This window comes from Leucopleurus acutus (genome assembly GCF_964270905.1).
Source record: "Leucopleurus acutus genome assembly, chromosome: 17".
NCBI lineage: Eukaryota > Metazoa > Chordata > Mammalia > Artiodactyla > Delphinidae > Leucopleurus > Leucopleurus acutus.
Genome location: NC_139159.1, coordinates 50,254,111 through 51,158,282, shown reverse-complemented (window position 1 = coordinate 51,158,282; position 904,172 = coordinate 50,254,111). Strand labels below are relative to the sequence as shown.

Below are 904,172 nucleotides of genomic sequence, written 5' to 3'. Positions count from 1 at the left end.
AGTGCTGGGGCCTAAGGGACAGTGCCTGGCTTTGGGATCTCGAGTCATTTTTAAATGTCCTTTCAATGTCTGGGAATTCAAGAAGGTACCAAGGTAGGTTAAATATGTTTCTCCTGGTTTAGGTGTTCTTGGGTAACAACCTTTCAAAACATCCCTTTTCCTTATCAAATGTCTGATAAGAAAACTTCCAGATGGCTAAAAATCCCCTTTAAATAGGCAAAGGAAATGGGACCTGGGAGCATTTTTTATTCACTTTCTAACCAGGTCTGGTTACCCGCTCTGTCTGGTATAGATAAGCAAACATTTACTTGTTTGTAACTTAGAGCCAAGAGGGCAGAACTCTGTTGTGTATCTGGTGCTTTCACAGCTCGAGTAAGAGTATGTCGATCATAAATTGTCAATGGCTCCCCAACCCCAAGAGCTGCACCAAAGACCACCTGATCTAAAGCCATCCCTGATCAATTGCCATTTCATCTCCCCATCTTAATTCTCAGCACGACTCCCCCAAAGTTTTCTTGTTTGTTTGTTTATCTACGGTCTCCAGAGCACAAGAATGTAAACTCCTGACGTCAACCTTGACCACAGCTGTGTCCACGGAGCCCAGAACAGCGAGTTGTTCAACACTCAAGGCTCTTTACTGTGTTAACCCTTGTTATGCAGGAGAGGCCAGGAAACAAGTGGAGAACCAGAAGAGGAAGGAAAGACCCATGGGGTAGGGGAACATCTGGATATCCACCAAGTAAAGGAAGGAAAAATCCAGAGCCTGATGACAATGTGGGGGTAGAAGAGGCTAGAAGGGCTGGCTTCGTTCCTTCTGCATTGCTGGACCTACAGGAATAAACAAGAGTTTCAAGCCTCAACGGAGCTTTTCAGTCACGCTTCTCCTTCAGCAAGCTGCCTGATGTTCACGTGATCCTCTTTCACATCCTCTGAGCCCATAAATAGTCTCAAACCAGCTGCTGGAATCCCTCCTTCCGTCTGCTCCCATCGCCCCTCATCATAGCCACAGGGGCTGTGGCATCAAAGGTCACACTGGAGAGTGTTGGGAGCGTAACCCTGTGGGTGGCCATGCCACCTACCTAAGCTGAGAAGATGGCTGCATGGACTTCACACACTGAGATGTAAGTCAAGGAAGAGCCCACAGAGTGGGGGAGGGAGTTAGGCCTGGGGACAGTGCTCAGGAGCATTGCCAGATGCAGCCAGGAGGGGCTTTGAGCAGTGGATTGGTCAGCTCAGGCTGCAGAACAAAATACCGTAGACTCGGTGGCTTAAACAACAGAAATTTATTTCTCAGTTCTGGAGGAAGGAAGTCCAAGGTCAGGTGCCAACAGGTTTGGCTTCTTCTGAGACCTCTGTCCTTGGCTCACAGATGGCCACCTTCTCACTGTGTCCTCACAAGATCTTTCCTCTGTGCATCTCTCTGGTGTTTCTCTGTGTGTCCAAGTTTCCTCATTTTATAAGGACATCAGTCATATTGGATTATAGCCCATCCTATTGGCCTCATTTTAACTTAATCACCTCTCTAAAGGCTCTATCTCCAATCACACTCAGAAGTACTGAGGGTTAGGATTCAACATATGAATTTAGGGAGGACACAAATTAGCCCATAATAAGCAGTGTAGGAGCATGGAACCATGGGCACCACTGGCTTTGGAGGTTTGAAAGGATGGGAGGTGGAAAAGAAAGAGGCAGTAGCAATTAGAACCAAGGGTGAAGTCTGGAGTTTAAAACCACCAGTTAGAATTGGGATTGTGTTACGGGTTGACTTGTTCCCCCTCCCTCCCCCAAATATCTTGAAATCCTATCCTCTAGAACCCCAGAATGTGGCCTTATTGGGACGTAGCGTCTTTACACAGGTAATCAAGTTAAAATGAGGTTATTAGGGTGGGTCCTAATCAAATGTGACTGATGTCCTTATAAAAAGGGGAAATTTGGACACAGAGAGACACACAGAGAAGGAAGATGACGTGAACATGGAGGACTAGAAGGAGCAATCTATGAGCCAAGGAATGCCAGAAATTGCCAGCAAACTACCAGAAGCCGTGTAGACAAGGATTCCCCTACAGTTTTCAAGGGGAGCGTTGTTTTTTGACATCATAATCTAGATATTATTTTTTATAACATCATTGTAAGATTTTTCCAAATTCAGAATTTTAAAAAAATTTTACCTACCCTTCTTTCTTGTATCTCAGACCTATTGAGGATTCTTTTTTTTTCCCTCTCTTTCTCTTTCTGTCTCTCTTTATAGTATAGACTTTAGAATTTCAATTAGTAAGCGTTTGGAGGTCAACGTCCTCAGTGTTTATCTGAAAATGTCTTTATTTTGCCTTTGTTCTTGAGAAGTAGTTCTGCTAAGTATATCTGTCTAGCTTGACAACTATCTTATCTGAGCATACTGAAGATATTGTCTTACAATTTTCTGACTTCCATTGTTGCTGCTAAGTCAGCTGTCAGTCTAATTATCACTTGTTTGTGGTTATCTTTCCTTTCTCACTGGCTGTCTTAAAGATGTCATTGCCTCTGATTTCTGCAGTTTTGCTATGATGTGTCTAAGTACGTTCTTTTGTCTACCTTCCTCTTAGTTATTCTGCTTGGAAGTCATAGGGCTTCCTGACTGAAGATTTGTGTCTTTCATTGTATTTGGAAAATTTCTCACTCTCTCTCTCTCTCTCTGGGAGAGGAGATATGCTAATCAACTTTTTATTTTAAAACAATTTTAGGTTTACAGAAGCACAAAGACAGTGTAAAGATAGAAGGTAGTACATACACCCCACACCCAATTTCCCCTATTATTAACATTTTACATTAGTAAGGGGCAGTCTCATTTGCTTTAAAATTCTGCTTCTTACCAGTTCTCTTTGTCCTCTTCTTCTCTAACTCTCATTAGATGTATATTGGCATTTTTACTCTATCTTAAATGTTTGTTAACCATTCTTTCATATTTTCTATCTCTTTTGACACCTCTTCTTCCATGTAATTTATTTAGACCTATCTTCCAGTTCACCAATTCTCTCTTCAGCTGTGTCCAAACTGCTGTTTAACCCATTGATTAGTATTTTATATTTCATTTATGATAGTCTTTACTTCTATAAGTTCTACTTGGATATTTTTCAAATTTCATCTGAACATTATCACTTTGATACCTGCTGCTCCTTACTAGTGTCTTTAATTCCTACTTTGTTTCTTTAAACAGGTTGTATTCTATATTTCATAATCCCAATATCTGAAGTTTTTGTAGTTCTGGTCTTTATTTTTTATTCTGACTCTTATTCATGAAATACTGTTCCATTTTCTCTTTTGTGATTTTTTTTTTTTTTTTTTGTAAATGCATATTTGTTGCAACTCTATCAGTGAAAATTAAGGCCTGGGTTGAGAGCATGACTAGTGTTTGCTTATGCCAAATGGGGGAACAACAGCCAAGAGTCACCTAAGTGACAATTCTTGGGTTGGGAGAGAGGGGGTTACTTGTCTAAGGTCAAGACAGACGGTTGTCCCTGTTGTTTGTCTCTGAGTGCCATAATGGTTCCTGCGTTTCTAATTTCCCTTTCCTCTGTGGGTGTAACTCTTTTGAAAACCTATAAATACTTGTGGTGGCCTTTGATCTGCCTCCCCCCTTTGAATCCATCCCCCTGGGCACTAATGTTCTAGACCAGTGGGCTGCACACAATGCCCCCAGGGTTTACTTGCTTCTGTATTGTGCTGACTTACCTTCCTGGATTCCTGCAGCTGTTCTGCACCAGGTCACCACCACAGTGCTCTCTAAACCACACATAATGTGTATACTTTATATTACAAAACACACCCTCAAATATATAATCATGTACATATTTAAATAACATATATTATATATACATGTTTATGAATATAAACAACTGAGCAGTTATTATTATGCTGAAGAAGATATGGAAGGAGTAGGAAAGAAGGATGAGTTCATTCATACTAGGGCAGCAACAGCAAAATAAGACAGACAAGGATTTGCCCAATATATTTACGCTCATGAGGTAGGAGCACGAGTGGGATACCTGTTTTAGCATCTGACACCTTGTTAAGGTAAATAAGAAAAGTTTCATTAAGAATTCCAGGGCTTCCCTGGTGGCGCAGTGGTTGAGAGTCCGCCTGCCGATGCAGGGGGCACGCGTTCGTGCCCCGGTCCGTGAGGATCCCACATGCCACGGAGCGGCTGGGCCCGTGGGCCATGGCCACTGGGCCTGCACGTCCGGAGCCTGTGCTCCATGGTGGGAGAGGCCACAACAGTGAGAGGCCCACGAACTGCAAAAAAAAAAAGAAAAAGAAAGAAAGAAAAATAAGAATTCCAGACATGCCAGCAATAATTTTTGGATGCCATGGTTTCCACACAAGGGAGGGAAGAGGAAGGCTGGGAGGATGACAGGGCAGCTTCCCTGTGCTACTGACTTTGCCAGCACTTGAGCCCTGGCAGGGAGGTAGAAAAAGCTGATGTTAGCAACCTCAGGCATATGACTAACGAACATTCCCAACCCTTCCTGATCCACTTCTCAGTTCTCTTTCCCATCACACTCAGCGAAGTTGCACGTTTACCTTCATAGCTCATTATCTGAGTTACCATTGTTCCTGTTTCTCTCAAAGTCGGTTTCCAATTCTCAGAATCTCTCTTCTCAGCTCTCCTGACAGCCCTTTTCATAGATATATAAATATATTTCTCCTGGTTCTTCTTTAGCTCTGTGTGCCCGGGTGACCAAGGCAACACACGGCTATGGAAGTGACTATCCCCGAAATGGGGTCAGATGATGAGAAAGTGAGTGTGTTTAGGCCTCTGATGCCTGGGGATGCAATGGCATCCTATCTTTATGTGTGATTTGAAGTCAGCTTGCCTTTGAATGAGACAGGTCTGAACCATCACTGGTGCCAAAATAAACTCTTTTGTTTACTCCAAGCCACTAAGGAGCACACTTTTAGCTCAGCTCTGTTGAGAATGCTGGATCCCTGTGACAGTCAAAGAGGCTTCACTTCTGGCAATGAATAGGAGGCGCTGCCATGGTGATGATGCTCCCCGACTTTTATTTTCCATTTGTGGCTTCTCAAAGCTGAGGCCCCGGTGAACTTTTCCTCTCTTTTCTAGGTCATGAAGAGGAAACCTGGATCCTAGATGACTGCAAAGAGGTAAAATATCTCCAAAAGATAAAATTCTTTACTTCTTTCCAAAAGATCTTAATAACAGAATGGTGCTGTATTTTGTGAAATCATACTACAAAATGAATTTCGCTATGATGGAGACAAAAACAGACTAACAGCGATAAAAGCATAGCTTACCTTAAGAGACAAAAATAAAGGTATCCTGTATTGGCCATTTGTAAACTTTTATAAATTCTCTGTTTATGTCATTTTAAAATCCTTTTTTTCTTTTAGATTATCTTCTTTTAAAAAATTCACCTTTTTTACTGATCTCCATCTATGCAGATAATAGTCTCCAACTTGGTGGCTTAAAAAAAAAAAAAGACTTTTTTCTTTCTTTACTAGAGAAGTTTTAAATTTTATAAGCTCAAATCTGTCAATCTTTTTTTTTATGCCTCCTGAATTTTTTGGGTTTTGTTTTGTCTTGTTTAGGAAGGCCTTTCTTATCTCAAGATTACAAAGAGATATTCTAATTATCTAGGTTTTCTTTTTACATCTTGATCTTTAATCTACCTGGAATTTATTTTTGTGTATGATATGGGATAAGGATCCCACTTAATTTTTTTCCTTTTATGAGTATCCCTCATTGCTCCTTACTGGCCTGTTTGGCTGCCTTGAAAAGATAAGCCTGGAAATAATCAACCTGCAAGGTATTCCTGAGATCAGCAGCAGGATTCTGTTCTGTTCTAACTGCGTAAGTGGTAGGGTTATTTTCAAGCGGAAAAAGTGCAAGTGAAACCAACCATGAATGCTTAGTTGTAACAAACATGAATAACTTGCTGGTTTTCTTCCAGAAGATGCTCTGACCATAGGGCTCTACCACCTCAAATTCATTTCCTTTCAATTTTAAAAGGAATTATTATACATTTGCTTTATACCCTGAACACTGGGAATGATCATACAACATACATCCCCTATGCTCAAAATGCTTGGTCTTATGGGAAAACCAATTATATATCAGTATCTATATCTATGTAATATAAATATATACACATGCAGCTGAGTTGAATAAACACTCTAAGGCAGTATATATTAATGCACTATGATGCACTAATGAATTCCTATCTCCCCTCCAAGTCCCCGGGAGGGTAGGATGGTGTCACTGTCATTTTCATTTGCCTGGAACAAAGTAGGAGGTTGGTAAACGTAGGCTGAATGGAATTGAAATAGCAGGTAGCATCGGAACTGAGAGAAGAGAGAAATCTTCATAGTTAATAAAGGTCAGAGGATGTTTCCTAGAGGCGACACTGTGCTGGCCCTAAGGATCTGGAGAAATAGAAAAGAGGAGGGAGGGGCTGCCAGGGTCATCTGACCCTGAGTATTGTCTCCCTGGGAACCAATTTTCTCTGTTCTCACATATTAGTTCAGGTTGTCTAGGGGGGAATCGAAAAGGTGCAAACATGGTGTTGATCTCTCTCAATCATCAAATGCTCCCAGAGCCCCGTAGCTTTTCAAACCCGTGGAAATAGATTCTCTGGGACCAGCGTCCCTACTGACGCTCCTCTCTGCAGGAGCGACCAGCCGAGCGTGAGTCGCACGCGGGAATCCATCTGACACAGGGCTTTAGCGCTGTGAGTACACACCGTGCTCACAGAGCAGAAGATACAAAACACCCTTGGCCGTCTCGTCAGAAGCCCGAGTCTGACGTCTCCTCCCACAGCCAGTGCTAGTGTCAGTCACCAAACAGCAGCGGGTTTTCTGCCCAAGAACAGGAGCGACACAGCTGGCCCTGGAGATGCTGAGCCTTCAGGTCAGCCCTGAGGAGGACAAGGAAAAGAGACTGAAGACAAAAGAATGGACCTGGGCTTCCCTGGTGGCACAGTGGTTGAGAATCTGCCTGCTAATGCAGGGGACACGGGTTCGAGCCCTGGTCTGGGAAGATCCCACGTGCCGCGGAGCAACTGGGCCCGTTAGCCGCAGCTACTGAGCCTGCGCGTCTGGAGCCTGTGCTCCGCAACAAGAGAGGCCGCCATAGTGAGAGGCGCGCGCACCGCAGTGAAGAGTGGCCCCCGCTTGCCACAACTAGAGAAAGCCCTCGCACAGAAACGAAGACCCAACACAGCAAAAATTAATTAATTAATAAACTCCTACCCGCAACATCTTCAAAAAAAAAAAAAAAAATAGAATGGACCCAAGCCCACACCGTAAGTCAGAGCCCCCTGAATTTGCCTGGCACATTTCCTGGGACCTCAGGACACTGGGAGAAGGGGGCACGTGGCTGTGACCTAGGCCAGGAGAATACAGGTTCATGCAGACCAAGCTCCTCTGCACCCTTCTCTGCTAACGAGGAGCCTGTGCCCAGCCTGTTGGAGCAGAAAGGTGGAAAATCAGACACCCTCCTAGCCTCCCACGGGTGAGAGGATGCTTCACGGAAGGCCCGGGGAATGATGGGCTTTTCTCTCTCTTGAAGGGTGCTATTGACCCCGCCCAGCTCTGCAGGGAAAGGGTCTCATTTCCAAAATGACCATTGGTGACTTTTCTGTTTTAAATTAGATTTAGCAGAGTGGCTTTGGGCATTCACTTACCCTCTTCTGTTTTCCTTCTCTCCTACTGGAAATGTGGGACTGAACCGGGATTGTGAACACAGCATGGCTACACAGGGGCTGGGGTTCTCCAACCCGCACCTTTGCTGCCCTTGCTGAGCTCTGCTTGAAGCCAACTTCCCGCCATCAACGCATGTACTGAAAGCAGAATTTGTCTTCTGAAACCTCCTGGGCCAAGATTTCCCCAAATTGCTGGCATATTAAAATGAAGCCACCATGTGAAATACCGAGCAGGGATCCAAGGCCACAGTCAAGTTTACCTGCCCCACCTATCTCTAAGCCATGCCCCTGGCCTCCACACTCATCACTGGGGGCGACCTCCCTGTTCTGGGGTGAGTCTCCACAGCTCCGAGATCATGCTCACGACCCTTCTGTGAGTCCTTGACTATGGTGGCTCTAGCCCTTCCTCTCCAGGCCACACTAGCCACCACCAGCTCCAGGTTCAACCGTCCTCCAAACTGCAGTCCCCTTGCCTACAAAATGGAGATTGCACTTATACCTGCCTCCAGGGTGGTCTTGAGACGGGTGACAAAATGACTGGAAAGCCCTTACACTCTGCCCCATACCCAAAGCATGTGAGGAAAAAGTACATGTGGGCTGTGGCCACGTTCCCCACCCTCTCATCCCATTTTGGCCTTTAAGATATCTTTTAGAAGTTTTGAATTTATGTAAATCAGAAGAGTACATTCTAGCCCTCTCCCCTCAGAATGCAGTAGGGGCGCCTCCTTCTCCTTGGCAATCTACAAGAGACACCCTCTATCCCTGGTGCTCAAAGACTCAGGGAAGGTCTGATCCTGTCCTCATGACCCTGTCCTCACACCTCTGTCCCCCTTGATCTCCAGCCTGCTGTTCTGAGCAGAGGCTTTTCTCTGCATGTTGGGAGTAGGGCTTTCGAGGTGGACAGAACACCTCACTCAGGAACTTGGCTACCTTCTGGCACTAGCCCAAGAAAAACCTTCCTTCCTGCCAGGGTCCCACAACAAAGAGAAGAAACACGAATTCACCCAGTACTTACTGAGTATCTCCCCTGTGCCCGGCACTGTCTAGGAACTGAGGAAACATCAGTGCACAAAACACACAGATATTCCTGCCCTTGTAGAACTTACGTTATAGCAGGGGAGGGCAGTGGGGACAATAAACAAATACATCCCACCACACTGGCATACCCCAATTTAAAATATATGTACTTTTTTCCAGTGGTGGTTTAATTCAGATCATAATGGCCGTGATGACTGCCCTCCTAAGACCAGTGGGGCTGGTCATAGAGTTCAGCAGAGATTTGTTTAAGCTTCTCTTTTTAAAAAGTCCATGAGCAGGCCCAGGAAAACCTTCCCTATACCCACAGTCACATGTGAGAAAGGTCGACCTTATACAAACGTTTGACTAAAATTTGCAAGAGTGAAACTGGAGAGAATGCAAGTACCAATATAAAAGGCATTTTCATGAGAAGCCTGGTTCAAAAGCTTTAAAAAGAAACGTTCTGCACAATATAATACACCAAGCAAAAGAATCTGCCTCAGCAGATCTCTACCCTGCAGCAATTTTCCCCAAGCAACTGAAGCAGGTTCTGTGGTAGGTTGCCTGAAGGAGAAGGCGTGTCCTTCTAAACCAATGAATCCTGTGCATTGAGAGGCAAATTTCTTCTAGACCTTCATTTGCTGTAAGTATTTACATGCAAACACACACACACAACCAGCTAGCTAAAATGTTTCTTCTTCTTTTTTAATTTTTTTTAACAGATTTTTTTGATGTGGACCATTTTTAATGTCTTTATTGAATTTGTTACAATATTGCTTCTGTTTTATGTTTTGGGTTTTTGGCCAGGAGGCATGTGGGATCTTAGCTGCCCGACCGGGGATCGAATCCACACCCCCTGCATTGGAAGGCAACGTCTTAACCATTGGACCGCCAGGGAAGTCCCTTAAAATGTTTCTTCTAATCCCCATTTTTTATGAGAACTTGATCTTTCCTTCAGAGATGCTGCCTGCTGTGGAACACTGTTTCCAAATCTGTCCTTAGCTGATGTTTCTTGTCCTTTAGGAGGCAACATGCTAAAGGACGCTATCCTTTAGCATCCCCTCCTGAGATGCTATCCCCTCCTGAGATGCCTTTGCTGACTAGTCTAGGACATACCCTTGAGGCCATACTCCCCACCCACCCTGTGACTCCCTTCTAGAAGGGAAGGCAGAACTAAATATAATTTATTTAGTTCTATCAGAACTAAATATAATTGGAAATGATCTCTTTCACTCATTGATTCCTTTGCTCACTTGTTTATTGTATGTCTGCTTCCACTAGAAGATAAGCTTCATGGGAACAGAAAGCTTATCTTGCTCACTCCCCAGCTCCTAAAACAGTGTTTGGCAAGAGTAAATGTTCAATAAACATGTGCTGAATGAACACATAAAAAAACCTGCCAGACTTCATTTAGCAAAGAAGCTTGGATTTTGCTGCTACCTCAAGCGGACATCTTATTTCCCTTCCTTTTTTCAGCAGTCCAGTGTTCTGTCTCCACTTTCGATCACTCCTTCCTCAGTCTGGCTTCATATCTGACCCCATCGCCTCCATGAAGCAGATCTCTTGGAGGTCAGCCATGTCTCCTTCAAGGTCAGACTCAGTGGTCTTTCCTTGGCCTCGGATGTTGTTGACTCATCTCCAGATTTGGTAGTGAGGAACCTTCCCGAGATGCTTCTCGTGAATGTGGCCCTAGTAAACTGAGCCCTTTGCTTTTCTATGCGTTTTTATTTTGCCTCTGTAAGTATGTGTTCTTCCTATGTATTCCTCAAATTTCTGTCCTTAGAGTTTTGCTTTCCACTCTCTCTCCTCTTTACATCAAAGGCGGTATCTACTGCTCTGTCTTCATCAAGGGTCTCAGTCTTAGATGATACATATGGGAGTCAGAACAGCAGTTGCACAGATGGTAGTTCTTTTGCCCTAGGCACATATAGGATTATTTATCCACATTCTCCTGATCTCAAGGATGATACCATGACCTGCTTTTTCCAATTAAATGTGAGGGGAAAAGAGGCATGTGACACTTCCGGGCAGCAGTTTTTTGTTTTTTTTTTTTTGTATTGGTAATATTTGTATTTGAAAGTTCCCCATTGATACATGAGGTCTGGATTACAACTTATATACAATAAATGATTTCCAAAAAAGTAAAGAAAGAGGAGGGAAGGAAAGAAGGAAAGAAAGGAGGGAAGGAAGGAGGGAGGGAGGGTAGAAAAGGAAACCTATATTCATAGACATCATAATATGGGATGTTTATTTCCGAGAGAGATACTACTGCTGCTATCGTGCACAAGAAGCAGCACAAATTAACACTAGATTAAAATTTGCTCAGCTTTCTAACTGGCTTCTGGTTGTCCATGTTCCCCTTGCCCAGTCTCCATGATCACTGAGAATACACTGAAATGGAGCCTCCATGAAACTGCATCCCTGATGAGCAGGGTCTCCTTGCGGAATTGCAGTGGCCATGGTGTGTGAGTTATAAATAAGCACGACTGTTTCAAGTCACTAGGATTTTTAGTGCTGCTTGTTATGGCAGCATAAGCTGGCCTATTCTGACTTTCTTCTGAAGCTCAGTCCCCACTTCTCCAGCTGCTTTTAAGATTTCCATCTGGTTTTACTTACAGAAGTATAAGCCTAACATATCTATACCTACATTTATCATTTTCTTCCCCAACTCTGCAACATACCACTCCCCCTGACTTTTCTGTTTTGGTTAATGGTACCAACACTCTTCTCAAAACCTAAACTTTATACAATCGGTTACCATATTTTGTCTCTCCTTTATTTATACCCCACTTTTTTGTTCCCATGGGTGCCTCCTGGGTCTTGCCTGGATTAGTACACTCCTGGGTCAGTCCTATACTAATACACCTCTTGAGTCATCTCACTGCTTCCATTAACTCTTCTTCCTTTGTCATTGGCCATTCATGAATGTGATAAAGGTAAATTCCAGATCATATTATTCCTTTGTTCAAAAAAGTCAATGTGCTGCCGTTGTCTACTGAATCAACTCTCAATCCTTGATCTAGCATTTACACCCCCTTTTTTCTCACCTCTAATCTCCTCTCCCACTACTCCTTTGCATGGGTCTTACATGAACAATGAACTACTTAACTCACTATAAATGGGATATACTCTGAGCTAGTTTGCCTCTGGTGCACTTAGAATTGCTTAGAATTGCCCTGTCCTTGCTTTTCTTCCCATATGCCTGTCAAAACCCAAGTCCACCTTTGAAATCCTGCTGAGTTACCACTTTCTTCATAGAACCTTCTCTGATCACTCCAACCAAAAAGTGACTCCACTCTCTTCTGAGTCCTCAGCTACTTGCTCTGCTCCACTTCTTGCTGTCACAGTAATTTCTGCAGAAGTCTCATCTCCTCCACAGTAACCTTTTCTCCTTGAAGTCACCATATCCTGAACACCTTTGGCTTCCCCACAGAGCACAGGTCCTAACTTTTGTTGTTTTTCCATAAACATTAGTTGAGTGAAGAAGCACCAGGACGTGGACTCAATTCACAGAAAAGTTGTGTGACTAAGCAAAGTGAATGCATGTGGGAATTTCACAATTTGACAAAATGGAGAGCTATATCAAGTCTAGGCAATAATTAGTGTTATTGTTGTTTTTTGGTTTTGCATCTATTAAAAAATGGGCCATCACTGGGCTGTGAAATTTCATTTGATGTGAATTAGAGATGTACTGCTGGTGATAATGACCACCTAAATATTAGAAACATCTGTGGCCCACCATCATTAGCTTTTCCCAGTGTAGTTTATTAAAGAAATACTGTCAGATCCCAACTGTATACTTAAGGCTGTTTATTTATAGCACAGTAAGTACTGGAGAAGTAACTGGAAACCCTCAAATCTCCCTGCTATCATTTTTTTTTCCAGGAAAAATCCTTATTACTGAAATGGCTCCTTTATAACCTTCTCCTTGATCTTGGATATCAGCTTCTCATCATCTAACTCTGGGAATACAGATGACATAGTGTTGTAAAGTAATGAGTGACCACAGAGCTGATGACTCTCTAAAGATGAGAAACATAAATACAGACCACCATAAACATGAACTTGCTCTGAGAACTTTCCACATCAGTAGTTCTTAAAAGTGTAGTCCACAGACCAGCAGCACCAGTAGCACCTGGACCCTTTTTGGACATGCAAATTCTTGAGCCCTTTCTCAGACCTACCAAATCAGAAACTCTGGCAATAAGGCCTAGACATTTGCATTTTAACAAGGTCTTCTTGGTGATTCTGATGGGCACTGAAGTTTGAGAACCACTGCTCAATATCATCTGTTAAGACATAAGGTCAAGAGAACTGAGTAAATTCTATTGGGTGGGCCAAAAATTGCCTTCATTTTTAAAGTAAAAAAGCCAAAAGACACATTTTTCATTCTCACCAAGAAGTTTATTGAACAACGTATTCACTGTTTTGTTCCACTACTTTCTGCCATTTTTCAGGCAACTTCATAATTCCATCTTCCCAAAACTTTTTATCTTTTTCAGCAAAGAACTGTTCCAGGTGCCTTATACGGTCTTCCAGGGAATTGACATTTTTTCCATTAAGAGAATTTTGTAAAGACCAAAATAAATGGAAATCCGAAGGTGCAATGTCTGGTGAATATGTCAGATAAATTAGAACTTCCCAGCCAAGCTGTAACAGTTTTTGCCTGGTCATCAAAGAAACATGTGGTCTTGCGTTATCCTGATGGAAGATTATGCGTTTTCCGTTGACTAATTCGGGATGCTTTTCGTCGAGTGCTGCTTTCAGTTGGGCTAATTGGGAGCAGTACTTGTTGGAATTAATCGTTTGGTTTTCCAGAAGGAGCTTACAATAGAGGACTCCCTTCCAATTCCACCATATACACAACATCACCTTCTTTGGATGAAGACCAGCCTTTGGTGTGGTAAGTGGTTTTTCATTTCGCTTGCCCCACGATCTCTTCTGTTCCACATTATTGTACACTATCCACTTTTCATCACCTGTCACAATTTGTTTTAAAAATGGAACATTTTCATTACGTTTAAGTAGAAGATTGCATGCGGAAAGAAAGTGTTCTTCACTTAACTTAGGTGGAACCCAAACATCAAAGTAATTAACAAACCGAGCTGGTGCAAATGATTTTCAACACTTGATTTGGGTATTTTGAGTATGTCAGCCATCTCCTGCGTGGTATAACGTTGATTGCTCTCAATTAATGTCTTGATTTGATTGCTGTCAACTTCAACTGGTCTACCCGACCGTGGAGCATCGTCCAGTGAGAAATCTCCAGCACGAAACTTCACAAACCACTTTTGACACGTTCGATCAGTCACAGCACCTTCTCCATACACTGCACAAATTTTTTTTGCATTTCTGTTGCATTTTTACCTTTTTTAAAATCATAAAGCATAATATGCCAAAAATGTTGCTTTTTTCTCCCATCTTCAATATTAAAATGGCTACACAAAAATTCACCAATTTTTATGTTTTTTTAAAATGCACATGGATATGACAGCTGTCACATACAATCTAACAAAATTGTTTTGAATGATGTTAAAGAAAATTAAGTGCTACTAAAGCCATCTTATGGAAAAAACGTGTCTCTAGCTTTTAGATTGCTCATCTGTTCTTAATATATTAGGCCTATTCCTGCACTGATACAGAGTGTGTGTGTGTGTGTGTGTGTGTGTGTGTGTGTGTATTTAATGAAAATATTGATATGAACATTTTTGATAAAATATTGATGTCATGGCTTGACAAATATTCTGAATTATACATTATGTTACAGTTTTAGCTTTTCTCTTAGGTTAAATAGAGACTCATTCAAAGCAGCTTAAATTGGGGGGAGGGAGGTTAATGTGAGGAATCAGGTGAAGTGATTAGGAGACCCCTTGGATATGTAAGAAGAGGAGATCTCAAATAGGGTGGAGGCTCACACAGTCTGTAGCTGACAGATGGTTCTGAATTCAAGACTGGTCAAAGCATCCTGGCAAAGCTATAATGCTACACCATGATTGTGATGCAATTACAGTCTTATATGTCTGCTTTTTTAAAAATCCTACTATCAATTAACTTCCTCTATTTAATCATGCTTTTTGTGATCCACAATTTTGGGTTGTAGGGCTAATTCTTTCAATGTTTTTCTTTTGAGAGAGTATGATAAGTTCAACTTATCTTTTGGGTGCCACATTACTGGTTATTTTTGGTGAGAGTCAAATACTTAATAACTAATACAAGACAGACCTCAACCAATCAGAATGGAGAATCAACCTACTAGAAGAGGGTGCCAACCAATTAGAATGGGCCCTGACTGAACACACCTGGCATGGCCTTATGAATGCATACCTGCTGAATAACAGGCTGAAAAATAGCTGTTTAGATTTGTCCCTTTTGCACAGGCTCCGGACGCGCAGGCTCAGCGGCCATGGCTCACGGGCCCAGCCGCTCCGCGGCATGTGGGATCTTCCCGGACCGGGGCACGAACCGGTGTCCCCTGCATCGGCAGGTGGACTCTCAACCACTGCGCCACCAGGAAAGCCCTATTTTGATTTTTGTTTGGTTAGTTTCATTTACTGTATTACAAGCAACTTACATAAGCTTCATGGCTGTTAGCACACAGATCAAGAATGAACTAGGCAACATGCACCTTTCCCCACATTTTTTCAATAGTTCTCCAGCAAGAGCTTGAAATTTGTTCAGAAAAGCTTATGATTGCCTAACAGACAGTTTCTTGTTACCATGCTGTTCATCTTTCCCAGGTAGGGCCCGAGTCATCCATCAGTGGTTCAGGGTTTGTGTACCCCAGCATATTGTCAGGGCCGGGCCCTGCTGTCCTTGAGTGGAAACCCAAGAAGTGTGTTGTCCCTGGCAGCCTACCAGCCAGACCTATGACAGAAGGGAGCCCAGACTCTGGAGGTGAGACCCAGAAAAGAGCCTGACCTATTTCTTGCTTAGGAAACATCCAGAGAAGCTGCATGATCAGAATGCAAGGATCTGCCTACGAGGATTCTGAGGTCGCCCTGTTTCCATCTAGTGTTATCTTCCAGGAGACGGGACTTCCCCTCCCATTTCCAATGCTCCAGGACACACAGAGCCAGCCCATATGGAGTGAACTCTCCCAGGGTATTTTTAAAGTCCTAGGTTTTGGATAACTGCTCAGCTCTGTCTGCCCAGCTGCTCCCTTCTGAGAAGGCCTTGAGCTGCCTTCCTTCTTGAGATTCCTCACTGGGGTCTTTCTTGTATGCATCTCTGACTGTGGGCTGCTGAATCCATTGGGGGTGTCTTCATCTCCAGGGGAGATTAGGCGAAGTCTGCTATTAGGGAACTCAGCAGACCCACCTCCAAATCCAGCAGCTGGTGCCCTGAACGTACAGAGGAAACTATTTGTTTCCTTAGGAGTGCTTGTACCTTCGATGAGACAGACCAACAAAGAATGAAACTGTTTTCAGGACATTCTAATTAATAGCTTATGCTCATAATAGTTGGCATTTGCAAGCACTTATTTTATACCTTCATGATGCTGTGGGTTCTACATAATCTCATTTAATCCTCCTGAGAACCCAATGCATTGGATAGTTTTACTATTCCTATTTTGCTGCTGTGGGTAGTGAGACTCAGAATATAAATGATATTGTCAAGGCTGAACCCTAAGTGGCAGAGCCAGGGACCAGCCAATAGAGTGTAATTCTAAAACAAACAAACAAAAACCCCCAAACTGGTTTGTTAAGTAGAAGTTAGTCATTTACACTCTTGGGAGTAAGTCACTATTTCATTTTATATTTATCACAGTGAGGAAAGAAGATACTGGTCATCATCAGACATGTGTCCTAGAGCTTTTACTGGCGTGTTGAAAAATGCAGAGGATATAAGGATGATTCCCTGGCGGGAGTGGTAATGGCCAAAGAGGCATGCAAAAACCTAGGGAAAACAAATCATCCTAATATTCCAACAAGAGAAAAGGGAAAGGCAGACAAAACAGAAATACATAAAGCAAACATATAAATGAAAAGTCTAATTACAGAGAGGCTCCACTGATGAGCTCTGATGAGAAAAGGAGGATATCCTCACTTTATCCCATAAGTGAGGATAAATAGCACCTACGCATGTACCTGTCGGAAGAGTGTTATGATGGGGAAGAGTTTCCATGATAAGGAAAAGAACTGCCATTGGTGAGTACCCACTTTATGCCAAGACAATATCCACGTTCTAGTCAAATCCAAATAATAACTCAGAGAAGTAGGTATGATTATAACCAGCAACTGCTTCCTCCCTCCCCACCTCCCCCTCCCCCCCCCATGCTTTGTTGGCACCTTGCAGTAGGAGGAAAATATAATAAAGGTAGTAAATCTGTATTTCAGTAAGTCATTTGAGAAAGGTCCTCTGGATTGCCTAAGGATACAGAGGGAAAATGCATGGTGGATGACGTAAGGTGAAGTGGTCTCATAATTGATTGAACAACTCAGTTTGTTGTCAGAGGACCCTGGCTTGCATCTGGATATACCACTTCTCACGTTATGTAAACTCTCTGAACTACAGATTTCTTATATGTAAAATAAGGATAATAACACTATTCACTTCATAAGGATTAAGTTAGATTATGTATATTAAAGGCATCTTATAAACTATAATGGTATTACATGACAATAACTATTAATATCCAGCAATATTACCAGTAGAGGATTACAAAGCTTTGATCTTGACCCTATTTTAGTTAACATTTTATCAAAGACACGGATGAAGACAGGAAACACCAGAGCTGGCAATGGAAGCTGATACATTTGATGTCTTAATAATTCAGAGTTGATGCTAGAGTTAGGACAGTCATAGTGATTTTAGCAGGCTGGAATATTCGACAAACCCAATAAGAAAAAAATTTATCAAGAATGAACTTTTATATCTGTGCTTGGCCAGAAACAAAATTCCACAAGGACAGAATGAGGAAGCAGTTCACTGAAGGAGGGTCAGGGAGATTTGGTTAACCTTGAGCCCAGTCTGAAAGAGCTACGTGAGGTGGCTGCAGAAAAAAGCAACGGAATTTTAGGCTGTGTTTATAGAAGTAGGGGCCGTAGTCTAGTACTCTTCATGGGCCAGTACCCATCTGGGGTCCTTTGTTTAATTCTGGAGACGATATTAAAGTACAAGCAAGATGACCAGGTTTCTAGTAAATGACAAATGGTTGAAGGGATTAGAAGTGCAGGGGTGAGAGAAGAGTCAATAGTGGTAGTAATAAGTATAAAGCCAGCAGGTCCGGGGAAGGGCCCAGGGAGGCAGACTGAACCCCCGCCAAGGAGGCTGATGCAACCGACCGGTCTTCCCGCTCCGCGAGGGGCGGAACCTACGGCTCTGAGGCTGATGTAACCGACACCTGACATTGCCACAACACCCGAGAGATTACCAAAAAAGGGCTGCTTCACACAGCAAGCACCTCCCCTGCGTCCACCCCTATAAATTTTGGTCGCGGCCCGCACCCAGGCGCGACTTCTCTGGCCCCTTTCTCTCGGACCAGTGAACCTCGCCCGGGAGCGTTCCCAAATAAAGCTTGTTTAAGCTCTCCTCCGTTTTTGGTGTCGTTCCTTACAATAAGTACAATCACCATCACTACAGCAATGGTTAATACTTACTGAGTACTTACATGTCTAGGATTAATATCTGTTATCTCACTTAATCCTTTCAAAAACCTTGGGAGGTAGGTACCATTATCCCTGCTTCCCCATTTCATAGATGATAAAGCCGACTTAGAGAGGCTAGTGGCTCACTCAAGTTTATACAGCTAGTAAATGAAGGAGCATATTTTTGAACTCAAATATTCTTATCTAGAACTGGTACTTTTAGCTAACTTGCTCTGCTGCTTTCTTAAAGCTGGGGAAAGTAAACAGCTAACAAAATATTTGAAGGACTATCATGTGGAATAGAGATCAGCCCTTTTTTATACAGTTCTAGAAGGTAGTGCTAATGTAATAGGGGAGAACTTTTGTATTCCATTACAAGTTCATCACTAAAGGGATGTTGCCTATAAGCTAAATTATACACAATGGCCCATCTCTGGGAACCCTGCCTCCCAGGTAATGCGCATTAAGCTAAAACCCTCTGTTTAGCTCTTAGGAAACATCCTGGCCAGGCCCACCTGTGAATGACTGCGGGCAGGAAGAAATTAACACACCCCTCTGGAGGCGGGCCGGAACCCGGAAGTGTTTGACTTTACGCCCTCCCCTTTTAGTATAAAAGAAGCCCGAGTTCTAACTCAGGTAAGATGGTTCTTTGGGGTGTGAGTTCGCCGTCTTCTCAGTCCCCTGGCTTTCTGAATAAGGCCGCTATTCCTTTCCCCAGCAAGTTGGTGTGTCGTGTGATGAGCAGAATGAGCTTGGACTCGGTAACACTGAGTCTAGGAAATGTAAAACTCCAGAAGGGAGATTTAGGCTAGGCGTTAGCAAGGAGAGTCTGTTAGAGACTATGGCATGGGCTGCATTGCCCTGTTTCTCTCTCCAGCCTCCTGCCAGGCAGAGGTTGGATGGCCGGCCCCAGTTGGAAAATTTTCAGGTAAGGCCTTGGCATCTGCCGGGACCACTTGTACTGAGGATCTTCGCTTCAGAATTCTCTGAAGTAGCAGTGCCTACCCCAGCGCTTGGCAGTTGGAACAAGGGATCGGCATTCGGGAGCTGGCGAGCCCAATACAGTAGGGTAAGTCACTCCAGTGTGTGCAGCTGGGAACTTTAGTTTCTCTCCGTTTGGGGCTTTTTCTCTGGAATAAGCCAATTTGTTTTGCATTTGAGTGGGGTACACTGTTGGAGAGAGGAAAGAGTTGTTGGACTTCTCCCCGATTTGTGAACTGATTCATTTGTCTGTTTGGATGCTGGCATTTGTGTGTGAAGTTTGTGTTTTGTTTGTCTTGAATTTCTGTCTTTAAAAATGGGGAATGTTTCAACAATCCCTGAAGTCCTCTGAGGCACATTTTGGATAAGCGATCTGATTACAACTATGAACACATGGGTGAGAGGACCATGATATTTTATTGTAAAAATGTGTGGCCAGAGTACCTATTAGGATCTCCACAAGGTGTTTAGGCAGGGTTATCTTGGGACTCTGTGCACCATGTACTGCTATCCTTGCTGTGTTAATTACGCTGTTTATGGTCGCCTGTGTCATTGGTATATGTAAAGCCCCAAGACCAAACTTGAGGGTTTATTTAGGATTTTCTGTTTGTCCTTTGGGTTTTTCATTTTGTTTTGTTCGGTACTGTTTCTCCATTTACAGCCAAATCAGTTGTGATATTTAAAACTTTTGCTGATGTCAAATGTAGGAAAGGAACAGGAAAAATAAATAAGTAAATAAACCTGTCTGTTCTTCTCCAAGAGTGGGACATTCCCCGGAAGAAGAGAAAGGTTCCACTTGGTTCCTAAAATCACCAAAAGCTACGAACAGAAGTAGAAGTGCCTTTTCCATAAACATTAGTAAAAAGGGTTTAGTCATCTAGACAGGTGGCCTTGATTCGTCCCATCTGCCAGAAACCCAGTTTGAATCCAACCTCTTTTGTAACTGGTAGGCTTTACATTGTTGTACCTGATTCATGGCTGAAACTTTGGAATGGGAACTATGAGGTCCCTGTGCTTTTTTGTTTTTATTTGTTACTGTACTTCTTATGGTTCATAACATATAAACACAGACTAGTTCGTTGGCAAAAATAGATTAATACAACTCTTTGCGTCAATGTATCATGCCTTGCATTTCCCTTGACATTCACTGTCAAATCATAAATGAACTTCTTTTAAAAAAACTTTGCCCCCTTATATAACAAAATAACTTTTAAAATGTTTATATCTATTATGAAAATAACAATATATAGATGGCAAACAATAAAATATAGAAAAATAACAGACATGAATATATATTTATACGTTATAAAATATCTTCTATTTGGTATACAGTTAGTTGTGCTGTATTAAAAAATTGCTATTAATTTATATCAGTCATATATCTCACTTTTTACAATTTGAACTTTTCTTGAACTCCAATTTTTTTTTTTCCAGTAGAAATGGGGAAAATATTTTTCCTAACTAATGGACTATTCTTTAAAACATTGAAGTAATCTTTATATGTTCTTAATTACGAAAGCATATTTAGTATTTCCCCTTTGACCTCCTTCCCCAGCATATTGACTAAAGCATCATCAGAATACTAGTTTCCTATGGTGCATTTTGTGCACTGATGTTCCCCCAAGAGATTGCATTTCTGACCTCCTCATTCTAAGTCTCTCTTCACATCTAGAGGATACATTTTCTCAATGCAAACATGTTTAAAAAGAAAATAGTCAACGTTAGCCCATTTTATGAAGTCCAGATCCATTTGCTTTCATATTCATACAGAAATATTATGAGAACTGTCCAATACACAACTAACAAAAAGGGTAATCATAATATCAATGATCCTAGAGCACTAACAGAGCAGAAAACCTGAATTTCAACGATCGTCCTTGTCTCCATTTTGTCCTCTGTAAAATGAGAGGTTATAGATCTTTCTGTCTCTCTGCTTGTCTCTCTCCCTCTAATTCTTTCTCTCTCTCTGCAGCCAACATCTTTAGAGAAACCCTTCTCACATTAACAGGTGAGCATGCTCAAAGAGGATTCCATAAACTCACTCCAGACTCCTTTGCTGCTAGGAAAAGGCCTGTCTCATAGGCTCTGTCACATATGCATAAAAGAAAAATACAGGGAAGACCCTAATAAAATTTAGAAACTCGTCTTGTAGCACAACACTTGTGGCAATCAACTCACGTTTATATATTTACTACTGGTCTTACCACATTTCCAAAATGCCCAAATTTTGGTACCTTCTGGGAGGCAACCTGAAGGCCTTGGAATAAATGATCTACATCAATAAAAAGTCTATAGTGACATTTTTTCAAGAGTTAAAATGTGTGCATTTGGAAAAGAAAGTGAAGAAGTATAAATTGTACCTCTATTACAACTTCTGATCCATTCATAGAATTTTTGTTCTTCATTGCAGCAGTCTGGGCTCTACTTTTTGTAGGATTTTTTTTTCTTTCTTTTTTTACCTTGGCAGTAATTGCTGTTAGATTTTTTTTAATTTTTATTTTATATTGGAGTATATTTGATTTACAATGTTGTGTTAGTTTCAGGTGTAAAGCAAAGTGATTCAGTTATACATATATCTATTTTTCAGATTCTTTTCCCATATAGGTTATTACAGAGTATTGCGTAGAATTCCCTGTGCTATATGGTAGATCCTTGTTGATTATGTATTTTATATATAGTAATGTGAATATGTTAATTCCAAATTCCTAATTTATCCTTCCCCCCACCTTTCCCCTTTGGTAACCAAAAGTTTGTATTCTAAGTCTGTGAGTCTGTTTCTGTCTTGTAAATAAGTTCATCTGTATCTTTTTTTAGATTCCACATATAAGTGATAATCATACAATATTTGTCTTTGTCTGACTTACTTCACTTAGTATGATAATCTCGAGGTCCATCCATGTTGCTGCAAATGGCACTATTTCATTCTTTTTTACGGCTGAGTAGTATTCCATTGTGTATATGTACCACATCTACTTTCTCCATTCCTCTGTCAATGGACATTTAGGTTGCTTCCATGTCTTGGCTATTGTAAACAGTGCTGCAGTGAACATTGGGGTGCATGTATGTTTGCAAATTATGATTTTCTCTGAGCATATGCCCAGGAGTGGGATTGCTAGATCATATGGTAGCTTTTTTTTTAGTTTTTTAAGGAACCTTCATACTATTCTCCATAGTGGCTCTATCAATTTACATTCCCACATATATACATTCCCACATATATTGAGGGGCTATCAATAAAGGATGTGTCAGAGTGTTCCCTTTTCTCCACACCCTCTCCAGCATTTGTTATTTGTAGACTTTTTAATGATGGCCATTCTGACCAGTGTGAGGTGTTACCTCATCCTAGTTTTTTTTTTTTAATATTTATTTAATTTATTTATTTGGCTGCACTGGGTCTCAGTTGTGGCACATGGGATCTTTTAGTTGTGGCATGTGGGATCTAGCTCCCTGACCAGGGATCAAACCCAGGCCCCCTGCATTGGGAGTGCAGAGTCTTAGCCACTAGACCACCAGGGAAGTCCCCTTCATTGTAGTTTTGATTTGCATTTCTTTAATAATTAGTTGAGCATCTTTTCATGTGCCTATTGGCCATCTGTATGTCTTCTTTGGAGAAATGTCTATTTAAGTCTTCTGCCCATTTTTTTTATTGGATTATTTGGTTTTTTGTTGTTGAGTTGTATGAGATGTTTGTATATTTTAGAAATTAAGCCCTGGTCTGTTGCATCATTTACAAATATTTTTCCCATTCTGTAGGTCTTTTCAGTTTTATAAATGGTTTCCTTCGCTGTGCAAGAGCTTGTACGTTTGATGAGGCCTCATTTGTTTATTTTTGCTTTTATTTCTATTGCCTTGGGAGACTGACCTAAGAAACAATTGGTACGACTTATGTCAGAGAATGTTTTCCTTATGATCTCTTCTAGCTTTATGGTGTCTTGTTTTATATTTAAGTCTTTTAGCCATTTTGAGTTTATTTTTGTGCATGGTGTGAAGGCATGTTCTTCACTGATTTACATGCAGCTGTCCAGCTTCCCCAGCACCACTTGCAAAACAGACTGTCCTTTCCCATTTTATATTCTTGAGTCCTTTGTCTAATATTAATTGACCATAGTTGTGTGGGTTTATTTCTGGGCTCTCTGTTCTGTTGCATTGATCCATATGTCTTTTTTTGTGTGCCAATACCACACTGCTTTGATTACTGTAGCTTTGTAGTATTGTCTGAAGTCTGGGAGCGCTATGCCTCCTGCTTTGTTCTTTTTCCTCAGGATTGCTTTGGCAATTCTGGGTCTTTTATGATTCCATATAAATTTTAGGATTATTTGTTTTAGTTCTGTGAAAAATGTCATGGGTATTTTGATAGGGATTGCATTAAATCTGTGTATTGCTTTGGGTAGTATGGTCATTTTAACAATTTTATTTCTTCTAATCCAAGAGCATGGGATATCTTTCCATTTGTTTAAATCATCTTAAGTTTCTTTACTTAATGTTTTGTAGTTCTCAGCGTATAAGTCTTTCACCGTCTTGATCAGGTTTATTCCTAATTTTTCTTTTTTGGGTGCTTTATTAAAAAATACTTTTTTTTTTTTTTTTTTTTTTTTTTTTACTTTCTGCTATTGCATTGTTAGAGTAAAGAAATGCAACCAATTTCTGTATGTTAACCTTGTATTCTGCTACCTTGCTAAATTCATTTATCAGTTCTAGTAGTTTTTGTGTGCCAGTCTTTAGGATTTTCTGTATACAGTATCATGTCATCTGCATATAGAGACAATTTTACCTCTTCCCTTCCAATTTGGAAACACTTTATTTCTTGCCTGATTGCTGTGGCTAGGACTTCCAATACTATGTTGAATAGAAATTGAGAGTGGGCATCCTTGCCTTGTGCCAGATTTTAGTGGGAAGGCTTTCAGCTTTTCACTGTTGAGTATTATGTTGGCTGTGGGTTGTCATAAATAGCTTTTACTATGTTGAGATGTGTTTCCTCTATACCCACTTTGGTAAGAGTTTTTATCATTAATCGCTGTTGAATTTTGTCAAATGCTTTTTCTGCATCTATCGAGATGATCATGTGAGTTTTTTCCTTTCTTTTGTTGATATGGTGTATCACATTGATTTGCATATGTTGAACCATCCTTGTGAAGAATCCCAATTGGTTGTGGTGTATGATGTTTTTTGTGTGATGTTGGACTTGGTTTGCTAGTATTTTGTTAAGAATTTTTGCATCTATATTAATCAAAGATACTGGCCTATAATTTTCTTTTTTGGTGGTATCTTTATCTGGTTTTGGTATCAAGGTGATGGCAGCTTCATAGAACGTCTTTGCGAGTGTTCCCTCCTCTTCAAACTTTTGGAAGAGTTTGAGAAGGATCAGTAAAATTCTTCGTTGTATGTTGGTAGAAGTTGCCTCTGAAGCCATCTGGTCCTAGACATTTTTTGCAGGGAGTTGTTTTTTTTGTTGTTGGTTTTATTACAGATCCTATTTCACTTCTAGTGATCAGTCTGTTCAAATTATTTCTTCTTGATTCAGTTTTGGTGCACTGTATGTTTCTAGAAAGTTGTCCATTTCTTCTAGGTTGTTGAATTGGTTGGCATGTAATTGTTCATAGTATTCTTTTATGGTTTTGTGTATTTCTGTGGTATCAGTTGATATTTCTCCTTTTTCATTTCTTATTTTGTTTATTTGGGTTCGTTCTCTTTTCTTCTTGGTGAACCAGGCCTGAGGTTTCTCAGTTTAATTTATCTTTTCAAAGAACCAGCTCTTGTTTTTTTTGTTGTTGTTGTTGTTTGTTTTTTTATACTGCAGGTTCTTATTAGTCATCAATTTTATACACATCAGTGTATACATGTCAATCCCAATTGCCCAATTCAGCACATCACCATCCCCACCCCACCATGGTTTTCCCCATTTGGTGTCCATACGTTTGTTCTCTACATCTGTGTCTCAATTTCTGCCCTGCAAACCAGTCATCTGTACCATTTTTCTAGGTTCCACATACATGCGTTAATATACGATATTTGTTTTTCTCTTTCTGACTTACTTCACTCTGTATGACAGTCTCTAGATCCATCCATGTCTCAACAAATGACTCAGTTTCGTTCCTTTCTTGGCTGAGTGATATTCCATTGTATATATGTACCACATCTTCTTTATCCATTCGTCTGTCGATGGGCATTTAGGTTGCTTCCATGACCTGACTATTGTAAATAGTGCCGCAATGAACATTGGGGTGCATGTGCTTTTTGAATTATGGTTTTCTCTGGGTGTATGACGAGTGGTGGGATTGCTGGATCATATGGTAATTCTATTTTTAGTTTTTTAAGGAAGCTCCATACTGTTCTCCATTGGGGCTGTATCAATTTACATTCCCACCAACAGTGCAAGAGGGTTCCCTTTTCTCCACACTCTCTCAAGCATTTGTTGTTTGTAGATTTTCTGATGATGCCCATTCTAACTGGTGTGAGGTGATACCTCACTGTAGTTTTGATTTGCATTTCTCTAATAATTAGTGATGTTGAGCAGCTTTTCATGTGCTTCTGGCCATCTGTATGTCTTCTTGGAGAAATGTCTATTTAGGTCTTCTGCCCATTTTTGGATTCGGATGTTTGTTTCTTTAATATTGAGCTGCATGAGCTGTTTACATATTTTGGAGATGAATCCTTTGTCCGTTGATTCATTTGCAAACATTTTCTCCCATTCTGAGGGTTGTCTTTTCGTCTTCTTTATGGTTTCCTTTGCTGTGCAAAAGCTTTGAAGTTTCATTAGGTCCCATTTGTTTATTTTTGGTTTTATTTCCATTACTCTAGCAGGTGGACCAAAAAAGATATTGCTGTGATTTATGTCAAAGAGTGTTCTTCCTATGTTTCCTTCTAAGAGTTTTATAGTGTCTGGTGTTACATTTAGGTCTCGAATCCATTTTGAGTTTATTTTTGTATATGGTGTTATGGAGTGTTCTAATTTCATTCTTTTACATGTAGCTGTCCAGTTTTCCCAGCAGCACTTATTGAAGAGACTGTCTTTTCTCCATTGTATATCTTTGCCTACTTTGTCATAGATTAGTTGACCGTGGGTGTGTGGGTTTATCTGGGCTTTCTATCTAGAGGCTTTCTATCTTGTTGCATTGATCTATGTTTCTGTTTTTGTGCCAGTTCCATATCGTCTTGATTACTATAGCTTTGTAGTATAGTCTGAAGTCAGGGAGTCTGATTCCTCTGGCTCCATTTTTTTCCCTCAAGAGTACTTTGGCGATTTGGGGTCTTTTGTGTCTCCATACAAATTTTAAGTTGATTTGTTCTAGTTCTGTAAAAAATGCCATTGGTATATTTGATAGGGATTGCACTGAATCTGTACATTGCTTTGGGTACTATTGTCATTTTCACAATATTGATTCTTCCAATCAAAGAACATGGTATATCTCTCCATCTGTTGGTATCATCTTAAATTTCTTTCATCAGTGTCTTATAGTTTTCTGCATACGGGTCTTTTGTCTCCCTAGATAGGTTTATTCCTAGGTATTTTATTCTTATTGTTGCAATGGTAAATGGGAGTGTTTCCATAATTTCTCTTCAGATTTTTCACCATTAGTGTATAGGAATGCAAGAGATTTCTGTGCATTAATTTTGTATCCTGCCACTTTATCAAATTCATTGATTAGCTCTAGTAGTTTTCTGGTGGCATTTTTAGTACTCTCTATGTATACTATCATGTCAGCTGCAAACAGTGACAGTTTTACTTCTTCTTTTCCAATCTGTATTTCTTTTATTGCTTTTTCTTCTCTGATTGCCATGGATAGGACTTCCAAAACTATGTTGAATAATAGTGGTGAGAGTGGACATCCTGGTCTCCTTTCTGATCTTAGAGGAAATGCTTTCAGTTTTTCACCATTGAGAATGATGTTGGCTGTGGGTTTCTCCTATATGGCCTTTATTATGTTGAGGTAGGTTGCCTCTATGCCCCCTTTCTGGAGAGTTTTTATCATAAATGGGTGTTGAATTTTGTCAAAAGCTTTTTCTGCATCTATTGAGATGATCATATGGTTTTCACTCTTCAATTTGTTAATACGGTGTATCACATTGATTTGCATATATTGAAGAATACTTGCATCCCTGGGGTAAATCCCACTTGATCATGGTGTAGATCCTTTTAATGTGTTGTTGGATTCTGTTAGCTAGTATTTTGTTGAGGATTTTTGCATCTACATTGATCGGTGATATTGGTCTCTAATTTTCGTTTATTGTAGTATCTTTGGTTTTGGTATCAGGGTGATTGTGGCCTCATAGAATGAGTTTGGGAGTGTTCCTTCTTCTGCAATTGTTTGGAAGAGTTTGATAAGGATAGGTGTTAGTTCTTCGCTAAATGTTTGATAGAATTCACCTGTGAAGCCATCTGGTCCTGGACTTTTGTTTGTTGGAAGATATTTTTTATAACATTTTTATTGGCGCATAATTGCTTTACAATTGTGTGTTAGTTTCTGCTCTACAACACAGTGAATCAGTCATACACATACACATGTTCCCATATCTCTTCCCTCTACGTCTCCCTCCATCCCCCAATCCCTATCCCACCCCTCCAGGGGGTCACAAAGCACCGAGCTGATCTCCCTGTGCCATGCGGCTGCTTCCCACTAGCTATCTATTTTATATTTGGTAGTGTATATATGTCCATGCCACTCTCTCACTTTGTCACAACTTACCCTTCCCCCTCCCCATATCCTGAAGTCCATTCCCAAGTAGGTATGTGTCTTTATTCCCATCTTACCCCTAGGTACTTCATGACAATTTATTTTTTCTTAGATTCCATGTATATGTGGTAGCATACAGTATTTGTCTTTCTGTTTCTGACTTACTTCACTCTGTATGGCAGACATTAGGTCCATCCACCTCACTACAAATAACTCAATTTCGTTTCTTTTCCTGGCTGAGTAATATTCCATTGTATATATGTGCCACATCTTCTTTATCCATTCATCCGATGATGGACACTTAGGTTGCTTCCATCTCCGGGCTATTGTAAATAGAGCTGCAATGAACATTTTGGTACATGACTCTTTTTGAATTATGGTTTTCTCTGGGTATATGCCCAGTAGTGGGATTGCTGGGTCATATGGTAGTTCTATTTGTAGTTTTTAAGGAACCTCCATACTGTTCTCCATAGTGGCTGTACCAATTCACATTCCCACCAGCAGTGCAAGAGTGTTCCCTTTTCTCCACACCCTCTCCAGCATTTATGGTTTCTACATTTTTTGATGATGGCCATTCTGACTGGTGTGAGATGATATCTCATTGTAGCTTTGACTTGCATTTCTCTAATGATTAATGATATTGAGCATTCTTTCATGTGTTTGTTGGCAATCTGTATATCTTCTTTGGAGAAATGTCTATTAGGTCTTCTGCCCATTTTTGGATTGTGTTGTTTGTTTTTTTGTTGTTCAGCTGCATGAGCTGCTTGCAAATTTTGGAGATGAATCCTTTGTCAGTTGCTTCATTTGCAAATATTTTCTCACATTCTGGGGGATGTCTTTTTGTCTTGTTTATGGCTTCCTTTGCTGTGCAAAAGCTTTTAAATTTCATTAGGTCTCATTTGTTTACTTTTTTCTTTCCATTTCTCTAGGAGGTGGGTCAAAAAGTATCTTGCCGTGATTTATGTCATAGAGTATTCTGCCTATGTTTTCTGCTATGAGTTTGATAGTTTCTGGCTTTACATTTAGGTCTTTAATCCATTTTGATCTCATTTTTGTGTATGGTGTTAGGGACTGTTCTAAACTCATACTTTTACATGTACCTGTCCAGTTTTCCCAGTACCACTTATTGAAGAGGCTGTGCTTTCTCCACTGTACCTTCCTGCCTCCTTTATCAAAGATAAGGTGATCATATGTGTGTGGGTTTATCTCTGGGCTTTCTATCCTATTCCATTGATCTATATTTCTGTTTTTGTGTGAGTACCATACTGTCTTGATTACTGTAGCTTTGTAGTATAGTCTGAAGTCAGGGAGCCTGATTCCTCCAGCTGTGTTTTTCATTCTCAAGATTGCTTTGGCTATTCGGGGTCTTTTGTGTTTCCATACAAATTGTGAAATATTTTATTCTAGTTCTCTGAAAAATGCCAGTGGTAGTTTGCTTGGGATTGCATTGAATCTGTAGATTACTTTGGGTAGTACAGTCATTTTCACAATGTTGATTCTTCCAAGCCAAGAACATGGTCTATCTCTCCATCTATTTGTATCATCTTTAATTTCTTTCATCAGTGTCTTACAATTTTCTGCATACAGGTCTTTTGTCTCCTTAGGTAGGTTTATTCCTAGATATTTTATTTGTTTTGTTGCAATGGTAAATGGGAGTCTTTTCTTGATTTCACTTTTAGATTTTTCATCATTAGTGTATTGGAATGCCAGAGACTTCTGTGCATTAATTTTGTATCCTGATACTTTACCAAATTCATTGATTAGCTCTAGTAGTTTTCTGGTAACATCTTTAGCATTCTGTATGTATAGTATCATGTCAGCTGAAAGCAGTGACAGCTTTACTTCTACTTTTCTGATTTGGATTCCTTTTACTTAGTCTTCTTCTCTGGTTGCTGTGGGTAAAACGTCCAAAACTATGTTGAATAAGAGTGGTGACTGTGGGCAACCTTGCCTTGTTCCTGATCTTAGAGGAAATGCTTTCAGTTTTTCACCATTGAGGATGATGTTGTCTGTGGGTTTGTCATATATGGCGTTTATTATGTTGAGGAAAGTTCCCTCTATGCCTACTTTCTGAAGCGTTTTAACCATAAACGGTGTTGAATTTTGTCAAAAGCTTTCTCTGCATCTATTGAGATGATCATATGGTTTTTCCCCTTCAATGTGTTAATATGGTGTATCACGTTGATTGATTTGCGTATGTTGAAGAATCCTTGCATTCCTGGAATAAAGCCCACTTGATCATGGTGTATGATTCTTTTAATGTGCTGTTGGATTCTGTTTGCTAGTATTTTGTTGAGGATTTTTGCATCTATGTTCATCAGTGATATTGGCCTGTAGTTTTCTTTCTTTGTGACATCCTTGTCTGGTTTTGGTATCGGTGATGGTGGCCTCGTAGAATGAGTTTGGGAGTGTTCCTCCCTCTGCTACATTTTGGAAGAGTTTAAGAAGGTTAGGCGTTAGCGCTTCTCTAAATGTTTGATAGAATTCGCCTGTGAAGCCATGTGTTCCTGGGCTTTTGTTTGTTGGAAGATTTTGAATCACAGTTTCAATTTCAGTGCTTGTGATTGGTCTGTTCATATTTTCTATTTCTTCCTGATTCAGTCTTGGCAGGTTGTGCATTTCTAAGAATTTGTACATTTCTTCCAGGTTGTCCATTTAATTGGCATAGTGTTGCTTGTAGTAATCTCTCATGACCTTTTGTATTTCTGCAGTGTCAGTTGTTACTTCTCGTTTTTTATTTCTAATTCTATTGATTTGAGTCTTCTCTCTTTTTTTACTTGCTGAGTCTGGCTAATGGTTTTTCAATTTTGTTTATCTTCTCAAAGAACCAGCTTTTAGGTTTATTGATCTTTGCTATCGTTTCCTTCATTTCTTTTTCATTCATTTCTGACCTGATCTTTATGATTTCTTTCCTTCTGCTAACTTTGGGGTTTTTTTTCTTCTTTCTCTAATTGCTTTAGGTGCAAGTTTAAGTTGTTTATTCGATATGTTTCCTGTTTCTTAAGGTAGGATTGTATTGCTATAAACTTCCCTCTTAGAACTGCTTTTGCTGCATCCCATAGGTTTTGGGTCGTCGTGTCTCCATCGTCATTTGTTTCTAGGTATTTTTTGATTTCCTCTCTTTGATTTCTTCAGTGAATACTTCACTATTAAGTAGTGTATAGTTTAGCCTCCACGTGTTTGTATTTTTCACAGATCATTTCCTGTAATTGATATCTAGTCTCATAGCGTTGTGGTCAGAAAAGATACTTGATACAATTTCAATTTTCTTAAATTTACCAAGGCTTGATTTGTGACCCAAGGTATGATCTATCCTGGAGAATGTTCCATGAGCACTTGAGAAAAATGTGTATCCTGTTGTTTTTGGATGGAATGTCCTATAAATATCAATTAAGTTCATCTTGTTTAATGTATCATTTAAAGCTTGTGTTTCCTCATTTATTTTCATTTTGGATGTTCTGTCCATTGGTGAAAGTGGGGTGTTAATGTCCCCTACTATGAAAGTGTTACTGTCGATTTCCCCTTTTATGCCTGTTAGTATTTGCCTTATGTATTGTGGTGCTCCTATGTTGGGTGCATAAATATTTACAATTGTTATATCTTCTTCTTGGATCAATCCCTTGATCCTTATGTAGTGTCCTTTTTGTCTCTTGTAATAGTCTTTATTTTAAAGTCTGTTTTGTCTGGTAAGAGAATTGCTACTCCAGCTTTCTTTTGGTTTCCATTTGCATGAAATATCTTTTTCCATCGCCTTACTTTCAGTCTGTATGTGTCCCTGGGTCTGAAGTGGGTCTCTTCTAGACAGCATATATATGGGTCTTGGTTTTTTTTTTTTTTTTACACCTTTATTGGGAGTATAATTGCTTTGCAATGGTGTATTAGTTTCTGCTTTATAACAAAGTGATTCAGTTATACATATGTTCCCATATCTCTTTCCTCTGGCGTCTCCCTCCCTCCCCCCCTCCCTATCCCACCCATCCAGGTGGTCACAAAGCACCGAGCTGATCTCCCTGTGCTATGCGGCTTTTTCCCACTAGCTATCTATTTTATGTTTGGTAGTGTGTATATGTCCATGGCACTCTCTCACTTTGTCACAGCTTACCTTTCCCCCTCCCCATATCCTCAAGTCCATTCTCTAATTGGTCTAATAGATGGAGAGATACACCATGTTCGTAGTTTGGAGGAATCAACATTGTGAAAATGACTCTACTACCCAAAGCAATCTACAGATTCAATGCAATCCCTATCAAACTACCACTGGCATTTTTCACAGAACTAGAACAAAAAATTTCACAATTTGTATGGAAACACAAAAGACCCTGAATAGCCAGAGCAATCTTGAGAATGAAAAATGGAGCTGGAGGAATCAGGCTCCCTGACTTCAGACTATACTACAAAGGTACAGTAATCAAGACCGTATGGTACTGGTACAAAAACAGAAAGATAGATCAATGGAACAGGATAGAAAGCACAGAGATAGACCCAGGCTTATATGGTCACCTTATCTTTGATATAGAAGGCAGGAATATACAGTGGAGAAAGGACAGCCTCTTCAATAAGTGGTGCTGGGAAAACTGGACAGGTACATGTAAAAGTATGAGATAAGATCAGTCCCTAACACCATACAAAAAAAATAAACTCAAAATGGATTAAAGACCTAAATGTAAAGCCAGAAACTATCAAACTCTTAGAGGAAAACATAGGCAGAACACTCTATGACATAAATCAGAGCAAGGTCCTTTTTGACCCACCTCCTAGAGTAATGGAAATAAAAACCAAAATAAACAAATGGGACCTAATGAAACTTCAAAGCTTTTGCACAGCAAAGGAAACCATAAACAAGACCAAAAGACAACCCTCAGAATGGGAGAAAATATTTGCAAATGAAGCAACGGACAAAGGATTAATCTCCAAAATTTACAAGCAGCTCATGCAGCTCAATAACAAAAAAACAAACAACCCAATCCAAAAATGGCCAGAAAACCTAAATAGACATTTCTCCAAAGAAAATATAGAGACTGCCAACAAACACATGAAAGAATGCTCAACATCACTAATCATTAGAGAAATGCAAGTCAAAACTACTATGAGACATCATCTCACACCAGTCAGAATGGCCATCATCAAAAAATCTAGACACAATAAATGCTGGAGAGGGTGTGGAGAAAAGGGAACACTCTTGCACTGCTGGTGGGAATGTGAATTGGTACAGCCACTATGGAGAACAGTATGGAGGTTCCTTAATAACTAAAAATAGAACTACCATACGACCCAGCAATCCCACTACTGGGCATATACCTTGATAAAACCATAATTCAAAGGAGTCATGTACCAAAATGTTCATTGCAGCTCTGTTTACAATAGCCAGGAGATGGAAACAACCTAAGTGTCCATCATCGGATGAATGGATAAAGAAGATGTGGCACATATATACAATGGAATATTACTCAGCCATAAAAAGAAATGAAATTGAGCTATTTGTAATGAGGTGGATAGACCTAGAGCCTGTCATACAGAGTGAAGTAAGTCAGAAAGAGAAAGACAAATACCATATGCTAACACATATATATGGAATTTAAGAAAAAAAAATGTCATGAAGAACCTAGGGGTAACACAGGAATAAAGACACATACCTACTAGAGCATGGATTTGCGGATATGGGGAGGGGGAAGGGTAAGCTGTGACAAAGCGAGAGAGAGGCATAGACATATATACACTACTAAATGTAAGGTTGATAGCTAGTGGGAAGCAGCCGCATAGCACAGGGAGATCAGATCCCTCACCTAGAGGGGTGGGATAGGGAGGGTGGGAGGGAGGGAGACGCAAGAGGGAAGAGATATGGGAATATATGTATATGTATAACTGATTCACTTTGTTATAAAGCAGAAACTAACACACCATTGTTAAGCAGTTATACTCTAATAAAAATGTTTAAAAAAATAAAGAAAAACAAGAGACCTGGATCTGATTTAGCCTCCAGATACAACTGTTAAATTTTAGGCAATACAGTGGATAGATGAATATGTTAATTGACATATCAGGATTATAATGAGCAAATCAGGACTATGGGAAACTTGAAAGACAGCTGGATTTCTTCAACAATTATCCTGCAGCAAAAGAGAAAAAGGAAGACATGGATTAAAAGGTTTAATAGATATCAACTCTTTTCTGTGTTTGGACTTTATTTGGGTGATTGAGGTAGTTCAGGACATTTAAACATTGATAGATATTTGATATAAAATGATTTGGGGGTTTGGTGTGAAGTAGTATTGTGGTTATTTCAAAATAGCATTTATATTTTAGAGATACAGAAATATTCAAGATAAAGTGATAGATGCCTGGAATTTGCTTCAGAATAACCTGGAAAGGAAAAGTGGGTGAGAGGGGGTCTAGATGAAATCATGTTGAAGACAGGTAGAAGTTAACCAAGATGGGTAAAAATTGTGACAAGTGGGGACTGGGATTAAGGACATATTGAGTGGAGACCAGGACGTAGGTTAAGACCTCTTTGAATTGGCACAGACTGTGAAGGTATTTGTGTCCCATGTGATTGCCCACCAAAGGCCATCAGCTGCACAAGAGGCTCTTGATGATGAGGTGGACAAAGAACCCCGCTGTGGCTGTGAGTCAGCTTCTTTCCCCAGCGCTGCAGCGCTCGTTCAATAGACCCCTGAACAAAGAGGCTCAGGTGGCAGGGATGGAGGTTATGTATGGATTCGACAACATGTCATTTCCCTTACTAAGGCTGGCCCGGCCAGTGCTTCTGCTGAGTGCCTAATGGGCCAACAGAGAGTCCAGCCTGGAGTCTCTAATACGGCATCATTCCCAGGGGGACAAGCCAGTCACCTAGTGGCAGGCTGATTACCCTGGACTTCTATCATGGAGGGGCAGAGATCTGTTCTCATGGAAATAGACCTATATTCTGGATACAGATTTGTCTTCCCCGCCCTTAATGCTTCTGCTAGCACTACCATTCATGGACTCACAAGAATGCCTTATCCACCACCTTACATTCTAAACAGGATTGTTTCTTTTATATATGTATATATATATATATATATTTTTTTTGGCTGTGCTGGTTCTTAGTTGCAGCATGTGGGATCTTCATTGCCACATGCGGGATCTTTAGTTGCGACGTGCAGGATCTAGGTCCCTGACCAGGGATTGAACCCAGGCCCCCCTGCATTGGGATCGCGGAGTCTTAACTGCTGGACCACCAGGTAAGTCTCTAAACAGCATTGTTTCTGATCAAGAAACTGCATGTCACAGCGAAGAAGTGCAGCGATAGGGCTTGTCCCATGGAATTAACTTGTCTTTCCACATCCCCCATCACCTGGGAGTGACTGGCCTAAATGAGAGGGGAAATGGTTACTGAGGACTCATTGATGGTACCAGTTGGTAGACAACATCCTGAAAGAATGGGGTTCTGTCTTACAGGTGCAGTATATGCTTTGGATCAGAAAGCATTACATGGTGTTCTCGCTGCTATAGCCAGAATACAAGTGGCAGAAGTGCAAGTGGCTTCTCTCACTATTACATCTTATAACCCATTTGCAGATTTTTGCTTCCTGTCCTGACAACTTTGAGCTCTGCTGGTTTGGATATCTAAGTATCCAATAAGGGAATGCTTCTGCCAGGGGATACAACAATGTTTCCACCGAATTGGAAGATGAGACTATGTGTTTAAAATAACAGAAATGTCTTTATCCCCTGGTTTCTGTGGGTCAAGGATCTAGGCATAGGTGAGCTGAGTCCTCTGCTCAGGGTGTCACCGTGCTGAAATCAAAGTGTTGGCTGAAGCTGCAATCTCACCTGGGGCTCAGGGTCCTCTGCACAGGTCATGTGGTCGTTAGCAGAACTCGGTGCCTTGCAGCTGCATGATTAACGTCCCCGTTCTCTTGCTGTCAGCTGGGGATGGCTCTCAGCACCTGGAGGTCGTTCTCAGGGCCTTGCCACGCGGCCCCTCCTATCTCAACATGGCTGTTTTGCTTCCAGACTAGCAAGAGAACTCTTCTGCTTTTTTATTGTTCTGAAACATGTTTTTATCTTTCATTTAACATTAAGAACATCTTTTTTGTTGTTGTTGTTCTTGTTTTGGTGGGATTTTTTTTGTTTTTTTGGGTTTTTTTTGGCCGCTAGTGCAGCATGCAGGATCTTAGCTCCCCGACCAGGGATCGAACCCGTTCCCCTCTGCAGTGGAAGCACAGAGTCTTAACCACTGGATCACCAGGGAAGTCCCAAGAATGTCTTTTCATGTAGACAAATGTATGTTTACCTCATCCTCGTAAACAGCTGCACAGCATTCCATTGTAGTAATAGATCATCATTTATTTAGCTAGACCCTAGTGACTGACTGACTTTTAACATTGCTTTCTGTTCCCGCTGTTTCAAACAATGCTGCAGTGAAATTTCCTTGCACACACAGTATGTCCTGGGGCATTTCTGCAAGAGTGCCTGTTGGGCAAATTATCCCTGGGTCCAAGAGGAAGCATGTTTCAAATTTTGATATATCACTGACTTACCCTCAATTATTATGACAATTTTCACTCCTGCCAATAGTGTTGGAGAATTTCTGTTCTCCCTACCCTAGCCAGCATGGGATCTTATGAAACTTTTTTTTCCTTCCAGTTTCCTTGAGATATAACTGACATACAGCACTGTATAAGTTTAAGGTGCATGGCATAATGATTTGGCTTAAGTACATCTTGAAATGATTATCACAATAAGTTTAGTGAACCTCCATCATCTCATATAGATACGAAATAAAAGAAATAGAAAAAAAATTTTTCTCCTTCTGATGAGAACTTAGAACTTACTTTCTTAACAGCCTTCACAGATAACATACAGCAGTGTCAATTACATTTATCATGTACATTACATCCCTAGTACTTATTTCTATAACTGGAAGTTTGTACCTTTTGACTATTTTCATCCACTTCCCCCTCCCCTCAATCCCCACCTCTAGTAACCACAAATCTGATCTCTTTTTCCATAAGTTTGTCTGTTTCTTTTTGAAACCTCATTGACCTACAACGCTATGTTAGTTCCTTTTGTACAATATAGTGATTCGATATTTCTATACATTTCAAAATAATCGCCATGATAAGTCTGGTTGGCAACCAGCTGTTTGTTTTCTGAATCTATGACTCTGTTTCTGTTTTGTTGTGCTTGTTCATTTGTTTTGTTTTTTAGATTCCACATATAAGTGAAACCAAACAATATTTGTCTTTGTAAATATCTTCTTTCATTCAGTAGGTGGCCTTTTTTTTTTCGTGAATAGATGTTGAATTTTGTCAAAAGATTTTTCTTCATCTATTGAGCTGATCATATGATTTCTATTCTTCAGTTTGTTAATGTGTGTCACACTGATGGGTTGGTAGATATTGAATCTCTTTCATCCCTGGAATAAATCCCACTTGATCATGGTGTATGATCCTCTTAATGTGTTGTTGAATTCAGTTTGCTAATATTTTGTTGAGGATTTTTGCATCTGTGTTCATCAGTGATATTGGCCGTAATTTTGTTTTCTTGTGTTCTCTTTGTCTAGTTTTGGTATCAGGGTGATGCTGGCCTCGTAGAATAAGTTCGGAGGAGTTCCTTCCTCTGCAGTTTTTTGCACTAGTTTGAGAAGGGTAGATGCTAACTCTTCTTTAAATGTTTGGTAGAATTCACCTGTGAAGCCGTCTGGTCTGGGATGTTTTGTTTGTTGGGAGATTTTTTACTACAGACTCCATTTCATTCCTGGTCATTCATCTGTTCACATTTTCTACATCTTCCTGATTCAGTCAGGAGATTGTACCTTTATTGGAATTTGTCCTCTTCTTCTAGTTTGTCCACTTTGACATATAGTTGTTCATTGTAATCTCTTATGATCCTTTGTACTTCTGTAGTGTTTGTTGTAACTGCCCCTTTTAGTTTATGATTTTATTTTGGGGGGCCTTCTCTTTTTTTCTTGATGAGTCTGGCTAAAGGTTTATCAATTTTGTTTATCTTTTCAAAGAACCAGGTCTTAATTTCATTGATCTTTTCTATTTTTTTTTTTAGTCACTATTTCATTTATTTCTGCTCTGATCTTGATATCTTTCCTTAACTAACTTTGGGTGTTGTTTGTTCCTTTAGATGTAAGGTTAGATTGTTGATTTGATATTTTTCTTGCTTTCTGAGGTAGACTTGTATCGCTATAAAATTCTCTCTTAGAACAGCTTTTGCTGCATTCCATAGATTTTCGATTGTGTTTTCATTTTCATTTGTCTCCAGGTATTTTCTTATTTCCTCTTTGATGTCTTCAATGGCCGATTGGTTGTTTAGTAGCATATTGTTTAGCTTCCACGTGTTTGTGTTTTGGGTAGTTTTTTCCTTGTAGTTGATTTCTAGTCTCATAGCACTGGGTCAGAAAAGATGCTTGCTATGATGTATGGTCAGGCCCCCAAGATGGCTGTCCTCTTGCTCTCTGTGCCTCCCCTCATCAACCAGTCCCTGCTTTACTCACATGACTCTCTAATCCTCTTAATTATAGGGCTTAATTAGTAACTGCCTACCTCCTTGCCCCCTGCCGCAGCTGCTGGTTTCCCTGGTAATTGATGAGCTTATCTGGCATCAATTCACCTATAAATGGTAGCCGCCTTCTCTCGGGAGTGGTGGAGACTGCTGCCATGTCCTGCCTGCTGTCTGCCACGCACAGTGAGCTGTTGCTCCAGGACCTTGCTTCATGTGTAAGTTTCTCTTGTCCAATAAATCCCTGATGTCTCTGTTGCTGTCTCTGGGTGAGAAAACTCCTGGGAGCTGAGATGTCAGGACATAGGGACGGGAAACAGAAAGTTGTGGAGGTGATCGGGAGGAGGCCGTCTACTAGCATGTGGGGCCTTGTGGTAGCTGTGTACCATGAGAGATGTCTTTTTCTTCCATTATGTTGATGATATCCTGTTACCCTCAGTCTTTTCCCAGTTTAAAAGTAGCAGCCCAGGGCTCCTCATTCATCTGACTGCACGGGGGTGGCTGGTGAATAGAGACAAAACTCAAGGACCTGGATTATCTACAAAATACAAGCATACCCCTGACCTACCACCCCTAAACAATTAGAGACACAGGCTTTAGGGATATGAATTCAGAGACAGACTTGTGAATTAACATGGCCCGTTACCCGGGAGTGTTTGGTTGAGGTCTGTGGCAACAGCAAAATAACAAGAGTGCCCTTGGGCTTCTGGTCCCAACTATGGAAGGGGGCAGAGCAATGATAGAGTGTGATGGAACAACAGCTAATGCAGTCTACGATACATTACAACAGGTGGGAGACATTACAAAAAACCTACCCGATCCTTTGAGCATGCAAACAACCACTATTCATTTGTATGCAACATACAGGATCCCCGTGGACATTGATAGTGACCAAGGAATCTACTTTATTGGCCATGAAGTTCAGGAATGGTCCGATACAAAGGACGTACAGGGGCATTTCCACCTGCCTTACAACCCCACTGCTGCTGGGCTATGAAGAGACTACTTAAACAACAGTTGAGGTGGGAAACTCACTCTTAACACGTGGACACATCCCAGGAGCAGTTATCCCAGTGCCGAGGCCATGTTAACCCGGAGGTAACTAGTCAACACTGTTCGAGTTCAACTGCTGACCACCGAAGGACTGTTGCCAACTACAGGTCAGGACAGCAACTCATTTTTGCCCTTCACAGGATCTATCCCCAGGGGAACATACTATAAATAGCCCTGAGGACCAGCAGGTAAGTCCTCAGTGGTTTGGGTTTGCTGTCCCATTGGGGAATAGGATCAGAAAGGGATTTACAGATTTCACCTGTCTTCTACCCAGCCCCACCTCAGATTACTAAGGTAATTAATCTAGGCCTCTACTGTAGAAAGGCACCATTATACTAACCCTGTGTACTGTTACACCACCTCTCCAGTATTCGGCACTGGCTGTGGAGACCGAGGTGGGCAGGTGGTATGGTATTGCAGGCCAGGACAAAACGCGTAGACAGGGGTGGCATTACCTCAGAATGATGTTACTGCTTGTATTTTGCTTAATGGTCATGATCTTCCCTATATTGTGCCTGTTAGACATCTTGCAGCTTGCCCTACTCTGAGTGAAGGGAATCTGTTTGTGGACTGGGTGACAATGGTGGCCTCACTGAGAAATGAGTTTGATTGGTGGCTGTACAGCGAAATGCCATTGTCAACCTCTGAGAGTCCATGAAAAATTGACTTGATAAGCTCCTGGTTCCAAAGCCCACCTGTTGGACTGTCTGTATTGCATTTGTGGTGTTTGGTTGCAGTTGTACTTCTACCTACCTGTCCTCGGGGATATAGCAGAAGAAGTATGGGCCAAGATTATAGAGGTCGTACAGGGTATGTGAGGGTGGAGTGTTTGACCAGGCCATTCAAGATGACTGTCCTCTTGCTCTGTGTATCCCCTGTTCAGCCAGTACCTGCTTCACTCACATGACTATCCAATCTCCTTAATTATAGGGCTTAATTAGTAACTGCCTGTGTGCTTGCTTCCTGCCCCAGCTGCTGGTCTCTCTGGTGATTTATCAGCCAACCTGACCGTTAATTCCCCCTATAAATGGTAGCCTCCTCCTCCCCCGGGTAGCAAAGACTGCTGCCATGTCCTGCTTGCTGTCTGCCACAAACCGTGAGGTGTTGCTCCAGGACCTTGCTTCAGGTGTGTAAGATCCCTTGTCCAATAAGTCACTGATGTCTCTGTTGCTGTCTCTAGGCTCTTTCTTCAGTCTTGAGGCTGGCAACTACAAGCCTTGCAGGCCTGTGGGGTGCAGCCCAACATATGATTTTAATCTTCAATTTACTGTGACTTGTCTTGTGGCCTAGCATGTGATCTATCCTGGAGAATAGAACTTTTGCTTTTAAAAGACTTGCCTGATTAGATAGGTTGGACCCACCCAGGATAATCTCCTGTTGAATTATAGTCAGCTGATTAGGGACCCTAATTTCATCTGCAAAATTCCTTTTGCCATATTGTTGTATAATCATGAAGGTGATATCCAATGGTATTTACAGGTCCCTACAGTGCTCAAAGGAAATTACACTGGTGTTTACCCCAGGGGGCAGGAATTGTGGGATCCATCTTAGAATTCTGCCTACCACAGACTGCCCCCTGGCCATCTTACACTCCTTATACCACTGAACCAACAGGTGAAAAAGGTTAATCTACTGGTGTTATGATCTCAGTTACCACAGGAAATTGGTTGCCTTTATAATGGAAGCAAGGAGGATTTTTTTCTGGAACCCAGGAGACTTTCTGAGGTTCCCTTCAATACTTCCATGCCAACAGTAAAGATCAATGGAAAGCTACAGGAACTGGAAAAAGGCAGGACAGTTGAGGATTCAGACTATTCAGAAGGGAAGGATTGAATCATTCTACCAGTAAAGAATCTGGATGGAGCTGTGGGTTCTGGCTGTGGGCAAGGAAAACAGGGAATAAGTGGGTGAAGGTGGAAGCTATAGACATCAACTCTGACCTCGTGAATAACTACAGAAACCAGGGCTGGTAGCTTTGCATATTTTCTGCTATATGTATGTGTTTATTCTAACTTCTCCTTCCCATTTTAATTTTATATAACACTAGGTGGAGGTCAACTTTACAGCGTAGTCTTCAGTGGGACCTAAGACTGAAATTGAGGCCTAATTAATATAGGCAGCAATGGATTCAGTGACCGTTGGAGTTTGTGTTTTACCAGGGGGAAGGGCAAGAACTTCACTTATCAGAGGGTTAGCTGTTTCTTGCTAAAATGTAGTTTCTTTGCTGGGCAGGCGTTGAAATGTGTGTAGAATGGTGCATATGAAAGCTGAGAAGTCAAAGGGGTCGACTGAGCTGCTTATGAACTTATTGCTTCCCAGCTCCAAATTCATTCTCCAATTGCACACCCAGAGTGCTCAGTCCTTTGACTTGACCTTTGACCTTGTAGCTCCGGCCCAGGAGCCTTGGTGATCACCTTGCTGCGGTCTTAAGAGGCACACCGCGTGCTTCTGGCTTCATGCTGTAGCAGCCCACAGCCCTCACCACGCACACTCCCAAGCATGACCAGGCCTGACTTTCCTGCCCCCTGCAGGGCTGTTCCTGAGACCTTTCCAAGGTGGGCAATGTCCGCTCTGGCTTGGCACCTGCAGACACCTCCCAGCTTCCTCAGCAACCTGCTTAGATGCCTTGGCTTGCCTGTGTCCTAGGTGATTGTTTCCTGTTTATCAGATGACCCTAAACTAGTTCTGGCACAGGCAACCCAGCAAACGTTCTCACCAGCCAGTGGTTGTCTGCAACCGCACCTTCTCCAAAATTCAATTAACTATCAAGTTGAGAAAAACGGAATTCCATTGGAGCCAAACTGAGTATTATAACGTGGGAAGCAGATTCTCAGAAAGCACTGAGAACTCTTCCACCTGTTAGAAGTTGAAGGCATACACTTACCCTTTTTTTTCTTTAATTGATTCTATTTTTTACATAAAAAGTTCAGTAAAAATTGGATACAGTAAAAATTGGATAAAGTAAAGTGATTTTTGTTGTTGTTGTTGTTTTGTTTTGCGGTACGCGGGCCTCTCACTGCTGTGGCCTCTCCCGTTGTGGAGCAGAGGCTCTGGATGCGCAGGCTCAGCGGCCATGGCCCACGGGCCCAGCCGCTCCGCGGCATGTGGGATCTTCCCGGACCGGGGCACGAAACTGCGTCCCCTGCATCGGCAGGGGGACTCTCAACCACTGCACCACCAGGGAAGCCCAAGTAAAGTGATTTTAAGCAGTAAATCAATCTTATCAACATAGCACAAGGCTGGCCGAAACCACAAGGCAGCCTGCTCTGGAATATTTACATGATAACACATTAAACCTTGCAGGAGAACTTAAACCATCCTTACAAAGTCTTCTGTGATCCTAGCACACAGAGGCTTAAAAGCAAAACAAAAGCCAAAAACCAGGAAAGACAAATTATTTTCAATATATTCACATAGACATTAAAATATAATACAGATCGTCAGGGTAAGGGGTCGTGGGTGGGGATGCGCATGAGTCTGTGCGCTGACAGCACCACCAAGGAGGAGGCCCAGCCTTGAGAGTGGGGTCAGGCCTGGCGGGGGTCTCAGAAGGGAAGGTCTCAAGGGCCTAAACCCTTGCCTCAGATGGCGTCTACCAACAGCTCACAACCAGGGACCGCTTGTTGTAGATGGAGCTCATTTTTGTGAGCTTATTCTGCAGGTTTGAATTCCCCAGGGTGATGTGTCATCAGTAGCACAGCCCTGACAGTGGGGTGGGGAGAGAGGGCCCACGGGATTTCTTCTCCCCAGAGTCTCTCCTACCAGCTTGCCCGTCCTCCCACCCTGGCCCTGAAGGTCACTCTAATTCAGTGTCCCGTTGGGGTGTGTAAACAGCCCCAAACTTCTGCATGTACTTCTTAATGTACTCCTTGGTTTGTGTCTCACATTCTCATTGCACTCCAGGTCCTCGGGGTTCTTACAGTACTTCAGCTCCTTATTCATAACGCCGTGAGTCAGCTTGCGAGCTAGGTGTTTGAAATCTTCAGTTGTGGTAATTCTTCCCACTTTGCAGTCAGGTTTCCAGTAAGGGTTCAGGCACTGGACGATGAACTGGGACATCTCTTTTCTGAATACTTGTTTGCTTTTCTTAACCAACTCACTGGAGGCATCTGCTTCTGCTGTCTTAGGCTTTTTTGAGGTCTTCATGGGATTTTCATCATATGTTGGGGTTCCCAGGTCCATCTCAGCTTCATGCTCAAGGCTGGCATCATTTCCTGGGCTTTCCCAAGTAGGAGGATCCCACTGAGTCTGCCTTGTGATCACATGGGAGTAGTAAATCTTCCCTTCTGGGTCTCGGGCTGTCTTCCAGTTGGGAGTTAAGACAATGGTTTTGGGTTTGGGAGCAGATGGGGGTGGTAAGTCCAAGAGGTTATTTGTCACAACCATTTCAGGTGGCTGTAAGGGCTGAGGCTGCCCTGGTGCAACTATTGTAGTCACGGCTGTGGCTGGCTGTACCATCACTCCTTGTGGGTGAGCTGTGAAAATCTGTCCCTGGATGTACTGAAGACTTGGCTGGGCATAACTCTGTACAACTGGTGGAGTTGTCTGTGAATAGGGTGACGTCGCACCATAGACAGTTGGAGCAACCTGTCCTTGATAATGTAAGGTTGCTTGAGACTGTGCAGGAGAGTACTGCTGCTGTACACTCACAGACTGTTGGTTTGAATCCCAAACACCATAATTCTGTCCCTGGACTGGGCCTGGGGCTGGCAGTGGCAGGACGGTGACCCTGGAGTCTTGGTGTACCACACCATCACTTTGGGCCACATACTGTGAACTGGAAACTTCCACAGGGGCTGCCACATGTGGCACCATGGGCACAGGTGGAGGGGCAGCAAGGGGTTCTGTAGAATGTCCCACCAAGGGCTGAGAATAATCATAAGGAGAAAGAGAACACACAGGATCCATGCTGGGTGTGGGGAGGAGCACCTTACCAGCATTAGGATTACTGGGATCCACATAGGCCTGCCTGGGGTAACCTGGTGGGTAGCCAGCAAAGGGGTGATGAGGGGCATGGTAGCCAAGAGAGCCACAGGGCAGTGCAGACGCCATTCCCAGGTTCTGCATCTGCTGCTGTTGTTCTTGAGCCTCCCGCTGAGCTACCTCCTGCTCAAACAACTTTCGACGCTCCTCTGTAGAAAGTTGATTGCGATCTTGAATTCGTACTTTCTTTTTAGAAGTTGGTGTATCATATCTGCCACCTGGCCTTTTTGTTCCCCGCTCATAGGCAGAAGGTGGTGGTGAGAGGGAGCCCCTTCGTTTCCTTTTCTCTTTATTTTGAGTTTGTTTGTCTGGGTCTCTCTCTCTTGACCTGTTAGGAGTCTTTGGGGCAACTGTTTGATCTCTGAAGCCAACAGCATCCCTTCCTCGTTCGGTTATTGTGCTCTCCTTTTCAGTTTGCCTTTTCTTTGGAATTCGATATACCTCCTTTAGGTCTTTCCAACTGTCCAGGAGCTTGGTGGCCAAATCACTTATATCTACTGTTTTATGTGGCTGTTCCTGGCTCCTCTCACTCTCCACATCAGACACACCCTCCTCTTCATCTTGGGATGGTGTTTCCTCAGCAATAGGTTCGTCTAGTTTTGTGCCATTGCTCTCTTTAGGCTCTATTTCAGTGTCAGCCTCTGGTTCAGATGTGGGTAGCTTAATGGCCTCCACAGCAATGTCACTATCAACTTTAGATTCAGGCAGCTGTTGTGTGAGTAGCTGTTGTTCCTCTTCTTCTATAGGGACGTTTTCTAACTGGTCAAGGTCCTCTTTGCCATCCTTGCCTTCTAGCTCGCTGGTAGCATCAGAGATCGCACTGTCCATGCCATTTTCACTTATAATTTTAAGTCTTAACTTTAGCTTCTTGGGGGTGTCTGTGTCAGCTTCTATGCTCAGCTTGGTGGAAGGATCAGGTGTCTTGAGCGGTGTGTGAGCACGTGATGTATTCTCGCTAGAATACCCATCTCCTTCGCTCAGCTGAGGGACAGCAGTCTTGGTTTGAGACCAACGTTGAATAATAGGAAGCACTTTGCTTTCCTCCAACATATTTTTAGTAGGAATGGGTAGATGTTCCAAAGTCTTTATAATCTCTTCCTGAAGCTTCTGGTTACTTTCCTGGCCATCACGTAGTTCTGCCATCCAGATCCACAACAAAGGCAGCCCATGATGTTCCAGAAATGACTTCAGGCAAGACTGAATGTGTGTTCTGTATGAGCTTGAGACAGGTAAGTTTCTGTTCCAAAGTTTCAATTCTATCTGTTAGCCAGGATAAGCTGAGCACCTGGTTTTTATCAGAGAGACCCTCACCATTCTCCATCAGAGCTTCTAGCTCTCCATCCACCGAATCCTTCTTCCGAGATCGTTCTTTCTTCATTTTCCCTCCTGCTGCTCTGAGGCTGACTCTGTTCTCTCCTCCCAGGTAACCCTGGCAATTAGCCGACCCACAGAAACATCTCTGTGCTTCCTTGCCATATCTTTGGAACTGATAGTCAAATGTTAACTCTGAGCCTGAAGGAGCCAGTTTGGTGGTAAAAATCCCAACTCTCAGTTGTCCGTTCACAGTCCCTTTTTGAGCGTCACAGTTTGGTTCACAGCTGTGATTCATGAACCGGGAGCAATTTCCTTTCTGAGTGGCATCTATTATCTCATCACTCTTCAGGGCCATGAAATAGTAGTGGATGTTTCTGTTTCGTGCATACTCCTTTACCCGGGCCTTAAACTCTTTACGATCAAGTACCTCTCCACAATATTCCAGGACAAAGGTGTTCGAAGGAAGATCTTTAGCAGCTCTCAAGCCCCAGCCTTTCTTTTCTGTGAGTATGACTTCCACATCTGCATGCTGTTTTCTTTGGAACCGTCTATTGGAACAATAATCCCCATTTGGACAACGAGACAAACATTCAATCATGAGGAGACGATTAAGACAATCTTCCCCACATGCTATTTCACCTTGAGCTCTTTCATCTTTAGAAAGAGGTGTACACTCACACTGCATTCGCTTAAAATCCCGATGGGATTTATTCTTCTTTCTTTCTGTTAAATAAACATCTTCTTCAATCAGATCAAAGTAAGAAGGTATCTTCCCTTGTTTGGCACATTCCTTCCACCGCTCTGGGTCCCTGAAGTCCTCCATGACACACGAAGGCCCAACCAATGCTGAGCCTAGAGGCACTGCTGTCTCTCCCTGCTCTACCGCCACTCTAACTTTCTTTCTGTCCTGAAGCTCACCGTCACTTTCAGAATCACTCTCCAATTCCTGTCTCCTTTTTCTAAGAGGCCCTCTAACTTTCCTATCATTTTGTTCTAAGCTTTTCGAAAGATCTTTCTCCTCATTCACAGCTAAAGAGTCCTTATGGATTTGCTGCTTATTTCAGGTGCTTGCACTGACCCCTTGTCCTTCTGAAGGGACACAAAAAATTTATTGGACTGTCCTGAAAAGTGAGATCCTCCACGTTGATCCCAATTCTCCTCCTCTTCACGGTCATATGTTAAGGAATCTGGTACTTGCCCTTGAATTCGATCATACACAACCCCAGTTCCAGGCGGTCTACCTGCTGATCTTGGATCCCAGTAGCCATTGCCTTGCCAGTAATTATGTGTCCCACTATACTGTTCTGCACTTTGCTGATACTTGTGTCCACCACAGGCTCCATAGCTGCTGTCAGGTTGCTGATATATGGTAGTAGGCTTTTCTTGTTGAGAGAAGTCCCACCCTAGATTTCTGAGCTCTTCCGATGATGAACGGAAACCATCCACTCGGGAGATCTCCCAAGAAGAAAAATTTGACTCTGTTTTTCCCAGTCTACTATCTGGCCTGTTAGGGAAAGTGGTCTGTTGCCGAGACTTACTTGAGACATCTTCAGAATCATCAGAAGAATAAACTGGCAGCTCTTCTTGCTGCCTAGAAGTTATTTTGGCTTTCGCTGCTTCCTCAGAATTTGGATGACCTAGAGGGTCAGATTTTATGTCTGTATGACTTGTACTATCCACCCCATCTCTCTGAGGATGAGCAATTTCAGACAGGTGATTATCTATCTGTTTTTGTCTGGGCTGTGTAAGAGAGATTTCTGAATTCTTCTCTGTTGCTTTGTGAAAGAACTTCTCAGTTTGAGGACAGGCTTTACTTGCTATACTCTCAAATTTTTCCTCATATGAATGCCTCCTTGGCTCCAATCGCTCATCTTCCCAGTGGTCAGAACAGTGTCTGTAACTTTGCTCCGAGAAGAAGGACTTGTTTCTTCCATGGGCAAAGTAGAATTCTTTGGCACAACCACAACAGACTCAAGACGGTTTCTTGGAATACTGCTATCATCAAAATCTGTATCTTCTGAATCACTTTCATCACTTGAACTTTTGGAAGAACCAGAATAATCTTCATGGACAGTGGATACAATCTCTGAGGCATGACCACTACTGTCACATTTTAAGGTATATGTTACACCGTTACTGTCCTCCATGATTAAATTCAAATCACAAGAAGAAAACACCACTTCTGAGTCATCAGAAATATGTGTATGTCCTCTTCCACCTTCTTCACCTAAAGAGATTTCTGGTCTTCCTCTTCTATCAGGCAGTATGGAGATCCCTTCTTCTTGATCCTCTTGCACACATTTCCCAGATAGTCCATTATTATGCCTATTTTCCCAGGAAGCAAATCCTCTTCCTGAATCAGGAAGGCCACTAGCTACTTCTATTATTTCTTTCTCTGCATGCTTTAAAAACTCTGAGCTTTTCCTCTTCAGCACAGCATCCAAAACTGGAGATGTATTCTCTCCACATTGCAAGAGTTAAACTGTCTACGTTTGTCCCTGGTGGAAGACTCTGAAGAGATGAAGCAATACATGAGCTCCCTGTAGGTGGATATAAATCGACAAAATGATTAACAGAAGCTGAACTAGTACTACCAACACTCTGCTTATATTCTCCACATGCAAATTTTGAGTGCTGATCTGTCAGACTTCCATTATCACATACAACTGTTTTTGATTTCAAATGCACATTCATAAAGCTATTTGAAGAAATCTTCGTTACTAAAGGCTCAGTATTTTCAGCTCCGGAATGACACAAAGAAGGGCGGTTGTCGTTTGAAATACAATATATATCTGAATCTTTGGTTTTACAGCAAGAAACTCTCACATCAACTGGTTCTTTAACTATTGTTTTGGAATAATCTATAGTCATAACTGGCAAAGGTATGAGTTGATCCTGGTGTGGCGACACTGGAGGTTCTGTTTCTCTAAATGGGCTTTCTGACTTACTATGCTGCATGCGAGTATCATCCATGTCTTTTTCTTTACATCTATTAATGTTTTGAAATCCATTTGATGAAAGCATGCACGTTTTGACCAAAGGGGATACCTCTGATCCAGTCACACTATCATCAGAAGACATCAAAACAGTGTCACGTTTAGAAGTGCAAAATGTTGCCAAATCAGATTCTACCCCAGGAGATCCATTTATATTAAATTCGGTGGGACAATAACTTCTTAATTGATCATTCTTCACTTTACATAAAGAGTCTAATTCCTTAATACTATCGTGGCTATCATGTCCTATAAATTCAGACTTAAAAACAGGTGATTCATCTAAGCTTTTTAAAAGTAGGTGAATCATTTAATCGATTTGATGGAGATGGAGACCCAATCTTCTCTCTTTCAGGAACTTTACTAATCACTCTTAATTCACTACCTTTTGAACAAGGAGTCTGTAAACTAAAAGAATGAGGCTGTTTGATTTCCTCATTCAATTCTGTACAACAGAAAGAATTTTTAAATTTATCAGACTTGGGTGCAGGTTTTGAAGGGGCAGAATTATAACGGGAAGCACTCTTACCGTGCTTAGAATATGATGACCCGCGTTGGAATCCCTGTTCATTAGTGGGAGAATAACATCTTTTCATTGCTTCATTTTCTGAAGTCCTTTTGGATTCTCCTTCTAATTTTGAAGAATCCTTTCCTCTTTTTTCCATGTCTAAGTAAGAGGACTCAGTTTTACAGTCTCCATCAGATTTAGAATAGGAGGATGGCGTCCTTAGGTCTCTGTAAGAGGTAGAAGGAGACGAGGTGCGCCTTGAGTATCTCTTCTTATACTAACCGTCCGAGTCAGAACTTTGTGTTGCCCTGTTATCTGTATATGGCCGAGACTAGCGTGCCCTCTCTCGATAAGGAGAACTCCTATGGTAATGACCATCGTAATGAGAGTCATCATAATGGGACCGTTATGACCGAGAATAAGATGAACTAGTTCTAGATAAACGAGTTCTAGAACCTCTGTCAGATCTAAAATGAGACCTGCTCCGCCTTCGCGCTCTCTCTGATCTACAGCGAGAAGATATATAACGAGTATCGCTTTCAAGTTTTGAGTAGCTAAAATATTTATCATCTCTCTCTGTTTTAGATCGTGAAGATTTCAGGAGCTCTGCTTAATGTGTAATGCAGATTCACACTGGGCATTAGGGAGGGAGAAGGCCCGAACAGAATTCTGTGTTTAATTTTTTTTGTCCTGCCTTTAAATTTTATTCCATCAGAGGTATGAATGCCAGAGGGGGATCCTCTTCCAAGCTTGCCTTTCCTTGGGTACTCTCCCTCTGCCCTAGGGTACTGTTAAGAGTTCTCAACACGCAGTCATCCCTCAGCATGAGCAAGGAATTGGTCCTAAGGCTCCCCCTGCCCCGCCAGTCCCCTGCGATTGCTGAAGTCTCTTATATAAAATGGAGTAGTACAGTCTGCCCTCAGTACCCCGGGGCTCCACATTGGAGGATTCTGCATCTGAGGATTCAATCTACTGCAATTCAATTTATGGTTGGTTGAATCCGGGGTGCAGAACCCGTGGATACAGAGGGGTAATTGTATTTATTTCACTCTATTATAGCTTAACAATTCTGGTTAAATTTACCGTGTTCTGTCTCCTGGTTGGACCTAGATTGGTAGAGGTATGATGACTTGCTTGAGTTTGGGACAAAGAAGTGAGCATGAGTAGCACTTTCTCCCCTCTCTTTGGGAATAAGCTGCTCACAGAAAGCATGCATTGGGCCCCATTTCTCCATAAGTCTTACGAGGGCAGGCGGCAAAATAGTCTGGGTCCAGTGCTGTCTGTGGCTGGATGCGTATGTCTGTATCATTATGGGGTTCAGTGTAAGGAAGCCCTCTTTTACACAGATATAAGGCTGAAATTAGAGAATGAGCGTTATTAGTAATAAAGATAATACATCATGTTCCACATACCTCTTGTCTACTTATGAATTACTTTAGAACCTGGGTGGGGAAGAGGTTAACAAGCTTCACTTAAGGGAAGAAGCTTATTACTATTTCTTTTGACAAGTTGAGTGTGAATTGGTTTTATCACTTTCTAGGCTTGTTCTATTCATAATTAACATATATTGAAACTTACATTAATATAAACAATCCTGCAATATTTGCTGTCAGAAAATAGATAAGGGACAACCTTCAAATCCAACTTTTGTGTAGTTGGGCCTTCAACTATTAGCAGGTTTTAGTTATTTTTCTAAGTCTCTTATGCTTTTCATGGTGAGTTGAATATCTTTATTATAAAAAAAAAGTTTCTCTGTAAAACTAAACGTTTTAAAGAACCTATACAACATACATAAGGGTCCCAAAATGCTCACTTTTCATAAAAATGACATCTGTTTCCATAGACGAGTTCACCAACATCCTGACAGCTGATGGAAAAGTGACACATAGGCTTTAGGGTCTAGATCACAGATTCTGTCACCTAGGAAGCTTTCAAGTACAGCAACTAATAGAAAAACCCAACTGAGAATGGCTTACATAGAGTGAACCAATTAACTTCCTTTGAAACTACAGAGATACATGTTGCTAGGAGTGAGGCTAGAAGCTCACATAATGTGACTTAGAACCTAGTTTCTTTCAGTTTTTAACTGTCACTTCCCTGGTGTTGACTGTTTTTGGACAAACTCCTCCCGCCCACCCCCCATTTCATAATCCTAAACTGACTTTGAGGAACTCTAAGAATTACATGAATCCTTTTTGTGAAACAAAGAGAATCTATATCATATATTCAGCGAAAGTGTCTAAGAGTCACTGATTGGACCAACTTAGGTAATCGTGCCAGTTCCAAAACATTCAGAGATGGCACATTCAGATTGGCTCTATGAATCAGGGCCTTTCTCTGGGGCAGGTGAGGCCCATTTTCCAAATCACAATGGTGAGAATGGAGGGACAGGGTAGGTACTGAAAAGAAATTCAGGCTATTACTCCAAGAAGGAAGAAAAATAGATACTGGGCAGCCATATAACAGGTATTCATTATAGGTACTTCCAGAGTCTATTTCCTATTTACTCAAAGAAATTTAAGACTCTAGGTAACCCCGAAATTCACATATTTTCTACATGTTACCTAACACATTTTTAGAAAATAAAAAGGTAAAATAATATGAAATGATTTAATTTCTATAAGTGATGTTATAATCAAAGAGACCTTGCTACAAAAGTGAAACTTTATCCAGAGGATTTTATATTCAGTAAAGTGTTCACATTCAAGAGCAAATTCTCATTCTGATGATTCATGAAGTCACTTGTGATATTCCTTCTTTAGTGTGGTGTTTATATAAAAACATGAGTCTCTAAAATTGCCATGGCAAAAACACATATTGAAGCTTGATAGCCTTCTTTTCACAAAGCATGGTTTCCATCATTGCCTTGGATCACACCGTACCTTATGTTCATTCTCTGGTACAGAGCTCCAGCAGCTTTTCTTTTTGTTTTTTGTTTTTTCTCTTGCCCTGCATCTTAATCTTCAAGCATTCTCCTACAGTCATGTTCTGGTTTTCCCTTTGTCAGCCTCCGCCACTTCCACTCCCTCCTAGACTCCTAGTACTTTTTTCAAGCTAAAGTTCTTTACCTTTATCTGCTGAAATCCAAGAAAGAGCCTGTAGTGAAATGAACACTTGCAGTTTTCCCCACCTGCTTATTTGCTTGCAATCTGTCTTCAGCCACTACAATTTGAATCTGCCTCAAGTTATCAGTGGCATTAATCTTCATCCTACCAAAATGTTTACATGATAACCCCTTTTTCTTTGATCCTCTCGTCTGATTGGTCTTCCTCTGTCACTCCTAAGACATAGCCATGTCTTTCTATTCTATTAATTTCTCTCACTGCTCTTTTATGCATCAAATAGGTTAAGTAAGACTCTGAAAGTACTCATCTTTCGGGTCTCAACCTTTCAACTTCCTCTTCCATTTCTTGTTCCATTGCCGCATTGACTATTCACTGCTCAAGACATGTCATCTGGGCTTTTTTCCAAGGTTCCCTTGGAAATATCTTCCTTCAAGGCTCAGCTTAAATATTTTTCCTCCATGACCCCTGCTCTAGTTTCCTCCAAACTTGAACTACCTCCAACTCAGTTAACCAGGTCCATGCTCTATCACCAGCTCTTGACCGAATATTTGCGAAAGCTCTCTAGCTAGTATCCCTGCTTCTTGCCTGTCTTCTACTTGTTTCTCCATACTACCACTAGAACTGTCTCTCATACAATCTGAACCCCTCATCATGGCCTATAAGATCTGGCTCCTGCTAATGTCTATTGGCCCAGGAACTGTGCTAAGAACTTTACTTGAATTAATCCATTTAATCCTATGAGCTACATACACTTTTAAATTTTTACATCTTTATTGGAGTATAATCGCTTTACAATGTTGCTTTAGTTTCTGCTATATAACAAAGTGAATCAGCTATATGTATACATATATCCCCATATCCCTTCCCTCTTGAGCCTCCCTCCCCTCCCTATCCCACCCCTCCAGGTGGTCACAAAGCACCGAGCTGATCTCCCTGTGCTACGCGGCTGCGTCCCACTAGCTATTTTACATTTGGTAGTGTATTTATGTCCATGCCACTCTCTCACTTCGTCTCAGCTTCCCCTTCCCCCACCGCGTGTCCTCAAGTCCATTCTCTATGTCTGCGTATTTACTCCTGTCCTGCCCCTAGGTTCATCAGAACCTTTTTTTTTTTAAGATTCCATATATATGTGTTAGCATATGGTATTTGTTTTTCTCTTTCTGACTTACTTCGCTCTCTATGACAGACTCTAGGTCCATCCACCTCACTACAAATAACTCAATTTTGTTTCTTTTTATGGCTATAATATTCCATTCTATATATGTGCTACATTTTCTTTATCCATTCATCTGTCGATGGACACTTAGGTTGCTTCCATGTCCTGGCTATTGTAAATAGTGCGGCAGTGAACATTGTGATACATACCTGTTTTTGAATTATGGTTTCCTTAGGGTATATGCCCAGTAGTGGGATTGCTGGGTCGTATGATAGTTCTATTTTTAGATTTTTAAGGAACCTCCATACTCTTCTCCATAGTGGTTGTATCAATTTACATTGCCACCAACAGTGCAAGAGGGTTCCCTTTTCTCCACAACCTCTCCAGCATTTACTGTTTGTAGATTTTTTTGATGATGGCCATTCTGACCGGTGTGACGTGATACCTCATTGTGGTTTCGATTTGCCTTTCTCTAGTGATTAGTGATGTTGAGTATCTTTTCATGGGTTTGTTGACCATCTGTATGTCTTCCTTGGTGAACTGCCTATTTAGGTCTTCCACCAATTTTTGGATTGGGTTGTTTGTTTTTCTGATATTGAGCTGGATGAGCTGCTTGTATATATATTTTTAACATCTTTATTGGAGTATAATTGCTTTACAATGGTGTGTTAATTTCTGATTTATAACAAAGTGAATCAGTTATACATATACATATATTTCCATATCTCTTCCCTCTTGCGTCTCCCGTCCTCCCACCCTCCCTACCCCAGCCCTCTAGGTGGTCACAAAGCACCGAGCTGATATCCCTGTGCTATGGGGCTGCTTCCCACTAGCTATCTATTTTACATTTGGTAGTGTATATATGTCCATGCCACTCTCTCACTTTGTCACAGCTTAGCTTTCCCCCTCCCCATATCCGCAAGTCCATTCTCTAATAGGTCCGTGTCTTTATTTCCGTCTTACCCCTAGGTTCTTCATGACATTTTTTCCCCCTCGATTTCATATATATGTGTTAGCATACGGTATTTGTCTTTCTCTTTCTGACTTACTTCACTCTGTATGACAGACTCTAGGTCCATCCACCTCACTACAAATAACTCAATGTCATTTCTTTTTATGGCTGAGTAATATTCCATTGTATATATGTGCCACATCTTCTTTATCCATTCATCCGATGATGGACACTTAGGTTGTTTCCATGTCCTGGCTATTGTAAATAGAGCTGCAATGAATATTTTGGTACATGACTCTTTGTGAATTATGGTTTTCTGAGGGTATATGCCCAGTAGTGGGATTGCTGGGTCATATGGTAGTTCTATTTGTAGTTTTTAAGGAACCTCCATACTGTTCTCCATAGTGGCTGTACCAATTCACATTCCCACCAGCAGTGCAAAAGTGTTCCCTTTTCTCCACACCCTCTCCAGCATTTATTGTTTCTAGATTTTTTGATGATGACCATTCTGACCGGTGTGAGATGACATCTCATTGTAGTTTACATTTGCATTTCTCTAATGATTAATGATGTTGAGCATTCTTTCATGAGTTTGTTGGCAATCTGTATATCTTCTTTGGAGAAATGTCTATTTAGGTCTTCTGCCCATTTTTGGATTGGGTTGTTTGGTTTTTTTTTTGTTATTGAGCTGCATGAGCTGCTTGTAAATTTTGGAGATGAATCCTTTGTCAGTTGCTTCATTTGCAAATATTTTCTCCCATTCTGAGGGTTGTCTTTTGTTCTTGTTTAAGGTTTCCTTTGCTGTGCAAAAGCTTTGAAGTTTCATTAGGTCCCATTTGTTTATTTTTTGTTTTATATCCATTTCTCTAGCAGCTGGGTCAAAAAGGATCTTGCTGTGATTTATGTCATAGAGTGTTCTGCCTATGTTTTCCTCTAAGAGTTGATAGTTTCTGGCCTTAGATTTAGGTCTTTAATGCATTTTGATCTTATTTTTGTATGTGGTCTTAGGGAGTATTCTAATCTCCTACTTTTACATGCACCACTCCAGTTTTCCCAGTACCACTTACTGAAGAAGCTGTCCTTTCACCACTGTACATTCCTGCCTCCTTTATCAAAGATAAGGTGACTATATGTGGGTGGGTTTATCTCTGGGCTTTCTCTCCTGTTCCATTGATGTATATTCCATTTTTGTGCCTGTACCATACTGTCTTGATTACTGTAGCTTTGTAGTATAGTCTGAAGTCAGGAAGTCTGATTCCTCCAGCTCTGTTTTTCATTCTCAAGATTGCTTTGGCTATTTGGGGTCTTTTGAGTTTCCATACAAATTGTGAATTTTTTGTACTAGTTCTGTGAAAAATGCCAGTGGTAGTTTGACAGGGATTGCATTGAATCGGTAGATTGCTTTGGGTAGTAGGGTCATTTTCACAATGTTGATAACTCCAAGACAAGAACATGGTATATCTCTCCCTCTATTTGTATCTTCTTTTAATTTGTTTCAACAGTGTCTTATAATTTTCTGCATAGAGTACTTTTGTCTCCTTAGGTAGGTTTATTCCTAGATATTTTATGCTTATTGTTGCAATGGTAAATGGGAGTGTTTACTTGATTTCACTTTCAGATTTTTCATCATTAGTGTATAGGAATGCCAGAGATTTCTGTGCATTAAATTTGTATCCTGCTACTTTACCAAATTCATTGATTAGCTCCAGTAGTTGTCTGGTAGCATCTTTAGGATTCTCTCTGTATAGTATCATATCATTTGCGAACAGTGACATCTTTTTTTTTCCTTTCCGATTTGAATTCCTTTTATTTAGTCTTCTTCTCTGATTGCTGTGGCTAAAACTTCCAAAACTATGTTGAATAAGAGTGGGCAACCTTTTCTTGTTCCTGATCTTAGTGGAAATGCTTTCAGTTTTTTACCATTGAGGATGATGTTGGCTGTGGGTTTGTCATATATGGCCTTTATTATGTTGAGGAGAGTTCCCTCTATGCCTGCTTTCTGAAGCGTTTTTACCATAAGTGGGTGTTGAATTTTATCAGTTGCTTTGTCTGCATCAATTGAGATGATCATATGGTTTTTCCCCTTCAATGTGTTAATATGGTGTATCACGTTGATTGATTGTGTATGTTGAAGAGTCCTTGCATTCCAGGAATAAACCCCACTTGATCATGGTGTGCGATTCTTTTAATGTGCTGCTGGGTTCTGTTTGCTAGTATTTTGTTGAGGATTTTTGCAACTATGTACATCAGTGATATTGGCCTGTAGTTTTATTTGTGACATCCTTGTCTGGTTTTGGTATCAGGGTGATGGTGGCCTCATAGAATGAGTTTGGGAGTGTTCCTCCCTCTGCTATATTTTGGAAGAGTTTGAGAAGGATAGGCATTAGCGCTTCCCTAATTGTTTGATAGAATTCGCCTGTGAAGCCATGTGTTCCTGGGCTTTTGTTTGTTAGAAGATTTTTAATCACAGTTTCAATTTCAGTGCTTGTGATTGGTCTGTTCATATTTTCTATTTCTCCAGGTTTACATTTTATTGGCACAGAGTTGCTTGTAGTAATCTCTCATGATCTTTTGTATTTCTGCAGTGTCAATTGTTACTTCTCCTTTTTCATTTCTAATTCTATTGATTTGAGTCTTCTCTCTATTTTTCTTGATGAGTCTGGCTAATGGTTTTTCAATTTTGTTTATCTTGTCAAAGAACCAGCTTTTAGTTTTATTGATCTTTGTTATCATTTCCTTCATTTTTTTCTCATTTATTTCTGATCTGATCTTTATAATTTCTTTCCTTCTGCTAACTTTGGCGTTTTTTTGTTCTTCTTTCTCTAATTGCTTAAGGTGGGAGGTTAAGTTGTTTATTCAAGATGTTTCCTGTTTCTTAAGGTAGAATTGTATTGCTATAAACTTCCCTCTTAGAACTGCTTTTGCTGCATCCCATAGGTTTTGGGTTGTCTTGTCTCCATTGTCATTGGTTTCTAGGTATTTTTTGATTTCCTCTCTTTGATTTCTTCAGTGATCACTTCGTTATTATGTAGTGTATAGTTTAGCCTCCATGTGTGTGTATTTTTTACAGATCTTTTCCTGTAATTGATATCTAGTCTCATAGCGTTGTCGTCAGAAAAGATACTTGATACAATTTCAATTTTCTTAAATTTACCAAGGCTTGATTTGTGACCCAAGATATGATGTATCCTGGAGAATGTTCCATGAGCACTTGAGAAAAATGTGTATCCTGTTGTTTTTGGATGGAATGTCCTATAAATATCAGTTAAGTCCATCTTGTTTAATGTATCATTTAAAGCTTGTGTTTCCTCATTTATTTTCATTTTGGATGATCTGTCCATTGGTGAAGGTGGGGTGTTAATGTCCCCTACTATGAAAGTGTTACTGTCGATTTCCCCTCTTATGCTTGTTAGTATTTGCCTTATGTATTGAGGTGCTCCTATGTTGGGTGCATAAATATTTACAATTGTATATCTTCTTCTTGGATCAATCCCTTAATGCTATGTAGTGTCCTTCTTTGTCTCTTGTAATAGTCATTATTTTAAAGCATATTTTGTCTGATATGAGAATAGCTATTCCAGCTTTGTTTTGGTTTTCATTTGCATGGAATATCTTTTTCCATCCCCTCACTTTCAGTCTGTATGTGTCCTTAGGTCTGAAGTGTGTCTCCTGTAGACAGCATATGTATGGGTCTTGGGTTTTTTTGGTTGTTTTTTTTTCTGTTTCTTACATCTTTATTAGAGTATAATTGCTTTACAATGGTGTGTTAGTTTCTGCTTTATAACAAAGTGAAGCAGTTATACATATACATATGTTCCCATATCTCCTCCCTCTTGCATCTCCCTCCCTCCCCGCCTCCCTATCCCACCCATCCAGGTGGTCACAAAGCAGCGAGCTGATATCCCTGTGCTATGGGGTTGCTTCCCACTAGCTATCTATTTTACGTTTGGTAGTGTATATATGTCCATGCCACTCTCTCACTTTGTCACAGCTTAGCTATCCCCCTCCCCATATCTTCAAGTGCATCCTCTAATAGGTCCGTGTCTTTATTCCCGTCTTACCCCTAGGTTCTTCATGACATTTCCCCCCCTAGATTTCACATATATGTGTTAGCATACTGTATTTGTCTTTTTCTGACTTACTTCACTCTGTATGACAGACGCTAGGTCCATCCACCTCACTACAAATAACTCAATTTCGTTTCTTTTTATGGCTGAGTAATATTCCATTGTATATATGTGCCACATCTTCTTTATCCATTCATCCGATGATGGACACTTAGGTTGTTTCCATGTCCTGGCTATTGTAAATAGAGCTGCAATGAATATTTTGGTACATGACTCTTTGTGAATTATGGTTTTCTGAGGGTATATGCCCAGTAGTGGGATTGCTGGGTCATATGGTAGTTCTATTTGTAGTTTTTAAGGAACCTCCATACTGTTCTCCATAGTGGCTGTACCAATTCACATTCCCACCAGCAGTGCAAGAGTGTTCCCTTTTCTCCACTCTCTCTCCAGCATTTATTGTTTCTAGATTTTTTGATGATGGCCATTCTGACCGGTGTGAGATGACATCTCATTGTAGCTTACATTTGCATTTCTCTAATGATTAATGATGTTGAGCATTCTTTTGTGTGTTTGTTGGCAATCTGTATATCTTCTTTGGAGAAATGTCTATTTAGGTCTTCTGCCCATTTTTGGATTGGGTTGTTTGTTTTTTTGTTATTGAGCTGCATGAGCTGCTTGTAAATTTTGGAGATGAATCCTTTGTCAGTTGCTTCATTTGCAAATACTTTCTCCATTCTGAGGGTTGTCTTTTGTTCTTGTTTAAGGTTTCCTTTGCTGTGCAAAAGCTTTGAAGTTTCATTAGGTCCCATTTGTTTATTTTTGTTTTTATTTCCATTCCTCTAGCAGCTGGGTCAAAAAGGATCTTGCTGTGATTTATGTCATAGAGTGTTCTGCCTGTGTTTAACTCCAGGAGTTTGATAGTTTCTGGCCTTAGATTTAGGTCTTTAATGCATTTTGATCTTATTTTTGTGTATGGTTTTAGGGAGTGTTCTAATCTCATACTTTTACATGCACCGCTCCAGTTTTCCCATCACCACTTACTGAAGAGGCTGTCCTTTCATCACTCTACAGTCCTGCCTCCTTTATCAATGATAAGGTGACCATATGTGCGTGGGTTTATCTCTGGGCTTTCTTTCCTGTTCCATTGATGTATATTCCGTTTTTCTGCCAGTACCATACTGTCTTGATTACTGTAGCTTTGTAGTATAGTCTGAAGTCAGGAAGCCTGATTCCTCCAGCTCTGTTTTTCATTCTCAAGATTGCTTTGGCTATTTTGGGTCTTTTGAGTTTCCATACAAATTGTGAATTTTTTTGTACTAGTTCTGTGAAAAATGCCAGTGGTAGTTTGATAGGGATTGCATTGAATCGGTAGATTGCTTTGGGTAGTAGAGTCATTTTCACAATGTTGATTCTTCCAAGCCAAGAACATGGTATATCTCTCCATCTATTTGTATCATCTTTAATTTCTTTCAAGAGTGTCTTATAATTTTCTGCATACAGGTCTTTTGTCTCCTTAGGTAGGTTTATTCCTAGATATATTATTCTTTTTGTTGCAGTGGGAAATGGGAGTGTTTTCTTGATTTCACTTTCAGATTTTTCATCATTAGTATATAGGAATGCCAGAGATTTCTGTGCATTAAATTTGTATCCTGCTACTTTACCAAATTCATTGATTAGCTCCAGTAGTTTTCTGGTAGCATCTTTAGGATTCTCTATGTATAGTATCATGTCATCTGCAAACAGTGACAGCTTTACTTCTTTTTTTCCGATTTGGATTCCTTTTATTTCGTTTTCTTCTGATTGCTGTGTCTAAAACTTCCAAACCTATGTTGAATGAGAATGGTGAGAGTGGGCAACCTTGTTTTGTTTCTGATCTTAGTGGAAATGCTTTCAGTTTTTCACCATTGCGGATGATGTTGGCTGTGGGTTTGTCATATATGGCCTTTATTATGTTGAGGAGAGTTCCCTCTATGCCTACTTTCTGAAGCATTTTTACCATAAATGGGTGTTGAATTTTGTCGGTTGCTTGCTCTGCATCTATTGAGATGATCATATGGTTTTTCCCCTTCAATGTGTTAATATGGTGTATCACGTTGATTGATTTGCATATGTTGAAGAATCCTTGCATTCCAGGAATAAAGCCCACTTGATCATGGTGTATGATCCTTTTAATGTACTGTTGCTTTCTGTTTGCTAGTATTTTGTTGAGGATTTTTGCATCTATGTTCATCAGTGATATTGGTGTGTAGTTTTCTTTCTTTGTGACATCCTTGTCTGGTTTTGGTATCAGGGTGAAGTTGGCCTCGTAGAATGAGTTTGGGAGTGTTCCTCCCTCTGCTGTATTTTGGAAGAGTTTGAGAAGGATAGGCATTAGCGCTTCTCTAAATGTTTGATAGAATTCACCTGTGAAGCTATCTGGTCCTGGCCTTTTGTTTGTTGGAAGAATTTTAATCACAGTTTCAATTTCAGTGCTTGCGATTGGTCTGTTCATATTTTCTGTTTCTTCCTGGTTCAGCCTTGGAAGGTTATACCTTTCTAAGAATTTGTCCATTTTTCCCACGTTGTCCATTTTATTGGCATATAGTTGCTTGTAGTAATCCTTTAGGAAGCTTTGTATTTCTGCAGTGTCTGTTGTAACTTCTCCTTTTCCATTTCTAATCTTATTTATTGGAGTCCTCTCCCTCTTTTTCTTGATGCGTCTGGCTAATGGTTTTTCAATTTTGTTTATCTTCTCGAAGAACCAGCTTTAGTTTAATGATCTTTGTTATTGTTTTCTTTTTTTCTATTTCAGTTATTTCTGCTCTCATCTTTATGATTTCTTACCTTCTGCTAGTTTGGGTTTTGTTTGTTCTTCTTTCTCTAGTTCCTTTAGATGGAAGGTTAGATTGTTTATTTTCGATTTTCTTGTTTCTTGAGATAGGCTTGTATAGCTCTAAACTTCCCTCTTAGAACTGCTTTTGCTGCATCGCATAGGTTTTGGATCATCGTATTTTCATTGTCATTTTTCTCTAGGTATTTTTAATTTCCTCTTTGATAGCTTCAGTGATCTCTTGGTTATTTAGTAATGTATTGTTTAAGCGTCTATGTTTTTGTGTTTTTTATGTTTTTTCCCTGTAATTCATTTTTAATCTCATAGTATTGTTGTCATAAAAGATGCTTGATATGATTTCAGTTTTCTTAAATTTACTGAGGCTTGATTTGTGACCCAAAATACGATCTATCCTGGAGAATGTTCCATGCGCACTTGAGAAGAAAGTGTAATCTGTTGTTTTTGGATGGAATGTCCTATAAATGTCAATTAAGTCTATCTGGTATTGTGTCATTTAAAGCTTCTATTTCCTAATTAATGTTCCTTTTGGCTGATCTGTCCATTGGTGTAAATGAGGTGTTAAAGTCCCCCACTATTATTGTGTTACTGTCGATTTCCTCTTTTATAGCTGTTGGCAATTGCCTTATGTATTGAGGTGCTCCTATCTTGGGTGCATATATATTTATAATTGTTATATCTTCTTCTTGGATTGATCCCTTGATCATTATGTAGTGTCCTTCCTTGTCTCTTGTAACATTCTATAAAAGTCCATTTTATCTGATATGAGTATAGCTACTCCAGCTTTCTTTTGATTTCCATTGGCATGGAATATCTTTTTCCATCCCCTCACTTTCAGTTTGTATGTGTCCCTAGGTCTGAAGTGGGTCTCTTGTAGACAGCATATGTATGGGTCTTGTTTTTGTATCCATTCAGCAAGCCTGTGTCTTTTGGTTCGAGCATTTAATCCATTCACGTTTAAGGTAATTATCGATATGTATGTTCCTATGACCATTTTCTTAATTGTTTTGGGTTTGGTTTTGTAGGTCCTTTTCTTTTCCTGTGTTTCCCTCTTGGAGAAGTTCCTTTAGCATTTTTTGTAGAGCTGGTTTGGTGGTGCTGAGGTCTCTTAGCTTTTGCTTGTCTGTAAAGCTTTTGATTTCTCCATCGAATCTGAATGAGATCCTTGCCAGGTAGAGGCATCTTGGTTGTAGGTTCTTCCCTTTCATCACTTTAAGTATATCATGCCACTCCCTTCTGGCTTGTAGAGTTTCTGCTGAGAAATCAGCTGTTAACCTTATGGGAGGTCCCTTGTATGTTATTTGTCATTTTTCCCTTGCTGCTTTCAATAATTTTTCTTTGTCTTTAATTTTTGTCAATTTGATTATTATGTGTCTTGGTGTGTTTTTCCTTGGGTTTATCCTGTATGGGACTCACTGTGCTTCCTGGACTTGGGTGGATATTTCCTTTCACATGTTAGGGAAGTTTTCAACTTTAGTCTCTTCAAATATTTTCTCTGGTTCTTTCTCTCTGTCTTCTCCTTCTGGGACCCCTATAATGCAAATGTTGTTGCGTTTAATGTTGTCCCAGAAGTCTCTTAGGCTCTCTTCATTTCTTTTCATTCTTTTTTCTTTATTCTGTTTCGTAGCAGTGAATTACGCCATTCTGTCTTCCAGCTCACTTATCCATTCTTCTGCCTCAGTTATTCTGCTATCAATTCCTTCTATTGTATTTTTCATTTCAGTTATTGTATTGTTCATCTCTGTTTGTTTGTTCTTTAATTCTTCTAGGTCTTTGTTTAACATTTCTTGCATCTTTTCAGTCTTTGCCTCCATTGTTTTTCCGAGATCCTGGATCATCTTCACTATCATTATTCTGACTTCTTTTCTGGAAGGTTGCCTATCTCCACTTCATTTAGTTGTTTTTCTCGGGTTTTATTTTGTTCCTTCATCTGGTATATAGCCCTCTGCCTTTTCATGTTGTCTGTGTTTCTGTGTATGTGGTTTTTGTTCCACAGTCTGCAGGATTGTAGTTCTTCTTGCTTCTGCTGTCTACCCTCTGGTGGGTGAGGCTATCTAAGAGGCTTGATGGGAGGGACTGGTGGTGGGTAGAGCTGACTGTCACTCTGGTGGGCAGAGCTCAGTAAAACTTTAATCCACTTGACTGTTGATAGGTGGGGTTGGGTTCCCTCCCTGTTGGTTGTTTGGCCTGAGGCAACCCAACACTGGAGCCTACCTGGGCTCTTTTGTGGGGCTAATGAGAGACTCTTGGATGGCTCACGTCAAGGAGTACGTCCCAGAACTTCTGCTGCCAGTGTCCTTTTCCACATGGCGAAACAGAGCCACCCCCCACCTCTGCAGGAGACCCTCCAACACTAGCAGGTAAGTCTGGTTCAGTCTTTTTCAGGGTCACTGCTCCTTCCCCTGGGTCCAGACGCGCACACTACTTTGTGTGTGCCCTCCAAGAGTGGAGTCTCTGTTTCCCCCAGTCCTGTCAAAGTCCTGCAGTCAGTTCCCACTAGGCTTCAAAGTTTGATTCTCTAGGAATTCCTCCTCCCATTGCCAGACCCCCAGGTTGGGAAGCCTGACGTGGGGCTCAGAACGTTCACTCCAGTGGGTGGACTTCTGTGGTATAAGTGTTCACCAGTCTGTGAGTCACCCACCCACCAGTTATGGGCTTTGATTTTTACTGTGATTGCGCCCCTCGTACCGTCTCATTGTGGCTTGTCCTTTGTCTTTGGATGTGGGGTATCTTTTTTGGTGAGTTCCAGTGTCTTCCTTTCAATGATTGTCCATCAGCTAGTTGTGATTATGGTGTTCTCGCAAGAGGGCGTGAGAGCACATCCTTCTATTCTGCCATCTTGGTTCCTCCTCCCCAGCTCTTAGTTTTATTGATTTTTTTTCTATTTTTTTTTAACCTCTATTTTATTTATTTCCTTCCTTCAGCTGACTTTAGGGTTTGTTTGTTTGCTCTTCTTTTTGTAATTCTATTAGGTGGTAGGTTAAGATATTTATTTGAGATTTTTCTTGTTTTTTGAGGAAGGCCTGTATCACTATGAACTTCCCTCTAAGAACTGCTTTTGCTTCATCCCATAAATTTTATATGGTTGCATTTTCATTGTCATTTGCCTCAAGATATTTTAAAATTTCTTCTTTGATTTCATCGTTGATCTGTTTGTTTTTTAGTAGCATGTTGTTTAGTCTCCATGTGAGTGGGGTTTTTTTCTCGTTTCTTTTTCAGTGGTTGATTTCTTGTTTAATACCATTGTGATTAGAAAAGATGCTTGAAATAATTTCTACACTCTTAATTTTTTTGAGGCTTGTTTTGTGGCCTAGTATGTGGTCGATCCTAGAGAATGTTCCATGTGTACTTGAAAAGAATGTGTATTCTGCTTTTTTTGGATGTACTGTCCTGAAAATATAAAGTCTAACTGTTCTATTGTATCATTTAGGATCTCTGTTGCCTTACTGATTTTTTGCCTCAAAGATCTGTCCATTGATGTGAGTGGGGTGTTAAAGTCTCCTACTATTATTGTCTTCCCATCAGTTTCTCCCTTTATGTCTGTTAGTATTTGTTTTATGTATTTCAGTGCTCCTATATTAAGTGCAAATATGTTGTGTAAAATTCTCTTCTTGTATTGATCCTTTTAGCATTATATAGTGTCCTTCTTTATCTTTCTTTATGCCCTTTGTTTTAAAGTCTATTTTGTCTGATATGAATATTGCAACCCCTGCTTTCTCCTCATTTCTGTTTGCACGAAATATCTTTTTCCATTCCCTCACTTTCAATTGATGCGTGTCCTTTGCCCTAAAGTGGGTCTCATGGAGCAGCATATTGTCGGCTCTTGTTTTTTTAACCAATCTGTCACTGTGTGTCTTTGGATTGAGCATTTAGTTTATTAACATTTAAGGTAATTATTGATAGATATGTATTTATTGCCATTTTAAACCTTGTTTACCCATTGATTTTGTATTTCTTCTTTTATCCTTTTGTGGTTTGATGATTTTCTTTTGTATTATGCCTATGTTCTCTTCTTTTTGTTTTTTTGGAATCTATTATATGTTTTTGATTTATGGTTGCCTTGTTTTCTCAAGTATATTAACCCCTTTCTGTATCTACTTGCTTTAGACTGATAGTCATATAGGCTCAAACACATTATAGAAAAAAAAATTCTACAATTTTTTTTTTTTTTACTCTTCTTCCCCACATTTTATGACTTTGTCCCCTTTATATCTTCATGTTCATCCTTTTGCTGTTCATTGTGGTTATCATCTCTTTCACAGATTTTTAAAAAAATCTCTCTACTGGCTTATTTAAGTGATTTACTTTCCAATTGTGATTTTCTGTTTCCTATAGATTCTTACTTCTTTCCTTTTTAGAGAAGACCTTTAATATTTCCTTTAGGATATGTTTTTTATTGCTGTATTCTTTTAATTTTTGCTTGTCTGAGAAATTCTTTCTGTCTCCTTCTAAATGAAGATCTTGCTGGGTAGAATATTCTAGGTTGCAGATTTTTCCCTCAGGACTTTGAATATGTCTTGCTATTCCCTTCAGGCCTGCAACGTTTCTATAGAGAAATCAGCTGATTGCCTTATGAGGGTTCCCTTGTAATTAACTCTTTGTTTTTCCCTTGCTGCCTTTAGAATCCTCTCTTTAATATTTGCCAACTTAATTATACTATGTCTTGGTGTAGGTCTGTTTGAGTTTATCTTATGTGGAACCCTCTGTGCTTCCTGTACCTGCATATCTGTTTCCTTCTTTAGGTTTGGGATGTTTTAGCCATAATTTCTTCAAATACATTTTCAATCCCCTTTTGTCTTCTCCTTCTGGGATTCCTATTATGCATAGATTGGCATGCTTTGTATTATCCCATAGGTCTCTTATGTTCTTTCATTTTTTTTTCTTTTTCATTTGGGTATCTGTCTGCTGTTCTAATTGGGTGATTTTCATTATTCTATCTTCCAGATCATTTATTCGTCTGCATTATTCCTCATGCTATTCATTGCCTTTAGGTCAGCTTTTGTCTCTGCGAATGAATTTCCTAATTTTTCTTGCCTCCTCTTTATAGTTTCTAGTTTGTTTGTTTGTTTTTACAGTAATCTGCATTTCTGTCAATAGCCTTTCTTAATTCCTTCAGTATTTTCATTACCTCCTCTGTGAACTCGGTGTCTATTAGACTGAAGAGGTTTGTTTCACTGTTTGTTCCTTCAGGGAAATTCTCTGGATCTTTCCATTGAGAGTGGTTCCTCTGCTTCTTCATTTTTTCCCCTTATATTCCTCCTACTCAGTGAGTTTAGGAGAAATAATTAACTACTGTGGTCTTGGAGGGTTATTTTTACGTGGGAGCATCCCTGCGTAGCCTGCGTGAGTTTAATATTTTTTGGTGCGAGGGCTGTTTTTAGTATGGATGCCTGCTGCCCCTTTCCTCAGTGTATGCTGGCCATTATCCCCTTAATAGGAGGTGTGACTGGTATTTTGGTGACCAGAACCTGCACTGGGTATTGAGTGGGGCCTCCTCTTTGCTCTGTGGTTGTCAGTGCCCTGTCACTGTCACTGCCCTGTCAGGGGCAGGGTCTGCTCCCTAGTTGTTGGAGTAGAAGCCCCCAATCCATTTCTGAGCCGTGTTTCTGAGCTTCAGCGTGAGATAGGCAGGACTGGAGTGTACCCACTGGAAAGGAGCCCCTGGGTATTCCGCCGCTGGAGCTGGTGACCAGTGAGTGTGCGCTGTTGTGTCACCTTCTTATCTGTTGCGCAGGCTCACCAAGTACATTGTTGTTTGCACTGCCCTTGGCCCCACCCTCAACCTTGGGAATGCCAGCACTCGGCCCTAGTGTCCCTCAGGCATCGTTTTCACAAGGCCACCAGCACAGATCCACTGAAGTCAGGCTTTAGGACCACAGCAGTTGCGCGCCTGGACCCAATGTGGAAGGCTATGGAGGCAGCCCAGACCCTGACCAAGTCCCCATGTGCACGTGCCCGCACAGTCTAGCCCACGGCTGCTAAGGCCAGACCTGTCCCAGTGGCAGAAGCACCCGTTGTGCGTTTGGATGTCCCACAGGCGCTGAATTTACAAAGCTGCTGGCACAGGTGTAAAACTGTGGCTCACGCAGTCGCTGGGAGAGATTTCAGCCCTGCTTCCTAAGTCACGTGGCCCCTAGCACTCAGCTGTGGATGCTGCTTTTAAAGTGTTCAACAGGGAAAAACAAGAAAGATGATGCAAAACGAAATGCCATTTTTCGGCCGTGGCATTGGATTCCAGGAAAGCGAGTAACCCGAAGAGAGGTAAGCCACGACAGTAAGGAGCAATGTACTTACTGTAAGGAGGAAGAACATTGGAAAACAGATTGCCCTAGGCTGAATCATGAGAAGAAGCACAATAAGACGAGAGCCTCTCACATGGTAGAAAGAGAGGAACACTCTGATGAATGAAGAGGCCTGGGGCTCCCTTGGACTTGGTGCCTAATTCCCCACACCCGGAGCCCTGGGTAGAATTGACAGTGGGGAATGAGCTGCAAGTTTGCTGGGATGAAGGAGACGACTGATCATTATTCTGGGAAAAAGCTGGAAGATGGCCCCAAATTCTTGTGATATTGATATGGTTCCTGGCAAGTCCACTGTGTTGAGACCTTCTCTGACTACCCTGCTCTGGACCACTTTGCTGGTGGTGACATGAGACAGACGGTTGCTATAGGTGTTATCAAAGCAGTGGACAAGAAGGCAGTTGGAGCTGGCAAGGTCACCAAGTCTGCCCAGAAAGCTCAGAAGGTTAAATGAATATTATATCCGCCACCCCAGTCTTAATCAGTGGTCAAAGATGGTCTCAGAACAGTTGGTCTCGACTGGCCATTCAAGTTTCATAGTAAAAGACTAGTTAATAACAACAATTCATTGTAAAACCTTCAGAAAAAGGAGAATTTTTTGTGGACCATTTGTTTTGTGTGTGGCAGTTTTAAGTTATTAGTTTTTAAAATCAGTATCTTTTAATTGGTTAAAGCCCTCCTTAAGGAAATTGTCCCCTGATTTGGATTAAGGCATTGGAATTACATTCATCCTGGAGACCACAATAGGAAAAACTGAGAAAATGGATACTAATTTAACTTGAGATAAGGCCTTGCCAGTTGCCCTGCTATGAATCAGTGGCTCCCAGTAGCAGGCTTAAATTAAGTCCCTTTGAAACACTGAATGGTAGGCCATTCCAGGTGTCTGCCCAGGTGATAGAATGTATAGATGCTTTAAAAGACCTAGCAGTTGCCAATGATGTTGAAACTTTGGGCACTATACTAATCTCTGTTCATGAGTTTGCCTCCAACAGGTCTGCCTATCTAACTGAAGTAGATGGGAATTTCATTGTAGCTGGAGAAGGGTCAACCAAGTTGTTTATTTTTGTCTAAATAAATAGCACAGGAATTTAGTATATGTACTGAGAATTGGAACCAAAACACCCAAGTTCAATTACAAATGAGACAACAAAGTGCTAACGGGCTTCATCAGGTTCAGATAGTTGTAGATATATAAAAGGACAGACTAAATATTCTAAGGAATGTTTGTCACCTCCGAAGTAGCCAGAGCGGTCCTCGTCCTTTTCGCACAATTTGGTGGAGTGGACATTGGCAGTCAGGAATTGTAATAGGAAAGAACCTTTGTATTCTATTACAAGCTAATCACTAAAAGTATGTTGCCTATAAGCTTAAGTTATACATAGTGGCCCATCTCTGGGAACCCTGCCTCCCAGGTAATGCGCATTAAGCTAAAACCCTCTGTTTAGCTCTTAGGAAACATCCTGGCCAGGCCCACCTGTGAATGACTGCGGGCAGGAAGAAATTAACACACCCCTCTGGAGGCGGGCCGGAACCCGGAAGTGTTTGACTTTACGCCCTCCCCTTTTAGTATAAAAGAAGCCCGAGTTCTAACGCAGGCATGATGGTTCTTTGGGGCACAAGTTCACCATCTTCTTGGTCTGCCAGCTTTCCGAATATAGTCGCTCTTCCTTGCCCCAACAACTCATCTCTTGATTTCTTGGCCTGTTGTGTGGTGAGCAGTATGAGCTTGGACTTGGTAACACTGAGCCCAGGAAGTGCAAAATTCCAGAAGGGAGATTTAGGTTAGGTGCTAGAAAGGAGAGTCTGCTAGAGACCATGGAACGAGCTATATTCCCGAATTTCTCTCTCCAGCCACTTGCAAGCAGAGGTTTGATGGCCACCTTTTAGGGTTTCTCTTAATGCTATGAGATTGTCCTAGGTAACCTCAAAGGCTCCTTCAAGGTTCTACGATTCCATCAGCCTTGTCCTTGGCCAAATGTATTAATTAGGACTTGTGACTTCATATAGCAGGCACCCAACTAACCAGAGCTTGAATGTATGGGCTCTCTTGGAAGAGCAAAGATGCAGCCGATCCTCAGTCGTAACGGAACCGGGAACGTGAAACCTGCAGGACTCTTTTCAATTCATGCCTCCACTTTGGCTTTGCTGACTTTCTTCTCTTTCTTAATCCAATTTCCATCATGTATCAGAAAACATAGCCACTGACAGCTCCTGGCCTTTTTTTTTTTTTCCCCATCTAATAGTTTCTGTCACTGGAGATGAACTGCCTCTTTGGTATCAAGGCAAAAAATAACACATCTTCACAGGCCAGGGTACAGACTGACCCATTTTAGGAGTCTGCACCCCCTATACCACCATCAGTTGAAGCCAGAAGAATGGGACTAGTTAGAAAATGGCAGGTCTCTTGGGAACACTATGGATAGATCAGAAAAGGAAGCATACTAAACAAAATAGTCCCCAACCTCAAAGCAAAATGACAGGAAGCTGGTGCTCGGGCATTAAAAACACCACAGGTTTAAAGTCTTTCTAACTGCACTATATACAAACTATGAACATAAATTTTAGGACTCGGGAATCGTCCAAGTTGATAACCACAATCTTTCCGAGAATATCTGAAAGGGATATTCACTGTTAGTCTGTGTATTCGGCAACTGTAATGTGCTTAGTGCTGAGCTAGGTGCTATGCTGGGTACAGAGCTATAGACCATAGTTCCTATGTTCAAAGATCTAACAATTGAATGGGATTAGGACTGAGGAGCATTCTGAGAACCATTTTAAATATAATAGAGGATTATCCCTCACCAATGACTATTTATGAATAGTCCTCGCATCAAGTTTAAGTTAAAACTATCTTCTCAAGGAAAACCTCAATGGTTCAGAATAGCTTAGGCTACAGAAATCTGTATTGTTTATTCATTTGTTCACTCATAAACACTTCGTATGAACTCATTTTTGCTTTAGACACACTACTAAGTGGTAGAGTTACAGTTCCCTACCCTCAAATTTCTCAGCTGCTGTTCTCTCTGCCTGGAATATTCTTCACCTAACTCCCATCTCCCATTGACACCATCACCTTGTATTTAACTCCTGTTCATTTTTATAGATATTAGCCTTCCTCGACTCTCTTGACTGGGTTAAAACACTGCTGTATATTCCCATAGCTTTTATCCCCTTTGGAAAGTTATCTTACTTGTAATTTTTTACCCAATGTGTGTCTTCCTTAGTAGAATGAAAGTCCCATGGGGATAGGGCCATGCTTTTTCTGTTCACTACAATGCCTAAAATAGTGTCTCAAAATAGCAAGGACTAAATATTCATTAATTTGGCAGGTATTTATGGAACGTCTATGTGTCCAGCATTGTTCTTATCACTGAGGATACAAAAGAGGGGGGAAAAACCCATATATGGTCCCTTCCTTGAAGGAGCTTATCAGTTAGTCAAAGTGTTGATTTAATGATGGAAGAATGTTTAACTCATATTCCTTATTTCCCAGGTGAAGAAATGATTGCCAGAGAGACTAAGTGACTTAAGTCATATGAAGAATTTGAGTGCCGTAAGTTGTTTTTTTTGTTTTTTATTCCCTCTTACACACTGCTTCTCAATACACATTTCACAAACCAAAGGTGGATGTATGAACTTCTGTTCATTCAGTCCATGGATGCTAGAGGATATTGAGGCATCATGAGCTGTGTGAGTGGAGACAAACATTGCAGAGAATGTGATTTTTATGCCAAGAATGTTAAAGGTTAAGTCAGTACAGACAGCTCTGGTGATTTCTTGGCCAATTCTCCCACAGCCCCCATGATAGTGACCATGATGTCCTTCATCTTTGCTTGTGGACCCTCGGTGTCTGGAGTTCCTGGGAAGGTGAAGGTGTTGGCGTCGATGCAGCCATGTGGTTAGGGTTTAGTCAGGAACTGCTACAGGAGAGCTCAGTCCTGAGCCAGGAATTGCAGGAAGGGACTAACATGGATCGCTTCTGAGAAAGTAGAAGGGCTTTTCAGGAGAGGGCATATAAAAAAGGCAAGGAGATTTTTAGGAGTGTATGAACAGCAAATAGCTTGCTAGAGCAGAGAGTATATATTAAATAGTGAAAATATGGGATAGATATGGGGGACTGGGCTGGAATCGAGTCCTTGGAAATGAAAGAAATGGCTGGTTCAAGGAATGGAGAGAGAACTAGGTTTGGATTTCAAATTAATCAAACTCGCTCTTAAATTTAGAGCCGGGGAGGACTTCCACTGGAACTCTGCTGGGGGTCTTTCTCGCAGTTTGAGGAACCACCCTAGAAGGGTATGGAGAGACCCTCTCCTCCACTCATACTCACGCGACAGAAGCCAGTCTCTGGACAGGTTGTTATATATCAGTTGCTCCATGTCAGGTTACCACGTGTGTGTCCCCAACTGGAAATGCACCCCACCCCAGTTCCCCACAAAGTTGAACTGACACATCAGTGGAAACACATAGCATAGTGCCAACTGTCACCCTCGCCATCTCCAACCAGGGAATGGCAGAGCCTGTGCGTGATTCTCTTTGACTGCTGTCAGTGGAGGCCACATTGACTCAGAAATCTCACTCGTTTAAATCTGTGAGTTGCTGAGTCATTTCGTCAGAAAGCACCTCAATTCTGCAATAATCTTTTTTAAAAGCAACCAGTTTTAATGATGTGAGCCGAAATCCTTTGGCATTTTAAAGTGCTCTACTGAGGGCTATCTGCTAAGACTAGCGGTTTGCTTCTGTTATGGAGAGGCGGAAAAGATGATTTCATTGTCTTTAAATCATGTGCGGGCTCAGGGAATGAGCTGTAGCAGGCTTGGGAATGTGCGGGAAGAAGTCAGAAGGCCATGCATACAATGTCTGCAAAGAAAATGTTTTATTTAAAGTGTTAAATACCATCACGAGAATGAATTTGAGTTTTACATTAGTTGGTGTTCATTACAGGACTAACCTGCCCTTTTTTTTTTCCAGCTGGAATTCCCTTTACTTTTAAAACATACTATGTACAGGGCAGCAGTGGTCACTGGAATAGTGCTATTTACATGACTAAACCACAAGTCGAGGTGCAGACATGTGAAAATTAAAAAAAAAAATACACCAACATTAAAATAAATACTGCATAATGACAGGTATGTACAAATATTCCATACAGTCATGTCCTTCTTATTAAAATTAGAAATAATTTATATAGGAATATGCACAAAAGATTATGTGACTGCGTCTTAGTATCAGGAAAATGGTAAACGTTTATTCTAAGGGAGAGTATAGACACTATAGGTCTAGTAAGTCAATTGTTGCTGGTACACAAGTGTCTAAATTATTTCCGTAGAGTTTTATTCATTCTTTTCAACTTTACCTGGGTCCATCGTAGGTCTCAGAACGTCAAGACACAGTCCCGGTGTATTTCGTATTGCACCACATAAAGAGAAGGCATTTTTAGTGATACTCATTTTTAACTTTTGCACCGTATCAAGCATGATAGTTTTGAATGGTCAACACTGAACTTAAAAAGGAACACAAGAGAGCAATTTTCGTGCGTGGCCTTAAACAAATGGTATGTACGTGGATTTCAAAAGTTGTGGCAAGAAGTTAAAATCCATCTATAAGAATGTGTTATCAAAGTGCACAGAAAGAAACAAAGAAATATGGGTGGTTTCTTACATTACTCGGTGACTTTTCTCCTAAGTCGGGGAACTTAAGAGAAATTTGACCTTGCAGCACCACCCAATGGTAATAACTGTCTGTAAAACCAAAGGCAGGGGTTTGATTTTGGGGATTCGGGTGTAGACTTTTGGTGATGGCATCAAAGAACTGTAAATAGGCAGACTGACTTTCTTTGAGTCACCTAAAAATTGGAGCTTTAAAATTATCTGTTGCAAATTTACGTTTGCTATATTTCTTTAGAAATATCATTTGTGAAAAATTGAATTTTACTACGGATAAATGAATTAATACACAGTCTTGTGTTTCAGGGCTCCAAACTGTTAGCGTTTCTATTCACATAGTAAGTGGAAATTGGCTAAAGGAATTGCTTCATGCTTTAATTAATTAGAAAACAAAACACAAAACCGAAGACCTTCTAAAAATAATACTTTAACCCCTGTATGAATAATGCTGGTGCTAAAAACAAATTTATTAGACATTACAATGGCCACGATTTTAGGATTTTCCTGTAAACTGAACTTTGAAGATGAAAATAAAATTACCATGCACTGTACAATAAATTGCAAAAGTTCAAATATCTTCTTTATCAAATACATGCTGACTTGCTCTAATGTACTCCCAAGTCATGTTGCAAAATCCTTTTCAACATGCTTGAAATAAAGAAAGCTCTTAGTTTTTTCCCCGCCTTGAGAAATTCAGAGATTCAGAAGCATCTACAGCTCTGAATCAAACATGGGGTATAAGAGATTATCAGGTCAAAAACTTGTAATTTTTTAGCATAATGTTCACTCTGGTAGGGAGAAAGAAAATAAAAGCTTAAAAGAGAGAGAAGAAAAGTGAGATAGAGGAAGAAAGATGTGAACAATTTGCACATATTGAACTTTAATATTTGTATATTTAACATGGAAATAAATTGAATATGTTATACTTATTTGTCACATGAAGAGAATTTTAAGTATTTTCTAGAAAGTATTTTCTTCTGTAATGTCTGCCAAAACACAGACTATGATTACTTTAAAGAATAAACATGGTGTGTCTTTGTATCACCCTGTTGCATTCTCTCCCTTTTTTAAAACCATGCACTAGTGAAATTTATTTTTAAAAATAATATAAATTGTTGAAAATGGCTGATTTTTATTTTTATTTTTTGCAAGTTGCAGCCCCAAGAAAATAATTTAAGTATTCAGCTAATCTGTGTCCATGCAAACAAAAGTTTAATTTCATTCAGTACAGTGGAGCCACAGAATTTTGTTTTTCAGAGTCCAACTCATCTTGGCATTAGTGGGTACCATGCCTGCTGGAGCTCTGAAGTCTGCCACTGTTCACGCTGTCACACGACTGGCTGCTCCCGTCCAGAGGAGCACTGACGTTTTCGTCCTGGACCAAGTCTTTGGTCTCTTGCTTTTCACCTGGTGCTTCCTAGGACTTCATGCCTTGACTTGTAACATGGCTTAATGGCTGGATAGCTCCATTTCTGTGGCATCACAGGACTTTGGGGTCAGAGAAATGAAGAAAAAGGAATGATAATATAAAGGTGCCATTGAAAAGGGCTTTTGTTGCATGAAACTGACTCTTTGAGATTAATCCATGGCTTCAGATTGGACCAAAACGTGAGTGTTATTGAACTCCAAACCTGATAGTTCGTCATAGCTCCGCTCTTTCACCTGACGGCCTTCTTTAGGGCACAATGTGTGCAACTTCCTCTGAGAACACAGGATCGCTTTGTATCCCTAGAAACAGGCTCAGAAGACACAACATTAAGCATGCAGTGTTACCAGGGTTTGCGACCTGTGGGGTTTTTTCTTTTTTTTGTAACGCTGGTTGCTATGACAACAGTTTTACAGCTGCTATGAACGAGAGTAAGAAGGTCCAGTTGAACTTTCCAGAGATGATTGGGAAGCTCTTCTTGTCAGAGGGGCCAAGGTTGGATCTACTAGGGAGGAAGTGGGGAAAAGTTTGAACCAGCCAATCACCATATTGGACAGCTCCAGTTCATCTAAAAGTATCTGGGCCACTCCCATAAAGGATTTGTGATCCATGCGGCCATAGTCTCCCCAGACTATGATCTGTTGACAAAATTAAAAGAGCAATGTCAGTATAATCATGTATGTAAAAGCTTGTCAACTAAAATACATTCAGTTAGTGTGCCGACATCAAAACATCAAGTTATGTAGTTGTATTTAATTACTGGGATAGTTGTCTTTGCTAGAATCCGAAGGTACGTGAGGAAAACTTTACAGGAGTGTTAAGATCATGAGCAGTCAGGGAAGATGGGAGCTTATGTGTGATGGGGGTTTACGAGTCTATAGTCACTTTAAAGGAAACAACAGTGTGTATAGCTTTTTTTTTTCTTTCTCACATTCATTTCCCTTATGGTTTATTACAGGATATTGAATATATCGATAGTTCCCTAGTGTGTATAGCTTTATAGCACTGGCCACTACTTTGAAGTTTCCCAAGAATTTCAGCTGTGAGGAGTGGAAAAGGATGTGATAAGAAAAGATGTTGGATACAAAGTTTGACTCCATGAAGACACTTTCTTAGGTAAGGAATATATAATTCAGTAAATACCTGTAAAACCTTTCCTTGGGGACTTTCTTCAAAAGATAATAGTTGCTGGTAGAGGGGTTCCAGCGTCTTTCTTGCCACTTTTGTTTTCCTTTTGGCTATGCAGACTCCATTATCTAATAGATACACCTTTACATATGGTGCTTGGGAAAGAAAACACAGAGGAGAGTTAAGTGATGAGCTATGGTTACGGAACACCCAGCTTACAGGTGACATCTGCCACAGCTTAATCTTAGGCTGGAAGAGCCAGCGGTCAAAAATCACTGGCCTTTCCACATCACGTCAAAATCATTAGCTAAACAATAGGTAACTATCAGCCATTCAGGTAGTTTTAGGCAATGTTAACATAGCATCTGAGTTGATCACTATTTTGCCATCAACTGGTTATATGGATTTGAACAACCGTGTTAAAAAAAGGAGAAATGCTTCCAGTCCCTAACAATTTCAAGAAAGAGGTCTCGCTCAGTTTTTCATGTGTCAATACTTAAATCTAATTAATCATGTGTCAATACTTAAATCTAATTAAACGTGCTTGAAATTAGATTGTTTTACTCACCCATCCCCACAAATCATTGATCACTCAAAAGGGTTTATTTATTGATGGTGTGGGTACACAACAGGGGTGGGGTTTGATGTAATATGTTCAAATTAGCCAGGAAGAGGCAACTAATTATGAATACCATGGGTTCAAGTTTTTCTGACAGACTCTTCATAAAAACATTTTCGTGCTTGTACAAACTGCAGGATTCTTTCCAGCAGAGTCAGCTGACTAAGCGCCAAGACGTTTATGAACACAACCGTCTTAATCACCACTGCAAGGTTGTACAATAGGTAACAACATACGTTACAATTTGGAATTTCTGCAGGGACAGGGAAGCTAGAGATTCAAAATGACAGTTCAGTCAGTGGAGGTGCTGAGGTGAGAAACCAAGTTTCAGAATTGTTCTATACATCAGATCCAGTGTTCTCTACATCTCTGCATCAGACATCTGGAATCTGTGGCATTCCCCATGGCTCGAAGCACCTTAGATTATGACATTTCGGTATGAAATATGTGACATCACAATAAAAACTTATAATGGTGCCTCTCTATACATTACAGGAAGTAAGAATCTTAGAATGTCCTTCACATATGGGCTTATGCTACTTTGGGAACCTGTAACTATTTTTATTCTAATTCCAGGACTCTAAGGATTCTTAAGGAGAATTTAGAAGCTCCAGATAAACTGAAGAATAACACAAAACACTAACTAACAAGAACTTCTTATGTACATGTCATACAAAATGAATGTGATAGGTTTTGTTTTGCAGTGGTTTCTACCATATATGCGCTTATCTTAACGACCTGTCTTATCCCCATCTGGCCACTCTCACTGGGTGCTCACTCAGGACAAACACACAAACTACCACTTAACTGTCTCATTTATTAGTATCCTTGATCATTTAAGAGCAAAGCTTCTAGTATCTAATCAAAAACAAAGTCTCTGAATTGAAAAGTGTGGATTATGAACAATAATAGAAGAATCTCTTCTGTTCTTACCTGGCAGTGTCTTGGAACCTGGTTTTACAACAAGGCCACGGGCCCGAATGATTTCCACCTCCAGCTGTCCCTTTTTGTCCATCATTCCTACCTGAATGTCACCTAATGGCGTGTGAGGAAGAAACAAACAGTGAGAGAAATGTTTGTGCCAAAGACCTTGGTTTAACATTGTTTCATCATTTCCTACATCTTTTCCTAAATTCAAATATATTTAAAAATTTATCAATGATACTTTACTTTAAAAAGCATACAAATTAAAATGGAAAAATTTAGTCAAAGTTTTTTGTTTAAATCTAAGATACTCATTCCTGATAATACTGTTAAAGATCCTATGAAATTAAAGAACGTGATTTTCAATAATCTAAAAGAAAAACAATGAATCACGTGACAAATTCTTACCCATGGCAGGTGTGGCCAGAGTCTGGCGCCCCACTAGCTGGGCAGGGCCAAGGCCATCCAGAAAATCACTGAATTGGCTATCAGAGGCCAAGCGGACACCAGGGAAAATCAGACTAAAAGTAAAATAACACACAGGATTAAACCCTCCACTCCTGTTTCCATCTAGCCCCCTTTCCGTGGCAGGAGCAGCTGGTACCACTATTTTGCCACTTACATTAATTGGATCCCAACCTCCCCACTGCACCTCCATGGCTCTCCCTCCTTATCCTCTAGCAGCCCTCGTCCTGTATTGCAAGCCTCTGTTTGTTTATGTGCCTTTCTTTTCCTTGTCTGGAGGGCATGAACTGTGATTTCTATGTATAGCACTCAGTACACTTTGAGCACTTATTCCATGACAGGCATTAGCATACTGAATCTCTTAGCTGCACTATGACAGAGTTTCTATTATTTAACCCATTTTATCGATGAAGAAAGTCTTCAGATCAGATCATTCCCATCAACACCCAAACACACTGCTATTTCTTCCACCTTAAAAAAATCCCTTTCCTAACCTCCTTCCCTCCCCAGCTACCACCCCGTTTCTCTCCTTGAAACTTCGTAGAGCTGTCTCTATGTACCATCTTCAATTTCTTTCCTCTCATTCTCCTTTGAAAATCGAATCCGTTTTTCCTTGCTCTCTTCCTCAATTTTTCTCCACTCCACCAAAATTTCTCTGATCAAGGTTACCTAACAGCCACAGTGGTAAATCCGACCGTTAATACTCCAGACTTGTCTAACTGAACATATTAGCCTCATTTGACCCAACTGATCGCTCCCTCTTCCTTGAAATACTTTCTCCACTTTGCTTCCTGGACTCTCTAGCCTCCTGGTTTTCCTCTTTGGCTATTCTTCCTCAGTCTCCTTTGCTAATTTTGCCACTAAATGTAGGAGGCGCCATCTTTTGACTTCTTCTCTTCAAGCCATCATTTTCTCTTTCTGTATTGCTCCAACAGCCTTCTGAATGATCTCCCCATTGCCACCTTTCTCTCCACTCCCACAGCAATCAGAGTGATCTGTTAAAACTAAAGCCAGATAATGTCAGGCCTCTGCTCACAATCCTCCACTGGTTTCTCATCTCGATCTGGGTAAAAGCAAAGTCCTTGCAATGATGTATAAAGACAATACAGCCTGTCCACCCCTGCCCCCCATATCTTAATTCCTAGCTTTTTACTACTCCTGCCCTCATTCCCCGGTGCTGCCATTCCCGCTACTGATGCCAGGTAAGCTCCAGCCTCAGCGTTGCTTCAGCCTGAAATGTTCTTCCTTCAGACATTCATGTGTTCACTGACTTCCTTCAGATTTTAAATCAAATGTGCCCTTTTCCCTGTCTAACCTACATAAAACCCTACCCTTAACCTCTGCCATCTCTTCTCTCACCTTTTTCTCCTTAGCACTTATACCACCTAATCTATTATATATTAAATATTATATATTTTCCTAATTTTTCTTTTATTTGAACAATTTTTCAAGTTTATTGTCCATCTTATCTGTTAGACTGTAAGTTTGATGAGGGTAGGGTTTTTTTCTTATTTGTTCACTGATATATATCCAGCACTAGAACCATGCCTGAAATACTGTAAGTACTTGTTAAACTCAATCAATTAATTAAAATGAATCTTAAAAAAATTACATAACTTGCCCAAGTTTCTATAGCACCAAAAAACAGATTAGAATTTAAGCCTATATGATTCTAAAGCCTATGGTCTAACCACCAACTGATTTTTGCTTCCTCGTATGACATATATCCCCAACTCATAGCAAAGTGCCTAGAACACTAGAAGGTATGGAAATATCTGTTGAATGAATTTATGAGTATTCATCCCATTTCTCCAATAAGACTATAAACACCTGGAGCACAGGGGTCATAGTTTGAACATTTTTATATCCCTGACAGTGTCTAACGCAGTGCTTTGCAGTGATGAGTGCTCACTGCACATTTCTTTTTTACTTGATTCTCCATCTCTTTTAAGACTTCCTTGATTAACGTCAAATCTATTTCGTCCCCCAAGCTTAATTAATTCCCAAATATACAGTTAATCCGAACATTTTTAATGCTTCCATAAATATCCCATATAACCTTACTTATAAATGTATGGAAACCATATATATCTCGTATTCATATAATTGTGTTAGACAAATGATCCCTAGGGCAAATCATCAGCGCTCTGCCAGCTGCTCCTATGGCCTCACATCTGTGAACTGACGACACACATGTTTGCCTAAGCACCTGATGCTTCCATGGTGATGACAGATGAGGTCGGTAAACCCCACTTTCCTCTATAATGTCCTTTACGCACCCATCTATGATCTGCAGTTGCTAATTATTCTTAATTTGTTGGTGACAGGGCTGTACAATCTTGACAAATGCTTTAAAAATATCTCAGACACAGTGGAGTCAAGGGAAAGCTACATGATAACTACATAAAGGAAAGGCTCACCAACTTTGTGGCATTTCATTTTGGCTGTTACATTTATCTGAACTGTTTGTTACTGGATGGAACTAAGTGTGTATCGATATTCTATATTTTTTAGTAATAACTCTTAGAGCAAAGATTTAAAAAATTAGCATCGTACATGTGGCACAGGCACAAGTGCTTATTATTTCTGTGCTTTTATGTATTATTTCAAGGTAGGGCAAACTTCTATTTGTGACAGTCACATTTTAGCATCTTGCCCTTAAATTGAAACACTTTATCCCCAAACCTATTTCCATTGATATACAAAGCCAGATATGTCACATTTCTCAGGGGCGGGGAAGCAAAAGTTTTCTTCACAGCAAATCAGCCAGTGAAAGTTAAAATGGTTGCTATAGGGCATGTGAGTTAGCTTTGGTGAAAGCACAGAGAGTGAGGTAGAGAGGAAGGTCTCCAGCAAGGCATGGAGACCACGGCCCAGCCAGCCATCACTCACTTTCCTTCTGAGCTATAGCTGTTCATGCTGCCATCCGTAGATTCTCGGCTTGCCTGTCGAGTCATCCAGTTCCTCATTTCCACAGCCAAGCCTGTTTCTGTACTTCTCTGCACGGTGCTCCGTAGCTTTTTACCACTGGCTTCTGCACGGACAGAAAACAAAAGAGGTGATAGTTTTGTCATCATCATCTGGTAACAAAAAATAGCCGCCAATGCTTTGAGGTCCTCAGATGAAGAACCTGCATAAATACAAAATGCTTTTATGAAGGAGACAGAGAGAAAAGGTATTCCAAATCACGTCTTGTTGAGGGATGAAAACTTTCTAAAAAATCTTCAAGAAGCACAAAATACCATTGTTTATTTTCGTTTAAAACAGTGTTCAAATTGGTAACAAAAGGAACAAAAAGGTTCAAGCTATGTAAAATAAGCTCTGTTTTCATTGTAATATTTAAATCAAGATTAATTTACGCCTTTTTCTTTTTTCTTTCTTTTTGTCATAGTCAAAGAAGTGGGCCTTCACATTATTTCCAAAGAATAGGTGGTGAGTAATCCTCAATTCTAGCTTTAACTTTCACACAAAAACCTGTTTTTGCAGGGTGATCAGTATTAGAAAGCAAAGAAAGCTACACTAAGGAGATAGCCTCGCCGGATAACACGTTCACATCTGTTCGTCACTTTCAGAGAGGTTCTCATAAGGAACGCAAAACCCAGCAATGCCATGTGAAAAAAGAGCTTTTAAATTTTTGGTCATGGATAGTCATGTTCTTAAGGATCTTCAACAGTCTGAATAGGAGGTTTGCTTATGGAAGCCAATTAGAAGACCAAACAGGAGACTGAGTCAAGTACCACGGAGGTAACAGAGGTGCGAAGTGCCATCTGCAGAGGTCAGGGAGGAAGGAGCATCACAGAGGGAGCTGGGACGTGAGCTGGGCTTGAAAAATGGGCAGATGGGGATCCAAGAAACAGCCCCAGTTATCAAAGGCCTTGCATGTTGGAATGTGGAGCTGAGAGATGACTGAAGCTGCAGCAACAGGGGGATGGTTCAAATTACTTGTATTAATTTACTTCCTGTCAGGTCTAAATATTTATCCACATTGACTATTCATATCACTAGTATTCTGGGATATGGTAAGCTCTTTTAGTGCCTGGTATTAATAATTTCATTTTAGATCAATAAATATTTGGTGATATTGACAGTGACTTGTGGAAATCCTTTCCATCAAACCTCTTATAATATCTGCTCACCATTTTGAAACACTGCTTTAAATTTCATCTCTTCTCCACTTCCAACTTTAATGTACATCAAAATGCTTTAAAAAGTATATATAAAATGTTATCACTGATCTACAACTCAGTTCCCTAATCTGAGCCTATTTTAGATAATTGATAGTAAAACATGTTGTACTGATATGAACTACTGAGAGGAGCTAAAGCATCCCCCATTGATGACGGAAGGCTCTTCCTTCCAGAGAAATGGTTAGTTAATACATGTAAAAAGTGAGAAAACTTTAAAATTACCAATTGGCAACGTCCAGTGGAATAAGTGATTCAAATAAGGCATATCAATGGATGCTAATGCCATTAGATAAAAGGATATTCATATGAGCCAAAAAAATCATCCCACAAATTCTAATTGTTAAAGGAAAACAGGTACTTTACTACTGGGAAACCTGGCTATTGCCATCTTAATCAGGTGAGCAAACTTAGCACTAATAGTGGGGCAATCACTGTAGCACCTATCAAGTTGTTCTAGACAAAAGTACACAACCTGTTTCTAATCAGGTCTTTGCAACCAACTTCTAAGTTGGTTTCTAAAAACATTTCTAAAAAGTTTCTAAAACTTTTCTAAGGTTTCAAAAATAGAGAGGATAGAATAACAAGATAAAGGATACACACACACAAAATCAGACAAACCCAGAGTATGGGATTTTGTTCAAGAGAATTGGCCTAGTCTCTTAAAGTTAATATCATGAAAACAAACTAACAAGGTGGGGGAATTGTTTCAGCTTTAAAAATATCACAGGGATGTAACTATTAAACGCTTTAAGTATACTTTGACTGGTTTCTTTTCAAGAAAAAAAACAACAAAAAAAGAAACCCTAAAAGCAAAACACTAAAAGCAATGTTAGGACAAGTAGGGAAAATATGAATATGAATTGAGTATTAGATGGGATAAGAAAATTGTTAATTTCCTTAGGTAGATAGTGGCATATGTTATAAAAAATTTCCTTATCATTAGGAGATACATACGCTGAAGTATTTAGACAGGAAATGTTATATTGTTTGCAACTTACTTTCGAACAGTATAGCAAAAAATACACATATACTTAAAGAGGATGAAATAACAACAACAATAACAAAAAGGATGGGGATGAAGAGTAGACCTTGATAGCCATACATTCAATATTTATGATTTCATTTGACAGTGATCCCCAAATGGCCACATTAAACTGAATGAAGTAAGTCAGACAGAGAAAAACAAATATCATATGATATCGCTTATATGTGGAATCTAAAAAAATGGTACAAATGAACTTAGTTACAAAACAGAAATAGAGTCACTGATGTAGAAAACAAACTTATGGTTACCAGGGAATAAAGGGTGGGGGAGGGATAAATTGGGAGATTGAGAATGACATATAGACACTACTATGTATAAAATGGGTAACTAATAAGAACCTACTGTATAGCACAGGGTACTCTACTCAGTACTCTGTAATGATCTATATGGAAAAGAAATCTAAAAAAGAGTGGATATATGTATAACTGATTCACTTTGCTGTACAGCAGAAACTAACACAACATTGTAAATCAACTATACTCCAAAAAAAATTAATTAAAAAAAAGTAGTAAAATTTTGTCCAGGTGTGAACTGGAATCATGAAAGGTGCTGGGCTGGTGTGAGGGAGCCAGGCCAATGGCTGAGTCCTGGCCTCTCCGTGTAGCCTTACCGTTCGCTTCCTGTGAAGAGTGCCTATGAAGCATGAAAAACCACCACCAAGTGAGATATACAACTTCAGTAACGTTTGAAAATGCAGAATGAGGATAAGTACAGAAAACATGACTTCCTAAAGGTCTCAGGACATGGCCTTTGCAGTGTCAAAAATCTACTGGTTTTCATTTAATGCCTGACTCTTATCACAAAAAAAGTGACTTGAAAATCTGCTATTACAGGCTGAGAACTAGTGACCATTTGGCAAAGAATAACAATACAACGAGCATGTAATCCTTTTGTTTACAGATTGCTTTTTACACATGTCCTCTACAGAACAACTCTCCTAATCCCCATTTTACAGATCCAGTATCCAAGGGCCCCAGCGGGTTACACAATTCCCTGAAGCCAAACAAAAAATGACAGAACCAGAGTTTATACACAGTTCCCCGACTCCAAGTTCTCTGCTATTCACTATTTTGTTGTCAGAATATAACCAATGGGTAGCTTGGACAGCTGTCCATGGAGATGATACTAAGCTAACTCTATGAGTACATGTGGAAGGCCCTGCTGGAAGCAGCTGGTGGGGTGGAAAGAGCAGAGAATAGTGAAGAGGTCAGGGCCTGGTGTCCAACTGTTTCTCTTAGAATCCCTGCTCTATCATGTACTAGCTGGGTGACATGAAGCAAGTTACCTTCTCTGTGACTCAGCTTTCTCAAACTGTGAAATGGCAATGATAATAGTAATGCCTACCTGATATAATTTTTGTGACAATTAAGGAAAATAATATATTTAAAGTGCTTAGGATAGTGCCTGCTATATAGAAAATCTTCAATTAATGGTACTGTTATTTCTACCAGAAAGGAAATCAGAAAACATGTATTCTAGGCCAATCTTTATCACTGACTAGCTGGCTCTGTGGCCTTCTCTGAGTCATATCCCTCTCCGAGTTTCAGGTTCCTCATTTATGGAAAAAAAACAAAGGAGGGGGCTTCCCTGGTGACGCAGTGGTTGAGAGTCCGCCCGCCGATGCAGGGGACACGGGTTCGTGCCCCGCCGGGAAGATCCCACATGCCGCGGAGCGGCTGGGCCCGTGAGCCATGGCCGCTGAGCCTGCGCGTCCGGGGCCTGTGCTCCGCAACGGGAGAGGCCACAACAGTGAGAGGCCCGCATACCGCAAAAACAAACAAACAAAAGAACAAAGGAGGGGGAGGGTGCCAGAAGATCTCTGATCTCTTTTAGCTCTAAAGTCTATGAGTTTGTGTCATTAATGAATGACGAAGACCATGATTAATAGCATATATTGAGGAGATAAGGCTACTCCCTGTCATCTGATGGAATCAAAGAATTCTAGGCATATGCTGAGCATTTATAATAGATTTTTTTTTTTTCCCGGTACGCGGGCCTCTCACTGTTGTGGCCTCTCCTGTTGCGGAGCACAGGCTCCGGACGCGCAGGCCCAGCGGCCATGGCTCACGGGCCCAGCCGCTCCGCGGCATGTGGGATCTTCCCGGACCGGGCCACGAACCCGTGTCCCCTGCATCGGCAGGCGGACTCTCAACCACTGTGCCACCAGGGAAGCCCTATAATAGCTTTTTAAAATATGTCTTTTAAATGTACTTTTATCTGATATATTTATAGACTTATTTAAAAAGTATGTATTTTTCTTTTTTTTAACATCTTTATGGGAGTATAATTGCTTTACAATGGTGTGTTAGTTTCTGCTTTATAACAAAGTGAATCAGCTCTACATATACATACATCCCCATATCTCCTCCCTCTTGCATCTCCCTCCCACCCTCTCTATCCCACCCCTCTAGGTGGACACAAAGCACCGAGCTGATCTCCCTATGCTATGTGGCTGCTTCCCACTAGCTATCTATTTTAAAGTATGTATTTTTCAATACCACAAATCCTTTGCATCACATTCACAATAAAAGTAATTTAACCTAAATATAATTCATTATGGTGATTCACATTTAATGTTTTGAATGTTGTCATGTTATTCAACCTAAAAACTGAATCTATATAACAGAATGCCTATATAAAGTATAGTAGGCAGAATTCTAAGATGGCCCCCATGACTATGTTACTTTACATGGCAAGAGGGATTTTGCAAACATAATTAAGGTTACTAACCAGTTGACCTAAAGATAGAAAGATTATCTCGTTGGGCCTAACACATCCACATGAAAACTTTAAAAGCAGAGTGCTTTCTCTGGCTGGTTCCAGAAAAGTCAATCAGGGAGATCTGAAACACAAGAAGGATTTGGTGTACCTTTCCTGGCTTGAAGATGGAGGGGACCATGTGGGAAGGACCTGAGAGCAGCCGTCAGCAATGCCTAGCTGACAGGCAGCAAAAAACTGGATTCTTCCAACAGCCTGAATGATCCTGGAAGCTGACTTTCCCCCAGAGCCTCCGGACAAGAACTCAGCCCAGCCTACACCCTGATTTCAGCCATGCAATACCCTAAGCAGGATCCCAGTCATGGCCTGCCAGACATGTGTCCTACAGAACTGTGAACTAATAAATGGGTGTTGTTTTAAGCTGGTAAAAATTTGTGATAATTATCAAGCAACAACAGGTAATTCTTTAGATTATTTTTTTAATGGGAGAGCTATAAAAATAACCTGTTGTGACCACAGGAGTAGAACAACTGAAATTATCTGTAAGAACTCAACAGCGATGATAAGAAAAAGTATATATTTTAAAAAGTATATATACCTATATACACTACATACATATCATATATTTATATATATGATATGTGTGTGTGTATAAAGATGTTTAAAAATACTCAGGTAGGAAACGACAAAACTAAGGCCCAGATTATGTTGTTGCAGAGTTCTTAAACCACTCATTCTGGTGTGGTATTTTAAGCCGAAGTATATTTGGAGAAGGTGCCTGTAGGTAAAAATCAACTTTTGAATTACAAAAGGTCACAAGCATAAAGCAACACAGGAGGTGTCCTTGTTATTCTGCTCTACTTAGTCTGATGACTCATTTGCTTGGCACCCTCTAAATTCAAAGAAAGCCACTTGAGTAAATAAACAACCAAAGTGTCAGTTTCCCGTAACAATGCTGAAAACCACGAAACCCTTTGAGTGACTTGACAGCAAAAATCAAAAAGTCCTCCAAATGTAAAATAGATAGCTAGTGGGAAGCAGCTGCATAGCACAGGGAGATCAGCTCGGTGCTTTGTGACCACCTAGAGGGGTGGGATAGGGAGGGTGGGAGGGAGGGAGATGCAAGAGGGAAGAGATATGGGAACATATGTATACGTATAGCTGATTCACTTTGTTATAAAGCAGAAACTAACACACCATTGTAAAGCAATTATACTCCAATAAAGAGGTTAAAAAAAAAAAAGTCCTCTCTGCTACTGATTGCAAAACTCTCCTAAGCCCCAAGATGAGACTCACAATTAAATGCCTAACTTAATGTCAGGGCGACCTCTTTCCAAATCTTGGGTCCACAGAACCCATTCCCGCTTGCTCTCACCTGGAAAGTCTCATCCCCTTTTGCAGACAGACTCACTTTAGACTCAAGATTTTCTTGATGTTAATATGGGAAGTGATTTATGGAAACAGGCTGAAGACAGGTTGGTAAATTCTGAAAAATGACTTCCCATCAGCAGATATTACATCTGGAAATAAAGAGGTTGATTTATTTACCTATTTGGTCCTGCAAGACCTCAATATGGGGACACTCATGAGTAGATTACTGTAGTTGTGTATAAAAGCTTGTGCATTTATGTTTGTCGGGGCTTCTTACTATAATAAACATAATTCAAATCTCAGAAAGTTTAAACAAAATACGGACAAATATCTGACAGTTTCTTTTGGGCTAATCCAGGATTGGCATTTACAATTAAAATAAATAGAAATTAACAGTTGATTTCCAAAATTGTTTCAGAGTTTAACACAAATCCATTCATTCCAACAGCTTTGTCACAGCTATTATGAAGTAGTAAGTGAGCTACAAGTAGAGGTCACAATTATGGTAGACATTAGGGCTGTCTAAATATATTCACATTTCCCTCATTTATGAAGTTCAGTGCGGTCATGTAACTTGCTTGGCCAATGAAATGTGAGCAAAACTGGTCTGTGTAACTTTAGGGTAGAAGCTTCAAATCCAACAATGTATAAAAAGAATTACACACCATGATGAAATGGGATTTATCCCAGTTATGCAATGCTGTTTCAACTTTCAAAAGTCAACTAATGTAATGCAACCCATCAACAGGCTAGAAAAGAAAAATCACATGATGGTATCAACAGGTGCAGAAAAAGCATTCAACAAAATCCAACACCTATTCATCATATAAACTCTCAGTAAAGTAGGAATAGAGAAGGGCTTCCTCAACTTGATAAAGAATATCTACAAAAAACTTACAGCTAACATCCTACTTAATAGTGAGAAACTTGAAGCTTTCCCACCAAGATCAGATACAAAGCAAGAATTTTCCTTTTTACCACTCCTTTTAACATCAAAGTTCTAGCTAATGCAATAAAACAATAAAAGGAAATAAAAGGTATAGAGATTGAGAAGAAAGAATTGTTCACAGGAATTGTTCACAGGCAGCATGACTGTCTATGTAGCTAATGCAATAAAACAATAAAAGGAAATAAAAGGTATAGAGATTGAGAAGAAAGAATTGTTCACAGGAATTGTTCACAGGCAGCATGATTGTCTATGTAGAAAATCTGAAAGAATCGACATAAGAACTCCTGGAACTAGTAAGTGATTACAGCAAGGTTGCCAAATAGAAGGTTAATATACAAAAGTCAATTGCTTTCCTATATGCCAGCAGGAACAGGTGGAATTTGAAATTAAAAACACAATATCATTTACATTAGCATCCAAAATATGAACTACTTAGGTATAAATCTAACAAAATATGTACAAGACCTATATGAGGAAAACTACAAAACTCTGATGAATAAAATCAAAGAAGAACTAAATAAATGGAGAGCTATTCCATATTCATGGATAGGAAGACTCAATATTGTTGATATGTCAGGTCTTCCCAACTTGATCTATAGATTCAATGCAATCCCAATCAAAATGCCAGCAAGTTATTTTGTAGATATTGACAAACTGATTATAAAGTTTAAATGGAGAGGCAAAAGACTCAGAATCACCAACACAATATTAAAGGAGAAGAATAAAGTTGGAAGATTGATACTACCCAACTTCAAGAGTTACTATAAAGCTACAGTAATCAGGACAGTGGTACTGGTGAAAGAATAGACAAGTAGATCAATGGAACAGAAATATAAAACCCAGAAATAGACCCACATAAAAATAGTCAACTGATATTTGACAAAGGAGCAAAGGCAATACAATGGAGCAGAGACAGTCTCTTCAACAAATGGTGCTGGAACAACTGGATATTCACATGCAAAAAAAAAAAAAAGGAAGAAAGAAAAAAAAAATCTAGATACAGACCTTAAACCCTTCACAAAAATTAACTCAAAATGAATCACAGACCTAAATGTAAAATGTAAAACTATAACACTTCTGGAAAATCTAGATGACCTTGAGTATGGTGATGACTTTTTAGATACAACACCAACAGCAAGATCCATGAAATACAGAATCGATAAGCTGGGCTTCATTAAAATTAAGAAGTTCTGCCCTGCAAAAAATCCTGCCAGAAGAATGAGAAGATAAGCCACAGGTTGGAAGAAAATATTTGCAAAAGACATATCCAATAATGGACTGTTATCCAAAATATACAAAGAACTCTTAAAACTCAACAATAAGAAAACAGACAACCTGATTATAAGATGGGCCAAATACCCTAACAGATACCTCACCAAATAAGATAGTACATAGGTGGCAAATAATCATATGAAAAGGTGCTCTACATCATATGTCATCAGGGAAATGCAAATTAAAACAATGGGATACCAGTGCACACCTATGAGAATGGTCAAAATTTAGAACACTGACAACACCAAATGCCGGTGAGGATGTGGAGCAACAGGAACTCTCATTCAGTGCAAACTGGTACAGCCACTCTGGAAAACAATTCGGTGGCTCCTTACAAGAGAAAGAGACTACCCCAGAGAATCAGAACACTCTGCTCCTGTTGTTATTACTTGTTACTATTGTTAATAATTATTAATCCTTATTTTAGCAAGAAATAAAACCAAGCTTATGACTCTTTTGCAGTAAGACCATTCTAATATTTTTCCATAAAAGTTGAGGCTTATCATTGTGGTGTTTTTTTTTGTTTGTTTGTTTTTGTTTTTAATAACAAACCACCCCAAGCTTAGTGACTTTATTTATTTTTGGCCACACTGCATGGCATGCGGGATCTTAGTTCCCCGACCAGGGATTGAACCTACACCCCCTGCAGTGGAAGTGTGGAGTCTTAACCACTGGACCACCAGGGAAGTCCCTCATCTTGGTATTCTTAACACATTTAAATATAAGAAATTATAGCTCTCACTGTACTCTTTTGGGGGTTGTCTTTTTTATGGTACTTTTTTGTTCCTACTACCTGACGTTGCTATTATGGCAAATGAAATTATTTAGAAAATTGTTCCCCCTGCTTTTTGGCTTTTTTTTTTTTTAACTGACATCTGTCCTTGGTCACGCATCAGCCCACTGATATTTGTGCCTGTTTCTCTCTCAAAAATGGACATGAAATATCACGAACCTCTTCTTAACTCTCAAGTTAGCTATTTTGAGGCAGCATTTTTGTGGTGAGAAGAGCATGCCATTTTAGAATCAGATGATATGAGTTAAAGTCTTTATTCGATCATTAGCAAACTCTGGGCAGGTAACTCCCTTTCCAAAGCTCAGAGTTCTTTTGTGCAAACTTGAGGTCAGACTTAGCCTATGTCATAGAATATATGAAATGTAGTGGTATTTAATGAGTAGTGATAAATAAGGACGAGATACTGTAAGCTCTGTGAAAAAGTTTTGAAAACTGTAAAATGCTATACAAATCCTTCTTTGAAAAATGACTGGAATAATGTGAAATTATCCTAAACTTGCAGGAAGAAAACTATATATAAAAAAGTGAGGGGCTTCCCTGGTGGCACAGTGGTTGAGTCCGCCTGCCGATGCAGGGGACACGGGTTTGTGTCCCGGTCTGGGAGGATCCCACATGCCGCGGAGCGGCTGGGCCCGTGAGCCATGGCTGCTGAGCCTGCGCGTCCGGAGCCTGTGCTCCGCAATGGGAGAGGCCACAAAGTGAGAGGCCCGCGTACTGCAAAAAAAAAAAAGTGGGGCCTTGCCATAGAAATGGGGAGAGCCTGCTGGCCAAACTGGATTAAGGGGTTGCCTTCCCACACAAACCCACAGATTTCAGATGATATCAAGGTGGTTGCCATTGAGAACAAAGGGAGTAGGCAGGGCACAGAGGGTGGAAACTAAAAGAACAGAATCTCGAGGCTTAAAATCTTTGTCCAATGAGGTGTTTGGTTGGGGTCACTCACACTTGAAACTGGCTGGAATCAAACAGCCTCCTGAATTTTTGAACGATCTGTATAGAAAAAAATAATTACTAGCCCATTTACAAAAGCCTGTTTAGGAATTCCCTGGCTGTCCAGTGGTTAGAACTCCAGGCTTTCATTGCTGTGGGCCTGGGTTCAATCCCTGGTTGGGGAGCTGTGCAGCATGGCCAAAAAATAAAAAATTTAAAAAAAAGCCTGTTCAACCCCTCAGGTAACTCCTACTTTTTTCCTAATCTGCACTAGGAAGAAGTGGGCTATGAAAGCTATGAAACCCCCTCTTCTATGCAAACCTTTGTGGCCATAAAGAATAAAGGACAAAGAAACACTTTCCAGAAAACAGAACCCAGGGTCCCAGATGAGTAAACCAAGAGATGTATTCTACTCTCAATCTTCGCCATTCCCTCCAAGTGGGAAAATTCCTGTGGATGAAAATTTTTATTTTGGTTATCCTGCTGCTGCTTTACCAGTTAAATTGGATGTACTGGAGGCAGATACTGTGTCTTTAGGTTTACAGGTCACTATAACCTGAAAAGCCACATGTGGATATGAAGGAGAGGACCATACATCACTCAAAGATCCTAGATTTCAATCTGCATGGTATATGGATGACATTTTAAGGTTGTCTTTCTGGGGGAGGGATTGACTATGTTCTATATGCAAAATAAAAATGTCCACAGATATTTTGGGTGGCCAAATCTGCAGGAAAAGTTAAAATTAAGAGAGCCACATATACTTTACCTTATTGAGCAAAGACCAAATAGCAAGCCAGTATTTTTAAAGACTTAAAAATAGGTAATTAGGCTGAGCTTAACGTTTCCCCCCCGCAATGGTAATTATATATTAGATGGATATTTGTTAGGGTTTTTGGCTCACCAGCATTTGAACCCTCTTCCTATGTATGAGAAATAACCCATCCTTTAACAGTAGAAGCTAACATTGTCAGCTGTCATTTTTCCAATCTGCCTGGCAATTACGACGTGAGTAAATGGCTGAGGTTCTGCTGATCAGACACCACTGCCCCAAACTTTGAATCTGAAGCTACTGAATTTAGAGATAAAGAGCAAAAAAGCTTAGTTCTACTGATTCACTGGGCTCCTAAAGGGCTTTGGAAGGTAGGGAAGCTAAACTGAATGTAAGAACCAGATTGTGAAAGACTTTGAATGTTAGGCTAAAGGTTTTATTTAGTAGGAGATGGGAATCTACTGAAGTTTTTGGAGAGACAGTAGTGTCAAGATCAAGATGATGGGGACTTCCCTGGTGGCGCAGTGGTTAAGAATCTGCATGCCAATGCAGAGGACACATGTTTGATCCCTGGTCTGGGAAGATCCCACATGCTGTGGAGCAACTAAGCCCATATGGTACAACTACGGAGCCTGCGCTCTAGAGCCCACGAGCCACAACTACTGAGCCTGCGTGTTGCAACTACTGAAGCCCGCACGCCTAGATCCCATGTTCCTCAAGAAGAGAAGCCACAGCAATAAGAAGTCCACGCACTGCAACAAAGAGTAGCCCCCGCTCGCCGCAACTGCAGAAAGCCCGTGCACAGCAACGAAGACCGAACGCAGCCAAAAATAAAAAAATAACTAAATTTTTAAAAAATGATACTTTAAAAGTAGAACTGATAGTATCTTTTTTTTTTTTTTTTTTTTTTTTTTGCAGTACGCAGGCCTCTCACTGTTGTGGCCTCTCCCATTGCGGAGCATAGGCTCCGGACGCACAGGCTCAGCGGCCATGGCTGACGGGCCCAGCCGCTCCATGGCATGTGGGATCTTCCCAGACCGGGGCACGAACCTGTGTCCCCTGCATCAGCAGGCGGACTCTCAACCACTGCGCCACCTGGGTAGCCCTGATATTATCATTTTTGTGTTAGCTTTTTCTTCAACTGAAAATGATTTCAAAGATGGACTAATTCAGTCCTATATTATCAAGGACTAATGATATCAAGGTGATAATGAGGATGGGAAGGAAGAAAAAGAACTGAAAAAATCTGGGAAGGAACCATTTCCTTGGCAGAAGGTGCCAACTGATGGCACACATTTAAGCCACACTTGGTCAATAGGTATGTGGGTTCAATTAATAGTGTTTAAATTTTTTCCCTTAGGCACTAACATTTTAAAATTTAAAGGCTTTAAGTAAACATTCAGATTTATAGCTTCTCTTAGGGAAAAGAGAAGAATAAATTTGCCAGCCCTGGGCTGATATTCAATTTGGCATCAATTAGCTAGAACTGAGTATTCACCATTCCTTTTTGGATGGACAAGCTTTCTCCAGATTTTCAGAGTTCCTGCATTTTCCCTTTTGTATTATATCTGGCCTACTTCACTGATGTATGTTACTTTCCTGGCCCTCGACTTACAGGAATAATAAGAGAACAACTGATCACTGGAATAGCTAAAATAAATGACCCTTTCATTTCAGTCTCATTAGGCAAAATCTAAACCTTAAGAAATGATACTGCAGGGACTTCCCTGGTGGTGCAGTGGTTAAGAATCCGCCTGCCAATGCAGGGGACACAGGTTTGGGCCTTGGTCCGGGAAGATCCCACATGCTGTGGAGCCAGTAAGCCTGTGCGCCACAACTACTGAGCCTGCTCTCTAGAACCCGTGAGTGACAACTACTGAGCTCGCATGCTGCAACTGCTGAAGCCTGCATGCCTGGAGCCTGTGCTCCACAACAAGAGAAGCCACCGCAACGAGAAGCCCGCGCACGGCAACAAAGAGTAGCCCCCGCTCACCGCAACTAGAGAAAGCCTGCGCACAGCAACGAAGACCTAACGCAGCCAAAAATAAATAGATTAATTAATTTAAGAAAAAAAGAACTGATACTTTAAAAGTAGAACTTATCATTTTTGTGTTAGCTTTTCTTCAAGTGGTCAAATAGTATTGTATATACATGGCATTAGGTAAATCCCCTCCTCTCCAATCAAATACCATTACAATATGAGACAGAACAAATATACAGAACGATCTTTTCTGGTCAATAATAATGGTCTATGAAGACCAGCAGAGAGCACTTAACCATAGTCCTTGGCAGCAACTGGAAGCTGCTATTACAGCTAGTGAAACTTACTAGTGGGTTTCTTTTATGTCATTATACACAAGATGTCTTCATAGGAAAGTTTGTCCCCATTTCTAGTTTTTTGAATTTAGTGAACCTGCTGAAGGATGATAGCAAATTGGGGTTTAACTTGACTTTTGTATTAAATTTAAATTACTTTAAGGGTATATTTGGACACTTGGCAGTGAAAGACTCTGAATCTTAGATTAAAAATGTAATATCTGATAAGCATTCTGAGTGGAACTGTTCTTTGATTTATCCTTTTAAATTCCAAAATGTTTTGCTTTACTTTATCGACCTAGAATCTAATATAAAAATTGTGCTATTGTTGAATATGATGTGGACTCGTATAAGAAATGATTTATTATACATAACCAATCATAATCTAGGAAAAATAATATCCCCTAAGAAAAGACACGTATTTGGACTATTATTGTCCCCAATATTGGCATTGTGAAAATGTACAAAAACTATGATCACTGAATTTTAGTAAGTCTAGATCACATGTTATAATTTTAAAATAGTATAAATATGATGGCTAGCAGTCAGTTACATTGATATTCAGCTTGAAAAGAATGGTAGAACTATATACTGCTATTCTTTTACTGTTGTTATTAATAGACACTTACTGAATACCTACTGTGCTAGACATGATGTCTGTACTTAGGAGGATTATATTTAAGTGTATGGAGAATTTTTTATTCCAGTGGAGCATGGGCAAAGTGTTAAGCTCCATTTTAATCAAATGGGACTGTTTATTAAGAATTAAGGGCACAGGGAGCTATATTCAATATCCTGTGATAAACCATGATGGGAAAGAATATAACAAAGAATGTATATATGTATAACTGAACCACTTTGCTGTACAGCAGAAATTAACACAACATTGTAAATCAACTATACTTCAATAAAAAATAAAAATTAAATTAAAAGAGAATTAAGTGTATTATTTACAAAAGGATTAGAATAAGATAACGTAGTAGCCTCTTAAGGAGTGGGGGATAGTTAACTAGGTCTTCCAGTAACAGTCTGTTTAGTTCCTTTTATATTAATTCCTCATAGCTTCACTATCACCTGTAAAGATACTTTCCTCAGTTTTTCTGGTGATTTTTAAACAATTCTTGTTTCTTAGATGATTTTCCTGTAACTTAATTTTCAAGATAGTGGCATGTAAAAGAAATTAAATAAGTTAATTTATTCAGTTAAATAACCTTAAGATGATAGGATTTCTTCTGTATAATTGCCAAGCCATATTTTAAACAAAGAAGGAAGGCCATCAAATCAAGCAAATCAAATTCATCACATATTATATGTACATTACTGAACAAGAATCACTAGCCCAGAAACACAAGTCACTTTAAGATAGCTTGAGAAACCAGATCTACAAATATTAGGATGTGTGCAATTTCCCTACATTATATGCCCATACCATTCGCCCTTGGATCTGTCGGTGGGAGGCTTGCTCCTCCTAATAGGAATGGTAGCCATTTCAATGGTTCCTTCTCTCTTAGAATTATCTGTCATGTTTAAAAATTCTACATACAGTAATATTCTATATTAGGGAGGTGGATGCAATGTTGGGGCCAAGTACTTTATATAGTGAAGCTAATACTTATCTCAGAGGGCTCAATGATAAATAAACATAATTTATAAACAGTTAAAGAACATGTAGGTGCTACTATCCTTACTTTTACTTGAAAAAAAAAATTACCCAGAGATTTGGAGAACAGTTATCTGGAATATATCCCGAGATAAAGAACAAAAAGTAAAGTAAAATAAAAAAGAACCACAAGCAAACAAAAGAGATGCTACAAAGACCAGTCAACAATCTTAACTTATTTTGCTTATACGAATGTCTCTTTCCTCCTCACTTAAGTCAGCCCCACTGAGATTATAACCTGTGGCCAAGTTGTTTAATTTCTCTAAATCTCAGTTTTCGCATATATAAAATGAAAATGATAATCTCCTTGAAGAATCATCATGAAATCAAAGGTATATGGCACAGAGAAGGTGCTCAATAAATGGTAACTATTATTATTGTACTTGATTTGCAAAACACAGCCTATTACAAGAAAATGCAGTATAATAACGAAGAAACAATACACAGAGTAGTTGGGATTTTAAACTTCGGAGCCAGATTATGGGTTTTGATCTCAGCTCCCCCACTTACTGGCCGTGGACTCTGGGCAAATTGCTTTCAAAGGTGTGCAGGAGGCAATGAGAGCTATCACTGTTTAACCCTCCCTGTCTCAGGGTACCTACCCTTCTCTAACTCCTCAATTAGGTTTTTGTATCATCTCTTATTGCACTCTGTACTTCACCCTCCTAAGCCCTGTCACAGTTTTAATTACATAGTTATTCCTATTAATATCTATCTCCATTAGACTGTGAGCTCTAAGAAGGTAGGGAGCATATTCAGCTAATTCAGGGACTAGCATAGCGACTGACACATCTCAGAGCCTCAATAAATATTTCTGAATGAATGAATGAATGAATGAGTGAAAAGAATATGGTCTCTCAATAAATTTCTCAGCACTTCTTGTGTAGAATGGTAATGCCTGGATGTGCTGTCCAAGAATAAAATGAGAATATGGAACTGGAAGGCAGGGTACATTTGAGATTAGTTAGCTATTGCACTATATTTGAAAAGACAAAAAAAAAAGAGAGAGTGTGAGAGTGAGAGAGAGAAGCTGTAAAATGAGATTGACTTACTGATCAGTTACTTCAGTCAAATCACACTGGTTGGTAGACCACTGCTCTCTTTAGAAAAGCTGTTCTCAACCAGTGTGACAATCATCTGTTGTGATGGGTTTTCTTTATAAATTAGGATGGGTTTCACAGTTATGACTATAATTACATAGTCCTGAGTAAGCTTATGAGAGTATGTTATCCACATGAACTTTATGTGTCCTGTGTGGGTGTCTCAAGAGAAAATAATTGCAGAGAAGCACTGCTCCAGGCCAGTGATTTCTAACTTTTATAACTCTGCAGGGTATGTTGAAATACCCTCAAAAATCTCAGGATTTTCACGGGTGGTAGGAGTATAGCAAAATCAAGGAAGAAAGTTAGGATTTCTTCTCTTGGCTGTAAAATGACTACGCCCCAGTGGAAAGACCTCTATTTTATGGAGAATGCCTCCTCTCTAGTTACTTACTTTGGCTTCATTTTGTCTTGGCGACTCAAGAAACCATATTATAGGACAGAAATCTGTTCCAATTTCCCATGTGTAGATGTAGGAATTTCCTTTGGGATTAGTCTGTATGAGCCAAGGTTAAGTCAATGTACTTTAAATTTTGAAAAAATTTCACATTTACATAAGTTTTTCTTGTCTCAAAAAGGCTTTTAGGATGGCATTTTGTAAATCCAATTAACTCTAGCTACAACTTAAGAAAGAATGATGGTAGTTCAACTGAAGCAAAGTCAGGGCTGAAGACTTGGTGTAAAAACTAAAAATTGAGAAATGAGTGTATAATAATGTGTTTTATCTAAATATGTATTTTTAGGCACACCTGGCTTTGAGTTCTAGTTTCACCACTTACTAGGTATGTGACTGTGGCCAAGTGTATGCAAATAATAAACTAATATAGCTTGGGTTGGGTGCACAGATTGTGTTGTTGACTGCCTGGGTTCATATGCTAACTCTATTACCTAATATCTTGGGGACCTTGAGCAAATTTCTGAATTTCTCTGCCTCAGTTTCCTCCTTTGTTAACTGGAGATAATAAAAGCACTGTCTCGTAAGGTTGTTATGGGCCTAAAAGACTAAGTGCATGTCAGGTTCTTAGAATAGTGACTGGATAATAGCTGATACTGAAAGTTTTAGCTACAATTATGATCATTCATTTACCCAATTTGATTTTCTAATATCTTGACTTGCTTACATTTCCTGAAATGTTAAACATTTAATAGTAGAAAAGGAGCAAACTGTAAATGTACGAACAAGAACAGCAAAAGATTAGTATGAAAATTAAAAGTCACATTTATATAGAGAAGTACCCTACCATTAAACCTGTACTGATCTAGTGCAAACTGATATTGCAACAATAAGCTAGAAGAAACCTGGATAGCTCTAACTAGTGAATTATCTTAAAGAACACTTTTCAGACATATTATTAATCAGCCATCTTCCTCCTCCCTGCCTTCCACTGGGAAAAATAGGGAAAAAAAAATATTTCTACCTGTTCTCAGAGCAGGTAGTTAGTTTCTTCTAAATCAGGGGTCACTACAGATTTCCTAGTAAGAGGTCATTGATTGTCACAGAATAAAAGCAAAATAAATCCTATTCTATACAATGATATATACAATAATAGAGGTAACATGATGATGATAACCAACCCACTCTGGATATATGTGCGTGCAAAGATGAACACAGTTTGCAACTAGCTTATCAATAAATTAATAAACAGCATTTCAAACGTTGGGATGCTATTATTTAGCAGTCAATTCTTACTTTGATTTACAAATTATGTTTTTAGCATTAGTTGTTAAATCTTATAGGAAAGTTCTTCACAAAGAAAACGTATGTTTTGAAAACTTTATAAAGGACTTGAAGTCTCTTGGTGAAAAGTTTGAGTCCCCTTCGCCGTTTTTCTCATTAGCTTAATTATAATGACATCACTCAAACACCAGAGACAAACAACCAATGGTGAGATTCAAAGTGTGCCTGCCAACGAAGTTCCAAAGGCCCACAGCACAAACCAGCCTCCTTTAGTACTATCAACCTTTGACCTGCCCATTGTATCACCCTTTCCCCTCATTTGGACCTTAAGTGTTCACAGGCTGGGATTCCTGTTTCAAAGTTTTGCTGCTGCTTTTCCCTTTAAGTTTTGATTATTTCTGTCCTCGAAATCAAATGCGAATACCAAGACTGCGGGAGTAAACGAAAACAAAACAGTTGCGTGCACCCAACGGGGCCGCCTTGCCTCCCACCTGTCTCCATCCTCATCCAACTGCCAAGCACTGTTTAACTCAACTTCATTAGGAAAGCCTGTTCCCAGTCAGCGCCTGTGGAGCTCCCCAAATAACCAATCAACAGAACTTCTCCTAGGCTCAGCTGGCGCTCTGGGGGGTCTCCTGCTCCACAGTCCCCCAGAGAGGAGGGGGTAGGGACACTGCTACCTGGAGTTCTCCAACCCTGTCAACCCTCCAACCACCGACTTTCCGAGATGCGAGATGTACACAGACACAATAACTACAGGCTCACCTCCTTCTTCCTCTTCCAGGGAGTTCATGCAGGGAAAGTAGCCGGCCAGCGCCTCGAAGGAGGCGGAGAGGCTGCTCCGGCTCTGGGAGCGCTGCATGGAGCGCCCCGCGGCGCCGGCGCCCCCCAAGCCCTGCCGGCCCATCTTGGACGAAGACCCGCTTTTCCCGCGGTACAAGATACGAGGCGTCTTGGCGGCTGAGGCGCGGCGACCGCAGCGCTTCGGGGGCCGGGATGCTGCCGCGGGACCCTGGGGTACTGGCCCCTGCCTCCCTAACCCGGTCCGGACCAGTCGTGGCCTTCCTGGCTGCCGGGGCCTCCACTCTTCTGGGGAGGGGTACGAGGTGGGGATCCAGGCGGTGGCGAGCGGGGACGCGGCTGCTCGCTGTGGAAGTCCGAGGTCTCGCCAGGAGGGAGCTGAGGTGCCCGGAGGCTGCGGCTGCGAGTCGGCCGCCCTCCCCTCGCAGGGAGATGTTGCTGATGCTGAGGTCCCCGCCAATCAGCAGCCGGACGGGGAGGCGGGCTGGCAGCTCCGGAGCGCGCTCCTCCGGCTCTGGGCAACTCTGAGCCCCGAGGAGCTCCTGCTGTTTCCGTTTCTTCCCTTTCCTCGCGTGATTAACACCAGGGAATGGTCGTTAATGAGACGCAATACGTTAGGCATCACAGATGGGAACTATCTCAGGCAAATTTTGGTAGTCACTTAGTCTCGCTTAAAATTTGTTAGCGTTCCTCAAGCATAGATAGGAAATAATTTTCTCCAAATCATAAAACAAAGCCTCCCCAATTTTTAACAGGTCCCATGAAAGCCTAGAATTAAAGCGTTCTCGTTTACCTTCTTTCTTAAAAAGATTAAAACGTCAACGGAAGGTAAAAAAGATTTAAAAAATATCAAGAGCCTGAAAAAGAACCAACACTAAAAAAGTACTGTGATGTTTATCAATTTTGCTTTAATCTGGGGAATTTTTAATGCTTTTTTCCCCTCCCGATTAGATTAGATAATCTGCTACCTATTGTTGCTAAGAATGACAATGAACACTGTAAGGCTTTAGCATCTAAATAACAGGTAACATCCTCTTAACATAAATTTGGAAGCAACACAGACATACCACAAACAAAACAGTTTATAAGTGAAATAGCATCACATTCTGCAAACTGCAAATCTCTATCCCAGAACATAAAGCAACCGTAAGTCTATTTTAGCATAAGTCAGAAGACTGTCCTACTTTTTGTAACTTTAGACAAGTCACTAGACCTCTCAATTTCCCTATCTAGGCAGGTGGGAAGGTAGGGCACAATGATTCCAGTCCTAACCATGTCATAGCTTGATTGTTGGCTGTGTGTTTTAGGGGATTTCAAAAGTGTTCTGTAAAATGTAAATTATACAATCTAAAAGGGTTCTTTCATACAATAAATATTTACTGAGTACTATATATGAACAAGTTCTTTGCTTGATGTACTGGGAAATACAAATATTCATTCAATTAATAGTAATTGAGCTCCCAGTGTATGTCAGGTACCTTTGTAAACACCTAGGACATATAGTGATCAAAGCAGATAAAAATCTCTGCTCTCATGGAACTTATATTCTAGTAGGGGGAGAAAGACACAGTAAATCAGTAAACTATATAGTGTTAAAAGGGAGATAAAGGAAAATGGCAAAAAATAAAGTTAAGGGGTATGGGACAGTCTGCGATTTAAACAAGAGCTGTCAGGGTAGGTATCATTGACAAGGCAACATCTGAATAGATGTATGAAGAAGTTGAGGAAGTAAGCCATTCGGATATGTGAGGAAGAGAGTTAGTTTGAGGCAAAGAGAGCCTGCAGTGCAAAGGCCCTAAGATATGATGTCCTGGTGTGTCCCTGGAACAGCAAAGAGGCCAGGGTAGCTGGAGTGGAGTGAGTAGGAAGGAAAGGAGGTCAGAGAGATAAGAGGCAGAGAAGGGGACAGATCACACAGAGCCTTCTAGGTATGTTAACAGCTTTGGCCATAGCACATCACAAGTTAGGAAGTACAAAACAACGCACTCAAGTAATAATCCTCCCAAATCTTTCTAAAAATTAGGAAACTTTCAAATAAGAGTGCTCTAACATAATAACAACTTTGGTTGCTTAGACTTAGGATCATCCAGGTTTCTCGCTTCTGTTTTTCTGATAGGCTTTTGTCGTTTCTCATTAATATTCCTACAATTCTCTCTTAGTTCAATTTCCTATTCATTATTCACCTTCCTAAAATACCCGCATTTCAATAGACACTGATAAAACCAGGAACTCTATGAGTAATTTTTCATACCATATTGCTTTTATTCAGAGAATAGAAATGTTTTCATTAAATGAAACTTTCATTCTAAGAATAAAGAGAATCATAGAATTTTGGAAACTGAAAGGACTATTGTAAGTCATCTAAGTCATCTGATGTATTTTTTATAACTGTGGGTCACATATTTTTAGTGAGTCACGAAAATAACTTATCATTAGAATGATCAGCATTCTAAAAAATAAAATGAAATAAAATATTAGAGTGTAGCCCATGTAGTTATTGTATCAATTGCAGTATTGTTTCATGAATATGTATGCACCCCTGCGTGTTTGTGTGTGTTCACATGTGTGTACTAAGTTGTGATCAAGAGAAACGTTTCAAGGAAGAGGGACTAAGTGGGAAAATCCTAGGAAAATAAATTGGCCAAGGGTGGAAAAGTTTGATTTTGGCACCCAGGGACATCATAATGATAGTTGAAAGTCACTTAGGAAGGGAATTATCTTGGGTTTCTACTAGTGACTGCATGGGGACAGGGAATCTGAGAACTCAGTCCGTGGTCACACTCAAGTTGCTTGGGCCCTGCCTTCTCTATGTTAATAACCTGACTTTATGCACCAGGAAGAGGTTAGTCTGGAATAGCCCAGATGCATCTGTTTCTTCATGAGCATCACTTCTCTCTTGCAGTTTCAGAACAAAGTTGTCCTGGGAAGCATTTTGATATTTTTTCCTGTAGTTGGGATTTGAGAGATATAGATAAGTGATAAAAGAATGACACAAAGAGAAACAGGAAGTACTAAAGAGGAAAATCACCTTATTTCAGGGAAGAAAGCTTCAAAGAAAAAGAAGACTATTGGCACACAGGTATCAGAGAGACAGACCACAGTAATGGCCAAGAGATTTCTAGTCTTGAATGATAACCTGTGGAATATACTGAACTTACTGAGAAAACATACAATTCCACTTTTTTTTTTGTCCTATGCTCAACTGTTTTCCTATATAATAAATATTATATAAATAATATTTCTGGTTTACATATATTTTAAAAGTTGATTTACTATTCCTTATCCCATTCTGATATACGAACTACCAACGCTAAAGGAATTTAAAAATTTATATAAAAAAGAAACTACTGATAAAAGATAGGAAATGTCATTTCCTCCATACCAGAAAGTACATTCAAATGGCTTTGGATGTAGTTTTCAAATGATGGGCTACTATATAGTTTCATTATATAAAACAAAGTGTAATTCCAGAACAATTATAGTCTAGTATTCAAATTATTTATAATATATTTATAACTTTCTTACTCATCCAAAATAATCAGAAAAAGTGACTCACAAATATACATACTAATCGCTTTCTAAATGCAAATTCTGGCCTTGAAACAAGATTCCACTACTGTACAAGAAAATCATATTTTTGAAGAAAAGATATATAGATTGATATAACTTGCATAAAAAAATCATAGCATTCTATTTGATGAATATGAAACATATCACACCAATTATGCCACTTAATTCTTACATCAATCCTGAGAGTGTCATCATTATTTCTTCTTTACAGATGAGCTAATAAAGACTCAATAATATTGAATGACTTGTTTAATTGGAAAGTGGCAGAGCCACTGATTTTCTCATTTCAGGTTCAGTGCCCTATACACTGTATCACAGGTGTCTCATACCATATACATAAGCACAGATGAAACACATGCAAAACATAGATGATAGATATAATATGAACTATGTAGTAAATTATTTGGTTCAAAATAAAATAAATATTGAAAAAATATATTTAAAAGCCATAATGTTTATTCTAACTATATACCAATGTTAAATCCATATTTGCCCTTTTAATCAAAACATATTAATATTACATAGCCATATATGTATTTCAGTTCATCAATTCTTAACAGGGCTAGAAAGTTACATGTCATTTATGTATCAGTTTTTGTAATAGTTTCCTCGCCAAAGTAAATCACCAAAATTTTAAAGTATGTTAAATTAGTTTATTCTTGAAATAGAGGCTTGGTCACTGATGTGAATGCATAAAAAGGTTATTTTGTGAAGTAGTTACGTAGTGTCTAGACCATGGATTAGTTCAGCTGGGAACATACTCATGCCTTTGGCAGCCTTGCCCTTTTCTATGCTAGAAATGATGTAGGTGATGATGATGAGAATGCAAACTACTACTAATAAAGAGAAGGAAAGACGCAGTAAGTCCTTTTGGGAAGTATTGGAACAAACAAATAATAAGGCCTAGAAGTGGATATGCAAAAAAGAGATAGAAAAAGGACTCTTATTGCTACTCCACTGTCACTATTTAGTGTATCCAGTCAACCCAGAAATGGCTGGTTGCTAAAAGAGATAGGAATTGCTCAGGATAGGCTATAAAGCCACACTGCAGACTGAATTACCCTCTTTCTTCTTGATACACATTTGCTCTTGATAATATAGGAATTCATCTCTACCTCAGTCTTCACAATTGATGTCAATTACCTTTGCCACTTTGGATTATTCCGCCCTACAGCAAATAATTCTATACTAAATAGAAATATTTGTGGATATATTTTGGTTTGTTTTATTCAAAACCAACTCTCAAAATACTTGCAAACAATGTGACCAACAAGGGATTAATCTCTAAAATATACAAACAGCTCATGCAGTTCAATATCAAAAAACCAAACAACACAATCAAAAAATAGGCAGAAGATCTAAATAGACACTTCTCTAAAGAAGACATACAGATGGCCAAAAAGCACATGAAAAGATGATCAGCATTGCTAAATATGAGAGAAATGCAAATCAAAACTACAGTGAGGTATCACTACCTCACACCAGTCAGAATGGCCATCGTCAAAAAGTCTACAAGTAATAAATGCTGGAGAGGGTGTGGAGAAAGGGAACCCTCCAACACTGTTAGTGGCAATGTAAATTGGTGCAGCCACTATGGAGAACAGTCTGGAGGTTCCTTAAAAAACTAAAAATAGAGCTACCATATGACCCAGCAATCCCACTCCTGGGCATATATTTGGAGAAAACCATAATTCAAAGATATATGCACCCCAATGTTCATTGCAGCACTATTTACAATAGCCAAGACATAGGAGCGACCTAAATGTCCATTGACAGAGGAATGGATAGATGTATATACACAATGGAATATTGCTCAGCCATAAAAAAGAATGAAATAATGCCATTTGCAGCAGTATGGATGGACCTAGAGATTATCATACTAAGTGAAGTAAGTCAGACAGAGAAAGATAAATGTCATATGATATCAGTTATATGTGGAATCTAAAAAGTGATACAAATGAACTTATTTACAAAACAGAAACAGACTCATGGACTTAGAAAACCAATTCAGTGTTACCAAAGGGGAAAGGTTGGGGGAGGGATAAATTAGGAGGTTAGGATTAACCTATACATACTATTATATAAAATAGATAGTCAACAAGGACCTATTGTATAGCTCAGCGAACTCTAGTCAATACTCTGAAATAACCTATATGGGACAAGAATTTGAAAAGAATAGATATGTATGTATATGTATAACTGAATCACTTTGCTGTACACCTGAAACTAACACAACATTGTAAATCAACTAGGCTCCAATATAAAATAAAAATAAAATAAAAAATAATAATAATAAATAAAAATTAAATTAAAAAACCCAACTCTCAGAGTCCTTTAGGACAGTGATCATGGCAAGGATGGTTTCCAAGTTTGAGAAACTTCCGGCTCCAATATTCTCTTCTACTATTCCAGCCAGTGCTCTGGCTTTGTGATAAATTTACACAGTCTTCATAGTAACATTCTCAAACATTTGAGAGAAAAGAAGAAACATTTCTTCTATTTATAAATGCCTTGGGATTCTAGATGAACATCACCTAGCAACTTCTCATATCACTATGAGATCAATAGCATCACAATTTTGTGAGTGTAAACATTCTGCCCAAATACGCAGCAAGGTTTAAAAATTAGATATACATTTCAGGTACCAATGCCAGTAACTATACAATAGTTATAAAAAGTGCGTTCATTTAAACTGCTTTATTCATTCATTATTAATTTATTCATTCACTATTCATTTACTCATTACTCATTTATTCCTTACACCACAGTGTGATGAGAATAATATTAGGTTTGCATGGAAAATAGAGGGATTCTCTTAATTACAATTAGGTCTAATTCCTACTTGTCACTGTTCCTTCTTTTTCTTTACTGGCTAAAGCTTCATGTATTCACTTCAACATACACAGCATAAAAGACTTCTGATTACCATTTAGATTAACTGAATCATATGTTTGTTGTATATAAATGGTTATACACTGTTTAAACTGCTTGATACCATGCTGATATAAAAATAGAAAACTTAACATTTTTCACAGAAATTTGGCTTAATTGTCCGGCTGACTTTTAAATTGCAGGCACCTTAATTATTTTTCATTATATATCAAGGCATAAAATTTATAACGAAGTTATTTAAAGTTGTTAAAAATCAAAGGCAGTAAAAAAGAATGAGGATTCTCTCAAAGCATTAAAAATTGCAGGATTTTAAATAGTATATTGCAAAAATAAAAAGCCCAGGAAAAACATTCATGGTATACAGATCCAGGTCAAACATCACCTAGATTGGGCATAAGTGAATTGCTGACTGAAGGAAGTTCTATTCAGAGCTCAGTACCTTTGGTAAACAGTTAAGAATGTGTGCAAAGTGGCCAACTTAGAAACCAAACTAAGCAACTCATTATCAGCTGACACCCACTTAAGGTACTCTGTGTTAAAGACGCCTTTAAAGTAACAGTTCATCTGTCGTGTTGATATGAAACTTCATAATAGGAAACAGCAATACAGATTAAACATGTTTCCCTCCTAAAATTCAATTCAAAATGGTTCCATCTAATATGCTTTATTTATCCTCCCACAATAAGATGAGAAGCTCAGGTCTAAGAAGACAGAGGTTTATTTCCCAGAGAAAACAGTCTCAGTAAGAGGTAAATTTGTGGTGTCATACAAAAAATCTCTAAGAAACGCAAGTAATTATAAAAAGGCAAATCAGTATGTGTTCTAGTTATGGGGATATTCTGTAATGCTTCTCCCCGACCACTGCTTTATAACTTGGATTCTTCTGCTTGGCAACTCCTTCTGCAACTCAGCCTAACAGAGTAGTGTTTCAAATCCCAGCCTCCTTTCCCATACTTGACACCAAACTGGGAAAAGACATTTAGGGAGGAGCCAGAAGTCTCGATTCACAGCCTAAAAAATAACTAAATATGCAACTGTATATATATATATATATATATATATATATATATATATATATATATATATACACTTAAATTTGGCCACACCATTCAAAAAGCTTTTCCAGAAATGTTTATTTGCAGTGTAACCAGCATTTGGACAGAGAAAAACTGTGGTGTAGAATTTCTGAGTTCCTTTATTTTTGGTTCTGTTACTTATTTTTTTGTGATTATCTGGCATTTGATCTAACATCTAGAAGAAAGTCATTGCTTCACAACTCACTGTTATAAACTATTAATTTCATTTCAAATAATAGTGTATTTCACACTATGAAGGCAGCATTTCAGGGGTTCTCTGGGTGAGGCAAAAATACAAACTTTATATCTTAATAAATTTTGTACTGCAACTGAATAAACACTGAAAGACACTTTACAAGGACAGTGACCTTAAAAAATGTAATTGTTACATATTTTATCACAATTCAAGGTGACTGCAATTTTAAACCAATGTAACATTTTTGGTTCTATTTCTAATTTCATTTATTAAAATAATTCATTTTTATTCTCAACTTCAGATTATAGGCTAAGATCAGCTGACAAAGGGTATGTTTTCTGGTTTCTACAACCACTTAGAAGGTGCTTGTCAGAGAGCACTAGAGTTCAGGAGTCAATGAGAAGTCATAGCACGAGTGAACAAGCCCCTTGTCAACCTTGTAAGACACAGTTTGCCCCCATCCTTGCAGAACTAGAGCTCCACTCACCTCCTTACTCTTAGATCTGAGTCCCACCTCCATCCACAGTCTTATCCCAACTTTACTCTCAACCTCGTTCATTGTTACTCGGATCCCGTGATTACCCCGGATTTACCAAACCACCATGTCTCCTTTGCTTACACCACTCTGTGGTTGAACTTTTGACCTAGATGATGGGATGGAAATGTCCCCCTATAATTGAAGTTCCTCTTTGTGTCCATACATTACAGTACTCCTTTTAATACAAGTTTTTGTGAGGAAGATCATAGCTTTTTTCCATAGTGGAGTCCATTAAGAAAAATGTAAAACAGCACTGGAGACTAAATAACTCTATGAGAATCTATTATCAACATGTATTTCTCACTATAATGATCACAATAACTATAAGGAAAATTCTCCAAATTATATTTTCTATAATGTTCTGTGTGTGTGCCGGTTTAAAAAAAGTAATGCCAACGAAACAATTATTGACAGTTATGTCAACAATATTATAAGAATCTCTATAAAAACTTTTCCTGGGCTTCCCTGGTGGCGCAGTGGTTAGGAGTCCGCCTGCCAATGGAGGGGACACGGGTTCGTGCCCCGGTCCGGGAAGATCCCACATGCCGCGGAGCGGCTGGGCCCGTGAGCCACGGCCGCTGAGCCTGCGCGTCCGGAACCTGTGCTCCGCACCGGGAGAGGCCACAACAGTGGAAGGCCCGCGTACCGCAAAAAAAAAAAACTTCTCCTGTAAATTTCTTATCTGTACGGGCCTCCATTCATTGTTTGTCTTGCATTTGTGGACCACTGCTTAGAATTTTAATGTTTCACGTTAAACACCTATTAGAATTCATTCTTTCAGAGTCATTCTAGAGGGAGCAAGCCCTTACACACTCCTTGAGCTTACTAACATCTTCTACTACAATTGAAAATAATTTATTCCAATTTTAAGGGACAGTCCAAGAAACAGAAAACAATTACTCTGGTCTACTGAAAACTCCAAATACAGTTCCAAACGCTCAGCTTCTGACATTTATTTCCCGTGGTTTAGTTTTTCCCATGTTTTTAGATAGTATGTCAGTCTAATGCATAATACTTTTGTTTTATACAATGACTTTCTCTCAAGTATTTTTTCAAAATCTCTACATTCATGTCTAAAACATCTCTATGTAACCTGTCAGTGCTATTCCCCATTTCTTACGTGCTGAAGTATAAGGAAGATAAAAGGTTACACATCCATTAGTGATAGGATCTGATGAAGCCTAGACAGTTAAACTATGGGTTTAAACCTTTTTTACATTTCTGCACATTGAAAAATTGTTCACAAAAAATATATGTAAAGGGTCAATGAATATATTCCTATCAAAAGGTAATCTACTGAAAGTGTTTAACAAAGACAACTGATTGTTAGCCTAGTAGAACTAATTGACCATCCAAACATTTGTTATTGAACGATATTAAATAAATATTTACTGAATGCCACCATGTCCATGCACAGTGCTAAGCAGCAGAAGTAGTAAACTGTATCATTTACTAATTAACTGACCATCGATTAAATCTATTACTTTTACTCATTTATTACTATTTCAACTGATAAATAGAGAAAAGCTAAGGAAACAGATCACGTAATGCTATGTAATTAAAAATAAAGAGATAATGATGCACTAGCATGTATTTGGAACATGTGTATGCAGCTCAAAAGCATTTAAAATATGAGCACCAAAGCAAAACAAAGACAGCTTAAGTATTCCTCTTTGGATTATAATAATGCCACACTTTCAAATCATGAGACATTAATTTTAAAAATTATAGGACTAACATTTCTAAAATACAAGTTTGGAAAAGCACAGTATTCAACAGGAAAATAGAACTAAAGGGGAAATCTGAAGAAAAATTACTTTGGTTATTACACACACACTCAGAGAGGCATTAAATTGTAGAGGCATAAAATGACTCAGAAAGAATAAACCAACAAAAATATAATAAATTGAAAATAAATCTGCTCTTCAGAAGGTCCAAAATGACCACCATGTTGTCACGTCCAGTGGGACTTTCAAGTCCTCATCTTACTGGCTCCCTGAGCAGCATTCTACAGAGTTGACCACTCTCTGGTCTGAAAGCATTATCTTCTCTTGACTTCCATTGGATCACATTCTTAGAGTTTTCCTCCCATTTCTCTGGCATCTCTTCATCAACCCCTGTGGCTGACTTCATCTCTTCTAGCAAATTTCTACCTTTAACATCTTTAACACAACCTGGACCACCTTCTCTCATTATACTTTCCCCCTATATGATCAGCTCCATTTCCAGTTTTAAAAACCATTTGAATTCACTCAAATTTATTATTGAGTGCAGACCTCTTATTTGAGTTTCAGAGCTGATAACCATCTATTTGACATCACCACCAGAATATCTCACAGACCTCTCAAACTACACTCTTGATTTCTTTCCCACAGAAATCGACTTCTTTTCTTATCTTCTCTCTTAATAAATGACATCATCAGCCAAATGGCTGCTCAAACCAGAAATTTGAACAACCTCTTTTATTCCTTATTTTCCCATACTGTATGCCTCTCTCATCCAATCATCATCAGACTCTATTGATTCTACTTCTAAAATAGATCTCATATCTATCCATTTCTCTAATCCTATTCCAAGCCACTTTCACTCTTACCCTCAAGATATTATTCATAAAGCAGCCAGAATTATCTTTTAAAAATATATATGGGATCATGTTACTACCCTGCTATCACTGCAATTACATAAAACACAAACACGCAGCATGACCTCCCTCTAAGATTATATTTACTTCTTCATATTAAATGGTTTTCCTTATTACCCATTAAGACTTCTGTGTGGTGTCCAGTTTCTCTTATTTACTCTAAAAATCACTGAGCATCTTTCTCCATTGTGGTTTTTCTTGTTTTGCCATAGTGATATCCACTACAGAAAGTATTCTGCAATTTTAAATAGATCCTTTCCTCCTTGCTTCTCATATTGCAGTTTAAAGAGAACTATGTAAAGCTTAGTCAATTCCTACCAAATGTGTTTTTCCAGGTCTCATGAAAGGTACTGCATCTCTGGCCAGGAATCCTTCACAGCTGTATCTCAGCTTGGAGATTATTTAACACAACAATCACTTGCTACAAGAGGGCTTTGAAACTTAACACCTGCTTCCCTGAAGAACCTGTGACTCATTTATGCAGTGAGCTGCTATTACTGATGAGAAAGTATCACATTCTTACGATGAAAAACAGTGGTGGTAGGCTCAGAACCTCAGAACCATGATACAGGCTGTCAAGTATTGTATATTATTGTTAGTTAACATTTCATAATTTAATACTATTATTATATTATTTGATCCCATCTACATAACTATTTGCACAGTGGTTAATGGTGTGAACTCTGGAATTAGACAGGCTTGGATATATATCCTAGCTCTTCCACTCCCTAGCTGTATGACCTTGGGCAACTACTTAAACACTCTGTGCCTCAGTTTTCTCATCTGTAAATGGGACATAATAATAGTAATGACCTTGTAGGTTGTTGTGAGAATGATCTCATTTAACAGTGAGCGTGAAGCTCAGAAATTCCAAATCATCAGCTCCATATTTCTCCTCTTCCAATTAAGACTTCTACTCTTGAAGCACTGCTACCTTCAGGCCGGTTTTAAGATTAACATGAACTGGTGAAATGGATACAGCTTTCAGACATATTTTCATTTTCAAACAATATCCTTAACTAATTGGTGAAATTTCAGGCAGTGCTAAGTGATTTTTAAAAATACCTAGGCAAATTTAGGGAAGAACTGGTACATTTTCTCACATATAAACAAGGCTCTCCTGAGATTTTTCTCTGAGCTCAGTTCTCCTGAGAACCAGCTCTGTTACAGCTTTTCTCTGTCCTCTAAAAATGAACAAAGGCCAAATAATTTCTTTTAAAAATCAGGTGTTCTAGAGGTGTTCTACAGGTGGAGGTTGAGGGGTTGGGGCCCGCTTTTCAGACAGGCATTCGTATGTCAAAGAATTATCTGTGCATATATTTTTAACATATTCAAATTTCATTAATACTATATAAGAAATTTAACACCAGCCTCTGTGAAACACTCCTTTGAGGCAGAGGGAGAACACCACACACAAATATTACACATTAACCTAACAGCATTACGTTGGACAAGACAGGTTCTCGATTAAACCGAGCCTGACAAAGCAGCCACCTCAAGGTGATTCATTCCACTTTCAGGACATAAGTTTATCAGGTAGTTTGCATTACTTCATGACTATGATGTGAACATCACAAAGATTATTAAAGTGTCACATGCATTTACAGAAGTTCAGAATTTCCCCAAACATTGTATACGTACATAAACAGGTCCACAATGTGGAATACTGTACAGCACATTTATTTATATTTTAATGTAAGTCCATATGTGAATAACTGCTCACAGATTTTATTTTATTCAAGTGGCCAGATGGATTCAGGATAAATTTATGTCCCCAAATGATTTTGCTTGCTATGTTTTATCTAGCATTTTCACGTGGGTGGAGTGGAAGGCGGAGGGTCTTGCTGCATCGACTACTCCTGCCACATTGACTGTAGAACAACTTTGAAGATGTGGAAAGTGTCAATTTAAAATATTCAAACTATTGGTTTTGCCTCTTCCCTTACTCAGTGAGAAGTAGCTATAGCCATTCTCTACATAAATCATCAAAGCAAAAAGGCAAAGTTTGAACTGAATGCTTCAGAAGTAGTGCCTAGTGGATGAATTCTTTCAATCATTTCATATAGTGTAATTTTTAAAATAATAGCTTCTAGTTGCATGAAAAATAACTTTTAAAACTTGTGTTGAAAATTCAATTGGTTTTATATGGTCCTAAGTTGCTCTCTTAACTTAGAGCCCATCTGATCATTTATTTTATTTATTTTATTATTATTTTTTTTGACCACGCCTTGTGGCATGGTATCTTAGATCCCGGACCAGGGATTGAACCCGTGTCCCGTGCATTGGAAGTGCAGAGTCTTAACCACTGGACTGCCAGGGAAGTGCTGAGCCCACCTGATCATTTAAATAGGTTTCTGCATTTGGGTCATAATATATTTATGAGACATGATAACAGTTTAAGAAATTTACTATTTAAAAAAACCCTCTCACACATCTTTTCTAATGTAATTCTTTTTTGAATATAATAATAGACATACATTACATAATGAAATTTTGTGGTATTAAAAATTATATGTAACTTTCTATTCTCAAAATTAATTTGTTTCTGGTAAAAGAACTGGATAATTATATTGTGTGTTACTACCACAAATTTTTTGTAGTTTCTAGGCCTGATAAATCATTTTGTATTTGGGGGATTAGGAAGAATGACAATAACTTTAAGATCTGAAAATGTCTTGAGAATGTACTGGTATAATTTCTGTCTATAAGTACAACTTTACATGAAGTCAATCAATTATACTTCTCTTCTAAATATTTGGAAAGATGCTTCCTAACCTCCTGTACTTCCAGGGTCATGGAAGTCTTAGAGACACAACCCTTCACATTTCATTCCATCCTTGGTCCTAGTAAATTGAAGAAAATGTATCGTGATTCGTATCTCTTATATATAATGCCACTTCACAGGTGTTATGGCTGAATTGTGTTCTCTCAAAATTCATGTGTCGAAGTCCCAACCCCTAGCATGTCAGCATGTGATTGCATTTGGAGATAAGGTATTTAAAGAAGTGATTAAGTTAAAATGAAGCTGTATGAAGCGTTCAAACCTAATCCAATGTGACTGGTGTTCTCATAAGAAGAAATTTGGGCACACAAACTGACACCAGGGATGTGTGTGCACCAAGAAAAAACCATGTGAACAGGCAGCAAGAGGGTGCCCTCTACAAGTCAAGGAGAAAGGACTTCCAGCCTCCAGAACTGCGAGAAAATAATGTCTGTTGTTTAAGCCATGCAGTCGGTAGTATTTTATTATGGCAGCCCTAGCTGCCTATCCTTTGGGATAGATTAAGTCCCCTATAATCTTTCTCTTTACAGTGCTTTCAAAAGCTTTCATTTTTTTCCCTAAAAGTTTAAGAAGTTTACTTAGCATATTTAGATCTATTCTAATTTTTTTAAAACACCCTGTACAATTTTGATGTCCCAATAAACCAGGTCTTTTTGTATCATAAAAGTTTAGCTGTAAAGTGAATTTCCATAAATCAAATGGTATTTTCTAATTACTTTTGCTGTTTTAACAGCTGGTGTTTCTATGCCAATGGTGGATATTATGTTTCCAGTTTAAAAAAAGGTAAATTATTTACATAGTCTCTTAAAAAAACACACGTGCCAGAAAAACCCCAGACTTTTCACTACATTTTTATATACATAAGACTAAGTTTCTTAAGTGCAGAAATTGTACTTTATTGATGATATTATTTGCATTCCCAGAGCCTACCACCATGATCGGGGCCTAGTTCACTGATTTGCTTCTAAGGACACTATTTTACCTAAATAAATTCTGATAAAGGAGCTGTTCGTTACCAACAGGCATACTCAAATTCTCATTTCATTATTCTGTTAAAGAAAAGGGTTAAAATGAAAACTGCTCACACCAGCTTCTGTGGTGAATGTGAATGAATCATCTGACTACTATTATCGTGGATGTGGCTCTTGAAATTGATTTTTCTGCATTAGCATTCCAAATCATTACTTACAATTACATGTTTTTTGATATTTAAAAGGCTCTACCGAATGCAGTTCTAACTTACCCAATTCAGCAAAGTAAATGGATGCCCTGAACACATCTTTTATTACCTCCACTTATCAGGAAGCAAATCAAAAGTAAACATATGTTTCTTACTTTCATCATATGAAGTGTTCAGTACTAGAAGCCAAGCTAATTTTTTAAACACTGAATACATTAAAAATTAACTGTCATTTTCTACCTAATTAAATATAATAGAAATGTAAAATCTTGTATTTCTAGTTTGTCTTAATCCAATATCATCATTTAAACCTGTGATGCTGAATTCTTATACCCCTCAAATTGTTCATTTGCGTTCATGACCATCTCCTTCTCCTAGACATCATTAATGACACATATCAAACTGAAGTGAGTTAAAGTTTATTTTGTGAATATTTTGAAAATTTTGTGATAGTTCTGAAAGAATATAGAAAACTGAAGTGTTGTTACTAAATTAGTGTTGGAATGCACTGATCCACCTAGCAGTTTTAAATTCCCATAAATTTAAGTATGTATTTATGATCCTAAACCTATGTCATTCACACACACACAGACACACACACACACGGACAAAGCAAATATATCTAACTATGTTCTTGAAATTATTTCAAAGATCAATTCTTATGCTAGGATTAAAACTTCGTTTCAGTGCACACTGGCATAGTTTTAAGATAAAAATAACTACTGATGCTGGTACCAACCCAGATTTACAAACTGATATGATAAATATTTCTTCTTTTCAGCTTCCAGTCCCCATGCCCTGGCCCCAGACTTCCTTATTGGTGTCTGGATTCTTTCACAACCCACTCATTGGCATTCCTGCCTCCAGTCCCTCCCTTTTAATCTATTCTGGACATTTTTGCCAGGTACATTTTCGTAGAATAGATTTATTATCAAGTCTCTTTCTAAGAAAAACAACAAACAAACCTTCAGCGAGTTGAGAGCACAAAATCTATTCCACCCATCTTGGAATTCAGGGCTTCAGACAAAAAGAACTTTCCAATGTCACTCCTACTTTTCAAACACATACAGCTTTAATCAAACGTTGCTACTCTATTCACTGCCCCCCACACACCTTTTTGCTTCACATTTCTTATTTTCTTTCATGTGAGCCCATTATCAGGGTGGGGAATTCGTCTTCTTGTCCAAAGCCTCCTCTCTGCCAGAGCTAAGTGCAACCCTGACTCTTCCTTTATCCTGGAGCTGGAAGCTATTGGATCCCTCATACCCTCAGCCTCTAGACCATCAGCATCACTGATAGAGCTTCTAGTCTGACTCTGAATATTGCCATTTCTAGGCAGTTTCTCTTGTCACCTTTCATCAAGTGGGTCCCAGTTTCATCACATCTCTCTTTACAGCACACTTTAGACTGTGAGTCAGGATGCTAAGGAAGAGGGTCCTGCTCTATAGCATCTCCATCACCATCCAGTTCAACTTTCCTTCCTCCCAATCCTAGGCTTATGAATTCAAGGTCCCAGGGGCCTTGTAAATACAGAGCCTGTTAAAGACACGAATGTGTGCTGGTCAGAATGCTCTCCTGCGTCCCTGCTTATATACAGTGCCTGTCCTTCAAGATTCAGTTTCATTCCACCAGCTCTCTGAATCCCCTGGCCCATAGTGATGCCTTCCTACTCTGAAATCCCTTTATCTCGTTCACTCTTTGGGTACTTATCATAGTCTACCTGCATTATTACTGAACTTTTCTTTTTCAACTGCCTACTGTACATCTTTAGTTGAAAGTTCTAGAGATATAAACCTCTCAAAATATCCCCAAATGCCTCATCCTCTGCCAAATTTGCTCCTAATTCTGTACTCCCTCTCTTAGCACGTGACAGTACCATTCATTCACTCAGTCCCTCAGGCAGAAAACTGGGGTCATTTTTGACTTCTCCCTCTTCTTCACACCCCCATCCATATCTAATCAATCATCAAGTCCTAATTCACACCTTCTAAATATCTATGAAACTGATTCTTCTTCATCCCAAGTTCAAGGCCCCACAACCTCTCACTTCTGTTATATAAGACTCCTAATTTGTTGCTCTATCTTTAATCCAAGTACTTTTCAATCTATTTTTCATGAAGCCAGATGATCTTTTTTTTTTTTTTTTGCAGTACGCGGGCCTCTCACTGTTGTGGCCTCTCCCGTTGTGGAGCACAGGTTCCGGACGCGCAGGCTCAGCGGCCATGGCTCACGGGCCCAGCCGCTCCACAGCCTGTGGGATCTTCCTGGACCAGGGCACGAACCCGTGGCCCCTGCATCGGCAGGAGGACTCTCAACCACTGCGCCACCAGGGGAGCCCCAGATGATCTATTTAAATGGCAAGTTAGCCCATGTCACATTGCTTTGCTTAAAAATTTTGCAGTGGTTTTCCTTCTCTTGGCCTAAAAGGCATGCCTACTATCCTTCTTTCTCTCTTGCTTCTTCCTGCCTCTCACTCCCAGCTCTAGCAATACTGGATTGTGTGAGTTGCCATGCACCTTCCAGGCTACTACTTACCTCCCACATGTATTTGAAGGTGGGATACCTGGAATGCCTTCCTCCCTCCTTTTCTCTTTACCTAGACATTTTCTACTTATATGTTCAGGTATCTTCCAGGGAACAAGTTCTAATCTCCTGAGGAAGTAAATGCTCCTTCTCTGAGATTCCACAGTATCTGGAGTCTGTCTCTACTACACAGTATTAAAAGCTATGTCATAATTATGTTCATTCATTCATTCAAGTACTTATTGAATACCTATGACAGGGAACTTTTTGTGCCATGTAATAGACATTCAATAAATGATTTTTGCTAATGAATGAGTGAATATGCCCAACTGAACTTTAAGAGGAACACTGTTATATTTTATTTATTTGAATTTATTTCCATTCACCCTCATGTCCTTACTCTACGTCTAACATAGTATTTTATATGTAGTAATAGCTCAAAACACACTTTGTTTGATTTATTTTTACATTTAGTCTTGACATTAAGATGTTTTTGAGAAAAAAATTATCGTTGACTACAAAACACTATGAAAATTTAAAAATTATATGATCATACAGTATAAATAATGCACAATAATATTTGTAAACTCTGAAATCTTAAATGCTCATAATTCTGGTAAACTATTGGCAGAAAGCTTGCTTTCTCCAAAAGATGAATTTTGGAGTCACAGCATCTGAAGGTGACAGAGTAATCATATGCAACAAAGAATCAAATACAAAAGTGGAATATAGGAGCATTTTGGTAATATTGAAAAAAGAAAACTCTCATAATATTGATGTTTTCTATGGGAATTTACTCTAAGCAGTCTGGAAAATATTGCAGCTACTGTGAGGAAGACCATTTAAAGATCCTCACAGGGTCTAGGCACTATGCCTACACTACCTAATGGTTAAGAGTCTAGTTTGAGGGATTCTGGATTCTTCCAGATTTTACCCCACCACGTTCATAATGAAAAAGAAACCTTCCAGATGATAGATTTGGAAAAATTTTCTGTAATATCTCAAACCAAAGAATGAATTAATATCAGAAACTGTTGAAAACCAAAATGATGAAGATAGCAGGCCCAACCAAAAAAAAATGAGCAAGCTAGAAACAGGCAATTCACATAAGAGCAAATGAAAAGATTGATGGGTATAAAAAGATTTTCAAACTTATTAGTTATTAGAGAAAAGCAAGTTAATACAACAATGAGAAATCACTCATTGCTAATATCACTCATGCTAATTATTCCTCATATGATCAGAAATACTTGTATTAGATATTAAAAATTAGGAAGTAATGCCAATGGCTGGCATGGATGTTGGGATATAGAGACTCTTATGCACTGCTGTTTGGATAGGAGACTAGAGCAGGAGATCTGGTGAAAGGCTGACAGAACTTGGCCAAATTAATTAAACACACACTGAACAACTCGATAAATCTTGTTCTGGGTATATATAGATATATGTAAAAGAAATTCTCACCCAGGCTCATAAGGAGACATAAATGAGGATATTCATCTCAGTGTTATTTGTGGTGGCAGGAGTTGGAGTCTATCTGGATGTCCAGCATTGGAAGAACAGAGAGGAAAAATGTGGTAAATGCATACCATGGAGGATACTACACAGCAGTTAGAAATATAGGAATAAATGTACACACAGATGCTCTGAAAACAAAATGCTCAATGAGAAAAATAAAAAGGGAATGTAACTTTAAAATGCACAAACACATATATGTATACATAAAACAATAATGCACATTTTATAAGAGCACATAGATATACTGAAGGTACACATTAAACATATTAAAATAACTATCTTAACAGATGGAGGGAGGAAAATAGGGATTAAAGGGGATTCAGTAAAGAGGGAGACAGAAGCAGAGAGAAAGGAAGAGAGAGATGGAGCGAGAAACTCTTCTCTCAGTGTGGACCTGTGTGACCCCTCTTCACCCTGTTTCCCTAAGTGTTTCCTTGTGCTAACTCCTTTCAACCACTCCACAGTGTGATTATAGGTTAAATGTCTCTACAGCCAGGTCTTAATTCACATGATGATGGGTACCATGTGTCTGTCTCATTCACTGCTGTATCCTCAGTACCTGGTACTATGCTTGCACACAGTAGGTATCCAAGGAATATTTGTTGAAGAAATGAATGAATGCACAATTTTACATTGGCTGACCCATGCTAACAGAAAGAAAACCAAAAGCTGAACTTAAGGTCTTGAAAAAAAAATTTCACATGGATCTTTTCAGTGTTAAATTCCAGGTTTCATCTCAAGAAAGGTAAGTTCTTAGGTTTCATTCAAGTGAAGCAGATAGAGCAGCAATTCTGTTTTCAATGATACTCACATGTGGCACTGGCTGAACCCCTTTTGTATTAGGTTCTACATTTAAAATGGAGAGAATAAAGATTTTTATCTTCAGCTTTTTTTTGTTAGCAAGATAAAGAGATACTACTGTTCAAATGGCAAGAAATACTTTTCTCTTTTAAAATTTCAAGTGTGCATATTATAATTTTCCTATCGAAATAGGATTATTATGCTCCCTTATATTGGAATTTCTGAGTCACAAAAGCTCTCAGTGAGTTTTCCTTCAGCATGTAATGTAACATTACAACATGATTCAGAATAGCATGTGACCTACAGTTTCACAAAGTATGCATTTACAATGTATTTCACTTAGAACCAAATAATGTACTGCCAAAGAGATACATACAGTATGGAACTAATGACCCTATCTATCCTTTCAGTGCAGATACTGTTGATCCTTGACTTTTCCACCAGAATTCATAAATGCCCATTCACTACTGCCTGCAATTGAAAGAACCTTACCTATGAATAAACTTCCCAAACAAAGGATCTTTTAATTGCTTTAGCATCCTAGCTTCTCTTTTACAGTAAAACTACATTTTTTTGTTCATACATATTACAGTGAAAATTTTCATTAGACTTAATTCTTCTGGGAATGAACATTTTTCTAGGATAACTGCTCTTCTTGGGAAATGAACTTATTTTTCAGGACACAAGATAATTTACTTAAATAGAATTCTGCCATAGGGCTATGCTGATCAGCTCTAAACTAACAAGTCTGCATTGCACCATTTGATTGCTTATTATTAACAGATTAGAAATAGTCAAATATTTTAGGGTTAAATACTAATTAATGCAAGATAATTTGCACTTAGACAATAGTTTCTTTGGAACTGCTAAAGCTTCTAAATAATCTCTTCTGGCTTTTAATCATGTGTTACTTTCAATACATTTCCTTCCAAACCTCTTTCTATATTGGTCTTGAGCTCAATTATTCCTTGGAAAAGCACAGAAGTCACTCTAGTATGCACAGTGCCTCACTTTACTAAATCAGATCTTTACTGATCTGAAAAACCAGGGTCCTGAGACACACACACACACACACACACACACATATATACATAATAGGTAATTAGAAGTTTATTTCACCACAAAATACCTATTAGGTAGAGTGTGCTGATTCATAAAAATGGAAATTTACAAACAGCTATATTCTTTGCAGGACCCTATTCATTTCCTAGGCAGAAGCCATGGCACAATCTTTACAAAAATAAGGCTTGAAATGATAGGCTTGATTATCACTGTCTTGAGAAGCCCACCATAAATCCCACAGGAATACAGACTACGTTTCACTTCACAGATTAATTTTTTTTTAGTAGCCAATAATGAAAATTAGATCCTGCTAATAGAGAGACTCCAAAAAAGCAGAACACTTTAGGTAACAGACTCTTTGTCTCTTCTGGTTTTTAGAAATGATCATTAAGAACTGACTGGATATTTTTCCTTGATTCTATGTATTACCAAATTTCCCTACTCTTTCCCACCCCAGAAAAGAAGGAGATTAAAACACACTCACAAACAGAAAAGAGAAAGATTAAATGTAACATTCCTCAAATGTTTGAGAAAGCATTAAAAGCACAGGCTTTTAAAATAGTTGCAACCCCTCTACAACAACGCAAAACCTGACAGCAGTTAACTGCATCTTTCTTATTTTTGATGGTTTGAAATTATCTGTGAAATGGTAGTGCTGTTAACTAGTTTTCCCAAAAGTCAGGGTGCTCTTAGGCTGCCAAAATAGATGAATACTTTCAAATCTATAGGAAAGGAGGTGACAGTCCATTTTGCGTCAATGTAGTCACTGCACACTCAGAACCTTACTCACTTTTCAGTGCCAAACTTAAGGAGAAATACAGGCAAACTTGAATACATTTGGAAGAGTAGAATCAAAGCATTTGGAGACTTGGAGAGTAAAGACAAAAAGGGTAAATACTAAAAAGGAAACTCAGGCAGGACATCAGAACTGTCTTTGAAAATATGGAAAAATGTCATATGAGTTACACGAGTCCAACAAGTAGAACTAGACCAATGATTGGAAGTCACAGCAAGTTAGATACAAATCATAATCAAAGCTCTTGGAAAGATGAAGTAAGTATCCTTATCTTTAAGTAGTGAGTTCCCTGTCACTGGAGGTGGTTAGCATAGGACAATGACCCTGGAAGGTGATATGACAAGATTCAAGCAACAAATGGGTAGTTGGATTAGATGGTCCCTTCCAGTTCTGACATTCTATGATCTCTGAAGCAAAGTGATGAATGAGTCTTTATTTGTCTTCAGAGATTCATATTAAAATTGGCTTGTTTCATAAGTTAATAATGAATAAAAATATACCACCTCAAATTATAATTTTGCAGCCATTATTCAGCATTAATTGCATATATATAATATATATATATTTGAAATATATATACATGTGGAGCATATATTTCTTGCTTTCCATATTGACATTTAGCCAGGACTTTCCAGAGTTTATGCTAGATATCAAATAATGCTACTATTTCATTCTTTTGGACCTCTAGAGAAACAATAGGTTCAGTTCAACAGTAAGAGGGTATCAGAGGTAAAGGGAACACCTAAGGGAGTGCACAGTTCTGTGCCATCCCCAGGTCTGGAAGATGGACCAATGACCTCGCGACAAAAGCCTAACGATTTGTCCTCCATCAGAGACCTAAGCATGTACCTTCTGGAATGTTTCTCTATGCCAAGAGCTTTATACGTCTTAAGGAGATAGAAGATATTCTTTTCCAGTTCCTTCTCATTTCTTCTTTTGGAAACACACTGGAGGCTTCCTTTTCTTTCTCTGATTTTCATAGAAACAGCTATACTGTAGGATAACTTATGGAAAATTCTGGCTATTTACTGGTCTTAAAATGACTATTAAGAAGCTGACTCACAATTTATTTTTTAAAACACAAAAGTATAATTTTATTTATAAAGCAATTAAAGTTAAGGAAGATTGAGTAGACATGGGCAAACCAATAGAGGAATACTTAGGAAAGGTCAATATTTGTAATTCTCAAGACTAGTCATGCTCACTAGCAGTGCTATACAACTGCTATTTTTATTTCTTTTAAGAATATAAAAGCATGTATAATTTTTTTTTTTTTCGGTACGCGGGCCTCTCACTGTTGTGGCCTCTCCCGTTGTGGAGCACAGGCTGCGGACGCGCAGGCTCAGCGGCCATGGCTCACGGGCCCAGACGCTCCGCGGCATGTGGGATCTTCACAGACCGGGGCACGAACCTGCGTCCCCTGCATCGGCAGGCAGACACTCAACCACTGCGCCACCAGGGAAGCCCAAGAATGTATAATTTTAAAATATGATTGGTTTATTGTAGAAAACCTGGAAAATACTGAAAAGTCTAATGAAAAAAAATAAACTTTATACTTCCACTACCTGAATGAAGGAAACTATATTTTGGTGTATTTATTATCTGTAATTAAATTTAATGAAAACTGAATCATACCCTATAATTTTGTGTCCTTTTAAAAAATTTACTCATTGTGAGCCTTTTCCCATGCAAACATTGCAAATGTTCATTTGGATACCACAGTTCTCCACAATATCCACTAAAATGTTAATTATTTCACACCTCTCAGATGGGGCACACATTATATCTGACTTATTTGATAGATTTTGAGTGTTTCATGCATAGGAAATATATAAATTTTATTTATATTTGACTATCTAGGAGTTCTATAATGCCTCGCACATAATGGACACTAGATATGTTTATTATTTACTCTTTGTGAATTGAATACAAGATTATCCTGAAGTGAATACTGGGAATCTTGAGGAGTTTTTAGTTCAGGATAGCTCTAGGTAAAAAATTAGATAGATCAACTATATACTTTGATGATTTTATATATACACACAGACATATACCCTCTCTATTTAAACAACTTGAAGTCCTACTTCTTTCATAAAACCTTACGGTACCCAAGCTGAACTCCCCCTTCTGTAACTTTCATTACCAGCCAGTAAGCACTGTCCTATTGAACAGATGTGTTAGGCTCCATCAATTCCCATCTTATAAACTACCATTTTTTGATGACTCTTAGATTTCCTATTCTGTCTATGCAGCCCAACCCAATCCCCCAATTGGTGTATCAGCTGCCTCCTAGCTTTTTCCATAGGAATGTCAAAACTCATCATTCCTAAGATGGAAATAGTATTTCTCTCCTTGCCTTCATTCATTTTTTGATAAATGCTTCTACCATCACTATGGACTAAATTGTGTCCCTCTCTTAGATTCATATGTTGAAGCACCAACCCTCCAATGTGAAGGTATTTAGAGATGGGGACTTTGAGAGGTAATTAGGTTTAGATGAGAGTGGGGCCCTCATGATGGAATTAGTGCCCTCATAAGAAGAGACACCAGAAAGCTTGCTTTCTCTCTCTCTCCCAGGCATTAGAGGACATAGTGAGAAGGTAGCTGTCTGCAAGCCAGGAAGTGAGCCCTCACTGGAGAACCAAATTAGCTGGCACCTTGATCTTGGACTTCTCAGCCTCCAGAACTGTGAGAAACAAAGTCCTCTTGTTTAAGCTACCCAGTCTATGGTATTTTGTTATAGCAGCCTGAGCAAACTACAATAGCTACTAAATCAATCATATATCTCAAGTATGGAAAACTTTCTAGATTCCCTCTCACATTCATTTATCACATCTAATGTCTGTAGTTTAGTCAACATTATTGTACTGATTTAGATTTCCTGGTTTTGATATTATACTATATCTTTTGAAGATATTACCACCAGGGGAAGCTGGCTGAAGGATACACGAGACACTATGCATTATTTTTGAAACTTCCATAATTATTTCACAATAAAAAAGTTATTAAAGACCCCTTTCGTATTATTTCAACCTCTAGTAATAAGAATTTATGACAAAGAAGTGTGTGATGTTTGAAGATATTCACTGTTAAAAGCATGTTGGATTCAAGCCTGATAAATTTTATCAAAATTAAGACTTAAAGGGTCTGGCTGGTCTTACCCTCTACAGAATATCACGATTTCTAAGTAGTAGTAAATAATATACTTGTAAATAATATAGTAAATAATAGTAGTAAATAACATACTTGAAATATGATTATGATTTACTTCCTTAATTATTCATAAAATCATTGAAAATAATTCAATAAAAATATAAGAATAAAAGAAAAACCTTCAGCCAAACAAAATGGATTTCATGCCTTAAAATAAAACTTTAAGAAGCACACAATGTTTCGCTTTTCATGTTGAAAGCAAGAGATTTAGTTTTCAAGTAGGTACATAGCTAAATAAAAACAAAGTTACATTCCTATGGTAGATCTAAACATAGTGATAGAACAAAAGACTCTTGCTTTGAAATGTTTCAGTTTCACCTACAGATTTATTTTCTAAGGCTATTTTAACTCTGCATTGATATTTCATTAGCAGCAGGAAATTATTTGCCTGTCACATCACTATGTTCCTTGAGATTTATTCTTAAACACACTATAGATTATCATCATTACATTGTTCACATTAGAATCACTGAATAGAAATTCTCACAGTGAAGAGGAACGACAAACCACAGAACCATGTGCCTACATTTTGAATTGTTTTGGAATTTACAAGAACATATATTTTCCACACTTAAATTTCTGTGGAGTGGGCCTCATGAAATCTATGGAGGAAAAGCAAGAGTCATATAACGACTTTTGCATGGATTATCTTTGCTCCAAAGGCAACCATTTGACTTCTTGTAACAGAAAGCATATTAAAATCACATAACTTGAGACTTAAGACTAATTGTGGCTTTGTTCTACTTCTCAGTCTGTCAGTACTGTCTTCTCATCCTTTCTTTCTTTTTCTCAGACCTCCCTGCGGAAACAGGTTCTTCCCTCTATTTTCCTTTGAATCATATTCTTTCCCGCACTTTGGAAAAACCAGTTGATTACTAGAGTCAAGCAAGGGGTATGGCCTTTTTTAGGCCAGAAGAGCTTTGGTTTTTTTTGGATCCTGAGTTGGTCCTTGAATAAGTAAAAGGACAAGGAGATGGAATATCAAATATTCTCTAATACAGATGCTGGAAACTATCTGACTTTATGTGGAGAAGCTTTCTACACTGCAGCTCAGCAATCTATGAGCAGGTGAGGCCTAAAAGAACAAAAGGATGTAGCTGGTGGAAGGCATTAACACAGAAGGTCAGAGGCCTGACTATTAACATGAAGGGCCATTCTCAGCTCTTGGAGTTCTGAGAATGTAGTAACATTGGTAGTCAGCCCTACAGACAAAGAGAATTATTAATTCCCCAACTTCTTCTGCCTCCCCACTCTCTACCCTGGCAATGCTAGAAGTCAGAGCTCTGAGAGTAAAGAGTGGTAGAAATATAATTAAGGAGATCTTTAGTGAGGGAGAAAACCATGAATTTATGTTTAACCTTTAGATGTTGATTACATTTGGAGTTTTAATGATGAATCTTTTTAATGTCTATTTATATCTCTTAGCTGAAGGCTCTCTTTAAATATAATTTTACTATTTGCATTAGTGAATTTGGTCAGGATTTTGGGCTAGCGATAACACTGATCAGGCAAACCTAAAAAGAATGAATGGCCTTAGGCCTTTTGGAAATAACACCTATATATTATTTAGACATGTCGAATGACACTTCATTCTAATCAGAAAATAAAAGAACACTTAAAATGACATCTTTGAAAGGTTACAGAGATCAGGGATACTTAAAAATTTATGTATAACCTGCTATCACCAGGAAGGAAAAACACAAAAGTTTAATAAATCATTTTTGTTTGCAATGAAATATAATTAATTACTAGCTTAAGCAAGATCTTATGCTTTATTCTCAGGGGTTACTGAGCTGAAATTAAGTTACTGGGATAAAATGTAAATGTTAACTGCGGAAATTTAAACACATTTTCATTTATTCATATGCATAAAAATAAATAAATCTTCACTTATTCATATGTGTAAAAATAAATATTTAAGGCAATTATACTTCACACAAACCAGGGTTAATGCTGAAAATATTTTACAATTTACCAGTCGGAACAGATGCTAACTAGTACTATTGGTATATGCAAAACAGCAGAAGTGAAGCAAAAAACTATTCCATAGTCCATGAATTTTCTTTTTTTTCTTCTCTATTATAAACTTTTGCTAGAATCTTACTTTCTTACCATGGTATGTATGTACATATATCTAAACTAAAAGGTTTCCTAAACACAGTACTTTTCAAAGGAGGTAGATGAGTCTTAAATGACTTGTTCTTGATTACTTCCAAAATCAATCTTTGTTTTACTAACAATTTCTAGGAAGTACATCACTTTATTTTATCTTAAGTTTTTACTGAATATTTTAGGATTAACCAAAATAAAATAAAATAAAAAGTCATTCAATAGCAATTACAAGAACACTGAAAACTTCTTTGATCTATTTGGAAACAGTTCCAAACCCAGACATTGAAGAGAAATCATAGAGACTTAGGACCATAGTCAGTGAGCGCTTTTATCTTGATACTCTAAGAAAGAGTATTTATGACCAATCAAGAAAGTCATACCTGTCACACTATCCAATAAAAATACTGGTTTAGATATTACAAGATAGGTAAAAGAGTTAGGGTAAACGGCGTTTTCTCTCTAGTAGTTTTTTAATCTAGCTGGGTGACTAGTAACTCAAATTACATAAAAAATAAAACGCATAAGGTTGAGTGTAGATGCTTTAAGAATAATAGTTTCTAAAGAAGATAAAATCTTTGTGTTTGAGAAGCATATAATCTAATTCAGTATGAGCAATCTAAGGAGAGTGTAGACATGATAACCTTGAGAAAATAAATACAGGGCATCAGAAATAGCGTCTGTCTAAATTTCATGTCATAGAATTGCTACCTTTTTTGTCTCTGGTGCATAGATGACCTGTTTTTAAAAAATCATGTTATATACCATCTTCTACATAATGAGGTAGAGTACAAGTTATGACATAGACAGCTCACAGTTTCTTTATTTCTCTTTTTCCTTTCTCCCTCCTTTCCTTCCTTCCTTCCTTCCCTCCTCCCTTCCCTCCTTCCTTCCCTCCTTCCTTCCTTCCTTCCTCCCTTCCTTCCTTCCTTCCTCCCTTCCTTCCTTCCTTCTTTCCTTCCTTCTTCCCTTCCTTCCTTCCTCCCTTCCTCCTTTCCTTCCTTCCTCCCTTCCCCCTGTCCTTCCTCCCTCCCTCCCTTCCTTCCCTCCTTCCGGGAACCTTTCCATGTTTTCATAATCTTTATAGATGAACCCATACTAAAAGCAAGATTCTTCAATGTTAACTGAAAAAACAATAGTTTTCTCCTTGTAGATCCCCAAAACGTAAAACTACTATTGAGTGTTATAGGAAGTTTTACCCAAAGTATGTTGCTTTCATAGTTTTTAACTCTAGCGCAGAATTCAGAAGTTATCTATATCTGCAGAACTTAGACTACTTACTGCTTTCCCCAAAAGTCCTCTAATGATAAAAATATATATAATTAATGGGACTATCAAATATAGACTATAGATTTAATTCTATTACACATCATTAAACTTAGTTACGGTAAAAGCAGTGGCTCTCACCTCCAACAAAATCATATTCTTTTATATTCTGATGACTGTCCAGAATTTAATTTTTTAAAGGATTATCTATAGCATTTCCTAAATTTCAGTTCTATATTTTTTGATAACTTAGCTTTTTCTTTTTGTAAAAAAGTCAAAGTTTATTTTCAAAATAATGTTCTTTTTTTTTCATGGTATTCTGGAACTTTTGCATTCTGGTGTGAATAATATTTTAGTATTCAGAATTGTCTAATTAATGTCTATCCTGTTAACTTTAAAAATCTGTAAAATTTGTATTTATTTACATTTCTGGTTTTACAAAATATACGAGTTTACTTAAGAAGGATAAGTGGAAAAAATAATGGTAAAATAAAGTAGAAAAAAAGAATGAAAAATAGCAAAATGTAAATAAGTAGAAATATACTGCTATAAAGTCCCACTTAATTGTTATAATTAAACTTCATATTTAACTTTGAACTTCTTGGTAGACAAAGTAATAAGGAGTACAGAATTAAATATTTAGACAGAAAAAATATCCAATTCTTCCATAGAAAACCAACTTTTTCCTAATTAAATCTTTCGAAGACTAGTACGTGAAAGGGTTTATCTTGTTTAGCTGTACTCCATCAGAAAGAATAGAACACAGAGCAGCAATACAACTTTCAATATGGGGTGAAAGTTGTAGTTGCTTCTATATTTTCATGGATTCATTTTCAACACCTTTATTTATTTCATTTTTTCTGAGGCTTAAAGGAAGAATGTGCTTTTAGTTACATCTCTGGAACAACTGCAACTGCAACATGACATACTATAAAAATCATCAATATTAGTAAACAACTGACAAAATATCTTCACATACATTTTATAATTTGATTCTTATAGTAACCCATTGAAATGGATATTATTTCCATTGTACAGATGAGGAAGCCAAAGCTCAAGAATATGCACATCTACAAAGGGGAGGAGTCTGAACTTGCGCTGTCCAAGACAGCAGGCACAAGCCACACATGGCAAATGGGCACTTGAAATGTGTCTGGTCTGAATTGAGATGTGCTATAAATATAAAATGCATACCAGGTTTCAAATACATGATACCAAAAATTGAATGTAAAATATCTCATTAACAATTTTTATTGATTATACAATGAAACTATAGTGGGTTAAATAAAATATATTAAAATTAATGTCACTTGTTTCCTTTTACTTTTTCAATAGTGTTACTAGAAAATGTAAATTTATAGACGTAGCTGACATTCTATTTCTTTTCGACACACTTCTCTAAACTAAATCTCAGAGCCCTATTTGACACTTTCCCAATATACTCTGCCCTTAATATTCACATTAATAATTCTATTTTATAAATAAATAATCCTTTTTGTAAAAATTTCTCAATTGTTGCCTTTGGTAGTTGTAGCTTTCATCATTTGTGGTATAAATCTTACTCTATGTCCCTCAAGGTTATCCCCAGACTCTACATACACAACATTAAGGACATTTAAAAATAATTACAATATTCATAGTATGTTTTATCACCACAATGTATTTCAAAGCTACACGTCCCATTAATGCCAAAGGTACCACTTAAGATTAGACCAAATCATTTCCAGCTAGATCACTGTACCTTTATTTCACCTGATTCCTTTTCTCTATCATTGCATCTTTCTTCTTCCCACTACACCTCTCATCTCACTTATTACCAATGCTGCTCGTTCTGAGTGGTCTCTTTATGATTCAGTGAAAGAATGGGGCAGAGACACATAAATCAGCTAAGAAGGCCATTTTAGTCCTTAGTCAATCCATTTAATGTAAAATGTAACTAGAGATATGAAACTAGATAATCAAAGAAAAGTTTGTCATCTACTTCTAACTCTATGTTTTCTTAAAAACATATGCTGCAGGGCTTCCCTGGTGGCGCAGTGGTTGAGAGTCCGCCTGCCGATGCAGGGGACGCGGGTTCGTGCCCCGGTCCGGGAAGATCCCACATGCCGCGGAGCGGCTAGCCCCGTGAGCCATGGCCGCTGAGCCTGCCCGTCCGGAGCCTGTGCCCCGCAACGGGAGAGGCCACAACAGTGAGAGGCCCGCGTACCGCAAAAAAAAAAAAAAAAAAAACCCAAAAAACATATGCTGCAATTTAAATTTAAGGATGTTTAGGTGTTTTCCAAGGAGATTAATTCCAAGATATGCTTCACAGACAAAGGGTTGGTCAAAGTGAGTCAGAGAGAAGTTACATATTCTAACTTTCTTTCGAAAAGTCAAAAAGTACATAAACATAGCAAAGGACTTTATTATGATGTCCTGCAATTACAGAAAACACATGTTAAAACTGTTTAACCCACATTTTCTATACTTATTTGATCATGAGCCCTATTTTTCTGCTTAACATCTGTTGGCATCCAGAGACCTATTGTTCTGAGGTATACTTTTCAAGAAATGATACTTTAGGTGAAAACTTTTCCATTTTCACGCCTGATATTGTCCATTTTTAACAAGTAACACATTTAAGTGAGGAAAGTTAGAATGCCACAGGCATAGAAGCCTTTATTAAGCATGCTTCTTTCTGATTACTTTTGCCCTTGTTCCTGTCACTTTGTTAATTCATTTCTAAAATTTACTTTTCATGCCTTTGAAAACACTGATAGCTGGAAATAGATCTTATATTGGCAAAAGGCCCAATGTCATATCAATACATTAAATAGTGCAATGACTTTAAAAAGCAATAAATCACAGATAAAAGTTTATGCTTCAAAGAACTACACAGGATACACTACAAAGGAAAACAATTTTGCTTTCTTTTTTGACAACATGACATATAATGCAGATTTGGGGTTGGGAAGGAAAAAATATTGCTTTTTCTACTCCCTCCCTTTTTTAAAAAGCAGAGAGTCATATTGATCCATTTTCTAGAGTAGCAGGGAACAAATGCAAAATAATTTCTGAACATATCTCAAGTCAACGCTCCAATTAATCTGTGATAGACCTGGGCGGATGCACCTTGAAAGTACACTTGGAGGAAGAGAGAAAATTATTTTCAGAAGATCTGAGGTTGTATTTAGGAAATCTAAAGAAAAAACTAGTAGAATTAAATATTAACTAAGAATTAAGCATATGAGAAAAAAGTATTAACTAATCAGAGTTCAGTTAGGTGGTACAAGATTTAAAGCACTATTTAAATCAATAATTTTAACAGATGAATACCAAAAATAACCAGTTAGAAAATGTAATAGAAAAAAAAAACCATGGTATTTACAATAGTAGTATACATTACAAAATACCTGGGAATAATATTAACAAGTTATGTTTAGAAGATATATGATGAAAATTATGTAATGTTACTGAAGGACTTAAAAGAAGGCCTGAATCAATGGAAAGACATACTATGAGTCTAAATAGGAAGAATCAACATTATAAATATGCCAATTGTCCCCAAATTAGTCTAAATTTTAATGCAACTTTAACTCTACAGTTTACCAAGTAAAGAAAATATGGGAGTTTAGACGAGAGAATTTTGAAGATGAATAATAATGGTAGTCTTGCCCGCAAGTTGGTAAACTGAATTATAAAGATAGATTAGTATTGAAAACATTACGGTACTGCTTTAACTCCGAAAATTGATAGAACAGAATAGAAAATAATCCAGAACAATAAAAAATAAGGACAATTTGATACATATAAAGGATGGGATTTTATGAAAATAAAGTTTGGGTTATTCAATTAATTACCTAGGGCCAGCTATCTATATGGAAAAAATAAACTTAGATTTCTAATTTTCATCATCTATAAAAGAAATTCCAGCTGCATCAAAGATCTAAACTCATAAAAACTTTATAGAAGGCTTCCCTGGTGGCACAGTGGTTGAGAGTCTGCCTGCTGATGCAGGGAACACGGGCTCGTGCCCCGGTCTGGGAAGATCCCACATGCCGCCGAGCGTCTGGGCCCGTGAGCCATGGCCTCTGAGCCTGCGCGTCCGGAGCCTGTGCTCCACAACGGGAGAGGCCACAACAGTGAGAGGACCGCGTACCGCAAAAAACAAAACAAAAAAAACACAAACTTTATAGACACATCTGAGAATAAAATATAATAATATTTTTATAGCATTGGAGAGGAAAAGTGTTTACTAAATATGATGGCACAGAACTAAGAAAAACTATGAACTAGTATTTCACAGGAATAAAGAAATAAAAATGCTTAATAAACCAATAAGTACATTGAAATATTTGTTACCCCACCAATAATCAAAGAACGCATTGTTTGTTAAATACTGAATTAAATAAAAATTTGTGCTAAACTAGTAAAAACAGAAAAAATAAACACTAGTATGGCCAAGAGTGGGCAAAAATGAGTTCTCTCATATTCTCTTGGAGAGGATGTAAATAGTACAATGCTTCTGGACAGCAATTTGCAATATTTTTCAAAATTTAAAATGAGCACACCCTTTTACCTATTCTACTTGCAGGAATTACTCTACAAATAAGTCAGACATACACTAGGATCAGTATAAGGATGTTCACTGTAGCATTAAATAGAAAAGCCTAAATTTCATTCACCACCACACTGATCCTCCTCCAACGCTGTTTTAAGTATGTGTGGTTGAGTGTCCAACTTTTTCCTTAATTTCACTGAGACATAGTAGAGAGATGATTGGAACAGTTAAATATGACTTCACAAATGCTTGTAATATCAACAACAAATAAATGTTAATTTTTAACTGAAACTAGATAATCTCACTTATAAAATATAGCTTACTGTTTCTAGGGTCCTGTGGTAGGCAGAATTCCAAAGATGTCCCACTAAGATTCCTATCCTGTGGTTACTTAATCAAATACTAATCTAGATGCTGATGTTAAAATTAGGAGATTGTCCTGGATTATCCACATGAGCCCACTGTAATTAAGTGAGCCCTTGAAAGCAGAAGAGGAAGGCAGAAGAGTCATTTATAGAGTTGTATTAAAAGAGGAAACTGGATCCATCAGAGGGCAGACAGCAGAAGCAAGAAGAACTACAATCCTATAGCCTGTGGAACGAAAACCACATTCACAGGAAGACAGACAAACTGAAAAGGCAGAGGGCTATGTACCAGATGAAGGAACAAGATAAAACCCCAGAAAAACAATTAAATGAAGTGGAGATAGGCAACCTTCCAGAAAAAGAATTCACAATAATGATAGTGAAGATGAGCCAGGACTTCAGAAACAGAATGGAGGCAAATATCCATGCAATGTTGAACAAAGACCTAGAAGAATTAAAGGACAAACACCTAAAAGAATTAAAGAACAAACAAACAGAGATGAACAATACAATAACTGAAATGAAAAATACACTTGAAGGAATCAATAGCAGAATAACTGAGGCAGAAGAACGGATAAGTGACCTGGAAGACAGAATGGTGGAATTCACTGCTGCGGAACAGAAAAAAGAAAAAAGAATGAAAAGAAATGAAGACAGACTAGGAGACCTCTGGGACAACATTAAATGTAACAACATTCGCATTATAGGGGTCCCAGAAGGAGAAGAGAGAGAGAAAGGACCAGAGAAAATATCTGAGGAGATTATAGCGAAAACTTCCCTAACATGGGAAAGGAAATAGCCACTCAAGTCCAGGAAGCGCAGAGAGTCCAGGCAGGATAAACCCAAAGAGAAACACAATGAGACACATAGTAATCAAATTGACAATACTTAAAGACAAAGAAAAATTATTAAAAGCAACAAGGGAAAAATGACAAATAACACACAAGGGAACTCCCATAAGGTTAAGAGCTGATTTCTCAGCAGAAACTCTACAAACCAAAAGGGAGTGGCACGATATATTTAAAGTGATGAAAGGGAAGAACCTACAACCAAGATTACTCTACCCGGCAAGGATCTCATTCAGATTCGATGGAGAAATCAAAAGATTTATAGACAAGCAAAAGCTAAGAGAATTCAGCACCACCAAACCAGCTCTACAACAAATGCTAAAGGAACTTCTCCAAGAGGGAAACACAAGAGAAGAAAAGGATCTACAAAAACAAACCCAATAAAGATGTTAAAAAAACAAACAAACCCAAAACAATTAAGAAAATGGTCATAGGAACATACATATCGATAATTACCTTAAATGTAAATGGATTAAATGCTCCAACCAAAAGACACAGGCTTGCTGAATGGATACAAAAACAAGACCCATATATATGCTGTCTACAAGAGACTCACTTCAACCTAGGGACACATACAGACTGAAAGTGAGGGGATGGAAAAAGATATTCCATGCAAATGGAAATCAAAAGAAAGCTGGAGTAGCAATACTTATTTCAGATAAAATAAACTTTAAAATAAGAATGTTACAAGAGACAAGGAAGGACACTACATAATGATCAAGGGATCAATCCAAGCAGAAGATATAACAATTATAAATATATATTCACCCAACATAGGAGCACCTCAGTACATAAGGCAAATGCTAAAGCTATAAAAGAGGAAACTGATAGTAACACAAAAATAGTGGGGGACTTTAACACCTCACTTATATCAATGAAGAGATCATCCAGACAGAAAATTAATAAGGAAACACAAGCTTTAAATGACACAATAGACCAGCTAGATTTAATTGATATTTATAGGACACTCCATCTGAAAAGAGCAGATTACACTTTCTTCTCAAGTGCACATGGAACATTCTCTAGGATACATCACATCTTTGGTCACAAATCAAGCCTTGGTAAATTTAAGAAAACTGAAATCATATCAAGCTATTCTTCCGACCACAATGCTGAGATTAGAAATAAATTACAAGAAAAAAATATAAAAAACACAAACACATGCAGGCTAAACAATATGTTACTAAATAACCAAGAGATCACTGAAGAAATCAAAGAGGAAATCAAAAAATACCTAGAGACAAATGACAATGAAAACACGATGATCCAAAACCTATGGGATGCAGCAAAAACAGTTCTAAGAGGGAAGTTTATAGCAATACAATCCTACCTCAAGAAACAAGAAAAATCTCAAATAAACAATCTAACCTTATACCTAAAGGAACAAGAGAAAGAAGAACAAACAAAGCCCAAAGTTAGTAGAAGGAAAGAAATCATAAAGATCAGAGCAGAAATAAATGACATAGAAACAAAGAAAACAATAGCAAAGATCAATAAAACTAAAAGCTGGCTCTTTGAGAAGATAAACAAAATTGATACACCTTTAGCCAAACTCATCAAGAAAAATAGGGAGGACTTCCCAGGTGGTGCAGTGGTTAAGAATCCACCTGCCAATGCAGGGGAAATGGGTTCGAGCCCTGGTCTGGGAAGATCCCACATGCTGCGGAGCAGCTAAGCCCATGTGCCACAACTACTGAGACTGCATTCTAGAGCCTGCAAGCCACAACTACTGAAGCCCATGCACCTAGCACCAGTGCTCCACATAAGAAGCCACTGCAATGAGAAGCCTGTGTACCACAACAAAGAATAGCCCCCAACTAGAGAAAGCCTGGGCACAGCAACGAAGACCCAACACAGCCATAAATAAATAAATAAATAAATAAATAAATAAATAAAAGAAAAAGAGGTAGAGGACTCAAATCAATAAAATTAGAAATGAAAAAGGAGATGTTACAACGGACACCACAGAAACACAAAGCATCATAAGAGACTACTACAAGCAACTCTTGCCAATAAAATGGACAACCTGGAAGAAATGGACAAATTCTCAGAAAGGTATAACCTTCCAAGACTGAACAAGGAAGAAATAGAAAACATGAAAAGACCAATCACAAGTAATGAAACTGAAACTGTGATTAAAAATCTTCCAACAAACAAAAGTCCAGGACCAGATGGCTTCACAGGTGTATTCTATCAAACATTTAGACAAGAGCTAACATCCATCCTTCTAACTCTTCTAAAAAGTTGCACAGGAAGGAACACTCCCAACTCATTCTACGAGTTCACCATCACCCTGATACCAAAACCAGACAAAGATACTACAAAAATGAAAATTACAGACCAATATCACGGATGAATATAGATGCAAAAATCCTCAACAAAATACTAGCAAACAGAATCCAACAACACATTAAAAGGATCATACACCATGATCAAGTGGGATTTATCCCAGGATGCAAGGATTCTTCAATATACACAAATCAATCAATGTGATACCTACACCATATTAACAAATTAAAGAATAAAAACCATATGATCATCTCAATAGATGCAGAAAAAGCTTTTGACAAAATTCAATACCCATTTATGATAAAAACTTCCAGAAAGTGGGCATAGAGGGAAACTACCTCAACATAATAAAGGCCATATTTGACAAACCCACAGCAAACATCATTCTCAATGGTGAAAAACTGAAAGCATTTCCTCTAAGATCAGGAACAAGACAAGGGTGTCCACTCTTGCCACTATTATTCAACATAGTTTTGGAAGTTTTAGCCATGGCAATCAGAGAAGAAAAAGAAATAAAGTGAATACAAATTGGAAAAGAAGTAAAACTGTCACTGTTTGCAGATGATATGATACTATACAAAGAAAATCCTAAAGATGCCACCAGAAAGCTACTAGAGCTAATCAATGAATTTGGTAGAGTTACAGGATACAAAATTAATGCACAGAAATCTCTGGCATTCCTATACAGTAACAACAAAAGATCAGGAAGAGAAATGAAGGAAACAATCCCATTCACCACTGAAACAGAAAAAATAAAATACCTAGGAATAAACCTACCGAAGCAGGTAAAAGAGTTGTACTCAGAAAACTATAAGGCACTGATGAAAGAAATCAAAGATGACACAAACAGATGGAGAGATATACCACGTTCTTGGGTTGGAAGAATCAATATTGTGAAAATGACTGTACTACCTAAAGCAATCTACAGATTCAATGCAATCCCTATCAAAATACCAATGGTATTTTTCACAGAACTAAAATAAAAAATTTTAAAATTTGTATGGAGACACAAAAGACCCCGAACAGCCAAAGCAATCTTGAGGGAAAAAAACAGAGCTGGAAGAATCACACTCCCTGACTTCAGACTATACTACAGAGCTACAGTAATCAAGACAATATGGTACTGGCACAAAAACAAAAATATAGATCAGTGGAACAGGATAGAAAGCCCAGAGATAAACCCACACACCTACAGTCAACTAATCTATGACAAAGAAGGCAACAATATACAATGGAGAAAAGACAGTCTCTTCAATAAGTGGTGCTAGGCCACATGTAAAAGAATGAAATTAGACCATTCCCTAACACCATACACAAAAATAAACTCAAAATGGATTAGAGACCTAAATGTAAGACTGGACATTATAAAACTCTTAGAGGAAAACATAGGAAGAACGCTCTTTGACATAAATCACAGCAAGATCTTTTCTGACCCACCTCCTAGAGTAATGGAAAGAAAAACAAAAATAAACAAATGGGACCAAATGAAACTCAAAAACTTTTGCAAAGCAAAGGAAACTACAAACAAGATGAAAAGACAACCCTCAGAATGGGAGAAAATATTTGCAAATGAATCAATGGACAAAAGATTAATCTCCAAAATATATAAGCAACTCATGCAGCTCAATATTAAAAAACCAAACAACCCACTCCAGAAATGGGCAGAAGACCTAAATAGACATTTCTCCAAAGAAGACATACAGGTGTCCAAGAAGCACATGAAAAGGTACTCAGCATCACTAATTATTAGAGAAATGCAAATCAAAACTACAGTGAAGTATCACCTCACACCGGTTAGAATGGGCATCATCAGAAAATCTACAAACAACAAATGCTGGAGAGTATGTGGAGAAAAGGGAACCCTCATACACTGTTGGTAGGAATGTCAATTGATACAGCCACTATGGAGAACAGTATGCAGGTTCCTTAAAAAACTAAAAATAGAATTACCATATGACCCAGCAATCCCACTACTGGGCATATACCCAGAGAAAACCATAATTCAAAAAGGTACATGCACCCCAATGTTCATGGCAGTACTATTTACAATAGCCAGGTGATGGGAACAACCTAAATGCCCATCGACAGATGAATGGATAAAGAAGGTGTGGTAGATACATACAATGGAATATTACTCAGCCATAAAAAGGAATGAAATGGGGTCATCTGCAGAGATGTGGATGGACCCAGAGACTGTCAGACAGAGTGAAGTAAGTCAGAAAGAGAAAAACAGATACTGTATATTAACGCATATATGTGGAATATAGAAAAATGGTACAGATGAACTGGTTTGCAAGGCAGAAATAGAGACACAGATGTAGAGAACAAACATATGGACACCAAGGGGGGAAAGCCCGGGGCGGGTGGTGGTGGTGGTGGTGGTGGTGGGATGAACTGGCAGATTGGGATTGACATGTATACACTAATATGTAGAAAATAGATAACTAATAAGAACCTGGTGTATAAAAAAATAAACTAAAATACAAAAAATAAAAAAGTTTAAAAAAATAAGAGGAAAGTGAAGGAGAGATGAGGCAGAAGGAGAGGTCAAATAGATTGGGAGGCTGAGATGGACTTGACCAGCTGTTGCTGGCTTTGACAATGAAAGAAGGTACCCACCAACAAAGGAATGCTGGCTGCCTCTAGAAGCTGAGAATGACCCCCATCTGACAGCTAGCAAAGAAATGGGAACTTCGGTCCCACAACTGCACGGAATGAAATTCTGCCAACAACTAAATAAGCTTGAAAGAAACGAGGTTGAAAGAGGATTCATTCCCCAGAGTCACCAGAAAGGAACACAATCCTGCCAACACCTTGATTTTGGTCTTGTGAGAGTCTAAGCAGGGAATCAGCTGAGCCACACTGGACTTCTAGCTAAAGAAAGTGTTAGATAATAAATTTGTGCTGTCTTAAGCCTCTAAATTCATGGTAATTTGTTACAGTAGCAACAAAAAACTAATATAATCTCCCAGACTCTAGCTCATCTTAGCTTCTTGCCTGCTTGCGTGTGGTAGACCCAGTCCATCATTACTATTCCTTATCTGCAGCTTTAGTATCTTCCTTTAAGTCTAGAACCAAGAAAGCAAGAGCCAGAGAGAAACGCGTTGCGGAGACACTATTACCAAACACCACTTTGCCTCAGTCTGTTACAGCCTTACATATGTAGTCAATGTGTGGTTCTTCCTTCTTTGCCTGTGTAACTAATTTGAAGAAATCTCCTTTAAGCATTGTTATTTTAACTTTATAATCATTTATTATATGTCAGGAAAATTTTTCAGAAGCAGTTCATCTTGACTGACATGTAAAAGCTATAAATTGGGCATAAATTTGTGATATCAAATTTAGTTCTGAAAAAAGTAAAGATAGTACATATGTTATATAAATTTGCCATCCTGATGTACTCCTTCTGAAAATAGCTACTATATAGACAATAGCTATGAATTTACATAGAAACTTTCCTAGTACAAAGGCAGCACAATCACATTATTAAACAAAGAACTAGCTTTGATCTTTGCTATATTATTATTATTATGAGAACTCAAGAAAGTCACAACGTTTTTGGCTTTAGTTTCACATTCACAAATAATCTCACCAATATTTAAACATATTATAGTTGACTAACTCATATTATAAAATTGTTCTACGCACATGCGTATATTGGCCTTTCATATTTCAATATATACTCAGTTGTTGAATTTGTGACATTTCTCACGTATGTCAAATAACCATACTGCTTGTAGTTAAGTAAATATTTGTAAAGGTTGCTAATGATAAAATAAGAGTAATACGTAAAACCACGTGCTTTCTGCCCTTCCGTTATAAGTTCAAAAGTACACATAACACCTATATAGCTCAGAAATATTGAAAAACCTGGTGGAAGAAATATGACTATCATTTAATAATATCTGATAAATTTATTTGTTTAAAAAGAACGCTATCATATAATGTGTATGCATCTCTTCATTATGCCTCACCTTTCCTCTCCACAGCTATGGTGATACTATTACTTTTACTATGGAAATAGTTTCTATAAGTTAACATCAAAGAGGAGAGAATAAATAAACCAGTAGCTTAAAGCAGCAGAATTAAAGCCAGAATTAAATGCCCATTACGTTACGAAGCCAGGCCAGGACTGGTGTAAGGGAATAGACTGGCAAGAATGATGATGGTGGTGGTGGTACTAATGGTGGTGGTAGGTGGTCAATGTTATAGTCCAATCAGAGAAAGTTTCTAGATTTTTTTCCTGATTCAGCATCCTATTACAATCAGAAGAAAAATGCTTAAGAAATCCACCTATTACCTTAGTTCTTTGGATGAGTTTAGAATGGAAGACAGGAAAAGAAGCCAGAGCTGGAGAGCTGGAGATACAGGTAGAGCCATGAATCAGAACCAGCCAAGAAGCTAGAAGGGAGGGAGCACGTGTTGCCAGGGGGTCAATGCAAGACAGCACAGCTGTAAGAAAGTCAGAGTAACAGATATGAAACTGTAGGGCCAAGGGCTCCTGATATGGAGATATTTCCTGCCTTAGATAGAACTGTAGATAGAACAAGAGGAGAGAGAGAATGAATTTGCCATCCTGAGAAGCTGAACTGGTTTTGGAACATAGCTACGGACTTTATTCCTTTCCCAAGATAGAGAGGAATATGCAGCTTGGCTCAGTTCTTTTTCCTCTTTAGGGGAAAGAAGAGTGAAAGAAGAGAACATACATTCGTGACTGGTCATCTCCAGAAACTGTGCCACAACCTGGATCTATAGAGATTACTGGGTCTGCTCAGTGATGTTTCAGATGTTGGTACTTCTGCAAGCATTATGGAAAGAACTCCTCCAAGGTGTGAAAGCCGTACATGACTAATGATGGTACACTGTTCTCTACTTGTTCTTTGTCCTTGTATCTCTGTTCTTCAAAATCCATATTGAGGAATAGTAAGTTTATTGCACCTAGGAGGGATTTAACTTCCAATAATGTGAATAGGGAAGTCTCTGTGCTTGTTAGTGCAACTTACAAGTTCCTGAAAAGTCGTTATGCTAAAACCATAATATTTTAGCAGGTAACACATCACTTGACTTAACAAAAATGGCAGCTCTTCAAAAGTGGACTTGGGTATGGAAAAGAAAGATTATATAATCATCATAGGGGTGATTTTGGAGATACAGGGAGACTCTTTGCCTGTCCAAACTTTTCTCTCCATTTGTTGATGCCTGAAATCTCAACAATACAGCTTCAGTACTTTGGTTTAAGACTTTCCAATTCTGAATGTACAAATACTTGTAGAGGGCTTTTAAGCATTCCCAAGTATTATTTTATACCCTAATGGGAATGAGTAGCCAATTATCTCCTGAAAAAAGAAAAAGGTGAAAGAGTATGGAAATATTTAAGGGGGATCAGCTATAGAAAGGAAGGGAGTCCATTCAAAGAGAACAGAAAGTAGAGAGCATCAGAGAAAATTCTCCTGCTTCACAATTTTGAATAGGACTTGCTCAAGGCACTGTTCCTCTCCTTCCCCCGCTACCCTCACCACCATTCTTTCTATTTCTTCTTTCAGTTTCCTCATATAAAAAATGAAAGGTAGGGATTATAATCCCCACTTTGAAGAGCAAATATGGAGATCAAAAGAGTTAATAAGTTAGAACATAGCTGGTGCTCCAGTAAATGTCCATTACTCTTTTTCTGTGGCTCTTGGCTCTGTTTCATTTGGCTCAAGAGGGAAAGCATTTTCTCAATGAATTTGACGGTAAATAAACGGATCTCAAGAAGATGATATATTAACATTATTCCTAAACTTTTTTGTTTTTAGCCCTATGGGCCTTTTTAAGTTCAAATTTTTTCAACTTGCCATTTAACCTTCATCCCCAAGAAAAGATTTCAGGAACCTATTAACAACTCTCACAAGGGCCTGCTTTAAATTTCACTTATTCGATTCCTTTTTGTCAAACATTTTTAGTAATGGCTAAAATGTTCCCTTTGACGTTACGCATTATCTGTAACAGATAATGCATAACTTAAGAGTCCTAGAATCAGATTCAATTACGAAAAGTCACAAAAGCTACAGCAGTAAATATTTTAAGAAAGCAATAGCTTATACTTTTTTCTTCTGTATAAAACAGACTTTTGTTTCATAACAATATAGAAGCTCATGACTAAATTCATAGTAAAACACACTGACTATTACTTCAGTAACATAACCTGATGTTTATTAAAATAAATAGCATTCAACGTTAATTACACAATTATCCACAAAGAACAGAACTTGCTAAACTACACACATCTGTAAGAAGCATGGCTTAACTGCTATGATCGTGTCATTTTTCTCAAAGACTGCCAAAATCCAGAGATAAAAATTCTAGGTTACAGGGTAAGAAACAAGGATCTTCCAATACCATTCTGGACCAAGTGGAGAAATGATAAGGAACACTGCAAAGAATTTTTTCTTTTAACGTGTATTGAGTTTGTTATACTTGTTTTACAATCTTAAATGCTTATGCTATATTAATCCGAAAAACAAAATGAGAAGATCAAAAGTGAGAGGAAGCATTGTTCAGTGAACCAAAGGCAGAGGTGGTAAGCGGGACAGCTGTCGTTTTATGCAGAGCGTATGACAAATGTGCTAGATGGCAAATGTATGGACACTGATAAAATTTCGAGGTTATTTTAGTGGAAAACCCCACTCTCTCACAGCAAGGGAGCAACACTTCCTGACTGGATACTCCTGGGGTGATCAGCTTTGCCAGGGTAGAGAACTCCTTTTGGAGTTTGAAAGAACTAAAAATTAAGCAGGAGGTGGAAAGCTGGCTGGACTAAGTGACGTTTAAAGTCTTTTTATATTTGAGATTTTAAAATTATCCAATAAAAATGTTTGGGAGTCTCTTTCTACACTTAGTCATTTCCTCTCTTATCTTCAATTAATCCCTTCCCTATAAGTGCAATCATAAAAAGATTTTTCTCATCTTGGAGGATAAAATCATGTTTGGATCCCCACCTGCAACAAACTAGACAAGGGCTTGGCCAACTTTCCCTGTAAAGGGCCAGATGATAAATACTACAGGCTTTTTGGAGCACATTATTTTCTCTGGCAACCACTCAGCTGAGCTGCTATAGCACAAAAGTAACCATGGACAACATGTAAATAAATGGACTTGGTTGTGTTCCAATAAAACTTTATCAAATGAAAAAATTATTTATCAAGAAAAAAGCAGCATGGCCAAATTTGACCTTTGATCCATAGGTTGCCAGCCCCTGAACTAGAGCTTCTCTACAGCAGGGACCTCCAGATTCTACCACCCATTTCCTCCTTAAAGCCCTGATGATCTGGCTTTCTTCCATCTTAAAAGCTAATATTTATTCAGGATTAAATTAGGTAATACATTAAAGATAATTAATAGATAATGCATTGAAGACAGTGTATATGAAACTCTTAGCACAGTGCCTGGCAAATAGTAAGTACTAATACAGATTTATATTCATCAAAGTAACCTCAGTGGTTCTAATTGCCTATCTCAATAAATAGCAAAACAACTGTCTACCCAGTTGCTCAAGCTAGACTTTCAGAAATCGGCTTTGATTCCTCTCACTGCCTCACCTCTACCATCTACTCCTATTAATTCTTTCTAATCACACCCATTCACATCCTCCCTCCCCCCATTATTACCTGGTGGTCCAGGCCATTACCTCCCTTGAAAAGTCACTGCAAAGCTCTCCAGCAGCTTCTCCCTACCTCTAGTCTCCCTTTAGCAAAACTGTCAATAGTTTTAGTTAAAATTCAATTTCCTGAACATGACTTTTAAGATATTCCATGATCTGTCCTCTGCCCAGCTCTCCATCCTCACATCTCAACCCTATCTCTTGTACTCTATGCTTTGGGTACCCTGAACATAGCTTAGTTCCTTGAGCATGCCATACTCCCCTCTGAACACCCTTACAGATTATACTGTCTGCCTCTTCCAAATATTAAAAGGTCTCCAACTGCTTAGAAAAAAGTTTACAGATTATACTGTCTGCCTCTTCCAAATATTAAAAGGTCTCCAACTGCTTAGAAAAAAGTTAGAAAAAAGTTTGAGTCAAATTAGATCACTGATATTTCTCTGATGCATACTCTATGTTTTCCTAAACTTATAATACTAAAGTTTTCTATGCTTGACATGCACTCCTATATCATTTCATTAATCTTAAAATTCTGGCTACTTAATCTTCAAATTCTAGCTCAAATCATAAACCTTCCAAGAAGTCATCCAAAATTTCATTCCAGTCAGAAGTGATCTTTCTGAAATCTTACAGTATTTTCTGTTACTGAAATGCTATCTAACACATCTTCCCTAATAGATTTTAAGCTTTTTGAAGATGTGTCTGTGATTTGTAGAATTTTTGTATAATTTGTGTAATTTTTTAGTAGTCCATAGTACCTGCACAGCACTCTTACTTTATTAGAAACACAGTTAATCATATTGACTGAATATTTTAAATGTGTAATACTTTTAAAAAGTCAAAGTTCAGTGCTAGTTTAATAGTCTATTTAAAATTTTAAGCAATAGTTAAATGCAATGGAATTTTAACTGACCTTAGTATATTAAAATATCTCATTGGAAACAAAATGAAACTAATTGGGGACTCTTACAAGAACAAAAATCAAATTACACCAAGAATAGATAAAGAATTAGCAACCATAAAAGACCAAAAAGATAAAACAGATTAAAACTAAATGAACTCATACAGTTCTCTTATTCAAAATGAAGCAAAGAACTATCATAAGATTTTTCTGACATACAAATATTCCATGAAAAAATCAGTATGTTTATATAACATTTGTATAATATTTTCTAGTTCAAGTTTCTACTCATTAAGATAAATGCAGAATAAATACACATCCAGGGAATACTGAATATGATTGAAAGGATTAAAAAGAGGAATAGTCCATTATGCAGTCAGTGAGGAAATTTTACTGAAGTTGAGATTATGTAACTCAGAATAAGAAGGCTAATTCAGATCTAAATATGTGAAATATTATTCAGTTATATAGAGAATGTGAACCACTTGGTCTTCATCACTTAAAATATAAAACAAAAAACGATTTGATTGTAAGTTGGATTAAATTCTAGAATATGATTCAAAGAGAGGACCCTAAGTAGGCTTAAAATTGTGCATGTGCTGTATGATTTGGAAGAAGAAATATTATACTTCCTTGAGGAAGGAAATAAACTTCAGTTTTCCATTTCAGTTGGAAATAAGAAATGAACTTTCAAACATAGAGTTATAGGTATTTAGTTATATGGTATGCCATCTCTCTCATTGTTCAGTACATTTACTATTTTGTTTCTAAAACACAGGTATTTTCATTTGTGCAAAATAATTTTTAATGTCCTTATTTTGGGGGGAAAACTTTCAAAATGAAAGAAGTCAAATGAACGCAGATTCTTAAACAGAATTTGTATTTTATTTATTTTTTTTTTTGCGGTACACGGGCCTCTCACTTTGTGGCCTCTCCCGTTGCAGAGCACAGGCTCCGGATGCGCGGGCTCAGCGGCCATGGCTCACGGGCCCAGCTGCTCCACGGCACGTGGGATCTTCCCGGACCGGGGCACGAACCCGTGTCCCCTGCATCGGCAGGCGGACTCTCAACCACTACGCCACCAGGGAAGCCCTCATTTGTATTTTTTAAAGGAATCTATTTTAACATATTGAAGTAGAACTAACAAATTGTCGTTTCCTGAAAGATAATTTTACAACTGACTGGTTAAAAGAAGAATTCAGCCTGGTTGCGAGGAAGTAAGAAACCTCTGGTCACACATCTTCCCTTTGACACAGATAGCTCTAATTCAGGATAAATTAGCTCTGGCAGAGGAAGGAGGAAGACACAAGAGGAGGCTGGTGGCCATTGTTCTCCTACATTTTGCTACTATCTTTCCCTTAGAAAGGAGGGTTTGGATGAAAGGTGCTGAACTAGAAATGACTCAGTTATGAGCACATATCCCTGCAGGTTCTCTGCAATTATTTCCCTGTCTCTACACATTTCTATTTTTTCTTACTTCTGCATTCCATGCTGCCTCACCATCAATTGCCTCATCAGTATATTCCCCCACCTCATCTCATACTTCACTATCAGCTATTGTCCCAATCTCATTTTGTAAGCCATCATGAAGCTTCAAGTAAAAAGCAATGGATTCCTCACATACTAGAACAAAATAAAAACCCAAACCCAAACCAAACCAAACCATTCTTTGGACTAAAAGGTACAGAAATTACATTCTCATGTCAGTACCAAACTTTAATGTGTAAGAGAATTATACTGGATCCACTTTCTCACTGTTTCAACCAAGCATATATCTAGGTTAAACTGGTATCTATGGCCTCTCTCCCTCAGAACATACATAGTATACACATTCAGATCCTATACAGTTGAATTTAAATCCCTTTTCAAAAGGTCATTTGGCTTTCAACTGTTTTTAACAGAAACACACACAGATGCCACAGGGAGATTATTTGTGGACCATATTCATAAACGTGGAGATTGCTGAATAAACCATACATAAAGACAGAAGGGCACTGTACGTATGTGCATATCATTCAATAGGCATTTGTTGAAACCCAACTATGTGCAAGAGCCGGGGTGGACGTAAAGATGAGCCAGAATAAGTTAGCATCTCCTGTGATATGCTTTCATGCTACGTGGTACATTTCCATCAAGGCAAACTTTGTAATTTTGACTAATTATTACTTTATTTGTTAAGGCCTGTCTTTCCCACTGGAACATAAATACCATATGAAGAGGATCCCACTTAATATATACCATGGTGTCTGCCACAGAGTAGAATTTCAATAAATATTTATTAAATAACAATATGGGGACTTCCCTGGTGGCGAAGTGGTTAAGAGTCCACCTGCCAACCCGTGCAGTGGACACAGGTTCGAGCCCTGGTCCAGGAAGATCCCACATGCCGCGGAGCAACTAAGCCCGTGCGCCACAACTACTGAGCCGGTGCTCTAGAGCCTGCCAGCCACAACTACTGAGCCCACGTGCCACGGCTACTGAAGCCCACGTACCTAGAGCCCATGCTCCTCAACAAAGAGAAGCCACCACAATGAGAAGCCCATACACCACAACAAAGAGTAGCCCCTGTTTGCCGCAATTAGAGAAAGCCCATGCACAGCTACAAAGACCTAATACAACCAAAAATAAATAAATAAATTTAAAAAACCAATATGTTAAGATGTTATAAGGTAGTGAATAGGAACGTCAGTTTTTTTAAAAAGTCATACAATAAAAAGTTAGAAGGATTTGTCTACTTAGAGCAGCATCAGAGAGGAAAGATAGATTCTGCCTTAGTGTTTTTCATTCTATAAAGTCTGTGATACCAAAGAGGTTTCAAAGCCCAAGGGGCAATGAGCCAACACTCCTACCTTCTTCCATATGTTGAAAAAACAAATTATGATTACTCCTAGTAGAATTTTACACTGCTTAGGTAGGGCTTTATTACATTTCCAACAAATACCTGCAACTGTCTCTTTGGAAGTCTTCCTAGTGGGTAAGAGAAAAAGGACTCATTAAATAAAAAGCATCTAGTAGCTCCATATACCTATTCAGAGTATATGGGAATTTCATTAAAAATGGCCTTTAACTTAAAATTTGATTTTTATGCTCTGTTTATACTCTGTGCTCAAAAACCTTAAAGCACTTAATTTTAATAAAATTAAAAGACTTCTTTTCTTTAATATGTGCTGCTGAGCTTACAATTAAACTCATTATGGTTTAGTTATTTCTTGGGCCTTTACTGATAACTAGGATGTACAATCTAATCCTCTGGCTATTTACATCTTAAAATTATGTCCAATTACATTAAATAAAACCTACATTAAATTAAAAGTAGTTCCCTGAGAAACTTTTATTTTGAAGAGAATGTTTTTTTCCTCTTAATGATATGAAAAGAACTAATTATTAAAACATTCTGTTTGCAGCAGTGAGGTCACATAAAGAGTACCAGCTTTGAGTATATCTGCCCACCATACAAATTCTAAGTCTCAGTTTTCTAATATGTGAAATGAGGATGATAAATTATATATCTCAGTTTGTGAAAATTAAAATGAACAAACTCATGCTATTGCTAATTATGTCTTTTTAATGACTGACAAGTTATTTTCTTAATTTTATATTAGAAAAAAAGCTTGTATCTTAATAACTGGTATGTGCTCTTTGGTCAGATAGTGTAAATTGTGAAAGTTAACTTTTATTTCCATTTTGCATTGACTCCCAGGAAGCATACAGGATGTAAATAATACATTAAAAAATATATCTACAATATTTCTTGAATCTCCCCACTTTTCCATCTCTATCCACTATCATCATTTGTGATAGGCAGAATTGTCCCTAAAGATGTCCATGCACTATTCTCTGGAATCTATAAATACGTTACATTATATTGCAAAAGGCACTTTGCAGATGTAATTATGGTTAAGGAGCTTAAAACAGAGAGATATCCTGGATCATCTGAGTGGGCCCAATCTAATTACATGAGCCCTTAAAAGCAGAGAGCTTCCTCTGGCTAGAGAGATGCAGCCGAATGGGTACTCAGAGAGATGAGAAGCACAAGAAAGATTCAATGTGACATTGTCGGCTTGAGGATGAAGGGGGTCATGTGTCAAAGAAAATGGAAACCTTAGTCCTACGAAGGAAAGGAACAGAATTCTGCCAACAACCTGAATGAACTTAGAGAAAGAGTCTTCTCTTGAGCCTTCAAATAAAAGCCCAATACTGATGACACCTTGATTTTGGTCTTGTAAGACACAGAGAAGAGAAACCAGCCAAGATCACCTAGATTTCGGACAGAGTGGTAGATTTCCACTGTTTTAGGTAACTAAGTTTGTTTTTGGTAATTTCTTATGGCAGCAACAGAAAACTAATACACCATTGATGAGGCCTGCATCATCTCTGCTCTAAACTAATAAAACTGTCTCTTATTTTTGATCTCAAGTCTTTATTGACAAAATCTTTCCAGCTCTGATTGTCATGACCCTGCTCCAAATCCTGCAGTAGCTCCCTACTGCCAACTCTACGGTTTGAACTATTTGGCCTGACATTAAGTTTTTTGTAATCTTGCCCCAACCTATATTGCTCGTGTCATCTCCCACTAAGTGTCAACTACTCTTTGCTCTGCTCATACAAAAACTGCATTTCCATGTCTCTGGGTCTAATATTGCCCATGTCTGAAATATCCATGCCTATTCCCGGCATCTTCACAAGTTTAAACAACATTTAAAATTCAAGGCTCAGATCAACTGTCACCTTGGCATCAGTGTTGAAAGTAATCATTTCCACTGCTATACTAATGATAATATAATAATAATAATATTAACAATAACAGTTAAACTGTTAATGATATTAACAGTCGCAGCCACCATTTATTGAGAACTTGTTGGACAATGTTTTACGTGCTTTCATAAGTGCGCATAACAACCTCATGAGGTAGGAAGACAGATTCCATTATTTATACAGCTGAGAATGGAGGTTTAGAGAGGTTAAGTAACATGCCCATGTAGCAGAGATGGGCTCTAGTATCTAAAGCTCTAAAATCTCTTTTCTCCATTCTGTTACACTCCCTTATAGAATATTCTTTTTACCTCTTGCTTGTCCTCATCATGTTCCAATTTGCGTTATATTTACTCAAGCCTACAACTCATTTCTTCTAGTAGATTTTAAGATTGAGTATAACAGCTATGAGAGAGTGGGGACTCCATTTTGTTAAGTTTTGTCTTCCATAGCACCCACTAAGATGCCTTCCTTGCAAAGAGTGATAAAAATGTTTACTTAATGAGATGAATAAATGCATGGTAATGTCTGTGCTTTAGGGAAATTATTAAAATACCATAAGAATTCATTAGCAAATTTTTAATAATTTGATTAAGAGTATAATATTTAGGCTTGAAAAGGGAAAATGAAAGATAATTTGTAGATGTAAGTGGATACTTCCTTAACAATATCTTTCAAGAGCTCTGTTATTCTTTCCACAAAAAATAATAACAAAACACTAGAATATGAGATGAGAAATAAGAAATATTTGACATATATTTATATGATCATTTACAGCTTTTAAAACTCCAGTGTAGCAGTTTAACATCTGGAGGAATATAGTTTTTTTTCTTGTCTAGAACAAAGATGCACTGAATTGTTCATTCATTCATTCAAAAAAATATTGAGTATTTAGTAGATACCAGCTATCATCTTAGGTACCATAGATATAAAAATGAACGAGATATAGTTCTTTCCTTCAAGGATTTGAAGTCCAATGGGATTCAGACAAATTCAAATAAGTTATATATAAAATGTTATTAATACACAGATGACCCTTAAGAATCTAAAAAACAGGTTTCTATTTTTTTGCCATAAAAAATATTTTTCAACTCAACAACAACAACAAAATAAAGTCCAATTAGAAATTGGGTTTCTATACACTAATAATGAACTATCAGGAAGGAAAAATTAAGAAAGCAATCCCATTTACAATTGCATCAAAAAGAATAAATTACCTAAGAATATTTAACAAAAGAGGTTAAAGGCCTGTGCATTGAAAACTATTAGACGTTGGTGAAAGAAACTGAGGAAGACACAAATAGATGGAAAGATATTCTGTGCTCATTGATTGGAAGAATTAATATTGTTAAGATGTCCATACTACCCAAAGCAATCTACAGATTCAATGCAATCTCTATCAAAATTCCAATGGCATTTTTCACAGAAATAAACAATCCTAAAATTTGTATGGAACCACAAAAGACCCCGAATAGCCAAAGCAAACTTGAGAAAGAAGAACAAAGTTGGAGGCATCACACTCTCTGACTTCAAATTATATTACAAAGCAATAGTAATCAAAATAGTATAATACTGGCATAAAGACAGACACATAGATCAATGGCACAGAATAGAGAGCCAAGGAACAAACCCATGCATTTTTGTCAATTAATTTACAACAAAGGAGCCAAGAATATACAATGGGGAAAGCACAGTCTCTTCAATAAATAGTGTTGGGAAAACTGGACAGCCACATGCAAAAGAATGAAACTGACCACCATCTTACACCATACACAAAAATTAACTCAAAGTGGATTAAAGACTTGAAGGTAAGACCTGAAACCATAAAACTCTTAGAAGAAAACATAGTAAGCCCCTTGACATCCATATTAGCAATGATTTTTTGAATTTGATACCAAAAGCAAAGGCAATAAAAGCAAAAATAAACAAGTGGGACTACATAAAACTAAAAAGCTTCTGCACAGCAGAGGAACCGTCAACAAAATGAAAAAGCAACCTACTGAATGGGAGAAAATATTTGCAAATAATATATCTGATAAGGGGTTAATATCCAAAATACATAAAGAACTCTGAGAACTAGTAGTAAAAAACCCAAACAATTCAATTTAAAAATGGGTAAAGGATCCGAAGAGACATTTTTTCAAAAGGACATACAGATGGCCAACAGGTACATTAAAACATGCTCAACATCACTAATTGTCAGGGAAATGCAAATCAAACCCACAATGAGAATATCACCTCATACCTGGTAGAATGGCTATTATCAAAAAGACAAGAAATAACAAGTGCTGGTGAGGATGTGGAGGAAAGGAAACCTTTATACACTGCTGGTGGGAATGTAAATTGCTGCAGCACCTAAAGAAAACAGTATGGAGGTTGCTCAAACAATTAAAAAGTAGAGCTACCATATAATCCAGCAATTCTACCTCTGGGTGTTTATTTGAAGAAAATGAAAACCCTAACTTGAAAAGATATTTGTACTTCATGTTCACTGCAGCATTATTTATAATAGCCAAGATAGGGAAACAACCTAAGTATCAACTGATGGATGAATGGATAAAGAAAATGTGATACACACACACACACACACACACACACACACACACTATTCAACCATAGAAAAGAATGAAATCTTGTCATCTGTGAGAACGTGGATGGACCTTCAGGCTTATGCCAAGTAAAATAAGTCAGACAGAGAAAGACAAATATCATTCTGTTTGATATACATAGGGAATCTTAAAAAAAACCAGAAAGCACTAAGCTCATAGATACAGGGAACAGATTGGTGGTTGCTAGAGGCCAGGCGGGGGTATTGGTAAAATGGGTGAAGGGATTCAAAAGGTACAAACTCCCAGTTGTAAAATAAACAAGTCATGGGAATGTAATGTACAGCATGGTGACTAATAATAATGTCGTAATAATAATACTGTATTGCATATTTGAAAATTATTAAGAGATTAGATCTTAAAAGTTCTCATCCCAAGAAAAAAAATCCTGTAACTATATAAGGTGATAGTGTTAACTAGACTTATTGTAGTGATCATCTCACAACATATACAAATACTGAATCATCATGTTGTGCACCTGAAACTAATATAATGTTGTATGTCAGTTATACTTCAATTAAAAAAAAAGAAAATGGGCAAAGGACTCAAATATACATTTCTACAAAGAAGATACACAAACAGCCAATAAGCTCATGAAAAGATGCTCAATATCACTAATCATTAGGGAAATACAAATCTGAACTACACTGAGAGACCACCTCCATTTCAGTAAAAAGAAAATTATAAATTATGTATTTACTTTTAGAAAACATAAAATACATACAAATATTTTAAAAGATTAAAATGCAATAAATATTTGCAAATCATTATTTCAAGTGGTAAAATAAGGCTTTATGCTCTCAAGAAAAATGTTTGAAGTAATGTACGTTATAGTTTTTAAAAATATTGGTTTGCTTACAAAACTGCTTCCTCTTTTTCCTGAGCACTCCCTAGACTACATTTCCCAACCTCCCATTCTCTAGCATCAGCCTTGTGACTGAGTTGTAGCCAATGAACTAAAGGCAGAAGTGACTTCATTATTTCCAAATCTTGCCCATAAAAACTTCCCACGTGCTGGCTGAATACAGAGGGCCCCAAGGCCCTAGAAGACGGTAGAGCCACGAGATGAAAAGAGCCTCAAACTCTGAATGACCAGAGGGCAGGCCACCAGCCCACTGGGAATAACTGCATTGGACTGATATTTGCTCAATGAATGAACTTCTTTTGTACTAAGTTTTCAAGGTTTATATTTTATTTCAGCTGGTATTATGTCAGCTACTAAATAGAGCAACTCGAAGGTGTGCTTCCAAATTCAGTTTTCTCATACTTAGCTTTAATAATGTCATAGTTGAAAAAGAAACTTCATAACAAAACACCATAGATCATATAAAGTATAAATGTAGGGCAACGTTCACTGTTAATAATAGTGGATATAAATCTGTATTTTATTAATTTTCCTGAGAACTTAGGATTTTTTAGTGACTTCTTGTCAGATCTTAGAGTGTCACTTTGTTTATTTCATCAGTGGCTAACGAAAAGCCTGACTAGGAGTAGAAGTTTCAGGACTACATTTTTGTGTAGTTGCAGTATTAGTATCACACTTAATCCAGTTTCATTGCAGGAATCTCTGTGAGCCTCTTGCCCATTTTCTTGTGGTTAAGGAAACTAACACCTCCAGAAAGGCATGCAACACCTGACTGACATCCAGACCAACTGAGAAAACTAGGGTGAAGCCATATATTAAATATGGTAGTGCTTAATTTCTTTTTTGTCTTTTAGATTAAAAGGAAAAATAAGTTCTACCATTTTCGTTCCATCCTCCAGAGAACTTCATCATGAACCCCAAAGGAGTACATGGGCCTTTCATCGGAGATCACTATATTTGATACTATACCAGACACTGAGAAGGATGTACAAAATAAGAAAAAACAGTCTAGCCAAGAGATAGACAAATACATAAATGATTACAGTTACTCAGTATTATAATTAGAGGAAGTATAAAGTACTGGGTGAGCTTAGAAATTACTACAAGATGAAAAGAGAAGAGATTCCTGAGTGGCCACAGGTTATAACAGCTGATCTCTACTTAAGCTCTGGATCCGAAGCTCTCTCACCCACTCAGTTGTTCCCACAAGTATCCCCTCTCATTAAAAAACCAAAACTCCAGACCTCCTAGAGAACGGACTTGAGGTTATGGGGAGGGGGAAGGGTGAGCTGTGACAGGGCGAGAGAGAGTCATGGGCATATACACACTAACAAACGTAGTAAGGTAGATAGCTAGTGGGAAGCAGCCGCATGGCACAGGGATATTGGCTCGGTGCTTTGTGACAGCCCGGAGGGGTGGGATAGGGAGGGTGGGAGGGAGGGAGATGCAACAGGGAAGACATATGGGAACATATGTTTATGTATGACTGATTCACTTTGTTATAAAGCAGAAACTAACACACCATTGTAAAGCAATTATACCCCAATAAAGATGTTAAAAAAAAAAAAAAAAAAAAAAAAACCAAAACTCTTCTTTGATCTATTTCTTCCAAGCTATAGTCCTATTTTTTTTTCCCTTTTTATCAAAAATCCTAGAAATTGTTTTTATTTGCACACAGTAGTCACTAATCATATGTGCCTACTTAAAATTATATAAATTAAAAATGTAAAAAAATTTAAAATTCAGTTACTCAGTCACACAAGCCACATTTCAAGTGCTCAATAGCCACATGTTGGTTGTATGGTAGTCACATGTTGGCTACCATATTGTATTGGATAATGCAGATATAGAGCAATGCCAACACTGCTAAAAGTTCTATTGGACAGTGCTGGTCTAGACTATAACAGAATAATTAAGAACGAAGTCTCCAGATCTATACTGCCTGGATTTAAATCCCAACTTCGACCCTTAACTAGTTAAGTAAACTTGGGGAAGTTACTCCCCCCTTCTGCCTACTTTGATTCCCTCATCTATAAAATGAGGGTAATAGTAATTAATTCTTGCTCCATAACATTGTAAGATTTAAATGATTTACATGTAAAGTGCTTAAAACAGTGCCTAGCACATGAAAGTGCTCAATAAGTATTAGGTGTTCTAATTTTTATTCTTGAAATTATTCTCAGGGACTCTACTTCACCTCCCATTTTTGTTAACCTGCTCCAATCAGGCTTTGTCCACCATTGCAAGGTTTGTCAAGGTTTACCAGATTCCTCCATCTTGCGAAATCCAATGGTCAACTCCCAATCTTCATCTTATCTGAACTACCAGAAGCACTTGACAGAGATGATCAGCTTTCTTAAAATATTTTCTTCCTTTGGTTTCCAAGATACCATATTCTTCTTTTTCATTTTCTTTAATGGCTGCTCTCTCTTAAGTTTCCTTTAATGGACTCTTTTCCTGATATCTAAATGTTGGCATATACCAGGGCTCTGTCTTTAGTTTTCCTCTTGATTCAAGTTACACAAAGTAATATTATCTAGTGCCATGGCTCTAAATATTACCTGCTGATTACTCCCAAATTACATGCTTAGCCTTGACCTAATATGGATGCATATCCAACTAACCAGATAATGACTGTCCTTAGACGTCTCATGGGCATCTCAAAATTGACATGTCTAAAATAGAATTCCTGATTCCCCATGAGGCTGAATTTGCTATTTATAGCTTACATCTATAAAATGATTTTTAAGTTCTGAAAGCATTTTCTTATACATTTAAAGTATTATCTTTATAAAAACTCTGTTAGGACAGCAGGTGTTAAATACAACTGTCAGATGAACATTCTATGACTCAGATATGTTGGGCAGGTTTTTTGGTTTTTTTTTTGCAGTACGCGGGCCTCTCACTGTTGTGGCCTCTCCAGTTGCAGAGCACAGGCTCCGGACGCGCAGGCTCAGTGGCCATGGCTCACGGGCCCAGCCGCTCCGCGGCATGTGGGATCCTCCCGGATCGGGGCACGAGCCCGTGTCTCCTGCATCGGCAGGCGGACTCTCAACCACTGCGCCACCAGGGAAGCCCCTGGGCAGGTTTTCTTAAGAGGTCATATTTGATATCTTATATAACCCAGAGTAAGCAATAGCATCCAAGTCTCCTTATTCACCCTATGTGCTTTCTACAAGGTTGTGATGTTTAGCAAGATATATTTAACCTTCAAAAATGGTGAGTTTCCACTCAACAGTCAAAGGAGGATACAAAATAGCCTGGGAAAAGAAGAGAGCTATGACTTAGCTACTATGTGTATTAACCAACATATCTTTATAAATGGTTTCCCCTTCATCAATTATTGTTTATGTATGATTACTGATCCTACATAATCATACATAATCATAATCCAGAATAATTTCGACATTCTTTAGAAAGATACCATTTTGCTGAGTTTTCTACTCTTCAGAAGTCAAGTAAGCAGTCTTTATCTGGTCTTGAAATCCATACTGGTAAAATGATATTTACTTTTACAATGAGTATCATTTTAAGAAGTTGAAGATATTATGGTATATCATTAATTAAATAACTATAAATTAATTACATGCAGATCTCCAAGCAAAGGCCAGAAAAATCAAAACAAAGGATCTATTGTAAGATGCAACATCATAAATCCATTCATTGTTTTAGAGAATGTTATCATATGATCAAAGAGTTTAGGTATTAAATTTGAAGGTTTCAGTTTTAAACACTGTTAGAGCTTGTTACTGCATTTTTAAGAAAAGAAAACATGAAAACTTTACTTGAGACATATATACAGAAATACAGAATTTAGAAACCCACTGGAAGTTTGGAGTCCAGTAATTACAAAACAATCTCTGTTGGCTATTCTACAGTTAATCTCTGGCTTTAAAATGAGAGATATTCTGAATTCTATTGTCAATGTAGGTCGAAGCTATACGTTGTGTACGTAGGAATGCAACTGCACATTTTAAGAATGATAAACAATTTAACAATTATAATGTTACTGAATATAAATGTAGACAACAACAAAAAGGAACACGTTATTTTCTGCTATGCTATATACATAAGAAGGGGCTATATGATATAACAAAGAACTAAACTACATTTCTTAAATCTGCTAACATCACAGTGTTTTTGACAATAAAAATCAAATCAGTGTATGGTCAACAGATCTCTATTTTTAAATAAAAATATTGTCAAAGAAAGATATATGGGATATTAATGCCAAAACTATGAAGACATGAAATTGATCATTGAGAAATATTGACCATCTTCTTCAAACGTTCTATACTCTTAGCTTCTGTGACACTACTCTCTCAGAGTGTTTGTCCTTTCTTCATGATAATTTCTTCTTGGTCTTCATTGGCTCCTGTTCCTCTGTCCAATTCTAAAAGGTTAATCTTCCACAGAGCACTGCCTTCACCTACTGCTCTTTTATCTGCAGTGTTCTTCTTGGGCAGTCTCACTCATGTTCATGGTTTCAAGCAACCTCTAAACGTTATAACTCCCAGATTTATGTCTCTGGTTCTGACACGAGCTTTAGAAGAGTTTATTTAAATACGTTCTAGACATTTCTACTTGGATGTTCCACAGATATCTCAGATTCAAAGTATCCTAAATTGACACCTCTCCTTCTCCCAACCTATTCCTTCTTTTATACTTCCAATATCCATTACTAGCACCACAACCATCCATCCAGGGATGTTAAGCCAGAAATATGGGGATTACCTTAGAATCTTCTCTCCTTCACCTCCCCACATCCGACCCATGAATAAATCGGGTGACTGACTACTAATTTTGCTTGTTAACAATCCCCTGAGTTTATCAACCCCTCTCTATCTTTATTATAACTGACAACTCACTTAGTTCAGGATCTTATCTCTTATCTGAAATATTGTACTATTCTGCTAATTCATCCTAAAATCCTCTTTACCAGATGCTGACTTAGGTTTACTTCTTTATTGCAGCTCCACTAGATATAAGCTCCAAGAGAAGGCTCTCGTCTTGTCCATGTTTTCTTTAAAATACAGCATATGGTAGATGCTCAAAAAATATTTGTTAGATAAATAAATGGCTGCCTGAATGGCCTACAAAATATATATTATGCAAATCTATCCATATCAATTCTCTACTGAAAACCCTTTAAAACTTCCTATCACCTACAAATTAATATGATCTATGAGACTCTCCATGACCTATCGACCTTGCCTCTAGCCACATTCAGTCCAAAATTTTTTGTTAAAATCACATCTATTTCCTATCATTCCTGTATATGTAATACTTCCATTCCTTTGTCATTACGGTTTCTATCTGGAACACCTTTCTAATTGTCCTTTACCTGGTTAGCAATCACTCTTTTTTCAGGCCTTGGATCAGGCAACATCTCCTCCAGGTATTCACTCCTGGAATTCAAATAATCCTCCTCTGAGCACTCAGCACACTTTCTATGTAATTCTAGTTTTACCACTGACATAGGATCTTGAAGCAATCTGTTGAAGTATCTATCTTCTACTAGAGTATAAGCAACTCAGGTTATAAATGATTTCTTATTCATCTGTGTTCTCCATGTGCCTGGCACATAGTAAGTGCTCAAACCCCTGAATGAATAGAATTATTTATTTCATTTAATACCACATATTCTCTAACTTGTAGTTTTATCAGTGCCTATTTTAGGTTCTTCATTTTTTAGATTAATAGACTTTTTTTAGAGCAGTTTTGGGTTTACAAATGTTTGTAAGTTTTAAAGAGAAAAATGCAATAAATAAAGTTCTAACTGCGAGAGAAAAAAACCTCTCAATTTCAAAAGGCCAACATCTATCATTTTAGCACAACACAGTTAATTATGTGTAAATGCTAGCAATTTAAAAAATCCTTTAAATATGATCTCTATGTCCATAAATTAAATTTCTAATTCTACATTAAAATGCAAAGTAACATTTTAAAACACTAAGTGAAAAATTACTCTAACATAATCACATGAAATATAGTAAGTTACAACCAGGATATAAGGAATGCCATCAAATAATTATTTCAAAATAATACTATTATATAAGGCTCAAATTCCAGAATCACTGTTACAGTTTGTAAAACCAAGGTTAGCCGGGTCCAGGAATTAACATATCCTTAAATTCTTTTGTGCTGTAGATTTATGCCCTGGCTTCTCTGTACCAGAACCCTAGTATTCAGACACAAATGAGATTTAATCCATTTGCCTATAATTTATTTGCTGTAAAAGAAACACCATATTATATGCTTTTGTTTGTGTGTTAAGTAGAAGATACGCTATTATTTCCAAGATACCAGGGACTTAATGCTTAATTATCAACACCCATTTGAAAAAAGCCATTGCTTTGACTCACAAATTTCTTAATTACTAACAGTGGCTTTTCTGAGTAGGAGTGTGGTATCTAATTTATTTTTGCAGATGTGATTCGAGACTGAATTTTAAAGTAGCAAAGCTTTGAGTATCTTCCCTGTCAGCAGAAAATTCCTCCATCCCTGCTGCTGGAGAATATTGCTGCTTGAAGTGTTAACAGGGAAATAAAAACTGCATGAGAAAATTGATACAACTGGTAAATGCTGCTTACAAACTGAAAAAGAAGTTAGGCTGTCAGCAATAAATGAAGTATGTTATTCACACAAAATACGTGGCGTCATCTTCATCACGGTAACTTGCTGGGAGGGGAAATTAACTTGGCTGGTTCCAACTTGAGGAACCTAAAGAAAAGTAAATATCTCACAGATCAGAGTACCTTTACAGAGGACCAGCAACTAACAATCAGGAGGACCACAGCTTAACTCCTCTCTGAGGAGAAAAGACGTTAAGTGCATTTCAAGAACAGTAACCAAGGTTCACTGAGAAGCAGGTTCACCGATCACTGAAAAACAAAGTCATTGTTATATTTTCGGAAAAGTTAACTAGTTTAAAATATGCCCCTTTCCTTCTGGAACATGTCATCATCTACACATTACTGAGACAGAATAAATAAGAGAAAAGAATATGTATTTTAATTAACTACAACTCAATTAGGAAGTCAAAAGAGTAACATAAAAATGCCTACCCGTTTGGCTGAGCTGAGAAGCACTGCGGCTTTTCCGGGAGAGACCAACAATAGCTACCATTTTGGCCCCAATGCTAGAGCGCCGCTTTTTGCTGCTGGTGCCCAAGGCGCCCACTGCAGTGTCAGACTGGCTGCCATCATTCTTCTCCAGCGAGCACATGTCTCCGCTGATGCTGGTGCTTTTAGTCATGTTCTTCCCTGAGATGCCCATTTGTCTGCTTTGCATTTTGGATGTAAAGACACTGTAGGCCGATGGATCATTAAAAGTGAGGACAAGAGTAAAAAGGAAAAGACAGAAAAGGTATTTTAGATGAAATATCTGGAGTATAATTCAATTATATCATTAGTGGGACATATTTTTAGGACTCAAAAATTTTCAAATACCATGGTCTTGAATGGGTTTTACTATTCAGGGCCAACCTTAACGTAACTATCCAAGATCAGACATGATTTCCTTTCTGCTTTCAAAGAAGGCACAGGTTTGCGTGGTCACAGGAAAAAAATATTTGCGAAAAATCAGTGGGCTCATTTAAGAGAATATGCTGTCCTGCAAGAGCAATACACTTTGAGGCAGCCATATAACATATGAAAGAAGTTTCCAAAGCATTCTTCTCGAATTTGCTTTACTATAGCTTTCAAAGAGAAATTTGATGAGTGGGGAAATTTTACAAAAAATGGCAAAAATTACCACTTCTATTGCCAAGAGTGGCTCTTTCAGTTTTCTCATTTTATTAATAAGAGTTTTCTAATAGCTGTTAAATTTTCTAACAGGGATTGACGTTTTCATTAGTTTTGAATTAAAAATAATTTATTTCACTTTACACTTTCATATACTGATATGTTTATATTCCAAAAATGAAGAAAAGATTTTCCTCTTGCATTCATTTGAAAGAAAGAAACATTACCAGTTTTCTAGACAATATGGTCAGAAGGCAATAATCTTTTAAACATTTTAAAATGTTTAAAATATTTTTTCCCCTCTATCCTAGAGTAAAACCTACTGAAAGGTTAGGACCTGGGATCAAACCTGGGCCCCCAGCAGTGGAAGCATGGAGTCCTAACCACTGGACCACCAGGGAATTCTCAACACATGTTACCTTTATTAACCTATGTTCGTTTCCTCAGTATGAAATTTTTAAAAAAGACAGTAAATTGTACTATTCACATTACTTCACATTAGTTTTAAGAAGAAATGAGGCATAAATAAACAAGAGAGAAAGAGAGGAGACAGTGTATAACACTTCCACAACGCCCCAAATCAATCATTTCCAAGCTTGTTTAATTTTGCTATTCTTCAATAAGCAACTATAGAGTAAAGTAGAAAGAGTGTTGGAGGCAACAGATGGGGGCTTAAATCCCAGATTTGCTGCTACTTAACTGACTTCCTTTAGAAACGTTAATTGCTCTACTTGACTCTCAGGTTCCTCATTTATAAGAGAATATCTTATTGTACTTTCTTATATTAAACAATAGGGATAATATGTCTAAAGTAAAAATTCAGTAAATAAAAATTAATATTAGGGAATATAGACAACAGATAAAATAAGGTTAAAGCCCTTCAACATGTATTATATATGTAAATACTTAACAGCATCAATAGAAGTGATATTTATAATTATAAATTTTAAAACTTCTGAGATTCAAATGTCTAAACCGGTTTTTCATATAGCCAGCACTGTGTAATGGAGAGTGGACTATACTGGGAGCCAGGAAATCTGGGTTTGATCTTTGGCTTTACTGACTGATCTTGGGAGAGTTGTTTCCCTTTCTGGAACTTAACTTCCTCATTTAATAAATGAAAAACCTAAGTAAAGCACTAAGCGGAATGGGAAACACATAAGAGCTCCCAAAATTATTCTTTTCCTCCTTCTCATTATTATTATCACCACCACCAGCACCATCATCACCCATTAAGCATCCATTAAACATGCTGAACTGGAATATCTATAAGGTCCCTTTTAACTACGAAACATTTTGCTCCCCAAGTATCTCTTGTTTCATGGATTCTGGGCAAATGAACATAAAAATGCAACATATGACTTTTATGGTATGCTATCATCAGAAAAGGCATGGCATAGTCTAGGAAAGTCAAAGTTTAGTTGAGACTAAGACTTTCAAAATAATATGTTCCATAGTCTCAATAACTAGTACTCCTGTTATGCAGGAATTTTTACCCCAAACATACTTTTCTAAAAGAACCTCCTAATCTACTACCTACCAAGGAAGTCAAAGATAGACTCTCAAAATATTGTACCTTGTGATTTTTGCATTTTAATTCTCATGGTTGGATATAAGGGCATAAAGAACTTGGCCAAAATTAAGCAGGATATAATAAAATACTAACTGAATGGATAAATCAGATTATAGATAAGTATTTTAATGACCATTTGGTTTTAAAGAAGTATACTTCTCTTCAACCTAACAACTTTGATAATGCATTATCTACAAAAAAGGTTACTAAAAGTTTTGTAAAATGGTTCTACTTCTCATCTCCTTGAAGCTTAGAGATCACCAGGGATGAGTTTACAAGTAGTTGCTCTCCAGTGCTGTGTTTTGAAAGAGAGGGAGACTGAGGCTAGGCTATCACTACTGGTTTCCTTTACTTTCCTCACTTGGACATCACCTCAAACTATAAGCAAACAATACTGCAAGCAAACAAGCTATCAACCAACATTTTAATAGTTTTGTGACTCTTTATTTAAGGAATACTTTGTAGTAAAGAATCTGTAAACATGGGCGATCATGTATGCTTAGTGTAGTTAAGAAAGCACAGACCCATTCATTACATTATCAATTACTTTAAAAGAGAAATTTTGTAAGGGTCTGGTAATATGGTAACTTTCCAATACTGCTGGTGGTAGTACCAATGACAGATTTCTGAAGGGCAATATGGCAATATGTATCAAAAGCATTTAAAAAACATGCCTACCCTTTAACCTATCAATACTACTTTTAGGACTTATCCTAAGGGAAAACGGCAATGTTCATAGATTTAGCAAGAATGGTATTTACTGCAGAATTGATTACAATAGTAAAACACATACATACACATGGTAAAACTCCATAAATGTCCAACAGTATAGGGTGTTTAAATAAGTTATGTTCATCAATAAAATAGAATGTACCTTTGAAAATGCTGTTGTAAATAAATATTTATTGACGTAAATTATGTTCTTGATATGGGAGAAAGGGTAAGAGGAAGCAGGTATCTGCAACTTAGCTTTGGCTGGCACACATACCAAATAGGGATTTACCCTACTACTAGGGGACACAGGTAAATTCAAATCCCAGAGTGACACACTGTCACAAACAAACAAGCGAAAAGAAATTCATATACAAAGAAATGAACATCTCTTGATAAACTGGGTAGTTCAGGAAACCTGGATTCATAGATGATCTACTAGTTATCTGCACAAGAGGGGAATTAAGGGAATATAAAGAAAAATAAAATATGTTCAGGATGTTTATGTTCTTTGGGAAAAAAAGTGTCATAGCAAGAAATCTAAAGGATGTACTGTGAACAGCATGCTAAAAGTAAATAGTTTTAATTTTCTCTGGTTGGTAGTTATGCTTTTGTTTTCTATTTTGTTTTTTCCAAAATGAACATAAAAGGTATTGGTAACAAGAAAAAAATTAAAACAATCAGACAAATGAAAAGAGCAATCAAGGACGAAAACAGGCCAAATAATTCAATTTGCATAGTTCATTCCATGGGCTAAATGTGTACCATGGCTTTCAAGCTAATTCTAAGAGATTACTACACAATAATACTGGGCATTGATATAGGATGCTCAATTCCAGAAAGAAACACAGTGTTTCCACATTTCTAAATATTGTTTTATGCATGTTTTCTAATTTTTGGCATTAGAAAAATAATGAAGAACTTTATATATTTAGTATTCTTGAAATGTGTAAAATTGCCAATACAAGTGATTTATTTTATGACATGATTGTAGTTGTTGAAAGTTGTACCCCAAAATATTTTTTAAAGGGCAAATCTAGTATCACCTATCATTGGGAGAAAGGTAATGAAAGGCAGGTAAAATATTTGTAAATATTCTCCAAAGACTTAAATAGCATATTTACGGGATTATAGGAGCTATGTGATTAAGCTAAATGAAGTTTATAGGCCAAAAGTATTTTTAATAGGTTTGAATGAATAGAACTGAGTAGTCTAGCTGTTAAGATAAACAGCAAACACAGGACAAATTCTGAGTTTGTGAGAGTATGAGCTTAAGAGTAACACTGTAAATAAAATATACAGTCATGAAAAAATATTTCATCTTATTGAGAGCTGGGAAGGTGGTTACGAGAGAACCTGCCCAAGGAATTAGAGACTAGAGTGACGCAGAATTTTATGAATAAAGTATAGAGGGCCCAGCAGCTCATACAATGGAGTATGAGAACTGCAGCGCAGGGGCAGAAAAGACACTTGAGTGGGACTATTTACAACATCTTAGGCTAGTAAGTGGTGCTAGAGAGGGCTTAGAGGGCTTAAAAGTTAGAAGACAATAGGAATAATGATAGAGGAGGAAAAAACCCAGTGAGACTGGCCAAGTTCCCAAACATTATGCCACCTTGAAAGACTTAATTCCCTTTCCTTCCCATTCCTGTGTTTCTGGAGGCAGGTGCCAAGAGCTCACTGAATACCTATCACTATGATCACTCAGATTCGATTGCACCGGTTGCCAGTCATTGAGTGGAGGTCTGGATTTCGAGTGCCATTTCTTGAATTCTGGCATATTCCTTATGGGAGGGGGGAAGGGAGGGTAACAAACCCTGCTCCCATCTAAAGTTCACCTCACTAAACATTTTCTCTATATTAAATGTTATTTCTTTCCTAAAATGTGGAGTTTGAAATTATTATGATTCTATATTACAATTTAATAAGCTATATTTCATTTACTCAAATGACCATCTACAGGTTTCGGCTAGTAAAGTAGTAACCATTTATTCAAATGTTTATTGAATATATATCCCCACAAATATAGGGATACAAAAATGGTATGACACAGTCCCTTTTAATTAATATACTGGCAAATATATCAGCATGTAAAATGCAAAAATAGCTGCATAAGAATGTGGTTTTAGCTTATAACTGAAATTCCAATGACCAGCTCTAACGTCAAGAAACCCTAATTAAGTTAAACATTCAAGAAAACATCTCTCTCTGAAGAGTATATAAAAACTGAGTTTCTCATGCTAATTCTTTGATTGCCGGAGATGACATAAATTTAAAATTTAGTATTTTTAACATTACTGCAGGTACTGTATATAAATGCATTCTATTAACTTACTATAATGTATTATTATAGTATCTAAATGTGTTGGAGGGTATGTGCGTGTATGTCTATGTCACAAAGTTGATGTCCAGAGTTAGGGAAGAATATTTAGCTAATCAATAAATTATTTTTTGTCAAAAACATCTGCCTTGATTATAGTTATTAGTAATGAAACTGTTTAAATGTTCCTTAGTCTTGGGTCTCATGATAGGAAGCAGCGCTTTGCTGGTTACAGAGCAGGTCACTACACACTTAGGATAGTTTAAGGAGCACCAAGAAGGCCGGTCATCTCCAAAACTCCTTTCCCAACAGCTGGCTAATGCCTAAAATGCCACTATATTACAGATTTCTTTAAGAAAAAAAGTTATTTCTTATTTTTAGGTTTGCTCCCTTTAACGATCAACTCCCAGGATTTGATTGTTCATTTAAAAGATATTTGCTTTGTACCTACTATGTGGCAGGCACTGTTCTTGGAGTTAGATATACAACAGAGAAAAAAAGAGAATGTCCCTGCCTTCATGGAGCTTTCCTTCCTATTGTTGTAGGGAAGGCAATAATTAAGTAAATAAATGCCAACTTCAGATAGTGATAAGTGATCTGAAGAAAATAAGATAGAATACAGTGGTAACAAGGGACAGGAAGTTGGGGGAGGGACAACATTAAATGGGGTGGTCAAGGAAGGCCTCTGGGCAGAGGAGACAATTGAGCTGAGTATTGAATGATGAAGCCAGTCACGCTGAGAAGAGTATTCGAAACTGAAAGGTGGGCAACTGCACACACCAAGGGGTAGAAGGAAGTTTGGCTGTTGGAGGAAATTTATAAAACCAGTGTTAACTGAATGGGGTGAAGGTGAGGATACTAATATAAGGGGAGGTCAAGACAGGATAAGGCCTGAATGTGTTGGAATAAATACATGTCCAGTACTGCTTACCCTTATTTAACTGCCTATTCAGATACTATAGCAGAGCGGCCCTAAGTCTGAGAACATTGCATAGTTGGTTGCACCAAGAGCCCTGGAATCCAGCCCAATATTTTACCTCTAAATATATCATTAATGGACATTTTGGAGACAACATAATTACCTTCTTTAAACAGTGACAAATTTATAAAGGCTAGATCATTAAAGGAATAGGAAGATTGCTTTATTAATTGAGCATTCATAAATCCATTTAAACTCTTAGGTCTACCTATCTATCTATCTATCTACCTATCTATCTATCCATCTATCTACCTACCTACCTACCTATCTATCTATCTTTACTATCTCTTGAATTTATAAGTTCTCCATCAAATCATTGAATAACAGATCCCATCCCTGCCATGAGTTTGAAGAAACTTACTTTAAGGAAAAATTTTAAACTTTATAGATCAAAAGTGTATGTTTCTCTCTCTGCCTATCACACAGTGATTGGGTTTTTGACTTGTTGAGACAAATGAAATGTTAGCGGAAGTGAGTCCTAGCACTTCTGCGGAGAAGCATTTAATCGGTGGTGTTCAACTCCAACTTCTCTTTCCCTCTGCCCCTGGGACTGTGAAAGACAGGGCCTCTATCAGACTAAGCCCCTGAGTGACTATAATGGACAGAAATGAACTTTTGTTGATTAAGAATTAATTCTTAATTGATTGATTAGTTGATTAAGAATTAGTTGATTAGTTGAATCAATTAGTTGATTAAGAATTAATCAACTTTTGTTGATTAAGAATTCAGGGTTGTTTATCACAGCAGCACAATTTAATATGTCTTGAGTAACAAAGTCAGGAGAGACTGGCTATGGAAAAATCAATTAGGAGTTTATAGCAATAATACTGGGAAAGTAAATAAGAACTTAGGCTACTGTACTGCTATTACTAATAGAAAGCAAAGATTAGTGTAAAAGTTATCTGGAAGGAACCTTCTATACAGCTTAGTATCTGGACCTGGGAATAAGATATAATCATAGTTCAAATTAGTAAGCATTTACCATATTCCAGAGGCTATTTCAAGTGCTTTATATGAATTAACTCATGTAATCCTCACAACAACTCTTAAAGAAAACTGAGATCCTTAGAGAGTATAGTGTTTGCACAGGTGGTACTGATTTAGGAAATGACCAACACCGGAACCAGTGGAATTTCCTGATGGAAAGGCTGAGTGAGAGGAGGCTGTACACTCAGGCCAAGGGTTCAAGGGAATAGTCAGGGCTCAACAGATGGAGTCAATAAGTATTTGTTGAACAGGAGAGGACAGATGAAGCTAGGATGGCCTAAGTAGGCAAGCCAAGAGTGTAAAGAGAGAGAAATGAAAAAGGTTGAGAAGACAGTCCAAGAAATACTTATATTTTAAGATTAGGAAAAAGAAGAGTGACTGAGGTGAATAGAGATGCATTCTCAGAAATAAGAAAAATAGAATAGGGTTAAATTCCACAGAAGACAAGAGAAGAACGAGGTTCAAGAAAGTTGAACCTTTCAAATGATGCAGAGTTAATTAGCAGGAACATTTAAGACAAGCTATGGATTTAGAGGTTTAGAGGGCACAATTTACCTTTAAGAAAGCAGCTACTGAAATAGAGAAATTCGTATTGAAATAGAGAAATTCCTTCGAGATGGAGAAAATGTTTTTTAAAAACTCAAGTGAAAGAGTTTGATTTAAAACATTAAATTTTTATGCTGTGAGGAATTTTATTAAAGGGGAATAGAAGGAACCCATCTGTATATCTGTTTAATAAAACTGTCTTATCACAATTTCTAGATCCAAAACTACACGGGTAATGGTTTACCAGAAAAGCTTCTTTTACTCATTGGTCCTCCTTTTCCTAACTTAGCAAATGAGGAGGTTAAAGATCATTGTTAAGGTACTTTTAACCTCCAAATTTTTATGACTATAATACCCCTGTTAATGTGGTTTTTAAAATTAATCTCTTTGAAATTTTAAGGTTTCTCCCGTAGCGGAGCACAGGCTCCAGACGCGCAGGCTCAGCGGCCATGGCTCACGGGCCCAGCCGCTCCGCGGCATGTGGGATCTTCCCCGACAGGGGCACGAATCCGTGTCCCCTGCATCGGCAGGCGGACTCTCAACCACTGCGTCACCAGGGAAGCCCTCTTTTTCTTTTTAATTCAGCTTTGCCTATTGTTCCCCACGATTTCCCTTGATATATGTATTTTAAGCAATAACATATCTCCCTTCACAGGTTTCCAGAATTCCATAATTCTAACCCATCATTTCAATGTGTGTATAATCTCCTTAAATTTTTCTATTGTTTCACCTGTACTTTTCAACTAACCTCACTATTTCTATATGTAAATATTTTAGGCAGAAATAGACTTCCCTCTAATTCATTTTCATGTCAGCTTTTCTGATTTTACCACATGATTACATAGTACTTTCAATAACATGAAAAAGTACATGATAAATTATCAGAAGGTATGTTCACTGGCCTATTACTTCAAGGATCAGTTTACACTTTTCACCATTCTTACTAATATCAAAGGAACACTAATTGTTAAAATTTGGTGGGAAAAAAAACCCCCAAAACTGAGAACTTGATTTATTCTTGCTAATCATCCAGCTCTATAATCAGAGTACCAAGTTTTGTAGAGTATTTAACAAATAATGAATATTCTGCTCTATTGAAATGATTACACTACATAAAAATTCACATTATGCTGCTAAAAATAACACTGAAAGCTAAACTATGATACGAAAATATTATTGGACTGTAACTTTAACCTAAATAAAATCACTACATGTTGAGTTTCAAAATGTATAAATGGCTATAGATTAAGGATATTAATTCCTCAGACTCTAAAGTACAAAGTACATTAGTCCCATATTTTGAAAAATAGTGGATACTCAGATTTTTTTTCAAAAACTTGATTACAAATCAAATCCAAGTTAAAAAAAAATCTCTACTTTGTGTAATCACATTGCATCATTTGTAATCACATTGCATCAAACATACTTTAAACTTATAAATCTTGATTAAATTTAATTATTATCTATAAAACTCCCATATCTAATTAAAATCAATCTTTCAAATTCATATAGAAGGATCTACCAGAATTTCTGGAGTCCCAAAGGATTAACAAAACCAAACACTCATTCTAGAATTTTTTTCAAGAGGCCAAGTATATATTATCCATACATTATTCCTTTATATTTAGAAACAAGGTTGCTTTATTGAAGTTGTCTATGTTTTTCTTATACTTGCCTGACAATAACTGAGCAAAAAGAAGTTGTTTCTTGCCCTTTTATCTTTCTTAGCATGTGTGGGAGTCAGGTAAAATAATTTGTAGAGAACCAGAAATAACTTCCACTGTTCCAAGTTCTTAGAATTTGTGGCATCATGTCACCTGACACATTATTCTTTTAGTGAGCTTTGCATTATTGCTATAGTAAAGCCTTTGTTATCAGAAAAGATAGCCATTTTTACCATCTGTCCTCTTTAACAGATAGCAGGGCTCAGGAGACTGGGCCATAGGATGTGGAACTGTCAATGAAGAAGAGCACATTGTGCTTTCTGAGACAGTGTTGTTATCAGTTACCAGGTCCTTGCTTGCTTGGGAGAAAATGAGGGTTCTGGGCTTAGAGATAAAAAGCCAAGAAGGAGCTCTTTCATCAATAACACATACTGACAGGCCAATGATTACAGATATTTAAAAATATCTAAACAACAAAGCTCCAAGTGAAAATTTTTTGTATTTCTTATTTCAATTTTAGTGGGTATTAAAAAATTAATGTCTAAAAGTGTGTGTGTCAAAAATAAACTCAAAATGGATTAAAGACCTAAATGTAAGGCCAGACACTATCAAACTCTTAAGGAAAACATAGGCAGAACACTCTATGACATAAATCACAGCAAGATCCTTTTTGACCCACCTCCTAGAGAAATGGAAAGAAAAACAAAAATAAACAAATGGGACCTAATGAAACTTCAAAGCTTTTGCACAGCAAAAGAAACCATAAACAAGATGAAAAGACAACCCTCAGAATGAGAGAAAATACTTGCAAATGAAGCAACTGACCAAGGATTAACTTCCAAAATTTACAAGCAGCCCATGCAGGTCAATATCAAAAAAACAAACAACCCAATCCAAAAATGGGCAGAAGACCTAAATAGACATTTCTCCAAAGAAGATATACAGATTACCAAGAAACACATGAAAGAATGCTCCACATCATTAATCATTAGAGAAATGCAAATCAAAACTACAATGAGATATCATCTCACACCGGTCAGAATAGCCACCATCAAAAAATCTACAAACAATAAATGCTGGAGAGGGTGTGGAGAAAAGGGAACCCTCATACACTGTTGGTGGGAATGTAAATTGATACAGCCACTATGGAGAACAGTATGGAGGTTCCTTAAAAAACTAAAAATAGAACTACCATACCACCCAGCAATCCCACTACTGGGCATATACCCTGAGAAAACCATAATTCAAAAAGACTCATGTACCACAATGTTCATTGCAGCTCTATTTACAATAGCCAGGACATGGAAGTAACCTAAGTGTCCATCGACAGATGAATGGATAAAGAAGATGTGGCACATATATACAATGGAATATTACTCAGCCATAAAAGGGAATGAAATTGAGTTATTTGTAGTGAGGTGGATGGACCCAGAGTCTGTCATACCAAATGAAGTCAGAAAGAGAAAAACAAATACCGTATGCTAACACATATATATGGAATCTAAAAAAAAAAAAATCATGAAGAACCTAGGGGCAAGACGGGAATAAAGACACAGACCTACTAGAAAATGGACTTGAGGACACGGGGAGGGGGAAGGGTAAGCTGGGACGAAGTGAGAGAGTGGCACGGACATATATACACTACCAAATGTAAAATAGATAGCTAGTGGGAAGCATTCGCATAGCACAGGGATATCAGCTCCTTGCTTTGTGACCAGCTAGAAGGGTGGGATAGGGAGGGTGGGAGGGAGGGAGATGCAAGAGGGAAGAGATATGGGGATATATGTATATGTATAACTGAGTCCTTCGTTATAAAGCAGAAAGTAACACACCATTGTAAAGCAATTATACTCCAATAAAAACGTTTTAAAAAAAGTGTGCGTGTGTGTGCGTGCGTGTGCATGCACGTGTATGTGTACTGATTATATTTTTTATTTTCAAGATATTATGATGTTTTGCCAATTTAAAAACCTTCCTGGCTGGGGAGAGATCACCCCTTCAGGTGCAAGCCAATTCTTAGAGACAGTAAAGGGCTCAGCCTGGAGCATGCCTTTGATATGCAAATTAGCCAAATCCAGAGACAAACCTCTTCTATCTGGCCCATTTACACCAAAACAATATTTCCCTGCCCTAAATCATTCCAGGGCCTGGTACAAAGCAACTAGAGACCACCCCTATAACCCAAAGCCCAGCCTGCAGAAATTATTCAAACTAGCTAATCTTCAACTGTTTACTCTGCCCTAGCTTGTCTTTTTTTGCCCCCCCAATAAAGGTCTGTCCTTGACTTTTCTCTCACTCCTGCCCCTTCTGCCTCCTGACCTACCCTGCTGCTTTCCCACATGGCTCTGCTTGGAGTGGCATGCCTCCTGTTTCTTGGGACAAAGTTTATTATAAACTTTGTTTTCCTGAGCCCCTTCTGTGTCTCCTCTTGTGGCCATATCTGTCCGACCATCACGGGCCCAGTAAAATAAGAATACTTCTTGTCAAGAACCACGGTTACTGGTATTCAGCATTACTGAATACTGGTAATTTCTCTTTGATTAAATGCAGTGTTGATAAACCGAATGTCTTCAAATTCCCAACATTATCTCTTTGTTCACCCTAAGGAAAATGTTATTATTCTCTCATGTAAAAATGTGCAAATACATGATTTAATTTAGTATATTTGCTTAGCTTGTATTTATGCATGTAGATAATGTTCCAGTCATCATTAACCAAGTATAAGCTTGCTTTACATGTCATTCAGAAATCATCAAGAACAGAAAGATTATAATCTCCTTCACTGATTACAATGACAGTAATATGACAAGATGTCCTTGGTCATATATACTGAATCTTCCTTGGAACCATTTAGAGGAAAGCCTTCAGCTTCTTAGAAATCTAAACTTATTTTTTCCTTTTAGATTCCAAGTCAATCAGTTCTACAAAGATTGTGAATTTCTGTTCTGGAACCATGTCTCGGTACACACAATGCTAGTCTTTTAAGGTTAGAAAATCCACTGGAATTGGGGCTAACATAGAGAAGTTAGGTGGACATTTTTTAGTTTAGTGCATGGTTTTTGAAGTTTTTCTACAATTATTATAAAACTGGAAGACAAAGAATAACATGGTAAAACCATGCAGTGTAAAAAAAAAAGAAGCATTACTAAATTTTTCTGAGCTAAAGTATGCTTTCTTTAATATTTAGAATTTCTGATATAAATGTGAGGTATTAAGTATTGCATCTTTGCCCTCATTAAACAAACAAAGCAAAATATACAGTGTGAATGTTAAGAATAAATCTATGCTTCTCTAAGTGTCAGTATTTTATACACTTTCTTCGGTTGGAGTAATCAACAAAATGATTTTTAAGGTGTTTTACATTTTGCTTGCCAAAAATGAAGGTATTTTAAGAGAGTTACTGTTCAACATGCTTCAAAGAAAAGCAAATTAGATTTGAAATGGGCCTAATTCTTCATATTGGGGTAAGGAGGTAGTTCTTCTACTTTTCAGATTCTCTTAAGCTTAGGTCATGGTCCCTCGAAGGAAAAGTTTTATATTTGATTCTTAGGTAGATATGTACTTCAACAATATCAGTGATTTATTCAAGGCAACAAAATGTGGCAATTTCATTAAGAGGTGAAATGTAAGTTTAGGTTCACAGTCAGTCAGACATGGGTTTCTATCCTATTTCTATCATTTAATAGTTCATGACTTTGAGCATACTTCTTAACCTGTCCTGAACTTTAGTTTTCTCACCTTTTTATTTTATACCTTTCCACTTGAAGCTGTATGGGGCAAGAACTTTATCTCTTTTGTCCACTGCTAGAGTCCACGTTTTAAAATAATGCCCGGGGTCTCCACTGTAACCTGGGCACATTTGTGGCAAAAGTGCTCAAATGAAACACTAAAGTATTATTTTCTCAAGTGTGTGTTGAAAACTAACAACAAAAATGAATTCAAGGATATTATTACCTCCACTGCACTTAGCTACTTTATGAAACTAATACACTTTCATTTTCAAATGAACTTTGGGAAGCCAAAGCCTAGAAAATAACATAGATAATATCTATTCACCAAAATGAAATAATAAAGATAAATAGAATTTAAGCAATTTGTAAATGTCATGTTTCAAACATACTTCTGCAGTTTATTTATTGGCTACTTCTGCTTTCATGGATATTTATCTAGTATTAAGTTCTTTTCTTTAATGAACATAACCTGCCACTTCAACTCATGTTTGAATGAGTGAATAATGAATTGCACGCACAAATGAGAATACAAAGTATTTTTTTTCACCTTGACATTTCTTACAGTATTCAGTTATAAGCATATACATATATGTGTATATATATATATATATATATATATACATATACATATATATAATACATATATTTATATACACATATATAAAAAACAGATGTGTTTATATTTCATGTTACACTGAATATTTATTTTATAATAGGATTTTGAATTTATATGTTGAAACCAATAATGTTGCTAACTGTCATTAAGTGGAAACCCTAAATTTTAAATGTAAAAATGTAAATTTAAAATATAGCATTTATTACATTCTACAGGATTAAATCCTTATACTTAAAAATTCTTATGTTCCATAAATGGAAATTATAAATCCTTAGAACTTTTGAACGATTACATTATAGATTAATACACTATGAAACTATTAAATTGCCCAAGATTTATCATTAGTCATTTAGAGTCAAATTTATCTAAATAAACACAATTATGCCATATATACATATTTTTGCAAGTAGGCATATATAAAAAGTTTAATGAAAAAAATTATGGTAAAGAGGATTTACCAATAAAGTTGTTCTAAAAGGGACCAGAAATTTGTAGCAATTTGAAAGTCTATTTATTTAAAACAGAACTATTTTTCTTTCTTCTAACAAATATGTATCTTTCCTTACCAAGATTTCTTAAACCATGCTTTTGTCCGGAGAAATAGACACAGAGCTTGACTTTGTATTACTTTGCTTAATTATACTTTTTGAAGGCTCTAGATCTCACTGCCCAGTACTATGGGCACTAGCAACATGTGGCTTATGAACACTTGAAATGTGCCTCCTCCAAACTGAGGCGCGCTGTGTCATATACACACTGTTTAGATATATTATACACTGTAATATACACAAGGCTTAGAAGTGTTAGTACACCCCCCAAGAGAATAAAATGTGTTCATCTTTTTATATAAATTAAAATTTGAAATGAGAATATTTTGGATATTTTAGATTAAATAAAAAATATTATTAAATTCATTTCACCTGCTCGTTTTAATTTTTTTAATGTGTCTACTCAAATATTTGAACTTACAAATTTGGCTCACATTATATTTTTATTGGATGCTGCAGCTCTAGATAACTGGTTTAAAATGGCATAGATAGATTTCAGCAAAAATATTTGATATGAAGTGTAGTTTCCTATGTAAATTATCATTTCCCTTTGATATTAATTATGAAATTACTGTTGTGCTGTGAATAAACTGGACTAGTGCAAAAACCTTATAAAGGCAATCAAATGCTATCACTGACAAAATATTAAGCTTAATACTAAAATAACAACTATAATACGACACTCAAAAGGTAAAATAAATACATTGAAAGTGAAAATATAAAGCAGTAAAAGAATATTCAGCAAACAGTTATTACAAAGATGAGGCCGACACATGCACTAAAATGAACAATCTATTTTTCTATTTTGATACTTATTTAGACATATGTATTTCAACTCTATTAAGGGCAAGGATTCCTAGTCTTGAACAAAGAATATCTATGATTTGCATATCTAGGAAGAAAAATAGTTATCTACTGGGAAGCCAGTTGAATTTAACCAGGAGACTCACATTTAAGATGTAGTGTACTACTCACGCTATAACTGAGTAATCAAAGTAGTTTGTGTCTCAGCTGCCCTATTATGTAAAATGGGGAAAATAATATCCCAACTTTATTCAGAAATTTGCTATGAGGCTTTTCTATCTCCTTTCTTTCTAGCTCATTTCATCAAGTATTCTCACTTTTCAGTATTACGAGAGCTTTAATTTCTTCACTTTTTCGCCAATTATCAGCCCCCTCATCTTTACTTACATTTAACTAGCTTAGACTCTATAGCCTATCATTTCAATCACTCTTTTGCAAATTCCCTCAACTTTTTCAGTATCCCTCTTTATATGGCATCCAACCAGCAGAACCTTTTGATGAAGGCTACGATGTATTTCTTCTATGCCTACATCTCAACGCTTGAGCATTGCTGAGAAAACAAAATTCAGTAGGACACACTGGTTCCATTATAATTCACTGTCATCAGCCACAAAGGTTACTCTTCACACCTGCTCCCCACTCTCCACAATAACCACCGCACTCCTTCCTGCTACTCAAACCCTTTTGCTTTGCTCTTACCAGAAACCTTTTCCTAACACTTCATAGAGAAAATGAAACTATCAGAAGAAATTATCTTACCTTAAAAATAATATATATACACAAATATTTACACCTATATATATAAACACACATATATACACAAACATATATATGTATATATGCCAAACATCTCTAAGTTTAAGTTAGCTAACTAAGCTACTTTTCTGAACTCCAGCACTATCTACCCAATCACCTACTTGTCACACAGGATATCACAAATTTGATGTGTCCCAAACTGAACTTAATCTTTTTTATCAAATATATTCCTCCTTCAGTCTTTCCTGTTTCAGTAAAGAGTATAACTATTCACCAAGTTGCTTATGTTGGAAAGTCAAGGGTGCACATCATTTCATGAACCAACATTACATTTGACATCATGGACTTTCGGACGCCAATTATAGTATTTTCTCAGGGTTTTATTATATCTCCATTATATAAATTATATTGAAATTGTTTGCTCTAATGGAACTCAGATAGTTCATTTTTCAGTGTATTTCAGCAGCCCAGTACCTGATACTTGGCACGAAATAGATCTAAAGAAAGAATTCATTGAATAAGTGAATTCAATACATTCATTATATGAATGAATGCTCCTAGTAATGTAGGGATAATTAAATCCTAATGTAGGGATAATTAAATCCTAATCCTAGTAAGTTCCATAAATCATTTTGGTGCTCAGTAAATATTTGCTGATGATAAAGAAAACAAAACTTCCTAATAAATGTTTTAGAAATAGATAGATGTCAATTAATTTATTTTTATACACACTATGTACAAGACACTGGAGTCAATACTATGCCAATTATAAAGAAATATAAGACATGGCATTTGTTCTAAAACCACTTATAACTCAGTTTGCTAAATGAAGCATAAAGACAACATATAACCCTGGGCAAAACATGGTAAGTGTCAAGTAAATGCTAAAGACACCAAATAATAAAGAATTGCAGATAATACATTAAGAATGCTACTAATCTCCTCTGTCCATCTGTACGCTTCACAACAGTCCTCCATCCCATGCAGACCATGCTGTTACCGGACACTGCACTCATTTTTGCTTCTATGCTGATACTGAAAGCATTTCACTAATCTGGAGCAGATTCCTTCTTTCTTCCACTTAAACTAATCCTTTTATCTTCCATTATATTTAGCTTACATCTTCAACGATGTGCGGATAGTTAAAGCATACAGTGAGATGTCGGCAAATACTTTTATTTACTTGTTATACAATCTTGTTCTTAAGTCTCAGTTCTGTCTCTACATAAACCAGCCTAGTCTAGAATGTATCATTTTGTTGTTCAGTTGTTTTTTAAAGTAGGGATGTAAGACATAACTTAAGGAAGAAATTGTATTTGGATCTAGAATGGAGTAACATTCAGGAATTGCTACATCAGATCATATTTTAGCCCATGTAGCCTAAGATTTTATAAAAAAAAATACATTTTTTTCTTTTACAAATTGAAGACATTTAGCCATGCTATTTAAAACAGGTGAAAACACTCTATTTTAAGATGTTTTGCCACTCTAAATTTAGCCTAGCATATCAAATAAACAAAAATTTTAATGAAATAGGGCACAGCTGACTAAATAGTACCACTTATTCTGTCAGAGAAAGATTATTTTTATATCTTAATTCCTCAAAGATTAGAAGATAAAATGACCTATTACTTGACTATTTAAAATGTAGCATTTTGGTAACATTTTGAAAAGCGATTACCCTTGGAAATGCCCTTGGAAATTGTTTGATACTCAAATATCCAACTCACCAGCATAGAGGAACTTCTAAATACCCTCCTCAAAACTGGATAAACACATTCTTGCCCGGGTTAGCTGTATGTCCTTCTGGTCAGATGGTAACTGGGGAGAATGTAAATTTCGTGCTAGATCATTCCCACTCCTAAAACTGGCACATCTGGGCATCTTCCCAGGTACAACCAATGAGCTGTCATTTCATCAGACTCAGAAGACCCTCCCTGTTTCACCTGTTTTAACTAAGCTAAATACCTTTTCAATTTGTAAGAGAGAATATTTACTGTTGCTTATGGAATCTTGGGCTAGGTGGGCTATGTGATCTGATGTAGCAACGTGTGAGTGTTACTATAGACTGTATTCAGACACCCTCCCCCTTTTCCTAGGTCACCAACCTGTGAAGGAAAGGCCTGCATATGAGATATATGGGCAGAGTCAGTATCAGTTGGCTACAATTGAGTTACCAAGCTAGTCTTCATTCCTAGAAATTTTAAATTAGTAGTACATGACTTTAAAGTGTTGGCATTTCATGTAGAAGTTTTACCTTTAAAATTATAGTTAATATTTCTTTTTTATTCTATTTTAGCAAATAATTACCAGTGCTTACTATGTGTCACCGTTATAAATGGTTTGTTAATTTTCATTTACGTAATCCTCAAACAATCCAGTGAGGAAACCGTTAATATCATCACAATTTTACTGATGAGAACACTGGGCACTGAGAGGCTAAGTAACTTGTCCAAGGTCTGTGCACAGACAAGATAGTACGTAGAAGAGCCAGGATTCATACCCAACTGTCTGGTCCCAGAGCCTTCACTCTTAAAATAATGCTATATCCTACACACATTACTCTTTCATTCATTTACTCATTCATCCATTCTTTCTAACATTTAGTGAGCATTTACTATATATACCAGCATTGGGCATTGAGTAAGATACTCAGAAGATTTTTGTTGAATTAATGGTTTTACTTCAACTTTATTCCATTTTTGTAAATCCTTAGGTCACTTCTTAAGTAATTATAATTTAAATTAAAGCAAGTACAACCTTACGAGGCAATATTTTAGAATAGCCAAGAGTAGACATATTTATTGGAAATAATTAGCCTGAAAGAAGTGAATGTTCTAGACAGTTAACAGAACTGAAATTTAACATATATATGGTATATATTTTCCTACTTTTTACAAAAGCCACTGAAATCATTTAACTTTTTCTTGATGACTAGGATAATTATAAATATCATTTATTATTCTGAGTTTCAGATAATTTGGAACTTAGGGCTGAATGGGCACTAGCTTCACAGTGGCCATGATGGAAATAGGTTTGAAAACTTGTACTTTCTCTTTGACCCCTTATCTCTGGAGGCAAGTGTTGCTATATAAAATCAAAGACCAAAGCAACTTTATCAAAGGATATTTCTTGCCTTAAAAAAAATCTTATTTTCACTAGTGTCATCAACATGATTTGGATTTTCAGTTGCATTCAAAATATCTTTCTCATACTGCTTCAAAAACAACAGCTTCTAACGTTGTCAAACATATTGAATGCTCACTGCATGCTAGCCATTGTGTTAACCACCTCACATATATTTTATCTCGTTTCACATTCATAACAAACTTTAAGGTGCGTAATTATCTCCATTTTGCTGATAAAGAAACTTGACTATTTGGGAGGTAACTTGTTCACTCTGACAAGCTGACGAGTAGTTTTGATTTAAACCCAGGTTTACCTGGTTCTAGAGACCATTTGCTGAAGCACTGTACTCTACTGCACGTCTGATGCACCCACTAATAAAACCTCACGTTCTTTCTAAAATCAGTTTATACCCATCACTTGACTTCACTGACACTATTTGATATCTAGCCATCGAAGAGTTTTGATACCCTCAAGTGAGTTTGGAAATTATGTTTCACTGAAGTTGCAAAAAGGTAGAAGAACCAGTACAACATTATTTTCCATTTATGCATTAGCTTACCTTTTTTTGGTTGGGTCAATCTTTTATTTTGCTTTCTTTTTTTAAAGATTATTTTGATGTGGACCATTTTTCAAGTCTTTATTGAGTTTGTTACAATACCGCTTCTGTTTTATGTTTTGGTTTTATGGTGCCGAGGCATGTGGGATCTTAGCTCCCCAACCAGGGATCAAACACGCACCCCCTGCATTGGAAGGCGAAGTCTTAACCACTGGAGTGCCAGGGAAGTCCCTTATTTTGCATTTTGATAGTAATTTCTCAACTTCCATACTTCTATTACTTTTCAGTAAGTAAAGTTCGAGTGGACTTGCTTTTTACCAGTCATAGTTAAGACATAAGGAAAATAGTAAAAAATTGACCAAAATTCCGATTTCTCCCTACTAGGGAGGGAGGAGTCTCCGGATCTGGGGGGTTAGGAGGATACAGAAATTTTTTTTTTTTTTTTTGGTTGCGCCACATGGCTTGCAGGATCTTAGTTCCCCAACCAGGGATTGAACCTGGGCCACGGCAGTGAATGCACCGAGTCCTAACCACTGGACCGCCAGGGAACTCCCCACAAGTTGGTTTTTATTAGGAAAATACTAGTGTTACAGCACTGAAATAAATTTCACTAGTCTACTTCCTAATTTCAAGCACAGGAGCACTAAACCTTGCTTGTGAGGAGATGAAACTTTTCAATACAAAGAAAGACCAGCAAAGATGAGCCTATTACAACTTCATTTCTCACAAATTTGGAAGAGACCCTCAAGATCAACAGCCATTCATTTATTCATCAAATATTCTGGAGTTGTGAATGCTTTTCCCCACAGAAAAGATTTACCTTGCATTTTTAAGTGGTTAAATCTGTGACCTTTTGAAAGGTCTAGGATAATAATTTTCTGACACCAGATTAACATACATTTAAGAAAAGATGGTCAATTCTTATTTGTTTTCAAACTGGAGACACCTGATTTACTGACGTGTGACATGGTGGAAGCGGGCCGTCATTATATATTTTATTAGCTCGCTAAGATTCTTCAGGAGACTCCTGTGTCAATGGATGCCTTATTTGCAATGCCACGACATCCTTCCAGAGCTTTAGGATTGCTGTCATTTTACTCAAGTTACGTAATTTTGTCTCTTAGTTTGAATAATAATAATGATAACAGCAACCACTTATGTGCTAGGCACTGTTCTGTTTTATGTATATCAACTAATTTAAACCTCTTAAAGAATCTACGATGTTAAGTACTATTTTTATCTCAATGAAAGACAAGAAAACTTGAGGAAGGTGTAGAATCAGGGCTCAAACAAAGTCAGTATGACCCTAGAGCTCGTGCTGCCTCTCTTGAAGTGATGAAGCGCACCTTCTTAAAATACACATCTCTCAATCAATTGGCATTTAGAAGTATTTAGACTTTCAACTTGACCAGAAGTAGAGACGCTTACTTTCCTTTCAACGTCAATCACTCAGAGGTGATTGGTCGAGATGTCTTGATTTATATGTGTTCGTAACACGGTCCTGTATCACGGGGAGCACAACTCAATTATATGGATTGTTTGGATTTCAGTCTTTCCTCTGCTGCCGATGCTCTCCTCTGAGTGTCTGCTGCTGACCCCCTCCACTGCCTCTGCACTGCTCTTCCAACTGCTCACCACTAGCTATCTTTTAATACAATCTCTTTTCCTGTCACTTCTTCTTTTTCATATTCAGTGGCAAAACCTTTATAGACATGACCAGTAAGTCAAAGTGTGCCTTGTTCTCCATGGGGCAAATCACAGAATGCTGACTGTAATCTTTTCAGCTTCTCTTACTGCAGGTTGGACAAATCTGCTTCTCTATCGGCAAAGCTTTTGGGGATAATTCCAGAAACTCGAAGATTCCTCAAGTGAGCTGGGCAATGAGCCAAGCAGTAAATTTTGTTCTTGAATTATAAATATTGTGCAGTTGGAAGAGTATATGAAGTACACAGTTTCCGGATGAATTAGAAGAGTAGTTCTTAAGTTTTAGTGTTTGCCAGAATCACCCAAAGAGCTTTTCAAGCTTACAGTCTGCAGCCTAGTCTTGGAGATTCTAATATGCTATTTCTGGCATGAGAGCCAGAAATTTGCATTTTAAAGTTTCTCTGGTGATTCTAATGCAAGTGACCATACAAAAACCACTAAGAAACTCTGGTGTAGGAGAATAAGGAGTGACCTTATTAAAATATCTTAGTAAGTTTTGCCTTTTAGCTTAGATAGAATCTTATGGTTAAATTCCTAAGTCTATTAGCAAGCAGATATTACTGGATTTCTCCAGCCCCAGTTACACATATTTTTAGAACCATCTAACTAAAGGATGATCTGCATTATCTTTAATTAGTTCTTCATACACCTGGAGTCATGTTAGATGCTTCTTGATGTTATTCTAATTCGCATACACTTAAGAATGATTTTGATAAAAAGTGTTTGTTTTTCCCTCATGTATAGGTATGATTGTATATCATTAAATATTTTTACACTGGTTGATTTTAAATTTTGAGAAAAATAAAATAGTATTTTTGGTACAGCAGTTGGTATGATTTTACAGGTTCACTTTGGTTGATAATTCCACACATAAGAAAATCAACTTTGGAATTTTTTTCATGTATTTATATATAAAAATTTTATTTGGAAATTAGCTAATTTTACTTTATGTATTCTGTGTCTTATTAAATTTTTGACCTTACTAGTCTCTTATTTTCCTGGAGTTGAAATAATTTTTGACCACAGAAGGCTTTAAACATTTGACCATTTGTATTTTGAGCTTTGAAAATAATTTTAAATCACTATGAAGCAAACTTAGACCTATATATTAAAATTGGTTAAAAAAATACAAGTTAACCATCATTTGCAATTTTTTTTTGGTAATCTACCAATGTTTTACATTTGGCTATATCCTATTCCTACATGGAATGTACTTAAGAAATAACAGAAAGATCTAGTTTGCATATCAAATATGTTATTTAAAAAAAATCATCTACTATTATGCCTCAGCTTACTGTCCTCCTTTCATTCCCATAATAAGAAATTTAGTGTAAATAATACTTGTCATACTCTTCAATTCTTAAGTACTATTTTTATAACTAGTGTAAAACTTTATTCTTAGAGGTTTTTATTTTTTAAATGGGAGAAACGTTGCCTAAGTAGAATGACCTGGGGCATTCCATACTAAACTGAAGGATACAAATGATTTTTCTGTGACTCAGACTTTCCAGAATTATTGCTTATAATAATTAGAATAAAAACTTTTTAGAGTTGTAGAAACATCATAAGGCCTCTTCATTTCCTATGATCCTAGATTAAGTAAAATCAAGAAATATACAAATCGAATGAAGGTTAGCGTTATAAAATAAACGTATTCTATAAAAGGTAATTAAATATATTTTTTTCAGATGGCAAAAATAGTTACTCCCATATTCACATGCAATATTTTCTTTGCTTAAAAATGTCATTCCACTTCCCTCTCTAATTTATTGAACATTTTTTGTGAGATTACATTATACAAAAATAACATGACAACAATGCAAAGACCTTAGCAAACTGAAAATTAAGATATCAAAATATAGTGTCATTTGGTAAATCATATATTCTTTCCTTTATTCCGCAGCACAAGAAACTTTCTTTAGATTCATGTTTCTTGGCATTCTGAAAGGAAAAGAATAATTTTTTGATAGTCAAGCACTCTATTCAGGAAGTATATAGGGTAATAGGAAATTTAAATGTCTGCAGAGGAAACAGTTTAAAATAGTCTGAAAGTGGTATAATTAATGACTTATTTTTATTACCATAGCTTTAAAAACTAAAGTTAAACATGAAGTTAATATCTATTTCAGTAACAATAACATGGATGGTTTCTTGTTTCCTTTTAACAGATTATACGTGTGAATCTAAACAGAAATGATGCAAATCTACTCTCTGATTAGCTTCAGGCCAATTTCATGCCTTACTTTTAAAAATTCAAAAATTTGAAAATCTTTTACTCTTCATCTGCTCAAAATTACTAACCCTTTAAACTTCCCAACTTTTCTTTCAACAGTCATAGTTACCAAATATAGGAATACTGAGGTTTTCCACCTCTCCCTTTCCCTTTGCTCCCTACATTGAGGACAAGAGGGAACACCAAGCATCAGTGGCTACGTGTAAGATCACCCCTCCAACACCACAGGCTTGAGGGAAGTGGGCCCTGGAACTCTGTGTGCTCCTGCTGAGAAACCCCAACTCCAGCAAACAGCCTCACCCCTGCTATCAGGACTAATCTCACTATCTATTCCCTTCATCCCTGTTGATTTCAGTCACCACACAAAGCTCAGAATCCTCAAACCTGCACTAACTTTCCGGATTCAGATCTTCCCCTGTTCTCTGGGCAGTGAGGCAACGTTTCCATCTCCTTTACTCTAGCGCACTACTGTCCTCCTCGCCTCTCATCATCTCACATCCAGTATATTTACTTCTTTGTCAGTCTCCTCCATCAGAATACAAGCTCCATGATGGTGGGAATTTTGTCTGTTAGTTCATTACTGTATCCCAAGCATATAGGGCCTGGCACTTAATAAGCACTCAATAAATATTTGTTGAATAAATGAATGAAGTAATCCAATCAATCATCAAACCCTATTGACTAATTTTTTGTAATAGTCTTGGATTTTTCCCTTTCTTGGCCCTTCTTGCTATCTCTCCAGTCCAGCACCTTATTAAAACCAAACTAACTCCATTTTCAGATTAATTGGAATAGTAATACTCTGAGGTAATAAAGCAAATGCTGAAATATGGTAAAACTGGGAATGGGCATTTGCTCTTTAGAACTTGACTGGTGTGTCTTCCCTTTATACTTCCTTACATAAGGAAAAGGAGGAATCATTGATTATTTAATATGTGTAACTTTATAATATTTAATATATGTAACTATGAAATATTCAATTATTGAATATATCTTTATAATAGCAGTTATAATAGTGTGTTGTAGTTATTTAAGTGTTCACGTCCTCCACTAGCTTTGACTTCCTCAAATTAAGAACTGTTTTCATACATCTCAGTACCTCTCCAGGAATTATCACAGTTGCCAAAATGTAGCAACTGAAAAAATGGCTGGAGAAACAAAAGGAGGGAAAGAGAGAAAGAGAGGAGAGGATGTGGGAAGAAAGAAGGCAAGAAAGAAGGAAGTTAATTAGTCCATTCGCCTGTCAAATACTGCTAAGGAGAGGGACCACTTAGTTAATCTACATGTTCATTTCTTTCTACATTTCAGTGGTGACTAGAGGGAAAGGACTGGATCCTTCATGTACTTATATGCAGCGATATTTCCCCCACAACGCAATGGAATTCATTATGTCTGGACACTTTAAAATGTGATATTTTTTAGGTCTTTTCCTTTTTTCCTCCTCCTCCTTTCTGTATTTTAGTTTTACAGTACTGTTGCTGCCTATTGTAAGATTAATATCCCAATGTTTTTCCCTAGAAAACTTGTTTAAGAAGTTTTAAATAAAAATCAGTGCTTAATTTGATTATACATTCTGTGTTATAAAATGAACCAAAAGAGTGAATAAGAATAGCCTTTAACTTTTTTAGTTAATAAGTTATTTATTTAATCTAAGGCAATACACAGTTCTCAATGAGAATGAATTACTATTTTTGGTTGATGGATACAGTAATGACTAATACATTGTCTTCACTCTCATGAACAGCACAGTCTAGAAACACATCTCAAAATTATAAAATGGGGAAGAAAACACAGATGAAAAAGTTACTAGATACTTTTTCAAGAAATTATCAATAACTAATTGAGTTATTAAATGGCTCATTCAAATTATAATATAAATATGCTTTATATTGTTGGGCAAAAGCAAAAAATATTCATTTTTCAAAGTTATAAATTATGATCTAGCTCATATTCTTTGGAGTTTAGATTGTTAAATGCTTACATTGTTACTTAAAAGTTAAAATTATGATAAAAATCTGAGTTCAGTAGGTGAAAGAGACTTGAAGATCACCTGGTTGGCTCTCTATATGACTGCAAAAACTGAGAAATGAAAATACTTGTCCCAGGTCTCACAGAGTACCAATAGCCAGATGGAATTAGAATCTATCCAATTGAATGCTGTTTCTACTACAACATATGGAAATGTGCTAGGAAAATTATTGGACATTAACTCTGCTTATCACAATATGCTCCACATTTGTTAAAAATACAAGAGCTTTACTATGCTTAAGTAAAAATAGAGTTCCAAAATAATCTTTTATTAAACATGACAGAATATTAATCTCAATCAAAATTTCTGTCCATATATGCACTTGCTTTTGCTGTTCAATCAAAAGATAAGGGTGTGCCACTTTTGCGGGCTCTAGGTCACTGCAATTTTTCAGTCACCATTGGTTTTATTTTGAGTAAGACTGCAGCAATATGACAGGCAAGAATGATTAAATTGCCCTTATTCAGCTTCAACCTGGGAGCACTTGATTCAGACACCAGTCAAGTAGAAGCTGACGGCCAGAACAGACATGCTTTATTTGTGCTGTAAATTTTGTTTCAGAGAGAACACTGGGAAATGGAATTTAGAAGTCAGCAAAAATGAATAACATACCATAATTTTTTAATTTAAAAATATTTTTTTAAAATTAACATTTAGACAATCTTACCCTAATGAATAAGTGAACACTGGGGCATTTTGAACTTATTTGAAAATTTTACTCTTCAAACTTATGGGTAAAGTATATTTTGCCAAGCATTTTTCTTTAACTGCTATATATTTATATATATATATATATATATGTATGTATGTATATATACACACACAGCATGCCTAAAATACTATAAGCACAAAGTTCTGGTTCTATACAATAATTTTTAAAAATATGTTTTATGTACATTAACCATGAAACTTTAACCTAGGAATTTATAATTATCAACTGGAAATAGAGTGACTCTTCTTATCAAGTTTTTTCCTATGACATTCTCATAAACTTCTTCCTTATAAAGTTCTTTCTTCATAGTAACACGTATCTCTCATACTACATAAAGAATTCTAAAATTTAAAAATTTCTTATCTATCATAATAAACAGATAAAATAGAGTTAAGAAAAGGAAACTCCTCTATCATTGGGATAGGTTTCTTAGTCACTGGAAGTCTTTTTACTTTCTTCTCATAATTCATTTCTTCTACTGAAATCTTCAGTAGTCAATGCCAATAGAAGTTCATAGCATATTCTGTCCAGAACTGCAATCCATTTCTACTGTGCTCTTCACATGATTCTAAACAATCTGCGTAATCATAATATAAATGTCCCAGTAGGAAATCAATTCAAAAACTTAAGAATTCCCTTAAATTATACATTTAGATATTTAAGTGTGTACAGATATTGAGCAGCCTGAGTGGAACCAGAAATTTGATAAGGCTATGTAGAGATCTCAGAATTCAGTATAAGAGAGAAGACAAAATTTCCCAAATACTTAAGATATTGGGTTTTGTTGATTAAAGCAGAAGATAATACTCTGCATAACCAATCAATAGAAAATGTAAATATTATTTTGCGCATAGTTACATTCTCTGGAAATTCTCAAAGACAAGTTTTCTTTCAAAGGTATATATTCCTACAAAAATTTAGAGTTCCATTACCCTAAAACTGTAAACCTGTTTGAATGCATTAGATTATATCCATGAAATAAAGAAAATATGCCAATATACACACTGTATGCTCATATATATCATTTATATAATTTAAATATTAACATGTACAGTGTGATGAATTTTGGACAAAGCTGTATTAAACTTGCATAAATAAATTTCTGAGTTACTAGATCAAAAAAAAAAAAAAAGATGGCAAAGCTGTGAGCAGATTACCAAAGCACAGTTATTGATGTTATTCAGTTACTGAATTACTCCAAATTCATACAATATTTTATTATACTTAGAGTGATTAAGAAAAGGTCTTTATCATTTAAAAAATAAATCTGAGAAGTATATTATGAGAGATATACTGTTTATACTTGTTAGAACAATAGAAAAATTGGTCTTTTTTTTTAAAGGAATCTTATTTATCTTTATAAATAATAACAATTACTACGTTGTAATATGCCATGCCTATTTGGTTTTAGACACACATTTGATCAGAGTTAAAAACAAAATGGAAACCATTCTCTTTCATGGTAAATTAAATCGTATCTCCTAAATTCCAAAACTGCTAGCTAAAAGTATCAAATTCAGTTTATCTCATTGTATACCATATGAACCCTAAATCAATCAAGAATAGTTATTGAATTTTGCATTTTAAAGAGCTGCTTTTATTAAAACAATTTTTAGAATTTAACTGTTTTCATTTTCTAACAATCTCAATAAAGCTTAATTTAATTTCCCCTTAATCTAGGTAGTCATATTATAAAATATAGAAAACACAGTTTTTCACATGGGCAGCATCATTTATTTATACTTATTTAGCACTTCTATAATTAGCTCCATTCCTATACAGTTAAAATCCATTACAGAACTTCCTTTTGTATCTGTTAAGGACTTTACAGTATTATACACAATAATTCCATATAACATCCTATTATTTTGCTTGTTATCAGAGAAAAATGAGTTTAATTTGTTTATAACATCTCTCTCTCTACCTACTTACCTACCTATCAACTTACCTATCTAGATAATCATTAACATGAATATTTTAGAAATGCAATATTCTGATTAATCTGTATATACATTACTAAAGAATGTTCTAAAACACATGAGCAGTTTTCTTAGAACAATATGAAGAATGTAATTTATTCCTTTTTTGACCATTTGGAACTTTTAGTAACTCATGGTCCTTATTTTAACAATAATTACTATTTCAGCTGCAAACTCATGGCCCATCCAGCAGATGTGGCCCACTGATGTACACCTTCTTTGTCCAGAAGAGTGGTTTACAAAGTTAACGTAAGAATTAGGGGTCTTGGTTTCCTGAAACATGAGATCTGGCAATACCGCCTGCACGCCTGTGTGGTAACAACTGGCTGAAGCCGAGCAGCAATTTCCCCCTTCAAAGGGAGCATGCGCTTTCCAGTTGGCCAGAGTACCAACACTACCTCGTCCTTAAATCTGATTTTAATCACGCATATTACCTACTTGGTCCTGTTAAGCCTTTTGACTTTAAGATACCCAGACTAGTATTAGAACACTATAACTGTAGGAGTCACAGAAATTACACTTAATAAGTCTGCAGAAAATTCTGTGAAGGTTGCCTTTAGAAGAAATCGCAGTTATCCTGGTGTAGGTAGTTTTTATGGTACTTTCCTATTTCTGGTAAAGCATGAGAGTAAATTGTAACTAATTACAATTCTAGATAGTTTGTTTCTAGTTTGTCAATACCAGAAACACTGAGCAATTGTTTCTACATTGTCAGGAGGAAAAGTGAAAGATTTTGTCCTAATAAAAGTAATCTAAATTGGAAAGGAAGACGTAAAACTTGTCACTGTTTGCAGATGACATAATATTTTACACAGAAAATCCTAAAAATGCCACCAGAAAACTACTGGAGTTCATCAATGAATTTGGTAAAGTTGTAGGATAAAAAATTAATATACAGAAATCTGTTGCATTTCTATACACTAACAACGAACTATCAGAAAGAGAAATAAAACAATCCCGTTTACCACTGCATCAAAAGAATAAAATACCTAGGAATAAATCTACCTATGGAGGTAAAAGACCTGTACTTGGAAAACTATGACACTGATGAAAGAAACTGAAGATGATACAAACAGATGAAAAGATATATCATGTTCTTGGATTGGAAGAATTAATACTGTTAAAATGACCATACTGCCCAAGGCAATCTACAAATTCAATGCAATCCTTATCAAAATACCAATGGCATTTTTCATAGAACTAGAGCAAATAATTTTAAAATTTGTATGGAAACACAAAAGACCTCAAATAGCCAAAACAATCTTGAGAAGAAAAACAGAGCTGGAGAAATCACGCTCCCTGACTTCAGGCTATTACTAAAAAGCTACAGTAATCAACACAATGGTACCAGCACAAAAACAGACACATAGATTAATGGGGCTGAATAGAGAGCCCAGAAATAAACCCACACATTTATGGTTAATTAATCTGTGACAAAGGAGGCAAGAATGTACAATGGAGAAAAGATAGTCTCTTCAATAGGTGGTGCTGGGAAAACTGGACAGCTACATGTAAACTAATGAAATTAGAACATTCTCTAACACCATATACAAAAATAAACTCAAAATGGATTAAAGACCTAAATGTAAGACTGGAAACCATAAAACTCCTAGAGGAAAACAAAGAACACTCTTTGACAAAAACTGTAGCAATATATTTTTGGATCCATCTCCTAAAGCAACTAAAAGCAAAAATAAATAAGTGAGACCTAACTAAACTTAAAAGCTTTTGCACAGCAAAGGAAACCATTGACAAAATGAAAAGACAACCTACAGAATATGGGAGAAGATATTTGCAAATGATATGACTGATGAGGGATTCATAGCCAATATACATAAACAGCTCATACAACATAAAAAAAAAAAAAACCTTGATTAAAAAATGGGCAGAAGACCTGAACAGACATTTTTACAAAGAGAAAATGCAGATGCCCAACAGGCATATGAAAAGATGTTCACCATCGCTAATCGTCAGGGAAATGTGAATCAAAACCACAATGAGATATCTCCTCACACCTGTTAGAATGGCTATCATCAAAAAGAACACAAGGGCTTCCCTGGTGGCGCAGTGGTTGGGAGTCCGCCTGCTGATGCAAGGGACACGGGTTCGTGCCCCGGTCCGGGAAGATCCCACATGCTGCGGAGCAGCTGGGCTCGTGAGCCATGGCCGCTGAGCGGGCGCGTCCGAAGCCTGTGCTCCGCAACAGGAGAGGCCACAACAGTGAGAGGCCCACATACCGAGAAAAAAAAAAAAAAGAACACAAATAACAAATGTTGGCAAGGATGTGGAGATAAGGGAACCCTTGTACACTGTTGCTGAGAATATAAATTGGTGCAGGCACTGTGGAAAACAGTATAAAGGTTTCTCAAGAAACTAAAAATAGAACTATCATATGACCCAGCACTTCCACAACTGGGTATATAGCCAAAAAAACCCAAAACAATAATTCACAAAGATACATGCACCCCATATTCACAGCAGCACTATTTACAATTGGCAAGATATGGAAGCAACCTAAGTATCCATCGACAGATGAATGGATAAAGAAGGTGTGGTATATATAAATATACATATATATATGTAAATGGAATAAATGGAATATTACTCAGAAAAAAGAATGAAATAATGCCATTTGCAGCAACATGGATGGACCTGGAGGGTATTCTGCTAAGTGAAATAAGTCAGACAGAGAAAGGTAAATACTACATGATGCCACTTGTATGTGGAAGCTAAAAAATATAAGAAACTAGTGATTATAACAAAAAAAGAAGCAGAGTCACAGATACAGAGAACAAACTAGTGGTCACCAGTGGTAGAGGAAAGGTGGAAGGGGCAATATAGGGGTAGGAGATTAAGAGGTACACACTATTATGTATAAAATAAGCGACAAAGATATATTGCACAAAAGGGGAGTATAGCCAACATTTTACAATAACTATAAATGGACTATAACCTTTAAAATTGTGAATCACTATATTGTACATCTATAACTTCTATAATATTGTACATCAACTATAATTCAATAAAAAAAATTTTAATTAAATAGAAAAAACAGATAAATCTAAAAAAAGAAACAAGAAAAAAAGAAACAGCTGTTATTCCTATGCAATTTATTTCATTAAAAGTTTAAGAAATTTAATCATTATTATTAAGATATTTTACGATTTATAATTAATTGAATGCAAATTTAAATACATTTATACTCTCAGCTTCAGCGTGCTACTATTATATTTTGTCATTGCAGAATAATTGTTATAAACTATTATGTAGTAATATTCTGAGATAATACATCTAGTTATTTTCAATTCATAAACAATATTGACTCACAGGTGTTCTCATAGTTAATAGAGTTTAAAAATTTGCAATCCTGGGCTTCCCTGGTGGCGCAGTGGTTTAGAGTCCGCCTGCCGATGCAGGGGACACGGGTTCGTGCCCCAGTCCGGGAAGATCCCACATGCCACGGAGCGGCTGGGCCCGTGAGCCATGGCCACTGAGCCTGTGCGTCCGGAGCCTGTGCTCCGCAACGGGAGAGGCCACAATAGTGAGAGGCCCGTGTACCACCAAAAAAAAAAAAAAAAATTGCAATCCTTCAATACAAACTTAAAAAGCTATCAGGGTTTAAATATTTTTCTTAGAAATTTATGTAAATGAAAAATTTAAATAAGTTAAAAAAGAAAAAAACAAAATTGAACAATAAAAGCATTGTAGGAATATTAAATTTTTAGTCTATTATTCTCCAAAGCAACTCTCCTGATGATTAAGGCATGGATATCTAATCCATCACTTCAGAAAAATGGAACTCTCAGATTTTTTCAAAGTAAAGGAGTTGGTTCTGGAGTCTTACTTTGACTAACAGAAATATTAGATATTAACATTTATGAGCAGATTTCTAAAGGCTTAAATACTACTAATGACTAGATTTGACTTTACACAAAAGACTAGTTAAAACGTTTTATAGCACAATTTATATATTTCTTAAATAAAATATATTAACTAATTCTTTCAATGTCTTTCATATCAGAGATGAACACCTGTGAGTCCTCTTTTATCTTCACATCCCTGTTTTTTTTTAAAAAATCATTGTTACAAACTTTTAATGTTTTAAAATTATGCTAAAGAGGTAAACTTTCACATTTTGAAGTTATTTTCAACCTTTCAATACAAGATGTATGATATATTGATTTAATATTAAATTGTGCAATAACCTCAAATGGAGAAACAATTTGTACATAGCGAGTGAAATGCAGATATAAATGTAATAGAGATAAATGGAACATGGCAAACATTTATCCTGGGAAAAAAAGCCATTTAAAATGCCCAAACAGAATTTCACTTAGGTATGTGCTGTTTTTGTTTTAAAGGTAAATAATAATTTTAAAACAACAGTAAGAATATTTTAAACACACTTGGAGAACATAAAAATTACTTTCCAAGTAGAAATAAAATTTGACATAAACTAGGAATTCTAATATCAGAACAATGTATTTGTTAGAGACAAATTTAGATATTTAATCATCTAGGTTTATTAACTTAACTACACAAGCTGCATAACAATGTATCTACCAAATAGATCATGATTTGACATTTCCCTTATTTGTGGTTAGTTTTATTTTTTTTAAATAAAGGAGCTATTATTTCATTATCCTATTTTATACTGTGGTAAAAGACTAAAAACTGTGGATTTTAAAAAAATCAATGAATTGCTTAAACATCTTTTAGTAGCCCTCAATAAAATTTGATCGTGGGAATAGTTTGTTGTATTAAAAAAAAAAAACCCACATAATTTGAGATCAGCAGTCTAGGGTTGGAGCATAAAAGATCTATAAAAAACATGAAGAACTGCACCAAAGAAGAATTATCATATGCATATATATTTATATACAACGCTGGTTATATATATCCCACTGGTATATTATATTTATATATTCTATTATTAGATTATATTTATATATTCATATATATATATAGTGTATCTATATATAAAACCAGTGGATTAAATATAACTTGGTTCATTTCTGAGATGATAATCCCTGACACAACTCCCTCTTCTAATCCTGTTTTCATGTTCTTAAAGTTGTGAAATATAAATACAAAGGAGTGCATAAGACATATGTTTGATTAAAGAATAATTATAAAGTAAATACTTTTATAATCACTCTCCAAATTAAGACATTGAACATTTTTTTAAAGTTAGAGGCAGGTAGGTTTTGGCTCAATTAAGGAAAGTCTTTCTGGTAGTTACAGATGTCTAAGAATATAATGCTGCCTTATAAGGTTAGATAGTTCTGAATTCTTCAGGCAGATTAGATAATCAACCATTAATGATATTGTATAGGGTTACTGGTCATCACATCTAGATATACTGGAATAGAATGCTCATGTCAAGGGTACAGAATTATGTTTTTAAAAAGCTCTCCTAATGATATGTTTATGAGCTTGGTTTGGGAACCACGGATACAGGAGGATTCCTTCCTAAGTTCAGAGTACTAGATAACTTCTAAAGTCTCTTCCAATAATGATGTGTGGCTTTCTGTGTATTATAGTCCAGCTATGAAAGAGAAGCTCTACATTAAGATTTTGTGAATCACTAATAAGAAAAATTGTAATTAAGCAGAGGGAATATGATGATTATAATATTTCATAGTGGTTAAAGGAATAGTGGGAAAAGGCACTTAATTTTATCTAATTATTTGATATTTTAAAATATTCTTTAGAATTGTCTTTCTTATTCATTGCCTTTCAGCTGTTTTAACAAAAAACACATTTTTAAAAAATACTGAAATAATTAGGCATTCGTTGATCCATTCATTCTTCAACAAGTATTTGTTGAGGGCCTACACTAGGGACTGGGGACTGGGGATACAGCACTGCCAGAACAGATGGAGACACTGCTCCCATGAAGCTAAAATTTCAATACCGCCTAAATATCTGAGAGCAGCACGCCTAAATCAAAGTTTCCTTTCATTTTTATAGTGATAACCACTTGTACAGATTGAACCCAAATTTTAAATTTATTTTATTAGAGCAGATCAGAACCTTAAACCAGGAGAATCCTCATCTCAAAATGTAAAGAGTAGAAACCTCTCTGTCAACCTCTCAAGTTTACTGTTAAAATCTCATCCTATATACATATGTATATATGATATATAAATAATGTGTACATAACATATAAATAATGTATACATATAATATTAAAGTATATAATGTATCAATATACTATATTATATACTTATATATATCATATTTGGATATATGTATGATATATAAAATCAGTTTTTAACCAATAAAGCACTCTACAAATATGATACTAACATTATTATTTGTTAAAACAATATAACAATAAAGTGGTGGAGACTTTGAAAGTATACTAGCACAATGAAGTAGCTATAATTAAATTAATGAGTACATAAATATGTCCCTTATAGTATTTACTGATTATTATATTGATAGACCTTGGTGAATATTTTATATATCCTTAAACATAAAGAGAAGGTTGTTGTTTATTCTATATAATGTATAGACTTAATTCTTTTAATGAAGAGTATGTATACCAATTAATGGCAGAAATACTAAAGCTTAATGACGTGCTAAAATACTGGATATGGGAATCATGCACTATATGACCATTAAATAACAATGTAAAACCAACTCTGTGAGTCTAGAAAATTAGAATTAAGAAGGCATCAAGTTAGAGTAAGATGAAGTAATTCATATAGAGGGAAATTGGGAGACTTTTACTAAGTGTGTGCTAGATTAGAGCATGGCATGTAGACACACATACACACCCACATACATATATGTACACACATGCGTATATATGACATAAATAAAGCTCTACACCTGTAATCTCCTTTCATCTCTGAAAATAATGGTTCCAAGCAAATGTGTTATTGCAAGTATAGAAAAGGATAAAAAAGATATAAAATGGGCCACTCATCAACTCCATCTCTTTACATTGCCACTTAAGTGCTTTATTTGAAGTGATTCCCTAAACAATAGAGTGAATTAAACTTTAAAATATACATGAAAAGTCAGCAAAATGATCAATGTTCATGATATCTGCTGAAATATATAAGCTATTTTTTTTTATAAGCTATTTTTATGTATCCCCTCTCTTATTGTCATTACTTGAAAGATAAATCGTATCCATATTCCTTGGATAGTACTACTCCTTTTTGTTGGATTTGCTAATTCCTATTTGATTTTACAATTCTTTTCCTAGTCCCACCTGTCTGCTTCTTTAGGGACAAGATCAATCCTTATAGTAAGTTTTCGCAGCTCCAAGGATCTCTTCTGGGCAATCCCAAGTTTTGTACCATAATTCTATGCTTAAGCTCAGCAAAAATAAAAATATTTATTTCACGGAGAGAATGAAAGCCAAAGTTAGAAATGAAAAATTAAAGCATGTCATTGAGATCAAAGCACACTTCCCAAATACATTTTGAAAACATTACATTAAAATAGTCCATCATAAAGTTTGGGGAATGCTGGCTTAAACACAACTTTTTTGCAGAACTTCTCAGAATGCTGATGTATACTATGAATCTCGAAGATAAGGACAGCATGTGTAGTACAAATTTATTGACCTTAAAACCAGTTATTTTTAATCATCAGTTCATGGGAATTTCTGGAAATACACTTGGAAAGCATTGATTCAAAAGATTTGTTTTTATATTTCTAAGTATTCACACTTCATATTCGTACATTGCTGACTGATTTTAGCTAGAGACAGACCCTTTCAGATTTACATAGCAGGAAGATTAAAAAACAAACAACTAAGTAGGAGAACCTAGGAGACTCAAGTGAAAAATAATATATAATGTTTTAATTACTGTATTTTTTAAAAGATTTTTAAAAAGCCTTATGCTTTTTTTGCATCGGAGCTAAGACAACTATTTGACAAACTTCAAATATGTTCTTAAGCTATTAACTCAGAAAGACTTTGAATGGTTAGTGGCTTATAAGAAATTGTGGATTTTCTTCTGACATTGTTTTCCTATCCTGGATAATGCTGAAAGAATCACTTGTCTCTTCCTGCCTCAGTTCACTTATTCTAAATGTTTTACTAAAGGTAAGCATTATCAAATCACATATTAAAATTCTCTATCTCCCCTCTGGACTTTAAGCTCTTTGAGGGAAGGAATTAGGTCTTGTTAACCAGTATTTTAGCACAGAATCTGGCATATAGAAGATGTTCAAAAATATTGGCTGAATAAACGAAGGCAATTTAGGAATAAAATCATTTTAACTCCAAGACCATTAAAGGTCCATCACTTCAAACTATGAAACACATCCCATAAAAATTTTCCAGAATCTCTACTATATTTATTACTTTGTAAAATGATCTTATAATAAAATCTTTTTTTGCATTTCAGAAATTATTTTCTCTTGTACAAAACATATGAAGGATCTGTCTTATTCTGAATTGTCATCTGGCAAAGTGTTATAGGAAAGTTTCTATGAAATATGCAGATCTAAAAGCTTAGAAAAGTGAGAATTTCATAAATGTATTTTCCATCTCCTCTCCTTTTCTTTCTTTATCAACCCCTATTATATATCAAATGCTTGTCATGTGCCAGGAATTATGTTAGAAGCTTTCAGGATATAATCTTATTAAATTTTGATGGCAACCCTGCAAGAATATTATTATCATTACCCCCAATATATAGGTGAAGAAAGTGGTTTTTATTTGCCCAAGTTTATCTTGTTAGGAACTGGCAGAACTAGGATTCAACCCAGTTTTGTCTGAATCCAGAGCTAAGTTTTAGCGGTCATGCTATATTATCTCTCATGTATATTTTCGGAGGACTTAGGTATTACTTATAATACTAAAAATAAATTCTGGATGAGGACAAGTGATATTATGCTTACTATGAGTCAGTGTAACATGGCACCAAGTTCTTATTCACAGCTTTGCAAAGCAAGCCAGCTCAATCCCCAACGTGCCAGACTGGAAGGCTAAGTCTCTGCACATGACAGGTGCCTCATGGAAGGTAGTAATTCATGCTCCATGATAAACAGAAATAGTAAAATTAAGTTGGTTAATACTTAGTGTCCTGAAAATATGCAGCTGTCTTCAGATAACTTCAGTATTAAATGCTACATATCATCTATTCAAAATATTTTGATAGAAAGTCTCAGAAGACTAATCTACAAAGTTTCTTATTTTTGCCATCCCCAAATGAAGTCATTTCTCTCATCTTTGCACCTTTCAATAGGATTTTAGAATTCATTTTACACCATTCTTTTGGGACACATTAGATTGGTATGAGTTTGTCTAATCTTCAAATACTGTCTAATGAACCCTTTGCTATCTTTTCTTGTCTGTTTTTCTCCCATTCTTGTTAGACTTTATACAGGATTTTTATCTATAAAATAATGATTATCATTCATCATATATCAAATCAGTAAACCAACCAACCAACTAAATCTTTTCTGACTGGAATACATATGTGTCATAAAACAAACTCCTCTGAAGTAAATTCCACTGACTTCTGAAATAAATAGGTTTCTTTCCATTGGGGAAAAAAGTGACCTCTTGGTCATTGTTGTCAAAGAAGATTGAGATGAGCATGTTGGGTACTGCACTATGTCAGAAGCTCTTCACACCTCTAAACTTCCACTGCTTTATTATGATCTCACTGATTCACACATTCATGTACAAACTTTTATTGAGTGCCTACTATGTGTGAGGTATCGTAGATATTGAGAGGTAAGACAACAAAAAGATAAAAATGATAAATACATATCCTCAAAAGGCTAACAAATGGTCAACAATGGTAGATTAAATGTATACATAATTAACTATATCACAGGGGAGGAAAATGAGCACCACAGGAGAAACTGTTACTGTAAAAGAATATTAGATAAATTACGGAGGAAGAGCAGAGGAGGTGTCTCTTGGATGAATTTGTATTTGACTTGAATATTGAAGGATGGGCAGATACTTTACTCATAAAGAGAAAGAAAGAAACTATGCTTTAGACACCAGAAGCAACATGAGCACATACACAAAGGAATAAAAGCAAGAGCCTGTGAGGAAAAGGGCCAGTAAATGTGAAAGACTGAAATCAAGATAAGGTTAAAATTTAAAGATTGGAATTGTGTCATTACGGTTCTAAAGTCTCAGGATGGGTGTTTGTGGATTTTCTTTTTTTGACTTTTGATCACTTAAGATCAGACTCCCCCTTTCTATATGGAGAATCAGCATTTGAAAATGAAGCCACACCATACAGTACCGCACTGTACTGATATACTGGTATCTAACACGATAATACTCATGCACGGGAATCCTTTGACTTCAAACTTGATATTATTTTTATTATTTCTACAAAAATCAAACTTCTATATGTTAAATTTGTTCATCCTGAGGGATACCTGTAGTTCTATTAGGAGTCACTGTCAGAATATTGCATGTAGTCGAGAATAACAGTTGTGAATTAATCGTCCTTTTTGGCTTGTAAAAATAAATATTGAATATGATGGAAACTACTGCAGCAGTTTTTTCTACTGCTATTATTTTGTATGGTAGAAGTCATTCCAATTTAATTATTTCTCTACTTTCACACTAAATTTATTTTACTCTCTAACATACAGCCAGTGGGGAAAATGTTAGAAATAAATGTTAACAATGTTATAAATAAAAATGAATTGTATCCATTATAGCAGATAGGTAAATAGAAACATTATTTACCTATAGGTTAATCAGTAGTGATAATGCTAGAAAACAAAAGTTTAATATGTAAATGAATGTTAATGGACATTTTAAATGTATATAATCCTAAATTGCTATTCTAACCAGAATGCAATTAATTAATCAGTAAAAATGAATCTGGGTAGGCATCTCTGAATAAGATTTCCTGTGTGATAACAGGACAGAATAACCAGTCACCACAGAAATACAAATTAACAGAAATTGCTAATAACGATTACACTACAAAGTCAATTAAATTGAATAGGTCTCTTTCAATTACTCTTTGAATAAGTCTATTAATTTATGTAAGATGTGGGAGTAAATTTTAATTAACACTGATCTCCGATTTCATATCAAAGAATAGAGATGTGGTATTGAAGCATAAATATTATGAGTTAGCTGTAAAGACTGCTCTGAAAATGTGGTGACACCAGCAGCAAAGCAACGCCAGGTGGCGCTGTTACAAAGCTATCCCCTGACCACTCATTCCTAACCCTTTTTACTACCATCTTAACTAAAACCTGGTGCTTTCTTGAACACACTGCTTCCCCATGAACATTTTAAGGGAAGGTGGCTCTTAAGAAGTATTGGAATAGAAAAAAAAGACATGCTTGACAAACTTAACCTTAAACAAAATATCATCTGCATTTTATCACCACTACACTCATAATAGTTACTGAAGAAGCAACACCAATTACAGATTTTTTTTTTTTGCAGAGACCTTTTGAGCATTTTAAAAGATATATTCACATCCCATAAAATTCATCTTTTAAAAGTACACAATTCACAAAGGAACAACTTCAGAAAAACTGACTACTCATGTTTTTATGCTATCAGCATAATGAGTTCAGATTTAAGGGCTATTATTTTTAAAAGACAAGATTTTCCTGCTAATCTATGAAACTAAACTACTAAACTAACCTCCATAAGAGATAATAGCTTAAATTATAGAAGTAGATATAGGGTTAGGGAGAAATGGAATACTTCAGAGATAATTAAGATTAATAAGACTTGATTGGAGGGAGGGAATCGTGCTCAGTGGAGAAGGACTAGTCGAGTGACGCCTAGGTTCCTGGTTTGGGCAAATGGGAGGGTGCCGGTGCCACCCACCGAGAAAGAGAGCACAAAAGGAGGAGTGGGTTATTAAATGTAGTTGCCTGTTCTGTGACAGTATGATGAATTTAATTTTACATGCTGAGTTTGGTACGTCCCCAGGACAGACAAGAAGATGGCAAGGACAGGACTGGATAGATCCGGCAGATGGTTAAGGAAGAAACCTGGGCTGGAAATACAGTTTAGGAAGTCATCAATACACAGATGCTACTGGAAGCCACGGAATACAAGGCAGCATCAAGATAGAACACGTAAAGAAAAGAAGGCCTAGTATGGGATTCTGGAAAATGCCAACATGGAAGGGGCAGAGAGAATGCTCCCAGAGAAGACAGAGGTGATCAGAGAGACGGTTAGAGAACTAAAGGAATGTACAATCACAAGAGCTCAGAGAAAAGAGCATTTCAAGAAGAGAATGTAAAGGTGTTGAATTCTAAAGGTTGGCAGGATACTATATGAAAACTGTTCCGAGTTAGCAGCATATACAATTTGAGGCAGTTTTTTAAAAAAGTTACATAACACAATTGTAATAAAATAGAGGTAAAGGAGCAAAGCCTCAGAAAAGAGGCAAAAATAAAAATATCAATTATTATATATAATATAATGATTATAATATAATGTAGTTCAAGAAATTGAATGGAATTATCATGTCTTTTGGCTATGAACTTGAACTTCCTGATAGACTAAAGAGAACATACAATGGATTACATTGTTTTGTTTTCAGTGAAGTAGATACATCTATTCTTTAAGAGAGCTGCTCACAAAATTTTAAAAGAAAGTTTCATATAGACTATTCTAAAATGGATGAGTGGCACAGGAGACATCCTCAAAAATGCTTTTAGACCTAATGCAAAGTAATTCTACTAGGCTGTTTCTTTTAAGAACTTTCCATGAGCATTTCTATTTAACATTGTAGTGATGGTTTTAGCCAGGTCAATTAGGCAAGACAAAGAAATAAAAAGGCATTCAGATCAGAAAGGAGGAAGTAATCAAGTAATCTTGATTCACAGATGACATGATCTCATATAGAATATCCTAAAGAATTAACTAAAAACTTTTAGAGCTAATAAATGAATACAGCACAGTTGCAGGTTTCAAGATCAATTTATAAAAATAAATTGTGTTTCTATATACTAGCAATGATCAGTCTCAAAATGAAATTAATAAAATAATTCCACTTAAAATAGCACCAAAAATAAAATACTTGGAATAAATTTTAAAAAAAGAAGTATATGTTCCCTGAAAACTATGAAACATCATCGAGAGAAAGTAAACATAAGTAAATGGAACACCTTGTGCTCATGGATTGGAAGACAACATTTTTTAAGATGGCAATAATCCCCAAATTGATCTAATTAAACACAATCCCAGTCAAAAAGCGCAGCTGCCTTTTTCCCCCCAAATTGACAAGCTGACCGTAGTATTCATTAGGAAATATAAGCAACCCAAAAGAGAGGAAGGACAGCGTCATAACCACTGGGGGGGGTTGTTTTAAAAATGCAAATTCCTGGGTCCTTACATGATCAAAATTCTAAGAGTGATATTTGGTGTTTTTTTAAAAAGTCCCCTTTTTATGCACAATCATAAAACAGAGGAGGTCTATAACATAGGAGTAAATATGTGGTACGCGTCGTTATATTACATAGTCAGGAAAATGTATTATCACATTTTAACTCTGATCTGTAACTCTGATCTGTAAGTTAGCAGTAATAAATATTTCATTAACAATTATTCTGCTTGCCCTTTTAAAGACTACAAGAACTTTTTGCTGGATAATTTAGATGGCTTAAGTCTTAAAAACAGCTATTCATGAACATTTGAACTGATGCCATCTTTTTCCTTTAAAACATTTTCCTATCTCAAGAACGTTTTCTTTAAAAAGAGAAAACATAATTCCATACCGTTTATAGACATGCCTGAGAACTAAATTTTTTTTTGATTTTTGAAACTTTTTATTTATATTTTGGCCTTACAAATAATCATTTTTAAACTGACTCTTCTGTAAGAACGTAAAGCACAAAAATTTGCTAAATATCAGATCCACACAAATCCTCAAAAGGTTTTCTGTGTAGTCTTCATTAATGCAAATCTTTGTGTGAATATTTCACTCTTACCGTAGATCTTGAACCTGTTTTACAATAATGAAGCCATAAAGTTTTTAGGCAGTGCATTCATTATAAACTGTAACATTTCCATTAAAAGGAAAGCTGGGTAATACAAAAATATGAGAGGATCTGAGAAGCAGGCAATCTGTTGAGGCTCGGTATATCTTATTTGGTTATCTATGAAAATTTATAGATAACGAGTTTCTTGAATTATTTTTTCTTTTTCTTATATGCCCAGAACAGAACCTGGGGGGATAGATGAGTAATCTGATCACAAAACTACCAAATGTTGTTGGTTTTGACAATACTATACTGTTCAATATTTGTTTTTCTATCTTCCACTGCAGATTTACTTAAGATCTCCACTTCTTGTGCCAAATTCTTCCATCAAATATCCTTGTGAATTAGTTTAGGTTTCTTGATGAAATTTTCTGGATATGGAGCTATCCTTAAACATCCATCTACACAAGTCTAAGAAACTGCTTCACCCTCAGGCTTAGAAGTTTAGAAACGTTTAATTTCACCTCTATCCCCCAGTTCATAGTATATATTGCCTGACAAATTTTCTGAATAAATATTGGTTGAACGAATGATTTCTCCTTACATCTGAACACTTTTTTTCTGGGCCAGCCTACCACATATATATGGTATGTAATCAGCAAATGTAGATAGATATAATGTAGACAGATACCTATGTACAGAGAGTGAGAAAAATATTTTAAATGGTAAATATAATTTTGGATTTTCTAGAAATGATTACCAAATAATCATTAATGGTAGGGGGGCATTTAACCAGGCTAATATACATGTGTGGAAATATAAATAGTTAAATGTGAATGTATTATTTATTAATCAACTTTGAAAACATATTATATTCAACTATTTAATGGACCTTTTTTTGAATTTACTTTTTGCTATTCATTTCCTACTAGTACATTCAGAAGACTTACTTTAATAGACTTACTATAACACAAACAACATAATTCTGTATCACACAATGAGATACAATTACTGTAATGAAAATAGCAACTAAAATGGATTTGGTTCATTGTAGTCACTGTGTTAATTTTAAGTATACCAGCCTTGCTATAGATACTTAAACCCTGAAGTCAGAAAAAGTTTTTTCCTTTACAAAATTTGGATTACAAGTAAATGTCAATGATGCATTATAGAATAAGATTATTTCCAATAATGTTGTATAAGCACGTAAGTTGTTTTTGGCATTTAAACAATCTATGATTCTGTTCATCAACTACCAAAACGAAATGTTACTGGCAGTACTCAGACATAGCTTCTCTTGGAATAAAGACTGTTCATTTTATTCTGAGAAATGAAAGCAAATTCAAGATCCTATGCTGCAATAATTAATTAGCAACACCAGCATTTTCTCACAAATAATTGCAGTTGACACTTTTTGCCATCATATGGAATATATGTTCCCTAGAGACATCAGCCTGGCCCCCTAAAGTTTACAGTTGCTAAAGTATTATAGTTACTTAAGCAGAGTACAATGCCTTGATGACTCATTGCTAGGAATATATCATCTTTCCCTTTCCTGTGTAAAATAATGTGGTCTTTTCAAGAAGAAAATGGTGAAGAAAGTAATATTAAAAAATCGAGAACTCAAGGTTATAATCTTCTTCAAACTTTTCCCCACCAAGCCAGATATGCTAACATAGGCTTTTGGCTCCAGGCAGACACCAAGGGGCTCATGTGTTCTCCTTTACACAGTTTATAGAATGGAAAACACATTAGAGGCTCACATTTTGCTCTGCTTTTGGAAGAAAGGAAACTCTGTGTCTCTTTCCAAGGAAATCTTGGAAAGCTTTTCTCTGTGAATTAATGATGAAATGACCCTATGCCAAACAAACCAGAAAAATGCTCTTCATTAATAAGGTAATGTAGTTATCAAAAGTTAGATAAACAACGAAATAGACTTGAAATTACTAGTTTAGACTCGAATCACAATATATGCCTAATTTAAGATTTACTTTTAGGTTTCGTGTCTGTTACATAGAAACCCTCATAGATCACAGATATAGTTAAATATACCAATCTGAGACAGAAAGTGAAGTGTCACAGAATTAGACCACTGAATTGTATACCCAGGGGGTAAACATTTATTCCAATTATCTTTCTCTTTAAGTCTGAGTAAAGCACAAACTGAGATTGGATTTAGATACAATAAAGCAAAATTTGGCTTACAATCGGGGTGAGTATTATGCCAAGTGCATTCTAGCACAAAATCAAGGTCTGGATGGATTACTAGAAAACCAAATTCCTCCAAATTGCACATGATTTGCAATTCTCAGTCTCAGAGAAATGTAACTAGACAGGTCTCATCTCCTCAGGCAGAAGGATGGAGTCTACTGCGGACTTGTGCCGACATGACTTTCAGTACAGCACTGTAAAGATGGTTTCATATTTACTTAGTGCATTGTGTTATGAAAATGAAAACATAGTTGTTGTTATGCCTTGCTGATTATGTTTCTTCCCTTTTCCCCTGTTCAAAGCTCGTTCTCTGGCAGTTTCTCTAGCTGAATGAATTTCTAGAGGGGGCTAAGTCAACATGTCTGCCTTCTAATAAGCCCTAAGGCCTCTATCTTCTCAGAGTATCAAAGACCACTGTTCCTACTCCACAATCTTCCTCAGGAATCAGAACTGCACTAGACCCCACCATATAACTATGACAGGCAAAGGACTTGCTTTTTTCTTTATTCAGAGACAGAATAAAGCTTACTTTTTGCTACCTATTTTGCCATTCATTTAAAAAGTTCTAGTATATAGTATTTCTTATAGTGCAGGCTACATTTTTTCAGCCCCTTCAAACCTTTAAAGGTTTGACTCTACAAATGAGGAAGATATACAGTAATTCATGCTAAAAAAACTAAAGGGAAATTTACCTTTGATCCACCTAGTCAAAAAGAACTTAAAAACCCAATTAAATCAGACTCTCAGAGCTATGGTATACAAATTAAAGACTGTTTAATAAATCAATCTGTTAGGTAATAATTTGCTAACATTAATTAGTTGCATTAGAAGCTAAAAGATAAAACACAAGAAAATAAACCAAATGTAAATGGCAAAATAGTTTTTAAGAGTAGGAGAAAGGACATTACTAATGGGAAATGTCTACGAAAATGAGCAAATTTTACCTGTCATCATCTTGTGAGAATTGCTTTTGCAAATCCTCTTTATTCCACTGTTCTTTTTCTTTCCCTTGTTCAGGTATATCTTGTGTTTTTTCCTCGTCTCCTGATTCTCTGTTTTTCTCCTTATTACATGTTTTTGTAATCTCTTTCCCTTTCTCATTCTCATTAATTCTTTCTTCCTTTACCTCTTCCTCCTCATGAACTATCTCTTCATGCTTATCCCCTTCTTTCCCTCCCTCTTCTATTCCCTTTGGCCTTTTGAAAGCGAAATAAATTGAAGGCATGCAAATAAACACAAAACAGAAAGAAAAAGTCAAGAAAAAGTGCATACAAAATTAAATAGAAAAGTAATGATAACTACTAAAACACAAATAAAAATGACATCTTTTAAGCATTGAAAACTTTTTCTCCAGTGTACACCAGAGAAGCACTGTGTAAGCAACACTTAAATCATAACTGTTTTTAAATCATATTGTCCTTTTACAAAGTTGCATGGAAAAAATTGTGGTCTCTCCATTATTGTTTTGTTTTGATCCAATAGGAGTAAAAAAAGACTAATTTAGCTCAGGTGTCCATAAAGTCTATAGGTTGGGTGATAAATGAAAATTACACTAAAAAACATACATTACATTTATAAATTTTCTTGAGAAACTGAGAATATTTTCCATGCATTTATAAAAAGTTTCAAGAGGATGGGAGAGCACCTTACTAAAAAAGTAATGTTCTTGTGTTTTCTGAATTACTAAAATGTATTCAGCTAGGAAAAATCCCCCCTAAAATATGATTTTTCATATTCCTTAGAATATTAAAAAATTCAGGTCTTCACTTAACCATCACTTTAATTTCAGTAAAGATATAATAAAAGAATTACTTTTTAAATAACAAACATGAAAAAATACCTAATGATATTATTTCAAATAATCTAGTAAGAAAATATCTATAAGTTCTGTAAAACTTTTCTGTGCAAGAAGTTTGAAATGGAGACCAAAATATAATTAAAAGTAATCTGTACAGAAGTTCTTATTGTCTTAATGATATATATTAACTTTTAGAAGTAAAAGATTTTACATTTATCCAAAGAAAAATAAAGATCTTCTAAAATATATTTAGAGGAACTTCCTGCTTAAAGTCCCCTTACTCACCTGATTTTCTTATTTCCTCTTGGCCGTTCTGATTGGACAGACATGTAGCTTGTGCTGCTGAAACGAGAAGCACTACTAGTCCTTGAAACCGCAGATATATCACTTACATCACTGTCCGAAGATTTAGTGGAAATATTATCTGCCCCTCTATGAGGATCCCATCCTGATCGATACTGTTAACACAGATTGACAAATACGCAGAAGTTGTCAGTATTACCACACAAAGCAATTATTCGCTTCTCCTATTTCAGCACTTTAATTGTCCACAGAGGATACTGCAAAACCCCACTCAGTTGCATATAAAACAAAAGTGAATGGCAATTATCCTAAAAGAAAAGTTCAGTTTATATGAAACCCTTGTTTTTAGCAATGACAATTAGAGAATTTTTACCACACCCCAATGAAGACCATTAAAACAGTTTCACAACAGGAATGGCCTCAGGGAAGAACATTTAGGTAAAATCTGGGAAATAAACATTTGGCTTAATATTAGGAAGAAAAATTTTTTTTATTTCTGAATTTGAAAAAAAAGTATGATGAAGTTGCCATTGTAACTTATAAAAACCAATTTTAGTAGCATCAATTTTCTCTTTAATCCATTATGCTTCACTGAAAACCTAGAGATAATATAAAATCTAATTATTAAAACACTAACTTTTTAAAGAAAACCCAAGAGAAAAGAGCAAGTTTAATTTCTGAATGGTTGCTGGAATTTTGATGAATCCTAGAAGTACTAGAAAAAATCATTATTATTTACAATAGTTCAAACTTTCTGGAACTGAAATAATCAGATGGTCATCTGCCAGGGTGCAGGGTGTTCTGGGTGTTCAAATATTCTGATAAATTGAAAACCTTCATAAATGCTTTATGTTAATGACATGTGGAATGTAAAAAAGAATAGGTTTTGAAGTCTGAAAAATGTGGAGTAAGGAAAACTTGCTAGCTGGGTAAACTTGAGCAAATTATTTCACCTTTAAAACACTGTTTATAAAATAATAGGGAAAATAATATCTTCCTTGCAGGGCTGTTTTGAAAATTAGAAATAATACATGTGTGGTGTCTGGTATAATATAAAATAATGCAGCCAGTATTATTACTGTATGATTACTACCTGATGGCTATTACTAGGTTAAGAGACTATCTGCTAATAGTTTTTTTTTTTGTAAATATGCTCTTAAACATAATGGTGAAAAATCCTTACTTGGTCAATTTCACAATGGAGATCTTTTAAATCATAGATACTGGCAAATTTCATAAAGCATTAGAAAGATGATTATCTTATATAAACCATTTACTGTGACTTGAATAATCATTACCCTAATAAATAGTTCTGTATGAACAACAATTCACTGAAAATATTAGCTAGATATAAACATTTTGGTAAGACAAGTTGAATGGCAGTAGGGTGTAGCGTAAACATTAGATCAGATTCAAATGAGCTGTTTTTTTTTTTTCCTCCAGGATCCCCCAGTACCTTGTTGTATATTTTTGAGTTAATAACTGGTCATTTTCTTTAAATGTAAAATATAAGAATTATTTTGAAGGCTACACAAAATTTTAATAATCAAATCCTTAACCTAGAAATATATATTTATATTAGGTGAGATATGGCCTTTCTTAATCCACTCTAACTTTCAACTTTGTTGGAATTCTAAATTATCAAAAAAAAAATACAGTTAGGGCTTCCCTGGTGGCGCAGTGGTTGAGAGTCCGCCTGCCGATGCAGGAGACACGGGTTCGTGCCCCGGTCCGGGAGGATCCCACATGCCGCGGAGCGGCCGGGCCCGTGAGCCATGGCCGCTGAGCCTGCACGTCCGGAGCCTGTGCTCCGCAACGGGAGAGGCCACAACAGTGAGAGGCCAGCGCACCGCAAAGAAAAAAAAAAAAAAAAATCAAAAACAATTTACTTTAAATGACAATGTCTTCAGCCATTGCCTAGAACAGCATTTCAGTGGTTGGATCCAATATTATCTATGTTAACCATTATATTAAAAATATATATATATATATAATATATACACATATATAGCCAGTATATACTGGCTAGCATAGATAACGTTGGATATATGTATATATGTATTTTTTTCCATGATATTTATTAAAAGTAAATTTGATCTCAAGTTGAGACACAAATGGAAGTAATTTCCATTTTTGGACATTTCATATATATATGAAAAATGGATGTTTCAAGAAATTTTTCAAAATTATTAAATTGTTCCCAATACTACACTGCATTGGGAGAACTTTATCTTACTCATTCTTAGAATTTATAATAAAAAGGAGAAGCATATTGCTATTTATGTCTTTAAAAATAATTTATCATTGAATAGAAAAGCAGTTTTGGTATTACATTTTTTTCTTTGCTTTTGCTCATGGGATTACTACATCATCTAAATGCAAATGAAAAGCCACAACTTTTAACTTCAGGAAGTACTAAGGGTAAATGTAATCATGAAAAGCACATGCTCTGGAGTGAGACTGAATCATTGGTATGAATCTTGGCTACATAAATTATTAGGTTTGTGATCCTGAGTTCCAGTTTTTTATCTGTTAAAATGTGGACAACAATCATACCCATCTCCTAGGTTCGCTGCAAGGATTAAATAAAATAATGTACATAAAGCACTTAGCACAATATTGGACACATAAGAAGTGTTTAATAAATGACAAATGATGACAATGATGATCATGATGATTAGATAGTAGCTGAATACTGGTTTAGTATCAATTCCAGGAATATATTTACCAAAAGAAATATTAGGTAAAATACCCAAGAGTAAATTTATTATTTTAAGACTGCTCTAAGCTATAATAAAATGTAACTATTTCCATATATATCTAAGAGACACATTTCAGAAAATATATTTATAAAGCAAAATAAAATATTAAATCAAACTTTCCCCCTAGTATGTTCTCAGGCCTCACCTGCCCGTTTGGACAGGTTCATTCATATCCCATCGCTTCATAGGGAACTACTAATTCTCAACTGCAGGATAAGGAATAGCTTTATCTCAGCAGGAAATAAATGACACTTCTTGGCTGACATAGAAGATGTCTCATTTTTAATATTTGCTTCTGGTACTTTATCCTAATATCCAAAGCCACCTGGTACCTGTGTATCCCATGTCTTCCTGATTGGTTCTTTTCTGATTTTCTTTGCCTTCATTTCTGAATCCTAACTGCTTTTTGACTTTTGTATTTCAGTAGTTGGTATTCTGACTTTGCATATTCTAGCCTTTGTCTTTTCAGGTCATCATGACTTTTGATCCTGTTGCCATGATTCATAGGTACATACAGGTTAGCCTAAGGCTTAAGAATTTTTTTTTTAAACACACATGGTATATATACATTGCACATATCTTTGGCTAAGACCTCTCACATAATCTAGTTTGCTGAGCTAAAATTTTGGATATGCAAAATTTAAGGAAAGATAAGATTCCACATACTATAGTTTTAAGCCTTTATATAATTCATCACATGCTACCTCTTGTTATAGGTGTGTGTGTGTGTGTGTGTGTGTCTGTGTGTGGGTGTGAGTGTATTCATATTTATTGGTAGTTTTCAAACCTTCTATTAGAATAAAAGCTCCAAAAAGCCAGAACAATATCTTCCTTATCTTTGTAAGTCTCTTAGCACCTAAGAGTCAAAGATTTAATTTAATTTAAACTCGGAGGTTTAGCTCTTGTACCAGTAAGATAAGGATAAATTTCATTTTAAGGATTCTTGTGAGGAGTAAGAGAAATAATATATTCAAAATACCCAATCGTGTGCTTAGCGCATAGCAGCTGCTCATTTCCAACACCGAAAGCAGCGGGTCATAAATAAAAAGACACCGAACGGAACAGTTTAAATAAAGGAAAACTACAAATTAGCTAAAAGCTCTAGTTTGATGATGATTTTGTTGTCTACCTAAGGCTTGTACCAAATGCATTTTTCTGTCTATTTCTAACATGTTTACCTTTGGGATATAGCTCAGGCTTCCATTAAAAATAGACACATGATTAACAGAATGAGAAATTTGGAAAGTGAGAAATAATGGGAAAAAGTTTTAAAAGTAAAACTTCAGAGGAACGTATCTTGGATGCATTTAGATTATAGCATCTTCAAGTATATAATTCACAAAAAGCCCAAATCGAAGTTATAAATGACCTACTATGGGAGTCTACTTTTAAAATGGTTCATTCTTTTTGCTTTTCCTAAAGTATGAAAAACAAAAGTTATATAATTTAAGTTGAGACAGAAGCAGCTAAATTATTATTATACCAAGGTAATGAGTTACGAATGTGAATAAGTTCATTTATTTAGGAAATGGTTGGTATTGTTTTGGCACTATACAATAAATGCTTTAAGCAATTAGCATCTATTAGTTTCCAGCTGACATGAACAATGGATGATGTGCTCATCATTATCTTTAATGAAACAAACAAAGAAGGTTTACTGCATAGGATTACAGGATCTCAGCTGAAAATTGTGCTGACTGGAGATCATTAAAATCTTGGACGACAGTGAGGGAGCTTTTCCCGACAACATTTTGATGTTTTGTACATTACTATTAAGCAGATCATGAAGCAGAAAAATTTACGGGAAATTATTGTTCTCCGGGATGTTCCAGACCCTACAGTTCTTAAGTGGCCTGGAAAAGTTAATGTTCTCCCTATTTATCTAACATTAGTGGAAAGCAACAGTACATCAGCAGAGCTCTACTGCAAGGAAAGTTATTATCAAAATTTTATAATAATATTCCTGAGAAAAAAGAAAACTCAGATTTCTAAAATAAAATTTTCATTTTCTCCTATATACTCATTTCAAGTTCTTAGATTAAGTAATTTCCTAGTTTGAGTTCTCTACAGCATCTCAGCAACTCAGGTCATTTGAGCTTTGTACGTGAACCTCTATGAGACGTCCTTAAGCATTGCTTGTCTTCAATGTATTGAATCTCACCATAAAACTGCGATTTATTGTCTAAAACTCTAGTCCAAGAATTGGTTATGGCAAAATACTGGGAAGCAAGAAAGCTCACGTTTGAAGAAAAATATTTTAGGCCATCAAGAAGTACTTGGAGGAATATTTACATCATATTCAGAGAGAAAACATGAGTAGATCGAAAAGTAGGAAAAAATTGAGGCAAACATAATCTTTGGAAGATAAGAGGGGGGCTGAATTTCTGGGCAGGGCTCTTGATATCAGTCTGGCGGGTCTAGAGGAGAAAAGAACAGAGCAGAGGGAGTCCTGGCGCTGTGGTAAATGAAACAATCATAAGAGCAAGAAGATGCTCTCATTTGCATCATCTTATTTTTATTCCATATAATAATTCAAAGAGAGTAGAAGTTGTGTTTTGTTAGTAGCACAACTGTAGGTACTTGCTTTTTGAGGAGCTATTTCCAGATGATTTTTTCTCTGTCCTAGCCAAAGTTCTTATCATTGTCTGATTTGAATGCTGACTGTGCAAACATCTGCTTGTAAATAGATAATTTTCTTTAGATAGGACTCCTAAAGAAGGTATTTTGTGTTAAGTTCTCTACTTTGGAGGGAGAAGACAGTGAGGAAAGGCCACAGAAAACTGAGGGTTAATTTAAGATTTAGTTTTGTAAACAGTATCCTGCAAATGAAATCCCAGCTAGAAAACTCTTTAATTCCTTCAAAGAGAATTAATCACTGCCTTGAGTATTCCTAAACTAATTTATGCCTTTCTTATACCTTTATCATGTCTCTCTGTCTCAGTCTCTGTCTCTCTCTTATCTATCTATCATCTGTCATCTATCTATCTAACTATCATCTATTTATCTACCATCTACCTATCCTGCTAGATTATAAATTCCTTGAGGATAATTACTGTCATATTTATTTTAGTATTCCCATTATCTAGATCAGTAGTGCCTGACTAAACTCAATGAATGTTTAATGAATAGAAATGAGTGGAATGGTTGTTTTATCTGGGCTATATACTGAGGTATTATCTCCAGTATGAAGTACCAAATCAGAGTATAAACTACTGTAATGATAGCTGAATAGAGTTGAGTCACTTAATCCTTTCATTCTCTGTGATGGGTATAGATAGGAAGTGGTGTGCTTATACGTATTTAACAACCAGCTATTCAAAAGGAAGAAGTTCTGATTTACAGAGTCGGCTCATTTCTGAAGGCTAAATACTCCCACTGTGGCTGATTTCAAGTTACCAAATGGTCACTGAATGCAGAGTTGGTGCATACCACCAGGGGCGGGGGCTTAGAAATAAATGCATTATTTGTAGGACTCACAAAGACTTGTTAGGAGAAAAGATGTACGGGACAACAAGATATCATACCTGCAAACTACTCATCTTGTGAAAGACGGAACAATAACAGCTTAAGATAAAGAAACACAATTGCAGACAGAGTAGCCATTAGCTTGGAGGCAAAGACTTACTAAAGAGCCACTGTCCCTTGGTCTGAAGGAAATTTGTAAGTTTCCTGGAGAATTTGTAGAGGAGGAATTAATGCTAGTAGTCAATGATGACTTTCTCAAAGGTTTGGCTCTGTGGGAACTCTGTGTCTCTTAGTAATTAGCTGTTCAAGGAACCTCATCCTTTATTTACTTCCATTGATTCCTCACAATTTTCAGAGATGGGAAGGCCAGTTCTGCGATGAAATCCCAGGTTTAGAAATCTCAGGTAGCTGCAGAGCTTGTGCTTTTGCCTTTAACAAATGCATTTACTATTTTCCTTCTCAGAATCCTTAACTCTTCCCCCATTCTAATCTATCATTTACTAGAACTGTTCTCAAAAAACAAACAAACAAATACCAAAAGTGTCCTAATTTATCAGCCAGCAGTGTCTTCTGTCTTGATTTTGTTATTACATCTAATATTGTTGAAGTCCTCTCTTTTCCTGAAACTTTTCCATAATGGCTTCTCAGATAATGTCACTCATGGTTTCTCCCCTATCTCTCTAACTATTTATTCTTTTTTTAAATTTTATTTATTTAATTTATTTATTTTTGGCTGCATTGGGTCTTTGTTGCTGCGTGCAGGCTTTCTCCAGTTGCAGTGAGCGGGGGCTACTCTTCGTTGCAGTGCTCGGGCTTCTCGTCGCGGTGGCTTCTCTTATTGCGGAGCACAGGCTCTAGGCGCGTGGTCTTCAGTAGTTGTGGCACGCGGGCTCAGTAGTTGTGGCTCGTGGGCTCTAGAGCGCAGCCTCAGTAGCTGTGGCACACGGATTTAGTTGCTCCGCGGCCTGTGGGATCTTCCCAGACCAGGGCTCGAACCCGTGTCCCCTGCATTGGCAGGCGGATTCTTAACCACTGTGCCACCAGGGAAGGCCTCTGTTTATTCTTAATCTCCTTTGCTAGCGTCACTTTCTCTAACCTGATTTTAAATTAGATTCTCCCCAAATTTCAATCTTTCACCTTCTTTTCTTTTCACTATATGAATTCCCACAGAATGATCTAATCCATTAGCTACCCACGTAATGACTAAAAAATCCTTATCTTTCCCCCTCACTTCTCTCCCAAGCTTCAGACCTGTATTTCCAGGACCTCTAACAGGACATCTCCCATATGTTGTTTTGTAGGTACATCGATTTCAATGTGGTCCAAATCAAATTTATTCTCTTTCACTCCAAACCAGCTGTTCTTGTATCTCTTATATTCCCTCCATTATTTAATAGGCTTAATAACCAACTAAAACCTAAAAAACTTGTGAGTTATCTTTGACTTCTCTCTCTCCAATATTCTCCATTCTAATCAGTTAAGAAGTATCACTCATTTTATGCAAACAAATATCTTGATAATAAGCTACTTGGGACTTATGAATGGGTCCTTGGTCTTTCATATTCATAGAGTTTGTTATACCTACTTATTTGTCTCACTTGCTGTTGAATGACTACCAATATTCTTTCTTCCCCTTTGTTCTTTACTAAAAGAATCAGATTTATTTTGGTGGTCTAACAGCAACAACAAAAAAAGAAAAGAACTTCATTTTTTAGGATCCCTTGTAGCTAGGGTGATCCTTTCACTTGAGTCTGGCCTCTGAGGTATAAGCAGGAACTTAGGGGACACAGTTTGGAAAGAACTGTTACTTTTCTGATTACAGTGGGCTGGCTTAGCTGTTATGGTCTTTGCCTTTCCCTCTTGGCTTTTCTTTCTGATTGGAGTTCACATATGAGACTACGTTAGTAGTCATTTTGTGACAATGGGGATGAATGCCTTCCTGTAAGAATAGGGAGCAGAAAGACAAGTTCTAAGAACAGAGAGCTTGGCTTTTGAAACAGTAGTACCAGCCCTGAACTGCTGCTTGAATTTCTTGTTTATGGAAAAAAAAGAATCCTTATTTACTTAGATGACTTTGTCTATTTGTTATGAACATCTGAATGCTAACCCAAATGGTATATCACGCATCCTGTTCTGTGCCTGTTCTGACCTCATGGTAAAAAGGTACACTCTTGGGCTTCCCTGGTGGCGCAGTGGTTGAGAGTCCACCTGCCGATGCAGGGGACGCGGGTTCGTGCCCCGGTCCAGGAAGATCCCACATGCCGCGGAGCGGCTGGGCCCGTGAGCCATAGCCGCTGAGCCTGTGCGTCCGGAGCCTGTTCTCCGCAGCGGGAGAGGCCACAACAGTGAGAGGCTCACGTAGCGCAAAAAAAAAAAAAAAAAAGGCATTGTCCTTTGACACCAGATTGGCTTATTTACTTAGGGTAGGATAACATTAAACCTGACTTGGAAACTCATGTTTTTTCATTCTTGAAACAGTTAACCTGGGTTGATTTTTTGTTTTTGTTTTTTTCGGTACACGGGCCTCTCACTGTTGTGGCCTCTCCCGTTGCGGAGCAAAGGCTCCAGACACGTAGGCTCAGTGGCCATGGCTCACGGGCCCAGCCGCTCTGCGGCATGTGGGATCTTCCCGGACCGGGGAACGAACCCGTGGCCCCTGCATCGGCAGGCGGACTCTCAACCACTGCGCCACCAGGGAAGCCCCCTGGGTTGGTTTTTATAATTATGCTTATACTGGGCATCAAGGAAAGTTAAACTAAAGAACATAACAATCCATGACCATAACACTAATAATTACTAAAATGTGAATAATTTTAATGGTTTACAAACAACTTTCATATATTTTATTTTCTTTTCCCCAACATCTGACAGCTATTACTTTTTAAATTTACAGATAATATGTATTACTACTTAGCCATTTATTATTTTAGATGTATCCACATAAGGTAAATAATTTTCTTTTTCCACAGCTTTACTGAGTCTTAGATTTATTTTTATGCCATTTATTTTTCAGTAATATCTCAAACAAATGTCATCTGAAATTTCTGCCTCAATCAAGAAGTCTGTTCTTCCCAGACCCTTAAATGTATTAATAACAATATCTCATTGTGATATACGTAACATTTCATTTACATCCAAGCTCAGAGAGAGTAGAACAGAATGCCTGCTGCTAGTGAAAAACCAATGAGTCCATTATCCTTCCACAAAAGGAGTTACTATTAAAGCAATTATACCATTATTATGATTAAATGCTTCTCCAAGCCCTCGGATTATAGACTTGTAAGATCCAGCTAGAATTAGGAAATATCATAAATAAACTCTCCTTAGTCATAAAATTCCTGACATTTAGTTCTTTGTAAACATCTTTAACTATTATGTGGCTTATTATGTAATTTTTTAGAGAATATTTATATCTTTTATTAGGACATAGGGTGGTGATATTATAGATATTAAGTAGCAGGCTAGCATCCCAAAAGTTGTAACGGAAATAAGACATGAGAACGTAGCAGTAGGATCATGGTCCTGGGAATCTATAATGGGCAAAAATACAAGAAAAATTAATGGATTGAGGATATGAAGTGGTGTTCCCTTTCAAATATTAATACCTTAGAAAGTAATAAAGTAACTCAAGGTACTTGCATCTAAGAGAATCAGAGCTAAATAACAGCCTGAAAAACAACATATTATTGAAGAAACTAAAAGGGCCTGAGAATTGCCCTGATGGATCAAATTCAAGCACAGGGCAGATATAATTACATTCTGTTGAAAATCTGGAAGAGGCCCACTACCCTTACTCCTTGTGTGAGAAGGTAGGGTAGGATCGGTTGGATTTGCATGAAGACCATGTGGGGTGGAGTCAACAGTCAAACATGGCAAGGAACGACAATTATGTCTTGCTCAGACTCTAGCAGTAGCATCTGAATAGGACTCCTTGTCTTTAACATCCTTTTCAAATTCATCTGAAGTATACCATTAGAGTATCTTCTAAAAGCACAGATTTGTAGATACTGGTGACTTAAAAAAGTCTTCAAAGCTTATGATTTTAAAGAAGAACATTCTGGATTTTTAACGGAGTGATCTAAAGCCCTCCACAATCTGGTCCCAGACAACTTTTCCATTCTTACCTCTTAATACGTATCCCAATTTGTTAAATGTTTCTATTCTAAAGAACTACTAACTGTTCCCTAAAACATAGCTTGTGCTCATATGCTTTTATAACTCTGCTTAAGCTCTCCCTCTGCCTGTTATGTCCTTCACATTATGTCTTATTCTACAGTGTATTCCCAGATTTCTTCAAGCCAAATGAATATTTCTCATTTTATTTTTCCTTTGCATGACTTACTTGTATTGTACTACTTAACACGGCCTACTTTGTACGAGCACTACTTTTTTTTTTTTTTTTTTTTTTTGGTACGTGGGCCTCTCACTGTTGTGGCCTCTCCCATTGCAGAGCACAGGCTCTGGACGCGCAGGCTCAGCGGCCATGGCTCACGGGCCCAGCCGCTCCATGGCATGTGGGATCTTCCCGGAACGGGGCACGAACCCGTGTCCCCTGCATCGGCAGGCGGACTCTCAACCACTGCGCCACCAGGGAAGCCCGAGCACTACTTTTTGTGCATGTGTTTCCCTAATTCAATTATGAATTCTTAGACTGGAAGGATTATGCCTGCCTGCTTCCTCCTTTCCTCCCTCCCTCCTCTTCCTTTTTTGCATTTCTTCCTGCCTTTATCCCTTTCTTCCTTTCTTCCTTCCTCATTCACTTAGTCCTCCATTTTATTATTATTTATTTGATTGTTTATCTGGTAATTTTTCTTCTTTTAATGTTGCAGAACCAGAATCCAGACTTAAAGCAGATCAGCTTCAGAGATACCTGTGGTATGCAGTTCTGAGTAGCAGGAAAGAAAACATTACTAAATGTTCCCCGAGATAACAAAATACGTTCAGATATTTAAAAAGGGGGACTCATATAACCATCCTTTAAGAAAAAAAGCCCAGGAAAATTATTTGGCACCGAAACATACTTTTAGTTATTCACTCGTCACTGAGTCATTCAAAAAAAATTACAGTATTTTAAAGCTGAAAGTGACTTCAGAGAGGATGTAATCTACCTTCCTCATTTTATGGATGAGAAAATTGAGAGAAATAAGTTAAATGAATTAACTAAGCTTATACAACTAACTTGTCAATATTAAAGTCATTCTATTTCTTTTCATCAAAATAAATTGTGAACCATAAATTCATGTTTAATGGGATACTAGGCAGCATATTTAGAACCTAAGCCATTTCTTTTTAAAATATTCACATATAGCTTTCTTCTTTAAAATAAAGATTTTCTTCCTTTTCTGAAATTTGAAAACTATATAAAATGACATGTATAATCAGAATACAAAACCAGCATGGAAATAACACTACTATACTACTTATAACTATATGTGGATGAATTTTAAACAAGTAAGATATTTAAATAATAAAAAAAATACAAACTAACCTGAATAAAAAGACATTTTATGTCATTTTGAAATAACACCTTCGTATTCCATCTAAAACTCCGATGATTTTTCTTTTTGGCAGAGAGTGAAAATGGGCTTGAGAAGTAACATGTTCTTACATGACTGACCCTGAAGACTGTTAGCCTTGAAGTGAGTATTCCTAGTCATGAAAATGACCTAAGAAGGGTCAATCATAAAATCATAGCCATTTCTTTGTTAGTCAGAAAGCTATATTGAATAGTGGGTTTTGGTTCATCTATCAGAACTGAGTTCAACTGTAAAGTTTTTGTTACTCCTACCTCACTTGTTATAATAAATAATAAAAACAGCTACCATTACTGGGCTTTCCCATGTGCCAAGCTGAGTTCTGTACTCTTTTACATACAATATTTCTACCTCCTGAAATTATCACCAGCCAAAAGTTCCTTCTCTCATAAGAGATATATTCCAAGGTTAGCTATATTATTTCCAGTCTGGAGTATTATTTTATAATTTTCAAAATTGATGATGTAGAAATAATCAAAATTCCATGTTTAGGAAGATATTAGTAAATTAATTTTGCTAATAAATAATATCTGTAATCCTTCCAACTGAAGAAAAGTTACAACTAGTTTTTGTGCTCATGAGCAAAGCTATTACATAATAAAATTGTAGATATGTTCAAATTATAATTAGACAAATTAAATTGAAATTATAGATGTGGAAGACTCCATGCTGCCCTCCTAGTTGACTGATTGCCTTAATTGACTAAAGGTTTTGACTTAAGTCTCAATTCAAACTTAGTTATCAATTATTTAATGTGAAGTATGAAGCAAAAACATTATACACATACATTTATTCTATAAATCATAATTATTATGCCATAAGTTAATTATAAAATCTGTAGATTCAATCATTTGTGAGAATACATTGAGTAGAGAGCCTGACACTGATCAGAGATTACTGAATCAATAATGAGACAACACTAGATAAAGGAAATGAAATATAGAAGATCTAGTTCAAACCTAATTTTAAAGATTAAGCTACAAGATTAAATGATTTGCTTAATTAATGATGAGGCTGCCTAAAACCCAAGTGTTAATATATAATGATGTTTTTCAACATGGCCTCCAAACTACCATATATTTGGGTAGCACTTTATAGATAACACAGAATTTGTACACAGAAAAAGGTTGGGTTGTGAAGAACTATTGGGCAATGTATCCAAAGTCTTATAAGTGGCAGAATCAAAATTAGAACCTAAGTCTTCCAATTCTTTCTGAGTATTCTTTCTATTATGATTAACTCTAGACAGAAACCAATAATCATATGTCCATTAGAAAATTTGTTTTAGACTCTTGGGTAATAACCTACCCATACCCTCTCCAGAAGTTCATATCTTGTCCTTACTTGCCCCTGGAGAGACTACAAAGATGAATAAACTATATCCCCATTCTCAAGAAGTGTGAAGTTTAACAAAAAGGTAAGAAACAAGCAAATAAGCACCACATAAGACAGATTATATGTATTTTAGGAAGTGATAATGTCATGGTTTGTTCAGAGGGTTTATTTGTTTTCATATCTCTGTTGTCTTGAATATTCTTATATTTGTAATTTTTTATATGGCTATACTTAATCCTTTTAAATTACATGAAATTTGAGTTGGAAAGAATGTTTCTGCATTATTTATCACATTTTCTTCCTTCCTTATTCCTCTTATCCTCCTTGATTCTATAAAGCAAGATCTCTCACCCTTCGGTGACCCGTATCATTCATTCCTTGTATCCCCCCAAAGGGCGCTCTAGTTGTCAGCAAACCAGCAACCCTGGAGGCTTGATGAAAGCAAAGGTGAATGCATACATTTCAATTTTTGCTGGAGGTAAAAGAAAAATGTTTCCCTTGTGTGTTCTTAGGAAGTATATAGGAAGAAATTATGCTCTTGGCAATAGCAGCTATTGTCCATAGACTGACCCTTTTACCAGAGAGTAGCTAGATGCAATTTATTTAAAGATCTTTCTTTTGTTAGCTTTCAGCAACATTATATTTACTAAAAAGAGAGAAATTACAATTTCTTCCGTAATTTTATAGTGTTCTACAACATGTAAGTTGCTGTCCCAGTCATCTCAAATGACGTCTTTATAATTAAAAATATCTTTTTTATATTTCCTGACCTGACATGTGGTTTTCCTGGCCTGATATGTGATTATACAGTATGAGGTAGCAATTCACAAATATAATGTAAAGAAAGAAGACACATGCTTGAATGTCTGGCTAAGAAAAAATATTTAAACTTAAATGTGGTTTTATAACTATGAAAAATAATTTTTAAAATGAACTTGCAAACACAAAAATATTTCATCTCCTAGGATGTGAGAAGGTAGTTGGAGAAATAGAGAAAGTAAACACAATTTTAAAAAATCAAAAAGTTTGAAACAAAATAGCTATAGTTAGTTGCCTAAAAATACATATTTACATTACAATCAAATATGCTTTCATAAGGCATTAAGGTGATAAACTAAAAGACCATTAACTACTTTGTATAGATATGTTATAGCTGAACTGTGTATCCCCCAAATTCATATGTTGTAGTGCTAACTTCTACTACCTCAGAATGTGCCTGTTTCGGAGATAAGGCCTTTAAAGAAGTAATTAAGGTAAAATGAGGTCACACTGGTGGGCCTTAATCTGACTGGTGTCCTTACAAGAAGAGGAAATTGGAACATAGACACACACAGACGGATGACCCTTTGAGGCCATAGCAAGAGGGTGGCCAACTCCAAGCCAAGGAGAGAGGTCTCAGAAGAAACCAAACCTGCCAACAATTGATCTTGGAATTCTAGCCTCCAGACTGTGAGAAAACTTTTATATTCAAAGATTAGTCACAAACTATAGAATTTCTAAAATTCCATTAAAATTATCTATTATTAAGTTTGTAACTGTGGGTCTGTTACATAAAGTGAGGTATGTTTGTACATGTGAGACAAGGAAGAAATAAATAGTTGTTGCTTCCATCAGCTAAAATATGGAGGAGAGGAATTCTCCTTTGGCTCAGAGCTTTAGGATATGTGTGTGTGCATATCATAGATTTAGATAAATTATGTGTAAATTTAATTTTCTCTCTCTCTATGTTTAAGTTAAATTTGAAGTACATTCCAGCTGGCTAAAGAGTAGAAATGGCAAGAATGATAATTTGTGGTAGATAAAAATTTGACTAACCTGATAAAAATGAGACAACCCAAATCACTTTTTAACTTTTTAGATTATCATTAGTTTTTACACTTTTCCTCCCTTTTCACCCACCTATTTTTTAGGATTACCTTAAAGATATACTAATCTGTATCTAGCAGATTGTTGCTGGCAACAGAAATAGACCTGGTAAGAGCAGGGTATCTGTTGAAAATAATTTCTCTTTTTCTCTTTCTTCCCCATCATCATCATCATCATCATCACCATCACCACCCCACCATCATCATACGACAGCTCACATTTACTTATTCCTTATTATATTCCAAACTCTGTTTGAGTTATACATAACATATAAATAGACTTAGTCTTGAAAACTATCCTATGAGGTAGGTACTATTATTAGCACACTGCTAATTTTGCTAAAGAACGTGAAGCTATCTTATTGCAGGGTTATACAGAAATGAACACAACAACAGAGAAAACTGACAAAGTAGAATAGACGTTTAGAGAAATGGCAGGTTTCAGTGAAGAAATCCAGGTGCAGCCATTGGCATTCTCCCTGGCATCTTCATCAGTAAGTGATTAGATTTCTTGACTAGTTTGGGATGGAAACTATGAGGAGGTGATCTTAATTCTGATTTTTAAAAAATGAAACCATTCTGCTGGATATCTGGCTAGACTTAAACCCAGCAGGAATTTTTTTGAAAATCTGAGTCCTACTTCTGTTCATAAAGCAGTTGAACTGCTTATGCCAAGAAACGATGCTTCATTACTTCCCACAGGACTTCTTAACCTACTCCTTGAGGACCTTGCAGGGTAGAGATCGGGTTACTAAGATCACTCCTATTAGAATTCTCTTGCTCTATGTATCACATGATTCCATCTAACACTGGCACAATGGTGTCTGTTTCATGAGAATACCAGGTTCTCTGGGTAGCTTGAGAGTCAATGATGGAGCAGCTCTTCCTCCAGCAGGCACCAGGCCCAGCTCAACTGTACTATTATTGGGCTGTGTTATATGCTACCAGAAACTCAACTTTTCTGCTTATCCAAAAAGAAAATCTCCTAGCATTTTATATCAATCAGTGTTATAAAATTATACCTTGCATTTCTTCACTTTCAATAAATACATGTATTTCCACGTATCATCTTAGTGATTTGTATAAGGCCACCTAATGGACATTTTAAAATTCACTTTTTATAAATTTAGTTTTTCAGTTTTCAGATCCATTTATGTCACTGCTGTTAAAGAGTATTTCTTTTTAAATACCCATACCATAGCCATATGCCTACCTGTTAATCAGCTTGCCAAGAGCCAAGCTTATGGAATGTCAACCTTGATAACATCATTTCTTAATTTCAGTAATTTAGCTTGTAATTCTCATCATATGTTATGTTCCAGGCTCTTTGTATTTTTTTATCTCCATATTCTTTGAAGATTCATAAATTCTTTCCCCCTAAATTTGATCTCTGCTGCTTCAGTCTCTTTATTTGAGAATAAAGGGAACATTCAATGATATTTGAGTTACACTAAAATCCTTTTCATCAGCTCAGTTATTTCTTTACCATTTCTTTTCAACCTTGTCGTATTCATTTCTGGTGCCTATGGCACATTTGCTGTTGTTATAAAAAAATAATAACAAATATCAGCACCATTTATTAAGCATTTTACTAAATGCTAAACCATGTATATACATTATCTCATTTCCTCCTAATCATCGCTGTATGAAATAGATCTCAAAGCCCTTTTTAATAAAGAAACTGAGAGTAAGAGGTTAACCTACCAAAAGTCACCCAGGTGGAGTTTGCTTGTCTCCAGGCTGTGTTCTCATCTCCTACACTGTACTCAAGTACTGCTACCATATTTTGGTGATATTAGAGTCTTTAAGTACTCCTGACTCACAAACACCAAACTTATAAGCAGCCCATAGATGCCACTCCTCACCAGCCCCAGCCTGTCTCCCCTCTTCTGGTTCCTATTGCTTGTGTTTTGAAAGTCAATTAAAAACACTTAAGGCTGGCCTTAAATGTGTATTCTCAGTGTTGAGAAGAGAGTAAGCTCTAATTAAGGGAACAGCTTAGTTAACAATGGTGATCTACCTGCCAAAAATACTTTGCCTTTAAAAGTCTGAATTTTTTTTTATATTGATACTGCCTACAGCTCCATCGTGTGAGGTTTATTTGTATTTACAGACCTTTTTTTTTTAAAAAAACTATCTCTGTGTTGTGTAGTTCATCTTATAATGTAAGTTACTTTAGTGGGATTGCTTTCTTCCTAATATGTCTCTTTGACATCAGTGAATGGATCCTTACAAGACAAGAAGCCTGGGAGAAAAGGTGACAAGTGCCCAGGATCAGGTATGTACAAAGAATGGAGAAAAACTCTTTTTTTCCCTTTCTTTTGCTGTGTTGTGCTCCACTCCCAGAACACTGACTCAGTCTATTAGATTGCAGGTTCAATGGATTAATATGAACTTCTGGTCCACATCTGAAAAGTTCTGCAAAATTTATGGGCTATCTTGCTTAATTCTAGAGTGATAAATAAGAAAACAGAAGATTATAAGTGCTACAATAGGGGTAAAATATTTTTGTGATAATTTTGTGGGAACATTACCACCAAAAAGGAACATGTTTTTCTACAGAGAAATAAGCTTTGATTTCCAAATAAACACGGTATCAATAAACTGTGTAGCTTCTCTGTTGAAATCTGATGGACTACCCTTTTAAAAAATATCCTCCAAGTTCATTTAAAAACATTAAATATGGCTAATTTAAAAAGCAAACATCATATACTTATATAAATATTATCAAATTCTCCATATTAATTTTCAGATATACCTACATTGTTTATCAATTATTGCTAACTATTGTAATTATGTAACTCATAGAAGGGTAGTTGGTCTATGCTGAATTATAATTCACATTGTTAAATGTAATAAACAAATCATGTTTTTCTGAACCAATGAAGAGCAGAGAACATTGGTTTTAAGTTGATTCTTAAATTACGTTGAGAGTAGAATAGATGAATCACATGTAAACTGGGATAAAGACAATGCAATAGGCAGGAAAGGGTGCATTGGCTACATAGTTAAATTCTGTTTTGAGGGGAAAAGCCCTGAGAAATCATCCACTGGTTAAATAGGAATCATGTCTGCATGTGGTTTTGATGCTTTTATTAAATATAGGCTGTCTGCTTACAAATTTCCTCATATACTTAGAATATGTTTAGAAAGACAGTAACTTAATAGGCATTGCTCTGCAGGTACTTTCAAAGTGAATTACTAAGGAGATATTTTATAAATTAGTAAGAATTGTTTACAACTGTCAGTGCAGAATGCTTGAAAAATTCAGGGAAGCAATGCCATTTAAAATGTGGAATGTGTAGTTTAAAAAAAAATTTCGCTAACAATTATATTCCATGAAAGCTTTTAATAGCTTCACTAGAATTTCAGGAATATAGCTCATAAGTATAGCATATGCTCCACAGGCTTTGGATTTAATCTCAGTTATCTCAAAATTGAAAACCAGATTAGCTACAAATAATACTTTCCATGATTTAATGTGAACTTGGGTAGATTACTTAACCTTTCTATGGCTTAGTTCCCTTACCAATTAAATGATCTTTTCACGAATTAGAGTTAATGTATTAAAGTGCATAGCTCAATAGCAAGTATTTAATTGGCACTTGTTCTCAAACAGGGAAGAAAAGAATGGAAATATAAGGTGAATATCCCTAGTTAAAAAGAGAGGGGATGTAGTTGAAAATTTTAATCTAAATAATTGTTAGTATGGAAATGAATAATAACTAAATCTATACATGTGCTTGACTGAAAAGAATCCTCTGTAATTTTCTCTTTGATCCATGAGAGAGTTAGATCGAGGTAGGGATGATAGGCAGATAGATGACCCAGCAAAGATAGTTCCACATCAGGAAATTTGTAGTGGAACAAAATGGAGTCGTGCTTTGGATCCTTTTCAAAAGTTGTACCTTAATGACTTGATTGCATTTTTGGTTAGGCTGAGTGCACAACTCCAGCAATAGTAAACAGAATTCTATGCACTTGACATTCATAGGATTTGTTAGATACTAGGAGAGGCCTTGTAAAGGAGTCAGATCACTTATTCTCAGAAGAAAGTGTTCATTTTTAAATGACATCATCCATCATCCATCACTGGCTTCTGGCTAAAACCCTAAAAAGAGGATGTCAACTCATTCAGTTACCTGGAAGTAAATTTTGCATGCAGCCCACCTTAGAGCAGTGGTTCTCAAACTGTAGTCCACATTTCAATCACCTGGGAGCCTTTTTAAATCCAGGAACATCACCCCTAGAGTCTTGATTAAGTAGGTCTGGAGGGGGTCAGAGAATTGCATTTCCAAAAGTCCTTGGGTGATGTTGAGGTTATTGGTCTGGGTCTACACTTTGAAAACCACTGCCTTAGAGAATACCTAGGAAATTATTTGCTTAGCATAAAAAGTCCTTTGCCAAGACTTAAATTTTTTCTAACCTAAAATAATTGGTGTCAAAGTTATAAAACTTTGAAGCCTCAGACATTCTTTAGTATTCCTTTGGTCCATCCCCTTGTAATGAATTTCTGCCAGGTATCCATAACAAGAATCATTGGCATTGCTTCTAAGGAACTTGTTTTTATTGTATGAACAATGTAAATCATACGAATGACCCAGTTTCCTTTTCTGCCTTTGCTGCTTGTGAGGAAGCTCACAGTCAAAATATAAGCCCCACATGTAGCAGGTGTATAGGATCTCACACTATGCATTTTGTTCACAAGCTTTACTTCTGGCGTTACCTTGTTTTTTATTGACCTCATTTTCCCTTGATACTCATTTCTTCACTGATGATATTATTGAGAGTATTTTATGTATTTTTAAGAATTATCTACATTCCTTCCTGAAGTATAGTGGGATATAAACAAACAAAACAAATATGTGTTATCTTATGCTTATGGAAGCTTTAATATCCTATTTTATCAGGACTTCATGCCTTGGTCTTTGGATTATATAATATGAATAAATGAGAGATTAGAGCATAGCAGATGCCACAAAAGATCAGGTCTTTCTTCCTATTTAGCCCTAGGCAGAAATATTTTTAAAAGTACCTGGAAAGGTGCAGATATCATTTCTGATACCAAGCTCAAAAGGTTAGAGATGTATCTGAAATATACTATCACTGCAAATCTGTTTTCTGTGAAATTCACTGAACCTATTTGAAGTTATTCATATTTTCATTTTAGAATAAAATTTCTAGAAGTTAAAACCTGCTAAGTAAAGGCAAGGCTATTTTTTGTTTGTTTTAAATTTACCTTTCTCTTGGCATTAGGCCTGTGCCATTTCCAGGACAGCAGAACAATCCTGTATTCACCACATCAGTCAACATTCATGAACTCTGGGGAAGATATTGGTGGCTTGGAAGGTGATGCTGAGGTAAGAATATCTGCCTCCTCTAGGTTGTATAATGGAGAAACTGAAACCTATGCTACCTACCACATACGCACATCCAGCATAGCCAGTTGTGCTTTACTTCGTAAGTCTTATCTTTACTGAAGAATAGGCTATAATTGAGAGAAACTGAAGGTAAGGATAAAATAGACCTAACTGTATAAAAATCCAAATTGCTTTTTTCTAATACACAGATAACAGACCACAAATATTACATGATTGCAATGATTAGACCACATAATAATGAAATGTTAGGAATAAGTTTTGCTATTTTCATTCTTTTGTTAAATCTTAAATAGGTACCTCAGAGCAAAGTCTTTGAATGAATAATATGATGAGCCTAAAAATGTTTTGAAAATATAAAGGCAATGAAGGGCAAGAGCAATGAAATAATACTTTTTTTTCCTACACTGGTAGACTTCACACCTCAATTTATTACCAAAAAGTGGTTCAAAAAGATTCTCACTAAAAAACTTTTTGAATTCTTTATAACACCTCATGAGTATGTATTTTGTTCCAATAACTTATTAATAAATCAGATTGAATTAAAATGCTATAAAGTAAAAAAATTCTATATGTAGGAAAACCATAAGATGATAATAGAAGTTCTTCCTAAACATTTTTGAGGGTGTTAGGGCCTTTATAGGTTTTATAAAATGAAAAATTCTAAAAGCTTTGTTCTTCAGATCATTTATGAGTTTCATTTCCTTAATCTCCTATATTATATAATGATTTTTCTAAATATTAAGGCAAGTCTATACCTAAAAGTTGGTATACAAACACATCATAAATTTTAGCATTTAATAATATCATGGGGCCATTGCATTATATGTTTGTGTCTGACTAATCTGCATTCAGCAGTTTGAGAATCTAACAGTTTCATATGATTAACTGATTATTTTACAACTTTTAAAAAGAAAAATGTCTTGCCTTTGATTGGTAATCTTGTTCCAGTCTGGGATCTGATCCGGCTACCTGTTTGTATTTGTTAATTTTCATTTGGCGATTTCTCTCCTCTATATCCATAGCACCTATCGAGTAGAAAAAAACCCATAAAATTAATGTTCAGTTCTTATTTCTGAGCCCAACTTACAGGATGTATAAAAGAAGAAATGCTAGGCTGATATATTACTTTCATTCAAGGTAGTATGTACAAATTAAATGTCATTTTTTAGATTTATTTAAGTATGCAAGTTGGTGAATAAAAGCATGATTATTAAATATGTGAAATAATTTAAATCTGAATAAAATGCAAACAAATGTAAATAGAAGACAACAAATCTTCATTAGATAGAAAACACCTTCTGGTACATATATGTCCAGGAGAATATATTTGACAGCACATAAATATGACAATAGTAATATTATAAGAATTTTGGCTTGTAACGAATTCATCAAGGTTCGAATATTTACTGGAAAGAGGTTGTAAGTCTCATTGGTTTCAAATACAATTTTACAATTGCATTTAGAATTATCATAAAATCGTCCCATGTATTAAAGCAGGTTGCTCCAACATACGTATGGATGCAGTTATCAAGATCTTTTGAACTTGAATTTTCTAGAACTAGGATGAAGAAAGAGGCACTTGGAATAATACCCCTGAAAACATACCATGCCTATAAAGGCACAAAGTATTACTGAAATCATTCTAGGGGAAGAAAAGAATGTAAGGAGGTGAGAAACTGAGATAGTAAGCCTGTTATAAGATGAGATTAATGCTGTCTATAACAGGTGCTTCCTCAAAACACATCAACTATAGATATCAAGAGGGTCTTTAAGAACTTTGGTAAGAATAAGAACTAAATTCAGTAAGAAAACCTTAGCAAACATGAAAAAGTGCTTTAAAATTATATTTATGATTTTTATTAAAGAGATTTTATAGAGAAATTCCATTTCTCATTAATAGGCATAATGGAAAAACAAAATCTCAATTGTATGCTACAAACCTACAAACTAGGAAAAATAATCATAGCTTAGTAGGTTCAGTGGGTTTCTACAATAAAATGTCATCATGTAAATCCACAAACACTGGGTCTAGGTAAGAATGTAAACATACACACACATACCCCTGGCTTAAGATCATAACTTTAAAACTGCAGTAAAGACATATAGACAAAAGTGTGCCCATTCAAAAATAGGTATTTTAATACTCATCCTGAGAAAAACCTCACTGTATATTTGATAACTGCTAGTAAAAAAATTTTAAGTAAAATTTGATAATTAAAATAAGATACAAAGGGAAGAAAAAGTTTCAAAAAGGATTAAGAAAATCTTGACTAAAAGAATGTATAAAGAGTTTAGATTATATGACATCTAAGTAAAAGAGCAAATTTAAATCAACTAAACAGTTTGAGTCAAATTTTAATAATGATTTGATTAATTGATTCTGTGCCAAATTATAAAATGGGGAATAGAAATAAAATGTTAATATCAGTTGAATGATACACAAAATCAAGTGAGTGATTCCATGATATAAGTGTGAAATATGGTCAAGTATAAATGTCTATTACTCTATTAAAATACAATATTGGAATTGTTTGTACCTCAAGAGATATTCTCAGATAAATATGTTTATTTTCTCCAAGGGCAAGGGAACAAAAAAGCCATCCCAGCTTCAAAAAATTATGTATGCTGAAAAAAATATTAGCTAAATTAAGTGTTTGGGAAGTTTCTTTTAAAAAGTTTAATTTTGATATTATAGTAGCAAAACAGTATTTTAAATATAAATAGCACCAATAGACAAAGTTTAAACACATTTTAATATACATAAATATACATATAGACATATACACATACATACGTACATACATATATACATTTTCTAATGTTGAGACTATTTCCTGGACATCGACCTCCTATGACACTACATTAAATTCTTCCTGATTATTAGATAATAATGTGTAATATTCAAATTGTCTCAAATTCTTTTTGGTATAAGGTAAATTATTAATCAAGTAAACTAAGAAAATATGATTTCTTATTTCATTAATATCTTAATATGATTTCTTATTTCATTAATATCTTAATAACATAAGCCATTTAAGAGGTTTACCTATTTTTAAACCAATAAACTAATTGTGGTTATTTTGAACCTGAAAAAGACTACTTAATGTGTCCAAAAAGTTAAAAAGTCATATTTATTGTGTTGGTATGGCAATCAAGTAAAAAAAAAAAAGTTAAGTTATAGGTAGATTTTGTAATCAGAGATGCAATTGAAAATGTCCATATTAACCAACAGTAAGACAGTGGTTGCTTAGGTTTCTACATTTACACTACGAAGATCATCAGTGCACCTTCAGTGATTTCTGTAGTGCACTTCAAGCAATAGTTTTAAGTTTGCTTTTCCAAACACACACAAACACACACACTCTTGGGGTCCCAAAGCAGCTTCACACACCACACTTCTTTGAAATAGGGACATAGGTCTGGCAATAATGCAATTCATAATGAAGCTAAACAGTGATCAGAATATTGTAGGATTGCTGACACAGTGACCCCATCTTGTGATCTTAAGCAAAATGCTCAAATCTGGGGATCTTAAGAGGGAAAAATCTCAAGTCCAACGGCAAAGCTCAAAGAAAGAACACCAAAATTCAGAAAACAAATTAGAGAATCTATGATTACAACATCAGGGAAGTTTAAGACTATTAACCTTATCTAAATCCAGAAACTGCATTGGTTAGTATCCCAAATTTTTGTGGCTAATTTAATGATTTTTCTCTTTTCTCCACCCTATCCTTTTCTTCTATCGATATATAAATATTTGGCTTCAGGTTTAAAAAAGTCTTCCTTTAATTGAGATTAAAAAGTTTCATTTCACTAAGTGGCTATCTGTTTCATGAGGGTTTCTGATGAAAATAATCACATCTGTAATTCCTTTTTTCTTTGATTATTATATGTCTTCAAAAAACTTAAGATGTGCCTTTAAATAATCTGAGATTAGAAAACAAATTACATTGTTAAAAATTTTACAAAATAATACATCAAGAATTTGTGGAGTGATCATTAAAAATTTACATTTTATAATTGGATTTCTTCTAAATTTTATCCTTGTAAAGGTACATGTTAAATTTGCTTTCCAGTTAAATTTAAGAATTAAAGACATTTGTGCAATGTCTTAATCAAATTTTTATTAATAGTGAGAGATTTCCAACAAAAACTATTCCTTGTTGAAACTATCTAAATAATTGATGACAATGTAAATAAAATGTATTTGCACAAAATACATACAGAGGTATCATAAATGTAGTCTGAACATAAATCAAAATATTATCTGAGGCCTTTTTCTGATTGAAGCTAAAGAAGTATATTACTTACCTATTAGAAATCTATTTATAAAATTAACTATATTTTGCCAAATCATCAAAGAAAGGAAAAAAATATTTTTGATAACTATCCTATTGAATCCTAGTTTACAAACATTTCTTCTAAAAAAATACAAACACTGTGGAAGAGGCACAACAAAACAAAAGATGATTATGGACAATAATGATGACAGTGACAGAAATAACATATTCCAAATGGACAAAGTTTAAAAGGGCAAATTCATGTACTCTTTAAATGCTACAGTCACCAGTTAGGCATGTACCAAATTAAGTATAATAAAAAAAGGTATAATCAGTGTATGCAGCTGTTTTCTCACTTTGAAGTAAGAATTACACAAGAAAAATCATAGCTATTTGTGTGTTTATTTTCTAGATTCAGTAGGATAGAGTATAAAACAGTTTACTGATGTCTTTCAAAAGTCAAAGGAATAGGAATAGAAATTGTTAAAATGCATCGAGATAAGAATATGTAATACTTTGTTATAATATTATTTTCAAAGGCAGTACAATTCAAAAAGAAGATACTGTCTTTGGTTTTATTTTACCTGCTCTTTCAAGAGTCTAATAACTGCAAAAACACTTTTCAGAGTGACAGTAATAAACTAGCTGTTGACAAAAAAATTAATGGTCATTTATATGAAAGTTTTCCAAAGTAACTGATGTACAAATATTAAAAGAAAATTATTTAAAAATAAAACATATTTGGTACTGTGTATTAAAAGGCTTTACAATGGTCATATTTTTGACCCTGGAATTTCACTTCCCAGGATCTTTCCTAAAGAAATAAATCAATGTGCAAAGATGTACATACATATTCATTACACCATTGTTTGATAATTGCAAAGGCCAGGGAAAAGAAACTCCAAATGTCCAAAATAGGGGATTAGTTAACGGCATTTATGGTGTATCTACAGAATATTATACACTCACAAAAAATGATGAGAACAGTGTGCATGTGCATTCACATATATAAATTATATAAAATAAAGACACTGCAATTAGTAATTATAAAACACTAAATGGTGGATATGGTACTATAGTTTGTAGTTTAAAAAACCATATATATTCATAAAAACATATATGCACAAAGTTGACAAAAAAGACAAAGACATGGAGTGAAAAACATTTAAGATTTACACCCCAGAGTAGTTATCAGTTATCACTGGTTATTAGAAGTTAGTATAAGTGCTTTTGGTTTTTTATTTGGGTTAATATATAGTTTATAAAGTATCCACAATGATTATACATTATACAGAAAAAACATTTTAAAAACACACAAAATATAATGTTTATGTGAACAAGGACAAATTATCCAGTTTGAAAACCTTGTATTTTTGTCATGATTTGATAGAATGCTTTGGAAATAAACGTTAAATAATTTTTAAGATGCAAATATGCAATCATTCATTATTTAATTTATCTTAGGGACAAATATTTGTTAAATAAAAGCTGTGGGTATATTGATTAAAAGTGGTACAAAATAAGAAATACTGCCAAATGCAAAAAAGTGCAGATCTTTCCAATTTTTATGAATGTTAATACAAAAAATGATCTGATATGTTTTTAAATTTTCCATATTAGTTTTTTCAAGTGTAGGACTTAAGAAACTATGCAACAAAAATTAAAGAAGTTACTTTAAAATGATTTCTTCACAGTCACTTGCCTGTAATGAATTTTCTCATATTTTTAGACAAAAACTTTATCATATACTAGAACCACATAAAAAGTACACTTTGTTAGCTAAATTATTTGTTAAAAGAGATGTATTGCAGGGACTAACAAATATTGGAACACATTAAATTGAGAAAAAATATGGAAATAAATATTGTGAAAAAATTAAAAATTATGCACCAGATTATTTTGTATTACTACTAGGGCAAATAGAAGCATTTTCTTTTAAAGTGTAAATAAACTTAGTCTTAACTGTGCAACTAAGATACACGAATTTTGAGGAATAATTATTTCAAAATCAATCAATTTTGAGGATTTTTCTACTGCTGTCACTAGGAAATAACACATTTGGAATGAAAGAAAATATAATTTATTTTTCTTATAATGTGTTTACTTATTTGCTCCTAGGAATGCAGGAAAACTGAACTTCATAGTTGCCTAAGTAAAATGTGGAATTAAATGAAACATAAGAGTTCTAGAAACTTATAAACTGTGTCCTACCGTGAGGTTCATAGTTATGGGCTATAGTCTTTTGAATTATGTTCTAAACCTTTATGATCTGTTTTAGATACTTAGGTTACCTGTGTATCTGTTTCTCTATTAACTCTCTGCCATATTCATTAAATAATACTTCAAAGGAGATGTTATAGATAAATTTCAGACTCCTTTCACTATAGTCAAAAGAAACTAATATGCAAACTACTTTAGGACATAAGTTATAAGGAGTGATCTACTGATCTCAGGAAACAGAGTATGTCTACTTTTGACATCTACATTCAGTGAACAGACTTACTGAGATTTTATTATTCAGAGGACTTGGATTTTAGCACCATTTTAGGTTTCAACATGTAAAATCAGGATGTACTTGGGATCACGGTGGAAGATCAGGGTTTTGTCCATGGAGAGTGCAGAGGAGGTAATCATCACAGAGTTGATAGGGCTTTGGAATTGCCCAGATTGAGGGTAATGAGTATATTTATGATACATAGGATTGAATAAAATCTTAAAAACAGCACTGGTTTAGGGGAGAGTCAAGACTTGGGCTCGAGTCTTAATTTCATGAGCCCTATAACTGCAAGCACTTCATTTCACCCTTCTGAGCATAAAGTTCATCATCTGTAAAATGAATAATTTTGGACCAGATACTCATTATGATTCCTTCTGCTCTACAACTCTCTGGTTAGTTAATTCTGAAGGCAAATGATGTTTGTTTGTTCTTTTATATTGTAATACCTACTTCATCAATATAGATAATGTAAAGTGTACTAGAAATTCTTGCTCTATTTGCCCTGGTATTGCATTCATTAAAGTTTCCTTTATAGAATGTGTGTATGCATGTGTGTGTGTGTGTGTGTGTGTGTGTGTGTGTGTGTGTACAGAGGCAGAGAGAAGAATGGGATGAAGGAAGGGAGGGAAGGAGAAAGGCAAACAAAGAGGAAGGGAGGGAAAGAGAAAATTGAAAAGCTCATTAAACCAGGAACTTTGCCCAGGGAAAAAATCATAAAGGTGATCTAATCTAGAAGCATCTTTTAGACTAGCTAAAGTGTAACTGTTTCACCTACATATTGATACATTTGTTGCAGGGTGTACAGTGACATCTTTAGGAGAAAATGTTTAGCAACCTTCTAATAACTTAATTATTTTAAACTTGTTAGTCACAATTCCTATATCTTTAAAATAACCTTTAGTTCAGAGGATAAACTAAATCCTAAAATGAAAGGCCTTAAAGAAGGAATGCAATGATTATCATTAAAATTGCTTCTAAGAAAAAATGCAATAACCATTGATAAAAACATGAGTCAGATTCATCAGGTTAATAAACTATTTCTCATATGTGTTCAGCACTTTGGAATGTTCTGACTTTTCCCTGATAGCTAAAATCTACATTAAGGAAGAGATAATCCACAGAGTAGCACGTATTATTACCATGAGTATGACTTGTCTCCTATTGTGTTTTGGTATGACACAATTATCACAGACCACTGTGTCCCACATCTGGGGCCTAATTAACATATCCTTAAGATATATTTCCACTACATCCACTCTTTACACACATCAAAAGATTGCACAGAAGATATGAAAGGAGCATAATAAAGAAATTTAAATGCATCTTTACATTTGTTTGTTTAGAAAAAAATAGAAATTTAAATATACTTAGAAATATTGACAGTTAATTTAAAAATCATGAAAAAATAAAAATATCCATCATATAAAAACTGGGATGAGACCTATGCTGGAAAAGAGACCCATATAATTTTTCTTATGTATATTAGTGTGGTAATTAATAATAAATCTATATATACCCTTGAATGAAGGATTTAGATACATGGCTTTCAAGTAGTACTTGTGCTTGGACATCAAGCTGTATTTCTTTCTCCAAGGATGGTAATATTGATTAGTATTGGTCAATGGTACAAGAATCAGTATATGGAGCAACTAATGTCACACAGTATACAACTCCCTCAGAATTCAAAGAAATGCATCCTAAATATTTCATGAATAGGGACATGTTACAAAACATTCCTGTTCAATACTGAGAAGAAAGAGGACTAAAATTTAGATGAGATCACTCAGAGAAAGAAGGATGAGGATTAGATGAAGAGGCATCAGGAGAGACTAACCTAAGTTAGAGACTGAAATGAATTTCATTCAACTTTCCAAATACCCACATGGTAATATCAGTTGCACTGAGGATCCTTAAATAAAACTGCAAATTGGATTGAGTGGTCTCCACTGACATTAGTGTTCCCTTTCTGAATTCCTCTCTTCCTGCTCTCCTCTTCCTAGACCTCTAGTATTGTTCTTTCATGTTGTTCGCAGTAAAATGTCCCCTCTTGCATTCTCCACCTTGTCACAGATAAAATGCCCATTTCCTGAGGTTAAGGGCATGGATTCTGGCACCAAATCTGATTCCTTCAGTTTAAATTCCAGCTTTAAATGACTGGAGTAAGTTATTTAACTGATCCGTATCTGAATTTTTCAATTTATAAACTAGAATTAAAAATAGTATTTACAAAGGGTGGGAAACTCAGTTATGGATTAAAATAATTTATACTACAGTGACTTAAAATTATCCAAAATGTTGACAGCATTTCTGAAATCTGTGATTGAGGAAATGCAAAGTTCAAGTTGGTTTTGATCACTGAGTCCTAGTTTTGCAACTACTCCAAGCCCAAACCCTCCCAATCCCCTTGTTTGAGCTAGTTCTTACACTGGGTCTCCCAAGAGTAAAATCTATAGTATGTGGAATTAACTTCCAAGTCATCAATTGTTCATCACCATTCCGAGTTTGGTAAGTGGGGCCCACCGTATCTAGTATAAAAACAATGGATTTTTACATGATGTGAGCATTTGTGCCTGTATAAGTGAGCCTTATATATTTGCGCTATAAAGTTAGAATACCCAAATGTAGAGAGCCTCTTACTGTATCTCCAATACTGAGTCAAGTGCAATATGTTATCTGGTTACTGCTGGTTCCCTCTTATTTCGCGGTGACTTTACTCAAAGAAAAACTTTATCACTGAGTACTGTAGTTAAGTCTGATATTATGAAACTATGTCTCAAAGGTTCCCCCAAATGTCATATTTGCCAAACCCAGTGATCATTCCTCAGAACCATTCTACTGGCCCTCACTGCAGCATTGGATATAATTACTACACTATCCTTGACATTCTCTCCTTCAACTGTTTGGCCGTGCACTTTAATGCCACTCCTTTAGTTCACTCTTTACCAGACATTGTGTTGGCTCATCTTTCTCAGTCCATCTTTCAAATACATACATTTCCTAAAGTTTTATTCTATCCCTGAGTGATTCTGTCTAAATGCACAGCTTCAACTGTCACTTCCATGATGAGGGTTCCTACCTTCACCTTTCCTCTAACCCTAAGATTCACATTTCTGGTTATCTCCTAAATGAACCTAAAATCCTCATCAGCACCTAAAACTCAGCTTGTCCCAAACAAGTTAAAGTTACTTCTCATGTCTGCTCTTCCTTTAGTTATCAGTAAATGTCTAAAATATCCAGAATCTACTTCTTTGGTAATTGCCTTGCTTGTTCTTGATCTTTCTTGGTTAACTGACCACTGCTTTAGACTCAAAGCTTTAGTCCTTTCTTGGTTTCCCAGCTCATCCGCTGTAGTCATCTTTTCTCTCTGAAGCTGTAGGTCAACCCTATCCATTACCATGCTCTGTGTTGGGGTGGGACTTGGCTCTTAATTGCTTGAGTTGTGTTAGATTAAGTAAGTTTTTCTATTAGCATATATTTAGTACTGTTTGAGTAATATATTAAAATTCATTTTAACTTTGTATATTTTCAATAATTTTTAAAGTCAGATTTATTACGGCATAATTTACAAAAATTAATATTCACACTGCTTAGGTACAAAGGTCTATGACATTTGATAAATATATATAGTCATGCAGCCTCGCTGCAAGCTACAGAGTATTTCTGTCACCCTAAAGTGTTCCCTGGTGTAGCTTTGCTGTCAGCCCTCTCTGCCAGCTCGGATAACCACTGATCAGATTTTGATCTAGCTTTTAATTTTTCTTCAATAATGTTTTTACACTAAAATTTTTTTTGAACAAGGCATAGCAAGTGAAATGTAACAACGCTTTTAAAAATACACAGTTAAAATCTTGCATTCTAGAACTTGATACTAATGTTCTGGCACAATTAAGTTCTTAACAATGATAGTAATACTCTGTACATGCCAGGAATTGTGCTAAGAGCTTTGCATGTGTTATAATTATGTTACTCAATCAGCACAGCTGTTTGTGGTAGGACTTATTATTTTTTCAATTTTACTCATTAGAAAATTTGTAAGGTGGCTGACATTGGTCTGTTCTCCAAAACTTATAATCTGAAATATTTAGTCATGAAATGACTCTCTCTCAACACACCACTCTCAACTCTTATTTAATTCTTTTTTCTTCCCAATGTTCTCCCTTTTAAAACTTCCCTTTTTCGTTTCTAGCTGAATCTCCTCTTTGACTAATTTTCTTTTTTGGTAATGTTTCTTCAACTTATTTTCCTATGAGCCCAATCTTAACCTGTGATATAGTCATTTTTAATCTGTAATCTTCCTTTTAGAGATTCCTTCTGATTCTCATCCCTTACTTTGAATTGTTCAATCAACTTCCTTCACACTCTGCATGACCTTATAATCTATGACTAGGTTCTTCCCATCAGCTGCATCATGTAATTAATTAATGCAATACTTCTATTTATTGTCTTTCATTTTCCGTTAAACTTTGCCTTTCCCATTATTAGTTCCCTTCCTCATCCCTACCCTCACATCCCACACTCCATCGCCTCAAGCCTTCAAGCAGGCTGATAAAAGAAACCACCATCTGTCAAGTCACATCTTTCTCTTCAGCTAAATTATAACCTAATTTACATTCCCTTGGCAATTATCTCCAATATATTCATGCCAACTTACCCTTTTTTATATTAAACCTATTTGTTGCTCATGCCAACCCATTTGTATTGCAATATTTTTAGATATTAAAATATAGACCTTTAAACAAGCAAAGAGGAAGAAAGTGATCTGAAAACAATCATGATGTGCTTTTACCATGATTTATGAATATTCAGCAAGTATTGTGTATATGTTAATACTTATTAAATAACTTGCTTACTAACTTGGCTTAACAATATGTACACTTTCCTTTCAACTGAAATAATTTAAAAAATATATTTTAACCATAACTACCATCCAGAGCTATACTTTTTTTTGCGGTACGCGGGCCTCTCAGTGTTGTGGCCTCTCCCGTTGCGGAGCACAGGCTCCGGACGCGCAGGCTCAGCGGCCATGGCTCACGGGCCCAGCCGCTCTGCGGCATGTGGGATCTTCCCGGACTGGGGCACGAACCCGTGTTCCCTACATCGGCAGGCGGACTCTCAACCACTGCGCCACCAGGGAAACCCCACTGTAAAACATTTTTCTGAAAAGGCATTCAAGTGTCAGTGGCAGATGAGTTTTAAATATTTCAGATTTCCAGACAGATGAATGAAGAAAGTATAGCTCTGGGGCTTCCCAGGTTCAAAAAACACTGAGAAGGAATTTGAATAGTTTGAACAATTCATGACATATGTATTAAAAGTAACTTTTTAGCTACCTGCCAGACACTTTATGAAAAATTTATCTAATCTTTAAAACAATCTTTCAATCCTATATAAGAAAAATGGTAGCTCACAGTTTTTTTTGTTTATTTTTCCTTTTTTGGCATTCATTTGCTTACTGTTGAAATAGAAATTTTTTCATTTTGGCTTGTCATTTATTTTTATTCTTCTGAGGATTGAAAGTATATGCATAGGCACACACACACACACACACACACACACGCAAATTATCAACTCTCTTTTACTAAAGACGAAGCTGGAACTTGGAGAGATTATGATGCCTAAGATCACAGAGGCCTTCAAATCTCACACTTTACTGCTACATCAACATTCATGCTTCCTTAATAGGACAATAGAGGATAAAACATTACTTGTTTGTCCTTTAAGTAAAGCATATTTGTTTTTTAAAAATATCTAGAATTAAGTAGTTTGTCTTGTTTCTCGTGCTACAGATGGACAACCAAACTGGTCAATAAGCACAGTCCAATGCCCAGCTCTACTATTAAAATATTTTTCTCTCCATTTTTAAACAATCCTAGAAGTGGGTATATTATCTGAACTCCTTACTCATTCATTGTTTACGTAGATTATTGATATATTAAATTTAGATTCAAAACGCTATTGCAAAACCCATGATTTTGCTAATAACAAACATAAATCATAAGTGAAGAGCTAAATAAGTATATCTTTCTGAAAAAATAACCTTTGGTATAATTTGTTTTAGTAGTAATAATTTAAAAGAACTACCATTTTTTGATTATCTAGTATGGACAAAACTCCATGACAAGTTCTTTACAAGTATTACTACTTTCAATTTTTTTCAAATTACAAAAAATATAGAAATAATTGTTTCTCATTTCTATGTCAATAAAATTATTCAGTTAGATGGCTGGATATATATCATAATTTATTTACCCATTCCTCCATTACTTAACATTCATGGTAGCATCCTTTTTGTTGCTACAAATAATGCTTTAGTGAAACTTGTACATACATTTTTATCTGAATCTCTATTTGCACCATATCAGAATCTGCAAATATTTTTAAGGCCCTTGGTGTATATTAAAAAAATTGCTTTTTAGAAATATTAAATTATGCTGCCACTATTTTACCATACTCTCCCCAGCATTAAAATGCTGTTTTTTAACTAGGTAAAACATAGTATCTTTAAAAAAAAAAGTCACCTATATGGTTATGAAAAAAATAAAGTATTTTTTATATATTTACTGACCACTGAATTTCTTGTTTAGTGAAATGTCTGTATATGTCTTTTGCCCATTTTTCTATTAGAGTTTTATAGAATATATAATTTGTTCAACAAAGTGATTCAGGTGTTAAGGCTTTTAATACTCCGAGTTGCTGCAAATAATGTTTCACAATTTGTTGTTTGCCTTTTAACTTGTTTATGCTGATTTTGATATTTTGAAGTTTATACCTGAGACACTGTAGTCAGATCTCTCTTTTTAAATTTACTTCACTGCTTTTATTCTTAGAAAGGCTTTCTCCCTCCAGAGAAAAGCTCTTTTATGCTTTCACTAAACATAATTAACTCAATCTTACCACAGTTCATTCTGTTTAATAGGAAGCTGCCCAAAGTCTGGTCCCTAGCGGGTGACAAAACTTAGTTTAGAATTCAGACCTAAATGGGTTCAATGTTCTTGCTGTTTCTATCCAACTCTCTTGCCTCAGAAATGATAACGTTCATTTCTGGTGTAGCAGTCCTGATGCACAACTTTGTACGACAACTAGCTCCTAAACTGGTAGCCACAAACTAGTATAAGATATGTGTAATGCATAAAACAAAATAAATTAATTTTATCTTTCTATCATATCATTGAAAGAATGCTTACACATCAAAATGCATTGGCTTCAATACAGCGGATTCAAAATAAAAACTGTTTTTTAATATGTTTTATACAATAATAAAATAATAGCTTCCCTTGTATAGTGCTTACTATGTGCCAGACACTGTTTTTAGGTGCTTTACATACTAAATATTAACTGATTTCATCCTTACAAAAGCAGTTTGACGTAGCAGTATTCAGTTGGCCAAAAAGTTCGTTTGGTTATTTCCATAAGATGGCTCTAGTAGCACTTAGTTGTCTTTAACTTCATTCGAAACAATTTTGTTAGATTTTATTGTGACAGCTGTCATATCAGCATGCATTTTTTAAAAACTTACCAAAATTGGTGAATTTTTGTGTAGCCATTTTAATATTGAAGATGGAAGAAAAAGAGCAACATTTTCCGCATATTATGCTTTATGATTTCAAGAAAGGTAACAACACAACAGAAACACAAAAACGATTAGTGCACTGTCCAGAATTAGTCAACAGAAAATGCATAATCTTCCATCAGTATAATGCAAGACCGCATGTTTCTTTGACGACCAGGCAATAACTGTTACAGCTTGGCTGGGAAGTTCTGATTCATCCACTGTATGCACCAGACATTGCATCTTCAGATTTCCATTTATTTAGGTCTTTACAAAATTCTCTTAATGGAAAAAATGTCAATTCCCTGGAAGACTATAAAAGGCACCTGTAACAGTTCTTTGCTCAAAAAGATAAAAAGTTTTGGGAAGATGGAATTATGAAGTTGCCTGAAAAATGGCAGAAGGCAGTGGAACAAAACAGTGAATACGTTGTTCAATAAAGTTCTTGGTGAAAATGAAAAATGTGTCTTTTATTTTTACTTAAAAACCGAAGGAACTGTTTGGCCAACCCAATATTATTATCTCCATTTTACAGGTGAGGAATCTGAGGCAGAGAGAGCAACTTTCTCAGAATCACACAGCAAGTAAGTGGTGAGACTGACCAGGCAGTCTAGCTGTATAGTCTGTGCTCTAATACTGCTTCTCAGACTGTTTCTTACCAGAACAATACTTCCTCCAACACAGATATTCTTATGAAAGAGAGTTAAACTGGACAATTGGCCTAGGTAAAATTGAATGTCATAGTATTAACAGGGCATGAATAATATTTTGAGAATTTAGCAGTAACATTTTACAATCAGGATTAAGTTCTTAATGCACAGTTCACTAGCAAGATTAGGGCTAAAACTAGATCTCCTGACTTCTAATAATCTTTCCAATTACCTCCACACCACTCCACACAAGGAAGAAATGCTCAAAACCATGTTTATTTCATGTTTGGGTATTCCTATTATTTCAAGATCCCTGAACTTTCTTAACTCTCTTCTCTTCTATTTGAGTATTTATAGGCTTTAAAGAATTAAGTATTACACTTTATCAATAGTAGCTTTCATATATGATGTGATGTTTTTATATATATGTACATATACATATTTCATTTGAGCCTTTTTGGTTAAAAGATCACAATATTACTTAATAAAATGTTAAGCTTAAACTTATATAAAAAATTTCTCGAATCTACTGTGTCTCTCATAACATCTAAGCTATCTAACACAGTATTGAACATAGAGTTGACATTATGTGGTGCCTCCTTATAAACTGAGTGATTTTCATTTTCTGGTAAGATTTCAGTGTACTAGGGTTACGGTTTTCATGACTGAGCAATCTTGTACTTTTTTTTTTTTTTTTTGGCCATGCTGTGTGTCTTGCGGGATCTTAGGTCTCTGACCAGGGATGGAACCCTCATCCTCGGCAGTGAAAGAGCGAAGTCCTAACCACTGGACTGCCAGGGAACTCCCCATGACTGAGCAATCTTGAGTACCTGTGTCTTAGACTTTTGTTAATAATATTAAGTCCATTAAATATAGGATGTAATGAAGAACAGAGAATATCTATAAAATAAATAGAATATGTAATGAGAAGTTTGGTAGTAAATCAATAATTGAAAATTTGGAGAAATTTTGGTAACAGTTTATATGTGCATTTATATGTATACACATATACACTTATGTTAAACTTCCCCTACAATGAATGTTACTTCTCTTTACCTTTTAGAACATAATGCAAGTAGAACAAAATGGCAAATGAAAGCTCACAGCACTCAAAATGTGGTATAGATGCCAAGCAAATATAATAAGAATTGAAATGAAAATTTGAAATACATACCAATGGACAATATTCAGAACAATCAAAGAAACAAAACAAAAAAGGGAATTATTTTCATGCTAAAAAGAATACTGTGATTGCAATAATTTAGCCCAGACTTCTCTCCAGAGTTCCAGACCCATACATCCAATGAATGCTATTAGATATTTACACTTAAATGTTCCAAAGGAACCTCAAACTAACCCATCCCCAAAATGAAGTCTTTATTTTGCACTTAAATATTTGTTCAACCCATATTCCCTATAAGATAAAATATACCACCATATATCTAAACATTTCAGTCATGCAAGATTATCTTATTCTTCCTTTTCCTTTCATCAGTAATATCCAATCGATAACTATCTTATAGATTCTACATCTTTAAATAACTTCTCATGTATCTACTGCCTCTATTGATTCAGCCCATTATGATCTCTTAACTGATTTATGCAATATCCTTATAAATGATCTTTCTGCTTATATAGCTCCGCTCCATTTTTCACCTAGTTTCCAAAGTAGTCTTTCTAGAAACAAGTATCTGATCATGTCTCTCTCTTGCTTTACACACCTCAATAACTTACACAATCTTCAGAAACCCTCCCCTGCCTTCTTTTTTTTTTTTGGAAAAGAAACAATTAGGCTTTAATTTTTAAAATTCTTTTTTTTTTTTACATCTTTATTGGAGTATAATTGCTTTACAATGGTGTGTTAGTTTCTGCTTCATACAGAAACATACATATGTTCCCATATCTCTTCCCTCTTGCGTCTCCCTCCCTCCCACCCTCCCTATCCCACTCCTCCAGGCAGTCACAAAGCACCGAGCTGATCTCCCTGTGCTATTCGGCTGCTTCCCACTAGCTATCTACCTTACGTTTGGTAGTGTATATATGTCCATGCCTCTCTCTTGCTTTGTCACAGCTTACCCTTCCCGCTCCCCATATCCTCAAGTCCATTCTCTAGTAGGTCTGTGTCTTTATTCCTGTCTTACCCCTAGGTTCTTCATGACATTTTTTCCCCTTAAATTCCATATATATGTGTTAGCATACGGTATTTGTCTTTCTCTTTCTGACTTACTTCACTCTGTATGACAGACTCTAGGTCTATCCACCTCATTACAAATAGCTCAATTTCGTTTCTTTTTATGGCTGAGTAATATTCCATTGTATATATGTGCCAGAGTTAGCAGAAGGAAAGAAATCATAAAAATCAGATCAGAAATAAATGAAAAAGAAATGGAGGAAACAATAGCAAAGATCCCGTCTTCTTTTGTCTAAACTTGTTTGAAGCCATTTTACCACATTGTTTCCTCTGCCTGTCACATTCTCTGCACACAAGGCCAACATATTTCTGGTTTTTAACGTTCAACTCAAGGATTATTGCTTCTGTGAAGTCTTTCTTGAACTAATATCCATACTGCTCAGGTGGAAATAATAACCCCATCCTTTGTGATTCCATTGTAGTCTATACATACATAAATCATGTATATATAGATTTCTCATAGCACCTATAATATTATTGAGTTTACTTGTTAAACTCACACTAGAAAAAGCCCATGAGGATGGGGGCCATTTTGTGTGTCCTGTTATTTCCAGCACCTAGAACAGTACCACACAGCATGTGCTTAATAAATGTGTTGAATGAATGTTCAAATTTTAGTCCAAGTGTTACTTCTTTCATGAAGCTTTGTCTGGCCATCTATTTGAAGCAAATTTTATTTGACTTTATACCTTTGTAGAATATATTGTTAGAGTCATCCACATTAGCACATAAACACAGCATGTTACCCACATACTTTAACTCCTCTGTGATACTGATAGCTTGTTTAGGGCATATATTAGGTCTTTAGTATTTTCCATAATCTAGCACATTGCTGAACTCAAGATAAAAATAAAATACTTTTAGAATTATGTATTAAAAAGCTGAAAACAAGTTTTAAGCCTAAAATAAACTGAAGTACAAGTTATGATTAATTTATTAATTTAATCTACCCGACTATATATAAATATACAGTTATGGAAAAAATGCATATACACCTATGACATAAAATTAATCATTTTATTTTTATCCATCTAATTGGAGCAGTTGCTGTTAAAAGTTGAATATACAACTATCTAAAATAAAAATGCCTGCAGATTTAACATTTTGTTAATATAGGAAGAGAATGAAAAATTATAAAATAAGTAAAAAAAGTAAAAGATTTCTAAGGCAAGTTAGATAAATGAAAAATAACAAAGAAAAGCAGTAGAAGAGACAGACCTGCACGTCTTCTCCTTGTGGAGTCCACTTCTTCTGTGATCACATCGTGTAATGGACAGACATAGACAAAGGAGATGGATGTGAGTGGATGTACTCAAAAGGTAAAAAGTGACACTGAAGGAAAGGGCCTCAAATCATTTTGAGAAAAGATCCTGTGCACAGTTGTAAGGAAGATATAATCATATACATACCATATTAAAAGAAAAAAAATATGGAAGAACTGATGGTGAACTGGTTAAGCCACTATGGGTTAGCAGGATCAGAAAAATAAAGTTAGTGTAGAAATAAAGAGGATTCAAAAGTTTACAGTTATTTATGGACAGCCAATCCTGAACAGTGATGCTGAAGAAAGATACCATTAGTAAAAACAACATTACTTGTATGACCATATTGTTTAAGACATTACTGAGTCCATTTAAGATTTGTGAAAATGCTTTTAGAACTTTTACTTATCATTGAAAGGAAAGAACTTAATTGAATCATCTTAAAAAGAGCAATAAAAATAGCTTGATCAGACTTCTGTGCCTTTTAAGTTTCCTAAATTGATGAGTACATACATGAAAATAAGTATGACCATTAGGCCAATAATTCATTGAGTTACTTCAGTATAGCAAAATATTATTATAAAAATATTCTAGAGAGTAACAAATATAATAAAACTCATTATAAAAAAGAGTAGCTGAAATATATGGCTTAAGTTAAATATTAAAGATTCAAGTTAATCTTCAATTTAGACAAATTTTCTTTGATCATATTCCCTTATGAGGCTTACTTATTCAGAAAATTCTTACAGACACCACATAACAGATCATTGATGTTTCCATTTAAATTTGCCCATCCAAGTCCAACATCTACTATAACAGATACAGCACATATTTTGGAAACACTTCCTTACCCATTGGTAGTGGAGAAGTTCAGAAGACATTTTATACAGTGATTAAGCAGGAAATGTCTGCTCAACTGAGCATTCTAAGAAAACTTTTTTCCAAAAGATATTAATGAGTTAGTATTAGTGTGACTGATACAGATAAACAATATAACACAAAACCAAAATGTCCTATTTTAATTACCTTCTTAGCTTCAAATTAGGTATTACAAAGTTCTTAATTCAAAACACCATATTCATTTCTGTAATACTTGTATCATAGTTTCTGAACGATTTATAGAAAAACATGTTATACCAAAATATATTTGGAATATTGATATATTGAAATGATAACTCTTGAGAGAAATCTTTCCAATAACAAATTTATCTCTTTCTCTGAATAGTGAGAAAATGAAAATTTTCCACTAGGAAAGAAGGGCTGAGATATCCAAAACTTTTTTTCTAAGAGAAAAGAGAAATCCTATTATAGAGAACTGAAAAAAAATGACCATTTTGAAACTTAACAATGTCATTTTGATTATTATGTGAGCACACCTTTGACCTGTTCAAAATTAGACAGTAAATCTCATCACGATTATATTACAAACTAGACTTTGCCAATAGGATTGACCACTAGAAAAGTATTATCCTCCTGAAATGTACTCCTACATTAACATGTTATATGCCATATTTTCTTTTGCATCCCCAGTCCACCCATTTCTCAAAGAAGATAAAATAGAAAAATCTGAGCTATATTAACATCATAGGTTAATGCTGAATTGTATCATATTTTGCATTATGTTTTATAGGCAAAATTTCCCTATATACACATTTACCACACTACTAACGAAGTTTCCACACATGCTAAATTGAAATTGGTACGAACTGGATGAAATAACTGCTTAAGTATATTCTACCTCTAAGAAAACATTTTATTTTTTTGCAGAAAACATAAAAACAACATAAATAAATATCCTTTCACTACGTAGTATTTTCCCGTACATTGACTATTTTATAATGGCATTGAGGTAATATTTTTCATGTTGTATGGATTCAAAACATTCAAATTTCTTTCCAACCCATTTATTAGTTTATTATAGAGAATAACTGAAGCACATAGAGTTCAAGTGACTTACCCAAGGTCATAAAACAAGTTCAATGGCAGAACCAGAAATAGAACAGAGGTCTCCTGATTACCAGGTCAAATTTCTTTCTACTAGATGCTATATGACCCAATAAAAACATGTGAAATAAAAAGTCTAGTAAGGGAAAAAAATCTTTTTATGTTGATACCTGAACTGGACATTTTATTACATAGTATTAATTAGAACGTTTTTAAAAAGAGGTACATGGTACAACTATGCAAGTAATTCACCAATACTTTTTACTCTTGTGAGGAATATGTAACTTAGCACCAACAATTTAATTGTTTTTAGAAAATAATACAAAATTTATATTTTAGAAAAGGATGAAAATGAAAGATTTTGACCAGGATCTCACTATTAACTGAAAGTGCCCATTAAATCATTTTTCCATCACTATGTGAATATGATCCATTAATAAATAGATCATAATTAATCTTATATAAAAAATCACTTAACTTTAATTAGCAGATAGAATACTAATTTAAATCATAAAATTTCAATGTATAACTTTCAATTATACCAAATATATTTTTTAAATTTTTGACTTTCTTTTCTTCTTCGTGGCTACAGTTTTTAATATATACTATTTGTATTAAACCAGTCACATTTAAAAAGAGAAACTATATCCTTTAAATACCTAGGTCTTATTTAAATGGCAATAAACTATAAAAACTTATTTCATATATATTATTGTAATGAATTTCAGACTTCAGTGAACCTTGAAGGAGGTAAGAGTACCCCCTTCACTCTTCCTATCTCCCTAATTCTCCTTTAATCGTGACTTTGCCACAGTCAAACATTCTACTTTCAGCGCTGTTAATGGCAGTTCTAATGAGAAATCTTTCCAACACTTCATTTAACCAATAACCAGTTAGAGTGATTAAAGATAGTAAAAGTATACCCTCTCTTAGGTGTCTATTACTGTCACAACTATGGCTGGATCTTAGTTTCAGATACAGAAAATATAAAAACTGTAATAAGAGTGTACAGTATTTGGGGGAGGTTCATTACATCACATGAGCTAACAAAAGAGAAATAAAATATATTCATATACTATACTAAAAGACATTAATAAAATATAATGAACAACTCATAAATACAATTTATGGTAATTATTTTGGAAAAATATTTTTAAATTTAAAGTACCATCAATGTGCAAACTGTAAAAAGAATGGTCCTTAATCAAGCAAAGTAGTAATTATATATATATATATATATGTGTATATATATATATATATATACACACACACACACAATAAACCTGTCTGTATTGGTCCTTAAAGTTATAAAAATCTACTGAAGATAAACAGATATATAATAAAATACTCATTTTCATTAAATTATATGGTGTAAAAGTAAGTTTATGAGGATGAATATAATAGCAGCTTTTATGTAAAATTTTGTGCAAACCAAAATTTTCCTTGCCAATATAGTGTATTAACTACCATTATATTTCAAATGAACACATCTCAAGTTCAAACAGAAATAATAATCTGTAATCAACTTAATTTAAAAAGGCATAGACATGAGGCCTGTTTATGTATAAATGCAGTTTTTAACAAGGGTATATGATATTTATTTGAAAATCTGTTGACTAACAGCAGACACAATATTGGTTCTATTATCAGATTTAATTGTACTTGAGTAAATATCAATATATATTGTATAGAAGGAAGTATTCTCTTAGAAAGATTCCAGACAAAGAAACAGAAGCCTCAAGACTTTAAGTGTATATTAGAACTTGCACGTAATTAAAAGTTAATCATAATTATGAGGGCTTTTTAAAGGTCATAGGAGCCTTAGAATGTTTCCTTTTAGAGAAGGCAAGATACCTTTCAAAATAAAGCCTAAAAAAGCATCTACTTAGTAGGCGCCTCAATGATACAAAGATCAAGATAGACCTAGAACATAAAAACAAAATATTTACCAAAGTTTACAGATTTCAAACTAAAACTTCTCCACTGTGACAAAAATCTTGTCGAAAAATTCCTCAATCTAAGTTATTTGAATTTATTTTCTAAACTAATTATTACTTTCCATAATTTTGCCAACAACCATAAAATTATTGAACATTTACAAAAGCATCTACCTACCTATTGAAATGAGCAAAGTACAACCTTTTAAAATATTAAGCTATTTTTAAAGCTAACAAAAATGTTTCTTTTTTAAATGTTTTGTTTCCTAGTTCTAGCTGTGCCAGTTTTTTTTCTGATTCTATCCTTAGAGTCTGACATGTAATGCAATTTTCTTTTTGTAATGCAATTTTAAATGCAGAAGAAAGACATACTTAGAGTATTTGTTGAGGGTGTTTAAAATAATTGATTTTCAAACTATAGGATGCTATATCATAAAAAAGAAAGTCACTTAAGTACAGGCTTGGCCTTATAAACTTATCTGTATGTTTAGAGGAAACTGAACTAACTTTAAATGAGCAACTAAATTCATAAATCATGAAATCTCACTTTATTCCAGGAGAACATCCTTGTTAACAAACAATGCTGTATTTACATCTGAGGGTGTTAGTAGTACTTAATGCCAAAATTCCGTCAGTTGATTTGTGTTCTATAAGATATTTACTTAGCTTGTTTTACGTCACTTTCTTCTGCCAAAAATAAAGTACATTCATTCTACAACAATCCAGAAATAATCAGAAATTACCAACCTGCTAATATTGACCAAGAACACAACCTCGATTATTTTTACCAGATTAGATGAATTAGACTAGCATCTAATTTGAAGACTAAATTAGAATATTGAGTTAGACTGAAATAAATTGCTTCTACTTTAAAAAAGTGTCAAATTATTCAATAATGAAAGGAAGCAAAAGTTCATAACACCAAAATAGTCAAGAAAAAATTTAAATATAAAATTCACCCACAAAATACACCTTTGAATATTTACTTTTCCTGATGATAAATTTTATAAAGCATAATTCCAAAGGTTGAACTAAGTAAAAGAAAATCCCTACCTTCACCATAGTTACAAATACATAAAGAATACAATATGGAAATGTCCATGTTGGAAAAAATTAAAGGTTAATGCATTAAATCATAACAATGCTAAAACTAGGGGCTTAGGCACACAAAAGCAAGTAGTAAAACACAGCTTGTTACTTTGAATATTTTCAATTTCCAAAATACTGTATAATCATACAGTAACCCAGCAAAGTGTTTCATTGCCCTCACTTTTCCAGAAAAACACAAGGATTTATTTTCCAGATAAGATACAGGAAGGTGAGTAGCATTGTCATGATTCAGGATATTTAGAGAAAAAGTAGCTAAGTGAATTCTAGATTTTCCTAGATATAGCATACCTTCTACTTAGAAAATGACAAATCAAGGTGGGCAATCTTTTTATGAATAGTATCAAGTAATCATCAAACATAATCAGAAATCATTTATAATTACATCTCAAAGTAGATTCTGAACTATTTAAGTCCAAGACTTTTTTATTTTGGAGAAACTAAGGAACTATATCAGTTCTAAAACATTCATTTAGTCTAACTGAAGTTAGCTTTCTCACCACACTACTTTTGAGTTTATGTAAAATATGAGATAAAATATTTTATGTAAAAATATGCTCTTTTCCCAGATACTGTCCTAATTACTAGAAGAACAGATAAACTCACAAAGCGAAAATAATAAATTTCAACAGATTAAACTTTGGTTTCAATGTTTAATAACACTGCATTACTGTAGGCCATAGTATTCTCATCTAGAATCAGATAGCTCATTGAGAAAATAAACAACAGATTTTCCATGCTCATATGTCCTTGATTTGCATTAAGAATGTTTTGTTAACTTCACAGCCTAAACAAAATCTAATCCACATTCTAAATGAGGAAGACATTTAGTGATTTACTCTGAACATCATCCATAAAATCTGGGTTTTAAAATCATTTGTAGAATTCTTATATTGTATGATCACATAAAAAATACTAATATGATAAACATCATTCTCTTTACCAGGGATTTTCATCTACATTGCTGTCAGTTAAGTTAGAAATACTGGAAAAAAAATCACCCATTTTGCTCATAATTCTCTCAGAACAGCCTAGTTCAGAGATGTATTTTTCTTAAAAGAAGCAGATACTAATGCATATTACTTAAAGTTCATCTAAGTATTTGTTAACCCATTTTCTAGTCTATATAATGCCATTTAGTCCTCCAGTTCCATAGTCATATATTTAAAATAAAAATTTCAAGTGATGCTTTAATTGTTAGTATACATCCTTAAAATGGCAAAATTCCCCGGTATTGTTCTTGCATAGATTTTCATAAAACACCAAAAGGAAAAGATAACGATATATGTTATTGATACATAGCTAACTTTGCATCTTGGGTTTGGGTTCGAGTCCTTACAAACTTTTTCTAATGCCACAAGTTTACTACAATAATCCTCTGATGAAGAATCCTTGACTATTAATGGAAGATGATCTCAGATTTTAGTGAATAAAAATTATGTTTTAAACCCTGATTACAATTACTAAATTATTAATATGGTAGATGTATCTAAATATAAAACAAAGAATGAATCCAAACATGTCTTCTGTAAAGCCCAGGCTCATAAACATGTTATTGAAATGCAATTAGCCCCACCTGATATCCCACTATTTTCCTCCCATTCTATCACTCCAAAGTCTCAATAATTAAAAATATTCTCAACATATCCTACCTCACTTTTAGAAACAAACAAATAAAAATATTTATGAACACTAAAATTGAACACAGCATACGGCTTTAGCATATTGCATACTTACTCACGACATTTAGGATTTGAATTTCCAGGAATTTCCCAGTATATAGGAAAATGCATAACTGCCAAGATTGAAAATCTATAAGCAATTTAAACCATGACATTAAGGCACTCTAATTACATTAATTTTCCTCTACTGCGCACATAGTTTATATTCAGTTAGAAGGCTTAAGTGATAAAAAAATGCAATATATGAGAATACACAAATTAATAATATCTAAAGGAAATTTAAAAAAATCTTTTTTGTGAGATTTAAAAATATGTTTAGCAAATATTGCATTCTTTCATGACTTTAATAGTCAATGTAATTTATTTACTGTAGATATATATGGCCACAAACATATTCATGTAATCAGAAATGATGGCAAACAAGACAAATAAATAATAATTTATGACCAAGGATAACCTACATCACACAACACAGCAAGGAGACACTTTGAGAGTAATAGTTTTTGTTGTATAAATCATAACATAAAACCCATTTTATACTTTGTTTACTTTTTAAAATCCTCTGAAATATATTAAGCTAATTATTATTTTCCAAATAAGCTAAGTGATTCTTAATTGAAGATTTGAAAAAACAGGTAAGATATTTTTCTTACAACTGCATGAATATATTTAAATTTTCAATGTGAATTCCAGTTTATTTACTTATTTTCAGTATGTAACTGTTTCACTAAAAGAGAATTCACAGATTAAGCCATTTGCACTATGGCATTTTTCCTTGCTCTCCAGACTTATGTAACATAATACTTTTTCTCAAAACATCCTATTATCCTTAATAGCACTATCACAATTATAATAACTAAATCTTTAGTTATAATTATTTTTAACTTACATATTTTTGCCAGAATGTAAGCTCTATGAGGGCAATTGCAGCATCATTCTTATCTACCGCAGTAACTCAGTGCCTACCATAATGCCTGGCATACTACAGGATAGCAATGAATACTTGTTAATAAATCAGTTTAATTTATATATTGACATATTTTAAACTACATGTTTCAGAGATTTAACATGAACCAAGTTACCACATAAAAATACATTAACCCTATTACTATAGACTCAGCCATTTAATGATGATAGTGTTATAAAAAAATCCATCTGTATTCTAAAATTTTGAATGAAATTTTCATTGTACTCTCATCCAATTACTGATTAAAAGTAGTACTGATTATTAAGTTGATTGGTTATCTCTGCATTTTGCTTCTCTTCCTTTTACTCCTGGTTCAAGTTTTTGTCCTCTGCTTAATTAATCTTATCTCCCCAAAAAAAAGAGAAGAAAGAGAGCGAAAATAAAATCACTTCATTTCAATTTATTGGTAGAATCAATGGTTTGAAGAGGCTCTTTATTGAATTAGAATACTATGCTATCATTCCATCTTGGTTTTGTTGTAATATTTTTAGCTCCAGAATTTGTAAATAAATCATTACCAATTGGTAAGATATCTCGATAGCATTTGCAATTAAAAATAAGGAATAGCCTACGAAGACAAACTTTAAAAAAAATTATATTGAGCTTTCTATAGTACTTTTTTAGGGACGTAAGCACCTCTCATGAGGGTAGTTTAATTTGGATCAAAATAACCAAATATATAAGTTAAGTTATCATTTGTGCTTAAGTGAGTCATTTTTTTCTTAAAGAAATAATCTTAATAATAAAATAATTGTTATTTTCCCCAAAATATGTGTAATTAGTTTTCTAAACAAATCTTGAAATAAAGTTTTCACCACTTTAATCTAAACAGACTCTACACAGTCTAAAGTTCACACCAAAGTGAGAAAAATGAGGTACAACAAGCACACACATATTTAAAAAGCATGAAATGCAATGCTTATCGCCTCATGCTTTCAGGGGCTTTCCAAATCCTGACAAACCTGGCTCAGATTCGTGTTTCTTTTGCGGCAATGGTTTGTCATCACTTAATGTACCATTCACATTTTTCTGCTGGTCTTCCCATGTAACTTCTAGTATAAATCAAAAAAAATAATCAGAGTTTGTCAGAAACATTAGATAATTTGTGTAATAAGAGCCTAAAATTACTTCAGGGATCTAATTATTTTTTAATATTTTTCCCCTAAATTCTCCCATAAGCTTTCAGTAGTACGTAGTTAATGTTTTAAATATAGAAATGTGACACCTAAAATTGTTTTATAGATTTCAAAATCCAAAGCATTTAAGTTTGCTTCCAGGAAATTCTAAAATCTATTTGCAATAAAAGAATTTTTGAAGATATGAAGAAAACGATGATTTAAATGATTTGTCAAATAAAGTTTTCTTCTTAGTTGATATTAAATAATTTTATTTTAGAAATAAACATTTTGCTAAACATTACTTTAATGTGGTGAAATGAAATGTTTATATGGAACTAAAATGCAGAGATTTTCATATATATCAAGAGAAAATCTGTAACATTTTAGTATATGATAAGATGCCTATTTATTTTACTACCATATTTGGTACTTTCGTTAAACAACAGAAAAATGTATGTGCTATGGGATATTATTTCAATAAAAACTATTAACAGTTTGGTATCACTGAATATGAGTTACCTGGCTTATCTAAAATCATTTGGTGTTATCTGTAGCATAATATAATATTCATTCATTCAACAAATATATATTCAGCACCTACTATAACCCAGGCATATCTAGGCACTGGGGATACAACAGCAAAAAAAAAAAAAAATAGACAAAAACCTATGCTTTCATAAAATTTATATTCTAGTGGGAGAAATAAATTATAAACAAGATAAATGAGTAAAATATTTTGTGACAGATATTGGTAAGTACTAAGAAGACAAACATGAAGTAGGTAAGAAGTAAATAAAATGTGCAGGGTGTGATGAAAATTTGAATAGACTAGTCATGGAAATCCTCATTAAGAAGGAAGGTTTTGAGTGAAAAACTTAAGGAAGTAAGGGAGTTACCCTATGGTTATTTAGGGAGGGCATTACAGGTAGAAGAACAGCACATGCAAATGTCCTGAGGTGGGAGCATGTCTGACATGTTCTAGGAAAGCACGAAGGTCTCTGTGGCTGGAGCAGAGTGAACAAAAGGGAAAGTCATAGAAGACGAGGTTAAAGAGGTAATGGAATGGAAAGTGGAGGGAGTACAGATCATGTAGGTTCTTGGAGGTCATGTATCAAAAGACTCACTGGTCACCATTTGATCTTAATCTCATAGTAGCATTCATAAACACTTAAGTGTACACTTGCTTTTCTTTTTACTCACATGTTTCTAAAGCAGTAAGTCAAGTAGACAGTTACTATCTATGTACATTTTAATCCCCAGGAAGTTTCACCATGCCATAAACAATTCTCTGGTACTTATTCACCTCTGGCCATAAATAGTGAAATACTAACCTATTTTATAATATTAAGCTAAGCAAAACATAAATAGGAAGATAAAAATCACTATCGAAAATGAAAAAAAGTATGCTATACTGCAACATCAAATATGGATGATTTTGGATACACCACTTTGATTACTTATACTGCTAGAAATGACGGCATTAAGTGTAAGGGTTTTTCAGTTCCTATACCTGAAATAAATGTTATTAATAAAGGACATTTGTTCTGGTCCAACATAAATCAGTTACTGCAAGGAAACAAACTTCTTGCTTTGGGAGTTAAATTTACACTTTGGTGTGTAGTTGACCCCCTGATTTCCTAATTGGTAAATAATCTGATAAAGATGCAATATAGTTTTCCCAAGTGGTAAACAATCTGGATAAAGATGCTATATTTGAATCAACTGCTAGTGGAAAGAAAAATCTTAAAACCTTTAAAGAATATACAAATCTTCTGGCAAATTCCAAGACTAGTTTAGCCCTCTTTAGCTAAAAGAACAAAGGAATCATCTGCTCCTTAACCAAAGTTAACCTGTAGTAACACAAAAACAACAGACTAATTTCCCCATGTTGAGGAAAATAATAAACTCATTTATAATACAGTATTTCTTGATTTTGAATAACCTGCACTTTGGGTTATCTATCAATATATAATATTTAAGATTTCACAAGCAATAAAGGGTTGTTCCTAAAATAAAATTTTCTAAAATCCTATACACTTGTCATTTAAAAAGTTGTTTCACATATCACCATTTGATAAAGTTTGTGATGTTCCAAAAAAGAAGGACACTCTACCTTCTGAAGTAAAATTGAGTGTATCGAAGTAGAAATGGCTTGTTTTGAAAATGGTTCAGCCTTTCTATATACCAGTAGAAAGCATCTTCTGAAGTGTGGAGGAAAATACCTTAACATATAACAGGGTTAATTTTTAAACACTTTCTCTGAATTGACAAACATTTTAGTTGAAGAAAATCTATTATATGGCAGTAACAACAACAACAAAAAACTCATAACCATCCATTTAAAAATAGCAGGCAATATAACAATGAAAGAAGACCTAGATCAAGGCTATCAGTGACATAAGGGAGGTAACAGATAAATTACTGGGCTGAGGAGGCTTTTAGGAACATTTCTGCCATTAACTAGCGGTATAACCTTAGATAAATGCCACAGCCCCTCTGCCTCTAATTTGTTACATTTGAGGTAAGAAAGCTGGTCTTGAAATTTCTAAGGTTATTTCCAGCTCTAAAATTAGAGTTGCTCTGGCTTCTTACCACTGATTAGTCAGGTTTTATGGGAGAGAACCTATACCAGAGATGGTAAAATTAAGACACTGAGTCTAGAAGATTTTCCAGAAGTTCTAAATGTGTCTATTATCAAATCCCACGTTGAAACCCAAGTGTCTACTTTAAAACAGAATTAAAGTCATAAAAAGAACAGAACTGACTACCAACTCATTAATTCATCACCCAAAAAGCAATGCTAAGAACAGCTCATATCTAGCCCTATTTGAATTTATAGGTCATATAATTAAAATGAAATATTTAATGTAATTAAAAGCAAACTAGTTTTATGTCAGGAAAATGCTCAAATTGTTTGAAACGTGTTTTAGTTACACTAAAGAAAAAATAGCAAAAAAGCTCTAAGTATGCAGCACCTTAAAGATAGTCTTTTCTATTAAAGGACTATTACGGTAATTTAAAAAATAAAAGTCTTCTTAATGTTAAATAATAAAGATCTTAAAATTAAAATTTAAGTACAAAGTGGTAGCCCATGATATTGTACATCTACTACCAAAGAGTAAAAGTGAAAAATGCATAATGTAATTTAATTGTGAGTATGACTTTGAAAGAATACGTCACATTGCTCAGATGCAAACTAGAAATCCATTCAAGTACAGAAAACATCCTAGAAGGGAGATAACTGCATCAAGTAAATAGTTGCGAATTTAATTTGTAGATAAGGAAGCTTAAAAATTGACTTAATAACTATTAGATAATTTGAAGAAACAATTTACTCATGAAGACTTAACTATGAGGTTAAGTGATACTTTAAAAACCCACATTTCTACAAACTATATTCCAGCTAGTTTTCATCACACCATGTAGCCAATCTTACATCAAGACAACAATTTAAAGAGCACAAATTCCTATATTAAAAGATTATACTTGTATAATACTATGTGTTTCAATCTGCTTTCACATACAGCATCATATTTGATCGTATAAAACACAGAAAGGACCTTCTATAAGGTGGTTTCTACAGGTAAGAAAACAAAGAGCTGATTAATAAGGATAAGAACTAAATAGGTATCTTGGTTCACAAACAATTTCACATGCGTTATCTCATTTGATTCTCAAAAAAGCATATTGGGAACAAAAGAGATATGATAAGATTTCCTTTTCTCAGATGAACTAACTTGGGTTAAGGGCCTAGAGTCACAAAGTTGTTCCCTAGAAAAGGCAGGCCCTGAGCCAAGGTTCCAAAACCTGTGCTCTTTCTGTAGTACCATATCACCTTCCTAAGATTATGTTATTTTCAACAAACAGAAGATGGCCTTAGGTTTGTATTTAGGAAGCCACAATGACATGTTTTGAAAAATGGCTGAAGTTTGCAGAAATGTATGAGGTGGAAGGGGTTCTCTCCTAAATCTGATTAGTCAATTGAGGCTTCGGAAGTCTAGAAGAAATAAAATGAGAAAAAGGGGAAGAAAAGAAAAATAAGGAGGAATGGTCTCCAGGAAGGAAAGGAAAGATTAGGAAAAGAAATTAGAAAATACTTGTTTACAAGTTAAGTGATAGAGTCCATCATATGATTGACTACTGAAATAACCTAAATAGTCACATGTCCTCAGTCTCTTCTCTTTCAACCATTGTGTTCATTGTCACCAAGTTATTATTCCATAAGACAGATGTAATTGAATAAAATATATGAGAAATTCCTTGCTATTTTAAAGTATCCCTGAATCTGTCCTATTTTAATTTTTGTCAAATTGTCATTTATCTAGGTTGGCAGGGAATGCTGTACTTAGGAAATATCTACCAATGCCACTATAAAATCCTTTCCTATCTAGATATCAAATTTGGATGTCAAATTTGGAAATTAAGACATGGTATTGGTATTCTCCTCACTCTAGAAGCATTCATGAGAATACAGAGAGGCAGCAAAACAAAACCTGTCCACACCCTGTTACCCTAAATGCTATCCAATTCCTTGAATGCTTACAGAAGCAAGCATCCATTATAAAGACTGTCAAAATTATTTTATTATTTTTGGTTCCTTTGTAACCTGTATTTTTAGGTTATAATGTAGGCAACTATACACTGAGACTCAAAGGAACAAAATATTTTTCCTTCCATCTCATTGTATATCTTTAGGGACCTGACTTGTGAAGGCAGTATATTAGGGTTTAGTTTATAATCCCACAGCAAATGGCTCACTAACAGACAATAGTAGGTTATACCTGTTAAGTTTCCAAAACCAAACCAAACAAACAACAATAACAACATAAGCTATAAATTAAAAACAAAACGATTTGAGACTTTACAATTTATTAGCCACATCTCCAAAACACTTAGCTTCTGTTAAAAAAAGGCTTACAGGATAGTTTATTATACAGAAGAGATAACTGAGGTTCAGGGAAATTAAAAGCTTTGCCAGAGAACATATGCTCAATAGTAGAACTGAGTTTAAGATGCAATTTATTAACTTCCAATGGAGTTCTCTAAACATTATGAAAAGTCCAAATGGTTTAAACAATTTTGACTTACGCTAAATATTTGCATGTTGAGTTTTACATGTGGATTGAAATGTACAAATGTTGGGCAATATGCAACAATTCATGCTGCAATCCAGTTGATTTCTTTCCTCCTTGTACTGTTTCTTATGCAAGCTATGTGATCAAGAATAGCAACAAGGTTACTATTTTCCTCAAAACTACTAAGTAATATGTATTGAATAATTGGTTCAGAGTGATGATCATAATCAGGTTTAGTTTCACTTTAAATCCAAAGTTTTCAGATTCTGTGCTGAAAATACAAAATTATAGCGAGAAATAATAGTACTTATTATGTGACAAGTATTGTTATAAGCAATTTAAATATACCAAATTATTTAAGAAAGTTAATTTATAGCATATCTACATAGCAAGGAATGTTATTTAGAGTAGACAGGGGCTAGTTCAAGGCAGATTTTATCATTATCACCCTTCCAAGGTACCCAGTGCTCTTCCACATTTTCCAGCATCTCTCTCCCTACACCTGACTTTCTCCATTCACAGGTTCTAACTTGCTTCCTATGAAATTTGTGTGTAATAATAACTCGGGTCAGTCCCTAAGGAATATTTACATTTCAGTGTTCTGGAAAGCCTACGCTTTATATTATTAAAATAATTAAGCCATTAAAGAATATCAGAATACTAAGTACTATCACAAGTAGTGGGAGAAATATTTGGCGCTGAAAAAATGCCCATAACACCTCAAAACTTACCTCCTCTATACGTATCACAATCTTAAGAGACTGTATGTAAGTGACATGTTATAAAATAATTTTACCAACTATGTTTCATTTGTTATCATTATATTATTACTGTTTTATTTTTCCCTTGGGAGCTCCCCAAAGCAGGAAATATATCTTATTGATCATTGCATCCTCAATGACTACCTAGTACAACAAACTAAAAATAGCAGCTATCGGTTGAATTGAGCTAAACTGTTAACTAATATCTAAAATAAAACAAACGGTTGAAACACATGCAAGGAGAATGCCATTCATGTGAAAAGGCATGGTATATAAATGCACAAGATTGGGAGTCAAGACTAGAGGTCTGCTCCTATGTGGACTGAAGAAAGCTAATTGTCCTCTAGAATTCTACTCCTTTATCAGTAAAGAAAAGCTGTTTTATTAAAAGATTTATAAGGTTCCTTCCAAATCTAAGTCTTGATTCTAAATCTAGGAGCAAAGCTACAGAACACTGATAAATGTCTTGGCAAACTATAGGCAGATGGCTTGGGGCCAGACGGCTCTATAGAACAAATTGGCAGATCTTGATTTAGAAGTCAGAGGATGAACATAAAGTTTCCCATATATCTTTCATGTATTCTTGTTCCCCTGACCTATCCTCTTAGTCTAGATTTCTATTTCCTTTCTTCCCTTTACAGCCAAACTCTTTAAAAGGTGCCTATACCATCTCCATTTCTCTCCTCTTCCAAATCCACTGTAATTGGCCTTTTACCCCCTACAACTCCACCAAAACTACTCTTAATAAAGGTTAGCACAATGACTTTGCTAAATCTAGTGATCATTTCACAGTCTTGATAATTCTCTTCTGCTTCAAGCAACTTTCTTTATTTCTATTCAGAGACACTACAATCCATGGTTTCCCCACTACCTCTCCTCCTACTCTTGATGCTCCTCAGTCTTTCCTGCTTCATTGTTTCAACTTCTAAATGTTAGAATAGTTCGGTTCATAGTCCTTGGACCTCTTCTTTTAGCTACCTATGCTTGTTCTCTCAGTGATACCAATGGGGCTCATGGTTTTAAGTCTCTGTTTGTAAGGATGAAACCTAAACCTATAACTACAGTCCAAATCTCTAACCTGAAATCCAAAACATATTTCAAACTGCCTGTTTGACATCCTATCCTACATGTCTAACAGCATCTCTAACTTATATCCAAACCTGAGCACCTGATATTCCCACCAAATCTATTAATAGAAACTCCATATTTTCCCAATTACTGAGGCCCAAAACATGGATTTTATCATGGGATCTCTCCTACCCTGTCAGTTAATTCTGTTGGTTCTATCTTTAATATCTATCCAGAATCCAACTACTCCTATCATTCTGGTCTAAGTCACCATCACCTCTTTCCTGGTTTATTGGGAATGCCTCCTAATAGTTCTCCTTGTTTCTAATCTTAATTATTTTGGGTTATTCTCAATGTAACAATCAAACTGATCTTTTTAAAAAAGCAATGGTATTGTGTCACCTTAATCAAAATCTTCCTACTCCACTCATGGAGGTCAAGAAATAGATAAAAATGACAAATATGTAAACAGACATTGGGAGCTCAGTTAAATTTTTGTGTTTTTTTATGGAGAATATTCATTAATTACAATACGTGATATAATTTCATTTATTTTGCTATACTATTTTCACCTTTTCATAATAACCTAGCATATTTTAAGAATTTTATGCTTGGAGAGGTATTAATGAATAATTAACACTCCAAAGTAAGAAGAATTATTTTAGTGCTAAATCAATCTTAAATGTGACATTGTAGACATTATTTATAAAAGATGAAGACAGGGAAGAAAGAGTATATTGAAAACTAAAGGACATTTCAACTAAATTACTGAAGCACAACACTATGCATTTCTTAATTTGGCTCAATAACAAGGGAAATTGTTAGGATAAGAAGATATTTTAGAAGGCTGATTTTTTTTTTTTTTTTTTTGCTGTTTTTTTTGATGTAACCATTTTAAAATGCTGACATTCTAAATCAACATGTGTAGCTACATTTGATTATCAATTACTGCAAAACATATACAGTCCTACTGTTTTTTGTTTTTTGGGTTTTTTTCTTGTTTTATAAAGAGCTTTAATCTTTTTGAAAACAAAGTTAGGTCAAAATGCATACAATAGGCATTTTATGTAATGTAACTTTAGCTGGCTTTAAAATCAGTCCTACTGTTTTTGACAGAACTTAGTTGTGGGGGATGACAGAATTGTCACTTATAATTATAGGAAAAACTAAATATAAGTATTAAAATCAATCATCTTTTTAAACTGCCTAGGCAATATAATAATGTATAAAACTGCAAATATTAGTTTTAGTACTGTGAAAAATCTACGAATATCACAAATGTTTAATACTGTTGAACTCATAATTAAGTTGATTTCTACTTTAAAATATTTTTAAATAGTTCAATTTTAAAATAATTTCTGGGTTGAAAAATATGCATGTTGTGTTTTTCTAAATGCATAATATCATGACCGTAACTCTCTTCCTCAGAATCTTACTCCTTATGACCAGAAAAGCAAAACTTTTTAATGCCATACATTTCAATAGAATAGGGTTGTAACAGGATCCAATAATAAGGTAAGTACTTCAGAAACAAATTTTGTATTCAGAAATGTATTTTAAAAAGAGAATACACTTTAAATATTGGATAACTTAAATTGGGACTATACTTGTATTTATACTTATTTAAGAAAGCACATTACAAATGTCAAAACAGAGTGTCTAGTATATGAAAGGCACTCTTAACTTCGTATTAGACTTGCCTTTTTTCCCATTATTAGGTGGGCTTGGTGTTTCTCCCTCATTGTCTTTATAACATTGAAAACAGACAACAGTGATTAATAATTATGGTCATTAACAACCCAAATAAAAACCAAGCACACCACAAAAGATGACATCACACACCAGAGACACAAATCCATGCACTAACATGACACCTCACATTAATGAACAGAAGAGCGAAGTATACCCTTCCTAGCCCATAAGAAAAGTAATAAAAACAAAAATAAAATGAGGAATAACGAGTCATTTTATAATAAGTTAGGAAGATTGTAGTTACGGTTTTATTCTAAGAACTAATGTAATTTATCAATTTCATTTTGAGAATTAAGCATAGGCGACAAACTGGCTCAATAAATGGACTTCTTTATCTTAATAAAGTTAAAAATAAATAAAAGTGATATTAATTACTGCTGAAGTCCCCAAACTAATGATATACTTAACAATGACTTTACTGCAAAAGCCAATTCGTGAACAGTATGAAAGCCTTTTGGTATTCGTATGGACTAGTTTCAGATACATAGGAACAGGCAAGCAGGGAAACATTAACCACACAGCTAAATTAAAATGAAATTCATTCTTACAGTATTCCCTAAAAATGTTATTCCTATAGCACTTCAAGAAAATGGAAGATGTGTGACATTCCAGTAGTTAGTACACGATATGTTCAGAACAGAGATAGTTATACTTTCTTATTGATATAAATATGAGTCTAAACTTGCCTTTGTTTTCATTACCAGATGTACTCTGATGATTTTCACCTTTATGACTTTAAAAATAGCTACTAAAAAATTTGCAATTGCAGTTTAAGAGGTTTTCTGTCCTAAACCACAAACACTACTGCAAGAATGCATCCATGAAAATACATCTTATGCACAATATACATAATAACATTGCTTTCACACAATGGTAAAGGAGAGAACAAAAGGCACATAAAGTACATGCTACCATTCATGAATACAATACTTTCAGAAATATTCTGACAAAGAAAGTGGCAAAAATTATGGTACGTAAACATAATAGGGGCTTAAAAACACCAAAATGAAGTGTCTTCATTCCATTTAGAAGAAGGACTCTTTGGGGAGAAATTAGGATTGTCAATAAATAGCGCAATACTGAGCTGGGTTGAAGATGAAGCTACAGTTAATTGTTCTTAATTTAGAAAAAAGTTTATGGATAAATTATAATAGTTTCTAAAAGTTTCAAGAACTAAAATTTTGTAATTTATATTCTGCTCTATATTTACTTGTAATTTACCTCTAAAAAATCAAAATTGTTGAGAGAAGAGACTAGAACTTCAATGAACCTACACTCAGTGAAATACAGTGTTTTAGTAGGTACCCAAAAAACATTTTTGAGTAAATATATGAACTGAATGTAAGGCTGGGGTAAAGGATAAGTATAAATCTTAGTGAGAGGCATTGTCTATAACTTCAGTTTGATTTAAACAATAAGGAGAATGTTCAAACGGGTAAATTAAATACCCTGATAATTTACCTAGCTAGCTCATGTAATATCTTTCCACTAATAAATTTAAGTAATTATTTTAAAATTAGTACTGAACAATCTGTTCTTTATTCTGTATTTATAAATTTGGAGCCTAAAGTCTTACGTGAAATAGAAAAGTCATACTTCTAAAACATTTGATTATTTATTTTGGACACACAGTCAAACACACCTGCCTTGACCTCTTCACCCTGCTTTTCTCCCCCCTGCTCTTCCACATGCTCAGTTACTTCATTAACTTCTGTATATGCAAAAGTAAAAGTAAAGAAAAGGATAAGACCAGATATGTACATCTGTTACTCTTAAGTAAAACAAAACAACAAATTTCAAATTATTCATGATATGAGTGATAATAAGGAGACAAATAGATTATTTTTAATGAGTTTCTGACATGTTATGAAAGCACATAAGTATACTGTTAATAAATTATCTTACTGTCTCCTTTTATGATAACTTTGATTTAAAAAAGAAATTGTGGCCCATGAGTATTTGTAATATGTAATAACTGTAAGACAGGCAAAATACTTCATCTATAAACTTGATATACTCTTAGAAAAATAATACTATATAACTTTTCTTCTAGAGAAACAAAAAATAATATTATAAACTCGTTTTTATTTTTATAAAATGCCAGCACATCAAAGTTAGGTGTAAATTAAAAATAATAATGCCTTACGCTTGTTTAGTACATTGTACTTTCATTATATTGTTTTGATTTTCTCTGACTCTCAGACAAAAAGAAGATGACTAATACTGTACCACTGTCAAGACCAACATATATAAGGTTTTAAATTAATTAACAGACTAAAATATATCCCAGGTCAAAAGGAATTAAATTAGGACTTGTTCATTTTTCAGCTATTGAACAGGATCAGAAAATAAACATGTCATTTCTTTGATTCTAAAACAGTGTCACAAAATTATAAAGTCTGAAAACTTTTTAAGAGATAATCCAAACATAATTCAATTTAGACCATTAATCCATAGTCAATTTTGGGTTATACCTTTAACTTCAGTTAGAAGCTGAAGACTTCTAAAGGAGATATTATATATTGCCTTTAAAGCTAAAGAAAAGATACAATCATGTATCTGCTGGAGTCTTCATATCAATATTTATGAAAACACTGCTAAAATCATTCATACTTTTAAGCAAAACAAAACAACCAAAACTCCCCAAATCCTTTTATTTCATACTGGAAGGAATAAGAGAGGTTTTTGACTCTCCTCTCTTTTATTTATAAAAATGGAAAAGTCACAATTAGAGACATTATAGGAAAACTGTGGTTTTTATAGATTCTATAGGGCAAAACCAGATAGAAAATAGAATGTTTGTTGACAAGCCCATGAAAAACTTCCCTGACCTTCAATATCAGCATTTTTTTTAAAATATCAGCTTTAATGTCAGTTTTTTTGGTATATTTATTATTACAAAGAATGGGACAACTAATATCTCAATGGACTATTGCTACAGAAGATATTAAAACTGAATTTAGAAAAAAATATGGCATGAATTATGTTTCTGACTTCATATTCCAACAAATGATGCCAAAACTCTATCTTTAAAAATTGTGGGGAGAGGAGACAAAAGATTCTGTATGTATTACAGAACTTTCCTTATGGAAAGTACTTTTAAAATTATACACTCCCATTTTTATGTAAATAATTGACAACTATAGAAATGCTAATATCTTTTTATCAGGCTGTATAACAGACCATTAGTCACGATAGCACTGAGTTGTTTACAATTATAGTTCACAGTACATAGTAAATAAAAAGGACCACAAAATAGGAGTTGATAAATCATTCAGCTACAACTAACAAGATCACAACTTGTTCTAAGTTATGTAAGGCAATAAAAGTACTGCTGCTCAAATGCAATGCACTTAAAAATGTGTTACAAATATGAATTTTACTATAAACATATATAGAATTACAAGATTATTTTAATGGTACTTTTTACACTATTTGAAGTAGCTTTTCAATTTGTAAATAAATATTTCATGCATTCATTCAACAACTCTTTACTGAAGGCCTATAATGTGCCAGGCATTATTCTATGTGCTGGAGATTCATCAGTAAATAAAACAGTTAACAATTCTTCAAAGTTACAAAGTCAATTGCAGAATTCTATAATCAGCAGAGGAATTTTTACTGTCCTGGTAAATGTATGACACGCCATGTATCATGATTCAATATTTTCTCTTGAGTCATAATGTAGCACTGACAATCAAACTGTACATATTTAACTTTGTTACACTATAAGCAGTCTTGCTACAACATGAAAAATGATGCAGGAAATACAAAGCACAATCACTATCTAATGCAATAACTTTCTTTTCTAGAAAGCCACATTTAATAATTGAAAGATCATCATAAATACAAAATGAAACATATGATGATAAATATAACTAGACTAGGTGTACATCCTCAATGACATAAACACAGACTGCAATTGATATCTTTGGTTAAAGTCTTACACAAAACATCAAATTCTATTTAAAAAGCAAATTTTTTAAAAAAGAAAATTTTACCTTGTGATTTAAAAGAAGTTAAATTCTTTGCATTCTTACTTGATTGAATCAAAAAATTTAACTCCTTTGTATATTTTCCAAGTAAGACAAAAGTCAAATACTTTACTGGAATCATAAAACAAAGTAATTTTACTGTAATAAAGGTCTATACAGTGGAGGGACATCAATTGCAGTTGGGTTTATTTTTGCTCACATAACCCCTAAAAAGGCTGTCAGCACAAAACAAACCCTCCTTTATGTACAGACCTTCACAAGGTTCTATCTCCTTGACTCCATTGTCTAGGAAAAACAAAATAATAAAACAAAAAAGGGAACCAAAGCACAGGGGTTAAAAACAACAGAAATTTCCAAAGGCACAGAATGTATCATCTATTAAAGAAAAGTTAAATGGTGACTTAAATGTGTTTGTTGGTTTGTTTGTTCTGGTAAAGCACATCCAATTACCAAATAAAGGGACCATTTTTTAAAATGACATTAAAAATTATTATATTTTATCATCCATGCTTTTAGAGGCCCTTTATCCAAGAATTTACAGATGTCTGGGGAGTACGTTCATCTGTGTGTAAGCAAATAGTGCTTCTTATGCAAAAATTTGAAAGTATTAAAGATATCAGTACAACATGCATCTTTCTTGTATATTCATGATTACCTTTTTCTGGTACTCCAGTTTTGAGAAGGATCACCATTGTTGTGCATCAGCTAACCAGTCCTTTGCAGTGTGTGAAAATTGATTTGGCTAGTTACTAATAAACTTTATGTAACTATCAACAATTACATAAACTTAGTTGTAGCAAAGAAACATCACCCAACTGCTTATTTAAGAGCATTAAGTTTACTTCTTAAAATGCATTTATTAAAGTTTGAAAAATGTGCAAGAGCAATAATGATAGGTTATTTTTGCCTGCAAAGATTATAAAATTTAAATGCAAAATATATAATATTTGTAAATATATTTATAAATATAACTACTAGCAAATGCAGCTAGGATATTCCACTGACAAAAGAAGAAAGCTAACACAAAGGTAGTAAAAAAGAATCTTGATTCACCTTAGCTTCCATGGGTATTTCCTATATGACACAAATAGAAATAAAACTTACTTCTCTCCAATGTTCCCTTTGGTGGAAGTTGTGGGAGTTGACGGCCCCTTCGTCCTGCCACTGGAGTACTTGATGGGCTTGTTTGGACAGACCCAGTACGAGGGTGAGACCTACAAGATACATCATTAATATTCATTTTTCAATAGAATGAGTTAAAACACTTTTAACACATTTGGTTCATATGACAGCTGTATGGTGCAATTTTAAAGAGGTTTAGCTGCTGATTAAAAGGTTAGGAAAGTAGGACAAAATATGGATATTTGAATGATTATCTAAATAGCAAAAGATGTTTATACTTTTATGTAATATGCATACATACACAGATACATGCACACAAAACCCTACAGTAAAATCCATGGAATTGTTAATGTAGATCAGTATTCTATCCATATGAAAGCAAGAAGAGAATTCTGCAGCTCAAAAAAATGAAAGGTAATGCTTACATTTCTTTCTACCAGATTTCAAATTCTTAACACTAACCTCCCTCCCTTGATCCTAAGAGGTTTTTGCTCAGGCTTATATTAGATATCCCTTTATTAGAAATTATCTCACAAGACTACAAATAAAACCCTGAACAATTCAAAATTCAGCTAAAGAAGATACTGGTTAATACATGATATTAGTATTGATAGAAAGAAACTAAAAATCTAGTTTTATTTATTGTCATTATGATGATTATTCCAAAAGTGATGTCTAATGGACACAAACAATTTCTCATTCTGGAGGAGAACATGATAGTCATGAGGTGCATTATGTGGGGATTTACCCAGGACTCCTGATAAATGAGAAATCACAAAACAAATGAGGTCAGGACAGTTAATAAACAAATTACAATGGCAGTCACACACTATTATATCCGCTGAATATAAATAGTGTGCTTACACTGAAAAGGTTAGTGTCGATTGTTATTAGTGATCAGCCAAGGATGATAGAAGAGACCACTTAGCTGCTGGGAAAGTAAAATGGTGTGCTGGTGGGGCAAAGGGGAAGTTAGTCTGATTGATTTATCTTTCACCTCGATAAGGCAGGTGAAGGAGGGGCAGATCTTCCAGTCATTAATGAAGGCATCGACCTCATGAGGTTTGTATCAGGACGTTCAGTGGATCGGGAGCGGGTGGCTGTCCGCTCTAGGAGAGGCCGTTGTTCTGTTGATCTGGATCTGTGATATGGCTGTCTATCTGCTGCTTCACAATCCCTGAAACGTTAGTCAAAAAGCAGCTCAGTTGATCTTTAGTGCCCTTCTGCTATTTTGTTATGATGCATCAAACTGATTTTGAAAAAGGTAATTGTTTAAAATTATTGAGTATGGAAAAAAAATGTTCTCTTCCCCAACGTATTCTGAGTAAATTCTCACTAAACTTCGTAAGAACTTTTAAGGAACCAACATCTGCCTTTAATAGCAATTCCCAGTGAAGACAATAGGAGTTGCTCAGTTATAATCAAAACAAAACTGTTTTCCAAAATGAATTCTCTAAATGGAACATGTGAAATATGTGAAGTATTCTAATGTTTGAAAAGAATTCTTTGACTTTTCCTAACATTTTCAAAAGAGAAAAGAAAACCATAAAAGCACTAATTCTCAAGTCCCTAAGCCTGTTTATTAGTATACCAACTAAGATATGAAATGGCTGTCAGCACAATCATCGTGTATTGATACACCTAAACATTCAAACAGCAGAATCAAAATGTTACGAGAAAGCTGTGCAACTTTGCAGTCTGTAGCCATATTTAAACATGGTCCAAGGCTTCCCTGGTGGCGCAGTGGTTGAGAGTCCGCCTGCCGATGCAGGGGACACGGGTTCGTGCCCTGGTCCGGGAAGATCCCACGTGCCGCGGAGCGGCTGGGCCCGTGAGCCATGGCCGCTGAGCCTACGCGTCCGGAGCCTGTACTCCGCAACGGGAGAGGCCACAGCAGTGAGAGGCCCGCGAACAGCAAAAAAAAAAAAACAAAAAAACAAAAAAAACAAAAAAACATGGTCCACAAGAAAAATCACTGTATAGAAAAGGAGTTAATCAACCAATCTATGCCATTTATCTCACTGCAGTTTAGCGATGCCAACCAACACAATTCAGGATGGGTATTAATTGACTGAAATAATAATGGTTCTGAAACAATGTGATTTCACACAATTTGACCACAAATAACTCTAACATCAAAACCTAATCCTTCTTGAAAGAAGCAGACTTAAATGAATAACCTATCAATACTAATTTTTGTATCTCTGGAGTCTAGCATAATGCTTTTACATCTAACATGTAATCAGTAAATGTCTCCTAACACCAGCCCCACTATCTATGGAACAACCCAAAAAACACTAGCTTTGGCTCTAGAACTCCAAAGTAACACATACTCCAAAGTATACTTCAAATGAAACTATTATCCCCGCACGTAGTTGTAACCACAGCAATGGAAATGTTTATATATTATAGACAGTAAAGAAAGCAGTAGTCTCCCTCAAGATTAATGTATTAAGGACTTCCACTTTACCTATAAATTCTCTCAATCTTATTTTTGATAATGAAAAATGCAAGCAATTAAAGAAAAACAAGAAAAGAAATGACACAATTTCCCAAATGTAAGTAATTACGTGGCATATTGGACCAGTAGGCATTAGATTAGATGACTTTAGGAACTGGATACTGGATTTACTCTACAACGTTACCTTGTGATTATCTTACACTTTCAATTCATAGGGTAACATGTAAGGCAAATAATTTTTTAACTATTTTTAAGTCCATGTACTATAATATGATTGATTTCTTAAGAATTTAGTTTTTTTATAAGTGTATCCAGAATATGTGAAAAGAAGCTGAGATTAAATGTAAATACATATACAATATTCAATTACTAGTCAAAGAGAGAAATGAAAAGGCAACCTGATAGTGTAAGAAATCATAATTCTATTTTTGTTCCTGAAAAACTATTTTAGAAAGAACACTCCTCTTTAGAAATAAATATGCTCAGGACTTCCCTCGTGGCATAGTGGTTAAGAATCTGCCTGCCAATGTAGGGGATACAGGTTTGATCCCTGGGCCGGGAAGATCCCACATGCCGCGGAGCAAATAGGCCCATGCACCACAACTACTGAGCCTGAGCTCTAGAGCTCGCGAGCCACAACTATTGAGCCCACGTGCCACAACTACTGAAGCCCACGTGCCTAGAGTCCACACAGTGCAATGAAGAGTAGCCCCTGCTCACTGCAACTAGAGAAAGCCCATGCACAGCAACAAAGACCCAATGCAGCCCAAAATAAATAAATAAATAAATTTATTTTTTAAAAAAAAGAGGGCTTTCCTGGTGGCGCAGTGGTTGAGAGTCCGCCTGCCGACGCAGGGGACACGGGTTCGTGCCCTGGTCCGGGAAGATCCCACATGCTGTGGAGCGGCTGGGCCCGTGAGCCATGGCCGCTGAGCCTGCGCGTCTGGAGCCTGTGCTCCGCAACGGGAGAGGCCACAGCAGTGAGAGGCCCAAGTACCACAAAAAAAAAAAAAAAAAAAAAGAAAAAGAAAAAAAAAAGAAAGAAAGAAATATGCTCAATATTTGTTAAATGTTGTTGGTGTACATATCTTTGAATATATTCAGCACAATAGGTAACCAGAATCAAAGGGATGTATATACCTTAGATTCCTTAAAACCTATTTTTGGAAAGTACCAATCTTTAATTTATTTTCATATTTCCTATTATCTTAAATTAGTAATAAGCTTATTTCATTACATAACATGTAGTAACACAACTTTCTGGAATATCTATGACTATCCCAACAGAAAATTAAGCTAATATTTCACTTGTTTATGCAAAATTTGATTTATTCTGATTCCACCAAGTAATTTTTCCGAGTGGAACGTGAAATATCAGGATATACACTTACACTTCTTTGACACTGTATTTTAATAATTGAAATATATAATCGTGAGTGGAATCCAGAGAATTATTTCAAATGTGTTGCTAAGTTCTATGTCCTTGAAAGGATACTATTATTTTTACAGCAAACAGGTCACTATTTAGGAAATATCCCTTAAAAAAACTCTTTAGTGAAAACATTGTTTGAAGATTATAATCAATGTTTTAAAACTTATATTTTCTTTCCATATTCATCAATAATATGAATTATATGATTTCCATAGTGTGAAATGAAAATTGTTTAATAAGTGGAACATGACAAGAACCACAGTAGAAGGTAGAAATTTACTGAAATGTTCCACCACAGTTAAGGGGAGGGGAAAGCTATCATATTTTAAACTTTGATAACACAGTAGAAGGTCAAGATAGGCTCCTGCTCCCACAGTTGGGTAAGAAAAGGTCTTACTAGGTGAGAACTAAGATTATTGCTGAGAAAATTGAAAGCAGCAATGCCTAAGTCTCATATATAATACCCAGCTTCACAGCAGGTTCTTTAAGGGACTGAGATATAAAACTTGCCAACTTCCACCTAAATTCTTAGTGAGTTTTAATTTTAAGGTAAGAACTTATAAATAATTAATTTTGAATAGTAGCAACTGAGGCATGGGAAATAATAGATAACCGTTTGCAAGGCATAAAATATTTAAGTGTTTACCTGGGTTTCTGAATTTGGGGTCTATATTTCAATGTAAATAGTTTCCTTTGTGATCCTACTTATTTACTTTATATTACCTTATGTATTTCAAAATATTATTCTAAAAAGGGTAAACAGATTTTACAAGACTGACAAAATCAAGCCATATACAAGTTAGGAAACACTGACCTGTATATTTAAATCTTTCTTAGGTAAATAATTTGGTTGTCTTTTAAAAGTGATTTAATATCTGTCAGAATTCTATTCTTAAATAGTTTACATTTTCTGATATGTTTATAATAGTTCAGAGTTTGTATGTGCCATTTACCTGGATAGATACAGATTATAGCTCTGCTTATTTAGTGGCTGCTATTCCAAACTGCAAGCATTTGCAGAGGATACTCCACAAATAGAGCTAATTCATATTTTTTTAAACCACAGAATTTATTTTCTTACAGCTCTGGAGCCTGGAAGTTCAAGATCAAGTAGTTGGCAGGATTGGTTTCTCCTGAAACTTCTCTCCTCGGCTGGTACATGGCTGTCTTCTCCCTGTGTCTTCACAACATCTTTTTTTTTTTTTAACATCTTTACTGGAGTATAATTGCTTTACAATGGTGTGTTAGCTTCTGCTTTATAACAAAGTGAATCAGCTATACATATACATATATCTCCATATCTCCTCCCTCTTGCGTCTCCCTCCCACCCTCCGAATCCCACCCCTCTAGGTGGTCACAAAGCACTGAGCTGATCTCCCTGTGCTATGGGGCTGCTTCCCACTAGCTATCTATTTTACATTTGGTAGTGTATATATGTCCATGTCACTCTCTCACTTTGTCCCAGCTTACCCTTCCCCCTCCCCATGTCCTCAAGTTCATTCTCTATGTCTGTGTCTTTATTCCTGTCCTGCCCCTAGGTTCTTCAGAACCATTTTTTTTTCTTTTTAGATTCCATATATATGTGTTAGCATACGGTATTTGTTTTTCTCTTTCTGACTTACTTCACTCTGTATGACAGACTCTAGGTCCATCCACCTCACTACAAATAACTCAATTTCGTTTCTTTTTATGGCTGAGTAATATTCCATTGTATATATGTGCCACATCTTCTTTATCCATTCACCTGTCAATGGGCACTTAGGTTGCTTCCATGTCCTGGCTATTGTAAATAGAGCTGCAATAAACATTGTGGTACATGACTCTTTTTGAATTATATTGACTGACACTATTGAAACAAGACCCAGTATTGTAACAACCCAGCTTTAAAAGCATATGATAGTACATGCAGATTTGATGAGGATTTCTAAGGGAAAAATCATTTTATAATGATCAAGTGAAGTTGTACGTTTTCAATCATTTTTCCTCTCGTATAGTCGCCTTTGAAAGATTTTTTAATTTCCAGGTATCTGGCACAGCTTCCTACTTATTTCATCACCTTTGCTACTTACTTCTCCTAGTCTCAAAGTACATGGGAGTTATGCAGTGTAACAGAAAAGAATAGGCCAGTGAGCATTTTCTTTCACTTATATACAACCATTGCAATGATATAACTCCAGATCAACATAAGCTCAATGTAGACTATCTCTCTAAATACGATAGAAGAATACTAAAAAAAATGAAAAACAAACATCACAGTGCTTCAAAGTATTATTCAGATATCAATGAAAATTGTCCTAGAATGTAACTCAGACTTTAGAGTCTATGTTAAATCAGACAGACTTATTTTGCATTTATACTGTAAAGATAAGTAAATGTAATAGGGTTTTTTTAAAAATAGACTTGTAAAAAGTAAAGCTACTTAGGAATTACTATTTTTTCTTTTTTATAAAGAAATTATTTCTTTATAAAGCTGAAATCTTAAAAATAAATTTGAATGTATCTCTGAAGGACAAGAAGTATAATCTCATGTTTGGGGCAAGAAATGACTTCCCTACATCTATATTATGTAATATAGTAAGCTGATTAACAGCAGCAGCATTATACTTTGGATAAAACACCTTCAACATTTAGAGCTTGTCTGAGCATTAGCTGCATAATTGAAGAAATAAATATATTACAGAATTTTAAAATGAGATATTTTAGGGTAATTAATATAAAATATGTTATATATTTGTATAACGTATCAAGTAATTTAAAGCAATTATATGATTCAACTCTATAATTTTCATGCTCATCATATTGTGCAAGGTACAGTTTAACTTTTTAAAAACTCTATATTATTTTAGCATTGCTTCCAAAATTATTTTAGCATTGCTTCCAAAGTTAAGAGAATTGCAAGTGCATAAAATACCATGGTAATAAGTACATATTCAGAAATACTTATTTACCACGTATATGAAGAGTAATATTTTATTATTTTGGAGGAAGATAGATTAATTTTCCTTGGGCATGACAGCATTTTTTTTTTTTTTGCAGAACATTTCTGTTCAATTAAACATTAAATTCTTATGTTAGTTAAAAGTAAATGATTTTATTCAAAAATAACAGCAATATCTAGGGTCAGCCAAGTTAATAACAATCTAACATGTGAAAATGGTAATAATACACATATTGATGAGAGAAACCAAACACTTTTAATGTAGAAAAACATGTTACTATTTCTCATAACCCTATTTTATCAACAAAAAGAGAAGTAAAGTGTTCCCTTATCTATAGAAGTATTTTCTAAAAAATAGTCAATGTTGGAAACAGCAAGAAGAAAAGATTACCCTAATTTTGTCCAGAATAAAGATATATTGTATTAGTAGACATGCACACACAGAAACATGTAAAATATAAATATCTTGAGGATATTTTGAGTATTTTATTAGTAGTTATAGCAGTTATAGTAGTTATAATTCTCAATGTTATTTCATTTTTACTTCAAAAATAGCAGAAACAAAACAAATAAGCAAGATTATTTACTCAGCAACTACAGCAAATTAATACATCTTTAAAATATGTTTTTTGGGGGCTTCCCTGGTGGCACAGTGGTTGAGAGTCCGCCTGCCGATGCAGGGGACACGGGTTCGTGTCCCGGTCTGGGAAGATCCCACATGCCGCGGAGCGGCTGGGCCCGTGAGCCATGGCTGCTGAGCCTGCGCGTCCGGAGCCTGTGCTCCGCAATGGGAGGGGCCACAACAGTGAGCGGCCCGCGTATCGCAAAATATATATATATATATATATATATATATATGTTTTTTCAAAATCCTGAGAGATGATATAATAATCACCTATCTATAAAATTCTTATTTTACTAAATAGTTTCCATTTTCAGTGGATGTTGAAGTATAATACCATTTTGTTAACTGTAAGAAATTCAAGTTATCTCACTAAAGCATTGATAGTATGTTTTCCCTTCCCAGGTCCTCAAAGATTCCATAAAATAACAAACATCTTAAAGATGTATCTCTAAAGAACCAAATTATGCATTGCTATTGTATGACATGAGTAAATGTGATTAGGCATATTCCTCACTCTAGAATATCTGAGTGCCATGTTCAAAAGTTTCATTGGTCAACTTTGAACAATTCACTAGCATTTCTTTTGTTTGCTAGTTTTACATGGATAGTGGAAACTCCTCATATACACTGCTGCCTGCTGCCCCTAGCTGTTACTTCATAATGTCAGTTCAAATCACATAGAGGTAGTAGTCACAGGACTGATTAATCCCCTCCTAAATACACATACATACACACAGAACAAAAGGTATGCACATGTTCAGGCACAAATACTATCTGCCTCAGTCACTAATGATGACATGATGTCTAACAGTCAAAATTACTAGAAACACCAAAAAGCAAGAAAGATAAGGCCCACTGTCAAGAGACAAAGCAATCAACAGAGTCAGACTCAGCTAGGACACATGTTGGGACTATCAGGCAGGGAATTTAAAATATTATATGATTCACATGTTAAAGACTATCTTAGAAAGGATGGACAATATCTCCTGCATGAAAAGCTGAAGAAATATCAGCAGATAGACGGCAACCATAAAAAAGAGTCAAATGGGAGGCCAGTGGTGAAGAAGGACGCCATGTGCTGTGCGGTCCTGGGCCTGGCACACAGTGGGTGGGATGAAGACGACTTCTGAGTAGCACTTGGAGGACACAGTGAAGAATCCATCCATTGATGGAGCCCTGGTCACAGATTCACAGGGACTTAACCTGGGCTGCCGTGGGACCTGGTCAGATGAGCAGGCTTGGGTGATATCTGTTCTAGCCCAGCAAGCAGCTAAGCTAACCTCTGACCCCACTGATATTCCTGTGTTGTGTCTAGAATTAGACAATGGGAACATCATGATCCAGAAACACAAAGGCGTCACAGTGGCATTGCACAAAGTGGCCTTCTGACGTCTCATGTCAGTTCTCCAGAAGCCTGTGATAGGGACTACAGTCTACCTATGTTAATTATCTTAAAGAGTTATTAGAGTTTCAATAGTTAGGTCATTCATTTAATATGCATTGGACATTTTTCTGTTAATTTTAGAGTAAGCACTTTTTGACATTGTATGGACTGACCTATCAAAATGTTAGTAAGAAAAGATCTTGTTTTGAAGCAACAGGTCTAGATCACTTTGTATATAGAATTTTGTTATGGTCAATAAATCTGGTTGGAGGGGAGAAAAAGAGTCAAATGGAACTACTAGAAATAACAGAAAGTAGAATGTGGTAAAATGTTAGAAAATTAGCTTGGAGTCAGTTTACAGAGATCTTAAACATCTAGTTAAGAGGTTAAGACAGGGTTTAATTTTCAATGAGAGTGACCAAAAAGTTCTGAACAAAGGTACTTTTTAAGTAATGAATTAAGAAGATGACTTCAGCAGTAGTGTATGGAATGAATTAGAGTAGGAAAAGGCTGACTTGTAGTAAAAGTTTGGAAACAGAAGAAGGTATGGATGACAAACATAAATCACAATGTACAAAATATACAATATACAGAATTACACAGACAGAATTTTAGGGTTAGAAGGAATCTCAGAAATTGTATAATTCAATCTCTCTCATTTTAGAAATAAGCAAACTAAGGCTCACAGAAACTTGGTCAAAGTCACACAATTAGATATTTTTTGAGCTGGAATTTGAATTGTGCTTTCTTGGTTCTAAAGCCTGTTAACTTCTTTGACCAGGGATGGTTTTTTTTTTTCCTCTATATAATGTTTGGCTAATCACCATACGAATTAAATGAAAGACATGAATAAAACAAGGAAAGAGCCTGAAATTCCCAGCCTCCAAAATGAAAGGATGATCTATTAACAGAAATAGAAGAATTCTTGGGAAGAACGAGAGTAACTTCAGGTTTGGACTTAAATTTGTGAAGCGTTGCAAGAATATCCTTGTACAGATGTCAGTCAGATAATCAGACAGTTGGAGAAGTCACTGTATTATATTAATATTTCACTATTCATTAGAGAGGCTAAAAAGAGAAGTGGTTAATAATGGCAGACGCAAGGACATAACAAGGATAAATATGTGTAAAAAGATACAGCAAATAAGAACCATGGAGAAAATCATTTAAAATAAAGTGCTGGAAGCAGAGGTCAGACTGTAGAGGGTTAATGCTTAGGAGCTGATGAAGGAGTGGAGAAAGCATATGTAAAAATACATAGTCAAGAAACATGACCTAAGTAAGAGAGAGAAATTGATCATTCTCAAGGGAGCTTGAAGGTGTGGCAGAATAGAAAGAAGGTATTATCAAGGAGATTTCAACAGTCCTCCGTAACAACAATTTGAGGAAAAACAAATTAGTAAAGTAAGAGAGATTGAAATGTAAGGGAAACAAGAAATAATGAATGGAGGAAAATTCCAGAGAAATTAAGAAAGCGTACAGTCAGAAACACAAATAGATTACTTGTGATGGAGAAGAAAATGCTTCTAAGAGGAAAGGAGGTTTGTAACAATGCAAAGAAATTAAGGCAAAAAGGGGAGGGGTAGCTCAGGAAGTGTGAATTACTTAGATTTGATCCCATTCACTAAGGGCTTTCAGTATACTTCTCAGATAGGGCATCTACAGGAAAACATTCTACATTCCACACAGGAATCTCATCCTCCTGTGACTCCACTAGTTTTGTCAGAAACCTTTCTCTAATTAGGGTCCTAGTCATGGCCCCAAATACCTTAAGAAAAGACCATTCACTGCCTCTCTTCAAACGCTATGGCATCCCTCAGCACTACTCTAGCCTCAGGTCAGACCCTTCCCAGAACGTAACTCAGTTCTGGCACCAAAACAACTTCCAATTCTGGCACCAAAACAACTTAGGATAAATTTAGGATAGTTGAGGTATATCACTTCTATTTAAGCATCTTATCTCTGTAATTCTTAGTATCAAGTAAAGGGCAAGCCCAATTGCCCCCTGATATCTTCTCTCTAAATTCTTCATTTCTTGTACTCTCTTCTGTACCACTTTAATCTTCTCTGATTCTCTTAGCTATATTTTCAAGAATCCTTATCCACTGTTAACTAACTTCCTTACGTCATCAACCATTCTGTAGAATGGTTTCTGCATATCCCTACCTTAAATAACATTTAGCTCAACGCTGCAGACTCTCCTTCCAGTGTAACTCTCACCTGCAGAAGCTACTTATTCTTTCACATTTCAAAGTCCATGGATTTAGGAGAGATTGGTTCCCTAGAGACACTCTGGCCATTACTCTCCCACTGTAATGTACATGTCCTTATTTCTATTCAGCATGCCCCTTGGCTATAAGATCCATTATTAATTCAGGTTGCTAATATCTATCCCACTTCCAATCACTATGCCTTAGTCATCGATAATTTGAGGAATTGGGTGTCTGCCGTCTTCTTTACCATAATTCCTATGGTAATGCTAGGAGATTTCAATGCACGTGCAGAAAATTGTTCAATAATCTTGAACCACAACTCTTGGATCTTCAAAACTTCAATAATTGTCACTTTTTTCCTGCATCAACGCTCCCTCCTAGGGAAACACTGTGGATCTTAGAATCCAATGAAACTATTTAAACTCAGAAATATTAAACTCCAATATCTCAAACTGATGACAATCATTATTTCTGTCAGGTGTTTTATAATCTCACTCCCAACTTACTTAATCTCCATTTGATACTTTTTGTTCCTTGGTCCAACCAATTCCTGCCAGTATATAGCACCCTCTTTGCTTTTCTTCCATCCTTCTCATCCTAGACTCTGTGACTGATCATCTGAACCCCTCCTATAAAAACACTCAGATTCCCTTTTATACCAAATCTTTCAAACATTCATCAAAACCCTAAAATTGGTTCAATTCAATAATCTGATTCTTCAACATCTAGGCAACTGGGTATTGCTTAAGCAAAGCATACATTCATACAGGTTGGCACATTACAAATTCATGGTTTCCAACATTTGCCGTGGTTGCATCACCAAAAATCTTTTTACTTATATTTAATCAGTTCCCATCAGTTTTTACCCAACAACTATTTAAACTTTCTCATTTTCAATCAAACATCGTATTCAACCTCTGGGAATCCTCAGGATTTGTCTCAAAAACAATCATGTAATCTCAATTACAGCAACAACAAAACTGAGGTTATCAAACAAAATTACCTTCAATTTAACATCCTTTAAAAACTTACTTAGTTCCAACTCTCTCATCTATTTTCCTCCTGTCTCAATGGTAAATAAGAGCTTCTTTATGTTTACAAACTCCACCTGTGTGGCTAGCCCTACCTACTGCTCTAAGACCTTTCTTCCAGTCATCCTCTTTTTTTCCTGTGTTTTCAACCTATCTTTTTTTCCTAAAGCATTCTTTCCTCCAAGCCTATCAACACAGGGTATATTTCTTATTCTAAAAGAAAGAAACCTACTCTGGTATCACATACCCCTATCTAATACTTCTCCTCCACACGCTTTTGGTGTATTTATTTTCTTATCTCTCAGTCATGCCTCAGGCCACTGAATTCTGCCTTTCTTCCCTCACTACCCTTCCAAAATCATCAGTGGAAGTCACCAATGACTTCTCCCTTGACAAATCAATGGGCATTTTTCATTTATTATTTTTATTGCTGACATTATTTCTTCTTTCTTAAAACTCTCTAATTTTTTAGCTCTATTCTTCTTACTTTTCTCATTCTTCCTTCACTATGTCCTTCAGAAATTTCTCTTCCTTCATCTACCACTTAAATGATAATGTTTCCCATGGCAGAGGAAAACTCCTTGGCTCCATTTCATGGGTAGTCTTTCTGGTTGATTTCACTTTCATTTTGTGGCTACTTCCCACTAGTAGTAAATTTACTCGCAAATTGCTCTACGTAGACTAAACTACTTTAAGCTTGAAAATTATTTATTTTACTCCTTGCTAGAGGTTTCCTCTTAGCCCTCTCAATAATTCCAGAACTGAACTTGTCTCTCACCGAAACTGATTCCTCTCCTAACAATTCCCCCCATCTTTTTAAGGTACCACAGGCACCCAGTTACCCAAGCTGTAAGACTAGGAGCATTTCTTGACTCTTGGTTCCCCCACAACATCCAAATCCCATTGTTTACCAAGTATTATTGATTTTAATTGATTAACTTTCATCTTCTATCTCTCCATCCACTACCTTACTTAGTTCAGGCCCTCAAAGAGTTTCTGCTGTCCTAGAACAAGGCAAATACCTCGGTATGTGCTTTTCTTTTCCATACCCTTTTCTCTCAAATCAACCACCCACAGAGTCTCTAGAGTAATTATTCTAGAGTGAATAAATGTATTATAGCCATCCCCAAACTAAAACTCTTCAAAGTACCTCTATCACATACAGTCTTAGATCTAAGTTCCTTAAGAGAGTATACAAGGTTATTCATAATCAGGACTATCTCTATCATTCCAGATTCATTTCTTGCTATTCCCTGCCTTGTGGCTAATGCTCCAACAGCACTAAAACACGGTGTTTATTACTTTAGTAACTTTGCTCATATATTTCTTGAAAATTCCACCAACATCCTACCTTACCTCCCCCTAAATAATTCTTATTCTTCCTTTAAGACATAGCCTAGTTGTCATCTCCTCCATCACATTTTTATGTAAAAGTTGCCACGTTGTCCACCAGCAATGTCAGTGATTCCTTAATATGCTATGTATAGCTTTAAGTAAAGATAATTACTAGGAGGAAAAGTAGGGCTGGGGGTAAATTTTAAAATATAAAAGATATATTTATTGAAATAAAGGATCTTAAAGGGAAATCAATAAAAGGTAACCTGATATCCATTCTAAATATGTTTGTTTAAATGTTGAATGTGTTTTAAAATACACAATGATCAGAGATAATTTTGCACTGGTCAGCATAACCTGTTCAGAAGAAAAAGAAGTTTTGATTCTTAATATTAGTTAAATATTTGTTTCCTGAAGTAATATAAAAGAAGTTTAGCAAACATTATTTAAGCTTCTCTTTATCTGTTCCAAAGAGAAAGCACTCATAATATTTCATTTTACAAACATGAAACAGAGAGACCAATTGTTCTGATTCTTCACATATTGGAGATGCCATGTTGAGTTTACTACATTTATTCCATTCAGAAAATTCCAGATTTCATACAGCCAAACTATGGTCTACTTGGAACTATTAACATATATTTATTCACAGAACGGGAATTCCCAGACCATGATAGTTAATGCCACCTTGAAATCTAGACCAGGAAACTGGATACTTAGAAAGTTGGTGCCAATTTCTTTTCATTCTTTCCACAATCCTCAATAAAGAGGTCACTTTTCCTTTAAATGTTCAGTTATTTTTTCTCAAGTAGGTAGTTAGGGAGAACTTGGGTAATTTAGATAAAAAACCATTTGGCAAGAGACAGAGATTGATCCACATTTGGACTTTGTCAAATAGGTAAAAGCAGAACAATGTAGCAAGGGAACTGAGGATATTTCTGAGAATGGATTCAACCTCTGGATATGTAAGTAAGTAAAGAAAAGTGGAGACTAATTGGGAAAGGTAAATGGGTAAAGAGAGTGGAGTTGTCTATTGAGATAAAAGGACCAATGAGTTAAAAGTAACTCAATGAAAGAATAAGAAGGAACCATGTGTAGTTCTTGTCCAAGAGTGAAGTATTTTGTATTAATTGTAAATGGAAAGTAACCTTTAAAAATTATATAAAATATTAAATTTTTTTAAAAAATTAAAAAGATTTCAAAGGTAGAACAATTTCAAGTGACGATAATATTCAGAGCATGGTCATGGGAGTGACTGAGTGAAGTAGAACTGGGGGTAAAGTTCACTACCTCCAATTTGAGATGGTCAAGGAAGTGAGTGGGTGCTGAATAGATCATTCAGGTGAATGCTAACAGCACTCAGGCTCATGGCAGAAATTGTGATAAAGAGGAAAACTAAAGCCACATGCATAAAATAGCATAACCAAGAGGTCAACAGATGATATCAATGTGTAAGGGAAATGGGTGATTGTGTTCAGTTGTATTACCTACAAAGGTTCAGGGGTTAAACAAGAAGCATGGAATGTTACAGTAATAAATAAAGAAGAAGGGATAGGTGACTAGAAGAGTTTTTATATTTTCAACAATCCCCAGAATCTCATAGTGGATTTAAGTGGGAGTCAGCGGGACTGAGTAACTCAGAAAGTTAGCAGAGTGAAATAAATGATCAAAGTCACTTTAAAAAAAAAACAAAGGAAGGAAATATTAAGCTGAATGTTCAGTACAGCATTTACTACTTCTTTGGAAGAGGCATACGAATGCAATAGGCAAGGAGCCTATAGGTAGATGCAAGGAGTATAACCAACCATATATTCTGGTTCTTGGTTTGGGTAGTAGATTCATAAATGCTTATTTTATTACTATGCTTTGAAACATGCACACATTCTTTTGTATGTGTCAAAGTAATAACGATAAAAGATAATATTTTTAAAAGCAACTAAAGACTGCATTCTCACAAAATCTATCCAACTTTTCCGGAGTAGGTATACACTAGACTCACAGATTTGAATCATTTAAGTGACAGCAAATCTTATAGTAAGTTATTTGATAACTTGTTTTCTAAAACTGATTTTTCTAACCTTGTATTACTTTAATATAAACATCAATGATATTGTGTTTCCTGAATATAAACTAAATTATGGCACAAAAGACAATTCAGAAATCTCTCTATCAAAATAGGCCAGCTAGGCTGAGACTGAGAATTTGAGTAAGTATATGAAATTGATAACCAACCTAGAGCTGATAAAGAACTGGTTCTATCTATGTTGGGTTACTGAAAGAATAAATGATATGAAGCAGACAAGCTACTTATTGATAATTAAGAAAAATACAGAGTATAAAAAACTAATGTGGTTCATGATCTTAATTTATATTTAACTGGAAAGATACCAGTGTAAGAAGAATAAGCCTATAATCAGTAATGTCTCATTCACGCCACCCACCTTAAGAAAGGTCTTGCCCAATTATAAGGATTATAAAACTGTTTTTTGCCCAATTATAAATTATAAAACTGCTTTTCACATTTCCGTAAGATAAATGTATGATCATTGCAACCAAAAGATAGTCTGAATGTAATATACAGCAATAATAAAAATAAAAGTCATTAACAACAACAAAGTAAAAATTATTTAGTATTGAAGCAAAATAACAGAAAAAGAGACTGAGAAATGTAAAAGAAAATAAAATATAGCAATAACCACTATCATATAATAAACTGGAAGGCACTAAATTTCAATTACATTTACTGAAAGACATCACAAAATTTGAATTATTAGGAATTTATTATTGATGATATCTCTATGTTTCCTTCCACATTTGTCTAAATGAATTCAATCCTTAGGAATTTACCCATTAGTTTCAATTATTTTTTTCTAAGCTCTTTCATTATCAACTCTTAATTAACTAAACTAATAGGATAAAAGTGGTCACACATAACCCAAATCACTTTGAAACCATAGTCAGAGTGAGTACAGCACATAATTCCTTATCTATACAGCTAAATCCACAACCACATTATTATTGCCGTTTTCTCTGCCTACCAGGCCTAAAAATGTTGTCACTGAACTGGCTCAAATCCCTAAAGCTACGTTTAGCCTTGAGAAACTGCAAGCTTTACAGACCTTCTTTCCCCACTCGATTTCCTTCTAGGATTAACTAGAAAGCTAATCTTCCTTTCTGTTAAATGCCAGGTAATTTATATTTCCCTTCAGTACAAGGAGAATGGTGGTAGACTAGAAATACTGGGTCTGGGTAGACAGACTCAGTATTCTCCAGGGATCTGGGTTCATCTACCATAACCAATGAGTAGATCACAGCCACCTTTGACATGGTAACCATAAACCTGAGTTTACCCTCATAAACCTCAGCCCAACCTAAGCACTTTCAAGGACTGACTGCAGAGGGAGGTGGGGGAAGTGGGTTGTTAAGATATGTACCAATCAACTAGTTCTGCCTAAATATCTAATTATCAACTAGTGCTGCAGAGGAAGGTGGGCTGTCAAATGCAATTAATTTTTAATAATACTGTTATTCTACTTTTGTATGTAATAAGAGTCAAATGTAATTTCTGGTGAGTTAAACTTTTAGAATCATCAGAGATGATCCTAGCCCATTAAGGGAAGCTATATTTTTGACATCCTAACACAATTAAAGTGTTTATATATGCTTTATTTTCTACTATTTTATAAGGATAATACTTCTATGTTTCATCAATAACCATATATGTATATATAAAAAACAAAAATAGAAGTGAGTTATATCATATCAATAGATAGGCACATGCAATTCTACGAACAGACTCAATTGTAAGAAAAATATACCTGCCATCCCTGTGATGATGTTCAATGGTCTGACTGTATCTGGAGCGAGGTAGAGTAAGAAAATGACTGCAAGCATGGTAGAAACAAGAATATAAATGAGACTCAGGAAAGAAATGAGAAAGTACATTTTAATTTTTAAAAGTGAGATTCAAAAAAGATAAGCAGATAGTAAGCAAAGCAAATGAAAACTGTTACTGGAAAGCTTGCTCCTTCCTCCCAATGTCCATTGTAATATGGCAGTGCTAAAGGTTAAAATATGCTAAATATTCTAAAACAGAACACAAGAAAATGTAACAAATTGAGATTAAACAAATAATATTTCAAAATAAAATCTTATCAATTATCACTCAACATCTTTAGCACCATCTATAAAATGTTATACAATACAGATGCTTTCTCATTTTTTAGGAGGAAAGGTAGAAAGAGAAAAATAATAAAATAACCAGAAAGCTTAAGAGGAAAATAATAAAAGAGGTAATTTCTAATACTTATCACACTTAGGAGATTTTATAAGGTTGCTATTTCTTTTTCAATCATTACTAATTAAAAGTAACTAAAAGAGTTTATAAAATTCCATTTAGAAAGGAGCAAACTGATTCAAATTCCTTTAATTGAATGCTAATTTTATTTTGTAAATGTATCAGATGCTATCCATTTTCCATTCACTATGTTTATTATATGTTTATTACATGCTATTGGCTCTGCTACACTTCATGCCTCATGACTACCATAAGCCATCAAAGTAGCACATTGACCTTTTTACCCTTCTGTAGCTAATTCTCTTCTTTCTATAGCACTGATCTAAAATTTTTCTATTTTTTTAAGTCTTTCATGTCAAAACACTTAATTTTGGCAGAAGATCATTATGTTTCAGTAAAAAATGGAAACCAATCTTGGTCTCTCTCAACACCTCTAAATATAGAGTACATATATATTTATATCTCCACTTGTCCTCTTTTGCAGCAAACGAAGAGGCAATTCCTCTACTTGTAATCCTACTTCCCACATGACCTTGCTTCATTCATTTTTGTCTCATGCCTTCCCTTCCACAACTGCACTTAATCCTAAAAATAAAACTTCACTAACCTTGCCTTCCTCTGACTTTTTTTCATCATAAAACATCTTAGACATATCTACAATTCTTGCTACCACTTTCTCACTTCTCATGCTTAAAGCTTACTGTGATTTGATTTCTGTCTCTATCATTCTCTTGAAGCTGTGAATATTACCTGTGAAATTCTAAAAAGTCCTTTAATTTCCTCTTGATCTTCATCACACTCCACTTATCTATGGTTTTAGACAATGATTTTCAACCTCTATTTCTTGACACTCTCTTGGTTTCTGAAACACTATTCTCTCTGGCTATTAGAAGTTTAGAATGGATAACCAACAAGGCCCTATTGTATAGTCCAGGGAACTATATTCAATATCCTGTGATAAACCATAATGGAAAAGAATATTTAAAAATGTCTATATGTGTATAACTGAGTCATTTTGCTGCACAGCAGAGATTGGCATGACATTGTAAATCAACTATACTTCAATGAAAAAAAATAGTGTTTATATAACACTTAACTATGTGCCACATACTCCATTAAAGCTTTGTCTAGATCTCATTTGCTTCCCGTAACAACTCTTTGAGATAGGGTCTAGTATTCCCACAGACAGAGAAACTAGGCTGTGAGTGCTTGCGCACGGCCGTAAAGTAAGTAGCAGGACTGGCTTCAAACTCTGGGCTTTCTTCAGCCAAAATTCAGGCTCTTAACATGTACACATTGGTCTGGTCTCTGCCTATTAAGTGCTTCTTTATCCATTTCACTTACTGATTCCCTTTCTTTTTATTCCTCAGAGACAGTGGTTTCCCAAGATTTGTTCCTCGACCTTCTTTATACTCCAACACCTTCTTTCTGGATAATATTATTTGCTTTTATAGTGTAAATTCTCACTTTGGTTTATACTTGATTTGTCTTTGGGTTTCACATTTCCAGGGGCTTCCTGGGATCTCCACATGGCTGCTTGAGTGTCATGTAGGCATTTTAGAAAAACACATGTTAATTGTGAGACAAGCAAGACATTGGCCTATTTGGACATCTGGTGCTACATTTGTGAAATAAGGGGGCTGGAGCAGTAGTTTTCCAACTTTCTTTTTGAGCGGAAGACCAGTTGTTTTTCAAACAAAATTTTATGTAAAACCAATATTTAGGAATTCAATAAAATCAAAATGGCACTGCTACAGAGGGAGGAAGAAGCCTAGACCCTACCCATTTGGCTTCATCCTTACCTACAACAGCAATTCTTCACGTACCTCTTTAGAACATAGTACCCTATAATCTCTAAAGGCCCTTCTAGTTTCATATATAACTCTTTAATCCCCCTTTGGAATTTAATATAATACTTTAGCTATTCCTTTTCTTTTAATTCCACTTTCAACTAAGGATTTAAATATTTACTTAATAAACCAAGCTTTAAAATCTCAAAATTTAACTCCTCCATTTTCCTTATTTTCCACATTCAATTGATTTACAAACATTGCTCATTCTAATGCCTAAATAACTCAGATTTATTCCTTCTTTTCCTTTTCTTCTGCCACTACCTTAAATCAGGCTTACCATGTCCACTGAAATAACCTTCTATTAGGTCTCCTTTCCTTCAGAATCCAACCCTCTCCTGGTCCACTCTGTCTATGGAAGTATATTTACAAAGTATGTTTCTGATCATGTAGGCACATTGCTCCAAATCCTTCAATGCCTTCCCATATCAAAAAACAAGTATATATTCTTTAAAATGGTACGCCAACTAAGTTGTAAGCTACATTCAATCTTCATCTCCTATTACTTCCCTTTTCCCATACCACAACTTTTTATCTAGGTACAACAGACTACCTAAGATTCTCTAAATATATCCCATACTCTCCTGACTTCCAGACTCTGTTCATGCTCATCACTCATCCAAGAATGCCCATCATACTCCCTGTCTCCACTTCATTGCCTTTCAAAATTCTTCTCATTTTTAAAGTCCAACTTCTCTTTGAAGGTCTTTCCAATAGATACAAGCAAGTAATTTTCTCTCCAATCTGTTCCAACACTACTATGCTTAGGCCTCCCAGTCCTCTACATTTTATAACTAGTTGGTATATTGTATAATTAGTTGGTATGAATTACTTAGTATAATCAGTTGGATCATCTGTTTATCTAGACCAGGAGGAAGCCTATTTTAAATCTTTGTGCATAATGCTTGACCCACTCAATAAATATATTTTGGGTTGAACTAAAAAGTATAACACAATTACACTGCTTTCATGGTCAGCCTACTGTCCAAAGAGAGCAGTTGTTCACATAATCATAGAAACATTCTAGAACTGTAAACAAAAAATTACAAACCTATGTAGTATAAGAAAATAAGGAAAATGGTATCAAAAAGAGACTTTCTTGGCTTTACAAGAGGAGAAAGAAAATCCAGCAGTAGTGATGTTGGGATTTATTGCATTAAAAAGGAATCAACTGTCTCTGAAAATTACTTAAGAGTAACAAAAATGTGTAAAATTCAAAGCTTGTTAAAATTTTCATATCATAGAACATATATATCATCATCCAATTTCTAATATTTTCCTTGGGGAGGTTTATAATTAATTTTGTCTCTATAACACGAAAGAAAACATTGTAAAGGAATCACCTTCATCAAGCAACAGTTTGTTTTATTTCACTTTTTGTGATGGTTAATTTTATGTGTCAACTTAATTGGCCAAGGGGTGTCCACATTAAACATATTTCTGGGTATGTATGTGAAGGTGTCTCAGGATGAGATTCTCATTTGAATCAGTGGAATCAGTAGATTTCCCTCTTCATTGTGGGTGGACCTCAGGCAATCTGGTGAGAGCTTGAGTAGAACAAAAGTAAGAAGAAGGAGGAATTTTTCCCTTTTTTCCTGCCTCATTTTTGAGCTAGACATCTCATAACTCTCTGGCCCTCTGACTGAGATTTATACCATCAGCTCTCAGGTTCTCTGGCTTTTGGACTTGGTCTGAATTATACCACCATTTCATGGGTCTCCACCTTGCAGACAGCAGATGGTAGAATTTTTCAGCCTCCATATTCATGTGAGCCAATTCCTCAAAATAAATCCCTCTCTCTCTATCCAACCTACTAGTTCTGTTTCTCTGGAGAACCCTGACTATATACTTTTCTATAGATATGTTATACCTCTTAACCTAATCTGGTCATGATCCTGCCTTGAGATGGAGTGAAAAGTATAAAGACGCATCTATGAATATTACACAAATTAACCATACTGTTTTAGTAAGCCCCCTAAAATCCACTTAAGATACAGAAGTCCTTTGCTGCATCCAATTAGTACAACTTAAAAACATTTTATTTATACTTCTCTATTAAAGCATTCTTACTTTTCTCCCCAAATTAACAGATATTATAAAATCTAAGCAATAGTCATGAATATACATAATGAGTTAAAGTTGTTATATTACAAAATGCATTTAATCCAATTTGTTTGAAATTTTTAAAAAATTGAGCAGAGCTGTAATTCACTGTAAAAGAATAAAATAGAAAACTAAAAAAGTGACTAAATTTTAAAAAGAGAAAGAAATGAAGTAACAGATTCTCAGATCATGAGAAAAAAATATCACTATTCAAAGAACTGAACAAGATTACTGATCCAATTTCCTGACACACTCTGATTCTTACTAAGAAATATAATCTTTGAAGACAAAACAAAATTATATTTTTAATGAATTATCCTTCTATATATTTCATTAGCCTGAATGTTACCTTTTAGGACTAGCAGATACATAAAAAGGACTGCAAAAGGAGATAAAAATCTTATTCTTAAGTAACCTGTAGATTTTGAAAGCTAAGTTTCCAACAATCTCAACCTAATTCCAAACTTTCTGCTCTGTCTCTGATATTGTTACTGTTTTGCTACCTTATAGTTCCTAAAATATACTATGATTTAAATAAGCTAAAATATATTCCTGAAATATAATGAATAAAAAGTTGTATTGTTTTTGTATGATGAATTCTCTCTTTTCATTTACTTTCTCTATATTTTCAAACTTTCAGAGATGCATTTCTCTCATAGTTTATAACTGAAAGGACCACAAAAAGACTATAAATAGTTATAGGTATGTTTGGCACTTTCTGGTAGCTGGTTGCCTGATAAAGAGTAGAGAAATAGCATGTGTGTGAGGTATTTCAGAGATCCATATAACAGGGCATTTTTCTTTTTAGAATATAAATGCATTCATTGAATGCATAGAAGAAAAAAGTTTATGAAGTAATATATCTCCTGCCAGTGTTATGTTTTTTTTCTTTTTATGCTAAAAGTATACTCTATGGAATTAAATGCAACCAATATATTTTGGTCTCTAAGATAGACATAAAAATATGTACTGTAAGATATCTCTGACATGCTACAGAAATAGTATCTAGTACTCCACACTTATTCTAATAGTAAATTAACTCCTATAAACAAATAAGCTCTTGAAATATTTCTAATACTAAAGTCACATGGTTTGCCCCAGAAAAATGATGTTCCTTGTTGTAGTAGTTACCAGGATTTACCAGAGAAACAATGATACAAAAAGTATGGGCGATGAAAAGGAAGATGAAAGATGTCCATTACAATTAATCATTTTTAGTTAATATCCTTGTATCCAAGTTTCTGAATTACTTGTAATGAACCTACTTTCTTTTCAAAACATAATAGGAATTTGACTCATGAAAATAAAGTGAGATGTGCAAAGATCCAATCAAAATTTTATATATAATTTTTTTTATGTTACCTATAGGAAAAGGATATTGTTACACACTTAAGTTTAACCAGGTACTACAAATTAATGTCAAATAGCATCATTTCTCACCCAATATAGCCAATGTAAAAGCCATTATCTTCATTCACACTTTCCAATATGTTTCCAAGTCCTGCATCCTTCGTACTGGGTCTTTCTGATGTACATGTGTATTCTGCATCTGTGTCTTTGCTTTTGTTCTTGCCTGAATAAACATGCCCATTTTTTCAAGGTACAACTCATGTCCTATATTCTCTACAAACGTCTTTAAAAAACACCTGAATTGACTGATTTCTTTCTTAATTGATAAGCACATTAAAATGTAAATTATTTGTAAGCCAAAAATCCTTTTAAAATGTTAAGAGTAAGGCACCTTTTTTGAGTACCATGCAACTGGAGGCACTATGTCACTTAATCTACCCAACAACCCTATAAAGTTGGTACTAATATTCTAATTTTATAGATAAGGAAATCAAGTGTTAAAGAGATTCGTTTTCACAAAGATACACCGCTAGCAAGTGGCAAAAAGCTTAAATTCAAACCCAATGCCACTTGGTTCCAAATCCTATGAAAAAAGTACATTCCATGAAATGCTATTAAGGTCAGTGTGTCAATTCTTACTGACAAGAAAGGTTAATGCACCACTCAAAATACCTAAATTTTACCTACTCTCTCAAAGGAAATTCTCTTTTAGGCTTTTTAATCAACAGTATTATTGATTGACTCTATAAAATGCTGTTCATGAAAGTTCACTGTAAGAGGTCTAAAGTATTCTTACCTTCTAAATAGTACATAAAAATTACAATGCTTTCACATGCATTCTATTATAGAAAATCTTTTAGAATATTAGGATAAAACAGAAATTAAGAACCCATTGTTTAATAATATGATAGACTACCTACATGAATAATACTGTATTTTTATTTTTGATTCTTCATGTTAATGAAGAATGATTACAAAAATAATTCAAAATTAATATATTAGAAATGGTTTTACAGTCCTATTTAAATGAAATTCTATTTTATTTATTTCAAAAAGGATTTGAAACAGCTCACAATTAAGAGTAATTATGATCTGGTAATGTACAACACAAAAGTAATGAAACCACATGGATCATCTTTCCCCAAAACTTCTGAATTACTTGAACATTTTTGCTAAACTAAAAGATTCATAAAGTTATAAAGTAAACAAGAAAATATGACATTTCAATTATGACTAATTCAAATATTAACTAATACCAAGGATTTAATAGCATTTTTCTGGTCACTAGCCTTAGGGCTATATGTCTTAAAATATTGATAAAATATTATGCATTTGATATGATAATGACTATTTTTGTTTGTAAGTATAATTCTAGAGGTTAATTTTATTCTATTCTTCTCTGCAAGATTTAGACCATACCGTATTATCTTCAGAGAAAATATCAAGTCCATTTTATATAAACTTGGAAGATTTAAAGCCATTTCAGACTTTTCTCCCTCATTGTTTAACAAACATTCAATGAACAAGGAGTTTATGAATCATTACATAAATAATTTCCAAAAATTACTTAAGTTCTGTTAGGTATCAAAAAAACTCATTTATCCACCCTAATATGACTCCTTCCTAATCACACTAACATATTCACTATTATTGTACTTGATAAGCATCAATTTCTATAGGTAGCATGCCTATAATTACCCCTAAAGACACAGACCACTATGAAAAAGTCAAATAAATGAAAAAGAAATAAAACATTACATTAACTTTCATTCAACACTAAGAAAGATATTAATTTAATAAGTTCTTATTTCTTCTTAGATCTCAGACACAAAAGCCAACACTTGTTTGACACTATTAAAGACTAAGATATTCTCTATCTTTTCTTTTGGAAAAGTGTACTCCAACACAATGAAATCATAAGCATGAACTGAGTATAACCCTAGATTTAGATAAAACAATTAAATATATAAATATTGACAGCAAATTTTCATATCAATTGATTGAAAACCCACAAGTGTTTTTACTAAAATTAGTTTAGGATGCATACAAAGAGACTTCTGAGTTCCCGTGTTATTTCATCATAATATTCTCTGAATAGTAATTTAAGCTTTCTATCCTAATCCTTATCTTAAATCCTTTTAATAGTTTTGGGGATATATCATAGCATTTTCTATTTTATATGTAACCAAACCATGAATTAGAGGGTTAACCAATTTGCTTAACTTAAAAAAATTAGTAGTAATTAACGTATGTATTGAAACATAGCATATTACTTCTAAGTATATCACATTTAATAGAGCAAATTCAGAGAAGTCTCTCAAGTACAGCAGCTGACAAGCATGATTCTTGAAGTTGCTTAAAAGGTTTACTGAAAGCCATGAGGAAAAACCTCTTCATGAATCAGTTTTTGCGTCTGTTTCCTCAACAAACCAAACTTGTCTTAACACTTTTATATAAAACAAGTCACACTTATTTCCCAGATGAATGTAAAAGACTTTAAATCCGTTGTCTCATGAAAGTATTTTTCTATATGATAATTGGTTATGATACGGTAAAAATAATAAAACATCTTGTTTTCCTCATGATTATCATTATAACCTCATGTGCAAATTCACTAACTTAACTGGTTTGATTTAACAAAGTACCAAAATTGAAAGAGCAAAATGAATATTTTTTCTTACCAAACAAAAGGTTATTTTTGTTTCTTTAATTTTTTTTAATGATGTGGCAATCACAAGAATCAATGTAGGTATTATAAAGGAAGCATATGGTTTTAGAAACTAAGATAAGAAATACCCAAGTTCAGGATGAAAATATTTTATGGTAATACCTTCTTCCTGAAGGCAGCAATTATAATAAGCTCTAATAGTATTTGATCATATTTACCTGTCTCTATCTGGAGAATAATGGTCATCCATGACACGATGTCTATCCATTCGGCTAATTGTATTATAATGTCCCGTAGTAGAGCGTGTCCCTCGAAGTCCCTGTTCCACATTCCGACTGAAATAGCAAGATCCATTAAATATCTTAATAGACCATAGTCACATATTATACTAAGAAACAAAGTTTATTAATAAAGATAGTAGAAAAAGACAAAAATCACTGTAATGTCAAGTCCAAGGTTTTTGTTTTGTTTTAACTAACAGGAAATTGCTGCTGTAACAGAGGTATAACATAAAAGTAAGCTAATATCAATGGGGATGGAGATAAGGATTATCAAAACTATGAATGGATGACTCCCAGGTGTATAGTAGTGATAGCGATATATGTAACACAGGAGGAGGAATAGATTTGTATGGTGAAAATGAGTTCAGCATGTTGCTTATAGACAATATATTGGTGGATCTTATTTTAGGGATATTAATTGCTATTTCTTTTAAAATCTAAACTGATGTCTTTAGAATTGATTAATGACTATTTTTTTAAGCTGCCATTCTTGGCCTGGATTGTCTACTTACATACTTCTTTTTCATGATGGAATAAACCTTTTACATAAGCTACTGTTATTACGGGCTTTCTATTATGTGCAGGTGAATCTAATCTAAAACCCATGCCAATTTTCTATTGGCATGTTCAAATACTTTTTCCCTGGTAAAAGTCAAGCATACTTTTTTTTTTTTTAACAAGAAAGGACTTAATTTATTAAAGCTACAAATTCAAAATCTCTTTCTCTCTTGCACTTTAAATTTCAGATTACAAATCTTATTACTCTACTGATAGGCCTACCACATTTAAACAATTACTTTTCAGAAGACTTTTAATAATTTTAGTCCCATTTATAAATTTAGTTAATTCAACATCTTCAAACATTTTAAACTATGTTTGTTAACTTAACATATTAGATTTTCTCTTCAATTAATTGTCTAAATTAACACTTTTAAAGTCCTTAATATCCTTATAAGTTGTTAAATTTATAAATATAATAAACCTTTTCTCTTAAATAATCCAATACCATGTATAAAATTAAGATTACAATTTAAAATTCTAAGTCTAAATGCCTAAAACTAACTCAATTACTCATTTAAAATAAGTGTTATAAGGCTGTCATTCTAAGAGTTCAAATTTCCTTAAACATTGCAAGTATATAAAATGTGAAATTATGCACATATTTCCTGTTAGGAAACACATTATTTCCATGGTTCTTACTCCATTAAGGCTTTCTGTACTTAACTGGATTGATCAGAGTTTTCCACTAAGCATAAGACTTGGAGTTGCAGATTTTCCAAGCAATTCTTCCCACTGCCCATGCATTCCTTTTTAGTCTTCTCATGATTGTTCTTAATTGTATAGCTCCATCAAATGTTCTTTTTTCCAATTTCTTAAATTATCAATATCTATATCATTCATGAGTATAATTAGTTGGGTCTAACTAGATCTGCTCAATATACATATGAGACTGGAAGTTGGATCTTCTTTATAACTGTAACTATAAAATTATATATAGGTCATCTAAAGTTACAAAGTAGCCCATATTTCATCTTACTCTCATTATATAAGCTATTGATAGCAGGTATGTTTTTCCCTAAGTAACTTTTTTCTACAAGAATTTATTATCTTTGAAAATTTCCAATAATATTTTATGATAAATAGGCTTATAATATCATCTTACAAATAAAATGTTATGCTGTCTTACCTCTGTGGAGGAGGGACACTGGGCGACCAAGATCTAGTCCTTCCTATAACATCCACTCGGTGAGGAGACCCTGATGGTGAACAATAATTTGATGACATTACTTGTTCTGGCACTGACAATGTTGAGCTTTGAAGATCTCGACCATTGTGTCGATAATCTAAAGGTGGAAATATTAAGATTATAGTTATCTATACACTAAGATCTCTTGTATTTTGTATTTCACTGAAAAAACATAAAATGTTAGTGAAGTTGAAAAGCTCTGAATATACTAAATGTAAAGCATAACAGTAAGATAAAATAATATTTTATAAACACTTAAATTGAAAAGGAAAGACAAATATTCAAATATTTAGAGAGCTACTATGTCCAAGGCCCTATGCTAGGTAGAGTAAAACTTTTTTACACAGTTAATAATCTTCAGTAAAAGATTCAAGTTTATTCTAAGAACATTTTCATCTCTTCATTGACCTAGAAGAGCTTCAAATAATTCTCAACAATTATAAAGGAGGGAGGCTCCAATAAAGATTTAAAAAAAAAAAAAAAGTGGGAGGGGATATGGGGATATATGTATGCATATGGCTGATTCACTTTGTTGTACAACAGAAACTAACACAGTATTGTGAAGCAATTATACTCCAATAAAGATCTATTTAAAAAAATAAAATAGGGAGTTCCGGGAAGATGGCGGAAGAGTAAGACGCGGAGATCACCTTCCTCTCCACAGATACACCAGAAATACATCTACGCGTGGAACAACTCCTACGGAGCACCTACTGAACGCTGGCAGAAGACCTCAGACCTCCCAAAAGGCAAGGAACCCCCCACGTACCTGGTTAGGGCAAAAGAAAAAACTAAACAGAGACAAAAGAATAGGGACGGGTCCTGCACCAGCGGGAGAGAGCTGTGAAGGAGGAAAAGTGTCCACACACTAGGAGCCCCTTCGCGGGTGGAGACTTCGGGAGGCGGAGTGGGGGAGCTTGGGAGCCGCGGAGGAGAGCACAGCAACAGGGGTGCGGAGGGAAAAGCGGACAGATTCCAGCGCAGAGGATCGGGCCGACCGGCACTCACCAGCCGACAGGCTTGTCTGCTCGCCCGCCGGGGCGGGCGGGACTGGGAGCTGAGGCTCCGGCTTTTGTCGGAGCGCCGGGAGAGGACTGAGGTTGGCGGCGTGAACACAGCCTGCAGGGCGTTGGTGCGCCGCGGCTGGCCGGGAGAGAGTCTGGGGAGGGGTCTGGACCTGCCGAAGAGGCAAGAGACTTTTACGTCCCTCTTTGTTTCCTGGTGCACGAGGAGGGGGGATTGGGAACGCTGCTTGGGAGAGCTCCGGAGACGGGCGCGAGCCGCGGCCAGGAGTGCGGAGCCCAGAGACGGACATGGGACGCTAAGGCCGCTGCTGCCGCCGCCAGGAGGCCTGTGTGCGAGCGCAGGTCACTAGCCACACGCCCTTCCGGGGAGCCTGTGCAGCCCGCCGCTGCCGGGGTCCCGGGATCTGGGGACGGCTCCCCCGGGAGAGCGCACGGCGCGCCTCAGGCTGCAGCTTCACGCCGGCCTCTGCCGCTGCAGGCCCGCCCTGCACTCTGTGACCCTCCCTACCCCCCGGCCTGGGTGAGCCAGAGCCTCCGAATCAGCGGCTCCTTTAACCCCGTCCTGTCTGAGCAAAGAACAGACGCCCTCCGGCGACCTACACGCACAGGCGGGGCCAAATCCAAAGCTGAGCCCCTGGGAGCTGTGAGAACAAAGAAGAGAAAGGGAAATCTCTTCCAGCAGCCTCAGAAGCAGCGGATTAAAGCTCCACAATCAACTTGATATACCCTGCATCTGTGGAATACCTGAATAGACAACGAATCATCCCAAATTAAGGAGCCCTGTGGATGAAAGGCTCTTGGTGCTGCAGCCAGGACTCAGTGCTGTGCCTCTGAGGTGGGAGAGCCAACTTCAGGACACTGGTCCACAAGAGGCCTCCCAGCTGCACATAATATCAAACAGCAAAAATCTCCGAGAGATCTCCATCTCAACGCCAGCACCCAGCTTCACTCAACGACCAGCAAGCTACAGTGCTGGACATCCTATGCCAAACAACTAGCAAGACAGGAACACAACCCCACCCATTAGCAGAGAGGCTGCCCAAAATCATAATAAGTCTACAGACACCCCAAAACACACCACCAGACGTGGACCTGCCCACCAGAAAGACAAGATCCAGCCTCATACACCAGAACACAGGCACTAGTACCCTCCACCAGGAAGCCTACACAACCCACTGAACCAACCTTAGCCACTGGGGACAGACTCAAAAAACAACAGGAACTACGAACCTTCAGCCTGCAAAAAAAAAAAAAAGGAGACCCCAAACACAGTAAGATAAGCAAAATGAAAAGACAGAAAAACACACAGCAGATGAAGGAGCAAGATAAAAACCCACCAGACCTAACAAATGAAGAGGAAATAGGCAGTCTACCTGAAAAAGAATTCAGAATAATGATAGTAAGGTTGATCCGAAATCTTGGAGATAGAATGGACAATAGAATGGACAAATTGCAAGAATCAGTTAACAAGGACCTAGAAGAACTAAAGATGAAACAAGCAACGATGAACAACACAATAAATGAAATTAAAAGTACTCTAGATGGGATCAATAGCAGAATAACTGAGGCAGAAGAACGGATAAGTGACCTGGAAGATAAAATAGTGGAAATAACTACTGCAGAGCAGAATAAAGAAAAAAGAATGAAAAGAACTGAGGACAGTCTCAGAGACCTCTGGGACAACATTAAACGCACCAACATTCGAATTATAGGGGTTCCAGAAGAAGAAGAGAAAAAGAAAGGGACTGAGAAAATATTTGAAGAGATTATAGTTGAAAACTTCCCTAATATGGGAAAGGAAATAGTTAATCAAGTCCAGGAAGCACAGAGAGTCCCATACAGGATAAATCCAAGGAGAAATACGCCAAGACACATATTAATCAAACTGTCAAAAATTAAATACAAAGAAAACATATTAAAAGCAGCAAGGGAAAAACAACAAATAACACACAAGGGAATCCCCATAAGGTTAACAGCTGATCTTTCAGCAGAAACTCTGCAAGCCAGAAGGGAGTGGCAGGACATATTGAAAGTGTTGAAGGAGAAAAACCTGCAACCAAGATTACTCTACCCAGCAAGGATCTCATTCAGATTTGATGGAGAAATTAAAACCTTTACAGACAAGCAAAAGCTGAGAGAGTTCAGCACCACCAAACCACCTCTACAACAACTGCTAAAGGAACTTCTCTAGGCAAGAAACACAAAAGAAGGAAAGGACCTACAATAACAAACCCAAAACAATGAAGAAAATGGGAATAGGAACACACATATCGATAATTACCTTAAATGTAAATGGACTAAATGCTCCCACCAAAAGACACAGATTGGCTGAATGGATACAAAAACAAGACCCATATATTTGCTGTCTACAAGAGACCCACTTCAGACCTAGAGACACATACAGACTGAAAGTAAGGGGATGGAAAAAGGTATTTCATGCAAGTGGAAACCAAAAGAAAGCTGGAGTAGCAATTCTCATATCAGACAAAATAGACTTTAAAACAAAGACTATTAGAAGAGACAAAGAAGGACACTACATAATGATCAAGGGATCAATCCAAGAGGAAGATATAACAATTGTAAATATTTAAGCACCCAACATAGGTGCACCTCAATACATAAGGCAAATACTGACAACCATAAAAGGGGAAATCGACAGTAACACATTCATAGTAGGGGACTTTAACACCCCACTTTCACCAATGGACAGATCATCCAAAATGAAAATAAATAAGGAAACACAAGCTTTAAATGATACATTAAACGACATGGAGTTAATTGATATTTATAGGACATTCCATCCAAAAACAACAGAATACACATTTTTCTCAAGTGCTCATGGAACATTCTCCAGGATAGATCATATCTTGGGTCACAAATCAAGCCTTGGTAAATTTAAGAAAATTGAAATTGTATCAAGTATCTTTTCTGACCACAATGCCATGAGACTAGATATCAATTACAGGAAAAGATCTGTAAAAAATACAAACACATGGAGGCTAAACAATACACTACTTAATAATGAAGATATCACTGAAGAAATCAAAGAGGAAATCAAAAAATACCTAGAAACAAATGACAATGGAGACACAACGACCCAAAACCTGTGGGATGCAGCAAAAGCAGTTCTAAGGGGGAAGTTTATAGCAATACAAGCCCACCTTAAGAAGCAGGAAGCATCTCGAATAAACAACCTAACCTTGCACCTCAAGCAATTAGAGAAAGAAGAACAAAAAAACCCCAAAGCTAGCAGAAGGAAAGAAATCATAAAAATCAGATCAGAAATAAATGAAAAAGAAATGAAGGAAACAATAGCAAAGATCAATAAAACTAAAAGCTGGTTCTTTGAGAAGATAAACAAAATAGATAAACCACTAGCCAGACTCATCAAGAAAAAAAGGGAGAAGACCCAAATCAATAGAATTAGAAATGAAAAAGGAGAGGTAACAACTGACACTGCAGAAATAAAAGAGATCATGAGAGATTACTACAAGCAACTCTATGCCAATAAAATGGACAATCTGGAAGAAATGGACAAATTCTTAGAAAGGCACAACCTGCCAAGACTGAATCAGGAAGAAATAGAAAATATGAACAGACCAATCACAAGCACTGAAATTGAAACTGTGATTAAAAATCTTCCAACAAAGAAAAGCCCTGGACCAGATGGCTTCACAGGCGAATTCTATCAAACATTTAGAGAAGAGCTAACACCTATCCTTCTCAAACTCTTCCAAAATATAGCAGAGGGAGGAACACTCCCAAACTCCTTCTACGAGGCCACCATCACCTTGATACCAAAACCAGACAAGGATGTCACAAAGAAAGAAAACTACAGGCCAATATCACTGATGAACATAGATGCAAAAATCCTCAACAAAATACTAGCAAACAGAATCCAACAGCACATTAAAAAGATCATACACCATGATCAAGTGGGGTTTATTCCAGGAATGCAAGGATTCTTCAATATACGCAAATCTATCAATGTGATAAACCATATTAACAAACTGAAGGAGAAAAACCATATGATCATCTCAATAGATGCAGAGAAAGCTTTTGACAAAATTCAACACCCATTTATGATAAAAACCCTGCAGAAAGTAGGCATAGAGGGAACTTTCCTCAACATAATAAAGGCCATATATGACAAGCCCACAGCAAACATCATCCTCAATGGTGAAAAACTGAAAGCATTTCCACTAAGATCAGGAACAAGACAAGGTTGCCCACTCTCACCACTCTTATTCAACATAGTTTTAGAAGTTTTAGCCACAGCAATCAGAGAAGAAAAGGAAATAAAAGGAATCCAAATCGGAAAAGAAGAAGTAAAGCTGTCACTGTTTGCAGATGACATGATCCTATACATAGAGAACCCTAAAGATGCTACCAGAAAACTACTAGAGCTAATCAATGAATTTGGTAAAGTGGCAGGATACAAAATTAATGCACAGAAATCTCTGGCATTCCTATATACTAATGATGAAAAATCTGAAAGTGAAATCAAGTAAACACTCCCATTTACCATTGCAACAAAAAGAATAAAATATCTAGGAATAAACCTACCTAAGGAGACAAAAGACCTGTATGCAGAAAATTATAAGACACTGATGAAAGAAATTAAAGATGATACAAATAGATGGAGAGATATACCATGTTCTTGGATTGGAAGAATCAACATTGTGAAAATGACTCTACTACCCAAAGCAATCTATAGATTCAATGCAATCCCTATCAAACTACCACTGGAATTTTTCACAGAACTAGAACAAAAAATTTCACAATTTGTGTGGAAACACAAAAGACCCCGAATAGCCAAAGCAATCTTGAGAACGAAAGAAGGAACTGGAGGAATCAGGCTCCCTGACTTCAGACTATACTACAAAGCTACAGTTATCAAGACGGTATGGTACTGGCACAAAAACAGAAAGATAGATCAATGGAACAGGATAGAAAGCCCAGAGATAAACCCATGCACATATGGACACCTTATCTTTGATAAAGGTGGCAGTAATGTACAATGGAGAAAGGACAGCCTCTTCAATAAGTGGTGCTGGGAAAACTGGACAGGTACATGTAAAAGTATGAGATTAGATCACTCCCTAACACCATACACAAAAATAAGCTCAAAATGGATTAAAGACCTAAATGTAAGGCCAGAAACTATTAAACTCTTAGAGGAAAACATAGGCAGAACACTCTATGACATAAATCACAGCAAGATCCTTTCTGACCCACCTCCTAGAGTAATGGAAGTAAAAACAAAAATAAACAAATGGGACCTAATGAAACTTCAAAGCTTTTGCACAGCAAAGGAAACCTTAAACAGGACCAAAAGACAACCCTCAGAATGGGAGAAAATATTTGCAAATGAAGCAACCGACAAAGGATTAATCTCCAAAATTTACAAGCAGCTCATGCAGCTCAATAACAAGAAAACAAACAACCCAATCCAAAAATGGGCAGAAGACCTAAATAGACATTTCTCCAAAGAAGATATACAGACTGCCAAGAAACACATGAAAGAATGCTCAACATCATTAATCATTAGAGAAATGCAAATCAAAACTACAATGAGATATCATCTCACACCAGTCAGAATGGCCATCATCAAAAAATCTAGAAACAATAAATGCTGGAGAGGGTGTGGAGAAAAGGGAACACTCTTGCACTGCTGGTGGGAATGTGAATTGGTTCAGCCACTATGGAGAACAGTATGGAGGTTCCTTAAAAAACTACAAATAGAACTACCATATGACCCAGCAATCCCACTACTGGGCATATACCCTGAGAAAACCAAAATTCAAAAAGAGTCATGTACCAAAATGTTCATTGCAGCTCTATTTACAATAGCCCGGAGATGGAAACAACCTAAGTGCCCGTCATCGGATGAATGGATAAAGAAGATGTGGCACATATATACAATGGAATATTACTCAGCCATAAAAAGAAACGAAATTGAGCTATTTGTAATGAGGTGGATAGACCTAGAGTCTGTCATACAGAGTGAAGTAAGTCAGAAAGAAAAAGACAAATACCGTATGCTAACACATATATATGGAATTTAAGGAAAAAAATGTCATGAAGAACCTAGGGGTAAAGCAGGAATAAAGACGCAGACCTTCTAGAGAACGGACTTGAGGTTATGGGGAGGGGAAGGGTGAGCTGTGACAGGGCGAGAGAGAGTCATGGGCATATACACACTAACAAACGTAGTAAGGTAGATAGCTAGTGGGAAGCAGCCGCATGGCACAGGGATATTGGCTCGGTGCTTTGTGACAGCCTGGAGGGGTGGGATAGGGAGGGTGGGAGGGAGGGAGACGCAACAGGGAAGACATATGGGAACATATGTTTATGTATGACTGATTCACTTTGTTATAAAGCAGAAACTAACACACCATTGTAAAGCAATTATACCCCAATAAAGATGTTAAAAAAAAAAAAAAAAAAAAAAAAAGAAAACACTCCCATTTACCATTGCAACAAAAAGAATAAAATATCTAGGAATAAACCTACCTAAGGAGACAAAAGATCTGTATGCAGAAAATTATAAGACACTGATGAAAGAAATTAAAGATGATACAAATAGATGGAGAGATATACCATGTTCTTGGATCGGAAGAATCAACATTGTGAAAATGACTCTACTACCGAAAGAAATCTATAGATTCAATGCAATCCCTATCAAACTACCACTGGCATTTTTCACAGAACTAGAACAAAAAATTTTGCAATTTGTATGGAAACACAAAAGACCCCGAATAGCCAAAGCAATCTTGAGAACGAAAGAAGGAACTGGAGGAATCAGGCTCCCAGACTTCAGACTATACTACAAAGCTACAGTTATCAAGACGGTATGGTACTGGCACAAAAACAGAAAGATAGATCAATGGAACAGGATAGAAAGCCCAGAGATAAACCCACGCACATATGGTCACCTTATCTTTGACAAAGGAGGCAGAAATGTACAGTGGAGAAAGGACAGCCTATTCAATAAGTGGTGCTGGGAAAACTGGACAGCTACATGTAAAAGTATGAAATTAGATCACTCCCTAACACCGTACACAAAAATAAGCTCAAAATGGATTAAAGACCTAAATGTAAGGCCAGAAACTATCAAACTCTTAGAGGAAAACATAGGCAGAACACTCTATGACATAAATCACAGCAAGGTCCTTTTTGACCCACCTCCTAGAGAAATGGAAATAAAAACAAGAGTAAACAAATGGGACCTAATGAAACTTAAAAGCTTTTGCACAGCAAAGGAAACCATAAAGAAGACCAAAAGACAACCCTCAGAATGGGAGAAAATATTTGCAAATGAAGCAACTGACAAAGGATTGATCTCCAAAATTTATAAGCAGCTCATGCAGCTTAATAACAAAAAAACAAACAACCCAATCCAAAAATGGGCAGAAGACCTAAATAGACATTTCTCCAAAGAAGATATACAGAGTGCCAACAAACACATGAAAGAATGCTCAACATCACTAATCATGAGAGAAATGCAAATCAAAACTACAATGAGATATCATCTTACACCAGTCAGAATGGCCATCATCAAAAAATCTAGAAACAATAAATGCTGGAGAGGGTGTGGAGAAAAGGGAACCCTCTTACACTGTTGGTGGGAATGTAAATTGATACAGCCACTGTGGAGAACAGTATGGAGGTTCCTTAAAAAGCTACAAATAGAACTACCATATGACCCAGCAATCCCACTACTGGGCATATACCCTGAGAAAACCATATTTCAAAAAGAGTCATGTACCAAAATGTTCATTGCAGCTCTATTTACAATAGCCCAGAGATGGAAACAACCTAAGTGTCCATCATCGGATGAATGGATAAAGAAGATGTGGCACATATATACAATGGAATATTACTCAGCCATAAAAAGAGACGAAATTGAGCTATTTGTAATGAGGTGGATAGACCTACAGTCTGTCATACAGACTGAAGTAAGTCAGAAAGAGAGAGACAAATACCGTATGCTAACACATATATATGGAATTTAAAAAAAAAAAATGTCATGAAAAACCTAGGGGTGAAACAGGAATAAAGACACAGACTTACTAGAGAATGGACTTGAGGCTATGGGGAGGGGGAAGGGTAAACGGTGACAAAGCGATAAAGAGGCATGGACATATATACACTACCAAACGTAAGGTAGATAGCTAGTGGGAAGCAGCCGCATAGCACAGGGAGATCAGCTCGGTGCTTTGTGACCGCCTGGAGGGGTGGGATAGGGAGGGTGGGAGGGAGGGAGACGCAAGCGGGAAGAGATATGGGAATATATGTATATATATAACTGATTCATTTTGTTGTGAAGCTGAAACTAACATACCATTGTAAAGCAATTATACTCCAATAAAGATGTTAAAAATAAATAAATAAATAAAATAAAATAAAATAAAATAAATAAATAAATAAAATGATTACCTTGACAAAAAGTTTCTAATTTCTATACTCTATAGTTATTTCTTTAAGAAATAAACAATATTAGAAAGCACTCTGAATACCATTTGAAGTAAATATGTAAATTCTGATATATTCCAAGCATTTGAAGTTATCTCCATATCCTTTTTATAAACATCAAAATCAGGACTATGGTACTGTAGTTTCTGAAATGTTATCTTTCAAATGCATTATTAAAATATGGTATATGATGAAAAAACCATGTCTCAAAAATTACACTGGATTTCAAAATAACAACATATAGGATATTACAGCAGTCTTTTTTCCTCAATGGATTATTAAATGATTCACTATATAGTAAAAAAAATTAATAACAACATTGAGACAAGAAACCATGATGTTTCATGGTAGCAAAAAGTAATGAACCCAGGGTAAACACTTTGAATTGTGTAGGTTTGTGAAATACTATTCTGTAACAACAAAAATTTTTCCAAAGAGTATATTAACCAAAATAATGAATGATTCCTGAAAAGTTTTTTTTCAAAAGATACAGTTCCTTTAACAGAATGGAAACATAATAACATGATCATTTTTTTGTCATCCTGGAAGTAGAAAATAAAAGAATTGAGATATGCCAAAAATGGCATCAAGATAAAGAGCTTTAATGACCTGAAGGAAAATATTTTGGGTGGAAAAAATCTGATGTGGCTAGATATTTAATAAAGAGAAGAAGTTGAAAAGTCAATTAAAGGACTAGAACACAAGCAGGAAAAAACTGCTAACGATCTCCAAGCAAGAGATCATGAGAAATATGACTTTTTAAGGTTTAATTCACAAACCATAAAACACGAAAAATATTTTTGCAGTCTTAGTGAATTAATATATTGTTAACCCTTAGTGCAAAAAATAAAGACTAAAAGATATTCATTGGGTTTTTTAAAAGTAGTACACTGGTAGCATGCAAACTGACTCATATTCTATCAAAAACTGTCCAACAAAAACTATCAGTCACTGATGCAACTGCAGCACGTCTTACATACAATAAAACATATTTTGTTCATGATAAAATTAGTTATGCTTATGAAATTTGCTGAGCTAATTAACCTTCAAGAAGAAGAGAATCAAACATTTTTATAATATTTTGAGTATAATATATATAAAAATTTTGCCAGAATTTATTAAAAAATAGCTACTTACCTAAAATATTAAATCATCAGATAAATTTCTAACCATAAATGAGGCAATATTTTAAACCACAATACCATAATTTCAAAATGTAGCTGCACCTGATACTAATCCACATAACAACAATGAAAAAAATTTCAAAAAGTGGATTCAAATATTTGACATACTTGGGTATGTTAGTGATGTTAGAAAGATTTTTTTCACAGTTAGTGAAGTATAAAGAAGTTTCAGTTATATAACTTCTCAAATTTATAGTGAAATCCTTATTACTTAGTAGTTTAAAAATAGAAAATTGGTATTACTTATGAGACATCTTTCAATAGAATATTCAATCTAAGAACTGGTACAGGTATTCCAGCAACTAGAATTATTCAGTTTAAATTGCCATAGGCTGTTTCGGGGGAGGGGGCATAAAGAGGCAAGTCCTTTGTACCTCATTACATTTATCTATCTATTTACATATTTACTGGTAAATAATGATGAGTCACACTTCCTTATTATCACTATAAAATAATTCTGAAATTCTTACCTGATACTACACCAATTCCATCATCGCAGTCATAGTCAGAGACTTCACTATCACTTATTCTCTTAGACCCTATGAAGCAAACAATAGCAATAATTAAAATTGCTGATCATTTAAGGAAAAAACCCCTCACCAACCTGAAAAACAAATGAAAGGATTTTGAATGGAATACTTGAGAATAAAAAAAAGAGAGAGAGAAGAAAAGTCATTTTGACCTTACAAACACCTGTTTTTACATATATTTCATTATGTGAGGGTATTATTTTTGAAATGTATAAGGTAAAGTTCCTAAAAGGATTAAAGCCTGAAATAATATTAAATAATACATGTTAGTGATTTGATGCTGATTGATAAAATCTATTGGACAAAAAGCCGAGTCAAAAATAGCTCAATCAGGTCAGTTTTAGATGCTTTTAGACAAAGGCATTTAAATCTAGTAAACTTCAAAATACAAACAATGTTATATTCAAAGACATTCATGTGTCTTCTTCTAATATGCATGACTAATGAATTAAATATACCCAATTCTTTAATCTTTACTTTTCACACTCATGGAGAGGAAGCATAATTTAAGACATCTTAAATGTTCTTCCCTTACTATTACTTTAGTTGTTTTCTGTTGCTTTGAGAAAAATACGAGAAATAAGTCATCCACAAACTGACTTACACATTGTGAACTGTGTTATGTTTTCTAAGAAACAACATAAGACAGAACAATAATAATTACTATAATTCAAGAGCCCTGTGTCTGTTTTCCTTACAACACAAATCTATAACAAAACTTTAAAACGTTAAGCATGCTATGGCAAAAGTAACATTAAATTGAATTAAGTAGAGCTTTGATGGCTAAAGCAGACTGTCCTCACACTTAATGATGACATATATCACATATATAAATAAACATGTTATAATTTGTTTTTTAATCTATCTTTTCTCCTACATGGAGAAAACACCTACATGGAGGTGTGCCTACAGGAATAGGCACACCTTACATAAGAGAAACTTCTATTTAAAGCATTTTTCCCTTCTTTGGTATCAGAAAATATTTAATGATAAATGAAGACAGTGTTGCTATTCAAAAGAGAACTTGTTTTGTCCGTCTACTTACATAATTCATTACTCATTACACAGACTAAATAAACTCTGTTATCAGAAAATAAGTACTTTCCTGTAAGGTTTATAAAACACTGAAAGCTCATGTTGCATAAAATAGCAATAATTAAAATGTTCTAGGAATGCCCTCCAACATTTGCAACCTCCCCTTAGAAATACTCTCTCTATATTTTGTTGTAATCCCTGCCTTCTTGGGAGAGGGGGTCTTTCTTTTTTGCCAGGAACTGCAGTTCTTGTTTTTCTCCTTTTAATGATTAGGTAATACCTATCATTTTTGGTCATGTCGTCCCACTGAATGTACTCACTACTATTTTCCTTCCAAATCCATATGTCATAAAGTTTTGGACCCAATTGAATCTGAGGCTCTTATAGCACCAGTTAATATGGAAACTACATTATCTGACAACATCCCAACAGAATGCTCACAAAAGGATTTATAGAATTAGGACATACATTCTAAATGAACTTGGGAGAAAGGAGGGATAACACAGATGAGGCTATTGAGGAGACTTAAGAAGAATTGCTCCGCTTGTAACAAGATTTCACCTTGTAAATGATCAAGGACAAAGCAATGATTAGTTTAATGTGCCAGGTACAGTACAGAGCATAAAGATTACGTGCTTTTCATATTGATCAAGGATCAGATCTGCCTTTAATGTAAAATAAGAATGACACCAGCAAAAGATGAAGTTCATTTTATCAGCCTTTATGAGCCCTCTTGTGTGTGAGGGTGCGGGTGAGAGTGGGAGGTGAGGTATATATGTGGTTTGTAAATGCTACTGCCTTTCAGAATCTTGATTACTTTCCTGATGGAAGTCTTGACCTATTTTGATATTAATCCTATAGAGGTTAAATATATTGCAGTTATGTTCTATGTGGATCTTGTCACATTCTGATGAAATCAAGTAATTAAGTTTAATGTCACGGAATGGATCAATCTTCTCTTTTAAAGAGAAGAAATTTTAAAATTTCTTTAAGAAATTTCCTGAGCTTTTATACAAGCACAGAGATACCCTTATTTTCTTCTGAAAGTTTAAAAATTTTGCTCTGTGCATTTATATCCTATCCATCTTGAACTAAGTTTCTGTACGGCATGAGATATGGATGCAACTGAACATTCTATATGGATAACACGTATCTCAGCATTGTTTATTTAATCATTCTATCTTTCCACAATGATCTGCAATGTCACTTCTGCTATAAATAAATGTATTCTATCTGCTAGGATCTGTTTGGTGCTCTACTTCTTTTTCCTTGTACAGGTTGTCTATCTATAAACAGTAACTCACTGTCTTTGTTATTACAATGTTATATATTGAAAAGCAAATCGTTTACCTAATTATTCATATATTTGATATTTCTCCTTTGCTCTTCCATTTAAATTTTAGATTCAGGTTATCAAACTGCACAAAAACATCCTATAGGGACTTTGATTTGAAATGCATTGAATCTATACATCAATTCAGTGGGAAATGGCATATTTTACAGCATTGTTTTACTAGCCATGAACATGGCATTCTCTTCATTTAAGTTTTCTTTAAGATCTCTCTATGAAATTTTTAACTTCGGTCACTCAAATTTTCCACATTTGTTGGATTTATCCTTTGTATCTTATCATTTCTATTGCTATTAGAAATACTGTTAAAATTATGTTTTCTAACCTAATTGCTCATAAACAGAAATGCAATTTTATTGTAAAATAATGTTAATCAACCATCTTGTTAAAGTCTCTTTTTTTCTTTACTTCTAATAAATTTATTATTGTTTAATTGGAATTTTTCTATGGAGACAATTTACTTCCCAGTCCTAATGTCTTTTTTCTTTCTTTTTCCTGTCTTTCTATGCTAGTAAGCATAATACTGGAAAGAACCAGAGAAAGTTTACAGTTCTTTCTAAATTCTGATTTTAAATAGAATTTTTCTAATATTTATCCATTTAAAGTGATATCTGCTGATTTTACATTCTGTAACATTGAGGAAAGTCTCTTATAAGTTCAGTGATATTTCATAAAGGATTTTCAATTTTTATTTACAATTCATTCTGGCCTGTTTCCTTCCTGTACTAACCTTTTGGTTTAGAAGCAAGGTTACACTAGCCCAACTAAATATTGAGAATTAGTCCTTTTTTATTCTCTGGGAGAATTTGTGTAGATTAAAAAAAAAATCTGTTCTTTGAAATTTTGAGAGAATTAATCTATAAAATTACCATGGTCTGGTGTTTCCTTTGTGGATATATTTTATTTTATTATTATTTTTTTGTGTGTGGTACGCGGGCCTCTCACTGTTGTGGCCTCTCCCGCTGCGGAGCACAGGCTCCGGATGCGCAGGCCCAGTGGCCATGGCTCACGGGCCCAGCCGCTCCGCGGCATGCAGGATCTTCCCAGACCGGGGCTCGAACCCGTGTCCCCTGCATCGGCAGGCGGACTCCCAACCACTGCGCCACCAGGGAAGCCCTGTGGGTATATTTTAAATTGCTAATTCCACTTTTTGGTAGATGTAGAATGACCTATTAATTCAAGGTTTAGTAAATTATATATTTTACAGGAATTTGTTCACTTTGTGTAAGTTTTCAAAGTGCTTGCTACAATGTTTAAATTTTATTTTATAATCTATTTTCTGATATATCAATTATACATCCATTTGAATACTAACCGTACCTTCTTTTTATTTCTTTACTACAGGTTTTTTTCTGGTTTTTTTTTTTTTTGGTACGCGGACCTCTCACTGTTGTGGCCTCTCCCGTTGCGGAGCACAGACTCCGGACGCGCAGGCTCAGCGGCCATGGCTCACGGGCCTAGCCGCTCCGCGGCATGTGGGATCCTCCCGGACCGGGGCACAAAGCCGTGTCCCCTGCATCGGCAAGCGTACTCTCAAGCACTGCGCCACCAGGGAAGCCCACTACAGGTTTATTTTGTAATTCACTTAAAGGATTAAATTTTGGGCTCCATAATCCTTAACTAGAAATTTGTTTTAGACTCTTCTTTAATGGTGGTACATTTGTTGATTTTTCTCTCTAGTTCTAATTTAATGCTTATTGAAGTTATTTCGTTTATACATGCAAGTTTAAAATTATTTTAATAGATGTAAAAAAATCATGTGAAAAAGTTTAACCCCCATTCATGATAAAATGTATCAGCAAACTACTGAGAAGGAAACTTCCTCAAACTGATAAAGGGCATCTACAAAAAACAAATCAAAGGATTATACTATTAAAACTGTAAAAAGGGCATCACTATAATCAATATAGAATTAAAGACATTAACGTTTTCAAACTGTAGCTCTTTCTCCACAAATATTGTAAAGTACCTAATATTTTAAAATGACCTTAGAGAGTGAATATGAGTGTTTTCTGTCAAGGATATAGTTCTTTCATCTTTCTAAAATTAAAATTTCTGTTCACTATTTTAAAAATCACAATATATAAAAAGTTTTCAAGTAAGGAAATAGGTTAGTTGTTAAAATATTTCAAGATATTAATTAAAGCTTACATTTTTATTGCAGACATTTTAATAATAAATAGACAAATACAGGAAAGCCATTTCCCCCTAATTTTTTTCATTGCAGTTTGCTGCTTTCCCTAATATCTACTACATTTGATATCCTCCAATTCCAAAATACATGAATCTTCATTTATAAGCAAGATAGACATTTGTCTTTACCCTTCCAAACTTACTGTTTACTTCTCTCACCTCTATTTACTGAAATTCTACTTATTCTTTACCCTGCTAAAGGACAAGACTTGGCAGAATCTGTAAGAAGATAATGGTTAAAGAGCCTTGTAAATAATAGGAATCCAGGTTCTAGGACCTCTCCAGAGTCCAGTGATACTTTAGGATTCCAGGATAGTAGCTACATGATGCATCTGGGAAGGCGGGATGCTAAGTACCACAGCAACCAGCATTAGTAAAAATTGCCATGGGTAGACCTGGCTTCAAGTAACCATTGCACACTGGGACATATCAGTGAAGCTCAATAAGGAATAAAAATTAGTGGGTCTTTCCTGAACGTTGTCTTTTTTTAGAGTTTTCTAAGCCTAGGGTTTTTTTAGAGGTTTTCTAGAACCTCTGTTGAGTGTTGGGAATAGGTAAGGAGAAGGAATAAGACAGATATTTGACTAGGAAAATGGGTACCTAAGAGTCAGATTAAATATAATTTTTTTAAAATTGTATTTCATATACATGTTTGTAAATAAGGGTTTTGCTTGCTACCTAAGTATAATGAATCTTTGGACCAATCACAATATCAAGCACAATAAACATAACAGGCAACTAAATATTTGTTGATGTCATTAAAATAATGTAGATTTCAAAAGAAAGCAAGAAAGGAGAAAAAAAGACAAACCAAAAATAAATGATGTGTAAAATATTAAGCAAAATTTATAAGAAATTACATTAAATGTAAATGTAAAATTATCCCAATAAAAGATAAATCTTATCAGAATGGATTTAAGAAGAGAAACTCTACATTGTTTTCAATAGACAAATCTTAAATATAAGGACACAAAGAGGTGGAAGATAAAAGGATTGAAAAAGATATACCATACAAAAACAAGTAACAGCAACAACAAAAAAGCAGCTGCAGCAAACATCAAACAAAGCAGGTCTTAAGGAAGAAGTATTCCTAGATAGAGAGACACTATGTAATGACAAAATTATCAGTCTATTAGGAAAAATATATAACAATTCTGGATTTGTATGTATGTACCTAGTAACATAACTTCAAAATATATAAAGCAAACAGTGACAAATTTACAAGGAGAAAAGTCCACAATCACACATGGAGATTTTAACATACTTCTCTCAATAACTGATGGAGTAATCAGATGAAAAATCAGAAAAAACAACCCAGAAAATTTGAAAAACAAAGTTAATAAACCTGATAAACTTGATATATGTTGAACATGAACCACACAGTGACAAAATAAACATTCTTTTCAAGAACACTTACCAAAATTGATTACATGTAGCACCATAAAGCAAACAACTAATTTTATAGATTCCAATTATTTAAAGTATGTACTCTGATAAGAGGGCAATTATGCTCAATATCGATATTTTAAGAATCCCTAGAGTTTGGAAATTTAATAATACACTCCTAAATAGTCCACAGGTAAATTAAAGTACAATAACATTATCACACCACATTAAAAATTATCTATGTATCCTTCTGAAATGAGGAGAAACAAACAAATTAAACTTAAAGAAAGGAAAGAAATAACAAGAATAAGAAGAAAATTTAATGGAAAAGAAAACAAACATACAGCCTAGAAGTAAACAAAACAAAAAGTTCACTGTTTGAAAGACTAGTAAAATCGATAGCTCATCAGCAAGTCTGACCAAGAACAAAAAAAGGAAAAGGAACAAATTACCATATAAGGGAAAAGAGGACATGACTACACATTCAACAGACATTAAATGGATAATAAGATGCTATTATGAACAATTTAGTGCAAATAAATTTTTTAAAAATTGGAGAAATATTCAAATTCTAAGAAAAATCCAACTTAACAAAGCTAACACAAGAAAACATAAAATTTTGAATAGTTCTAAATCTAGTAGAGAAATTGGAATTGGAACTGGAATTCAACACCTACACACAGAGAAACTGCCAACCCTGGAAACATACATGGTGAATACTTCTAACCACGTACAGAAAAAAAAATACCAATAATGTACATATTCTGTCAAACAACAGAAAATGAGGATACACTTCCAAACACTTTATGAGGCCAGAAAAACATTTAAAACTTTTATCGACCAAAAGATCCCATTAAAGAGTGGAAAGGCCAGCCATAGAGTAGAATACATTTTCAATACATATATCCTATAACTAATTCAAATCTATACTTTAGAAAACACTCATAAATCAATAAAAAAATAAAGAACCCCAAAGAAAAATGGGCAAGACATTTGACTAGGCTCTTCATAAAGGGGGATATCTAAATGGCCAGTTAACCTAAGAAAAGGTTATTAGAGAAATGTAAATTAAAGCCACAATGAGGTAATAATGCACACCCACCTGAATGGGTGGGTGAAAACAACTAAAAATACCAAATATAAAGTAAGATATAAGGAAACTCAAACCCTCATTCACTGCTGTAGGAAGTATAAATCTGGACAGTTTGGGAAAACTTTGACAATATCTACTGTAATTGAATATATGTATGGCCTATTACCTATCTATTCTATTACTAGGTATATCCATAGCAAAAATGAACACATATGATTACCAAAATGCATGTATAAGAATGTTAACATAAGCACTTTTAGGACTGGCCAAAATCTGAAAGCAAACTATCAATCAACTGTAGATTTTTAAAAATTAATTAAATAATTTAATTCAAAAAAATCAGACTTTAAATCAGACTTTAAAGCCAAGATAAGCAACCCCTTTGTATAGTTATTACCTCTGATCAATTCATAAGAAATTACTTAGACAAATAGCTTTCATAACCAACCTAAAAATAGGATATATTGGTGTATATTTATAGAAAGAAACTGTATATGGCAATGAAAATAAATTTCAATTATATGCAACAATACTGATAAATCTTACAAAACAGTGGTAAGAAAAAAGTCACATGTAAAAGAAATATATTGTGTAATCTCATTTCTACAAAATTCATATATGTGTGCGTATTCCATTTATATGAAGTTAAAAATAAGTGAAAATATTCTATGGTATTTGTTATCTTGACGGGGGAATAATTAGTGGAAGAGAGCAAGAGAGAGGCTGGAAGGATGCTGGTGATGTTTTATTTCTTGATGTGGGTGCTAGTTACATGGTATGGTTACTTGGTCAAAATTTATCCATGAGAATATTTACTATTTATACATGTTTCTATATGAATTCTATACTTCTGTAAAAAGTTTACTTAAAAATGTAGAGTTCTGCCTCTGAGAATGATAGAATAGCTTATATCGAACTAACTCTCCTGCCAGTAATAATTCTAAATTCTGGAAAAATATTTTAATAAAAAAACTGTTTAAAGACACCAGAGAACAAATAAATTCAGGCAGAAATTGGTAATATGACCTTTGAAATAAGAAAAGCACCTATTTAACCAGTTTTCCCCTAAGGGCCTTCCCAATTTGGTTCACTGCAGAGGAATTACTGCTCAGGAAAAAACCTCAGTCTTACAAGGCTAAGCCAAAGGTCAGAATTCAGAGTTGTGAGAGCAGACAGAATTGTAGGGGAAATCCTGGAAAGGGTGAGCCAGATAAGGAGGAGACCCAAAATTTACACTCAGTGGTCCCAAAAATCCTTACCTAAATTACAAATTGCAGAGAGAAAAACAAGAAGAAACTCAGCAGAAAGCCACAGCTGAAAGACTAAAAGAGCTGCAAGAAAATTTCAGCAAATTCCTAATGTACAGGATACAGAGGTTAGAGATTAAATCCCATTAATTATAGGTTTTGGCCAATATCTTGAACTTTTGCCTACAGTTCAAAACTAGACATAAGAACCACAAACTAGACTAAGGACTATACCTTAGAACTATGCAAAGAATGAAAATAGAATGAAAATAAAAACTTAACACATCTTTCATTGGTTTAGCATGTCTGCTAAAATGACATGCAGTAATTCTTCAAAATCCAGAGTCTCTAAAATGTATTGAACACAATGTCCAGTACACAAAAACATTAGTAGATATATAAAACATACAGAATGTGACCCCCTAATCAAAGGAAAAAAGAGAAATTTTAGTAAGCCCACAGAAGACTAAGATGTTGGAATTAGCAGGCTTTAAAATAAACTATAGATATATTAAAGAATTTACAGGATTATATATATGGATAGAAATATATATTATTATTGTATTATATTTATACACATATATATTTATATCAACATATGCGTAGATATAATCTAATCCTATAAATTCTTTAATATATCTACATATACCTACACATATTTGTTTGTATACACATACACACATACAATAGAACAAGGGGAATTTCAGGAAGGATACAGAAACTTCTAAGAACACCAAATATAAAGCTTGAAATGAAAAACACAGTATATTTAATAAGACAACTCATAGTATGGTTTTAGCAGAAAATTGGACACTGTAGAAGAAACTGTCAACTTGAAGACAAGTAAATAAAAATATCAAAACTGAGGAACAGAGAAAAAATGATTAAAATAAAAAACAACACAGACTCAATAACCTGTGGAAAAATGTCAATAGGTCTTTATACATGTAACTGCCGTCCAAGAAGGATAGAGGTGAGACAACTGGGTAGAGGAACTGAAAGAAATATTGGCCCCAAATCCCCCAAAATAGTTGAAATCCTGAGAAACCTTAATTATGAAATCATGTCTCTTTTATCTTACACCTTTCAATAGTATCATTTTAGTTTAATCTCAATGATTTGTTTCCATTCACTTTTCTTTGAAGACTAGTGGTCATGAGGGTGAATAAAAGTATAGTAGATACAATGTTTTCTATTTTAAAAAGTGAAAGGGGTGATATATTATACTTCTCCAAGTAAAGAATTAATATTTGAGATGTCAAAGAGATGAATCTGGTTAATATGAGAGAAAAAAAATGAAGGATCAAATTAAAGAAAACTCTGATTGGATCGTTATGGTTCAAATTGTGATGAGAATTGTTAATAAGATATCAAGGAGCCAGTGCCGGCAACACTGAGGCTTGTCCGCTGCGAGCTCCGGAGAGGGAGGAACCTGCTCCTACTGCTGGGGTCTTGGACAGCTCAAGTTTTTTCCAGCTCTTGTTCCAATCAGGTTTTTGAAGATGGACCAAAAGACCACAGTCACCCTCCTTGAGCTTGCTACATAGAGTCTGCTGAATAATGAGCCTGCAGCTATCCATGCCCTGGACGAAATCCCAAGAGACCTCTTTGTTCCATTGTTCAACGCTGCCTTCTCCGGTGGGCATAAGACGAAACTAAAGGCAATGAGTTGCACCACCTCAGTTGGATTCACTGTATCTACCTTACTGTCGCCTTTCTAACAGAGATGTCACTGTCCTGTCCCAGAGCTCTCAGGCCACCCACCTCAGGGTATTGAGTCTCAGTAACAACCAGATCTTCTCAGAAGTTTATGAGCCCTTCCAGACTCTGCTGGAGAAGGTCTCAAGCACCCTGCAACATCTGGAGATAAACAATTGTATGATAACTGATTCTACTCTCTCTGTCGTCCTCCCAGCCCTGAGCCACTGTACCCACCTCCGTGTCCTTAGCTTTGCCTTCAATCTCATTACGATGCCTGTGCTCAAGAGCCTTCTGCAGCACTTGACATCCTTGATGAAGCTGAAGTATGTGATTTATCCTGTCCCTGTCCATTGCTACAAGGAATGGAATGACAGTTTGAACCGACAGAAACTTGCTGAAGTTCAGGCTCAGCTGGAGGCGATGCTGCACGGGGCACAGCGGAACGACATGAAATGGGCCACTCGTTCAGAGTGATTTCCACAGTACAGGGAGGTCTTTCAACACTGATGTGTGGCCATGAAAGCGTTCACTTTTTTTTTTGCCTGAAACCCAAGTTTGTAGAGACACATATGTAAAGTTCTACTGTTCTAGGAAACTGGGGTTAGGAACACTGGATATGTAAACTGATCTCTATAAAAGAGGAACTTTAAAAAGGAAATAGAGGAGTTTGAAAGGTCCGCTGGATCTCTTGCCCACTGCCCTCTACATCTTCTGGTTACTAACCACAGTGTTGGGTATGTGACGTAAGCTGACCCAGTCATGGTACATCATTTCCTTATCCACACTGATTGGTTCACTTATCCATTTATGGGCACTTGACACAAGTCAGATCAATTGAAACTCTTCCTAGAGGTGGTAGCTGTTGAATAATTTTACCCTCTAGGGACCTGCAAACTTCTTGTGTTTCTGATTACCTCAGGTGGTTTATGAGAAACCGTATGCAACTAAAAGGAAACAAACTATGCCCACTACCTACTGGTATCTTCATCAGCATATTGCTGCCTGATTTCCCAGGTCTCAGACCCCTGGCTCAGTTATTCCTTATTCCACACACATTCACCAAGTATCTGTTATGATTTAGGTACTTTTCCAGGTGCTAAGAAAGATAAAGTCCCTGATCTCACTCAGAGTGTAGACATTCCTATGATTTATCAGTTTCTCTACTCTTTCTTGGAAGACTTGGGAAATTATTTATTCCCCCATAACACAGTATTTTTTTCACTTTTTCCCCTTACATAGTCTGCTCAAATGATATTGGCCTTTTTATGCTGTTGAGTAGCTGCTCAGGCCTCAGGTCATGGCTTAAACATTACCTCCTCAGATAGGTTTTCTCTTACTTCCCCATTTAAGTAGATTTATTCTGCTGCTGCTTTTGCTTAAGGTACCATGTATATTTCCTTCATGGTACTCATTGTTTCATATGTATTTGCTCCCTCCGCCCTTCTACTAGAGTTGCACTGCTCAGTATGGTGCACACTAACCATATGTGGCTTCTGAACTCTAGAAATTTGGCTACTCTCAAATGTGATGTACACTAGGTGTTGAATGCATACTGTGTATCCAAGAGTTAGTAAGAAACAAAGGATGTAGAATAACTAATTGATAATTTACATGTATTGTTTACATGTTGAAATGATAACATACTGCATAACAAAGACAGTAAAGATAAAAGAATGTACATTAAATTCTTTATATCCTTACGTGTTAAAATGATAGCATTGTATTTCAAAGACTTAGTAAGAAAATGTTATAATAATTACGTGTTTATATGTTTACATGTCAACATGAAAAAACATTGCATTCCAAAGACTAATTGAGAGAAAATAAAGTTAATTAATAGGTTGTTCCTACTGTTTATATGTTGAAATGGTAACATAGAAAATGTCAACGATCTGATAACAGAAAAGAATGGAAAAAATAATTAGTATTTTGTGTATAGTGTTTCCTTGTTGAAGTGAAAACAGATTGCATTTTCCTTGTTGAAATGAAAACAGGTTGCAGTTTAAAGACTTAGTAAGAAAGAAGAATGTAAAAGTAATGAATGTTGTTTACATTGTTTCCTTGTTGAAATGATAACACACACATTTTAAAGACTCAGTAAAAAATTTTTTACAATTATTTTTTCTTATTGCTTACATGTTGAAGTGATAAACTACATTTCAAAAACAGATAAAATAAAATAAAAAAAACAGATAAAATAATGTAAAACTTAATTAATAAAAATAGTTAATAAAAAATATCAAGGAATAAACATATTTATAAAGGAAGATTTTTGCCTTAAGACACTATACACTATACCCTGAGAAAACCGTAATTCAAAAAGAGTCATGTACCAAAATGTTCATTGCAGCTCTATTTACAATAGCCCAGAGATGGAAACAACCTAAGTGTCCATCATTGGATGAATGGATAAAGAAGATGTGGCACATATATACAATGGAATATTACTCAGCCATAAAAAGAAATGAAATTGAGCTATTTGTAATGAGGTGGATAGACCTAGAGTCTGTCATACAGACTGAAGTAAGTCAGAAAGAGAAAAACAAATACTGTATGCTAACACATATATATGGAATCTAAGAAAAAAAATGTCATTAAGAACCTAGGGGTAAGATGGGAATAAAGACACAGACCTACTAGAGAATGGACTTGAGGATATGGGGAGGGGGAAGGGTAAGCTGTGACAAAGTGAGAGAGAGGTATGGACATATATACACTACCAAATGTAAGGTAGATAGCTAGTGGGAAGCAGCTGCATAGCACAGGGAGATCAGCTCGGTGCTTTGTGACCACCTAGAGGGGTGGGATAGGGAGGCTAGGAGGGAGATGCAAGAGGGAAGAGATATGGGAACATATGTATATGTATAACTGATTCACTTTGTTATAAAGCAGAAACTAACACACCATTGTAAAGCAATTATACTCCAATAAAAAAAAAAGATACTATACAACTTTAACTGAATAACAGTAAAGAATACAACAATAAAAATGTAAATATCAAAATACACTTTTCAGAACAATCTTTTTAAGTTTCAGGAAAGTAATGAATAAAGTTTCTCATCAATGAATCAAAAATAAAATTATGTGAATATGTGAGATATTTTGCCAACCTCACTTCTCTATTGATACATTTTAATTATTTGAACTCATAGCTTTAGTCTTGCATACATTTTCAAAAATGCTTAATCAATCACTCTTTGAAATATGCACTGCTCTTCCCATCCTTTGGTAATGTCAAAACAACAATGTCTGTGAAGGGAGTGGGCAAGAGCAGCCTGAAGAAAAATTGTTGGAGGAAATGTTAATTCCTCATCATCAAAATTTTGATTTCTCATAGCCTAATTTCTTTCAAAGTTTTGAACAATGAGCATGTGATCATTACTAGATTTTTTAATACATACAACCTTCTTATTTTTCCACATGCAGGAATACTGGTATAAGAGGTCATCTATTTCAAATACTTTTACCAATATCTTTATTTGGGAAATCATTTAAAGTTTATAATCAAAGTTGTCTGGACTCCGTCTAGAAAAGATTTTTTTCAGAATATTTAAACTAACTACAAAATATGAAACAATTATTTTTAGAATGGTTTTTATATATTTCCTTATATGTTAGTAAATAAGTTACTAATATCTGTTTAATGAAGTATTGCTTTGAATCATTTGAATCTACAAATTTAAAATAGGAAATCGTCATGGGAAGAACAGAATCCCAACACCAACAACATTACCATTTATTTATTCTGAATAACAGTAAATGTCCATGTACATTTAATAAGTTCATAGACTCAGAATGTTACTCATAAGCCTCAGAGATTGAATTACCAAAACATGATGTGAATGTAGGGAATAAATAAGGGGTTACTATACATTTTTGATGGTTAACTGTTCATACATATATGTTCTATATATGATCTTTGACAGTTTCAACATACTTGTAAATAAATTTCATATAGACCTTTCCATGGAGAAAAACCCTAAAGGAGGTTCTTGTCATCAATAAAATTTTACAATAATTCATGTAGTTACTTATTAATACCCTAACTTGAACTTGTCATTGATGAGCAATATATATCAATACTTAGCCAATGGTACTGTCTTTAACTTTCTGACTATTCCTGAGTGTTATTTCCTAATCTTCTTTTAGCATATCATTTTTATCTATCTTTACACCTACATATTGCTAATAAATTATGACAACATTTTAGGCGTAAAGCACCAAATTCAGTCATATATTCAAATATTGAAAATTAATTTTATTAGAGGTTAGTTGATAGTGGCAAGACTCACAGAGTACAACATGGAGCTATTATATTACCCAGGGGTAAATTTAACATTATTAATGATTAAGTAACAGAAGAGCCATTGTGAGGATGGAAAATATTAAAATCTGCAAAATTGATTAAACTAAACTAATTGCACGAAAATCCATGATTTATACAACTAACTAGAAAGTACTCTATTTTTGTTGTTCCTCACGTACAGTATTCTTAGCTAGGGCAGAAAAAAATAATGAAAATTATCGGTAGATTTAAGAGTTTCAGATAATGAGAGTCATCAAACCTACTCCTTATTCCAATAACAACTGGAGTAAATAGAGAAGAGGCCAATCCTATAAGAAAGGGCAATAGTAGCTAGCAATAATAGCCTATAAACCTAAACTATAAGAATTAGCAGAAAATGAATTATACTAGTAAACTTCATGTAGTAACCCATCACCCCACATTGTGATTTAGAGACAATGTACTGAATAGATTACAGTGGCCAGAAAGAGCAGACACTCTGAATTTAGTCCATATAAATCTCATGGTAATGTAGATACAACAAAGGATGTTGTAATGGCAACTGCAAATAAGGGTGGGTAGATGTTTACTCTGTGAGGAAGCTGAAAAAAGTGAGCGCTGTAAAATTAATGTTAAATTAATGCCCTCCAAGGGTAAGAGACTGTATCTAATGGAAATAAAATTCCAGTCATTAGAGACATTATTTTCAAAAGAAGTGAAGATAATTCTCTACGCTTTCCTATGACTAACTATCCCATAAGACCAATGCTTTGCTCTACTTCTCTATTCAACAAACAGCCTTCTGATATGTAATTTAGCCCTCTATTCAGCAGAAAGGGTGTGATCCATTTAGACAAGAGTTATTTGTTATATGGCCAAGTATCCTTTCCATGATTGGTGCCATGACGACATGGCATTCAGGCTTATAAATTTACACTTCTGAAATTTGGTTAATCTCAATCAGTTCTCCATTACTTGACAAAAATGTTGCTAAACCTGAAACATGATGGCTCCATGAAGATAAAATTATCCCATGAATACTATCCAAAGCAAAAAGCACCCCCTTCACCTTTCAATAAGATTCATCAGAAAAAAACAAATAAATTTGAGCTGTAGGAGCATCAAAACAACAATGCCACTTGTCAATGTGGAAAACATTTCTGAGTTTCCTCTAAGATTCTCTGGATTGATCTGTTTTATAATTTGGACTGTGCATAATTCAGAGTAAAATGCAAACACTGATAATAATAATAATGACAACAACAACAACAATAATAACATCAGTTTACATTCCAGAGATTAACTCTTAGAACCACTCTGTGATGTAGGTACTATTATTTCCATTTCCTAAATGAGGAAAGTGAAACAGAGAGAGATGACCTACCTCAAGTCATACAACTCTCTCTCTTTTTTTTTTTTTTTTTGCGGTACGCGGGCCTCTCACCGTTGTGGCCTCTCCCGCTGCAGAGCACAAGCTCCGGACGCGCAGGCTCAGCGGCCATGGCTCATGGGCCCAGCCGCTCCGCGGCATGTGGGATCCTCCCAGACCAGGGCACGAACCCGTGTTCCCTGAATCGGCAGGCGGACTCTCAACCACTGCGCCACCAGGGAAGCCCCCATACAACTCTTAAGTGAGAGGATTAATATTTACACTCAAGTTTGTCTGAGTAATGTTAATGGTCATGGTTTCAACCACTATGCTATACTTGTTATCCTACATATTCATAAAATACTTGGCTTAATGACAGTGGAAATCATAATTTCAGATATCTACAGGTACATCACCAAATTCTACTACGTTAGCTATCTCATTCCTATATTTTAGATTCTAAGAGGTAAAATTAAAACATAACTATGCTTCATTGTGTGTCATACTGTGATGAGTGAGTACTACATGTATACAGTTGAGTGTATCAAACAATTTAAAAGCTTCAATAAAAGCTATGAAAATACTAACAGATGACTGTTAACACCCATAATGGTATCTTCAAATTCTATGTCATATATATCATTCAAGATAATTCAGTAAAGGTACAATAAATTTTACTGAAAACTTACTTTGCAACCTCCGTGTTGGGCTCTCTCCATGTAGTTGTCGTCGTGGCATATATGGAGAAGGGTGGGGAAGTGGCAATGAAGAAAGATCGTGGGTCTGAAGTTTGTACCAATGTGGTTCATCATCTAATAAGGCTGTTTCTAATTCAATTAAAATCTACAAAGCCAAGAGAAAGGACTGTCTTATGACAATAATATAGAAATTCTCTTAAATGGTTTCATTATAATAATGATAATTATAATAGTAATGCTATTAGGTCGAAAGCAAGGTTATGCTGCAGAATTGCCCACATGTTTGACAGTAACTAAATAAGAGATAAGTATATATAACTTCTTATTGAGTTAATGGCTTTGAATTTCTAAGACATTTATTTTGTAGACCCTTGAACACCTATCTGCTAGAGGCTGTTAAATATGCCATTACATAAATAGCACTTACTACTAAAAGTCTGTAATAATAACTGGTATATATATGCCATTTTACAGTTTAAAAAACATTTTCATTTACATTCATTAATTTAACCTTCACAAACTCTGAAATGGAGAGATTAAAAACAAATTAGAAGTGCTTACTGTGTGTTAAGAACCATGTCATATGTTATCTTAATTCTCAGGAAAAAACTACTAGGTTGGTCTTATTATTCAACTTTTACAAATAAGGATACCAAGGCTGAAAAAGGTTAAAAAACTTGTTTAAGCCCACATCATTGGTTAGTGAAAGAGCCGTAATATAAGTCAAAGGCTGTCTTACTTAAAATTCTGTTTAACATATCATGCTGCTAAGGATTCAAAACAGGAAAGGAAAGAAAAAAAAAAAAGAATGGATTTTCAATATGAACCATGTTATAATATGAATATCTAATAAATTTACAAAGGAAATCAGTCCATAGAAATAAATGATTCTTTTTATTTTCTTTTAAAGTCATGTGCAAATATGACAGTGTCTGGTTTAAGTATATGAGAACTGCTATATGATGATAAATCACTATTTAGCTATGGGAGGTAAAAATGTAAAACAACTAAGGTACTCTTCATTCTTCCTAAATTTTCCCTAGTCATTTTCAAAATTATAAGCACTGTGTTCCAAATGGTCACACACACACTCTCACACACACACACACACACACACACATTTAATTCTCACTCTAACCCTGAATTGCATACTACTATCATTCTCACTTGATTGAAGAGGAAACTAAAGTACAAATATATTAAATAACTTGCTCAAGGACCAAGGCCAGGAAGTAGTAGTGTCAGGAATGCAGAACCAGGCAGCTGGCACTAATCTCTGCTGCTAGTCATTATGTTACCCTTCTTTCCAACTGGTTTACCACTCTTTGATTCCTTAGCTAACAACATTCAGTTTAATATTTCTATGGATTGTTGCTTTTCCCATGGTATTACATTTAATTTACTCAGGAAAACCAACCACACTGAAAAAACTGAAAGCAGTTCTCTTAGTACGTTAATAGCTGGAAAACTGCCTCTCATCCGCCCCTCTCCAATTCATTCTCCACATTACAGCTAGAAATATTTTTCTCAAGTACAAATGCAATCAAGCCAGTCTTTTTAAAACCTGTCATTTGTTCCCATTATCTACAGGATAATATCCAAACTCTTAATATGATATATGAAGGTGTCATGTTTAACCCTCAAGACTCATTTCTTACCACATTCTTTTCCCATTTCAATACAGTTGTCCAAGACCCCCTCAACTCTAGTATTTTGTTATTCCCTCTGCAGGAACTTTACTTCCCTTGACTATGCTAAATTCCAGTTTCTCTGTGGATCCTTCCATGGACCACTTCCCCTTCCCTGCACAGCAATTATGTATTCCTACTGCACTTCCCTGAAAGAGCATCTGCCATACTATGTTATAGTTGTTCACTCACTTGTGTGTATCCCAGTGGATTATAAATTCCTTGAAGAAAGTAATATACCTTATTGACCTTTGATACCTCAGTCCCTAGCACATTACAGATACAGTACAGGGCTGAAAAACTGATCTATAAATAAATGATTTAATTACTAGTTGTACAATTGGTTCAGTAAACTGAAATACATGTACTATAGAGGCATCAATAAGTTTTTTCTTAAAACAGCAGCTAAATACATTCTGTTAAATTATGTCTAGGTGTTTCAGTTATTCAAAATATAATATTTTACTGATAGTCATATAAACAAAAGTATTCAGGATGACATGAATAGTCAAAGCTTTAAAATAGTTCCAGATACCTCTCCTAAGAATTCACTTTCTTCCTCTCGAACTCGAGCTTGATCCCAAAGGGTAATCTCCAGCATTCGTTCCCGAAATTCTCTTCGGTGGACTGGAGAATAAATGAATGTTTGGTTCCATTTGGGTTCCAATGTTTTCTTTACTGTTTTAGTTCTTCTTTTGTTTTTATCACTATGAAAAAAATAAGAATATATGAGCTTATATAAATCTTCATTTTAACTTTTGCCCTAAAATTTATTAATTTAAAATTTCTCAGGAAAGAAGTTTTCCCACAAATTTATCATACCTTAAATATACTGTAATCTTTAAAATTACTATTAAAATTTATAAGGTATATAATTATATCACCTTATAAGTATGACTTAATAATAGAAATATTTCAATAAATCTTAAAATTTTCCATGATAGATAATTAAAAACTTAACCTTTCTCAAATTCTAAATAAAACCAGACTGAAGAATCTTAACTCTAATTTTTTTTAACACATTGCCCTATTGGAAACCTTTAAATTGGAAATTGACCTGTTAGTTACATATAGTAGTACTTTTAGTATTTGTACATATGCAAATGCAAATACTGTACTTAGTACTTGTAACCAATATACTATTCACTTAAACTAACGGAAGTCCCTTGTACAATAAGTTTGGTGAATTGCGATGTTCACAACTTTATATCCATATAGTTTAGCTAATAAGCAATTGTAATTACATCTTATCAAGTTACACACTTATGTATAATTAATACATACTTGCTCATTCGACATCTATCAAGTCTTTAAAGACATAGTAAAATTATTTCTGTGTGAGGCAGCCACTATAATCTGGGCTGGAAATGCAAGCTGGCCATCCTGATAGACAGAACTTCCAACTCAGAAGCTTTCATACATTTTTTTGACTTCATATTTCTATCAAGTGAATGCTTTTGATTATGCATTCCATTGTATACACATATTTTTATAAATTATATGTATGTATTACTATATTGTTGTACTAATATATTGTATTCATTGGTAAATATACAAAAATAGGAATTAAAGATAGGTGAAAATGAAAATTCAAGTATTTCTTTATGAACTCCAATGAATTGTTTCATACAACTCCTGGGTACATCCGTTCTTCTTGGAGATCACTACTCTAGCTTATTAGAGAGGATCAGTGTCTGAATAGGAATGAAGAAAATCATCTAGGACGGCAATGTTAAGCTATTAGAAGAGCCTATTTGAAGTGAGAAGTGCCACTGAACTCCAAGTGGAACCATATTAACTTCTACAAATTCTCTCAACACAGCACAGTTCTAAGAGTGTTGGGAAATAGGAAGCAGGGAGAACTAAGAAGGGACAGAGTGCCTCCAAATTAGGGAGGGTATGCAACTTCTCCCAGGTGAAACAGAGCTTAATGTTTAATACAGATTTGACTTAATCAAGAACATGTATGTTTCCAAAGCATATATATTTAATGTAGCAGAAAGCCATTTTAAAGCAATGTATCTTTATTAATTTCTAAGGCCTCCATAGGAAAATAACTTTGGAAACCCACGTAGGAAATTTTATCTCCATTCAAATTTATGAAAAAGAAGTGGTACTGCAAATAAAAATACCTAAATAAGAGAAATAATGACAAGGACTATGACTTATGACTCTTGTCACTTCCTCCTTCTAAGATTTTAACAAATATTTTTAAAGCATCTACTTATATTCTATCCATTAAAGAATGAACTATGAAACCCTGTCAGAGATAAAATTCCTTCCACCAAGGTCAGGAAGAAAGCATTCGGGGGGAACCTTGCCATCTAATCCAAGATTGGTTTATACTGCAACGTGAACGGAAACAGAAGAATAAGCTTTGACTTCCTCTTAAGGAGTGAAAAAAGTTCTCAAAGAATGACTATTTTAGGGGGGATTTCTAATCCTGGATAGGAGGGAGACTAGATTATCTCTGAAGTTCCTCACTAACCTACCTTATATGATTACAATTTAATAAGGCAATTTTGTGTGTATTAAAGCACCAATCCATGAAAATAACCATGGAAAGTTACCTTATCTTCAGCAAATTACAAAAAAAGTAAATGAGTTATTCTTTTCAAGAAGTATAACTAAAGCCTTCAAAATAAGATCATTCTGTATAAGTCAAATACTGAAAAGTTGCTAAAATTATTTAAAAACTAAGATCAGTAAGCATGCTATAGAGATATTTTTAAATAGCAGCCTAAGGATAATAAAATAGATAATTGATCTCTAACAACATCATTAAAATGTTGAGAAAGTATTTTTTAAAAAATCTAATTAAAGTTTTTTCTATTTATTTTCATGTTACCAGTACTTTTGTTTTCCATTTGATTTAACAGCATGCAAAGACTTGATATTTTTACTCAAAATGAAGGGAAAAATATATTTTGACTGGCAACCAATATAAAAAAAGATATAAAAAAGTGTTAGACCATACCTAGCTATTTTTTAGGGTACTAGCATATTATATAGAAAATAAATGTTTTGAATGGCTTAACTGACATACTGACATTCTAGACTAAATTCCTTCTATGTAGCCTCACTTGTCCCTCCAGGAATTCTTATCAATAAAAAGGCATCAACTGTTTTTTCTGTTTACTTAGGCAAGTTGGCTCTCAGTTGGCTCTCAGTATCCACAGATGCAGAGCTATGTCATTTTATATAAGCAACTTGAGCATTGCAGATTTTGGTATCCATGGGCTTCTTGGGACCTGTAGTTTTTCTCACAAGAAATTGTCAGGAAAAAAGAAATAACTCATACCAAAAGCACAAATAGTCCTTTATTCATGTGTAAAAACTTGTATCAACAGGAAAAAAAAAAAGTCGAGATGATAATGTAGCTGTTTGAGTTGACCAGAGAATTCTTTTTTCCGTTAAGGATAAAACCCTGACACAACTCTATCAATAAAGTGAGCTACAAACTTGCCTAAATATTCTTCAAATTCCTGATAACTGTCAAGAAAACTCAGCTGAGAAATAACCTGAGAAAAAAATATCCAAATGTTTCTCACATTCTTTGCTATTGAGAAAAGATAAAAACCCTACATCTGGAATATAAAGGAGTCTTTGAAGGGACTTTCCCTTCCATTTGACCTCTATCTGCTTAGAAAGTGAGGGGAGGTATAAAAAATAAAACTAAACACAAGTAGTCAACCAAAAAACAAAAATTTGAGAGACTTTTATCATCTTGAAAAGCAAGCATTTTTCTTCAAAGGTCTGAATAAGTAGAAACTTAAGTTATGTGTGTGCATAAAAGCACAGCACTTTCTGCGAGGTTTTTTTTTTTTTTTTTTTTTTTTATTTGCGGTACGCGGGCCTCTCAGTGCTGTGGCCTCTCCCGTTGCGGAGCACAGGCTCCGAATGCGCAGGCTCAACGGCCATGGCTCATGGGCCCAGCCGCTCCGCGGCATGTGGGATCTTCCCGGACCGGGGCACGAACCCATGTCCCCTGCATCGGCAGGCGGACTCTCAACCACTGTGCCACCAGGGAAGCCCTCTGCGAGTTTTTATGATGGCATTCTAAGGATGCTTAGACTAATAAACTGTGCTCTGAGAAGCCAAGTGACTTGGCCTCCATCCAGGATGGTAGGTAATATGGCTGTGACATCTGTCATCCAACTGAAGTTTAAGCTGGAGTTGAGTTAAGTTATTGCATATCCTCTTCTTCCCTTGCAGTTCAAAGTGTATCCCTCTCCAAAAGACAACCTAAGCTGTTAGAGAACAACCTCCTTCGAGTCAACTTTGTAAGATAAAATTATATGGCACAGCTTCTAATAGCTTAAGAGGCTATGGCACCCTTGCATATTTTCTAATTCATTTTACAAATTTTATTTCAAAATATATATCAAATAAAGTGTAAGACCTTTGCTAATTGCCTACTTCCTTTCCTTTATTTTCTTTGTTGAAATTGTTCTTCAGATGATACTTTGGCACTCAACACTGATGACTTTTAACTTGAACTGAGTAATAGAGGGTCCAAACGTGTATAAATATGTTTAAGATCACATCTGTGCCCAGCTGCTTCCAACCTGAGAAAAATGAACAGCCCAGCCCTGAAAACCAGTGTTGCAGAAGAGCTGGGGAAAGGGAAATTGGTGCATTACTTCTTTCTTTTTTTATGATACTTATTGAATAATCTCTTCTATTTTGTATGTGTCTGAAATTAAGAATGATTATATGATTTTTGAAAAGCTATTTCTCCTATTCTGATTCCTCTATTTAAATCAGGATAGATCAATATCATGTATGTTGATTAGCATGGACACAAAGCAAAGGTCACTTTAGGTAGCTGATTCTAGGCCCAGTGGTAAAGATTCCTTGGTGATATGGGTGGTGAAATATAAAGCACATTCACTAATTTTACATAATATAGAGAAATAATATCTTAGTAAAAGGAGGTAAAAATTGTAGAGGAACATGATGAGTATCCTTTAGTACCATTTCCAGCTTTCTGCCTCTGTAGTTTATGTTAAAAATGTATTGACTTAAAGGAGCATAATTTTAATGAGTTTGATTTTAAAAAAATACATTATTTAAGAAGTAAACCACACAATCTAAAATAAATATTTAATAAAATAATCTATATTATAAACATTTGACATAGGTTTTAAAACAATCTCAAAGTATTTACTGTCACTATTTTGATTCTTAAGAATCATTATGCTTATATTAAACTTCATAAGTATCTAACTGGCATGATATTTTAAAATAAATGATACAGAATCAAAACACCTCCTGCTATTAACATTTCTCATTTATTTTCAAGAACATTTATTTTTGTTTCATATCCCTACCTTCTGTCTGGAAGAAAGTAAATTTTAACATAAGGATTCCTTGGCCTCCCATCTTCCCTGGAAGGGAGATCCTTTGCTCCCAAAATTGTAACTATTAATTGGTGACCAACCTTGTCAAACCATAGTTTTATCTGAAAAGCAAAAATATTCATTTATCAGTTTAAACATTTACTAATATAACATAACATTTACATTCCCAATCTTTGCCCCATTCTCTTTACACTAATATTAGCACAGAATATAAACTTCTCTTTGTAAATTGCAGTTAAGGTAAAAGGATATGCTATAATAACTTCAATGAACAGAGAAATTATTTCAAATATTTTAGTTTGATTGATAAATCACTTGAACTTTTTATAATCTAATTTGATAGCTTATTAACATGCACATAATAATTACACTACCATAACTAAGGACTTTATATAGGATTGCTTTGTGTCTACCTTTATGCAGGAATCACGGTAGTTCATTTTGGTTCCCCTACAATAGTGAGTTCAGAATAAGTGCTCAAAATGAATTGAATAGATAAGTTCCTTATATGGCATTCATAGGGAATTTTTAAGCAAATGTTTTATGTTATACCACAGCAAAGACCTTTCAAAAATTATAAGTACCTGGGAATTACTAGAAGCTTTAGTAAATCTACTCCTTAAGTTTGTATTTAAAACTGTAATAAATTCGTCTTTTAAAATTTCTTACGCAGACATAAAGTCTTTTTTTTTTGTTTGTGAAGCAAATGTATTTATCCTCAGAATAATAAGCGTATATTTTATAATTCGAGATGAGAAAATTAGAATAATTTGCCTATGCCATAATTAAGGATTAGAACTTCACATTCAGCTGCTGAATTCATTTGACTTAATAATTGTCACCTCCCACACACATACCTCACACTCCCACACCTAGCTAGTTGATTTTACCATATCAGGATCTATGATGACTATGGCTCTGATCCACATTCGGTTCAGAATTCAGCACATCTCTGACCACTATCTTGAAACTGAAATTGAATCGGAAATTTGGAATTTGGGAAAAAGTTCTATTTAGGTAATATGTATTTTTCATTTTATATGTGTATATATGTGTGTGTGTGTGTGTGTGTGTGTGTGTGTGTGTGTGTGTATCCAATGGTTTGATTTTTTTCTTTTAACTTGGATTTACAATGTTTGCGGTAGTTTAAAAAACTTAAATATATATCTCATGTCAGTCCCTTCCTCTCTTCTCTAAAGCAGACAGTCAGCTCTGGGCCAGGCTCTAGGATATATAAATAAATATAGACCATCTACATAAAAATCATACAAATAAATATATGTATATATGATATATCAGTAGTTCAGTTCCAATTCTAACATGGCTTTGTTGAGTCCCTCACTTCATATCTTAGAGAATGAGAGGCCGAGCAAGACTTTTAAGTCAGAAGACAAATGGCCCAGAAGAGTATATAAAATTATTTACACACTTTTCTTTTCGGTCAAATGGAATTAGTCCTCAAGCATTTAAATTTTTAAAATGATTATTACTTCTCTTTATGTTAAGTCCTTATGTTTAACGCAGGTATTACCCTGAGGCTGTGTAACAAAAAGTTTTTTGAATCCAGTTGGTAAGTACAGACTCTAGACAAGTGTTTCTTAAACTGTGGTTCACAAAACTCCTGCAACAGTATTATCTGGAAAGTTACAAATTCCTGTGGCCCACCTTTCACTTACTGAATCAGAATGGGGCCCAGGGAATTTGCATTTTAACAAGTGCTCCAGGTGATTCTCATTGCCATTAAAGCTTGAGAACCACTGCCTTAGACTAGGGGACCAAGAACCTGAAAAAAAACCTCTGACATTTAAATGGGAAAGAAAGTTCAACACCTGAAACTAACACAACGTTGTAAATTATACTCCAATATAAATTTTTTTTTAATTCCTATAAAAAAAGAAAAAAGAGTTCAAATATTTGCTTGCCTGACAATAGTAGAACAAAGATACAGATGAGGATAAATGGAAAAAAGAGACCATTATGTTAAAAGATATGAGGAGAGGAAAAAAAAGTAAGAAATACTAGAGTGTCTCATGTATGAGATCAAACAGGTGTTGTCAGAGAGCACCATGGTTCCTCTAAATTTGTGACCAAAACCACATTAACTTCTAATATTCTTTATTTTCTATATCAATAAAAAACCTTATGGCTTTATCTTCCATGATATTAAAGAACTTCTTAAAGGCTAAAAATTTGTTTTACAATAAATAGTACATTTAAAAAACAAAGAAAAATGTATTACTAGACTAAGCTCATAGTTATTGGAGCAAATTATTGATTTCTGTGAGGTTTTTTTTTTTCAGGGATTGAGACTACCTTTGCTGTCATTTCCACTGGCAATATTTTTGCTTCTTTAAAATCATTACAGGTAAACATTTAAGATATATGTTTCAAATGCCTGATAAATAGTATTATTTTTAGATTTTCTTATGCCATGGAAAACCAAAAAGATCACTTATTAATAATATTCATTTCTCACACAAACAGATATTAGGCATATGGCTTTCATATTTTCATATTAATACTTTAGTTTATTAAATTATACTTTACAAATATATAAATATTAAAATAATATAGATATGAAACAGGCACACTTTAATTTTACTGAGTTTTTTATCAAAATTATACCTTTTAATAAACTGTCAAACTGGGCATTTGATCAATAGCCTTAATTTTCATTTTATATTACAGGACTTGCATTGAAGTTTTTAATAGATATCCACTTTAAACTATCAAAAAAGAATTATTTTATTTGCTAGATTCTTTATCACATTCCTAAATATCTTCTCTGTGTTTTTTAAATGAATGATTAGAATATATCTGTTGATTCTTCAAAATAAAACAAATGTGTTTCCACAATTCTAGATATGATATACTTCTTATTTTACCTCATTTTCATTAATAAAAATCTTGATATCATTTTAATTGCTTTAATACAATTTCCATGTAACCACTTTTAAATTTCCCAAGCAGAACATAAGTCTAAGTAAATATTTTACACTACATAGTGTTAATTAGAACTCCAATTTTTTTTAATTTAAACTAAATTAGTATTAAAAACCAACAACAGCAACAACCAAAAAAAACCATGCAGCAAAGCAAGAATTATACTACTTTAAAAAAAAAAAACTTTGTTGACATTACTTTACCATATAAGGGTTTCCTAATGAAAAGAGGCAAACAACTTGTACCCAAGTATTACAGTAAAATTAAATGGAATTACAATTACAAAATGTAAACAAAATAAACCCAACATATTTTATTTGGATTGTGATTTTTGTTCTTTCAAAATAATATACTTTCAAAAAGTTGAACCTTATATATAATATGCAAAAAATTCATATTTTAGATAAGGTACAAATTTATTTGCCAATCTCCTCAAGGAGTTATTACTTGGAAAATGCAAGAGAATGTAGATGTTAAGTGATATAATGAATGATTTAAAGAGACAGCAACCTTAGTGTAATAAAGGAAAATATCAACAGTATCAAATCAGCTATTTCTGTCAATATTACCAATGTAAGTGGAATCTACATTAAATGCCAACCAGAAACCTATGAGTTTCAGTATTCAGTCCATCATATAAAACCACTAACAAAGATTGTCTCTTTAAATTTTTATTGTATTTTAATCCCCATGCAGAATTTTACAAGCTGGCTCATAAAATGATTTGAAAGTCAATAATATGGTTTGGAGCAACACACCAAAAAAAGTTTTCCTACTACGCATTTTCCAAAAACATACAAATAAGGGTTAAAACACAACTTTAGTTTCTATCAGGCAGACAAGGCCTTTACCTGAACCCTAGGAACAAAAGGCGTTGTTCTTCTACTAAGGCTTTGGCTCTGGTAAGCAAAATTAAAGAAAAAAGCAATAAAACAAAACCAAAAAGGACAACACGCTGGAACTAAGAGACCAAAAGTAAAAAACACATACAACTATCCCTTAAGTACATTTTTCCATGACAATATATATCTAAATTAAGTAGTTCAATGTAATGAATAAATTAATTTCCCCAAAATGCTTAAATAGATAAAAACTATATAAAATCTTAGAAGTTTTAAATCAGATTTTTAAATGTAATCAACATAACAGGAATTAAGACTGAATGTAAAATAACAGATTTGGGCTAATATTTTCTGAAAGAATGAGTGTAAACATAATACAAAGTCAAGATATTTCAAGTTTCACCCTTGAACACACAACATAGAAAAAAAATCATAGTCCAAGATGAAGTCAGATTAAAATACATTATACAATTATTAGTGAAAAGTCATCTGTAGAAGTAATGTTTCCAAAGGGACATACATGTAGCTTTCCAAAGGGATAATATGGCTAACAAAAGTCTAAAAAACATTAGCCAAGTTGGCTTTAGCATTTCTTAAAAGAATAAACACAGAAAGATAAAACGTGTGCTGGAACACACTGGAATAATTAGTTGATTCATACTTTAAGAATCTATAACAGGCTCTAGTATTTAAACATCATTTTCAGACATTTATTGTGCACCATCTGAGATAACACTGTTTAGAGCTAATCATACTTATTAATGACAATAATATCACATTTCTTTTTATTTATACAGCTCTTCATATTTTTTTAAGCCTTTACTGACAGTTACTGCAAGTTTATTGCCTCTAACAATGCTGGGAGGTAGTTGCTGTTATCTCCAATATGCAGATGAGGAAACAGAGACATTTTAAAAAGACTAGACAGACTTGCTCACCCAACCAAAAAGTAAGATAGTGTAAAGGTAGAAAATAAAACCCTGGGATTTCTCTGGTGGTCCAGTGGTTAAGAATCTGCCTTCCAATGCAGGGGACGGGTTTGATTCTTGGTCCGGGAACTAAGATTCCACATGCCGCTGGGCAACTAAGCCCGTGCACCGCAGCTACTGAGCCCGCGCGCTCTAGAGCCCACGCGTCGCAATTAGAAAGCCTGCACACTGCAACTAGAGAAGCCCATGCACTGCAACAGAGCCCGCACGCTGCAACAAAGACCCAGCACAGCCAAAATTTTTTTAAAAAGAAAGAAAATAAAGCTCAGTTCTGACTAAATCATTTTATTTCAAATTCTTAGAATAAAATCAGATTTCTTTTTTTTCTTCTTCTAACTTATTTTGTTTTCATTTTGAAACAGTTTCCAAAGATACCACAATCATCAGAATGTTGTGCCTTTATTAAGGCATGTTAACAGCTAAAAGAGGAACAAAATCAGATGCAAGTCTCTGTGTTTGGGAATGGATTTCAGGGCATTTAATCTTTGTTCTTTCACCAAGATTCCATCCCATTCCTCGCATTTCTCATGGATGTCTCTCTTGTGTACTTAACAGCTGTAAATAGTTAAAAGGCTTCAGACTTTTCCACTGCTACATGGAAACAGATGATAGGTACTAGGAGGACTGTTGTGGAATTCAACGATCATCAGACAGACCCTGAAGATAGTTTAAGACATAAATCTAAAACCCAAAAGAAAGCAAACCTTAAAAGCAGACTATCATTCAATCATGAGTCATCTTTCTCTTCAAAAACCAAGAAGGTCTCAAGTCTAAGATGTCTTCCTTTTTGTGTGGAGACATTTCCAAAGGAAGAAAGGAATGTTTAGATATGGAGTGTTACTGATATCTGTCTGTATAACCCTAGATGGATAATTCTCTAGCCAATGGGTAAGGGATATATGAAATTCATAGAGATTAACTAGGCATGCTGAAGAAAAGGATAAACAAGTCACTCAATTTAGAAAAAGATCTTATTTTTCTTGCCTTCTCACCTGTCCTACCTGTTTTAGACCAAAAATATCAAGGTAATGAAAGGTTTTTGCAAGTAAATATGACTTTATAACTAAAAGATTTACTTTGAAAGAAACAGTACTTTGAAATAAAGTAATCCTTTAAGGTAAACTTTTTTGCATCTTCTAAAATGACCTCAAATGAGCAACTCACAGATTTTTTGAAATCAATTGTCTAAAATCTATGCCAGTTTAAACCTAATCTTCACCTGTAAGCTTATACATTAAACTTGGCTACATAAACATAATTTGTTTTGTCAGCTTATTTTAAATTGAGGTGACATTAAAATAACACGCAATTAACCATTTTAAAGTGTACAACTCGGTGGCATTTAGTGCATCCACAATGCTGTGTCACCACCACCTCCCTCTAGTTTCAAAACTTTTTTATCACACCAGAAGAATATCCTGTACCTATTAAGTAATCAGTCACTCCCCATTTCCCCATTGCCCCAATTTCTGGCAACTACTAAGCTGCTTTCTATCTCTTCAGATTCTAGATATTTCATAAAGAAATGAAGTATTATGTATCTCACTGCAATTTGTAATTAATATTAATTCATTTATTTTAAGCATGAAATATCTGATAATATTTATAACAATTCAGCCTCACACAAATGAAGAATTTGAATTTGTACACCACAATTTATTTTGTATTTTTAATGTCCTTCCTACTTTATACAGCACTACTAACTTCAGGGCATTCCTTTTATGCAATGCTTCTAAAATAACACGGTTGTAACAATGACATATAAAAGATAAAAACTCAAAGAAAAACCTTTCATTTACAGAAAGTTTTTAAAAGACTATCGAGTTTCTAAGTAGATATAAAGGACACATGCCTATTCTTCAGTGACTTATTCCCTTTAAATGGGAATATAAAATGGATATGTACAATATTTACAAGCTCATCACTAAAAGTGGAGTCAGAAAAATATTAAAACAAAGTAACTTAGGGAAACATTGCAACCATAAGTCAGCCACAGACCCTGAAGTAAAATAAAATATGTTTGTCAACAAGAATTAATGTGTTCCTATAGAAAGAAAGAATTCTGAGCCATTCCTCACTTTGAAAAAAGTTAAAGGCTATATCTTATTTTAGCACTCTATCAAAATATTAGTCAAAGGCTGTAAATTAATTTTAAAATATTGAGAGAATTACAAAAGTAATCCTCCAAACAAGAAAACTGCTAAATTATGTTAGAACACAAATTTTAAAAAGAATCAAAATAAGGGAGTGCTGACACTGAAAGGCTAATATACAGTCCAGGTGTCATAAACGTGAGCTCATACTAATTTTCTCACCAAATACATTAATGGCGCTTTCATAGTTATGCCCTAGAATAATAACAAGTAGCAGCACAATTCAAGCATGGAAAAGAAATAAATGGAATAATTTTTTAAAGTCATCAACAGCCTTGTGCATGAAAATTTAAATAACAATTTGCATTATATGTATATTATATATTTGAGAAAATATCAGTCCATGAACTGACATAAATATATTAGGAAGGTCAGATTATCTCAAATTATCTTTGTTGTCAGGCATTAGTAACGTCATGATTTTGTAAGTGAGCTAAGGGCCCAGGTAAAATCTCACCAAAAGCAAAAATACCCAAAGGTAGAATAGAAGGATATAGGAATCATAATGTTGCCTTGTGACTTCCTAGAAGTTTCCTCGAAGGATGATATTTGTGGACAAATATTTTCTCAACCTCTACATCATTAGAGCAAACCAAAATTGTCTCCAGTTGGCAGAAATGGGGTTAAATATAAAGGAAAATACTATATCCAAAAGGGTATCTTGCTTATGTCTTGCTGCATGCAAAGAATGAACATAAAATTAAGTTTCATGATGGCAAAATCCATGGCTATCTGTTCACTGTTGTATTCTCAGCTACTAGGATTATGGGGATAGATCTTAAAATACATTACTTGAATTGATAATTGTAGCTTAATTTGGTAAAAATATTTTGGAGAAAAATTTTGGTAAAAGATTTCAAGAATCTTAAAAGTTTTTTTTCTTTCATATTGTTACATCTGGAAAAGTTATTCTAACAAAGGAATTTTGACCTAACAAAATATGCAAGATTTATATTCAAGGATTTCCATGGCATCATTATTTAAAATACTATAAATTAGAAACAAGCAAGATATCCTATAATAGCAAATTAAGTTAAAATGGAGTATTAAATAGCTATTAAAATCATTTTAGGAGGAATTTTTAAAGAAAAATGTTTAAAGGAAAAGTACACTATATATTACTAGTGAAAAAGCAAGTTTCAAAATAGTATACACAGATTTATTACAGTTTTGTTTAAAACTTTATATGTATGTAAATGATTATGTTTTAGTGGCAAGATTACAGGTGATTTTTAGTTTTTATTTATTTATTTGTGCTTTCTAGATTTACCAAAACAAATATGTATTATATTTATAAACATTATCTTGCTGGAACATACTCCTTCTGAGTCATAAAAATTGATAAAATGGTACTCATTTTAAATTACAGTTATATGGATTTTAAACCAACATCACTTATAAATACAAATACCACATACTGTTAAGTTTATATTTCCCCCCAATATTTAACAGTCTTACCTTTCTACCATATTCACTTCGAACCATGAGGAAAAGTAGTTGAATCTGAAATCTGTCTAAATGCCTGCACTATCCTCCTCAATCTCCCCTCCTAGTCCAATTTCTAATACAGCCTTGGGATTTCAAAAGAAGCAACAAAGTGGTACTTACTTATTATGGAAGTCTAACTTCTGCTCCCTCATCCACCAAGTGAAGCCAACTACATACACACACACACACACACACACACACACACACACACATTTATTTATATACTGGCATCATCAGCCACTCAGAGCATTATTTATAGGCGGAATATTTAAAGGGAGCCACAATTAAAAATAAAAAAGCTAACATTTATTAGCACTTTCTAAAATGGTGGAAGAAAATACACATATATTCGTAACCATAAATGACAACATCTGCGCTGTCAATATATGTAAGAGAATAAATAAAAAGATGCTACTTATTGTGGAAAATGGAAAAAACACCACTGTCCTCAAATGAAAAAGCTCACTCTGTTTATGAAAGAGAAAGGAAAAGAAAATAATAAAGAGAAGAAATTCATTTTAGTAAGACATTTACAATCTACTACTAGTATCTCATCTTCTTTCTTACATAGCTCTTCTGTTATTACCACTTTTGTGATCAAAGTAATCCCAGAACAGATGTGTCTAATGACTTTTACTATGTTAATTCAGCTTATACTTCCTGTATCTCCATTTAATTAATGAAAATTCTTCAGAAAAATCAAACACTTCTCCTCCCTCCAGAAAATAAAAGGAGAAATTTTGTACCTGATTTAACAAAAAGCTAGAAATTACTCTTAAAATATAAGCCCAAGAATAGTTTAGTTTTTAACTATAACATTAACAATTATCCAAAATTCAATGTCTGAATTTTGAGAATCTAAGTAGTTTTTAATACTTATAAAATTTTAAGTTTAGTAACTCAACAAAATTAGTGTCAATATTAATCTGTTTGTTTCTAAAATATAGCTGGATAAATTTTAATATTTTAAATTTTAGAAATTAATAAAATGTGAGAGCCTGAATTTGCAAAGCTCTTCTAATATGGGTATATGATGGTTAACTGAATTTTAAACTTTTATTATAAAATGTTCAAATTAGGGATCACTTAATATGAAATCTACCTGATATACTCAGTAATCTATTATATATTTCCCTATTTACTTAGTTGAGCAAAAATCATGACTTTGAATTTTGGAATAATATTACTAAGGTGAAAAACGTTTTAGATAGCATCACAAATTCTAATTCTCATTAAATTCCAGAAAATCTAACTCTAATAAAGAAAGCACTCTGCTAGATAATTATAATTAAATTTAGATTAATTAAAATTACTAAGAATGAGAAAGTTGATGGTTAAAAGCACAATTATATTCCAAACAGAACTTGGTTTACAAAAAAAATACCATCATATAGTTAAAACACTACTTGATAGTCCAAAAAGAGAAATTAATCTAGTGATTACATACTGAAAGTTGTCCAGATAAGAACTGTGGAACATCCCTCAACATGCCAGGACTCATGGGAGACGTAACGGAAATAGAAGGACGATCCATTTTTTGAGATTCAAATGAGCTAGAACCTGAAATGGTAATTATACATAAAGAATAATAACAATGGCTCTTCATTAGTATTTAATAATCTTTACCATGTATCTTTTATTTTTAATGCACACAAAATGCCATTATATACATCATTTTCTTAGCCACAATGTTCCAGATATACTTAGAGAGGTTTCTTAAAGCATAAGTGCAGCTTAGGGATTCTCTCAAGACCAAGGGTAAACCATTTTCTGTGCCAATTATAGTAGAGACAGACCTCAGAACTTAGTTACTTCATCTGTTGTGTGTACTAAACTCATATCTTACAATAACACACCAGGAAAAATTTAAAATAGAAACTTAGGGAGGAAAAACCAAAACCTAAATCAATAAAGCAACTCAAAGATGGTCTAAACTTGTAATGTTAAAACCTTAAGTACTAGAATGCTAACTGTGAAAAGTTTTCAGGAAGTGATTTTTAACCATATCTGGAAGAATATAATAAATTAGATGGGCAAAAAGGAAGTGAGGGGCTATGAAAAAAAGATACAGAAGAGCAGAAAAAGCAGAACTTCAATACCCAGAAGTTATATGTACGAATTTATTTGTATGGAAGGGAAGGAACAAATTGGAAAGTGAATAAAAATGGGGCGAATGAGATACTGACAGAATGAAATGCCTGGAATTCTGGGCTACAAATTTTGGCACTAATAAAATATCCATGCTAAACTTTTATGAGTAAGGTAATAAAAACTGCATTTGAGGAAGATGTCTTTACCATCTTTTTAAAGTGTAGACTGAATTGAGTGAGATGGAAAACAGTTAAGAACAAGTGGAATTCAATAAAATAATAACAGGAATGACTAGAAAGTGGAATGGAAAGAAAGAATGAGGCAATATTACAAAATTAGAAAATAAGGACTCAGAAACTAATTAGATATGAGAGATAAACGAAAAAGGGGGGAAAACATGAAGATTTCAAGTCCTCTAACCAGATATGGAAACAAGAAAGTCCCCTATGTTTCTGTCTTGTCCTCTGCACAGGACAGTGCTGATATTCCCTGGGCTGTAGAACACTGGAGAAGTCCTGTGTGTTAGGGAATGGCTGGAGAAGTTAATTTGGAACCTGTCACAGTGACCCTGTGACACCTCAGAGACGTCCGAGGGGAAATGCAAAGCAGGTAACAGGATATGTGGATGGGACCAAATGTTGAGTAGATAATTAGTGTTAGAAATTAAACTGTAAAGTGTCTCCCTAATTGGAGGCCCAAATGGATAAAATTCACTTCTAGAGAGAGTATAGTGTAAAATGAAAGGGGAAACTGCAAGCCTTGGGATCAGAAGTAATGGTGAAACCTTAAATAGTATTTAGAACTGGAAAGAATGCTTCCTTTATACTAAGAAATAAGCCAAGTTTTCTATATGCTAAGCTTCAAGTAACAGGAAGACACTTAGAACATATTCTTTAAACATCCAGAGATGAAGGGACAATGATAGATAATTTTGATAATGTAAACTTAGGAGTCATATGGCAATTAAAACCATACGAAGAGAAAAATTTACTGAGGAACTAAAAACAGAAGGTTAAGAATTGGCCCTTGGAGAAAGCTATTCTTCAACTTTTAAAGCATAAATAATTGAATCTAATTTGAAAAAGGACCCCTGTCCTTACAGGAACAATTTTGGAAATGTAGCCTAGAGGCTTTTCAAATAGCTATAGTAAGATAAAGGATTCCACACTGCTCACACAATATCTGAGTGATATAATGTAAGTGAATGAAAATTTTACCTACTTCATAGATTGCTGTGAAAACTAAGTGGGATAGTGTAGGTACAACATCTAGCACAGTTCCAGGCGCTTATGATGATGATATTATTATACATAATAATTATTATCATTATGTTAGTACTTATAGTTTTATGTGATCATGATATTATTTTGGATAAAATGATTTAGCAACTAGCCAAAAGTACTAAATCAAATAGGTCATACAATCATATTTTAAAGTTTAGAGCTATGCCATTCTAAAAGGATTTCACCTCTCTGGTAAAGATTTTTTTAAAATGTATACTCATAATTGTAATACAATGTAAAAAAAAATAACATCTATTTTAACAGTACATTCTCAATTGTTGTGTGTATAGACAATCCAACCACTTCTCACCACCTTCACTGCACCCACCATGGTCTAAATTACCATAATCTCACCAAATACTGAAATAGTCTTCTCACTGGTCTCTCTGCTTTCACTCCATTTAATCTATTTTCAACATAGTAGCCTGATTTTAAAACGTTAAGTTTCTCCTCAAAAACATCCTATGTAGCTCTTGATTTCCCTTAGAGTAAAAGTCAAAGTCTTTACAGTGCCTTATAAAACCTATGCAGTTTGGCTTCCCATTACTTCCCTGTCCTCCTTCCTGCCATTCTTCCCCTTGCTCACTCTTGCAGCCACAACAGCCTTTTTGCTTTTTCTTAAATGCAACGTAGGCTTTCCTGCCTTAGAGACATTGAACCTCTGGTCCCTGTTCCTGGAGAGCTTTTCCCTCAGACTGCCACTCTTTCAAACCTTGCGCCAATCCTTCCTTCTCAATGTCTATCCTGATCAATGTATTTCAAAGTGCGACCCTCCTCCTTCTTCTTTCACAACATGACTTACTCTCAATCAACCAACAAACTTAATTCATCGGAAAAAATTCATTTGCTTAGTATCTGAAATAGTACTCAAACACAAGTAATAAAAAGTGTCTAAATATTTAATGTTATTTTAACTTATATTGCTCCATTACCACTCTGTTAAATCAGAACTATTACCCCATTTTCTCAAAATATAAATTAGAATATATGTAATTATTCACTAGATTGTCCCAAGCATTCCCTTCATTTACTGAGGATTAGTTTACAAAGTAGTAAATTTTAAAATTAGGTGAAATTTGGGGAGGGAGTGAAATTTTGGGGAGTGGTAATATGTTCATTATTTTTTATTATGATAATGGACTCACATGTATATCAAAGCTTACCTAACTGTGCACTTTAAATACATTCAGTTTATAGTAGTATATCTTAATAAGGCTATCTAAAAATACATAGTAGTTAAGACAGTGTGGTTTAAAAAAAAATCTTAAAATATTATAGACTTTTATACTTTTTTCCACAATAACATGAAATAATACTAAATTTTCCATCTTTATATGACTGCATACTTGATAACAACACTATTATATTTCTTACTTTGTATTAATAGATTAAAGACTTCATTTGACCCCTGATAATGAACGACTTTATTAATAACATTTTCTTCTAAAATAAATGAAACTTACTGGACTCCAGTTGTGCGTGTGTGCTATCAGGTATTCTAGGTATATCTCTGAAATGACAGAAAAAGAAAAAAACAAAAAATTGTTTCAACAAATAGTAGCAACTGCTATTTTGATCATTATCAAACTATATTATAATAGGACAATGTAAAATGGACAAAATTGTGTATTGTAGCAGCACTATATAAATAAGGAAAAAAATAAGTCATAGTACTTTTTGCTAATAAAAGTGTTCTGGGCTAACCCTACTACTTAAAAGGAATTAAAACTCATAAGCATTTAGAGCAGATTTGTAAAAATATATACTTTATTTCCTATGTGCTTCACTACACAATTATCCATTCTAAAAAATTTCTATATTCAACAGGGTAAGTTTTATAGATATATTTTAATTGTATTCTACTCTTTTACCTGCTGTTGTTCAAATCAGAACATTGAAATTCAAATAAAATATCACCAAAACAAAAGTTAAAATATTCAGATTGTCACTGAAATTTTTTAAACATAATAATTCTACTGAGAAAAATGCAAACATGTTTCTTATTGGACTTAACATAATTACCTTGTAACTGTATTTACACCAAAAGTATGTACATTTTTGTTTGAGATTTGCCAGGAGGGACATATATTAATGGTTAAGCTCATTCAGAAAACTGCATCAAAAATATTTAAGACATTAAACAAACATATGATTAGAGCATCCTTTAACCCTAAGAAATATATTTGATTAATACCCTAAGCTGATACAGTACAGTTTTACCACATTACAAAACTATGAAAAGACAAAATAAAAAATAGATATGATTTCATGTGACAGATTCATTACTTTTGAAAGGAACATAGTACAAAGGATTATATTTATCTGCAACTTAAAAAGTCAAAGAGTAATTGACATTTGCTTTTTTTTTTTTTTTTTTGCGGTACGCGGGCCTCTCACTGTTGTGGCCTCTCCCGTTGCGGAGCACAGGCTCCAGACGCACAGGCTCAGCGGCCATGGCTCACGGGCCCAGCCGCTCCACGGCATGTGGGATCTTCCCGGACTGGGGCACGAACCCGTGTCCCCTGCATTGGCAGGCGGACTCTCAACCACTGCGCCACCAGGGAAGCCCGACATTTGCTTATTTTTTATGTTACCTTAAAGATGTTGTTTTTCCTTAAACAGTTGCCACCATCTAGGAATAGAATGTCCTTAAGCCCTCTCTTTTTTATACGAAATCTCCATTTTGGAAAAAATATATAAAATTCATATAGTTGATTCTCATATTTACAATGTAGAGAACCATAGCTTATGAAACTTCTTTTGAAAGTAATTGTTACTACAGTCCCCTTCCACTAATTCTTTTATCCATTTCCTGAGCTACTAAGATAATAAAAATAATACACCTAAATATCCCTTCTTCTTTTGTAATTTACTGTATATTCTAGCATGATCAGATAAAAAGATGTCATGATTTTTGGTGAGGTATTTTTAGTAAAGGAGAAAAAAGCATTGTCCTCAAAATAATTTAGTTTTATAAAGCAATCAGACATTATTGGATTGCACATTACAAATTATTTAATAGTAGTCAACTTTATACATGTATGAAGTATTCAAACCAACTCACCCAATAGGCCTTGAAACAACAAGCTCCACTTGTGGCTCAGGTTTGGATTCCAGGATGATGTTATATACTTCTTCAAATGTGGCTCCTTGCAATAGTCTTCCATTCCATTCTAATACTTCATCACCTACAGTGTGTGTCAGTAATGATAATCTTAGAAAAACTAGTCCCATAAAATGCACTCGAAACAAAAGCTGTCTCAAACTGCAATTAATTTTGTAGAACAAAATTCCTTTATGGAATAAGAAACATACTGAGAACAGCTCCAGTGGCATAAAATTTGATGACCAGGATGATTAGTGTATTTCACACAAAAGGACAAGGAAGGGTCAGAGGAAAAGATTACATAAAAGTTGTATCTGTGATTTCCATAATTTTCTCAATGATGTCTTGTCCCTGAATAGTTGTTAGTTGTGTTTCTTGCAAGGGGAAGCAAGTTGGGAACAACCTATATCTCCAACTTGGTGACATCACTCTTGTCTCTGTGATTTCTCAATAGAAATTTCTCAATAGAAATAGAAACTATTAAGATAAGTTGCCTCTTTGAAAATTTTATAACTCTTTATTCTAGGATTCTCAATATACATGCAGCTGAGTACCTTGTCTAGACTGTTTTGTAAAAAGCTTAATACTAGGCATCTTACTGAATCCTCTCCAAGGCACTCAAGGATCTCTTCAATAGTATCCATTATCAAAGAGATAAGGAGTGACACATTTCAGGAAATATGTATTTATCCATGAAGTTTGTTTCCTAAATTACACTGGAAGTTCTTCAAAAGAAATAGGAAGGCTTATGGGAAACAAATTAGGTTAATTTAATCCTAGATACAGACTAGGAATATCCATCAGCAAAAAAATAAGATCAGTAAATATAAAAATATTTTTATCTTATGTGACTCAAGAACTAGTAGTTACAACTTTCCATTAATGAATAAAGATTAATATAAGTTAAATGAACTTTTTATTATCGGTGAAGTCACTTCTAAATGAGGATAACTTTTTCACAACTACTCAAGTTTAACAGTTTAAATGTAAATAATCAAAGATTGAAACCTACCTGGTCTAAGATGTCCTACAGTATCAGCTAAACTTCCTTTTTTAACTTTGGTAATAAATGCACAGAGCCGACCTGATTCAGTCATCTTTCCTCCTACAACCTGTTTAAAAGAAGAAAATGTTAAAACAAGCATATTGTTCGATGAACACAGCTGAAGATTCAAGTAAAAAATAACTAGACAATTTGCAGGTTTTGAAACTATAGTTTAATATGCTAAAAATAATTTTTAAATAATATAGTGTTACTAATAGGAACTGAGTACATGTCCCAAGTGTGGACTCTACATATTCCAAATGTTTAACAATTTAATCAATTATTTGTTGAAAATGATTCATACCTTAGAAACAACTTAACAATTTATAATTTTTGCCTTTATTACAGAATTCTTACTTTTGTCATTTCTAAAAACTTATTACAGTACTATATAATTATATTAACATTTCTAGTTATAGATGTCAAATGTCATAATATATATTTTGTTACTTTTACTATATTATCATATCTTCTAAAATTTTTATTAGTGGGTAATATTTGGGCATATTGATAACGTGCATGATGATCACGATGATGCATTTTCTCTGAGAAAGTTACAAAATATACTTAATTTCATCAGAATTAATGTAAACTTTAGATCATCTGCATCCCAATTTTTCTGCTTTTACATTTCTGTTAATACATATCTTTCAGAAAAAGAAAAAACAAAGGTTAGCAATAATGCTGTGAAGTCATATGTGTAGCTATAAGACTGGCCTCTTAAAAATTAATGCTCTGATTCTCATTAACTGCCACTCAATCAATATATCAACTTTAAGCAAATAATAGTAACCAACTTCATTGACTAGAATAGTTTTCTTCCTCTTCTAAACTGACTGAACAATACAGAATTCAAAAATCATTGATTTATCTTATTCCGTATTTAGTCCCCAGGTGCAGTGAATTACACTCAGTTGCAGTTCAGTTAATATTAACTCATTATTCCTATGTTTGGTTCTGAAAATTATATATATAGATATTATGGGCTGAAATCCCTGTGTTAATTTTGTTTTGTTTTGTTTTTTGTTTTGTTTTTGTTTTTTTGCGGTACGTGGGCCTCTCACTGTTGTGGCCTCTCCCGTTGCGGAGCACAGGCTCCAGACGCGCAGGCTCAGCGGCCATGGCTCACGGGCCCAGCCGCTCCGCAGCATGTGGGATCTTCCCGGACCGGGGCACGAATCCGTGTCCCCTGCATCGGCAGGCGGACTCCCAACCACTGCGCCACCAGGGAAGCCCCCTGTGTTAATATTTTTAAAGTTTCTTGGCTTGATAAACTTTAATAATAATAATTATACTGATTATATTATTATTGAAATCTGAGAGTGCCAGGCACTGTACTAAATGTTTGTATACTGCTTTATTTAGTCTTATTTGATAAAAATTCAGTAAGTATTATTATCTCCATTGTACAGATGAGGAGTCTGAGGCTGAGAGGTTTAGCTGCCTAACGTCATGTAGCTAGTAATGCTATAACTAGAAATCAAGCCAAGACTTTTCAACCTCTATACTACGCTGCTCTAACAGTATACTGGGCAGATCTGGATTTAATTCTCACCTTCATCACCATCTTTAAGACCAAGGGCAAGTTATGACACCTCTCTAAGCTTATTTCTTATCTGTTGTGAGTGTTAATAAAATGATAGATATAAAGTGCTCAGATGAGTGCCAACTGCATGGCAACCAGCCAATAAGTGATGCTCAATTTTATTTACAACCAAAGTTTTCAAATATATCTCACTTACTGGAATCTACACAACTACTTCTGTAGCAATGGCTTAACTCTAAAACATTTACTCTCTTCGCATTTCAGTTTTTAATTCACCTTATAGATGCACAAAAAATAAACAGAGCTTTCTTTGGTGTACTTACCAAATAATTATCTGGTATTTTACAGTAAAATATAAATCAATATTTATATTAAATCTCCTAACATAAGTATTTTTGAGTTTCCAGACTTCAAACAGTATTCTCTCTCTCTCACACACACACAAATACACACAAACGCACACACATTTTGCTACTCTAATACAAAAATTATATTCCTGTGTAATATGTAATACATATATGTATTTCCCAAGTTTGTACATTTAATAATTGAACGAAGCTATCATTTTAAAAGAATATAAACACATATATAGACTTAAAGGACAAACTATAGGTAAAATAAGTTTGAAGAACTCAAGTATGTAACTCAAGTTCTATTTTCCAAAATTATATAAATAAGTATTATTGTAGAATAATGGCAACTTCTTAAATAATACTTGGAAAATGAAAAGGTTTTGGATAATGAGTGGAAATATTTAGGAATTCTTGAAAATAGAAAAAAACCCCACTAAATTGGTATAGTGTTATTATATCTTTTGCTTTTCTGATTAAGCTGTAAATGAGTATAGAGAAACATCTCATATATTTCATCACATACCTTCAAGCCAAGCATTGTTCCTGAATCTCGAGGTACACTTCCATCTTTTAAACGCTTATTTAATAAAATGCGACCAATTAAACGATCTCCGTCTTTAGATGGCTGCCACGTCACAGGGTGCTGACATATTGCATCAATAAACACAAAATTAATGTTATTTTATGATAAATGACCCCTTAGTGTGCAATCTCTCTAAACTTCCAACTTCCAAAGTGTTATGATTACACAAACCAGTTTTTATTCAAAACATTGATCAAAAGGGTTTACTAGATTATGTTTATAACCTCATTTTAATAATCTCAAGTTTTTTCAAAATCCAGTTACTGCAAATTCTAACAGTGCTCTGACACAATACTGAAGTTCTATAGTTCTACAAAATCTGAGAAAGCTTGAAAACACATGCAAACTCTAATTATCTACACACTGAAGATTAAAAATTCACAAGCAGAAAAGAGACTGCAATTCTATGCAATCGAACTCATTTAAAAATGAGCATTTAATCTTCAAACACTTTTGGAAGACTTGGAAAGACTTTATTACAGTCAAAGTTAAAAGGTCACACTATATTAAAACATGAATTTGAACCTCTGATGAGGGCTTTCTTGAAGTAGGTTTCTAGATTAAAATTATTAAAAATACACAAGCTCCAGTAACTTTCCAAATGAACGTTCATGGGAGAAACAGGCCTAATTCAAAGGTGATGATAGACTATATTTCTCACTTTTTGGAGGGTCCTTGATTCTTTCAGGTCTCTGATCTATTTAGCAAATTAATTTTATTTGATAATTCAATGGTATCCATTGTTAAACAACGTTGAAAATATTAGTAGTTTATCTCAGGGCAGAACCAAGCCTTTTATAAATCATGATACCATTCCATTATAAATCATATATCAAATAACAAAGTAAATGATTTGTGTAATCACAGTTTCACAGTTATCTGAAAGTAACATGCACATCTTCATGCAAAATTTAGCAGGCAAAAGACAAGTTCCAGTAAATCACATCTATATGGTAAAAAGATTTCAAAAGTCTCACTATAGTAAAAGCAAAATAATAAATACCAAAGCAGATGGCAATGGTTCTAATACTAATTAATACTACACTAAAATGCTATGACAATATAACAAAAGAGCAAAATGACAGTGAAAGGGAAAAAAGAAAAACAACTTTTTCTGTGCAAACAGACCCAATCATCTCCCTTTTGCCTGGGATTCAAACTGTTGATAATTTAATTTTCATCCCAAGGAAAATATATGCAAGCAATCAAATAAGCCAATCCAAAAAAATTCTTTATATTTGTGGTATATAATAACATTACAAAGTTCTTTCATGCGACCATAAACAAAACATTCCTTTGTTCCTAATTTTTATTTTCAATTACTTATTTTTGGTATGCCGTCAAAAAACAAAAACAGCAAAGCAAGCAAGAAGTATTTTGGTTGGTTAGTTTGTTTTGGTTTTGTTTTTCTTTTCTGCACCTTAAGAAATGCTACATTGACCCTTGAAATGCCCTGTCCTTTTATTATGTTCTGTTTGAATGAGTGACAGAGAGCAAACGAAGACCAAATGAGCAGGTTAAAAGGCAGGCTCCACAATCTCAGTACCTTATCACTATGGCTATGCTCCTCGTTAAGGGTTGTGCTACTACACGTATCTACCCCAGAGTCCTTAATCTGAGGCTCAGACCATTCCAAATCCTCTTCCAAAGAGTGGCCACCAAAGTACATCATTTTCTTTTGTCTCTCAGACCTGGTGTTAGAGTCCGACAAAACTGCCTGCTCACTAGTTTTTCTTTTTCCCTTTTGACTGTCCCCTACAGGTGTGGGATAAAAAAAAAAAATACAAAAAAGAAAACATGCAAAGGTGTAAATCAAAAAGGAAAAGTGAAATGATAACGGAAATTAAAAAGTAAGGCTCCACATGTCTCACCAAAGACATTAGGGATGCCTCACTGCTATGCCAAGACGTATGGTCCAACCAGTTGTAATCCATGTCTCCTGTGAGAGTCAGACAGACAAAAGAGGGAAGTAAAGGAGACAGCAAAAGAAAGGACAGAGAAAGACATAATAAACATTTTAAACTGTGTGATCCTCTCCGGTTTTAAGAACTTTGTCTGTAGTACTCACTATATTTATCAAGAGAAAGCTAAGATTTCAAATGACTAAAATTTATAGAATACAGAATATATAGTTTATGTACTCTAGACAGACCCTACAGGACAAAAGTGCTGCAAGAAGAGAAAAGGCTAATAATAAACAGGAATAGAAACAAAAAAAATTATATATTCTGAAAAAGAAAAAGACTTTCAGCTAGGTCTGTTACTCGTGCTATTTTTTCATGCTGGCATACAGACATGAGTTTTTTCTCCAAAGATTAAGGAACATTTAAAAAATTAAACAGTGGTTTGCTAATAAACACTACAATTAAAAGTGAAGTACTTAAAGGTTGTTTCTGGAAGGTAGTATGATATTCCTTATAATGCTGAAACCGCCTAAAAATTTTGAGTGATTAAAAAAAAAGAATTGGTTACACAAAAGATTATATGAAAAGGACAAAACAGGTTCACTCAATTTCTATTAGTAGAAATAAACTTTCCTTAAATATCTTGAATTACTTAATATTACTTTGAAACAATTTTTCAAGGTTTTTTTCAGAAATTGCATTCTCCTAAAAAATAAATTTTCTTTAAAAATAATTTTTTCAGACAATTTATGTAATTGGCAACTAAGAATGAATATCCATTTCCCAAACTTATGTGCTCCTTATTTGCCTTACCTTTGAAAAAGAATTTTTTCATCTATATGTGCACATGTCTTTTTAAGCTCTATTCATACTTTCATTTATTTAAAAATATTTAGTAAACACCTTCCATTTGCTATGCATTGTGCTAAGTCTAGCATAAGGGGTAATGAGACATGCAGCAGAATGGAGATAAATGCAATATACAAATCATCAGTGTCATATAGGAGAGTACAAAACACTGAAAGAGTACAATAACATCTAATTTAGATTTGGGGGTCAGTAAACACCTCTAAGAAAAGTGATGTTTAAGATGAGAACTGAAATATGTGACTTAAAGGACAGGTAAAGATAAAGGCAGATGAAAAGCATAGGAAAGAGCATTCCAGGAAGAAGTAACAAGATGGTACTGTAAAAAGACTGATGGAACACCAGTGTGTCTGAACCAAAAAGACTGAGGGAGAATATGGTGCTAAATGAGACTGGGGAGGCAACATAGACCAGTTTAGAGAGGGCTTCTTATACCATCTTAAACATTATGAATTTCATTCACTGAAGGATTTTAAGCAAGATACATGAACTGATTTACATTTTTTAAAGATGAATCTAAATACTAAAGAGAGGTTGGGTTGGAAGACACCATGAGTTAAAAGACAGTTGCGGGACTTCCCTGGTGGTGCAGTGGTTAAGAATCCACCTGCGAATGCAGGGGACATGGGTTCAAGCCCTGGTCTGGGAAGATCCCACGTGTCGCGAGGCAACTAAGCCCATGCGCCACAACTACTGAGACTGAGCACCTAGAGCCCGTGCTCCGCGACAAGAGAAGCCACCGCAATGAGAAGCCCACGCACCGCAATGAAGAGTAGCCCCCGCTTGCTGCAACTAGAGAAAGCCCACAAACAGCAACAAAGACCCAATGGAGTCAAAATAAATAAATAGATCTATTTTTTTAAAAAAAGTTGCAATAACTCATGCAACAGGTGATTATGGCTTGAACATAGGTGACGGTAATAGACATGGTAAGAAAGGGAACTGAGAGATGTTTTGGAGGTAGAAATAAGAGTGTTAAGAAGGACAAACAAAGAGTAAGGTAAGATATGAAGAGGACCCAGATTGAATTCTAACAGAGTTTGATTTGAGATGAGAGAGAGAGACTGAGAGCATGTAGAGATAGAAAAGAAGAAAGGAGGGAGAAAGATGGAGGTCTCCAGACCAAAGAGAAAGAGAATTTCTTAAACAGGAGGGGAAATCAACTACAGAATGATTTCTACACATCACCTAAGATAAGGAACTGAAAATTATGCATTTGATTTGGCAACATTAATATCAGGAAGGATGTTAGAAAAAGCACTCTGGGTAGAATGATGAAATTAAAATCAGACTGAAGTAACTGAAGAGTCAAAGGAAAATGAGGAAGTAGGAAAATTCTGTGTAGATGAATGGTTCACAAAATCCCTAAAATAGCATAATCAATAGCACCTGGGAACTTGTTAGAAATGCAGATTCTTGGGTACCACCTAGACTTAATCAGGAATTCTGTAGGTGATGCCTAGAAATTTGGTTTAACAAGCCCACCAGGTGATTATGATCCCACTGTTTGAGAGGAACAGGAGACAATTCTTTTTTTTTTAACTTTATTGAGATATAATTCACATACCATAAAACTCACCCATTTAAAGTGTACAATTCAATAGTTTTTAGTATATTCACAGAAGTTTATTTGTGTAGGATGATGAAGCTGTGCTATTAACATATGCAAAGTTCAATTTGTAGGGAAAAAAATACATTCTTCAACCTGTTAACTAGAGAAGTGCTTCCCAATCCTTTTCACTGCACAAATGACAATTAAGATTTTATGGCTACCCAAAACCCTGAGCATATCTGTATTTCAGAAAACCTGTAACTCTTTCGAAATACACCACTGTTCCACAACAAAGTATTGATAAATCTCTGAATTGGATTAAATATAATATGGAGACTATAAATAAAAATTTTTGGCTGGTTTATGTGAAGATGTGAGACTTCAGCTTGCAATCTCTCTTCTCCCGTATGCCTACAAACTACCAAAATTGCGGAAATGTAGTTTTTCCCTCTGTACATAAATAAGAAGTCAGCTGTCTGACCATTTGAAGCTAAAGCAAAAATATCAAACAAACAAAAAAAGTCACATACGGTAAGCCCTCAGTAAACATTTCTTACATGAGTAAATATTAGTGTTACTGTAAGAATTAAATAAGGTAATCAGAACATGTAGAATACATATAGAAAATATATAGAAAGTAGTCCTGAACTATCAGGACTGCTAATATTTAGATAATAATACTTATCACTTAGTATTCTTATTTTATATAGCTTCAAAGGGCAGAACTAAGATGTTTTTCCTTTAGTAGCAGTCAAGAATGTACTGCTGAACTTTCCAGTTCTAGAACAAGAAATAGAAGACAAAAAGAACAAAATGGAAATTTTAGAACTTTTTGAAAAATGACTGAAATTTTAAAAGCAAATGGATGGGTTCAAGAACAGAATGGAAAGGACAGAGGAACAACAATGTACTTGAAAATAGAGCAGAAATAACCCAATCTGAAAAACAGAGAGACAATAGATAAATAATAGAATAAACAGAGCCTCAGGGACTTTGGTGATTATAATATATAATTAAAATAATAGAAGATTCATGTCATTGTAGTTCCAGGAGAGGAGAAAGATGGGGTCAGAAAAAGTATTTGAAGAAATAATGACTGAAAATTTCCCAGATTTGCAAAACATGTAAGCCTACTGATTCAAGAAACTACATAAGCCCCCAAACAAGAATTACACAAAGAAATCTGTGCCAAGACACATCATAATCAACCTAAAAACTAAAGACAAACTGTTTTGAAAGAGGCAAGAAAGAAACAACAACTGATCTAAAGGGGAAAGACAATTCCAATGACAGTGATAAAATTTCTCATCAGAAACCTTGGAGGCCAGAAAGAAATGGCACAATATTTTTCAATTGCTGAAATAAAAGAAATGTCAACCCTGAATTGAAACAAAAAAAGAAGGAACCTGAAAATATCAAGAAGGAATAAAGAACATGGTAAGTAAAAATATGGGTGAATACAATAGGCTTTCCTCCTCCTCTTCAGTTTTCTAAATTATGTTGATGTTTGAAGCAAAAAGTATACATTGTCTGATATGCCTTTCAACATACATAGAAGAAATATTTAAGATAATTACCTTATAAACAGGGAAAGATAAAAGAACTTAAAGTATGTAAGTTTCTACATCTGTCTAACTAGTAAAATATCAACACCAGCAGGATGTGATAAGTTATACATATGTATACACAGTACTTAGAGCAACCACTAGAAAAAAATCTTTGCAAAGAAATACACTCAAAAACACTACAGATGAATCAAAATGCAATTGTTTTAAAAAAGTTCAAATAACCTATAGAAAGGCAAGAAAAAGAAAGCAAAAATAAAAAACGGAACAGAAAACAAAAAAGAAAATGGCAAACAAGAAAAATGCAGACCAACTCCCTCATAAATACAGACACATAAATCCTTAACAGAATATTAGCAAACATAATTCAGCAATATATAAAAAGAATTATACACTCTGACCAAATGGGGTTTATTGCTAGAATGCAAGGCTGGTTGAATATTAAAAATCAATGTAGAGCTTCCCTGGTGGTGCAGTGGTTGAGAGTCCGCCTGCCAATGCAGCGGACACGGGTTCGTGCCCCGATCCGGGAAGATCCCACATGCCGCAGAGCGGCTGGGCCCGTGAGCCATGGCCGCTGAGCCTGCGCATTCGGAGCCTGTGCTCCGCAATGGGAGAGGCCACAACAGTGAGAGGCCCGCATACCGCAAAAAAAAAAAAAATCAATGTAAGCTATCACATTCACAAGTTACAAAAGAAAAAATATCATGATCCTATTAATTGACGCAGAAAAAACTCATGATTTAAAATAAAAAATACAACTCATAGAAAGCAAGGAATGAGGAGAACTTGCTCAAATAAATAAAGGACATCAACCAAAAACCTAGTTAAGATCATACTTAAGACAAAAGGCAAAATGCTTTATGTGATGAGAATTCTCACGAAAAAGGATATCTTTATTTGTAACAGCCAAAAAGTGGAAACAAACAAAATGTCCTTTAATAGGCAAATGGCTAAACAAACTGTGTTATATCCATACCATGGAATAATACTCACTAATAAAAAGGAAAAAACTATTGATACGTACAACATAGATGCACCTCAAGGGTAATATGCTGAATGAAAAAGAAAATAACAAAATATCACATACCACATGATTTCATTTATATAGTATAAATAATAAAATTATAGAAATAGAGAATAAATTAGTGGTTAGCAGAGGTTAGGGACAGGGTGGGGAGGGACGAAGGTGTTACTAAATATAAAGTGGCAGCATAAGGAAGATCTCTGTGATGGTACAGCTCTGTATCTTTGTAACAGTGGTACTTATATGAATCCATATATGTGATGTCACAAACCTAAACAAACACATTGTTCCAATGTCAATTTCCTGGTTTTGATATTGTTCTATAGTTAAACAAGATATAACCATTGGGGGAAACTAGGTAAAGGGCACATGGGATCTCTATGTATTAACTTTGCAATTTCCTGCAAATTTATAATTATTCTGAAATTAAAAGTTAAAAATAATGTGTTGCTGCCTTCATAGGTATTGATAATCCCATCACTGGAAGTGTTCAAAGAAAAGCTGGAGTACCACTTGTTAGCATGATATAGTGAACAATCAGTGTAATAAAGTTACATTAAAAGAGCACTAAATCCTACCGATCTCTGATATTCAGTGATTCTATTAGTTTGAATTAAACACATTTAAATATAAAACCTGGTTAAAAATAATGAAAAGATTCACATCTTAGGCTAAGATTTTCTCCTTCACTTATCTCTACTGCAAAATATAAACTAACCCAATAGTACGTGTGTCTGTGTCATGTTGTGTTTGATGCACAGAGGAAAAAAAGTTCAGATATTCTATTTATAACATTTTCCCTACAGTCATTAAATGAATGCAAGAATTTATAAACTGTTTTATGTCACAGTTTTTCATTTGTTTAGGTTAATAAATGTTTTCAATTAAATCACATAGTATACAAAGGTATTCTTCAACATCTTTATTTTTAACTTAATCATGTTTATAAAGTCACAGCATGTTGCAACAGAAAGAGTTTTATAGCTGAAGCCACAAAACCTATGTTAAAGTATTGGCTCCACTCCTTACTAATTTTATGACTTGGGCAAATCACATAATACATTAGGCCTCATTTACATAAAAAGAGATTAATCGTGATATCACAGATTGTTGAGAGGCTTAAGTAAGATAATGGTCATGAAAGTGTTTGGCAAATTATAGAGTCATGCCAATGTTGATGGTATCATAACCATCTTCATCATTATTAAAGTAAAATAATCATAATTTCATTCTAAATAGATAGGGAAAATTTATCTATGGCCCTTTTATTTTTCCTCTCATTTTTCTTCTTTGTATTTTACTTTCTTCCTCAGCTTGTCAGGCTATTTGTGTTGGCATTTTCCAACAGGAAACACTGCTTCTGCAAAATGTTAATAGGCTTGAGTGATATAAAGGTCCTCTAGTCAAATAAGCTTAGAAAACTCTGGATTAAATGCAATTAAATAGATTTCTTGAGTGCAGAATTTTTCCTATAGTAATGACAATATGCTTCTGTACAAGAATTATGTAATCTACAGTTTCCACAAACTTATTTGGAACACTAACCTTTCCCATAGGACAAGTGTTCCAAGAACTATATTTTGATACATAATGCTGAAACCTTCCTGGAGGGTCATTTTCCCTAAGAAAGCCATTAAAACTGATCATAAGGCTTAAGTCCTTCAAGGAAAATATTCAGTACTAAGGGAGACTAATAGCCCAAGTTAAAAAAAAAAAAGTTATACATTGGGAATATTATCAAAGGCAATGGTTTTCAAACTATGTTCCATGGAGTTGCTTCAGAGACAACTATTGGGGTGAGTGTGGAGAACTGAGTCTAAAATGATGCCCATAATCCCCACCTCATAGTGTTCATGCCTTTGTAAAGGATCTGTGACTTGCTCCTAATCAAGGTGGTGGAATGGCATAGTGATGGAATGTCACTCTCATGATACTGTTAAAATATCCACCCTAGCTAGTGAACTTGCTCTAAGCCTCCTTTGCCTGCTTGATGAAGTAAGCAGCCCACGTGGCAAGGAAGAGCAGGCAGTCTTTAGGAACGATGGGCACCATCTAGGAACTTCAAGTTGCATCCAATCACAAAGATATGAATTCTGCCAACAATCTGATTGAACCTGAAATTAGATTCTTCCCCCATCAAGCCTCCAGAAACACAGCCCAGGCAACAACCTAATTGTAGCTTGAGATCCTAAACAGAATACTCAGTGAAGCCATGCTGAGACTCCTGAACAACAGAAATTGTAAGGTGGTAAACATGTGTTGTTTTAAGCCACTAAGTTTGTGGTAATGTGCTCTTAATGCATTGCCAGCTCTGAAAGCAGCAGATTTTAAAGATAGGGACCAAACCATAAAAGTCAGTAGATCTAAGGGGCCAGATACGCTTCAACCAACTCTCAAGTTCCAAAACAAAACCAAGGCTAGCTAAAATGCAATATCTGCAATAGGAAGGTAAATTATTCTCCATAATTAGCTTATTTTTTAAACATCTTGCTCCTTTGGTATTACCAATGTATTCTTCTTTAATAACAAGTGACTGATTAAATGATTGTATAGATTACACACATCAGAATTCATTTTAATGATTACACAGTGTGAAACTGTTTTAGGATCTGTGGGTGCAAATAGGACCTCAAGAAACTTACATTCAAGAAAGGTAGACAGACAGGTAAAATATACGACAGCACAGCTTACTGTAACATACCTTAATATATATCCATGCTATCCTATTTCATTACAGCTAAGTTGCTATCAATTAAAATATGCACAATTATTTTATATATCACTAGAAAGGAAAAAATGCTACCATTAAACGATGCCAAGCATTTGATGGCAAAAAGAATTTATATTTTCAAAATGTTATAATGTGAAAAAAATTTGCTTCTTAGTATGAAAAAACTATGGCATTTCATGAAAAATGTTGATTATTCAGAAAGGGGAGAGATTTTTTAAAACTTAAGAAACGCTTCACTATAGAGGTGATATTTAAACTGTACCTTGAGAGATGCAGTAAGATTTTACTTATTGGAGGATTTTACTTTTTTAGAGGAAAACAACTGGACAATCCTGGCAGAGAAAAGAGAATATATCAAACTACTGCTGCCAATATGAATATATATAATATATTTGGGAAATGGCAGATAGTAGATTATTAACAAGTAACCTTTTCCTAGATCTGTAATTGGATATTGTTTCATGATCTGGATCAGTAGTTCTCAACCACTATGTTGTAACACAGTTGTAAAGTGTGTCACAAGTAATGCTACTACTGATAAAGTAACATAGTTTACAAACAAATTTTTAAAATAGAGTAAATTTTAAATTAGAATAATTTCAACTTTGCATCTATATTAATGTAAATCTCAGTTAATGTCTTAAGTAAGAGGGAAAGGAAAGGAGTAAAACTACCAAAAGAAATTAGAAATTGCCCATCAGTAGGAAAGCATTAAGGCCTGAGTATGAATTATGTTTCATATTGTAAAAAATGTTTGGGAATTGTTGATCTTTATTATCAATTCACATAACTAATTTTATCAGATGTAAGACAACATTGATTGCTTTATGTATTACCAAGGGAAAAAAATAAAATGCTGCAATTCTGTCCTAATTTCGGAGATGATAAAACTGTGGGGAAAATGTGTAGATTTGATGAAATACTATACTTAATCCTGGGAGCTACTCAAAGAGAATTATGAATCAGAAGACAAGAATCAAAATCCAGGCCGTGAACTGGATTATGATCTGAAGCCAATCATTTTACAAAGCGAACCACTTTGCAAAGATCCTTTCCCTTCTAATACAGTGCGATTAGTGAATAAAAGACTGATTGAATAACTATACATGATAACCTGCTATGGTACCACTGCCACCCTAAGGTACTTATCCAGAATTGAGGCCTCATTTCAGGTTTTATTTAATAATAATAATGACACTTATTGAGTACTTACTCTGTGCCAGGAATTGGGATAAACACTTGAGTGGATTGTATTTTCCAAAGGTGGCTACACCATTACATACCCCATTCCACATGTTCTTCTTAAAATGTGACAATGACATCCCTCTACTGAGAGGACAATGTCTATATTCCCTCCCCTTGAACCCAGGAGGATCTAGGACCAACAGAGTGTGGTAGAAGTAACACTTCTATCTTCTGAGGCTAGGTTTAAAAGGACAGCATGGTTTCTTCCTCAGTCTCTCTCAGGACACATAGCTTGGGAGCTGTGAATCTATGTGTAAGAAATACACATATCTAGAGAAAAACACAAAACCACACTAACTAGTCGCCATGAAAATTTATAACCACTAATTCCAGGTCAGTTCTTATTGCTTCCAGGTAATTGTACTACATTTCCTTAATTCATTATCATCTCCATTCTCCTAGAAAAGAATTTCATATTTTTTCTATCCATAGAACTTTAACCTCCTCCCCTGATCCTGATTCTCAGATAATGGTCCTGCTACCTTTTCCATTTCCAGAAAAAAAGAAAAAAATTAGATGAGACATTCCACGCTAAATATGGTTTAGAACCAACCATATTTATCAAACAACATGCATCTGTTTTCATATTTTCTGCCTTCCTTCCTATTATTATAAACACACTGCTCCTATTCCTTTAGCAAGTCATCCCACCTACTAATGCACTAAATCCTATCATCTTTCATTACTTAAGGATAAGGTTCAAACAATTGTCCTCTCTCTCTCCAGCATCAACAAATTTCCCCTTGCTATCACTGCTATGAGAACACAGACATGCTGTCTTATCTCCTATCTTTTAAAAATCCCTCTCTCTAGCCATCAATTCCTTCTCTGTTGTTGTTCCTCTCTACAGCAAAACTCCGCAAAAGAGCTGTCTGTACTATTTCCGATTCCTTCCTTTCCTTTATTTCTTGAGCCCACTTCAGACTTCCAACTCCACCACTACACTAAAAGTACTCCTGTCAAGGTCACCAACACCAGCAATCTGTTCCTGCATTGCTAAATCTAGTGGTTAATGATCAATCAATCCACATCGAATTTGACTCCTAAGCAACAACTGACACAATCAATACTTCTTTTTCTAACATCTTTATTGGAGTAAATTGCTTTACAATGGTGTGTTAGTTCCTGCTGTATAACAAAGTGAATCAACTGTATGTATACATATATCCCCATATCCCCTCCATCTTGCGTCTCCCTCCCACCCTGCCTATCCCACCCCTCTAGGTGGTCACAAAGCACCAAGCTGATCTCCCCTTGAAATCCTTTCTTTAGTTGGATTCTGGGATATCACTTTCCTTCTGGTTTTCCCCCAACTTCACTGGCCAGTTAGTCTCAATTTCTTTGGCTGGCTTTTTCTCATCCTCTTCTAATTGTGGGAGTATTCCCCAGGTTAATCCTGCAATCTCTTTTTCCTAGAAACATACTCCCCTAGTAGTCTCTTCCAGCTGCCTGGCTTTAAATATCATACATATATTGATGACTTCCAAATGTATGTATCCAAACCTAACCATGCCAGTGAGCTCCAGATTAGTATATCTGCTAGGTTACTCACCACCTCCACTAGATATCTAATAGGAAAATTGAACAATATGTACGAAACTGAATGGCTGATCCTCCCTGCACTCTCCCAAAAATCTGTGTCTGCCACAATTTCCTTATGTTAATTAATGGCGACTCTTTGCTTCAATTTGCTTAGGCAAAAATCTTTGCAGTAATCCTTAACTTACTCCTCTCTTACTGTCACACCCATCTCTAAACCATCAGAAAATTCTGCTGCCTGTACTTCCAAAATATATCCAAAATCTGACTACCTCGCTTCACTTCAACTACTACCAAGTTGGTACAAACAACCATCGTCTCTCATTAGGTATTGGATTAGCCACCTAACTGGTCTCCCTGAATTCATCTTTGCCCCTCTCAAATATGTTTTCAACACAGCATCAAGAGTACTCCTCAAAAGGTAAATGAGATGAAGTCATCTGGTTTCTCATCTCATTTAGAATGAAAGCCAAAGTTCTTGCAATGACTTACAAAGCCCTACATGATCTGGCGTCTTACTACTTCTTTGACCTCAGGAAATTTGCCTATTTTTTGTTTGTTTGTTTAACTATTGTAGCCTCTGGCACACATAGAAGTGCCTGGAACACAAAAATTAATTGAATAAATTTGTTGATGAACTAAAATATCAAGTCATCATTTTCACACTACTTTATGCAGTGGAGTCTCTTTCCTAACAGAACTCCCTAATATAAAAGTGATTAGGAGCAAAATTTGGTTGAAACAAAGTGGAAGATCCCTGATAGTCACCCATGCTCTCTGACCTTCTTCAGCAGTTCCTGAAACATTACCACAGAAATCTGGTGCTCTGGTTTTGGTATCAGGGTGATGGTGGCCTCATAGAATGAGTTTGGGAGTATTCCTTCCTCTGCAATTGTTTGGAAGAGTTTGAGAAGGATTGGTGTTAGCTCTTCTGTAAATGTTTGATAGAATTCACCTGTGAAGACATCTGGTCTTGGACTTTTGTTTGTTGGAAGATTTTTAATCACAATTTCAATTTCATTACTTGTGATTGGTTTACTCATATTTTCTATTTCTTCCTGGTTCAGTCTTGGAAGGTTATACCTTCCTAAGAATTTGTCCATTTCTTCCTGGTTGTCCATTTTATTGGCACAGAGTTGTTTGTAGTAGTCTCTTATGATGCATTGTATTTCTGCAGTGTCCATTGTAAATTACAGACCAATATCACTGATGAATATAGATGCAAAAATCCCCAACAAAATACTAGCAAACAGAATCCAACAACACATTAAAAGGATCACACACCATGATCAAGTGGGACTTATCCCATGGATGCAAGGATTCTTCAATATACGTAAATCAATCAATGTGATACACCATATTAACAAATTGAAGAAGAAAAAACATATGATCATCTCAATAGATTCAGAAAAAGCTTTTGACAAAATTCAACACCCATTTATGATAAAAACTCTCCAGAAAGTGGGCACAGAGGGAACCTAACTCAACATAATAAAGGCCATATATGACAAACCCACAGCAAACATCATTCTCAATGGTGAAAAACTGAAAGCATTTCCTCTAAGATCAGGAAAAGGACAAGGATGTCCACTCTTGCCACTATTATTCAACACAGTTTTGGAAGTCCTAGCCACAGCAATCAGAGAAGAAAAAGAAATACAAGAAATATAAATTGGAAAAGAAGTTAAACTGTCACTGTTTGCAGATGACATGATACTATACATAGAGAATCCTAAAGATGCCACCAGAAAACTACTAGAGCTAATCAATGAATTTGGTAAAGTTGCAAGATACAAAATTAATGCACAGAAATCTCTTGCATTCCTATACACTAACAACGAAAGATCAGAAAGAGAAATTAAGGAAACAATCCCATTCACCATTGCAATAAAAAGAATAAAATACCTAGGAATAAACCTACCTAAGAAGCTAAAAGACCTGTACTCAGAAAACTGTAAGACGCTGATGAAAGAAATTAAAGATGATACAAACAGATGGAGAGATATACCATGTTGTTGGATTGGAAGCATCAATATTGCGAAAATGTATATACTACCCAAAGCAATCTACAGATTCAATGCAATCCCTATCAAATTACCAGTGGCATTTTTTACAGAACTAGAACAGAAAATCTTAAAATTTGTACGGAGACACAGAAGACACTGAATAGCCAAAGCAGTCTTGAGGGAAAAAAACAGAGCTGGAGGAATCAGACTCCCTGACTTCAGACTATACTACAAAGCTACAGTAATCAAGACAATATGGTACTGGCACAAAAACAGAAATATAGAACAATGGAACAGGATAGAAAGCCCAGAGATAAACCCACGCAGCTATGGTCAAAACTAATCTATGACAAAGGAGGCAAGAATATACAATGGAGAAAAGACAGTCTCTGCAATAAGTGGTGCTGAGAAAACTGGACAACTACATGTAAAAGAATGAAATTAGAACACTCCCTAACACCATACATAAAAATAAACTCAAAATGGATTAAAGACCTAAACGTAAGACCAGACACAATAAAACTCTTAGAGAAAAACATAGGAAGAACACTCTTTGACATAAATCACAGCAAGATTTTTTTTTGATCCACCTCCTAGAGGAACAGAAATAAAAACAAAAATAAACAAATGGGACCTAATGAAACTTAAAAGCTTTGCACAGCAAAGGAAACTACAAACAAGATGAAAAGACAACGTCAGAATGGGAGAAAATATTTGCAAATGAATCAACGGACAAAGGATTAATCTCCAAAATATATAAACAGCTAATGCAGCTCAATATACAACCCAATCAAGAAATGGGCAAAAGACCTAAACAGACATTTCTCCAAAGAAGACATACAGGTGCCCAAGAAGCACATGAAAAGCTGCTCAACATGACTAATTATTAGAGAAATGCAAATCAAAACTACAATGAGGTATCACCTCACACCAGTTAGAATGGGCATCATCAGAAAATCTACAAACAACAAATGCTGGAGAGGGTGTGGAGAAAAGGGAACCCTCTTGCACTGTTGGTGAGAATGTAAATTGATACAGCCACTATGGAGAACAGTATGGAGATTCCTTAAAAAACTAAAAATAGAATTACCATATGACCCAGCAATCCCACTACTGGGCATACACCTAGAGAAAACCATAATTCAAAAAGACACATGCACCCCAATGTTCATTGCAGCACTATTTACAATAGCCAGGTCATGGAAGCAACCTAAACGCCCATAGACAGATGAATGGATAAAGAAGATGTGGTAAATATATACAATGGAATATTACTCAGCCACAAAAAGGAACGAAATTGAGTTATTTGTAGTGAGGTGGATGGATCTAGAGACTGTCATACAGTGAAGTCAGAAAGAGAAAAACAAATATCGTATATTAACGCATATATGTGGAGCCTAGAAAAGTGGTACAGATGAACCAGTTTGCAGAAATAGAGACATATATGTAGAGAACAAATGTATGGACACCAAGGGGGGAAAGCTGGGGGTGGGTGGTGGTGGTGGTGGTGGTGGGATGAATTGGGAGATTGGGATTGACATGTATACACTAATATGTATAAAAGATAACTAATAAGAAACTGCTGTATAAAAAATAAATAAAATAAAATTCAAAACAAAGAAAAAGAAATCTGGTGCTCCATTTGGCATAGTTTTTAACACATTGAGTCTATTTTCTTTATTTTTGAGAGGAAATTAAAGACCAGAAAGTTAAATAACCTTCCTAAGATTACAATGGGATCACTGGCAAAGCCTTGAAAAGAATCTGGTGTGTGTATTTTCAACCCATCGCTCTAATATACCATATTGCTTCTCTCTAAAAAAGGATAATTAATAAACCTATCAACCACATTAGCTCCTCAAAGGCTTACTAATTTCTTAAGGAAAGGAAATGTCTTTCTTCATCTTTGCCCCCTCCAATGTCAAGCAGTGATTGGCAAACAGTCAGTTCTCCATAAAAACTGTTCTTACTGACATAATTGTTATACTCCAATGTGTAGAATGAGCACCTATCCCCATCCGATACCTGCTTTGTTCTCCTGGAAAATTCTATTCAACCTTCAAAACTCAATGCACATAGCAACTCCTCTGTAAAGTCCTTCCTGATAAGTCAAGGTAGAATTATCGATACCTTCTCTAAATTACATCGATGTCTCGTATTAAATTATTTCATATCTAACATATTGTATTCCTCTTGATTGCTTACATGCATCTCTCTCGAGCAGAGATCACGCTGTGCTCATCTTACACATAACACTTAGCACAGCATAAGGCACACAATAGGCATGAAATACATTTTTTTCCTACTGATTAAACAGAATTTGAGAGTGAGGTTTGAGAAAATATCGGTATTATAATCTGTATTTTATGGAAGTTTAAGCAGAAATATGCTTTCTTTCACATCACCATATGTTTCATGAGTTAAGCTAGATTCTTATCAAACTCATCATATCTGAAACCTAACAGTTATTTCTCTTTAATGACTTTTGCATTATTAATTAATTCTAATTTTCATTTCTCTTCTGCTAACCTTTACTTAGCATTTATAATTTGAATATCAATCATTTGATTTGGGTCTTCACTCTTACAAATATTTTAAAAATCATGTTTATACAATTTTTAACTACTGGAAACCACTACAAAATAGAATAAAATCAGGAAAAAATATTAGCAAATGGTAAGCATGCTTTCCTAAATCAATATATTTTCATAATAAGAATGAGTTTTAATGGGCTCTATCAGTTATAATTCATAAAACTAAATAACTATGTTATACTTTTTTCTGAACAAATTTAAAAGCTTTCCAACACCTAAAGCAGTCAAGGCTACTATTAATAAATAACATGTAAATTCAAACATAGAATGGTGGCATTATGTACTTCTAATACTAGTTACTTAATATAATTAAAATTGTGTGCGGTAATCAAGCTGATATTAAAAGTCTTGTGTCATGGGGAAATTCACACTTAAATACAATCTTAATTTCTTATAAAGTCTACCAAAAGGGAATCTGCAGGGGAGGGGGTGAAGGGGAATGGGCATTTGGTTGTACAACATATTTTCCTTTTCTGTGAGTTCTCAAGGTAGCCTACTATTAAACAAAAAGTACCTACACTAGCCCTTCTAATTTTCTAGCGTTAGAGGTATTTAATTAATAGAATCTGTTCCTCGATATGTGATTTGAACAAAATAGATTTATATTATAAAGGTGGGTTGGATTAAAAGAAAAGGATACACAATTTACAAGACTACCTGAAATATAACAAATCTTGACTGAAGGCACCACACAAAAGTGTCAAGTGCATGAAGTGGGGGTAGATAACAGAGGAGCAAAAGAGAAAGAGATGGGGAACAGGAAAGCCTCAGTGGGAAGCAGAGAGATACAGAGAAAAAGAGGAAGAACAGAGAGGGAGACAGAGCACATGGTGGGGGCATATGAACCAGCTCAGCAAAAGGGTAATAAAAGAAGCAAAGTGCAATGACAAGTAATTTTTCCAAATACAGGTAAGTATAATTGGATCACAGAAACAACTGCAGTTGTCTCAAAATAAATTAGATGAAGACTATTTAGCCAGCATTTAGTTTATTTTTGTTTACTATTTCATTCAAATAAATCTGTCAAAGTGAATGTCAAACTTCTCAATCAATAGAAGTTAACCAATGGTCAGAATATACTATTGATACCTACATTTGAATATACTTGCCTGGCCTGTAATTCAAAATCAAATTTGTCTTATTTAAAGATAGTACACATTTTCACTACAAATAAATGTATTCCAATATAGCAGTTTGGTAATATCAACACCACAAGTGCATTCATTTCAGTTTTTAATAAATAAACAGAAAAGGGAAAAATTTTATACAGCATACCTTAAAAAGCATTTATTATTTTATATAATATTTGCAAACGATTATGTGAATCAGAGATCTTAATTCATTAATGTTACTGATATTTTGGAGACGAAAAGTTTCCTTTTGAAATTTTTATTTTGTGCTAGTGGCCATTTTACACTATAATGGAATTCCTCTTTTGTGCAGAGTAGCATATGACAGAAAATAAAGATAAATCAACTAGGAGACTGTTTGCTATATTTTGATATCAACATTTTTAAAAAATGTTTTGCATCTATTGGATATAGTAATCACTTAAGTAGCCTGTCAAAAGTTTTCTCAAGTAATGAATTGTCCTATTAGATTCCATTAAAATGTTAGTCTTGAGAAACTTCCTGAAAGGACTGTTACAAGTTAAATGCTTATTTCCAGCTTGTAAAGATTCTGGGAGGCTATGTGATCTGGGTAAGTTATGCATATCAAAAGGAGATAGTAAATGAATGACTAGTTTAATTTTATTTGAATTTTAATGCAAATATAAAGATGAAGCATAAAGCATAAAAAAAGTCAACACCCTAGAAAATTTGATGGTGTTGTGAGGAAAATGTTATGGGGAAATGAATGTTGTTATAAAGTAAATAAAGGGTTTTTTTCACATTTTTTAGGCATTAAGCATGACCTACCTAATGCATAAGATTATATTCACAATATTTTTTGATACGTACTCTGAGAGTGCATGGCGGATGATCACTAAAGATGGAATACAGTTAAGACAACTTAGTTAACAGTTTCCTTTTATCATTTTTATTACATAAACATTATGGCCATACTAATGAAATTCTACTTAAAATTTTTTTTTACAAACTGTTGCCCCCCAAACTTCTAATTTATCCTTATTTCTTTCTAGTTCCACATGCATATCTCATTTTAACATAGCAGATATAACTTTTAATTCAGCTTCTAAAATAAGTTTACATTATAGCCTGGATAATCTTCCTTGCTACCACAGCCTCCATAATTATCAAAACTTCAAATAGACTTCTCCAGTTTTGCACTATTATAACCCTTACAATGAACACTTTTGGCAGGCATAATTGGTTCTCTACCCAACAATCACTTCCTATCCCCTTAGAACTATGAACTCTAAGCCAATCTTGACAATTCTAACTCCATTGCTAGCGATTAGTTAGGAACTGGCATGAGTAACAATTATGGCCCAAAAAACACATGAAGAAGTATACAGAGGAGGCTTCTAGAAAAGTTTCTCTCAGTTTCAAATGGGTATTTGAGTACAGGATGCTTAAAATTGTTATATCCCTCTTGTAAACACAAGGGGACAATACTCAGAACAAAATCTTAGTGGATGTTGTTGTATACCACCCGTATGAACCCCTCAGAACTGCACTAATTCCTCAAGCTGCCCCCAAGTGTTGCATGCTCAGTGCTCATAGCTGAGTCCTTTACCCAAGAAGTTATGCTCCCTCCCCAGGGGGCAGCCATATGGAGCCCTCCTGGCCCCTGCCTCAGTTAGGTCATCTCTGAAGATCTACACCAGCTTCAAACTCCTGTGGGATTGGTTGAGGTATCTGTTCACAATTTAACTTCCTCTTCAAAGTCTTTCTGCCCTTATTCCCTCACAGGTGTTGTTACTAATTTATCAAGTTCTAACAGTGGTAATTACAGCAGTCCCCAAACAGACAGATTTGGCATTTGGAAGAACTAATATTCCTTGGCCTGTGGGATTAAGGACTATCATAATGGGGACTACCCTGGCGGTCCAGTGGTTAGGACTCCACACTTCCACTGCAGGGAGCACGGGTTCGATCCCTGGTCGGGGAACTAAGATCCTGCATGCCACATGGTGCGGCCTAAAAAACAAACAAATAAACAAAAACTATCGTAATGGGCCAACTGGAAACCTCTGAAAATACCCTCCCCAACTGGTAAAGATTAAATAAAAAATAAGGATGCATCATCCTGCATCCTTATTTTTTATTTAACACATTACATCCCTGTTTTATTTCATTTTATATTTTATTGAAGTATAATTGACTTGCAATATTGTATTAGTTTCAGGTGTACAACATAGTGATTCAATATTTTTATATATTACAAAATGATCAACACAGTAAGTCTCATTACCACCTGTCACCATACAAAATTATTATAGTATTTTTGACTATATTCCACATAACACTCTATGAAGAAGAAAATTACACAACTGAACCCTGCCTGAGTTCCAGACTCACAAAATCATGATAAAGGAAGAACTTCTGGCTCAGTGGCTTGTAGTGTCAACTAGTTCTTGGTACAAAAAACCGAGTAGAAGCTTGGATGAAATTGTCAAGAACAACAATTGCATGGCTGTGGAAATCAAACAAAGCTACATTAAAAAATTGAGAAAAATGCTAGCGTTTCAGAAAATAACAACAGAAGTCTGTTACCTTCTTACCTGGAGCTGCTCCCACAGCCCCCTTCTGGTATACATACTTAAAGGATCAATAGTTTCAGCAGCACAAGGCTGGCTGGGAAAACCAGCAGCTTTGCTACTTGACTTGGGGTGGGGTGAAAACCCATGGCTCTGTCAGCTAGAAGAAGCAAACCCAATAGGAAAGAAAGAGAGAACCAGCAGCTTAGCTAGCCTCAGATTGCAGTCGCACATACGGTGAATAGCAGACCAGCCAGAATTTGACAGGGAAGCCCTGGAAATGAGAAACCCACAGAAAGAAAACTTGATAAACTCTCCACACATATCATACTGACGAGGAAATTATACCATGTTCAGGGTAGATCCTGAGATATTCCGGTAAAAAGTAAAATCCAAGCAAGTGACTTGAAAACTAGCTGAACTCCGAATGTGTCCCCAACACTACACACAGATTGATTAGCAGAGAGTGAAAGCCTTAAAAGCTGAGAATATTTGATCACAATTTCTGTCCAAATCTCTAGCTGGCAATTAGACTATGCAGACACAGCAGCGACCCATCGGAAGGTAAGCCTCTTATCACCAGAAAAAACTGCAATGACATATGCAAAGTACTGAGAGAGGGGGAAAAACTCTGTCAACCAAGAATCCTATATCCAAAGAAATTATTCTCCAAAAATAAAGGTGAAATTTTAAAACTTTCCCAGATTAAAGCAAAACAAAAATAGGCATATGTCTTTTATACCACAGGATCCAAGTACCTAGCTTAGTGGCTGGAACTGGCTCCTTAAATTTGCTGAATCAAATATATAAAAAGATATAATTTATTGTCACTTATGATTTCTTTGAAAAAATACATAAAGTTTAAAATTAGAAACACATATTTCCTGTTTCCTCAGTAAAATTTGGAGACTTGCCCCCTCTACTATCTCAAGAATAGGATATGAGGCCCAAATTCTAGGTTAATCAAAACCTAGGTATCCTTAATAACAAAGCAAAGGGCAATGGTCCCATGGGAAATAAAGTTTTTCTTTAAAAAATTCTCAACATGTATAGAGTAGGATATGCTGATATAAAGTGGCTTTTACAATCATCTGTAAGAAAAAAATTTAAACTTGATTGAACTGCTGACTCTTTGAACATTGTGTGCACATTCATGCATGCACACACACACTTTTGAATATGTGTACTACTGTGTAAGATATAATCATATCTATTTTTTTTAATTTTTAAATTTAATTTAATTTTTTTTTTTTACAGCAGGTTCTTATTAGTTATCCATTTTATACACGTCAGTGTATACATGTCAATCCCAATCTCCCAATGCATCCCACCACCACCACCACCCCCGCCACCTTCCCCCCTTGGTGTCCATATGTTTGTTCTCTACATCTGTGTCTCTATTTCTGCCCTGCAAACGGGTTCATCTGTACCATTTTTCTAGGTTCTACATATATAATCATATCTAAAATGCATTTGGTTTGAAGAGACTGAAATGTATTCCATTCATACTCATTTATTCTAAACCTAGAATTTTAGCATCCTTTTGTTCTCTTTTAGTTTCCTTTTTTTGATGTCCTTCATCTTACATACAGTCTAACTTTTCTTATCATCTTGATCATTCATTAAAGTTCACAGTTTTCATGATCTTACTATTTTATTCAACAATCCATTCCATGAATTAAGGTAATTATATATTTCAAGACTTGGACAAAAGTATCAGGAGCATCTTAGATCCCTATGAAATGAAACCTTCACTTATATTTAATTAGATCCTCTGTTGAAAGAGTTAACAACATTCTTGCACTCTAGGATTCCATGCTTATTGTGTCAGGCTGACTTTATTTGCTCCTGAAAGAGATCTTTACCAACCTAAGCCCTACAAAAAGAGGCAGATAAGCAGTACCAGGGAGAATGGGGTTAAGGATGGCAATAATTTGAGCTGCCCTTTTGCTTTGAAACACATCTCCCCATATCCCAAGTAATTCCTCAAGAAGCCCTTCTCATGGATACATCCTAGAAAGGAAAACAGACAGACAGCTCCAAGTTCAAGCTAACAAAAACAAAATTCCATCCTACGTACAATTTTCTTGGATGAGTCAGCTAGCATAAATGCAGTCAAATTTTCAGCACAGTTCTTACTCCTGTTCCACAAAGCTGCAATTCTAGGGTGATAGGAAATGCTTTCATAGTTCATGTTTCATACTCTAGTACTATAATTATTGATATTTAATATCTTTTAGTTGAATGATATAAAGAATGAATGAATCTACCGTATACTTCTCAAAATACTGAAATAGACTTAGACCCAACTTTTATGCTATTTCAATGCTTTTATAAGTCAAATAAAATTGGTTTGTAAAACATTTGTAACACCATTAGGGTATTTGCTCTGATATGCCTCTTACCAATTAATAGCAATATGTCCTTCACAAAGCTTTGTATTTTTCTATACATTGAACCAATTTCATCATTAAAATTTTAAAGCTATTCTAAATAGCAATATCTAGGCATCATCTACTATATTCTAGTTCAATTTAACAGAGACTTCAATGTAAGTTAAAGGTTAACGTTTCCTATTTACCAGACTAACTTCAACAACTAGTCTATAATTTAACTCTGCTTTTAATTTTTCATGCAGCTAGCTAAACACCCTCTCAAATATCCCACAAACTGAAATCTGAAATATTTTTCCCTTGATATATACTAGATATGTTTCTTGGATACTAAGTTTTCCATTAAAAACAATCCTTTTTCTTTTTTATTTTTATTTTTTTATTTTTTATTTTTTTAACATCTTTATTGGGGTATAATTGCTTTAAGATGGTGTGTTAGTTTCTGCTTTATAACAAAGTGAATCAGTTATACATATACATATGTTCCCATATGTCTTCCCTCTTGCGTCTCCCTCCCTCCCACCCTCCCTATCCCACCCCTCCAGGCTGTCACAAAGCACGGAGCCAATATCCCTGTGCCATGCGGCTGCTTCCCACTAGCTATCTACCTTACTACGTTTGTTAGTGTGTATATGTCCATGACTCTCTCTCAATCCTTTTTCTTTAGGCAAATGCTTAATGTAGTGTTTTATCCATAATTAACAAGGAAATATTTTTGCAACTAGAAGGAATTACTATCTTAAACATTTTACATGTTGCAATTTATCAAGAAACAAAAAACTCTCCTTTATTCCTATTTGTAAATCTACCTTCTGGCTATGCACTTACAAATTAATTTTGAGTTAGTTTAGCTTCTTAATATGCTTAGATATCTATCAGGTGTATTGTGGTATTCACCAAAATAAATTACAGAAATATTATAAAGTTAAAAACAATAAATAATAAAAACATGAGAAGTATACAGTTAAATATTCAACTGATTGGGGATGAATGCAAAGACTTAGCTATACTAAATTCAGTATTTCCAAATGACCAAAGAAAATTAGTAGCTAAACATCAAAATGGGAAATACATTTGGAACAGATGACAGTTAAATGGGTTAAATTCTAACCATACAAAAATATCTTATAAACCAGTAAGAGCAAAACTAATTAATACCCAATAGGACAATGGGTAGAAGAAATAAAAGCAATGAACAAGACAATTCATAGAAGAATATATCAAACACCAATAAACATACAAAACATTCATCTTCACAATAAAATTCAAATTAAAATAACAGATACTATATTTTTTTTTTGCGGTACGCAGGCCTCTCACTGTTGTGGCCTCTCCCATTGCGGAGCACAGGCTCCGGATGCGTAGGCTCAGCGGCCATGACTCACGGGCCCAGCCGCTCTGCGGCATGTGGGATCTTCCCAGACCGGGGCACGAACCCGTGTCCCCTGCATCGGCAGGCGGACTCTCAACCACTGTGCCACCAGGGAAGCCCGACAGATACTATTTTTTGTGGTCTATTCAAATGGCAAAAATGTGGTTTATCAAGACTGAAAACTCAAGCACATCTGACAGGAGAATGGAGTGTTATAATCTTTCTGGAGAGCATGTTGGTAATCTGAATTAAAAGTTTAAAAGAATCAAAGCACAAATATGTATTTGTGAAATACTCAGAAAACAGGCAAAAAATTATGTATAAAGATAACCATTATAATATTATTTATACCAGCCACTGGAAGCAACTGCAATGACCCCAGATAGATGAATAGTTTGTGGTACAGCCTTATGATAGAACATCAGTGCAGCCATTTAAAACATTTCTGAAGAACATCTAAAGGCTTGGAGAAAAGTTAATGGTATGATATCAACTGAAAAAAATCAGAATACAAAATTATACAATATGATACCAATTTTGTAGATTTGTAAAATACACATGCATTGGAAAAAGGGAAGAAAATACAACAAAATATTAGCAATAGCTATATATGGGGGAAAGGATTGTGGATAGCTTGTATTTCATTCTTTACACTGAGCAATTTTTCAGATGTTCTATAGTAAACATATTGCTCCTTTTAAACGGAAACACACAAAAAATGGTATTTTAACAACTATAGCTAATAGGTATTTTTAAATATGCCATCAAGTGATGTAAGAACATTTTCAGAAACAAAGCAAAAACCAATTCTTAAAAATGTCAATAGACTTTTCTACTACATGAATTACCAAAAATATTCACTTTTTATAACTTGAAATTTTCTTCACATAACCAGCAACATTAAAGAACTTAAAAGTAAAAGTAGAAATGTCTAACAATTAAATGTCTACTCAGAAATACAACCTAAAAAGAAAACCCTTATCTAATGAATTACAGGAAAATGTGTGATTAGAATATACTGCTTACCTTTTTCACTTACACTTTCACTTTCAATCTCAACATCATCGCAACTTGTATATTCCGGTGTAGAAGCTAATTCCTCCTCTGAACTGCTCAATGAAACCTGGCGCATTTTACCTCCTTTCTTTGATTTATGAGGCTTTGGTGGTGGAGGTCTCACTGACTCTGACTGGTCAGAACTGAGAGAATCGTTCCTTAACATTGTTTCCATTTTTTCACGTTTTGTTTTCCTTACAGCAGAGCTAGGATCTAAGTGCTGTTGTTTCCTTAGCGAGTCAGTACGTCTCATGTCTGGTCTATCAATGGGTATTGGACTCCTCCGGGGGGTAGGAGGACTATGGTTTGTGGTCCTTTGTGGATAAGAACTTGGTCCCTGAGCCTCTCGAGTTCTTTCCATTGAATAAGATCGCTGATTTTCCATGGCAGCTCTACGTTCAGATACAGATCTTTGCCTTGATGGTCTTTCCATCCTTAGCATAGAAATCCTGGAGTCTTCCAGTTCAGCATTTGCTAAAGAAACATCACTGTGCCTTCTCTCATGCCTGGCTCGTGACACTTCAGCATGGATACGCATTTGTTCTTCATAGGGCTGTGGCTTTACTGGATAACGGGCCAAATTCGGATCACTTCGATAGCGTGCCTGGTATTCCTCCTCTCTCCTTTGTCTTTCATATTCATCTCTGCTCTCTGCATCCTCATCATCTACAATATATTCTTTGGAATGTCTATGACTTCTCCTGTTGGAGTCCCTATAATTTATATGATCAGACTCTTCATAAAACTGAGGTTCACGTTGAGACCTCCTATCAGCATAATCTGATGGAGATCTAGGCATCACGCTGTCCGAAGTAGCATACTGTGAATATTCTTCTCTTTCTTCCCTTTGGTCGTATCTTCTATTCTGATCTCTGGACACTGATGGACTTCGTTTCCTAAGTAACCAAAGAAAAAGAATGAGGAAAAGAGCAGAATTTAGGCAATTTCACATTTTACTGATTCACTGGCAGGTTGATGGATAAATTCAAATACTTCTTTTGCTCCTTTTTTAAAAATTTCATTTAAAAATCAGACCATAACAAAAGTTTTACTAATATTCATTTTATTCAGTTCAAATAGGAAATTTAAAAGGTACTTTTAATATGCTTCTTAAATGCCTGGCACGCCCATATGGAATATACATTGGTCCTGAAATTAGACAATCAACATCATACTCTACTGCAGCAAAAGAACTTTTATTCTAATTTCTTTGCTTGGCTCAATACACTGAAGCTATCTCCCAATTGTTATGCAGAAGCTTAGAAAAATTCCATCTTCCTTTCTCTCTATTCCTGACACCTTGATTTCATAGTCACTTGAAAACGTGATGAAGCCAAACTGATCCAGCTCAAGAGTTGAATGCTTTCAACTGAAACTAAGGGCTGGCTCTTAAAAATCATTTTTCATTCAACATCTCCCTAGATCACTCCTAGTATCAGTTCATCTAAATCTTCATCTTATCATTATATCTCCAATCCTTTACTGCTCTAACTTGAGATAATCAATTTAAATAAATAACAACTATAATGATTTGTTCATTTAAAAAAGAAGTCAGAAAGATCTGCTATTTTTATTCCATCTTCATTAAATTAAGGCCAGCTCCACGACACTTCTCTGTCTTCACAGCTGACTCCTAATATGTCATTACAGACCCAGAAGAAGAGAGTGTTTGTTAAGTTTTCAACCTGCCCCTCTAACACCAGTACAATCTGGTAGAACTTGCAATCACACATCATACTCTTTGCCAACAAAATATTCACGCTGTCCTCTTCTCTGGCACAAACTCAGATAATGGCAATCACTAGCCACGAGAAGCAATGGAACTGGAATCCTGAAGATGACAGAAAAGGTTTAGAATAACTGTTACAGAGATTTTGCCAGGACAAATGAAATAGTGGGGTCAGATGAAGTTAAAGATGACCAAGATTAGATAGCTCAGTTGAGAATTTCTTAGACAATATTTTCTTGATTCCAAAAGAAAGAGCAGAGAAAGGATACACATGGAGTGACCCAACCCAGCAGCAGCATCATTCTCTCAATCCTCTTTTGTATCACCTAGCTCCTTTCCCCCATATCTGGAATGCAGTCTGCTAATGCATCAGTTAGGGTTCCTTAACAGAAACAAAAGTCACTCTAGGTTTTCCAGGGAGTCGGGGTTTCAATATAGAAATCAAAACTACACAACTGTTGAACCTGCTAAGGAATGAAGGTCAGAGAAGATAATGCTGTTCTTAGCCTGGAGAACCAAAGACAGGGTTCTCAAAATGGTCATTAGGAAACTGCTGTGAATTCGAAAAGTCTTGAGGAATTTGCCACCAATTACCTCAGCTGCCTACAGCATTAGGGTGGTCAATTAAAAGGAGTTTCATCTAGGAGCCACTAAGACTTTCACATCTGCCTATCTGCCTGCCAACAACTCTGCTTGACAATTATGGTTTCTATAACTCTTCTACCTTTCAAATCTCACACATGTGCATTGCTAGGGTTGACTCTAACCTAGAGCCATAAAGGGAAAAGTATTGCAGTAAATGAAGGAGCTGGCCTGTTCCCTTAAATGTTTTATGATTAAGCAAGTGTATGCACTTTTTTTTTACATTTACATATAAAACATTTAGGACTTAATTACAAATCTTTTAGGTTCCAATTGTTACATAATACCATAGATTCCTACAGTTTAGAATATACAATCAAAACAGAGCACTCAAAATAAATTATACAGTATTAACCTACATAATATCCTATTTATGTGTCTGTTATGCATAATTCATTTTACTTTTTGTCATTATTTTTATACATATGAATAAAGAAAAAATACTCTAGTATGGTAGCAATGTATCATGAAAAGAACACTAGAGTTAAGGGATCTGGGTTTCTTAGTCCTACTTCTGCTATTAACCAGTTACTTGAACCTATAAAGCCATTTAATCTTTGAGAGTCTGTGCTTTAAAGTGAGAGACATAGATTATACACATTAACTCAAATATTATTTTAACAAATATGTATTAGGTAAGAACTAAATGCCGCACACTATAATATAGATTAGGAATACAGGAATGATTAAGAGATAACCCTTATATGAAGCTGAATGATTCTAAAACCTTCTTTCATTTCTTAGAGATTATGATCTTATAATATTGATACCACAACTTCATCAAGTTAATATGCCTAAATGAAAGCTTAAAGCATCGCAAAAAATGATGCTCTTATCAAGATGTAATTAACTGACTAGTGCCAATTTTCAATATACTCACATCTCATTAACTAGCTACTTAGTACTAACTATACTAAAAATATATATACTAACTGAGATAAGTGAGAATTTCTCTAGGGAACTCTAAAGAATAAGCAATTAAATTAGTTCCTTCTCAAACTGACCATCTAACATCCATTAGATTAGATGTAGAATTTATGTTAGGAATTCAAATTCATTTCAGTATGTTTAAAATAATATAACAAGTTTTTTCAATCTAAGTTAATAAATTTATTTTCTCTAAAAATGTGTTATTCATAAATCTAATTTAATATAAACAAATTGATACTGTTTCAAGAGTAAGGCTAGTGTTTCTCAGATTTATATGGTACATAAGAATTTTTTTAATTTCATTTAGCGATTGCTTAATAAAATAAATTTTAATTTCCTTAAAATTCAGTGTGGACTGAATAGGAAATTTTATAGCTATATATAAGCATATGAATTTTGGAAACATAATAAAAAGGAAGTAAAATGTGATTTGCTAAATGAAAGCAGTATTATTTCATTACAATAGGCCAGTAAGAGCAGCTCATCAGCTAGAGCTCACTTTTGTGCCTTTGTGTTTCCCCAGCATATTACTACTCATCCTACAGACAATTACCTAACTAGTGTTCTGTACTGTCCACTAGACTTCAAATTTTGAACCAGAAAGGGCTATGTCTAACATACCTTTGTACCTCCAGTATTTATTCAGTCACTCAACGAATATTTATTTAGTGCTTACTATGGGCCAGGTATGATTCTGGTTGCTGGAAATGCAACAGAAAAATGACACATAAGGTCTCAGCCCTCAAGAAGTTCTTTCTAGTAGGGAAGACAGACAGTAAGCATATAAACAAATCAAGGTAATTTCATATAGTAATAAGTCCTATAGAAGAAAACTGAAACAGGGTAAAATTACAAAAAGTGACTGAGTGAAGCTACTTTCAATAAGGAAGTTCTTTCTAAAAAAGTACACTTGAACTAAGACCTGAAGAGCATAGTTACATGATATGTAGCCCATTTATATAAAACATACAGCTTTGCTGGAGAAGTTTTGGGTATTCTCATTAAGCTGCTATTCTTTTCTTTTCTTTCCCTTATTATTATTATTTTTTACTCAAAGCTGTTTTATAAAATATAAATTTACTGAATTCTTAATTGTTATTTTATTGAATCTAGGATTTTCCAGGGTAGTTCATCTCTAGAACCCATCTAAAAGCAGTCCACTAAGCCTTTTTCACATGCTCCTCCCTTTCAAAAGATTTCATGCTCCCAAATGAGTAAACTGTAATTTACCATATTTGGTAAATACTTCATTATATTTTATTTCAGTTGAAAGTCAAAAGAAAAACAAGCAGACTAAATCAGAATGAATGGACACTGGTTTTACAATATTATCAAAAATACTTACATGCCTAAGATTGTTAATACAAATTAATCTCTAAAATGTGGAACTTAAAGCCATACAAGAAAGTGAAGTAAAAAATTTCAGAAAATGTTCAGGGAAAAATTGGATATTTTGAAGGACGGTCAACTTAATGATGGCCTTCTTCCTCACTGCACTTCTTCCCTAGGTAATCTAACCCATTTCTATCCAGAAATGTCTATAATACTCCTTTGTTAAGTTTCAAGAGAACAGGCAACCTGGGTCTAAGGAGGATGTCAGATAGTAGGTGCTCAATCTTCTGAATTAAAGAACCGATCGATTAATTCTCCCTTAGGTTATCTCTACTTTTCATGGCTTGCTCTCTTTTTCTGTACTCAAACCCACTGATGTGCTAAAATAGTCTAGATCTTCTCTTTCCCCTACTACTCCCATGGCAGTAATAGGGCCTTAAGTGCAATGAAGAAACTACTTTTATTAGTAGTGTAATTTAGCTCTATTGTATGTTAATTTGGCTTTTGTTGAACTTCAGACTATTGTTTATAAAATGACTTCTTTGGCAAAAATTTATTTTGAGTATCAATCCCTTTAGAACTAAACATTTAGAAAAAATCTCTTTGTAAATTAGGGATTTCTAGTAATACATTTAACATCATGCTGGATATGGACAGAAATGGGGAGAAAAAAAGCAACACTTCATTCCTGAGGAATTAACATAAATTTTTGAAAGTAAGTAGGGTAAAAGTGAATATAGTGAACCTTTATAACACAGGAAATATATATTCCATTGTATTGATAAATAAAAATATTCATTATACAGTTCAATTCTAAAAGAACTTCTATTATTAATTAGACCTTAGCAAGCTATTTAAGTGCTTTTTAAAGATCATACCTTAGGAAAACTGAATCCAATATTAAATCCAGCAATCACTTTGTTCTAGAGATTATAAAATTTGCCTGAAGCATGTGAATCAGACTGTAGATGCTGATTTGTACTGGATTTAAGTAAAAATAGAACACTGGTCATGATTTCTGAAATTGGGATGACTATTGTCACTGTTCCTTAACATAATTTCTGAAATTGGGATGACTATTGTCACTGTTACTTAACTCTATGCTTTCAGGTAGAGTACTTGATAGTATATTTATTAAAGCCATGTTAGAAGCAAGGCCAGATTTTATTCTAAGAATACTCTTACCAAACAATGATGAATCTGCTATCAGTTATTCTAAAATATTCAAATACTCATCAAAACAATTTTTACCAGTCATATCATTAATTATTTCATATATACTTTCTTAAACTTAAAATTGCTATATATCTTAGACACTATATTATTTCAGAAGCTGAAGAAAATCCATGAAAATATAAGTACTATATCTCTAACCTTTATTTTCCCTACTGGTCTTTATAAGCAGGCCCTAGCATTTATTATTATCAAATGGAAAACATTTAATATGAAAAAGAATATAGTGATAATCTGTACACTTCTCTGGATAATCATAAAGCATTTAACAGTATTTAACCCATAAATTTTAATTCAGAAGAATGTAGCAATTCATCTAAGATGTTATATTTCACTTAATCCTTCAAAGACCCTTAGAAATTAAAAGGCAGAATCCAGAATTATGACTTTTTTAGAATAAAATGTATTTGTGACACTATGTAGTGCCTTAATTTTCACTCCTATTCATCAATCTCTAGTTCTAATATATAACAATATCAGTATTATATTCACTTTGTATTTACCTAATATCTGTTCATCTTACTTCTCTTTATTAAAACCTAGGTTCTACAATTATTTTCTCTTTCACCATATTATAGTGGTCTTAACTGGAACTAGTTTATAGAAAAATCACATAAAGAAATGTCCTAAATCTATTATTATTATTATTATTTTTACTTTGGGCTGTGTTGCGTCTTTGTTGCTGTCCGCGGGCTTTCTTTAGTTGCAGTGAGCGAGCTTCTCATTGCGGTGGCTTCTCTTCTTGCAGAGCACAGGCTCTAGGTGCACAGGCTCCAGTAGTTGTGGCTTGCGGGCTCTAGAGCGCAGACTCAGTAGTTGTGGTGCATGGGCTTAGTGGCTTCGCCGCACGTGGGATCTTCCCCAACCAGGGCTCGAACCCGTGTCCCCTGCGTTGGCAGGCAGATTCTTAACCACTGCCCCACCAGGGAAGCCCCTAAATCTACTTTAATCAGTAGCATTTCTTGTTCACTGCTTATAAGTTTTTTGTCATATGGACTAATTATTCAATCTATTTCTAAATATTCTAGCTGTATATTCACACCCACTCCATTATAAATGTCTGATTAGGCATAATAGGTTGAGCAAAAAACTCTACCAATTAGTCTCTTTAAAATTCCATGTCTAAAAATCATATTGACTGATAGAGAAACTCCAAATTAAAAGATTCTTTCCCAATTAAAGCCACTTTTGACAATTTCCCAAAGGCAGTCTCAATTTATATACTGTATACTAATTCATGATGTTTTTAATATTAGTTTCTATTTTAATATTTACAATCTTTAACATCCTATGTGTTTGTGTTATTATACTACCTAGAATACTGACCATATATACTATAAAATAATCATCAAGTTTCTGAAAATATAATCCAGTAAACATTCGAAAACATTTACAAGGACAGTGAAAGGTTACGTGGAAACTTAAGTTTTAATATTCATATATTTTTAACTCTTAAGACTTATGCAATTTTTAAGAATCATAATGACAATGAGAGAAGAGTGAAGAATTTGAAGATTACGAATTTCTGTAAATTCAAATCTATGTTATTACAATTAAGCACTACCTATATGAGAATCTCTTACTCTTGTTTAATTAGTAGAGATTATTAAATAATTGTCATTTTATATATAAAAGAATAGAAATGACATTTGAAGAGTCAATAATCTGAAAAAACCTCCAACTTTTTAAAAGCTTAATAAGGCATGATGCTGCTAAATAAATTGAAATACTTCATTAATTCAATTACAAAATGCTAGCCATACAGTTTAAACATAATATTGCAATCAAATTCTGAAATTTGAAGCTGTTGAGACACATTAAATCAAGGATTTAACAGAAGCATACGATCCTGTAAAACATAAAATATGTAGGTTCTATTCCTATAATTCCTACAAAAAGGAATTTTTACAAATCAAACAATTTATATTCATCATAAAACATGAAAAAAAACAATCTTTTTTTACATTTCTCAGTATTCAACATATTTTTACCTTTCGCTCAACCAATGCACATCTGTCGAGCATGAAGCATCATGTTGACAAAAATACATCGGCACTATGCCGGGCAGTGCTTTCATTTAATCCTTCTAGCTCTAGCAAAATCATAGGAGCCATCCTTAATCAGATGATTTGAAAGTCTCTACTTGCTCACAATCATTTTATTTCAAATCTCAATTACCAAAAAAGTTACACATAAAACAAAACTCATTCACGGATGGAGTCATAAAATCCTCTAGTGATGGGACTGTTAAGAAAAAGGTTATTCCTTAATGCCGTTACTATGTGGCTGTATATAGCTCAGGTCAAGTAAGAATGTACCCTGTAAGAAGGATTATGGTACTTAGCTGATTAGAGCCCCACAATACTGAACACCAGATGCATCCTACATCCAAGGCATTTCTGGGCACTATACTTAAAACGGACAGATTCAAAAATTGTAAACCACATTCTCCTATATGAATTACAATATTTCTAAAATAACAGGATTTGTTGTGTTTGCTATTGATGTCTACCACACTGCTTTCACTATAAAATGTAGAGTGATAGTAAAAGATGGCAATGGTTTAACACGTCTACTCTATCATTTCTTTTCAATTATTCAGTAAGAAGTTTCCTAATCTTTACTAAAAAGAGAATGTTCCCCTAAAGGCGTAACGAAACATGAAGTAGCAGTTTCTGTAAAAATTTAATTGAAAATGTGTTCCGTGAGCTAAGAATTTGGTTAGACACTGAGTTTAAATCAAGCTTTGCTCACTTTATTACTTCAACGCCTCTATTCAGTCATTCAAAAAACTAAAAAATAGGAAAAAAAGATAACACCATGGATTCCTTTCTACCAAAAGCCAATTACCTAGATGTTAATGTTATACTTCTGAGAATTATGTTTAAGTGATTCCAAATAAACTTATATAAAACTGAGAAAAAGTCAGTGTTTGAAGAGTAGGGAGAGATGCAAAAGTAGTGTGCTGTGTTTTGGTCTCCCAAATTTCAAGTTTAAATGAGGGTTTAGGAATATGTTGTAGCACCATTCAACTACTTATGCAGTATTCATCTACAGAATTCTCTCCTAAAATGTAGACCTTGGAGACATTGGGCACAAGGGGCGGGTAGGGGGAGGCAGGGTGTGGGGAATAGGGACAGATAAAGTCATTTTTACCCTCTGAGATTCCTAATACAGACGTGTAGACTATTCAAACAGAAATGCAATAAAAATTAGAAATGCAAGTTAATTCATTTTTACAGAAATATTAACCAATAATAAAATTCAACCACTTAGACCCCACAGTTCATTTCAAACTGAAAAAAAAAAAAATCCACATAGTATTTTGATTCTTCCAAGCTGGTAAGTCCAGAAGATTTCAGAAACAATATTACAGGTGATGCTATGATAGCAAACTGTCTTCTTTACTTTTCCTTCCATTCACTTCTACCCCTTCAGTGAGCTCTTGGCAATGTGTTCCCAATGGTAATGCACACTCTGCTGCCCGTCCTCTCTCCCATTAACCTTGCTTCTAGCTCCTCTCAGACTGTCCACCTCAGATTGTCTTTCGTATCATTTCTAGCACCACTGCTGCTTTCTCTTTACTCTCTACAGATTGTTCTATGGCTCCAATTTCTTCTTCCCCACCCTTTGAGAGTTATTGAGTTGGCCAAAAACTTCGGGTTTTCCATAACATCTTAGGAAAACCCCGAACGAACTATTTGGCCAACCCAATATCTTGTCCTTTTTCAAACTCTTTACTTTGACTTTTTTTTTTTCAATTATTCCCTAGATAAGTACTTCTTATGCATTCAAATTTATGAAGGTCCAATTTGGGGTTTAAAAAGTTTTCATGAGAATATTACAATTTTAGTATCCATTGACCACTTCAGAAATACAAAATAACAAAAAGATTCTGTGAATCAGATACCAGCTTAAATTAATTTTATTTTATTCATGATAATATTTTCAACTTATATTTGAAAGATGAAGACCTAGTACATGCAAATCTCTAGAAAATGGTGCACAAATGATGCTCCCTTATAGTAACACATTGGGCTACTCCCCTTTCCCCACTATCCCTCCCAAAATTGCTATGTCAAAAAGAGACACAAAGACTAGGAACCATTCTATACTAGAAGGTAATTTGAACCTGTAGTAATTTTATTTCCCTTCTTTAATGTGCTCTATCGAAGTCTATGGCAGCCTTAGAAACAATCCTACAATAAAGATTCACTGGAATCAATACAAAGAAGTACAATGAGCAACATAGAAGACATAAAAGAGGGAAAAAAAGAATAAATAAGTTTATCTAAACTTCCATAATCATCAGAGAAAGGCCCTAGAGTTATTTTGTTCTATTTTCCACTGAAAAATTTATATTCTTTTAATATTACTGCCCCTCTACTGAACTTCAATTATTGGTTTCATACACTTGTTCCATTCTCTCCTCCTATTTCTATTTGCTCCAAAGAGGCAACAGATTTTTGGTTAGGGCCTGCAACTACAGTTATTCAGAGAAGAGAAATATTTTCCTGTAAAATGAAACAAACATATCTAGAAGTGTATATTGAAATTAAAAAGAGATGCTGTTTATCTGCAAATCAATCATGCATATAATTAATTTTCATCTTAAGGGTTTATTTCCTTATTGAGAAAAAGAATCATACAGTGTTTTAAAATATAGAAAATACAGGTCAGTGGTTTTAAGGAGAAGCGGCATTTTCTGTCTCAGTTAATGGTTATTCTTTCCTTCTAGTTATTCATCCAATCCATGAGGAAATTCTGCTGCGTCTATCTTCAGAATATATCCAGAACCCAAACACTTCTCACCAACTCCACCAGTACAAGCCTGATTTAACCAGTATTTCTGGTGTGAATTACTGAAAAACTTCCTAACTGGTCTCCCTGCTTCTATTCTATCCCCCTTCAGATCAGTCTCAACACAGCAGCAATAATGTACGTCAGATCGTATCATTAACACGCTTGAAACACTTCAGCAACTCCCTGTTTTGCTTACAAGGCCTATAGGATCCGGCACCCACTGCTCCCTGTACTCCTCACCAGTTACTCACTCAGATCCAGCCACGCTGGCTTCCCTGCATGTTTTCACTTAAGACCATTGCTCTGGCAGCTCCCTCTGCCTGGAATGCTGTTCCTCCAGATATCACTAGAGATATCTAGTCGGCTAGTCAGTAGAGAGCTTCCTCAATTCTTCCCTCATATCTCACTTTCTCAAAGTGAAACGTGGTCTCAAGGAGGCCTACCCTGGCCACCCTACTGAATACTTCAATCTCTGTCTCCATCGCCACCCTCCAAATCCCAATCCCATTAACCTGCCTTACTTTTTAAACTTTTTCATAACATTTATCACCTTCTAATTATGATACATTTTTTTATCCCACTTTTTATTCCCTGGATTTTTTTGAAATTTTGAATTTAATTTTACTTATTTTTTTATACAGCAGGTTCTTATTAGTTATCCACTTTATACATATTAGTGTATACATGTCAATCCCAATCTCCCAATTCATCACACCACCACCACACCCCTGCCACTTTCCCCCCTTGGTGTCCATACGTTTGTTCTCTACATCTGTGTCTCTATTTCTGCCCTGCAAACTGGTTGATCTGTACAATTTTTATAGGTTCCACATATATGTGTTAATATACAATATTTGTTTTTCTCTTTCACTTACTTCACTTTGTATGACAGTCTCTAGATCCATCCACCTCACTACAAATAACTGAATTTCATTCCTCATTATGGCTGAGTAATATTCCACTGTATATATGTACCACAACTTCTTTATCCATTCGTCTGTTGATGGGCATTTAGGTTGCTTCTATTACCTGGCTATTGTAAATAGTGTTGCAATGAACACTGGGGTAAATGTAACTTTTTGAATTATGGTTTTCTGTGGGTATATGACCAGTAGTGGGATTGCTGGGTCATATGATAATTCTATTTTTAGTTTTCTAAGGAACCTCCATACTGTTCTCCATACTGGCTGTATCAGTTTACATTCCCACCAACAGTGCAAGAGGGTTCCCTTTTCTCCACACCCTCTCCAGCATTTGTTGTTTGTAGATTTTCTGATGATTCCCATTCTAACTGGTGTGAGGTAATACCTCATTGTAGTTTTGATTTGCATTTCTCTGATAATTAGTCATGTTGAGCAGCTTTTCATGTGCTTCTTGGCCACCTGTATGTCATCTTTGGAGAAATGTCTATTTAGGTCTTCTGCCCATTTTCGGATTGGGTTGTTTGTTTATTTAATATTGAGCTGCATGAGCTGTTTATATATTTTGGAGATTAATCCTTTGTCTGTTGATTCGTTTGCAAATATTTTCTCCCATTCTGACATTGTCTTTTCGTCTTGTTTGTAGTTTCCTTTGCTTGGCAAAAGCTTTTAAGTTTCATTAGGTCCCATTTGTTTATTTTTGTTTTTATTTCTATTCCTCTAGGAGGTGGATCAAAAAGATCTTGCTGTGATTTAATTCAAAGAGTGTTCTTCCTATGTTCTCCTCTAAGAGTTTTATAGTCTCCAGTCTTAAATTTAGGTCTCTAATCCATTTTGAGTTTATTTTTGTGTATGGTGTTAGGGAGTGTTCTAACTTCATTCTTTTACATGTTGCTGTCCAGTTTTCCCAGCACCACTTATTGCAGAGACTGTCTTTTCTCCATTGTATATCCTTGCCTCCTTTGTCATAGATAAGTTGACCATAGGTGCATGGGTTTACCTCTGGGCTTTCTCTGCTGTTCCATTGATCTATATTTCTGTTTTTCTGCCAGTACCATATTGTGTTGATTACTGTAGCTTTGTAGTATAGTCGGAAGTCAGGAAGTCTGATTCCTCCAGCTCCATTTTTTCCCTCAAGACTGCTTTAGCTATTCGGGGTCTTTTGTGTCTCCATACAGATTTTAAGATTTTGTTCCGGTTCTGTGAAAAATGCCATTGGTAGTTTGATAGGGATTGCATTGGATCTGTAGATTGCTTTGGGTAGTACAGTCATTTTCACAATAGTGATTCTTCCAATCCAAGAACATGGTATATCTCTCCATCTGTTTGTATCATTTTAATTTCTTTCATCAGTTTTCTGAGTACAGGTCTTTCGTCTCCCTAGGTAGGATTATTCCTAGGTAATTCTTTTCGTAATTCTTTTTGTTGCAATGGTATATGGAAGTGTTGCCTTAATTTCTCTTTCAGGTTTTTCATCATTAGTGTATAGGAATGCAAGAGATTTCTGTGCATTAATTTTGTATCCTGCAAACATTCTAATCATAAAAAATGAGTATGTGCTTTAAAAAAAGTTACAAACTTCTAGTTGTAAGATAAATAAGCACCAGAGATGTAATGCACAAAATGATAAGTATAATTACCACTGCTGTGTGTTATATATGAAAGTTGTTAAGAGAGCAAATCCCAAGAGCTCTCATCACAGGAAAAATATTCTTTTCTATTTCTTTAATTTTGTATCTATATGAGTTGATGGATGTTCAGTAAATTTATTGTGATAATCATTTCATGATGTATGTAAGTCAAATCATTATGCTGTATACCTTAAACTTATACAGTGCTGTACGTCAGTTATACGTCAATAAAACTAGAAGACAAAAACAAAAATAAATAGAAAGAAAGAAATTACATCCTAAGTCACATTCTATGAGATTCAGGATCAATCCTCACCTGAAGCAACATGTACCTCCAGAGTTTTGATTCAGGTAAACCAATAAATTCCCTTTATTTCCTAAACCAGTCTCAGTTGAGTTTTCTATTACTTGCAACTAAAATCTTCCTGTCTGGCACACAATCTGTAATACAGACTCTAAAGTCTGTATATTACTTCTCATCAGCTGTCATGATTCTTATGAACTCTGTTTCTATGAAAATTGGTTTTTCCTTTGTGAAAAGCCAGCACACTGGGACTCATATGCCCTGTAGTCATGTGGTTTCTTTAAAGTAGTTTTACACTAAAAACAGTCATTTAGTGAGATCAAAATCTTTCCTGGGATCAAAAATCGCAAGACTGAATGTTTAATATTACATTTCATTTGGTAATTATGATAGTAGACTGATTCTACTTAAGCCCAGAAAGCAATAAAAACAAATCACACCCCGACAAGTCTCAAGCAACGGTAACAAGCTGCTTTTTTTTTTTTGCGGTACTCGGGCCTCTCACTGTTGTGGCCTCTCCCGTTGCAGAGCACAGGCTCCGGACGCGCAGGCTCAGCGGCCATGACTCACGGGCCCAGGCGCTCTGCAGCATGTGGGATTTTCCTGGACCGGGGCACAAACCCGTGTCCCCTGCACCGGCAGGAGGACTCTCAACAACAACGCCGCCAGGGAAACCCCTAAGACTATTTATTTTATAGCCTGTCCCTGTAAAACTCAAGGCAGGAACAGAAGAGAATGCAAGCTGTGAGCAACTTGTTCCCAAGAGAAGCAGGAAAGAAACAGAAAGTGCTACTTACACTCAGTCAATTCCTTATCCCCAAGGGCAAAGTAGAATGGCAAGTGGAGGGAAGCCAGGAATAGTATTCTAGAGCAGCATTCTCCATGTAGAAGGAACCATAGGAATAAGGAAAAAGGGTATCCTATCTACTAAAACCCTGGAACATTTAAGTCTAGAACTGTGTTAAGTTAAAGCAGCTCTACTGAACATAGGACTTCATAATTTAGGGTTCCAAATACACTTTGCTTAAACTGTTAGTTGATGAGACAATAATAGGGAATTAGCTTTATAAAGTTCATAGGGGTGAACCAGGACAAAAGGCAAAAGAGAATGTGGCAGACACAGTTGGTTGTGTCTTTTCTTTCTTACAAATAGAATCATAATCTTATTCAGATCAACAATGTGCTTAGTCTAAAAAAACTATTTTCCAGGCGCTCTTGTGGCTAGGGGTGTTTATGTGACATAGTTCAGGCAAATAATATTTAGATAGACGTTTACTAAGTACAGCTTCTACAAAGCTAATTATTCCTAAGTAAGAGATAGACCCAACTGGCATATACCTTTCATACTTTGCCCTTCCTCCTTTATGACTGGAATGTTGTCCTACTTCCTATAACTCAGCCCTCTTTTAATCATAAGTTTGAAAGCCACACACTGTGGGTAGCAGGGCAAAAAGAAAGAAAAGAAAAAAACAGAGTATAGGTCTCTGTTGATTTCCTTGAGCAGTCTATCTCCAGTCTTGTTTTTACATGAGAAAAACATAAACTCCTTTATTTAAGCATTGTACTTATGATATTTGTGTTACGTATAGCTAAACACAACGCTAACTGAGGCCAGAGAGAGACTTGTCTCTAGGAAGAAGTGTAAGGCATCTGGAGTCATTAGCTACTTGGCTCTATTTCAGTGGAAAATAAACAAGTAAATAAGAGGCTACCACAGGTGAAAAGGTCTAGGAACAGAAAATAGGTGCAGGTTATCTAATGAATATAAGCCAAGGGGAGAATGATTTCAAATGACAGAGGCAGAATAGTATAGTGCAGATTTTAATTCCTTATCCAGTGGTGCACTGGAGCCAAGAGCCCATTGTAAACATTTCCTCCCAACTCTGTGTTCAGTGAAGTCACAATGGCAGCTTAAAATCACGCATGCTGGCAATATTTACATCATGAAAATCGGCAAATGCTACAAACCGGGGTTTTTATTTTTCCCTGTGGAAAGCTGATTGTCAAATATTTACCAGCACACCACTAGTTATACCCCACTGCTCAGCTAAACAAGAACCTAGAAAAAAGTGCAATGGTTAGCCAAAGAGCTACCACTATTCATCTGAGCCTTCATTAGTGCAAAGAATATATAATAGAGAGCCTGACATTTAGCAGTTCAGTCACTGTTTGAGAAAGGAAGAGAAGAAGGGAGAATAAAAGAATTCTTTCTCAGTCATTGATAACTATAGAGTTAATTTGACTTTTCAAAAGAACTAAAAACAGGAAAACAAACTCCTCAGGTTTTAATTTAATGATACCTGAAAATCTCTGCAATTCTTTGAATATGGCATTCCACTCCCAATCCTACACTCTTTTGTTTGAATTGCATGTTGTGACAGAGTTTAAGTGTATTTATAAAATCAAAACATGTTAGAGCTTAAAAAAACCTTAGTAAGCATGATGTCCAAAGATCCAGTGGTCAGTGTAATGACAGCAGACAGGGAAAGAGGGTGTCAAAGAGCATTTAAAGTTCCCGAGTTATACAGAGAAAACTGAAAGTAGTTACCACTAGATGGCACTATATTATACAACCGAATCTACATCTTGAGATACAATAAAGAACTATTCTCATTTTTTCATTATTCTAGATTTTTACATTATGCAAAATCCCTTTACATTGTTTTATTTATTGGAGTTATGTATGTGTAATTCTTGGCACAAAAATTTTAAATGGCACAAAAAGTAAAATACAGAAAAAAGTTAAGTAGAAACAGAAAACCAGAATCAAACTCAGGAGTGGCACAAGAGGCCAGAAATGAAAGCTGGGTGAAGATTCAGAAGGCTCGTGTACCATGCTAAGCATTTTGAGGCTTTTATCCTGTAGGCAAAGGGGAGGTCATCAGATGTTTTGTGTTAGCAAGTTAACTCAAGCAATAATCTGGTTAAACTGAGGGACAGAAGCAAGTCTAATGGCAGGGAGATCAATTGGATTATTCCAATGATTCTGGTAAGAAATTATGAGGTCCTTAACTAAGGCAGTGGAAGGAAGAATGAAACAAAATATATTTAAGAGGCTAAATCTGTGAAAGTTTTTGACAGATTTGATGCAGGAGGTAAGAAAAAAGAAACAAAAGCTGTCTATGAATTTTATTTCTTGAGGGACTGAATAAATAAGATTTAGAGCAGAAGAAAAGGAAAAAGTTTGTAGGAAAAATACATATTCTATTGTCCAATGAGTAAATGTATTTCATAAATGACATTGCACAGTAAGAATCTGGCAGTGTTCCTCCATCACTGAACAAAGGAGAAGATATCCTAACTAGCCAACATGAGCACTTTTGTCTACTTGGTAGATTATATTTTATAATCAATCAAATTATTGATTTTATCATTATGTGGTAGTGGTGGTTGTTTAGCCAAACTGAGCACTGACTGTGTACCAGGTAATTTTATACGTATCCACTTTCAAGATAATCCTGTGAAGAAGGTACCATTATCATCATCCCCATTTTTCTGATGTGTAAATGGAACACAGAGTGATTTACCTTGCCTAAAATCACACAGCTGGAAAATGGTACAGGAAGAATTTGAAACTAGTAAAAGAAAAAGTTTCCCTTACAGCCATCAGCTTGTAGCTGGCCTAGTTGCTATTGGTTAGGCTTGTATGCCCCCAGTAAATGTAAACAATTTCATAGAATATCACCATCAGACAAGAGCTTTCTGTGACTATTATGGAACAACGCAAAAGCAATACCACTCCACAATCAGATCTGAACAGAGATAAAACCAAAGACACTGTGCAATCAAAATGAGCAAACATTCCCCTCTTTAAGCTGCAAAGTGACTACTGCTTCTTCTCCAGTAGTAGTGCTAGCACTGTTCTGTTCCTCCCACCTCCTAAATAAAAATTAAGATATTCAAACTGCCCCTGTTTTCTAACAAGCATCCAATTCAACATAGATCTCCATTTCTTTGAATGCTCTCCCAAACCACCTAATACAAACCCAAATCCTGTAACAAGCTTCCCTTGACCCCTTCTGGCAAAGATACCCCACAATTTCACAAGGTGTGTGGTCTTCCTTGTGCAGCAAAGAGTAAGACCCAACTTTCTTTGACTAGAGATCTGTTCCTGGTTGTCTTTGGTTAGTGGACAACACTAGCTCTTCAGGCTCTAGCGCTTCTGCATTAAACACTATGCTGTATGTGAACACCCCTCACACATGAAAGATACATGGTATCAGGGAAACTGTCACTCTTGAAGCCAATTGAATAGCTGGCAAAACTAACAAATAAAATGAAAACTAAAAACTAATGGATTTGATTTAAAATAATAAGCACTTGCAGTTAAATGTTTAACCTATATGCCTAATTAATAATGATGCATGGGATGTTATATGTTTCATTAGATTTTTTTCTGTCTTATTCCACAAGGGAACTATATACTACATTCACATTTCATTGCTTATAAAAAATGAAATATGATCACAGTTTAACAAAATAATAGGCAGAGTCAGTTTTAAACCTAGCTCTTTTAAAAAAGTTAAATGAGATAATATATATTCAGTGCTTAACACAATGCCTAGCATACAGTAAGTACTCAGTGATGAAAAGCATTGTTTTTGGATGTTTCTTCTCACTGGGAATGCAGAGATTACATAGTATAAAAAGCAAATTTTCTATCTTTACTTGAACCTAAAAGAAATGTTGAATTTTTTTAAATTTGTGAAACATATTCTCTCACATCTTTTACTCTACACCTAGTTTACCCTTTCCTTAAGCTCCCAAAGGCCTAACAACAATGATGGCCATTAACATTTATTGAATACTTATCTGCTAAATTCTACGCATAGCAATTCACTATACCATCTCATTTACTTCTAACAAACAACCCTATGAAGAAAGTTCTATTATAATACCCTTTGTGCAAATAAGTAAAACTCAGAGAGATTAAGTAAAAGAAAACAATGAGGGAGTGACAGAGCCTGAATTTGAGCCCAGTTTGTTTTACTCCAGAACCTGTAGTCTTAAGACACTCCATTCCTTGACGTGTGCAATTTAGTGAGTTGTCTCAGCTTGCCAGGGAATAAATATGAAAATGTTATTATTTTTCTCCAATCAGTGCATTCAACTATGTTCTGTTGAATCTACCTTTCTCATTCCATAATGACATCTAGAATAGCTCAAGTATAGCCAACTTCAATGATGTTGACCTGACCTACAGGAAATTCACTGTCGTAGATACTACTAGAGTCCTGTGATACCAAAGTATCCTCCCCTTCTGAGCACGCAGATGACTGTACTTATCTCCCTTTCGCAACGGGAGAGGCCAAGTGATTGATCCTGTCCAATGAGCTTTGACGGAAAGTGTATCATTTCTGGGCTGAGGTGGTTAAAAAAAAAAAAAAAAAAAAGCCCATGCCCAATTCTCCAATGTCTCTCCTTCTGCCCAGATACTAGATAGTACAGCTGCAAGATGACGGAGTTGGTATGGCTGAACCACATGTGAAGAAATTCCTCTGGAAAGTCACCCTTATTCAGAGTACCACACTATACCATACTACACAAGACCAAGAAGTAAGCATTTTTCTATGTTAAGCATTGATATTTTAGAGCTGCTTGTTACTGCTACATAACTTTGCCCATCATGAACAATACTCTTACACATTCCCTTCTACCTCACTTGGAAATACAGGCTGTTCTCTGACCATGCCCCCTACTCCCACTCCCTTTCCAATTCCCTTTTCCTCTGATGAAATAAGCACAGGTTAGATAGATCAATAACTCAACTACCTAAGTACGTAGCTAACCAGAGAATAGAATGCTCTCTATCCCCTTCCTGATTAGAACCTCTAATCGCTACAAATAACTCAGAGATTCCCTTCACTTGGTTTTTGGTAGAGAGGGATAGTATATTCCTTCCCAAAGTGGTAGAAAGGGGAGGAGAAGGTCACTGCACTCCCCAACTAGGCTCCAGATTCATTATTCGAGTTGCTTTCTTCCTACTTCCCTCTTCCTGGTCTCTTTCTTATTATGCAAAGTGAAGATTCCCCTGGGGGTGATGGCTCAAGGTGGCTGCCAGTTTATCTAATATTGGAAAACCCTGAGAGAAGTGTTGGGTCCCAATTAACTGGCGGGACTTTTGTTTAATGATGGGGTATTTAATGCTTTTTTGTTCAACATTAGCTTCAGTCTCTAATTCCAAAGCAACAGGAAAAGACCCACTTTAGTGTCTTATGTTATCGCAAGCTAGCATTTTTAGTACTAATTTAAGCTTATTCAACACTGAAAATTTCTTCAAGCCACAATTATCTATTTCAACTGTATGTTATAAAGAACCACTCAGATTGAATCCATTTATACCCATGTATAAATGACAAAAATATCCATCTAAGGGGCCTCTACTTTCCCTTCTCTGTAAGATGCATGATTCAAACTAGAAAATGGAGATCCCCTCTAGTTCTACCTTACTGCAGTCCTGTAATACTGTATACTCTATTGTTGTAAGTTATGATCCTATAATACTAACTACACTGTTATATAATTTTTACTACCCATCCAGGAGAAATACACCACGATAACTTTAGGTAATTAGGTTCTGAGTTAAGGTTAGCCCAGCTAATCTCCATGCTAATTTAATTCTCTTAATGTTACATGATAATCCAATGTTTTTCTATATACCAACATTAAAACAAATTGGAAAGTTCACTTTTTTACTTTAATATTTAAAATTGAAGGAGCATTTTCCTTTACGATTGAAAAAAGGCACAGAGGATCCAACGACTACTACCAAAATGAATATCAAATTTTTAAATATATACCACAATCTAAAGAAAGTTATCTAATTAACATTAACACTTCGTAAATAATAATGTCAGCAGCAATTTTCATTTGTTCGAGGGTTTCTGTACTTCCTATTATGGGTAGGAGGTTGGCATATTTATAAACTAATATTCTCCTGGCTACGTTAAAGCTGGTAAATCAAACAAACAATTAATGGAAATATTTACTTAATGTCTATCATAGCTAGTATTAGATATATGCTGTTTTTATCATAAGTAGAATCAGTGTTTTGGTTATTTAAAAATGAATGTTTTTAGACATAGCCTGAAAACTGTAAAACGTCTTCAACTTTCTCCTTTTCTTGTGCCCAATTTTATCCCACTTTTCAAATTGCCAGGTGAATTTGTTCCTAACAAATTACTCAGTAACAACTGAAAATTATCATGAAGCAGACATGACAACATCTGAATAACAGATGTTTTGGAATGCCCTCCCAATGCAAAAGTCACCGATGAGATGCACTTTTATATTACTATGTGCCACGTTAGCCAGTTAAAACTTGTATGTAAAAATGCTTTGTAAACTGCAAAATTTATATTTTACTACTGTAATATTACCTATGACCTTCCTTCAAAATTCAAATAAAGAAAAACATTTTGGTGTACTTAACTCATTGATAAACTGCTAAAATTAGTTCCAATTCCCTACATGAGTCTATTGCTAAGGCTACACCCATACTATATATATTCTGTTTGTCACTAGCTGTGTTTCTTAGTTCTATTAGTGCTGATTCCCCTCATGAAAACCAGCTGCTGTGTCATAAGAAAAAAAACAGAATCCTGGTCTTGCTGGAAGTTGCAACCATAGTTTTACCATCAAAGTAGCCTCTTCATTCTCTAATATAGTGTTTCGGGGAGAAAAAGTCATTAGTATCCATCCTATCTTAGAGTAAGGGAAAGGATACAGAAACTACAGTAGAAGACTAAATATCCATCTGCCTCAATATCACCTGCAGCATCTACACAGGAGAGGATAGGGAGCTACAATTCACGTGTCTCTGCTCTTTTCTTGGCTCTTTACAGTGATAAATCATAAAATAATTAACGATTTTTCTAAAAGTACAATTACATTTTCATGTTTTATTTACCCTTACAGTACAATCAAGAATATAAACAGAAAATGAAGTCATAATATATATTCTGTCCCATTTTTGACATCACTGTAAATAATTTCTTTGGCTTTATTTATTTAAGACCAAACTATGTCATCTTTTTAATCTTCAGCTTTTGGGCTGGACACGTGTGTACGTGTGTACATATAATACACACAGGTATACACACATATACATACACAATCAGCCTGCAGCTAGCAATTGTAAGAATATTGAAGTCAAACTATTTTCTGAGCATGAAGAAAATGAAAAAAATATACACAACTGTTAGTCACATATTTGAAAGCTAATTGTTCTACCTATGTAGAATACAACTTTTTTATTTACATTCTTTTTCTTAGATTTCTTATTCCACTCATTTCAAGGACTCCTCCCTATAACATTATCAGACTTTTTTCATATTTTATGGACATTACAAATATTATTAAATTATCAAAATTACAGGGCAACTTTACAAATAACTAGCAAAACATAATAACAACTAGCCCATAATTCTTATCAAAAATATACCAATAGAAAATTCACAACCATTTTAACAATTTTCCTGGCTCTAAAAAATATCAGTAAGAAAAATGATATATAAGTATTTGACTATAACTCTGAACTTTTTATTTCCCTTTTGATCTACCGTATTACTTCATAAAGAAGAAAACTTTAAATGAATATTAAAAGAGTTGTTCACTATGCAATGCCGTTCATGCCTGAATGTAAAAATTCACATCAGGTATGACAGTAAATAATTTATAATATGAAGCTATAAAGTATAATGAGAGTTTAAAATTAATTTTCCAAAACTCTGACAAAGTGAATAAATGCCTAGGATGTTCTTTAACATTTATATAAAAGTTACCAGAAGCTCGCCCCACTCAAAGACATGGCAGATTTAATATAGAAAATAATATAGTTAATGCACTTTATACTCAAGAATTAGCTGTCTTATCCAGTAGCAGGTACTGGATAAGAAAGAATGCAGGATTCTAAATATACTTCCAAATAAGAAGATCATGTGCAACAGGGCAGATCCAATATATTTTAATCATTCGTATTAAAAATACATGACTTACCTACTAAACCCCAAGTCTACTTTCTTAGCTCTGCTCCCTTAGAGCTGTTAACAGGAAATACAAGTGCAAAGTAAAATTAGAAAGTCATAGTCATGCAGAAAGAATAGGCAGCTACAAAAGATAAAAAGATCAGAATGACGGTGCCTCCAGTTTCTTCACCCGCCACCAAAAACCAGAGCATTTGGTCTTTGGCATTCATTGGAGAGCTAAAGAGGCACCAAGGAGCTACACAGGAAGATGATCCTTCCTCCAAGATAGCAGTCTCTGTAACAGGACTCCAAATGGCACACACACCAGAGGAAGTTACTGAGCCATCAATGACTTAGGGACCTCGAGTGTCAGGGAATGAGAATTTGATTGACAATTTGTTATCACTACAAAGTTTATATTACATTTTAAAATTAAATACCCATTTCATTAAAATGTTTTCTTAAAATGGGATAGTATTTTATTCTCTTCCTCTGCAAACAAGTTACAGATGCACATCTTGGAGATTTTTCATATGTAATCATGTGATTAAATAACTACATTTAAACAGTGAGTATTCCATCAGTAATGTTATCTTCAAGTACAAAGAAAAATTTCTGGAAAAGTGAGTGAAAAACAATGTTAATACCTTATTAGATAAGATATTGAAAAATTTCCCAATTTTAAACTATTGCTATCTTTGCAGTATGAAATCCATTCAATATTTGAGGTTTTCTACATTCATCCTCTTTACCCAAGTTATACGTAAACACATATTTAGATCATTTTTCCTCTCAACACTTTTCCTCACTAATTACTCTATGAAATATATAGATTCCTCCTTCTCTAGCCAAAACAGCCAATTCTATATGAAAGGGTAAAACACTGAAATCAATCCTTAAGTCTCTTTATTCCAAGAAGTGCACGTAATTTTTCTTTCTCCTTATGGCAGACACTGTTAGTGTCCTTCCCAGCTCCCCGTCGCCAGGCTGATGAATCCTCCCCGCAGCTGCTGTGTTGGCTGCTATAATGACATGCACTCCCCCGCTTCAGAAAACTGCCCTCCTCAACTAACACGAGTCACCTCCTCTGGAAAGTAGCATGGCCATTTCCTCCCCAGGTATAGCCCAGAGCCAATCCCCTACTGAGATGGAGATACCAAAGTCTGCCACTCTTGCCTCAAAGGAGAAAACACTGTCTTGTGATTAACTCAAGATCCAAGCCCCCAAACATACACCTTCCCATGCATACACATAACCAGGCTAAGGAAGGCTAGGCCAAGACAAGGCTTTACCTGAGACCACAGCCCTCTTCAGCTCTTTTCCCTTCCCTAGCCTGCTTCTATCACCTCCTTAAAGGTTTTTCTGGAAGAACAGTTCCTTAATAAATCATACACACAGAAATCCCTATCTCAGTCTCTGCTTCTAATGAACTTGACCTAAGATAATTAATACTAGGAGTGAACCTAGGACAGACTCTAAGAAAGATTCTGGATTTGGCTCACTCGCTGGCTAACGGGAAATGAGTAACCTATTATTGGTGTAAGTGCAATACTGATGGTCCCCGACATGCAATGGTAATGAAGTTGTAAAGATTTTCACCTGTAGTGAATTGGAATGGATTATAGGTAGAAAGGGATACATTGGATCGTGCAATATCTCTGTCATTTGAGGAGTATGAGAGAAAGAGTAATTGTAAGGAATGAAATTGGATGGCTAGTGCTGAATGCCAGTCAGATGCGTTGAAAATAAAAAATGACAAGCTCAGGGCAGCCAGTCACCAATATAAAGCAAAGTGTGAGAGTCAAAGGGCCTCCCCAGCCTCATTTAAAGGGTCCTCTTCCATTAAAGCCAGAAGAAAGACAGAACTGAAGACTAGCTCAGAATTTAATTACAAGAGTGCAAGAATTTCAGAAAAGTCTAAATTCTCAGCCTAGGCAAATTGTCTATGTCGAAGTGAGGGCCCTGACAGGGCAGCAATGGGAACATGAGACTTGAGCTGGGACTCCCTAAGTAGTTTCACAAGAGGTCGCTAAAACTCAGATTCCCTGAATCCTTTAGGCCTATGGAAGTGACCTACCCTCCCCACCTCCACTTATTGGAAGATGGAGCACCCCCTTGATTGAAGACTGTGCAGAAGCCTCAAGTGAGGTAGGGGCCTTCCAGCACTGTGCTGGCTTCCCTCGGGATCTGCCACCTGATCAGAAAGGGTCAAATTTTAACAGAATCCAACTGAGAAAGTGCTGGCCTTGCTAAGGATAAAAAGAGATTATACCTCAAAACCAAATCTAGCTAACACATTCCAATAGGAACTGGGAGAGTACGACTGGCAGTGAATCCTAGAAGTGCAGAGTCAAAGAGGGTAAAATATAAAGCTAGATAAGAGAATTTAGATAAGACAGGATTTTAACTCTGGCAATGGCCACAGCAGATGGTATTAATATGCAACTAGATTGCTCCTGAAAGCTTAAAAGTGATGATTTACATTAAATGAAATAGAGATGCCAGTACTGCCCTGGAAAATTGTTGAGGGAGGGAGCAAAAAACTCAGTGAAGTGTGTATGATGGAATAGTTCTGCTATATAAGACTGGAAAATGTACTGGCTGACTATGTTCCTCAGGAGAACTTGGAGAACATTCCACTTACCAGCTTGGTACAAAAATACACTGGTAAGGGGGACATGAACATAGCTGATGAGCTAGTGGTGGCCATCCTCTACAGGCCCAGGCTAAGAGTAGAAGATGCTATTAGAAAACTGGGCTCCCTAGTGTCAATGGGGAAAGGGGAATATCCAGACCTTTTGAGGGGTGGATACATGATCCACATGGACACTAATATCCAGGGACCTAAGCACCATCATAACCCACCCCCCACCAATTAGAGAAGGGGCATGTAGTGTCAGATAATAAATGAAGTCCCAGCCCATGTCTGCCTCACAGTGGACCCAGCCGGGGGTTATTTACCTGATTCCCAAATGTATCATCAGAATGGATATACTCAGCAATTGGCAGAAACATAAGATTGGTTTTTTAACCTGGAGAGCACCTGTAACCTCACCACCACTGTCAAGATAGTAAGTGAAAAACAATTTGCATTCTGAGGGAAATGTCAGTGATTAGGGCCACTCTCAAAGATGTAAATGGTGATTCATTGGTGGTCCCCGTAATCTGCCCATTTAACTTACCAGTCTGGCCTTTGCTAATCCAAATGGACCATGGAAGATAATGATATACTACTGTAAACATCACCAAGCAGTAGCCCCAGATGCAACCATGCTGTGCCAACCATGGTATCTTTACCAGAATTGATGAACACAATATTGAATAAGTGATGTGTTGTTATTCATTTGGTGAAACTATTTTTCCACCATCAGAAAGAAGGATTAGATGCAATTTACATGCACATAGGCCAAACAACTGTATATATTCAGACTTACCCCAAGGTTATGTTAATTCTCCTTCTCTCTGATATAATATAGTCAGAAGGAAACTTACTAACTAAATACATGTTCCACAGAAATCACTTTGGCCAACTACTTTGATAACAGCATGTTAACTGGACCAGAACAGCAACCTGAGGGTAATGTACATACATTCCAGAAGAGGAAGTGACAGAGAAACCTCAAAAGTTTAAGTTTTTAGGATTTCAAGGGTATGGAACATTCCAGAACATCTCCAACATAAAGGAATGTTGATTGCACCTTGGACCTCCAAACACTAAGAAAAAAGTCTAAAATTTGTTAGAACCCTTTGAGTTTTGAAGGTGGCATTTTCTGTACTTGAGAATACTGCTCTGACCCTTTCTGGCAGAGAAAAAAAGGGCTGCTTAGTGTGAGTAGGGCCCAGAGCAAAAAAAAAAAATATCTGCAGTGGATCCAGGCTGCTATACAATCCCATAGAACCCATGGTACTAGAGATATCTGTGGTCGAAAAAGAAGCCATGTGGAGTCTCTGGAAGTCCCGATAGGAGAACTGCAACACAAACACACGGGATTCTAGAACAAGACCATGCTATCAAAGCAGAGAACCACTCAAAAAACTGCTTCTGTCATGCTGCTGGGTCCCAGAGGAGATGGAACATCTGACCTTGGGGTATCAAGTGACCGTACATCCAGAAGAGCCCATCATGAGACCAGCAAACCATAAAGTCGGACAGGCTCAGCAGCATCCCATAAAAAAATGAAAGCAATTCATCTCGGATTAGGGTTGAGCAGGTCCAGAGGGAACAAGTAAGTTGCCCAAACAGGTGGCCCAGGCTACCAAGCGTCAATGCTTCCCCTGAAGTTCATATCCACTTACAATCAGCTGAAGAGGAAAGAAAAAGGCTGAGCTTGGGTAACGAATGGGCCAGCTCTGTACGTGAGTATAAGCTAAAAATGGAGTGCTGCTAGACCTCAGATTCAAGGTTGCCCCGAAGAGCAGTGATGAGGGGCAATCCTCTCAACAGGCAGAGCTTATCCACTTTGTGTGATGAGAAGAAAACAGATGGACTGATGGATAGTGGTGAATAGCTTAGCTGATGGATCAGGGGCCAGAACAGAAGCAAGACTGAAAGATGTGAGACAAGGAGTTCCAATAAAGAGATATGTAGATGGAACTATGAGAGTGAGCTAAAGGTATCTGGACCTTTGTACTGCACATTACATGTACCAGAGAAAAACTGCTACAAAAGACGCATTAAATAACCAAGTAGACCAACGAATTGGCCAGCCTCTGTCCTCACCAACCCCACCCAACTCCATAAGTGAAATAAAGCCATGGTGGCAGATATGTAAGCTATGCATGTACCCAACAGCATATTCCATTCTTACCATGATTGATAAAACTCCTTCACCTGCTGAATGTCTGACCTGTCAAGGACAGAATGCCTGCAATATGATTCCATTCTTCAAAGAGAACAACTGGACGTTTGGTAATAAATTGGCCGCACTGGACACTTTACACCCTATAAGGGCCTATAATTCGTTCAAACAGGCATTCAGGTATGGGTTTGCCTTTCCTGCCCAAAATGCCTCAGCAAGTACCACTGTACTATGAGAGTCAGTCTATGTAGCAGGCGAGTCACTTAGACCAAAAGAAGTGGGGGGAAAAGGGGAGTTGATAAGTATCAATTATGGCCATAGGGTCAACTGCAGTGGTAGGAGAGAGCCCTCCTATAAATTTTTACAGAAACTGTGAATACAGAATCCTGGAGGACTTGTGCCTGAATGGACTAAACTTAATTGTCAGAGGCAATTGTCTCCAAATGGTGAAAGGGATACAATAAAGTACACATTGTTGGTGGCTTGCCCAAATCCCCTTTGTCAGGTCAGTGCACCCATCTTCCAGCTGCTGTTGAGTGTTGGCAGCTAACTGCTCACAGCTACCCTTGCTCACCAAAGAAATGCCCCCAAATGATGACAGCCATCTCACCCAGGAGGGTACCCTCATCCAAGAGATAGCACTCAACCAATGAGGGACTGAAAGAGGAGTACGTAGATAGGAGGAACAACTCTGAGGAATGATTCATGCTCAAGAGACCCCCACCCCAATGGCTAGACTTAACCTGAGACCACATCCTTGACTAGTTCTGCCCCATCCCACTTCACTCATTCCCTTATAGTTTTTTTCTTAAAGAACCTCACTCAATAAAGTCTATGCACCTGCATTCCTGTCAGGCTCTGTTTCTAGACAACTTGCACCAAGATATCCTCTTTTTCTTTTTCTAACTCTTGGCATAAATTCTACTGAACTGGACTTTTTACATGCAAGACAGCAAGAAGAAAGTAGACTTCAAGATTAATATTAATTAAATACCAATATTCTGACTTCTAGTCCTCAAGCCCCAGATTCCATACAAACTAAAAAAGGAAGTGAGAGAGTCAGTCATCTGCAAGTGACTTTTCAGTTAGAGCAGAATCAAGGCGGAACCAAAAGCCTAGTATAAGAATGGTTCTTTTAAACATATGTTTTCCTTGTAGTGAGTTAACATGTCACAGTATAAGTTCTCCAAGGATAGAGGCCTTGGATACTGTCTTTTTCACCAACTTCCCCCCCAGTGCCTATAGGGCACTTGGAAAATTGTAGGTACTTAAGAAATATTTGTAAAATGAAGTACTTGATAGCTGCCTTTGTTTAAAACAGATGCTTTTTACCTTGTTGGAGGGAGAAAATTATGACTACCTGGTGCCCCAGAAAAGGACTTAGCAAAAGTTAATACCGATAGCAGGGTCAAGGTTCCAGATTAAAATTAAAGAATATGGCTAAGTTTTGTCTAAGGTTGTGCAAATCTCCACAAAGGTAGAAAAGCAGAGAAAAAAGAATCTGCACAGAAAAGGTTGTGGAAGAAAAAAGCCAAGTAACATTTCCAAAAGTGCATAAGACACCAAATTAGGAAAAGCAGGTAAAGAAGCAAATCAGTAGATGATAAACTACTGAGAAAGCATCAAAAACATAAAAACTTTGAGATGAAGGGCAGGTAACATTTATCTCACTTGATTTGATCAAATCCTTCTACTACTCCTCCTATAATGGAACCATATTTGGGGCCCAGGGATATCTCAATCCAGTTAAAACCTGGAAAATGATTATCAAACATCCTTGCAAAGGCTATGAATTCCTTTCTATGACCTCTCTTGCTCTTTCTTGCATTTGTTTTATTCTGCAGTCTGTATATTCAGATCGGAATTATCTACCTATTCCTCTTTTACTTAACTAACCATTATGTTTCCTTCTGGCCAGAATTATTCCACTGATAACAACATGCTAGCAGCATATGAGTGCATGCCATAGTAGAAATGTCTGAATTAGGAACAGTGTCTTAATCCAATCTGACTGGAGTCTTTTTAAAAGAAATCTGGACACACGAAGAGACACCAGGAATGCATGCTCACAGAGGAAAGACAATGTGAGGTCACAGAAAGAAAGTGGCCATCTGCAAGCCCAGGAAGGAGGCCTCAGGAGAAACCAAACCTACAGACACCTTGATCTTGGACTTCTAGCCTCCAGACTGTGAGAAAAAAATGTCTGTTTTTTAAGCCACTCAGTCTGTGGTACTTTGTTATGGCAGCCCTAGCAAACTAATGTAGATGTGTACACGGGTATTTTTTAGTATTTTAAAAATCTATTTAATAACTAATGAAATTAAAAGTAGGACAATATAAAAGCAACCAAAGCCAATTATGAAAAGCAATTTTATATGTTCATTTGGAAATGTAATTAGCTTAACCTTTTAGGAAAGCAATTCAGCAGTAAGAGGAGTCTTAAGTTGATAGCTTTTGACCCAGTAATTGGACTTCAGGGAATCTTTCAGAGTGAAATCCTGAATAGAGAAAAAGGTGTAATTAATAATAATAATTAACATGGGCTTCCCTGGTAGCACAGTGGTTAGGAATCCGCCTGCCAACGCAGGGGACACGAGTTCGAACCCTGGTCCGGGAAGATCCCACATGCCGCAGAGCAACTAAACCCATGTGCCACAACTACTGAGCCTGTGCTCTAGAGCCCACAAGCCACAACTACTGAGCCTGCTCGCCACAACTACTGAAGCCCATGCACCTAGAGCCCGTGCTCTGCAACAAGAGAAGTCACCACACTAAGAAGCCCACGCACCACAACAGAGTAGCCCCTGCTTGCTGTAACTAGAGAAAGCCCACACGCAGCAATGAAGACCCAACGCAGCCAAAAATAAATAAATAAAATAAATTTAAAAATAATAATAATTACTATTATTATTTACTTAGTGTTTATTATTTGTCAGGCCATGTTCTAAATGCTTTACATATTTTAGCTCATTTAATTTTCATAAAATTTGTCATCTTGTTTATTTTTTAGTTATATTTTAAATTATAAAACCCAAAGCATTTGCTGTTAATATTTTGGTATATTTTCTTCATTTGTTTTTTCTATGCTTTTTTCTTATTTGTAAAACAAAAACAAAAACCACATCTATATTCTTTTTTCATTTGACATGGGTGAGGTCAAAAAGCATTATTCTGTTACTAAATCACTGAAAGTATAAAGGAAGTCAACAGAAAACTGGGAGTTTGCTTTTTGTGCAAGATTTTACGAACCCACACAAAATGAAGTTAAGCTTTATTTCTTTGAATACCCTAATTTCATACATTTTTAGCTTTGTTTTTGTTTATTTTTCACTTCAATTATAGCTGCACTAAAAGTAATGCTAGTATCGGATAAGTATCAGACATAAAGTTATTTCTTAATGCCAATCCTCAAATGTCTACAGATGTATAATCAAATGTAACCACAAATAGGATTCAAACAAATTTGGTGAAAGCAGTTTGAGAATTTTAAACAGATGCTAAGAAACATCCGAACCATCTGTAAGATTCGATGGAGGAAGATACCAGCTGACTAGCTTAACAAGGCTCACCTGCGTTTCTGCACTAGCGACAATGAGATAGGGCACTGACAGGCTGTGAGGACTGAAAATCTTACTCTGATTCATTTGCTTGCATCTTATTGCTGATAATGGACATGCACACTGACAGAAAACTGACAAGTCTAGTGTTTACAGTGTTTTACAATAAACATCCAAATAAAAAAAGATAATTCATAAAGTAACATCAGGTAGGAGAGAAAGAAGTTTTAAAATAAAACCTATTCTTCAGAGGTAATAAGAAAGAAGGCAGCAATTTCAAATGTGGAAACAAGTTTTACAGATTTAGCATTTATTGTTTCAGATAAAAATAAGATAAAAATCCAGAAGAAATCCATTTCCCGATAGAGGTGTGTGCAGAGGAGAGGGAAATTGTGATAACTAATTAATTGAGAATAAATTAAATAATTCCCAAGCGACAGCATTAAGGACCTAGATGAGCCTCATTTAATAATGCTACTGACAACACAGTTTTTCTCAGCAATCTGGAGATTTTATCCATAAAAATGCTAGACCTTTTTTTTTCTTTAAGGCCTGCTCTACACCCACTGCTGCTTCCAATTTCAAAGGTCTTCTCTTACTGATGTAGGAAAGTTTTATACCTTGCTTTGGTAGAAAAAAAGAAAGAAGGAAGGGGAAGGAAGAAGGGAGGGAGGGAGGAAGGAAGAAACGGACGGGGGGAGGAAGAAAACTTCTAGTATGTGCACACTCATTTAAAATACATTAATTCTATGACTGTTTTCCTCAAATTAACAAGTGCACCTCCTGGAGATAGCTATGTTTAAAATTGTTCAACTTTTTCTATTAAAGTTTTACTCTTGAATTGTTTCGTTCCCACTTATGAATGCATTGAACTATCATTGTCTAAAAAACTTGTAAGAAAACACTTTGGTATTACCTCAAAGTTGAACATAAAAATGCAATATATCTAAGAGAAACTCCTGAGGGAGAGGGGGAAGATGGTGGAAGAGTAAGACGCGGAGATCATCTTCCTCCCCACAGATACACCATAAATACATCTACACGTGGAACAACCCCTACAGAACACCTACTGAACGCTAGCAAAAGACCTCAGACCTCCCAAAAGGCAAGAAACTCCCCACGTACCTGGGTAGGGCAAAAGAAAAAAGAATAAACAGAGACAAAAGAATAGGGACGGGACCTGCACCAGTGGGAGGGAGCTGTGAAGGAGGAAAGGTATCCACACACTAGGAAGCCCCTTCGCGGGCGGAGACTGCGGGTGGCAGAAGGGGGAAGCTTCGGAGCCACGGAGGAGAGCACAGCAACCGGGGAGTAGAGGGCAAAGCAGAGAGATTCCCGCACAGAGGATCACGGCCGACCGGCACTTACCAAACCTACGGCTTGTCTGCTCACCCGCCGGGGCGGGCGGGGCTGCGAGCTGAGGCTCGGGCTTCGGTCGGAGCGCAGGGAGAGGACTGGGGCTGGTGGCGTGAGCACAGCCTGAAAGGGTTAGTGCGACACGGCTAGCCGGGAGGGAGTCCAGGGAAAAGTCTGGACCTGCCGAAGGGGCAAGAGACTTTTTCTTCCCTCTTTGTCTCCTGGTGCGCGAGGAGAGGGGACTAAGAGCGCTGCTTAAAGGAGCTCCAGAGACGCGCGCGAGCCGCGGCTAAAAGCGCGGACCCCAGAGACCGGCATGAGACGCTAAGACTGCTGCTGCCGCCACCAAGAAGCCTGTTTGCGAGCACAGGTCACTCTCCACACCCCTCTTCCGGGAGCCTCTGCAGCCCGCCACTGCCAGGGTCCCGGGATACAGGAACAACTTCCCCGGGAGAACGAACGGCAAGCCTCAGGTTGGTGCAACGGCAGAGCCGACGCAGGCCCACCACGCACTCCGTGCCCCTCCCTCCCCCCCGGCCTGAGTGACCTAGAACCCCCGAGTCAGCGGCTCCTTTAACCCCGTCCTGTCTGAGCGAAGAACAGACGCTCTCAGGCGACCTACACGCAGAGGCGGGGCCAAATCCAAAGCTGAGCCCCCGGGAGCTGTGCAAACAAAGAAGAGAAAGGGGAATCTCTCCCAGCAGCATCAGAAGCACCGGATTAAATGTCCACAATCAACTTGCTGTACCCTGCATCTGTGGAATACCTGACTAGACAACGAATCATCCCAAATTGAGGAGGTGGACTTTGAGAGCAAGATTTATGATTTTTTCCCCTTTTCCTCTTTTTGTGAGTGTGTATGTGTATGCTTCTGTGTCAGATTTTGTCTGTATAGCTTTGCTTTCACCATTTGTCCTAGGGTCCCATCCATCCGTGTTTATTTTTTTTCCTTAAAAAATTTTTTTTTCCTTAATAATTATTTTTTATTTTAATAACTTTATTTTTTCTTACTTTATTTTATGGTTTCTCTCTCTCTCTCTCTCTCTCTCTCTCTCTCTCTCTCTCTCTCCCCCCCCCCCGACTTTCTTTCTACTTTTCCTCCCTTTTATTCTGAGCCGGGTGGATGAAAGGCTCTTGGTGCTGTAGCCAGGAGTCAGTGCTGTGCCTCTGACGTGGGAGAGCCAACTGCAGGACACTGGTCCACAAGAGACCTCCCAGCTCTACATAATATCAAATGGCGCAAATCTCCCAGAGATCTCCATCTCAACACCAGCACCCAGCTTCACTCAACGACCAGCAAGCTACAGTGCTGGACACCCCATGCCAAACAACTAGCAAGGCAGGAACACAACCCCACCCATTAGCAGAGAGGCTGCCTAAAATCATAATAAGGCCACAGACACCCAAAAACACACCACCAGACGTGGACCTGCCCACCAGAAAGACAAAATCCAGCCTCTTCCACCAGGACACAGGCACTAGTCTCCTCCACCAGGAAGCCTACACAACCCACTGAAACAACTTTAGCCACTGGGGACAGACACCAAAAACAACGGGAACTACGAACCTGCAGCCTGCAAAAAGGAGACCCCAAACACACTTAAGATAAGCAAAATGAGAAGACAGAAAAACACACAGCAGATGAAAGAGCAAGATAAAAACCCATCAGACCTAACAAATGAAGGGAAATAGGCAGTCTACCTGAAAAAGAATTCAGAATAATGATAGTAAAGATGATCCAAAATCTTGGAAGTAGAATAGACAAAATGCAAGAAACATTTAACAAGGACCTAGAAGAACTAAAGATGAAACAATCAATGATGAACAACACAATAAATGAAATTAAAAATACTCTAGAAGGGATCAATAGCAGAATAACTGAGGCAGAAGAACGGATAAGTGACCTGGAAGATAAAATAGTGGAAATAACTGCTGCAGAGCAGAATAAAGAAAAAAGAATGAAAAGAACTGAGGACAGTCTCAGAGACCTCTGGGACAACATTAAACACACCAACATTCGAATTATAGGAGTCCAGAAGAAGAAGAGAAAAAGAAAGGGACTGAGAAAATATTTGAAAAGATTATAGTTGAAAACTTCCCTAATATGGGAAAGGAAATAGTTAATCAAGTCCAGGAAGAACAGAGAGGCCCATACAGGATAAATCCAAGGAGAAATATGCCAAGACACATATTAATCAAACTGTCAAAAATTAAATACAAAGAAAACATATTAAAAGCAGCAAGGGAAAAACAACAAATAACACACAAGGGAAACCCCATATGGTTAACAGCTGATCTTGCAGGAGAAACTCTGCAAGCCAGAAGGGACTGGCAGGACACATTTAAAGGGATGAAGGAGAAAAACCTACAACCAAGATTACTCTACCCAGCAAGGATCTCATTCAGATTTGATGGAGAAATTAAAACCTTTACAGATAAACAAAAGCTGAGAGAGTTCAGCACCACCAAACCAGCTTTACAACAAATGCTAAAGGAACTTCTCTAGGCAAGAAACACAAGAGAAGGAAAAGACCTACAATAAGAAACCCAAAACAATTAAGAACATGGGAATAGGAACATACATATCAATAATTACCTTAAATGTAAGTGGATTAAATGCTCCCACCAAAAGACACAGACTGGCTGAATGGATACAAAAACAAGACCCATATATTTGCTGTCTACAAGAGACCCACTTCAGACCTAGATACACATACAGACTGAAAGTAAGGGGATGGAAAAATATCTCATGCAAATGGAAACCAAAAGAAAGCTGGAGTAGCAATTCTCATATCAGACAAAATAGACTTAAAATAAAGAATATTAGAATAGACATAGAAGGACACTACATAATGATCAAGGGATCGATCCAAGAAGAAGATATAACAATTGTAAATATTTATGCACCCAACATAGGAGCACCTCAATACATAAGGAAATACCAACATCCAAAAAAGGGGAAATCGACAGCAACACATTCATAGTAGGGGACTTTAACACCCCACTTTCACCAATGGACAGATCATCCAAAATGAAAATAAATAAGGAAACACAAGTTTTAAATGATACATTAAACAAGATGGACTTAATTGATATTTATAGGATATTCCATCCAAAAACAACAGAATACACATTTTTCTCAAATGCTCATGGAACATTCTCCAGGATAGATCATATCTTCGGTCACAAATCAAGCCTTGGTAAATTTAAGAAAATTGAAATTGTATCAAGTATCTTTTCCGAAAACAACGCTATGAGACTAGGTATCAATTACATGAAAAGATCTGTAAAAAATACAAACACATGGAGGCTAAACAATACACTACTTAATAACGAAGTGATCACTGAAGAAATCAAAGAGGAAATCAAAAATTACCTAGAAACAAATGACAATGGAGACACGATGACCCAAAACCTATGGGATGCAGCAAAAGCAGTTCTAAGAGGGAAGTTTATAACAATACAATCCTACCTTAAGAAACAGGAAACATCTCGAATAAACAACCTAACCTTGCACCTAAAGCAATTAGAGAAAGAGGAACAAAAAAACCCCAAACTTAGCAGAAGGAAAGAAATCATAAAAATCAGATCAGAAATAAATGAAAAAGAAATGAAGGAAATGATAGCAAAGATCAATAAAACTAAAAGCTGGTTCTTTGAGAAGATAAACAAAATTGATAAACCATTAGCCAGACTCATCAAGAAAAAAAGGGAGAAGACTCAAATCAATAGAATTAGAAATGAAAAAGGAGAAGTAACAACTGACACCGCAGAAATACAAAACATCATGAGAGATTACTACAAGCAACTCTATGCCAATAAAATGGACAATCTGGAAGAAATGGACAAATTCTTAGAAATGCACAACCTGCCAAGACTGAATCAGGAAGAAATAGAAAATATGAACAGACCAATCACAAGCACTGAAATTGAAACTGTGATTAAAAATCTTCCAACAAACAAAAGCCCAGGACCAGATGGCTTCACAGGCAAATTCTATCAAACATTTAGAGAACTGCTAACATCTATCCTTCTCAAACTCTTCCAAAATATAGCAGAGGGAGGAACACTCCCAAACTCCTTCTACGAGGCCACCATCACCCTGATACCAAAACCAGACAAGGATGTCACGAAGAAAGAAAACTACAGGCCAATATCACTGATGAACATAGATGCAAAAATCCTCAACAAAATACTAGCAAACCGAATCCAACAGCACATTAAAAGGATCATACACCATGATCAAGTGGGGTTTATTCGACGAATGCAACGATTCTTCCATATACGCAAACCAATCAACATGATACACCATATTAACAAATTGAAGGAGAAAAACCATATGATCATCTCAATACATGCAGAGAAACTTTTTGATAAAATTCAATACCCATTTATGATAAAAACCCTGCAGAAAGTAGGCATAGAGGGAACTTTCCTCAACATAATAAAGGCCATATATGACAAACCCACAGCCAACATCATCCTCAATGGTGAAAAACTGAAAGCACTTCCACTAAGATCAGGAACAAGACAAGGTTGCCCACTCTCACCACTCTTATTCAACATAGTTTTGGAAGTTTTAGCCACAGCAATCAGAGAAGAAAAGGAAATAAAAGGAATCCAAATCAGAAAAGAAGTAAAACTGTCACTGTTTGCAGATGACATGATACTATACATAGAGAATCCTAAAGATGCTACCAAAAAACTACTAGAGCTAATCAAAGAATTTCGTAAAGTAGCAGGATACAAAATTAATGCACAGAAATCTCTGGCATCCCTATACACTAATGATGAAAAATCTGAAAGTGAAATCAAGAAAACACTCCCATTTTCCATTGCAACAAAAAGAATAAAATACATAGGAATAAACCTACCTAAGGAGACAAAAGACCTGTATGCAGAAAATTATAAGACACTGATGAAAGAAATTAAAGATGATACAAATAGATGGAGAGATATACCATGTTCTTGGATACCCAAACCAATCTACAGATTCAATGCAATCCCTATCAAACTACCCCTGGAATTTTTCACAGAACTAGAACAAAAAATTTCACAATTTGTATGGAAACACAAAAGACCCCGAATAGCCAAAGCAATCTTGAGAACGAAAAATGGAGCTGGAGGAATCAGGCTCCTTGACTTCAGACTATACTACAAAGCTACAGTAATCAAGAGAGTATGGTACTGGCACAAAAACAGAAAGAAAGATCAATGGAACAGGATAGAAAGCCCAGAGATAAACCCACACACATTTGGTCACCTTATCTTTGATAAAGGAGGCAGGAATGTACAGTGGAGAAAGGAGAGCCTCTTCAATAAGTGGTGCTGGGAAAACTGTACAGGTACATGTAAAAGTATGAGATTAGAACACTCCCTAACACCATACACAAAAATAAGCTCAAAATGGATTAAAGACCTAAATGTAAGGCCAGAAACTATCACACTCTTAGAGGAAAACATAGGCAGAACACTCTATGACATGAATCACAGCAAGATCCTTTTTGACCCACCTCCTAGAGAGATGGAAATAAAAACAAAAATAAACAAATGGGACCTAATGAAACTTCAAAGCTTTTGCACAGCAAAGGAAACCATAAACAAGACCAAAAGACAATCCTCAGAATGGGAGAAAATATTTGCAAATGAAGCAACTGACAAAGGATTACTCTCCAAAATTTACAAGCAGCTCATGCAGCTCAATAACAGAAAAACAAACAACCCAATGCAAAAATGGGCAGAAGACATAAATACACATTTCTCCAAAGAAGATATACAGATTGCCAACAAACACATGAAAGAATGCTCAACATCATTAATCATTAGACAAATGCAAGTCAAAACTACAGTGAGATATCATCTCACACCGGTCAGAGTGGCCATCATCAAAAAGTCTAGAAACAACAAATGCTGGAGAGGATGTCGAGAAAAGGGAACACTCTTGCACTGCTGGTGGGAATGTGAATTGGTACAGCTACTATGGAGAACAATATGGAGGTTCCTTAAAAAACTACAAATAGAACTACCATATGACCCAGCAATCCCACTACTGGGCATATACCATGAGAAAACCATAATTCAAAAACAGTCATGTACCAAAATGTTCATTGCCTCTCTATTTACAATAGCAGGAGATGGAAACAACCTAATTGTCCATCATCGGATGAATGGATAAAGAAGATGTGGCACATATATACAATGGACTATTACTCAGCCATAAAAAGAAAAGAAATTTAGTTATTTGTAGTGAGGTGGATGGACCTAGAAGTATAGGTCATACAGAGTGAAGTAAGTTAGAAAGAGAAAGTCAAATACCGTATGCTAACACATATATATGGAATCTAAGAGAAAAAAATGTCATGAAGAACCTAGGGGTAAGACGGGAATAAAGACACAGACCTACTAGAGAATGGACTTGAGGATATGGGGAGCGGGAAGGGTAAGCTGTTACAATGTGAGAGAGAGGCATGGACATATATACACTACCAAACGTAAAATAGATAGCTAGTGGGAAGCAGCCGCATAGCACAGGTAGATCAGTTTGGTGCTTTGTGACCACCTAGAGGGGTGGGATAGGGAGGGTGGGAGGGAGGGAGACGCAAGAGGGAAGAGATATGGGAACATATGTATATGTATAACTGATTCACTTTGCTATAAAGCAGAAACTAACACACCATTGTAAAGCAATTATACTTCAATAAAGATGTAATATATATATATAAAGAAAAAAAAGAAAAAAAGAGAAACTCCTACACACGTACTACAAGATATGTTCATAGCAGCGTTTTTCACAATAGCAAAGTTTAGAAACAATCCAAATACCCATCAGTGGAAGAGTGAGTTAAAAATTGTGATAAAATAACACTATGAAATATCATACAGCAGTCAAAATAAATGAACTACCACAACCCATATTAGTATGATGCAATGTAAAATTACATGAAAAAAAATACAATACCTTTATATAATGAAAAAAACACTAATGCTTTTTAAGAATACATACATATTAATCTATCTATAGATATATATGAAATCTATTTAAAAAGAAACCTAAGGAATGATGAACATGGGTTCTATATAATAACTGCCACAAACTGAAGGAGTCAAGGAAATGGGATGAGATAAAGATAAGGTTAGATTTAAATTATTGCCAAGGTTCCAGCTCTTGTTTGAGATGGAAGGCTCATGGGTGCTTATTAAATTATTATAAAATAATTAACAGATTCCTGAGTAGCTAGTGTAAGGTTTTCCTTCTTGCCATAAACTGTATAACTGGGCAGAATAGATTACACAATCACTTTAGGGCACTGGACATGACACAGATTGAAATTCTAAGAAAGGAAAACCATTTAAGGTAAGCTTCAGTCTAGCTTTCTGGCTGGAAACAATTCCACAACTAGAGTATGAGGAATTGAAGCCCAGGCATAGAGCACAGTACTTACTAAGTATATGAAACAATCTGGTGTTAAAAACAGAGATATCAGGCTTACTAATGCAGTGGTAATTTGTGATGTAGGTTACTAGAGAGAAGGGAGCTAAGAGAAGAAACTCTAGAAACAGAGTTTTTACTCAGGTTCCTACCCAAATCCTAAACTGTACTTTAAGCAGGCTTTCAGGAGCCTGGGAGAGCACACCTATTAAGGGCTGAGAGATGAACCCAAGGCATCCAGTTGAGACACCAGAAAATTCAGGTATTAAGAGTAAGAAACCATACCCTAGAAGTAAGAGCAGTACCCCATGACAAAGAAAAAAGGAATGAGTACTGTCCAAAGCCAAAAACCGAGCTTTGACAAGACCAAGGTGATCCTCTTTAATTTTACTCCCTGACAAGATTTTTTAAAAAAGCATTCTTTAGATGAAAACATAATGTAGAATCTCTAAAATGCATCATTTACAATGTTCAGCATACAGTGAAGTTTTAAGAGACATTCAAGGAGGCAAGAAGATGAATCCATAATCAAAAGAACAAAAAATCAACAGAAAGAGTCCTAAACATGGCCAGAATGTTGCAATTAACAGACAAGGACCTCAAAATAACTACAATGAATATGTCAAAGAATTTAATGGAGAGGTGAATACAGTAGGGAAACAGAGAGAGAATTTCAGCAGATTGATAGAAGCTTGCAAAGAAACCAAGTGTCAAATCTAGACTGAAACATGCAACAAGAGAAGTACAGAATACATTACACATGCTTAACAGTAGAATGGAATAAAAACAGCACAGAGTGAACTCAAAACAAATTACTAGAACATAAAGACTGAGCACAGGAACAGAAAAAAAATGAAAACAGAAAAGCATGTGAGATTGGTAGGACAGTATCAAAAAGTAAAACACATATATTATTGGAGTCATAGAGGGAAAGGGGAAACAGATGGAGTAGAGGAAATATTTAAGGAGATAATGACCAACATTTTTAAAAATTGATGACTGAAATCATTCCATACATCCAAGCAGCTCAGTGAACCACAATGGGAATGTAAAGAAAAACACACCTAAATACTTCAAACTGTTGAAAACAAAAGACAACGTGCTACCTTAAAAGCAACCAGAGAAAAAGGACACAATACCAATAGGGAAAAAAAATAATGAAATCACAGCTGACTTGTCTCCATGAACAATGAAGGCCAAAAGACAATTGAATGACAAGCCTCAAGATACATCACATGACAAGCTAAGAATGACATATGTTTAGAATGATATATCTTGAGAGAGAAAGAAAAAATTCACCTAAATCTGTATCTAATCTGTAATGAAACACCCTTCTAAAAATTGAAGGCAAAAATAAAGATTTTTTTTTAAATCTAAAAAGGCTGAAAGAAGATCACCCATACAACATGAAATACTAACAGAAGTTCTTCAGGTAGAACAAAAATGATACCAGAAAGAGGCCCGTATCTGGAGAGAAGAATGAAGATAACCAAAAACAGTAAATATGTGGGTAATTATAAAAAAATTATTTTTTAAAATAAAAAATGTTGATAATTTAATGAAAAATTAGTAATGTATGGTAAAGTTTCTAATATTTGTGTACAGTAAAATATATAATGACAATAGCAAAAGTACAATGGAGGTAAAAATGAAATTATTCTTTTATAAGGTTCATATATGGCATAAGAATGTTACAATAGTAATTCATGGTAGAATTATAAACTAAGAACGCATATTATAATTCTAAGATCAACACTTCTAAAAAGTTATAGTTAAAAACATAGTAGAGGAGACAATATGGAATACCAAAAACTTATTAATAAATCAAACAAAAGGATTTTTAAAAAAGGAGGGCTTCCCTGGTGGCGCAGTGGTTGACAGTCCGCCTGCCGATGCAGGGGACATGGGTTCGTGCCCTGGTCCGGGAAGATCCCACATGCCATGGAGCGGCTGGGCCCATGAGCCATGGCCACTGAACCTGCGTGTCCGGAGCCTGTGCTCCGCAACGGGAGAGGCCACAACAGTGAGAGGCCCGCGTACCGCAAAAAAAAAAAAAAAAACAAACAAAAAAACAAAAAAGGAGAAAAAAAACAACAGAAGAAATACAAAGAAAATAGCAAGCTGATAGATTTAAGTCCAACTACATTAGTAATTATATGAAACGTAAATAGACTAAGCAATCCAATGAAAAAAGTGCGACTGGAGAAAAATCAGGATCCACTCATATGCTGTTTCTCTCTCTGTCTCCATCTCTCTCTGTCTCACATACACACACACACACACACACACACACACACAATATAGGAAGCCAATAGGTTAAAAGAATGGGAAAGGATATTCCACACACACACTCACCATAAAAAAGTCAATGCAGCTCAATAATATCAGACAAAATATAATCTAAGAAAAAATATTACCTGAGTTAAAGAGGAAGATTTCACAGCAATAAAGGATATATTCTTTTAAAAAAGCATAATAACTCTAAGTATTGCTATATTCAATAACAGAAAAATAAAATACATGAAGCAAGAATTATATACTACTATAAGAAATAGACAAATATGCAGTCATAGTTGGAAGTTTTAACACTCTTTTCTCGGTAAATGATGGAAAGCGGACAAAAAATTAGTAAGGATATAGAAAATGTGAAGCCACAAGAAAAGAAAATAACGGGCCATACACCTGATGAACATACATGCAAAATCCTCAAAAATATTAGCAATATGACTTCAACAATACATTAAAAGAATCATATACCATGATCAATCAAAGTGATACACCATTTAACAAAATTGATGATACAGCAATTAACAAAATGAAGGGAAAAAATTACTTGATCATTCTAACAGACATGGGAAATGCACCTGACAAAATACAACATCCATTCATGAAAAAAACTCTCAACAAAGTGGGTACAAAGAAAACATACCTCAACATAATAAAGGCCATATATGACAAGCCTACAGCTAACATTATACTCTAAGATCAGAACAAGATAAGGTGCTTTTCCTTGCCACTTTTATTCAACAAAGTACTATAAGTCCTAGTCAGAGTAATTAGTCAAGAAAAAGAATGAAAAGACATCCAAAGCAGAAAGAAGAAAAACTGTCTCTATTTGCAGATGACACGATATAATATATGTGTGCGTGTGTGTATGTATGTGTGTGTGTGTGTGTGTGTGTATATATATATATATGAATCTCTACCAAAAAAATTGTTAGAATAAACAAATTCAGTAAAGTTTCAGCAAAGAAAATCAGTATACAAAAATCAATTGCACTTGTATACACTAATAACAAACTATCAGGAAGAGAAATTAAGAAATAAGAAAACAATCCCATTTACAACTGCATGAAAAAAAAAAAAACCTAGGAACAAATTTGATCAAGGAGGTGAAAGGCCTGTACACTGAAAACTATAAAACACTGATGAAAACACTGAAGCCAAAAAAAGAGAAGAAAGAAAAAAAAAGAAATTGAAGCATACACAAATAAATGGAAAGATATTCCATGCTCATGGGATGGAAGAATTAATATAGCTAAAATGTCCATACTGCATTTTAGTATGGACATTTTAAATGTCCATACAAGCAATCTACAGATTCAATGCAATTCCTATCAAAATTCCAATGGTATTTCTCACAGAACAAGAAGAAACAATCCTAATATTTGTATGGAACCACAAAGGACCCCGAATAGCCAAAGCAATCTTGAGAAAGAAGAACAAAGCAGGAGGCATCACTCTTCCTGATTTCAAACTATATTATAAAGCTATGGTAATCAAAACAGAATACTGGCGTAAACCAGACATATAGTTCAAAGGAATAGAACAGAAAGCCCAGAAACAAACCCACACATATGTGGTCAATTAATTTATGACAAAGGAGCCATGATATATATTGGAGAAATGATGGGCTCTTCAATAAATGGCACTGGGAAGACTAGACAGCCACATACAAAAGAATGAAACTGGACCACTATCTTACACAATACACAAAAATCAACTCCAAATGGACTAAACACTTGCATGTAAGATATGAAACCATAAAACTTCTGGAAAATAACACAGAGGATGGACTTCCCTGGTGGCGCACTGGTTTGGAGTCCGCCTGCCGATGCAGGACACACGGGTTCGTGCCCCGGTCCGGGAAGATCCCATATGCCGCGGAGCGGCTGGGCCCGTGAGCCATGGCCGCTGAGCCTGTGCGTCCGGAGCCTGTGCTCCACAACGGGAGAGGCGACAACAGTGAGAGGCCCGCGTACCGCAAAAAAAAAAACCAAACAAACAAACAAAAAAAACCACAGAGAATAAGCTCCTTGACATCGGTTTTGGCAACGATATTTTGAATTTGACCACAAAAGCAAAGGCAAAAAATGCAAAAGTAAACAAGTGGGGCTACATCAAACTAAAAGGTTTTTGTACAGCAAAGGAAATCATCAAGAAAATGAGAAGGCAACATGTGGAATGGGAGAAAATATTTGCAAATCATATGTCTGAAAAGAAGTTAATATCCAAAATATACAAAGAACTCAAACAACTCAATGGGGAAAAATCCAATTAAAACATGGACAGAGGAGCTGAATAGATATTTTCCAAAGATGACAGCAAATGACCAACAGGTCCATGAAAATGTGCTCAACATCGCTCATCATCAGGAAATGCAAATCAAAACCACAAAGAGATATCACCTGTTAGAATGGCTATTATCAAAAAGACAAGAAATAACAAGTGGTGGCATAAATGTGGAAAAAAAGGAACCTTTCTGTGCTGTTAGCAAGAATGTCACTTGTTTCAGTCACTGCAGAAAACAGTATAGAGATGCCTCAAAAAATTAAAAATAGAGCTATCATATGAATCAGCAATTCCACTCTCCAGTACTTATGCAAAGTAAATGAAAACACTAACTTGAAAGGATATATGCACCCCCATGTTCACTGCAGCATTATTTACAGCAGCCAAAACATAGAAACAACTTAAGTGTCCATTGATGGATAGATAAGGAAAAGGTGTTATATAAACACAATGGAATATTATTTAGCCATAAAAGAAGGAAATCCTGCCATTTGCAACATGGATGGACCTTGAGGGCATTATGCTAAGTGAAATAAGTCAGACAGAGAAACATAAATACTATATGATCTCACTTATATGTGGAATCTAAAAATGAATTCATGGATTTGAGAAGAAATGGGTGGGTGCCAGTTGGGGTCAGCGGGGAGCGGGAGAGAGAATGGAAGGTAGTTAAAAGGTACCAACTTCCAGTTATAAGATAAATAAGTCCTGGGGATGTAATGTACAGCATGGAGACTATAGTTAACAATACTGTATTTTATATTTGAGAGTTGCTAAGAAAGTAAATCTGGAAAGTTCTCATCACAAGATTTAAAAATTGCAACTGCGTGGTGATGGATGTTAACTAAAGAACTGGGTTCTGCCAACAAACTTAAAGAACTTGGAAATAGATTCCTCCCATGATCTTCTAGATAAGAGCCCAGGCTAGCCAACATCTTCAGTCAGCCTTGTGAAACCCTAAATAGAGAAGTCAGAGCCCACCTGGACTTCCAACCTACAGAGCTGCAAATAATAAAAGGGTATTGTTTTAACCTACTAATCTTGTGGTAATATAGAGCTAATACCCATATTAAGTGTTTTATATAGTAATGAACCTTCTTTATATAAGCCAACATGAATAAAAATAACTAAAATGAGAGAATTAAAAGATTCATATGCTCATGTAGGTGATGAATTCCATATAATCTTTGGACAGTATTATCAAATTGTGGTACCATTTTTCATTAATATTGCTCATCTATATATTTGTTGTAATGTCAGTGACAAAGGATATAATGACCATTTTCTCTAGCTCTGTGGGCTTCATGGAAAATATGGTAATATTCTTTGAAACACACATTGCTCTAAGTGTATTTTCATCGTCAGATTTACATTGTGTGCAAATAGTTTTATAAAAAACTTCCATTTCTTGAGAAAAGGTAACGTATCCCATTTTTATGTTCACCAAGTTTTGTTTCAAAATTAAGATATAACTCAGCAGACCCAAAGAAGTAATGTTCAGAAAAATGTTCAATGCAAAAAATACACTGTGGCATTGGAAAAATTATTAATTTAAAAAATGGGCCATGATTACAAATAATTATCAAATTTTCAGCACACAGTTTTTATTTTTTATATTGTGACTGACACCAGTTGAAGAATCAACTGGTGACTACTCTCACAAAGAGGAGCTTCATCTTTAGCCTACTCATTGCCATCACAAACGTCATCAAATTTCCTTTAAAAATTCCCTATCGAAATTATCATTGAAATATGATGGCTTTTGTGTCTTCATTACATCTGATCATTTTCTCTTATAATTAGATCAGTTATGTCAATCTTATGCTTTCTATAAAGAAAGCCTATCCATACATTGCTCATATTTTACCACTAGCGATAGTCATTAGAATATGGATGAAGTACAGTAGTAAAGAAAGACTTTAAGCCACCAGTCATATATGCTAAGCATCTGAAACATGGCTGGTCCAAATCAAGTTGTCCTGCAAGTGTGAAATACATACCCGATTTTGAAGACCTTTTACCAAAAAAGCATAATTTAAAACATTTCATTTATCATTTTATATTGATTATGTGTTGAAATGGCAATTCTTCGGATATACTGAGTTAAATAAAATATATTATTAAAATTAATTTCCAGGGAACTCTACTCAATACTTGGTAATGACCCATATGGGAACAGAATCTAAAAATGAGTGGATATATGTATATGTATAACTGATTCACTTTGCTGTAAAGCAGAAACTAGCACAACACTGTAAATCAACTAGACTCAAAGAAAAAATAATTATTAAAAAAAATTTAGTAAAATAAAATTAATTTCAAAAAAGAAAGACTATTTAAAAGTTACATATTCTCTCTATATTCTGATGATACAATGATAATTTAACTAAAACAGGTTCGTAATCAGTCACTGTCCAATGATACTTGGAAAATCACAACAAATTACAGAGAATGAAGATGAGATTACAAAAGTAGCTACAGATATAATTTCTGCCAGCATAGCGTTTAACAAATGCAATTAAAAATACTAAAGAACAGATTCCTCTTTTGATAATGGCCAAACAGCTCCCATCAAATGAACCATCCCAAAGATAATAAGTTCTGGGCAAAATTTGAACAAAAAGTTATTTGAAGGCCCTAGAGAGTAACAAAAAGAAGACAGACACTGGGGTGCAATTGACATTTGGAAAAAGAGAATGACACTGGATGAGTTTCCCATTTTTATGGCTTTTAGCCAAATCCAATCAATACCTAAAGGCTAAATCCATATTAGAAAACTCAGTCTTACTATCTCAAAAAACCAAAGGAAAGAGTTTGAGCAAATATAGCAAGTAGAAAATGAGGACAGAATGACAAAAAGAAAGCTAAAGAAAGAAAAAATTAAATTCTGTGTATAATAAACACTGCCCAAATCTCATGCATGCAGAGGAAGAATTCAAACAGTTCAGTTAAAATTAAAATAATTAAACCAAAATTTCAGCTGTTGTACCTCAGGGGAAAACAAAGTATGTAGCTCAATCTCTGCCATATTAACTTCCTGCTTTAAAAATAATCAGCACTCAGAACAGATTTCAGAGTCTTTATCTATAAAGTATTGTTAATCATGTCCAAGATATAAATAAAATTTACTTGATATATTAAGAAATAGAAAATCATGATCCTTACTCAAGAGAAAAAACAATAAACAGAGACTGAGAGCAAACCTGGATGTTAAAATTAGCAGAAAAGGATGTTAAAGCTACTATAGTAACTATGTTAAAGGAAGTAAAGATAATATGCTCATATGAGTGAAAAGATGGGAAATCTCAACAGAGAAACAGTGACTATAAAAGATAACCAAATGGAAATTTTAGAACAAAAAATAAAATTTCTGAAATTAAAAATTCACTAGATGAGCTCTTCATCTGATAGAGATTATGAAAGAATCTTGAAAATTACAAAATCTGAAAAAGAGAGAAAAAAATTTTAATTATGAAATATCTGGGATGACTTCTAAATGGTCTAAAATACCAAAATTGGAAAATCAGAATGAAAAGAAAGTTAAGATAAAAACACTGATCAGCAAAATAGTAGACAAACAAGAGAGAAAATCAACAAAGCTAAAATAAAAAATAAACCGATCAAGCAAAAGGACGAATTTCATGAATTACAAAATACCAATACCAAAAATAAAAGAAGGGTTATCACTATCAATTCCATAGACATTAAAAAGATAATAAAGGAAAATTACAAAATTTGTAACTTTTTTTAAACTGTTAATAAACTAATGGACTATCACAACTTGTATTTAACATTGTACTATTTGTCCTAATAAGACAAGTAAAAGAAACAAAAAGCATAAATACTGGAAAAAAAAGTAGAACTGTATCTATTTGCAGATGACTTGAATGTTTACATAGGGTATCGTAACAAATCTGTAAAACAATTATTAAACTAATAAGTAAATTTGGCAAGGTCAAAAGATACAATGTTAATATTGAAAATAAATTATTTACATAAAAGCAGAAAACAACTAGAAACTGAAAATTTTAAAATAATTCCATTTATAGTATGATCAAATACTTTATATACTTATGAAAAAAAGTCATTCAAGACCTCTACCCTTAAAACTACAAAACATTCTTAGATAAATTAAAGAAGACCTAAATAAATGAAGAAATATCCAAAGGGAAAAATCAATGTTTTTAGATGTTAATTCTCCCTAAATCAATGTACAGAAATACAACACAATCCTAGACTCAATCCTAGCAAACTTTTAAATCAAAATTAACAAATTGATTATAAAATGTATATGAAAATGCAAAGGACCTAGAATATCCAGCCTATCTTGAAAAAGAATAAAGGTGGAGAACTTACACTACCTAACTTCAAGATTACTATAAAGGTAAGACATTAGGATACTGCAGAAAGATAGACAAATGGATCAATGGAACAAAATAGATAGCCCTGAAATTGAATCATACTTATACAATTATTTAATCCTCTACAAAGGTGACAAAGCAATCCAGTAGAAAGTCTTTTCAGCAAATGGTGGTAAAATACTGGATATCAACCAGGAAAAATATGAATCTTGACCCCTACTTCACACCATACACACAAAAATTAATGTGATGCACTGTATACCTAAATTAAAAAGCGAAAACTCTATAAATCTTCTGAAAGATATATAGGAGGATAGTTTGATGACTTAGGGATTGGCAAAGAATTGTTTGACAGCACACAGAAAACAAAAACTCTAAAAGAAAAACACTGATAAATTAGATTTTATCAAAATTAAAACTTCTGCTCATCTAAAGGAATTACTAAGAAAATAAACAGGCAAACAACAGACTGCAAGATATATTCACAGAGCATATATCTGACAAATGACTGATATCTAGAATAAAGAACTTTTGCAACTCATTAATAAAAACAACCTACATTTTAAAAAACTGAATAGACACTTCACAAAGGAAGATATTTTCTAAAATTTTGAACAGACACTTCACAAAGGAAGATATACAAATGGCCAATGAGCATATGAAAAAGTGCCTGACATTGTTAGTCATTAGGCAAACACTATCAAAGGGAGTTGCTATTATAAACTCACCAGAATGACACAAAATTAAAAAGATGTATATCATCAAATGTTGGAAAGTGTGTGAAACCACCAAAACTCTCAAACAAATTTGGTGAGAGTTTAATTATTTTTAAAAAATGATCTGGCATTATAAAACTAAATATAGACCTATCCTATCACCCAAGGATTCCTCTTCTAGGTATTCATCCAAGAGAAATAAAAATATATGTCCACAAGGAGATTAATATTAGAGTGTAGAATATTCATAAAATAGAATACTACTCCTAGGGAAAGAAAAAACTACTCAATATGCAACAACATGGATGAATTTTTTTTAAATTATGCTGATTAAAAGACTTTTATAAAAGAGTATCACCTACATGATTTCAATTACATGAACTTCTAGAAGAGACAAAACAATCTATACTAAGAAAAAAAAATCAGAACAATATTTGGTTCTGGAGGCTGAGGGGAGCCAGTATTGAGTGTAAAGAATCATGAGGGATATAAGTGTGGGAATTCAGAGGTTAATAAATATATAGCCCCTAATTCAAGAGGCTCACAGTATAGTGACTTCACCAATATCACATAGCCAGCAAGTAGCAGACCCAAGATGTGAACACAATTCCTGTGTTCACTGCACAATGTAAAGCTACCACGATATATGTAGAAAAGTCAGGCACAAATCAACTGCTGACTAAACATGGCAGCTCTCCTTGAGGTTTTCCTTTACCTCTATACCTGACATTTCAAAGGTCATGCAATGAAATGGAAAGTTTAAAGGAACTCAACTAAGAAGTCCTGAGTTTAAGTAAGCAGCTGAAAATCGTGTTCCTTATAGCCTAATCTGGGTCCCACGTCTCACTTTCTAAACCAGAGCTGCTCCACTTTTAACTGCTTTACATATTGAGTTAGATTTTAAAGGAAGTGTTCTCTGCTAAAATCAAAAAACAAACAAAAACCATGGCTTGAAAAACACTAGACAAAATAAAGATCCCTCATAGTTTAAGATGCCACAATTTTAACGTGCAATGGCTCTTTTCATTTTGCCCCCAAAAAAGTGCTCATAAACATTTCTGAGATCCTTAAAACTTCTCAAATTCAGAACCTAAATTCTTAGATCAGCCCTAGGAATTCTTTGCTTGGGTACATGAATCTTTGTCAGTAATTCATAAATGGATATGAAGACAGCTCATAGCATATATGAAGTGAATTCACTTTACTATTCAGTGCATAGTGCCAGAATTAAACAAAATAAGTTTACCAGTAATTATCTTCTTTGAGTTTTCTCAGATTCCTTACAATCATATAGAAGCTGATAATAAAAAAGTATAGCTAACTTTTACATGTCAGTCATCAACAAAAGCAGTAACTTTATAAAAAGTTCTTTGAATAGAGAAAATAGTACTTAGAGACTGCACATCAGTATCAGATTAAGTATCTATACTAATAATTGTGGTATATGGTTAAGATTCACAATAAACATTCTGGTAAAAATATTAATGGTACACATCTAGGAATCAAAAGTCACTCTGATTAGAAATATAAACAGACAATTGTTAAAATAAACCTTTATGTCTATAACTATTATCATAATAATTATATATTTAACAAGGTTTATACATGTACATATATGTGTGTGTAGGTATGTGCATGCACATGTGCGCATTCACACCAGACTCTTGGGTGCTTTATCTTTTAGAATACAGACTGTTCATGAAATATGTTCATATAATGGAAAATCGATTGTGCTGTGATCATAACAACTCCAAACAATGCACACTGTGCAGACTGCACTCCCAGAACTATAAAAAGTAAGCATGCTGTTCTTTCAATGTCAAAGTAGTCGTTAATGTGCCATGATGAATAACAGGTGTCTGTGCCAAAAACCCTGAGCATAAACTGATGGCTTCATTATAAACCAAATCAATAGTAAATGCTATGTAAAGGACTAAATATTTCTGACCAAAAACACTACCAGATGAAATAATTATTTCCTTTGCAAAATCAAATTTTATTTAAAATAATATTAATGCTTTAGAACTGTGGGAATGTTTCAGAGGAAAAGAGCCCATTTACACTAGGTGAATTCAAGCTTTACATTTCAGTTTTATAATTAGAGTGGCTCTGTAATTTATTGTCAAATAACAACACTTTTGAGAGAGAAAAGCAGTACTAATAATAATCAGTGGGGGACAGCAGGCATAAACTGGGACCAGTCCAGGCAAATCAGATAATATGGTTACCTTACTTGTAATTGAAAACACCAACAAATCCAAATCTTCTTTGATCTAGTAGGTTTTTTAAATCTTACTTTTAAATATTAAAGCCTGCATAACTCATTATATGTAGATGGAAAGGAGAGAAAGACTGTCTCTATTTTATTATCTATTTTGAATAAATTGCAGTCCTGTTATGCCCCTGTGTGGCCAGCAATCACAGCAAATTCACTGTCACACATTTAGCGATAGAGAAATAATTACAGGTCTGTAGGAAAATACAAGAAATGTTACTAAAAATCCGAAAATGGAAAAACTTATTAAGTACATTTTTTCCACAAATATTATCACAAAAGATAGTCATCATTATTATGTTATTTGAATACTGCTCAAAGCAATTGATTACTCAAGGCCCTGAACACTTAAAAATATACCTTCTAGCATCCCAACATTTTTGTTTGCTTCCAAAGACAAGATCACAAAATTTAGATTTTATAATTAATTTAGTACTTGAGAACTTTTTGCTGGTAACAAAAGCAATTATCTTTGTATCCTGATTAAATAATTTAATTTGGGGAAAAATGAGTTTACAGTAAGAAAATTTGATAATAAGAATTTAAAGTGTCATTTTATCAAAACCTATCAAGTGGATTTACATTGGATGCCAACACAAATTTTTTTTTCTTGTTGGACCTTCGGTTGTTTTATTTTAGCTGTAAAAGAAGATAATATCCTTCCACTTCCTTTATGCACAAAAATGGTACTCAAGAAGCACAATGATAAGAGAATCAACTAAGAACTTTCAGTGTGAAACGTAAGGGTCATTATATATGGTTTCCAACAAAAAGCCCATCTAAAATATTTCGATTTTTTTCACTCATAAATATATTTCAATTATTCATTAGATAACAAAATATTTTAACAATCTATAGTTACCTCCAGTTTAGTGACTTTTGATGCATAAATATTATTGTGTATTGAAAATCTTTGCTTCTTTGACAAGTTGAACCTGGAAATGCTTGTGGAATAATTATTATGGGAGAATTTCATTTTTAACCTTTTATTGCTTGTATGTCATAGAAGTAAACTGCCCTACCACCTGAAAATCTGATGAAAGTTGAGTTGCAAATTTAGGGACAAGATTAGTTACCTAGAAAAAGTCTCAAGAAAACTAGTTGACAGAGTTCCCTTTCGATAATAGATTGTCTACTATTAACACATAGTACTATTCTAGTAATTTCTCCTAGAAAGCAATTCAGAATAAAATATAATGCAATTGTCCATATTTATGATGTTATGTTTCTGTCACTTTAAAGATCATACTTAATGTCACAATACAATGACTGAATATTCCATTTCAACTAATCCAATTAAACAATTATTATTAATGTAATAACAACCAACACTGCTCTTCCAGAGTGACAGTTATAGAATTGATGCTTCAACTTTAAGACCTTTATTATGTCCAGTCCACAAAGTTGAAAGGCCTGTTATTTAGAAACATTTTTAAAGTTGTTGTAAGAGCACATCATCTGATGACATACTCATATCATCTTTGTTCCATAATTTTTTCTTCAAGAATGATATTTTTAGTCCACATCTTACTTTTCTGATTCAGTGTCTAAGCAGAATAAGAATTTTAAAAGTCCACTGTATCTGATCTGAACCCAAAGTAACCAAGACATTAGAATATGTGGCAATATTAATTATAAGTTCATATAAACTTATTTTCACCTTTGATACTTCTAAAATAATAACTCTTTGTATAACTGGTTTTGCTTGATTAAAAGTAAATCAAGTAGTTTGCATTTATGAAGATCAGTAGAGCTACATGTGAAAAAATTTCATGTTTTCTGAGGACTAAGAAGTCAAAAATATATAAAGGCAGGGGATTTATTCCTCCTAAAACAGAATAAATCTTTATTGATTAACTGGTAGTTTCAGATAATTTTAGATAAAAAATCAAAAAAGTTAAATAAGACTGGCCTCACAGAAGCATTAGAAACTTCACAATTTAATGTTTAACTGCAGCAACATAAAATTCCAGGTTTTTTAATAATGAGAGCATTGCAATTATAAGCATGCCAACAATAATAGAAACTTGAGGCCAAGGAAAAGAATAGTAATAGGGATGCACACGATTCCCTCAAAAAATAGATATTCTCATATTTTAAAACTACTAACATATACTTTAAAACTAATTCCATACCATGCTGTTAATAGCACCACTTCTAAAGTGAATGTATACCCAGCCCAAATATTAATATTTTTAACACATAAATTCTTGGCATAAAAAAAAGAAACAGAAATCAAACAAGGAATAGATGTATAAAGGATGAGTACCAATCCTAAAAGTCTGATAGCTTCAGATCATGGAAATTTTAAGAAAGCCATACTGCCTCTTTTATGTAAATGTAAAATGCAATACAGATTATTTTTATCATTACAGATACTCAAGCAATGTATTACTAAACTAAAAAAAAAATCTTAAAATATAGATAGCCTATTTTAGAATATCACAGAATTTCATAACTCACATATTTTAAATTAGTCCAAAAACTAAACGTAAAAAACAATCAAATTAGTTAATTGAAGAGAACTGTATGGGGAAAGAAGTGAAATTTTATAAAAAAAGATACGTTATTCTATATTCCATGAAAAGGTCATAGATATATTTATCATCAGTAAACATTTTAAATGTCAACAAATTCTAAAAGCCTCCTTTTCATTTGCTAAATCAAAACATATACTGTGTAATAGGTATTTTTTAAATCTCTAAAATAGGCTGCCTCACATTGTTCAGAGACCCTAAAAGGAAGAGACCAGCAAAAACCATTCAATATTCTATGCACTCTTAGTTCTCCCTCAATTTCCAGAAGGTTTCAGTGCATTATCATGTTCACAGAATTTCCTTCTCAGTCTTTCACCACATATATTTAGTTTAAATGGGGTCTTTTCTACACTAGGTATATAACATTAGAAATTCTCAAAATGCAAACAACTTAAATGAGGGGAGAACTGGGTGATAAAACAGCATTTTAAAAGCATTCTTTAATAGGCTATCTCTTTTAGTGTAAGCCAGAGAAACCATCTAAAACATATGTCCATAATTTAACAACCTTCACCACACACACGCACACACACACACACACACACACACACACACACACACACACCAAAAAAAGATCAGGTTGAAAAAGCAATAGGAATTTATAACAAAGCATCCTTCCAAACTAGCTGACCTAATACAAAGCGTTATTAGCAGTTCCATAATATAGCTTGTTTTAAAGTGATTATTGATCTACCCTGCATAGAGAAATGTCTTAGACCTAGAAAACATCTTCCACATGTTTTATAAAGAGCATGCATGATTGCTAATTCAGATGTTCCAACAAATCACATATGATTATATATCCCCATCCTTATATATGCAATGTAATCACTGGCGTGATCACAAAGGAAAAATGTCTATCAGACATTTTAAGTTAATCATTTTATTAGAAAATGAAATCATGAAACAGCCTGTATTATGTTTCAGAGGTCAAGCTAGTTAAATTTAAGATGCTTTTTGTGCTTTGAGGTAAGCTTATTTTCCTTCTTAAAATCAATTAAGAACTACATAAAATTTTATATTTATGATTAAAAAGACAACACCCTTATACTACTAATATTTCAATACTGAACAATTTTACAGACATATAAGATTATTATTCTGAAAATATCAATACCAGAAGAATATATAGTTTAGCTTTACCCACCTTGTATTGTTTAGTGTTTGTCCAAAAAGCTCATTTTGTAAAATATTTGGTGGGGATGAAAAAACCCCATGAAAATGAGATAAAACAGAATTGCAGACCTGGCGCAATGTCTCAAATTGCATTTTCCTTCCTTTTTTCTTCCTTCTCTTATTTTTCCTTACCACCTGTCTTTAAAGTCATCTATTTGCAGACACCATCAAATAAAAACATGCCAATCAAGTTCCATATTTCTCCTGAGCTCTGTAAAAACTGCGCTTAAATGAGCAGAGGTTGATAGTTAATTGTACAGTCATTATTCTTCTAATTCAGTCGTAGAAGATTCAGTACCCGTGCGGCTTTCGGCTTTCTCCTGACTGTAGCAAGAATTCTAAACAGCAGTAAGCTTTTTGGGCATTCCCAGCTGAAGTGCGAAGCTGAGCTGCTTTCATGTACTCTACTCATATTTCTCTCAGCCTATTAAAAACACGCAATGAATAGATGCTGTCATCAGGAGTTTCAGCACATCTGGCTACCAGCAATAAAATCTCAGAAGTAATAAAAATGGGGCAAGGTATCTTCTCAATGTTACTACTAGGTAAGAGGGAGAGAAACTATAAATTTCCCAACCCTTTTCTCTTTCCCTGAAAAATGAATAACTCCAGCAACAGAGTATATAGGTCTCATCAATGTACAGGTTGCTGCATAGGACCAGAACACTCAAAAAATAAGTAGTAGGCTTCCCTGGTGGCACAATGGCTAGGAATCCGCCTGCCAACGCAGCAGACAAGGGTTCGAGCCCTGGTCCGGGAAGATCCCACATGCTGCGGAGCAACTAAGCCCGTGTGCCATAACTACTGAGCCTGCGCTCTAGAGCCCCCGAACCACAACTACTGAAGCCTGTGTGCCTAGAGCCCATGCTCTGCAACAAGAGAAGCCACCGTGAGAAGCAATGAGAAGCCCGTGCACCGCAACGAAGAGTAGCCCCCGCTCGCCACAACTAGAGAAAGCCTGCACACAGCAACGAAGACCCAACACAGCCAAAAATAAATAAATTAAATAAATTTTTAAAAAATACTTGAAAAAAAAAGTAGTATATCCTTCTTTTGATATCATGAAGCAATACAAATATAACAGACAATAGGGCTTTTATTGCCTGCATTTATAATGCCATAATTCTCAAGAGACATTTGGAAAACATGTACTTAGTTGTCTTAATTCTTGTTTAATTTTAAAATGTCTTCATCAGGCTTCCCTGGTGGCACAGTGGCTGAGAGTCCGCCTGCCAATTCAGGGGACAAGGGTTCGTGCTCCGGTCCGGGAGGATCCCACATGCCGGGGAGTGGCTGGGCCCGTGAGCCATGGCCACTGGGCCTGCACGTCCGGAGCCTGTGCTCCGCAGCGCAAGAGGCCACAACAGTGAGAGGCCCGCGTACTGCAAAAAAAAAACAAAACAAAACAAAAAAGTCTTCATCTATTTATTTTTAAAGGAAAATGAACAATTAAAGGAAAGTAAACAATGTTCAATCTGGGCCCTTTCTAAAGGCCATACATAGTGACTACATGATATTTATGTAATGGTAGAAAAAAATTATACCTTATCAATTAAAACTCACTTAAACGGCACACATAAAATATGAACTTTCTCACAAATCAAAAAAACACAACGAAGGCCAGAGAGACTTTATCAACTATTATTAATTTATTTCAATAATGGTGGTCACAGTATTTTTCAGAAGGATACTTCCTGACGGCCCCAGTGGTCTTAGAGTACCCCAGATCACCATCCATTCTTAATGAGTAATTCTGGTTTAGATAAAATCTTAGGTTAATCTATTTCCAGAATCATCCATCTTTCTACAGCAGATGCTCTGGTGAATTTAAAACCAAATTTTAAAAATCAACTCACTTATAGAGATGATTAATATATTTATTGATCTTTAATTGTTCCTAAATCATGACATTTCTTTAACAGATACATCCCTTTTAGCCCTTTTTCCCTCAACTTTTAGCCTTAACCTCCTCTATCCCCTTTCACACACATACCACTATCAATAAATATGCACTTAAATACACTAAGAAGTTTTTTTAGAAGTGGTGAATTCTTTGACATGAATAAACATGTCATGAAATAACAACACAAAATAAACAATAATATAAATTTTTAAATGATACAAAGTAAACATGTAATAATATAAACTTTTAAACAAATCATTTACTTCTTTTATAAACTAAGGTCTTCAATTATGGATTTGTCCTCAACTAAGAGTGTTCCTATTTTGCTTATTATTTTAGATTTTTATAGGTGCACACTAATCTGTTTATGAAATATACACATAATAGTCATAAAGTATTTTTTGGCTTATAAAGTACTTCTAAATTTTTTTAATATCTAGAAAACATTATGAGTAAGTGATAATGTTGCTATTGTTTTATAGATGAAAAGAAACTTAGGTGTTAAGGGATTAAAGATCACACAGCTTGTAAAAGATAGAGTATTTGAATGAAGGTCTTTGCTTCAGACTCCACTTCACATGCTCCTTCCCTGTCATTCTATCTTCTATATACGTGCACACGTGGGCACACACACATACACATATACAGACATATATGCACATCTATTTGTAAACAGATCAGTCTCCATAGATGAACAGGAAACCTACCTGCCAGTGACCCAGTCAAGTATATTTCAGTTAGAGCAAACATCTCAAATTTTTCAGCTCACAAGTAACTTTAAATGGGTTTCTTCCATTTAACTCAAACAGAAGCAACCTGATGTGCTTCAAATTTTTAAGCCTCTGATTACAAGGTTGATTTTCACATCTATGAAAGGTCAGTTTCCATAAGTGGAAACATGCATTTTTAAATTCTTACTTTCAAAGTTTATACCATCTGTGATATACATATATATATATATATAGTTTTCCCCCTTGTGGGTAGATTCAACTTTTATAAATAATCAAAAGCCATTTTAAAGCAACTCTATTAAATAAGAAGGTGATTACACTGCAAAACACTCTCTGTCGTTAAAAAAAGTTTCTTTGAAGGCAAGCTCACAGCAAGAGTTTCAAAAATGGTCTAAGTAATAGAAAGACTACTGGAATGAGCCTCAAAATGGTTTCTTTGAAGTAAACAATATAGCAACGACCTTCCTCAGAGCCTTATTTTCCAGCTGTCACTGTACAACACACACTTCTGGTTGGCTTACTCACAGTTCCTTCAATATCTCAGAGGAGATTTCTTCTACTTTCCCACCTCATTATCACCTTTCACCTTCTCCTACTCATCCTTAAGGGCTCAAATGTCACTTTCTCAAAAAAACTTTCTTTGACCTGGATTAGGTCTCCCATTATGCACTCTCATTGTACCCTATACTTTTTCTTCATAGCATTTGATAAAAGTAGAACTATATATTTACTTGAAAAAGAATGTTTAATGTCTTTCACCCTCAGTTCCATGAGATTAAGGCCCACATTTATTTGTTTACCACAGTGCCTAGTATAGAGTAGGTGCTTAATAAATAAGAAGCCTAAATTTTATGGAAAACTTAATTATTTTTTATTCACATCCCATAAGTAGGACAGGAAACTGCTCAGGGCTTAATTTGGTTCTTAGCTTCTGTGTTTGTTTGTTTTAGCCTACCACATCATGTTATAAGGCTTAATAAATAGAAGAAAGACCAATATTTGCAACCAAAAACATTGTTCATTGGATGGACTTTGTAATTTGTTATAAATATCCTAAATATTATAAAGAATGTTTATAGCTAATATTTGTTTTAAATTTTCTACGTACTGAAGGCTCACAAGTAACTTAAATATCAGCGGCTTCTATAAGGACAGAAATAACATGGCACTTGAGGTCAAATGGCCTGGATTTAAGTACTGACTCCTAATACTATCTAGCTCTAATACTTCAGGATGTTCACTTTATATATCCGAGCTACGGTTTCTTCAAATGTAAAATAAGCTACATCACTTATTTCATAAAGTTATTATTATATGAAAACATGTAATATATATAAATGTATTTTATAAACTATAAAGTATATAGTACTTGGAAGTAACCTCACTATGAACTATCTAAGGAATCAAATTATTGGAACCAGGATTCTAACAATAATGTTAGGTATCTTTTACTTATCATATTTATTCATGCAAAAAATATTTATAGAATTTCTTTGGGTAAGTTTCTATATCCCTGTTCGTTAGATGCTGAATGAAGGGATGCAATGCTTATGCTTACACCTTTCTGCAAAAATGAGATAAATTCAGAATGTCCTTCAAGTAAGGTCAGCTCCATACTTACATCTAGTCCTACAGAGAGGCATTAACTCTCACAAATGGTGTAGCTGTTGGCAATTGTTTTCTCTATGACTGTTCTATTAGAATCTTTAGCTCCTCAATGGAAATGACAATGCTAACTAGAGTTCCCAAGGAAGAAGAGATGTTAAGAAACTTTGGGGGCTTCCCTGGTGGCGCAGTGGTTGGGAGTCTGCCTGCCGATGCAGGGGACACGGGTTCGATCCCTGGCCCGGGAAGATCCCACATGCCATGGAGCGGCTGAGCCCGTGCGCCACAACTACTGAGCCTGCGCGCTGCAACTACTGAAGCCCGCGTGCCTAGAGCCCGTGCTCCTCAACGGGAGAAGCCACCGCAGTGAGAAGCCCGTGCACCGCGACGAAGAGTAACCCCCGCTCCGCAACTAGAGAAACCCCGCAGGCAGTAACAGAGACCAGGTGCAGCCAAAACATAAATAAATAAAAATAAATTCATTAATTTAAAAAAAAAAAAAAAGAAACTTTGAGCAGCAGAGGCAATTTCATTAAAGATGATAGCAAAAAAGTCAATCAACGCTTTAAAAAGTTCAACCTAAAAGTAATCCCCAAATTTCATATAAAAATAAAAACATAATTTATTTTGCCTATTAAACTGGCAAAGTATTGCCCAGAAGGTCAGAGAATGGGCACTCTTAAACCATATTTACTGGCAGCAGTGTATACTGATAGAACCTTTTTGAGAAATATTTAGTAGTATGTAGTAAAAACTTTTAAAATGTTCAAATTCTGAGAGAACACTAGGAGCATAAACACCAAAATGTTAATATTGATGATCTCTGGGTGAAAACATCACAGAATTTTTTTTCCATTATGCTGTAGTTTTTGGTACAGTACCCACAAGAAAAGCCAAAATTTAACCTACGTAATGTGGAGACTTCTACAATTACAATGAAGTCATTCATTAACCATAATATATTAAATATGATGTTAGCCCATAAACTTTTGCTTAGCAATGCTCAAGTAAATCAAATACTAGATTATTAGTTTTCCCATGATTGGCTATACCCATTAGCACTGGTATCTATTCTCTTCTTTATCGATAAGTTCCTAAAATTCTGTAATAAGTCAAATTATTTAATTAGTACTATGAAACATCCAAATGAGATGAGAAAACAAAACTTAGTACTAACTTCTTTACATCAGGCCTGCTGTAAGAGGAGAAGGTGCTTCTTCATATCTCACACGGAGATATCTGGCTGTTAAAATGTGTGGAGGTTTTCCAAACTGTCTGCTCGTCAATAGAAGCTGTTCGTCTTGCTCACCTCCCAAGCCATAATTTGATAATTATGGCAGTTCCATTGCTTTATCCTTTTCCACTCTGTCTCCCAAATCAGTGTTTTCTAATCTTTTTTATTTTTATTTTTATTTTATTTTATTTTGCGGTACGCGGGCCTCTCACTGCTGTGGCCTCTCCCGTTGCGGAGCACAGGCTCCGGACGCGCAGGCTCAGCGGCCATGGCTCACGGGCCAGCCGCTCCGCGGCATGTGGGATCTTCCCGGACCGGGGCACGAACCCGTGTCCCCTGCATCGTCAGGCGGACTCTCAACCACTGCGCCACCAGGGAAGCCCAGTAAGTTTTTTTAAATGTGTTGATCCTCAGTTATTTTCTGATGTACCAAAAAAATTCCGTAGCATTTCCCAGGGCTTGAACTCTGTATCTATCTCCCTAGTTTTGACCAGTGAGGCAGAACAGCCTCCACAGTTTCTACCATCTAATTCAGAAAGGAAAGGGAAAACAGTGAAAGCCTCCACAAATGTATGAAGTCCCACCATCATTATCATCTCCCCAACTCCTCTTTCTAGGCCAGATATGAGGGCTAATCCTACTGTGCTTTGAATCAAGCTGCATTATTAGAAGTATTACAGAGCTGCTTCAACAGTCCAGAGCAGCTCTTACCAGAGCAGTCCCCACACCTACAAGCTGGCAGCAGGAAATACCTTTCCTATCAGACTCAAGAATCAGGCTGTAGAGTGCTAATCCTAGATTTAAACTCTAGAATGAAAATATCCAGAGTGATTATATGCTCTGACACCTAGAGGTTCTTCTATCTGTTAGAGGAAAGAGAACCAAGACCTCTGAAAATACATTCTGGTAAGTCCCTCCAGTATTAGGACTGCTAGTTCCAAGTAATTATTCCCTTGATAATTATCAAGAGAATGACTGGAAGCAACACTACAATTTCAGGGAGCAATATCCATATGAATAAGATCCAACTCCATCTCTAATAGCGCCACTGTCCAGGAACGACGGTATGGAAATATTTATAGCCTTGGGACTCCAAGCACTCAACTTAAGCTTGCAAACTGCCTCCAGAAGGCACCTCTACTACCTAGTAAATTCCAAGTATCCCTAGATTCTTCAAGAAAGAAATACTGACTGCACATTGTCATTATATGAAAATGAAAAATTATAATCATTGGCACAACTATAAATGTGTTTTAGCAAAATATGAGAACAAATGAAATACTGTGCAATAATAGTGGTCTCCAAGAGTTCCCGTCCACAATCCCTTTCTTTCTTTCTTTCTTCTTTCTTTCCTTGCTTTCTTTTTTTATCCTTTTCCATTATGGTTTATTATGGGATATTGATATTGAATATACACAATATACACAATTCCTTTCTTTCACGCAATTTCCTTCTACTCGTTACATCATGAAAAAAGGGAGGAGTGGAGACATCATAAATACACCAAAGAATTATCTCACCACATGTGGATGAAAGGACATCAATTAGAAAGTTGATACGGTAGTCAAACCAAGATATTAGTTGGCTTGAATTAAAATGATCACAGTAAAATGGAGACAAAAAAAGACTAAAAAGGTAGATGTTGAATCAACCAAGACACAATGATTGATTTGCCACAGGGGTGGGAGGTATTATATGAAGGTCAAGAGAGGAATAAAAAAAGACTCTCAGATTTCTTTCTTAAGTAATCAAGCAGATAATCTTAAAATTTGCTGAGAAAGAGAACACTAAAGGAGGAGCAGATTGAGGGAAAAGGAAGGGAAAGATGATGAGTTGTTGAATTTAAGGAGCATGTAAGATAGCTAGAAAGCCAGATAAGTAAGCAATTGGATATGTCACTATGGAGTTCAGAAAAGAGTTCTCAGCTAAAGATATAAATTCAGGAAGCATCAGCATGTTAGTAATGATTAGATGAGATCACCCAGAGCGAAAGTTCAAGGTGGAAAAAAAAAGTCTAAGACGGTATACCAGGGAACTAAGTTCCACATTGTCATCAGGTAAAGAAGAAGCATAAAGAAGAAAGAAGAGGAGAAGCCACAGAGGTAGGAGGAAATCAGGAAAGTGTGGTGGTCTCTAAGCCTTAATAAAAGACAATGTTTTAAGAAGAATGGTATGATTGGACTTCCCAGGTGGTCCAGTGGTTAAGAATCCGCCTTCCAAGACAGGGGACACGGGTTCGAGCCGTGTTCTGGGAAGACCCACATGCCACGGAGCAGCTAAGCCCGTGCACCACAACTACGGAGCCTGCACTCTTGAGTCCACGAGCCACAACTACTGAGCCCGCGTACCACAACTACTGAAGCCCGCACGCCTAGAGTCCATGCTCCGCAACAAGAGAAGCCACCGCAATGAGAAGCCCGCACATCACAACAAAGAGTATCCCTTGCCCACCTCAACTAAAGAAAGCCCGCAGGCAGCAAGGAAGACCCAACGCAGCCATAAATAAATAAATAAATAAATTTAAAATAAATAAAGTAAAATGTAAGCTACTTTTACAGTTTATAAGTGTTCCCAGAATGTAAAAAAGAAAGGATTATGTGAAAATAAAAAGACCAATGTAGGTCCTGGACATAACCATAACCCCCAAATCTCACATTTTTTGAGAGAATAAAACACAAAGATGCACTGAAGCACTGGATCAAAATATATTTAGGCAGGAGGGGGAAATACTGCAATGAAAAAATCAAATATTCATAATTCTCCCCATTCACATGACTCTAATTCTTATTAAGCAAACTCAACCAGAAGAAATGGGTTTCTTACCACTTTCCAGACAGAAGTATTAAATCAACCTCAAAACTTTCAACCATGTCAAATAATTTATACAAATGAATTTCAGACATATACCACTGAAGTGAAAAAGTTATTTTTACATCACAACAATTTTGAGTTCATATATTCTGTAGTCTTACAGTCTTGGCTGTTTGAAAAAATATAAACTTTTTCTGAGAGATGTAACTAAAATTTGTCAATCCTGCTCTATGAACACAAATCAACTCTCACACAGAGAAAAGGAAGACTAAAATAGTTTTAAAGATTGGATAAACGGAAAACTCAATACAAATTTGAAAATACTACTGAGAAAAAATAAGTTCAGAACTAACACATAAGAATAGACAAACAAAAGAATGCTCGGGTGGAAATGTAATAAAAGAAAGAACTGAAAAGAAAAAAATGGCTGGGGGTTGCATCAGTAGAGAGGGGAGGTCACCCTTAAGTTTAATTTTCCAGTTCAAGCACTGTGTAATTAGGTAAGCACAGTGCGAACTGTTTCACCAATAACCTTCAAACAAACCTTGAAAGACCTTTCCAGACAAAGAGCTCCAAATCATATCTCAGAACTTCCAACTCTGTCAAATAACATATATAAGCCTCTGTCAGGTATATATCACGGACATAGAAATAGTTGATTATAGGTAATAAAAATTTTGATTCTCTACACTATTTATTTTTGTTGCATTATTTGCTTGAAAAAACTAGAGTAGCCATAGATTACTAAAGAAGAAATCCACAAGATTCTATATTAATATTCCTAACAGCAAACTGTATCCCAAATCTTAGGACAACAGCAATTTATCATGTATTGAGCTATCTTGAGATGCATGAGACTAATTCATTCTTTAGGATTCCTAGGGATAAAAGAGATCACACAAAATTAAAACAAAAACACTTAAGAGAAATACACACTAGTACCATTATTAAATACTGTACACACACAGACAAGAATGGACACACATAATTAAAAATAAAAATGAGAATTTCTGTAAACTGCTTACAAATTTAAAAATACAATTTGAAAACTGCTCCTGAGTTTTAAACCAAATTTCTCAATGGCTGCAGCAACTTTGCAGGTAGAGGCTACAGTCAAAAGATGCCAGGATCACTTCAAGAAAAACCCCTGTCCCAATCCACTACATATTAAACATATTCCTACCACTCCTGCTAGAAACTAAAGTCAGCAAAGATCTTTTGCACTTACTTATCAGGAGGAGCAGAGCATAGACAAACTCAAGGACAAAACCAGAGAGTTTCATATACTTTAGGTTATCTTTTATAATCCTGTCTGTATATATTTAAATACTCTATTGGTGATGAAGCAGGAGACTACTAAAAATTTAATCTCCAGTCTAGCAAATCTTGAAAGTGTAGTCTAGTGACCTTAGTGGGGTCCCCAAGACTCTTTCAGAGAATCTGCAGGGTCAAACTATATTCATAATAGTACTAAAATGTTATTTGCCTTTTGGACTTTCATTTTCTCATGGGTGTACAGTGGAGTTTTCCAGAGGCTACCTTATGTGTGACATCTCAAGATAATAAATACACAAGGAGATAAAAGAGTCCAGCTGTCTTCCACTAAATCAGACATTAAAGGGATATGCAAAAATGTAAAATAATGCCAATTTTCTCACTAAATTTTTCTTTTCTTTTTGAAATACTTGAAATCTTAGTTTTTATTTACATTTTCATTTAAAATATTGAAATATTTGTTTTATATTACTGCAGAACACATCATCACACACTTGGTGGTGGCTTAACAAAACATGTATTTATTATCTTACAGTTTCTATAGGTCAGGAACTCAAGCATGGTTTAAACGGTGTAATCAAGGGGCTGGCCAGGCCACATTTCTTTCTGAAGCTCAGGGTCCTTTTCCAAGCCCATATGATGGCAGAATTCAGTTCCTTGTGGCTCCAAGATTGAGGCCCCATTTTCTTGCTGGCTGTCAGCCAGGGGATGCTCTCAGCTCCTAGAGACTCCACCACATATGCCTGCCATGTGATCCTCTCATAGCTCTTTCACAACATGGTAGCTTACTTCTTCAAAGCAAGCAGAAGAATCTCTTACTTCAGTCTAAGACATAGTCTTGCATAATGTAATATAAGCACAGAAGTGACTATCCCATCATTTTTGCCATACTCTATTAGATAGAAACAAGTCACAAGGTCCATACGTACCCAAAGGAAGGGTAACCTCTTCACAGCTCAACTTAGAATTCTATCTACTCCATATGCAGTGGGTTTACTGTTATTTTTAAATTAATTAATAAAGATATATTTTAATTTTTTCTCAGTTTTTATTCCTAATATGATAAACATCAATAAATATAATCCATATAAACAAACGCTCTTTGAGGTCCTCAATGATTTTTAAGATTGTAAAGAAATCTCAAGACCAAAATGTTTGAGAATCATTGCTCTAATCTAAGCTGCCTCTTATATTTGCTGCCTCTTAAATTTGACACATAATAAAAGATAAGAAAACAAGGGAATTCTCTGATGGTCCAGTGGTTAAGACTCTGTGCTTTCACTGCCATGGGCACAGGTTCAATCCCTGGTCGAGGAACTAAGATGCCACAAGCTGTGAGGCGCAGCCAAAAAAAAAGATATGAAAACTTACTTTCTGCAAGTAGTGTTTCTATTTTAAAAGAAACAAGCAGTAGTCATGCTCCCAATATAAAACGAAATTTTAAATTGAGGAAATGACTCAAGTTATTTAGCTTTCCATATCATATTTAGCTTGAAAATCTGAACTATAATCATTTATTTTTACAAATGTTTAAATATTCCCCATCCAATCCCATACTTTCACAATTTCAGGGAATTGTAGGAGCAATCTTCTTGAGTAGATAAAAACATGTAGGTTCTAGGCATAACTGGAACAGGGATTGTTTATCTATAGTAAAATGCAAGAAGTTAGAGAATATGAGCACAGATATTTCAGTGTAAGTGAGTACGAAAGAATTCAAAGACCTCACCATGATGCTGACTACTATTATTCATGTTATTATGGATTGATGAATTTAGATGCCTGAATCCCTGAACAATTAAAGATATCAAATAGGAAAATGTATCCTTATTTTTATTTAAAGCTTGGACTCCAAATCCCTATTTTTTAACTCTAGTGAGATATGCTAGCCTTTATATGAGCCTTGAAAAGACTATTCTTGCTCCTTAAGTTTCAGTACTAGATAAGACAAATATAGTGGCTGGCTCCTTAGTCTCACTCTTCTTCCCCTTTTTCCAAAGGGTACTTCCCAATTGTTTCATCTCAGGCCTGTCTTATCACATCAGCTATAAGAGATGAAAATATACAGTGCAAAAAATGGAAGCAGGCATTTACCTCAAAGCACTTTCATTGATTACCACTTTACTCACTTTACTAAAAGATCTGAGAAACACTTCTACACTCACCAACACTCACCCTTGCCCACCTCAATATGGCAGTCCAATTTCATAGCCCTTATCTATCACATCCTTGACCAACATCAGAACTGCTTTACTTGATGTATATCAGGAGAGCCAAAGAGTAAAGGGAGAGGTGGTGAAATCCCCTAGAAGTAAGTACATAACATTAATATTGTCATAAGCGCCAAACTAGAAGTAATATACTCCCAGAGCTCACTGTGCAGATTCACACATACATTTCTACTGCCAATATATCTGTTAAAAAAAAAAATCTGTGTAAAAGGATTATATGAACATTTATGCTAATATTAGCTTAAAATTGTTACAATTTATGAAATTTTATATGTTTACTGCATGAGTGACCCAAGTAATTCAAGATACATATTATTGTTGGAATGAAAAAACAGTCTCAAAAATGGTCATTTTGGTGTTAACCAATCATTTTCTCAGCAACAGCTTAAAAAAAAGTGCTGCTGCTAACAAAACCACCACCAATACCTAATAAATTACCCCCATCTTAATGTCTAACTAGCTATTCTCTCCTTCTAACTTTACTACAAAGCATTTTCCTTGATATCATTATCAAAACCAATATAGAGCTATATTTTGTAAGTGAATAAAAGGCACTCAAAAGAAACTTGTTAGGGCCTTCCCTGGTGGCGCAGTGGTTGAGAGTCCGCCTGCCTATGCAGGGGACACGGGTTCGTGCCCCGGTCCGGGAAGATCCCACATGCCGCGGAGCGGCTGGGCCCGTGAGCCATGGCCGCTGAGCCTGCGCGTCCGCAACGGGAGAGGCCACAACAGTGAGAGGCCCATGTACCACAAAAAAAAAAAAAAAAAAAAAAAAGAAACTTGTTAAAAATGAATTTATAGACACTTTCAAGAAAGAGTAAGTAATAAGTAGAGTCTCAGTCAATTAAATGTCACTGATTAGGAGAATGGATATTGGCTTATAATATTTCAAGTATGACTGAAAAGCAACTACTTCAAAAGTGACCAGTATAGTCAAGTCATACTCTAAAGAAAGTAACAACTTCCTTAGACTTAAAATAAGAAGAACAAAACAAGTAGACAGTAGACTAAAAGGCAAAACTTCTATAAGGCAAAGTAATTATGACTGAATGTCATTACATATAAAGTAAAAAGTCACCAAATCCAGCCAGAGACACAGAGGAGTGGTCACTGAAATTATCCCAAGGATACCAGCGTATATAAAGGTGAGTTGAAATTGGAATAAATATAGTTCTAAGATGTAGATCAGTAGGGAACATGGAAAAGGTTAAAATGGAAAGAAGTATCCTACCAAAAGGTCTTATTCTGTCTACAGCATTCTGTCTACAGTATTTTAAAAGGAAGACGATAGAATGATTTTCAAATGATTAGTGAGACATTCCCATAATGAATACAGCTGCCATGGCTTATAAAACCAGACTGTAAAAATACCCATATGCTCAAGAATAAATAAGTAATCTGAACAGTTCTATACCTATTGAAGAAACTGAATTCATAGTTTTAAAAACCTAGCCACACAAAAACCCCAGGCCCTTGGCATCAGAGACAAATTCTACCAAACGTTTAGAGAAGAAATAATGACAGTTCTACACAAACTCTATACAAAGTTCTTTCTACACAAATTTGCAGAAAATTGAAGACAGAAAACCACTTCCTAACTGCTGAGGCCAGCATTCCCTTGATACCAAAACCAATGACATTACAAGGAAAAGGCACTACACATCAATATCCTTCATGAACATAAACTGAAAAATCTCTAACAAAATATTAGTAAGTCAAATCCAGCAATAAATAAATCGAGTAACACCATCATGACCAAAAGGAGTATCCCAGGAACAAAAGATTGGTACAACATTTGAAAACAATCAGTGTCATTTCATTCTACAAACAAACCAAAGAAGAAAAATCATATTATCATCTCAATAGAGGCTGAAAAAAAGCAATTGACAAAATTCCACAGCCATTCACTATAAAAAAAATTCTCAGCAAACTAAGTATAGAATTTCCTCAACTTCATAAAGGACATCTATGAAAAACCTATAATTAACATCATATTTGATTGTGAAAGACTCAAAGGATTCACCCTAACACTGGGAATAAGACAAAGATGTCATTCTGACTACATCTATTTAACATTGAAGTGGAAGCACTAACCAAACAGTATAAAAGATGGAAAGACACAGCTTACAAATTGAAAAGTAAGAAATAAAGCTATCTTTTTTACAGGTAACATAATCATCTATGTAAAAAACACAAAAGAAAGTTTTTAGAAAAAGAGTGTGGTACTGTCACGGGATAGGTAATTAGACTAACAGGACAGAAGAGAGAACTCAAAAATGGCCCAGCTGTATTCAGGAACATGTTATAAACAGAAGTGGTACCAAAAACCAGTGGTATGTGTTTTGAATCTCTACTCCTCCTTCTTCCATCTCTTCTCTTTGACCTAGTCAGGAGAGGTTCTCCATCTGATTAGACTGGACCCACCTAGACAATCCAGGATAATCTCCCCATTTTAAGGTCCATAACCTTAATCACATCTGCAAAGTCCCTTTGGCCACACAGACTAATATATTCACAGGTTCCCAGGGATCAGGACCTAGACATCTTCGGAGACCACCATTCTGTCTACCACAGAAGATAATGCAGCAGTCTGGAGCAATGAATTAACATTCCTACATGTATCAATCTTTTAAAATGCAAGACCTAAAGCACCATATCATTTATGTAATTTAAACACATACATACACAATGCAACACTTTTTATTATTCAAAGATACATATTTAGGTGAAGAAACACAACAGAAGCCTTACACAGATCACTGAAGTGCCATAAACTGATCTGTAGGATTACCAAAACTCACTACATCTGAGAACCAAAATAAAACAAAGAGTGGCAGAACTGACACTGATGATCTAGGAATAGCTACACTACACAAATTTGCTTTCCTACTATTTTTATATCATGCTGTTATCTTCTTCTGTCTTTAAAATTCCTTCATTAAAATTCTGTTGAAGTTCTAACAAATTTACAAAACTTCCCCTAAACTGCTCTATTTTGTTCCATCATTTAGATTTGTTCATTTAATTCTCTGACTACTTCCATATATTTCTAAGTTATATTTTGTTACATGTTTTTACCAGTTTCAAATAGTTATGTTTATATAACTACATCATTAATCCTGACTTACTTATTAGATAATAAATTCTTATGGCACAGTGCATCTTTTACTGTCTTTGTATTTCTCCGTATAAACTAGTGTTATAAATAAAGTATATACTCAATAAATATTGTAGGCTAAGTACCTGCAGTAATATTTGTTACAATATAGTTCCACGGGGAACTTTCCATAAGTCTAAGTACTATGCAGTGTTTTCATTAGATATCACCTGGAAATCCTCCAAGAAGAATAGTGAGATCATGTAATTTATCTTCCACACAAGGATACTTTTGAAAGTGAAATGGGTGCTCTTAATAATTATGCTTGAAAAAAGGTATAAGCCAGAATAGGCCCTGACAAAATAGGACATAGGTCACCCTACTCAAAAATATATTGAATAACATGGAAAACAGCAATACATTAAATCAAATTCTTTAAAGTGAAGTTAAAATGTGACCGGTCAAAGCAAACAGACATAGAATTTCTTTTAAAATATATTAAAGCACTTAAAATTCCCCATCATCATTGCAGGTATCTAAGAAACAACAGAATTCTAGAGGTCAATCTTACATGTAACAACCAATAGTTAGTTCTCTTATACAGGTTAACATATTTTTACAAAGATATTACCAAAAAAAAAAAAAAAAAGAGTCTAAGAGACAGAAAAATGCAGTACTTGATACCATAAGTAAATTTAATGTTTTTAAACACAGGATAATTGCAACAGGTAAAAGTTATGGGAAAGATAGCTATCTACTTGTCTTTTCAATGATTCAATTTATTTCACTTCATTCCAATTCAACTGATATTCAATGAGTGCCTACAATTTCTAGAACCTAAACTAGACATGCATGGATGCAAAGATATAAAAGAAAGTATGCCCTCAAGTTGTTCAAAACAAAGAGGAAAAAAAAACATTGATAACAAGTACACTAAAGGTCAGACAGTGGTAAGTGCTAAAATATACAAAGTATAGATGTATATATATATGTGTGTGTGTATACATATGTGTCTATGTATACACACACATATATAAAGGTACCATATATACAAAGGTTTAAGCAAAAACTGTAATTCTTACTGGGAAAAAAATAAAAGAAAGCTTCATGTAAGTAGAGACGGGGCCTTGACTTTGAAGAAAAAGTAAGATTTAGGCAGACACACCAAGACACACCCTTACTTAAGGATCTTGGCCCTTGCAATTTTTCTGCCTAGAGTGTTCCTCCCCCAGATATCTACATGACTTACTCCTTCACCTCCCTCAAGTCTTAACTCAATGTTAAGGCCTTCCCTCACCTCTAATTAAAAATTGTTAACCATCCCCCTCAGAAATCCCCATCCCTCCTCCCCCGCCCCCCCTCTTCCCCCGCCCCCCTCCCCCCCGGTATTATTTTCCTCCGTAGCAGGGCCTGGGAGGTGCCAGCGACAGGGTGTGCCACTCACATCTACGCGAATGGCTCCCTCTAGCGTTCTTCTCTGCACAGCCCGTGAAGTCGAATGCACAGGCCTCAAGCTGTACTGCTAGCCAGTATACTAGTTACTTCCTATTCTTTTGTCTTCCCCAACTGAAAAGCAATCTCTGTGAGATATTTTGTTCATTGCTATACCCTCAGCACCTAGAAATCTGTCTCTCACACAATCAACACTTGAATTAGTGTAAATCTAGAGAGAGAACAGAATTCTAAATAAGAGGAATAGCATGAGCAAATACTTATAATTTTAAGAATGAAGGATTTTTTTAATTCATTAGTTATCTGCTGTAGCTGTAGGTTGATGGGGGGAGAGAAAAGTGAGTGATGAGGTCAGAAAGGACAGATGATAGTGAGCCTCAAAAAGTAGAATGAGGGCTTCCCTGGTGGCGCAGTGGTTGAGAGTCCGCCTGCCGATGCAGGGGACATGGGTTCGTGCCCCGGTCTGGGAAGATCCCGCATGCCGCGGAGCAGCTGGGCCTGTGAGCCATGGCTGCTGAGCCTGCGCATCCAGAGCCTGTGCTCCGCAATGGGTGAGACCACAACAGTGAGAGGTCCGCGTACAAAAAAGAAGAATGCTAGGGTTTTGAGTCAGAAAAACCAATGTTTCAATTGAAATTCTACTTCTAATTTTGGAATCTTGAGAAATCATTGCAGTATAAAAAGGGGTCTCTTAAATCCCACCTTACAACATCATTATGGAAATTAAAATTCAATGCCTTAAATTTTTTCACAGAGCCTAGAACAGAGTAGGTACTCAATAAATGCTAATTTCCCTTAGAAAACTAAGGATTGGAACTTTAAGTACAAAATGGGAAGACATCAAAAGTAAGCAAATAAATGACTTCATCATATCTCTACCTAAAAAGCACAATTCTGAAACAAAGTAGAATATGTAGAAAAGCAAATAAACTGAGAAGCAGGAAGTCAGAAAGAAAGCAAGACACAGTTAATGCCTAAACAGAGCAGTAACAAAAGTGGAATTGCCCAAAAACTTTATATGAAAATCAAGAGGAAGAGGATTAGGAAATAATACCTAGGTATCTTGACTTGGGCAGCAGGATGACTGGTGGTGCAACCAGCAGGGCTAGAGAATGACAAGAAAGCTGCTACTTTGGAAGGAAAGAGACACAAGATGCAGAACACTTTGATTCTGACATATTTGTGGAACAAAAGGGAAGACTGCACAACCTGCAGTTGAAAATACAAGTCTGGTACATGAAGACCTCAGAACTAGAGATAAACATTTTGGGGATAAATATCATATTTGAATATGAAAGGCAATGATACACAAGAAGTACTGTATCTCACAATCTCAAATGCCAGCTTAATCCACATATTAGTCTACAACCGACTCTGTATCTAGTTCAGGTGGAATAATCACAGAATTAACTTATCTTGCTTTTGAGAAGTACTTTCACCACCTGGTGGCAAAAATTATAAATACAGGTTAATTTTTAATCATTCAAAAGCTGAGATGATCCCTTACTTGTCATTTGGCTTATCAATAGCATTTCCAGCAATATATTACATGGAAAGTACCTTTCATTCTTCATTTCTATCATAACTGCTATTTCTCTTCTCATTTTTACTCTGGCCACTAACACATTCAAATTATATAACTGGAAGAAGCATTGGTAAAAACATAACCTTTCAGCTCTCCAGGACTTTCCCACTGCTTCATAATTCACTCATTGCATAGTCCAATTTACACCACAAGACAGTTAAATAACTATGAAATTAAGGGTATTACTAAAGCTCATGTTGCCAAGTTTCTTGCTTTCAACAACTAATAGTTTGGAATGTTTAAGGAATAAAATGGTTTTTGAAACTAGATACATGCTTTGAACAAACTGATCAATAGAACAGTACAGAACACCTATAAATATAACTCTAGCATATAATTCAATATGTGATAAAATGGCATCTCAAATCAGTGGGAAGAACAGATTTACCATTCAATAAATATAGTAGCCAAAGGGGTAATCGTGCAAAATAAAGTAAGGTTGGATCTGCATCTCACACCATACTTTAGTAAATTTCAGACAGCTCACTCTTTTACAATGTAAAAGTAAAATCATAATGGTATTAGAGGAAATCATAGCAATATTTTTTAATCTTAGTGAGGAGAGGGCCACAACAAAGGATTAGACACTTCTCCATTGAAGATATATAAATGATCAATAAGCACAAGAAAAGATGATAAACATCATGAATCATTAGGGAAATGTAAATTAAAACCACAATGAGATAAAACTTCACACTCAGTAGGATGACTATAATCAAAAAGATAAGACAGAAGAATCTAAAACATATGTCCACACAAAAACCTGCATAACAGCATTATTCATAATAGACAAAAAAAGTGGAAACAACTCAAATGTCCATGAATTGATGAATGGAAGGGCAAAATGTGGTATATCTGTACAATTAAATATTACTCAGCCATAAAATGAACAAACTACTGATGTACGCTACAACATGCATGAACCTTGAAAACACTGTGCTAAGTGAAAGAAGCCAGACACAAAAGGCCACATATTGTATGATTCTATTTTTATGAAATGTCCAGAACAGGCAAAACCATAGAGATATAAAGTAGATCAGTGGTGTCAGGGAGCTGATGGCAGGGGAGTATGGGGAGTAACCGTTAATGGGTATAGAGTTTCTTTGGGGGGTGATGGAAATGTTCTGGAATTAGATAGTTGTAATGGTTGCACAAATTCACCCCTTTAAAGTATAAAATCCACTGAATTTTACACTTTAAAGGGGTGAATTTTTTTGCAAATGAATTATATCTCTATTTCTTTTAAATATGGAGAGTCGTATAAGAAAAAATATTCTACTACAGTAAAAGGTGTACTTATGTTTATACACTGGAAAAAGAACAATATAAGCAAAGTCAAAAGATAATAACAAACTGGGAAAAAGTATTTGCAATCTGAGGTAAGCAGACTTCTAAAATAACCCCCAAGATTCCCACCACCCAGTGTACACACCTTGTGTTATCCCCTTCCCTGGAGTGTGAGCAGAACCTTTGGATATGATGGGATTTAACTTCCATGATCAGGTTACATTATATGACAAAAGTAAGGTGATTTTTGGATATAATTAAGATACCTACTCCACTGACTTTAAATTAATCAAAGGTAAATTATGGAACGTAAGCCTGATCAAGTAAGTTAAAAGATAGTTTATAGAGGTCAGAGAGAGAAGTCAGAGAAACTCAGAGCAGCACAGGGATTCTCTTGTTGGTTTTAAAGAATAACCGTCATGCTGCGGGGAGGGACACTTGGCAGGGAACTGTGGGTGGACTCTAAGAGCTGAGGCCCTCAGTCATACAACTGCAAGGCACTGAATTCTGCCAACGATCAGTAAGATTGGAAAAGGACCCTGAGCATCAGATGAGATCGCAGCCCCAGCCAACTCCTTGATTTCAGCCTAGTGAGACTCTGAGCTGAGGATCCAGAATAACCTGTAGCCTGATCTTGACCCACAGAAACTGAGATAATAAATTTATGTTGTTTTAGGCCACCAGGTTTGTGGTAATTTGTTACACAGCATTAGAAAATTAATATACAATCCATTCCACAAAGGGTCATTTTCCATAATACAAATGGAGATGCTAAAAATCCATTTAGATAAAGACTAACAACTCAATAGAAAAATGGGCGAGATATATGAAGAGAGAGTTCAAAGAGAAAAAAGAAATCTATACGTTCATACACATAAATGCTCAACTTGACTTATTTATGATATAAGAAGGCAAGATTAAGAGTATAATGCAGACTGGTAAAGATTAAAAGTTTTATAACATTGCATTGGCTAAAGAATTACAAAACAGGATTCCTAATAATTGTGGATAGACGTATAAATTGGTACATTCTCTATAGTAAACAATTTGGCCAACAAAAAAATAAAACTGCACATAATTTTTGACCAAGTGATTCCACTTCCGGAAATTTTAGTTTATCTTACAGATTTACTCTTATACAAAATATTTTAGTATAAACATATATATGTATCCATATATATGTGAGATTATTTATTACAACAGTGTTTGTAATAGCAAAAAAATTTGGCAATAACCTAAGTGTCAATCATTAGGGACTAAATAATTTTGACGCATCCATTAAAAATAATGGTGAAGAACAATCATTATGTACTGGTAAACATATGTTATTAAATGAAAAAAAAATAACAGGATACTATATATATGCTATCATTTTAAAGGAACACATATGTACATATATTTTATATATAAAATATTTATATATTTACATATGTAAATATTTATATATGTAAAAATATATTCTCATATTTGCCGAGAATAACTATAAAAATACTAACAAAAATAGTAACAGTGTTTGTAGAAGAAAAAGAAACTGAGTGGCTAGGGTATGGATAGGTATATAGAACAGGGAGATAATACATAGAAGAAGAAATACACTTTGAAGCATAAGACATTCCTTCCGTATGACATAAGACATAAGACATAAGACATATGACATAAGACATAAGACATTCCTTCCGTATGATCTTGAAAGTCTTAAAATTTACTCCAAAAACAAGAATTCAAAAGAATTCAAAAGAAGATGTGAATCAAAAATGTGAGTAATTATGGAATAAGATCTTAAACCATATTTCAAATTATCATAGTTATTTTTCAAGTAGCTATCAAAGCTATCTCTATAGAATAATACTAAGAATATAGAATAATACTAAGTCATTTAGGAGAAAATAACTCCTAACACTTGCTGATAAAGAAAAAATAAATTAATCTAATTTTACTAAAAATTATAGGCTATGAATGAATTCAGAAGTTGCTGCTCTTGACTTTGCACCCAGTTTAAGAGGCATGAAACATAAAATTCTATTTATATCCTTTTTTAGACCAGGTAATTTTTTTATGGTCCACTGGCAAGATCAATTTTGATATTGAATGTCACACCAAAATGCACTATATAAAATACTCTTACATAGTAAAATGGTGAGACATTTTAATAGGTTTCAAATAGCAAGAGTTTATACTCATGCTCTATCTCAACCCTAAGTAGCATAAATCCTAGTTCAACTATGTGTTATCTCAGACTTTAACTGCATTTTCATAGCAAAGTTTTGTTTCTTAACTAATCAATCTGTCTATATCGCTTTTCTTTAAGTTAACTTATCATATAAATTCCCAAGCATTATGTACAATACATATGCCAATAATATACTGATTTTCAATATGAAGGCTACTACAATACTCCTTTCATTCATTTATTCAACAAATTTCTACTGGTGGTCATCTTTCCCACCATGTAGAACAGCTGAATAGTGGAAACCATTTTGGAGAGACCAAAGAATAGAATAGATAGGCTGAGAAATAGAAAAAAAGATGCTGAGATAGAGTTTGTAGTATTTGAATCCATAACTCTAATTGTTCATAAAGTCTATCCTCATTCTTTTCCTGGGGTTCTTTCTGTCAGACACCCCAATATCCTTATAATTCATCCCCCCTTTTCCTTAAGCTATTTTATTATTCCATTCATTCAGTTTTTCAACAACTGTTCACTGAGCACACTACGTATCAATTTCTATGTGAGGTGCTAGGAATACATTGATGAAGAAGATACACATGACTCTTGCATCATAAAATTTGTTTAATTTGGTCAATTCCTCCCTTACTTTTGTAGAGAAAATTTTCAATGTCTTATAGTTGTTAACCACCATTTTTAAAATGCTTTTTAAAAGGTCAACATTTACCAGTGCAATGGTAGCCAATAATTTACTTCTTGAGTGCACAAAGAAACTTGGAATTCAAAATGACTAAAATTAATTTTAAAGCACAGTCATTTCATGTAAAAGAAAAGTCATGCTTCACAGCGTGACATATAAAATATACCTCTGTATCTGTATTATTCTGTCATTTTTGGTCCTTCTTAAAATAACTATACTAACTTTTGAAATAGATGTTGCTTTTTTACCAGATATTATTTTCTTTTTTGAATTCACGTATTCAGTGACTATGAGCCCCCTAGTAGATGGCAAATGAAACAAAAATTTTGTACAGGTTACACATAATCAGTTAAAACACATTTTCATTTTATAGCACCTTGCTGATGAAATATTTATTGCAAAAGTTTTTTAAATTACCAAATAATAAAATACATAGTTCTATGTTTACACTATGCAATAAATGACAATACCACTGTAGAAAAACATCCAGACTACTTTCCATACATTGTACAAGATTGTTCAGCCTCTATTTCTTGCACATATTTCATATGCACCTATCTAAATTTTCTAAAGTCTCACACAAACCTTGATTCCTGCATCTCAAATGCTAAAGAATGAGCCATGACAAAGCTGGCCTATACACCAAAGGGTAAGTGGGGCAGCAATGTCAAATACCTCTCACACCACCACCAGAGACCTTTCAATCACACTTCATTTTGTCAGCAAGCACTGTGCGTCCTGTCCTTAAAAGAGAAATGTTCATTACCTTGTATCCGAAAAGTTGGGGAAAAGATAGATTATTGCTGGCTGTATTTCAGATGAGAACTCTATTCACTGCACATGAATCCCACATAGAATTAAGTCATGTCAGAAGCTATAAGTACCAGGTGGAGACCTATCAAATCAACCCAGCTTATAATGCAACGCTTAATAAAATATTTCATATAAAAAAATCCAGGACAAATGCCAACCTATGCAGGCTGCCAGGAGAGCAGGTGTAAACTGGACTGTCCTGGGCAAACTGGCATGCATTGCAATTCTACTTATAGGTCACTTAAATGAAAGAAACTTGACAATGGTTCAAGCTTAATTCAATTGAAAATAGGAATACTCTCTTCTTTCACTAAATATTGACATTAAAACTATTAAAATTACTTATTCCGAGTGAACAGCCTATCTGACTTCTACACAGTCAAATCAATTCTCATAATATGTTAAACATCCTTTTAAAAAAAAGTCATAGTTTGTCTTCAGGTACTCATATCATATTCTTAAAAATAAAGACATCTCTTCAGTGTTCGCTATGTGAGAACATGCCATTATATATCTTCATGTCTACTGATTGATCGTTCTGCCAATAAAAGACAAAGATGCTACAGAAATGACACTGGTCACGTCAAAGGCATTAGTATTACAGTTTGCACTCATTCAGCATTTGCACCAACCATTTATTGAATGTGCATACATTACTGGAAGTGCCACCCAATATCTAGTCATCTTTGTTGCCTTGTTGTTTCATCTGATATTCTAAAAATTATAGAAGGAATATCTAGGAATAAAGGTTATAAGGCCACTTGCTTCCATGTTATTAACATTCTTTTTCTCCTAAGGCAACCATCGGAATTTTACCTTTTCTAGTTCCTTGGCTATTTACAGTCTAATCTCTTTCTTAACTATACGTTGTTTCCCTTTAAAAATTATTTCCCTTTACATCTCTTTATCTACCTCCTCTAATCTTCATGTTAGTTTTCCCTCGCCACATACCCCATATAACCATTTTGAATAAGATGCATAAGAATTATGTCACAGTTTCATCGGACAGCTCATAGAAACAATCCACATAGTCTGTACATCATATGTAATCCACACTTAGTAAACTCTAAATATAATTGGTTTGATTCTAGGTCTACTATCAGCATTCTATAAATATGGACATCTCTGAATCTATTAAAAAGAGCCATTGTTGAAAGATTATGAAGAAAAATTATCCACTTCTGATGCAATTTCACAACAAATCTTAAGTATTTAATACCAATAAAATTGCAATGAAACTAGCAATCTTAAAATGTAGGAAACATAAGAGAGAAGATCTTAAAGGTTCTCAGCACAAGAAAAAAAAATGTATAACCAAGTGAGGTGATGGGTGTTAACCAAACTTATTGTGGAAATCATTTTGCAGTATATACATATATCAAATCATGTTGCACACAAATTAATGCAATGTTGTACGTCAATTATATTTCAATAAAATTGGGGAGTTTTTAATTTAAACAATTTAATGTAGCAATTATGCACATAATTTCCTTTTAATTTTTTATTGAAATATAATTTACATTCAGTAAAAAGTATACAAATCTTAAGTGTAACACTACAATAGCTATTGACAAATATATACAACTAGTAATCCATATCCCTCTCAAGACACAGAACATTTCCATCACTCCAGGAAGTTTCCCCAACAAAAGCATTGTTATGATTTCTTACACTGAAGATTTGTTTTGTCTCTTGTTGACCTTAATATACATGGAATCATATATTATATACTCTTTAATGTCTAGATTCTCTCACTCAGCACAATGGTTTTGAGACATCCGTGTTTCTGTGCATGTAAATAGTTCTCTAGTTTTATTAATGAACAATACTTTTATTTGAATTTACCAAAATTTGTTTATCCATTCACCTGATTGGTGGACATGTGGGAAGTTTCCATTTGGGGGCTACTAAGAACAAAGCTGCGATAAACCTTAATACACAAGTATTTTTGTACACATATGATTCCATTTTTCTTAGGTAAATACCTAAAAGTAGAATTACTGGGGCACAAGACAAGTGTATATTTAATTTTATAAGAAACTGTCAAACACTTTTCCAAAACGCCTGTACCATTTTACATGTTTTAAACTCTCACCAGCAAAGTATTAGAGATCCAGTAGCTCCAAATCTTCACAGATGTTAAGTGATATCAGGTTTTTCATTGTTTTTTTTTTAATTGTAATTTTCCAAGTGAGTGCATCAAAGTAGCTCATGGTCATCATGCTTTGCATCTCCCAAATGACTAAAGACATAGGACATTTTTCCTTTGTTTATTAGCCATTTGTGTATTTCTGTTGTGGAGAAAATACTTTTGCACTTTTTAGGGTTATTTTTATTTCTATTATTTAAATGTTAGTGCTCTTTATATTCTTTTTAAGCTACATGAATTGCAAATATTTTCTCCTGAAATTTCTTGAAGTATAATTTGGTTATACATTTTCTTAGTATCTTTGATGAACAAAGTTTTAATTTTGATGATGTCTATTTTGTCATTTTTTTGCCTTTTATAATTAGCACTTCTTGTGTTTATCTCAAAATCCTTGCCTACGTCATGAAGATAGTCTCCTCTGGCTCCTCCTAGCAGCTTTATAGTTTTAGCCCAAAGCAAGGTCACAACAATTTTCTTCTATATTTTCTTCTAGAAGTTTTATACTTTTAATTTTTGTATTTATAGCTATGATCCATTTTGGGGGTTTTTTAATGGTAAAAAAGCAAGCTTCAAATTTCATTTTTTAAATGGATATTCACTGTTACAGTACAACCGGCTTTCAGTCTTCTCCTTTCTGTCCTTTCTCTGTTTAATTGCCTTTGTACCTTTGTTGAAAATTAGTTGTCAGTATGAGTGGGTACATATTACAGACTCTCCATTGTCTTCTATTATCTTCTAAGCATTTTTAAGTAACAAGAAAAAAGGATTATATATTTACCCAAGTATTTATCACTGCCATTGTTCTTCATTTCTTGTGTAGATACATATATCTATCTGGTATAATTTTCCTTCTGCCTAGAGGACTCTGTTTATCATTTCCTACAATGCAGTTATGCTGGTGATGAATTTTTTCAGCATTTGTATATCTGAAAAGGTATTTTTGCCTTCATTTTTCAAAGATTTTTACTGGCTATAAAATACTGGTTGATGGCTTATTTATTGTTTTTAAATCTCTTAGTACTTTAAAGACATTTGTTTCATTCTCATCTCTCTTACATTGTTCCCAACAAGAAATCTGCTGTCATCTTTATCTTTGTAAGCATGTCTATATATATAAACATGTCTTTTTTCTCTGACTGATTTTAAGATTGAGCTGCTCTATTACTTATTTTATGAAACTGGATTATGATACGCCTTAGTGTAGCTTTCTTCATGTTTCTTGTATTTGGAGTTTGTAGACCTTCTCAGAGCTAAAGATTTGTAGTTTTATGAAATATGAAAAAATTCTGGCAATCATTTCTTTACATTTTTCTTTGTACTCTGCATGCTCTCCTCCCCCTTCAAGGACATGTATATTAACTGCTTGATATTGTCCCTTAGTTGATGATTCTCCTTCACTTTTTAAATTATTTTATTCATTTTTTTATTCTGTGTTTCAATTTGGATCATTTCTATTGGTTTGTCTTCAAATCCACTAATCTTTTCTTCTTCAATACCTAAACTTCCATTATCCCCATCAAGTGCATTTTTCATTTCCAATATTATAATTCTCATCTCATTTTAGCATTAGATCATTTTAGCATTTATTTTCATATATTACATATTTCTACTTAACTTTTAAAATTATATGGAATACAATTATAGTAACTTTTTTAATGTTCTTGCCTGCTCATTCTAATATCTGTGTCACTTCTAGGTTGGTGTCCAGTGTCTGATTACTTTCTAACTATTGATTGTGCTTTCGGGCTGTTTTGCCTGGTTATTTTTGACTGAATGCCAAACACTGCGACTTTTATCTTGTTGGGTGCTGGATATTTTTGTATTCCTATAAATCTTCTTGAACTTTGTTCTGGGAGGCAATTAAGTTACTTGGAAACAGGCTGATCCTTTCAGGTCTTGTTTTCATGATTTGTTATTCTGTCTGAGAGCAGTACCCAGTTTAGCATTGATTATTCCCCACTGCTGAGGCAAGACTTTCCAAAATACTCTACCCAGAGTTCCAGGAATCTTGAGGTTTTCTAGTCTGGCTGCTGGGAACAGACACTATTCTTGGTCCTGTGTGAATGCAGGCCAGTGTTTCTCTAATCATTTTGGATGATTCTTTCCCTGGCCTCAAGTAGTTTCTTCACATGCATGTCCCAATCATTCCTCCACTGAATACACAAGAATTATCATATGTAGATCTCCAGGATATCTTGCTGTTCAGCTCTCTCCCCTCTGGTACTCTTTCTAGAAAACTCCAGCTGCCTTGGTCTCCCCATACCCTCAGAACTGTCTCCTCAACTCAGGAAGACCTCTGGGCTCTGCCTATACTCCTCTCCCTTGCAACATCCTGGAAACTCTCAAAGCAGTATGCTAAGGCAATCATAAGGCTCGCTTTATTTCCCATTTCTCAGGTATTATTCTCCTCTGTTGCCTGACGCCCAATTTCTTAAAAACCATTGTTTCAAATAGTTTGTCTATTTTTACAGATGTTTTGGGCAAAAAGGTAAATCGAGGCCCTATTATTCCATCTATACATATAGCAGAAGTCTTAAACATATATTTTAATTATTACTTTTACTTTAAAATAATCAAATGCTCACAAAGATACTTGGAAGGTCAACAGTAACAGAGAATAAAGAAATGATGGTTATTACCAAACTGTTAACTATTCATTATACAAGTTTTAACTTGCTTTAAAGCTTTACACTTTCGATCTAAGATAATCAGTTTATATTGTATTACTCTCTTGTCATCACTTACACCTGGTAGCATTTTTCACCATCTAACAAAATGCACTGAGATGTAATTTAGTCATATGACTTTTTTGTTTTTCACTCTTGTCTAATTAAAATTCCAGACAAAATCATAATGTAGTCTTTCAGTACTTTCATTGTGTCATTATTTAAGCAGTAAAATGCAGAAATAAATACTTAAGAATCTGTAATGCCTATAAAATATTGTTTCTTTGTAGTGATGCTTCTTAAAAATGCTTCATAGTCCATTAACAGCAGGTAACTCTGTTACTTTTTCCTATCACTTTTAAACTTTTGTTTCACGATAGAGTAAGGAAGTAGGGAAAATAGCATAAGAAATATTACATAGTAATACAATTATAAGATCACAGTGAAAATGTTCTTAGTGAAGATTTAACCTAATATTGCCAATATATTCAATTATAAATATGAATCATGGTGAAATTATTTGGCCATGTGGTAACAAGTAATATCTATACTGAAAGTCAATAAATATTTGTTGAATAAACTAATTATAATAATGAGTTTAATATGAATGAATACAATCCTCTACTAATTGAGCACAAGACTATCAATTATAGGAGAGGAAGAAAAAATGGAAGAGAATGCTTCCAAGTTTATACCATGGCAGAAGACCTTAAAATACAACATAAATAATTTTAGACCTGGAGGTCTTTTCAAGATCTTGGAGAACACCTTTCCTATTTCAGAGATCGAAAAGTGAACACAAAGAAAAGATATACATCTACAAATGCTAACAGTAAAGGGAAGAAGTTAGAACAGAACCTATATCTTCTAACTTCCAGTTTTTGTATCTCTTCTACCATACAAATTAGTCATAATATTTCTTACTTTTTAACTTCTCCCAACATTCCAGGAAGTGCTAAATAAATAAATAGTAAAATGTTACATGAAAGAAAAAAACAATTAGCTGTTTCCTAAATTTCATTAATTTTCAACTTTGGAAAATATGAGCATCCAACTTTTAAATAATTCCAAATGTATAAAACATCAACTCAATGTTGTAGAACAGTTTTACTTTGGTTTTTCTGTAATTTTTTAACAAAATAATATTGTTTTAAAAATGGCTATTTCACCCACCCTCCTCTAAATCCCATCTTAGATCCTCTAACCCAGTGGTTCACAGCCCTCTTCCAGGCCAATGCCTCTTTGTAAAACAAATTCTTTGTAACATCCCCTTTACTACCCTGAAAAGGAAATCCAGAGGAAAAAATGTCCTAAGAATTCACATAATTTTTAAGACATATATATATTCCTAACTCTATAATAAAAGGAAAAATAAATAATTTATAAAAAATAAAATATATTTAAATAAGTAAATGCTCAGGCACAACAACCCAAGATGTCATAATAAAGGAGTCAGATACTTACACCTACATGAATGTGGTCAACCTGTGCCCCACTCAGTAAATGTGTCAAAACAGTACACTCAAATGTGGAACGATGTTGCCTCTAAGAACCACAAAGGTCCACTAAGTGTTATGCCTCTTAGTGACGGAGCTACAAAGGACAACTGCCACTGAGCTATTAAAGGACACTGGTGTTTCCCTCCCTAATATATCTCTAGATGCCTTTGTGCTTTGCTACTGGTCTCCACTAGTAAGTAGTATTGGCATCACTTGGCAGTTTGTTAAAAACACAGATTCTCGGGTACTACCTCAGACCTATCAAATTCAAATCTATATTTTAATAAGATCGTCAGGTTATATGGATGTAAATTAAAGGCTGAGAAACCACTGGGCACTCCTGGGGGACATAGTAAGGAAGAGGGTAAACAAACTGCACATAACAAAAATAGTGGTTATTTCAATACGTATTTTGAAATTTAAAAAAACATATTTGAAAATCTCTAACAATATTTTGTACCTAAGTTGATAATAAACATTTGTCATTTTTATGAATAAATGAACTAAGTAAATACTCATTAACTCAAAGCTAAGGTCTAGAGCCAACTTGGTATTCATTCACCCAGTAAATACTAAAGGTCTATGTGTAAAGCACTGTGCTAAGATCTGTGAGAGAAGTAAAAAGTCATAAAACAGGTCAAAACCACTGCAGTATATAGTTAAAGATTAAACTAAAGCTCCTAAAAAGAAGGAAATGTAACACACTCTTCTCTCAAACATACTTCTAGGTTCATAGATTTAAATTTAATTAAACCAAAGTTTCTCTTTTTCAGGCCACTGGTTTCTGAATGGTATTGAAGAACAAATTACTAACAATACTTTAAACTGGAGTTATATTTTTTATGAGATGCTCCATTTTACTGTCCAAGTCAAATACTGCTGAAAGACCCATTGTGGTAAGAAAGGAGAAAAACATGGGGAGAGAGAGACAAAGACAGAGAGAGAGAAAGAGAGAGAGAGGAGCGGGAGGTAAGGCTAACAAGAAAACAGGCTTAACTGAAGTAATTTAAATAGTAACAAAAGAAAATGAGCAAAGAAAGGAGAAATTTCAACACCACTAAGAGAACTAACTACTTACTCTCTTGGGCAAGAAAAGGCAAATTTTTTTGTAAAGGGTCATAAAGTAAATATTTTAGGCTACGAAGACCATATAACATGGTCTCTTGCAGCTACTCAACTCTTATAACTACAATGGTAGCTGAAAGCAGCCATAGATAATAAGTAAACTAATAGATGTGACTGTGTTCCAATAAAACTTTATTTACAAAAGACAGATGGCACAGATTTGGTGCCAGGGATGTAGTTTGCTGATCCCTTGCTCTAGGGGAAACAATTCAAAAGGTTCAAAGATACAGGCCTAATAAATTAATATAGAATCTGCATTTAAAAAATAATAAACCATAGGCTCTTTCTTGCTGATGATAAGGGGAATTAAATTAGTCTTGAAGAGAAAGTACTTTCCAAATAAAACTTTATACAATTATAACCAGTTACATTTTCTAGGCATAACTACCAAATCTGATATTAAGCTCTAACTTCTTCCCTGACTAAAAGTAATTCTTATTAACAAAAGAAGCTATTGGTCTGACTTGTATTAGGTTCAGAAAGCAAGGAGTCATGAAAGTGTGCATTTACTAGTTACAGCTGTCAAAGGCACAAGGCAAAAGAAAAAAAGGAACTACTACACCTTGCTTCCAGATTCTACTGTTTATTCAGGCTAGTAGTTTGTCATTGAAAGAACCATTAAGAGATAATATTGAAAGAAATATATTTGTTCTTATTACCACCTTCTTCAAAGATTAGAGATATGCTTCTAGCTTCCCTACAGTGATGAATTAATTACTCGAAAATTTGTTGTATTTATTTCTAACATCCGTAACCTCCTGACAACATGCACTCCAAAACTTACTAATTGATTATGTGACCCAGTGTTTTAGTATTTCCTTTTTTCTTCCCAAACTTACCTCTCTAAAGTCCAAAGGAAACTATCTCATGCAGCTATCTAGTTTTTGAAGGAGTCTGTTCCCATTATCCATTTTATTGTCATTCATTCATTTAAAATCCTATCTCCATTGGTTATCATCTATTTTTTTTCACCCAAGCTCATATATCTTGACCATTTCACTTGCCATTTTACAAGTTTTCTTGATTTCTAAAGTCCTTGTGTAGCAGACACTGCTACTGTCTTAACCCACGTTGCCGTATCCTTCACTGTTCCCCACATAGCAATGTTATCTTACTGTATTTTTAATATTCTGCCTGAGTGCTTTCTCTGGCACAGGAGTATGCTTGAGCAATGAGTTCTAGAGAGTTAACAACCCCAGGAACAGCCCTAGACCAATAGCAAAGGAAAGTTATGGATAAATATCCCCAGCCTCCTTGCCCATTATATGGGATAACTTTGAGGTCGTGATACCGGGTCTCCCAAAAGTCCCAGTAAGATTAAGACACAGCTGCTGAAAGAGGTTACCTGCTCTTAAATGCATCCAATATTGTATTCTTTCTCTTAACTGGATCATTTCCCACTTCCCTACAGGTAAGTGCCTGGGATTGCCTTCCATATAAACGACCCGCTCTCAAATCTTTGTGTGCTTAAGGTGGTCCTCAATCTAAGATGGTCCTCTAACCTTAAAATTCCTGGGTTCCTGAGATTTTGCACTGAGAGGAGTTCATAGCACACCAGCCATGAAATCGCCAACTGTTTTGCCCAAAGGTAGGATTACATTGTTTCACTTTTGCTAGTTTTCAAAAGATCTGGCACAGCCATCATTTTATTATTCTCCCAAGACATAGCAACACACCAGAGTGATGGCTTTAGCCACCTTCTAAAGTGACTCCCAGTTACCTTACCTGTCATAACTGAGTGCTCACGTAATAGGAGCGGGTATGCCTCGCACCAAGCCACGCACAGGAGAGGCTGGGACGCTGGTGTGGGGTGGGGCACGGACGCAGGGGCGCGGTCCAGTCGGTAGCTGGCCTCGCTCAGGTTCTTCGGGCTCAGCTGAGCCCCTCTCCCAACCCTGCGTACCTGAAGGCTCACAGCCCTCCAGTTCTTGGCCAACACTCCCCTCGTTTGGGTTTGGGGCTTGAGCTTTTCCATCCCCAGCACCTGGCAGGGTGTTGGGCCAGGGAAGCCTGATCAAGTGGCCAACAGCGGCTGGAGGACAGCACCACCCCGCCCAGCGCCGGACCTCAGGCCAGCAGCCAGAGTCCAGGCTCCGAAGAAAGGCAGGTAAGGGCTGTCGCTGTGTAAATGGGCGGGGGTCAGTTGCCCTCAAGTTGGAGGAGAGTCTACATCACAAAACCTAACTCAACTTTTGTTACTAAGGGACTCGTGTTGAGCAAAATCTGATGTTAACTTTGAAGGAGAGATTTGTTCTTCGCCTTCAAATTGTAATCGGGGCGGGGCGGGCGGGCAGCCCTTAGCATTCCACCCTTAATACCTGGCCAGCGCGTGGCCGTCACGAGGCCTTAGAACAGCAGTTAGAGGTCCCGCTCTGCCAGCAGTCAGCCTCGCAGTGATCCTCCGGGCAGAAAGTGCCGTGAGCGGTGGATCGTGGCCTTCTCCCCAGGGCTCGAGGCCCTCCAGCCTCCACGCTGGTGGGTGAGCTGGGGGGCCCAGGACAGGCTGAGGGCTGTGCCCTGCAAAGTTCCAGAGCCCTTGCCATGGCCGCCCACTGGCTGGGCCCAGGCCTTGACCTAATGGCGGCGGCAGTCTCCATGGGTCCCAGTCAATGGAAGCCTCAGCACCTGCATTATATGGACACTGCCACTAAGGTAACAGCTTCAACCAGCTTCAGTCTGTCCATTCAAGTTTTGAAAATTGGTACAGCTTAGATCAGCTGCCTAACCCCCTAAGAGGTGGCCGGAGGTCAGGGGTAAGTTGCAAGAACACTGCACATCATTAGTTCAGGTCCACCTCTGTGGCTGGGGCTCTTCTCAAAGAAGGACAATTGTTGCGAGCTGGGAATTCACCTGACAGGTATTTGCTACAAGTGATTCGCTCCAGTTTAAGTGAAAAGCCTGAGAGCCAGCTGGGTCCTGGGCACTTGGCTCCCTCAATGATGACGGCTGGGCAGGGTCTGATAACCCGGCCCTGAGGGCACCACCAGCTGAGATCTGCCTCTTCAGCCAGGCCTGGGCACTGGCAGGAGGACCCAGACTGGGTGCTGGATGAACGCTCCCAGGCAGGGTAACGGCCCGCGCAGGGACCCCCTCCTCTTAGCCAGGGCCTGGACCCTGGAGGGAGAAACTTGAGCCTTGGGACTTTGCCCTTTCTTGTCAGAACGGGAAGAACATTCATTTTGGTGGAGGTTTATAGGAACATTGTTACCTGACCATGACCTGACCTCAAGAACAAAGGTTCTGACACCAGGAAGTTTGACAACTAACTACACCCCTCCCTCACATTTCCTATAAAAGGGTTTTGCTGAAAGCTTACGGGGAGTTTGGGGTTTGGGGGGCCTGAGCCACCCGTCTCCTTGCATGACCCTGCAATATACCTTTCTCCGCTCCAAACTGACGTTTTGGTATTTTTTGGCCTCACTGTGCATCGGGCACACAGACTTGCATTCGATAACGCTCAGGACTCACCATCCTATAAGTACAGTTTAGATGTGTTTTTCCACAAAATGCATGACTTTCTACTTGTTCACGTGTAAATGTATCTGCCAATTCTAGATAACAAACATAGTGTAAACCAGATTTTGTTTTTAAGCAGAGGAACGTGGTATAGAAAAATAATCTTCCCAAGAAAACTTTTCATTATCCCCCTTCCAAAAGTAGGAACTCTAAGAACCATAAACACTGTTTTAAAAAGACTAACCCTTTGAACATGGAGAAGCCCATAGAACTGAGCCAAAAGAGTAAATAACAGAGTTAGCCCATGGAAAAATCAAACTCACGAAACCCTTTCATCAATATTTACCTGCTTTGAAGACCACTTCATCCATCAACCCAAGGTAGAACCTTTGGAGACATCCTTAATCTTCCCCATTCTCTTAATTCCTCTCCCAGTTAGTCCCATCAGTTGAACCTCTCCGAAGTGTCTTAAAAAAAACATTTCTTCATTCCCCTTGCTCTTATGCCAGTTTGTCTTTCCTGTGACCATAACCTATCTAGGTTCCCTGTCTCATTTCACTTCTTTATTCTGGAAAAACCTGACACTCCCACATCAAACCTAAGACTGTTCAAACCTATAATAGCTCAAGTCCTGAACATCACTTTCAGCATTTCTATAAAACATATGGACATTTACATTATATTTAGACAACACATTTGTTGCCTAAACATTTCATGTATTTTTATTTCTGTTTGGAATGAAGATTAAAAATAATGTTTACCTAAAGATTAAGCAAAATGTTTACCTGTCTGAAGCTACGTCACTGGCAATTTGGTGCTTCACTCCTGACCCATTTTTAATAGAATCCTGTCTTGTGAGCCCATGAGATCGACTTTTCTCCACTGCAGGTACAGATAAGTCACCTGAGGGTCCTTGGAACGGGGCCTGCTCATGCAGTTTTGCTTTCTTCTCCTGAGGTGCCTCCTCATTCCGCAGTCCTCGGAGAACCTTTTGATCAGGTTGCTGTGGTGTATTAGATCCACTATTATAAAACCATGCTCCTGATTTAGTGAGGATTTCTTGTTGTTTTCGGCACAAATTACATACCCACATAACCTGCACACGAATATACAGGGAAAAGAAATTAGTGTTTCCAAAAGTTAAAAGCAAATAAAAATAGAGACAACAACTCAAGCTAACAAAAAAAGTACATGGTTATCCTTTCTGAAGTTAAAATGTAATCCTGATCAACTGCTATTGTTAATTAAATCACATATCTTAATTTTGTCAACAGACAAAACTGACAATATTTACTGGTAGTAGAAACACCAAACTAGAATGTGAAATTACTAGTTGTTTATTTATATTCTTTAATTGCTTTGTATTTAAATTAGGGGCATAGTATAATACAAAGAAAATGGATTTTGAGGTTAGAAAAACTTGGGTTTAAATACCAACTGCAAGACTGGAAACTTGGCAACCTTCAACAAGGTACTGAACATTCATAGCTATAAAACTTAGTTTCCTTAATGATAAAATAGAGAAATAGGTATAATAATATTCATCCCCTATATTGTTTTGAGGATTGAAATAATTTATATAAAACGTCTGGCACAATGCCTGGTATATGTTGGACTTCAATAGATTACCTACTAATATTAGGTTAATCTTCTATCATCAACTATATTACAGTTTCTTGAAGGGGCTTTTATTTCTTTTGAGTAGCTCCTAATGACTAAAATAAAGCTAGGAACATTGCTGATCCTCAATAGAAACCTATTAATTGCTCATAACTTTAGTAGGACACTTAACATAAAATGTACCATTTTAACCATTTTTAAGTGCACAGTTCAGTAGTATTAAGTATATTCACATTGCTGTGAAACAGATCTACAAAATGTTCATCTTGCAAAATTCAAAGTCTATATCCATTAAACAGCAAATCCCCTTTTCTCCCTCCCCCCATCCCCTGGTAACCACCATTCTACACTTGATTTTTTAATAGATATGTTTTTCAGACTCCAGGAATCTAAGAATATTAAAACTAACATCTGTTTGACCAGAAAACCTTTGCCTTCTTCTGAAAAATATTTTTCAATTAGAAAAAAAATCATACATTCATGAAATAAAAGGTAAGTTAATATTTCAAGTGTTTTCTATGTTATATGTCAAATATTGAATCTTACACAGCTCTCCAGATTGCTAAACATTTCCTCATAGTTTAAATAAATTATAATATAGAAAATCGCAGTAAAAGAAAACTTCAACATGGTATTTTCAACTGATACGAGAATGCTTTTGTAAAATACCATTTAAAATTTTTGCTTAACTTCTCATTATTCCCAGTTCACATTGTTTGTATAGTTTATATCATACAACACTGTACTTGATCATTTTTCTATTTTGTTCTCCCTTCAAATTGTATATACATTTCTCTTTTCTCCAACTAAATTGAAAGCTCACTGGGGGCAAGGTCTATATCTTCTATTTGCATAATAAGACCTTATAAATTATAGAACAGTAAGACCTTCTAAATGTTTGCTAACTTGAATTCTTTTGAAGTCTTTCTGGGGGATGTATTATAATAAAATTTTTTATACTATTACACTAAGATTTATGTTTCATCCATTTCCAAAAGAATTAGTCAGCAATAACATCAATTTCTGTGACTATCTTATTTTTAAAAGTAAATAAGAAAGTATTTTTGATATTAAAATACCGAAATCTCACTCAAATTTTAAAAAAAAAATCATAGTCCAAATTTCTTTTGGTTTGAATACATACAAAATATAAACATATCTAACTCATCTCAAAAATCAAATTTCAACCAAGATCTTCAGCCTTTCAATGCCATCTTGTGGCAATTATAGGTATTGTCGATATCTTTTAAAAGTGAAAGGCGCACTAAATATAGAACCAGAAAATATTGTTAAAATAAATTAAATTTGAATTTCAACTTTTCTGCTTTATTTTAAACAAATTACTCATTGTACAAATAGCATCATTTCCATATAGCACAAAATGAAAAAAAGACTTGGAAGCATTATGGGCTTAGTTTTCCTCATCTGTTAACACCTAATAGATATTAATATAAGATAAATGACTGTAAGTGTGAAGGATGATGTCTGACTCTCTGTGTATTAATACCCTTCCCATACTCTCTGAGCTATCCACATTGGTTGCTCTTTTTCAGACTAGATCCTATGTGCCCTCCTAAACTGCTGGCTTCTAGTAATCCTTATATCCTAACAACAAATTACCCTTCTCTTACTATCTCCTCCTACTCTTGGATTAAGAGCTTATTAATCTTTAAAGCTTAGGAAGCCTAAATTCACTCACTTAAATTAGTACAGGGACTGACACTTTCAGCTGAAAACCTTTACACACATTGCACCTTGTAAATTGATGATACTGCAGGATACCTTACAAACTCATACACATGCTATGAGATGACTTTTTACTAGTTGGCTGTGAAATAATTAACATCTATTAGAGGTAAAGTCTGTGTCCATGGAAAATAATTTAACTAATTTGGGAATATAATAGCAGGACTTTTGTTAATGGAACCCTTTAACCAATTAAGTTAACCAGCAAATGTATCTTATGATGAATGCTGTTAAAAATATCTTAGAAATATACATGCCTGTAAATCACCATGGTTAGAGCCTATTAGTGTGGCTGGTCATCATTTATCAAAAAACATCTAGGCCCCAAGAATACAAAGACATAGAGGATTCAAAATTATAAGGTATTATTATTTTCAGTTCTAAATATGCCAATATTTGGGACTTCCCTGGTGGTCCAGTGGTTAGGACTTCGCCTTCCAATGCAGGGGGTGAGGGTTCGATCCCTGGTCGAGGAGCTAAGATCCCACATGCCTCGCAGCCAAAAAACCAAAACATAAAACAGAAGCAATATTGTAACAAATTCAATAAGGACTTGAAAAAAATTGGTCCACAGGGCTTCCCTGGTGGCACAGTGGTTAAGAATCCACCTGCCAATGCAGGGGACATGGGTTCAAGCCCTGGTCCAGGAAGATCCCACATGTTGCAGAGCAACAAAGCCTGTGAGCCACAACTATTTAGCCCGCGTGCCACAACTAATGAAGCCCGTGCGCCTAGAGCCCACGCTCCGCAAGAAGAGAAGCACTGCAATGAGACGCCTGCGCACCGCAACAAAGAGTAGCCCCAGCTTGCTGCAACTAGAGGAAGCCCGCGCGCAGCCACGAAGACACAATGCAATGCGTTGTCTAAATGGTTTTACATTTGACTCCTACTAAACACTGAAAAAACAGATAATCCCAAACTTTTTCAAACTATTATAGAAAGGGGGGAAAAAAAAAGGTAAGGTTCCCAATGCAATTTATAAGACTAGAAAGATTTTAATGGCAAAATCAGAAAAGGGCAGTAATTAGTTTCCTATGGCTGCTGTAACAAATTACCACAAACTGATGGTCTAAAACAACAGAAATATATTCTCTCACAATGCTGAAGACCAAAGTCTGAATTCAAATTCAGTATCAATGGGCCAAAATCAAGGTATCAACAGGGTCATGCTCATTCAAGAGGCTCTAGGGGAAATCAGTTCTTTGCCTCTTCTGGCAGTCAGCTTCTGATGGCTACAAGCATTCTTTGGCTTGTGGCCACGTCAATCCAATCTTCAGGGACAGCATCTTCAGATCTCTCTCTGCTACAACCTCACATCATCTTCTCTGTGTGTGTGTGTAATCTCCCTCTTATAAGGATACAAATGATTATATTAAGGGCCTAGACAGATAATCTCCCCATCTCAAGATTCTTAACATAATGACATCTGCACAGATTGTTTGTTTGTTTTGCTATATAAGGTTATTCACAGGTTCAGGGATTAGGGCATGGATATTTTTTTGAGGGGCCATTTTCGGCCTACCACAGACAATATAAAAGTAGAATTATAGGCCAACAGCACAAATAAAAATGGATGCATTGATCTTAAAATCAAATGTTAAATTTCATACAGCAAATATATATGATAAAGAACAAAAAGAACCTATCATGACAAAGGGAAGATTATAACAAGAATAGTTTAATATTAGAAAATATACCAATGTAATTCACCACATTAATAGATTAAAATAGAAAAAAAGTAGTCATACTGATACGGAAAAACCATTCAGCATTCATAAAATGTAAGACTCATTCATGTGAAAATAAAATCTAGCAAATAGAAAAGCAATGCTTAAGCCTGATAAAGGGTATCTACAAAAACTTATATCCTATTTTATACTTAAAGATGAAAAGTAAGAGCATTTCCCTTTAAGTCAGGAATGAGCTAAGGATTCCAAGTATCATCATTTCTATTCAACACTGTCCTGGAGGCACTAGCTTATTAGTAAATCTCACACACACGAGACAAGAAGGATGAAATAAAACTGTCCTTATCTAAACACTATATGATTGTGAATACCATTTGATTATGACATAAAAATCCAAGAAAATCTACAGACAACATATTAGAAGTAATAAGAGAGCTCCATAAGTTTCCTAGATCAAAGATGGACAAAGATAAACAGCATTTCAGTACACCACTAATAACCAATCATAAACATTTAATTAAAAAATTTTAAAGATACCTGTTTCAAAGAAAATTAGTATACAAGAGTCTAAAAGAAGACTTACATAAATGGAAAGATATACTCTGTTGCAATAAGAAGACCAAATACCACCAGGATGTCAGTCTCCCGAATTAAATCTATAACGTTCAGTGCAATTTTAATCAGACTCCTACCATGTTTTTCATAGAATTTATCAAGCTAATTCTGAAATGAATATGGAAGAGCCAAAGATAGGAAAATCTAGATAATTCTGAAGATAAGTAACAATTTAAGGTGGACTTGCTCTACTTATTATAAAGTGACAGAAATTAAGACAGTGTGGTATTAGTAGAGAAGTGCTAAATAGAACATGGAGCATACTAGAGGCTCTAGAAACAGACTCTCACATATACCAGTGATCACATTACAAACCAGTGGAGAAAGGACACACTATTAAATTAATATAGCCAAGACAACTGGCTGTCCATAATGGGGAAAAAAATAGATTCACACCTCACACCATATACAAAAATCTGTTCCAAATGGATTAAACACTGAAACATGAAAGACAAAACTTCCAAACTTTTAGAACAAATGTCAAGAAGCAAAATATTTTTAACTCAAATACAAAAAGCACAAACTAAAATTTACTATATTAAAATGTTTAAACATTTTTGAATAGTAATATAATAAGATAAAGTAAAAGAAGAAACCACAATCTGAGAGAGGTTTTACTGCAATGTATACAGTTTATACAGGATATGCATTCAGAATATATGAGGAACTTCCATAGTTCAATAAGAAAAAGACAAACATCACAGCAAAATAATAGGTCAAGAAATGAATATACAATTCCATAGAGAACCCCAACTGGCCAATAAACAAATGAAAAGGAGCTTAATCTTATCAGTGAAAAATTACAAATTTTAAAAAATTATTTACTATTTCACTCCCATTAGTTTGACAACATTTAAAAGTCTGACAGGATGTGAGGGCGATCTGGCTGCGACATCTGTCACCCCATTGATCGCCAGGGTTGATTCGGCTGATCTGGCTGGCTAGGCGGGTGTCCCCTTCCTCCCTCACCGCTCCATGTGCGTCCCTCCCGAAGCTGCGCGCTCAGTCGAAGAGGACGACCTTCCCCGATAGAGGAGGACCGTTCTTCGGTCAAGGGTATACGAGTAGCTGCGCTCCCCTGCTAGAACCTCCAAACAAGCTCTCAAGGTCCATTTGTAGGAGAACGTAGGGTAGTCAAGCTTCCAAGACTCCAGACACATCCAAATGAGGCGCTGCACGTGGCAGTCTGCCTTTCAAAAAAAAAAAAAAAAAGTCTGACAACACCAAGCATTTCAGAGGAAGTAGAGGAGCCAGTACTCAGAAACATTCCTCCCAGGACTGCAAAACAGTTTGGAGATCCATTGTGCAATATCTAGTGAAACTGAAAATGGCTACTTATATACTCTATGATCCAGAAATGTTACTTCTACCCTAGAGAAATTACAAGAAGACATGAACAGGGATGTTCATTGAGCACCACCTCTACTAGGAAAAAATATTAGATAACCTAAATCAGTGGATAAACTAACATATTCATGCAGAAGAATTATATTCAGCAGTCAAATGAGTGAATTAGATTTAGATGAATCTAAATTTTGAGATAACTCTCAAAATATAGAGTTAAAGAAAGCAAGTTTCAGAAAAAAATATATAGTATGATCCATAATATAAAGTTTAAAACCTTGTAAAATAATACTATATATGGTTTAGCAGTGTTTAGATATTAAGCTAAACTACAAATAAAAACATGTAGAATGATAAGTATTCGAGATAACTGCTCTATCTCTAAAAAAAACAAAGAAAAATACTAAAAAGATGGCAAAATGTTAAGATTTGTATAACTGCTCGGTAGTCTCTAAACTTCCCGACATGTTTGAAATATTTCAAAATAAAAAAGAGAGAACCAGTTAAGGTTAATTGGACTAGTGAAAACATTTACTGATACTCATAATCACGCTAAAAGGAAATGTGTATTTACCATAAGTATATTAGTTAACTGAGAACTAATTAATGATTTTGCATACAAATATAATTTTTAAAATACAATACAGCTTACTTCCAGGGTTTTGTTTTGTTTTGTTTTTTATGGAGAGCTGTGACTGAAGAAGTCAGATTACATAAAAGGTAACCAATTAGCTGTACATGTTTTGTAGTGTTGTTTCTAGTTTTTCTTTTCATCAAAGCACTTGATTCATTTTATAAACTCCCTGTTCTAAATTAAATTTTATTCAAAAAACTAGGGAAGTGATTGTCAAAGTAAATTACTCATTGAGGAGAATTTAATTGTACACTGATTATTATCAGAATAAGTAGCTGCTGCCTTCATAATAAATACTTGACTTTTAAATCTTATTTTAATTAGAACTGCATTTTAAATTTAAATTTCTCTAAGTGTTTTTAAAAGAAAAGACAATTCTTAAAGCAGTAGGTATATCCAGCAATTCTAAGGGAAGTAAACATTTCTGCAGTTATTAAGTTTGCCCACTAGTCTGTGCTATAGCACTTTGTTCAATCTGGACTACTGGCTTCTTTGCATATTAGCACTACATTGTTAACCTACTTTTTTCCCTAAAAATAAATTTCAGTTAAAAATATAGTAACTTTAATAAAATTAAAAAGCGAGTTGAAAGAGTATCATTATTCTACATTATAAAATGTGATGGTATGAATTAGAATAATTATTTTCCATTGCATGTTAACTTACTCAAAAATTCAATAGAGTACAAACGTACTATCAGTTGACAGTTTCCTTTTCCAACATATATAACTTAAAAGTTATACTCATAAATTATAGAACTATAAAATCATTTCAATAAATTTAAAGTAAAATTATGGCTTAAATTGGAAGAAAGCAAGTTTAATTTTTCTTAAAATATAAAGCATATTCACCTAGGTTTCATTTAAAATGGAGAACAGGACATAATTTCTGAAGGGGACATCTTATATAGGGAGAGGCCAGAACATAATTACATGAAGGTTAGAAAATAATGCTTTATCCAAATTGAAAAGAATCAGAGGTGTAAAACTAGAGGAAATAGTAACAAATCACTAACAAAACATGGTGGCATGGAAATCACTAGAACACTCTTGGGAAAGAGAAATTTTTAAGGAAGAGGCATTAATTCAGAGAAGAAAAGTTCTTTAAAACTTTAAGATTAATGGATAAAACTATATGAGATCCTTGCAAGTAAATTTCCAGAAGCCATGCACTACTATATGAACTTCCTTTTGCAAATTGTGCTTCTTGCTCCTGTAACTGCTAAAAGGCAATAACATCACTAATCATACAGTCATCTGATCTACTTCAAAGCACAGTTCAATGTAAGGGAAGTCAAACTTGGCCCACCCAAGGGAGATTTACTATTCTATGAAAGATAAACTGTATCATAACTCTATCACAGCACAAAATTAAAAGCACTGACTTTTATCTAGTTTCAGTGCATTTGTATTTTGATTCATCTCAAACTTAACGAAGCCAAAACTGAATTCCAGACCTTCACCCCCAAACTGCTCCATCCACAGTCTTACTCCTAGCAGTTAATGGCAATTCCCCATCCTCCCATTTTGCCTCAGGCCAAAAATCTTGGAATAATCTTTTTCTCTCATACCCCACATACATTCAACTAGAAAATCGTTTTGATTCTACTTTTAAAATATATCTACAGAGATGACATCTCACCACCTTCAGCAAAACCACCCTAATCTAAGTCACCACCACCATTGCCTGCCTAAATTATTGCAATATCCTCATAACTGTTCTCCTAGATGCCACTCTTTTCTCACTCTCATTAATCTATCCCACAACAAAACCTTCAAAATGTTTTAAAATGTAAGTCACGTCATGTCACTTTTTTGGTCAGAATCTTTTCATACTCCCCATTTTGCTCAGAATAAATGCCAAAGTCCTTACAGAAGGTCCTCTGCAATCTCACTAACTTTGTGTCTCACTAGTCTCACCCACTTGTTCTGCTCCAGCCACACTGACTTCCTTGCTATTCTTCCAACATGTCAAGCATGCCCCTACCACAGGACCTTTGTATTCGCTATTACCTCAGTCTAAACTGCTTTTCCCCTAAATATCGGCAATGCTAGCTCCCTCATCTTTTTCAAGTTTTTCAAGTTGCTGCTCAACTGTCATTTTTCAAGACCATCCAAATTAAAATTCCAACATCACCCAAAATTAAGTATCTAGATTTTCATTTTCTCCAGGGCACTTAAACCTTCTAATATTTATTTATCTCATTTGTTGTGTGCATCTCCTAATTAGAATACACTCCCCAGAAAGATAAGAGGTGTTTGTCTATTTTAGTTCACTGCTATATCCCAAGTACCTAGAAAACACCAAGACATGTTCAATGAATGAGTAAATTAATATATTAACAATAAGTATGTAAATACATTACTTTCTTTAAAATCTGTTTGTCTATGGGCTTTCCTGGTGGCGCAGTGGTTGAGAGTCCGCCTGCCAATGCAGAGGACACAGGTTCGTGCCCCGGTCCCGGAAGATCCCACATACCGCAGAGCGGCTGGGCCCGTGAGCCATGGCCACTGAGCCTGTGCGTCCGGAGCCTATGCTCCGCAACAGGAGAGGCCACAACAGTGAGAGGCCCGCGTACCGCAAAAAAAAATCTGTTTGCCTAGCAAATTTCTATAATCCAAATACCATGGACCTCATGAAACTGTCTTTAAGGAAAAAATAAAATAACATTTAAGAATTTCCCAAATACAAGTATTATTATGAAATATATTTTTTCTAATCAAAAGTCAAAATGCACGAAGTATTTTAAGATTATTTTACATGTATTAAAATTGCTTAAATATTTAAACGAAAGTAAAATATGTATAGCTTACCTCAGAGGTTTCCAGACTTGTTTAATCAATGTCCTACTTTTGATCTAACCCAACTGATTTCAGAATACTACTCGGGTTTTTATTGTGGGTGAGGGAGAGATCACATTTAATTATGTATGTGTGTTTGTTTGTTTGTTTTGGAGGTGATGGACATGTTTATCACCTCAATCGAGGTGATGATTTCACGGGTGTATGCATACGTTCAAAGCCATCAAATTGTATACATTAAATATGTGCAGTTTTTTGTATAACAATTGTCCTGCAAAAAAACTGTTACAAAAATTAAAAACAAAATTGTGGGAACTGCATCGGATAAGTTGAGAATAGCAAAATGATGTACTAGACCCATGCTTCTCAAACTGTAATGTGCATTCCAATCGCCAAGGGGAACTTGTAAAATGCAGGTTCTGATTCCTAAGTCTGGAGGCAGAGAGGTAAGGATTCTGAATTTTTAACAACATCCCAGGTGATGCTCCTCCTCCTGGTCTGCAGACCACACTTTGCACAGACTGGACTGTGAGTCAAACTCTAGGCTCTAGCCACAACCCTGGTACTACTACTAATAACACCACCACCACAACCACTACCACTGCCATTGCGACGCTACTAACAACAACAACAAAGAACAGAACTTTCTGAGTTCTCACTATGTTCTAGACACTCGTCCAATTCTTGCATATTTGTTATCTCATTTAATCTACACCTTAGTTATGGATGAAGAAACTGAAGATTGAAAAGGTTAAGTCACATAGAAAAGGTCTTCCAGCCGATAAGTAATACAGCCAGAATTCAAACCCCAGCCGTTTGTGACCTAGGACATTAGATTTTTTTGCATGAAGTCCATCCTAAGTCTCATGTTTCAGATTATTTTAGCACTCCTTGGTTCACATCCGATTTCAGCCATGTCTATAGTGGACAGTGGTGGCAGCAAATGAACTCAAAAGAACTTCACACACCCTGTGATAGATATAATGTTTTTTTAAAACAGAAAATAATAAGTGCTGGTGAAGATCTAGAGATATTGTAACCTTTGTACATTCATGGTACACATAAAAAATGGTACAGTCTCTGTGGAAAAGTTTGGTAGTTCTTTAAAAATTAAAAAATAGAATTACCATATGACCTAGCAATTTCATTACTAAGTAATACCCAAGATAATTGAAAATATATGTTCACATAATTTGTAAGTATATGGTCCTAACAGCATTATTCATAATACCCCAAAAGTATAAACAACCTAGATGTCCATCAGTTGGTGAGCAAATGTACAACATATGATAAATCCATGCCATGGGATATTATTAAAGCATAAAGAGGAATGAAGTACTAATTCTTGCTACAGCACAGATACCTTAAAGGCATCATACTAAGTGAAAGAAGCCAGACACAAAAGGCCACATATTGCATAAATCCATTTATATACAATGTCCAGAATAGGCAAATCTATAGAGGAAAAAAAGTGGATTACTGGTTTCCTGGGTGTTGGGTGAGATGGCAGTGATTGCTAATGGACGCAGGGCTTCTCTTCAGGGTGATGAAAATGTTCTGGAATTAGGTAATGGTGATAGTTGCACAACATGTGAATATACTAAAAGCCACTTGAAAATGGTGAATGTTATGTTATATGAATTATAGCTCAATTTAAAAAATTTTAATACTTCTGCAGAAAATCTCAGGCCAAAATGGTTTTTCCTGTTTTGGGTTTCTCCACAATCAGATCCTAAGCCAAAGATTTGAATGCAAAGTAGTTTGTTTACTTGAAAAATGATACCAAGAAGTACAGTGAAAGAGTGGGGAAGTAAAACACGGAAGGAAAAAAAACCAATAAACAGTCAATTAAAGAGTACATTATTTCTGGAGGCAAATGGAGCTTAGTCTTGATGGAACCCTCTTAGAATCATCCCACTAAGAGGCAAGGAGGCTGGGTATTATCTACTAGCTCATTGGCACTTCTATGCCTCTCCTTCATGTTAAGCCTATTCCTTTGGCCATAAAATGCCCTTAGGCAGAGAGATGCAGGAAGCTACTGGTATGTTCAGGAACAATTTGTAGGTGTCATCTGGGGTGGGCTGAAGGCTTATCAGAAGGTTACCTAGAGCAATTGCTACAATTTTACAGGTGAATTCTACCACACTTTTAAAGGACCATTAATTCATATCCTACATAAATTGTTTCACAAAACTAAATTTAAAAAAGAACAAAACTCATATAACTCATTTTACGAAGCAAATGAATTATGACATAAGACAAGAAAAGCACAGACCAATTTCATTCACATATAGGTAGAGTCAAAACATAAACTAAAACTTAAATGACAAAATCCAAGACAAACAAACAAACAAAAAAACATGTTATATCACTATCAACCACAATTTAACCCCAGGAATGTAAGGATAGTGCAAAAGCAGAAAATCTAGTTAAGCAATCAATATAACAGATTAAAGAAGAAACATCATATGATTATCTCAATCAATGAAGAAAAGCATTTAATAAAATTCAATACCATTTTATGGTTTAAAGTAACTTAGAAAACTAGGAATACTAAATTAACTCCTAGGAAAACTAGTATCTCTTTACCTTGAAAATCAAAGTAGGAATAAAAGGGCATTTCCTTAAGTTGGTAAAAATTATATATCAAAAACCCTCAGCAAAGGTTACACTTAATGGAGAAGTTTTAGATCCCTCTGACCAAATAAAACTTCGTTTTCTCCCATACTTCCCTAGAGCATAAAGTAGTCTATGTTTGCAGATAAAAGTAGCCAGAAGAATCTGAAATATAGATCCTTATTGTTTACAGGAGATGACAGAAATGAGGCTCCAGTTGTGTCATATTGTTAATGACCTTGTTAACTGGATAAGTTGTAAATAAACTATAGTGTAATGTGTTTTTTTGTCATGACAATAATCTGGAGTTACCAATTCTAAGAGAAGATTTTCAAATCAACACTAGCATCACCTCAATGGAATAGAAACTGCAGATGAGCAAATTCACCTAGCAGTCTTATTATACATGAAATCATGATTTTCTTAACTTTGTTTCTCAATATAGCAGTTATTTATTATAGATAACTGACAAATAGCTTGAGAAGAAGGACATATGTGGCTACTTCCTGTCATATATTCATAATACAAACAATATACTTGTAGATGAGATACTGATATAAATGGAGTTGTGTCAACAGCTAATGCCAATACTTGCATATATGCGTAGAGTTTTCTTCTGTGTTCAGAGAACATTAGGGATGCTACAGTTATACATCCATGACTAACGACGGTACTGGCTGAACAAACTTTGAAAAAAGCCATAGCAAGAATCTAATTCTGATTGCAATAATACTAAAAAATATAATTTAAGGATAAGAAGCAACTGACATTATCATTTTTAATTGCCACTGTTCTTTATAAAAATATTTTAATTGCTAATAAAGTAGATCATACCTTATAATGCCTGTTTGTGATATGCTACCCAAAAATAACCTAATGCCATTTAATAACCTGCAATTTGTTAAAATCCATTCAGAGTTAAGAAGGGAGTTATGAGAATATATAAGAAAATGCCCTCGGATATATACCCCTTCTGGGAAAGTGACTCCAAACTGTGAAAGAATGCACTGCTCCAGAAAGACCATAAGAGAGACTGCTTTTGATACATTATTGTAAAACAACAGCATGAAACCATCTCTCTTGCTACACATCCTTTATTTGCAAAACATTCAAACCTTAAAGAAAGCTGTTAATGTTAGAAGAATAATACTCAAGGTATTAGAAATTTACAAGTAGAAATCAAGACTGACTTTGGAAAACTTTTACAAATTAATATTGCTCACAGTTAAAACTAGAAGGTCCCATATGATCAAAAAAAAAAAGTTATTATTCTGCTCCACAAATGAATAGCTAAAAAGATGATAGCTGGTAAGTCCATCAGCACAATTTTATTAAACCTTTATAGATACTGCCATACTTTGTAGAGGTCATAAAATTTCAGGAGGCATTTTTCAGCAAGCAGATTGTGACAATAACTGTGGTAGACAGAAGATGTTACTTACACACTGATTAATCTATAGATGTTTCCAATCATTCCCAGTTTTACTAAAAACAACATAACTGATGAAATTATAACACACAGCTACTTGCCCAGGAATCAAATGGTGACGAGATTTCAAAACTGTGAATACCAATATTCAGGTTGTTTGGGGCTTAGTTGGCAACGTAGGATCTCCATGAATGGAGGTGATTCAGTGAGTAATCCCAAGAAATAGCATTATGGATAATACCTGTAACTTTAAACCCTTCACTGAGAACATTTCTATTCATAAAGAAACTGTCCGCCAAAAGTTGAGTCCCTATTTCAGTATCAGATGCTATTATTAAAATGGGAAATATTATTACTGTAATATTAATATATAACATTCAATTTTTTTTCAAGTGACACGAGTAAATGTAGTCTACTCATAAACAGCTTTTGTCACATTTAAGAAATCACATTAAAATTATTCAAGAATATTAACTTTTTTTAATTGAAAAATAAAGTGAGATTTTTCAGAAAATTTCATTTGCCTAATTGGTTTGACGACAAGGACTAGCTTTACCTAGTAGCTCATATGTTACATATTTTCCATAAACTAAGCTAAATATGCAGTTCTAAGATATTTATAAAAATAATTTAAAGCAAATGCAAAATAAATTTATCTCTGTAAATTGTAATTGGTAGGTACTAAAATTAACATTTTCCAAATCATTTTTAGTATACTGGTTTAAACAAGATGCCTCTAAGTGAAAAAGTAATAAGAATAAATAGTCATTAATAAGTTTTGGTAAAGCCTTTTTGGTATAACTCCCAGAAACTGACAGACTGAATCACTAACTGGGTAACAAATCATTTTGCAAGCCTGGTGTTTTCAACTCCTTGCTTTGAACAAACTGAAGAAAAAACCTAAATGAATGATCAGCTCTTATATAACTCAAAATAACTTTTGATGGTAGATAGCTAGATTTTTTGTCACATAATTTGGAAAGAGTTCCAAGAATTGAATGAATCATTATAACTAAACCTCTATTCACATTAATGTGAACAAATTTCTTGTCATGTACTCTAGTCATCAATGTGAACAAATTTCTTCAGTACTTGCATCTATAAAAATAAAAGAAATAAAAATTGAATTGATGCTGCATTCTGTCTCAGTCTGTAATAAGTAATATTCACATATGAATTTATTTTAAAAGAAAACCAGTTCCATCCATTTCATTAAGAAATAAATTTCTAGTAAATTTTATTTCTATTTAATAATTTTTAATCAAACTTTATATTAATGTTATTTTAACCAATTGTGAATTAATAATAGACTAAATAAGTGGTCAGCTGACATATAACTTAAAATAATTTTTATGACAGTTTATTATTATATTTACTATTGGTAATTATCATAAACTCAATCCATTAGAAATTTTTCAAAACTTTAAGCCTTATGGTCACTGAAATATTTTAAATATTTAATTTAATATATATTTTTTATTGGAACAAAGTATAAAAAGGTGATTTTTTAAAAAGATTTCTAGTGAAAAATATATGGGGATAAAATATTGTGAGGGAAGTGGAATGTAAATACATTTTCAAGGAAAAACAAGGAAGGAAAACTTTCAATTGTTACAAATGACTTTGCTCATTGTTTGATTTTTTAAGAATAATGGAAGCTGTCAAACTGATACATGATTTTGAAAATATTTTTAAAGAAGCTATAACTGTTTTACTATGATGTGTCGGTATTAGTAATATGCTAGAAATTATACTCTGCAACCATTTAAACATACAATGAAAATGTTAGATGTCATCTTAAAAAATATGTGATGAGGTAAAAAGTTTTAAAAAATTAAGTTGGGGACTTGATATAAACACATTTCAAGATAAATGTCTGAACTACAGTCTCAGCTACTGCTTATAATATTCAGCCTCCTCCACTCCCAAACGTCAGACTAATCAAGTTCTCCAATCCATAGTTATCTTCTATTGAGCTAAAATGCACAATATTTTCTGAGCAGAGTCCTGTAGACTGTAGGTGACCATCCTCTACAACAAGCCCTTATAACCCAGGCCTTGCCTATTGAGGTCTTCCTTCCCTTCCCCACCAGCTGACTACTAAGAAGCCAGCAGGAATCTAGGTTAAGTCAGCATGGCTTATGCAATAATACCCACTAAGATTCTATTTAATCACCACTTATAAAATTGTTTCTACAAGAAGATATCAATACATTTTGAGTTCCAACTTGGTATGTAAAGAATATATATTCTTCCCCTCCTTCCCTTTACTGCCCCACAATCCTAATAGTAGTGATAATTATGAAAAGAGATGAAAAGCTACATATTCCTGAACATGTAAACTGCTCATGTAAACATATTCCTGAACATGTAAAGAGAATGTAAACTTGACATTTTTTTTTTAATTTTAATTAATTTATTTATTTTGGCTGTGCTGGGTCTTCGTTTGTGTGCGAGGGCTTTCTCTAGTTGTGGCAAGCGGGGGCCACTCTTCATTGCAGTGCTCGGGCCTCTCACTATCGCGGCCTCTCTTGTTGCGGACCACAGGCTCCAGACACGCAGGCTCAGTAGTTGTGGCTCACGGGCCTAGCTGCTCCGGGGCATGTGGATCCTCCCAGACCAGGGCTCGAACCCATGTCCCCTGCATTAGCAGGCAGATTCTCAACCACTGCGCCACCAGGGAAGCCCGTAAACTTAACATTTTTGACCAAAAAAAAAAAACCAAACAGTATCTAACTCAATCATTTCCCAGCCATTCTGAGTTAAGGTACAAAGAGCAAATAGGCTCTCCAGGCCAGGAACAAAGTTCATATTTATTAATCATTTCTTGCTTAAAGGTTGCATCCACAGGCTCTCTGTATACAATTTTATTCTTCACACATATTCTATCTTTGGAAATCTAGGATTCATGACATACTGATTTCTGAGTGTATTAATACTGAAAGAAAGGCAGTGCTTCAAGTTTTAAAAAGTATGATCTTTAGAGTCAGATAAATCAGTGTTGTCTAATCTTGACTATGCATTAGAATCATCTGAGAAATATCATAAAAATAAACATCCTGGGGATCACCCTTAGCTAGTCTAATTTGGTCAGTCCAGTGTGTGTGGAAATGTGTAATTTTTTTTAAAGCTTCCCAAGATAATTCTGATAAAACCAATCAAAGGATAAGCATTAGGGAACTCCTGAGATAAATCATCCTAGATCTGACACTTGTCTTAGTTGGGGAACTCTGGGCAAATTACTTAATCCATTTGAGGCTCTGTCTTCTAGATTTTTTTAAAAATGCAGATAATTGAGCTCATGAAAAAGAAAGACTGTGTCTTATCCAGTTGTATAATCCCTGGGCACAGTATCTGGTCATTTGTAGCTTCTAAATAAGTGTTGTTGATATATTGCATATTTCGGAATCATTAAATGCAAGAAAATTCAATCTATTCTTTCTATTAAGGAATATCTGCATACTGTTTGGGAATTTAAAATTCATGGAATATATTTTAAATACATAGCAAAAAGTTCTCAATTAAAAAAATTTGTTTCTCTGATGCTCACCTGTCAATGCTTATCAATTGGCACACAAGTACAGCAACCATGTTAATATAAACAAGAAGGCTGTGGTAGTATTGACTACAATAGCTACAGTATTTAGGAACTCTAAGAATGGAAATACATCTTTCATTTTTAATGAAAACCACTCGAAAATGATTCAATATATGTAATTTTGCTTTAGAGATAGTTTTTCAAGACTATCCTTTTTTATCTTTTCAGAGGTATATGTGGTATGCAATTTGAAAGAGTAGATTTGGTATTAATACTATTTTAATATAATACAGAATACACTTAAATTTTCATTTTTTATCAATAATTCTAAATTGCCTCTACTAAGCAAGAATTTGTTGCCATAAAAAGACATAAAAAATCAAATTGCATCCATATGAAATGAATTTTGGTGGTAATGTTTAATACAGAGATGAAGTCGTAAGTTTATGGATAAACCAGAAAATAACATAGCTTCCTCACATCACCTTTCATTCTTGACATATCCCAGTCCTAAGAAAAGTCTCAAGCTCAAGTGAGGCCAGGCTTTCACCTCAAGAGTTGGCTATCTATTGGGCATAATGAGTCAGTTGTGTATTTATTCTGTTTCTTAATTGTATGAGATGACTTTAATTACATTTGAGTTAAAATAAGGATGAAAACATTAAACCTCTTTCCCTCACAGCTCCTACAGAGCACAATAATTTATTAAAAAGTAAGTATATACAAAGAAAAATAAGAAATTGAGAAATTAAAATGTTTTCCATAGGAGTAAAGAAAATTCTTTCTCTCAGTTTCTTCCTTTCTATTAATTTTAAAACAGTATTAGGGAAGAGTAAGAATATCTTTTAATTATACGGGAGGGACAACAATCATACACAATCACTACCTAAAAAGGGGGGAAAAGGAAAAAAGCTCTTGCCCATTTCATTCACTCTAGAGGCACTGACTAAGCAGCCAGGACTAATACCCAGACAGTATATGAAAGTATGGAATAATAGCCATTGTCTATTCTGACTAGTCAGTTATATATTCTGATTGGTTCGTGTCAAAGGACCTGCTGATTTTAAAATAATTTGAATATCAACTGTGTAAGTATCTCCTATCTTTCAGTAATTGTATTAAATGCTTAGGATAAAGAAATTAACAAAATTCAATCTTTGCCCTCAGGAAAACAACAGGCGAGATATATAGGTAAATGAATAAATTAGAGTACAACCTGATAAGGATGGTACATAACATACATAAGATACTGAGCAAAGACTGATAAATCCTATTAGGGTTTAAGAAAGAAGAAATATCTAGGCTGGATTTGGAAGAATCTGTGTGAGTTTGTTAAATGGACAAAATAGAGAAGGAGACTCTAGACAGAGAAAATAATGTGAAAAAAGGAACAGAAACATTAAAGAGATTTGTGTCTCTTTAAAAAGAGAGAAAACTTAAATTATTAAAATCATAAATGAAAGAAGGGACGTTACTCATTCTACAGAAATAAATATGATTATGAGAGAGTAAAATGAATAATTGTATGTCAACAAATTGGGACAACCTAGACAAAACAGACAAATCCCTAAAAATATACCGAACAAAACAAAGAAATAACAGAGAAACAGAAAATCTTGGGCTTCCCTGGTGGCGCAATGGTTGAGAGTCCGCCTGCCGATGCAGGGGACACGCGTTCATGCCCCGGTCTGGAAAGATCCCACATGCCGCGGAGCGGCTGGGCCCGTAAGCCATGGCCACTGAGCCTGCGCATCCGGAGCCTGTGTTCCACAATGGGAGAGGCCACAACAGGGAGAGGCCCGCATACCGCAAAAAAAAAAAAAGTAAAAGAAAAACGGAGCTGGAGGAATCAGGCTCCTGAACTTCAGACTATACAACAAAGGCATAGCAATCAAGACAGTATGGCACAAAAACATAAATATCGATCAATGGAACAGGAGAGAAAGCCCAAGATAAACCCCCACATATGGTCACCTTGTCTTTGACAAAGGAGGCAATAACATACAATGGAGAAAAGACAGCCTCTTCAATAAGTGGTGCTGGGAAAACTGGACAGCTACATGTAAAAGAATGAAATTAAACACTTTCTAAAACCATACACAAAAATAAACTCAAAATGGATTAAAGACCTAAATGTAAGGCCAGGAACTATCAAACTCTTAGAGGAAAACATAGGCAGAACACTCTATGACATAAATCACAACAAGATCCTTTTTGACCCACTTCCTAAAGAAATGGAAATAAAAATAAAAATAAATAAATGGGACCTAATGAAACTTAAAAGCTTTTGCACAGCAAAGGAAACCATAAACAAGATGAAAAGACAACCCACATTATGGGAGAAAATATTTGCCAGTGAAGCAACTGACAAAGGATTAATCTCCAAAATACACAAGCAGCTCATGCAGCTCAATTTCAAAAAAACAAACACCCAACCTAAAAATGGGCAGAAGACCTACATAGACATTCTCCAAAGAAGATATATAGATTGCCAACAAACACATGAAAGGATGGTCAACATCACTAATCATTAGAGAAATGCAAATCAAAACTACAATGAGGTATCACCTTACATGGGTCAGAATGGCCATCATCAAAAAATCTACAAACAATTAATACCAGAGAGGGTGTGGAGTAAAGGAGCCCTCTTGCACTGTTGGTGGGACTGTAAATTGATACAGCCACTATGGAGAACACTATGGAGTTTCCTTTAAAAACTAAAAATAGAATTACCATATGACCCAGCAATCCCACCACTGGGCATACCCTGAGAAAACCATAATTCAAAAAGAGAGATGTACCACAATGTTCATTGCAGCACTATTTACAACAGCCAGGACATGGAAGCAACCTAAGTGTTCATCGACAGATGAATAGATAAAGAAGATGTGGCATATATATACAATGGAATATTACTGAGCCATAAAAAAGAAATGAAATTGAGTTATTTTAGTGAGGTGGATGGACCTAGAGTCTGTCATACAGAGTGAAGTAAGTCAGAAAGAGGAAAACAAATACCATATGCTAACATATATATATGGAATCTAAAAAAAAAAAAGTCTGATGAACCTAGGGGCAGGATAGGAATAAAGATGCAGATGTAGAGAATGGACTTGAGGACACAGGTGAGGGGGGGAAGGGAAGCAGGGAGGAAGTGAGAGAGTAACACTGACATATATATAGTTCCAAATGTAAACTAGATAGATAGTGGGAAGCAGCTGCATAACACAGGAAGATCAGCTTGGTGCTTTGTGACCACCTAGAGGGGTGGGATAGGGAGAGTGGGAGCGAGGCACAAGAGGGAGGGGATATGGGGATATATGTATACATATAGCTGATTCACTTTGTTATACAGCAGAAACTAACACAACATTGTAAAGCAATTATACTCCAATAAAGATGTTAATTTTAAAAATCCCAATACTACCCAAAGAGATCTACAGAGTCAATGCAATTCCTAACAATATCCTGATGACATTTTTGCAGAAATACAAAAACCCTTCCTAAAATTTATACGGAATCTCAAGGGACCCTAAATAGCCAGAACAATCTTGGAAAAAAACTAAATTGGAGGACTCATACTTCCTGATTTCAAAAATTACTACAAAGCACAATATGTAGTCAAACAGTACAATACTGGCATAAAGACAGACATGGACAAATGGAATAGAATAGAGAGCCCAGAAATAATACTTTACATATATAGCCAAATGGTTCTGGACAAGGGTGCCAAGACCATTCCATGGGGGAAGTACAGTTTTTTCAACAAATAGTTCTGAGAATATTAGATATCCATATGCAAAGAATGAAGTTGGATCCTTACTCAGTAACACATGCAAAAATTTACTAAAAATAAAAGACCTAAATGCTAGACCTAAAACTATAAAATTCTTAGAAGATAACATAGGACAAACCTGTACAGCATTGGATTTGACAATGATTTTTGGATATGACATCAAAAGACAAGCTATGAAAGAAAAAAAACACAAGTGCGACTTCATTAAAATTTTGTCCATCAAAAAACAGAGTAAAAAGGGAGCCCACAGAATGGGAGAAAATGTTTGCAAATCATATATCTTATAAGTGATTAATATCCAGAATATGTAGAGAACTCCTAAAACTCAACAACAACAACAACAACAAAAAACAATTCAAAATGGGGAAAGGACTTGAATAGACATTTTTCCAAAGAAGATATATAAATATCCAAGAAGCACATGAAAACATGCTCAGCCTCATTAATCATTAGGGAAATGTAAATCATAACTATTGTATCATACCATTCACACTCATTAGGATGGCTACTATCAACAAAACAGAAAATGACAAGTGTTGACAAAGATGTGGAGGAACTGGAAGCTTAGTACACTGTTGGTAGAAATGTAAAATGGTACTGTCACTGTGAAAAACAGTATGACATTTCCTACAAAAATTAAAAATAGAATTATCAGATGATCCAGCAATTCCACTTTTGGGTATATACCCAAAAGAATTGAAAGCAAGGCCTTGAGGAGATATTTGTACACTCATGTTCATAGCAGCCTTACTCACAATAGCTAAAATGTGGACACAACTCAAGGGTCCATTAACAAATGAGTGGATAAGCAAAATGTGGTATATACATACAAGTGAATATTATTCAGCCTTAAAAAGGAAGGAACTTCTGACATATGCTATAACATGGATGAACCTTGATGACATTATGCTAAGTGAAATAAGCCAGTCACAAAAAGACAAATACTGTATGATTCCACTTACGTGAGTTACTTAGAGAAGTCAAAATCAGAGACAGAAAGTAGAATTGTGGTTTCCAAGGGCTGGGGTGGGGGGTGGAGGGTAGTTATTGTTTAATACATACAGAATTACAGTTTTAAAAGGTAAAAGGAGTTACAGAGATGAACGATGCCTATGGTTGTACAACATTATGAGTGTGTTTAATACCACTGAACTGTACATTTTGAAATGGTTAAGATGGTAAATTTTGTTTTTGTATTTTACTACATTAAAAAAAAAAAGTTTTGTTAAAAAGAGGGACAGAACCGGGAAAAAAATCCTATTGATGAAAGGTCTTATTGACCATTACAGCTAAATCCCATTAGCAATTATTAGCTTCCTCTTGACCCTGTCCTCTCCTCAAACTAAATATATTTAATCAAATCAGTGGTTCTTGGACTCTGTCTGGCTCTTGTATGGGCTACTTTTGGTGCATTCCTAGTGAACATTATCTAACTTTTAATTGGCCACTTCCCTGCTTTTTCAACATCACAATAAAGTCTGTATACTATTAGGTTAACACTAGCCTCACTTGGTGCCATGTTCAACTAAATAAGTGTACCCTCAATTCCAAGAGCCATAATGCACTGGCATTTTTAAAAGGCACACACAAACAACTCAGCAAATTCTCTTCTGATAAATACCTAAAAATAAATTCTGGACAAAATGTTAAGCCAGCTACCAATGCTCATCCTCCCTAGCAGACACAAGTCCCTGAGGGATCACTGCCTATTCACTGAAAGCCCAGTTCAGTTACTCTGTGGCTGGCTAGAGCTAATGCAGAGCTATTCTTAGAGTTCGAATTTGGTCAGCTCCCAAGTTGATTACACTCTGGTGGGCTTGCAGGAAGTCTGGATCCAGAGTCTCTTGCAATGAAGTACTCGAGGGCTGCAGACCAGAACATACCTTTCTCATCTATGACTGCTTCAGTTCAGTTCCTCTATGCAATAAAAAAGTACAACCCTCAAAAGTGGAACAGACTCTAAGATACATGACTATAGCACTTAAAAGACCTAATCTATGATTAGACTTAAGGTAAGTAGTATATTTTGTTCCTAGAGACTACCAGTCCCTGAAACACAGATTTTAAAAATTGCTTGGAATGATGACTGAACCAAAAATTAGAAAACTGGTATTAACAGAAGAAGAATCACCAGGACTGATGCAGCCAGTTTCACCTAGGCTCACTTGTTATGCCTGATCACTTTTTAAAATTTGAAATAATACTGGAGCTTAAATCAAAGTAATTGAAATTTAAAATCTTTCCACTTCAATTGGCTTTATGATGCTGTTATTTCTTAAAAATAATAAAATAATTATCTAATTTTATGTCTTTTTTATTATTTCATCTGCTCATTTTGGATTGAGGGCAGGGAAAATTTAGAGATATCAGGAAATATCTCTTTCATCCAATCACTTAATAATTCATAGATTCACAAAGTTATTGAATACTCCCTACTATGAGCCAAGCCCTATGCTGCTTATTAGAGACACAGTGATAAAGAAACAGACAAGTTCTTTTCTCATGGGGCTTACAGTCTAGTGGGGGAGACAGACAAGTAAATGAACATATAAGCAAGGTAACTTAAAAAACTACAAATAGAACTACCATACGACCCAGCAATCCCACTACTGGGCATATACCCTGAGAAAACCATAATTCAAAAAAAACCGTAATTCACAATGTTCATTGCAGCTCTATTTACAATAGCCAGGATGTGGAAGCAACCTAAGTGTCCGTCGACAGATGAATGGATAAAGAAGATGTGGCACATATATACAATGGAATATTGCTCAGCCATAAAAAGAAACAAAATTGAGTTATTTGTAGTGAGGTGGATGGACCTAGAGTCTGTCATACACAGTGAAGTAAGTCAGAAAGAGAAAAACAAATACCGTATGCTAACACATATATATGGAATCTAAAAAGAAAAAAAAATGGTTCTGAAGAACCTAGGGGCAGGACAGGAATAAAGACGCAGACATAGAGAATGGACTTGAGGACACGGGGAGGGGGAAGGGTAAGCTGGGACGAAGTGAGAAAGTGGCATGGACATATATACACTACCAAATGTAAAACAGATAGCTAGTGGGAAGCAGCCGCATAGCACTGGGAGATCAGCTTGGTGCTTTGTGACCACCTAGAGGGGTGAGATAGGGCGGGTGGGAGGGAGACTCAAGAGGGAGGAGATATGGGGATATATGTATATGTATAGCTGATTCACTTTGTTATAAAGCAGAAACTAACACATCATTGTAAAGCAATTATACTCCAATAAAGATGTTAATAAATAAGTAAATTAAATAAAGTAGGAAAAAATAAACAAGGTAACTATACATGTGTGCTTTGGAGAAAATTAATAGAGTGATATGATAGACAGAAAGTGGTATTGAATGGGAATAATACCCTACAAAGCATAGGTCAGAGAAGGCCTCTCTGAAGTGATGACAGGTGAACTGATACCAAAGATGAGATGAGCCTTCCATGTGAAAAGCTGGTGAAATGCATTCCATGTAGAAGAAACAACATATGTAAATGTCTATAGGTAGGAAAGAGCTTTGTGGCTTCAGGGACAGAAATGCCTGGGATAAAATGTAATGAGGGGGAGAACAGTAGGAGATGATGTTAAAGAGATAGAAGCCAGATCACAAATCACCTTCCCTGTAGGCCCCAGAAAGAAGCTGTGTGAGAAAGCACTTAAGCAGAAGAATGACATAATCTGGTTGCATTTTTGAAAAAGATCACCCAAGCAGATGTATAGAGACTGGGTTGGAGAAAGGAAGCAGAGAATAATTAGGAAGCTACTGCACAAGGAAGTATATCTCTGCTTATACGATGGACTAACAAGAAAGTCTCCCTTGAGAATTGAAAAAGGTGTCCTGCACTTCACATAGCTTTGTAATTTGTAGCATGATCCAGGAACACACAAACCCAGAATTATCAAGAAAGTTGATGCCAGGACAGAAATTTTACAATAAAACTTGGAAAAAGAAATTTAACTGCTTGAGAGCTATACGATCAACAATGGCTACAAGGTGCCCATAGATTGAGGTCCTCTGAAATCACATTCTTCTCCAGTACACATGGAGCATTCACCAAGGAACAACACATGTTGTCTCAGTAAATCCTAAAGGATCAGAACCTCACAGAGGTGTTCTCTGACTGCAATGGCACAAAACTAGAACTCAGTAAGATATCTAAAAAGTACCCAAATACTTGGAAATAAAGCAACATATTTTAAAATAACCTACAGATCAAATTAAAAAATCAGTAAGGAAAGAAATTTTAATATTTTACCTGATGACAAAATGTAAGCACACATATCAAAATGTATGTGCTAAAGCAGTTCTTAGTCAGAAATTTATAGTTTTAAATGCCTATGTTAGAAAAGAACAGAATAAAATTAATAAGGTATGATTCTACTTTAAAATCCTAGAAAAAGAAACAAAATAAACCCAAAGCAAGTAGAAAAAAGGAAATAATGAAGAATAGAAAAGAACTGAATAAAAAGTAAACAAAACAACACAAAAAATAAATAAGTAAAGCCAAAATTGATTCACCACTACATGGCTGATTGTGGAGACAGACAGAAACAGAGAGAGAGAAAGAAAACACCAATTATCACTACCAAGCATGAAAAAGGGACATCTCTACAGATCATATCAACATTAATGGTTAACAAGAGGTTATAACAAACAGCTTAAAGGCAATAAATTCAACAACTTAGATAAAATGGACAAATTCCCTCAAAAACAAAACTTCACAGAAACATACAAGAAATAATCTGAATGGCTTTATATGTTTTTAAAAAATCGAACATATAATTTTAGAAATTCTGCACAGAGAACTCTATACTCAGTCAGCCTCACTGGTGAATTCTATCATACACTTAAGGAAGAAATAATACAAACTCTTTCAGAGAAATAGAGGAGAAATAAAACCATTCATTTTATGAAATCATCATAATCTTAAAACCAAAACCAGAAAAGAACAGAGAAGAACAGAAGATTACACACCAATATCCTTCACGAACATAAACAGAGAAATCCTTAACAAACTACTAGCAAATAAAATCCAAATTTTTTTTTAAATATTATATCATAACCAAGTGAATTTTACCCTAAGGATGCAAAGATACTTATGAAAACCAAGAATTTTAATTTACCACATAACAGATTCAAGGAGAAAAATCATGTGAAGATATCAATAGATGAAGAAAAAAATCCTAAATAAAGACAAAATCAATAAGAAAAATAGTTTATGATTTCTTTTCAGTGTCCTCCTTGGCCTTTGTATGAATTTTACATCAGGTTAAAAACAAAAATCTGCCTTTTTATCCCCATACACCCCACCCCATCTGAACCACTTCCTCAGTAAGTGGCCCAAAATTCTTACAACAAACATGTCTCAGTGACTGTCCTTAGAATTGGAGCTGGCCAAAACTTAGCAAAAGACAAGAAAGAGAGTTGGATGGTTTATAACCCTTAGAAGACCATGAAGTAGCAAACTGGTACATCAAGAAACCTCTAAACAAAACTGGAAAAACTCTGCACTGGAAATGGAAAACATGTTTGCACGGGGGCAGTGAGTGCAGGGGGAGAACTTGAAAGTAATTATACAATTGTAAATTTTAAAAAACAACAAAATGACAACTTATATAGATTACTCTAATTACATATGTGAATATATTTTTATTTCAAATTGTTTTGAAGGCTCTGGTTAATACAATTAAAAAAGAAATAAATGAGAAAGGAGGAGGTAAATTATTATTTTCAAGTCATATGGTTTTGTACTGTTAAAACTCAAAAGAAACAACTGAAAAACTCTAATAAACAATATAATTTAGAAAGGTGGCTGTGAACATACAAAGATCAATATATTCCTATGTAAAAATAAGTTTAAAAAAGGACTATTTCAGAGCTTCTGGGAAGATGGCAGAAGAGTAAGACGCAGAGATCACCTTCCTCCCCACAGATACACCATAAATACATCTACACGTGGAACAACTCCTACAGAACACCTATTGAACGCTGGCAGAAGACCTCAGACCTCCCAAAAGGCAAGAAACGCCCCACGTACCTGGTAGGGCAAAAGAAAAAAGAATAAACAGAGACAAAAGGATAGGGACGAGACCGGCACCAGTGGGAGGGAGCTGTGAAGGAGGAAAGATTTCCACACACTAGGAAGCCCCTTCGCGGGTAGAGACTGCGGGTGGCGGAGGGGGGCAAGCTTCGGAGCCGCGGAGGAGAACACAGCAAGAGGGATGCGGAGGGCACAGCGGGGAGAGATTGCCACACAGAGGATCGGTGCCAACCAGCACTCACCAGCCCGAGAGGCTTGTCTGCTCACCTGCCGGGGTGGGCGGGGCTGGCCCTGAGGCTCCGGCTTCCGTCGGAGCGCTGGGAGAGAACTGGGGTTGGCGGCGTGAACACAGCCTGCAGGGGGTTAGTGCGCCACGGCTAGCCGGGAGGGAGTCCGGGAAAAAGTCTGGACCTGCTGAAGAGGCAAGAGACTTTTTCTTCCCTCTTTGTCTCCTGGTGCGCGAGAGGGGATTAAGAGCGCTGCTTAAAGGAGCTCCAAAGGCGGGCGTGAGCCGCGGCTAAAAGCACGGACCCCAGAAACCGGCATGAGACGCTAAGGCTGCCGCTGCTGCCACCAAGAAGCCTGTGTGTGAGCACAGGTTACTATCCGCAACCCCCTTCCGGGGAGCCTGTGCAGCCCGCCACTGCCAGGGTCCCGTGATCCAGGAACTACTCACCCGGGAGAACGCACGGCGCGCCTCAGGCTGGTGCAACGTCACGCCGGCCTCTGCCGCCGCCGCAGGCTCGCCCCGCATCCGCACCCCTCCCTCCCCCGCGGCCTGAGTGACCTAGAGCCCCCGAGTCAGCGGCTCCTTTAACCCCGTCCTGTCTGAGCGAGGAACAGATGCCCTCCAGCGACCTACACGCAGAGGCGGGGCCAAATCCAAGGCTGTGAGAACAAAGAAGAAAAAGGGAAATCTCTCCCAGCAGCATCAGCGGATTAAAGCTCCACAATCAACTTGATGTACCTGCATCTGTGGAATACATGAATAGACAACGAATCATCCCAAATTGAGGAAGTGGACTTTGAGAGCAAGATTTATGGTTTTTTCCCCTTTTCCTCTTTTTGTGAGTGTGTATGTGTATGCTTCTGTGTGAGATTTTCTCTGTATAGCTTTGCTTCCACCATTTGTCCTAGGGTTCTATCTGTCCATTATTTTTGTTTTGTTTTCTTTTTAATTTTTTTCTTTCTCTTAATAATTATTTTTTATTTTAATAACTTTATTATATTTTATCATACTTTATTTTATTTTACTTGATCTTGTTTCTTTCTTTTTTCCTTCCTCCCCTCCTTCCTTCCTTCCTCCCTCCCTTCTTTCTTTCTTTCCTTCTTTCTTTCTTTCCTTCTTTCTACTTCTACTAATTCTTTCTTTCTACTTTTTCTCCCTTTTATTCTGAGCCGGGTGGATGAAAGGCTCTTGGTGCTGCAGCCAGGACTCAGTGCTGTGCCTCTGACGTGGGAGAGCCAACTTCAGGACACTGGTCCACAAGAGACCTCCCAGCTCCACATAATATCAAATGGCGAAAATCTCCCAGAGATCTCCATCTCAACACCAGCACCCAGCTTCACTCAATGACCAGCAAGCTACAGTGCTGGACATCCTATGCCAAACAACAAGCAAGACAGGAACACAACCCCACCTATTAGCAGAGAGGCTGCCTAAAAACATAATAAGTCCACAGACACCCCAAAACACACCACCAAACGTGGACCTGCCCACCAGAAAGACAAGATCCAACCTCATCCACCAGAACACAGGCACTAGTCCCCTCCACCAGGAAGCTTACACAACCCACTGAACCAACCTTAGCCACTGGGGACAGATACCCTAAACAATGGCAACTACGAACCTGCAGCCTGCAAAAAGGAGACCCCAAACACAGTAAGATAAGCAAAATGAGAAGACAGAAAAACACACAGCAGATGAAAGAGCAAGATAAAAACCCACCAGACCTAACAAATGAAGGGAAATAGGCAGTCTACCTGAAAAAGAATTCAGAATACTAATAGTAAAGATGATCCAAAATCTTGGAAATAGAATAGACAAAATGCAAGAAACATTTAACAAGGACCTAGAAGAACTAAAAATGAAACAAACAACGATGAACAACACAATAAATGAAATTAAAAATACTCTAGATGGGATCAATAGCAGAATAACTGAGGCAGAAGAACGGATAAGTGACCTGGAAGATAAAATAGTGGAAATAACTACTGCAGAGCAGAATAAAGAAAAAAGAATGAAAAGAACTGAGGACAGTCTCAGAAACCTCTGGGACAACATTAAATGCACCAACATTCAAATTATAGGGGTTCCAGAAGAAGAAGAGAAAAAGACAGGGACTGAGAAAATACTTGAAGAGATTATAGTTGAAAACTTCCCTAATATGGGAAAGGAGATAGTTAATCAAGTTCAGGAAGCACAGAGAGTCCCAAACCGGATAAATCCAAGGAGAAATATGCCAAGACACATATTAATGAAACTGTCAAAAATTAAATACAAAGAAAGCATATTAAAAGCAGCAAGGGAAAAACAACAAATGACACACAAGCGAATCCTCATAAGGTTAACAGCTGATCTTTCAGCAGAAACTCTGCAAGCCAGAAGGGACTGGCAGGACATATTTACAGTGATGAAGGAGAAAAACCTGCAACCAAAATTACTCTATCCAGCAAGGATCTCATTTAGATTTGATGGAGAAATTAAAACCTTTACAGAGAACCAAAAGCTGAGAGAGTTCAGCACCACCAAACCAGCTTTACAACAAATGCTAAAGGAACTTCTCTAGGCAAGAAACACAAGAGAAGGAAAAGACCTACAATAACAAACCCAAAACAATTAAGAAAATGGGAATAGGAACATACAAATCGATAATTACCTTAAATGTAAATGGACTAAATGCTCCCACCAAAAGACACAGATTAGTTGAATGGATACAAAAACAAGACCCATATATTTGCTGTCTACAAGAGACCCACTTCAGACCTAGAGACTGAAAGTAAGGGGATGGAAAAAGATATTTCATGCAAATGGAAACCAAAAGAAAGCTGGAGTAGCAATTCTCATATCAGAAAAATAGACTTTAAAATAAAGAATATTAGAAGAGACAAAGAAGGACACTACATAATGATCAAGGGATCGATCCAAGAAGAAGATATAACAATTGTAAATGTTTATGCACCCAACATAGGAGCACCTCAATACATAAGGCAAATACTAACAACCATAAGAGGGGAAATCGACAGTAACATTCATAGTAGGGGACTTTAACACCCCACTTTCACCAATGGACAGATCATCCAAAATGAAAATAAAGAAGGAAACACAAGCTTTAAATGATACATTAAACAAGATGGACTTAATTGATATTTATAGGATATTCCATTCAAAAACAACAGAATACATATTTTTCTCAAGTGCTCATGGAACATTCTCCAGGATAGATCATATCTTGGGTCACAAATCAAGCCTTGGTAAATTTAAGAAAATTGAAATTGTGTCAAGTATCTTTTCCGACCACAATGCTATGAGACTAGATATCAATTTAGGAAGAGACCTGTAAAAAATACAAACACATGGAGGCTAAACAATACACTACTTAATAACGAAGTGATCACTGAAGAAATCAAAGAGGAAATTAAAAAATACCTAGAAACAAATGACAATGGAGACACGACGACCCAAAATCGATGGGATGCAGCAAAAGCAGTTCCAAGAGGGAAGATTATAGCAATACAACCTACCTTAAGAAACAGGAAACATCTCAAATAAACAACCTAACCTTGCACCTAAAGCAATTAGAGAAAGAAGAACAAAAAATCCCCAAACTTAGCAGAAGGAAAGAAATCATAAAAATCAGATCAGAAATAAATGAACAAGAAATGAAGGAAACGATAGCAAAGATCAATAAAACTAAAAGCTGGTTCTTTAAGAAGATAAACAAAATTGATAAACCATTAGCCAGACTCATTAAGAAAAAAAGGGAGAAGACTCAATAGATTTAGAAATGAAAAAGGAGAAGTAACAACTGACACTGCAGAAATACAAAACATCATGAGAGATTACTACAAGCAACTCTATGCCAATAAAATGGACAACCTGGAAGAAATGGACAAATTCTTAGAAATACACAACCTGCCAAGACTGAATCAGGAAGAAACAGAAAATATGAACAGACCAATCACAAGCACTGAAACTGAAACTGTGATTAAAAATCTTCCAACAAACAAAAGCCCAGGACCAGATGTCTTCACGCGCGAATTCTATCATACATTTAGAAAAGAGCTAACACCTATCCTTCTCAACCTCTTCCAAAGTATAGCAGAGGGAGGAACACTCCCAAACTCATTCTACGAGGCCACCATCACCTTGATACCAAAACCAGACAAGGATGTCACAAAGAAAGAAAACTACAGGCCAATATCACTGATGAACATAGATGCAAAAATCCTCAACAAAATACTAGCAAACAGAATCCAACAGAACATTAAAAGGATCATACACCATGATCAAGTGGGGTTTATTCCAGGAATGCAACGATTCTTCCATATACGCAAACCAATCAACGTGATACACCATATTAACAAATTGAAGGAGAAAAACCATATGATCATCTCAATAGATGCAGAGAAAGCTTTTGACAAAATTCAACACCCATTTATGATAAAAACCCTGCAGAAAGTAGGCACAGAGGGAACTTTCCTCAACATAATAAAGGCAGTATATGACAAACCCACAGCCAACATTGTCCTCAATGGTGAAAAACTGAAAGCATTTCCACTAAGATCAGGAACAAGACAAGGTTGTCCACTCTCACTACTCTTATTCAACATAGTTTTGGAAGTTTTAGCCACAGCAATCAGAGAAGAAAAGGAGATAAAAGGAATCCAAATTGGAAAAGAAGAAGTAAAGCTGTCACTGTTTGCAGATGACATGATACTATACACAGAGAATCCTAAAGATGCTACCAGAAAACTACTAGAGCTAATCAATGAATTTGGTAAAGTAGCAGGATACAAAATTAATGCACAGAAATCTCTGGCATTCCTAGACACTAATGATGAAAATCTGAAAGTGAAATCAGGAAAACACTCCCATTTACCAATACAAAAAAAAAGAATAAAATATCTAGGCAAAAACCTACCTTAGGAGACAAAAGACCTGTATGCAGAAAATTATAAGACACTGTTTAAAGAAATTAAAGATAACACAAATAGATGGAGAGATATACCATGTTCTTGGATTGGAAGAATCAACATTGTGAAAATGACTCTACTACCCAAAGCAATCTACAGATTCAGTGCAATCCCTATCAAACTACCACTGGTATTTTTCACAGAACTAGAAAAAAAATTTCACAATTTGTATGGAAACACAAAAGACCCCGAACAGCCAAAGCAATCTTGAGAACGGAAAACGGACCTGGAGGAATCAGGGTCCCTGACTTCAGACTATGCTACAAAGCTACAGTAATCATGGCACAAAAACAAAAAGATAGATCAATGGAACAGGACAGATAGCCCATAGATAAACACACGCACATGTGGTCACCTAATCTTTGATAAAGGAGGCAGGAATGTACAGTGGAGAAAGACAGCCTCTTCAATAAGTGGTGCTGGGAAAACTGGACAGGTAAATGTAAAAGTATGAGATTAGATCACTCCCTAACACCATACACAAAAATAAGCTCAAAATGGATTAAAGACCTAAATGTAAGGCCAAAACTATCAAACTCTTAGAGGAAAACATAGACAAAACAATCTATGACATAAATCACAACAAGATCCCTTTTGACCCACCTCCTAGAGAAATGGAAATAAAAACAAAAATAAACAAATGGGACCTAATGAAACTTCAAAGCTTTTGCACAGCAGAGGAAACCATAAACAAGACCAAAAGACAGCCCTCAGAATGGGAGAAAATATTTGCAAATGAAGCAACTGACAAAGGATTAATCTCCAAAATTTATAAGCAGCTCATGCAGCTCAATAACAAAAAAACAAACAACCCAATCCAAAAATGGGCAGAAGACCTAAATAGACATTTCTCCAAAGAAGATATACACTGCCAACAAACACATGAAAGAATGCTCAACTTCATTAATCATTAGACAAATGCAAATCAAAACTACAATGAGATATCATCTCACACCAGTCAGAATGGCCATGATCAAAAAATCTAGGAACAATAAGTGCTGGAGAGGGTGTGGAGAAAAGGGAACACTCTTGCACTGTTGGTGGGAATGTTAATTGATACAGCCACTGTGGAGAACAGTATGGAGGTTCCTTAAAAAACTACAAATAGAACTACCATATGACCCAGCAATCCCACTACTGGGCATATACCCTGAGAAAACCATAATTCAAAAAGAGTCATGTACCAAAATGTTCATTGCAGCTCTATTTACAATAGCCCATAGATGGAAACAACCTAAGTTTCCATCATCGGATGAATGGATAAAGAAGATGTGGCACATATATACAATGGAATATTACTCAGCCATAAAAGGAAACGAAATGGAGCTATTTGTAATGAGGTGGATAGACCTAGAGTCTGTCATACAGAGTGAAGTAAGTCAGAAAGAGAAAGACAAATACCATATGCTAACACATATATATGGAATTTAAGAAAAAAAAATGTCATGAAGAACATAGTTACCCCGGTAAGACAGGAATAAAGACACAGACCTACTAGAGAATGGACTTGAGGCTATGGGGAGGGGGAAGGGTAAGCTGTGACAAAGCGAGAGAGAGGCATGGACATATATACACTACCAAACGTAAGGTAGATAGCTAGTGGGAAGCAGCCGCATAGCACAGGGAGATCAGCTCCGTGCTTTGTGACCGCCTGGAGGGGTGGGATAGGGAGGGGGGGAGGGAGGGAGACGCAAGAGGGAAGAGATATGGGAACATATGTATATGTTTAACTGATTCACTTTGTTATAAAGCAGAAACTAACACACCATTGTAAAGCAATTATACTCTAATAAAGATTTAAAAAAAGGACTATTTCACTTATAATTCTAAAATAAACTATTGAGAAATATGCAAAATTAATATAAATAATGCTACTGAGAGATACATGGGAAGATGAATAAATCAAAAATCATATTCTAATTTTGAATATGAAGACTTAACACCATAAAAATGACAATTCTTTCCTAATTTTTCCATTATTAAATGTGGTCTCAGTAAAAAAAATACCTATATGATTTATTTAGGACTAAACAAATTAATTCTAATATATAGAAGGAAAAATAAATAAGCAAGTATAACCAAGGGCATACCTTTGCAACTCTGGGGTAGGCAAAGATACCTTAGGCCGCAAAAAGCACTAACCATGAAAGAAAAGGTTAGTAAATTGGGCTTCACAGAAGTTAAAATTTTCTATTCTCTGAAATAATGTCATTTGCAGCAACATTGATGGACCTAGAGATTATTATACTAAGTGAAATAAATCAGACAAAGACAAATATATCACTTATACATGAGATCTTAAAAAATGATACAAATGAATTTAATTACAAAACAGAAACGGACTCCCAGACATAGAAAACAAACTTATGGTTTCCAAAGGGGAAATGGGGGGAGGGGATAAATTAGGAGTTTGGGATTAACAGATACACGCTACTATATATAAAAGAGATAAACAACAAGGACCTACTATATAGCACAGGGAACTATATTCAGTATCTTGTAATAACCTATAATGGAAAAGAATGTGAAAAAGTATATAAAACTGAAATCACTTTGCTGTACACCTGAAACTAACACAACATTGTAAATCAACTATACTTCAATTATAAAAAATTTTCTATTCTCAAAAATATGCCATTAAGAAATGAAAAGACAAGCCATGGACTGGTAGAAACATTCTCAATACATATATCTGATACTTGTATTCAAAACATATATAAGGAGAATGCCTGCAAATCTATAATAAGTAGAAAAAATGAACTTTTCAAACAGGCAAACAGTTAAGCGGACATTTCACAAGCCAAGTAATATGACTGGCCAACAGACACTAATGATGCTCAAATCATTAGTCACTAGGGAAATGGAAATAAGAGCCAAACCACTTCATACTCACTAGAATAAATTAAATGAAAAGACTGACAACACCAAATGCTGGCAAGGTTGTAGAGAAACTAGAACTTTCTTATATTGCTGATTGAAGTGTAAAATTACACAAGAACTCTGGAAAACTGTCTGTAATAAAAGTTAAACATACATCTAACTTCTTGTCCCAGCAATTCTACTTCTAGGTGTTTATCGAAGAGAAATAAAAATATATGCCCACAAAAGACCCGTAACACAAAAATTTATAGCAGCTTTATTAATTATAGCCAAAAAAGGTGGAGAGAAACAATCCCCATGTCCTCAGCCGGAGAGTGGCTAGACATATTGTGGTATATCCACACAATTCACACAATAAAAAGGAACAAACTATTGCTACAGGCAATGACATGCGTCGCTAGACTTTGAATTGAGAGAAAGAAGAGAGTACATACCATATGATTCTATTTATATTAAGTTCAAGAACAAGCAAAGCTATCTATGGTAATAGAAGTCAGAAAGGTGATTGCCTGTTGGGAGAGGGGGGTGAACTTCCTAGGAGGATGGGAATAATATACATCTTGGTGAGGGCAATGGTTACAGAGGAATATACATACTTTTCGTAACTCATCAAACTGTACTTAAATCCTGTGCATTTAATTGTAAGTTACACTTCATTTTCTTTAAAAAGAAAAAAATAATAGAGAATAGCCAAGAAATTTTTGAAAAGAAAAGAAGAGTATTGTGAAGAAACTAGCTCCAGTGGAAGGAGTTTAAGGATTTTAAGTAATCTGCCCCAGAGGGAAGGATTATTTTATTACTAAATGGTTTAGAATTGCCTGAATATGGAGATAATAATAAGCAGGCCCATTATTATTAGCTTTCTTATTTTGTTTTTAATATTCTCTACAGACAACACTTCCCCCACCTCATACTGCCTGTGGCCAGGGTGGCCCACTCCCACCACTCCCTACATGCCACTGGACAAGGGCTACAAGGTATTAGTAACACATATTGAAAAGGTACAGTCATTAAAACATGTTGTACTTGGTACTGGCTCAAGAATAGAAAAATCAATGTGCAGATTAAAGAGACTAGAAACGGACCATAATCATATGGGAATTTCATATGTGAAAAAGGTGGCTAAATGATAAATGATAAAATGATAAAAAATGAATCACTCAATAAATAACATTATGACAAATGGGTCACAATATGAAATAAAGTTGATCTATACCATATAACCTACACCAAAATGAATTCTGAGTAAGTTGAAGTCCTCAATATTTAAAAAAATTGAATACCTCCCCCTGACAAAAAACAAGCCATGACAGAATATGGGAGAATTTGTTTTTGGAATCTTGGCATACAGAAGGTTTTACTATGTGTGATATAAAATCCATATTTTAAAAAAAAGAAGATAAACTTGACTACAAGGCAATTAAACATTCTTACATATAAACAAACAAAAGAAAAAGGAACAACTGGGATATTTGCAGCATATGTCATAAAGAATTACGTTATTTAACATAAAAAGGACTCATTCAAAAACAAAAAACTAATACAAATGAGCAAAGAATAGTAAAGAATAAGAAAAGTGCAAGCCCCTACATGATAAGGAAAAATATGAAATCAGAACTAGTCTCCCTCTACTAAAGGAATAGGATTTTGATTAAAGGGACTTATTAGTAAACGCCTCCCTAGTTACAAATACCCATTATTTGAACTCCTTAGACTAAAATCAAATGTGTCAGTTCAACTGGGATTTTCCTATAACCTACCTCCCATCATGGGTTTTATCTCCCTTATGTTTCCTGACACTTAGTATCAAAGAAGAAAACAGCTTTCAGATGTACTACAGAACCTGCCTTTAATCTTTAAAAATATAAATCCCATCTCTACATTTATATATATTTTAGTTTTTCAAAATATTTGAAACATTTTAAAAATAAATGCAGGAAGTCGTAAAACAGTTAAAATGGCTAACAGTAATGGTTCATAAATTGCACTTATTTAAGACATAAATTACTTTTGCAATGAGCTTGCTAGACAAATTGTTTCTCAATGGTCATGAGGAAAAAAAAACATGAAAATTATCATAAAATTTTTGAAAACAGAGTGGAACTGTATTTTTTTCTACCTTATTCTAGCCCCTTTGTTCTTCAACCCTATATTTAAAAACAGGGCTTCCCTGGTGGCGCAGTGGTTGAGAGTCCACCTGCCGATGCAGGGGACACGGGTTCGTGCCCCGGTACGGGAAGATCCCACATGCCGCGGAGCGGCTGGGCCCGTGAGCCATGGCCGATGAGCCTGCGCGTCCGGAGCCTGTGCTCCGCAACGAGAGAGGCCACAACAGTGAGAGGCCCGCGTACCACAAAAAAAACACAAAAAAACATAGTGAAACATCTAGTGTTTGATAAAGCATCTTTGGGCTTCCCTGGTGGCACAGTGGTTAAGAATCCGCCTGCCAATGCAGGGGACACGGGTTCAAGCCCTGGTCAGGGAAGATCCCACATGCCGCGGAGCAACTAACTCCGTGCGCCACAGCTACTGAGCCTGCGCTCTAGATCCCGCAAGCCACAACTACTGAGCCTGTGAGCCATAACTACTGAAGCCCGCACTTAGAGCCTGTGCTCTGCAACAAGAGAAGCCACCACAATGAGAAGCCCGCGTACCGCAACGAAGAGTAGCCCCCACTCTCTGCAACTAGAAAAAGCCCGCGCCCAGCAATGAAGACCCAATGCAGCCTAAAATAAATAAATAAAATAAGTAAATTTTTTTAAAAAAAGCATCTTCATCCAATATGAGTACATAGTCATAATAAAGGTACTTTTGATGATTTCAAAACCTAAACACATTGCAGAGCCTTGCTCTTCTTTGAAAGCATGAACCGACAGTACAAAGAAAAGAAAACACAAATGACTTCTAAACATGAAAAGATGCTCCATATCACTCATAGTAAAATAAATGCAAAGTAAAATTACAATAAAATTGCTGAAGATTAAAAAGCTGGATACATTGTGTTGTCAAGTTTGTGGGAACGAGCATTCTCATATGCTGTTAGTGGAAAGAGAAATTAATACAACTTTAGAGAGGGCAATTTGGAATACTGAACAAAATTCAAAATGTTCTACAATTCCACTTCAAGGAACTTATCCTACAGGTATACTTACACATATGCAATGTGACATGTACAAAAATATGTTTATAATAGCAAAAGATTAGCTATAATCCAGTTAAATAAATTGTGGGATAGCCATACAAAGTAATAATGAATTCATTTACATAAATGTGATAATTCTATACACACCAATAGAAAAAATCCAAGATGTACAAGTAAGAGATAAAATTAAGGTGCAGAACAGTTGTGTAAAAGCCATATGTCTATATAATATCTGTCAGAATATACAGAAGACAATGATAACTGGTTGCCTATGGGGAAAAGAACTGAGGGACTGGGAAACTTGGGGAATTGAGGGCCAGGGATGGAAAAGAAACTTAGTTTTCACTATATATACTTCTGTATCTTTTGAATTTTGTACCATATCCCAATATTACTTATCCAAATACAAATAATTTTCTTTAAAATAAGCATAAATATTTTGTATATACTCTAACATGGCAGTGGTGAAGAACCAGATTCTAGAGAGACATAGGAAATGGAGGATAGGATGGGACCAGAGGAAAGAATTAAGGGACTGAAAGTGCCATTCAGGTGGAGGGGCATTTGAGAGCAGAGACTTGCTAAAAAGGAAGAAGAAAATGGAGAAGATCATGAAAATAAGAAATGAGTTTATTCTGCCAGGGAAGTGGACTCACAAGCAACTCCATACTAAGAAGAACTAGCCCATAACAAGTTTTCTCCTGGTTCTGTCCTGGTCAGATGAATTCAACCAAAGCCTTGGAGAAACCAAGCAGAGCCAATAGGGGAAGAATACCTCCAGGACCTGGTAGATCACCATTGGACCCAATGACTAAGCATATCACAGGACAATCACCAAGCCAATACCATATATTTGTTCTATTTCATCTTTTCTGTTAAAATATAATAAATCCTCCTATTTATTTTTGGGACATGATGGTGGGTTTGACTTTCCTTTTTGCACTTAGGAAAGAGGGTCCTCAGAGTCCTGGGGAAGAAAATAATGATCAAACACAATATCCCTACGAGTTAGGCACTGTTAATTGTTAAATTACCTCCATTTTAGAGATGAGGAAAATGAGGCTTAAAGTGATAAAGTGATTGGCCCAAATACTATAGTTAGCAAAGTGACAGAACCTGGTTTTAAACTCAGGAATTCTGAGACTAGAGTCTGTGTTCTTTACTATGTTGCATCGCACCTCAGCCCCTATTAGGCCTTCTCCTACAGCTCACTGTTAGATGAAAATTGTCATGAGAATTAAATGAACTCATACCTGTTAAAAAGTTTACTATAGTACTCTTTACACATGATTGTCTAATAAATGTTAGCTGTCATTATTAATAAACATCTCTTGCTTGGTTTTGTAAAAGCTCTTCAAACTCCCTATCTCCATAATTAAACTCATTGTGCCTTCCCTCCCTGCCTCAAATATGCCCTCCATCCTTTATATACTTACTGGCTTCAGCACAAATATCCTCATTCAATGCAAAAAACCTGGTTGTCATCCTGGCTCTTTATTCAACCACCAATTCTCAGTTTTAACTCTCAGCTCTCAAATCCATCACATCATACAGCCACTGGCACTCTTCTATTTCGGGAGCTCAAAAACTCTCATTCACAGCACTTAGTAGTGATGGGACTCCCATAAAGGATAAAGAAATAGGTCTCATTTTCAGTTATAGATTGGATGGAATGGTATACATGATTGGAATAACATGATCAGAGCAAAAGTTATCCAAGAGACGGAAAAGTAGCACAATACATAATCAAAACGTATGATCTATCCCTTCTCTCGAGAAGTTATCTATGCTGCAATTGTAAATACTTTGTAGTCTTCCAACATCTTCTGAACTCTATCAGAGCCAAACTGAGTGTCACTTTAGATCAGTTCTTATTAGAAACATCAACTTCTATAAGACTTCAGCATGTTATCTGTACCAGTATTTTAACTTATCATATGTTTTTTATAATTTTCTTGTGGGATATTTTATTTCACAGGATTTTCACAGTGTTAAGTTTTTAATCCCCTTTTATAAGAGACTAAGATTTTCATAGTTCACTTACACATGTAAGAATTCTGGTCTTTGTCAGGCTAACAGTAAAAGAGGCAGAATAGTAGTAGTAGCATTTAAACCGGTAATTTTATTATAAGAGTTGGCCCTGACAGAGCTATTATATTCAATATCTAGAACAATTTTATTAAGGTCATATACAGGTTATATTGTAATTAAATAGAAATGCAGAAGCAAATAAATTAATCTACCACTGTTAAGGCAGTATTTACTGGAACGCAGCTCCCTAGCTATTGCCCAGATTGAAATGGAATAATCAAACATACTATAACTTGAAAAGTACTTTTAAGTATATGCTAAATTGCAACTCCATATGAGAATAACAATGGGCAGCTACATAAACACATAGTGTATGGAAGCCTGAATAATGTGCTTAAATCAGAAAAAGTATCAGGTTGCAGTAAAAACAAAGAGCAACTTGCTCTGAATATCATAGTTGCAGCTGCAGCCCAACAGATAACCTTTATACTTCTGAAATGTGAGAAATACTATAGATCATACATCATCCTTCCACACCCTTCATTTCAATAACAATATAATTAATAACATTATTTTTTACAGTAAAGCTCAATAACCTGTCAATAATGTTGTCTCAAGAGATACTGGTATCTTAGAACTAATAACTTGTAAAAAGAGAAAGAGGAATTATTTAAGATCCTCATTAAAATGGTCTCTATATAAACAGATAATAATGTCTCTAGACAGTGAAATGAGCACCATTTTGTTCCCAAAACTATAATTTCACTATATGCTTTTACTAGACATGAGTAGATCAGTATTTATTTAAAGATGAACAGTTAGGTATATGTCCTAACTTATGGAAAATAATTCACCATGAAAGTTTATTTCCACACATCCTAAAAAATCTGAGAAACATCTAAATTATATATTTTTTAAAATTCAATGCCCTTTACTTTGATTCTATATATGAAATAGAATAAATTCATATTAATGAAATATTCAATACCTAAGACCAAAATATTCATACTAATTTACTGTTTGCAACCTGAGGTAAGTTCTGTGTTATATATGAGCAGATGTGTTAAGTGATCCTGCTTCTTCAAACACTTATAGAGGCAAAAGTAGATAGATCTGGGCAATGATCAACACATACTTCTTTATTCTACTTCTGTATTTCAGAAGCACAACCCTAAATGTTCATATGGTTTCCCTGCTGTATACTGCATCTCCAGTAATGTTTCCTTAGAAATGCTTTTGGCTATAAGGAACAGAAAATCTGACAATTGATGGCAGAAACAAATTGGGGATGGGTATTTTTCTCACATTCGGGAAAAGTGTCTGATGTTGTTGGATCAGTCGCTCAACAATGTCATAACTTATGACTCAAATACTCTTGGCTTTTCCCTCATCTTCACAAGTTGCTGGTGAAGCTCAGAACACCATTTTTTCATTAAAAAGTAGCGCCACCTATATCTTTATTTTTTTTATGACTTCCTAGAAGCCCTCATAAATTTTCTTACAACTCATTTGCTAGAACTATGTCACATAGCCATTCCCAGTTGCAAGGAAAGCTAAACGATTTTGTATTTTTCAAGTCCCTCTATTGGGGATTTCAAGAGAGAAGGAAGTTGAAAATGTCTGTTAGGATAGTGATTGAACAGGGTCTAGAACAGTCTGCTTTCAACTACTCACAATTTCCATACATATAGTTTACATGTAACACATTCCCCCTCCCTAAGGGAGATAATTACCAACTCTCATTTAGTTATAAAACCTAGCTCTAAATCTAAGATCTGTGAAGGAGAACAAATCTTTCCATCACGGTCAAGTGCAGATTATTATAAACAACTGATATTGTAAATCACTGTAATTCACAAGTTATCTGTTCTCAACACACCCAATACAACATGATATAAATGCAATAAAAACTCTCATTCAAAAACAGGAAGAATGAGAAATATACCACGGCCAATTGTCCATAGCACACAGCAATCCCTACACAAACAACACCTAAATTTCCTTGGTTATTCTATCTGGCAAGTCCTGATTTAGCAATCTAGGAGGTTCTCCCTTGACTGCTGTCATTCAGATTCCCTTGTTCTGCCCTTTGAAAGGATGTCCCTTGTCCATTATCCTTCTTGACTATATACGAGGTTGGCATTGACAGTGTACCCTTCTTGTGTTCTGTCCAGTTTTATCTCCACTGATAGTATACACATCATACTGCTACTATGTGTGCAGGGAATTGCCTTAGGGATTGAATAGTCATACAACGTTTGCTATCCGGACTTCGGCTTCCTTTAGCCACTAGCCACTTATGACAATTTAAATCTGATTAAAATTAAATTGAAAGTTCAATTCCTCAGTCACGCTGGCCACATTTCAAGCATTCAATAGCTGCATGTGACTAGAGCCTACAGTATTACAGTGAAGGTATAAAACATCTTCATCATTGGTGAACAGTGCTACAGAAAGAGTATCATTGAAAGGCCTGTTAAATTTTAACTGCAATGTTCCAAATCCACATAAAATTAGTATTATCTGTTAGTCAATCCATGGCTTAAAATATAGACTGTTACATTATGAAATTGTGTCAGTACATGGAAGTCATTTCTATAGCTTATCTATCACTATATGTCTCATTGTTGGGATAGGTGTCAGAATTCATTGTGAAAACTACAGACAATAATCAAACCATCATATATCCTGTGTTAACTCTGGACACAAGTCACACCAGAGATTTTAAAAGGCTTTGAATTGCCTAAATTGTACTATTTGAGAGTCAGCTAATAAAGTTGACTGGTAGAAAGCTGGCAGGTCTTCTAGAGGACCTGCTCTGGGTTGAGGATGAGGCACAGTATCTTTTCTTCTGCTCAGAGAGTTCATTCTAAACTCACATTAATATTTGTCAATGTCTACATTATCTCCAACCTAGTAACTGAAGACAGAAGAGAATGAAAAGGCTCCAACTGACAAAAAAGAAGGCACTGTTTAGAAGACCTCAGCTAAAGGATGCTCTCTTTGGGTTTTATGCCAGTTTGAATTTGGAAAGTTTGAAAAGACCTCAAGTTTTAGTCTGATTCATCGTAAAGAATCAGAATAGAAAGATTTTATCTTTGTTCGCAGGAAGTCACCAGGCTCCAGAGCAGATCCAAATTCAAATCAGACTTCTAAAGGCAGACATTAGCAAATTATTATAATCTAGTGTATTGTCAAATTTTATATTCCTATATTTAAATTTTAATTATATCTAATATTCAACATGAGGATATAAGATTTTACCAATCTTCTTACCATTTTTACCATTTTACCAATCTCTAAAACATATTGTTAAGAAAAATTAAGATATACCAAATACTTAAATCAACTATAAATATAAACTTCAGAAAACCCATGTTCAATGTTATTGTGACTCATAACAAAAATTGAATCTTTATACTAACTCAGAACCTTATTTTAAAAACTCTGACCAGTACAACGATTAGTTTAGGGAACATAATAAGATTAAAGGAATTCTTATCACAATGAGGAATGTTATAAGATCTCTTTTAAAAACATATTAAATTTTAAAAAGGCAAGCCTCTTTAAAAATCAAGTAAAATAATCAAAATTTCATCTATAATAAAATGTGTTTTTCAGTAAATTCAGATAGCATGCTTAAAATATATCTTAATGTTTAGCAATTATCATGCACTACAACTGTAACAAAACACTTAAAAGTATATATAAATTAAATGTAACTACAAAATTAAAATTAGTAATAATAACAATAAGAAAAAAAATAATATCAGACAGAAAAAAGACTCTAACCACTTTGTCCTCCTGGTGTGAATATCCACGAAAGCAAGTTAGAAAGGACAGAAAAGACAAAACAAAAAAGAAATAATTAATCCCATTCTTAAAACGAATAAGACTTTTTAAGAGTTCATTTCATAGTGAAATTAAACTTCTGAAAAAGTCTAAATTACATTTTGACTGAAATATAAATATTATAAGAGGAAAATTTTTCCATACATTTCAAGCAAGAACATGCTATATACTAGAATATATTAAGATATATAAACAGAATAATTTCTATAAAAGCAAGTAAATACCCAAACATCAGAGAAAGGCGAATGCTCTTTCGACAAATAAAATCCTAATTAAACACTCAATTAACTCAAAGAAAGAAACTGAAAAACGTTAAGGAATAAAGCTTTTATGTACAAAGACAATAAAACACAGTATCACTGTTTATCTTTAATTTCATCATATACTATCAAAAGCAGAAAAAATGTAATTCTATATGAATTATGCATATTGCTTCTAAAAGTTTTTTTGTCCCATTAATTTAGGTCTTCTAAACTTTATAACTTAAAAGAATAAATAAGTAGAAACGGTCATTAAAGATAAAATATTACTGATTACAATTGGTAACTTGGGGTCGTAGTTCCCCAACATCATAAATATAGAAAATAAAATAACACATAAGGTACATGACTTCTGAGAAAAGAATCTAAAAAATAAAGAATATGTGTATATGTATAACTGAATCACTTTGTATAACTGAATCACTTTGCTGTACACCTGAAACTAACACAACATTGTAAATCAACTATACTCCAATTAAAAAAAAAAGACATGGTACATACATACAATGGAATACTACTCAGTCATAAAAAGGCATGAAATAATGCCATTTGCAGCAACATGGATGGACCTAGAGATTATCACACTAAGTGAAGTAAGCCAGAAAGAGAAAGATATATACCATATGGTATCACTTATATGTAGAATCTAAAATATGACAGCAATGAACTTACCTACGAAACAGAAACTGACTCACAGACATAGAGAACAGACTTGTGGTTGCCAAGGGAGGGGGAGATGAAGGAGGGATGGAGTGAGAGTTTGGTATTAGCAGATGAAAACTATTATATATAGAATGGATAAACAACAAGGTCCTACTATATAGCACAAGGGACTATATTCAGTATCCTGTAATAAACCATAAGGGAAAAGACTATTAAACAAATAAATAAGATACATGATTTGGTCAAGAGAACATATTTAAATATGGTAAAGTTTAAAAATGTTGCATTCCTCTTTATTTAAATATAAAATAATGATAATAATAGTAAATTAATAATGTAATAATAATGACCTGATATATTATAAGAACTTATATAAGTTACAAATTAAAATCATGTGTTTTTAGGCATCACTGTCTGAAACATTTCTAGCTGTATATCTTATGCAATTTTCTTAAGCTTTCTAGGCCTTTACTTCCTTATCTGCAAAACAGGAAATTAATATTTACTTTATATGGTTTTTTCAGAGTTAAACAACATGAAAAGCTCTCAATACAGTGTCTGACACACAGTTCTATATCTGATATTCTAGCTGATTAAAACATAGGATACTGTGTAGAAAGGAATAGGACTGCATCCTTTACAATACTGTGTCCTTGACTGATTCATTTGTTACAAAAGATCACATAAAAGCTATTGTACACAGTCAAGGAAAATTATTGCTAGCCATTTAGTCCAACAAAAATCATTTATGGAACACTCATATTTATGTATCAGGCACTACACTAGATTTATGAAACATTAAAAATGAGTAAGACAGTTTCTGCCATCAAGGAATTAAATGTAGTGAGAGGGAAATGAACAAATTACTGTGGAACAGAGAGATGTCTGAAAGCAAGGGAATAACAAAGCACTGTGGAAACACAAATGATTGAGGAGATAGCAAGACTTGGAAAAAGAAATAAGAGAAAGTTTCTGAGATGTAAGCAGGCCTTTAAAGTAATAAAGAGAATGTCGGCAAGACTAGTGAGGGAGAACATTTTATACAAAGAACATGGGATATGCAAGAAGCACAGAAGCACAAACATGCTTGGCATATTTGGACACAAGTAGCTGGAAATGACTAAATTATAATTGACATGTTTGAACTAAAGTCTCCATGGTTAACTATATTAATATCTGGCAAAAGCTTAGAAGCACAATACTTCACAAAATAACTCATATTGCAGAAATTTTTTAAAAAAGAAGGGAAAAAATGAAGTCATAACTAATGAATTTGCTAATAGTCAATCCCTCTTAACAGATAATACAGGTTCAATTTTAGTTATACACATGAAAAACTTAGCTACAATATACACATGAATATTACTCTGCCATTATATCTTTACTATCTTTCAATAAGGATAAAAAATAAACACAAAATCTACCATATGATTTATAAATAAGGCATAACATTATTTGCTACTACTTATAAAGTGTTTACTTTGCTAAAATGTGCAGACAGACTGGAAGAAGATAAGTCTGGAAGCAGAGAGACCAGTTAGGAAGTTTTTGCAATATTTGGGGTAAGAAACAAATGTGATAACAGTATAAACTATAGTAGTAGCAAGAGGAAAGGAGAGAAGTAAACTGGTTTAGGAGATACTAAGAAGTAAGGCCCCTTAAGACTTGATTGAGGAAGAGGAAGAAGTAGAGAAGGACTCCCAGAGTCTGGTTTAAGCAACCAGGAGGATAAGAAGACAATTCCTTGAAAGAAAAAAACACATGGAAAAGCAGATTTGGGAGGAAATAATGACTTCAAGTATAGACAAGGTGAATCTGAGGTGCCCATTAATATATCCAAGCAGAGATTTTTCAGTAGGCAACTACAGAGGTGGATCTGGAGCTCAAAAGAATAATCCGGCTAGTGAAATCATATCCATAAATCATCAGCATATATACAGAATCTGAAGCTATGAAAGTGAATAAAATCTCCCAAGGAAATTGTTAAAGGAAAAAAGAAAAATGAGGAAGATGACCCATAATCAAAATGGTTCTTCTCTTTGAACTGGCAGGCCTCCAAAGAAAAGAAATTCAAAGTGAAAGGACTAGTAATCTCTTCTAATCAGATTTTAGTAATACAATTTAAGTCAGAAGTTTCACTGTATTTGTCAAAAGTGATTTTAATCTCATCAGTAATCAAACTGGAATTGAGTTGCTTGAAAAACAAAGGTAATGTATAAATATAAAATATTATCAAGGTCCTTAAGACAAAGACTGATTAAAATCTCCTGTGAAATATAAAAAAATAACTTGCTGTGGAGGAGTAGTTTAATTTTAAACATATGGAAAACCTGGATATTTTTAAATGGTTAAAAGTGAATCTTCAATTGAATCATTTGGATATTTACTTCAGCTTTACGCTTAGTCTGTGTTTAAAAAAAGAAAAGACTAAATGGTCAATTCAAAGATTAAAGATTAAAATAAGGTATATATATTACATACATATTCATAATGACATACTCAGTTTAGGTATACAGTAAGGAATATACTAATCCAATCTACAAATATGATTATCTAATTGAATAAGAGTATGTGAAAGCATCTTGCATGGTACCTGATATATATGTTAGGTAAGAAGAAATCTAATAGCATAGAAATTATTGCAAAACACTTTTAAAGCACTCACTGTGTGCCAGGTACATGTTTAAGTGCTTCACAAGTATTAATTCATTTTATTCTCACAATAGCCTTGTAAGATATGTACTATTATTACTTCTATTACTTATAGATGAAGAAACTGAGGCAGAGAGACAAAGCATCTTATACAAGGTCACATAGCTGGTAAATGATAAAGCTGGGATTTAAGCTTAGTCTCACTTCAGAACTTGAGCTGAAGCCACCACACAGCGTTGCCTCTATATAATGCCAGTGTCCTCTGTTGGCTTTATGTATCTTTTCTATAATTTAATTCATGAATTAATGATTCTAGGTCATAATTACTAGACATGAAAACTCTAATAATAACTTAGAGTATGTCCAAAAGCATTTATTAAAATTTTAATAGTACAAATTATATTTATTAATTTCCTTTAGTTATTAAAAATTGTATTTTATATTCTAAAAGAATTTTATACTTAGCATTTTTTCCTCATAATCAACTCTCCCTATGGCCATCCTTACTGTCTTACCACTTCTGCTGATAAGCAATCACATTGCCTCTTCCCAAGATCAATGTACTTTAAGTATTAATCTACCTTCTATCACTGGCTCTATCGTTCTCTTTCCTCTCTGATATTTCCTCTTGATAGTCACAGCACCATTTCAGACTAAATACGGCAATTTCATCTGCCAACAACTATTCTTTGTGCAACTTTTCATTAGTTCCCCAGTCACCTCGGAAACTAATGTCAGCTCCCCTCAGATTCCTTCTCTAGATATTCAGTCCTTCTCCTACTACTTGCTCATCTGTATTGCCAAAATGATATATCCCTCTCTATATATCAATGTTGTACATTCTCCAGAGTTATACCACCATCACCTGTCTCTCTCTTCTTGCCTACCTTATATAATCAAACCAAAACCACCTCTCTTTCACACCACTACAGTAATATTCCATCTTCTCTCTCAAGCCTGGACTGTTTTTTTCAAGAATTGCAAGAATTACACACTGCTGTATAGGGAGTATAAGTTTATCTTTTTATTCATCCACAAGTTTGGACCACCATCTTCAAGAAAACATCATCACAGTGCTGAGCTGCAGCAAGAAGCTGGATCAAAAGACAAAGCTTATCCCAAAATAACATGCCCATGATAAGTACACCCAATTTCTTTCCTCCATTCATTCACTCAACAAGTACTTAATCAATCAATAATAATAAAATGTTAAGAGTAATACATTAGAAGTCTGTAGAATTCATTGAGGCACAAAAGAGTAAGTGGTTAATTCACAAGGGATACCCAAAGAAAGCATCATGGAGATGACGCTTAAATCCAGAAAGATGAGTAATTGTTCATGAAGTGGGTAAGGGTCGTGGGTGGAGTGGGGTCCGGGGGGAAGCAGAGAGATTATTTCAGATTACAGTAGCAGGGTAAGCAAAAGCAAAAGACATAAAAGACAGTGGTAATTTAAGAGAAGTACAAGTATATCCATGGTTTCTGTTTCCTTGGATTCAAGCAACCATGTATAGAAAAGATTTGGGGAAAAAACATTTCAGAAAGCTCTGATAGACGAAATTTTCACATACTGAGGTATGGGTAAGTCATTCTGGCTTATACATGATTTGGCTTGAACTTTATGCTAACTAGAACAGCCTGTCTTACGGCCTGTCAAACATGCATTGTACATCTGCTTTAGCCATTAAAGAAAAGAATGTGTTTAAAAATCAAAACGAAGTGACTGGTTCAGGCATTCAAATCAGAGCTGGGTGACTATTGTGGATGTGGTTTCAGATACGTTCCTGCATCACTGAGACCCTGAATTTTCTGAATTGTATCAAACTCAAGGACACCACCAGTCATTCTCAAAGCAATATCTTCCAGCAGTTACCAGCTTCAACCTTATGGTCTCAAGGTCTCCCCTTGTAACCATGCAACCATTTCAGACCCCAATCAATCCTTGCTTAGTAAGCACTCTTACTTCTTGCCAGATCCAATCCTAATTCTTGACAAGCGATTTATGTAACTTTGCAGTTTTTCCATATATAAGCCTCCCCCATTTTTTAGTCTGACTGAACACAATTCAAGTCCTTCTTGAATCTGTGTCTCCTAGGCTATAGTCCTCAGTGTGTCTCAAAGAAAACTCTTTCCTATTCCTATTATAGACTGTTTATTGCTTATTTGTGTCAATAGTTCCAAAAAACAAAACTTGAATATGCGACACTGGTAACTATTTACATAACATTTACACTCTATTTACCACTATTTATATAGCATTTATATCGTATTAGGAATTATAAGCAATCTAGAGATGGTTTAAAGTATACGGGAGGATGTGCATAGGTTATATGCAAATACTATGCCATTTTACATAAGGAACTTGAGCATCCATGTATTTTGCTATGCATGGGGTGGGGGGGCCAGTCCTGGAACCAATCCCCAAAGGACATGGGACATCAAGGGAGGACTGCAGTGTAGTTTAGTCGGGGTATATTGAATGCAGTGAAGCTTATTCTTTGAGTTAGGCAGGGAATAAACCATAGGGAGAGGGCTCTTTATGCCATTAGAAACTTCATTGAAGAGATGAGGCGTTACTAAATAGTTTTTAAGCAGAAGGTAAAATAATCAGATCTGCATTTTACAGATATCAGCATAGCAGCATGTGAAGGATGTGTTTGAGGAATCCAGATGGGAGCAAAGAGACCAGTTAGGAAACTAACATTAGTCCAAGTGATGGAGGATGAGAGCCCAAATAAGAGAGCAGTTAGTAGTCTATATAGACAGAGAGGAAAGAATAAAATGCAAAATTTGTGGGGAAAGAATGGTGAAGGACAGAAACCTGAGATGATTCCTGGCCTTCTAGTTTAGGTGATATAGCATATAGTGGTGCCATTCAAAAAGCTGAAAATTACAGAAGTAGATCAGGGCGTTGTTCCAGCAATAGGAAATGCATAGTCTGTTCTGGCCTACGTGAGAGTCAGTGGCATTTTAATATATTTATTGAAAGGGAGTTTAAAAGACAAGACTTAAAAAGAGGAAGCTTATGTCATTTTTTTTTCATTGAACCATTTATTTATTTATATAGATATATTAAAACTGCATATATTTTTGTATACAATTTGATGAGTTTGAACTTATGAATATATCCATGAAACCATCACCACAATCAAGTAACAGACATATCTGTCACCTCCAAAATTTTCCTTGAGTCCCCTCATGTTCTTTTCATGGATCAAAATTTTTTTTTTTTTTTTTTTTTTTTTGCGGTATGCGGGCCTCTCACTGTTGTGGCCTCTCCCGTTGTGGAGCACAGGCTCCAGACGCGCAGGCTCAGCAGCCATGGCTCTCGGGCCCAGCCGCTCTGCAGCATGTGGGATCTTCCTGGATCGGGGCACGAACCCGCGTCCCCTGCATCAGCAGGCGGACTCTCAACCACTGCGCCACCAGGGAAGCCCCAGAATTATTTTTAACTTAAAAAAAAATTGCTTCAGATAGGACTTCATTTGTTTTTGCTTATGTTTGAAGTTAAGTATTTTTGTTGGGGATGCTTTAAAATAAATTAGATGAGATTTATTGGGTGAGGAAAGAGAAATTCATGACTATGTCTAACTGTCCTCTCACAATTACCTGCGATTCTATTTCCACTGTGCTCCACTATCTAGTGTCTGCTTTACCATCCTAAAGTTCTGGTGATATCCTGAATTCCTTTATTTATTAAACTCTATATAGTCTCCTATTATGATCAGAACTCATTTCAGATGCTATTACTAATCTTCTCCATATATACTAAGTAAAATCTATTTAACCTGGTGCTCATCTTGTCTAATGATAAGGAGCTCCCTTTATCTATTGATGAGGACATTAGGTACTGAGCAGTATACTTTCCACCAAGAGTTTAGGAGCAAAGAGATACCAAAGACAACTCTCAAAAGCACGTCTGCCAATAACCAAGAATACCTTGCACCTGTTATATATCAATAGTCTACAAATACTTTTTCTCTTCTCTCAAATCTCTAAAACCAGGTACCCCTCGCACATTTTTAAGATAGCATTTAAATTTTAAGTTTAAATAGTTGGAAAGGATACATTTTCAGATATATTGTGTATTGTAGGTGTGATTTAATTATATTTTTATCAAAGCTTGGAGCTGCAGATTTACCTCATTCAATATACAGAAAATGTCTACTTTATAACCTATTTGGCAAACTAGTCCACATTGCCAAACCATCACACAAATCTGACTTTATATCAAAAAGAGTCCAGGGGCTTCCCTGGTGGTGCAGTGGTTGAGAGTCCGCCTGCCGATGCAGGGGACACGGGATCGTGCCCGGGTCTGGGAAGATCCCACATGCCGCGGAGCGGCTGGGCCCGTGAGCCATGGCCGCTGGGCCTGCGCGTCCGGAGCCTGGGCTCCGCAACAGGAGGGGCCACAGCAGTGAGAGGCCCGCGTACGGCAAAAAAAAAAAAAAAAAAAGAGTCCAACTTCATTTTTAAATTCATATAAATGTGTTATTATGGGTCACCATGATAATCATCTCAAAATTCCAATTCTGAAAAAGAGAGATGAGGCACCAGAGTCTCGCCAAAAGTCTGTTGCCTGAATGAAATAACGTGCTGCCTCGTTCCATGTTTCTTACAAAACTTCTCACTGCTTTGCCCTCAGGAATCTCTCCTTCAAGACAACTCTCCTTCAGCGGCAACTCTCCTTGTCACTTTGCCTGGTGCCCCAGAGATTTTTACATCCTGAGGCAATATATTATATAAAGACCAAAATTCAGATTAGGTATGGTTGAGGAGCATGCTTTTATTTTGAAGAGTAGAAGCCACGCACTTATAAAAGTGAGTTGGAAAGAAAAATTTACAAAACAGAAAAGTGTTTTCAGGTAGATCAATTTTAAGAAAAAAATGAAAGAATACATATGGTAATATGTGCCCTTGAAGTTATTAGCACCCGTCTCCTCTCCAAAAAACCTTCCTTCCACATCAGGGTACACTTTCAAGACCACTGCCAAAGCTTAACACACAATATACTAGACATACTGACATAACAGAATTAATGAAGCTTCTCAATTCCTTTTATAAATTCTTTAAGCAGTAGAAATATCTGACTATATTCCTTTTCAAGGATTACATGAATAATCTAGTATTAATTTAAAAATCAAAAAATGTTAAGCCCAGAAGAGACCTTAGAAATCATTTAAATTGATGCTGTCATTTTACAGATTTTAAAACAGAAGCAATAATACATGAAGTGATATGTCAACAAGAGTCACGTAACACCAGGGCAGGAACAAAACTTGGTTCTCCTAGTTGTCTCAACTTAAGTCACCCTGTTCGTAGAGAATGTCAAATTTTTACCAATATACTGGAATGCAGTGATTTCATAAAGATCTAACAGAAAATCCATATATGATATGCTTGATTTGGGGTATGGGAACTGATTATATATTACACAAGCACACTAACTACAGACTTGCCGGTAATTACAGTGACTTGAATTGCTTTTTAAAAGACTTACCATCTGATATACTGAAAACACATATATCAATATATTTTAAGGGACTTTCTTAAGAATCACTTTCTTTTACAACCATACTAAAGGTATCATTCATTCTGCTTCAAATCTGATAATTTATAGTGAAAGAATCCATATCTGTTACATTTGCAAATTAAACACTATAATTCTAAAAAAAGTACATTCTTTATTTTTTCAAAATTAGATTATCCATTGAGAGATGGTAATCTATTTTTCCCGAAAAGTAAAAGAAACAAAAAATTAATGTTGCCACACTTTGAAGCTTAAAATAATCCTGACTGTAAATTACTTTTAATGTCTTTACCACTAGAGTCTCTATTCCATGATTACAAAATAATATCTCCCTTAGAAAGTCATTATTTTTCAATTTAACTAAATATATAGCTTTAATTTATTAAGGAGTATCATCTTAAGAAACTAAATGAAAGCAATATTTCATAAAATCTTATTATACTGGTACTCCATAGTCCTGCACTTCATTTATTCTCTCTGTATCCTAAATATACCTCAGAAGAGTTAATTAATTGTTAAGGATGGCTGCACGTGAAAGACCCTTAAAATTAAAACAAAAGATTATTTTATCTTGTTCTTTTAGGAGATTACTAAAATAATTTTTAAATTGCTTTATAATTAAATTTTAAGCTATAAAATATTTATATTGTCATTATTCTACTTCATAAAAATAATCTTACCAAAATGCACTGAACTTAATCCTTTGGAGCTATGATAAATCAAAAACTGTGTTCAGCAAATGTATGGACACCAAGGGGGGAAAGCGGGGGTGTGGGGGGGTGGGATGAACTGGGAGATTGGGATTGACATATATACACTAATATGTATAAAACAGATAACTAATAAGGACCTACTGTATAAAAAAATTTAATTTAATTTAATTTAAAAAAAATGTGTTCAGTATCTATTGTGAGCAAAAGCCTTCTTCTAGTACATAAGGCAACTGAGTATACGTAGGAAGATCCAATTTGAAAAGAGAAATTAAACTCATTATTCTTTTCATTTAGAATATAGGCCATATATATATATGTATATACATATAAAAGGAATGCTTTCCCAAGTAAATTATGAATGAAAATTAGTTTTTATGTTTAGTCCCTAACATTTCCCTCAGATCTAAGAAAAAATATGAGAAATGTGGGGGTTACTCTCTCTGCTTCCTTTCTTCTTCCATAAATCATCCACATCAGGTTAATCCACAATACAGAGAGTTTTATAGTTGATTACAATACAAAAAATGTTCAAGGAGTGTTCCAGTTTTTCACTGTACTTAACTTATTGACTAGAACTTTGCTCAGCATAAAGAGACCATATGTTAGAAACCAGAAAATATATTTTTAAGCAAACTATATTCAGATGTCATTACAGACTTCTGCTTGTGGCCTAAATGGGGTAGCAAGGGCTAGATTCCTTCATCTGCCTGAAACAACCAAACAAACAAAAAATAGGCAAAATGTATGAAGAATGGTATTCAAGACAATGAACATCAGGCAAAAAAGGCCAGCTGAAATATGGGAAACAAACAAGATAAGCTCTAAAATTGCCCCAGGTTACTGTTTTGAGAGGCTTTCCAGGCAGCAGACTAATACAGAGCAGCTGAAACTCACTTTGGCAGACATCCTAAGTTGAAGAGAACAAACTAAGCCTGAGGAGGCCAACACAGCTAGCTTTCGTTGAACAAGTTATCAGAGAAGAGAAAGGTGAACAGAGAAAGAAAACTCCAGAGATCTACAGAGAGACCCTTCAAGTGTTCAACTTAGTAATGATCAGTGAGCATGAATGTGATTAAATACCCAGGAGTGGGCAAAAAAGATCATCTGAAAGGATTAGAGAAAACAGTAGATGTTCCTACCAGCTAGAAAAGAAAAACTCATAATCATGAGGTATTGGTTAAACTACTCAGGAAAGCCTTGCCTCTGTAGAAGAGAATAATTAGCGCTAAACTGAGCACTGTTCCAGATCCACCTAACAAATCACAAAAGCAAGATACAAAAGTTAAATTGTTTCCATGTAACTTAACTGCATTCCAGAACAAAGCTCAAGGAGTTATAGGAATGAAAAAATATATAGCACCCAACAAAGTAAAATTTTCAATGCCTGACATTCAACATAAGATACTAGGCATGTAAAGAGTCAGGGAAACACATACCATAATGAGAATAATCAATCAAAACTAACCCAACACTGACAAAGATGTTAAAATTAGCATAGGAGAACTTCAAAACAATTATTAGAGAGTGTGTATTCTACACGTTCAAAAAGTTAACCAGACTGTGGAAGATATAAAAATGTCTATAATTGAAATTCTAGACATGAAAACTATAATGTCTGAGGTGAAAAAATACACTGAATGGTATTAACAGCAGATTTGACACTGTAGAAGAAAAGATTAGTAAACCTGAGGCATAGAAATAAAACATAAACAAAATGAAAATAGAGAAAATTAAAATTTGATTTAATAAAAAAGAACATAAGTGAGCTGTAGGACAACTTCAAGCAGCCTAGTGTATGGGTAACAGGACTCCCTGAAGGAGAAGAGAGAGAGGATGGGCCAGTAAAAATATATGAAGAAAAAATTGACAACATTCTATACAGCCTATGAAAACTATAAACACATAGATCCAAAAAGCTCAAAAACACTCCAAACACAACAAACATGAAGAAAATTAACAAAGAAACATCATAATTAAATTGCACGTAACCAGTGATCAAAAGGATATCTTAAAAGCAATCAGACAAAAAAGACACATTTTATATACAGAGAGATAAAGATGAGAATGATATTACAATTCTAATTGGAAACAGTGAAAGGGAGAAGGCAGTGAAGCAAAAATATGTAAAATATTGAAAGCAAATAACTGTTAAACTAGAATTCTATACCACGCAAAAATATCTTTTAAAAAAAACAAGGGCAAAAATTTTAGCATAAAAAGTTGAAAGCATTCATCACTAGCAGACTCGTACTATAGCAAATATTGAAGGAAATCTTTCAGGCAGATGAAATATGATACCAGACAGAAATATAGATCTACAAAAAGAAATGAACACTACCAGAAATGGTAACAACACAAGTAAATACATAATATTTCTTTATCATTTAAAACTCCTTAAAACATAAGCCTTTTAAACAAAAAACAAACAGTGTATTGTGGGATTTATAAAACAGGTAAAAGTAAGCTATATGATACCAATAATATAAGTCCAGAAGGGTAGAAATGGAAGTACACTATTGTAAATTCTTATACTATACTATACACCAAATGGTATAATATCAGTTCAGGTTGACTGTGATCATTTAAAGATGTATATTACAAATCCTTAAGCAATTAATAAAATAATAAAACAAAGAGCCAACAAAGCTAATGAGCTAACAAAGCAGATAAAACTGAATCAAAAAAGTACTTGATTAATCCAAAAGGGGACTAAAAAAGAAATAAATATCAGATGGTAAAAGTAGAAAAAGAGCAAAATGATATAATCAAACTTAACCATATCAGTAATCACATTAAATATAAATTATCTAAACACCCAATTGAAAAGCAGGGATTGTCAGATTGGCTAACAAAGCAATACCCAATTATATGCTGCCTATAAGAAAAGTACTTCAAATATGAAGACACAAATTAGTTTAAAGTAAAAGAACAGGAAACATAAACAATGTTACTACTACCCAATAGAAAGTTGGAATGATTATAGTAAGATTAGACAAAACAGATTTCAGAGCGAAGAATATTACCAGGAATAAAGTCACTTAATAATTATAAAGGGGCCAATTATTTAATAGGATGTAATACTGCTAAATGTTTATGCACCTAAAAATAGAACTTTAAAATACATAAAGCAAAAGCCAATAAAACTGTAAAAAGAAATGGACAAATCCAAGTATAGTTATATATTTCCATACCCCTCTCAATAATTGATAGAATAAATAGGTAGAAAATCAACAAGAATATAGTAGACTTGAACAACTCTATTAAACAACTTGACCTATTGGACATTTAAAAACACTGTCAAAAAATAGCAGAATATACACCCTCTTCAAGTACACACAGAACATTTGTCAAAATAAACCATATTCTGGGCCATAAAATAAGTTTCAGTACATTTCAAAGGATTCAAGGCATACAAAGTATATCTAGGACCACAACAGAATTAAATTAAAAATCATTAACAGAAAGATCTCTGGAATCCACCCCCAATATTTAAAAAATAAATAACATATTTCTAAGTTATTCATTGGTCAAAGATGAAAAGTAAAATTAGGAAGTATTTCAACTGAATGAAAATGAAAAGACAGCATATCAGAATTTTGGGGATTTCACTGAAGCAGTACTTAGGGCAAATTGACAGCACATGATGCCTATATTAGAAAAGAAGGAACATCTCAAAGCAATGACCTCAGCTTCCACCTTAAGAAACCAGAAAAAGAAGAGACAATTAATTACAGTTAGCAAAAGAAAAGAAATAATAAAGATCAAAGATGAAATCAACAATTTAAAAAATCAATAAAACAAAAAGCTGGTTCTTTGATAAGATCAATAAAATTGATAAATATCTGTCAGACTAAGCAGGGAAAAAGACAGAAGATGTAAATTACCAATATCAGGAATGAAAGAGTTAGCATCACTACAGATTATACAGATATTAAAAGAATGAGAATGGAATACTGTGAACAAGATGCTAATAAATTCAATAACTTATGAGGAACTAAACAAATTCCTTGAAAGATACAAATTACCAAAGCTCATTCAAGAAAAAAATAGATAACCTGAATAACTATATCTATTAAAGAAATTAAAACTGTACTTAAAAACTTTCCCCCCAAAATAAAACTGTATGCCCAGATGGCTTCAAAACATTAAGGGATAAATTATACTAATTCTGCAGAAACTCTACTAAAACATTGGAGAGGAAGAAATACTGCCCAACTCATTCTATCCAGCCAGCATTACTCTAATACCAAAATCAAAGAAAGACACTGCAAGAAAAGAAAACTACAGATATCAACCCTCATGAACACAGAAGCAAAAATTGTAAACAAAATTTTATCTAATCAAACCCATTAATATGTAAAAGATATAATCCATCATAACCAAATGGGTTTTATTCCAGGAATACAGAGTTGGTTTAACATTTCAAAATCAATCAATGTAGTTCACCATATTAACAAAAAACATATAATCAATCTCAATGGATGGAGAAAAAGTATTTCACAAAATCCAACATCTATTCCTGAGGTAAACAAACAAACAAACAAAAATTCTCAGCAAATTAATAATAGACAACATCTATGAAGAGCTGATAGCTAACATAATACTTAATAGTGAAAGACTGAATGCTTTCTCTCCAAGATAAGAACAAAATAGGGATAGCTTCTCTCATCACTTCCAATCAGAATTACACTGGAGTTTCTAGCCAATGCAACCAGTCAAGGAAAAGAAAAATAATCAGGTAAACCAGGGAGAAAGATAAGGACAAATAAAGAAAAGTTATTAGTTCTGGGCAAAACAAAACAATGAGAAAAGGGAAACAATGAGACAATGGAGAAATGAAATCACAAAGGGGAACAAATTCCCATAATTGTGTCTAAGTAATGTATGTAAAGACATCAGCTTCATATTTTTGAGCTACCTAAGAACTGAGTGATAAAATACTACGAAGGAGATAAATACAAATTATAAAGAACTTAGACAACAATTTAAAATACTGCTTTTACTAATTTCAACATAGCATTCTTTGGGAAATATTAATATATTCCCTAAAGTGGATGGATAAACTACAAAAATCTAGTACAGGTGTGAAACACAGTCTCAACATTTCTTCTTTAAATCCATAATCTAATGTTTATTTCATTAATGTCAGAACAAAAATAAAGAGTAAAGTAGCCTCAAAAGCTGTAAAATTATGAAACACAGAATCTCAAAGCCGTAAAGAGCCTCTTTCAAAAAGAAAGAAAACGGAGGCCAAAGGAAGAGCAGATCTACCAAGTTTATAAAATTATGTGAAGTAATCGAAAAAGCTGTGACACAACCCAAACATTAATCAGTTGTGTGACTTTAAGATGAATTTTAGTGTCTCTGGATCTGAGTTTTCTACACCTATAAAATAAGGAGTTAGGCCAATTGATCTCTAAATTCTCTTCATCTTTGAAAGTCTAAGACCCTATGATTCTAAACAAAATCATAAGCTAAAGAACATAAGCAATGAGACAAATACCTTTTTAATTCAGAGGAAAATTTTTTTAAATTATTTTATCTGAATTGAAGACACTAGGGAAGCTTCTTATTCATTGATTAACCTGAATATTAATTTCAGCTGTCTATTTTATTCAAGATAAGCTTAAGTATAAGAGAATTATGAAGTGTAATTTTCATTCTGTACCTTGTTTGAGCGTAATGACACTCGACCTCCACAACGAGCACAGAACTTTGTTTGGCAATATGAACAGTTATGGCCACATCCATCAGCAAACTTTGTTTTGTGGCAGATACCACAGGTTGGAGCATCACCTTTCTGTTCTTGCTGCTGCTGTGATTCTTCTCCCATCTTCTTTACCTGCTCCTTATACATTTCAAACTGCTGATGAAGTTTTCTGCAGAGAACACAGATAAGAAAAATTTGGTTTCCTGATGTCTCAAAAACAAAAATAATTACCACAATCTGTGGACACAATTTTATACCCAAAACAATCCATAGGAGAATACAGAATAAAAATTTAATTTTCTGTTTATAGAATAACATCTTTTATGGCACATCACATCATAAAAGTATTGTAACTAGTTCTGCCTTCTGCCTTCTGATATACATGCTAATTTAAGAAACAATACAATTAAGATACTTCTTTGAACTGTAATTGTAAAATTTCTATCAACCATTTGCAATATATTTTCAATCATATACTGTAAAATATTTACGATGTTATTTTTTAACAGTTAGCTTCACAAAAAGACTGATTTGATTTACACAGTGAAACCAAAACCTATGAACTTCAAATCATTGAGACAGACTCTCAATTGGAATGATCTTAAGAATCCAAACAGAGGGGAAAACATTGGATGAGTGGTCTCACTAACTGTTTAAATCTATTCAATAGTCTCGACATTAGTTGGCTGCAAAGACACTATGAAATATTAGAAGCCTACCAAATAAGGCTGTACAAATAAAAGTAAGGCCTTCATTTTTTCTAGTTAAAAGTAAATAGTGATAGACTTCCGGGAAGATGGCGGAAGAGTAAGACGCGGAGATCACCTTCCTCTCCACAGATACACCAGAAGTACATCTACGCGTGGAACAACTCCTACGGAGCACCTACTGAACGCTGGCAGAAGACCTCAGACCTCCCAAAAGGCAAGGAACCCCCCACGTACCTGGTTAGGGCAAAAGAAAAAAATAAACAGAGACAAAAGGATAGGGACGGGTCCTGTACCAGCGGGAGAGAGCTGTGAAGGAGGAAAAGTGTCCATACACTAGGAAGCCCCTTCGCGGGTGGAGACTTCGGGAGGCGGAGTGGGGGAGCTTGGGAGCCGCGGAGGAGAGCACAGCAACAGGGGTGCGGAGGGAAAAGCGGACAGATTCCAGCGCAGAGGATCGGGCCGACCGGCACTCACCAGCCGACAGGCTTGTCTGCTCGCCCGCCGGGGCGGGCGGGACTGGGAGCTGAGGCTCCGGCTTTTGTCGGAGCGCTGGGAGAGGACTGAGGTTGGCGGCGTGAACACAGCCTGCAGGGCGTTGGTGCGCCGCGGCTGGCCGGGAGAGAGTCCGGGGAGGGGTCTGGAGCTGCCGAAGAGGCAAGAGACTTTTACGTCCCTCTTTGTTTCCTGGTGCATGAGGAGGGGGGATTGGGAACGCTGCTCGGGAGAGCTCAGGGGACGGGCGCGAGCCGCGGCTAAGAGTGCGGAGCCCAGAGACGGACATGGGACGCTAAGGCCGCTGCTGCCGCCGCCAGGAGGCCTGTGTGCGAGCGCAGGTCACTAGCCACACGCCCTTCCGGGGAGCCTGTGCAGCCCGCCGCTACCGGGGTCCCGGGATCTGGGGACGGCTCCCCCGGGAGAGCGCACGGCGCGCCTCAGGCTGCAGCGTCACGCCGGCCTCTGCCGCTGCAGGCCCGCCCCGCACTCCGTGACCCTCCCTACCCCCCGGCCTGGGTGAGCCAGAGCCTCCGAATCAGCGGCTCCTTTAACCCCATCCTGTCTGAGCAAAGAACAGACGCCCTCCGGCGACCTACACGCACAGGCGGGGCCAAATCCAAAACTGAGCCCCTGGGAACTGTGAGAACAAAGAAGAGAAAGGGAAATCTCTCCCAGCAGCCTCAGGAGCAGCGGATTAAAGCTCCACAATCAACTTGATATACCCTGCATCTGTGGAATACCTGAATAGACAACGAATCATCCCAAATTAAGGAGCCCTGTGGATGAAAGGCTCTTGGTGCTGCAGCCAGGACTCAGTGCTGTGCCTCTGAGGTGGGAGAGCCAACTTCAGGACACTGGTCCACAAGAGGCCTCCCAGCTGCACATAATATCAAACAGCAAAAATCTCCGAGAGATCTCCATCTCAACACCAGCACCCAGCTTCACTCAACGACCAGCAAGCTACAGTGCTGGACATCCTATGCCAAACAACTAGCAAGACAGGAACACAACCCCACCCATTAGCAGAGAGGCTGCCCAAAATCATAATAAGTCTACAGACACCCCGAAACACACCACCAGACGTGGACCTGCCCACCAGAAAGACAAGATCCAGCCTCATACACCAGAACACAGGCACTAGTACCCTCCACCAGGAAGCCTACACAACCCACTGAACCAACCTTAGCCACTGGGGACAGACACAAAACACAACAGGAACTACGAACCTTCAGCCTGCAAAAAAAAAAAAAAAAAGGAGACCCCAAACACAGTAAGATAAGCAAAATGAAAAGACAGAAAAACACACAGCAGATGAAGGAGCAAGATAAAAACCCACCAGACCTAACAAATGAAGAGGAAATAGGCAGTCTACCTGAAAAAGAATTCAGAATAATGATAGTAAGGTTGATCCGAAATCTTGGAGATAGAATGGACAATAGAATGGACAAATTGCAAGAATCAGTTAACAAGGACCTAGAAGAACTAAAGATGAAACAAGCAACGATGAACAACACAATAAATGAAATTAAAAGTACTCTAGATGGGATCAATAGCAGAATAACTGAGGCAGAAGAACGGATAAGTGACCTGGAAGATAAAATAGTGGAAATAACTACTGCAGAGCAGCATAAAGAAAAAAGAATGAAAAGAACTGAGGACAGTCTCAGAGACCTCTGGGACAACATTAAACGCACCAACATTCGAATTATAGGGGTTCCAGAAGAAGAAGAGAAAAAGAAAGGGACTGAGAAAATATTTGAAGAGATTATAGTTGAAAACTTCCCTAATATGGGAAAGGAAATAGTTAATCAAGTCCAGGAAGCACAGAGAGTCCCATACAGGATAAATCCAAGGAGAAATACGCCAAGACACATATTAATCAAACTGTCAAAAATTAAATACAAAGAAAACATATTAAAAGCAGCAAGGGAAAAACAACAAATAACACACAAGGGAATCCCCATAAGGTTAACAGCTGATCTTTCAGCAGAAACTCTGCAAGCCAGAAGGGAGTGGCAGGACATATTGAAAGTGTTGAAGGAGAAAAACCTGCAACCAAGATTACTCTACCCAGCAAGGATCTCATTCAGATTTGATGGAGAAATTAAAACCTTTACAGACAAGCAAAAGCTGAGAGAGTTCAGCACCACCAAACCAGCTCTACAACAACTGCTAAAGGAACTTCTCTAGGCAAGAAACACAAAAGAAGGAAAGGACCTACAATAACAAACCCAAAACAATTAAGAAAATGGGAATAGGAACACACATATCGATAATTACCTTAAATGTAAATGGATTAAATGCTCCCACCAAAAGACACAGATTGGCTGAATGGATACAAAAACAAGACCCATATATTTGCTGTCTACAAGAGACCCACTTCAGACCTAGAGACACATACAGACTGAAAGTAAGGGGATGGAAAAAGGTATTTCATGCAAATGGAAACCAAAAGAAAGCTGGAGTAGCAATTCTCATATCAGACAAAATAGACTTTAAAACAAAGACTATTAGAAGAGACAAAGAAGGACACTACATAATGATCAAGGGATCAATCCAAGAGGAAGATATAACAATTGTAAATATTTATGCACCCAACATAGGTGCACCTCAATACATAAGGCAAATACTGACAACCATAAAAGGGGAAATCGACAGTAACACATTCATAGTAGGGGACTTTAACACCCCACTTTCACCAATGGACAGATCATCCAAAATGAAAATAAATAAGGAAACACAAGCTTTAAATGATACATTAAACGAGATGGAGTTAATTGATATTTATAGGACATTCCATCCAAAAACAACAGAATACACATTTTCCTCAAGTGCTCATGGAACATTCTCCAGGATAGATCATATCTTGGGTCACAAATCAAGCCTTGGTAAATTTAAGAAAATTGAAATTGTATCAAGTATCTTTTCTGACCACAACGCCATGAGACTAGATATCAATTACAGGAAAAGATCTGTAAAAAATACAAACACGGGCTTCCCTGGTGGCGCAGTGGTTGAGAGTCCGCCTGCCGATGCAGCGGACGCGGGTTCGTGCCCCGGTCCGGGAAGATCCCACATGCCACGGAGCGGCTGGGCCCGTGAGCGATGGCCGCTGAGCCTGCGCGTCCGGAGCCTGTGCTCCACAGCGGGAGAGGCCACAACAGTGAGAGGCCCGCGTACCCCAAAAAAAAAAAAAAAAATACAAACACATGGAGGCTAAACAATACATTACTTAATAATGAAGTGATCACTGAAGAAATCAAAGAGGAAATCAAAAAATACCTAGAAACAAATGACAATGGAGACACAACGACCCAATACCTGTGGGATGCAGCAAAAGCAGTTCTAAGGGGGAAGTTTATAGCAATACAAGCCCACCTTAAGAAGCAGGAAACATCTCGAATAAACAACCTAACCTTGCACCTCAAGCAATTAGAGACACAACGACCCAATACCTGTGGGATGCAGCAAAAGCAGTTCTAAGGGGGAAGTTTATAGCAATACAAGCCCACCTTAAGAAGCAGGAAACATCTCGAATAAACAACCTAACCTTGCACCTCAAGCAATTAGCAATTAAAGCAAGAAGAACAAAAAAACCCCAAAGCTAGCAGAAGGAAAGAAATCATAAAAATCAGATCAGAAATAAATGAAAAAGAAATGAAGGAAACAATAGCAAAGATCAATAAAACTAAAAGCTGGTTCTTTGAGAAGATAAACAAAATAGATAAACCACTAGCCAGACTCATCAAGAAAAAAAGGGAGAAGACTCAAATCAATAAAATTAGAAATGAAAAAGGAGAGGTAACAACTGACACTGCAGAAATAAAAGAGATCATGAGAGATTACTACAAGCAACTCTATGCCAATAAAATGGACAATCTGGAAGAAATGGACAAATTCTTAGAAATGCACAACCTGCCAAGACTGAATCAGGAAGAAATAGAAAATATGAACAGACCAATCACAAGCACTGAAATTGAAACTGTGATTAAAAATCTTCCAACAAAGAAAAGCCCAGGACCAGATGGCTTCACAGGCGAATTCTATCAAACATTTAGAGAAGAGCTAACACCTATCCTTCTCAAACTCTTCCAAAATATAGCAGAGGGAGGAACACTCCCAAACTCCTTCTACGAGGCCACCATCACCTTGATACCAAAACCAGACAAGGATGTCACAAAGAAAGAGAACTACAGGCCAATATCACTGATGAACATAGATGCAAAAATCCTCAACAAAATACTAGCAAACAGAATCCAACAGCACATTAAAAGGATCATACACCATGATCAAGTGGGGTTTATTCCAGGAATGCAAGGATTCTTCAATATACGCAAATCTATCAATGTGATAAACCATATTAACAAACTGAAGGAGAAAAACCATATGATCATCTCAATAGATGCAGAGAAAGCTTTTGACAAAATTCAACACCCATTTATGATAAAAACCCTGCAGAAAGTAGGCATAGAGGGAACTTTCCTCAACATAATAAAGGCCATATATGACAAGCCCACAGCAAACATCATCCTCAATGGTGAAAAACTGAAAGCATTTCCACTAAGATCAGGAACAAGACAAGGTTGCCCACTCTCACCACTCTTATTCAACATAGTTTTGGAAGTTTTAGCCACAGCAATCAGAGAAGAAAAGGAAATAAAAGGAATCCAAATCGGAAAAGAAGAAGTAAAGCTGTCACTGTTTGCAGATGACATGATCCTATACATAGAGAACCCTAAAGATGCTACCAGAAAACTACTAGAGCTAATCAATGAATTTGGCAAAGTGGCAGGATACAAAATTAATGCACAGAAATCTCTGGCATTCCTATATACTAATGATGAAAAATCTGAAAGTGAAATCAAGAAAACACTCCCATTTACCATTGCAACAAAAAGAATAAAATATCTAGGAATAAACCTACCTAAGGAGACAAAAGATCTGTATGCAGAAAATTATAAGACACTGATGAAAGAAATTAAAGATGATACAAATAGATGGAGAGATATACCATGTTCTTGGATTGGAAGAATCAACATTGTGAAAATGACTCTACTACCCAAAGCAATCTATAGATTCAATGCAATCCCTATCAAACTACCACTGGCATTTTTCACAGAACTAGAACAAAAAATTTTGCAATTTGTATGGAAACACAAAAGACCCCGAATAGCCAAAGCAATCTTGAGAACGAAAGAAGGAACTGGAGGAATCAGGCTCCCAGACTTCAGACTATACTACAAAGCTACAGTTATCAAGACGGTATGGTACTGGCACAAAAACAGAAAGATAGATCAATGGAACAGGATAGAAAGCCCAGAGATAAACCCACGCACATATGGTCACCTTATCTTTGACAAAGGAGGCAGAAATGTACAGTGGAGAAAGGACAGCCTCTTCAATAAGTGGTGCTGGGAAAACTGGACAGCTACATGTAAAAGTATGAAATTAGATCACTCTCTAACACCATACACAAAAATAAGCTCAAAATGGATTAAAGACCTAAATGTAAGGCCAGAAACTATCAAACTCTTAGAGGAAAACATAGGTAGAACACTCTATGACATAAATCACAGCAAGGTCCTTTTTGACCCACCTCCTAGAGAAATGGAAATAAAAACAAGAGTAAACAAATGGGACCTAATGAAGCTTAAAAGCTTTTGCGCAGCAAAGGAAACCATAAAGAAGACCAAAAGACAACCCTCAGAATGGGAGAAAATATTTGCAAATGAAGCAACTGACAAAGGATTGATCTCCAAAATTTATAAGCAGCTCATGCAGCTTAATAACAAAAAAACAAACAACCCAATCCAAAAATGGGCAGAAGACCTAAATAGACATTTCTCCAAAGAAGATATACAGAGTGCCAACAAACACATGAAAGAATGCTCAACATCACTAATCATGAGAGAAATGCAAATCAAAACTACAATGAGATATCATCTCACACCAGTCAGAATGGCCATCATCAAAAAATCTAGAAACAATAAATGCTGGAGAGGGTGTGGAGAAAAGGGAACCCTCTTACACTGTTGGTGGGAATGTAAATTGATACAGCCACTGTGGAGAACAGTATGGAGGTTCCTTAAAAAGCTACAAATAGAACTACCATATGACCCAGCAATCCCACTACTGGGCATATACCCTGAGAAAACCATAATTCAAAAAGAGTCATGTACCAAAGAGTCATGTACCAAAATGTTCATTGCAGCTCTATTTACAATAGCCCAGAGATGGAAACAACCTAAGTGTCCATCATCGGATGAATGGATAAAGAAGATGTGGCACATATATACAATGGAATATTACTCAGCCATAAAAAGAGACGAAATTGAGCTATTTGTAATGAGGTGGATAGACCTAGAGTCTGTCATACAGAGTGAAGTAAGTCAGAAAGAGAGAGACAAATACCGTATGCTAACACATATATATGGAATTTAAAAAAAAAAAAAGTCATGAAAAACCTAGGGGTGAAACAGGAATAAAGACACAGACTTACTAGAGAATGGACTTGAGGCTATGGGGAGGGGGAAGGGTAAACGGTGACAAAGCGATAAAGAGGCATGGACATATATACACTACCAAACGTAAGGTAGATAGCTAGTGGGAAGCAGCCGCATAGCACAGGGAGATCAGCTCGGTGCTTTGTGACCGCCTGGAGGGGTGGGATAGGGAGGGTGGGAGGGAGGGAGACGCAAGCGGGAAGAGATATGGGAATATATGTATATATATAACTGATTCATTTTGTTGTGAAGCTGAAACTAACATACCATTGTAAAGCAATTATACTCCAATAAAGATGTTAAAAAAAAAAAAAAGTAAATAGTGATAAAACTTCTCACTTCCATTGTCTTTATAAAGGATAATTTAAAATATTTAGAACTATAATTTGGATTTATAAATCAAAGTTCCTAATCAGAACTAATGTTTAGGATTTACAAAGCTGTACATAATGTCACTCCCATCCTAGAAAGGACAAAAGGCTAAATAATCTAAAATATCATAACTTGTTTTGAGCCCTTCACAGAGTTGAGGTTATAAGGCAACCAAATAATCTAAACTCCAAAGAGCAACAAGCCCTTCCAAAGAGCAATAGGCCACACTGTTTCTCTCGGCAGAACACAGCGGAAAGAGGTGTTTCCTCTTACAATTAGGTAAGAGGAAATTCATTAAAACTTTAACAAATTGTAAAGGGCAAGTGTGGGCTAACATGACAGTTTGGAACAGCTAGGGGCCCAGACTCAAGGGAGGTTCACACTCACTCCCAAGCACCCTTCCACATACCTCCACTGGTTATTCATCAGGCATATTGAGAGCAGGGCATGAGAACAAAAAGAATCCTTTGGGGGTGCACATATGCAGGTATAACAGAAGTGACTGACTAGTGGCTGCTAGGACACAGGCACATTTTCCCAGACTATTTCTCCTAAAAAAGCCAAAGCTATAAGCCACAGGAAAAGGGAGTAAACTCTGTCATCCCCAGGGCAAAGGTAAAGATCCATTGCAGCTAAGGAAAAGCTTGAAAAAAAACCCTCTTCCCATGAAAGAGGGACAAAAACCACCTTCAACCAAGATCTTATCCATAAATTAAAGGCCTTTTATCACTAAGGGAGGGGTGGAAACTCCTGCCCCAAACCATTCAGAGACATAAGGCACATTTGCTTCCACAGGAAGGAGGGAGTAAAAACCTTGAGCAAGCCTCATCCCTGAGGCCTAGGTTGACAAAGCCCGTTCAAAGATGGAAGATAGAACACACACAACAGAACACCCCGCCCCTATCACAAGCCTAGGATCAAGAAATACGCACCAGTTGTCTACCTCTGGGGAATGGGCAAGAACATGGGGAGAGACCCCCTCCCTCTGTGACATAAGTGGATAGGAATGGCTGAAGGGGTAGCAAAACAATAAAAACAAAACAAAACTTACAGTACTCCTGCATCCACTCCAAGCAAAAAGCAACAGTGGCTCACGTTAGAGGAATTTGAAGATAGTAGTACACTAAAGATAATGATGGCAACAGCAAAATCCAAACCTGTCTGAACCCCTGACTTGATTGGTGATTTAATTCCCAATACTGACAGTCTGACAGAAAAGGCATGCCAACTTTAAGGCATAAATACAACTCAAAAGCATGAGACTCAGGAAAAAAAACACAAGGAATAAACAACCCGTTGTCAAGAGATAATCACTACAAGTAGATTCAGAGATGACTAAGATGATAAGATTATCAGACACAGACTTTAAAATGATTAAAATTATTTAGGTAAAAGATATAGAGAAAAAAGGTGGACAACAGACATGAACAAATAGGGTACTGAAGCAGAAAGATGGAAACTGTAAGAGTCAAATGGAAATACTGGAAATAAAAAAATATGTCCTCAAAGATGAAGAATTCCTTTGATGGTCTCATGAGTAGGCTTGAAAGAACTAAGGAAAAGAACAGTAAGCTTGAGAATAAGTCAATAAAAATTATCCACATTAAAACAGAAAAAAAAAAGTGTAGGAAAAAAAGAACATCCAAGGGACTTCCCTGGTGTTCCAGTGGTTAAGACTCCGTGCTTCCATGCAGGGGGCATGGGTTTGATCCCTAGTCAGGGATCTGATCCTGCATGCTGTGTGCTGTGGCCAAAAAGAAAAAAAAAAAAAGAGAGAGAGCATCCAAGAGCTAAAATGATCTAACATGTAAAACTGGAGTCCCAGAAGATGAAGAAAGAGAAAACAGAACAAACAGAACAGAGGAAATACTTGAAGGGATAACGGCCATGAATTTTTCAAAACTAATGAAAGGCAGCAAATCACAAACACGTGAACTTCCGAGAATCCTTTGTAGAACAAATACCACACACACACTTTTACACACATCATAGTCAAACTGCTAAAAACCAAACATAAAGAGAAAACTATAAAAGCAGCCAGAGAAAATAACATATTATTTACAAAGAACCAATGATAAGAATTACAGAAGATTATTCTTCAGAAACCATGCAAGTTAGAAGACTTTGGAATGACATCTTTATAAAGCACAGACAGGAAGTAACAACAACAAAAAAAAAACCTATCAACCCAAGATCCTATATGCAGTGAAATTATGCTTAAAAAAATGAAGACAAAATAAAGGCTTTTTCAGGCAAAGAAATGTTAAAGACCTTAACTGCAAGGGATTTGAAGTAAGTTCTTCAGGCAGGAGTATGATACTCCTTGGAAGTATCTTATGGAAAACCAGACCTAGACATAGAAATAAATGCTTATGTCAAAAAGAAAAAAGTCTCAAATCAGTTTCAAAAAAAGAAAAAGGAAAGTTAAACCCAAAGAAAGTAGAAGGAAGGAAATTTTAAAAGATTAGAGAAGAAATCAATGAAACCAAAAACTGATTCTTTTTAAAATAGAAACAATAGAATTGATAAACCTCCAGCCAGAATGACCAAGGAAGAGAGAGAGAGAAAGAAAGAGAGAAGATGCAAATTACCTACAACAATGATAGAGGTAACATCACTACAGACTCCACAGTTAAACAAAATTAAATGTAAAAGATTATAAGAGAATATTACAAACAACTCTATGCCCAAAATTCTACAACTTACATGAGAAACAGACCATCTTCTTGAAAGACAGAAATAAGTACACCTCACTCAAGAAGAACTAGATAGCCTGACAAGTCCTAAAGCTATTAAAGAAATTTAACTCATAGTTTAAAAACCTTTCAAAAATAAAACTCCAGTTCTCCATGGCTTTATTGATGAATCCTGCAAAATATTTAAGGAAGAAACAATACCAATTCTACATAATCCCTTCCAGAAAGTAAAAGTGAAAGAAACATTTAACTAATTTCCTAAGGCCAACATTACTCTGATACCAAAATCATACAAAAACATAATAAGAAAAGAAAATTATAGACCAATATTCCTCATGAGAAGGTGCAAAAATCCTCAACCCAACATTAGCAAGCCAAATCCAGAAATATGTTAAAGAATAATACATCACAAACAGGTGATGTTTATCCTGGGAATGCAAGGTTGGTTCCACATTCTAAATTCAAGCAATATAATTTACCACATTAACAGATTAAGGGGAAAGAAACATATGATTATGTCAAAATATGCTGAGAAAGCAGCTGAATCAGCAAACTAGGAATAGACAGAAACTTCCTTAATGCAATAACAGTATCCACAAAAGACTCTACAGCTAACATCATATTGTATTTGAAAAATAGAGTGCTTTCCCCCTGAAATCAGGAACAAAGCAACGTCTCCTCTCTCACTACTAACCAACACTGGACTGGAAATCCTAGCTAATGCATCAAAGCCAGAAAAAACAATAAAAATTAAAGCCATAGAGATTGGAAAGGAAAATTTTTAAACTGCACAGATGGCATAATTGTCTATGTATAAAATCCCAAAGAAACTATAAAAAAATCTCCTATAATAAATAAGTGAGTTTAGCAAGTTCACAAGATACAAGCTCAATATACAAAAAAACAATTGTATTTTTATATACTAGCAATAGACAGTTGGAAATCAAAATTTTAAAAAGTAATCTGCAATGGCATCAAAAAAAAATAAAAGACTAAGGTATAAATCTAACAAAATATGTGCAGGCTATCTTTGGTAAGAACTATAAAACACTAATAAAAAGAATCAAAAGAGAGATCTAATTAATAGTAGAAATATACTGTATTCATCAATGAGAAGTCTCAATATTGTTAAGATATCAATTCTCTACAAATTGATCTATTGATTCAATGTCATCTCAGTCACAATCTCGGAAAGAATTTTTTAAACAAATCGACAAGCTCAATCTAAAATGTGTATGGAAAAGCAAAACTCTCAGAATAGGCAGAATATTTTGAAAAACAAAAAGATTGAAGGACTCACATTACCTGATTTTAAGACTTAACTAGAAAAGTTACAGAAGTAATCAAATATTGGCAAAGGATAAACATGCATACAATAGAACAGAATCGAACAGAGTCCAGAATAGTCCAACACTTAAATGGTCATTACTTTTTTAAAAAGATGCCAAGGTAATTCAATGATAAAGAATAACCCTTTAAAGCAACAGAAAATTCATGTGTAAAAAAAGTAACTGGAAATCCATGTGTAAAGAAATGAACCTCAACTCATACCTCACACCTATACAAAAATTAACTAAATGTATTACAGAACCATAAACAATAGATTACAGAACTAAATAAAATGACTATAACTATAAAACTTCTAGATGGAAACATTGACAAAAAGTGAGGCCTTGGGTTAAACAAAGACTACTTAGCTAGATTAGACAAGCATACCTTCAATAAAATCTAAAAAGCATGAACCAGAAAGCAACCACTGGCAATATATAAATGAATGAGCATAGCTGTGTTCCAATAAAATATTATTTATGGACACTGAAAACAGGCAGTGGGCCAGATTTGGCCTATGGGTCGCAGATTGCCCACTTTTATATAATATGATTTCATTTATATAACATTCAGAAAGAGGCAAATTATTAGGACAGAAATCAGAACAATGGTTGCTAGGAGCTGGAGTAGAGCAAGAGGATTAACTACAAATGGACACAAGGAACGTTTGGAGGTGAAGGAAATAGTCTGTCTTGATTATGGTGGTAGATATTTAACTATGTATGTTTTCCAGAATTCAGTGAAGTGTATGTCTTAAAGGTGAATTTTACTGCAAATAAACTATACCTCAAATAAGCCTGACTTTTAAAAAAGTTAGTTTCAAAGTGCTAACCTAAAGTCAGTAGGTAAATTAAAAATAGATCTATGTAAGTCCTTTTACCTACTTAACCACAAAAGCAGACTTCCTTTTTCACACCTAATATTAGTAAATTCAAATAGCCGTGCCAGTTTTCTCAATTTTTTTCTATAACTTCAGACAACATACTGTTTTTCCCTGATGATCTCCCACCAGGTTTAAGTGAATCTCTGTTAACACAAAATAAGCACCACTACAGGAAACCCAAGCTCATAAACATGTACCAGAGCAAGCATGATTTTAAGTGGACCACTGAATGAACTCTGCATCATAGCTTCTCTCAACCATTTAGAAGAACTATCTTTCTATATGTGAGGTATATTATACATTTCTACTGTATACCTGTGTACACACTTATGATCTCTGGCATATCTTTCAGCACATGGCTGAACCCCACTGGGAAACAGAGAAAGAAGAAGAAAATTAGAGTAATGTTTTGTTTTAGTTCTAGAGGCACTGGAGTATTAGGCAAGTTACCAAGTCACATTGGAACAAAAAGCAGAAATCTAGTTAAGTCAATTGTTGTACAAAATAGTGCCTCAAGGGAAGTAGAAACCCCATTTCACAAACAGGGAGAAGGCCAATCACATTAGCAGAAAAATTAGTAATTATGTATCCCAAAGTGCTAGATTAGAGCTATTTAAAACTCTTTTACATAACAACTGTAGTAATCCCAGAGACTACAGCATTATTAGGGCTGTAGGATGGGATCAAATCTTCCCAGCTGTAGGCAGCAAAGAGAGAGAGAGAAGCCGAAATTCAGATAGGACTAGACTACAACAGCTTGAGGCGATAAGAGAGGACTTATACAGAGATTTTGTGTATTCATCCTTCCAGTCCTATAAAATGAGAAACTACCATATGTAGAAGTGGTGGTGTACAGGCAGATTCGGGAGCTAAATTATATTCCTTGCCAAAAAGAGCATTTCTTCCCTTCCCATTTACAAATTCTATCTCTGCTTCCTCACCCCAGTCACTCTTCAATCAATCTAATCTAATTTCCAGTCTATTTCTTAATTCTCACAAAGTTTACCAAGGATCTCCCTGTATCTAAAACTAATGGACAAATTTTTTAGTCTCCATCTTACTGAGTTCTCAACAATACTTGAAATTATGTTCACATGCCCACTGGGCTTTCATTACACTCTCCTGGCTTTCTTCCTGTATCTGCCTTTCATTTTCTCTCTCCTTTGAAGGTCAAGACTCAGGCCCCTCTTCTCTTTTCATTCTATGTCTTCTTAGGCAATCATACCCACACCTAAGACTTCAATTTCCACCTATATATAAATTACTTATAAATGTAAATCCTCAGCTCAAACCTCTCCTCTGAGCTTCAATATTCAATTGCCTACTTGACATCTCTATTTGGAAGTCTCAGTGCCAGTTGGAATTCAGTGCGTATCAAAGCGAACTCCTAATTTTCCTATTAAACTAAATTCCCTGCCAGTGTTCCTGCCAGTGCACAATTTCAGTGAATTGTGCCACCATTTAATTATGCAGGCCTGAAATCTAGAATTATTCTAGAAATATCTCCCTCCTTCAAATGCATAATTAATCTAAGTCCTTTCAATTTTACTTCTTAAATATGTCTTGAATCCTTCCGCTTGTCTCTGAATCCATTGTCAATACCATAGGCCTTGTTACCATCAATGCCCACCTAGCCTCCTGGCTAGGCTATTCACATCCACACTTCTCCCCTTCTGCGTACTACAGAAAAATTATCTTGTCATCTCACTGCTTAAAATACGCTAATGGCTTCTGATTGTTTTTAAGAAGAAGAAAAGTCTTCTTATGAAGACATACAAAGCCTTGAATGTTCTCGCACACATTCACCCCTTCAACCTCATTTTTTGCACGGCTTCTTTCCCCTCTTTCAGCTAAAGCCACTCACCCTTTAGACTCACTGTGGTGCATCCATTATAGGGCATTTATATTTTATACATGCTCTCGCTTCCTCCTAGGATAGATTACAATGCACATCTTTTTTTAAATTTTCTTTCTCTCTCTTTAAACCATAGGTATCCAAAATAGAGTTGATCATGAGCTTGGTTGCACTGATCCATGCTTGGCTCCCTTTTTAATTAACTATTTTCCCTTCCCCGATGTGACTTCCCTTCCCTCAGGAACCAGTCTTTACATTTTTATATTAAAATCTAAATAGAATAAACAATAGCTAATGCATATGGTGCTTATTGTGTATCAGGTAGATAGGTACTATTATAAATATTCTACTATTATTCTATTCTACAGAGAAGCTATTTTTACTTACAGTCACACTGCTAGTAAGTAAAGCCAGATACAAATTCAATGTTGCTGCAGAATCCAAGCTCCAACAACTATAAGTTTACACATTTTAATGGCTGTATAATGTTCCCTATTTACATTTTATTCATCCCTTTATTTTTTAAAAGTTGGCACTTTATTCTGAAAAAGAATAGATTTATATATATAACTGAATCACTGTGCTGTACACCTGACACTAACACGATATTGTAAACCAACTATACTTCAATTTAAAAAAAGAATTAGTAAATAAATAAGTTGGCCCTTTATAATTCATTACTGTATATTTCCAATAAATTGTAATATTTCTGTAATGAGATATTTATAAACACATATGTTTTTCTCTGAGATATGTATACAGAAATATAATAGACATACTCAAGTTCACTAAATATTTCTGAACTTCCCTCCAAAGGGCTTAACCCAGTAAGCACACCTGCAAGCAGGGTATGAAGTCTCCAGTTTCCTCTTATCCTTGCCTATACATGATATTATTCAATTTTTTTAATTTTGCAGCTTGGGTAGATATGAACTGATGTTTTATTTTTTTAAGTTCACATTTTTCTGACTCCTAATGAAGTTCAGCCAGTTGAACTGCCCTACCTGTGAACTACCTATTCCTGCCATCCTTTACCAAAACTCTATTGGTTTTCCTGGTGGGGCAGGGGCAGGGTGGGGGGGTTATGGGGTTGTTTATTTGTTTTTGCTGATTTGCAGAAGAACCCTGTAAAGCCTATATGTTAATTCTTTATAAGCTGAGCATAGCAAATGTCCTAGTCTGACAAATGATGGCTAATTCTGTTCTTTGTTCAGCAGAATTTTTTAATTTTGTTGCATTCTAATACATCAGTTTCTCCCACCATGGTTCGTGGTTTTGGTGGCTGGCTATAATAAAAATCCTTACTTACCCCTGAGTCAGTCACAAAAAATTCTACAGTTTCTTCTAATAGCTTTATAATTTTGCCTCTCACATTTAGGCTTTTAATCGATCTAAAGTTTATTTTTATATGTGATGTGATGCAAGAACTTAATTTTAAGCTTTTGCGTATAGAGACTCTATTTTCCGAGCACCATTAAAAAGACCATCCTTTCTTCCACTGATTTGTGATAGCAATCTATCATATACTTAGTTCTCACATGTGCAAATGTCTATTTATGGACTCTGCATTCTATTTCATTGGGTTTTTTGTTTGTTCCACTCCAAAACAACATTGTCAGAACCAAACTCCAAATACAATGAAAGGTCTAAACAATCTTAAATATATAAGCTTATATATTTAAGTTTATAAATATAAATATAAAGGTAAATACATAAGTTTCCAGTGATGTAAATCAGAGGTAAGCAAACTTTTTCTGCAAAGGTCCAGATAGTAAATGTTATAAGCCTTGTGGATCATAGGGTCTCTGTCACAGCTACTCAGTTTTGCCAAAGGGATGTGAGACAAGCCATAGATAAACAAATAAATGAGCTTGACTGTGTTCCAATAAAAGTTTATTTACAAAAACTGGCAGCAGGCAGGATTTGACCCACAGGCCATATTTTGCAGATCCCTGATACAGATAAAAGAGTCAAAGGTGTACTCACATTTAATTTAAAACTTTTATGACAAATAAATATTTAAAAGACATATACAATAATTTATCAATTTAGAAATATTGCTTTTTCCACTTTCTTATTTCAAAAAGCTGTTTTATCCAACTTTTTCATGTCTATTTTCTCCATCCTCACCAAAGCAACTCATTGAACTGTTTTCCAAAGTAAAATTTCTTGACTTCTGAGTTCTTTAAGAAAACAGAAATTTTTCAATCTGTTAGCTCCTAGTACTCCTGCTGTGCCTGGTAATTTTATGCCCAGCCACATAGCTTTTTGTTGCTGTTGTTGTTTTGCCATACATCTTACAAGTGTACTTTCATGATTTCCATAACACTGACTTTCATTAGATGATGAGTTTGAAGTTGTGCTTTCTACAAGTTCATGGCATGCAGTTATGAAATGTGATCATTAAATGCAGTCACACACATTATAGAGTGCTTTTCAAACTGCAGAGTACAACCCAATATAAGGACATAAAATCAATTTAGCAGGCCAAGACTCATGATTTTTAATGAAATAGAATAGATCATAGCATTGGAAAGAGTGCAAGTAAGATTTCATATAAATCTTGTTTCTATTACACATATATATGTATATTTCTATATAGGTATGTGTATACTGGGTTATAGTGCAAAATATATTTCTTTTTATGGATGGAAGTTTTTTTAAAAAGTATAAAAGCCACTGCTTTACTAATCCGCTGACAGAACGGACTAATGTCCTTTTATTAAAAAAAGAATAGGGCTTCCCTGGTGGTGCAGTGGTTGAGAGTCCGCCTGCCGATGCAGGGGACACAGGTTCGTGCCCCGGGCCGGGAAGATCCCACATGCCGCTGAGTGGCTGGGCCCGTGAGCCATGGCCGCTGGGCCTGCGCGTCTGGAGCCTGTGCTCCGCAACGGGAGAGGCCACAACAGTGAGAGGCCCGTGTACCGCAAAAAAAAAAAAAGAATAAACATATGTCATATAGATGGCCACCCCAGTCACAGAGCAGGTCTCTCCTCTGAACTTCTAAATAGCTGCCTAAGTGACTATTACAGCTCTACTGGTTTTCTAAAATCCAAATCTGATCATATCACCCTGTTCCTCTCCCTGGAATGCCTTTTCTCCCTTTCTTGGCCAGATGCAGGGGCACCAAAACATCAAACAGTAGGGCATGCTCAAGAAACGGTATCTATAGCATTATCAAATAAATAAATGGGAAACTACAGACATAGACACCCTGACATAGTAACTAGATTTAACGTTTGAAAATATTTTTAAATAGCTGAAGTACTTCACTTTCACAAATAACTACAAAATTTTCCAAAGTAGTAAGAAAAAATAATGGCATCAGAATGTATATCACAGCACTATTCATAGCCAAAAACTGGAAACAACTGCAATGTACAGAAATAGTAAAACATAAATGAATTGTAGTATTTTCAGATACTAGAGTACCATACAATCATGAGAATGAATGAAATACAACTATATGCAATCATATGAGTGGATCTCACAAACACATTAAGCAAAATAATATAGCACAATATACCATATGATTCTATTTGTATGAAGTCTAAATATAAGTAGGCAAAAATAATATGTGGTGCTAGAAAAAATTCAAGATAAAAGCCACCCCCTGGGGTGGTAGACAGTCCTCCCTGGAAGGAAGCATAAGGAAGAGATCCTGAACGGCTGGTAATGTTCTGCTTCTTGCTTTCAGTGATGATTTCCAGATATATTCACTGTCTGACAATTCAATGAGCTGTATATTTTTCAAATTGTGCACTTTTCACTACATATGTTTTAATAAAAACTTTACTTGGCAATAAACACTTTGGTAATTTTTATCAATTTTTCTAAATGCATTTTCTGAACAAGCAATCTATCATCATAATTTTTCTTTATTTATTGATCCCTTTTTTGAGCCAAAAGGAATTTAAGGTGGTTCTAAGATACATGACAAATGCAGTCAATTTTAGACCACTCAGGTTGAAGACTATCTATGTTGGACCTGGAAACATATTTATGTGCAGGAACTGCCTTCACTATTTCACAAGTCCATATCAACTGCTTTGACCAGTCAAGCACCAATAAGAAGTACGTAGCTTACAAGAAAACATCTTTGTCCATATCATCCTCAAGCTTAAGAAAAAGTAGAAAAAAAACAAGTGGAATTTTTTAAGTAAAATTAACAATATTCTCAATGACCCTTCAATTTCCATTGTCATTAGCCTTCAAAACAATAAAATCAACTTTTGGGGAGATCTATCAGCTTTCCCTTATAAGTTAATAATAGGCTGCCCAGGCATTTAGTATTTCACTTCTGACCCTAGAGTCAGCGTTATTGCAAGTTAACATGATTAAGCACAGCAAAGGAATCATGTGATACACTTAGTCTTAACATCAACAGGTACAAGCAGGATTTCCAAAACATCCTTCTAAGGAACACTCTATGACCTGAAACCTACAGATTTAGTCTTCTGGAAGAGATAGGACAGAAAAACTACCTCAGGATTATGATGGAAAACACTGTTAATAAGTCATGTTAACAATTAGCACTTCAACAAAAGCCTCAAAATGTTGATCTTTGGACTTATGTTTCACAACTAAAAAGACACAAACAATTTTGCATGGACTGTTGGAAATCTGCTCCATCAGGAGACCTTAAATAAAAGAGTCTTAAGAATCCCCAGAAACAAATGGTCTTTGGAGAGAAAGAGCTAACCAACGACTCTTGGATCAAACAGATGACAAACCAAAGTAGACAGCTTCCATCCAAGAACAGAAGAATGATTTTCTGATATCTCACTCCTCCCTTTAAAAATTATTTTGTTTACTCTTTATCCTATTTATTATTGTACTTTGTAATCTCTAATGTTCAACTAAGGGTTTCTCAGTATGCGTCCATAATATTTTCACTGTTAACCTATTTTTAATCTCCTTTCACTGCCACCTAAGAGAATACAAAGAAATCTCCCTGTAATCTCACTGACAAAATTGAATTGGTATTCCTTGAAACACTACATACAGCAAATTTCCTTCCTTTGAGAGGATACTTCTGTATTTGAATTTTCTTCATATTATTAACCTTACCCTTCAGTATTGTAAAAATTAGATCTTGATCTCAAGTCATTACTTACAGCAGTTTCAGAAGAACCAACAGTACCAAGAATGGGGACTAATACTGGAGTTATCTTTGCTACTACAGCATTCTTTTGGCATGTCTTTATCTTTTGGCATACTGAAATATCCATCTCATTGCAATAAATAAGAATCAAATGTAAACTAACTGTACTAGATGTTACTAGTGCTCACTATATAGAGTTCCCTCTCTTCATGAGGACATGGAGTTTCTAGACTTCCTTGCAGTTAGTTAAGAGCCTTGTGACAAGTTCTGGGCAATGAGCTATGAGTAAAAGTGACCTATGTCACTTCCTGTCTTACACAATTAAGAATAAATGTGTGAGGGCTTCCCTGGTGGCACAGTGGTTGAGAGTCCGCCTGCCGATGCAGGGGACACGGGTTCGTGCCCCGGTCCGGGAAGATCCCACATGTAGCGGAGCGGCTGGGCCCATGAGCCATGGCCACTGAACCTGCACGACCGGAGCCTGTGCTCCGCAACGGGAGAGGCCACAACAGTGAGAGGCCCACATAGCGGGAAAAAAAAAAAAAAAAAGAATAAATGTGTGTAAGTCTTTCATCATATAAATTTCCCTGTAAGTATTGCCTCAGCTTCATCTCCCAAATATTAATATGCTGTATTTTCATTTATTTCTGTTCAAAATATATACGAATTTCCTTTTTTTTCCTTTGACCCATGGATTATATAATAGTTTCCAAACATTTGGGGAGTTTTAAGATATCTTTCTGTTATTAATAACTAATATAATTTTGGTCATAGCACATAGTTTTATGGTTGAATTCTTTTAAATTTACTGAGACGTTTTATGGCTCATAGAATATGTTCTATTTTGTAAAATTTCTGTGTGTACTTTAAGAGAATGAGTATTCTCCTGTTGTTGAGTAGAAATGTTCTAAAAAAATTCATTCCATTCAGTTGGTTGATAGTATTGTTCAGGTCTTCTGTATACTTACTGATTTTTCTGTCTACTTGTTCTATCAATTATTAAGAGATAGATTTTGTAATCACTGACAATAATTAAAAATGTCTCTATTTCTTCAAAAAAAAAAAAGAATAAATGTCAGTTTTCCATTCTCTCTCTCTTCCTCTGATGCAGCAATCCTGGTAGCTATGTGTTCTAATTGGCTTGCCAACAAGATGGAAGCAGCCTAGATCCCTAAACTGACACTTGGAAGAGAAGCATTCTATAATCCTATAAATAAGTCTTAGTCTTTTCATGGGCTAGTGCCCCTGGGCTGTGACTGTCACAAGTGCTTCTCAGCTTCTTTTCCTGTTTTGGAGAGACAGGAAGGTTAGGGGGACAATAATTGGGTATTTCTCTGCTCTCATGTTGGTTAGGCTCTGGCAAAGTAGTTTCCTTTGAGAATGAAAATCTCTGGGAGTATGTCAAAATGGTTACTTTTCCCATCCCCCTGGTGAAAGTATGAGGGAATTTTTCACTGATCTTTACCTTGAGAACTTGGTAGAGTTCATGGAGGTAAAACTTACAAAACTGGGGTGGGGGATCCCCTAAAGGTGGATTTCCAAGAATTTTTAACTCTTAAGTTCGTCCACACTCAGCCTTCAGTATTTCCTCAATTTCCTACCAGCTCCTAGCTCCGGTGGTTTCTGCTCCCAGGAAGCTGTGATTCTCTTTATTCACCTCTTCTTTCAGTTGTCAGGGCATTGATTTGTCCTGTGTCCTCAATTTTCTGGGATCTAAGAAGAGTTGTTGATTTTCAGTTTGTTCAGCATTTTTCTCATTGTAAGGATGGGAGTGACAGCTTCCGAACTCTATATGTCAAAAAGGAAACCAGAAGTCTCCACAATATTGTTTTTAATTACTTATCAGCATGTTTTCCCTCTTGAATATGAAATATTTGAGAGCAGGAACCATAGTCCTTTTATCTCTGGATGCCTAGTACCATGCACAGTGTGAGAATTTTCAGGGCTAAGTCTTGGACCTTCTTATCTGCTCTTCATCACATACTCTCTCCCTACGTCATCTTGTCTCCTCTTCTAGTTTTATGCATTATACTGACAACTCTGAAAGTTATATCTGCAGCTAATCCATATCTCTCCTTCAAAGCTGGTTAACTTATTAGCATCTTAAACTTTAAAAATTTAAAACTGCAGTTTTAGTTTCTACCTCTAACCTGTTCATCCTTTCCCCTTCTTGATCATAGTTAATGGTATCACCACCCAATGAGTTCTTCCAATCAGAATTCTGGCAGTCCTCTTTGGTTCTCTCATCTTCCTTACTAACTTCTTCTAAATCTACTCCACTAACAAATCATGTCATTTCAACCTCCAAATATATCCCCAATCCACTTCCCTCAATCTTCAGTATCATCAACCTGGTCCAAGTCATCATAATCTCTAGCCAAGTCCTTCACAAAAGCCTCCTCATTACTCTCTAGACCTCCATCCTCACTCACTCTACTCATAGAACAGCCAGATTTTTATACATAAATTAAATTATGTGACTCCCATGTTTAAAACTTTTCAGTATCTTCCCTTTATACTGACATTCAGATCCAAACTCCTTCTCACTCTCTAGAGAAACAATGCCCAGTCTGAGTCCTACCTTCAGAACCTCACTGCCTGTCGCACTCCCTCTTGTCCACTATATTACAGCCACACTAGTCTTCTTTGTGTCTCTCAAACCCTTTGCTACCTAAAAACTTTCACCTATGATTTCTCTATGCTAACACGCTTCCCCTTAGCATCGTTTTCCTATTAAAATACCTCATTATCAAAGAGGATTACTATATTAGTGGCCATCTCATTCCAATATTTCAAATTTTAGATTTTCCTAATATTTCAAAAGTACATTTTTTTGGCGGGGGGGAGGTATGCGGGCCTCTCACTGTTGTGGCCTTTCCCGTTGCGGAGCACAGGCTCCAGACACGCAGGCTCAGCGGCCATGGCTCACAGGCCCAGCCACTCCGCGGCATGTGGGATCTTCCCAGACCGGGTCACGAACCCATGTCCCCTGCATCGGCAGGTGGACTCTCAACCACTGCGCCACCAGGGAAGCCCTCAAAAGTACATTTATTATTTAACATGTCACAACATGAATAAAACTGTTATTACATGAAAATTCAAAATCAAACTAATCCAATTGATTGGTTTAATTAATCTGTATTAAAAAAACTTACCTTTGATGTTATGCTACATATTGGCAACACCAAGTTAAAATAATAGTTGCATTAAATAGCATTTATCATTTTTTCCTAGTATGCCCATTTTAATTACCCAAAGACTCGTTTACACCCTACATATAACCTATATTATATTATCTTTACAGACAATTTTCCCTCATTTTAATATTAATGTGAAAAAATAGTGAAAGAAAGAAAAGAATTTAAAATTATTTAATTTGTATATTAAGCAATTTCTGCAAAGATGAATGAACTGACAACTGAAAATCGGCTCAATCCATTTTCTATGCCTCAGTACTTATGGAAAGTCAAAATGGGATACTTTGTTCTACTTATACCTATATTTTCACATGAATTACCGAAATCAAAATTACATTACATTCAAAGTTCAAAATTACATTCCTGTTACATTAAAAAAAAAACTATGAAATAAACAAATTCCAAAAATACAGACCTCAAAGAACCTACATTATTAAAGCTTTGAAAATCACAACATGGTATTTATAGAAATTCATTAAAATGAAATTACTGTTCAGGAAATATTAGATTTTTAAATACTATCTGACAGAATATTTACTTAGTTATTCTACTGTGAAAACGTTCATACAGAATGTGAAAAGCATAAGTCCTACTTTTTAACATTTATAAATTAAAATGAATACCTAGAATTCAACTCTCCAAAATAATTTAATAGTTGAGTGAATAGAAAGTAAGCAGATAGGATGTTATCTTTCTCAAATGGTAGTCAAAGAGAGAAACAAATGAGGTGATTCAGAAATAAGAAGTCCTAGACTCTGATCAAAGAGAAGATGAATTAAAGGAGAAGATTCAGAAGTATCCCGGATCTGTGGATCAGAAAGATAAAAGGAAAGCTCCTAGAAAATTATATATCAGAAAATCTTCAGCACAATAAGATTGTAAGATGAAGAAAGTAGCTATTAAGAGAACTTATTAGTTCTGATTTTTTTAATTGTATAAATCACAGAACAAGAAGAATGAATTAGTTGTCCAAGAAACATTAATGGAAATAATAGTTATTAATTTGGAATTAATTTTTAAAATATCGGAAAGTACTAGTCTTTTCTCCTACAATCTTCCTAGCCGAAAATCAAAGCAAACTATATTATATTTATTATTGAAATAAAGCTATTGCTTTTCAAATTTGCCTTGATCTTTGTTTATCCCAGTCAAATGTCATTTTGTTTCAATAATTAGTGATCACTTTTTAAAGTTACTAACAAAACATCTATTTTATTTAATGTCCACTGTAATCTACTAAATAACATAACAATCTTGATTATTTTCTAAAACCTACAAACAAGATACATAAATGACATCATTTAAAATTGAGACAGAGTCGCATCTAATTATATTTTGCTATTGATTTTACTACCTTATTATGTTTCAGTGCCTTAGAGAAAAATCAGCAAAACAATGACATTGTGTGCAATTTTAATACAATTTTTGCTGATTAGAGAAAGATTATTGAATTTATTTCTATTCCTTGGGACACAGTATTCTTACATCATAAAAGGGTAAAACATGTAAAATCAGTTGTGAAGACGCATTTATTGAGTTCCTACCATGGATCAGTCACTCTGCTACATGTCAAGGATAGAATGTAGACAAGACAAATACGGGTCTTGACTTCAACTGGCTTAAATACAGCAACAATTCCAACCGCAGAAATACATTATCAGCTAGTAGGAGAAGCATATCACAATACAGTTTTACTTCAGTTAAAAATGAAACACTGATCAAATTTAAAATAAAATGCATACAAGGTAACATAAAATGGATGAGGGATTACCCTCAATAATAACAAAACAAAAAGACATTATCTTCTATTTTCATTAAAGGCAAAATGTGAATGTTTTTCTGAATGTTTCATCTTAAGGCTCCTGGCAGTTATTCTTGTTCTCTCCTAGAGCTCATGTCACTTTTCAATCTACCCATTCATACAACCAAACCATCTACTCCATAGACATAATTCCTACTTTTATGAAGTGCAGAGGCTGACTGGTAAGAGCATTTCTGAGTAAGACGGCAGTTATCATGGGGAGTGTGGAATTTAAATCTATGCAATCTTTCTCACATTCTCAAAGAAACTTGCACTTTACAACATAAATAATATTTCTTGCACAAAGATAAAAAGATACAAGTATGAACAACTTCTTAAAGAGTGTATTTTAATCTACTAATAACTGAAATAAATGGAATTGACATTTTTTAATGTTTCAGACCAATGTGATAATAAATTGCTGGATTTCCCAAATTATGTTTCATAACCTAATGAAATATTCAGTGAAAACAGGATTCAACAGTCACATAAATTTAGTTAATATTGTATGTTCTAATACCTTGGAGCATATTTAGACACTCAGAAGTATAACAATAAAGAAACCTTCTTAACCTTTTTTAAAAGAACCCTTCCAAAACTACTTGACCAAAGATTGAATTGGGGGGTAAATACCTCTTAATGTCTTCTGGAATTATTTTTGAAAGAAATATACTTTGGAATATACTGCATATTGGAGAAAGATATTTTACTGGATAAATACAGTTTATATAATTTATACTAAAGTTGAGGGGAGAATTACCTCTTCGTTCTTACTACCCTATAAATTATCCTTGTTTTCTTTTAATATTTCCATGGGATATGAAGTATCAAAGGTGAAAATATCAAACTCATAACCTAACAATTTTCATTTCTGAGGAATGTTATTCCAAGGGCAGTATTTTAATACATACTCTTCAGTATGTTATGCTATTAGAGATAATATTTAGTCTGTACAGATCAGCTTACTTACGTCTGGGGCTCCTTTTCATTTTGTTGTTTTTGCTGGGGCTGGAGAACGTTATTTACCAGTTCAGTGATCCCACTAAAGGGAAACCACCTGTTTAAATAAGCAAATAATGTGACTGAATAACCAAATGAATAAAACAAATGGTCAAATGTTTTCTTATCCATACTAATAAAAATACACAGGCACAAAAGCTACAGCCAATGGAAATATGAGCTCCAATTATCATCCAGGCAGTCAGAATATAGGGAAATTAAGTTTGAATACTTAACCAGTCCACAAGCAGGCAGCAAAAAACTACATCTAGTCAGTATGTAGATGAAGTAAGAAGCTGCAGGCAGCTCTCTTACAAGCCAGAGAGTCAAAAAGCAGAAGACACACTAGCTGCAGCCTATCCAGTATTAGTGTAAGCTAATACCATCCAAGGTGCAGAAAGCAGAATGTGGCAAAGGTACAGAAGTCAAGCCTACTGAACTCTTAATACATTTACTTACTGTGTCAGTTGTGGTTTGTGCTCTTCTTTGACCCTAAAAAGATAAGTTTGCACAACTGAGTGCACTGTACTAGGAAGAAATTTCTATCTACAGATCTGTGGTCATATAAAAATGAAAAATGAGGTTTGTTACATAGAAAAGCTTAATGTTTTGCTATAAATTGGAATTATACATTTGAATTAATTTGACACAAAAAGGAAAAGTTGAATTATTTGTTCTTAATAGAGGGCTGATATTAAAATTCTACTCCTGTCCTAATGATTCCATGATTTGGTCCTCAAGTTTTCTGCATATTTGCATTAATATTGATATTGAATCATTTAAAATAATTATTTTAAAGTATTATATTAAACACAGTTACATTTGGCCTACAGAAGATAAACAGATTTCCTCTTTATTTTTAAAATTTCTTCCTTAATATAAATTGAAGTAAAGGCATAAATATTTTAAATAAAATGTAGGGTTTTATAAATGTATTTTAAAAGCCTTACAAATGGATTCATTTACTTCACAAAGGAACAGATAAAGGAATTGGGGGATTATGCATCTAATACCTAAAAATAGCTACTAAAACAATTATGTATACTAAATTTAAAATATTCATAAGCTAAAGTAAATTATTCATATAACTATAACAGACTAAAAATGCATTTAACCTATAATCAACTCGGTGTTTCACTGAAATAGCACTGGATATTTAAAAGGTGGAGAAAGATAAAACACAAGGATAGTGATGCCTCTGAAATGTGGCTTCCCACACTTTGCCTGGGACTGGTCCTGAGAGATAAACTTATGACTCAGTGATCAGTTGATTAGCTTTTACTTTCCCAAAGAAAGACTAAGAATTGGTAACTAAAATGAGTCACCAAAATCTAGGACTTTCATTAGGAAATTATATTAACATTGTAAATTAAATTCTCTTTAGATTAAATTGATTTTTTCAGTGTGTTATTATTTTAAATGATATAAGCAATAAATGAAAACGTATACCCTTATACATTTTTGTGTCCCAATGAATATAATTGGTATTTATATTTCTCTATATTAACTAAAAAAGAATATCCCATGTTCTCTGCATAAACTTCAAAAAGTACAATAGTTTTGACCTAGAGCTAAAGCCACATCATTTAGTATTTAAATAGAGATATAATGGATTAATAGTAAAATATTATATTTAGCACCAAATATAGAAACACACAAATACAAGCAAACTATAGTGACAATGGATTCTACCTAGAAAACTTATCATGTTATTTCTTTGAGAATAAGATACAAAAATCTCTTAACGTTTTAGAACAAAACAGTACCCATACAGATAATGACAAAGAAAAATTACCATACCAGCTCATCAAAATGGAGAACAATTCAAGAGTATCCTTCACCAAATAATATGCATGATAAACAAAAATATTTAAATGAATACATAAAAGAGGAGAAGATATTTGTTAAAGAAGTCCTGGGTGATTCTCGACAAGGAATCATATTTGCTCTTAATTAGTGACAAAAGTTTTTACCATAAACAAATTTATATTAATCATAAATCAGTTTCTAATTTCAAAATCTGTACTTGAAAATATTAATAGACATAAAAATTTAAATTACCAATTCAGAAATTATTTCTGGGCTTTGTAAAATATCTATATGTGAAATATACAAACATTTACATCAGCTTCCCAAATAAAATATGTGTCATAAATACGGTGGTAAAAGTATTTATCTTGTCTTTAAATCAAGAGTATAAAAATTTTCTTCTTTTGTCCAATATGTTAGATAAAATCAAACCTCAAAGCATCAGACCATAATTAAAATTCATGTTGAGATAATAATTTAAGAACTAGTAATATTAAAAAGTAATTATATATTTTTTTGACAATACATTAACATTATTGACAATGAACTCCTACATTCCTGCATTCCAGAAAGTGTATGAGGGGCTTCCAGTTTCCAATAAGATACATAAAACGCTTGGAAATCATCACTCCCACCCTTACAAGAAAAAAGCTGAACAAACCGAAAATCAATAGCTCTTCTTAGAGTCATCAAAGAATTTAGGTCATAGAGCAGGCAAACTGTTGCCATGAAAACTAGAGAAACAAACAAGTGGATCCAGACTATCACAGTTTACCAAGAGTACAAGCCCAGGAGCAGAAGCCCACACCTGGGGCCATTGTCTGTTGGAACACTTTTAACTATAATTGGCCAATTGCTGGAGACTCACTGTGAACTAGATTGAGAGTTTAAAATTCCAAGGAGTCCCAGTTTGGGGCATACTACCACACTTCCATAAATTTTATCTCCAAAAGCCATACCAGTTGCTCACTGTGAAGATCGGAGAAAAATTTCCTCCTGCATCAAGCAGGAGGAAGGGAAAGAAACCATTTTGAAATACTCCCAGAGCCCTCTGCTCTCTTTAACAATCCTAAACTCAAGGGAAAATATTTTACCAGAGCCTAACCAACTGGCATTTTACCAAAACCAAACAAGCCTGTGGAAGGTAATTACCTATTATATCACCCTCTAGCCTTTTATGTGGGAGAAGGACTATACCAAACTACAGCTCCCTCCAGCCTTCAACATGGGGGAAGGCAAATACCTAACTCAGGCACACTAGAAGAATATGACCTAATTATAGGACTGTTGAATGCTTGTCCTGTAGCAACACCTTACCACCAAATCATTAGAGTTCCTGAATAATAACAGGATTACAACTATAACAACTGCAAGCTTTAAACACTATTTAGTAAGAAGTCTCTAGGCAAACACAAAACAGAAAGGAAGACAAAAATAAAGACAATAGAAGAGAGGATTTTGGAAGATGACAAAGTAGAAAGCAAGAAATCTGCCCCCCCCAACCTACACAATCTGTCTGACATAACTAATTTGGAAATCTGGAGTCTACTGAAGGCTTTCAACTTCAGAAGAAGGCTTGGACTGTACCTTGCTGTTAATTTCAGTCAATTTGAGCTCTTAGCATAGTGGCAGCTACCCATCCCCTACCACCCTGCTCCATGGAAGGTAGCTGTTTACCTGTTCTCGGAGCAACCTATACACAGTTTGCAGGAGCAAGAGTGGGTAAAAAAGATACTGTCCTCCAAATATCGTATTTGTGCTCTGATCCCTGATTACTGCTTCTCATCTCAGAGGTCCATACAAATAGGTAAGTGACCATTGTTGTTGCAATCCCCCCATTGTTGCAAGCCCCTCCCCCTTTGGCTAAGGTGACTTCCAGGATATTTTTAAAGAGCCTGGGCATTTCCCCCCCCCAACCTTTGTTTTTCTGTTTTTCTCCTTTTAGAAGCCAGACATTAAAGACTGAAACATTTAAAAGCAACTGCGTATATGAGAGAAAACAGAAAGTCACCATATTTGCCCAGGGAAAGGAACAGGTTCAGAAAAGACCTTAAGCTTATAACACAACCTGATCCTCAGCACAGAGACAGCCTACAACAAAAAAGAATAAAATAAAATAAAAACAATAACAGAAAATAATAAAACTTAGTGAAAGGTGAGAATCTGATCTCCAGAGTTACCACATATTTAGATTCAAATGTCCAGTTTCCAACAAAAAAGTCACAAGGCATACTGAGAAACAGAAAGTATGGGCAACTCAAAGGAAAAAAAGGAACAACAAAAACTGTCCCTGAAAAACACCTGGCATATCTATTAGACAAAAACTTTAAAACAACATTGGTGGGGTTGGGGGGAGGAATTGGGAGATTGGAACTGACACATATACACTATTGATACTATATATAAAATAGGTAATTAATGAGAACATACTGTATAGCACAAGGAACTCTACTTAATGCACTATAGTGACCTAAATGGGAAGGAAATCCAAAAAAGAGGAGATATATGTATATGTATAGCTGATTCATTTTGCTGTACAGTGGAAACTAACACAACATTGTTAAGCAACTATACTCCAATAAAAATTAATTTTAAAAAATTTAAAATAAAAAATAAAACTATCATCTTCAAAATGCTCAAAGAACTGACAATGTAGAGAAAGTCAAGAAAACAACATGTGAACAAAATGGAAATACCAATAAAGAGACAGAAAACCTAAAAAGAACCCAAAAAGGATTCTGGACTGAAAGTTGTTGGGACTAAGAGCAGGCTACCCCAAGACACGCCACAATGGCATATAGATTATTTTGAATTAAAGTTACTTGAGATCAGTCGGTGAGAAAATAAAAAAACAATACTTAAAAGAAAACAACACTCTGATCCTTCTCTTTCCCCCTGAAAGCAAGAAAGAAATCTCCAATGTGAAAGTATCCCCCCATACCCAAAGTACAGAAAGCATCCTTATCAACAGAATTAAGAAGTTCAAGGCTAAGAAAGCTGTATAAAAAAATCTGTGTGACTTCTTCATTAGTCTGTTACCACAAGTACAAGCCCCTTTGTTAAATCTTCACAAATGATTGTTTCTTTATCTAAAATTAATTTTTTTTATAAACAGCCTGCCTTGGTCACTTCAGGTGTTCCATTTCTATGAGACCTCTGTGCATACAAATTAATTTTTTTTTCTGTTAATCTGCCTTGTGTCAATTATTAGACCAGACAATTTCCCCCTTCCCAAAAAAGTACAAAAACGGACATGAAAAATTCACTAGAAGAATGCAGAGGCAGATTTGAGGAGGGAAGAGAAATAATCAGTGAACTTGAAGATGAAACAATGAGAAGTACTGAATCTGAAGAACAGAAAGAAAACAGATTGAAGAAAAGACAGTCTAAGGGACTTGTGGGACACCACTAAGCAGATATTGGTTTGATGTGGGAATTCCAGAGGAGGAGAAAGAATATTTGAAGAAATAATGGCTGAAATTTTCTCAAATTTGATGAAATACATTAATATAAACATTAAAGACAATGAACAAATTCCCCAAAAGATGAAATCAAAGAGACCCACACCAAGACACAATAAACCAACTAAGTCAAACAAACATATAGAATACAATACCCAACAAGAACAGGAAACACATTCTTCTCGAGTGGAAATGGGACATCTTCCAGGAGAGATCATATGTCAGGCCACTAATTAAGTCTCAGTAGACTTTAAAATGTAGAGATCACATAAAGTACTGGAGTGGCCAAAAGGTTCATTCGGGTGTTTCCATATGATGTTATGGAAAAACCCAAACGAAATTTTTGGCCACCCTAATATGTTCTTCAAACACAACAGGATAATGTGAGAAATGGAAAACTAGAGAAATCACAAATTTGTAGAAATTAAACAACATATACTTTAAAAACAATGGATAAAAGAAAATACAAGGGAAATTAGAAAATACTCAGAGACAAATGAAAACAAAACAAAACAAAAAAATGTACCAAAATTTACGGGACGTGGTTAAGCAGTGCAAAGCAAGAAATTTATAGCTATAAACAATTACTGGCTTGGCCAAAAAGTTCATTTGCGGTTTTCCATAAGGTGATACAAAAAAAACCTGAAGAAACTCTTTGGTCAATCCATACATTAAAAAACAAGAAAGACCTCAAAGCAAAAGCCTAATTTTGCACTTATGAAACTAGAAAAAGAAACACAAATTAACCCAAAGCCACCAGAAGGAAGGAAATAATAAAAATTACAGCACAGATAAATGAAATAGAAAAAATACAATAGAGAAACTCAATGAAACTAAAAGTTAGTTCTTTGAAAAGATTAACAAAACGAAAAATTTTGTTAGATGGCCTAAGAAAAAAGGAGAAAAGAACCAAATTACTAAAATCATAAATGGAAGTGATAACACTACTACTGTTCTACAGAAATAAAAAGGAATATGAGAGTACTATAACAACTTTATGCCAACAAATTGGACAGCCTAGATGAAATGAACAAATTCCTACAAACACAAAACATACCAGGAAATCACAAAGAAATAGAAAATCTGAAGAGGCCTCTAACTAGTAAAAAGATTGACTCATTAATCAAAAATCTCAACAAAGAAAAGCTCTAGACCTGATGCCTTCACTGGTGAATTCTACCAAACATGAACTAATACCAAAAATGAACTAATACCAATCCTTCTCTAACTTTCCCAAAAATTTAAGAGGAAGGAACACTCCCTAACACATTGTTTGAGATCACCAATACCATAATACCAAAGCTACACAAAGATGCTACATGAAAAGAAAACCACAGATCAATATCTAAATACTACGCAAAGCAATCTATAGATTCAATGCAGTCCTTATCAAAATCCCAATGATGTTTTTGCCAAAATACAAAAAGTCATCCTTAATTCATATGGAATCTCAAGGGAGCCCAATAGCCAAAATAATCTTGAAAAGTAAGAACAAAGCTACAGGAATCACACTTCCTGATTCCAAAACTTACAACAAAGGTACAGTAATCAGTGTGGTACTGGCATTAAGACAGACATAGACCAACGGAATACAATAGAGAGCCCAGAAATAAATGCCATATATACATAAAGTCAACTGGATTTTGACAAGTGTGCCAAGACCATTCCATGAGGAAAGGACAGGCTTTTCAACAATGGTGCTGGAAAATTTGGTTATCCACATGAAAAAGAATGAAGTTAGATCCTTGCTTAACATCATATGTAAATATTAACTCAAAATCAATCAAAGACCTAAATTTAACACTTAAAACTGTAAAATTCTTAGAAGAAATCAGGGACTGTGATATCTCCAGCTTTGTTCTTCTTTCTCAACATTGTTTTGACTATTTGGAGTTTTTGGTGTTTCCATACAAAAATTAGAATTATTTGTTCTAGTTCTGTTAAAAATGTCATTGGTATTTTGATAAGAACTGTACTGAATCTGTAGATTGCCTTGAGTAGTATGGTCATTTTAACAATATTCTTCCAATCCATGAGCAAGTATGTCTTTCCATTTGTTTGTGTCATCTTCAATTTTTTCCATCAATGTCATAGTTTTCTTAGTACAGGTCTTTTATGTCCTTGGTTAGACTTATTCCTAGCTATTTTATTCAGTTTGATACAATTGTAAATGGGACTGTTTTCTTAATTTCTCTTTCTGATAGTTCTTTGTTAGTGTATAGAAACGTGACAGATTTCTATATATTAATTTTGTACCCTGCAACTTTACTGAATTCAATGATGAGTTCTAATAGCTTTCTGGTGACATCTTTAGGATTTTCTATATATAGTATCATGTCATTTGCAAACAGTGATAGTTTTACTTCTTCCTTTCCAATCTGGATTCTCTTTTATTTCTTTTTCTTGTCTGATTGCGGTGGCTAGGACTTCCAATACTATGTTGAATAAAGTAGTGAGAGTAGGCGTCCTTGTCTTGTTCTTGATCTTAGAGGAAAATGATTTCAACTTTTCATCACTGAGTATGATGTGTTAGCTGTGGGTTTGTCATATATAGCAGTTATTATCTTGCAGTATCTTCCCTCTATACCCACATGGTTGAGAGTTTTTATCATAAACGGATGTTGAATTTTGTTGAAAGCTTTTTCTGCATCTAGTAAAATTATCACATGATTTTTATTCTTCAATTTGTTAACGTGGTGTATCACATTGATTTATGTGATCACACTGATTCACAGATAATTGAGCCATCCTTGTATCACTGGGATAATTCCCACTTGGTCATGGTGTATGACACATTTACAACATGAAAGCATTCTTGAGATGGTTGGTAGTAATGCATTAATGCATAAATACATTATGAATGTATTTAGTGAAACTGAACTATACACTTAAAAGTGGTTAAGATGGAATATTTTATGTTTGTATATCTTACCACAAAAAAAAAATTGGAAAAAATTTAAGGACAATAGAGGAAATTTTTAGCCTCTGACACCAAAGCTACACCAATTACTAAACACTGCCAGATAAATATAAAATCTGCCACACTAAAAGACTATCTACTGGGCTATCTACCTACATTCCTTTTACCCAATAAACCTTGTCTAGCTTTCAACAAAAAATACAAGGCATTCTAAAGGCAAGAAAAAACAGTCTGAAGAGACAAAGCACATATCAGAAACAGACTCAGATAAGGCAGAGAACTGGAATTGGGCAAAATAAATACAGTTAATAGGTTAAAGGTGCTAATGGAAAAAGTATACAACATGCAAGAACAGATGGGTACTGTGAGCAGAGAAATAAATTGTTTAAGAAAGAATGAAAAGGAAGCTCTAGAGATAAGTAACACTGTAACAAAAATGAAGAATGCCTGTGATGGACTCATCAGTAGACTACACTCAGCTGAGAAAGAACAGATGAACTTGAAGATATGTCAATAAAAACTTCTAAAACTGAAAGGCACAGAGAGAAAAGAAAGAAAAAATGGAACAGAATGACCAAGAACTGTGGGATAATTACAAAAAGGTATAATATACATGCAATGGGAATGCTGGAAGGAGAAGAAAGAAAGGAACAGAAGAAACTTGAAGTAATAATGACTGAGAATTTTCCAAAATTAATGACAGACTCCAAGCCACAGATCTAGGAAGCATGAGGAACACCAAGCAGAATTAATATTAAAAAAATCTTTTACACCTAGGCAAATCCTATTCAAACTGCAGAAAACCAAAGACAAAGAGGAAATTCTGACAGAAGCCAGAAAGAAGACAAACACCTTACCTACAGAGAAACAAACATAAGAATTACTTTGGACTTCTCTTCAGAAACCATGTAAGCAAAAAGAAAGTGGAATAAAATATCTGAATTGTTGAAAGAAAAAAACCGCACCAACCTAGAATTCTGTGTCCAGTGCAATTATTCACTTCAAAAGTTAAGGAGAAATATACCTACTCAGACAAAGAAAAATTGAGGGAATTTGTCATCAATAGACCTGCCTTGCAAAGAGTGTAAAAAAAGGGAGAAGAAAATGATATAAGTTGGAAACATCTATATAAAAAATAGGAAGAGCATTAGTGAAGGAATAAATGAGGGCAAAATAAAATCTTTTCTTTTTCTTATTCTTAATTGATCTAAGTTTGTTCAAAATAATAGTAGTAACATTGTATTTGATGATTATAGCTTAGGGATAAGTGAAATAAATGATACCAACTTTCAAGGTACAAGAGGGGAAAATTAGGAATACTCTTTTATAAAGTACTTATACTACCCCTGAGGTGGTATAGTGTTATCTGAAAGTAGGCTTGGATTAGTTATAAATTATTGAATCAGTTGCAAACTCTTCAGCAACCACTAAAACACATTATTTTTAAAAAAGGAAGTATAATTCATATGCAAAGTGAGGAGAGAAAATGGAATCAAATCATATAAAATGCTGAACTCTAAAGTAAACAAAGAACAAAGGCAATGATTGGAACAGTTACAAATGTGATATCTATTAATCCAATTATATCAATCATCATTTTAAATGTGAATGATCTAAATTGACCAATTAAAAGGTAGAAACTGTCAAAGTACACAAAAAATAAAGAGAGAGAGAGCACCAACGATGTGTTTTCTACAAGAAACCACTTTAAATAGAAAGACACAGTAAAGTCATGAAGAAAGATATACCATGCTAACACTAATAAAAAGAGAGTTGGAGAATCTACATTAATTTCAGACAGTGACCTTCAGAGCAAGGAAAATTATCAAAGATAAAGAGGGGCACTCCATAATGATAAAGGGGTGAGTTTCCCAAAAACACATAATAATCCTTAATTTGCAGAGCCTAACAATAGAATATCAAAATACAAGAGGAAAAAAATGTCAAAATACAAGAGGCACAAGAAATATACAAATCCTTTATTACAGTTAAAGACATCACACTTCTATCAGTAACTGACAAATCCAGTAGGCAGAAAATCAGCAAGGATATAGCTGAACTGAATAGCATCATCAATAAAACAGATCTAACTGACATTCTATAGTACTTCATCCAATAATAGCAGAATACACATTATTCTCAAACTCATATGGAATATTCACCAAGACAGACCACATTCTAAGCCATAATACACTCTTCAACAAACTTAAAAGAATACAAGTTATACAAAGTACGTTTTGAGTTCACAGTCAAATTAAACTAGAAATCAATTACAGAACAGTAGTAGGAAATCCAAAAATATCTGGAGATTAAACAATACATTTCTAAATAACACAAGGGTCAAAGAATTCTCAAAAGAAATTTGAAATATTATGAATATATTTCACCTGAAGTGAAAATAAAAATGTATCAAAATTTGCAAGATGCAGCTAAATATGTGCTTAGATGGAAATTTCTAACATTGGATGCATATGTTAGGGAAAAAAGAAAGATCTAAAATCTATAAAATAAACTTCCACCTTAGGAAACTAGTGGGGGAAAAGAGTAAATTAAATCTAAAACAAGCAGAAGAAAAGAAATAATAAAAATTAGAGCAATACAGTAATAGACAGTGGAGACAGTGTCACCCATGTCATCCCTGTGGCTGAAGCGTATGTAATTGGCAGCTGTATTAAGCACAGCTCTAATGTAACAGCTGTGTATATAACACAGGATGTAATATAATATATTTTACATGTATGTAATATATTTTATTCAACAATTGCTGAGAGATGGAAAAGTAAGAATCCATCAGAGAAATCCTTGGGAACGTTAAAGGAGCACTATAGTTATGCCTGCCCAGATTTGGTCAAAGAATTTAACAAGTATGACACAGATGGAGCAAAGTGGATTAAACAGTATACTGGAATCAATGTTATCTCAAAGAAAGAATTCTCCATTGGGGTTGGTTATTGAGAGATTCTTGGGACGTGACATTTTTTTCATCTAGAGTTTGCTAATCCAGGCTTTACACAACCTATCTCAGAAGTTGTAGATGAAGTAAATAATCACAATTGTCCTCCTGATGTCATAGATCCTCTCAACAAGAATATTGTCCTCTCTGGATATTCAACCATGTTCAGGAACTTTGGATCAGGGACTTTGGACATCACTTGCAAAGAGATTTGAAAAGAACTGGAGATGCCAGGCTGAAATTAAGTGAGGAACTGAGTGGTGGTAGACTGACACAAAAACCTATTGATGTACAAGTCATCACACCCAAAATGCAGTCACATGCAATTTGGTTTGGAGGATCCATGCTGGCTTCTACGCCTGAATTCTACCATGTATGCCATGCCAAAAAGGATTATGAAGAAATTGGGCCTAGCATTTGTCATCACTATCCAGTGTTTGGAGTTAAGTCATAAAATTAACTTCACAGTCACTGGGGTTAGGGAAGTGAGGAAGAAATAATCTTTCTGATTGCCTTTTTTATCTGGATGGCTGGTTTTGAGGTTTTAACCCTGACTTGAAATAATAAGACCAAACTAAATTACACAGGAATATTTTAGTAAGTTTATCAACATGGGAATGTAGAGGAGAGACAAAATGATTAAATGTTTTTCTTCAGATTCAATATTTGAATTGTATGTGTAACAAAAAGAAGCAGGTGTTAGTTCTTTCTGTGCCCTGATAGGTTCTATACTATTGAATTAGCCAAGATTTGAGGGCATGTAGATAGCTCTGTAATGCTTGAATTGTACACTTCTAAGTGTACAATGCAAGAGCTTGTTTGTATTTCATACTTTTTACACTTTCAGGGAAAAGTCACAGGCAAACTAGTATTTGAGGAAAAAAAGTGACCAAGTAAAGGACAAATTCAAAGAGTAGCCTATGATACTTGGTGAAGACACCCGCTCAAGGGATTCCAGTTATTATGAATTGCTTTCATACCTTGTGTCCCCCCCATGGTTTTCTTTGCAAGTGCTTTTGGAACTAAGAAGCTATTATCTTGGATTAACTGATGCCTGCCAGTGCTTTCTGTTTAACTCTCATTCTGTTTCTTGCTTTAAAGGAAAAGTAAAAATAAGACTGTTGGACCAGTATTGCAGTTCTAGTGTCATTTCTTATTCAAAAACAAGAATCATTTGATTACCAAAATTGGTCATTTTTAAAGCCTAACACCATTCTAATAAAGGCACAAATTTCTTTCGAATACTTGTTTCAAGTTCTTTTAAGTTAATAAGCCTATTTTCTTCAAAAAAAAAATTAGAGCAGACATCAGTGAAATTTAAAATATGAAATCAACAGATAAAAATCAACAAAACCAAAAGCTCCCTCTTTGTAAAGACCAATAAAATGATAAACCCTTATCTAGATTAGTCAAGTAAAAGAGAGAAGCCACAAATTACTAATAACAGAAATGAAAGACAGTCCATCACTACTGATTCCATGACATTAAAAATGATTTTAAAAATGTTAAGAAGAATTCTATACCCAGAAATTTAATAACTTTGATGAAATGGACCATTTTCTTGGAAGATACAATCTACAAAAGTTCACACAGGGAGAAACAGATAATCTGAATAGGTCTACATCTACTAAAGAAATTGAATCAATAGCTAATAACCTTGCAAAGCAGAAATCACCAGGTTCCAGACAGTTCCATCTGTGAATTCTACCAAACATTTAAAGAGGAAATGATACCAATCCTCTACAATTTCCCAGAAAAGGAAGTCAAGGGAACACTTTTAAAACTCATTCTGTTAGAGCAGCATCACCTTTATATGAAAACTAGGCAAAGACATTAAAATAAATGAAAATTATGACATCTCTCATGATCAAATGCTAATATATTCAACAACATATTAGCAAACTGAATCCAACAATGTATAAAAACAATTGCATACCATGACCAGGCTGGGTTTATCCCAGGTACACTGGTTCAATATTCGAAAATCAGTTCATGTAATCTATCACATCAACAGGCTAAAGAAGAAAAATCATATGACTACATCAACAGATGCAGAAAACGCATTTGACAAAATCCAAGAACCATTCATGATAAAAACTCTTAACACATAAGGAATTGAGGAAATGTCCTCAATTTGATAACAAAAAAACCTACAGCTAACATCAGACTGAATGATGAGAAACTAAAAGCTTTTCCCTTAAGATCCAGGAGGAGTTAACAACAAAGAGGTACAGAAGAATTTTTAGGGAAACTGTTGAAACTATTCTGTATGATACTGTGTTGCTGTATACATGACTGCGAAACCCACAGGAAAAAAAAAAACACAAAAAAAAGTTACAAAGAGTAAACCTTAATATATATAAATTTTTAAAAAGTCAATCAGAAGGACAGGAGAATCCTAGGATGGAATGCAGAATGTGACAAATGAATCTCTGTATGGAAAATGTATAACATAACCTCACTGACAGGGATGGGGGGGAAGTTGCTGTCCTAAGTAACATTAGGAAAGGGCAGTTTAGAAAACTGTAACGCTAAAGACAAAAAAAGAACTATATATAAATTCTGCAATCTAATTGGCAAAGTTGTTTCACATTGCACAGGTTAGCAATTCTGATAGTATCTACATGTTTGCCAGGGTTGAACAGTAAGTAAATGAATTGCTGATAATGAATCCCAGATTTCTCACTATCAGAGAAAGAAGTTACAAATAACCAAAGAGAGGAGGCTAGAATGGACCCTGCCTGCAGTGCTGAGTTGAGAGTCAAAAGTATTAGTCTAAAGACACGCATATGTCACCACTTTTATTCAACATAGTTTTGGAAGTCCTAGCTATGGCAATCAGAGAAGAAAAAGAATAAAAGGAATCCAAATTGGAAAAGAAGTTAAACTGTCACTGTTTGCAGATGACATGATACTATACATAGAAAGCCCTAAAAACACTACCAGAAAACTACTAAATCTACTACTAAACTACTAAATAGCTAGAGTCGGGCTTCCCTGGTGGCGCTGTGGTTGAGAGTCCGCCTGCCTTTGCAGGGGACATGGGTTTGTGCCCCGGTCTGGGAAGATCCCACATGCCGCGGAGTGGCTGGGCCCGTGAGCCATGGCTGCTGAGCCTGCGCATCCGGAGCCTGTGCTCCGCAACGGGAGAGGCCACAACAGTGAGAGGCCTGCGTACCGAAAAAAAAGAAAGAAAAAATATCTTTCACAGGTATTGGTCTTTCACAAAATCACACATCTTTCAAAAACAGAAGAGAGAACACTTTCCATCTTGTTTTGTAAAGCCAGCATTATTACTCTGATACCAAAACTAGGAAAAGTCAATTCAAGAAAAGAGAACTACTGACTAACATCCTCTATAAGCACAGATGCAAAAATCCTTAATCGATCAGCAAACTGAATCCAGCAAAATATAAAAAGGATAATATATCATGACTGTGGCAGGCTGAATCTACTATGGCCTACAACTTAAAAAGCAGAACAACAAACTAGAAAACATGTACCATCTGATCGGAGTTCTGAAACAGATAAGATGTGCCAGTTATTGAGTTATTATTTCTCAGCTCCAAACCTACCCTCTACACTTGACTCTGATTCTGATGCTGTGATATCACCCACCACCCACTTCTGCTTTGTCAGCTGGCCGTATAGTAGGCTCTGCCATTAGGAGGTGCTAGTGCGAGACTACAAGACTGGAAGAGAAAGAACGTGTACTTTCCTGTTTTTTCACAATGTGTGCTTTCTGTTTGCTTTCCTCCTGCTTCATGTTCTTGTTAGCAACATTTTCTTCTATATATTCTGACAGATATTATATAGACATATGATTTTTACACAAATGGTCTGTACCTTAATTTTATCTTACTTATATATCTTGGATTTTTTTCTGTATTGGTGCATATAGAATTATCACATTTATATTAATGAATTCATTATTACTTTCTATGGATATGCCACAACTTATTTAACCAGATTATAGCTAAACTTCTGCTATTATAAACATATTTTTGTACATGTCACATTGCATATGTGCAAGTATAACTTTAGGATAATTTCCTTGTGGTAGAATTGGGGAACATTTCAAATTTTGTTCAATATTCCAAATTGCCCTCTCTAAAGTTGTATTCATTTCTATTTCCACTAACAGTGTATGAGAATGTCGTTCCCACAGCCTCAACAAGACAATGTATCCAACTTTTTAATCTTTATCAATTTTATTGAAATTTTAATTTGCACTTATTTTACTATGTGTTTCCTTTTCTTTGTACTGTCTGTTCATGCTTTCAAAGAAGAGCAAAGCTCTGCACTATATTTGGGTGTGTAAGTAAGCATGACTATGGGTCTGAAGATAATGGCAAACACTCTTAAGAACAAAACTAGACGTCAGCAGCACTGCATGGGCAGCTTTCCAATAAGGTCCATGGGAATCCCAACTGGCTTCTCAGTGGTGAGTTCAGCAGAGACCCCCAAGAGTGGATATCCAGTGATTTCTGAGGGTGTTCATCCAGTTTCCCATAGAATTCAATAGCACATTCCACAGGTGACTTGCTAGCAGCTTTCTAGGAAGTCAGCCAGTACCCCAGCCCACTTCCCATAAAGTTCAACAGTACTCCCCCAAAGCAGATTTTTGGTGAACTTCATCAATACCCCAGCAAGCAGTTTCACTCCCAGTAGGCTCCAGTTGAGGGTTTCCTACCTACAAATGTGCTGGCCCTTGGTAACCTGCCCACCACCCTCATCCAGCCAAGCACCCAAGTGGAAAGCTTTCAACCTGCCAGCCCCAGACTGTGGTTCTCCTCCCACCATCCTTCCTACTGACAGTGGCCAGCTCTGGCCCAGGGCAACCTAACAAACCTCTCTCCACTATCCAATGGGCTACAACTCCATCCTCTCCAACAAGTTCTGAATCCAGCCTTGAGGAGGGACCCTGGCTTCCAAGTTTATTCTTTCCTTGAGTACTCCTTCAGTCCTAGGGCATTCTCTTTTATCCCTGTTTAGCACTTAATTCCCTATAAATAGTTCACTTGTTACATGAAAACTTCCCTTTTGAAATTTTTGTATCTCCTGACTGGACCCTGACTGATAGCTGACCAAACAGTTACGGGGACAAAGAATTACTTATCTGTATCTGTAAAACTAACAACAAAATAAAATATATCCATCATACTCATATATGTACCCAAATACATCAAGCAATAAACAAATCTACAGGAATAAACAGAAAAATCAGCAATTATAACTGAAAATGTAAACACAGCCATCTCAGAAACTGCTAAAACAAGTAGACAAAAATAGATGATAGAGAGATAGAAGCAAAGAGGGAGGGAGAGAAGAATAAAGACAATGATGATAATAGGTAGATAGATAGAATATAATTAATAAACCAGAGTTATTATGCTCAAATTATTAGATTAACCAACAGTGGAGTTATGAACACAAGCATTTGGTTTTATTCTCTCCCAAAAACTATCCCAAAGAAACAATAATAGTGTTTTGTTTGTTTATCAATGGAATGGGTTAGGATCTGTCAGGGAGGAGAGGAAATTTCCCCCCTACTCCTCTTGAGTTCTTTTGGCTGGCCTAATAATTAAATTGACATAAGACAGATTAACAGGAGGAAAAAAAACTATTTAATTCATATGCATGAAGGTCCCATAGAAATGGTTCCTCTGAAGTAACGAAAGCAGGCTGTGTATTTATTATTTTTAGACAAAGAAACAATTATTTGCGAAGATTTAATAAAACAAAAGGACTTGTGCTTGGGGTTGCAGGCTCATGAAGACGTAATAAAATTTGTTTATACAGGTCTCTTAGCCTTGAATTCCCTAACTGTTGATAAGGATGCTTTCTTTCTACCCTCCTGGTATAGGGAGGATACCTTCACATGGGAGGTTTATTTCCTGCTTTTAGGGGGAAAGAGGCGGGTCAGAGTATTTTTTTAAACATCATTTTTTTTTCTCACCAGCTGTTTCTCAAGTCACTTTAATTCAAAGTAATCAATATGCATTGAGGCATATTTTGGGGCAGCCTGCCCTGGACTTTAACAGATCCAATGGTAGCAAAATTTACTGAGCTGCAAAGCAGACAGACAAGTGGTAACTGACTTCAGCAGGCCCAACAAAGCCGAATCTTAAAGTAGCAGTGAAGAAAGCAAAGAAGCAAATTAACGTCCTGGAACTCCATTAGTCACAAAAATTGGCTACACCAGCTATCTCTAGAAGTGAAGAGTAAAAATGGGACTAAAATCAAGTTGAAAGTCTCTTTAAGAACAAAATTAGGACCCAAATTCCTGCACTCACTCCATGCCTCTCCCCAACCTCAGCAGAAGCTTAACAGCATCTTCTCTGGAGAGGGTAAAACAGAGAGGGATTAACTAGGGGATACCAGAAGAGATGAGGGCAAAAGCAATATACTGAACACAGAGAAAATAAGTAAAATCTTATATAATGAATGTTAAGACTCTAACTTAACAACATGGTACTAGCAGCCAAGCATATGTCCTCTAGCATAAAGTCTGGAAGATCCTGCTCTGGGAAATCTAATTCAAGGAAGCAGCCCAGCTATATCACTGACCTTAGAAGGGAACCAATGTCTAAAGAAAGAGGAGGCTAAGGATATTATGAAACGATATTAAAATAAAACTCAAACCACCAAATATTTATAATATCAGAATTACAAAAAAGGGAGAAGGGGCAAAGAAAAGAGACCACATAGTGAAAGACTTCTACTTCTAATATAAATGTAAACAAAATGAAATAAGACAGAATAGAGACCAAAAACTTTCTTGCTGCCTCTGCCTCTACCTCTGCATCAGCACTTAAAGCTGCTACACCATCTGCCCACATCTCTCCATGATCCCCATTTAATCTGTACTTCAGTCACTCTGGCTTTCTTTCAGTTCCTAAAATGGGCCAGGCACTTTCTGCCACAAGATCTATGAAAATATCTGGACATATTCAGGGGAAAAATATGAACATTTCCATTAATAACCACATAACTTCCTATATAATGCCAAACATTTTAACATTTGTATACACCTATAAATGGGCCAATTTTTTTTGCATGTTACTCACAGCAAACAAATCAGTGTTTTAGAAATGATGGTTCCAGAACCTTAGCTATTGCTACCTTTGTCTGTAAAAATGAGCCACTATGCTTATGAATAATGGAAAAGAACATTTGTCAAGCTGTTAGTCAATGAAGTGATGGTCAACAAATGCTGAAGTCCTTTCCATATTAAATTTAGTGGACAAAAGTTACATAATTAATCTGGACTATATATGTGACAACTTTTCAATGCCAAATTGTTCTCCCCCTAACACCAAAAGATGTTCCCCCACTGCCACACAGTATTTACTCAGGGAATGCAAACGTAAATGTTTTTGTAAGTTAAATATATAGATGACAGTAAATCTATAATGGAATGTAAATTCAAGACAAAATGATTTTTATTTATTCTTTTATGTTAACACAAGCAATGAAATATTGACTGTATCATTTAAAAACTATAATCTTTTCTTCATACATCTTTTCCCAAATTTCTTTCACTAGTTACTCAAGTTTATCATTATCAGTTTAGTGTAAAAATCTATTTCCTAACCATTTTCTGAGGGAAAAACAACAACATTTTAATGTAAACTCAATTGAAATTCCAAAGCATTACTTTGTGTAAGATAGCTGATGAACAAAGAGAATGGGCTCAGGAGAATTTAGACAGAACTAGTTTCTATTTCTTAGCTATGTTACTTGATATTCATGTGATCATGAGTAACTTACTTTATTTCATTGAACCTCCATTTGTAATTAATAAAATTGTGACAAGACTAGATCGATTAAATAAGATATTTGGAAAGTGCCTGGCATATAGTGGTTACTCAATAAACGAAAGTACACTTTTCAAAATTGAATTTCCTTTTCAAAACTAAATTCAAACTTTTTCAAGTATCCCTGCCTTTAAATTATTTACATTTCATTTCTATGAATATATTCTCCTTAGCAAAGAACAACAGATAGATGGGGAAAAGTTTTGGAAAAGAAACTTTTCACAACATATTTTTATAACTTTTGTATTATATTGCATTGTATTATATTATGTATATGTACTGAAAATAAATCAATAAAATAGTAAACCAATATATCCAAAACATTTATTTTAAATAAATGTAGCACATAAAGTCCTAATAATTTTATGTAAGTGAGCCCCCTGAAAGCAGAGATTATGTCTTATTCATCTTTGGGACAAGAATTTTAAACAATGCTAGGCACACAGTAAACATTCAAAAATATCAGGAGGAGTGGATGCATGGTTGAGACCTCTATGTACATTTTGGTCATATATATATGGTAGCAAAAATAAGACTGAAAATGGCTCTCTACAGTTTCTAGCTTCTTAAATTACATAATAAAATATGAGCACGACTTAATTAACTGTGCTATCAGGGAAACCAAAAATAACTGATTCCACAAATGATACATTTAGTGTCTGTATATAGAGAAACAATCCAAAATACATGGTAATTTGCCATAGCATCAAACATTTTTTAAAAACTATCATTAATTTTTAGAGATTTATAGAGAAAAACACATTTCTCAAAAATCTAAAAATTGCTCACAATAAGGTCATTATTTTTTATAACTGAGAAAACCAAATAAATCATGAAGAATGAAAAATTGTTTTTCCATAGTAAATTATAAGAATTAATAATTCAGAGTGGACAAGGCAACAAATGAGTCCAGGACACAAACATACACATTTTGAAAATCCTTGGCATCATCATTATAAATCATACAGCCTTGGGTCCAAAAGAGACGTTAAGATATTATCTGCAAGATTAGCTCTAAGTTTTTGTTTTTTTAATGCATAAGATTTTTTTAAAGACAAGCACGAAATACATCAAAATATCATTACTGTTTTTATTAGAGTAGCAAGATTGTGGGTAGATTCCTGCCTCTATTTTCCAAATCTTCTCTAATGTAATTCTATTTTCTCATAATAAAATATATATAATATTTTTAAGATATCACCTGGTTTAAAAAGAAGAAACCATCCAGCGTACCCTATGCTTATAGGCAGTTTAAAGATTAATCTTACACATAGATATGTAAAATCCATTTTCAAAGTACCCAAGAAAAGGGATTTACAATTAGCAACACCTGTTCAGCAAGGGAACCTGCTCTTTCTGTCCTCATCACGGTGACTTAGATTGCTCGAAGCATCGTATGTATATGTGCTCTGATCCTTTGAAACCCGTAAATTCTCTGTGGAGGTAGTTAGAGGAGAAATGGTGATAGGATTCAGTATACTGGTCCTGTTTAAAAATCCTAATTTGTTCTCCTACCGTCTCTGCTATCAAATGAAGCACTGTCCACAGGCAGGTAGCCAAGCAGCCAGGTGAACTGCTCTAGTCACTCAGGCATTTGCACATGTCTAAAACACTTTATATCCTTTTAGGATAAAATTACTCAAAACATAAAGAAAGGAAGTAGCAGCAATAAATCATGCTGGCATAGCACAGGTTATTTATTCTGAACAGGATATGGCTGACAAAGGAACCTGCTGTCACAACATATGAGAGCAATTAAAATAATGAGGTTTTTCAGAAAAAAAAAACTTAAAAGGAATAAAGAAAGACACTAAGTGTCTGACTCTATCCACAAGATACTCTCAAAGACAATGAGGATGATGAGGACTTTGTTCTGACATATTAGAGGGTGATAACATGATCTTCCAATATAATTTTTCAGTTTTTATATGGAAGAGTATGGGCTTTGGGGTCAAGCAGACTGAGGTTTGAATATTGGCTCCAATGTTCACTACCTGGCAAGTTACTTAACCATTTTATAATCCACTTGTAGAAATGGGAACTAAAATAGCTAGCTACCTCATAGAGTGGTAGTTAGAATTAAATAAAATAATGGACGAAAATACATGGCACATGTTTATTACTCTAAATGTTTCTATATGTTTGGAATATTATAAAAACATGTGGTACATTGCATGGCACATAATGGACTCTCAATAAATGTTGACTCACTTCCTTGTTACACACATAAGAATTAAACCAGAGTGTTTTTTAGTTTAAAAAAAAAAGAAATGAAAAAAAGGAAGGGACTAAAGGAGGTCACCAAGTTCAGACCTCTACCTCTAGGCAGATTTATCACATTAAATAAACATCATCTGATGACTTTCAGCACAAGGGTGTAAGAGGGACTGTTCTTAATGCCTAAGAGAAACAGACCACAAATAGGAAAATATTGATCAATTAAATCCAGAAAAGAAAAAGTTGATGCTGATTGTAAAAAGGAACCCGCTTTCAAGGACTCCTACAGTTTAAATGGCTAAAACACAAAGCCATAGTGATTAAAGAAAACAAAATCCGTAAAATAGGCAGTATCACAAATGAATGGAAGAAAAAAATGCAATGTCTTGGTTGATAATAGCATAGAAACTCACTATAAGAGGAAAAGTGAAATTATGTATACCTTTATACCAGGGGTCAGCAAATTATTCTATAGGGCCAGAGTGTAAATATTTTATGCTTTGCAGGCTTTACAGTCCCTGTTGCAACTACTCAACACTGCCATTTTAGCAGAAAAGCAGCCATAGACAATACATAAATGAAAGAACATGGCTGTGTTCCAATAAAGCTTTATTTATGAAATATCAAAAACTGAATTTCATATAATTTTCACATATCACAAAGTGTCACAATTCTTTGATTTTTTAAACATTTAAAAATATAAAACCATTCTTTACTCATGGGCTGTACAAAAATTCAGCCAGATTTGAGCCAGACTTGGACTGGGGGCTGTAGTTTGACAAGCCCTGCTTCACACCATTAAAAGAAAAAAAATTCCAAATTGATTATAAAGTACTAAATGAGAAAGATAAAACTTTAAAACTAAAATAAGAAAATAGAGAAAACATCTTATTAACATCTTGTAGTGAATAAAGATTTCTTAATATGACAATGAAGTAAAAAATTATACATTTGACTACATAAAAATTAAAGATGTCTGTTTAATGAAGGACATCATGGGACGTCTACCGTAACAGGAAGGTAACACACTGGCAGAAAATATCTGCAACATTAAAAAGGTATTAATGTCTAGAATATTCAAAGAATTCTTACAAATCAATAAGAAAAAGAAAGGAAATCCAATTATATTTGAATACTGGTTGATGCCATTTACTCTCAGAAAAACAAGGGGAAGATCATGTTTCTGCTTTGCTGTTTAACGAGGTTCATTATCAGAATTTCTTTTCCTTACTGTCACTGTGAAAATTCTTAAAGAAATAATCTAACCTCTGGCGTATATGTGTATGTGCATAATCTGAATAGTGGAAGTTATTCACTTGTTGGGATTTTATTCTATTTTAGTACACAAACAACTACATAGTGATTCACTATGTACCAGGCATTGTTCTAAGTAATTTACTAACATTAACTCATTTAACCCTCTTAACTCTAAAAGAAGTACTATTATTATCCTCATTTTAAAGATGAGTCTTATGAGTGGTTTTCATCTTTATACTTATCTTTATTTTCTAATTTTTAAGCAATGCATATTTATACCTACATATCCACACAAAAATTAACAAAATAGTGTATAGAAAAACGTTCCCTTTTTAGGGGGAGGAATGTGAAGGGGTCAAGGAAAGTACAGGATTCAAATGCAATACCTACAGAACTCGAGTTTATGTTTTGTCACACTTTTTTATATAATTAATGTTTCCTGCTTCCACTGGCTACCTTTCCTGTTCATTCTTCTATTAACATATACAATGTTTTTTTTTGGGGGGGAAGGGATAGGTATGTAAAGGGCTGAGGGGTTTTGTTTGTTTCAGAGCATAATGAAACCTTCTAACTACAAAGCAAAGCTGTCCATCAACAAATATTTTTTAAGCACCTACTATATCAGGCATAGTTCTAGGCAGTAAGGATAAAGTAGTAACCAAGACAGATAAAGACTCAGAATATGTCATTATCTGTCTTGGTTACTACTCTATCCTTACTGCCTTCAACTACTTACTGCCTAGAACTACTTACTGTCTAGAACTAGAGTAGGTGCTACTCAAAGAACTCAAATTCTAGTTTGAGAGCTATATTCTAGGTCAGAGTACTGCAAAGGCAGAAATGAGAAAATGGATTTTAAATAGAACACTTTGCTTTTGTTTGTCTTTGTATTCATATACAAAGTCAAGTATAGGATTCTTTATACTAACTAACATAGTACCTTAAAGTTTATAAAATGCTCTCCCATGCATTAATTTCTTACAACAACATACAGAGGCAGAATTATTTCTAACAAAGCCTAACTTAACATATTGATAACTAAAGATCATATAGTTTAAATGATATCTTCAAGATCAGTTTTAATAATGGGTATAATGATTTTTAAGAAAAAGCAAAATGAGTAAATATCATCTATGTTAATTCAGTTAACATTTCAAATATTTATTGAGTGTACACAGGTCTGACATTAACATTTATAGTTGTACACTGATAAAATACATAGACTGCATACCTGCTGGCCTTCTACTATGATTCTACTCATATATATATGTATGTATATATGTACATACTTTTTTATATATTATATATTAATACTATTTTATAAATATATATACATTTAAATATATACATATACAAACACATACATACACACATGGATACACGCTACCAGGAATATAAATATTTCTTAATATTTATATTCCTCAATAGAGTATGAACTCCTTAAGAACAGGGACCATGTCTTACTCTTTTTTGTGACTCCAAAACCTAACACAATGTCCGTCATATAATAAGTGTAAAATAAATGTTAAATGAATGAGTGAATTATGAATTTCCCTATATTTTAATACTTCAGGTGGTACATTATCAGAAACATAGGGGATAGATTTAAATTTATGATTAACTCTCATGAGGATGTCTCTTTCAGATATTTCTATTAAGATAATTGTTAAGTTTAATACTTGAATTTTGATTCATAGATTGAGGATAATCAATTCATAATAAAGCATGATTATTAAGCAGTCACCCTCTTCTATTACTAACTGATCACAATCATTCGCTCCTGCCAATTCTTCTTTGATCTATATAGAAACTTAATAGGGCAGTCATTGAAGAAGTAATACACTAGCAGAAGCCAAGAAAGAAAATAACAATAGTAATAATAACAAAGAAGTCCATAAGTAAAGGCAAATAAAGGACTGCAACCACAAAAATGTGGACATCAGCTAAAAATTATAACAATTAAGAAGTTCATCAAAAAAATAAAAAGTTCTCAATTTTACAGTGGAGAACAACTGAGTTCTCTTACTGTAAGATAATGATAGTCAAATCAAAATAGAAAATAGTAATGAGTTGAGATAATTTTATTCAGAGTAGAAAGTAATCATTTTTTATGCTTTACGTTTAGATAAAGCATACTTCAGTTGCTTCAAATTTATGCTAATCTAGTGCCTTTGAAAAAACTAAATGCACCTGCTTCTTTATATAACTGGGTACTTAATTTGCAACTCTTTTTATGGCTACTGGTTCTCCAAAGTTACAGAGAGCCTGGATACATATTAACTAGACCCATCTAACAATTTCATAATCCAGTATTATCTGTAACTTCTTTGTAATTAATGTAATATTATTGCCAAATTATATAAGGAATGGAAATGCACTGGGGTAAACAAATATAGTGAGAAAACAAAAGATTAGGAGAAGGAAAAGTAACTATGCCTAATTCCAGACAAGACGGAGTAGACACACACCATCCGATTTCTCTTACTAATTACAATCTTTAAACTCCCAATAAAATTCAAAAAGCAACTGACAGAAGACACTAGAAGACAAAGAAAAGAACGTGGACTGGATAAGAACCTTGAGACTCAAGGAAAACCTCTGGGAATGAGATACCTGAGGCCTTTTCTTTCCCCCCCATGTCCTATATATCCTAACATAAGCACTAAAGAGATCCACAACCCAGAAACACCAGCAGGCACAACAACAACAAAAGTCCCAAGAAAAGCCTGATATCTCTAGCCAAAGGATCAGGAAAAAAGCAGTCCAGCAGAACATTTACAGTACCTGCCCTACTCCAGGCAAACAGCATGAAAAAAGATAGATTACTTCTCTCCACTCTCCACTAAGCCCTACAACTGTGGAGATTATGAGAAGAGCCCTGTCTAGCATCTCCACAGTACCCCCTCCCCAGCTGTGGGGACTATAAGAAGAGCCCAGTCTTCTATCCTCATCCTGTAATAAGGAAATAGGCCCCTCTCCCAGCTACAGACTCTGAGCAGAGCCTGTCTTGCATCCTTGCCCTGCAATAATGAAATGGTACCCCTTTCTCCCCACTCTGGGTGCTGCAGTTAGATAAGTGCCCTGTCCTCCATCTCCATGATGTAATCATGAGGCAGAACACCATTTCCTCCCAACCGGAGAGTTGAGGGAAGATTATCAAGAGGAAGGGATTAGAGGAAAGGATTTTCTAAATCTGCATAGGAAGTCTTCAGCCAGTGCATAAAGCTAACCAAAATTAACACAGCAAAAGGTTTGAGAACTACAGTGTGAAATACCACCCAGCTTCCACACTGGCCTCTGGATAACACATAAGTAAGGCAAACCAGAAGAACACTGGAAAGGTTTCAAAAACTAAACTGCCATTTTAACCACAACCAAAAAAAGTGGGCCACGATGTGCATATTTAACCTAAACAGGTTGAATACACACTAAAATAAAAAACAGGAAGAAGGGGCAGAATAGGGTTGGAGGGCCTTCAAAGCCTCCTTCCCAAAGAAGTGTCGTTATTTGACCTGTCTGGTGGTACCCTGGAAGAGCCCCATTTGCAAGGCTGTCTTTATTTTACCTGACTTGGAGCCCGCCCAATACAAAAAAAGCCTTTTCCCTGGAGGACTTTGTCAAAAACAATCAGAGGCAGTGGATAACAACTGGAGCAAAAAATAGACTAACCAAAAAGTTTAAAAGGAATGACATGTTCATAGGGGTTTTGAAAGCTCGAACATATTCCTGGGATTCTAGAAGGCCACACACGTGCATAGGACTGTGCCTCTGCTCAGGAAAACAGGAGAAGGCTCTAAGCTCTCACCTCTGACTGACTTTTGGGACAATGCAAGCAGGAAGTGAAGGAAAAGGCAGAGTTGTCAACCTGCCTGGCTGAATGTTGAAGGCATGCCTCAACACCCACACAGAGACCCTTGGCAAAAATTGTTGCCGGCATTTAAGGAAATCTCTGTCCAATCATTAGCTGACCACCAAGCTAATCAAGTAGAGATTTCAGTGATCATCCATGACAAAAAAAACAGACTTTACAGAATTAGTTCAGAAAAGTCATCAAACAAACAACAGTAAACAGCAAAAACAAACCCTGGGGAAGGGGAAGAATCTTATTCCAAAACTATCACAATATATTATGTCCAGTTTTCATCAAAAACCTAGGAGATATGCAAAGAAACAAAGAAGTACGGTCCACACACAGGAAAGAAAGCAACCTATAGCAACTGTGCCTGAGGAAATATAAAATCTAGAAAAATCACTCAACTGGAATACCAGATATATTATTACATATACATATATTTATCATATGTAATGTAATACTAGATGGATTAATTTAAATCTCTCCACATCTAAGGTCTCTATCATTCAGAAAAGCTCAGTGTTCTATTACAGCCAGAATCAGCACGAGAATACAATATCATCAATGCACTTGACACGAACAAAAGGAATTATGGTATCTTTTTTTTTCTAAACTGAAACCAACATTTTACATTATGTTCTTTAAGTCATTCTATCCCAAGAAAGACATTATATGTAGTTATAAAAGATCCAAGGCAAGATCAATTGATATCTCTGAGGGAATGGGGCTGAAATCAGGTCAGATTTTTAAAATTCAGTCTGAAAAAAATGAGGCTGAATGGAGATAGAACTAAAACCTAAATAAAGAATGAACATAGTAAATAGAGGACAAGGGACTTCTAATCAAGTTTAAGGAGATAAGTTGAGAATAGGCACAAGGAAGTATTACTGCCTGATATCAGAAGGTTTAAAAATAACAAATAATAGGCACTGACTGCCCTGTCACAGCATGATGATTTTTAGCAAGATTCTCCATATTACAGACGGATTTTGGGTTTTCAAGTGAGAATAAGTTTGTCAAGACAAAACACAGGTACTCCGCCTTCTAAATACAATGAAAATATAAAAACAAGGAATGCCTTGTAAGAAATGTTAGTGACGGGGTACTGGGGAGTTGGGTGGGGTAACATCCCGTATATTTTGAGACTAGCATTACGAAGGATAAGTCTGAGTTCCAATGAATCATCCAAGGATATCACTGTTAAAAACAATGTTTTAGGCTCAAAAGAGATGGAACTGACTCAACACAGCAAGTGTGTTTTTCTTAAATACTAACCAACTGAGGAACGCACACACAAATGAGTATTTCCATGGTGCTTCATGTAAATTGAAAGAAATGAAGAAATTATAACACATGAGCAAGTGCGTCTAGTAACCACTCTTTTCTGTAATTCTATTCTTCTAACATCGGTTAAAAAGCAGTAAGACTCTTGGCTACTACATGACCAAGCCTAATAGATACAGCTAAGCAGTAAGTTGTCTCCCTGACTGAAGCTTATTTTACCAGTGACGTCTGATTCACAGACATCTGGGTAATAGTGGAAAATTAGATTAGAGCTCCCTAGACCTCTAAATCATTGTAAGCTAATTTAAAGAACAGATATAAGCCTAGGTTTATAATATCAGCTGTATTAGGACCATCAATGTGCCACAATAATATTTTAAATTATTACTTTAAAAATCATAATAAATCTAATGATGCCTACACTCAGGGAGAAAGCACCTTAATGGAGGCAGATTGAAATGTCTAGTACCCCATGGCCACATTTTATGCTCTTCTATACTTCACAAAAGAAAAAACCAATATTACCTTTTCCAATCAATCAAACAAGCATTCTTTAGGCACACATCAAAGTGTTTCCATATATACCTCATTTGTCTGCTCTATATGTATTAATTTACTTATGCCTCCACCTGTTTCAAAAAGGTATTGAATTGGCTTAAAATAAAAGTACTCCGAAGTGGTTTACAATAAATTTAACGAAAAGAGTATAGGATTTGGGGTCACTTAGTTCTCAGAAGCCTAGCTCCAACACTTTCTACCTGTGTGGAAAATTTTAACTCTTTTACCTTTGAAATACAGGTAAATAATATTGTCCTTGTGAGGTGGTTGCAAAGAATAAAACATGGTAAAGTATTCTAGTATTGTGTCAAAAACATAGGATTAGGAGTCAAAAAGAGCTGAATTCTAAGCCAGTCTCTGCTATTTCTAGGTCACTGGGGCAAGTTACTTAACATCTCTAAGACTCAGGGATCTTACCATCTTAAAAACAGGGATAATACCTGAGGTTGTTGTGAGAATTAAGTTAAATAATGCATGAAAAGTATTTAGCACAGTACCTAGGAAATAACAAGCCAGAGTTTTGTTACGATAGCTATTACCCAGGAAGATATAAGCAAAACAAAAGATAAAAACATAAAAGAGCTAATTAGTAATTGGAAATGAAAGAGAAATGTAATGAGATACATAGTTCTAAAAAAAGAGCCAGTTCTCCAGTAAAGTCAAAAGTTCCCAATCTCTGTTAAGAACTTCTCGCAAGCATCTTCATATAAAGAGCAGTGAACAAAATATTAAACAACATCCTCAATAACATTATTCTAAAACATGTAGAAGTGACACAGCTGTTAATTCTGGGGGACTTGGGCCATTTTCGAAAACATAATATTGAATCAGCTTTGTAGGCAGTACAAAGATATACTTAGATATTTATACAGCTTTCTGCTGATCTTTCACATAGAGAACAATTGTGGAAGCTTGAGAAGAAAAGGGAGTGGCTGCAATCACCATAATTTTAAGAATATAAACTCTGGAGTCAGGCACACTAGGTTTATATCTTGATTTCACTGCAACCTGTGATACTTTGAACAATTCCCTTCTCTCTCTGAGCCTGAGTTTCCTCATTTGTAAAAATGGGGATTAAAAATAATATCTACTTCACAATTTGACATTTGAATAAAATACAGACGAAACATGTAGAATGTCCTAGTCCACATATTAAGTGCTCAACAATTGGTAGTAGTAGTACTTGTTGAGAAAATAAAGAGGAGGAGAAGGAGAAGAAAACTTTTAATATGCTTTTTAGACAACTCTTTCATATCAGCTGTCTCTCCCTAGCCCTTGGCAAAAACTGAGAGAACAAAATATTCAAGGCTATGGTGGCTAAGAGTAGGTCTTCAAGTTAACTGAAAGAGCAATACATTTTAACTAGAAGATACACAGATGGTAAAGACAGTAATTTATTGTAAAAAAAAAAAAAAAAGATCCTACATTGGACATGCTATTTCTGCATAGAAGCAGACTACAGAACTATATGTGGTCAAAGCCAGGACTTTTTTGTTGTTGTTGTTATTTTATTTTATTTTTTTAACATCTTTATTGGAGTATAATTGCTTTACCTTGTTGTGTTAGTTGCTGCTGTATAACAAAGTGAATCAGCTATACATATACACATATCCCCATATCCCCTCCCTCTTGCGTCAACTGCTTCCCACTAGCTATCTATTTTACATTTGGTAGTGTATATATGTCAATGCTACTCTCTCACTTCGTCCCAGTTTACCCTTCCTCCTCCCTGTGTCCTCAAGTCCATTCTCTACGTCTGCATCTTTATTCCTGTCCTGCTCCTAGGTTCTTCAGAACCATTTTTTTTTAGATTCCATATATATGTGTTAGCATATGGCATTTGTTTCTCTCTTTCTGACTTACTTCACTCTGTGTGATAGACTCTAGGTCCATCCACCTCACTACAAATAACTCAATTTCATTTCTTTTTATGGCTGAGTAATATTCCATTGTATATATGTGCCACATCTTCTTTATCCATTCATCTGTCGATGGACACTTAGGTTGCTTCCATGCAAAGCCAGAACTTTAAAAAAAAAAAAAAAAGTAGCAGCAGTTCTATCTCAAGTTTTTTTGTTTTGTTTTGTTTTTGGTTGCGTTGGGTCTTCGTCACTGTGCTCGGGCTTTCTCTAGTTGCGGCAAGCGGAGGGTCTACTCTTCATTGCAGTGTGTGGGTTTCTCATTGCAGTAGCTTCTCTTGTTGCAGAATACGGGCTCTAGGCATACAGGCTTCAGTAGTTGTGGCTCGTGGGCTCAGTAGTTGTGGCTCGCAGGCTCCAGAGCGCAGGCTCAGTAGTTGTGGTGCACGGGCTTAGTTGCTCCGTGGCATGTGGTATCTTCCCGGACCAGGGCTCGAACCCGTGTCCCCTGCATTGGCAGGTGGATTCTTTGTGCCACCAGGGAAGTCCCTATCTCAAGTTTTTGAGCAAGTATTTAGCTGAAACCTCAGATTTCTGTACCTTAGACTATGGAAGAGATGCTCTTGGTCTGAAATATTTTGAAAATAGGACTTACTGCTGAAAACCATGTTCATGATAGCATAAGGTTCGAAGAACACTCCCCATTCAGGCAAGTGATAAATAATGTCCTGGTACCAGAACAGAGCATAGGGATAAGGATTTGCTTCTAACACTATTTGTTCTTTTTTTTTTAACATCTTTATTGGAGTATAATTGCTTACAATGGTGTGTTAGTTTCTGCTTTATAACAAAGTGAATCAGTTATACATATACATATGTCCCCATATGTCTTCCCTCTTGCATCTCCCTCCCTCCCTCCCACCCTACCTATCCCACCCCTCTAGGTGGTCACAAAGCACCGAGCTGATCTCCCTGTGCTATGTTCTTATTTGTTGGAAATTTGCTACCACTTAAGTCAGCCAAATTTCTGATCCTAACACAGTACACAATCCCCCTACTGCATATTTTTCTGACAAAAAACTCATTATCTCAATGAATTTAATTTTGTAAGCTATGAATAGGAAGATGAATAAGGACTTCAATATCTGCACATCTTTCAGCCCACTTTTATTAACCTGGTCACTTCTAAATGTAGCACAGAATGAAAGCAGCTGCAACAGAGCTTCACATGCTGCTGAATTACTTTGCAATCCCAGTTTCCATGGTGGCTTCACCAAATTAAGTGCCGAGTCAGGCATCTCAGATACAGTAATGTTGTTCTGGGGCTCATGCAAAGCTTTGTGATAGAATTCAAGGGCTTCTACTGTAAATCTAGTTCAAACCCACTCTTTCAATATGGATTGATCTCTTTGAATAAATATCATCTGAAAGCAGCCAGACCAAAAGTAAATTTTCTACTCAATGACATTCAAACATTTTTTAACGTGACCCACAGTAAGAAATATATTTTACACATAGTATATACATTTATATAAGTGCATATAATAAAATTCCATGACAAAATACTTACTAAGTGTAATACACAATGATATTGTCTGTTCTTTTCAATTTACTGTTTCTTTTAATTGCTAGTTGTACTTCTGCTAAGTTGATTTCATGAGCCACAGTTTGAAAAACAGTCCCCTACAGTAATTACATGTAGATTATACCTTATAACCTCAGGCCAAATCCATATCTTCGGAGTTCCTCATGACCTTCAGAATATTCCTAGAGTTTAGGAGAGCAGGTTAAGACTCAAAAATAGCCAAATAACACGAGGTGCCTTTATAATCACCTATTATACATGCAGATATGATAGGCTGTTGGGTCCCCCAATAGGTTTAAATCATTGTAATTCTCCATGTAAAGGAGTGCAGAGGAGGGTAAGTCACAAGAGGAGGGTTTACTAGGGCCATAAGGTAGGCATAAGCACTGAGCGGAGAAAAGGAAATAAAAATTAAGTAGGCAGAGAGGCAGGAGGTGTAGGACCCACTGGGCTGACAAAGGAAGCAGAGAATGGAAGATAAACAGAGCCAGGAAAAAAAAAGTAGAACCTGAAGCAGGAGGCTAAATGGAGCCAGAGCCAAAAGGGAAAGCAAAAGCAGGCACACAAGCGGAAACAAGGCCAACAGAAAATAATGTGCTATGCCAGAAAGGAAAAAAGGCTGATGGCATTTGGCGCCTCATGCATGAGAGCAGAAAGGCATGGAACTGTGCTATTATGTGTGTTCTCTCAGGCTATCAGAGAACTAGAACTTTATATGCAGTTAAAACTCAGTATAGTTAAAAAAATACGGTCTTGGTTTATTATGCTCTATTAATTAGCATCTCTTTCCTGTCAGTAATTTTGACCCATTTTAATTGAAATGCTCAACTGACTAAATAAACATATGTTCTTCCTCTATTTGATAATTTTTGACTGCCAGAATTTAGAATCAAATTTAATTTCTGCCACATTGTTTTGCATTCTTTACAGATCCAGTTTCCCAGTTTCTTTAATACTTCATGCATATAATTATGTTATAAAAATACCTATGCTGTTTTACTGGAAAAATACTTTAAGATTTATATGACAAGGAACTAATTTTTTTATTTATCTTTTTCTTAGTCTTTACTAATAAAAAACTATTTGCAAGAGAATTCAATAAATTACTGATGCAGTTGCTACAAAGTGATCACCATTTGGCAATATTTAAGCTGTGTCTTTGAAAAATAACTGGATAGGTTTTTTGTTTTGTTTTGTTTTTTGGCTTTTTGCTTTTTTTTATTTCTTAGAAAAGAACAAGAATCAGCAATTATGTAACAAATTAAGGGAACATTCAAACTGAGGTCAAATTTAAATTTATCAGAATCAGACATTTACATTTATGAGAAGAACTAATTCACCACCTAGTAAAATTCACCAAAACCTATTCAATCAAGTTCATCATTAGGCAAATGTGCCACAAACAAATTTTTTAAAAGGCCTATGTGATATTAGCTATCATATTAATTGATGAACACCTAAATTAATTGGCAAAGAATTATTCACAGCTAAATTTCAGTAACAAGCTAATAGAATAAAAACAAATACCAATTTTAGATAATTAAATATTATATAAAATAAAATGTATATAGCACTAGTAATATCAACAATTTTAAAATTTAGAAATTGTCCCTAATCAATTGACTTATTAAGTAGGAAATTACAAAAACTTTTACCAAAAAAAAGTTTTTATCAAAGAAAAGTTTCAAAAGAGCAATTTAGAAAAATTTAAAGGAGCAAAAGTGCAAATGCCCTACAATCCAAGAATGTACAAGCATGTTCACTGCCACATGGTTTGTAGGAAAGAAATATTAAAAATAAGCTAAAAAAAAATAATAACCTAGTAGTAGGAGATAGGTTACCAAAAATAACCATTTCACTATTTTTATTCATTTATTTGTTTTGGTTTGGGTTTTTTATTGAGATATATTTAACATATAACATTGTGAAAGTTTAAGATGTACATGTTGATTTTATACATTTATATACTGCAATATGAGTGCAAACTTAACATTAGCTAACACCTCTACCACATCACATAATTATCTTTTATGTGTGTGTGTGCACGCGCGTGTGTGGTGAGAAAATTAAGATCCAGTCTCTTAGCAACTTTGAAGTATATGATACTGTTGACCATAATCATTATATTGTGCATTAGCTCTCCATAACTTATTCATCTTCTAGCTGTAAGTTTGTACCCTTTAACACTTCCCCAATACCCACACCCACAGGTAATTACCATTCTATTTGAGCTTGGCTTTTTTAGATTCCACATATAAGTGATATCATATTTGTCTTTCTTATCTGTCTGACTTATCTCACTTAGCATAATGCCCTCAAGGTCCATCCATGTTGTCACAAAAGGCAGGATTTCCTACTCCATTGTGTGCATGTGTGTGTGTGTGTGTGTGTGTGTGTGTGTGTCTGTGTGTGTATCTGTGTCTGTGTCTGTGTATGTGTGTGTCTGTGTCTGTGTGTGTGTAATCCCATTCTCTTTATCCATCCATCCATTGATGGAGACATAGGATGTTTCCACATCTTGGTCGTTGTGAATAATGGTGCAATAAAATAGGGAGTGCAGACCCCAGTGTTCATTGCAGCACTACTTACTATAGCCAAGACATGGAAGCAACCTAAATGTCCATCGACAGAGGAATGGATAAAGAAGATGTGGTACATATATACAATGGACTATTACTCAGACATAAAAAAGAATGAAAAAATCCCATTTGTAGCAACTTGGGTGGACCTAGAGATTACCATACTAAATGAAGTAAGTCAGACGAAGAAAGACAAATATCATATGATATCACTCGTGTGGAATCTAATTTTTTTTTAAATGAAACGAACTTATTTACAAGACAGAATCAGATTTACAGACATCAAAAACAAACTAATGGTTACCAAAGGGGAAATGCTGCGGGGGGAGGGATAAATCAGGAGCTTGGGATGAATATACACACACTACTATATATAAGATAGATAACCAACAAGGACCTACTGTAAAGCACAGAAAACTCTACTCAGTATTCTGGGATAACCTACATAAGAAAAGAATCTTAAAAAGAATGAATATATGTATATGTATAAGTGAATCACTTTGCTGTACACCTGAAACTAACACAACATTATAAATCAACTATACTCCAATAAAATTAATTTTTTTAAAAAATTGGGAGTGCACATATCTCTCTGATATCCTGTTTTCATGTCCTTTGGCTATTTATCCAGAAGTAGAATTGCTGAATCATATAGTAGTTCTACTTTTAGTTTTTTTGAGGAACCTCCATACTGTTTTCCATAGTGGCTGTACCAAGTTACATTCCCACTAACAGTGCACAAGGGTTCCCTTTTCTACACATCCATGCCAACGCTTGTTACCTCTTGTCTTTCTGATGATAGCTATTTTAACAGATGTGAGGTAATATCTCATTGTGGTTTTGATTTGTATTTCCCTGATGATTAGTGATGTTGAACGTCTTTTCATCGATCTGTTGGCCATTTGTATGTCTTCTTTGGAAAAATGTCTATTCAATTCCTCTGCCCATTTTTTAACTGGATTGTTTGTACTTTTGTTATTGACTTGTATGAGTTCTTTAATATTTTGGATATTAAAACCTTATCCAATATATCATGTGCAAATATTTTCTTCCATTCCATAGGTTACCTTTTCTTCTTATTGACTGTTTCTTTTGCTGTGCAGCTTTTTAGTTTGATACAGTGCCAGCTTATTTATTTTTGCATTTGTTGCTTGTGCTTTTGGTGTCATATCCAAAAAAAATCATTGCCAAGACCAATGTCAAGGAGCTTACCCCCTATGTTTTCTTCCGGGAGTTTTATGGTTTCAGGTCTTATGCTCAAGTATTTAAGCCATTTTGAGTTGGTTTTTGTATACAGTATGAGAGAAGACTAATTTCATTCTTTTGCATGTGGCTGTCCAGCTTTTCTAACACCATTTATTGAACAGACTATCCTTTCCCCATTGCACATTTTTGGCTCCTCTGCCATAAATTAATTGACAATATTTATGCATGGGTTTATTCTGGGCTCTCTCTTCTGTTCCACTGATCTATGTGTCGGTTTTTATGCCAATACCATAGTCTTTTGATTACTATAGCTTTGTAATATAGTTTGAAATCAGGAAATGTGATGCCTCCAATTTTGTTCTTTCTCACAATTACTTGCCTTTTTTTTTTTTTTTTTTTTTTTTTTGCAGTACGCGGGCCTCTCACTGTTGTGGCTTCTTCCGTTGCAGAGCACAGGCTCTGGATGCGCAGGCCCAGCAGCCACGGCTCATGGGCCCAGCCGCTCTGCGGCATGCGGGATCCTCCCGGACCGGGGCATGAACCCGTGTCCCCTGCATCAGCAGGCGGACTCTCAACCACTGCGCCACCAGGGAAGCCCTACTTGGCTACTTTTATGGTTCCATACAAATTTTAGAACTGTTTGGTCTATTTCTGTGAAAAATGTCATTGGAATTTTGGTAGGGATTGCTGTGACTCTATAGATGACTCTGGGTAGTATAGACATTTAACAATATTAATGTTTCCAACACATGAGCACAGACTATCTTCCCATTTATATGTGTTGCCTTCAATTTCTTTCATCAATGTCTTATAGTTTTCAGTGTACAGATATTTCACCAGTTTGGTTAAATTTAATCCTAGGTATTTTATTATTTTTGATGCAATTGTAAGTGGGGTTGTTTTCTTAATTTCTCTTTCTAGTTCATTATTAGTGTATAGAAACACAACTGATTTTTGTGTATTGATCATGTACTGTAAATGTTTGTTAGGTTCATCTGGTCTAATGTGTAGTTTAAGTCCAGTGTTTCCTTATTAATTTTCTGTCTGGATGATTTGTTTATTATTGAAAGTGGGGAACTGAAGTCCCCTACCATTGTTGTATTGCTGTCTATTTCTCCCTTCAGGTCTATTTATATTTGCTTTAGATACTTAGGTGCTCCTTTCACAACTTTAGGATTCTAATTCTCCCTTTCCTTCCCAAACCACAATAGAGGATATCAACATACACCCAACTTCTTCACTATACCTGATTTCTGAAATTTAGTCAGTTCCAGATCTGATATTTCCATTACATAATTTCCCTAATTTATTCCCTCTTATTGTTATATGATTCTTTTAATGCTTGTATTTCACCAGAACTGTCAAACATGCCTGTTTATCAAGCAGACCTGTACCTTTTTGTGGTGGATGCTGTGGTGCACTGTTCAGATACCCTTTCAGGATAAAGTCATGTGATATGCCAGTGCTTTCAAGAGTATTGCCTGCTGATAGCTTACAATGGAATGCCTCCCCAGAAACTTTCCTCAGCTGAAGGGAACTTCCTCATCCAAGTTTATTAGCTTCCCAAGGGCTGCTCACAACCAATGACCCAGGGATAAGGACATGCAAATGCCCGGCAACTTTGCCTCAAGTCAGGGCAACCCTGAAGGGCCATTCCACCTCCAGAACTCCCCCGGACTCAGTTAAGGGCCTTGTTACAACCGCATCACAGTTCAAATTCTCCTTCTCCTTAGTTCTGCTTCCTTCACTCCCTCCCTGGTATTACCAAGGGCACTCTCCAATAAACTTCTGGAGGCAAATCTCTATCTCAGAATCTGCTTCCTCGGTAACTCAACCTAAGATATTCTTTCACTGCTCTTCTCTAGTTATTCTGTCACTATTGCACCAAAATTGGTTTTTCTACTTGAATCATATCTATGTTTTCTTCCTGAACATCATTTTCATCTAATTTCATTTCTCTACTCTGTGTAACTCACTTCCCTTGCCCCCTCATCAGTGGCATTTAACTCCATAAATTTGACTGGAAAAGAGTTGGTAATTCCCCTAATCAAACATTTATAAACTGAAGTCATAGTTACTCAGAGTTCCTTTACTGAAGTATAATATAAAAGTGCACAAATCATATGTGTACATATCAATTAAGTTTTACAAACTGATTACACCTATGTAATCAGAACCAAAATCATTAGATTATTACCAGCACTCCAAAAGGTCTCTTTGTGCTTCTCAGTCATTAAGACTTCCCAAAGTTAACCACTTTGCTGACTTCAATAGCTATAGGTTCTTTCTACCTGTTTTTGAAATTTACAGAAAGAGAATCACAAAGTATATATTCTTTTTGTATCTGCCTTCTTTTGTAAACGTTATGTTTGTGAAAGATTTATCCACATTTCTGGGTTTAGTATTAGTTCTTTCATTTGCATTACTGTTCAGCATTCAATTGTACGAATACACCACTGTGCATTTATCCATTCTATTCTCAATGAACTTTTAAGTTGTTTCCAGTTTGGGGATTGAGGTAGGCCAAATAATGACCCTTCAAAGATGTCCACATCCTAATCTTCAGACCCTGAGAATATGTAATCTTATGTGGGAAAAGGAACTGATATGATTAAGTTAAGGATCTTTAGATGAGAACATAATCCTAGACTATCTGTGTAGGCCAGATGTAATCTTTATAAGAGGGATGCAAGAAAGTCAGAGAAGAAGGCAATGTGACAACAGGAGCAAAAAGAGAAAAGGCAGTGAAATATGGGATTACAAACCAAGGTATAAGGACAGCCTGTAGAAGCTGCAAAGGGATTCTTCTCTAGAGACTCCAAAAAGAAGAAACCTGACAACACTTTGATTTTAGCTCTGTGAGACCCATTCTGAACTTTTGACATCAAGAATGCTAAAAGAAATTTGTGTTGCTTTAAAAAGTCACTAAGTTAGTGGTAATTTGTTACAGCAACAATGGGATACTAACATAGGAACATTACAAATAATGCTGCTATGGACATTCTTGCCTTTTCTTTTAGTGTATTCATGCACTCATTTCTGTTCCATATATACCTGGGAATGAAACTGCTGGGTCATGGAGTATCACATGTCCAGTTTTAGTCGGGTTTTTTTTTTCATTTTTCAAAAGCATTTGAAATCATTTAAACTTCCAAAAGCACTGTATCTGAATTACTATTATTCAATATCCTTGCAACGCTTGGTATTGTCATATTATTTCAGCCACTCTGATGGGTACGCAGTTGATTTTGTTGTGCTTTTAATCTGTATTTCCATTGTGACTAATGATGTTAAACACCTTTCACAAGTTTATTAGCCACTTGTATAACCTCTTTTAGCCACTATTTTCATAAGTACCTTACCCATATTTGAATTGGGTGGTTTGTTGTTTCGTTGATTTGTGTGAGTTGTTTATACATTCTGGATGAGTCCAATGTCACATAAATTAGAACCTTTTTAGAGTAAAAAAGGAAGCATTCTCATGGCTCTACTGGGGATTTTTCCTTATAAAAAACTGAGAAAGCTACAATGCTGACATTATGATTATTTTATCATAAACATTAAATGTAATATGGCTAACAGTCTAGATTAAAAGGTACTTCAGAGCAGGGGCTAAAAATATCTCCTATCTCCTTTGTATCCTCTGAAGATCCTAGGCACTAAGTATACATTTAGTGTACACTAAGTATGCATATAAATAAAAGAGTCCCCTAAGGTAAACAATTCATTTATCTTCCAAAGTAAGGGCTTCCTGGTAACTAGCCAATTACTAAAGCTCAAGCAAGTGTACATACCAGGCCAAGTACTAGGAAGTCCCAGGAAACAGGCAGGACCAAAAAGCATATTTTTACAGGGTAATCAAAGACATCTTATAAAGAGAGAATGAAATTGCAGTGAATGCAAACATTAACAATGTTATCAAAGTACAATAGTTACATATCAGAGGAGTAGAGTGAAGAAATAAAAAGGAAAATGAATCTCTGGAAATAGGAACAAGTCAATCATAGTAAACTGGGCCAAGAGTTCAGGATAAGGCTATGAACAACATTACATTGAGAGATACCTGTTCTTATGTGATAAAGGGTTACTGAAAAATGTACAAGGAAAGACTGGTGTAAGGAATTATGGACTGAAGGTTCACTCCTGTAAGAAAAATAACAAAAGCATTCCACACCAGAATTATTGTGGTTTTTAGAAATACCTTTGGTCCAAATATCTTTATATTTAATAAACTGGGGAAGCTTAGGACAAATATAATCTCTAATTTTTCTGTGAATAGCATCCAATAAGTGCTGTCTCTTCAATAGTCTCAAATAGATTACAATAAAAGTGAGCAGTTGACCTCACAAAAGAATGAAGTCTACATATACTAGCCAGAGGAAAGACTTTAATAAGAAAAAAAAAAAAAAAGCTTACTGGAATCAATGGCCAATTGAGGAAAATCATGGGAAAGATGCAGAAACCTGAAACAAGTAAACACAATATTGACATACCAGTTGAAAATAATATAAGTATCTAAAAGAAATCTGTGTAGAGGTAAAAGACAAATTCTGTGTGAATCACATGTTATTCTAGTCACTTGCTTTAACAAGCTTTGTTTTACCTACACTGGATTTCAATATTTTTTTAAGAAGTATAAATAATATTTTGAGAAGTATCTTTTGTCATTATTTTATCTGCTTCATCTTCCTTTTTTCCATCTAAAACTTAAGTTTATCATAAATCAAATTTCTTGTAAAATACAGATAGTTTTAAAGCATTTTGAAACTGTGAAAACTGATTTGTTTTAAATTTTTCAGTAGTCTAAGATTTTCATAATTTAACCACTCAAATAATGTACTACTATCAAATGGCCTCACTTAAAAAAAAAACATATTTAAGAAGTTTATAATCAAAACTGATAATACTGTTGGCCTCTGACAGTTGCAATTGATCATTCAATGTTTAATATGGAACTCTCTGTTGCTAAGCAGCATGGTAAATAAAATGTTTGTTTAGTGGACATATGTGGGGTTTTTTTATGTGTCCCAGATCACTTTTCTTAGGGAATGACCCTACCTCACACTACGGGGTTCTAATAAGGCTGTCAGTGGGGCCAGGTAGATAACTCAGCTCTGAGTAAATATGGGACCATTATTTCTTTACACAGAGAAACTGAACTGAGAATGGGCATGTTACAAAAGCAAAGACAATGATTTCTTCCCTGAGCTGATACGGGGCAGAGAGTATAGCATAGTGGTAAGCACATAGAGTCTGTCTGGATTTCATGGCTCTATCACTGACTAGCTGAATGATTACACTGGTCTATCTCTTAATTTCCTAATCTTTAAAATGTAGCTACTAATAACACTTTCCTCACAGAGCTAAGATGAAGATAAACACTGTAAAACACATAAAGAACTTAGCATAGTAACTGGCATATAAAAAGAATTAAATACATTTTATTATTAACTACTAATACCATTACTATTACTATTGTTATTGGTGTTATAAACACATGGTAAGATTGCCAAGTTTGGAAAATGTGGCCTAAATATGCCAGAAGTCTCTCACTGTCAGTTGCAGAGCAGATAGAAAAAAAATTTTTTGAAGCCAACAAATAAAAGGAAGCAGAACCAAGAGAATAGAGGAGAAGAGAGTCCTAAAGACATTCTTTGAAGCCCCAGATCCGATCACTTACAGGACTTGCAATATTTTTTTTTCCTTAAGCTAACTTAAGTTTTTTGGGTTTGTTTGTTTGTTTGTTTGTTTGTTTTTGCGGTACGCGGGCCTTTCGCTGTTGTGGTCTCTCCCGTTGCGGAGCACAGGCTCCGGACGCGCAGGCTCAGCGGCCATGGCTCACGGGCCCAGCCGCTCCGCGGCGTGTGGGATCTTCCCAGACTGGAGCATGAACCCGTGTCCCCTGCATCGGCAGGCGGACTCTCAACCACTGCGCCACCAGGGAAGCCCCTAACTTAAGTTTTTAATTCAAAGAAAAAAGTACTATTACAACATCTTATGTCTAGAAGTCACAAAATGAATGAAAATGTACACAAACACACATATCAAATAATTGGGTTTAATTATTTGTTGCTGCAATATATATATACACACACATACAAACACACACACACACAAAAGGAAAGCAGCTTTACTCCATATACACAGATGATAAAGAGCTGAATACAATCGGGTGGTAATGTCTTGTTACCATAGAATCTTGGCCAAATCTTCTAATAACCTGTTTCCATTAATATCCTCTCACAGTATTTTCAAGAAATCCCAATCAAATTGGTGTGCATACGGTGAGAAAAGGGGAATAATGCAGATAAGACTGTAAAGGTAAATTGATCAGGTTATCAGGGATGTCATATGTCATGTTAAGGAATTTAACTTTTATTCTGTCAAAAATAGGGATCCATGAAGTTTTTAAGAAGCTAAGTGACATTCACTTACTCATTCGGTAAATACTTACTGAGTACCTACTATGTGCCAGGAGCTATATCAGAGCATAAATATACACGAGAGCTGCTTTAGTGGAATTTATAATAATGTGATCACATCTATGTTCTTTAAAGGTAACACTGAAAAGGATGGATAAAAAAATGGGTGAGAATAGATACAGATAGATTAAAAAAGAAAAAAAAGGAAAAATCAGAAGTAGACATTAGTCACTAGGATAGTATGACAGTAGTCAAAAATGACTCCAAGATACCTATTTTGAGTAATTGGCTTCAGAAAAACAGAAAAAGCAATAGGTTTTGTCAACAAATACAATGAACTTGATCTTAAAATTCTGAATCCAAGTTCTTCCTACCAGAACATAACTTCCATGAAAGTTCCAATCACTATTGAAACCCAGGATCTACAATAGCATCTGGCCTTTAGTAGGTGCTCAATTAAATGTGTTGTTTTTTTGAAAAAAACTATATAAGATTTTCAGGTAGAAGCACTGATTTAATTATGAATTTATTGATAAATATTATGTGTCAGGTACTGTGCTAACAATAAATAAAACACAATTCCTTGCCCTTAAAACACTCAGTCTGGGGCTTCCCTGGTAGCACAGTGGTTGAGAGTCCCCCTACCGATGCTGGGGACAGGGATTCGTGCCCCGGTCCAGGAAGATCCCACATGCCGCGGAACGGCTAGGCCGGTGAGCCATGGCCGCTGAGCCTGTGCGTCTGGAGCCTGTGCTCTGCAACGGGAGAGGTCACAACAGTGAGAGGCCCGCATACCGCAAAAAAAAAAAAAAAAAAAACTCAGTCTGCTGGAGTATTCTTAAACTTTTCCATCTCTAAACACATTTTCACTCCCCTGTCAAAATTTTTTCCTGGAAAAAAAATGTCCACGGAAGTAAAGCATCTGAAAATGAATGGAGTAGGAAAGACTTTTTCATAAAAACATTTGATATGCATGTGTATGCAGTAAACTCATTTAAAGAACAAAACTTGTCATTTTACCAGGGATAGATAAGCAATGACAAAAAGGAAATAAGACTGATAATTTTTTAAATCCTGAACTCTATTTTTTCAAAGCTGACCTTTTTTTTTGCAAAACTCCATTCTATAGGTATTATAAATAAGATGAGGGAATAAGTGCCATTGAAAGACAGAAAAATGAACCTTATTTTGTTGTTACAATTAGAATTCACAGAGTTTCAACATTAGCTATGATTAAGTAGTAAGTAAAGCATTCACAAATTTCAGTATTTCAAACTACTGTTAGTAAGAAATATTTGAGACAAACCTTCTCACTAACAGCGGCACACAGGTATGTTACAATAGCTGGACAGAAAGCCAATCTAATGGTTTACCTGAGAGGTCTAGAAATAAAGCTACAATAACAAAATATTATAGGTGTGTATTGTATAACGAGCGGACATGTAGGGATTAATAGCAACATAAAGAAGAGTTATGGACTAATTCACTCCAGAAGGGACTATGAAAACTTCCCAGAGATGACATTTGCAAAGAATATTAAGAACTGAGTAAATTAGAACTAACTGTAAGATACAAGACCAATATGCAAAAATCAATTGTATTTCTTTATACCAGCAATGAACATTCCAAAAATGGAAACTGGGAAAACAACGGCATTTAAAAATACCATCAAGAAGAGTAAAATATTTAGGTAGAAATTTACCAAAAGAAGTATTAGACTTGGAGACCTTCAAGATGGCAGAAGAGTAAGACGTGGAGATCACCTTCCTCCCCACACATACATCAAAAATACATCTACATGTGGAACAACTCCTACAGAACACCTACTGAATGCTGGCAGAAGACCTCAGACTTCCCAAAAGGCAAGAAACTCCCCATGTACCTGGGTAGGGCAAAAGAAAAAAGAATAAACAGAGACAAAAGAATAGGGACGGGACCTGCACTGGTGGGAGGGAGCTGTGAAGGAGGAAAAGTTTCCACATACTAGGAAGCCCCTTCACTGGCAGAGACAGGGGTGTGGGCAGGGAGAAGCTTCAGAATCACAAGAAGAGCGCAGCAACAGGGGTGCAGAGGTCAAAGCAGAGAGATTCTAGCACAGAGGATCAGGGTCGACCAGCACTCACTAGCCTGACAGGTTTGTCTGCTCACCTACCAGGGAGGGCGGGGGCTGGGAGCTGAGGCTCCGGCTCCAGATGTCAGATCCCAGGGAGAGGACTGGGGTTGGGTGCGTGAACACAGCCTGAAGGTGGCTAATGCACCACAGCTAGCCAGTAGAGAGTCCGGGAAAAAGGCTGGACCTGCCTAAACGGCAAGAGACCACTGTTTCATGGTGTGCAAGGAGAGAGGACTCAGAGCACCGCCTAAACGAGCTCCAGAGATGGGCACGAGCAGTGGCTATCAGCGTCGACACCAGACATGGACATGAAATGCTAAGGCTGCTGCTGCAGCCAACAAGAAGCCTGTGTACAAGCACAGGTCACTATCCACATCTCCCCTCCTGGGAGCCTGTGCAGCCCACCACTGCCAGGGTCCCGTGATCCAGGAACAACTTCCCCAGGAGAACACACGGCGCACCTCAGTCTATTGCAATGACACGCTGGCCTCTGCCACCACAGGCTTGCCCCACATTCCGTAGCCCTCCCACCCCCAGGCCTGAGTGAGCCAGAGCCCCCTAATCAGCTGCTCCTTTAACCCCGTCCTGTCTGAGCAAAGAACAGATGCCAGAGGGTAACCTACACGCAGAGGCGGCGCCAAATCCAAAGCTGAACCCCAAGAGCTGTGCGAACAAAGAAGAGAAAGGGAAATTTCCCCCAGCAGCCTCAGGAGCAGTGGATTAAATTTCCACAATCAACCTGATGTACCCTGTATCTCTGGAATACCTGAAGAGACAACGAATCATCCCAAAATTGAGGTGGTGGACTTTGGGAGCAACTGTAGACTTGGGGTTTGCTTTCTGCATCTAATTTCTTTCTGGTTTTATGTTTATCTTACTTTAGTATTTAGAGTTTATCACTGGTAGATTTGTTTATTCATTTGGTTGCTCTCATTTTTTTTTCCTTTTTCTCTTTTTGTGAGTGTGTATATGTATGCTTCTTTGTGTGATTTTGTCTGTATAGCTTTGCTTTTACCATTTGTCCTAGGGTTCGGTCTGTCCATTTTTTCTTTTTTTTTCTTTTTAGTATACTTCTTAGCGTTCGTTATCATTGGTAGATTTGGTTCTGGTTTGGACACTCCCTTCTCTCTTGCTTGCTTTTTTTTCTTTTTTAAATTACTTTTTCATTTTTCTGTTGTTAATAATTTTTTTATTTTTAATTTTAAAAACTTTATTTTCTTTTTTCTTTCTTTCTTTCTTTTTTCTCCCTTTTCTTCTGAGCTGTATTCCTGACAGGGTCTTGGTGCTCCAGCTGGGTGTCAGGCCTGTGTCTCTGAGGTGGGAGAGCCAAGCTCAGGACATTGGGCCACCAGAGACCTCCCGGCTCCATGTAATATCAAACCACGAAAGCTCTCCCAGAGATCTCCATCTCAACGCCAAGACCCAGCTGCACTCAACGACCAGCAAGCTACAGTGCTTGACACCCTATGCCAAACAACTAGCAAGACAGGAAAACAACCCCACCCATTAGCAGAGAGGCTGCCAAAAATCATAATAAGATCACAGACACCCCAAAACACACAACCAGACATGGTACTGCTAACTTCCACAAAGACAATATCCAGCCTCACCCACCAAAACACAGGCACTAGTTCCCTCCACCACTAAGCCTACACAAAACATGGAACTAACCTTAGCCACTGGGGGAAAACACCAAAAGCAACGGGAATTACAAACCTGCAGCCTGTGAAAAGGAGACCCCAAACACAGTAAGTTAAGCTAAATGAGAAGACAGAGAAATACACAGCAGATGAAGGAGCAAGGTAAAAGCCCACCAGACCAAACAAATGAAGAGGAAATAGTCACTCTACCTGAAAAAGAATTCAGAGTAATGATAGTAAATATATGCCAAAATCTTGGGAATAGAATGGAGAAAATACAAGAAGTGTTTAACAAGGACCTAGAAGAACTGAACAGCAAACAAACAATGATGAACAAAACAATAACTGAAATTAAAAAGTCTCTAGAAGGGATCAATACCAGAATAACTGAGGAAGAAGAACGGATAAGGGACCTGGAAGATAAAATAGTGGAAATAACTACTGAAGAGCAGAAAAAAGAAAAAAGAATGAAAAGAATAGAGGATGCTCTTAGAGACTTCTGGGAGAACATTAAAAGCACCAACATTCAAATTATAGGGGTCCCAGAAGAAGAAGAGAAAAAGAAAGGGACTGAGAAAATATTTGAAGAGATTATAGTTGACAACTTCCCTAATATGGGAAAGGAAATAGTCAATCAAGTCCAGGAAGTGCAGAGAGTCCCATACAGGATAAATCCAAGGAGAAACATGCAAAGACACATATTAATCAAACTGTCAAAAATTAAGTACAAAGAAAAAATATTAAAAACAGCAAGGGAAAAACAACAAATAACGTACAAGGGAACTCCCATAAGGGTAACAGCTGATATTTCAGCAGAAACTCTGTAAGACAGAAGGAAGTGGCAGGACATATTTAAAGTGATGAAAGGGGGAAATCTATAACCAAGGTTACTCTACCCAACAAGGATCTCATTCAGATTCAACAGAGAAATTAAAACCTTTATACACAAGGGAAAGCTAAGAGAATTCAGCACCACCAAACCAGCTTTATAACAAATGCTAAAGTAACTTCTCTAGGCAGGAAACACAAGAGAAGGAAAAGACCTACAATAACAAACACTAAACAACTAAGAAAATGGTAATAGAAACATACATATCGATACTTACCTTAAATGTAAATGGATTAAATGCTCCAACCAAAAGACACGGACTGGATGAATAGATACAAAAACAAGACCCATACACATGCTGTCTACAAGAGATCCACTTCACACCTAGGGACATATACAGACTGAAAGTGAAGGGATGGAAAAAGATATTCCATGCAAATGGAAATCAAAAGAAAGCTGGAGTAGCAATTCTCATATCAGAAAAAATAGACTTTAAAATAAAGACTATGACAAGAGACAAAGAGGAACACTACATAATGATCAAGGAATCAATCCAGCAAGAAGATATAATAATTGTAAATGTTTATGCACCCATAATGGGAGCACCTCAATACTAAAGGCAAATGCTAACAGCCACAAATTGGGAAGTCGACAGTAACACAATCATAGTAGGAGACGTTAACACCCCACTTTCACCAATGGACAGATCATCCAAAATGAAAATAAACAAGGAATCACAAGCTTAAAATGATACATTAAACAAGATGGACTTGACATTTATAGAACATTCCATCCAAAAACAACAGAATACACATCATTCTCAAGTACTCATGAAACATTCTCCAGGACAGATCATATCTAGGGTCACAAATCAAGCCTTGGCAAATTTAAGAAAACTGAAATCATATCAAGTATCTTTTCTGACCACAACACTATGAAACTAGATATCAATTACAGGAAAAATTCTGTAAGAAATAAAAACATACGGCGGCTAAACTACACACTACTTAATAACCAAGAGATGACTGAAGAAATAAAAAAATACCTAGAAACAAATGACAATGAAAACACAACGTCCCAAAACCTATGGGATGCAGCAAAAGCAATTCTAAGAGGGAACTTAATAGCTATACAAGTCTACCTTAAGAAACAGGAAACATCTCAAATAAACGACCTAACCTTACACATAAAGCAATTAGAGAAAGAAGAACAAAAATAACCCAAAGTTAGCAGAAGGAAAGACACCATAAAAATCAGATCAGAAATAAATGAAAAAGAAATGAAGGAAACAATAGCAAAGATCAATAAAACTAAAAGCTGGTTCTTTGAGAAATTAAACAAAATTGATAAACCATTAGCCAGACTCATCAAGAAAAAAAGGAAGAAGACTCAAATCAATAGAATTAGTAATGAAAAAGCAGAAGTAACAACTGACACTGCAAAAATGCAAAGGATCATGAGATTACTAAAAGCAACTATATGCCAATAAAATAGACAACATGGAAGAAATGGACAAATTCTTAGAAAGGTATAACTTTCTAAGACTGAACCAGGAAGAAACAGAAAATATGAACAGACCAAACACAAGTAATGATATTGAAACTGGGATTAAAAATCTTCCAACAAACGAAAGTCCAGGACCAGATGGCTTCACAGGTGAATTCTATCAAACATGTAGAGAAGAGCTAACACCCATCCTTCTCAAACTCTTCCAAAAAATTGCAGAGGAAGGAACACTCCTAAACTCATGCTATGAGGCCACCATGACCCTGATACCAAAACCAGACAAAGATACTACAAAAAAAAGAAAATTACAGACCAATAACCCTGATGAATATAGATGCAAAAATCCTCAACAGCATACTAGCAAACAGAATCTAACAGCACATTAAAAGGATCATACACTATGATCAAGTGGGGTTTATCCCAGGAATGCAAGGATTCTTCAATATTCACAAATCAAGCAACGTGATATACCATATTAACAAACTGAAGGAGAAAAACCTATGGTCATCTCAATAGATGCAGAGAAAGCTTTTGACAAAATTCAACACCCATTTATGATAAAAACCCTCCAGAAGGTAGGCATAGAGGGAATTTTCCTCAACATAATAAAGGCCATATATGACAAACCCACAGCCAACATCATCCTCAATGGTGAAAAACTGAAACCATTTCCACTAAGATCAGGAACAAGACAAGGTTGCCCACTCTCACCACTCTTATTCAATATAGTTTTGGAAGTTTTAGCCACAGCAATCAGAGAAGAAAAAGAAATAAAAGGAATCCAAATGGGAAAAGAAGAAGTAAAGCTGTCACTGTTTTCAGATGACAGGATACTATACATAGAGAATCCTAAAGATCCTACCAGAAAACTACTAGAGCTAATCAATGAATTTGATAAAGTAGCAGGATACAAAATTAATGCACAGAAATCTCTGGCATTCCTATACACTAATGATGAAAAATCTGAAAATGGAATTAAGAAAACAGTCCCATTTACCATTGCAACAAAGGGATAGAATATCTAGGAATAAACCTACCTAAGGAGACAAAAGACCTGTATGCAGAAAATTATAAGACACTGATGAAAGAAATTAAAGATGATACAAATAGATGGAGAGATATACCATGTTCTTGGAATGGAAGAATCAACATCGTGAAAATGACTCTACTACCCAAAGCAATCTACAGATTCAATGCAATTCCTATCAAACTACCACTGGCATTTTTCACAGAACTAGAACAAAAAATTTCACAATTTCTATGGAAACACAAAAGACCCTGAATAGCCAAAGCAATTGAGAAAGAAAAACGGAGCAGGAGGAATCAGACTCCCTAACTTCAGACTATATTACAACACTACAGTAATCAAGACAGTATGGTGCTGGAACAAGAACATAAGTATAGATCACTGGAACAGGATAGAAAGCCCAGAGATAAACCCATGCACATATGGTCACCTTATCTTCGACAAAGGAGACAAGAATATACAATGAAGAAAAGACAGCCTCCTCAATAAGTGGTGCTGGGAAAACTGGACAGCTACATGCAAAAGAATGAAATTAGAACACTTCCTAACACCATACACAAAAATAATAACTCAAAATGGATTAAAGACCTAAATATAAGGCCAGACACTATAAAACTCTTAGAGGAAAATATAGGCAGAACACTTTATGACATAAATCACAACAAGATCCTTTTTGACCCACCTCCTAGAGTAATGGAAATAAAAACAAAAATATACAAATGGGACCTAATGAAACTTAAAAGCCTTTGCACAGCAAAGGAAAGCATAAACAAGACAGAAAGACAACTCTCAGAATGGGCGAAAACATTTGCAAACGAAGCAACTGACAAAGGATTAATCTCCAAAATATACAAGCAGCTCATGCAGCTCAATATCAAAAAAACAAACAACCCAACCCAAAAATGGGTGAAAGACCTAAATACACATATCTCCGAAGTTATACAGATTGCCAACAAACACATGAAAGGATGATCAATATCACTAATCATTAGAGAAATGCAAATCAAAATGACAATGAGGTATCACCTCACACCAGTCACCACAGCCATCATCAAAAAATTTACAAACAATAAATGCCAGAGAGGGTGTGGAGAAAAGGGAACACTCTTGCACTATTGGTGGGAATGTAAATTGATACAGCCACTATGGAGAACACTATGGAGGTTCCTTAAAAAATTAAAATTGAAATACCACATGACCCAGCAATTCAACTACTAGGCATCTACCTTGAGAAAACGAAAATTGAAAAAGAGACATGTACCACAATGTTTACTGCAGAGCTATTTACAATAGCCAGGACATGGAAGCAACCTAAGTGTCCATCGACAGATGAGTGGATAAAGAAGATGTGGCACATATATACAATGGAATATTACTCAGCCATAAAAAGAAATGAAATTGAGTTATTTATAGTGAGGTGGATGGATCTAAAGTCTGTCATACAGAGTGAAGTAAGTCAGAAAGAGAAAAACAATACTGTATTCTAACACACATATAAGGAGTCTAAATTTTAAAAAATGGTTCTGATGAACCTAGGGGCAGGACAGGAATAAAGACGAAGATGTAGAGAATGGACTTGAGGACACAGGGGAGGGGGAAAGGGAAGCTGGAACTAAGTGAGAGAGTAGCACTGACATATATACACTACCAAATGTAAAACAGATAGCTAGTGGGAAGCAGCTGCATAGCACAGGGAGATCAGCTCAGTGCTCTGTGACCACCTATAGGGGTGGGATATGAGGGTGGGAGGGAGGTGCAAGAGGGAGGGGATATGGGGATATATGTATACATATAGCTGATTTACTTTGCTATACAGCAGCAACTAACACAAGAATGTAAAGCAATTATACTCCAATAAAGATGTAAAATAATAATAATTGTTTGAAAAAATAAAAAATTCAAACTCCAAAAAAAGAAAACTGCTGCCTATAAGATGCTTACTTCAGATCTAAAGACACATACAGACTAAAAGTGAGGGGATGGAAAAAGGTATTCCATGCAAATGGAAATGAAAATAAAACCAGGGGAATATATATATATATATATATATATATATACACACACATATCAAAATAGACTCCAAAACAAAGAATGTAACAAAAGACAAAGAAAAACATTATAAAATCCAACAAGAAGATATAATTGTAATATATACACAACCAACATAGGAACACCTAAAATCATAAAGCAAAGGGGCATAAGAGATTACTACAAACAACTATACACCAATGAATTGGACAACTTGGAATGAATGGATAAATTTCTAGAAACATACAATCACCCAAGACTGAATCAAGAAGAAATAGAAAAGAGAGAGACCAATTACAAGTAATGAACCTGAATCAGTAATTTTAAAACTTCCAACAAACAAAAGCCCAGGACCAGACGGCTTCACAGGTGAATTCTACCAAACATTTGAAGGAGAGTTAACACCTATCATTCTCAAACTATTCCAAAAAGTCAAAGAGGAAGGAACACTTCCAAAGCCATTCTACCAAGCCAGCATCACCCTGATATGAAAACCAGACAAAGACACCACAAGAAAACAAAACTACAGGCCAATATCACTGATAAACATAAATGCAAAAATCATTAACAACATACTAGCAAACTGAATTCAACACAATACGAGGATCATACATCATGATCAAGTGCAATTTATCCCAGGAATGCAATGATGGTTCAATATCTGCAAAATCAATCAATGTGATACACCTAACACGTTAACAAACTAAAGAATAAAAGAATAAAAATCACGATCATCTGAATAGATGCAGAAATAACTTTTGACAAAATTCAGCACCCATTTATGATAAAACCTCTCAACAAAATGGATATAGAGGGAACATACCTCAACACACCATACTCAATGATAACAACCTGAAAGCATTTTACTCTAAGATTAGGAACAAGACAAGGATGCCCCCTCTCATCACTTTTATTTAACATAGTATTGGAAGTCTTAGTCACAGCAGTCAGAAGAGAAAAAGAAATAAAAGGAACCCAAATTAGAAAGGAAGGAATAAAATTGTCACTGTTTGCAGATGGCATGATACCATATATAGAAAATCCTAAAGACACCACCAAAAGACTATGAAAACTCAGCAATGAGTTCAGTAAAGTGGCAGAATACAAAATCAGTACACAGAAATCTGTGGCACTTCTATACATGAACAACTAACTATCAGAAAGAGAAATTAAGAAAGCAATCCAATTTACAATTGCATCAAAAAGAATAAAACACAGATTGGTTCAAGATGGTGGAGTAGAAGGACGTGTGCTGACTCCCTCGTGTGAAAGCACCAGAATCACAACTAACTGCTGAACAATCATCAACAAGAAGACACTGGAAATCACCAAAATATATACCCCACATCAGAAGACAAAGGAGAACCTGCAATGAGACAGTAGGAAGGGAGCAATCACAATAAAATCAAATCCCATAACTGCTGGGTGGGCGACTCACAAACAGGAGAACAATTATACCACAGAAGTCCACCCACTGGAGTGACGGTTCTGAGCCCCAAATCAGGCTTCACAACCAGGGGGTGCAGCAATGGGAGAAGGAATCCCCAGAGAATTGGACTTTGAAGGCCAGCAGGATTTGTTTGCAGGACTTCAAAAGGATTGGGGTAAAGAGAGACTCCACTCCTGGAGGGAACACACAAAGTAGTGTGCGCATCAGGACCCATGGGAAGGAGCAGTGACCCCGGGGAGAGACTGAACCAGACCTACCTGATAGTGTTGGAGGGTCTCCTGCAGAGGCACGGGGTGGCTCTGTTTCACCATGGGGACAAGGACACTGGCAGCAGAAGTTCTGGAAGTATTCCTTGGCGTGCACCCTCCCAGAATCCATCATTAGCCCCACCAAAGAGCCCAGGTAGGCTGCAGTGTTGGGTCGCCTCAGATCAAACAACCAACAGGGAGGGAACACAGCCCCACCCATCAACAGTCAAGTGGATTAAAGTTTTACTGAGCTCTGCCCACCAGAGCAACAGCCAGCTCTGCCCACCAACAGTCCCTCCCATAAAGCCTCTTAGATAGCCTCACCCACCAGAGGGCAGACTGCAGAAGCAAGAAGAACTACAATCCTGCAGCCTGGGGGGAAAAAAAACACATTCACAGAAAGATAGACAAGATGAAAAGGCAGAGGGATATATACCAGATGAAGGAACAAGATAAAAATCCAGAAAAACAACTAAATGAAGTGGAGATAGGCAACCTTCCAGAAAAAGAATTCAAAATAATGATAGTGAAGATGATCCAGGACCTCGGAAAAAGAAAGGAGGCAAAGATCAAGAAGATGCAAGAAATGTTTAACAAAGACCTAGAAGAATTAAAGAACAAACAAACAGAGATGAACAATAGAAAAACTGAAATAAAAACTACACTAGAAGGAATCAATAGCAGAATAACTGAGGCAGAACAGATAAGTGACCTGGAAGACAGAATGGTGGAATTCACTACTGCGGAACAGAATAAAGAAAAAGAATGAAAAGAAATGAAGACAGCCTAAGAGACCTCTGGGACAACATTAAACGCAACAACATTCTCATTATAGGGGTCCCAGAAGGAGAAGAGAGAGAGAAAGGACCAGAGAAAATATTTGAAGAGGTAATAGTTGAAAACTTCCCTAACATGGGAAAGGAAATAGCCACCCAAGTCCAGGAAGCGCAGCAAGTCCCATACAGGATAAACCCAAGGAGAAACACGCCAAGACACATAATAATCAAACTGACAAAACATAAAGACAAAGAAAAATTATTGAAAGCAGCAAGGGAAAAATGAAAAATAACATAGAAGGGAACTCCCATAAGGTTAACAGATGATTTCCCAGCAGAAACTCTACAAGCCAAAAGGGAGTGGCATGATATACTTAAAGTGATGAAAGGGAAGAACCTACAACCAAGATTACTCTACCCAGCAAAGATCTCATACAGATTCGATGGAGAAATCAAAAGCTTTACAGACAAGCAAAACTAAGAGAATTCAGTACCACCAAACCAGCTCTACAACAAATGCTAAAGGAACTTCTCTAAGTGGGAAACACAAGAGAAGAAAAGGACCTACAGAAACAAACCCAAAACAATTAAGAACAGGGTCATAGGGACATACATATCAATAATTACCTTAAACGTGAATGGACTAAAGGCTCCAACCAAAAGACACAGGCTTGCTGAATGGATACAAAACCAAGACCCATATATATGCTGTCTACAAGAGACCCACTTCAGACCTAGGGGCACATACAGACTTAAAGTGAGGGGATGGAAAAAGATATTCCATGCAAACAGAAATCAAAAGAAAGCTGGAGTAGCTATACTCATATCAGATATAATACACTTTAAAGAATGTTACAAGAGACAAGGAAGGACACTACGTAATTATCAAGGGATCAATCCAAGAAGAAGATGTAACAATTATCAATATATATGCACCCAACATAGGAGCAGCTCAATACATAAGGCAATTGCTAACAGCTGCAAAAGAGGAAATCGACAGTAACACAATAATAGTGGGGAACTTTAACACCTCACTTACACCAACGGACAGATTATCCAAAATGAAAATAAATAAGGAAACAGAAGCTTTAAATGACACAATAGGCCAGATAGATTTAATTGATAGTTATAGGACATTCCATCCAAAACAGCAGATTACACTTTCTTCTCAAGTGCACACGGAACATTCTCCAGGATAGATCACATCTTGCATCACAAATCAAGCCTCAGTAAATTTAAGAAAACTGAAATCATATGAAGCACCTTTTCTGACCACAACACTATGAGATTAGAAATGAATTACAGGGGAAAAAACGTAAGAAACACAAACACATGGAGGCTAAACAATACGTTATTAAATAACCAAGAGATCACTGAAGAAATCAAAGAGGAAATCAAAAAATACCTAGAGACAAATGACAATGAAAACACGACGATCCAAAAACTATGGGATGCAGAAAAAGCAGTTCTAAGAGGGAAGTTTATAGCTACACAAGCCTACCTCAAGAAACAAGAAAAATCTCAAGTAAACAATCTAAGCTTACACCTAAAGAAACTAGAGAAAGAAAAACAAACAAAACCCAAAGTTAGCAGAAGGAAAGAAATCATAAAGATCAGAGCAGAAATAAATGAAATAGAAACAAAGAAACAATAGCAAAGATCAATAAAACTAAAACTTGGTCCTTGAGAAGATAAAGTTGATAAACCATTAACCAGACTCATCAAGAAAAAGATGGAGAGGACTCAAATCAATAAAATTAGAAATGAAAAAGGCCAAGTTACAACAGACACCGCAGAAATAAAAACCATCCTAGGAGACTACCACAAGCGGCTCTATGCCAATAAAATGGACAACCTGGCAGAAATGGACAAATCTTACAAAGGTATAACCTTCTAAGACTGAACCAGGAAGAAACAGAAAATATTAGCAGACCAATCACAAGGAATGAAATTGAAACTGAGACTAAAAATCTTCCAACAAACAAAAGTCCAGGACCAGATGGCTTCACAGGTGAATTCTATCAAACATTTAGAGAAGAGCTAACACCCATCCTTCTCAAACTCTTCCAAAAAATTGCAGAGGGAGGAACACTCCCAAACTCATTCTACGAGGCCACCATCACCCTGATACCAAAACCAGACAAAGATACTACAAAAAAAGAAAATTACAGACCAATATCACTGATGAATATAGATGCAGAAATCCTCAACAAAATACTAGCAAACAGAATCCAACAGCACATTAAAAGGATCATACACTATGATCTAGTGGGATTTATCCCAGAGATGCAAGGATTCTTCAATATATGCAAATCAATCAATGTGATACACAATATTAACAAATTAAAGAAGAAAAAACATATCATCATCTCAATAGATGCAGAAAAAGCTTTTGACAAAATTCAACACCCATTTATCATAAAGACTCTCCAGAAAGTGGGCATAGAGGGAACCTACCTCAACATAATAAAGGCCATATACTAGAAACCCACAGCAAACATCATTCTCAATGGTGAAAAACTGAAACCATTTCCTCGAAGATCAGGAACGAGACAAGGATGTCCACTCTCACCACTGTTATTCAAAATAGTTTTGGAGGTCCTAGCCACGGCAATCAGAGAAGAAAACTAAATAAAAGGAATACAAATTGGAAAAGAAGAAGTAAAACTGTCACTGTTTGCACATGACATGATACTGAGAATCCTAAAAATGCCACCAGAAAACTACTAGAGCTAATCAATGAATTTGGTAAAGTTGCAGGATACAAAATTAATGCACAGATATCTCTTGCATTCCTATACACTAATGATGAAAAATGTGAAAGAGAAATTATGGAAACACTCCCATTTACCACTGCAACAAAAAGAATAAAATACCTAGGAATAAACCTACCTAGGGAGACAAAAGACCTGTATGCAGAAAACAATAAGACACTAATGAAAGGAATTAAAGATGATACCAACAGATGGAGAGATATACCATGTTCTTGGATTGGAAGACTCAATATTGTGAAAATGACTATACTACCCAAAGCAATCTACAGATTCAATGCAACCCCTATCAAAGTACCAACGGCATTTTTTACAGAACTAGAACAAATCATCTTAAAATTCGTATGGAGACACAAAAGACCCCAAGTAGCCAAAGCAGTCTTGAGGGAAAAAAACGAGCTGGAGGCATCAGACTCCCTGACTTCAGACTATACTACAAAGCTACAGTAATCAAGACAATATGGTACTGGCACATAAACAGAAACACAGATCAATGGAACAAGATAGAAAGCCCAGAGATAAACCCATGCACCTATGGTCAACTAATCTATGACAAAGGAGGCAAAGATATACAATGGAGAAAAGACAGTCTCTTCAATAAGTGGTGCTGGGAAAACTGGACAGCTACATGTAAAAGAATGAAATTAGAACACTCCCTAACACCATACACAAAAATAAACTCAAAATGGGTTCGAGACCTAAATGTAAGAGCAGACACTATAAAACTCTTAGAGGAAAACATACGAAGAACACTCTTTGACAAAAATCACAGCAAGATCTTTTTTGATCCACCTCCTAGAGTAACGGAAATAAAAACAAAAATAAACAAATGGGACCTAATGAAAATTCAAAGCTTTTGCACAGCAAAGAAACCATAAACAAGACGAAAAGACAACCCTCAGAATGGGAGAAAATATTTGCAAATGAATCAACGGACAAAGGATTAATCTCCAAAATATATAAACAGCTCATGCAGCTCAATATTAAAGAAACAAACAACCCAATCCAAAAATGGGCAGAAGACCTAAATAGACATTTCTCCAAAGAAGATATACAGATGGCCAAGAAGCACATGAAAAGTTGCTCAACATCACTAATTATTAGAGAAATGCAAATCAAAACTACAATAAGTAGTTAGAATGGGCATCATCAGAAAATCTAGAAACAATAAATGCTGGAGAGGGTGTGGAGAAAAGGGAACACTTTGCACTGCTGGTGGGAATGTAAATTGATACAGCCACTATGGAGAACAGTATGGAGGTTCCTTAAAAAACTAAAAATAGGATTACCATATGATCCAGCAATCCCACTACTGGGCATATACCCAGAGAAAACCATAATTCAAAAAGACACATGCACCCCAATGTTCACTGCAGCACTATTTACAATAGCCAGGTCATGGAAGCCACGTAAATGCCCATAGACAGATGAATGGATAAAGAAGTTGTGGTACATATATACAATGGAATATTACTCAGCCTTAAAAAGGAATGAAGCTGAGTCATTTGTTGAGACGTGGATGGATCTAAAGACTGTCATACAGAGTGAAGTAAGTCAGAAAGAGAAAAATAAATATCATATATTAATGCATGTATGTGGAACCTAGAAAAATGGTACAGATGAACCAGTTTGCAGGGCAGAAGTTGAGACACAGATGTAGAGAACAAACGTATGAACACCAAGAGGAGAAAACCACGGTGGGGTGGGGATGGTGGTGTGCTAAACTGGGCGATTGGGATTGACATGTATACACTGATGCATATAAAATTGATGACTAATAAGAACCTGCAGTATAAAAACATAAACAAACAAAAAGAACAACTAATACTAAAAGAAAAAAAAAACATTATGGTACTGGCACAAAAACAGACACATAGATCAATGGAGCAGAATAAAGATCCTAAAAATAAACCCACACTTGTATGGGCAACTAATCTATGACAAATGAGGCAAGAATATACAATGGGGAAAAAATAGCCTCTTCAATAAATGGTGTTGGAAAATCTGGGAAGCTAAATGCAAAAGAATCAAACTGGAGTATTTTCGTACTTTTTCACACAGTGTACAAAAATGAGCTTAATATAGATTATGGACTTAAATCTAAGACATGAAACCATAACACTCTTAGAAGAAAACACAGTATGCTCTTTGACATCAGTCTTAGCAATTTTTTTGGGATATGTCTTCTCAAGGAAGTTAAACAAAAGAAAAAATAAACAAATGGGTCTACATCAAGCTGAAAAGCTTTTGCAGAGCCAAGAAAACTACCAACAAAATATATACACTACCAAACGTAAAACAGATGGCTAGTGGGAAGCAGCCACATAGCACAGGCAGATCAGCTCAGTGCTTTGTGACCACCTGGGGGGGGATAGGGAGGGTTGGAGGGAGGGAGACGCAAGAGGGAAGAGATATGGGAACATATGTATATGTATAATTGATTCACTTTGTTATAAAGCAGAAACTAACACACCATTGTAAAGCAATTATACTCCAATAAAGATGTTAAAAAAAAAAAAAAGAAAACTACCAACAAAATGAAAAGGTAGCCTAGTGAATGTGAGAAGATATTTGCAAACAATATACCAGATAAGGGGTTAATATAAAAAATATACAAAAAATTCATACAACTCAACATCAAAAAAACATACAACCTGATTTAAAAATGAGCAGAGGATGTGACTAGACATTTTCCCAAAGAAGACACACGGATGGCCAACAGGTACATGAAAAGATGCTCAACATCACTAATCATCAGGGAAATGCAAATCAAAACCACAATGAGATATCAACTCACACCTGTCAGAATTGCTATTATCAAAAAGACAACAAGTAACTAGAGTTATTGAGGATGTGCAGAAAAGGGAACCCTAGTTAACTGTTGGTGGGAATGTAAATAGGTGCATCCACTACAGAAACAGTATGGAGATTCCTCAAAAAAAATTAAAAATAGAACTATCATATAAGCTAGCAATTCCACTTCTGGTTATTTTTCCCAAAAAAACAAAGAAAAAACCAATTTGAAAAGATATATGCACCCCTATGTTCATTAGAACATTATTTACAAGAGCCAAGATATGGAAGCAATCTAAATGCTCATCAATAGATGAATGGATAAAGATGTGATATATGTATACAATGGAATATTACTCTGCCATAAAAAAGAATAAAATCTTGCCATTTGCACCAACATGGATGAACCTAGAGAGTATCATGCTAAGTGAAATAAGTCCAACAGAGAAAGACAAATACCATATGATTTCGTTTATACATGGAAAATAAAAATTGAAACAATAGAACAAATATAACAAAACAGAAACAGACTCATAGATAATGAGATCAAACCTGTGGTTGCCAGAGGGGAGGGAGGGTGGAAGGGATGAATGAAATAGGTGAGGGAGATTAAGAGGTACAAACTTCTAGTTACTAAATAAATAAGCCACATGGATGTAATGTACAGCATAGGCAATATAGTCAATAATATTGTAATAATTTTGTATGGTGACAGATAGCAACTAGACTTATCATGGCAAACATTTTGTAATGTATAAAATACTGAATCACCATGTTATATACCTGAAACTAATATATAATACTGTAAGTCAATTATACATCAATTTTTTTAATGTTCATAATAAAAACTGATTAATGAATAAATAAAATTTAGTATATCCATTAACTGGACTATTCTCCTGTCATTTAAGGATAAGGAAATAAAATAAATGTTATGACATGGGTGAACCTTGAAAACATTATGCTAAATAAAAGAAGCCAGACACATTTTGTACAGCAAAGGAAACAATAAACAAAATGAGAAGACAACCTATGGACCGGGAGAAAGTACTTGCAAATGATGCAACCAACAAGAGCTTAATTTCCAAAATATACGAACAGCTCACACAGCTCAATAACAACCAAAAAAAAATCGAAAAACTGGGCAGAAGATCTAAATAGACATTTCTCTAGAGAAGACATACAGAGTGCCAACAGGCCCATGAAAAGATGCTCAACATTGTTAATTATTTGAGAAGTGGAAATCAAAACTACAATGAGGTACCACTTTACACACACAGAATAGCCATCATTAAAAATCTATAAATAATAAATTCTGCAGAGGGTGTGGGGGAAAAGGAACCCTCCTAAACTGTTGGTGGGAATGTAAGTTGGTGCAGCCACTGTGGAAAACAGTATGAAATTTCCTCAAAAAACTAAAAGTAGAGTTGCCATATGATCCTGCAATTCCACTGCTGGGCATATATCCAGAGAAAAACATAATTCAAAAAGATACATGCACCCCAATGTTCATTGCAACACTATTTACAATAGCCAAGAAATGGAAACAACCTAAATGTCCATCGACAGATGAATGGATAAAGAAGATGTGGTATATATATATATATATACACACATACAATGGAATACTAATCAGCCATAAAGAGGAATGTAATAATGCCATTTGCAGCAACTTGGATAGACCTAGAGATTATCATATGCAGTGAAGTAAATCAGAAAGAGAAAGACAAATACCATGATATTACTTGTATGTGGAATCTAAAATACGACACAAATGAATTTATCTATGAAACAGAAACAGACTCACAGACATAGAGAACAGACTTGTGATTGTCAGGGGGGGTTGGGGAAGGGATGGATTAGGAGTTTTGGATTAGCAGATACAAACTATTATACATAGAATGGATAAACAACAACGTCCTACAGTATACAGCAAAGGGAACTATATTCAATATCCTATGGTAAACCATAATGGAAGAAATATGAAAAAGAATGTGTATATATATATATATAACTGAATCAATTTGCTGTACAGCAGAAATTAACACAACACTGTAAATCAACTATACTTCAATAAAATAAATTTAAGAAAATAAGAAACCAGACACAAAAGACTTCACCTTACATGATTTAATTTATATGAAATATCCAGAATAAGCAAATCCAAAAGCAGCTTAGTGGTTGCCAAATTAGTGGCTGCCAAATTAGAGGCTGGGGGAGGGGGTGATGGGGAGTGGCTTTAATAGGTACAGGGTTTCTTTTTTAGGTGATGAAAATGTTCTGGAACTAGGTAGTTGTGACAGTTACACAACATCGTGAATGTACTACATGTCACTGAATTGTACATTTAAAAATGATTAAAATGACAGATTTTGTTATGTGTTTTTTATCCCAATCAGAAAAAAAAAAAAGAAATGATGTACTGACACATGTTACAGCAGGGATGACCCTTGAAAAAGTTATACTGAGTGAAAGAAACCAGTCACAAAGACAACATATTGTATGATCCTATTTATACAAAATGTCCAAAACAGGCAAATCCACACAGATAAAAAGTAGGTTACGGTTGCTTAGGATGGGGAAAGGGGTTAATGAGTGCTAATGGGTACAGGGATTTTTTTAGGGAGAGAAAAATGTTCTACAATTAGATCATGGTGATGGCTCAACACCGTGAATATACTAAAAAATATTAAATTGTACGCTTTGAAAGAGTGATTTGTATACATGAATTATATTTCAATAAAGCTGGAGAAGGAGTGGCAGAGAGAGAGAACCGATTAAGAATTTAGCCAAGAAAATGAAGGGTTAGTATAAAATAGGAATAATTAAAACAACATATAGAACAAGGATATAGGAAAGGATATAGAACAAGATCACCACTGCTCTTGAACATTCCCTACATCTTGTTCCAGAGTAGCTACCACCTAAACTGTAAGACTAGGAGACCGGATACTGTTAGGAGGAATAGGAAAATATCCTGGGGGAAATAACCAACAAATGTTCACCACAAAATATAAATACAAGTAAATCAATATATACAAGCAAATATTAAGTAGAATGTATAAAAATGAGAGAGTTCATGTGTTATGGACTCCATTTTCCCAATGAAGTAGGAATTCAGGTCGCCAATTGAGAGTGAAGAATATGGGAAAGGAGGTGAAAATTCAAAGAGAATGATAAAGTTTGGGAGTATCCCTGAAAGAACTGGGAAAGAGAGCCCTCTTCTTGCTTTCTGGCACTCTAAGACTACAGCACTAGTCTTGACCTTTTTTCACCCTTAGTAAAATTCTATCTTTCAGTCTTCTCAATTTTCTATTTTTTAGATTTAAGTAATCATATTAATACAATTCTATAGGAGGCAAAAATATTGCGTTGGCCAAAAAGTTCGTTCGGGTTTTCCGTTAACATTGCCAACATTTGCTGAAAAACTAAATAATATCACAAAATCAGAACCAAGATTTCCTCTCTCTCCCTCCTTCACTTTAGCACCTCTACATCTTAACAAAAACCACTGGAACTAAAGAGAGCTGCTGGAAGGTAGCTTTGTGAAAATGTACCTGGAATATTCTGTCCCTAATCAATGCACTGATGCTATGTATTCTGATGCTAGGTGTAAATCTTAATCAGAGATAATCAACTTCTATACACATACATGTCTTTAGCCCATATGTCCATCAAGTCTCAGTTGAGAGTCCAAATAGGATCCAGCCAGAGTCCCCAGTACGAGGCTTCTCTAAATGTTTGGCTGAAAATATGAAGATGGACACAACAGTGGGACTCTCCTGCTGATGCTCTTGCTCCTTTGGTTCTTTTACTCTCTCTTTCGTGCTTTCACTCTTACAAAAGATGCCCATGCCTAATCCCTAAGAAATGTAAACAGTAATGACAGAATAGTTGGAATAAACCTATAGTCTCCCAAGATGACTACTTTAAAGGAATAAATAACCATTCAAAGGTATAGGATCTGATATGTTTATTAAAAACCAGCTCATTTTTCCCTATAATCATATTTCAAATAAATACATGAGTTAAGAGTTGAACAGAGAAATAAACTTCAGTGCATGTGTTACAACTGTTATGTTCCTCTTCTATACAGGAGAATTAGGACCAAAAATGTGCAACAGACTTAAACATTGCAGCGCCACAGTATAAACTGTGCTTTGAGGACACGAAAACAGTCCGAGGGAAAACACCTGCCTATATAAAGATCTTATGTAACCCGGTCAGGTAGGTGCTAACTCCTCTTTATGGTTGTCAAGTAGCTAATGTTTATTGTTAAGATATATTAGGAGCACACCTTTTTGTTTTGTTGTACTGTTGTTGCTGTACTGTTGTTGCTAATGTGAGTAAGGAAGTATATATATATATATATTTTTTTTTTTAAGGGAAATGGTTCTCACTGAATCAGGACTGGTGATTTGTTTATGTATGTATTGACTTCCACCACAATAATATATAAATAGTTTTAATCATTGCAAAACTAGTAAATCAGATGTCAAGACGTAGTTATTGGGTCATATGCCAAATGTTTACGTAGCTATCTCTAAGTGTAAGGATTACTTCTTTATATGCCTGAGTTTTCTAAATTCATACAATGAGCACAGGTTTCTTATTTTAAAAATACATTGCAATTCCTATTATATTTTGTCTATCCAGATGAAAGTATCTAAAATAAAAAGTATATAAAAACTGCTCTTCATAAAGCCAATGCTAGATTGTTATTCTTAAATATGAACAATTGATATAATCCCTTAAGATGTGTATATTTCAGATTCTGGATCACAGAGAAGAAAAAATGGCAGGAAGCTGTACTCTGTTAAATTAAGCCAGATAGTATAAAAAGCTCATGACCAATTATTTGGAACAGCTGCAACTGAGTCACTGTGCTAAATTTTAAAACCAACTTAACTTTGTCAAACAAATTCCAAAACACATATAAGAATTTAAAGATACAGGCAGTAATTTTGGTTGCTGGTTCGTTTTCATTGGTCTTTGGTTTGCGGGGTTTTATGTTGTTGTTTGTTTATTGGTTTGTTTGCAAACAAAACTAGTCAAGTGGCTAACCAATTCCAACTTAACGTAAGGGGTACATCTATATTCATTAACAGACCCTCAGAAGAACATAAACATAGTATCTGGAGTTTCATTTCATTAAGGTATTTGAAAAAGTGAATGAAAGTCTTGCATTAAACTTTTTTAATTTAAAACATCTTAAATGTCATGGTTGTACAATATGTTCAGCTTGTGTTTTTGAACACTCTCTAAATCCCTGGATAGTGACATACAGTCTCATTACTTTATATGTAAAGCACTTGAATTGTTATATAAGCTCCCTTTCCATCCCCCTTGATTCAAAATGTAAATATAGTCAAATGTTTGATGTGTGCATTCAACAACATTCAAGAATTTACTTAAATACTACTTTCAGAGTGTACTCTTCTCTGAAGATTTTTAAATAAATGTCACATGTTTATCAGTTTCTAGTATTTTAGTGAATAGAGATAAAGAAGATGAAATCTAAATTTGCCTTTTCATCCTTTAATATAACAATAACTCTAGTAAAGAACTTATGTTGGGAGACAATTCTCCATGAGTCTCTCTTTTCAGCCTGTCTTGTGAACAGAGGCACTGACTTCTGATTCTTTTGTAGTATCTTCTCAAGGATGTCTGTATAGAACAGCGGCCTCCAACCTTCTGGGCGGGGGGAATGGGGGGGTGGATGGTTCAGGCAGTAATGCGAGCGATGGGGAGCGATGGGGAGCGGCAGATGAAGCTTCACTCACTCGCCCGCAGCTCACTTCCTGCTGTACTGCCTGGTTCATAACAGGCCGTGGACCGCTACCAGTCCACGTCCAAGGGGTTGGGGACCCCTGGTATAGAAAACAGACCTGGAAGATAAGATGTGCCTCTAAAGGCAAGGGCAGATATGGTTACAGCCTTAGAAGAAGAAGATGTCTCCTTCCAGAGCAAAGGGCAAGCATGCTCATTCCATGTTATAAAAGATTTGAGGTTCTGAGGCTCAGAGCTCCTCTGCTATAACTCAACCCACTGCACGTGCAGGTATTATCTGGCCCTCTTCATGTCACCATGTGGGAATAGGTGTTCAGAGATTGGCAGAAATGATCACGCTCTGGCTACTGCTATTGCTGTGAGTAATAAACTGTCCTTCCTCTCTGACCCAGAGTCTCATATCTTCTACCAGCATCCATGAAACTGTGGCAGGCTAACTTGTAAGTAGAGTAAAATCTCAGACTTTTCACAGTTCTTGACAATCTAATGAATCAATATCAGTAAGCACTTATCGAATATCTTCCATGTACTTAGCACTATGCTAGGTGATATGGGGTTGTTTTTTTAAATTCCTATTCACACTCCTCACCTATTCTTGAAAACATGCAACAGTGGCCAGCAACAGAGAAAGGGATTTCTTTAAACTTAAAAGCTAAAGAATGTGTAGCATCATTTAAAATTGTGCTTCTCTACCAAAAATTATCTTTTGTTCTATATGCTTTTACCATATCTATTTAACCAATATTGAGGTTGTTGGGAATTTATCATAAAAGAGAATGTTCCATATTCAGATCTTTGGGTAAATCCTTACCCATAACCAGGATGGGAAATTTTTAAGTAGAAACGCTGAAGTACAGAAACAGCAAAGAGGTAAGGATTTTGGATTATCAGTAGTCTTCTTACCTAGTCTCCTTGCTTCTCATTCAGTATAGTTGGTGTAGGTGATACAGTTCTAACTTATAAAGAATAAGGTTTGAATTCTGGATCTGCACTGAGATAACACTATCATTAGAACAATAACACATTCTATAGAGAAGCTACTTTTTATATACCTTTTTTAAAACTTTAAAATCACAAAAATTTCTTAGAGCTGAAGGAACCTTAGAGTTCCTTCCAATTTTACACATGGTTGGAGGAGTTTATATAACCTGCCAAGCTGCACATTTAGTTAGAGGAGAGTTAGAACTAGAGCACAGATTACCCACTTTCAATACTCCTTCTACAATACCTAAATATAATATACATACAAATACATATAAAACTATTTTGTTGTGCTTAACTTACATACACTTTCAAATTGTGGCCTGTTCAGCCTGAATTATACCTGAAAGAGTGTTGAAAAAAGCAAAAATGTATGGAGCCAGAAAATTGTTACTGTCATTACTTACGGAAATAACACTGATATAGAATGTAAAGTCCACAGGGGTAGAAATTATCGATAGGTTTATTTGATGGTTTCATTCATTGCTGCGTCCCACAGTTCTAGAACAATGCCTAGAACATAGTAGGTGATAAATGTGATAGGTAAACCATGTTGCTTTAAAATTATCACCCAGGCAACGCGCCAGCGGCTTCTGGTGGTCATCATTCACCTCTGGAGGCTTCTTCCTCCCCAGCAGGAAGCTAGGCCCTTCCTCTTGGGAGCCGCTGTAGTATCCTCTCAAGCATCAAAATATACTGCAGTGTCTTATTTTCACAAGTGCATCTCCTTTAAGACTGTGCTCCTGGGCTTCCCTGGTGGCGCAGTGGTTGAGAATCTGCCTGCCAACGCAGGGGAAACACAGGTTCGAGCCCTGGTCCGGGAAGATCCCACATGGTGAGGAGTAACTAAGCCCGCGTTCCACAACTACTTAAGCTCACGTGCCTAGAGCCTGTGCTCTGCAACAAGAGAAGCCACCGCAATAAGAAGCCCGTGCACCACAACGAAGAGTGGCTCCTGCTCACTGCAACTAGAGAAAGCCCGCATGCAGCAACGAAGGCTCAACACAGCCAAAAATAAATAAATAAATAAGTTTATTTTTAAAATATCACATCTAACACCAATATATAACTATGTTTACTCTTTTCATTTTGCCTGAAGGTGGGGAAGAATAAGAAAATCAGAAGGAATACACATGGACATTTTTCCCGAGAATGCCAAGAAAGAAAAATAAGGATATGACACTCTCAGGAGTTAACAGTCTATTTAAAGTGAATGAACCATTTGATGCTGGCAGTTAAGAAGAGCTCAGTGCTTTGTGACCGCCTGGAGGGGTGGGATGGGGAGGGTGGGAGGGAGAGAGACGCAAGAGGGAAGAGAATGGGGACATATGTATATGTATGGCTGATTCACTTTGTTATAAAAGCAGAAACTAACACACCATTGTAAAGCAATTATACTCCAATAAAGATGTAAAAAAAAATAAAAATAAATTAAAAAGAAGAGCCTTGAAAGGCTTTGACAAGACACTGGCTAGCAGTCTGGTGTTAAGATAAGGTTGTTCTGTCCTAGTTCAGAGATAGAATGGAGATTATATTAAGTACTGTTGGTAATCATTAAGGATCAGTATTATGGGTGAAAGGGAAAAAGGAGCTATCATTTTTTGAGAATCTACTAGCAATTACAGAGGCAAGCACTATGTTAGGCACTTTATATAATAATATATATAATATTATTTCATTTTATTCTCACCAATCCTATAAAGGTAAGGTTTCTATCTTGATTTACATTTCTGGTACCACTGATCCAAACTCTATTTGTGCAAACTGTCTCCAACTTTCAAATAGATTATACTCCAGAATTATCTTTCTTAAATTGGCTGTTTGTAACCTAGAATGCATATTCCCATAGAAGTATCTTTAGGTCCCTAGGTCTACTAACAAAAACTAAACTATAGCTGAATACTATAAGGTTGCAATGAATGAGAGTAGGAAACCCTGCTAAACACGTCACATTATTTGTTAGGTAAGTTTTTGTTTTTTGGGGTTTTTTTGGTTCTCCTAACTTTTATCAATAACATTTTTTTCCTGTAGAAATATATATCTGGTATATGACGGAAACACAGAAACACTGAGAACATGTCCAACTACCAGGTAATGGATTGTCAACAACATAAAAGAAATAAGATAACTTGTAAAATATTGAGTTTTATGGGTAACTTGATCTGGACATAGCATGTGCTGGCTGAGCTAATACATAAAATTTCCCATGAAGGAGAGGCAGATGTAAACTCAAAAAAACCTAGATCAAGTCCTGGCTCTCCCAGTATGACTCTGGATGTCACCTAACTTAAGTCTCACTTTCCTCAGCTGTAAAATAAGAATAATATTATTTTTCCTGCTTTAGGGGACTACAATAAGGCTAATTCCACATGTTCTCTATACAAGAGAAATTGACCTCATTGGCCATAAACCTCTACAGTTACCTTTTTTTTTTTCTTTTTTTGCAAATAACCAAAATATAACACAGAGCCAACCAGAGAACCACAGGGTTACTTCTATATAGCTAAACAGCTCCCATCCCCATTTGACAGAAAAAAATATGCCACAGAAGACTAACACTTGCATTTCCCCATTAGTTGAAAGGTTAAAGAAAAAGACGATGGCAAAAACTATAATTAACCAGAAATCAGGGACTATTAGGCTACTGCTAAGTACTACAGTATTAAAAATTATACTTTCCCTTTACAGACTGCTTACCACTTCAGACATGTAAATACTACCTTACGAAGTAAGTACCATCATGCCTATTTTATATGACAAATCTGATGCAAAAGTAATTAAGTAATTTGAAGGTCAGATGCTTAAAATCCAGGCTTGGAATCCAAATCCAAGATCTTAAATCAATGCACTAGTACAGCAGAGAACTGGAAGAACTATTCTTTCGTAAAAATATCAAGACTTGGGCTTCCCTGGTGGCGCAGTGGTTGAGAGTCCGCCTGCCGATGCAGGGGACACGGGTTCGTGCCCCTCTCCGGGAAAATCCCACATGCTGCAGAGCGGCTAGGCCCGTGAGCCGTGGCCGCTGAGCCTGCGCGTCCGGAGCCTGTGCTCTGCAACGGGAGAGGCCACAACAGTGAGAGGCCCGCGGACCGCAAAAAAAAAAAAATATATATATATATATATATATATATCAGGACTTACCAAAACTGTCACATCCTCAAAAATACCTCTAAATAAAGTAGGAGTTTCGTGAGACACTTTTTATTGTTGCTGTTGCTGGTTTTTTTTCTTCCTTTTTTCTTAAGAATTTCAATTTTTTTTTAATATTCTTTTTCTTTTATTTATATTTTATACAGCAGGTTCTTATTAGTCATGCATTTTATACACATCAGTATATACATGACAATCCCAATCTCCAAATTCATCACACCATCACCACCACCACCACCACTTTCTCCCCTTGGTGTCCATACGTTTGTTCTCTACATCTGTCTCAATTTCTGCCCTGCAAACCGGTTCATCTGTACCATTTTTCAAGGTTGCACATACATGTGTTAATATATAATATTTGTTTTTCTCTTTCTGACTTACTTCATTCTGTATGACAGTTTCTAGATCCATCCACTTCTCTACAAATGACCCAATTTCGTTCTTTTTCATGGCTGAGTAATAATCCATTGTATATACATACCACATCTTCTTTATCCATTCATCTCTCAATGGGCATTTAGGTTGCTTCCATGACCTGGCTATTGTAAATAGTGCTGCAGTGAACACTGGGGTACATGTGTCTTTTTAAATTACGGTTTTCTCTGTGCATATGTCCAGTCATGGGATTGCTGGGTCATATGGTACTTCTACTTTTATTTTTTAAGGAACCTCCATACTGTTCTCCATAGTGGCTGTATCAATTTACATTCCCACCAACAGTGCAGGAGGGTTCCCTTTTCTCCACATCCTCTCCAGCATTTGTTGTTTGTAGATTTTCTGATGATGCCCATTCTGACTGATGTCAGGTGATACCTCATTGTAGTTTTCTTTTTTTTTTTTTTTTTTTTTTGGCGGTACGCAGGCCTCTCACTGCTGTGGCCTCTCCCGTTGCGGAGCACAGGCTCCGGACGTGCAGGCTCAGCGGCCATGGCTCACGGGCCCAGCCGCCCCACGGCATGTGGGATCTTCCCGGACCAGGGCACGAACCCATGTCCCCTGCATCGGCAGGCGGACTCTCAACCACTGAGCCACCAGGGAAGCCCCTCATTGTAGTTTTGATTTGCATTTCTCTAAAACTTAGTGATGTTAAGCAGCTTTTCACATGCTTCTTGGCCATCAGTATGTCTTCTTTGGAGAAAAGTCTATTTAGGTCTTCTGCCCATTTTTGGATTGGGTTGTTTGTTTTTTTTATATGGAGCTGCATGAGCTGTTTATATATTTTGGAGATTAATCCTTTGTCCGTCGATTCGTTTGCAAATATTTTCTCCCATTCTAAGGGTTGTCCTCTCATCTTGTTTCTGGTTTCCTTTGCTGTGCAAAAGCTTTGAAGTTTCATTAGGTCCCATTTGTTTATTTTTGTTATTTCCATTACTCTAGGAGGTGGATCAAAAAAGATCTTTGGGCTTGCCTGGTGGCGCAGTGGTTGAGAGTCCTCCTGCCAATGCAGGGGACATGGGTTCGTGGCCCGGTCCGGGAAGATCCCACATGCTGCGGAGTGGCTGGGCCCGTGAGCCATGGCCGCTGAGCCTGCGCGTCCGGAGCCTGTGCTCCACAACGGGAAAAGGCCACAACAGTGAGAGGCCCGCGTACCGCAAAACAAAAACAACAACAACAAAAAGATCTTGCTGTCATTTATATCAAAGAGTGTTCTTCCTATGTTTTCCTCTAAGAGTTTGATAGTGTCCGGTCTTACATTTAGGTCTCTATTCCCTTTGCATTTATTTTTGTGTTTGGTGTTAGGGAGTGTTCTAATTTCATTCTTTTACATGTAGCTGTCCAGTTTTCCCAGCACCACTTATTGAAGAGACTGTCTTTTCTCCACTGTATATACTTGCCTCTTTTGTCATAGATTAGTTGACCATAGGTGTGTGGGTTTATCTCTGGGCTTTCTATCCTGTTCCATTGATCTATATTTCTCTTTTTATGCCAGTACCATAATGTCTTGATTACTGTAGCTTTGTAGTATAGACTGAAGTCAGGGAGTCTGATGCCTCCAGCTCCGTTTTTTTCCCCTCAAGATTGCTTTGGCTATTCGGGGTATTTTGTGTCTCTATACAAATTTTAAGATTTTTTGTTCGAGTTCTGTAAAAAAATATCAATAGTAATTTATAGGGATTGCACTGAATCTGTAGATTGCTTTGGGTAGTATAGTCATTTTCACAATATTGAGTCTTCCAATCCAAGAACATGGTATATCTCTCCATCTGTTGGTATCATCTTTAATTTCTTTCATCAGTGTCTTATAGTTTTCTGCATACAGGTCTTTTGTCTCCCTAGGTAGGTTTATTACTAGGTATTTTATTCTTTTTGTTGCAATGGTAAGTGGGAGTATTTCCTTAATTTCTTTTTCAGATTTTTCATCATTAGTGTATAGGAATGCCAGAGATTTCTGTGCATTAATTTTGTATCCTGCAACTTTACCAAATTCAATGATTAGCTCTAGTAGTTTTCTGGTGGCATCTTTAGGATTCTCTATGTATAGTATCATGTCCTCTGCGAACAGTGACAGTTTTACTTCTTCTTTTCCAATTTGTATTCCTTTTATTCCTTTTTCTTCTCTGATTGCCATGGCTAGGATGTCCAAAACTATGTTGTATACTAGTTGTGAGAGTGGACATCCTTGTCTTGTTCCTGATCTTCGAGGAAATGGTTTCAGTTTTTCACCATTGAGAATGATGTTTGCTGTGGGTTTCTAGTATATGGCCTTTATTATGTTGAGGTAGGTTCCCTCTATGCCCACTTTCTGGAGATTCTTTATGATAAATGGGTGTTGAATTTTGTCAAAAGCTTTTTCTGCACCTATTGAGATAATGATTTGGTTTTTCTTCTTCAATTTATTAATATGGTGTATCACATTGATTGATTTGAGTATATTGAAGAATCCTTGCATCCCTGGGATAAATCCCACTTGATCATGGTGTATGATCCTTTTAATGTTTTGTGGGATTCTGTTTGCTAGCATTTTTGCATCTATGTTAATCAGTGATATTGGTCTGTAATTTTCTTTTTTTGTAGTATTTTTGTCTGGTTTTGGTATCAGGGTGATGGTGGTCTCATAGAATGAGTTTGGGAGTGTTCCTTCCTCTGCAATTTTTTGGAAGAGTTTGAGAAGGATGGGTGTTAGCTCTTCTCTAAATGTTTGACAGAATTCACCTGTGAAGCCATCTGGTACTGGACTTTTGTTTGTTGGAAGATTTTTTTTTTTTTTAACTTTTAGGATAGCATTTGGTATACGGTAAGGGTTTGTCTTTAGCCTTCCTTCTTAGGATGATATACATGTTCTTTCTTTCTTTCTAAATGTATTTATTTATTATTTATTTTTGACTGTGTTGGGTCTTCATTGCTGTGCACGGGCTTTCTCTAGTTGTGGTGAGCACGGGCTACTCTTCATTGCGGTGTGCAGGCTTCTCATTGTGGTGGCTTCTCTTGTTGTGGAGCATAGGCTCTACGTGCCCGCAGGCTTCAGTAGTTATTGCACACAGGCTCAGTAGTTGTGGCTCGAGGGCTCTAGAGCACAAGCTCAGTAGTTGTGGCGCACACGCTTAGTTGCTCCCCGGCATGCGGGATCTTCCCAGACCAGGGCTCAAACCCGTGTCCCCTGCATTGGCAGGTGGATTCTTAACCACTGTGCCACCAGGGAAGTCCCAGTTGGAAGATTTTTAATCACAGTTTCAATTTCATTACTTGTGATTGGTCTGTTCATATATTCTATTTCTTCCTGGTTCAGTCTTGGAAAGTTATACCTTTCTAAGAATTTGTGTGTTTCTTCCAGGTTGTCCATTTTATTGGCATAGAGTTGCTTGTAGTAGTCTCTTAGGATGCTTTGTGTTTCTGCTGTGTCTGTTGTAACTTCTCCTATTTCATTTCTAATTTTGATTTGAGTCCTCTCCATCTTTTTCTTGATGAGTCTGGCTAATGGTTTATCAACTTTGTTTATCTTCTCAAGGACCAACTTTTAGTTTTATTGATCTTTGCTATTGTTTTCTTTGTTTCTATTTCATTTATTTCTGCTCTGATCTTTATGATTTCTTTCCTTCTGCTAACTTTGGGTTTTGTTTGTTCTTCTTTCTCTAGTTCCTTTAGGTGTAAGCTTAGATTGTTTACTTGAGATAGGCTTGTATAGCTATAAACTTCCCTCTTAGAACTGCTTTTTCTGCATCCCATAGGTTTTGGATCGTCGTGTTTTCATTGTCATTTGTCTCTAGGTATTTTCTGATCTCCTCTTTGATTTCTTCAATGACCTCTTGGTTATTTAGTAACGTATTGTTTAGCCTCCATGTGTTTCTGTTTTTTACATTTTTTTTCCCTATAACTGATTGCTAATCTCATAGCGTTGTGGTCAGAAAAGATGCTTCATATGATTTCAATTTTCTTAAATTTACTGAGGCTTGATTTGTGATGCAAGATATGATCTATCCTGGAGAATGTTCAGTGTGCACTTGAGAAGAAATTGTAATCTGTTTTTGGGTGGAATGTCCTATAAATATCAATTAAATCAATTGGTCTATTGTGTCATTTAAACCTTCTGTTTCCTTACTAATTTTCTGTTTGGATGATCTGTCCGTTGGTGTAAGTGAGGTGTTAAAGTCCCCCACTATTATTGTGTTACTGTCGATTTCCTCTTTTATAGCTGTTAGCAGTTGCCTTATGTATTGAGGCGCTCCTATGTTGGGTGCATATATATTGATAATTGTTATATCTTCTTCTTGGATTGCTCCCTTGATCATTATGTAGTGTCCTTCCTTGTCACTTGTAACATTCTTTCTTTTAAGATCTATTTTATCTGATATGAGTATTGCCACTCCAGCTTTCTTTTGACTTCCATTTGCATGGAATAACTTTTCCATCTCCTCACTTTCAGTTTTTATGTGTCCCTAGGTCTGAAGTGGGTCTCTTGTAGACAGCTTATATATGGGTCTTGGTTTTGTATCCAGTCAGCAAGCCTGTGTCTTTTGGTTGGAGCATTTAATCCATTCACATTTAAGGTAATTATCGATATGTATGTTCCTATGACCATTTTCTTAATTGTTTTGGGTTTGTTTTTGTAGGTCCTTTTCTTCTCTTGTGTTTCCCACTTAGAGAAGTTCCTTTATCTTTGTTGTAGAGCTGGTTTGGTGGTGCTGAATTCTCTTAGCTTTTGCTTGTCTGTAAAGCTTTTGATTTCTCCATCGAATCTGCATGAGATCCTTGCTGGTTAGAGTAATCTTAGTTGTAGGTTCTTCCCTTTCATCACTTTATCATGCCACTCCCTTCTGGCTTGTAGAGTTTCTGCTGAGAAATCAGCTGTTAACCTTATGGGAGTTCCCTTGTATGTTATTTGTCATTTTTCCCTTGCTGCTTTCAATAATTTTTCTTTATCTTTAATTTTTGCTAATTTGATTACTATGTATCTTGTCGTGTTTCTCCTTGGGTTTATCCTGTATGGAACTCTCTATGCTTCCTGGACTTGGGTGGCTATTTCCTTTCCCATGTTAGGGAAGGTATCAACTATAATCTCTTCAAATATTTTCTTGGGTCCTTTCCCTCTCTCTTCTCCTTCTGGGACCCCTATAATGCAAATGTTGTTGTATTTAATGTTGTCCCAGAGGTCTGTTAGTCTGTCTTCATTTCTTTTCATTCTTTTTTCTTTATTCTGTTCTGCAGCAGTGAATTCCAACATTCTGTCTTCCAGGTCACTTATCCGTTCTGCCTCAGTTATTCTGCTATTGATTCCTTCTAGTGTAGTTTTCATTTTAGTTATTGTATTGTTCATCTCTGTTTCTTTGTTCTTTAATTCTTCTAGATCTTTGTTAAACATTTCTTGCATCTTCTCGATCTTTGCCTCCATTCTTTTTCCAATGTCCTGGATCATCTTCACTATCATTACTCTGAATTCTTTTTCTGGAAGATGCCTTATCTCCACTTCATTTAGCTGTTTTTCTGGGGTTTTCTCTTGTTCCTTCATCTGATACATAGCCCTCTGCCTTTTCATCTTGTCTGTCTTTCTGTGAATGTGGTTTTTGTTCCACAGGCTGCAGGGTTGTAGGTCTTGCTTCTGCTGTCTGCCCTCTGGTGGATGAGGCTATCTAAGAGGCTTGTGCAATTTTCCTGATGGGAGGGACTGATTGTGGGTAGAGCTGGCTGTTGCTCTGGTGGGCAGAGCTCAGTAAAACTTTAATCCACTTGTCTGCTGATGGGTGGGACTGGGTTCCCTCACTTTTGGTTGTTTGGTCTGAGGCAACCCAACACTGGAGCCTACCTGCACTCTTTGGTGGGGCTATTGGAGGACTCTGGGAGAGCTCACACCAAGAAGTACTTCCCAGAACTTCTGCTGCCGGTGTCCCTGTCCTCACAGTGAGAGAGAGCCACCCCCCGCCTCTCCTGGCGACACTCCAACACTAGCAGGCAGGTTTGGTTCAGTATCCTATGGGGTCACTGCTCCTTCCCATGGGTCCTGATGCACACACTACTTCGTGTGTGCCCTCCAAGAGTGGAGTCTTTCCCCCAGTCCTGTCAAAGTCCTGCAGTCAAATCCCGCTAGCCTCAAAATCTGATTCTCTAAGACTTCCTCCTCCCATTGCCAGACTCCCAGGTTGGGAAGCCTGACATGGGGCTCAGAAACTTCACTCCAGTGGGTGAACTTCTGTGGTATAAGTGTTCTCCAGTTTGTGAGTCACCTTAAAATTTATTTATTTACTTCTTTAGGCTGCACCGGGTCTTAGTTGCAGCACTCGGGATCTTCGTTGTGGCATGTGGGATCTTTAGTTTTTGTATGCAGGATCTTTTGTTGTGGCACGTGGGATCTTTTTCAGTTGCAGCATGAGGGCTTTTAGTTGTGGCATGCGGACTCTTAGTTGTGACGTGCAGACTGTTAGTTGCAGCATGTGAACTCTTAGTTGCAGCATGCATGCAGGATCTAGTTCCCTGAACAGGGATTAAACCCAGGTCCCCTGCATTGGGAGCACAGAGTCTTACCCACTGGACCACCAAGGAAGTACCTTGTGAGACACCTTTTGAACTATTATAAGTTTTCATTTCCAAAACTCAGTTTCCCAATTGTGTTCAGCCTTCTTCAGAATTCACTGCCATCTGCTCTGAGGAGTTATACCCATACCATTTGTACATATCTCAATTACAATTACAATCACTGTTCACTTCTTGGTCTCCTTTACTAGACTATGGTATTAACTGAATCTCTATTATGTGGCCAAATGCTTTATAAAAACTTTAATATATTCTCTTATGTAAAACTCACAGAAAAATCCTTTAAAGTTAAGTATTATAAACTAACTTAATGCAAGAGAAAACCACGACTTAGAGAGATTACGACAAAGACCATGTCTTGTTCATTTTTATATTCCCCAGCACCTAGCAAAGATGCTATTGCATGCTGGAGATAAAAGTTAGATGAATACATCAGTGAATTAATCAATTAATCAATTGTTAGTTTGTTTTTGTTTTACAGACTATTGACAACATCTGAGGCTTTCCTTCTTCTATCTTTTCTAAACTTTACAATTCAAAAATAGACATTACTCAGTCAGTCTGACCAGTGTATATCTTGAGATTTTTTTCACTATTTCTACACACCATATTAATACTTTCTCATTAATTCATTCTTATTGCTTTTTCATAGGTCCATGGAAACTCTTTAAGCCTCCTCTACACATGTAGCACATCTACAAAAATATATGAATAAACTTAAAAATTTTTTCTTATGTAAAATCTGTCTTCAATCCCATACCCACAGAAGTGCCCTTATGTGTTTCTACTAAGGCAAAGTCAAAAGAGCTTCCTCCTAAAGTTTAACAACAAAAATAGAGATCAGAATATTCTCTGCAGTTCCATCCCCAGGAAAAAAGTTTGGATCAAACACAATTGGACTTCCCAATAAAACAAAATATGATGGGGCTTCCTTGGTGGCGCAGTGGTTGGGAGTCCACCTGCCGATGCTGGGGACACGGGTTTGTGCCCCGGTCCGGGAGGATCCCACATGCCGCGGAGCGGCTGGGCCCGTGAGCCGTGGCCGCTGAGTCTGCGCATCCAGGGCCTATGCTCCGCAACGGGAGAGGCCGCAGCAGTGGGAGGCCTGTGTACCGCACAAATATATATATATATATATATATATATATTTATATATTTATATATGATGAAGCTGAGGTCAGAGGTGTCCCAAACTGTTGTTTTATGTTTGGCTATTTCTCCTGCTATAGTATCTACTTGTGTCAACTGTATCATTGGAGTCAAGTACTGAAGACAGATGGACTGGGCTCTAATCTACTACATACTATTTTAAATTACTTCATCTCTGAGTTTCATCTATAAAATAAGCACGGTTGGGTTTCCCTGGTGGCGCAGTGGTTGAGGGTCCGCCTGCCGATGCAGAGGACATGGGTTCGTGCCCCGGTCTGGGAAGATCCCACATGCCATGGAGCAACTAGGCCCGTGAGCCATGGCCACTGAGCCTGCACATCCAGAGCCTGTGCTCCGCAACGGGAGAGGCCACAATAGTGAGAGGCCCGCATACCGTAAAAAATAAATAAATAAATAAATAAAAATGTAAAAAGCATGGTATTGCCTCACTCTCAGATTTTTTGCTGTAATTTAATAAAATGATACATGTAGAGCACCTAGCACAGTGTCTGCCACTCTAAATTTTTGTCCCTTCCTTAACTTTGCTCCTTATGCCTTTTCACCTTCTCTCCTTCACTCTAAGCTTATTCAGAAGATTGTCAAAGTTGAGTCCTACTCATCCTGTCACATTTAGCTACCTGAAAGCCTAACTCATCACCCTTTGCTAAGCCTATCATCAACCCAATTTTTTGCCTCACCTTTCGACAAGAACTAAAAGTGCAGAAGCAGACCATATGGCCAAGGTTCACTACTGGCTCTTGGAAGCTAGTCAAAAGCTAACACAGAACTCTGACAAAGCTCTGCAGGTATTCTAAGCAGTTCTTTTGGCTGTGATCACCTCAATGATGGGGTTAAACATTATAATATTAAAATCCTGGAGATATATTTGAGGCTGATATGCCATTTATGGAATGAATAATCACATTTATGAACAAGGCTCTTGGTAGTTTCTAATATCAGAATCCAAAGCTTAGAATATGGGTGTAGATAAGGCTTTTCTAGCAGTATAGCTCATTGCTAGACTATTTAGAAGTAATTAAGGGCGAACTGATAGGCTGCATAGCAAGGGAGGCAGAAGGACTTATACTAACCCTCCATACCTACTCTACTCCCACTAGCCTAATCTCTACTAGAGCTAATTCTGACAAGGCTAGGATATAATTTCATTGGGAGAAAGGAGCTCTGACTTTCAGAGCTGATGATGAAGATAGTTGTTCTAGTTCTGTCCACAGTTTACAGTTGTGTCTGGTTAGTCCACACTTTGTAAAGGATGCAAAAAAGGACATGATAATGTTGAGACCAACCATATATAATTATATTCTGAAGTTGTAAATAACAATTTATATTCAAAGCTTCCTCAAAAAAATTTCTTTTAGCAAGAAAGAGGCAACAGTAAACTGGAAATTTCAAGCTTAAGATTCCCCTTGATTACTCAAAGAAGAAAGCCAACACAGTGTACAGACTTCAGATTAGTATCTACTAGTATTTACTGGCCTAAATCAAAGGTCAACAAACTTTTTCTTTAAAGGGCCAGATAGTAAATATTTTAGGCTTTGGGGTCAAAGGACAAAACTGGGGATAATATGTACTACTAATATAACAAGAGAATAAACATATTTCCACAGAATTCCTATTGACAAAATTCAAACAACTGAGTGCAATAATATAGGTCTATTAATGAGAATATACAGAATTCTTTTGTGGGGAGAATAACACTTTACTTAGTTGGTATTCAAAGTTAGTCCTCCAAATCATCCAAATCAATTGCAAATGTTCTTCTGTTAATGCTGATCTAGAATATAATTTTACATATTTCGTCTTAAAAACGTCTTTTGACACAGATAAGAAATATCAAGTACTGATATCCATATCCATGAGAATATGATTCAATTGACTATATTCTTCACTAAGAGGATGCAGGGAATTGAATTAGATTCTTCTCTTGATATTTGCCATTTAGCACATCATTACATTGCAGATTAAGTTTGAGTGGTAGCTCTTCAATTGCATAGTTAAATGAAGCTTTAAATATGTAAATTTTTTGCACTTGCATCAAAGTCTGAAAAATGCTGTTGGAATCAAAGTTTGAGCTGAGAAAATAGATCCACCGGAAACTTGTGTGGGAATGGAGAGCTTCCTACTTGTTTTAACTTTTGGCAGCATGGGAAGCATATAAAGCAATTGAAATTATTTGTGACAAATATTAGTTGTCACTGATATGACTTTACAACAGTATACGTTCCACATATAAGCACCGTTCTGCCTTGTAATTATAGCTTGAACTCAGAAACTTTATCAATTCTGCAGCAAAAGCAAATTTCCAGAGCCATTCAGTGTTCAATAACAGTGGATAAGGGTGTTTTTCTCATGCAGAAACAGTTCAAATGTGAGCCCTAAGCTCAAAAAATGGTAATAAAATTTTAGCACTTCTAAGCCATTAAACTTCTATGTGATAGAGCAAGTCATGATAGTCAATTTCTATTTCTGACAAAAATGCACAGAACTAATGGTTCAAGTGGGAATGAAGTTTCACCGTTGACACTACTGCTTCAATAATCCATGATGATTCAAATATTTTCTGCAAAGTTCCTACTTATAAATAGCACAGTAAATAAACACGGGCTTTAAACAGCTTATATTTTCACAGTCTTTGTAAATCTGTCCAACTTAGCCTTTTTCAACCTATACTTATTTTTATCATCACCATTTTTAACACATCTTAGCAGATTTCACTTCAGGTCATACTGAATTAGTGTTTTCTCAAATTTTTTGAAAATGTTGTTGCCTCTTGTTGTTCCACATTGACTGTTCATATAGGCTTATTCTTCAGTCACTTCAAACAGTACTGACTTTTCAAATAAACAGAGCAGTATCGGTAACAACCTGTCAACTTGGCAAGAGCCAAGAAAAAGCACTCAAAATCATTTGTCTTGTTTATCAATTCACCATAAGATGTTGCTTCTAATGCCCTCAACTCTTTGAGAATCTGTTCTCATTGAAAGCGTTAACACTCTTAAACAAATTTATTTTCTCTGGGTACATTTTTTTCAGTTGCTGCAATCAAATGTGATTTAATTAACTCACCATGGTAAATGGACTGGCTAATAAATTAGCCATTCAGAAACTTTTTGACTCAAGTCTCATTTTCATTTTTTAAATTTTCTAATTCTCCCTAGATGGGAATATTGTGATAGGTGCTTAGTAACGTAATATCTACATATATTGTATTCTTTTAGCACAACTATAGCATCAACACATAATAAACACAATGTTTTGTCAACTAACTTGATAACAAAATAATCCACCCACTCTACTATGCTTTAAAAGTACAACATTTGAAGTCACTTTTTTCTTCTCTTATTGTATTGACATGATGGGTATGCACTGGTCAGTAAAAAGTAAATAGAACTAAATATTACAGTACAGCAGTACACATAGCACTCAAAATACTGTTGAGTTTTAACTGCAACACTGCAATTTGGAATGGAACAACCAGGAATGCAAAGTGAAGAGAGCGCCACATACAGTCACTGTCTCAACTACTCAACTTTGACATACAAGTGCAAAATAGCCATAAACAAGACAAACAAATGAGCATGATTGTGTTCCAAAGGAACTCTATTTATAAACACTGGAATTTGAATTCCATACAGTTTTCAGGAGTCATAAAATATTCTTTTGATTTTTTTAAACACTTAAAAATGTAAAAATCATTCTCACAGGTCATACAAAATGAGAGTGAATTAGATTTGGCTCATAGGCAGTAAATTGCTAACCCCTAGCCAAAACCCATCAATGGAGTGAGAGATTTAAAAATCAGAACGTCCTAGGGAAGTTTTTCCTTCACTCTTAGGACCACATTTTAGACATAATGAATCATAATTCTGTGATGTAATTTGAATGAAACAGAGGATCATATTTGTGGACAATAAAGACCCAAACTATGAAAGAAGACGATCTGATAGGGACCATAACAAAGCAATTTCCTTCAGCCTCACCTGGCTGAGCACTTCTCCGTAACTTAATGGGGAATAATCGGAAATTAACACTAGAAGCACACAATAGTTATATCTGCATATTATTGTACTTTACTGTACATATTTATACCTAAATTAACCTTAGTTAATTATTGAACATTGCATAGTGTGTCATTTCTAAATATTTCTCTGGTCTTTATGTAGCCTCAGGTAGGGAGCCCCTGGGGCATTGAGACTAGAACAGAAGAGAAAATAAATAATCATTAACTGTAAATACTATGGCTACGCACTGTATTTGGTACTTCATATGTTTCATCACTTCTCCCAGCCCTGGGTAGATACTATTACCTTAAATTACAGTCCCTCCGGGTAAATAACTTATTAAAGGCCAAACTGATAGATGGCAGAAGAAATATTCCATACCAGCTTTGTCTGCTTCCAAAACCTATGCTGTTTCCTGAATCCAATAAAGCCAATCAACATTATAGTAAATGTTCTGTTGTTCAAAGCGTGACCAATTTATTTCTTAGAGTTTTTAAATAATTTTAAATAACATTAAGTATTGATACTAAATGTATCTTCTGTATCAGATACAATTTTAAAGTCATAACCATATAACAGTGAATGTTACAAGAATTAGCAGAAATTGGATATGTACTGTTCAAACTCTTAAAAGTTCTATATTTCAATAATCATAAAAAACCTAAAGTAGAATTCATTAGCTTCATAATACAATAAGTGGGTAAAAAATTAAATATTTTTCTATTGATAGAATTATAGCACATTAAAAGTGGGGAAAACATCATAGAGATAATCTAACCCAGCCTCTTAAATTTACAAATGAAAGTATGAAAGGCCACAGAACTAATGGATGGAAGAGGTAGGACTAGAGCCCAGATGACCTGATTCCTAGCACAATGCTCACTTCTATTCTTTATTTACAATCATAATTCTCAGAGGAGATTGTGTGAACGCTTCACTATTTTCTACATAAAGGTATAAAAACTGACTTTCCAGTATGTGAGTAAATTGAGTTTGGCTAACCAGAAATGGCCCTGAGTTGTGACTTTACAATAATCATGTTTATAGTTTGCCACTAGTAGTTATCATTGCCAACCTAAATCAGTATTATTCATTTATGTATCAAACAATAATGAGTTCAAGCTAAGTAATAAATAAAATAGAGCAAATATCTTTAGTAGCTCAGGATCTAGTGAAGAGACAGACACATACAGATCATTTTATTATAGTGTCATAAGTAGAAAATAGAAAAAGGCACAGTCCCTTTGAACTAAATATATTGTTATTTAATATAATGCTTAAATAAAGTAGGTCCTTTACCAGCAAAAAAGAACTTCATAAGATCCCATCTGAGCAACTGTACTAATGAATATAAGAAACAGGTCAGTAGACAAAATATCTGACATAATGTGTACTATATCTATATTTAAGAGATACTATGACTGTATTTCCCGTCATGTTATGATTTTCACCCAAATTTTCAAATACCTTTTACTCTCTGACTTGCTTTGTACTCTTTAGGAGGTATTTTCTGATGAACACAAGTTCTTATCAATATAATACAATTTACTGATCATTTGCTATATCGTCACTGTTTTCTCCTATTAAGAATTCTTTTCACATTCCAAGTCATGAAGATTATTTTCCCAAATTATCTTTTAGAAACTTTATTTTTATGCTTTCACCTTTAGATCTGGTATTGATATCTGGGAATAGTGTAAGGTATGAGGAAAATATAAATATTTTTTCCACCAGCATATCACAATTGACCTTGTACCATTCATTGAAAAGACAGTCTCTCCCCACTGCTTTGCTGTGCCTTTCTAAATCCAAGTGTCCACACATCTATGGTTTTGTTTCTGGATTCTCTATTCTGTTACATTGATGTATTTGTCAACCTTTGCACCATTAACTCAAAATCTTAATTATGGTAGCATAAGCATTCTTAATATCTAGTATAGCAACTGCTTTCACTTTATTCTTCTAAAAGAGTGTCTTTGACTGTTCTTGGTTCTTTGCATTTCCACATAAATTTTAGAATTAGCCTATCAGTTTACTTAAAAAATAAACTGCTGTAATTTTCATTGGGATTACACTGAGATCAATTGGGGGAGAATTAACATTTTAAGAACATTGAGCTTTCCAACTTAATCAACATTATTTAATCCTATTGAATTTATCTAAAGAATGTTTCATAGTTTTCAGCACGAGGGCCTTGCATTATCTTTTCTTGGATTTATTTCTAGTTATTTGATGTAAATCATTATATTTTAGATTTATTTTCTGGTGCTGTGTTTATACAGAAATACACTTGATTCCTGGGGCTTCCCTGGTGGCGCAGTGGTTGAGAGTCTGCCTGCCGATGCAGGGGACACGGGTTCGCGCCCCGGTCCAGGAAAATCCCACATGCCGCGGAGCGGCTGGGCCCGTGAGCCATGGCCGCTGAGCCTGCGTGTCCGGAGCCTGTGCTCCACAACGGGTGAGGCCACAACAGTGAGAGGCCCGCGTACCACACAAAAAAAAAACAAAAACAGAAATACACTTGATTCCTGTATATGAACTTTGTATCCAGAAATCTTACTAAAATCCTTATTAATTCTAAAAGTATATTTTTAGTTGTTTTTTTTAAATTCTCTCCATACCAACAACTACAAGTAATAAAGGCTTTTTTTTCTTCCCAATCCCTATACAATGTATTTCTTTTTCTTACCTTACTGTACTCATTAGGACTCAATAGAAATGGTGAGAGTGGGCATCCTTTTCTCATTGCCTATCTCAAAGAGAATGTTCCAACATATTAACATAAGTAGGGTATCTGCTACAGAGTCTTGTAATATTTTTATCAGATTAATAATGTTCCTAACAATTCCTAATTTGCTGACTTTTTATCAAAAATGGATAATGTGGGGCTTCCCTGGTGGTGCAGTGGTTGAGAGTCCGCCTGCCGATGCAGGGGACACAGGTTTGTGCCCCGGTCCGGGAAGATCCCACATGCCGCGGAGCGGCTAGGCCCGTGAGCCATGGCTACTGAGCCTGTGTGTCCAGAGCCTGTGCTCCGCAAAGGGAGAGGCCACAACAGTGAGAGGCCTGCGTACCGAAAAAAAAAAAAAGGATAATGTATCTTATCAAATACATCTTCTACATCTAATGACATTATCACAGTTTTTTTCTCCTTTATTCTGCTAATGTTGTGAATCACATTGATTTTCAACCTTACATTCCCAGAATATACACAATTTAATCATGTTCTATTATCTTTTTTATTTCCTGATAGATTTATATTTTTTTATGCTTTTTACATCTACATTCCTGAGAAAAATTTGACCTGTACTATTCCTTTATAGTAATGTCAGGTTTGGGTATCAAAGTTTTGCTGACCTCATAAAATGAATTTTTAATTATTCTCATTTTTCCTATTGTCTGAGTTTAAGATAAGTATTATTTCCTTCTTATATGTCTAGTAAGCCATCTGGTCTTAAAGTTTTCCTTGTGAGAAAGTCCCTAAATTACAGATTCAATTTCATTAAGAGTTATAGGATAGTTCAAGTTTTCTGTTTCTTCTTGTAGTAATTTTAGTAAGCTTTTAGTAAGTTGCTTTTTCTAGGAATTTGTCCATATCGATGAATTTTAACCGTATCATCATAAGATAGATCATAATAGCCTTTAATTACTTTTCTTAATGTCTATAGGGTCTACACTGATGTACTCTTTTTCATTCCTGGTATTAGTTAGTTCCATATTTTCTCTCTTTACTTTTTTTTAACAGTGTTATCAGTAATACTTTTTTTTAACTTTTATTAACTTTTTCTTTGTTGATATTCTCTCTTTTAGGTTTGCTTTTCCTTTCAATAATTTCTCTCTTGTCTTTATTATCTACTTCATTCTGCTTTCTTTGGGTTTAATTTGCTGGAGATTCTGTTCTTAATCTCTTGAGATAAATGCTTAGATCATAAATATTCGCCCATTCTTATTTCATGATATATGCCCTTAAAGCTATTAATTACCTTCAAAGGACCCTCACTGCATCATACAAATTTTGACAAGTTGTGGTTTCAATATCATTCATGTAAAAATATCTTTAAATGTTTCTTTTGCTTTCTTCTTTAATCCTTGGATTTTTTGGAAGTGGATTTCTTGATTTCTAAATACATGTGAATTTTCTAATTGTCAATTTTTTATTGATTTCCAGCACTGTGGTCAGAGAACATACTCTGTATATTTCAACTGTCTGATTTTTGTTGGGAATTGCTTTATGATTCAGGATATAGTCAATTTTGGTATTCCATGTGCATTTGAAAAGAGTATATATTCTGCAGTTGTTGGGTGCAGTGCTCTAATATGTCATAAGGTACAGCACATTAATCATTTTGTTCACATATTCTATGTTACTATTAATCTTTTGTCTACTTGATCTATTGACTATCTGAGAACTCCATTATTTGAATCCCTTGTGAGCCTGTTGCTATGGTCTTTGTTTCTCTTAGTTGCAGTCATATGATCTTGTCTCCTGTATGACTGGTTATTTTTGGTGTGCATGCAAAACACTTTATGTAAAAACTATAGAAATTATCTGAGGCCTAGGATGATGTTATCTTCCTCCAGAGAGGATTTATATTTGTTTTAACAATTGGTTAGAGTCACTTACAATCCTGGAAAATCATTAATCTAATCAATTATATGGATGATTCTAAACTGGGTTTTATTTTATAAGTAGATCATTCTACTTCTAATTCACCTTTACTCCTAAGGCATCCAGAAAAGCAGATAGAATCAAAGTCAATCATATCTTTTTTAGGCAAATAATAGATGGCAAGTAAGTTGATGCTCAATCCAAAATTGAAGGTGGCAGTTTGGCAGGAAATGAAGGGGTACGGTGACAGGGAATTTTAGAGTAGTATTAGAAATACTCTGTACAGATTGGCAGGAAATCCATTAACACAGAATGGATACTGAAGATTCAAGACCTTCACACTTACTCCTCTATGGTGAAGAGTAAACCATTTCTCATGTGCTTCCCCCATATGTATCTATGCATGTGTGTATGTCTCTGCATCTGTCCCTCCCTCTCTCTCTCTCTCTCTCACACACACACACACACACACACACACACACACACACCCTACATCCTCATTAATGGCTATACCAAAATGATTAATTCAGGTTTACCTTCAGGGTCAGCTTTTAGAGTATTTCTAATGCTACTCTAAAGTTCCCTGTCACCATACCCCTTCACATCTTCTATCAGTACCGTGAAACTCTTTAAACAAGGTGTCTTTAATTCCTTCATTAACTTATTACTGAACACCTACTATGTGTCAGGCATTATGCTAACTAACCTCAAAAAGGAATAGAGTGATACATCATACACAATTCTTGCCCTGTCTTCTCATACATATAACTTACTAATAACTGGCTGAACCTATAAACACATATCTGCTTAAGGTTATAACTTTATTATTAGCCACTTGGAAATTTTACTTTTTTTATTATTTTCCATTTGAGAAAATATAAATGATTGATCACTCTTTTTCTAAGTGGTAGAGATTGAGAAGATTAAAGAATAGGATGGCAGTAAATGCCCAAAGAAGTCATTTGCAAATAGGGAAAATGTATCAAATGGGAAAACTAGGAAGAATGCAAGATAGGTTCTGAGGCAGGAGATAGATGGGCCCCAGGCTGAGCATGTGGAGTTTGTCCCTGTGGACAGATTCTCCAAAATAGCAGGAGCAAGAGACAAGCTGAGCCCTGCCCAGATAACAGACAGAGACCACATATTTCTCATTCTCGAGGTCAAGGAGACCTTCCCGACTATACAAGTGCAGAGAGCCTCTTTGGAGGTCAAAAACGGAGTGATGTCAACCTACCCATAGGCCTCTTCGCTGGAATCCATCTTAGCTACGAGATGCGCACACAGATGGGAGGGCCCTGAGATAAACCAAATACAGACTCAGAACCAGGCAAAGCAAGATGATTGGCCAAAGGAAACCTGGAAGAAATGCCCCATATAAGTGATTCAAACTACCACAAAGGCACGGCTCTCTCTCTGAGCCTGCCCATGTGTGCCTATTCACACGTATTCTTTTTCCTCCTAATAAACACTTTACTTGTTTCACTGCTCTCCATCTCTTTGTGGAAATTTATTTCTACAAAGCTGACGGGCCAGGGCCTTGTCACTGGCCACTGGCCCCTGGGGGTCTAATGGTAGGATTCAGTTCTCTCACTGCCTCAGCCTGACTTCAATTGCTGGCCAGGAACTGAAGTCCTGCTTCAAGCCGCTGCAGGCCAAGGCCACCCGAGATCAGGTTCCAACAAGTTCTCTATCGTACCGTGGCCCAGTCCTCTTTACCATCAAACTTGGGCAGATAAATAGAAACTGCATTGTCATTAGAAACATGGTCTTTGGGTCACAAGAATCACAACAATCCTGTTTCACAAGACTAATGATTTTTTTTCTATTTTACTAAGAGCTATGTCCTCAGAGGATTATTAATCAAGGTTATCACTCTACTCCATATAAACCTAAGGAAAATATTGGTGAAATTTAATTATAATTCATCTAGTGTTCCTTAACCTTTCTCTTAAGTAGATGCTGTAAAACTCTTACCCACATTTTAGTATTATTCAGGTCCAAGTGAACATGTAGTCTGAAGGAATCCCCTAAAAACCAACCAAGATGGGCTTCCCTGGTGGCGCAGTGGTTGAGAGTCTGCCTGCCGATGCAGGGGACACGGGTTTGTGCCCCGGTCCGGGAAGATCCCACATGCCATGGAGCGGCTGGGCCCGTGAGCCATGGGCGCTGAGCCTGCACGTCCAGAGCCTGTGCTCCGCAACGGGAGAGGCCACAACAGTGAGAGGCCCGCATACCGCAAAAAAACAAACAAACAAACAAACAAACAAACAACCAAGAGCAACTAAACAGCAATTTACAGAAAAATGTTTGCAACAGAATAGAGAAAAAATAGGAAAATATCTGGATAAGCTACTTCACAGTGGAAGGGGAACTTCAAGGGAATAGACTGAAAGAAAAAAACATGGCTAACCTGGGAATTCCCTGGCAGTCCAGTGGTTAAAACTCGGTGCTTTCACGGCCCAGGGCCCAGGTTAAATCCCTGGTGGGGAAATAAGATCCCACAAACAACATGGCATGACCAAAAACAAAAAAACATAGCTAACCTGATATATATATAAATTATCAGTAATAGAAATTGGAGAGTGGGGAGGAGGTGAGTGGGCAGCAAATGGAGGAGAAAAGAAAGGGAAAGCAAAAAGAAGGAAGGGCTAACAATATGCCATAAACTGGAACCCAAATAGGCAGAAAAAGGCTCAGAGACATTTTAAGAATGGGAGAGTCTAATTCAACTTTGAATTATCCACTATGTGGAAACCCCATCATCATTATCCCTAAATCTCCAGAGAAATTCTATGAACACGGCTGTCTGATATGAGTAAAATTTTAAAATCCAGGAAATAAAGCTGTGTTCCACATTTGGCTTGACTCCAGGGCAGAGAAAAAGGCAAAACATACAGCAAAAATGAATACTGGAATGCTGAACTTTTTTTGCTGTAATTGCAATTAAATGTTCTGCAGGTATTAAAAACAAGAATGGAGGAGAATCCATTCTCCCAAAGAGAATTAATATAAATTTAGAAGTACACTATCTGGTCAATTTGAAAAAGTTATGAACATCTTTGAAATACACACTTGTCAAACTACGTATTAAGTCCATATCAGGGCTTACATTTGGATGAGCTATTTGCAGAATTTTAAAAAACAACTGTTTTAATACTAATACTTTTGTTTGTTTTGTTTTGTTTTGTTTGCGGTACGCGGGCCTCTCACTGTTGTGGCCTCTCCCGTTGCGGACGTGCAGGCTCAGCGGCCATGGCTCACGGGCCCAGCCACTCCACGGCATGTGGGATCTTCCCGGACCAGGGCACAAACCCGTGTCCCCTGCATCGGCAGGCGGACTCTCAACCACTGCGCCACCAGGGAAGCCCTTACTTTTTAATTAGTTATAAAAAGACTTTATGATACAATTGTCAGGTTACTAATGACAAGAATAGAGCAAAGCTGAGATTCTGATTAACTATTTTCAGCATGTTGTTTATTTAAAAAATTTGTAAAAACCACCTTTCAGACTCAAGAGGGCCATCTGCTACACTCAATCTAAAGGATCTTTTAGTGAAGAAAATGTTCAAGGACAAATACCCAGATGAATTTCACCGAGGTTCTTCTCACTTCCTCTCACTCTAGTCTCATCTTCTAATCTCAAGATTGACCTTCATATAAACGAATGAATCTAACTTCATATAGGGATGGCAAGCACAAGATTGGTAGCAGAAAAAGTAACCTAAAATGCATAGCACTTATTTTTTCCTATTAATGTTTATCATAAACCTTCTGTGTACCTGGTACACAGGTACTTGCACCTCATCACAACCCTATGAAACAGGTGTTATTGTCCTCAATTTATAGTTAAAGCAACAGAGAATCCAAAAGATTAAGTGACTTGCCCAAGGTCACACAACAAATAACTGGCAAACTAGGATATGACCCAGAGTTGACTAATGCCAAAGCCTTCCCGTTATGCTGCTTACACACTGCATTGCTTTAACTCCTTGAAACCAGCTAAGGAAACATAGAATAAGGAGGAAAATAAGAATAAAAATCAATATTTGCAATCATAAAAATCTGGCTACTTATATAAGCTATCTGAATTGACTTAGACTATATAAATTCCCCTAAATTCTAACCAGACAAAAACAGGATCCATAAGAGGGAAATTTTTACTAGAACTCCATCTTATATTGTTAAAGGAACCAGCCAGCTCTAAATCATAATATTTCTGACTCTAATTACTTTAAACAGAGGTAAAAGACAAGTAGCAAAGCCATAAAGGACTGAGATTAGACTGCTGAACCTACAGCAGGAATCAAGAGTGCTAACTTAGGATAAAGCATTGCTTATGTTAATAGCCTAGAAAAGGGTCCAGGAAAAGAGAAACAGTAGAGAACTGACTCTCAACGGGAAGGCTATAACAGATTATTCATGAATCACAGAAATGAATGAGAACTATAGGGTAAAAGCCGGGACAGAGCTGAGAAATGTGAACTGGAAAGGGTGGGAAAGAGGAGAGTGTTTGAAAACACTGGAAATATTGAAACATATGGTAAACTGTCTCACGACAGTTTGAGCTATGGCATGGTTATATAAATTCCTGCTGCAAAATCTGGTGGCAGATTGGAAGCATGTGTTCCAAAACAATTCCATAAGATTTCCTATTGAAGTTGAAGAAAATGAGTAATGAGAGTTTTATGTCCTTAGTGGTATGTGAGTCTCTTCAAAAGATGGTTTTAGGGACTTCCCTGGTGGTCCAGCGGCTAAGACTCTGCGCTCCCAGTGCAGGGGACCTGGATTCAATCCCCGGTCAGGGAACTAGATCCCGCATGCCACAACTAATGATCACACACGCTGCAACTAAACATCCCTCGTGTCACAACTAAAGATCCCACATCTTTTTCCCTCAACTAAAAATCCCACACTCCGCAAGTGAAGATCCCACACACAGCAACAAAGATACCACGTGCCGCAACTAAGGCCCAGCGCAGCCAAATAATTAATTAAAAAAAGAAAAAAGATAGTTTTAGCATAACTTTTTAAATGAAAGCACCACTGATTTGTTCCCAATCTCAAATATTTAAGATACATAGTATATATGATATATTAATTCACTAAATCATATATTCCATATATGCTCCCCTTATAAGAGGGTCCCCCTTTCCGTACTTCAGTCCTCCAGGAACAGTGAAAATCTTATGCCTAAAAGAAAAGATCTATGAAAGGGAAAGGTGGATGATGAGCTGGAAAGATAGTTTGGGGAGAGACTGTGAAGGAACTTGTGTACAAAAGTAAGGAGTCTGAATTTTATCCAAAGCAAGAGGAAGGCTAAAGAGGTCTTTAAGCTAGGGAATGAATGATTTAAATTTGGTTTTTAAGACAGTACTTTGAAACTAAACAGAGGACAAATCCAGGATAGAAACACAAGATCTCAGAATACGAGACAGTGGCAATACTGGTGGGAACACACTGGTGAGAATTCTCACACTAGCTAGATTTTATGACACTAAATCAATGGAATTTATGAATATACAGGCCCTAACATGCTCTTATTTCAAAATCTTTCATGGCAATCAAACATGCCAGTGATATAAATTCAAATTTCTTAACATGGCATACAAGCGTAGATGGTTCTAAATATTTAACAACTGATACAACCATATAAAATTAATATACAAATAAATATATAAATTAACATTTAAAGTAAATTTCTATTGGGTGTAAGATAGGATCAAGGATGTGTTGTACAACATGGGGAATACAGTCAATATTTTGAAATGACTATAAATGGAAATTAACTTTTAAAAATTGTATAAAGTTTTTTAAAAATTATAAATAAATTTAAAAATAAATAAATAAATTTCTTTTTTTCCAAATAAGCTATAGATGCTTACTGTGTACAGTAGTCCCTCCTTATCTGCGGTTTTGCTTACTGCAGCTTCAGTGATCTGCAGTCAACAGCAGTCAAAAAATATTAAATGGAAAATGTTTATTTCAGAAATAAACAATTCATAAGTTTTAAATTGCACATCATTCTGAACTGTGTGATGAAATCTTAAGCTGTCCCGCTCTGTCCCACCCGGATGTGAATCATCCCTTTCCCAGCTCATCCTGCCTATTTGTCACCTAGTAGCCTTCTTGGTTATCAGATCAACTCTCACAGTATCACAGTGCTTCTGTTCAAATAGCCCTTATTTTACTTAATAATGGTCCCAGAGCACAAGACTAGCGACGCTGGCAATTGGTAAATGCCAAAGAGAAGCCATAATATGTTTCCTTTAAGTGAAAAGGTGAAAGTTCTCAACTTAATAATGAAAGAAAAAAATTGTATGCTGAGGTTGCTAAGATTTACTGTAAGATCAAATTCTGTCTGTGAAATTGTGAAGAAGGAAAAAGAAATTTGCACTCGTTTTGCTGTCGCACCTCAAACTTCAAAAGTTATGGCCACTTGAATGATAAGTTAAGATGGAAAAAGCATTAAATTTGTACAATATTTTGAGAGAGCACATTCACATAACCTTTACTACAGTATATTGTTATAATTGTTCTATGTTATTTTTAGTTATTGTTGTTAATCTCTTACTGTGCCTAATTTATAAATTAAACTTTATCATAGGTACTTACATACAGGAAAAAACAGCACATATGGGGTTCAGTACTATCCGCAGTTTCAAGCATCCCCTGGGGGCTGTGGAACATATCCCCAGCTGATTAAGGGGGACTACTGTAATAAGAGTTGTACCATAAATTATACACATAGTCACTTAAATAATTTCCAAATCATTTGTTAAGTTTTAGAAGTGTTGATTTAATCTCTTTAAAGGGGCCGTGATTTGATATTTAGAACCATACCAAGCTTTTCCCAACATCTTTCTCATTAAAATGACAGTCATTAGTCCCTGGTACCCAGCAGCACTTTGCTGCAGCTGTAAGGCAACTGGGCATGCTGCCTGCATGTCAGTGTCACATAGCATATGGATGCTAGTGTTTCCCACGAAACCCCTGTGCCTCAGGACATTCCCCCAAAAAATGGTGCCACAGAAACTACTTGCACTGAAGCCTGTTCAAATTACCTCCAACAACAGGAAATGCTGAAGTATTAGGCAGGCACTAAAGCTCCAGCTCCAGTCACTACGTGCCTTCCAAGGACCACATTAATCCACACCAGCAATGTTACGAGGACATGTCATTCACCGCCACAGATTGCACTGGACAACATCATTAGGTAACATTCTCCAATAAAAGTTACCAATCTGCGTTAAAGTGATTCAATATTTTAATAACTAGTATCTCTGTACTGGTACACATCAGTTGAACACCAGTCCTTCATACAAGGTCCTGTACAACTGACCCCTGCCAACTAGCTTCTACCACTCCACCCCTTCCTCCCATCTTTCAGGCACCTAGCAATATAGGAATATTTTAAATGGCTGGTGACAGTTATAACATCAATGGCCACTGTGATTATGACAATTAACATGTTATAGCAATTTATAGCTCACAGGCACTTTCATTTACAGTGTCACCTTAACCCTATGAGAAAGATACTACAGACCCTAATTCCTTACCCATGATTCCAAAATCCAAAAGCTCTGAAAACAGAGCTTTTTTTGTGAGTCTGTGCCAAAATTCTTGATCTGAATGAATTAGCATGAAGCTTTATATAGTCTTTATTTAACCTACTTGTAAATATTCATGTTTCACTAGAGAAATATAAATGTGTTCGCTTAGGGGCTGCTGTCCTGACCCGCTAAGAGTTACACATTTCCGTGGCATATGCACCTTTACATTTCTAAAATCCAAAATAGCTGCATTATAAAACACAGCTGGCAAAACAAGTTTCAGTTAAGGAATTTTGGACCTGTGTTTTCGATCTCCATTTACAGAGTTTAGGGAGTTGAAGTGACTTCTTCAAGATAACATAGCTTGTAAATGATGGTGCCAGGACTCTAATCCAGATACCCAAATCTTGTTTTTTATTCCTTATCCAAGACTGACCATAAATGAAAAAACCTTTTTCTGCATAAAAAGACACATTTCATATTTCATGTAATATCATGTAAGCATAAGTTAATATAAAAATTTTAAATGCAAAATTTTAAAGTCTGTACTTAACCTTCAAAAAATATATTTCCTGCTGCTTAAATATGTTTCATCCTCACTATTTTACACAAATGAGTTAGGTCACTGTCAGATTTGAGGTCACTGACCCAGAAGTTAAGAGCACCATCAATTTTTATGTTGATACTATTTTTCACTAAAATTCCTAAAAATTACAAAGCAAATTAAACAATTTTTAAAGGCAGAATTATAAATAATTATCCTAGGGATTGACAAACTTTCTAATACCAATCCTGTCAATCCTGTGGTAGTTTTATTTTTCAACAAATATTTCTGATTTTGCTTCTATCCATGGTAGGATTACACTTTTCTACACTGAGTTAGGCATGATCATGTAACTTGCTATGTATGGCCAATGAAATGTGAGCAGAAGTTATATACATATTTCTGAGAGGAAACTTTAAGAGACAACTTGCAATTCACCAGTCTCTCTCTTCATCTGCTCTCAGGGTTGACAATAGAGTGAAGACCCCAACTGAGCCAGAAAAAACATATAGCATGAAAAAGAAATAAGCCTATATTGTTTTAAGCTACTGATATTTGAGGATAGCATAGCCTACCATAAATTTATACATGTATTGCCTCTCAGCTCCTAATCCATCCTTCTTTGTCCCACTTGGTGATACTGGATCTGGACTCTATGACCATATCTCCTTTACCACTTGGCACAATGTTAAGTTTTGTCAGTAGAGGGAGCCAGAACAAAAGGAAGAAGGGGCTTTTCTTTTTGGTTCTGGGAGTTCTGTAGTGTTTCCTGCGATGCTTGGCTGCCAGGAGCTTACAGAATACCCAGTGGCACTCACTCTCCTAGCACTTTTCAACAACACCCCAACAGGCATCGTTCCAGAAATTTCAGCAGCATCCCAGCAGGCAGTATCCCGACAAGTTTCATGGACACCCATGGGTGGCTCCCCAGTGAGGGACTTTCCTGAGCGCTCCAGCCATCTTCTCAGCAGCCAACATCCCCACAGATGATTTCCTGCCTGCTTGCCTCAGCTGGTGGCAGCGCAATGGGACACTGCCACGACCTCCAAAAAGGGCTGAATTTCAGCCTTAGTTATGGGGGAAGGGACCTCTTCCAAGTTTGTTCCTTCCTTGAGTACTCAGCCTCAGCCCTAAAGGAGGTGGCTGTTCTCTGCTACAAGTTAACAAACCTTTATATTAAAATTTCCCTCTTCAAATTACTATTGTAGTTTCTGTCTCCTGACTGGACTCTGTTATCTAGTCTACTCCAACATATAAAACTATATGCTGGACTTCCCTGGTGGCGCAGTGGTTAAGAATCTGCCTGCCAAGGCAGGGGACACGGGTTCAATCCCTGGTCCAGGAAGATCCGACATGCTGTGGAGCAGCTAAGCCCGTGCACCACAACTACTGAGCCTGCACTCTACAGCCCATGAGCCGCAACCACAGAGCCCATGCGTCACAACTGCTGAAGCCCATGCACTCTAGGGCCCACATGCCGCAACCTCTGAGCATGTGTGCTGCAACTACTGAAGCCCACGTGCCTAGAGCCCGTGCTCCGCAACAAGAGAAGCCACCACAATGAGAAGCCCGCGCACCGCAACAGAGTAGACCCTGCTCGCCGCAACTAGAGAAAGCCCGCACGCAGCAACGAACACCGAACACAGCCAAAAAAAAAGAATGGTAATTACTAACATATATTTAAAAAAAAATGCTGAAACATGAATTTGTGTTAGTAGTTTTGAAGGAGAGCCTTGGTTTTCTTTTTCTAGCTATTTCATAGCTACTTTTAATATTTTATGTACTAAAGTGAAAACAATAGATTATATTTTAACCAGACATAAAATTTAAGTCATACTACATACTATATCTTTTCATTAAATCAGACTTCTTGGCTAAAAATTATAAGAAATAAAAATAATATATGAAAGCACATTTATTGTGGGGTAAGAAATGGCTCTTCAACCAAACATGCCAAGAGAAACTACATTCTCATCAAAAGATTAAATCCCAATCTTTATTTACTCATACTATAATATAAAGTTTATACTGAGTCTTTTAAAATGGCCATCAGATAATGAAAATGTTGCATTTGGAAAGGTTTCAGTAACTCTTCACTATGTTAGTCATATGATAAATTTATTTATTCCTCAATCTATAAAAATAAATCCAATTATTAACGGAAAAGACTACTCAGGAAGAGTACTTAAGTGTTCTTTATGTGCAGAGCGAAGAACAATTCTCACTGCTTGCCCCCAACCCCCCAAGCCCACTTCCCATTTGACCAGTATTTTAATTCAAGAGGAAACTTAAATAAATGAAAAGTGAAGAGCAGATTGGCAATAATTTGAGGGCAATAAAGTATAATAAACCTATGGAAAAGTACCTATTGTAAAATAGGTAAAAAATAGGTTAAAAAACCTATTGTAAAATATTATTTCAAAGATACCATTCTAGAATTTGTGTCTCTGAATACAAAATACATTTTTAAAAATAAGAGTAGCTCAATGTCTCTTTTATAAAAACATATATCCAAACTTAATATCTAGTGGCACTTACTACAGGAATGTAAGGAAAATAATGGTTGCCCAAAGATGTTCACGTTCTAATCCCAGGAACGTGAATATATGTATCCTTACATGGTAAAAGAGATTTTAGAGATGTCATTAAGATGGGAAGATTATTCTGCAATATCTGGGTGTGCCCAATCTAATCATATGAATCCTTAAAAAAGAAAAATCTTTCCCAGCTGTGGACAGAGAGAGAGGCAGTGACAGAAGAACGGTCAAAGAGATGGCATCTTGAGAACTGAATGCCCCATCGATGGTTCTGAGATGTAGGAAGCTATGTGCAACACTGGAGAGAGGTCTCTAGGAGGTCAAAACACAATTCAGCTGACAGCCAAGAAGGAAATGGGGATCTCAGTCCTATAACATCAAGGAACTGAATTCTTTCAACAACCCAAATGAGCAAGGAAACACCCCCTGCTAGCTTCCAGAAAGAAACACAGCCAGTTCTTTGATTTTGTCCAGTAAGACCCATGTCAGACTTCTGACTTAACAGAACTGTATGATAATACATTTGTATTGTTTTAAGCCACTAAGTTTGCTAGTAGTAGAAAACTAATTAATACAAGGGATACTACTTATAACCTTGGAAGATCTAGGTCATACTTTATTAAAGGAAGTAGCAATGTCTTTTCAACAGGTATTAAAATATTGGGGATTCATAAAAATATTTATTGAAGATAAACTGGATTGATATTCTCCACAGTTATCAATGCTTTCCTCTTTCAGCTAATTTATTTATTTAACAAACACATGATGTTTATTATGTGCTAGGAACTCTTCTAAGAGCTTTATAAATGTAAACTCAATCCTCATAACAGCTTATAAAGTAGGTATTATTATCCCCGTTTTACAGATAAAGACACTGAGGTGCCCAACTACCAAGTAACAGAGCTGGGATTCAAACCCAAGCTTGTCTGACTCCAGAGTCCAAGTGTTTCAGCACTAGGCTCTTAACTACTTTCCATAAGACTAAACAGCAATGTGATGGAAAGAGACTGGGTTTTGGAGTTAGAAAGATCTAGGTACAGATCTGTGTTCTGTTACTCATAAGCTTTGTAACCTGGATCCTAGTACATAGTAGACACTGAAGAAATATTAATTCCCTCCTTCAATTCCTGCTACAAGTCTAGAGATATATTCAAATTCAGAGAAAACCCTATATGGAAGAGGCTTAAGATAAAAAGTGAACACTAGTCTCATACTCTTGAATTTCTACTTCTCTTTCCTCAATTTTACACATTCCTCTTCAGATCTCAGCTAAGACAACCAATGGTACCACAGCAACACATCTCTAGGAGTACTCTAAGCTCTCACTATCATATCAACAAAAATATACTGGAATTTTACCATTAAGAACATAATTACAAAGTAAGGGGGAAATTTTTTAAGAAATTAAACATGAGGTATAGATAGGGTAAAGCCTCTTTAAGGAAATCTTAGCCATAGATTACCTCAAATGAAGCAGCTATTACACACAGCTTCTGGTTCATTTCTTTGGCTCAAGTTTGTTACCATGTTACCTTATTCTTGTTAACATATTTGAAGACTGGTCACTGATCATATGCTAATATTCTTTATCATCTAGAAATCAACTTCATCACCTCATATTCTAGACATTGAACCTGGTCTTAACAAAGATGTTTTGTCCTCAAAGCTTCCTGCCCCTGTAATACCACCATTATTATTGTCCAGAGAATTTTTTTTGTTGGTGGAATTCTCTAAAATGCTAACTACTATTTCAAATAGAAAAATACTCTACACCATAGCAAAAAAAAGTGTCTACTGGTGCACCAGCAAAAGGTGGCTTAATCTCTCACATCCTTGAATAAATGTTTATTAAATGAAAAGTTTTTTAAATGTAAAAAATAATACTTATTAAATGTATTCTGTTCTCAACTGTTTTCATCTGCTGCCCACTACTTGATTGTTAGTTTAATACCATGCACCACAACCAATAGTTCTCATGTCCAAGAGAAGTAACAATAAACTTCTTACAAATGCGACCACTAAATCCTAAAGATAATCATTTCTTGAGGTATTAGCAGCTATCCACTCTGTCAGTTAGGTAGTGCCAGATTTAATCATTCATTCAAAAAAAATTTATATCCACTGACAATGGACCACCCACTGGGAACACTGTCCTTTTTCTACAATCTATCAGAAAATAGGAAGAAGTCAACAACTATAACATAATAAGGTGTGGTTATTAAGAGTACAAATTCTGGAATATGACTGCTTGGGCTTAAATCCTCGCTCCCTACTGAAAACTCTGAGCATATAACTGAAGTCTTCATTTTTTTTTTAATCTGTAAAACTGGGGAAAATAATAACTATCTCATAAGATTGTTGTAGCGGCTGAATCAGATAATGCATATATAATAGAGCATAGCAACAGCACAGTAAGAATTCAATAAATGTTGGCTATTGAGCATTAATGTAGTATTAATGTATATAATAGAAGTATATAGCAAGAGTTTTTAAGAGCACAAACAAGAGTCATCTAACCCAGTTTCCAAAAGGTTGGAAACCTGAGATGAATCTCAGTTAAGACCTAGGAGGACTTAGCCAGAGAAAAGTGGCTAGGGCTTTCTAGTCATAGAGAACAGTATATGCTAAACTACAACAGAAGATGGAAAAAAAAAAAAATAGGGAACTCACTTCAAATATTTTGATACAGGCAGTGCTCATGAAAGACTGCCAGGATATAAAGGTTGATAAAACATCATAAAGGGACTTCTATGATATACCTAGAAGTTTGGACTATATCATAAATGCAATGGGGAGGTACTGAAGAATATTAAGAACATTAAATTTGTATGTTAGAGAGTTGTACTGTTATAGAGGTTGGATTACAGAAAGTGAGCCTAAAGAAAAGATCCGTGTTTAGAAATGAATAATTAAGGAAAATATAGTAAAGGCATGAAACAATGCAGTGACAATGAAGATGGAGAGAAAGAGATTTCAAAGATATTTGGGAGATAATAATGACAGGATTTGGTAACTGATTATATTTGAGGGCTGAGGAAGAGGGAGGAAATTAGAATGACTCCCATGACCTCCAGGTTTTATTAACAAATGTTTATTGACTCACAACTACGTGCCTGGTACTACCTTGGGCATAAAAAGATGATTAAAACTTGGTCCATGACATCAAAGAAACCTGTTATACTAAGAAGAACATAGAGATTAGTAACTGATATTGAAAATCTGAAACATTATAAAATAATTATTTACAAAGTGCTATGGAAATTGAAAGGAGAGATACCCAGCTGGCAGAAATACATCAGAGAGATGTATCTCTTCACAGCAATGGAGCTAGGCACAAAACGGCATATCAGGTAACGTAAGAGGATGTGCATAATCAAAGAGTTAAAGAACATGACACAGAGAGGGATTTGTAAAAAGATTACTCTGATTACATAGAAGGAAGTGGGTTGTGAATACCTAAAGTCATGGTCCATTCACATTCATAATCCCAATAAATTTTTACTGAACTCTGGTGTATCAGTCTGTGTCCTGGCAGGAAACAGATGGCATATTCAAACAGAGTAACTAAAGAGAGTTTAATAAAGGGACTGTTTTACAAAGGTGTGGGCAGGGTTTAAGGAAACCAACAAGGGACAGTGCAGTATGGGGGCTAGCAACAGTGGGAAGGAATTTCCAGAACCAGAAGAAAAATAGCTATACTAAGAGGGCCACCAGACTGGTATGGAGGAAACTTGGGAACAAATAACCTGACCTCATTCTCCTTCCATCCAATCTGCCAACATCTCACATCAACAGAACCCACCTGGAGGTCAGAGAACAAGGGAGCCTGCTGGTGCAATCCACAGAGGTCAGTCTCCCATAGTACAAAGCAAAGTGGGAAAAAAATATGGAGTAGATCTGGAGCAGTGAATGGAAAAATACGTAAAATGCAGTGGTAAAGTTCAACAACATTCAACTATATCTCCCTCTGGTCTTATAAAATTCACCTCCCAGTTTTGTAAATCTTCCTAACCTTAAGAGTTTGGAGATGGAGTTTAACCATTAGCCTTCAACCTGCAAAACTTTTAACATGAAGCTTCAATTTGTTCTAAAATGGATCCTTAGCGTTGTGAATTTTTCTTTCTCATCATTAAGTCTATACGCTATGTTGGCTTCCAGAGCAAGTATCTCTGTTAAGATACAGTATAAGTACTTTCCTGAAACTTCAACAACAAATCCTCAGTTGGGATACAGCCCAATTGTCACCAGACAGGTGGAAAAGACACTTCCTGATAAATTCTGTATTCAAGAATCAATGACTAAAAAAAAAAAAGAATCAATGACTGAGTTAAGACTTAGGTTAGGTTAGACCAGACAATCATTGAAGAGAGATCAGCCTGTGATGGTAAAATTCAGTACCATGGAAGTACTTCTGGATTCGACCAGTGCAAATGTGAACTTTAAAGCTTCTCCAAAATTAAATAAATAACAGGCAGTAATCGTAAGAGAATTTGTATTAGATTAGGTGATATTAGCCACAGTAAAAGATATGCCTCCAAAATCACAATGACTTAACACAGAAGCATCTCTCTTATTCATGTAAAATCTAATGCAGGGTTGGGGGGCAGAGGGGGAGGATAATCATCAGCCAGAGCTCTATTACATGCACCCACCTAGATACAAGAGGAGCCGGAAAAGGTAGTCCAGGGCTAGACAGCTACTGCATAGCAACAACTCTATGAAAGAGGAATATAAATCTTTGATGAACACCTTGCTACTTCCACCACAAAGTTCATTTTCAACAAAAAAAAATGTTGTGCCAATAAAAGCATTAATTAATTATTTCAGCTTTCAGTCAAAAGGAATTATGTGTGATGTGATATGTGATTAAACAGGTTTTTCATGTATGTGCCTGAGAAGCAAACCATTACAACAATTGTAATAGACACCTCATACGCCAACAAAACAAGATGGATGTGAGCATCATCTCCATCTGTCAACTGAACAATACCAAAGCATCAAATACCAATAAACACCATTGTGGTTATTCTGCTATCTAGCTATATTATTTAGTGTATCCTTTTTTCCCAGTTTTAGCATCCCAGAAGCCTAGTTGCAGGATGTTGTATGGAAAATATAAATTAGAGCTTTTTGACATGTATATATAATATAGATATAATACACGTTCATAATATATAAACTATATAAAAGTTGTTTATTCTTAGCTTAATTTAGACTATGTAGTTGCCCACCAGTTTTTTGGTAACAATTATAGAGAGAGAGTAGGTGAAACAATATTATATCACTCCTGGGTCTAAACCTGTTCTCAACTTTTCCCTTTCTATAATCCTAGCTCTAATCCTATTTCTAGAACTTCCCATCACAAAATCCAACAAAACTTATAAATTCTGCAATAATTCAGTAAGCTCATATAAAGAGGAAAAGAATCGTCATCAACTGCAACATGTCATCTCCACAGCTAATCTCCTCTCTATATTTTCCTAAAATACACCCGCATTTCCAAAATTTCCTCAGAAGTGGTATAGGAAGATGTACAAAAAAAGGAAGTTTGCCCGAATTAAATCTAACATATACAACAAAGACTGCATAATAGTTTTAAACACCCAAAGGATTAAACAAAACCAGTTGGTGAGAAATTCACTGAGACTAAATTGTCAATGGGAGCAAGGAATGTTCAATAAAAGGAAGACAGACCTGGAAAAGATTACACAGCGTTAATATAGCCAGCAGGAAAAAGTATTATAAGCAAAGATATTTATTAAGGTTCCTTCCTATTAGGAATGGATTCAAATAGTCCTGACCTTGTTCTCCCCTTTTTCTTTGCCTTCTTTCCTTTCTCCCTTTTTTATTACTGCTCTATTATTTCCCATCCTACCCCCACTACATTCCAAGTTGTAGTCACTTCTAGTACTCATATTCATGTTATAAGCTCTTTAAAATAACTAAAACAATAAAAGAAGCCACTTCCCCACCACTCTCTCAAGAGAACACTGGTCCTGCAACTAGATGGGTTCAGAGCTGACAGTCAGTGACATAAGCAGACAAAGACAAATAGGTATTATGTATACAGCAGTCAGTTGAGCAAGTCAGGCATCGTAAGAGCTTACTTCACCCTTTACACACAGTTGTCAAATCGTGGCCATTTGGCTCCTAAATTTTTCAAAATCTGTCCTGCCTCTCCACCTCGACCATGACTGCCTTATTTCATATCTTCATCATTTATCACCCAAATTACTGTAAGAGTCTCCCAACTACTGCCCTTGTCTCTAGCATTACGTATTCTCATCAACCCATTGTACTTGTAAAACTGGTAGGGGGAGGTAGTTTGACAACAAAAGTCTGATTATATTGCGCCAGTGTTTAAAATCCTTCCTGGACTCCCTACTGCCTTCAGGATTAAATCCAAATCCAAAGAATAGCATGTAAAATCTTTTCAACTCTGAACCTTGCCATCTCTCCAGTCTCTTCTACTAACACACCTCCATTTAAACCCTGTGCTCCAGACCTTCTGAACCACTTCAAGTGAGTTTCTCCACCATTCCCTGCCTCTCTTTTACAAATGAAAGGTAAAGTTTTGGGGGAGAGAGATGTGGGAGTTTTAGTATTTTTGTTCGCAACATCTTCCTCTGCCCAGCTAACATCTACTCATCCTTTGAGACTCAGCCTAGATACTATCTCCCCAAGACTGGATCAGGCACTCCTCTTGTATGAATATAGCCACGATATACTGTGCTCAGTGGTCTACTAGCACTTATTATGCAATAGTTTAATTGTGGTTTATCATGGTTCTTACAGTGAGTTCCTCAAGGATTAGCTGATAATGGTTAAAAGTGTTTTTAACACCCAGAGATGTCTGCATTTCCTTACATGACTAGAGAATACAAAAGTATTGATATCTCTAGTCTCTACTATCTTTAATATCTAGGAGTGAAATTTCTAGAAATTTTAAAAGAATAAAGTGTCTGACACCCTCAAACAATACCAAAGAGACAACAAACTACTCACTGGATTATCTAACATATTTTTTGCTATGGTTATAATGTGCTAAAAACAACTTTACAGTGTTTTTTCACGGCACTTTACATCTTTATGTGTTCATATGATTATGCTTGGCCTTGGATTGCCCGCTCCTGGAGGAAATGAATTATTTCTAACCAACACATTCTGTATGTTCCTTACCATTCAGCTCTGTTAAACATACTGGAAATTTGCAAATGCTTTAAAGGTAAAGTAATCATTTTTAAAGTAAAATATTCCTTAATTTGCAATATTCCTTAAATGGAAAATGATGTATCACAATATTCATCTGGTTTCTAGTCAGAACAGATATGCTCTTAGTCCAAAAGAAAGATGAGCTGCAATCATACAAAAATACCGTAAGTTTGCTTCCAGTAAAATAAGCAAAACTGGACGTATGTTTAAAACTTAACATTTCATTTCAAAAACAAGGGCACTACTACCTAAGCAAACCTTTTTCTTTCAGATTACTGAATTTTACCTTGAAAGCAAGCACTATCTAAATGAACATTTAATTTCTAAATGAACATTTAATTTCTAAGTGAACATTTAATTCCCAATGTTTCATTCATTCCCCCAACTAATTTTTTTTTTTTTTTTTTTTTTGCGGTACGCGGGCCTCTCACCGTTGTGGCCTCTCCCATTGCAGAGCACAGGCTCCAGACGCGCAGGCTCAGTAGCCATGGCTCACGGGCCCAGCTGCTCCGCGGCATGTGGGATCTTCCCGGACCGGGGCACGAACCCGTGTCCCCTGCATCAGTAGGAGGACTCTCAACCACTGCACCACCAGGGAAGCCCCCCAACTAATATTTTTGAGTGCTACAATGTGTAAGGCATTGTGTTAGATTAGAAGCTGAGGCAGAAATGATAAACGAGACAGAACATGGTGCCTGTTCTCTGGGAGTTTATAATCCAGCAGGGTACACAGATTATAAACAAAGATTCCAATGTAAATTTTGATAAGAATAATTGGGGAAATATTAAAGATGTGATGAAGAATAAAAGAAAGCGCTTTCCTGCCCATGCTTTCTAAGCATGGGCAGGAAAGTGCTCAGATAAGGAGACAAATTTGAAGCTAAGGCCAGAAGGATGAGAAAGAGGCAGGCATACAAAAATTTTGTGTATTTAAGGGGCAAAGGAAAGGAGATGAGCATTCTAAACTCTAAAAACCATGCTTCAGAATTAGATTAACCTGATAAGATTCTGAGTCCTCATATATAATATGAATAAGACAAATAAGTAAATACATATTTTTGATTTACTAATAGAGTGAAAAATTGATCCAGGCAAATCTAAGAACAACCACAATGTAATTTCCACAAATTAGTTCCCTCACATTCACCTAGGACAATCAGTATCTTGGCAATAACCAATAACATGGTGTCAGTATTATTTTCACTGCTACACCTTAGTTATCAGACTCCTTATTAATGGTTTTTGCTGAGGAAACTGCTTCCAATTCATCACCTTCCCTCTCCTCATTCTTAGCCTTCTAGACAAATAATGAAGTCACCTAAAAGTCCTCCAGGCATATTTTGACTTCCCAGTAGACAAGGAAAAGAATCTCTCAAAAAAAGGGGAGGGGGAACAAATTTCACCCAGGAATGCTATAATATTAAGGCTTAGAGACTCCTGTCTATAATAAGTTAATAACAACTATTTATTTCACACCTATTTGTGCCAGGACACTTAACTAGTCTATATTGATTACAACAATCCTTCAAGGTAGATGTTATTACTCAGATAATACAGATGAGGAAACACGGGCTCAGAGAGTTTAATAATGTAAGCAAGAACTTACAGTTATTAATTAGTAAAATAAAGTTTCAAGTCGAAATCCACCTAGCCCAGCACACTTGCCTCCACTACCTCTCTCTTCATCACACTGTACAATCAATTTTTTATCAATATGTATTGTCAACAAGATATTATTTAATTGTCCTAGTTACTTTAAAATATAGAATATACATAAAGAATTTACTAGGTACTCTCTCATAAAATGCCAATCAATTTTTTAGAATGCATTTTGAATCCTTAAAATCCATAGAGTTTCAAGTTTTGGCAATGAGCATGGTTATTTACATGTACAATAACGATTTTTATTTAAGTCTTCATGATTGTTACATCATTTATCTGACTCTTAAAATTTCATTAGGCTATAAGAAAAAATATGGTAGTATTTTAAATATTAGAATGAGGAAGATCATTCTAAGCATATCACAAAACCCAAAAGCCATAAAATAAAAAGTAATAAATTTAAATACATTTTTAAAAACGCTGACTAGTAAAAAAAGGTATAAACAAGGTCATAAAACAGGTGACAAATAAAGAGATTCAACAAATCATTAAAAATGACAAACAGAAAAAGAAATACAAATGGTTCTCAACCTCCCTGATAGTAAGAAAACTGCAATTAAATCTAGAATGGCATATTTTTCACCAAAACATTGGCAAGGACTATCACATACTGAGTGAACAAGGATGTGTGAAAATCTCCCTATTATATGTCACTTATGCATACTTCCTTTGTGAAATTTAATATTTATTATTTTTAATATTTATTAAAATTTAAAATTTTTATTTTATATAAGTTATAAAAAATACAAAAGTTATATTTTATGACCTTTTGACCAAACAATCCCATTTCTAGGAATTTATTCCAGAGACATATTCACACATGTGGGAAATGACATATGTACAAAGATATTTATCACAGCGTTATTTCTAATGGCAAAATAATTAGAAACAACTTAAATACCTAAGAATATGAAACTAGTTAAAGAAGTTACAGAACATTCATAAAATGGGATATTACACAGCCATTAAAATGAATTAGGCACATATATTCACAGGTATGGAATTGATCTCCTAAGAAGTAAACTGCAGGACACATTGTGTTTCTTTATGTTTACAAATATAAACCCATACGTGTGTGCACACACATACTTACATATACAGACACACAGTATTTGATATACACACATATCTACTCTCATGCATAGAATATTTCTGAAAGAGTATACAATACGCTGACAACAGCAGTTGCCTCTGGCTAGGGGAAATAGGTAGCTAAGAAATTTTATACATTATGTTATGTGTTACCTATTAAATAAAGGAGTTTATAAATTGACTTTGGAAAGTACTTTCAAAATTGAATTATTAAAAAGAAATTAGAACTGCTTACCTATGTTTTAAATATAAGCTAAATTATTACCTTGATCTGTCATGGAAATTTTTACTTATCATCTTCTTTTATTGAGGGAGCAAATTATCCCTTTGACATTAACAGAAAATCTAAACTGAGAATGAAAAGATAATTTACAAGAAGCACATAATTTCTAATTTGTTGCAAAAACACCTTATCTGAAAGACTATTATATGTAGATAGTAGAAACTCAATAAGTATTTACTGAATGAATACTTTTCTGTTGATTTCAGTAGGTTTGCTTTCCTCATACATTTTTTTCACAATATCACACCAAAAACAAACAACAAAAACTCGCTGAAAAATATAAACTTTTAATAAATTATGTACGTTTGTCCCAAAAATTTCATTTTCCCAACAAGTTTGGTAAACTACTTGTTAATGAACATTACTACAATTTAAATCAACATTGCTTACTAGGTACCTACCACGTGCAGGTGTTAAGGATGCTGCAAAACACAAACTCCAAAGAAAAGAAGGGTAAGTTTTTATTCTTGCCCTCAAGAAGTTTAGTCTTGAAAGACAAGGTTTAAAAACTTTAATCAATAAAAGGACATTACAAATTTTACTGATAGATTGCGTTATCCAAACTAAAACTGTTAAAGGAATTTACATAAGGATAAAAAGAGTAATTATTGATCTACTGAGATATAAAAATGCTTCCAAAGGCCTAATATCTCACTCACACGTAAAATGGTATTATTTGATGGTGACCAAAGACTTCCAGAGTATGTGGATATTCAGCTAGACTTTGAAGAAATTGCTAATGATTAAATAAATATAAATAGTTTTTAATTATTCAGGCTCCTTAGAAGAGAGATTACTGTAGTGGTCTCAATCAGTTTTGATTGCTCACCTCTCTCACTAAAAATATCTCAGGCATGAACTTCTTAAAATATGTATATTTATTTATGAATTATATGCATCTTCACACTGTCAATCTATATATTAAGTATTAGTAAAGCTTAATTTCTTTCTTTTTCAAATAGAAATGTAAATATGTTTTATTATTTTCTTCCTGTAATCCAATACATCATCTTATGATGCCCTTGGGTAGACACACTCCACTTTGTATGAATACTTAACATGAATATTGAAACTCACAGATCATGCAAAAATATTTCCATGCAACAGTTTCAATTTTTCACACAGCAAACTTATTTTTTAACATAGTTGTTAAAAGGCAGCAGACATGAATTTGAATTTCAGTTTATTTCTCTCTGCCCATGACCTTCTCTCAGAATAAATGTTAACATGCAATTAAATGGACATCACTAAAGAGAAACAAAGTGTAGTCATGACCAGATAAATGGCCCCTAAAACTTAATGGGAAATAGTAATCATTGAAGAATATTAGTATTATTTTTTTCTTATAAATAGCATTTGTAACTTAATAAACAACATTGAAAATATATTACTTAGTAAATTGTCAAATTCTTCAAAACAATGTCTTTCACTATTATCATTCTATTATAAAGTCTATCTATTCTTTTCCTCATTTTCTTTGCCTACTCTTAGCTTATTACAAAAGCCAAAAGTATTTTTAAAGAACATTAAAAATTAAAGTTTCAAATATATTATGCTTTAACCTCCAAATAGCTTCTTGCTAAAATGAATACAGAAATAATTCCAAAACCATGTAGATCATTTTGAGGTATGACTCCTTCCAAGTCTCAGTTAGGTAAAAATGCAAATAGATATTTTAAATAAATATGAACAGATTTTTCATCAATGTAATTTCATATACTGTATAACTATATGTGTAGAGAATGCTTGTTTCTACCTAAACTATGCAAATATGAATGCACAAACTTTATATGATTTGCACAGTATGTAGGTTTACATAGAAATGTAATATATTCACATGTACCTACCTGGAAAACCCTTTCACACTATATAACATATAGTTCATTTTGAGTAATTCTTAATTCAGTACTCAAACCTTCATTTAAATTTCTATATATTAGAACAACTATAGTGAACTAGCCAGTAAGTACCATGATTTAGCATACCATAAAAAAATAAAAACACATTCTACATCTAAATATGTGAGTCAAAGAAATAAAACCACATTTAATTTGAGCATCATTTTGAAAATACTTATTTTGTAGCAATTATAGTGAAAAATACAGATTCATATATCTAAATATCAAATCTAAGTCATCAAAAAGCCTTGGCATTGTTAGTATATATAGTAAAGTTGAGCAAAATTAGAAGTATGCTCAAAAAACTTTTCAAAATAATGTTTAATTCATTATTAGTTGAAATAAGCTACTCAAATTTCTTAACCTTTTTCATTTCTCGAGCCTACTAATAAATCACATTCCCAAACAAGTATTCAAACCCAGAAATCAGTTTCGAAGAAGCAATTCTTCTTTATTTCAGTTAATATGTTAGGAGCACATTTGCTCTCTTAGTGCTTCAATATTTTTGAGAACTAGTATTTTTCTTGGACATGTAAATATATTTGATACATTTGTTATTATATTATTTAAAGGAGTATTTTTCATTAAAATATGCAAATATGTATGTACAGACAGAATTGTTTCTTTGTAAGTGCTAAAGAATACTGAATGCAACAACCTGTTTTTAAAAGTTAATGATCAGAGGTCAGTGTGTTAGTTCCCTCCTAGAGGAACTCTTACACTTTCAACTATGTGTTTCTGTGGAGAATATGGGAAAAGTATATTTGATAACACAGAAAATAACTGTCGCACCTTCGGCATATAAACTGTACAAATTAATATCTTAATGAATAATGCATTTCAAGCAAAAATGAAAGAGTTGAGTTGGAAAAATATCAGAAGGGTTACACATCTTCTGCGCACTCTCTTTCACGTAGTAACTGAGAAATCAAATAACCGTAAAACATTTAAAAGCAAACGTGCAGAAACAAATCTCTTTGCCAGACTGACAAGAAAAGGAGTCTCAAAGCTACAGATATCTGTCCGGACAGTTCCCTGGTGCTGAAGTTACACAGCCGCTAAACTGCGCGGGTGCCTGGGTGCTGCTTTTACCGTCCCACCCTCGGCAAGACCCCGGCTGCCTAGCCTATCAGCACGAATAGTAGAACTTCACAAGGTAGGAAGCATCCCAAAGCGCAGTAATGGGAGGAACTAGGGTCTCTTCAGAGTCCCTTCAGGATTAAACAGATTTACTAGTTGCAAACAGGAAGAGCAGCAGAGTGCAGGGTGTTAGAACCCGCCGAGGGGGAGGGGGTGGAAGATGGCGGCGGCCGCACACCCACCCGAAACGCGACAGAGCTTAGGCCCCTCGCCTGCACGGCCTCCCTCCTGCCCGCGACGACAGTGGGCAGCTCTGCTCTCCGAGCCGCCCTGCGGAGGCGGCGACGAGGCGGCCCCGGCGGCGCCCTCATCCCCGGCCGGCGCGCCTTTGCCGGGGTCCCGGCCGGGGAGCACCTGTGCACGGCCATATTGGATTCCTTGCCCCAGTCACTGCCTCCGCGCGGGAGCGGCGGGAAGGGAGAAGGGACGCGCGGAGCCTGGGTTCAGCCCCAACCCCTCCGGGGCCACGGAGCCGAACTGGCCCGCGGGGAAAGCCAGAAGGACGCCCGGGAAAATTACAACGCCCAAAGGCTCGCGACCCTCACCTCAGCCGGCCTCGGCGCCCTCCTTCCCCGACACACACCCCCGCGCTCTGACACCCAGAAAGCAGCCCCGGCGGCCGCCACCAGCCGCAACCCTCATGGCCCGGGCGCCGCCGGCGAGAGGGAGGGCGGCGACCCGGGGCGCGCAGGCGGCCGCAGGGCAGCGACCGAGGGGGCGGAGGGCAGGGAGGGAGGCGGGAAGATGGAGCCAGGTCCTTACTTGAGCACCGACTGCTCCTTCTCCTCTTCTTTCTTCTGCCTATCCATGACCGCCAGGATGATTTTCCTCTCCTCCTCCGTGAGGTGGCTGAGGTCGGGCATCTCGGGCTGCAGAGGCGGCTGAGAGGCCGCCGGGGTGGGAGCCGGGCGGCCCCGCGGCCCGACAGGAGCCGACATATTTGGTGGAGTCTAACCACCCTAGGGAAGAAGGGAGGCAACTCCACTGGAGGCGGCGGCGGCGGCACCGGCGCGGGCGGCTGGGGCAGCCTCCGGCGCTGGGACAAATACATACAAATCAATGGCCTTCAATCCTAGGCGACAGCCCCCCTCCTCCAAGATAGAAAGAGCGGGGGGAGGGGAGGGCGAGCGCGGGGGAAGGGAGAGCTGATGAGTGCGCTCTGAGAAATGTTTCTTCTTCCCGGGGGCGAAGGGCTGGCAAGTGAGCGGTTTGAGGGAGCGAGGAGCGGGAGGCCGGGCCGGGACGCGGAGTGAGCGGAGCGGCAGGGGAGGGTGGTGGAGTAAGGTGGCGGGGACGACTAAGGGTGGGGTGACTGGAAGGAGCGGGCAGGAGGGCGGCGCGCCGGCCGGGGCGCGAGTGTGTACGGCCGCGGCGGGGGCGGGGGGTGCGCGCACCGCTCGAGAGGAGAAAGAGGAGGCTGCGCGACCCAGCCCCCCGGGGGAGTCCGGGGAACTCGCTCCGAGCGCCCAGAGGCAGCGTCCCGCGAGCCGGAGGGGCGCAGAGCGGGGAGGGAGGAAGCAGGGTCTAATTTCCCAGAGAAGCAGCTGAGCCGTACAGCCGGCTGACGCGTCACAGGGCTCCCGGCGCCGCGGAGGGAGGACCCCCCTCTAGCCACGACAAGGAGAGGGCCGCGGGGCAGGGGATGGCCGCCAGAGACCCCTCCGGGCTAGAGCGGGTAAGCGAAAGCGGAGAAGAGATGACAAGGGCTAGCGGCGGAGAGTCCCGGGGCCAGGGCTACGCGGCTGCCAACGCCCGCATCCAAGCGAGCTCCGACGCGCAGCAGGGTCGGGCGCCGGTCCTTCCTCATCACGCGCCCGCCCAGGGTCCCTCAGCCGCCGCCGCCGCCGCCGCCGCCGCCGCCCTAGGGTCCGTAGAGTGGGTGCGGTGGGCCCGCTCTCTACGCCGCTGCTGCCGCCGCCTCCGCCGCTCGATGCCGCCGCCGCACCTCCTCCGCCCCTCCGCCTCCCGGGCTCCTCCCGCGGGCCGCGTCACCTCCCGGCCGCTGAGGCCCGGGCACCGCGGACGCCCAGCGGGCGGCGGCCACCCCTCCCGAACGCGATCTGTGGACTGGGGCCGGGCGGGGAGATGTTGTGAGGCTAAGAGTGTGAGCCGGGCGGAGGCGGGGAGCGGGAGTTTCAAGGGCGGGGGTGTGGCGGATGTGAGCGTGCGAGCCTGCGTCGGGAGAGAGGAAAGAGGGAGAGCCGAGGTGGTTGGGGCGCCCTGTGGGTCAGCTGGAGAGGCAGAAGACTAGGAGTGTGGGCACTGGCGGCGGGGCGTGTCGCGTCCGGAGAGAGGGTGTGATCGGGAGTGAGGGCTCCCAGGGTTTTGGAACGGGAGGGCGGGGGGTGGGCATGATGTCTCGCTGCAGGTGAAAGAGTGTGAGCGCGTGGAGGGACTCTCGAGATGTCGTGGGAGGGGTCCTGGAAGGAGGGAGAGTGTAAGCGTGGCGTGGGGTCCCCATGGCAAAGAATGCTCGGAGAGCTACTGAGCCGAGGGCGTAGGAGAGCCTGGAGAAGCGGGGAGGTGAGATTGGGGAAGATAGGGTTTGTCTGGGACAGGTGTGAGGATGAGGACGAGACAAGAGGCTGCGAGTGGGAGCGCGAAAGGATTAAGGATCAACCGGAGGGTGAGGATGAGCCGCTGCTGGGCCAAGGGCTTCGGTTCTATTTGGTCCTATTTGGAGGGCCTAGTCTAGAGAAAACTGGCAGGGAAGCCAGGGTATGGGGTTAGTGTCAGAGTCCGGTTTTCCGAGCACAGGGACGGGTAAGATGAAAGAGGTTGAGAGTGGACAGAAAATCCGCTCCTGGAGGATGGCCGTGGCTGCCGCTGCCTTCCGTTATTGGTGGGGCTGGGCCCGGCCCACAACCCTCTGGGTGCGGGCGGGACAGGGAGCTGGTGGAGAGGGGTGGGGTTGAGGCCTGGGGGCGGGTTGCCAGGGATCAGCCCTTCTGCCTGCTCTCGGCAAGCACTGTGGATGACTGAGTTGGGGTGTGTATGCGCGCGCGCGCGGGTGTGTGTCTACGTATATGTACACACCCCTACCCCACGTTCCACGCTAGCTCTGTTTAGTACCGGACCAGATTATGCTCTGATGAGTTGTGTTAAGCCCTTTGGGGTTTGTATTATATGTATCTTCTTGGTGTGTAGCAAACTCTCTCCTCCCTCTGTCGCCCAGGTACCACCTGACCAGCTCCCAACTTAAGAGAGCTGGGGATAGACACAGCAGCCCTATATGTCTCTTGTGATTTCTAAACATTAATGTTTTATGTTTCTTTTCTCCCACCCCTTGTAATTGGGAAGAAGGAAAAGTTTACTTAAGTGCTTGTATGTATGTATGTATGTATGTATATTACCTACTTCAAATCAAACTCTCACACTCTAAATAATTATGTTTCCATCTCTTTGGAGCTAGTTTGATGAGAACATATGAATCTCAATTTATGTAATTTTGTTGTAGAGTTAGAGAATTTTCATATATCTCTAATGCAACCTCATTATCCTATGGGAAATAGAAGACTAAGATCAGCCAGCTAGTAAATGGCAGCACTGCAACTAGAACCGAGATACTTTTACTCCTGTTTGAAACCGTAGTGGTTTTAAACGCTGGCTGCACATTAAAATTACCTGGGTCACTTTTTTCAAATATCACCTGAGTGTAACCCTAGAGCAAATGAATCAGGCTCTGGGGTTAGGACACTGGTCATGGGTATATTTTGAAAATTCCCCAAGTGACTGATATATAGTAAAGGTTGGGAATTACACTATGTGCATTACAATGAAAGATAATGGAGGAGAAACTGGAAAGTGGAAAACAAAGAGAACACGTCTAGAGAGACTGATTTTTCTTTTTACCTAAAATTTAAATAACATCCACACTTTCCTTTCCACTCATATGCAATGACTGGTACCAGTGAATACATGTAGCTGTGACCTTTGCCTTGGAAACCCTCACTGCCACTGAAATACACTAAAAGCTCCTTTAAAAGAAAGGAGAACAAAAAAAAAAAAAAAGAAAGGAGAACAGAACTAAAAACAAAAAGGATGGGTGGAACACTCTACCTTACTCAACTGTTTCTGAGCCAGGTTTGAAGTAACACCACCTCCACTCCCCAGCCAGCTATCAACCCAAGCAGAAACAGACTACCCTGAGGCTAAAATAGCATACTTATTTTGAGTACATAAAATGTGAGCCTAAAACAGGTTGTCCAAATTGGACGATTTTGTCTTCCTTTACAGTGGGGTCACACCCTGGGCCAGGGACTGTTTTCTACCAGACACAAAGCGCACTGGGTGCCTGCAGCTGTCTCTCAGAACCCACACTGCCTCTTACCTGCCTGGAGACAGTGCTAGCATATAAAACTCAGTGTGCATGAGCTGGTATCACTGGGACACCTGACTTCTTACAGGATTTAATAAAGCAGAAGTGTGTTTCCTTTTTACATTTCTTTACTACAAACAACTACATGTGTTTTTCCTATTAAAGGGAATCCTTAGGGCTTCCCTGGTGGCACAGTGGTTGGGAGTCTGCCTGCCAATGCCGGGGGCTTGGGTTCGAGCCCTGGTCTGGGAGGATCCCTCATGCCGCGGAGCAACTAGGCCCGTGAGCCACAACTACTGAGCCTGCGCGTCTGGAGCTTGTGCTCAGCAACAAGAGAGGCCGCGACAGTGAGAGGCCCGCGCACCACGATGAAGAGTGGCCCCCACTTGCCACAACTAGAGAAAGTCCACGCACAGAAACGAAGACCCAACACAGCCAAAAATAATAAATTAATTAATTTTTTAAAAAAGGGAATCCTTAGCAGTGGAAGCATCTTAAAATCATCTTCCACCCTGACTCATACACCTTTTCAAAATAAAAATTTGTCACAGTATTTATATAACATATAGATAGAATCCTATAGAATTTCAAATGGGCTACTTTTCAAAGTAGTAGGCCCAATTTAAAGTAAGATTGCTCTGCTGAGAACTGAAATACCTTCCAAAGGTCTCTCGATTTTACTACAATATGGATCTTAGAAGTGTTTTGTTTTCTCTGTTCCAGTTTAGTATTTTACCTAAAATGTTTTATCACATCTCATTATATCTTGTATGGCATTATGTTTTACTTGGGCATGTCCCTCAAATATATGAACACATTTGAAGTTGAGTTGAAAGTGCATTGTTCTTATTTACCTTTAGAAGTAACTAGCCATCTTCATCTTCATCCTTCACTGAGTTCTCAAGGTCTTCTTGACAGGCCACAAACTAACTCCAAAATGTAAGCCCTTTCTTCAGTTCCTATAGAAGCATAAGTTTGTGAAGACTGTAAGCCTGTGGACTTTCATTTTTACATGTGAGTAAGGGCTAATTACTTGTAATCTACTAAATAATTTATAGGAGGCATATCTAAACTAAAATCATAAACTGAAATAATCACTAGAATTTACTGAGGAGTCAGTACTCTGCTAAGAGATCTGGCTGCCTCACAATGCTTGGAATCATCTCACTTTCTCCTAGTAGATCTCCCTGCTTCTATCCTTGTGGCTTTACAGTCTTTTTTCAACACAGCATAAAGAGAAAGCCTCCTAAAACGTTAGTCAGACCACATCACTATACTGATCATAATCCTGTGGTGGCTCCCCACTTGACTGCGTCAGAACTAAACTCATTAAATGGCCTGCAAGTCCCACATAACCTCTCTGACCTCATCTACTACTCCCTTGTAGGCTTTCCTCTAGCTGTTCCTTCTGCCCAAAACACTATTCACCAAGATATCCACTTGGCTGACTCCTCTTCTCCCGCATACTTCTGCTTAGTTATCCATCCTATTTAATACTCTAGCCTGCCCCACCTGCCCCCCGGTCACTCCAGTCTCCTTTACCTTACCCTACTTTTTCTTTTTTCCATAACACTTGCCACTCTCCAACTTTACTTTTACTCTAAGTTGAATAATATCCCAGCTTCTTACGTTTATCGTTAACCTTTAACTTCCCCCACTAGAATATAAGCACAGGGACAGAGTAGGATTTTTACTCATGTATCTCAAGCACCTAGAACAATACATGGCATATAGTAAGTATTCCAACAAATACTTGTTGAATGAATTTCTGGGGAGAGAATTTGCCATGACTGGTTTAAGTTGGGTGGGCGAAAAGGAAAAAGCGGCCTCGAAAGAGGGAAACACAGGTGCAGAGAAGTAAGATGTAAACTCTTTGTCAAGGTAAACAGAGGTTCCTTTAGGATTCAGCTACTGCCTACCTCTGTAGCCTTATCTCCAACCCAGCCTACGAACATGCACCCCTCTTCAGCCGTGACAACTGACTTGCACTTTACTGAATATGTACTTTCTCGTCTTTGGGACTTTCTATTCCCTCAACTAGGACCACCCTTTCTACCCCCTCTCCCATAACCTCCCTCTCTGTCAGTTAACTTCTTTGTCTTCTCCACCATGTGCTCATGCCTCCCTTTTTTCTTCCTTCCTCCTGTTTGCTCCAGGATCTCTTAGCACTGCACATACCCTGCTCACAGATAGCACTTGTCACACTCTGTTGGAGCCATTTATTTCCCTGTCTGCCTCCTCAACTAGACCATGAATTCTTTAAGGGCAAGGAATATGACTTTCACTCCAGTTTCCCTAGGGCCTACCAAACTGTCTCATATATTACAAAGACTCGATAAATATATGCACAATTACATGAGCAGTCACAAAACAATGAGAAAAATCACTGTTACTGGAGTATGAAGAGAGGGAAGCAGGGAGTTGCAGCAAGAGATAAAGCTAGGAAAACAGGCTGTGGCAAGATTATGCTACAACCTTATATGCTCTGCTGAAGAATTTGAACTTGTCCTATAGGCATTCGGCAGGCAGTGGTGGTTTCTGTAGCCAGAGAACTGACATGATCAGCTTTGATTTTCAGGAGAATATCCTGCCTTCAATTCTTCATCCATTTCCAAAACACCTGCTAAGAGAATCGCTGAAAGGACACAGATGTGCAGTGGTTTAGGTTTGGAGATACAAATAGAATTTTTTACTTCCTGTCTTCAGAATTTGTTTTTCTGGCTATTTTGCTCAGTAGATTATAACAGCATGATAATGAGGCCAAGGTCATGGTTTAAATTCCTGGGTGAGTCAGTCAGTGCAGTGGCCACAGCTGACTGTTAATCTTTGCCAGTTGTCAGATGACAACATGTTATTTCTTGACAAGGAACTGGGTGGAAGGATATGACTGGTTCATCAAAAATTAATCAGCATTATTGGAAAAGTAACTCAAAGTGCTTAACTGTGACTATAGGACCATACTGTAATTTTAAATAAAAATAAGAATATTAAATTGGTGATTAACAAAAGAGCACAGCATCAGAGAAAGAATACATTGTTTGTTCCTAGAAAAGAAGCTACAGATTAGTACAGTTTAATTATTGGTATTTGAAGCCAAGAAGTAATGAAAAATTTCAAGGATGTTAGTGTAGATAAGTTTTATTAATTACTTTTTGTGTATCTAGCAATATAGGAGGTTATTACTTAATTATTATGTCATAAAACCCATAGAGCCATTTATATTAAAAAGGTCTGGGAAAATCATATTCTAATCATCTTTCACTTATAGCATTATAAAGTTATTTCTATTTTTATTCCCTCCTAGCAATCAATGAGCACATCTTTAAAGTGAAATAGGACAGTATTGGAGGTTGGGACATATAGGCGTAACTGATATAAATATTCTCTTAATTATATCTTCATCTTAATTACAATGCTGACCATTTTCAGAAGTAAAAAAAACAAATGAATTTTATAAGATCAGAAATAAATATAAAACCCTTATGAAAAAATACATCTAGGCATTTAATATCAATTAAATAGCAACAGCTGTTAACATCATAAAAGATAATCAACCAGGCATTATGTGCTTCCTGATGGAAAAACTATACAACCTGTGAAGTTGTCTGGCAAAAAAAAAAAAAAAAATCAATCCTGAATTTACAACATTTTCTAGATCCAACTACCAATTTACAGGAAATACTGAGAACAGAGGAACGTATTAAACTACACCATGGTCCCCCACTAACTGGTGACCTGGAACAAGATAGTGACCTCCTGGAGCCTCAGACTTCTCACGCATGACCTGGTAAGAAATGTTCCCTCATAGTGTGGTTGTGAGGGCTGAACAACTGGGCTTACAGCATCATGCAGAGTAGCAGGTATATAATAAAACTCTCTTCTCAGAGCTATTCCTCCATCAAGTTCCATTTTAAGTCTCAGTTTCCATGACCACTTTGACTATATTTATTTATACTTATTTAATTTTTGTATCCGTTCCATCTCCCCAACTTCATTGTAAATTCAAGGCCAAATTTTACTATCCTCATTGTAAAAAATATTTATAACACTTAAGAGCCATCCTGTGTGTCAGATAGCATGCTAAGTGCTTCACTTACCTAATCCTAACAATGACCCACTGAGATATTAACCCCATTTTAGAAACCTAAAAAGGGAGGCTTACTTCAGACAACTAGTGAGTGGTGGAACCAGAATTCACAATGAAGTGTCTCAATTCTAGTCTCTGCTCTCTTAAACACAGTGCTTCTATCCCACTCAGGCACATTGTAGGAACACCACAGGAATCTTTGAAAATTGCAAGTAGACCCAATATATGAGATAACATACAAGCCATACAAATGTGCATGTTAATGACAGAGCTTACTTGAACAAGACTTGTATTAATAGCAAATAAAATTTATTACATGATTAAACTGCACTATGGGATTGCAATCTGTGGAACACTCTATAGAATATTTTACAGGGCAAAACCCAACTGTTGTTTTTTTTTGTTGTTTTTTTTTTGTTTTTTTCCAACTGTTGTTTTTTTTCTTTTTTCTTTCTTTTTTTGTTTTTTTTTTTTTTTGGCCGTGCTGCACGACCTGCGGGATCCTAGTTCCCCGACCAGGGAATCAAACCTGGGCCCCCAGCAGCGGAAGTGCAGAGTCCTAACAACTGGACCACCAGGGAATTCCCTAAAACCCAGTTTTTTCAGCAAATATATTGCAAGGAAAAAAAATTAAAAAGAGATGGAGGGGGAATCTATATTTTAAATGGAACTTAAAAGACATCAACAAAGTGCAAGGATTTGTGGACCTCATTTGGACCTTGATTTAAAAAAAAAAAGAGTAAAAAATCTTTTATAAGAGAACTGAAAATTTGGACAGTAACTAGGTACCTGATGATAATGGGGAATTATTGTTGCTTTCTTTGGTTAATAATGATATTGTGATGATGTTTTAAAACAGTAAAGAATCCTTAGTGATACATACTAAAATACCTATAGATGAAATTATGTGATATCTGAGTTTGCTTCAAAATAATATGGATCGGGGTGTGCATGGGGCGAAATTGGCCGTGGAAGATGATAGTAAAAAATTCTTTGTAATAAAAGTTTTTGGAAAGAAAATAAGAGTCTCTAACTTCCACTCTAGCTGCCTTTCATTAAACAAGAAAATCAACAAAGTCGACATTCATTGTCAAGCATTCATTATTTGTTGGATAGATAGTATGTTAGCTGCTTTCACATTTTTTTACCACCTTCTCACACCATCCTACAAAGAATAAGTATCATTCCATTTTATAAGTAAGAAGACAGCCTGAGAGGTTTAGTGATTCGACCAAAGGAAGAGATTCAATTTCAAGGCAAATTTTCAATCTAGGTATCCTGACTTTCTATCCAGTATTCATGCCACTATACACAATTGTTTAATATAGCTATACGTATATATTCTGTTTCCCTGACTAAAATCTGAGTATACTTTACTGTAGTGTCTGGCATGTAATAGGCATCATAAAATAGTTATATTTAACCCAACCTGCTCCCTAATAACTATAATACTTAAAATGCAAAAAAAAATACTGTAACAGAAACAAATGTTTTGTTAATGTTTCAGTTTGCCTGACATTATCCCAGTTTGCCTGACACTATCCCAGTTTGCCCAGGACAGTCCTTGTTTAATCTGTTGATCAGGTGTAATTATTAGTTGCAACTCCTTTCAAAGTATCCCAGTTTGCACCTCAAATTTTACAGTCATGCTATACTTAGTGTAATATGAATTAGGCTCAGGTGTACAATACATAATGGGTATAGAAATTTCTATAAAATTCAAACAGTATTTCCCAGAGGAAAGGTCTATGTCATAACCATCCTGTAATTAACACACTATATGGTAGACATTTAATAAATTTGGTTGAAATATAGTTAGAGAGTTCTCCATTACAAAAGAGTAAATTTTTAAAAAGTAAATCACTCTAATTAAATTATATTCTCCCCTAGGACAAGATTTTTACCCCAGCTGGAATCCAGAAATAGCTAAAAGGAATACCAGGAAAACAGAGCCCATCTTTTAACAAAGAATCATGGCAAAATGAATCAAACTGCCTAGGATTTGTAAGCCAAGCATAATAAATAATTGATATACAAGTCATCAACATAGGCTGAAATACAGTGCAAGAAGATAAAGTCAAAGGAGGCTTCCCAACTAGAAGAAAAGATAATGGTTTTTATTTGATAGCATGTAGGAAGGGATTGTAGAAATCTGGCCAAAATCTAATCATGTAGGAATAGCCTGCAATCCAAGATTTCCCACAATACTGTGGCTTTCAGAGACAAGGGGTGGGTTTATCCTTTGCAATGTAAACTGACTGCTGTATACTTCAAAATGTCTCCCTCTGCCTATGAGGATTGCTTTGGTCTTATCAAGATGGTGCCTGATCCAACTGCTTTCGTCCATGTCCTTTACTCCGCCAGACACTGTGAAATTCAAGAAACCGCATCTTAGATCTGATGAAAGGAAATGCAAAGCTTACTATCAGCTGTGTACTGATGGTACTGTATCCCTAATTACTTCACTATCTTTCTGATTAGCATCATATAACACTAAAGAGAAGAGGAGATAGAAAAGAGTCCTGTCATTTCCCACAAGGGAAAGGTGAGGAAAAGATAAGCAGAAGAGATAGAGAATAATCCAAGTTTATTAGAGTCTTTACCTTACTTAGTCAAGGGAAATTTAGTTCATCCAAAAACCAGAGAGAGAAAAATAAGTTTATCATATTTATTGGCTGGATACTTTGTGGGGTGCCTAGTATATGCAGAGAAGAATGTCACCATGCCAATAACTTGGAGAAAGTCATTCAACTTTGGGGGCTTCAGTTTTCCTCTTGTAAAATAAAAATCCTCTATAAGGATTCTTTCTACCTTTTGAATGTAGCCATTGTATGAAATACTGCCATTATCTAATACTCTCTTCTGAAACATATCATTCAAACAGCAAGCATGGATCGGGAACTATTGAGAACAGCATGACTATATGAAAAATAATGTCTACATCAAAAAGTTCACAGTATAGTATGAGAGACACACAAGTACTTAGAATCCATTTGATACATGCTGTAAGAGAGGTATCTATAAAATTCTGTAGAGTACAAAGAAGATACACCTAACTCTTATGAGAAACCATAGAAAGAAAAATTTCAAATGGGTATTGAAGATCAGGGCAAAAAAGTTTTTTAGGAAGTGGAACAAAGGTGAATACTCAGAATTACAAATTATTTTGTACAACATTGAATATGGGTTTTAAGAGATTGGAAAGGGGCAGTTGCCGGAGATGATGCCAGAAACTGAGCTAGACCAGAACCTCTATGATATGTTAAAGAGTTTGGACTTCATCCTATAACAGTGCTTCTCAAACTTGAATGTGCATAAAAATCACCTTTGTATATTTCATCAAAATACAGATTCTGATTCAGTTAGTTTGGCTGGAGACTGAGATTCTGCATTTCCAATGAGCTCCAGGCAATGCCTCCTATACTGCTGATCCATGGACCACATTTTAAGTGTGAAGTGTATTCTAAAGAATGGAAGTGATATGGTGAGATTGTTTTTAGGAAAGGTTACTCTATAAAAAGGTAGGAAGTGAAATGGAGAGAAACAAGCATGGTAGTAAAAAGAAAAATTGAGAAGCTGTTAAGATAATAAAGGTCAGATAGGACCTGAACAGTGGTAATGCAGATGGAAAGGAGGTGATATCTTTAAGATATTCTGAAGATGTAGGAAGAATAGGACTTAGTGACCAATCAGCTGGGACAGGTGAGGGAGAGAGAAGAGTCCACAAAAGAATCCAGTAAACTCATTTAATTTGGTGTTTGGGGTTTTTTTTTGTTGCTTTTGTTTTGTCTGTTTGTTTTGTTTTGTTTCGCTGCACTGCATGGCTTACGGGATCTTAATTTCCCAACCAGGGATCAAACCGGAGCCCATGGCAGTGAAAGCACCGAGTCCTAACCACTGGACCGCCAGGGAATTTCTATAACTTAATTTGATTTAAATGAATAAAATCTCATTAAATCAATGTTGAACTTCATCCCAAAGATAAGAAAAGACTGTAAAAGTACACTTGTTTGGGGAATTCCCTGGCAGTCCAGTGGTTAGAACTCTGTGCTTTCATTGCAGGGGGCATGGGTTTGACCCCTCGTCAGGGAACTAAGATCCCACAAGCCATGCAGCACAGCCAAAAAAACTATACTTGTTTGGCTACAACAATCTTCTGCCATTTTTTTCTATTTAACTCTGTAATAGTCTAAGGTTGATCTAGAGCTGTGTTGTCTGATATGGTAGCCACTAGCCATAGCCACACTAGCCACAGGTGGCTAGTAAATTTAAATTTATATTAATTTATTACTAAATTACTTAAAATTAAGTAACATTAAAAATTCAATTCTTGGGGACTTCCCTGGCAGTCCAGTGGTTAAGACTCCATGCTCCCAATGCAGAGGACATGGGTTCGATCCCTGGTTGGGGAACTAAGATCCTGCATGCCACATGGCACAACCAAAAAAGAAAAAAAAAGTTCTTCATATGATCCAGCGATCCCACTCCTGGGCATATATCTGGAGAAAACTAAAATTCGAAAAGATACATGCACCCCAATGTTCACAGCAGCACTGTTTACAACAGCCAAGACATGGAAACAACCTAAATGTCCATCAACAGATGAATGGATAAAGAATATGTGGTATACATACACAATGCAATGTTATTTGGCCATAAAAAAAGAATGAAATAATGCCATCTGCAGCAACATGGATGGACCTAGAGATTATCATACTAACTGAAGTAAGTCAGACAAAGAAAGACAAATATCATATCTGCTTACACGTGGAATCTAAAAAGAATAATACAAATTAACTTATTTATAAAACAGAAACAGACTTACTGACATTGAAAACAAACTTATGGTTACCAGAGGGGGAAGGGGGGAAGGGATAAATTAGGAGTTTAGGATTAAAATATACACACTACTATATATAAAATAGCTAACCAACAAGGACCTACTATAGCGCAGGGAACTATACTCAATATCTTGTAATAACCTATAATGAAAAAGAATCAAAAAAAGGATATCTGTATCTATCTGTATATATATATATATAAAACGGAATCACTTTGCTGTACACCTGAAACTAACACAACGTTGTAAATCAACTATATTTCAATAAAAAATTTTTAAAAATTCAATTCTTCAGTTACACTAGTCACATTTCAAGTGCTCAATAACTGTATGTGGCTAATGGCTACCATTTTGCACAGCATCAATATAGAACATTTTCATCTCAGAAGAAATATCTATTGGACAGCACTAATAGAGGCTCATCTAGGCATCTGTATTGCAAGGAGTCAACATTAGGAAAAACATTCCATTATCTTTATTCTTTGTTTATTTGTAAGATAGTTTAGTATTTTTTTTTTAAGTGTGACAATGAATTAAGAAATGGGAACAGGACTTCCCTAGTGGCAGAATGGTTAAGAATCCGCCTGCCAATACAAGGAACACGGGTTTGATTCCTGGTCTGGGAAGATCCCACATGCCACAGAGCAACAAAGCCCCTGTGCCATAACTACTGAGCCTGTGCTCTAGAGCCCGCGAGCCACAACTACTGAGCCCATCTGACACAACTACTGAAGCCCACACACCTAGAGAAGAGAAGCCACCACAATGAGAAGCCCACACACCACAACAGAGTAGCCCCTGCTCGCCGCAACTAGAGAAAGACTGCGTGCCGCAATGAAGACCCAACACAGCCAAAAATAAAATATTAATTAATTAATTTTTTTAAAGAAATTCAAATTGAAAAAAATAATAAAAATGGGCAGAAGATCTGAAAAGACATTAAAAAAGAAAGAAAGAAAGAAAGAAACAGGAATGTTTGAAGGTGAGGCGATCTTGGCAGACTCAACAACATTGTTTTCTTTTGAGAAACAACACCAAGGTTTGAAAATCCCAGAAGACGTCTCAAGATCATAACACCCTTGAGAAAATGAGCTCATTTTTAAGTAAGTCTGTGAGACTGATAAAAGATATATTATTCCCCATATGTAAGCAATAAGTAAATAAGGTTCAATTTTAAAGCCTTGTGCAACTGTCATGAGTAGTTTAGTCAAGAATAAAAAACTGAGTATAGAGGTTTAAAGAAAGAGTCTATTCCAGGACTTTTCCCCGTAACAACAGTAAGCTTACCAACAGAGAAAGAATGCTTTACCTCATGGGATGCTTTCAGTGATATATACAGAAAAATTCGACACAAACTGACAAATAAGGAAAGATATTGGCTCATTTACCTCGAAAATCCAGAAGTGGATAAGGTTTCAGAATTGATTGGTCTAGCAATCTAGCTATGTTTTATCAAGGACTCAGTTTCATTCTAAATCTGTACATGGTGTTGACTTTATTTTAACAATGATTACTTTCACTGACATAATATGGCTGACAAAAATAATCAGGGCCTCTTCATACCTAAGCTAGTCTGCTCCCATATCCCTTCAACAGAAGTTCTAAACTGTGCACTGATTAGAGCACTTCTCATTCATCCCTGGGGCCAGGGCAGTCCATGCTCTGCTAACTTAGCTGTGACTAACCTGAATCCATCATCGTAGCAAGAGGCTTGGCCTACCCAAACCACGTGGTTGCCACATAAAAGGGGAAGACTGAAATAGATGTTGGGGAAATAACCATAATATTTACAATGTCAGCAGAAAAAGAAGATAATTTTTTAGTTCTCATTTATATCAACTTATTTTTTTAAATCCTTACATTCCAAGCCATTTTTTCTTGATAAAACACTGTGAAATGTGAAAATGAGCAAATGATGTTTCAGGTTCACAGATAAAAACCACATTAGAGAAAGCACGAGGAAGAAAATGGTGGCATGAAGGTAATTTTACTTTTTACTGCAGCCACAAAAAGTGAGGGAAATAGGTTCAAAAAGAATTGATGGTATAAGGATAATTGGGATATATTCAGATTTTACTCTAAAACTATAGATGAGAATCTTTCATAAAATGCAAGCAGTACCAAAAGTAAAGTGGAATGACTTTGGCCACCCTACTGTTAAAATATACACACATAGGAATTAATTACCTTATAAATAGAGTTTCTAATATACAAATACGTATTGAATTGATGACCATGATAAGGTACAACCTTAAGCAAGTTATTGCTTACCTTTCTCCACTGTTGATTGGAAGATTTTTATTCAAATCCAGTAGAAACATTTCAAAAGTTTTATCAAAATAACTGAAAGTTTATTCCCCTAATGTATTTTTCAAGTAACTGAAAGGACCCTAGGTGGATGCAGGAGATTAAAAATAATAATAATAGTAATAATAATGCCCACACTTTGTTTTACTCTCACTTGATCTTTAATGACAAAATTTTGGTTTCAACGTCTACCTCAATGAAACTAATATCTAAAACTGTCTCTCATTTCACTTCTTCATTCTCAACTGTCTATGAAGTATTTATACTTGAGGATTCCACTACCACCTCAAACTTAATATGCCTAAAACAGAATTTATCCACTATCCCTTCCCCAGCAACAACAAAAAGTTCCTTTTCCAACTTCTATTTTTCTGTCATTGGAATCATTATTCCCACTCCCACCCCCCAGCCCCAAATCTTCTGTGGCAGGAATGTCGAAAACATCTGTAATTACTCCTTATGTTTTTTCTTATATGTAATCAGCCCCTGCATACTATCAATTAGTTCTTTATCATATCTCAGAGATATCCCATAAACTATTCTCATTGCCACCACTCTAACCTAGGTTATTATCACATCCCACTCAAATAATTGCAATATCCTAGTCGGAGAAAAATCACTGGACTTGGACTCTGTATACCACCAATTAGTTATGTCCTTTTCAGTATCACAATCTTTGAGCCCCAAACTCCTCTATAAAATGAATAGGGCTAGGACTTCCCTGGCGGTCCAGTGGTTAAGACTCTGCTCTTCCAATGCAGTGGGCGCAGGTTCCATCCCTGGTCCAGGAAATAAGATCCTGCATGGCATGTGTGTGGTACGGCCAAAAATTAAAAAGATAAAATGGACAGGACAAGGTTGTCACTATGTTCTCTTCAGTTCTAAAATTTTGTGCCAGAACTATTTCCCCTTGCTTCAGTCTCTTCTACTTTTCCCCTCCAAATCATTCAGTACACTGCTATCAGATCAACCTTTAAAAACACCCCTTTTACTATGACATGTAGGAGGCAGAGTAAAGCAACAGTTCAGAGTGCCAGCTCTAAGGTCAGAATGCAAGGATTCTAACCTCAGCTCTGCCACTTATCAACCATGTTACAAAGCATGTTCCTCATCTGTTGAACAGGGAAACAGATAGCACCTCATTAAAGAGCTCAAAATTAAATGAGGTAATACATATATATGCCTGGCACATTGTTAAGTGCTCAATAAATGTTTATTATTCTTACATTACCCAATCAAAATCCAACAACTCATCCTGCCTACAAAACAAGTCCAAAATCTGTAGCCAGAGTTTTAACTTTTTCTGCATCTACCTCTGAACCACTTTTTTTACACTTGTCTTTACTGTTACATTCTATAGACCCTCCCTCCCAAACATGTTGGTCTACTCTTTATCTTCAAGGGCTTCCTGACTTATTTGCATCTCCTCAATGCCACTTATGCCTGGAACACGTCAGCCTCTTTTGTCTACTTATTTGAAATCAAAAGGCTTTCAGCTACATGTAAAACAAATGGACAAACAAAAACCTTAAACTAGGTTAAACAATAAGGAAATGTTTGGCCTGGTGGCAAGGCAGGTTTTATTTTATTTTTTTAATATTTATTTATTTGACTGTGCTGGGTCTTAGTTGCAGCATGCAGGATCTTCATTGCAGCATGCTGCAGCATGCGGGATCTTTAGTTGCAGCATGCAGGATCTAGTTCCCTGACCAGGGACCAAACCCAGGCCCCCTGCATTGGGATCACGGAGCCTTAACCACTGGACCACCAGGGAAGTCCCAAGGCAGGTTTTAGATTGGCTGGATCCAGTGGCTCCACCTCTGTTTCTCTGCAGTTCTCTTGGCAGTGCCCTTGTCTGTATGTTTCCTTGACCCTCTGGCTGACTTACTACCTGGAAAACAATGGCTCTAGTTGTTCCAGGCTTCATATTCATGCACCCTGTTGTTTGAGGAAGAGAGAAATTCTTCCCAGTATTCCAAGTAAGAGTCCTGAAATTCACCTTGATCGGGTCATAGTCTCCTCTTCCCATCCCCCATCCTCAGCCCCAACCAAACAATGATGTGACCAGGGGAAATGGAATGTGCCAGTGATTATACTAAACCAACCACAAATCCCCCTGAAACTTGAGGTGGGATCAGGTTCCCTCCAAATACTTGAGCTTATGGTAGAAGACATTATCCAAGCTAAAGTCTGAATGCTGTTAATAGTGAGAAAGCAAATAATGAATATTGGTTATGGAGCCAAGAATGTCCACTCCACCATCCCTAAGGCCCAATTAAAGACTATCTCTTTGACGATGTTAGTTTCTATAAACACTGCTTTGACTTGCTTTATACTATGTATATGTCTTGCCTCTCTCAGTAGATTATAAATTCCTGAAGTCAGGGACACTATATTCCTACTCAGCACTAAGCACATATAGAGAGCACTCCCTGAGGGATAAAATAGTTGAATGTTGGATTCAGTGCTATGTATTTGGAAAGTGGAACTAAGTGGTTGAAAGAAGTGGGGTGGGTAGAAAAGAGTATCACAGCTCTTAGAACAATTCTGGGGGAGAGGAACAACCTAGGTAATGGATCACTGGGTAAAATAACTCAGGAAGTGTCGCTCCCCAAAATAGGATTAGGGGAGTGATAGGAATCCCATTTCTACTTTCAGATTTGAGGCCAATATGATTTTCTAATAGCTCTGTTTGATGATTATATTTACGCCTCCACAAGCGGCTTTCTTAGCCTTGATAATCTCAGTTCCAGTTTCTTATTTCCTTTGGATCTCGCAAAGTGTTTCTCCTCACGTGGTATCAGGGAAAACATATTCTGTTCATTTACTTCATAACTGCTCCCTTGACCTCTCTATTGCTCCCCTAACCATTAGAACCCAAGATGCTCTTGCAAACAGGACTAATTATTGACAGTCTTCATCTTTTGCAAATGGAAGTGATGACAGACCCACTGCTTTGTATAAAAATATTTTGCTATTTCTATACAAAATATTTTATTAATGGAAACCACACAGTATGTTATATTGAAATGTTATGACTTGAAATTTGTGTATCTAATGTCTCTAATAATAAAGGCTTCACAGTACAACTGTTGCTTGTAGATTTGCAGCTGGCTGGCATTTTAACTTTTAATTTACATTTTTAATTTAAATATGACTGATCTGAAATAATCAGAAAAATTCTCCTTGAATCATTGCATTTCAAAAGAAGAAAGCAAATCCAGCTGTCTAGTTGTGAGGCAACCTTTTATTTAGAAATTGAGATCATTAGCACATCATTAATGCTTTCTTTCTCTCTATTAAATATTCTCCTAATAATGCTAAATCAAATGAAGCCTCTTTATATGAAGTCAGATTCACCAGAACAACACAGCAAAGTGTAGAGGTGAGAATTATTAACATGTTATGAAAAAAAAAACCCATTTCTAAAAACAGTTTCAATAAACAATAAGTATGCAAATAACTACTGCAGTTTCTCTTTCTCAAACCTTAAAAAATGCATTTTTAGGTAATGGTTCCAATAATTGTTCTGTCTTCCCCACTGAATTTTGAACTCCTGAAGGTATGTGTAATGCTTATTCTTATTATTCACTTATCCTCTAGCATAGTGCTTCGTATACCACTGAATATTTATTAAATCTAATTAAAAATCAATAAGCCCTGCTAATAAACCAGCAATTAATAGGAAATATTTTGACTCTAAAATCCTGACACTTGAAAGAAAAATATCTAAGCATAGGAATGTGATTTTCCTCATTTAAAATGCTGAGGTTTTATTTTTTTCCTTTTGCTTTTAGTCTTTATTGTTAACCTAAGTATTGAAAAAAAGTAAATATATCTGGTTAATGATAAAACATCACTTCACATTTTCAAATCCTAGATCATCTTCATTTTAGTTTTAATTTACCTTTTAATTTAATTTTACTTTTTTAGAAAAAGAAGAAAAATGACTAAACTCTTTTTTTTTTTTTTTTTTTTGAGGTACGCAGCCCTCTCACTGTTGTGGCCTCTCCCATTGCAGAGCACAGGCTCCAGACGCGCAGGCTCAGCGGCCATGGCTCATAGGCCCAGCCGCTCCGCTGCATGTGGGATCTTCCCGGACCAGGCACGAACCCATGTCCCCTGCATGGGCAGGCGGACTCTCAACCACTGCGCCACCAAGGAAGCCCCCTAAACTCTTTTTTAACGTTGAGTGTAGGAGGTCATAATTTTCTGCTACAGGATTGCTGATGTTTTTTCCTTCTTCATTCCCATGTGTTCCTATGAAAGGACTATTCTTTTGTTACTGTGTATGTGTTATAGGGATATGATTTAAGTCACTTTGTGATGATGATGATGATGACCCTTTAGATCACTTCCTCACAGAATGCTCAAGAAGTTGGCAAATCTGTTAACCTCAGCCAGAAAGGTTTAGATACTATAATAATATATTTAGATATTATAATTCTGATAATCCACTATGGATAAGGTATATACCTCAGGCTAGAAACCTGAACTGCGTAAGAAGACCCCAATTAATCTGAGACATTTAAGCCAGTCTCCTAAACCTTAGTCCAAGAATGAGTCAGTATGTGATGAAAACACCTCTCATGTGATGGTACTGAGATGCCTTGTCATATAGAGGCAGGGAGATGAAAGGCAAGGAAACCGTGCTTGCAAAATTGATCTAATCCTTTAAGGTTTCTGTATGGTTATAATTATTTCATAATCAAAAACACATCTTTTGGGCTTCCCTGGTGGCACAGTGGTTGAGAATCTGCCTGCCGATGCAGGGAACACGGGTTCGAGCCCTGGTCTGGGAAGATCCCACATGCCACAGAGCAACTAGGCCCGTGAGCCACAACTACTGAGCCTGCGCGTCTGGGAACCTGTGCTCTGCAACAAGAGAGGCCGCAACAGTGAGAGGCCCGCGCACCGCGATGAAGAGTGGCCCCTGCTTGCCGCAACTAGAGAAAGCCCTCGCAGAGAAACGAAGACCCAACACAGACAAAAAATAAATTTTAAAAAAAAAAACATCTTTTATGCTTGAGGTGGGTTTTTTTTTTTTTTTGCTATTTCCTTTAATTTTTTGTTCTATCTTAATATTTAGTGAAGTTTTCAAAATGACCACTTATTTATTCTGTCCTAAGGAGAACCAAGGAAGGAAATATTGTTCACATTTGGACCAGAGTTTGGTACCCAGCATAATTCAAATTGGGACAGCACAAATCTTCCCAAGGGAAGATGAAAATGGAGGTGAAATAATTAGGGTCATTTGCTTGGCTTCTCCTCCTAGAGATTTTCCTTCCAGAATTTTCACTGAAAGAACTTCAGAAGGTTTTGTGTTTCAGCTTTTACAAGAAAAGCGTTGTGACACAGCATCGTGACACATCATATTTTTACAAAGTTTATAAGATCATTCTTAAGCATGAGTTAAGCACTCTTAACTCATGTAATTTCCCTAAGAGAAGGAGGTAGAAAAATAGTGAGGAAAATCTCAGCAAAACAAGACTAAAGACATGGGGACATCTGTGCCTAGTACCATCACCATCAATTTAATTATAGAGCCCCATGGTGCCTGATGATTACCTTCTACTGCACTTGATGCTGTGCTAGGCTGGTACAAAAGATAAGTCCCTAATGGCTTCAAATATGTAGTAATAATTGGGAGTATGAGATTTAATAGAGTTGAAATAATATTGAGAGATAGTAAAAGAAGATATAAAATTCAGTTAGAGGAAAGTTTAGAGGAGTTAAAATAAAAGAGAAATAACATTGAAATCAGGGGGAATTGTGGGTTGGGTCTTTACAAATATAACTGAGAAAAAAATGGCAGAAGAAATGGCTGGGGAAAAAAAATCTTTATCTATATATATATTCCTGAATTTGAAGGGAAGAAATTATACCCAGGAGGTACATAAAGGATGGAGAAATATGGTCCTCATTAGCTTCAATAAACCAATTAACATTTTAATCAATTTTTCTAGGCTTGGAGACTAGAGCCTAGAGCATTTTAATCAATTTTTCTAGGCTTGTAGACTAGAAGAAATGCGAACTACCTTTGACTCCTCCACTGAGTCCCCTATATCTATACTGTCACTAAATTCTTTCTACTTTAACCATTTTCTCTACTCTTACTTTTTTCTTTCCTTCTCAACCGCCACTTCACCAGACTTCAGTCTGTCTTAAGGCCAGCAGATTAATATTCCTAATAATTATTTCCATCATGTCACCATTCATCCTCTCAAGAATCTACATTGCCTAGAGTATCAAGGCCAAGCTTCTCTTTTGGAGAAATAAGAGCCCTCCACCATCCAAATTCACCCTCCTTGTATAAATTTTAATTTCTAATACCGCCTAAAACATATACTCATTTCAGACAGGGACATCTATCTAAGCACTTCTCCCACAATGCCAAGCCCATTCTTGCTTTACTGACTGTGCAAGTGCCAGTGTATTGCTGAAAGGACCTTGCTGCTGCCCTGTTCACTAAATTGTCTCATTTTCAAAGTTCAATTCAAGTCCCACTGCCAGAAAGAGGCCTTTTTCAGTTACTCTGGCTGTAACAACACGGATGCGTCCTATTTCTGAAATCATTCTCTCCTTAGAGTTAGGGCAAGTAAGAAATATTTCTTTCTTTAAAGCTTTATTAGGAAGGTTATAAGCTACTTGGGGCCATGTTTTTAACTCCCTTTTTCTCCAGTGTTGTATAAAATGAGTTGGGCCTTTGTTTATTCTTAATGCTTTGACTCACAGAAAAACTGAAATTTAAATTTGAAGATTATGATTTAGGAAAAATTTTTAGGAATTTGTACAAATTTAGAAATGTATACAGTATTGGTGTGGTATAAGGTTTTACTATTTATGTTAAGTAGCTTCTTAAAAATAAACTATACTCATGGCAAAAGAAAATTCAAAAGTTTTCCTCTTTATCCCCAGTTCCACTCTACAGAGGTAGCCAGTATTAACGGATTCTGCCAAAATCATTCAGAATATGTCTATGCATATGCATGTACTTAAGGCAAATGAGATCATAATTTACATACTGTTCTACCAATTTGCATTTTTAATTAAAAATATACCTTGGAACCCTTTCCATATTAGTACTGTATGATTCCATCATCCTTAATATTTTGCATAGTTTTCCATTTATAGCAGAGCTCCATAATTTATTGAACCAACTCTCTATTGATGAGCATTAAAGTTATTTCCAGTTTTCTTGCTATTACAAACAAGCTACAATTAACATTTTTTTGCACATTTTTGTGTACTCATGCAAGGGTATGTAGAAAAGAAATTCCTAGGTCAAATGGTAGATGTATGTTACTTTTTTTTTTTTTCTTTGGCTGCACCTCTCAGCAGGATCTCAGTTCCCTGACCAGGGATCAAACCCAGGCCCCAGGAAGTAAAACCACCAAGTCCTAACCACTGGATGGCCAGGGAATTCCCTGTTACATTTTTAAATAATTGCCAATGCTGTCTTCTAACAAAGGTTGCACAAACTTATTCTCCCACCAACTGTGCAGGAATGCTTGTTTCCCTACACCCTCAGCAGCACTGGGTACTACAACTCCCTTTAATCTTTGTCAGTCTAATAGATGAAAAATAATACCATCCTGCTATTTTAATACTTATTTCTTTAATTATGAATGACAAACATTTATTGGCCATTTGTGGAGAGTTACTGCAAAATGTCTTTGCTTCTCCTTTTTTGTCTTTTTCTTACTGATTTCTAAACTTAATTGCACATGAGGAAAATTGGTCTTTTGTTGTCTTATGTGTTGAGAACATATTTTCCAGTTTGCCTTTTTTCTTTTGAATATTTTTTACGGTGCATTTTTCTCATATTGCTGTTTCAATTTTTTATGTTGTCAACTTTATTATCATTCTTCTGCTATGTAGTCTGTACTTTGTACCATACTAAAGGCCCTCTCATTTCTAAAAGTATTTTCAAAAATGTATCCATTTTCTCATTGGCATTATCGTGGTTTCATTTCTTTCTTTTTTCTTTCAATAAATTTATTTTATTTATTTATTTTTGTCTGCGTTGGGTCTTCGTTGCTGCGCACGGGCTTTCTCTAGTTGTGGTGAGCAGGGGCTACTCTTCATTGCGGTGCACGGGCTTCTCATTACGGTGGCTTCTCTTGTTGCGGAGCATGGGCTCTAGGCACGCAGGCTTCAGTAACTGTGGCACGCGGGCTCGGTAGTTGTGGTTCGCGGGCTCTAGAGCACAGGCTTAGTAGTTGTGGCACACAGGCTTAGTTGCTCCTCGGCGTGTGGGATCTTCCCGGACCAGGGCTCGAACCCATGTCCCCTGCATTGGCAGGCGGATTCTTAACCACTGCACCACCAGGGAAGCCCTGCTTGGTCTTTTGAGATATATACACATATTTTTATATTATATACAATCTACATAATATATATAGAATAATATATGCATTATATATTATGTATTGATATTTATATCATGTTATTATATAAATACAATACATATGTATTATAAATATTTCTTCATAAATAAATTAGGAGAAATTGATCTCTTAGGATCCCAAATAAGGTGAAATGAGGTTGTCATTGGTTGCTAGTATATGCCAACAATTTCTACCCTAGGCAAAGTAATAAAAGGCAGGGGGGTGGTAATTCCCTGGCAGTCCAGTGGTTAGGACTCAGCGCTTTCACTGCTGTGGAACTAAGATCCCACAAGCCGAGTGGCGAGCCCAAAAAAAAAAAAAAAGCAGAGGAGGACAACATCCCAGCACCTCCCATCTGATTAGCTCCACAGGCTTGGCTGTGGATGAAAGAAGATACCTCTATCCATTCCATAGCCAAGAAAGCCCACCCTAATGGATCCAGAACAAATCAAGAACCTCACCTTTGGTGAAAGGTTGAAAGCATTATAGGTAAAAGAATCAAAATGCAATTTAATGGAGAGAGATGGGAGGCATCCTTAATTTGGGAGGACCCAAAAACAACTTCATAAAAAATGCCTACTTTGTATTTTAAATTATATATTTAATCTTTTGTTTCCTTTATAAGATATGTCAGTAGTCAGTAATATGGGAAGAGTGTTAAATCTAGTACCAGTGTAAGAGGAACATAAGAGCCTGCATTCTGGAGCCAAACTGGATTCAAATTCCAGCTCTACCACTTAACGACTGTATGGTCTTGGGAACCTCTTCTATAAAATGGACAGAATAATAGCACTCACCGCATAAGACTCTTCTGAGGAATATGTAAATTAACATACATGCACTTAGAAAAGTACTTGGCACAGAGTAAAGATTATACAAAACTTCTTGCTGTTATAAATGCCTTGGCATCATTTGGGAAGTGGGATGTGGTATTCTGTGTTAGCTTGCTGTCAGTTAAGATAGATTGGAATTCTATCAAATTTTAAAAACTCCCAGCAAAAGATTTATGACCCTTTCTCTTTTCCTAAAATTTTTCTGGTATCCAGTCGCCTGCTATATTGCAGTTAGGTCTTGGAGGTAAATGAAGAGGGATACAAAGATTCTCCAGCAAAGACCCTCTTCTTAGGAAGAGAAAGCAAGAGAGCAAGGTGTCATATCAGGTACGGTCTTATACATTGATGCTATTCCTGCCTCACTGCAATTGCTCCTTGTGCCACAAGCCATCAGAGGGTAACCAGTAACAGTAGTAGTAGTGGTAGTAGTAGGCATAACATCTGAGTGTGTGCCAGGCAATGGGCTAAGTGCTTTAAATACTTAATTTAATTCTCACAAGAACAAGAACGCTATGATGTAGGTACTGTTACTGAGAGGGGATACTGCATGATGATTTTGACGGTGGGCTTTAGAGGTAGATTTGCCTGGGATTGTATCCTGGCCCCATCAATTAGCTGGCTGTGTCATCTTGGGCAAATTACCTAACCTCTCTCACCCAGAGAATGAGGATAATGATAGTACTTATCTTATAGGGCTTTTGGGTGAGCATTTCATGAGTTCATACATATAATGTCCTCAGGTTTGGACTGGTTTAGAATGTGGGCTGTGAAAGCAGGCTGCTTGGGTTTACATCTCAGCTCCATTACTTAGGAGCTAAGTGGCCCTGGGCAAGTTACCTAACTTATCAGTGCCTCGGATTCCTCCTCTGTAAAATGAATGTGGCCAGAAGAGTACCTACCTCATAGAGGTTTTATGAGGATTAAATTGGTTATATCTGTAAAGTGCTTAGAGAAGGGTCTGGCAATATAAACGTCTCCCCCCTTCTCTCTCACCTCCTGGGACTCCAGCTACATGTGTTAAACCTATTCACTGTGTCCCATTTATCTTTCCCTCTCTTTTCTGTCTTTTTTATCCCTTTTGGAGCTTAAGTCAGAATACTTTTTTCTGACCCTTCTTGCAGTTTGTTAAATCAAAAATAAATATTTACATATACTTTGTTGTCTAAATAAAGAATTCTATGCACTCTCAAAATAAAAAAATAAGTGAGTAGACACTGTACATAGCATATATTTGATGCATGTTTGTTATGCTTATTAACCCCTATATAACATGAGAGGAAACTGAAACTTGGGGAGGTCAAAATAACTTTTCAAGGTTACACAGCTAGCGGGTGATGCAACCAGTATTTAGACTCAGAGTCCAGAGCCTTAATTACTTTAATTATCATACTATGCTGCTATTGCCAGAAAACTAGTAGGACATTGCAGATTTTTGGTGATTTACCTTGTTCTTGAGGGTGGATACTGGCTTTGTTATCTAGTATGTGTGTATATTTTAAGGGCTTTGTTGGGGGTTTGTCATTTCAACCTAATCCACCCTACCTACATCATCCCTAATTTTGCTCAAAATACCTAACTCCCAATTAGAAAGCCTAATTCTTATCTGTCATTCTGCATATGCAATCAGTGGGAACTCCCCACCCAGAAGAGAAGAGCAGTAAAACTAACAATTCTCAGGCAAGCAGCCTGTGATTCCAGAATTAACCTCATGCTGCTGCCATCATGAGCCCTTGGGCTGGCAGAGGAAATGAATGAATCACCATTGGTTTTTCTTGTTAGTCTTTAGCTATTTGGAGCAGCACCATTTTAAATAATTAATGAAATCTGAAAAAAAAGAATTAGTGATTTCTTTCTTTGCTGATAAAGCCAGGACGTATCAATATTAACCAGCTGTGAAAGAAGAGAGGAAAAACTTTCAGATGATTTTCTAGGAACAGTTCTGCTTAACTAAAAGGCTCAGATAGCAGGAAACCAGATATAAAACTGGAATGGCAGACTATAAAGTATAATTATTATTTTGTTCAACCATCCACTTGCCATCAAATATACAAAACATTATTCTTTTTACAGTGAGTTCAATGATTTCATTCTGTCTCTCCAACCATTAGCTTTTTTTTCCAGTTTGTTCTTCCCCTAAAATATCATCTATATTCTAGGGCTTCCCTGGTGGTGCAGTGGCTGGGAATCCGCCTGCCAATGCAGGGGACACAGATTCAAGCCCTGGTCCCAGAAGATCCCACATGCCGCGGAGCTACTGAGCCTGCAAGCCGCAACTACTGAGACTGCGAGCCACCACTACTGAGCCCGTGAGCCACAGATACTGAGGCCCACGCGCCTAGAGCCCGTGCTCTGCAACAAGAGAAGCCCGTGCTCTGCAACGAAGAGTAGCCCCTGCTTGCCACGGCTGGAGAGGGCCCACGTGCAGCAACGGGGACCAAACATAGCCAAAAATGAATAAATAAAATAAATAAATTTTTTAAAAATATCTATTCTATCAGTTCTGATGACCACATCTATAGGTGACACCTGAATTTTCATGTCTTATGTCTCACATTTGTAACTACTTCTTAGAAATATCTGCATGCTTATCTTGCCATCAGCCCAAATCAAATATATTTAAAAGTAAACATAATTCCACTTCTATCTAGGATGGAGAGAGCTGAAAAGAATATTGTTTCCACCTTAATAAAAAGAAAAAGCAGGTCAATCAACATAATCATACCTTTTCTTAAGCCCATCAAACAACTGATATCACAGGGCAAAAAAAGTACATTGAAATCCAAAGAAAGACAGAAACTTCCAAGGAGAGAGAGGTCAAGAACACAGGCTCACTCGTGGCAGAGCACAAAAGGGAGAAACTCCAGGTGCAGCACAAGCAGGTAAGAAGGCTACAACTAATTTTTTAATGAATTGTTAAAGGCTGAGTGTGGGCTAGTGAGAGAGTTTAGAAACCCTGGGAGCTGCAGACACAGGGGGAGATCACACCCACCTGCAGGTTCTTGTCCATGAATATCCACTGACTGTATCAATATATGCGTAATGGAGAGTACATGGTGTCTGAATAGGGCCATTCTATAGGGACAGGAAACATTTACAGATGAACATCAGTGAAACCATGGTGGAGGAAAAAAGTCACAGAGGACTACAAACAGCTTGAATATCATGCTCACATATGTGTTTATGTTTGGGAAGGAAATTGGAGGAGGCAGGAGGGGTACAGGAGTTCTCAATTTGCCTTGGAGATGAAAGGTTTTAGGTATCAACTATAGTGTGGCTTTTTTCCAACAATTTCCTATCATGAGGCTTGGCAGTTATTAGTACCATTATGGGAAGATGTAGAGGAAGCAGTGTGAAATCAAGACTGAGAAACGGGGGGGACTTCTCTGGTGGCGCAGTGGTTAAGACTCTGCACTCCCAATGCAGGGGACCCGGGTTCCATCCCTGGTCAGGAAACTAGATCCCACATGCATGCCGCAACTAAGAGTTCACATGCCAGAACTAAGGAGTCTGAGAGCCGCAACTAAGGAGCCCACTTGCAGCAGCAACTAAGACCCGACACAACCAAATAAATAAATAAACAAAATAATTTTTAAAAAGACTGAGAAACGGTTGAGATGAAAGACAAAGTGTAGCAGCTTTTCTATGTGGCTGTTCCCTTCTCAAAAACAGCCTTATCCATCACCCCTACCCACTCCACTTGCTTCCTTAGGCTTACATGTCAATTTCTGCCTGCACTTCTGCTGCCAAGGGTATGTTTATGAAGTTCTTATCTTATTACCTGCAATATGGGCCATCTCTTTTTCCCTTGTCTGACTGCCCCTTGGGGTTTTCTCCCACCACAGTGAGTGAGGGCAGGGCACTAAATAAGAGCCCAGGAGAGTATCCCCAGGTTTGCCTTATCTGGCTGATGGCTGTCTCTGAACCAGATGCCATCTTTTACTGACACTGGACACGGGTATGGGTCTCCCATTTCTGAGATAGCACAGTGTCATATGCCCTGTTTTCTTTTGTTCACTTAGAGAGCTGTTTCTACCACCCAAGTCACTTCCTTTTAATAACTTCCAAACCCTTTCCACATTCTAAAGTCAAAATTTTGTGTTCCTTGTGTTAACCACTGGACTCAATCAGCAGCTTTGTTTTAAAAACAAGGCTACAAAAATCCTCTATGCTAAAACAGAATTGGTCTTTGGGGAAGAGGAGCTCTAAGAAAAATGTGTTTGGAGTTTAATCACACCGCCAACAAAATAATTTAAAAGTCATTTGAATTACAAGTAATCAAAAACATATCATTGCTCACCAAACCTAAATGGCTACATGAACCTCTACCTGTAGGGAAGAATGGAGCAATTGTGGTAGAAAGAGAATAAAGAATTGGAACATATGTTTCTTTGGTTTAACCTCTGACATAGGGAAAATCTGATTTGAAGGAAAATGTATGTAAAACGTTTTTCACTATGCTGCAGTCACACATTGGATTTTAGTGCGCGCTGGGGAAAAAGGTACATTTTGACCCATTCCAGTTCATTCTCAGGACTAGACACGGCATGATTTGGAGGGAACTAGAAAGATCTCATACCCCAAAATAATCTTTTTTATACCTTGGGACAAAAATATATCAGAATAACCCCCAGAGAGTATCTTCCTAGAATTCCCTGACTGGTAAGTTTTGGCATCATCGCCTGTCATATGGACTGTGGCTTTTCTTTTAATTAATTAATTAATTAATTAACTTTTGTCTCTAATTTCCCCTCCTTTCTGAGTCTTGTTATCTCATCTCAGGCAGTCAGTCACTTGTATTTCAGCATGGCTTTGTTCTGCAGTGCAAAAATTTCAGGATATAAATTATCCAGAGTGATAGGAGTACAGTCTGGCTACTTAAACCAGTTTGATGCTTCTTAACTCATTAAACCCAAGTGTAACAGACTGTTACTCAAAATTCACTGCCTCGTCAGTTGGTGATTCAGCTCAGTTCTAGCCACTATGCACTGCCCTTGGTCCCAAATGAAAACAGCTTTCTCTCTGCAACTTCTGGATACTGCTTGAACAGTTCTCTTTGGATTCTATCTTAAACCTCTTTATCAAATTTCTAATCTCAGGAGCCCTAGGCCTATTCAGGTGAAGTGATTTAAACTGCTTCTTCCTCCTTCTAAGCCTTTTCTAGACAACTTATCTGTATAAAGCTAATGTACTTCTCGCACTGGACTCTCCTAGTGTCCTTCCTGCTCTGGTTCCTCATGCCTCTGGAACTTTCCCCAAGTGTCTCTTTAAGTAACTTCTACCGTTCATTTTATCCATCTTTTCTTCTCATAGTTTTACCTCCAGGACTTCCAGAACCTTCATCCTATCCCTCTTTTTTTTTTTGAAATGGATAATTATATTTTTTTACATCTTTATTGGAGTATAATCGCTTTACAATGGTGTGTTAGTTTCTGCTTTATAACAAAGTGAATCAATTATACATATACATATGTTCCCATATCTCTTCCCTCTTGCATCTCCCTCCCACCCTCCCTATCCCACCCCTCTAGGTGGTCACAAAGCACTGAGCTGATCTCCCTGTGCTATGTGGCTGCTTCCCACTAGCTATCTACCTTACATTTGGTAGCGTATATATGTCCATGCCTCTCTCTCGCTTTGTCACAGCTTACCCTTCCCCCTCCCCATATCCTCAAGTCCATTCTCTAGTAGGTCTGTGTCTTTATTCCTGTCTTACCCCCATCCTATCCCTCCTGATAAAACATAAAGCCCATTTACATTTCAGTTACTCTTGCTTCCATATGAACAAGAGCACTAGATCCTTAAATCCACACATTCACTGGGGAAGGGTTATCTTTTTTTCAGTCACAAGTTTAATCATCAAAAATCTTGTTAGCCAAGACTGCTTTACATTTGGCACCTGATTAAGACAGGAAGACCCTATCGTAGGGCATAGCCTAGGACCTGGATGCAGAGATGGTTAGGAAACACATGGGAGATTACAGTAATTCATTAAGGCTCCAGAAAGGATACAGCTCCAAAATTTGGGGAAGAGGTCAAGGAAAGGTTAGCTTCTGATATTCAAACTAAAAAATTTGGATAGGACTGCATCTGCAAAAATGACTCACTTTCAGTGATTTAAAAACATGTCCCGAATGGAGCCATTGTCTCTTAGTCCAATTAAGAAAGTCACTGGGTTTCTCAAAAAACTAGTCCACTCAGTGATATTGTCAAATGCCTCAGATTCTTGTTGTGCTGTCATAACAGGAGGATTGGAAGTCGGCCTCAGACCTGAGAAAAGGAAGGCAAGAGAGCAAGCTGATATTAGACTTACCCAGCATCCCCAGATGGCAGGACACTTTGGCTTCAGAGGACCAATGTCAATTATTTAGTTAGACTATACCTAGAATAGAACAGGGGCAAGGTACACTTAACTTTATAAAAATAGCCAGTAATTACATCTAACTATTTTTGTTGTTATTATTTTCACCAAGTGTTGCAGTAGGCAGAGAGAACTAGGAAGAGGAGCGGATATGAATGTCACGGATGAGGAAAATGATGTACATTTAGTGCCAGATAGGAAAATAAATTGCTAAATGGAAGTTTCACAAGAGATGCAGCTCAGGAGTGGGTGAACAGAAAGAAAGACTCAGAGAAAGGCAAGGCTGACCTACTGATAAGAGAAAGTTAGGATGAGGCATAATCACAAGGGAGTGCATTTATAGATAACACCTGAATCTAAATGCCTGCATGAAGAGGAAAATTGGGAGAAGACGTCCCATGTGGAGCTTGCTATATATAGCAAGCATTTTTTTTCCCAATGAAGTTGATACTTTGTAACGTCAAGCAATTGAGGGGTAAGCATTTAGAACCAAAGTAGAAGATAGGGAATAGCATTTGATTAGTTGGCTGTATTAAATCAGCTATTAAGACAGATTACATAAATGCTGCTCGAACTGTTACTTAATATAAGAAATAAGTTCAGGGTTTCCCCAATTTTAGTCTTTGGGAACTACCTTTATCATCTTGGCCATATCCTCATACCACTTATACTCTGTTTAATGTAATTCTTTAAAACAATTAATTTTTTTCACACCTTAGCTTCATCCTAAACAATAGTATCTATGACCCCACGAGTTTGATAAGCTAGTTACATCTTTTTCTAACATATATTAACGTAAATGTATAACCTTAAACGTTCTTCATCTGTGTGACAGAATAAATCAACCTGTGTATTGTACAACTGGTGATACACAGATCCCATTCTGAGAAACCCTAAGGTATATCAATATATTGTTTGTCTACAGTAATGTTGTGGTTTGGTGTGTAAGAAAGTAAGTACTAAATGCACTTAGAACTTTTTCTTCAGGTTCCTTCCCTTTTGAGAGGAAAAAGGAGGAAAAATATAGCATCATTAATTCCCTCCTACTTGGGTGGCTCAGGGACTTATTTTTAAGTTATTGAAACCACTGATTACTCAAAGTGTAAGCCAGGGTGGGTAGCCATTTGTAAGAGGGCTTTAGATTAATAGAAGAGCAAGCTCTCCCCTGGTATGGAAGGAAGTGTATGTAGAGAGGTAGATGGAGAGATCGATTGCTCCTGGATACACTGAATATGCTTTTATTCAGGCTACAACACACCATAAAGAGAAGCTGTGGATGGGAATGAACAGTGTACCTGTTGAAAGACAGACCCTCTTTGGAGAAAATCAACTAACATTTATATTCAAGTACCCACATACTATGAAGAACAGGTAAAGATCCAGCCTACTTGGACCCACTGCACACATCCTTATTGAGTTTCTACCAAAATGTAGCACCAACATTTTGTCTCCCAATTGGATTTACCACTAAGAGAGAGAAGTTGAAGCAAATAGCCAATGTTGGCATCTGGATATACATAAATTCTGTAAATTCTGAAATTGGCATCCTAACTTATAAATCAGCCTCTTCTGAGTTAAGTTAGAATGAATGAGTTGGCCCTAGACTTGAACAATTTTGTAAGAAGTAAAAAAATAATTTTTCAACCTGCAAGGCTAAACATCTGTGGAGGCTCTACTAAGAAAATCATTCATAGTTGGGGCCCAGGTTGATCAGAAGGCTAGCCTATCTTTCTTTGAAACCTCAGTAGGTAAACGGGTACTAAAGACAAACTTAATCTCTGGTCCAGTTTTCCAAAGGCTGGCTCTGCTCGTTGGATAGCATTCTGAGGGGTTCCTATTACTCATCTCAAAGCTACATCTAACATCTTACTAATGGAGGCTCTGCCTTGATATTCAATGAAAGATATTCACTAATGGAGTATTTTAAGAAATGAAATGAGTTTATGTGGTAGGTAGAGTATTTTGAAACATAGCAAAGATTGGTTTGTGCTAGAAGCCTTCATTTGGTGAGAAGACTGGCTTCTTGTCACCAAACCATCTGCCTGTCTTCCATGGGCTATGCTGACCTTCTTGTTAAATTGTCTTCTGCCCACTTAGCTCATCAGTTAACAAACTCTGTTAATTAGATGCTAAGAGAACAAGGTGATGTCTAGGTAGCTAGGTAGCAAAATCCAGAACTTCTAATTATACAGTACTGAAAACAAAGTCTTTATCACTAAATAAGCTCTGTCTGGAGCAGGTTAGTACATAAACTTTATTTTTACTTTTCTTTTAAGTGGTCACGCTGGGCTAACTTCACAAAAGTAGTTACTGCTATAAAAGTCATAGAAGAAAACACAGTGGTAAATCTTCATGACCTTGGGTTTGTCAATGGCTTCTTAGCTATGACACCAAAAGCATGAGCAATAGAGGAAAAAAATAGATAAATTGAACTTCATCAAAATTTAAAACTTTTGGGGCTTCCCTGGTGGCACAGTAGTTGAGAGTCTACCTGCCAGTGCAGGGGATGCGGGTTCGAGCCCTGGTCTGGGAGGATCCCATGTGCCGCGGAGCGGCTGGGCCCGTGAGCCACAACTACTGAGCCTGCGCGTCTGGAGCCTGTGCTCCGCAGCAGGAGAGGCCGCAGCGGTGAGAGGCCCGCGCACCGCGGTGAGGGGTGGCCCCCGCTTGCCACAACTGGAGAAAGCCCTCGCACAGAAACGAAGACCCAACACAGCCAAAAATAAATAAATAAATAAATAAATTTATTTTTTAAAAAAATTTAAAACTTTTGTGCATCAAAGGACATTGTCAAAAACTGAAAAAACCCACATAACTGGAGAGAAAATTTGCAAATCACATATCCAAGAGGGGACTTGTACCCAGAAAATATAAAGAACTCTTACAACTCAATAACAGAAAAATAAATAGCCCAATTAAAAAATGGGCAAAGAGATGTACAGATGATCCCTAACTTATGGTGATTTTTCAACTTTATGATACACATTCAATAGAAACCGTACTTTGAATTTTATTCTTTTCCTGGGGCTAGCTAGCAATATGCAATAGGATACTTTCACAATGCTGGGCACTGGCAGTGAGGTACAGCTCCCAGTCAGCCACGAGATCATGAGGGTAAACAATTGATACACTTCCAACCATTTTGTACCCATACAACCATTCTGTTTTTCATCTTCAGTAGAGTATTCAATAAGTTACATGAGATATTCAGCAGTTTATTATAAGATAGGCTTTGTGTTAGATGGTTTTGCCTAACTGTAAGCCAATGTAATTGTTCTGAGTATGTTTAAGGTAAGCTAGGCTGAATCATGTTCAGTAGGTTAGGTATATTAAATGCATTTTTGACTTATGATATTTTCACTTTACAGTGGGTTTATTGGGACATAGCCCCACCAGAAGTCGAGGAAGATCTATATAGACTTTTCTCCAAAGAAGACATTCAAATAGCCTACAAGCACATGAAAAGATGCTCAACTTCATTAATCATTAGGGAAATGCAAGTCAAAACCACAATGAGATGCCACTTTACATCCACTAGGATGGATATAATTTTTTTTTTTAAGTAAATTTATTTATTTATTTTTGGCTGTGTTGGGTCTTCGCTGCTGCATGCGGGCTTTTCTCTAGTTGTGGCGAGCGGGGGCTACTCTTCGTTGCGGTGCGTGGGTCTTCTCATTGCGGACGCTTCTCTTGTTGGGAGCATGGGCTCTAGGCACGCGGGCTTCAGTAGTTGTGGCACGCAGGCTCATAGTTGTGGCACATGGGCTTAGTTGCTCCGCGGCAGGTGGGATCTTCCCAGACCCGGGCTCGAACCCGTGTCCCCTGCATTGGCAGGCGGATTCTTAACCACTGTGCCATCAGGGAAGTCCGTAGGATGGATATAATTTTTAAAAAGGAGAACAAGTGTCGGTAAGGATGTGAACAAATTGGAACTCCTGTACCTTGCTGATGGATAACTAAAATGGTGCAGCTGCTGTGGAAAATCGTGTGGTGGTTCCTCAAAAAGCTAAACATAAAATGATCATATGACTAGCAGATCCACTTCAATGTATGTAGCCAAAAGAATTTAAAACAGGTACTCAAACAAACACTCTCACATAAATGTCTATGGCAGTACTATTCACAATAGCCCAAAGGTGAAAACAACCCAAATGTTCATCAATGAATAAGTGGATAAACAAAATGTAGTATATGAATACAGTGACATACTATTCAGCCATAAAAGAAATAGAGTACCAATACCTGCTATGATGTAGATAAACCTCAAAAACATGATGCTAGTTGAAGGAAGCCAGACACAAAAGGTCACATATTGAATGATTCCATTTATATTCAATATCCAGAATAGGTAAATCCACAAAGACGAAAAGCATATCGGTGCTTGCTCCAGACTGAAGGGAGGTAATGGCGAGTGACTGCTTCATGGGTACGGGTTTTCTTTTGGGGTGATGAAAATGTTTTGGAACTTGACAGAGGTGGTGGTTGCACAACATTGTGAATATACTAAATGCCGATGAATTGTACACTTCAAACTGGTCGATTTTATGTTATGTGAATTTAACCTCAGTTTAAAACCAAAAGCAGTTGATGATTGTTACTTAATGGTCTGACATGCAAGTGTGAAGCCAGGATCAACAGAATGCCCCATTGTTATAGCCATGACTTTTGATGGAGTATACAGCCCATTGATTTGGAATAATTTTCTAAAGAACCATAAGAGGCTATCTTTTCAGGGGAATCCTTTTTATGAGTGTGTGTGCTCAAAGTTTAGCTGATATCTGTTAAATAGCAGTATAAATTATTTAGCACTGTTTCCCCATAACTGATGGAGAATTGGTTCAGAACAAGTGACATTAATTTGAACACGACTGGCTATCCGAAGTGACTAGGAGATCCTGGGGAACTTGATAGTGTCAGGTGATGAAGCTGATAGATACATGGCACTGCAGCTGACAGCTTAGAAACTATAGAAGTACATCTACTATTCTGAGGAGTACTAATTAGGACCAGGGGAAATCAATAGGAGAAGTGCTTTAGAAGAGTTGTACATCACTCTACTAAAAGCAGGTGAATCTGCCAGGAGAACAGGTTCTATTCCCGGGGATACAGATTTGGGGTAGAAAAACGAAGAATCCTTACAGGGAAGATGTGCTTTCTACCGTATGGAAGTCAGTTTTATTAACTTACACACAAAGAAATGCTTTGATATGAGCCACCTGAACCTCTGATTAAAAGGGATTAACTTCAAATTTGCTCTTTTCTGTAACTGGCCTCATTTCCCAAACTGGTTAAAAATTATTACCACCCTAAGGATGATTCTTGAACTGTGTTACATGCACAGCTTGATAATGTGCAAATGTTTCCATAACACTAAACTATCACCTCTCTTCCGCCCTTTGGAAAAGTCGAGTTTACTTACCGGATTGAAAAAAGCTTATAATGATCACTACAGATGGAACAATCTCACCTAAAATAGCCAAGAAATAAAATGAAAAGTTACGTTTATCCTTTGGGGTAGGGTGGGGGGTGGTTAGACTGAAACTCAAACCAAGTCTGGTAACAGTTAAGATGTTTTCTCGGCTGTAAGTATTCAGAAAATCAAACTAACAGTGGCTTAAACCAGTAGGGATTTATTTGTCTCACAGAATTAGATGACAGGAGGTCAGATTTCCTGCTGAATGATGCCATCAATGACCCTGGCCTTTTCTATCTTTCTATTCCATCCTACTTAGCCTCATACTTTGGACTCATGGTCACAATATGGCTACCACCATACCAGATATCACGTTCACATTTAAGACATAATGAAAGATGGATAAGTGCTGGAAGGAAGAAGGTGGCATCAGCCACATCTGCCCCTTTTTAGGAAAAAAAAAGCTTTCCTGGAAGGCTCACAGTAGATCTCTGCTTATGCCATATTGACCAGAACAGGTCACAGGGCCAGACCTAACTGTAAGCCTGGTAGAAAGAAAATATTTAGCATTTCTAGCCTCCCTAGTGGAAGGTTGGGAATGGGGAAGAGGGCGGGGAATGGGTTTAGGCTGGTCTTATTTCATTGTTTGCCACACTTTTCCTTGTACAAACATTAAAAAGATTCTTAGATGGAGAAGTAAAATAACCGATTTTATGGATAATAACAAGAACATGGACAATGTATGACTCCTTTTCCAACTCAACTCTCTTAATCTAGAAAGTGTGAAGATGCTTGTTTCCACTTCATTTCAGAAAAAAGGAAAACTGATCTACTTTAAATGGTTTGTGGCCTTCCTTTTCAGGTCCTAAAATATCTTCACGCATATTGACTCGTTTGGTTTTCCTACATTTAAGAGAAAGACAGTGGAGACTGGGGATGAGGGGAAGATGAGAAACGAGGCACATGATCATTTACTCACCCAAATTTAGAAATTTAAGGGGTCCTGGTTTGGAGTTCAGGCTATTTTAGCCAAGTATTTTGTCCCTACTATTCTTCCTCCCTGTAAATGCCCAATTAAACACATATACTTACACACACTCACACACACACAGATTATAAATAGTCACCACCAGCATAAGCGAAGGAAGAAATTACCTAAACCTTGGCCTGGGCAATGGAAGGCTGTGACTGAATACCCAATGCCAGGAAAGGAGGGAAATTATTTTTTCCCTAGGGAATACAAATCTCTTTTAAGTTATCACACCTGAGAAATGGATTTATGCAGCAATATTTTAGGGAACAGTGGTCAGATTTATGATGACATAAAATACATTCAATTTCCAAAACAAATCCAGCTTCCTCTTTGTTATCCACAGAACCTATCTTACCCAACCAGGCAAAGTAAGCTTAACCTTGACAAACTGCCTCCCTGCAGGAAATGCTTGCGTCAGCTGGCAGATTTTCCCAGCTACAGATTTGTAATGACTTTCTTAATTTTGAAGAACAGACTAAATGACTACAAAAGGATCTGAATATGACCACCCACAAATCTTTCTGCTAACTGATTAGTATGAGTTATTATTAAGTGGGTTTTCCATGCTTCATAAGCATTTCCTGTGCTGGCGCATCCTTTGTGATACTACATATTGCCTCTGACAAATGATTCAAAAATAAAATATGAGCTTCAAAGGAAATGAAGCCAACTGTGTGGCAGAATAGATTTCAAGGAAGAGTTTAATAACATCTTAGGGGGAAGAACTTCAAAAATACATTTTCCGAGAAAAAAAGATAGTAGCTTTAAGGTTTGCACATTAATGGAAAAATAAGTTTTAGCAAAAGAACAAAAGTCTTCATAAAGTGCAATGTTTATAGGTTTAGCATTTGAGCTTTAATAACTTGGTTGCAATTGTGATAGGAATAATCTGTAAATATCACTGGAAAGGCAAAATACATTCTCTTCTCCCAGGTTGAAATGGACTTCTAATCTGCTAGCCAAAGGGCATAGTTTAACTATCTCTATGGCAACCATTTTTTTTCATTTATCTCAGCGTCTGAAGAAAGAACATGCTGTGTACAGCCTGGTAATGCAGTTGTCCCAGACTTTAATAAATTTGCTTTTACATGCTGTTTACAGACTATCGTATCTACAATCTTAGATATTAAGGTTGAGAGATACACAGGGTCTTCATAAAGTTCTTCTACAGATATCTGGTTATATTAATTCCCTTTGGCAAACTCTTATAGTACAATGTTTTATATTTTGGAAAGTACATCTTAATCATTTCCATTTATCTTCCCAATACCCATAAGGATGGAGTAAGCTCCAGACACGGAAAGCGTTGGCTAATACTGAAGGCAGAAGAGTCTGCTGACCTTTCATAGACATTTTACAACAACGATCAGAGGCTGAGAAGACAGAAAATCATCTTGTCACAAATGCCATAATGAAGAAGGACAGCCAAAGTTGCAGACGTGAGAATCTAATATTGGAACTGAGAGAAAGAAAGAGTTAGACCTACTAGCTTCCAAACTTGGAGAATAGTAATAGCTAGCCCATAAGTGGTGAGCTAAGAGTGCTGGGCACTGGAATAAGTATTTTACATACTCAATTGTCACTGATATCTCACAAGATTCCTGTGAAGAAGATATTACCACCATTTTCAGATATGGAGAGGAGGCTTAGGGAAATTGCTCAGTAAAAGTTAGATCCCTTCTCTGCTATTCTCCACTATGATGATGTATAACAAATGATAATCATTCACTTGGTCATACTTGATTTCATGCTGTATTTAGTGGACAACTGCTTAGTGCTAGGTACTGGGCAACTGATTGGGAAAACCAAACTAAACAAGACCAGCATAAGCCCTCCCCTCGCAGGCCTAACTTTGTTAGTCTAATGTGGTGCAGAGTCCATGGTTAAGAAGTGATAATAGCTAATACTTGCATAGCATGTGTGTTATGCCAGGCACTAAGTGTTTGACATATGTTATTTCACTTAATTCTCCCAACATCCCTACCACTTTACAGATGAAGAAACTCAGTCAGGACTAGAGGCTGAGTAATTTACCCAGGGTTATACTCCTTGTGATTGGCAAAGTCAGGATTTGAACCCAAGCAGTCTAACTTGAGGGACCACGATGTTACTACTGTGCTATTCTTTCTCTCTAAAATTACTTATTGAAATAGGTTGATTAGAGACCTCTCTCATTGACTGCCAGGCCTGTCAGTTAACTGTTGGATACCTTTCGCTTAGAGAGAGTCCGAATGAGAAAAGAATGAAAGAAATAACATCTACTCAGGATATTGGGAAGAGGGGTTTTTTCAGGGATGTGACAAAGCAGGTCAGGGAGCTGAGAATACAGCTGAGGATAAGACAAGCATGCTCTGTGTCCCCTTTGAGCTCTCAGAGAAGCGCGCCCAGAGATTTCGGAATGAGGGAACTTCCTGCCCTATGGGGTCCAGAAAGTTTTCTCTGAGGAAATGGTGCTTGAGAAAATCTGAAGAATTTGGGACAAGCCCCGAGGGCAGAAGGAACACACTGTGGAAGTTTTGAGGCAGGAGAACGCACAATGTGATCAAAGAACTGAGAGAAGTTCAGTTAGGTGAATGCAGAGATGGAGGAGGAGTGTGGCACAAGGTGGAGGTGTGATGTTAATTGAGAGAGCAGACCGTGTTGAGAACCCTGGACTTCATTCTAATGGCAACAGTCAGCTATGGAAAAGCTTTTCAACACAGGAGAGTCATGGTGAAATTTGCTTTTTTAAAAAGATTACTTTGGCCAAACGGTAGAAAACAAATTAGAAGAGGGAGAAATTTATGTAAAAAGACCTATTAGGAAGTCTTTGCTTCCTAATTGTACTTTGAGTGAAGTTTGATGGAAGGCTAGATTGGTGGGGTGTTGACAGCGGGGATGGAGAGGAGAGGGAAGACTCGAAGATAATTAGAAGGTACTTAGGACTTAATTACTAATGGAAAGACAGGGAAGAGCCCGGGACATCCAAAGGTAGAAATCTAGCGTCTGGGTAATTATCAAACTAATTAGTGGAGCAATGCTAGCAAGTTGCAGGGCAGATAGAAGAAGGCGGAGGTTGCGTGTAGGATGCTGGTATGGCAGCTGGAGGAGAAGGCAGGGATTGATGCCTAGGATGACAGTAGGAAGAGGAATGTGGGTGGTTGTGGGGAGGGAGGCTCCTGAGGTTTCTTTGCCACTTTCAAAACCACTTCTTAAATATTTTACTAAAATTCACTTTAGCTCTCTGGTGCAGATTTACTGATGAAGGTAAAATTTGAGCTGATAATTTTTTTTTTTTTTTTTTTGCGGTACGCGGGCCTCTCACTGTTGTGGACTCTCCCGTTGCGGAGCACAGACTCCGGATGCGCAGGATCAGCGGCCGTGGCTCACGGGCCCAGCCGCTCCGCGGCACGTGGGATCCTCCCGGACCGGGGCACGAACCCGTGTCCCCTGCATCGGCAGGCGGACTCTCAACCACTGCGCCACCAGGGAAGCCCGAGCAGATAATTTTTAAATGGAGAAAAGTTATTAGCCAATTCATATATTAAGATCCTGTTAATATTTTCTTCATCACCACAAATCAACTTTGAGCTGAAGTCTCCTTTACCTACTAAATCATCACTGGCAACATTAGTACTGGAAAGGCAGTGTCTAGTCTACCCGAACTTGCCTTATAGAAGTTTATTTGTAAGACTACTATTTGACTCTTGGAATATAATTTCTAATAGAATAAGTTACAAATCATGAATGACTTCCCAAACCAGTTCATAAAAATTTATTTTAAGCCTTAATATAGCTAGAATAAGAATCTATATAAATCATGTTGAAGTGATCAATCACATTTATTCAACAAGCTCAGTCTAGCATCTGTTAGATTCTGTTTATGTGCTGAGAAATCAACAACAAACAATACAAAGGTCTTTGCAGTCTAGTTGGAAATAAGGGGCTGAGGATAGGAGTTATGGCAACAAGGTTTTCTTTCCTCTTCTACCTTTACCCCTTTCTCATTTCTCTACCCCAAGAGTGGAAAGCAGAAACTGCCCAGGGAATGTAGGAAAGTGAAGTTTACTAAAGTAGAAATGTGATAGGCTTTCCTTCCTGCCCCTTCTCCCCTTCCCAGATGCTGCCGCAGATTCCCTTCCTTTGTGCTCTCTCTCTATGGAATCTCTCTTCCTTGACCAACTGGGGCTAATCTGTGGATCAGTGGCAGGAATGTGGAGTAGGGCGGGGACTGAACAATGAGAAAAAAATAGTCTTTTTTTAAAAAATTAATTAATTTCTTTTTGGCTGCATTGGGTCTTCGTTGGTGCCCGCAGGCTTTCTCTAGCTGTGGCGAGTGGGGGCTACTCTTTGTTGCGGTGCGCAGGCTTCTCATTGCAGTGGCTTCTCTTGTTGCAGAGCAAAGGCTCTAGGCGTGTGGGCTTCAGTAGCTGTGGCACGTAGGCTCAGTAGCTGTGGCACAGGGGCTTAGTTGCTCCGTGGCATGTGGGATCTTCCCAGACCAGGGCTCGAACCTGGGTCTCCTTCATTGGCAGGTGGATTCTTAACCACTGCACCACCAGGAAAGTCCCAAAAAAATAGTCTTGAGAAAAGCAAGACAGACTTACAAATGGAAAGAGAAAGGGAAAGATACATTCCCAACAGGAACAAAAAAGAGTCCCCATTGAAATCAGAAGAGGCAGTTCATATGCAAGATACCCAAATCAACACAGGGCTTACCATTCTTTGTAGGATTCTCACTCGTTTTTCTTTTTTTAAAGAAAATTAATTCTCTGAAAGGCAAGATTTACTTAAGCAAAATTAATAGAGTTATTTCTAATGTAACTACCAAATGGTAATTTCCTAATGAATTAATTGGCTCAGAGCTATATGCTTGTTCTTAAAAAAACAGAAACTGACTATTGCTAACTTCAGCAGAAAAGGAATTTGTTGGAAAGGTAGAGGATAGGTCATAGATTGGACAGGAAGGCTAGACTCCAAGGCTGGAAATTTGAGAGAAGCCAGGGAAAATTAGGGAGCAGGCCAAATTCCCACTGCAAGAATCGTCTGTCTGTGATGTCTCAACGGACATGACAGCCATTTTTGCCTTCTGCTGCTGCTGGATGCACCTCCATGTGTGAATTCAAAACTGTCCCTGTATAATAGTTTCACTAGCCCCAGATTCAAAGCGCTGGGCAGAAACATCTAATTGGCTTTTCCCATAAGGGAATGGGGAAAGGGAACGTCTGGCTCCGTCACTTCCAATAATCACACAGAATGGATTCCATCAGAGTAGATACTGGGCAGCCACAAAGAGGACAAATGCCCACTGCACCCTGCTTCTGATAATTTACTAAAGTGTTCTTTTAATGAAAGGGTAGAATTTCAGCCAAGGATTTCAAAAGCATTTATTTGCAAGGGCAGCAAAGAAATTCTGCCTAACGGTTACTTTCACTGGCTGACTCAAATAATAAGCACCACCCAGGTCTACATTTGACTTTGATTCTTAGATCTTGAAGCACACATCTTTGTCAAGACTGCCATTTGTCTACTTGTGGCACTGTCTCATTAGAAACCCTCAGCTCTCTGAAGGTGCAGGTATATCCATTTTATATACCCATTTTACATATGACATGACTGAGTCTCAGAGAGGATAGTGTTTTGCCTATAATCATATACTATAGGCCTAACTGGTTATTATGGAATATAAACAGATTTAGAGTAATTAATTTCTTCTACCTTATTTACTCCAATTTAAGTAAAACATGACTAGTAAAATTATTTTTTAAAATTATTTTTATTAATTTATTTATTTATTTTTGGCTGCGTTGGGTCTTCGTTGCTGCACGCGGGCTTTCTCTAGTTGCAGCAAGCGGGGGTTACTCTTCGTTGTGGTGCACGGTGGCTTCTCTTGTTGCGGTGGCTTCTCTTGTTGCGGAGCACAGGCTCTAAGCGCGCGGGCTTCAGTAGTTGTGGTGCACAGGCTTAGTTGCTCCACAGCACGTGGGATCTTCCCGCACCAGGGCTCGAACCTACGGCCCCTGCATTGGCAGGCGGATTCTTAACCACTGCGCCACCAGGGAAGCCCCTGTAAAATTATTTTTTAAATATATATTTCCTCTAGGATTATTTCACATTTTTTCTTCATAAAATGAATGATAGTGATTTGAAAGTCCCTGATGGATGAATAGGAAATTTCTTCGTTACAATAGAAATTGAGTCCATTAATTATAAATCAGAATAGATAATGCTATTCAAAGCTTTGCATTTCACCTGGCAAGAATCTAATTAACAAGACTGCTTTTTATAAATTCATTTCTGACCTATTTCCTTAAAGAATTGAAACTAGACTCAAATATATTTGTTCTAGTTAGTTGTTGTGTTTGAGTTTGAAACTTTTATATTTGGGATTCTATGTACAGTGATAACATAAGTAAGTTCAAATGAATTTTTAAATTAAAATTATGGATATTGAGAACAATAGCTTTGAGGAATGCGTACTACCATCATGCGAAACTCAATATTTGGGCTTAAATCCCCTACAAATTCTAATTGTTGAAGGGAACTTTTTCACAAGTCTAACATTGTAAACTTTTGATTAAGGAATCCTTGGGGAAACGTTTCTTCATGAGGAAGTTCAAGGTGTTAAAGCCAACAAAAAGCTTCATAAATCATGCAAAGCAAGGCTTCCTGAACGTGTTAGCAGGACAACACCACCTCTGTACAGAGTTTCTATTTTATCCCTGCTAAGGTGAAGATAAAATTCCCTTTGAGGTAATTATGAAGTCTGCAAAGTTTGTTCTCAGGTGCAAGGCATGCTGGGACCTCAGCAGCAAGAATAAGGTCTGGCCTGGCAACACAGGGGCTGTGGATGCTGGTAATTCTCCAGTGCTCTCAGAGGTGCTGTGGTTTAGCAAGCTCGAGCAGCATTCAGGGGCTTATTAGTGGTTGGTCAGAGCACGGAGGGAGGGTTTCTGAGTGGTGGTTCAGTGTAGGAACCAGACAAGACACATACCAAAGCATCCATTACGCCGGAAAGTAGGGCCTGGCCAGCAGGATCCAGCCACGTGGGAGGCCAATTTAGTAGGAAGTAGTTAGAGTTCCGTGCCATTACTCACCACCAGGGCTCAGGGCGACCACAGAGAGAAAGGAGGATTGGGATCTACAACCAGACGCAGGGAGACATTGAGGGTCTAGGGAGTCTAACTGAATTCCAAGCCTCCCTTGTACTTCCTACCTCAGTTAGATACAGCAGAGGCAAGACTGGGATATGTTTGGGGTGAGCATCAGGAGACCTGGAGTAGAGGAGCTAGGAAAGCAGAGGCAGTCAAAGTGAGTTAAGGTTGACATCAATCTCCTCTCTCTGTGCCCTTCTGTCAACTCAGGAGTGACCTGTCCCATACTGTGGACTCCCAAGTCCTTCCTACTTTCTTCACCTCCTTGCCCATATCAAAATACTGATGGGGTTATTTTGATATGATTGCTGATATGATTGCAAAATACTGAGTGCTATTTGTTTTGATGGTTAAATGAACTGTACTAAGCATCTGGGGGACTTGCATCCCCAGAGCTCATTCGGAAGACGTCCCACCTCTAGCTCATGCTATGCGAGTGGTCAAGGGCAGATCTGCTGGCCAGGGCCTCTGACGTGACTCTGCCACAAAGGGCTCTGCCCCCGAGTAAGTGATTCCCAACTAAGGGATTTCCCTCTCTCAGGAATTGAAGTTGAAAGACATAGAGGTAAGGAGCCAATTGATGGGTCAAGAAAGCCATGCTGAATCAGGCTGGGGCAGCCGTCTGTGGACTTGAAGAGTTGAAGTTACAAAAAAAGCAGCAATTACAAGCAAGGAGAAGAAGCCAGTTGGTAGAGAACAGGCAGAGCAGATGCAGGAGTCTCGTTTCCTTGTGGCTCTCCAACACCCAGCTCCAGAGTCCTGGCCATCTGGCTCAGCTGTACTGGGGGTCCTGTCCTTGGGTTTCTGTGAGATTCCTCCCCACTAATTTCTTGAACTGCCTTGGGGAAAATACTGTTCCTTGTAACAAAATGACCCTCAATCTATACACAACAGAACAAAAAAAGATCAATGTATTAACCAATCCCTGTATTTTCAATCTTTGTGTTTAGTTGCAATAACGAGATGGTTTATTTAGTGGGGGCAGGACAGAGGGAACCACAAAATCATTCAGGCCTATTTTTGAAGCTGGCCCTAAAAGTTAACCTGCCTCCCTCCTTTGTTTGGATGAGTTATGGGCATAAAGACCAGAAGACGTCTTCCCTTTTCACTGCGGCCAGCCTTCTCCCTGCTCCTTCGCACACGTGGGCACGTGTGTGTGCACCTGCCGGTGGCTGAGCTTGCCATGGGTCACCCACCGGGACCTGCAGTGCACCCTACTCTGGCTCGGCGCCTCTGCTGCTCACACCCACCTTTATATTTACCTACCACTTGCCCTAAGATCCCTCGATGTAATTTTTGTGCTTTCTGATCCCTTAATCTTTAGTGCCTAGTGAAATGCCTATCCTCAACCTTCTTATCTCCCTAGAGAATATTAGCCTAAACCTTATATATTATTTGACCTAGGTAATAGGTTTCTGATAAGCATTGCTGTAACAGTTTCTTTCATTCATAGTGACACATCTGAGTGAGGGATCACAGATTTATTTTGAAAACAGTCCTGCTGTGTTTCTACTCACCCAGGCAACATGCCAGAACCAGAGGCTTCGGGTGGTCATCATTCACCTCTGGAGGCTTCTTTTCCTCCCCAGCAGGAAGCTAGGCCCTTTCTCTTGGGAGAAGCTGTAGTATCCTCTCAGGCATCAAAATGTACTGCAATGTCTTGTTTTCACAAGTCCATCTCCTTTAAGACTGTGCTTCTGGGCCTTCCTGGTGGCACAGTGGATAAGAATCCGCCTGCCAGTGCAGGACACGGGTTCGATCCCTGGTCCGGGAAGATCCCACATGCCGCGGAGCAACTAAGCCCATGCGCCACAACTACTGAGCCTGTGCTCTAGAGCCCGCGAGCCATAACTACTGAGCCCACACGCCACAACTACTGAAGCCCGCGCCTAGAGCCCATGCTCCCGCAACAGGAGAAGCCCCTGCAACGAGAAGTCCACACACCGCAACTGAAGAGCAGCCCTCGCTCGCCACAACTAGAGAAAGCCCACGTGCAGCAACGAAGACCCAACGCAGCCAAAAAAAAAGATTGTGCTCCTTTCAGAATCTTTCATACATTGAGCACAGAGTACAGAGACTAAATATGGATTATAAAGGGCCTTCTTTTGGGGGTTCTTAGGAGAATGGAAAGTAAATGAATTTAAATTAAGTACATGCAAAGCATTTGCAGTGTTGTGAGAGTTCCATAAACATTAGCAGCTATTGTTACTATTACGATTATTATTAATAAAATCTGCTTCCTTCCACCTAGCTTTCTGTCTGGGTATCCCTGTGGGTGATGTGCCATTAAGAAATAGGGAACTATAAAGGAGATAAAACTTGGGAGTTGGAGCAAAATAATGAGTTCATTTGGGGACATTAGCTTCAATGCTTATGAAGAGACCCAAGCACGAGGCTAACTTAAAAACACACACTCCCATTGTCGGGACTCAATAAATGTTGACTAAATGAGAGAATGCTCATTCATTCATTCATTCATTCGTTCAATAAACGAGTTCTTGGCCCTGATTTAACCCTAGCTGTTCAATAGCTTTAAGGAACAGGATCAAAGTAAACGTAATGCTTATTTTAAATTGTATATACCATTAGCACTATTATGAACGTTATAATACCAAAAAACTGAAGAACACTGATCTATTATATGTTTTAAAATTTCTTTCACCAAATAATCAAATATTTATTTAGTACCTTCTAATATGGGGCTTTAAGGCCCTGTATAAATAATCAATGTTCACTGGGCAGCAACCAATTCTGGATTCATTGTTCAAACATCCAAACTGACCACGAATGTTCTCTAAGGACTTAAGATGCCTGATTTCTTCATTATCCCTCCTTACCTATAACTAGTCCTTAAGTCTCCCTGGTATGTAGATGTCACACCATCTACATACCAGGGAGAATGAAAAATTCTCCCTAACCTGCTCTGTAACTGTAAAACATAGAAGCAAATGAAGAACGAGGAGGAGGAAGGGGAGGAGGTGGAAAAGAGAAAGGAGGAAGAAGGAAGGAAAGAAGAAAAAGACAAAAAGACTGTTCTATGTTCACATCGCCAAGTGGGTGGCAGGTGAGGGGAATCGATTGTTCTTTTCCCTTTCTTTTTTCTGAAAATAAGAGGAGTGGAGATTATTTTAAAAAATAGGTTGAATAACAATCTGCTTCCTCTGGTTCTATCAGGTAAGTGTTCTGGCAGTGACTAAGTGGCAAGACTTAATAACAAGGTATTTGGGGCAACTTTTCTTTCCTGAGGAGCTACTGGAAACCCTTTGTATTTACTAACATTTCTCTATCTCCTTAAGCAACACTTTCATATCACCACCGTTCTTATTTTCTCCCTCAGCGTTCTACCCTAATAACCTCACTTCTTCAAACATCTCTGTGCATTTTATTCCAAAAGATTTTGACTGGAAAATCTACTCTTCAGAATGGTCGAAAGCATGTTTCCATTTCAAGATTAGTAAAAGGCTCAAATTACAGGAAATTGCTCGTCTTTAACCAGTCAGGTTCCGTTGACAGCAATTCACTGAGACGGTCACTATGGAAACCACAGGTGGTAGAGCAGGAGGTCAATCCAGTGACTCAGCAGGTGGTACTTCCCTTCAAGTCAATAGTAGCCAGTGCCCCGACAAGATGCCAAGCAAACAGCACACTATGGGTGTTGCATTTTTTAGGTGGTATACACACTGACCTTCACTGGGCTCAGGTGTAACCAAATTTTAGATGAGCCAAAACACGAGCAGGAAAAACAGCAAGAGAGAAAGATCAGAGTCAAGTGGTGAAAGAGAGAGAGAAAAAAAAGAGTAAACTTCCATTCTGCTCAGCTTTGTAAATCACTTGAAGGTTGGCCTCAGTGACTGAAACTGATTACTCAGGGGAAGCTGTAAGGGAAGGATGCGCTTTCCTGTTAGGCTCATTCTTATGACCTGCAAGGATAAGATATTGCTCGATGATGATCAGCTTTGTTGCCTGGAATCTTTTTTTTTTTCTTAATGAAATATAAACTGTTAAAAATTTGCAGTTTTGCATTTTAATTTAAAAAAGAAGGATCCCTGGTGGCATTTTGGTAGCAGCTTGGCTAACAGGCTCTCTTGACGATGGCACTATTGACATTTTGGACCGGATAATTCTTCCTTGTGAGGGTTCTGTCTTGTGCCTTGCAGGATGTTAGCAGCATCCATCCCTGGCTTCTACTTACCAGATGCCAGTGACAGTATTACCCAGCCCAAGCTCGCTCTGCTCACCACATTACAGGCCAATAAATCGGGAGACGAGTTGTTGGGGGACTTGAATCGGAAAGCCAGCAGACGGAGAAAATGGCAGACTTCAAAACACCGTCTTGCCTCAGTCCAAATTCGGGCTCCTTTTATACAGAGGAAGGGGAGGGGGAGAGGCCCACCGCGGTGCCAACCAATGGCTGAGCAGGACCGCTATCGGTGGCACCTGCCCCGCCCCTATTACAACAAACTTCTACCCCTATGCAGTTGGTTGTAACAATAAAAAAAAGTCTCTAGACATTGTCAGATGTCCCCAGGGCAACACAACTGCCCCCAGTTGAGAACCACAGGTCCAAAGGTAAAACGCCTTGCTCCCAGGTGTCTGGGAGCTGTGAATCCAGACTCCTCTTTAACATTTTTGAGGAAAAAAGTTTTTTAAATTGAACTTTAAGCTTCAGTGCCAGAGAAATAAAGGAATAAAGTTTTCCCCCTCCCTAGACATTTGCAATATATGTGCCAAGTATAATATATATATACTATATATAATTACTATATACTGTTTTTCAGAAAATGCTTCTGTCCATTCATTTTATCGACCTCTCTCTTTGACTTCAAGTTGAGAACTCCGTCATCATACTTGAGAGTAAGCTCTGTGACCATTCACCCTCCATCATTTCCCTCTACACTGCCCTCAAGTAAACATGAGAAAGAAAGATGGCAAACATGGAAATTTTCAAAAGTGATCAAATGGCTTGTGGATAGGCCAGAACACTGTACTAGTACTAGGGTTTCCATCACCGAATACCCTTGCCCATCACCTTCAATAAGCAAAAAAATCTGTGGTCCTCCTTTATGTTTTGTAAAATTTAAGAAAAAATATAGCACAGTTAAAAAGAAATCAAGCAAAAGGGAAAACTGGGGCTTTGTTTTTTAACTACATGACCGGATATATGCACTCTCACCCCCTGTCCCTTAAGAGTAACGGCTGGGTCCTGTTTCAGTTACTGTGATTACTCTTCAACAGAACAATAACATCAGAAAGGTATCTTGTAAACATCTATTTGGCCTAACTTTAAATATATGATTGAATTTTGGTATATGGATATATTTTCAATAATTTTAATCAATTATTTCAATTAATTTATTCAAATTGAGGTGTGGTATGGGTGACAAAAAATACCTTGAATATTTTCATCAAAATGAGTTTAACCAGGGACTTCCCTGGTGGTCCAGTGGTAAAGAATCCACCTTCCAATGCAGGGGACACGGGTTCGATCCCTGGTCGGGGAACTAAGATCCCACATGCCACGTGGCAACTAAGCCCGTGCACCACAACTACTGAGCTTGTGCGCCACACTAGAGAGAAGCCCACGTACCGCAACGAAAGATCCTGCGTGCCGCAACTAACACACGGTATAGCCAAAAAATAAAATAAAGAAATAAATAAAATGTTAAAACACAACTTACATTGATTAAAAAAAGAATGTAACCAGCTATAATGCATAGTTCAATTAATTTAATCAACTTTTTGTTGTATCAAATCTAATTTTTATTATTAGAACCATCAAAAAATTGAGCCACATTTTTTTATTCATGCATGTGGACGATTTTTTTTTTTTACTATTTCAGGACAAAATATATTTTAAGGCAGCATTCTCCTTACATAGGGACATTCTGCATTCCTTGGCTTATGGAGGACAAAGGCATTAAGGAAAAAGAGCTAAGTCATGAAAATACATAACTAAAATCATAAGCAAATATTCTGCCAGGGACCCAAGTCTGGGTTTTATTTTATGTCAACAAACACTTACTGAGCACCTACTATATGCCAAGTGCTAAGTGTTGAGCTTGGCTGCTTTCTCTCCCATGGTCACTCCCAATCATGTAACAGTTACTTTCACTTAAAACCAATATTAAATTAATATCACTTAAGTGAATATCACTTAAGACAAATATTTAAATAGCACCTTACAAATGAATTGCACTTTCACTTACATTAATTTCAGGATAAGTACAAAAATTACTGTGCACTTAACAGTGATCTGAGATCTCCTATACAGAAATACGAATCGGTATGAAATCATAATGACAATGGGAATGAAAGTGGGTGGCTGTAGCAGCCACAGGAAATGTGCCACTCAGATCTCCTTCAAGAGAACTGGCAGTGGGGAGCGTCGTTTCCTAAGAACCCCAGCTGCAAAGCCTCTGGATCCACCACCAGGCTCCTGTCGAGCTACACTTTCCTGGGCTGTTCCCAGCCAGTGACTTAGCACAGCAGGGGTCTTAGTGCTGGCCTGTCATCAAGGGGCTCAGGGCCTCTCTGACAGGCAACTCTGTCTTAAGGACTCCCCACTGGCTTGGCTAAAGGCTTCCTAGAGCTGCACTGCAGTCTGAGGCGCTTCCTACTCAGACCTTTCCACCTCCTGTCACAGGTGTCAAGCCTTCAATACAGGTGGAAGGCTCTTGCCGCCTACTCCTGTTCCCTCCCCTTTATCCTTCACACACAGTTCCCTCCGATAAATCTCTTGCTTGTCTAACCCTGATTGGTGTCTGTTTCTCAGAGAACCTGAACAGACCCAGGTGATACTGAGAGTGATTAAAGAAAACACATAGACAGTAAGATGGAGTTTGGAAATAGGCTCACTCACTGCCTGGCTGATAAGAACTATCCTCTGGCCCAATTGCTGAAGATTTCAGTGGTGATGACCTAGAAAAATATCCTGATGAAGGAAACTACCATTGCAGGTGTGATGATTCAAGCATCTGAAAGATAGGAGGGGCAAAAAGCCTGTAAGGATTGCAGAGTCACTGGTAATTAAATTGCATTGGTGCCCTGCAGAGCAACAAAGAGGGCCATTAACAATTAAATGTAAGTGTGAGAGCCAGAGACTAGAGGCTTTGCTAGCTTCCAAAGAGGCCCTCAGCTGCTGCAGTAAAAGTGCAGACAAAGCTGAGAAGCAGACAAAGGATTTGCTAATGAGAGTTGTAGAGCTCCTGAGACATTTAAATGCTCAGCCAGCGTAGGTCTGTTATGCTGAGGACAGGGCTCTGGTAGAGAAAACATAGGATTCTGAAATATGGGGTGGGAGATCTCTAAGGATGTCCCAAGGATTGGGGCACTGCAAACCTCCCTGAATCCCTAGAACTTGGAGAGGTGGTCCACCCAAGGGCTAGCACTTCCCCATATGGGAAGATACTACAGAGGCTTCTCCCTTGCAACGCAGCAGGTATGGAGCTCTCCCCATCTACGCTGCATGCTGCCAGCCCAATAACTAAAGTTAAATTCCAGCATTTCCTGTCTGGGGATATGTTGGCCTTGACAAGAGAGGAACGAGTTTACACATGAAAGGAGCCATGTGTACACTGGCAGGAGCCAGGGGAGTGCTGCTGGGATTGGATTCTAAGGGGGCTTGATCAAGGGGGCAGGAACATAACACTGAAAAAGGAAGAATGCATTGAACTGGGGGCACTTTCTTAATTCATGGGATTTACCACCCTGGCAAGGACTCAGGAGATGGGGCAAACAAGTGTGGCTCTTAGAAGCCTAGAGAAAGTGATAGCCAATGTTGAGCAAAGTGGACACACCTGTGTTGCTTTGGTAGCCTATAAACAAAGAAATGAAGAGCTGAAGGAAGTTGGCATGCTGGATGGATATATTATTATGTTAGGCTCAAACCGATTATGTTCCATGGGAAAGCCTAGAAGTCACACCATTCACCAAGGTCAACAGGAATGTGCTGGTGAGAGGAGCACTAACATCACCAAAATGTTCATTGCTGGCTCTCCTCTGCAGGCCAGAGCTGGGCTCATTAAAATCTATGGTGACCATACCTTTGCCCCCAAATATATACCAGTAATAGAGGTCAGGGGGTGGTGCTTCACCATTAGAAGCCAGGAGGCTGTAATGATCAGCAAGGCTGAGGGACAGCCAAATAGTCTTAATCTGCAGGGAACTGTGAAAACAAAGCATGGTGTCCTTTAGGCAAAACAGATGGGCATCCAATGAGGGTACTCCTTGATGCCTACAACCAGAAAAAGGCAAGACTGTAGGAGTAGGGGGGCCAAGTGTAGTCACAGTAACAAGCGCAAGCTCTTGCTCAGTTACCAGACCTGAGCCGGCTTTCATATCTGGAACCACTGACTAGAGAGGTGGCTGGGTCCCTAGGAGGAAGGACCTTGCAAAACCACAGCAAGTATGCGCAACAGTGGTTTCTCAAAAGGACCTATGACCGTTTACGCAGGGAACTGTGAGAAAGGGGGAATAGCTAGATACTGCAAGGACTTTTGGACCCAGAGTTTGATTCCCAAAGACCTAAAGAGTCATCATGACCCTGTTAGAATGGAAGCTCATGAGGGCCATTTAATAAATGAAGATCTATCTAAAGTCTAACTTATAGACTGGGTAAGTTATAAGTCCAAGGACTTACCCAGTTGTCGTTTCCTCAGTTCCCAAATGCATAAATGGGAATGATGTAGTTGGAGTAAACACCACATTGAATCCTTGCCCTGTAAGGTAAGAGGGTAAGGAAAAACAAGTAAAAAACTTCTTAAATTTCACCCCATCCTCCCAACCAAGGTAAATCTAGCAAATAAAAAACAATACTGCATTGGGGGTGGGTAGGATAGGGAAGATTAGTGCCATCATTAAGGACTTAAAATATGGGGGCGGGGGGGCAGGGAGAGGAGCAGGTGTGGTTTCTTTCATATCTCTGTTTAATTTGTCAGTCTGACCCCTGCACAAACCAGATGGATTCTGGAGAATGACTGTAATGTCAATGCAAGCAGGCCCAATCACAACTGCTGTGATGGACATAGTACCGTTGCTAGAGCAAACGTGTTGCTAGGCCTCAGGTACATGGTATGCGGTTATTGATCTGGCAAATGCATTTTCTATTTCAGTTTAAAAAGAGGACCAGCAACAGTTCACATTCACATGGAATGAATACTATTCATTTAATTCTGCCCTTGGGCTGTTAACTCTCCTGCACTCCCTCATAGTCCAGAGAGATCTGGACTGACTGGACATCCCACAGAACATTACATGTATCCATTACATTGATGACATTCTGCTGATTGGACAGGACAAGCCAGAAGTGACTAGTACCCTTGAAGCCTCGGTAAGACATATGCAGTCAAGAGGGTGAAAAATTAATCCTATGAAAGTTCAGCGATCTGCCACTTCAGTGACTTTTTAGAGGTCTAGCGATCAGGGGCATGCCATGGTATCGCTTCCAAAATATTGCATTGGAAGGAAGCACTGTGCCTGGCAGGCCCCTTTGAGTTGTGCAGGTAACATACTCCACACCTAGGAGTATTTATGCTCTGGCTCATATGTTGGGTAACATGGAAGCCTACCAGCTTTGCATGGGGCCCAGGGCAGGAAACAGTGCTGCAGGAGGCTATGGTGCAAGCAACCCTGAAACTTGGGCCATAAGATCCAGCAGACCTTCCGGTTTAGGAAGCATCACTGGTGGGAGAGATGCAGTGTGGAGTTTATGACAAGCCCCAGCAGCAGAATCACAACACAAGACTCTAGGATTCCAGAGCAAAGCCGTGTCATCTGCAGCGAATTAAGCCATTTGAGAAATAGCTCCTAAAATGTTGCTGAGCTCTGGTAGACACAGCATGCTTGACCATGAACACCAAGTAACCGTGTGTCCAGAACTGCCTGTTATGAGTTTAGTCAGACCCACCAAGATATATAAAGTTGTATGCACTCAGCAGCAGCCCCTCAGAAGACAAAAGTGGTACGTATGTGATTGAGCCCAAGCAAGACCAGAGGGTACAAGTAAGATGAATGAGCAGGTAGCTCAGACCTACACGTCAGTCACAGTTGCATTAATGCTGTTTTCCCCATTTGTACCTACGGCCATATGGGGAGGTGGGGTACAACCAGCTGAAGGAGGATGATGCCCAATACCAGTGGGTTGGCTTGGCTCAAATTGTGGGTGTGAGGCACAAACGGACCAGGGCTGCATTAGAGACATATAAAGGGGTGGGCCTTGAAAGACAGTAGTGAAAGAAAATCTGGGAGCAAGGTACCTGCTCATAGTTTTATGTAGAAGTGGCCTTAGGTGAGATTCCTGGGCAGTGGTCAATGGCTGGCCCTCTGGTGAGGGTACGGAAATCCACCATAGAAGAGGCACTTTCATCAACAACCAAGTAGATAAAATGATCCCATCATTTGACACTGGCCACCCTAGAAGAGGCAAAATGGGCACATGGATAGAATTGCTTGTGGCAAAGATAGAGGCTATGATTGAGCCCAACAGATGAACTCCCACTTACCAAAGCTGATCTAGCTATTGTGTTTCTGACTGTCCGATCTGTCGGCAACAGAGACTAATGCTATGCCAATATGGTGCTACACCTTTAGGAGAACAACAGACCACGTAGTGTCATCTAAACTACACTGGATCCTTTTGATTCTAGAAAGGCCAGCAATTCAACTTCACAGGGACACCTATTCTGATATCGCCAGATACCAGAGCTACAAAGTCTCAGCCAGCACCACTATTTGGGTGTTAATACAATGCCTAATTCACAGGCATGAATCCCACCCCAAAACAGTTTTTATCCAGGGGATCTATTTCAGCAAAGGAGTGAGAGTGGGCCCAACCACAGGACCCACTGATCATATCACATAAACACAATCTGCAGTCTCACAGATCACTGGAGTGGCCTACTGAAGACACAACGTAAGCACCAGCTCAGAGGCAACATGCTGAAAGGATGGGGTACCACGCTTCAGGATGCAGTATATGCATCAAATCTCTCGGATACAAGTGATGGCTCCAATTACCATCACTTCCAGTGACCCACTGGAGGACTCTGCTTACCATTCCTAAAACTCTGGGCTCTTCAGGGTTGCAAGAATTGGTCACCAAAGGGGGTACACTCTTACTAGGGTACACAGCAAAAGCCTACTGAACTACATGCCATTACTGTCACCAAGGTACTTTGGACTTCCTATGTCCAGGGACCAGCAAGCTAGAAGAGCAGTCACCCTTCTGGCAGGGGTCACTGATGTTGCTCAGCGGGAGTCGGGGGGATGGGAGAACTATGTGCAGAACACAGGACACCCATTTGGTGCCTCCTGGTATTCCCTCGCTCCACTGCAGTTGTAAATGGATATGTGTAACAACCCCAGCCTGATAAGGGTGTGATTAGCAAAGGGTGGAACCCCTCAGGAATGAAGGTTTAGGTCACACCATTAGGTAAGCCACCAAAACCTGCTAAGGTGACAGCTGTGGATGAGGAACATTTAAAATGGATGATGGAAGACAGGATGAATACTAGATGTGGCCCTTCAGTGACAGGGGATACTGATGATCCAACTCAACTCCTCCTTAAGCAAAGTACATAGAAATCACGGAGTTGCTCCCCAATCCTGCAAGAAGTGGGTCTGTGGGGTGCAAGGGGTGCAGCTATAGGAATGCTCCGTTCAGAATTCCTTCAAGAGAATTGGCTGCAGGAAGCATAGCTGACTGAGTCCCCGCTGAGGGGTCCTGGCCACCACCGCTCTGGATTCACCGCCGCATTCGCTGCAAGGCCAGGCTTCCCCAGGGCTGCTCCCTGCCACTGACTGAGCGCAGAGAGGGTACCAGTGCTGGCCCGCTCTTGCACAACATGGGACTCTTCTGACAAGCAGCGTGCGCTCGAGGACACCCCAACAGCCTGGCCCAACCCTTTTCAGAACTGCACTGCAGTCTGAGGCTCTTCCTAGCTGGTGCTCCTTCCTTCCTGCTCTCCTGTCCCAGGAGTCAAGCCTACAGTACAGATGGAAGGCTCCGCCTGCCTCCTCCCGCACCTCCTCTTTATGCTTCAAAGACACTTCCCTCCAATGAATCTCTCCCGACATATCTTCCATAGGCATCTGCTTCTTGATGGAATTAAACTGATACAGAAGCTCAGATTTACAGACCAGTATTTGCATTATTTCTTTGAAACCACACCCAAACTAAGAGCAGTACAGATGCCCCAGAGAACTTTGTTCACCTTGTCAATCAAGTAATTCGAGGCCTACAATAGCTCCTAAGGATTAAAAGGGAAATGGGTGATATTATCAGCCTTGAGAAAAACATGATGAAATATTTAAGATATCCAAGAAAGCATAAAAAACAACAGAATGAACACACAGCTTAAAAAAGAAACCTTATCGGGACTTCCCTTGTGGTGCAGTGGTTAAGAATCCACCTGTCAATGTAGGGGACACGGGTTCGAGCGCTGGTCCAGGGAAGATCCCACATGTCGCGGAGCAACTAAGCCTGTGCGCCACAACTACTGAGCCTGTGCTCTAGAACCCGCGTGACACAACTACTGAGCCCACGTGCCACAACCACTGAAGCCCGCGCACCTAGAGCCTGTGCTCTGCAACAAGAGAAGCCACCCCAGGGAGAAACCAGTGCACCGCAACGAAGAGTAGCCCCTGCTCAACGCCAATTAGAGAAGGCCTGCGTGCAGCCATGAAGACCCAAAACAACCAAAAATAAAATAAATTTATATATATAAAAACAAACCTTATTAAAACAGTTGAAATCTCCTGTGTATCCCACTCTGACTGTACCCTTCTCCCACTCTCCAGATTTTGATCTTTATCATCATTGTGCATATTATAATATTTTTACTACAAATATATGTTGTTTTTTTGGGGCTGTGCTATGCAGCATGCAGGATATTAGCTCCCCAACCAGGGATTGAACCCTTGCCCCCTGCATTGGGAGCAAAGAGTCTTAACCACTGGACAGCCAGGGATGTCCCTAAATATATGAATTCTTAAACAACATATTTTTGCTTTGGATTTTTAATTTCTTTTTAACTTATAATTTCCTAAAAATTAGACTTATATGTATTTATAATAGTTTATTAAACTGATGACTAAAAAAAACGAACCTTTGTACACAGAACTATTTACAATTCAGTGAGATTAAAGTGAAATTATTTAGCAGAAATGGATCAAAGTCACAATGCTGAGAAAAAGGATGTTTTATTATCTTGACTTGACCATATGTTATAAATTATTGTTTATAAAAGTTATATATAAGCTTCTAGACTAGGGCGGCGCAAAAGCCATGTGAATGAAAGGCTCTTGGTGCTGCAGCCAGGAGTCAGTGCTGTGCCTCTGAGATGGGAGAGCCAACTTCAGGACACTGGCCCACAAGAGACCTCAAAGCTCCACGTAATATCAAAAGGCAAAAATCTCCCACAGATATCCATCTCAAAGCCAAGACCCAGCTTCACTCAACGACCAACAAGCTACAGTGCTGGACACCCTATGCCAAACAACCAGCAAGACAGGAACACAACCCAAGTCATTAGCAGAGAGGCTGCCTAAAATCATAATAAGGGCACAGACACCCCAAAACACACCACCAGAGGTGGACCTGCCCACCAGAAGGACAAGATCCAGCCTCATCCACTAAAACACAGGCACTAGTCTCCTCCACCAGGAAGCCTACACAATCCACTGAACCAACCTTAGTGACTGGGGACAAACACCAAAAACAACAGGAACTACGAACCTGCAGCCTGCAAAAAGGAGACCCCAAACACACTTAAGTTAAGCAAAATGAGAAGACAGAAAAACACACAGCAGATGAAGAAGCAAGGTAAAAACCCACCAGACCTAACAAATGAAGAGGAAACAGGCAGTCTACCTGAAAAAGAATTCAGAATAATGATAGTAGAGATGATCCAAAATCTTGGAAATAGAATAGACAAAATGCAAGAAACATTTAACAAGGACCTAGAAGAACTAAAGATGAAACAAACAACGATGAACAACACAATAAATGAAATTAAAAATACTCTAGATGGGATCAATAGCAGAATAACTGAGGCAGAAGAACGGATAAGTGACCTGGAAGATAAAATATTGAAAATAAATACTGCAGAGCAGAATAAAGAAAAAAGAATGAAAAGAACTGACGACAGTCTCAGAGACCTCTGGGACAACAATAAACGCACCAACATTCGAATTATAGGGGTTCCAGAAGACGAAGAGAAAAAGAAAGGGACTGAGAAAATATTTGAAGAGATTATAGTTGAAAACTTCCCTAATATGGGAAAGGAAATAATTAGTCAAGTCCAGGAAGCACAGAGAGGCCCATACAGGATAAATTCAAGGAGAAATACGCCAAGACACATATTAATCAAACTGTCAAAAATTAAATACAAAGAAAACATATTAAAAGCAGCAAGGGAAAAACAACAAATAACACACAAGGGAATCCCCATAAGGTTAAGAGCTGATCTGTCAGCAGAAACTCTGCAAGCCATAAGGGACTGGCAGGACACATTTAAAGGGATGAAGGAGAGAAACCTACAACCAAGATTACTCTACCCAGCAAGGATCTCATGCAGATTTGATGGAGAAATTAAAACCTTTACAGACAAGCAAAACCTGAGAGAGTTCAGCACCACCAAACCAGCTTTACAACAAATGCTAAAGGAACTTCTCTAGGCAAGAAACACAAGAGAAGGAAAAGACCTACAATAACAAATCCAAAACAATTAAAAAAATGGGAATAGGAACATACATATCGATAATTACCTTAAATGTAAATGGACTAAATGCTCCCAACCAAAAGACACAGACAGGCTGAATGGATACAAAAACAAGACCCGTAAATATGCTGTCTACAAGAGACCCACTTCAGACCTAGAGACACATACAGACTGAAAGTAAGGGGATGGAAAAAGATATTCCATGCAAATGGAAATCAAAACAAAGCTAGAGTAGCAATTCTCATATCAGACAAAATAGACTTTAAAATAAAGACTATTAGAAGAGACAAAGAAGGAAACTACATAACGATCAAGGGATCGATCCAAGAAGAAGATATAACAATTGTAAATATTTATGCACCCAACATAGGAGCACCTCAATACATAAGGCAAATACTAACAGGCATAAAAGGGGAAATTGAGAGAAACACTTTCATAGTAGGGAACTTTAACACCCCACTTTCACCCATGGACAGATCATCCAAAATGAAAATTAATGAGGAAACACAAGCTTTAAATGATACATTAAACAAGATGGACTTAATTGATATTTATAGGACATTCCATCCAAAAACAACAGGATACACATTTTTCTCAAGTGCTCATGGAACATTCTCCAGGATAGATCATATCCTGGGTCACAAATCAAGCCTTGGTATATTTAAGAAAATTGAAATTGTATCAAGTATCTTTTCTGACCACAATGCTATGAGACTACATATCAATTACAGGAAAACATCTGTAAAAACTACAAACACATGGAGGCTAAACAATACACCACTTAATAATGAAGTGATCACTGAAGAAATCAAAGAGAGGAAATCAAAAAATACCTAGAAACAAATGACAATGGAGACACGACGACCCAAAACCTATGGGATGCAGAAAAAGCAGTTATAAGAGGGAAGTTTAGAGCAATACAATCCTACCTTAAGAAACAGGAAACATCTCGAATAAACAACTTAACCTTGCCCCTAAAGCAATTAGAGAAAGAACAAAAAAACCCCAAAGTTAGCAGAAGGAAAGAAATCATAAAGATCAGATCAGAAATAAATGAAAAAGAAATGCAGGAAATGATAGCAAAGATCAATAAAACTAAAAGCTGGTTCTTTGAGAAGATAAACAAAATTGATAAACCATTAGCCAGACTCATCAAGAAAAAAAGGGAGAAGACTCAAATCAATAGATTTAGAAATGAAAAAGGAGAAGTAACAACTGACACTGAAGAGATACAAAGGATCATGACAGATTACTACAAGCAACTCTCTGCCAATAAAATGGACAACCTGGAAGAAATGGACAAATTCTTAGAAATGCACAACCTGCCAAGACTGAATCAGGAAGAAATAGAAAATATGAAGAGACCAATCACAAGGAATGAAATTGAAACTGTGATTAAGAATCTTCCAACAGGGCTTCCCTGGTGGCGCAGTGGTTGGGAACCCACCTGCCAATGCAGGGAACACGGGTTCGAGCCCTGGTCTGGGAAGATCCCACATGCCGCAGAGCAACTAAGCCCGTGTGCCACAACTTCTGAGCCTGCGCTCTAGAGCCCGCGAGCCACAACTACTGAGTCCATGTGCCACAACAACTGAAACCCATGCTCCTAGAGCCCGTGCTCCACAGCAAGAGAAGCCACCGCAATGAGAGGCCTACGCACCGCAACAAAGAGTAGCCCCTGCTCGCCACAACTAGAGAAAGCCCACGCTCAGCACAAGACCCAATGCAACCAAAAATAAATAATAAATAAATAAATATTAAAAAAAAAAAAAATCTTCCAACAAACAAAAGCCCAGGACCAGATGGCTTCACAGGTGAATGTATCAAACATTTAGAAAAGAGCTAACACTTATCCTTCTCAAACTCTTCCAAAATATAGCAGAGGGAGGAACACTCCCAAACTCATTCTACAAGGCCACCATCACCCTGATACGAAAACCAGACAACGATGTCACAAAGAAAGAAAACTACAGGCCAATATCACTGATGAACACAGATGCAAAAATCCTCAACAAAATACTAGCAAACAGAATCCAACAGCACATTAAAAAGATCATACACCATGCTCAAGTGGGGTTTATTCCATGAATGCAAGGATCCTTCAATATACGCAAATCAGTCAACGTGATACACCATATTAACAACTGAAGGAGAAAAACCATATGATCATCTCAATAGATGCGGAGAAAGCTTTCGACTAAATTCAACACCCATTTATGATAAAAACCCTGCAGAAAGTAGGCAGAGAGGGAACTTTCCTCAACATAATAAAGGCCATATATGACAAACCAACAGCCAACATCATCCTCAATGGTGAAAATCTGAAAGCATTTCCACTAAGATCAGGAAAAAGACAAGGCTGCCCACTCTCACCACTCTTATTCAACATAGTTTTGGAAGTTTTAGCCACAGTACTCAGAGAAGAAAAAGAAATAAAAGGAATCCAAATCGGAAAAGAAGAAGTAAAGCTGTCACTGTTTGCAGATGACATGATACTATACATAGAGAATCCTAAAGATCCTACCAGAAAACTACTAGAGCTAATCAATGAATTTGGTAAAGTAGCAGGATACAAAATTAATGCACAGAAATCTCTGGCATTCCTATACACTAATGATGAAAAATCTGAAAGTGAAATTAAGAAAACACTCCCATTTACCATTGCAACAAAAAGAATAAAATATCTAGGATTAAACCTACCTAAGGAGACAAAAGACCTGTATGCAGAAAATTATGACACGGATGAAAGAAATTAAAGATGATACAAATAGATGGAGAGATATACCATGTTCTTGGATTGGAAGAATCAACATTGTGAAAATGACTCTACTACCCAAAGCAATCTACTGATTTAATGCAATCCCTATCAAGCTACCACTGGCATTTTTCACAGAACTAGAACAAAAAATTTCACAATTTGTATGGAAACACAAAAGACCCCAAATCGCCAAAGCAATCTTGAGAACGAAAAATGGAGCTGGAGGAATCAGGCTCCCTGACTTCAGACTATACTACAAAGCTACAGTAATCAAGACAGTATGGGACTGGCACAAACACAGAAAGATAGACCAATGGAACAGGATAGAAAGCCCAGAGATAAACCCACGCACATATGGTCCCCTTATCTTTGATAAAGGGGGCAAGAATATACAGTGGAGAAAAGACAGCCTCTTCAATAAGTGGTGCTGGGAAAACTGGACAGGTACATGTGAAAGTATGAGATTAGAACACTCCCTAACACCATACACAAAAATAAAGTCAAAATGGATTAAAGACCTAAATGTAAGGCCAGACAGTATCAAACTCTTAGAGGAAAACACAGGCAGAACACTTTATGACATAAATCACAGCAAGATCCTTTTTGAACCACCTCCTAGAGAAATGGAAATGAAAACAAAAATAAACAAATGGGACCTAATTTGACTTAAAAGCTTTTGCACAGCAAAGGAAACCATAAATAAGATGAAAAGACAACCCTCAGAATGGGAGAAAATATTTGCAAATGAAGCAACTGACAAAGGATTAATCTCCAAAATTTACAAGCAGCTCATGCAGCTAAATATCAAAAAAACAAACAACCCAATCCAAAAATGGGCAGAAGACCTAAACAGACATTTCTCCAAAGAAGATATACAGATTGCCAACAAACACATGAAAGAATGCTCAACATCATTAATCATTAGAGAAATGCAAATCAAAACTACAATGAGATATCATCTCACACCAGTCAGAATGGCCATCATCAAAAAATCTAGAAACAATAAATGCTGGAGAGGGTGTGGAGAAAAGGGAACACTCTTGCACTGTTCGTGGAAATATAAATTGATAGAGCCACTATGGAGAACAGTATGGAGGTTCCTTAAAAAACTAAAAACTGAACTACCATATGACCCAGCAATCCCACTACTGGGCATATATCCTGAGAAAACCATAATTCAAAAAGAGTCATGTACCAAAATGTTCATTGCAGCTCTATTTGCAATAGCCAGGACATGGAAGTAACCTAAGTGTCCAGCAACAGATGAATGGCTAAAGAAGATGTGGCACATATATACAATGGAATATTACTCAGTCATAAAAAGAAACAAAATTGAGTTATTTGTAGTGAGGTGGATGGACCTAGATTCTGTCATACAGAGTGAAGTAAGTCAGAAAAAGAAAGACAAATACTGTATGCTAATACATATATATGGAATCTAAGAAAAAGAAAAAAGGTCATGAAGAACGTAGGGGCAAGATGGGAATAAAGACACAGACCTACTAGAGAATGGACTTGAGGATATGGGGAGGGGGAAGGGTAAGCTGTGACAAAGCGAGAGAGAGGCATGGACATATATACACTACCAAATGTAAAATAGATAGCTAGTGGGAAGCAGCCACATCGCACAGGGAGATCAGCTCGGTGCCTTGCGACCACCTAGAGGGGTGGGATAGGGAGGGTGGGAGGGAGGGAGACGCAAGAGGGAAGAGATATGGGAACATATGTATATGTATAATTGATTCACTTTGTTATAAAGCAGAAACTAACACATCATTGTAAAGCAATTATAATCCAAAAAAGATGTTAAAAAAAAAGTTATATAAATGTGGGCTGATATCTTTAATGTCTCAAAAAACCAAATATAAATAAAGCACAGAAAATAAATACTAATGAAAAAAGTTGACATAATTCTTCTATGTGTTTATGAAATCCTAGGAAGAATCACTGCAATAATTATCTAAAGTAATATTAAAAGGTAACAAAAGAGATGTTTGGTCTTAAATGTAAATTCAAACGTAGAGTGTCTAAAGTAACAAATCAAAGCGAAAGTATATCTGCAATTTCTAACAGCAAAAAATAAGTTAGTTTGTAAATACTGTATTCTTTAATGCAATAAAAAAGAAGATCAGGAATAAAATGTTGGATAGTCTTATTGACCAGGTCACATTTAAAAATAATTTCTCAGGATAGCAAAAATGTGCAACGATTAAGCTCTACACATACAACTATAACATTCGTTGTTATACTAGAGCCAGTACTTTATTTGTAGAGTTCACGAATGAAAACATAACAAACACTTATACATCAGTATTGGTAGGAATACCAAATATTATTTCACAACTGCCACTATGCGTTTCTTCTTCTCTGACACCCTCTGCACAGATCCAGGCTTGCTATGTTTGATACGATTCAGTTCCCTAGAAATAAAACAAAATACACAAAATATAAGCAAGTTTACGAGAAATCATCTTAACCAAAGAAAACTTCCTCAGAAAAATCACAAGGCATTTTCTTTCACTGGAAAACCATCTATTTAAAAAAAAAGTTTTCACAGTGAGATTAGGTAAAAAGCAGCTAGAAATCAAGTTTTGTTAACTTATTTATTAGCTTCTTCTCTTACTATCGGCGTCCTTTACTAACTTTAAAAACCTGCTGCAGTTGTTAAAATATTTAAAAGTGACTCAACCCCAACATCTACCCAAAGACAACAAAATAATCATTTGAATAGTCTAATTAAAAGAAAAAAAGAACTCTGTCTTAGAATTTCTATAATACTTCACATGAATTCAAAGACTGCATGGAGAAGAATATTCCACAGGGGAAATGGTGGTGATGGTGGAATGCTACGCTTTAGAGCCAAAATGTTAGATTCCAAATGCTATGATGAAGCATATTAGACAAATTTTTATCTAACAAATGTTCTTCGCAGTCTTTAAGCTGGAAAATACCTCTTAATTCCAGCTACGTTGGAAATTATTTTTTACAAACATTCTCCATTTATAATAGTTTTTTAGCATGAGCAGAAGCATTTTCTTATTTTGATATAAGTCACTGACATTGTCTGCCCTTTAAACATATGCTCAAAGAGAGTTAATGAAAATTCTCACCATGTGAGATGACTATTGCCCCCCCTTTTATCAGGAAAAGGAAAAAGGCCCAGAGAAGTATTCAAAAACACCTTTGACAACCCAATCAAAAAATGGTGGAAGATCTAACTAGACATTTCTCCAAAGAGGACATACAGATGGTTAAAAAGCACAGGAAAAGATGCTCAACATCACTAATTATTAGAGAAATGGAAATCAAAACTACAATGAGATACCTCCTCACACGGTCAGAATGGCCATCATCAAAAAATCTACAAACAATGCATGCTGGAGAGGGTGTGGAGAAAAGGAAACCCTCCTACACTGTTGGTGGGAATGCAAACTGGTATATCCACTATGGAGAACAATATGGAGGTTCCTTGAAAAAACTGAAACTAGAGCTACCATATGAACCAGCAATCCCACTCCTGGACATATACCCTGAGAAAACCATAATTCAAAAAGATATATGCACCCCAATGTTCACTGCAGCACTATTTACAACAGCCAGGACATGGAAACAACCTAAATGTCCATCGACAGAGGAATGGATAAAGATGTGGTACATATATACAACGGAATATTGCTCAGCCATAAAAGAACAACATAATGGCATATGCAGCAACATGCATGGACCTAGAGATTCTCATACTGAGTGAAGTAAGTCAGAGGAAGACAAATATCATGATATTGCTTGTATGTGGAATCTAAAAAAAGGCTACAAATGAACTTCTACAAATCAGAAATAGTGTTACAGATGTTAAAAATAAACTTATGGTTACCAGGGGGGTATGGGGGGTAGGGATAAACTGGAAGATTGGGATTGACACATACACACTACTATATAAAACAAATAACTAATAAGGACCAACTGTATAGCACAGGGAACTCTACTCAATACTCTGTAATGGCCTACATGGAAAAAGAAGCTAAAAAAGAGTGGAGATATAGATATAGATATGTGTGTGTGTGTGTGTGTGTGTGTGTGTGTGTGTGTGTATAACAGATTCACTTTGCTGTACACCTGAAACTAACACAACACTGTAAATCAATTATACCCCAATTAAAAACAAAAAAACACCTCTGATGCACAACAGCACATAAACTATTCCCTTGAAAGGCACGTTTTTTTGTTTGTTTTTGGTGAGATGCAAGGCGGGGAGTTAGAAAAGGGTACTGAGAGAAAGTCAAATGCTCCAAAACATACTTTCGTCGGCGAGCTTCTTTCATGATGCGCTGCTCCTGAATCTGACTGTAGATAGATTTTGGTAGATGTCGGTGACGAGAAATACGTTTTATGTGAGGATGATGTTGAAATTTCTCCTTTAATCTCTGGTTATAATCTGTGGCTGCTTTTTCTCGTGATGTAAGCTGAAAAAATGCATTTTGATATTTTAATGAATGGTGTGCTTGCTCTGCTTCAGTACAACAAAGTTAGGAGCAATGTTTCCCCAAAAAACTAAATTTTCATGACGTGCGACCAATTGCTAATGTAACTATACCCTTTACAAGGTTGTTAGTGATACCAGGTTTGCGAGCACTGAACCTCCTTTTAGGCAGCATGCCTACAATGTAGATGGATGCCACCAAGTGAAAAAGAGCAGTGCCAAGGGAGCTGGGCTCTGTGGACCACTCTAGGCATAGTAAAAGCACTTAAATGAATCACTCAAAAAAATTTTTTTCTGTAAAAGTAACTTCTGAAACAGAAAAGAAAGCATCTGATGCCGTAATAACTAGCCTTCGTCTAACAACTGTTAAGGATGATATGATTTAGAGGAACATTTAATGATGAACTGAAACCTAGGCATAGTGTAGTACTTAGTAATCATTAAACCTAAAATAAAACTATCTTTAATTACTACTTATCATATCTTGATTTTCCTTCCAGAGCTAAGTAGAAAATAACCCACACTTAACCTTTCCTTCTTAAACTTAATATTTGTTTCAGTTATAAATACCCTGTATGAAAACATGAGACATTTAGAAAAACATTAAGAACAAACAAAAATCAACCATTACTACTTACAACCCAGAGGTAGCCTAGCCAATGGTAATATTTGTTATATTTTCACTGAGTCTTTTTAAAAAGTCTGAAGCTGTGTATTTTTTTAAAGTGTTTCACTGTCTCTTTGATATTAAAATACCTCACAGAGACTTGCAGCCTTTGACTTGCCTGATTACTATTCCTTTAACAGAAGAAATGGGCGTTCTAAGTTCTAAGCCTCTAGTCCCTACATCTTCTCTCCCCACCTCAAGGAGAATACAAAAAAACAAGAAGGCTCAAATATGATCAAACATTTTAATTAACAAAAGCCTCTGGGGGAATTCCCTGGCGGTCCAGTGGTTAGGACTCAGCGCTTTCACTACCAAGGGCCCAGGTTCAATCCCTGGTTGGGGAACTAAGACCCCAGAAGCCATGCGGCGTGGCCAACAACAAAACAAACAAACAAACAAAAAACAAAGGCCTCTGAAGGTGCCTTTGACATGAAAAAAGTAAACCTCAATACAACCCTGTTTTTTATCACAACTAACACATTTCAAATAAATTCTCTTTATAATATAATGATATTCAATAAATCTAGAAACTAGCTTTATGACAATGAAGGAAAATGGGGTCTTACCACACCCAACTTTTCAGAAGCATTAGCTTTCCATAGACGAATGTTCATTTCATCAGATCCACACATAATGTACTTGCTGTCAGAAGTCCATTTTACACAGATAACATGTTGCATTCTCTTTGTGTGATAGACTTCCCTATAGAAGAGGAATTAAGTTAAAACTCTTAGGATTTTGGTACAGATTTTCTTTAACCACTGCCTATCAAGTACCAGGATAACATTTTTGAGTCCTAAAAGAGTATAAAAGAGAAATTAAAATTCATTTAAATGTATTTTTATGGGACCAATCTAACAAGATTCTATTCTAAGTGTTGGGGAATTAAAAATCCCTGCCCTCAGAGATGTTATAATCCAATAAGAAAAATAAGTATAAACAAACTAAGCAAAACTAGATGCCCAGAAAAGATCACAAAATAACTGAGGGCATATAACACAAATAAAATATGTTGACGCTGGAGTAATTTTGTAACAATAAGGTCAACCACCACACTTTTTCGGGGTTTCTTTTCATTGAAAAATAAATGCAATGGCGCTCTAAGAGCACATCCTGATATGTTGATCCTAATGTCTGATTTCTGTTTTGGTCAAATTGTTTAAAAAGCTCAATTGGGCTTCCCTGGTGGCGCAGTGGTTGAGAGTCCGCCTGCCTATGCAGGCGACACAGGTTCGTGCCCCGGTCTGGGAGGATCCCACATGCCGCGGAGTGGCTGGGCCCGTGAGCCATGGCCGCTGAGCCTGCGCGTCCGGAGCCTGGGCTCCGCAACGGGAGAGGCCACAGCAGTGAGAGGCCCGCGTACCGCAAAAAAAAATAAATAAATAAAATAAATAAAAAGCTCAATTAATTGAAGCGAGAGCTGATGATTTACATATGTGAAAAGAAATGCAGGGCTATAGAAGTGATGAGATAAGGATCATTTAATAAATGGAGATGTCAAATATCATACCTATTTGGAAGGCTGTGAAACATACTAAGTGAATTCACAGAAGATACTATATCAGGAAGTGTTAAGCAGAGCATTAAAAAGCAAGTAAAAGACAAGGTCAGAAAAAATAAAAGGATGAGAGTTCTAGAGAAGTAAAGTTTCCATATCTGGATTAAGTGATTCAAAATGCAGACTACTTGAGAGAAAGGAAACTCGCTCAGCAAATTCTGCACAGTAAAAGAAAACCCGTATGTGATGATGAAATCAAATAGATTTCATATATATAAAAACATCTCTGAAGTACACTCACAAAACTAGTCTATTACACTGCTTCTAACAGATATTTTGAGCTCTTGAATGACCATGTAGCTAGACCATAAGAAATTTATTTCTAAAAGAGAGTATGGTTAGAAAGAACATCCTATTAAAAGGAAAAGTAGATGAGACACTGACTGCTTTTTCTTCTCTCAATGCTCTGCTTTTACAAGACTCAATTCTTATAACCTCTACCTATATAAGATGTCTTTTTTCCCAAAGCAACGTATTGAATTTAAATATTAGGAAATTCGATTAGGCTTTGGTAACCATTAAAAATAACCTAGTCATGTATTACATTAGTTCATGTATTAGACCAGACAAATCCAATGGTTAGTCACTTAACCAACTTAGAATCCTCCTTAATGGTAAACTACATAGAGTTCTTAACTTCTAGATATGTTTATGCTTGTACTTAAAATAGATACATAAAGTTCATTATAAGTTATACTATTTGGGGATAAATACATTTAAAAACTTAAATTCTTTATACACGTAGTCAAGATAAATGAATTGTTCTGTGTGAATGCAACTGAATTTACTTGTTTGCTAAGTAAATACTGAATGAAATCCCAACAGAAGCTTACCTTCAAATATTCATTTAACTGTACTTTTTGAAAACCTACTCAAAATTTACTTTTAAAATACAATTTAACTACTTTAAGATCTTTCAAAGGAAAACATTTTAAAAATACATATCGGGCTTCCCTGGTGGCGCAGTGGTTGAGAGTCCGCCTGCCGATGCAGGGGACACGGGTTTGTGCCCTGGTCCGGGAAGATCCCAAATGCCACGGAGCGGCTGGGCCCGTGAGCCATGGCCGCTGAGCCTGCACATCCAGAGCCTGTGCTCCGCAATGGGAGAGGCCACAACAGTGAGAGGCCCGCGTAACCACAAAAAAACGTATCATTCAAAGTATTGCCTGTGTTATTTGATGTTTGTAATGATAGGAAACTAGAGCAGACCACAGAAACAAACCAGAAGCAGCTTTCAAGCAGACAAAGGTCAGAAGGAATACCATTTATAACTAAACCCAACAGGAAGTAACGCATATTAAATTGTGATTACAAAGTCTCCAAATGACATCAGGAGGCAATTCCCTGGAAACGGTGTATAAGAACTCCTCACTTCATACAGTTTTGGAATAATCTGAGCTTTTAACTAGACTTGCATTTAACTGCCCACACTGCCTGCAGAACAATTCAGCTGGAGCTCAGCTGCAGGGCTCTTGGGATCATAGGTGCCTAAACATTCCCATTTCTCATCCTCTTCCTTTGTTCTTTATGACTGTTTATACATCATGTTAGAAAAGTATTGTCCTACTTACTACCTTTGGATGTCCTGGTGCTAAAAAATGATGGAGGGCCACACTCTCTTGATTCTTAATATTTTCCAGAGAGGTGAGAAGAATGGAAACTCTCAGCCTTGCCTTGGGCCTGCCTGAACAATTCCCAACAAACCATTCATGACAGTTTGGAGAATATCAAGTTAGTTGTAACAGCCATATAGGAACCAACCCCAGGAGATGAGGGAATGAAGATCAAAGTCACCAGAATACCCACTCACTCAGTATGCTTTTGATTCCAATTCAAGCACTTTTTAAATCATACACATGACGATGCTGACAATTATTTGCTAGCAATTCATGATTATACAAAAAGGTTTAGGAATCAATATGGTTTCCTCAAATTAGAGGGGAGAAAGATGCAACTATCACAAGTAAAAATACCAAAGAGTTAGACAAGCAGATTGGCTATGACCAAAAAAAGAGCTGTGTGACTCTAAAGAAGAAGCTCTGTGTGAGAGGCCCGCGTACCACACAAAAAAATTAATAAAAATAATAAGTAAGAAATAACAAATGTAAGGTATTATTGTTATTAACTGCTCTTAAACTGTATTAGGGAAAAACTTATCTAAGTTCTTCATTATCAAATTTAAAAAAATTTTAAGTTTACTATATTTTAGGGCAGTGAAAATACTATGATAGTATCATGATGGACATGTCATTATACATTTATTCAAACCCATAAAATATATAATACCAAGAGTGAACCCTAGGTAAACTATGGATTTGGGATGATTATGATGTAGGCTCATCTTACATTCTGGTGAGGTAACAAAAGCACCACCCCACAAGGAATGTTGATAATGGGATAGGCTCTGCATGTGTAGGGGCTGGGAATATATGAAAAATCTCTCTACCTTCCTCTCAATTTTGTTGTAAACCTCGAAAAAAATAAAGTCTTTATTTTAAAAAATTACTATAAAACACTTAAAAATAATTCTAAAATAAAAGGTTTTGTTCTAAGGCAAACACTAAGATTTCATATAAACAAATTATATAAAGATAATATCCTGTTCAATGAAGAAACTGCCCAGTAGGCTGATGTTTTACCCATAGGTGATGCAGTGGAAGTTGGTACCCCAAGTCACAACACCTGGGTGTGAGCTCCATCATATACACACAACCAAATAACCTTTCAAAAAAGATAAATGATCAAGACAAGGAAAAAAATCAAACAAAAACAAATGTTTATCGGTAGTAACATACCTGCTTCTACTTTTGTCCACAGGAAAGATTCGAATAGACTTATCAAAACTAGCAGACACAAAGTCTTTCCCAGTAGGAGAGTAATCCACATCAAGCACCGCAGACACGTGATCCATATGTATCATTACAGGAGTGTCCAGTGCACGCATATCAAAAGTATATAAGCTGTAAAAGAATTTTTAATTATTTGATACAGATTTCTATTAAAAAAAGCGTATGTAGTACTAAGAGACACTAGTGAAAATAAGACTGCTGGCTCAATAATGCACATCTAAATAAATAGCTCAATTCTTTACACAGCAGGTAAGGGATAGGGGAAAATATCAACAGTTTTTATTATTCCTTAAGATTACACTTACACACTTTCAACCTTATAAACATAAATCTCATTGTAGAAAATGTGCAAACTTCAAAAGAGTATGAAGAGTACAAAACTTACCTTTAATTCCACCACCCAGAGAAAGTCAGTTAGCACAGTGTAATTATTTCTAATCTTTTCACTATACTATTTAACTATGTACCTTTTAATAAAATTAAGGTAATACTGTATAAAGCTCTATATCCTGATATTTCATGTAGCATATTATGAACATTTATCCATTAAATAATCTGAGAATATTTTAATATTTTCATATGTAAATATGAGTTAAAATAATTTGTTTAAATAAATCTATTTATTAATAAAGTTTCCAACATTTTACTATAATTAATTCTTAAATGAAATTTTAATTTTTCATATTTAATTTTTAATTGAATGGGGCAGATTCAATTAGATCTGAATAGATTCCTACAAGTAGAAAAGACATGAGCATTTTTAAGTCTTTTGAGTTGACAAATCATTTCCAATGAAGTTGCAATAGTTTATACTCCATCAGTGATATATCAGAGTGAGCACAGCTTTTCAAAGGGTATATTAAAATTAGAAAACTATACTTTGCGCACAATTGGCAAAAACAATGACTTCATGATTTTTGAGGCTTAAAAATTCTTAATCAACAGCTAAAAAAACAGCTTCAAATGAGCCAACATGGATGACGGAGAGTAGTAATATAGCATTACTGTGACCAACTTCCCAACATCAAAATACTTCCAGATGTGAAGATTAAGTTTGAGGAGAAACAAGATATCCACATAATTTCAAAGTATCTCCCCAAAGACATGTATTAATTACAAAAGGAAAAAATAGTAACTTTATAGTGGAGAAAACTGGCAGACAGTACGTTAACTAAGTGATCAAGGTTAACATCACCAGTAATATAATAAGATACACTGACATTATGTACCCCTGATTTGATGCACCAAGAAGGGCATATCAATTTTGTGGTATTCTTGCTAAAGATGCATAATCTCAATGAAATAATGAGAAAACACCAGTTAAGCCCAAATTAAGGGCAGTCTACAATATAATTGACAAGAAAGTCCTTCTCAAAAGTACTAAGGCCGTGAAAGAAAGGGAAGACTGAGAAAGTCACAGAGTGAGCAGGCTAAGGAGACATGGCAGTCAAATGCGATGTGGGATCCTGCACTGGATCCTAGAACAGTAAAAGAACATTAGTGGAAAGACTGGTGATGGGATAAAGTCTGTACTTATAGTAGTGTACCAATCTTAATTTCTTGGTTTTGCTAATTGAACTGTGGGGATGTAAGACATTAACATTTGGGGAAATTGGCTGACTGGTACTTTTTGTGTAACTTTTCAGTAAGCCTAAAATTATTTCAAAACAAAAATTAAAACAAAAAAGACCTAACACTTCAAAAAGAATACTTTTAAATACGATTATTATGAAAAGTCACTGATGCTAATGATACAAATTTCCAAATATCGTGAAATTCTCATCAAGAGACAAGTCATTGTTCTCTTTCATAATCTTCAAACATACCACAGGATTGTCAGCCAAGGTCATACTGATCTTTGAGGTTAAATTTCTGAGTTGACAACTGCTTTACAGTCCCTATCTAAAGCAGTGTTTCTCAACCAGGTTTGTTTTAGAAAATTTTGTTTTTTAGTAAATTCTATTTTAATTTCTACATGAGAAAAAGGCTAAAAAGGCCTTCAATTAATGTGGTTTGGTATTGCTAGTTAATGAGAGTCCAACTGCACTTCTTTTTAGTATAGGAAAGTCATAAGAGATGTTTTCAGTTGGTACCACTAAAACATCATGTAATAAGTCCTATTTCTGAGCTAACTTATGCTTTCATAAATAAGAGTAGTGGAAAGAACAAAGAACTTAAATACAGACGATCTAAAGTTCAATCTAATGACAAACTTCCACCTTCCCCAAAAAACATGTATTAAAAATCCATCATATGCATAGCACTACAATAAATGCTTGGATAAAAAAAGATGAATAAGATACTCTTTCCTCATCAGGAGATTAAATTCCCTACATCAATAGCCTCATCTGTAAAAAGGGAATAACATACATGTCCTATCCACCTTACAGGGATACTGCAAAGATAAAATAAGTTAGCTGATGACAAATGCTTCAACAAGTTTTAAAGCAATATATAAGAAATCATAAAATTCCATCTAGGTCAAGAACATAAGGCTTCTATGTCACCTTTACATGAAGTCACAGAATAATATATCTGCAGATATTAAGGTAAAGGTTGAAACTTTATTTTTCCTTTTGTCTTACTGAAGTAATAGTGGTAGCTGATAACATGACCACATGAGTATCAACTACCTGAAGAGCTACACACTTTGTAGGCAGATATTTTTAGTTTCTTAAAACATGTATGGTTCAGCCATTATTTATATGGTCTATGTCAGGGATCAGCTAATTTTTTCTGTAAAGGGCCAAATAATAAACATTTTTGGCTTTGTGGGTCATATGGTCTCTGTTGCAACTACTCAACTCAGGCATTATAGCACAAAAGCAGCCATATTCCATACAGAAATAAATGTGGCTATACTCCAATAAAACTTTACAGAAACAGGCAGCAGACAGGATTTGGTCCACAGATCACAGTTTATCATCCTTGGTCTGTATCATTTTGAAAACTGAGAATACTTTTTAAGAAGCACTTCTCTAATTTGGGAAATTTTTTTTTTAGCAAAACAAAGAGCAATTTTCTAGAGTATATGAAGGAATACTACCTAGGAAAACATATTTCATTAGTAAGGCATACAACTGAGTTATTTCTGATAGAAATTAAGTAAGTTTTAAAGAGGGAAACTTACTTGTAATCTTCGTTTGCTGCAGTAAAAATGAATGCTTCCATAGGGTTCCAGCAAATTGTATTTGTTCTCATATCTAAGATGACCTAAGAAAAGAAGCATACACTAACCCATTACTATGAAATTAAGTCCCTCTAAAATGGATAAATTCCCACTTCGTTTCCCTTCCTTCTTTTCTCATTGATTTAAGCAAGTACTTTAGTAAATACCTATTATGTGCACAGTACTTGGCTCAATGCAATAGGAAAAGAAAATCAATAATTGTTTACTGAACACACAGGCAGAGTGCTAAATACTGAAAAATATAAAAATGCTTAATAAATGGTCCCTTGACCTCAAAAAGCTTATAGTTTAGTCAGGAAAATGAGATACACATTAAGAAGAGTTAAAATATAAACAGTGAAGCAGCAAATAATCAAGTATCAAATCAGGGGCAAAATTAATGGTGAGCTTAGGGTTAAAGTGGAGAAGAAAGGTTTCAAAAGATAAGCATGATTTGAGCTGATCTGTGAAGGTCCAGAAATATTATCGTGTTTCTCAAAAGGAACATTCTGGGCAGGATAATCTTTTGTTGTGTGTGACTGTCCACTGGAGGATATTTAGCCTCTCGGGAGCCGGCCCACTAAATGCGAGTAACAGTCTCTTAAATGTCGCTCCCACACTTCCAAAAATATACTTGGTGGGGTGGTACAACCCCTGAATGAGAACAGCTACATTAAGGAGAGAAAAGATAGAAGAAACATTGATAGTCTAGTAGGTAGAACAGAGAAATAACAGAAAATAGCATGTCTGCATCCATCAACGTCACATACATGTAACAAACCCTTACTGACTAAAGCAAATAAATAAATGGAATACAATTTGGGACCAGATTTTGGAGCCGCTTGAGAGCTACAGTTCTCTTCTTCAACCTCAAAGTAATGAAGCACTATTATTAACAACTGAGAATGGAGGAGTGAAGGAGGTAGAAATTACTATTATTAAACTAGTACTTCATGTTAGCATTCTGCTAAATGCTTAAGTATCTTGTTTTATTCTTACCATTGGGCTGCAAGGTAGCTATTAATACCACCATTTCACAGGAGAAACACAGGTTAAGTTACCTGCTTAAAGTCTAACACCAAAGTTCATGCAGGATCTTCCCTCCATATCACATGAATGAGTGAAATGATTGGAGTGGTAGTATACTTTGGAAAGATTATCCTATTTATCTAGTTCAAACTTTAAGGAATATACTCTACTCCTAATATTTCTGAATTTATTACCTGTTAGGAAACAACAAAAATATTAAAAACATTTCTGTTACGTGTGGACATCGGACTTGTGGCACATGAACAAGGTCTAGCTCTTCTTGCTCTCTCTCAGTTCTAGCACCTGAAATCAACTTTATACCTTTTTACTTATAATGGCACTCCCCTCTTTACCAACAATATTTCTCTCCCTCTCTAGAATCAACTTAAGGTTGTATTAACTTTGATATCTAAGTCCTGGAATGACTGCTTTAGAACTGTTGGGAAATCTGACACCTTGAACAGGACAGAGCTTGTCTAAATAAAACGTCAACCCCCTTGGCATGTAACTAAACAAATAAAGGTAGTTATGTGAATTAGTTATAAAACTTTCTGGAATAAAATACCATATGTGTCATATGATAATCACAGGGCCTGATGTAACAGGATGCAATACTTTTTTAAGAACTTCCAATTTGGGCTTCCCTGGTGGCGCAGTGGTTGAGAGTCTACCTGCCGATGCAGGGGACGCGGGTTCGTGCCCAGGTCCGGGAAGATCCCACATGCCACGGAGCGGCTGGGCCCGTGAGCCATGGCCGCTGAGCCTGCACGTCCGGAGCCTGTGCTCCACAACGGGAGAGGCCACAACAGTGAGAGGCCTGCGTACCGCAAAAAAAAAAAGAACTTCCAATTCAGTAAATACAAACTAGATGCCTAAAATCTGCTGGCATTATGAAAGACACAAAGACTAGGATACAGTACATCATGGAAACTTAAGGGTCTCTAACAAGCAACAGGAAATTGAGAGAATGCCATTATGATCATTTTGGGTTCTAAGGACACCTCTATTAAAGAGTTTTTTAATTCTGAAAAAACATTTGCTCCATATTTTCAGTCACTCCACTTACAGGGGGATGCATTAAGAACTGTATAAAGCAGAAGACAAACTGAAACTCACCTTTTTCAGAGGAGTAGCTTGCCTCATATCATATAGTACTATATTCCTGTCAGAAGCACAACTTCCCAAGAGAAATGTCTAAAAATAAGTATAACAATCATCAGTTAAAAGCTAGGCTTGGCAGCAAACCATGTCCATTCAGTGAACAAATGATTTAATTACCCTCAATGTTTATGTTTAAGATACGAAGTTATAACATTAAAGTCCATTTTCAGAGGGTACAATGAATCACTCATAATCTCAGCAACCTAAGCCAAGTATTTTCATTGTTAAATCCCCACTTTAGATGCCTGTGATGATACTGTACAGATAATTCTGCATTCTATTTTAAAACAACATATTTACTTATCCATTCTTCAACTTAGACCTGTTTCCTGTTCTTCAGTATTATAAATAACACTTCAAAAAACATTTGCATACATTTAGCTCTTCTTTTTCTAAGGGTAAGATTTTAGTAGTGGCGTTACTCAATCAAAAAGTATGAACAATTTTATCGCTTTTGATATTTAGGAGTAATTGTTTTCCAAAGAGTTGTACCAATATACATTACAATGTGGAAATATATTAATTTTACTGCAACTGGGCAGCAATAGGTAGTGCCATTTAAAAATAATATCTGTATGGCAATATTTCCTATATACTGTCATCCTTTGGCATCTGTGGGGGAATGGTTTCAGGACCACCCACGGATACCAAAATCCACAGATGCACGAGTCCCTTGCCCTCTGTAACCACAGACACAGAACCCGCGGATATGGAGGGCCTACTATATAAATTACTGCTTTATTAGCAGTTAAACATTTCCTCATGTTTATTAACTCTCTGTATAAACTAGGTGTGTCCCTTGTCCAACTGTTCCAAGATGTTTAAAATATTTATTTGTAAGTCAGTTATAAATGTGCTAAGTGCTTACATAATCCTTGGCATAAGTGAAAATAAGCCATCTACCTACCAGTGGAGTCCCAAATCCCACCCTTTGTAGTACCATTCCTCCTCACCCATGGTTCCTGACACAACTCTTGGCTTCTGCCTCTATTATTCCTACTGCAAGCGTTAACAGGAACTAGAAGAGTCATTTACTAAGCAGCTGTATGGCCTGCTAGCTCCTACTACATGGGTGTATATAGTTCAAATAAAACTCATAAAGCCAATGCTACCATCACAATCTCTTCTCAGTTCTTTCCAAAACCCTCCTTCTTAAACCACTTCTTCTCTGAGCCTTTCCCCTAGTTAGTGAATCCTCTCAACCTTTCTTAGTTTCTCATTATGTCACTCCAAAGTCTGACCAGGTTCTGTTTCTAAAAGTAAAGACTTTAATTTGAACAAAGCAAAAAATTCTACCTAGATGGAAAGCTGACTTTCATACTGTAAAATGTAGCACTGCTCAGCATAAACTTTTGGCTTTATGAGAATTCTAGGCTTCAATATTTTAACAGAAAATTAATTATTAATGATTAGGAGACAAATACACTCCATTTGTTCATAGCAACACGCCCTTTCCATTAAGTTTAATACAGGGTAAGAGACATGCACACCATTTGCTTTTACCACTAAGTCAGTTCGTAGGTTAATAAAACACGCATTCACACACAGCTGAACAAATAGAGTTTTTATACAGGCAAATTTGAAAAACATGGTTGCTAGGTCATCACTAATAATTAATTATGATTTTAGAATTGGCCATCAGCTCTTCTGACACAGGTGTTCACCAAAACAGAGAAACAAAAGATCTCATTTACCCTTTAGAGAACTAGGAATCAGTATCTGTCTGTTCCTCCTGTTCATTTTTTTTTTTTAATAGCAGTAACACCACCATCTTAAATTTGGGGAGCACCTTTTAAAAATATTCACATATATTATCACATTTTACGCTTACAACAGACCTATGACGCACAATGGAAGATATAATTAATCTCATTTTAAAAATAAACAAATACAGAGAAAAACTGTGACTTGCATAAGGTCAATGCAAAGGCATGCTGGCAGGAAATACAGTTCCAAACTAGGTCCACCACAAGTAAGACATAAAATGTTCCCACAAGTTGCTTGTGTTTGTAACCTGCTTCTGCCTAGTGTCACCTTGGGCTGGCTCTGCAAAGCTGGCTTGCCCCTTCATGCCATATCTCACTTCTACAACCAAGGGGAACACAGGGAAGGCAGACAGAGGATGGAGTGAGGAAGATATAGTAGGGACAGATACCCTGCACCAGCGAGCAGCAAACATTTTCTGTAAAGGGCCAGAAAGGAAGTATTTTAGGCTTTGTGGGCCATATGGTTTCTGCAGTGCTTTCTTTACTTTGTAGTGCAAATGCCGTTACAAACAATAAATGAGCAAAAGGGCATTAGCACGGCTGTGTTTCAGTAAAACTTTTTTTTTTTTTTTTAACAAAAACAGGCAGTGGGCTCATAGACCATAGCTTGGCAACCCCTGCTCTAGACCTGCAGCCTCTCCCAGAAGTGTATATGCAGGTGTGTGCTGGAGGCAGGAGGGCATCCTCTGACTGACTTCTCAGCAGCACCTCAAAGCCAAGTTCACATCACACCGCAGCACCTCAGTCTTAATACGCTGCTACTCTGACTTAACCTTTTTCCCTCCTTTTATCAGTTAGGGTCTCTAAGAGTGTAAAACTTGAAGATCAGGATTTTCTCTGATACCATCTAACAAGATAATCTCCTGATAATTTCTAAAATCAGCTTACACATGCAGTGATTTCCTCTTCTTTCTGCAGGAAAAGCCATCTTTACTGAGTCTTCTGGAAAATGAGTTCATCAATTGTTACGTATTCAGGAAAAGCTCAGGGAAAAGTCTGGAGTCCAGGGGATAGCTTTGCCTTCAGGGAAACCTCCTTTCCCAAATTCGGACCTGAATAAACAATAAGTAGGAACTTCCCTGGTGGCGCAGTGGTTAAGAATCTGCCTGCCAACGCAGGGGACAAGGGTTCGAGCCCTGGTCCGGGAAGATCCCACATGCCACGGAGCAACTAAGCCCGTGTGCCACAGCTACTGAGCCTGCGTTCTAGAACCCGCGAGCCACAACTACTGAGCCCACGTGCCACAACTACTGAAGCCCATGCGCCTAGAGCCCGTGCTCCACAAGAGAAGCCAACACAATGAGAAGCCCACACACCGCAACGAAGAGTAGCCCCCACTCGCCGCAACTAGAGAAAGCCCACATGCAGAGACAAAGACCCAATGCAGCCAAAAATAAAATAAATAAATTTATTTAAAAAAAAGTAGGCTAATCTCTAACTCTTCCCTTAGACCTGGAAGAAATTAGGAATCACAGTTCAGATTTCTGAGCAAAGAAAAATGTAACTAATTATCATGTAGTACAAAAATAACCATGCATATTATTTTGAAGCACTGGTGCCCCTGCCATGTACAAATAATTAAAGAAAACAATGCTCAACACTCCTTCTTCTGATCTCCAAGAGAGTTAAGAAAAATTAACATTTTCCTAAAGGTACAAAGATGTTAATCTGTGGAACATCGAGTGTTGAAGGCACAAATAAAACTGGAGTTTCACAGGACAGTGTGTACGTGGATTCTACACCCACGAGCGCATGCACACACCCACCTCTTAACAGTGCTGAACACTAGTATCTGGGACTATAACTGTAGGCAAACATGTCAAGACCTGACCAAAGGTATAAGAACTCAGATATAATCTGGAAAATGGACCAAATGCTAGAACACCATTAAAATTCAGAAAATTCTTGTATCATACATTCAAAAGTTTCCTAAACAGAGCTGAAATTACTAGATAATAAGAAAACAATAAGCAGAACATATTTCAAAAAGGAACATTACCTCAATTGGGTTAAATTTAACACTGCTTATACTGTCAAATCCCCAAGTCATTGAACATATAGGACTGGTTCTTTGTTCATCCCAAATGTCTACTTGCTGTCCACATGTGGCAAAAACAGCTTCTTTCCAGTGATGATCAATTCCTGTATATACTGTCTTTTAAAGCAAAGATGTTGTTATAGATGAGTCTTTTCATTAGTACTTCAAATCTACAGAATATTTTAAATATATTTCTCTACACTCTCATTTGTTTAAGAAAATCCCAGTTCACAAAGAAGTTTCTTTGAAGCCCTCACTGAAAGGAGAAAACTCTACCATAAGAAATGATGTTTCTTATCACACATTCTGGGAACAAAGAAAAATGTTAACATGGGATGTATTTAATTAAGTTTGAATACATATCACTGAAGTAATTTTTAAATCATCATTGGGTATTGAAGGATCTTGGAACCAACTAATGAAACACAAAGGTAATTTCTAAAAAACTTAATTCCACATTTAACATATGAAGTACTGATTCCCAGGACAGAAACACAGATACAGACAACTGCATTAAAATTTATGGGGAGAAATAAAATTGGCGAGCGTGGATGCTAAGACTGTTGAAAGCAATAAAATCTCATAAATTTGGTATTATTTACTTAAAAATATGCGACTCGTCTATTCAGGACCAGCTTAAAGTCTACCTTCGTACTGTATGGCAAAAAATGTTTGCAAAGCAAATTAAAGGGAACTATTTAGCCAATACTTTAAGCTTTTAAGAACTCTTATCAGCATCCACAGATTTAGAATTATTTTCTATTCATGAAGGCAAGTCCTACAAACTTTTCCATAATAAGAATTAACCCCCAATACCACAGAGAAGGGGTAACACTAAATGTTTCAAAAATCTTTGGAACTCCTAGAGAAAAGACATTTTACAAGAATGAAACCAATTTTGTTTTACGAATTACCAATTTTTTACCATCTGCAAATTATTTCCATTTCATACTAATATCCCACCTCCACGTCCCTTCAAGAACACTTAGATTGACCATTAGAACACAGGAAGGCCCTGATCATGGGCTGGACCCCTCATCTAAAGAAAGAACATTTAGAACTTCTTGAAACCTGAAAAGCAGAACCTAAATATATACTAAATATAATACTGAAATGACAAAGAGATTTTAAAGATGCGATATTTAAAGATTAATTCTAATTTCAGAATTTCACTTAGTATCAAAACGTAAGCATTAAAAAACATGGGTAGGCCAAATTATCTGAATTATTAAGCTATAACTAAACTATATCATCTGATTTGCAGAATGTTAAGAAATGTAAGTAAGATTTATACAAAAACCACACTATTGCATTTATTCATTTCCTAAAGAATTCTTTCAAGTAAGAAATTCTGAGCTTTGTGAAAGATCCATGATGATATAAATCAGAAGTTGAAGCACTTTTTTCTGACCTTTACAGATTTCCTCCCATGTTCTTGCTATAGGAAATATTTCACTGCATCTTCTAGCTAAAAACAGAAACTGAACCCTACTGCAATGAACACCGAAGACTGTTCAAATTCTTGAACTGCAAAGGACATTCATTGCATTAAATGTTGCTTAGAACAGGTCAATTATTGCAGCCTAAAGTGTCTGATTTCTTATTCATATCTTTTTTGAAATTAAAATTATGAAATAATTGTAGGTAAAAGAGAAGAATTCTAATAGCCTAAGTATGGGTCAATTTATTTTTGTACCTTTCCTAATATTGTATGCAATGGTTCCTCCTCTTCTCCATAGCTTGGTCCATCCATTTTCCACTGCTTCACAGTTTTGTCATCACCAACCTAGAAATATTTATGATGATGATGATAATGAACAAGTTATAAACTGTACACTTGCCAACACATACATCAAATTATAAACCTCTCAGTTCAAAAAATAACACATACCATATTCTTTCCAGTACTGTATTTATTGATGCATTTATGTCCCACCTTGTTATAGTAAAGATTTGTGACAAACACATGAAGTACATAAAATTTAAAACAGCATGAGCAGAGCAAAAGAAGATTAGGGTAGAAACAAAGTTAGGTCATAAACATGGCAAAAACTGCATTATTGTAATAAAGATGACTTTTCAAATTAGGGAGAAAAATGAATTACAATAAAATGGTATTGTGAGATCAGATCGATCATTTAAGAAGTATGAACCAATCTGACATCTTATATAAAAATAAAATTCCAGGTAATTTTAAAGGTAAAAAATGCAACAAAACCCATAAAAAATACTAGAGAGAAGGCATTTTTAAATCTTGGCATAGGTAAAGTCCTTCTCTTCATGACACAAAACTCCAGAAACTATTAAGTCAGAGGTTGTCAAACTGTGAAGTGTAGACTTCTGAAGGACCCTGAGAATTTTTCAGGGGTCCAGGAGGTTGAGACTATTTTCGTGTTAGTAAAGGCATTGCTTGTCTTTTCACTAAGCTGACAGTTGCACAGATGGTGAAAGAAATGGTGAGTAGAACTGTTGGCGCCTTAGCCCAAATGAAAGCAAGGCAACAAACTATGGTAAATTAGACTTTGGTATATGGCAGATATGTTCAAGATAGTAGGTAAACATCGATTTTACTAATTTTTTTTGGAAATGTTTCCTCAGGCAAGGGAAACAAATGGGACTCCATCAAACTTAAAAAACTTCTGTACAGCAAAGAAAACTATCAACAAGATGAAAAGGCAAACGATATTTGCAAACGATATATCCAATAACGGGTTAATATTCAAAGTATACAAAGAACTCATACAACTCAGTATCAAAAAAACAACTCAAACAAAAAATGGCACAGGCTCTGTATAGACTTTTTTTAAAGAAGACAAACAGATGGCAAATTAGACACAGGAAAAGATGCTCAACATTACTAACCATCAGGCAAATGCAAATCAAAACCACAATCAGATATCACCTTACACCTGTGAGAATGGTTATTATCAAAGCCAACAAATAACAAGTGTTGGTGAGGATGCAGAGAAAAGGAAACCTTTTGTGCACTGTTGGTGGGGATGGAAATTGGTGTAGCCACTATGGAAAACAGCATGGAGATTCCTCAAAAAATTAAAAATAGAACTACCATATGACCCAGCAATTCAACTCCTAGGTATTTATTGGAAGATAACAAAAACACTAATCAGAAAAGATACAAGCACCCCTATGCTCAATGCAGCATTATTAACAATACAAGACAGGGAAGCAACCTAAGTGCCCATCAACAGATGAATGGATAAAGAAAATATATTATATATATATATACAATGGAATATAATTCAGCCATAAAAAAAGAATGAAATCTTGTGATTTGCAAGAACATCGATGGACCTAGAGGGTATAATGCTAAGTGAAATAAGTCAGACAGAGAAAGATAAACACTGTATGATTTCACTTATATGTGAAATCTAAAAAACAAATGAACAAACATAACAAAATGGAAACAGAATTATCAATATAGAGCACAAAAAGGTGGTTGCCAGAGGGGAGGGGGTGGGGGAATGAGAGAAATAGGTGAGAGAGATTAAGAGGTATGAACTTCCAGTTGCAAAATAAGTGTACAGTGTATATAGTCAATAACTATGGGTATCTATATATATGGTGACATCATAACTAGACTTACTGTGGTGATCATTTTGAAATGTATAGAAATATTGAATCACTATATTGTATACCAAGAACTAACAGTGCTGTAGGTCAATTATACTTCAAAAACAGAAAAACAAACTTATAGAAAAAGAGATGAGATTTGTGGTTACCATAGGTGGAAGGAGGAAACTGGATGAAGGCAGTGAAAGGTACAAACTTATTTATAAGATAAATATTAGAGATGTAATGTACAACATGATAAATATAATTAACATGGCTGTATGTTATATATGAAAGTTGTTGAGACTAAATCCTAAGAGTTCTCATCACAAGAAAAAAAATCCTTTTTCTATTTCTTTAATTTTGTATTTATATGAGATGATGGATGTTCACTCAACTTACTGTGATAATCATTTCATGATGCATGTAAGTCAAATCATTATTGCTGTACACCTTAAACTTACACAGTACTATATGTCAATTATACCTCCATAAAACCGTTTCTAATCCCCAAAATAAAAATGTTCCTAAACCTAACAATTACTTTCAACTGTTTTCACTCCCCAGGACTATTATTGCTTATGCAGACTATTAAAACAGCCTCCAAACTGATCGCTTACTGCTGTCAAAATCTCAAAGCTCAGCATAGATTCTGTCATTCCCCTATTAAAAAGCTTTCAATGAACTTGAACACGTATTTGTATATGATAGCATTATTCACAAAAGCCAAAAGTTGGAAATAACCCAAACGTCCATTGATGGATGAATGGATAAACAAAATGTGCTATATACATATAATGGAATATTATTCAGCCTTAAAAAGGAAAGAAATTCTGATACATGCTACAACATGGATGAGCCTTAAAGACATTATACTAAGTGAAATAAATGAGACACACAGAGACACAAAGTCCAACAGTGATTACCGGTAGCTCGGGGGTGGGAGGTAGGCATGGGAGATGTGGAGTTAGTATTTAATGGGTACAGAGTTTCAGTCTGCGAAGGTGATAGTGGTGATGGTGTACAATGATGTGAATGTACTTAATGCCACTGAAATGTACACTTAAAAATGGTTAGAATGGTAAATTTTATGTTATGTGTATTTTATCATACACAAAAATCCTTCAATGATGTATTAATAACAGACAAAGGAGTACAAATTACTCATCTTGTTTTGTTTTCTTTTTTTAAAGTGGCTTTTTTTTTTTTTTTTTGGCTGCCTTGGGTCCTCGTTGCTGCGCACAGGCTTTCTCTAGTTGCGGCGAGCAGGGGCTACTCTTGGTGCATGGGCTTCTCATTGCGGTGGCTTCTCCTGTTGTGGAGCACGGGCTCCAGAGCGCAGGCTCAGTAGCTGTGGCGCACGGGTTTAGTTGCTCCGCAGCATGTGGGATCTTCCCAGACCAGGGATCAAACCTGTGTCCCCTACATTGGCAGACGGATTCTTAACCAGTGTGCCACCAGGGAAGTCCCTACTCATCTTGTTTTAATCCCACTTCTGAGTGTCCTATAGAATATTAGTTCAGTAATATGTTAAGTAATTATGTATAAAAAGTATGGAAAAGGCTGGATTACATAAAGAAAACCAGGACTTCTCCAAGTTTTAGTAAGTTATTTTGCATTGTGAAACTCTGAAAGGGCCTTGGACCATGAAAATGAACTCAGAAAATATTCAATTACATCAGTTTATACATGTTGAAAAGAGTTAATGATTTAACTGCATTATACTTACAGTAAAAAAGGAAGTCCCACAAAAGCGAGTACATATTCCTCGTACAAAACCTTCATGTGCTTGTATCACACGAATACATTTTCGTTTAGTTAAGTTCCAAATTCTAACCTACGATAAAGCATACTAGGAAATTTCAGTGACATATAAATTAAAAACGTTCAGGCACAGGAGTACATTCCAAGAAAAATAAATTCAACACTGAAAAGGCTGTAAATCACTCTACCAGACAGCTAAAGACAAAATCCTCTAGATTAAAATAATGCAATGTCTATGGATAAGAATATCAACAAGCAGAAAACTGAACCTGTTAAATACTCTGTTGATTCTAGTTTAAAGTGTTTCAAAGCTTTCTTTCTTTGCCAGAGTGGGGAAATTAAGTGTTGAACTGTTAATAACATTCTCTGTGGAAAAAAACTCACAGTTAAATATCTGTACTGTAAACATGCCTTATTACTTACTGTCAAATAGCCTTAAGTTATACATTTTAAATATCTTAGGTTTAGATAAGAAACTACTGAAATTACCAATTCAAATAGAATTTACTATTGAGAATTAAAAGAAAACAGAACATAGAAAAATAAAATCAAAACAGTTAAAACCCACAGTAACGCACAACTAAAGGAAGAACGTTTGTAATATAACTATTTTTAGTTTAAAATATCAACGTTTAGAGTGACACTTGCCTCTCCATCACATGCCCCAGAAAGGACAGTAGCCAGACTCTTCGGATGTTTAGCCAAGCAACTGACTCCGTCTCGGTGACCATCCAGGGAAGCAAGGAACGGTTTCGCAAAAACCCGTTCCAGTTTGGTGGCATTTAAAGCTCTTACATATTCTCGTGGGACCTCAAAAGGATGTAAGGTAGGATCATAGTTTCTTGGAACTGAAATAAGAATGATTCCTCTTAATAAAATAATTCACATTAAATATTTCCTGTGGTCTTCCTCAGCTAATCATTCTATTTGTTACTCAAAAAACGTTTATCAGGGACACTGTGCCTAGCACTGTGGAGAATACAAAAGTTGAAGACCCTTTGTCCAAAACCTTTCCAAAATTACCAGAAAATCATGGAATTGTCTTCCTTATTTTATGTTTCACAGAGCTCCAATACTTCAATCTTTCCATTTTGTTATCTATTAACACTTCCATCCAGAAACTATAAAGAAATAGGAAGATGTTATAAGAAATAAGATCCCTAATAACAAGATCAGGTAACTAATAACTTCCTAACCTCAAGATTCTGTGACCAGCCAGTCATTCACTCATTCCTTCATTCATACATTAATAATGCAACTCCTAGGTACCGGGTGATGTCTAAATACAGGATATAGAACCAAATACGATTATACCACTCTCTGCAAGCTCAGTCTGATGGGAAAGACTGATAGTCACAATAATAACGAGGCAATGTAATAAAAACTCTGATATTAGTATAAAAATATGTGACAGAAACATAGAAGGAGAGTGCTTAAGTGTGTACAGGATGGGGGGAAATGTGCAGGGGATAAGTTTGGAAAGACTATTGTTCAGAGAAAGCTTCCCAGAGCTAGGAGAGAAACTGGGTAAGGGCTTGTGACACAGGATGCCTCAAAGAGAATGACTGAAATGCACTCAGACTGGCAAGAGTAAATGTAAGCTAGTTGTGGGAAAAGTAATCACTGGTGAAACTGAAGAGGAAGATGGGACCAAGTTCAAGGAATAGGGATGATGTCAAGTCCAAATGACACAACCTAATTTGCATTTTAGAAGCATTACTGTTTTGTTACTTAACCTGTAAACATTTTGTGAGCAGAGACCATATATTTACTTAGCATTGCTCATTTTATATATATATATATATTCTCCACGACTCAATGATAGTGAAATATTGTTCCAGCCTCACCTTCTACGGCTTAACCCCTTACTCAAACTCCGAAGACATGGCCTTTTTTTATGCCTTAAGTTTATTCCTGCCTTAAGGCATTGCACCTGTTATTCTCTTCGCTTAGAATAGTCTGTTCATACATGGATGGTCCCTTGTCATTTAGGTATCACGAGTTATAATTCATAAGCAGTCAGCATGTTAATGGGGGAACAAGACACCCAGTAACAGAAAAATAAAGCTCATTAATTTCATTTTAGCCATTCGCACATCAAACTTCTCCACAAGTTTTTAAGAGAGAACTGATGGCTTTACGTTTCACCTTTATCTCTTCCCACATCCAGAAGGACGTAATTTTAAGGAGTAAATTAGCCAAAAGAGCAACGGGAAAAGTTTAAAGGTCTGCTCAATTGTTAAATCCTTCAATCCACGAGTTTGGCTCACTCAAGTTCCTCTTTTCTTCAACAGGAACCTGAGAACAATCAGGGAGCAGCAGCTGGAAAGGGGGAGGTGGAATCATTTCCCCATATAACTAACTTTCCCTCTTACCACTAGAGAAAGTTATTAGAAAAAGTACTTGAAAACAAGGGTTCTGCTACCCAGTACCAGAACGGCTTTATGCCCTGGCGAAAAGGAACAGGAAAAGAAGAACGAGAGTGGAACACCAGGCTCCCCTCCAGCTTTATTCGGTGGAAACCGAGGCCAGATCCAAGCCTGGTGGACTCCCGACTAACTTGTCTCACCTCTCTGTAAGTCCAGTTTGGTTTCGCGGACATAGCTGTCCGGGTTCCGGCTCAACATCTTCACCTTCATCTTGCTCCTAGTTCTTCCCGACTCCACGAGCCTTCCCCTGCTGTTGCCGCCGCCTCCTCCTCCACGAACACACACCACTTCCGCTTCTTCTAGACTACTTCCTGTCACGTGACTTCCACGGAGCGGAAACCGGGTTTCGCTGGGCCCTGCGGTGCTCCGTAGTTTTGCGGACAAAGGTTGGCTGGGGGCGGTGTTTCAGTGGTGTTCTCCCATCCACGCCCTTCGGCCTAAGCCAGCCGCCGAGGTGGGCGAGGCGGGGCGGGAACTTGGCGGAGGCGCCCCGCCCCCTTCTTGCTCTCCTCCGGGTAGGCGTGGCGTGCGGCAGCGCACTTCTGTACCCCTAGCTCCTGGGTCTCCAGGCTTCATCCCGCGCCCAGGCGTGTGACTCCACGCGCGGGTTCCGGAAGTGGGCTCGTGCCCTGCGGTTTCTGCTCCAGCGTGGCGACCGTCGCCACGGTGGCGGCCACCGCATCTCGTCCCACTTCCACGGCATCACCGGGCCCTGAGCCCATGACGGGCCAGGGCCAGTCGGCGTCCGGGTCGTCGGCGTGGAGCACAGTATTCCGCCACGTCCGGTACGAGAATCTGGTGGCGGGCGTTACCGGCGGGGTCCTTTCCAACCTCGCGCTGCACCCGCTGGATCTCGTGAAGATCCGCTTCGCCGGTAAGAAACCGCTCAGACCCTGGGCTTCTCCTTGCTGTCACCCCGAACTGAGTGATAAAAGACGCAGTCGGAGGCATTGGCCTCTCCTGCCTCTTCCACAAGGCAGGTGAGGCGAGCGTTGAAGAAGATGCTGTTTGTCCGGGCTCGCCTGGGGCCAGATTTGAGGGAGGGGAGTTTGGTAAAGTGGTCTGGCAAACGTCGTCCCCTTTCCCTAATACTGAGGAATGAGGAATATGGATATAAAAGTCTGAGAAAAGTTCTCATTGGTATAGAACGTGGGACTCAAAGCCTGATTTATAAAATAAGAAAGGGTTTATCACATTTTAGGGCTTAACCCTCACAGGTGTAAATAATTCACCCTTAGAGGTACAGGTTTCTCCCGCTTTTCGAAAGTTCGCTTTACAGCATCAAGCCGCCATAACTTTGAACTGTGTCTGTGAGCATCTGTGCTTTATCTGGATTTATGTTGTGCATCCATTAGCAAGGTGTGTGTTACGGTAATTGCTTCTTCGCTTTATGCAGTTTTGGCTTATTAAAGCTTTCATGCTTTACTTTCGCATAGCCAGGGAAGCCTGTACTTTGAAAGCTAAGGATAGTCACGTGTTTGGCCGCAGGGCTGAGAGGGAAAATGCAAGTGCTTGGAGTAGGGAGTAATCCTTAGCAGAGGATTAGGAATGAGGTTGGGATAGAATTCTCTTGAAAGTTTGGTTTTGGTGTTTACAGTGTCCTGTGAAGGAATGTCCTGTGAAGGAATAACTAGCTAGAATTCAAATAGTATTCTTTATTTGGCTTTATTGAATTAATTTCATTGAGTTAAGTGAATTAAGTATATTGCAATTAACAAAGTACTTTAACATAAACTCAACGTTAAATTCTGGAAAAGATAGCTTCAAAGAAGGTCTTTGATAACTTTATTTGGAAAGTATTTTCTGTCATTTCTATTCTCTTATTACTATTACTAAAAGTGGGGTCCAGCTGCTCGCCATTCAAAAGCCAATAAAGAGGCAAAGTTGGTGGAAGGGAAAGTTTACTTTATTTCAGAGGCAGGCATCTGGGGGCGGGAGGGCCGCTCGTGTCCAAAGACTGATTCCCACACCCCCTTCCCAGACAGTCAGTCGGTAAGACCTTTTATAGGCGGAGGGAGGGGGCTACATGTAGAAACAACACAGGCAGCTCTGACAGTCATCTTGAAATTGGTCATGCAGCATAATCTTTATTGTTTTAAGTACAGCTAGTCTTCAGTTCCAGGGTCGGTTTGTTCCCATTTCTTTGAGGCCAGTTCTTGGAATTGTGGCAGCTTATGTCATGGCTAATCTAGTCATCATGTAGTTAACTTCTTCCACCTGGCGAGCATTTCAGTATCTACAAAACAGCTCAAAGTATATGGCTCAGAATATTATCTACAGCCCTTGAAGAGGAACTAAAGGTCCTTGACTTTGCTGAATGAGTAAATTATTATTATTTGGTCCTGTTTGACCGTTTTCCTTTGCTTCCGTATTTTCTCAGTTCTCTAATTAAACTTACTCTTTTTTTTGTTTGTTTGTTTGTTTGTTTGTTTTCCGGTATGCGGGCCTCTCACTGTTGTGGCCTCTCCCGTTGTGGAGCACAGGCTCCGGACGCGCAGGCTCAGCGGCCATGGCTCATGGGCCCAGCTGTTCCGTGGCATGTGAGATCTTCCCGGACCGGGGCATGAACCCGTGTCCCCTGCATCGGCAGGCGGACTCTCAACCACTGCACCACCAGGGAAACCCTAAACTTATTCACTGACCAAAGTTTTTCTACAGGCAAAAGGCAGGCGGAGGATGTGGGGGGGAAAGGACCATAGGGTCCTGCTCTATTTCATTACTACAAGTTAATTTCTACCATGAGAATTAGATCAGAAGTCGATTATCTTAAAGAGTTAGGTAATTGTATTCTGTTCACCTGGTGTATATTGGTCTTTTAACATTTGTAGACTGCTGTATGGGATACAGAAGCACCTAAAGTTCTTGCCCTCAGGAAACTTAAATTCTAATGGTAGGTTTGAGACTTAGTCAAATAAAAAGTAATTGTAGACAACATAAAATTAAGGACAAAATGGAATAAATCCAAATACGAAAACATGAGTAGAGATAGACTGTTAAGAAAAGTGTAGGGCTTCCCTGGTGGCGCAGTGGTTGAGAGTCCGCCTGCCGATGCAGGGGACGCGCGTTCGTGCCTGGTCTGGGAAGATCCCACATGCCGCGGAGCAGCTGGTCCCGTGAGCCATGGCCATTGAGTCTGTGCGTCCGGAGCCTGTGCTCCGCAACGGGAGAGGCCACAACAGTAAGAGGCCCGCGTACTGCAAAAAAAAAAAAAAGAAAAAAGAAAAGTGTAGATTGGTGATGACCACGGATATATATGTATATCTGTAAATGTTCCATTAGATCCTTTTTTTAAATTATAAATTTATTTATTTTTGGGTGTGTTGGGTCTTTGTTTCTGTGCGAGGGCTTTCTCTACTTGCGGCGAGCGGGGGCCGCTCTTAATTGCGTTACGCGGGCCTCTCACTGTCGCGGCCTCTCTTGTTGTGGAGCACAGGTTCAGTAGTTGTGGCTCACGGGCCTAGTTGCTCCGCGGCATGTGGGATCTTCCCAGACCAGGGCTCGAATCCGTGTCCCCTGCATTGGCAGGCAGATTCTCAACCACTGTGCCACCAGGGAAGCCCTCCGTTAGATCTTGAGGTTCCCCAGAGAAGGACTAAAATTTTTGACAGCTGGAGAGGAGGCAAGAAGCCATTGAAAATCAGTGGAAATTATGGAGTGTTCTCCCTAGAAGAAAACCCACAGAGGCATATAATTTCCAGTTTACCATGCACACACAAATAATAATTATGACAACAGGGAACATTCATTGAGCATTTACTTGCAGCAAGAGCAATGAACTAAGAACCTTACTTGCATTATATCATTTACTACTCTGCACAACCCTGTGAATTTATTATCCCTGTTATACAGGTGAGAATAATCGAAGCTGACTAACTTGCCCAAGTCACAAGTTTGTAAAGATAGATCTGAATTTGAATCCAGGCAGGCTAACTCAAGTACCCTCTGGCACTTAACGACTTACCCCAGTACCTCTAGGAATTCCTGGTATACTGTGGCTTGAACATGAAGGCAGGAATTCTGGACTTGGGTGCAGGTGCAGGCCTATATGACTTGGTATTTCTCTTCTGCAGCATTTTATGTAAGAGCAGAAGAGGTGATGGTTGAGGTGATCATTGAGGAATAGTGTGGTTGGCCTGATGAGTTTAAGACAGTGCTGTGAAGCAAACTGTGCCTGAGAAAAGGGAATTCTTGGTACCTGAGAATATCGGTAGTCTTGGTGAAATGGTGAGAGTATTAGGAGGCCAGTAGGGCTGACGTGATTGAGATAGGATTGGGGGACAAAATTAAAGATCTAGGAGTTGAAGCAGAACTTTGTAATAAAAAGCCCATAGTGTGGCTGTGAAATGGTGATAAGAAAGAAGAAAACTTAGGAAGATGAATAACTGAAATCAAAATAGTTGCCTGGCCACCAGCATTAGTACTAGAGTTTTTATGCTTTCATAAAATTAAGCCCTTATAATAAAATTATAATACCTAGTGATGGGGGTGTTAGTCTTGACCATTAAACCAAACCTGCAATATTTCAATGAGTTCAGGTACAGATTGGAACTCAGAGGTGTCCAGAGTAGTCAAAGGATTAAAAATCATTTCATACGAGAAATGACTGGAGGAACTAGTTTAACTTAGGGGGTGGGAGGGACTTAAGGTATAAGAACTGCCATGTGGGAAAGGGAGCTGCCTTATTGAAGGTGATCTGAAGGTCAGACAGAGGTTGGGTGGAAATTACAGGGAAGCAGATTTTGGCCTGGCAAAGTGCTGGTGCTCAGAAGTGAAACTGGCAATGATGGGCAGTGGTTCAGCAGTTGGATGACAGAGGTTAGAAAATATTATTGTGTTGGGTGGAAAGGTCACTTGAGGTGATTATTGAGACCCCTTATAACTTCAAGACTTAAAATGTTCAAGATGACACTTTAAGTCATCAAGATTGATGAGAGGGAGCCCCAACAAAGAATGTGAGTGAGGTATAAAAGTAGTAATTTTCTAAAATAACCTGAAATCCTAATCTGTAGGTTAATCAAGGAACCAAAATGTAGAGCCCGTAACAAGAATAGCATACAGTCAAGTTTTGTATGTATGTGGTATTGCAAGACCCAGTAGCATAAAGTAATACTTACCGAATGTTTGCTATGTGCCAGGCATGCTTTTAGGAGCTTTATATGTATTAACTCACTTAATTCTCTGTAACTTTTAAAGTTACGTTCTGTTATGTTTCCCATTTTGTGGATGAGAAAACTCGGGCACAGAGTAATCTAGTAACTTACTCAGGGTCACACAGTAAGTGTTGGAATTGGGGTTCAAACCCAGGAAGTCTGATTTCATAGCATATACTGTTAGACTGAAACCATAAGTGGGTAGTTTGGTATAACTAAGCATATGCTGTTAGACTGAAACCATAAGTGGGTAGTTTGGTATAACTAAAGGGTAAAATGCTAAAGGTTGAAATGAAAATTATTCCAGAAAGTTAAGCTTCTGGATTGACGCATCTTTTATGCCATGTAAAAATGGAAGCCAGGTCTGGATGTTAGGAATGAGATCAGGACTAGAGATGTGGAAACCATAGCGCAGGGATAGAAATTCAAGCTACTTAAAGATTGAGAGACTACCCCTGTTGAGTGGAAAGACTGCCTAAAAAAATCAGCATTTAAAGGATGGGCAGAAGAGAAGGAGGCTGCAAAGGAAATTTAGTGGCCAAAGAAGTAAGAGGAAAATCAGGAGAGAGTGAAACTAGCCCAAAGAAGTGTGTTTTAGGAGGTAAACGATGTCAGGTGCTGCTCAAGGGTTAAATAGAGAGGAATCCCAAAGTGCACTTGGAGGTCTTTAACCTGCAGTAGCAGGTGGAGGCCCAAACCAGCTTGCAGTGGATTGAGAAACAATGGAGGTGAGAAAGTCCATGCTGAGATTGTAGTTATCTCTTCCAGAAGCTTAACTGACATGGAGGCACTGGGATCTGAGAGGAGACACTCAGGAGATACTTCAGTGTTTACATTTTGATGGGAAAAAACTAAAAGTGAGAAAGAGATTGGAGATGGAGACAGGAAGCTAATGAGTGAGAATTCTAAGGGGTTCTAAGCAGAATCTAGAGCAGTCTCTTTTAAACTTTTTTGGCCACAGCCCTCAGTAGGAAATAAATTTTATCTTTGCTATCTGGTGCGAGCACACATGTACACATATTACTGAAACAAGTTTCTTACGGTAATAGTTATCCTTACTACTTGTGATGTCATTTATATTGTCTTCTATTCCAGTCTGTTGTTGGTGCGGGTTTTTTGTTGTTTTGGTTTGGGGTTTTTTTGTTTTGTTTTAATGATCTCCTCAATCAATTTCTTGACCCATCTGCAGCTTTCAAAATGCTGACATAGAGTACAGGTAGAGGGGATTGTTTTTACCAACTCTTCAGCGTAACAGAGGAAAGGAGGGGTAAAACTAATACCCAACAAATGAAACAGGTTGTAATAGGGTAGTAAAAATTAGTGTCCCCTATCTTGCCTCCCTCCTGCACAGCAAACTTTTCTATCTTCCAATTGTGTCTGTTGACATCTTTTAGTACTATCGTAGGCCATTGTAACAGTTATGCAGGAGGTATTTAGATGCACCTACTAAATCTTCGATGGCAAGTGTTTTTAAGACAATTGTGAGGCCATTTAGGCCAAAAGTATTCACTGTACAGTAAGTCCCATACATACAAACCTTCAAGTCGTGAACTTTCAAAGATGCGAATGTGTGTTCGATGTCCAATCATGTAAGTTCACGTGTCTGGCATACATCGTCACGTGCGTGCATCCTCTACAAGTGGTTGTGCTTTTGTGTACTTTACAGTGCTGTGTAGAGTACAGTAGTATAGTATCTTTATTTCAAGCCCATGATGTCTGGAAGCAGGTGTAAAAGCAGTGGTGATGTAGCTGGTACTGCTAAGAAGCGCCAAGTAATAACGATGGAAACAGAAGTGAATAATTGAGAGAGTGGAGCGAGGCAAAAAGATGGTAGACGTCGCTCGTTCTTATAACATGAATTGTTCAACCATTGGCATGATTCTAAAGAACAAGGGCAAGATCACGGAACTTGTGAAGCCTGCTGTGCCGATGATGTTGACAATAATATCAAAGAAGCATGGAAAAGTGATGGAGTGTAGATGTGTAGATCAGCATTCTCAGTGTGTAGATGCAGGATCAGCATCAGCGTCAAGTCCCGCTCAGCTTAATGCTGGTTCAAGAGAAAATTAAAAGCCTTTATGAAGACTTGAAGAAGAAACAGCAGAGAATCAGAGGGCTCATCTTTTAATGCCAACCATGGCTGGTTTCATCGGTTCAAGGCTAGAGCTAACCTTCACAACGTAAAAATAAGTGGTGAGGCAGCGAGTGCAGATACAGTAGCTCCCTGGGAATTTCATGAAATGCTTTGAGAAATTATTGAAGGCATGTGTTTACCTGAGCAGGTTTTTAATGTGGATGAGACAGGACTGTACTGGAAGAGGATGCCAGACTGACATTACGTCAGTAAGGAGGAAAAGTTGATGCCAGGCTATAAGGCACCAAAGGATAGGATGACTCTGTCTGGTGGCAATGCTTCCAGTGATGTGAAGCTGAAGCCTCTCTTAGTTTATCATTCAGAGAACCCAAGACCCTTAAAAACATAGCCAAGGGCTTCTCTTGTATGGAAGAATAACCCCAAAGCCTGGGTTACACAGGCCATTTTCCAGGACTGGTTTTTCCACCACTTTATCCCAGAGGTAGAGAAATACTGCTTGGAGAAGGATCTCCCATTCAACATTCTTTTGCTGCTTGACAGTGCTCCGGGCCACCCTCCATTCATGGACAACTTTCATCCCAAAGTCAAAGTATCTGCCATCTGCCACCAAATAGTACATCACTTATCCAACCTATGGACCAGGGAGTTATAGTGACTTTCAAAAAATATTTTTTACATCACACTTTTCGTTAGGCAGTAAAGGCGAGTGATGAATCGGGAACAACCTTGCAACAATTTTGGAAGGACTATAACATCTACAAGGCCATAAAAAAACATTGACTTTTCTTGGCATGAGGTTACGGCTGTCACCATGAATGGGGTTTGGAAGAACCTTTGCCTGCAGTTTGTTGATGATTTTCATGGGTTTGAGAAGGTGGATGGAGTCCAAAGAGCAACGTAGTGACCTCAGCGAAAAGCTGGAGCTAGGTCTGCAAGAGGACGACTTCACTGAACTCCTTGCTGTGTAAAACGAGGAGCTTACTAATAAAGACCTGATGGAATTGGAGGCCTAGAGAAAGGATGAAGAGACAAGAGGAAGAAAGAGTAACTGAAGAACCAAAGAGATTCACGATGCAGGAAATGGCAAGGGGATTTTCTTTTCTTTATTTGAGGAGGCACTGTTCGTTTTTGAGGCACAGGACCTGAATGTAGAACAGTACACGAAGGTTGCAGCAGGCATTCAGAATGCAGTGCAGTGCTACCGTGTCATCTATGACAAGGGAAAAAGAGCTACTACCCAGACATCACTGGATCATTTTTTCAAGAGGGTAGGTAGAATTGAATCCAGCAAGGAACCAGAACCTGTGCCATCAGCGTCAGGCGTGAGTGAAATTGCAGCCTGCCCTCCGTCTCCTATTGCTGAGGATCCTTCAGCTCTACCATCTCCCACCTCCTCTCCCTCCTTCAGTCAGTAAGTCTTCTTGCCTGTTCACTCGATGCCAGCCCCTGTAGGCCAGCTATTGTACTGTACTACTGTACTTTTCAAGGTACTGTAAGATTAAAAATGTTTTCTTTATTTTTTGTGTTTGTTTTTTATGTATCATTTGTGTGAAAAGTATTATAAAACTATTACAGTACAGTCCTGTATAGCCGATTGTGTTAGTTGGGTACCTAGGCTAACTGTGTTGGACTTATGAACAAATTGGACTTACAAATGTGCTCTCAGAATGGACCTTGTTTGTATGTAGGGGATTTACTGTATTTTATTTACATAGCAATTTTAATTCTACATTAGAGAGGCCCTAATTCAGATCCTCTTCATCTCAGTAACTTTGCAGTGGCCTCTTGTTTTCTTGCTTCCAGGTTTTCCACCTTCAAATTCATTCCCCCCAGGGTGCCTGGGTCTCCTTTCTAAACACATATTTGGTTATCTTAGGCACACTTGAACCCAAGTTTGAGAAATATGGGACTTTGAGATCATAGGCAGACTCTCTTTTGTGATTTTCAAGAACCTTTGCAATTAAGTCTATCTTAGTCTGCTAGGGCTACCATAACAAAATACCACAGAGTGGCTTAATCAACAGTAAATGATTTTCTCATAGTTCTGGGGGCTGGAAGTTCAAGATCAAGGGACCAGCAGGGTTGATTTCTTTCTGGGTGAGACCTTTCTCCTTGGCTTACAAATGACTTCCTCTGGCTGTGTCCTCACGTGACCTTTTCTCTGTGCATATGCACTCCTAGTGTGTCTTCCTCTTTATAAGGACCCACCAGTCCTATTGAATTAGGCCCCACCCTTATGACCCCATTTAATCTTAATTATCTCCTTAAAGGCCCTATCTCCAAATACAGTTACATTGGGGGTTTGGCCTTCAATATATGAACTGGAGGAAGGACACAATTCAGTCCTTAAACAGGCCCTTACCCTTCTTTAGTGGCTGATTTCCTACCAACCTTTCCCTCTAACAGCTGTTTACTTCAGCTGAACCATGCCCCCAGTATTCTCCCCAGCAGTGCCAGGCGCTGTGATACTTCATGTATTTGTACCAGCTGTTCCACTTGTCTAGAGATAAACTTTCTCTCCTTTTCCCAAAGACAAGTTTCTAATCAATCTTCAGGGCTCTACCCAGTATCTGCTCTCCCACTTTCCCTGTCACCCTCCTACATCCCCCCAGTTCCTCCATACACAAGTGTTGATCATGTTTCCTCTATATTCCTATAGCACTTCATAGGTTTACCATGGTGCTCATAACTTTGTAATGAGATTGCTTGTCCATTTTGCCTTGCAGATTATATCTTCCTCAGGGTCAGGGTTTGTGTCCTACTTAGGTTTATATTCCTTCTTTGCCTGGCAGTGATAGTCAATAAATCATTTTCTTAATTTTTTTAAATAAATAATTATCTGTGAATAAGCAGACATCTTTCAAAATTAAAGATTTGATCCTAACTATATGATAAAGTAGATAAGATTATAGTATTAAGGAAGTATAGGGTACAGAATGTTGTTGCCTATTACTGAGATAGTTCATACTCTACACTTCTAGGGTTGACTTCTTAAAACAAAGAAATCATTGGTTCATATCTGTGAAAAGGAAAGATGGTGTTTTGTGATTTGTATTTTTTTTGTTTGCTTTTTTTTAACCTCAAGAGAGAACTTGTGTTGTGAGCTTATTATTGAAAGGAAAATTTACTTAGAAGACATTTATACAGGAGAATGAGAGCCATAAAATCCAAGGGAAGCATCAGAAAGATTATAAAGAACACAGCAAAACATTTCTTGAGAACCAGTAACTCTGCTACTTGCTTTTAAACTTATCTTTTATAAACCTCACGACAACCTGCAAGGTAGGTAATATTTATCCGCACTTAAAGAGGACACTAAAGCTCAGGAAGAAAAGACCAAGTAGCTAATTAGGGAAGTTAGATATCAAACCCAGTTCTTCTAACAAAGCCTAGTGTACTTTAATCTCATTTCATGGTGTAACATTGTCAGATTAATGATGAAAGAGATTGACTTTTCCCCCTTTGCCTGGCATTGGTAAACAGTCAATGGTTCTTTGCCAGGCTGCAGTATGCACAGTAAAGCAGTGGCAAGGGGACAGTGAACTGGGCATGCCTGAGTATGACTAGTGGACTGTAATTTGTATAAACTTTCTGGGGGGCAGTTTCTATGTGTATTTGAACAAATTTATACTCTTTGACCCCTTCTAATTCCCATTCTAAGGATATAAGAAAAAAAATTGTTGAACAGAATTTTTTTAGAGACCTTTTAATAATAGCAAAGAGGAAAAAACAATTCACATGTCAACTAGAGGGCTGTTTGTACAAATGATGGGATATCTGTGAGAGGCAAAACCATCATGTCATTGTTGAAATCGTTTTTTTTTTCTTTCGAGTCTTCTGGAAACCTTATTTTACGATATACCAATTTTATAAAAAACATAATTAAGATTATAAATTTGGCATTCTCTTCCATGCCATTTCCCTGTAGGAAACAGAAGGCACATTCAAAATAGTATAGCTCTGGGCCATGGGGGGGCCTAAAAGGATTGTTTACAAAGATGTAAGCAGATCATAGGAAAACCGTAAGGAATAATGTAGTATTGGGGGCTAGAAACAGTTTGGGCTGCTGTCACCTGAAGGGCCAAAGGACAGGGAGAAAGAGTCGTTGAGAGAGAGCCACCTTGAGAGGAGCTGTGACCTTCAGTAGAGGAATGCAGCGTGCCTAAGGCAACCCCTGCAAGAATAAATATCTGCATCTGCTCTCTTCCATCCGTTTGATCTGCCAGGGCTCCCCACTAACCCAACTCAGCTAGAAGCTAGAAGGCAAGATCAGGCTTCTGGAGCAGAACGTGGTTGAGAGAGGTGGACCCTGGATCTGGAAAGGAAACAGAAGATATTCAGGCTATATTAATTGAACACATATATATTGAGAGCCTGCAATGTACCAAGCACTATGATAGGAGTAGGCATATTGCAATGAGGAAGTAGTAGTCTCTGCCCTCACAGAGCATCTTGCTACTGAGAAGCCGTGATAATTGAACAAAAAAACTAATAATTGCAATGAAGAGTGTTTTATTGTGGTAGGGAAAGTATGGTGTGCCATGGGAACAGAGAAACTTGACCCCATCTAGAGGGTAGGAAAGGATCCCCAAAGGAAATGATTGTTAAACTGAGACTTGAAAGAGGAATCAAAGTTAACTGTGTGAAGGAATAGGTAAGAAGAGAATGTTCATGGCAGACAGAGTAGCCTGTGCCGAAGTGTTAAGGTCAGAGACTGCATAAGAGCTGAAAGTTGTTGAACATTCTAGCAATTTTCATCACATATTTTGAAGCGTAAACTTCAATGAGCCAGGCACTATGCAGTAAGTTCCGTAAGGCAGCATCACTGAATGCAGGGAGAGAATAAAGAGGAGACTGGGGCTTGTTGCAGAAGAGTGATGGAGAGCCTTATGTACTATGTTAACGAATATGTTCTTTATTGTTTGGGGTGTAGAATAGTTTTAAGTGGATAAATGACTTATTGAAATGCATGTTTCTAGAAAGATTACCTAACCTACAGTGCAATTAATGGGGGCGGGGTAGCAAAACTGGATGTAAGAAGGCTAATTTAAATTCTGTTTCTAGTTGAGAAATGGTGTCCTGAAGTAGGGTGATGGCAGTGTGAACTGAGAGATGTGAATGGGTCCAGGAGAGACTTGTGATACGGAATCAACAGGACATCTTAATTGGTAAGAGGTTGTAAAAGGAGGAGTGTTCATGGATGGTCCCCAGGTTTCTGTCTGGAGCATCTGTGTAGATGGTAGTTCTGTTTATTGACCAATATGGATCAGCAGAATAAGAGCAGCTGCAATAGGGATAGGGAATACTAGTTCAATTTTGGATATGTTCAAACTGCAACTTTTGTTAGTTGTATTTATCTATGTAGATCTGAAGATAAGCAAAAGGTCTGGTCTAGGGATAGAGAACTGGCATTTATATCCACAGACAAAAAAAGAAAGGGAGGAAATATACCACCATAAGGGTAGTCATCTTGGAGTGGTGGCCTTGTGAGTGATTTTATTTTCTTTATTCCTTCTATATTTTGTAAATGTTCTGCAGCATACACGTTTTGCTTTTCAAAAAGCCATTTTTAATGATTGTATGCTGGTTTAATATTTATTACATGGAAAAGGTTTTAAAATTACTCTATTTCAGTTGCAGATATAAAGCATCTGAAAATGTTCTTGAGTGAAGGATAACAGAAATAAAAATTTTTTAAATTTCCCTAGGGCTGCTGTTTTATTTTATTACAAAAGGTATATGTCATCTTTGTTTACTTTTTACATTATGAAATTTGTATTGTTGAATTCTCTTTATCATTCTCCCCCTACAACCACTCACAGCCAGTCTCGTTCCCTGCAGATAGCTACTATTAACCATATGCAGTGTTTCAATCTATTAGTTTCATAGCTCTCAGTTTTTCTAAATATTCAGAGTAGTCCACAGTATACATGTATCATAATTTATTTAAACATTTCCCTATTGGTGGATGTTGAAATTACTCTCACTTTTGCTGTTGCAGAAGACGCTTCAGTGAACATCGTTCTATGTGTATCTTTGTAGATTTGGGGCTATATTTCTATAGGATATATTTTTAGAAATGGAACTGCTAAGTCAAAGAATAATTTGCATTTGAATTTTTATTAGTGTTAAACTGCTCTCAGAAAGGCCATGAAAGTGTCTATTTCCAAATACCCACACCAACACTGGGAATTAACAAACCTTAAAATTGTTTTCCGTCTGGAGGGGAAAAAAAAAAAAGCTACCTTGTCTAATTCGTATTTTATTGGTGAGGTTGAAAACTTTTTCAGTGCTTCTTTTTTTTATTGAGTAGTTGATGTACAATATTACATGTTACAGTGTACAGTGTAGGGATTCACAATGTTTAGAGGTTATACTCCATTTATACTTATAAAATATTTGTTTTATTCCCCATGTTATACAATATATTTTTTTAATATTACTATTTCTTTTACAAATTTTTTTATTTTATATTAGAGTATAGTTGATTTACAACGTTGTGTTAGTTTCAGGTGTACAGCAAAGCGATTCATTATACATATACATATATCTATTCTTTTTCCATATACGTTATTACAGAGTATTGAGTAGAGTTTCCTGTGCTATACAGTAGGTCCTTGTTGATTATTTTATATATAATAGTGTGTATATGTTAATCCCAACCTCCTAATTTATCCCTTGCCCCCCACCTTTCCTCTGTGGTAACCATAAGTTTGTTTTCTAAATCTCTGAGTCTATTTCTGTTTTGTAAATAAGTTCATTGGTATCATTTTTTTAGATTCCACATATAAGCGATATCATATGATATTTGTCTGTCTGACTTCACTCAGTATGATAGATCCATCCACATTGCTGCAAATGGTATTATTTCATTCTTTTTTATGGCTGAGTAGTATTCCTTGTGTGTGTGTGTGTGTGTGTGTGTGTGTGTGTGTGTGTGTGTGTACCACATCTTCTTTATCCATTCATATGTCAGTGGACATTTAGGTTGCTTCCATGTCTTGGCTGTTGTAAAGAGTGCTGCAGTGAACATTGGGGTTCATGTATCTTTTCAAATGAGAGTTTTCTCCGGATATATGCCCAGGAATGGGATTGCCGGATCATATGGTAGCTCTATTTTTATTTTTTTACAGACCCTCGATAATGTTCTCCATAGTGGCTGTACCAATTTACATTCCCACCAACAGTGTAGGAGTTTTCCCGTTTCTCTATACCCTTTCCAGCATTCATTGTTTGTAGACTTTTTGATGATGGCCTTTCTGACTGCTTTGAAGTGATACCTCACTGTAGTTTTGATTTGCATTTCTCTGATAATTAGTGATGCTGAGCATCTTTTCATGTGCCTGTCGGCCATCTGGATGTCTTCTCTGGAGAAATGTCTATTTAGATCTTCTGCCCCTTTTTTGATTGGGTTGTTTGTTTTTTAATATTGAGTTGCGTGAGCTGGTATATTTTGGAGATTAATCCCTTGTCGGCTGCATCATTTGCACATATTTTCTCCCATTCTGTGGGTTATCTTTTCATTTTATTTATGGTTTCCATTTCTATACAAAAGCTTTTAAGTGTATTAAGGTCCTCTTTGTTTATTTTGTTTTTATTTTTATTACTTTGGGAGGTTGATCCAAAAAGATATTGCTGCGATTTATGTCAAAGAACGTTCTGCCTATGTTTCCCTCTAAGAGTTTTATAGTATCTGTTCTTACATTTAGGTCTTTAATCCATTTTGAGTTTAGTTTTGTGTATGGTGTTAGAGAGTGTTCTAATTTCATTCTTTTACATGTGGCTGTCCAGTTTTCCCAGTGCCACTTATTGAAGAGACTGTCTTTTCTCCATTGTATTTTCTTTCCTCCTTTGTCGTACATAATTGACCATAAGTGTGTCGGTTTATTTGTGGACTTTCTATCCTGTTCCATTGATCTGTCAGTCTGTCTTTGTGCCAATACCATGCTGTTTTGTTTACTGTAGCTTTATAGTATACACTGAAGTCAGGGAGCCTGAAGCCTCCAGCTTTGTTTTTCTTTCTCAAGAATTTGTGTTTCCATACAAATTTTAGGATTTTTTTTGTTGTTGTTCCAGATCTGCAAAAATGCCATTGGTAATTTGAGGGATTGCATTGAATCTGTAGATTGCCGTGGGTAGTATAGTTATTTTGACAATATTAATTCTTCCAATCCAAGAACATCGTATATATTTTCATCTGTTTTTTGTCATCTTTGATGTTTCATCAATGTCTTAATAGTTTTTGGAGTACAGGTCTTTTGCCTCCTTAGGTTTATTCCTAGACATTTTATTCTTGTTGATGTGATGGTAAATGGGATTGTTTCCTCAATTTCTGATCTTTCATTGTTAGCATAAAGAAATGCAACAGAATTCTGTGTATTAATTTTGTGTCCTGCAACTTTACCAAATTCATCGATGAGCTCTAGTAGTTTTCTGGTGGCATCTTTAGGATTTTCTATGTATAGTATCATGGCATCTGCAAACAGTGATAGTTTTACTTCTTTCCCCATTTGGATTCCTTTTATTTCTTTTTCTTCTCTGATTGCCATGGCTAGGACTTCCAAAACTATGTTGAATAAAAGTGGCAACAGTGGACATGCTTGTCTTGTGCATGATCTTAGAGGAAATACTTTTAGCTTTTCACACGTTAGCTGTGGGATTGTCATATATGGCCTTTATTATGTTGAGATATGTTCCCTCTATGCCCACTTTCTGGAGAGTTTTTATAATTGGGTGTTGAATTTTATCAAAAGCTTTTTCTGCATTTATTGAGATGATCATATGGTTTTTACTTTTCAGTTGGTTAATGTGGAGTATCACACTGATTAATATGCAGATATTGAAAAATCCTTGCATCTCTGGGATAAATCCCACTTGATCATGGTGTAGATCCTTTTAATGTGTTGTTGGACTCAGATTGCTAGTATTTTGTTGAGGATTTTTGCGTCTATGTTCATCAGTGATATTGGCCTGTAATTTTCGTTTTTTGTGATATCTTTGGTTTTGGTATCAGGGTGATGGTGGCCTCATAGAATGAGTTTGGGAGTGTTCCTACTGCTGCAATTTTTAAAAATAGTTTCAGAAGGATAGGTGTTGACTCTTCTCTAACTGTTTGATAGAATTCACCTGTGAAGCCATCTGGTCTTGGATTTTGTTTGTTGGGAGGTTTTTGTTTGTTTTTAAATTTTAAATATTTATTTATTTATTTTTGGCTGTGTTGGGTCTTCATTGCTGCATGCAGGCTTTCTCTAGTTGTGGCGAGCGGGGGCTACTCTTCATTGTGGTGCTCAGGTTTCTCATTGCGGTGACTTCTCTTGTTGCAGAGCATGGGCTCTAGGCACGCGGGCTTTAGTAGTTGTGGCACAGGGGCTTAGTTGCTCCGCGGCACGTGGGATATTCCCAGACCAGGGATCGAACCTGTGTCCCCTGCATTGGCAGGCAAATTCTTATCCACTGCACCACCAGGGAAGCCCTGTTGGGAGTTTTTAAATCACAGTTTCAATTTCAGCACTTGTGATTGGTCTGTTCATATTTTCTATTTCTTCCTGGTTCAGTTTTGGGAAATTGTACCTTTCTATGAATTTGTCCATTTCTTCTGGGTTATCTATTTTATTGGCATATAGTTGCTTGTAATAGTCTCTTATGATCCTTTGTATTTCTGTGGAGTCTGTTGTAACTTCTCCTTTTTCATTTCTAATTTTGATTTGAGCCTTCGCCCCTTTTTTCTTGATAACTCTGGCTAAAGGTTTATCAATTTTGTTTATATTTTCAAAGGACCAGCTTTAAATTTCATTGATCTTTTGTATTCTTCGTCTCTTTTTCATTTATTTCTGCTCTGATCTTTATGATTTCTTTCCTTCTGCTAACTTTGGGTTTTGTTTGTTCTTTTCTCTATTTGCTTTAGGTATAAGGTTAGGTTGTTCATTTGGGAGTGTTCTTGTTTCCTGAGGTAAGATTGTATTGTTATAAACTTCTTAGAAGTGCTTTTGCTGCATCCTATAGGTTTTAGATCATCGTGTTTTTGTTTTCATTTGTATCTAGGTATTTTTTGATTTCGTCTTTGATTTCTTCAGTGATCCAGTGGTTGTTGAGTAGCATATTGTTTAGCCTCCACGTGTTTGTGGGTTTTTTACCGTTTTTTTCTTGTAGTTGATTTGTAATCTCATAATGTTGTGACACTCAATAAATTTCAATTTTTAAAAATTTACTGAGGCTTGCTTTGTGGCCCAGCATGTGGTCAGTTCTGGAAAATGTTCTATGTGCACTTGAGAAGAATGTGTATTCTGCTACTTTCAGATTGAATGCTCTATAAATATCAAGTAACTCCATCTGGCCTAATGTGTCATTTAAACCTGTGTTTCCATATTGATTTTCTGTCTAAATGATGTGTACACTGATGTTAGTGGGGTGTTAAAACCCCCCACTATTATTGTGTTACTGTCAATTTCTCTTTTTATGGTTGTTAACATTTGTGTTATATATTGAGGTGCTCCTATGTTGGATGTGTGTGTATATATAAGTGTGTATGTGTGTATATATATATGATATATATCTTCTTGAATTGATTCTTCGATCGTTATGTAGTGTCCTTTGTCTCTTCTAACAGTCTTTATTTTACAGTTTATTTTGTCCCATGTGAGTATTGCTACTCCAGCTTTCTTTTGATTTCCATTTGCATGGAGTACCTTTTTCTATCCTCTCGTGTTCATTCTGTATGTGTCCCTAGATCTGAATTGGGTCTCTTGTAGACAGCATATATACGGATCTTCTTTTTATATCCATTCAGCCAGTCTTTGTCTTTTGGTTGGAGCATTTAATCCATTTACATTTAAGGTAGTTACCAATATGCATGTTCTTATTGCCATTTAGCTAATTGTTTTGGATTTGTTTTTGTAGATATTTTTTTCTTCCTTTCCTTTTTTGTTCCCTTCTCGTGTGATTTGAAGACTATCTTTAGTGTTGTGTTTGGATTTCTTTTTCTTTTTTTGAGTATCTGTTGTAGATTTTTGGTTTGTGCTTACCATGAGGTTTTGCTATAGCAGTCTTTATATACACAATATTGTTTGAAGTTGCTGGTATCTTAATTTCAAATGGATTTCCAGTATTTGTTCATTTGTTCTCTCCTCGCAGTTGCTGGTTTTGATATCATATTTGTGTGGGGGTGATTTCCTACCTTTACTGTATGTTTTCCTCTACTAGTAAGCTTTCCATTCGTAATTTTCTTGTTTCTAGTTGTGGCCTTTTCTCTTCTGCCTAGTCAAGTTCCTTTAGCTTTTTTTTTTAACATCTTTATTGGAGTGTAGTTGCTTTACAATATTGTGTTAGTTTTTGCTGTATAACAAAGTGAATCAACTATACATATACATATATCCCCATATCTCCTCCCTCTTGCGTCTCCCTCCCACCCTCCCTATCCCACCCCTCTAGGTGGACACAAAGCACCGAGCTGATCTCCCTGTGCTATGCGGCTGCTTCCCACTAGCTATCTGTTTTACACTTGGTAGTGTATATATGTCCATGCCACTCTCTCACTTCATCCCAGTTTACCCTTACCTTTCCCCATGTCCTCAAGTCCATTCTCTATGTCTGCATCTTTATTCCTGTCCTGCCCCTAGGTTCATTAGAACCTTTTTTTTTTTTTTAGATTCCATATATATGTGTTAGCATATGGTATTTGTTTTTCTCTTTCTGACTTACTTCACTCTGTATGACAGTCTCTAGGTCCATCCACCTCAGTACAAATAACTCCATTTTGTTTCTTTTTATGGCTGAGTAATATTCCATTGTATATATGTGTCACATCTTCTTTATCCATTCATCTGTCCATGGACATTTAGGTTGTTTCCATGTCCTGGCTTTTGTAAATAGTGCTGCAGTGAACATTGTGGTACATGTCTATTTTTGAATTATGGTATTCTCGGGGTATATGCCCAGTAGTGGGATTGCTGGGTCGTATGGTAGTTCTATTTTTAGTTTTTTAAGGAACCTCCATACTGTTCTCTATTAGTGACTGTATAAATTTACATTCCCACCAACAGTGCCCTTTAGCATTTGTTGCAAAGGTGGTTTGATGGTGCTGAATTCTCTTAGCTTTTGCTTGTCTGTAAAGCTTTTGATTTCTTCTTCAAATCTGAACGAGATTCTTGCTGAGCAGAGTATTCTTGGTTGTAGGTTTTTCCCTTTCACCACTTTAAATATATTGTGCCACTCCCTTCTGGCCCGCAGAGTTTTTGCTGAAAAATCCGCCGATAACCTTATGGGGATTCCCTTGTATGTTATTTGTTGCTTTTCCCTTGTTGCTTTTAATATTTCCTCTTTGTCTTTAATTTTTGTCAATTTGATTAATGTGTCTTGGTGTTTTCCTCCTTGGGTTTATCCTGTGTGACACACTCTGTGCTTCTTGTAATTGGGTGACTGTTTCCTTTCCCATATTAGGGAAGTTTTTGTTTTTGTTTTTTGTTTTTTGTTTTATTTATTTATTTATTTTTTGCTCCGCTGGCCCCACCAGCCACGGCAAGCAGGGGCCACTCCCCGCCGCAGTGCGTGGGCCTCTCACTGCGGCGGCCTCTCCTGCCGCGGAGCACGGGCTCTAAGGCACGCAGGCCTCAGTAGTCACGGCACGTGGGCTTCAGCAGTTGTGGCTCTCGGGCCCCAGAGCGCAGGCTTAGCAGCAGCGGCGCATGGACCCAGGTGCTCCGTGGCACACGGGATCCTCCCAGACCAGGGCCCGAAACCGCATCCCCCCCCACCGGCAGGCAGACTCCCAACTGCTGCACCACCACGGAAGCCCCTAGGGAAGTTTTCAGCTATTATCTCTTCAAATGTTTTCTCAGATCCTTTCTCTCTTTGCCTTCTGGGACCCCTATCATGTGAATATTGGTGCATTTAATGTTGTCCCAGAGGTCTTTTAAACTGTCTTCATACCTTTTCGTTCTTTTTTCTTTATTCTCTTCTGTGGCGATGATTTCCACCATTCTGTCTTCCAGGTCACTTATTCATTTTTCTGTCTCATATATTCTGCTATTGATTCTTTCTACTTTATTTTTCAATTCAGTTATTGTATTGTTCAACTCTGTTCTTTATCTCTTCTGGTTCTTTGTTAAACATTTCTTGTATCTTCTTGGTTTGTACCTCCATCCTTTTTCCGAGATCTTGGATCGTCTTTACTATCATAACTCTGAATTCTTTTTCAGGTAGATTGCCTATCTCCACTTCACTTAGCTGTTCTTCTGGGGTTTTGTCTTTTTCCTTCATCTGGAACATATTCCTCTGCCATCTCATTTTGTCTAACTTTCTGTGTTCTGCAGCCTGCAGGATTGTAATTCTTCTTGCTTCTGGTGTCTTCCCCCTGGTGGGTGAAGCTGGTCTACGAGGCTTGTGCGGTCTTCCTGATGGGAGGAACTGGAGCCTGCCCTCTGGTTGGTAGAGCTGAGTCTTGTCCCTCTGGTGGGCATGGCCGTCTCTAGGGGTGTGTTTAGAGGTGCCTGTGGGCTCCAGAAGACTTTAGGCAGCCTGTCTGCTGATGGGTGGGGCTGTGTTCCCACCATGCTGGTTCTTTGCTGTGAGACATCCCAGCACAGGAGCCTACAGGTTGTTGGGTGGGGTCAGGTCTTGGTGTCAAGATGGCTGCCTCCAGGAGAGCTCACGTCAGTGAGTACTCCCCAGTACCTCCTCCACCAGTGTCCTTGTCCCCACAGTGAGCCACAACTGCCCCCTGCTTCCCCTGGAGACCTTCCAAAACCAGCAGGTAGGTCTGGCCCAGGCTTCTGTGAAGTCACTTCTTTCTCCCTGGGTCCCAGTGCGCATGAGACCTTCTCTGTGCTCTTCAAGAGTGGAGTTCCTGCGATGAAACCCTGCTGGTCTTTAAAGCCAACTGCTCTGGGGGGCCTCTCCCAATGCCTGACCCCCAAACTGGGGAACCTGACGTGGGGCTCAGAACTTTCATTCCTGTGGGAGAACCTCTGCGATACAGTTATTTTCCAGTTTGTGGGTCACCTACCCAGCAGGTATGGGATTTGATTGTATCGTGAATGCACCCTTCCTACTGTCTCGTTGTTTCTTTGTCTTTGGGTGTAGAATATCTTTTTTGGTAGGTTCCAGTCTTTTTTGTCCATGGATATTCAGCAGTTAATCATGAGTTTTATGTTTTTGTGAGAGGAGGTGAACTCAAGTCCTACTCTGCCATCTTCTATTAATATTTCTTTAACTTTCAGCGGGCTGCCTCAGAGCCCATGGTGTACTGCCTGCTGGCTGTGCCCTCAGCCCCTGCCCCCATGGCAGAGAGAAGACCTCAAGACTCTTTCAGCTAATTCTTTAAAGCTTCTATAACAAGGTCCCCTGCTTCAAGCTCTCCTTTGATAATACTCAATAGTGTTAGGAGTTCCAGCTTGCTGAGGTTTTCCAGATTCATCCTGAAAGCCTGATAATTGGCAGTCACGCTTTAGTCCTTAAGCATAAATTCTTAAGGCTTTCTTCAGTTAAAATTTGGGAAAACTGACAAATATATTTAGAATGCCATCAGCATGGTAGAAAAGTGTTCAAGCTTTTCCTGGCACTCTGGGCTCCGCTTCCTACCGCCTCCACCACCCACTCCATCCAGAGTCCCCCAAGGCCCTGCCCCTCAAACTACAATATATTCTTACAACTTATACCTGATAGTTTGTACATTTTAATCCTCTACCCTTATATTGCTCCTCCCCCCTTCCCTCTACTCACTGGTAACTGCTAGTTTGTTCTCTATATCTGTGAGTCTGCTGCTTTTTTGTTATAGTCACTAGTTCGTTGTATTTTTTAGATTCCACATATAAGTGATATCATACAGTATTTGTCTTTGACTTATTTCACTTAGCATGATGCCCTTCAAGTCCATCCATGTCACTGCAAATAGCAAAATTTCAAATTTTTTTATAGCTGAGTATTCCATTTTGCAGATATATTGTATTACAGCTTCTTTATCCATTCACCTGTTGATTGACACTTAGGTTGCTTCCATGTCTTGCCAATTGCAAATAATGTTGCTATGAACAATTGGGGTGCCTGTATCTTTTCAAGTTAGTGAATGTTTTTGTTCTTGTTTTTTTTCCCTTGGATATGTACCCAGGAGTGGAATTCCTGGGTCATATGGTAGCTCTGTTTTTAGTTTTGTTATTTTTTTTGAGAAACCTCTATACTGTTTTCCACAATGGCTGCACCAATTTGCTTTCCCATTGACAGTGTAAAAGGGTTCCTTTCTCTCCACAACTTTCCCAACATTTGTTGTTTGTGTTCCTTTTGATGCTTGCCATTCTGATGGGTATTAGGTAATCGCTCATTGTGACTTTGATTTGCATTTCCCTGACGATTGAGCATCTTTTCATGTGCCTGTTGGCCATCTGCATTTCCAATTTGGAAAAATGTCTGTTCAGGTCTTCTGCCCATTTTTTTAATTGGGTGTTTGGTTTTTTTGTTGTTGAACTGTATGAGGTCTTTGTATATTTTGGAAATTGAGCCCTTGTTGGCTGCATAATTTGCAAATATTTTCTCCCAGTCCATAGATTATCTTTTCTTTTTGTTTATCATTTCCTTTGATATGCAAAAACATGTAAGGTTGATTAGGACCCATTTATTTATTTTTGCTTTTATTTCTTTTGCCTTGGAGACTGACCTAAGAAAACCGTGGTATGATTTTATGTCAGAGAATGTTTTGCCTATGTTGTATTCTAGTAGTTTTATGGTGGCATGTTTTATATTTAAGACTTTAAGCCAGTTTCAGCTTATTATTGTATATGGTGTTAGTGAGTGTTTTAACTTCATTGATTTACATGCAGCTGTCCAGCTTTCCCAAAACCACTTGCCGAAGAGACTGTCTTTTCTCCATTGTATATTTTTGCCTCCTTTGTCAAAGGTTAAGTGACTGTAGGTGTGTGGGTTTATTTCTGGACTCTGTATTCTGTTCCGTTGACCCATCTGTCTGTTTTTGTGCCCGTACCACACTGTTTTGATTACTGTAGCTTTGTAGTAGTGTCTGAAGTCTCGGAGGGTTATGCCTCCAGCTTTGTTCTTTTTCCTTGGGATTGTTTTGACAATTCTGGTTCTTTTGTGGTTCCAAGTAAATTTTAGAGTTATTTTTTCTAGTTCTGTGAAAAATGTCATGGGTAATTTGATAGGGATCTCATTAAATTTGTAGATATGGCCATTTTAACAGTATTGATTCTTCTAACCCAAGAGCATAGGATATTTTTCCATTTTTCGTCTTCAGTTTGCTTTATCAATATTTTATAGTTCTCAGTGTATAAGTCTTTCATCTCCTTGATCAGGTTTATTCCTAAATATTTTATTTATTTAAAAAAATGATTCAGATATATATTTTTTTCATATACTTTTTTCCACTACACATTATTACAAGACACTGAATATAGTTACCTGAGCTATACAGTAGGTCCTTGCTGTTTATCTCTTTTATACATAGTAGTGTGTATAGATTAATCCCAAACTCCCAACTTATCTCCCCACCCCCCTCCCCACTATCCCCTCTGGCAGCCTCAAGATTGTTTCCATGTCTGTGATTCTATTTCTGTTCTGTACATAAGTTCATTGATAGCATTTTTTTGGATGCTACATATAAGTGATATCATAAGTTTGTCTTTCTCTGACTTATTTCACTTAATGTGATAATCTCTAGGTCCATCCACGTTGTTGCAGATGGCATTACTTCATTCTTTTTTATGGCTAAGTAATATTCCATTGTATATATGTACCACATCTCCTTCTTCCATTCATCTGTTGATGGATACTTAGGTTGCTTCTATGTCTTGGCTATTATAAATGGTGCTGTTATGACCATTGGGGTGCATGTATCTTTTCAAATGAGAGCTTTCTCCGGGTACATGCCCAGGAGTGGGATTGTAGTATCATAAGATAACTTTATTTTTTTAAGGAACGTCCATACAGCTCTCTGTAATGGCTGTACCAATTTACATTCCTCCCACAGTGTAGGAGGGCTCCCTTTTCTCCACACCCTCTCTAGCATTTATTATTTGTAGACTTTTTAATGATGGCCATTCTGACTGGTGTGAGGTGGTACCTCACCGTAGTTTTGATTTGCATTTCTCTAATAATTAGGAGTGTTGAGCATCTTTTCATGTGCCTGTTGGCTATTTGGATGTCTTCTTTGGAAAAATGTCTAGGTAGGTCTTCTGCCCATTTTTTGATTGGGTTGTTTATTCTTTTGATATTAAGCTGTATGAGCTGTTTGTATATTTTGGAAATTAATCCCTTGTTGGTTGCATCATCTGCAAATATTTTCTCCCATTCTGTGGGTTGTCTTTTCGTTTTGTTTATGGTTTCCTTTGCTGTGCAAAAGCTTTTGAGTTTAATTAGGTCCCATTTGTTTATTTTCGTCTTTATTTTCATTACTCTAAGAGATGGACCCAAAAAAATATTGCTGCGATTTATTTTAAAGAGTGTTCTGCCCATGTTTTCCTGTAAGAGGCCTTACACTTAGGTCTTTAATACATTTTGAGTTTATTTTTGTATGTTTTGTTAGAGAATGTTCTAATTTCATTCTTTTACATGTAGCTGTCCAATTTTCCCAGCACTCCTTATTGAAGAGACTGTCTTTTCTCCATCATATATTCTTTCCTCCTTTGTCATAAATTAATTGATCATAAGTGCGTAGGTTTATTTCTGGGCTTTCTATCCTGTTCCATGGATCTATATGTTTGTTTTTGTACTAGTACCATACCGTTTTGATTACCATAGCTTTGTAATATAGTCTGAAGTCAGGAAGTGTGATTCCTCCAGCTCTGTTCTTCTTTCTCAATTGTTTTGGCTAGTTGGGGTCTTTTGTGTTTCCATACAAATTTACAAAATTTTTGTTCTAGTTCTGTGAAAAATGCCATTGGTAATTTGAGGGATTGTATTGAATCTGTAGATTGTCTTGGGTAATATAGTTGTTTTGACAATATTGATTTTTCCAATCCAAGAAGAACTTGGTATATCTTTCCATGTGTTTGTATCATCTTCAGTTTCTTTCATCAACATCTTATAGTTTTCAAAAACAGTTCCTTTGCCTCCTTAGGTAGGTTTATTAGCAGGTATTTTTTTTCTTTTTGATGCAGTGGTAAATGGGATTGTTTTGTTAATTTCTCTTTCTGATATTTCATTATCAGTGTATAGAAATGCAACAGATTTCTGTATATTAATTTTGTATCCAGCAACTTCACCATATTCATGGATGAGCTCTAGCAGTTTTCTCGCAGCATCTTCAGGATTTTCTATGTGTAGTATTATGTCATCTGCAAACAGTGACAACTTTACTTCTTCTTTTCCAGTTTGAATTTCTTTTATTTCTTTTTTCTCTCTGATTGTCATGGCTGGGACGTCCAAAACTATGTTGGATAAAAGTGGCGAGAATGGACATCCTTGTCTTGTTTCTGATCTTAGAGGAAATGCTTTCAGCTTTTCACTATTATGATGTTAGCTATTGGTTTGCCATATATGGCCTTTATTATGTTGAGGCATGTCCCCTCTATGTTCACCTTCTGGAGAGGTTTTTTTTTTTCCTTATCATAAATGGGTGTTGACTTTTGTTAAAAGCTTTTTCTGCATCTATTGAGATGATCTTTTGGTTTTTACTCTTCAATTTATTCATGTTGTATATCACATTGATCTGCAGGTATTGAAAAATCCTTGTATCCCTGGGATAAATCCCAGTTGATCATGGTGTATGATCGTTTTAATGTATTGTTGAATTCGGTTTGCTAGTATTTTATTGAGGGTTTTCCTATCTATGTTCATCAGTGATACTCGCCTATCATTTTCCTTTTTAGTGATTTTTTTTTTTTGTCTGCTTTTGGTATCAGGGTGTTGATGGCCTCATTTAATGAATTTGAAACTGTTACTTCCTCTGCAGTTTTTTGGAACAATTTCAGAATGATAGGTGTTAACTCTCCTCTAAATGTTTGGTAGTATTCATCTGTGAAGCCATCTGGTCCTGGACTTTTGTTTATTAAGTGTATCTTTTCTTTTGGAAGAGTTTGAGAGGGATTGGTATAAGTTCTTAGTATGTTTGATAGAATTCCCCAGTGAAGCCACCAGTCCTGGACTTCTGTTTGCTGGGAGGTTTATGGGTTTTGTTTGGTTGGTTTTTTTTCTATATAGTTTCTATTTCACTTTTAGTGATCATTCTGTTCAGAGTATTTATTTTTTCTTGATTCAGTTTTTGGTGGGCTGTATGTTTCTAGAAACTTGTCCACTTCTTCTAGGTTGTCCAGTTTGTTGGCATATAATTGTTCATAGTATTGTCTTATGGCCTTTTCGTATTTCTGTGGTGTTGGTTATTTCTCCTTTCATTTCTTAATTTGTTTATTTGTGTCCTCTCTCTTTTCTTCTTGGCGAGCCTGGCCAGAAGTTTGTCGATTTTGTTTATCCTTTCAAAAAAGCAGCTCTTGGTTTTATTATTTCTATTGTTTTTTTAACCTCTGAATTTATTTCCTCTCTTACCTTTATTATTTCCTTCCTTTTGCCAACTTTAGGTTTTGTTTGTCCTTTTTTCTTTTAGGTGATTTGAGATTTTTCTTGCTTTTTGAGGACGACCTCTATTGCTGTGAGCTTCTCTCTTAGGACTGCCTTTGCTGCATCCCATAGATTTTGTATGGTTGTGTTTTCATTGTCATTTTTGTCAAGGTATTTTTAAATTTCCTCTTAGATTTCATCGTTGACCCATTGGGTTTTTAGTAGCATGTTACTTAATCTCTATATAATCATGGGGTTTTTTTCTTTTTCTTTTCTCTTCTCATTACTCTTTCTGTGGTTGATTTCTAATTTCATACCATAGTGGTCAGAAAAGATGCTTGAAATAATTTTTTTCTTTACAAATATTAAAAATGTGATTTTTAATAATGTAAGTACAAAATTTTATTTCTTTATACAACTGTAATGGGATTTGGATCAAACTGCTAGAATTTATTTAAAAGACAAAATAAAACAATGATATAAAAACTGCAAGAAGGTTTGAATCCAAAGGTTTTCCTCGAACAGCACCAAATACCACAAGGAACAGATTATACAAATGTGTACAAATTTTAAATACAAATACAATAGGGTTGGATTTTAAAGGAAAACAAACAAAAATCAGGTCATCATCAGGACTTTATTAATGTGTACAAATGACAGTGGTAGGATTGACTTCTTTCTGTACTAATCCATGTCTCTGAGGCCCTTCCTTGATACTCTATGTCAAACAGGAAACTGACATGGGTACAGAGGAGGCGTGGGACAGGTGCTAACACACAAACTCAAACCAGGATTTCTGCTCTTCGTGATTTGGGTTCCCAAACATTCCTGTTTCCTTCTGTTTCCCCAGTTAAATCTCAAAACTGCTCTGAGGTGAGAATGGCATTCAGCAGCCAGAATACCTTTAAGAAAAACAGCCCTGTGACCACACTGGTGGGAAGAAAGGAAGGAATTAAATAGGATGCAGGATGGCGGCACTTTCCTCAAAGATCTACTTTGATACTGCGGTGCTCCATCCAGGCCAAGGGAAGAAAGCAGTCACCTCAGAGTCTGGTTTTGACGTGGACTCTCAAACCAAATTTAAAAACAACCCTGAAGCCCTCAACTGTTTTCTTTGGAACTGGGAAGCAAAAATCTGGTTCTTTGGAAATAAGGGCAGCTGGGAATGGTAACATTCCTTTTTATTTAGTTTCTTGACACTGTTCAGTTGTAAAGAACTAGAATCCCAATATGATTCCTTTCCGAGGCACAGTACCTGAACGTGTAGATGATTTGGAGTTTGCAGAGGAGACCAGAGGAAGGAGGGGAGGAAGAAATGACAAATCTGTATCTTCCACATGCTGTTGCTGGTGGAGGCTCTTGTTTTTAAATTATATATACAGAAATTTACAGGATAAATTAAAATCTAAGAGAGTTTAAAGAGTTAAATACACATAATTAAAACACATGCACATAAACAAACCTACATGAGAATAGAGTACTTTTTTCGCAATTTGCTTAAGTGTGGAATGCAGAACACTGTGTATCTGCCCAACAGGGGAGCCAATGAGATGAACCCAGGAATCAGGCTGGGCAAAGCTCACCTTCCACACCCACCAAGCAACTAAGCAGCAGAACTGTGAGCTAAGCTGACGCTGCCAATGGAAGATAACAGCTCTTAGCTCTGCAGACCAAATGCTGTGGGTCAGCTCACAATATAGTCCATTCAGCTGGTGGCATCAACGGCCTTACCCTCTCCAGGGCTCACAAATCTCCTTGGCTCCGACTGAGGCTGCCAATGGTACCAATGATTACAATAAGTTTTGAGACATGGACACTGGTAGAGCAGGAATTGGGATGAAGCCCCCTACTAAGTTCACTTAAGCCATCGCAACAACTTTTAGATGGGAATGATGTTATCATCTCCCACCTAGGTCACTTCAAGTTGAAAAGCTTTGTACTTTCAGTTAACTAACGTCTTCCCATAATCTTTCCCATTGCATTTCAGACTGTAAGACAGGTAAGGCAAATGGTCAGTGATGGGTCTGGAGGTACAATTGAGTTTGGAAAAACATCACATTTTGGCTGACCTTAAAGCGATGCACTTGACATCCAGAACAAGCCTCCAGCCCCCAAGTTACATTGGTTTTTAAGGCAGATTTATCCACCACAGGAGAAGAAATAATCCCAAGCCCATATTCATACCAAGGTTTCCTCTTGGCTAAATCTTTGCCATTTCATAAAATTATTAAAAGCAAAGCAATTACAGTCCTATGTATATATTATACATTATACATATATATATATATACACACATTATGCATATATATAAAAACTTAAAATCTACACCCAGAGGCCAGTGAAGGGATCTGCAACAGTCACATATACACAAGCCAGCAACAGGCAAGATAAGGTTTCTGTCCCAGGAGTCTGCTGTCACGGTCCAGGCATGATGTAAGCAATGTGGTCCAGCGTGTTTGACAAGACCTGTTTGGGACAGCCATTCAACTCAGGTAGTCGTGTGGTCACACACGCTAAGGGGCCAAGCACACAGATGATGGAATCCAGAAGCACTGACAGATTGCCAGACACAGCCACCATGCCCTCGGTGGTGTCCTGCAGGTGGTGTCCAGTGAGGCTCAGGGATTCTCTCAACAGCTGGAGATGAGCGGCCACGTCGACAGGCTCTGTCTCGGGGGCTTTGTCTGGCGAGGCGGGTAATAATAGCATGTTGGTGGGTGCGGATTTCTTCGGGGCGACAGTACTCCTGCAGAGGAAGCTTTCACTTTCATGGAACCTTCTGAGCTGGATGCTTTTCTTTTCACAGTTGTAGCTTCTGCTTTGTTCTGTTTGTGTTGCAGATGCTGAGGTTTTTGCTTCCAAATCAGTTTGTCCTTTTCTGGCAGTTGCTTCCACACCTCAGCCAGTTTTTTTGGGTTTTTTGTGGGGTTTTTTTGCGGTACACGGGCCTCTCACTGTTGTGGCCTCTCCCGTTGCAGAGCACAGGCTCCGGACGCGCAGGCTCAGCGGCCATGGCTCACGGGCCCAGCCGCTCCGCGGCATGTGGGATCTTCCCAGACCGGGGCACGAACCCGTGTCCCCTGCATCGGCAGGCGGACTCTCAACCACTGCGCCACCAGGGAAGCCCCTCAGCCAGTTTTTTACTCAGTTTCCCAAAATCTATGCCTAGATGGTCAGACAAAGGTTACACAATACTCCTTAGAGAACACCTGGTAGGCCGACATGTTCTTTTTTGGCTTTTCTTCTCTCTCTCTTTGTCCTTCTCTCTCTTTTTTCTCACTGTGCCTATCCCTGTGGAGGCCAGGAAACGGTGGGGGAGGGGCGGCTGCTCCAGTGTACGGGATGCTGGGCGGAGGGCCGGGCGGCGCTGGGACCTCTCCCGCTGGTGCAGCAGGAAGTCCCGACCTTCTCTTGGACTTGGAGAGTCGCTTCTCTTTATGCTTCTCCTTGTCCTTCTTTTTTTTTTTTTTTTTTGGTATGCGGGCCTCTCACTGTTGTGGCCTCTCCCGTTGCGGAGCACAGGCTCCAGACGCGCAGGCTCAGCAGCCCTGGCTCACGGGCCCAGCCGCTCCACGGCATGTGGGATCTTCCCGGACCGGGACACGAACCCGTGTCCCCTGCATCGACAGCTGGACTCTCAACCACTGCGCCACCAGGGAAGCCCTCCTTGTCCTTCTTTTTGCTCTTCTTTGACTTCTTTTTCTTCTTGATTGCCCAGTAAGAATCATCAATCACTAACTCCCCAGCCTCCAGCTCCCCGCCAGAGGAGGAGTCTGATTCTACTAGAATAGGTTCAAGCCCTGAAAGATCAAGGTTAGCACTGTGGGATTCTGGGAACTGGGAGGCATCAGACCCATAGTCTTCAGGGCCAGGAGACGAACGTGAATCTGAGAATGACTTGTACTCCCTCCAGGCTGTTTTCAGAAAGCTCCGTAACTCGTGTCCTAGGAGTAAAACACCTTGCTCATCTCAAGCTGACGTCTTAGAGGATTTTTTCACAATTGCTTGTTGAGAGGGGTACTGAAAAGACTCCTCATCAACTGAGCTGCTTCCCTTCTCCTTTGGTGAGAGAATAAGTTTCATCTTTAACCCATCAGGCTCCCAAAGGGTCTGTGTCTCAGTGTTCACATAGAGCAGTTTCATTTTTTTGGATTTGTGGGAACCACCATCCTCCAGGGACAGCTCCCCACTGCTTCTGCAGACTTTCTTCCTGTGGTGTTCCTTTTTACTCTCTGAATGGCTTGAAGAACTGGAGGACTTTTCTCCTGTCTTTTGGGGGGGCTTGGTGCCTTTTGCCAGAGGGGAAGTGATCCCTTTCAACAGGTCCATAGTTGTGTCAGCAGATTGCGGGCTGGACTTTTTCTTCTGTGACGATTCCAAAGACAAAATATCTGGTGTATCACAAATGAAGACTGTTCTTCTATGCTGAATCTTCCAAAATACCAGCCCTCCACCTCTCTCCTCCTTCACCCTGGTTTATCGGCACTCAGAACAAGAATCACTGTCCTCTATAGTAGTAATCATCAGAGGAGTGCTTCCTCTTCTTGTGCTTGTCCATCCCCAAGAAGTAAAGTTCACTGTCCTTTAACCTCTTCTTGGAAGAATTCCTTACCTGAGCAGTGATTTCTTCCTCTTCCCTTAAAAAATCTTTGTAAGAACGTTTCTTTTCTTCTTGGCTTTGGCCAGCAGCTAGCCCTATGTCCTCAAAGCTGTGATCACCATCAAAGCAATCTTCACGAGGCTCGCCCAGATCCTGCCTCAGTGCGCTGACTGCCAACATCTTGGAGAAGGAGCGAAAAGCGCAAGCGGCCAGGGAGCCTCAGTCGAGCCCAGAGCGCAGACCTTGAAATAATTTCTATCCTCTTAAATTTGTTGAGGCTTGTTTTGTGTCCTCGTATGTGGTGTATCCTAAGGAATGTTTCATGTGTATTCTGAAATACACATGCTTGAAAAGAATGTGTATTCTGGGGTTTTTTTGCATATAATGTCCTGAAAATATCAATTAAGTCTACCTGTTCTATTGTATCATTTAGTATCTCTGTTGCCTTGTTGATTTACTATTTGGAAGATCTTGTCCATTGACGTCAGTGGGATGTTAAAGCTTCCTACTGTTATTGTATTCCCAGCAATTTCTCTCTTTGTTAGTATTTGTTTTATGTATTTAGGTGATCATATTGGTTGCATATATATTGATGCTTTTATCATTATATACTGTTCTTCTTTATCTTTCTTTGTGGCCTTTGTCTTAAAGTCTATTTTGTCTGATATGAGTATTCCCAAACTGTTCTTGTCATTTCCATTTGCATGAATATCTTTTTCTATCCCCTTTTTTTTTTTTTTGGCTGTGTCAGGTCTTTGTTGCTGCATGCAGGCTTTCTCTAGTTGTGGCAGGTGGGGGCTTCTCTTTGTTGTGGTGCGTGGGCTTCTCATTACAGTGGCTCCTCTTGTTGCGGAGCACGGGCTCTAGGCGCGCGGGCTTCAGTAGTTGTGGCGCATGGGCTCAGTAGTTGTGGTGCACAGGTTTAGTTGCTCCGTGACATGCGGGATCTTCCCGGACCAGGGATTGAACCCATGTCCCCTGCATTGACAGGCGGATTCTTTTTTTTTTTTTTTTTTTTTAACAGGCGGATTCTTAACCACTGCCTCACCAGGAAAGTCCCTATCCCCTCACTTTCAATCTATGTGTGTCCTTTGCTCTAAAGTGGGCAGCATATTGGAGGTTCTTGTTGTTTTTAATCCAATCTGCCACTCTGTCGTTTGATTTGAGCATTTAGTTCATGGACATTTAAGGTAAATATTGATAGATAGGGATTTATTCCAATTTTAAACCTTGTTTTCTAGTTGACTTTGTATTTCTTCTGTTTCTTTTTCTTTCTACTTTTTCGGTTTGATGGGTTTTTAAAAATTATGCACGAGTTCTTTTTGGTTTTTGTGAATCTGTTGTGTTTTTGATTTGTGGTTTCCCTGGTTTTCAAGTACATTAACCCATTACTATATACCTGCTTTAGACTCATAGTCATATAAGTTCAAACACATTCTTAAAAAAAATGAAATCTATGTTTTCTTACTCCCCTTCCCCACATTTTATGATTTTGATGGCCTCTTTTACATCTTCATGTTTATCTGTTTATAGTTATAATTGCTTTCACAAAAAACATTTATCTTATTTAAATGATTTACTTTCCAATTGTGATTCTCTTTCCTTTAGATTCTTGCTTTTTTTCTATTTAGAGAAGACCTTTCAATATTTCTTTTAGCATAGGTTTAGTATTGCTGTATTCTTTTAGTTTTTGCTTGTCTGGGAAATTGTTTATCTTTCCTTCTATTTTAAACAGTAATCCCACTGGGTAGAGTATCCTAGGTTGTACGTTTTTCCCTTTCAAGACTTTGAATATATCTTGCCATTCCCTTCTGGCCTGCAGCATTTCTATAGAAAAATCAGCTGATAGCCTTACAGGAGTTCCCTTGTAATCAACTTTTTTTCTCTTTCTACCTCTAGAATTCTCTCTTTATCTTTAACTTTTGCTGTTTTAATTATAATATGTCTCAGTGTAGGTCTGTTTGGGTCCATCTTGTTTGGGACCATCTGTGCTTCCTTTACCTGGATATCTATTTCCTTCTTTAGGTTTGGGAAGTTTTCAGCCATAATTTCTTCAAATACATTTTTGATCACCTTTTCTCTTTCTTCTCTTTCTGGGATCCCTATTATGCATAGATTGCCATGCTTTAAGTTATCCCATAGGTCTCATATATTGTTTTCATGTGTCTTTCTGTCTTTTGTTCTGATTGGGTGATTTTCATTATTCTGTCTTCCAGATCACTTATTTGTTTTTTGCATTATTCAGTTTGCTATTTATTGCCTTTAGTTCAGCTTTCTTCTTGGCAAATGAGTTTTCTAATTTTAATTGGCTCCTCTTTATAGTTTCTATGTCATTTTTACAGTAATCTGCATTTCTGTTGGTATCCTTTCTTAATTCCTTCAGTATTTTTATTACCTCCTTTTTGAACTCAGGGTCTAGTAGACTGGCAAGGGCTATTTCATTGTTTGTTCTTTCAGGGGAAGTCTCTTGATGTTTTAGTTGCGAGTGGTTTCTCTGTTTCTTCATTTTATTTATATTTCTCTGAATATGAGTTTAGGAAAAACAGTTATCTACTGTGGTCTTGAAAGGCTGTTTTTATGTGGGAGCATCCCTGTGTTGCCTGCGTGAGTCTAATATTTTTGGTGCAAGGGCTGTTTTTAGTATGGATGCCTGCTGCTGCTTTTTCTCAGTGTGTGCTGGCTGTTATCCCCTTGAGAGGGGCTGTGATTGTTGTGGCGGTAACCAGAGCCTGCACTGGATCATGAACGGGACCTCATGTTTGCTCTGTGGTTGTCAGAGCCCTGTCAGGGGCAGGGTCTGCTCCCCAGTTGTTGGAGTAGAAGCCCCCATATTCGATTCTAAGCTACAGTGTGAGGTAGGTGGGACTGGATTGCTCCTGCTGGGATAGGAGGCGCTGAGTATTCCTCCTCAGGAGCTGTCCACCAGGAAGTGCACTCTGTGGTATCACCTGTGTGAGCTCGCAAAGTACAGTGTTGTTGGCACTGCCCTCAGCCTTGGGAATGCAGGCAATTGGCCAGGATGTCCCTCAGGTGCTGTGCTCACAAAGCCGCCAGCACACAGCCACTGAAGCCCAGCACGGGGATCCGCCCATGGGAGCTATGGAATCAGCCCAGACCCCAGCCCCACCTCCGCATGCAGGTGCCCACAAAGCCCACCAGTGCTAACACCAGACCTGCTCCAGTGCCAGTAATAGGCTCCAATGTCCCACAGGCACTACACCTTCAGAGCCCCAGCAGCATAAATCCACACAGCTGCTGGGACATGGCTCAGATTTCAGCCCCGCTTCTGAAGTCTCCAGCACTAGGGATCTGCTCAGATTTTAGTCTCATCTCTACTTGTGGGCACTTGCGCACTCCCAGAGCTCCTAGAAGCGGAGCCACACCTGCTGTGAGCACACTGAGAATGAGGCTGCTATGGCGGGGCCCCACCCCTCACTGTGTGTGTGTGTGTGTGTGTGTGTGTGTGTGTGTGTGTGTGTGTGTGTGTGTGTGTGTGTGTGTGTGTGTGTGTGTGTGTTAACAATGGGGCTTTTATGGCAGATCTGGGCTGCGCACCCTACACACACCCTGTTGTGGCCCAGACCACACTTCAGTCCCTTTGGGCAGTCTCTGCACAGCCAGCCCCAGTCCTCTCCCCCAGTTTGTTCGCTGCAGCCCGTGTTTCAGCACCCAGCCCCTGTGCCATGGGTTGTTTGTTTTTTTGATGTTGAGTGATAGGAGCTGTTTATACATGTTGGATATTAACCACTTATCGGTCATATCATTTGCAAATATTTTCTCGCATTTGGTAGGTTGTCTTTTCGTTTCATCAATGGTTTCCTTTGCTGTGCAAAAGCTTTTAAGTTTAATTAGGTCCCATTTGTTTGTTTTTGCTTTTATTTCCTTTGTTTTATGAGAAAGATTCAAAAAAATGTTGCTACAATTTATGTCAAAGAGTGTTCTGCCTATGTTTTCCTTTAGGAGTTTTATGGTATCTGGTATTACATTTAGTTCTTTAATCCATTTTGAGTTTAGTTTTGTATATGGTGTTAGAGAATGTTCTAATTTCATTCTTTTACATGTAGCTGTCCGGTTTTCCCAGCACACTTACTGAAGGGACTGTCTTTTCTCCATTGTATATTCTTACCTCCTTTGTCATAGATTAATTGACCATAAGTGGGTGGGTTTATTTCTGGGCTCTCCATTCTGTTCCATTTCTGTTCCATCCACAGAAAATTACTATGTGTAATTTTTCTGTGAATTGATAGTTTATGTAATTTGCCTATAAGTTTTTTAGAGGCTGTTTGTTATTTTCTTATTGATATTTGAATTCTTTTTGTAAATTAGATATATTAACCCTATACTACAAATTGTTTTCAATCTCTTATTGGCTTGTGGAGTCTTTCATGAAATAGAAGTTATTTAAAATAAGCATTATCTTTTAATCTTCCAAAACAGATTTGAATTCTCCTTATTTAAGTAACACAGAATGTGTGTAGTATCAGTTTTTGTTTTACCCTATCATGTTTTATTAATTTAGAACTTTTGAGAGTAAGAAAACAGTGGGATTTTCTACTTTCTATTCTGATTTGTGTGTGTGTGTGTGTGTGTTGGTGGGGACTGTGGCAAGAGAATTTCCAGGAAAGTTTATCCCATTCTCTACATTTGCTTTATCGCTCCTCACATCTTTATCCAAGTTTTTATTGAGGGTATACTACACACTTAAAACTTAGATAAATATATGAATTTATTAATTTAAAAATATCAAATCCTGGAAAATAATTTTATCTACCTAAAATTTGTTTCTTTTGAATTTACCTCCTTTCTGTGATTGATTGTATGATATCTATATGTTTATATATAATTCAGAGCTAGAACTTTGCTCCCACCTAACTCTGTGTATCCTTTACTGCAGTGAGTGATGGACTGGAACTGAGACCGAAATATAAAGGAGTTTTGCATTGCTTGACCACCATTTGGAAACTTGATGGACTACGGGGACTTTACCAAGGAGTAACCCCAAATGTGTGGGGTGCAGGCTTATCCTGGGGACTCTACTTTTTCTTGTGAGTAGGTCTGGGAGATTTTACAGTAGTAAATAAAAAGGAATTTATGTTTTTAATGATTTTTTTAAAAATCAGTTGGTGAAGCAAGGTGAGTCATTTAATCAGTTTCTCTGCATTGGAAGGGCTAGAAAGAGCAGAATGGCATATTAGTCTCATTCTCTGTAAGCTATTATCAGAGGCATTTAGTCTGGAAAAAAGTTATTAATAAGAAGGTAAAAGGATGAGATGGAGAAACACTCTTCCAGAAGCCATTTCTGTGAGATGGATTCAGGAAGGTGGCTTCCCAAAATACATTGATTCATAATGAAGTTGGAAAAGCAGAAGAGGACAGATCTTGGAGTCCTCATAAGAACATGTATCACAGGATAGCCCTATGGGAACAGCAAGCCAAAGCCAGTGCATGACTGAAAGAGTCTGAGGCATGTTCTTTCTTACCTCCTATTTGACCTGCTCCTTCATCTTTGTAGCTCATTCATTTCCTCACTCCTTCACTGTCAGGTATCATTACCGTTTGTAATCACTGATATTGGATGCTTACTGAAGAAGCCACAGAAAGCACCTGTGGCAGCCATATTCAAGTTGTTGAGTGTACAAGGGCATGGACACAAAGTATTATCACACCGCAGTGGAGGAGTGCGTGCTGCTCTGAGCTTGCCTCTGATATCTGAAACTGAATCCATGAATGGGGAAGCTTTTGTTTTAATACAGCGCATTTTTAAGAAAACATCAGTACCTGGTATATTTGCCTTCTTCTCTTTTGTGTCTTACATTTTACTTGATCTCTCATAATCTTATGGCAGTATACAAACCAACCTTAAAATATTTCCTAAGTGAAATCAAAATATAAATCAGCCTTAATATTGTTTAAATATTTTTCCTATTTTCAGTTGTAAGACATTCCTAGATGGGCGAAACCGTATGTATAAAATTTATTATGTTAATAATTTCAGAGCTGTGTGGGTTCTTTAAAGAGAGTTTCTAAGGGCAAGCCATGTAAGGTTTATGTGTTGAAATTATCATAAAACAGTATACTTGTTTTATGATAGAATGGATTGGTCAAGTTTGGAAAGATTTATTTAGTTGAAGTCTTCTTCCTGGAGGAAAGTGGAAATTGGAGTTTGACAAAAAAGGTGATTTAACTCCCTTACTCAGAAGCATTTTGTGGCTGTTTTCTGCCAAGTAAAGCGTAAATGTCAGTGTGCCACTCAAGTGTAGCTCAGTTTGCCCTGTCTTCCCATCCACCCCTATAACTTTTGCTCATGCTTGTGTTTCCCTATTGAAACTGCACCTGTCTCTCCATACCTGGCTCCGTGTTGCCTCCTACACAAAGCTTTCTCTGATCTCAGTAATAGTTCCTGAATCTCTCATGGTACTGTTTGTGTTATCGTTTGTTATGATTTCTTGTGTGCCACTATGGTCCTTGTTAATCTGTTAGGTGGGATCCGTGGAGTGTTTTATGTATCAGAATTGCCAACCACAGTATCCGAACGTAATAGTTAGCTGCCCTTTTTTTGTCTGCCCAATTGCTGCACCAGTATACCCTCCCCCTTCCAGTTTTCCTGTTTGCTGTTTTTATTAATGGTTGAACATGTGATGAAAATATTTTACATATGTATTGCCAGCCTACATATCTCGGGGGAGAGATGGTATAGTCTTACAGTAAACCATTTCCAGTAAATCCATTATTTGAAAAAGGTCTTGTTTTGTAGTTGGATTACGTATTGACTTCTACTTTTGAGGTATTTTTAAGTTACCCACACTTTAAAATAGAATTTACTGCTTTATGTCACCCATTCAAATATTTATACACCTGTTCATGTTTAATTCTTTTAGTTACAATGCCATCAAATCATATAAGACAGAAGGAAGAGCAGAAAGGTTAGAGGCAACAGAATATCTCATCTCAGCTGCTGAAGCTGGTAAGGTAGTGTGTGAAATATAAAACATCAACTTCCAACTTGATTTTCACTTTTGTTCTTTATTTGCTTTTTTTCCTATGAACACCTGAGTTTAAATATGCTCATCTAACTATACTAATCAGTTATCACATGAAATTTCTTAGAAGGCAAGTATTCTGATGGATTACTCTGGATAGATTTCAAGAATTTTACTTGTCTCAAAGGGTATAATATTTAGAAAGGTTACGACTCTAATTTAAGATGATTTGGTATAGTGTTTCTTCCATTAAAATATGATTTCAGTTTTCAAATTAAACAATTAACTAGTCTTGTTTAATTGCCTTATGTATGTGTAATATTCAGAAGGAAAAACAAAGTAGGACTCTTAAGTCTTTTAACTCCTACTTTGATGCCTTGTTACCTTGGTGGTTTTTTTTTTTTTCTTTTTGGCCGTGCTGCACGGCTTGTGGGATCTTAGTTTCCCAACCAGGGATTGAACCCAGGTCCTCAGCAGAGAAAGTGCTGAATCCACTGGACTGCCAGGGAATTCCCCACCTTGGTTTCTTAATGTTTACTGATTGTTTTTTAAGGCAAGAATTATCTTGCTCATTTTGAATACCTAGCTGCTAGCAGAGACCTGACTCACAATAGGACTCCATAAATACTTGTTGAATAAAGGACTACTTAGGAAACTTGGCAAATGCGAAACTTAACCATTTGATTTTTTTTTAACAAAATCATCACTCTCTGTAAAGAATGTAAATATTTCTTTTAATATTACATAGTTATTTAATTTTTGAGGTGTTGTGGCTACTTTGAGTGGGTTTGAGGAAGAGGGTGATAAAGTTGGGGTGGGTATACGTGTGCACATGCACAGATGATTGAGGTGCTGGATTGCTGGTCCTTTTCCCCTAATCTTCAGCCCCTCTGGGTTGTACTGTGTCCTCCTCCTAAGTATATGTATCTCCTTATCAGCATCTGCTTCCCAGGACCTCGGTCTGTTCTCCACACTAGGCCACTTTGTTTAGGAGCCAGGACATCTTTGCTACCCTCACACCTCAAAGGGAAAGTGTTTCACATTTTCATCACCTTTTAAATTTATTTCTCACTAACCACATGGGGAACTTTTTAAGACCACCAAAAACTATGTCTACCCATTAACCCTAGGTCTGTGCCTCAGGGACCACACCTTGCTGTTGCAGGTACAGCCCCATTCTTTATATAAATGGACTGTTCTTAATTCAGCTTGTCAGAAGTGAGAAAGTACCTGTATGCTGAGTAATATTATTTAAATCTGATTTCAGGAGCCATGACCCTCTGCATTACCAACCCATTATGGGTAACAAAAACTCGCCTTATGTTACAGTACGATGGTGTTGTTAATGCCTCACAGCGGCAATATAAAGGAATGTTTGATACACTTTTGAAAATATATAAGTATGAAGGTGTGCGTGGATTGTATAAGGTAATGAATTGTTATCAATATATTTTAATAGCTGACAATTGTAATTTCCCTTGGCTCTATTGTCTGAGTTCGGAATGACCTGTACTCAGTCCTGAAAAGAAACCAGACTTAGGCAAGGAACAATTTAATGACAACCGAAATCTGTATTGAAATTGTACTTTAAACTGTTTATCCTCATTACCATAAGAAGTATCATCGTGACACTGGTGGGTGTGAGAAGGACTGTCTAAAATAAAACTTTGTTGAGTAACCATTTCTCTAAGTCACACATTGAGGTCACTCATTCCTTACTCCCCTCCCTGGAAGCTGTGGTCCCTTGGAAACTCAGTTTAGCTTTTTTTTTTTTTTTTTTCTTCATTTGTTCCTTTCTAGGGGTTTATTCCTGGGCTGTTTGGAACATCACATGGTGCCCTTCAGTTTATGGCATATGAATTGCTGAAATTGAAATACAACCAACATACCAATAGATTACCAGAAGCACAGTTGGTAAGGTGATACTTGAAAAAACACTGGTATTTATTTTTATGGGCATTTAATAGATGGAAATTTTGTCACGTTTACTTTGGTAGTATTGCTATGATGATAAGTACTGATTCTGCCACTAATTTAATTTATAGTTAAATACTTTACAGGATAATGGCACACAACTGTAAAAAATAGAACCCCATTGAACGACCTTGTTTCAAGAGGGGAAACAGTATTTTTCACTTGTGGATCCACTTCAGTGTTGGTTTCCCTATGTAAATTTTACTTCTATATTTTTAAAGAAACCCTACCTAAAGAAAAACAAATGTTTTCTGTTGTCATTTTAGAGCACGGTAGAATATATATCAGTTGCAGCATTATCCAAAATATTTGCTGTGGCAGCAACATACCCATACCAAGTTGTAAGAGCTCGTCTGCAGGATCAACACATGTTTTACAGTGGTGTATTGGATGTAATCACAAAGACATGGAGGTAAGAGTATGTGGTATATCAAAATGGCTCTTAGGAGGTACCTTGTAAATCTTAAACCGTCCAGTTGACATCATTAGTTTTATAGCAAAGACCAGTGTCTGTGGTGAAAACATGGCTGATGGACCCTTCCTCCCCATATCCCATTTACTCCATAGAAAACCATGAGCCTCGACTTCTTCATCTATAAAATTTGAATATCTAGGTTGACAGAGTTGTTTATAAAAATCAAATGAGATGTGTCAAAGTACCTTGACAAATTAATTAAAATTTAGGTATTATAGAATATTTGAATGGCATTGAACATAGGAAGTCATAAAAAACCTAGTTTAATAGAATTAAGAAGGCCCCAAGGGGGGGGGCGGAGTCAAGATGGCAGACTAGGAGGACGCGGAGTTCGTGACTCCTCACAACTAGGACACCTACCAGGCACTGGTGGGGGACCACAGACACCTAAGGGGATGAGAGGAGCCCCTGAGCAACCAGACCCCAGGGAATATTAATCAGGGTGCGGTCTCCCGGAGGTCCTGATCTCGGCGCCAAGACCCAGCTCTACCCAACTGCCTGCAAACTCCAGTACTAGACACCTCAGGCCAAATAACCAGTAAGGCAGGAACACGGCCCCACCCATCAAAAAAGGCAAGACAACAAAAAAATGTTACGAACGAAGGAGCAAAGTAAAAACCTACAAGACCAAATAAATGAAGAGGAAATAGGCGACCTACCTGAAAAAGAATTCAGAGTAATGAGAGTAAAGATATCCAAAATCTCCGAAATAGAATGGAGAAAGTACAAGAAATGTTTAACAAAGACCTAGAAGAACTAAAGGACAAACAAACAGTGATGAACAACACAATAACTGAAATGAAAAATACACTAGAAGGAATCAGTAGCAGAACAACTGAGACAGAAGAGCAAATAAGTGAGCTGGAAGGTAGAATGGTGGAAATAACTGCCAAGGAGCAGAATAAAGAAAAAAGAATGAAAAGAAATGAAAACAACCTAAGAGACCTCTGGGACAACATTAAATGCACCAACATTCGCATTATAGAGGTCCCAGAAGGAGAAGGGAGAGAGAAAGGACCTGAGAAAATATTTGAAGAGATTATAGTAGAAAACTTCCCTAACGTGGGAAAGGAAATAGCCACCCAAGTCCAGGAAGCACAGAGAGTCCCAGGCAGGATAACCCAGGGAGAAACACGCCAAGACACAGTAATCAAACTAACAAAAATTAAATTAAAGGACAAATATTAAAAGCAGCAGAGGAAAAGCAACAAATAACATAGAAGGGAATCCCTGTAAGGTTATCAGCAGACTTTTCAGCAGAAGTTCTGCAGGCCAGAAGAGAGTGGCAGGATACATTTAAAGTGATGAAAGGGAAAAACCTACAACCCAGCAAGGATCTCATTCAGCTTCGATGGAGAAATCAAAAGCTTTACAGACAAGCAAAAGCTAAAGAAAATTCACCACCACCAAACCAGCTTTACAACAAATGCTAAAGGAACTTCTCTAGGCAGGAAACACAAAAGAAGAAGCAGACCCGCAAAAACAAACCCAAATCAATTAAGAGAATGGTAATAGGAACATACATGTCGATAATCACCTTGAATGTAAATGAATTAAATGCTCCAACCAAAAGACACAAACTGGCTGAGTGGATACAAAAAGGAGACCCATATATATACTGTTTACAAGAGACCCACTTGAGACCTAGGGACACATACAGACTGAAAGGGAGGGGATGGAAAAAATATTCCATGCAAATGGAAATCACTGGAGTAGCAATACTAGTTTCAGATAAAATAGACTTTAAAATAAAGACTCTTATAAGAGATAAGGAAGGGCACTACATAATGATCAGGGGATTAATCCAAGAAGAAGATATAACAATTATAAATATATATGCACCCAGCATAGGAGCACCTCAATACATAAGGCAAATACTAACAGCCATAAAATGAGAAATCAACAGTAACACATTCATAGTAGGGGACTTTAACACCCCACTTTCACCAATGGACAGATCATCCAAAATGAAAATAAATAAGGAAACACAGCTTTAAATGACAGAATAGACCAGATAGACTTAATTGATATTTCTAGGACATTCCATCTGAAAGCAGACGAAAACACACTCCAGGATAGATCACATCTCGTGTCACAAATCAATCCTCGGAAAATTAAGGAAAATTGAAGTTGTATCAAGCATCTTTTCCAACCACAACGCTATGAGATTAGATTATAGGAAAAAAACTGTAAAAAACACAAACACATGGAGGCTAAACAGTGCGCTGCTAAATAACCAAGAGACCACTGAAGAAATCAAAGAGTAAATTTAAAAATACCTAGAAAGAAGTGACAACGAAAACACGACGACCCAAAACCTGTGGGACACAGCAGAAGCAGTTCTAAGAGGGAAGTTTATAGCAATTCAGTCTCACATCAAGAAACAAGAAAAATCTCAATCTAACCTTATGCCCAAAGCAACTAGAAAAAGAAGAACAAAGAAAACCCAGTTAGTAGAAGGAAAGAAATCATAAAGATCAGAGCAGAAACAAATGAAATAGGAATGTAGCAAACCATAGCAAAGATCAATAACACTAAAAGTTGGTTCTTTGAGAAGATAAACAAAATTGATAAATCTTTAGCCAGACTCATCAAGAAAAAAAGGGAGCGGACTCAAACCAATAAAATTAGAAATGAAAAAGGAGAAGTTACAACAGACACCACAGAAATACAAAGGATCATAAGAAACTATTACAAGCAACTCTATGCCAATAAAATGGACAACCTGGAAGAAATGGACAAATTCTTGGAAAGGTACAACTTTCCAAGACTGAACTAGGAAGAATTAGAAAATACAAACAGATCAATCACAAGTAATGAAATTGAAACTGTGATTAAAAATCTTCCAACAAACAAAAGTCCAGGACCAGATGGCTTCACAGGCAAATTCTATCAAACATTTAGAGAAGAGCTAACACCTATCCATCTCAAACTCTTCCAAAAAACTGCAGAGGGAGGAACACTCCCAAACTCGTTCAATGAGTCCACCATCACCCTGATCCCAAAACCAGACAAAGATGTCACAAAGAAAGAAAATTACAGACCAGTATCACTGATGAACATAGATGCAGAAATCCTCAACAAAATACTAGCAATTCAAATCCAACAGTACATTAACAGGATCATACACCATAATCAAGTGGGATTTACCCCAGGGATACAAGGATTTTTCAGTATCAGCAAGTCATTGTGATACACCATATGAACAGATTAAAGAGTAGAAACCATATGATCATCTCAACAGATGCAGAAAAAGCTTCTGACAAAATTCAACACCCATTTATGATAAAAACTCTCCGGAAAGTGGGCATGGAGGGAACCTACCGCAACATAATAAAGGCCATATACAACAAACCCACAGCAGACATCATTCTCAATGGTGAAAAACAAAGCATTTCCTCTACACTCAGGAACAGGACAAGGATGTGCACTCTCACCACTATTATTCAACATAGTATTGGAAGTCCTAGCCACGGAATCAGAGAAGAAAAAGAAAGAAAAGGAATACAAATTGGAAAAGAAGTGAAATTGTCATTGTTTGCAGATGACATGATACTATACATAGATAATCCTAAAGATGCCACCAGAAAACTACTAGAACTAATCAATGAATTTGGTAAGGTTGCAGGATACAAAATTAATGCACAGAAATCTCTTGAATTTCCTATACACTAACAAAGAAAGATCAGAAAGAGAAATTAAGGAAGCAGTCGCATTTACCATTGCAACAAAAAGAATAAAATACCTAGGAATTAACCTACCTAAGGAGACAAAAAGACCTATACTCGGAAAACTAAGACACTGATGGGCATTTCCCTCTTTACCCTTATGTTCTTCTCCTCTTACACCAAAATGACTGCTGTTGCCAAAAACACAAACACAACCCGCGAGTTAGAATCTAGTCCAGCATCATCTGTCTCTGGCAACCTGGCCTCCAGCTGCTGCCTGGTTTAGCATCTTTTAATGTAGAAACCCTCTTTTCTGTTCTCAAAATCAGTAAATGCTTTGTTTCAAAAGCTTCTTATATTTCTGCTGCAGGTCAGTGGACCTGGCACAGATTTTCTTACCCTGGCCTCATCGTACCTTCCCTGACTTGAGGAAACATTTGGATAACAACAGGCAGAGAAAGAAAAACCCCAGTGGGATGTTTTCTCGTTGAATACAAGACCCTCGGTTGAAGGTTTTTAGATCTTTTCATCCAGAGGAATCCCCTTTACACCTCACATAGCGGGTAACCAAAACTGAAGTGTACCGGCTTGGGGTATCATAGGGAACAGAAGAGCATTGCTGCCAGTACAGGTCACAGACATGGGATGGGAGAAAGGCTTCGTTGTCTGTCGTCTTGTGGAAAGAGGATCTTAGCATAAAAGGCTGCCTCGCTGTGGCTGGTGCATGCCCGTGGTCACCTGCATGGTCACCTTTGGGTTCCATAGTTTGGATGCTGAATGAGCCATTAGGAAATGCAGGCATTTCCCACACCAGCTAGAATAGCCACGCGGTACGATCCTGGGTTCCTGCCATCAGGAGGAAGTTACGAGATCTTCCCACTGCTTCCCAAGCCCTCTTCTCTTATAGGCATTTCTGGAAAGCCTATTAGAAAAGCAAAGAGAATCCGAATCCAGCTTCCCTCCCCAACCCTACCCCAAGAGTCAAAGTAGATGGTGTTGAGTGAACATTTATATATATACACACATATGTTTGCTCTGGTTTAGTTTCATATATACAAGCACACGTTTATGTATTGTGCCCTAAATAATACTAACAATACTAGGGAAGGTTTTTCCCAAGCTGCTTGTTCCTTGGTTCTGGCTTACACTGGGGACTGTGCCACTGACCTGGCTTAGTGTTCCGGTCGGGGTTTGGGGAGAGCAGAGTAGCCAGGCACCCTGGGGGAGGTGGGGACCGCAGGGGCAAGTGTCTCAGAAAGTGAGCAGTGCACACTCCCAACCCCAGAAAGGTGACTTAGACAAACCAGGGGAGCAGGGCTCTTGCTCAGGAACCCCAGGTTTGCTTTGCTTTCAGGCCTGTGTTTACCCCTTCCCCCCACTCCAGGTCTGTTACCACAACTCCCTGGTGTCTCTTGGTGTTTAGTATGTCTGTAGGACAGTGGAATCCTTAGTCTCTCCAGAAAGGGCCCTCAGCATGGCCTTGAAGGCCTGACCAGTGAATTAAGGGATTCTGCACCCCACTTTTCCTGGTCCATTAAGCTTGGGGTAGAGGGCGGCAGGTGGGTCCCCAGGCGTGGTACAGAGGCCAGAGCTGTGCCAGAACGGTGCACCTGTCCACCTCCAGGCTTCCTGCCATGAAGCCTTGTGTTCGCCTCTGTTTTTAACCTGTGGTGTTGTTATTTAATTGCGTAACTTTGTTTTTCCATTACTGTGAAAGTAAGGTGTTGTACTTTTAATATTTTTAACAAATGTTACCGTTCTTATTTAAGAGAATAAATTCCAAACAGTCTTAAAAACAAACAAAAAAAAGACACTAATGAAAGAAATCAAAGATGATACAAACAGATGGGGAGATATACCATGTTCTTGGATTGGAAGAATCAACATTGTGAAAATGACTATACTACCCAAAGCAATCTACAGATTCAGTGTAATCCCTATCAAACTACCAATGGCTTTTTTTTTTCACAGAATTAGAACCAAAAGTTTTACAGTTTGTATAGAAACACAAAAGTTCCCTAATAGCCAAAGCAATCTTGAGAAAGAAAAGCAGAGCTGGAGCAATATCAAGACAGTATGGTACTGGCACAAAAACAGAAAGATCAATGGAACAGGATAGAAAGCCCAGAGATAAACCCACGCACCTGTGGTCATCTAATCTATGACAAAGGAGGCAAGAATATACAGTGGAGAAAAGACAGCCTCTTCAGTAAGTGGTGCTGGGAAAACTGGACAGCTACATGTAGAAGAATGAAATTAGAACACTCCTTAACACCATACACAAAAATAAACTCAAAATGGATTAAAGACCTAAATGTAAGGCCAGACATTATAGAACTCTTAGAGGAAAACATAGGAAAAACACTCTTTGACATAAATCACAGCAAGATCTTTTATGACCCACCACCTAGAGTAATGAAAATAGAAATAAAATAAGCAAATGGGACCTAATGAAACTTAAAACTTTTGCACAGCAAAGGAAACCATAAAGAAGACGAAAAGACTAACCCTCAGAATGGGAGAAGATATTTGCCAACGAAACAACTGACAGAGGATTAGTCTCCAAAATACACAAACAGCTCATGTAGCTCAATATCAAAAAAACAAAAAACCCAATCAAAAAATGGGCAGAAGACCTAAATAGACATTTCTCCAAAGAAGATATACAGATTGCCAACAAACACATGAAAGCATGCTCAACATCATTAACCATTAGAGAAATGCAAATCAAAACTACAGTGAGGTATCACCTCACACCAGTCAGAATGGCCATCATCAAAAAATCTATAAACAATAAATGCTGGAGAGGGTGTGGAGAAAAGGGACCCCTCTTGCACTGTTGGTGGGAATGTGAATTGATACAGCCACTGTGAAGAAAAGTCTGGAGGTTCCTTAAAAAACTAAAAATAGAACTACCCTATGACCCAGCAATTCTACTACTGGGCATATACCCTGAGAAAACCACAATGCAAAAAGGCACATGTAACCCAATGTTCATTGTAGCACTATTTGTAAATAGCCAGCTCATGGAAACAACCTAAATGTCCATGGACAGATGCATGGATAAAGAAGATGTGGTACATATATACTATGGAATATTACTCAGCCATAAAAAGAAACAAAATTGGTTCATTTGTAGAGATGTGGATGGACCTAGAGTCTGTCATACGGAGTGAAGGAAGTCAGAGAAAAACAGATATCGTATATTAATGCGTGCATGTGGAATCATAGATGAACCTATTTCCAGGGCAGGAATAGAGACACAGATGTAGAGAACGGACGTGTGGACATGGTGGGGGGGGGAAGGGGAGGCTGGAATGAATTGGGAAATTAGGTTTGACATAAATACACTACCATGTGTAAAATAGCTAGCTCATGGGACCCTGCTGCATAGCTCACGGAGCTCAGCTCCTTGCTCTGTGTTGACGTAGATGGGTGGGATGGGGGGGTGGGAGGTGCAAGAGTGAGGGGTATATGTATGCATATAGCTGATTCACTTCATTGCATAGCAGAAACTAACACAACATTGTGAAGCAATTATACTCCAATTTAAAAAAAGAAAAGGAAAAAAGGCCCCACATCTGCTACTGGTAGCAGAACTTTTGCAAACACTTGTTTCCATGTATGGAAGACATGCATGTCTTCAGTGTGGGGATGTTTAAATTGTTATAGGTATACATCCCCACGTTTCTTTTTAATTCTAAAAGGCCAGAACAGAGTATTTAAACATTTAAATTCAGTTCACTTTAGTAAATATATATATTGAGAAAGTAAGTGAAAAGTTTCAAGGCTTTATTCCAATTCTAGGCATTAAGAAAATAAAGTTTTATTTTTGTGTGCTGTGTTTAGTGTTGTCTAGCATTTTTATTAGTTATGAGATGTTTAATGCCTGCATTAGATCAACTAATACTGTTACATGTTCACACATTTAAGGGCATTTGAAAGATGTTTATGATTTTATCTTCAGGCTAGCTCTGTAGGAAATTAAGTATATATGTGTATATATGTATATATCTGTATATATCCTTTTTTTCTCTCTCTAAAGGAAAGAAGGCATCGGTGGATTTTACAAAGGAATTGCCCCCAATTTGATAAGAGTGACTCCAGCCTGCTGTATTACCTTTGTGGTATATGAAAATATCTCACATTTTTTACTTGGCCTTAGAGAAAAGAAAAAGTAAACTAAAAGAAGATAATTCCAGTACATCTGCCCAAGGCAGCCATGTGCTCCTTTGTATTTGAGACATGAAACTCAGAAGAATACTGCACAGCAACATGGCTCATAATTGAATTCGGTCTATAATCATTGGAAGTCACAGAACTGCTAAGCCTTCACAATGTTTTTCTGCTTTTGCTTTCCCCATACGTATGGGACTTGGCTTCCTCTACCTGAAATGGTTGCCAGCAACACGACAGTAAAACTGACACCAAATGGAGAGTTTCACAGATTTTCTCCATTTCATTGTCCACGTAGAAGCTGATTTGCAGCATTTGCTGAATGGATTTGAAGACCGCTCCTTTTTCTGAACTCGTTTGTCTGTATTGGCTTTAAAATCAACCTCTGTGCAATAGCAAAAAAAAAAAGGCTTCTTAAAAGATGTCATTGCTGTTTCGAGTGTTTGCTGGGAAAGAAGTTGCCCAAATCCTGACCATTTTTGAAACGGGAAAGTTTGGTGGGGAAAAAAAATCCACTGTAAATGTGCTTTTGTTTTAATTCATTTGGAATGCAGTTATGTACTTCTCTTAATTTGAGAAGTACCTGACATCTGTTGTCACTCCATCACTAATTTTTTTTCCCAGAAGCTCTTTCATCATTTAAAATGTAATCCTGGATCACATTATTTTTCGGCATAGGTACTTAGTGTCTTTTTATAAAATCTGAACTAGGATCCAGCTGTGTCAGCCCTTACTTAGCATATTTGTCTATAAATCACTTTACTGGTGTTGCTAATAGATCACCTTGTATAGATACTAGAATGACTGGGGTACATTTGTTGATAAACTGTATGGAAATGAGAAGCTTTAGCTTTCTACTTCAGATTTCAGATATGTGAGTCCAGATCCCAAATAAGTTACCAGTCTACACTGGTTGCTCAAATTCAGGTTTAAATACAAATTACAGTAAAGGCCATTATTGATTTTACTTTTGAGTTACGGTAATTTTTCTATAAATATAAAGGCCTGCCCCAAAAAGGTGCCAGAATGATACTAACATTTTTATTTACGTAAACATGTATGAATGCTTTTTGCAGTACCATCTATTTGTTATAAATAAAATACTGTGGCTGTCAAAGCCATATTTAGATGGTTCTTTGAAAAGAGGTCTATTTTTTTTAATATTTTGAAAATGGCTTTGTTTTAAAAATAAAGATAAGTACCTAATTGTATTTACTGTATCTCGTTACATGCAGAGGAATGCATTATAAATTAAATGTGATGTATTTTCCTCTTTCTGAATAATACTATTATTCACATGAAATCCTGATAATAGTCCCTGTATGGAAAGACAAGTTGCAGTTGATATTTGGAGTTTTAGAGGTAGTGCCATTATTTGAATGCCTCCTGTGTACCCCTAAATTAATAAGCCATAATTCCTGTCCTCTGAGAGCATACAGGCTTGTGGGATGAATAAGCATTAAATAACTACAGTTCTAAATTAAGAACACGCAAGAAGATTTCTACAAGCCCTGCACGAGTTCTGAGAAGAGAATTCATTCCACTCGATCAACGGTTACAGCACTCCTTCCTGCGCTGTGCCATGTATGTTACCAAGCATTGAGGATATGGCAGTAAATGAGCTACAAAACATTCCTGCCCTCAGGGAATTTTCATTTTAGTGTGAAGTGACAAAACATAAATATGCATAATATAATTTCAAATATTAAATGCTAGAAGTAAAACTAAGGAGTTGGGAATAGTGTTGCTATGCTAGGTAGGACAGCTGGGGTCAGGAAAGGTCTCTGAGGAGGTAGTATTTGAAACATTTTGACATATGGGAGGAAGCAAGCCACTATGAGATGTTGACAAAAATCAGTCAACCTAAGGAATGGAAACTGTTATTCGAGCCAAATTTGGATATTACAACCCAGGAAGAGCATCTCAGAAAGCTCTGAGAAGTGAAGTAAAGACACAGTTATAGAAGTTTGTTGAGACAGAAGACTATACATTTAGATGACGTGTTGTTGATAGTTTACACAATCCAAGTCTAAGCATCATCTGGGCCCCTTACAAGATCAAGAAGGAATACTATCTTTTAAGGAGTTGTCTTTCTGATGCTAGGAGAGTGTTGCTCTCTATGGTTGAGCAGGTATCTCTGCCAATGGGGAAGGTTTGGCCGATGCATAATGCAGATACACAATGCATAGTAGTGGGGAGAGAGGCCACCAAAGGGCAGAGAAAAGTTTAAGTTTTTCTTATCTTGCCATAAAATATGACCTTTAATGATCAATGGGGGGAAATTGTGAAATAATCTTTCAGTAGAAAGTGTTAGGTGATCAAATATTCGGTCCCTCAAAACCAGGATAGCTGCTTGCCTGTCCCTTGATGCCTGGTCTTAATGGCCCGATTCTCTCCTTTCGGGGGAGTTGTACTAGCAGGATGTTTGGCAAGGACTGACATTCAATTCTAAGTTCTCCAGTAAGACTTAAGCCAGTTTTCCTCACATGTGTGTGGGATATGTCCATTATTTTATATAGAACTACAGATGTGATCTATAGTTTCAAGTCATTTAGACATTATCTTAGTACGAGTAGGTGACACAGCATGAAAGGCAGGAAAGTATCAACTTATAAGTTCCACAAACTAAATTGGTGGTAGTAGCAATATCATTAGCAAAGATTTAAGCCAAAATCCTCCTGAACAAAACCATTTTCCTAATATTTCCCCTAAACTAGGAAGAGGATTGTTCAGAGCAGAAATCTGACACTTCATGGGTCATAAGATGAGTAAACAAATATCATGGATAAATGTTCATGCCATTTGGAAAACTGGTAGTAACCAGAGTACTCACATTACAGATTGACAGGGGCTGTTTCCACGGTAGCCATAGGTGACCTTGAGCCCAAGGGAAACCAGTTTTTTATCTTCTTAACCAACCTGGGGAGAGCCAAGGTCATAAACTTGTTCAGTAAATCCATTGGGTCCTGTTAGGAGCTACCCAATATTCAACATCTAATAAAAAAGGAGTATTATGGCCAGGTTCAGAACATGCACCGTTAATTGGCCAGGTAAGAGGGTATCAGTTAGTGATATTGGTGGCAATGTTAGCTTGCATGGTGCTAGAGTTTCGTTTGAAATAAAATGTCTAAGAACCATCCAGTTAGAGCTTTGGAGAGGAGAAATCCACCAAGGCAACCTGGGAGTACTGGTAATTGGCCACAAACCCAGCGATTGGATTGATTTTTTTTTTTTTGAAACTTGCATGGGATTGAGCCCAAGAAATACATTTGGTTCATTAGCAAAAGTGTGAGCAATTGTCAAAGTAATCAGTATACCGACCTGCTCTGGCATCTTGGGTCAGCTGTCTACTTCTGATGTAATATTCTCATCCTGGTCTGGTAGTGCTGGTCTTAGTCTAAGTCAGGTGTCAGAAATTGGAGTTGCAGTTCATTCAGTTGTAGAGGTCTGATAAGGTCCCCTCCGAAGTGGCCCAAAAGAGTCCTTTATCTGATGTCTTTTCCAGTATGCATAACCTGGTTGCAGGTCATGATGCATCTTGATCTTCTTCCAAAGTTAGATTACTGTGATAAACTTCAGAAACAGTGTCTTTTTAATGACTAAATTAACAAGGAGTTATCTGGGAAGTGAGTCTTCGCCAGTAAATACAGACATCAATTAACAAAACTAGAATTCTGTATTCACTGAAACAATCTTTTTCTCTCTAAAAGTACCCTCATTTCTACAAAATATAGCCAAATTAAGACTTATTTGTTTGCAAAATAAGTCTGGGTAATTGACCACATAGACTTTTAAATTGGCTGTGCTGGAACTTTTCATAAAGAATCTCAGATTGAACTTTAAAAACCTCAGGGCTAGGAAACCCATACCAAAGGTATGTCATAGATTCAACCTGCGATATCTATAGATTTGGGTGATGGCTTTAGGCGAATTCCTCTCTTCTCGAGGTCCCCAAAATACAGTGAGTTTCCTGTACCTTTTAGGAGGTGGCCTTCCTTACAGCTCTGATAAAGCTGCTGGGAACCTAAGCGTTTCCAAATTCTGGAGGCATCTGGTAGAAAAGATAAGGTTTCAGTTCTACTTACAGAGGTATATTTCAAAGGTTTCCTTATATCTGGAAAACAGATTAAAACCCAGTAATATTTCAGACAAAAACCAAAAATTATAACCATAGTCTGTTCACCCACTCCTGTGTGACTAGTCCTTGATCTTAATCTTCTGGTAACAGTTACATGAAGGCATCCAGTTTATTAGAATTCTAATTTCTTACCCAGTTCAGCAGTATGATGTGAAAATTATCAGAAATCTGTTCACGTCAAGAAGTACTCTCTGTGGATCTTCTTGAAGATGAAGCGTTTTGCAAAAAGAGTACAATGATAACTGCCTATAAACGTCAAAAGACTTAAAAAGTCAAGGTTAAAGACCTGATTATAATGCAATTGGAAAACTTGGTTACTGCTGTGACACACAACAATTTAAGATAATTACTAAAATTATGACTGATACAATTTTTACCAGGACCTACCAGAATTTTAGGAGTTCCATATAATTTCTAGAATATGTATGTTGGTAACATTTACCCATAGGGTACAATCTAAGAAGTTTCATCACCACCTATTTGACAATGCTTCCCATGTAATTTAACATACCAAAGAAGCCTAAGTAGTTTAATATTCCTCTCTCTGAGATGGAGAGAAAACAAATATTTTGAGGTATTCTAGGGACCCTTTGGAAAACTTCAAAATTAGCTAGAGGTCAGATGAGCTTCATTTAGGATTTTATCTTTGGGAAGTTTGTCAAAAATATCAAGAAGTTTTACAACACTTGGTCAAATAGAATCACAGGTCACTGTGAAACAACACCCATTCACATAACTAAAGTGACAATAGAAGATCTCACTAGCAAATACAGATCACTTAAACACAAAGAAACAATCTATTATCAAAAACAGTTCAGTATTTTAAGAAAACTGTCCTTTCAGAGAACCAAATTCAGGTTTTGTACCACTTTACTTTTAAAATTCACTTTCTTAATTAAGTTCAATCTTATCTAATTTAGGCTAATCCTGATCATGTACAAAACTCTCAGTGTTCCCTCTCCACAAACATTTGACAACTTTATGTATCCATTTAGAAACAACCAGCTCTAGGACAAAATGACCTTTTTTTAACAAAATACATTTTCATTCCTCTTTTTTTGGCTGAAAACACACATCCTACTTTCCTTGCATACTGAAATGTTTCCCTTATAATTCTTAACCTTAGAATCTTAATCTCTAGCAAAAACCAAGAAGCAAGTAATTATAAACTGTCATACCAGCATTTCCTGATTGACAATTATGAACGTATTTTATAACCTCTAGAAACATACACCTTCTTACAGAATTTCTTTCTTCAATGTGATACAAGACATGTATCTAATAAACATCTTCAGTTTCTCATAAGACAAAAGTAGGTAAACTTAGGCCTGCCCAGCAATTAATGTTCTAGTATTTTATCCTACTTGTAATGACCCAGATAGTGAAGAAATTCTCGTAGTTTAACTTAGTTTTGTTTCCAGTTACCAAAATCTGGAGATATTATCCTTAAAGTAGACATTCCCAAAACAGTTATTCCTAAAGAGTTTACCTAAAGCTCTTATTTACCTCTATTTTATTTACTTAAAACGTTTTCATACCATTATTTTTCTTGCTGACAAACTTTAACAGTAATAAGGTCTTATTTGATTTCTAGTGAACCTAGGTACAGTGAAAGTATTATATTTAATATTGATGACTCAGACAGGAAAGGGGCAGGGCACAACCTTTAAAAGAATGACATAGCCCAAGGATGCATCATAAACTGGTTAGAACCAACTAGGTCCAAGATGGCAGACGAGTCGACTTGAGCCTCAGTATACGCTCACTGTGACACATCAGCACGCTAAATGACACATCCGCAGGTGCCATGACAGTTCCAAGGCCAAACATAAAAGGTCAAAAAAGTGGGCAGTGGCCCAATTCCTGGAAGTCCCCACCTCTTCCCCAAAATAGCTGGAATACTCCTCCCATTAATTAGCCTATGAAATTACCCACCCCTATAGAAACTGACAGCCCTATATATACCCTGGGACCTCTCACCTTCCAAGAATGCCCACACTGTTTGTGGAGTGTGTTTCTCCCATGGCCTCTTGCCTTCTGAGATGGCCCACACTGTGTCTATGGAGTGTGTATCTCCCTGAATAAACCTTTCACTTTACCATGGCTCGCTCTTGAGTTCTTTCCTGAGCGAAGCCAAGAACCCACACTTGGTGGCCGTTCCAGAGACTCGCCCGAGACCTGGGACATGACCATCCTTTCGTGCCCCACTCTTTCCTGCAACATCTTTTCTAAAGACGTGTCCGTATTAATCAAACCAACAAGCTTAGGCTAACTTTAATACCAGATATTAATTCAATACTGAACATTTTCCAGATCACATGAACCTGAAGTTCATTCTGGCCAGTTTCTTTTATATTTCCAAGTATTTTTGTAAACACTTAATTTCCTTTAAGCCAATTAAGTAGAGCTCTTTTACAAATGAATTTTGGCAATACCACACATCTGCAACACACATCTACAACACACATATAGCTACGTACACACACTCAACAGAGACCTCATAGCTCCCATCCCAAAATTTCAGTCATGAATCGCGTACAACAATATAAAATCGATCAGTTACAGAAGAGGTTGGATACACACTGGGTTTCCGGCAGATGGAGCAAATCAAGGTCACCTGTCTATGGCTAAACACTTTTCACTACTATTTATGGAAAAGACACTTAAGATTTCTATTTGTCCTTGATAAGTTCCAAATTACCTACCCCCTTTCCTGGAATTTGCATTTTAAAAACATAGCAGAGATAAGCGTTCCTGAAAAAATCAGGTAAAACATTTGCATCTCAAAGGCATAGGAGGAGAAAGGCAAGCTCCTTCTAGGATGACTTTGTTCCCATAAGGCCAGAAAACAATTTTTTTCCCTCAACACTTACAAGCCTCTTATGATAAATAGGGGAGGTTTGGGGAGTGGTAAAAGGTTGGTGGGCTTTGGGTTATTTCTGGACCCACACCTCTGGTCCTGTAAAGACTAGGCTTGGAAAACAAGGACAGTTTTTTTTCCTCAGAGAATCGGGTGGCCACCTCAATGATACCAAAGGACTGACACACCCATTCATCTATGTTAGAATGTTTTACTTTCCCTCCTTTAGCTTAGGGGAGAAGTGCCCCTCCCCAAAACATCAATTCCTATCAGGCTCCACCAGTCAGACTGGTGGCCTCCCATTTTGGGAATCCACTTACAAACACTTTTGAGGATCCTCCCCTGGGTTTAACTATGAACCTCAGTTTGGCCTTTGATATGAAGAGGCTTGTCTACAGCTTCATGTGGTCCCATTTCTAAAGGTAACCACTTAATAGTGTCTTCAGACTGGAAAGGCAGTTCAGAAGATTACTAGAATGAGTACTCAAAGAAGGATAGAGGGAAACAGTAGTTAAAGTTTTAGGTACCTTTTATATCATTACTTTCAGTGGCCTTCTACAACAAATCTTTCAATGAGGCTATTTTGGAATTTTGAAGCCTTTGGGGGCATCTACATACCAATTAGAATAGGTACAACAGCTTAAGATAAGAGCTCTCTAAAATTTTAACAACTTGGATGTTTCTCCAAAGGATCCATGGAGCTAGCCCTCCAAATATTTTCCCCTGCTAATCTAATTTTAGAAAAATATTACCACTGTTGTTTCCGGTAAACGTTGCAGGCACAGATCCAGAAGACTGCCGGCTTTAACTTCACACTCAAAATCATTTTGGAGTGTCAAAAGGACCCCAATTTGGCCATTTCAGGGCCCGATTTCCTTTAGTGCCCAACTGAGTACTTGCAAGAATACATAAACCCAGCTGGTATTCCCACAGGTGGCTGTTTGCACGGGCACCATTTCCCAGTATTAATTTCGTAGCCTAATTCAGATATGAGATATGATCTGAACAACTTTCTGAGGACAGTGTGGTGGATCACACGTGTGCTGCTTCTGAGTCTAGCTTCCCAAGGAGTTATCCTTGGATGGGTTCGACTTCTTTTATGTGGCTTGGTTTCTCCCTATGATGGCCTAAAACCGCCATGGGTGGTTGGGGGGCACGGTTATCAGCCTCTGTCGTGCCCCCTGGTTGAGCAGTACTTACTTTATGGTCATAGTGGGGTTCCCCTATAGGACTGCCTTGTGGCCAGAAGGAGCAATATGTCCCTTTATTCTTCCAAGGTGAATAATTCATTATTCAGTCTCTTATTTCAGTAGTAAAAGTTTTGTTCAAACCATGTATCAACTCATTCTTTAAAATTTAAGCCAAATTTAACAAAAACCCAGCCACCTATGAAAGGAGGTGGCCACAAAGGAGGTTGGAGAAGTAGTCATTACACTGGTGGGGAAGAGTGCAGGCTGGGAGCCAGACTGTCTGGCTTCAAACTTCAGCTTTCCCATTTTCTGTTTGACCTTAGGCAAATCACTTTACCCTTCTCTGTCTCAAGTTTCATCATCTGTAAAATCAGTTCCTCTGGAGCCATGCCTGAGATGGGAATTCTTGGGCAAGTATTTATTGAGGAAGTGCCCTTAGAAGAAATTTATAAGGGAGTAAAGAAAACAGCATTTGGCAGGGGAAAAAGAGTTTTCAGAAGTTCAGCCTCAGCCTGACCCAGCAGGGCACTCTGCAGTATGGATGGACCACAGAGGTTGTCCTGCCCAGAGTTGAGGGGCTGGGCTATTATGTTCCCATATCAGGCAGTCCTTGACTACCCATGGTGTGGGAAGGAGGAGATGGAGAGCTGGCCGGGTGCCTCTCCTCCAAGGGCAATCCTCCAAGTAAGGTGGAGGTATGAGCTATTAACCAACACCTGCAGCATCTGGGCTGTGGGTGCACCAGTCCTGTAAAAGGGATTTGGGTGGGTGGTCAACAGTATCTACTGCAAATGAGGATATTAAAAGTATGTAGCTCGGGAGACCTTCAAGATGGCAGAGGAGTAAGACGTAGAGATCACCTTCCTCCCCACGAATACATCAAAAATACATCTGCATGTGGAACAACTCCTACAGAACACCTACTGAACGCTGGCAGAAGACCTCAGACTTCCAAAAAGGCAAGAAAATCCCCAGGTACATAGGTAGGGCAAAAGAAAAAAGAAAAAAAAAAAAGAGAGAGACAAAGGAATAGGGATGGGTCCTGCACCTCTGGGAGGGAGCTGTGAAGGAGGAAGAGTTTCCACACACTAGGAAGGCCCCTTACTGGCGGGGACAGGGGGTGGGGAGGTTCAGAGCCACAGAGGAGAGCGCAGCAACAGGGGTGCAGAGGGCAAAGTGGAGAGATTCCCACACAGAGGATCGGTGCCAACCAGCACTCACCAGCCTGAGACGCTTGTCTGCTCACCTGCTGGGGTGGGCGGGGGCTGGGAGCTGAGGCTCCGGCTTTGGAGGTCAATTAAAGACCTAAATGTCAGGCCAGACACTATAGAACTCTTAGAGGAAAACATAGGCAGAACACTCTATGACATAAATCACAGCAAGATCCTTTTTGACCCACCTCCTAAAGAAATGGAAATCAAAACAAAAATAAACAAATGGGACCTAATGAAAAGCTTTTGCACAGCAAAGGAAACCATAAACAAGATGAAAAGACAACCCTCAGAATGGGAGAAAATATTTGTCAACGAGGCAATTGACAAAGGATTAATCTCCAAAATATACAAGCAGGGGGGAGGGGAAGATGGCGGAAGAGTAAGACGCGGAGATCACCTTCCTCCCCACAGATACACCATAAATACATCCACACGTGGAACAACTCCTACAGAACACTTACTGAACGCTGGTAGAAGACCTCAGACCTCCCAAAAGGCAAGAAACTCCCCACGTACCTGGGTAGGGCAAAAGAAAAAAGAATAAACAGAGACAAAAGGATAGGGAGAGGACCTGCACCAGTGGGAGGGAGCTGTGAAGGAGGAAATGTATCCACACACTAGGAAGCCCCTTCGCGGGTGGAGACTGCGGGTGGCGGAGGGGGAAAGCTTCGGAGCCGCGGAGGAGAGCGCAGCAACAGGGGTGCGGAGGGCAAAGCGGAGAGATTCCCTCACAGAGGATCGGTGCTGACCAGCACTCACCAGCCCGAGAGGCTTGTCTGCTCACCCGCCGGGGCGGGCGGGGCTGGGAGCTGAGGCTCGGGCTTTGGTCGGAGCGCAGGGAGAGGACTGGCGGCGTGAGCACAGCCTGCAGGGGGTTAGTGCACCACGGCTAGCCGGGAGGGAGTCCGGGAAAACGTCTGGAGCTGCCTAAGAGGCAAGAGACTTTTTCTTCCCTCTTTGTTTCCGGGTTCGAGAGGAGAGGGGATTAAGAGCGCGGTTTAAAGGAGCTGCAGAGACTGGCGCCAGCCGTGGCTAAAAGCGCGGACCCCAGAGACGGGCATGAGACGTTAAGGCTGCTGCTGCCGCCACCAAGAAGTATGTGTGCAAGCACAGGTCACTATCTGCATACCCCCTCCTGGGAGGCTGTGCAGCCCGCCACTGCCAGGGTCCCGGGATCCAGGGACAACTTACCCAGGAGAACGCATGGCTCGCCTCAGGCTGGTGCAACATCACGCCGGCCTCTGCCGCCTCAGGCTCGCCCCACATCCATGCCCCTCCCTCCCCCCGGCCTGAGTGAGCCAGAGCCCCCGAATCAGCGGCTCCTTTAACCCCGTCCTGTCTGAGCGAAGAACAGACTCCCTCCGGTGACCTACACGCAGAGACAGGGCCAAATCCAAAACTGAGCCACCGGGAGCTGTGAGAACAAAGAAGAGAAAGGGAAATCTCTCCCAGCAGCCTCAGGAGCCGCGGATTAAAGCCCCACAATCAACTTGATGTACCCTGCGCATCTGTGGAATACATGAATAGACAACGAATCATCCCAAATTGAGGAAGTGGACTTTGAGAGCAAGATTTATGATTTTTTCCCCTTTTCTTCCTTTTGTGAGTGTGTATGTGTATGCTACTGTGTGAGACTTTGTCTGTATAGCATTGCTTCCACCATTTGTCCTAGGGTTCTGTCCGTCTGTTTTTTTTTTGTACTCAAAAAATTTTTTTTCTTAATAATTATTTTAATAACTGTATTTTGTTTTATTTTATTTCATTTTATTTTATTTTATCCTCCTTCTTTCTACTTCTTCTCCCTTTTATTCTGAGCCGTGTGGATGAAAGGCTCTTGGTGCTGCAACCAGGAGTCAGTGCTGTGCCTCTGACGTGGGAGAGCCAACTTCAGGACACTGGTCCACAAGAGACCTCCCAGCTCCACGTAATATCAAATGGCGAAAATCTCCCAGAGATCTCCATCTCAACACCAACACCCAGCTTCACTCAACGACCAGCAGGCTACACTGTTGGACACCCTATGCCAAACAACTAGCAAGACAGGAACACAACCCCACCCATTAGCAGAGAGGCTGCCTAAAACCATAATAAGTCCACAGACACCCCAAAACACACCACCAGACGTGGACCTGCCCACCAGAAAGACAAGATGCAGCCACATCCACCAGAACACAGGCACTAGTCCCCTCCACCAGGAAGCCCACACAACCCACTGAACCAACTTTAGCCACTGGGGACAGACACCAAAAACAATGGGAACTACGACCGGCAGCCTGCAAAAAGGAGACCCCCAAACACAGTAAGATAAGCAAAATGAGAAGACAGAAAAACACACAGCAGATGAAGGAGCAAGATAAAAACCCAGCAGACCTAACAAATGAAGAGGAAATAGGCAGTCTACCTGAAAAAGAATTCAGAATAATGATAGTAAAGATGATCCAAAATCTTGGAAATAGAATAGACAAAATGCAAGAAACATTTAACAAGGACCTAGAAGAACTAAAGAGGAAAGAAGCAATGGTGAACACCACAATAAATGAAATTAAAAATACTCTAGAAGGGATCAATAGCAGAATAACAGAGGCAGAAGAACGGATAAGTGACCTGGAAGGTAAAACAGTGGAGATAACTACTGCAGAGCAGAATAAAGAAAGAAGAATGAAAAGAACTGAGGACAGTCTCAGAGACCTCTGGGACAACATTAAACGCACCAACATTCGAATTATAGGGGTCCCAGAAGAAGAGAAAAAGGGACTGAGAAAATATTTGAAGACATGATAGTTGAAAACTTCCCTAATATCGCAAAGGAAATAGTTAATCAAGTCCAGGAAGCACAGAGAGGCCCATACAGGATAAATCCAAGGAGAAACACGCCAAGACACATGTCAATCAAACTATCAAAAATTAAATACAAAGAAAACATATTAAAAGCAGCAAGGGAAAAACAACAAATAACACACAAGGGAATCCCCATAAGGTTAACAGCTGATCTTTCAGCAGAAACTCTGCAAGCCAAAAGGGACTGGCAGGACACATTTAAAGGGATGAAGGAGAAAAACCTACAACCAAGATTACTCTACCCAGCAAGGATCTCATTCAGATTTGATGGAGAAATTAAAACCTTTACAGACAAGGAAAAGCTAAGAGAGTTCAGCACCACCAAACCAGCTTTACAACAAATGCTAAAGGAACTTCTCTAGGCAAGAAACACAAGAGAAGGAAAAGACCTACAATAACAAACCCAAAACAATTAAGAAAATGGGAATAGGAACATACAAATCGATAATTACCTTAAATGTAAATGGACTAAATGCTCCCACCAAAAGACACAGACTGGCTGAATGTATACAAAAACAAGACCCGTATACATGCTGTCTACAAGAGACCCACTTCAGACCTAGGGACACATACAGACTGAAAGTAAGGGGATGGAAAAAGATATTCTATGCAAATGGAAACCAAAAGAAAGCTAGAGTAGCAATTCTCATATCAGACAAAAGAGACTTCAAAATAAAGACTATTACAAGAGACAAAGAAGGACACTACATAATGATCAAGGGATCGATCCAAGAAGAAGATATGACAATTGTAAATATTTATGGACCCAACATAGGAGCACCTCAATACATAAGGCAAATACTAATAGGCATAAAAGGGGAAATTGACAGTAACACAATCATATTAGGGGATTTTAACACCCCACTGTCACCAATGGAGAGATCATCCAAAATGAAGATAAATAAGGAAACACAAGCTTTAAATGATACATTAAACAAGATGGATTTAATTGATATTTATAGGACATTCCATCCAAAAACAAGAGAATACACATTCTTCTCAAGTGCTCATGGAACATTCTCCAGGATAGATCATATCTTGGGTCACAAATCAAGCTTTGGTAAATTTAAGAAAATTGAACTCGTATCAAATATCTTTTCCGACCACAACACTATGAGACTAGATATCAATTACAGGAAAAGAACTGTAAAAAATACAAACACATGGAGGCTAAACTATACACTACTTAATAACGAAGTGATCACTGAAGAAATCAAAGAGAGGAAATCAAAAAATACCTAGAAACAAATGACAATGGAAACACGACGACCCAAAACCTATGGGATGCAGCAAAAGCCGTTCTAAGAGGGAAGTTTATAGCAATACAATCCTACCTTAAGAAACAGGAAACATCTCGAATAAACAACCTAACCTTGCCCCTAAAGCAATTGGAGAAAGAAGAACAACAAAACCCCCACAGTTAGCAGAAGAAAAGAAATCACAAAGATCAGATCAGAAATAAATGAAAAAGAAATGAAGGAAACGATAGCAAAGATCAATAAAACTGATAGCTGGTTCTTTGGGAAGATAAACAAAATTGAAAAGCCATTAGCCAGACTCATCAAGAAAAAAAGAGAAACGACTCAAATCAATAGATTTAGAAATGAACAAGGAGAAGTAACAACTGACACAGCAGAAATAAAAAAGATCATGAGAGATTACTACAAGCAACTCTCTCCCAATAAAATGGACAACCTGGATGAAATGGACAAATTCTTAGAAATACACAACCTGCCAAGACTGAATCAGGAAGAAATAGAAAATATGAAGACACCAATCACAAGGAATGAAATTGAAACTGTGATTAAAAATCTTCCAACAAACAAAAGCCCAGGACCAGATGGCTTCAAAGGTGAATGTATCAAACATTTAGAGAAGAGCGAACAACTATCCTTCTCAATCTCTTCCAAAATATAGCAGAAGGAAGAACACTCCCAAACTCATTCTACAAGGCCACCATCACCCTGATACCAAAACCAGACAAGGATGTCACGAAGAAAGAAAACTACAGGCCAATATCACTGGTGAACATAGATGCAAAAATCCTCAACAAAGTACTAGCAAACAGAATCCAACAGCACATTAAAAGGATCATACACCATGATCAAGTGGGGTTTATTCCAGGAATGCAAGGATTCTTCAGTATATGCAAATCAATCAACGTGACACACCATATTAACAAATTGAAGGAGAAAAACCATGTGATCATCTCAATAGATGCAGAGAAAGCTTTTGACAAAATTCAACACCCATTTATGATTAAAAAACCCTGCAGAAAGTAGACATAGAGGGAACTTTCCTCAACGTAATAAAGGCCGTATATGACAAACCCACAGCCAACATCATCCTCAATGGTGAAAAACTGAAAGCATTTCCACTAAGATCAGGAACAAGACAAGGTTGCCCACTCTCACCACTCTTATTCAACATAGTTTTGGAAGTTTTAGCCACAGCAATCAGAGAAGAAAAAGAAATAAAAGGAATCCAAGTCGGAAAAGAAGAAGTAAAGCTGTCACTGTTTGCGGATGACATGGTACTATACATAGAGAAACCTTAAAGATGCTACCAGAAAACTACTAGAGCTAATCAATGAATTTGGTAAAGTAGCAGGACACAAAATTAATGCACAGAGATCTCTGGCATTCCTATACATTAATGATGAAAAATCTGGAAATGAAATCAAGGAAACACTCCCATCTACCATTGCAACAAAAAGAATAAAATACCTAGGGAGAAACCTACCTGAGGAGACAAAATACCTTTATGCAGAAAATTATAAGACACTGTTAAAAGAAATTAAAGATGATACAAATAGATGGAGAGATATACCATGTTCTTGGATTGGAAGAATCAACATTGTGAAAATGACTCTACTACCCAAAGCAATCTACAGATTCAATGCAATCCCTATCAAACTACCACTGGAATTTTTCACAGAACTAGAACAAAAAATTTCGCAATTTGTATGGAAACACAAAAGACCCCGAATAGCCAAAGCAATCTTGAGGACGAAAAATGGAGCTGGAGGAATCAGGCTCCCTGACTTCAGACTATACTACAAAGCTACAGTAATCAAGAGAGTATGGTACTGGCACAAAAACAGAAAGATAGATCAATGGAACAGGTTAGAAAGCCCAGAGATAAACCCACGCACATATGCTCACTTATCTTTGATAAACGAGGTCTGAATGTACAGTGGAGAAGGGACAGCCTCTTCAATAAGTGGTGCTGGGAAAACTGGACGGGTACATGTAAAAGTATGAGATTAGAACACTCCCTAATACCATACACAAAAATAAACTAAAAATGCATTAAAGACCTAAATGTAAGGCCAGAATCTATCAAACTCTTAGAGGAAAACAGAGGCAGAACACTCTATGACATAAATCACAGCAAGATCCTTTTTGACCCACCTCCTAGAGTAATGGAAATAAAAATAAACAAATGGGACCTAATGGGACCTAATGGGACCTAATGAAACTTCAAAGCATTTGCACAGCAAAGGAAACTGTAAACAAGACAGAAAGACAACTCTCGGAATGGGAGAAAACATCTGCAAATGAAGCAACTGACAAAGGTTTAATCTCCAAAATATACAAGGAGCTCATGCAGCTCAATATCAAAAAAACAAACAAACAACCCAATAATGGGTGCAAGACCTAAATACACATTTCTCCTGAAGAAGTTATTCAGATTGCCAACAAACACATGAAAGCATGCTCAACATCACTAATCATTAGAGAAATGCAAATCAAAACGACAATGAGGTATCACCTCACACCAGTCACCACGGCCATCATCAAAAAACCTACAAACAATAAATGCCGGAGAGGGTGTGGAGAAAAGGGAACACTCTTGCACTGCTGGTGGGAATGTAAATTGATACAACCACTATAGAGAACAGTATGGAGGTTCCTTTAAAAAACTACAAATAGAACTACCATATGACCCAGCAATCCCACTACTGGGCATATACCCTGAGAAAACCATAATTCAAAAAGAGTCATGTACCAAAATGTTCATTGCAGCTCTATTTACAATAGCCAGGACATGGAACCAACCTAAGTATCCATCATCGTATGAATGGATAAAGAAGATGTGGCACATATATACAATGGAATGTTACTCAGCCATAAAAAGAAACGAAATTGAGTTATTTGTAGTGATGTGGATGGACCTAGAGTCTGTCATACAGAGCGAAGTAAGTCAGAAAGAGAAAGACAAATACCGAATGCTAACACATATATATGGAATCTTAAAAATAAATAAATAAAGGTTCTGATGAACCTAGGGGCAGGACAGGAGTAAATACGCAGACGTTGAGAATGGACTTGAGGACACGGGGCGGGGGAAGGCGAAGCTGGAACGAAGTGAGAGAGTGACATGGACATAAATACACTACCAAATGTAAAATAGATAGCTAGTGGGAAGCAGCCGCATAGCACAGGGAGATCAGCTCGGTGCTTTGTGACCACCTAGAGGGGTGGGATAGGGAGGGGAGGGAGGCTTAAGAGGGAAGGGATATGGGGATATATGTATACATATAGCTGATTCACTTTGTTATACAGCAGAAACTAAAGCAACATTGTAAAGCAATTATACCCCAATAAAGATGTAAAAATTTAAAAGAGTATGTAGCTCATAGGATTAAATGGATTAATTCAAGCAAAGTTCTTAGCACAGTTCCTGGGCCAATAGACATTAGCAGGAGCAAGATCTTAGAGGCCATGATGAGGGGTTCAGATTGTATGAGAGACAGTTCTAGTGGTAGTATGGAGAAACAAGTAGAAGACAGGCAAGAAGCAGGGATACTAGCTAGAGAGCTTTCGCAAATATTCGGTCAAGAGCTGGTGATAGAGCATGGACCTGGTTAACTGAGTTGGAGGTAGTTGAAGTTTGGAGGAAACTAGAGCAGGGGTCATGGAGGAAAAATATTTAAGCTGAGCCTTGAAGGAAGATATTTCCAAGGGAACCTTGGAAAAAAAAGCACAGATGACATGTCTTGAACAGTGAATAGTCAATGTGGTAATGGAACAAGAAATGGAAGAGGAAGTTGAAAGATTGAGACCAGAAAGATGAGTACTTTCAGATCCTTACTTAACCTGTTTATTTGATGCATAAAAGAGCAGTGAGAGAAATTAATAGAATAGAAAGACATGGCTATGTCTTAGGAGTGACAGAGGAAGACCAGTCAGATAAGAGGATCAAAGAAAAAGGGGTTATCAACCATGTAAATATTTTGGTAGGATGAAGATTAATGCCACTGATAACTTGAGGCAGATTCAAATTGTAGCGGCTGAAGACAGATTGCAAGCAAATAAGCAGGTGGGGAAAACTGCAAGTCTTCATTTCACTACAGGCTCTTTCTTGGATTTCAGCAGATAAAGGTAAAGAACTTTAGCTTGAAAAAAGTACTAGGAGTCTAGGAGGCAGAGGCTGACAAAGGGAAAACCAGAACAGGACTGTAGGAGAATGCTTGAAGATTAAGATGCAGGGCAAGAGAAAAAGAAAAAAACCTGCTGGAGCTCTGTACCAGAGAATGAACATAAGGTACAGTGTGATATAAGACAATGATGGAAACCATGCTTTGTGAAAAGAAGGCTGTCAAGCTTCAATATGTGTTTTTGCCATGGCAATTTGAGAGACTCATGTTTTTATATAAACATCACACTGAAGAAGGAATATCACAAGTGACTTCATGAATCATCAGGATGAGAATTTGCTCTTGAATGTGAACACTTTACTGAATATAAAATCCTCTAGATAAAGTTTCACTTTTGTAGCAAGGTCTCTTTGATTATAACATCACTTATAGAAATTAAATCATTTCACATTATTTTACCTTTTTATTTTCTAAAAATGTGTTAGGTAACATGCAGAAAACATGTGAATTTTGGGGTTACCTAGAGTCTTAAATTTCTTTGAGTAAATAGGAAATAGACTCTGGAAGTACCTATAATGAATACCTGTTATATGGCTGCCCAGTATCTATTTTTCTTCCTTCTTGGAGTAATAGCCTGAATTTCTTTTCAGTACCTACCCCATCCCTCCATTCTCACCATTGTGAGTTAGATGGAAAATGGGCCTCACCTGCCCCAGAGAAAGGCCCTGATTCATAGAGCCAATCTGAATGTGCCATCTCTGAATGTTTTGGAACGGGCACGATTACCTAAGTTGGTCCAATCAGTGACTCTTAGACACTTTCGCTGAATATATGATATAGATTCTCTTCGTTTCACAAAAAGGATTCATGTAATTCTTAGAGTTCCTCAAAGTCAGTTTAGGATTATGAAATGGGGGGTGGGTGGGAGGGAGGAGTTTGTCCAAAAACAGTCAACACCAGGGAAGTGACAGTTAAAAACTGACAGAAACTAGGTTCTAAGTCACATTATGTGAGCTTCTAGTCTCACTCCTAGCAACATGTATCTCTGTAGTTTCAAAGGAAGTTAATTGGTTCGCTCTATGTAAGCCATTCTCAGTTGGGTTTTTCTATTAGTTGCTGTACTTGAAAGCTTCCTAGGTGACAGAATCTGTGATCTAGACCCTAAAGCCTATGTGTCACTTTTCCATCAGCTGTCAGGATGTTGGTGAACTCGTCTATGGAAACAGATGTCATTTTTATGAAAAGTGAGCATTTTGGGACTCTTATGTATGTTGTATAGGTTCTTTAAAACGTTCAGTTTTACAGAGAAACTTTTTTTATATAATAAAGATATTCAACTCACCATGAAAAGCATAAGAGACTTAGAAAAATAACTAAAACCTGCTTATAGTTGAAGACCCAACTACACAAAAGTTGGATTTGAAGGTTGTCCCTTATCTATTTTCTGACAGCAAATATTGCAGGATTGTTTATATTAATGTAAGTTTCAATATATGTTAATTATGAATAGAACGAGCCTAGAAAGTGATAAAACCAATTCACACTCAACTTGTCAAAAGAAATAGTAATAAGCTTCTTCCCTTAAGTGAAGCTTGTTAACCTCTTCCCCACCCAGGTTCTAAAGTAATTCATAAGTAGACAAGAGGTATGTGGAACATGATGTATTATCTTTATTACTAATAACCCTCATTCTCTAATTTCAGCCTTATATCTGTGTAAAAGAGGGCTTCCTTACACTGAGCCCCATAATGATACAGACATACGCATCCAGCCACAGACAGCACTGGACCCGGACTATTTTGCCGCCTGCCCTTGTAAGACTTATGGAGAAATGGGGCCCAATGCATGCTTTCTGTGAACAGCTTATTCCCAAAGAGAGGGGAGAAAGTGCTACTCATGCTCACTTCTTTGTCCCAAACTCAAGCAAGTCATCACACCTCTACCAAGCTAGGTCCAACCAGGAGACAGAACACGGTAAATTTAACCAAAATTGTTAAGCTATAATAGAGTGAAATAAATACAATTACCCCTCTGTATCCACGGGTTCTGCACCCCGGATTCAACCAACCGTAAATTGAATTGCAGTAGATTGAATCCTCGGATGCAGAATCCTCCAATGTGGAGCCCCGGGGTACTGAGGGCAGACTGTATACTCCATTTTATATAAGAGACTTCAGCAATCGCAGGGGACTGGCGGGGCAGGGGGAGCCTTAGGACCAATTCCTTGCTCATGCTGAGGGATGACTGCGTGTTGAGAACTCTTAACAGTACCCTAGGGCAGAGGGAGAGTACCCAAGGAAAGGCAAACTTAGAAGAGGATCCCCGTCTGGCATTCATACCTCTGATGGAATAAAATTTAAAGGCAGGACAAAAAAAATTAAACACAGAATTCTGTTCGGGCCTTCTCCCTCCCTAATGCCCAGTGTGCATCTGCATTACACATTAAGCAGAGCTCCTCAAACCTTCACGATCTAAAACAGAGAGCGATGATAAATATTTTAGCTACTCAAAACTTGAAAGCGATACTCGTTATATATCTTCTCGCTGTAGATCAGAGAGAGCACGAAGGCGGAGCAGGTCTCGTTTAAATCTGACAGAGGTTCTAGAACTACTTCATCCTATTCTCGGTCAGAACGGTCCCATTATGACGACTCTCATTATGATGGTCGTTACCGTAGGAGCTCCCCTTATCGAGAGAGGGCACACTAGTCTCGGCCATATACCAATAACAGGGCAAGACTGATGGATACTGTAAAACTGAGTCCTCTTACTTAGAGATGGAAAAAAGAGGAAAGGATTCTTCAAAATTAGAAGGAGAATCCAAAAGGACTTCAGAAAATGAAGCAATGAAAAGATGTTATTCTCCCACTAATGACCAGGGATTCCGACGCGGGTCATCATATTCCAAGCACGGTAAGAGTGCTTCCCGTTATAAATCTACCCCTTCAAAACCTGTACCCAAGTCTGATGAATTTAAAAATTCTTTCTGTTGTACAGAATTGAATGAGGAAGTCAAACAGTCTCATTCTTTTAGTTTACAGATTCCTTGTTCAAAAGGTAGTGAATTAAGAGTGATTAGTGAAGTTCCTGAAAGAGAGAAGATTGGGTCTCCATCTCCATCAAATCGATTAAATGATTCACCTACTTTTAAAAAGCTTAGATGAATCACCTGTTTTTAAGTCTGAATTTATAGGACATGATAGCCACGATAGTATTAAGGAATTAGACTCTTTATGTAAAGTGAAGAATGATCAATTAAGAAGTTATTGTCCCACCGAATTTAATATAAACAGATCTCCTGGGGCAGAATCTGATTTGGCAACATTTTGCACTTCTAAACGTGACACTGTTTTGATGTCTTCTGATGATAGTGTGACTGGATCAGAGGTATCCCCTTTGGTCAAAACGTGCATGCTTTCATCAAATGGATTTCAAAACGTTAACAGATGTAAAGAAAAAGACATGGATGATACTCGCATGCAGCATAGTAAGTCAGAAAGCCCATTTAGAGAAACAGAACCTCCAGTGTTGCCACACCAGGATCAACTCATACCTTTGCCAGTTATGACAATAGATTATTCCAAAACAATAGTTAAAGAACCAGTTGATGTGAGAGTTTCTTGCTGTAAAACCAAAGATTCAGATATATACTGTATTTCAAACGATAACTGCCCTTCTTTGTGTCATTCCGGAGCTGAAAATACTGAGCCTTTAGTAACGAAGATTTCTTCAAATAGCTTTATGAATGTGCATTTGAAATCAAAAACAGTTATATGTGATAATGGAAGTCTGACAGATCAGCACTCAAAATTTGCATGTGGAGAATATAAGCAGAGTGTTGGTAGTACCAGTTCAGCTTCTGTTAATCATTTTGTTGATTTATATCCACCTACAGGGAGCTCATGTATTGCTTCATCTCTTCAGAGCCTTCCAGCAGGGACAAACGGAGACAGTTTAACTCTCTTGCAATGTGGAGAGAATACATCTCCAGTTTTGGATGATGTGCTGAAGAGTAAAAGCTCAGAGTTTTTAAAGCATGCAGAGTAAGAAATAATAGAAGTAGCTAGTGGCCTTCCTGATTCAGGAAGAGGATTTGCTTCCTGGGGAAACAGGCATAATAATGGACTATCTGGGAAATGTGTGCAAAAGGCTCAAGAAGAAGGGATCTCCATACTGCCTGATAGAAGAGGAAGACCAGAAATCTCTTTAGGTGAAGAAGGTGGAAGAGGACATACACATACTTCTGATGACTCAGAAGTTGTATTTTCTTCTTGTGATTTGAATTTAATCATGGAGGACAGTGATGGTGTAACATATACCTTAAAATGTGACAGTAGTGGTCATGCCTCAGAGATTGTATCCACTGTCCATGAAGATTATTCTGGTTCTTCCAAAAGTTCAAGTGATGAAAGTGATTCAGAAGATACAGATTTTGATGATAGCAGTATCCCAAGAAACCGTCTTCAGTCTGTTGTGGTTGTGCCAAAGAATTCTACTTTGCCCATGGAAGAAACAAGTCCTTCTTCTTCTCGGAGCAAAGTTACAGACACTGTTCTGACCACTGGGAAGATGAGCGATTGGAGCCAAGGAGGCATTCATATGAGGAAAAATTTGAGAGTATAGCAAGTAAAGCCTGTCCTCAAACTGAGAAGTTCTTTCACAAAGCAACAGAGAAGAATTCAGAAATCTCTCTTACACAGCCCAGCCAAAAACAGATAGATAATCACCTGTCTGAAATTGCCCATCCTCAGAGTGACGGGGTTGATAGTACAAGTCATACAGACATAAAAGCTGACCCTCTAGGTCATCCAAATTCTGAGGAAGCAGCGAAAGCCAAAATAACTTCTAGGCAGCAAGAAGAGCTGCCAGTTTATTCTTCTGATGATTCTGAAGATGTCTCAAGTAAGTCTCGGCAACAGACCACTTTCCCTAACAGGCCAGATAGTAGACTGGGAAAAACAGAGTCAAATTTTTCTTCTTGGGAGATCTCCCGAGTGGATGGTTTCCGTTCATCATCGGAAGAGCTCAGAAATCTAGGGTGGGACTTCTCTCAACAAGAAAAGCCTACTACCATATATCAGCAACCTGACAGCAGCTATGGAGCCTGTGGTGGACACAAGTATCAGCAAAGTGCAGAACAGTATAGTGGGACACATAATTACTGGCAAGGCAATGGCTACTGGGATCCAAGATCAGCAGGTAGACCGCCTGGAACTGGGGTTGTGTATGATCGAATTCAAGGGCAAGTACCAGATTCCTTAACATATGACCGTGAAGAGGAGGAGAATTGGGATCAACGTGGAGGATCTCACTTTTCAGGACAGTCCAATAAATTTTTTGTGTCCCTTCAGAAGGACAAGGGGTCAGTGCAAGCACCTGAAATAAGCAGCAATTCCATTAAGGACTCTTCAGCTGTGAATGAGAAGAAAGATCTTTTGGAAAACTTAGAACAAAATGATAGGAAAGATAGAGGGCCTCTTAAAAAAAGGAGACAGGAATTGGAGAGTGATTCTGAAATTGACGGTGAGCTTCAGGACAGAAAGAAAGTTAGAGTGGAGGTAGAGCAGGGAGAGACAGCAGTGCCTCTAGGCTCAGCATTGGTTGGGCCTTCGTGTGTCATGGAGGACTTCAGGGACCCAGAGCAGTGGAAGGAATGTGCCAAACAAGGGAAGATGCCTTCTTACTTTGATCTGATTGAAGAAAATGTTTATTTAACAGAAAGAAAGAAGAATAAATCCCATCGGGATTTTAAGCGAATGCAGTGTGATTGTACACCTCTTTCTAAAGATGAAAGAGCTCAAGGTGAAATAGCATGTGGGGAAGATTGTCTTAATCGTCTCCTCATGATTGAATGTTCGTCTCGTTGTCCAAATGGGGATTATTGTTCCAATAGACGGTTTCAAAGAAAACAGCATGCAGATGTGGAAGTCATACTCACAGAAAAGAAAGGCTGGGGCTTGAGAGCTGCTAAAGATCTTCCTTCGAACACCTTTGTCCTGGAATATTGTGGAGAGGTACTTGATCATGAAGAGTTTAAGGCCCGGGTAAAGGAGTGCGCACGAAACAGAAACATCCACTACTATTTCATGGCCCTGAAGAATGATGAGATAATAGATGCCACTCAGAAAGGAAATTGCTCCCAGTTCATGAATCACAGCTGTGAACCAAACTGTGAAGCTCAAAAAGGGACTGTGAACGGACAACTGAGAGTTGGGATTTTTACCACCAAACTGGCTCCTTCAGGCTCAGAGTTAACATTTGACTATCAGTTCCAAAGATATGGCAAGGAAGCACAGAGATGTTTCTGTGGGTCGGCTAATTGCCGGGGTTACCTGGGAGGAGAGAACAGAGTCAGCCTCAGAGCAGCAGGAGGGAAAATGAAGAAAGAACGATCTCGGAAGAAGGATTCGGTGGATGGAGAGCTAGAAGCTCTGATGGAGAATGGTGAGGGTCTCTCTGATAAAAACCAGGTGCTCAGCTTATCCTGGCTAACGGTTAGAATTGAAACTTTGGAACAGAAACTTACCTGTCTCAAGCTCATACAGAACACACATTCACAGTCTTGCCTGAAGTCCTTTCTGGAACGTCATGGGCTGCCTTTGTTGTGGATCTGGATGGCAGAACTACGTGATGGCCGGGAAAGTAACCAGAAGCTTCAGGAAGAGATTATAAAGACTTTGGAACATCTACCCATTCCTACTAAAAATATGTTGGAGGAAAGCAAAGTGCTTCCTATTATTCAACGTTGGTCTCAAACCAAGACTGCTGTCCCTCAGCTGAGCGAAGGAGATGGGTATTCTAGCGAGAATACATCATGTGCTCACACACCACTCAACACACCTGATCCTTCCACCAAGCTGAGCACAGAAGCTGACACAGACACCCCCAAGAAGCCAAAGTTTCGCAGACTTAAAATTATAAGTGAAAATGGCATGGACAGTGCGATCTCTGATGCTACCAGCGAGCTAGAAGGCAAGGATGGCAAAAAGGACCTTGACCAGTTAGAAAACGTCCCTATAGAAGAAGAGGAACAACAGCTACTCACACAACAGCTGCCTGAGTCTAAAGTTGATAGTGACATTGCTGTGGAGGCCATTAAGCTACCCACATCTGAACCAGAGGCTGACACTGAAATAGAGCCTAAAGAGAGCAATGGCACAAAACTAGATGAACCTATTGCTGAGGAAACACCATCCCAAGATGAAGAGGAGGGTGTGTCTGATGTGGAGAGTGAGAGGAGCCAGGAACAGCCACATAAAACAGTAGATATAAGTGATTTGGCCACCAAGCTCCTGGACAGTTGGAAAGACCTAAAGGAGGTATATCGAATTCCAAAGAAAAGGCAAACTGAAAAGGAGAGCACAATAACCGAACGAGGAAGGGATGCTGTTGGCTTCAGAGATCAAACAGTTGCCCCAAAGACTCCTAACAGGTCAAGAGAGAGAGACCCAGACAAACAAACTCAAAATAAAGAGAAAAGGAAACGAAGGGGCTCCCTCTCACCACCACCTTCTGCCTATGAGCGGGGAACAAAAAGGCCAGGTGGCAGATATGATACACCAACTTCTAAAAAGAAAGTACGAATTCAAGATCGCAATCAACTTTCTACAGAGGAGCGTCGAAAGTTGTTTGAGCAGGAGGTAGCTCAGCGGGAGGCTCAAGAACAACAGCAGCAGATGCAGAACCTGGGAATGGCGTCTGCACTGCCCTGTGGCTCTCTTGGCTACCATGCCCCTCATCACCCCTTTGCTGGCTACCCACCAGGTTACCCCAGGCAGGCCTATGTGGATCCCAGCAATCCTAATGCTGGAAGGGTGCTCCTCCCCACACCCAGCATGGATCCTGTGTGTTCTCTTTCTCCTTATGATTATTCTCAGCCCTTGGTGGGACATTCTACAGAACCCCTTGCTGCCCCTCCACCTGTGCCCATGGTGCCACATGTGGCAGCCCCTGTGGAAGTTTCCAGTTCACAGTATGTGGCCCAAAATGATGGTGTGGTACACTAAGACTCCAGGGTCACCGTCCTGCCACTGCCAGCCCCAGGCCCAGTCCAGGGACAGAATTATGGTGTTTGGGATTTAAACCAACAGTCCGTGAGTGTACAGCAGCAGTACTCTCCTGCACAGTCTCAAGCAACCTTATATTATCAAGGACAGGCTGCTCCAACTGTCTATGGTGTGACGTCACCCTATTCACAGACAACTCCACCAATTGTACAGAGTTATGCCCAGCCAAGTCTTCAGTACATCCAGGGACAACAGATTCTCACAGCTCACCCACAAGGAGTGGTGGTACAGCCAGCCACAGCCGTGACTACAATAGTTGCACCAGGGCAGCCTCAGCCCTTACAGCCACCTGAAACGGTTGTGACAAATAACCTCTTGGACTTACCACCCCCATCTGCTCCCAAACCCAAAACCATTGTCTTACCTCCCAACTGGAAGACAGCCCGAGACCCAGAAGGGAAGATTTACTACTCCCATGTGATCACAAGGCAGACTCAGTGGGATCCTCCTACTTGGGAAAGCCCAGGAGATGATGCCAGCCTTGAGCATGAAGCTGAGATGGACCTGGGAACCCCAACATATGATGAAAATTCCATGAAGACCTCAAAAAAGCCTAAGACAGCAGAAGCAGACGCCTCCAGTGAACTGGCTAAGAAAAGCAAACAAGTATTCAGAAAAGAGATGTCCCAGTTCATCGTCCAGTGCCTGAACCCTTACTGGAAACCTGGCTGCAAAGTGGGAAGAATTACCACAACTGAAGATTTCAAACACCTAGCTCGCAAGCTGACTCACGGCGTTATGAATAAGGAGCTGAAGTACTGTAAGAACCCCGAGGACCTGGAGTGCAATGAGAATGTGAGACACAAAACCAAGGAGTACATTAAGAAGTACATGCAGAAGTTTGGGGCTGTTTACACACCCCAACGGGACACTGAATTAGAGTGACCTTCAGGGCCAGGGTGGGAGGACGGGCAAGCTGGTAGGAGAGACTCTGGGGAGAAGAAATCCCGTGGGCCCTCTCTCCCCACCCCACTGTCAGGGCTGTGCTACTGATGACACATCACCCTGGGGAATTCAAACCTGCAGAATGAGCTCACAAAAATGAGCTCCATCTACAACAAGCGGTCCCTGGTTGTGAGCTGTTGGTAGACGCCATCTGAGGCAAGGGTTTAGGCCCTTGAGACCTTCCCTTCTGAGACCCCGGCCAGGCCTGACCCCACTCTCAAGGCTGGGCCTCCTCCTTGGTGGTGCTGTCAGCGCACAGACTCATGCGCATCCCCACCCACGACCCCTTACCCTGACGATCTGTATTATATTTTAATGTCTATGTGAATATATTGAAAATAATTTGTCTTTCCTGGTTTTTGGCTTTTGTTTTGCTTTTAAGTCTCTGCGTGCTAGGATCACAGAAGACTTTGTAAGGATGGTTTAAGTTCTCCTGCAAGGTTTAAGGTGTTATCATGTAAATATTCCAGAGCAGGTTGCCTTGTGGTTTCGGCCAGCCTTGTGCTATGTTGATAAGATTGATTTACTGCTTAAAATCACTTTACTTGGGGTTCCCTGGTGGCGCAGTGGTTGAGAGTCCCCCTGCCGATGCAGGGGACGCAGTTTCGTGCCCCGGTCCGGGAAGATCCCACATGCCGCGGAGCGGCTGGGCCCGTGAGCCATGGCCGCTGAGCCTGAGAATCCAGAGCCTGTGCTCAGCAACGGGAGAGGCCACAACAGTGAGAGGCCCGCGTACCGCAAAAAAAAAAAAAAAAAAAAAAAAAAAAAAAATCACTTTCCTTTATCCAATTTTTACTGTATCCAATTTTTACTGAACTTTTTATGTAAAAAATAGAATCAATTAAAGAAAAAAAAGGATAAGTCTATGCCTTCAACTTCTAACAGGTGGAAGAGTTCTCAGTGCTTTCTGAGAATCTGCTTCCCACGTTATAATACTCAGTTTGGCTCCAACGGAATTCCCTTTTTCTTAACTTGATAGTTAATTGAATTTTGGAGAAGGTGCGGTTGCAGACAAGCACTGGCTGGTGAGAAAGTTTGCTGGGTTTCCTGTGCCAGAACTGGTTTAGGGTCATCTGATAAACAGGAAACAATCACCTAGGACACAGGCAAGCCAAGGCATCTAAGCAGGTTGCTGAGGAAGCTGGGAGGTTTCTGCGGGTGCCAAGCCAGAGCGGACATTGCCCACCTTGGAAAGGTCTCAGGAAGAGCCCTGCAGGGGGCAGGAAAGTCAGGCCTGGTCATGCTTGGGAGTGTGCGTGGTGAGGGCTGTCGGCTGCTACAGCATGAAGCCAGAAGCACGCAGTGTGCCTCTTAAGACCGCAGCAAGGTGATCACCAAGGCTCCTGGGCTGGGGCTACAAGGTAGTCAAAGGACTGAGCACTCTGGGTGTGCAATTGGAGAATGAATTTGGAGCTGGGAAGCAATAAGTTCATAAGCAGCTCAGTCGACCCCTTTGACTTCTCAGCTTTCATATGCACCATTCTACACACATTTCAATGCCTGCCCAGCAAAGAAACTACATTTTAGCAAGAAACAGCTAACCCTCTGATAAGTGAAGTTCTTGCCCTTCCCCCTGGTAAAACACAAACCCCAACGGTCACTGAATCCATTGCTGCCTATATTAATTAGGCCTCAATTTCAGTCTTAGGTCCCACTAAAGACTACGCTGTAAAGTTGACTTCCACCTAGTGTTATATAAAATTAAAATGGGGAGGAGAAGTTAGAATAAACACATACATATAGCAGAAAATATGCAAAGCTACCAGCCCTGGTTTCTGTAGTTATTCACGAGGTCAGAGTTGACGTCTATAGCTTCCACCTTCACCCACTTATTCCCTGTTTTCCTTGCCCACAGCCAGAACCCACAGCTCCATCCAGATTCTTTACTGGTAGAATGATTCAATCCTTCCCTTCTGAATGGTCTGAATCCTCAATTGTCCTGCCTTTTTCCAGTTCCTGTAGCTTTCCATTGATCTTTACTGTTGGCATGGAAGTATTGAAGGGAACCTCAGAAAATCTCCTGGGTTCCAGAAAAAAATCCTCCTTGCTTCCATTATAAAGGCAACCAATTTCCTGTGGTAACTGAGATCATAACACCAGTAGATTAACATTTTTCACCTGTTGGTTCAGTGGTATAAGGAGTGTAAGATGGCCAGGGGGCAGTCTGTGGTAGGCAGAATTCTAAGATGGATCCCACAATTCCTGCCCCCCTGGGGTAAACACCAGTATAATTTCCTTTGAGCACTGTAGGGACCTGTAAATACCATTGGATATCACCTTCATGATTATACAACAATATGGCAAAAGGAATTTTGCAGATGAAATTAGGGTCCCTAATCAGCTGACTATAATTCAACGGGAGATTATCCTGGGTGGGTCCAACCTATCTAATCAGGCAAGTCTTTTAAAAGCAAAAGTTCTATTCTCCAGGATAGATCACATGCTATGCCACAAGACAAGTCACAGTAAATTGAAGATTAAAATCATATGTTGGGCTGCACCCCACAGGCCTGCAAGGCTTGTAGTTGCCAGCCTCAAGACTGAAGAAAGAGCCTAGAGACAGCAACAGAGACATCAGTGACTTATTGGAAAAGGGATCTTACACACCTGAAGCAAGGTCCTGGAGCAACACCTCACGGTTTGTGGCAGACAGCAAGCAGGACATGGCAGCAGTCTTTGCTACCCGGGGGAGGAGGAGGCTACCATTTATAGGGGGAATTAACGGTCAGGTTGGCTGATAAATCACCAGAGAGACCAGCAGCTGGGGCAGGAAGCAAGCACACAGGCAGTTACTAATTAAGCCCTATAATTAAGGAGATTGGATAGTCATGTGAGTGAAGCAGGTACTGGCTGAACAGGGGATACACAGAGCAAGAGGACAGTCATCTTGAATGGCGTGGTCAAACACTCCACCCTCACATACCCTGTATGACCTCTATAATCTTGGCCCATACTTCTTCTGCTATATCCCCGAGGACAGGTAGGTAGAAGTACAACTGCAACCAAACACCACAAATGCAATACAGACAGTCCAACAGGTGGGCTTTGGAACCAGGAGCTTATCAAGTCAATTTTTCATGGACTCTCAGAGGTTGACAATGGCATTTCGCTGCAGAGCCACCAATCAAACTCATTTCTCAGTGAGGCCACCATTGTCACCCAGTCCACAAACAGATTCCCTTCACTCAGAGTAGGGCAAGCTGCAAGATGTCTAACAGGCACAATATAGGGAAGATCATGACCATTAAGCAAAATACAAGCAGTAACATCATTCTGAGGTAATGCCACCCCTGTCTACGCGTTTTGTCCTGGCCTGCAATACCATACCACCTGCCCACCTCGGTCTCCACAGCCAGTGCCGAATACTGGAGAGGTGGTGTAACAGTACACAGGGTTAGTATAATGGTGCCTCTCTACAGTAGAGGCCTGGATTAATTACCTTAGTAATCTGAGGTGGGGCTGGGGAGAAGACAGGTGAAATCTGTAAATCCCTTTCTGATCCTATTCCCCGATGGGACAGCAAACCCAAACCACTGAGGACTTACCTGCCAGTCCTAAGGGCTATTTATAATATGTTCCCCTGGGGATAGATCCTGTGAAGGGCAAAAATGAGTTGCTGTCCTGACCTGTAGTTGGCAACAGTCCTTCGGTGGTCAACAGTTGAACTCGAACAGTGTTGACTAGTTACCTCCGGGTTAACATGGCCTCGGCACTGGGATAACTGCTCCTGGGATGTGTCCACGTGTTAAGAGTGAGTTTCCCACCTCAACTGTTGTTTAAGTAGTCTCTTCATAGCCCAGCAGCAGTGGGGTTGTAAGGCAGGTGGAAATGCCCCTGTACGTCCTTTGTATCAGCCCATTCCTGAACTTCATGGCCAATAAAGTAGATTCCTTGGTCACTATCCATGTCCACGGGGATCCTGTATGTTGCATACAAATGAATAGTGGTTTTTTGCATGCTCAAAGGATCGGGTAGGTTTTTTGTAATGTCTCCCACCTGTTGTAATGTATCCTAGACTGCATTAGCTGTTGTTCCATCACACTCTATCATTGCTCTGCCCCCTTCCATAGTTGGGACCAGAAGCCCAAGGGCACTCTTGTTATTTTGCTGTTGCCACAGACCTCAACCAAACACTCCCGGGTAACGGGCCATGTTAATTCACAAGTCTGTCTCTGAATTCATATCCCTAAAGCCTGTGTCTCTAATTGTTTAGGGGTGGTAGGTCAGGGGTATGCTTGTATTTTGTAGATAATCCAGGTCCTTGAGTTTTGTCTCTATTCACCAGCCACCCCCATGCAGTCAGATGAATGAGGAGCACTGGGCTGCTACTTTTAAACTGGGAAAAGACTGAGGTTAACAGGATATCATCAACATAATGGAAGAAAAAGACATCTCTCATGGTACACAGCTACCACCCCCACATGCTAGTAGACGGCCTCCTCCCGATCACCTCCACAACTTTCTGTTTCCCGTCCTTATGTCCTGACATCTCAGCTCCCAGGAGTTTTCTCACCCAGAGACAGCAACAGAGACATCAGGGATTTATTGGACAAGAGAAACTTACACATGAAGCAAGGTCCTGGAGCAACAGCTCACTGTGCGTGGCAGACAGCAGGCAGGACATGGCAGCAGTCTCCACCACTCCCGAGAGAAGGCGGCTACCATTTATAGGGGGAATTGATGCCAGATTAGCTCATCAATTACCAGGGAAACCAGCAGCTGGGGCAGGGGGCAAGTAGGTAGGCAGTTACTAATTAAGCCCTATAATTAAGAGGATTAGAGAGTCATGTGAGTAAAGCAGGGACTGGTTGATGAGGGGAGGCACAGAGAGCAAGAGGACAGCCATCTTGGGGGCCTGACCATACATCATAGCAAGCATCTTTTCTGACCCAGTGCTATGAGACTAGAAATCAACTACAAGGAAAAAACTACCCAAAACACAAACACGTGGAAGCTAAACAATATGCTACTAAACAACCAATCGGCCATTGAAGACATCAAAGAGGAAATAAGAAAATACCTGGAGACAAATGAAAATGAAAACACAATCGAAAATCTATGGAATGCAGCAAAAGCTGTTCTAAGAGAGAATTTTATAGCGATACAAGTCTACCTCAGAAAGCAAGAAAAATATCAAATCAACAATCTAACCTTACATCTAAAGGAACAAATAATACCCAAAGTTAGTTAAGGAAAGATATCAAGATCAGAGCAGAAATAAATGAAATAGTGACTAAAAAAAAAAGAAAAATAGAAAAGATCAATGAAATTAAGACCTGGTTCTTTGAAAAAACAAAATTGATAAACCTTTAGCCAGACTCATCAAGAGAAAAAGAGAAGGCCCCCCAAAATAAAATCATAAACTAAAAGGGGCAGTTACAACAAACACTACAGAAGTACAAAGGATCATAAGAGATTACAATGAACAACTATATGTCAATAAAGTGGACAAACTAGAAGAAGAGGACAAATTCCAATAAAGGTACAATCTCCTGACTGAATCAGGAAGATGTAGAAAATGTGAACAGATGAATGACCAGGAATGAAATGGAGTCTGTAGTAAAAAATCTCCCAGCAAACAAAACATCCCAGACCAGACGGCTTCACAGGTGAATTCTACCAAACATTTAAAGAAGAGTTAACATCTACCCTTCTCAAACTAGTGCAAAAAACTGCAGAGGAAGGAACTCCTCCGAACTTATTCTACGAGGCCAGCATCACCCTGATACCAAAACTAGACAAAGAGAACACAAGAAAACAAAATTACAGGCCAATATCACTGATGAACACAGATGCAAAAATCCTCAACAAAATATTAGCAAACTGAATTCAACAACACATTAAGAGGATCATACACCATGATCAAGTGGGATTTATTCCAGGGATGAAAGAGATTCAATATCTACCAACCCATCAGTGTGACACACATTAACAAACTGAAGAATAGAAATCATATGATCAGCTCAATAGATGAAGAAAAATCTTTTGACAAAATTCAACATCTATTCACGAAAAAAAAAAGGCCACCTACTGAATGAAAGAAGATATTTACAAAGACAAATATTGTTTGGTTTCACTTATATGTGGAATCTAAAAAACAAAACAAATGAACAAGCACAACAAAACAGAAACAGAGTCATAGATTCAGAAAACAAACAGCTGGTTGCCAACCAGACTTATCATGGCGATTATTTTGAAATGTATAGAAATATCGAATCACTATATTGTACAAAAGGAACTAACATAGCGTTGTAGGTCAATGAGGTTTCAAAAAGAAACAGACAAACTTATGGAAAAAGAGATCAGATTTGTGGTTACTAGAGGTGGGGACTGAGGGGAGGGGGAAGTGGATGAAAATAGTCAAAAGGTACAAACTTCCAGTTATAGAAATAAGTACTAGTGATGTAATGTACATGATAAATGTAATTGACACTGCTGTATGTTATCTGTGAAGGCTGTTAAGAAACTAAGTTCTAAGTTCTCATCAGAAGGAGAAAAACATTTGTTTCTCTTTCTTTTATTTTGTATCTGTATGAGATGATGGAGGTTCACTAAATTTATTGTGATCATCATTTCAAGATGTACTTAAGCCAAATCATTATGCCATGCACCTTAAACTTATACAGTGCTATATGTCAGTTATATCTCAAGGAAACTGGAAGGAAAAAAAAAGTTTCATAAGATCCCATGCTGGCTAGGGTAGGGAGAACAGAAATTCTCCAACACTATTGGCAGGAGTGAAAATTGTCATAATAATTGAGGGTAAGCCAGTAATATATCAAAATTTGAAACATGCTTCCTCTTGGACCCAGGGATAATTTGCCCTACAGGCACTCTTGCAGAAATGCCCCAGGACATACTGTGTGTGCAAGGAAATTTCACTGCAGCATTGTTTGAAACAGCGGGAACAGAAAGCAATGTTAACAGTCAGTCAGTCACGAGGGTCTAGCTAAATAGATGATGATCTATTACTACAATGGAATGCTGTGCAGCTGTTTAGGAGGATGAGGTAAACATACATTTGTCTACATGAAAAGACATCCTTGGGACTTCCCTGGTGATCCAGTGGTTAAGACTCTGTGCTTCCACTGCAGAGGGGAACAGGTTCGATCCCTGGTTGGGGAGCTAAGATCCTGCATGCTGCACTAACGGCCAAAAAAATAAATAAAAATAAAACAAAATAAATCCCACCAAAACAACAACAAAAAAGATGTTCTTAATGTTAAGTGAAAGATAAAAACATGTTTCAGAACAATAAAAAAGCAGAAGAGTTCTCTTGCTAGTCTGGAAGCAAAACAGCCATGTTGAGATAGGAGGGGCTGCGTGGCAAGGCCCTGAGAACGACCTCCAGGTGCTGAGAGCCATCCCCAGCTGACAGCAAGAGAACAGGGACGTTAATCATGTAGCTGCAAGGCACCGAGTTCTGCTAACGACCACATGACCTGTGCAGAGGACCCTGAGCCCCAGGTGAGATTGCAGCCTCAGCCAGCACTTTGATTTCAGCACAGCGACACCCTGAGCAGAGGACTCAGCTAACCTGTGCCTAGATCCTTGACCGACAGAAACCAGGGGATAAAGACACTTCTGTTATTTTAAACACATAGTCTCATCTTCCAATTCGGTGGAAACATTGTTGTATGCCCTGGCAGAAGCATTCCCTTATTGGATACTTAGATATCCAAACCAGCAGAGCTCAAAGTTGTCAGGACAGGAAGCAAACATCTGCAAATGGGTTATAAGATGTAATAGTGAGAGAAGCCACTTGCACTTCTGCCACTTGTACTCTGGCTATAGGAGCGAGAACACCATGTAATGCTTTCTGATCCAGAGCGTATACTGCACCTGTAAGACAGAACCCCATTCTTTCAGGATGTTGTCTACCAACTGGTACCATCAATGAGTCCTCAGTAACCATTTCCCCTCTCATTTAGGCCAGTCACTCCCAGGTGATGGGGGATGTGGAAAGACAAGTTAATTCCATGGGACAAGCCCTATTGCTGCACTTCTTCGCTGTGACATGAAGTTTCTTGATCAGAAACAATGCTGTTTAGAGACTTACCTGGTGGTCCAGCAGTTAAGACTCCGCGATCCCAATGCAGGGGGGCCTGGGTTCAATCCCTGGTCAGGGAACTAGATCCTGCACGTCGCAACTAAAGATCCTGCACGCGGCAATGAAGATCCCACATGCTGCACCTAAGAACCAGCACAGCCAAATAAATAAAAATATATATATACATATATAAAAGAAACAATCCTGTTTAGAATGTAAGGTGGTGGATAAGGCATTCTTGTGAGTCCATGAATGGTAGTGCTAGCAGAAGCATTAAGGGCAGGGAAGACAAATCTGTATCCAGAATATAGGTCTATTTCCATGAGAACAGATCTCTGCCCCTCCATGATAGAAGTCCAGTGTAATCAGCCTGCCACTAGGTGACTGGCTTGTCCCCCTGGGAATGATGCCATATTAGAGACTCCAGGCTGGGCTCTCTGTTGGCCCATTAGGCACTCAGCAGAAGCTCTGGCCGGGCCAGCCTTAGTAAGGGAAATGACATGTTGTCGAATCCATACATAACCTCCATCCTTGCCACCTCAGCCTCTTTGTTTAGGGGTCTATTGAACTAGCACTGCAGTGCTGGGGAAAGAAGCTGACTCACAGCCATAGTGAGTTATTTTGTCCACCTCATCATCAAGAGCCTCTTGTACAGCTGATGGCCTTTGGTGGGCATTCACATGGGACACAAATACCTTCACAGTCTGTGCCAATTCAAAGAGGTCTTAACTAACGTTCTGGTCTCCACTCAATATGTCCTTAATCCCAGTCCCCACTTGTCACAGTTTTTACCCATCTTGGTTAACTTCTACCTGTCTTCAACATGATTTCATCTAGACCCCCTCTCACCCACTTTTCCTTTCCAGGTTATTCTGAAGCAAATTCCAGGCATCATATCACTTTATCTTGAATATTTCTGTATCTCTAAAATATAAATGCTATTTTGAAATAACCACAATACTACTTCACACCAAACCCCCAAATCATTTTATATCAAATATCTATCAATGTTTAAATGTCCTGAACTACCTCAAGCATCCAAATAAAGTCCAAACACTGAAAAGAGTTCATATCTATTAAACCTTTTAATCCATGTTTTCCTTTTTCTCTTTTGTTGCAGGATATGTGTCGAAGAAACCCAGCTGTCTTTCAAGTTTCCCATAGTCCTGATTTGCTGATTATAATCCTGATATGTCAATTAACATATTCTTCTATCCCCTGTATTGCCTAAAATTTAACGGTTGTATCTGGAGGCTAAATCAGATCCAGGTTTGATTCTTTCTTGCAAAACAACTTCTTGGGGAGTGTAATGTGCTTTCCTTAGGGGGCACATAGTCTTCTTCTCATGCTGGAATGTTATCAGTCATTGATGATCATTGCTAGAGCCCTGAAATCATGAAGGGTTGAAAAGAGGGATATCCTATCACTTTCTTCATTTGTTGTCTATACCAATATATAGTGCTATAAAATACACACACGCACACATTCTATAGAGAAATTTTCCTTCATCAACAAGTTGGTTACCCAGAAATACAGTTCATGCAGAGAAAGCAGAACAAATGCTTTGCTTTTTTCCCCAAATTTCAAAGTAACAAGTTGATTTCCTGGCATCCTCTAAGTTGACCAATGAATTTTATTTTAATATCATTATGAACTCATGCATTTAAACATATCTGATGTGTTTCAAACCATTCCAGTCGTTATCTTCATTGATGCTTAAATCGTATCATCTCTGCCAGTGAGAACCAATCCACATTGGCTCTTGGATCCTGTTGAGTTGTCTTTCATAGTTGCCAAGATGTTCCAGGCTCATCTTGTACATTTCCTGCCCCAGAGCTGAAATCACCCATTTCTTCAAGGAGCCTTAGTTCCTTTTAGTAGAAAATGGTATATAGAGTTCACAATCTGGGCATTACTAGTTTGGTCATTATTTCTAGGTCTTTTCAGTAAACAAAGCTAGGAGATTCTATTGTTAATTGTTTTATAGCTTTACTTAAGACAAAGTAACTTATGAGTTCATACTGACACTTCCAAGTCAAGCCCAGGATTTACTTAACTTTATCAGTCTTAACACCTGTACTTACTTCATCATGAATTCTTTCTGATCACCTCAGCCAGAAGTGATAGGTCTTTCTTTGAATTATACCATCTCTTCAACAACTTTTGTCACAATCAACATATTAATCTTTGATTTGTTATTTTTGTATCTTAGTTTCCCTTCCAAATGGTAAGCAATTTGAGACCAGAGTCCCCGTCTTTTTACTCTTTGTTAAATTAATATAAAATTCCTAAAGTGCTAGTGCATTTCCTGACACATAAATATCACTTTCTCTTTGAATCCCTCAAAATATGGAACAGGACTATTGTACTAAATTTAAAACATGATTGTCAAAAGGATAAATACAAAATCAGGTTTATCCTCAACTCTCCAGATATAAAGTACCAGAAACCCTGATTTTAGTGGCAATTACGTTAAAGATATTAAGGTTGTTTGAAATAAGTTTTATTTCACAGATATTAAACAATTCTGAACATTTACAACTTATACAAAGACTGGTAGCTTTTATATTTTAAAAAGTGCTACACTAAGAGAACAGGAAAGAAACGGAGACCACAATAACATTCCAAATTATAGGTTCAGGGAATGGGAATATGAAGAAAGTATTTTAATCTTCTACAAAATCCCAAAACCAGTTTTGATGGAAGGAAAATGAATACTGGATCTAAAAACAGTGTGAATTCCCACTTTGGTCTGTAAACACATTTAATTTTGTTTTTTCATTCAGATGTACACATCAAAATTATATAAGGGGTCACAAAAATGAACCATTCAAAGGTATAATACAAGAGAGGTAGGGAACAAAAATGAAAGGATTTATTTTGGTAGCTCTTCAATAATGATACGAGACACTGAATTCCACCCCGTAGAGGCATCTCCTTTCGGGTAATCTGAGCAAGTTCCCACCCAGATAGCAATGTCCACTAGTCCGGCACCAATTCCTTCACAGAGTCCTTCCACTGCAAAACAAGGTGAGAATTACAAGTCTCTATAGAACAAAAAGCAAAAACCTTTAGCTCAACTGTATTACTTCAGCAAGCTAGGTTAAATCTACTTAATGTACAGGGAATTAAAAATGCTAATACTTAATAAAGGTCTCATAAAGATAAGTTCTCTTTTTCTTAGCACATAAATATTTTTTAAAGATGTATACAGAGCCATTCTGTGAAATAAGCTTCACGTGGAATTTTCTTAGAGGTTTTAATCATAAAGGGAGACTTTGTTTAGTTACAGAGATGACCTAAAACAAAAAAAAAGCAATTTATTTGACTAAACAAAGGAAGCCTACACTTCTGTTTTTTCTTTTTGCGGTACGCGGGCCTCTCACTGTTGTGGCCTCTCCCGTTGCGGAGCACAGGCTCTGGACGCGCAGGCCCAGCGGCCATGGCTCACGGGCGCAGCCGCTCCGCAGCATGTGGGATCTTCCCAGACCAGGGCACGAACCCGCGTCCCCTGCATCGGCAGGCGGACTCTCAACCGCTGCGCCACCAGGGAAGCCCCAGGAGAGACTTTGGAACTTCCATTGCCTGGGGTGCAACCAGACCCATTAAGTCAGCCTTCATGGAGGAGTGTTACCCAGGCATGGTGATTTTTTAAAGTTCCCCAGTTGAACACAAGGTATAGCTAAGGTTGAAAACCACTGCTCTACGGCATTATTGGCTATTTCGCCATTTCATCTAACTCAGTGATTTTCAACCTTGTGATCTTTTAAAAAATACAGCTGCTGGGGTCTTACCCCAAGATTCTGATTCAGTTGATCAGAGATGAGACCCAGGCATCCACATAGTTTTTAAAAGATCTATAAGAAATTCTGAAGTGCAACCAGGATTGAGAATTATGCACAGAAAGCTTGCTATGACCTACCATGATAGTGGACAGAAAACGAATCTTTGGTCTCTAAAGATCTGAGGCACATTCTGTAATGTCCCCATTCTACGTACCAGAAGAAGTGCGATGAATATTAATTGTCGAATTCAGTTCAGGGCTTCCTTGGTCCAAATAAATTATGGCTTCAATAGGAAGAGGTCCTGAACATTCAGCTCCATTGAACGTGAAATACCAACGCTGACAGCATGCGCTTCTGCATTTTAACCGAAGCGAGCCACTGAACAAGACTCTTAGGGCGCTGTTCGAACGCATCTTTGTGAATGTACACTCCTGTCACAAACACAGAAATAGGACTTAATTAGCATTTTCATTTTAATTAAAAAGATGCTTTCAAATTGTATTGTGCATTTTATTTAATGATCCTTTTCCCCAAACTGCATTTCAAAAGCTTAGCTTTTACAGAGGGAAAGCAGTTCTCTGCAAGATGGAAAAGAGACTCTGATATTAGAAACTCTAAGAAAATAGAATTATGGCTTTCTTAGAATTATTCACTCCATTGAGGGTATCTTTCAGTTTTTACCAAAAACAGCCAGTCTTCAGTATTTTAGACCAAAACAGTCTATGTATTTACTTGTCTTTTTATTCCAAAATTATTTCCTATGTTCTGGATACTACAGATACAACAGTGAACAACACAGAATCCCTGCCTAGCACTGCCCATATATATTACTTTGACCTGTTACTTTTTTTTTTTTTTTAATATTTATTTATTTGACTGCACTGGGTCTTAGTTGAGGCATGAGCAATCTTCATTGCCTTGTGCGGGATCTTTTAGTTGCGGCATGCGGGATCTAGCTACCTGACCAGAGATCGAACCCGGGCCCCCTGCATTGGGGGCATGGAGTCTTAACCACTGGACCACCAGGGAAGTCCCTGACCTGTTTCTTTTTAAGCAACAGAAAACAGTATCAGGAGTAAAGCGTAGGTGGGGTTTTTAGTCTTTACCTACATGACACAACGATAAGACCCAGGTCTTTGCAAAATTTGTTTGTCTATTGGCTCCTGGTCCTACTATCTTTTACCCGTAGAAGGCTCCCAAACCCATTCTGACCACTGCTAAAAGGAACTTGAAAACATATTGTATTAATAATCCAGAGTCCATAGGGCAAGTTTTTAGAGAGAACTCAGCCAGCAACTTTTGATGAACTATAAATAAGCAACCAGTCTATCAATGTCAGGTGTTTAAAGAAGTAGGCAACATTTTAACAAAATGCCTTCTAAGAAATCACATGTGAAAATATAACTGGTCACAGTCACCAAACTATGGAAGCTATATGGAAATTCGACCACACAGAAATCAAATGAAGACAGTCTAAAACATTTTTATAGATAATAGAGCAGACATTAAAGAGCTGAAAGAGGAGCAGGGATAATACACAGATTGCTACTTAGAACCTGAGAGTTTTATGAAAATAAAATCTCGTCTATTTGCCTGGTGGTAGTAGTGGTTAATATCAAGGAATAATATATTGTGGATACAGAACCATGTACAGAGTTTGTCAACAAAAGAAAAAAGAGGCTTGAAATGGCACCAGCTTCAACTCTGTGCCATCCCAGTGGACTCGCCAGTTACTTTGGAAGCAAACACTAATCAAAGTGTCGGAGTCATTAATCCAAATGCATTGCCAGACAGGCTATTTTGAGTAATTTTTCTCCCTAAATATTACAGAATAATTTTAAATGGTCATTGTAGTGTATCTCTGGTCCATTCTACTTCGCTTAAGCTTAGCAATTTTAAGCTGGGTCTGCTACCCAGAATAAGGACAAATACCAATGGACTCCCCACCTCCAGATAATTCCAATCATGTGTTAATTTCTTGGATATTTCTTTCCACCTTTATATCTGGAGCCACAGCAGAATTTCTTAGACTAATTTAAAATCACTTTAGGACAAGATTGGAAAGTTGCTTACTTGTCCAACACAGACACCTATGCTCTCCCTTTTTGTTTCCATTAAAAAAGAAAAAAGAGTAAGTTATTTTAAGTATTGTTAGGGTTAAAATAATATGGTGATATATTTATCTCAGAAATAGCTTTATAAAATTAATTCTGAAATGTTATCAATGTTTTCACTAATCCTAAGTTAGAAGTCACACGGTACCCATTCCTTAATATTTTTTGTCTTTTAGTAAAAATAAAATAAAAGCACACTTAAAATTACCACTCAACTATGAAAACCTTTAAGTTTTACTTCAACTTTAAAATAATTCAGACTTTACTTACCGCAATTTTTCCAAGGTCTATGCCATAATTCAGTGAACTCCACGAACACTGCTTATAGTTAGGCGTCCACGGCTCCTCAAAGACTTCCCTCAGGCATTCCCCCTTTTCTCCTTTGAATCCATCTCGACCTGGGACCCCAGGGGTGCCAGGGATGCCATTGGTCCCAGGGCTCCCATCTCGCCCAGGCACCCCCGCGGGCCCTTGTAAGCACATGCCATTATACTGCATCAGAAAAAAGAACGGGGGAAAAAACTCCCTTCACTTAAGATTCAAGACTCAGTCTGATCAGAACTGCATGTATTTTGAGGCCTTGGAGTCAAGAATCCCTTCATACCACTTGCCCATGTTCCAGATGAGTTACTTTTTATATTTTATTAAAGAACCAATTTTTAAAGTCATTTCTAAAATATTGGGATTTCTTTCCTATTCTTTTTTTTTGCAGACTTTACACACACAAAGAAGAGAAAATGATTTCATTTGTCTGCTTTTTTCTACTGCTCATTAAAAGCATACATAATTTTTAAATGGCTGTATTATAAGGTAGACATAATTTGATATACTGCTCTTTTCTTCTAGCCCTACATATTGTAAAGAGACTTGGATTTCAGAATTATACTTTTACAATTTTATGCAAACATTGCACTATTTGGGGATCGTTATTTCTATTTTTTTTCTATCGTTAACATTATTGTAAAGAAAGTCTTTATCCACATAGCTTTTTTCTTCTTTTCAATTATTTCCCTAAGATAAATTCTCAGAGATATAATTATAAAATGAAATTTTAACTCAATAGTTATCTTACACTGGCAATATCTCTAAGTTGGATAAGCATACCTGCTTCTCCTCCCTATTTTCATGTGGAGGGAGTGTTGGAACACTTCTGGCCTCCAACTGCACTCAGCCCTCCCCACCAAGAAGGAATAAATAATCTCATTGCAAGTGACCATTAGTCTTTAATAGGGTGGCAGTAATCTAACAAGCTCTCAAGTGCTAGGATTATCTCTGTTTTCCTTGAGGGGGTGGTGCAGTAGTATCACGTAGAAGTTGAGTGATAGATTCTAGAGTCATATACTATGGATTTTAATCCTGGCTCCACCACTTATTAGCTATGTGAGATAGAGCAAGTTATTCAACATTTCAATGCCTGTTTCCTTAACTGAAATATGGGGAAGAATAATAAAGATTCTTACCTTGTAGGAGATTTAAGTGAGATAATACATAAAATGTACTAGAGCAGTACCTGGCATATAGTATAGTCAGCCATGATTATTCTCATTATTTCCTCAAGACCATGTGAGATAGTGGCCCAGAGCAAGTGTGTCCACTCCCTTGAGTGGACTAGGACTGGGGAAGAGAGCATTAGCAAACCTGCTGGCTAACACACATAGCCATAAGCCACACACAGCAATATAGTTGCATCGGTGGTAAAGCTGGATCTCCATCTGCCTAATTCTTGTGCCTATCCCTGAATTGGTCCATTATTAGACCCTTCAAACCGCACACCCAATTCATTTAAATTTTTACTTTAACAATCCCTATTTGTATAAATGATCTAACACTATCATCCTCTATAAATATACTGTCCAGTGAGAACAAAAAAAACAAGATTCCTTATATATTAAAATAACTTCAAAGCTTTTTTTAAACATCTTTATTGGAGTATAATTGCTTTACAATGTTGTGTTAGTTTCTGCTGTATGACAAAGTGAATCAGCTATATGTATACATATATCCCCATATCCCCTCGCTCTTGCATCTCCCTCCCACCTTCCCTACCCCACCCCTCTAGGTGGTCACAAAGTACGGAGCTGATCTCCCTGTGCTATGCAGCTGCTTCTACTAGCTATCTATTTTACATTTCGTAGTGTATATATGTCAATGTCACTCTCTCACTTCGTCCCAACTTACCCTTCCCCCTCCCCATGTCCTCAAGTCCATTCTCTACATCTGCATCTTTATTCTTGTCCTGCTCCTAGGTTCATCAGAACCATTTTTAAAAATTTTTAGATTCCATATATATGTGTTAGCATACCGTTATTTGTTTTTCTCTTTCTGACTTACTTCACTCTGTATGACAGACTCTAGGTCCATCCACATCACTACAAATAATTCAATTTCATTTCTTTTTATGGCTGAGTAATATTCCATTGTATATATGTGCCACATCTTCTTTATCCATTCATCTGTTGCTGGACACTTAGGTTACTTCCATGTCCTGGCTATTGTAAATAGAGCTGCAATGAACATTGTGGTACATGACTCTTTTTGAATTATGGTTTTCTCAGGGTATATGCCCAGTAGTGGGACTGCTGGGTCAGATGGTAGTTCTATTTTTAGTTTTTTAAGGAACCTCCATACTGTTCTCCATAGTGGCTGTATCAATTTACATTCCCACCAACAGTGCAAGAGGGTTCCCTTTTCTCCACACCCTCTCCAGCATTTATTGTTTGTAGATTTTTTGATGATGGCCATTCTGACCCGTGTGAGGTGATACCTCATTGTAATTTTGATTTGCATTTCTCTAGCAAAGCTTATTTTTTAATTTCACCATCTAGGATTGGATATGGTCATATTATTAAATTCAGTAATGACACTGCCTAGGAAAGATCCTTATGTATCTAATGTTTGCCAATCAATCTTCTCACATCACCAGTTTGATCTTTATTTTGCTAAATGATTTTTATGACTTTGACCAGTGCTATTTTCCTGACTTTAAGAAAAAAAAAAAAGACACTTCTATTTATTTGCTGCCAGAGAAATAATAAGAAACGTATTTAACAAAATTGCAAAAGTACTCAAAGACATGCCAAAGTATAAAACATTCTAGTTGGCTTTATTTTATACTTAATTTTCATTTTGGTAGATATACTTTAATTTTACTTGGTAGATTTAAATTTAAATTCAGTAGATATACTTTAATTTTCATTTAGTAGATAGGTTTCTTTCACTAACAGATATAGGCAATGTTTACACAAAGATTTCAAGTGGGAAGGGAGAAACAATAAAACTTCTGGTATTCTTTGATTTTTTTTCACTGTTATTCCCCTCAGAGCAAAGTTTTATTTTTCTATATATGAGCAGTTCTTAACGGGGACAATTTTGTCCCCCACAGGATACCTGGCAATGTCTGGAGACATTTTTGGTCGTCACAGCTTGGGAGGGAGAGATTGCTATTGGCACCTAGTGGGTAGATGGCAGGGATGCTACTCAGCATGCCACATGCACAGCACAGTCCCCGTAACAGAGAATCATCTGGCCCCAAAAGCCAATTGTGCCATGGTTGAGAATTTTTATTCACCTTTTTATCTAAAAACTGCATTTCAGAGACCACATAATTTTACTGAATTCGATTCCACAGGTATTACATCTGCCTTCTTTCACTAACCCAGCACATGATTAGTATCAGGTAGGGGGTTCCATAAATGTCTGTGGAAGGAACCCCTGTTTCTTTCACTGGCCACCAGGGGGCAGAGCTTGTTGCACGCTTGAAAGGAAGGCTTTGAAAGATCCTGTACAAAGAAGCTGCTTTATAGAATCTGTTGAAACCTTAATGACTGTGTGGATTCTTTTCCCCCAGCAAAACCAAATCCAATTACAGGATGCACCTGAGCCAGGCTGCACAATAAAGTTTTCCAAGTCGGGCTAGAGTTGTGGGAAACCGCAGGTACTGTAAATCCTTGGAGGGAAAGAAAAAAAGTTGCTAGCTTTATAGGGAAAGGGGGTATTTTGTGTATCATAACGACAGATTCATAAAATGCAGACTGCACATGAACCACATTCATTTGGTACAGTTTTAAACAATTTAGGCACTGAAAATAGAACTGTAGCCCTGAACACACAGTCTGCTTTGTGGAGCAAAATTACATAGCACCACACCAAAAAGCGCAGTGTGGAATGGCAGGAATTTTTTTACAGAGCGTTTGAATCTGGCATAGTTCTAGCTTCCAGGGAGCTTGGCTTATTAGCTCAGTTTACAATGGCAGCTTAACAAATTCGAAACAGTTTTTAATCCAAAAAAGGCCCCCTCTTATGTCCTGCAATGCCTGTAACACTATATTTGTCTGCTTAAAGATTGAAGTTTATCATATACCAAGGAATATAGTGGTTTTGAAAGAATCACTCTTGCTTCAGGGTAGAGACCCACTCTGCCCTTCACTGGGTTTGTTGACTTTTAGAAGGAAAGAGCTTTAAGTAAACAGGGCTTCCCATAGATTACCCCTTCAGAAAGCACTTGGGCTATTTATTTGCTCTCCTGGTAACCGTCTTCTCCCCTTAGTTCGGCTGTGATGCTCCTACCTGGTGCTCACAGGCTGAAGACCCAGGGTGTCTGGAAGGGCTGCCCATCTGTCTAAACAGAACAATGAAGTGGGTCCTTGGAGGGTTAGTGCTGGGCCCCTTCATTTCCCCTTCTGATCGTAAACCCTCTGAACAATTCCTGACCCAGCTGTGGTCGTCCAACAAAGTAAACTGCAGCCCATACTCCCTAGGAAGATGACCCAACATGACTCACTGTCATCACGTTACAAAGAGTTGGACGGATGTTGGGTGAAGATTGTTATTCTCTCCCGCTGGCAGACGTGGCCACCAGCCCCAACAAAGGACACATTGCAAGTCCCTGGCCCAGGCCCACCCAGGAGATCAGATAGCCCAGGGTGTCCCAGGCAGCTCCCTGGCCCACGTTCTAACCTACCCAAGCTCCCCATTCTACTCTCATTGCAGCCCTAACCCTCTCCATCCCTGCGGGGGGTGGGGGTCGGGAATCGATGGGGGCTCAGAGGTCAGAAATTATTGGGCGACTCCCTGTACTCTGGGGCGTCCCACACGACCCGCGGCGCATCTCTGGTTCACGATGGCCCTCTCATACCGGTCTACCTCGCCAGTTCCAGGACTCCACTACCCGCAAAGCCCAGGTCCTTCCTTCCCTGGAGACTCAGGCAAAGCGGGACCCCAGGCGCACGCTAGACATACACCCCCTCCCCCGTCCCCGCTCGGGGCTCTGTCCCCTCCACCGGACTCACCAGGTCCACCACCTCCCTCTGCCGGAGCACAGCCTTTTGCTTCCCCTTGGGGGTCTCGGAGGCGCTCGACGGCGCCTGCAGCTGCAGCAGCAGGAGCAGCAGGAGGCCGAGGAGCCGCTGCGGGGAACCGGTGGCGGGGCCCTGGAGACGCATGGCGCGCGGCGGCCCCGGGACGCGCGGAGCAGGCGAGGAGGAGGAGGAGGAGGAGACGACCCGGGAGCCGAGACGTGATCCCAGTCCGGCCCCGCCGCGCTCCGAGGCCACCGCCGGTTGCATCAACGCGCCTTTCAGCCGCACGCTTCCCTCCCGCCCCCCGGACACAGCAGTTTCCCTCCCGTCATAGGTCGGAGCCCTCACCCCGAGCCCGACGCGGGGCGGGCCGACAGCCGGGCCCGCCCCCTCCTGCGGCCGCTCTGCCCGCGCGGACCCTCGGGGGCTGTGCAGGCAGCTGGGATCAGCCCCCCTGCAGAGGCGGGGGAGGGGGTTGGGGTTGGGAGGGGTGGTGCGGATGCGGGTGGCCGTGTTTAGTGAACCACAGGTGGAGGCTTCGAGAACCGAGTGGAGACGGCACCGTTGAAGTGAGCATTGAAGAGGCCCGTGCCTTCACCTGGGTCCAGGAACACCTGGGTCAAACCCTGGCACCGTGGGCGAGCTCTTTTGAGAGATGACGTTTTTGGGGGGCGTAGGAAGGGCTGGGAAGGAGTCATAGATAGCATCAGGTTCTCCCAGGGGCCCATGACCCACATAATTACCTGCTTCACAGAGTGCTAACACAAAGCTCCAGGAACAACATAGTCTTTAACGCATACTCTCTGTCCTCTTGGCAGTACTGTGGAAGTTGATACCTCCTCTGCTTGCCCCATTTACAGACGGGGAAACTGAGGCTCGGGTGGTTAGGCAACATTCAGTGGTAGAAGTCCACTTTTGAGCAGTCATTCTTGACCTCTGATTGATAATTAGCTTTTTCTAACCCCCTCTGTCCTCCTTTGTCCATTCTGGAAGAAAGCATCCTCAGAGACCCAGGCCACCCACCAGCTAGGGTCAGGCTAGAGCAGGAGTTCCTTTATACACTACTAGCTGGAGTCAGGCAGGACAGGAGTCTTGCCACACCACAACCTCTTGGCAACCACAGAGGTTGCCAACAGAATGGTGATGATGCTGAGGTCGAATTCAGCGCAGCAGGGTTCTCTTTACAGACCCAGCAAGGTTCTGGGAAGTTATGGTGGGCCCAACAGATGGATATGAAAAAGAAGGAACAGTCTGGCAGGGGAGCAGTTAAGGGCAGTTCTAGGAATGTTCACTCCTGGGCCAGTGCCTAAATTCAGGTAAATTCCATTTCTGTTTGTCAGAAGAAACAAACATCCAAATGGGTTCTACAGCCAGGACTGGCTGCATAATAGGTGGAGCCCAGTGCACATAAAAATTCAGGGTCCTTTGTTAAAAAATTATTAGGAATTTCGAGACAGTGTTAACAGAGAAATACAACAAGCATGGGACCTGTCTTAGTGCAGCCACACGGGCTGCTCACCCATGAAACCAGCCCTGTGTAAAGCTGAACAGGGTCCCAGCTGATGCCCTTACGTAGCCAAACCAGTGTAGTGGCAGCAGTCTACAGGCTGGAGAGGAGAAGAGGGCACCACCAGAGTCTGTCTTCTATCCACAATTCTTGCTGCTGTTACTGCTGCCGCTACTACCACCCAGTGACTTCAGATGGTCCCTTTCTGTGTGAATTTGGGTCGAGATTAGCAATTAGCTAATCCTGTGTTAACATCCATGCCTTTTTAATCTACACATTCACATAGTTAATTAAGTTACACTGCAAGATAAGTAAACCAGATACTGTTATCTATATTTCAAAGATAATATATAATAATGTATAAGTGCTTTACAGCATACAGAGGGCTTTCATATACCCTATCTCTCAGATCCTAAAATTATCATAAAAGTACTCCCACTATGGGTTTGATTAACTTCACTCTCTCTATGCTTACTTCTATACGTCTGTGGGTTTGCAAAGTCATTTTTCCTACTACCTCTGGAATTTGAGTTTTCTTGGTTTAAAACTTAGACCCATTCTACCATTATAGATTTTTAGTTTACATTGGGGATTATGGATTAAAGTCCTAGGTGCTATTTCCAGAGTGATCTTTCCTGAAGATTTCCAAATGTTCTACATATTTTCTGTTCAAATATTTAACTTTTTTTCCTATCGAACTATTTTTTTTAATTAAAAAAAATTTTTTTTTTAAATTTTTGGCTGTCTCACGTGGCATGCAGGATCTTGGTTCCTCAACTGGGGATAGAGCCTGTGCCCCCTGCAGTGGAAACACAGAGTCTTAACCACTGGACCACCAGGGAAGTCCCACTAGTGAACTATTAATGCATTGCTTATGTCATAAAAACGCCTTTTTTATAGTTTTTTTCATACAGTTAGTAACTTTTTAATTTTATTTTATTTTTGGCTGCATTGGGTTTTTGTTGCTGCATGTGGGCTTTCTCTAGTTGCGGCGAGCGGGGGCTACTCTTTACTGCGGTGCGCTGGCTTCTCATTGCAGTGGCTTCTCTTGTTGCAGAGCACGGGCTTTAGGCGCGCAGGCTTCAGTAGTTGTGGCTCGCGGGCTCTAGAGCGCAGGCTCAATAGTTGTGGCGCACGGCCCCAGCTGCTCCGCGGCATGTGGGATCATCCCAGACCAGGGCTCGAACCCGTGTCCCCTGCATTGGCAGGCAGATTCTTAACCACTGCGCCACCAGGGAAGCCCCCTAGGTGTATCTTTGATGCATCAGTTGATGATAAACATTTCAAAGTATCACATAATCACCGCCTGTCAGTCCAAAATTTCATTTCAGCAGCATTTCTATCTTTGTAAACAGTATCTGTGCAATTATTTGATAATTTTTTCGTATTATCTAAAGAAGTAGTGATAGTAACGATAAGCACTCTTCAACTTCGTATAGTTGAGATACATATAGAAATAAATGGGCTGAAAGTGCCAATTGTTTAGAATCAATGGGACACTTACTAGAATTAAGGTGGAAGGACTTTTGTATTAGTCAAGGTCAAGGTCTAGTCAGAGTAACATAAACCATGCTAGATATTTCAACCAGAGGAGATTTAATACAGGATATTGTATTGTATTTCCAGATGTTGGAAAGCCAGGATGCTGAGGTAAATCAGACAGTTACTGAAGGAAGCAGCTGCCACACCTAGGGCTGGAATCCAAAAGAGAAGAGTCTCTGGGGGAGGTCCTAGAAGGTAGAGCTTGGAGGAAGTCCCAACCCCGACTCTAGGGTACCTAGTTGGTCCTTAGACTTCTGGCTGGAACGCCAAGTGCATAGTATTTGGACCACCAAGGAGGTCATGGGCAGCTGGTGCTGGTACCTCCGAGGGAGTATAACATGGCTGCTGCCAAGAGAAGCTGGAGGCTAAAGCTGTAGCTATCCTCTGCTGAGTTACTGACTCAGTACTTTTACCTGGTACTTATAAAGTGCTCAATATACATTAGCTATTATTATTTTTATTATAAAAGTAGGGGATTCTGTATAAAATTAAAGGAAGCCTTGATTTAATAGATGACAACCTACAAAACAACTGTATCATTCAGGATCCAGTTAGGACACAGAAACCACTCCGGGTATTTAAAACAGAAGGAATTTAATGTAGGAAGTTGACCACAAAGGCTAGAAGCTCAGCAGGGGACACTGAAGCAACCCCAGACTGGTCATAGCTATAAGCTGCTACCACTCCTAAGCTGGAGAGACATAGGTGACCAGTCAAAGCTGGGATCATACTGGGCCTGTCCATTGGAAGCTGGAGCCAAGGAAGAGATGAAGCCACTACTAGAGAGGGAAGATGATCAGTACTCTGGCTTCTCCCCTTTTGCCACCCTCCAATTTCTGATGGACCAAACCCAGCTAGAGGAAGAGAAAGGAAGGGAGGGAGGGAGAAGAAAGGAAAAGTAGTGATATTAATGATAAGAGCCTGGGAAACAGACAGAAGCTTGGAAACAGCCTGCAGAGGTCAGCCTCCTGGGATACAGAGCAGGGCAGGAGAAGCACAAAGAACGGTACTGAGGGCACACAGCACTGATAAGTCCTGAAACGGGGGACTGAATTCCTCCCTCCACTGGCTCAAGTTCACACATGCACACACAGTCAGCAATAAAATCCAACAGTGTAGTGGCTTCACCTACATTCCTAAATCCCTAGATTACCAGACTGTTCAAATCGGTATTAAATGGTTAATCTACCCACATCCTGCACTGATAGACATTAAATATACATTTCCCTTACCAGCTCACGAGTGATTGGAATTTTTTTAGTCCTAAAAGAATAAAATTTCATGGAAAATTATAGAACCGAAACCATTGATGAAAGATGAGTAAGAGTCCCTTGCCCACGATCGTGGCAAGTACATCCTACATGCATCCTGTTTTATTTGTGCATATGTATACAGCTGGAAGCTGGCATCCTTTGCAGTGCTTGAGGGCAAGCCCTGGTCTGTGTTAGACCAGAAGAGTTACACTTCGAGTTACATTTCCTTTATTCTGAGTCACAGCATGCTACATGCTTTCTACTTGGGTAGTCTTGCATTTCCTGTCAAATCTTCTTCCTTTTTCTTAAGTTACCCGAAGCTGTGTACTTTCTTTCCCTCTTCATTATGCCCTGTGTACAGAGGTTTTGAAATCAGCATCCTCTGAACAGACTCTGCATTGTAAGAATTCCTTAGAAAATTCTTCACCGTGGACATCTGTGTTTGAAAATGGTCAAGATTAAAGACGTTTCTGGACAGTTCAGATGAGTCTTTGCAGCCTGTGTCTCTTTCCAGGCACAAAGCACTGTCTGTTTTATGACAAAAGAAAGCCAAAGTAAGCAGGGTATTTGGAATTACATCTTAAAACATTTAGGTTTACAAAATACATCCAGGTCTCCTGTCTCCATCCACAGATATCCAACCCCATCAGCTAAAACGTGGATTCTGGTTACTTTTTTTCTCCAGCTCCCCTGATATGATTGCTTTGTTGATATAAAGTCAGACCATTGCAATGGAAATTGAAATAAGCCAGTAATATTAATCTCCTCCCTCACCTATCAGAGTTTTTATCAAATGACAAAGCAAGCTGAATGCAGTTTTACAACTCTCAAATCTGTCCAATAGAGGATGCTAAACAGTGACAAAATGGGAATTGACTGGTGACAGGTGAGAGAAAGAGATCAAGAGGTTTGGATACAAAACACGAAATGGGTAAATGTCCAAAGAAAAAACAAAAGTTAATGGAATAGGGTACTTCCGTGGTGGTGCAATGGTTAAGAATCCGCCTGCCAATGCAGGGGACACGGGTTCAAACCCTGGTCTGGGAAGATCCCACATGCCGCAGAGCAACTAATCTCGTGCGCCACAACTACTGAGCCTGTGCTCTAGAGCCAGTGCTCTGCAACAAGAGAAGCCACCACAATGAGAAGCCCGTGCACCACAACACAGAGTAGCCCCCGTTCGCCGCAACTACAGAAAGCCGGTGTGCAGCAACAGACCCAACGCAGCCAAAAATTAATTAATTAATTAATTATTTTTTTAAAAAGTTAATGAATAATTCATTGTCAATTATGGCATAAAAGTTAGTGGTCATAGGACTTGCTACCCACTGTGTAGAATTTAAGTCTAGGCAAACTCCCTTCCCATGTTCCTTACCACGATTTGAAAATAACCCTTTGGCAACATTAATAATACTTTGGCAGTATTATCAGAATCATCAGAATTACAGAATTATCAGTGTTATCAGAAACATCCTCTTACCACTTTCCCTTCTAACTCTTGGCTAGATTAATGATTCCTATTTTTATGGACACTGCCCCCCCCCCATTTATTTATGGATTCTGTGGAAAGCATGTTTGAAATTTATAGGTGACCCAAAGCTGGAAGAGATAGCTCAAGTTGTCTGCACTAAAGCCAGATGGGAAAGATCAGCTTTGCAGCAGTTTCTGAGAAAAAGATCAGGGAGGATAGATCTGGGGGTGAGGGGAGCAGGGCGGAATTAGCCACTGGCTAAGTGAAAACCCAAAGAATTGTTATACAGAGGAAAGTCATCTGACACTGAATAATGAGAGAGAATAAAAAATCTCACTTATTCATTAAACAGATATAAAAGTCTACTCACCCCATCCATATACAAATTTCCTTTAGATCTTAAATTCACCGATTAGATGCTGCCACTAGTTGTGTGTGACTCCCATGCCAGGGGTGATAAGAAATACCCTGGAGCTTGACCTCCTCAGGGTTTCATTGTGAAATTAGGTAACTGGAGTCTTTGGCACGGACCTTAATTTTTAAGTGATCTCTCCCTCGAGCATCACAGGAAATTTGTACTCGTGTCCTAGTCCTTGCTACCGCTTCCGTTTAGGTAGAATTCTTCTGAGAGCCGGGTCGCATCCTCAGCATCTGCTTGGTATGTCTCCAGGAGCTTCAGCTTCTTGGTAATCCTTTATTAAGTGTCTGATGACATGTCAAGGTTGTGTTTGGAATGTCAGATTCTGGGGCTACCTCCCAGTCCCCTTGCCTCCCCAGCCCATATTCATGCACGTAGACAAAGGCAAAGTCCTGAATTTCTGCTCTGATTATAATTATATGGCTCCATATTTCACAATTATCAAGGCCAGGATGATGTAGCTACTATAAACAAAGGTAACCTTAGTGGCATTATAACCACTATAAGAAACAAATCCATTGACAGACATACACTGTCTCGCATGGCGAAGAACTTGCTGGAGTACTGTATTCTCTTCTAGGCAACATGTTTAAGAGGAACATGGGCAAATACAGCACAGGAATGTTTCTAAGTAGAATGAGCATGAGTGTAAGGGGGTTTAGAAACCATCTCAAAGAAGGAACAGTTGAAAAAATCTGAGCATGGTGGCTTAAGAGGAGACAAGATGAAAAAACCTGAAGGGCTGTCACAAAAGGGAGAGAAGAGCCTTGGTCTATTGCACTAATAGGGTGGTGTAAACTTCTCTGAGAGTCATTGCTACGTTCCAGGAAGTGCGAAGAGTGGAAGTGATCATTGAGGATGTTGCTTGCGTTGCAACAGACATCCCCGTGTCCTGGCTGTGGGTAGGCAGGAACAGAGGTGCTGTCAGAACGTGCAGTGGGGGTATTCCCTGGTGGTCCAGTGGATGGGACTCCCAGCTTTCACTGGTGAGGGCCCAGGTTCAATCGCTGGTCAGGAACTAAGATCCCACAAGCCTCGTAGTGGTAAAAAAAAAAAAAAAAAAAAAAGTACGTGCAGTGGTACCTCTGTGAGGCCTCCTCTTTGGGGATGGTTCACATAGGGCACTTTCAGTTGACTCTGGAAGACCAAGACTACATTCCGGAAATAGGCATGTGGACAAAGCATCCCCCTACCCCCCAACCTCTCCACCAAATTAGGCTTTCAGAACTGTCTAGCTAGAGAGCCAGCCCTTACTTCTTCTGGTCTGCTATTTGCTTTACCTTTCCACTCTATTTTTAAAGTATAGGACTTTATTAGACTGCGGTTTTGAAACTCACCTACATTTTAAAAGTGATTCCTTTCCAGTTCAAGGACAGATAGACTTTGGATTTCAGGACACATGCTGGGCAATACAGATTTATTAATTGAATAACTAAATATAGATTAGCATTCTTCCAGAGGCAGAAACATGAAATGACCCTGTTGTGTGTTCCCTTTCAAGGGTAAGAGCATTCTTTCCTGAGTCCTCCCTGTAGACTTCCTTCCAGTCTCACTGGCCAGGATTGTCTCACATGCTTGTTGCCTAAAACAAATCTCTTTGGCAAGAGAAATTAGCTCTGTGGGGCTAAAAAGAGACTGTGCCTCCCCTGCAGAGCATGGCTTCTTGGAGGACAATCAACAACATTTGGGTTCTATTAGCATAAGAAAGAAGGGTGAGTGGCAGGCATAGCTGGTTGACTATTGGGTAGGCACCTGAGTGTATCTGCCACAAGATAAGATAAACTGAAACCCTCAAAGTGATAATCTTGCCATTTCCCCCTTCCTGTCAACCTCAGGAAAGTCCTTGGTTTATTTATCCAACCAACCATCAGTCATTTCAGTTCTGGATATCTTTTGGAAATGGGAGATTCCTGGGTGACAGGCTTAGGGCAAAGCACCAGAGGAAGTAAACCCTTAAGTTCAGAGGATGTATCACCAAGTTCCATTCATCGATATTAACCCATGATACCTACTCTCTTCTTGTACTGGTACTTTTCCTAGTATACAAAGGCCAATCAGAGAACGAGCTCTAATTTTAGGGGAATAGCACCATCTCATTGTGGTTGCAATGGAATGTTCCTGAGAAGATCCATTTTTATGAGTGTCTTATGCTAAGTCCAAGAAGCTTGCATAAATTTTTCTGCTTACTCAGTGTCTTGTCTGTAATGTTTGCTTCCCCCCTCCACAGTAATTCTAATCGCAAAGGAATGTGCCTTTTCCTTCTGGGGTGATCATCTGGGGGGCCCCACTTTCCAAAGAGCCTGTGTAAGCCTGGGAAATGCCACTGACAAGCGAAGGTTTTCTGGTCAGTCATTCTTCCATGGGCATTTTACTGTCTCTTGATAATGTCTCAGATGAAACTTAGGCTCTCCCCTGATGCTCATATTCTTTCCTAGGTTCATTACAGTCTCCATGTTCCTGAAGGATCGGTCCATTGGTAGAAACTCAGTTATTAGACCCTGGTTTCCAAATTACTATTAATGATAGCTATCATGCCTCTATTATAATAATCACTATTGTACTTTAGCTCACTAGTTGGTTGTTTCCACACCAGTCTTTGTTTCCACTGATGCGGTCGTTATTTCCACGCCAAAGAAGAAAGTATGAGTCCTTGTGATGTTTTCTCCATTTACAGAGTTCTCCACCAATTTATCTATTTGAAAGAGGTATAAGATGATTGCTCCATTCCTTCTTCTGCTCTGCTTGCTGTAGTTCAGTGCATCAGTAAAAATGATATGTATATGCAGTTTATAAGTTTATAAGTTAATAGTTCTCAGTAAAACACCTGCCTAATTGATCATCACCTTTCATAAAATATCTTTTGAATGTATGTAGATAGAAACTTTGAGTTTTAACTAGATCAAAAACTTTCATGGTAAGTACTTAGAGAGGATAACACACATATGGCAATTAACCTTTTATGTCCTTCAGTGCTGTCTAATTTTTTTATAGCCATATTTTTGGTTCCCCCAAAGATTTCCAAAATGGCAAGGATTGTATCTGACATGTCTTTGTATCTTTGACAATACTTAAAGCAATGTGTGGGGACACGTAATAGATGTTAAATAATGTGCATTATATTGAACTGAAATTCTAGCCTTGCCTTCCTATGATTCCAGAGTAGCCAAAACAGATGGGATGAGGATCAATCTCTTTTGAAATCTGTCAACAAAATAAAGTTAAAAATTCGGCTCAACAATGAGAAAACAAATACCCCTATCAAAAAATGGGCAAAAGACCTGAGCAGATACCTCAGCAAAGAAGATTTATAGATAACAAATGAGTGTATGAAGAGATATTCACATCATATGTCATCAGAGAATTGCAAATTAAAACAGCAGTAAGGTACCACTACATACCTATTAGAATGGTCAAAATCCAGAACACTGACAACACCGAACGTGGAGCAACAGGAACTCTCATTCATTGCTGATGGGAATGCAAAACAGTACAGTCACTTTGGAAGACAATGTGGTTGTTTCTTACAAAACTAAACATATTCTTACCACATGAGCCAGCAATTATGCTCTTTTTTGTTTACATGAGTTTAAATGAGTTGAAACCTTACGTCCACACAAAAACCTGCACATAGATATTTATAGCAGCTTTATTCATAATTTCCAAACCTCAGAAGCAGCCAAAATGCTCTTCAGTACGTGACTCCAAGTAAATGACATTCTAGAAAAGGCAAAACTATGGAAACAGTAAAAAGATCAGTGGTTTCCAGGAGTGGCAGGGTCAGAGGAGGAGGGAAGGATGAATAGGCAGGGCACAGAGGATCTGGTGGGCAGTGAAATTATTCTGTATGATAGTATAATGATGGACACATGACATTATTTATTTGTCAAAACCCATAGAATATACAACACCAAGAGTGAACCCTAATATGAGGTGTGGATTTTGGGCGACAATGGTGTGCCCATGTAGGTTCTTCTATTGTAACAGATGTACCAATCTGGTGAGTGATGGTGATAATGGGAAAGCCTATGCCTGCATTGGGCAGGTGGTATATGGGAAACCTCTATACCTTCTGTTCAACTTTGCCGTGAACTTAAAACTGCTCTAAAAAAAAGTCTGTTGTTTTGTTTTTTTTTTTTAATTGGGTATGATTGTGTAGAGTAGTATCGTGTTGAATAAGGTCCCCATGAATTTATGGCTCTGGGTCATTTTTTGAACAAAGTCTTCCTAGAATTGCCATTTCCCCCTTTGCAGAAATCACTTTGAATGTGCAAAGCAGATCTGTACGGAGTGGCGTTTCTCTAAGTATGTACAAAACAGTACAGGAACTCAGGGCATAGCCAAAAGCTTTAAACCTGTCATCTAAAGGTTCTGTATCTGTTTCATTTTTTCTCACCAGGCCTCAGATTGGGAAAAGCTTTCAGCTTACCAGTTATTATTCTGCTCTACCATCATTCCCCCATGTTTATAGCAGAATCTTCAAGCATTTCACACTGAAGGTTGAAGTCCCTGAAGGCATAAACCACATTTCCTCAGCCAGCTGGTTACTGCTGTCTTCCCTGCTGGCTCCTGACCATCAGTGATCCCCAGATGTGCCCACTCTGCACAAACCCTACCATGTCCTCTTACTTTGCAACTCATTTTGCAGTATAAACAAGCTCAAATTCAGTTGTATTGGGTGGAATGATGTAACTCTAGTTGAGATCATCAGAGGTCTGATATATACCTTCTTATAATATTTCAATAAACATTCATTGAGCATCATTTCTGTGATAGACACTTTGTGTTGGGGGTTCTGTATCACCCCCAAGGAGCTGATTCTTATATCAGTTAAGATGCTTTCAGCAGCAGGTAACAGAGAATTGTGTGGCGTAAACAATAAGGAAATTTCTTTTCTCTATTAACATGAAGTTCAGAGGGAAGGCTGTTCCATGTGACAACACATGATCAAGGATTCGGATTTTTTCCATTTTTCTGTTCTGCCACTCTTAGGGTTTTGGCTTTGTCCTCGCGTCATCACCCACCCCGGGGGGAGAGTCAGTCCAAGTGTCCCTGCTGCATGCAACAATGTCGAGAGGAAGAAAAGGACCATCTCTCATGATGTCTCCTTTTTAGGAGGAAGAGAATCTTTCCCAGCAGCCCCCAGCCCTTTTATATCTCATTGGCCAGAAGGGGGTCACAAACTCAACCCTAAAATAATCCTTAACTAGGGAAAGGTGATAACCACAATAGACTTCAGCAAATCAAGAAGACTCCCCACGTAGACTAGAATTGCTATGTGAGTCAACTGGGGTAGTTGGTAATGAAAACAGATGGGGGAATGAATGTTGAGTTGGTAACCAACAGCTTCTGGTTGAGGACACAGGTATGTATAACAGGATGCTAAAGATGACTGTTCCCTTTTCCTCAGAACTTTGGATGAAGCCCGAGTAGAGGACATATCCCCGCACATTCTACGGGGAGATGCTAGAAATGCCTGTAGTACAACACTTGACCCCTCAGCAGGCCTAGCCTCATACTCACCCCCTTCAGACTATGTACCCTTTGTGTACTCATGGCTCTGGTTGCCTTTGCTCAGCATAATATTTTTTAGATCCATCTATTATTACAAAATCAGTAGTTTGTTTCTTCTTATCACTGAGCAAAATTCCATGGTTTGTTTATCCATTTATCAGAGATTATACCCCATCAGCATTTACAGTTTAGGAGAGTGAGTGCATCAGCTCCTTTCCAGAGAGCAGGATTTGGCCCCAGGGGCTAGAGCTCTGGGGTGTTCCCACTGCAGAGGGATGACCCCCAAGGCCAGGAATGTGCTGAGAGCAGACGACACTGTGCCAGCAAGCTGCTTCCACCGGTGGAGGGGGACCAGATGCAAGTCCCAGGGAACTCCTGAGGATTCCCTAAGAAGGCGAGAAAGTACAGATTTCCCTCTCCTTATAACTTGTCACCAGGGCTCATTTTGTTCTGAGATTTTGGGGCAAGAATCCAAGTTATACCATGGGCTGCTGCAATGGAATTTTTCCCCTCCTGCCTGACAAAGTCCTGGAAAACAGAAGGCAGAGGGAGACAGGGAGGTTCCCCTACCGTCTCAACCCAGCAGGATACATTATTAGCAAACTCTTGGCCTTGAAATTAGGAGTCAAGTCCAGTATATCTATTTCAATTCCAATTTTCTGTTGGTGTTACAGTAATCCTAGACCTCAGCACGTCCAGAGCTATGAGCTAAACATTTAATTCCTTCGTATATTTAACTCATGTGGTTATGAGTCACTGTTAATACATTCAACAGATATGCCGGTCTCCAAGCTGAATATACAAAGTCAGGGTTTTAACTGTTTTTCTTAGTGATTTACTCATGTCTGCATACCAGCCATCCAGCTTGGCTGATCAAAGCCATCTTGAAATATTTAACTTAGAATTCAGTATAGGACTAAAACATGTCAACTATTTCTAAGATCTCTATCCAGAGACACAGATCACGCATCAAAGTCAAGTTCCAAACCAAGTTACAGTAGGAAGTAAAATCAACTATGTATTTTATACATTAATATTAAACATGGAATAAATGAAAATTTACATCATGTAGGAAATTTTCATGCATATAGAAATAAGTATACTGTGTCTTTTACAAAACTGAAAAGAAAAAGGAATATTTATCTGGTGAGCAATAATTTTCTTTCCTTCCTTCCTTCCTTCCTTCCTTCCTTCCTTCCTTCCTTCCTTCCTTCCTCCCTCCCTCCCTCTCTCCCTCTCTCCCTCTCTCCCTCTCTCTCTCTCTCTCTCTTTCTCTCTTTCTCTCTTTCTTTCTTTCTGCCACACCACGCAGCTTGTGGGATATCTTACTTCCCTGACCACGGATCGAACCTAGGCCCCTGGCAGTGGAAGCTCGGAGTCCTAACCACCGGTCTGCCGGAGAATTCCGGGACTGAAGCCTTAACCTGTTTCTGTCTCCAGACAGCCGGTGTCAGAATTCAATTAACTGCTTGGTGGTGTGGAAAATACACCCACGTTGGAACAGATTTTCTATAACCTGCTTTTATTTTTCACCAGTGCTACTTCCTCGACTTCTTTTCCTATGAATATTTAGAGTTACTCCTTGTTCTTTTTTTTTTTTTTTAAGGGATATTACGGAACATAGGTTTTTTTTAAATTTGTTTTTAACAAACTGTGTTGGGTCTTCGTTGCTTCTCCCAGTCTTTCTCTAGTTGCCGCGAGCGGGGGCTGCTGTTCGTTGTGGTGCGTGGGCTTCTCATTGCAGTGGCTTCGCTTGTTGCAGAGCATGGGCTCTAGGCATGCAGGCTTCAGTAGTTGTGGTGCATGGGCTCAGTAGTTGTGGCTCGTGGGCTCAGTAGTTGTGGCTCGTGGGCTCTAGAGTGCAGGTTCAGTAGTTGTGGCGCACGGGCTTAGTTGTTCCGCAGCATGTAGGATCTTCCCGGATGAGGGCTCGAACCCGTGTCCCCTGCATTGGCAGGCGGATTCTTAACCATTGCGCCACCAGGGAAGCCCCCTCCTTGTTCTTTTTTTTTTTTTTTTTTTTTGCGGTACGCGGGCCTCTCACTGCTGTGGCCTCTCCCGTTGCGGAGCACAGGCTCCAGACGCGCAGGCTCAGCAGCCGTGGCTCACGAGCCCAGCCGCTCTGCGGCATGTGGGATCTTCCCGGACCGGGGTACGAACCCGCGTCCCCTGCATTGGCAGGCAGACTCTCAACCACTGCACCACCAGGGAAGCCCCCTCCTTGTTCTTTATAATATTTTCACAGTATTCCATTCAATGGAATGAATTATATAACTAGTTGCATATTTGTAGACACTTAAGTTTCTGTTATAAATGATGCATCAATTAATATCATTGAATAATATTCTAGTATAAAGCTTATCCCTATCTGAATTTACCTTGATGGTTTATTCAGTTACTTGCTTATAGTCTGACACCCCCTGGGATATGAGCCCCATGAAAGCAGGGGCTTGTCTCTTGTTCCTCATTATATTGCTAGCACCCAGGAGAGTTAATATTATTTGTTGTTATTACTGGGAGCACTTGGACATTTCTAGATCCCTTCCACGAGGCATGAAAGCCGAGGGGAACGTGGTGGGAGGTAGCTACTTCTGCTCTCTCCCTGCCTCGTTCCCTCACTTAGCCACTTAGAACTCTTTTCTGCCTAAGCAGTGCCCTTTTGGAGATTTGCTTCTCTGAAACCTTCAAAGTTTCCAGTCTGAAAATTAGGAACCAGTTCAGGTCTCTGGAATTCCACCCCCCGCCCAGCTCCTCTCCTTTTTACAACTTATCTGGCTGCATGGGGTAGGTGGGGAGCCAGGACACGTTCAGTCACTCACATCCCCAGACCCCTTTGCTCCTGATGGAATCCAATGGATTATTTCCCATCTGTGTATCTTCTTTGGTGGCGTGTCTATTAAGGTCTTTTGCCCATTTAGTAAATTGGGTTGTTTGTTCTTTTGAGCTTTAAGGGTTCTTTATATATCTTGGATGACAGTCTTTTCTCAGATGTATCTTTTGCAAATATTTTCTCCTAGTCTGTGGCTTGTCTTCTAATCCTCTTGACTGTCTTTCATGGGGCAGAAATGTTTAATTTTAATGAAATCCAGCTTATTAGTTATTTCTTTCATGGATCACGTCTTTAGTGTTATATCTAAGTCATCTCCAAACTCAAGGTCATCTAGGTTTTCTCCTATGTTATCTTCTAGGACTTTTTTGTGTTTTACATTTAGGTCTATGATCCATTTTCATTTTTGTGAAGGGCGTAAGTTCTATGTCTAGGTTCCTTTTTTTTTTTTTTTGCATGTGGATATCCAGGTGTTCCAGCACCATTTGTTGAAGTATGTGAATTTTTTCAATCTTTACTTTGACCTAGCCAACGCTGATTAGCAACACAGGGTTTCAAGAAAGCAAAACCTGTCTTTTTCCATTGGATTTACCAAAATCTCTATGGCTTGTCTGAGCGGTTCCTCGTTTAGTTTTACCGCCTTCATTTTCAAGACTGCATGCTAAATTTTTGTCTTTGGAGGTCTCTGATAAATGATACCTCCGTCTGAAAGCAACTGAGAGATTGATACAGAAGTCAGACAGATGAAGATAAAACTCCTACTTTTGTTAACATTAAACACCTACCGGAGAATGTGGCTTATTGTGAGAGCCACGTGGGCTCGCGTGTGCTCCTTGCCTCCTGACCCTCCAAAGTTTAGACCTCAGAATAGGTCACCCAAGGGAAAACTGGAGCTTCCAGAACAGACTCATTTGCCTGAGTGTGCATGATGGAGGCTTGATGTGGGGTTTTCTTAGAGGTTCCCAAGCTTACACCCACTCCTATCACCCCCCAAACACCCCCCTACATTTAATATTTATCCATTTTAAACTGGAATGCCAAGAGCACCCTTTGCTTTCCTTCATGAATAAGCTTTTACAACCAGGAAATGATGCTGTTTCCAAATCCAAAGTGATATGGAATAAGTGTCTTAGCAAAATATTTTAAAAAACAAAGTTGTATTGTTGTCATGGACCCCTGTTCTTTGTATGAGACACATAATGTTAACTGCTTGGTGTATCTGGAGTCCCGTTCCAGGAGGAGTTTGCCTGCAGCCTGGGGTCCGGACAATGGCTGCCTTTGGGACCTCACCTCCACCGCCTGGAAATGCTAAGGAGGGACTGTAGCACCTGCCTCTTGGGAGGAACACAATCCAACTTGGACACCAGCCTCTAGTTTTGCAGAAACCATAAAACTGAACCAAAACATACAAACAAAAGAGCTACTGGGAGTTCCTGAGTTCAGGTTTACAGTGTGTACGTAATCTCGCCAAAATATAACTTACCTTTTCTTCCTGGCTTGTTTCTGGAGCTGAACGGCAGACCCAGCAGTGGGAGGCTCTCATGGCCCACAGCTGGGCCTTGTCTTTGGCTGATATATATAGTACTCCTATTGGCACATTTAGTGAATCTTTGTTTTAAGCGTCAGGTGGTTAAGCAGGTTATTTTTGCTCCTGGCAAACATGTTAAGAGGAGAAGTTGACTCACCTGGTCTGGAGGGAAAAGACCATGTCAATTGCTAAAATCAAGACCTAATCCCTTAGCAGTTTAGGCAGCAGGAAGGTACAGACAAGAAACTTATTCCCTTCACAGTCCAGCCTAAATTTGGAACTACTAAGCCAGCTGGGAATGGTTGAGCAAAACTAGGTGGTCCCAAGAGGACCTAGCCAGGCTGCTAGGACAGAGCCAGCCATAAACAGCCAACTTCTTTCTCAGATCCGTGGGCCCCAATCGCTCAGCCCAGGACTCAGGAGCCTGGGCCAACTGCATGGCTCTAAGGGGTGGGTGACTACACGGGGGGAGTCGCTAGAGAAAAGCAGGGGTCTGCCTTCTTCAGAAAGCCACAAACGCCTTAGACTCTCCCTGACTTTCAGATCCCAGACTCTAGCATTCACTTTTGACCAGCTTCTCAACCTGAAATTCATGAACACAGAAACAAGTTGTATGTTGAATTACCTACTGCTGGAGCACTTGTGGTGGTGGTCTGTGTGTAGGGGGGTGGGAGGGTGGAGGGGTGGTGGATAGAAAGGATTTGCCATTGTGTGTTCAGCTGAATTCAGCCTACTGCAGCCTCTCTTCCTTTCCTCGTGTCCCCCCCGTATCACACTCTGTGGGGCTGGTCCTCTGGTCCTCTGTCTCCCAGTGCTGGATCAAGTCAGCAGGCCTAAGCTTTATTTGTGGGGATGGGAGTAGAGTCTGGGGAAGGGACATTCTCAAAGCCCATATGCTGATTGCCACCTAAAGGTTGTTTCAGGGGCAGAGAGAAGCACAGGAGGGAGAAAGCAAAGGGAGTTTGAACTGGATGAGCTGGTGGCCTTTCCAGATCTCACTGGTGTGGGCTGCTGCCCCTCCCTGGCCTGTAGGTGTGCACATCAGTGATGCAAGGACCCTTGAAGCCAGATGTGGGTGGACCCACTGTGTCGCCATTAGCTAGACATGTGCTTAGTAGATCTTCTATTAAAAAATTAATTCTTAATTATACCATGTGATATATTAATAGATCTTCCTTATAAACATTTAAACATTACAGATCAGGCTAAAGTCCGCTTTGATCATCACCTATGATGCTGGTCCCCTCCACAGAGATAACCCACGTTACCACATTTTCCAGAGTCCCTGCTTATGTAACTAGAGAAAACATGCAGCATTATTCTGCAGCCTGGGGGTTGTTCACATATGTGCTGTTACCCTGTAAGTATAGTTTTGCCACTTGCCTTTTTGTGCTGAGCAATATTTTGGAAGGCTTCCATGTCAGTGCCTTTAGATTTCATGCTAATTCTTTAGAGGTTCTTACCTCTTGCTTGTGTGAAGTCAGCCCCTTCCGTCACGCTCTATGCTTGCTGAATGGAAGGGACATCATCTTATACTGTCTTTGGTCTCTTCAGGGCGTCCAGGGTATCCAGACTCTGCCCTGCCTCCAAAGTCCCCAAGGCACCCTGTCCCTGAGACAGGCTAAGACCTGGGACCCTTTGCTGAAGTGCTTGCACTTGGAGAAACGTCTCTTTGAGCCACGGAATACAAAGAAACTAGAAGGCAGGGGTCCCCAACAATTTTGGCACCAGGGACCAGTTTTGCGGAAGACAATTCTTCCACGGGGGCAGTGGTGGGGGATGGTTCAGGTGGTAATGAGAGCGATGGGGAGCGATGCGGAGCCCCGGATGAAGCTTCGCTCACTCACCGCTCACCTCCTGCTGTGCGGCCCGGTTCCTAACAGGCTGCAGACCGGTACCAGTCCACGGCCCGGGGGTTGGGGAGCCCTGCTCTAAGGGACTGAAAATAATTGCATGTCTGCACAGTTGGGGCAAATTATGAACAGTAAGGTACAAAACGACCAAAACCCAGCTTCCACTCACGAGGTGCCAGGAGCAAAAGCAGGGGCTGCGCAGGATCCCTGCACACGGCACCACCCGGGGGCGGGCAGACCACCTAAGCCGCCCCTCTGGCCTGACCCACCAGTCCTCCCCCACCCCCCCCCAATTAAGGGACCAGCCCACCCCGCCTCGGGGGGCAAGCAAGGGCACCTGTTACTGGTTTTCCCTCGCTCATACTGCAGCGTGAGTCTCAGTAAAGCCTTGCCTGAATTTCTCATCTGGCCTCTTAGCAATTTCTATTGATTAAGGACACTGAGAACCCTGGTCGGTAACACCCCAGTTTTGGATGTGCTGCATGCCCCTCTCTTGGTTTTTGCTTTCATAAAGAAAACCTTTGGATCTCTCAGTGTCTGCAGGGCCAGCCTGGAAAGCCCTACCTGGAGTCTCAGAACAGTGACAAAGAGGCAGTGATGACTCAGTTGGGGAAACACAGTCCTCCTGTTTTGTTTTACTGTACTTTTTATTTGCACACAGCCTGCCAACTAGGTCAGCTCTAGAAACACAGTGTGTTATTCTTTTTCACTTGGACTCTGAACTAACAGAGGTGGCAGCTAAGAGGCTGAAAATGCCAGCAAGGGGTTTTGCCAGTGGTCAGCTTGGTTTACAGGCTCTGGAGGTTCCTGTTTTATGAAAGTTTTCATGGGGGCACTGGACTGGCCATTCAGAAGGACTGAAACCACTAGGGAGCTTGTACTCTGCTGGTGACTTTTCCCAGATAAAGTCTGGAGTCTATATATTCAGATTCATATATTTCCTGACCGTGAAACTAATTAGCTCCTAGAATAGGCCCCCAAGGAAATAAACTCACAACTAGACAGTTTTGCTTTGGTTCACACTGTGGAAGATAAAATGGAGAAGATATTAAGATATTTTATTTCCTTTTGAGTTTAGGAAAAAGTTTTTCTTAATCTCTATTGATTTCATACCTCTTTTCTCAACATATCCTAAATGTAATAGTATGCAATAGTGTATTTATAAACATAGGTATTAAACGTAGGGTTTAATAAACACTTTGCACTTAGGTATGTTAAAATCCAGTATAGGGACTTCCCTGGTGGTGCAGTGGTTAAGAATCCACCTGCCAACACAGGGGACACGGGTTCAATCCCTGATCCGGGAGGATCCCACATGCCGTGGAGCAACTAAGCCTGTATGCCACAACTACTGAGTCTGCACTCTAGAGCCCGCGAGCCACAACTACTGAGCCTGCGCTCTAGAGCCCACGAGCCACAACTACAGAGCCCGTGTGCCACAACTACTGAAGCCTGCGCACCTAGAGCCCGTGCTCCACAACGAGAAGCCACCACAATGAGAAGCACATGCACCGCAACAAAGAGTAGCCCCACTCGCCACTAGAGAAAGCCCGCGCACAGCAACAAAGACCCAATGCAGCCAAAAATAAATAAAATTAATTAATTAATTTAAAAAAACCCCAGTATAAGTGAAACCAAATAAGTAGGAATTATTTAAAATAGGACCACTGTAAATGAAAATGAACTATGGCATGCATTTGGAAGATAGTTTATCTGAAAAAATTTCTCCAAGATGTTTCTATGAAAACTTAAGTAGCTTAACCCACCCTCACCCCCTCCTTTTGTGGTGGAGTATTAGAAAACCTACTTAGAACATTTTCCTGGTTTTCCCTTTTTTTCTTCTTGGGATGGAAAATAAAAACCTCCAATTTGCCTGCTAAAATGTATTCAACTAGCAATCACTTTTTCATTTGTTTTCATTTCTAACTAGTGTTTACAACTTCCAGTTCCGCCTTCTTTTTCTTTTATCACCCTTCTTTCATACTGCTTTCTTTGGTTTCCACTCCTCCCATTATGTTCACAACAAACTTTACTATGCCACTTTCATTACTGTTTAGCTCTGCGTCCCAATGTCTTTTGATACTTTTGGATTAGCCTTTTAATCCTTTCTTCTCCTTTCTCTTTGTTGATTCATTGCTATTGTGAGTTAATGAAAGTGTGGCTCTTCTGCACATGATAAATCCCAGCGGCCACTGTAAAAAGCTTTAGCATCTGGAATTTTAAGTCTTTGACCTGCGGTGTGAGCAGTGAGGTATTAAAGATTATGCTTTCCATGCAGCAAAGTAACAGCGGGGCTCCTGTGGTTATTAAAAAATTATATCTTTCATTTCCTGAGAGTACCAGTGTTTAACTGCCTTGGCAGCATTAAAACTTTCCAGCAGTATTAATTGGAAACTCTCACCAGTGGTATAGTTCCGAGAAGTAAGGAAACACTAAAACTGTGATTTTGATGATGGGTGGCAATTACAAGCTGTTTTCCATCCAGTTTTTCAAGGAGAGTGTAGGGCAATCTTCCTTCTGTACCACGAATAGCCCAGCAGTGATGGATCCCAATGAGGTACTGAGTTTTTTTGAAAGATGGCATTCCATAAAGTTCTGTTGAGGATTTGTGGCTGTCATAAAAAGCACTGAAATGCTGCTTTATCACATCTTTACTGCTGTTGAGTTCAGCTGCACATTGCTCATGCCAAACTTGTCATTGTAAATGTAAACATATTACGTAATTTAGGTTAAAACGTTCTTGGTTAAAAAATGCTATGTAAATTCTTATAAAAATTAATATCACCAGCTCTGAAATAGCAGGCTCTTTTTGCATCAAAGACTCTCGTTCCACGAAAAAGAGAAACTGCCCTTTTCTTTTGAATTAGATGATGGTTTTGAAGTTTGTAATTAAAAATGCATATTTAAAAAAATTCAAGCTTACTGATTACAAATATTATGCCATGGTTGAGACATCATTTGGAATATAGGTGGATATAGATGAAAATTTTTATCCTAAACAAGTCACTAACAAATCAAATCCAGCAGTATATTAAATGATAAACCATGATCAATTACAGTTATTCAAGGCATGAAAGGATGACATTATACATACTAAGAAAAGTACTGACTATGTCACATTTGTAGATTGAAATATTGCTGTCCAGTTGCTCATTAAGCCTGTTTCTTCGCCCTCCCAGGCACACACTTAGACCACATTTCTTAGCCTCCCTTGCACTTAGGTATGGATCCTTGCCTGAGTTCTGTCAAATGGAATGTTAGCTGAAAATGATGTGAGCCAGTTCTGCTCCACCCATATTTTTGTGTGTATGCAGTCGGTTACTCTTTGTCTCTCTTCCTCCGCCTGCTGGCTGGGTGCAGAAAATCTGAAGCCCTAACGGATGGCAGCGTCACAAGATGGAAGAGATGGGTCCTTGAATAATCACTTGGAAGGCTACCTCAAGGACATCTGCATCTGTCGTGTGAGTGGTAACAGTTTCTTAAGCTACTAAAATTTTGAGGTTTGCTAGAGCAGTTAGCCCCCTTGACTAATACTGATAACAAAAAGGCATTTGATAAAATCCAACACCTACTGCTAATTAAAAAAAAATTGTCAAATGGAACAGGATTCTTTATTAACTTGTTAAAAATATCTACCTTATATCAAATGCAAACATCGTTCTTAATGATGGAGTACTATAGGCATTTTCATTAAAATAAACAAGAATGCCTGCTGCTACCACTATTAATGATTACTGGCTTCAACAGGTGAGAAATGAAATTATCATTATTTGAGATGAAAAGATCATCCACCTAGAAAATCCAGGAAAAATCAACTACAAAATTATTAGGGACTAAGGGACTTTAATAAAGTCATCTGTTACAAAATAAAAATTAAACATTCATATATTTTCTATGACCTTTAAAAAGTAAATTATATATCTTCCAATATATATAAAGGAGTCATAAAAACAGGAAGATACTACTTAAAAAGAGATAAAATGCTCTGTGAAATTAAAAAATGATAGCCAAAATAAAAATTCAATAGAAATTTAGAAAAGTTTGAGATATTTTCTTAGAAAGAGAACAAAAATTCAGAGATGAACAAAAGGAGAGGGAAGATAAGAAAACTGGAGCATCCATCCAGCCGATGAAAAGGAATTCCAGAGACAAAGAGCAAGCAGAAGGAGGAACTTATCACATACGTAATTCAAGAGTATTCCACTGAATTGAATGATAAAACTAAAGCCCATGCTTTACTCAGATTTTGTTAGTTTTTATCTAATGTACTTTTTCTTTTCTAGGATACGTTACATTTACATCATGTCTCCTTAGGCTCTTCTTGGCTGTCACCGTTTCTCAGACTTTGTTGATCTTGATAGTTTTGAGGAGTACTGGTTTTGAGGAGTATTTTGTAAAATGTCCATCTGCCTAGATTTATGTGACTGGACAAGTCATGACTAGAATGAAGTTATAGATTTTGGGGAGGAAGATCACAGAGGTCAAGTGCCATTTTCAGCACACAGTGTGAAGGGTACATACTCTCAACATGACTTATTACTGTTGATATCGACCTTCACCTGGTGGAGGTAGTGTTTGTCAAGTTTCTCTGCTGTAACAAATACTCTTCCCCCACCCTGTTCCCATACTGTATTCTTTGGGAGGAAGTCACTATGTGCTGTCCAGACTGAAGGAGTGGAGGGTCTTATACTGCACCTCAAGGGTGGCATATCTTTATAAATCAGTTGGATAAACACCTAGGAGTGTGATTGCCGGATCATATGGTAAGACCTTATTTAGTTGTGTGAGAAAACGCCCAACTGTTTTTAAAGTGACTATACCATTTTGCATTTCCATCAGCAACGAATGAGCATTCCTGTTGCTCTGTAACCTCAGCAGAAATTGATGTTGTCAGTTTCTTGGATTTTAACCATTCTAATAGGTGTGTAGCGGTATCTCATTATTGTTTTCTTTGCTATCTTTTTAAGTTATATGAGTTTAATGAACCTATGCCTGGTAATTTAGGAGTATCTCTGGATCTTTTTCTCTTGTCTGATGCTTGTGCCAATTCTTGTTCATGTATTGTCTTTTTGCATACCTATGTTTGATTATATGATGGACATTACATTTGAAAAAGTATTCACAGTGTATTTAAAATGACATTTTCTTCCTCCAGAGAAGATTTTCATCTGTTTCTGCCTGGTGCCTGAGGGTACTAGTCACCCAGAACTACAGTATTTTAATTCCAGGGTTAGAGATTTTTCTAGTCCACCCAGATAACAAAGTAGGGTTGCTTTCCATATAGTTCATCTTACTCCTAGATGTATCCCTTGGAGGTCAAAATTCTGACTCCCTTCTCCTTGTCCTCCAGACTTTGAGGCTGTTAATAGCACTGTTAATGTCTCAGCCAGCTTTTCCAAATCATCAAATGCTCCCTAGGCAAAAGCAGCACCAAATGTTGGGCTTGGCAGTATGAATTTCTCTTCTCCCAGATCTTAACCTGGCAATTTCACATGATCTTATTAGATTTTTCTAATGTTTTCAGGATGATGTTGTTTTATTTCCCACTGTCAGGAGTGAAAGCAGGGTCCTGGGTTCCCTTTGCTTTACCCCATATCCCAGGTCTAAAACTGGCTTAAAAAAGTTATGACAAATATAGCTCTATAATTATATTTTGGGAAGAAACTGTGACAAAGAGAAAATAACACAAGTCCTGACTGTCTTCTCCTTCTCTAGTTAAAAAGAAGCTACTGTAGGGCTTCCCTGGTGGTGCAGTGGTTGAGAGTCCGCCTGCTGATGCAGGGGACACGGGTTCGTGCCCCGGTCCGGGAAGATCCCACATGCCGCAGAGCGGCTGGGCCCGTGAGCCATGGCCGCTGAGCCTGTGCGTCTGGAGCCTGTGCTTCGCAACGGGAGAAGCCACAACAGTGAGAGGCCTGCATGCCGCAAGAAAAAAAAAAAAAAAAAGAAGCAGCAGCTACTGATCTGAACAATTATACCACTTCCTGGGCCAGAACCACTGTGCATAACCACAGAATACTCCACAATCTCATATACAGAGAAAATTTTATTACTGAAAAGGTCACACAAAGTTTTTGTATACAAAGTTAAAAAATGTGGAAAAGTTAATATTTACAACCTTTTTCATACAATACATGATAATTTTCTTTTTAAGCTTTAACAGAATGTTAAATAGAGAAAAAAAACAAAAGTATAAGGAAACCTTGTTCAAGGAATAATAGTCATTGGAAACAAAATTAAGAAAATTCTTTAATATTTCAAAGTATGTTATATGAAATACATTTTATTCTGTTTATCAGGACTACATTTTTTCCATTTGTTTGGCACTAACACTGCTAGCACATTTCTGAATGTTCAGCAAAATCCTATTTAGCTGCAGAGATGAATTCTACATGATGTCTGAGAAAGATACTGCACAAATACAAAGGGTATGTAGTATTCTAAATGTTAAAAAACAAAAGTTAAAACAAAAGTATAAGCAACTGTAAATGGTCATACAAACATAATCTTGGGTGGTCGTGATATATTAAAAAAAGGAAATCAATTGCACTTGGCTTAATTTAAAAGGAGTAACATTTCATCTACTAATCCTTCAGGACATTTTATTTTAAAAAATCAGAAGGATCAGCCAGCAGCATAATATTATCAACAGTAGACACTCAGTAAGCACCTTATTTCAGCTGCATAATAGATCTGTGAAATTCCTAAACCAACTAGACTTTATAAAATTCACACATTGAAGATGATAAGGTAGAGTAAATAGATTTTTTTAGTTGAATTCCCATTATAATATCTTTTGGTGTATCAACTATTTTTTATATTATGAAAGAACACTATTTTTCAATTTTCTTAGAAATTCAGTGTAAAAGCTACCAAAGCAGTGCTAAAATAAGGTACTGGAATAACGTAATAAAAATATTTGAAAAGACTTTCCAGGATTTCTAAAAAAAGCTCAAAACATATAAACTTGTTTTCAAATATATAAGAAAAAGATACAAAGGTAAGTTTTAAATACTTCAGCAAAGAAAAATCTTGATTTTATACCATGAAAGTGAAATAGCATAGTACAACTTAAAATACTTTCAACAAGAGTAGAATCTTCATAAATAGAAAAGGAAGGTTCCTCTAATACTCCCTCCTCCCACACAACTTAAAAAATATCATTAACCTGCACATTTCCGTTTTGGGGGTATACTGTTGTCAATTAACCTCTATGTGAAATGAATCATATTCTCAGAATCTATTGTTTCCAGTGTAACAGGAGGCAATGTAGCTTTAAGTGCAGAAGAAGAATATAACAGTGATTCTTATAAGACAGCGTACTGTCACCTCCAGTGTAACAGGATTCACTTCTTAGTAACGCGATGATCTGGTTTTCAAGTATCTGAGTGACCACCAGTGCCCTGCTCTTTTCCAACTCCTGACGCTGAGTGAACAAGCAGTGATGTGCAGCCTTTGAGGCTGCTTGGCTCTGAAGACCTGGGAACATGCAAGCTGTTGCTCTGCACTGGGCCAGTTTCAGTGACATCACTCTTTGGAGTTACCCTAGGTAAAAGAACAAAAGCTGATGTACGTACACACCAAAGCACAAATGTGATGCCAGTTGTCCTCATAATTACTGTTTCTCTTTCCATGAGTTTTACTCCCAAGCAGTATCCACTTTTATCAGAAATAATTAACTCTTTATGTATACTCTTAACTCCTCAAAGTACAAATAATTTATTTTCAAATACAGTTTTTGCTAACTTCAGAAACTTCATCAAGCACCACCCATGTATGGGCTGAGCATGGTGTCCCATGGGGAATAAGACAGCTTGATTCCTGCCTTCAGTTTAGCAAATTTTTTATTGATTTCCTACCATGGATTGGACACCGTGTAAGAGGTTGGGAGCACAAAGATGAGTCCGACCTCAGCTCTGCCTTCGAGGAGTTTACAAATCTAGTGAAAGATAAAGGCATGTATCTAATCATACATAATCCAGTATGCAAAAGCTGTTGTAGGTACATTTGGCCTATTTGGGGGGAGATGAGGTAAGACAACCTTGAGACCTTAAAGTAGTCAGCTGTCAATATTTTGGCTAATTCGATATTTACCTGTGTTTGGATCACCTATGACCATTTGAAAAGATTAATTAAAGATAATGTCAATATCCTTTCATGTTCAGAAAATAAAAACATTTTATAATCATCTTCATATAAAATTACAAATACTTTTTATTTATTTTTTTTCTGCATCTATTGAGGTGATCATATGGTATTTATTCTTCAGTTTGTTAATATGGTGTATCACATTGATTGATTTGCGTATGTTGAAGAATCCTTGCATCCCTGGGATAAACCATGCTTGATCATGGTGTATGATCCTTTTAATGTGTTGCTGGATTCTGTTTGCTAGTATTTTGTTGAGGATTTTTGCATCTATATTAATCAGTGATATTGGTCTGTAATTTTCTTTTTTTGTAGTATCTTTGTCTGGTTTTGGTATCAGGGTGATGGTGGCCTCATAGAATGAGTTTGGGAGCATTCCTTCCTCTGCAATTGTTTGGAAGAGTTTGAGAAGGATGGGTGTTAGCTCTTCTCTAAATGTTTGAAAGAATTCACCTGTGAAGCCAGCTGGTCCTGGACTTTTGTTTGTTGGAAGATTTTTAATCACAGTTTCAATTTCATTCCTTGTGATTGGTCTGTTCATATTTTCTATTTCTTCCTGGTTCAGTCTTGGAAAGTTACACCTTTCTAAGAATTTGTCCATTTCTTCCAGGTTGTCCATTTGACTGGCATAGAGTTGCTTGTCGTAGTCTCTTAGGATGCTTTGTATTTCTGCGGTGTCTGTTGTAACTTCTCCTTTTTCATTTCTAATTTTATTGATTTGAGTCCTCTCCCTCTTTTTCTTGATGAGTCTGGCTAATGGTTTGTCAACTTTGTTTATCTTCTCAAGGACCAACTTTTAGTTTTATTGATCTTTGCTATTGTTTCCTTTGTTTTTATTTCATTTATTTCTGCTCTGATCTTTATGATTTCTTTCCTTCTGCTAACTTTGGATTTTGTTTGTTCTTCTTTCTCTAGTTCCTTCAGGTGTATGGTTAGATTGTTTATTTGAGATTTTTCTTGTTTCTTGAGGTAGGCTTGTATAGCTATAAACTTCCCTCTTAGAACTGCTTACGCTGCATCCCATAGGTTTCGGATCATTGTGTTTTCATTGTCATTTGTCTCTAGGTATTTTTGATTTCCTCTTTGATTTCTTCAGTGATCTCTTGGTTATTTAGTAATGTATTATTTAGCCTCCATGTGTTTTGTGTTTTTTACGTTTTTTTCCCTGTAATTCATTTCCAATCTCATAGCGTTGTGGTCAGAAAAAATGCTTGATATGATTTCAATTTTCTTAAATTTACTGAGGCTTGATTTGTGACCCAAGAGGTGATCTATCCTGGAAAATGTTCTGTGCGCACTTGAGAAGAAAGCGTAATCTGCTGTTTTTGGATGGAATGTCCTATAAATATCAATTATATCTATCTGGTCTATTATGTCATTTAAAGCTTCTGTTTCCTTATTTATTTTCATTTTGGATGATCTGTCCATTGGTGTAAGTGAGGTGTTAAAGTCCCCCAGTATTATTGTGTTACTGTTGATTTCCTCTTTTATAGCTGTTAGCAGTTGCCTTATGTATTGAGGTGCTCCTATGTTGGGTGCATATATATTTATAATTGTTACATCTTCTTCTTGGATTGATCCCTTGATCATTATGTAGTGTCCTTCCTTGTGTCTTGTAACATTCTTTATTTTAAAGTCTATTTTATCTGATATGAGTATTGCTACTCCAGGTTTCTTTTGATTTCCATTTGCATGGAATATCTTTTTCCATCCCCTCACTTTCAGTCTGTATGTGTCCCTAGGTCTGAAGTGGGTCTCTTGTAGACAGCATACAGATGGGTCTTGGTTTTGTATCCATTCAGCAAGCCTGTGTCTTTTGGTTGGAGCATTTAATCCATTCACATTTAAGGTGATTATCGATGTGTATGTCCCTATAACCATTTTCTTAATTGTTTTGGGTTTGTTTTTGTAGGTCCTTTTCTTTTCTTGTGTTTCCAACTTAGAGAAGTTCCTTTAGCATTTGCTGTAGAGCTGGTTTGGTGGTGCTGAATTCTCTTAGCTTTTGCTTGTCTGTAAAGCTTTTGATTTCTCCATCAAATCTGAATGAGATCCTTGGCAGGTAGAGTAATCTTGGTTGTAGGCTCTTCCCTTTCATCACTTTAAGTATATCATGCCACTCCCTTCTGGCTTGTAGAGTTTCTGCTGAGAAATCAGCTGTTAACCTTATGGGAGTTCCCTTCTATGTTATTTGTCGTTTTTCCCTTGCTGCTTTCAAGAATTTTTCTTTGTCTTTAATTTTTGCCAATTTGATTACTACGTGTCTCGGTGTGTTTCTCCTTGGATTTATCCTGTATGGGACTTGCTGTGCTTCCTGGACTTGGGTGGCTATTTCCTTTCCCATGTTAGGGAAATTTTTAACTATTATCTCTTCAAATATTTTCTCTGGTCCTTTCTCTCTCTCTTCTCCTTCTGGGACCCCTATAATGGGAATGTTGTTGTGTTTAATGTTGTCCCAGAGGTCTCAGGCTGTCTTCATTTCTTTTGATTCTTTTTTCTTTATTCTGTTCCACAGCAGTGAATTCCACCATTCTGTCTTCTAGGTCACTTATCCGTTCTTCTGCCTCAGTTATTCTGCTATTGATTCCTTCTAGTGTAGTTTTCATTTCAGTTATTGTATTGTTCATCTCTGTTTGTTTGTTCTTTAATTCTTCTGGGTCTTTTTTAAACATTTCTTGCATCTTCTTGATCTTTGCCTCCATTCTTTTTCCGAGGTCCTGGATCATCTTCACTATCATTATTCTGAATTCTCTTTCTGGAAGGTTGCCTATCTCCACTTCATTTAGTTGTTTTTCTGGGGTTTTATCTTGTTCCTTCATCTGGTACATAGCTCTCTGCCTTTTCATCTTGTCTATCTTTCTGTGAATGTGGGTTTTGTTCCACAGGCTGCAGGACTGTAGTTCTTCTTGCTTCTCTTTATTTTATATATATATATATTTTTTAATGTATTTATCATTTACTTTTGGCTGTGTTGGGTCTTCACTGCTGTGCGCAGGCTTTCTCTAGTTGTGGCAAGTGGGGCCTACTCTTTGTTATGGTGCACGGGCTTCTCATTGCAGTGGCTTCTCTTGTTGCAAAGCATGGGCTCTAGGCACGCGAGCTCAGTAGCTGTGGCTCGCGGGCTCTAGAGCACCAGCTCAGTAGTTGTTGCGCACTGGCTTAGTTGCTCCGTGGCATGTGGGATCTTCCCAGACCAGGGCTCGAACCCGTGTCCCCTGTGTTGGCAGGCGGATTCTTTACCACTGCACCACTAGGGAAGTCTGACAAATACCTTTTAGACAGTACTATAATGTAGTACTAATTGAAACTTAATGGCCTGTATTTTATATGAATCTTAAACATTTCCCTAAATATACAAGCAGCTGTTAACAATTACCACAGAAATGAACATTACTTTTCTATTTGAACAATAAACATCAAAGGGTCTTCTCAATGCTAAGAATTAAACTACGAAATAGCATTTATAGGCAAAACCCAAACTTCCTTGGATTAAGTGTATAGACATGTCATGTCAAGAATGCTTTCTTTCCAGATATGTCATACTTTAATGAAAAATGTGCAATGCAGTATTCAAAAGAGTCATGGTTTAAGATAACAAAGTCCAAGCTCACCTTCCTTCACTCCGTGCACTTTCAGACACACTGCTCTTATCATTCACATTGGCTGCCCGGCCTTTCCCGTCGGTCTGCTCCCCGCAGAGTTTGGAGCTGGATGCTGCTGGGGAGGCAGGTTCCTCACAGTCCTGTTCTCGTAATTTGGAGGTGCTCGCTCCATCTGCTCTCACCTCTCTCACTGGTGATGTTTCTGGTGAGGTTTGTATTTCTGTCAAAGTTTCCTGTCCTAAGTAATCATGGTTAGTGATTGCTACTGCAGAAGTGCCATGATTTGCTGTAGCTCCTGTGCTGGTTCCCATGGATTTGGAAATGACCTTCAGCTTATGTGAACTTGGTTTGTAGTGCTTCTTTTTGTGTTTAACTTTAGAATTGTGCTTTAAGAAAAACTCACACGACTCCTGTAGTACTCTTCGACTTTCACTGATTGGACTGTAAGAAAATCCAAGGAGAGAGTTTACTTGATAAATGTTAAGTGTTATAACAGAAATCATAAAGCATATCACATACCTTGTGCCAAAAATCCTAATTCATTAAAGTTACGATCTATATGATTTACATTATTTATAAAATCTGGGATTATAAATACTATGAGATATAAGTAGATTGCCATGAAATGAAATCTTTTTGTGCATACACTGTTAGTTGCTTTTGTCAGCATAAAGAGTAGAAAGAAATTAAATAGACAAAATCAGAAGATGAGGGCAAGAAAACTCAAACCAGCATAAAGTAGGGGATTATCTGTATGTGTATCATATATAAATATATCAAATATGAAAGTAAACCAGAGAGAAAGAACACAGAATATAATTAATGGTCTTTGTTTAAATGCAATTGTTTTCTTTCTAACATTCAAGTTATAGCAAGTTATTCTGAAGTTAGTGTGGGTATATAAATACAGGATAGAGATATAATAATAGTTCAAAAAAATTAAAGTCCAGTTAAATGCAATTCTTCAGACTTCAAAAACTTATTTGTGAAAAGGTTCTGAAATTTTTACCACAAAAAGAGTTCATTAATCAAACCAATTGGGAACAGTTTAAAAAACTCTATACTACATTGTTGACTGTACACAATGTATAACATATATAAATAACAAAATTAACTATTTACTCATAAATGTAAATCTACTATATTGTTACAGAATATTCCATAAGCTCAAATTTTTACCATCTTAAGCAAGGCAAATAAGTGACATGTTAAGTCAGTATTATGTGTAATAAAATTTAAAGGTAATGATTGTACATCACATTTGAATCGTACTCTATAGACTGCCTTACATATATTTGACCCATTTCATCTTTCATCATTGATAAAAAAGGATAAAATTATTTAAAATTCTGAACCCAAAACAATGAGCTTAATGACAGCAGTAATAATACTAGATATATTATAAGCCATGGAAAGAAAATGCACTTTTTACAAACTTTTCATTCATATTTCAATAGAATAGTACATGTCAAAGACCATCGTAACAAATGCTAAAATAAAGCATATCTCTCCATGAAAAAGATTTCAACTTGAAACAACAGTTGACATAATGAAACTCCAGTACAATGATTTGGTATTTGATCTATTTATTTTAAAACAATGTCAGATAATTCAATAGATTCTTACTCTTTCTTGCGACTTCGTTTAAAAAACCCAGCCCATTCTGTGCATGTCTTTTTGCTTCCAACCCAGAAGACAGCAGAGATGCCAACAATTAATGTCATCAGATATTTTATCATAAATAAAGCCAACTCTGGTCGAGTTTCTGTTTTGGCCTACAAAAAAGTAATGAATAAGAATTTTAGTGATACATTTAAAGTGGAGAAAAGTCTATACAGTCAATGCAAAACTTGAACAAAAAGTATAAATCATTTTGTCTTATTATGAAATGTTTGATATAACATAATATGAAAAGTGCTTTAAGTGTAATATAGAAGTTCTGAACAAAGAACTTTTATCAAAATATATAGCTAGAAAGGGAAAAATACTTATTAAATATATTTAGGAAGGACGTCTTACATCTTGGCTTGATATCTGGCATTTTTTTCCCCTATAAGTACAGCAGCTTCTTATAATTGCCAAAATATCTGCCTCTCAATATTTATCTTTTCCTTCACTATAATCTATAAAAAATACATTTAAACTCATTATAAAAACATACTATTTTAGAGTCTTTATGCATTGTTGATGTTTTATTACAAAAACTTAGAGCAAAATAAGTATCAGTAAAATGTAAAAATGTGGAAATTTTGTAAAAATTAAATCATACTTTTCTTTCAAGCATAAACTTTCAAATATTATTTTTTAAATGTTACAAGTATCAAAATACTATATATTATGCATTAATCTTGATTTTTGCACTTGGTAATATTTCTTGGAGACCATTCTAGAGCACTTCATTCTTTTTAAAGGCTGTTCCATTGTGTGGATGAACTATAATTATTCAGCTATCCCTACTAATAGATATTCAGGTTACTTCCAACCTATTGCCATTGCAAATAATGTTGCAGTGACTATCTTTGTATGTATATAATTTCTCACATTTGTGAACAGAGCTGTTGATAAATTCCCAGAAGGACAGGATCAAAGAGTATGAGCATTTTAAATGCCAGATATTATCAAAATGCTTTCCATAGAAGGTTGAACTAATTGAACAGCAAAGTCTAGAACGTGCATTTTGCCAGTTTCATCAATAGTGGTTATAAAACCTGTCATAAGCAGAAATATAATTTTATTATAACTTTCATTTGCATCTGTCATAACATTTTTCATATGTTTAAGAACAGCTTTTTTATTTTCCTTTTTTGTGACCCCTCTATACATTCTTTTCTCATTTTTATATCAGGTTGTTGGTTGTCTTCTTATTGATCTATAGGAACTCTTTTTAAATAAGGAAATTAGCCCTTCAATTGTGATGTGATGAGTGAATAAATTTTCCCAGTTGGTCTCCTGACTTTGATTATGGTGGGGTTTTTTGCCATGCAGAATCTGGAAAAAGTTTTTTCCTTAGTCAAATTTAGCAATCTTTTCTTTTATAGCTCCTGCATTTTATATTATAAAGTCTTTCCCCACTATAAGATTAGAATTTTCTCATTTTATCTTCTAATATCGTTTCTTTCTTTACATGAAACGTAATCTTAAAAAATCATATATCTTGGGCTTCCCTGGTGGTGCAGTGGTTGAGAATCGGCCTGCCAGTGCAGGGGACATGGGTTCGAGCCCTGGTCTGGGAAGATCCCACGTGCCACGGAGCAACTAGGCCGGTGAGCCACAACTACTGAGCCTGTGCTCCGCAACAAGAGAGGCCCGCGCACCGCGATGAAGAGTGGCCCCCGCTTGCCACAACTAGAGAAAGCCCTCGCACAGAAACGAAGACCCAACACAGCCAAAACTAAAAATAAAAAAATTTTAAAAAATAATAAAAAATAAAAAAATCATATATCTTAAACTTTTTAGTAGTATGTAACAGTTGCCTTCCCCCCCTAGTTTGCCAAAAATACTGAGGAATCTAGGAGACATTTAATACAGCAGTATCACTTTAAGAGAGCTCGCTTATTAATCATATAGTGAAAACAGACAATGGATAACACACTATGGACAGGATGTAAGGCAAATAAAACCATTATCCCCACATATCAGTATGTAAAATAGATTTCACTGTGTTACAGTGCAGTAATTTTCTAGAATATAAATTATGTAAAATAATTCAGCCCACACATTGCTTGATCTGATACACTGTGGTGACATGACAGCACTCACACTCAATATAATTAGTTAATACCATATATAAATATTCAAGAAAATATATAAAATCTATTAAAAACAAAGTTTCTATTTAAAAAAACTCAACTAAAATGCTTTAAGAGATTTTCTATTTTCAGATATTTATTTTTTTTAATCTTATAATCACCACTTTAATCCAACCAGAAGCATCAGAAACATATGAAACATATTTTAATTGTGCGTTTTGTCATAAGAAATGACAGGGTGGTTTCGGCATAAATTCTGTTTTTATAAGCATATACAAGCAAAGTATAAGATGATATATACCATTTTATTATAAACCCAAATAAGGTTTTCCCCAACTAACTGAAGAATTAAAAACAATTACTTCTCTCTCTCTCTTTTTTTTGGCTGCTCTGTTCAGCTTGCAGAATTTTAGTTCCCCAATCTGGGATTGAACCCTGGCCCCCTGCAGTGGAAGCACCAAGTCCTAACCACTGTACCGCCAGGGAAATCCTGCAAGTTACTTCTCTTTTTCTCCCTATGACAAGACCTGTTCCTCTGATTCTGTTCTGCAGTACTATTCATTTGCCTTTGCAATCCAATTTAATTTTTAAAAGAATAGCTAAAGGAGGCACTTTACTACTGTAACTGAAGCTAAAACTTCAGGAAAGAACTTTTGGGACACTTACCCTAGTTTCAACTGAGGCGTAGGGAACAACTCCCTCTGTCTATTGGATTTTCTCACCTGAAATCTAATTTTATGGTCATGACTAATTCAAAGATATTTCCAGGGAACATTTGCCATGTTAAAATTAAATAGTGAAATAACACAAATGATAGGTTTTACCTGGTAAGGACATGGGATGTGGTACTGACGACAATGGTCAGAGACCCAAGTTATCTCCCAGGTTATCCTGTTCACTTGCTCATAGACGTAACATCCAAGAAGTGTCACTAATGGCACAAGATACAGGCCACTGAAGACTCCAATTCGAATCATAAATTTCTTTAGTTTCTCTTGGTTCCGGCCATCATGTTGTATAACTTGTCGAACATGATTTAAGGAAATAATGCCAGCTAAAAGAAGAGAGAGCCCGACAAACACACAAAGGCACAGTGGCAAGAGTACGAAGTAGCGAGAGGCATCCAGGTCATAAAGGCCGACAAAGCAAACTCCACTAATATTGTCTCCTTCAACTTTGTTCATAGCCAGAAGCATAACGGTCAGAAAACCTGGTATTCCCCATGCAACAGCATGAAACCACACTGCTTTCTGTTCAATGGCTTCACAACTCCATTTTCTCCCAGCAGCTAAGAACCAAGTAATGGTAAGAATCACCCACCACACAGTGCCAGCCATTGTGAAAAAATACAAAAACATAAACAAAACGGTGCAAGCCTTATTTTGAGAGCCTAGAACAACTGTGTCACCAAGTTCTAGTTTCTCATCTGCCTTATTGCAGGCTGTGCTATTGCCTAGCAAGAATCCAATGAAGTACATAAGAGATACAATGCTGTAACAGACAGAGTAATATATAATTGGTCTCTCAGGGTATCTGAACCTTCTAACATCAATTAAAAAAGTAAGGAATGTAAACAGAGTTGCACAAAGACAAAATATTGAAACTATTCCAATAAAACTTTTTGCAAACTCTAGCTCATCACTTTTAAAATACATGTTGGGGCATGGAGGTGCACATTGGTCAATTCCCAGAAACTTATAGCCTTGTCCCCCAGAAGTCTTAAGATGCCTTGGACACCAAAATCCAATGTCTCTTTGGACTTGTTCTGTTTTCTTGTGAGGACTGAGAAACTCTGTGTGTTGATCAAAAGTTACAGGAACAGACTCGTCACAGTATTGTAATCTGTAAAGATTTTAAAAAATAATACATGAAGTTGACATTTTTGAGTCACTATTTTAATACTCTGCTTTCCAACTATAAGATATTTCCTTATGCATTCGTAACTGATGGGAAGACAAATGAGCTTAAACAGATTACAGCTTTAGAGCTGGGGAGAAAGTTTTGAAGTTGACTAAAAACTTGTAGGTGTTAATGAGGCCCCAACACACTAACAAATATATTAAGTATCAGGCAAGTGAACATGAAAATTCCCTTACTCAGAAAACAATCAATTAATAATTGTTAAATAATTTCTGGTTTCAAGACTAAGTACTTAAGAAAGAATTTATCTTGATTGGTATTCTTTAGACAAAAAAATGCTGGCTTGTCTGTTTAAGCATTTGAAATATGTCTTGGGGAAATTAGTTTTTATTTTCTAGCATCCATGAGCAAAGTAGATCAGCCACATAGTAAGGTGATGACAACTAAAATGACTGAAATGAGATCATTTCCCGGATGGAGAGGACAGAGTTCAAGTGATATCTAAGTTCATAAAGAAGGGCAAGAAGAGGAAGGCCGAGGACCAGCTTAACTCACATCACCATTTTGTTGCAGTGTGGCTGTTTGCCTCCCTTGTTTATGGGCAGACCAGAGAGACAGAAAGGGATATTGCTGTTTTGTGCAGAACTTTATCACTGAGTTGTCTCCACACACCAGAATTATTTTGGAGGATCTACATAGTTTAGAAATTAGTGGAGGTTTTTAAGGAGAAAGCGTTTGAAATATGCTTTAGATAAAAATAGAAAATAATAAAACATATGCCCATAAAAACAACACAGATGTATCTACAAGCTTTTTCAAAAGGTGGTATGTCAGTTTTGTTTTATATCTTTTTAAATAAAGCAATATAACATTACAGATACAGTTTGGACCCTTTTCTGGTCCTATTCTCTTTTCTCTCTCTTCCAAAATATTCATTACTACAAGTTCAGTTTTTATTTCTCCTCATGCATTTTTAAATATTTTACTATGTTATTTTCCAACTACAATGTTATATAGTATTATTTTACAGGTTTTGAACTTTATATAAATGACATTGTGCTATATACATCATACTTTTTTTTACTTATGCTATAATTTTTAGATTTATCCATATTGACAGATGTGGGTCAACTGCATTCATCTTAAAACTGTATAGTAGTATTCTAGTGTTTAAGTACATCACAATTATTATTCTTACAGTGGACTTTCAGACTTTTTCTCATTTAAAAAAATTACGAATAATGTGACAATAAGTATTCTTGCATACGATTCCTTGTTTGTGAAAAAGTTTCTATAGAAGGGGATCTCCTAAGATGTATGGCATGAGTATCTTCACCTTTACTATGTACTAAGTTGTTCTGGAAAGTAATTAGGTATCTACCAGAAATGTATGAGTTCCACAAGGGTCTGTAGTTTCCTCAGTCTACAGAAAAAGAACAAAAAGGGAGCCACCTTCCTTCCCAGATTTATTATATGAGGTGTCTTTATGTTAGTAGAATATTTCAAATTACAAGCTCCCAACATCTAGAGAATAGGAGATAAAAGTAATCAATCAAGACAGATGCAAAAAGGTCCATGAATTGATAATAAGGCCCATTTCTCCCCAGTTTAGGGCAAAGGCACCATCACACATTCTCATAGAACTATGCACCCTCATTTGTTGTATTAACACAGTTGTAATTTTGCATTTATTTTTATGATTATTGGATTACTCTCTGTTCCTCCCACCCCACTGTGAGTTCCCTGAAAACAAGAACCAAGTCTGGTTTTGCTCACCACTGTTTACAGTGTTGATATATAGTAAGTGCCTAACATATATTAAGTGTGCAGTAAACAGCTGCTGACTTAAATAATGAAAGCCTGTCACTAATATTCTGGAAAATTAATACCAATATTGAAATATCATCAGTAGCTTTCAGCTGAAAACATAATTTACCTGTCACATTCAAGTTCCTCAGGCCATCGGATCCCAAAAGTGTCCATTAATTTTTTGCAGTCAGAATACACTTTCTCACAAAATTTACGACAGGGTGGAACCACATCAATTTGCTCTGTGCAGGTTGGTACAAAAGCTTTGCAAAGGAAAGTTTCAACATTTGGTGAACATTCCAGATTTGCAAGAGGAAGAAAAAGCTATTAAGAAAAACAGTGAGATAAGGTTAGAAAACATTTTAATATAACAAATGAATTTTTTGGTATATACTTTTTCACTTAGTCTCCAAAAGAATCTTTAAATCCCACTCTCAATATAATCAAATTTGAGGAGATAATTTTGTTTAGTTAGACATAAGAACCCTTAATACACAGTGAAATATTATTTTATTCAACTATGCATTTTTCAAGAAGACATGCTAAATCAAAACAAATCAAAAGTATGAGTTGATTGCTAGATGAAACAGATCATACAAATATTTAATATGTAAGTATATGCTGAAATACCTTAACACTTTACAGTGCATTCTAGAGAATAAAGGAATGTTTGGGGTGGAGGGAACAGCATGAAAAAGGCATGAGGATCACAAGAACATGGAGTATTCAGGGTAAGAAGTCCAGTATGACTACAAGATAAGGTCAAAGAGGTGAAGTCAAGGACAGAGTAGAGAGAGATGAGACTGGAGAGGTTCTCTGGACCTGATCATAGACAGCACGGATGACACGCTAAATTGCTTGGATTTAAAAATAATGAGTGGGGGGCTTCCCTGGTGGCGCAGTGGTTGAGAGTCCACCTGCCGATGCAGGGGACGTGGGTTCGTGCCCCGGTCCAGGAAGATCCCACATGCTGTGGAGTGGCTGGGCCCGTGAGCCATGGCCGCTGAGCCTGCGCGTCCGGAGCCTGTGCTCCGCAACAGGAGAGGCCACAACAGTGAGAGGCCCGCGTACCGCAAAAAAAAAAACAAACAAGAAAAACGAGTGGGATACTTTGGGACAGTTGTAAGCAGGAGGTGTCTCTACAGTCTGACAGCTAAGTTTGAATGCTAGCTCCACATTTACTAGTTTTATAACTTTGGCAAGTTACTTAAATTCTCTGTGCCTTAGTTTCTTCATCTGTAAACTGGCAATAATAACAGTACCTGTCTCATAAGATCATTGTGAATACTAGGTTAATAAATGTAAAGCATTTATAACAGTGTCTGGCATACAGGTAAGTACTCAATAATTATTAGTTATTGTGATTACCCTTCAGAGAGTGTGGATAGGTTCTGGAAAAACATGGTGGATTGAGCACATATGTTTATCTCCTTTCCCTCCTCCTTGCTTCCTTAGTAACATGACAATAAAGAAAAAAAAAGGTACCAATCTATTAGTAAGTGAACAAGAGAAACTACATTAGCATATCTGAGTTTTCCAAAAAACAAAAATGAAACAAAACAACAAAAAAGAAAGCCCTAAACTTTGAGCGACAGAAAGCTATTAGAGGAGTGATAAGTCACTTAACGGGACAAAGCTGGAGTGGAGGGATTCACATGAGAATGAGCTGATTTGCCCTAAAGAATCTGAGAGTCTCAGTTCTTTGAAGCACCAAGTAGCACAAAAGGCTAAAATTGGAGGAATGTTTACAAAATTACTTCCTCACTATGTCACCCCCCATCCCCACCCAGGCAGCCAGATGACCACCGCATTCTACCAGAGTTGTTTCCAGAAGAGACGGCACTAGAGACGTTCTGCACTTGGGTATCAGGCACAGAGCAGGGCAGAAGTACAATCCACAGTGACGAAAGGGGGACTGAGTAAGAGTCTACCTACAGAAACAGGAAGCCCTCATCTTTTCCTGCTCTATTCCCAAAAGGTTGGCAAACAGGCATATACCTACCATCCCCAATCTTTGAAAAAACCCCACAGTCTTGGAGAAAAGACCTCTCTCTACACATTGACAATGAAAAAGCTAGTCAACCTCAAGCTCACCTTACCATGAAGCCCACTGGTGACCAGTCCCATTCATGCACACAGAGCTTTTCAGGGCCCCACAAACATGAATGGGCAGCCAAGGATCATCAGGCATTTGAAGAAAGCATCATGAAAGACAGAGACCAAAACAAGCAAGCAGATAAAAGGAAATTTGGAGGAAATAGAGACTATGCAGGGAACAGAAGAAAACAAATCACAAAACAAACAAAACCCTGAAGAGCTTAAGTGAGAAGCTATCGCTTCCATTACAGAAGAATAAGATGCTATGGAAAATTTAAAAATAGTAAGATAGCTGAAATTAAAAACTCTATAGAAGGATTAGAAGATAAAGCTGAAGGAAGAGATGGACAATAGGAGGATCACTCCAAGTGCCCAACTCCTGACTAAAGGACTTCCAGAAAGAAACAAGGAAAATGCGAATTGGGGTGATAATCAAAGAAGAAATTAAGAACACTTCTCAGAACAAAAGGATACCAGCTTCCACACTTAAAAGGTTGGCAGCACACTGCAATCCTGCTACTAAAACATTTCTGGGTTAAAATGTCAGTCAATGAACTCTCTTTTACAGAGATCTCTCTCACATTCTCCTCTTTTTCCAAACCTCCAGTTCCACACCCCATCGTCTCAGTTGATGATTCTGTTCCTAGTTCACTGAGAAATCAGAAATAACCAGAAGACAACTTCCTTATTCTCTCACAAAAGGTACCAAACCTAACTGCAGCTTATCCACATTCTCTGCCTTCGCTATTTAAACAGCTGAACAGCTTGAACTCCTAACCAACCAAGTCTTCCATTTGTACACTGGATCTCTTCCCACTTGTCTAGTCAAGGACTTTGCTCTGGTAACTGTCCTGTCTCCTATTCTTGCAGTAATTTCCCCCTCTGTGTTACAGTGATTCCCCCATCATACAAACTTACTTATTATCTCTCACCATAAAAAAAAAATCTTTCCTTGGGCTTCCCTGGTGGCGCAGTGGTTAAGAATCCGCCTGCCAAGGCAGGGGACATGGGTTCGATCCCTGGTCCGGGAAGATCCCACATGCCGCGGAGCAGCTAAGCCTGTGCACCACAACTACTGAACCTGCGCTCTAGAGCCTGTGAGCCACAACTATTGAGCCTGCGTGCCACAACCACCGAAGCCCGTGAGCCTAGAGCCCGTGCTCCACAACAAGAGAAGCCACCGCAATGAGAAGCCCTCACATCACAATGAACAGTAGCCCCCACTCACCGCAACTAGAGAAAGCCCGCGTGCAGCAACAAAGACCCAACGCAGCCAAAAATTAAAAAAAAAAAAAATCTTTCCTTGACTCCACATTCCCACCCCCACCCAGCTATTACTTCATTTTTCTCTTCCTCTTTATAGAAGAAACCCTGAAAACAGTTGTCTTTACCCACTTTCTCCAATTCTGCTCTTCCATTTCCTTTTGAGCCCACTCTCCAATCAGGTTTTGTCCCCATACTTCAATGAAACAGCTTGTCAGAGTTACCAATAAACTTCAGATTGTCAAATCCAATGGTCAATTGAGTCCTCATCCTACTCAACTCTTTAACATTTGACACAGTGGGATCCTGTCCTCCTCCTGAGACACTTTTTTCAATTGGCTTCTAGAATACAAATTTTCCTGAATTTCTACGGATCTCACTGTCTGTTCCTTTTCTGATTTCTTCCATTTCTCAAGTCTCAATATTGAAGAGCTCCAGGGCTCAATCCTCAGACCTCTACCCTATGTATACCCACTCCTCAGGAGAAACTAATCCAGAATCATGGTATTAATTACCAACTATACATGAAGGATTCACAAATTTATTTCTGGCCTCCATCTCTCCTGTGAACCCTAGACTTGAATGACCATCTGCCTTCTGGACAACTCCACTTGGCTGTCAACACATTATCTCAAACCCACCATGTCCAAAACACAACTCAAACCCACTACACCCTATCCCCCAAACACTCCCTTAGTCTCCCCATCTCAGTAATGTGGTACCACCATTCATCAAGTTACTCAGGCCAAGAATCTAAACATTCATCCTCTACTCCTCTCTTTCTCTCACCCCATATCCAATCCATCAGCAAATCCTATTGGCTCTCCTTCCAAAATATATTTCAAATTTGACCATTTCTCACTGTTATTAAGTTACTACATCTTAGCCAGTATATATTTCACCTAGACTATTGAAATAGCCTGCTAACAGGTCTCACTACTTACCCCTCTTGCTAATCTTACAATTTCTGTACCAATCCATACTCCTACCGATGTGATTCTTTAAAATGCAAGTTTGTCATTGTTCAAAAGACCCCAATAGAAAAAATTTCAAAGTCCTTACCAAGTCCTATAAGGCCCTAAATTTCCTGGCCCTTAGCTATGTCTCCAGTTTCATTTTGTAACTCCTTTTCTTACTCCGTTGCCACCAAACTGGTCTTTTGCCTCTCAACATTCCATGTATATGTCTGCTTCAGGATATGCATTTGCTGTTCCCTTCATCTAGAACACTCTTCCACCAGGTAGTCACATGGCTTGTGTCTCTGCTCAACTGGGTCTCTGTTCAACGGTTACCTCAGAGAGGCATTCCCTGCCCACCCTACATAAAAAAGTATACTGTCATTCTCAGTTCCATTATTATATTTTGTATTTCTTTATAGTCCTTATCAGTACGTGACATTTCATTATGTTACTAGTTTATATGTTCACTAGTTTATTTCTTAATTTCTGCCTTCACCACTATAATGTAAATTCCAGGAACGGAAGGGATTTTATCTATTTTTTTTTTACTGCTGTATCCACAGTGCCTAGAACTGTGTGTGCGTAGAGTGATTTCTCTATAAATACTTACTGAATAAACAATAACTATCTAGATCAATGAATGAACAATGACAAGGCATGTCCAAAAATTTCAGAGTATCAAGATAAAGAAAAGATCATAAGTATTTCCAGATAGAAAAAAACAGGTCACATGCAAAGGAATTAAATTCTGACTATTTGGTAATATCAGATGCTAGAAGGCAATGCAGAAATAATTTCTAAAATTCTGAAGGAATATTACTTTCAACCTAGAATGCTATACCCAACCAAACATTTAGGTGACAGTAAAATAATGACCTTTTTGGCCCTGTAAGGAAGCGAAATTTTTAACTTTCAAATATGCTTTTTTAGGAAGCAATTAGAGGATGTAGTATTCCTAAAACCAACTGAAGGAGTACATGAATAAACTAGGAAGGAAAATGACATGGGACTCGGGAATTAGTTGATCCAACACTAAGCATGGCAAGGGGAAGCCAAAGCACGACAGCTACGCATTTAGACCAGAAAGAAGTCAGAGCATATTGATAGGAGGACAGACAGCTGAAGGAGGAAGATCTCCAAGGGGATGGGAGTGGGGGATTGGAACTGACAGATTATATGATATTCTGAGCATCTGAGATAATTACTGCTATATGTCTAACAGGTCTGCTGGGATATCTAAAAAAAAATTAACCATAGGCACACAGAAAACAAAGCAAATGGGGAAAAATGCAATTGCTTGTATTAACTACATGGGTGGGGGGAGGTTTTATGGAAATAAATGCAATCAAAGTATACTACTTGATTCAGCAGTGAAAAAAATTGTATTAAGAGGCTGAGAGGAGAAGTAAAAGTGGTAAAGTAAGAGAAATATATTATCAACTACCATAATGAAGGAAAGACTAAAAGTCTACTGCCTGAAGTTCTAAATTGATGAATCCAAATAACACACTAAGCATATTAGGTAGAATATGGCCTATGTAGCAGAGGAACACCTAAAAGAGTTCAAAGTGGCTGCCACTGGGGAGGAGGACTGGGTGGGGATAGAGAACAGTGGACAGGGATTATTGTTTTTCTGTTAAAACTCATTAACAATGAGGGTTTTTTCCCAGCTTTATTCAGGTACAATCGATGTACGATAAACTGAACATGTATAAAGTCCACACATTGATGGGTTTTGAAACCATTACCATAATCAAGGTAACAAATTCATCCATCACTACCAGAAGTTTCCTCTTGCCTCTTGGTAATCCCTCCTCTTATCTCCCCTCTCATCAACACCCTCTTCCCCCACCTGTAACCTTCCCTGGCAACCACTGATCTGTTTTCTGTCACTAAAGAGTGGTATTTTCTAGAATTTTTCATAAATTTATACAGTATATTTTCTTTTTTGTCTGGCTTCTTTCACTCAGCATCATTTTGAGATTCATCCTGTTGTTCTGTGTATCAATACTTCATTCTTTTTAATTGCTGAGTGGTACTCTATTGTATGGCTATACCATAATTTGTTTATCCATTCACCTGTTGATGGACAGTATGAAGTACCTGTGGGACATTTGAGTGTGGATGTCTATTAACAGGAAGTTAAACAAATAGAGGCGAGAGACTTTAGGTTAAGGATATAGATGTGGAAGTCATCATTATAAAAACAGTAACTGAAATAATTGAATGTAATTATCCAAAGAGAACATGTAGAGTTAGATGAAAAACTGGATTCAAAAATCTGATTCAGGGGCTTCCCTGGTGGCGCAGTGGTTGAGAGTCCGCCCGCCGATGCAGGGGGACATGGGTTCGTGCCCCGGTCCGGGAAGATCCCACGTGCAGCGGAGCGGCTGGGCCCGTGAGCCGTGGCCGCTGAGCCTGCGCGTCCGGAGCCTGTGCTCCGCAACGGGAGAGGCCACAGCAGGGAGAGGCCCGCTTACCACAAAAAAAAAAAAAGAAAAAAAGAAAATCTATAGCTGTACAAAAAAACAGGGGAAGGGTCTCATCAGTGAGCTATGAACACTGAGACATCTCTGAAAAATAAATAGGAGAATGAGGACTTCTATTTTCAGCACTGTGACCAATTAAATATCTCTGGCCACAACACATTCAGATTCTACATAAACTGCAACAGATATACATTAAAATGCATTGCTGAGTACTGCATACACCTAATAAAATAGCATAAAATATGTAAAATGAAAAGCAACAAATCTACAAGAAATGGACAATTCCATGATCACAATCAGAAATTTCAATTCATATTTCTTAGTAAATGAAAGGCCAAGCAGACAAAAAAAGATTAATAAGTAAATATGAGATGTGATTACAATACTACAATTAACAAGTCTCATTTAAAGGGCACATACAGAACCCACACCCAACAAGTAGAGGACAAGAGCTGTGGAGGACTTTGGACCAGTGGAGAATTCACCCTGCCCTGATGGGGCAGTGACTGAGCAAAGACAGGGCTGCCACGGCTGTACACTGTATCTCCCTTATCTGAATGGTGCTGAGGCCTAAACCTTTGCCACCTAACAAGAGCTTGTTGGAGAGCAAACAGTAGGGTACTTTTCTCAATTTTCTCTGTCTGGAGGGGGAGAATGCCCAGCTTTTGTGAGTATCCTCCTCTTGGACTGAGGTGGAATAAAGGGAGGCATGGGCAACTGGTAGCATTTACCTCTTTGTTTCCTGTTCCAAGTAAGCCTAGTTCCTACAAATTTTGAGTGTCTGGTAATCAACTCTTATGATGGAAATAATTAAAACACACTATTTAATTCTTCTAACTCAGAGCCATTCTACAATAGCTATAAATAAATTGATGGTCAGCACTTAAGGACTATTATTGTCCAGGGCAGACGAAATGAAAGTAACACATGTACTTTTTGCTATATTAGAACAATTTTCTTATGGGGCAAACATGCAAGTCACATCCTCTGTTTAATTCTTCTAGAGTGCCAACACTGGTTAATCCAATAACGTTGCTGTTCATGCAATCTGCAGGGATAAATCAGATGCTGAAAACTCAAATACCTTCAGTGGCCAGGCAGATAAATTCAGAAGGGTATAAGACAGCAGGAGTAGCTGGGGAGCAGCTGCTACTCAGTTCTAGTGGACTGTTATTGGAGAGTGGGAGCACAGCGCTGTTAGGTATTTCAATTTTTCATAAGAAAACAGAACCCGGATTTGTACATGAAATCTCCAAATTTAAAAAAATTTTAATGTGAACATTTAAAATAATGTACAGGACAAACAAAACATGTCTTCAGATCAGATCTAATGTGGGTCACTAATGTTCAAGCTCTGTTGCAAACTAATAGACATAAAGAAATTTTTTTAGATTTGGAAGGAACCTGAGTAGACTTTTAAGACTGTTGTTTTTAAAATGTGTGTGTGCATTCTGCCAAGGATTAGTTTCTTTAACTAAGAGGTTACAAAGAAGCTTAATATATTAAATAAATAAAAGCACAGCTGCTCCCCGCTGAACAGGAAGCCCTCCCTCTGAGACACCTCTCACCACTCCCCTTCCCCACCAGTGACCTCAAAGCACCTCCAGAGATCACAGTTTGAAAACTACTGAGCTAATCCATTTTCTCAGATTACAAGTGAGAAAATGAAATCCAATTTCTCATTGAAATTGTTACTGAAATCCCCAAATCTAGCCTAAATTAGAATTAAGTGCCCTTATTCCTGAGCTAATGCTACTAATAATAAATGAGATTTATTCAGCACCTATCATAAACTAGGCACTGTGCTTTCTCATATACCAGTTGTTTTTACAACAATCCTGTGAGAGGGATGTTGTTTTTGCTCGGGCTTCTCATTGCGGTGGCTTCTTTTGTGGAGCACAGTCTTCAGTAGTTGCTGCGCATGGGCTCAGTAGTTGTGGCCCACGGGCTTAGTTGCTCTGCGGCATGGGGGATCTTCCTGGACCAGGGATCGAACCCACGTCCTCTGCATTGGCAGGCGGATTCTTAACCACTGTGCCAACAGGGAAGTCCCTGAGAGGGATATTCTTATCTCCACTTTGCAGATGAGGAAACTGAGGCTCTCTGAGCACCTTTCATAGGGTCACATAAGTAGTAAATGGCAATCAGGATAGGAACCTGGGTCCAAATGACTCCATATCTGTCCTCTGTAACCCTGATACTAAGTTGCCACCCAACTCTCCCTGAAAATTACCCTTCCCCAAAGCATGAGACAGGCAGGAATGCCAATAAGAATGAAGGTGAAGAAGGATATCAAAAGAGGACTGAGAATCTTCTAACATGAAACAAAACTCAACAAATGTTCACAGGACACATTAATCAAAGACAGTAAAACCTCAAACTATGTTTATCATATTCAGATGATACATGTACCTCCTGAAGCAGGTAATTCTGGAACAGGTAATTTTTAAAATCAATCAATCTATCTATCTATCTAAAAAAAATTTTTTTTGGCCACGCCACGCATCTTGCAGTATCTTAGTTCCCCGACCAGGGATCGAAACCGCGCCCCCTGCAGTGCAAGCTTGGAGTCCTAACCACAGGACACCAGGGAATTCCCTGGAACAGATAATTTTAGAACAAATAATAGCACTTTAAATAATGGATAGTCAGCCTGTTACTGAACTCATCCCAGATGGTTGAAAAAACAGAATGAGCATATTTCCCTAATTGTTTAAATAAAATTCTTGACAGGAATCTTTTATGTTCTTCCACAAAATGTCCTAGGTATCATTCTCAGAAACCAAACCTTGACTGAGATGGAAAGACTACTAACCTGACTCACTGTGACATTTCTTGTGTCCTTAATCTTTTTTTTTTTTTTTTTTTTTTTTGCGGTACGTGGGCCTCTCACTGCTGTGGCCTCTCCCGTTGCGGAGCACAGGCTCCGGACGCGCAGGCTCAGCGGCCATGGCTCAAGGGACCAGCCGCTCCGCGGCATGTGGGATCCTCCTGGACTCGGGCACGAACCCGTGTCCCCTGCATCGGCAGGCGGACTCTCAACCATTGCGCCACCAGGGAAGCCCTTGTGTCCTTAATCTTATACTCAGAATATCATATTATTAAACTAGTATTTAGCATGGTAAGTGCTATGTAAACCCATGAACTGAGCAATGATTCAAACTTTCTAGGCTCTTCAGTCCGTTCCCTCTCTCCTCCCTGAACGACACACCTTCTTCAACTCTCTCAGTAACCCAGAGCCTTCATGGTCTCACACAAGAATTTCTCCTTTTCAAATTTTATTCTCAAAGAAGGCTCAGAAACTCACCCAATAACTAACCACAGCATAAAAAAAATCAATGCTGCTTTTGAAATTCTAGCATTCATAATTAAAATAGTCCTGTTGATTATACTTTTAACACTCAGAGAAATAAAAGGTAGGAAACTTTAAGAAAATGGTCAGTTCCTGGTAGAAATCCTGTGGTAGTTACTATCAGTACTAGCAAGAACAAGGAAGAAGAGGGCAATTAAGAAGGCAAACTATACCTCCATTCTGAAAAAGAGCAGAGCCAAACTATGATATATAGACAATAAGAACCAAAATACATGGAGCATTTTATATAATCCTTGGCTGGAAATAATGCCAGCATTGTAATTCTGGTTCCAGCTCTGTCATTAACTGCTGCTGTCACCTCTGGCAGATAATTTTCTGTCTTTGAGTCTCAGAGCATTCATCAGTAAAATGAACACGATGAACTACTGGATGGTCTCTAAGGACACTTTACGGCTCAGAAAGTTTATGAAGAGGGTAACAAAGACTTGAATAGCAGAGCTGGACATAAATTTCAAAGCAACTGTAGGTACCACAATGAAATTTTCTCCTTGTTAGTTAACTAACTCTGTCTTGCACTGAGCTTTACAATGAACATTTCCATATCCATCTGCCCAGCAGTCCTATTTTGGGGAATCCCAAAGTAGGTGGGATGCTACAGAAGCTTAAGGACAGATGCAGGGGTGCAACCTGACAACAAAAACATAGGGACATAATCTAAGCTTGGCCACGTGGATGCTCCAGGTATTGAGATTCTTGTATAAAAGAACAGTCAGATTATTTGAGGCAGTTGCAGTGGGATCGATAATACCCACAGTGCCAAAATAAGTGTCCAGGGACAATGGTTCAGGAAGTGTCCACTGGCATTGGCACTGGTGACAGACTGATCTTATGGTATGATCTTAGCTGTGTTCTGGTTCCCTGTGCTTCTCCCTGCTTCTCCAGCCTCTCCATTGATCCAACAAGCTACCCAACATCCACCCATTTTCTGCTTCAGTTAGTCAAAGTTGGTTTCTATTGTTTGCAACCAAGAAGACCAACTGGCATAAAAATTATACAAAGAACAAGTTGTAAGTGACCTTGGTGAAATGGGAAGAATTCTAGAACTGGTTTTCTGGACTAACTGGGGCCAAAAGCGAGCAAACATTCTGTCAGTATTTAAAGATGGAAATCTGGCAGCCCATGGTATAGAGCAGAAAAACAACTAATTGCATTATCCTTATAATCACTTAGATTCAAAGATCTTCTTAGAATTATGTGCCCAGTGAAGACAAGGCTGAGTGGCTGCTGCCAGACAAGCAGAGAAAGGTATAAAGACCATCACGTATTCAAGGACTATGGGCTGAAGTGAGTGCTTCTAGGGGCGCTGTTCGGCTTAGGAAGAGAGCGACATACTGGCATCCCTGAATTCTTGGCTCAAGGTGTGGAGTGAAACAGAAAGATTAAAAAGATGCAGACCACTCCAGATTGGTAGGTGGCAGATTTAATAAGCAAGAAAACTTAAATACAAGGCTTGTCTTGGGATGAGCAGATCTCCGTACCCGCCGCCAGAATCTTAAAAGTTTATATAGAGGCCTTCACTGGGCTCAGTCGCACATACTGTCCAGGTGATCTCAGCACCACTTTACTATCTCAAGGCTGAAGTTGAAAACCAAAGGCACAGTTTGATCCTGCAGGTTGCCAAATTATATCAGTTAAATTTGCTTCCCTTTCACATTGGAGATCCAGTGATATTGTGACAAGAAGGCAGTGGGACGTCAAGATCTGAAGCAGGGATACATGACAAGGTTCAGAGTCCCCACACAGGACTCTGAACCCCCAGCCCTCAAAGCAGACCCTCATCCCTGGTCCGTTGAGGCACTCATCTGAAAGATTTACTTTGTAAGAAGCAAATAAATAGCCTCATACCCCATCCCCACCACGCTTCAATGTCTCAATCTATAAGAAGAGTTCTACCCCATCATGCCCTGGGAGGGTCAAGTCAAAATTAAATCTGAAAAAAAGGATTATACATTATTTGTAAGACACTATACATTTATATTGGTTTGAGGGTGCTGGATTATGGAGGAAAGAACAAAATTTTAGATGGTGCTAATACTGATAGGAGTGTATTGATTCTAGATTCAACGTGCTAGCTTCAGAGACCGGGCTTTTTACAGGGGCTTGGTGGGACCCTGTTGGAGGAGATAATCGAGAGGACGTGACCCATGAGTTGGACCCTGGCAAACGGAAGTCCCTCATCCCCTCTCCTGTCCTTTGAAGGTATGTTCCACTGGCCTTCCCCGCACTACAAGCTGCCCAAGGCCTCAGCCTTGAGAGTAAAGTGGTGCTGAGATCACCTGGACGGTATGTGTGACTGAGCCCAGTGAAGGCCTCTATATAAACTTTTAAGATTCTGGCAGGTGGGTGCGGAGATATACTTTTGTGGCCACCCAAGACAAGCCTCATATGTAAGTTTTCTTGCTTATTAAATCTGCCACCTACCAATCTGGAGTGGTCTGCCTCTTCTTCAGTCTCTCCCTGCCCTCTGTGTACGGGGGCCAATTTCAGATTACACAGGGGCAACTCCTGAGGAGGATGCGAACTAACAGATCCCAAACCCAACCCAGTGTAATTTCCCAAGCCCAGGTGTGTCTACTTCAAATAGCTGTATTTCACAATAGCACAATCACCATACTGGCTTCCTGGATAAACATTTTTATGGTCGAGGTGGCAAAACAAAAAACATTAGAGGTCTCCCTCTACCATGATAGAAAATCAAAAGCAATACTGTAGACAGGGCTTTCAGAGATGAGTGACACCATCAAAAACAGATTCAGGGGTAGTAATCGGTGGCACCTGTCCATTTTAACTGGATATGTTGTTAATACATTGTCTTAAGCAACCTTAATCAAATGGCTAAAGTACTTTTCCAGATGTGATCTCTCTACTATAGCAAATCAGTACAGACTTGGTAACACATATGCAGCTCTTATCTGGCCAATGCTTTTTCCTCCAAAAGGAATTTACTTTCACCTAACAAGGACAGCAACACATCTTCCCCAACTTGCCTTAGAGCAGTCATTCTCAAAGAGTGGTCCCTGAAGCAGCAACAGCACGCCCCACTGGAAACTTGTTAGAAGTAACTTCTCCATCCCACCCCAGATCTACTGATTCGGGAATTCTGGAGGTGGTATCAGTGATCTGTGTTTTAACAAGCCCTTCAGACGATTCTGATGCACACCAGAGTGTGAGAAGCGCCACCTTAGAGTAATATCAGCTCTTCAGCTCTGTGCCTCAATTTCATGTGACCAGAGACTCTGACCATATCACTATTTCACAGGACATCACGCTGGCCCATCATATTTAGGACATAAAGCTGGTGAGGCCATACGTATGTACCAATGAGGAGATTAACCCTACATAACTAAAAGGAACCTTCCACTTTGATTCTGCTAATGGTTCCTGGTAGACATTGGACACAATTATGGGACATCTAGAGATCATCAGCCCAAGACCTCTCATGAACTGGGTGTTTTCTAGTCACCTATTTATGACATCAGGTGTAGCCAATATGATTCCCTCTTCAAGTGGCCGGAGTAGATTTTAAAGACACAGGAAAGCAGCATGAGCGTACTACTCACACTCTCAGAATGCCTACTTCTGTCATACTGCACCTTGTCCTGAAAACACACCAGCTAGCTCCCCATGATCTAATGACATGATAATGGAAGGGACCATAGTATAGACCCGGGGTTGCTGGTGCTATAAGGTCCTGAAGAGAAACTCTGGGTTAAAAGGCTAATAGAGAGGGATCAAAAGAAGAAAAATATTTTGATTTTAAGAAATACATAAAGCTAAGCCTAAGCAGAGTGGGCTTGTGGCAGTATCTTGCCTGCACCTTGCCTCCCTTAGCAATAAAGATGCAGGTTATATAGACATTTGTCACTTTCCTGAAGCATGAATCAGAATCCCCTGGTACATGGAAGAAGCCACTTTACTAGTGACCAAGGCCAAGTGACCGTAAAGCATCTGATTCTCATCTCAGGATTTGTGCTTTCTACTCATGGTGTCACACAGTAACTCTCAAGAAGTGGTAAGAGCTTTATTTCTTACTTTAAAATGTCACCAAAAAGAAAGCCAACCTCTAGTGATAGTAATGAAAATTGAGAAAAAGTGAAGAAGTTTAAAAAAATGATTGAAAAAAAAAGTGGTGCGCCTTAGGTAGGCAACAGACTCACTAAAGATCTAAAGGGGTCCTTAAATGTTTACACTTCACAGAGCAAATACTGTCAAAGTGGTTACAAGAGTTGAGTAAATTCTTTGAGAATGTTAATGGACTACTGTATAATCAAGTGGTACAAACTCTGCCACTTATTATCGTGAATGTGACCAATCTCAGGCAAGTCAACTTCTTTTTAAAAAATGCAAACCAGGGCCTGGAATACAAGACAAGAATAAAAAACAGAAATTTGCATTATTTCCACAACAGAAAACTTGTTATTTTTAAAGTAGTTCTTAGCGAGCACTACAAATTTTAAACTATTTCTCCAAAAGACCTTTCCTTTAGAAATTAGACAAAGATATATAGTAAGTGGTTGGTACTGCAGAATAATCTGTCCACTGAAAAGTCAATTATTTAATTTAAAACTTGTAACTTAGAGAATGTGGCCAAGATGGTGGAATAGGAAGACTCTAAGCTCACCTCCTCCCACGGGCACACCAAAATTACAGCTTTACAGAGTGACTATTGATGAACACAACCTGAAGACTAGCAGAAAAGATTTTCCACCACTAAGAATATAAAGAAGGAACCACAATGAGACAGGTGGGAGAGGTAGTAATACAGTACAGTCAAGACCCACTCCCCAGGGTAGGCAACCCATAAATGTAAGGATAATCACAATTGCAGAGGTTTTCCCCAAGGAGCCAGGGGTCTGAGCCCTACATCAGGCTCCCTAGCCTGGGGGTCCCACGCTGGGAAGATGAGCCCCTAGAATGTCTAGCTTTGAAGGCCGGCAGGGCTTGCATACAGAAGAGCTGGAGAGATGCAGGAAACAGACACTCCACTCTTAAAGGGCACATGCAAAACTTCACACACTCCAACTCCCAATGCAGAGGCAGTAATCTGACTGGGTCAGACCCTCTTACTGATCTTAGAAAGGCTCCCAGAGAGGCAGAAGGCCAGGACTCCCCCTGGGGAAACAGACACTGGCAGCATCCATTTTGGGGAGCTCATTCTACCACGAGGACACTGGTCCTGGCAAGCACCATTTTGGAGTCTTCCCTCTAGCCTATTAGTGGTAAGTGGGTACCACTACCTCTGGCAGCCACCACACAAGGCAGGGACTTGCAGCCAGCAGGGCTGGGGACCAACCCCACCTACCAGGGTGCTCACAGCTGTTAGCCCTGTCACAACAGAGGGGCCCACACAGCCCACATAGTGGGCACCCCTAGAGCATACAGCTCTGGTGGCCAGAGGGGAGTGTTCTACTGGGCCCCACAGGACGTCTCTTACATAAGACCAATTCGCCAAGATTGGGAAACATAACTTACCTACCCAATACATAGAAATAAGCACAAGGAATTTGGCAAAATGAGGAGACAGAGGAATATGTTCCAAACGAAGGAACAAGACAGAACCTCAAAAGAAGAACTAAGTAAAGTGGAAATCAGCAATCTACCAGATAAAGAATTCAAGACAATGATCACAAGATGTTCAACAAACTCAGGAGAAGAATGGATGAACACAGTGAGAAATTTAATAAAGAGTTCGAAATTATAAAGAAGAACTAAACAGAACTAAAGAATACAATAACTGAAATAAACAATACACTAGAAGAAATCAACAGTAGATTAGATAATACAGAGAATCAGATCAGTGAACTGGAATACAGAGTAGTGAAAATCACCCAAGCTGAACAGAAAAAAGAAAAAAGAATTTTTAAAAAATGAGGATGGTTTAATTTAAGAGACCTCTGGGACAACATCAAGCATACTAACAATTTGCATTATCAGGGTCCCAGAAGGAGGAGAAAGAGAGAAAGGGGCAGCTAATTTACTTGAAGAAAACTTGCAACTTGAAAAACTATAATTCACATTCAGGTACACATTCAACAAACATTAATGAATGAATACATACATATATACAAACTAGAGTAATACAACTTCATTATCTACATGCCACATTCTCAAGGAAAGGAAAAAATCACAACACAACAGTCTTCCCATGGTCTAAAAGAACCATGTCTCTTTGCGGACAGGCTCTCCTGAAGACATAACTAATAATATCCCAGACTGTGGAATAACAAGGAATGACCCTAGGGATTTTGTGCCTATCAGCAGAGACTCCCAGGAGAAATACTGTCCTCTGTTCACATACAGGTCTAACCCTGATTTTGTAGACTCAGAATTAGTCAAGGTACTTTCCCTACTACTGCAGTACAATGTCAGAAAGGAAGGTAAGTTCATAGTTTCTACATTAAAATTCCAACAGTAGCCACTATACACACAACTGATCTGGAATACTTTTCTATATTTATTTCATTTTAAATGACTCAACAGCTTACTTTCAGAATAATTACACCTATTTTCAGAAAGTCTTCCCTGAAAAATAAAGAGGTTAGTCACACTAAACATTTTCTTTCCTTTTGTATGGGGTAGAAGAGTGGAGAATAAGGAGGAAAGGAAGGGGTCCGCTAGACTCATCTAAAAGCAGATGAATATGTTTAAAAACCAATAGAAACAGATTTTTTCTTTAAAGTTTGTTTATACAGTTTTTCTCCATCCCTTTATTTTTAATTGATTAGAGACATTTTACTAGTGTATACTAACAGGTAGAAAGGAAAGGAGTTTTTTTTTTTTTTTTTTTTTTGGCTCACTTCCCTTTAGACTGTTTAAAAGTAGAACAACCACATGCTGTTCCAAACACAATACATGACTTCGCTTTGCCTAGGCCTTAATGAAGGCAATTCAAAAAGAAAAATACAAAATTCTGGTCTCCATTTTCCCTAGATCAGTCTCAGCTCTTTCTGGATGAAATCAGTCTCTCAAGGGACATCAACCTCACAATTTGAGAAACAATGCTCTAGATATGAAACAAAAAGCAACACAATGGAAAACCAGCAACCATTTGTTTTTCCACTTGGGAGAGTTAGACTGTACAACATCCTTTTCATTACAAAGCCAAGTTACTATTCAGAATTGTAAATTAACTCTTTGTAGTAATACAAATGACTTCAGTCTCAGATAATAAAGTAAGGAAAAAATCAAAGTCCCTTATTTCAAGCAATCTCTGAAACAAAACTAAAGGACCAGGATATCTCAGTCAGATCCTTTGGTTTGTGATAAATTTGACTTAAAATTATCTGGAAAGAAAATAACACATAACACATATGGTAACATATTAATAAGAATGCACAATAATGATTTTTATTACATGCTTTATGTGTGTAATCCTTAAGAACATTTTCAAGTACTTTAAACCAGAGTTCAGCAAACTACAGCCTGTGGGCCAAAAGTGATGCACTATCTGTTTTTATAAGTAAAGTTTTATTGAAACATCCACACTCATTTGTATTGGCTACAATTGAAGAGTTGAATAGCTGTGACAGACAGTGAACGTCTTGCAAAGCCAAAAATATTTATTATTTACCCCTTTACAGAAAATGTCTGCATTCCCTGCTCTAAACCACTGGGTCTCAAATTTTAACACTCATAAGAAACACCTGGACAGCTTGTTAAATCAGTTTCCTGAGCTCTACTTTCACAGATCATGATTCAGTAGGTTGGAATGGGGTCCATGAACTTGCATTTCTAACAAGCTCACAACCTGCTGGTCTATGAACTACAGTTTGACAATCACTGCCCTAAACCATCTCATATAATCACAGATCAGCAATGACCACAAATGTTATAAATTCTATAAACCAGGATAACCATCACACATAATGAAAACTAAGGCATAAAAGAGGAGGGAAACAGATCTCTTGACTTACATGAAATTCTTGGTAGCTAAGAAGGCACAACTGATTGCCATAATCATCAGATAATTCTTCAGCCCCTCATCCTAACGTTAATTCATAGTAAACACTGGAAATTCACCCAGGACCAGCAGGAGCCAAAGGCAGTTGGGTTGGAAGTGTAAAACACAATCAGTTCTTTAGAGAAACTATAAAACACTTTTTAAAAGTAAAAGCTGAGGTATATTCAGTTATAATTTAGCATTTGACTGGACTATAGATTAAGTACTAAAGTACAATGTTTGAAAAGAAATCTGACACATATAGTTTATAATACAATGGTCCAATCAAAAGATAATTCTTTCACTCCATATAAATAAATATAAATGGTTAAAAAATCTAATCTTTTGAATAAATTCAAAATAAACATGTGTCACACTAATAATGGCAAAGAACATAGAGGATATCAACTGGTGTATTTTATTAGAACTAGGCTCAGGCAGATCAAAGGTGGATGATATGTAAACCACATAAAAATATTAGGGGCTTTCAAAAACAGAAATATAGATCAATGGAACAGGATAGAAAGCCCAGAGATAAACCCACGCACATATGGTCACCTTATCTTTGATAAAGGAGGCAAGAATATACAGTGGAGAAAAGACAGCCTCTTCAATAAGTGGTGCTGGGAAAACTGGACAGGTACATGTAAGAGTATGAAATTAGAACACTCCCTAACACCACACACAAAAATAAACTCAAAATGGATTAAAGACCTAAATGTAAGGCCAGATACTCTCAAACTCTTAGAGGAAAACATAGGCAGAACACTCTATGACATAAATCACAGTAAGATCCTTTTTGACCCACCTCCTAGAGTAATGGAAATAAAAACAAAAATAAACAAATGGGACCTAATAAAACTTCAAAGCTTTTGCACAGCAAAGGAAACCATAAACAAGACGAAAAGACAACTCTCAGAATGGGAGAAAATATATTTACAAATGAAGCAACTGACAAAGGATTAATCTCCAAAATTTACAAGCAGCTCATGCAGCTCAATATTAAACAAACAACCCAATCCAAAAATGGGCAGAAGACCTAAACAGACATTTCTCCAAAGAAGATATACAGATTGCCAACAAACACATGAAAGAATGCTCAACATCATTAATCATTAGAGAAATGCAAATCAAAACTACAATGAGACATCATCTCACATCAGTCAGAATCGCCATCATCAAAAAATCTACAAACAATAAATGCTGGAGAGGGTGTGGAGAAAAGGGAACCCTCTTTCACTGTTGGTGGGAATGTAAATTGATACAGCCACTATGGAGAACAGTATGGAGGTTCCTTAAAAAACTACAAATAGAACTACCATACGACCCAGCAATCCCACTACTGGGCATATACCCTGAGAAAACCATAATTCAAAAAGAGTCATGTACCAAAATGTTCATTGCAGCTCTATTTACAATAGCCAGGACATGGAAGCAACCTAAGTGTCCATCGACAGGTGAATGGATAAAGAAGATGTGGCACATATATACAATGGAATATTACTCAGCCATAAAAAGAAACGAAATTGAGTTATTTGTAGTGAGGTGGATGGACCTAGAGTCTGTCATACAGAGTGCAGTAAGTCAGAAAGAGAAAGACAAATACTGTATGCTACCACATATATATGGAATCTAAGAAAAAAAAATGTCATGAAGAACCTAGGGGTAAGACGGGAATAAAGACACAGACCTACTGGAGAATGGACTTGAGGATATGAGGAGGGGGAAGGGAAAGCTGTGACAAAGTGAGAGAGTGGCATGGACATATATACACTACCAAACGTAAAATAGATAGCTAGTGGGAAGCAGTCGCATAGCACAGGGAGATCAGCTCGGTGCTTTGTGACCACCTAGAGGGGTGGGATAGGGAGGGTGGGAGGGAGGGAGACGCAAGAGGGAAGAGATATGGGAACATATGTATAACTGATTCACTTTGTTATAAAGCAGAAACTAACACACCATTGTAAAGCAATTATACTCCAATAAAGATGTTAAAAAATTAAAAAAAAATAAAAATATTAGTGCCTTTCACGCAGACTCTGCAGAAGATAAAGGTGGAAGGTAAAGATTTGGAGGGAAAATTCTCATTGATGATTTATTAGAATAAGAAACATCTCCTTTTCCTTTATTTAGCCTTCATTGAACATCTACCATGCTCAGAGGCACTATACACTGTACTAGGCATTAGACATAGAAATGAATAAACATCCCTACTCTCAACAACCTCAAAAGCTAGGAAGAGAGCCATGTAAATAAGTGCAATACAGCACGGTAAGTATAAGAACAGTTGTATATATTATGTACTATCAGAGTGTAGAGTGTGAGCTGATTAAATATGCTTGGGAGAAAGGTGAAAGGAATACTTTGCTAAACACAGTTATTGCTTTAACTGAGATGTAAAGAAATTGAGCAGATGAAGAAGGGTAGGTAAGGAACCCAGGAGGCAGTGGATACAATATGTGCAACTGTACGGAAGTGAGAGGGAGTAATATGGATCTGAATTCTACATCTACAAACAGGTCAGCTTGGCCGAAGCAGAGTGTGTAACATGGGAAGCAACGAGATGGGAAGCCGGACAGGAAGGCAGGGTCTCATATAAAGAACCTTAGGTGCTGCACTAGTCAGGTCTTTATTTTTCCAGCTTTAGGGAAATGGTGAAGAATTTTAACCCCAGAGTGGACTGCATGGATTTGCATTTTACTGAAATCACTTTGGCACCACCAGAGGGGACAGGCTGAAGCCAAAGGATTTTATTTTTGATCTAACAATTTTGACAAGACTTTGTATTCAAGGCATGGATGAGAAACAGAAAGGTAGAGCTGATAAGAGGTTAAAAAAAAAAATCTCCCAGCTTAATTTTTATCAAAATGAAGTTTAGGAAGAAGCAGCAAAGATTGAAATTAACACAGGACATTCTAATCCTAGGAAATATTTTCTTTTTTATCTAATAAGGTCAAGGATAAAAAAAACACCCCACAAAAACCGTTAAAGATGACATTATGGTCCATGTTGACAGAGAAGATTGCATCAGATTATAGCGCTCAGATCTTGGACAAATCATAACTTTTCTGGGCTTCAGTTTCTTCACCTATATAATGACAGGTTCAAAGCTTCCTAACCTGGGCTATAAATAGATGTACATTTCAATATAATTGGTTTCCTCTGTAATCCTACTCATGTTATTTAAATTTTAAAATTCTGAGAATGGGTCAATGGCACAAAAGAGGATAAGAAGCTCTGCATGATATTTAAGTCACAACTCTCGAATTATAGAATTTTGGACATTCAATACAGGAACTAAAAGAGAATGCCACTGGCTAAGGAAAAATAAGAACGGGGCAATAGGAAAAGCGTAATACACTGGACCAAAAAGATAATTTATAGGGATTTAAAGTCTGATTTAGGTTGATATTATTTTTCCTTTCCATTTCCCTTTCTTCTTTTGTAAACGTAGGTTAATGCTGGTATTAAATGACTGCTTGATTGCTTTCTTTTATATCCTTAAACCAACTGAAATGTGATTTATGGAATAAAACTTAATAGTAAAGGCTAAGAGAAAGTGTAGATTATATAATGAAGAGATTAGTAATGTCAGCAATCAAATAAAGGAGGGAAGAACAAAAATGCCTTCTTGATATCAAGTCCAGACACAAAACTACCTGGGAAAGAAGCTAGGTAAATGAAAAATAACCGTTTTTGGGTCAGAAACAATTGGTTTTAAAAAGACATGTCTAGAACAAAAACTAGTTCTTATCATCTTATAATTACAGTATTTAATAGCAGGGATGCATCTCTCCCTATCTTCATAATGGTACTCTATGATAAGGAATTCTAAATTATCTGAATTTATAAGGTCAATGTCAGCATTCAAAATGCATGTAGCTACTATACAAAAAGGAGACCAGATTTTTAAAAAATTTTAAGAACTCTATAAGATATGAGTTATAAAACACTTATCAGAAAAAATGTGAATGAAGGTTATAATTATTCCTTGAAGTTACTCATACTACATACTTTATTTAATCAGATTAAACAATCAAAATGGTTCTGATTAACCAATGGAAGTCTCACCACATCATCTGTTCAGTGTTCAAAAAGACACCTTGCACTGGTTTGAAAAACCATTGAAAGATTATAGTAATATAATTTGCAATATCTTTTAAAAGTACTTCTACTTAGTATTCAAAAGCCTTCCTATTATAGACATGAGTCTACAATGAGGTAACTGGACAACTATTCAACTAAACAACAATGGAAGACTTTAGAAGCTGCAAAAGCAAGTCTGGTCAGTTTTTAAAGCTGTGTCTATATTAAAACTGCCGGGGTTTCAACTTTAAGAAACAATCTGAGGGGAAAAAGACTTTACTATCCTCAGTTTTTCTGGAAAAAAACTACAGAAACATTTGTCTTCTTTCCTTCATGGAAGTTATCCACCTAACAGATCTGTAGGAGAGGACAGGTTTCTACAGGTAACTCTTTCTTCCCACACCTCCCTAGCAATCTGCATATCTCTAAACCAGAGGCAGGTAACTGAGGCACCTGAGGCAATCTTTAGTGTCACTCTGCTCCTCCCCTGACATGTGTGTTGTTTTTTGTTTTTTTTTTAAACAGTATCTTACAAAGAATACTTGAAGCACTATGCTTAAAGAAAAAATCACTTTTTAGCAAAACACTATCTACAGCCCCAAAATCTTCTAGTCATTGATTTGCTTCAGAAAAACAGGGCCAAGTGAACATAACAACTACTTATGAAAATATATGTAATCCAAGCACCTTTAGTCCAGGCAATATAGATTACACGTTCAATCAATTAGGAAAATTCAGAATTCACATTTCTAGAGGAACTACCAAAATTTACTCAGGAGAGCAAAATATTTGACAGGTGCAAGACATTGCAAAATCATTCATAACTATACTTCGTATAAAATGAACCCGATCTTAAGCAAATCCACTAAGCAGGGCCACAGATGTACACGAGCGCAAGTTAGTAGGGAGATTTAATTCTCAAAGGGATTTATTCAAAGTAGGACTTATATATAACTTGAAGAAATCCCCTACTGTGTCTGTGTTTTTTTTTTAAAAAAAGGTCCTATTTATAGTTTATTCCAGAAAAGAGCATAAACTATTTTTCCATAAAGATACGAAGAACTACTCACCTCCATTTCCACAGCCGCAATACTCTGGTCATAATGACCCATCAGATTAGGGAAAAATGTCATGTTGTAGGCCATTTTCATACATCTGGGAACAGTAATTGGTTCACAGGTGAAAAGACTGTGCCCTCGTACGAGGGGTAGAAAAATACATGTCCACAAAAATGTAAACGTTTCCATTCTCTTCAAATTCCTAATTTTACCACATGGCTTGGATTAATCGCTCTTTTCATTCTCAGATTTCCATCCAAAGATAAAATGCTCAAATTCCTCGTTTAATTATTTTACCATTTTGAAGGAAGCCCTTTTTCCTGAAAATGAGTTCTGGGTCAATTACTGTAAAAACAACCAAAAGGGTGTATCAGCAACGTTTGTCATAGACTCAAATGCGTACGTCAAAGTGCAGAGTTAAGATTTTCACCCTAGGTAACTAACACCGGAAAAACGACGGAAAGTTTCGTCCCATCGAGATCCTCTTCCACCTGCCTTGGCACAGAATCTATCGCCTGCTGAGGAAGTCTCATCTCTAGGGAACGGATGATAGGAGGCTTGCGCTGTACGGAACACAGGGTAAAAGGGGGGCACTGGATGAGTGAGATGGAGAAAATGGTGGGGATAGGAATAAGTTAAGAAGGGCTGATAGAATTGTAAAACCTAAAAGTCCCTGTTGGCTATCTTATTACGCACAAGAAAACCGAGTCCCGGGGAAATTCCTTAAGATCTCATGAGTTCTTCAATTCTTTAAAGACTCTAAAGGGCGAGTTTTTGTGGCACTCTTCTGGAGACATACTTTTACGTTTTAAAAAATGCCAAGTAGAGGGAGACTTCCAGGATTCCTACTGCGGAGGAGCGAAACTAGTATTCAAGGGCTGGGGGGAGTAGCGATCTCACGGAAAAGGGAAATGAGCAAAGCTGTCCCGCGGCGGCGACGGAGTTTCGGTGGGAGGGAGGCTGTGGGCCCGGAGCCACGAAAAATCGCACGCCCTTATCCCATCCCCCAACACACACCGATGCCCCGACTTCCAGCGCCAGGCAGGGCAACTCTCCCCACCCCCGGGCACCTGCCCCGGGCCCAGCGCCGGGCACCTGCCCCTGGCCCCGCGGAGACCGGCATCGCCTTTCCCCAACTTCCGGGAAAACTTTGGCCGGTGCGGACCGTCCCACCGCCGCCGCCTTCCCCACACCTGCGGCAACAAGCGCGCGCCCCCCGCCCGCCCCGCACCCCTCGAGGCCCGACCCCGCTCACCCCGGCACCCGCCCGGCCGCGGCCGCCCGCCTAGTCGGGGCTCAAGGACCCTCACCTCGGGCGGCGGTCGAAGGCACCTTCCTCCCCGTCCCCGTCCAGCCCACCGTACCCCCGCGACCAGAGACGGCTCCCGGGAGTGTCCGGGACTCTAGCCACCTCAGGAGCCGCACCGGGAGCGAGAGCTGAGGAATCCCGCGAGACTGCGCCGCCAGGTCTGGCGGGCAGGTCACGGCTCGCGGCGGCGGCGGCAGCGGCGGGTCTGGCTCTCCGCCCGGGCCCCGCCCGCGCTGCGCCGGCCGGGCCTGGTTCTGGGCCGGCCCCGCCGGGCCGGGTTGAGCGGTGTCGCGGTGTCGGGGTTCAGCTGTTGGGCCGGGGAGCCCCCTTCACTTTGCCGTCTCTTATGTGCCGTCCAGAGGGGTTCAGCCTAGAATCCCAAATAAAGCTTCTTTTAGAAGAACCCGATTTATTCCGAATTTCAGGAGCCAAGAATTCTTAAACGGGGCCAATTTGCTCTGGAAAGTCAGTTGCCCAAGTGACCTTAGTTGGAGAGTGGGTAACTTGCTGGGTATCTGTCTTAAAAAAACAAAACAAAAACCCTTTTATTAATTCAGGGAGTCTGGTCACCAACTGGAGGCACAGGTGGCAATGGAATTTCAGCCCTGGCAGGTCCTATGTTTTACTGACGCAGAACCGGAATAGAAAGTTCAACTGCTTTAGGAGTCAACCCAGTTTTCAGTACCAGCTGTGCCACGCGTCATGTCACAGTGCTTACCTATTCATCCCTTCCCTCTAACGTTTG

The 904,172-nt window shown here is 37.0% G+C and overlaps 7 protein-coding genes, 2 long non-coding RNA genes and 3 pseudogenes across 49 annotated transcripts; 6 read left to right on the top strand and 6 right to left on the bottom strand.

The window, feature by feature from the left end:
* Positions 1-748: 748 nt before the first annotated feature.
* Positions 749-20,550, top strand: LOC309974475. The gene is made up of 4 exons (XR_014326884.1): positions 749-1,121; positions 5,099-5,139; positions 13,214-16,858; positions 18,785-20,550. It is a non-coding gene; the product is annotated as an uncharacterized lncRNA (long non-coding RNA).
* A 22,744-nt stretch (positions 20,551-43,294) lies between these two features.
* Positions 43,295-47,942, bottom strand: LOC309974006 (histone-lysine N-methyltransferase SETD2-like; the record flags this gene model as incomplete). The annotated part of the gene is given in 5 exon segments (XM_082858452.1): positions 43,295-43,374; positions 43,377-45,682; positions 45,684-46,839; positions 46,842-47,693; positions 47,696-47,942. Coding segments are annotated over 5 exon segments (4,641 nt in total).
* A 23,163-nt stretch (positions 47,943-71,105) lies between these two features.
* On the top strand, positions 71,106-77,872 carry LOC309974231. 2 transcript variants are annotated; one of them, XR_014326870.1, is made up of 4 exons: positions 71,106-71,215; positions 74,583-74,933; positions 75,710-75,867; positions 77,439-77,872. It is a non-coding gene; the product is annotated as an uncharacterized lncRNA (long non-coding RNA). The 2 variants fall into 2 exon arrangements; XR_014326871.1 differs by lacking the exon at positions 74,583-74,933 and having other exon boundaries at positions 71,120-71,215.
* Positions 74,933-659,561, bottom strand: RIMS2 (regulating synaptic membrane exocytosis 2; the record flags this gene model as incomplete). 35 transcript variants are annotated; one of them, XM_082858710.1, is made up of 33 exons in its annotated part: positions 74,933-75,389; positions 75,895-76,034; positions 77,432-77,533; positions 77,831-77,943; positions 80,780-80,921; positions 159,515-159,756; positions 204,833-205,084; positions 205,972-206,144; positions 227,256-227,356; positions 263,814-263,882; positions 266,419-266,451; positions 267,271-267,380; positions 268,286-268,465; positions 284,526-284,591; positions 293,194-293,310; positions 294,944-295,100; positions 306,161-306,229; positions 322,570-322,723; positions 324,802-324,973; positions 329,600-329,730; positions 333,424-333,471; positions 339,492-339,604; positions 342,882-342,928; positions 344,483-344,606; positions 345,537-345,636; positions 347,992-348,111; positions 349,598-349,806; positions 373,537-374,462; positions 463,406-463,716; positions 523,095-523,305; positions 549,052-549,138; positions 549,540-549,572; positions 659,386-659,561. In XM_082858710.1, the coding sequence occupies 33 exons, from the start codon at positions 659,559-659,561 to the stop codon at positions 75,171-75,173; spliced, it is 5,247 nt and encodes a 1,748-aa protein (XP_082714836.1). In that variant the 3' UTR covers positions 74,933-75,170. The 35 variants fall into 35 exon arrangements, with proteins under 35 accessions (XP_082714836.1, XP_082714847.1, XP_082714867.1 ...); XM_082858721.1 differs by lacking the exons at positions 263,814-263,882; positions 266,419-266,451 and adding an exon at positions 244,717-244,749 and having other exon boundaries at positions 306,161-306,262; XM_082858741.1 differs by lacking the exons at positions 204,833-205,084; positions 549,052-549,138; positions 549,540-549,572 and adding exons at positions 244,717-244,749; positions 253,360-253,449.
* LOC309974389 (actin-related protein 3-like) lies at positions 554,143-560,677 on the top strand (annotated as a pseudogene). Its single transcript has 2 exons — positions 554,143-554,286; positions 559,863-560,677. The product of its transcript is annotated as an actin-related protein 3-like (transcript).
* A 30,166-nt stretch (positions 659,562-689,727) lies between the features above and the next one.
* On the bottom strand, positions 689,728-747,549 carry DCAF13 (DDB1 and CUL4 associated factor 13). 2 transcript variants are annotated; one of them, XR_014326879.1, is made up of 15 exons: positions 747,428-747,549; positions 745,507-745,706; positions 744,824-744,931; positions 741,221-741,310; positions 739,486-739,641; positions 735,676-735,753; positions 733,492-733,574; positions 730,308-730,472; positions 726,521-726,656; positions 725,107-725,270; positions 723,137-723,230; positions 713,589-713,745; positions 711,974-712,052; positions 695,176-695,223; positions 689,728-689,777 (listed from the first exon to the last, which is right to left on the bottom strand). XR_014326879.1 is itself a non-coding variant. In XM_082858916.1 (11 exons), the coding sequence occupies exons 1-11, from the start codon at positions 747,495-747,497 to the stop codon at positions 723,143-723,145; spliced, it is 1,338 nt and encodes a 445-aa protein (XP_082715042.1). In that variant the 5' UTR covers positions 747,498-747,549; the 3' UTR covers positions 723,047-723,142. The 2 variants fall into 2 exon arrangements, 1 of the variants encoding a protein (XP_082715042.1); XM_082858916.1 differs by lacking the exons at positions 689,728-689,777; positions 695,176-695,223; positions 711,974-712,052; positions 713,589-713,745 and having other exon boundaries at positions 723,047-723,230.
* Positions 747,550-747,847: 298 nt separating this feature from the next.
* Positions 747,848-797,093, top strand: SLC25A32 (solute carrier family 25 member 32). The gene is made up of 7 exons (XM_082858877.1): positions 747,848-748,161; positions 783,521-783,671; positions 785,505-785,590; positions 786,874-787,034; positions 787,407-787,520; positions 787,847-787,992; positions 795,769-797,093. Exons 1-7 carry the CDS (start codon positions 748,008-748,010, stop codon positions 795,902-795,904), a joined length of 948 nt encoding a protein of 315 aa, XP_082715003.1. The 5' UTR covers positions 747,848-748,007; the 3' UTR covers positions 795,905-797,093.
* Positions 776,442-778,370, bottom strand: LOC309974388 (HMG domain-containing protein 4-like; annotated as a pseudogene). Its single transcript has 3 exons — positions 777,699-778,370; positions 777,171-777,481; positions 776,442-776,940 (listed from the first exon to the last, which is right to left on the bottom strand). The product of its transcript is annotated as an HMG domain-containing protein 4-like (transcript).
* Positions 797,094-804,707: 7,614 nt separating the features above from the next.
* LOC309974005 (histone-lysine N-methyltransferase SETD2-like) lies at positions 804,708-817,569 on the top strand (annotated as a pseudogene). The gene is made up of 3 exons: positions 804,708-804,782; positions 815,226-815,496; positions 815,973-817,569. The product of its transcript is annotated as a histone-lysine N-methyltransferase SETD2-like (transcript).
* A 65-nt stretch (positions 817,570-817,634) lies between these two features.
* Positions 817,635-823,531, top strand: LOC309974078 (histone-lysine N-methyltransferase SETD2-like). Its single transcript, XM_082858529.1, is given in 3 exon segments — positions 817,635-818,062; positions 818,065-821,525; positions 821,529-823,531. Coding segments are annotated over 3 exon segments (4,656 nt in total). The 5' UTR covers positions 817,635-817,812; the 3' UTR covers positions 822,474-823,531.
* A 9,927-nt stretch (positions 823,532-833,458) lies between these two features.
* CTHRC1 (collagen triple helix repeat containing 1) lies at positions 833,459-842,046 on the bottom strand (the record flags this gene model as incomplete). Its single annotated transcript, XM_082858633.1, has 4 exons — positions 833,459-833,601; positions 834,583-834,799; positions 836,753-836,974; positions 841,771-842,046. The coding sequence occupies 4 exons, from the start codon at positions 842,044-842,046 to the stop codon at positions 833,459-833,461; spliced, it is 858 nt and encodes a 285-aa protein (XP_082714759.1).
* A 23,908-nt stretch (positions 842,047-865,954) lies between these two features.
* FZD6 (frizzled class receptor 6) lies at positions 865,955-903,544 on the bottom strand. 2 transcript variants are annotated; one of them, XM_082858776.1, is made up of 7 exons: positions 903,429-903,544; positions 902,131-902,463; positions 878,982-879,178; positions 876,010-877,027; positions 873,063-873,211; positions 871,446-871,877; positions 865,955-867,234 (listed from the first exon to the last, which is right to left on the bottom strand). In XM_082858776.1, exons 2-7 carry the CDS (start codon positions 902,305-902,307, stop codon positions 867,066-867,068), a joined length of 2,142 nt encoding a protein of 713 aa, XP_082714902.1. In that variant the 5' UTR covers positions 902,308-902,463; positions 903,429-903,544; the 3' UTR covers positions 865,955-867,065. The 2 variants fall into 2 exon arrangements, with proteins under 2 accessions (XP_082714902.1, XP_082714903.1); XM_082858777.1 differs by lacking the exons at positions 902,131-902,463; positions 903,429-903,544 and adding an exon at positions 888,478-888,501.
* Between the last annotated feature and the right edge of the window lie 628 nt (positions 903,545-904,172).

Excerpts from the sequence above, each read along its gene's own strand:
- SLC25A32 (XM_082858877.1), top strand. The coding sequence starts at position 748,008 with ATGACGGGCCAGGGCCAGTCGGCGTCCGGGTCGTCGGCGTGGAGCACA. Across the intron at positions 785,591-786,873 it reads CATCTCAGCTGCTGAAGCTG|GAGCCATGACCCTCTGCATT; the intron begins GTAAGGTAGTGT and ends ATCTGATTTCAG. Across the intron at positions 787,993-795,768 it reads GTAATCACAAAGACATGGAG|GAAAGAAGGCATCGGTGGAT; the intron begins GTAAGAGTATGT and ends CTCTCTCTAAAG.
- DCAF13 (XM_082858916.1), bottom strand. The coding sequence starts at position 747,497 with ATGAAGGTGAAGATGTTGAGCCGGAACCCGGACAGCTATGTCCGCGAA. Across the intron at positions 733,575-735,675 it reads AAGCTACTCCTCTGAAAAAG|GTCATCTTAGATATGAGAAC; the intron begins GTGAGTTTCAGT and ends TTCTTTTCTTAG. Across the intron at positions 723,231-725,106 it reads AAAGAAGCTCGCCGACGAAA|GGAACTGAATCGTATCAAAC; the intron begins GTATGTTTTGGA and ends TTTTATTTCTAG.
- FZD6 (XM_082858776.1), bottom strand. The coding sequence starts at position 902,307 with ATGGAAACGTTTACATTTTTGTGGACATGTATTTTTCTACCCCTCGTA. Across the intron at positions 873,212-876,009 it reads ACATCCCATGTCCTTACCAG|GCCAAAACAGAAACTCGACC; the intron begins GTAAAACCTATC and ends ACTTTTTTGTAG. Across the intron at positions 867,235-871,445 it reads AGTGCACGGAGTGAAGGAAG|GGTAACTCCAAAGAGTGATG; the intron begins GTGAGCTTGGAC and ends TCTTTTACCTAG.